This window comes from Cydia strobilella, chromosome 4 (genome assembly GCF_947568885.1).
Source record: "Cydia strobilella chromosome 4, ilCydStro3.1, whole genome shotgun sequence".
In the NCBI taxonomy this organism is placed as follows: domain Eukaryota; kingdom Metazoa; phylum Arthropoda; class Insecta; order Lepidoptera; family Tortricidae; genus Cydia; species Cydia strobilella.
The window spans coordinates 19,728,192-20,832,495 of NC_086044.1; the positions used below are offsets into that span (position 1 = coordinate 19,728,192).

General features: G+C 38.1%; 12 protein-coding genes and 1 non-coding gene across 14 annotated transcripts; 6 read left to right on the forward strand and 7 right to left on the reverse strand.

Moving 5' to 3' along the window:
- Positions 1-1,650: 1,650 nt before the first annotated feature.
- Positions 1,651-220,760, reverse strand: LOC134740808 (protein spire). Of its 2 annotated transcripts, XM_063673429.1 has the most exons (19): positions 220,318-220,760; positions 160,329-160,366; positions 97,744-97,873; positions 73,717-73,868; positions 63,495-63,695; positions 62,177-62,206; positions 61,405-61,577; positions 60,105-60,168; positions 59,286-59,400; positions 21,502-21,614; positions 12,801-12,915; positions 12,231-12,311; positions 10,807-10,924; positions 9,672-9,813; positions 6,291-6,437; positions 5,421-5,522; positions 4,730-4,858; positions 4,422-4,624; positions 1,651-4,066 (listed from the first exon to the last, which is right to left on the reverse strand). In XM_063673429.1, the coding sequence occupies exons 1-19, from the start codon at positions 220,571-220,573 to the stop codon at positions 3,865-3,867; spliced, it is 2,511 nt and encodes an 836-aa protein (XP_063529499.1). In that variant the 5' UTR covers positions 220,574-220,760; the 3' UTR covers positions 1,651-3,864. The 2 variants fall into 2 exon arrangements, with proteins under 2 accessions (XP_063529499.1, XP_063529500.1); XM_063673430.1 differs by lacking the exon at positions 62,177-62,206.
- Positions 220,761-223,264: 2,504 nt separating this feature from the next.
- On the reverse strand, positions 223,265-255,049 carry LOC134740846 (tyrosine-protein phosphatase non-receptor type 23). Its single transcript, XM_063673497.1, has 21 exons — positions 254,863-255,049; positions 254,581-254,783; positions 254,013-254,335; positions 253,048-253,221; positions 252,133-252,419; positions 246,231-246,421; positions 244,088-244,232; positions 241,134-241,365; positions 239,827-240,026; positions 236,758-236,890; positions 235,919-236,098; positions 234,374-234,511; positions 233,672-233,758; positions 231,085-232,743; positions 230,297-230,751; positions 228,514-228,645; positions 227,858-227,986; positions 226,767-226,945; positions 226,462-226,646; positions 225,393-225,515; positions 223,265-224,525 (listed from the first exon to the last, which is right to left on the reverse strand). Exons 1-21 carry the CDS (start codon positions 254,947-254,949, stop codon positions 224,311-224,313), a joined length of 5,457 nt encoding a protein of 1,818 aa, XP_063529567.1. The 5' UTR covers positions 254,950-255,049; the 3' UTR covers positions 223,265-224,310.
- A 4,042-nt stretch (positions 255,050-259,091) lies between these two features.
- Positions 259,092-285,578, forward strand: LOC134740848 (uncharacterized). Its single transcript, XM_063673499.1, has 21 exons — positions 259,092-259,251; positions 259,337-259,596; positions 260,531-260,634; positions 261,678-261,860; positions 262,851-263,015; positions 264,111-264,320; positions 265,162-265,379; positions 266,057-266,239; positions 266,335-266,663; positions 267,667-267,811; positions 273,433-273,588; positions 273,752-274,009; positions 274,701-274,925; positions 275,532-275,711; positions 279,502-279,634; positions 280,178-280,269; positions 280,493-280,629; positions 281,245-281,402; positions 282,550-282,674; positions 283,886-284,014; positions 285,187-285,578. The coding sequence occupies exons 1-21, from the start codon at positions 259,219-259,221 to the stop codon at positions 285,322-285,324; spliced, it is 3,561 nt and encodes a 1,186-aa protein (XP_063529569.1). The 5' UTR covers positions 259,092-259,218; the 3' UTR covers positions 285,325-285,578.
- A 307-nt stretch (positions 285,579-285,885) lies between these two features.
- Positions 285,886-287,097, reverse strand: LOC134740842 (U11/U12 small nuclear ribonucleoprotein 25 kDa protein). The gene is made up of 3 exons (XM_063673492.1): positions 286,834-287,097; positions 286,690-286,761; positions 285,886-286,193 (listed from the first exon to the last, which is right to left on the reverse strand). Exons 1-3 carry the CDS (start codon positions 286,984-286,986, stop codon positions 285,951-285,953), a joined length of 468 nt encoding a protein of 155 aa, XP_063529562.1. The 5' UTR covers positions 286,987-287,097; the 3' UTR covers positions 285,886-285,950.
- An 11,184-nt stretch (positions 287,098-298,281) lies between these two features.
- LOC134740845 (mitochondrial import inner membrane translocase subunit Tim13-like) lies at positions 298,282-298,793 on the forward strand. Its single transcript, XM_063673496.1, has one exon. It carries the CDS (start codon positions 298,374-298,376, stop codon positions 298,644-298,646), a length of 273 nt encoding a protein of 90 aa, XP_063529566.1. The 5' UTR covers positions 298,282-298,373; the 3' UTR covers positions 298,647-298,793.
- Positions 298,794-298,965: 172 nt separating this feature from the next.
- On the reverse strand, positions 298,966-303,701 carry LOC134740835 (serine/arginine-rich splicing factor 4). Its single transcript, XM_063673482.1, has 3 exons — positions 303,224-303,701; positions 302,582-302,916; positions 298,966-299,080 (listed from the first exon to the last, which is right to left on the reverse strand). The coding sequence occupies exons 1-3, from the start codon at positions 303,615-303,617 to the stop codon at positions 298,994-298,996; spliced, it is 816 nt and encodes a 271-aa protein (XP_063529552.1). The 5' UTR covers positions 303,618-303,701; the 3' UTR covers positions 298,966-298,993.
- A 3,115-nt stretch (positions 303,702-306,816) lies between these two features.
- LOC134740847 (patronin) lies at positions 306,817-390,405 on the forward strand. The gene is made up of 29 exons (XM_063673498.1): positions 306,817-307,011; positions 331,005-331,100; positions 344,332-344,547; positions 346,518-346,706; positions 348,049-348,293; positions 349,907-349,998; positions 351,175-351,294; positions 353,461-353,631; positions 354,179-354,397; positions 354,735-354,902; positions 356,197-356,292; positions 357,732-357,842; positions 359,330-359,520; positions 360,367-360,399; positions 361,759-361,815; positions 365,409-365,476; positions 366,191-366,446; positions 367,768-368,016; positions 368,588-368,844; positions 369,462-370,110; positions 370,835-370,966; positions 372,014-372,118; positions 372,920-373,106; positions 375,034-375,102; positions 376,524-376,619; positions 378,781-378,888; positions 384,020-384,196; positions 386,284-386,566; positions 387,795-390,405. Exons 1-29 carry the CDS (start codon positions 306,898-306,900, stop codon positions 387,937-387,939), a joined length of 4,899 nt encoding a protein of 1,632 aa, XP_063529568.1. The 5' UTR covers positions 306,817-306,897; the 3' UTR covers positions 387,940-390,405.
- A 3,881-nt stretch (positions 390,406-394,286) lies between these two features.
- On the reverse strand, positions 394,287-410,832 carry LOC134740937 (zinc finger and SCAN domain-containing protein 2-like). The gene is made up of 19 exons (XM_063673593.1): positions 410,628-410,832; positions 410,024-410,122; positions 409,635-409,743; positions 407,968-408,206; positions 406,869-407,052; positions 406,167-406,383; positions 405,658-405,751; positions 405,209-405,383; positions 404,380-404,522; positions 403,555-403,695; positions 403,078-403,233; positions 402,241-402,385; positions 401,307-401,517; positions 400,552-400,768; positions 398,987-399,193; positions 398,058-398,228; positions 396,813-396,902; positions 394,992-395,051; positions 394,287-394,392 (listed from the first exon to the last, which is right to left on the reverse strand). The coding sequence occupies exons 1-19, from the start codon at positions 410,760-410,762 to the stop codon at positions 394,291-394,293; spliced, it is 2,895 nt and encodes a 964-aa protein (XP_063529663.1). The 5' UTR covers positions 410,763-410,832; the 3' UTR covers positions 394,287-394,290.
- Positions 410,833-411,243: 411 nt separating this feature from the next.
- Positions 411,244-413,996, forward strand: LOC134740796 (translationally-controlled tumor protein homolog). Its single transcript, XM_063673413.1, has 3 exons — positions 411,244-411,400; positions 411,611-411,869; positions 413,600-413,996. Exons 1-3 carry the CDS (start codon positions 411,373-411,375, stop codon positions 413,829-413,831), a joined length of 519 nt encoding a protein of 172 aa, XP_063529483.1. The 5' UTR covers positions 411,244-411,372; the 3' UTR covers positions 413,832-413,996.
- A 2,435-nt stretch (positions 413,997-416,431) lies between these two features.
- On the reverse strand, positions 416,432-790,707 carry LOC134740821 (leucine-rich repeat neuronal protein 1-like). The gene is made up of 8 exons (XM_063673462.1): positions 790,253-790,707; positions 700,146-700,192; positions 618,267-618,317; positions 571,438-571,485; positions 507,941-507,979; positions 433,648-433,707; positions 419,520-420,977; positions 416,432-419,441 (listed from the first exon to the last, which is right to left on the reverse strand). Exons 3-8 carry the CDS (start codon positions 618,300-618,302, stop codon positions 419,010-419,012), a joined length of 2,073 nt encoding a protein of 690 aa, XP_063529532.1. The 5' UTR covers positions 618,303-618,317; positions 700,146-700,192; positions 790,253-790,707; the 3' UTR covers positions 416,432-419,009.
- Positions 475,947-476,016, reverse strand: Trnay-gua (transfer RNA tyrosine (anticodon GUA)). Its single transcript has one exon. It is a non-coding gene; the product is annotated as a tRNA-Tyr (tRNA).
- A 130,366-nt stretch (positions 790,708-921,073) lies between the features above and the next one.
- Positions 921,074-922,531, forward strand: LOC134740868 (uncharacterized). Its single transcript, XM_063673520.1, has 2 exons — positions 921,074-921,213; positions 922,068-922,531. Exons 1-2 carry the CDS (start codon positions 921,159-921,161, stop codon positions 922,529-922,531), a joined length of 519 nt encoding a protein of 172 aa, XP_063529590.1. The 5' UTR covers positions 921,074-921,158.
- A 171,546-nt stretch (positions 922,532-1,094,077) lies between these two features.
- Positions 1,094,078-1,103,407, forward strand: LOC134740832 (asialoglycoprotein receptor 2-like). The gene is made up of 6 exons (XM_063673478.1): positions 1,094,078-1,094,129; positions 1,094,803-1,094,928; positions 1,095,693-1,095,833; positions 1,101,656-1,101,835; positions 1,102,369-1,102,620; positions 1,103,247-1,103,407. The coding sequence occupies exons 1-6, from the start codon at positions 1,094,090-1,094,092 to the stop codon at positions 1,103,405-1,103,407; spliced, it is 900 nt and encodes a 299-aa protein (XP_063529548.1). The 5' UTR covers positions 1,094,078-1,094,089.
- Positions 1,103,408-1,104,304: the final 897 nt, after the last annotated feature.

Here is a 1,104,304-nt window from a genome sequence, read left to right on the forward strand (position 1 = left end):
TGAAAGTACTTTCTCGAAGAATAAACGAATCTTCAACCTTAACTCAATGGGATAAAGTTACTTTATCATGCAATTGTCAGCATTCACAAAGTCTTCGTGTATTATATTATGTTGACACTTTATTGTATTAAATATAGCAATATAGTGATGCGCAATTGCTTCTTGTTGCTTCTCCAAGAAATCTAATCCACCAATAGCAGAGGTGCGAATCTCCTCGCTTCGGGCAAACTCGGCTCAGCTCAGCTATCCTAATAATTGCTCCGAGCAATTATTAGGGTTGGCACAACTTGACGTCCCTTTTCGTGCACGAGCACAGATAAGATAATGACTTGAATTTTGATAACCCTAAATAGCCGAAAGGGATAGTACCATATATTAGAAAGGGATAGCACGATTCGACCCTGAACCGCTGTCAAACTTCGGTTTTGTAGGAAGTTTCTTTTCTGGGGCCCATTTCTCGAATGGTATTAGACAAATATTATTAGTCCACGAACTGTCAAATCGTATGGGTTACCATGCCTACACTAATAATATTAGCCTAATACCGTTCGAGACATGGGCCCCTGTACGGTAGTAGGTATATACTTACTATTATTTATTCTGTGCCAATAGGTAGGTAGGAACTTAAATTACGGTTGAAAAAAAAATGCCAATACGATTTGTTATTATTTTAATAGGTATCGTTTTTTTATTTCCTCTTTTTAATTTAGGTATGGTTTTAATTGTTACAATCTAAGTAACATCTAATATAGACTACTACAATTTATACACATGTACAATAATCTGTAACTGGTAATTCGACTCCTTTTGATTTGTGAGTAGTAATATTTTACACTGATATAGCAAAAGCCGCATTTACACTTCATAAGTGTAGGCGAAATAAAGCCTAATGAGTGTCACGTAACAAACAGATACTAAGTAACAAATGTTGTAATTTTATAGTACGCATAAGTGTAAACGCGGCTTTAGATTATAAGAAATTAGGCCTCATTTTCGTTCGGCCTCAAAAAACTAGACATCTTTATTAAAACTAAAGTGAACTATAACATAACGGAGGGAATGTACAACTTCGAAAGGATTCAGCAAGTGCCGAGTGCCGTGTAGCTAAGAATAATAATAGTACATTATGATACCAGTGTGCTAAGTTGGTCATTACACACGAGGCGATATTGTGCGCGCGAGCTGTAAGCGAGCGCGAAATAAGAAAGCCGATGTGTGTAATGACCAATGCACACGCGTTTCATACGACGTTTTTCAACACACTTGCGAGAAAAAAAAAGAAACTTTCATATTAATCAAATTTTAATAGCAGGGCGCGCCCGTGCCCGCCAGTCCGACCAATTAAAGAAGGCTACCTTTCCATGCATATTATTAGCAATCAGTTACCTTCTTAACTCAGTCGGGTAATATAATGAAAAAGCACGAGTGGAATAATACACTGAAAGAGCACGCGTGTTTTTAATATCTAGGATTATGAGTCAAAAATCGGTGGAATAAAAACGTCGTTTTGAGCAAGTGTGTTGAAAACATGATTATTATAACAACGTTGTGTTAGTTGTCGACAAGGTAGAGTACTTTTTAAATTCGACTACAAACATAACGTAGCATAGCTAACGGTGAAGATCTTATACAAACTTACCTCTATATAGGATTAAGTAACCGATTAGAGAACACTTAAAAAAGCTATATTTACAAGAAAATATCGAAAGTGGTTACATATTTGGCAAAATAATTTAATTAACATCTAAATAAAACTAAGACATGATAGTGGAATGAGGAAACTAAGCTTATAATTAACTTTTTACACAATCAGACTTGATTATGCCGGCCCGGCAATTTTAAATTTCACTGGGATTTTCGAAAAATAATCTAAAATTCAATTTATTTAGTTGATTTCATTCAACGTAGTCAAAAAGATCTGAGCGCAGGGACCGGCATTTCATAGTAAATAAATAAGATGGCAAAGCGAGGAAATAAATAAGTAAATAGTAAGTATTGTTTCCAACGACACGTAGATTTGTTCTTCATTGGTGCGATCCTAACACTAGTATTGAGGGGACGTGGAGGTAAGCACTATAACAATCGCCCATAATAATGTCGATTAATCGATTTTATGGCACAGAAAACTGCTTCTCAGACTGGAACATACGCCACGCCTATTCTAGAAGCTTTATGAAATAGCTAACTGCCAGTGATTACATTAATAGATGTGTGATATGCTGATATGAGAAATGCCTCAACAACGCGACCAAGGTCATATCAATATCAGTCGGTCACTAGTCTTGAAAAGTCGACGACTGATTTAGGCTTCGAGCAACACCGGTTTCCGACACGTCGGAAGGGAGGAGCCCTAGCGATATCTTACTATACAAATCGTTTTGCCATTTTTTGCGGGAGGAAACGTTCACATAGTCGCACTTCTCACTCACTACATACAAAATCCAATTTGTAATGACGACACAAATATATAGAAAATGACACACGTCAAAGACAGATCTTGTACACCTCGATCTCTTTTTGTGTACGGATGAGTCACAACACCCACCGCGCTAGTTGTGTGCATGCCCGTTGGGCATGTGCTTCGGCAGAGGGGAAATAGTGCGAATGCCGACTCCCTTCCCGGTGTTGCTCGAAGGAATTGGGTAATTTATTTTGACTCGCCTGACAAGATGTTGGGCGGAGCATATCACACCTTAGTCATGCTCGGTGCGGAGGAATGCATATCCAATCGACAGAATTACCAATATCAATACATATATGTACATGATAAATTTCTTTATACAATAACAACAAATAGCACATCATTATTTCTGAACACAGATTAGTTTGATTTACAATCATTTATTATAGACATTTTGAAACATCAAACATTCTATTCGGAAAAAATATGAATATAAATATTTCTATTTTCTATTACAAATACGTGACAAAATATGATTTAGTTTTGGAATATATCATTACATTTATCATTATATCATTAAACACATCTGGGCGAGAATGTCTCTGTTGTAAATATTCAATTCGATAAAGAATGGGAAAATGAATTTGTGCGACAAATAAAATTATTAGGTATCTGTCAAAAGGTCATAGAGTATTGTCAAGTCATTGTCTAGTTAAAACAAATTGTTAGATCCACACAACCTCGGAAGCTCCTTGTTATCTCCCCTCTGTTTCACCAACTTGACAATGACAATTGTTATTTAACATTGACAATATGCCGTATATTTTTGCATTGTCAGGTTCATATAGTCCCCTGTCGAAGCAGAAATGCGTGTCAGTGTCAGATAACTACTGTCAATTTGGTGAAATAGGGGTTTGGTATTATCTATACCTAATTCTACTTTAAGAACCAATTTTAGAATCAGATCTTTTTCCACTGTTTATTGTCCGGGTTGAAATCTGGGATTGATGTCAAAGGATTTGAATTGTAAAGCGTTAAATGTCATGTTTTCAAAGAAAAATGAAAAAGAATGTCGAGCCAAAAAAGGTCATCAAGGTTGCAAATTAAATATTTGATTTCGCTAAAAAGAAAGCGATGCGAAGAAAGAAAGTTTGAGGTACCCAGAATCTACAATTTAATTTATAGCAGTTTAAACGTACGTACAGTCGTACACTCGGGGAGCGAAACATGAGCGCTTGTCCGTTTCAAATCAAGATTGAAGAGATTCGGCCTCGTTCACTTCTTAAAAGGTAGGACGAATAAATGCATGATTTTGCAGGAGATAGTATTCGGGCTGAAACCGAGAAACGTTTCAAGAGAGGCCTTTTGCGAACCAACCAACATATTAAATAGGCGCTATAAAGCTCCATCAACGATTATCCCCTGAACTCAATCGGACAAGCCTCAGGCATCGCGCACGCGCACTAGCAGTCGGCAGTGTAGACGGGCGCGAGGTCCAGCGTGAGGTGGCGCAGCGCGCGGTCGCGGGAGGCGGAGCGCGAGGCGCGCGAGGACTTGATGATCTGCAGCACCATGGCCTTGCAGTCGTGGCACACCGCCATCTGCACGCCGCGGAGACGCTCCGCCGCCGTCGCGTTCGTCATCATGCTGCGGCTGTAGCGGGCCCTGAAATCGGTTGTTACAATTAGTTGGATATTTCTCTATTGGTCTTTAAATACAGTCTTGTCCTATATATGATTGACGGCGGGACCGGTGAGGATTCGCGAAACAATCGTCGCCGTTTACAAATAATTATATGATCTGTCCCGTTTTATTTTAATAAGTCGAATAAGTAGGAATGTCGGTTGCCCGCTCTAAGTTTAGGTCCTGTCAAAAGAGACTAAACGATAATACATTAATTACAATAATATATGTGACTACGGGACTATAATGAATACAGAGTTTTACAGAGTACTAAAACATTCAAGCATAAGATCGATAAACTAGTTATCTGCTCCATAGAACTACGAAAAACACATACCTCCGCTCCGGCGTTTGCACTGGCAACGTGACCGGCATACTCTCGGGCCCCTCCACACTGCGACTCATGGCGGGCGGCACGGACAGCTCCGCGAAGCCCATGGCGCTGGTGCCGCGCGAGCCGGGCGCGGAGTGCACTGGGGCCGCGCGGCGCAGGGCAGCCGGGCTGTTGGGCGCGCTGCCCACGCTGTTCTGCTCTGAGCTCTGAAAAACACCAACAATCTGTGGTTAGAACCATTATACTGTTATTGCAAAACCGATAAGAATAAACCTTGAAATCAGAGGCATCACCATAAAGCGGACCCTTACCGAGTGTTCCGGCACCAGCCGATTCATGAGGCTCCTCGGGAAGGAGGGCTCGTCCTCTGGCGACGGTAGCAGTGACGGACTCAGCAGTACTACTGGCACGTGCGCAAAGTGCTCCGTTGGTATACGCATCTGAAGACAAACGAATGATAAACAAATTATATAATGGACTAGATACCTACAAGTATGGAATCGACAGGGTCTTCAATACATTCGCTTAAAGAAAGGTCCTTAGAAACGATTAGTGCTTACGTCGTGAAGCAGCGCAGACGCCACGCCTTTAGATTAGGGATTCAATATACGTAGCATTCCTAGCAATACAAATTGTCAAGATCATCATCAGAGAACAGGGACACCTAATCTGGTAAATACGTTAGCTGGCTGTATCTAAACTTGGCTGAATGCGAAACCTACCTATTCAAATCGCAAAATCAGTCCGGTGTCTAAAGTAAAAACGATCGGTACATATTCAATCACAGCTAGCCCGTTTACAACGTTCCAACTGAACACTTAAACCAAGTATTTCTTCCGCATTTCAATATAAAACGGCTATTACAACAACAATAAACAAAGATTATCTCCAAGACATGCCTGCGAAACATTCAGTCCAGATTTACCTGTTGTCCTTGCTCAAATGTCACTCGTTCGTGATCTCTATTAGGTGGAAAAGTAACATAGGCTTACAAGTACTGACCTTCGAGCAGCATTTCTGACAAACAGTTTTCTTACACAGCTTGCACTTCTGGCCCCACGGACCAAAAATGCCGAATCTTGTCTTCAAACATAAGAAGCATACCTGGAAGCAGAAAAAAATATTGTGAGTTAAAACCGAATACTCATTTGGCAACAAAACTATCTAGTTTAATGAAAAAAAAATCGTATAAAAAGCAAATAAAAACTGCCCACACAGGTGACATACAAAATAAATTATAATTGCTTACAGTTGAAATGAGATGGTTTTAACGTCTAATAGCAATAAATTTATAAAACTTCTCTAGAAAGGTAGACTGTCATCTGTGACAGTATGATGACGCGTGAATGCATTGAGATCACGCGGTCACTCAAGTTGCAAAAATGCAATGCAAAAAATATAATAAATATTTTATTTATATTGCGGTAAGCCGGCCTTCATCACTCAATCATATTGATATTGTAAAACCTAAAAACAAAATAAATCCTTTTTCTTGTACACAATGTCGGGGCTCAAATCTCGGTTTCACCAACTTGACAATGACAATTCGCTGTATATGTATGTCTAGTTTAACAAGACACCACAGTTCCATATTTACATTGGATTAAAATGCGATTGTCATTGCCAGGTGACAATTGAACTTAATAAAATAGAGGCCAGTTATCTATCCCACTCCATTACATAAAAAGTGAGATCATCATCATCATTAATTTAAGAGCCTAGCTCTTGTCGGTGGAGCAATTTCCATGTATCTCTTTCCTGAGCCTTTCGTTTGACCGCCTGATACGTCACGACGTTTATCTTTTCCTTTAGTTGGTCCATGTATGTATGTAAAGTGAGATAGCTCACATTATTAACTCTAAGTGTACTCACCCTTCTCTTCTCCACGTCCTCTTTAACCCTGCCTTCGACAGGCAGTACTTCAAGCTCCGCCTTCGTCAGAACTGATCTGATGTGGACGATCTCTTCAAGAGTCAAAGACAGTCGGTCGTCGGACATTATGGCATCTTGCCACTGTTTCTGTTAGAAAAACGACTAGGTTAAGAATTAAGACTTCGTGAAGAAATTAGGGTAATCAAGGCAAATTGAAACAAAGGTAGATACAGCATCGTCAGAGCGTGATCAGTTATTAGACTGTAAGTTATTGTACTGCAATGGTTTCCTTGGCACTTTAGTGCTTAGAGATATGTACTAATGTATAGTTTAACCTTGCCAGGTAATGAGATCTGAGATACTATGTCAACTTTACTGACTTCATGACTTGTGTTTCAACTTACCCCTTTCTGTTAAGGTTATTTGAAATGTAATACTACTACCTACTAATTCTTAGCTACTAACTACCACACAACTATTAGCTTACCTATTAAAGTGTATCAATTTTTTTTTATCAACAACTCTTTATTTACATACAAGATATATACAGTGGTACTAATACGTAAACGAAATTAGTAACTAGCTTAAATCTAAAATAGGCCCTTGAGACATTGTACCAAGGATGCTGGCGGCATTTCCTCGCTGTATCGCAATGCTGATACGTTGTGCGAGGAAGCCGCCAGCTCTTCGGTCACCAGTTACGTCAACCAGACGCTTCGCGATTTCTGCAAACAACTTGTGCGCGCTGGGACCCCATGGACCTAGAGTTTCAACTCCAAAGTGTATCCATTATATAAATTAAATTAAAATATCGTTAACAATCCCTGCCTACTTTTATTTTAAGCCACTATATTTATGCATCTCTAAAATAACACTGACTAAGTACCACTATCAACTAAAATGGCAGTCGAGTTTGGATTCTTTGGATATAGCATGCTTCCTAAAGTCCGTCTAAGCTAAATCTTCACCGACAAAGTGTGGAAGCGAGATAACAAACGTCATAATTTTCAAGGTACGATTTGACGTTTCGTTATGATATCGCTCTCACATTCTGTCGCAAATCAAGTATAGTATAGCTTAAAGGGACTCTATCTACATCTGGAATTAGTACTCGCTACTTTATTGAGAGTTAAATCAAATAATTCACAAGAAAATGGCCTTATTTACTCGTAATATCCTTCATTCATTCTTTCACCTCCATAGCATCTTGTAATCAACAAATAGCCGGCATTTAATTGTGGTTAGCCATTAAAGCACCTTTTTATCTTCTTCACACTTCGTTAAGGCGCCTAATACTTTCTAGGATTACATAATTTATCTAATGACAGTTTGGCACGCCGGTGTGAGCTACAGCTATTAACGTTTCATGCATGGTTACCCTCAGTTTTACGCTAGCTTTTTGGAAAATAGTAATTTGAGGATCTGCGTAAAAAACGTTTATTTCCAAAGTGTCGTTGTTTCTACGTCGTGGCAAATATGCAATCTATCGTGTTTTTAAATTCTGCCATTTAACCATGTTAAATCTTAATAACATATGAATAGAATCATACCATTGATCGATAAACAAATCAAAATATGTAATTGTAAGTAATACCTATAAAGTACCCATAGTATAAAAAATATACGCACCATAAATTAGCTGTCACCTGGCATGATAAAATATTATGTTTTTTCTACCTTGAAATGAGGCAAAGCCGTTTTTTTTATTAAGTAATAGGTAACAAATATGCAAAAATTCGGTTGATATTGTGCATGCGAACTATGTTAAACTAAGATTAATAAGTAAGTGTGAGTGTGATGATACTCATTTATTTATATAGAATAACTATATCACTAACCTATATGCTACTTATTAAGAGTCCCCGGCAAGCTCGGTTCTCCATACAAACGTAGTTACGTTCTCATTTTAAAACGACTAGCTTGATTGCTCTGAATCTTTGTACTTATAATAGGATAAGGTATATCTAGGTCTGTAATTAGTTTATGTAGCTTCAGATACAATAGTTAAAAAAATACAGCGAATTAAAGTTTTTCATACAAAATTTGTTTTTGCTCTATTTCGTTTGTTTTATATACTAGAGCTATATAAACTAATTACAGACCTAGATATACCCCATGTCATTGTATGTGCAAAGTTTCATTAAAATCCAATACCTAGTTTTAAAATGAGAACGAAACTCCGTTTGTATGGGAAGGTGAAATTCTGCCGAGCTGGCCGGGGAGCTGACTCTTAAGAGGACTGTACGTGTTGAATTTCTAAACGGAACTAAATGTACATGCAAATAGTTGGTTTTACCAAGTGAATTACACACAGATTAACCTGATTTAAAGACAAAAGACATTAAAGAATAGTGAATAAAGAGTTTTTATTGCCATTTTTATGCGACGTTAATGCGAGACATTATGCAAGGCCTGAGCATTGCTTTAATGCGTCAATTAAGTGACAATGGATCTTGAGTATTTAGTTGTCATATTAAATTATTGGTTTATTTTGTTTTTTCAATTACGTACGTCACATTACGCGCTTTACTAAAAGGTTATATAAAGAATAGGTATTATTTATAATGAATTAATTACGAGTATATCAAGTAAGTAATTATTTTACGACTTACGACAGCAGGCATACAAGAACTGACAGTTTTCCATACATTCCATAGTCACAGATACTCGTATTACATCAACTTTACAATTTAGTCATACGCATAGATTATACGAGATCTCTCTGTTATACCAACTCGACAATTTATACACTGAAAATTAGCCGTTTAATTCGAAATGTACGACAAACTGTCAGTGTCAGGTGACAATTTTATTGTGATGTTGGTAAAGTAACAGTGGGGTGATGTATGCGAGTTCTATAAAATAAAGACATTGATTTCGTAGATTGATCCGCCATTTCCTATCTCTATCGCACGCACATATAATTATATCGCTGTCCCGCTCACACAGGCATTGACCGCCGGCATCATGGGTTGGGACAGCAATATAATCACGCGCGTGCGATAGAGATAGGAAATTAGGCTAATGTACAAAATGTTTTGTGCGTAGCGTCCTTATTTTATAGAACTCGCATACATCCCATTCTTACTTTACCAACAACACAATTAATTGTCAACTGACACTGACAATTTGTCGTACATTTCGAATTAAACAGAGAATTTTCAGTGTGTATAAAATGTATAAATTGTCAAGTTGGTAAAACAGTGAGAGATCCGGTCCCTCTATGCGTGTGACTAATTGTCAAGTTGATGTAATACGAGTAGCCTAAAGGCCTCTTGATTTTGCCACTTTAATTATCTCTCATGATGTCTTCTAACTTTTTCTATCTCGGTAGAACAACACTTGGTAAAACCTGTAATGTAACTAGCTACAACTACTCACGTGCGCGACTTTGGGGCTGCCACTAACCGACTTGATGAGCTCGTCCTGCAGCGAGGAGCGCGACCAGGACAGCTCGCCCAGCTGCGCATCGTCGCTGCTCGCTAGCGAGGCTGCGCCCGCGCATGACGCTCGGGAGCCCGGCCTGGGGATACGATAAACTGTCAGAGAGATATAAACCTATAAATGTAAAATCCTCACGGTTCAATCCATAGAATAATTATTAGAAACCGTATAAGCTAACTTTGCACTGATTATAAATTATAAACTTCATCATTTATTCAGAAAATAGGCCACAAGGGCACTTTTACACATTGAATTTACATACAAGCAAAAAAAATACATCAATAATTATAATTATACCTAATAATCCTAATATACAACACCAATTCAAACTAACGTATTACAATTACTTAGAGATGTATAAGGTCTCTTAATGTCGAATTACATAAAAAAACTATAATATCAATATTAAAAGAAACACAGATATCTACATATAAAAAATTAAATCGTGTAGATGGCGTTGGCGACACCGTTTGATATTTAACAAATTTAACACATATCAGTGAAAGAACTTATTATGAATAAATATATGAATATGAATATGAATATGAACATGGGTCAGTCATATGGCGTTCTAAAAAAATTATAAAAAAATCATTTAGGTATCCATATATACATACATTTTCATTTTTAGTTTTAATCCTGTGTGCATGGATATACGTCAAAATGGGGCAACGAGGGGCTTTTCATGGGGTCCTACTACCGTCAGTACCGTCAAACGTATAATACGTATTCTGGTTTTCCCTTGAGTGCGGCAAGGAGTGAGCGCCATCTATCGGTGGGCACACAGGGTGTGCGTGCGCCATGGTATGACACCACATAAATCCGCGTCGAGACACTTCTACAGGCATCTCGTTGGGTCCTACTACCGTCAAACAATACACGTATATTAGTTATTACCAAGTCGTTTGCTATCTTACCTAGAGTGCCGCAAGGAGTGAGCGCCATCTATCGGTGAGCCACGGTATGACGCTGCATGGAGGCGCGTCGAGAAATAAGCGTGCAACATGCATGTCGTTGGGTCCTACTACCGTCAAACACAACACATACCTAATGTAATTGTTACTATTGTTACCTTGAGTGCGGCAAGGAGTGAGCGCCATCTATCGGTGGGCACACAGGGTGTGCGTGAGCCACGGTATGGCGCCGCATGGAGGCACGTCGAGACGGACATTGCGTTGCCAAGTCGTACGCTGTAGATAAACATAGGCATTAGACATATATACTTCATTAAGTCCATTTGGCGGTTACAGAGAAAATTATTTGTGAATTCTAAAGGAGAACGTTTTTCTTTTATTCTGTAGGTATTTGTACTAAAACAGAGTGCCTCAAAAATTGAGCTTTGCACTTTTGTTGGTCCAAGTACGAGTGAAAGATTACGCTTTTATAAGATTTTAAATGCCATCTTAAGCCAGGACCATTAGCTGAATTAAAGGTTTTCTCACCGAATGTTTCAATGGAGTTTCTTTACTTAAGTATGATGATATTTACTCATATTTACTCATCTTATGTTTTTGACCATAAATGATCATATTTACTCATCTAATGCTTTTATTTATTTAGGGAAAAGTAATGGATAAAACAATTAATTTGAAGATGTAAATTTACACATTTCATACTTCTAACAAGTATTGTTTGAGGCTTTTATAAAGATAAAATTATCCAATTGATCGGACAAAGGAATATTTTATTGGAATACGCAAAAGCAATGAACATGAAAATTATTATGAAATTTCTGAAAATTATGACTAAAATATGTTCGGTGTTCTTTGACAATGAGCAAAGCTAAACTTCAAAGTTGTGAAGTCATTATTGTTAAAATAAAAAGTGAAAATTATTTGCTAGTAAATAAAAAAACGTGAAAACACCGCGTTGGATGTTAACTAAGCGAAAACGTTGACTAATTGCAAAAAAAAAGTGTAAACTGTGAACTAAAAACTGTAACTGTGTTTATGTATGGTCAGGGCCGGATTTAGAAGAACAAAAGAGACACCCACAATAAAGACAATTGGAAAATTATTTGGGGCCAGGGGGCCCTCACTAATTTGTTGCCTTGAGGCCTCCAGACCTCTAAATTTGGCCCTGTGTACGGTTACACTTTTTTGTAGGTATTTACAATCAGCATACGATTTACAAAGATCCCATTATTAGCACTGTAAGCATTGTCGTCCCCATGGCATGTCATGTATCGGCATTGCTCCCATTATAAAAGTTGTTCAGTATTATATAAGGGCCACTTTCACCATTCACTATCCCGGGGTTAACCGGTTAATCCTGGAGTTAACATCGTTACCAGTACAATTTGACACTGGGGTAACGGTTTAACCGCTTAAACACGGGTTAGTGGGATGATGCATGCATCTGCACTGTTTAGCACATGATTCTTTTAAAAACAAAGGCTGAAAAAAAACCAAACAGTGCAGATTATGATTCGAAATTCAACATAAAAACAATTGCAACGTGACGTCATGCAGCTAGGGTTGACACATGCGTTCATACATTCCAGGGCTTCGTCGCAGAACTGGTGGTACTCATCGTGCGATATTCGCGTGCGGGGTGGCGCGCGTGGAGGCGTTTCTTCTATGCCGCCAATGTTGCCAACGCCGCCAAAGGTGTGCGTGGGTAAGAAAAAGTGCTTAGTACTAATCCGGGTGGAGTATACGAGCATAGTTTCAATTACTTTCAGTAAACGGCCAGACTTAAAACTTTGCTGTCCAAGTCCTAAGTAGGGACTATAAGTCAAGCTATATAAGAAATGATTTTTCCATTACAGGCACTTTATAGTTGCATTAAAACTTTAGCTGAAAGCTAGCAGTTCTAGCGCACTTTTACGAAATAATATTTTCATTTAACTTTAGTATTTATCTGTTTTCTGCCCAGAGCTAAGGACAGACCAACTGATGCGCCTTTCCCAGATTATCACAAGCAACATTATAGCCAAATACTTTCCTAGTAAAGTTAATAATCATCTGCGTTTACTGAGCATTTAGGATTCCAGGCCTCAAGCTCATAAGTCAGTCATACAATTAAGAACCTTATAGGTAAAAGCCAAGGTACATTTTCCCTTACCTGTCCGCTTCCAAGGTTTAGGCGCCTGATGCGGGGCCGTGTGCCTCGGGAAAGGTTGCGGCGCGCATACTTCTGGACTCGCGCAGGTCTCTGTGTCTTCCTCGTCTTCATCCTCCTGGGAAAGAAAGAGATAGATAACAATGTTGTTTTGATAGGTCGATAGATTTATATTCACGACAATGTCGAAATCAAGGGGGAAAATTGTTTAAGCGCTTGGTTGTTTTATGCGATAAACGCAGCGTTGAACGCATGCGTCAACGGAATGTAGGAAAAAGACAATTCGCTGTACCGCTCTGCGTTTACCGCGTAAAAGAACCGCGCGCTTATAAGACTTCAGTTAGTCGATCGACTGTCACTGTATGTACCTATGTGAATTTTAAGGTTTTTTTAAGGAGCTAAAATACAGTTACAAGTATAACAGTTCTTTGCATGATGTTATGATGCTTTTAATAAGGATATACGAGTATGAGTCCGTCAAACATTCTGACGATCTGAGGCGCGAATGAAATGGTTTTCCCCGTCAATATATCTATCCAATTTCGAGACGTTGGGTGATACCACTGAAGTGTTTCGTCGAAACATATATGATGTCGTTATCCGTACACTTAAGAGAAATAATGTAAAATACAAATAGCATTCCACACATCTGCAGGGGATTAATTATTCGTTATTACAAATATTTTACTGGCATGGGTACTAAAAAATACTGTTTACCTTATTATTAAAGTCTGTCATTTTCATTAGCCTTAAAACCGCCAGCTTTCCCAATTTTCCGTGAAAAACGCGCGGAACGGCCACGGCCTACTTTAAATTGCCGCCGAGAATGAATTATAAACGTTCCCATCAAATTAAATACTGCGCCGTGCTTGGGCAAATTTTCCATTAGGTACTTTACGTCACTCGGCGGACAAACTTGCGGCGTTTATTTTTCAACGTAAACGCGGATTAAAGCATTACTGTCTGCTTTTGTTTTAATTCACTGTTAATTGAGAATCTTAAATATATTTTTTTATAATTTTAAGATAAACAGTTTAGAAGTTATTCAAAAAAATAGGCAAAAAATGACCATTCCCCCCCTTTATCTCCGAAACTTCTGGGTCAAAAATTTTGAATTTTGAAACTGTTAATTTAGTATCATACTTGAACAAGTTTGAAAACAAATCAAATTATTTTATTAAATACTTTGATTTGTGTTTTTTAAGTAGTCACACTACTATATATAAAGTGGGGAAGGCCTTCACCACTGCAGGGCTTCGTCACTTTTTTCTTTAATATATGACATCTGTTACAGTTAATTAGTATCATACTTGGTAAAATTATTTAAAAATTTTATACTTTTTAACATTTATGCCGAGCATTTATGCGAGATTTACGCGTATTCTGATTGTAATAGCAGGTTATGAATTTGATATGGATTTGTTCTTATGGTGTCAAGTGACATTTAGCGCCACTTGCACCATCCCAACTACCCGGGGTTAACCGGTTAAACCGTTAACCCAGTGTCATATTGTACTGGTAACCATGTTAACTTTAGGTTTACAAACGTCACTTTTGACAATGACAGATCATCCATAACAAATCCAGATGGATGGACAGTGCTCAGACCAGAATGACAATGCTCTGTACATTATTTCAGGTTCATCCAGCAATGATAGAAATGTCAATCTAAAAACGTACCACGAATAGTCAGTGACCTGACACAATTATCAAGATGGTACATTAGAAGACAAATATAGACACATAAACTAAGAGATTAACGGATTTATTTACCATTTCGGGACTGTTAAACTAGTTTAATAAGTTGCAAAGATGTTTGCTCTTTAAATGTTGTAACAACTACGATTTATGTCCGTAAAAGTAGTTTGAGCGCCATTCGAAGTAAAAGTTATTCGCAACAGATGCTGACGAAATACGTCTGATGCGGTTCTTTTGATATGCAATTATGAGTTACTCATATTCTACATGCAATCTACAGTAGAGAACTGTAAAAGAGACTTTATGGTGAAGGTTTAAGGTTCGCTTTTATTTAACTTTTATGGAATGTGCAGTGTGCAGTTTTTCACCACATTCTCTTGGTCCTATATCACTGGAAACAATGATGTAACGGCGTCAAAATTTTGCGATAAAAATATGGATTTGCCAGTTACGTAACTAGCCATATCTCTTAAAACATTGTTTTAAAATGTAAAGATATTCACGCAACGGCTTTTAAAAAATTTGCGAAATTTGCAAATAATGGCGTTTTACACGCAATCGATGTATACCTAACTATTAGGTACTGGTATAAAATTAAGATTGCACATTTGAGATATTACTTTGACCACGACGAAGAATAGATGATAAACCAAATAAATAATTCGCAGGTATGTTACTTATGTATGTTTGTACCAAGGTTTGTACATATATTACTTTCCAATAACTTAACGAACCGATGTCCAAACGACACATGAATGTTACCCTATTTCTGTAGATAATTTTCTAAAACCACAAGTTACTAGTGCAAAGGACTTAATGGGTTGTGGCCAAGTTTATTATTATTATCAAAGATAGATTTATAACTCCGTAATAGATGGATGGAAGGAAAAAACGTGCCTCGAAAATCAAGAAAATTTGATTCTCGAACATATGGCGCCACTACCTTTGACCTACTCTCGAATAGATGGCGTTGACAGTTTCGTTTGTTATTGAACAATTTTAACGCATATCAGTGAAAGAACATGGGTCAAAATCATATAAAAATAATTAATACAAATCAAAAAATCTTTATCCATATATAAATACGTATTATAGTATTATGGTATGTTTATACATCTTCATTTTTAGTTTTAACCGTGTGTCGATAGATGGCAGTGAATTTACGGTGGCTACAAAATTTACTATGACAGTACCGCTCTATCCTATTATATCCTCTTTGTTATTATTATTGTTTAATATCAAACTGTGTATTTTCTTTTAATTCTGAAATATTTTCCATTTTATTATGTCCGTCCATAACAGTGTAGGTACGTGTGTTTTTGACAGAAGTTAAAATTGTATTGAGGGATTTTCGTTGGTTGGATCCATTTTCCTAATATTATTGTATTGTATGGAAATTCTTGACTGCTGATCTTGTGCTATCTTTTCTTGTTGGGGAGTAGATACTCGTATCCTAGTCACATTACGTTTAATAAACGAAATAACTCTTATGCCGACATATTTCCCTGTTCTCGTGAATTATAAACAAGGTTGCCACGTATTTAAATGTTTGATCAAACAGTGAGTAATGGCAAAAACATGTCACAGGAGAGAGCAAGGAAGCCAGTGAGAGTACAGTAAGAGGCTTGAGGCTAAAGTGCATTGCATCACGAAAAGGGCGGTTGTGCTTTCCCTTCTCTTATGCAACTGCACCTGTATAATGTGCAATGCTTGTTCAGTTGTAAAGTGTAGTAAGAATAAGAACTAGTAACGTTAGTGGAGCTTAAGGCTTTTTTGTAAGTATTGAGTTATGGCTACGGCTAGGCTTATCAAACAATAATGGCCAGTACTTTCTGGGTAAAGAAAGGCTGTTGTAAAATTTACAGTGACATCGCAATGCTGCTCTAGTCACAATCCGAATAAAACCTTTAGTCGTGTCAAACCTGGGCGCCTAGCCAAGATGATTGTCATCGTTTGCGCCGCTAATGTCTCTCTATCGCACTTATATGGAAGAGAGAGAGTAGTAGCGATAGAGATGTATTTGTAATTATATTTTAAATTACTCAATGTTAACAACAAAACGCGAGTTTGGTGACCGCGCACATAATCTCATGTTAGAGATTTTGCACACAAATGTAAAATAGATTTAAGCACTTTTTTTCTAGAAATAAATAGGTTAAAATTTTGTTTAGATGTCGTTTTGTTCGCCACTGCGCAAGCGATTGGAACCTTGTCTTCGTTCTTGTCGTCTTGCCTTCTGGAATGCAGGTCGTCTGTTGCCGTTTATATTTAAAAAAAATCCATTGTGCTTGTGTGTTTCACTCACTATTATTTTTAGTCGCTCTTGGCGACATAATGTTTCGGATTCTTCGGGAATCCTTCCTCAGGCACGAGTGTCCGCGGCGGCTGTACATCGTGCGTACTGATCTAAATATTTTGAAATATGTCTCACGATAGTTTAATTTCGACGAATTTTTAAGTTAAAATTTAATTGTAGCCTTTTATTTTCGTAGTACAAAAATGCGTGCATAAGCTGTAGGCAGATGGTACCGCATTGCTGTATGCGGTTCACTGCGGGACGCAACTCGCACGGACGTTGCAAAATTAATGACACTGTTAATATTTTACGCTCTACCACGCCGACGTGTTATAATATGTATGGCGAAATTATCAGGAAGCAACTGGATAACTCTTTAACAAATGTGTTACACACAATTAGTTACATAACTACGTGAAAAAAAATTTGAAACTGAAAATATCAATCGAAAATTTCAAGAGCAACATTTTCGGGTAACAGTGTCGGCAAGGTTAAATTGAATCTATCATATCTTTGACATGTTTCTGTTTAGATAGGTATAGTGAAAATGTGGCCTCACTACATTTACTAATAGTGCGCATTAACATCGAGAATTCATGTGATAAAACTTCGCCATAAGCCTTTATAAGTTTCTAATGTCACCATTATAGGCAAGGTTAACGAAATGTAGGTACTGACACCGAACTGATTCCAAACATAAACTCGCTAATAAAAGACCTAACTGCGATCTTCCGCGCCGTTACATTGTATGAACTTAGTCATATTTTGACATTGGATGCGGATCCGCATACCGCTCCGGTGTGCGAGCGAGACACACGTACGGTACGATGAGATAAATGTATGGAGAGCTGTCTCGCTCGTGAAGCGGAGCGGCGTGCGGATACACATAAATGTGATACATGATCCGTTATTAAAATAAAAAGTACAAAAATTTGTGCTAGCTAGTGCTAAGCTAGTGAGCGAAACGCGCGAAACGTCACGTGACGTCACGCGTTCGACAGATGAGTTCACATAAGTGTCAAGAGTAGCAAACGTCAGTTTGACCGTCCAACGTGTGACGTCATCACGCTCGGTCGAATTCGCGCCAAAAATTATGAGCGTTTCAACCGCTCAAAAATTTTCGACATTTTAAATTTTTTAATAAGTTAATGTGATGGTTTACAAAAGAATTTTTATTTTCTCCGGTGTTAAAACCTCCATCTAAATCCGTGACACAGGACATTTTCCCACTATTCTGAATCCTATCTCATTGTTATAAGGTATAAAATAACTTAGTTCCAGTGGGTGCTATTTTCGAGATTATGGGGGTTAATCCGAAGCTGTATAAATAGAACTTCGGATTACCCCGAATGCCTGGATTGAGATACGGACATTCCCGCACCCGACCCGAAACCCCGATGTATATGTTCATAACTGAGAGAGTTCTGAGTCTTAATGTAAACTGACACAAATAATCCAACCAACTGAAACGGTAGGCTTAAAAAAACACATGAAAACTTCAAAATGACTCGGAAATAAGTGATTCACGTGCCTCCCGTTACTTCACGAACTAGGCCACGCCAGGCTTAGGTACCGGATATTCATAAAACAATTCTACACATCTGAGAGCTCTTATTTACCATAAATTGACCTGCACCTTCGTGAAATCTGTGGGTATTCGAGGGTCAAAGTTATACTGGAACTATATAGTATGGTCATGGATAGTTTTTGTGAATTGTGAAATAGTATTTACACAGTTGTACAAGTACAGGATGTTTGTACCATAGTTGGTTATTAGCCATAGGAAGGCTAAGTGGCGATAATTATTGTTGCTACGAGCAGCTGGGTGCTGCTTAGAGTTCGGGATAGAATGTTATTATGGGGTGGAGCAAACTATGATTTTTATAAGAAAGTATCCTTTTAATATTTATTTAAGACATGAAAAAACGGCGATGCTATACATTTTAGATCTGTCTCGGGGCATGAAATATTGAAAAAAATTTTTACAAAGTTGAAAATGAAACCCCTCTGTCTGAAATCTCAATCGATGGCAAGATTCAAGTCTAACTTGACGATTTATAGAACTCATTTCAGGTTCGGAATCGAACCAAGTAAGCTAACTCTGCCCAGAGTTTGCAACGACGAAGTGTCAGAATATAAACGTCTAATTTCTATGAAAATATAACACTTACGGCAGATTCACAATTTTTTAATTCAAAGTCGGTGCATTTTAGTTTCTTTGGTCCAACTAACGCCTAAGACGAACAGTAGGTACCATCATGTCTTAAAAATAGATCATAACTCATCCTTGAAACATCGTAAAACATTCATGTTCATGTATCCCATTTTGGAGCCGTCTGGAATACCGCGAGAGCTATACACAGTAGTCAAACAAATGCCTATCATCCAGACGTCTGGACGTTCTGAATCAATAGCGAGCAACGCTGGTTTTACGGGCTGCGGAATTAGTTTCCGATACAACGGACTAAGGAGCCGATACAACTGTGCGAGCTATGTAAATAGATAACTTTACGGTACTAGTATCCTCACCATGAATTTTACGCGGCCTTAAACGCTAGCGACTGCGTTAACTCGCTTACACGAATGAGATTTTGGAAGGGTAAATTTTGTAGGTTCAACGTCACACAGGTCACACTGCAGTAAATTTCGTTACACGTAAAATCTTAATGTTATGTTACCAAAATGCTTTGTTTGATATAATTAAAATTATCTGCGAGTTGCAACTGCAAAAAACTGCTGCTGACTGTGGTAAGAAAAGTATTTATCTGATATGCTTAAAAATTAAAACTTTTCTCATGAATAACTACATCTCTTCAAAAATATTTCAAGCACGGGTCGAATCGTAGATATTTATTAACAATAAATACATATACTTATTGACTTATAAAGGCGTGAAAAGTGCTTTTATTATCATAACATATACTTATTATTATTCACAACGACGGGACTTAATCGCGTAAAATAAGTTTTAAATTTACCTCCGACAAAATAAAATAAAAATAAAAATATCGAAAGTTGAAAAATCGAATATTGTGAGTGTAATATTGTGTGTCGACCCGGTGACATCCCTAGTAGTCGAAACGTCGGAGGTAAATTTTAAACTTATTTTACGCGATTAAGTCCCGTCGTTGTGAATAATGCTTGCTTGCAACCGACGTGGTATAAAAATAATAATATAAAAATCGTGAAAGTTTAAATCAGTGTTTTATAACATAAGTATACTTATTGTAACAATACTAATATTTTATGTGTCAATTACCAACAAAAAAAGTTCTGCTGCGCTGCGCTGCTCTGAAACTCAATTAGTATTGCATGTTTTGCAACTAAAATACAGATTGCGCGAAATTAAATTTAGATCATGACATTTGACGCATGGCGTGGGTGACGATGACGAATACATAATTTACTGTTTACTTCTTTTGGCAAAAACTCTCTTCGATGTTGATACAAGTACTTAGCAACTTAAGGATGACTCACGTTAGACCAGGCCGTGTCCGGGTCGGAGCTTCTGGCGCTTCGTTTTCTATGGAAAGCATCACGTGATCACCTGTCATGTCATACAAAAGTAAGCGCCGGAAGCTCCGGCCCGGACACGGCCCGGTCTAACGTGAGTCATCCTTTAATAATATCAGCATACTGACATTGTTATACTCGTAGTTAAATGTCAGAAACAAAAATATCATACCATAGGCACACTAGGAAACAAAAAAGATAACCTACAACAAATATGCCTAGATATTTCGACCTCATTTTGGTGTGTTCAATAATAATCAAAACTTTGAGATCCCAAAGGACCTTGTGCCCTTATTCGTGTCCTTAATTGCTTGTGCCCTTATTCGGTTACACGTTCACGGATTCCTAAGTACGGGGGCCCTCCTGGCCAATTAAAACTTTACATTTTGTGACATTAAAATGATAGCTAAATTATGTCATTCGCGCCTGCATTTCGCTCGTATACTTGTCCGTACATGTATTGGCGCAAGCGAGACGCACGGACGACTGACATCATTTTTTGTCAATGTTAGTTTGAATTGGCCTCTAGTCTAGGTATTCTATACAATTTTGCAGGTACTATTGGGTAGAATGGGTAGTAGGTGCCTACATGTTTTCATGCCTCGTTAAAGTTGAATGTATAAAGCCTTACATGATTAATATTTTGAGGACGAAAGGATAAGGGTTTGAGTGACAAATGTTTCTGAACGAAAAGTTGAGTTGCTGTTACAGGAAAGTATATTTCACCGTAAACGAAATTAAACCATATAACCTTACGAGTATGAGGTATTAGTTCAAGGGTTCAATCTAAAGTTTTTTTATGTAATAAAATTAATAACCTAATTGTAAAATCTTTTGGCTGTAAATTATTTGGTCGCAAAAAGTAACAACTACACAAAATGTGGACAGAGAAAAATTTGGGATAAGGCTAGACTGCCTTCTAGTTCTTAATATGACTGACCTGCTAGCATGACGGCCTGGCCACGACATTGCGCGACCGGCTTAGGCAAAGGCGACAACCATAGGTTGGAGCGCGATACAGCGATCGGACTTTTCGTTCCCACCTATGGTTGTCGCTGTCGCCTTAGACAAAGCCTTCGCGCAATGTCGTGGCCAGGCCGTGAGTTGCGTTCTCGCGCACGACTCCAAACATCTTGCGCGACTTCAAGTATGGACTCGCGCGCGAGAACGCAACCTATTCCAGACGGTCTGGCTTACCTCTAGATTGTCAAAGTCGACTTTGATGAGCCTCCTCTGCGGCGTCGCGTGCGGCGTCACGTCGCCCCGCCTCGCTTCACCTCCTCCCGGCCCGCTACCGGACCCACTCGTTGCTGTAACAATAAGAAAACAATAAATACATAATAAACTACATAATAAACTTTTATACACCTGAAATGAATACACAATTTTCAATCTCGCTCACAGCTCAGTTCAGTCGGGTCTCACGACTTAATTTTTATACTTATTTTTATGCCAGCATTTATCTTTTTGATAGAGCTTTTATTGTTTGGATGGATGTCGATAGCGTAGCTGAGGCAGGCATAGATGAAATTTGGTTATCGAAATTAAACTATCGTGAGACATATTTCAAAATATTTAGATCAGTACGGTTTCACTCACTATTATTTTTAGTCGCTTTTGGCTACATGTTGGCGCACGCAACGAGCGACGAGGTGGGCGGCGCGGGCAGTGCACGAAGTACAGCCGCCGCGGACACTGGTGCCTGAGGAAGGATTCCCGACGAATCCGAAACATGTCGCCAAAAGCGACTAAAAATAATAGTGAGTGAAACCGTATTGATCTAAATAATTTGGTTATCAATAGCACTCACACTAGGTCAAGCCTGTGTCGTGAGGTCAGGTATTTTGATACGATTAACCCTTCGAATGCCACGCTTATTAAATATACGCGCTATCCTAAACCATATTTATTCAAAGGTAAATGAAAGTGGTAATCGTGCGCGTCTTTTGATGTCTTCGGCGGTCAAAGACTTAACATATTTACAATACAATAGCTATCCAGGTAAAACCCAATAAGTTAAATTTCTGAAGTTTTCTTATTTTATTTTGAAGTTTCCTTTTATTGCAGATTATTTGTACTAGTTGGTAACCATATTATAAGCTAACTACCTAGATTGTATATTAGGCTCTAATCAGAGCCCGCATGGGTGTCGTCCATTCTGCCAACATACCAATTAAGGCCGATTTGAAAGTTTGGCGTTAATTCTAGGAATAGATACGATCACTCCAATTTTAGCACACCCACGCTGAAATTCTATATCGAACCTTTCTCTAATACATAATAAGCATCTGTCGGTACAATAACATTATTTTTAAAAGTGAAAATAGTAATGACATTTTATACTTTCACGTAAGGACTTAAGGAGTAATAATATATTATTCGTATTATTTATACGTATTCCCAGACAGGGATCGAACGCTGTGGAATAATTCAATATATTTAAGAAAATGTTTTTACGTAGTCTACGTTTTAAGTTTATAAACACATTTTCTTCAAACGAAGGGCGTTTCATTAAACATTTAGTCTGTATAAATAAGTATACCGTCTGAAAGTCTCGTCGTGTTACTTATTCTATTACTTAAGTCCCAAGTCACCTATCCATTTGATAACTTACGTCCCAGAAACTTTTATAAAACTGCCTAACTGCTGTATGTATTCTTTTTGGGAACTAAAGTAATAACTTTCCACAAAACAATGGTATAAATATTCTTAGTGTTGTGTGTAACGAGTAGGTGTTAGGTACTTCGTTTCCTAAATTAAAATGTACATAGTAACACAATAACTGCACTGCAAGGATTTAAAATCAAACGATGCACATCGACTAATCCTGTTAACTGGTGTAAGAAAGCTAGGTTATACGACACTAGTTATCTTTTAGCCCGGAGTGACATTCACATAAAAAAACGTTTAGTTTGATTTGATATTACTTTCTGTGCATCGCGCTCGCACCAATTGTCCAATATACGCAAGCCAGGCGTTTGCAAACGCGCTGGCAGTAGTAGAATAGAATAGTTTTTTTATATTCGTAAACATAAACACAAACAAGACAATTTACACATAACAAAGCGAAGAAAGAATAAAGTGCTACGAAATGGCCTCACCTCAGTATATAGCTGGCGACTTTCAGCGCTGATCTACCAATGAGTACCATCCATACTAATATTATAAATGCGAAAGTGTGTCTGTCTGTCTGTCTGATTTAGTTGAAATTTGGTATAGAGATAGTTTGATTCCCGGGGAAGGACATAGGGTAGTTTTTATCCCAGAATCCATCCTTTAAAGGGATGAAAAGAGGTGGTGGAAGTTTGTATGGGGAATCGATAAAAAGCAGATTGGATAAAAAAATTGCTACCCAAATTACTCACTCCACGCAGACGAAGTCGCGGTCAAGAGCTGGTAATATCATAATACCATATGAATATCAATTCAAAACCAGATTTTAAAGATCTGAATGCTCCTGGTGGTGTTGGTCTGATTGCGCTTATCTATCTGGGCTAGAGTACAGATAGTTTCGTAACCAATATGCATGCGAACCTACTTTCACAGTCCTTCGCCAATAAATCGTGCAAGTGTTCACTGGTGCAAGTTGTATAAGAGCTCCATTTGACTTAATGTCATGGTGGTTGATACGGCTTGCGGTAATACTGTATGATTATGCTAATCGAAAGTAGATACGGTATAGAGTAAAGTATACGATACTATTTAATGTTTATTTTAAATACCAATTTTGGGCCCCGTATTTGTCATTGCAAATCAGAGAAAATACATAAAAGATAACGACAACGAATGCCGGTCCATTTATTATGAAATAAATAATTGAGTGAAATAAATGATCGAATAATAAGTGGGTATTACTGGCGGGTGCCGCCTCTGCGTGCGTCCTACCACAGACTGCATGATTACTTTATGGTCCTACCACCATGACACTCCTGTTACCAACATTGTTTCGTGATGTTGATGTGCATTATTGTAAGTGCGTATTATGTACATTATTGTAACTACATTCTTATTAAAGCAGCAGCTAAGTAGATTTCTGGTACAAAACTTATTTGATATCTGAATTTGTTGAGCCCAAACGCAATATTGTATATTCTATTAATCAATGTCAATATCAGGCTCCCTAAGGTTAAAAATAGGAGTTTAAGGCAAGCAAATAATGTTAGGGATCCCGGAACGGGCAGTATTGGCACGTTCCTCGTACAGTTTAATAGATTGGGATCCAGTGAGATACGGCGGATAGTTGGCGACATGCCAGACAGTGTATGTGTATTGTATACTGTATACATATTTGAAGATACATCTACTCAGGTATGATGTAAGTGTAATCTTGTACTTTATGGGTGGTTTCACAGGACTAATTTGTCCGAATATTTCCTTTGCAGTTCCACGAAAAAAAGGATTTTTTTTTTTTTTATACCACGTCGGTGGCAATCAAGCATACGGCCCGCCTGATGGTAAGCAGTTACCGTAGCCTATGAACGCCTGCAACACCGGAGATATTACACGCGCGTTGCCGACCCTTTAAAAACCTGTACACTCCTTTTTTGAAGAACCCCATACTGTAGCCCCTATGGATTATACTTCATAAAGAAATTACTTAGTTACTGCCATGTAAAAAATGCGTTAAGCTGGAAGCGAACAAATAGACAAACTAGGTAGATAATTTTTACCGCTCTTAGCATAGAAAGCATTCATCAATTAAAAGTTAAAATCGATAAAAGTAAACAAAGTCAAGCTCCGTTTCGCAATAAACCGTATTAAATTATAAACGTGTTACTTGGACCGTACTAATATCGAAATTTCTTGGACCGTACAAATACTATTAATTCCACGATCAATCCCATTTATATCATGTCCAGTGACGTGAAAATCTGCGGTTAGAATTCGTGCAAAGCTATCAATACTTAACGATAAATCATTGTCAGATACAGGCCGTACTTTTCACATTACGACACCTCTTTTGTTCAGTCAAGGATGGTGGACAAAAGCCAACGCGGGGTTAATATTCGAAATGCATGCGGTTTGGAGGTTACACGAAAAACGTGATGTAGATGCCCTCGCTTCGCGTCTTCTAAGTTCCAATAATTGGACTTTCAATCACATCGCAAAATTAAATTACATTAGGTAGAGTTAATTAGCAATCTGATAACGAATCGCGTCGATTGAAAACTGCGAGACAAGGCAAGGAGCAGTAGTGTTTCAAAATTCAACAGATATGAAGCTTAAGCAGCCAGCAAAAACTATATAACTGGATATATAGTATTACAAAATTGCAATTATAAAGATTTTATAATACCTCGTTATCAAAAAGGAACATGAACTGCTTTACGTTCAAAGGAAACCGTCATTAAAAATGTACCAACATCATACATTTTCAACGTCTTCGGAGCACAAAACATAAAAGCTATTCACGCGCTCACAATACATTCTCTTTGACGTTTTTACGCCCGCCTTAAAGGCCCAAAAATGAGTTATATGGTGAACACGGGGTCCCTTTGTTTGACATAATTATTGAAAGTCATAATGTAATGATTGTCATATTATCATTAGTCATAATTCTGAAACCGTAAACTTTTCAGGATTTTTCTCGGGTTATCCTATAGATAGGTTAGGATAGGTTTGTTTTATGGCAATCCTGAAAAGTTACGCGTTTCTGAGAAAAATCAAATTATGACTAATGGTAATATGACAATCATTACATTATGACTCAATAATTATGTCAAACAATAGAGACCCGGAGAACACTGCACTGCGGGTTTCAATAGAATTATTTATTGTTAATGTTAAACTTTGAAAATGAATTATCGTACCACACTGGATGAGGTGTGTATATAATTTCATATCTGGTAGATATATTATTCTTTACAACAGCGTATTACTTGGTAACCTACGTGAGAGTAAATCATTAAACAAAATAATACAATTATTTCTTATTAAATACAGTTACTATATATAGTCTAATCTTTCCACATTAAACTCTAGTCTACGTTTATTCTTTTTATAAAGCCCTAGTCTGTGTAACGCGGATAGCAGCTGCATTCATTATTAGGTCGTCGTCCGCCATTAAAAGTTACCTTTGAGACGTCGTTAAGGAAATCTCTCGGCGCTTTGTGCAGGATAAGTGTAGGTATGCGAGGAAAGTCCTCTTGAAAAATGTCTGAAGGTCTTATACTTAATTAACTTTGTTATTGAAGAATAAAGCTACAAGTCTATTTCTGATATAATCTCGCTTAGACAAATAAATCAGTATTTACTTATTATTCGATTGACTTGTCTCGTATATAGCCTCTTTACATGGCGACCGCGACTCCCGTATTTGGGTACGTTATTGCTCCAATGCAATTGTTTTATGGTAGCAAGGTATGCCGCTTACCACCAGGCCAATTATCAAATATGCAAGATTCTCCAAAAAATAGTACGGTGAAATATAGATACTTTTAAAACTGTTTGTACCTAAAGTTGTAAGCAAAGATAGATATAACTCCGTAATAGATGGATACAGTCTAAGGAAAAAACGTGCCTCGAAAATCAAGAAAATTTGATTCTCGTTCAGAGGGCGCTACTAGTTTTGGCCTACAGTCGTATAGATGGCGTTGACGGTTTCGTTTGTTATTTAACAATTTTAACGCATATCAGTAAAAGAACATGGGTCAAAATCATAAAAATAGTTAATGCAAATAAAAAAAATCATTTATCTATATTTAAATACATTCTATCGTATTTTTATAAATCTTCATTTTTAGTTTTAAAGTGTGTCGACAGATTGCAGTGAATTTACCGGGGTTACAAAATTTACTATGACAGTAACGCTCTAGTATCAGTTACTCTATGTTGTAAGTATGGAAAACAACTAGAGTCAACTTTTGTATCAAATGTGGGCTTGGGCATAGATGTTAGAGATAAAAGAGTTACTCCCTGACTGAAATCTACTTAGTCAGGTCTATAAAAAGAAACCTTTCAAATTATTTTTAACACAAGTCCCGCCTCTAACAGATTTAGTAGTAAAAGCTGTCACTATCACTTCTTCCAATTAATGAGACGACGGTCCCCGATCGATGTTCCCATTCAAATCACCGGCATACTTGGAAAAACAACCTTGAGACCAATTTGAACTTATATTTCGCTGTAAAACTGATGCGATTTTGTTATCATTCGCCCGTGTGTCCGGTGTGTCTGTACGAGCGAAATACACGCGCGAATGATAACAAAATGACATCATTTTCATGACGGAATGTTCGAATTAGCCAACTTGTTACGCGATTATTTAGACCATTTGCAGTCAATTGCTTAAAAATGCTTCATTATAAGAGTTATTTACTTTTTATAGCCTTTAATAGAGCTATTTATTGCTGGTTCGATTTGCCGGTCGGCCCCGCCCTTCAAATGAAGTGAAAACCAAAAATGCTTTTTCAATTACTACTTAAATTACGTGAAAATGAAGTTAATAAGAGAAAGAAATAAAAAATTTAACGTTACAATCAGATTGTACATACATAGATATTTGATACGTTTGTTTTTGCACAAGGTTTAATTGGTTTAATTATTAGTCGGTGTCTTTACTTTGAGTATGGAGACTAGACTAGGTACTCCTAGTAAAAAATACAAAATGTAGGTAGTTGTTTGTACCATAACTATGTAGTGTAAACAAAACATAACGATCGTCAAGGTCGTATCAAAAATAATTGAAAACTGTAATATGGTTGACTGGTAGAGAATGCCTATCATGGCATTAAGTCCGCCTGTTGTACACTTTTTATGTGCAATAAAGTTTAAAATAAATAAATAATCAACGGCGTTTCCCGCCGTTTTCCGTTAGTGCGGCCCCGGCATAACGAGTTGTTGAATCTGCTTCGGGTTCCTGGTCAGTTTAGACTAGCATGCAATTTACGTTACATTGCCGACTACTAAGGTAAACTGTATTCAAAAGTTTGATCAGATACCGCAATGATTAGATTAGATTAGTAACGTAAATTGCATGCAAGTTCTTGCTAGTCTAAACCTCGCTTAAGTCTTGTTTACACATATAACTTCTATTTACAAACAAACAATCTGCCACGGTCAAGTAACGGTTGATTCGCAAAAATCGTGAAATCCCTTTTTATAACGGCTGTAGTCTATTTTCGTCATTCTGTACCGACGCAAATTAGATTAGACTGAACTTTGACATTTGTCTCAGCGCAAAGGACGAGTGCGGGCGGAAACATAGCCCTTTGGCAGGAACCGGCCGCCGGACAATTACGTCAATTGAATTTGAAACTTGATTAATCAAGATTAGATGATTTTCTGTAGGAGGAACACATCCGAGCTAGTTTATATAGTTACTGAGGTCTGGGCTTTGTTTATAGTGATCTTCGACATTTGCACTAATCGTAGTGCAAAGTGTTGGCGGGGACGGGGATACAATGAATATCTAAATAGTTATGTACTATTTTGAAATAAATGTCTGCTGTATGCAATTATATAAATAAGTCAAAGTGGACTTTGACTTTGTTTCTTTTTAAATCGGTGTAAATCAGACTAAGCTGTGTCAGGATGGTGGCTGGAGGTGTCAGCATCAATGTCAAATTTCTATAAAAATGTGACGTTTATTACAGCACTACCACACTTTGTCATATCAAAGTTGGTGCAAAGTTAGCTTATTGGTCCGATTATAATGTATAGATGAAAAATTAGCAGTGTTTCCCTATTTAAGACGAGGGTGATAATTTATCACTGATAAAGAACAGGTAAGTAACTAAGTACCTCAAGAGACGACGCCGACTGCATATCTATAATTTACGCGACTGACAGGCCAATTCGGACGTACGACATCAGAATGATATTTGAATCATGTTATTTAGTTATATCGTGCGCCTCGCCCGCGCCAATACGTACCTATACGGACAAGTACGAGCGAAACGCACGATAACTATATATAACATGATTCAAATATCATTCTGATGTCAGTATACGTTTGAATTGGCCTGCGATACAACTTTAAGGGGCCCACTGATTATCAGTCCGCCGGACGTTATCAGCCTGTCAGTTAGTGTAAAAATTTGACAGTTTCGAACAACTTCCCTCCTCTCCCCTTAATTTAACTTCCTTCCCTTTAATGTATTTAATCCGCGTCACCCCGCGCCCCCTGCCTCTTACACCCGCGACCTTCAGGGAAATGTTCGCGTCGTGAAATTCATCGCGGATTCGCTCAATTTGCTTTTAATTAAGCTCCGAATGGCAAACGGGATTAAAAAGGAAGGAATGTCCATAAAATACTGGTATTTATGTATGTAAAGGATTACCAGGGATACTTTCAAATGCCCGGCAGACGCACTTTCGACCATTTGTGAGCTGGCAGAACAGTGTTTTCTGAATTTACATATAAATTGCTATATGTTGCCACAAGTCTAATCTTTGTATCAGATGACGTAAATTTCACTTTTTTTTTGTAACCGGAAGTGGTTCTTTTTTTCGTTTTTTCGGCAAATTCTATTTTTTTTACTAACATCACTTTTATAATATTGTCTTCGGTTACCGCGATAGTTACTCATGAAATAAAACTATGAAAACGGATTATATCGCGTATATTGAATTTATAATACATCCCGACGTTTCGAACCCTTTACAGCGTCACCCGTTGACCACGAACGCTGTAAAGGGTTCGAAACGTCGGGATGTATTATAAATTCAATATACGCGATATAATCTGTTTTCATAGTTTTAACATCACTTTTATTAACGTGTGCCCTAGGGCTTATCCTTGTTGTAGATCATACGGTCCCCGCCCGTACTACGAACATTTGAGTAAAATACAACTGGTTGTTGGTGTTTCTTCCCTAAAAGGACCTACTGACTATCAGTCCGCCGGACGATATCGGCCTGTCAGTTAGAACAAAAATTTGACAGTTCCAAACAACTGACAGGCCGATATCGTCCGGCGGACTGATAGTCAGTGGGCCCCTTAACACCCTCTCGAACTTTATATGGGTAGGCGCAGTTTCAATCTAGAGGGAGGTTGTACTCGTAGGTACTTAACGAAGTTTATTACGATCGTATAAAGTGCAGGTGGCCTGGTTGTTCCATTTATGTTCGCCATATATTCTCTAATTAATTTAGAAGACAGAACGCGCCACACACATTCTTATTCCACTTATAAAGTCAACACGAATTTAAATCTAGTAGAATTATGTTTGTAATGGAGCATTTTACGAAATTTTCTACCGTTGTCCCGCACAAACGTGAATTATCTAAATATATGTACCAGAGTTTTTTTCTGTCTTTTTTCTAATGTGTAAAATGCCAAGTAAAATACCTAATCATCGACTTGAAGCTCTGAAAACATTTCGGTAATTTACGAAATAAAATGTGTTTACACTGGAAAGCCATGGAATGTCCTAATACTTGTAAGTTGTAACGATTGAGGTCAAAAAAACCGGCCAAGTGCGAGTCGGACTCGTGCACGAAGGGTTCCGTACCATTACGCAAAAGTCGGCAAAAAAATCACGTTTGTTGTATGGGAGCCCCACTTAGATAATTATTTTATTCTGTTTTGAGTATTTGTTGTTATAGCGGCAACAGAAATACATCTGTGAAAATTTCAACTTTCTAGCTATGACAGACAGGCGGACAGACGGACAGTGGTCTTAGTAATAAGGTCCCGTTTTTACCCTTTGGGTACGGAAACCTATAAATGGTATTGTCAATTTTTATGGAGTTCGTCGTTGGTGGTTTTCCCCTTTTATCAGAGGAGCGAAAAACATTTTTATTATCTGATGTCGCCATAAACCAGTGTCATTAATGTTGTTTTCATAAACATCCCCCGAGTCTACTTTTAAATTAGTAGCTTGTAATCAAAATACCAGTTTTATGTAAATCATAAAGTAAAGAGCGTCACAAATACGATTTCCAATGGTTTTCGCGCTTTCTGCGCACGATGGTTGATTAGATTACAGACGCGCATAGGTACATGTTTTGATCGCGGTTGCTTAGGGACGGCATGACTCATTGCGAACTTACGCACATGCACAACTTCATTAAATTAGGTTTGCTATGCCGTACTTACTATATATAAAAAATGTTGGAGTTGATCCCTCATTATTTTTGTTTCCCAGCGTAATTAAGTTTTCTTTAGATAATTCCTAAACGGAGAAATTAACACATTCATTGATGGGAACCCGTTCGGCGGGCGCTCTGTTCGTAGTAGCTTTCCTCTACAAAGCGGGAAAACGCTAGAATCAGCTACGCGTGTAGCGCTACGAAAACCTAGCAGTGATAGCGTTAAACAGTTTTTCATACGAATACGGATTGGTGCACGAACGGTACAGGTAAATGGTGTTGCAAGCTTAGTTTGCGTTTCGCTAGGAACGGTTGTTATGACTCATCGTTAATTAACACAGCCGCAGATAATTACACGCACAAGTAATAAACATAACTCTGAACGGATTAGCACAGATATCGGAACCCCCATTAAACTGTCAAATCTCCGTCAGTCCGACTCTAAAGGGGCCCATCCGTTACCAGTCCGCCGGACGATATTGGCCTGTCAGTTGTTCGAGTGTCAAATTTTTGTTCTAACTGACAGACTGATATCATCCGGCGGACTAGTAATAGGTGGGGCCCCTTCGAGCTAACTTTGAAATAGACGGGTTGAAATGAGAAATACACGTCAGGGGGCCTAGCTAAGGTGACAATCGTCCATCGAAAAACGCAAAACGAAAAGTGTACATGTATCGGGAATAATTCGGGATGATAGATGCTATAAAAAGTCACGTGACTATTTCCATACATTATTTACATTTAAGTTACGATTGGCATTTCCTACATAACGATTGGCATTTTGGCTAGGCCTCCTGGACAGCATTGGTGACTCATTATTGACCGAGTGCTAGCGAAGGTCTCCGGTTCATCTTCGGCGAAAATGCTCTGCAGGTCGAATTTCTTAACCGATTCTCTTGAAATTTTGAAAGTAGCGGAAATTTTTCTAAAGGACCTAAGCGCCAGCACTTAAGACTATTGCGAGTTCGCTGTGATAATGTTTCAACGAAGTAATTTTTAAAAATGTTCAAGCTTATCGCGAGGTCTACAGCTCACAGAGCCACTAGACTTTCACTGCGCGATGTGGAGCGGTGGTTCATCAAAGCAAGAACAGCAGCTTTTCCGCCGAACCCTCATCGACAGCGTACTGCGTACACAGCGGTCTGCTGGTACTCACTCGTCATCGCCGCGGTGCTGCCCCAGTACGCCTTGTCCTGCGCCACGTCCAGCGGCGGCTCGTCGGGGCTCCGCGCGGGCTCCAGCAGCCCCGACACGGGCCGCGCGAGCAACAGCGCCGCCGGCGACACCCGCGAGCGCCGCAGCTTGACTGCCCGACTTCACCCACACAAAAGCCTAACTTTTAAAATTTAGATTTGAATAAAGCCACCAAAAGCCGGAAGCGTTTACTCGACCACCCACACACACAAAAGCCTAACTTCTTAAATTTAGATTCGACTAAAGTCACCAATCTCAAAAGCCGAAAGCGATCTGAAACTTTTTTAATTTTATCACGCGTGGTTTGAATTTCAAATAGGTATCCAGTTGTCTTAATTGATTTTCACAATTTCTCAAATTAAGTACGCTGATGTAACACGATTTTAAACAAAATTATCTATTTTAAAGATTATATATGCACTTATTTTAATATTTTTTACGCACAATGCCTTTGTCCACTGTTTATTTTTAAATGTCAGTAAGTACTAAAACACTTGCGCGGTAACTTATCACACCAAATTCCTTTGTTTGTCTAATTGTCATCTAATTCGTTTGCAGGTAGTTAATAACGACCTACCTCAATGTCAACAAACACCAAATGTACTTTTAAAGGCCCTTATTTATAATCGAGCTTTTATTTTGATTATTTAACAATTTGATTTAAAAACCGTTTAATTTTACATTCACTAAGTTTAAATTAACGTGCACGTTTATTTACGTAACTTGGCCTAAAAGGCTAAAACGTTAGCCCCAAAACGTTGACCTAACACACGGCCCGTCGGTAACACAATCAAACACATCTGATCGCACTGCGCCACCCTTGCAACTCCTTAATAATCACATAAAATTCACTAAATCTCCTTCTACATCTACAGAACAACTATTTTTAATTAATATTTTTCTATTTTTATTTGACGTAAATGAGATTTTTTAAATATTAAGCACAGTTTTTTTTGTAAATAGAAAGCGCGTGCTTAGCTTATGGCGACCGTCGCCATATTGGATCGTGAGGGTTGTTACAGCTGACGCATGCGCGCTGGAAATGTGAGCTGAAAATACAAGGGTCGCGTCATTCAAATTTCCACGTACTAAACCAATACCATCCAGCCATTGCTTGGATGGTTTATGAGTATATGAAGCGCTATCTCGCCGTCGGAGTAGTGAACATGGAAGTGTGAGTTTCGACGTCAGCGTTTATGACGCAGTATATAGTGTAGGGTAAGGCCTGACGTCTGACGGATACGAACCCTAATATTTTTAGCGGACATTTCTTTACTCTGCTATTCAAACCGACATCTATCAACCTTTTAGCCGACGTGAAAGCTCAGATGAATGCATCGTCTTTTACCATTGTAAGTAAATGGCAGTTTATTTACAAATAATTCAGCATATTAAAAACTAATTTAGCGTCCATTAGCGTAAAAGCTGTCTAATCTAAACACTTTATAATAGTTCTACACTAATTTAATATAAACGGTACCTAACTATAAGTAGATATTATAACTACTTGCTTGCTCACAGGTACGGCTATTAGCTAATAAAAAACCAAAATTCGCGATTTCAAAGCAACTTCTGACGCAATAATTCTACAAGAAAGCATTGTATCAAACTTGACATTATATTACATTTCGGCCACGCTCGTTAGGATAACAATAAAATGTAAGGTTTTATCAGATGTTTGGCAAAACGTAATCGAGCACACAGATCGAGATAGCCAACGGACAACAATGGCTCGAGAACGCGAATAACCTTGGCTAAGATTTATGGAACGAAAGAGTAAAGTAAGTATGTATTATGGAACGCTCACCCACGTCAGGAGCTAACAAACCGTGACCCTTTTAATACAGAATTTTTCCGCTGCACTTGCTTTAGATTTAAAAAAGTTGGAAAAGAAAGGAAGGAAAAAATATACAGCGCTGGAGATATCGACATAGTACGAGTAGATTAAAAAATAGAACAATCGAGCTATCTTCAACGGAACTTCGCATTCCCTTGAATTAATAGGAATTTATCTGCTCATTTCATAGGAGTTTTTTGTTTAATAATGTACCTAGAGTCCTAGAGTTAAAAGCGTCGGTAGATTAGCGGTTAGAGTGTGAGACTTAATCCGTCGCTTCTCGGTGAAGGAAAACACCGTAAGGAAATCGACTAATCCCAAAAGGGCCTTGTGGCTTGGAAGGTCAGATGGTTATGGCAGTCGTTTTCGTAAAAACCTACGCCAAATCTAGGGATGGGATGCCAAAGCCATAGAGTAACTTATACTAGAGCGGTACTGTCATAGTAAATTTTGTAACCCCAGTAAATTCACTGCCATCTGTCGACACACGTTACAACTAAAAATAAATATTTATAAAAATACTATAAAATGTATTTAAATATGGATAAATGTTTTTTTTATTTGCATTAATTATTTTTATGATTTTGACCCATGTTCTTTCACTGATATGCGATAAAATTATAAATAACAAACTAAACCGTCAACGCCCTCTATACGAGTGTAGGCCAAAACTAGTGGCGCCCTCTGATTGAGAATCAAATTTTCGTGATTTTCGAGGCACGTTTTTTCCTTAGACTGTATCCATCTATTACGGAGTTATATCTATCTTTGCCAAAGCGGACCACAGGCTCCGATGGGAAAAACTGGGACAACGCTAGGAAGACAGGTAATAATGATGATATAGTTTAAAATTCTGCGATTATGAGCCAAAGCTCATTTCACATACATTTCGATTTGAACAGTTTTGCCTCATTCAACAAATCTAAAATTAAGATTTAAGTGCCCCACTATTAAAAATATGGTGTTTTATTAAATAGGTGAACCAAGCCTAAGCGGATTAAAAGATATTTTCGGATTAGTAGAATCGTTTTTCACATACAGATAGGCGTTGTATATTAGCAGCGCGATATATTTTTGCAAGTTCAGTATTTCCAACTTTCCAGTTAACTCATTTTATAAATTATTATCATTCCATTTAATTGTAGAAGTTTGAACTTTGTGCTGTAGTTGGTCTAACTTTAAATTGTTGGCATAATTTTCTCGTAATTCTTAACGGAACGGCATAATCAGGTCAAACCTGACCTGTCAAAACATAAATACCTGTTCTCAAACATAAATAAACAACGCTTGAATTGAACGTGCACTGATTACCAACATTAGAAACAACATACGAACAGAACACGAATATTTACATCCGGTTCTATATTTTAATGTTTTAAAATACAACGATTACAACGTGAAACCTTGACACGTACGATTTTGATTGATATCACTCTGTATTTTAAGAAACTACAGTCTGGCAAAAAAGAGTAGAAATTAAAAAGTGGCAACACTGCATGTAGTGTCGTCCCTTTCAAATCAATCTAATAAAAACGGTACGACACTACAGTGTTGCCGCTTTATAATTTTTACTCTTTTTTGTCAGACTGTAATATGGTTATAAGTACTCGACGGTTATCACGAACCCCTTTACGATCGCTAACGTACCCCTGGAGGGGTGTCCAGGGCCACTTTGAGAACCCCTGATCTTAGAATGTAAACAATGAAGATACTGCATACGAAATAAAAATAAGGCAGCTACACCATTGTGACGTATCGATCCGATCCAGAGGCCTCCGTCTTTTGTTTGCCTCTTAATAAGCACCGTTATTTAAAAAATAGTTTTCTTTTGACACCTTACAAATCGCGGGCACATTGTTAGGCCGAGTTATGAATGCGAGTTTCGTGAATGACGTCCCACGTCAGTGTGTCTTGTTCTTTATACAAGTTTTCGGAAGTGCACGGTGTATTTTGTGAAAACATTATGATCCTGAATGGTTAGATGATTTAGGTGGGTGGCTTTGTTGCTTTACTTACTCTTTTTGTGTTAGTGTTTAGAAAAATAATGTTTTGGAAGCAGGTTTAAGTACAAATTATCAAAAAAGTTTAACTTTTCGGCGACTAACTGGGTCAAAGGCTAATAACGAAAACTAAACAATATCTATCGGGTTATGTTATGGGTTAATTACTCCGTATACAAAATACTCGGAAAAACGTAGAGCTAAATGTATAGGTCACATACTCCGACACGAAGGGCTAAACAAAATCATACTAGAGGGCAGAATTGAGGAAAGAAGAGGAAGAGGATGACCCAGAATAACAATCATGACACGGATAAAAGAATGATGATGTAGCCACTCATATCAGGAAGTGAAAACGAAAGCCCAGAATAGGCTGGAATGGAAAACTCTGCAGCGACAGAGGGCCGGGCCCTCTTAATATTGATGATAACGATGATGACAAAATACAACATCAACAAGAACAGGTATATTCTCGCATGTTACCAATACGAACAAATTTGCAAAATATGAACGCATTCATTGAAGGTGCTCGCTTCACATTCTCAAAGTACCACGAGATTGCCTCTTACGCTCATAACGATGATAGATGTCAGTACCACCACGCGGAAAATTACGCATAGCAGTAATGACGAAGAATTTATCAAAAAACGGTTGAGTGATTAGAGAAAACAGTATTTAGCGGTTGAACAACCAGTCAAATGTGATTACCGCGGTATACAGTAAGACCAGATTAATTGGAGTTCGATAGAAATATGTTAGATTCCAGCGGTCGCTTTAACGTGTTTTATATTTGTTTTCCTGCTCAAGAAACCTAGTGCTTAAGCTTATGGCTTAGTGTCAATTGGAATTGGATATAATGCGGATTTTCAATGTACACCGCGTACGCTTACCAGTGGAACGTGGTCAGAATTCAGTTTCGACCGGCATGTATATTTCCAATCCTTTAATTATTAAAGCCCTATTATCCTTCAGAACTCGAGAAAAAGATTTGACTGCTAAAGATAATATGATAGCACGAAACTTATGATACATCTCCAATTCATATTTAAAATGAATTCCTCGTTGACACTAAACCATTTCTAGAATAACAGACTTATTTACGCCCCATATATGTATAATCGTGCCCAGTCTAACAATTGTTAGGAAATAACCATAGACGACGATTGATGCAATTCGTTTCTCTGGAGTTGTGGAAGACAGATTACAACTGCTGACAGTGAATCCATTACAAGACAACAAGCAAATCCAAATTCTTGTATTCACACATATAGAATAGGGTACTTTCCTACGAGTCAAATCAGTTTCAAACTGTCAAAACGATTAGCCACTATGGAATTTATATGAAAACTGCACAAGTGACATCACGGTCAAGTCAGTTACTTTTTAGGGTTCCGTACCCAAAGGGTAAAAACAGGACCCTATAATAGGGTCCCTATTACTAAGACCCCACTTTCCGTCTGTCCGTCTGTCTGTCTGTGACCAGGCTGTATCTCATGAACCGTAATAGCTAGACAGTTGTCCGGTTTTTTAGCTCTATTCGATTTATTCAATAGAAAAAATGACAAAAAATAACTGCTCTAAGTTTTTCTAATAACTATCTGCGTCTTTATTTCGTTCATGGTGTGAAATAATTTATTTTAAACACAGGAAACATCCCTATGCGAGATTCAGAACTGAATAATTGAAAGGCTTTATTATTTGTTTAGTCTAAGCCTTTCACATTTATTATGTAAATTATAATCTAACTCAATTATTTGACATTCAAAAGCGAGAGCTGTTTTCAAAACCTGCCTGTTTGAATTACAGAATCTGTTATCTGATAAATATACATTGACAGTCATAGTCATAGATATATTGTGGGATTTTCTAGTGAGAAACATTTCAATGTCTCTGTCAACTACTTGGGAATCTACTCATAGGTATATGTATATAGAATTTGTACAATCATGAAGAAACAGGTATTACTTACCTTTCATTTTCTATAAAAACAAAACACGTCATAACTATGTCGTTGCGACACTTGCAACCACAAGAAACTACACACGCCACGCAACCACGAAATATCATTGTCTATTGAATAACGTATTGGAACGGCAAATATCATTGTTCTAACACGATAATCATTATAATGGACTTGGGAAAAATGATCTTTAATCGCGGAAGTCTGTCGTAAAAAACGATATGGGTGTCTTAGCATGAGACCGCTCATGCGAGGGAAAGTTGTCGTTAACAATATTTACTTTTAGTATCAATCATCATCATCTTCCTCGCGTTGTCCCGGCATTTTGCCACGGCTCCATGGGAGCCTGGGGTCCGCTTGGCAACTAATCCCAAGAATTGGCGTAGGCACTAGTTTTTACGATAGCGACTGCCATCTGACCGTCCAACCCAGAGGGGAAACTAGGCCTTGTCGGGATTAGTCCGGTTTCCTCACGATGTTTTCCTTCACCGAAAAGTGACTGGTAAATATCAAATGATATTTCGTACATAAGTTCCGAATAGTATCAATGATGGAGCTAAATAGTTGTATATTGAAACTGATAGGTAATTGCTTATCTAATTGTTTGTCTAGTTGTTGTCGAATTTGCTGCAATCGTTACGCTTAAGAACAATGATCTCAATCATAATAGTTTGTTAGTTTATTGTAAGCAAATATAAACAAATGAGTCTATTAGTCAGTTTGCAGGGATTAAGGTTCTAGTTTCCTATTGTTTGTTGTATAAACACGTCGTTTACCAACACGACATTACATTAATACACTAAAGCCTCATTTGGCCTCATGAAGCTAATAGGACAATAAAAGAGTAACGTTTATATTTACAGCATATTATCTGCGTAGATAAGTAACGATTAACCTTTACGGTAGTAACATGCATCATGCAATACTTCTTAAAATCTTAAATATTCACTACACAACAGCCCATAGCCACGCACACAAATGACACCCCGGTGCTGATGATGTCAGGATCGTATTAAGTTGAATGGTAGCACGAAGAAGTATCGAGTTTTTGCGAAATACTTACAGTGCACGGTGCTATCATACCGATCTGTTACCTCACGCAAATTGGGCAGGTTTTCACAAATGGCAACGCCCATGAATAAGATGGATTGTTTATTGATAGTGGCTAGTATTAATTGTTTCCTGTCCGAGTTCCGTGAGAGCGGGTATATAGCCTTGTCAAATGTAGACTGAATGCTAGTTAGAGACCGTAAGTGCATTTTAAGCAGTACTTTACTTCTAATCAGTCATTAGATTCAATGGGTTTTGTGCTCTAATGTTAGCTAATTTACGGTTCCATTTTAATTGAATGGATATGTTACACTTGCTTAAATTATGAATAGGTATAGAACGTTTTTGCTATGCTACTTAAATTAAACTGGTTTGCATGCCGGCGCCAGGAGATTGGATCGTTTTTATCACCATCCAATGTTCATATCTTGTCACTGACCATGGCTTTACTTAGAATAAAACCTAATTGTAACAATAATATGAAATAGGTATTTAATGTTGATTTTTCCCCTTCTATTATTTTCTACTTAAAATCACGTTGTTTTTAGTGAAAATTTCAGAAATCAATTTCGACACATTTTATGTCAGAAAGTGACGTATCTGAAACAAAATTACTTAACGCGACAAGAATCAAAATTGATTTCCAAGCGGCAGGCAATAATAACAAGGAAAAGAAAAACATTTTGGTAGTAATGACGCAACAACAGAACGAGCAAAAACTATCAATTGAGATTACAAGTACTACTTTATAGAGTAACGGTAAGGAGTTCAATAGACTCGTATCGTGTGGCCGGTAAAAACTGAATTGAGGGAATGAACGATCTCCAACGATCAATAAGCGAATTAATGTCTAAGGTAAGAAGATTCAGCAAACGTTTTAGACCGCGAGCCAGGAACAGATTTCCATGACCAATCGCCTCCCGGGCGAAAACTCGTATAGTGGTTAACAGCTATGTATGATGAACCCTTGTGAACGTCAGCTGCCGCTCCGTTGGTGGGTTGAGGAATGGCAGCAAATAAAGTCTATAAAAAAAATTTTGTCATCGCCTCCTGCTTGATACTTTGTCAGATGATAGTTTAGATGCTATTATGAATAAACAAAATCGTCAGCCGATTGTATCGCTGTGGAAAGACCGTCAGCTGGTCACATGAACATGTAAAAAAGAAAATTCTTTTCAGTCATTGGCGTCATCGCCTCCCGTTTGATACTTTGTCAGATGGTAGTTTAGATGCTATTGTTAATAAAACAAATAGTCAGCCGGTTGTATCGCGGTGGAAAGACCGTGTTACGCCTTTCGGTGGCTGCCATTCCTCAACCCACCAACGGACCGGCAGCTGACTATCACGAGGGTTCATCATACATAGCCTGTAACCGCTATACGACTTTTCGCCCGGGAGGCGATGACTGACGAAATTTTCGCCTGGCTCGCGGTCCATTTTACGCTGAATAATCGGAAGATATTATTTGCTTAGATTAGATAGATACTAAGGTACATTGAGGTAGCTTCAACTGCGGAACGATTTAGGAAATTGCAAATATCCATTAAATTGGAAAACTTCCTACTGTAGCAACGTGCTTTGGTAAGCGTTATAATAGCGTAAGTGTCGCCATAGTTTGAATTGCTTCTGGTTTAGAAGATATTTGCGATTTTCAAAATTTCCCCGCTTTCGAAGTGACCTCGATGCACGTTATTGGGGTTTGCCTGTCAACATAAGGCTCAGTATATCACAAGACACATTTAGTTTGACGACTATTATTAACGAGCACATAGCACGGACACAAACTCTCATTCGAATGTCCCTGACCCGAGAATCGCATGCGAGTTGTTGATGAATGACGAGACATCATTTCTCAAAATAAAATGAAGACCATCTAAGGCTTATACATACCTACTATATACGTTCCATAGAAAACTAGAAATCACCGTAGGCAATCTAGTCGACATAAGCAAGACGTTTTTTGTCTTTAACACTTAAGGTGGAGACATTTTAATGTACGTTAAGACATGTCGCAAATTTCGCATGGTAAACATCAGATATCACGAGAATAGTTATTTGTTATACAAGGGTGCAAAGTTGTATTTTACCCGCGAGTGTGGAATTGAAACATGAGCAAGCGAAAGGATTCTATAGTTGAACCACGAGCGAAGCGAGTGGTTCTAAAATAGAATCCTGAGCGTAGCGAGTGTTTCAACACACGAGAAGTAAAATACATTTGCACCCGTGTGTAACACAAAACTTTTCCCCTCACTATAGCGAGGAAAGTGCAACATCCACAGGCGTTAGATCATCTTCATCACTGGAATCACTAATTTGTTTACGATATTATAACAGAAAACACTAGAAATTCTGATTTTTACGTGAGTCGGTGAGAAGAACAGTAAAAATTTTGTTGACAATGTTGACATTTCTGTTCTGACGTATGAAATGTCAACGATGCGTTTTGAAATTGCATCGACTCAACTTGTGCGTTCAGAATTATATTTAACATCATTATAAAAAATCTAACGTTTCTTATGGAATTTTAAGGTTTATGACTTAAAATTATTAACTAAAGCTAAATTTGGTATTTTTTTATTAGATTCTCAAACCATTTATTTAAGGATAATTAATATCGAACGAACCATTATTATGAGCGTTTTACGTTTTGTTATCTGTCAAGCTACTTAAACACGCTCCATCCAAGGTCAAATTACTTTCCCCACTAGTGGATAAAATGCGTTTTTCCCCGCTTGTTTTAAAGGATAATAGACGGCTTTCCGACCTAGTGAGGGGAAAATGTATAATTATACATAATGTACAAGATGTTTGTGATAGGTACAGATAACAAAGGATCAGGAATTCAGGATGTCTTAAGCTAGTAAAACGTATTGAATGAATCGATTTTCAATGGTTACATATTATGGCGCACTTGTTCGCCTATATAGTTATAAAATAAATACTACCCCGTCCGTTAGATGGTTACACAGACATTTAAAACGAAGCTGAGTATGTAGATACTAGTCCATGTAATTTTGTCTAGTATGTTCCCTTTGAAGTACCGTTAATCGCCGGCAGACGAGACGAGCAATGCCATAATAAAGTACCATACCTGTTTCTTGACATACGGCCGTCCTACATGGGCAGAAAACCAAGAGTAGGTGGTGCACCTGACTGACCATGTAGACTTTATGTGCTTGTTACTAAGGTTTACCTATAATTCGGTACGTTTGGTGTGTATACACGGACCACTTTTTAATTGTGTGTGCGCTAAATAAACAGAATTATTCTAAAATGAGCTGCTTTAATCCTTTAATGGTATTTTTCTAACGTAGGTAAGTCCTAATTTAAAAGATAATGCTATCCGTTTTATTTTAGCAAGGCGAAGCGCTGTTATAAAATCTAATGTATAAAAACAATCTACTTTTCACTGACAGTTTATTAGCCTTAGTTCACTTATTAACTTTATTTTAAATTGAAATAATTGTTGTTATTTCGCAATCTTGTTGACTTAGTATGAAACACCTGCGAGCTGATGGAACGTGACTTATATGAATTCTTAAATAATACAGAACAATATGAGTCTAAGAAAGACAGTTTAATAGTGAGAGGATAGGAATATCAAAGCATAAATATAAACCGTCTTTCTTTTTTTTTTCTTTTTCAATCAACGTAACAAGGCCATCAAGAAGAATAAAATAAAAGTAACAAGGCCATTCTCCCGCTGTACATATTAGAGTATTAATTATACGAGTATAACACATTGTAGCAATTATTCACAAGAAAACAATAGCCAAGTAGTTATTGATGTCGCAATTTTACCATTATAGAACATGCTCGATTAAGTTTACAAATAAAGTGCTGATATTTCATCAGTGTTTATTTATTGCGGCCATTTTGCGAAGTCAGGAATGGTAACTTATTTGACGATTTTGCAACTTTGCTAGGTTTCATTTGCAAAACATAGAAATGCAATATACGGATACAGTTTTGGTACAGTCACCATCAGATATATCGGAGCGGCCGAGGGACTCAAAAATATCTGAACACGCACCTAGCGCCTTGACAATAGAGGCGTGTTGAGATATTTGTGAGCACCTCGGCCGCTCCGATATATCTGATGGCGACTGTACTTAAAGACTCACACTGACTTGATTCATTAGATAAACCATACATTTCAGGAAGTAGCGGTTCCTATTAGTCTTTTCTAATTAACTAAGTGCTGCCAAATACTTTCAAATCCTATTTCCCTAACGAACAACCGTAGTTGTAGTTAAGTTAGACTTGAAATATGTGAACCCGGTCTGCACTGCACGTGTCGGCCGGCTATTCGTCTCGAGCTTGGCTTGCATCCAAGTTAGATTCGAGCACTCTTGGCGGTACAGCATTAGTGGTATATCAAGAGATTTTATGGTTTTCGCTGTGGCCCAGGACACAAACCCCCGTGTTCATAAAACTTAACAAACCTTTGTTCAATTTTGTCCCTTTCTAACAAACACAAATGTAAAAATGACGGATAAGGACAAACGATTATCAAGGGCTTGATAGACTTAACGCGATTAACAGGCCGTTTATGAATAACGCCATAAAAATTTTAGACGATATTGGTAATTAGTCTCATGTGTTCATACGTACCTAAAACAGGTTTTTTTCTCCACTGATCAGGTCCCAAGCATCTATTAGGACAAGTAGTACTGTGATTAGTAATGAAATAATTTGAAATGTTCGAATTTAAACTGCCGAGTTATACTAATTAAACTTAATATATATGCTTCATCTGAATTACAACGTATGTAAACTACCAAAGTCCAATACGTTGGTCTGACCAGGTCTGCACCGCTCTTGACTCCACAGTTTTCATGGCTCTCCACACCGCCAAAGACAGAAGCCAGATGGAGAAAGATCGTAAGAGAGAAAGTGATACAAAAGGGAGGTCACGACCCTCAATACTGAGGAATATGACGCAAGGAGGAGGGGGAAACTACCAAAATTATAACCTACATATTGAAAGGACTCTTCACAACGCTCCAGACTAGCAATAAAATAAATCCATTCCATACCAATAATTGACAAACGAACGTTTAAATTACCAATACCAGTCGTAGACCTCAGAAAAAAATCCTAAAAGAAATTAAGTTAAAAGTTAAGCCCATCTAACCGATCAAGAAATGTCCTTCGTAGTGCCAAGTTACTCGTATTTCTAAAAGTCGTGAAGTCGTGACGTGTCCAACCCGCGAAATATCTTAGTCCAAGATAGTTACAAGTATGTAGTTATAAGTCTAGATAACTACTTGAAGTGTGCTGGAATTTAATCTGTTGTAGAACTTTGCAAGCGAGCGTTCAAGCTACAATCATGCTATCCTTGGTACAGGTAACTGAATCACCTTAGAATTGCTGTTGTATGATAGCTTATGAACTATTAGTATATTAACATAGACATATAAAGTCGCGGAAACTTGACTCAGTTCTATGGACACATAAATTCCTTTCCTGACTTGTCAGCGCGGAATCAGTGGATGTTCGTGAGCGGGGTACATCCCCGTAATCAGATAATATAATAAAAATAATGAAGGATAATATAATAATAAGAAATTTCGTTAAGTATCTGCATCCCTATCGGTCGAATTTGCAAGAACTATGAAGAATAAATAGATAAAGAAATCCCGATTTTGATATTCGCTGTAAGCCCTTTGATGTTGCTACAATTTCTGGCCGATTATCAGAGAAAGGCCTAACAAAATTCACGAAAATTTTAAAAATGATTTTTAGAACGTTGGATATTACGAATTACTCGAATTAGGGATGATTTATTTACCAACGGAGAGTAACAAATCGTAATGTACTCGTAACTTTGAGATATGTTAACTAATCAGTTTAATCTAAATTTCGATTAACACTGAAGAATATTACAACCGTCTGTCCAATTTCGCAAACCGTTGAGGGAAAGGACAGATCGGTCACGACCCGAGAAAAAACTAGACATTGCGGTACCACGAATAAAATATGCGATGAAAGAGAAAAAAGTTGTCACTTCAGTCAGTGTCAATTAGAGTAGAAATATGGCGTAAAAAATGTAGATTAAATCTGTAGTTTTTACGTAAGTACGTACACAAAATATTTTTGTGGCGAATATTAAGTGAAGAACCTAGTTTTTTTAAGCGTTTATTATTAACTATACTGAAAGATACGATACACATACACCAGCGTTTTTACTTTTTTTGCGGTCGTGTAATTTAGTTATCTCATATTTGGGCACCTCGATTTCGATTTTGTGAAAGATAAAGACCAAAAATATAGGACTTAGGTTTTAGGTTTTTTGTACATCTTCAGTTTTTTGTAAAGGTAACGGTACTTAACGGTAGAGGTATAAAAGCAACCAGTAGCAAAAACATCAGCTAAATGAGAAATATTTATGACTAATGACCTGAGATATCGACCAATACCCAATTTAATGTGTTGCGTGGTTATTACTCGCGATTTCGACAAAGAATTGATCGTTTCGACCTTCCGATCAAATGTCGGGCGGGCGCCGACGCTAAGTAAACATTCACTTACATTTGCTCAATCAGCTGTCAATGTGTTATAAAAAGTATTTCAATGGTATAATTGATCTATTATTACGTACCTAACATTACATTATAGTAGACCAAAAATAATCAGAAAATTAACACATAAATATATGTGTGTATCCTATACCTATACCACGACAGACTTTAAAATGTGTGATGTCACGTCAAGCATTTGGGTGATTGAAGTTAAACACACCGACCAAAAAAATTCACGCAGAGCTTTATCCTCTTAAGATCTAAAACCACCATATGTAATTACATATCACAATTGTCCAAAATTACCTCGAATATCGTCGTTCAGATAATGAATATTATAATTTTAATGTTCTAGGGCAAAACATTTTTACAAAAGTAGAAAAAAAAACTCAAGTAACACAAGAAAGAATATTGGTTGTAGTGCTGGATTACAATTGGGTGGTTTACGGTTCATATTTATCAAATTCAAATTCAAATCACTTTATTGCCAAAACATGATAGAACAAAAAATAGCAATACAACAATACAATACAAAAGTTCTAGTTTAAGTATAGTGTTAACTTATTCTAGGTTAAATACTAACTTATTGTCTAATCTAATATATAGATAATCAAATTTTGCAATACATGTTGGCCATTTATGTAGGTATTAATATTCATATTAGTTAGGTACTTTGTTTTTAAACAAAGTAAGTTTACTCGTAACTGGCAAACTGAAAACCTGAAGCTATTATAAACAACTAGGACTACAAAACTAACAAAGTATGCTAGAAATTAATAGACTGTTAGCTTGTTTAATTAAATAAGTTGAGGATTCGTTATGTCTGAAATATTAAAGATAGATGTCTAAGTAGTTTACACGTGATTTCTTTTTTCTACGGAATCAAAACCTACGGACGTTCGTGTTGATTATGAAAGTATCTAATGCCTAATACTATACCTACTGCGTACATATATGTGTAGGTGTTCATCATATGAGTACCAAAATAGGTACGCAGTATTAGGCTAGACCTAGAGCGTTTTCACATTGTCCGATATCGGATGTCGGATAACCCTTGGACAAAGACAGCTACTAGAGAGTGCCGTGGCATCGGGTCCTTTTATTTTTGTACTATCGCTTTCTAATTACCAACCGGCTCAGTTAATAAGTCCACATAAGTCCACAATGTAAATCATGAGCCCAAAAGAAAGGCCGACTAATACTAAAAATTATCACATAATGACAAAAACGTCAAAAATTGCAAAACCATAGCCGCGGCAGGTGTGCTTTCCATTGTTTTCTCCCGTATCAATGTCCGAGGAAAGCCGGTGTCGATTCGTTCTCGGTTTCCACCGAAACCGAATTCGCGCCAGTTGATAATGATGCGAGACCAAGTGGACGGCCGAGATAAATAGATAATTATAGAGGTAGATAAACAAAATGAACCTTATTATTTACGAAAACGGAACTTAATCGCGAGTAATAAATAGTAATTAAGTTTTAAAATTAACTGACGCGGCGTTTCGAGGACGGCATTGTCCCCGTGCTCTCGAAGAAGACCTTTTCGAGGTAAAAATGTTACAATAATATAATTTGATTTAGCTTTATTAGCAGCGAGAAATTATCTAAACTTTGACTTGGTTCGGATACAGCGGCACACTATCTGATCTGATGTTAAATACATGAATAGTGGCAGTTCTTTCTTTGCGATTTCGGGGTTGGTTCCATAGTATTATTCAGTATGACTAATAAGTACGAGTATGTATGATTTATGCGATGGCTAAGTTTTGAAGAAACAAAAGTAACAAAAGAAAAAAGGTGTATACGTTGAAAACAGGTAGCTTTATTACACTAATTTCCTAAACAAACACAGATACATGTATATTAAATTACTAAGTTAGATCAAACATCAAAAGTATCAAAACAAATGCCATTCGCAAGATATAGGTCTCAATTAAATGTAATCATCTCAGTATTCCGCAAGCCTTAAGCAAATTATGCACTTCGGTATTTGACGTCGGATCAAGAGAATTTCCCAGTACTAGAACAATGAGCTAAAAATAAACCGGTTTTCCTACACGGGGCGAGAAAAACGAGAGGCAGCACTGCGGAAAATAAGCTAGATGAAAAACGAAATCAATGTTTTGTGGTTATTTTTAGAGGTGACAGTCTGATAGTTTAGGCAAATAAGACTGCAGGGAAAATATAGGGCTACCGATACAATCATAGCATTCCCCGAAATACACGGTGTCCGGGGGCAGATTTCCGATTTCAAAATTTAAAATATAACTAAAACATCTTGTAAACCAAAAATATTTATTTTTATGAAAAGAAACACGGAACTACGCTCCAGAACTGGAGTTGTAGATGTAGGAGTCAAGACCGCTAAGCTTAAGTGGGACTGGGCTGGACATGTCTGCCGCATGCACCCGGAAAGGTAGGCCAAAATGGTTACTGAGTGGGACCCACGGGACACCATAGACGGTGCAGGCCAACCGAAAAGGAGATGGCGGGACGACTTGGACGCAACGATCCCAAACGTTGGGAAAATGCCGATGACAGGGTCGAGCGGAAAAAAGGAGGGGAGGCCTTTGCATAGCAGTGGGACACCAAAGTAGGCTAATAAAAAAATAAAAAGAAGATGAATGTGTTTTTTTTTTTGAGAATCATAGTATATGTATAAACGTAATTCTCTATGTACGACCTCCTCTAACCTTATCCGTGTGTTCCGTTGTTAAATTAATCCAAAACTTACACCTTGCGGTACTAACTGAAAAGCCTTTGGTATAAGCCCTTATACCCACCATACGCTTCAATAGCATATTTGTACACGAAGGAAAATCAATGGTGAGCCTTATGAGGATATACAAGATTTACTAAAAAAATATGAAGCCTTTAAATGATTTATTATGATCTGAAATAGTAAAAGAAATTTTGAAATACATATAGCTAAGCAAAATACCTAAGTCAGATACGTCAAGACATTCCGGCGATATTTAAATTTTATTTGAGTGCCGCACGAGCTTGAACCGCCTCACGAAATACTTACTCGACAAGTCGACATGCTCGGAATTGGCACTTCAGAACCAAATATATGCTCTTTACCTGTGCTCTTTACTTTATAAGTAGGCCAATCTCTGATCAGGATGCAATTTTGGGGATAAATTATACACACATCTAATTAATTCGATATAAGGTATTAGCGCGATATTCGAACTAGAGGCTTTCGGACACCGGCCTACACTGAGCTATATGCGTTTTTAGGGTTCCGTACCCAAAGGGTAGAAACGGGACCCTATTACTAAGACTCCGCTGTCCTTCTGTCCGTCTGTCCATCTGTCCGTCTGTCACCAGGCTGTATCTCAGGAACCGTGTTAGCTAGACAGTTGAAATTTTCAAAGATGATGTATTTCTGTTGCCGCTATAACAACAAATACTAAAAAGTACGGAACCCTCGGTGGGCGAGTCCGACTCGCACTTGGCCGATTTTTTCAATAAAAAGACACGTCAAGATCGTGTAATCTTTTCTAATGCTAAAAAAACGAAGTATAAATACTATAAATACCAAGGCTTACCCGATGAAGTCAAATGATCCTCCCAGGCGGGGTTTTTTTCTCTTTCACATATTTTAAACGATGTAATTTCTTTAAGATAGTTACATAACATACTACAGACACTACAGTCTATTAAAGTTTGCCATATTTTAAGCTCTCCCTTACGCCTAGTAAAATGTGTACTGTAGATATACTCCACACTACAAAATAAACTCTTTTTTGTTAATTTTAGTTTTTTTTTAATGTGATAGTCAGCAAACGAGCAGACGAGCCGCCTGATGGGAAGCAGTCATCGTCGCCCATGGACGTAAGCAACATCACAGGAGCCACTTAAGCATTGCCGACCCTTGAGAACCCTAAATACCCGCTTCTTGAAGAATCCCATGTCGTAGCACAAAGGAAATACCTCAGGAGGCAACTTATTCCACATTCTGCACGTTCTGGGAAGAAACGAACGAGATGCCCGCTTATTCATGGTGTGCCATGTGTCTAAGAAGTGAGGATGAGCTTTGCTCCTTTGGCGGGAGGTGCGGTGAGTTTAGAGATACTCTATCATATCCATGGATTGATGACAACTGTCTTTGTAACTTAAGTAGATATTTAAGGTCCTGATAGTTTGCCGCATGACAAGGAATAGCATATTTAGCATATTTTAGGCCGCGTTTAGCATATTTTCTGCGAAATTAAAATCTTACCGCTTTTATCTGCAATAGGGGTTAATCTTATCAAATAGAGAGGTAAAAAAGACAAACGTTCAATATATTAGTTTAGATATTCATTTCTTCATGTTCATATGTACATGGCGGAATGACATTACATTAGGTATTAGGTACAGTCTCTTATATAAAACACTTTTGTGAGACATATTTTAAAATATTTAGATCAGTACGGTTAAGCGACTAAAAATAATAGTGAGTGAAACCGTACTGATCTAAATATTTTAACTTTATCAACCCTTTGAATATCTATAAGGAAAATTGGTTGTCCCATTTAAACCGTCTGACTAGTCAAAAGTCGAAATCTATGAGACAGCCAATTAAATAGGTACAGTCAAGGGTATAAATATATATACTTTCCCAAAGTTTCAAAAATATGTGTACCTACGCTCTTACAGCTTAGACAATATAAAGTCGTGTTCACATAGTTTTGAGCCATTTGTCTGGATCGATATTTTTGCCTTCGACTGTACCTCTAAGTATACTTAATTCTTGATCTCAAGGTTCACATTCCATAACAAAAGTTGCACCTACATAATTCATCTCACGGAATATGGCTCAAGGTTGAAAAACATAAGAAACTGTGCTTTCCGATGCATACATATAATATCTCAGGGCTTTTCTCTTGTATGCGCTATATTTCTTGTGTATGTTAATCGTATATCAATTAACATTTTCCGTAATAGTCCAATGCACCTTAAACCCAAAACAAAAACCTATTTGAACACCCATTCACTGCCGACAGGTAAAGTGTTAACTGAAAACCTTACACACGCTGCGAAACTTCAATGATAAAAGTTCTCTAATATCAAGGCTATAAAGTCTAATTTAGAATAAATGGATGTTGTAGTAAATCTTTATCAAAGCGTAATCAGTTCAGCACCCACTTTTATGGCTATATCGTAATCCTAAAACCACAAACTCCACAGAGTAGTCATTTAAGTGCTTCCATAACACACGCAAAAAGTGTCTTAGATGTCTTTGTTACAAGGTTCAATATCAAATTGCAAAGGTTCAAAATTAAAGTATACTCACGGCTTATTTCCATGGCCAAAGTGGTAGTCACACAGACTCCCATTTTAGGATAAAAACACAGTAAAAGTTACAAGTTCACTTTAAACACTGCCCAGTTAATTTGGGAACACGTAAAATAAAAAAAAGTAAACTAAGCACTGGTTGTTTCTTTTTCAGTAGCCACTGGCTGAATGCAACTGAGTGACTTTAAAAAAAAACACTTCCTATGGCAGCGGTTTCCGCCGTACTGCGCCGGACATTGATAGGACAAATCCTGTTAGTACAACCTCAATTAAGGGTTAGAAGCCCTACACGCTGTCACAATCCAATTAAGAGCCACTTCCTTTTCTTTATTTTTTGCAAAAAATTTTTTTGTAATATATGTACTTTTTATTTTATATGGTTGTTTAGTATAATATATAGTAAGAATAGCGCGGGCGTACCGCGCGAATGACAAGTACGGACTGCGGTCGGTATGGCAAGTACGCGGTTGTAGCTATAGCGCTTGGCAGCGATTCTCAAACTATTGACGTGTCATCGGATTTTTAACAAGTTACTAGTAGTAGTAGTAGTAGTAAATCACTTTATTGTACAAAACAAAAATTGATAACATGAAATTCATATAAATTTAGGTACAAAGGCGAGCTTATCCCTATAAGGGATTTCTTCCAGCTAACCTTAGAGTAAATGAGTGGAAAATTCGAATTAGATAGATAGACAAACTTACAGAACGTACAATAATATTTAAGAAGGAAAACTACAATATTAACGTCTACGAATAACTAAAATACATCAATTGCATTATGCAATAAAATAAATATGTACTAGCATACATAAATATATAGTACTAAATAAATATTAAATAAATATATATATATATATATAATATAAATAATATATATATATATATTAGCACTCAACCAAATCACAGTTCGTGGGAAAGCCAAAGCTTTTTCAGATTAACTTTGAGTGATGCTACAGACCGGGACCGTTTGAGCGACAGGGGCAACTCGTTCCACAACTTCACCGCGCGCACTGTGAATGAATTTGCGTACGTTCGAGACTTATTCGAAGGGATAGCAAGCGTAAGATTAGCACTAGAACGTAAGCGGTGATCACTTCCTTCAGCCAGATAGTTAAATCTCTCGGTTAGGTAAGATGGGGAACAGGGGTTGAAGAGTATGTTGAAAAGCAACGACAGAACATGCACATCCCTGCGCTGGCGGATCGGTAACCACCCTAGCTGCTTACGAAAATTAGAAATGTGGTCGTATTTACGGAGGCCATACACATACCTGATACAGACATTTTGTAAGCGCTCAAGTTTATTCAGCAATTCCTCATTAAGATCCAAGAACGCAATGTCACCATAGTCTAGTAGAGGGAGCAAGAGAGAGCGGGCAAGAGTCAATTTGGTACGAAGAGGGAGGAAATTCTACTACTACTACTACTACTAGTTTATCTTTAATGAATGATACATTTATTCGGAACACGCATACACACAACAACATTAAAAACTTAAATATAATATATATTTATATTTCATTTAGTTGTGATTGTTGTGATATAAGTTTATTATTATTGACCGGTGTTCTTCGTGAATCATATAATCATGAGCTTATTATTTATTAAATTACTACTTACTATTATTGCTTACCTTTTTTTTTAAAGTGGGAGGTCGTGCCGCTCACGCATCGGCCTCCACAGTTACCAAACCCGCTGTCTAAACAGCAATGCATAAATCGCTGCAATAGACGCAAAGGCCTGTGATGATTATTATTTATAAATAAATTCGGCTATAGAATTACATTTTTAGTTGCGTTTGTGTCCTCTTTCGACCTATGTAAGATTATACAAATAATAGTTTCGAAATTACAAAAAAGTAAATGCTTTCTAATTATAAAACTCTTTGCTACGTAGGTAATGGTTAAAAAACGTTGAACTTACACATTTGAGTAATGTGTCTTAATTTTAACGACCGTTCTAAAAATGGCATCTACTTTATAGTTTCTACTATCAAATTCATAAGCTAACATTCAATTAATTACTAAATCAATGGCAAGATAGTTTAAAAAAAATATTCGTCGAGAAAAACAGCCCAATAAGTGAAAGAAGATGTACATTTAATAGTAAGTGTTTCCGTTATTGCGTCATTAAAAAACGTTAACCACAAACCACAAATCTGAAGAAAACAAAAAGTTGTCGAACCGCAGTCTATTGGAGTCGAGTTGAGTAACTTGCTCGTTTTGCCGCTCGCCGCATTGTGGTCTGTACGTACTTTCAGAACTATGTTTTTACAATAATTTCGGTAGATCAATTATACTCTCAGGCCAATTTCGAACGTTCACTGACATCTAAATGATGTCATTTAGTTATCGTGTATTTCGTTCGTACTTGCCCGTACATATATTGGCGCGAGCGAGACGCACGATAACTAAATCACATTTTATTCAGTTAGATATCATTCTGATATCAGTGTAAGTTCGAATTGTCCTGTTTGGCAAGCCAGCTTTGTCAGTAGAAAATAGCAAAAAAATGAATAATGTAGGCGCGAAGGCGAAGGAACAATCTCCCATACAAATTTAGAATTACGCGCCTATTTCTACTGAAAAAGTTGGCTTGCCAGAGCAAATCGAACGCATTCTACTTCAAGATCAAGAGGTTTTTGTATAATTTCAGAGCAAATCAGTCCCTTCTTATTCTTGCTATTTTACCTGATTGAGAAACGTTTATTTTATAGAGTCTGTGCGGAAAGAGTCGTGGAATGTATGGGGTCCAATACATATTATTACACGACTCTTTTCTTTCCGAACAGAGCCGAACACTTAAGAGCGTCGGATCTAGGGCCAGACAACTCTTACAAATCTTGTAACGAATATTTTTACAAAACTGATGTTGGGAAACGCTGTACTCAACAGAACGTGATGTTTTTTGCATATTTACATAAAATTGTCTGGAGTTCATGTTCATACTTGACACAGTTGCACGTTAAATTCATTATACCAACATAAAAATGTCCAAAATGAGCTACGTGAGCATTTGGAAATGTCATTCAATTATTTACCGTAATCTAGCGGATTAAATTTCAAATTCAAACTGATTATCCAATGGCTGTTATGGCTATTATGCTTAAGGTAGATTCATTGTATTATTTTGATGAACAGTCGAACATTCATAGGTGTTATAAACGAAAACGTGTAAATACAAATGCTCCCCTTATCATAACATAGCCCGTCATACTAGCGCCCGTGACGTCACCCAGAGTTACCGCATTGGCCCAGAGGACTATTGTATAATCTGTGGAACCAGACGGCCTGGCGTCGGATCTCGTCTGGATTACTGACCTACATTAGTTTGGTTTGACATCGGTTACTTAGTTTCGCACTACTTAGGGTCACGCGCTTAATTAAAGAAGGCTGATGATAAGTTTGATAGCGCGATAAAGACAGGATAAACCATCTTCTCGTACGTTATGCCAAAAAATTACTAAAATATAATTGCTTTTACATATCGCATGAGCTGCAGTTTTTCATTTTGTGTGGATACAGATGTCATCAGTTTTTCATTATTAAAATAAGCAGCTAGACTATATGTAGTCATTAGAAATCACCTGCTAAATTACTTACAGATTGACAAGTATATTGGAAGAAATCGCCTTCCATTCCATCTGATGATGTATTTTAGATGATCAGGCTTTTATTACATATTGCTGTATTAATAATAAAATACAACCGTCAGTTACTAACGAATATGTAAGTGTGAGTGACAACATATATACCTAATACACAGCGACAAATAATTAAAAGCGAACATAGCACGCCGCACGCCCCATGCACGCCCGCGATTGTTAGTATAACTTGAAATACTTGTAACAACTGCATATGTACGGAAAAACGTTATACGCCGGTCCAGACCCGAATCTCTACAGAAGAAGTCACACATCCCCAAGTTCCCAATATTTTTTGTCACGTCTCCCATGTAGAGTTGGAGAAGGATAACTGCGGTTGCCTAGGACACCTATACAGATATAATAAAAGGACAATAATATAGGTACTTACTGAAAACTGGATGCGTAACTCAGTGACACTCCCTCTTTAGAGGACACGCACCCAGTTTTCAGTTATATTATTGTCATTTTATCATATTAGTATAGGTGTCTTTGGAAGATTTCAGACAACCGCGAGAATTTAACTAGAATCCTGAAGTATCAGTATGCAGAAGGAGAATCAATGCCAACAGTAAAATTTCCTTTAACCTTGGTGACTAATAATTGCCAAACTGTCAACTTGTGTGCAACTCGTGCTTAATATGCATTTAGGAATTTGGAGTGCATCTGCAATTCAGGTCGTTCGATGAATAAAGTTGCATCTTTTAACGTAAGTTAGTGCAATAATGAAAAAGAAATCTCATCAAAAATAGCAACAAAATCTAAGGTCTTTTCATAAATGAAAAAATTTCAATTGCTTAGACTAAGAAATTTGACACGTGACAAGAATGTTCTTGCTTTTTAGGTAATTTGAATACATTTTTATTAAGGCACTACTAAGTCAGCATCAGCATCTCTAGTTAGGTTTGTAATCAGTGCTTTCCGATTTTTCAACCCCGAAATAAAATAAAAGTACCTATAAGTATTTTCATTTGCATGCGGAATATCTCAAACAATTTAACTCCAAACTCCAATCACGCATAGATGTTACAAATCTAGGCACCAGAAGAGTTACACTGTTGTGAATAGATCATGAATAGATAGTAGATTGCGCCAGCGCGGTGATATCAGTCGCAATCTAGTTTCGTCAGCGCGCACAATGCTGTCATGTATTTCATGGGACTTGTGTGATGCTGCTTCTCGATATCTTATTACACACAAGTATATTTTAAAGTATTGCATTGGCTTAGCTACTTATGAACGGCGAACGCATACCTTATAATAATTATGTACGTGCATCATATTTGATGCTGGGTTTTAAGTTCGCGATAGGCCGATTTGAAAGTGGGTACCTAATCAATTTATTAATTACTAACAAATGAACTGACTTTGTAAAAACATAAACTGTATTATTTATATTTTTATGTAGAAGGTATTTCTTATAATTTATTTCTGTGTAGGTACATTTCGTAAAGAAAAACATTTGAGAACCGCTGATCCAATTTGATTAAGTACTACTTAACTTTGAATAAAGTTTTTTCGCGCGCTATTGGTGTAAGTGTTTTTTTTATATACATATTCATTTTATATAAATTGTCTTTTCAGCAATGTAATAACCAGGCGATCTAACATCTGATAATTCTGATAACTAACACGCTTTTTGTACGCAATTCAACGAAGACAATCTGTAGGTAATTCCATTCACGTTCAAAGATGTTATCAGTGTTTCTAAGTAAAAAATTTGGTCTTAGTTACAGTAGCCATATGCCTATTCCGATCTAGAATTAGCTACCCGTAAAATCCCAGGAATAAAACAATATTCATTATCGGATTGACCTCTCACCCCTACTAAAATAGTTATTTGTTATACAAGGGTGCAAAGTTGTATTTTACCCGCGAGTGTGGAATTGAAACACGAGCAAGCGAAAGGATTCTATAGTTGAACCACGAGCGAAGCGAGTGGTTCTAAAATAGAATCCTGAGCGTAGCAAGTGTTTCAACACACGAGAAGTAAAATACATTTGCACCCGTGTGTAACACAAAACTTTTCCTCTCACTATAGCGAGGAAAGGCGTTAGATCATCTTCATCACTGGAATCACTTATTTTGTACGATATTATAACAGAAAACACTGGAAATTCTGATTTTTACGTGAGTCGGTGAGAATTGTTTTTAAGTAAAAAATTTGTTGACAATGTTGACATTTCTGTTCTGACCTGACGTATGAAATGTCAACGATGCGTTTTGAAATTGCATCGACTCAACTTGTGCGTTCAGAATTATATTTAACATCATTATAAAAAATCTAACGTTTTTTATGGAATTTTAAGGTTTATGACTTAAAATTATTAAATAAAGCTAAATTTGGTATTTTTTATTAGATTCTCAAACCATTTATTTAATGATAATTAATATCGAACGAACCATTATTATGAGCGTTTTACGTTTTGTTATCTGTCAAGCTACTTAAACACGCTCCATTCAAGGTCAAATTACTTTCCCCACTAGTGGATAAAATGCGTTTTTCCCCGCTTGTTTTAAAGGATAAAAGACGGCTTTCCGAGCTAGTGAGGGGAAAATAGCTTTACACGGGCTACTTTAAAAGTTAAAGTTCGATTCTAGCATAATTATTTAAAATACTGCTCTATGTGCAACAAATAAGGTTCAAAGCAAAACAACACCGACCTTGTCATGCGGCCACTAGCTCCAGCATACGCCTACTGCACACGTAACGTTCCTCTCTACAACTTTGCTATTATTTATCCTACAGGCGCTTTTCCACTCGGTATGACAACTGTAGCTTTTGTTCTCTTGCCGCTTGCCGCTGATATGCGATTCTGAGTGTTATTAATTGCTATAAATTATATAATAGTTACTTACGATACAAGTGCAAAAAATATGAAGGGAGTGTTTTAAATCGACACGAGTTGCGAACTACCTATTTGCATGTGTATTGTACAACTCTACAGTACATAATACATATATGGCCCTTTTAATTTTCGATGTAGTTACGTAACGTGCTTATTATAGCACAAGGTGTCGTAATGGAGCACCAGATGTACTTTAAAATAAAATACGTGTTGCAATGTGAGCACGACATAATTTATTAAACTTACATCTTTAAAAAGCAAGCGCAAAGTTCTTGAAATTTATCCAATCCAAATAAGGTTCCATATTTTCGTAGCCAAATAATTCTCAGGGTTGTAAGGATAGGATTGGATGGCTAGGTTATTAAGCTTGTTCTGGAGCGATGGTCTGGAATTAAATCAAACAATGTACACGGGAAAGGATAGAGGAAAGTTTGGGAAACCAAACCCTGATCTGATCTAAATTAATTTTAATGGAGCTATTCATACATGTCTGCCACTTTGGTTAAAATTCGATTATATATTTTATACAATTTCATATAGTTATATTAATGACCATAAGTGCGATTTCTAATAGCACTTCAGTCCGTATTGATTACCTACTGCTAATAAACTGGTTAGATTTTGCTTGAAAAAACGGCACAAGATTTTTTAACCTCTGTTCATAAACCACTAAACCAGGCACGCACAAAGTTTAGAACTTTGAAGGTGAACGTAACTTTTGTTTATCCTCCTAAAATTATAATATTTATAATATCAACATAGGCCCAAAGGCTTACGGAGTTGTTAGAAGAAAATACAAACATCACAAACATGCTAATATTTTCGTTTCGTGTAGGTAATGTTAAAACGTCTTCGTTATTTCGTATTCAGCGTTTTTAGGGTTCCGTACCCAAAGGGTAAAAACGGGACCCTATTACTAAGACTCCGCTGTCCGTCTGTCCGTCTGTCTGTCTGTCACCAGGCTGTATCTCATGAACCGTGATAGCTAGACAGTTGAAATTTTCACAGATGATGTATTTCTGTTGCCGCTATAACAACAAATACTAAAAACAGAATAATATAAATATTTAAATGGGGCTCCCATACAACAAACGTGATCTTTTTGCTGTTTTTTTCCGTAATGGTACGGAACCCTTCGTGCGCGAGTCCAACTCGCACTTGGCCGGTTTTTAATTAACACTTTATGTAGCTCTGCCGATACCTATAGTCTTAGTAGAGTGCCTACAAAGTTAGCAGCAGTCCAATGTGCATTTGCATCTCACATTTTGCTTAGTGAGAGAGTGAGACACAATGCACATTGGACCAAAATATTGGACAAGTGTAATATCAACCTTAGTCATATCTTAGCCTTAAACCTGTAACTATAACCACAGAATAAATAACTAGGTACAGAAGGTTCACTCCCTAACAAAACGCGTCTTTTACGACAGATATGACGCAAGGAGGCGCAACCGCGAGCAGGCGTCCGTAGCGGTGCGCGGCAACTACTAGACTAGATACCAAAATTGGTGTGGGCCGCATGTACTTGTAGCGACGCGACGAAATCGAGGAGTGAGCCACGCCTGCTATAACCTCAAAATTAACTTATTATGTAGGTACTCACATAATCTCCTCGAGTAGGGCGTGGGCCTGAGCTGCCTCCCGACCTGGATGGAAGCTAGTAGCTTCTCTCGAGGAGTCGTTTCTCGCCGTGGTGGGGGTAGTTTGCGTTCTGATGCCTGTGCACATGGAAAAACAAACATGATATACTCATTCGTTGCAGATAGAGAGAGAATAGAGCGCCGGGCTCATGGATTCTTTGGCGATGACCCATCTGTCAAGTCAAAGATACAGAGCCTTAAGCATCGCCGTCGAGTCGCTTGTCTATCGGTATCCTATCGGATACATTCCGAGAAGTGCGCACAAGAACTGATTACACCTTCCCCTTTACATCATCGGACATCCAGGCGCGGGGAGCGAATGCACCCGTTCGTAGTTCACGTTCCATTCGTTCGAAACGTTTTGCCTCCTCCTTTTTGGTACGGACGGCTAAAGAATGGCTCCCGCCATGTGTATTCCCTGATCAATATGACCTCGGTCTCTTTGAAACAAAAGTAAATAGACTATTACTGAACCGGTGAGCTTTATCTTAGGCCCTGTCTTCACTTTCCATCAGGTGTGACTAGGGGCAATTGCCGATGGTGTGACTAGGACTAGGGACAATCGCCGATCAGTTTATACCTATTAAAAAAACAGTCACGAACTCGTACCAATGAGTTTTTCGGAAGTTATAGGTACAACTACGACCTTTTATTAGGTTTTTTACAAGTCGCTTTTACGTAGTAGAACTGTTACGTGGTAAAATATCAAGGAGGCATGCGAAGGCGATATTTGCATAAGGATCAGGTACTATTGTTGGATATAATTTCATATATTATCTTACCTTTCTTAGTGGAGGCCTACTTCTAATAAATTCGAGAATCATTGCGTGTGCGTCTTTCTTTACACTGTAAAAGAAAAAAAAACATTTATTATTAAACAGAACTGTAGTTAAGTTAGTACCTATATAGTCCATAGAGGATTAGAACTGAATACTAAAGTACAGGCTGTATAGACTCTTTACGCATGCTCAACAATACGTTTGTCATTTTTAATAACAAAACTTCCGTGAGACAGACATATTCGTCATCAGGAGCTTGACGCTCCTCGGTACGGAGTGAAACATGTCGAGCCGGTTATTAATATGTTTAATACGTTTGTCAGCTTGGATTACAGAAGATTTTGTGACAATGGTACGTTTTATCTCAAACATATGAAAGCAATCCATACTAATATTATAAATGCAAAAGTGTGTCTGTCTGTCTGTCTGTTACCTCTTCACGCTTTAACCGCTGAACCGATTTAGTTGAAATTTGGTATAGTTTGAGTCCCGGGGAAGGATATAGAGTAGTTTTTATCCCAGAAGTCATCCTTTAAGGGGGTGAAAAGGGGGAGTGGAAGTTTGTATGGGCAATCGGTAAAAAGCAGATTGGATAAAAAATAAGCTATCCAAATTACTAACTCCACGCAGACGAAGTCGCGGGCAAAAGCTGTGGTTATATTTATGATTTATTATTTATGACTCAGTATTAGAAAAAATAATAGTCAAACCAAAGAGAATTGATTGTAATAGAGAGGTAAAGTCTAAGAAAAAAACGTGCCCCCTTAGTTTGACATCCAAAACAGATGGCGCTGTACTGCGCCATATATTTTGCGGTCACTGAATTGTCAATCACAATCTTTTGACAATCACAGTTACCGCAAAATTAATAGAGTTGTACACCGCCATCTCGTTTAACTGTCAAATTCGAAGCACGAAATTGTTTTAGATATTACGCATCTTTCTCAATCAATGTGTCTTTATAAACTGTAATACCTATATATGTCATGTATTAAAGAAAAGGTGAAGAAGTCCTCCAGTGGTGAAGGCCGGATTCGAACCGGCGTCTTTAGCTATCGTAGCTAACGCTATGAACCCCTAAGCCACCTCGACACGGCGGTACCCGTCCCAATTTCTCGACTATATGCCATCTTAGTAAGACTAGGCGTCTTTGACCAACTCTAAGGGCAAGCAGTGCGCGCTTGCACCTCCTATACGAATTCCTTACGGAATTACGTTATAGCGAGAGAGACTGGTGCTGCCATCTATGAACAACTTTGGGAACAAAACAAATTATTTTATTATATATTTTGGTCAAACTTACCTCGGTGGTATCGCGCCGTCAACCTTTCTTAAAGTATATCTCCTGGATCTGATGTCGTCCATGAGGATCTCATATGGGGTCAACTCGTACTCGATGGGGGTCCGCGAGTAACTGACTTTCTTTAACTTAACACCCATTCTCAACTCTCCGATGACTTGCATCCAAAACCGCGCCTGGAAAACAACAATAGCAATCAGTTATCGATACAACGCTTTGCTAAGAGAAAAGCGGCAGGAACATAAAATAAGAGGAAGGAAATAAACACACCAATATGGAACTAAATTAAAGCTGGTCGTCTAAAAAGCCGCGTTTAAAGCTTCTGGTTCATATTATAAACATCAAAGTCAAAGTCAATATATTCTTTATTCAAATAGGCCTAGCAACAAGCACTTTTAAATTGTCAAGTTTAATATATTAAGTACCTTAATCTAAATATCAGACCAATTTATTGATGCAGTTATTATTATTCTTAAAAACATTGAATTATTATAGATATGTCAAACTTAATAATAAGATCATCAACATCATTTTTGATACATGCAATGTGCCAATTATAATTTCGCCCTATTAATTGCGTATTCAAGCTGCCTGACGAACAGATTTATCTAGAATAGTGACATTAGTGACATCTCATAGCATGCATTGTTTGTCATTCCGTACAATGAAATAGAACATAATCTAATATGTAGCACCTAAATTCAAAGGGGTTCAAAGCTATAATTATAAACAATAAATATAAACGCATCAAATTTGTATTGTATTTTCTACATACTTGAAGGGCTCTCCAAATCCTTCGGTTTGACTACAATCGGAAAGTTGATATGTTATTTCCAGATAATAAAGCAAAAGGAAATATATTTAAGTACGTCCTGTCATTATTTTCATTGCTTTAACGTTATTTCGACCTACATCAACAAAAGAAGGAAGAATGCTAATAATAATTATTCTCCAATATTTTTGATCTCATTTCTCGTTAGACAAAAACATCTACAATATTAATAACTGATCCCGAGATCAAATGGAAGTTAAAATTATTGACTTAGGTTTTGATAATACCTACCTACTTATTGACCGAGCGTCAGCGATGGTCTCCGTTTCAGTTTAGATAAAAAATGCTTTCGTTTGTCCGGATGTTCTCCTCTACATGTCGCAATTCGCAACCGATTCTCGTAAAATTTTGTGAGCCGTTTCGATTATTTATCGATTCACATTTCGGATTTTTTTGTTCAAAATAGTGGAGCCATTTTTTTTTTTTTTTATACCAAGTCGGTGGCAATCAAGCATACGGCCCGCCTGATGGTACATTTATTCAGTTTTAGGTTATGCTCACGAGGAGGTAGTTTTCGACTTTCGTATTAATGTTTGCAATGAACTTGAATCCATACATACGGGTAAAGCACGGTTATAATGTATTTTGCTCGCAGTCAATGAGGGAAATAAATAATCAATGGCATGGCACGTGAAACTTCCAGTAAAGTCATAAATATTGCATGGGGCACCTAGGCGGCACACAGCGCATGCCGGTTGACGACTTCTGGTATTCCCTTCATTAGGCTTTCTCATTTAGCGGGCGTAACATGACGTGATGTCATCAGTTTTAAGTGAATATTAAGAAAGAGAGGCAGGTTTTATCAAATTCTTACAATAGAAGAACTTTTTCTTAAACACGTTTCAGTTACTTATCAAAGCATTTTTTGCAGATGCCCGATTGTAAATAAACAATTCTTTTGCATTTCGATTTTAAACTGGCCAAATAATTCTAATCCTCATTTGTGCCTAAAAGTTGTTAATATCGGGTTATTTGCACGTCATCTGAGTTCCCTGTCTTCTAATAAAGCTTTAACTACAACTTCTAACAAATTACAAAATTAAAAACTTTGAAGCCGGCTGGTGTACTGCTGTTTAATAAACCTTAATCTGGTTTAATTCCTGAAAACTCCCTATTCGAGTTAGCATCTATACGAGACTTTTATCTCAGAATTCAAGTTTTACAGATAAAGTCGTTTTAGTTAATGCATATTTTTTGGATTCTAGAGGAGAACTGCTTGTAATAGCCGTAATAGGCAAACTTATGAAGGTTCTCAACTCACCCAATCAGAGAACTGCAGCGTGTCCAGATGCGTGACGGACTCCTCGGCGGCCCCGAGGTCCCTCGCGCCGCCGACGCGCACCCTCGCCAGGAAGGACGCCAGCTCCAGCGCTTCGGCGACCAGCGCGCGGCACACGGCGCGGTAGTGCGCGGCGGCAGTGTCGCGGGACCGGTGACCGCCGCCGCAGTGCCATACGCAACGCTGAAGACAACAATAATAGAGGGTTTGGATATTATTTTTCTCGTGTATTTGGTGGTTCAGCGACTAGTAAGAATAATGTAGATGTGTGGAATGAGCTATGTCGAGGTTTTTCCGAGGGGCTACAGTATGGGGTTCTTCCAAAAAGGAGTGTACAGGTTTTTTCTCAAACATGCTATGTAATATTGATATTACGTTCTTTATATTAGGCTGGGAAGTATCACGTTTCAGGCGCGGCTAGACGAGAGGTCTGTAATGAAATTTCATACAAAGTTGCAGGCCTAGGCCGGGAAGTGGCTTTTTTTAAATTTCTATTTCACATATAATTGTGGCACAGCATCATGGCATTCAGCCATTAAAAAAAAACTACGCAATATTTGCTTTTTGGTTCGTTTATGACATTCTGCCAATACGCCTATTAAAAAAACATTTTTTTTTAACCTGACGGGCTCTATGGCACTAGGGCCATTAGAGCGGTAGGACTGTGTGGGGGGATGGTAGCCTGGGGAAAATCCAGGACCCTTCCGCATCACACGAGACGGTTTTGCTACCGCTTTTCTGTTGCCGCTATTACAACAAATACTAAAAAGTACGGAACCCTCGGTGCGCGAGTCCGACTCGCACTTGGCCGGTTTTTTTACAAATTGACATGACAAGTAGTTGTAAGATTGCCAATATTGTCAAAGTTATCGACGTCCGATTTGAGGAAGCGTCGAGTGTGACGTGACGTGAACTATTATAAGTCATTATGTCAGAACCTCGTTACGTATGCAGTGTATAATGAGTTGGTAGCGGATACAGTAAGATCATTCGCATACAAATGAACATGCATTGAAATTATGTTAAAAATCCATTAAAAATCGTATGTTGATTGAAAATCATTATCTTCGACTTTCGATACGCATTCCAATCCTCATCAATGCACAAACTAATAAAAGATACAGATTGCATTACGCTTAATAAGTACAGAACCGCTCCAGATAACTTATCCTTTCAATTTTCATTAGCCGCCCGACTTGCCATTTCTAACAACTTTAACAAACTCGCATACCATAGTATGTTTTTCTTTCAATATCAACTTTACTGCTTTGTGTTACAGTTCAAATTACAAAAGGAACATCAAAGGGATATAAGTGTCAATACATTTGCATGTCTGATTACCATATTGCTCGCTGCATATCATTCCACCACGCATTTTGTTCATTACGATCAAATTACTCGGCAATTGCTAAACGTATCGTAAAATAACAATAAAAAGTGCTTGAATAAATTATAGAGCGAATTAAAGAGTTTCGAGGCCGTTCGTAATAAGATTTAAGGAGTATGTATATTATAATGTGTTATGTCGTAACATAAAGAAGGTACAGGTAAAGAAATCGGTAATTATTTAAGTAAGGTCCAGTTTCTCATTTGGCCGGATTTGCTTTGCGGCTGTACCAAAATGGGTAAATGTCAAAGTGTGGTGTGACACAAGGTGTAATATAATGTAACCGAAGCTGCAAAAGGACTAGTGGTGCAACTTGCAACTTTTGTAATTTCGGTTTCCGGTATATGAATAAACTCAATACCTTTACGATATAAACGCCGTTATATCTTTCTCTCTCCTAAAAGGTTGATATCTCTCATCATACTTATGATTCATTTCCAATAGGGAATATTACGCGAAACTCTGCGCACGGGGCGCCACTACCACGAACTGCTGGTCTATCACGAAACAAGAAAATCGAAATTACGTTATCTAACATCTCTGTCACTCTTGCATATTCGAGCGATAAAGAGGCAGATAGCGAAATTTCGGATTCGCGTTTCCCGGTAGGTCTTCTGTAAACAAACCGCCTTGATGCATCAATGTCATATTTTATTATCTCTGAAAACTTGTCAAAATACAGTTAAAGCGCAGTATGTATAAGCTACTCTCTATCTATGGTTTACTGAAGAGGCTAGTGCTGCACTCTGGTGGCATAACATTGCAGTAATACCCCCTATTGAAACTCAAATATTGAAATAAAAGAATAACGTTTTTAATTATCACAAACCGATGACGCGCGATGTTTTCTTTCGCGAATTTTCCAAATCACATGTCAGTTGGGATAACAGATCACTGTGACGTAAGCGATATTCCGCTCAGATTGCAATTAAAGCATATGGCTTTCCAGAGAAGAATCCTTATGTACATGAGGCATAAGAACCTTATCTGATGCAAAGCCACAAATAATTTTATTGCCAACCAAACTAACATGTATATCGCTGTATTCGCTGTTACCAGAAGAGATTTAATTACAAAGATAAAACTTGTTGGAATATAAGAATAACAAATTAATAGAAACGAAGGGGAAGATAATAAAAGTAATTCTGGTAACCTTGGGAAAGATTTTTCCCCTTATCTCGTATTTTATATGATATGACCGCGGGGGTTCGCTACGTACTCTGTAGGTATTAGAGGAATAGAATAAAGTATGTTAGTTATGTTTTTTATCATTAGGCTTGTTATTGCCCGAATGAGGTTGTAATTGGGATTTTTCGTTTATTAGAATCTCGACCGATAAAATATTTCATAAAAATATCTTCACAGCCACATACGTTGACACTAAAATCTAAAACTGCCCATATATAAAGGATAATATACACCGACACTTTCTTTCCAGAGAATAGGCAAGATAATCGGTAAGATAATCGTACATCGACAAACGCCAAATGAAAAGAAAAATGTATAGGCACGACAGATGCTACAAAAAGTCACGTGACTATTTCCATATATGATTTAAGGTTCGATTGGCGTTCTCTATCAACGTTTGTCATCTTGGCTAGACCCCCTGGCCCCTATTGCAACATGGTGACAGGTGCGACAATTGTCGACATCACTGTTACTGACGTCAGAGGCCTCCATAGGCTACGGTAACCACTTACCATCAGACGGGCGGTGTGCTTATTTGCCACCAACATTTTAATTAAAAAAACTCCATTATGTCGCCAGTAAATAAGTACTTATTTTGCGAAGCTAATGACAATTGTCACAAGATTTAAAATAATTTTCGGTAATTCTTGACAAGAATAGAGTTCTGTGTCGAAGCTTCGTGACGATTTCTTGTGACAATTGTCATTAGCTTCGCAAAATAAGTACTTATTTACTGGCGATATAGTGGTTTTTTTATTTTATTAAAATGTTGGTGGCAAACAAGCACACCGGCCGTCCGATGGTAAGCGGTTACCGTAGCCTGGGCTTGTGACGTCAGTAACAGTAATGTCGACAATTATCGTACCTGCCCCCGTGGTGAAATAGGGGCCTGATCTTCCCGCTCGTCATTTAGTAAGTTGAGCGGTGGTCTGTCGCAACAACTGCACAATAACCCACACGCTTCTGCAAGGTGCTGCAACCAAACAGTCAACCACCAAACCAACCAAATATCCAACTTTCAATTCGCTGTAATCAATTATCGACGCAACACATTCTAAACTAAGGCATATTATCGCCATTTCACAATAAGTATTATGACATTTAAGAACATGAACTGAAAATTCATAATGCCCGTTTTGGAATGTGATGCATGCAATTGTCACAGCGCACCGTAAATGGAATGGTTAAAGCGAAACGTTAAGTAAATTGGTCACGGTTTGAACGTTCGATTTGTGTTAATTGTTGCTTTCGTAACTAAATTATTTTATTAACAATCATTGTATCTCCTTGGATTTCACGGGCCTATAAATCCCGGTATTTTGATAGGCTTGCGTAGGGATATATAGATCCAACACGTAGGTAGAGGCCCCCTTGGAGAACTTTAATGTCATGTAAAACGCCTGCTGGAACCCGTTCACAGGCGCAACAAAGGGCTCCCATGAACCGATATCAGCAGGCAGTGGGACTATTGTAGAAAAAGTGAACAGTATATGAGTATACCGGTCTATGGATTGAAGTTTGGGTGGACAATGAGACTGGGTTATTGTAAAGAAGTCCTGCTATAACAATGCTAACACACGTTATCGAGGCAGGTGGTGACTTGCCGCTGACTAGATGGGCCCCTGAAACTGCCGTCGTGAAGACGACCAGGAGAAACACCGGTGTTAGCGGCTCAGGGGTGTCGAGAGGTGTGTGCCGCTTTCTACCCAGTGACTGATGTTAACAGCCACTGTGCCAACTCGCGTCTTATGCATCTTTCACCTCCACCCCTGGAGCATTATAGCTCTAACGACTCCTCTCTGGACGGCCCATGAAGGCAAGCCGAGCAGAGCCGAGAGTCCTGCGGGTCCCCTTGGGGTCCACTCCGACCGACGAAGACACGCCGGAGACGGAGGCCCTGTCCGACTCTCGGTAGCACTCGGGTTATTAACAATCATTTATTATTATTTAGAGACGGTTAATAGGCCAATAGATATAGCGTTCCTTCGTTTTCATTCTAGCGCTTTTACTAACGTTTTATTTTACTCAATCCTACGAATAAGCGACTCCTCTCATTTACAAGAGAAGAAACAAGGTTCGTAATAAGATTGTGTAGTTCACAGGTCAAAGTTCAAATGGCACTTAATAAACGGAAATTATTCCTTCATAATTAATTAGCTGTTGCTCAACAATGTAATTGTGTTCAATGATCACAAAGGCGATCCAGCCCCAATTGACGCTAACCAAATAACAACAAGGCATTTATGATTCAGCATGTCAAGGCAATGGGGAGACGGGGGCAACACGATCACTTTCGCAAGTCGGATGTGGACCTCCAAACGCCGACAATCGACACCCACAACCCACAACTGGTCATTACCGTGCCTCTGCCCGCTATCTATAAATCTAGAATAAACAGTGACTTATGGCTTGCCGCTTTTGAATTATTTGAACCAAAGTTAAGGAGATATTTTATCAGCGAGCATGGCCGACGCGTTTGTCGGCCGATCGGAATGAAAACGTACAGAGCGAGGTGTCGCAAATCAATGTGTAATTTACTGGGACGGGCCCGTAACTAGGCTTAATTGTAATTTATATTTCGCTGCGTGAAATTGTTGCCTCCGTACGCGAATAGTCTGAACCGACAGCCATTCACAGAAAGATACACCTATTTCATTAAGCGGAGCAGGAATAGTCCTTGCATATTAATTTATTATAGTTTCTTATTTGTACCGTAGCTGTGATGAATGGTTAGTGCGTGCATTTCATGTTCCTGTCGAGATGGAGAAAAACTAAAACTGCTATATTATTGATGAGATGCCCTGGTGACCCACTTCGCCTACTGTTCCTCGTAAAAGGCGTTTCGGTAAAGAAAACTGTGAAGGAAATTGTGCCGGAAAATGTCTTCGAGAATGCTTTCAACATTGGCTGCCACTACTATTTTGCTTTCAGTTCTATTGCGTGCTTTAGATCCATTTGAGAACGCCTTAAGTCTACTTATGAATTCAGGGCTTATTAATAAAACACAGGTTTCTTCTACAACTAAATTAAGCAATAGTCATGAAATAAAACTTTGAAAACGGATTATATCGCGTATATTGAATTTATAATACATCCCGACGTTTCGAACCCTTTACAGCGTTCGTGGTCAACGGGTGACTGAGGAAAAATTACAAAGTGCAAAAATACCCACATACTAAAATAATGAACAATTATAGACTATAAACTTTAAGGCTGGTTGTACATGCGAAATCGGTTCATAAGGTTAGTTATCGTTTTCATAGTTTTATTTCATGAGTAACTATCGCGGTAACCGAAGACAATATTAAGCAATAGTCGTCAACAAAAACATTTCAAGATCACTCATCAGTCATCACATTTCAAAATTGTATTTATAACTTCGAATTTAGATAAAGGCACAAGTAAGAACTTACACAACATCGTAAAACTTTACATGAATTATACTTTCCTTCTAATTCCGACATACTTAACAAAGCCCTTAAACAAGGAATTGTGAAATAAATGAAAACAGCCGTAATGTTAATGATACCTTACTAACTTACTAACGACCGGGCGATATCGTCCCATTATGTCCACTTATGCTTGAGATTCACTTAGCGAGAGCATCAAAACGCCATAAGCTTGCTCTGAGTCGTAGCAGCTTTCCCACACAAACAGATAAACTTGGTTATAAATATGCGTTAAAATATTTACATAGGTTTCAATAAAATTAATTTATTAGTTTGTAAGTCTTAACGGCACTTTTACAGGGAGGAATTGTCACAAGAATTTAGAAAAGTTCATGTACCTTTCTCAAATCAGGTAATATTGTCCTGACAGAAAGTTTGCTGATACCAGTACTGCAGTGTAAGTATGTACAAAGATGTGAGGTACTACAACTAGGTAACTACAGGCAATTAATGCACAACTGTTTGGATTGTCAACGGAATTCGCGCATGCTTAACTTGAAAACAATCGAACACGTCATGTAAGTGGGTCAAATCGACATGAATACATTGCATCAAGGACACTTATGAATGCCTTTGCTATTTTGATAACGAACTTACCGTACGAAGTAGATACAAGGTACGAGTAGTAGTAACAGTCTGTGGCTGTCATAAAATCTTTGTATTTTTGTGGCATCGCATGTTTTGTGACAATTATTTACAGCCTTGGGTGAGACTTGAACTCATGGCATCTGGATCGATACACCAGCGCTCTGCCAACTGAGCCACCAAGACCTCATCCATAGTCACCCAAGGAAGTAATTTTTCCACTTTTAAATTTATTATAAGCTATCATTTAGTACGTAAAGTAGCATCGTTTTTCTAGGGTCACAAAGAATTTCAGATATAATAAAATGTTTTAACCCACAAACCCTAGTGCGCTGAGACTGCGTAGGAGATACTTAAAAACGTACATACTAGGATCTAATAAAAAAATCGCAAATCAAACCTTCAAGAAAAGAGCGTACTCCCTTCTTAAAGGCCGGCAACGCACTTACAACCCCTCTGGTGTTGCGGGTGTCCATGGGCGGCGGTAATCGCTTACCATCAGGTGATACGTCTGCTCGTTTGCCTCCTATTTCATAAAAAAAATGGCGTTTTCACATATTTCGACTGATCAGTAATACACATACAGTTTTCCCGGTCTTCTTATTGAACAAACGCATAATATTTTGTCTGGGCGCCGTTTCGCCCTTGCACCTGATCTTAAGTCATGCAGTGAAAGCAGATGTCATCGCCGTCGCCCAGCACCCACATCGGTGACGGTGACGCAATGTAAGGCAGCGCTCTCATTTTCGGGGCGGGAACCCGACACCCCACATGATCTGAATCAAACTGATTTACTAATGAGGTGTGACTGGAGTAATTCTTGGGCCACACTGGAGTTTTAACCGCTGTCGGTTTGTTTTGGTTCGTTATCTGTTTGAAACAAGTGATACGAAAGAACTTTAGAGGTAAAACTAGCCTGTGTTTAGGGTCTATTTGGTGCAAAGTGAATGTGAAATATGCATAATGATAATGACCCTAGAAAGTTTTTAGATTATGCTTAAGCAGTCACTGTCATTATTGGCAACAGCATCAAATAAAGATAAGATAAAGATAAAAGACATTTATTCGTGACGATCACAACACAAGTACGAACATGTACAGACAACAACAGCAAGAAAAGAAGAGATCATCAAGTGTGCATCACGAAATGGACCCAAATCTATTTATTATCAACCAGGATTAAGGTAGATAGGGCAAGAAAACCGGGAGTTATTTAGAACGGCTGTGTTCATCGTCTCCGAGACTCATTATGCCTATTTTACTATTACTATTACGTCCATTATACGTATTGGACTAATCACTACATAGTATAAAACAAAGTCGCTTCCTGCTCTCTGGATGGATGTCTGTCTGTCGGATGCTTAGATCTTTAAAACTACGCAACGGATTTTAATGCGGTTTTTTTTTAAATAAATAGAGTGATTCAGGAGGAAGGTTTATATGTATAATACATCAGCATTGCACCCGTGCAAAGTGCGAAGGGTCGCTAGTAAAATACAAAACAAGCAAATATTTGAAAAATATTTATCGAGTTTTGAATGATTCACGGTTAGTTTCACTAGACTTATATTAACCGGGATATACACACTGAGTATAACAATACAAAAGGTAATCACGGTCTATATCCCGGTCAATAGGTATAAGTCTAGTGAAATATTTATTGATTCGTAATTACCTAAGTGTATTTCATTCATGTTATATCAACGACTTTGTTGGACTTAGAGTTTTGAATGATTCACGGTTAGTTTCACTAGACTTATATTGACCGGGATATAGACCGTGATTACCTTTTGTATTATTTGTGAGTTTTGTATTATTTGCATGTAACTGCGTCGAAATATCGGGAGCTCACAAATAATACAAAAGGTAATCACGGTCTATATCCCGGTCAATATAAGTTTGTTGGACTTATCAACACTGCGTGTGCACTAGCCTTAGCTCATCTTATTCTTACATATTCGGATAAGGATCATCTCGTTAGTGAAAGTCGTATAAAAATGGAGACCGGCTGATGTTCCCACATTACGTATCTATCTCACCCAAATTAATGAAAAATCTTAAAAACACTTTTTAATGTGTTGTCACAAATTTAATGTCCGTCCCGAACTTTACTGAACTTTAATTTATTGATTTAGGAACATTCAAATTCTAATGATCTGTTTGTATAAAAAAAGTTAAACGGGTTACTCACGTAACTCTTAGTTGGAAAATCGCTCGACATGTTTCTTGTTTTGTTTATTATACCTCGTTTTTTTAGCATTAGAAAAATGGTAAACAAAAACAAAATTGTAATTATTACTTATGAAACCAAAATAATGTAAATATATATCCTTGCTACATAATAGTTATATGTATATTTGCTGTAACTTTTTTTCAAAAGCGATTTTTAATAAAAAAGACACGTCCAATAACAGACACGTTAAATTTAATTCTTCTTGATCAACCTTGTGTTTCTGTCAGCCTGTTGACAGAATCCAATTAAGATCATAATCATTCAATCGATACATTCACGTGTTCACTCGTGAATGGGCAATGAATGAAGTTCACCGATCACGCGCGAACCCTACAAGACAATCGCCATTCTGTGACACGATTGTAAGGCTCCGTTCTGTGATATAATGCATAGCATGAAACTTACAATTACGAGTACATTAGGGCATGATACAAGCACATGAAGCCTGTCATGACCGTGCGATCTGGAATGCAAGTGGCGTCGGTTGTGAAACCGTATGAGAGGGCTTTAATCTGATAATCGAGGCACCCGGCTCTGTAAATTTTAATGGTGCAAATAGTAAAGCTTAGTTGCTGCTGACATCTGACATTCGTATCAGGGAACTCGTTGGTATCTATTATGAAGAAATGCCGGATATATAGCTACCTTATAGCTACTTCTGGAGGAAAGGGAGAAAAGGGGAAAGGGAAAAAAAGGGACAACGTTTAGGAGAATGTCCTTTACTCAAAACTCTCAGCTCTCAACAGCTACTTTATAGGATAGAAAAGCCAATGTGGCTTTTGACAACAGCAACCAGTATAAGTGCAGGATCTTGGTCGCGCTCAGTGCTTTCGTAGCTCGTGTCCACGCGCGTGTGAGGGCGGACACGGACGAGTTTTTGTTTGGCCGTGTCGGCCTTCGTCATCCGTGTCCACTTTCCGGACACCCATTATCTACATACTTACTACAGACGCATACCTCGACGAATTCCCGTGGCTTGAACCGCCGTCGCCGCCGGCGGCGTGGCGCGGGGTCCGCGTCCCACTCGATGCCTTCGTCGTCAGTGTCCGCCCTCCGTCTCTGGACACCCATTATCTACAAACTACAGACACAATACCTCGACGACGTCACGCAACATGAAACACCGTCGCCGTCGGCGGCGTGGTGCGGGGTCCGCGTCCCGCTCGATGCCTTCGTCGTCCGTGTCCGCCCTCCATCTCCGGACACCCATTATCTACAGACTACAGACATAATACCTCATCCCGCAACATAAACACACCGCCGGCAGTGGCGCGGGGTCCGCGTCGCACTCGATGCCTTCGTCGTCCGTGTCCGCCCTCCGTCTCCGGACAGTCCGGACACCCATTATCTACAGACACATACCTCGACGACATCCCGCAGCGTGAACCGCCGTCGCCGCCGGCGGCGTGGTGCGGGGTCCGCGTCGCGCTCGATGCCTTCGTCGTCCGTGTCCGCGCGTCCGCCCTCCGATGTCTCCGAGCCTTCGGATAGGATACCGAGTTCTTCCTCGTCATCTGTGGACAAACGTAAGACTATTAATAATTCGTTGCTTTTGGTAGTTCGTAAAGTATTATAACTCTTGGTGTTCAATAAAGAAACTCGATATTGATTTCTTGGAACACTACTTTGTACACTATCATTGCTAAGGTTTTATTGCGTTTTTTAAATGGAGTTCTCTTTTATTATACGCGAGATTTCAAACCCTTAAAAAGGTTTATTTCTTGGCATATTTGTTGCGTACCAGAAAAAGCAACCGCCGCGAATGAATTCCTTCTCGCTGAACGATTTCTGTATTTATCTAACATCGCGATAAACATGTTTAATAATTATACTAATTTTTCTCACATTCTCCCTCCCCAATAATCGTAAATAACGAGTATTTAATTACAAAACAACTGAAGCGGCAAATTCCGATGATCGATCGATCGATCGATTGAGGTATCGCTGAACACTAGGTGCGGAGAATTCTTAAAACGTACAGACGGCCGTACAAATATATACGCAATTTTTTACCTTAATCCGTTGAAATAAGATTGAGACATGTTCACAAGTTTTTGCTGCAAAGCGTAAATAATTCCTTTCAAAGCATGAAATTGTAACGTAAACTTGCCGCTTTGTTGGGTGGGAACATTCAAAACAACTTGAACAGTTGCGAATTTAGGTTATCTTTAACTATAACAAGCCCTGATCAAAAGGCAGGCATTCTGTACATTTGAAACATGTCTTGTTTTAATGTAGCCGAAAGAGCTTACATATTCAATGTAATTAACATAATATAATATGTATTACGTTAGTAAGTATTCATAAGATGACTGTGACTTGAATAATATAGATAAACGAGGATATCTATCAGCATTATACCCATATGTCATGTACATAGGTACCTTAAAACGGTTGTTGAAGTTAATGACGCATGTATTTTGATGATTATAATAATCGCGGTGGCTTTATATATAAACCTATCACTAAATGTCGAGAACAAAGCAGTTGTCAATTATCTTCGACATGTTGTTACATTTTACACCCGTGGTTGCAATACATAGTGCAACAATAACATACAGTATGATACAGGTTTTTATTTTTCAAAAATTTAATAGTTTTACTAAATAAATATTTCAAAAATGTTACAGAGAAGATTCCACGTCGCAGCAGTTCCCTGCAGTTATGTTCCTACAATTTAAAACGACATGAGACACGAAGTCAAGCTTTTCCTTTATTTGATCTACTATAAAACTACTATAGTCACCATAATACCATAATAGACTAGAAAAAAATGAAAAACTTTCGTAGTTAGTAGCTTAACAAAAACAAAACATCCTATATAACCCAAAAGCCCACAACGTTGCACTATGCACGTCACCGCACGTGCGGTCCATTTGCGGTGCATGCTCACGATCTACACCCATCTCAGCCAAAAGGGCATAACCATATTTACAATTCAATTAATTATACTTACACCCTTTTAAACTAGTTCTGTCAACCACTACGGTTGTTACGTCCTTTTGTAATGGGTGTTAAAATTGCGCAAAATTAAAGTTCTTACTCACTATTAAAAGGTCATAACCTCCTTACATTTCCCAGCACTTTAAAATTCTGTTTTTTTTTTCTCTGATCAACGTAATCGGAGTCAAAAAAAATGTAAATTATCCGAAATATCAGGAAAATTTGACAGGAAACAAAGGGAAACTTTCATTTTGGAAATGGAAAATACAAAAATCTAAGGGTCTGAAAAGTGTCCATATGGAAATTTAGCAAATTTGGAAACTTTCCGATGGCGTATCAGTACCCCTGTTACATCCTTCTAAACCAAAGTGTAAATTTATTGGAGATACTGGTTGTTATGTCCTTTCGGAATCAGTTGAACTTGCACAAGGCACAAGCTCTAAGCTGCCGGCGCCGCGGGCGCATTGCTAAAGCCACTCTTGACATTGGACATGATTGGCAGCTATTAAATGTAAAACTACCATTGTGAGACATAGTCCCTAAACATATTCCGTAGCACTTATCTATGAGCCTAAATACCTATACTGGCAAAGCAATATGGATTGATTCAATTGTCCCTATGTAATTACTAATTAGAAGAAAAGCTTCTGAATTCGATTGAAATTTTCCTTGTCATTAAGCATTGACGCGATTTAACATCAACTATATAATTATTATAATCAAACGATGGTTCCTATCTTCCTATCCACGTTTGGGCAATTTTTTTATGAGATGCAAAATATGCACGTAATCTCGTCCAGTTTAACCCCAGTAAGACAGAAGTTGGCGCGATTTCCAATGGGGAATGTTCTGAAGAAGTTTTTGATTTAGTGCCACCGTCACGTTTTTACCACCGCGCCTCCCGCCAAAGAAACAAAGCTCATCCTCACTTTCTTGACACGTGGCAAACCACATACGGGCATCTCGCTCGTTTTTGCCCAGAACGTGCAAGTTGTGGAATGAGCTACCTTCTGAGGTGTTTGCCTTGCGCTATGACATGGGGTTCTTCAAGAAGCAGGTATTTAGGGTTAGCAAAAGTGGGCAACGCATAAATGGCTCCTCTGATGTTGCTTATATCCATGGGCGGCGATGGCTGCTTCCCATCAGGCGGCTCGTCTGCTCGTTTGCTTCCTATTACATAAAAAAAAATGCAAACGATTCAAGCATTATTAAGTCGACCAACAATTTCTACAAAATGCGGACCACGAACTAGCATGTCTTCCAGAAGGATTACTTAGAGACCAAAAAACCCAACACCGCCCCATAATATACACATGACTTTCTTTGCGGAACTTGAGAATTTAGCTTTAACCAAGCTAAATTCATGAAATCAAATGAGTAAGTATAAGCATATACAAATGTTATTAAACCTAATACTACCCAATAAAGAATATAGAGTACCTATAATAAAAAATACCCTAGTGTAATTGAGAACTGAGGGCAAACTGATGAGTACATTATAGCAATGGATTTCATGTCAAGAAGTGACAGAAACCTAGACACTAATTATTCGGTAGAGACTTCATCTGATACCAGGCATTCATACGTAAACAATTAATTCGATGAAATGTGATTATACAGACATTTGAATTTCTATCAGCTCGTGTACGGCATTTGGAGGCGCTGTCGCAGTTAGGGTTATCAGATATCTGCAAATGGTTAATTCCTGGCAAGATCCCTGATGTGTTTTCAACAAAACAAATTTTCTGACATACTAATGATAAGCTTAGTCAGATGACAATAGTCTTCCTGGATATACAACATGCATTTCCTATAAACTACTTCAAATTTAAATATCAGAGCACTGAAACTGAAACTGTTAGGACGATTCGAAATTTATAATTTTGCTTGGAAATATGATCTGTCCGCTGCCAACAGTCACAATTCTTAGACATAGACATAATTTATTGGTAATAAGGTATTAGGTCACAATTTTTAAACTTACTTACTTTTTTTTTAACTTACGTAGATAATTTCTATGACAAAATTATATTATTTAGATATCGAATTGTTCTTTCGAATCAGCCTTCTAGAAACAGCAAAATTATGCAAAATGATGTCCAGTTATTCATTTCCACGTCCTAATTTTAAGAAATCTTGACATAGGTAGTATTCCGGCCGCAGTCCTGAAAGATATTTAGAATTCCTGACAGATCAAGACAATTTCAGACGTCGGTCAACCCTAGTCACATCGTGGTTGCATTGCGTCTATGAGACGCACGCTGCGAGGTTATAATGCCCTGATACTTTGCATGAATTAATCATTACGACTAATGTTTATGTGGGCTAATAAGGCCTTTGAACATTTTATAAAGGGGCGGTCGCAACTCAATACTTGAATCAGAGCTATAAATGCTCCTATCATGTTTCTTTATTATACAATATTGTGATGAATGAAAAGGAATAACTTTGCTTTTATTGCAATATCTAATAAGAGAGCATGCATCCCTCAGTGCATGTGTGGTGACCCTGAGCAGACGGTCGAACACATTGTTCTGGAATGCCCTCTCGCCGAATTCAAGGGACGGATTGAAGACCTCGCGAACCTCAGTGAAAGGGTAATGACATATGATAAATAAATAAATAATAAGAGATATCACAGAGCGATGACCAGCTATTACCCGGAAGGTAGCTGTTGGCAGAGAAAATTCTTACCAAAAATTTTCGCAGTACTAATGGCCTGCATTTTGAGAGACATGCTCTAAAGTCGCATGGTTTAGCCAAAGATAGATATAACTCCGTAATAGATGGATACAGTCTAAGGATAAAACGTGCCTCGAAAATCAAGAAAATTTGATTCTCGTTCAGAGGGCGCTACTAGCTTTGGCCTACAGTCGTATAGATGGCGTTGACGGTTTCGTCTGTTATTTAATAATTTTAACGCTTATCAGCGAAAGAACATGGGTCAAAATCATAAAAATAATTAATGCTAATAAAAAAAATCATTTATCTATGTTTAAATACATTCTATCGTATTTTTATAAATCTTCATTTTTAGTTTTAGTGTGTCGACAGATGGCAGTGAATTTACTGGGGTTACAAAATTTACTATGACAGTACCGCTCTAGTATAAGTTACTCTATGGTTTAGCAGACGTAAACGTAGGTAAACAGTGTAAATGCCGACCAACTACAATAGTTATCGAACCCTGTTTGCACTAAATGTCTGCTCATTAAATCACGAGCATCCAAATACAACAACAATGGTTACGGAAACAGAAATAATACGTAAATAGAAATCGTTATTCCCCTGGCATTTAAGTCCTGGCGCCAGGCGCTCTCCGCACCGAATAAATAGGCAGAAATCGCCACAACCAACGCTTGCGTAACAAATTTATGTCTATTCATTCACCGTGACTCAGCTATGACTCCGGTGCTTAATCCTCTTGCGGCAGACGCCAGTTGACATGGAGGTTATGAAATTGGCAATAAGAATAGCTCTCGAATGGCCAATATCCATAAAACAAAGGGAGATTTGCTTGGTTGGCAATTTGAATATTAACTATGATAAAATATGAGCACGGTACGTTGTAAATTTTAAACACAGAATAGTTTTCACTACATATGCATATTCTGCATCATTTACATGTTTTCCTTTACATCTTTTCAATACGTGGTAAAATAATGTATACATTTTTTACAAATGTCCCTTAAAACTGCAATGGATTCAACTCTCAATAAAATTGTCACTAAAGATTTACAATTCTAACAATCGCTCCCGAAATTATTGCAGAATGTTTATATCGAATTGGCTATCTGCTGATTGAAGACTTGCTAGTACAAGATGAGAATGTGATTGATTATTTTCTTTTACCTTTCATCATAGATTCAAATTCAAACACAATAGGCACTAAACGTTTACAACAACACGACACAAGTACAGGTTGCAGTATCATCTCGAATCGGCCATCAATTTGTCTCGTTTTCGTTTTACGACAGCCTAACTTTGCTATTCATCAAGATTGATTGGTTGTCCAAGTGGAACTAAACACGGTGGTCGTAAAGTGTGACCTTTATTTTCTGACACACAGCGCACACGCTGACATTGAAGATCATAACACGCGAGCGATGACAGTAGGTAGTAATGGTGGTTTATTAGAGAATACAAGTAGGTAAAACTAATTAGCGGAGTCTTTTAAGCATTAGTCTCCCGTTTTAAACTAAGTACAAGAACCAAGGCCTCAAAGTAAAAACGTAATTAACAACCATAAAATCATTAACAATTATAACAGTTGCAACATCAGCACGTGTAAGAATTCTTCATTGCCTTGTACGAATGCAAAAGCAGTTAGTCGTCAGAAACAAATAATAAGTCCCCAGTCAACAAAACGATAGTTTTCACATGAGAGAATAACAGTTAACCGTTGTACGTTGTTCGAGATAAGAGGCTGGGAATGGACGGTGATAACGGGAGGCTGCAGTTATAGGGATGCTGCGGAGGCTCGCGGGCACAATTGGGAAACGTTAGGTAACGGTGTAGAGCCGATAACTTCCAATTTTTAGCACGTGTGGAGGAATGCTGATGCAGTCTGGCGAGGTTTTCGAAGATATGCGATTTTTGAGAGCCGCTTTAAGTTTGGGTGGTTGGGAATAACTGCTGAATAGAATATTGAGGTTAGTAAACGAGTGTAGGAGGAATTTAAAAATAAAAGACTGACTTGGCTTTGTTTGACAATTAATTTGCTGAATAAAGTACTATATAGAGCAAAGATTTCTCTGTAAAACTTATTAATTTTAATTAGGTAAAGACATTGATTTAACAACTTTCAAATAAGTTCACTAAAGTCGCGCGTTCTACAATAGTAGTAATAATGATGTGACAATAGAGAAATTACCTTTCGCAATCTATCTAATATCTTAAACAAAAGAGGTGTGACAATGACACGCCGCTTTCTTGGACCAGCTATTAATAACAATTTATAATATTGTATTTGGCCACAACATATATTTTTTTAACAAAACGATCGTGTCAAACAAGCTTATATCATACATGGATTCGGTGTGTTGACAAAGATTAAGAGATATACCGCCAATACAGTGCGTCCTAGGGAGCTTTGGCGATATTACCAACTATTAGGATCATAAGAACTACATAACTGAGGGCCTACCGTGAAAAACTAAAATCGAAATTTCGTTATCTCGCTCTTGCCTATTCGAGCGATAGAGGGGCAGATATTGAAATTTTAATTTTTGTTTTTCGCGGTAAGGGCCTCTGCAGAGTAAGTAGCAATGCTGTTGTTTCGTGTAAGGTACTACCCAAGTTGGGCTACTATAGGCAAATTCGAATGATATGACTATGTGACAATACACCCGAGCTCTCTCTAACCTACACTCTCTCTGTCGTTTAGCCATACACAGACAACCAACTGTGAAACATCCCAAGACATGTAGGTGTCATTCGGTTTTCGTACAAGCGAGGAAGTGTAATATGAATAATTGTTACATGCATGTATGAATGATGGCTACGTCGCGGAGGTTAATGTGTTACATGACATAGAGATGTGCCATCGTCGTCACAGTTTTAAATGAACTTTCGTAAACCTTATTGCGAAGAGATAAGGTTCAGCCACGTTCAGTCAAATTGGTGATGTTAGTACGAAACTAGTCGTCGGATAAAATTTATTGGCGATGATTGTCGTGGTCGCACTTAAGCTGGAAAACGCTATGATTGTGTTAAGTGTTGTATAAATCAAATGTCTGAAGTATGAGCGAATTCAGAATGTTGGACAAAACTGAAACATTTTCTTGGCACGACATCACTCCACTAAAATCTTCTCCGTCCGTCCGTTGCAGTCGAATAATATGTATAAAAAGGTGGTCCACTCTTAGAAGCAATACCTACATTTTTCGTGGAAAGAATTCCGTAAAACTAGTTCTACGTAAGCGTTTCTTGAATTTGACAATGTACCTACCCCAAAATAAAGAAGTTAGCGGCCACCACTTACCAGGACCAAAATAGAGCGGATGAGCATAAGTCGGCAGAGAACTATGATTATTTTATACAATATAGTCTTAGTTACGGTAACAGACGGTTTGATAGAACCGGCCCTGCCCGACTCTGGCTTGTCCGTTTCTACAAACATAATCAAAGTGACCTAAACCAATAAATACTCCGTCGACACTAGAATTCTTTCCAACCTCTTTCACAGCCGCCGCAGGGTCAAGCGAGATATTCAATTAAACCCATTTGATTACAGAGCGCGCGCGCAATAAATAACAAACAATAGATTACGCTCCTAGGTATATTTGGATCGAAACACCTCTCGGTTAGGCACCGAAGAGTGTTCTGGGGAGTTGTTAAAATCGTTCATTTAGCATAGCGAGTCGAACGCTCAGTTAAACCATTTGTGTCGGGGAGAACTTCAGGTTTCGCAACTTCCGTCAGCAGTAGAGGTAGCTTAGCGAACAAGATAATGACAAAGAGATTAAGTGTGTACAGATCATTTTGGACAGTTGGCCCGTTCAAACACTGCTGCTGCTAATGGCTCAGTGATTTGATTGATAAATTCTAGCCTATGTCCTTTCCCGGTCTTCTAACTATCTCCATACCAAATTTTGTCTAAATCGGTTCAACGGTTTAAGCGAGATGTAACAGACTGACGGTCTGTTAGTTACTTTGGCATTTATAATGTAAAGTAGGTAAGGTAATGTTAGACCCAGTCATTCGTATTTTATTGGCAATTATAGACATCTACTAAAATCTTAAGTAAGTATAATGTTGTCGTAAACTTTGAGAAAGATGCGTCTATTTACGCATAGATAGACAGTTGTATCGTGAAAAGGTATAATAATCTAACATCAGGTTAATAAAACAAAATAATTATATTATTGGTCGCTTAGAAATATAGTCAAACATGATCAACGAAACGAGTAATTTTATCATAATTATTATGTGCTTATATTAGACACTTCTTAAAAAGTTTAGTGTACGTTGTCGTCTATATCTCGTGCCATCTTGCCTATTAATGATTTCACAATAAGTCATCTTAAAACCCCTCCCCTTGTTGGCAGAGAAGAGACGTGATTAGCAAGTGATAACATTAGAAATTAACACAGGACGGGCGGCGTCGTATCTTACGTCTGAAGTACTGGTTAGTCAACAACATGAATGCACATAATTTAATAGCTTGTTAGGGTTTTGTACCAAAAATGTAAAAAGGTACCATTATGGTGCGACTCTGTTCGTCTGTCTGTCTGTTTATCTGTCACATCGCTAAATATTTCGGGAACTAATAGTAATAATCTAAAAATCGAAAAAAGTCAAAAGAACTAAGAAGAAGAAGAAGAATAACTATGGTTAATATTACAATTAATTGTGCAAAACATATTTTCAATAATGTAAATATCCAGGGAGGAAAATGAGGACTACGTTTATATGGAGAAGCGGTCGTCCATTATCCTCTTGATATATAGTGGAGAAACTTTATTGAGCCGCTTTCGAAATGACTTCAGTCGTAAACAATGTATTTCAGTTGATAAGTCAATCGGGAGCTGGTAAAGGCATCTCCTTATGGGTCACGAGAATGTAACGTTTATATTACAGGTATGTTTAAAATGGCTGTCCAAATAAGTATTGAGCATTATTGATGGGGCTATTTGGCCAATCGTACAGTCGTTAAGTTTTGCGGACACGTTTCGATATGAAGTAAGTAGGTACTTAAGTTTAAAAATTTACCATCGTAGGACTTTTTGCGAGTCTCGCGTTTATAAATTAAGTAAATAGAAATTATCTCAGTTGCTCCAAATTACCTATCTCAAATGATACCTGGTAATGATCCCATGAAAGGACAATTTTGTCTATGTAGGTACACATTCACGGTATTTTTCAACGTATCATGTGCCTATTCGTTTTGTGAAATTACTACGTGTTAGTACTACTTAAAGTACTATACGATAGCAGAGGACTAGAAAAGTTACCTACCGGCACAGTACACATACGTTCATTTCTTCAACTAGATATGAAGATACTTTTGATACAGATACAGATACAGATAAAGATCTTTTATTGGTAAAAATAAAATACATTTTACAAGTCATTCAAACACTGACACTGACATCATATCTATAACAAATCTAAATAAATCATTACAAATAAAGATTCCGAAATTGATCAAAACCAGGGGAATTAAAGCTGCAAAGACAACCAATTTCCTATCATCAGATCTGATCTCGAATTCCCTGTGTTTAAAATTTAAGTGTAAGCCGTAAAGACCCCCTGCACTGTCCGTCCATCTGTCCGGCTTTCTCCGCCGATACTAATCACAAATTATATGGTGTCGTTAAAATACACATGCTGCCTGTGACATAACAATGACCCGGCGAAGGTTACAGCTTTTACTTCGGCCTAAATATGGAAAGTTTTATGTGACATAAGTTCAACTAACGTTATTTAAATAAAACAATCGTCGACGTGTTTCAGAATTAATCAAACGTCCATTTTACAAGTTTTTGTCTTAGTGACTATATAACATTTTTGGTTGGGAAGACCGTCATAAGTACTGTGTCTTGTACGTATCCAAATACGAGAGTTCTTGTCTTGTATTTGGATACGTACCAGACACCAGTCTGAAAGGAAGAGCTTAGCTCCTTATGATCTACGAACTACGCTGTAAGTGGAATATGGTGCAAACCACGAATTAATAAACTAGTGGATGTGAAATGACTCCTATTTAGTATGAAAACCAGTGTCGCTAAACTCACACATTCATAGCCACGTTAAAATATGTCACACACTTACAAAATTGCTCTGATTCGTAGCAACTTTCCATACCAAAAGGTTATTACCGGTGGACATTTCTCGAACGAATATCAACTGTAGGCTACATGAGTGACGGTTTAAAATATAATGTCAAAGCTATATGACATACGACTCTTTCATTATCTCATTCATCTCACAAAAGCTCGCTCAACGTGCACCTAATACAACTACTCAACACCAGATGGCGTTATTTTATATAATTTTAAAATCACTTACTTATTACAGGCGAGAAAAGGGCTAAAAAACCAGTATAAGTAAGGTCTAATTACGCATGGTTTGTTACGGATCTCACGGTCACGTTACACTGGTTCGTTCGAGATCTCTACACGCCTGCGAGTAGCTAACCGTTGGAACTTCTTTCCATTCGACGATATAGGGAGGGGACAGTGTAATCGGAGTGTTTTATCGATATTTGTGTGTTCAGTTAGGTATTGATATTTCATTACCGTATGTTTTAACACATTTAGATGATACTTTATTTATGATTATAATATAGGTAGTGATAATCGTGATTGTATGAAAAATAATATGTAGTACAGTACAACAAATATCTAACTAGAAATTTGTTTCTTATTAATTGACCAACTAGGTTGTTAATGTGAACATTAAATATATCTTAAAGTCAAACAGATAAAATCATAGTTCTTTAAAGGTCTATTAACTCGGTATTGCTGTTATTTTGTAATCACAAATCTGCAATTACTTACATAGGTAAGTATTCGTCTTTAACAATATATTTACTTGTAGCAGCATTTAAGGCCAATCTAGACGGGACAACCTGATTAAATTGTCAAATTAATTGTATGGTGTGAAAGCATACATGAAACTGGCTCATCGATCCCACTTGATTTGATTGTAAGATTGTGACCTATCAAATCAGGAAGGGGGGCGGCAAAATTCCAATATTTGACGCTAGTTTGCGTGGTACGGAACACTTTTTATTAATTTAGTGAGCCCGAATGTCACTAATAATTACTAAATTAGTAACTAAGTTGCGTGTGGACGCTAGATGAGATGTATGGCAAATTTATCCCCAGAAATCTTTCTCTAAGAAATGCTCCTAGCAAATGGTGCTATATTTTTGCGAAAACTAATTTTCTTGCCCAGTAGCATTGATCCATTTATTTTTAATATCGGCATCTTGTGGTAACCTACAATAATTAATAATAAAGAAATAGAAAATATAAAACGTTTATTCGTGGCACATTGCATGCATTGTACGCATAAGTGCATTAAGTACCTAGTCTAATTATATTAACGATGAAAATATGATGGGTGTAAAAAACAAAAACGTATGTAAAGGAATACGAAGGTTTGAAAGGTTGCCATGAAATGACCCCGACTTAACTTAGTGCTTGATGACCAGAGCTGCCATATTTACTAAGACATTGATTATCCCAAATAATAATTAGAAACGTGTCTAAAATAATAATTTATTACCGAACCAAACATCAAACTTGAAATATCGTAACTTTAACTTTATCGATATAAATATCGACATTGCGCAGCATCTGAGTAGCGAAGTTATTTGACATTTAGGATAGCGAATATTCCAGATAAACGTAAAGAATAGTGACAAAGGATTGTGAACTCTAAGTTCTAACTGATAAAATATAGATTTACTTAACGAACATTCCTAAATAATGCAAAATAAACAGATTTTTCGTATTTATTAGATTATATTTAAATAAATAACCACCGGTGATAGGAAATACCTCCACGTGAAAGATTTTTTAAACCGCTGTGATTTCTGCAGCTTAATACTGCACAATACGGCATTTTAAATTTAATTATCAATTTTTGTTAGACGAGCGTACGTACTACGTGAATGTCATTCGAGCATGAAGTTTACACAACTGAGCATAGTCTGTGCATAAAGTGAGTCGGTCGCTACTAACTGTCGAATAGACGGGAACGCCCACTTGCCATCTCCATCCTACTCCATGGTGCAAACGCAAGAGTTAGAAGGGACAAAAAGCTTATAGACGGTTTTACTTGACAGAAGGTCTTCTCCACATTGCCCTTAGTTATGTTCTTATGTAAACTTGCTGAAAACTGAGCAAGAATCCATATAACATTTCCTGTAAACCAGATGTTTAATTAGTGAAGAAGGAAGGTGACTTAGGAAGTACAACAAAATATCGATTTAGGGTTTGTTACCGAAATTATTCGAACTAGGTAGGTAAGTACTTATTGTTTATGGTTCCGCGACCTAAATTGACTACCAGTGATGGAGTGGACCCATTACAACATTTACAACTAATAGAAAGAAAGGTCGCCAGGAAGCACTAGTCTTAATTATCATTACGAAAACGCCCAACCAATTTAAATAACGAATTATCCAAGCAAAGCGTGCGAAATGAACGTAGCAAACAAGGTAAAACCAGAAATATACAAAAACATTGTCCGTAAGTGAGCCGACCGTTACTAGAAGATCTGATATCCGAATATTCATATCATCTCACAATTGGTATCACTAGTGTGATTATAATCTTTGTGCGAATGCAAATAAGGTTCAGGGAACTTTTAGTGATGTGCTTTTGTGTTTCCGCAAACGTTATCACGACTGTATCAAGCCGTGGGAATTTCGTGAGGATGGTTTCTTAGATTGTACGGAGAGTCGTAAAATGACTTTCTTTGCCGCGGCCTTGCAGTCGTTAGCGAAGTTTGACACACAGAAACAAAATGTCCGCTTGACAAAAAATTGCTTCGTACGGTGCATGACATTACGTTGAATGATCATGGTCAGTTTGGTCCCGTAATTCGGGGATTCGGTTGAGCATCGGGTCGATTAGTACATTATTGTCGAGGTCGCATTGTGTCTTCACATTTTGAGTATCTACAAATGTGAGAAACCTAATTTGTGCACTGGTATATTATGTGAATTTGATTCGAGTGTAGGTACAGTTAAAAATTCAGGTACACGCTGCATTAAGGTACCTATATCAAAACCCTTAATAGCGATGCTATGAGATTACAACTGTTCAAAGGAATTGCAACGTACATCACACTCAAGCAAGAGGTCATCACTATTCTGATAGAAGATAGATTGTTTTACAGCTTATGCCATAATTTTTCTCCAGATGAGTGTAACACCCACACGTGTCATTATCGAATAAAAAAAATAACACCGATCACTCGACCTAAGAGTGTTGTCACTGTTGTCAGTGCTTTGTACCGTTCCACAAAACCGTCTACAAAAAGACTAGACAAACCCGATTATCACAAATATCAAAATCCAATCAGAAACATAACCCGTTGTAACGAAATTTCATCGATCACGGCCGTCAGATGTCTGATAACGTCGTCTAAGTGAGATGTTAATAATAAACTCAAGTTTTAAAGCGTTAGAAGTTGGGAGGTATCACTGTGGCTCTGATCGGTAGAATTGAGATTATTTCCATGCACAGTTGGAGTTAAATGGGCCGATTTTGATTTTGTTGTTCTTGTTTTTTCCTCCGTTTTTGGTAAAAATTGGTTAGATTGTAATCTCCTCATTTTGGGCGGAATAAACACTAAACAAAACACTAGAAAAAATCTATGTAATTTTCCAGTGAGTTATCAAAGCTCCATACGTTTTCATAACTCAGCAGGGGAAAATGTTTCAGGACAGGAGGGCTGATTCGTATCGAATTTGCCAAATTCAGTGCTTTTTCTTGAATATTTTATACAGTAAATCTAAAGAAAAAAAGACACCAAAGTAAAGTCGGCTCAAATAGGTAGTTTCATAAAGTAAAGGCGCAATGTTTATAGTATTTTTAGTATTCGCAAAGATAGATATAACTCCGTAATAGATGGATACAGTCTAAGGAAAAAACGTGCCTCGAAAATCACGAAAATTTGATTCTCGATCAGAGGGCGCCACTAGTTTTGGCCTACACTCGTATAGAGGGCGTTGACGGTTTCGTTTGTTATTTATAATTTTAACGCATATCAGTGAAAGAACATGGGTCAAAATCATAAAAATAATTAATGCAAATAAAAAAAAATCATTTATCCATATTTAAATACATTTTATCGTATTTTTACAAATATTTATTTTTAGTTTTAAAGTGTGTCGACAGATGGCAGTGAATTTACTGGGGTTACAAAATTTACTATGACAGTACCGCTCTAGTATAAGTTACTCTATGGTATTCGTATAGATTAGTGTAAAAATAATTTATGTTGTAATTTAATATTATGAAATAAATAAATCTAAATCTATTACTCACTTCTTTCCTACTATAGTAGAGCTTTAAACATAGGTAAGGCTGAATATCTGTCAAATGTAAATTGTAATCATGTTACCGTATCGCAATCAAATGCATTGTGTAAAAAAGTCGTCCCAAGTGTTGATATATGTAACATTATTAAATATGTATTCACTATTCATGCCTTTACACTCACGTGTGCTACGGTGTAAGAATCGCATCAGTTCACTCGACTTGAATTGTCCGATTGACCCGCATGCGATATCAAATCGATACTTTCGATTCGTTTCGATTGCCTACTAGTACTGCTCGTGTCCGTGAACAGTTATCCGCGGAGCGTGGCCGTGAACTTCATGTTACGATCGTTCGTTAGGCTTATTGGGCCGATGGCAAAGGGCAAATTGGACCTACGCCTACTAAACCTAGTTCCTGGTGGATACCGTCAGCATCAAATGTAGCGGATCAGTAGAATACGAATCAAAAGTATCTACATTAGACTGTGACAGATAATTTACAAAAGTATTCCAGGGTGGCAGATACTTTTGGCGCGATGTTTCATACGCTAATTTGATCTTGACTGTTTTTTAGTGTGGCAATATGTGACATTAAAACAATAAAAACTATGAAGCACTTTATATTTTGAGTCTGTGGGAGATGTTGGGGATTTGGGTCTTGTAATATCGATAATAAAACCTCAGGAGCTACTAAAATAAATTGTCACGCCGCCAACTTCTGGAATGATCAACATAACTTTTATTCTGAACGGAATCGACCAAAATGTATGCATGCATAGAAACAAGCTTCACTGTCTCTTCTTGTTATGAAGGAGGTATAGGTGTAACCCAGAGTTCATAGGATCTTTGCCAGAGAATTATTACAAATTCAAGAAGTCAATTGCAGTTACAGACAAGCTATCGTGTGTCTTCTGTTCAATCGAGCCAATGTAATGTAGTTTATAAGCGGTACATTTGTGTTAAAATTACGAGTAGAGGCTACGAATTAGATATAAAGATCCTACAGCTTAGGCTAAAAGGTATAGTCTGACTTCAACTGAGATGGCGTTGTCTCCACTAACATCAGTTACTTACAGGATTTCATAATTTTATGTAGATTGCAAATATTGCAATGGTCCCGATACTTGGTTTTAATCAAAATTATGTTTATCTATTCGAAATTCCATTAGTCAGAATCTTGATGGGTTCAATCGGCTTCAGCGTCATCGGTTGTTCTAAAAAATTGGACTTAATTGGGCCATTGAATTATCTTTAAACTAAGACAAGCTTTTTTAAAGTTGGGAACTTATGTCCGATTTGGCTCCCTCTAAAGACTTATGTGGCGATCCATGCCTAAAGGAAAGCCACATATAAATATGCAATCTTGAATACAAATAAGATTTACAGTTTATAAATATGACGTAAACTAATTATAAAAGGTCGGCAAGCCAAGCTATCGGGTTACTGATAGGCATAAAATTACTGGCCATAACGGGATGCTGGGACGCAAGCTAGATTAAAACGCAATAAATCTATCACACTACGTATTTCGCCAGACCACAGTTAAAATACAGATTAATACAGTAAACTGCAGATAAGCGCTTGAAACGCTCGAAAGGGCTCAGAAATATTCCGATACGCTTTGATAGTTTATGCGAATCTTACAAGCAGTTTGTCCTATTCTAGATCTAATATATGTTATTTAATCCATGCAGGAACCGATCCCTGTAACCAAGGCCTAAGGCTTTGTGTGAAATTAATTCGGCGTGCGTTACGCGCAAATCTAAAATGGTTGCAAGAGGTTTCTTAGCTGATTTACTGCCTCAAGCTATCAATTTACTGCGGCCAGACGTAACCGTAGTGGTAGGAGAAATTACGTCTCGATTATAAGTCGAGACATCGGTGCAAAAACTCGAAGGGAAAACGTAGAAAATATGACAGGTTAATTTAGATTGAACACTTGTGAGAGTCTGCGGAGGAGCGAGCGGAACGGATCGACGTCGCATTGTGCGACGGGTGTGCAGGCGCAAGTCTGACACACCAAATGCGTCGAGGTGCAGCTCAAGAACTAACATCCTATAAAAAGTGTAGGTCTTACGCATTACTTCAATCCAAATGGTAATTTTCTGGAACAAAAACACCCGCGCTTAGTTTGAAAATTAATGAGTTAATTCTTAAATACAGTTTTTGTTTTCGACAATCTTTCTTATATTTTGTTCCATATTACATCACTATTCATGTATTCATGATTTGATTTTTGTATCGTTTTTGCCTTCTTATCCACTTATCCACTATGTAAGTGGAGTGGAGTGTAGTGTGTGTATGTATGCACCGTGAAAATCATCCATCAAACATTAAGATTACAGTCAGAACGTCGGTCGATACATTTCTCTTCGTCGCAATCGTGAACTACCTACTACTGACAGACGACATGACAGTTCATGTCGTCCCTTACCCTGCGGCGAACTAGTGTAAGTGCGATATGTCACAAGCCTAGCTTCTCCAGAGCATCATGCATGCCGCGGGCTTAGTGCATAGGTCATTGATAGGATGTCGAGCGATACGTCGCCTGGGCGGTCCGGGCGTGCGCCGCTGACAGACGACACGGCTGTTATTACTAGCGCAAGCAACTCATTCAATCAACTGAGATCTGAGATACCTTCGATTCCGTTTGAAAGCGAAACAATAAAGAATTTCGGTGTGAGGTCGTACGCCCTGCACAAGTGCACACTCTGAAATGTGATGTTTAAAAGTTCCACAATTCCCATTTATAATATCAGTCATCATCCCATTCAGTTTAACAACTCTGCTGCATGCCCTTTAGGCTAATGCGGGCGCCACATAATTTACGTAAAATAATCCTGCGAGGCCGGACAATGGACATATTTATATTACAGCTATTACAAAAAAAGCGCAGGCGATGGCGATGTATGTTTAGTGTGATCTCTGATAATATAATTATCTCAGAACTCAGTGTCAATCATACTACAAACCAGTATATTTGAGGGCAATGGTTAGCAAGCTTGGGGAATACAAGATCTGAGGAAAGTGAAAATGGACTGCCACAATGCATGCAAATGCTAATGTTACATTTTGAAATTGCAATCGAAAGTTGACATGCGCGGAAACAGAATATTTATGTTGAAATTTTAATTAATTTAGTGCAATAGGTATTTAATAATTAAACGTATTGAATTAATCAGTAAAATAAAGTAAATGCAAGTAAATAGTCTATATATTAAGTATATCAAGATCAGTAAACCTCCTACCAAATTGCGCGGCATGCGGAAATCACACGCATCCGGAATGCAATGGGAGCAAATGTCTCCGTAGTGACTGTAGCCGGCATTGTTTTGTGGAGTTATGGAGCACATTCCATCTGAAATGCTAATTTGTGTGATTGTTATCAGAACCTCTTCATTAATCGAGGTGTCTGAATATTCTCTTTTAACATGTGAATTAGGTATCTATTGTGATATTTGTGATATGCCGTGGAAAAAAAGGAGTTTTGCTGATTGGAGATTAGCATGATACCTTTACAATATCGTTTTAAAATTCATGTTATACCAAGAATCTTCTTATTGTTTCTGGCGCAACGGTTTCGGAAAAAGGAAGAACAAATGGATAATAGAAATAGATAGATGTGGATTGATTTGATTAAATTCGAATTGAATTAAGTAGTTAATGCCAAATCCAAGCGCTGGTTGCACAGTGGGTAACTATAGGTACTTCTCAAAAAAGGGAAAGATACTCAATGAATTCTACATTTTCTATTCGAGTTGCAGAATTAAAAAAATAAAGGATATTCCGGATAAGTAGCTTAAGTGGCAGACAAAAAGTATAATTAGTTAGTCATCGTTTCTATAAAACAGTTATGACATTTCGATCCATTAAGTGGTAAAATTGACTTAAAAGACTAGATTGAATAAAAAAGGTGACGAGTAGTAGGCCACAATGTCGAATTGTTCTGAGACGTAAAAAAATAATTTAGTCATCCTGTATTACTTTATCCAAGACACGATTCATGGCTAGACCTATAATTAAGAACGAACTATCATTATCCATCCGTCGGAAGCTACACGGATAATGCGTAGTACTTATTTGATTCACAAAGAAAGTAATTACTAAATAAATAGCTCCAAGTTTTACTTTCAAAGATCACAGAAAAACAATAGAACGAGCACAATCAACGGCACGCACTGGTTTAATCGTAGGTACGCACTTGTAATAGTACGCAGCAAATGCAAATCAGGGATACAATTAGCCTGACCCCGATGGGGAGTCAAGTGCAGTCGGGTTCCCACGAGCACTCCCACGCAGGCGGTTATGGAGAGCTTGGATCAGTTTCAAAGGTTCTATAGATTTAAGGGCATTCTTAACCATTATTGATCATAAGCATGAACAACTCATACAATCTACTAGGTATAAAGCCTTACAAAAATAGGGTACCTACTCTAAGCAGGGATTCGAGAGGTTCTAAAGGATTTATTTTTCCGCCAATGAAGTTTTTAAGAGAAGGTATAGGATAGAGATAATTGGAAATTGCTTCACCAACATGAGTCCTGCTCTTAAATACTTTTTTTATGCAAAAGGTTTGGAAACTAATTTCAGTATCTTTCCATAAAGGTCGGAACGCCGAAAGGTTGCCAATGGTAGAAGAATTAAAACAATACAAAATGTAACAAATATGAGCGCTTTAATTCTGTACTGTATAGATACCTAATAGATGTAGCTTTTCTAAACCCAGTGAAGAAACACAAACATTCTCAATCTCGGTGGTAGCGTATAATTATAAAGTAACACCAGCATAAACGTACATCACTTATATTTACGATTACGACTTCATTATTGGATACAGTCATATATTAATGCACAAAACAGGAAGCTAAACACTAATTCGCTAACAAATGAATATTATGTTATAGTTTACCGGTAAACCAATTGTAATTGTAACCCTATAGAAGCCTAACGGAGAATCAGACCCGTTGTCAATTTGCACGTGGCCCATCAGGCTCCCAGCATGGGACGCCGGCGGCCGCGCCGATTTACACGCATGCGCAGAGCAGCCCAGATATTATCGAGATCCGATAATCTAAAACTAATCGGCAGAAATGAATATACATTGGATTATTCGCTAAGACAGTTTTAGTACAAGCGTTGTCCACATATTTTCTCCTTTTAATCAGAATTAAAGCCTATTTTTTAATTGCGTAGACTAAAATGACATTTCATGTGGTGCTAGTTTTTTACGTCTTATAAATAGTGATGTGCTACAACCGGTACTAACCGAAAATAAACTATTGGGAGGTATACTTATATTTGTTGATAAAGTGTCTGTAACACAATGAATGGATAATCCGTGACATGCTAAAAGGGGACACTAGAAGAGGTATTAAAAAGGGTGAAATAGTGTGTGGGTAAAAATGTGAGGTGAGGGCTTCTTAAGGGGTGAGTTCTGGAATAAAAAGCACCCTATGTCCTTCCCCGGGACTCAAACTACCCCTATACCAAATTTGAACTAAATCAGTCCAGCTGTTTAAGCGTGTAGAGGTAACAGACAGACAGACACACTTTCGTATTTATAATATTCAATCAATCAATATATTTTATTTCAGACCATGTCCATAGTGTTAGTGTACATTCCCTTAAGCCTATGTTAGTTAAACCTATACTAACATTACTAACTTATAATAACTTAGATAGAGACAAATGGAGAAAGTGTGAGGAGGCTTTTACCCAAAAGGGATCTACATCAGACTAAATTGAAAATATGTAGTAATTTTGCAATGTGATGTGGAAATAAAAAAGCTTTTTCCCCTCACTAGCTCGGAAAGTTGTCGTTTATCCTTCAATACAAGCGGGGAAAAACGCGTTTTATCCACTAGTGGGGAAAGTAATTTGACCTTGGATGGAGAGTGTTTAAGTAGCTTGACAGATAACAAAACGTAAAACGCTCATCATAATGGTTCGTTCGATATTAATTATCATTAAATAAATGGTTTGAGAATCTAATAAAAATACCAATTTTAGCTTTATTTAATGATTTTAAGTCATAAACCTTAAAATTCCATAAGAAACGTTTGTTTTTTTTTATAATGATGTTAAATATAATTCTGAACGCACAAGTTGAGTCGATGCAATTTCAAAACGCATCGTTGACATTTCATACATCAGAAATGTCAACAATTTTTTTACTTAAAACCTTTTCTCACCGACTTGCGTAAAAATACACAACTTCCAGAGTTTTCTGTTATAATATCGTAAAGAAATGAGTGATTCCAGTGATGAAGATCTAACGCCTGTGGATGTTGCACTTTCCTCGCTATAGTGAGGTGAAAAGTTTTGTGTTACACACGGGCGCAAATGTATTTTACTTCTCGTGTGTTGAAACACTCGCTACGCTCAGGATTCTATTTTAGAACCACTCGCTTCGCTCGTGGTTCACCTATAGAATCCTTTCGCTTACTCGTGTTTCAATTCTACACTCGCGGGTAAAATACAACTTTGCACCCTTGTATAACAAATAACTATTTTATTATTATTATTAATAACTTATAAACTAAGCCTCTGGATCCCATATGTACATTGTCCCAATGTTTCCAGAAGGCGCAAGCAGGCGACTCTAACACTAGGCGCACGAGGCTGTTGGAACTGTCTCGCACGCGACGCATCAGGGAGGCAGTTCTTTTGCGTATTATCGCACCGAAGCAGATATTAAGTATGGATTTCCTATCATGTAGCGAGTAGATTTCATTTATTGTTTATTTTGAATCAAAAGTTAATTTATTATTTATCGGTTATTCTGGTTATTCACAACCCGAAATCAAAGATCAGCACTGTTTGTTTTAAGCTGGTATCATTATTTCTACGTTTGACATTTGTGGTTGTCATTTTAGTCTACGCAATTAAAAAATAGACTTTAATGTACGCTAGTAAGTTAAAAGGTCAGATTAGAATAATAATTATATTCTAATTTTTATAATTAGACCTCTTACCCTTTAACCACTGTTCATACGAAGAAAATGTCAACGGCTTTGGAGCGATGCTTGTGAATTTTCACAAGAATCATGTTAACAAAGATAGATATAACTCCGTAATAGATGGATACAGTCTAAGGAAAAAACGTGCCTCGAAAATCACGAAAATTTGACTCTCGATCAGATGGCGCCACTAGTTTTGGCCTACACTCGTATAGAGGGCGTTGACTGTTTCGTTTGTTATTTATAATTTTAACGCATACCAGTGAAAGAACATGGGTCAAAATCATATAAAAATAATTAATGCAAATGAAAAAATAATTTATCCATATTTAAATACATTTAACGTATTTTTTTAAATCTTCATTTTTAGTTTTAAAGTATGTCGATAGATGGCAGTGAATTTACAGTGGTTACAAAATTAACTATGACAGTACCGCTCTATCTTATTATATCCTCATTGATGTTAATAACATTGTTTACCAGTAGGTACAGTGTAGGTACATAAATTTACCTCTATTTCTACGTTGTACTTAAAAAATTTTTTCTAATTCCAGGGTTTTTGCGAACGTAATGAGATTTCGGAAGGATCGTGCGGTGTCGTAAATAGGTTTCGAGAAAAAATGAATGCGTGGTTCGAAACTTTATTAGCCTAGTGACTTGCAGTTATCAAGTCTAGAGCATTCGATATGGCTCTGTTATATGTTTGGTATATAAACACCAATTGATACTTAGTAGGTAGTAGGTACCAGGCACTTAGAGTTTTTACAACATTACGACAAGTATTTTTTGAAATAAAACGTGCCAAGTTGTGGAGTACCTTTTTAAATTAAAATCTATGTTATTCTTTATATTTAGTTAAGTAGCTATTCAGAAATAACACTAAATTTTAAATCCTTCCCCAAATTTAAAAGTTATTGTGACCTACAGTTAGAACTAAATAGCATGGCACATTAAAAAAGTCAATTACCTAAATGGAAAATTAACTGTCACAGTTTTACCTCAGACTGTTCACTTATATTTAGTGTAGGACTGAAGTTTTGGTTTCAGCCAAAAAACTGCCGATCCTTTAGGGGGCCTCCGAAGCATAGCTTTCGGCCGAAACTAGAGCAAAACCCATCCTTAGGGTTCGGCAAAAAGTCCGGTTTCAGTCGGTCACTACTTATGTTTTCTGTACTTGCTGCCTCACCGATACAAGTACATTAGAGATGAACCGTCGTACCGTTTTTATCGCCATAAGTTCGCAGGCGACGAGAGGTCGACCGAGAGTTCACCGGAGAAAACAGACCACTTATCCAGCCCTAACGGCTCAATTGCCTATTTGTACGATTATACAACCTTTTATTTGCCGGTTATCCAATAAAATTGCCCAGGGTAATTTGAAACAGTAACCTAATAGACCAAAGGTTGTATAATGTTCTATAATGGAAGTTATTTGGGGCAGAGTTTCAGGTGTAGACAATGGTTTATGTTACAGAACTTATGCAAGATACTGCACAGGGAATTTGAAAAAAATGCAAGCCATGTATTATTTAACCCGGAACAGACCATTTGCAGAGTTCTTAAAGTTCATTCCGAATAACGTAATGCCACTAATGCCGGTAACTTACACTCGATATGCTCGGTTGGTGTCAATGAGATATTTAGTCAAGTAAGTAGCAAATGTAGCAATTGCTTCAGAGAGTGTAAACTTAAGTGGTAATAAAATAAACTACATACAGACGCGGGATTTCATGGACGTTTCTACTATTAATGTAATCAATATGTAAGAAAATTGACCAAACGTAAATTTCCACTGCTGGTGAAATTCTGGAGACTGGGAATTTCAACACATACTTTGTTGTGCTATGTGCTACCATTTACCAACTTTCCACAACATTCTTCAAATCACCGATCGATCATCATTACAAGAAGACCTTATTTATATTACCTATTGATATCAACTCTTATGAACTTTGTAGCACTGCCATTCCTTTATGATTTTTGCAGTTACTCTCACCATCTGCATTAAACTCAATTTTAAACCATTTTCAAACACAATGTATGGGTCATCGGGGTCATTAGTCATTTCACGAACTACGAATACGAAGTTTCTTTCAAGGACATCAAAAATTTAAAGCTGAAGCAAAAATAAAACAAAAATATTACCGTCTTAGTCCTATTAAGCAAGCAGCATTAGAAAAAGAAGTAGATCGTATGTTAAAAGCGGGAATAGTAGAACCATCTCACTCTCCTTGGAATTCTCCTGTTGTGATGGTTGAAAAACCTAACGGTGATATGAGACTATGTTTAGATAGTAGGAAAGTGAATTCGGTCTCGAAATCTGATGCATACCCAGTTCCATACGTACACTACATTTTAGATAACTTACGTGATGCTAAATTTCTTACCTCATTTGATTTAAGCGCTGCTTATCATCAGATTCCACTTAATGAAAGCAAACCTTCCACCTCATCACCTTAGTATTGGTACATAAGGAACACTTACCAGGCGCATCGCAAGTCTTCAGCATCTCGGTGATCAGCCCCTCGAGGTCTGGCGAGATGAGCCGCTCCTCGTCCTCCGAGTGAGTGTAGTCCAGCGCGTGGTAAATGGTCAGCGCCAGTTTCACCACCAACTGTAACAAGGATACACAGATTTTTAACTCCGTTCATCTTTTTTACACACTTTTATTTAGCTTCACTGCGTATGTTTGCTTCAAATTTTGTAACTTAAATTTGAACTACTTCCCGGTGACTGATTCAATTGAAATTTCGAGTAGTTCTGTAATTCCGATGACAATGTAATATGCAAACATGGAGCTGATCTCATGATGCTGTTGGAAGGAGCTCCTCGATGGAAAAACACAAACACATCGAGTTTAGGCTCATTAAACAGGCCTTGAGAAGTACTTAGTAAGAAGTAGAGTCAGCAAATAAAGAGTGTCAAAAAAACCTTTTTGGCACTAACTTGTTATAGTCTGATCTTAGATTTTATCTACAAAGTAACAACCGACTATTCCTAAATACAAAACTTCTCCAAAAAGCGCACGAAAGAACAATTTCGTTGCGGCAGCCAGTAAATTCCAAAATAACTTCATCTGATAATAAAGAGTTCCATCTAGTTATCTTTAATTTGATCGCAAATTGCTCTTTCATTTCATCTTCTAGCGTTTTTCAATCGTGGATTGCACGAAACTTTGGCAGTGGTTTGTAAAACGACGACGATGAGGGCAAAAACATAATAGTAAACGTAAGGTAAAATTAGGGTAAAGACTTGATAGTGAAAGTGCTTACCTATAGTAGGTAGATGAATATTTTATTAATGTTGCATTTGCGTGATTTTTACAGTGAAGGTACACGGAACACGGATTTGGCTGTAGGTACAAAATGTACGTCGATCGACATAAAGTCTTCCCCACAGTGCGATACAAATTTACTATAACTACTTACTACTTACTATCATATTGTACTTGCATAGTAAAGTTCCTCTTTATTTATTTTGTGATATTAGTCCTGATTTTTACTTTTAAGGCTACATATCATCATTCGCTTGAGCTCATCCCATTCATTTGGGGTCGGCGCAGTATGTCTTTTTCTTTCATACCTCTCTCTCGCCCGTCTTCTCATCATTCACTCACGCGTTCGTTTCATATCATCTCTCACACAGTCCATCCACCTTTTCCTCGATTTTCCTCTCCCGTTACTTCCCTCCACATCCATTCGTAATACCTTTCTCGTCACATGACTTTCATCCTTCCGCATCACATACCCGTACCACGCTAGGCGATTCGCTCTTACTTTTTCTACTATGGGTGCAATTTTCAGGCTTCCTCTTAGACTTACTTCTTTCTTCTTCTTCTTCTTTTTTTCTTTCTTTACTTTTTAGGCTATTTCCCCTAAAATAAAACCTATCCTATTACACTTCATAAATTTTTAGCCGCTTTTTTTTATGAAATAGGAGGCAAACGAGCAGACGGATCACCTGATGGTAAGCGATTACCGCCGCCCATTGACACCCGCAACACCAGAGGGGTTGTAAATGCGTTGCCGGCCTTTAAGATGGAAGTACGCTCTTTTCTTAAAGGTTTGAAGGTCATATCGGTCCGGAGAGGCCTTTACTCACGAGGAGGTCCGCTCATTCAAATAAAAATAAAACCAATAGTGTTTAGATATGTTAAAATTAATCAATATAATATTAGATTTAACCCTAGATTGTAAACAGATAATGAGTTATTTTATTTATTTATCGGTCCGGAAATACCGCAGGCGAGAGTTCATTCCACAGTCCACATTCTCTCTCAAAATCTCCATCTCTGAAACAGCAACAATGCAACAAGCGGGATAGATTATGGTATTTCGATGTTCAGTACAGGGACCGGCCCGCTATCCCTTATCGGGGTTTTATAAGGGTATTGCATAAGGCTTAACTCACCATACCCTTTGCCAGACGAAACCCTTTGTTTTGGTTTTAAAAACCCTTATATAAAGCTACCACATTTGAGTAATCGGTAGCCCAAATACCCTTACAAAACCCTTATCATCCGCTCACCAACACCTTGCATATTGCTTATAAGGGTTAGCCTTATAAAGGGCTTCCCTTTTAGCATATAAGCGTGCTAATTTAAGTCATCTACCTTGTTCATAAAGCACACATTACTTCGAATTCGAGCGATCGTCGGCGGCGACGGCGGCGTTCTTTGACTAGGCACGTATTTTCATTCCTTTTCATACACTACCGTAGATATATACTAATCCTGTCTCTTTCACGCAAAGGGAAACCTTTATAAAAAGCGCTTAAAGATAAGGGTAACCCTTATTAAGAGCTAGCCTTATTTTTGGTTAGCTTTTCGGTAAGGGTTAGTCAAAGGTAAGGGTATGAATGGGCTTTCAGTTCAAAAGGGAAAGTCTTTCAATGTGTTAGCCGTGTTTAAGTGTCGCCCATTGAAAGGGTTTTATCGCGGAAAGGGTTGTCCGGTCCCTGGTTCAGTAGCCCGTATCACGTAACGCGATGTTTTTGGCGAATGAAGCCATTACACGATTACACGGCGCGTGAGCGGCTCCGCCCGCTTGCGATGCGCAAACACAGCCTATAGACCTTTTAATGCCGTTTTAATAGGCGTTTGTCTTGGGAAAATAATGCATTATAAACAAATCAACTTGAAATTTGGAACAATAGTCGGAAGGTTTCTTAAGCAATAGTTATTTACGATACAAGTGCGGAAAAGAGGAAATTCGGAACGAGTGGCGATAAATTAAAACACGACCGCAGGAAGTGTATCGTACAACGTTTTACAGTACATATGGGCCATATGGCCTTTTAAACTTTCGAATATGCACGAAAAGTGCTCTTTACGCACTAGTGCGAGAAAGTAGCTTCATATGTACTGTAAAAAAACATTATACCTTAGCTTGCAGGATCGAGTCACTTTTACCTGACTGGCTACAAACAAACTGATGATGATTTTCTGTATTATTTTTAAACATGTTTGTATGTCTATCTTAGCGGACCTTCATGTCTAATGAGTTAGTCGTAAGCCAGGTTATAATTAAGTACATGTATTTAATACTCGGCTGTATATTAATTTCCTTTGACTAATAGAACTGAAGTGAATTTTACAGCTTATAAATTATACAAGTACACTAGGTTGTTACCTATATAAAACTAATTAATTAACCGTTAAGTTCCGTCCATAAAGCCATTACACTGGCTCATGCCTGGAAACGACGTAATAAACGCCATGTTAATAATATTGTCTTCGGTTACCGCGATAGTTACTCATGAAATAAAACTATGAAAACGGATTATATCGCGTATATTGAATTTATAATACATCCCGACGTTTCGAACTCTTTACAGCGTTCGTGGTCAACGGGTGACTGAGGAAAAATTACAAAATGCAAAAATACCCACATACTAAAATAATGAACAATCATAGACTACAAACTTTAAGGCTGGTTGTACATGCAAAATCGGTTCATAAGGCCAGTTATACACTATAATTATTTTTCAAGTAAAGATATATATATATACGCGATAAAAAAAAAAAAAAAAAGTTTTTATCGCGTAAAAAAAAAAAAAAAAAAAGTTTTTTTATCGCGTATATATATATATCTTTACTTGAAAAATAATTATAGTGTATAACTGGCCTTATGAACCGATTTTGCATGTACAACCAGCCTTAAAGTTTGTAGTCTATGATTGTTCATTATTTTAGTATGTGGGTATTTTTGCATTTTGTAATTTTTCCTCAGTCACCCGTTGACCACGAACGCTGTAAAGAGTTCGAAACGTCGGGATGTATTATAAATTCAATATACGCGATATAATCCGTTTTCATAGTTTTATTTCGCCATGTTAATGTTGTGTCACTCACCTTGTTATTTATATTAATTTGAATTAACTAATTGCTATTATGATGTGATTGATGTGCAATAGATACCTACTATTTGTGTATGGGTCGCATAAACCTGAGATGGGCAACAGCATCGAATCTTATGTGCGCGTTTTATAGGTACACTGAAAGACAAGTTTGCATAACAGTAACAAAAATATTTTGTTACTAGGTAGAGTAGGTAAATACTTAAAAAATTGGAACTTGCGAACTATGTGGTATGTTACAAAATCGGTTCTAGGATATTGAGACTACTTCTTTATTACTAAAAAAAACTATTTAATTAAGAGGAATATAACAAATATATTTCAAATTTCTAAATTTACACAGACATAAAAAAACAATCGCTCAAAATCCTAAGAACTACGAAATTTAGGTACTATTAATAAAACTAAAACTAAATTAATCTTAAAAAACTAATCGAATAACCCACCCCGCATCGTTCCCGGCGAAAAGGTGCCCATCACGCTAGCCGCGTTTCCGCGCTGAACCGCGATGGACAACCTCTGCGCCAGGAACGACCCGGACCGGGGGTCGAGATCTCTCTCCCGCAAGCGACGCCCCAGCTCCCCGAGAATTTTTTTTGCTTCCGCGCACCAGCACCCAGACGTCTCCATTGCAAGGGGAACGAACAAGAAGTTTGATAAAACTTTATTACTTAAGTTCTTTTATTTCTTGAATTACTTTATCTCTTTTCCAAGCTTTATATCCCACATGGTGATGGGGTCAGCTTTCCGTATCTTTCGCTTCCACTTCGCCGTATCCTTGACATTGTTTTCGGATACTTTGCACTCAAACATATCTTTTAGCACTACGACTACGACCTTCCATTTTGTTTTCGGTTTACCTCTGCCGCTTTTACCGCGGATAGAAAATCGTAGTGCTAAATTTCCAACGTAGTCTGGTGGTCTTCTCCTTAAGTGGCCATACCATACTCCCGCATTTTGTCGGCGATTATTTGAATTACTTACTTAAGTTACTTAGTTATTCTTTTCAGTGTAACTGAGTTATGAAAAACAAAACACAAAAGTATACCTTTACATGTTTTATGATAAACACTTAGTTATGTTTTAGAAAAATATTGTTACCTGATTACTTAGGCGATCATACTAAATGTGTAAATCTGTGATAAACATTGAAGCAACTGGTCACTTATTATACAAAAGTCTACTTAGTGCCAGTTGCACCAACCACACTTGACAGACTGATCAACATCACTGACCATCAGGGACCGGACAACCCTTTCCGCGACAAAACCCTTTCAATGGGCAACACTTAAACACGGCTAACACATTGAAAGACTTTCCCTTTTGAACTGCAAGCCCATTCATACCCTTACCTTTGACTAACCCTTACCGAAAAGCTAACCAAAAATAAGGCTAGCCCTTAATAAGGGTTACCCTTATCTTTAAGCGCTTTTTATAAAGGTTTCCCTTTGCGTGAAAGAGACAGGATTAGTATATATCTACGGTAGTGTATGAAAAGGAAAGAAAATACGTGCCTAGTCAAAGAACGCCGCCGTCGCCGCCGACGATCGCTCGGATTCGAAGTAATGTTTGCTTTATGAACAAGGTAGACGACTTAAATTAGGACGCTTATATGCTAAAAGGGAAGCCCTTTATAAGGCTAACCCTTATAAGCAATATGCAAGGTGTTGGTGAGCGGATGATAAGGGTTTTGTAAGGGTATTTGGGCTACCGATTACTCAAATGTGGTAGCTTTATATAAGGGTTTTTAAAAGCAAAACAAAGGGTTTCGTGTGGCAAAGGGTATGGTGAGATAAGCCTTATGCAATACCCTTATAAAACCTCGATAAGGGATAGCGGGCCGGTCCCTGCTGACCATCGAACCACAGAATAAGTTATATTATCATACAGAACGGCCACGCACCGCCCCGCCCCGACTCGAATTACCACGCCCCGCGACAGCAGATTGACGGCCGTTTGCCGGCCGCTCGGTACTATTTTTAAGCAACTTACACTATGACGCATGCCGCGTGTACAGACGGCACGTTCACACATAGAAACGCAAGTGATTTTTGATGTATAGCGTGTCCACCCTGTAACCGAACTATGCAAATTCCCATTTCCCATACAATAATATTTAGCGAACGCTTTAACGGTGACCGACGGTTTGGTGCAACTGGCGCTTAGCCTTAGCAAGTCAGTAGCGGATAATAGTGTTAGCCGTAACTTTTAATTGCGAGGATGCTAAACGCAATGAAATATGGCCGCAATTAGAAAACTAGTAAGTAACATCAGAATCAATGCATTAATTGGTCAATGTTTTCAGTGATAAATAACTGGATGGTATTAATATTGGTGCTTTCTATACTGGTTTATTTAATTTTACCAAAATTGGCAAAGTTTAGAGAGCTCTGCCAATTTTGGTAAAACCGTCTCGATATCGCTACTATATTACGCTTGTTAAATCTGAATTAGAAAATGTTATTAAATTTTTTAATATTTTCTAATTCCAATGACATAGATTATAATTATAACGCCGTATAAAGACATGGAGCTGACTGCGCCATTTTAAAAGGAAATCTGTCTCCATTTTATTTCATTCATTCGTCACTCTCTAAAGAAATATTATATCGTATAACTATACCTATCATGTGATGATCACGAATCTTGCCATGCAGGCCGATTCGAGCGTACACTGACTTCAGAATGACATTTATTCAAATCATGTTATCGTGCATTTCGCTTGTACTTGTCCGTACATGTATTGGCGCTTGCGAGACCAAGGATAACTAAATAACATGACTCAAACATCACTCTGTTATCAGTATAGGTACGTTCGAATGCATGTCAAGATTCGCGATTATCACACATTTAACGCTCTCATACTAATTTAAGACGCTTAAACAGCCGTAGAAACTTGTGTATCCCCTAATGACACTATTCACCACCCTAATGACATTCTTCTTCTCAGCATGTTTACGTCCACTGCTGGACATATGCCTCTTTCATGTCTTTCCAAAGTGTTCTGTACGCTGCGCTTCTATGCCAGGTCGGCCCTGCTGTATTTTTGATGTCGTCAGACCATTTGGCTCGCGGTTTTCCTTCGCTTCGGCTGTCCAGTCGAGGTCTCCAAAATAGTACTCGCTGGCCCCATCGGTCGTCATCCCTGCGACAGATATGGCCGGCCCATTCCCACTTCAGTTGCGCAATTCTTTGAGCGATGTCTGTCACTTTCTTGTGTTGGCGAATGTCCTCATTTCGAATTCTGTCTGTTCTAATGACATTATTAGATAAGAATAAGACGTTAATATACACCTTGATTTTGACCCCCGACCTGGCGATGACATAAACTCCGGAACAACTCTATTACAAAAATTCGCACTCAAATGTCAAAATCATTCAAGCAGATTGGCGCCATGTCATAACACCCAACAAACATAATTACATAGTTTATACATCAATTACAGGTAATCGTGGACTGTTCAAACCTTTTGCACATGTGTTATTCTTTTTTTAGTAAACACTCTTAAAACCAGTATAAAATTGACCTCTTTATTCATCAACAAACATTTAGGAACGGAGGTTACATTATACTGGTCCTTCTAAAGCTTTTGGTCAAGAATAACTATCGACGCAGAACCGTGACTATCAGTCAGAGCCAACCAGCGGAAAGTGCTCCTATGCTATTGCGGCTATCCACTTCGATTATAGCCTTTATTACGAGGGCGAAAGGTTTATGGATTAAGGTGGAATCTCACATGTTGCTCAACAGCTCTGCAACCGCTCCTGCAACGTCACGCTACACACTCCATTAAATAAGGTTTGGCAATAAGATTAATGAGAGGAAGCTATGGGAGTATTCTAAAGCTCTATCTCTACCTGAGCAGCCGTTGAGCGCATGCCTAGCGAGAATCATGGGTCACTGCCGGGCACAGCCACAGCATATGCCAGTAGAAGTTGAAGAGGCCTGATGCTTTCATCAAGATCGGTGAATAGTAGGCGAGAAGGAATATTCGAAACGGTTGATCCGTGTAATTTTATTCTACTTAATATGACTTAATATGTTCTTATGTCGTCATATTGTATCTCTTTTTTGTATTAGTTTGTGTAAACTGTGTGTAATTTATTTTTAGCCATATTCTATGTTTCTTTCCTTTATGTTGCTTTCTTTTTGTCTGTTACCTTCCGTGATTCTCACTTGATAGTCTCATCGGAAGATCAGCGCTGGAAGTCGCCAGCAGCATGCTGAGCTGGGGCCATTTCGTGACACTTTATTTTCACTATGTTCCATGGAGACTGTATAAAGGAGCGAAATCTCTATGTATGAAAAGTGTCCATCAAAAAACAGTAATTAGGCGGCGCCACCATACACCGAAATACTACCAAAAACAACCTACGTAATTTGATCGGGTTATTTGTTGCCTTATATGGTTCATGTTATACTCATGTCCCAGAGCCTAACTAGCGCCACCGGAGAGATTAGGAACTATTATTTAAAGCTTAACGCGGTCACTTTTACAACAATTCTGCCATAAGAGATTGCGATCCTTTCTATACCATCCATACTATGTTCTTTTAATGTATGTCTATTGTCTGTGTGTTTACGAATAAAAACTAAAAAAAAATATATGTCATATAAGGCATGTCGTAAGTAGTTTCTCATTGAGTACCTACTAATTTGTTTATTTTGTTTAAAATAGTAAAAACTCAAGTATATTTGTAAACCTCATAATCCTAGGGAAGAGCGGTGCCTCCCAAAACAGGCATTTCTTTGCTTACCTTACTTATGTCTTTATAAAATAAATAATTTAGAATTTTTTGAATTTTTTAATTTGAATTGGCGAGTCCCCTCTTGGTTACTTTTACATTGTATTTATTTTATGTTTTTTTTACATAACAGATGCCTCGTAACCTTATAAACTAAAACGCCTTGCTCTCATCCATGACATGGTGTTGCTTCAATTTTCTGTAGTTGAATTTACGCCGCTCAAATGGGAACACGATTGGATGTGAAATTATACATAATTATTTTCAATTCGTTCTACAACCTCTTTTATTCCATGCTCGTGATTGTTCAGTTGCCATTGATGCCAAACTAAATGTAATGATGCGTATATAATCACAAAAGGTAGACATAATGTTTGGCATAGCAATAATTATTTGTGAGTTGGATGAATGAACTTACAACTGTAAATATCACATTAATTGCTTTAAAATTGCTATAATGTGCAAATCATTCGTACATTATTTAAATTTAATTATTAAGATGAAAAGTATATTACCTAATATTTAATTGTATGTTTATTGTTACAGATTTAAAAACTATTTGGTCCAAGCTGGTGTTCAATTGAAACTACAACCTATGGATTTTCCGAAACCTTTTTTTTATGACGCATTCGCTGGGGACATGGCGCACCGCAATAAATAAAATCCAATCGGGCAGACGAGAACACATACATATGGTAATATGCTTAAAATGTTTGCTTAGTTGATAAATGCGACCGGGAGACGAGTACATCCGGACATACGAAAGAATTTTTGAACAAGCTGAAATGGAGACCTTCGTTTACGCTCAGTCAATACCTACAAGTTGAAATAGCATGGGCTGTCTATGGAGTACTATGGAGTAACTGGCCGAAACCACCCCTAACCGTTTAATCCGTCAATAGCCTGCATAGTGCATCTGTTATCGGCTGTATTGTATTCAAATCACGTGTTGCATTGTATTGCGCAAGCGCAAACAGAAACAATAACAACGTCCGATTTACGCGCCTGCGCGCCACGCTAATGCCGCGTTTACATGAGCTTAGTTACTTAGTAGGTACTAGTACTAATAACAATAATAATTATCAGTGTCGTCATGTGTAAGTGAAGTATCTGCACAAGTGAAGCTGATACTGTTGCCCATGAGCGCCTATGAGCGCATTCTACCCCCAATAGAAATCTTCTATATCACCTACTTGTCGTGTTGTCGACGACATTACTGAAAAAAAAAAACAATTTACGGTTAAGAGCTTAGTGCTTAGGTAATAATTAGATACTACTTGAGCTATTTTTAGTTGTCTGGACTGATTAGTGCTTAGTTTTAGTGAAACTGGTACCTAACAAAAACACACACGTACTACTTGCAACAGAAGGTTCTACTAATACTTACTAACACATTGCAAATTACAATAGACCCGTTAAACCTCGTACTCATATCATCCTCTAATATGTATAAAATCTATAATCAACTATTAAAGCAACTACTAGCAATTGGAACTGACCAGTCGTTTCAAAATGCTTAATTACTAGGCAACAACTACTAAAGACAAATACTAACCTAGTGTAAACCAAACCTTACGTCAATAGACCGTACTCTTATCGGAACGGAACTGTTGCATATTACTTTGGTAACTGTACGGGGCTCACACAAAAATTACATATATTATCTTTAAACGAAGTTCTTAACGCTAAATACTCTTCTCTTGGCTTGGGAAATATTATGACAAGTTTTCAGTCTAGTCATGATACTTGCAATAAAGACATACAGGTATCACAATTACGAGAAAATGGGGGAAAATAAAGATAAGCAGCAGTTAATCATAAACGGGTTGAAACAATGCTTCTTGAAATAAAGGGATCGCTCATTGCACACAGACACTACAGACGGATATAACATAAGAGATCTTGACGGGTCAGTAACTTCCACCATAAGACCATTATTCACTGTAGCAGCCAATATTGAGATTACTGAGCCGGCATCAACCCGGCTGGCGGCTACCGGCCAGCGGGCGTGGGCGCCAGATTTGCGATTTAAATGCTTGCATAAATCCAGCCGTGGGAAACCCGTGATATACGAGACGCTGATAGTCCGATATCGGCAATGCGTGAGGCAATGTGTGCTAGTTGAAAGCTGTGCAATGACAAATCGATTGACTTTAACAAGAGGCCACGAAACAAAACATTGCGAGTGAATTCGCTGATGCTGTCGTCTGATTGGCGTTGACCGCCATATTCGTTTAACATTTGTATGGCGTCGTTTTCTTCGTGGAGCAAAATCGATACTCGTTCGTTTAGTGATAACCAACTGATACGATTTTTAGGTCCAATTAATTTTTTTAAATAACACACGTGCCGTACTAGTTAGTAGGACAATACATAGCAAAATATACGACAATGGGGTGGCCGGTCGAAATATTTAGCAGATGGCGCCAGCATAGCTTGCCCTGTCAATCCCTAGAATTGTGTCATTTTTTTGTTTTTTTAATGCCCTGGATGCCAGCCCTTTAAGCCAAATCTCATAGAAAAAGGGGCAAGCTATGATGGCGCCATCTCTGCAAACCTTTGACAGTTGCCAACCCCATTCTAATAGGTATATGAGAATTCCATGAAAATTTCTACCGTTGTCCCGTACAAACGCGAATTTTCCGAAGATTTGCTGGTCTAGGAATTTCTTTTTTTGTCACAAATGGTCAAAATCCAGAAAAATAATCATCCGTTTTATTTAAACGACGAAAAAAAGTGAGTTCTATTACACGAAATAAAATGCGTTTGTACGGGACAGCCCTTGGAATGTTTTTAAAAACCACACCAAACCTATAAAATAGATCCATAAACATTATTTAAGTACACAAAAGACTCAGTAACTTGACAAGTATGTGTATGTCTACCCCAAGAGCTGTATTTCTGTATCACTTTCATTTCAGACTTATTAATATTAGGTTACACCCGATCTCCTTTCCTAGGCCCTACATCGTCCGATGACCCCGGGCCTGATAACCCGGAGGGTTCAGTAGGGCATTGTCTTGTAAGGACATTAGGGCCCAACCCAGCCTTAGAAGGGCCAGGGAAAGTTATATTGATTATTGTTTACGGGCGCAATTATCTGTGGGTTAAATGGAGCTTAAGGAGTGGTGAATACAAGGAAAGTGCTGAACTATTAACATAAATATCAAAGGATAATCTTGCAAAATGAGCTAGTTTCACGGTAAGCTGTGTTAGGCTCATGTTATGAATACCGGATTACGAAAAACATACTTATCAATATCATTATCCTCATCATTGGCCTATAAAAGTACTCTGCTCTGCTACTAGTACCTAGTTAAACTCTTCGTATTGAGGTGCATTGGGGTAACTTCGAGAGCGGGATCATTTTGAAAATTGCTAATATCTCAAAAGTACTTCGTACTTTGGCAACACTTGCGCTCCTAAGTACAGATGCCAAATACTGGCAGATGCCAGATGCTTACTGTTGCTACAGTAGAAAGTGGTTCTAGTTTAGGACATAACAATGTTGGCTATTTTCAAAAACTTACCCGCTTACGAAGTTACCTAGATGTACCTTTAAAAAAATTTAATTAACTTTCCATAAAATTTTGAGCACAATTTCTTTCATTCTCAAGCGAATATAATACGACAAACATAACAAAAGTGACTTCTTTTGTCACACACATAATTTCGCAGATCAAATCTAACTAACGCATGTCAAGATTGAAATTGCTTTGCATTTGTTTAGGATTTACGGCCACACTCTGGCAACGAGACGCGTCAGCCGACCATAAACACGGTAAAGGTGGAAATACACTCTGACATGTTTTATTACATCACAACTGCTTCTGGGTTGTGATTGGGATGAACAGACTGACAACAATAGTTATATGTTTTACAAGGGAGCAAAGTTGCTGTTTATTGCTAAATATTTTCTCGTGCTAATTGATACCCGAGCAAGCCAAATATTCCAAAAATGAACCACGAGCGTAATTACTTCGCCACGCTTGTGGATAAAATGTAATTTTCACATCAGCTTTTGAAGAATAGACAGCCTTTACAAGATGATGTGTTCAAAACATAATGTGGCATACCTACCAATATTATGGACTTTCTAGCTCGTTGTATTTTTATAGTAAACAAACCAGATAACTTTAAGTAAATAACGTCTAAAAATTAGATAACTGCAGATAAACAATGAAAACATTGGAGCCCTCCGAAATTCGGCGCGCAACAAGTTGATCGCTGATGCGTAGGTACCTAGACATAATTTCGACGGAACGCCATTCCGGCGTTATTTGAAACTCATATTCACCTCCGAGACAATACGACACTGTATATTTCTAGCTTTATAAGCGGTCGCACCGGGAAACCGAAGAAATCCAGCGACAAATGCAACAAACATAGTGAGCCATAAATTTCGCAGACGGCCGTGCGTGCGGAAGGAAGCCGTCGCCGTCGAGGCTAGGAGATAAGGAAGGCAATGTCAATGCTTATTGATTTGCACTGACACATGTATTGGAAACAGTTAAGAGTCACACGTACGTAACTGCCAGCGCCACCATACAAACGAAATTACGCTTTATATATAGGTATATGAGAACGGCTTTTTAGCGGCGGGATCGTGTTACTCTTAAGTGTACACTCATGAAAATGTGCTGGGTCCCAGTTATGTAATTTAATTTGTGTTTAATCTTATTTATTAAAAGTTTATGAAACGCTTTTATGATAAACTTAGCTACATCTCTTCTTCGCTTCTCGAATATTATGAAGCTTTAGAGCGAATCGCTTGTAACTACTCATCCGTAAGATATACGAGCAAAGTTTCTAGACTATTTAATATTTTTTATACAATTTTGGTGTTTGACGATCCTTTTGTGAAATTCTTATTATTAAGTTTGACATATCTATAATAATTCAATGTTTTTAAGAACAATAAATAATAACTGCATCAATAAAAATGTCGGCATCCAAAATCGGATCCCAGTAAGATCCGATTTTGGGTGCCGCCATTCCGTTTCGACGACAAAGACGAATGAAATATCTAACTGTTATCTTTATCCTTCGGTTCCCTGCAATATTGGTTCACCTTATTTTGTATTTATTTATTTTCCGTCATGGGGTTTCTACTCGAGATCATTTCTGTTTGTTCAAAATTTAAGTACCTACAGACATAAACCTATAAACATAAATCAACAAATGGGGCGTCAAATGTTAAAGATGCTCTCCGATCATTGAGATTAAATTGGGAAACGTACAAATCAATATATTATTTAGGTCAATTCATTTACAAAAGCGAGGCTCCGATGCGAACTAAAAATAGGTGTTTCTATCGATTCGGACAAGTAGGCCGCGGGACCAATTGTGCTAACGCAATAATGGAACCGCGAGTGTTAATTAATTTGATTTGTCGTCTGTCGGCTTCACGTACACAACAGTTCATACAGGACGGATATATAAGAACAGAAATACAAAAACTATAATGGACTGTATTTTAGTTTTTGTATTGTAAAAAAGTATAAATGGGTGAAATCAACGTGCATGTTTTGTTCATATACGTAGTACTTATAAGTGATGTTAAGAAATTGAAGACGATGTTGTTTACAAGCCAAGTTCTTGATTTATTTCATCTTGCGACGCTAAACGAATATACATAGACATCGCAAAACTTTGAGAAAGACTAGAAAAAAAAATGTGCCGCAAGTTGCATGTGCCTATTTTTTTTCAATTTGGCTAAATTTAATGAATATACGGCGGAAAATACTCCAGTCCCCAAACTGCAAATACATATTTTTCTTAAATACTAAGAGCACAATATTAGTATGCTATACATATATGTATTAGTAATATATTTGAACACAACTTTATTGTCTCTCAAATAAAGAAATTTAATTTACAGTGTATAATATACAACACACAGTTCATGATCAGCAACGCAGGCTTCGTCAAGTGCTTACAACAATAAATCAGCTACAGGCTTCGTCACCTACTAACAAATGATATAATCCGCAACAGGCTTTGTCAATCTTAAACACTTAATTAAACTAGGCCAAGTTCCCACTTCGGACCGTAGCCGGTCCAAAAGTCCCGAAAATAGGTAATATATTAAGTAAGTATTATTCACATATCACAATAGGTCGAACATCCTGTAGACATGCGGTAGTACAGCGTGAATCAATTTAATTCATTTGACCCGTACACATATTGTGTAGCTTTGGCTTGTTACTGTTATAAGGGCCTCGGGAACAACGTGAAAACTAAATGAGCCAAATGAAGGACGCAAAAAACAATCTTATACATAGTTCTGAAAAGGACGAACTGATAACCGTTTATGATTAGGTCAAAATTGGCATACTTTCAAACTATTGTATATCGGGTGTCGAAGGCGAGACTTTCAGGGTTGTCACAAAATTTCTACCACATCTGGTATATACATACTTGTAGTAATCTTATAATCGAATATTAAAAAAAACAATTAAACCTCACTCTTCTCTCGTTTCACCGTTTTACGTAGATACAATGCAACAAAGACGTATTATAACAAGTACAAGCTCTTCAAACACAATAAACACATACAGGTGATGTTAGCATTTTTTTTTTCAAAGGATATCCGGACGTCACTGTCACTCCTAGCAACAAAATAGAACTTTTCCACTCTCAAAATTCCACTTTCAAGACTAAATTTTCATACACGTTTGAAGTGACAAGGTACTCCCGCCTGATTTTGGGCCTGCGCGTGCGATTGTCTTCTGTAATGTTAATGCGAGTATTTGCATAATTTGCAATTCCGACAGAACGGAAGCCATTTCTTTTAGTTGTCTGATTTTAAGACTGTTTGAAAATGCGGTGTCACACGATATTTGCGACTCTTTTGTCAGCGTCCGTAATAAGTTTAAAGCAATTGCTAATATGTACATTATGTTTATGATGTGCAAAATGTACTTGGTTATTTGCGTCAGAGGCTCCCGAACTAACCAAAAATCTGGTAAAGAATCACAGGAATCCATCAGAGTAGGGTAATAAAGGTAGAGCACAATCGGCCGTTGTGGTGATTCTTGGGTCTAGGTTTCTTGTTAACGCCGCACGCTGCGTAGCGTAGGTCTTTTAGAAATGTTGCTCTCTCCAATCAGGGGAATAATACGCAGCATACAGCTGAGGGCTTAGGGAAGGCTTTTTTGTCCAACAGAATTACTGTCTGTTTCTGACTGTCATACTTTTTACTATTTGCCTATTACAACTGAGAACCACAAAAAGTTTATGCACAGGTTGGGATTTGTCAAGAGAATGAGTAACGTTTTAATACATAGAAATTACTTAGATCTTCATAGCAAAAAATGGTTGAAAATGAACCGTCTTTGGTATTTGAGATGACGTTGTCCGACTAGAGAGGGCGTTGGCCCTACCTTGCCAAACACATTGACGATCGTTTGCCGACATAATCATAAAGAAAATATTTGCAACGACATCTCTTCCATGGCTACTATTGGTGTGGTTAGTTAAGCAGGAAAAACATCCTCATAAAAAGGACCAACACAACAAGGACTCCATACAATTCATCAATATTTATTACTATTGCCTAAATGCCCATTGCTCAAGGATGCCTACATTAACTAAGAGGCTTGAGGATTCTTAAGATTATCAGTGATTTTTGCGGCCAGTAGTTTTAAATTATGTCGTCTAATTTTCATCAAGATCATCCTCCATCCTTATGAATTATTGCATGGTCACTAGTAATAGGCTCCTTATATCTGTAAAATTTTATAATACAAGTAGTTAGTTTTTGATCTGCAAGCTTTTATCAAGTAAGCGAAAAGAAGCTCTCCCAACTTCTCTATGCCCAGCTACTTACATAAATAAATAGAATCCACACTCAACAACACATTGTTTGTAAATATTCAACGGGCCATAGATCAGGCTGTCAGCAACCCCCGTAAAAGGATCGGAGGACAAGGCCGCGGTAAGTAGCTCAATAGCTCGCGTGTGCCGTTGAAAATGCACAGGTTAGAGTCTCAAGCTCCAAAGCATCAAAGGACTTTTTAAGTGGAAATGGATTTGCGTTGGAGCTGTCCAATCGAGATTTTTGAAGGTTTTATGCTTCTTCTATCTTCTTTTAGCCTAGACTGACTACAACTATGTGAACACACCACTGTCTGTCTGTTCTCATATGTTCAGCTGCGTTTGCACGAATTTCGGAAGTTGCTTCTGTCCATCCGTACTGCTTGTCTTTATAGTTTTGTTGACTTGCGTTAGCTTATTGATAAGAATATGTAACTCCGAGCAATGACAGCCTAGATACCTACATGTATTTAAACACGTTGGCGAAACCGCGCAGGTGAAACCGCGATCAAAAGCTATCACACTTGACAGTTACACCTACCTGTTCAGCTATACGTATCCGCAATTGTCGACTGCTTCCTACACGCCACACATCCTCACTCACCTGTCTTAATATCTTTGTTCGCCACACAATAAAGCGCCTAACAAGCCATAGCGTTACGCAATATGGGATCGCGTTGCTCCAAAGCAGCGTAACTTCATACAATTTCCATTGATAGAAAGTTCTTTTTGACGCACGGGACAGCGCCACCTAGCGGGAATAGAAAGCTATGCAAATGCGACAGAATGTCGCTTGCCCGACACTTCCTGATGCAAATAATGGGAAACTTCGGAACGGCTCGTTGTTCTGAAGTTGGTCTGCTGTAAATGAAGACTGTTTGTCAATTGTTGAAACTAATCCTGTTATTGTGTATGGATGGTATAGAAAGGATGCCAATCTCTTATGGCAGAATTGTTGCAAAAGTGACCGCTTTCAGCTTTAAATAATGTTCCTAATCTCTCCGGTGGCGCTAGTTAGGCTCTGGGACATGAGTATAACATGAACCATATAAGGCAACAAATAACCCGACCAAATTACGTAGGTTGTTTTTGGTAATATTTCGGTGTATGGTGGCGCCGCCTAATTACTGTTTTGTGATGGACACTTTTCATACATAGAGATTTGGCTCCTTTATATAGTCTCCATGTTATTGTGGTTACAATTCTCAAGTGAGAGGCGTTTTGGTCGACAACTTCGATGGAACAACACAATAGCAAAAAGGATTTCAATACATAAAATCAGTCTTTATGCCATCCCATTACTGAGATCATACCTACTTACTCTATGTCTTAAAGATTAACCGGATATGGTCCAATAGACTGACTTATTGGGTCCCTACGGGATAAATTTTCTCTTATACTAATGATATCTATCAATACTTTGTTGCATGTTCTCCTTTATTGTGTTTTACAAATACTTTCATTGAGTGCCATGTACGCCAACAAATCTACATAATAGTTAGCAGTTTCAAGGATCTTTTATAAAAAGTTTAGTTTTTATAAATGAAAATGAAATGAATAACAAAAAAAAAGCAATAGATACACCCGCCATTACTCATCCCAACGGTCACACCCGAAGGCACTGTGCAAGTTTACGATCCTGACACAAGTTAACGACGTTTAGGCAGATACTGCCTGTCGCATCAGTCGCTTACCAAACTACTCGCGTACTGCCACTTATTTTATTTTATTAAGCTTCTGTTGTTACGTTATTTTATTATACAGTACCTAGTAAATGTGAAGTACTTACAGTAACGTCAATAACACTCGTCGGCAGTTAGCAATGTAGTAACGATATATTGGTTAGTATGAATAAATAATAAACACCTATTATAATCTTAAGTTTTTAATGCGAGTAAGCAAGTAAGTAAGAGTAGCGATTTTAATATCAGAATTATCAAATGTGTTTTTTTCGGTGTTATTAAAAAAATATTACGATCACATTTGTTTACCTACGCGTTTCAATTAATGGAACCCCTCATTTTTTTATTAGACCATTAAATGAGATCGTTTTTATAACTTTAAGTATAAACTAACATTCTAACGCATTTTAAAGGAATTCTATCGATTGTAATCCTTTTTTTTCTAATAAATCCTAGAGGTTCTCTAAAACCAATTAAGTGGTGGAAGTTTAATTAAGGTTTTATTTAAACTGCAATCTCGTCCAATATTCCCTGTGAAGTGACTAGAATGTTTTGTAACAAGTAGAGTTATAATTAAAAAGATTAAGGACGGATTGCAGAACTACCTAAATTTCCTAAAGAAGTTGAAGTTAATATTAAACTTCAAGGAACTAGTACTAAGATTTACGATGATTGAAAACATGTGATTGAATTTAATTTATGGATCAATTTATTATTTATCTGTCCAATGCATACACAAACAATTAAATATATTTTTACAATATATTTTCAACTGCAGCTGCATACATTAAATGAACCAACTAAATCAACTTGCAACAAGACGACGCCATAACGAGTGTGTGAGCGTCCGTCGCGAATTGTGTACAATTGAGTGATTGAAGAAATTGGCGGTTGGCGGCGCCCGCGCAACGTTTAGGTCCCTCTTCGGCTAGGATTGCCACTACGCTAAAATATTAATCGTAGATTGATAGATACATATAAGTATGTAATTCTTGACACGTTTCGGGGTATTTTTGTTTACTCTAAGTGCCAGACCAATTTTTTATTTCGAATATTCTAGTTATGGGTGTGTAGCAGAGATCGACGGGGGTAAGCTATTTGCCTTATAATATGACGTAAGACATGTCAATTATAAGGTAACAAATAGCTCACCCCCAGTCAAAAACCAAAAATCATCAAAAATGTTTTAGGCAAGCCATTGGGAATGAGATATATGGATGCTCTGCCACTCTATTTAAATAAATGTTATTAGAAATAACTAAATAATTTAAATAATTAGACATTCGTGACGAATGATATCCATTTTTGATAAAATAAAACATAGCCTTTGTTTCCCTATGAATTGTAATCTCTAATTATCTTATAAACTGAAATAAATGTCATATACGAAGGAAAAAATGACCAAAGCCTCCAGTGTCCAGAGCTGGAATCGAACCAGCGTACCCCGTTTACCGGACAGGTGCCTGAACCGCTCGGCTATCCGGTCACGGTGGCATGGGTCGAAATTTCCAAGTATATGACAATTTCCCGAAGGCTTGTGGCGCCCCCTGGCCATCTCTAAGGTAGAACATCTTATCTGATTATCTTTCTCGCTATAATTATAAACACTTCTCACGGATAGATAGCAGATATCGATCGTAGATAGCAAAACCATTTCCACTCTCGGTGTTGGCAACCCTAGCTCCGTAATCCGGTCTAGCAGCTAGCTTCACAGTTATCAATTATTGCGTTTTGCTCGACGATAAGTAAGCTCCCTAATCGGTGTTAACTGATGCCGACGCTGTATTGCTGACTTGCGGTTTGCAGTTAGCTTACACTAAACGCATGAACGCGCCGCTAAAAAGCCGCTCCCATACAATCGAAATCACGCTCTCATTTTTAAAACGATATACGAGTACATGAAACTTGGCATGCACAATTACGTAATATATCTGTCTGGTAAATTTTACAAAACTTCTGCTTGCTATATTTTCTTTGTATAACAATTTGTAGCAACGGAAACTAGTATGAATGTATTTTTAAGTGAGAGCGTAAGGTCGCTCGTATGGCGGCGGTTTGTGTGATTCACGTGTCAGTTTATCCGGGGCGATAGCTGGTACAGACACGCATGTTATGAAGCAAATGAGATGTGCGAATGCGCTTTCAATCTCAAACATATAAACGTTTCTAGCATTGATTGACCAGGTCCAACGACAATGCAAGTTATGAATATGTATTACCTGGAACAAATAAAACAGTTTTTTTATTAAAAATGTTTGTTGATGATTATCAAAAACTTCATATTAGGTATGTTAAGACCTAAACTTTTTGATAGCACTACTAATCCCAGGACAAATAAATAAACCCATATTCGAAATGAAGTTACTATCATTTTCATTTCAGATGATGTAAGGCAAGTAAATGGATTCGCTAGCTGACCTGACCTACGCCCTGAGGCGACGTCAGAGTCAGGACGGCCGTGTCGGGCCGACAGCTCTGTAATTGAAACTAAACATGACGACCAAGTTGGCTAACGATCCCGACACCAGCAGATTGTCGAGACCCGATTGCTATGAACCCATCAAGTACAGGCAAGGGCATAAATATATATACATTCCCAAACTTTCAAAAATATGTGTACGCTCTTACACCTTAGACAATAAAGGCGTGTTCACATATTTTTGAGCCATTTGTCTGGGTCGATATTTTTGCCTTCGACTGTACATTAAACTTTGAGATGCAGGACTATAAACCGTCCATCACAACTGAAACACTGCAAACACTGCAAAAATATGTTATTACTTGTTCTATAACCTCGATTATCCAAACAAAACAGAACAGTACATTAACTATAATCGGATAATCGAGGTTCTACTATTATTAGAATGACTACTATCACTTTCTGCTGACTTGACTGCAAATGCCATGTGGAATTAACTTGGTCCTAATCTATTATTTTGAATAATAGATTAGGAGGATAACATAAAACTTTTCATTATTTACACAAATGCCCAAGCATCACAACACAAGCTTTTACAGGCTGGTCCAAGCCATATCCTTCGAATATTTGAGAGAAGAATCCTCATTAGAAAACAGAAAACAAGCAGTAATTACTGGTGGTAATAAAATGATTTCACAGTGCCGTGTACTGTACACGTCTACAGAATTCAATGAGCACGTAAAATGTAAACTCAAGTTTACGACACGGTCAATATATTAAACAGTATTCTAACTTGTTTTTGATGTTACATATTCAGTCACTGCATTTTTATAGCTTTGATACCTAGCAATATTTTTAAGTATATCTATAGTTTTTTCTATTTTACTTTTTATTTAGCGTCGTAAGTAAATTCAATTCGAGTTTTGAGCTCTTATAGAAATAAAAGAAATTCAAAAAATTTGCCTGGGTCTTACAAGGTTAGACCGCTAGCTTAAATTTAGTTTAATGTAGTTTTACATAATAATAATTTAATGTGTAAGTTAGTAAATAGTTGTATTTAATGCTTACTTAGTTATTCCTGTTGCATGTTATGTGTTCAATAAAAGCACGTCTACCCACATCACTGCGTGTTTTGGAATTCATGTGACAAGTTAAATCTTTATCTATTTATATACATTTCACAAGTCTGCTTTTATGTATAACACGGTACCTTTTATGTGACTTCGGCGTTTCTGTTAGTACTAATACTTACTAAGTACCTAAAGAATAAATTTAAAAAAAGTGGTGGAATAAATACGACAAAGTCGGAATGAACTGGACATATCAGTTCAAATACTGCATGAACTTGTAAAACAATGTTTCCAGAGCTGCAAAACTTTCATTCGGAGAAACACGAACTTAAGCGTTTTCACATCGGAAATAGATTCGTTGTATACTCGTGCGTTACCCAGTAACTACACAAAGCGTTACAAAGTTTCTGAGACGAAGGCTATGAACTATTTGAATAGGTGCCCATTTAGAAGTGCCAAGAATAAATTTATAAAATGGTAAAAAACAAAGAGAATCTTAATTAGTAGATCCCCTAGGGCCTAGACGTGGCCTAGACGATAAATTACATGAATTTGACGAAATAAAAAATAAATAAGAAAAGAGAATGGTTCAGAATTAGGAGAGAAAGAAGTCATGGAATAAAATGAAATCAGTACGCATTCAGTAATATAGTTATATGAACGAAAAGTTCAGACATTTTAAGAAAACATGTACCTATATCAGTTACAGTATCATTATTTGAAACCAGTTGATTAACTAATCGGCGTGCGTATCAACTGAGTCTAAGTACCATTATCCCTAAGATCACGCGCATCAGACTCAATCAAAGTGTCAAATGACATTTGATTGAGCGATACTAGCGGCCATTAATAGTAATCAAGAGCTGCACAAGACAGCTGCAAATTAGACGGGATAACTTCCCGTATGATCCGGAAAGCGATGCATTTCCATAACCAACACACTTAAGATCCATTTTAAACTTTATGATAAGGCAATAAGGCTGATGATTGTGTAAATATGTACCTACATAGTTGGAGAAGTTACCGTACAGGTGATAATTTATATGTGATTGATTGGAACGACTAACTATAGGCCTAATGTTACGCTGCAAGCATTTATAATCGTTATGCAAGTGTTAGAGTGCAATGATGAATTAACAGAAATCGCAAAAAAATTACACTTTTGATGACCGGTCTGGCCTATTGGATAGTGACCCTGCCTGTGAAGCCGATGGTCCTGGGTTCGAATCCCGGTAAGGGCATTTATTTGTGAGATGAACACAAATATTTCTTTCTGAGTCATGGGTGTTTCCTATCTATATTCCTATGTATATCGTCGCCAAGCACCTATAGTAAAAGATTTGCTTAGTTTGGGGCTAGGTTGATCTGTGTAAGATGTCCCCTAATATTTATTTACTTATGTATTATTTTATTTGCTTCTGTATCAAACTATAAATGACTAGAAAATTGAAAATCATAATTTAACAAAATTAAAATAAAGTTGTATTGCAACGTCTTATGAAATCATTACCGCAGGGATACGTACCTACGCGTATTCTCTGTAAGTTGCCATTTGAGAAGCTGCGTGCGAATCTCGCTGCTGTTTGACATAAACAGCTCATTGTTATTAAAAGGGCATTTTAATTAAAACCTGATTCATCGTTTCATAACAAAATTAAATTAAATTCCCGCTTCTTTTAACAATGTCTCATTTCTCTGGCCTATTGAACTTCCCACGAAAAACATTATACGAGAAACTAATGTCCATCGTATCAGCGTTTGAAAAATCGTTCAAATGTGCACCTTGGTTTCAAGCAGTAAGTTACACAATTGAAGGAGTTTTGAAATCAACATATGGAGGATATGCATAGCACGAGAGTTGTGCAACAATGGTTTTAGGGAAAGGCGAATGAGATTAATGTTCACTCCTCATTTACGCGACGATTTATCAAGATCTTGATGTTTCCACCTGTAGTGAATGAAGGATTAGATAAGTTTGCAATCACGCTACCATTCAAATGTTCTCATCCGCCTTGAAGACAAGTGGTTATTATGTCAGACATAAAACTGTTATGGTCCTTGTCACTTGATACTATTTATGCATTTTATATAAAATATGTACTAATAGGCTTTCGATCTTGAAACTCATAACAGTTAAATTAGTACTATTTAATTGAAAATATTAATTTATCCCAATCATGAATCATGGACCCGGGTATGTCCTTAAACTACGTCCGAAGGAGAGGTATGGGCACTGTGAATGACATCTCGCTTTGTGTGGTAGGGCACAGGACAGCGGATGTCATTCCAGATCTAGAGCAGAGCCCAACTGGGGTAGTACCTCCACCTTACAGAAAACCGCAGCCAAATAACACTAGACCTACTCATAGTGTTGTGTTCCTGCCGGTGAGTAAGGTTACCAGAGCTCAACGAGGGTGCGGAGCGTTAGGGTCGGCAACGCGCACGTAACTCCTCTGGAGTTGCAGGCAGCGGGCCGTATGCTTGTTTGCCACCGACGTAGTATAAAAAAAATGAAGTTCAGTTCCGTAAATCCAATTTTTTTTTATTGTATAATGCCTGTTGCATCCCGGAAGTCTTGTTAACGAAAAGGCTACGTTAACCGAATAATGAATAGTAGATTGTTAACCAAGGGATGAAAGGCACTCATTTCTGCCGAGGTGTCTTGGCGCTCGAACGCAGTGAGAGCGCCAATAGTCCGAGGCAGAAATGATGCCTTTCACCCGAGTTAAACACTCTACTTTTCATTTCGAATACGAGGAAAGTAAAATGCATGTGTTTTTTCAAAAACATGACGAATAATACATTTTTATAGTATTTATTGAGGGAACTTTCAATTAAAAATTCAGGCAAAAGTATCGTTATTTATGGAATGGAGAGTCAAGTATCACAATGGAAATTGTATAACAAATCCATTTAAACTCAAATTTCAATTGCTTATCGTAAAAAAATTAAAAATATCGTACTTCGAACGTAAAATGCTCTAGTGCAGACACGTATCATTTTCTGCGCACCTTTTAGAACAACAATGACCCTCTTTCAGAGCATGAGAAATGAAAAGTATTTTTTCACACAAGCTTCATATCATAGCGTACAAATCAAAACAATCAGCTGACCGATCTTAAGTAAAACAAATGAGCTGTCATTTGTGTCGAACATTTGCAGATATCGGTAAATCTGTAACCTTAAAGAGTATAATAAAGACGCATCTGCATTGTTACTTATATCGGTAATAAAAGACAGTCGAAAATTAATGAGTAATGACAATAATAATTGTCTGTTGCGACTTTCTAAATGTTTTGGTTCCCATACTTCACTATTAACTTTACCATGTTGAATAAAATATATAGTTGTACATGTAGGTATCTATTAGTTTTTTATTATTTTAATTTGCTTCATATCCGGTTCTTTTCTTATCGATATCGGCATGTAAATTTTACAAAGTAATTTTGTACAGATTTCAGATTGGCAAGACAGAAACCTACTATATTCTGTCCGCGACTTCGTCTGCGTGGAATGATGCGACGATTGATATCTATTGTCCTTCTCCGGGCATCAAACTATCCTATCCCCATACTAAATTTGATCTAAATCGGTTCAGCGAGTGCGGCGATGGCGGTATTAATGTAGCAAGTAGCAATTATAATGAAGTCCGCCTTGTTAAAATGAGATATAAAATTATAAACTGAAATAGATCATATACTCAAACAAAAGTGACCATCAAGCCCTCCAGTGGTGGAGGCCGGATACCTACGAACCGGCTTTGAAACAGTTAAAGAACACTACTTTTACAAATATGTACGTAATTAAGAGGGTCATCCATTAATTACATCACACGTTTAGGGGGGCGGGGGGGGGGGGGGTTAAGTAAATGTGACATGTTGTGACAAGGGGGAGGGGGGAGTCACAAACTTTGTGACATCACTTTAACTTATTTAAGTTAATTTATTCGCTGTACAGTTAAATAGCAAGTTTTTAGATCCGTTCCTAATCTATTTGGGTTATAAAGTTACTAAAACTTTTGATAAAATTGTGACGTCACAACAGGGGGGAGGGGTTTGCCAAATGGGACCAAGTGTGACAAGGAGGGGGGAGGGGTCAAAAAACCTCGAAATTCGTGTGACCTAATTAATGGATGAACCCTAATGGCTCGGCCATACATTGCCGCTGTTACAGACAGTCAAGAGCACCATCAATAAAATGCCCGTCAGTGTGTAAACACCCTTACACACCCGGAGAGGACATATCGGTGCATCTGTAACCTATAGCACAATAAGAAGCGGCATTAGCGTTAAGCAACGCCGCGGACAATAGTTATGCAAATAGTGACATTATTGTATCGGTGGCGTAACCCGTGTATTGTGGTGTTACTACGTAAAGGACGTCACTGCAATAAAACACGTTGTTGTTCTTCGGCCAACTTCCAAAAAAGGTTCTCAACTCAAAACGTCTATTTTTAATAGTACAGTCGAAGGCAAAAATATCAATACAGACAAATGGCTCAAAAATATGTGAACACGACTTTATTATCTAAGGTGTAAGAGCGTACACATATTTTTGAAACTTTGGGATTGTATATATATTTATGCCCTTGACTGTACAGGCACGGACTTTAATTGTTGAGCCATTTAGGGTTTACTTTATATTGGACTGATGCCTTACACTTTGCTCAGAACATGAAATGGAGATGGGCTGGTCATGTGACTAGGCTCAACGACGGGAGTTGGCCGAGGTGGGCAGGAACGGTGACCAAATGTAAAGGGCACTAGGGCTCTAGAAAGAGAGGACATCGACTAGCCACGTGGCAGGACGAGATTGTTGCCACTGCGGGCAAAGGATGGCAAAGCGTAGCAAAAGAAAAAGTCAAATGGAAACAGCTGGAGGAGGCTTTTAACCAGAAGAAGGGGTCTACAATAGAAAAATAAAATAAATTATTATATTGGACACTTACTGTTCATACCGTTAGTATTTACAACCAAATCAGATTGATCCTAGTTATGGATCAACAATTAGTCTGTGACCGTGCCAAACAAATAATTTCACTAAAACGTTCCTGGCTTGCTAATATAAAATTGGAACTACATATGTTATTTTCTGAGATTTTTTCTGTAAAATTCCTTGTGCCATAACATATAGATAAGATGATACATGAAACAGTGGTCAAGTATTTCAATCAACACGTCAACTTAAGCGTTACTCAGTTATGCAAACAGTAGGTGGGTATATAATTTATTCTGCATGAACAAAATGAAAAATTGAGATTAGATCAAATCTGACCAGCGAACAATGAAATAACAGATTCATATTAGCTTTCTCTGTTATATAATAAAACACATAATAAACATTTAAGTGCTCCGAAAGAGTTATAAAATTTTGTGTAAAAAAACATAATAACATTGTAATTTGCTGTAAATCAGATAAATTTTACTTACTTACTCATATTATAACTACATTAGGTAAGTTGTGCTTAGAGAACAATTGCCATTGCCACCCGTATCAAGCTAGCATAAAAATACTGCAGTTTAGACAAATTACGGAGCATTTTGGAACGAAGTTCCTTATCGGATATAAAAAAGTGTAAGATTTTGCCGTCACAAACCATATTACTGCGATAGATGCAAAAGTTTGATATTGGCGTCACATACCACATTATTGCGATAGATGCAAATGTTTAATATTGGCGTCACATACCATATTACTGCGATAGATGCAAATGTTAAATATTGGCGTCACATACCATATTACTGCGATAGATGCAAATGTTAAATATTGGCGTCACAAGCCATACTAGAGAACAGAACAGAATAAAACAAGACCCCAAGACACGAGAGCACGAGAACACAAGAACACAAGAGACAAGCCAAGGCAAAAACATGACCATAACCATGAGCATGAACATGAACACGTCACCAGCCTTTCTTAACCTTGTTCCAACGGAGTGTTCCACGACACTCACCATTTTTTATTAGTATTCCGTGCAAAACTTTGTTTTGACAAACGGAACACTTATGGGATCACTTCGGTCTTGTATATTTTTGTACGTTTATTTTACTTAAATATTATGTTATTAGTTAGTTTCTTCTTCTACCTAGCGTTTTTTCGGTCTATTGTCAGGGTCCGCTTATACCTAAATATATGCAGGGTATGCTTATACCTAAATATATTGAATGCTTATAGTAAACATATTGTTATTTTATGTAGTACCGATAAAACTACCCGGTGGATAGGTTAAGTCGTTAAGTTAGTAGTAAGCATATGCAGGACCCAAGGCCCAGGCTTGCCCGCAAATGGCGCAGGATAGGAGTGCCTGGAAGAAAGTGGTGCTAAGCGTCTGTGGTAATCATGACTCAGCAATGAGGACACGACTGGAAAGAGAAGATTAAGGCGATGTCAATGTTAAGTCAGGTTTTTCAAATTGACGATGTGTTGTTGACAAACTTTCGCTATCTACGAAAATGTAAGTGCCAGCGCCAAGCTCGTCACGTTTTTTATAATAATCGTTTAGTTAAATTGTGGGTCAAACCGATTAGCAAATAATCGGACACGCATCGGTCACACGGCATCCCACACACCATTTCGCCAATATTATGAAGGCGAAAGTGAACTCTCACTGTCTAACCTAAAATGTAAAACTACTGGATTTGCGAACTAATCTAGGGGAAAAACAAGCTATTACATGATTAAGGCTTTTAGTCGAAATTAAGTTGTATTCTATGGAATTAGAGTAGCAATTTGAAGGAAGGGTGGGTTAGTGATGATCGTTTGCGAATGTTATCGTAGTGGTATTGGTACAAAGTCGCGGGTCGTGGGCGGCATGTCGCGGATCGGTTGAAACACGACCGCCCACGGGTCGAATAGTAAGTAGCGATCGATTTTGTTATGCACGGAAGCTGATAGGCCAAGTTTTAATGGTTGTTTATTCTCTTATCTTCTGACGGATGCGGACCGATAACAATCTAATTAATCTGCATTTAAACAAAATAGAATTAGAAAATTGTGTTGTTCAACAACGCAATTTTGATTGTATCTCGACTGTAGAAAAAAAAGTAGTTATGTATTTAATTTATAAATCTTGAATATTTTGCCATAGCCGGCATAGCCTAGCAGATATTATTTACTTAGGTATAATACTACCCAAGAAAATAATAGTATTTGTAGTATTTTATAATACTATAAATAGTATAAATGCGAAAGAAAGTCTGTCTGTTACCGTTTGCACACTTAAACCACTGGAACGATTTAGATGAAACTTGTTATAGAGATAGTTATCTATCATCCTCATCATCCCACGCAGACGAAGTCGCGGGCAGAAGCTAGTATACTTAATATTTCATCTTATTATTTAGGATCTAGCAGTCAAACTTGGTTATTTGTTTCGCTTTACTAACTTGATTCATTTTCTACCGAGCCGAAGCGTCAGTAGATATGCCATTCTTGCTCACAAGGTAATACAAGTCGTACAGTAAACTTTTATATCATAATCAACTGCCAATATCGAAGGACAACTCCATTTTATAATTATTAGGATTTGGCACTTATCTGTCTATAAAGTGTTGATAGAATAGAATAGAATAAGATTTTATTCGTAAGCACAAACATTACATTATTATTGATATTATAATTAAAGGCTAACTAGAACATTAAACGTAATCTACAAATTTCTGCGTGAATAAGATTTATTACGTGGGTAGTGTCAGCAACAATGTCATGCCATCAATAGTAGCGAATGAAATAACGCGCCAAAAGGATCTGCCAGCCTGCAGTAGGTACTCTTCCAAATAGAGCCACATTTCTTCAGTTCGCGTACAAAAGTATTTGTTATATTTAGTCAAATTGTTTTACATACTCTTTGTCTGATTCTACATTAGTTTACTACGAAGTACTACGACTTTGTTATCATTTTAACCTGTTTATTACACTAGATTAGGGGCCAGCAAGCCGCGGATCGCGAGCCGAATGCGGCTATTCAAGTCACACAAAATATTGAGTCTTGAAGTTTCCAGGTCCCAGACTAAGGAAAACAACGTTTGCGGCTCTTTGAGGTTTCTAAAACTAGTGATTTCTACTGCGGTTGGCTCTTCTCAAAAGTTTGCCAACTGTGTGACTAGAATAGTATTTTATGCAACAGGTACATAATCAGGGTTCTTAAAATTCAAGGGCCGAAGTTACAAAACGAAACGATGTTGAGTTATAAAGACAGGCCCGAGAATTTTAAGACCTAATTATGTACCATTGCACACAATATTTTTTTCTAAGACAGCAGCCAAGCACCTAAAATTATGAATAAAATTAAAGTAAATAATTGTTTGTAGATCTTTGCCTCGAAGTCAGAATAAAAAAAAAAGTACAACAGTTGCATATTATTGTATGAATATTCCTAAGAACACTGCTGTTAGGATAAGTGCTGGAGTAAAAAAAAATAATTAACATTCAATAGATTTTAAGAAATACTGAGATTTTCGGAAAGAGAGTAAATAATTTAACGCTTGAAGTAGTCGGTATTACACGATGCATGTCTTTATTACGTATGTATTACGCTTTAGCTTTTATTAACTATCCAGGAAGTTAAACCAACTAATCACATAGGTATCCACGTAACCAAATCGCGTAAGTATCGCACCCTACTTATCATTTGATCGTGACACCCGTCCTTGGCGTTTCCCGGCGGCCAGGAAAAAGGGTACTTACATCATAGAGAAATTAAGTCAGCTTACAGTGCTTACTTCATACATCAGTTTCCTTACTTAATAATATTAAGTTGTATCGAGTTCTAAACTTAATAATAATACGTTGAGAGCTTAAATCTTATTAAAAACAACTGTCCGTAAAGGTCGGTAAAACTTATTATAAATAGCATGTTTATAAAATATGAGCTGTCTAGGGGAACGTAACCATGGCAACGCGTCGCGTATCACTAAAAAGTTTTACCCAAGTCCAAAATGGGGGCTATAAATAGATGTATAGAGTCGGACCACGGTAAGTTTTCATGCCAAGTGCTACGGCAAGTACAGAGCTTAAATAGGAATGTGTATATTCTTATTACCGCCAAGTTTGTGCAAAATTAGCGTGGTCAGAGTCTAGACAAACCGCGGGTGTGGGAGGTAGGTATATGCGTAACACACACGTAACTAAACATAACTATTACATTTCACCCGTCACCGCCGTCCCCGGGTTTAATTACGAACTGATTAAAACACAATTGTGCAGAAAGAAAGTTCTCGGACAATGCCAATGTGCTAATGTTACGTGTCAAACTTTCGTCGCTGATAATAATGTTATCAAATCGACTGTATGCTTACGCAAATTGATATCTCTCAGGTATGCTTCATTCGAATTGGAACTTTATTTTTTAATCATGAAATTCTATTTTGACAACGTGTTCTTAAGTTAGATGCGAGCTTGTTGGAATAAACAAAATGATTGGTTGGTTAAAGGAAATTAGACTTTAATTACTTGATATTAAGATATAACAGGCAACAGAGACAATTTGGTATATTTAATAAGGAATGTTTGATAATTAAAATTTTGTGTGTGATAGGAGCGCACAATAGAGTTATCGCAGCATCTGTTAGTGAATGGAGTCGATGGGAACTATGTGATAGCTTATTCGCGAAAAACGAGTGCTAGTTCCGGTAGTCACGCAAATAATAATTTATCTATCGAAATCATCGTTATTAGTCTAGTGTCCCAAAAACTCTGGTTTTATTTATGTTATCAATTGAATGTTTGCTTTGAAATATGAATTATTTATTAAACTTACGTATTTGTGACGTTTTCAACCAGAAGGTACCACATTGTCGGTTGTCGATAAGGTTGATTTCTAATTGAAGCTATATCGAAATAGCACCTTACTGACAAGCGACACCCTCCCTTTTGGTTGAAAATGGCACATTTATCTTTCTCGAGTAAACTTTGTTAAATGTTTAAAAGGAGCATGTTTTTAATACACACAGTCGAGATTTTTTAATGACTTATACCATGAAAGGACTTGTGATAATCGAATATCACGAGACAAAAGCATCATTCGTATATCGCTTTACTTAATAAACGCATAACTGCACATGCTCCACATTTTCTAAAGAAGATACGATATAGTTTGTCAGTTTGCAGATATAGTTTGTCAAAGGACTGTCTCATTTCAAACATAGACAGAGAGAATCATATCATAAGAAAAGGATGAGTATAGTTTTTTTGTTCTTATTTACTGACAATTTGGTGTGACCAACTATAGATTTCCGTACATTGACCCGCCTGTTGCTATCTCTATTGCACGCGCATAATTATATCTCGAAAGCGTCTCTGCGTTATACCGCATGAAACTGTACGAAAATATCTGTAATTAAATTTCATTTATAAAATATTTACTAGTTGAACAAGTCCCTGTAAGAAATAACACTTCAATTTAGCGAACGTCAATTACTTCTTAAACAGCGTGGGCGCCCCATTATGCACCAAATTTGATAATAACACACCATTCAGCGAACTATTGAAAGTAAACAAACCATCACAGCCCCCGCCTTAATGTAGACTATTACCCAGTAATAAGGTACACAATCGACCTTTAAAGTGTAATAATCATGCTGCTTTAAGTGAAATGACCGGTCGAAAACACTACTGGCTGACATGAACTTTCGAAGCGATTTCGACAAATAAAAGGCAACATTTTCAATTTTCTGACAGATAATTATTATGTAAACGTAACGACTGGCAGTTTGTTTAATTTGCACTTAAGTTAAAAAACTTTAAAAGTGCCCTCGTCTATATAGTTACTTAAAGTGTACAGAACTAATAATTATGTGGGATTTTCGTCGAAATTTAAATAGTCAACTCATGCGTGCGAGGTGCCCCGCTCTGCTCGAGTACCGAATTTGGTTTATGATTAAGCCCTCGCCGATTTCGCCATAGCGACTTGTGCATGCAAGACCCTACAAAATATAAATTACTAACGTTTCTAGCGTTCTTCACCGTTTTGCTAAAATTCCAAGTTAAGGAATGTTTAATTTCGTACCTAGTCCGAACTTGTGTAGGCCTTTTTCTGTCCCTGAATAGAACATGCCTTACAAGTGTTCCTTTTTTACCTCAGGCTCCTAGTAGGTATATTTTTATTTTCCCTCCTAGCATAATAACATAACTTTTTTAATCATTTTTAAGAGCAATGGCAAACATTGCTTCAAATGAAACTGTTCTCGACATCTCCATTATGTACTCACTTTATGTATTATAGAATGTTAATTTTAGATCAAATTAAATGTTTTAATAACTTCCTTATTCACATCTGTACTTATTTTATTAATATAATAAAGTATAGTTTCGAAAGTAAATCAATCAAAGCAAATCAATCATAACTTTTTATTTGCCATTGGCAGAATGATATAATACAGTAGCTACCTACGAAAATTGAATTGATGTTGTTACTTTTAATGAGTTAACCATAGTTTACTTCGTTTTTTAGATTAAAATGAACTCCTCAAATCAGGCACTACATGTAATACCATTTTGAAATAATGAGTAATAATCTCATGTTTACTTCTGCGGAGTTATAAGTACCTACTTAAGTAAGGAATAAACATTTTTTTGTACGAAACAAGGATAGATATGATGAGACCAAGATAATTACCAATGATACAAAAATAGGTCTAGTTTGTTATAGCTCGGACTTTGAAGAATGCTGTTTTAGTACTGGCGATATACCTTAAGACACACAACCCATAGTATAGGATTTAATTAAACCTGCCTTTTCTATAGGATATGTTACACATTGTTTCAAATTAGGCAAGAGTGGGGGATCATTAGTGAATAAACTACTAAATCGATTACTAAATCAAACTTCAATTCATGTTGAAAACTACTAAACCAAACGTTTAAACATTATGCGATCGTGTTAAATCTAACTATAAACAGTTAATAAATCGATCGACCATTTTTTTTATCCAGGATGATTGATCTGCTGAGAACAGGTTCGACAAATAAAACAACATTCAAAGGGCGTATGAACAAGAGATACAGTAATACATACGTCCTTCTTATTATAAGTTGAGCAAACAAGTCTGTGCATAGTGGCAGCGAGCAAAAAGCTGTAATTAGCTTTAAATCTTATCGATGAGATGGGACCGCGACCGGGCTGTTCAGTGTTCATTCCCAACACTTAACGTGTCGTCTTAACCAGTTTAAATGCGAAGCCCGATAAAGAATAGATTTAATGAAACTGAGGGTCACATTTTTAATGGTGCTCGCGAGGCAAGTGCGTTAAGAAATGCAGTCCTGACGTCGGAAAGTGCTGTAATTTGCAATGATTAACGGTGACAAAAAGATGGAAATAAATTTGATGGTAGAGAATTTATGCTGAAATAATAAGGTTGTGTGGAAGTTGAGTTTTTTATTGGCCAAAATGCTGTGTTAATTGTCTGGGAGGTTTATGATATAATTGGTGATTTGGGTTTTATTTTGTTGTCAGCGTTAAGAGTCAAATCAACCTACCGCCAAAAAACCGATCCCATACAATCGTAGTTACGCTCTTATTTTACAACGACGTGATGTATTATAAATTCAATAAACGCGATATAATCCGTTTTTATAAATTTATTTCTTAAAACGACGTGCGTAAATTATATGAAACTTGGCATGAACATTTAAGTAAATGACAACAACTAAATAAAAAAAATAAAGTTTCATTCTATATACATATGTATATCCCACTGCTGGGCACACGCCTCCTCTCATGCGCGAGAGGGCTTGGGCTATAATATAATAGTCCCCACGCTAGCCCAATGCGGGATTGGGGACTTCACATACATCTTTGAATTTCTTCGCAGATGTATGCAGGTTCATTTGATATTTACCACTACCTTTTCTGCGAAGGAAAACATCGTGTAAAATTGCGCTTATTTAAAAAACATCCGTTAAAAACCTTGTGCATACTTCACGAGTGGCGCACTGCTGGTGTAAAAAAAACCTATTTAATTTGCACAAAAGTTAGCCTTTGGCTGTGCTTATGGTAACTAACAGTCTATGTTACTAAAGTATAGCTAGGTGTGTGAACGCAACTTTCGACATGTTACCCGAAGTTAGACGCAAAAAACACAGATGTACCCAATAGATGCAAATATCTCTTTGTACTGTTCATTACACTCTCAAAAGTGAGATGAAAGTGATTGGTCCGGCGAGAGGAACTCCAAACTCGTGTATACGTAGATCTATTTATGTTTTTTTTAACGATAAATTTCACCTTGCCATTGTTTGTATTGATGTTTCTCTGATTTGCCGATATGTAGAATCAATCTGTACTTTCTTTTAGACGGACAGGGATTCCGATTCGAATTTTAGCAGGCCACAATGGAGATTTTTTTCGCACTGACATTGACGGGTCATTGACTTTTTGGTGATAGTTGAAAGGGAATGCCTCGAAAGAAATGTGTATTCAATGCCATTGTCAGATAGCAATCGTTCAATTCGTTTTGTGCGGCTAATTCACTATTGGTACTTATGTAAAGTAGTCGTAACCGCTGCACTGTTGGTGGTTAATTCACATTTAACGGTCCTGCCTAACTTTCAAATTATAACTTGTCATATTTCACAACTATATAGTGTAATAATAAAGTATGGTGTATAAAAACCGGACAAGTGCGAGTCGGACTCGCCCACCGAGGGTTCCGTACTTTTTAGTATTTGTTGTTATAGCGGCAACAGAAATACATCATCTGTCAAAATTTCAACTGTCTAGCTATCACGGTTCATGAGATACAACCTGGTGACAGACAGAGGAGTCTTAGTAATAGGGTCCCGTTTTTACCCTTTGGGTACGGAACCCTAAAAAGGTAGGCTAAGACTGGCTTTCGAACGGATTAGAAATATGAATGTCTGATTTATTAACTTGGAACTTAATAATCTTAATTATTTAAGACAGTTAAAGAAATTTGTAAGAGAAAGCTAATAATTAAATGTTAAGAATTAAAACGCGAGCTGCGTTTATCACCCGAAATTTGCAGTATTTTTCCTATTTCCCTACGCATTCCGTGACCTGCGTGTGAGTCACGCATGTTAATGTCATTGAGAGCAGACGCGGCGGCGCGCGCGCGTGACGGTGCGCAGAACATAAGGCGCAGAAAATCCACTAGTCAGTGCCGACTGCCGATTAACCCACTACATAGTATAAAACAAAGTCGCTTCCTGCTGTCTGTTTGTCCCTATGTATGCTTAGATCTTTAAAACTACGCTAGTTAGGCAACGGATTTTGATGAGTTTTTTTTATAGATAGAGTGATTCAAGAGGAAGGTTTATATGTATAATTTGTAAAGGTTTTGTGTAAATTACTTGAACTACCCGTGCGAAGCCGGGGCGGGTCGCTAGTAAGTAATACAGTCATAGGGCAATATTTATTTATTTATTTAGGGAATTTGATGGGTGACCCCGAAAAGAGGGTGGCATCATGGTCTAGAAATACTTGGGATGTCAAAATAATCCGTTACTGCCCCTAGTCTAGTACTAAACGATGAATGACGCGAGTCTACAGCCTTATGCTTTTGACTCCTTTTGAGCATTGGTCTTCTTGTGTTGGTAAAGTCAGTCTAGTCCACTATCAACAATCTAACACTAGCACATGAAGCTTGATTTGTAGACCCAGAGACTTGATAAAAGTCGTATCCCCTTTGTACCACAGAACAGAGCAAATAACTATATACGTCACTCATTGGATTCCATTGCAGTATTATACACGTTGCAACTGCTAATAAAGGCCTAATTAGGCCTCGCAGCTAAAGAAATGCCACACGTCTTCGAAAACGCATAAACCTTTGCAAGTAAGAAGTATTTAAGTACAGTTGGCACTCGGTAATCTAAGCTGAAATTTTTACCCTTTGCCGGATTGTTAGAACTGCCGGATTATTGGATTTGTATGTGAAATAAAAGTATATAGAAAATAAATTCTATATATCAAATGCAACCGTTCTGTTATCCGGCGTTCGGCTGTGTAAACTGCCGGATTCGTGCGGGCCGAGCGACTACTGCATACAAAAAAGACGAAAGAACTATCTGGGCCTGCGTGCGCTGTAACGGAAGCGCAGGGCGGCGCCCGCGCAGGTAACGGCTATTGACGCGACACAGATCGGTGCAGTAACACTGCGTAACGAGACTAACGAGGACTTAAATAGCACTACACGCCACAAATAGACAATATAGGATCTCTATAAAGTCCGCTTGGTCGCAAACTAATCTTGTAAATGGGTCCAGGGAAGTCAACTCCGACATTAAACAGTTTTCACCTTTGTGTATATTCCCTGATGTATTTTTACGTAATGGAGTAACTCCGCAAACTTATCCGAAGATATACCGTAGGTAGCCTTATACATATAGATAAAGACACCTTGATACTAGTCTTTTCGAGAGTGGTAACTGCCATCTGACCTTACCCTAAGAGGAAACTAGGCTTTATGGGGATTAGACTAAATCGGTCTAAGCTTGTTTTCCATCACCAAAAAAAGCTAGCTAATACAGAATTATATGTCGTAGCTTTCAGAAATTCGACAACAAGCCTAAGCTCGAATCCACGACACATTTTGATAATTAAACCGCACTACATTAAACCACTCCTCACACATTATGACCTTAGAAAGCACTAAAGTATACTATTCCAAGCACCTGCGCTCTATTTCGTTAATCTTGTCACCCATGAAGCCTCGAGGCCCTCGGAAGAAGCTATTAGCGAAATTATGCGCCAGCGACCCAATGACCGCGTTCTGTTCTGACCACGTAAGGCAAAAACTACTTAACGCACTAAGAAACTCTTACGGAAAAACGAATTTTTGCCTTGATCGTGGCATTGGAGAGAGGCTTGGAAACAATAAATACGGAAAGTAATTGTATGGGAAATTTTTAATAACCAGCGCGGCAGGTTGAGAAATCTCAAGTTCGGGGAAAAAATTCGGGGTTGAAGAACTCGAGCATAAGTAGCTCATCCTTGAGAGGATACTTTTACTACCGTTTCACTACTGATACAATTTATTTAGTAAATGTACATTCTCATGGTTAAGACGTCCAAGTCGCTTTCTTTGCAACACGTCAATATTTGTATTTATTATTCCAAAAATCAATGTTACCGTGAAATAAGAGAACAAACGGCATAATCAGCACGGGTTATGCCGACGAAAGATGTTTTGCGACAATCGGAAGTGTGTCAGTCCGAATGAGAATCGCAAGTCAACTTTAACCCACTTCTCTGGAATTGAGCACACATATCTTTGCGACATGTGTCTTCAACCGTGATTTGATGTGTCGTAAAAAGTTTTATGTGTAATATTTTACGAGATGATTATATTGCTAATAGATACTCGGACGTATACCTACCTATTTGTATCTAATTATTGGTCAACAAAACACATTAGTGGAAAAAGGGCATTGTGTCAATAAAATCTCCGGAAGTCATAATTGCACCAGAAATTAAGGAATCAACCTTTCCTCGGGTCAATAATAAAATAATGAGTATTTATTTGATTGCTTGTTCTGTTAGTCTTTTTTTTTGTAACCAAAAAGTATAGCTCATTCACAAGCTGATTACAAGCAAAACTACATTATTCATTCCTAATTCCTGTTAGTTGACAGTATTCTGGGAAACATACTTTGACGCTCATAATTTATTATTATATTCCTTTAAGTACAAGAAGTTCTTATAAAAATGTTACACTCTACTCGATAATTATGAGCTACAATAGTTACAGGGCCCTTCAAAACTCTATAGTATCCCACGCGAGTCCATCTGACCTGACTACCTGCAGACAATGCTAGGCGCAAGTGGCCGGACTGGTCGGGAACCTGTCCCCGGCTGTTTGGGCACCCGGTCAGTGGGTCAGCGCGGGCCACGAGCGGTAGCGGGCGCGAGTTCCGAAACAACACGTTAGCTACGAGCGGCAGCGGGCACATACCGAAACTATACGTCAAGTTAGTGGACACTTCAGAAACCTACAGTATCCCACGCGAGTCGACCTGATCTACCTGCAGACAATGCTCGGCGCATGTAGCCGGACTGGTCGGGAACCTGTCTCCGACCGTTTGGGCACCCGGTCACTGGGTTAGAGCGAGCCACGAGCATCAGCGAGCTTACGAGTCTGGCGACACCCGAAAGGATCGCGCCCTCTTACTAAATTAGTATGGGATGCCTGGTGACCGCGAGTTGTCTGATATAGTTCATCGTGTAGGTAAATTAAAATCATCTAGCAGATACAATAACTATGTAGTGCAAACAAGCAGTAACATAAGCGTACATTTAACTTAAAAAGCTTTCGATAATTACTCGTTACAAAAAACATAGACAGAAGAAAAAAAATTATGTGACTCGTAATCCATTCCATGTTGGGTGTGTGGATAGGATGATTGAAACGTTAACTAATTTTGTACAGAAAGTGAAAAGTAAATAAACGTCAATTACTCATTTTAAAGTCCATTCAACAGACGTAGCTACAACATGGCTACAACTCGGATTAAAATCACTAGATAATTATGCCTCGAAACATCACTGACTTTCATTGTAACTAAAAACCCTTTAAATATTCATGACCATGACCATTAACAATTTACTTAAAGATTCTTTCACACGCTTAATTGCTATACACGAATAGTAATTTATTAACCTGATACGGGTAATTTAATCGGAATTCAAGTCCGAGTTTTTTACCCTCTTCTTTAATAACTACATATTTCTGTGTCATAGTTTTTGTTTGTAGGTTTAATTGTTGGGAACTCGCAAGTTCGGAGAAAAATGTTATTGTTGAGGATGGGCCATAAAATAGTGAAATTTTAGTTGAAATCTGAAAGGTATCATCGAGTAATTAAATTAATCTCAAACTATAATTAGGCACAATCGCTAGACGATCCTCTTGTTCGTCAGCTTCGAAAGCATACCATAAAGTAAAGTATATAATTTAATGCAAATTTTATTTGCTATGTGCCTTTAGGTCGATATTTTGACAAAGTTGGCTGTCAACAGTTACTGCTCAAGATACGATTAGGTACATAAAAGGACATAACGAAATTCGTTTCCGAGTTCCGAGCAGTACGATGATTATCCCACAGTTGATCTGTTAGACTCGTAAATAATCAAAATAAGTGCCTACCTTGTGCCATATAAAAAGGTTTTTTTCAAGCAGTGAATATCTTTGTACCACACCCTCATCAATGTGAATGTGACACACATAGGACATACTCATAAATTATGGCATAAAGTTTCCTCTTACACTGCAGTCACTGCACTACACTTCTACACCAATCCAAAACGTCGTATCAACCTTAAAAACCCAAATAAACGTAAGTCCTTCTTAATCTATGACAAATATGTTTATAGGCTTGAGTTTAAACAAATTCCTTCCATATAGAGTTAAAGTAAAAGTGGATTTTCCTAAAATACGCGAGAAAGGTGGCGCTGGCGTAGGAGCCATATACTTAATTATCACGTTGAGGTGTCATGTGTTTTGTGAACTGTAGGCGTATTATGAACTTTATCACGTGATAATAACAAGATAAACAATCTGTTAATTAATAGTCTCTCTGGCAGTGATAAGTGATTAGATGAGCCAAAAAATAGTTATTTGTTATACAAGGGTGCAAAGTTGTATTTTACCCGCGAGTGTAGAATTGAAACACGAGCAAGCGAAAGGATTCTATAGTTGAACGTAAAATACATTTGCACCCGTGTGTAACACAAAACTTTTCACCTCACTATAGCGAGGAAAGCGCAACATCCACAGGCGTTAGATCATCTTCATCACTGGAATCACTAATTTTTTTACGATATTATAACAGAAAACTCTGAAGTTGTGTATTTTTACGCGAGTCGGTGAGAAAAGTTTTTAAGTAAAAAATTTGTTGACAATGTTGACATTTCTGATGAGTATGAAATGTCAACGATGCGTTTTAAAATTGCATCGACTCAACTTGTGCGTTCAGAATTATATTTAACATCATTATAAAAAAAACAACGTTTCTTATGGAATTTTAAGGTGTATGACTTAAAATCATTAAATAAAGCTAAATTTGGTATTTTTTATTAGATTCTCAAACCATTTATTTAATAATAATTAATATCGAACGAACCATTATCATGAGCGTTTTACGTTTTGTTATCTGTCAAGCTACTTAAACACGCTCCATCCAAGGTCAAATTACTTTCCCCACTAGTGGATAAAACGCGTTTTTCCCCGCTTGTTTTGAAGGATAAAAGACAACTTTCCGAGCTAGTGAGGAGAAAAATTATTTATTATTTACATATACTAATGCAGTAAATGCATTGTAAGTAAAATAAGATATTGTCGAGATATTAACAAGTACGTACGTTACACTTTTCAGTCTCGTTAAAACTTTAAATTTTAATCGAATTTAAACTGTTGTGAGACATACTAACATTAAATAATTTCACGGTTTACGGTCCTAGGCTCTCCGAAACATGTCGCGCGAGTGACTAAAACAAGTGAGTCTAAAGTTCTAAACCGTGAAATTATTTAACTTAAAATTTTACTCGGCTCTTTCTACCAAATCTACACATTCACACTCATTCCATTTCCAAACAGTTACTATTATTGCAATTACAAATACAGCATTGGGACCTCATTGCACACTCGATAACACCCCACGGTTAATTAGAACTGTGACATCATAATCCACTCTATTTTACCCTCTATCACTATATAGCCAAAGATCACATTAGGATGCATCTTTGAAGTTGGTTACCTGACAAGTAGTTTTAAACTTTAATTCGTTAATTATAAGGTTTATTTTGTGTTAGTTGTTGAATGAATCAATGCGCCGGCGGTGATTTGATCTGCTTACTTCTGCTATGCTTCTGCTTGTAATTGTTAATGAACTAACAGCAACTCTTAACTGAGCATCCGTGGGCCTTATGTCTTTGCACTGAGGTTTACATTCAGACAGTGTGGACGATGTTACAACAACACACGCCATTTAGCAGAAACGTACGGAAAAGGAGTTGATTCTGAAAGTGTAAAGTGTGTTAATGCTAACTGAGTTGATCTATTAGGAATGTTATGGACAATAAATCTGTTTGAAATTAGGACCGTATCGGCGTTTCCTCGGCGGATATGAATAAAATTAGCAATATAGTATTTAATAGTTTTAAAGTATACGGCTCGAAGTAGGTAACTACGAAACTTTAGTTTGGCATACTTTACTACACATTGTTATAATAGTATATAGATGTTTGACAAAAGGCTATTTATTATCATTACCTAATGTGTCTATTTACAAATGTTTACTTCAACACTAGAAGTAAATACAGACTGAAACAGTTCTAAATACATATATGTAGCACAAGCTGTTTATAGGTACATTATATTCGTGTAGCTTATATTATGCACCACCTGCCTAAATTAGAGACAGGAAAACCAAATAACGACCTGGCAAACTAAAGGTACACTTATTATAGGCTGAACGTAAAATTTTAAAGTAAGACCATTAATTAGCTAAAAATGTCATAATAACACAACACATGACCTTAAACTTAACCATAATAGTAGGACAGTACAGTACAATAATGCACATTAAAATGTACAGAGCGAAATTAGACAACAGCAGGTGGATCGGCAACTGCGCGCCGCATTCCGAAGAGTCACCTGCCGACGCCGCAGCAGTCGTCGCAAAAACGCTAATCGTAATCGCCATTGTTGCTAATGATACAGCTTACGAGACAGATACTTTGAAAACCGAGAGCCTGCAGGTTATTTTACTTCAGAAAGGCCATACTCAATATGTAGTTATTCCGTGATGTTCTTAGAGTATATCGTGAAGGTTAAGCGATCCTCTCAAACATAACGGACGATTTACCTTTACATAAATTATAGTGTGTTAATGTTAATACAGTTAAAATAATACCATGATGTCCAAGTGTAAAGGTGCAATCAAATCAAATTGAACATATTTTACCTGAAAAGAAACAAAAATCAACATTAGAAAAGTCAATTTAAAATTAACGAATATGTAAATTTTACGACGTTTCAAATTGGCGAATAAAATTCATGTTTCACTAATAAAGTGCCTAATTTAAATCAGGTTTTAAGATCGATGATACGAGTAGAACAGGTCGAAGTCTACGTAATTAACACCTGACGAAGTTCACGCTGGAATATGTGGCCGCCATAGCCACGTGCGAGCGATTAAATTAAAAAGGCAGTCCCAATTAAAGGTGGTTACACGCAACTCGATTTATTAGATCCAGTGTAACATGGTCTTGAAATCCGTAAGGAACTACACGTATTCGGAGAACTCTGGTGTTCTATAATCAACTTTCCTGCATTTGGCAAGCAATCTAAATGGGACCCCATACTACAACATTTTATCGGGACGTTAATTACCTCTATACAGCCTTAATCCTTACTGTAGATAATGTAACCACTTGTGTTATCGTGTTTTGTTTATAAATCAGTAAAGTATGTAACAACGTGTGTTAATACTCTACGTACGTACGTCTTTATTTAGTTTACGCTTGTTAATGATTGAAAACTCCATTTTGTCAGAATGGAATGAACAAAGGATTTTTGTTAAATAAGTCACAAGTTTTACTATTTTTGGTGAAACAATCGCTAACCTTCAATTCAGCAGTTACTTCAATTTTAGCACAAGACGACATTTTTTAGAAATATAATTTAATTGTACATATTTTGCTTCATGGGAGAAATCATTATTTGACTAAGTAACAAGCGAAAACAGTATCATTAAAAGTAAATACAGAATTAAAGTGTCTTTAAAACCAGGGATTGTCGATCGAGTAATTCCGCACTTGCACTTGCAATCCTATATAAGTTAACACGTTTCTAATGTAACAGGATAGTAAATAAATAAGTATGGTCGAAACGGTTGCTGTAAGCTTTATGTTTCATAAAAACCATAAAGATAATGCAATTTATTGCGCGCAGTAAAATGTAGCGAAGCTGATGTAAGTTACTGTTGTTTAGTTGGGCAATGATGATAAACCATAATAATAATAAAAACATTGATTGAAAATACTTCAGTGTATACATTGTGTTTAAAATAATAACTACTATTATTACTGGCACTTTGAGGTTACTGTGTGACTAGGTAGATTTTTGTGAGATTGTCCTATAATATTTATTATTTATAGCAATTATAGCACTGCAGACTATGAACATATCAATTCAAAATTCAACACCACCAGTCAAATTCAGTGCTAATACGGGTTAATATGAGGGCCTACAAGTATTTCCCACATCTCCAAGATGGTACGATAAGCATGCGTTAAGGAGCCAGAAAGCTTGTCTAATGGGATAGCCAAGCGATGGTATCGCGCGGCGCCGGCGACAACCCAGCAATTCCGAGGAAAGTCCCTCTTTACTCCGAGAATACATAATAATGAAAAGCTGAACGTTAGAAACTGCGCTCGAAAAGGAAATCAATTAATAAATATAAATAAATAAATAAATAAATATTATAGGACATTCTTACACAGATTGACTAAGTCCCACAGTAAGCTCAAGAAGGCTTGTGTTGTGGGTACTTAGACAACGATATACATAATATACAAATACATAAAAACATAGAAAACACCCAAGACTCAGGAACAAATATCTGTGCTCATCACACAAATAAATTCCACAATCCTTTTTAAACAACAGTAACAACAAGCGTGTATCGTTTACTGTGTAAACAATTTTAAACGAGCATTTACTAATATTAGCGCATTAGTAGGAACACGCAAAAACCAATCAAACACTTGCTGTTATCACTTCAAGATTTAACGGTCGGACGAGAACCGGTCGTACGAAATACGAAACATTGATATACCGACGTATCAATGACCGTAACCGGTCCCAATGGTTCGTTTTTAACGGAAAACAATTTCAATTTAAAACTGCTAACACAAATCATAGATTTAACACGTTTGGAAGCTCAGAGCTTAATAAGGTTACTAGTTTATTAGAACTGGTTTCGGAGCTTTGTAGAACACAAGAATTGTAATTTGGTCAACGTGATGATATAGAAAAAGTCGGTTGGAGTATTAAAGGCAGTGATTCAATCGAAAGCTTGAATGGGACTGTAATGATGGGCTTTTCGTACACCTGCATAGCGGAACCTTAATTATACAAATCTTGAATAGTAACAAAGTTAAAAAGAAAACTTTAATTTCGTTTGACGGACAGGTACGTTATGGAAAAAACAGAATTGCGTGTGCTCTCGTTTGATTAACTTTCTGCGGCACGAAGAGAAATGAAAAGGGGTTACGAGTGTTTTAATTCTAATTAGCTGGCCAAGAACTCTTGTGATGGAGTAGGAAGAGTAAGTTTTGCGGTCGTGTCGGCTCTAGGTGTCGATGTATCATCGTTTCATCGTATTATTGAATTACTCGCGCTGTGACCGCAGCTAGCGTCAGCTTTCGATTGTGGATTATGAGTACCTTAGGTAAACAAATATTGTATTTCCTTCTGTAACTGTAACCTGTAATATATATAAATGAGTGTGTCCTGGCTGACTGACTGATTCATCAACGCAGAGCCAAAACTACAAAAGCTAGAAAGTTGAGCACAAGAGATAAGAAGCGAACTTAACAAATATAATTTTAAGCTAGGAACTAGAAACTTCGTGAATAGACATTATATTAAAATAAAAGAAAAGTGATTTCAGCGTTTTTGAAAATTCGTCCCTTAAGAAGGTTAAAAATTAGATGAAAGTTTGTATGGGGATCAAATTTAATATTACGTTAGGAACTTGAAACTTCGTAATAAGACATTTTCATATAAAATACGAGATAAGTAATTTCAGCGTTATTGAAAATTCATCCCGTAATAGGGTTAAAATGGGGTTTAAAGTTTGTAACGAGAACAATTTCAGTAGTAGGAAGAGAAAATATTAGAAAGTACGAAAGATAATTTTAGGGGTTGAAAATTCAGTGTAATTTTAAATGTAGAATTCTTTTATATTTTTTGTTTACGCGTGTGCATGTTTCCATTCTATTAATTCATCGTTCGTTCATATCAAGTCTCTTTAAACTCGAGATATTACTTGTAACTGTTAAATAGGTATTACCATATTACCAACACATAATCTTCAGCCATCTAGCTTGATTGCTTCCAGTTCCAGTTCAAACATCTTTAATATCAAACATTGTAACCCTAATTAACCCATAATAAGTAGCAAACATAGATATTGAATAAAGTGTGCAAATGAAATTAACTCCTCCATTACGAGCTCGATTGTGAACAGGAGGACTATTCAGATAGTAAGTTCTTGTTCTCAAACGGTTACGGATATGATCGGTCACCTGTAAACAGTGACATTTCTTCAAACGGAAATGTTACTGTTGATCGTATCCATAAACGTTTGTTAACAAGAAATAACTATCCGAATAAGCCTCCAGGGCGCGGCGGGACCGTTACAGCATCTGCCGCGGCCCCGATCGACTCTTTATTTACTATCTACATTATTTATATACACATTCGCGTCAATAAAACCAATAAATGTCATCTTAATTGGAGACAATTTATCTTTTTCGGATTCGGTAATCGTTTTATCTTTACGGTGTTTAATGGCGAATTGCTATATGCAATTATGCGACTTGAACTTCAGCGCTCCGACGTTTCCTCCAGTGTGTCGAGGACGAGAAAAAAAAGTTTCGTACATCTTATCAACACTGATTTTGGTAACGCTTTTTATGTCCTGTTCATTTCGTTTTTTAGGGTTCCGTACCCAAAGGGTAAAAACGGGACCCTTTTACTAAGACTCCGCTCTGTCCGTCTGTCACCAGGCTGTATCTCATGAACCGTGATAGCTAGAAACCACAAAGGTATTAGGCCTCGGACGTCAGGAATCGAGAACAATCAAGATGAGCGACCTGGAAACTAGGTACGGATCGGAACTGGCCGTGGGCCTAAAGGGTTTAAGTTCACAGTGTCAGTGGCGCGCGGGAATATGCAACGCATTGGCTTGACGTTGTGCGCGAGCGCAAGCTATCTGAATCTTCGGGCACCAGACCAGTGTAAGGTGACCTCATCTTTAATGAACCCACCCAATATAGTGCTAACGAAGAGCAAAACGCGAAGGAACCTTTTTTATGATATAAAAGGGAAACGAGTAATTATTACCGTGGACACCCGCAACACCAGAGGTGTTTTAAGTGCGTTGCCAGCCCTTTAAGGGTTCGGAGCTCTGGGAACCTTACTTACCAACAGGAACACAACACACCTACAAAGTAGCAGTGTTATTATGACTGTGGTCTTCTGTGAGGTATTCACCCAGTTGGGCTGCTCCAGGTTCAAGCGTGACGGCATTTCGTTGTGCCCTACCTCTCGTAAGATCCTGTGTTGACTTCCGGTTCGAACGCCATCTTGATAGTAGCCTCGTGATTAATTCCTTTGTTTTTTGCTCATTAATATTGTTTAATGTGTAATATCGATAGCTTTATTATACAGTAATCTAATGTGCAATGAATTAAGAATTAATCTCAAAGCGTGTTTAACCACCAGTTTGGAGTCAACGGCCGGTAGTCCACGTGCTTCTCGTAAAATCCAGCTATCGGTTTTACGAGACAACTACAACAACCACCGAACAACGTCGTGCTCTAAGAGCATTTGGTATTTCTACCTCTAACCGTGTCTGGCTAGAGCCCTAGAGGCCCACAATTTTATTGTTTACCGTACACTGGCTATAGCCGATGGCCGATATGTTTTAATCAAGAAATATTAATTCGATCCCACGTGGATCCCACTTTGACGTTGGCGTAATCATCGACAGTATCGATGGAGACATACTACCTGAAAAATTGATTGATTGATCCTGTGTTGCTATCTGACCCAGGAGTCAGCAAACTGTGGCTCTTAGACCACTGGAAACAACATTTGCGGCTTTTTGAGAAACCTTAAAACTGACTTAACACTGAGGGCGGTGACCTCTCGCATCAGCAACACTTTAATTTGTAATGCGCTTGGTTTGGCCCGTACCATCGCTAGCGCAGGTTTCTGGTGGTAAATTCTCGTGTTTCGGCAGTTCCTGTCTGCCGAAAGCTTGAGGCCTCGCCGTTATATCGTTAAATTTGAATACTTCATTGCATGAAATAAATGATTCGTTTAAATTCACATGCACACAACACAATCTTATATCGGTTGCTCTATCCCTTCGACTCGCGTACTCAATAGGTTATAGTAATGAGTCAAAGCCGGTTATGGGCGGCTGGTCGAACAGCTGATGGGCAATAACTTTCTTTAACGGTGGCTTTGTAGTTGCTATTCTGTCTATAATGATCAGTTGGAAGTACAAAAAATGTTTCTGGGCAAAAGTTTTGCTCTGAAAACTAATTACTTATAGAAAAGACAAGAGGTAGGAATTAGGATCCTACCTTCACACACAAAAGTACTTCGGTAATTAATTTAGCTAGATAATATCATAAATAGGATGAAAATATACCTACAAAGTTCATAAAATTTTGCTTCAACACAAATCAATCTTTCCGTTGAAGACTAGGTACCTACTGTATCCGGGTTTTCTACGTATTTATAGAAGCGAAGCATACGCTGATATTTATCAATTAACAGTCATGAATGAGATAATGTTATTGTAAAAACCTCTAATGTCGGTTATTTACTTATCAAAAAGACATATTGCCCACCACTGAATTAGCAGACCATGTTCAAACTGTTGACGTTTACGTGACAGCATCGAAACGGCCAAATTCAGTCCAAAACTGCATTATGCATCACCTAATGTTTGCAGGCCAATCAATCAGCCTCATCATCAGTCTACACACGTCCCAGCGGTTTGATTCCAACGGCTAACAAAGCACGAACAATTTAAAAACTCAAATGAGCCAGTATAAGCTATCGCTCTGATTACACATCGTTGTTGAGGATCTAGAGATCTCGAATATGTTGGTATGTCTAATAAATCGAATTGCCTCAGCAATGGGAATAAGGCTGGAGCGGCATAAAGATGAACCATTAACGACCGACCAAACAACGATAACTACCATGCACCATGGACTATACCTCTACCTCCTATAAACTAAACATGCGAAGACTCGCGATTTTCTCGCATAGTCACTTAATTATTTGTGAACCGACCCGTGCTGCTAAGATGCACTCAAAACTATAACAGCACATTATCTTCAGTTTTTTTTTCTTTATTTACACAGACCATAAAAGTGGAAGTTATGTTATAAACGTGTTATACATGCTGTAGTATTAATTGAAATATGTAACACGAATGTTTTGGAAAGTTTCGTAGTGAATTTTTCGGCATTATGGGATTATACAATGGGCTGTGCTCTGAAGAATTGTTTGACATGATGCCAACGGCCGCGTTCTATCACCGCACCGCTCGCCATCGGCAGGGTGTTCATCCTCACACCCTAGCACCTAAATGGTCGCGTACTGTGCGGTTTAAGAGGAATTTCTTCCCGCGTACGCTTCGGCTGTGAAATGAGCTCCCTGCCGAGGTTTTCCCGAGGGGCTACAGTATGGGGTTCTTCAAAAAAGGAGTGTAAAGGTTTTTAAAGGGTCGGCAACGCGCGTGTAATATCTCCGGTATTGCAGGCGTCCATAGGCTACGGTAACTGCTTACCATCAGGCGGGCCGTATGCTTGATTGCCACCAACGTGGTATAAAAAAAATATAGAGCACTCATGGTGAGCGGAGCGGGACCAGCGCCTTGCGCGAGTCCTAAGGGCCACCCTAGAATAGCGTCTTTTGAGCGTCGGCGTCTAGTCAGCGCTATGGAAACTAGCGTCGCTGCGCAGTTGCGTCAAAGTTGCGTCGACGAGCAGTAGCTCGGGAGGCTCTAATCTGGGGTCTCTCAAGTCTAAATGCTCAATTCCCATTATTCGATTAATCCATCGAGCTGATCTGATGATGGGTACAGGAGGTGGCCATATAGGAACTCTGTGATAAAACAACGCAACCTAATTGTGTTTGGGATTTGAATTGTGCGGGTAATTTGCGACAAAAAACCTCAGTAATAGGGTCCCGTTTTTACCTTTTGGGTAAGGAACCCTAAAAACATATTTCATTCATACTTTCCATTCATGATTAATTTGAAGCGGATAAACAAGCGAGGCTCAGAAATCTGTGTTTATATTTCATACTCATCTTGATTACTCTATTGAAACCTTAAAAATATTTGGAATGAATGGCTAGGAAACATGTTCAAGCTTAAACCGTTGGCATCGACTTTGCAAATCAGCACGTAAACATCACCATTTCCACCATCAAACATTCGCGGCGCCTGATATCATCGCTTCAGTCCAGGGATATCATTCCAAATTGTGATGTCGCTGATGATGATGAACCAGTATAACACCTCCCTCCAATTAGCCACAGTTATGTTGGATCTTAAGGTTCTATTTACACTGGTTGACGTGGTCCGCGCTTGCAATGGCTGATAATCCAAGGTCCAACGGTCGCGAGCGTGCAAATCGCGCGCAACCCACCGCACGCGCGCAACCCGTGTAATCGCTAATCTACGCCCAGATCCATCAACACCCCACCCTTACCACGTTGGAATAAGAGCTTTAATAGCAGTACTTCACACCGGGTCACCGACTTTTGTTATATAAAGCGCAGGTTCGACCCCATATGGAGTACTGTTCTCATCTCTGGTCTGGCGCTCCACAATACCAGCTCCTTCCCCTTGACTCCATCCAACGTCGGGCAGTTCGTATTGTCGGCAATTCCGAACTTACTGACGGCTTAGAACCTCTTAGTCTTCGGAGAGACGTTGGCTCTCTTTGCATGTTCTACCGTCTGTACAATGGGGAATGTTCCGAAGAACTTTTTGATCTGGTGCCATCGTCTCGTTTCTATCACCGCACCTCCCGCCAAAGGAGCAAAGCTCATCCTCACTTCTTAGACACATGGCACACCATGAATAAGCGGGCATCCCGCTCGTTTCTTCCCAGAACGTGCAGAATGCGGAATGAGTTGCCTCCTGAGGTATTTCCTTTGTGCTACGACATGGGATTCTTCAAGAAGCGGGTATTTAGGGTTCTCAAGGGTCGGCAATGCTTAAGTGGCTCCTGTGATGTTGCTTACGTCCATGGGCGACGATGCCTGCTTCCCATCAGGCGGCTCCTCTGCTCGTTTGCTGAACATCACATAAAAAAAAAAAACAAAAAAAAAAAAAATAGCGAACTGGACTAAGGAATTCAAGGATACAGCTTGGTGCTGTAGGACCATTGGTTACACTAGTTCGACCGTGAAATGCTGGTGAGGCATGGCATTCGTGAAGTTGAATGACATGATAAAGTATATAGCAACGTCGATGCCTGGATTCACAGTTAAGATATGTATGTGATTTTAATTCAGCATGTAGCACAGACTAGGAGGTAATATTTTACCTTAACATTATGTTACGCTACGTCGTCGCAGGCAGCATTACCGAGTAAATTTTTTTTTTCGTTATATTCATCAAAGGGGAAATTCCTTTGCCCAGCAGGCCAGCAGTGTGTTCATAATAAAGAATAACTTCATTCAATCGTGTTAATGCCGCGTTTCCCATAATTATTTCTTTTATTTTTTATAAGAATAGGATGCACCAAAACCGTCTGTACCTATTCATATTTTGTCAGTTCTGTCTTCTTTGATGTAAATGTTCGTAGCACAAGAATCAAAATAAGATTAATTCTAGTTAACGATACATTTTATAATACCACTCATTAAATGAACCATAAAGCCAGAGATATATTAGTTAGATGTAAATACCGATATTAAAGTGCCGTTGTAGATTTTATTGTTAAAGTTTACCGCAACCTTGGTTACGTGAATGTCATCAGAACCGACGTGCAATTAATCCATTGTAAACATCGCGATTGCGAATACACAGACAGACACGGAAATGATCGCTAAACATTATATGATCTTAATTTACCGTTTAAGTGGTGGTATAACTCTTTTACACGAAACGTAAACTCTTGATGAACTTAATGTACTCTCAAATTCAGAAGCTAAAGTATTATATATAGGTTGGTGAACTAGACTTCAGAACAGAGTTACTGATAGAAACGCATAATACAAAAAAATGCGAATTTCATTACATAGAACGGGTACAGAAAGAATAAGTTGCAATGCAATTACCATCTCAAATAAATAGAAGAAAAAAAAACAGAATTTACTTACGCCCAGAAAAATTGATGAAAGAGATAGCACTTGAAAAAACGAGTTCAATAAATACAGTCCGCATCCGAATTGTACGGGCCTAATGTTGAAAATGACTTGCACTGTTGTGTTACTCGTAAGTCATTTTTAACACATTGTTCGCTTAGCTACTTCTGCTACCGAATGTGCCAAGAGAGGGTAGGTCGGGTAGTCTTAATTTATAATACATGGTGAATTTTTCAACACTTCATAAATCAATATTCGTTCAATCCAGCTGAACTGCGTACTCAAATGCCTTGACAAAGTCAAACTTCGATGCACAAAAATAAGTAACTTATATTATATTATAGAGTTATATCTATCTTTGGTAATACGCTTCGAAGCGGCGTAGACGCCGTAGCAGCAAGGCGAGGGAGCGGTGAACTTCGCGCGTTCGCGCCTGCGCTGGCGCTGCGCTAGCCTTGACCGACGGCGTAATCTACTTATCAATGGTCATGCATTAATCAATGGCACTGAAGGAACTTATAAGAATTACGAGTATTCTGCCCGAACTCGACAGCAATTATTCTAGCTTTCGTTTATAGAAGAATCTTAATGTCTTTAAGAAAGCATGTGACCATCTGTAACATTCTTCTTCTTCTAAAAATACACTGTTAAAGAGGTTGATCTAATAACACTAACAGAACTGTAAGATACGACGGCTAAGAACGAATGAAATTACTGTAGAAAGAATTGGTGAAATACATATGTATTTATGTCATTCGTCAGAGAATGCATTAATAATCTGCTTGAACATTTTTACTGGCTTTTCAGATGCCAAGTTAATCAAGACGTAAAACGTGACATGACTACCTTATATACCCGGACCTCACCGGTTTCACACGGCAGGAACTAATATAAAGTAATATTTCTTTCACTGATAAAATGCTGGCGCCTCGCAAGTACTAAATACTAATAACTGCAATAACTTCCTGTAAATAGAAAGTAGATGCAATGCAAGAAAAAAATGACCGACGATAGTTCGACGACGACTTGCATGGTACGCGTAGCTTAATCTTAGCGGGGCATCGGTGCACCGATAGCCGCGAAACGGAAGCCAATTAACCTGTACATCTTGTTACCATTGAAAAAGAGAAATTAAGAGAAACGCCGGCACGTTTCAAGCCACGGTAATGATATGTACCTATACACAAAACTCGACGAGGTTAAACCAACTTGTTCATCAAAAACCTACGAATGACAGCAAAATTTGGAACAAGGTCAAGAATTGTCTCAGGGGAGTTGGCAACGGACAATGGAACACCATTTACAACCAGAAACGTGGGAGTGATCTTTGAGAAACATAGACAAAAGTCAAAATACAACAATAGCGGCTTCGTGAAAGAACACTTTCAAGATGGAGCTCTGCGCCCACAAATCAGAGTAGAAATTTGGTCAAGAACTGGAGCAAGAAGATTGTGATTCGCAAATTCGCAGATACCGAATATGGCAGTCAATTCATCAATTAAATGAATTGGCTAGCCATGACAAATGCATGGGACATTCGTGCGAACGAATTCGGATGGTGATTAGTCAAGTCAGTTGTGGTGATTCATACAGACGTCGCGTGGTTCTGTCACATTAATCACACTATTGCCGCAACAATACCGAAAACTTAAAGGCTTTTGTAATTTAAGTAGCTTCTAACCTAGATAAACTCGGGTTTCAACGCATTATAAAATGCCTGAGAACATCATAATTCTTTAAATGTCATGCTAATGAATAAAACAGAGAAGCAAGTGTTAATTTATGCTCATAAAGCTACTGTAAACTGGACGTTCGGAAGACGTAAATCTTAAATCGGATGAAAGTATATAACTGTTACCTTAATACGTTAATTTATTACACGGCATTCCATTATTACGATGGTCTCATAAGTTAATGTGATGAGGCTATCATAGAACAATCTAACTGTTGCGAGTACGTGGAACACGGTCCTATTAGTATCTCCCTATCAACTGGTAACGGGGCAAGCTATTACCTTCCACCCATTGGCTACCGAGGGTTCAGATAAATAATAAATACGATGCCGGGAATGAGATCGCATATCGACATAACTGAACCTTATCGCTGAAGTAATTTGCCTTATAAGATCGGCCAGCCCTAATGATGCAGCACAACACGGCAAAGCAATTATCCAAGTGGTATCCACTGCATCCATATTTATTCTGGTTAACTCTTATCTGATTCGTACCTTTTTAATTGAGGTTGCTATTTTTTATGCTTGGTTATAAATAAGCTTTGAGCAAAATGTTCAAAAAATATGCACACAATGTAATTTAGTTGCGAATCTTGAGTTCGTGAGCGCCTATAGCGACAGCCTTTTCGATAATTAAAATATGACTCCCGTACTATGTTTTGCTACACAATCGATCACCATATGCGTAAGGGGCGTTCCTCAAAGGCTGTGAACAACATAATAGCAGTATGTGAATACAAGTTAGGTACACTTGAATTTAACGATTTGCATTCACATACTATATCTAACAATTTCAGATAAAAACACTTACCCCCTGTCTTGATAACGTTTATGCACTTATTTCAACAATGAATGAATACGATTTCAATCAGTTTATTACCAAGTTGCACCAAAAACTGAGTTATTTCGTTATAATTTTATCCGCGGACACAGTGACATTCACTTGCCGGACCGGATCTTTTCTCTCGCCACCCTCATTTTCTAAACTGTCAACCTGACGTAAATCAATGCCAAATGTAAGCGATTTCTGAGACCCATAACGACATCTATCCCAAGATTGAGTAACCAACCATTACAACATGTATCAATTTTATGATGCCCGCGACATCTTTCGCGTGAATTTTAACATTGATCGCGAACTTCTGCAGCAAAAAATGCCAGTTCGCTTAATAATTTGAGATCATGTAACATTTGTCTATCACAATATAAAAGGGATAGACTTTTCATGAATCGGTTTAACCATGCAGTCAGTTTTGTCAATTAGATTTTAATGACTTTGCTGCAGCTGTAAACTACAAATGAGTGGACAATTTTAACCGTTAACACTTACGATCTAGATTAATTTGAGTTTCATAACGATTACCATCGCGTTGCATCGCTTAAGGGGCAGTTAAGGAAACTGTGGCTATCGGACCAGAATTAACTGTTTGTGACTATGGATGTATATTTATTATATAAAACGTAGGTATTATATATATTTGTTATACTGTTACTTCAAATTTTTAACTTATTTTATTTATTTTCGCCCTCTTTTATAAATTTATTGACTTTCCTCTAGTCTATTGTACGCAGTGCTATATTTGTCTGCCGTTCTTCATCAATTCTCATCTACTCAAAGGTTAACTGGAAGAAATCCCTTAAAGGGATAAGTTCGCCTTTGTACTGCCTATTTCTGTGCCATATTTGTGTTCTATGTCTTTGTACAATAAAGAGTTTATACATACATACATACATACATTACCGATACGATGGGCCAGTGCCTATGGGGTATTATAATAATTAATTCCAGCAAATAAAGGCAAACTCAGTAAGTAACACTATACCTATATGGATTTACTTACTATGGTGTAGGTGGTATTTAACCGCTGCTGGTTGCTTGATGATTAACTTTGTGTGCATTCTGCAAATAGCTAAAACACACTACAGCAGCATCCATTTCGCTGTTTTTAACAATCAACTATTAGGTTCCCCGACTTCATATATTTTATCGTCGATTAACAGTGACGTTGTTTCTTACCCAAGAGTTACAAAAGCCAACTACACCATTAAGTCGATTCTCACAACACTACTCGACATGCAACCGCGGTATTACAGTCAGCTAAATCCCTAGCCATTTAAAGATCATTTGGGACAACAGTCGTGGGACTTCAGTATATTTAATTGTTGGAAGCGTTAGAAAACAAGTTCAATGCTGTGGAAACAGCAGTTAAATCATTGGGACCAACCGTTACATCGGTTTTGAATACGCCTAGATCGTAAATATTGGGAAAAGGTGGCCAAAGATTGATTTTCTATGCAAGAAAAATTACTGCCTTTGAAGTGCATGAGGTTACGATACTGGGCGGTATATTTATGCGTCCTCAATAAAGTTCCATCTACTTATAGTAACTTCACAGTTTTTAATCGTATTAGTTATGTAAATTCAAAGGTCTTGTCTGATAATTTTGTGAACTTGTTTTTATCCAGATGTCATTAATATAATATCAAAGATAGATATAACTCCGTAATAGATGGATACAGTCTAAGGAAAAAACGTGCCTCGAAAATCAAGAAAAATTGATTCTCGTTCAGAGGGCGCTACTAGCTTTGGCCTACTGTCGTAAAGATGGCGTTGACGGTTTCGTTTGTTATTTAACAATTTTAACGCATATCAGTGAAAGAACATGGGTTAAAATCATAAAAATAATTAATGCAAATAAAAAAAATCATTTATCCATATTTAAATACATTTTATCGTATTTTTATAAATATTTATTTTTAGTTTTAAAGTGTGTCGACAGATGGCAGTGAATTTACTGGGGTTACAAAATTTACTATGACAGTACCGCTCTAGTATAAGTTACTCTATGATAATATCAACATTTAGGTGTGCATACACACTCACTTCAAATTTTCTTACATATTCATTTCAACATCACATTTCTTGAAAGTAAATAATTAAGATGTCAAAATATCGAGTCATCAACCAAGTTTGTGCAACGTGCATTTTCTAGATATTAAATACGGAAGCTCTTTTAAATTACATGCAGATAAGCAGACATACACATATACAAAGAAAGTGCGCAGTGGAATATGCAAGATGGCCGGATGAGGCCCATGGGACCCTCCCCACAAATACACCTCACGAAACAATGCGGACGTCCAGTTATCCGCCATTGTTCAACTTCACAACTAATGAGGAATCCAGCGACTTTACATACAAATAATGCGTGTGAACTAATGCATATATGTAAGTACTATACGACTCGCTTATATATATTGTAATGGCGCGCACAGCCGTCGTGGACATATACACGAACACAGAAAACAAATAGACTCGGAACACAATAATCATTACACGTTTATATTATAAAAAATACAGCAAATTGTGGGAGAATTGGGAGATCCTCAATTTGAAGAATACCTAACATTCGGACGTTTAAGCTGACGATGATGATTATAAATTACAGAAAAGCTGCCTAAATTCAAATATACCACAAAGTGAATAATGTTGGTAAACTGGTAATATTGTTGGTGAGGCTGTGTCAATTCTATTACGATTGTCCGTCTAATAAAGACCGGACGCAAAAGCAAACAATGTACATGCGTTTATTTTACAACACTTAATATCTATTAAACGAAGGTCAGAACCGGCAACCCGTGAACGATCAGATTTGCAGGGACGCTAAACAAGACAAACAAAACAAGAACGCAGATGAATTTTCCAAAACGCTATTGTTCATGGCGGAAGCAATTCAAATCCGGAAACAGGCACCGGACGACTGTGACGATATTACCTCATAATTAGTGGATTGAGTTACTAAAGATAATTTCTATAAATATAACGCGAACATTAATGACTAATTAATTTAAGTTTTATAGTATTGTAATTGGATAATTATGTTATATTATGTATTGTTAATTTTGTAAATAAATCGAATATAATTAACAGTTATTAATACATATAAACAGACATAAAATTAAGATCAGTCCGGATATTAAATCGATGAGCTTATGGTTATAAAATTAGAAATGGTAAATTATAAACCGGCAAGTATATTATAAATCATTGTCAAATATTGCAATACAGTGTAAATACTCTACAAAAAAGATTGAGAGATGAAACTTGACATAAGCCGTAGTAGACAACTAATGGTCGTATCAAACAAACATTTGATAGCGGAGACAACACAAAAAGCAGCAGGGTCACAATTGTCCTACTGTTATTGTTAAAATGGTAAATCGCGTTGTTTTAAATGCTCCTGATCTTCCACATTCCAAAACTCGTGACTGCAAAGTTGTCTCAGTTTATTTACGGCGCGCATCAACAATGGCGAGCTTCTATTAATTCAGTAAAGGAGGCTTCTAATCTATGTCACGGCTCGCAAACGGGTCCATAATCGCCGGCTCGTTTGCTTCGTCCGATCATTTCCACACTAAAAGCCCACTTAATGAATAATAACGGTACATTGTCGGCATTATTATATGCATTTATGTTGTGGAATTTTCACTAGAACATTTTCAACTTTCCACGACTTAAGACTAAGAACGCTCTTTATGTCATTGCAATTAAAAGTAACACTAACAGCGTGTCTCTAATTGGAGTTTAGTTTATTTTTATAAATGTTGTTTAATTAAAAGCTTGTGTACTCTATCCATAAATTAAGCACGATTGGAATTGTGCTTCATAAATAATTTATAGAAGATTCACGGTTCACCTCAAACCTATTTTATTAATTGGCACGCATTATAATCCGCACTTTTTCTTAAATCTTTGTATAGTAACACAGTCATCATCATCATAATTTAAGAGCATGGCTCTTGTCAGTGGAGTATGCGCCAGTTTTCGCGGTACTCGGCCAGGTTCTTTAGGTCCCTGTAAGACACGACGCTGGCTTTATTAGCTTTCAGTTGTTGTGCATAGCTTGCTCGTTTTCCTCTTCCTCTTCTCGCTTCGATCTTGCCTTCACAGTAACACAGTGCATGTCTTATTTAAATCTGGAGTTTTAATCAGCGATTCTATTTAAAAACTTTTCACGGTTAAAGGACATTTGTTTATCTTGTTCAGTATTGTAATGAACAGAAGCTTTTAATTCCGCGATACCGCGCGGTAGCCGATTACTTCGCACGTCCATAATCCGAGATAAATAGCGAGCGATCGATTCACTTTCGCCCGATTGATTCTTATCGCAAAAAGTGGCCGCGCGGCCCCTGCTTCCTTCGCCAGGTTCCTGCTCTCCAACAATCCTCCAACTCGCGGGCCACGCTTTCCTAAACAACAAACTATAACAGAACCGGACTTCCAAGATTGGCCGGTTAGTATTTCATTCACCGCGGACGATGTGATTGAACCCAGATTGCTAATATCCTTGAGAACTGGTTGCGAATGAATAGTGTTACATAAAACAAAACAAAGTCTCCTATTGCGGGCGCTGCCGGCGGCTGCAGTTGCTTGCGATACGGATCTCAACTATTAAAGAGTAATAACCATACACACATCCTTGCCACCTCACCATCCTGTGTGCATTAATAAATAAGCGGCAGATACTTACAAACAGCAATATAAATAATTGAAGCGCAATAAAATGTTTTCATTTTACACAGCAGCAAGCGTCAATGTCAATACACAAGAGAAACAGCATACGCTGACATTGGTCTAGCTAGACACCAATGTCATACGAAAAATTAGGATACCTCCGTACCTCCATATCAAAGCGCATGTCACGCCTCCGGCGTATAATTCTCCGGGCACTTGGTTAGAGACTAGTATAATACGAATACCAAATCACCCATTCAGCTGTCGACGATAACTAGGCGGATTTCTCAGCCCAGATCGCCCGAGTCGTACATCTATCACGTTGACGGACGGCGGGCGGGAGCGGTCGGTAACTCACGGATGGTACCGTTGCGGCGTCCCACAAGGTAGCATGCTAGGGCCACTGTGCCCACTGTCAATTGTAATGGTCAGCGTATTCAATGGAGTCTTAAATTTCGCGAAGGAGATTAGGTTAATATCCGCAGCCGGACTTGCGCAGTTGTTTTATATGCAATTGTGTAACGCGTTATGGTCGTTTGTGTGGAGGATACTGACCTTAACGGCAACGATCTTTTTAGGGTGAGCTTACTAAAACTGTCGAAAGCAAGGCTTGGAATTTATGGCACCGTGTTGGGTTCCTATATTATACGGGTCGTGTTCACGGATGTGTCCGGGCGTGTGTTCGCTCGTAAATCGGTTGCATCCAGCCCCGACCGCTGACATTGCCCCGCAAATAAAAGTTAAATAGGTACTATTCCGGTTTCCTGACTCCCACCGAGAAAATTAATAAATAACGTAATATTTGTATCCATATACCTACCCGTATAAAAAAATATGTAACATTTATTAATTGTAATATCTTGTTCGTCAAATTTGGCCACAACCATTAGCATAGGTATAGGTATAGGTAGGTCTAATATTATAAGTCTGTATATAACTAACAATCTATGGGCAATCTGGCCTGAAATAAAGAATGTATTATTATTATTTATATCTGGTTTCATTGCATAAAATATAAGAAGAAAATATCAAGAAAATTCCAGGTCTTGAAATTCAATTTATCGTACCCTAGTCGTAAAAGTCGTAATCATCCTTGACCCATTAAACGATAATACGATGGAATAAAAACATACAATGATACAATGTTGCATTAATTGAATGTAACTTGATATCTTTGGCTCGTAAGGTGCAAACCTTATAATTGTACCAGTTTAATTGGACAAATTGCATTCCAAGCTCACCGGGGGTGTGCTGCGTTCCACTGAATTAGCTGCAAGTGATATAACTAGTATTCGCAACGCTATTTCATGCTTACAACTTGTTGGTCTAAAGGTAATATGAAGACGGCAGTTTAATAATGTTCTCTACTTTTTTTACGCGTTGTGTTTACTTTGTACGGCTGTCGCAAAAGTGGTCTTGTACAATGTTGTTGTTTGTTGTTTACATCTTTTCAATTTGTCTCATGCCTTTTACTCGTATCCCCATCTTGGACCGTTTTTATTGGTATTTGATGAAAGCCTTGAACTGCCGCAAAAGGAGTGGATAATATGTTGGACTGCTATGATGAAAACTTGATTTGGCAGATGCATCTCGGGAATTCATCAGAATATTTAGAATAAATACACGCGCCAATAATAAATTCCTTAATTAGTATGCCCATCAAAAATTTTAAACAGTTTTTCCGTAACGATCATGTCCGTTATTGGCTGAATATTTTTACCAGAAAACAGATCTGAATTTACGAGTAGATTCATTCAAATGCCATTTAATTTCATAATTTCAATACAAGTTGGATTCCGTAAAGATTGAAAACGATGTTGTTCATATTATGTTTGGTATTTTCAAGAATGCATTATCATGTTGCATGTCGGCTTGTCGGTATTGTCGCTGGGGGCGTGCTCCCATTCATGCGTGGAGTTGTTGCGACACAACGAGCTTATTAGCGGCATTAGTCGACAATGGTTCAATGCTAGTTTTCGGCCGTGGCTGTGTGATAATCAGCCTAATTCTATTATGGTTGAACTATATTGTTGGGATTAAGTGCGGTAATAACGAGCCTATCAAATTTAGGTTAAATAAAAAAATAAGAGAGCCAGATTGTTGATAACAACAATAACGAGTAAAACCTTGGAAATAAACATTAAATAATCGTAGGGTAGATCGTAGTCATATATAAACCTGACAGCTTAACCTGTAATATACATATCTTATTTACCAAAGAGATTAACTAGAATATAAAAATTAGTCAAAAGAAGTAAATTTTACATTTAATGAAATATCAATCAAGCCCCATTATCTTCTCCGTTTAGTAAATGATTGAATATCTAAATGTGATCAAATGCTAAAAGATACTTAGAACTAGTCTCCTAGAACTAGCGTCAGCCTGAGCCTTCGTCTTCGTGGAATTATGATGATGATTGAAAAATACTATCCTAATATTAAAACATCCTATGTCCATCCCTTGGCCTCAACTTATCTCCATAGCAAATTTCATCGATATCGGTTCAGCGGTGTTAGCGTGAAGAGGTAACAGTCAGAGAGTTACTTTCGCATTTACAATTTTAGTAGGGATGAAGTAATTCTAGATATTTATGTAGCCTTACTATAAAACTATAAAATAATTTATCGTTTCTAGGTAGTTATATCGAAATTACTCCAATTATGTGAAAACGTAATCACGTTATAACGTACAATAATGCCATTTCATTAGAGCTTTACGGGCAGTCGCTAACAGAATTACTCGTTAGGCATAGCAAATTCTGAACTAGTAGCAATGTCATTATTATTTTCTACTATAAAACCCACGATCTGTAGAAAGTATTCTAGGGTTGTGAAGCTCAATCCAGTGGTTTGGCCCTGACTCTAGTAAATGCTCACCGAGACCACGGGGACAACGCCGTCCTCGAAACGTCGGAGGTAAATTTAATACTTATTTTACGCGATTAAGTCCCGTCGTTGTAAATAATAATGAGTAAAAATCGTGAAAGTTTAAATCAGTGTAGTAGCAATGTCTTGTTCACAGGCTGTCACAATATTGTCATATTTGCAATATTGTAAACTGAAGCGACGGGGGCGGTCAGCTATTACGGTCGGACATTTAATACCCTGTTTAATTATTGAATGCCGTGGTGGGATTGTTATGGTGCCCTGAATTCTGACAAAGAACAGAATATTTCGGAAACTGCAAGATTGCATGTGGGCTCAAGCAATAGTAATTTATTCGACCAAGTTGTAAATAACGATAGTTATGAAGTTCTAATGATCAAATTTAAATTTTAGTAGTGCAGTTTTCGTTTTTGTAATGTGTACAGAAACTAATGTTACGATCGAAGTAACGAAATGATATTCACATTTTTTTCGCTAGTTTTATCACACCGAGTTCATTGACGATAGTGTGCATGTTTAGGCTTAGGATTTAAAATACAAAAATACAAATGAATTTATTTCATTACTTTTTACAGCTGTATTATCTCTAGAAGTTATGTGTTAGGATCGTCTATTAAACAGTCCAATCTAAAGGCAACCAATGTTTTAGATTCAAAGACTTACGTATGTGTAATTTTATATAAGAATCGTATGGTTTCCACTAAGTCACTAAAGTTTTTTGCAATTTCGCTAAAAACAGTTCCTGTTAAACTCACCTGCTGTTCCGAGGTGACCTCCTTCCGGCTGCTGTCATCTGTAACAAACAGAGGTCGTTAGTGATCGTCGATCTGCTAAGTTGCAACTAGACCGTGATTCAATCATCTGCCTTTGCCTTTCGTCTAATTCAGTGCGTTCTGGTACATAGTTTTAAAACAGTAATTATCTTCTGCCAAACAGTTATATTCATCTTTTTGCTCACAACGATAGTTATCTACGTGAATTTCCGACTTTTGGACTTGAAAAGTAAGTGCGTTGTGTGTTTGCTTAGAAACTTTCAGGAAAATGGTAATGAAGTCAACAATACGAGAAAGTCACTATAGAACACGTTGATAAGGCATTACACATTTCTTTAATATCATAGAATTGCTGTAACCGATTTGTAGAATTGTATTAGGCAAGGTGCGATGGGGTAAGATGAAATAGATTTTTCATGAGAAGAGCATTGTTGGATTGGAACTGGGATTTCCACCGCTAAACAAAATATTAATTAGATACGGAGGACTTCTTTTCTTACCCCGGTTTTCAACTTACCCGAACGCACCTTATTTTTTAACTTTTTCTACGAGTTCTACGATACTACGATCTTTAAGCCACGCCATAGCTACTCTATGAAAAGCGTGTATACTGTTCCATATCTCCTCACTGCGGTGCAGGTTACGCCACAGTCTAATAACTGCGATTCCACGTAACTCCACCGGCAGAGTTCGAGGTCGACGACCCACCCCTTTTTACACTACACCTGTGTGATTTGGGCGAATCCACTACAGTACCTCGTACATCCCTTTCGCGTCGCTTTGGAAAATGAACCGTAAGCTATGTGTATCAAGGATGCTTTTCTGATGATACGGTAGACTTGTGAAGTTGCATGTGGAATTTCGTGCGGCGTGTCTAAGTGGATGCTCCGTTTTGCGCTAATGGAATGACGTCACAGGGCTCTTTAGGTGTCTACAGGATTCGTGAAGTGTCTACTGAAAGTGTCTAGGTATAAGGACACTTGTGCAGTTGGCAGCTAAAGTGACTAGGTACCCAAGGAGATCTAAGGCTGCTTTTTCACTAAAACAGAGATGAGAGGACATGATAGGAGACGTACGGAAATCAACCAATAGCGTTGGTCGCCTTGTTATTGGTTGGTTGGTTTATCGGTTGATTCAGCACGACTCCTCTGATCTCCGCCTCAGCAGAAGTCATATGTTGAGCGTCATTGTTGCCATAGCTTAATTTGCATAAAATAGTAAATTAGTATTTTTGCTCACGTCGGTACGGAGACGTAAATGCGTTTAGGGTGAAGAGACTGTTTGTGTGTTTGTGAATTCAAATGAATGATCCCAATCATTACCAAAATTAAAATAAAGTTGACGTTGGTTTTACAGTAAATTTGTCTGACATTTAACACTAATTTTAATAAATTTATAATCTGCCAAAATTTGCGATTCTCCGCCTCCCGTTTAGAACTGGGCAACCCCTCATTAAGTTCCAGACTAGTTGATACTTGGGCGTGAAAATCCCTAATTTAAGGGAAAACAGTATGTTTAGAACAAGCTGTAATTAAAGTTTTTGAAAAGGGTCGACACCTAAGGGCGCAATTACGTAAATCATAGCTTTTGACCTTGCCTGGGTTTAATACCTCAAAGCAGACGTCATTAGTTAACGTAACATTAAAGGTAGTCGCAAAAGATATGGAATGGTAAAACACCGCGAAACCTGCGGTTGAGTGTTTCATCATTGGTTCCCCGTCTTAAATAAATGGGTTGCCCACGTTCTACCCTCTACGCTTATCTATAGGCGCAGAGGCGCAGATGTCACTTTCGTCGCCCTCACTTACATGTTCCATCGACCTTTTCGCTGCACTGATGCTTCTTTCTACTTTTACAGCTACCAATATTATTAGGTAATACGAGCTAGACAACCATGCAAGCGAGAAAGATGTGATGGTGATACATTAGGGGGGACATTCATGAGCTTCAGCTGTCAATCATTGACACTGACAATTCTGTACGTGCTGTTGTCTATTCTGTATTAACACCCTTGTTACCACATGACTTTTATACTCCCGCCGTGGCGAAGTATTTAAAATTGCGAAATTTCTATATAGAAAAATCTCGTAAATTCTTATATTTTTGTACAGTTATCGAAATTTCCAAAATAAAAGTTACCTTAATTCCCTAAAATTTCTAACTTTTTGAAACTCTCCGTAACATGCATATCGGTACCTACCTACCTACTCCTGTATGACATGTAATTACGCCCGTGCCAACCCCGGTATCCCGGTAATAGATTTCAACAACGTAAAGCGCGACGCAGCACGGCTCCGTGCGTTTTCCCCTAATTTGGGCATTTCCACGGTCCCTGACCATTTAACCTCCGTTTTACGAGCACCGCGCATGCGCGGGGCTTCATAAAAGCTCGGAAGCTTTCGTAATTGGTTTACATTGCCGACGAATTTGATGGTACATAAAGGTGCTTAAGATTAAAAACAACTTATTTTGGCATTTGGTTCATTTTTGGCGTGTTGACTTAGGCGGTCTTCACACTGACGGCGCAGATTGTTGACGGTGAGGCGCCTGAGTGAACCGCTTATAGGGTTGTAGTTGTACAGTCGCGATCAGATATATCAGACCGGCCGAGGTGCTCAAAAATATCTGAACATGCACTCTAGCGCCTTGACAATAGAGGTGTGTTAACATAATTGTAAGTACCTTGGCCGCTCCGATTTCTCTAATGGCTACTACGTATATAGGACTGATAATACATTAGTACTGTAACTACTGCCACAAGTCTATCTATCCTAGGCCATATTCATAGGTATCTAGTTTTAAATATGTTTTATACAGACGTATAAAATATTCATGAACTATTCGCCAGCCTTGAGACAGTAAAGTAGGGCGCCACGAATAAATACCATGGAAATTGACATCGTAATGGTACTACATAAAGTGCAGGTTGAACCGAACACTAATTATTATGATTTAGATGGATTCTAAATTGCCTCCTTGCTTTATGTTGTATGTTTACTTGTTAATATTTCGTAAAATAAAATAACCTGAAGAATTGAATATATAAAATACTCAGGCAGATAAGGTTGACTATACGCTTGTTTTTCACTGATGTGGTATAAAAACAAGAATTATTCTATCTAAAATCTAAGTTTCACTAACAGTTACAATAAAGGTAAGGCCGGACTGCCTGAGTGGACGCTCGAAGCGGAGCGTTCGGCGGGGCGTGCAGCGTGGCGTCGGGCTCACAAATGATGTGAGCAGCGTGCACTAAGGCCGCTCCTATACGTTTGCATTTGTTTAACATGCACGCCGCACACCCCGCCCCGCTGCACGCCCAACTCGAGCGCCCACTCAAGCCTTACTTTAATCTATGAGCTGACCATTTCGAAACTTTTTAGCTCTATTTCAGCCTACTTCGGAATTTAGACTAGCTTAAATTCCAAGTTAGCCGTACCGTACACAAATAGTTCCAACAGCATGCCAAACATAGCACGATAATTCATAGCAACTTCGGTATTCGCGTAACAGCAACTCTCTTTGACCATTGATAGACTGTATCTCGTTACAGTAATTACAATAGGTTATTTGTGTCCAGGATAGAACAAAATGAGCCTCGCGCCGCACGGTCCAATGATGCGCTTATCTGCACTAGATGATCAGGCCGGCCAATAAATCTGTGGCTTGCTACATTACAAACATTGCAAGATAATTCCTGCCTACTTGGTCCGTATTCTGACCAGCTGTAAGCATGTACATTTTCATCTTCACCACTTAGATGATTAGCAGTCCTTAACTGTGCGTTTCTCCAGAAACTTCTTACTGCTAAACTGAATGAACTATCGCGCGCGCTATTTCCCGAGCGATAAAACCTTCAAGAAAAGAGCGTACTCCCATCTTAAAAGCCGGCAACGCACTTGCAATCACTCTGGTGTTGCAGGTATACAATCAGGCGAATAGTCTGCTAGTTTGTCTCCTATATCGACGCGTTCAGAATATCCGTTTTTAGTTTTCATCAAAAGGCAACGTCGGTCCATCAAAAGCGTATCTATGAGAGGGTGATCATCAGAAGCAGCAAAGTTAACCGAACAGCTTTTTCCCAGTGCAATCAATAGAATTTTGCGTAGGAATAACCTGAAATATCTTGGAATAAGAAAAACACTATTTTTACTGAAAAAAAGGTCATAATCGCACAATGTCCGAATAGGGCCTCAAGAATATACTCGGCTCACAGAAAGGCTTCAAAGTTATTATCTGGTCCACAATCTTAATTGCGGAACATTTCGACATCGCTAATCTTTGTATTCTGGTCAAGGGCACCTGATAACTGAAATGTGTTTGTAAACATGCCTGAAAGTTTTAACTATAAAACTCCCGTAAGACTCAGTAGTGAAACATTCACTTGTGTGATTCAAAACTACTTGTAAGCAGAGGTCGTAAATGAAATTCACACATAATCCAACTGTGTTTTACATTTACATGATTATCAAATGGTTTCCTCATTACCGTGTAAACTTGAGAGCTTTGTATGAAAATGCTAAGACGTCTGAGATCAAGGCACATTTGCTTAGAGCGTTCACCCGCGCGCGTGACAAACCCATCCTGCCATATCATTATTACACACAACAGATCACTTCTCCACTAAGTAGGTACCATCAGCCGTAAAAGTGCAGCGACTTTATCAATAATTTCTCCATGCAATTTCGAAGCTCACTGCAATGTACATGGAGGATTTTAGTAACAAAACTTGTGACTATTCGGGCTTCCGCGGCCTTCGTCAGCATTACCTACGGCTCGCCATCGGGCTTTCAGCCCTCCGATTCGCTTTTAAGACACTCCATCTAGTCCGCAACTACGTAATTTGGTCCACCATTTGGCTATGTATATAGGCCATAAACTTTGATGCTCACCGCGCATAGGCGCAACTTACTACTACCTAATGAAGTTTGAAAGCACGACTGCTCATTATAGTTAACGACTACTACCTTAACGCTCACAACTAATGTTCTAACACATCATCAATTACGTTTTACGATAAAATAGGCTCGCTTAGTATAAAATAGTGCGGAATGCAACTGACTGCGTGGCTTGCAATAATACATTTTCTATATGTAGTGACCAGAATCTTCGTAAATCTTCCATGCGGAGTCTAAGAGAGGTAGTGTACGACACAAACACAGCTTACACTGCTTACAGTACCAACTAAATAACTATACTATACATGCGACATCAACCCTTAACACGACTGGATTAAGCCTAAAATTCCACGATGCTACGTGTTTTTTCGGAACATTCTGTAAATAGGCCTCGTTCCGCGATCTGATTCCACAGATTACAGCAATAATAGTCTTACAGTTTTGCCAAAACGTTGAAGTGTCTTATTAATTTATAGTTCAACGCACCCGGTATCAGATTGTTTCTGAATTTAATGTCTCCAAGAAAAAATATAATGTGCGCTGCACCGCAACATCCGTAATAAACATTAAATTTAATGAAAATATCGTGACAAAACTTTAAATAGTTAAGTCTTCTTCAAAACGAGTATACAGATATTTAATGGTCGGCGACGCGACGGGCATGAGACACTCCTGGAGATGGAAGCGTCTATGGACTACGGTAACTGCACACCATAAGGCCCTCCTCATGGTGTGCAGTTAGTTGGTTAATGGCGGAGCCACCATTTTAGAAAATTTCCAAATACTACATACATCGACAATAAAAATTATATCCATAATTGTCGAACCTGCGCACAATATGCCATGAGAAAAGCGACAAGCGACCAATAAGACAAGCTGGAGCTTTCAAACAACAAGTTGGCTTTCAAACTACGTATTCATCGTTGGAATTCTATTAAACGCTCGTGAACTTTATGCACATGTTAACATTTCTATACTAACAAGACTAGACTAGAATAGTCCATAATCAGGTTCTAATAATCACATGAAGGCAACGTGGCGAGTGCCGAGCAACTTCTAGATAACCTACCTGGAATGCTTTGCTTCACGCCGGCTCCCTTATCTATCTTCATAGATATTCATATCGCTCTGCGCTGTATACTCTATATGACATGGAGTATCTTATTTTATAAATAGCGTCACATAAGCCTTTCTTGCAACAGAAGAATGTATAGGTAATCGCGTGGTAAACCACAAAATTCTGTCGTGTGATGGAACCTTTATTGGATTGATCGTAAGTCTGTTTTCGTTAAATCCAAGCGCAAATTCTCTGTGGTTCCTACTATGTTATGCTTGCTGATTGTCACGTTAGTAATATCCCATTCCTATTTCTCTAGATTATTCCATTTCTTTGGATCGTTCGACGACAAATGTCAATGTTGTCAACACTTACTGGAGGCACGGCATTAAGCTAACCAGTCTAAGCGTGCTCCTTACATCATAGATCCATATCACCCTTCTTCATTCCATCGTCAGCGTTTATAAGAAGCTATTTGCCTCACCATTGATTATATATGCAAACTCTAAAGCACCTCTTAAGTATGGAATTAGCTTCCGTTGTCTTTATTCCCTGTTATAAGTAGGATCTGTAAATATTTCTGTAAAACTGCCCTTTTTCTTAAGCCCTGTCGTCACTTTCCTTCAGGTCAATAGGGTGTTAATCATTGGTAAATTAAAAAAAAAAACTTAAGTGTAATCTGAGATCACTCTTTCGCTTGTTAGCTTAGCTACCTAAGCAATAGGAATACGAATACAAAACCAGGGTCCAGCGTAAAATCGTAATGGGCTCACGTAAACGCGTTCAGAGGCACGCGCGCGATCCGCGTAATCAATTCAAACGCGTATACGCGTAGTGGAGATTGGCTGGGTTTTTGTGGTTCGTTTGATATTTTATACGGAGCGGGATGAGTCAAGGGGGCGGTTCTGCAATCTGCGAATAGATATGTAGTTTAGGTACTCGTGTATTGATAACAATTGTTGTCTAGGTAAAACATGTTTTTATAACTATTGGAAACCTACACATATGCCTACTGATAAAAGTTAATATCAAATTGAGTTCTTAGTATTCCTACATACACGTACGAATGCACAAGTATAGGTATTATAGTTAACGCTATCTCTACTGAGCTCGTTCACTTACCTGTACTAACAATGGCATTCTGTTAAACAAAAGTCATTATTTATTTTGTGTGAGCGCGTGGCCTTTGTGCCTGAGGCGCACACACAATGGCCACGTGCTCACACACAATGGCCACGTGCTCAGGCACAAAGGCCACGCCCTCACATAAAAGAAATAATGGCTTTTGTTTAACAAAATGCCATTGTTAGTACAGGTAAGTGAACGAGCTCAGTAGAGATAGCGTTAACTATAAGTACAGCCAACAACTGAACTAAGCGCAAAGCGGGCGAGGCGTTTAAAAGCATCTGAAGGCAACCTGGCCCGATTGACAACTTCTACTGCTATTGTGCAAGTTATTATATCCTCAAAACCTATTGGTTAATTGGAGAAAGATATATGTATTTATGAACGAAATCGACATAGGTAATTTTCCTTGTAATAATTATCATAGATCTAACAAACACTGTGTAAGGCCTGACCTGAGTGGACGCTTGAAGCGGAGCGTTCGGCGGGGCGTGCAGCGTGGCGTCGGGCTCACAAGTGATTTGAGCAGCGTGCACTAAAGGAAAGGGAAGGGAAGTTGTTCGGAACTGTCAAATTTTTGTTCTAACTGACAGGCCGATATCGTCCGGCGGACTGATAGTCAGTGGGCACCTTTAGGCCGCTCTAATAAGTTTCCGCCCCGATGCATGCCCAACTCGAACGTCTACTCACGAGATATCAATAATTATCAAAGATAGTTTAATGGCGTTTTCATGTATCGTTTTATCACGTCTATTAATGGACTATCAGCATCCTTGCTACGCGTGATATTGCAAATTGTTACGATTGTTACCCGATTTTGAATGGAGAAGATTAAGTAGAATGTACTCGTACATATAATAAATCATAGGTCCTAATCGATATTAATTATTTTGCGACGACATAATAGGAGAATTAATTGAATAGTTTGGCTAACCCCAAATGCCCCCAGCTAAAAAATCTAAACTCTGTGTGATGTAATTAATGGACAACCCCTTACAGCACGTTGTATTGAGCCGGTCACCCTATACGCCCGTCCGTTTCAAAATAGATTTGACATGAATGTCAATGTTATCATGACATGAATGTCAACTAGATGTCGAGTCGATATCACATCAAGCTCTAACGATTTCGATAAATTTGCTATATGGGGGTTTTCGGGGGCGAAAAATCGATCTAGTATTACTTGAACAACCAGGCCCCGTAGATCCAATCGCTAACGCTACGTAGCGAACGAAACGTAACTGTCACTGTCACACTAATATGGAAGAGTGATAGAGAGACACAAAGCGATTCGATGGCGAAGTGATAGCGATTGTCAACTTGGCTAGGCCGGCTGGTCTCCCCCGTCCGCTTCGCCAGCGTCCTGGAGCTGGTCCCTCCTCGCGCAATATTGCGCATGGTCGAGGTTGCGCCACACGCATTGCTTGATGTCTTATCTCTGGGAAAACGCGTTTTTATATGTTTTCCGAGCAAAGCTCGGTCTCCCAGATATTAATCATTAATCGAAGTAACTTCAGGCATACGAGTATACCTAAGAAAAAGATAGCGGGTTGGACTAGATGCGTCCCAGCGGGATTAGCGGGATCTTGCTCAGCTCAGGGACAGGACACGAAATGGAAAAATGATTAGATGTAAATTGAGTACTAGAACCGAAGCGGATAGACTAAATAGAAAATAAAGACATATCTAAAATAAAAAAGAATATGAATGATGGCTAAATCTCAATTACCTACACGTCGGATTGGATAATGATATATCAGGACTTGTTCCGGCATTGATGTTATCTGTTCGGAGAAGTGTATGTCTGTCTGTATATACGTCCCACGCTGTTGAGTCTGACTGGCTACTACGCGGAAATGTGGTGAGATGTCATGACTAACGAATAGTAACATTAATATTATAATTTCAATAACAAAAAAACCTACATCAATTATTGTTTATTTACATCATGAACTCCCGAAATCGTATGAAAATAAAAAATTTATGTTACTTCGAAGCCGTAAACCCTTGTTCCAGCGGCTACTGTCAAAGGTTAAAGGCAAAGCATTTCATCGATATCAATTTTGATTGACGCCCCAGCTCAATAAGTCCGGCTTAACCTGCGTTGCGTCAGTGGCCCAGTTACCCCAAATGCAGATGACGATAAGATAAGGTTTGTTTACGCTTCGCGGTGGTACTGGTGCAAGGCCGCGGTATTGGAAACACATTTGGGGCCTTCCGATGGCGGGGCAATGTCGCAACGATAAGAAGGACCGTGTCAGTAATCGGTGTTTATTTATGATTTTTTAATTATTATTTCAACGGAGTAGGCAATGTTCATGCTTATCTATGGCATTTTAGAATTTCATAATAAAAGGGACCATCGATGAGAATGCCATTTATTTCCAATATAGGCCAGAGCACACCGGCGGCTGCGTACGTGTGTGTGTCCATGCGCGTATGGAAACCAGCAATATCCGTCGAGAAATGGGCCCCTGGAGCCCATTTCTTGGTTTAGACTAATATTATTAGTCTACGAACTATCAAATCGTATGGGTTGCCATGACAACACACTACAATAATATTAGACTAATATCTTTCGAGAAATGGGCCCCAGGGAGCGGTCGTGCGCTTTCAGAAACCATCGGCTTGTATCGACCTTAATCAGTCCATTTCGAGAACGCAAATGGCGCATTTATATTATAACTTACACCCATATACGTTACAATAACCGGTAGGTAAATATCTAGGTATATCTATTATCGAGTTTATTATTAGGCTGCCGTATTGGCGTAACGCTTTCCCGCCATTTTGCAATGCCAAATAACGTATTATCAATATGATAGCGGTATCGCTATCAGTTAATTAAGGATAGTTACGGCGGTCGGGTAAGCGTACGATTAATATACTAATATAATTAACTTCAAAAGGAAAGTTTCAATAAGGCAAGTATAAAATTTCATATTAAATATATTAATAACGGGTCACTCACGTATTTTAAGTCGAAAAACGCTCGACATGTTTCACTCCGTACCGAGGAGTGTCATCACACTCATCACGTGTCGAGGAGTGGCGTTTTTCGACTTAAAATACGTGGGTGACCCGTATTTTTATTTTTAATATGTCCGTGTCTTACGGAAGTCTTGTTATAAAATTTCACTGTAACAGCAATATTATTAACTAAATGTATACATTTGCAGTGACATTTACAAATTGTCAGTTACAGTCAAACTAAGCCAACTCTTGGCAAGAGTCAGACTCCACATTCAGTGCCATAATTGTCCATGATAATATATATTACGTTTATGGTTTCACTTCCACAATTTTTCACTACGAAGTCTGTGCATAGTTAATAGACATATTTTTACAGTCGCTTAATATGAAATTTAAATCGTAACAGAATTGGATGCTGTTTAATAATATCACAGTTGCAAAATACTTAATCACACTTGCCATTAACTATCCAATGCTGTGTTTACATCTGAAGATCAGATACTAGATCTCGCATCATTACAGGACATTATCATTAATTAACTTTTATGCATCTCAGGGTGTTTACACGATCAAGTCACGTACTAACGACCATGCGTTTCAGATTGCTTAGTCGTCGCCTTTCCGATATTTCCACTTGGCATAAAAACTCCTTTACAAGGGAAACTATGGAAACTGCGGCTGCCACAAAAAGTGTTATAGTTGTATGGCCTCGGAAGCTTCGAAAGTTAATTGATAGCAAGTGGGACAGATAGCGGAATATAGGGCGCCCGGGGCGCGGGCTTTCTACGATCTCTCGGCAGGCTTGCAATTATACCTAACTGTTAATATACTTGGGATATGGATGATAATGAGTTCCAGTGTCTGTAATGTTTTTTTACGGCTAAAATTTATTGATAAGGACTTTATAACGTAATTTTTCAGTTGCAAATCAAGTAAAACCGTGCACTTAGTTTGTACACATTGCAAAATTTAAAGATTGATATGTTGAATAGAAGTCTATGAATGAATCAATAAAAATCCAGGTCCATGAATGACCCAAGTTGATAAGGTTAGTATAAACTGCAACTTCAAAGTTGACTAACATAACCGTTATTCTCTGACATAAAAAAGTGTAAATATGAAATTCATAAGCTTCATTAAACAAAGGCTGTTTAAAACCACACAAGAGTCAAATATTCCAGTATAAAGAAGTGGCTGCTTTGTTTACGTAATAAACAGCCTCCCACGCTCACAACAAACAACGTCATTTACGTCAAAATAAATGGAAAATGTTATTTTAATTAATTATGAGATTATTTTTTTGAAAAGGCTGGCAACCCTTTTAAGCGCCGGCGGCGCGCGATGGGCTATCACAGATAAGATAATTAACTAGCGGTACAGAGAGGGACCACAGAGTATGCAACAGCGACGAATAGTGGGGTTAATGTTGACACGTCCGATAATACTAGCTATTTAACATTTATTTTCCTTTTATGTATGTGACTTAATTGAACGGTTTTGCCATAAATTGCATTTAAAAACCTGATACCTGCAACAATATGATTATTTTATTGAAAATAATGGCAACCCTTTTAAGCGCCTGCGGTGTACAGCGGTGCGTGATGGGCTATCACAGATAAGATAATAAACTAGCGGTAAAGCCGCAGACTAAACGGCGAATGAAGTGTGGAGTCAATGTTGACGCAATGATAACGTGGACTGTTTGCTTTAGTGATATGACTTAATTAGCCGACTGGTTGATGAGGTGCATTATAGAAGGTTGATCCTAAGTAACAGTATTTGGAAATTAAGACTATAATCGAATTAGTGCTAGATAACTTAAAATATAGGTATAGTTATCTGCCAACGAAAATTATTTTTGTCAATCCAGGATATTCATTAGGTATAACCCTAGCCATATATCTTATAGAAGTCATCGATAAATTATTGATTACATTTTACACACAGTAGTCTTACGCTGATAGACATTATCATTATCAGTATATTATTTAACAACATTCTTTATTTTTACGTGATAAAGTATGCGCTACCATATATTCGCAAAATGTTCAAATCGCACTTATAGCAGTAGCAGCAGTAAAGTATTTTGATGATTGAAAATAATCGTCTATCGGTAGTTCACAGCAAATAGCACAATCGGAATAGGACAAACTGCGAAATCTCTTGGACAGTGATGAAATTTGGTATACATGTTAAAAGATGGCTGCGGTTCCTCGAGGTCCCCAAGTGTCAAATGGTATGGACATGAAAAAGGGACCTGTAATTAAAATATATACCAAATTTCATTACTGTCCAAGAGATATCGCAGTTTGTCCTATTCCGATTGTGCTATAAGTGCAGATACTGTAGATATAAGATATCAGCGTAATAATGTGATGAGGGCAGGTCGGGGTCAATCGTGTTGGAAATCTCTGCAAAAGTCCGATTAAGTTAAATCCGCGCTGCCGCGCGCAATCCTTACTTGCAGAAACAAAGAAAAAGATAAACGGCGCGGCCGTAGCCGACGAGCCCGCGGCGCTCAACGAAATCGAAATTTGAACAATATCGAAGCGCGGATAAGGACATGTCGTGAAAGTGAGACCAGCGCAAAAAGTCGCGGCACGACGTTGCCGCGACCGACGCACATTGTTGTGGTCGTCCAAAACAAGCTATGTGACTCTTAATAACCGTTTAGAAAGTTGTAATTTTATTATTATGTCCGACAATTTTCGCCCGAGAGGTGAAAAGTTCACAATTGCTAGAAATTCCCAGCTTCCGTGCTCGGCACCCATTAGTGACAGAGCAAACCGTATCGCACCCCGATCGAGGCCATCGGCTATGCGCTTACTCCGAACCATAACTTTGCTAAAGAAACGCAATCTTAGAAAGTGAGATTGCTGATTATTATGGTTAATCACATGGACTGACAGACCACGTGAACGGTTTCACCTATTAGGCCGAAATACTCTCATCCGAAGGTCATAATTTTGACGAGATAAGTCCAAACATACCGCCGGAGCCGCCTCCGAACAATGGGTCGTGAACAGAAAAAATTATGTATAATTTGGTAGTAGAAGAGCAGCCATTCGCCTCGCCGAAGTCGTTCACATGGAGATTGCTTTCAATGGCGAAGTGCGAGCACAAATGGCGGCCGCCTATCGTCGCAACGAAATATGAAATTGGTAAAAATAAATAAATCACGAACGTCACAATGGGAGGTGCGATGAACGCCGATACAGATAGTAATAGAAAAATAGAAAGCACGAATCCATCACAGAAGCGTTCCGAGACGAACGTAATTCAAATGTTTACCGGAAATGTTGGCAACTGTTCAACTAATTTATTCAGTTTTTAAATAAAGGAACGGACATCAAACAAAAGGCCATGGATGTAAACACTGCGAAAAGCGTGAAACGCAGTGTGGCAACACCAGCGTCCACTCAGTGCTTAAGCAGTGTGATGTTCAGCATATTACCGCCCGTAGCATAACTTTTGAATAACAATGAAATTGCACGTAACAATGTGCCTTAGAAAAATGTTTTCCATACACTTATCGAAGACAATAAGCAGCATAATTTTGTTGAGAAACTGAACTCAACGAATTGAGTTTATATCCGAAAAGAAAGTGGCAATATAATGAATATAGAAAAGAAAATAAAATAATACCTCGTTGAAACAGTCCGTCATCTCGACATTTCTATTTCTTATGATACGAGGCGCTGGACATGTGGACATGCTATTACTGTATTAGGTTAGATTCCATAGGTTATTACTATGATGTTGTCAGTTTTAGTTTAGCTTTTACTCGGTCAGCGAGTCCAGTCTTGGCCGCGGCTGATTCATACAATCATGGACATTGCAGGCTTGCTATATTTCTCAGATAACACATATTAATTTTCACCGTAATAACATTTCAAATTATCTCTTAAATGCATTAACTTATCTAGTAAATTGCAGTGAAGACAAAAAGTTAAGTAAACGATGGAAGATCTTTGTCTTAGATTTTTGGGATAGGTACTTACTCGTACTACAGTCTTATGTGGCTAGTTAATACAACTAACAGAATCCCATTTTAACTTTTAATTTTGGTTAATCATGAGATGTATCACAGGTAGGTTTAGAATTAGATAAAAGAAAAAGTGTAGATTTATTTAGACTCCTCTTCAAACTACTAGGTTGTCAAAAGTTTAAAGTAATCCCGTGCTAAAAGGAAATTGTCAAGGATAAGTGTATACTTACTGTCAATTAGGTGCAGCAAAAGTAGATAAGGAATGGGCACACGGCAGTTTGCACAGGATTAGCGATGATAAGTGCAAACTCAGAAACTCACGGCTGTGTACAGAAAGTGACAAGTCGTCAACAATCCCACTTTTCATGAAAACCATCACCTATGACCATTCATTACCAGACTTATATAATTATGACCTTTGTACACTTATACACAAGTCCATTAGCCGCTTTTTACATGGCCCGATCCGATATCGGTTGTTGGATAACCTTTGAAGAAAAACAGCTGCTAAGAAATGCCCTAACTACGGCATCAAGTCCTTTGAAATATTTTTGCATTAACGCTTTCTTTTGAGCAAACAATAATATTGTCTTCGGTTACCGCGACAGTACTCATGAAATAAAACTATAAAAACCGGCCAAGTGCGAGTCGGACTCGCGCACCGAGGGTTCCGTACATTACATAATTTTAACAATGTATTTTTTATGTGAAACGTGAGTGAAAGGTAAATTGCGGTTTACGATTTATGACGTATTAAAAAAAAACTACATACCAAATCTCGTTCAAAGTGTTCAAACCAATTTTCGGTGGAAGTTTGCATGGTAATGTACATCACATATTTTTTCAGTGTTATCATTCTCTTATTTTAGAAGTTACAGGGGGGGGGGGAGGGGGGGCACACATTTTACCACTTTGGAAGTGTCTCTCGCGCAAACTGTTCAGTTTAGAAAAAATATTAGAAACCCCAATATCATTTTTGAAGACCTATCCATAGATACCCCACACGTATGGGTTTGATGAAAAAAAAAATTTGAGTTTCAGTTCCAAGTATAGGGAACCCCCAAAATTTATTGTTTTATTTTAATTTTTGTGTGAAAATTTTAATGCGGTTCACAGAATACATCTACTTACCAAGTTTCAACAGTATAGTTCTTATAGTTTCAGAGAAAAGTGGCTGTGACATACAGACGGACGGACAGACAGACATGACGAATCTATAAGGGTTCCGTTTTTTGCCATTTGGCTACGGAACCCTATAAACGGATTATATCGCGTATATTGAATTTATAATACATCCGGGGGGGGGGATGGGGCGGAATATACGCGATATAATCCGTTTTAATAGTTTTATTTCAACAAACAATAATTAAATGTACTTATTTATAAAAAAAGATTTTTTTTTACTTTTGCTTCTTTGTAGTCGTGTAAACGCTCTAATTCTCCCTCAAGTCATTAATGAAATCATGAAATCTGTTTCGTGTCTGTGTCGCAAGCTAAACATATTTTACACTTCTGACACCAAAAGCAAGCAAACACGCAATTCTATTTATAAGCTTTTAACTGCGACATGAGAAATGCCGCGGAAACGTTTCTTCGGCACGTAATGAACATTTTTACTGTAGCAAGGAGAAAACAAGAAATGCTAAGCTGTCAAGAGAGGCGACGAGTCTTTTAATTTAATTATTTTAATTGAAAGGCGCTCAGTATAATTGCAATCGCTTACAAAGTGCGAGCGAATCAAACTGTCAGACGAACCAGTTACGCACACTGATGGTTTTAGCATTCACGAAGACACAGTAACACTGGTTGGTTAGTTTGTTCGACTCGCCTACTCTCGATATGCAACGGCAACACACGTCTTGCGCCGTGCGCTATTTCTTCTATTTTAATGAGCCGGGACGAAAACCACGCCACATGAAATGCGATTTTCTACATATGTAAATACAGAGCCGTTGATCTCTTAGCTTATCAAGTAGGGTCTCAGAGTAACCAGCGAAATGTGCTTCAAGATACGTAACTAATTAGGTGTAATCGTAGCTCAAGCTTAAACTGGCTGTTGCATTCTGCAAGTTTTTTTGGAATAAAAGCCCAGCTGAGATATCCGCTGAGGTAACCCGGCTTGTGAGAGCTAGTAAATAATTAAGATTCAACACGATCTCAATCAGTACAATGGGCTGTGCTCTGAAGAATTGTTTGACATGATACCAACGGCCGCTTTCTATCACCGCACCGCTCGCCATCGGCAGGGTGTTCATCCTCACACCCTAGCACCTAAATGGTCGCGTACTGTGCGGTTTAAGAGGAATTTCCTCCCGCGTACGCTTCGGCTGTGGAATGAGCTCATGCCGAGGTTTTCCCGAGGGGCTACAGTATGGGGTTCTTCAAAAAAGGAGTGTACAGGTTTTTAAAGGGTCGGCAACGCGCGTGTAATATCTCCGGTGTTGAAGGCATCCATAGGCTATGGTAACTGCTTACCATCAGGCGGGCCGTATGCTTGATTGCCACCGACGTGGTATAAAAAAAATATCTTTCGTGAAAAGAGAAATGAACACTCTTTCTATTAACGCAACATGTAAAACGCCAATCATACTGACGCGCACTCCAATGTTTACACTGCATCCATTGTCCCTAACCTTAACACTAATAGCTTAAGTGAAAATGACTAATCCGCGTTGATAGATGAGTTTTGGAAGTCTGTTTACGATCTTGTACAGTTGTAGACAGAGATGACACGGCGTGCACAACGTGTGCAAAGAGTGCGAGTGCAAATAGATGGTAATGCGCGAAACGTGTACGTCGCGAAACCAGAAGATGCTGATAATTATAACGCAGACTACATTGAGAATTTAAAGCGTATGTGGCGGTGAGAAGAGTTAAATTTCGCTGGGAAAGTTGCGAGTGCATTGCAAATGATAAGTTGGCCAGTTTAAGCAGAAATGTTTATTCAGGAAGAGCAATGTCGCTTATTTATATGGATTAAAGAGAGCGCTAGATAGTCCTGGCTCGGGAGCGCTCTACACAATGAAAGTAAGCTCAGATCGTATAGAGATCTCTGAACGAGTATCTTTTATATAAATGCTGGTCATATCGTGGCATGTGACATATGTGTAGTCATAAACGGTGTACTATTACGTTTGACAGATGCCAACGTAATAAAACGTCCCGTTTTGCATGCTCTTGTTATAGCTTTAACATTTCACTTTCGCTTCCTAAATGCCGTTCGGATTTTGTGAAGCCAAAAGCCGCGTACTTACATCTGACCGTAAAGGGGCAACAATGGGGTATAAATAATTCATGGGATGAGCACAAAGGCACCTGCGCCGGCGCACATGGGAATGAGGGGCGTCACGGGTCGCCGGGACTCCCACAGCGCTCAGCGGCCGCATCGGAAGAGTGCAAGGCCGAGGGTCAAAAGAACAATTTACTCTTTCAAACAATTGACACGCTACTTAACAATGATATTCTCAGCTACTGATACCTATGTAACTTAGTCCGAGCGTAATTATCAGAACTGGACCAAAGCATTCATATAAGCCGCTTTCTAGATGGAAAAAATACGTTGTGAAAAATGATTTCTGTGTGGTCAGATTATTAACAAACTGGCGTTTATTTATACCGAATAGCCTCCAATTGAAAGTTTAATATCGTTCGAATAGAACACGCAAACCGTAATTACTAACAAAAGTAAATTTTCGTCGCAATATATCAAAAGTTTTTATGTTACTGGCCATTCCGGCTCACAGTGGATAAGCTAAGAGTCTGGTACTTAGAACATTGAAGCCAGCACGCGACAGTGTATGCAGTTATGGCACCAGCCATTCAAAATAGCCCCATATCATTGGGAATGGTTAACAATTCGATTTCGGTCGACTAACATTCGAAATGGAATTCCGCGAAACAGTGTCAAGTGCAATCGGAGAAGCGCGTGAGAGTGATACCAGAATGTGGCCAATGTGGGTGAGTACAAAAACATCGTAACTCATGCGTTGGTTATTTCACAAATTCAATTATTGTGTAGTGAGAACGCGAAGATTGAGTGCCTGGAAATGAAATTTGATGCGTCGATCTTAATGGGTCAAGCTATCATGTGCCATTCGTTTTGAGATAGCGATACTTTCTCAAGTGTATATTTATGCTGATGCATTTGTTGCGGGCTTTCAAGCGATTCGTAGTTTTTGATTTTACTATTTATTTCTTTCACATGTGAGCTCTAGATAAGGTGCCCGTTACAATCGATGGCCGTTCATTCATTATGTTACAATTAACTTTTACTTTCTTTTAATCTCTCGAGGACGTTTGCAATTCATGAGCATGCCTTTCGGTTTTAAGAATGTAAAATATTAAAGTGTTTGTTTATTTTATTTAGCAAGACGTCAAGCGGAGATTAAAAGCAAGCCTTGGGGCGTAGCGGCACTTTGGCATTGACAATGAAGTTACATCACGTAATTGCGGGCTGTCGCGGCGATGACGGACCGTTTGACGGCTTCTTCGTTTTATTTCACTGTCAGATGTTTCTTTCGGTCTGCTAACACAGGTGCAAGTATAGGTATAATGATGCACTTAATATCACATTTGCACAAATACTCTGGATTAGACTAACACTTGCACACACATTCTCAGTTCCACGTCATTTCACATTCTTCATCACGCTATCTCCAGCAAATAATTATTTCTAGTTCAGGCCTATCAGAAAGGTCGCAAGCTATCGACTATTTATAGAATAAATTGTAGCATAAATTATATTAACCGCTGCGAGTTATTTGTACTCGGAGTTATTAATGTTAATGCTAAGGAGTAATTGAAATTCGTACGTCGTATATCTTCGCTGTGAGGTGCGACTTGACAAATAAGCAAATTCAGATTATATTACACGCATTTGGTAGTTGGTACTCATTTTTTGGATTTACAATGAATACACAATACAAGATATAAATACATATCATTTTTTTCATCAATTTTCCAAAACATCTTGACACATATTGACATTCATATTTCATAAAAATTATATGTATATATATATATATAATTAATACATCCCGCAGACCTTACGGGTCCAGCCGCCCGTAAACTTCGCGGGGCGTGGACTAGAATTTTAAAAAAATCAATATTCTCCAGGCACCTTCCAGAGCCTTCACACAAATGTCCCGATTTGCCAATTCTCGTAAATGACACTAAAAAGTGAATTTAAAGAGTAATTTGCTATATTTCCCACACCTGTTAGATTAGACAAGCAATAACACCTTGAATGCCAGTCTCAAAGGGCCATCTCAAGACAACGGGACACCGTTATGCGGCCGACGAAAGTAACACAATTAAGAGCAAGCTGTTAATTGCGGTCCGTATCGAGAGATAATCACGGTGAATTCGAAAATCGACAATATAGGCAGCTAGCGCATGCAATTTTGATGACGCTTGCGACGCTTGTTGAAACTGGGGCGATTTTTCATTTTAGTGGCAAAGGCTAAAAAATATGTGAAACGTGTGTAGAAATTTATACAAAAAAAAAGAGAATGTACTATTTTTTGTGTTATAAATTATAAAAGAGTAGGTATGTCTTAATTTTTCTCGAAAAAAAAATCCCGCCACTTCATGTAACTATTTATTAATCTGTGACTACAAGTACACGTTACGAGTACTTTTACAAAATGTACACTTATTTTGTGGTTAGGTTAAGATAAATCGTCAATACGTATTACACTACTCCTGCGCACATCCGTAACTGTTTAAATGCAAAAATGCATTTGTATTCCAGATAATATGCCAATATTAGGCTAATCAGGAAAGTGCCGCGGTGTAACCACGACAGGTTACGCATCTAGGACTGCGTCTAAGAAAAGAACAGTCGGTTTGGTTATTATCAAAGAGGTCATTAACCTGCCCTTGGTACTATTTTGTGTACTTTGCTCAGGTCGTGTTTACGGACAATGCTACGAAGGTTTTACTCCGCTGAGCATGGCACCGACTTGGAGATGTCATTCCCGACTAAGAACTTGCTTGGATTCAGCATAAGACTGACCTCATGACAAATATGAGAGATCTAAGGTCTCACTGATACTGGTTTTCTTGAGACAAGAGCTTGGTATGTCTGTGGTTGATGTGACTTAAGATGTCACGGGCGATTGGAGGCGACAAAAAGGCGGCAGCGATTGATGTGGGTGCAACTAGAGATTCTCGAACCGATACCAGACTGCTGGCTGCATCTTATGATTATAAATTACAATTTCTCGGGATAATAATTATTTAGAGCACGTCTGTTGCTTCCGCTAAGCTTGTAGTTTTTTCAGTCATCATATTTATTTATTTTTTCAGTGATCATTTCAATCGTCGAAAATGTTATTTTAGTAGTCAATGTAGCTAAATTGACATCGGTTGAACCTCAAAATATCCTTAATTGTTCCAACTCTACTGTGGCTACTATTAGCCACCGATCACATATGACTGTATTTAACAGACTTCCAAAAAGGCAAAGAAAAAAAGGAGAAGGGTAAATACGAAACATTGCAGTCGGTTTATACCTTTTACTTGTTATCGGTCTCTAATATAATTTTACTTTGACATGTAAATTGGCTTTATGAATGAATGAGTATGAGTAATCAATCCTATATGTAGCGCGAATTGTCCCCTGGTCAGACCAAACGTCAAAAATAAAACACAACTTACCTATACCCAAATACATACTTTCTACGGAAACATCTGAAGCATTGTGTAGTCTACGATTCAGTTCGTTGGACCGCGAAAAATATGACTATGATTTTACAAACATCGGTGGCGTGACTGCTTTACAAATTTTCATACATTTTCCTAATTTAATATTTTTTAGAAATTGGACTGGCTATTATTCTGCCTAAAATTATTACAAAAAAAAAATTATTTGAATTTTTAATCAACTTTTTGTAGTAGTTTGTTGTCATGGTTACTTTTTTTAGATAATTGCTCAAATTGTGAGGCCCATCTAAGTATAAAAGGAGTATGAGCACAATTTTAGAGACAATAACCCAGTTTTAGACAATTGAACGGAATAATAACAAGAAAAAGTTGATAGACCCTTTTGCATTCGTAATCGTCACACTATCAATTGTTTACAAATAACCGTGACCTTCAGGCTTCGATAACAGTTGTAGGGGAGCGAAGCAAACGTCACGCTACGTCGGCCATTACTATTACATGGCTTCAGTGATGTAACGGTCACCGAAAAACGAAACGACATTGATTTTGAATTTCGAACTCGAACGGTTCGATGGAATCGTTATGAAAACGGAAGATATCGCGGAGAAAAAAGTAATAACCGGTGACATTGATTTTGAATCTCGAATTTGAACGGTTGAATGGAGTTGTTATGAATCGAAATAATCGCGGAGAAATCTTGAAAGCTCAAGGGAAAGGAAATATAAAAGTGAGACTTTTAATCCGATCCGATGAGTGCCGAGAGCCATTAAATGCAGTCGAAACTCATAAGAAGATTTAGGTATTGAATAATCTGATTTAGTGCGATAAATTTTATAACCCTCTTACCTTCGCAATTTAAGCAGTATCTTAGTGCGAAAACATATGTCGAGCTGTGCTAATAAAGCCCTGTAAGATATTTTTCACCACACCAGCTGGTAAAAGCTCTCTTGATACTTCAAAAACAGATGTGAAAGTTGCACTTTATCCACATGTGCGGCAAAGTAATTTGATGCAAATTTTGAGTTATTTCCTTATGTTGGCTGGTAGAATTGACTTCAGACAAAAAAGTCACTTTTAAAGATTTCTTCTTACAAACTATTTGTCACCGAATGCGAAGACTTAAAGGATTTGAATTAGAAGAAAAACCAAAACGAACCATGAAATGACAAGTGGAATTCTTAACTCCTTAAGCGTTATAGTGCTCTCTAAGCGTTGAAACCATCAAGGCGCAAGTGGCGAGACCAATCGGATTACACTCCGATACACGAGGTTAATGGGAGTAATGGGACGTCCTATAATCACTGCATTACGGTTATTATACATATTAGGTGAGAGTCCAATTCGAGTTTTAGTTATTCGATCTGCTTCCGATCAGTCAGTGTCAAATCAAAGTGACATTTCTTCAAACAAAAACATCACACCGACATTGGCAAATTCACCCTGTGCAAAATTGCAGGGAGTAAAAGCCAGATTATTAAAAAAAAGTCACGACACTGACAGATCAGAATCATATCGCAAACAGATCGAATAATTAAAAATGGAATTGGCCTGTACTATAAGTCGCTTGAAGTTAATAAAACATGTCACAGGTTGATGTGCTTTTGTTGCTGGCGCTGCTCAGGTGGGGATAAACTTTTTTAAAATTTGGTGGCCGTGGTGAGTTGCATCTGTATTTTTTTAGGATATAGGAGGCAAACGAGTAGACGAATCGCCTGATGGTAAGCAAATACCGTCACCCATGGACACCAGCAACACCAGACACGCAACGGCCATAAGATCGGAGTGCGCTATTTTTTTAAGGTTTTCAGAACGGTCACGGTCAATATGTGCTTATTCCGTGATACTGTTAGTATATAACGTGAAGTTATAGCGATCCTCAAAAACATGGCCGACGATTCACATTTATATAAATTATAGTGTGTAAATACAGTTAAAATGATACCATAATTTCCAAGTGAAAGGTGCAATCGAGTAGTAGCTTCAACATAATTTACCTGAAAAGAAAGCAAAATCAACATTAGAAAAGTAAATTTAAAAACGAATATGTAAGTCGTAATTTTAAATTTCAAATTGGCAAGTATAATTCATGTTACACTAATGACTAATGAAGTATCTAATTTAAAATCAGGTTTTAAGATCGATGATACGTGTAGAGGTCGAAGTCTCGTAATTAACGCCGACTGACGAAGCTCACGCTGGAATCTTCTCAGATTCCAGGCTAGTCTCTCGCCTTACCGCGAACCACGAACGAAGTTTTGCCTTCTCTGACGCACTTGTAAAAGTTGTAAATTCGTACGTAAATGCGTCAGAGAAGCGAAATTTCGTTTGTGGTTTGCGGTAGGCACTCTGTGGCCGCCATAGCCACGTGCGAGCGGTGCGAACCACTACATTAAAAAGGCAGTTTCATTAAAGCTCCGCTCTTTTCTTGAAGGTCGTATCGGTTCGGAAAATACCGCGGGCGACAGTTCATTGTACAGTTTAGGACTGTCAAATGTAAACTATGTAACCACTTACCTAAGTGGTGAAGCCGTGAAGATAGAAAAGTTGCCGCGTAGAGCGATGGCGGAAAGAAGCGGCAGGGATTAATCCAAATAATAATTCCTCGGAGCACTCCCCGTTATATGTACATATATGTCACAGGTTGATGTGCTTTTGTTACTGCCGTACACAGTTGCTGGATGCTGCTCAGGTGGGGATAAATGTGGTGGGTTGCATCTGTATAATCCTACGAATATATTCCGAGGTTCGGTAATGACGGCAGGAGTGAATATTATACAAGATACCTAATCTTCTCCTCTGTGGCGAGGCCCGAATCGGGCATCTGTTGTTAAGCAATTCTAAAATTCAATAATTTAAACTTAAAGATCATTAAAACTATTAAAACGATCAACAAAACTAGTGCTACGTCAATAAATTCTCGGGATTAATGGTCAAGCGAACCCCAGGCTCCCATGAGCCGTGGCAAAATGCCGGGAAAACGCGAGGAAGAAGAAGAAACTTAAAGAATATTAAATAAAACTATGAAAACGGATTATATCGCGTATATTGTTTTTTTTTATTTTATTGGGTTGTTGTGCTTCTATAAAAACATATTTCAAGCCAATGAAGAAGATGTCACAATTCCTGAGGCCTGTAAAATGCAATACCCCTCTACAGATTGCAGGAGTGTACAGGCTGGACTGTGAGTGTGGCCTATCATATGTCGGGCAGACGAAACGGAGCATTTCCACTCGGGTGAAGGAACACAGCTGATGTCAAGCACCGTCGACCTAGGTCTGCAGTCTGTGAGCATGTCATGGATAAAGCCAATCACTCAATCAAGTTTGATAAGCCTCTGGTCTGGTCTGGTTTGGTGGTCTGGTGGTGGTTGGTGTTGTGTGTCGACCCGGTAGCATCCCTAGTGCGCAAAACGTTCAAGTAACAAGACCAAGTGCGGGTAGTTCGAAAGACTCGCGCGCCTAGAAGATGTTGATGTCAACTTTAGCCAGTCTTCTCCGAGACCACGGGGACAACGCCGTCCTCGAAACGTCGGAGGTAAATTTGAAACTATTTTACGCGATTAAGTCCCGTGGAGATAAATAATAATAAGCCTCTGGTTCTTGCCAAGGAGAAGCGTTACATACCCAGAATGCTGCGCGAGGCCATTGAGATTAAGAAATAACCAAACTTTAATAGGGAAGATGGCTTTTCTCTACCACCAACTTGGGATCCTGTAGTCCATCTGATAAAGGAACAAGCGAGACATAGACTGTGAGACCTTAGTGTTGGATGATGCTGGACATTCTGATGTTTTGAAAAGATGTGTCCCGCCGAGTTTGTTGCCGGTCCCATATTGGGATACCCTCCTACAATTTAGGAGGGAATTAAATCTTCTCGGGTCCGCGGTGTAGGGTTGGAGCCGGCGTAGTTTTTATCGCGTATATATATATCTTTACTTGAAAATAATTGTAGTGTATAACTAGCCTTATGAACCGATTTTGCATGTACAACCAGCCTTAAAGTTTGTAGTCTATGATTGTTCATTATTTTAGTATGTGGGTATTTTTGCACTTTGTAATTTTTCCTCAGTCACCCGTTGACCACGAACGCTGTAAAGGGTTCGAAACGTCGGGATGTATTATGAATTCAATATACGCGATATAATCCGTTTTCATAGTTTTATTTCATGAGTAACTATCGCGGTAACCGAAGACAATATTAAAGAACATTATTTAAACAGCACATTTTCTTTCTGTCTTGTGTCAATCTACATTACATGCGGTGTATTGACTGATTTAATACCATAATGATTAATTTGTATTTATATATGCAATATATTTATTTATTTATTTATTTTAAACTTTATTGCACAATTAAAAACAAGTACAAATGGCGGACTTAATGCCTCATGGCATAAATATAAACCTAAACAACTGATTGCGATTACAATAGATTAAATGTAAGGCAATTACATCAATCAAAATACATGACTCATTACCTCCCAACAAGCATTAGAGCTCAGCTCTGCCCTTTCGAGGTAATTATGACACCAACAATGCTCTTACAAAGTTGACAAGCCATGATTTATTGTCACGATTAATTGCTCCCACAAAGACACCGCTTTATCGACGCCATCGGCATTTTCGAGGATCGGCCGTTGGGGAGACCAAGGCTTTTTTATATATGTCAAAACACAGTTAATGATATGGGCATTATATGGCTAGGTTTGTGAAGAGGCGATGTCCCCGTCGATGGAAGTGTCCAAATCGCAACGAGTAATAGATCTTTTTAACACAACACACAGCTGCTACGTCGACAGTCCCTTTTACTTGATCTTGCCTTGACGCACTGCTAAATTGATGATACTATCAAGATAGCGGAGATGTCGAAAAGTTGGTGATGCCACGAAGATCGAGTGCATCCATGTGCGTATACAGTTCTGCCGACTCCCAAGCGGTACCGGGCATGGTCGGCGCGACTTGATCAAAATGGATAGGTTATAGACTTTAATGAATCTCTTTTGGATGACAGCGGCGGCGACGGCGGGTGGTGCCTCCAGTCCGCGGCTTTTAAAAGATGGGATATAAAATAAGATTCATATTTAAAATAAAATCATTAAACGGTCTTGCAATAGACTGCCAGAGCACAAACAAGAGACTCAGATTCTTAAAATACCTAAGCCTCCCTGACCACCGCAGTTGCGCGTGATCCGCGGTCGCGGTGCACGCGCACGTCCAGCGTGCTGCGGTCGACACCCGAGCCACCGCAAGATCATCGGCTATAAGATCTTTACGTAACCTAATAACCAAAGTAGTTTCCTATAGCAACGCTTGTAAAATAAGTTCGGCTTTGCCAGCCATATCAGAGCATCCACGCTCGCACGATTACGGCATGGATAGCTAGCTTGTACACTGACTTCCTTGAGGATATATCGAGGGCTGAGCGGTCAGCGTCGATAAGTCTAAATACCTTTTCATTTACATAATAATAAACTTCACACACGTCACATAATATACCTAGTTCCAATTTCAAAAACCCATTTGCTTGCGACTGATCCGGTTTGAGCTATTGACCTTCACCAAGGAGGAGTTCCGCGGCCGGGTCCCTGACACAGCGGGGTTGCGAAATGCGTCGCATCCATAGTGTGTGTTTTAGGTGTTAGGCTTCCGTACCCAAAGGGTAAAAACGGGACCCTATTACTAAGACTTCGCTGTCTGTCTGTCTGTGTGTCCGTCTGTCACCAGGCTGTATCTCATGAACCGTGATAGCTAGACAGTTGAAATTTTCAGCTGCTTTAGCTGTTGCCGCTATTACAACAAATACTAAAAACAGAATAATATAAATATTTAAGGGGGGCTCCATACAACAAACGTGATTTTTTTGCCGTTTTTTTAGATAATGGTACGGAACCCTTCGTGCGCGAGTCCGACACGCACTTGGCCGGTTTTTTAAGATATATTGTATAATATGTATGTTAGTTTTAAGTTAGTTATGGGCCAATAGTTGCCTGAAAATAAAGATTTTCATTTTATTGACTAATTCAGATATCTAGTCGAGATGGAAAATAATACTGCAACCTGCGTGTGGCGTAATTCTTTAGGGCTATCTAGTACCTCAAAAGCTACTGATTAGTTAAAGCTCAGAGTGCCGTTTGAGGTACTTACTTATACATCCATATTGCGTCACCGCATGTCGTTTCAATCGCGTCACGATGTGTTACAGCTATGCGTTTTGTCTCCCTGCGGTTGCATCTTACGAAATTGAATCATCCTTTTATTCGTGACCGTTGCGACAATAGGAATCATGTCGCCATTTAACCATGACCAGTTCACTATTAGTAAGTAAAATGAAGTCACATGGTTTAATTTCTTTATTATTACTCCTCCTCCTCCTCGTCCTCCTCGTCTTGATAACACTCCTCGGTACGGAGTGAAACATGTGGAGCGTTTTTCGACTTAAAATACGTGAGTGACCCGTTACTAATATATTTAATGTGTCTGTGTCTCACGGCAGTTATGTTATTAAAATCATTAGTTACATTCAAAAAAAATCTCATTTCAGGAGTTACATAAATTCATCACAAATCCTATCATCAGTCATCATCCAGTGAGAGGGTTCAATGCCTATTTCAATGGTGCTAGTTCCTAATTATTTTGTAACCTTGGGGCCTATGTACACTGCGTTTTTTTAACCGAAAATATTGCACGGTATCTACATTATTCCTTTTCAAAATGTTCAGATAGGCTGTATTTTATTGCATTTCTTGGAGCTTAATTTATCCTGTATTCTTTATCCCTATCCGGAATCTTTGGTTCTAAGGACAGCAGCGTCGTGAAAGTAAGGAATACCTATAACTAATGAGGTATCTTTAATTAACATCTGGCTGCACCGTTATGTCATTACAAACAAGTATATATTTATCTACACTTCCCTAAAGATAAAATCGACACTTGAGATTCGAGGCGCTCTTTGGCACGTTTTTAATATGGCTCCTGATATCACCGATTATTCGTATTTCTTCAACACATTTTGTCCTATGCAGAGAAGAGATTTCTTTACTAATAAAGATAACCCAGATCAAGGGTCGGCAATGCTTTAGTGGCTCCTGTGATGTTGCTTACGTCCATGGGCGACGATGACTGCTTCCCATCAGGCGGCTCGTCTGCTCGTTTGCTGACTATCACTTAAAAAAGGTATTGGTTCGAGGTCGAGGAAGTGGGAGGGTGTGCGCCGCGCCCGTACGTGGCATCAGTGGCATCACACCCCGCACTCGCCCGGAACCAGTGTTGGCAACGATAAGAATGCAAGTTTATCGAGTCTTGTCGATTCGATAATACGTATTCTAGTTTCAATGTATTTTTCTACAGGGTAATAATTGCCTGACAATCAATATATTTCATTTATTTTCACTTTATTATACAAATTATATAGAATTTAGTAAAGTCCACTCGGTCGTGACGCCCAACATTCCTAACATTCCTCATCCGTGCACGGAATCCGCGCGCGGACAGGATGATAGAGCAAAATCAATCGTTGTATTGTTTTTCTTTAGGATGTCATCTATTTCAGTTTATAATTTATTTCGATTTGTGTTTCTAATCTAATTAGTGTGACTAACTGAGAAATATTATTCCCTAGTTGCATTGTACAAAATAACCAAAGGGTGGACACATATGACAAGATAATCATATCAAGTTAAATATTTAAGTTTTTAAGTTTAGACACTTGTTTTAGTCACTCGCCTAGAAAGGAGACCTAGGCTCTCCGAAACATGTCGCGCGAGTGACTAAAACAAGTGTCTAAACCGTGGAATTATTTATTGTTAGTATGTCTCACAACAGTTTAAATTCGATTTAAGGTTTTTTTTTTACTCTGCATTTTTAAAACCGCATTGTCATCGGATCTTCACAAGTAGGTCAAACGACTCAAACAAAACTGGGTGAAAATCAACATGCAAGATTTATTTAAGACCAAGTGAATTTGTTATGCTATTTTCAGGTCAAGTTGAGATATGTGGTACACTTTACTGGAATCTCGTTAAGAAAACTGCATATTTTATTTTAAGTCTTATTAACATCATGTAAAATTCCTTTTGCATTGCCGTTACAGCTAGTATCTTTTCTTGATTGGAACATTTGTAAATCAACAAAGTTATCAAGTAACTGTACAGTATCAAATTTGGATAAAATAAAGACATTCGTAATAAATATTCAAAGCCGCCGGAACGAGGAATGACATGCAAATCCGAAGATTATCCGTAATATGTCAAACCGGTTGACAGATAACACTGTCACTGTCCACTTCATTAACAGGTTGAAGCGATAAGCGTCATTGCACTACCTTCCTCACCGACTCTTAACTACTCACACGAACCTAAAAGCGATCTGCGGTGTCAGTATGGTTGCATTTTTATCACCTATCACAATGCCTGTCACTTTCGCACTCACATACTTGTTAGAACGTGACAGGCATGGTGACAGGCGATAAAAATGCTACCGTGCTAAGCCCACTGCGCGCGGTCTAATCGCGTTAGACCCGGTAATGACATTAATTATGTGTACAAAACGCGCGAGTTTAAAGTGTTACACCCTTATGACCCGTATGTTTCGTAAATGTTCAAGCCAAGTTTCATATAATTTAAACATTGTATGGTTACAGCTTTTTGGCGGAAGGTTCGTGTGACTCTTAAGGTCAAAACAGACACTTCTGCAATTAAAATATTAGTTTGAAAATGTTTATTATGATATGATCGATTGCTGCTTTGGAAAAATTTTGTAACTTCGTTTAATGAAAGTAATGGTATTTATAACTTATTAATGTATTAAAGTTAAGCGAAAATAATCCATGCATTTATGAATGAACTGATACGACTACACGTTCTTGCTCGCTATTTTTAGCTGGTGGTTATCACTTAGCAAGTTATCATCACTATGGAGTTATTGCTAAACAACATTATAATCTCGGGCGTCAATGACAGTGAAATCAAATCAAGTGAACTTTATACGGATTGTTTTTTTCAAGCCTTGTTCTTGCTTGCTATTTTTAGCTGGTGGTTATCGCTTATCAAGTTATAACTATTTTTATTTTTTTTATGAAATAGGAGGCAAACGAGCAGACGGATCACCTGATGGTAAGCGATTACCGCCGCCCATGGACACCCGCAACACCAGAGGGGTTGTAAGTGCGTTGCCGGCCTTTAAGATGGGAATACGCTCTTTTCTTGAAGGTTTGAAGGTCATATCGGTCCGGAAATACCGCAGGCGACAGTTCATTCCACAGTTTAGCTGTGCGAGGCAGGAAGTTTCTAGAACTATGGAGTTATTACTAAAAACATTATAGTCTAGGGCGTCAATGACAGTGAAATCAAAGCAAGTGAACTTTATACGGATTGTTTTTTTCAAGCCTTAGCCATTACTATTTCAAGAGTTTACGTCATACTAAACAACTGTTACTGTGAAACCAACTGAAATCCCAAAAAATATAATTGTTCCCAATTTTAGCTAACTACATCAAACGATCTCTGAGAAAAACGCATTTAAGTATAGAATAAATTTAAAAGTGGAAAAATTACTCAATTAGTGGAAAATTATCCAGAGCCCGTGAGTTCAAGTCTCACCCAAGGCAGTAATTTTTCCACTTTTACATTTATTCTATACTTAATAGCATCGATCGCAGACGTTTCTGCTTGTTAAAAATTAATTTAGAATGGGTAGCACATCGTAACTGGTGAATTTCCAATATGACTTGGAACTCCGGTGGCCGTTTAAGAAGTGTAACACTCTTACGGTAGATGTCGCTAGGGTCCCCTAGACCCATATAATGGGAAGATTTGCTGACTATGGATGAGGTCTTGGTGGCTCAGTTGGCAGAGCGCTGGAGTATCTATCCAGAGGCCGTGAGTTCAAGTCTCACCCAAGGCAGTAATTTTTCCACTTTTAAATTTATTCTATACTAAATAGCATCGATCGCAGACGTTTCTGCTTGTTAAAAATTAATTTAAAAACGCATTTAACCGATTTGCAAGACCGAAGTGATCCCATAAGTGTTCCGCGAGCAAAGTTTTGTACGGACTTACGGAGCACTGAAAATGCTTTTAAAACACATTTTGAGTGATCAGATGTCGTGTATTATTTATGAAACAGCCCAAAATTGTTCTCGCGATTTGGATTTGGTTCGCGGTTGGTTCCATAGTGAAAGTTGTTTGAATTTCCTAACACATTAACCCCACAGGATATTGAAATACAATTCTGTATTGAGAACTGTATAAGTCTGTTTATAACATAACAAGTTGTCAACAACACAACACAACAGTCAACAAGTTGTTGTCAGTTACATAACTCGCAAAATCCACCCCAAGGTCCTAACTTTCCACCACCCTTCCTGACGTCATTACGACGCAAACTATCGCCCTCTCTGACGCAATCAAACCAATTGACAATCCCATATTTAGGTAATAAATAAGGCTAAGAATACACAGTCTCATCGCCCACGAACAGTGCAAGGCCGAACGCACACCTACGCCTAGGAGAAAGGTGGTATTGTCATTCGGCTAAGTTTATACTGTGGATGTCCTGAAGGTGATAAGTACGTATGGATGTCTTAGAATGATGTTGCGTTGTAGACGGTGAATGTCTTGTGTTGCATTGTGCACTTGATGGCATTTGCGGGGATCGATGTATTTAGGTACGTAGGTTTGGAACTTTGCACGTCTCGTTTGGTGGACAAATTGTACTTTGGTTATGTACAGTCAGTGTCAGTATGTCTTACAATCATGTTATGTATATTATCTATGTATCTAAGTATGTATTTATCCATATAAGTATTGTATCGTCGCCTAGGCTACGCCAGTAGGGCTAGCACATGATTGGCGCGACACTATCTCGCCGCGAGATAGCCTACCCGTCTTTTTCTAACTGTATTAATTAAAGAGGGACTCTTTATCGAGGACTGTGCTGTAAACTCCTTAACACACACACTACACAACACATACATAATTACGTACATAATTAAACATGAGACGTACGGGATTTCTTATTTAAATTAAAGATTATCTCGACTTATCTGGTTTTACCTCAGACTCTCTGTTTTTGACAACTTCATTCAATTGATTATTTCTGTAGGTACCTTGTACCTAATCAGCATAACCTGTGATATAATATAATTGGCGGTGTCAAATACGAAGTCGTTAAAAATATATTGAATTAACATTTCAAACAACCTAATAATTGTAACCTGTTTGAAAATATGCTAATAAGTCAAATTATGTAACAGTCTATAATGGCATAGTTTAAACTCCAAAGTACAAATTGCCAGAAGACTGAAAAAAGACAATCAAAACGAAAAGACTTTGATAAGACTTTACCTAAAATATTCCATTGTTAATTATTAATGACCTGTTGAATTAGTTTATTTTATATTATAGTTTAGTTTATTATATATTAACACTGATAGTTAAAGTTTAATCTAGAGTCGATAACACAAATTTTTAAGAACCAGTCAACTCACGGTTATCAACCCAAAATTTTACGATTTACGATCAAATTCAGCCAGAATAAAGCATCTACATATCTCCACGAACTTAATTAAATGTCAAATTCAGTAAGGTTTCCAAATAATTTTATTGCAAGCGTAACATGATCGGGCTCTAAACCACACATCAGACAGGGCAACAGATTGACAACAATGCGTGGACATTGTGACGGGCGAGTCGGCGACCGTCCCTGATCCACATCCTAGGTGTCTATTCAAAAACCGTTTAATATGTTATGGACTTGCCCCTACTTTCAATGATCGGCCTCTATCCAAACAACACATAGACAGGGCAGATTGAGAAAATTGCGTGGACATGGTGACGGGTGAGTCGGCGACCGTCCCTGATCCACATTCTAGGCGATTCGAAAACCGTTTTATATTTTATGGATTTGCCCCTACTTAGATCCGTAACTTCAAGCTCAAGCGTTTGTGTTTGTATTAGGTAAGATAGAGAATCAGTGGTCAGCACTTATCACATGATCGATAGATGTTTCAAGCAATACCAGCGGCGTTATCTAAAACAATGGCATTGGGTTTACACGGTGCCAGCATGAGATTTACCTGTCAATCCTACGAACAGTGTCTAACTCTCGTTTTTTTTCGAATTTTATGGCCCGGATGCCACGCCTTTTAGCCCAGCCCCATAAAACCAAACTAAAGACAGATAAAACCTAAGGTGGCGCCATGTATACAAGCCTTTAACAGTTGCCAATTCCATTGGGAATAGGCAAGACAGGGATTGGAGATGGTGGAAACGGCGATGGCCCAGATCAGGACAATCGGTCTCGAGGAACTGATGAAACAGAGAAGAAATTCGTATCACAATGCTCATTTTGCTCATCATACTTAGCAGCGTCATGTAATAAACATGTGCAATCTGTGACAACACAGGCCTTAATATCCAGAGGGCAATGTACTTGTCCAAATCCACAACACAGGTGATGATTGGTAATGAATACTAAGAAACAGCACTATATGCAAGGTGCGGAAAGGTTCCAAAACCAGAAAATTTAACAACAAACAAAGGAAACTTTCATTTTGGAAATGGAAAATTTCGATCCCCGTATAAAAATGTGAGATGTTTCCAAAACGTTTCTATGTGGAAATTCCGCAATTTTGAAAACTTACCGAAGGCACATCAGTAGAAATAGGTATTGAGAAACCGATGAAAAATAACATTTGTAACAAACTACTATGTAATCGTTGTTTAAAGATATACTAGTCCGATATGCTGGTTAAGTATATGTTAGTATTCTGAATGGCTACGCGTCTCGTGTTCAATGACATCTGACAGTTGGCCTTGGCGTGCGCGGGCGCCGCTCAAAAGCGGGCTACACACCGTCACGCCAATTTTGATTTGCCGTTTGCCGTCTCAAAGAGCGTAATTTTTACGGTTTTCTTTTACGCACCGTAGAGATTCTTCCGACATCAAAAAGGGTACCTCCTCAACTCGCGCCAACCTATTTTTTTATTCTTATATTATCAGTGTCAACTGTCAATGTGCTGTACACTGCGTTTTCCGACTGCATTCAGGAGCGCAGATGTAACCTAGCAGGGTTACCTGTTCTCAAAACTTACAGTCAACAAATTATACGACCTACTACTGTCACCCTTGCAAATCAGAAAATCATTTCGAACCCTTAAAATACATAAAATTGAGAATATCTGAGCGCGTGTAGAAACAGCTTTATATACCTGTATCAATTTCGCCAGTCAAATAGCCTAATATTGGTCCCTTTCTCAATAACACGATATGAATGAGATGCTAGTTCACCCATAAAGATGAGCTGCAATAGATCTCGACCTATTGTTGTCTGAAGCATTACACTACCTTACTTAAAATATACCTTATTACATTGCAGTAAAGTTCACGTATGATCAGGTAACTGTGTCAACGATGGTATCATTAGAAAAACACGGCACCTCGTTTAAGATGCAATTCTTATGTCGAAATTGCTAACGAAATATCCGCTCGTATTTACAATAGAATTTTCTACTGTTGAATGTGAATTGCTGTTATTTGGAAACGAAAGTAACTACATATCTTTTTTTTTAAGTTATAAAGCTGAAGCGGAGATTTGAAAATGAACTTCCGTTTTGTTCATTTTACCCGTTATGGCTGATTTTTATTTTCATTTCTCGACTTAATCAAAACATATGTCATGTTTTGATACTGACAGATTATACCCGTAACAAATCCAGATTTAATTAGTAACATGTTATTACAATCAGAATACGCGTCAGTGTTTACTTGTGACGTTTTCAGCAATCTGAAGGTCGCTGATAAAGTGATAGCTGATAAGATGGACATCAATCTTGATAACGTTGCAACAATGCACTACATGCCCTAGCGTTTTTCCGCAAACTTTGGAAATGACCATAGTTTATGCAAACTAAACTATTATGGCGATAAGAGTTTTGAATGATTCACGGTTAGTTTCACTAGACTTATACTGTCACCCGTGAACAAGATGCATGTAACTGCGTCGAAATATCGGGAACTATATCCCGGTCAATATAAGTCTATTATGGCGATATTCATAAACGCGTTACTGGCCTGAATTAGCTATGAATCGTTTGTCTTTATCTGTCATTTTGACTTATGTATTTGTAAGAAAGGGATAAAACATAATTTAACTAAATCAGGCCTGTAAAGTTTTATGAATAAATGGGTTAGTCTCGATCATTAAATATTAAGGACGGTAGAAAAAACTCACTTGACAACGAAATAGAGTCGGACCAAGTATGAAAATATGATGTATATAATAATGACACTATCTCACTTTGTTCCGTTCAAGTCAGTGCAAACCTACCAGCCTAATAAATTGCAATCAAAAGATAATATCGTATGATATAAATGTCAAAACCTACAGCGGCTACAGCATATTCGGGCAATCAGAGCAACAAGTGTCAAATTTATACATTCAAAGCGGCTTAACGGGCGTTCCAATAAATCCACCTGACATTTAGTACCGTGCGACTGTATTGTCACTCATTCATTTGTCTAATAGGTTGTGGTAGAAAAAAATCAGGACACAATGCGGCCGTAAAACAATAATAAAACGGGAAGAATGCCATTAATCGGTCAAAGGAACCTTTGTCGCATATTGTAACGTTCTCACGCGTCCGTAATTTTTATGGATATCTGAATAGGCCATTACGTAAAAAGGACCAGCCTTTCACGCTGTTTTTTTTTTAATCTTTCTACACGAATCGCTATCAGAGATTGCCCACCGATTCGCCGCGGTGCAAATTAGCGCGCGCACTATTCCCACGGCATAAATTCGCTTATTTCGCTTGTAACAACCCATCATCTGGAGTAAAAAGAAAAAGCAGCGTCCAAGACGTTCCCATGGGCGCTCCTAGATTGTAACAAAACTAACAATTTCATTAAATCATCTCCTTCACATAAAGGTTCCCGTCTCATAAATAATTATTACTTAACCAAGACCCCGTGGGTATCGATTATCCCGATGATTAAGATACAAAAATACTTCTGCCACAATGGCATCTATAACTCATAAATTAAAACATCATTATTTCGTGTTACATAACCGAAACGCACTATAAGTGTTCGATTTTCAAACGGCCGTCCGAAAGTATATGAAATGTCATTGTTATCATTCTGAACATCACTCATTTTAATTCGGTTTAGCCGTGGTACCATTGCCGGTTTATCTGAGTAACCATTCGTAAACCCTATTTTCGACAGCATAAGGTCTATCTAAGGTAAGTTAAATTGCTGCTAGTACTCGAGGTTCATAAATTTATATAAATGGCTCATTACTCGGTAAACACAAAACTATTGCACAACGAGGTCCGGGTCGACGGACCATGTTTCCCAATAAGTATCAAGTGCGGGGTGTAATTTTTTAAAAGAAGCAAGTGCGCGGTGCATCACGATTAAATAATTATGCATCGATCGTTGCGCAAGTACGCATAGTAGACGTGTTAAGAAAAGTAAATTATGATACAAAGATATCAATATCAGTGCTTTGCATTTGACGTAGAATATTAATTAAGATTACGAAGCAGCTTGAGTTAGTAACATGAAACATGAAAATAAAATTAACTCTAGTATTAGAAGTATTAGAACACAAATTAAACTATTTTCAGAAAATATTTTAATTTGTTTTTATTTCATATAGAAACAGTATCATTTATTTCAGTTTAAAATTAACTCTAATTCATAATAAGTATTAGATTAAGATAACCATAACACAATCATTATCATTAAATGATCGATCGCAGACGTTAGTTTAACTTTAGCTTAAATTAAATAACTTTAGCTTGTTCTAAATACCATCACTACTTTGAAAAAATCTCAAACATTGGTACTCAGTTGAAAAGCAGTAACTCTGTATGCATCCCATACATAGTTGCCACATTTTCCTCTCGATTGACAGAACAAGTTTTTTTTAAATAATATAGATGTACCTACTTTTTCAAAGTAGTGACATTACATCGCTGAGTTCCACACATTGATACTGAAAAATTTATAATAAGTTTTGTACATTTCTGAATAAACCACACAGACTGCGGGCATTAAGAGGATTTCAGCAATAAATCCAATGATTTTATTAAAGTCGTTGATAAACACCAACTCATTTCCGTGTCCGATTTCATTACGAAACGAAATTTCCAGAATAACAAGGCTAAATTGCGTAATGATTTAACCAATCTGTCACAGATAGCGTCTTCGCCGTCAAACTCGGAAAGGAAAGTGAAAGAAGTTGATGTGAACAATTGATCTGTCCGAGGGTTCAGAATTTCAGAAGCGACACATCATTAAGTATGAGAAAAGGCGACTTTTGCGAGACGAGTCAAACGAGATGACATTAAATTAAAGTATCTGATACTAATGTTATAAATGCAAAAATAACTGTCTGTTACCTCTTCACGCTTAAACCGCTAAACCGATTAGATATGGAGATAGTTTGAAGCCCGAGAAAGGACATAGGGTATTGATCAATCATTATCATCATCCCACGCAGAAGTTGCGGGCAGAAACTTAGTAAACATAGAATGTACAGGGTTGATCTTAACAACTTACATTCTCGAGTAAAATAATCCTAATAACATTTGCATGTTACTGTTAAAACTAATCTTTGATGAGGCAATGAGCATTATGCAATGATTTATAAATTTAAAAAACATTCGAAAATTTCCGTAGTTTAAATTAAGGAACAATTAAAAAATTCACCTCTTCGGGCGAAATTCGAACTTTCGACCTTTAGGAACACTGGTCCTGTCGCTCTTTAGTACTCCTAACCAGCTGAGCTGTCGCAGTTTACCAGGAGCGTGCGATTTTTTCCATACCTTTCTTTTGTTCACCTTAGGGTTCATCCATTAATTACGTCACACGAATTTAGAGGTTTTTTGACCCCTCCTCCCCCCTCCTTATCACACTTGGTCACATTTGGCAAACCCCTCCCCCCCTGGTGTGACGTCACATTTTTTAAATGAAATCGGCAAAGCTAATTAAGTATTAATAATATTTTATTTGCAGACGTCTTCTTGATAAAAAAAAGAAAGTGATGTCCTAATTATTATGTCAAAAATTCTTTAGCCATTGTCCCCCGTTTACTTTCTTTCTCTAACAATATCTTCATGTCCGTCAATTCGTCGTATCTAGGAATCAATAATGAAGTCATCTAATATAATGACGTTACATTTCGGAGAACAATAGCCATTTATGTCACTTTTATTATCAACCAAAAATATATTGTTATATTATTCAAATGCCAAATGTAGATATGTAAATTAATGCCTTGAAGACCGATAAGAAATTGTCGAAAACAAATTGTCCAGCTCTTGAAGTCTAAAGAATATATGTTTGTAGATAATAATAAGCCTATTATTGTACTAGAAAATGTTGATTCGAAGTAATTGTTCAGATATTTGTGTACACCTCGGCCGCTCCGAATTGGAGCCTTAGATAGGCCTATCAAATGGCGACTGTGAATGCAAACACAACTTGCACTTGCGAATAAAACCAAGAAAAAAGAAAAAAAAAATAAAAAAAAAAGTTAACTTCAGCAGTGTAAAACAAATACTTAATATCATTATAGCACTGACCATGATTTATTTTTATCATCCACCGCGAACGGTCACATATTAATAATATAATAAAAGGAGATAACAGCTAGTAGCAAATCATAGGTGCGATGCGAATAAGAATGTGATAAGTGTGATAATGTGTGATAAGTTTTAATGTGTGCGGTCGGTCAGAACCATAAAAATACGAGTATGAATATAAGGTCAGAACTCAGAAATATCGAACGTTCCAAGTGCTTCGTGTTATCTGAACACGATATCACCATATTAAAATAACGTGTTTGCGATATTAGGGTTTCAGAATACTCACATGATGATGATGATGATGATGATGATGATGATGATGATGATGATGATGATGATGATGATGATGATGATGATGTCCTCCCAGACGTATCCGTCGACAGCGACATCCCGACAAGCGTTTTATTTGTATATTATTAATATTATTATTTCTAAAAGGGATTTTATTAATACGCGCATGGGCGCGATCGTGACTAGCAAATCCAAATTTGTTTTTGAAAGTCCTACAGCACGAAGCACAGTAGAGCTGCCCAGATGAGTTGTAGGTGTAGTTGTAGGAGGGCTTGGGCCGAGTTTTTCGGAGCTGTCGTTTGGCGTCAAGATCTTCAAGCCGGGTGCGTTCAAAGTTATCAAGACCCGATACTCACATACGGACAATTTGACATGTAAAGAATGCGAGTTTACCCTACCGATTTTCCGGGGTCTGATAACTTGAAAAAATAGGAGCATAAAAATCCGCTATTCTTTTTTGAGAGTTCCGATTAGCGATAGATATGGAAGATTTAAGAAAGCTGACCTTCAGTAATGGGACTCCCCCTGAAGAAGATTCTTATTTGAAAATAAATAAAACGAAAGCATAAAAATAAATAATAAATAAAATTAGGATCATTACTCCGGCCAACCTTGTATTGAGTTTTGTGCTGTTTCGATTCGAAAACCAAAAAGTAGACCGATTTATATAAAAGCGCGCCGATTTTCGACACACATGCATCAGTTTTGAGGTTCTGACGTTCTGAACCCAATCATCAAATCAACATTGTTTTTCATGCAAGAAAATGCAAATTGGAAAACTTATTACCTTTTAATGTACATAATTTAGTAGTTCATTATTAGTTATCAATGTTATTATAACCCGCCCACATTGCACCCGAAGCAAAAACAGGAACGCATCAATTTCCGATCCATCATCGGCTTTCCCCGCTCATTAGTGTGTCTAGAAAAATGTCTGTGCCTAAGCTCAGGCAGCCTAGGCAGCCTAGCCACGAGGAAGGAATTCTAATCGGCGGTAATTACCAGACGCTGGCAACATTGTGTAGTGTTGCAAGCCATGTGAATCGAAGGGACATTTAGAAAGGCCATATTTCGAAATAATAAGGAAAAACAATTTTAGCCGAACAAAAATTTTATTAATTACAACAAAAATATTAAAGGGTAAAAACGAGACCCTATTACTAAGACTCCGCTGTCTGTCTGTCCGTCTGTCACCAGGCTGTATCTCACGAACCGTGATAGCTATACAGTTGAAATTTTTACAGATGTATTTTTGTTGCCGCTATAACAACAAATACTAAAAACAGAATAAAGGAAAAATATTTAAGGGAGCCATACAACAAACGTGATTTTTTTCCGTTTTTTGCGTAATGGTACGGAACCCTTCGTGCGCGAGCTTGACTCGCACTTAGCCGGTTTTTTTTTTAAATGATCTCAATTTTGAAATATCAGCCATTACTCCCTGTACGCCTGTATAGTGTCTTAATTACTTAACTTAAGAGTAAACAAATAGCAAGTCATACTTAAAGCTGTTTTTCAGAGAGGAATTGAAATATCAAGTCTAATTATTAGGTCGATGACTTATCAACAGTCAATTAAACAACACAATTTAAATATCATTAACACATGACTCATCTCGAAAGTATCAAACAGTAAACCACAAATAATGAAACGGAGCCGATACTTTCACAAAATCCATTAATTTCTTCGTATCTCCGCATTTATTTTAGTCTTAAAACTCGGCGACAAGTGAGAACAAAAATACTAAATGAGAATATAAACTCATTCGCGTCCCATTTTTTATAGAAAACGGAGAGCACGATTCTTATTAAACAAATTGTTACAGTTTTGATCTTATTTTGCTCGCGATGATTGGTTCATACGAAACGAAGTGAAATCTCATGCGTGATGGCTCCTTTACACGATTGGCCATCATATTAGCGTGTAGCCGTGGCGTCGGATGGCTTATGGCGCGGCGGGACGGCGATGGGATGGCCACGGTGTCGGTTTTTCGTCCGCACATCAAAGGAATAGGGCCAGCGATGGTGCGTACGCCGTACGTGGCCCATTCCATAGTGCGTGCTCTCATGGCTCCTCTACACGATGGCCCAGCGTAGGCCAGTCCAAGGAACGCTGCTATGCGGTGGAATGATATAGCAATATCACTTGCTCCCTCTAACGAATAAATGCGTCCTTTGGACTGGCCTGCGCTGGGCCATCGTGTAGAGGAGCCATGATATGCACGCCCATCACCAAGATGATCAAAGTCGTATCAAAACCAGTTCAAACCATAACAAATTGTTAAATTGGAAACTACCTCGGACTTTCTACAACAAGACATGACTGGAAGAATTGTAACACGCGAACAATTTTATGGATATTTCACTGGATTACGTTTCAATATTCTAAATCGAGCTCTGGTGTAAATAATGGTGTTGATGTCCGTATAATTGGTGTTATAACTAAATATTAAACTGTCAATATTCGCCGCTACGTTAGACGTTATCGTTGGCTTGACTAAAGCCAATAAACGAATTGTAAATATAAGAAAGGAAAACGAAAAGATATTTATAAACAAAGACGATACGGGTAAGTATAGCTACTAGGTAAGATCCGAGAATCTCATCTCATCATATCATCATATCTGTAATTTAGACACATAATTGTAAATACTATAAGCGCGTTGCAGAGTGCATGCAGACTCTTAAGATTCAATTGTCTAACTACAATATCAATATTGCTACTATAGAGCACATAGTTCGTCAGCACATCACGAAATCCGCTTAAGGCTTGGATGTAATTCAATTTAAAAGCCATCGCATTGCACGTGCATCGTATGACAGCATTGACAATACTCAAAACTAAATACAAGTAAGGTACCGTTCGGATTCAGACTAAACCTTCAACTGCATTACTGCCGCAAATATCAAAATCGATATTGCTGCCCGGATTTTTGAAATCTGCAGTGGCAATGGAGTTGGCAGTAATGTCGCGCAGCAATACTGCAGCAGTAATGCTGGCGACTGCATTCAAATATACTAATTTGAGTTGACTGACCGATCCCTTCTCGAGTGAGATTGGTTAAACATCTAGCATCTGGCCACTGGCACCATTGACTAACCCGGGGTTAACCGGTTAAACCTGGTGTTACCATGGTTACCAGTACAATCTGACACTGGGTTAACGGTTTAACCAGTTAACCCCGGATTGGTGGGATGGTGCAAGTGGCGCTAAGAGTAGTACTTCATATATTGATTTAATCTAATACGATTTTCACTCATAATTTTAAAACTGAAACGGGACTTAATCGCGTGCACTTACGTTTATTCTTTCACAGGAGTTTGAATTCACTGTGCAATGCATTGGTGCAATGTTCTGAGCAGTTATTTTCAATCCTGCGCTACTTTAATCCTGCGAGGATTTCGCATTGCAGCATTGTCGCATTATTAAAAACCGAGTTCGAGTCGGACTCGCGCACGAAGGGTTCCGTGACATTACGCAAAAAACGGCAAAAAAATCACGTTTGTTGTATGGTAGCCCCACTCAAATATTTATATTATTCTGTTATTAGTATTTGTTGTTATAGCGGCAACAGAAATACATCATCTGTGAAAATGTCAACTGTTTACGGTTTATGAGATACAGCCTGGTGAGGGTCCTGTTTTTACCCTTTCGGTACGGAAGCCTAAAAACTGTACATTTGCAACAATATAAACACTAATGCTTACAGTCCGACGAGAAGGAATAGCAATGGAATTAGGAGTAACAAAAATAGTTTACACCTGGGGCCAAAGGTACACTATAGTTGGTCAAACCAAATTGGCAGTAAATAAGAACAAGAAAAACTATACTCATTTTTTTCTTTCGGGTGCTAGTACTAGTGTAAGATAAAGATAGTATGATTCTCTCTGTCTATGTTTGAAATAAGACAGTCCTTTGACAAACTATATTATTAATCCACGGACTGTCAAATCGTATGAGTATCCGTAGCAACACACTAATAATATTAGTCTAATATCGTTCGAGAAATGGGCCCCTGGCAACACTATATTTGTTGTCAATAATGTGTCAAATGAAACAATATTTATGCCATTACGCTCGTACGCGTGCGTGGCGCTTTTAAAAATGACAACGTTTTCTTGTCGGAATGTATCGGAAAATAAATTATGATTGCTAAATATTTAAATATAATTTCGTCATGACTCATGAATATGAATGCTCACAAATCGGTCAAAACAGCGAGATAGCCTATCGGACTGACGAAAATATATAACAAATTTGGTAGTTACAATATCAGTATTACATCAGTGTTATATGTAAATGTTTTTATGTAACAATATGTTTTAACGAGTATAAAGTTTTTATTTCGCTACGGACAATTTTATTATGTTAAATTGATTTTGAACTTGAACTAATTATGGTAGCTTCTTGTAAAAAATGGAGAAAAAAATGACATTGTCACTACTATGTAAGTATATATAAACTCGATACTATCAAGGTCTAAATTATGTCTACTTAGGGTATTAATTAATTGTCAAGGCTATCAGGTATTTTTTGCTCAACTGCAGGAAAATAAGTGAGTATACGTATCATAGACATAGTATATACAAGTAGTTATCGACGCGCCACCGAGCGACCGGGGGTAAGAGAAACAATATTCATATAAAATTTGGGCAGCATAGGATTTTTTCTCTTTCACACTTGTAAATTTCGGTATTTCGCCATCGCCTCCTACCTATGATGCCACCCGGTCGGTGATAAGGACAAAGCATGGCACTGTTTTCTCTTTCCTCTTATAGAAATCGCAATAAGACTATCTTTCTCTATCAAAGAGTGTCAGGCCCTTGATACGTATGTAATGTGCCGCCGGTATATGGGTCAAAATCAAAAATTAACTAATTTGACGGATGAGGTGCCGAAGGTGCCCATCGATTCGTTATTGCACTTATTAACCTTTACTTCGTAGGGGGTAGACATTTTTACGCAAAACCCGTGGTCGGTATTTCAAACGTTTTGTTTGTTCACTTTGTTAATTGGACGCAGGTATACTTTACCAATAAATGGAGCAGTAAACGATCTTCAGGAATCCATACTAATATTATAAATGCGAAAGTCTGTCTGTCTGTCTGTCTGTCTGTGTGTTACTGTTACCTCTTCACGCTTAAACCGCTGAACCGATTTAGTTGAAATTTGGTATACAGATAGTTTGAATCCCGGGGAAGGACATAGGATACTTTTTATCCCAGAACTCACCCCTCAAGGGGGTGAAAAGAGGGGTGGAAATTTGTATGGAGAATCAATAACCGCTGAACCGATTTAGATGAAACTTGGTATGGGGATAGTTTGAGCTGTGGGAAATGATATAGAATAACTTTTATCCCCGAAATCATCCCTTAAGGGTGTAAAAAATGGGGTGGAAATGTATAGTGTGGACCAATTTGGGGGTGAAAAAGGATGGATTAAAAAGCAGATTTGTTTAAGAATTAAGGTGCCCAAATTACTAATTACACGCAGACGAAGTCGCGGGCAAAAGCTAGTATAATATAAATACCCTTATTCTTTGATCGTCCATCGACGTCATGTCATGTCACACCCTAACCCCCGGTCTAAAATTAGCACACTTGACCCTGAGTGACCTTTTATAGGTTCTATTTATGCATTGGCAAATACTATGACAATGACAAGGTACGTGTTTTAGAGTGTAACTTAAAAGAAATGCCAAACAGCATTCGTTGTCTATTATGTTATGTGCTCTTGTGTATCAATTGTACTCACTTGGATTGACTACCTTTCCAATGAGGCCGAGATGAGCGGAGATGAGAAAAGACGTGCGGGGAAGATTATTGAAAAATAGAAGTTGGTAATACGAGACGCGACGCTATATAGTTAGTTGCCAAAATCTGAAGAATCCCCAAGGGGCCTTTCCAGATACATTTGAACAGTGGCCTCGTTTAGGCATCGCCTTATCTCCAAGAAGGGACACTTGACCCTAACGATCGATCGGTGAAACTAGGGTCAATCACAACACTGTTTATAAAAAGAATGTGAAAGCTTTTACCAATTTTTTTAACCAATAATTCTATATGGAAAGTGTAGGTTATTGTCCGGTACAATAAAACAATCAGTTCTGTTATTCCACTGCCCTAATATAAACCACTAAAAGTGAGACCTTTACATTCGTAACGATTGTGAAGAATCGAAGATCACTGGTTATCTAAGCCGTAAGCAAAGGTAATCACACACCATGTCTTAAACTTGGTCGTGTGCACGATTTCCGTGACCTGCGCGCCATCACAATACAAAACTATCCTGCTTAAAACTAAAACGACGTATGTCCTATTAAATATTTCCGTAACATATGCTATTTCAGAATTACAAGGTTTTATTATCCTTTGACTTACACTACTTGTGAAAAGTGAAGGATGTTTATTCAGTGCCGTGTGAAGCGCGTAATGTATAATAGGCAAGGCACTTGTAGTAAATATTTAATACTTTTTGTTCCTTTTATAAAGAGCGTGAGGATTTTGCAGTTCCTATTTAAATATTCTATTGTGTAAAGGATTGTGTAAAGGATTGTGTATAACAGTATGCAAACAAACAATAGATGAAAATAGCCGTAGGCTACAATTGTTTACGTTTTCAATAACTAGTAAGCTTTAATGAAAATTTGCCAGTAGATAATATTGTTTTTGGAATTGCATTGTCTTAGATCTTAGGTAATTTATTATTTGTCGTGAAATTGTTCGCTACGCGCTATTGCTATTGAAAAGTTGGTACCATTTTGCGTTATGACATCTTGATTCATGAATGAAAGGCAAACGATGAATCTTTAAACAGATAATACAATACTCGTATGCGTAGGATAAATTTGCTTCCTAATTTTTGTTTTTGAGTTGACATAGAATTGCTCTTAGCATTGATTGTGAGCCTGAGCACATTATATTATTCACTACGTCATCGCTGAATAAAATCAATGTAAATAAATGTACGTATGTATAAAATAAAAACAGTTATATTATAAAAGATACTGATAGACAACGCACAAGGAACGCAATTACGCAACGCACAATAGGAGGGAAATTTAAAACATACATGTCTCAAATGTAATGCTAATGACTCTAATGCTCCACTATAACAGATTTTTTTTATTCAACCTGTTGGGTTTGACAGTTTTTATTTTTTATACGCAGACGAGTTCGCGGGCAGAGGTAGTCAAAAATAAATGAAAAATTTTAGCTTCAGACAAGACTCGAGCGCGTGGTACCTATTTTTTTTTTCAAAATCACTGACTATATAGTAAACAATGAAATGCGTGGTAAATGCAGTTTATGCAGTAAAGCACAGGTTATGTCCTTGAAGCGCGGATCGATACGGCCCGGAAGAAGACGCCCTGTGGCCCTGCGCCGCAAATGGCCGTGACGTATTGTAGGCATACGAGAATTGGACGTCACATTTTTTATCCAATAGTTACTTATCATGGGACTAACGGAAAATTTCGGGTTCAAACCATATATGTCGCAGACTTGAAAAAGTTTTTAAAGGAACAGCTGCGCTCAGAATCTAACATACCTACTTAACGCCTTTTGTAGAACAAATCAACCTCTAAATCAGGATCTAATTCGTCAGGAACATCTGTCTAGGTACCTTACCTTTTTAATTACTGTATGTGTAATTTTATATTTAAGGCACCAAGTAGATTAAACGGTTTTTCACTGAACATGATAAGGTTATCTCGAATTCATGTATTACTCACCAATTTAACTAACAAGTCGCGTAACCAGAATAAATATCGATTACAAAAATATAAAAACGCATCAACTTAACACCACTGCGTATTTACACACGGCTTCAGAGCTGACAAAGCAAACGCTACCTTAGAATGTAACCCAACCAGCCATACCTGGAGGTATTCCAGGAATACATCTACTAAACACGAAGAAATTGATACTTTATTACTATTAAAATAGGGTCTAAAATAAGGGTACGCTTTTAGAGACACGTTCCTATTGTTGCGACAAGCAAGTTATTAGAAACTTATAGACGCTAAGAGACTGCTAAGTTCGTAAACCTCGTATTTCTCTTATAAGTATTAACGCAAAAAAGACCTTATCACATACTAAATAGGGTCATTATTTCTAAACAAATCAGAAGTTGGAAAGCACATAGTTAAAAAGAGGATCAATTTATCGGCGTGGCAAAAAGGATTCCCATGTCAATTGGTTTTATTTGATTCCGTCAAAGAAACCGGTAATGTGTTTTTGCTAGACGATACACCATTATAATTTATAGCCGAGAAATAACACCGGTTCGGAGGTAGACGAACTTATTAGTAAATGGACATTTTGGATTTTATTGCGGAAAGGAGCGATTATGTTGTTTTTGTTATAGTTAGTGCTAAAATCGGTGACTTGTTTAATACAAAAATAATCTAAAGATCGCGATACAAAACAATAATAGTTATGCCAAAAAATAAGTAATTAAAACTGTACATTAACCGAATTAAATATGTTTACATAGGGTCATAGCGCTAGTTTTCGTCCACTTGCCGAAATTTAAATATAGTCTATTTAAATACTGTCTCATTTCAAACATAGACAGAGATAATCATTTTTTTGGTTCTTATTTACTGCCAATTTGGTTTGAACAACTATATAAACCTACAATGCTCCACAAATTTGGACTTATTGTAATCCTTAATGTCTAAACAATATATCTATCTTCGTAATTACAATTATAATTTTATATTAACCTCGTAGGAAATTCTTACGCTTATGAATTTGAAACTTCCTTTTATATCTATACTCAAGGACAAATTTAGAGGAACGCAAAAAAAAATACAAGTAATACTATTAGTGATTTTGTATGTTAAATCACTAATTGTATTAGCTTGTATTTTCTTATGCAATAGGCCCCAGACCAGTTATATTACTATCTAAATCTCTACATTATCATTATCACACGTTTGTCCCTAAATCCGTTAAAACATATTTATTTTGAAACTTTAACAGTGCCGAAAGGCACTTTACGGGTTCAAAATCACAAATAACGATCCATAAACCGAAAAACAGAATTGATAAGCAAGACCTTAAGTCAAGGTAACAAGGAATAATTTAACATAGCAGATTAACAGGTTAAAGTAAGATTATAAAGTTTACACCTATAATACAAGGAAACCATTTTAGAACAACAATGAACTATACCGTAAAGTTTGAGTTGAGATTAAAGTGGAATAGAGATCTTTATCTTTATTATCAGACGATAGTTTATCAAAACTTGTGGGCACACCGATTTTCTCACAAGATTTCATAATAATGAGTATAATGACACTGTTTTGAGTTTGTGAAGCAAACTTTTGCTTTGTATGGACTTGACACTACAAATACACTAAGAAAAATACTTCCAGACGAACTATCAGATCTATTAGGTATGTCCAGACCACATGCAGACACTATGGATATAATTGATAAGGTAATTTCGAGCACGGGGTAATTTATAAAATCACTATATAATATCTACTTAGTAGATTCTACTAAATCAGAAGCACTTCATTTATTTAATCGTATGGCATATATACATTGAGGGCAATCAGAGTGTAGCCTTGAGGTTGCCAAGCCAAGCAACCAACTCAGGTGTTACGGTGCTCAGGTCCTCGGCAGGCCCAGGGTATGAGTGGAGTGGGCAGCGTTTAAAAATATGTTCTGTGGTCTGCTCTTCCTCTCCGCATTCGCAGTGAGGAAGCCGTCCTTCATTATTTTGGCAAATGGCAACACTTACACCACTGCAACGCTTACCAACGCACCGGTGATAAGCATGGTCCTGTCTTCGGCTAACAACTGAAACGCGTATATACGTGGATTTTGGGTCACCCAGCAACATCTTGTCAAAATCACACGATTTACTGTCTTCCATCAAAACGTTTAGGTAGATGTTTATCAATTACCTTAATCTCGTCGATCAATCACTTTCTTTGTGTTACGTTTGTGTTGCAATTTACGTCACGGACCTTGAAACTTTCCTTGGCAAGTTTTATTTCAAGGATCAAGGGCACAATAGCGTGATTAAGGCTAGTAAATTAAATTATAAGTCCCCTAGGGGATGAAGAATGAGTTCTGCGATGAGTTCACGGTGGTTTTTTCATGATTGACTGATATAAAATATATATCTAAACGCATAAGGGTCCTAATAATTGTAATATTTGTAACTAAGTAATAAAATTCACGCATTATTTTTATAATATTGTCTTCGGTTAGCGCGATAGTTACTCATGAAATAAAACTATGAAAACGGATTATATCACCCGTTGACTACGAACGCTGTAAAGTGTTCGAAACGTCAGGATGTATTATAAATTCAATATACGCGGTATAATCCGTTTTCATAGTTTTATTTCATGCGTTATGTTTAATTGCCTAATTACCTATATTAATTCGCCTGTCTTCTGTCAATTATATACGCAACTTATAGGTAGAATAGTCTCCAATCGTATATTACTTTGGCAATGTCCTTGCATTTTGGCAATATACAAACCCAAAAGCAGAACTTTCACTCAATATGCCATGAACTTGGTCACGCAAGATGTTAAATTTTGCTAACAAATAAGTTTATCGCTGCATTGCAGGTTAAGCTTGGCACGAAAACCATCCTGAAAAACTAACGAAAACGTACACAAAAAGTTTAAATTGCCTTTTTTGGCACATTTTTCATGTAACTTTTTCCGTCAGTCATCAAACAGTACCGTGACAAAATACCGTACAATACAAGTGACGTGGTTGCAAAAACAAGTGCCGATCATAATGTAAACACAGCAATGGAAACGGCACCTCATTAAACAGGCTATGATAGATACACGGTACAGGTAATTCAGTATCTTGACTTCGTCGTCCGTAATAAAAATATCTGGGAGACCGAGCTTTGCTCGGAAAACATATATAAACTCAAAAATGCGCGTTTTCCCAGTGATAAAATCTAGCTAGATCGATTATTCGCCCCCGCAAACCCCCATATAGCAAATTTCATCGAAATCGTTAGAGCCGTTTTCGAGATCCCCGAAATATATATAGATATATACAAGAATTGCTCCTTTAAAGGTATAAGATAAATAGGATCAATACGAGTAAGTGTGGCATACGGATAAGTGTAGTTGGCCTTCACATTGGGGCATGTTTACATTACACATTTATTAGTGTTTATTACGAGTTCATACATTTGCTACTTGCGTTGTGGCAAATGTATGAACTCGCAATAAACACAAATCAATGTGTAAACACCCGCAATGTGAAGGCCATCAGCTAAACTTACCCCGCAGCCACGCTTAGCCTTGTGGGATGGATGACAAATTTTGAAATCCCTTTTAATATTGTCGGTACATTTGTACTGGTTCCGAAAAACACAAAAAACTATTTCGAACTGAAACACACTGAAAAGTGACAAGTAGGGTAAGGTAGGAAACAGTGGCTCAGTCGCCCCAATATTGCCTCTTTCATGTTGGAATTATGTTGAGTAAGTCACTGTACCCGGCTATTTTTTTTCGAGCCACTGTCTCCTACCCTACCCTATGTTATTGTGACATCAGTAGCATCAGCAGGTTAAAACATTTTAAATCCCAATTGTTTTAATGTTCTCTTACCGATACCAGTATGTAATCGATTCTCTAAAACACGACGTAATTAAATATATCAGATGCGAAAGATACAAGTACCATGGTAAGTTACGGTACTGATTATAGCCCTACTGCGCTAAAACCATTGAACCTATAACTAATAATAGACTTTCGAGGACCGAGACCCATTTCCCATAGATGGCGCATCTCCGCAGAACAATATACAAGCAAAAACCTACAGAAAGAGTTAATAGATTATTGTCTGTCGTGTATTCTTTATTACAGTCAAATGCTTAGAACCAATGTATTCGTGACCTCTTCTTACGAAGCAATTATAAGAAATTGAGAGCTCTTATAAAGTTGGTTCGTTGTGCACCTGTAATAGTTTTTTGCCGCATCCGGAGTTGCGTGGAGGAAATTTCTTCATTTCCATTCAAATATGACGCTATGACATTGAAAATACTAAATAGTTGCGACGTTTTTGAATTGAATGTTACTGTGGAACTGTAAGGTATGATTGGATTCTCATGAGATGGGGAACTTAGCATGGTGATAAATTAGTTTTTAGCTCTGGGAAGTCGTCAAATATGTGATAGTAGATTAGTAAAAAAATGTGCCAGTGATTAATTGGATTAGGTGTGTAACAAAGTGTCCTTAGCCTCCTGTCAAATTCTACAATTCCAAGGAGTGTCAGTCCTAAAAATTCGTATTTAGCGTTCCGTACCCAAAGGGTAAAAACGGGGCCCTAATAAGACTCCTCTGTACGTCTGTCTGTCTATCTGTGTATGCCTATCACCAGGCTGTATCTCATGAACCGTGATAGCTAGACAGTTGATATTTTCACAGATGATGTATTTCTGCCGCTAAAACAACAAATACTTACTGAGAAGTACGGAACCCTCGGTGGGCGAGTACGACTCGCACTTGTCCGGTTTTTATTTTAAATTAAGTATGTGTTCTTCGCTCTGGGAAATTGACAGTGATATGCAGGATGTCCCAAGACAAGGTTGAAATCCGAAAAAGGGTTGGTTCCACATAATTTGTTGATATATTTCTAGAATAAATTATCCGTTTTAATTTCTTATCCTCTATAACAGCCATTCTCAAAGTGTGCTCCGCGGACCCCTAGGGCTCCGCAAAGTCTCTGTGGGGCCTCCGCGAGAAAAAGCGAAAACAAATCAATAACCTGCTCTCTTATATCTCTCTATAGTCCACAGTTAATTTGACGAACGAAAATTTATAAGTTAGGGCTCCGTCAAATATTTTACAAATACAAAATACAAATACAAATAGTTTATTATCATAAAAGTTGTTTACATGTGCATCGATATATCCATCAGACTCCAAACTAGGCTGAGCCTGTATCTTGGAAGTCTGCGAGAGCGATTGACAATTATGTCCACGTTATTATACATATCTTAATACTAAAAGTAATTACTACAATTTTGCTTTTCAAAAGGGTTCCGTCGCTAAAAAAGTTTGAGAACTGCTGCTCTATAAGAGCTAAAAAGAAGCCCGTTATTCAACCTGATACGCCGTTTCCATTAAGAAGTATACATTTGCCTATCACCCTGTCACCCGTCATTGTCAGATTGTCACTCAAGGTTTTTGTACTTTTTGTATTTTTTAAACAGTTTATATTTAGCCCATTTTGCTTTTGCATTATTCTTTGCTTCAAGTAGAGATAGTTTTTATGTATAGGTAGATATTTTTTTCAGGGTTTAGACTTACAGACTAGAGATTTTGGGGCATAGAAAGATATCAACTAGGGAACGAATCAAATTATTATATAACCTTTTTTTATGTGATAGCAAACGAGCAGACGAGCCGCCTGATGGGAAGCGGTCATCGTCGCCCATGGACATAAGCAACATCACAGGAGCCATAACTTACTCACTTGTCACTTTTTCTTTAGTGTATGATATCTATTTCAGTTTTTATCAATTCAAATTAATATTGATGCATATTGTATTACGACCTTCGATTCTCTAATGAATCGCTAATCTTATCATACTCCATTTGATTATACAAATACCTCTATACCTAACATAATAGAACAAAGTAATAAAAAACCGGCCAAGTGCGAGTCGGACTAGCGCACAAAGGGTTCCGTACCATTACGCAAAAAATGGAAAAAAAATCACGTTGTAGGCGAGCCCCATGCACTTAAATATTTATTTTATTCTGTTTTAAGTAATTGTTGTTATAGCGGCAACAGAAATACATCAGCTATCACGGTTCATGAGATACAGCCTGGTGACAGACAGACAGCGGAGTCTTAGTAATAGGGTCCCGTTTTTACCCTTTGGGTACGGAACCCTAAAAAGTAAGAATGTGCGTAACGCTGACCCTAACATAAATCAAGGTTGTACAAATGTGCCATTTTCAACCAAAAGGGTACTTATTGTCGCTTGTCAGTAAGGCGCTAGCCATATAGCTTCAATTAGAAATCAAACTTATCAACAAGCGACAATATGGTACCTTTTGGTTTAAAACGTCACAAATACATACTAATTACCCACTAGTTTAACCAAAGATTCGCCTACAATCCTTTCTAGAGGACAAAACAGATACTAATACGGAAATGACATTGGGAATGGTGACTCGTGTTTTTGACAAGTAAGCTTCTAAAATTACCTGTTTCTTTTAATTTAAATAAACGTTTTGTTGATGACAAGCGAAAGACGAAATTGTGTTTTTTAGTGGCGTTTGTTTTTAATAGTCATTTCCGTGCATTAAGTCGTAGTTCCTTATGCGATGCGGCAGCTAGGTTCGTACGACTTAAGTTTCGATTATTGTCTTAATTTAAAAGCCCTGGCCAACCTTTTTTAACCGACTTCAAGATTTCAAAGGAGGAGGTTCTCAATTCGGTTGTTTTTTTTTTTTTTATGTTTGTTACTCCATAACTCCGTCATTTCTGGACCAATTTTGAAAATTCTTTTTTTGATTGTAAGTATATACATACAGATTGGTCCCGTTTTTGTCAAAAAACAGTTCTGATGATGGGTTCCATGAGGAATCGAGGGAACTCCTCAAATGTTAAAGGCATACATATAGTGATTTTAGTATTTTCATCAACAAATCAAGACCTTACATTTAAAAAAGTGACATTTGACGAAGTGGAACTGCTGATGATGATCAGAACGGAACTCTTCAATGACGCAATGTTAACGTTTGGCGATTTGTCCTCTTCGTTATGTTTGTTAAGCAAGTTAGGTTTTCAAGAAACATTTTTGTCAAGCTCGAGTTCTGATGATGGGATCCATGAGGAATCGAGGGAACTCCTCAAATATGAAAGGCATACATATAGTGATTTTTGTATTTTTATAAACAAATCCAGCACTTCCATTTTAAAAAGTGACATTTGATGAAGTGGAACTGCTGATGATGATCAGAACGGAACTCTTCAATGACGCATAGTTCACGTTTGGCGATTTGTCCTCTTCGTTATGTTTGTTAAGCAAGTTAGGTTTTCAAGAAACATTTTTGTCAAGCTCGAGTTCTGATGATGGGATCCATGAGGAATCGAGGGAACTCCTCAAATGTGAAAGGCATACATATAGCGATTTTTGTATTTTTATCAACAAATCCAGCATTTCCATTTTAAAAAGTGACATTTGATGAAGTGGAACTGCTGATGATGATCAGAATGGAACTATTCAATGACACATAGTTCACGTTTGGCGATTTGTTCTCTTCCTTATGGACCTAAACCCAAACTTGGACCCGGACTCGGACCCGGACCCGGGTCTGAACATGGACCCCAACTCGGACCCGGACCCGGACCGAACTCTGACCCAAACTTGGACCCGGACAGCCGGACACGGACCCGGACTCGGATCCGGACCCAGACCCGGACCCGGAAATGCTACTAGAAAAGTGGGTTAGGTGGGTGGGTGGGTTTTAAACTGCGATTCTCACAGAACACAACTGCTATCAGAAAAGTAGGTTAGGTTAGGTTCGAGCTGTGACCCTTACAGAAACGAAATGCTACCAGAAAAGTAGGTTAGGTTAGGTTAGAACTGCGACCTTTACAAAAACGAAATGCTACTAGAAAAGTGGGTCGGTTTACCTCCTTTTCTTCATAATTAGGCAAAAGATGCTGTCTTTTTCATTTCATTGTCTGGAATCTAAGAATGCTTTCAGCGGCATCCCCCATAGAAGTCGGTTTTTTTTTTTCTTAAAAATTATTTTATATGTGATAGTCAGCAAACGAGCAGACGAGCCGCCTGATGGGAAGCGGTCATCCTCGCCCATGGACATAAGCAACATCACAGGAGTCACTTAAGCATTGCCGACCCTTGAGAATAATAAATACCCGCTTCTTGAAGAAACCCATAGCGCAAAGGAAATACCTCAGGAGGCAACTCATTTCATATTCTGGGAAGAAACGAGCGAGATGCCCGCTTATTCTTGGTGTGCCATGTATCTAAGAAGTGAGGATGAGCTTTGCTCCTTTGGCGGGAGGTGCGGTGATAGAATTGAGACGATGGCACCAAATCAAATCAAATCCTAGCGCAATCATTTACCTTTTAGATGATGCAACACGCACTGCACCTGCCTAAAATGGGTCAGCTCTGCACAGCACCGGCGGCGAATTGAAATTGCGACAATAAAAGCAAATAGGAGTGGCGGATCGGTGTCAGGAGGCTCATTCTATTTTAACAGTTTTATAAGGTTTTGATCTTATTTTGATACTACCTTGAGTCTTGTTATCATGTATCTCATGCGCCAATAAGTGCTAAGGTGCTTTATGGAGAATAAGGCCTATAATACAAACAAAATTTGCTAGTTGAATTTGAAGTAGTGAAAGAAATATGGTAAATATTATTTTGTTTTGAAATCGTACGCAACAAAACAAAATGCAACTCTGTTCCAATAGGAAATATTACGCGAAACTCTGCGCAGGGGGCGCCACTACCACAATCTGAGGGTCTATCACAAAATAAGAAAATCGAAATTTCTTTATCTAACATCTCTTTTATTCTTGCATATTCGAGCTATGAAGAGGCAGATAGCGAAATTTTTAGATTCGCGTTTCCCGGTAGGTTCTCTGCAAACAAACCGCCTTGGTGCATCAATGACATATTTTATTATCTCTGAAAACTTGTCAAAAAACTGTAAAAGGCACAGTATGTATAAGTTACTCTATGGTTTACTAAACGGGCTACTGCCGCACTCTGGTGGCAGAACATTGCAGTAATATCCCCTATTGAAAGTGGTTTAAATTACATTGTTAAAGTAATCCTTAGGGCGGGATTCCACCAGTGTGCGGCACAAGCATATTCAGTACAAAAACGCTTGTGCCGCACACTGGTGGAATCTCGCCTTAACAGTTTGTCACGCTGTGTGTAAATTTATTTTTAAGTAAATCTTTGACGTCGACTGTACAAACAGCAACACACTTAACTGTCCATCGGTGGATCTTATGCCTTTTGTAATAAGGATTACGAACTGTCAGTTAACAGTGTGGGCGACGGTACTACGGGTAGGACGGTGGGACTTACGAGGTTAAGACTGTTAAGAGACTACTCCTAATTGCATCAACTTGAGCCGCTAACGCTGATTCGTGCTTACGGTCAAGGTCGTGTCAAAATAAGATAAAATTAACTAAAAAATTGAAAACACGACTACGTAATTTTAATCGTCTCTCAAAGCTCTTCATTTTGATACCCCACTCGATAAAATTGCAAGATTTTTTTTTCCAAATGTCGCGCGTTATTGTGTATTACGTCCGCCATGTTGATTTTATTATGACGTCATATAGCCTATGTCACCCGGGATGACGTAAGGATTCTAATGATATATGATACATCTAAATCGGTTAAGGTATTTAGAAGTTATGGTGGAATAAAGAAACTCATATACAAACATGAATCCTGAAAACGATACACTCCTTTTTTTGGGCAGTCGTGTAAAAAGTATATCAGATTGTAAAAACAGAATATGCCTCCAGGCCTGGATATTATGCCACTTAATATTACAATCACGCGAAATGAGCTTTCAGGATTGAGTTATGTGTGAATGAACAGTGCACTATTGGAAGAACTAAGCATAACGCAAAATCAGCTAAATATGAACCGGTAGTTATTTGTGACATTTTCAACCAAAAGGTACCGCATTGTCGCTTGTCGATAAGGTTGATTTCTAATAAGCTATATGGAAATAGCGCCTTACTGACAAGCGACAACAAGTACCCTTTTGGTTGAAAATGGCACATTGTGGCGCTCCTCTACAAGGCGGAGTCGGCATTAGTTGGTGGTTTTAGATTTAGACGGTAGTCCTACCCAGTGGCGTAGCTAGGCGTGGGCGAAGTGTCCCGTCGCCCACGGCCTCGCGCCTCAAGGGGGGCCTCGCGCGAGGCCCCTTCGGTCGGGCACAGTGAAAGTAAAGGGCCTCGCAGATGAGATTTCGCCCACGGCTAGATTAGTTCAAGTTACGCCACTGGTCCTACCATTGCGCTACCCTGCCCCAATATTACAGGGTTCTATGTTTCACTTTTATCAAACTGAAATTTGAACTTTATCATAGTGACATTAAGTCGAATTTCAACTATCTTGAAAATGTGACATAGAACCCTGTAATATTGGGGCAGCGATTGGTTAATCCGTCATCGCTCCTGGTTCCACCGGGCCAGGTGGCGTGCGTAAACGCATTTCCCCAACGTAAAAAAAATACACGCTGTATCACTTCTGGACGAACCATAAATATACAAAGTATCATGCCAATTGAAATAGTAAGTACCCAAGTAGGTAATTACGTTTTTCGATTGTTTGCTTTGGAGCAGCCTGTATAGATATATTTTATATAGGAATTTTGGTTTAGGTACACGATGATTACAAAATAAAATAACTAAATAAATAAATAGCTTGTGCCATCACTACATCGTATAAAACAAAGTAGCTTTCCGCTGTCTGTCCGTCTGTCCCTAATGTATGCTTAGATCTTTAAAACTACGCAACGGATTTTGATACGGTTTTTTTTAATAGATAGAGTGATTCAAGAGGAAGGTTTATATATATGTAGTGATAAAGGACTATGATACATGTCTCATTAATTGTCTACTGTTTAACTGAGGCGGCTGGTAAGAAGTTAGGTATATGATATATATATTCAGCTACGGATTAGTTGAAGGCGTGGCTGCATGAAGTTAATTAATACCTATATACTATGATAACTTGATAAGTAAGTAGCAAACGTAACATACATAATATCACCGCGGTTCCGTATTGTGTTGCAAAAAGTTTTTTGGCATATTTTTGTATTGCATAATACTGTAATGTTACTTGGCAGAAATGTCGCTTGGCAGAATTACCTTTCGCATACTGCTTTTCGCATAATATTACTTTTGAGAATTTCTTTTTGCATAATATTACTTGGTTATTTGGCAGAAAACCCTAACCTAAAACCTAACTTAGAAAATTCTGCCAAATGAATATTATGCGAAATGACTATTATATGGAAAGTATATACTTGCGAAAGTATCATTCGACTTAAAGTTTTCTGCGATACACACGTATCGCACTGCACAACACTATGCAGTGTATTTCTGACAAATAATATTCTGCCAGATGAGGAGAATCCTATCACCGCGTAACTTCTTTTCTAACCGCTTGAGATTAAGTGGTAGACTAGACAGGTACAATATTTGATGCCAAATCAAACAAGCAAACAAACGATAATAGTAATAAATTAAAAAAAAGAAAAAAACAATCACTAAACAATGAGCACTAACTTTTATTTATTATTGTTTTTCATTTATTTTGATACATAGCAGCTCTTGGACCTGATGCGCGTTAATGTAGTAAATCAGTTTAAAATTTCTTCTTCTTTTTCTTTCTTAAATGTTGTCATTAATTTACTTGTTCATAAATTTTGTCGTTAAATTGTATAATCTTAGTTTCAGTTTTAGTTTGTAATTGCCTTGTTAATTTACTAATGTGCATGTACTGCATGTTGTTTCTCTCAGAGCAATAATTGTGTTACCTATAAGTGGAAACTGTTCTGGCTGTTGTGTCAACTCAATTTGTTAAACTATATGTGTGATTATATGCTGTTTGTTTAACTTTGCAATAACAAAAAATACAGTTTTGATGAGAGATATACGTACCGCGTACGTGATTACTGATTAATTGATTATCATTAGTACTATAGATCATCTTCGACTGCGGCAAACAAGTGTCATGTCATACCGACACGCGGCGCTTATCAACAGGTACAATGACGAACTGATAACAGGACCTCGATATTCGCTTCTCGAGAGGCAAAGATCATTACGAAATAACAGCTTTTACCGACAAAAATGTAAATGTAAATTTTTATTAGCCACTTTATCGACCAAGATGGTAGTTTCTTTCAAAATTTAAAGTTAAGTTAGCCGGTAATGCCTAATTGAAATGCGGATTTTTATTTAGCCACATTACCAACGCATATTTGCAATATTGTTTTTGAACGATCGCTTTATCTGTTGCCGACCTAACTGTAAGATCCCGAGGAAATTTAAGTGGATATTATCAGTACGATGGCATTTTGAATGAATTAAAACACTAGGTACACGTTAAAATAAAATGCGATAAGATGGCAACGCATTTAAGCTCCCAGACGGAGCCATTGTGCCATATATGTGCCATTTTCAATCAAAAGGGGTTGTCAATAAGGCGCTATTTCCATACAGCTTCAATTTGAAATCAACCGTATTGACAAGCGACCTTTTGGTTGAAAATGTCACATATCGGCAGACACCAACAGAAATCTGCGAGTATCGCTAAGCACCACACACGCAACGATACCAAAATATACATCGGTCTCGCACCTACATTGTGAGAGACGAAATATACCAAAATATATCGTATCGTAATATACCGAGTAGATGCCTGCAGATGCCTTGCGATAACATATCGGCAGATACCAAAATATATATAACAGTTTTAAGTCTAGCAAAATAAATATGCTTGTATTTCGCTTTCTGTGTATTTTGTAACTTTATTGTGCACTATAGGTATAATAGTACATTACGATACAAATGCGAAAAATAGGAAATTCCCAAAGAGTGGCGATAAATTAAAACACGACCGAAGGGAGTGTTTTAAATCGGCACGAGTTACGAATTACCTATTCGCACATGTATCGTTGATGATGATGATGATTAAAGAACATATATTGAAGTACATATGGCCCTTTAAATTATGGACATAGTTACGTAATGTGCTTATTATCGCACTAGTGCGGTAAAGTACCACCATACGTACTGTCAAGAATATTTACTTACTTATACATTACAGCTTCGTGTGTGAACTCTGTCAAATGGTAAGTAAAAGATATCGTAATAAGATGCTGTATCTGTTGGTCTCTGCCGATATATTATCGCTCGGTCTGTGACGAGCTTTAAGACAATTTGCACCGGTATCGGTATCGGTATCGGTGGCGGTTATTTAGTTTTGACTACCTGTTTATTTACAATGTTTTGTCGGTAGGTAGGTACTATGAGATTTTTATTAGACACTTCACTCTGTTAAAGTAAACAATAGCACCCTAGTACTTCAAGATAACGTTTGTTCCACTTAATCTACCGAGTATTATGTGTTGTAGTCATAAATTTCGCTATTAATCAGACACTATCAATCAAATGCAAAGAAAAACGTGCATATTTCGGAAGATACCTAAGCTAGCATAAGTAAATATGTACAACAACATACATCTATGTGACCTTTGATATAATTTTTGAAAGATATTCCGACTGATAAACAGTAACATGTGCATGTTTTTAAGTAAACTCATGGGTTAAACGCAGGCTTCTGCGGACTTACCTCCAGGCAGGACCAGCGTATTAGGATGCACGTAGCCATCCTTGTGCAGTAGCACGTGCTTTGGCTCCGTCGCCAAATAGCAGGTGTTCCCGTCAGCCAGGCACTTCTGGTAGCACCTGGCAGCCTGGTAGGCCAGCGCCCAGGCATGCTCCTCACTTATCGTCGAGTTAAACGCCTGAAGGATCTGCTGAAGGGAAATGCACTCGGCAGCGTCCAGCGCGAAATCCGCGCCCGAAACGGGCCCTTTACGCATCATGGTCCTAGCCGAAACCCATCCTTAATAGTATAAATCCACTGTAACCACGATCACTGTTGATTTTTATTTTATTTATTCAATCACACCGAAAACACTAATGTCATGCTTGGAAACGTCGCTGTCAAATGGGTGGGCGCGATGTAGCGCGCTTGCGCGGAGTGACCGTGACAAGCGTGCAGTCGCGGCGGCGGCGCGGTGAGTACTGACGGTCTCGGAGGACTGGAGGCTATAGGGCTACGCCGGGACGAGCGGAAATCACTTCCTACTCCGATAGGGAATAGGGAGGGTTAATGTTGCCCTTGCCCTTGAAATCTGTTCATACTTTGTAACCCCTCATCAAGAAGTAGGCCGTAGGGCGAAGTCGTAGGAAACAGATGTTTGGACTGGCATAGGACTTTGGGTTTGAGCTATACCTAGTATTTTTCACATAAGCTCGTATATCCAAGCTATAAGAATAGTTATTTACGATACAAGTGCGGAAAAGAGGAAATTCGAAACGAGTGGCGATAAATTAAAACACGACCGCAGCCGCAGGGAGTGTTTTAAATCGACACGAGTTGCGAATTACCTATTCGCACGTGTATCGTACAACGTTTTACAGTACATATGGCCCTTTAAACTTTCGACATATGCACGAAAAGTGCTCTTTTACGCGCTAGTGCGAGAATATGTACTGTAAAAATACTTAAATCAGTAATCAGTAATTTATATCTGTGCAATATAGTGAAACTTAACGGAACAAACCACAAGTTCGTGTACCTTCATACGATAAGAAAAAACCGTAGGTATACTGTAGTGCAAAATGTTGGCTCTTCAGTGCTCTTCTCGGAAATTAGGTATATAGATATAGGTATAGTGTACATCTTGTATTGGAACCGTTATTTATGTTCAAAATTATTCATTTCCTTAATTTATAATTTTTATAATTTTAGAGAACGTCTGAGGTCATTAATTATAACGTTACACAACATGAGTTACACTGCATGAATATGGGGTTACTATCACAAGAAAAATCTTAATAGCGCGATTCAGGATTTTTAGTACACGAAACAGCGTCATCTGATGTTTAATTTGGTAAGTAAACAGGAACTGGGGTCATTATCCCAAGAAAAATTTTGATAGCGCGATTCAGAATTTTTAATACACGAAACAGCGCCATCTAACGTGCAATGTTGCAAGCAAACAAAATTTTCAAAGTCTGGGCACAGAATAACTAATAGGTCTGGGGTCAGTGCCCGATACCCGAGGAAGCGAAAGAACCCAAAATATAACCACGAGCGTAGCGAGTGGTTTGATAAGTGGAATCTTAAGCGTTGCGAGGGTTTCAATGTACGAGGGACACGAGGGTTAAACAAACATTACTAATAATGAACTCCAAACGATCTACGTTCTTAATTGATTATTCAAAATCATCACTTAAAAGCCATTTCTACCAGACAACATGAGAAAACAACTCAAAATTTGCATCAAATTACTTTGCTACTCTTGTGGATAAATGCAACTTTCTCATCAGTTTTTGAAGAATAAAGACAGACTTTACACAGCGCCATATTTGAATGAAACAACAATAATCAGTCATACGTTTAATTGAATGAACTATAAAACATTACATATAAACAAAAGGTACATATTACATTGTAAACTGGAATATTTAGGTAAAAATTTCGTTACGTCCATTATTTCACCAGTTGTACAATTTAACTTTATTAATTTATTATTGTTCTATATTGATCAACGACCAATTGACCATACAATCTATTAAATATAAGTCGCTAAACTAAGCTGAATTATTCATAAATTATATTATAAGCCTTTGAATAAAACTTTTTTTAATTAAATAGATATCGTTAATTAGCAACCGACTTGAAATTATTTGTAACTAACAATATCAAAGGACGATACGTGGTTTTTAAATGCACCGCCTACGCCTCCTTCGATTTCTTTATGTTATATTTGTATTTTCCATGAATATAAATCTTGCAACGCACATATTTTAAATCTTGGTACCTACTTACTTGCGACGAAACATGAAAAATATACCATTAAACAATTAAACTTTTTATTAAATAAATTTCTTTACATTTTCCGGACATTTTTTTTACCCAGTGCCATACATAATTGATTTCGATACAAACTTAATACGAATACTTAAATAATACGCTAATGATTTTAATAATATTAATAATAATATACGCATATAATTACATTTTTAAATTGCTTAAACATACATTTCTGAACGTCTACTTGCCAGGGTAATAGTAGCAAAGGGGCAAATTGGACAAATATATACGTAAATGCACATTTGGGGCGTTTTCTATGAAAAGGGACCTTATTGATGGCGCTTACGCCGTACAGCGTTGCGCGGCATTGTATTTAAATAAATAATAAATAAAAAGTTGTTTATTAAAAGAAAGATTTTAAAATTACAACAGGCTCAGTGGTCCCACACTAGGCTAGGCCTGTATCGTGGTGACCGCTCTACAGATTTACTACATAACAAGTTTAGGGGTATCCTCTAAAAGTCTAAACTAAACTAAAGTAAGTCTCTTATCTTACAGTTCTTACATTGAATGAAATGAAATGAGATACATGCAAAACTAATACTAACATTACTTACTATTTATATCGGAGTATCGTTAATAATGGCGTAAGCGCCATCGACAATAAGGTCAATTTTTATAGAAAATACCACATTTACAGTAGAATTGCCTCATGGCTGTACTCGTATTTCCTTCAACTGATATTTTTTCAAGGATTGAAAACCAAAAAGTACACACATTTACGATGTTGACTGTGATAACATAACAATGACCCATATATAAAACACATTAGAGCAGAGCAGCCATTCTCAAAGTGTGTTACGCGGACCCCTAGGGCTCCGCGTCCGCGAAGCCTCTGTTGGGGCTCCGCGAGAATAAATGTAATAAGAAAAAAAAACAGCTCTTTTATAGGTATGTCTGGTCTACAGTTACTAACGATTTTTTTTAATTTCAGGCTCCAATAGTTCGCTTTCCAAAAGGGTTCCGTCACCAAAAAAGTTTAAGAACCGCATTAGAGCATAATTTTCAAAAACTGGAATTGTAATCTGATTTTCGCATTGTTCATCTTAAGTTCCATATGCCTCTTCTTGTAATTCATTACCTATAACAACGTAGGTACATTAGTGAAAATAACTAAGGTAAGGTAAAAATTATAATATGCTGTGTAATTTTTTGTACCAATAAAATAAATAAAATAAAATAATCGAATAAGTAAGACTACGATTTAATAATTTAGAAGAAAATGTAAATATACCTATCATAATTATCATTATATCCAATAAATTATCACATTCAAAAACCAACCTTACCGTACCGCAGTAGAGTCGAAATTGGAACACAGTCTTTATTTCTTCTTTTGCGGGCCGAAAATTGCTGGATAATTCACCTACTCTCGTTTAAAGTTACTTCATACTATAAAATGCGAGCATTCATATGATTTCAAACAATTTAACGTATTGGTGGGAAAGTAGGAGCCTTGAGTCGGACCAAGCTCTGCATGGCATTTGTAATGACAAAGTGTGGCAATTTTATTATTAATGTCATATGAAAACATGACGTTTATAATGCTTGCCTTCACTTTGTTCTGAAGTCGGTGCAAACTCAGTTTAAACTGACTATTGATTGTTTTCTATTTTTCGTTGAGGATATTTCCGCTAAAACGAACCTTAATATAAAACATTAAAGTCTAAAATCGATTTATTTCTTCTTCAAGCTCCAAAGTGGATCGAGAAAATTGAGCGGATCCTTCATGTCACCGCTCTTAAGGCCGGGCGACTGTTTCATCTCCTCGAAGGATTCTCGGGAGAACTTGGTTCTTTGGGAGCTGGTGGGGGTGGGGGTTGGTGTGACGGGGGGTAATACGGACGCCCCGGTCGGGACGCAGATGGCTTCGCCGTTGAATGATGTCGTGCCTGTGAAAGGAATGGTATAGTTAAAAGATGTCAATGATAAAAAAGTTTCTGTTAAAATATAAGTACCATTTGAATACATAGGTCCATTTACTGCTGAATAATATGAGTCCTGATTTTAACTTTCACGATTGTTACTCATTATTATTCACAACGACTAAGTCCCATCGTTGTGAATAATAATATGAGGAAACGCACAAAAGTGTTATGCTATTTCAGTCATTCTCAGTACAAAAGTACTGAGGTTGGCGGAAGTAGCCTGATCAATTCGAACGTTTCCGAGAAAATACGATGGCAAAGTATTATGCACTACGAGTACATCTCTCTGTATCTCTGTATGCAAGCCATCGTAGTTTCGATACAGGCGAACGAAAATGTCTCGTTCGTCTTTTTAAGGTTTCGTACCCAAAGGGTAAAAACGGGACCCTATTACTAAGACTCCGCTGTCCGTCTGTCTGTCACCAGGCTGTATCTCATGAACCGTGATAGCTAGACAGTTGAAATTTTTACAGATGATGTATTTCTGTTGCCGGTATAACAACTAATACTAAAAAGTACGGAACCCTCGGTGCGCGAGTCCGACTCGCACTTGGCCGGTTTTTAGTTACGACGTACTTCTAGGTGACAACGTTTGGATGATCGTAACTAGGTAGAATCGGGAAAAAAAATTAGTTACTTAATAAGAAACATTTGAAAATGGGTGGACACACTTGAATTTCGATGCACGCAATATTTTTTCTAGGTATATCGATTTTATTTTTAAATCGTGGTTCCGAAAGGTTGCATGTTCGGATCCCGACGCAGTGAATATTTGAAATTCACAAGTCTTTCCTTAGTTCAAAACTTAATAACGATTTTAATTCGGCTTACCAGAGCAAAGCACTCCTTGCGCATAGAACAGCGCCGTCCTATAAGCGTCGGCGAGGTACTTAGTGTCTTCTAACACGTCGGTGCGGTGCTTGTAGAGGTTCGCACACGCCGCGTCCAGCGTATCTAAAGAAAAAATACTAATTAGAAACCGACACTATAATAACTAAAGGCTTGGCCAAACACACGGCATGACGCAGCGCCGCGTGGACGCAAGGGGCCGGCGGGACGCAGTCTGTTTGACGTCGCCAACCTGTTAGCATGGGCGGCGATGCGTCGCGCCTTGTGTTTGGCCAAGCCTTAACACTTAGATTAGAGTTACAGTGGGGCTCAATCCATTAATTACGTCCCACGTTTAGGGGGAGGGAGGGGGTCAAGAAAATGTGACATGTTGTGACAAGGGGGCGGGGGGAGTCACAAACTTTGTGACGTCACTAACTACATCTGTAACCGAAAATGATTTTGATTTTTTTATTCACTGTTAACAGTTAAATAACTAGTTTTTGCAATGATAATCGTGTTTATGGGTGTATTTTTGTTCCTAATCGGCTTCGTGTTATAAATTTTTAACATTGCTTATGTCAAAAATGTTTATTTATAAACTAATAAAAACTAATTGAGATTTAGTTGAAAACAAAAATGCCAAAATATGTGACGTCACACCAGGGGGGGGGGGGGGGCAAATGTCACCAGGTGTGACAAGGGGTCAATTTTTTAAAAAATTTGTGTGATGTAATTAATGGATGAACCCTTGCCATCCAACATCTGTGTGCAACAAGAAATACATCAGGTGTCCACACAGGGAGTCAGTTAAGTGTGTTCCTGTGTGTATTTTACAAGTAAGGGAGCTCCTATGGGTATTGCCCGCAAGTCTCTGTAAATCTTTTAGAAGGTAGTCTTATGCTCACCGCACAGCTGCGGCTGCCCCGCTCGCACTTGGCACACGAGCGCTATAATCAGCGCCAGTAACGCGCTCCGCCCTCCTCCTGTACCGCATTGTAGCCAGGCGCCACTGAGCTGATTACTGAGACGGTTCTCGAAGGTCTCCGATAGGATCTACACATGTACTCACCGCACAGCTGCGGCTGCCCCGCTCGCACTTGGCACACGAGCGCTATAATCAGCGCCAGTAACGCGCTCCGCCCTCCTCCTGTACCGCATTGTAGCCAGGCGCCACTGAGCTGATTACTGAGACGGTTCTCGAAGGTCTCCGATAGGATCTTGTCCACCAGGAGGATGAGAGGGGAGCAGACGATTCTGTGAAGTGAAAATAACCTGTTGTATTTGTAAAAGCAAGTCCGTTAGTTGACGAAAGTATTGTTAATTAGGTATATACAATTTTAATAAGTATTTTTGGCTTTATTAAGTACAACTTACTTGGCAGGGAACACGCTGATCTGATAATGCTTCACTTTATGCACAGTACTCCCGTGAGCCACTGTAAGTATCCTTTCGGTCCAATGCACAGTGCATGTGACGTCATCCAGCACCACCTTAACTCCGGGGAGGTCTAAGGACTGGCCCTTCGCCGTCGGCCAGTAGAATTTTCCTTGCATCTGTGTAAAATAAATCGATACTAAAATAAAATCCATTTATTTACATACAAGATATATACAGTGGTACTACGTGAACGAAATTAATAACTAGCTTAAATCTAAAATGGGTCCTAGAGGCATTGTACTAAGGATGCTGGCGGCATTTCCTCGCTGTATCGCGTTGTGCGAGGAAGCCGCCAGCTCTTCGGTCACCAAAATACTTGAATGATACTTGAACGTTTTGAAAGGTCTTCAGAGTGTATAGTCTTACCCCCTTATTTATAAAACTTTACGGGCCTGCTTTAGCTAAATTATGTTTTATCCCTTTCTTACATAAGTCAAAATGACAGATAAAGACAAACGATTCATAGCTAATTCAGGCCAGTAACGCGTTGTCAAATAATATTGTCACTGTGACAAGGTACAAAGTGGCACAGAAATCAAATTCCTTGACCGTTATAACAATAACGCTATCATGCATACATAAATATTTAATCTGAGGGTCTATCGCGAAACAAGAAAATCGAAATTGCTTTATCTAACATCTCTGTCACTCTTGAGTATTCGAGCGATAAAGAGGCAGATAGCGAAATTTCGGATTCGCGTTTCCCGGTAGGTCCTCTGCAAACAAACCGCCTTGATGCATCAATGTCATATTTTATTATCTCTGGAAACTTGTCAAAAACCTGTTAAAGTTACAGTATGTATAAGTTACTCTATGATTTACTAAAAAGGCTAGTGCTGCATTCTGGTGGCAGAACATTGCAGTAATATCCCCTATTAGTGTTAAACCTGTAAATGATCAATGGAATATTTTTTGTTTATTTTCAATGCCAAAACGACAGAACGAAGCTTTTAAAGGAATGGGATTAGTAGAAAACCCACGTGTAAGTAGATTTTTTTTTATTAGAAGAAGAGAATGTATTTACTGACCTCAATTTCGCTCAGCAAGCAAACAACAGATGTTATTTTGTTTTCCAACACGGCCTTCCAGAAAACACTGTAGTTCCTCTCTCGTGGCATCGAGGATATCACCAAGGGAATGGACCAGGGAGCCAGTTGCTGATAACCAAAAAACATACTACATATCGTCGCTATACTTACTCAACCTCATATCTGCAACAATCATTTGATGGAAATGTCGCTTTTCTTTAATTCGGAATACGGGTGTTTTTGTCATCAAATGAGTGTTGCAGATACGAGGTTGAGTAAGTATAGCGGCGATATGAACATTTTTACATTGTTTTTTGGTAAAATTTGTGAAAAACATTTTCTTTCAGTGGGGTTGGCCGGTCGAAATTAGCATATGGCGCCATCATAGCTTGCCCTGTCAATCCGTACCATTATCTATAAAAACGGCAAAAAGGCCCCCCCAATATTTAGGTTATTCTGTTTTTTTTTTAGTATTTGTTGTTATAGCGGCAACAGAAATACATCATCTGCGAAAATTTCAACTGTCCAACTATCACGATTCATGAGATACAGCCTGGTGACAGACGGACAGACAGACAGCCAGCGGAGTCTTAGTAGTAGGGTAGGGGGTTTTACCCTTTGGGTACGGAACCCTAAAAATCCATCCGGTTACCTACCTTATAATAGGAAGCGTTGATGTACGCATTCGCGTCACTCCTGAGCGTCAGTCGGGAGTCGTCATAAGGCGCTATATTGCCACTCTTATATTGCTTCGCGATGTTCTTTGACCGGGTCATGTTTTCTTTATTCTGTACACAAAATTATTGAATATAGAAGATTTATTGGATACACTGCTGCTAAACGGCGCGATTCGGAAAATACATACATACATATAATCACGCCTATTTCCCGGAGGGTAGGCAGAGACCACGGATTTCCACTTGCTACGATCCTGACATACCTCTTTCGCTTCCTTCACTTTCATAACATTCCTCATACACGCTCGCCGGTTTAGGGTGCTCTTGACCTGGCCTTTCTTCAGGATTTCCCCGATCTCATCAGAGAAAGTCCGCCGAGGTCTGCCCCTTCCAACTCCCGTTTCTACCTCTCCCTTATACACTCTCTTTGTTAGCCTTCTTTCACTCATTCTTTCCACGTGTCCAAACCATCTCAACATACCTTTCTCAATTTTTGTCACTACATCTTCGCTCAGTCCACACTTTTCGGAAAATGAATAAGAGATTCACAGTGAATAAGAGATATGAAATAGTAAAGATATGTGACGTCCCGTGGTAAAGGTACCTTATGGCGGTTGGCGCTTACGCTATTATTAACGCCGCTCCGATTAAAATTGGATGGCGCTTACGTCGCATAGCGCCGATATAATTTGCGACGCTATGCGACGTAAGCTCCAGCCGCCATAAGGTACCTTTTGCCGTGGAACGTCACATATCTTAAAGTTACAAAAATTAGAGAAAAAAAAACATAAATTTGATATTTTTATTTTAATATTTACTACATAAAAAGATCGAATTAATTTATGTCTCATATTTATTACATAGGTCATTACTACAAAATCTTTGCAATTAACAAAAACTTTCGATAGTAACATGGATTTCCTGTATGTTTAAGGGGTGAAATACATTTGATTAACTATGAAAGGAGCAAGGTATATCTAGAGAATCAACTCCCACTAACAACTTTACTGTAATAATAACAAACTTTAACTCGATTCCCTAACAAACATCCTGAAATATAATTGAATATTCCCATACAAAAGTTCCCTTGTTATATTGGCAGACGAGTTAATCAAAACCTCCCTACGGTCCTGACCTATCTCGCTCACCCATCTATAAGGGTACATGAAGTTCATTATACGCAAAAATATTTCAGAATGCCCGGTCCCCGGTCCCTTGTTGGGCGCCACTTTTTGGAATATATTTGAATATTGTGCAAAATTAATTATGTAAAAGTTGTTAAGGTTCCCAACAAACTGTTTATTGATTATTTCAAAAAATAACACAAGATCTTGGGTATTTGATGATTTTAACGTACCTATTTAAATATCACAACGCTTTTAAGAGGATTTTTTTGTAAATTACATATAAAAAGTATATGTGAAAGGCCACCTCTTTGTTTTTATATTCGTCTATTGCATAACATATCTAGTGACCTATGTACATAAGTATGACTTTAAAAAACAGTGATTTTAGCAAAACTAAAAAAAGTGCTTTTAGCAAAACTAAAAAAAGTGCTTTTAGCAAAACTAAAAAAAGTGCTTTTAGCAAAACTAAAAAAAGTGCTTTTAGGCAGATTTTTCTTGCCATTTTCCAAAACATAAAGCTTTGCACATTTTATTTCAGGCCATGCAGTAGTATTTTTTATTAAAATTAGCCATCAACATTAATCAAAAGAAAATAGAACAATAGGAAAATATTGATAGCAAAACAAAACACTCACTTGTATATCCTGGAACGACTTCCATTTCGAGTCCAGCAACGTCAATCCACCTGCCACTTTATTCGTCAACGAGTCAACCATGATCTGTAAATTCTTCACCTCCTGCGTAAAACTGTTCAGCAAACTAGGATCCGAAAACAGGTCCCTTTTAGCTGGCCGTTGTATCACTTCTTCCTTTGGCACTGTTTTGGGAATTTGTTCAACTTTAGACACTTGTATGGGTTTTTTTATTGCGCTTTCTGATATCTGTGGTACTTTTATCTGAGGCGTTAGAGGTTTTTGTTCAACTGAGAAATCTATGTCTGATAATAAGTCGAAAACGGAGGGCTCTGGGGCCGGTTCGGACTCTTCTTTAATTGGTGTAGGTTCCTCAGTTTCTTGTTCTGGAGGACTTTGGATCGGCTCTGGTTTTACCTCAAAAGTTGGCTGCTCTATTTCTTCCTTGGGTGTCGTTACTGAAATAAAATGGATGTTAAAATAAAAGATATTTTTGATTTAAGTGATTTATTTCATAAAGAAACTGATGATTACATCTTTTTTGGTTTCAGCTAGCTTATTTACATATGACAATTGATATGGATTATACAGAGCCTAAAGAAGAGGTCTAACCCGTAACCAATAGTGCCTTCAATTGTTTTATTTAACCCTTTAAACGCCACGACTTAATATAAACCTTATCGGAAAGCACGAAGATTGATATTACTGTAACTGTATGTAACCAAGCGCGTCAGTTGACGTCTTTGGCGGTCAAAGGGTGTAATGACTATTACATTGCATGATTTACTTACCTTTGTTATTACTAAAGGTGACATTAGTGTTGTACTGTTCCCCAGACTGCATATAAGTCGACTGATTAACATTGGCACCATAATTCGTAGTCGTTACTTCAGGATTCGACACTACCTCTTGTGACTGATTAGAATTAGTAATATATCCGTACGGCGTATTGTAATAAGTCTGATTATCGCTCTGTTGGGGGGATTGAGGCGTCTCTGAAGGGGATTGAACGGTTTCACACGCTCCAGCGCTCGTGTAGACCCCTTGCGCGTTCCAATTTGGATCTTTAGGGTTCGACTGAGAGTCTATATTCGGTTGCACGTAGCTGACATAAGAATTCTGCGAGCCGTAGTTATAGTCGAAACCTCCTGTGCCTGGATTGAAGTTATAACCCGGATGATTTTGGTAGGTATGCGCGTAGTTAACGTTCGCTGGGTCTTGGTAGAAGTCTGAAGTAGGTGCTGTCTCTGGGTTAGGGGTGTAGCTAGGTTCGTAAGTTTGGTAGTTAGGGCAGTTCAACGCTTCTCCAGTGACATGGGATTTGATTGGTTGGTCGAAAGCGTCTATTTGGGATAGTGCTGGGTTCGGTTCGGGCGGATTGTATGTAGAGTCCATGGATACTGGGACATTGGTAACTGTGGTGGTAGAGTATGCTGTGGTATCAGCGTTCGTGTATACGGGGTAGCTTTGTGATGATGCATCGTAGCCTGTTGTGTAGTTATATTGTTCGGAACTGTACGCAGGAACAGTAGGAGCAGAGTTAGGGGCGTAAGTAGGACCCGTAGAATTGGGTGCGTAATTGGAAGCAGCAGAATTAGGAGCGTACGTAGAATTAGCAGGGCTAGGAGTATACGAAGCAACGGAGGCAGGTGCGTACGAAGTAGCCGTAGAATTGGGTGCGTAAGTAGAAACGGCAGAATTGGGTGCGTACGTCGAAACGGCAGAATTGGGTGCGTACGTTGACGCAGAATTAGGAGCGTATGGCACATCGCTGTATGGATAATTTAGAGTATTATAATCAGTACTTTGCGTAGAGTTAGTGTGTGAGTTATTCTGTTCAGCGTTACTATATGTAGCCATATTCGGAGTGGCCGCTTGAGGGTAGTTCACGCTATAATACGTTTGAGAATAATCGTTACCGAAATTCGGTGGTTGGTAATCTTTAGGCGCTGATACTTGCATTTGGGAGAAGTTAGCACTCAGATCTTGTCCAGAATAAGTCATTGATGGATTTTCAGGAATTGATGCTATTTGATTTTGCCCGTACATATCGTAAATATATGTTGCGTTAGTTTGGCTACTGCTTGGTGCGCTACTTGGTACGGTTTGGCTATTAGTAGCCATGCTAGCATTAGGTTGGCTGTGCATAGTATAAGAGTTATTTTGTGAATTGGTTATCATAGTGCCACTATCTTGAGAGCCAGAATAGTAAGGGTTAGCGTATGTTTGTGGGTTGGACATTTGGTGGGAGTATTGAGGAGGGGTGTAGGCTGAATAATAAGGGTTTTCCTCAGGTTTCTCGTAGGTTTTGGAAGGGTAGGAGAAGTTGGAGGGTGTGGAGTAGGGTTCGTGCTCTTGGGTGTAAGGTGTGCCGTAGCGGGCGTACTGATTCGGCATCATTTGAGGCAGGACCACACCGTCTGGCAGTTGCATTTGGGATGGATCGGTTGCTGCAAAAAGAAGAATATAATCCATCATAACATTAAGTAAGAAACTACGATACGAGTATTATCAATTTGAGTATATAAATGGCTAAAAAATAAGTGCATTCCCGTCGCCAGGGAGGTTTTGGGATTATACTGAGCAACTTTTACTATGAGACAAACCCCGAAATCGCGAAAAAAAATTTGGCTGTTTCATACATTTTGGCCGGTCCATTTTCTATGGGAGGGTAAATTTTCAATTTTTATTTTCTAAATTTCATTTTCCCATAGAAAAAGTTGCTCAGTATAATCTCAAAATCTCTGGCAACGGGAACGCACTTATTTTTTAGCCACCCTGTATATGTTTAGATGTTCGGGTGTTCGTAAATTTTAAACAAAGAAATATATTCTCAATCCGGCTAAACTGACTGAATGAAATAAAACTATGAAAACGGATTATATCGCGTATATTGAATTTATAATACATCCCGACGTTTCGAACCCTTCACCCGTCACCCGTTGACCACGAACGCTGTAAAGGGTTCGAAACGTCGGGATGTATTATAAATTCAATATACGCGATATAATCCGTTTTCATAGTTTTATTTCATGAGTAACTATCGCGGTAACCGAAGACAATATTATGACTGAATGAATTTAGATAACCTTAGGATACTTCTTACCCCGATATTCATCCCCTTAAAGTAAAGTAAAGAGGACTAAAATCAGCCAGTGTGTTTTGTAAGTTAGTATAAAAATACTAAGGAAACAATTGTGGTATTTTTTATAAAAAAGGGACCTTATTGTCGATGGCGCTTACGCCATTATTAACGATGCTCCGATATAAATACAATGCCGCGCGACGCTGTGCGGCGTAAGCGCCATCGACATTAAGGTTAGAAAATGCCCCAATTATGTTTAAAATAGGTTGTCCATGTCAAATAAGTTTACATACCTTCTGATCCGACAGGAGCTGGCCTCACGGATGTTGGATATATCGACTCCGGGTAGTACGCTTCTGGTGGTAGCGATTCTGGTTGACCTATTAATAATATTAACAAATAATTAATTACTGACAAACAACGACGCTTGCACACGGTGCATGTAGCATGGTTGAGCTAGTAAGGTCGTAAAAAAGACCATGTGAAAAATGTGACAAACAAAACATTACATTAACGTACAAAACGAAACATTTTCTTTCACTAAGTACAAAGGCGAACTTATCCCTATAAGGGATCTCTTCCAGCTTACCTTCGAGTAGATGAGTGGAAAACTATAGCCAGGTCAGATGGACAAACTTACGGGATGTACCAATTAATATTTAAAAAAAGTAAACTATTTAACATATTGACTACTATAAAATCCAGAAATAACATTATAGATTTAAATACATAAAATACATACTAGCATACATAAATACAATACGAAATATATATTATAATATATATAATTATCACAAGTGTAAGAAAATAAAAATAAAGGTTAACCAGATCACGCGGATTATTGTCGTTGACTTTTTCAAAAGATGGTCTTCCAAGGCCATTTTAATATAGCAGCACGGGAGCTGTCCCCGCTGATCCATTTAAAAAATCCACCATTAACTAGACTAACATATTTGTATGCAGGGGTGCCAAGCTAATAGCTTTGCTGACTGTACCTTGAGGAGTCCTGGGCAGCTGCCTCTTCTTCATATAGGGCAAATAGTCCTTCAGCTTGAGGCCGGAGCCCTCGCCGCGCGGCTCCGCGCTGCCGGCGCGCTCCGCACGAGCCGGCGAGGACGGCGCGGGGGCGGCCGCTGAAACAAACATTCGCCAATTTATACTTACAAATGTTTTTTAGGGTTCCGTACCCAAAGCACAGATTAATAAATAGTTACTACGTAACAGATACATCATTCCCATACAAAAGCGAAAATACCTACGCTATAATAGCCTACAAAATCTTAATAATAATACCTGCTGCTCAGGACGAGAAGAAATGTACCATAAGTATGCGCACAAAGAGTCGAGACTGCCTTGCTCGCCGTGCGAGTCACGTGCCAACGCGTCATCGTAAGAATGCGCTAGGGTTGTACTGTTACTTATGTTATTATTGTAATAAAACGAATGTTGCGAATCAACCATATTTTATATTAGTCAATCAAATATTTAAAAACAAGACTTATAATACCTGACTCAAAAAACTCCTTAATTTACGATTTATCTACTTATGTTCAAAGAAATAAATAGTGACAAAATTCATAAAGATAGATTTAAAATACTACTCACCTTTCTTCGTCTCTCGGAAATGAAAAAAACCGACCAAGTGCGAGTCGGACTCGCCCACCGACTTTTTCCTTTTACTTTTTAGTATTTGTTGTTATAGCGGCAACAGAAATACATCATCTGTGAAAATTTCAACTGTCTAGCTATCACGGTTCATGAGATACAGCCTGGTGACAGACGGACAGTGGCAGCGGAGTCTTAGTAATAGGGTGCCGTTTTTACCCTTTGGGTAAGGAACCCTAAAAAAACGACAAATTTTCTTTTGTTTTTTGACTTTTACACCCATCTACTGCACAATAATTACGTGGTTTCGGCATTTCGAAGCGTAAGCGCGGGAAACGTGCGGTGCGAGCGCTCAGGCGGGCGTTCGGCGGCCCTCTGTCGATTATATCGTCGACGATACGCCGAGCGGTAGGCATATAGCGCGTGGCTTTGAGCGAGTGAAGGAGGCCTGCCCAAAGGGTAAAAACGGGACCCTATTACTAAAACTGTCCGTCTGTCACCAGGCCGTATCTCATGAACCGTGATAGCTAGACAGTTGAAATTTTCACAGATGATGTATTTCTGTTGCCGCTATAACAACAAATACTAAGAAGTGCGGAACCCTCGGTGCGCGAGTCCGACTCGCACTTGGCCGGTTTTTTTTGTAATCATAATTTATATCGTTTTAACACCGAAAATTAAAAATACTTTTGTAAACCTTCACATTATTTTATTAAAACATATTTAAAATGTTGAAAATTTTTGAGCGGTTGAGACGCTCATAATATTATACGCTTATAATATTTGGCGCGAATTCGACAAAGCGTGATGACGTCACACGTTGGACGGTCCAACTGACGTTTGCTACTAATGACACTTATGTGAGCTAATCTGTCGAACGCGTGACGTCACGTTGACACTTGCCGAGATAAATGTAAATACTTGCTTAAACTAACCTTTACTGCCCTTACTGTTCTTGGCAAGCAGTGACTCCCTCTCCTCCTCTTGTACTTGGCATGTTCCTCGCAGCCTCGTGAGCAGTTGGTTGACGTTGTGGCTCAACTTATTGTAGAACTCAAGGCCCTTCTGGCACTTGCCGAGGAGCTCGCCGTACGTGTCGTAGGAGGTTATGAGGGCTGGAAGATATACTGAATTTGAACTTACGAAAAGTATTATATGAAAACCATTTAATGTTTAGAAAAATATAAGAGAAAAATATTTTAGAAGAATATTTGTGTTAATCCATTCTGGACGCTTTTTACCATCAGCTATAAATCTGATTATAATTTAGTCATTATTTTATTTATTTTATAATCAAGTATACTTATAGAAAATGAATTCGCACCAATAGATTTATATACGTGTAATGTAGGGATGATTGTGTTGTGTTCCACCGTAACGTGAAATTTACCGAGTCGGTTTAGGATAATGTGGTGTAAATAGATTCGTTTCTAAAACGCGGGTGACATAAAACGAGGAACAAAATGCTGCCAGGTAAAAAAAAAATCTAAGTTTTTGGTTGTTAATGTGTGAGGAGTTATATTTTGTGCATGTTTCTAAATAGTGTATAAAAAATAGGTAATGATTTTCTGTATTAATGTCAGTATTTACGCAATACTCGTGTCGTTTGCTTGCTATCGTGTTTCCCGCTCCACATAGCGACCCTGCCAGAATGCGGAGTCAGATTCAGAAGTCGGTAGTGCAAATTAGGATTACAGCATCATTGACATTGGAACAAAAGCCTACTGTAGCCTATATTTCCATTTGTAAACACATACATTAAACAGGCACATACCATTAATAATGCTCTCTCGCTTTCTCAGCAAATCTGATAGCATACGTCGCGACTCTCCGTACGAAGCGTATAGAGAAGTAAGGCGATTGATGATGTTCTCTTGAGCCGCGAGGTTTGTTTCTATTATTTTCACCTAAAAACAAATTAAAACGTCATGAGAATATTAATAACGTTAGTTTAGTAAGAAGTTTTGAAGTCTATCTATTTTTGGATAAAATGTAAGGAATCGAATGGTTCCCTTACTAACCTTACTTTATTATTTTTCGGAAGTTAAAAAAACTTAAAATTTTGAAACTTTTAGATCCTGTATTTTTTTATTATTATTTTAATATCCACATTATTGCGATAAATTGCTCATTTAGTATCTAATATTTTGCTAGATCTTGTTATAAAATTCAACATGTGTCATCATCCCTATAATACCTGTGCGTCATGCTTAGCGAGCTCGTGCGCGAACAGCTGGTCCCTGGGTTCGGTGGCGCGCGCCAGCAGCGCGGCGGTGACGTCGTCGGCGGCCACGGCGGCGCGCAGCGCGCTCACCAGCTGCGAGCGCTGGGATTGCTATAATACCTGTGCGTCATGCTTAGCGAGCTCGTGCGCGAACAGCTGGTCCCTGGGTTCGGTGGCGCGCGCCAGCAGCGCGGCGGTGACGTCGTCGGCGGCCACGGCGGCGCGCAGCGCGCTCACCAGCTGCGAGCGCTGGGATTGCTATAATACCTGTGCGTCATGCTTAGCGAGCTCGTGCGCGAACAGCTGGTCCCTGGGTTCGGAGGCGCGCGCCAGCAGCGCGGCGGTGACGTCGTCGGCGGCCACGGCGGCGCGCAGCGCGCTCACCAGCTGCGAGCGCTGGGATTGCTATAATACCTGTGCGTCATGCTTAGCGAGCTCGTGCGCGAACAGCTGGTCCCTGGGTTCGGTGGCGCGCGCCAGCAGCGCGGCGGTGACGTCGTCGGCGGCCACGGCGGCGCGCAGCGCGCTCACCAGCTGCGAGCGCTGGGATTGCTATAATACCTGTGCGTCATGCTTAGCGAGCTCGTGCGCGAACAGCTGGTCCCTGGGTTCGGTGGCGCGCGCCAGCAGCGCGGCGGTGACGTCGTCGGCGGCCACGGCGGCGCGCAGCGCGCTCACCAGCTGCGAGCGCTGGGATTGCTATAATACCTGTGCGTCATGCTTAGCGAGCTCGTGCGCGAACAGCTGGTCCCTGGGTTCGGTGGCGCGCGCCAGCAGCGCGGCGGTGACGTCGTCGGCGGCCACGGCGGCGCGCAGCGCGCTCACCAGCTGCGAGCGCTGGGATTGCTATAATACCTGTGCGTCATGCTTAGCGAGCTCGTGCGCGAACAGCTGGTCCCTGGGTTCGGTGGCGCGCGCCAGCAGCGCGGCGGTGACGTCGTCGGCGGCCACGGCGGCGCGCAGCGCGCTCACCAGCTGCGAGCGCTGGGATTGCTATAATACCTGTGCGTCATGCTTAGCGAGCTCGTGCGCGAACAGCTGGTCCCTGGGTTCGGTGGCGCGCGCCAGCAGCGCGGCGGTGACGTCGTCGGCGGCCACGGCGGCGCGCAGCGCGCTCACCAGCTGCGAGCGCTGGGATTGCTATAATACCTGTGCGTCATGCTTAGCGAGCTCGTGCGCGAACAGCTGGTCCCTGGGTTCGGTGGCGCGCGCCAGCAGCGCGGCGGTGACGTCGTCGGCGGCCACGGCGGCGCGCAGGGCGCTCACCAGCTGCGAGCGCTGGGATTGCTATAATACCTGTGCGTCATGCTTAGCGAGCTCGTGCGCGAACAGCTGGTCCCTGGGTTCGGTGGCGCGCGCCAGCAGCGCGGCGGTGACGTCGTCGGCGGCCACGGCGGCGCGCAGCGCGCTCACCAGCTGCGAGCGCTGGGATTGCTATAATACCTGTGCGTCATGCTTAGCGAGCTCGTGCGCGAACAGCTGGTCCCTGGGTTCGGTGGCGCGCGCCAGCAGCGCGGCGGTGACGTCGTCGGCGGCCACGGCGGCGCGCAGGGCGCTCACCAGCTGCGAGCGCTGGGATTGCTATAATACCTGTGCGTCATGCTTAGCGAGCTCGTGCGCGAACAGCTGGTCCCTGGGTTCGGTGGCGCGCGCCAGCAGCGCGGCGGTGACGTCGTCGGCGGCCACGGCGGCGCGCAGCGCGCTCACCAGCTGCGAGCGCTGGGATTGCTATAATACCTGTGCGTCATGCTTAGCGAGCTCGTGCGCGAACAGCTGGTCCCTGGGTTCGGTGGCGCGCGCCAGCAGCGCGGCGGTGACGTCGTCGGCGGCCACGGCGGCGCGCAGCGCGCTCACCAGCTGCGAGCGCTGGGATTGCTATAATACTTGTGCGTCATGCTTAGCGAGCTCGTGCGCGAACAGCTGGTCCCTGGGTTCGGTGGCGCGCGCCAGCAGCGCGGCGGTGACGTCGTCGGCGGCCACGGCGGCGCGCAGCGCGCTCACCAGCTGCGAGCGCTGGGATTGCTATAATACCTGTGCGTCATGCTTAGCGAGCTCGTGCGCGAACAGCTGGTCCCTGGGTTCGGTGGCGCGCGCCAGCAGCGCGGCGGTGACGTCGTCGGCGGCCACGGCGGCGCGCAGCGCGCTCACCAGCTGCGAGCGCTGGGATTGCTATAATACCTGTGCGTCATGCTTAGCGAGCTCGTGCGCGAACAGCTGGTCCCTGGGTTCGGTGGCGCGCGCCAGCAGCGCGGCGGTGACGTCGTCGGCGGCCACGGCGGCGCGCAGCGCGCTCACCAGCTGCGAGCGCTGGGATTGCTATAATACCTGTGCGTCATGCTTAGCGAGCTCGTGCGCGAACAGCTGGTCCCTGGGTTCGGAGGCGCGCGCCAGCAGCGCGGCGGTGACGTCGTCGGCGGCCACGGCGGCGCGCAGCGCGCTCACCAGCTGCGAGCGCTGGGATTGCTATAATACCTGTGCGTCATGCTTAGCGAGCTCGTGCGCGAACAGCTGGTCCCTGGGTTCGGTGGCGCGCGCCAGCAGCGCGGCGGTGACGTCGTCGGCGGCCACGGCGGCGCGCAGCGCGCTCACCAGCTGCGAGCGCTGGGATTGCTATAATACCTGTGCGTCATGCTTAGCGAGCTCGTGCGCGAACAGCTGGTCCCTGGGTTCGGTGGCGCGCGCCAGCAGCGCGGCGGTGACGTCGTCGGCGGCCACGGCGGCGCGCAGCGCGCTCACCAGCTGCGAGCGCTGCGACTGCATGTGGCGCGCCTTGCCGACTACGCGACGCATTTCGGTCATGGCTTCCCGGTCCAAACCCTCTGTGGATGGAAAGATGTGCCATTTTCATCCAAAAGGGTACTTACTGTCGTTTGTCAATAAGGCGCTATTTCCATATAGCTTCAATTTTAAATCGACAAGCGACAATGTGGTATCTTTTGGTTGAAAACGTCACAGATGATTAAGTTACTCGCTTTTATTTTTTTTGAATTTTCAGTCGACGATTGAAATTGTATATGTATATACACGGTGACAAAAAAAAACTGTATTCCCGTTGCCAGGGAGGTTTTGGGATTATACTGAGCAACTTTTACTATGGGACTGACCACGAAATCGAGAAAAAAAAATTGGCTGTTTCATACATTTTGGCTGGTCCATTTTCTATGGGAGGGTAAAATGGCACAGCCGACTGCCTCAGATTAGCTATATGCAGCGTCATAGCCTTATGCAGCACTTGGGACTCGCTGGTTCTCGGCCTCTTTATATTTGTGGAACTATATACACTTACCAATATTATCGATAGTAGGTATCCTACTCTGCAGTACATCTAATGGCACCGCCAACTGCCTCAGATTAGCTATATGTAGCGTCATAGTTTTATGCAGCACTTGGTTAGACTCGTTGGTTCTTCTTGGCCTCTTTATATTTGAGGAACTATATGTTACACTTACCAATATTATCGATGGTAGGTATCCTACTCTGCAGTACATCTAATGGCACCGCCAACTGCCTCAGATTAGCTATATGTAGCGTCGTAGCTTTATGCAGCACTCGGGACTCGTTGGTTCCTCTTGGCCTCTTTATATTTGAGGAACTATATGTTACATTTACCAATATTATCGATGGTAGGTATCCTACTCTGCAGTACATCTAATGGCACCGCCAACTGCCTCAAATTAGCTATATGCAGCGTCATAGCCTTATGCAGCACTTGGGACTCGCTGGTTCTCAGCCTCTTTATATTTGTGGAACTATAAACACTTACCAATATTATCGATAGTAGGTATCCTACTCTGCAGTACATCTAATGGCACCGCCAAATGCCTCAGATTAGCTATATGTAGCGTCATAGCTTTATGCAGCACTTGGTTAGACTCGTTGGTTCTTCTTGGCCTCTTTATATTTGAGGAACTATATGTTACACTTACCAATATTATCGATGGTAGGTATCCTACTCTGCAGTACATCTAATGGCACCGCCAACTGCCTCAGATTAGCTATATGTAGCGTCATAGCTTTATGCAGCACTTGGTTGGACTCGTTGGTTCTCGCGTGGGCCTCCTGGTATTTGTGGAACTCTCTGGATAATTCGGTTTGCACTATGGAGGGCGGGCGTGGTCCCATGACTTTTTGGAATTCTTTTTCTTTTAGAGTTTCTTCCTGAAATTCGGAGAGATATGTAAGTGCTAAATAACAGTAACAGCCAAGATAACTTGTAGTAATAAATAAGTACCTACTATTCGAGTCCTATTTAAGAGGAATTTGAAGCTTCTAAACCTAGGGTTATTAGTATTAATAAATTACATCTGAGTTTGTACTTAAGTTATTTGTAAATTATTGCACCAAATGTTATGAAACTTATGAATACCTGAAAAACCACAAGTGACATATTTGTACACTGCAAAATTGTAACGAATACAAATTTGGAATTATTGTGGTACATTTTTTTGGTTCACAATTTAACAATTTTGTCAAATTGTACACTTGTAAATTTTTGTGGGATAGGCCATATAAGTGTTACTTCAAGTACAATACCAGCTTTTCAACCAAAAATAACAGATGTTTAAGTTTTTATTAGGGCGTCTTGTATTTGTGTAAAAATAAGTAAATAAATAAAATTACGTCTTCAATCATAGAATTAAAATTACCAAATAATAAATTATCTTAGTGTGTTTTTCTGTAAAAAAAGGAATATACTATTGCACAAACATTTTGTTACAGTGCCAAAATTGTCGTAGGTTTTTTTTTTGGTCTTGAATTCCAGTTTTGAGTTTAGTGTTGATTTATCTTGGTGACACTCATAGGCTTAGAACTCACTGAGGATTTTTTCTTGTGGTTTCTGTCTAATTTCTTGCGGTTTCAGTCTTTTAAGTGCGTGCGCTTATAAAGCATGCCGTACGTTAAATTTTTTGCGGTTGCTGAACCGCTTTTGAAAAAACCGCAGTGCGTTCTAAGCCATAAGTAATATAGGAATAACCTTACTAGAGAAGATTGGGTCCACATTGTCTGAGTGGTGATCAAGCTCAGTGTATCGTTATATGACGTATATATGACTGTGCGCTATACGCCCGTTGGGTGAAGATATCCTTAGATGTCACAGTCGACAAGATGCTGGATATGTAATGAGTTAGATACCGTAGACTGGATGCAGACAGTCGAAGATGATGATCAGAGGCATAGATCACAGGAGAACCAGGTATCTTTTGATACTAGGTAAGAGCAGTCTGAGACTACTGACAGGTATTACAGGTCACAACACCCTCTTACATCTTAAGATAATGGAAATTAGTAGAGACACCTCCTGCCCACATTGTGATAAGGAGACCAGCTTACACTTACTAGCAAAATGTACTATGTCATCATCATCCTCACAAAACCGTTGCTTTTACAGGCTGCTTTCGGTATCTCGCAACCAGGTGTTGGAACAATATTCCTCCACCTATTCGTGTTATGAAAACTAAGCGTAGTTTCAAATTTCATTTCAAAAAATTCCTTTTAGAGAAGCAAAGTTTGGGAATTCCTCACGGTTACCTGGTTGCTGATTACCGAATTTAGTCTTAGTAATCCTGCTTAAAAATCAAAATAAAGATTTTCTCTAAATCACATTTGACACTACATACATGCTAACCACACTGACACTTCTATGTCACAACTATGTGCAAGCATTAAATGTCTCTATAGTTTAAACTGTGTCACTAGTTATTTATTAATAATTAATTAGGTAAGTACTAACTTTCGACTATTTCATTATTTTCCACTGTTTTTTGTTGACGTGATCAGGTCCTGGCAGAAAATCAGTGCTTTACCTAATGGGTGAAGCGTAATACTGAGCCAGAACCTTTTTGTTTTGCTGCGACGCACACAGGATTTTTATTTGTATAAAACAGTATTTTTATATATTTTTTTCCTTTTCCTCTACATATTATGTAAAAATCGGTGTGACTTATTTGTTGTTGTAATTTTTATTTATTTTCTGGATTGTTCTGTGTACCTATGTCATTTCTGTATTTGAATATTTTGTGTGTATTGTGGCAAACAAATAAACAGTTTATCTATCTATCTATCTATCATTCGCTTGCCCTTGTCCCATTCACTTGGGGTCGGCGCAGCATGTCTTTTTCTTCCATACCTCTCTGTCACCCATCATCTCATCATTCACTTGCGTTAGTTTCATATCATCTTTCTCACAGTCCATCCACCTTTTCCTCGGTTTTCCTCTCCTCGTTCCTCCCTTCCACATTCATTCTTAATACCTTTCTCGTCACATGACTTTCATCCCTCCGCATCACATGCCCGTACCATGCTAGGCGATTTGCCCTTACTTTTTCTGTTATGGGTGTAACTTTCAGGTTTCCTCTTATATACTCATTCCTAATCCTATCCATTCTCGTCACGCCACGCATCCACCTTAACATTCTCATCTCCGCTACATGCAATCTCTTTTCATCCGTCACCTTTAGGGCCCAACACTCTGATCCACACATGTACTATGTATGCGGCGATATAATACATTCGGTAGAGACACACTTTAAGAAAACGAACTTCTCCATTGTCGGACGAGGCCAGAGCACTGTTTAAGCTAGTAAATCGTAAGTGAGTGTGATTGTATGATGACTTTATGGAGCGACATAATCGCTAAGCGATAAAGCTCTTTAATAAAGATTAAAAAATAAAAAAAACGAACTAATGGACGTCGAACTTAAAGATGTCCTTCTGTTCTGCAGGAAAACAAGAAGATTCGAGGAGAATAGTGTGGGAATGCCGCCGGAACAGTAACCTGCAGCTCCAACTTCAGGGAACTGGGCTGAATGAACGCGACACGTGATCGACAGCCCGCCTGCTTCCGGCCGGGCATCCCTACACTACATCTACATCTAGATACCTGAATGAGCGTCTTAATTTCGGCGAGCGAGTTCTCCACGTCGCTGATCATCTCAGCGAGATTGTTCATGGAATCAACCAGCGCTTGAATAACATCGGTCTTGGCGTTCATGGCTGCACATCTGTCCACTATCTCTTGAGGGATCCTGTTGAAAAAAAATTTTTATTTGTAAACAAACACTACAGTCACACTTAACTGACAATAGGACCTATGAAGTCAAATTTGTATTTTTTCTCGAATTGTATTTCTTCTCGAAAAGTCAAAACGGTTTGAAGTAACTGTATGTTGAAACAAAAGCAATGTTTCAGTAGTTAACACATCCTCCTCCTGCTCCTGCCTCCTAGCGCACATCAAAAAAATGATTTCTTGGAAGATAAAAATGATCACGAATGTTACTAGTTTTAATTGAATTTAATGTTAAGGTCAATGATCACGAATGGTATTATTTTTAATCGAATTTAATGTTAATTATTAGTTTTAATTATTACTCACATTATTATTTTTATTCCATTTATTTTTTACCAATTCTTATTAAACATTGCATGATATACCAATTCTTAATCTTGACATTCTTGACATAACTATTAAATAAACAAATATTATACATATACCCTACATTTTCAATGTTAAATTTAATTGTTAATAATATCTCCAAGACATTAGTAAAGTTGCAATATAATTTTAAATTACAATGTCTTAACCATTGTCATAAGACCTAGTTTATATAGGTATAATGATTACATTAATACTAATCCCTAGCATACTTTAGATTTAAGACTATTGCTGTGCCCTACCAGGGTCCATGTGAAACCCACTATGTATGTACCACCAAATGAAAACCATGGATGCAATAAATAAATTATGAATTATGAATAAAAGGAAGTTGTGACCATTTGTGAAGGAAATATTTTTGTAACATTTTTTGCCGCCTCCCTAATGCGTTATTGTTGACCGCGGCAGGCAGTTATAGCATTATTCTTTTGCCCGCGACTTCGCCTGCGTGGAATTAGTAATTTGGGTATCTTAATTTTTAAACAAATTTGCTTTTAAATCCATCCTTTTTTTTCACCCCCAAATTGGTCCACTCTATAAATTTCCACCCCATTTTTTACACCCATAAGGGATGATTTTGGGGATAAAAATTATTCTATATCCTTCCTCACAGCTCAAACTAGCCCCATACCAAGTTCATCTAAATCGGTTCAGCGGTTATTGATTCCCCATACAAATTTCCACCCCCTATTCATCCCCTTAAAGGATGACTTCTGAGATAAAAACTCCCGTATGTCCTTCCCCGGGACTCAAACTATCTCTATACTAAATTTCAACTAAATCGGTTCAGCGGTTTAAGCGTGAAGAGGTAACAGACAGACAGACAGAAACACTTTCGCATTTATAATATTAGTATGGATTCAAGTTTTGTGCATTTGCGATTGCCCTATCATAATGTTGTCAGTCTAGAGAACAATAGATAGGCTAATGACCTCTAACTCTCAAAGTATATTTTCTTAGATAAGTAATGTTATCATTATCATCCGATATCGGCACCCAAACAATAAACCCGCCGTTTACTCGTGACTCACTGATCCAATATATTGCGCGTTAGACTGAAACCTTACTAGTGAGATTGTGAGGAAACTTACTCATTTGACTAAGTAATTTGTAGATGTGATAATGAAAAAATATACAATTTGCTGGCTAATCTTATTTTTACCATTATGAACCTCAGATCACCAATTGTGGCTTTTAGGTATGATAAAGACGCAAAATGAAGATATCGCAAAGAAAATAATAAGAATTTAACAGCTTATATTATTACGTTTTTCAATTAGTACTGTCATCGCCTTTCGGGCGAAAACTCGTATAGCGGTTAACGGCTATGTATGATGAACCCTCGTGAACGTTAGCTGCCGCTCCGTTAGTGGGTTGAGGAATGGCAGCAAATAAAGTCATCGCCTCCCGCTTAAGGCACTTAAAGCACTTTTAAGGCACTTTCTCTCCCTTTACTTAAAGGAAACATTCTTTTATTTTTAAAAATAAGCAAAACTGCATTCACAGATTTTTTCGAACAACTTGGCGGAGCAACTTGGCCTTTTCTCAGAATACATGAAGGAAGCCTTGTTGAAAAGCTAAGTCTACTTACTTCTGATCGGAATCCAGCACCTCCAACTGATCAAGTTGCAATGAGGACATGAACTCAGTAAGCTCAGTGTTCTTGGCTTCCACTTGGCTGACCACTTGGCGGAGCAACTTGGCCTTTTCTTCGGAGTAGACGGATGAGGCCTCGTGAGCTCCCATTGGAATGAGGCGGGAGAATATGTCAGGACCTGATACCTGTGTAAAGAATAGGGAAATAAAAAACCGGCCAAGTGCGAGTCGGACTCGCGCACCGAGGGTTCCGTACTTTTTAGTATTTGCTGTTATAGCGGCAACAGAAATACATCATCTGTGAAAATTTCAACTGTCTAGATATCACCGTTCATGAGATACAGCCTGGTGACAGACAGACGGACAGACGGCCAGACAGACAGACGGACAGCGGAGTCTTAGTAATAGGGCCCCGTTTTTACCCTTTGGGTACGGAACCCTAAAAATAAATAGGATACTATACTAGTGCTCGTAAACACGCTCAAAAAATTCCAATTGGCACCTTACGTCCAAACGTAAATGTAAAAAAACCGGCCAAGTGCGAGTCGGACTGGCGCACCGAAGGTTCCGTACTTTTTAGTATTTGTTGTTATAGCGGCAACAGAAATACATCATCTGTGAAAATTTCAACTGTCTAGCTATCACGTCACGGTTCATGAGACACAGCCTGGTGACAGACAGACAAACGGACAGCAGAGTCTTAGTAATAGGGTCCCGTTTTTACCCTTTGGGTACGGAACCCTAAAAATAAATAGGATACTATACTAGTGCTCGTAAACACGCTCAAAAAATTCCAATTGGCACCTTACGTCCAAACGTAAATGTAAAAAAACCGGCCAAGTGCGAGTCGGACTCGCGCACCGAAGGTTCCGTACTTTTTAGTATTTGTTGTTATAGCGGCAACAGAAATACATAATCTGTGAAAATTTCAACTGTCTAGCTATCACGTCACGGTTCATGAGATACAGCCTGGTGACAGACAGACAAACGGACAGCGGAGTCTTAGTAATAGGGTCCCGTTTTTACCCTTTGGGTACGGAACCCTAAAAACGACACTGAAAATAACTTTAGAATATCAAGGACACTGAATACGGATTTAGATCTATTTGCAATGAGACTGGCGTAATAAATAGGATCACGAACTCAAAAGAACTGAGTAGCCATAGTACAGGGCCCTTTTTGTTGCTCATTGCACTTCAAAAAACGTGATAATACATATGTGTCGTTTCCAAGCAAAAGGTACCACATTGTCGCTAGGCATAAGGATGCTCTGACAGGTTTTTCGTATAAAGATACAAGCAATTTTCGTCCTTATGGTAAGCGACAATGTTTTTCAAAGTCCATAAATGCACTGCTGATATTTTTATCACATTCTTTCTAATGCAAAATCCAAAAAGTCTACCATATCTGTAGTGTATTGAAATATGAGGGTACCCCTACAAAACCAGTCTGGATTTGTCAGGTACGTAAGCACATGTGCTCTCCCGAATTTCGGTGATAATATTGCGATATAATAGTGGCGACGAGGCAAATCGGTAGTAAAAGCGTGTATTAGACTGTGTTAGTGACTTTTTGTGAAGTTGTAAGTGCAAAGTGCAAAAAAATGGGTATTAAATTTGGTGAATTTGATATGGGTCATGGCTGCTGGGAAAACTACATTACAAGGTTTGAATTCTGTTTAAGTGCAAATGATATTGTGGATGACGTCAAGAAGAAGGCGAATTTGTTGGCGGTGTGTGGCTCTCAACTATTTGACTTAATAGTTTCTTTGTCATCTCCGATAAGTATAGGGGACATAACCTATAAACAAATTTTGATATTTTTGAAGGCTCATTTCCACCCCACACCTAATGAGATTGTAGAATCTTTTAAGTTTCACTCAAGAAATCAAGAAGAGGGGGAGAAGGTTAGAGATTATGTGGCAAATTTAAGGAAAATGAGTATTCATTGCAATTTTACAGACTTAGACCGAACTTTACGAGATCGGTTGGTATGTGGTATTAGGAGCAAAGAGGTTCAAAGGAAATTGTTACAATGTGAGAAGCTGACATTTACTCAAGCAACTGAGATAGCATTTTCACATGAGAGTGCCACATTTGATTCCAGTATTATTGTAGTGCCAGGACCATCTAAACCAAATGTGGAGGTAGATGAACCCATGGAAGTAAACAAAATCACTAACAAAAAGGTTGACAAACAGAATAAACCATGCTTCAGGTGTGGTAGGCAACACAGAGGAGAGTGCAGATTCCGTTGGAGTAGATGTAATGCGTGTGGCAGAACTGGCCACATTGAGGCAGTCTGTCTTACAAAAAATAAACAGGATGATGGACATAAATCAAATTGTAATGGATTATATGCAAATGTAAACAATGTTAGAGAAAATAAAGTTGACCCCATTATGGTAAAGGTGTCAATTGAGGGGTCTATTATTGACATGGAAGTTGATACGGGATGTGCATTTACTCTAATTTCTGAAGTGACAGCCAGACTCATTTGGAAAGGGAAATTACCTGTATTAGAGGAAGATGATATTGCATTGACTACATGGACAGATAGCCAATTAAGAATATTGGGGAAAATTCAAGTGCAAGCTTCTTTTAAGGGTTTACAAAATAATCTTATAATGTATATAGCCAGAGGTAACGGACCCAGCCTCTTAGGGCGAAATTGGTTTCAGCCATTCGGAATACGGGTTCAAGGAGTCATGCATCTGAAAATAAACAGCGAGGAAATTAAAGGGCTCCTACAGACATATAGCGATGTTTTTCAGGAAGGTTTGGGAAAGTATAAAGGCCCATTAGTGAAGATTACACCGAGAGAAGGAGCGGTGCCCAAGTTTTTGAAAAGTAGACCCATTCCTTTTGCTTTGAGGGAAAGAGTAATTAAGGAAATAGACAGACTAGTAGAGGAAGGAGTTTTGGAGCCAATTGCACACTCCGAGTGGGCTACCCCTATAGTACCAGTTCTGAAACCGAATGGTAATGTAAGGCTTTGTGGTGACTATAGGTCTACAGTAAATATGGTGACCGACACTGATACATATCCTCTGCCTACTCTAGATGAGGCTTTCACAGCCATACAGGGTGGCACGATTTTCAGCAAAATTGATTTGGAAAGGGCATACACTCAAGTTAGTGTGGACGAGGCAACAGCACAGCTATTAACAATAAATACACCGAAAGGCCTTTATAAAATGAAACGTCTAGCTTTTGGGGTTAAAGCGTGTCCAGGCATCTTTCAAAGACTAATGTCTTCCTTGCTTACAGGAATAAGGGGGATAGCTGTGTTACTAGATGATATTGTTATAAGTGGCACAGATGTTGCTGAGCATAACTCCAGGTTAGAAATGGTCTTAAAGAAATTACAAGAAGCTGGCCTAAGGGTAAACAAGGAAAAGTGTAATTTTGCAGTAAGAAGTGTGAAATTTTTAGGATTCCTCATTGATGAATGTGGTATACATCCTTGTGAAGATAAAATACATGCAATTGAGGGTACACCGGCCCCAAGTAATGTAAAAGAGCTCCAAGCTTTCTTAGGATTGCTTAATTTTTATGATCGGTTTTTACCACACAAAGCTAATATTGCTGAACCGCTGTATAAGTTGTTAAATAAAGATGTGAAATGGCAGTGGACTATACAGCATCAGAAGGCATTTGAAAAGTTGCGCAAGATGTTGTCGAGTACTGACACTCTAGTCCATTACGATGTGAATAAAGAGATAAGGATGTCTTGTGATGCGTCACAATTTGGCTTGGGCGCTGTTTTGGAACACGTGATGAAAGATGGATCTGTCAGACCGGTTATGTTTGCTTCAAGGACCATGAATGTTCATGAGAGGAATTATGGTCAGATAGACAAAGAGGCAGCAGCTATAGTATTTGGTCTTAAGAAATTCCACCAGTTTATTAGTGGCCGGAAGATTACGATCAGAACCGATCATAAACCGTTATTGGGGTTGTTTGAACCTAAAAAACCCATTCCTAATGTCATATCTCCGAGAATGCTTCGCTGGGCCTTGCTGTTGAACTCCTATGATTACTCCATACAATATGTGGAAGGTAAAAAACTAGGAAACGCTGATGCTTTAAGCAGGTGGCCGTCCCGTGACCAGTCGTCGGAAGAAGAATACTTAGGAGTCCTGCTTATAGAAGAAACTCCGACAGACCTGGAACTGTCAGCAAATGAAGTGGCTAAACTAACAGTTAAAGATAATACACTGAGCAAAATATTATACTGGATTCGGAACGGGTGGCCTAGCAAAGTGGATGTAGAATATAAAGTGTACTGGCAGAAACGAAATGAGATGTCAGAGTATAAAAATTGTGTTTTGTGGGGTAATCGGGTAATTATACCAGTCAAAATGAGACCATATATCCTACAAGAATTACACTCCAATCATGACGGAATAGTAATAACAAAAGCCTTAGCCCGAAGTTATTTTTGGTGGCCGGCCATAGACAAAGAAATTGAGAATTTGGTTAAAAGATGCGAAACCTGTGCTGAAAACAGGAATATGCCTTCCCAAGTGAGCCATAAGTGGATAAGACCGGAGAAGGCTTGGTCACGGTTGCATGTTGATTATGCGGGCCCATTTCAAGGTAAAACATTTCTCATACTGATCGATGCTTATTCAAAATGGCCTGAAGTTAAGATTGTTCCGGATATGAGTTCATTGACATTAATAAATGTATTAAGGGATATATTTGCAGAACAAGGGTTACCAGACACCTTGGTCAGTGATAATGGCAGAAGTTTTATTTCAGATCACTTTAAAGAATTCCTATCAACAAATGGGATAAGACAAGTGTTGACACCACCTTACCATCCGGCGTCTAATGGACAGGCCGAGAGGACGGTTCAAACAGTTAAAAATAAATTGAGGAAACAGTCGACACTTCCATGGCACGTTAAATTACCTACAATACTTTATGGGTTACGTACTACACCAAATAGTACTAGCGACAAATCACCGGCGGAACTTTTGAATAATAGACGTTTCAGAACAAAGTTTGACCACTTAAATCCTCTCACTTTTAAGAATCAAGAGAAAGTGGAAGTATGCGAGGAGAATGAAAACACTGAAGTACGTTCATTTCAAACGGGACAGACAGTGTATTTCCGGAATTACAGTTCAGGACCACGCTGGTTGAAAGGAGTCATAGAGAAGAGACAAGGCATTTGTAGGTATATAATAAGATGGAATGGGAAGCTGATGAAAAGACATATAAATCAGATACAAGGTCATGGGGGAGAGGCGAGAGATATCCGCCAGAATACATCGGAAGATACTGGTCGTGAAGTTTTACAGGACACGGAGGTGAATAAAACATGTGAAGATAGTGATGAGGATGAGGATATTAATGTAAAAGTAAATGCTACTCCACCGGCCTCACAGTGGGCTGATATCATAGGGGTTTCTGGGCCTCAGGATTATACGTTTAACCAGAGCCAACAACGCATACCGCCAACCAACAAACGAACAAGATCACCTTCATCACCACAAAACATGGAAGCCAAGAGATTAGCCCTAGATGCCTATGAGAGTCTGTCAGAGTCTGATTATGAACAGACTGAAGATTCAAACCAAGACTTGTAGACGATGAACGATGATAGTTTTAGTATAAATATATATGATAGAGTGTAAGGACCTTGTAACAGACAATTGAATAGTATTAGTGAATTACCAATGAACAGTGAAACTTAGTGTTAGTGAACTATCAGTGATTAGTGAAAGTTAGTTTTAGTGAACTATCTCGAGGGGAAGGCATGTAGTGTATTGAAATATGAGGGTACCCCTACAAAACCAGTCTGGATTTGTCAGGTACGTAAGCACATGTGCTCTCCCGAATTTCGGTGATAATATTGCGATATAATAATATCAATATTTTACATACCTCAGGATCATTTAAATTGACCGGCAAAGCCTTAACCAAGCACACCGGCTTCATATCCATAAGCAAATCCCTGTCCGGCACTTCCTCATGATAAATAAACTCATTCTCATTCTTGGCCGCTTTCCGCTTGCCCTCCACCACATCGTTGGTGAACGTGAGGGCTTCCTTCGTGACCTGGACTGGTTCTACATGTTTGGCAAGCTTCTGGGCTTCGGCTAGCTTGTCTACAGCGAGCTGGTAGAAGGCTACGCGTTCGCCCATCTTCTGTTGTTCTTCGGCGTTCATTCCTTGAGATGGAGAAAGTGACAATTTTATAGTAGCTTAAAAATGACGCTTAATGCTATTATTTTAAGATTGACGGTTGTCTGCATTTACTCTTTATATGTGTGCGGTACTATTTTCTTTTATTGTGTGTAATAACAATTGAGTATTTATATTTTGTATATATGGTTTTTCTTTACCCATCATGGAACAATGGTGTAGAGGCCCTTTTGACCCTTTAATGAACTGTAGGTTACCCCAAGCGGATGCCGCCCTTGCCCCTGTCATGCAGAGGCAGCTGCCACCAGGGTGTAAGGACTATTAAGAGTTGATGGAATCCAAGTGATAGGCTATTGGGTGAAGGCGATGAACTAAATACTGGGATATTGAATGGTTTATTGTTATTACTGCTATGTCATCTGATCAATACAGTGGATTTAAATTAATAAGTAAATTTAAACAGTTAAGTTGATTATTTACAAAAGTTCATTTCTTGTTTATTGAAATTATTGAAAATGTATTAAACCAATTAGACTTATCTTTATCATTACACAGAGTACTCAAATCCTTATGTCATCAGAGAAATGGAATCAGAAGTTGTGGCTAAGTGATGTTTTCGCATTTTACAAACGTGAAATGTATATTTATACTTACCTTGATATAAGCACACAATGCAGCCAATATAAGATAATTTGAACGACAGGAACCGATGCCAGAAGTTGTAGAGCTTGCCACCAACTATTTCGTGGACATTTTCGGAGCCAGTCGATGCTCCGAGATGGTTCAGGCAGTTACGGTAGAAAAACATCACCTGGGTTGCCACAGCACCTGACAGATTTGCAGATTTCTAACTGGTTGTTGTAAAGTACGGTCAATAGCCGGGTCCACACAGAGCGAGCATACGCGCGAGGCAATTTCCTCGCGCACAAAACGGCCAGTGTAGACGTGCCACCGAGGCGGCGCGCGCGAGGCACGTCTGCACTGGCCGTTTTGTGCATGAGGAAATTGCCTCGCGCGTACGCTCGCTATGTGTGGACCCGGCTAATGAATTTAATTTCAGAACCATTTTGTACCTAGTCATAATGACATTAGTATGAGGTGCGGTCCCTAGCGACTTTCATATTGATAGTCAGTGACTGAAATGGTCCTGAAATTAAATTTTTGGACTGTATATCTATATACATAGGACATATATATAGGACATAGGTACAACATAGAATTAATTTTTATTAGGTCTATTAGAAGTTTACATTAATATGAAGGCAATTCTCATTCATGAAATATTAAATTATATGCGTGATGTGATGTGACTGATGTGAGTGTTAAATAGTGAGTTTGGATTTAATATATAAATTATAAATTTATAGTAATCAAATACAACTATCAAGTTGAAATAGTAACAATTCCACCCCTTTAAACCCGTGATACCTTTGAAACTGCTAGAAAAGAATGCTATTTAAGTGTAGGTAGCATATTTATAAAATATACGATAATAAATAAAACTAATTTTAGTGGCCACCAAAACCCCCATCACTGAACATCAGACAGGAGTATGTGAATGCATATTTGCAATCCCATAACTACAAATGTCAAACATTACAGAGCTACCAAGATCTTACCTATAACACTAGGTTTCCTAGTGTCCTGAATACTCTTTTCAAGTATACACTCCTGTGCTTGAGCGAAGCAGATCTCCTGGAACAATGTCATCATTTCTGGTGACACATCTATCCCAGTTGGCTGTGGATACTGTTCCTTCACCAGCTGAAAGGCCCACGCCGCATTTTGGAAGTGGGTACATGCCGCTTTTAGACTTTCTGGGGATGTGCGAGGCTCTGAAGCCCCAAGCTGGGTGTGGAGAGCCCCGATGTTGTGTAAGATACAGGCCATTTCAAAACGAATGTCTGCTAGGGGACTGCTCATGTTTGCATAGAGGTCTTTCCTATAGGACAAAAAAAGTAGGCATCTTAATACAGCACATATTTATTTAGTTGCTATGTTTATTTCTATTTATATAACTGTTCTTGGGATGTTGTTTTCTTAACTTCATAAGGCTAAATATACAATGTCACATACATAACAACGTATTGTTATTGCTCACAATTTACATGAAAACGTCTAGAAAAATCAGTGTCATTGTCCTTCTTTACAACTTAATAAACTTATCTAGATCAAAACTGAACTTACCAGGCAAAGGTACAAGCCGCTGGTTGTCCTTTAGCCATCGGAAACCTGCTCTGGATGGCTCTGAGTTGGCAGAAATATCTGTACAGCGCGCTCAGACCTGCTCCGTCAATAGAAGGCCTCACGGCGGACGACCGCAGGCTTTCCAGCTGATGCATCTCATTGCTATAGCTCTCAGGGTCTTCCCTGTACGCGTCCGCAATGTACTAAAACGATTATACATCCGTGAAAACAAAGAAATGTCTCTAGAAAGCACTTATCACTACAATTACACTTCACACTGACCTGCTTAAGTTTTGGGCCAAAGTGTGTGGTCTCCGGACTCACTTTAAGCTCGAAACTCAACAACGACAACTTGGGCACCGCCTCCATTGTTTACAGGATTGTTATCTGGCTGATTACATGAAAATCACTAGGAAAACAATTTCATCACAAATTAGTTAGTTGTCATTTTTTTGTTTGATTGATTTAGGACTGAATTGAACATGAATTGAATGAATCAATGAATGGCTTGAATGATTGAGTTGATTGGGTCAGCGGATTTATTCTATTAATATAATTATGTATCTGTGGTGACTAATTGATAGAGACATCTAGTGGTCGATGTAAATAGTTTGAACTTTTTCCAATCCCGCAAAACAATGAGAAAAGTTAAAAAAAGCTAGTTTATATTAATGAATAGAAGGCTACCGTTTTGGTCACCAGTTGGTGCCACTGTAGATGTAGGTCCAGAAAAACAGATCTGAAAATTCTTCTATGCTTATTTTTATAAAATCATTACGTTCTAATATACACAAAGGTATTTTAACGTCTAAATGAGCCATTTTTTTCAACCTGTTTAATTTTGCATACATTTTACTTGGCACTTTTTTTAAACCACTAACATTTATTGAGCTGTACCTATTGTTTACCATAAATTATTAGTTTATAGGCGAGATCGTGAAACCTCTAATTTAAACAACTCGAAAAAATTGGGCGGTGGTGTTCTTATTGCTGTTAATAACAAACTTGTGTCGAGAAGAGAGCAAGGGTGGGAAAGTGAGTGTGAGGACTTGTGGGTCACATTAGAGATAAAATCTGGTAGGCAGGTAGACAAGTTAAGGTTGTGCGCAGTTTATTTGCCCCCTCCAATCTCGAAAAAAACGCTGGACGAATTTGTAGATAAAGCAAATAAAGATCTGGAGATTCCATGTAAATATACTATAATAGTAGGGGATTTTAACCTCAGTGGAATAACGTGGACTGCTGATACTTCGTATACCAAGCCTACTCAATATAATAATTGCCTGCTCAAGAGTACTTTAGTTGATTTTATGATGTTAAATGATTTAAAGCAATTTAACGCGGTGACTAATTCGAGAGGTCGTATTTTGGATCTTGCACTGTGTAATGAGGAAGTTCTTAGAGTCTCCGAAAGCTTATCTCCGATTAAACACACAGATGTTTTTCACCCGCCATTAGACTTAGTAATTGAATTACCTGACAAAATATTGCCAAGGTTAAATAAATCTAGTTCCAATTTTAATTTTTATAAAGCTGACTATGACATTATTGTAAAGGAGTTAAATAAAATTTCATGGCACGACGTACTCGATAAATATAGCGATATAGATGAAATGGTAGAAAGGTTTTATGAGATTTTGCGTGATATTATCAAAATGAATGTGCCCATGACTAAACACAAACGCAACCGCGCCTTTCCAGTATGGTACTCAACTCATCTAATATATCTGTTGAATAGAAAACACAAATATCACGTAAGATTTAAAAAGTACCAAAATCCACTAGATAAACTAGAGTTCGATTACCTGAGGGTTGATTGTGAAAAGATTATGAAAACATGCTACAATAGTTACATAAACTCTATAGAAAAACAGATTAAGAAAAATCCTAAGTATTTCTGGACCCATATTAAGAACTTGCGTAAAAATAGTTCAAATTATCCACCAGTTATGTTGTATGATGATAAACAAGCTAGTAATTCGAGTGAGATTAGTAACCTATTTGCAGAGCATTTTAGTTCAGTGTACAATGACAGCGACACGAATAATGGTGTAAACCAACCAGATTTTAGTAACGTGGAACTAGCCGTAATACCGATGGGATATGAAGGTGGGGAATTGTCTTTCACACAGTTTGAGGTTGAATTACAATTGCGGACATTAAATGCTACGAAGGGTAAAGGCCCAGATGATATTCCCCCCCTATTTTTAAGAGAATGCGCAAAGTCACTCTCCATGCCACTTATGATTATATATAATGCATCTCTAAAGTCAGGGTTATTCCCATCGGCGTGGAAACGAGCCAGAGTTATTCCGGTATTTAAAAGCGGCCGTCGAGAATTCGTTTCAAATTATAGACCCGTTTCCATATTGTCTTCGGTGGCTAAAGTGTTCGAAAGGCTGGTGTATGCTGCACTATTTAATAATGTCAAAGGTAGGCTCTCTCCATATCAACATGGGTTTATGCCCAAGCGATCGACTTGTATAAATCTTTTTAGCTACGTCACTAACCTTACTGCAGCTGTCGATGGTGGTCATCAGGTAGACGCGGTTTACACTGACTTTTCGAAGGCTTTTGACAAGGTTAATCACAATGTCTTAATTAATAAATTGCACAATTTCGGCATTGCAGGTAGTTTACTTAACTGGTGCCAATCTTACCTTCAGGGCAGGCCTTCAACTGTGGTAATAGAAGGCACTCAGTCTGACTGTTATATTGCATTGTCCGGTGTACCACAGGGGTCTAATTTGGGGCCATTATTTTTTAACATATTTATTAACGACATTACCCATGAATTCAATAATTCGACTGTATCGCTGTTTGCTGACGATCTAAAATTGGTCCGGGTAATAAAGAACCAATCGGACGTCCATCTGTTACAAGAGGATGTGGACGTTTTGGTAAAATGGTGTAGGACTAACAATATGGTACTTAACCCCAGTAAATGTTACCACATAAAATTTTGTCGGAAACGAAATCCTATACCATCAGAGTACATTATTCTCAACAAAACTTTGCAAGAGGTCAAGGAAATAAGAGATTTGGGTGTCACAATGGACAGCAAATTACGCTTTGTGAGTCACATAGATAAGACAATAAATGCTGCCTTTAAATCTCTAGGGTTCGTGTTAAGATGTGCTAGGGAGTTCAAAGAATGTTCTACAATGGTGACCCTTTTTAACTATTATGTAAGGAGTAAATTAGAATACTGTAGCGTTATCTGGAACCCAAGTTACAAAATACATATTGAAAGGATTGAACGATTGCAAAAACGGTTCACTAGACATCTTGCGTATCGCTATGGAACAGGCTGCCAAGTATATAACACAAGACTTAAACAATTTAAACTGATTTCTCTTAGTAGTAGGCGTATTTTGCTGGACCTAATGTTCTTGCACAAACTTCTAAACGACAAGATTGATTGCATGCATATGGTTAGTCAGATAGGGCTGAAAGTGCCGTCTCGTTTGCCACGTTACCCTTGTGCCTTACTCAATGTGCGTCGTAGTCGAACTAACCTATTAGCTCATTCCCCTTTGCCTCGCCTGGCTCGCCTATACAACAAGCATGCTAATAATGTTCCTTCTTTGGATGTGTTTCACGATAGTGAAGTCTTATTTAAAAACAAATTATTGTCTGTTGACAACCTCAGCTAGCTCGGCTAACTTACCTTAGTTATTGTTAATATCAACTATTAGGTGTCTTGTTAATTGGTATTATATATTTATTCTAGATTTTTGTAATGTATACTAAGTCTTTTTCTAGGTGTTACTGTTGACTTAATGTTTAAATTAATATAATAATGCATGCTGTGATTGCCTGTAAGTGGGGGATCAATAAAAAATGTGCCCTTTTTGTAAGTTAATACTAGTATGTAAATTGTATCTTCTGTTGGTGATCCTAATAAACAAATAAACAAATAAATCAAAGATGGACAAAGATTTACCACAATTATGAATAAGGAGTGAACATTCCCGATAAAAAAGCTTGAAACCTCTAAAACTTCTATGCATTTGACATTTTGAAAGACCTCCATCTACACTAGCGCACCTATAATTAAACGCGGTAGCCCTCATTCAATAAACAAGTTTTCCTTAACTCATATTTAGAGAGTAGTAAGAGTTAGAACAAGATAAGTCTGCAGTGATTTTGATAACCAGACTATTGAAGAGGTATTTTAAACCTCAAAGTTATCTTGATCTAACTCTTTAATTAAAGAATCATAGCCTAGCCTAATTAATATACATCATATTTTGCTGCTAACTAGATGTCGCTGTTTTATACCTGGGTATTGAATCCTAAGATCCTAGTTATATTATCATCATCATCATCATCATCATCATCATGTCAGCCGATAGACGTCCACTGCTGGACATAGGCCTCCCCCAAGGCTCGCCACTCCGACTCCGAGTTCTATTATTATCTGTTTCAATTGCATCGTTCGTTCATCAACTTCAATCGTCATTCCATTCATTTCATTCATTCAAAATCGCCATTGACTTTGATTGACGCTGTGTCGCTGTGTCCTGCCTATGATACAAATTTTAGGATTAGGTGTTCTGTTTCTGTAATTTTAGCCATATTTTAGCGCATATTTCGTAAATGTTTACCGTATAGTGTCTGGAGGATACCTTTGCGATGAAATTAAAAAAGATGAAGGTCGATTCGGAGGTACAGTTTCTTCAGAATCCCTAATTACCTCAACGCCGACAGGTCCCTTTCGGCGTGAAGTCGTAAACAAACATTTTTGTTTTAGGAGGTGAGTCCTGTGCCTGTGCCTCAGCCCGAGATAATTGAAGCTGACCTGTACAAGCGTACTTACTTTGGACCTGATGTGCCTACGTTAGAGCTGGAGTGTTGGGAGGAAGAGCTCTCGGAATGTCAACTGAATGCCTATAAGAATGCCGACGACGAGTACAAGAGCATTCAAACCAAGATTGACGATCTGGTGAAGGATACCGGTGGACAGATTGTGTATAACGGCGACCAGTTTACTGCATACCAGTTGCTTGGAAAGTAAGTACATTTCATTCTAATTTCTGTTGCTAAAACTCACTTAAAATTGAGGACTCTGTTGTTAGTTGTAAGTTGATTAATGTAACTTCCATGTTGTTCTTGTCCTATGGCACCCCAGAGCAAAGGGCCTTCACATGCCTTCCTATCTTCAGCAACCCTTCTGGCCTCGCTCCAGCTCAACCTGACCGCTCGTAGCTCTCTCATGATGGACCATTGCCAAGAGTGTAACTTACATTAATCTACATTATTTTTAGATACTTTATTGATAGATTACTTAGGAGGCTGCTTCAGCGGGCCTTGGTTGGGCGGACCTGGAGGAGCCCGCACTGGGCGGTGAAGAATGGCAATCACTTCTGAGAGCCTAGCTAACAGGATATCATTATTGTGTCTTAATTGTTGGTGGTTTGGCTATGCTCCTGGAAATTTTCATTGAGAACCATTTTCATTGCATTTATTTATTTGCCATAAATCGTATGTTTACATAAGAATAACATGTAGTTTTGTCGAATTTATTCGAATTTAGTGTCTATAACAAGTGAGTCTAAACCGTGAAATTATTTAATGTTGTTTTGTTTCAATACAATTTTACCAGATTGGTGTAGCATAAATTACCTATCAATAATATACTCATTTTATGCTACATTACATTTTACAAAGTACTCTGAAGGCTATACGGACACACCAAAGCATACAGACCATCCTGTCAAATAAGAATCAGGGATCTGGGTTGGGTTTTGTTACTGTAAATTTTGCATACTTTAAAAATTCTCTTTAGAATAATGGTTTGATTCCCGCCTCGGCCACCGGTGGACTTGGTCACTTTTTTAAATGTATAATATCTATTTCAGTTTCTAAGCTCTAATTAAATAATATTCTCTGTGTTATCAAAAATGGTGCAGAGTTAGCTTAACCTGACTCTATGAATATTTTCCAGGCAACCAGTACTTAAGGATCTGGAGCGGCAGAGTGCTGAGATCATCAGATCTAGATCTCGCTCTCTTTCCATCTCCAAAGAAGGAACTAGGACTGGCAAGAGAGGTAATTACTTATAACATAGGTATCATAAGATTAAATGGATGGAGATAGAAGAGACAGCCGCTGTGGTGCTGGAAAACAGCGGACTAGCTACATACTGGGCATAATATTTCAGATCGAGAGATCTCTCCGAGGTCCTACTCAACATCAAAGATTTGATAGGATCCCATTTGGAGTTGGGTTGGCTGTACTAGCCCCACCCACGGCAGTCACGCAAAATAGGCGCTAGTCGTTAAGTTACGACAAAATACAATACAACATTAAATGGACATTCTCTTAAAATTTTGTTGAGACAAAAAAATAAAAAATATTAGTTATGAAAGAAAGAAAGAAAATAACTTATTTTGCATGAAATATGGTACAAAAGGTGGTCAGACAATATTATACATAAGTATCACATATTTCACCAGCATCTGGCATGCAAAAAACTAAACTTACAACTAAAGCTAAGTTTAAACAATCATAGTCAAGGCCTATATTATAATTATCATGCACCTACCTCACTCAAAAGATGTCATGTATTCCTCAACGGAATAGAAGGCTTTTTGTACGAGCCATGCTTTTAGTTTTACTTTAAACATTTTCAAAGGCTTATGGAAGAATACATCACACAAATTTTATGCACACTAAAACTATGTAAGTTGTTTTTGTAGATTACGTATTATTTTGAACCTATTGGGAACAATAATTTTTTCAACGAGCTAGCTATGTATTTACCTTGGGACACTAAGAATTATGTTGTGTCATGACCAGGCATCGTAAACTGCGAGCGAAATCCATTGAAATGACGTATGACAACCAGTTACAACCCTAGTACTTCAATGGATTTCGCTCGCAGTTTACGATGCCTGGTTATGACTTATACTGCCAGAGAAACCTTCGTGGTTTGGTCTAATTATTTGCTTGTTTTTACCAACATTTACATTGTTGTTAGACATTCGTTACATTCATGTAATATTTTTTTTTATGATGACAGATAAAAAGTTAAGAGACATTCAATAAAATTATAGTTTAGCTTTCTTTTAATACATCATTCTGCAAATCAGGTCGCCCCAAAAAGAATAAGGAAGAAGACCGTGACTACTCTCCGTCTCCCGATAGAGACGCGGAGCCGCGCCACAAGAAGAAGAAGAAGGATAAGGAAAAAGAAAAAGAAAAGGACAAGGACAAGGAGAACAAGAAAGACAAGGATAGCACCAAGACCAAGGATAAGACTCTTGCACCATCTAGTAAGTATACGTATGAAACTGCTTTTATTTAACTGATAATACTTGTTAGTTTTGTTGAAGTCAAATCTTTGAAGCCAGATTTGAACTAGTCCCAAATGCCCTATTGGGTTGGCGGTCACAAGCATCTTAATTTGTTCAATTTAGGCATATTACGGATGAACTTAAAAATGTAAATAACTACCACCAGTTCTAACCTGTAACCCAGGCTCGGAACCGGTTTAAAAAAATATTTTTAATTATTTTATGCTTTTTATGTAGGACTGAATTCACTGAATCATGTATTTACTTTAGGTAACAACTTCGCATGATTAGATTGTCCCATTAAAAATGAAATAATAAACCAAAGAACGAAATGTACCGTAATAATACCGGTATTTTTTGTATGAAGAAAAAACCAGTTCAGAACCTTGCCTGTAACTGGTGAAGGCACAGCCCTAAGAAGGTACGGCGCAAGAAACTTGGCAGAACTTGTTATGCTACCATTAACCTACGCTGATAATGAGAGGGAATGGGATTGGTGGCCATAGAAACTGAAAAAAAAACCGGCCAAGTGCGAGTCGGACTCGCGCACCGAGGGTTCCGTACTATTTAGTATTTGTTGTTATAGCGGCAACAGAAATACATCATCTGTGAAAATTTCAACTGTCTAGCAATCACGGTTCATGAGATACAGCCTGGTGACAGACAGACGGACAGCGGAGTCTTAGTAATAGGGTCTCGTTTTTACCCTTTGAGTACGGAACCCTAAAAATTACACAAACCCAGAAATATTGCTGGTTTATGTCACCTTTTGGAAGCAATATGCGTATGCGTACTGCGGTAGTATTGTAAAAAGTGAAATTAATTTCCGGACGCCTAAGATTGCCATGGCGCTATCTATCGCAAACGACGAACATTGCACAGTTCAGATACTAATTTCCGTATATTCAAACGGGACCCCCGTTTTTTAAAATTATGGAACATATATTAGTAATCAATTTGCCCAACTAGATGTGCACAGCGTGGTCACCAACGTGCGTCCCTCCGAAGCCACTGCCATCGGAGGTCTGCTGACCGGCAGCGCCACCAAGACCACGGCCATCGTCGACCTCACCAAGGATGATGGCAACAAGAATGTGGCCGACTCCAGGGAAGTGTCATTTAATAAGCTGCAAGGTGAGATCTGAATATTTTTTATAAGGGGTCATCCATTAATTACATCACACGTTTAGGGGGGAAGGGGTCAAGAAAATGTGACATGTTGTGACAAGGGTGAGGGGGAGTCACAAACTTTGTGACGTCACTTTAACTTATTTAAATTATTTTATTCACTGTACAGTCAAATAACAAGTTTTTGGAACTATAATCGTTTTTAATCGTTTAATTTTCTTTCCTAATCTGTTTTGGGTTATAAAATTACTAATTTTTCTTTTATTTTTTTTGATAAAATAATTAATAATACTTAATTCGATTTATGAATGTAAATTTACCAAAATAAGTAAGGTCAATATGGGTAAGTGTGGCATACGGGTAAGTGGCTAGTGGTATTTGCGTTTAGTGGCAAATGTGTGAACTCTCAATAAACACTCAATGTATGAAGGCCAGCCACTTAGCCGTGTTGACCTTATGCATTTATCTTAGGGCGTCAAAAATTATGGTTTCGCTTTGTCTAATCTTGGGCCTACGAAACTACACTATTTCATTTAAAATGTCATCATTATTTTCCTAGCTTTTTGCTACGGTTCGCCATTTAAGGCGCTAAATTTCAAGAATAAGCGCAAGTACAGTCGCCATCTGATATATCGGAGCGGCCAAGGTTCTGACAAATCGCATTTTTATCGCCTGTCACGTTCTAACAAGTATCTAAGTGCGTCACTTTCGCACGCATAGTGATAAACGATAAAAATGCAACCATGCTGCCACCGTTGAACACGCCTCTATTGTCAAGGCGTTAGAGTGCGTGTTCAGATATTTTTGAACACCTCGGCAGCTCCGATATATCTGATGGCGACTGTACTTAATAGAAATTATGTTTTAGTCTTATTAAAAGTAGTCCGATTTTAGTTTATCAAAAATCAACCATGAATTAAATATGAAATGGTATTTCGTCCACAAGTTCCTAGATCGTCTAGTACGAGTAGAAGGTTCGAACCCACAGCCTTATCGCTTGCTAACATTTACTTATACAAAAATAGACATTAGCTAAACCACTTAGTTTCAATTAGTTTCACATACGTGCAAACTTTTTGAATAAACTTCTTTTTTTCTTAGGCAAAACCTTCCCATCGCTGGTTGTGGTCGCGCGCCCCTACCTCCGCGCTAAAGACACGCAGCCGCCAGCAGACCGCTCGGCGCTCGACAGCAAAGTGAAGTCTGTGCTCATGCACACTCCCATGAAGTTCACCGAGTGGCTCATACAGCAGGGCATGGTGCGGTCGGAGCAGTGGTGCGTGATACATCAAGGCAACAAGCTCAAGCTGGGTAAGTCATACTACAGCTAAGGACCCGTTCAGCCCCACTCCCATGAAGTTCACCGAGTGGCTCATACAGCAGGGCATGGTGCGGTCGGAGCAGTGGTGCGTGATACATCAAGGCAACAAGCTCAAGCTGGGTAAGTCATACTACAGCTAAGGACCCGTTCAGCCCCACTCCCATGAAGTTCACCGAGTGGCTCATACAGCAGGGCATGGTGCGGTCGGAGCAGTGGTGCGTGATACATCAAGGCAACAAGCTCAAGCTGGGTAAGTCATACTACAGCTAAGGACCCGTTCAGCCCCACTCCCATGAAGTTCACCGAGTGGCTCATACAGCAGGGCATGGTGCGGTCGGAGCAGTGGTGCGTGATACATCAAGGCAACAAGCTCAAGCTGGGTAAGTCATACTACAGCTAAGGACCCGTTCAGCCCCACTCCCATGAAGTTCACCGAGTGGCTCATACAGCAGGGCATGGTGCGGTCGGAGCAGTGGTGCGTGATACATCAAGGCAACAAGCTCAAGCTGGGTAAGTCATACTACAGCTAAGGACCCGTTCAGCCCCACTCCCATGAAGTTCACCGAGTGGCTCATACAGCAGGGCATGGTGCGGTCGGAGCAGTGGTGCGTGATACATCAAGGCAACTGGTCGGCCGGGCATCTATCCGAGGATATTCGCGAATATGGCTAAATTGTCAATGCTACAGTAAACTTGCAAAAACCTCCGACATACGAAAATCTCGTCTAAGGCTTTTAGAACGCACTGCGGTTTTTTCAAAAGCGGTTCCGCAACCGCAAAAATGCCGCGAATGTCTCTATAGACGCCATAATAATGCCCATTTATTTGCAGGAATGTACTCCGACGTCTCCAAGTTCCCTTTCTCCGGCGGCTACGTCTGGATCTCCGAATGCTGCCCGACGCGCTTCGTGTCCGTATTCTGCAGTTCCATATTTGAAGGCGCCACTTTCCCTCCGAGCGTGCTTCTTAAGCTGGTCTACCATTGGGCCTGCCAGACTAACGTCCAGAACGTCGTGCAGTGGGTCAAAGTGGACAATCTCTATGTCAAGGTCAGTTTTATTTATTAGCAACCTTTTTGATACTTCTAGAGCTGGTAAAAGAAGAAAATCACGTCAATATTAATCAATACCAGAAATGAGTTCCCATTGTCCGGGTGCCTACGTCTGAATCTCCAAATACTGTCCGACGTGCTTTGTGTCCGTTTTCAACAGTTCCATCTTCGAAGGAGCCACTTTCCCTCCGAGCGTGCTTCTTAAGCTGATCTACCATTGAGCCTACCAGACGTCGTGCAGTGGGTCAAATTGGACAATCTTTATGTCTAGGTATAATATCATTACTAACCAGCTTTTTTAGCTCTTCAAATGGCTAAGGAAAGTGGAAAAGCATATCAAAATCTTACCACAGATCAACGATATTTTTAAGATTGATGGGAGCAGCGCACTACTGATTCACCAATAGGCAGTATGGCCTAGCTTTAGACTGTTAAGGATGGTTAGGGACAAAAAAAGAAACAGCACTATGGTGAATGTGCAGATGTTTACGACTATGTTAAGCAGTGACAGCTTTGGGTTGATGTGATAAATCTAAACCAAAAATTTAACCAAACACTCTCGTCTCACAAGTCAAAAGTCTACACCTCGACATTGGGAGTATCCACCTTGCTAAATTTAGCGAGGTGTAAAAGCCATGAATAAAAAAAAATCTAATCTATTCTAATTTTTCCCAGGGTCTATTCACCTGGTTGCGAGCAATATGCACGTCAGCCATTCACCAACACATGAGCCTGCTCGGTGGCGCTGGGAAGAAGGTTGAAGTGGGCGTCATCTCACTCGGGACCACCAGCCACGACGGAACCCAGCGCCAGGTTAAAGTGGAGGTTCTGGGCGTGCTGGACCCTGCCGACAAACTGGTGAGGATACTCATAAAATTATCGTAGATACACATATATACACGTATTGTCAACGATTTAAAAGACACCAAAGTTAACATTCTTTTATATTTCAGATCCGTCTCCGCGCCGTGGAACCTCTAGCCGAGCACGAGAAAAACTATAAAAAGCGCTTCCAAAAAATCCTCGAACCCCTCGTCACCTGGGTCCATCCCTCCTCCGTCATCCTCACGGACCTCACGGTTGACAAGGGCACCCTAGTGTCCATGGGTTTCAAGAATGTCCACCAGTCTTCTTCTCACACGGACACCCCGGCGAGGAACAGTAACGCCAACATCATGGAGTACTTGAGGAGGATCGTGCCGAGGATGTTCCAGAACACGCTCTCGCTGCTGTCGAGACAGATCATACAGCAGTTCCTGGACGAGCTGGTGTGGAGGGAGAGGTGAGTGCTGGCAATAATGATGGACGCTCAATGCGTCGAACGATATGATGGCGAAATCGTCAAATCGAGTGATACATCCATAGAATAAAAACCAGCCAAGTGCGAGTCGGACTCGCGCATCGAGGATTCTGTACTTTTTAGTATTTGTTGTTATAGCGGCAACAAAAATACATCATCTGTGAAAATTTCAACTGTCTAGCTATCACGGTTCATGAGATACAGCCTGGTGACACACGGACAGCGGAGTCTTAGTAATAGGGTCCCGTTTTTACCCTTTGGGTACGGAACCCTAAAAATCATGAAAATTTTGCAATAAGCGCAATGTCCGATTATTGTATTGTATTGTAGCACGGTCAGGTTTTTCGCTACTCGAGGACTAGCGTCTATTTTGCGTTTAGGGGTGGAGGGTAGGCTAATAGTCCAACCAGCCCAACTCCTCAAGGAATCCCGCCCACCAGTGGCTATTAGGTATTTACAGTAATGTCAGTAATGGTGTGCTAGCCTACCCGCAGTGTGCACGTGCACGGATCGTCCATACTATAATATTATAAATATGAAAGTCTGTCTGTCTGTGTGTAACCTCTTCACGCTTAAACCGCTGAACCGATTAATTTGAAATTTGACATAGAGATAGTTTGAGTCTTATCTATAATAGTCTTATAAAAATTATCTCACTTCCACTCCGAAAGTGAGATAATTGATGCATCGCCTGACAATGATGTAACTTTTATGCTCAAATTGAATCATTGCCTTTACATTTTATCAAGGCGTTATAAGTTAGAATTGTTTCTCAAATAAAATTAGGATATAAGGAAGCAGATTGGATAATAAAAAGAAGCTACCCAAAATACTAATTCTACGCAGACGAAGTCGCGGGGAAAAGCTAGTTGTAAATAAAATTGGCTACGCGAGTCAAAGGCGAGCTCATGAACGTCTTCAACACCTGAGCTGAAGCTGAGAGTATATATTTAACCTCATACTAATCCATCTAATATCTGTGCAGGTTTGGAATCTCACCCGGTCAAGCGTTCGAGAACATCGTGCTTCATATTGCAGAACAGACCAAATTCGACTCTAAGGACGCTATTACAGTCCGACTGAATAAGATCGCAGCTAATCCATTCAAGAACTGGAAATATCCCAGCAAGGTATAGTAATAGTAATAGCCTTTATTTCATGCTTCTTTTTTTACAATTACATAAAATTTCAATTATATTGGTTTATTATTTGCATGTCGCTTGTGCGGAAAGGCCTCCCCCAGTTTTTCCCATTCTTTCCTATCCTGTGCTGTTCTCCACCAGTATCTGTCGAAGGTCACTAGCTCGTCTCTCCATCTTTTATTTGGTCTTTTTTGTTTTCTCGCTATTCCTATTGGTGACCATTCTGTGACACGTTTAGTCCACCGGCTATCCGTTGTTCGACATATATGGCCAGCCCAGGCTCATTTGCTCTTTTTTTATTGCGTATATTATATCTTTTACTCTAGTTTTCTCTCTTATGACTTCGTTTCTGATTCTGTCCTTAATTTTAATTTTTAACATTGACCGTTCCATAGCTCTTTGACAGATTTGCAGTTTATGAATATGTTTCTCAATGGGGCTCCAGGTTTGGGCACCGTAAGTTAAGGTAGGTAGGACAGCAGTATCAAATACCTTTTTCTTTATGGACATCGACATATCACTCTTCAGAATTGATTTTAGAGACCAATATTTTCGCCACGCTCTACTAATCCTGTAGTCTACTTCCTTGTCGAGTCTGTTTTTGAAGGAAACTAGTTGTCCCAGGTATGTGAAGTCTTCAACATATTCCATATTGTTTCTTCCGTGCTTTATTGGTATTTTATCTCCATTAGTAATGATTTTGCATTTTTTTCATGTTCATTGCAAAACCTGCTTCCTTGCATGCTGTGTCGAATTCTGAAATCATTTCTTCTAGTATGTTCGGTTTTTCGGCAACAATTATGACGTCATCCGCAAACCTTAGGTTGTTTATGTACTTCCCATTAATATTTATTCCTTTGTTTTCCCATTCCAGTACTCTAAATATGGCCTCCAGGCATGCATTGAACAGTGTCGGAGAGATTGGGTCTCCTTGCTTTACGCCTTTTTGCAACCAGAATGATTCGCCGTATTTATCTGTTTTTATTCTCGCCTTGCTATGTTGGTATATCTGTTTTAGTATGTTAACATATTTTACCTGTAGGCTTTGATCTTCTAGTGTTTTGAATAAAAATTTATGGTCTATCGAGTCGAAGGCCTTTGTAAAATCTATAAATGCAATGTATATATCTTTATTTTTGTATTGTGTGCTTTTTTCTATAAGTTGGTTAAGCGTATGTAGATGGTCCATTGTACTGTAATTTGACCGGAATCCAGCTTGTTCCACTGGCTGGTCTTCTTCTAGTGTGTTTTGTATTCTTTTGGTCATCACTGTCATGAACAGTTTATAGACGCAGGATATGATACTTATAGGTCTGTAGTTGTCTATATCGTCTTTATTTCCTTTTTTATGTAGGATAGAGATGTTGGAGATATTCCATTGTTCGGGTATGATTTCGTTCTTTATTATTTCGTTGAACATGTTAGTAATGACTTTGTGTAATTCGTAGCTTGAGTATTTTAGAATTTCGCTGCAAATTCCATCTGGTCCTATCGCTTTCTCGGTTTTAAGTTTCTTTATTGCTGATGATATTTCATCCGTGAGAAATGGCTCCACTTCATTACATGTTTTCCTATTGTATATTGTTGGGTCGTATTGTTTATTTAAGTATAGCTGTCTAAAGAAGTCTGTTGCGGTGTCCACTATCTCTTTTCTACTTTCGGATTTCTTACTATTATGTTTTATGCTAGCAATGAGTTCTTTTCCTAGTGTCATTTTCCTTTCTGCTCCTTTTACAGCGCATTTAGAAGTCAGTAGCTCTTCTACTTCTTTCATTTTTTGATTTTCAATATCTCTCTTTGTTAGTCTTCTTATTCTTCTATTTACTGCTTTTATTCTGTTTTTATCAGCCCTGGTTTTCTTTTCTTTTTCTTGCAATTGTGTCTTCAGTTCTAAGAATCTTTTTGTTTCGCTGGAGTATATGTTTATGTCTTTTTTTATTTTAGTTGACTGTTGTATACCCTTTTTCAATGCTTCTTCAATCATGTTGTACTTGTCCTGTACTGTCTCGCAGCTTTTAACATCGATGTCTGTAAATAACTTTTCTTTTGCATTGTGCACTGCGCCTGCGGAGTCACTTTGTATGCGTTGTTGTCGTTGGCTGATCTTTCTTCGGCTTTGGTTTGTATTTATTATTATTTCGACTGGTCTGTGATCTGATATAAAGTTAATGTTTCTTATCACTGATATGTCCTGTACATTGTGTTTGTTCTTAATTAAGAAGAAATCTATTTGGGCTTTATTTATTTGGTTAGGGTGTTCCCAAGTCCATCTTCTGTTTGGTCTTTTATTGAAAAGAGTGTTTTCTACTTTGAGATTCAAGGTCCGTGCCAGGTTAATTAGTCCATCTCCTCTTTTATTTCTTGTGCCAAAATTGTATGGTCCTAGTATATCTTCTTCACCCAGTTATCAGAGTCCAATATGACAATTGAAATCGCTTTGATAGTATATTTTGTTGTTGTTTGTTAGCTGTTGTTTCTATGTTAATGTTTTGCTTCCGGGGTCTGTTGTGCTGTAATTGCTATTGGTTGCTTGGAGATGATAAGGAGTTTGATCTTGAACGGTTCATAATGGTGAAAGCATTTGTTTTGTATATTTTTGCGGGGGCTAAATGCTGTGTCTCTTCTGAGGGCTTGTTAGTATTATCAGATGTTGGTGATTTTGTTGGGGATCGTTTCCTTTTCTCGTTTGCTTTGTCTTGATTTGTTTTTTCTTTTATTATGAGTTTGTCATATCTGATCATGGCAATATTGCCCTTTTTAATTACTTCATGCCTTTTAATGTTAAGCTCTTTTCTTATTTGAATGACATCCTTAGGAAAGTCCTCGGAGACGTAGGTATTTGCTGGTAGCTTTTTACCGTTCTTTAGTACTTGCAGTCTTCTCAATGCTAGGGTTAGTTTAACTAGTATGGGTCTGTGTTTTTTTTTCCTTCTTTGTACCTAGCCGGCGAACTTCGCTTATTTCCCACTTGTCAAAGCTCTCTATATCTCCATCTTTTGTTACATTGTTTAGGGTTTTTTGAACCAGTTCTAGTAATTCGGTGTCATTTTGCTCTGATTCTTCCACACCATGAAGTATTAGATTGTTTTTTCTTACTTCTCTTTCTAAGTTATGTACTTTGTTCTTGAGCACTTTTACATCTTTTTTCAGTTTTGAGTTTTCTTCCATTAGCGGAGCAAATTTTTCTTCTATGGCGGTTGACATGCTTGTGTTGAAACTTTCTTTTAACGAGTTAGTATGTTTTTCGAAGTCTTTCCTTATTATATCCATGTTTTCTTCCATTCTCTTCATAAGTGCTTCGAGTGTCGTGTCTGTTGCCATGATGTTTCAATTAACTACCAATTTGGTAGACGAGGAATATTCTGGTATCACTGATTTGAGGATGGTATCCCTTTTTTGGGGTAATTTGGTATTTCTAACTAGCAACACTGCGTTAGCCGTCAGCTGTCACTGTCACTTAGCGGATGTGACTTCAGTGCGTCTATTATGGATGGTATAGAAAGGATCGCAATCTCTTATGGCAGAATTGTTGTAAAAGTGACCGCGTTAAGCTTTAAATAATAGTTCCTAATCTCTCCGGTGGCGCTAGTTAGGCTCTGGGACATGAGTATAACATGAACCATATAAGGCAACAAATAACCCGACCAAATTACGTAGGTTGTTTTTGGTAGTATTTCGGTGTATGGTGGCGCCGCCTAATTACTGTTTTTTGATGGACAATTTTCATACATAGAGATTTGGCTCAATTATACAGTCTCCATGGCGTCTATGTTACTCATAGACCTAGCATTACATAGATGCGGCCTACCGCGTGCGCCCGTAAGGGATAGACATAGATGACGTCATAAACGTGGGGATGCCATATTGGTAAAAATTACCCCAATATTTGATATCACGTTGGGGCGATTACCCTGGAGGCAAAGTTTGACGGTATTAAAATTGTTGAATAAAATGTCAATGGGCCGTTCTTTTTAGGCGTATGAACAATGAAATACCTCCTATAATTCGCGCAGGTGGTACAAAACTAAACATGTTTAGTAAATAAAACGTAAAATAAAATGTATTATGAGTTTTAATTTTATGAAATCACAAATCACAATCACATTATTCACACCAATTAATGTACACCAAATTTAATCTTCACAACATTTGTTTATTTTATTTTTTGGAATTAGAAATACGAAAAAACTTCGAGGTCAAAATTACCCATAAAATTATGATGTTTTCATCTGGTATCCCTAACATGATTGTTATGCAGCTAAATTAAGAAGAAGATTAAAAACGGCTGACCTCAGACTCGTCTGAGTAGCTGACATATTACCACAAACAACCTACGTAATTTGGGCTGATAATTTTACAAATAATGTTTTGTTAATTTGCGTAAATAATTGAGATATTTTTATTGAAATCGTTTGATTCTACATTGCTTTGAGTGTATCGTAATTTTACGATGTTATTCTCACATATTGCGTTAAGAGAAAGGTGTAAAATACCGTACTTACGTGTGAAAGGTTATGTTCTCCTATTTTTGGTCAGAGCGGCTAATACAGCCGATTACAGAACAATTCACCATTATTTTATCAATTCAAAACGCTAACCATCACTATGTTTTATAAGAGAAAGCACAATTTCATAGAAAACAACAATTGTTAAACAAGCAACGAACAAGCATGACATGTCACGTACTTATTTGTTTGCCACAATTTCGGTTGTGGCAGCGGTGGAAAAGTGAAACTATGACAAAGACAAAAAGTAATATATTGCTCTCTGTCACTACTACTGAAAGATACATAAGACTATCCCGTTCGGTCATTTCGCCCCACCCCTCATGACCGATCCATGTTATACTAGATTCATGATGTTACTTATGTTAGGTTATAATGTATAGTTATATATAACTTAAGTTTGCGATGCACTTTTTTGACACTATTCTCCTTTAAAATGCACTGTTTTTCCGCGGATTTTTAGTGAGTCACAGTCTTTAGGCTCTGGGCTTGACGTATTTCGAGGTTTTACACTGCAACACTTGTTTTTTCACTGGTTTTTTAATAAAATCTTCTGAAGACACTTAGAACGGTTGTTACTTGACAGATGCCAAACCGGAAGCAAGGTATACAGCATACTAATATTATAAATGCGAAAGTCTGTCTGTCTGTCTGTCTGTGTGTGTTACATCTTCACGCTTAAACCGCTGAACCGATTTAGTTGAGATTTGGCATAGAGATAGTTTGAGTCCCGGGGAAGGACATAGGATAGTTTTTTTGTCAGAAAGCCCTAAAGAGAGTGAAAAGGGGGGTGAAATTGAGATATTTAATGAATTTGATTTAGCCACCAACCACTACTGTAGAACCAGCCTTAAAGTTTATTATGCTTCATTATTTTTGAATGTGGGTAGTTTTGCACATTGTAGTTTTTCCTCAATCACCCTGGTTAGTGAATTTTACAGGATGTCTGAGAGCTCTATTGGTAAACCGATAAGCTCAAAGCCATAGATCACTGGGTCAAATCCAGCTCGAACCAAACTAGACACTCGGATTTTATTGTAAGTTGATTCGAGGCGAATCAAATACATATAATTTTGAATTTAAACGGTGTATCTCTTCTCGTAGAAATCTAAGAACACCGAAGAAGCATCGACATCTGTAACTGAAGAGACGGGACGCGGGAAGCGTGGACGCCGCAAGAAGGAGCCAACCCCCGAACCCCCGCCCCGCAAGAAGAAGAAGGAGAAGACACTTTACGTCCCCGATGATGATGAAGAAGAGGTTAGTACGTTTATAGATAGGGCTTAGACATATGCCATTGAAGAGACGGGACGCGGGAAGCGTGGACGCCGAAAGAAGGAGCCAACTCCTGAACTATTTAAATATTGCAATAAGCGGCAGAGCCTTCAATTCTTCTTTCCATTATCACTATTCACTCTTCCAGGTACCCCTTGCCCTCCGCCGCACGAAGATCAAGCAAGAGCGAGACCAGAAAAAGGAGAAAGAGAAGGAAAAAGAAGAGCCAACTCCCCGCTCTAGACGCAAAGCCGTGCGTTCCTACGTCGACGACGATCTGGACGATATACCGCTGAAGAATATCAAGAAGGAAATGAAGCCAGAGGAAACAGTGTCCATGGAGCGGTATTACTTCGGACAGATTGGAGGGGAAGGCCTGGTGGAGAAGGTTTCTATTGCTGTTGAGGTGAGTTTCTTCTTTACCCCCCGCTCTAGACGCAAAGCCCTGCGTTCCCTACGTCGACGACGATCTGGACGATATATCGCTGAAGAATATCAAGAAGGAAATGAAGCCAGAGGAAACAGTGTCCATGGAGCGGTATTACTTCGGACAGATTGGAGGGGAAGGCCTGGTGGAGAAGGTTTCTATTGCTGTTGAGGTGAGTTTCTTCTTTAGCCCCCGCTCTAGACGCAAAGCCCTGCGTTCCCTACGTCGACGACGATCTGGACGATATATCGCTGAAGAATATCAAGAAGGAAATGAAGCCAGAGGAAACAGTGTCCATGGAGCGGTATTACTTCGGACAGATTGGAGGAGAGGGGCCGGTGGAGAAGGGTTGAGGTGAGTTTCTTATTTACCTTCCCACTCCAGCGAAGATCTCGACGATATACCGCTGAAGAACATCAAGCAGGAAATGAAGCCAGAGGAGACTGTGTCGATGGAGCGATATTACTTTGAACAGATTGGAGGGGAAGCCGGTGACGAAGGTTTCCATTGCTGTCGAGGTGAGTTTGTTGTTAAGACTAGAACTGAGTAGAACTTTCAAAGAAGCGCTTGACGTTTAAAAACTTTTTGTGTTGTAAAGTACTGGTCTGGTAGTAAGGATACTTGCTTAAGTAACACCAGCGTAAATTTACATATTCTTTTCCATTCCCAGTGCCCCACATGCCACATCGAGTTCACCAACAACATCTCCCTCATGGAGCATCTCTTCCTGCACGCTACACCCGCGCCTGCCTCCGCCCCGGACTCGACCGCGCAATGTCCGTACTGCCTGAAGCGGTTCGCGGCCGATGTAGACCTCACGGCGCATCTGAAGCAGGAGCACCCCAGCGACACCAAGACGCCTGACTTGTTCACTTATGCTTGTCTCATCTGCGAGGTTAGTGCAAAAAAACAGCATTTCAAATATTTAGTATAATTTAGTTTTAGTTTTAGACCTAGGTAGATTAATTACTAGCGCACGCAACTCTGTAAACTGGATCTTGCTACTGTTTATTTTACTTTTCTGTCCATAATCTTGTGTAGAAATGGCATCTCACCTCCCTAGCAATAAATTGTAACTAAATCTTCTAATCCTTCTGTGCACACATGCTTAGAGTTATAGTCTAGATCTGAACTGTATGCTAATATTGTATTAATTTCTGAAATTGCCTGTAACTTGTTTTGTGAGCCAAATAAATAAAATAAAATAAAAAATTTGAACTATAATACTAGGTAGGTATACGTATTTAAGCAGGAGGTTTAATGCAGATTTGGAACTTCAAGCACATCTTTGAATTTCTTTACATATGTATGTATACTGGCTTTTTTACGACATTAAATAATACATTTTATAATTCACTACCTTTCTTATAAAGAAAAGTTTATATTTAAAAAAATTATGTCGGCGAAATAAAGATATTTACCTATATTAAAATTGACCCATGGCTCTTCACTCAGTTTCAATTACATATTTCATTAACCATACCGCATTTATTTTCAACAGGTCCGGTTCGCAGCCGTCCTAACTCTGGCCACGCACATGCAGAAGACGCACTTGCCCCTCGAGCTGCCCTACGTGTGCGACGCGTGCGACTACCGCGCGTCGTCGCAGCGTCGCGTCGCCGACCACTACCGCGACAGCCACGCCAGGCACCACTCCGTGCAGTGCCCGCATTGTCTCAAGGTCAGTGCTGACGTTAGTCACACATGCCCCGAGCTGCCTTACGTGACGCGTGCGACTACCGCGCGTCGTCGCAGCGTCGCGTCGCCGACCACTACCGCGACAGCCACGCCAGGCACCACTCCGTGCAGTGCCCGCATTGTCTCAAGGTCAGTGCTGACGTTAGTCACACATGCCCCGAGCTGCCTTACGTGACGCGTGCGACTACCGCGCGTCGTCGCAGCGTCGCGTCGCCGACCACTACCGCGACAGCCACGCCAGGCACCACTCCGTGCAGTGCCCGCATTGTCTCAAGGTCAGTGCTGACGTTAGTCACACATGCCCCGAGCTGCCTTACGTGACGCGTGCGACTACCGCGCGTCGTCGCAGCGTCGCGTCGCCGACCACTACCGCGACAGCCACGCCAGGCACCACTCCGTGCAGTGCCCGCATTGTCTCAAGGTCAGTGCTGACGTTAGTCACACATGCCCCGAGCTGCCTTACGTGACGCGTGCGACTACCGCGCGTCGTCGCAGCGTCGCGTCGCCGACCACTACCGCGACAGCCACGCCAGGCACCACTCCGTGCAGTGCCCGCATTGTCTCAAGGTCAGTGCTGACGTTAGTCACACATGCCCCGAGCTGCCTTACGTGACGCGTGCGACTACCGCGCGTCGTCGCAGCGTCGCGTCGCCGACCACTACCGCGACAGCCACGCCAGGCACCACTCCGTGCAGTGCCCGCATTGTCTCAAGGTCAGTGCTGACGTTAGTCACACATGCCCCGAGCTGCCTTACGTGACGCGTGCGACTACCGCGCGTCGTCGCAGCGTCGCGTCGCCGACCACTACCGCGACAGCCACGCCAGGCACCACTCCGTGCAGTGCCCGCATTGTCTCAAGGTCAGTGCTGACGTTAGTCACACATGCCCCGAGCTGCCTTACGTGACGCGTGCGACTACCGCGCGTCGTCGCAGCGTCGCGTCGCCGACCACTACCGCGACAGCCACGCCAGGCACCACTCCGTGCAGTGCCCGCATTGTCTCAAGGTCAGTGCTGACGTTAGTCACACATGCCCCGAGCTGCCTTACGTGACGCGTGCGACTACCGCGCGTCGTCGCAGCGTCGCGTCGCCGACCACTACCGCGACAGCCACGCCAGGCACCACTCCGTGCAGTGCCCGCATTGTCTCAAGGTCAGTGCTGACGTTAGTCACACATGCCCCGAGCTGCCTTACGTGACGCGTGCGACTACCGCGCGTCGTCGCAGCGTCGCGTCGCCGACCACTACCGCGACAGCCACGCCAGGCACCACTCCGTGCAGTGCCCGCATTGTCTCAAGGTCAGTGCTGACGTTAGTCACACATGCCCCGAGCTGCCTTACGTGACGCGTGCGACTACCGCGCGTCGTCGCAGCGTCGCGTCGCCGACCACTACCGCGACAGCCACGCCAGGCACCACTCCGTGCAGTGCCCGCATTGTCTCAAGGTCAGTGCTGACGTTAGTCACACATGCCCCGAGCTGCCTTACGTGACGCGTGCGACTACCGCGCGTCGTCGCAGCGTCGCGTCGCCGACCACTACCGCGACAGCCACGCCAGGCACCACTCCGTGCAGTGCCCGCATTGTCTCAAGGTCAGTGCTGACGTTAGTCACACATGCCCCGAGCTGCCTTACGTGACGCGTGCGACTACCGCGCGTCGTCGCAGCGTCGCGTCGCCGACCACTACCGCGACAGCCACGCCAGGCACCACTCCGTGCAGTGCCCGCATTGTCTCAAGGTCAGTGCTGACGTTAGTCACACATGCCCCGAGCTGCCTTACGTGACGCGTGCGACTACCGCGCGTCGTCGCAGCGTCGCGTCGCCGACCACTACCGCGACAGCCACGCCAGGCACCACTCCGTGCAGTGCCCGCATTGTCTCAAGGTCAGTGCTGACGTTAGTCACACATGCCCCGAGCTGCCTTACGTGACGCGTGCGACTACCGCGCGTCGTCGCAGCATCGCGTCGCCGACCACTACCGCGACAGCCACGCCAGGCACCACTCCGTGCAGTGCCCGCATTGTCTCAAGGTCAGTGCTGACGTTAGTCACACATGCCCCGAGCTGCCTTACGTGACGCGTGCGACTACCGCGCGTCGTCGCAGCGTCGCGTCGCCGACCACTACCGCGACAGCCACGCCAGGCACCACTCCGTGCAGTGCCCGCATTGTCTCAAGGTCAGTGCTGACGTTAGTCACACATGCCCCGAGCTGCCTTACGTGACGCGTGCGACTACCGCGCGTCGTCGCAGCGTCGCGTCGCCGACCACTACCGCGACAGCCACTCCAGGCACCACTCCGTGCAGTGCCCGCATTGTCTCAAGGTCAGTGCTGACGTTAGTCACACATGCCCCAAGCTGCCTTACGTGACGCGTGCGACTACCGCGCGTCGTCGCAGCGTCGCGTCGCCGACCACTACCGCGACAGCCACTCCAGGCACCACTCCGTGCAGTGCCCGCATTGTCTCAAGGTCAGTGCTGACGTTAGTCACACATGCCCCGAGCTGCCTTACGTGACGCGTGCGACTACCGCGCGTCGTCGCAGCGTCGCGTCGCCGACCACTACCGCGACAGCCACTCCAGGCACCACTCCGTGCAGTGCCCGCATTGTCTCAAGGTCAGTGCTGACGTTAGTCACACATGCCCCGAGCTGCCTTACGTGACGCGTGCGACTACCGCGCGTCGTCGCAGCGTCGCGTCGCCGACCACTACCGCGACAGCCACTCCAGGCACCACTCCGTGCAGTGCCCGCATTGTCTCAAGGTCAGTGCTGACGTTAGTCACACATGCCCCGAGCTGCCTTACGTGACGCGTGCGACTACCGCGCGTCGTCGCAGCGTCGCGTCGCCGACCACTACCGCGACAGCCACGCCAGGCACCACTCCGTGCAGTGCCCGCATTGTCTCAAGGTCAGTGCTGACGTTAGTCACACATGCCCCGAGCTGCCTTACGTGACGCGTGCGACTACCGCGCGTCGTCGCAGCGTCGCGTCGCCGACCACTACCGCGACAGCCACGCCAGGCACCACTCCGTGCAGTGCCCGCATTGTCTCAAGGTCAGTGCTAACGTTAGTCAGCACACTCACACATGTCCCGAGCTGCCGTACGTGACGCGTGCGACTACCGCACGTCGTGCAGCGTCGCGTTGCCGACCGTGCCGACCAGTACCGCGACAGCCACGCCAGGCACCACTCCGTGCAGTGCCTGCATTGTCTCAAGACAACGCGATCGGCACAGTAATGGAAAACTTAAAAATGGCGACCAGTTTGATCGATTCTTAAATCATAATCATAATCATAATCATTTATTTAATTCCAGACAACAATGGTCCACAATAATACAAATTAAAAATTACAATTAAATTAAAATAGGTTATAAATTAAATTAAAACAGGTTATCAATTAAATTAAAATTACAAAAAATTACAAAAAATTACTTAAAAGATGGCGTAAAGTCAGGAAATTAGAAGGGATCAAAAGATATGGTGCGTTGCGCGAAAGTTGCGTCGGAAGGTTTAGCCGTCGCGCGGGTTTTCGCTTTTATCTCAATACGCAAAAGGGGGGGTGTTATATGTTTGACTCCAATGTCTGTCTGTTTGTCTGCCTGTGGCATCGTAGATGGACCGTTTTCGATGCGGTTTTTGTTTACGTGAAAGCGAGTTTACTTGCCTTCTTAGCTATGTATGCTGAAAATCGATCCAGCAGTTTGAAGAGTATTTTGGCATAGAGCGTAGGTTTTTTTTTTGTAAAAATAATATATAAAATAATTTGGGTTATGCAGGTGATCCAAGTGTACGCTGACGGGCACGAGCTGACCGCCAACATCCTGCTGTTCCTCGACCACCTGCAGCAGCACCAGGATAAGGAGCTGGAGATACGCTGCAACCGCTGCGTGCTCAAGTTTGTGCACCTCGGTAAGTGCTCAATTAGTCCAGTCTTCAATCGAGCTTCACGTTAAAACCCGACCAACTTATCTTCTAGACCAGAGGTTTCCAAACTACGGCCTGCGGGCCGAGTCCGGCCCGCGAAAAAAGTCAAATCCCCTATAATCAGGCCTGCGAAAAATTAGCGAAGGCTATTGGGTCAAAAAAGTTTACAGATCTCTGCTGAGCCTACCCACACACAAATTTAAAATCTACAAAGACAAATGCAATATTGATTTCTCACAGAAAGGATTCCAATGTGACTTTCCATTATAGAACGGTCCTTATGCTTCAAGTGCAATATGGTCTTTTTTATCTGAAATTCAAACAACTCTACACAACTTGTCGGTCAGTAATAACCAGGAAAACTATACTCACCCCTTTCGTTTGGGTGTACTAGCGTATGACAAAGACAGTATGATTCTCTCTGTGTTTTTTTGAAATGAGACAGTCCTAGGCCAAACTATATAAAACTATAAAGAAGGCCTTTTTAGGCCTCTTGACGGCTAGTTGTTATCCTGTTGTAATTTACAGGTCAGTTGAAGGAGCATCAAGTCCGCGACCACACGACGGTTGAAAACGCCATTCCTCTCTGCTCCGAAGAGCATCTCATCAACAAGCCTAAGGTAAAGCATATACAAAAACCACCGAATATTTAATTTTTTTATAGAAACGGTTATTGGACAGAGAAATACTGGTGGTACTACATCCTTAATCTTTAAATACCTTGTATAAAAAAAATTGACAAAGCCTTGACAGGTAGAATTGTCCATAGCTAGAGCGTTCGCGAAATAAATTCCTCTAAAATCTGTCAATGCGCGCAATAATTAAATGACCATTTTTCTTTAGACAAAGGCTCGACCGCCAGTGAAGGACTCCTCCAGCCACACTATGAGCGCCACGTACGAGGACGTGATGCTGGTTCTTCCCGACGGCATGATCTGTCGCGAGTGCGACACGGCTCTAGACAGCGACAAGCATTTCCTGTGAGTAACACACCTTAATTTTTTTGCATATACAAACGGGCCAAATCGAACAATGATCTAGATATCAAATCAATCAATATCAACTAGATACTAGATATGAAACAGAAACGATAACGAGATATTTAAGAAACTCATATCAAATTTGACATTACCGCGATTCCGAATGTCCTCTTGAACGATCTCATTAAGATTTGCTTAAGATATTACTTAGACACCCAATGGATATCTAATGGATATCCCAAAACGATACAATAATTGTAGCGTAAAATGACAATTGGTTTCTCGAATCGAACTGCATAAGATAACTAGTTGAGAACTAAACTATAACGTATCTATTAGATCTCGTATTGTTCTCGTATCTAGTAATTATCACGTTGTTCGAATTGACCGAAAAATTTCGCGACGTCATAAGGTCACGTCACGGTACGTATTTGCAATGCACCGCCATTTCATACCGCAAGTTGGTGATTAAGTGCTTGCGACCACTTTAATTTAACCGCCATTTTTTGTCGTTGGGGTTTCAACCACACGTCACTGCCACCGCTATTTGACTGCACCATGCAGATTTGCCATGTTACAGACTTGATACAACTGATTCAAAACCTTTTTTTACAGCGGATCGTCATCCTGTACGAAGTGCTCGTTTACTTCGTCGTGCTACCGCGCCATGTTGCGCCACAGCGGCTACTGCGCCGGCGCACACTCGCTAGAGGACGCGCCACGCGACGCGCCCGCCGAGCTACACTGTGTGTGCTCCTACACCACCCGTGTCGGTGAGTACACGATATATTGCTAGCGTCACACCTACTGAAGTTTCGTCGGAAAGTTTACAAAATTGCGAAATTCCTACATTGAAAAATATCAGAAACCTATCATATTTTTGTATGATGGGTCGAAATTTTCCATTTCCTAAATCAAAATGTCCTTTAAATTCTGTTAAATTTCCTGAATATTCCATTTCTGCTCACTTTTACTTTCCACTCACTGATTGGTCGACACTCAACCAATCTCAGCGCACCGAGTTCATCAGGTCATTTATGGTAGTGCTTTTAATCCTTTTAGAAATAAGAAAGGTTATTTATAGATCCAATAACTCACACTTTGTAATGACTCCGCCGAAAGTGTAATAAATGGAGTCGTATTTTATTTATTTTTTTATTTTTTATTTATTTAAACTTTATTGCACAAGCAAAGAAAAATGTACAAATGGCGGACTTAATGCCAAAAGGCATTCTCTACCAGTCAACCATTAGGTCAAACAGAGACATAAATGTTGGTGCAGGATAGATTCATAAATTATAACGAGAAATAGAACCAAAAAAAAATCAAATATTATGTATATATATATATATAAACATAATAACGTAAACTAACAAAATTATGATTAAATACTAATACTTATATGATATACTAAAGATAAACTAATACATATTAGCCTCCCCTGACGGATCGTCCCACAAATTACTTCATCCATCTGAGCTTCTTTACGAAAATGAATCCGAAATCTGACTAGAATGTAATTATTTTTCACCTCAGCAGCTCGAACAAGCCTACTTTCGTCACCAGGGAGTGAAATAAAGTAGCTTTTTAATTTAGTGAAGGCCATGAACTGCCACTTCATACTTCTATTACGTTTTTTTTTGTTCTTTTTTTTTTTGTTTTTTCTGTATAATTCGAAATACATTTTAACCTTTAATATGTTCTCACTACTGAGGTGAAAAATTCTATGTGCAACACGAGAGCAAAGTTATTTTACATCTCGTGTTTTTGAGTCCCACGCTACGCTCAAGATTCTAACTTAGAATCACTCGCTTCGCTCGTGATTCAATTATAGCATCTTTCGCTTTCTCGGGACTCAAAATAAACACTCGCAAGAAAAGCCAACTCTTTCCTCTCTTGTTGCACAAATAACTATTGCAGGCACCGACATGCTGACCCACTTGCTGAGCTGCGAGCACAAGACCGCCTACATATCGGAGGACGCCGCCAAGCTGAACACCGTGCGCGACGACGCGTTCGCGCCGAGGCAGGAGGAGCTCCCACTTGTGAGTAGCTATCTCTTAAATCTCTTTTCATTTTTATTACGTCCACTAATACCTACATGCTGACATTTTAGGCTGGCCCATTCCACACAAAACGAGCTGCCTGGCAATGAAATTGTAACACTCGGTCCTTGAAATTGAGCCAAACTCACGCGCGACTTTAATACGTTGAAGAGAAACGGTTCTTTAAAGTGCAATTTTAAGTATCTAAGTCTTGTTATCTAGGTTGTGCGCATTCTAAGCTAATGAGCACCGTTTATTTGGGGCATTTTCTATTAAAAGGGACCTTATTGTCGATGGAGCTTACGGCCGCACTGCTTCGCGCGGAATTGTATTTATATCGGAGCATCGTTAATGCGCGTGCGTGTGCGTGATAGAGTCAGAAATGATGATATCCGCAGTAGAACTAGGGTCACCGACATAGCTCGCAGAATTGCAAACCTTAAGTGGCAGTGGGCGGGGCACATTGCTCTCAGAACTGATGGCCGGTGGGGCCGGAAGGTTCTGGAGTGGCGTCCGCGTACCGGAAGACGAACTGCCGGTAGGCCTCCAACGAGATGGAGCGACGACCTGGTGAAGGTTGCGGGAATTCGGTGGTTGCGAGCGGCACAGGATCGGTCGGAGTGGCGAGCCTTGGGGGAGGCCTATGTCCAGCAGTGGACGTCTATCGGCTGACATGATGATGATGATGATCGTTAATAATGGCGTAAGCACCATCGACAATAAGGTCCCTTTTTATAGAAAATACCACATTTGATGATAGAGCTCTAAGAATGAGAGCCAAGTATAAAGAATAGTACATTATTGCCGAACATCGGAAAATAAGGAACCAATTATATGGTTGATTATAATGGTTGTGTGTAAGCGCTGGTGGCCTAGCGGTAAGAGCGTGCGACTTTCAATCCGGAGGTCGCGGGTTCAAACCTCCGGCTCGTACCAATGAGTTTTTCGGAACTTATGTACGGAATATCATTTGATATTTATACCAGTCGCTTTTCGGTGAAGGAAAACATCGTGAGGAAACCGGACTAATCCTAACAAGGCCTAGTTTCCCCCTCTGGGTTGGAAGGTCAGATGGCAATCGCTTTCGTAAAAACTAGTGCCTACGCCAATTCTTAGGATTAGTTATCAAGCGGACCCGAGGCTCCCATGAGCCGTGGCAAAATGCCGGGATAACGCGAGGAAGATGATGATAATGGTTGTGTGTTCAGCAGCAGCAGCAGCAGCATCAGCAGCAGCAGCCGGAGAGCGTCCCGGCGCCGGACTACGCGCCGCCGTCCGTGCTCAACACGCAGCTCTCGCTCGACGACCTCGCGCCGCCCTCCGTCTTGCAGACCGACCAGGTAACCTTCCCTTCCCTGCATAGTGCATGGTAAACCCCCACACTATTTAACATGGTATCTTCCTCGGATACTCAATCTCGCCAGACACTGAATTTAACTCTCCAGCGTAAACTCGCGCCGTATCTGTTACACCTTTATCAAGACAACGGTGCCTTAGTTTTGAAGTCTATGATTAAATTTTAATGACTCGATTTAAATAAAAATTATCTGTTAACCTTCCTAAATGTTTAAAAGATTGCTTGAATGACTCAGAATGTACTGTAAATTTCTTTTCTTCATTTCTTAAACTAGTTAACTATTATGACTTGATTTGATAATGTATACTGTGGTCACTGAATGACCTTAGCTGTTTGAACGAACTTAAATAAATAAATAAAATAAAGCTACATTATTAGTTATTAGCGCAATTTGCTTGCAACGGACTTCCATTTAAATGGATCGTGAATTTTAAGGACAGCTTTCGCAGAACGCAACTTATCTAAACCTTGTTTTTAAGTTGCGTCATGAGAGCTTCGGGTCAGGGACCGGCCCGCTATCCCTTATCGGGGTTTTATAAGGGTATTGCATAAGGCTTAACTCACCATACCCTTTGCCAGACGAAACCCTTTGTTTTGCTTTTAAAAACCCTTATATAAAGCTACCACATTTGAGTAATCGGTAGCCCAAATACCCTTACAAAACCCTTATCATCCGCTCACCAACACCTTGCATATTGCTTATAAGGGTTAGCCTTATAAAGGGCTTCACTTTTAGCATATAAGCATGCTAATTTAAGTCGTCTACCTTGTTCATAAAGCACACATTACTTCGAATCCGAGCGATCGTCGGCGGCGACGGCGGCGTTCTTTGACTAGGCACGTATTTTCTTTCCTTTTCATACACTACCGTAGATATATACTAATCCTGTCTCTTTCACGCAAAGGGAAACCTTTATAAAAAGCGCTTAAAGATAAGGGTAACCCTTATTAAGGGCTAGCCTTATTTTTGGTTAGCTTTTCCGTAAGGGTTAGTCAAAGGTAGGGGTATGAATGGGCTTGCAGTTCAAAAGGGAAAGTCTTTCAATGTGTTAGCCGTGTTTAAGTGTCGCCCATTGAAAGGGTTTTATCGCGGAAAGGGTTATCCGGTCCCTGCTTCGGGTTGAAAGGCCGTAAAAGAAACTGTAATATTTCCAGCACGACCAGGAGCTCCTGAAGGACGCGTACGACCGTCCGCTGGCGACGCCGCGGCACGAGGAGCCGAGCTACAGCCTCGGCGACTTCGAGCCGCTGCCGCAGGAGCCGCCGCCGCAACCTGACTTTGAGCAACTGTAAAATGTTGCAGACAGATGATATAGGGGCGGTCTATCCTACGCAATGATATTGGCTTTGTAGATGACAGCAGTACTGCTTAAAATTTACTGTTGGCAGGGATCGGAACCGGTTTTTTACAAAAACTTCGAAATAACCATGTTTCGAATTATTTTATACTCCAAATGTAGGACTCAGTTGTGTTTTTAGGTAACGACTTCGTATTATTAGATTGCCCAATTAGAAATGAAATAATTAACAAAGAACGAAAAAATAAATACTTTAATTGTACATTATTATATATTGACAATCTTAATATGTATTCATTTTTATATTCGATTGTAATAGAAACATGTAATACTTATTGAGAAATAAATGAATCTAAATCTAAATACCATTTTCGTTCACATACAAAAAATACCGGTATCCGATCCCTGGTTGTAATGAAAGTACTAAATAATACACATGTAGCAACTTGAAGAGTGGATCTAGTACTTTTTTAAACAATATAATTTTGTGAAATTCATTATGTTTTCAACTGAAGGAATGGGACATGGGATATTATGTTTAAGATTAAATGTCATGTCATGTGAAAAATCTATATTATAGCATATATTTTAAACTTAGACAATATCACAATGTGATGTATACTATGAAAATTTCTTTGTTTTCTTTCTCCTCTTCTTGAAAGTCAGTGTCACTTTATTGGTAACCCCATAGTCTTCAATGGTGCTATTATCATTGTCCAACACAAGTGAGTCAAAGCACAAATTGTAGGTCTTCCAGATGTATTTCCAGGAGATTTTCACTTTGCTGCCTGTTCTTTGTTGGTAGATTTCAAAATGCCTGGCAACAGCCTTTTTAAGATCCCTTACTGAAGCATTCTGTGGGACCTGAAACAAAAAGAAAACAAACTAAGCAAAGCTTGTACTATGGGGTACAGAGCAACAATATAAAGCCTGACCAGTAATATATGATCATTGTCAAGAGGGTGCTGATTATCATGTATAGGGTGACAGTTCAGTTTAGTATGAAAATATTAGTTCCAGTGAAATTCCGCAACATGGCGCGTGATCATATATTACTGGTCAGGCTTTACATATATAAATAAACATATACATAGATAACATCCATAACTCAAGAAGAAATAATTGTGCTGAACAAATAAATACCCCTACCAGGATTCAAAACCGGGACCTGCTTCGTAGGCCGAGTCATAACTGACTAGGCTAGGAGGCCGTCAAAGTAGTGATACTTGGTTGGTAGGTGTTATAGAAAAGAGAAATGGGGGCAATTTGTGCCATTCATGAGAATAGATGATTTCCAGGTGTCAACTTATGGGAAAAAGTAGTTGGAAAAGATGACAAATCATTGATGCTTAGCACTTACAATAACTTTCAAAGTAGGTTCATCCTCTCGTGATACGTAAATTGTAATAGATTGCCCATGTTCAACTGCAATCTGCAAAGAAAGGATAAGGTGAGTTTATGTAAACTTGTTTGTTTCTCTCCTAAAAGAAGAAATTCATTTTACCTGAGCAAGGATTTCTTCTAGTATAATATCAGTCGGCAAATCGGCAAGCAAAGGATCACAACTGAGTAAAGTGCACACAGTAGACTTGGTTACTTCGAGCAAATCGTCGTGAGACAGCGTACTGGTCACGTCTTCGGACTCGGTCTCTTCCATTTGTTATTAAATTTAAGGCCACAAGTTATCTTCTAAAAATGTAATAAAACAGTAAAACTATTAATATCAGACTTAGTTTAATACCTTTATCAAAATTATTAGAAATAAACCGCATAAAAGCTCATTTTGACAGTGACATTAAAACTGTCAATGTCAATTGTGTGAGTCAAAACCTCAGAATAATGACTAAAGCATAGAAGTCGGGCAAAAATGCTTCGCAAATATGTATACCCGTACTTTACTTCCTTACGAATTAGATAATGTGCCGAAAAGAGATGCATATATGCATGTTATTTCTCATTTACGTACGGTGTCATAAGTTTGATAATTTGCTAGGGATGTGACTATGTCGACTTTTTATATCGATAAATTATGCATAAGTTTATGTGCCGTGTAAAAGAATAATCACGAAATTGGCAAATTGATAATAGTCTGGCTAATGAAAGTTGAACCTGAAAAAACGCGGCAATTTCAAGAAATCTGTAGCAGGCGGCTCGTTGAAATGAAATGAAATGCGTGGAATACAAGGATTGCATAACTTTTATACTTTTTATAATTTTCATATTCTAAAAATTATTAAAAAGTATAAAAATTATGCAATCCTTGGAATCAAAGAGCCGCCTGATATGAGGATTAATGCATGTACCTAATATAGCTTTTATCTCATTTGCAGTCTACCACTCAGAACCGTCTAACTATACCTCTCGTTTTTTTATCATTAGAAAGAAGGCGAGCGATCTTAACGTGTCGTTTTATCGAAAAACACTTTGAAAATAAGTCACAACAAATATAATATACGATCATTTACATACTTTTGCTTTCATAAGTAAAATATTGCTATATTTATAAAAAAACTTGTCAATAAAAAGAATAGAATAGAATAGAATAGAATAAAACTTTATTTTATATAATTAAAGTTACAGAATGATGGCCCGCCAAGTGCAAGCAGTATTATTTTACATATATGTCTTAGGTATCAAAAAGATCTGATGTAAAGGAAATGGGGCTCAATTCAGGCATGAATTGGCTCACGCTAAAGCTATGTATATAATTAAATTAAATGACAGGGATACGAGGTGGGGCCATCCGCTTGGAGAGTGGTTTTCCTCTTTCTTGTTTACACACATAGTCAATTTCACCAGTACGCAGACCAGGCAACATAGGATTATGGTGGTTCGGCTTATCATATCTGTCCCCAGGTTGCGTAAGACCCGGAATTTGCTGATCCTTTAACTTACGGAGCATATCTTCATGGAGGTCTCTAGCACGTATGTACCATGGGTCTTCATCAAGCATCTCCCAAATGATTTCTGAACTCGTGTTACGCGGAAAATTAGCAGCTGTTTTCAATGCCATGCGGTATTGTCTCTCTAATTCAGTCAACCTAGATTTACTCACCCTAGGGTAGAGTTGAACTATGCCATAATCTATTATTGGTAAAAGAGTCGCTTTTATCACTTTGATTTTTGTCTCCAGCGAGACCTTACTATACCATCCTATAATTGGCGCCAGCATACCGCGAACCTGTTTAACCTTTTTAACTGTATTTTTGGCATGTTCTTTCATAACTAATCTTTGGTCAAGGTGTACTCCAAGATATTTAATACTAGATTTTATTGGTAGATTCTCATGTTGGAGGCGTATGGTCCGACTGTATTTTCGTTTGTTAGTGAACATGACGCAGTCCGTTTTACTGACGTTGCATTTCAGACCCCATTCATTATAATAGTTGATTACCGTTTTGGCAGCCCATGCAGCACGTCGCGATGCAGTATCTGGACGACAAGCTTCATTAAGAATGCATAAATCATCAGCATACTGTGATAACGTTAAACCAGCTATGCTATTCTTGGGTATGTCGCTCACATATAGATTAAATAAGATTGGTCCCAGAATGGAGCCTTGTGGAACCCCATGCGGAACTGGTATTGTTCTTCCGTACATCGTGCGAAGTTTGCCACGCACTTCTCGGCCTGAAAGGTAATTCTCAATTAGTTTTATTAGATTATTTGCCATTCCAGCGTCGAGCAGTTTCTTACTTAGCCCCGCATGATTAATCGAATCAAACGCTTTACTAAGATCAGTCGAGACCATGGCTACGCTGTTTCCCTGAGCCAGAGCGTCGGTAATCACTTTGCCAGTCCGTAAGATTTGGGTACCAGTCCCTTTACTTTTTGTGAAGCCATGTTGATATTCAGGAATGAGTTCTAGTCGATTAACTTCAGACAGAATTCGCCTGTACATGATCCGCTCGCAGAGTTTTCCCATGATACTTAGTAAGGTAATCGGACGATACGAAGCAGCCTCGGTATGAGACTTGCCCGGTTTATGCAAAAAAATACAGTCACCTAGCTTCCATCTCTTTGGATAATAGCCTGTACGTAGAGTATAGTTTATAATACATGCCAAGCCGTTATAGTACGCTGGACCAGCAAGTTTCAATGCATCTGCCCTTAATTGATCCGGACCTGGCGCTTTCTTGTTTTTGAAGAGGCGAAGAGCTCGTACTACCTCCTCCACGTCAGTCTGCGGTAGTGGTTGGTATGGTGTAAATATTTCAGAGTTTTTGTGATCATTATCTATAATCGCTTCCTTAACAACTGCTGTATCGACCAACGTGTTAACTGTATCTTCTTCAGTCAATATTCCTGGCAGGTCAGGAAGACGCTGTGGCTTAGCTTTAAGTGAACGTTGAATTTTCCACATTTTAGAGAAGTTATCGACGGGGCTTTCAATGACGGTATTCCATTGAAGCTCGCGATATTCTTGTAGTGCTCTTTTCAGAATGTTTTTGGCAGTATTGTATATGTCCTGGCGGTGCATTTTTTGCTTTTAGTTTACTGCGGTTGCGATGTAGTATCATATACTGGATGTTCATCGGTAGTTCTTCTCTCCGCCTTGTCTCTCGCAGAGGTGCCATTTCATCTAATGCCCCAGTCAGTATTTCTTCCATTTTATTGACATATGAGTCAGCTTCAGCATCAGTACTTGGTTCTGGAAGTGGCAGATTAGCTTCAATAAGGTTTTGAAATTTGATTCGGGTCTCTTTAGATTCAGTGATATTCCGCATGGCTCGTCTAAGTTGGATATGTTCAGACGTTTCCATGTCTACCTCTAATTGCCATGGATAATGATCCGATGAGATAGAATCAAGCTGTTTAGTTCGATAAGTTAATTCCATGGCCTCCTGTGTAACTAGTGCAACATCGAGTATTCCATCTCCTCGGTGACATGGACGCGATGGTAAGTTGGTATGCACTAGCTTTGCCTCTCTATTGTTAATGGCCTGTCTTACTAAATTGCCAGCTGCCTGTGTTTGAGTATGTCCAAGTTCCTGCATCCTTAAATTCAAATCTCCAACATTAATTGAAGTAGTGTTATCTTCCAATAATGCTTCCCAATCTGCTCGGATTTGATTAAAGCGTAGATGTGGATTATACAGACCACGTATAATTATACCGCCATTTAATGTTTCCAACCTAATGGCCACACCCTCAATACACCTGTCTACGTCTTCCACTCCTGGGATCACTGTAGTAAGATTCCAGCGAAGACCTAGTTTTATATACATAGCCGTAACAAGATGAGCTGCCCTGGCATCATAGATTTTATTGAAGCCCGGTATATTATATTTGCTTTTAGTGAAGTCAATCTTACACTCATTTAATATTATAATGTCTGGTTCATGTTTTAGCGCCAACTGTTTAAGTTCAATATATTTGTTTCGAATACCTTGAATATTACAGTGCACAATTCTCAAGCACTGTTTTCTTTTTCGTAGAACGTTAGGCAACTTATCCATTAATGAGTTCCAACACAAAATCAAGAATCGTTTCTGCGGGATATCCCTTTGCTTGTAAACTCTTCATGAGATCCTTAGCCTTGGAGAGTAAATCAGATGATGTATTGATTTTACTTTCTTCCCTCTCGCCAGATTTACTCATGGTATCAGGGTTGTTTGATATTCCTGCTGTGACTGCTACGTAACTAGCGCCATTCTTTGTAACCTTAGAATTGTTTATATAATCACGTTTATGTGATTGCTGTTTCATCTGTTCAATATTTTTAGCGAATGCCTGACGCCTGTTCTTTTGTTTTTGGACCTCTAGCTGAAACAATGGGCATTTTGCTTGTCTAGCTGTATGTCCGATTTCGTGACAGTTATAGCAAACATGCCAAACTTCTCCATTTTCTTGTTGTTCTATAGACTCTGGTTGTTGAGGTCTACGGCAGTGAGATTGTACATGGCCAAATTGCCAGCACCTTTTACACTGAGTTACCGCTGTATCTCGAACTTTATATTTCTCTAAGGTTGCCCGTTGACACAAGATATACTTTATGTCCCGAGCCACCCTCATGTCAGTCTCCCCAGGAAAAATGAGAATTAAAGTTGAATTTTTCATAACAATCACTCTTTCTAATTTAAGGCCGTACCTTGTAAGGATATCCGATTTGATCTCATCCTCTGTATAGCCATCTGCATGGATGCCCTTGGCTACCAGTTTCTTTGCTGGGCGGCGATCGTCCTTGCAGCCGTGCGAGTAATAATTATATTTACTTGGGTTTTCCTGCAGCTTAGAGTCTATTGCCTGATATGCTTCTCTGTTTTTCGGAAAATACGTAATTTTCTTACTCCTTGGGTCCGCTCGTATTTCACAGTTAGTACTACGAGCCATTTCATTGGCTGACTTCCACTCATTCTTATTAGTGATCCACTCTTCATATTCACAAACAAAGGGAGGGTAACGTTTCGTGCCTTTTTCCTTGTCAGTAGTCTGAACAGGCTCAGTCATTTTCGGTGGAGCTGCGCTAGGCACATTGTTACTCCACGGGTCATCTTTGGGTAGGTTACTTACAGGGCCAGCCAGAGGTAACATACGAGGTTTTCGAACACGGCGTCGCTTGACCGCTCCATTATCACTCAAGACAGAGATAGTATCATCTAACTCGTAATTGTGTTCGTCTTCCGTCAACGGCAGTATAGAGAAAGGGTTACTCGTTTCTAAATTAGCCTTCGGTATAGTGCTCAATCCAGTATTTTTATGAGTCTTTGATTGCGTTTTGTTTTTGTGCACAATCCTATTGTTAGGCAGTATGGCATCCTTTGTTGTCATATTGGTTTCCATGGTTACCGTCTTAGTTATGCCTCTAGAATCATTATATTTTTTCAGATTTTCTTCAGATAATTTCTGTTTTGCATTTTTTACTCTAGCTGATGATGTCCATGGTCCCTCGACTAGATTTTTCGCCATAGGTTTTATGCTGTCGCATCTGAATTCGACGCGGCTCAGTTTTTTACAATAGGTACATGTTATTCTCTCGCGAATAATGAATTCATTTTGTGGAATTACTTGCACAAATAATGGACCTGAGCACTCACACAGAGGGCCCTTGCCTTGTTTAAGTTTATTTATATTGGTTAGGTAGTGCACATACCTAGTTTTCAATATCACGGAGCCGTCCGAGGTTCTTTCCAGTTCACTATGAACAAATATTTTCACAGCACTAACTTGTCCACATACACACTTGTGGTTCTTGCACATAGATTGATCGCCAATCCAGTCATAAAAGTTTGATTCTTCAGATGAAATATCACAATAGTAGCACTGCACTACGTCTTGTCCGTTATTTGCATTTATAGGGGCATTGTTTACCTCCATTCTTTTTATAGGTGGCTTTTCGCCCGCTTTGCAATCCTTATCGACCTCCATCATACACTTTTAACAAAAATCTCGCACAGAACCGCAACAATACGCGGCACACGCGATGCACATAGACCTGGCGCTGCCTCACGCAGCCCCGCACGCAGCGGGGCAACAGTAGAGTAGCAGCCTCATATACGCACGTGCGTTCGCCTTGACTGTCAGTGCGCGACTTCTCAATAAAAAGACACGTGGAAATGGTTTACCGTTTTTTCTAATGCTAAAAGACCAAGTATAGTTTCTAGTCATCTACAGTCAGCTGCAGAGAAAAGGCACCCTCCCTGCATACAAAGTTCTGTAAATTAGTATATGGACGTGAGGTACCTTTTCTCTGCAGCTGACTGTACCAAATAGGAAATGAAAAAAAAAACGTTCGTGTAATATATTTTTTTTATTTAATAATAGGGAATATTACGCGAAACTCGGCGTAGGTGGCGCCACTATCACAATCTGAGGGTCTATCGCGAAACAAGAAAATCGAACTTCTCTGTCACTCTTGCGGATTCGAGCGATAAAGAGGCAGCTAGATAACGAAATTTCGGATTCGAGTTTTCCGGTAGGTCCCCTGAAAACTTGTCAAAAACCTGTTAAAGGTACAGTATGAATAAGTTACGATACGGTGCACTAAAAAAGCTAGTGCTGCACTCTGGTGGCAGAACATTGCAGTAATATCCCCTATTCCTTGTCCTTTGGAAATCTGAAATAAAAAGTTGAGTTTTGTGACCAACAATATTAATAAAAGGAACATTCATCAATGATCATTAATGTCTTTTTTATTAGGGTTCCGTACCCAAAGGGTAAAGACGGGACCCTATTACTAATACTTCGCTGTCCGTCTGTCTGTCACCAGGCTGTATCTCATGAACCGTGATAGCTAGACAGTTTAAATTTTCACAGATGATGTATTTCTGTTGCCGCTATAACAACAAATACTAAAAAGTACGGTCCCCTAGGTGCGCGCGTCTGACCCGCACTTGACCGGTTTTTAGTATTAAACTATAGTCTGGCAAACACAATCTGTCAGTAAGTAAGAACAAAGAAAACTATAGGTACAGTCGAAGGCAAAAATATCGATCCAGACAAATGGCTTAAAAATATGTGAACACGATTTTATTGTCTGAGCGTACACATATTTTTGAGACTTTGGGAATGTATATATATTTATGCCCTTGACTGTACTCATCAATTAAAATGAGACAGTCCTGGGCCAAACTATAAGAAAGCTGTAAATGTCGATAGGTTATTGATCTGAGGTCGATACATCACTATGCCAAAATATAACCTTTCATACTTAGCAGAAAAGTTCGAAAATATATGCAAAAATCTATATAGATTTGAATGCAAGTAATAATTACATAAACAATATATCGATTTCTATGTTTAGGGTCAGGTTCTATAAATTAATTTCTTCAAAATTGAACAAAACTCACCGATTAAAGGTTATCGGTTCGTGCGTATTTTCTTTTCTTCCTGTATGCTATTTACAGCCCTCGATCACACAAGACATTATCACAAAGGGAACTTCAAACCATTACAAATAAAAACTCAACACGTTTTCCAACAATCTTTCAGGAATAGCAAGAATATAATTAAAATAAACCAAGATGACCGCTGAAACATCCCGAAATATTTCAACTAAAATAATACGACTATGTCAAGTTGTTACAGTTGACACCTACCTGTGAAATAACGAACTTATATTTTATTTGGCTGGATTATATTATAGAACCTCATAGGACCATTTGACATTTCCCTCAGTTCATCTTATGACAATACTGAAAAAAACGAAAGAACTTGCGGATTGTTGTCTCACTCACTCATAGACAAAAAGTAATAACGTGTTGTGAATACGATATCTTTTACCAAGCTTTTATTTTTGCCCGGCTTCTTTGCTTTAGTCATTATTCTGAGGTCAAAACCAGGTTGAGACAATTCCAAAACTAGTAATTGTTTTATGCTAATGCTCTAACATGCGCAAGGGGTACTTGCGCGAGTTATCATGTAACCAACAATATATAGTCTGGCAAACACAACATGTCAGTAAGTAGGAACCAAGAAAACTATACTCATCCCTTTTGGATGCTAGTACTAGCGTAAGGCCAGGATTACACTTATAAGTTTTACTTACGTAAGTAGGGACAAAGCTATTTGCTAGAATGAGATAACGATATTCATATCTCATTCTGTAGTATAGCTGTGTCCTTACTTACGTAAGTAAAACTTACAAGTGTAATCCTGGCCTAAGACAAAGACACTATAATTCTCTCTGTCTATGTTTGAAATGAGATAGTACTGGCCAAACTATAAACAAATAAAGAAGCTTACTGGTTCAGTGCCAGTGTCTTGATTTGGCCTTGATCATGTGCAAACGCGAACAACCGGCGCAAGTAATCCATCCATAGACCTAGCATTACATAGACCAGCTATACGCGTGCGCCCGTAAGGGATAGACATAGATGACGTCATAAACGTGGGGATACCATATTGGTAAAAATTACCCCAATATTTGATATCACGTTGGGGCGATTACCCTGGAGGCAAAGTTAGCTTGTTTGACGGTATTAAAAAAATGTTAAATAAAATGTCAATGGGCCGTTCTTTTTAGGCGTATGAACAATGAAATACCTCCTATAATTCGCGCAGGTGGTACAAAACTAAACATGTTTAGTAAATAAAACGTAAAATAAAATGTATTATGGGTTTTAATTTAAAGAAATCACAAATCGCAATCACACCAATTAATGTACACAACATTTAATCTTCACAACATTTGTTTATTTATTTTTTGGAATTAGAAGTACGAAAAAACTTCGAGGTCAAAATTACCCATAAAATTATGATATTTTCATCTGGTATCACTAACATGATTGTTATGCAGCTAAATTATGAAGAAGTTTAAAAATGGCTGACCTCAGACTCCTACCTACCTACGTAATTTGGGCGGATAATTTTACAAATAATGTTTTGTTAATTTGCGTAAATAATTGTGATATTTTTATTGAAATCGTTTGATTCTACATTGCTTTGAGTGTAACGTAATTTTACGATGTTATTCTCACATATTGCGTTAAGAGGAAGGTGTAAAATACCGTACTTACGTGTGAAAGGTTATGATCTCATATTTTTGCTCAGAGCGGCTATTACAGCCGATTACAGAACAATTCACCAGTATTTTATCAAAGTTCAAGCATTCAAAACGCTAACCATCACTATATTTCATATGAGAAAGCACAATTTCATACAAAACAACGATAATTAAACAAGCAACGAACAAACATGACATGTCACGTACTTATTTGTTTGCCACAACCTCGGTTGTGGCAGCGGTGGAAAAGTGAAACTATGACAAGGACAAACAATAACAGCGCTTTCTCTGCTACTCCTACTGAAAGATACATAAGACTATCCCGTTCGGTCATTTTCCCCCACCCCTCATGACCGATCCAGTTATACTAGATTCATGAATCCATCCATGTTGTCTATGTTACTGAAACACGTAAAGCAACAGATTTTGATATAATAATAATTATTATTTCCTACCCCTGTTTTAAATGCATCTACAGTTGCATTGCAATACCCTTCTAGCTAGTGTATCATGTTGTAATGGTATTATTACCTTTAGTGTAAGAACTGTACACCGTACACCAACATGAGAGGAATAAAGGCCTAGTGGGTAGTGACCCTGCCTGTGAAGCCGATGGTCTTGGGTTCGAATCCCGGTAAGGGCGTTAATTTGTGTGATGAGCACAGATATTTGTTTATGAGTCTTGGGTGTTTTCTATGTATCGTTTTCTGAGTACCCGCAACACAAGCCTTCTTGAGCTTACTGAGGGACAGTCAATCTGTGTAAGAATGTCCTATAATATTTATTTATTCTATAATATAATAGAAATAGTATTATTATTATTTTTGTCGGGCATGCCGCCATCCCCGAGAATCACTCAGTCATATTATGATGGTCTCCGGTCGTTCTAGTACTTGCACGGACATAATTATTAGCCAGCAACTTGCTCTCCTATACGGCCTTGTGGATCACGAAGTGCCGTACTTCAAGTGCTCACCTGCGCCAGCTCTCGAAAATGGTCGTGCTATAGTCGTGCCACACTCTAATATTGGGATCAATCTATCATCATTGACAGGACTATTGTAGCTAATAAGCCTGATGCCTGATATAGTGCTGATAGATGTATAGCAACGCCGGACCGTGCTTGTCGACGTATCTATGTATCTATCTAGACTTAGCTCACGAGATAACCGCCGTGTGTACCGAGCCTTTCGTGTACATCCGTTGTAAATAGTTTTATATGTACATTGTAAATGACATATTAGTTAGTTATATAATATAATCTGGCGAGCCAATTTTATCAGTAGAAATAGGGAAAAATATATGCGTAAATAGATGATATGAAACGAACGAAACGAAAGTGAATGATGAGATGACGGGCGACAGAGAGGTAGGTATGGAAGAAAAAGACATGCTGCGCCGATCTCAAGTGAATGGGTCATGGGACAAGGGTAAGCGAATGATGACGAATTGAAAATATATGCGTAATCGAGACCCCATACAAATTTCGAATTTTGTGCCATTTTCTACTTACTAATTAGTTTGCCAGACATCTGGTGATTATTGCACTATTTGGCGTGTACTTGCAAGGTCCATGAGAGCAATAAACATTCTATTCTATTCTATTCCATTTTTTTATATGATGTGAAAAAATATCTAACGGGGTGGAAAAAATGTATGGGCCCTGGAGGGAAAGTGCCTTGAAACCTTAAGTTAGCTCATTTTACTTAAAGGAAACATTCTCTTATTTTAAAAAAGAAACAAAACTGCATTCAATGTTTTTTTTAATAAGCTTAAAGCCCCTTCCACAGCAGTGTGGAGCCGGCTTAAGGTACTTTCCCTCTGGGGCCCATACTTTTTTCCACACTGTATAATAAACTGATTAATTTACGTGTTTTGGAGCGGTCATCAAGATAAATTTACCCAATTTTTAAGCTATTTCTTTTGGCAACACTTTTATTTAGGTCCGTATTGTACCTTGAAAGTAAAGAGTAAATAAAATTGTTCGTTTATTTCTCTTGTGTTCATGAAAATAATTAATATTTTTGAGCATTTAAAGTACTTAAATTGCTGTATATTAATTTTCAATGTGATTATGTTTTTTTTCTAATTATTCGAATTTTAGAACTTAATCACATATCGACAATTAGATAATATCGCAATACGGACTTGCAAAATCTGTATTGCCAGGAGCAATTTAAATTTACCCGAAAAAATATTTCAATAGTTTCTATTATAGCTGGTAAAGCAAATCGTGTCAGTACAAAAAGGCGGCAAATTTAAAAAATGTAGGCGCGAAGGGATATCGTCCCATAGAAAATTTGAATTTCGCGCCTTTTTCTACTGACAAGATTTGCTTGACCAGCTATATAATTCCACATTTAATTCTTTATTTTATTCAGTTATTTTCTATTTAAATATATACAAATAAAAAATGCCCAACTATTGAATGTTACTATAAAACTACGGTTTAATGCACCACGATTTTATATCTAGCATATAAAAAAAAGTCGATCAATCACCCTAGCTAGATCCGAAAATTTTAAGGTTACCTAACTGTCACATGAAATAAATTCGAAAGAAGTGCATAATTCATATTATAAAAATCTTTATACTTTAAAATGGACACCTTATCAACGGGTTCGCTATCGGGAACACAAAAAGAAGAGTTGATGGATCAAGTAAAACAGCAAATTGCTATCGCTAACGCGCAGGAACTTCTAACGAAAATGTCGGAGAAATGTTTTAAGAAGTGCATAAACAAACCGGGCACGGCCCTGGACAGTTCTGAACAGAAATGCATCGCCATGTGCATGGACAGGTATATGGATGCCTGGAACCTGGTGTCGCGGACCTACAGTAGTCGCATCCAGCGAGAGCGGAACAACATGTGAAAGCGACTTTATCTGAAGGGAATAACTGATACACCCCTGCGTTTCTGTAAATATAGACGAAAATTGTAGTTCCACAGCATGTTACAAATTGTGAGTTGCAACTGCCAGTTGTTATGTTATATGTTTGAATAAAATATTCTAGGTAAATTTTTTGGTTATTTTACTTTTCCAATCCATATAACAATATTAATTACTGTAATAAGTACTGTACTTCATTGTTATATAAGATACCCTACTACATCAGCACTCAGTAATCAAATTGCCTTGAACATGAAAATAATAATTTGTTAGTCAATAAATGATGCAATAAAACAAAAGGTTAGAATATTATTCCATTTATTATTTTTCTATATTTCTCCCCGCAGCATTCTCTTCCTATACTGGTAAAGTTTCTTTATCCACATCTCTCGCAACTCTTCTTCGCTTGGAATTTCCTAAAACAGCAAAGTAAATGTAAATTAATCTCTGTTAACTTAATAATTATAATTTATAACTAGATGGTAGTAAACTTGTTGACAGAGGTCGGAATTTTCACAGCAAAATATAAGTTGCAATGTAGCTAGTGTTAGAAACATTTTTTTTTATCAATATCGATAGTTGTGTAATAAAAGAATAACAGTAAAATTAAAAAACCCCCTAAAATATATGCCAAAAATAACTCCATCCTGATGAGCTACGATGCCATAGACATTAATTAAAAAAGCCTTTGTTTCATATAAGAGACACTTGTAAATACAAATTTAGATATTTAATTGTTTATGTTATAGGATCTCTTCGTGTGGTGTGCCTGTTGGCCATAGGTTTCTTCCAACTCTTTCTGCCTGTCCAAGGTAACTCTGGTCCAGTGGGGTCCTAGAGTAAACTGGATGTCATCTTCCCATCTGGGCCATGTTGCATAATACACTACAACTAATATTAATAAAAAATAAATAAATAAAAAAGCCTTTTATTTCCAATTTACAATTGTTTTACATTAGAAGTTTTAGCGTATTGGTTAGTAAGTTTCTTATAGTTAGTAGTTAGTGTTAGGTTTATTTATTCAATTTACTATCTATTTATTTAATTTGGACCCCTCTTTGGGTGTAGGCCTCCTCCAATTCTCTCCATTTCTGCCTGTCTTCCGCTTTGTTTAGCCAGTCTTTCCCTGCAGTTTCTTTTATATCGTCCAGCCATCGTTTATATGGCTTTCCTACTTTCCTTTTGCCACTTGGGCCTTTCCATTTTGTTGCCAATATTGTCCATCTATGGTCTTTGTACCGTGCGATGTGTCCTGCCCACCGCCATTTTAATTTGAGGGATGAGTTAGTGCGTCTTGTAACTTTGTTTTTTCTCTTATAGATGTACTCTTTATTTTTTGTATCTTTTTTATGTTGAGCATGCTCCTCTCCATGGCTCTTTGGGTGGTTCTTATCTTTCTCTTTATTTTATCTGTAAAAGTCCATGTTTGGCACCCATAGAGCAGGCTCGGTAGAAGGCATGTATCTGCCACTATCTTTTTTAGGTTTAAGCTGTATTTGCCTTTTAGGATTTCTTGCAGTGACCAGAATTTCCTCCAGGTTATGTTGGCTCTCCTTTCTACCTCTTACAAATAAATATCAATGGCAACAACATAGACTATGTAGACCAATATATATATCTAGGAAAGCAACTGTCCTTATAACAACAAACAACGAAGAAGAGGTAGAAAAGAGAGGCTTGTAATATTAGTTGTAGTTTATTATGCAACACAGCCGTGGTTATTTGTTTGCCGTTTTTGCGCTTACAGCCGAGTGGGTCACTTGTTTGCTCCATTTTTCTTTATTGTCCCGCAGCATGTGACCTGTCCACCTCTACTATTGTTGGTTGATATGCTCGAGTATGTCTGTTACTTTTGTTCTTCGCCTTTAGTTCCTCGTTCCAGATGCTGTCCCTTAGTTTTGTACCGAGCATACTTTTCGCCATTTGGCATTTAGCAAGTTTGTCTCGTGTTAATGACCAGGATTTGCATCCATATGTCATTAGTGTTGTGGATTTAAGCTTTGAGGCGTAAACTACAACACTTGAGTCGCGACTGCTGAGCCTTGAAGCCTCGAACCTTAAAGCCTCGGAACCTTAACGACTCGAACTAAGAGTTCGTGTTGCTGCTTACGAGCAAAGAAACCTCGAGTCTTTTGGCCTCAAGCTTTAAAGTCTCCTAAGCTTTGAAGGTTTAAGTCTGTAAGGTTTTTAGCAGTAAAGGTTTGGAGCAGAAAGTAAAAGCTTTTAACAAATAAGATCAAGAAATAAAACTATGAAAACGGATTATATCGCGTATATTGAATTTATAATACATCCCGACGTTTCGAACTCTTTACAGCGTTCGTGGTCAACGGGTGACTCCCGTCACCCGTTGACCACGAACTAGTAACTATCGCGGTAACCGAAGACAATATTAAATAAGATCAAGTTATGTTATAGGGTAGGGTGAAATTTAATACGTTTTTGTGAAATAGGGAAAAACAGAAAAAGATAATTATGACTTATCGCGTTTTTAGAGTTCCGTATAGTCAACTAGGAAACCATTATTTTTGGTTATAAATGTATGCCGCGGCATTTTTACAGTTCTGCAGAAACAGTTTTGTTTTTTTTGTCTCTTAGTAGTTTAGTTTGCGTTCATGAATTAGTCAATAGCGGATTGACTAATTCATTAAGTAATACATATTTTTTTCAATACTTTTATTTTTATTTCTTATGACTCACTCATATAGGACGGAACGGAACGGGAAAATTTTAAAATATAGTTTCATAGAAAATGTATCTGGATGTACATACGCAACGGAATCACGGTTCTAAATGGTCCACCCTGTATACGTTGCAGGCAGTAAATGCGTTAACTTTACTCTTCCGATATAGATAGGTATATTATAATATTCGTAAATTCTCTACACAAAAATAATTTCTGCAAAGAGAGCTCAACGTATGAGCTCTAAGCTTGACACAAGCTTTTAAGGTTCGGGGGCTGGAGCTTAAGTTAAAAAGCTAGAGTTCCCTATGAGGCCCGAGTCTTAAAGACTTCATTTTGACAAGTCGTAAAAAGTTTGAGTCGTTCAGGTTCTAAACCACTTTGTGAGCAAACCTTTAACACTCTAGCTTTTAAAGCGTGAGCCTTAAAGGTTCGCGAGTCGTTAAGGTTCAAAAGTCTTATAGACTAGTCTTTTAACAACACTATATGTCATGCATGGGAGAATGCACATATTGAACGTATTTCTCTTTATGTGTTTTTTGTTTCTAGGTCCTTTCATTATCTCTTTTAGTGACCAGTGTTTTCCCCAACCACATGCTATTCTTTTGTAGATTTCTTTCGTCATTAGGTCATTGGGGGAAATAATTTGACATGATAGACAGACATACATTGGCTCAAACATATAACACCTTGTTGCGTTTAATTGTAAATAATATAAGGTCAATGTGGAGAACACCGTCTATCAGATAAGACCATCTATAAGGTCTTCCGTCGTTTCTAACTCTTGCGCTTGTCACATACTCCACTTATAGAAAGAAGGTCGGTTGAACAGTAGGAGCGAAGCTGTTCCCTTCTGACTGGTCTGAGCGAAGTAGTTTACAAATTAGAGTTTTGAATGATTCACGGTTAGTTTCACTAGACTTATATTGAACATGATGCATGTAACTGCATCGAAATATCGGGAGCTCACAAATAATACAAAAGGTAATCACGGTCTATATCCCGGTCAATATAAGTGTAGTTTACAAATGCTAGAATTCTGGCCCCATGACAGTCTTCTCAATGAAAAATTGATATACCGATCTTCGCCACATTGACCTTAATACCAGTAAAGAATGTAAAGATTCATACATTAATTTTCCAGTTACACAGTCCCTTTACCTTACATCTTTCTTATAACATAAACGTCACTTTTAAGTGTAAGAAAAACGGACCTGCAAAAATTTATACTCACATCTATGTTCAGAATAGTATCATCCATATTGTTAACTTTTATATCACTTTTAGGTACTTTAATAGTTTCCGCATCCAAGTCTATTACAATGTTCTGATTCTGTTTCTTATTCTTTGAAGACGTGAAAGACCTTTGGATGAACACATCACTGTTCAACTCCGCGAGCAAGTTTCTATCATGGATTGTCGGCATGTCTTCTTTTACTTCTACTTCTGGATATTCGTAAGTTGGTATCTTGGTCATAGTCAACCCAGCAGCCTCTGCGGCCTTGATGGCCTGCTCAACTTTGGTTTCAGTGTCATCTAGCCGAACAGATTTGAAGCCTTGTGATGGTTCTGAAAATAGTAAGAATATCAGGGAAATAACTGAGGTTTGTTAAAGTACAGTAATATACACAGGAAGGTTTTGCGGGTTCAAGCTGCGCCGGTTGCGCGCGGTTGGAGTGGGACATTGCTATATATGTGCAGTGCTGTCACGCTCATACACCAGAGCAATAGGTAAGCAAATTCGCATCTGTGATAACCACATTAGATCTTAAAGAAAAAATATACAGTGAAAAAGTGACCTTTACATTTTGATGACTGTTTTTACTTAAAAATCGTGCAAGACTTCAATTCACCAAATAGTGGATAAAATGGTTACCTATATCAAAAGAGCTGGAACTGCTAGTCGAGCGAGAGCGCGACCTCCTGCGAGACTTCTTACTGCTTTTACTGTGTTTCGTACGGCTTCTAGATCTGCTCCTCGACACCGACCGCCGGGACCGCTTCGATCGGGGCCGTGAACTAGAGCGCCTTCGTGAACTGGAGCGCCTACGCGACTTCGACTCGTAGCGATCCCGAGACAAACTTCTAGAATAACTCCTCTTTCTATGTCTGTGAGAGCTGGACTTGCTCTTATGGCTACTAGCTACAGATCTGTCTCTCGAACGAGAACGTTTCTTGTGCTTGCTTTTGGACTTCTTCCTTTCATACGACGATTCGGAGCTATAGGAAGAACTTCTCCTGTCGCGATGGGATGATTTTTCGCGAGGCATAATATAAATTGTGTTAATAAAATTCCGGTATTTAAACTACTTTTCATTAAATGCAAAAGTTAACCGTACACAATACACAACTATTGTCACTATTGAATTCAGTTTGACAGTTCAAGTAGTTCAAAACGCTTGACGTTTGCGTCAAGCGTAGATGTTGCGTTTTATTATTTCCAGTATGTTTCAGTATCGCTAGTTTATATTTTTAATGTTTGTATATATATTACTTATGTGAATATTTGTAATTATATAAATATGTATAATTAACTTATATCTAAGAATAACATTCTATCGTAGCAGTTTTAACGTTTCAATAAATTTAAATCTAGCGCTCTGCTTAAAATCACTAGATGGCGCTAAAACTACCGATCTCCGATTCTTGACCATTCCATTTTACGTAATGTAAAGCCTCGGCAAATGCTTTAAAATAAAGAATTTTTCATGTTCCTCATTTATAAATTTATCTGACTGTACTAAATTTATATAAAATAAGTCATTAAAATGTGTACTTTTTCAAAATAAAACCTAAATTAAGTAACAAAGTACGTTATAAAAGAAACAATTGCGTCGACAGGAACGCTGGTTAGGGCAGCGACCAGTCAGTCGGCCTCGATGACGGAATGTGTGAAATTTTTAAGATGGTGATGAACAGTGTTTTTGATATTGTAGCGAAAAAATCCACTGCAAGTTCTCTGTTTCGTTACTGAAACAAGCAGAATGTGTGTAATTTTGTGATCACGTGACCGTAATGTTTTTTTCTTTAGTGTAATGGACCTGAATTGTCTAACGTGAGCTGTCTGATCATTGACATTGTTTCGTAAAAAAATTTAGTGTCCATCGCGATTGTTATGTTTATACTCATATCGTGTGCATTTATAGTGGCTAGTAAATGGTTTAAGCAATTCTGATGTTTTCGAAGTCATGGAGAGGCAGGAGCGAACACATGCCAACATGGAGGCTACGGACTCGGTGGACACAAAACAGGTGAGCGCTGCGGTTGTAATTGCCGGTTGTTAGCAGTTTTCACTCAGCCGTGATCATGTTGCCTTGGTACTCGTGCCCGTGCTGGCATGTCTTTATCAATGCTCATTATCAGTTCATCAGTGCAGGAATGCTAATCATTTTCGTGTTTGTACTTTGGCAGCATGTTCTTGAAGGATCTACTCACCTACATAATCATCAAATAACGAATTTGATCTTGAAGTAAGTTAGAAATGAGTGCCAAAGTGACCATGTATCCTTATAAATCTAATAAAATAAACCAAGGTTTGTTTGTGGGCGAAGTGAGCTGCCCACACTCCTGATGAATAAATTATAGCCGTAGAACATTGTTATGTTCCTTATGTGTCAGTCTAGATGCTTTTATGTCAGACCCCTTTTGTTCTTGACCTTTTTATAATGAGAACATGTTCAGAAATTAAATTAGCGAGCTTTTATATTGGTGCAGTGGTCGCTTTTCACTGCCCTGTACAATTTTTTTTATTCCATTAGAAAAATTAACTACAAATTAACTTGCTTTAACAACTTGTTTATATATTTGTATTTTTATTACTATACCTTACTAGTAATGACCTTGAATAATTGAAGTATCAATGTCAACATAGTTATTAATATAAAATGACCTTATATTAGTGACATTTATTAGTCTACAGTTATATAGTTCAGTTTTAATGACTCACATCACTTTCATCTGATGACACATTACGTAATGATAATTAATTAAGTGGTAAAATTTCTCAGTGGGCTGCTAAAAGTATGAAGTGGTTCACCTTAGCCAACATAATATTTATGCAACACAAGCCAAAACCAGTTTTCAAATGTTAATTAATGGGTCTGTGGCGTTCCCTGCAATTATTTTACCAGTGGTAAATTTTTAATGCCGTAGGTATGCGAAATGATTAGATTTGTTAAGATAAAAAAACCGGACAAGTGCGAGGCGGACTCGCCAACCGAGGGTTCCATACTTTATAGTATTAGTTGTTATAGTGGTAACAGAAATACATCATCTGTGAAAATTTCAACTGTCTAGCTATCACGGTTAATAAGATACAGCCTGATGACAGACAGATGGACAGCGGAGACAGTAATAGGGTCCCGTTTTTACCCTTCGGGTATGAAACCCTAAAAATAAGTACAAAATATAATAGTGTTTTTAGTGTTTACATTTTAGTAGACACACCTGTCTGTATTGAATCTTAGATAAGTAATTTGTTTGTAATGTTAATATAAGTTTGGATAAGTTGATGCACAATTTGAGTGGTACTGATAAAAAGTATGGTATACCATGATCCTGCAATAATATCCAAGAGCATAGTGTAGTTTTCAGTCACTTGAATAGCTTGTAGTTACAATGGTTACATTGATATTTTACCCAGTAAAAGTCAGTCTATGCAAACTGATGGGTAAATCTTAATTCAATAAGGTAATTCTTCAATATAATTGTTATATACTGCAAACTATCTTATCAAAATTCTTATCTTTGCCATAGTACATAATTTGAATGAATCATCCTTTGTAGAAAACATTTATTCAAAAAGCTTTTATTATTATTCAATTTTGTATGTTAATGGATTTTATTCCATTATGATAGTAAACAATATAAAAAAATATGTTGTTAACTACTACATAATAGAGTTAGACTGAAGGACAGTTTTTATATCCTGATTAGTCTACCTACATATGAATCATGTAATGTATAAAGTCTTCCATAATAAAACCTTTGTTCATTTTGATTATTTCATTGACAAGTAGATCCCATTCCAGACACAGCCTAGATTTTGAAAAAGTAGTACATCCATACTGTCTGTCTGTCTGTACTGTACATAATAGAATCTTCCATCTATTAAATCGATATTTTCGAAGGTCAATGACTTGTTTGTTGGTAGTTTTAATAGTTAACGTAATTACTAATAAAATAACTCTATTAAAACTTGTTAAGTTTTAGTAATTGACACAAATATAATACAATTATTCACCTAAAATAATTCAATAATATCTATTTTTATTTTTGTAATACTTCATGAAAGTCCAATTCATCTAGATTTTCACAAATATTTTTGCTGTTAAAAACGTGAATTCATTCTTAGACCTAGAACACCTATGTGTAAGGATGTCTCTAAATAGGCAACGGAAGTACAATTATAAGCGCACTTATCTAATGTCGCTAAACAAACTATTGGAGCGTCTTGGCGGTGGGGAGAGCGCGCGCTCAGTAGACCCTCGGCGCGCGTGCTGCGTGCGCGTCCGCGAGTGATGACACAGTGCCAGTGAAGTGCCGTGAACTATGGTGGCCATGGTCGCTTCAGCCTCAGGATACGGCACCCTGCGCCGCTTCTTAAGCGCTCCTGAAGGCCATGAGATGACCGCCGCCGTACCCGGCGCCTCCATCGCCGTCTCGGTAAGATACGACGGTATCGTGCGAGGTGTGCCGATTTATGTGTCCGATAACTGCATACTCAGATAACGATGGACGCGAATAATGAAAGAATGTACAGATTGCTATCGGAGCGGGAACAATAAAATTCTATCGCTGGCGAGCTTTAGAAAGTTCCGTGCGATCGCCGTAACTTAGCGACTTATGACTGGACATGTAAACGTAGTGGAGTCGTAAAATGATTTACGTTTCTAAGTTTGGCTTTGCTACAAATAGCTTGTGGACCGAGCAAATCCATCAGTTCGGCCATAGTTGCGACACCAGGGGTCGTCGATCTGCCTTTCCTTTTTAATATTCCGCTGTTATTAGCATCGATCGAAATTCTGGCCTTGGCCTCACCATACGGTCGGAATATTCGGTGGTGATGTCATTCAGGATGAACGGGATGGCCAAGGTTGGGCCAGCCGACCGTGGCTGTATCTCAGCACGCCTCGTTGAACCCCGATGGAAAGGAGCGCGCGGTTACCGACCTAGATCTTAGTGCTTATACTCGCTTTTTACCCTCCTAATTATATTCCAAGCCGCAAATTAAATCTAAACTTATGTTCCATTTGCTCAGCGATACGTGCTGTCGAAAACCGTCTGTGTTTACTATGGTGGCCGCGTACTTGAAGTATCTGTTCAGACTGACCGTTTTGTCGTTGGTACGGTTGTCGCCTCTGATATGTGTGTTCAATGGGAACGATGTCGTACGCGTAAGTACTTTCCGATTGATACCTACTCGTGTACCTTGTTGTTGACAGTTGAGATAGCGGCCAGAAAATTATTTAACTTGGTAGAGTCGACGTTGCGTATAGAGAAAATGTACATTTTAACTGAAAAGGGGAGTAAGACTAGGACTAGTTCACACGCAGTTACATCCCTTTTAAAGCGAGTGGTAGAAATAGTGTTTCAATAGCGTCGTAATGGTGTGCCGTCGGAATGGAGAGTATTTCAGACCGATTGTTCAGCCCAGTTTCCATTCCCACCCGCTAGCTTTTTTATTAAAACAATCCCAATTTGAATTTGCCGTTAAAATCGATCTTTCACTTTCGCAACGCGTCGAGACTGCCGAGTAACGACAGGTAATAGTTATAACTTTATCCGTTACTTCGGATTTCTTAAAATATCTCAATTGGTTCAATCTTGGCTCGATTTGGAACATTCCACGCCCAAAAGCTGTCAAACCACGGTATGTCGTAGTATCGGAATGTTCGTTTGATAAATATTAAACCAGTGGGACGACAACAGGTTTAGGCTGCAATCTGTAGGTTATTTGTATCAATGACAAACATGACGAATTCAGAAATCGTAATATTCAAGCAAGAGCTTAGCAGCCTAATTATACAAGTGAAGAAAGTGCGAAATGAAAGGCAATTCGCTATCTATATTTCAATTCAGTTAATTAGAAACTAAATTACGTTTTACGTGCACCTTTAAACTCCTATGAAATTAATTTAGTTCCTAGCAGGCCATTAGCGTTAGTTTATTTTTAATTTTGGATTAAAAATGTCGGTCCTTGCTTTGGCCATTCGTGTTTCAACACGGTTTTATTGTGGCTCGTTGTGTCGGGCTGGCTTCCGCCCACAACAGTCTTATAAGGCACGGACCTTGTTACTTTTGTAGCACGTAGGCACATCTATCTCCATTTTGCAACGAATCTTGGGCATCACCTTGCCGGAAGGTTGTCCGTGTTTAATTCACCGCATCTCCAGTTCTGTCATAGTTCAAACAGATTTGAAATCTTTGAGCGACGAGCTTTACGTAGGCCCTTTAGTCTTTGAAAGTGTTTTACTCTGATTGTTTGATGTGTTTTTGATGTATAGAGCCTTGGTTGCATTTTAGCTTAACAATGCAAATCAGATGAGATCTCATAGATGTGGATTCCATTCATATAATCTAGGATAATCAAACATATTTAATGCCTAACTTTTGTAATTTATTATGATCAGTAGGTTAAGCAAACACCTATTTTAAGCTTCTTGCGTTAAATCCGCCTAAATGCTATTAGAGATATGAATCAGTTGATGTAACAGTCCCAAACAAAATAAGTTGCGTAATAACGAAGCCCTAGAACTGAATCAAACGATCCATTTCTAATCAGAGGCCTTTGATGCTGACCATTTCGACATCGAACCGACTTTCAAATATTTCTCTTCATAACACTCCACCATGTGTTTGATTTATGTTCACCAACGATGGATATGACTTTTATTTTATGAGATATTAAGAAAGCGTTTCTTTGCAATTATATGCATGTAAATAAATAAGAATCAATCAATCAATCGATCATTCAATCGTTTATTTGCACATAAAAACATAGTATAATGCATGCAAATATATTTATATGACACATTACACCACCGCTAATGTCAAAATTAATTACACAATCTCAAAGAAAATACATTACAATATATATAAAAAAAACTAATATTAAGTTATATGTATTATATGTCAGCAATATCAATTTTAATTTGGTTTTCAGGATAAAATAACCGGCCAGGTGCGAGTCGGACTCGCCCACCGAGGGTTACGAACAGATTTAACAATTTTTTTTTATTTTTTACAAGTTTTCCCCTGTATTTGTAGTGTAAGACTATATAACTTGCCAAGTTTCATAGTTCTAGGTCAACGGGAAATACCTTATCAATTTTGATTCCCTTGAGAATGTCGAAATATAAGTTTTTTGCGGCATAAACGACCGTACTTTACGTTAACTTAGAAGTTTGATTTTTTCACAGCTTCAAGGGACTGTAGACCTGAGTATATGGTTTAAATTTCAACTCGATACCTCCACGCCTCCCGAGATAAAGGGTCTTGACAGACAGACAGACAGACGGACGGATGGACGGAAAGACGGACGGACAACAAAGTGATCCTATGAGGGTTCCGTTTTTTCCTTTTGAGGTACGAAACCCTAAAGAGTGATCCTTTTAGGGTTCCGTTTTTTCCTTTTGAGATACGGAACCGTAAAAACATCAAAATTAACTAAATGCCACAGGAGTGATAAACAAAGACGTAGTGGAGTATGTGCAAAAAAATTATCGTTTTCTACACCCATATAGCAAAAAGCAAACGGATAACTATTTTCATTGATGACATATTGACATCCTTGACAAGCGCCATCTGCTGCCGCGTCGTTATTAAAAGACGTATGTCTTTTAAAATTCAATGCACATTATACTGTTATGTTAATGTTACTATTGCCTTGCAATTACATGCTTAATGTTATGGGTTTAGAGTTCAATTTCCTGTAACTTGTAAGAACTTTTCAACATATGCCCACGCCACGCAACCGCCTCGGAAACTGTTTGTATACAATTAATTTCGCAGCCAGCGTCCGAAGTATTTACCACCTTTTAGGACAAATTGCCTTTGTGGAGAACAATCGTATAAACGGTTGGAATATTTGAATATTCCATTGGCAAACAATCGTTTTTTATCGTCTTTCTCACATTGAATAATGGATGACAATAAGTTGGATGCGGCCTAGCTATAGTTGTCTTTTTTCCACGTCTAAGATAGTTTAAATGAAAGAGAACTCAATACAAGAGAACGATAAAATAATTCGATACCATCAGTATCAATAGTTGTTGAGCTGGCGATATGTTCAAAATTATCTATTTACACATGCTCTTGCATTCTTGACTAGAAAGAAAGTCATTCACCTGCAATGTCTAGATAATTTTGCTTTGCTCTTCTAAATGCCTGTATATTTTCTAATACTGCTTTCGTGTAGTGAAATATCGGTTAATATTAGCTTTCAAATGTTACAACGTGCCATGTAGGCCTGTTGGCCAACAATAATACGGCGCGTTATTCAGAGTCCAAAGAAAGTAACGGCAGTTGCGGTTGCTTTCATGCGGTCTCTATATGACGCGTTAATGGGGGATTGCCGTAGAATCCAGAATAATTAGTCGTACCTTTGCCGTGATTTTGCTTCATTCCGTACACTCGACGTATAGACCGCATGGGATACGGTCTGTGTCGTTTAAAAGGAGGTAAATTTCCATAAAAAGTAGCCTATATCAATCGTAAGTTTGTAAAAAGCTTGAGGAAGCTGTTAAGAAATACGGTGTCATAGAAATTGCTTCAGTAGTTTAGCTATAAGTAGGTAACAGAAAGTCTGTGGCATAGAACTCTATGCCTTCTTAGATTAGATTTATGCGTTAACGCTGACAAAATTAGTCGCATTAGTTTCCCTAATTAGTCGTGTTTTATAACGTATTTAAATTTCACTGTAGAATTCAAGACCTGTATAGTTATTGTTTTAATAGTCTTAAATATTGTCAAGCTCTGGCTAGAAAATAGTGAACCTTCACATTAGGTCTATGTAATAGGGGAATTGCATTTCAGATCCAAACTAATTACTCTGTCTGCCGTGCTCTGCAGTTCTTATATGCACAGTTGCATCGGGAATGTAGCATGTTTGCGGTTGTACAGAGGCTGTGGTTGCAGGCTAGGGTGCATTTTCTTGTTGGTCAAGTACACCGACCAGTTTCCCATCTGTCTAGTTTATAACAATCACATAACAATAGATCGTAACGTAAACTAGAATAACTATAGAAACGGACTATTCTAATCATAATGTCAAGGTGTTAGGATACTTAGGATAGATGTTTACCCATTAGGTGAAGGAGTTTCCAAATACCCTCCATTTCAGCAGCACGTTCGTGCTTATTTTGTCGGACTTTTCCTTTCTCTATCGCACGCGCATAATTATATTGCTATATCGCTCGCACAGTGTCATTGACGGCCGTCACCATGGGCGAGACAGCAATATAATAACGCGCGAGCGATAGATATAGGAATTGACGGGTCAAAGTACGAAATTCCCTGTGATAAGCGTCGTTTCTTTACTAAAGACTGTATGTGTGTGTTGTATCTTATCCATATCGTTTCTAGACCTTATATTTGACGTTTCTTAAAGTTCGGGTCGGGCCGTAAAGACCCGACAACAGGTTGAAGTTGGGCTGAGTTTGAAATGTCAAATTTTGGATTTGATTTTCTATCCTTGAACTTTACAATCTCTGTTCGAAACTTATTTTCCGATGATGTACGAATGTTGTATACCTACATAAATGGGATAGTTCTACCTAGTCAGGAGGTACGAATATCTACTCTACATAGGCTACATGAAATGACATGAATATGTACCAGTCTGCGCTATTTCGAGACGGGTGCCATTCTGCCATTAGATCTAGTTGGGATGCCGGCGTTAATTTGCTTTACTAAATCCTCTAATACCGAAAGCTCATTAGCATACTTACACTTACTGGAAAACTTGATTACTGAGTTCCGAATTAAGGTAAATTACACCTCATTCGAAATGTTTGTCGGTTGCCTTATCTTGATTGTAAAATAAATAATAAGTTTTTGGCAAAAATTTCAATTGGTACAAGCTTTTATCGCTAACTGTACTTTTTTTACCACAGGCAACTAATTACTCATCGAGACAATTCTAAAAACCCTAACCACAATTAGGTTGCGTTGTTTCAACACAGAGTTCCTATGGCAACCTCCTGTCTCCATCATCAGATCAGCTTGATGGTATTACCATAATATTAGCAGTAGCTACAACTGACTGTACCTTGGTCCAGTGCACGAGAAGTAAGTAGTGTTTTAGGTGCTAATTAAATAAAAAAACACCGGCCAAGTGCGAGTCGGACTCGCGCACAAAGGGTTCTGTACCATTACGCGGAAAACATCAAAAAATCACGTTTGTTGTATGGGCGCCCCACTTAAATATTTATTTTATTCTGTTTTTAGTATTTGTTGTTATAGCGGCAACATAAATACATCTGTGAAAATTTCAACTGTCTAGCTATCAGGGTTCATGAGATACAGCCTGGTGACAGACGGACAGACCCTTTGGGTACGGAACCCTAAAATTTACACAAACCCAGAAATAAATATTGCTGGTTTATGTCACCTTTTGGAAGCATGCGGTACTGCGGTAGTATTGTAAAAAGTGAAATTAATTTCCGGACGGCATACATTGCCGAGGTGCTATCTAACCTAACGCACACGATGAACATTACACAGTTCAGATACTATTATCCGTATATTCATTCAGTATCGATGAATGGCTGATGCACGATTAGCGACTCCTATCGGTCATACTCGTACAGTCGCCATCAGAAATATCGGAGCGGCCAAGGCGGTCACAAATATCTGAACACGCCTCTATTGTCAACGCGTTAGAGTGCGTGTTCAGATATTTTTGAGCACCTCGGCCATTCCGATATGTCTGATGGCGACTGTACAATACTACCATCGCTAGCGATGCGACTGTTGCGAATATGGCCGTGGCAAAAAGTTAACTTAGAATACTCTGTGTACTCACTTCATTTAGGGCTACCGTTACTTAATAATAATAAGTTTTAATCTCGCCTAAAACTTAACACGTTAAGCTTAATTATTATTACAAATAAATTAGCGAATCTCGCTTAAAACTTATTATAATATGTGTTTACCGATATTTATATGGAGTGAGCACTCTAACTAAGGTTATTATACTTATTTGTCTATGGCATGGTGCCTATCGGCATATGTTCAAAATACTGGTCGTAATATATTTGTGTATCGAAACTATCGAAACAGCATTGAGCGCATGAATGGGCCTCTCTCTTCATTCACTTGTGGCGACATTCATCAGTGGAATAACCGAGCGTAGATTAGTCTCGCAAATAAACGTGACACGAGGCAGCGTATAATTTAGTCTCTTTATTGCAATGCACATAACATTTTTGTCATTATTGGAAAATGACAAAAATGGTCGCGTAGTTCGCGTACTGTGCGGTTGAAGAGGAATAACCTCCCGCGGACGCTTCGGCTGTGAGATGAGCGATGTCGGGGTTTCCGCGAGGGGCTACAGTATGGGGTTCTTCAAAAAAGGAGTGTACAGGCTTTTAAAGGGTCGGCATGCTGGTGTTGCAGGCGTCTATAGGCTACGGTGACTGCTTACCATCAGGCGGGCCGTATAGTTGTTTGCCACCGACGTGGTATTAAAAAAATTGTTATGACATTTGTGACGAAAATTACGACACAGCACGCAACCACACGGCGTTTATTTTATTTTAAGCCCGTGGTTGGCCCGGCTTGACGCTGTACGCGACGTACGACTGCTTACTATGGAAATGCACTAGTAAGCATTCGTACGTCCTACCTACCTACGGCGTTTGTTGCAGACCAGGGCTATGGGACAAACGCCGCGTTGAACGCATGCGATCAACAAAATGTAGGAAAAATGACATTGCGTTTACCACGTACAACAATGTAGTGTCATTAGATTATCTAACTAATGTAAAATAGGTGTGCGGCAAACGCATCGCGTTTAACGCTGCGTTTATCGCATAAAACAACCGCGGGCTTTTTCTATTTAATCTTTATTGCACAAATGAAAACACATGGTATAAAAGTTACAATCGAGTCGAAGAATTTCATTTTCCATGTTCTATTTCGTCATTTTCGTCTCAAAGAAAAAACTGAACACAGACAATATCGGCATGTAGGTAGCTAGTAATTACGTTTTTTAAAGTCGTCAATACGACGATACGACGTGGTTGGAAAACGTGATGTTAAATAAAGCGATCGAGTCGTTCGTAGTAATGAAATTGTCAAAGTAGTGTTGGAAACTGCTCAATACGACGCGACGCGACGCGACTGATCGTTTAGCTGGCAAAAATGTTTATTGCGAATCGAATTCGCAGAAAAGTTATCGATTTCACGATTTATTTAGCGTAAAATATGTTCGAACATAATACGTAGGATGTGTGTTACTTGTGTCGGTATCAAAATTGTAATTTGTAGTAGAAATCTGTGATCGACTGACCCTACTACGAAACGTGAGCGATTGTGTATTGTATGTTTTATCAAACAACCTGCCAATAGTACTATGTATAATAAAAGAAAAATTGATTAAAACTCACAAATCCAAGTAAATTCGGATTAATCCCTTCCGCTTCTTTTCGCCATCGTCCCAACATACCATCCTCACCACTTAATGGTTGGCAGTCCTCAACTGTGCGTTTCTCCAGAAACTTCCTGCCTCGCACAGCTAAACTGTGGAATGAACTGTCGCCTGCGGTATTTCCGGACCGATACGACCTTCATAATTTCAAGAAAAGAGCGTACTCTTATCTTGGAGGCCGGCAGCGCACTTACAACCCCTCTGGTGTTGCGGGTGTCCATGGGCGACGGTGATCGCTTACCATAAGGTGATCCGTCTGCTCGTTTGCCTTCTATATCATAAAAAATAAAATAAGAAAAGTATTTATTAAATAATCTGAATACCTCTGCTCCACCGTAGACCGCATTATCACTTACTTACCATCAGGTGGGATCGTGGTCAAACGCCTGCCTATTCATCATAAAAACAGACCCTAAGAACCCATAAGTAGTTTAACAGTTATTTTAGCAAGAAACTATCTTCCAAAGCTCCACACCCGGCTACAGCACAGGTGTGTACCAACCTTGCGTTTGCACATCTGTACTACAATACAACGTGGGCTAAAATTAGTCCACAGTTGGCATAGTCGTTTGACAAATGTCTGCAACAGGCCTGCATTCGCCAAACGGGTTCCTGCGTTTGACAGATGGAGAGCTTTATGAGAAGGAGCCTTTGATAAACTGTCGAGTAGATTGTCTTCGTGTAATGTTTATCCTAATGATAATGGCAAACTCAGGAAATTTTACAGCTATATAAGCCAGAAATTGGGTACTCGTGTTGCCAATGTTCGTTAGTTCGTTACCAAGTTACCATTCATATCCCATTATGAAAATTGCTGTGGTTCTTCATAAATAATATATCACAAGATTTTAATATAAAAGAGAGCATTATATTATACAACAATCCTGGCATATTGCAGATTCATTCAAATACAACATCTTTTACAGTATTACCAGTGTTACGTTATCGTATCACGGAAATTTATTTGTTTATTAACTGACAAAAGAATGTGTCATTTATGTTTAAGAATGATGAATCAAATATTTTAAAAGACCAATAAAACGGCAGAAAGATGGCATCGATCCAACTCGCAAGAGAATGTGAATATTACACCCGTTCGGCCAAGATCAAGGTTTCTCTATCTATTCACAAAACATTTTGATCTCAACTGATCATGACATGATATCGAGATTCGTAAGTACTTTACCCAGTCGGCCGGTAATCTTATAGGTGAGTAGAAAGTCTAGAAACGAACTTCTCGCAATACAGATTACAGATGGTTTTCAGACTAATTTGCAAGGCAGCTCGGACTGTTATGACTGACCAATTGAGTTTCTCTTTCTACCTACCTGATACTGATTTTAACCCTAAGTCGTCGATATGGTAGCATAGCGGCGGTATTAACACCATAAGAAAACAATGCTCAAATGTCATCGTTGTAATGGAATAGAAACCGCCTAATGCATTTATAGAAGCACCGAGACCGAGATTAATCGTGGCTAGTGGACTGGAAAACACTCCGCCCTCACACGAAGGGGCGTATCTTATTAGTACACTCTCTACAGTTAGGTCGTTGTCGCACGAAAGGCGCAAATTATAGATCTAATCTGCTGATTACTGTTTCTAAGTAATAACTACATTTGAACAACTGTTAATGTAGAAATTGTTTAGCTCGCTTTTCGCTCATTAATGGCTATTACTTTAAGTTTTTACTATAGGTTATAAATATACATTTTCGAATTCTCTTTCATGGTGATATCTCGTGTACAATAGATCAAGGCAATAATACATATAAAAGTTCTAACGAAATTATGCACATTTGAGTCTCTGAACCCACCTTTATTTCATAAATTCTCAAAACTCTTCTACTATACCTTATTGGAAATGAAACGGAATGACAAAGCCAAAAAGTGGTCTATAATACGCCCCATTTGTCTCCCCTGCCGTATTCCTCCCGGCCAAACAATCACACAGTTTACTTTGAGGAAAAATCCTCTCCCGAGAAAGTGTCGTTTCACGCATCCTCGACAGAGATGTCGAGATTCTTGTGTAATTCTCTCTAGACCCAGATTCCTAGGAAGAGGGAATGTCGGCCGACACTGCGGGCCTGCGAACTATGCAGACTTCTTAAACCGAAAGAGCCTATGTCCTTTTTACTGTAAAACGGATACAGTTTTTGGTCGCATCAGCATGTGACTCTTCGTGGGAAAATTCTCGAGAGCAAAGCACAGTGGCTATTAATTTATATTGACCACCGATTCTATACGTATATAAATATAACTTTTGATTACATTGTCTGCGTCTATTCGTTCTCGGAACAGCTATTACATAACGGAATGACACCTTCACTTTCTTCAAAGATGTAGGAATGCCTAGCTAGAATTTAATGCAGGCAAAAAATGCTCATTCTTTTTTTTCAAGCATTCTTCAATGACGAATAACTTTCGGATTCAGTCGTAGCTTTTTTAACACGTTAACAAGATTTTTTGTGACCAAATACGTCTTCTTCAAGACTGCAGTAGGTACAAATTTAGCAACATCCGACCTACGTTTATCAGTTTCTATATTTGGTATACCGATAAGGTCTGTATTCAGCGAACGTCTGCGAGCAAGGATCGATTCAGGTTTCAATCCCCGGCTCATTGAGGCTTAGTCTCTTTTCCATAATGATGTTTTGATTCCACCCTCTTTGAAGTTACTCTTACGCACAGAACCGACACAGTGACGTATAACGTTATTTGAGAATGGATATCAATTAATTACATATAGGTGACGTGATGTTATAAATTGGTTTGTTTTGTTTATTAAAGCCCTCTTTCAGCACTGAAGCCTATGAAGAAAATGGGCGCCAGCGCCACCTCCCAATGGAGAAGCAATCTTCTCGTTTACTAGTGAGCTTTATGCCATAGGAATAGTTTGTCGTTGTGGGAACAAATGGAGATAGCCTAGAAAAAGCAAGTGAAATAATTCAATTTTTCCGATGATTATGCTACGACGCCACACGACTGACTTCCACACCCATTGCAGTGCCCATATGGTAGTCTATAATAATGGGTATGGAGATGGAGTGTCGTAGCTAGACAATGCGTTGTCTTCGCTCTCGAATGTTGATTGATGGCTAAGTCGCGAACATGATTGGAAACTATGCTCCGCTAGATTTATCCACATAGAGGAATTCGTGTCGATCTAAAATTGTGGTACGCCTTATAAATCATAACGTGTCTAGTACTGCTTTCTTAACTGCAGTCTATTTCAATTCTGGGGCACACGTTTTTTCTATCGTTGCGTGTGAGCAAGCTAGTTAAAGTTCGAGGCAGATGTCTCTTGTCGGCCGGACGACGCCTACCATTGTTCGACTTATACCCATATTTACCTAACGTTCGAACGACATGCCATAAGTAGCTCCCGGCGTCCGTGCCACGAATTTTAATAACGTGTAATCAAGACGCATTTTGCCGTCGTTCTCTCCTTAACGACTAGGAAAAATAAGTGACACTTTCAGCCCTGCAGCTATTTGTATAACTGAAACCGAATTACCGTTCATCAAAAAGTCCTTAAAAACGTCGGAGAATTTCCTGGGGAGACTTAAGGGTAACACAGCAGTGGAGAATAGATAAAGTTGGCCTAATGGTGTCCATGGGCGACGGTGATCGCTTACCATCAGGCGATTCGTCTGCTAGTTTGCCCTTCTATACCATAAAACTGTATTAGACTGTAATTGTAACTGTAAGCATCAGCCTAATAAATAATAATACTGTTTTTTTCTTCAACCCTAAAACCACTAGGTTGTTGTCATATGCTGTTATAGGTGTCAGATGTGTGTACAAGAAATCCCGTAGCACTTACGCGTTGGAATGCGAGTTAACTGCAAGTATTGCAACTGCACTAAACCTTTTAATAGTCTAGTCTAGGGCTGTAAACTTTACGACAGCACATCCTCTTAATGTTGGTCACTTGGCAACATCGCGCGTTTCCGCCTCGCATCCTGCCCAGACAACTTTCAGTAGCCCACAGTTTCTAATCACACATTTGACAGCCTGTATTGAAACATGACGTAATCGCCTATGTAATAAGTAATATCTGTTCAACGTTTAGTTAGGTGTATCGATCGCACGGACTTGCAGGTCAGCGACATTCCGTAACTAGCCAAACATTATTTTAGCGCAACGAACGAGCTCGTTTGTGTCCGCTTCAGTTTATGCGTGAAATTGAATAGGGCTTTAACGTGTATGGTGACCAGACCAAGGTCATAAAACGGAAGCTACCGGAGCAATGACTCGATGGTCAATGGCGATTGTATCTCAACAGCAACAACAATTTCAACGAACGCGAACGCAACGCTTTTTTGAGTCTTCTTAATGCAAACATGAACAACAAGGCTAGTCCTCTCTAGTATACAAAATCATCAGTGCCGGAACCGGGAATTCCCGGTTCCCGCTTTACAACGTCAGTACCCGGGACCATTTTCTAGTCCTCATTTTATGTAGGCCGTAAGGCCCGTAAGCCGCAATAAACAAGAAACCTTCACCCAGTAAGGTTAAACAGAAAGAAATGTAGGCATGCCTGATGGTACTTTATTTTATTACATAACATTTTTCAAACAATTTACACGTGGTTCAACGTCCAAACGTTTGTATTGTACTGGATAGTGGATACTACCACTTACGGTTACGAAATGTTTATATTAATCGTCTGTTTCGCATCGCAAGGCGCATCTCACACTTTCACCGACATCGCCTATAGTCCGCGCTCCAACTGGGTCACACGATGGATCGCGGATAATCCGAAGAATGTATACTTAGCTACTATAAAGAAAACCGCTTTACTGCAACTGTACTTACTAACTTCATATTTAGCGACTGTAAGTCTAGTGAACATTATTGCTGTAATGTAAGGTTTTAAATTGTCACAAAAGTTTACCGGTATTGGTATGTAGTGGTCAGTGGAGTGATTTTCAGACCGGACATGTTACTTTCCAGTTCTGGGATTGAAGATGTTTGGGTTAGGAGCAATTTCGAGACGTGTTTTAATTGAAACGCTTGTCAAAGATCAAAGTACTCTTAGGGTCGATTGCACCAAACTGTTTGTCATCGTAAAAGAGTTTGCTAAATTTTTTGTGATTTTTTGTATGGAAGGTTTCATAGTAAACCGCCGCGGCGCGCCGGGTGACGTTGATCAGTCTGTCAAGTGCGGATGGTGCAACTGGCACTTAGTCTACTTCTTAAACACCGATTCCATAAAGGATGTTTGCTAGAATATTACTCTTTTATATCTGAGAGAAAGTACTAGAAAATCAAATCACCAACATCATAACTTGTCATATCTTATCATGTTTCGTTTTTATCTGCCTTGACAATGAACTAAGCTGGTCAAATATTTCTCAAAATAACTTATCAATTTTATATTTTTATTTATTTATTATATTTTTATAGTTTAAGTGCTTAATTTGTATGTCATGTCCTTTTTATATTGGTGAGCAATAAAGAATATTAGTATTGTATAGTATTGTATCAATATCATAAATGCGCTGTGATGAAAATTAGTAGCTTTGTTTAAAATACAATATTCGACTTCCTTTGTTTAGGTATGCCGATTTTGCAGATCATAGAACCTTGACAGTGCTCCGCTAATACGCGTAGGCTCTAAGGCCACAAACAATTTTCATCAGTTTACATTGTAATCAACTTTGCCTGTGGTCAACGCGTTGTGTCATTAGAATTCTTCTTCTAATCGGCTACTAGTCGTTTTTTGGATGAATTTGTTTTTTTTGCTGGAACAGAGCTAACGACATACATATGTATAATTGCTTTAGCGTATGAAATAATTGCTGTCCTGGTAGTTATAAAATTAATTTTAGCCTTGCAGGAATCATTACAATTTGTTCTATTGAACGGTACGTCAATTTGTGGTTTTTGCAACTTAATTGTTTTTTTTTTTAATTGTAACCAAAGATTTAACGTATGCTGTAAAGTTAGTGTGGTTCCTTCCAAGGATTGCGTGGGTTCGGTATTTATACTTGTCATATGATATGACTTCATTGGTCGCTTAGCTCAAATAGTTTTGTGTGTTTAGGCTTTTTTGCCTTCTAACAAACATAAAAAAACTTGGCTTGCGCCTTTAGTAACTCCATTATTGTGTTCAAATGATCACGATCACTAAATACGTAGAAATCTTGTATTTTCAAGGTAGACCTACCTATAGATTATATTTTTTTGTTTCTACTTAAATTTTCAGGGAAATTACTGACTAAGCAACAGTCAGGTGGACCGAAAAATACAATCTGCAATGAGTCAGGGAACTAATCATTTATAGTTTCCTGTACAGATCTAATTTACTGTGCGATTAGTTCCACCAGCCGCGAAAACTTGTTACGTTTCGCTACATTTCCGGAATGCCCTTGAAACTTTATGGGTTTTATGATGACTGTTATCAGTGCATTGCTTTTAGAGCTAAGGCCTGTCTCACACCAGGCAACCCAAATATGATAAATTGTCAACTTGGACACGACCAATCGCGTGGTTTTATTTCAATAAAAGCTCTCACAGGACGCAACTTATCGAAAACTGGTTCAATTTTCGATGTTGGTGATCGAAATTTTGACGTAAAGACAGTGACATAGTAAGTTTTGTTATTGCTTCGATTGTATCTTCAGCAACGGTCGGTATTTTATTGTAAAACCATTGGGAAATGTATGCATTTCTCAGGCCTACACATTTTACCGGAATACGGCGGAGGTGGAAAACTAAACATATATTCCTCATGTAAATTAGAAAATATGTGATGTCGACCATAAGCATAACAGTATTGTGAAGTGTAGGCGGCATCGTAAATATTCGGTGACCGGTTAAATAAAATACATAATTATTCTTTTCTTTAATTTTCAATAGACATTTAAAGAGGTTTGATATCCTACATGTTTTGCTTGGATGTATCGAGACTAAATTAGGTGCCATTTATTTAGTTAAATAGGCCGTTTGACAAGATTGATGTCATTGAATGTTGTTTCCAGCTCAGGTACCTACATACAAATACATTAGTTTCCTGTTTACCAGTATGGGCAAGTCATTAAACAGATTCCATTGGTCTCTTTGCACCACCGTAATTCTAACTAACATATGGTTAGAATTAGCTGCTATGCCCATGTAGAGTGCATCTGATGAATTATGTATTGATGTATAACTATGTAATGACGGACGTGAAGAATTCTTTTCAATCCGCCGCCAGTTTGACTTGTTCTCCTTCCCAATATAGTGGTAGCCGTGGTCGTGAATCATTTCTTGTTCCGTTGTTGTCAAACTCGTGAATGCACCTTTGGTATATTGACTTTGTTACGTATTGTTCCTTTATTGCGATTTCGTGAGGAAGACTATCTCTATCTTTAAGTAGAAGTCACCTTGAAATTATGCCACAGGAAGTGCTTGAATGGATGAGTATTAAATTACTTTATTGTCAGAACAAACATAAGAGCAATTTTAAGTGGTTAATGACAAAACAGAAAAGGTAATCGCACCTGGAAAAGCAGATGGCATGAAACCTGCGCCTGCGCCAGTATACAGAGCAAATGTTTTGAAATTCCGTTGTGCACCCGACCACACCGCGCCGACTAGCAACATATTGTTAATTAATAATCACTTGACACGCGACGTGAAATGCTATCATTTGCGGTCGTCTGCGCATAATCTTTGCGCCGTGAAAAGTTATCTCACGATCATGTAACATTCCGCTCCTGTAAACAAGAGAATTCAAATTTTCTGAACATTCCAATCAGCTAAGATACAATGGCGGATTATGTGGGTGTCGGCAATAAGTCATAATATTGGCGAACAATGATTTGAAGCCTGAAATCGCTGTTCTGATCGATGGAATAGGAGCACAAAAATTAAGCACCGAGTGGATACAAATACAAATGTATTATTCCAATCGCTTACTAAACCAGTCCTGTAGCCCTGCAGTCTGTTTAACCAGTTTAACCGAAACTTTGACTATACGCAAGGTCCGTAGGTCTGATGATTTCAACACAAGTTTGCTAAAGCGTTCAATTTGTCTGCACACGGTAAGCAATGGGAACACACGGTTAGGCTTGCGGAGGTGGCGTGGGCGCCCGACCTCAGAGCGCGCGTGGGTGCAGGTGCCAACGCACCTTTCCAGTTTCCACGGTTGCCTGTTCACCACGCTCACCAACACTAAAACAAGCCAGCATAAGCCTGGCTTCCGATTACGCATAGCTAGAACTAACATAACGGTCTTGTTGTACTAGGCTCTATGAAATGCTGTGTGAATGCTCCCAAGCTGCGATCCGATCGCCCGATCAGCTTGCTGCTTAATTGTTTCGCAATATTGCACTCGCTCGACCTCTTGCATCCAACCAGATTGCCTATTTGCATCAAGTCCTGCGAACCATTCTCGGCTGTCTAATTACTAAGACAATGCAACATACATCTCCCCGTATTTGTCAGCGGTAGCACTTTGCCTTATGCGAATGCATTGAATGCTAACTAATAAGGGCCGGTTATCTGATATCTCGGTGAGCGACTTGCTGCGCTCTTTGTTGGCCGGTGTGAGTTTCCCTTGCTTTTGTTTGAGGGGCTATTGTTGTTGATGAAAAAGTTAGTATTACTATCACTAATAATAAAACGGGACATTATCTTTTCACACCATTCGAGAATATGCTAGCTAATGCTGAAAACTGACTTGGTCGTATTTGTGCAAACATGGTTTGCATCTCGTTTGTTTCTCTTACTAAACTAAGGAAAGGTGTTTCCATAATACGAATAATTAGGACAAACACCCGCCCACTAACTTGCTGGCGTATGGTTCGTTGGTGAAATGTTTGTCTAACTATCGTGTATCTGTATAGGTATAATGTATAGGTATATCCTTTGTGTATCAAGATTTACGGCTATACAAATTGAGCAAAACTATGGCATGATAGCATTGGCACGACCTTTTAAGGTCTGTTAGCGCCAGTTATTTACACCTTGATTGATTTGTAGATACGCAGGAAGTGTTCCTTCCGCTTCTAATCGTAGTCGTCAGTCTATCTTTTACTAATGTATAGTTTAAGAAGGCACATCCTACATGGACCAAAATTTTGCGTTGCGAGTATACACTGATATGAGGGTGATAAGTATGTTACGTGCAATAGCTATCATTGATTTTATTCTTATAGTCTACATCATGCTAACGACGTTTTTAGCTGTTTTGCTATCGACGCGGATGGCCGGCCAGACTACAGTAATGAAGACCTCGGGAGAGAGTGAAGCGTTCGGCGATGCTAATTGCACAGCAATTAACCAGTACAAATTCAGGGTAGAGAGCGGCCTGCCCGCTCTACTTGTCGTATATTATATGCATGAAAGTAAGGCTTTACAGGCGAAACGCGATTTATTATAAAATAAAATGCAAATTGTTTAATTTATGATGACTTTTAAAACCAGGAATGTCAGCAAAAGCATTTTTAATTTGCTCTCGAGAATGCATATTTCTGATGATGTGCTGTCCGTAGAGTTGTGCCATTGTCCAGAGTTATGACAACAAAACGTTCTCGGTGATAAATATTATCTCATACAAAATGGAAAACCTTCTCAAGAAAGTTACATGCAACACTAGATGTCGGTACTGTTGCTTAGTAGGTAGTGTTTACACCGTCTGCATTGTTTCAATTATTGCAGAATACAATGTTATGGATATCAGAATTGTAATTTTTTGCTCGGCTCTTATGAATATTCAAACGCTCCAATCTAAAGCTGACTACAATAGACAATCCGTGAGATCAAACAATTAGTGATCAGCAGCAATGCGGTTCAAACCTCTAATTTCAACTTTCCACACCACTACAGTTTACATATCTTCTCATCTTAGCCCGGACTCGGTTACTACCGAAATTAACTCATAATCCGGTTGGCTGCTTAATCCTATTGGCGATGGCAAAGGCACATTTTTTATCCAAAAACGTCTGTCATCCGACCAACCAACTCGGAGATAAAACTTCGCTTTATTGAAGAGCTACAAATGAATATGATATTTCGTGCAGAAGAAACTCTTACCAGAAAACGGATGCACCATCTCCGGTTTGACAGTCGCACGTCTGAAGTTCTGAACGACGTTGCCACATGTTAGTCATAGTTTACAGCGCTCCTTAAATCTCAGAGCACTTTGATGGCGTCTGATTGGGAGCGAATAGCTTCCTATTCGGGAGTGTCTCCGCGGCCTATTTTTAAACTGCGGTATGCATCGGCATCATTCGGCACGCGCTCGACCTTTCGGCGTTATGATTTGGCCGTGGGCTCTGCCCAAACAAAACATACTGCTCATCTTTGTCACAAATGGGAGGCATTTTTGTTTACTTTTTCATAGATTCTAACTACTGCTTCTAGCCATGTGGTAGCTAAAGCTTAGTGAAAATAATCAATGAGTTGACGTGCAAAATACATCAAGCGCGTTTGCCCCGATGATTTAAATGGATTCATACATATCCATATGAATCAACTTAAGTTCGACGTCAAATCTAGACATTTCGCAGATCTGTTAGGCAGTACAAGATTATGTGCTGCTCAAGGAAAGTAATACTTAGCTCTTTTGAACAGAAATCCTTTTCTTTTGCGTACTATAAAGCAGACGTTATTGATATTGTTGTTTTCCACAGTCTATCTTGTCTCTGCTTACAAATCGGCTTACGGGTGTTATGGATTGCTCTTTATTAGCGCTGAGGGAACGTCGTAGGGATTTTCCGTGCCGATCACTTAATCAGTTTGATCCTGCGGTTTCGGCACTTCGCTTTACATAGATCTTGGGAATGTTTAGACGGGTCATTCTAAAAGTCTGGATAAACTCTTGGTAATATTATTCTTGTGTTTATAACACGTTGTAGCTTTTTCGCCATCGACACAGAAAGGAGGATTTCTTAAGTGCATATTATGATACCAATGTTATACAAATAAACTATGATTCTGATTATTATGTACCTACATATTGTGTTTTTTAATCGCACGCTCTACAGTTCAAAAACCGTGACGGATTTTCATGAGTGAGATGATGTGTCTCAGACTCGCCTCAATGTTCGAAAAATCAATACAAATATTTATGTAATAAATCATTCCTTTCATAATTTTGTTAATTGGTTACATTAAATACTCCTTATCTCTTATAGGCTTATAGCGATATATAAAATATGTCAGTTCACTAATGGCCATTATATTTTACTTAACACACTACCTAATAAGCTTTGATACCCACTTAATCTCACTTATTTTCCAATTTAGCACAGACTACCGTACATCGGTAACCTTTTTCCCCGTTTACACCACTCAACAGTTAACATGTCATGGCTGAGAGTTTACTATGGGATCGCATGATCACTAAATGAAAGTGATCGAGTTTTACACTTGAACATAATAACAATAATTATAATAACAGCGTTATTGCTTAGTTATTAAAACCTACGGTTATGTAGGATTATTAAACAGACCTTGGCATTGATCAAAGTGTAGATAAACTGAATGTCACTTAGCTTCTGTCAAGTAAATCGGTCAAACATTAAACTACTACGATCTACATACAAAATGGTACGAACTGCTGGGCATAAAGTAATTTATCAGATTTTGGGCTGCAAAGCAGTACGTGAGGATATAACCAACAATGTTTGTCGTTTAATTAATCTCCGTTGTCTTATTCCAGTTTGACAAATGTGATAGTACCTACTCGTACGTTAGTAGTACAATGGGACAATAGTCAGTTGTTGTTGTGATAACTGTTAACTAACACAGCCAGTGGCATGGAGCCAAGTGTGCTAGATCAGCCGCGGAAGGCTTAAAGCCAGTCGGCGAGATTTTAGGTGCCGCAAGGTATCTTCAACAGAGAATCTGTTTCTAAAAAGCTATACAAATTGAACGACTATATACGAATTGAAAGTGATATACATAAAGCAAAGTATATTTACAAGATTAAACTTAATGACGAGTTGTCAATCAGTCAAAACCTTAATTTAAAGGGGCCCACCCAGTCCGCCGGACGATATCGGCCTGTCAGTTAGAACAAAGATTTGACAATTCCGAACAACTGACAGGCCGGTATCGTCCGGCGGACTGGTAATGGGACTAATGGGTGGGCCCCTTAAGCAAACCTTACTCCATAGATTAGTATATGTTATTTCTGTAATAGATAAGAAACTCTCGGACATTTCACGTTCACGTCTCTACTAGTGCTGCCCCTAGCGGTCCTGCTCTCAACTAATGAGACTGTATATGCAGTAAACACGCACACATGTATACACACACACACACACACACACACACACACACACACACACACACACACACACACACACACACACACACACACACACACACACACACACACACACACACACACACACACACACGTACTTATGGGTTCTTTACCTACATGTAACAACTTTAATATTGGAAACTGATTTATGTAGTATAATCTTTGTCGTACCAATTTCCATTTGCTTAGAAAACTACATAAATCAGTTTTTCAGAATAAATAGATGAAAACTTATGTTGAATCAAGTACAATATATTATTTATAAGTACCTACTTATTTACATACGTTCCATTCCAAGTAACTAAGACACATGCAAATACAGCGACGCTTTAAGCGCACTTCCGTGAAAATAACTTAACAGCAAGTATGTAACAATTTATTTCCTGACTATGTTTTAAACAATAATTAGAGGCAACCTAATTCATTTCTTCTTCTTGATCCCAAAATAACTTGGAAAGCTTCAATAGTTTGATCCAACTTTTTTTGATTTAATTTAGATCCATTTTTGTCGCATATTTCATAGTTTTGAGAACATTCAAGCTTTTTATCCACAATTTGTGGTGCGGTGATCTGGGTGTTACAGCGCATTAGATTAGGTAGATTTTCCTTTTTTAGGTTCACTGAAATTGCCATTGACAACATCGAAAAACTTATCGAAGAAAAGCACGATACCTGCCGTGTCGCAACTTTATTCTGAAAGCTTTTTAATACCTGAAAATATATTAACAGTTAAGATGTTATCAAAAGTATAAAAAGGTTATTTTACAGCGAAACAGGACAAGTGTTGAGCATGCATTTTAAGGGTGTGCTATTGTCACATTTAATGTTAGGTAACAAGAAATCAGTGAATCGGGATATTATTCATGTAAAATGTCGACAAAGGTAACGTATTGTGGTTGGATTTTATCAGTAGATGTATGTCTTTCTAATTTTGGCAGGTTGTAGTTGATTTATCAGATTAAGACCTAGGCACGGAAAATAGTATCTTAATTATGATAATCAGAGCAACGTGTATGACGGGCCTTACGGGCACTAAGAATGGTGCTAGTTCAACGGCTGTTATTTGAAATGTTACAATGTTCCATGTTCCATCGCCAACATTTCATAAATATGCTTTGCCCGAAGCCTCTATCAAAGCTTTTGATAAAGATGAAATAATAAATAAATGTTCAGGAGGTATATATATATTATAAACTCGAAAATTTACTTACCTTGCCCTTATACCGATGTACATACAAGAAGGTACACAGATTCGGCGCGGCCCGGCCGGCATTGCTTTTCATCTTGCCTGCGTTGGTTTGGTTGAATGAGTAAGAGCACAACTCAACACAACTTACAAGGTTGGTTGTGATATAAAGAAACACTGTTTGTTAATATCTTAACATAAATCTGACCAAAAATATGTTTAAACGGAATTTATATTAAAAAACAACTTAGAAATAATTTCAAAATTTCCCGTCAAACCAAACGTCATTTGGTTTTTTTATTCGTCTAAATACGTCAGTCTGTCATTGTACGGTGTTTGCACTACATATTAAAAAAACTACTTTTACGTTTCAAATTTATTTTGTTTCCTAGTTCATTTGCAACGTAAGGTTAGTAACACTATCAAAACATTTTTTATTAAAATATATTCTTCTAGATTTAATTAAATACGATTAAGTTACCTGCTTAAATATTTGTTTTGGTATATTTTGTTTTCTACTATCTACACACAAGAATGATATCTAGCCACACTCAGCCCTCCTTATGCTAAAGGCGGTATCTCAAAAACGAATGAACTGGAAATGGAACGTTATGATTCAAATTTAAGGTACTTATTTGCATGCAATCTTCAATTGAGATACCGCTTTTTAGCTCAGCAGGGCACCACGGCTGAGGAATATATGTCCAGCATAACCCAGAGATGGCATTATTATCAGCATTACATTACTCCTCTTCAGAGATACTATACCATGCCTTACTCTATGAAAAGCAAAACATAAAAAAAAACCTCGTTTAAACGAAACTAAGTAGAATGTAGAGTCGTTAAAATGCATACTTTAGTCTGTGACAAAAATAAATATACTTTGGTAGTGCAATCACGAATCTACTAAATATCAACAAATTCTAAAAAATCTCTAGCTACTATGTCACACAAGTCGTAAATGTCGTTTCGTTTCCACATCACTTTCAATTAAGTGTTTAATTCTACCCCACCAATAAATACGCATTCTTGAGGAACATTCTTGCTAAATGCACTTTATGCTAATGAGGTAATGACTATGCATTACGCAGCTACCTGATGACCTTACAGCGATCGCTCGTGAATGGTTTGTTTACGTTGGTCTATTACCACCAGTACTACCGTACGGAACTTAGGTGATGTTGTGTTTTGTTTGATCTACTTCTTACTTAGATAAAACTAAAACACGTAACAGGTCATACACGAAAATTTTCGTCAAATGATAGTTGGAGCTTCCCTGCAAATTAGTCCCACTACCATTTTCTGCAAGTACCCATATTCCATTTTCCTCTGGGATTGATATGATAAACATGCTTTAAATTATGTGTTGTGCATCTCTCTCTTTTGTATTTCAAAAGCAAGTGTTACCGCTGTTTTACAGATAACAATCATATGTGTAAAGTCGTGTCCAGGATTTTTCAGATGAGAGATATGCGAAGCAGCTGAACATTGAGCGAGGTATAAGCTAAACTAACTTATATAGCTAACTCGCATCCCTATAGGAAGCCTTATCTTAGTTGGAAAAGCAGTCATAAAATCATCATAATTTATTACCACTGCAGCATACTTATTTATCTAATAGTATTTGTATACTATCAATAGACAAGCAAAATTGGTAATTATTGAATTGATATTGATTGCGATACAAGTGGGTCCCGTCCGCAAATGAGCGCAAGGCCTGGTCACTTAACGTTTAATGCGTTCACAATAAGCGGACGTTGCCATAACGCAGCGGTCGACAATTATTGTGCTGTTCAATGCGTGCTGTGCTGACAGTAATGTCCATAAAGTAGACACAAATGGGCCATCCATGACTGACTGTATACAGACTATCAAGAATTGGATTCACGACTTCTTACCAATATCAAGACATCGCCCTAAAGTTTTTAAATGAAAAGTGAGCGCAATGATCAAAAGCCAAAATGCTTTCTTACCTTCTATATTTGACGCACCGCGGAGCTGTTTTCGAAATTTATTTTGGTTTGCCGACTCCTACCTTTCTCGCTTTTGCAGTTCTTTTCGTTATCACTTGTAGACTTGGTACTGGTAGACTGATCATAAGTACACGATTTTGGTTTCAGTTACATTTTTAAACTTTTTAACGTAACTAGTAAGGAGAGGTTAAAGAAGCTGTGGTTATCTGATTGACTAATGTGCCTATATTTGTATTGTATGTTGCTTTATATTTTTCTACTTTTTTCCAATTTTTAGTGTATTTTCCCCATTCCTTTTTGTGTAATATATTATATGTTTATCCTATTAATTTTGTATGTATTTATATCCTTTATCTTTCTGGTACCTTGTTGTACATTTTGCTACATTTGTCACCCTCTTTTCACTTTCTCCTCTCATCTACTCAAAGGTTAACTGGAAGAGATCCCTCATAGGGATAAGTTCGCCTTTGTACATCTTATTATTTGTACCATGTAATTTTTAATGTGTATATTTGTACAATAAAGAGTTTACTACTACTACTACTACTACTACTACTACTAATGTAATGTTTTTTTGTTACAGTCGAAGCAGCGCGCATCGATCAAATGGCTGCTGTCGAAGGCGTTCAACAACAGGGTCCCGGATAACCTGCAGGAGCCCTTTTACAGGGACCATGAGGTAATCATCTTCAACAATATCATAGATATTATTCATGTCAACTCGTTAAGAAACGTTAAAGTTTTGATTGCCAATTGACGAGATTTGTCAAAGATTATTCTAGACAAGATAATGGTCAACATGGAGCAAAGCATATACAGAAAGATATTACCTATGTAAGGGCTGTATTTTGTATTTACCGCGTCAAGAAATTGTAAAATATATTTCCAAACAATTTCTCAAAGGGTATTTACCACGTCATACACCGCCTAAGGGTAGGACCTTCCAGGCTTCCACCCACACGCCTCAGCAATCTCAGCACTTGTCTATCAAGTTGTACTGTACCGTTTGATTACATGATAGGCTGGTTGTACGCTAAACCTGTATATTTTGTGTTTCTGCGAAATACCTGTCTTACATTAACGTCAGCATGTTATAAGATGAAGCTCTTGTTATTTTTGTTACGACCTTTTGCTACAAAAACTCATCAATATTTAGATAAACACATAAGTTTATCTAAATAATTATCGTTAAATTTAATACACTTAGCATTCATTTTAAATTAATGCAGCAGTATTATATAGTCCTCATATCCCTAATTGCATCATCACAGCCCGCGTGCCAAGCACTCGCGGTCGTGGTCCGAAGACAGTTAAAGTTTCACTGAATCACGGTACAGATACTCCAGCTTAGATAACAGGTCTTTGACCCGCACTAACTAACAAAAGTCGTCAATGCCTGTTCGCTTCTCACGTTTGCTTTTCACTGCTATTGTTTAGCCTTATTTATTTGCGCGAGGAAAACCGCAGCTCGATTTGAAACGGCCACTTTGTTTCTTAAACGAGTTATTTGACAGTTTATTGCTCCTGTCTCCTGTCGTAAATATTTTGTTTAAAAATAAACTTTCGATCTTTTTCTGTTATGTTTGTATTTGTAATCAAAGAAGTACTTTTAAATGACGCAGATGTAGATCTTAATGTTAATTAAATCAAATTGTGTTTAATTGTTTTCGCTTTTTACAACATTAATTGCTGCCTGACCTTTCCTTATTGCGCAATAAAGAATTTCTTTCAGTCCTAGTTCTTGGGTAGAACATAAAATGGCTTCATACTTGCGTAGCTGGGTTTGTTTCGAAACATAAGGTACGTGTTTTCGGCCCCCAAAAGCCAACATCTATTTCTCACTGCTTCCGCCGCTGTTCGTTATTTACGTTACAAGACTATCAAGTTAAGTAACAAGTTCCCTTATCTCAACCATTTCGTTTGTTCGTCTGTGTTATAAAGTGATTTCTTTAGATAAAACGATTACCTAATGTTGGAAATGGTTACTAGGTACTAGGCAAACATACGGGATACTTGAAATACTTGTAATGGTAGTTATGAAAACTTGTGTTGTGGTTATGACCTACATTCTGGGACTTTGGCTAATGTTTAATGTTCCACAAAGTCGTGTTTCGCTTTTAATGTCAAACAATAAGTATAACCCTTGCACGATTCTTCCACGAAAGTTTTTTGTTTACACCTTTGTAATAAAGTATTATTTTGCGTGTATTATATGTATTTACATCCGTTTAACTGTTTCCAAGTGGCGATCTCATAAACGGTCCATTTCTAGACCCTTTATTATTATTATCGTCCACAGGACAACAGGCAGGTGATTAATATCTTGCGATGTTGAACTACACTTACCTACACAACTTGAGCTTTAGCGATTTCGGTCCAAATGCCGACCTTGAGTACGTCTATTTTTGCCAAGAAAGTAAGGTAAAGCATGATATTGATCGTAGCATCATGGAGTTGGTAGCGAGCGTCACGCGAGCTTCAGTATGGAGGTGCATGCTCACTGGCTGGGAGTGCCTTGCTAAATGGGCCATTCCGATGATTAGTGGACCTTCGTGTGTGTTAAACAAATTATACGCGACGTGAGAGCTTTCAAATTATCTGTACGGTTTGTTCGTTACCCTATTAAACTATCCGTAACCGAATGAAATGTTAATAAGCTAGCAGGCTTAACCTCCGTGTTAGTGGTATCCCTCCGAAACTCCTGACGGAAAACTTTTCCCTTGTTGGTTTTGCGGATTAGGATGAGTTTAGAATACCAAGAAGTATCATTATCTCTCGCCGGATATCCATTAACAATTGTTATTGCAAACGGGTTCAAGGGCCAGAGCTTCGGAAATATCTGCGAGGGATGTGAATTCCCTGGAAGAGCTAAAGGATTCTCAGACAGACAATTAACCGACGCTAATTTCTCAGTTCCAGACAAGTTATTTTGGATTCATGTATTCCGTTTGCAGGTTCGCTATTTTATGAAGCTTATAGGTACTCAGACGAAATAATACTTATTACGGTATACGAAGTTTTGGGAGATCTTATCTACCCTAATGCGAATTCCCACCTCGCTCGAACAGGCGAAGTCAGTTTGAGCATGAAATACGATGTAAAATTTCTAAAATGTAGGGCGGCTACGTATTAACATTTATCGGATTTTTCTACATAGGTCTGCGCATGAAACTTGAACCCTCGCAAAAGGCCGTGAGACACTTCGACCTAGCGGGGTTAATACACTGTAACATGGTGTTGCTATTGCTGAAGATACTTTTTAAATGCTCCTAAATCTAAAGGCAATTGAACGATTTACTGCACTCGAACGATTACAATCAAGTAAATTGCTAATCACTGCCTTATAAAGCCCATCAGGGCAACAACACACGTCTCGAGTCACGAACAAACATCGATTTATTGTAATACGCCACCCACACTTGTTTCCTTCGCCGACGAGTTCATATTTTACTCAAGTATAAATATGAACTGAACGTGTCCCTTTGAAATTCTAACCTGCAGTTCTGCTTTAACGACAACGTCCCGAACCGTTTTTCACGATGGAAATAACCTCTAACGAATGCAAGTTTGTAAAGATGTCAAAACCAATTTAACTTTGCTTTTTTAAACAAAGTTTTTGAATACTGAAGTCTTATGCTTATCGTTATAAGGGTGCTTTTGTGACGTTCCGGTTAAAATAAAGAGCAATGTTATCCGTGTTCCATAAAAATAGTCAGCGCCATTTCCGCCATCGGGAAACTGATCTTTTGTTCTTTTCACCGTTGACCGGTGACTCAGCTGTTTTTGTCGCATTCAAAAATGTTTCCTAAATTATTTTTAGATCGTCACATTTTCCTAGTATTATAATTATTTTGTTACCTGTCCAGTCAAAGCATAATAGTATCAATTTGTGAGTCAACTTAATGGCTTTGTTCTATCCCATCTTACAATGAGTCAACTTTTGCAGGGATGTAATTTGTTCCGGTCCTAATGATTCATCCGCTTAGTTTAATTCAGTTTTGACACTGATCAGTAAAATTTGACCTAAATTTATAAGTAGCTGTACTGTGCCGATCTAAATGCATCCGTAGGTACAATTAGTTGAAATGGACGATAGCTTTTAACTTGAGTAGGTAGGTACCCGTTTAACGATTTCAATTCTGTTTCTATTTCTATTTTTAATACTTCAATCGGACAACATTCTTAGTTTTTAATAACGCATATTAATTCCTTCGATATCCCAGGCTTTCTGTATAGTAATAAATGGTTATCTATATACACTATTGACGATATTGCTCATGGATATTGCTTTTGCGTTCATAAAGCCAATCTCGAAACATGTGAAACCGCAAGTTTATGCACTTTCGTACCCTGGGAACTTGTCGGAACCTTTTCGCTTTGAACTAAGGCACAGTTTGTCGTTGAAACCTAGGCGGCTAACAGATGTGCGAAACTAGTTTTTGCTGGCTCGCGCTGTGTTTGTGATGACATCCAATTTGAATTGCAAGCCGTATAAGAACATTGTTATGACACCATTAATAATGTGGTAGTTAAATGGCAATATTGGTATTGCCTATGCTATAATGCCGTAAATTGAGCACTTTGTGTTCTATTAGCTGACTAGGGTTCATCGTAAGAAGCAAGTTATTATGATCATAATGGTTTCGTTCAGTCTAAATACATGCTATAGTAAAATTCGCTGGCTATTGCAAATTATTGTAATCAAGTGTGATTCTATGACAAACTTATTTACGGTTCATCGAGTATTAGCTCCAAGGTTACAGGATGTTAAAAGCTCACAGGATGTTAAAAGCTGAGGGAGTATAATAGAATATGCTGGTTTGAAAACAGCTGTTTTGAACTGACTGAATGAAACGGGTTTTAGACTTTTAGAGCGCGCGAAAAGAATTTACAACCAGGCGGGCTAGAGCAAGCTGTATTAGCATTTCATGTAGCATCAGTTAGCATGTAAAGTAAATCCTGCTCTTTCTCACGACGTTGTAAATCTCACATTAGACATTGTCTATTCGCACGACATTTTCTACTCGTTTATTATATAATTTCACTTTGGATTCGTAAAAAAAAAGTACTGTGTAGTTAATCATATCGTAGCCTATACATGAACCATAGAGTAACTGATACTAGAGCGGTACTGTCATAGTAAATTTTGTAACCCCAGTAAATTCACTGCCATCTGTCGACACACTTTAAAACTAAAAATGAAGATTTATAAAAATACAATAGAATGTATTTAAATATAGATAAATGATTTTTTTTATTTGCATTAATTATTTTTATGATTTTGACCCATGTTCTTTCACTGATATGCGTTAAAATTGTTAAATAACAAACGAAACCGTCAACGCCATCTATACGACTGTAGGCCAAAACTAGTAGCGCCCTCTGAACGAGAATCAAATTTTGTTGATTTTCGAGGCACGTTTTTTTCTTAGACTGTATCCATCTATTACGGAGTTAGAATCTTTGCATGAACGGATTGAACGGTCCAAGTAGACCAAAGGCATTGAAGACCAAGGTACCTACTTGAACTTTACAAATATGTATGTACATATATCTAAATCGGGAAACTAATTTTCCCCTTTTTCTTAAATGATGATCTAATAAGAGTAATGAGACTAATGATACAGTCCAGATAATCTCATGTTTACAAATGGTCTCAGGAACTGCTGTACTCGTATTGTTACACGATACAGTCTGCACGATGAAAATCGTGACGCTCGACGTCCGTAATCCGCGGAAACACGCGAGTGCTTTCGTTTCGATCTCGTTTTGAGATCGCACCGTTATCGACATGACCTGTGAAGGTCGGGCCGCATGCACTTTTCGACAAACCGGTAGCGTAAGTACGTAGAAACTCGTAACTATGCCAAATACAACTTGATGCGATCAGATATCGTTTGATGCAGGTTGGATACCCCATTTTGCTGTCAAACAATTCGCTGACTGCTAACTAGAACTAGATACGCTGTTGTAGATAAGGTCCGTCGTAGATTAAAATACTATTTTATATGTAAAGTACAAGATACACGTTTGTACGAGCTAATAGGATTTATCGACCTCTGGCTTGTCCGATATGGTATCTGGGAAACGAGCTATTCATAGATGTCAGTTGCAAATTTTGACAGTCCTGACTCCCTTCCCCAATTCATAGAAATTTTTATGCAGGATATCTAGATATCTCAGAGAGGTCAGTTCGACGAGTAAGTCGGTTGTGTTTGCCATTAATTGTAGAGATGTATCTGCCTCGAATAATAACTGAAGGAAACACAAATCAATGCTGACACTTCGTGCTGCTTTCTCTGGCGTGTATGTCTTAATAACGATAAACTTTCTCAACGCTGGCTTTTAATTAGTTTCCATTAATGGCATCTGTTTCAAATTTGTCTCGTGTTTAGAATATAACGGTATCCAATATCCACATTTCTGTGCTCTTCTCTCTGGCGCAAATATAATAACGCGTGGAGAAGCTTTCATACGGATACAAACAAAGTTTATTGTGGTAATACTTTTTCGTCCTTCACTTTGATATGATATGTGTATATCACATCAGGTACGAGTACCTGATGATCATCTTACTCAATACTCAATATTTTATTGCAAATTCACAAAGTAATTGTACAGGTAATTGTATTGTATCTTCAATACTTCTAGTGACAACTGACTGACTATTCGTAAAACGTATTGCAAAGACAGGTCCACCGATGGTCTGTAAAGAGTTTTGCTGCTGAAGAGAATTTCTGTGGCCGGATTAGAGTCTCGTAAGTAAGTAGAAAGTTTTTTGTTTTTACTCGATACCTACAGATTGTAATGTTAATGGGCAATTAATATAGAGTCGAAAAAGTAATGCTTGTTTCCTGAATGTTAGCGATCGCGACTCACAGAAGATTGATTCCAAATAATTTTAATTGTTTGACATAATGTTAACAAAGTATGCGAACGGATTTGTGTTTATAAAATAATCATATGTTGTAATGGTAATGTTTTACGTTCGCTTTATTATGATTGCTTTTCCGTTACAATGTTATTCCTCTTTTGAACAGTAATAGTTAACAGTAACACGTAATTTTTCTCGATTTGAGTGTGGCATTAGTATTGTACGACTTACTATTGTGTCTGACATCTGTGACGTCTTTTTTACAGGGTCAAGGCGTTTTACTTTCTTTCGAATTATAAACTTTTTTAGTATGTGATAAGGTTAACTTGATAAAATAAAAGGTATTTTATCCCAATCTTTCTAGCCGGAACTTTATTTTTAATTTTATATTTTTAAAAGCTAATGATAACGTCTTTGTTAATTGTACCCAAATCCTAAACTTTTATATTGTGCACAGGAAAGACGCCCATTTTCCGGAATGTTTTTGTACCATAACGTCTTTAGAAGACCTTGGGTGACGGTGACGTTATGTGTAGTCCGTTTTATGCCGTGATTGTTTATTTACCCAATTTAACAGCACAGGGCCTGAATTCCGATATTAAGTTCAGAGTAGTCATCAAGATCTCTATACAAAATCCATACAACATGATCGAACGGCACGCAGGAACGCGTTGTTCGGGAAAGCCAACCATAAAAATCACCTTCACGTTCTTAAACATGACATAACTAACAAGAAGTTCAGTTCACAACATGTTTAGTTTACCGAGACCATATTTGATGTTCCAACGTATTGTGCCCCGGGAATCCGACCGACTCGTATTGGAGTACGACTGTACGACCCTTCGCGACGAGGCCAAGGTTAGGTCGCACTATGACGGCTATGGGACTCGGTTTCTATTTAGCCAAGACCAGAATAACCTGACCTGTGATTGCGAGTACTTATTACGCGTCTAAAGATTCAATTATACAAGACTACGAGTACGAGTTTTGTGAATAGATAGCGCTTGTGGATCGATCGAATTTAATAAACATGGAGTCCTTTACAGCCTGTTGCTTCAGATAGCGATTACCTGTAAAATAGGTAACGTAATGGTGTTAACATGTTTAACATGTGAGCTATTGAGCTAAAAATTTCGTTACACACCAGTGGATGAATCTCTATCAGTAGGCCGAGCATATGATGGACGCGACAGTATCTCGCCGCGAGATAGACTACCCGTCTTTTGCTCACTGTATGAATTAAAGGGGGACGGGTAGTCTATGTCGCGGCGAGACACTCTCGCGCCAATCATGTGTTAGCCCGGCTGACGGGCACCATCAACCCAGAAAGCTTGTTACATGCAAAGCATAGCCCACTTCGCGATTAGTTCAAGTCATACGGGTTTATCTACTGATGTTCCGTCGGAAAGTTTCCGAAAAGATGAAATTTCCACGTGGAAAAATTTCGGAAACATGGGAATCTAAATTTTCCGTTTCCATAATAAAAGTTTCATGTAACATTTCTTAACGTTACCTACTTTTGGAAACTTCGCAGTCGATAGACAATGAAGAAGACGTTTTGAAGTAGCATTCTAATGATTATTTTAACACATTTGGTTTCGTTCACGCTTTTAATAATACGCTAAATATGTCCAGTGAATCAATATAACAACCAACCGGTTTCTTGTTTACATTGCGTTTCAAGGAGCGGCTGTTACGACTAAATAATCTATCATAGTCGATACACAGAAAATAATAATACACAGAATACAAAGTACAGTCGCCATCAGATATATCGGAGCGGCCAAGGTGTTCACAATATCTGAACACGCACTCTAACGCTTTGACAATAGAGGCGTGTTCAGATATTTGTGAGGGGTTTTTTCCGATGGCGACTGTACGTGAGAATTACAAATTTAGATCTAGTTTCTGCCGCGACATGCACATTTTGAATGCATAAGCGAGTCGTCGACAGTTAAATCTGCTGTCAGACTTCTGTACTATTAATTTTCTGTGCAATAGCCAATATAAATGAAGAGGGCGACATGGTGACGTAATATGACTGAAGTCTAGATTTAAAACGGGGCAATGTTGACACTGCCCACTGAATCATTATTCATATTCGTACATATTAAACATGTGTCCAGTTATGGAAGGTTGTCATTGGTTACATCATGATGTTTTCATTTGCATTGATCTCGTTTTCAAAACTATTTAAAACCAATTTCAACCAATTTCAAAGTTTTGAACCCGTTTTGAGGATGTTCTAATTCTCTGTCGTAGTTTCCTCTGACGCACCTGCAAATAACAATCGAATTGTAAAATTGTACTTAATTGCAAGCGTTATTATAAAAGCTTTCCGATGTCAAAAATTATCAAACCATGTAGAAACATTAATTTTTGTTGTTTTTGTGGAACTTTAGGGCGGTGGAGGGTCTGCCACCTTGTGGCCTAAATCGGCAATTTAACTTGACAATGGCACTTCGCACCAATGAAGAGAGGGCTTTTTTGCTCTTTAGCTTATTTGTTTTGAGACCCAATTACAAGTTGACTTACACAATACGTAACTATTACGTACCTTGTCAACTTTTTAGAAATTATTGTTCAGCGAAAATCGTTTATCAAACATAATTGACGTATAGCTCTATCCTGCCCATCTATCAAGACCGCATTAGTCTACAACAATTAAGCAATTTTATCGTTGTATCAATAAACGACCAGTCGTTAGAATTGTCCATAACTGCATTGTCAGTTTTAATGATAAATTGAGCTTCCAGATTTCCGTGGGAGGGATTTTTTAGTTCAACGTAGTATATGAATCTTATGATCTTCGGAGAGTGACAATGTCTCAAAATATTAATAAAATCCATCAAGCCATAGTTTATTTTATATATAACACCAAACGAATCCTTGGAAAATTGTGGCCTGGCGTTGGGCGGTGATTGTTCTCAAGACGTATCCGTCAGTCTCATTAGTCCTACCTTCATTGTCAATCGAACAATAAAAGTTGTTATTATTGTCAATTTGAATGATATTAAGCCGTCAGTTTTCCGTGGGAGGGAAACTGTCGCTGAGCGTCGTATGAATCGGCATTCGGGTTAATGTGCAAAAACGGAGCCAAGATCGTGCCGCACGCAATTATATCTTGCGTAATGTTGCTTTAATCCTCGTTAGACTAATTACTCTTAAAACGAAGTATATGAGGTTAGAATGAAGGGCTGTAAGACAAGCAGAATAAGAAAAAGTAAATACTTTAAGAGGCGATATGAATAGGAAGGAAGTGAATCATTAGCTGACGGGTGACGAGAGATACAGAAGAAACACCACAAGCAAAATTTTGATTAGAAATGAATTTGTAAATGTATATACGGTGTACCGTGGGTAGTTCGTGAGGGAAAGGAAATGTGGGTCATATTATGGCTCGAGTTTACCATGATGAGTCCGGTAACCGCGTGAGTGGAAAGTAAGGGCTAACGAATAATGATAGTAATAAGTTGTTTAACGAACAGTTGTTATTGAAGGAGTATCTTTTTGAAGAAGCTTAAATATTCACGGCGTAATGGAAACGGTATAATAATATGCCTTTAGAGAGAGTCTAATATGCTGTTTGCTTAAGATATTCACGAGAACGTCTACAAGAAAGCAACGAATTAAAGAATTCTATCTAAAGAATATTTTCATAAATTAATACGTTTTATTGTTCTCTTTATTTACGTTCAATAAATAACTTTGGGTAAACAGGCTTTGTGAAGAACAAAGGCTAGGTTCACACGGCGTTAATTTTTCCCGTATGCCGTATACGGGATTTTATCGAATACCGTAGTGACAGCAAAATTTGTATGGCAACTTTTAAAATCATTCACACGGCGTCTATGCGGGAAAGCCGTCTATTAGCCGTGTGAACGATTTTGTAAGTTGTCATACAAATTTTGGTGTCACTACGGTATTCGATAAAATCCCTTATACGGTTTACGGGAACAATTTACGCCGTGTGAACCTAGCCAAAAGGTGTGGTAATCAGATAACATTTAGCCATTATAATCGTGCTTTTAAGAGTGACGTCATAATGGCGTCTAGCCGACCGCGCCCGTCGGCAAGGTTATGTTGTCACCCCGCATTAGTGACGTCATTCTTCTACCCTTGAAGCTCTTGCATAACTGGAGCCGTTCATATTGAGGCCAATATGGCGAATATTTGAGGGCTTATGATTAAGTGCACCGGCATAAACTATGTATACTAAAGACTTAAACAAGATTAAGAACACTATAGCAAGGATAATCTTATCTTCTACTTCATGGACGCCTCCTATACAATAGCAAATTATATTAAAGCCATTCGACCACACTTAGATCCTGACGCGATTTGAATTGTACAGGAAGTTTAATTATGAATTCGACCATGTTGTTTAAGATCTGTATACTAAATTACCCTTGGACTATTCTTATTTATTTTCCCCTCACTAGCTCGGAAAGTTGTCTTTTATCCTTCAAAACAAGCGGGGAAAAACACGTTTTATCCACTAGTGGGGAAAGTAATTTGACCTTGGATGGAGCATGTTTAAGTAGCTTGACAGATAACAAAACGTAAAACGCTCATGATAATGGTTCGTTCGATATTAATTATCATTAAATAAATGGTTTGAGAATCTAATAAAAATACCAAATTTAGCTTTATTTAATGATTTTAAGTCATAAACCTTAAAATTCCATAAGAAACGTTTGTTTTTTATAATGATGTAAATGTAACTGAACGCACAAGTTGAGTCGATGCAATTTCAAAACGCATCGTTGACATTTCATACGTCAGAAATGTCAACATTTGTCAACAAATTTGTCAACAAATTTTTTACTTAAAAACTGCTCACCGACTCGCGTAAAAATACACAACTTCCAGAGTTTTCTGTTATAATATCGTAAAAAATGAGTGATTCCAGTGGTGAAGATGATCTAACGCCTGTGGATGTTGCACTTTCCTCGCTATAGTGAGGTGAAAAGTTTTGTGTTACACACGGGTGCAAATGTATTTTACTTCTCGTGTGTTGAAACACTCGCTACGCTCAGGATTCTATTTTAGAACTTCTATTTTTCAACTATAGAATCCTTTCGCTTGCTCTTGTTGCAATTCTACACTCGCGGGTAAAATACAACTTTGCACCCTTGTATAACAAATAACTATTTCATAATGTAACTACAATTACACGAGTAATAGTAATAAGCACGCCGAAAATGTAGGTTCGCCACCACACACTACAGGTTAAGTACCTTTGACGTCAACCCTTGGATACGTTTAACCAGTGGGATATTTTGCTATCCCTCATTGCCTCTAGCCAATATGTATTAAATATATGTATAATTTTGGCACACAACAAAGTCAGTGACAAAGCCCAAATATATTCGCATTAAGATCGCCGTTTCTTTCATCTCGAGTATCTCGACCGTTGCATTCAACATTTAGCACAAGTTGTATTTATCCGGCTTGGCGTCAGGATTCTTTCTTTACCTTCATTGACGAGTATAACGAGTGATTCCTATGTATACGTCTGCATAATCAAGAAAACAAAGTCAAAGAATATCTGAAGATAATACTTAGTATAAACTGTCCTCAGTCAAAAAGCGGAACGTGACCGAACATTGATCTACATTTTATCTTCGGTCTCCGCATTGCCTACATGGCATAACGTCTTTAAAGTGGCCATCGTTTATACGCTTTCTTGGAACTAGCAAGAATAATTTCAGTTTCAGCCATTTTTAGTACACGTATAAAATTTAGGGCGTCTAATAAAATGTTACAAGTGTAAGGCAAAAAGGTCGAATGTCTAAGACGAACATCCACTTTCGGTTTTTCCATGAAGTAATTGAAAATTGAATTGAGATCGAATCTTCATGAGTAAGGAGCCGTGAAGTTGGGTCTGCTCAATATTCCATTTCTTACTGGGCACAGGTGAACCAAAATATCTGTGACCCCTAGATCAGTAAAGACTACATAATCCTAGATCACACTTCTGCTAGTTCGTATAACGCGGTGAGCTCGGTAAGCAGTAATAATAGCCCAGCGATTGACCTCTACGTCCCTTTTGCAGTTTAAATTTGTAACGTTGGAAATGTGAAGGTTTAACCAATTTCTGAGAATTGGTTGAAGTTTCATCGCTGGGTACCAGCCTTGTCTGGAGATATTGAAATTGGCTCAATGCCAGTAAAGAAATTTAAAAGGAAAACTTTGACATAAAAGAAAAGAAATGTATTTTTATTGATCTCGTACTAATGCAAAAACTTTTCGCCGCTGGTCAATTAACGTTCTTGTTGTTGTTATTATTTACAAAATAAGTAATTCAAATTCAGTTTTGCAGAACAGTGTATGGATGAACTGTTAGTGTTTGTTTCAGTTGGTTTCGTTGTTGTTTTTATGTTAGTCGTTTCAACTCTACTATCCAACACTGAGTTCTCAGGAAATTAAAGTTTCAGACTGGTAAAGTCTTGATGCTGTTTACCTACCGACGAGGCTGGAATCTTATTGAAACAGCAAACTTTGTCTGTCGAGATCTCTAAATGGATTTAAACGTGGGAGCAAAGTTTGGAGCAAATTCATTTATTTATTAATGAGCTTAAAGCGACAAGATACACGTGTCTTTTCGATAGGCATAACATAATGTAACATTATTGTTTTTGCGTAATTTGCGCTCAAGGAGGATAATATCACAAGAGTTCAGTGGCAGGGCGTTGAATATACCGGTTAGACAAGTTGAAGGTAATTTTATCTTTCATTTCATAGGTATCTGAAGGATAAAGCGTTTTGATTCACAAGAGGCCCTGCAAATCCTAATGCCCGTTAAATTGAATCACTCTTTTTATCACATTAAAGTATAAATACTGCACTGCACCTGACACGAACTAGGTCAATCGGACTCGACTGTGAATGGACGGTTGTCCAAAAAATATAAAAGAAAGTATTTTAGCCGGGAGCTATCAAGCATTTGCTCTTCTAAGTGTTATTCTTTAAAAAAAAAACAATGGCTATTAGTCTTATAATTTTTATTGACCACAATATTCTTCTTTTTCAGGACCAGGAACACCTCAAGCCACCTATAGTCGGGGGTCTCGCCAACGCCGAGATCTACTGTCTGGCGTTAGCGAACATGTACTCAGACCCCAACTATCACAGCCTCAACCACTGGAACATATTGCAAACCCTCACTAGGAAAGGCGTACACGTACCAGATCCGCCTGACTGCGCGCTTACGGAGACAGTGTTGCTTCAGAACAATCCGCTCAAAATGGTGAGTCTGGTCAATCAATCAATTTTATTTTGCTATAATAATAGTCAATGTAGAGAAGACCGCCTTATACAATGTATTGCTGAGAAGACCGACATAGGGCAAGAACTGTCGTATTAAATCACATTTACAATCGGGTCTATCGCGTAAATAAAGGTAACATAATAAATTCGCGATAGACCCGATTGTAAATGTTATTTAATATGTGTTCAAAACGCGAAAGTTTTAAATATAAGAACTCTCGTATTGACGTAGCATTGTGAGTTCGAAATTAAACTATCGTGAGACATATTTCAAAATATTACGGAGTTGAGCCGCCGCGGACACTCGTGCCTGAGGAAGGACTCCCGAAGAGTCCGAAACATGTCGCCAAAAGCGGCTAAAACCGACCGTAGTAATCTAAATATTTTAGCAGTTCTCGAACTTGTGCGAATTTCGACTAAACTTGAACAAACTATTATAGTCAATAACGACAAGTGCTCAATAGTCTTTTGTTATTCTGAATCACGTGGGTTAATATTTTTATTTATAAATGAAATATAAGTGCCTAAATGAAATATGTAAACCTAGATGAAGCAATTAGGATTATAAATCCTCTGGGTAACGCGGGAATAATTTGTCCTGGCCCAAATTAGGCGAGCCGGTGCAAACCGAGTCATATGAGTGCTTTGCCTCAGACAAATAGGTCACGCGGACCCTTACCTTTACCTATACATATAAACGGAAGTTTCTTCACGCTCCGGAAAATATGATAAGTTTTTCCTTTATGGCACCGCAAGAAACTCTCGATACTTTTTTTTGTAAAGAAGCGTTTACGAGTAGGGGTCGTTAAAAATTCACTAGGAACTTCCTTAAATGCTAGTCTACTAAGTTTTAATTAAAACGGTATCTATTTACGCTATTAAAAAGTTAAACAAGATTATAGAATACTAATAAATAACACAGCTGACAGCTGGCCGTTCTCGTAATTGGTTGCCCTATTACTCAATACCAGATATCTTAAAGGTATCTATTTAATATTAAATGCTTACGAAACCAGGAACAGGTACCGATGATACATATCTACGGTTTCATCCTTTGCATTGCATTGCGCTTTATACAATACAATGTTTAGCATATTAGAAATGATGACAGTTTGATAACTCCGACACGGCTCTAGGGAAGATCTTTCACTGTGATAATGTGGAGGTACAGTCGCCATCAGATATATCGGAGCGGCCGAGGTGCTCAAAAATATCTGAACACGCACTCTAACGCCTTGACAATAGAGGCTAGAGCAAAATGTTGCTAGAGGACCACCGGCACGGTACCCATGCCAAATTTAGAAATACATGGTAAGAGATGTCACTTTGGCAAAGGATTCCATTTTGCTGAGTGCGGTGCAGGGATATTATGAGCCCTTTCCATCATATCGCTGGCTTAGCAGCACTGTATCAACTTTATGAATAATGGCCTGCCGAAAGCTATTCTTTCTAATAAATAATTCATACCAATCCGGTGCCCGAAAACATTACAAGTTTTTGTTCGGTGAGAAATGTTACGAGTACTAAACATATGAAATAACTGGGCTGTTGTTGGATGAACATTTGAACAATTTTAATAACACGTTTATTTAACGTTTCAAGGACAACATACCTTGGATTTATGCTTTGATTAGTTCATATTTCGTAGTTATGAAAAGGGTTAACCAGCTGTTTTCACGCGTTCTGTGTTGTCAGATTTCTTAGATAAATATGCATGTAGCTAAAATTAAAAGCAGGAAGTATTTAATCATTAACCTAATCACAATGATATCGAATCCTTGAGCCTTGAGTCCCACGGACGCGATATCGGATCAGCAATGACAATCAATTCTAACATTATAGTTAAATAGGTCGTGTTTTGGCTGGCTAATTTAAATTAAATTGAAGAAATAATTGGATATCCAACAACTTTGCAGAACAATTTAATACAAATGTTAATTATCTTTTCAGACTGCACATATGACAGTGATAGAAGCTTTAATGGTGCTGTACGCGCGAGAGGTAGTCACGCTGGATAGGGTGTCAGCGGCGGCACAAAGATTCGGCACGAGTCAACCCCTCAACAACTCCAATGTTCCGCACGAAGACGGGCTTCTGTGCTGGATCAACGCGGCCTGTGCTGCGCTTAACAAGGCTGAGGTACGTACAGATGGCATTGAAGACAATTCTAGGATTTGAAGCCGACTGCAAGGGAGGTGGAAGCTTTGATGGTGCTCTGCAAATACTAGTCGCGATGGATTGGGTGTCGGCGGTAACACAAAGATTCGGCACGAGTCAACCCCTCAACAACTCCAATGTTCCTCACGAAGAAGGGCTACTTTGCTCGATCAACGCGGCCTGCACGGCGCTCAACAAGGCTGACAACAAGGAAGACAATTATAGGAATTGAAGCCAACTGCAAGGGAGGGAGGAAGCTTTGATGGTGCCCTGCGAATACTAGTCGCGATGGATTGAGCGGCAGCGCAAAAATTCGGCAAGAGTCAGGCCTCGACAACCCCAATGTGCCGCACGAAGACCCCTTTTTAACCCCTCAAGTAACTCCAATATAGGTAACCCAGGAAGACAGATTGAGGTTACTTAGACGCGCTTATTTCTGATTTCTACGCTGTACATTTGAGAAACACAAATTACGCTTTATCGAGTTTCGCCGGAAGCACAAACACTCAAGACGTAGCTTCTAAGTTATACGAGCTCTTCAGTCCAGTCCAGTTGCCTCGAATTAATTATTCAATCTTTCACATAAATCACGCTATCCTTGAACTCGAGCAGCGTCCCACGCGCCTACATATGATCTAATTCATGCATGTATAATAGAATATATTTGTAATTTCCTTTGGACATGTCATGCCATGGATTAAAAATAATGTCAGCCCAATTAACGAGCATACACCGGAATCACCGTCTTGGTCAATTACACAGTTATTTAGTATAGTTTGTTTTGTAATAGAGCAAGCTAGGCAAATTGAGTTGAGTAAGCGGGGAAAATATAATTGGCGTCACGTACGGTTATGCTTTATTATCGTGATAATTCACTTATTGAAGATTGAGTTTATTATGTTAACTAGAGGGTTACTTCGTTAGACATAGATTTCCTTCATAACTCATAATCTGTGCCACTGCCAACAATAAATGTCTGGTTCTGATTCTGAACGGATTTTCTGCACCGATGTCTTGTCTTGTGCATGTGAAATAGGTAAAATTGTTTTAAAGAAAGCTTAGAAAGTATTATCTGACAGACATGACTGTCGAATATGGATGGCCTTAGGGACCAGGTGACCTTTATGTAAATAAATAGCCTCTAACATACACACAAGCTGAGGATATTATTTTAACTACTTACTTTCTCTTGTTCTAAATGCAGTTTCAAGCTGATAGTTTTTTCAACAAGGAAGCCAGTTACGCAAGTTTTGCTTTGTACTCTATTGTTGTTCAATGGTTATCCTGACTATGAAACTTATCTTTTTTTACCTTATCATTACAGGATGACCAGTCATCACAAGTCCCAATGGTGAAGAACCTCCAAGAGCTCTGCGACGGCACGGCGCTCGCGGCTCTCATCTCCTTCTACTGTCCCGACGCGCTGCCCCGCTCCGCCGTGCGTGTCGGCCGCATGGCCTCCATACAGGACTGCCTCCACAACCTCATGCTGGTGCACGACTTCTGCCAGACGTGTCTGCCGCACAATGTGTTCCATATGCTGCCCGAAGACGTGACGTATATGCGCGGGTGAGTTTATTCGTCAGTCGTCACAAGTCCCCTTAGAATCTGCAGAGCGACGGCACGGCGGTCGCGGCTCTCATATCCTACTGTCCCGACCCAGGGGTGAGTTTAGTTAGTTACCCTAGCTCGCTCTATACAATGCCGTAAGGACGAATCATGTTAAGTAAAACCATCCAACTATAGTCTAAAAGGTCCCAACTGTGGTCTAAAATTAACTCTAATATCTTCGTTTAGGTGTGATTATTATTTGAGTTCTGAGATAAAACATCATATATGGAAAAAAAAAAGATCATTACTATTAAAACGTGCTGAACTTATGGACCATATTTGTACTGCTGGGGCCCGTTTATCAAAAGCTTGTAGCTTGTATTGTAATACAAGTGGAAGTCCCTTTTTGACAGCTTTTGTTAGAAAGGGACTTCCACTTGTATTACAAGCTACAAGCTTTTGATAAACGGGCCCCAGAACTATTGTTGGATGGTCTTACGGTTCTATAAAGAGGGATTGGTAGCCGGTTTATTTAATTATAAATTTTATATAAGAAACATTTCTGTGAGAAACCATATTTCAATTACGGATTTAATTTTCCTATACAATTATAGCGTGCTTATATAATTAAACAGGACTTCACCACGAATTTATTCTCACTTTAATTATTGATTTGCGTTTTGTATCGAATTTAAGATTATTTATTAAATTAGTATGATAATTATGACACATTGTTTTGGAAAGTCTTCAGTTTTGTCTCTTCATAATCTTCATATTTACGTGTAAATCATATATGTCTCTAAGGACCTTCTTTATAAAGTTAATAAACGTAAATTACCTAAGTTTCGGAGCGGTTTTACATGTCCTTACTGTAACCTGGCTGACTCACACGGCAGTAATAACTTAACGAGGTCCCGAGGGATAGTGTAGTTACCGCGCTTTGGCTCATCGCCAGACATAAATAATGTAGTGTTGTACAGGCAAAGGGCAAATATATTGATACGACCTAGTTTTCTAAAAGATGTACATATACACATTTTTATTGATAAGAGAATAAGGTCGTACATTCTTGGTAAACTGGTCGCATCGATAGTTTTACCCTTAGCCTTCTTGACCATAGTATTCTTTTTTTAACTTTTTTTTTACACGTCATTTCATTAATATAAAAATAAAATAATTTATTATGTCGATTGTACAGTCCATCACACACACATACCATCGTCATCATCATATACCTATATAACATTGTAAATGATATTATATTCTTTTGAGGCTGTAGTCGCATCGCTTTCTAAAGTTTGGAATTCTTACATTTGTATGATATCCGACTGTTTGTTTTACTGCATAATTAATGTTTTCATGCAATGAGTACTGAGCTTTGTAAGGTCATTGTCTAATTGAGGAGTGTCTTTTCAAAAGGGTTTTTCATAGAGAAATAAACCCCCTTGAAAAGACACTCCTCAATTGTCCTATGAACAGGACATTGGGCAATGGAGATTTTCTACTGACTGACAACTTTGCGAGTTCTGCGATCTTTCTCTGGATCTGTAAGAGTAACTGATATTTTTAATGTGTGAAAATAAATAATTATTATCTACAAGTGAATAATGATATACTATTTTTAATTTCAGATCAATGCGACAAAACTTAATAGCAATGCTAGCCGATCTCTTCAACATGCTAGAAGTGCACCCAGTCAAGTCCGTCAAGTGCCCCGGCGTCGGTGAGTACCCACCCGCCCTAACGCATGCTAGATCTAATGGGAGTATGTGGTCATAATGTCAAAGATTCAAGCCTACTAATCGTTTACCAACTTTCCGAGTACAGTCAGCATCAAATAAATAGTGACGGCCAAAGTGGCTAAATATAGCACACATGGCATCAAAGATGTATTAAGATATATTTGGCCACTTTGGCTGTCACTTTCTATTTGATGCTCACTGTATCAAACCAGCGCGGAGGCCGTATATTGATGCTTTCATTATATTTATTCAGCGAATCTGGGTTCGAAATTTCGATTCTGTTACATTTATTTATTGTAAAAACACAATTTTGTTCTAGATGTGTGTGGAGGTAAGTTATGTGACAGCTTTGCTCAGTAACGTTTCTTTCTAATGTTGTCACCCTGTCTTGCTTATGCTTCGAGCATACGGAGCCTTATGGTAAAGGTTAATATGCATACAAATATTTTATACACATTTGTATCGATTTTTATATACATCTGGCACATTGTTACATTTACAGCGAAAGTGTATACATATTTAGGTTCGGAATATTCTAGGTTCCTAAGTTCATAGGATGACTTCATTGAATCTGGTAAGTGAAGACAGGGTGACCGTGCACGTGCGTGCGACTGCGACTAAACGCATGCGTACAAGCGTACGTGTAACGCTTCACACAACTCGAGATCGGATTGATAGTCGCAGTTTTAATCAACTTTGCATTTGAACTTTTCATCAGGTTGTCTTAACAGTAAAAACTAAAATCTCATGTCAAAGTTACACTCAAAATGACCGACAAAATGCTATAGGAGTTAAAATTGCTGTTGTATGTTTTACAATCTAAAGTTTGACGGGTTGGATTCTTAAATCAGCTGATATTAAGAAGAATTTCAGTTTATTAACACTTAAACCCCATGTCTAATAAACATTTTTAAAGAATTACGTCCTTCTGAAAGGACATCGGGTATGTTAAGCAAAATAACTTGGCCGAACATACCGATACCGAAACCTATCATATAAAGTAATAATTATTTTGAACCAACCAATTGTGAATAAAGTAAAAAAAACGTCAAAATAAATTGCCTCGGTACTAAGAGTATCCAAGCTCACTAACCAGTACCGCGCACACCGGTTAATAACGGTCGCGAGTTGTGCGTCTGAAGTCCTGGTGTTGGCAGCGCGCTCGGACAGCAACGAGCACGGCGTGCGCCACAAGCGCTGCCTGCCGCCGCCGCCGCCGACGCCCATCCCCGACCTGCGCGCCGACCAGCTGTCGTCCGCGCAGGCGCCCTTCACAGGTTCGTCACGTCCGCTCCCAGTACCGTTTGGATGTACTTTTATTAGGACAGTTGGTCGTCATTTATTTGTTTGTGATTTAAACTAAATTGATGACAGTTGATTGTAATGACTCGAATTTATACACTTCTTGATTTAACGATATTGTAGATTTTTTTTAAATAAAAAGATGTTTCTTTGGGTTAAAATGTTCTAGTTTTGTTTAATGTTTACAATATGTTTAAATTATACTTATCGACATCATTTAATTTTTGAACGTACATACAAAATGGCAATTACAAAGTTAAGGTTTATAAATAAACATAGCATTGGTTGTTTAAAAAGAATAGTCAAATATATAAATTCTATCATTCAAGAACCAATTTACTTGACATAAGTTTTACAAACTTTTACAAAAAGCAACAGTCTTGACTCTTTAATCCCTGATCATTTAAAATTAAAATCATTTCATAAAATCTCGATTATTATATCTGATATTATCATGTCTTTTAAAAAGTACTTACGTTTTTATATGTTATTAAATCCAAACGGTACTGAGAGCAATATCTGTGTTGTGATTGTGTTCGCTTCACGACATCTCATTAAAGCAATGTGGGTGAGCCTACCGGCACTAAGCATGCCCATTATGCCGATCATGTCATCTGGCATATTTGTGTTCATGGTTCTACAAATCTGCTGATGTCAGCGTTTATTGAGAAACTTGTTTTCTTTTTGTTACGGATTGATTTGTGACATTTATTTAATCATGCCAATGAGAAATTAATGCATCGTAAGAGACGTAATGCAACGGTTTGATATGTGTAGTGGAGTTTGTATTATATTATAATCTATCAGCAAGACTATGTGGTAAATTACTTGTATAATGTAGTCGAAAATAATGTCCTATAAGAAGGACATCGAGACGTTAAAATTTAGTAAATATTTATATTACAATTATAAAATACTTAATAGAGTTAAAAGTAAACTCGGTGTATTAAATCGAGAAATTTAGCGTTAGACTTTTTTGATTTAAATGCGTTTTTATAGAACCTTTTTTTTTCTAATTAGAATTAACGTGTGTGCGTGTATGTTATTTTTATATTTAAGTTTTTACTATACAAATGTAAATCATACATATTGTAAATATTGCGTTTTATATTTTCTAATATTAGCTTAATATAATACCTGGTTATGGTTTCGCTTTCCGGTTATATTTCGCGCTTCTGCATGGTCAGCGCTTTGCTTTCAGCACTTGGGCGGAGTCGTTGAAATTATGCCCTCAGGACTCCCAGCTGTAGTCTATAGGTAGAGTAGTGACGTCACGGGTGTAAACAAATGATTACTTTTAAAAGTGGATTTTTGGGCGCCATTGTAATATTTAAGTCAAATTTGGAATCGATGCATAACCAACCAGTCTCTTAACTTAGAATTTTGTATTCTAAAGATAATTTGAAACGGGATGATGTGCCCAAAAAAGGCAATGACAAAAAATATATACTAAGAAACAGATTTTAAATAACATGGCCTGCGAAATATTCTTGAAGTTGACAGAACGAAGTGTACTTAACGATTTTTAGATCTACGTATTGACTATATAGAATTATATATATTGCCTTTTATGAATTCTATGAATAACCATTAATTTCTATCAGGGCAATATAAGAGCGCCTTGTTTGGTTCTAATCGTTTGTTTTTACTCGTTTGCATCGCAAATGGATGTCATCACACATAAATAGGTAAAGCGTTTATCAGTGTGTAGAATAGATAGATGCTATTTTATTTCAAATGTCTAGTTAGTGCTTATATTTGAAGCTTATGTTACGAATTTACATTTGAAGACATTGTTTCATAGTACTCTTCGTAGTTGATTGTATTTAGATGTCATTGCTTTTTCACATTCAAACTGTTAAAGTCTGTGAATAGATAGAAATGTATGTCAAAGCTCATTATAAACTTAAATAATTATTAATTACATTATTTCATACCACTAAAGAAAGGATCCAGCTAAAGACAACAATGTCTGAGCTGATCGCATGTGCAATTAAAATTGCTAACGGAGAATCAAATTAAAAATAGTGTTACACTTTAGATAGTAAAATCAAAAGTCAAATTCACATACACATTTTGATGACGAACTCGTAGTAATAAAATCCTAACTGTATCCCTTTAATGCAACGCTCATATTCCAGTACCGCGATCACCCTCTGCTTGCGGCATGCGACCGCGCGTTCCCACTGGTCGCTCGGCGTGCTCGACGCCTGAGCGGCGGAGCTGCAGTCCTCAGAGAGAAGAGTTCGTGGTGCATAGGGGAAGGGGGATCACCACGTTATCGTCCATCGCGAGGAGGGAAGACGATAACGGTAAGTCTCCATACACCTATCCTTAATTTTCCGTACTACGTTCGTGCTCGACGCCGGAGCGTCGGAGCTGCAGCCCGCAGAGAGAGAGAGGAGTTGGAGGTACATCGTAGATGAATAAGTTTCCATATTTTTTGATCATTACACACAGTGGAGTACGGGAGTCCTGTCACGGTCGCCATGTGAGTAGATGATATGAAATAACAAGTGCAACTATCGGGTGATTCCCGCAGAGAGACAGGAGGAGTTGAAGGTACATCGTAGATGAATAAGTTTCCATATTTATTTGATCATTACACACAGTGGAGTGATAATGTACGGGAGTCCTGTCACGGTCGCCATGTGAGTAGATGATATGAATTAACAAGTTAAACTATCGGGTGATTATGTATTCAATGGTGAATTTAGGTCTCATCATTACTAAACTGTATAAATTACATCTAATTAGTGTTATGCCATCTGGGTAAATCATGTTTGTTTTACAATGTAACGTTACGGAGCGTTGTAATAATATATTTCATGTCTCATATAAGCCATATTTCTTTTACAGTCGTGGACCCGAACCAAACCGCCGCCGGCCGTCCGTCCAACTACCAAACACAAAACTCCTTCGCCGGCCGCCGTTCAAGACGGTCTTCCATCACAGACGACAGTCAGCTTACCGTCGAAAACTTTGGAGGATCGCAAGATCGTCTGCATTTCGCTGGGAGGAATCCAGAGAAAGAGCTGGCGACAGTGGCGAATGTTCGGAAGATATCTGCCCCGGCCGGTGAGTTATACCATAAAAATCATTCCATTCCATCTCACCATTTCATCTCAGTCCACATATCAATGATTGGTTCAAAGACTCGTTTCTCTTGTGACAAATATCAAAGAATCTTTCAAACAGTATGCTTTCTACTGCACTGCTTGCTGGGTGCTTCGCAGCTTCATTGTTGGGCAAATCCTGCCTAATTTCTCCACTCCACGTTACTACTTGACACTTCTTTAAGAAGGAGTCCAAATTATCCCGCCATCGCCGGCGGGGTATACCAGATCCCCAATGGGATATATTTCTTTTAATAGTATAGTTAGTGAAATTTTTAAACTGTGTTTCCTTCCCGCAGGTCCCCTAGACAGTTACAACCCTCCCCTCCGCTCGTCCAGACAAGACATCCGCGGCTCCATCAACCTCTTCCACGGCGACTACAACGGGGACAGCGAGCCCGACCGGCCCATGCGGCGGCAGCTCAGCTCCGACACTATCAACTCCAACAACAACTTCAGCAATAAAGGTAACCAGCACCGTTGGTGTCCTTAAACACTTGTTTCTCAAAAATGGACGGCAAAGTCAAGGTTACCGGTTTAAAAGTAGGTCGCGAAGTGCGTAGTTTATGGTCAGTCAAAAAATTAAAAAGTTAAAAACATTGCAGTCTCGATTTCGGGACTGCAATGTTGCATACAAATTCCATTACTTGTAGAGTTCCAAACTTTTTAAAAGTTGAAGTGGCCATATCAAATGAAGGCATAGGTCCATTAAACAGCCAAACAGATGATCAGTACTTATTATTATAATGTTGGTACCGCGACTATTTAGGTGTTTCAAATAGGTTGGCGTATTTTCAGCAGAAAAATACACTTTTATTTTTAATTAAAAAAATAAAAAGGCGGCAAAGCAAATCTTTTCACTTTTTTCTGTGAAAATATGTACATAAGAACGTTGCTTCTGTAAAATATTTCTGCTATATTTTTATTTATTGCGCCATTTTTGAGAAAAGCACTATACGAGTATATGACTTGGCTGGAAGGCTACTTGCTGGCTTCGGATTCAATTAAACGGACGACCTTGGGAGTTAAAACGAATCCTCAGCCAGCAAGTAGCTACTTCCGAGCTTCGACAATAATGTACTATATCGAGTGGATCTTGTCGCGACAGTTGACCGGTGATTGTTTTGTTTCGACAAATTGACAGCCACTCTCGATAAGGGTAAGGAGGTATGGAAAGCTGTAACAAGAAAGTAAAGTCGTTCATTTAGATTTTTGTTCACAGAGAATCTCTACGCAAAAATGGCTGACAACTCCTGTTTTAGGCTGCCGATTTAACACATTTGAACAGAAATAAAACTATAAAAACGGATTATATCGCGTAATAATGAACCGACGTTTCGTTTAGTTTAGCTTATGATGGTTCATTATTTTTGTATGTGGGTATTTTTGCACTTTGTAGCTTTTCCTCTCATCCGTTGACCACGAACGCTGTAAAGGGTTCGAAACGTCGGGATGTATTATAAATTATATAATCGATATAATCCGTTTTCGTAGTTTTATTTCATGAGTAACTATCGCGGTAACCGAAGACAATATTACCTTTGAACAGCTTAAGTACTACCTTCAAACTGATCTCTCTTTATCGGTTTTACCTTACCCTATTAAAGTCTATTTAAAATTTTTAGAAAGATAATAACTTCCGCACAAAATACTTACGACATTAAATAGAACTGGAAACCTTCCAACCCATTAAAAATTACAGGTGATTTTTCTGTATGTTGTCTTTTGTTGATCATTAACAATATTTTCCGTTTCTCACAGGCGGTGGTGACGGTTTCTACCTAAACCGAGACTCCACCGACGGGGACATGACGAAGACCAGCTTCGCGGACCTCAAGTACCGAAACGGCGACCAAGGTGCGTGCCGTTTGCTTGTTTGACGCTTTCGATGTGCGCTTTGGACCACATATTCCCATTACTAACTCTATTTCTTATTGAAGGTTCTATATGACATGACTCACTACAATAAAAAAATGCTAAGTCTTTAAAAAATATACTTCGGCCTTTACAGCCCGGTTAGCACATGATTGGCGCGACAGTATCTCGCCGCGAGATAGACTACCCGTCTCTCTTTAATTAATGCAGTTAGAAAAAGACGGGCAGTCTATCTCGCGGCGAGATACTGTCGCGCCAATCATATGCTTGGCCTACAGGGTTATTTTACGTTTAGCCATATTCTAAGAGGCGAATGTGTACAGATGGAAGTGAATAATCATTTGCCATCGCATTTTCTTGGAAAAGTTCGTATTTGTCGTCCAACTTCAGTCAACTTCAGTTTTTGTACTGAGACGTTCGTGCGTTTCCGTGAAAACACGATGATAAAGGATTATCAGTAGGTCATACTGCACAACTTTTACTAAGCGCCAACTCCGGTTCATACATCAATCATATGTGCCATTTTCAACCAAAAGGGTACTTATTGTCGCTTGTCAGTAAGGCGCTATTTCCATATAGCTTCAATTAGAAATCGACAAGCGACATTGTCACATATTTCGATGTTTCAATGTGTTCAGTATGATCTACTCACTTCTCGAGGCTCTGCCGATACGGCAAGACGTAAAAAAAAACACTCTGTATCTCTATTAAAGATTTCTTCCTTTGTAAATAATCGGCTGGTGCCATACAGAGACAAAAATAAAAGGACAATATGTGAAAGGGAAATTCAGTAAACTAACAATCATGCATTAAAACCGTCAGTCCATCTCAGCTAATACTGCACCGAGTTTATAGCGACTAATTGTGACGTTTTCAACCAAAAGGTACCACATTGTCGCTTGTCGATAAGGTTGATTTCTAATTGAAGCTATATGGAAATAGCGCCTTAATGACAAGCGACAATAAGTACCCTTTTGGTTGAAAATGGCACAATTGTGGAAGTGCTACTATGAACGTAATAATTGCATAAGGGCGTCCGCTAGCGGGTGCACGGAGCGGGCACATTCACGCGGGTGCCATTTAGAATAAAATCCGTCGCACGCGTCCGCGCCAGTTAGCAACGCTTAGGGTTTGCAATCCGGATCCGTAATGTATGAACATATCCGGATCTGTATCCGGATCCGCGGATCTTCCCATACATTTCAGATCCGTCGTGCAAATTCTAGCAACGCTCATACTATTTTTGGTTAATTCGCTCACCCGCTCCGTGCACTTCGCCGGCCAGCGGCCGCCCTAAGATTTTCATGTTTATGGTGGCACTTCCTACTTCCCAAGTCCGGTACAGGGCTAGCTTGGAGTCATCTAGGACCTTCACTCTGTGTAACATCGGGACGTGTGGTTATTAGTGTGGGGTTCCTCAGGTGTGGAGGAGGTGGTGGAGCGGCGCAAGAGCACGACGTTCAGCACGCCGCCGCCCGCCACCACCACGTGGCAGCAGCAGTGCCTGGCGCAGGACGCCACAGGACAGCCCAGTCAGTCATACATTACGTTTATACGTTTCTATAGTCTACTCTACGAGTGTGTGGGGTTACACATCTGCAATAGGGAATATTACGCGAAACTGCGTAGGTGGCGCCACTACCACAATCTGAGGGTCTAACGCGAAACAAGAAAATCGAAACTTCGTTATCTAACATATCTGTCACTCTTGCATATTCGAGCGATAAAGAGGCAGATAGCGAAATTTCGGATTCGCGTTTCCCGGTAGGTCCTCTGCAAACAAACCGCCTTGATGCATCAATGTCATATTTTATTATCTCTGAAAACTTGTCAAGAACCTGTTAAAGGTACAGTATGTATAAGTTACTCTATGGATTACTAAAAAGGCTAGTGCTGCACTCTGGTGTATGTAATATCCCCTATTTGTGTGTCTTCTGTGTAAACCTTACATCAAAGATAGATATAACTCCGTAATAGATGGATACAGTCTAAGGAAAAAACGTGCCTCGAAAATCACGAAAATTTGATTCTCGATCAGATGGCGCCACTAGTTTTGGCCTACTCTCGTATAGAGGGCGTTGACGATTTCGTTTGTTATTTATAATTTTAACGCATATCAGTGAAAGAACATGGGTCAAACTCATATAAAAATAATTAATGCAAATAAAAAAAACATTTATCCATGTATTTATACATTTTATCGTATTTTTATAAATCTTCATTTTTAGTTTTAAAGTATGTCGATAGATGGCAGTGAATTTACAGTGGTTACAAAATTTACTATGACAGTACCGCTCTATCTTATTATATCCTCTTTGCCTTACATACAGTTTGGCTTTGAGTTTTCTTGGTTGTCATGTTGTAATTGGGAAAGGTTTTTTCTTTTGTTCATTTGGTTGAGGCATTTAATCTGGGTTCTTTATCATCTCAAACCCTTTCTTTATTACAAAATAAGTCAACTACAAATTTACAATTCAAAAACCAAAAAATATTTGGATCACATACTCCCAAGAGATCAAAATAAGCAAGTAGTTCTTATATTTCAAAATTACACAGTATCAGTAGTACAGGGAAGCTTTATCCTTTTGATTAGTTGTTTGAAATAGCGTAACTGAAATGAACCCAAACACGTAAAGCGCTCTTACATTGATCATACTGACCACCATATATCATTTAGTGTAGACTTCATCTTAAATGCTATAAACGAATTTGACGTTCAAATAAACCTTCCTACAAGATGATGCCACAGTTGCTACACGCACAAAAATAGTGCTAAAAGTTACGTCGTTATACTTCGTTTCTTAAGCATAAGGAAGACTTCCGCTGAAATAAGCATGAGAATTTGTATCGGGTACTTTATGCGGTTTAGTAATGAAATACTCTGAAATACTATTATTATCCATAATGTTACCATATAAAGTGCTTTATTTACAATCTCATGCTTCTGTAGAGTTCTTTCTTATCTTAGTAAAAACGAACTGTAGTTGACGATGTTTTAAACAATCTTGTCTTCTGTCAGACGGCGACGATCAATCCGACGACGCGTCACCGAGCGGCGGGCAAGCCATGGCCTCACAACTAAACAACATACGGTTAAAGCTGGAAGAGAAACGGAGACGAATTGAACAGGAAAAGCGAAGAATGGAAGTCGCCGTCAGTCGGCAAAGGCAACAGTTAGGGCAACAGGCGTTCCTGCAGGCTGTTACTAGGGTAAGTTGGCTGTCGATTAAGCTGGTTGGTGAGCTTACGATAAAAACAACGCTCGGTATTCTGTTACTATAGGTTACTGAAGTGTTTTCATTGGTCTATAGGACCAAAGTAAACGCTGCACCAATGAAAATGTTGGTTTTTGTTGGATGGTTACCGATCAGTGAATTTAAGGTTTAAATTGTCCCTGTGAAATGTTAATGTGTGTCTTGTTAGAACTACTGGTTTGGTATACATGAAACACGAAAATGTAGTACGAATTGAAACCTTTCTCTAAATTAAGTAAATGTTTCAAAGTTCGTAATTGTTTTCGTGTTTTATCTAGATTAATTAATGTGATTAGTTTACAGAAGTGACAGTGTTTTAAAATTACATAAAAGCGCATTAAATTAGTGGAAACAAATAGCATAAAAATAAAGATTTAAGTGAATAAATTAATATTAAAAAAAAGTCACTGCTGAACTCTAATTCTTGATAAAGCGAGTAAGATTTTTTTAAAGGTGAATGCGGTACTTTTGTGGGTTATGAAATATGGGTTGAGTGTATTTGTCCCTGTCAGTTTCTAAGTGACTAGTGTTATAATAAAACTTTTTTATGTTTGTGTTTGTTTTAAATAGAAATGTGTTTGTTTTTTTTATAAGAATGTGTAATAACTGTAATAAGTGGGAATGTATGGTATGGATAGGATATAAGATTAAAGAAAATTGTGTGTAATATTGAATAACCTAATCTTAGTACCTCTAACATACTCTTCAAGTCTACACCTCATGTGTGGTCCCGGTAACACACTAATTGTCCTAAACTGAGTTATTTTAATACAGAACATAATATTTTTTTCTATTTTATTAGGATACATATTTGCAATACCAGTTGGCCTCCTTGGTGAGTGGCTGGTCACAAATCTTTCTTATTTTGATTTAGTTTTTAGTACATATCGTATTTTTACGTTGTGACGTCACTTGATTCATTTATTTCAGAATACTGTACAAATAATTCGATCTAGTTTCACATTCGCTTTTATGCCTTTCATCTCGAATTAAATATTTAATACTGTAGTATTTCTGCAGAATTATTATACTATTTTTACATATTTGAAAACAATTTACTTTTGTTTAATATTAAGCTTTTGAATACACCAGAATTGCTAGTATACCTAAATTCAGGCGGCTTTTTATATTAAATTGTTATTACTATTTATACTCATCCAGTTTTCACGAGTATTTTGCGCAATCACTAAGTCCCAATACCATCAAAACCATTTTGAACCTTACTGTTAAGTTTTCAAGATATATTTTCACACGGTCACAAGTTTTTGTAGGAATAACCCACTTCCATTACACGATATTGAAAAGCATGGATTTGTTTATTGGAGTATATGATCCTAAAAGTAACCCTGAGTGCATTAAGGTCTAATTCGGCAATCAACACGTTAGTTTTAGTTGCAGGCGTACATAGACTACGGAGACTGCTTAAAATCAGGTGGGCCGTATGCTTGTTTGCCACCGACGTAGTATTTAAAAAAAAAACTTCAAATAATATGGGCACACCTTCGTTCGGTTTGGGTATTTAATAGTAATTCGTGATTTGCTCTCGGAAACCGACATTTGGTTAAGTGGATCTGCTGATAAGACCATAAAATGTAGACATTAGTTATTTGTGCAACAAGAAAAGAAAGATGGTTTTTCTTGCGAGTGTTGATTTTGAGTCCCGAGAAAGCGAAAGATTCTAAGTTAGAATTTTGAGCGTAGCGAGGGACTCAAAAACACGAGATGTAAAATAACTTTGCTCTCGTGTTGCACATATAATTTTTCACCTCAGTAGTGAGAACATATTAAAGGTTAAAATGTATTTCGAAATTGTAATAGACCCCGAAGTATGAAGTGGCAGTTCATGGCCTTCACTAAATTAGAAAGCTACTTTGTTTCACTCCCTGGAGTGAGGAAAGTCGCACTTTCGTCACTCCCTGGAGTCAGGAAAGTCGCACTTTCGTCACTCCCTGGAGTCAGGAAAGTCGCACTTTCGTCACTCCAGGGAGTCAAGAAAGTAGGCTTGTTCGAGCTGCTGAGGTGAAAACTATATTTTGATATCGAATCTTTTTTTTGCTTAAGTTTATTTTATTTCCCACAACATTCCGAATAGATCTTATTGCACTTCACAACCGTTACATACCGTTAGACACGTTACCCACTAGTGGTCCTATACCCCGAATGCATGCATGGAGTGACGGTGGCGGTGTTACAGGGTAAAGGTGCGCGGACGCCGGCCGGAGATGAGCGGCCCGAAGATAAGCCTCAGCAGGTGCGTTACAGGGACATTTACCTCGTATCCGGAATAAGATAACTGAGGCATGAACTGAAATAAATGTCATATACTAAGAAAAACTGACCAAGGCCTCCAGTGCCCCAGGCTGGAATCGAACCAGCGTCCTCCTATCGCGGCAAGTGCCTGTGCCATTCGGCCACAGCGGCATAGGTCGAAATTTTCCAAGTATATGCACTTGTTACTGATATGAAGGCTATGGCGCCGAAAGGCGCAGGCACCTGCCGCGATAGGAGGACGCTGGTTCGATTCCAGCCTGGGGCACTGGAGGCCTTGGTCACTTTTTCTTAATATATGACATTTATTTCAGTTTATAATTTATATAGTAGTGTTTCTACTTGAAATAAAAACAAATTAAAGTATTTTCTGAAAATAATTTTATTTGTTCTAATACTTCTAACAGCATAGAGTCATGGTTATTAAAATAAATTTAATTCTTAAATAGTTATCAAATATAACAGGGTGGGCGCAGACAACCAAATTCTTAATGGTATTACGAATAAAAAAAAAGTATCAACATGACGCCAACCAACCATGATAAATGAAAAAAAAAACGTATCGTTAAGTAGCTTTTTGTATACCTACTGCTTTATAGGTTATACTTTAATAACAATTGACAAAGCGACGATCGATTGATTAGGATAAGTTACCCTGGGGATATTTTGACATGCTAATTTTAGAAAATAAGGAATATACCATTACTTAAGACCATAACCAAAAGGTACCACATTGTCGCTTGTTGATAAGGTTGATTTCTAAATGAAGCTATATGGAAATAGCGCCTTACTGACAAGCTACAATAAGTACCCTTTTGGTTGAAAATAGCACAAATACACGCCAGAATTCGTCAGTTTACTCTCATTCTGGATGCGAGTGTAATATCATAAGCTAGCGGGTTGCCCTGTTGGTCGCTATACAATATAATATGACTTATGTCATAAGGCTTTTCATATACTATATAATATTTATTCGTCTGTTTAAAGTGATAAGTGATGTGATCCTGAAAATCACAATGGTTACTTATATTTGCATGAGTTTGTTGAGTTGCATGTTATAATGAATCCATAGGGAAATTATGCATCATAATTAACAACACATTCCAAACGTAATTCTACCTTGGAGGATATAACCAAATGGAGACGTAATTTTTTATACAAAACAGTCCCGATTTTTGCGGGGGAGGGGCACGTCAAATGTATAACGTAACGTAAAAATAGCTATGTCAGATAAACGTCAGTCTATACAATGTGTATGACCATTGGTGGAGTTTCGACAGAGGGGCACGTCTGTTAATGGCTACTCCGTTTGGTTGTATCCTCCAAGAATTTACCACGTCACCAACTACAATTTATTATGAATGTGTAACAAAACAATCATTATTGATAATATGAAAATGTTATAAAATAAAAGCTTTACCGTGATACATTTATTTGAGAGTACAAAGGTGATATATATCATTATTAGACTGTTATTATTAACTTTTGCCCGCGACTTCGTCTGCGTGGACTTAGTAACCCCAGCTAGAGTAAGAATAGCGCCTGTAGAAAGTCTTATAGCAATCATTCAATTTGAGCATAATATGCACGCAAATATTAGGCAACTCATTAATTATCAATTCCACCATGATTCCACCCCGCTTTTCACCCTCTTAAGGGATGATTTTCGGGTTAAAAACTATCCTATGTCCTTCCCTGGGACTCAAACTATCTCTACGCCAAATTTCAACTAGATCGGTTCAGCGGTTTAAGCGTGAAGAGGTAACACACAGACAGACAGACAGACAGACTTTCGCATTTATAATATTAGTATGGATTAGTATGGATTTATTAAACACCGAAAGGCTTGAAACATCTTACTGATTGTAACTGCATTCATTTTTCGCTGAAAATATCTTAATTCCAACATGTATCGAAGCTTATATGTGGTATTTTCTATAAAAAGGGACCTTATTGTCGATGGCGCTTACTCTGTGCGGCGTACGCGCCATCGACAATAAGGTCCCTTTTCATAGAAAATGCCCCATATCGTTTATTAAAATTGAACATGTTTTTTAAACGAATGTCATCATTCTCCTGGCGCATTCCCTGTTTGGGGTCGGCCCTCCTGATACTTGATCGCCACTTGTTGCGATCTTTAGTCATTGCTGGCGTTAGGCCTAGCTCCGTCATGTCCTTGGAGATGGTTTTAGTCCAGTTGGTTGGCGGGCAGCCTCTGCCTCTCTTGCCCTCGTCTATAGCCATAACTAGTCTCGTCATGTGGTGTTCGTCTCTGCGCATTACATGGCCATACCAGCGTAATCGGCCCTCCTGCATCTTATGATGTATCTCTGCAACTTTAAAAGTGCCTCGGATATACTCATTCCGAATTTTGTCTGATCGAGTAACACCTCCAGACCAGCGCAGCATTTTCATTTCAGTGACATGTACTTTCTGTTCGTCACACTTTCTCATTCCCCAACATTCGGATCCGTAAAGTAAAGCTGGTCTCACTGCTCGTTTGTACACGGTACCCTTGGTTTTAATTGGCATTCTTGCGTCACAGAGAACTCCAGTAAGAGATCTCCACTTGAGCCATCCTGTTTTTATTTTGCTTTCAATATCACTTACGGTATCGGCTTTAGTATTAACAACGGACCCTAAGTACTTGAATTTCTGAACCTTATTCAAAGGATTTCCATCGATTGTGGGTAGTGACTGCGTGCATATGTCGCTGTTAGAGAAATTGCAATGCATGTATTCAGTTTTCTGCCGACTCACTCTTAGTCCTTTGTCTTCTAGTGCCGCCCGCCATGCTTCGAGGTTCCTTTGAAGTTCCGGCAGTGATTCCTCTACTAGGACTACATCATCTGCATATAACAGTGTCCATGGGGCCGGTTTTTGCAGGTCTTTGGTGATGTAATCCATGAGGATATTGAAGAGCAGGGGGCTGAGGGCAGATCCCTGGTGAACGCCGACTTTCACTTCGAAGCTGTTACTCTTGCCAGCAGGTGAAACAACTCGGGTGGTAACATTGTTGTACATGTCTTGTACGATACTTATGTACTGTTCCGGTACTTGTTGGGCCCTGAGTGCTTGCCATATGAGTCGACGCGTTATTCGGTCAAAAGCTTTTTCAAGATCTATAAAGACCAAGTGCAGATCCTTTTTAAGGGCTTTGTATTTGTCCATTAGTATCCGTAGAGTGTGTATCGCATCCGTAGTGCCTACTCCCGCAGTAAAGCCACTGGTTAGATGAGATGGTTGTGAGTTTATAAAGTCTTTTGACCATTACTCTTTCCCAGATCTTAAGGGTATGCGACGTCAGCTTGATCGCTCTGTAATTTCCACACTCTGCTATATTTCCCTTATTCTTATAGAATGGTATCATGTTGTTCAGTCTCCACATATCAGGCATAGTTCCTTTAGATAATATAAGGTTAAATAGGTTTGTTAGCCATTTTACACCGTAAGCACCAGCTTTTTTCCATAATTCTGCAGGTAATTCATCAGGGCCCGTAGCTTTGCCATTTTTCATTGCAGTTGCAGTTTTTTAAACGAATGTACAATTTAATTATAATAACTTAATTCCTCTAGGATATGGATGCGCCGAGTCAGACAGTGGACAACGTAGCGTTAGAGCAGTACCAACAGTCAATAGCCAAGTAAGTCAAACTACATACATAGTTATACTATACAGGGTGGCTAAAAAATAAGTAAGTAAATTTTGGGATCATACTGAGCAACCTTTACTATGGGACCAACCACGAAATCACGAAATAAAAACCGGCCAAGTGCGAGTCGGACTCGCGCACCGAGGGTTCCGTACTTTTTAGTATTTGTTGTTATAGCGGCAACAGAAATACATCATCTTTGTGATCCCGTTTTTACCCTTTGGGTACGGAACCCTAAAAATTACCCTCCCATAGAAAATGGACCAGCCAAAATGTATAAAACAGCCAAAATTTTTTTTCGCGAATTCGACGTTGGTCCCGTAGTAAAAGTTGCTCAGTATAATCCTAAAACCTCCTTGGCAACGGGAATGGACTTATTTTTTAGCCACCGTGTATAGACTTTAAATTTTGTTTAATTCTGTAAGTATGCGAGTGATTCTATGTTTCATTCTATTATAATACGATACTATTTTCTGATTGTTCTCTTCTCTGTGGTATTTCTTTTGAGGATAAAAAAATACACTCTAAACTTAGTAATTATTAGGGGCTCTTTGCGATATAGGTATTATTTCACGTTGATATGCTTATATCTTTTTTTTTCTGTTGTTTATCTGACTACTGTTTTGGCATTAAACCCTTTTGGCATAAGCACCATTCGAAATTCAAAAACAAAATCGGATCTCGATGCAATACCAATAATTGCAGAATGAACTCCAGCCTGCAGGACATACAGAGCGACATCGCGAGGCTCGCCACGCAGCAGAACCAGATACAGCAACAACAGCAGCAGCAGCAAACACAGCAGCTGCAACAGCAGCAGCAACAGTTGCAGCAACAGTTGCAGCAACAGCTGCAAGCGCAGCAACAGCAGCAACTACAACAGCAGCAAGCCAAACAGCTGTTTCAGCCGCCGCAACCGCAATCCCCTTTCCAGCAGTATCCGCCTAACATTCCACAATTGGTAAGTTAATAGGGAATATTACGAGAATTTCGGCTTAGGGGCGCCACTACCACAATCTGAGGGTCTATCGCGAAACAAGATAATCGAAATTTCGTTATCTAACATCTCTGTCACTTGCATTTTTCGAGCGATAAAGAGGCAGATAGCGAAATTTCGGATTCGCGTTTCCCGGTAGGTCCTCAGTAAGCATACCGCCTTGATGTATCAATGTCATATTTTATTATCTCTGAAAACTTGTCATAAACCTGTTAAAGGTACAGTATGTATAAGTTACTCTATGGTTTACTAAAGGGGCTAGTGCTGCACTCTGGTGGCAGAACATTGCAGTAATACCCCCTATTAGCTAATGAAACATGGCTACGATAACTTCTGGGTACATTTATACATTTTAAATCTTATTGGTACAGCGATCAAGTTCCCTTTGGACAAAAACTCTTTTCTTAAATTGTAGAAACATATGTGTCGTTTCCAAGCAAAAAGTCCCACTTTGACCCTTTGCCATAAGGACGCTTTGACAGGTTATTCTTATAAAAGTACAAGCAAATCTCGTCCTTATGGTAAGCGACAGTGGGACCTTTAATTAGACTTCGACACATATTAATTTTAACCTGTTTAAAACATTTGAGTCTATAAAAACTTTTCAAAACGAATAAGCTAATAAAAAAAAAAGAAAAATACTTAGCTGGTTTTTTTTTTGGATTTAAAATGTATGTGTGGTCAAGCTTTACATGACAGCTTTTGGGATTGTATAATGCCTGGAAGCATAAGGTATGGGAGCAAAGTTGCAATCGAATAAACGCATTACCATGCACGTTGATGGCTAAAACGTCGCTGAAAACTTTAACTACAATAAACGATTGGTAAATATCGTCACATATTTAATCTTGCATTAAACAAGGTCATTTTGTATTTTCGTTAGTTTATCACATAACATTACAGTTAGCTAGCATGAAAATTAAACGTAACTGAACTCAAATATGAATTTGTTTAAGATTTTTCAAAAAAAATACTATATAGCAACCGCTTGAGTAAAAAGCTTAACATGTTTATAACATAACGGCACGACCAATTGCCATTACGACTGCAATAGTATTTTATACAATCGTGATATAAAAGAGAGCTTTTCAGTGTTTCACTGTGTTCGGGCCATGAAGCTTGCTGAGTGGACTAAGTACGTACGAGATTGAAAAGCTTGATCGAAATTGATTAGGTTTAAAAGCTACCTTGTACCAAAAATTATCTTTCGAATAGTCTCAGTTAAGTGTAACTATTATTATAAATTCAGCTTCGCACACGCTAACACGCACCGCTCACTCCACAGCACAGCCAATTCAGCTCACAGCACAACGTGTCTCGGCCCGCGCTCAACGCCTTCGGCTCAACCCCGCACCTACCGCGGGACTTCTACCCGCAACCATTCGACAACTTCGAGTACAACCAACCTAACCAGTATAGGGATATGGAAGATTACGGAAGGTTTTACTTACATGAGAGTCCGCCTCAGCCGCAGAGGAGGACGTGGGCTCAACACGCGCAGCAGCAGCAGGAGAACGAGCTGAGGGGATGGCAGGTTGGTGTCTCTATCCTTTATCGTTAAAGTAAGAGAGATGAAAGGTTTTACTTACATGAGAGTCCGCCTCAGCCGCAGAGGAGGACGTGGGCTCAACACGCGCAGCAGCAGCAGGAGAACGAGCTGAGGGGATGGCAGGTTGGTGTCTCTATCCTTTATCGTTAAAGTAAGAGAGATGAAAGGTTTTACTTACATGAGAGTCGGCCTCAGCCGCAGAGGAGGACGTGGGCTCAACACGCGCAGCAGCAGCAGGAGAATGAGCTGAGGGGATGGCAGGTTGGTGTCTCTATCCTTTATAGGGATTTTGAACAGCGCGCCAAGCGGGACGTTTTGGTAGCTCGAAATCCCATACAGAATGAGACTTAAAGCAAACGCGTATGTCACGTCACGCTATCGAATGAAATTTACACTAGGAGTACTGGTTTTATTGGTTGTATTATCAATTTAAAGTCAGATCTTACCTACTTTTAATAAGGTTAGGTCGTTTTGAATATTAAGAAAATCAATTTTAACATTCTAAACACAAGTAACATGTAAATATGGGTAAATAAACTATTTACTCGTATTTCAGCTCCACCAGCATCAGCAGAATCACCAGCAGCACCAATACGAGCCGCAGCACACCCCTCCCCCTCGCACGTGGAAGTCCCCCTCCCCCGCGCCGTCGGAGCGCAGCTGGGCGCCGCAGGGCTTCGTGCTGCACGAGCGGAGCCCCGCCCCCGCCCCCGCCCCCACCCACGCCCCCTCCCCCTCCCCCGCCGCCCAGCCCTTCCAGGTGCACTACAACAACGACCGCCCCCAGAACGGCACCGAGCAGAACCACCTCAGGTATGGCCACAACCATACACACATAACTAAACATTAATGGCGTTATCCATAAACGCGTTACTAGCTATTAGCTTTGAATCGTTTGTCTTTATCTGTCATTTTGACTTGTGCATTTGTAAGAAAGGGATAAAATATAATTTAACTAAATCAGGCCGGTAAAGTTTTGTGAATAAGGGGGATAGTGCTCATTCATCAGTTGGTTTATGGTCAGTCAAGTGAGCGCTCTAAGCTTACTTATCTCTCCTTGCCCGTACATATCGAACCACCCTCAGGTATTTACACTAAAATGTAACTGTTGAATTTTAACCTAACAGAACTAGAATTTGCATCTGTTGTCTTGCCACGGGGACCGCTATTTATTAGACTAATAATATTGGAATAATACTTAAAATAGATCCAATCGTGTATTATTATATATTTGGACAAATGGAGGACCATTGTTATGGAACAAGGCAGGAAACTAGATGACTGAACTGTTACCGATGCGCTTGCCGCGCCGCCGGCTGCCGCTGCCATTTATAATATAAATTAGTATTATTAATAAGAAATAAGTTCATTATCTTTCCTATTTTTTTTATCTGAACTGTAAAGTTAACTTCCTGTGTTTTTTCCCCCAGCTACACTGTGATACCCAACCAACACCAATACTCTCAATCGCCGCCGCTGACGACCAGTCCGCGCCGATCGAAAACCCCCCAACGGCAGGGCTCGCTTCCAGAAGTTTCTAGAAGACCCGAGCCCGTCAGCCTGCAGCAGCTCGGAGCCGCCAGTCCGGCGCCCGTCGACGACATGGAACCGCAAAACATCTCCTTCATAGGCAACGCGGAAGACGACGCCCTCAGACAAGGCATCAACCGCCTCAACATCACCTCCGGCACCCGAACGTACCGAATCCCCTCCCCCACGAGACCCTCCCTGAGCCGCAACTCATTCCAACAACTGGAGCAGGAGGAGGAAGCGAACGAGAAAGGCTTCTACATATCCTTCGACAACGAAGCGCCGAAACGACCCAAACCGCCGCTCCGGGTGAAGCGAATGTCACCTAAGAAAGAGAGAACGGAATACCAGAGTCCGGAGCGGGGGAGTCCGGAAGCTTGGGAGCCGCAGGAGTTCCCCGTGCATCGGGCGGAGATGCGGGCGTCGCCGGCGCGGGACTCGCGGTCGGAGGCCTCCCCGCCCGTGTCCCGCGAGGCCCCGCACGAGCGGGCGCTGCGGCCCGGCGCCGAGCCCGCCGCGTTACTCATCGGCGAGATGAACCCGGACCCGGTCAGTATACTTATCACAGAGCTCAAAAAAAGGAAGTTTGCCAGCTCCGATACACTGCCTAGCCGTGTTTGAGAAGTTATCTCGTAATAATCAATAAATAGGGATGTTGACATGAATCGCGAATATATGAAATGTTATGTTTTTACCATAGCAGGGAATATTAGAATACCGAAAATCATATTTCGTAAGTGTAAATATGCGTAATAAATTTATTAAAAATTATTTAAAAGTATTTAAAATAATGCCCAGCATCACGTGACTGCAAACGCAACGGAGCGCGTGACGTCACGTTGTGAGAAACACGCACAGACATGTTGTCAAACCTGGTGGTGAGGACCATCAGATCAGTGTCAGAGGTGGCACTGACAGCAGTTTGTTTATCGCATCGTTACGTCATCAAGATCAAGTGGCAGCTTTTAGCGTTTTTGCGCGAAATTTAAACACTAAACTAATTAGTCGATTTTTTGATAAAAATTTATGAATAAAATAAAAAATAAAGTTTTTGCAATAATTGCGTGTCTATCTATAAAATGAAAACAGTTTTAAAAAAATGTCAACATCCCTATTGGTTTTATGACCTTGGTTAGATTAAATATTGCAAGCATCATTTAAACCTGTTGGGCTCGGTCTAATTATGAAAACGATGACGAATTTCGGTTCCTTGAATAAGTTTTCTGACAAAAAGGCCAAGTGAAAATGAACAACCTATGTATATAATTTCCAGAACTCCGCAGAGGAGATGGAGCGAAAGAAAGAGCGGATAATGCTTCTCTCCCTCCAACGGCGGCAGCGCGCGGACGAGGCCCGCGCACGCGCGGAGCAGGCCGCGGCCGCGCGCCGCGCGAGGGACGAACAGGTGAGAGCCGGGACATTCAGTACATGGAGACTGTATAAAGGAGCCAAATCTCTATGTATGAAAAGTGTCCATCAAAAAACAGTAATTAGGCGGCGCCACCATACACCGAAATACTACCAAAAACAACCTACGTAATTTGGTCGGGTTATTTGTTGCCTTATATGGTTCATGTTATACTCATGTCCCAGAGCCTAACTAGCGCCACCGGAGAGATTAGGAACTATTATTTAAAGCTTAACGCGGTCACTTTTATAACAATTCTGCCATAAGAGATTGCGATCCTTTCTATACCATCCATAATTCAGTACGGCTACCATCAGTTTGGCACTGACATAAACGCCATCGAGAACGTAATTTACTTTCTATGCATCTCGCTCGTACTCGCATATTAGTGCGAGCGAGATGCATAGAAAGTAAATTACGTTCTCGATGGCGTTTATGTCAGTGCTAAACTGATGGTAGCCGTACAGGTGTTTCAACTGCCTTACGTTCGTCGTGTCTATTGCGTTACATTATTTATTTCTTGAATATATTAGGACGGGTTACTCACCATTCATGAATTAAAAAAAAATTGTGACCCGTATCAGTTTATTTTGTCTTTTGAGTTTCACGTAAGTTTTGTTATTAAAATACTTGCTTTTGCTCGCGACTTCGTCTGCGTGGACTTAGTAACAGCAGCTAAAGTAGCGCCTGGAAAATTCTCATAGCAATAATTCAATTTGAGCATATTATGCACACTAATTAGCAGGCACTTCATTAATTATCTCAATTACACCCCGCTTTTTACTTTCTTAAGGAATGATTTTCGGGATAAAAACTATCCTATGTCCTTCTCAGGGTCTCAACCTATCTCTATGCCAAATTTCATCTAAATCGATTCAGCGTTTAAGCGTGAAGAGGGAACAGACAGACAGACTTTCGCATTTATAATATTAGTATGGATTATTTTTAATATAGAAAATACAAAATTAATTGTATTGTATTCAAATCACTTACGGCGATCTGTTCATCATTTATGAAAATAATCTAGCAATTAAAAAATATCAGGTGGCGGAACAGCGCGCGGCTCGGAAAGAGGAGCAAGCGAGACGGCGCGAGGCCATTCTGCAGCAGTACAAACTCAAGAAGGCCATCGAAGAGGCCGAGCGAGAGGTGAGATGTTGTCGTCTCAGGCCCCAGGCGCTCGACGCTGACGTCGACTGTTTGTCATTTGTTTTAACCGACGCACAGCTGCCTATGTCAGCGTCGAGCGTGTTTGCGAGCGAGCGGGTGTTTCGCGGCCGATACGTTACAGTAGGGATCGTCAACACTAAGTATAAGTAGTTGTTATTAGCAGTTACCTTTGGACTTTCTTTGTCTTGATTGTACACGTGATACGTGTTAATATTCGGGGCTATCCATACGTTTCATTTAAATTTCTTGATGTTTAATAGTGGGAAACATTTGTATTGAGTAATGTAAATCATGTAGTGCTGTAGAAATAATTTTAATTTCATTAATTCAGACTTTACACTTCTCCGGCATAAAAAAGGGCTGTTTGTTTCTTCTATCCATACTTCTCTATTTCTTTCTTTTCCGCTTTTTGTTCGCAAGATGATTGTGCCCTTATGTAAAAACGCTTTTGCTCATAAATAACTTAACTTAATTTCACTTAATTTAACTTAAACTTACTTAATTTAACTTAATCTAAACTTAATTCTTATCTCCTACTTACATATGGTAAACAGAACCTTATCTCTAAGCTAAAACGAGATAGTGTATATTAGTATTAGTGTAAATTTAATAAATTGTTATATAGATTTCAATATTCTTGATCATTTACGTCCCAGTAGCATCTACTCAAGTAATAAACGCTTAGGTGATATATATTTAGGTGACAGTTTGGCTGCAGCTTTTATTTAAGTATGCAACTGTGTAACGCAGTTCAGCCTAACCTGAACATCTGAATCCCAGGGCAAAGTGTTCGACAAGTCGGAGTTCATGGACCTCGCGCGGCCCGCGGCGGCCGGCCCGCCCGCGCGCATGCGCGGCAAGCAGCCGCCCCGGGCGCGCCCCAAGACCATACACGTGGACAGCGGCGCCCTGCAGCACGCCGAGGGCATGCTCGGCCGCAAGCAGCCCTCCTCCACCAACCTCACCGGTGAGTTACCCCACCCCCCCTCCCCCCGCCCTCTACTCCACTCTACTGCTTGCTACTAGAAGAAGTACCCCGTTTGGAACCCGACGCAACATTTAATGTTGCATTTCGAGTACGTCGGCAACGCGTCGATGCACATGGAACATAAGGACCTTTTACGCAAATCCACATAATTACGACACTTACATACAGACATTTTCTTAATCTTATATTTGGCTGTAAAAATGCTCTTATGTCATTATTTATATTGTGCGCACATTACGAAGTTTAGCGCACTTGTGTATGTACCTTGCTGTGGCGGAGCGTCCTTAAAACTCTTATTCCTACCGACTAATTTTCAATCAACTAAATGCTTTTACGACAGTTCAAAAAATAAAACCAAATTAGGTCCGGCTACGATTGACGCTCCGCGACTGATACGTTTCATATTTGACACATTACGCCGAAAACGCTTGCGTCCTGTGTGTCCCCTGTTTTAAACTAATGTTGTCCTGTTATTTACTGATTACGATTTTTTTATTGTGCAATACAATTGACAGTACATATTTGCGCTGTAGAAGATCCTCTAACATATAATATATAGTTAGTCAAGCAAATCTTGTCAGTAAATAGGAATAAAGAAATCTATACTCATCCTTTTCTTTTGGGTGCTAGTACTAGTGTAAGACAAAGATAGTATGATTGTCTCTGTCTATGTTTGAAATGAGACAGTCCCTTGACAAACTATATGTATCTCAGTTGTTACAAACTCTTTATGAGACCTTTTTAAACTCTTCCACCATGAATAGAAATATATGCTGTTGCTTGTATGTCATATAGCGTGAATGTGAAATAACTAATTACTATACTACAAATGTTAATATTAATATTTATTACTAATTGTTGCATGTTCCCGATCAGAACTTTTTTTTTATGAACTGTATTTTATATTATATGACATATTTTATATTCACGCTATATATTACAAATTAGTAAGTATGTATGCAAATACGGCCAAAAAAAATTACTTAAGGGAAAATTAAGTAAAGTAATTGTTGACACCTTAGTTGAAACAATTAACTTGCCATCAAATAGATTAAATAGAAATGATTTTGCGCATATTATTAATGCACATTTGGCCCTATTTAGCACTAAACAATGTTCAAACGGCATGTTTCTCGTCGCGTATGCCTTTTTGTTTCCCCCCTAGCTGTTGAATTTTTCCCGTTCGCACGGCATACACGTTAAATATCCTGGCTACTTCCAAGAATCACTGGAAACATTTAGTTATACGTAATTCACAAATTGGGCAAAAACGGGGGGCCTCCATACTGTCGCAGAAGTAGACGTATGACTTTGACCATCATAGCAGCATGCATGTGTAAAACAAAAAATATTTCCACTGATTATTTGGTATCCTGCTAATTGTAATGTTTTTGTGGCATGAATCAGTTGTTAGTTGTTCTGGAAGGATTTGAATTCACTACTGAGTAATTTTTTATTCTAAATAAATATACACGATGGTTAAAAAATAAATGCATTCCCGTTGCCAGGGAGGTTTTGGGATCATACTGAGCGACTTTTACTATGGGACCAACCCCGAAAGCGCGAAAAAAAATTTGGCTGTTTCATACATTTTGCTCGTCCATTTTCTATAGGAGGGTAAATTTTTTTTTCGCGATTTCGTGGTTGGTCCCATATTAAAAGTTGCTCAGTATAATTCCAAAACCTCCGTGGCAACGGTAATGCACTTATTTTTTAGCCACCCTGTAATGTACGAAATGAGACCTTAGAGCATAATAGCTCTTGAATATGTTTTAAAAAATCTACCACTGACTCATGCTATAGCCAAATCCCTGCATTTACCACGTGAATCACGAAAACCTATCAGTCTATTCCAAATACGGTGGATAGTTTTCGTGGTTCCGTACTAGCTATCTGTGTGCACCAGGCACCATGCGGCGCGACTACTACCGCGGCTCACAGGACAGTCTGGCGGAGCGGGCCGGCCTCTACAGAGGTAAACTTGTAAAACACCTTGTTGCATGTTTATAAAGTCCGTTTTACCTCGTACAGTCAAAGACAACATCAATCTTTGGTGACAGAATTTGTCTTCACGGACTGTTAGTACTATTAGTGCCAGTTGCACCATCCGCACTTGACAGACTGATCAACGTCACCGTCAACGGCGGTTTACTATGAATCTTTTAACATTTAGCGAACTCTTTAACGGTGACAAACAGTGGTGCAACCGATTCTAAGTATAGTCTTTAATTGTACAGAGGTATTGCACGTTCAAAAGTCCTCATTACCCTGAGCGATTTAGATATATAGCACGTTTTGTTATGTGAATGGTTAATTTTGCAATACAGTGGAATAAATATAAACCTTTGTGAAATTTTATAACACGTATGAACTTCAACACAATATACATTGAGCATGTCTATCAAATAAAAACATTTACACTTTTAATCATAAGGAATTGTTCTTAATGCTGGTTCTGTTATGGTCTTGGGAATCTTATGGTTCATTTCTTTAGATATTGACAATGCATTGAGTCCGGTGCTACGATGTTCCTCTTCTATAAAAGTGCTCTATGCTCAAGATGGTTCTTGATTTAATTTTCCACTCTCAACGTAAATTACCCTTTTGTGGTACCGAAATCTACTTCTAATACACACTTTAAACATAATACATGTCTCTATTTACTAAGGTGTCAATTAACTAATTTATCTGGACTGAATCACCATTATTTTGTGACTTCTGGACTTTTTTTATTGTTTGTAAAAATACTTACTGATTTTTCCAAATATAAATTAGTGGATCAACTGTTTCTTAAAAAACGTCATGGTTACATATACTATTTTCACAACATAGTCTTCCAAGATTAATATTCACCGAAGATCTGGGGAACCAACTAAGCATGTTAGTAAAATGATAAGGTACAACGTTTTTTCTAACTAACTGTGCTATCGGAAACAAGAATTAGTCTTTCTTTCTTTTCTTGATGGACTTGAGGGCGGTGTTGCCCGTAGCCAATGTCAGGTAAAAGGGTAGGAACAAAATAAATGCTCTTAGAGCACGACGCTGTTCGGTGGTTGTTGTAGTTGTCTCGTAAAACCGATAGCTGGATTTTACGAGAAGCACGTGGACTACCGGCCGTTGACTCCAAAATGGTGGTTAAACACGCTTTGAGATTAATTCTCCATTCACTGCACACTACCACATTAGATTATTGTATAATAAAGCTATCGATATTACACTTTAAACAATATTAATGAGCAAAAACCAAAGGAATTAATCACGAGGCTACTATCAAGATGGCGTTCGAACCGGAAGTCTCCAAGAATTAGTCGATCCACCCAAACAGTGTCGGGAGTCCAGAGGTGAAAGTTCACGGAATGTCAGCTTAAGGCATGACACACACTAACCGCATTGCAGACTCGCCCTCGGAGGAGCGCGGCGGCGGCGGCGTGTCGCCCGCCAGCGCGGCCAGCGGCCCGCTCGGCCGCCGCGGCAGCTGCAAGACCTCCAGAGGTGAGCACGACCCACCGCGCTGTACTAACTCTGCTCTACTGTGTCATGTGTGTGTGAGGCATGGGACGCTTACATAACGTTCCATCCGATTTGTTTAAACTCGCTGTTTTATGTCGTTTAGAGTCCGATCCGGATTTCGTGATACGACTATTAACGTAATTTTGACATTAAAGTTAGATGTGGCCTTCACTAAATTAAAAAGCTACTTTGTTTCACTCCCTGGAGTGAGGAAAGTCGCACTTTCGCCACTCCCTGACGAAAGTAGGCTTGTTCGAGCTGCTGAGGTGAAAAAAAAAAGTTTTAAATTTAACTCCGAAATCCTCCATGATGAATATTTTGAATTTTAGCGAAAGTAATTAAAACAAAACCATTATTTTTCCAATTCGGCACATTTTCTTACAATATCAGACCGGAAGCCGGTGTAAGCGTTCCCTTCCCAGGCACTTGATTAGTTTAAACAAAGTTTTCCGAAACTGCTGTCGTGCCGTCTCTTTCCTTCGATTGTTGCTTGGAGTGAGATAACACGAATGAAGTTTCTCAGTTTTTGTTTTGACATGTCCCCCGTGCTTTGCTGGAAATATACCAAAAACAGGTTTCAACAAATTATCTTATTCTCTTTCGGAAGAAAAGACTTAATACAAAGTATGACTAAAGCCTTTTCTCCAGCTAACAAAACAACAGTAATTCACGTGAGTGATTATATTTGAAACTGTTTTTGGGAACATACCTATCTAGTTGAAAATAATAGCTGTTTCTGTCAATGCCCCGAAGAAGACATGTTCGTTTTGAGTATCAGCTATTATTCTCATATGAAATGCTTGTTATAACTTGCAAATTTAGGACATCGCGTCGATTGATTGATCAAAAAATAAGACTTAATGTTCTCCGAATTAAAAATTCATACTCGTTTAATCAATCGACGTGATTAATGTCTTCTAATGTGATGTTGTTTCTACTTAAACGAGCAACGTCTTCAAACGTGTCGTCGTTTTCATATAAGCTGTAATTTGTAACTATTTTAAACAAGATTTTCAACACACTTGCTCAAAACGACGTTTTTATTCCACCGATTTTTGGCTCATAATCCTAGATATTAAACACGCGTGCTCTTTCAGTGTATTATTCCACTCGTGCATTTTCATTATATTATCCGACTGAGTTAAGAAGGTAACTGATTGCTAATAATATGCATGGAAAGGGAGCCTTCTTTAATTGGTCGGACTGGCGGGCACCGGCGCGCTCCTCGCGCCTGCGCGGTGCGCGGCCCGGCCGCCCCGCCCGCGGCCGGGGCGAGGGGCGGCCGGCAGTATGACAGATGCAACACACTAACTGTTTTAACTATTAAAATTTGATTAATATGAAGTTTCTTTTTTTTTTCTCGCAAGTGTGTTGAAAAACGTCGTATGAAACGCGTGTGCATTGGTCATTACACACATCGGCTTTCTTATTGCGCGCTCGCTTACAGCTCGCGCGCACAATATCGCCTCGTGTGTAATTACCAACTTAGCACACTTGTATCATAATGTACTATTGTATGGAAGCGATCGACAATTAAGTGTCACGTACAATCAAAAAATATGTATCAGAACACTAAAATCTCCTTCACAATGATGTAATTCAGAAAAGTAAGAGTGAACATATCTCAATTATTTGATATCCCAAGTGATTCTGATATATTATGATCCGGATCTAAATTATATTGCACATAATTATGAAACAGATTGCGTTATTGAACCCCTAAAATGTTAAGAAAGCTTCTTTGATTTATTTCGTAGAACGCTTGTATTATTTCGAACCAAATTATATCCCTCAATTATTATGTGTATTACAGCGCAGTAGCAATGTATAGAGTCACAAAATTATGCTTTTATATTTATATTTTGGCCTTGTATGTAGTTCGGAACCAGCTATGATTCCGTAAGTGGTTTTTTGCGCTTGATTCTCCACTCGACGTGCCTAGACCTTCCGCGCATTAATATTGGTTCCCTATAAATAATAATATGCTCAGTCATGTGTCTACATATCGCGTTTTTAGTATTAATTTTGTTTGCCATGTATTTAAAAATGAATCATGATGATGATGGTCTCGCCCGCTTGCGAGCTGCATGTGTTTGCGCGGGATTGCATGAGTTTAGCGTGATGACTATAGGAAACATTTCAGAGCGCGTGAATGAGGAACCACAGTCGGCCCGTGGAAGGTCTAAATATTCCACTTACCAGAATAACTTTAAGGCGGGACGGAAGTCTAGCTCTCTAATGAACTTGTGCGGTAAGACACGTTTCAGTACGCCGTCTCGGCACGGTGCGATCTTCGCTTTTGTTTATGGTGCGTTTGGGTTCTTTTTTTGTTTGCGCGCGTTCTGAAGCGCTGGGCGCGGCGAAGGTTCAATTGCTGTTTTGACGACGTGGCTTATTCAGAGTGACAGAGAGAGAGACACATGTATTTGATATAATTAGATGGATGGCTAACACATACTATATACGGTCTATCTTATCATATCGGATAGTTGTATCACTTTAGCGTTTGCCTGTGAATTAGCCACTACAATGACTGTGTTCTTAAAATTTGTACATACATCTTTAATTCCAAGCTCTAATTCTAAATCATCTATCACAAACCGTACTTCAATAATTATACCTACTCTTTTGTATTGTAAATTAATTTATAATTCGGCCACTCAAATGCACTTTTCTTTGTAATTTTAAATGCAAAGCAGTCGTAGGACCATTCGCCGCCGCCGCGGTGCTTCTCGATCGCGTATTCTGTGCACATTTCGTTTCTTGGGTCATTGGCAATATTTACGTATTTATAGAGGTTATGGTTATTTTACGCGTTATCCCTAGGGTCGGTGTTAGAGCATGTTCTATATGGTGTTGGTAGTGATGGGTCGTTACCAGTAACTTACTCAAAAGTGGGAATATTCCCGGTAATGCTACCAGTAACATTACCCAGATCGGTAACATTGAGTAACTTTGAAAAAATTATTAGATTTGTATATGCTTTTTTCGTGTTAAATACTTAATAAAATAATAATGCTATTATTTACAGTCATAAAACAGTTAAGGAATCTCTGAGAGAGTAAATTCCCAATGTTACCGGTAACATTCCCAATATTACCAGGTATTTTTCCAAAGTTACTGGGAACATTACTATCTGGAAATAATGATTAAAAGTGAAGACTGGAAATAAAGTAAAAGAAAATATGTGTATAAATCAGTTTAATTATTAGAATAAACCAATCAACATCTAAATATATAAAAGAAGAAACTGACTGACTGACTGACTGCCTGACTGACATATCAACACACAACCCAAACCGCTGGTTCTAGAGATTCCAAATTTGGCACGTAGGTTTCTTATAAGGTCTAGGGGTGCCCTAAGAAATGATTTTTTCAAAATTCACCCCCCAAGGGGGTTAAATGGGGGTTCAAAGATTGTATGGGGAAACAAGATTAGTTAGACTATTATATTCGAAACTTCACAGGAGTATTCCTAACGATAAATGAATAAACACGTGTTACAGGTTTTTTTGCAAATTCCCCCCTAATAGGGGGAAATGTGGTGACAAAGTCTGAAAATCAACATGGGTATTGTTTCTATAGTTTATCGGGTTGCTAATTAGGAAAACAAGAACGATTTTAAAATCCAACGTGACGGACGTGAAAAACCATCTCCCCTGTTGGGGTGCAATGGGGTTGAAATGTCTAAATATCAATATGGGTGTCGTTTTTATGGTTTTTTGGGACGTTAATAACGAAAATCGCATCGATTTTGAAATTGAATAATGTGCTCATGAAAATTCTTGAAAGTACTCGTATTTGTGCAATTCAAACGGTCCAGTAGTTTCGGAGCAAATCGGTTGTAACAGACGGACCGACAGACAGCCACACGTGATCCTATAAGGGTTCTAATTTTGGTTTTGAGGTATGGAGACCCGCATTATCCTAATAGATTTTTAAATTTGATTTGGTGCCATCTCGATCATAGTCAATCGGTACCTAGGCGAGTGCGGGCGGCGCGGCGGGACGGACGGGGTGGAAGGAGTACGTCATCGGGAAACTTCCTGCATCCGTAATGAGTACATTCAAGGTGCTACAAGAAGGTGGTTGTCTGTTTGCTTCTTATAAGTTTAGGTTTCCATTCTAAGTAAAATGCAAAACATCGTAAGTACATATATATGTATTCTACCTACGAACCATATACCATATAAACCATCTTTTGTAAGTAGTTATAAAATCATATTTTCTCCTTCCCCTGCCTCCCCCGCAACCTGTACATTAGACACTACGACATAGATTCTTAAATCACGCGGGCGAAGCCGCGGGCAAAAGCAAGTTTTGTATAACGTTCCAAGTGACAAACGTCATTTTTGAGTTGTTGGAATTTCGATTTTATATTAATTAATCAAATTTGAAATTAGAGTAGTAGTAGTAGTTTATATATAAAATACTAGATTTTGCCCGCGACTTCGTCTGCGTCGAATTAGTAATTTGGGTAGCTTATTTTTAAACAATCAGCTAGATTTATTGTTTCCCCATACAAACTTCCACCCCTTTTTACTACCTAAATTTTACCCGCTGAACATTCAGCTTGTGGTAGCCCCCTGGTGGGAGATCAGCAGCGTCTCCAGCAGAAACTTGGTCACCAAAGTCTTGCAGGCACCGAGTGACCCATGGGAAGTCACCTCCAGGTGTTCTACGTCTTGGAAAATTCAACCTGATTACAGCAAACAGTATCTACTGCACGTTAAGCGTGTGGTAGCTCTGGTCAGACGCCTGCTTCATCTGGCAGACCTCCAGGTATTCCAGGTCTTGGAGAACTTAACCTGCCTACAGCATACTCTACCAACATCAGATTAAAGGAGTTTTACCCTCATCAGGTACATCCAGCAGCACTCCAGGTGTTCCAGGTCTTGAGCTATCTCCATCATACACTACCAACGACACGTTGAACGAGTGTTACTCCTGACCTTTTGTACCCAGCAGCACTCCAGGTGTTCCAGATCTTGAGCTTTTCCCATAATACACTACCAGCGGTACGTTGAGCGAGTGTTACCCCTGATCCGTTGCACCCAGCAGCACTCCAGGTGTTCCAGGTCTTGAGCTTTCCTCATCATATACAACCAGCGTCACGTTGAGCGAGTGTTACCCCTGACCCTTTGCTCCCAGTAGCACTCCACATTGTCTTGAGCTTTATCCATCATATACTACCAGCAGCACGTTGAGCGATTGTTACCCCTGACCCGTTGCACCCAGGAGCACTCCAGGTGTTCCAGGTCTTGAGCTGCCTCCATCATACATTACCAGCGGCACTTTGAGTGAGTGTTAGAAGAGTGGAGAAGAGAACAGGATGACTTCGGGAATAAAAACTACTCTACACCCTCCCAAACAATTAAGACTATCTCCATATCAAATTTCATCTAAATCGGTTTTATTGGGTTCCATACAAATTTCCACTCCCCTTTTCACCCCCTTTAGGGTTGATTTCTAGGGTAAAACCTATCCTATGTCCCTCACGCAAAATAGGCGCAATAGTAAGACGTCGAGTTGCGGAAACCAAGCCCGCGAATATCTATCCTATGTCCTTCCCCAGGACCCAAATTATCTCCATACCAAACTAAATCAACCACTGCTACCAAATCGGTTCAGCGGTTATTGATTCCCCATACAAGTGTCAACTCCCCTTTCCATCCCCTTAAGGGGTGAGTGGGATAAAAAAGTATTCTATGTCCTTCCCCGGTGCTTACTATCTGTATACCAAATTTATAAAATTGATCCCATAGCTCTTATGCCAGCGAATTAAGAACTATGGGACATATTTTTGAGTAAGTTGTACTAAAAAAATAAGTTTTGAACCTTATTTTATCTCATATAAGTCATCACTATCATCAGTTTCGTATGTTACCGCCTTTTGGGAATGTTACTGGTAACATTGGTAACTTACTAGTAACATTCCCAAATGGAAACTTACTGGTAGCGGGAATGTTACCGCTGCCCATCACTAGGTGTTGGTGTGACATCGTTCGACATTTACCAATACTATATCCGCTTATACATACTCAGGTATATAAGTTTATGTTACGATAAATAATTATATGGTGTATTATGTACTTAGCGTAAAATACAAGATGTTTTGGCTTCTTTTATTTAGTTTCGCATATTTAGCTTAGTTGGCTTTGGTACCCACTACCCACCGTACGTAGGTAGTACACATTTAGTATTTTACGCTTCATTATTATGTTTCTATTAAATATGTCCTTCGTTTATTCATATAGGTACCCTTTAAGTAAATAATCCCTAACTAATTCTAATTTTATGCTAGTTAAATTAATAGAGTAATTTGTTACTAACAAAAATAATGTTAATTCAGATTATTGAAAAAAAACATAAACATAATTTTATTGGTTTGTATTTAAAGGTGGTCATTATATTTTTATTATCAGATTTCAAGTTTGGGTATATGTCATACTTTGTTGTTGTTGTATGTTGGGATTTTATGTTTATAAACTGACTGATTTACTGTTAGCAATTTATTATATTTATTTTTACATTTAAATGTTGTTGTCGTTTTTAAAACGCATTATTATGGTAGTGATAAACGACTAGATTTTTTCATTATACATAATTGAATCATTTGAACAATTTTTAAAAGGTCATGATACATTTCAAATGGTGATAGAAGCGAAACGAGATCAGTTTAGTGTCATTTTAGAAGACGGTGGTGAAGCGTCCGTATCCTAAATTTTTCTTTGGTAAATTACTGAAGAATGTAATGTTTCATTTCACGGAATCAAGGTTAAATATAGTCACACAACACACATGATACATCTGTGCAATAGCAAGATGTATCGATATCTCGTTTGTTAAGTTTTATTCATTACTGATTATTGTATTTGTGAAGTTTTCCAGAGTAAGTAAATAAGGGCCAATCTTGCAGAAATCGACGTATAGTAAGCTTAATAAGACTAGTGTTATTTTTAGGGTTCCGTACCCAAAGGGTAAAAACGGGACCCTATTACTAAGACTCCTCTGTCCGTCTGTTACTAGGCTGTATCTCATCAACCGTGATAGCTAGACAGTTGAAATTTTCACAGATGATGTATTTCTGTTGCCGCTATAACAACAAATACGGAACTAAAAAGTACGGAACCCTCTGTGGGCGGGTCCGACTCGCACTTGGCCGGTTCTTTTATTAAATGGCAGAATAGATATAGGTAGAATTTTTATAACTCGGGAACAAATATTTGCAAATAAATGCTTTTATCAGTATTCGAATCTACTACATACTAGGACATTAAACGAGTTACAGAGTACTCTCGGGACGCTTCACCACTAGTATTAGTAGGAGGTCTCTAGGTCATGAGGTCCGCAACATAGACAGGTCGCATCGCATATTGCAGACTCAGGCCTCGGTCGCGCCACGCCGCCGCGCCGCGCGGCCTCGCCCGGGCTGCGCGCGCTGGGCTCGCCGGCCTCCGGCCCCGGCTCGCTGCCCGGCGCCATCGGCAAGCGCCGCCAGCACCCCGACGACGCCTCCGACGTCTCTTCCACGCACTCCTCCATTATGGACTATTCTGGTGAGTCGCATTTATCATTACTGTTAGCCTAACTTTGATTCGGTCATTCGGACGACGAAATGTTTCGTTTGTCATTTCAAAGGAAACCTAACTTTTATAGACAGTTCTGAATCTGATCTGTAATAAAGCTGATGTTAAAATCTTTCCACTTCCTTAACTGTTGTTACAAGCAGGATATTATGACTCACTAAAATGTACATCTTTATAATATTGTCTTCGGTTACCGCGATAGTTACTCATGAAATAAAACTATGAAAACGGATTATATCGCGTATATTGAATTTATAATACATCCCGACGTTTCGAACTCTTTACAGCGTTCGTGGTCAACGGGTGACCCACCGAGTCACCCGTTGACCACGAACGCCGTAGTTATAAGTTTTAATTAACAACTAACAAAATATTATGGACCATGTTTGTCTGAAATAAATGAATTTTTTTTTTTATTTTTTTTTATTTTTTTTTTATTTTTATTTTTTTATAATCCGTTTTCATAGTTTTATTTCATGTACATCTTTAATTTAAAAAGCTGCCTTGCTTAAAATTACTGCCTTGAGCGCGACGAGCTCCCGGCCTCTGAATCGATACTCCAGCGCTCTGCCAACTGCTTGCGCTGCTCTTACGATGTCGCTAGGGTCCCCTAGACCCTGATGGGTCTTGGTGGCTCAGTTGGCAGAGCGCTGGAGTATCGATCCAGAGACCGTGAGTTCAAGTCTCACCCAAGGCAGTAATTTTTCACTTTAATTTATATACATCTTTGTGTGTTATTTATTCACATAATTAATAAATTTTGGGGCTAAATAAAGAGTCTTTGCTCTACAAATTTTATCTCTTCTCAATACTAATAATTATACCTGATCTAATCGATTAAAGTCGTTTATTACGATAAACGAACAACTATTTAATACTATTGTATAAATGATAACCAAAAAATTGATAAAAATTATATTATTTCTTTAGCATCCCAGGATCCGCGGAAAGGTCCATGGTCCTATGATTTGTAGTTAGTTTAATACAAGCAAATTAAAATTACACCTACAAAAAAGAACTAATTAGAAATAACAAAATTGCCACTACAAATAATATAAATTAATGCCTCTTTACCTGAAACATAGAACAAATAAAGAATCATATTAAATTAAAATGTGACTTGATTCTTTATTTACTACCACTCGCCAGAAGACTAAAAAATGTTGTTTGCACAATAGACGGAACTTATACTTGGGCCACGGATGTCAATTTTATTGCTCATTCTGAGTTAAGAATATTAGACGAAACTGTTAGTAATTTGAGTTAGTTAGTAGGTTAGTAGTTAAGTTAAACACCCCGTGGCTCCAGTACTGTTAGTAGTAATCAAACCTAAACGATAGTGATTGCGGGAACGCCTAAAACGAGGGCAAGTAGATGTCAAACCATGTCATGCCAACAGAAATCACGTACCAATTACATGTTTCGAGTATAAGTTTACTATAAGGCATGGTTTTGATTGGAGCATTTTGACCTAACAACGATTGCGTGCTTCGGCTTACTCACAACGATAACACTCGCAGCACTTCATACATCATTGCATTTGTATCATTACATATTACATTCGCATCCAATACAGAAATTTAAATACTTTTTTTACGGAAGTGAAACACAATAGTAAAGAAACGGGGCCCGTTTATCAAAAGCTACAGCTTGTAATACAAGTCCCTTTTTGACAGCTTTTGTTAGAAAGGGACTTCCACTTGTATTACAAGCTTTTGATAAATGGGCCCATGGTATTTACATTTATTTGTAGGTTTTTAGTTCTTAAAATTAAGAGGTTCACTAAAATTAAGATTTTTTTGTCACATATTAGCCCGTAGCTATTACACCCAGTCTCCGCAAATGGAATCCAGTAGTTACGTAACTCTAAAATTGTAAGATGAAAACCTTCTGATATTAAAGTGTTATTAAAGTGAAATGTAGATCCCGCTCCCCTATACTCACTCTAAAACTGTATTAAGACCTAATTGTAACGTATTCTGGCAAATAAACATTTCTATTCTATTCTATAATAAGAGAACAGTACAAGTTAATAATGAAACAATGTGATATTGCAGGCCCCCGGCTGTATAAGCAGCCGGCAACCAAGTCGAACCGCGGCATCATGCTGAACGCCGTCGAGTACTGCGTGTTCCCCGGCGCCGTGAACGCCGAGGCCAAGCGGCGGGTCCTGGAGGAGATCGCGCGCTCCGAGGCCAAACACTTCCTCGTGCTGTTCAGGGATGCCGGGTGCCAGTTCAGGGCGCTCTACTCGTACTGTCCGGATACGGAACATGTCACGAAGCTGTACGGCACGGGACCGAAGAATGTTAATGATAGGATGTTTGATAAGTTCTTTAAGTGAGTATTCTCTTGGCTGTTGCTAGTTAGCGTAGTGGGCCAACACTTCCTCGTGTTGTTCAGATGTGCCGGGTGCCAGTTCAGGGCGCTCTACTCGTACTGTCCGGATACGGAACATGTCACGAAGCTGTACGGCACGGGACCGAAGAATGTTAATGATAGGATGTTTGATAAGTTCTTTAAGTGAGTATTCTCTTGGCTGTTGCTAGTTAGCGTAGTGGGCCAACACTTCCTCGTGTTGTTCAGGGATGCCGGGTGCCAGTTGAAGGCACTCTACTCCTATTGTCCGGATACGGAACATGTCACGAAGCTGTACGGCACGGGACCGAAGAATGTTAATGATAGGATGTTTGATAAGTTCTTTAAGTGAGTATTCTCTTGGCTGTTGCTAGTTAGCGTAGTGGGCCAACACTTCCTCGTGTTGTTCAGGGATGCCGGGTGCCAGTTCAGGGCGCCTGGCCAGTTAGAGGGCGAGGTGTTCAACATAATAGTTATGGACACAACTTGTTGTAAGAGAATAAGAGCGTCTGTTATTTTGACACATGGTTCGCTTAGCCACTTCTCACGGAAACGATCTTAAACAGAGAATTGGGATTGTGATGGCCATAATTGACTTGAATATTAATAGGGGGTCTAGAAAGTTTAAAAGTTAATTTTAACATTGTCATCTGAATCACTTACTTATCGGACATTAAAAATTCAGTTCAACCTAACCTCCTTTTTATCCGATTGCCAAAGGAGTTATAACCCTCCTTTGGCAAATAAGTTAAATAAGGCTTTTTGTAATAAGTTTATGTCTGAGTACACCGTTTAACCGATTTCGACGTGTGACGTGACATTAGATTCCTCTCAGTTGAGGTTGACAGGGCATATTGAATTCATGGAAAATCTAAATGCAGATTTCGGCGCAAAAGAGTATGTTTACTACAGTATGTCATTATTTTACTAAATATTTTGAATTCAAATATATACGATGATATTTTTAGGTGCAAGCGCGCACTGCTTGCCCTTAGAGCTGGTCAAATACGCCTAGTCTTACTAAGTGGCATATAGTCGAGAAATTGGGACGGGTACCGCGTGGCGAGGTGGCCTAGGGGTTCATGGCGTTAGCCGCGATAGCTAAAGACGCCGGTTCGAATCCGGCCTTTACCACTCGGGATTCGTCACTTTTTTTCTTTAATATATGTCATCTATTACAGTTTATAATTTTGAATTGAACTTGTTCCAGATACAATTCGGGCAGCAAGTGCTTCTCGCAAGTGCATACGAAGCACCTGACGGTGACGATCGACGCGTTCACGATACACAACTCGCTGTGGCAGGGCAAGAAGGTGCAGCTGCCCAGCAAGAAGGACATGGCCCTCGTCATATAGGCGTTCTAGTCGATGAGCCGAGGGGGGACTACGGTGATAGTGTGGTGCGGATATCGAACAGGGCAGACTAACTATTTGTGAAGTGAACAAAGTGGTTTTTATGCAAAGTGTAAAGGTAAACAACGACGCGACATTACAAATCGTGAGGTGACAACCAAAACTCTTAATACCACGTCGGTAGCAAACAGGCATACCCTCCTAAGTCCTGCGGTACCAAATTTTGTACATAATAAAAGTCACCCTTCAGTCCCAGCATTAAGTAAATTACTACAGTAATAAACACCGATAGCTTTCAAATTTGAATGCTCGCGCGGAATATTCTGACAGTCCATAGAGTTGTAAATAGTCTGTTCAGGACTGACAGCAAATATTTATTGTGAAAAAAAAATTAACAAGAGGCCTCTAGGACTATGAAGTTTAAAAAAAGCTGGGACTTTGGAGGCTAAGGCCTGCCTGATGGCAAGCAGACCGTATTTTACAGTCGCCTGCAACTGTTTTATACAAATTACCGACCCCTACCAAACAACAAACATACAAAAACCATAAACTATAATAGAATACGGTTTATAATTAGTAGTGTGACTACTTAAAAAACACAAATCAAAATATTTAATAAAATTATTTTATTTTTTTCCAAAGTTCTACAAAAACCAACCTAGTTTTGGTACAGCTTAGGTTCACAATGGCTTTGTAATGGTAAATAGTTAGTTTTGGTTGTCACGTGACGAGATAGAGAATAACATTTTGTGGGCGTAATCATGACTTCGAATGGCATAAAGTGATGAATACATACTCAACTACTTTTTCCATGAGACCGGAAACGTTTCAGCTACTCCGAGCTTTTGTTTCTATGGCATAGCTGATTTTTTAGCTATTTCTTGGTCGTTGATCTCGTGGGAGAAGATGATCAATATGTCCTATCACTTTTGTCATGACCCCGATTTCACCCAGTAGACTTTGTGTATGTGCAGTGGGACACATTTACGTATCATTTTGCTTTACAATGCGCTGCCCTTTACGATATTTGCCGGCGTATGTGTGTGTTGTCCCCGCCACGTGCTCGGTCGCGCCTGTGTGTGTGCAGATGGAGGACGAAGCTCGAATCGGATTAGGTTATGTCGATTGGTTTCGCGGTGCGAGCTGGTGGTTGACGTGGTTCAGCGCTTCGTACACCGAAGGAATTGGATTTGGAGACTTTACACGTGAGTTTTTTGCATATGAAAATGCGTGTGGAAGAAAGAATGCTACAAAAATAAGTAAAAAAAAATATGTTTAAGAAAAATCATGTTATAGAGGTATAGTACGAATTATCTCAAATGTTTTTTTCGCCCAAACCCTAAGCTGTTTAAACAAAAGGCATTGTTTCTTTTGTGCGCCGCGGTGGCTACCTCATTTCTCTTCAGTGAAAAGGATTTTAGCGTTCTACTTTTATGGTTCAAATTTGAGCCCAATGTGAAGCATGCTAAAATTGCCATTGAAACGGGCGTGGTCCTTTTCACTAATGAGAAATGAGGTAGCCACCGCGGTGCACAAAAGAAACAATGCCTTTTGTTTAACGGCGTAGGATTTGGGCGAAAAAATCATTTGAGATAATTTATACTGTAGTCGTGATTTCAAGCGATTGCTTTTATTAAATTACCGATAGACGGTAATTTATTTTATAAAATGTAAATGGAATAAATTAAAATGTACATCGCCTGGTTCTGAAATTAATGGTCGAGGCAGGACCTCTTGAGAAAATTTAATGATGTTTTCTTAAAAGTCAAGCGCTAAATCCCATTCCTTTGGCCCCGTAATCTGCACGATGCTGAATCACGTTGTACTCAAATTGAATCGGCCGTCGCGTCTCCGCACACAGGTCATTAATATGTACACATGTTTTAACTTATTCCAATGGAATAAGACGCACAATAGTATACATATTTGTGACGGAGACGTGCCGGCTTTTGTGTTGTGTGACGCAGCGGTGTTCTGTATAGACGAGACGTTTGCCATATGTATTAGTGAGATGGTCGATATTGTTCCAAATTGTCACAAACCCCGCAGCCAAACTGTCGATTGTGTAGGTACGAAATTTAACTGTCCCTTATCTAGAATAACAAATTCACAAACTAATATCGCTTATTTGTTATAATATTGTAACTCGTTAGTAATTATTTCAATTTGACTGGATTAAGATTAGATCATTATGTATTTGTTTAGTGACGTTCGTTCGATTCCCATTTTTTTACCGCTTGTATAGCTAAAGTAAGAGGCGCTTACGGCGTAACGTACTGCCTTACCCTGTAAATAATTGTTTTGTATACAGCTATTTATTAAAAGAATGTTAAACGAAAATTGATGAATATCATTATTTCATTGTTTAATGATTGGTCATCAATAAATATACTACCGATAGTATATTATGGTATGCAAATATATTGTATTAATACAAAAACATAACGAATAATATTGAATTTCATATTACTGCATTGTTTCATTTGAACCTTCCCTAAGGAGTACTACCCTTACGAGTAGTTACGCCCTAACCTGACCATGAATGTTTCTGACTATAACAAATTTCAAGAAATCTTAAAGAGAGCACAACAAGGGAGCTTTGGCTACTTTAGCGTTGGTAATCTTTATAATTTATTGTCCAATCGAAGGCGATACACAAGTAAATCCAAAAATCATTTTAACATTTACTGCTACCGTCCCGCTAGGCGGGTTCTGTTCGTAAATTTTAACATTTACTGCTATCGTCCCGCTAGGCGGGTTCTGTTCGTAAGCGTTTTTCGCTACAAAACGTTACCGGCTACGCTCATAGCGCGTAACTCGCGCTAGCAGTGAAAGTGTTAACAACCATCTTGTTTGACATTTGACTTGAGAGATGTTGCGTATAATTCCAAAACGGTATGAGCAACGCAATATCACTAATTTGCATCCGTAAAAATTGAGCTTCACCTATGCATTATCGTTTTTAGGGTTCCGTACCCAAGGGAAAAAACGGGACCCTATTACTAAGACTCCCCTGTCCGTCTCTGTCACCAGGCTGTATCTCATGAACCGTAATAGCAAAGAGGATATAACAGGATAGAGCGGTACTGTCATAGTAAATTTTGTAGTACAGTAAATTCACTGCCATCTATCGACACACGATTAAAACTAAAAATATCAAAAAATGTATTTATATATGGATAAATGATTTTTTTTATTTGCAATATTTGCATTGATTATTTTATATTATTTGACCCATGTTCTTTCACTAATATGCGTTAAAATGGTAAAATAACAAACGAAACCGCCAACGCCCTCTATACGAGAGTAGGCCAAAGGTAGTGGCGCCATCTGATTGAGAATCAAATTTTCTTGATTTTCGAGGCACGTTTTTTCTTTGTATTTGTGTCGTCATTACAAATTGGATTTTGTATGTAGTGAGTGAGAAGTGCGACTGTGTGCACGTTTCCCCGCGCAAAAAATGGCAGAATGATTCGTACGGTAAGATATCAATTGGGCCCCTCCCTTCCGACACATCCATCTATTACGGAGTTATATCTATCTTTGGTAATAGCTAGACAGTTAAATTTTCACCGATGATGTATTTCTGTTGCCGCTATAACAAATACTAAAAAGTACGGAACCCTCGGTGCGCGACTCCGACTCGCACTTGGCCGGTTTTTTTTCCCACGCGCTTTTACAACGCTACAAATTCATGGTAGAAATCTTTGAGCAACGTCGGTTACCGACATGTCGGAAGGGAGGGGCCCAATTGATATCTTACCGTACGAATCATTCTGCCATTTTTTCCGCGGGGAAACGTGGACACAGTCGCACTTCTCACATACAAAATCCAATTTGTAATGACGACACAAATACAAATAAAATGACACACGTCAAAGACAAATCTTGCACACCTCGATTTCTTTTTGTGTACGGACGAGTCACACCACGAATAGCCATATGTACAGTTGTACTTATACTTTGGCAGAGGGGAAATTGTAGGAATGCCGTCCCCCTTCCCGGTGTTGTTTGAAGGTAGAAATAGATTAAAAAAACAGTCGTGTATTAAATCAACTTTCATTATTATCATATTATTCATAAAACATAAAAATTTGCTTCCATAATTCCAATAAAATAAATTAATAATAGTCCAATCATTCCCCTGTTCATCTTAAAATGTTAAAACAAAATTAATCAAAAGGTTAAAAAATACAATTCACGTTACAGCTTACAGTTAGTAAAAACTTAATAAATACAAGTCGCTATATCACTAATCATTAAATTATTAACTAACTAAAACCTTGAATTTTACATGTACAAACTGCACATCATATACAGGTTGTCCCAGAAGTATTACGTCACAGTGACACCGGAGGTAGGTCAACTCAAGAGGAACCTAACCAGCCTAACATGACCCCAGTAAAAGTTGCACGGTTTTCGAGTTATTACCGAAATAATTAAATAAATATTGAGAATTTCACTTGTTTTAACATTTTTAGTACCTACCAGCATCGATAACTCGAAAACCATGCAACTTTTACTGCGGTCATGTTCGGCTGGGCGGAATGCCTAACTGCATTACTCCACGTAAAAAAAAGAAGTAAAACGCTGGTTAGGTTCCTCTTCAGTTGATCTACCTCCGGCAAGGGCCTGACACTCTTTAATAGAGAAAGATAGTCTTATTGCGATTCCTATAAGAGGAAAGCGAAAATAGTGCCATGCTTTGTCTTTATCACCGACCGGGCATTTTTTCATGGTCGGGTTATGGCATCATAGCAAGGACGCGATGGCGAAATACCGAAATTTATAAAAGTGAAAGAGAAAAAGGATTATGCTGCCATACATGAAACTGTCAATACATGAATATGTCTTTCTCTTACCCCTGGTCGCTCGGTTTCATGTATAACTACTTGTATATGATGATGATGATGTCCTCCCAGACGTATCCGTCGACAGCGACATCCCGACAAGCGTTTTATTTGTATATTATTATTTCTAAAAGGGTTTTTATTAACTATTACGCGCATGGGCGCGAGCGTGACTTGCAAATCCAAATTTGTTTTTAAAAGTCCGACAGCACGAAGCACAGTAGAGCTGTCCAGATGAATTGTAGGTGTAGTTGTAGTTGTTGTACAACTACACAACAACTTGTATATACTATGTCTATGACCTCCGGTGTCACTGTGAAGTGGTTGTTCTGGGACAACCTGTATATTGTATATGGTAAAGGTATGTCTAGGCCGATAACTAGCAATATTACTATACATTTTTACTCACTAATCACTCGGTAAATCGAATCGAAATTACATACCACAAATCGGCCAGGACATACCGTGACTTGAAATTATTTCAGAGGTACGGATACTGACAAAACTTATAATTATGAGTTAAGGGGCTGTCAACACCCGATGTCCTTGAAATTGATGTTACATAAGCAGTTTTTTTAGCAAATATTATTTTGTTTTATTAAAGCAAAACATATATATGTTGAAGAGGCCCACTGACTATCAGTCCGCCGGAAGATATCGGCCTGTCAGTTAGAACAAAAATTTGACAGTTCCGAACAACTGGCAGGCCGATATCGTCCGGCGGACTGATAGTCAGTGGGGCCCTTGATATTCATTATATTTCAAAGACCGTGGCCGTACTCGATCGATACATGATTGAATGATATCGGCTCGATAGACAGTAATTCCAAAGATTGGTCTTAAAATTACGGTTAAACGGTTGTCTTTATTTTTATACGTCTGCAATTAAAATCACAATTTCAAAACATTTATACCTAAACCACTAACGAGTAATATAACACAAGTAATCCACATTTTTATTTGTGGTATTTTCTATAAAAAGGGACCTTATTGTCGATGGCGCTTACGCCATTATTAACGATGCTCCGATATAAATACAATGCCGCGCGACGCTGTGCGGCGTAAGCGCCATCGACAATAAGGTCCCTTTTCATAGCAAATGCCCCATTTTATTTCAATAGTTTTCTTATTATTCCCTTGCCCAGGCACAGTAACAGCGGCGGTGCTATCTCATTTACTCCGATACGAATATACAGTGTGCGCGGTTTAGGTATTGACAGCCCCTTAATTTAGGCCAACATTGAAACATGGTATGTTCATCTCAAATAACTTCAAGTATACATAATAAAAATTGAGATCATTGTGAATATTGTGTTTTCGGTTTTGAATACCATAGATATAGTTGGTCAAGCAAATCTTGTCACTAGAAAAAGGCGAGAAATTCAAATTTTCTATGGACGATATCCCTTCGCGCCTACATTTTTTTAATTTGCCGCCTTTTTCTACTGACCAAGATATGCTTGACTAACTATAGTCTTAATTTATTGAAACCTGTGTGTGTAGTTTAGACGATGGTGAAGTAGTGGGCGACGTGGGAAGCCCCATCGTTGTCGACAGTTTTCTGCAGGTTGAGTTGGTGTACTATCGTGTCCGGATTTTCTATTTCCTGCAACAATAGGGTATTCTACAATTTTTTATGAATAGTATCAGTCGATCAGATTTGTTTTGAGGATCAAATGTCTGAATGGGACCCATTGTCTTAAAGGAATACAAAAATCACAAATGATGGTCAAAGTCTGGCACCGCACTTTACTGACGAAGCGCTTCATACAAAATGACATTACATCGTGACGTCAGCATGTAACGTCGCTATCGCTTAGAAGAGTTAGAAGCCGTGGAAAACAAGGAATTTGCGATTTTGTCGGTGAAATATTGCGTTTATGTATATTGATGCCATACATTTTTTTTTTAAATAAAATGTAAGAAATCGAATGCGATTCTTTTTTTCTATTTGGAACAAAAAAAAACTAACTTTTTTTTTCTTGTATTTATTTATTAAACCCATATATTTTTTAAGTTTCCAATTTATTGTGATAAATTGCTCATTTTCTATCTATTTACTATACTAGATTTAGTTATAAAATTCAACATGTGGAAAATACCCTATTATCACACATTTTTAACATATGTTCTCAGGCTCAAAATCAAAGAAAAAATATTACGTTCAAAAATGAATGTTAACAAGTTAATTTGAAAGGCACCAACCTCTTCGTCTGCGTAACCGTTGATTTCCACTGGTATCGTCTGGCCATCTTGAGTGATAACCTGTAAAAACACCGATAAGGACTTTTTAATTTCGCCGCTAGGGGCGCTAGTGTAGATGGAGGTCTTTCAAAATGTAAAATGCATAGAAGTTTTGGGGGTTTCAAGCTTTTTTTATCGGGAATTTTCACTCATTATTCATAATTGTGGTAATTCTTTGTCCATCTTTGATTAAATAATCATGGTAAACAATAGATATAGCTCAATAAATGGTAGTGGTTTAAAAAAAGTGCACACTAAAATACATGCAAAATTAAACAGGTTGAAAAAATGGAACATTTAGGGCCAGTTGCACCAACCACATTTGACAGACTGATCAACGTCACTCAGCAGTGAACTATGAAACTTCCCATACAATAAAATGTAACGAACGTTTTAACGGTGACAGATGGTTTGGTGCAACTGGCACTTACGACGTTAAAATACCTTTGTGTATAATAACGTAATTTTATAAAAAAAGCATAGAAGAATTTTGAGATCTTTTTTTCTGGACCTACATCTACAGTGGCGCTAACTGGTGAGCACAAAAACGGTAGCCCTCATTCAAACCCGAAAGCGGCCAACGTGGTGGGACAGGTGTGAGGTGCCTAAGAGTGGCTAACTATAAGAACCGTGCGCGATGAAGTTGGGCGTTTTCTAAAACGAATATTGAAAACCTGATTTACACAGATCCTGGTGTTTTGGGTTCTTTCAACTCAGAATCACTGGCATATTCAATCCTGATGATAAAAAAAAAACCGGCCAAGTGCGAGTCGGACTCACGCACCGAGGGTTCCGTACTTTTTAGTATTTGTTGTTATAGCGGCAACAGAAATACATCTGTGAAAATTTCAACTGTCACTATCACGGTTCATGAAATACAGCCTGGTGACAGACAGACAAACGGACAGCGGAGTCTTAGTAATAGGGTCCCGATTTTACCCATTGGGTACGGAACCCTTAAAAATGTCCCAAAAATTTGTATGATAATTGTACATCACTACGTCACGCACATACAAGTTAAAAAAAAAACACATAAAAACGTTACGTTACGTAATGGAATGGACATTTTGGTACATCTTTTTTTAATGGCAGGATGGAGATCGCTGTCGATTCTGATTAGAATGAGCCCAAGAATGTCCAGATTTGAAAGAATCAGGTGTTCAATATTTATTTTAGAAAACGCCCAGTTATGGCTTTGCGCCTCGCGTTCTAATTCGAAAACGAATATGAATTAAATAGGAAATATATCTAACAACACTTGTGCGGCATGGCCTTATAAGTCATCATGACATTTTAGCGCAGGCGCAGGTTAGATGGCGCTGACGTCACCGCAAAGTGGATGCGTTCGGTGATAGATAAGGCCGTGTTGTACGGTTGCGTTCGTGGCCCACAAATGGTCTCGCCAGAAGACCAGCGCTGACTTTAGGGTTAGCATTATGCTGAGGCGGGACCATTTCGTGGTAAAACTATATACTTTTTGATTCAAATATTCTTTTCCTTTGAAATACGCTGGTATGAATTGTAGTTTGCCATTAATAAATGAATTATTCTATTATTCTTAAAACAGACATTTCAATTTTGCGCCAACAAAAAATTCCTTAAACTTAATGCTCTATTTGTGCCATTTTCAACCAAAAGGGTACTTATTGTCGCTTGTCAGTAAGGCGCTATTTCCATATAGCTTCAATTAGAAATCAACCTTATCGACCATGTGGTACCTTTTGGTTGAAAACGTCACATTTAGTGACCCCTATTGGAACATGTCCAGACTATGTATGTTACCTGCAAAGACTTCCCGTCGGCTGAAGTGATGGCGAGCCTTGTGCCGTCCTGCATCGTGAAGTGCAGCGGGTTCCCTTGCTCGTCCGTCACCTGACGAACATTACCATACTAGAGTTAAAAGGGCAGAACAGACAAATCTCGCCAGGCGGGTGTTGAAACTTGCAACTGACATTCGAAACTTCGTATGTGTAAGTTACGTAACTACCACATAAATAAATATAACATAGAAGACGCAAATGCATCTACTTCGCGTGTCCGAACCCCGACCTAGCGTCGAGGTTGACCGTCGCTCTTTACTGGACAGTCCACGCCGCCGGTTGTTGCAGCCGGACGTCCGTGAAAACTTAAAAAATGCTTCGTTGCATGATAATTAACTGCAACAGCCCAGAAATTGCGAGCACCCAAAGGCAAGAACATATTTCCTATCACAGATAAGTAATTTTAAAATTATGCGTACATTTTGTATGAAAAAGTTGGCACGCTTGATTTCAATATAAATCGTGGTATTTGCGTCATCTAGCGTATGTATTAAATATGTGGGCAGAACAGACAAATCTCTCTCCAGGCAGGTGTTGAAACTTACATGACATTCGAAACTTCGTATGCGTAACTACAGTCAACATCAAAAGATAGTGATGACGGCCAGAGTGGCCAAATATATCGGCACACATCCCTATTCCTATTTCTATGGCAACTAAGGTGTGTTAAGATATATTTGGCCAATTTGGCCGTCACTATGTATTTGATGCTGACTGTATGAGAAGTAGCTATTTAATAGTGATGCCATCTGATGGTAGTTTTAGGCACGACGCTGGCAGAAGCCACGATCTTAAGCACTATGTCTCGCTAGCCTGCCAATGCAGCTTACTAAAAAAAGGAGAGACCTGGCCGTGGCTTTTTGGACAAAATGTTTGGAGACCCCTGATCTTGAGCAGCATTTTCGCCACGAAGTTATCGTTTCTTTTCCAACTGTTAAAAAAGAAAGTAGCCGTCATATGCTCGCTCATCCAGCACCACCGGTTTCATCTCCTCAAGAACATGTTCCACCTGTTCCATTTGTTCCACGGGTTCCGGGTCGGGAAGTTCTGGCCCACTATACAGTGGGCAGTCACTCACCGGCATATGCTCGCTCTCCTCCAGCACCACCGGTTCCATCTCCTCCAGAACATGTTCCACCTGTTCCATTTGTTCCACGGGTTCCGGGTCGGGAAGTTCTGGCCCACTATACAGTGGGCAGTCACTCACCGGCATATGTTCACTCTCCTCCAACACCACCGGTTCCATCTCCTCCAGAACATGTTCCACCTGTTCCATCTGTTCCACGGGTTCTGGTTCGGGAAGTTCAGGCCGCCGCAGGAGCGAGGAGCCGGAGTATAGGGTGTCTTTTAGCACTGTCTCGTTTTCTATTGTCGTCATCTGTGGGTAAAAATTACAATTAGGTACTAAGTGTACCCAAAAATCGCTATTTATACAATAGTTCCTGCAACTGGGTTAAGTTTGGTGATTATTTCTGACGTGACATTTTGCCACAGGATAAATGTTATATTTGTGTATGTGTTGATCTCATGATTCATGTTAAAATAAAATAAAGTAGCGAGTAGCCGCCCGTTTTATGAAAGTTTGTAATTTGCTTTACAAACGGAAGGCTTTTTTTAACCGACTTCAAAAAAAGGAGGATGTTCTAAATTCGTCGGTCGGAACCTTATTCTAGTTATTATTGTTTAACTAATGCAAACAAACAAGCAATACCACTTAAATCTAGTCTTAGTAAGATGGCATATAGTCGAGAAATTGGGTCGGGTTCCGCCGTGGCGGGGTGGCCTAGGGGTTCATGGCGTTAGTCGCGATAGCTAGACGACGGTTCGAATCCGGCCTTCACCACTGGAGGGCTTCGTCACTTTTTCTTTAATATATGACATCTATTTCAGTTTATCACTTACATCTGGCCCCGTAGACAACATGCCAATCGCTAACGCTAACGCTCCGTAGCGAACGAAACGCAACTGTCACTGTCACACTAATACGGAAGAGTGATAGAGAGACACGAAGCGATTCGATGGCGAAGCGATAGCGATTGTCACCTCGGCTAGGCCGCCTGATTAGAAAGGATCATCATAATCAGATTCGCTCCCACGTTTCATGTGTCTGGTGTATGTACGGCGGCCCTAATGTACCTGATCGGTCTCGACGATGTGGAAGGCGGTGGGTCCGGAGTCGACATCATACGCTACGTATATAACGCGCTCGTCCTGCGGGCTGGCGGGGACGGGGGCGGGGGCGGGGGCGGGCGCGGGGGCGAGGGCGGGGGCGGGGGCGGGGGCGACCAACGGCGGCACCGGTAGGTTCTTGTCCACTAGCAGGCTGACTTGCTTGTGCACTTGCTGTTGATACAACGTTATAAAGGGGTTATTAAGGGTATCGTTTGACCGCCACACGTCGACAGACGCGCGCAGCTACAGCCCAATATCGAAGATAGATATAACTCCGTAATAGATGGATACAGTCTAAGGAAAAAACGTGCCTCGAAAATTAAGAAAATTTGATTCTCGTTCAGAGGGAGCTACTAGCTTTGGCCTACTGTCGTATAGATGGCGTTGACGGTTTCGTTTGTTATTTAACAATTTTAACGCATGTCAGTGAAAGAACATGGGTCAAAATCATAAAAATAATTAATGCAAATAAAAAAAATCGTTTATCCATATTTAAATACATTTTATCGTATTTTTATAAATCTTCATTTTTAGTTTTAAAGTGTGCCGACAAATGGCAGTGAATTTACTGGGGTTACATAATTTACTATGACAGTACCGCTCTAGTATAAGTTACTCTATGCCAATATCGACCTTCGTGCATACTGACAACGTTCACAATGACGTGCCGTTGCGTTGCCGTCGCCTGCGCGTCGTTGTGAACCACGTCTACCGTGCGCGGCTCGTGCACAATAGACGTACGTGGCATTCAAAGGGTTAGGTGTCGTATTAGGAAACGACGTAGTCGTATTAAAAATATTCTTGAATCCATACTAATATTATAAATGCAAAAGTCTGTCTCTCTGTCTCTGTCTTCACCCTGAATCGATTTAGATGAAATTTGGCATAGAGATAGGTTGAGTCCCTAAGAAGGACATAGGATAGTTTTTATCCCAAAAATCATCTCTTAAGAAAGTAAAAAGCGGAGTGGAATTGAAATAATTAATGAAGTGCCTGCTAATTTGTGTGTATAATATGCTCAAATCAAATGAGAGACTGTTACTAAGTCCACGCAGACGAAGTCGCGGGCAAAAGCTAGTACTAAATATTCGATTTTATGGATATTTTGTACGACAGACGACTACGGCATAATGTTTCTTGGAGAAATGTTACCATTAACAATAACTGTATCGAATAGTAGAATAAAATAGCGTTTTTATTTTTATTTTTAGTCGTTTCGATTCCCGGGTGAAACAAGCGAATTTCAAAAAATCTTTGAATGCAGTTTTGTTTCTTTTTAAAAATAAAAGAATGTTTTCTTTATGCAACATGAGCTAACTCGAGGTTTTCAGGCACATTCCCTCCAGGGCCCATTCTTTTCACACTATATATAACATAATTATTTAGTTAGGTAATAAAATGACCCCAATAGATTTTATCACGGGTGTTACAATGCCAAGATAAGGGTTGAACGTATGCTCCCTGATTTCTCGCAGACGGTCGGACCGATTTTTTTTTTGAAAGAGTCACAACCCACAGACAGTGGTTACCTTCTTGTGCTTGTTGAGGTTGGAGCAGTCGGCGAAGGCGCGGGGGCACAGCGGGCAGCGGAAGGGGCGCTCGCCGGTGTGGCGGCGCTGGTGCTTCAGCAGCGCCCAGCGCTCCCCGAACCCGCGCCCGCACACCGAGCAGCGGTGCCGCGCCAGCCCGCCCATGGCGCGCGTCTCGCGCCGCATGTGCGCCAGCCACGACGAGCGGCAGACGAACCTGCAGGAGAATGCCAGGTTTATTCAGTATTCAGCGACCCGCACCGGCTTCGCACGAGTACAACCTTAACAAATTATACAACTAAACCTTCCTCGACAGTCACTCTATTGATAGGTGAAAACCGCATGAAAATCAGTTTAGTAGTTTTTGAGTTTATCGCGAACATATAGAGTTATAGACATACAGACGCGGCTGGGGACCTTGTTTTATAAGGTGTAAGATAAGGTCTGCTGTCTGTAAGATGAGCGTCGTTAATACCTGTAAAGTCTGTTCAGATGTGACGCTTAAGTCAAAATTGATAGGCCTATATGGTCTGGATACATAGACACTAACATACAAATGCACCCGTCGCGGACATTGATCGTACCGGTATGGTTTGTCCCCAGTGTGTACGTATCGCTTCCCGCAGTGGTTGCAGACGTGCGTTCGCTCGGTGTCGGCCTGGTGGCGGCGCGCGTGCAGCCGGTGCTGCGAGGACGTGGTTAACCGCCGCGGACATTGATCGCACCGGTATGGTTTGTCCACAGTGTGTACGTACCGCTTCCCGCAGTGGTTGCAGACGTGCGGTCGCTCGGTGTCGGCCTGGTGGCGGCGCGCGTGCAGCCGGTGCTGCGAGGACGTGGTGAACCGCCGCGGGCATTGAGCGCACTGGTATGGTTTCTCGCCCGTGTGGATACGCTCGTGCTCGGAGAGGTTGCCTTTTTGACTGAAGCTCTTGCCGCATGTTTTGCAGGTGTATGGTTTTAGGCCTGCCGAGAGAACGGTTTTTCTTTAATGTTGGTTGTTCTTTAATGTGGAATTATTTTTCAAGAATTAAAAAAAATAAAGACTGGTTTATTCATTGCCGTCTGTCATTGCAAAAAAGGGACTTTCAACCTCAACGCTAAGAAACTTAGAAGCACACACAAGCAAAACGCATCCATACACTTGGCGTAACTTTTTTTCGTTAAAGAAGGATAATTTACAGTTTTTTGACCTTAAAATAGCAGACTTTACTAGTACATTATTTCATCAATCGTTTCGCTAGAAATCGAACTATTTACGAAGGCGCCTGCGCCTATAGCCGCTGATATGGGATACATTAGTTATTTGACAGTTGGTAAATGTTAAACACTTATGCCCATAGCCAATACATACCAGAGTGGCACCGCGTATGTAGTGTTAGGTTGGTCTTGTGCGCGAAGTGATGCCTTCACACAGCTCGTATGAGAACAGTTTCACACCCGAGTGAAGCAACTCGTGGTTTAGAAGGTTCGCTTTCGTCTTGAAGGATGTACTACATATAGTTGGCAAATCTTGTCAGTAAATAAGAACATAAAAAAACTATACTCATCCTTTTCTTTTGGGTGCTAGTACTATCGTAAGACAAAGATAGTATGATTCTCTCTGTCTGTTTGAAATGAGACAGTCCTTTGACAAACTATATCTGGGACTTTCACGACGACATATTTGAGCTTACACAATACACATACCAGAATGCCACCTCATGTGTAGCGTGAGACTGGTCTTGTGCGCGAATCGGTGCTTGCACAGCTCGCACGCGAAACGCTTCACGCCGGAGTGAAGCAGCGCGTGGTTCAGAAGGTTCGCCTTCGTCTTGAACGATGTGCTACAGATCTGGGGACAAGTTTATAATCCATACTAATATTATAAATGCGAAAGTGTGTCGTCTGTTACCTGTTCACGCTTAAACCGCTGAACCGATTTAGTTGAAATTTAGTATAGAGATAGTTTAAGTCCCGGGGAAGGACATAGGGTAGTTTTTATCCCAGAAATCATCCTTTAAGGGGGTGAAAAGGGGGGTGGAAGTTTGTATGATTAAAATTTAAATAAATACATATAAAATTTAAAAGACATATTAGACAAATCGGGCTAGACTTACAGTAAGTTTTCTTAGGCAGGGTCACTGCTACCAGCTATTTGTTTGAGCACGCACAAGTTCTTGTGTCAGATAAATAAAAAAAGTGAAACAATATAGCTATTGTCTGGCAAACCCAATTTGTCAGTAAATATTAACAAAAAATAACTATATTCATCCCTTTCTTTTGGGTGCTCGTACTAGCGTACGACAAAGACAGTAACATTATCTCTGTCTATGTTTGAAATGAGACAGTCCCCGGCCAAACTATAGCCAAATAGTTCGAACCACCTCGCTAAAGGAGCTTTACACCCTCCGTCGATATTCGATCGCTAGAATTCAAATGTTGAGTAATAGTTTTTATTGGGTCACAATTCAATTGAATTTTTGGTGAATTTAAAAAGGTTAACGAGTCCTTGGACGGAGTCATAGGCAGCTGTGAGTAGATTACCTTGCAGCTGTAAGGCCGCGCCTGGGAGTGCACGAGCTGGTGCCGCTGTAACAACTGCTTGTGTTTGAACAGTTTGCCGCATTTGCCGCACACATAGCGCTGGCCTGTGTGCTCGGCTTCCTTGTGGTATACCACGGATGATGGATGGTTCAGCACCTATAGGTTAATTTAAAAAAAATACACTAATCCCAATATTGACAACAACAAACAAAACACAGTCGATTTCGAATGACAATTTGCTTAGTGTTAGTTTCGTTTAATTCGTTGGTGACAAATATATAAAAATTGTCGACAACATGTAATTCTACATATTCGACTCTACATGTGGCTCTACATATCTCTTTATACTAGGACTGTTTCTGAAATAAATAATTTTGTCTAACGATTTCGTTGCAATCGTCACAATTGCGATGCAACTTTCTATCACTAGTAACGTACTATTAGTTACGAAAAGCTTTCCAAAAGTTTCTTAAATACCTTCCCACAGAGATCGCAGGCGAAGCCTTTAGTGTGCTGAGCTCTCCGGTGCGAATGAGCGTGTAGGGCGAGCGAGCGAGGATACGCGAACGATGCTCCGCACTCTACGCACACGTACGGTTTCGCGCCTTCGTGCACCGCCTATGACCAGATATATATTATGAATTAGGAAATAGAAAAAAAAAATACGTTAATAAAAATATTAACTTTTCAAAATACATAAACTACTGATTCAGAGGAGTAAAAAAAGCAAATGATATGTAGTTTCATTTCATGAAACAAAACGTTTCTGAAACATTCATTCAGTCTTTGTAATTTGAAGGACGGCGTCAAATAAGTACCAAGAAAAGTGCAACGATTTTGATAGCACACGCAGTGTTATTTTAAACGTCAAACTTCTATGAAATTATGACGTATAAATAACACTTGGTAATCTTGGTCTAACTCTATCAACATTTTCGCGACTGAGAATATTCTTAAAGTAATATAATATGTAAAGTAAAATAAGGGGTATCAATTATTTATTGTTGTCATTCTGTCATGTCAGGCTAGGTGACAACATTGGCAAAGTTTGTTAGAAGAAATGTTCATGACATGTTCTATTAAATGCTTATAGTAGATTACCCATCGCTTATATTACAAAAAAGCATGTTTGGCGAATTTAAAAGGTGTAATTTTGAGATATTTATCGACTTACACGTACTTTTACTTATTCAACTCTACATGACGCTCTACATGTTCGCCTTACGTACGTTTGTAGGTTATGGTAACGAGCGACATGAAATAATTTATCCATCCAAGCAATTATAAGAATGTTTAGTGAACCTTAATGTGTAGCGAGCGGCTCTGCTTGTTGCTGAACATCTTGTCGCACTGCGGACACTTGAGTTTGGGCTTGCCGGACGGACCGAGCACGATCGTTACCGTTTCCACCTCAGTCTCTGGCGGAGTTGCTTCTGGTGCCACTTCTGTAATAAAAACTAAATTGAAATGGCGTTATTCATAAACCAACTTAATAATCGTCTGACCCCAATAATTTTAACATTCGTAGTTATTAGAAATATACTAAAATAACAAAGTTTTGCTAAGTTTTATGAATAAGGGTGAGCGATACGTCCAGATCAGCGAATACGTGCTTGGGTGCTTTTGTGGCGTGTTTGTAATTTTTAAAAATCCGGGTTTCAACTTTCAGGTTTGATAATTTTCAACTGCAGATTACGAAAATATCAAGATTCATCAGTCTTAAAACACTTATCAGTGTCTCGAATGACCGCAGTTTTACTGTTTGAAATCTATTTTATTCACGGAGCGTCTGCCGGACACTAAGCATGATGATTGAAATCCCTTTCAATATTGTCGGTACACTTGACACATACACTCAGCTATACTCATAAATTTTAACATAAATAATAGCATTTTTTATAGCTACTTTAAACCTCGCGCGAAAACGCCCGCGGCGGCGTCCGTTTGTGACGTCACGGTTCAGTTAGTGGTAGGGTGTTAGATATTGTTTACATGAGTACTTTACCCACGAATATATTACGTCCCTCTTTAATTAATACAGTTAGAAAAAGGCGGGTAGTCTATCTCGCGGGCGAAATACTGTCGCGCTCCTCCTCTGCTAGGCCTACAGAGGTCTGTCAATTGGACGTACCCGGTTTCTCGTCCGGTGTTGTGTCGACGGTCTCCGTCGTGTCGGCGTCCGGCACGGCGGCCGGTAGCGTGGTATCCTGCACATTGCTGACGAGCTTTTCTACTGAGGGCAGTTCTTCGGACGACTCTGGCGGCTGCTCCGTCTTTATCAAAGACGTTTGGGGGTTCTCTCGGTTCTGGAATTAGGTTTTTTTTGAGTACGTGTAAAATATAAATACAACTTTGAGGAAAATCTTTTCAATAACATATAAAGATTTGTGTAGCATGAAAATGATCAATGAACTACGATTTTTCGTATGATGTATTAGATAGCAATAATAACGCACGAGATGACACTTGACAGTCTGTCCCTCGTGTGCGGCGTTCCTCTGGTGCGCGGTGAACATGAGTCTGGTGGGGAAGGTCTGCCCGCAGCTATTCGACACGTGTGGCATGCTACATGCGTCTCACCTGCGTGTCGCATGGAATGACAGTCTGTCCCTCGTGTGCGGCGTTCCTCTGGTGCGTGGTGAACATGGGTCTGGTGGGGAAGGCCTGCCCGCAGCTGTGCGACACGTGTGGCATGCTACATGCGTCTCACCTGCGTGTCGCATGGAATGACAGTCTGTCCCTCGTGTGCGGCGTTCCTCTGGTGCGTGGTGAACATGAGTCTGGTGGGGAAGGCCTGCCCGCAGCTGTGCGACACGTGTGGCATGCTACATGCGTCTCACCTGCGTGTCGCATGGAATGACAGTCTGTCCCTCGTGTGCGGCGTTCCTCTGGTGCGTGGTGAACATGAGTCTGGTGGGGAAGGCCTGCCCGCAGCTGTGCGACACGTGTGGCATGCTACATGCGTCTCACCTGCGTGTCGCATGGAATGACAGTCTGTCCCTCGTGTGCGGCGTTCCTCTGGTGCGTGGTGAACATGAGTCTGGTGGGGAAGGCCTGCCCGCAGCTGTGCGACACGTGTGGCATGCTACATGCGTCTCACCTGCGTGTCGCATGGAATGACAGTCTGTCCCTCGTGTGCGGCGTTCCTCTGGTGCGTGGTGAACATGAGTCTGGTGGGGAAGGTCTGTCCGCAGCCGCAGCGGTACTGCACGGGCCCGTGCGCGGCCACGTGCGACATGTAGCGGCCGACGCAAGAGAACTCCATGCCGCAGATGGCGCACTGCTCGCGCGTCGGACGCATGCGACCTGGATAAACGGTAATATTTTTCCATTATCTGTTTTTGTACATGAACGGTATGGAATTCGTAACTCGAGAGGCTTGCTCAAGGTGGCCTATGAATTTGTTTGGCAACATTATATTATACAAGAAGTTCTAGCTATAGTATAACAAAATCATCCTGTATATGTGTGTGTTGTACTGTACCTACAATATACAAGTTCCTCAGAGGCCTCCATCCTCGCACCTCGGTATTCGTGGAACCAGGCGATTTGTCCTATCTACATACTTACGTAAATAGTAAATATAGACTTATATTAAAACCCTATGACCGGCCTTCTAGGAAACAGTTCTCCAGAGGCCTCCATTATGCCCTATAACCCCAGGTTCCTTGGACACGGGCAGCTTGTCTTTCGGCCTCCCCCGGCCTTTGCCCTTAACAACAACCACGAGTTCTCCAGAGACCTCCGTCCGTATGCCCTATGATCTCGGTCAGCTTGTCATAGTGACTTACCTTTCGGCCTCCCCCGGCCTTTGCCCTTAACAACGACCACGAGTTCTCCAGAGGCCTCCATATGCCCTATGACCTCGGGCTCCTTGGACACGGGAGGCTTGTCCGCTTCGGGCTTAGCTTCGGTATCACTATCGTCGCCGTCGGTCACTCCCTCCTCTTTGAATATCCTGTCTAGCTCTTTGCCCTGAAAAATGAATAAGTGAATACCGTTGGGAGTAATCATGAATTCCGTAATTGTAATCAGTTGCACAGGCGAAGGAATACTGAGAAGCGTGAAGTTTTGCAAAATATTGTAATTTGTTTTAGACCTGTTACTAATAGGTAAATATAACAGTAATTCTGTCGATCAGTGAAATGATTTTGATGATACAAGCTTAACATCATAGCTTAATATCATATCATTGGACCATTTGTTGTCTTTAATAAAATAATAAAATAAATAAATTAACAAAAATCAAATGAATATACGACCAAGTAAGCAGGTGCAAGCGCGTACTGCTCGCCCTTAGAGTTGGTCAAAGACGCCTAGTCTTACTAAGATGGCATATAGTCGAGAAATTGGGACCGGTTCCGCCGTGGCAGGGTGGCCTAGGGGTTCAAGGCGTTAGCCCGGATTGCTGAAGACGCCGGTTCGAATCCGGCCTACACCACTGGAGGGCTTCGTCACTTTTTCTTTAATATATGACATCTATTTCAGTTTACAAATTATATTTAGTAGTGACTACTAAAAAAAATGTAATAAAATAATTTGACTTGTTCCCAAAGTTGTGTAATATAACTAAGTATTGAATTATTATTTTTTATTAATCTCCTACGCATTATGCCAAAAATGCCTTACATTATGCTGGATCGATTTTTATCAAACATAGCTAACAACCACCGCAAGGAATCTCGCTTTCATGTAAAAAAGCCGCAACGAAATCTGGCCACCCATTTAAGAGCCACAATGCCACAGACAGACAGACAGACATTGGCGTCAAACATATAATACCCCTTTTTTTGTCAGGTGTTAAAAATGATTATGATTTTAATTTAGATGAAGAAATTCATAATAATATTCAGTAGAACAACCAACAAAGTAGAAAAAATCAGTCTTTACCTGCACAGCTTCTTTGAATCTTGTAGGAGTCTTCCTCCTCCGTTTCCCCTGCAACTCCTCCTCCTTCTGGCTAACCTTGGCCTCCTCAACCTGCAGCCTGGCAGCGGCCTCCTGCGCCAACTCATCAGGAGTCTTGGGCTTCTTTGGGGGCCGGCCACGCTTGCGTTTGGGCTTCTCCAAGCCTGCCACTTGGAGGGCGATTGGGTGCTCCACTTGGTAGACACCATCGCTAGTGTTAACTGGAACAGTGTAATTGTGAATCTTCCTCATTCGTTTATTGTGTATAACAGTAATAGTGATAAAACTAGCCAGCCAAACTAGAAGATGGTGGATAATTCTTCAAAAAAGCCTATTTATACTTTTAGTAAGTTTATTCTGACTAGCGACCCGCCACGGCTTCGCACGGGTGCCATGCTGATGTATTATACGTATAAACCTTTCTCTTGAATCACTCTTTAAAAAAAAAAAACGCATCAAAATCCGTTGCGGAGTTTTAAAGATCTACTAGCGACCCGCCCCGGCATCGCACGGGTAGTTCAACTAATTTACACAAAACCTTTACAAATTATACATATAAAGCTTCCTCTTGAATCACTCTATCTATTGAAAAAAAAACCGCATCAAAATCCGTTGCGTAGTTTTAAAAATCTAAGCATACATAGGGACAGACATACAGACAGCGGAATTACAATTAATATATCATGCAAAATATATATGTATATTAGACTAAAAACTATTAGAACAACATTTTATAAAACAAAACCAATTTATTACTTGGCTAGTGTATGAAATAAATCATGATAAAGAATTATAATCAATATTTTTAATTTTGCTTGTATTTTGTCGATGTCAAATATTGTATTAATGGTTTAGGTTAGAAAATGCTCCGGGGACTGAACTTGTATGGCGAGAACAGAACTGGGAACTCCAGGACTAATCTTGTAAAGGACTGATTATGTATAGAAAACCAGTACCACAAGCACACCATGATTTAGGTACTTTAGTTACAAGTCATTGAATAACAATCATTTTGTTTACTTTTACTTAAATGAAAAGTTCAAAGGACGTTAAGGCTGCCTATCAATGGGATAAGTATTTTTTAATCATTGACATGATTCAATAGGGTTCCCCTCATCTGGCAGAACATTATTTGTCAGAAATACACTTCGCATAACACGTATCTCAGAAAACTTTTAGTCGAATGATACTTTCGCACAAATATATACTTGCCATAATAGTAATTTCGCATAATATTCGTTTGGCAGAATTTTCTAAGTGGGTTAGGTTAGGGTTTTCTGCCAAATAATATTATGCTAAAAGCAGTGTGCGAAAGGTAATTCTGCCAAGTAACATTATGCAATACAAAAATATGTCAAAAAACGTTCTGCAACACAATACGGAACCGATTCAATTAAAATGATATAGGTACAGAGTCAAAAGACATCACAACATGGTACCCAAGAGACGGAAAAAGGGATGATGGAAGACAAAAAATGAGATGGGAAGACGAGTTCAGGCAGGTGGCTGGAGCCTTCTGGAGAAGACAGGCTCTGGACAGGGACTCGTGGAGGAATATGGGAGAGGCCTATGCCAAGGGCAACCAGACAAGACGTCTGCGGAGAAAGGCTAGCAGTAAGCAGTAAGTAAGGTACAGAGTTTACACATACTCTCATAAACAATCTTCTCGGTGATAATCTCAGGCTCACTTGCCACTGCATTGTTGAACAATGTCTTCTTATATTCCCTTTCCCGCTGATGCAGCTCTCTTATTATTTTCTGAAATATAATCATGTCATAAAATACGTAAGTAAGTAACAAGTAAATAGACACATAGTAGATATACATTAAGAAAATACAAATGCGAACTTATCCGCCTCAGGGATCTCTTCCAGCTTGTTAAGGAGAATTATGTTAAAAACAAAAACTACTTTGTTATTGTATAACTTGTTTTCGGTTTATGTTATGTAAAATATAAAAGTACTTTTGTAGAGATGGAAAATACTGATAAAAAACAATGAGTATAAAGTATAAAGATTTAAAATGACAATGTACAAACCTGTCCATTTATTATCAAGGTTATAAATTCTACAGTGGCTTCTATCTGAATAGTACATCCTGGACATATGGTCCGTGGTAATTCACCGTCATCTGATACCTGATTAGAATAAAATTTACATTATTGTATATATAAACTAAAAATTATTTCTAAGAAATTGATGCATGGTAGTTTATGTAAACAAACAAATTACAATAGACAGATATTTTACAACCTAAAATGACAAATATTTTAGGTTGTTCGGAATAAGTAAGTTATATTGTCATGTCACTGATATAGTGATATAATGCGTAGAAATTATACATCATAGAATTCATAGAAGAAATAAAAATAGTAATACAAACCTTACTATTATTCAAATCAGCTGTAAAAATGTCAAATAGTGGCGCGTAATAATTACAAAAAATAGGTGTGATGAGAAGTATGAACCGTACATAAGTAAGTATTATAAAAATAAACAGTTATTATTTCATATATTTCCAGTAAAATATACGCATTATAATAAGATTAAAGATAGAAAATGTTAATTTTCGTTCATCAAGACCTCCATCTTGGTTTCGTAATGGAGTCAAAACAACCACGAATTAAATAAAAAGTACTCTACCTTGATCGGTAAATAGGTATTAATGATTTCACTTAAGTTTTGGCTATTTTCTTCACTAGAATATAACAATGTTCCATTATCATTTTCTTCCCCACATAATCTACAAACAGTAGAATTATACAGAAAGACTTCCATCTTCTACTGAGAGTTTTTTTTTAATCACCATCTACTTCCTTATGACTTGCCAACATAACAAAACCAACCCAAGGATTTAGGATGAGATTTAGGATAATAGAATGACAGTTTTTTTTTTACAATTATGGCCTGGATGCGAGATAGAATGACAGTATTAGGGCGTATATTTGAAACGTTAAAATATTATTTATAGTTGGTCAAACCAATTTGGCAGTAAATACGAACAAAAAAACTATACTCATCCTTTTCTTTTGAGTGCTAGTACTAGTGTAAGACAAAGATAGTATGATTATATCTGTCTATGTTTGAAATGAGACAGTCCTTTGTCAAACTATATTATATATCTAAAATAAATCACAGATTTTATTTATTTTCAAAATGAAACAAAACCTGTTCTTTAATTAAATTAAATATTTTATTATTGTCAATAAACACAAAATTTAAACTTGACCGCCAAGATTACTTGAAGCGTTTTCAGCTTAAATTTTGTTACGCTTCTAGCAACATTTCAATATCCCCTTCTTTCTTTAAAGCCCTTTCCGGTTTAGTTCTTGGGGCTAGAGGCCGTAGTTTCGGTTTTTATTATTTATATCGCCCTTAATCCATCAAAATGAGAATCTATAAAGATATTATTACTGGTAATTACGTTTGTCTTGTTATACTGAAGTGTTATTTGTGAATATTTTATTAAATATGTGTAATATTGATATCGGTTACTTTGACATTTCGTTGTGCCCGTGACAGTAATGTCTCATCATCAATTTTGGATATTTTATGCCACATCGACAATCCAGATGGCTTCTCCAGGTTTTGAAATGGAAATAACAGGTTGTAATTGTACTTTTCAGGTGACGAGATGTTCTCGGACACATACAGAATGAAGCTGGTCGATGAAGTACTTTACGAAGTGACCGCTAAACTTGTGCAGAGAACCCAGGGCGATATCCAGATCGAGGGTTTCAACCCCTCGGCTGAGGAGGCTGATGAGGGCACAGACTCTGCCGTGGAGACTGGATTAGACATAGTTCTCAACCACAGGCTTGTGGAGACATACGCCTTCGGTGACAAAAAGTCTTACACACTGTACCTTAAGGACTACATGAAAAAGTGAGTAATTGTGATAATTGCACTGTGAAGAAACCCGATTGAGGTTTGGGCTAAAATGCTTTGTTTTTTTTATCAGTAATATTTACATGTACTGAATTTTTAACTTAAGATCTGGAAGTTGGTGATTTGCATTTTGCAACACTTAACATGTGTAATGGCAACTGCAGATGCAGTTTGTTAGCTATTATTATAGCCGTTAGTCACAAATCAACTCTAACAATAGCTTTACTGCCACTAAACTGTCAGATGTCTTTAAGATGAAGGAATGAACTCTTCTTTTGTCATATTTAAGGTTAGTTTTCAAACAATTTTTGATTCAATAAAGAAGCTGTGAGCTTATCTTTGTTGTGGTAATATTGAAGGTCAAGATGACGACTTTATCAGTCAAGTTAAAGGTTAATCTGTACATACACAGAATTAGTTTTTGTTCTGAACTATTTGAAGTATCTCAGGGTTGAATAGAAAACAACCTAATGGGTGCCCATTAGTTAGCTTAGCCATAGATTGTCCTAACATTCATTATATTGGTTTAAGTGAGGTTGGAAAGAGTTGTGCTGTTCCCGGTAACATTCCCCATTTTGTATGGGGAAATTTCTCGCTCGGTAACATTCCCCATGGGTAATGTTACCGGGAACGGCACAACTCTAGGTTGGATTTGGTTTGGATTTGTTGGAAAAATCAAAAAATATTCAATAAAATAATGTGATTTGTTTTTTTTTTTTTTTTTTTTTTTTATTTGTTCCCTAATTGTGGATTACTTACTTATGGTCTGCAAACAGTATACAATTTTATCACTGATTCAAGTAGGCCTAGCATTATATACTTGTAATTGAAGCATGAAATGTCACTTACAAACATAATTAATGTCATTACCGGGTCTAATGCGATTAAATTTAATAATTTTACCTGTTTTCCGACGTTTCAACTAGGTTGCACTAGCTCTGTCTTCTTCTGGCCCTTATTCCACGTTATGTGGGGTCGGCACAATATGTTATTCTCTTCCATTCTCCTCTATCTTTCGTCACCTCAGCACTCACTCCTTTCTTTCTTATATCCTCTTTCACACAATCCATCCATAGCTTTTTGGGTCTACCATTCGCTCTCCGTCCATCAACATTCATCCCTAACATTCACTAACACTATTCATTAACTAGGTTGCGCTAGCTGTGGTCACGGAAGACCACAGCTACACAGCTACAACTTCCGTGACCACAGCTAGTGCAACCTAGTTGAAACGTCAGAAAAAAGGTAAAATAATTAAATTTAATAGCGTTAGACCCAGTAATGACATTAATTATTCCTGTATTTTTGTAATATTTCCAATATTATTTTAGGGTCTCTATTGTTTGACATAATTATTGAAAGTCATACTACATTATTGTGATAAATTGCGTATTTGCTATCTATGTTACTAGATTTTGTTATTAAATTCAACGTGTCATCATCCCTATTATAAAAGACAGGCATCATCTAATACCAGAGGTTGGATTGCAGTGCCTTCCTGAGGAGCATATGATGCTATAACAGCAACTTCTATCTATGGGCAATCATTTTAAATATGTTTGTGTTCATAATTGGAGTTAACAAAATCTGTAGTTATTAATTTTAATTTGGATCAGGCCACAAGGCCCACATTACCAAGCACTAAAGTAAGAAAAGTCAATGAATAAAATCCACGAATCCCCGTGTTATCCTGCAACTCAATTTTAACACAAGACTTCTCATTACAGATTAGTTGAAAAACTAAATGAGAAGGCGCCCGACCAAGTAGAGGTGTTTAAGACCAACATGAACAAAGTTATGAAGGACATCCTCGGCAGGTTTAAGGAACTACAGTTCTTCACCGGCGAGTCCATGGACTGCGACGGTATGGTGGCCATGTGCGAGTACAGAGACATTGATGGCCAGCAAGTGCCAATCATGATGTTCTTCAAGCATGGTCTAGAAGAAGAGAAGTTCTAAGCAGCATAAGTGTTCTGTATACTCATAATATTCCACACATCGCCTAACTCATTTTTGTATTTATTTACAAACCATGTCCGCTGGACCCGGCTTCTCCCATCACAAGGCTGAACAATTTTGTAACGTTATCAAATGTTACATAACTTAAATAAATTAATGACAGCATTTGTAATCCTTTTATTTCTACATACTCATAGCAACACCTTGACTGCTAAAGACGCGCTCAGAAATTGAAAAACTGTAGTCGTTGGGGTCTAAGCTAAGTCTATAAAGCTTATTACACTATCCTAATTTAGTGACTAACAAGAGGGACGCCGCTATACGTGAGAAGCGATAGGATGTATCTCTTATCGCGTCTCACGTATAGCGGCGTCCCTCTTGTTGGTCACTAAATTTAGCAAAGTGTAATAAGCCCTTAACACATGCGAAAGGATGCGTGATAATCTACCATAATAGGGAATATTACGCGAAACTCTGCGTAGGTGGCGCCACTACCACAATCTGAGGGTCTATCGCGAGGCAAGAAAATCGAGACTTCGTTATCTAACATCTCTGTCACTCTTGCATATTCGAGCGATAAAGAGGCGAATAGCGAGGTTTCGGATTGGCTTTTCCCGGTGGGTCCTCTGTAAACAAAGTTAAAGGTACAGTATGTATAAGTTACTCTATGGCTTACTAAAAAGGCTAGTGCTGCACTCTGGTGGCAGAACATTGCAGTAATATCCCCTATTATGCTGTGTTTTTTAGGATTAGAAAGTATTTGTCTATCTATGCGGAGAAAGAAAAACTTTCAACTAGCGCGATAATTTCGTATCGACTTAAAATTTTGTCGCATTCCTTTATGTAGAACCTCATGCTTTATTATTGCTTTATGCTATTGCAGTTCCTTCTAATCCTAGGAAAAAAAAAAGGAATGGAAGAAGGGCATTTCTACAGGCAGTTAATAAGTTTGTCGCTAGATGGCAGTTAAGTTAAAACTAGCCACCCTACGAGAAGGGGGCGAGCATAGCCTTTTGATCTTTACTACTAGAAAATTTCTATATCTATGGTCTATAATTCTGTGGTTTAGTTTTGACTTAACTGCCATCTAGCGGCAAACTTATTAACTGCCTGTGCGCCTTTCTTTCACGGTTCACTCCATCATGTAAATAAAACTTGTGCGCCTTCTCACAAGATAACTGTCGAAATTGATGGATATTGATAGAGCTACAGTTTAGTGCGACATACATAAAATAGTACAAAATAAAATAAAATAGAACTAAGAAAATTCCATACTAAATTGTTGCCATGTTTAAGCATTTTACGTGACAGTTACGTAGGAAGTGGCGCCCTCAATAATTTTCTACAATGAGGGCTATCGTTTTTTTGCTCACCAGTTAGCGCCTCTGTTGATGGTGTTCCAAAAGACTAAAGAACAGCTGTCAGTCATTGAAGTGACATTTGACATTTTGAACAATAGTTTTCGAAAAGACCACCATCTACACTAGCGCCCCTAGCGGCGAATTCATACGCGTTAGCCCTCATTTCTTGTTGCACGATACGACTTCGATATTTTACAGCAGGAGAAAAATTTTATAAAGGGATCGGTGACATTTTTTTTATACCACGTCGGTGGCAATCAAGCATACGGCCCGCCTGATGGTAAGCGGTTACCGTAGCCTATGGACGCATGAAACACCAGAGATATAACACGCGCGTTGCCGACCCATTAAAAACCTGTACACTCCTTTTTTGAAGAACCCCATACTGTAGCCCCTCGGGAAAACCTAACTTTAACCTAACCTATCTTTTACGTGCACTACACTGACACTGACTTGATTTTTTGTGCTGGATTGGTATAATTTAACTTCGAATAAAGTGGTAGTTCTCATAGGTACCTAGACCGTAACAATGTTATACTCGTATGTGTAATAGTAATAGAAACATTGAACGAGATGCTCGTATGTACAGTCGCCATCAGATATATCGGAGCAGCCGAGGTGCTCAAAAATATCTGAACACGCACCTAGCGCCTTGACAATGAGGGCTAACGCGTATGAATTCGCCGCTAGGGGCGCTAGTGTAGATGGTGGTCTTTTCCATAGTTCGAAATGTCAAATGTCACTTGTCACTTCAATGACTGACAGCTGTTCTTTAGTCTTTTGGACCACCATCAACAGAGGCGCCAACTGGTGTGCAAAAAAACGATAGCCCTCATAGAGGCGTGTTCAGATATTTGTGAGCACCTTGGCCGCTCCGATATATCTGATGGCGACTGTACTGTCCGCGAGCCAATTCCGTACATTCGGAGGTCGAGGAAGTCGGAGGGTGTGCGCCGTGCCTGTACGTACAAAATGACACTACTCTATCATGACGCCCAACATTCCTAACATTCCTCAGCCTTGCACGGAATTCGCGCGCGGACAGTAAGTTTCTTGACAAATTTGGATAAATGTTAAATTGTAAAAATAGGAATATCAAGAGGCATCTTCTCTCCGTGTAGTTTATCAATGAATCAGCTGATTGTAACTTATGAACCTTATTATCACATATATAGGTAGGATAACGACTTCTTGCTAGCTGTAGCTAGAGTGAACGGGCGTACAGTAAAGAAAACACAATTGTAAATTTGAGGTATGTTATATTTATCGAGTTTGTATGTAGGTAATAACTACAATAAAATACAGAAAATGGCCGATGATTCTATTACAACGTCGTGTAGATAATGTTATGTACACTAATCACAATTTTTCATATGTATTCATTTAGTTGTATACATCTTTAGGCATCCACGAGGCACGAACGCATGCCCACATCTCTTAGTCTTTATATTCCCCATATTTACATGAAGTATGAACATACGCCACCATAAGATCAAGTTTCAACGTTTAGTTAGAGGAAAGTTTTTAAAGTTAAGTACATGTATTTTTGGAGTAGAAAAGAAGTTCAAATGATCAGTAGAATATAAGCAAACTGTATTGAAAACCAAGACACTTCTGGGTCGCAGCAAGAGTAACGCGAATTACCAGTTTATTGTAATCAGCCTTTCATTCAAGATACATAGGTATTTTAGTGCTAATTGCTACTAAGCTATAGGTATAAGGGTTACTTTTTTACCCTAATGCCTACATCTGTTTTGTTTCATTATTAAAAAACAAGCAATGAGATCGTGACTCGCGTTACTTTTTAGTGACCCAGAAGTAAAATAATAAACATTTTTCTTTTAATTTTATATTATTACGCAGAAAACATTCGTTTCGTTCGTTGAACTGGGTTAAAACATATTTTTCGTATAACGGTTTTCATCATTCATGTTTGCTCAAGTTTCTAGAACTGATGTTATTCCAATTTACGCAAAAAATATTCACGTTATTGGGTAACTTATGCAAAGTGTACTCGTATTCATTCAGCATTCGGAATTCCACGAATTTCAGCTCCCAACAGACTACAACTGAATTTCGAAATTCGAACAGCAAAAAATCGTTCGATATTCGAACTTCTTAGACGCTGCGTAAATTACATTGCGAATATTGAAAGGAATTTTCCGAACTACATACATTGTACCTACGTTCAAACAAGTGAAGTTATTACTTGCGTAATATAAAAATGTCCGATATAACGTGGCAGGGCATCTAGCGCATTGGTATAACAGAACATTTCTAAGTGCTATAAAATTATCAGACTATGGTAAGGCTAGTATTAATAAATAAAAAACTTTTAACGTTTTATATCGGAACATTTAGCCTTTATAACATGATGGCTATTTCATTCTCGTAAGAATTATTATTATTATTTTTATTCGTGAGTATTCTCGTCGAGATTACTTATTCGCTCTCTTTAACTTTAAACGAAAGAAATAAAGGGACGGGCATTGGAATTTCTCATATCTTTTTATTGGGTAGGTATTTCGTTTGTAAATTCTCCATTTATTGATAATAGCCTTTACAAGTTTGTGAAATATATCTATAACAGTTTTAATATTATGTATTGCTTTCAGTAGCACACTTATTGTAGCTGATTTAAATATCAACATCTCTTAAATATTACATATTTTATTATAACACAATGAATTGTAATGGCAATGACTGAAAGTTATGCAAACTTAAATTAAAACAGTAACAAATAATCGTTGCAACATGAAAACGTGTATAGCAGAATGAGGTGACCCTGAAGTGCAAAGAAGAGAAGAAGAGAGCCATTTTAGCCCCGTCATTTCTAAATCACCCCATTTTACGACATCTACAATTTCACTGAAACTTAAGTAGGTCAGATGGGCGTTTGTGAGATTTGAGCGAAAAGTGAGACATACAGGTAAGAAGTGGGTGCTGCCGTACCTAATATGAAATACAGTGTATTAACAATAGTTGACGAGGAGGAAATACGATACCAGTCCATAGCAAACAAACTAGTCATACTAATGTAAGTGAAACATAGAAATAATTTTATGAAAATTTAAGAAGAATAAGATCGTATTAAATTTTATAAATATCTCAATATAATATAAATATATTTACATTTATTAATCCTATAATAGGTTACCTATCATTCATATTGGTGTATTATTTAACGCACACTTAATTTATTCGTTATAAATAAAAAAATTAGACATTAAAAAGACTTATGGAATGGTTTTTGTACAAAACAAATACAAAGTACCTCCTACCCATCAGTAGGGTAGGTACTTACGAATCACATAGATGATGATGATTTACCCCGCCTTTGTACTTGTAAGTTTTATTCGCGTAAGTAGGAATGCAAGTTCTGTATGTGCTAGGATGAGATAACAATATATATTAGCTTCTCATTCAGTTGCGTTTCCAATTCGTATAAGCAAAACTTAAAAGTATAAAGGCGACCTTACGTGGCAGCGGCGTGAGCGGCGCACGCCGCACGCGACTAGTCTTCACAGACGGGCGTCTTCATGAAAGTTTCACTTCCAACCGCCCCCTCCGACCCATTGAAAAATAGATCCATTGCTACTTAAATTTATAATTTACAAATAATGTACTCTCTTAAACCGAATACGATACATAGTCCTCACTGGTCGCACGTACACCGATCCCGAAGTTCTAAACGTCACTAACCGCTACACTAAGTCCCATCCCATCACAAGGTCCTCCATAGAAAAACTTAATGGAATGAAGATTTATTGCTAGAATTACAAGATCACAAACGATTGAAAGTTCACGCCTCCCGGGCTCAACAGTTGAAGGTGTTGGAGTGCGCGCACGAGCGATAGTCGCGTGCGGCCTCCGCGATCACCGAGTACTCGGGCTCGCTGTAGTCGTCATAGTCGCGCGTTCGCGGGAAGCCGATAATGGTTTCCGAGTTGCGAATGTACCCGTTCTCCTGCTTGCGAGAGTAGCGGTCCGCGCGCGGGAAGTTCTCGTGGCACACGAAGCCGTTGCGGTTGTTCTTCTTGTCGGGCAACGAGCGCAGCGAGCCGTTGTTGAGCAGCGCGGGCGCGCCGTTGTTGAGCGTGAGCGGGGGCGGGGGCGGGCGGTCGCCGCCGATGTACGTGAAGCCGTCGGCGGGCAGCGTGCCGCCGCCGCCGCCTCCCCGCGCGCGCCGCGCCGAGCCCTGCTGCGGGCCCGACATGAAGAACACGCTGGGGGAGGCGTAAAGCTCTAGCTACAGTTCCGTCACCGGGATCGGCCGCAGGCCGGCCGCGTGCGGCGCGGGGTACTGCGCGGGGTGGATGCCGCGCACGATGCAGTCTTCTTCGGTGGAGATGGGCTTGTGGTATTCCAAGTCTTTGCGCATCGCGCGCTTGTTCCACTTGTAGTCCTTGAGCTTCTCGTGCATGCTCTTGCGGTACCGATACAGCACGAGCACGAGCGATGCTAGGGTAGCCACGCAGGCGACTACTACGACGCATATAATGGTTTGCTGCCGCGTGTCGTGAACGGCGCAGCCCAAACCGTCTGCGGTTATAGTACGCAAGTACTTGTCCTTCAAATGCAGTGGCTCCGCGCATTGGATTTGAGTGAAGTTACTCTTCTCGTTCAATAATTCATGCAGCCAAAGAAGTTGGCAGTCGCAGGCAATAGGATTGTCGGTGATGTCCAGCTGTCTCAGCTCTTTTCCGACGAACACAGTTTCACTGATCGTAACAATGGCGTTGTCTCTAAGCGTAACATGTTTCAGCTTAGGCAAGCCGAGTAAAGTACCTTCTTCTATCACTGATAGTTTCTTGTTATTGGCCAGTACGATAGTTTCCAAGTTTATGTTGTCCTCCAAAGCTCCTTTCTCGACTCTCTCCAACTGGGCAGCACCAGTAATATCTAAGAGTTTCAGATTTTTCAAGCCTTTGAATGAGTGGCTTTCTAACGCTACGAAATCATTCTGGCCTATGTACAGATCTTCCAATCTCGTAAGTCCACCTAGTTGCTGCGTGGGTACTACGCTTAGTCTATTCCCGAAGAGATTCAAACTTCTAAGACCTGGAAGGCCTCTGAATGCGTTCTCGCTTATATTAAAGAGTCCGGCTCCATTCAAGTCGAGCACAGCCAGGCGGTTTAGACCCGCGAAGGTGTCGTCGGGCAGGTAAGAGAAAGCGTTGAGTCCCACGTGAAGTTCAGCCAGGCTTCCCAAGAGACTAAAGGACATCGTAGGCACAGAACTCAACTGATTATCATCCAAGTACAGGATCCTCAGAGCTGTGAGTCCAGCGAATGCTTTTGGTTCGATCCTCGATATCCGATTCTGACCAAGGTTCAGTTCCTCTAATCTTGGCAAAGTCGAAAACACACCGTTCGTCAGCTCCTCGAGGAAATTTCGTTTTAAGTTGAGGACTGTCAGCGCATTCAAGCCTTGGAATGTCGTGTTAGTTACTGATGATATCTTGTTATGGTTCAAATGGAGCTCTTGTAATTTCCGTTGGTAGGCAAAGCTTTTAGTGGGAATGTTAACAAGGTGATTCTGGGAGAGGTCGAGGTGTTGCAGTTCTGCGTAGAACTGCATGGAGCTGTCGATGGTTTTGATTTTGTTGTTGCGGATGATGAGACGCTGGATGGAGGGGTTGAGCGCGATGGGCAGCACGTCCAGGCGGCTCTCCTCGCAAACCACCACTAGGGTATCATCGTTGCAGCTGCAGCCGCTCGGGCAGTTCGCCAGCGCCGCCGCCCCGCTGCGCCACGCTAGCAGTTCCAAGGATATAAGCACCACCTGGAAACAAAATAAAATGCAGTTAGAAATGTTTTAAGACCCCAACAAAAAGGTTCCTTAAATTAAGACGAAACATAAAGCCCAAAACGTTTCATCGACTGTCCAAATAGAACGCTTTCATCAAGACAACCTTTGATGTAGCCCGGAATTACCCGGGCCCGTTTGTGAATTAAATGTTTTGTTTAATAATAATAAAGTAATACATAAAATTGATTGCCTCGCCCGTGATAAATTAAACTGAATCAGTGTAAGGGGAGCGAGTTCCAGCAGCTTCGCAAAAAGGGAAATAAAATGATATTGGAATGGGAATTTTGCAGTTTTAATTTATTAAAATGCGCTCCGGCGAGGCGCTCGGGGCAGCGTCTTTGCTTCAAAGACTAGCACTTTTATTACTTTTCCTCTTTTCAACAATTAGCAGCGAGATCCTGAGTGGAGCGGATTCGCTTCTAGAATTACAACGTAGACTTTAAATTCTGTTACGCCTTGATTGCTGACTGACGCTGCACCGAATCTCTCAAAAGAGCGGATAAGTAAATAAGTTTATTAGCTCTCGGAGCCGGCGGACTCGCGGCTCCGCCCGCCTGGATGACAATTGGATTGGGTATTCGAGATAGATAGTCCCAAGTTGTTCGCTGCTTGCAACCAACTAACTCAATTATTGGAACAAAATATCTCGTCTTATTACGTACTCGTCTTCTTGGGGAGTTGGGAGTGTTTCGTTGAACGGGGAGTTTTGCCAGTCTATTATCCTCCAAATGAAACTAACGAAAATATCTGCCGAACTATCGTGGAGCCTACCTACTCGTAGAATTCGATTGTACCTACTTTCAATTTAAAAGTCTCTTTGTAGTCGCAGGTGTTTTTAGATACCTTTCTGATTATATCAATGAGAGATACACTTTTAAAGGGCATTATTTCATTCATTACACTTTATTGGACAAACAATTTCAATCGACTCGTTGCGTTTTATCACGCAAAATAAAAAAACGGAACGCGTATTGCGTTATTCGTCGGTTTGATTGATTTAAAACCATCCGGGCGATTAATTTCTATTTTCAATTTCAAAATTTGAATCCGCGAACGCGTAAATTCGAAATAGTCACGATTGTGCAACGTTTTGCATTCCATTTCCGCGTATCTGTTGTCCCATTTAACGAGTGGGTGCGCCGGCCGGTGCAAATCAGACTTAAAATACGATATGCAGGGTTATTCGCAAACAGCAAGGTGCGTTGTTCGTTTTGGAACGGGGCCGGTGAAATTTCCGCTAAAATCCAATAACTGGGCCGGTCCGAACGCGAGTGATTTTGGCGCTCTACGGCGTCGTTGAGCAAGCTTTAGGCTGACTAAGCTCGATAAAACACTTGCGGGCAATATCATGTTTAATAAAATATGTTATAGGTAGATAGATATTATGATTTAAAGGGTTCGACACATTATTGTCCGCTGATCGCGAAAAGTGCTATGATGCTATCACCCATACCTATGTCTTAAACAAGCTGCTCATTGACTGAAATTGAATGATATGTAGCTGTCACAACCAGTACTTACCTACCTGCTGCCACTTCCAATGCAGTATTTAACTTACGTAAATATAAAGCGTTACATGTTTGTAAAGAATCACCATTATCACCAATGTTTAGTATGAAGGTGTAAAAATTTTGCTTACAATGTAAAATGGAAGTTATTTTACGAGCGGATGCATTAGCGGAGCAGTAAAGCAGATATGGCTGCCTATTCATACTTTGTGCTACAATGTTGGTAAGCCCGACGGGGTTATGGTAGATGTGCGCTAGAGGTTGGAAACTGTAACGGTTGCCACACACGATAAGGGTCCTCCACACTCATGCGCGAATCACGGCGCGACGCCGCGAACGCGAGTGTGGAGTCGATTTCGCAGATCTGCGACGCCCGCTCCACACTCGCGTTCGCGGCTTCGCGCCGCGATTCGCGCACGAGTGTGGAGCGAGCAATATGTTAAACTCTTGGGTGATTAGGTACATATATGTACCTATATTGATAGAGATCGAGGATAACGTGCTATAACAGCCTTCGATTAATTCGGTACATCTACCTTTTTGCATGACATGTTCTGCTTCTGCTATGGACAAGGAAATCACACCTTCCTATATCCCTATCAAAGGCACAAGCGAATGTGATGTGAAATTCCTTACAAAATCTAGTGTTACGCTTTTTTCCCATGATCCCGACGTTCCAATGTTCTCATTACCGACGATCATTTTCCATTAATTAACCTATGTCATGAATTCAACTGTAAGTACTAAAAATAAATTCCGATCCATTTGCATATAGCTTATATATAGCTTACGTTTAAGTTGGTATCTAACTTAAACAGCTGAAATAATCTGTAGCGTTAAGTAAATGAAGATCGTTCTGAAAGCAGCCTTATACGCCAGAAACTCACACGAAGCCGATCTTAATTAACAAGCTACACTGTAACACATTTGTTGCCGTCGACTGAGCACTTAAGCGATTTTCACCTACTCTATTACTCGGAACGAAACGTGCTACGCACAATGTTGCTAGCTTTATGAGAACTTCGTACACTAAAAAAGGCTAGAGACCATAGAAGGTAGGATCCTATAGAAGTGGTCTACCGTGTGCGCCCGTGAGGGACAAAACATACGCAATGCGAATATTATGATTGGTCGAGTAGATTTGTAGTCCACCATAAACCATACATTTACGGTGGGGAGTAAAAAATGTGAGACTGTAACAAGGACAAACAATAATAACGCTTTCTCTGCTACTCCTACTGAAAGATACATAAGACTATCCCGTTTTGACAGTTCCCCCCAACACTCATGCTTTATACTTTCAGTTTTATACCTACTATATAGATTCATGCTAGAGACAGTCAAGCTAATTCTGCTTGGAATTTGCAATGATAAAGTGTGACAATGTTATTAATGACAAATTTCTATGAAAATATGACGTTTATAACGTCAGTCCCTCACATTGTTCTGTTCTGTTCAAGTCAAAGTTAGCTTAGACTGACTCTACCAATTAATTTCTCCAAAATACCTTTTCTAGAAAATACTTTATTTAAACCCTAGAATTCTAGAAAGTCCAGGTTTCCTTGCGATTGACGTGCCAGGACTCCTCTTAGATTATTTAAGCTTGACACGATATGGCGCCCGGTGCGGGATTGGGTAAAATAAATTACATTTCAAGCTGGTAACATCGAGAATTTCTTGGAAGTTTTTACAGCATGCGGGCGTCTAAATGGTGGTAATAATGCTAAGTCCGTCACCGCGAACTATCTCAACCGTTTGTGAGACAGTAACGTATAGGAAACGATAAATATTGTCCCAGTTTTAAAAACGATGTTACAATTTTTACCTCCTTTTATTACTGGCAACATTTCCCGAGCTCCAACGAAATATAAAGTCTTGGCGCCAATAAAAGAAAACATGGCGGAAACAGCACATTTCCGCAGTCAATTTTAATTGACAGGAACGGCGAGTACTGTACGTATTTTCTTTAATTCGAATAAAACCGAGCTAAATTGGAGCTCTCATACATATTCAAAATGGTTTTTACCCTTTCTTCTTTTCCATGGGTGTATTATACAGGCTGTACATAAAAGCGTAAATTATCTTCGGGTAGGCATACAAAAATGCCGTAAAGAGTCGAGGGCGTGAGATATGCAAATGCTGTAATTGCGGTCGGGATAGGGTTGCCATGTCGGAACTGAGAAGCGTGGACGCAATCCGGTGTTATTTGAAAAAAGTTAGCCAGTATTCAATTTTTTCGTGGAGATTCGGAACCGGAAATTTTTTCCTTCATTTCACAACCCAAAAGTTTAAAAAGTTTATTTTGTTAGTGAGTTTGTAATCTGGATATCTGTTGTATTTGTACCAGGAGTGCTTTCTGTAATGCCTAAGGGCCCCTTACTGAAGGAAATAGGCATTACAGAAAGCTAAGCTAAGCTAAGTCATTCGGGCGCCCTGTAGAACTAGGTACCTGGCGCACTGAAGCACCTGGGCTCTGAAGCAGTAGCAGAGAATACAATCGGGGTAAACATTAACACGAGAGAGACAGTAATTATTTAAATTATACAAACATCAGTAACATCAATTCGATTGCCGAATTTACTATTCAACCATCCTGCTTTCGTACCACTTTTGTACAATAATGGCAGAGGCTAGCTGATTGGAAGCATTGGGACATTAAATTTAGTCCCTGGGATATTAAAACAAGGTATTTAAGGACCAGGAAGCGGTGATGTCTGAGTAGATTTGACGTCCGACTTTCAACCCGGAGGTCGAGGATTCAAATCCTAGCTCGTACCAATGAGTTCTTTGGAACTTTTGTACGGAATTTGATATTTACCACTAGCTTTTCGGTGAAGGAAAATATCGTAAGGAAACCTACACACATCTGCGAAGAAATTTAAAGGTGTATGTGTAGTCCCCAATCCACATTGGGCCAGAGTGGGAACTGTATCCCAAGCCCTCTCGCGCTTGAGAGTAAGCCTGTGTCCAGCAGCGGGACGTATATAGGCTGAATTATTATTATATTACTTAAGTACCTAGCTATTAAAATGCGAGACAGGCAAATACGTGTGGTGACCCTAACCGGAGCGGCAAAAATGCGTGCTTTGCTGGTTCCGGTTTAAATAAAGGACGGCACGAATATACGTCTAACGGCTGAAATAAATTGAGTGCTTATGCTCCTTGTGTGTGCTGCTTTATTGTTTTACGATGTTCATGCACAGGCCGCTTTATAGCAATAGGATTTGGTACGAATGAGAAATAAAAAGAAATACCTACTTATGGCATCAGATTTCCACCGATCATGAACTAAGGGTACATCCAAACCAAACATAATTATTATATTTTGCAATAATAGCCATTCTTATTCTTAGAAATGTACGTTGCATAATTTTAATTAAATCCCAAAAAGGAGGAGGTTCTATACAAACCGAGTAGTTACCGTGGTGGGGTTGTGTTAGACCTAACCCAATTGTTTTACACTATTAGGTCAATTTGAGAACTATTCTATACATAAAATTGATGTTGGCTGAAAATTGTAATCAACCAGATTACGTGTATCCATGTCGTATTTACCACTATCACTAGTGTTTTTATTATTGCCCTATAAAAATGTTTTAAAATTCAACTTTAACCGTTATCAACTGTGTCATGGCAATAAGGTTCAATTTCCCTTGTCACGTTCGGAAAACTATCCAATAATTTGTTTCAATTAAACTCTCCCTCGAGACCTAGCTTCAGGCTAGCTCAAATGGAAATTAATACCGCACGTTGATAGATATTGTTATAAATTCATTTGAGGGATATGGGCGACGTAGTGCAGTCTTATTTAATTAAATGGAGTAGTTTCTATCGTAGTGTGCGTCATGTATGACACGCACACTCTCTCACATGTACCGTACCTATACCATAGCATAGGCATCATATATCAGATTAATCCTATACTTCTGAGATGTGTTTATCTTTACATCCCACATCACATGGCGACCCTGCCAGTGCGGCCAAGCATATAAACTCAACCAATTTACAAGTAAATTAAAAATACATTGTTAAAACTTTAATAGTAGTGCAGTGCAATATAGAGACTTGGCTTAAAGGTCTAGCATAGAGTAACTTATAACTAGAGCGGTACTGTCATAGTAAATTTTGTAACCCCAGTAAATTCACTGCCATCTGTCGACACACTAAAACTAAAATTGAAGATTTGTAAAAATACGATAAAATGTATTTAAATATAGATAAATGATTCTTTTTATTTGCATTAATTATTTTGATGATTTTGACCCATGTTCTTTCACTGATATGCGTTAAAATTGATAAATAACAAACGAAACCGTCAACGCCATCTATACGACTGTAGGCCAAAACTAGTAGCGCCCTCTGAACGAGAATCAAATTTTCTTGATTTTCGAGGCACGTTTTTTCCTTAGACTGTATCCATCTATTACGGAGTTATATCTATCTTTGGGTCTAGTAACCAGGCCACAAATTACATGGCCTATATGACAAATAGGTAATATGGTGAGACAGTTTAGTTACTAAATCTTGATGATTGCAACTCCTTCTCATTTACGTACATTTTTACGAAATAATGTCTGATAACATTACAGTTGTTGATAATACTAAGAGAGTATTTTAACGAAGCGAATGCTCATGTTAAAATGGGGCATTTTCTATGAAAAGGGACCTTATTGTAGTTATTGTCGATGGCGCTTACGACGCACAGCGTCGCGCGGCATTGTATTTATATCGGAGCATCGTTTATAATGGCGTAAGCGCTATCGACAATAAGGTCCCTTTTTATAGAAAATACCACAGATTAACGTGGAAACATTTGTACGGCGGATGCGGGCTCTTAATCAACAGACGATTATTCAATCGCGAATTATTAATGGCGGGTCACGTTAAGTGGGGAAAAGTAAACTGAACAAACATAGCCTAATACTTCCAGCATAGCCACCGGCCAAGACAAGTATGTAATGAAAACTGTTAATTTCCATACAAAGTAGTGTACGTTAATATTTATGTAGATGACGCCACTTAAACAGGTGTCAGGTGTAGAATCACGAGATGACGACAGAGAGTATAGAGGTGTCTCTAGCGGCGCATGATTCCTTAACAGCTTAATAAAAAAATTAAAAAAATAACACCAGAAGTTTGTTACTGATAAATACATAGATGGAGAATGGTTGTTATACATTTGTCTTCACCACTATACAATAATAATCATAATGTTTATTACAAAAACATACTATTTTGAGCGCTGTATCGTAATCGGATTTTATTCCGCTTATGGTAAGGTTGACTACCATATGAAAAATATGTGACCATCCAAACTACACGTAATTTATCTTTAAGTAGGTGTTTCTATTTATTATTAACTTGTCTCTGTGTCCTCTTAACTCTCACCTGGTTAAAGGGCCCGGATTGCCGGAACCCTCCAGCCCTATTCAAATTAGCACGCAAATTCGAAGGGTTTGTTGATTAAAAATGCGTTCAGCGAAGACAGCCACTTTCCCCACCGTCGACTGAATTACAAATGTCCCCGAAATTGGGTCGAGCTTTGGAATACCATTGTAATTTTATTAAAACTATGTTTCGGGACGTATAACGGATTTAAATTAGGAAGGAAGTATCATAGCCGGGGCAACCGTGTCCTTTAAATTGTAAATTCTGCTCGGCATTCAACTTTTGCGTTGTAAATTGTTGTCCACTTGTATTTATAAAGCTGGGTTACACGAGAGCTGAAGCGACAAAGTCTGAGAGACTGGCCGGTTGCGCTTTTTCTTTTTAATTTTGTCACATAACTTAAAAGCTTGGGCGACCTGTTGCCAACAACGCGTATAAAACACGCACCATCGAGCCAACTGAATATTTAAGCGTTTCGCTTGATTTGTCGTTAACAGAGGACGAAATGAGTAGGCAGCGGGCATAATAATTATGCAGATTTCTGTATCTGGCCGCGTCCGTAGCGGTGCTGAATGCAGCCGGTGTAATGGTCTGGCTTGGAATTACGGCGGATGGGAAGAATTAAAGATTGATAAACGGTTGGTGATTGGTTATTGATTCAGTTTTTCGTATCAATTTTCATTTAAGTTGTAAGATATATTCAGATGCCAATGCATCCCTGAGTCCTGAGTGCTTATAAAGTTTCTTATAATATAGGTATCGGCAATGTGCGTAATGTGTGTCGAGACTTTTTATACGATTTGACATTAAACCAGCTGTCAAACCTAATGTCTCCCGTAGGCAGGCGCTACACTGCGAATACTAAAACTATTCTTAAAAATATTTTTCTAAGGCCGATGCCATGTAACCTCGCCTTTTCCCCGCTTTTGATTGACATACAGTCTGGCAAAAAAGAGTATAAATTAAAAAGTGGCAACACTGTAATTTTAATTTCTACTCTTTTTTGCCAGACTGTAGTCCTTGGTCAAGTGCCTACCAAGGTACTTATTATTTTAGGTTTATTGTGACTTCTGTTTTATTGTATCTTTTAGTGATAGTTTTTCCACGTCATAAATATTATTGCATCCTATCCTCCATCATAAATATAATCCATACTTTACACCGATTCAATTAATTAGGAATGCATTGGTTTGCCCTGGTTGTTTGCCCGCGTAATTCGTTCGGCGCGGTTCGTAAATCATTATTGTTATCGATATATTCATCTAGATTTATTGCCAAGCGCGTAATTGGTAAAGTGGCGTGTTGTGTATGTTTCGATATCTAAAACAATTGGCTACATGAAAGTTTTTGTAATGTCAATCGATCTTGATTTTCCTGAGATTAAATGTCTACATAGGACTCATGGCATAATACAAAGGTCAGAAATGAAAGTTAGCCTGACGCTCGAACTCGACGATTGAAACGCCTGTAACTAAATGATATTGTAATGTGACGTCACATTACTATAGTCTGTCCTAAATTTATAGAAGATCAGAAAATTGCTATTTTGACCCTGATATATTGCGTTAATGTATATAGCCGTCATACAATTTATTTTTCAATTAAATGTAAGGAATCGAATGCTACCATTTTCTTTTTGGAAGTTATAAAAAAACTTAATTTTTGAGACAGGAGTAGTTGGAGCCTTGTACTTTTTTATAATCTTAACATATCTTTATTATTCCACTTTTTTTTATAATGGATGGCTCATTTTATATCCATTTAGCTAAATTTTGTTATAATATTCAACATGTGTCAAGTATTACAATCGGGTTTATCGCGAATTTATGTGTCAAGTACCCAATTGCGTGTAGGCTGGTATGCTCAGGTCTATTACTAACACGATTAAAGATTGAAAAAATATAGCTGATAGCTGACATAAAGCATAGTTTGTGCTTCTCGAACTCACTTCCTTGCTATTAAGGGACTATTTCTCTAATGACGCGCGTAACAGCGATCCTGCTCGCCCCTTATAGCCCATTCAGTTTTTTTCTGCGCTTAAGAGCTCAATTGGCAATTTTGACATATGCGTTTACGCGTTACTACAAATGCGTATTATCGCGCATGACATGATATAACGCTCGTCATCTAATGGTTTGGCGTTGTACCGACACTTCCCTTTGTCATTCAGACATTTGTGTCAGTTAGAAAGAGGCGATGTTTAAGGCGGTTCCCTGAGCCAGAAGGCGAAAAATCTCCTTATACCTATGATCATATTTTTCTAAGATACGTTGATATCCTTAGACGTGGAAAAAATATATGTAGTTAATATTGTTTTCAGTTACCGCGATAGTTACTCATGAAATAAATCTATGAAAACGGATTATATCGCGTATATTGAATACGCGGTATAATCCGTAATCCGTTTTCATAGTTTTATTTCAATATACTACATTCTTGATTAAGTATATTATATAAGCTTCCGATACACGAATTATGACACTTCGCTCTATACAATTAATTTCCAAAGTAACCTCTAACTAGGACTTTTAATCCAACTTTACTCGGTTATTTATTATGTGACACTAATATAAACAAACAAAAAAACAAGAAAAAAAATCTTAAATTAAATAGTAATTTTACCGCTTTCGAATTTCGATATTGTAAGGCAACGTTTTTAAAATAAATAAAAATCGACAAAATGGTCATGGTCCTTGCCGTTATTTCTTGCAAAATGTGAGTGATGGCGGCAAACCGATGGAACGGTCTTAAAAGAAGTTTGCAGGATTTGTCTACCAACTCGAACCAATAAGAGATAACTCGCGCGTTTATTTTTTATAACCCTATAGTAACCTGTATAAAACAGTCGTTTATGTGTCTTAAGTTGTATCCAATATTTATATATATATAAGCGATATTTTGCAATCGGCCTTTGTTCCACCTACTCGACGGCGTGTTCCACCAGTCTGCATCCGTGAACCAGATGATGGAGCCTAATGGCTATGCCCTGAATTCCTGCGGTTCTGTACAGGGCGGGCGTTAGCTGGATGAATTTATTACTGAATTCCATTTACTTGCTAATTGAATTAAATAAAAAAAAGAAATATCAACATAATATTTCACTTTTATAGCAATTAAATTGTTTGAAGTCACGGTTCGGTAAGAAAGAGAGAAAGCTGTCCATTAGTTGGTTGGGAGTATTATTGACCAGTATCACTATAACTATCACTACATAGTATAAAACAAAGTCGTTTTCCGCTGTCTGTATGTCTGTCCCTATGTATGCTTAGATCTTTAAATCTACGTAACGGATTATGATGCGGTTTTTTTTGTAGATAGTGATTCAAGAGGAAGGTTTATATGTATAATTTGTAAAGGTTTTGTATAAATTAGCTGAACTACTTATGCGAAGCCGGGGCGGGTCGCTAGTTATAACTATTTGGCTTGTTGTTGTTATTGGCAGTACTGCAAAGTAACTATTATGTTCACGAATCGAAATTTTGTTATCTGCCTCTCTATCCCCCTTGTATATTTGAGCAATAGAGAGGCAAATAGGCGAACGAACAAAAGAAGTGATACGCAGTACCTTCAGTTGTTGTACCTATCAAATATGATTGCGTGTCTATCTACTAAGAAAATAGAGATTATTTGATATTAAACAATTACAAATAAGTTGTCGAGCAATAATGGATGGATGGATGGATTGGAATGGATGTTTTATGTTATCATTATTTTATTAAGCTTCTAGAATGACTAATAGTCTTACTGAAACCATTATATTGGCTGTCAGAATGATATTGGTATTTATTAATATAAACATTGCAGAGTAAACTACCCAAAGATTGAGATTTTTTGGCCTGTAGATTACGTCGACGCATGGCTAAGTCGCCCTTCAGGTTTTACGTCAAGTACCTATTACGGCGCAGCCATACATTGTCATTGCCAAGAGTGCAAACTTAAACAGTGTCACAGAATAAGTAATAGTATTATCATACAGAACGGCTACGCACCGCCCCGCCCCGATTTGAATTACCTCGCCCCGCGACAGCAGATTGGCGACTTTTTGCCGACCGCTCAGTACTGTTTTTAAGCAACTTACTCACACAATGACGCATACCGTGTGTACAGACGTGCCGTTCACACATAGAAACGTAAGTGATTTTTGATGTATAGCGTGTCCGCCCTGTGACAGTGTACACGGACAATCCTTGTAGAAAAGTTACCACTATTGCCTAAAATGTTGGGGGAGCAATCATTACGGAGGGGCCAAAATTAATATAGTTTACCCTAGAATTCACGTTGTTACTGTCAAAAGTTGAACGTAAAGTTGACCAACATAAGCATTAAGTAGCGCGCTTGGTGTAAAATCCATTAGACGTTTTACAGCGGGGTGGAAAGTTCAATGAATATGCATTTATGATAATACGGGGGAACTATATACTAATGTAACTAATGTGATTATCATTGTGGATGTTTCGTAAGTAGTATTATTGGTTTAAAGTATTGCTCGGGGGGATCTCGTAATTATTGTTATTAAACATTTGAACGTTTTTCATGTATATACACTCAGTTTAACATTTATGTAACTCAAATATCAATACTAAGTATCAATAGAACTACAGTATGTTACAACTAATATCGATTAGTATTTGGACCTGCCGTGCTTGTCTAATTGATAGAGTTTTTGATAGATTGGTGGCATTTGATATCAAGCAAAATTTTAGTTATTAGATTACTACATATAAGGGTAGCACAACGAAGACAAATCCTAAATTTTCATGAGCTTGAAATGACACACGTAAGGTATTTGAAATATGGGCCTTATTGCCTGATTCAAATTTTAATATAAATAAATACCAAATAACTTGTGTCCACAATACGCGTTATTGGCGTTCCAAACAGATATTCTACTCCTACTAGGCTATTGTCGCCCACGAAGAGCCTAACTAAGTTGGATAACACTTTCTACCAGATAAAGTAAAGCCCACTACATGCAGAAAATATGTGACACTTACACCTTGTTCGTCCGGTGTTTCTACAGCCGCATAATTCTGCATAAATGAATGCCAAAGGATGGCAATGAGTTTCTTTACAAGGTTTTATAACTATATTATATCTATATTTGTTAGAATACAAATAACCTCACACGAACGTATTTATTTGATGTTACAATATTAATGTAAAAAGTTTGATAGCTACTCCTTTATTTCTATATTATTTCTATGTGAAAATTTCGTGCGCAACGCATTACGTATGCAGGAAAATCCTGTTTACTTTTTCTTTTAATATAGTACAATGTGTTGAAGCTTTACTTTTCACGTACAGTAAGCGCGATTAGGAACGCTCCGCCGCGCGTTCCTATTCCAAACATGAAATGCACACGAACATTATACTCATACCGGGAAGATTCCTCACTAAGATAAGTTTCCAGTTAATTATAACGTCCCAAATTAAATTAGTCTGTCTCGCGATTCAAGATGCATCTATTGTTATTCTGGGTAGCAGGCAATAGTTGCTCCAGTTCGACTAGTTTAGTTCTAGATATTCAGTATTCTGGTGTTAAACAGACTAGTTCCTAATTTAGTATAGGTGTTCTATTTCGCATTACTATACCGTATTTTGATATGTGTTTTGAACGAGTATCGAAATGCTTGTGTCCTGAATTATTGTACATTGGGAAAACAGCGACATTTCCCTAGAAAAAGTACGGTGTGCACTTGAGACGAAGGACTTAGGCCCAACAAGTGGCGTTATTAGTCAATACTTACAATAAAGGCGTTGGAGGTGAGCACGTTGGCGACCCGCCGGCTGACCTGCCACGCTGTCACCTGCAACAAACATACATACAAGGTCAACAACGGCTAATACGAGAGAGAGCAAAGTCCCTGCTACAAGGATCAAGGTCAAACACATCGGCTAATACAAAGGGTAATTAAAGTCTGAGAGCTATTTTATTTCTGATAAACAACTGCGAAACATATTTCAACAGAAACGCAATCAGTTCAATCAATTAATTAATCTGAGAAGTTAATTTGACACACACTGATTTAGTCCAAAATGAAACTAATAGTTATACCTTATAAAAGCCTAGATACATTTCGGGCTTTATTACTTATGAATACATTGCTGCACAGAATAATATAGCTCCTGAAAGCCCTATATATTGCTAATTTTAAAATGGTCGGTCGTCAGTTCAGTTAAAAATTGAAACATTATGATAATGATGTTATAACACAAAGTTGAGCCATCTGAGGATAAGTAAAGTATACCTACAGACTACAGACAATTGGAACATTTTGTTCCTAGGAAGCTTTAATATGCACCACAAAATAAGTAAAATAAAAATTATGTAGTCAATAATAGAGGGCGCCACTGCACACGCTCGGCAAATTACAGACACCCGCCATCGCTCCGCACTCAAATAGATGCCCGCAAGTAATTACATGGGTCGCAATTGTGTTGGAGATTCCACGTCGAAACGGGGGTCAACTATTCATTTAGATGTTCAAATGCTTTGCGAGCTTTCCGACGAAATTTAGGCAAGTTTTCATGATTATTAAATTATTAGTGGGTTTTTGTGCTATATACGTGGGTGCCGTATTGAATACAAAAGGTGACAGAAAATGTTTAGGATCCTATAAACAGACGCAGACGAAAGGTAAACACTTCCTCGTCACTGATACCCAAGTTCTGCACTTTTTGTTCATAATTATAACTTTTTCGTTTCACGTGCACGCCATTATACGTTTTTCTTAATCATAAAAAAGTAAAATTGTGGTCGTGGCATCGTTATCTCGACTGCAGTGCAGATTGAATGGAAATTTAATAAAACATATTCATATTCCATTTCATTTTAACCACAGATAAAGCTATGAAGTGAACTCCCGCAATATTTAAAAACAATTCCATTTCCACAGACAAGAAAATTCTTTTTCAACGCGGCAGCACTCGCGATCCGCACATGTGCGCTCTCACCGAACCCACGATTATGTCATTTCTCGACCGTTTATAACATTAAATTAGCTCAAGCAATTGCTAGGAAATGCTGAGCAAAGATAAACCCATGCCTCGGAAAACCTGCCGCTTCTCGTATTTATAATTCAGGGCCAATTTGTTTGCAAAATTGAAACGAAGATAATTCTTAACTTTTTTAATGGCGGTGTTGGTTTAAGCTGTTATTTTGTAATCTATGTTTGATTTATGATTATTCAAGTCAGGTTCTCTTGAAAATCTATTTTTTTTTTATAAAAATAACTAATTTATACGAAACGCGCACGCACCCACGCACTTCACGTTCGAATATTATTTGAATTTGAAATCGGAAATCTGCCGCTGGGCACACTGTATTTCACTGGGCACCGAAATTAATCGAATAGAATCCATTTAATAATGTCTAGTTTGTCCCTTGTTAGATCAATTCGATTGCTGATATGTTTTTAATTGGCCTTCCTAAATCGTTAGGACAATGCCAAAACTCATGAGCAAAATACACCGCTTGAAAAAGTACAAAAATTTGTCCGTACGGCTTGAATTGCCAGTCGGGTTGAGTTTTGTTTAAATAATTGATGTCAACGCTAATTCTAAGACCTAAGCATTGTGCTCGTTTCCGTGGAATGTAATATCAGCCCATCAATATTTAATGGCACTCGATGCAGGCTATTTATGAACACGCCGGCTTCACTACAACCTCATTGTACGGACCTGCTTTCTTCGGTAAACTTTTTAATTTTTCACGAATTTTGCTATCAAGAGCACACAATTGAGGTTTACAACGGATGTTGAATTTTTGATGAGTTTCTTTCCAGGGCTAACCTGAATTTGATGAAAAATTCTTACCTAGACTTGAAATGTTACTTGACGTATTTTATAATGTATTGTTGCCTGAAAGCTGCCTTCAAAAGGTTTCTCTGCCTTATCCACTGGCAAACCCCTATTTCTAAATCACTAGCTTGATTTAAACTTCCTTAAAGATTTAAGCTCGCCGACTCCAAAAGAGCCAATACGTACAACAACTGATCACAAAGCCCTCCCACCGACACTACTAAAAGATTGCATTTTCTGTGAAGAGTATAAAGCTTTTAAGATGCTGAAGGGGCCGTGATTGTACCATTGCCTGTTAGGTAAACCCTAAGAGGATCGACTTTTGTTTACCTCGGGAAGGATACACGGGCGGGACAATCGGTAAACAACTTCGCCTCTTGAAAGGATTGCTGGATGTCAGAGCCGTATAGATGGCGTAAGTAGTCGTAAATATCAAGTTAACTTGGCGATGAACTCCTAGGTTTTGCGGTTTTAATGAATGTTAACGTTGTAAATTGTGGTTGTTTGGAAAATAGCTCGCAGCCTTCCCGCTAGTAATTACTATTAACAATAAGTGAATAATAAAAGTACTATACAGTGGAAAAAAATACTTAAGCATCGTACGCATTGAGCCAAGTTTCGCCCTGAATAATCAACAAAAGCACAAAACGACTCCAGTCACTTAATGTCCTAAAGGAGTTCTTCGCCGACAGCGAATATTGTCGAAACTAGCAACATCATTACCGCTTCGTTTTGCATTTATAAAAACGCCTCAGCCGGTGACATGGCAAATTACTGAAGCTTTTTTGCACGCTCATTCCTGTAATGACCGGCCAAACAAACCAATGCCGGCAAAAGTTTCAACTTAACAACTTTCCGGAAAATTCTAAAAACAAATACGGAGTTTGAATACCGCTCGTCAAGGCCGATGCGAACGATTTTAACAATTTGCTCGCGTTCGAAACACGAAACTGAAAATGCATTTAAGGATTAATGGCGCACTATACGTTCTCTAGTCTTCTCCTGCGTTTTATTTGCGCGCGAACAAAACCAGACTAAAGGCCAAGCGGGAAAACAACGTGCTGCATTTCGGCGCTCGAACGATTTTCGCAAAAAGTACAGCAGAATGCAATAATGGAATCCTTCATGTCCTGAATCCTGTAAAATCTGAGGAGTAATCTGATATGAGGCCAGTGCACTGAATAATTATGCGATGCGAGAAAGCTTAATTAATTAGCTTTTATGAGGTATATGCTGTTAATCTGTTAATAACTAGCTAAATTGTTTGCAGCTCTGGTCGCGAGCTAGCTATTTATTATGTAATATTATGTGAAATGTTGCCAGTAAAAATAATTGTTATAATACTGATGGCAGTGGTGGCTTTTCTTTTTTGGCTTATACGTAGCTAATATGAAACTGGCTTGTTATATCACCGCTCGAAAAGCGTTTTGATAAATTAAAAGCAAATCCGTTATAGCATTCCAAATTCAAACACTTGGTCGATGAAAGGTTTGTATATAGGAAGACATTTGAGTAGTTTCCCCACGTCGCGCGATACCCTGCGTCCCTCGGCCTAAACACACGGAAAAGTGTTTTAAAACGCCCATTCGCGGAGAATGGATATGTTGGAGCGAAAAAGGTTGGGAGTATAAGGGTTAATGCGTCTTGGTGGCCAGAGGGTTTAATGCAGCCCCGGGGGTGTTTAATTAAGGCGAGAGCAGTCTAAACATTTTTAAAACTACCGCTTTACTGCTAGAACACAAATTTTACGAGTGTTTGGGAGTGTTAATGCTCGGTACTAGCGCCGAGGATATATATTTCGGAAATGGTACTCCATAAAAGCGCAGCGTAGCTTCGCAAAAGGAAGCAACCGACGCGGTTTTCTGCAAAGAACCCCCTTTTGTGCAGAGCGGCATTGTAGCCGAAACAAAAGGGAAACAAAGCGTACGCATAATCGCAGTATTCCGTGACGTATCAATATCTGTGTTTTATCAGAGTTTTACTACGACACTCGCGGCAAATTAACCCTCCCGGAGCCGAGGTGATCCCTAATTTTCAGATACATCTCGGGAATAAATAGGGGATTAGGGGTGGCGCGTAAATAACGTCGTGTCACGCCACCGCCACCGCCGCCGGAGATAAGGAGAGAGAATTTCGCTTCGGCAAGCGTTCGGCGAGCAGCGTTCCATTTACATTTTAAACTTGGAAAGAAACACTTTGTTATTATTGATGAAAATGCGAACTTAGCGTGAAAAATCGACTTACTCGTACTTGCCGGGAGCAGCGGCACATCTATTCGGAAGAGTTTGATGTATACCTAGCTGCAAAAGTGCATGCTCGCTTTCTGAATGATAAAGTGGGTATGTAATTTGCAGCACGCAGAACCTACCAAAAGCTACACATATGAATGTCCCATTCCATTTGAGACTGCAGGCGACCGCACGTTTTACCGCTTCAAATTGAACAGAAACGGCCCGGCCACGACATCGCGCGGCGGCGGCAGCGGCGAGCGGCGGCGATAGGTTGGAGCGAGACACAGCGATCGGACCTTTCGTCCGCCGCTGCCGCCGCCGCGCGATGTCGTGGCCGGGTCGTAATGGTATAACTAAAACTACACTTTCGATGCTCGTTTGAAATTAACCTATGTATTGTTATGATTATGGTTCAATTTAAGATGTGGCAGAACGTGCAATTGTTGCTTGATGGCAGTTATTGAATGTGTTATGCAATTTTACTATTTAAAAAAAAAACATGTGCTTAAGGAAAACTGTAAATTGGAAAAATTAATTACAGTATAAATTCAAGTAAACAGTTAACAACGATGTAGACCTCGTAAGTAACGTCCCTTTCAATTATTTTTAAATCACTAAAAAAATACATTCGTTCTTTTCTTATATCACGTTTACACTGTAGTCATTTCTAGCATGGGGTAAAATTAAAACTTATGGCATCTAAAAGAGCGTCAAGGCATAGGGCGGACACGCTATAAATCAAAAATCACTTGCGCTTCTATGTGTGAACGGCACGTCTGTACACGCGGCAAGCGTCATTGTGTAAGTTGCTTAAAAACAGTACTGAGCGATCGGCAAAAGGTCGTCAAACTGCTGTCGCGGGGCGAGGTAATTCAAATCGGGGCGGAGCGGTGCATGGCCGTTCTGTATGATAATACTACTTATTCTGTGGTCAAGGTAGGGGTGCGTACCATGTCAGACATCACATCATGAAGCGTTTACAAAGAGCACGAGATCACCACACATAGGAGCAATCTTACTTGTGAAATGCTACGATTTCGGCAGCACAACCGAGTTTTATTTTACGACATTTTATACTATAATAGCCCGTTACTAAGCAAAATTTTTGTGAATATTTTTAATTTACACGAGTACGAGTAAGGGTATTTGACTACTACCTAGTCAAATCAGTAGATATATTTTTTCAAACTGTCAAAACGATTTGCCACTATGGAATTTATATAAAACACTAGCTTTTGCCCGCGACTTTGTTTGCGTGGACTTAGTAACAGCAGCTAAAGTAAGTGTAGCGCCTGGAAAAATTCTCATAGCAAACATTCAATTTGAGCATATTATGCACACAAATTAGCAGGCACTTCATTAATTATCTCAATTCCACCCCGCTTTCTACTTTCTTAAGGGATGATTTTCGGGATAAAAACTATCCTATGTCCTTCACAGGCTCAACCTATCTCTATGCCAAATTTCATCTAAATCGATTCAGAGGTTTAAGCGTGAAGAGGGAACACACAGACAGACAGACAGACAGACAGACAGACAGACTTTCGCATTTATAATATTAGTATGGATATGGATAGTATGGATTAGTATGGATATGGATTACATAGTGACGTCACGGTCAAGTTACTCTTTAAAGTTCTATACGATTTATAAAATAGAAATTGTGTCTAAACATAACTAAAGTCTACGTTTCTCAATTAATGTTTCGGTGCTTTATTTCATTCGTGATGTGAAGCAATTTATTTTACAGGGGCGCTTATTAGTGACCAGGATTGTTTTATGTGCTCCGTACTTGAGGTGGTATGTGCATGTGGCAGCCTCAAAACGCTTATACCTTGGACCAAACCTTTGTTACTGTATGAATTACTGCGTCTGTTGTTCAAAAGCGCTTAGCTTTTACACAGCCGTGCGTTTGCGCATATTGCGCAGTTGAAAAGAGCATAAACATGAAAGAGGCATAAACATGAAATGAGCATAAACTTGAAAAGTGAACTTCGTAAGTTGCTTTTCCAAGGGAGTTGTATTGTTGTTTTAGGAGATATGTTTAAGTTATGTCATGCCGAGGTAATATGGAGGAATCATACACTACGAAGACTTAGAATCTTAGATCAACAACATATATGTATGTACTAACCTTTCCCCCTGACTTCGTCTGCGTGGACTTAGTAACCGCAGCTAGAGTAAGAATAGCGCCTGGAGAAAATCTCATAGCAATCTAAATTTGGGCATATTATGCACACAAATTAGCAGGCACTTCGTTAATTATCTCAATTCCACCGCCCTTTTTACTATCTTAAGGGATGATTTTCGGGATAAAAACTATCCTATGTCCTTCTCAGGGACTCAACCTATCTCTATGCCAAATTTCATCTAAATCGGTTCAGAGGTTTAAGCGTGAAGAGGGAACACACAGACAGACAGACAGACAGACAGACTTTCGCATTTATAATATTAAGTATGGATATGACCTTTACGGGCAAAAGGTATATAACGACCTCCTGCCTGTTCGAATTCTGAAAAGGTAATCTATTTGTGTGTTGTCTTTGTTTTTAAGTTTGTATTTATCTATTCATGTATATACCGTCGCCTAGTACCTATAGTACAAGCTTTGCTTAGTTTGAGGCTAGGTGAATCTGGTTTAAGGTCATCCCTAAACATTTATTTATTATCTATTTAATTTTATTAATTGTCGGTTTCTTATAAGGACGATTTTTAGGGTTACGTACACAAAGGGTTAAAACCGCGGGACCCTATATTACTAAGACTCCGCTGTCCGTCTGTCTGTCTGTCCGTCTGTCTGTCAAAGATAAAGATTCTTTATTTGCAAGAATACTTAATTCTAAAATACAGATGTTGTTTTGTTAAAATATGGTGTACAGTATTCAGTCGCATAACGACATGCAAATTTTCAAAAAAAAAATGTTATCTAATAGTATAATTAATAGATTAAAATTCCAATATTTAAATTGATAATAAGTAATTGATTGATTAATTAATAATAAGAATAAGAAGAACTGGCTGTATCTCATGAACCGTGATAGCTAGACAGTTAAAATTTTCACAGATGATGTATTTTTGTTGCCGCTATAACAACAAATACTAAAAAGTACGGAACCGTCGGTGCGCGAGTCCGACTCGCACTTGGTCGGTTTTTTATTGTATTTTTATGGCAGTAGCACCGACACCGCTGCAATATATTACGGCATGGTATGTACTGCGCATATTCTTTTAAAAAGGGTGCTGTTAATACTCATACTGGGCTCTTCATACCCCTAAGTCTTAGGAAATCATGAAGCATCTGCCCTAAAAGTATCGTAACGGGAATATCTTACACATAAACACATAAAGCAATGATAACTATAAACAAGAAATATCTATCGCGTCCTTGAACGTACGCACGTAATCTCGCAGTGAAAGCCGGTATTTACTCCCTGGTAGGCAGTTTCATCCAATAGCCAATCAGGCAAGTATCCAACAGTTAATTTGTTAGCAAAGTCTTGTTGAACAAACTTGTGTCGATATCGTTCCGACTGGGAATGAATAACGCGCTCTAATTTGTACGGATACCGCTAAACTTATTAACGCTACACGAGATGAGGTTAACCTCAAAGGGTAACTTTAGCGTGTATCCGTAATGTTAAACCGCTAGGCCGATCGCCCGACTTTGTACAAAGGAAATTACGTAGGTATTTTAGGCCTAACGTATTGGTATTGAATTGAGTACAAGCGTTACTGCTTTGGTCACATGCTGTCAAGATAACGAATCTTTGATGGTTTAACTACGCAAACACCTTTGGATTTGCTCATAGGCAAGTATCAGTACATTGTAATAATGAAAAAATATACAGAACAAATATCACAAGCGTATCATTCCGCTAACATAGAGTACAAAATCCTGCAAGAAAGTTGTCTTCGGCGTCTTAAAATAAAAATAAAACCGGCCAAGTGCGAGTCGGACTCGCGCACCGAGGGTTCCGTACTTTTTAGTATTTGTTGTTATAGCGGCAACAGAAATACATCTGTGAAAATTTCAACTGTCTAGCTATCACGGTTCATGAGATACAGCCTGGTGACAGACAGACAGACGGACAGACGGACAGCGGAGTCTTAGTAATAGGGTCCCGTTTTTACCCTTTGGGTACGGAACCCTAAAAACAGCAAAAACAAGCTCGAAGTACAAATTGGAGAACCCTATAAGAACCTATTCAAATCTCGGCGCGCCGTCTGGATACCAAACGGAAAAATCTTTGAAAATAGAATTTTCATAACTCTTTCCAATCACGATGCGACGGGAAACGAATCGTCCCGAGAAAACCCGAACCGGAGCCATTCGCGCGGAATAAGATCGGTATCTCTAAAACTGTTATCCTAGATTGGCAACAAACTGTGTTTAAGTTAAGTCACTGGCTCAAGTGACTAGACAGCCCGCGCTCTGGGGAGTATCAAGTGACTGGATTTGACCCGCCGACGGTCATCTCGCCACAGCTACGAGCTACGACCCATTCAGTTTTACTGCGAAATAGACTTCGTTAAAGTAACTTATCGCGAGAAAAATATAGGTTGCTCAAGTGAAACATTTGAAAATAAACTCCAAATTCAAATATTGAAACAGAAGAACTGCTGTGTAGCAAAATTGCTTAACAAATTCAACTTAATTCAATCTCGGTGCTTAGAACTAACCTAAACAGTTTAAATATTTCTTTATTAAGATAACAAATCAAAGATAGAAGAACATAGAACAATTGGTCTATTATGACTCAATCTCGAAGTAATCTAAGTTGTAAAACTACAATGGGGACTTAAGTAAACCGACCTGACGATCCGAACGTTGAACTACGCTTAAGCTGGTATTAACGTCGAAAGTTTTAATTTTATTTATCACCGTTTGAACCGTTCTAATTTGTCGAAGAAGTTTCGCGAAGTTTTTGCGCAATTGTAGTCTCTTAGAGTATTTGTCACCTTTTTGGTCCGCGAGAGTGCTCAGGGCTAAGTCCGAGAGATCTCGAGTGTCTTGAAAGGGTCATTTCCATTTGGGAGCGTGCTGAAGTGACGCGATCTCTTAGAAAATAAACCGGATTTAAGCAGCTCCACTTTTCTTGTATGGGTCGAGTCGAGTGCCAAGTTCAAGTGTATGTTATTAACATAGCCGCTTCGGCTGATATAGAAGTGAAAGGGAAAAGTGAAAAGTGTCATAGGCGCGCATTTGCATATGCAGCGTGCCAGAATGTTAATAAAAGCTTGTAAAAATGTTTCAAATCGTTTGACATGTCGTAAAGTTGAACGTTAAATATAAATAGCGATATTTATTTTCCCATCCGCATGTTTATTTGTAGTCGTATTTGACCATGAATTATAATGTGGGCGAAGAAAATTCGGCATGTTTTATGATGTTATTTTTTCTAGCAAGCTAACTTTTCGTGTTTCTTTTATATCCGAGACGTCAAATACAAGTCCGTAAGGAAAGGACAGGACGACCTTTTCATATCGTCGCTTTGACCCTCGTCATGACAAAAAATAATGAAGTCTTTGGGCAGAACTAAGTTTTTATTTATTAAGTACATGCAAATAAATGTATTGAAAGAACAATCTGACATCGGTAATATAAACTGTTAGCATGACTATGAATAACATTATAATATTGGTAAACGCAAGTAATAAAATCTTTACTTTATGCCGAGTTTTAACGCTGCGTTACAAAACTTCAGTTAACTTATGATGTATGGCGACAGGTAGAGTGGAATTGTTAACATATTATTGCCTAATTGGGGCATTTTCTACTATGAAAATAATTGTCGATGGTGCTTACGCCGCACAGCGTCGCGCGGCATTGTATTTATATCGGAGCATCCTTAATAATGGCGTAAGCGCCATCGACAATAAGGTCCCTTTTTATAGAAAATACCACAATTTAACTCATATTATTGACAGAACATGACGAATGTTTTATACATTCGAACAATGATATACCCGATACAGTGACCCGTCTTCATTCACTCTTGAGTGTACTTAGTGTATTTTCCATTATACATAGTATACATTACCAACAATGTATTTCGCGTAAACTTAGCTTAGCGAACACCGATCCTCGAGTCAAAAGTTGGCCCCCTAATCCATGGCACTGGCGTTATAAATTAATCGGCCACCGTCCCTGGGCAGCCCTGGCCTGTTCACAAACCAGCTGCCAAAAGATATGCCCACCATAATTTGACCCCTTGACCTAGAAAGCGTGTAGGGTATAGTTGACGCTATCTCTACTGAGCTCGTTCACTTACGTGCTAACAATGGCATTCTGTTAAACAAAAGCCATTATTTCTTTTATGTAAGCGCGTGTCCTTTTTGTGCCTGAGGCTCACACACAATGGCCACGCGCTCAGGCACAAAGGCCACGCGCTCACACAAAATAAATAATGGCTTTTGTTTAACAGAATGCCATTGTTAGTACAGGTAAGTGAACGAGCTCAGTAGAAATAGCGTTAACTATAACCAGATTCTCATTTTTCGGGTCCACGGTATTAACATTCGGGATTCGGTGAGGAAATTTTGGACGCACATACCTAATTATATGATATCTATTCTCCAAACTGGATTTCCCGATATTTAGACATGGCCAAAAATAGGGACGTCTTGAAAATTTCAGGACATCCGATCACCCTAAAAACTCTGCCAACTGGTAACCCCCTTTATATTGTTTTTAAAACCTAACAATGTACTAACGTAGAAGATTGCTCATGGAAAGAGGTTGAGATATTATCAATTGGTAATCGTGTTATGTAAAGTTACAGTATGTCGATAGCACTTATCTCATTTAAAGTCATGATTCTCGGTCTTTCATATAACACTGGCGCAGTTGGCTGACTGTTACACTGGTATCACTGCAGCCGCGGATATCTTTGCGAATGTGAGCCCTGTAATTGTGACAAATGCCTTACGCCAGCCGGCGATAATGGCCGAAGAAATCCGTTCATAAAGAACCTTCGGGAAGGATTGCCGTGAAAAAGCACCCTTTGGACTGGAGTCGTTTTTGCACTTGAAAAATGAAGTTGAGCCACTTCGGTGAATTACGTTGGTGAGGTTAGTTGAAGACTTGAAGCGTTGTTTAAAATTGATCATTGAGAGACACTTTACTATCTATAGATGACAATGCTGAATGGTGTGCATTAAGTCCCGGTTTAGTCTTAAAGACTTCTCGGGTAAAGTAAGTAAGATTATTTGGAGTTTTTAAGATTTGGCGGAGACAAAAGGATGACCAAAAAGACCAATGTACTTATATGTAACTCTTATAAGGATGGGATGATAAAGGAGTGAATTTTGGTTGTGTTTGTACGTATGCTCAAGGTTTCTTGGTCAAGTATCGTCGTTCTATCCTTATTCGATTTGGTAATTTGCATCCGAACTTACCATTCTAAATACGTAGTTATACAAATGTTAAACACACATTAAGCTTCACCCGAAAGCGCAATTGCAACAGATCCATACGTTTAAATAAATACCAGCAAACAATTGTACCATTTGTAAGTAAATATTACTCGGCAAATGAGTGTTTATGCTCTCCATATATTCCCTTACCAAGCATAAGAGTCGGTCTATGGAACCGTGGAGCCGCGTAAATTATAACTTTCCTGATTTTGATTTATTTCTGGATCTCATTTTGATAATACTGATAGCGCATCTTGCACTAAAGGTACCGTCGGATTTAAACTACACCAGCATTACTGCTGCAGTATTGCGGCGTGACATTACTGCGGACTGCATTGTTGTCACAAATGTCCAAATTTCAGGCGGCGACACCGATATTGACACTTACGGCAGCAACGCATTTGGCAGTAATATCGCGTTTCCCAAATTAAGTACCGCAACAAGGTTGGACTCGCAGTGTGACAGCAATATCGCAGCTGGGGCGAGCGGGCGATTATCGCTTGATTCTGTTAATAGGGAAGTTTCCTCTACTTAAAATAAATTATTTCACACCGTGCACGAAATTGCACCAGATAATTATTAGAAAAACATACAGGTTATTTTTAAACACAATTTCTATTTAATAAATCAGACATAAATATAAAAAGTAGGTGAGTTGACAGTGACGTCACTATACTCGTTTTCATATCAATTCCAAATTAGCAAATCGGTTTGACAGTTCTAAAAAAGAAGCTGATTTGACTAGTAGAAAAGTAGCCTATTATAATTCCAATCGGTTTTATGCCAGGCTTACAGAATATGTGGCGTAAATAATTGCGAATTTGGGGCGGCACATCGATATGACCAACAAAAAAATTTTTGACAAAAAAATAATTTTTCACACAAGCTTTTACCGCTGACCGTACTTTTCTTTCAGGAAAGTAGTACCTTATCGAGACAATCCTAACAATCCCAAACACAATTATGTTGCATTGTTTCACTAGGTTCTTATGCATATAAAAGGTTAACATTCTGTTTTTCTCTTAACTAGTCATTGGCAGCTAATAAGGCAGTGTCTACCACTGCCACCTTTACCTCATGCTAACCCAATAACCCCTCCTGATCTATTTATACAAGGCGCAATACAATCTGAATCTCGAAAATTAAATTCCAAACTAATGATTAGTTCCGGGGCTAGGCCCCCGGCTAATCAAATTGGTTATAATATTAATCACGTTTAGATTGCGTTCAAAGGGTCCCCGTGTCGTCAAGTATTCACAAATTAACTCGGTACAGTCAGCCGCGAAAGCTATAGAAACGAAATATATTATATTGAAATCGCGAATTGAGGTCGCAAGAGTCTGGCTAATGAAAGTTGAACCTGAAAAAACGCGGCAATTTCAAAAAATCTGTAGCTCGGCTCTTTGATTACAAGGGTTGCATAATTTTTATACTTTTTATGATTTTTAGAATATGTAGTTATATGATAATGTATGTATATGTATCTATAATGTAACGTAGTCAAAATAATCTGCTCGCAAGTCAAGAATATAAAAACTTCTGCAGTACTATTCGAGAATTTAAGCGTCTCTTAATATACTGCGTAGCTGCTTTCGTCGAAGCCTGTACGATGCTAATTTTAATGGGATTACTTGCGTGCAAAATTATTTATTTGTGATCTAATTACGCGCGAGAATGTGGTGACTTAATTTAAAATTCAATTTGCAGTTAACATGCCTAGGTATTTATTTAAACATAATATTGTCAATTGCTAAATATATTAGGTACTTACTTAATTCTAACAAATAGCACGATGTAAAGTTTCATATTGTGTGTGTTCATAACGAATATGTGTTCCTAAGTTATGGATGTTATCTACGTATGTATTTATCTAATATAATAAATATGTATATCGTGGCCTACTCATGACCTAGTACTAGCTTTGCTTAGTTTGGAGCTAGGTCGATCTGTGTATAAGATTGCCACTGTGCAACTAATCCCAAGAACTGGCGTAGGCACTCGTTTTTACGAAAACGACTGCCATCTGACCTTCCAACCCGGAGAGGAAACTAATTATTATTATTATATTAGTACGGTTTCCTCACGACGTTTCTCTTCACCGTAAAACGTGACGTGATAAATATTTATTTATTTTTTTATATAATTATCTTATTAAAAAGTTCAAGACCGCTTTCATTCCTTAAAATAACGAGTAGGTAACGTAAAAGTTCATTGAATAGTTTAAATGTCAAGAATTTATCATTGTCTATTTTCGGTTTATTTTAACAAATTAGTCTTGACGGAAAAATCCCTGGATTTTCTGTTCATTGCTAAAGGATTTTTTATTATTAATGAGTGTCTTTGCTACTTGTATGTTTTAAGTAAATTATATACACCTACTTAAATATAAGGCCACTTCTTTATACGGGGCTTCATGAGTTCACGTATTGGCGAAATTATTATTTTTTTTTTTTTTTTATACCACGTCGGTGGCAATCAAGCATACGGCCCGCCTGATGGTAAGCAGTTACCGTAGCCTATGAACGCCTGCAACACCAGAGATATTACACGCGCGTTGCCGACCCTTTAAAAACCTGTACACTCCTTTTTTGAAGAACCCCATACTGTAGCCCCTCGGGAAAACCTCGGCAGGGAGCTCATTCCACAGCCGAAGCGTACGCGGGAGGAAATTCCTCTTAAACCGCACAGTACGCGACCATTTAGGTGCTAGGGTGTGAGGATGAACACCCTGCCGATGGCGAGCGGTGCGGTGATAGAAAGCGGCCGTTGGCATCATGTCAAACAATTCTTCAGAGCACAGCCCATTGTACAAGTTAATGCCAAATAAGTCAAAACTTACCCGTTTTAGAGTTTAAAGGTACTTTACTATATAAGTTCTTATCAAATTGCTTTGTTTCAGTTGACATTTTCGTAATAAATACCTATCGAAACTTCTTTCAAAACCGTATACATTTTCACACTTTAATTTCGCCAAAACAAATGCCTACCTAAGTAAACCTTGTTTGAGTTACCTATAAATTATTTCTATGACATTATTATCATAATTAATATATTTATACTATATAATTTTAATTATGATAATAATGTCAATGTCATATCTTTTTTATTTATTTAGAACACAAACAGTCATAATAAATATGTTACTTACATATGTTGTACACAATGTACTAAACTCCTGGAGGGTCATTTAACCCAATATTAAAAAAATTAAAAACAATTTTATTTTATTAATATTGTGCAGAAATGTGAGGAGACCCGACCCCAGATGACTGGAGCAGGGACGGAAAAAGAAGAAGAAGAGATTCATAACAAGTGTTACGAATAATACCTATTTAGTTTAATTAAGAATTTGTCATTTGACAATCTTATTCCATTTACTCAAGCAACCGCATCAAAAAAGTAATATTGTTGCGCAAACTTCCCAAGATTTTGGCGATGTTAATATATCATGTCAATATAAAAGAATAAGGAAAAGCAAAATTTCCGCGCTCCCTGTTATGCTGCGGATTTTTAAAAACACTTGACGCGCCTGAGGGAAATCAGCAAGACTGCAGCATTCACTGTGGTAACGCGAGCTCGGGTGAGTCTATGTTTCGGCCGAGTCTATTCTTCGGGCGAGTCCATTTCTCGGGAAAGTGTAAGTTGACCTTGAGATGAGATTCGTAACTACTATGGATAATCCTTAAGTTAATATATTATAGTCACTGCTACATACGGATTCCACAGTAATACTGGCTTATCTATTCTTCGGGCGAGTCCATTTCTCGAGAAAGTGTAAGTTGACCTTGAGATGAGATTCGTAACAACTATGGATAATCCTTAAGTTAATATATTATAGTCACTGCTACATACGGATTCCACAGTAATACAGGCTTATCTAAACTATAGATAGGTTGCTCGCCTTCGCTTGGAGCTATGGGAATAGGTACACAACCTGCAATATGCAGGAGTCAGCGCAGAGGATATTAATGTTTAGTGCACCGTAATAAGGCATGCTGAAGCCGCAAGGGGAACTTGGTAAGTGCACGGAACGCGTGAGCCGAAAGTTAGTGAGCTGATTATTCTAGAAATTCCTTGGTAGCTTTTGTTTAGATATGCTTTTTAGACCAGCGAGTGTTCTGTGAGTATTTAATAATTGTTTGGTGGAGGATATTGTTGGATTTCTCGGAATAATGTTCATATTACCTTTGCTAATATACATAGGTGTGGTTAACTCGGGGCACGAACATTAGTGATGTTAATTAAAGTTTATTAACTATTTTTATAGGTAAATATTTCTAATTAAGTTAAAAGTTATTAGCTGAAGGTTATAAACAATAACTTCAATAACTTTAGTAGTATCACATTACACAAGTGCACCCATGTGCAGTGAAAATGGGTCACTTAGCATTGAAATTATATGCAAAGTAATCCGTGTTTATGGCACTTGAGTGTATGTAAATTTCAGCGTGTATTTGTTTACCCGAAGTGATGGTTCCGTGTTTTTATAGCTCGTTGAAATTTACAATGGAAGTTGGTCCGTTACGAGCTATTCAGTTTACTGCAGTTGTGGAACAAGGAGAGCTAATGCTAGTCCGTTGACTGAGTACGGCCACAGTGGCGAGCGGCCAGCGGGGCGTGTAGCGTGGCGTCGAGCGTCCAAAGGATTTGAGCAGCGCGTACTGAGGCCGCTTGCATACGTTTGCTTTTGTTGCCTCGATTGCCCTCTCAGTATGCATACTAACACTACTCGAGGTTATTATTATTTATTAGTAGTGTAGTGTATGTATGGGTATGGTCATAGAACAACAGATTACTCGGAGGAGTACTATAAATTTTAATTACAATGTCATTATCAATGTCGTTGTGTACGCTGATATGAAATTGATCTTGAACAAAATCTTGTAAAAATATCGCCGCTTAGTCATTATTTTCAGAATATTCTTTAGCAAGTGGATGATTTAACAAGCATACCAACGATTCTAAATTAAACTGACGAGAAAAGTTTTCGACTTTTGGCAATATAGATTTTATATAATAACCACGTGATTTAGGCAAGTGTAACTTTGGTACCACACCAAATAAACTGATGATAGGTAATCTGCAATCCATCAAAAGGAATTATCGCTTATTAAGGAATAAATGCGTCACAAGTTCTAAAACAAAGGGCCGAAAACACATTCATCACCCTACATTTAATCAACATTGAAATCGCTAACACGTACGTGGTCGGTAAACATATCTAACAAGAATCCTAAAACTTTGACCCGCACCTTTTTGCCAGAGGTCGCCGGCACCGGGCTCAGACCGCGGTTAGTAGGGCCAAACCGGCCTAATCTCGGGGTTGGCACTAAGCTACCCATTAGATTGGTAAGTAGTGTTGGTTAAGGCCACGCTGAAATAGCCAAAAATCGTGTATTATGAAAGAAGGACAAGAAAGGCCGACCCCAAGTAAATGGGAAAAAGGTCAAGGAGGAAGAAGTAGTGTTGGTTAAGGCTTGAGTCCGTGGCTTGAGTTTTTCAGACATATGTCTAAACTTGACTTCTTTTCAAGTTGTTGGAAACCCAAGGCTTTAATAGAGACTTGAGTCCTTTCCAGAGAATCATATTTTTTTGTATCATCATGTAAAAGTCATGGGTCATTAGGTACATAAATCATTACAACAACCACTATCTTCTTTACTATTGTATAGATTCGAGAAAACAATGGTTGACGAAGGAGGCTTTTGAGTTGCGCTTTAAAAAGACTCGACTCGGGACTTTTTCAAGCGCTGAGTCTCGTAAAAACGAGTCTAGTTATTCAGATTTAGACTCCTCCACTTCCTACGAACACTAGTCTAGTTTACCTTACCCGCAGGGTACCCCTATTTGTCATCTAGTGCTAATGCCTCACCTATCGCTTAAGTTCGAGATTACGATGTATCAGTTTAGCGAAGTTCGGCTTATGTTGAAATTTGGTTAGTAAGTTTGTTTAGTAAGTGCTGCTGCTGGCATGCGATCAATTTGATGTTAATCGTTACTTGGGTAGGTTTTATTTTTTGTTAATTCGGTTTATGTGAGTTAGATCCATCATATAAGTATGATCGTTATATTAATAAGATTAAACAGTTAACTACTGTTGTAATCGTGATTAACTGTTAGTTTAACGCTTTTCTTTGATTCCAAAGAATTATAAAAGTTATCGGATATATCTGAAAAATTCTCAACAGTCCAAACAATATGTTAGTAAGCATAATATTTCAGTCTGTAAAGAAAGAAATATTCTCCATCTATCAAGTAAGACAAGGTTTTGCCTCAACGCCTTGTTCATAGGCATCTATTATTGCCTAAAATCCCCTAATAAAATTACTCATCGAACCATTAATTACTCTCAACAGCCTCTGTCAACATCCAGCAAAAACACGACGAATCAATTTGCAATTAAGGGGCGCCATCGAAAAAGCGTAAGGTGTATACGGTGTGGGGATGCTGATGTTGGTTTTTAGGGTTCCGTACCCAAAGGGTAAAAACGGGACGATATTACTCAGACTCCACTGTCCGTCTGTCTGTCACCAGGCTGTATCTCATGAACCGTGATAGCTAGACAGTTGAAATTTTCACAGATGATGTATTTCTGTTGCCGCTATAACAAAAAATACTAAAAACTACGGAACCCTCGGTGGGCGAGTCCGACTGGCACTGGACCGGTTTCTTAATATAATTTAATTTAATTTCAGGGTTTTTGTTTCCTTGGCGCGTTTTTGGTTGAAAATTATTCTCATTGCCTATCAAGGGAGTTTTTTCACCCTTAGCCATAATAGACATATTTTGCGAGATGTATAGAGGTATTTAATATACGAAACGAAACGTACATTTATCTTAGTACTTAAATAATGTATGAAAACCAGGACCACGGGGTTCGAGGTGGCTATTTACACTGGTTACTTTAAAGGGAAGTTCGCTAAGTGAAGGGAAGGCAGGGTTCGCCTCATTGAGCCAGCACTCAACACTTGTTTCACGGAGTTCGATTTCGCCCCAGTTTGAGAGCTGGAAATTGCGGTCTTTTGTTGTTAGGCGTTCTGGTTCGCGTTTAGCGATATTAGTACTTGGAATTGTGAGGTAAGTCGAGTTTTAATGGTGTATGGTGAAATGCATTCAGTTTTACCGCAGTTTTCCCACCTGGAGGCCAATTCAAACTTATATTGTGTCATCTAAATGATGGCATTTCGTTCGTGTTCGTGCATACGAGCGAGACGCAAGCGTGAATGATATCGAAATGATTTAGTTGAGCTGTCGAGATGGTCACAAAATCTTATTCAATTTCGTTAATCTACGATAATTAGGTTATCTTGCAAGCGTATTGCGGCTCTGGTAATGGCTCTATTCAAGTGATAAAATAAGTGTCACTTTTTAACACCAAGCGATTAAAAGAGACAGACACTGTTATTCATGGTGACATGTAGACAAATACACCATCATATCCGTCTGTAATACTTATAAATACTGACAAAAGCGCAATTCACACGACTCGACGTTAAACACGACTTTCATTGGTACCGCTAATTTAACTTAAACGACAGTCCAAATATTTGTCTCTGTCAAAACCTTCACACACATCGCAGCCCATTTCATCGTCAGTCGCAGCCGAGAAATAATTACATTCCACATGAGGACAAAAAGCCGAGCACTCTCGTAACACCCCAAAAAGCTTTATAACTTCGCGTCCTCAGTACACATAGGACTTCGTTTCATGGTCTCTTGTAATCCTGAGGATTGTGCGATACATTTGCTAAATTGTCTCCATGAAGACGCAATCATTTAAACGATTCAAGTTTCTATGGAAGTTTCTGGTTTGGATTAGTTTTGGGAAGTGGGCTTTGAGACGAAAGCGCGGGTTGAGGCCACTTGAGGCCCTTTGAAAAGTGCAGCAGTTTGGGATTCTTTTACTTAGTATTATACCCTCTAGCGGCCCACCATACAAGGAAAATTGGCAGTCAAATTTGAATCAATGGTATTAGGAAATAGTTGAATTTGCTTAAAATCAAACGAAACAATAGCAAATCTGTTATGATTCAAGTTTCATTGGAGGTATTTCGTATTAGTATTAGGACATTGAACACCAAGAGGATAAAGGTGCATTACTGTTGCGGCTTCGTTGTTGCCGCCGCTGTATCTGTCAATTTCCTTGATAAAATAATCGCGGCGGTAATGCAGCGGCGAACGTAACTTATATTATAAAGGAAATTGACAGATACAGCGGCGGAAACCACGACGCCGCAACAGTCACCTTTAGAATGTAGCGATAGTGCGGCATATATGGCGTAGCGTAGTGTGTGTTATTGTTGACAACTTTGTTGAATTTTTCTTGTATTTCAACTTCTGCTTAGTTCTTTCTAATGCAAAAAACTTAATTAAGGGCTTCACAAAATTCTTATAATTCTCATACTTCATATTTAATGGGTAGGTGGGCAGATTTTCTTTAAACTGGTTTTTGAGAAAATCTGCTTACTTATTTATTTTAGAAACTAGAATTTTATATAGTTAGCTAGTCAGTAAATAATTATGTATATACTAACATTAGCCTTAAGATAAAACTGTCACTAACACAAATTGATCCAAGTTGGTCCTTAATAAATGAATTTATTATTATTATTATTATTAATTGTTAATATAAGACACACCATTTAAAATATTCATCGTAATGAAACTAAGCCGGTACACAGTGCGGCGCTCCGTGTGAAGCATACCGTTATTAATAGTGCAGGGGCCCGCTGCGGCGCGAAGCTTTTTAGTGCACAACTTTAATTATGTTGCTTATGATCATTTGTACAAGTTAACTCGTGGAACGGCGCAGTTAATTTTAACGCGGGTTAATATGCTAATGTGTGTTTGTAGTGGCTATGAATGGGAGTTGTTTCATTGATTAAAACAGATATACTTAACGAAATATTCGTGAGTAGCGTTTATTCGAATCGCATAGTAGTGAAGTTTTGATTCTACAGCTGTGTACAAGAAATAACTAGAATTCAGCAATTGATCACATTTATTGATAATCGTACACAGATAGGAAAATAATACTATGCTACTTCTTCGATACTTATTTGTTTTATACGTGTAATTGTATTTAAATGTCTATTAATATGGCCTTAGCTATCTACACAAGCCACTCTACACAAACTAATATTCTAAGCGAATGCCACAAAGCGTTAACGCGGACCAACCGAGCTATTAAGACATTAATATAATCAACAATGCGTTTGCTCCGGGCTGATTGAGTCAGCACAGACTGCAAACGACGGTGCACGGCGAGCTGAAACATATTACGGTTGGATTCGGGACTAATCAAATGTTTATTCAGTTCCTGAGCATGCTTAGTAATTTGGAGCGCCGAACTTTACGAATGGATCTTATACGATATTGGTGCGACAGAGATGCACTGCGAATCATAATGAGATCAATATATAAAGCTTGAAGGCTGCTGCTGGCTGTTTGTCTGAACGTCATTCAGTTTAGTTGAATCAATGTCACTCAAGTCGGATATGCTTATCAAAGACTTGGAATATATATAAGTATAACACTAGTTGCAAGAATTGATGAACAGCTGTTATAATCTTATAAAAAACTGTCAATTTCTTTTTTGCAAGTGAAATCACTATTGCGGTAGGTTTGGCGCAAAAACAATTAGAAAAGTATTTAATTATTGTGACGAATTTTTTTTTATGTATACATATATTTATCTTATTTTTATTAAGCGTCACCACTTTAAGTTACAGTACACGTTACAAATGTTACAATGCGAGTACCTAACCCGCGTATGCCCCGTTGTGTTTAGTCTGTACATGTACGTAGGTATAATCATGATGGCGGCCGACGGCGCGATTAATTGTGTTTGGAGACTAACCTGGCTAAACCTGCGATTGCAATGCTAACACACTAAATTGCATTACCAACAGACGAGCCACTTGTTGCTGGTAGTTACAGTTGATGTCAAAAATATATTTTAGTGCCCATCTCACTTTGCTTTCAAAGTTGAGTCAGATTAATGTAAAACTTGCGAATCTTTTGCAAAATAAAATGTCAGATTTTATATTTTATCTTCATAGATTATAAATAGAATCACGCGTTACTTTGCGAAAATCCATATTAAAAGAATATCCATACGAAAAGATAACGTGCTAGTCAGTCAGTGCTAAATTAACATGCAATTAATTCATAATACATTTTCGCGGATTAGCAAAGTAATATTTTTGAATTAATTCATAGGTACAATACAATATACAATTATCCATACTATACTAATATTATAAATGCGAAAGTCTGTCTGTCTGTCTGTCTCTTCACGCTTAAACCGCTGAATCTATTTAGATGAAATTTGGCATAGAGATAGATTGAGTCCCTGAGAAGGACATAGGATAGTTTTTATCCCGAAAATCATCCCTTAAGAAAGTAAAAAGCGGGGTGGAATTGAGATAATTAATGAAGTGTCTGCTAATTTGTGTGCATAATATGCTCAAATTGAATAATTGCTATAAGATTTTCTCCAGGCGCTATTCTTACTCTAGCGGGGGTTACTAAGTCCACACAGACGAAGTCGCGGGCAAAAGCTAGTACTATATACAATTGTACAACAACATAAGTAGTATGAGTAGTATATGGACGTAACTACATATTCACACATGTCACACACATTAATGTTAATATTATGAAGAAATTAAATAACGGGACTTATTTACCTTCCGGAGTTAAGTAATATGTCCCCGATATTGCCAGTTGTGCCGTCCTCTAACAACACTTTTCAGGTAGGTATTCAGATAGAAAAAGCGTGTGATTCTGTAAAACATTACTCACGTATCCATTGGCGCAAGAGACGTGTACCCGCCGTGTACCCGCTACCCGTAATGAATGCAATACGCCTGCGGTGCATGCATGAATATCAATCCGTTAAGAGATAAAATGCTAATCCCAACCATACATATTTATCCGCCTAAATTACTGAAGGAACATTATTTGTTCCCCATTGTACTTGAGATAAGTGCTGACTAAAAGCAAAAGTTTCAGCATTCAAGTGAAGAGCTTAAAGCTGGCAAACCCTACGAATTGATGCAGAATATTGTCGAAGAAATTTCTGGGTGTTCGACCGTGACTACATTTTTCAACGTTTTGCCGACTTTTTTTGTATGTTCGGTACTCGATGTCTAGAAGACGTGTCGATCGATTTGCATATTACTTTTAGGTTTGAAATGATGGATGTGATGATGTATAAAGTTATTTTATGTGGGTATTTATTATAGTAACTTGTACTTTTTGCACTGTGAATGCGACGTTTGGTAAAGTAGAACTGCTGAGGAAGACCATGATGGTTTAAACCGTTTTGTGAAGTCGGTTAATTTATGTTGATTATTGTTTGAAATAATCGCCAACGTCCTAAATAATGATAAACAAGTTTATAGACTATAACACTAAGGGTAAATAGTTATTTGTGCAACAAGAGAGGAAAGTTGGTTTTTCTTGCGAGTGTATATTTTGAGTCCCGAGAAAGCGAAAGATTCTATAATTGAATCACGAGCGAAGCGAGTGATTCTAAGGTAGAATCTTGAGCGTAGCGAGGGACTCAAAAACACGAGATGTAAAATAACTTTGCTCTCGTGTTGCACACATAATTTTTCACCTCAGTAGTGAGAACATATTAAAGGTTAAAATGTATTTCGAATTACACAGAATAAACAGAAAAAAAAAGTATTATAATATGTCCCATACGATAAGACGAGAGAGACGAGACCGGACCGGACCGGACTGGACCGGACCGGACCGAACCGGACCGTACCGTACCGTACCGTACCGTACCGTACCGTATCGTACCGTACCATACCATAAAAAAAATGTAATAAAAGTATGAAGTTCATGGCCTTCACTAAATTAAAAAGCTACATTGTTTCACTCCCTGGAGTGAGGAAAGTCGCACTTTCCTCACTCCAGGGAGTGACGAAAGTAGGCTTGTTCGAGCTGCTGAGGTGAAAATGAAATTGCTTACTGCAGTTAGTTAATATTTTCTAGTTTCATTGGTTGTTTACTTCCACTTTAAAACCGGCCCTATCTAAATTTATTCACAGCAAGCAATTTCCTTCGGCAAAGTACAATTAATCCAAACAACAGCCTTCGGTTCGAGTGCGAAGTTTTAACGAGTGTAAGGTGGAGGCCATTCGCGACATTTGCTAACTCGCATTAACGGCAATTCATCACATTCACCAACTTTTCCGTTTCAGTTCATTCACGGACGATTGAGGGAGGGTTAAGGTTGAGGCTCAGATTTTAAGACTACTCGGTACAGTTAGAAATAGCTAAGTGAGTTCAAAATTATCTGAACAAGTTTATTATTAGGAAAATAAGAATGTGAAGTTTGCACTGCAGAGCGTCTAGTATGAGTTTCGTGTTCTCGCGCAAGATTGGAGTCGCGTGTGAGAACTCAAGTCATGCTAGCAGCTCTGGTGAGTGTACAATGTCTTTCGACAAATAAGGCATATATCTGTGTCAGTTTAATGCTATGTGCGCCCCTCAAAGCGATGGACCGACCAAGTGAAGATTCTCACCGGGTCACCCTTAAATCTGTGCGTGCAAAAAGCACTAAGTAGAGAAAGATGGCGGAAAAGGCTGTGCAATGACCTCAATGACTACCCTGACAAGAGTATATGACTAAGAAGAAGAAAGTTTGATTGACTCGCTTATTCTAAGAAACGCGAGTTGATTGGTCGCAGTAGATTAAATATTTTCGACACGTGTACACGGTTGCGCAATACTTCCACTTGTTTGCGAGTTCCACCGGCTTTTGTGTTCAAGGGTGCCTATACTTGTAATAAGTTAGACAAAATAACTAGAATTGAAGTGAGCGCGGCGATTGTTGAAGAACTTGAGAAGAGTTCTTGTTTGTATGCTCATGAGCAATGAAAATGGGTTATCTTGTAGTCTTCTGTCAGTAACAGTAAAAAAAATGTATTCATCCCTTTTATCGGGGTTATTATACTAGCATAAGAAAAAGACAGTATTCTCTCTGCCTATGCTTCACTGACAAGCGAAAGTTGCTATAGATTTTTAAATAGGCTCCATGCAGTCCAATCCTAGTAGGTATCTGATAGAGTGAGAGAGTAATACTAGTATACCTATATAGGCAGGCATTACCTTGGAATCAGACTAAGCTAACTGAACGGCATTTGATATGAAAAGGTGTGGCAATGTCATCTTTCTATGAAACTATGTCCTTTATAACGTATTTGTTATGTGTTAAGGAAGATTCTGGGACCCGTCAATAGAGACAAAGGCAGTTGGAGGATCCGAAAGAATGCCGAAATAGAACATCTAATAGCCGAGCCAAATATAATAGGTGAGACCAAAGCGCATCGTTTCCGCTGGCTTGGCCACCTCGAAAGGATGGGTGAAGATCGGGCAGCCAAAAGGGCCTACTTGGGTCGACCAACTGGACGCCGTCCTGTTGGTCGTCCTAGATATCGTTGGGTGGATGGAGTGGAGGCGGATCTCCGTGAGCTCGGCGTCGACGAAAGCTGGCGTGATATCTCTCTGGACCGGTCAAAGTGGCGTGCTCTTGTGTTGGAGGCCAAGACTCATTTTGGGTCATCGCGCCAGCCAAGTAAGTAAGTATACCGACATTTCCTCACTTTGTTCTGTTCAAATCGGTGCAAACTTAGCTCAGACGAACTCTACCTTTTCTGACAGATAGCATCGTTCAGCGTTCTATTTAAAGATTTTTTATCTTTACTCAAAAGATAAAAAAATATGTGTCCATGTGTTACACGCAATAAAAATATTCATTCATTCATTCAAAAGAACTTCTTTTCATATTGCCAAAACGAAAATCCATTAAAAGTTACCATCACCTTTATGGTCGCAAAATATGCTCTCATAAAGCAATATGGTCCTAATAACTGTGACCTTATAATTTTGATGGCGGTCATAACAACGAACATAAATTTCCATCATACGATATGGAGCACTCAGTACAACATAACGGAGTCAGATTCGAAATTCGCATTTGTATTTGCCCCAGGGAGACATAATCACGAGAAAATCATTAACAAAGCTTTATTAATCAGTTAATTTGGGAAATTGCATTCGGAATTTCAGAACAGTGGAGTATATTTCGGTTTAATAATCGGGCGCGTTCGGTTGTTGCAAATGTGAGCATCGAATCAGAGGTTCATAATGGCACCTACAGCTATCTACATGAACTGAGGTTTTCGTGCTTTTGTTTTTTTTATAGGTGGCAAATGAGCGAATCGCCTGTTGGTAAGCGATTACCGTCGCCCACGGACACCCGCAATGCCAGAGGGGTTGTAAGTGCGTTGCTGGCATTTGAGATGGGAGTACGCTCTTTTTTTGAGAGTTTGAAGGTCGTATGGGTCCGGAAATACCGCAGGTGACAGTTCATTCCATATTTTTTATTCACATTTAGTATGTTAAGAGCTCTGAGGATTTGTAAGAACTGTGACCACAAGATAGATCTATCAAGAATGATGAAAGATGCTTGATGAATTAAAGTCTTTTAAGAAAACTCAAGATTTTGTTGCTATTTTGCGCCCTGTAAAAAGGTTTCCCTTTGTTTAATTTTATTAATAATACACATATACCAAATCCCTTCATCATCATCAATTCACACAAAATATTGTTTATCGGGACTATCTGTGGAATTAAGCCTAGGAAACGTGTAAGTATCTCTGTATCTAGGTATGCGTGAATGTGAATTAATGGGGCCGACTTAATGGTTCTTGCCCTAGCACCTGCCTGCAGTACTAATGACGGTATTGAACCTGCGGTGGCGGAAACCAAACGCAACTATCACTCCGATATAAACGACCACGTCACTACAAGCGAATACAACCCTTAACACAAGGTCCTAGAGTATATATAGGTATGCTACAAAGCTAGTAAGCGTAAAACTATCTCTAATTTTAGAAGTGCCGCTTTTCCTGTTGCCACCGCTAATGAGTTGGTAAATTAACTGGCATTTTATCAGTCCGCTTTGAAGTACCCGAAGCACTAACAGAACGCAGACAGTTCGGAATTCAAATTCGAAATGCGGCTGAATCCCGAATTCGAAATCGGGAAACGGGTTTTAAAAAGTTACGGAATATTAATTTGCGGGGCGGTACGAAACAGCGGTATCATTATGATCACTCACCGAGCGCGGGCGAATCGAAGGCTTGAAAACCAGTGTAATCGTGCTCTTTAATTACGTATAATAGTTAAGGATCTCGAGCTCACAATACTCTGGTTAGTTCAAGAACGCTCGTCCGCAATCTCGTCAGCAATGGAGATATACTGCCAGGTCGAGATTAGCGCGAACTCTCCAAGCGCGCTCCTAAAACACTTTAATCTATTCTATTTAAGACTGGCTTTTTCACACCTGAACCGGGTGTTTTAAAGCGAATTTACCCCTCTTTGTTGTACGTGTCTGCTAATTCGTTTACTCTTTGCGAGCACTCTAATGGGAGGGCTTTTCTCGCAATTAGCCGCAATTAAGATGGCTCGTAAGGAAATGCGGGAGATTCTCCGCCATCACCGCTGCCGATTCACGTTGCTGGCCTCGAACGCCGATACCGTTTTAGCAGAGGTTTGGTAAAGAGAAAAAATAAATAGATCGATGCCTGATTTTAAATTTAGACGATACCTTTCTCATTCAATTTAAAGTTCAGTTACGTACCTGAAACAAGGAAAAATGTTCATTATTAGTTATGAAATTGGACTAATAAAAATATTTATATATTTAGGAACTCTCGAATAGAAAAAATCTGTCTAGTTGGATTTAATTTAAAATAAGAGCTCCGCGAACATTTTTGTGCGAGGCTCTAAAAATTGTTTTCTTGACGCAGAATGCAAGAAATTCCTGGAATATTACAAGCGTTATTATTAAAAGTGTAATATTCATATTTTGGTAAAAAATAACATGACAAGCAATAAGCAATACCCGCCCAGGTGTTCGGGTAAATATAAATATCGAGAGCAGATTATAAACAAAATATCTCAAAAACATTCACCAAAATGAGATTCCCGGCCTTGGCAAAGTAAACAAACATGTTGTCTACATATAATTCTATTTGTTGTTGTAATAAATTGGCAGTAATATCTTAGTCGTGAAAAACAAAGGCTGGCAATTTACCGCCGCTTACATAAGCGGTTATACAAACGTTTAGTTATTCAAATTAATGTTTTGTGTTGAAGTGATCCGCAGCCGTTAGGGAGGCTTTCATTTGGTAATGTCGTCATTGCCGTGAGATGTGAAATGGTGACGGGTTGCTTACTCGAATGCTAAGAATTTAGAGCTATTGACAATTGTTTTAACTTTTAAACCATTTGAAATTCCTTTCCAGTCCATTTTGAACCGTAATTCTTATTGTAGAGATGCGTTTTTGTTTTAAGTAGGTATGATGGCAAGCGACCCCAAATGAAATGGGGAAAGGCACGGAGAAAGAAGAGGCAAGCATGTTGCCGCTATGGACTTAAGGGTTAAGTGATGCGACCGGTCTGGCCTAGTGGGTAGTGACCCTGCCTGTGAAGCCGATAGTCCCGGGATCGAATCCCGGTAAGGGCATTTATTTGTGAGTCATGGGTGTTTTCTATGTATGTATATATAGGTAAGTATGTATATAAGTATGTATATCGTCGCCTAGCACCCATAGCTTTGCTTAGTTTGGGGCTAGGTTGAGCTGTGTAAGATGTTTATTAATATATTTTTTTATCACAAATTTTGTAGTTTTCACGGCTTTTATGAAATTTAAAGATATCTTAAGCTATCTAGATCAGCTAAGATTAAGATAGCTTGTTGTGAATCTTTTTAATAAGAACTTTAATGTAACGCTCGGGTAGATTAAAAAGTTACATAATCCCCAAATTCACATAACTGCAGAAAAAATCTCTCTTTTTGTCTATGTATTAAATGAAATGTAATTATTTATTTAATTATAATTGCTTCCATGTATGTACATATCAGGTCTTCCAGTAACAATTGTTTCAATACATGCTACCCATATCGGGTGTGGCAATGATGTTTATAAATAAGTAGGATTATTTATCAGTAACAACAACTTAGGTTTTCTATAAGACAAATGAACAAAATTGTATTCTTTTGTCTTGTAGTAACTCTTCTACTGTATAATAACATTTAAGTATGTACATAAAGAACACGCTGTATTAAAAGCAAATTATAATAAGGTAAGTAAGTATGCAATGAAAATCGGCCAAATTGCAAAAATACGCATACTCCGTAATATCACAGATTAATAAATAGTTACTACGTAAGTAATATCCAGTCGAGAAATTGTCAAAACTGTTTATTTATTTAATTTAAATTGATGCCAGTCTAATATAAAAGTTCAATTGGATTGCACATTTTTTTTTCATTTTCCAGTTAAAAATAAATTGTGACATCACAAACAATCAGAACTGGCTGCCCGATGGCACTTTTACTGTTTTCATTTCGTCAAATGCTTGAATTCAATTTTACAATACGCACAATAAAAACGGGACAAATCGAAAAAGTTGAGTTGAGATAAAATGATTGTGAAGTACCGAGTCATGTCAAGCTATTGTTCTAGATAATATAAAGATTTATATGGTAATGGGCATTTTATTTGAGGTTACGTTTTTAGGGACCCGTAAAGAGTGTCAATGGGGCTCTCCGTTCGTTTTTAAACTTTTTAAATGTTGTTGGTATATACTTTGAAGGCTGTTCTACTTTAAATAGTGAAAATTTTCTTAATACTATATTCACAGTAGTCACAATACCAAAACGGATTTTTTGAAATTTACGAATCCATTATTCAACTTATTTTAAAAATCCCGCTGCCGCAAGTTGATCTCAAACATTTCTTAAACAAATAAAAGACAGCCTTGAATTTCTTAAATTTTACTTAATTTTTATTCTTCTATCCTATTTTTCATGTTTATTATTAGATTTACATCTATTTTGGTTTCAGTTATTATTGTGAATTGATATGAACATACACAAAAATAAAACATTTTACAATTAGGTATCTACATCATATTTAATTTAGTTAGTGGACATAACACACTAAACAAACACCTACATATTATGGGTAAAACGGACAGCCCCATGTGCAGAGCGTGCATGGCAGAAGAAGAAACAACAAAACATATTCTCCTAGACTGTAAACAGGTAGAAGTATATAGGAGCAAATACCTAGGAAATCCATGCACACTAAAGGAAGCTACTAGAAACCTGAAGACCTTGCTAGGCTTCGTGGAGGAGCTGGGGTGGTTAGAGTAGCGCTACCTCGTTTCACGCAAAATAGGCACATTGGATGTCGAGTTGCGGAAAATGCCCAGCAAAACTAACTAACATATTTAATTTAAAAAAAATCTCGTATCTTCGTATCTTAAAAACTGTATCCTATTTATTCGTACCTAGTCTGAATTGAACTATTAAAAAAATGATTGTACAGACATGGAACCTACCATGTTACAGTGCACTCACACTTAACTAATTCGGTTATGTTTTAGTTTAAGGTGTCTTGGGTGGTCGCCCACCCGGCGTCGATAAGCTAGCGCGCGATAGGGAAGTGCGTTACATGTCGATTTTATCGATTTAATTATAACAGGCTGTATCGATAGCGCGACATGAAAGCTTAATGCGCTGATAGAACGGCGCTTTTGTCGGGTTATGGTCGAGCGTCTTAGATAATGATGCGTTTTTAAAAGAATCTTTTCTAGTTCGATAATATTAGACTTATATTGACCGGGATATAGACCGTGATTACCTTTTATATTATTTGTGAGCTCCCGATAAAATAAAATAAAAGTAATAATACAAAAGGTAATCACGGTCTATATCCCGGTCAATATAAGTCTAGTGAAACTAACCATGAATCATTGAAAACTCTTCGATAATATTATTTTCCTATAGATATATTATTCTGTAAGACTGCTAGAAATAAAACCAACTTTAGACCTGATGAAGTGTTTAAAAATTGATACAAATTACAGTGAACAGCATAAATCTACTTTGAAATTATTGACAATAATACCCAAATAACGCATAAAAACTCAAAAGGGCAAACACGGATGTTAAATATTCAAATCCATCGCCAATACGCCCGCGGCCGTTTTCTTAGGTTAAGATTGCGATCCCGAAATTTTTCTTCCCGCCGAACTTAAATAACTTATCTGTCACAAATGACAGGCGGTCGCGGCGCGGCGTTATGACGCGCAATCACTCACCGGTACAAATGGTCGCACGTTATCTTGGACTAACGCGCGGCGGTGCGAGGGAAAAGCACAAGGATGTCCCGCCCGAGGTCCTAGTCGGACCAAGATAACTCTGCATGACATTTGCAACAACGAAATGTGGCGATGTCATCATTAATGTCTTTCTATGAGATTTGACGGACTCAAATGCAGGCTTTAAGCTATTCTGAATTGAGCATGAAATGAGAATACAAAATTTCATCTGTCAATCTATCTAATTTGATATTATCTTATTTAATATTCGTTTAATTTTTAAGTATTTTTATTTAATGCTAGTTTTTTTTAGGTATTCCTGTTTAATATTATTGTATTGTAGCGTAACGTGTTCAATAAATGCATTTTTACCTTCTTAGTCAAATATTATCTGTATGAATCTTCATTGCAGTATTGACTAAATACAAGTAGTAAATAAAGTTTCTTCTCATAGCAAATGAATGATTTTTAATGATTTGTATGCCTCATTACTAAACGTCATTATAACATAATGACACCGAAAAAATAACTAACAAAAAATAAGAAAGGCAATCACTGGTTCTAATAGGATTATAAACCTGTCGAATAACACTGGCATTTAATGTAACCTTCTAGTAATGTGATGATTGTCAGTAATTATGATTGATTGTGGCTGGCTCGTATTGGTATTATGCAAATAAGTGATTGCTCGATGATTAGATAATCGGTAACACCGCAGTCCGCAACTTGATGAGGTAAATGATTACGACTTAGTGGTTTATTTGAACGAACTCAGTTCGAGAAAGAGGGAATTGACATAGAATTTATCGTCATAACTAACACAAATCCATTATTTTAGGTTAAACGCGGTGAGCGAATATGACAAACTGTTATCGGCGTGAAAAAGCAGACGTCACTTTTAACGCCGTGCGATTGAAAGAGAAATGTAGGCTTTATCACGTTGTCACGTCGATAACTACGAGCAATCCGTACTGGTACTACTACTACTAATCATGTAACATGTAGTACATTCCTGGCGTCTGCGATTTTGATGCTAAAACTAAACAATTATATTGTTGTTGTTACACTGTTGTACTGTATTTCCATCTCTGGCGCGCAAATAATGATAGGATTAAAGTTAAACGAACTTACAGGCAAGGTTATTTGTTTAAGAAATTCATTATCACCGAGCGGCAATAACAAAGCAAAGTATTCCAGTGTAGTAAATTAAGTATGATACGGAAGGGTTCCAGATTATCCCCAGGCCACTAAAAAGAAGTTTTGGCCGAAGGGTGTCGTTCCGGCGGTTCCGCAGCCGAACCCTCCCACTGCAGGGTTGCGAAATGCATCGCTGCTATGTGTGTTTTTAGTTTTTAAGTTATTATTTCATAACATCTATGGTTATAAGGTATTTATCTATAGGCCAATTGTTTCCTGAAAATAAAGATTTATTTATTTACTAGCTTTTGCCCGTGATTTCGTTTGCGTGGAATCAGTAACAGCAGCTAGAGTAAGTTTAGCGCCTGGATAAAGTGTAATAGCAATGATTCAATTTGATCATTTAAGCTTAATTGCTTGACATCAATTATCAGGCAATTCATTAAATCTCTCAATTTCACTCTTTTTAGGGATGATTACCGACATAAAAACTATCCTATGCCCTTCCCCGGGACTGAAACTATCTCTATGCCAAATTTCAGCTAAATCGGTTGAGCGGTTTATGCGACACTTTCGCATTTATAATATTAGTATGGATAAACACTGCACAGAGTCCGCTGGCACCTCTGCCGCGGACCACAGCTCGGTGATGTATGCAGCACCGCAATCACGCTCCATTGTGTCTCGGCCGCAAGACGGCTGGCTCCTACCGTTCTGTCGTACCAATAGCTTACCAAGAAGGCAGTTGATGGTTCAGTGGAACCAGACAAGGGTGATCTCCGATTATAGTCGTTACGGATCTGTATGGATATGAGGATTTTTGTCTACGTCAGCGTGATAACGACAGTGTCCGCCTCTTTCAATCACTTGGTGTTAAAAAATGACATATATTTTATCGCGTGTATAATACGCCTGTTGGAAGGCAGGACACTAGTTTGCTTTATGCCCAATGATATTATAAGTCCAGATAGGTTATAGGTGTTCCAAAATAGAAGCGCTTACCTTTAGTCACGCCTAACCAAACGAGAAATGTGCACGTTCTAACGAGCTCTCGCACACTAAAGGAGAAAGAGAGAACGAGACAAGCATATGTTTAACAACGAGTATAACAAAGATGAATGATATGCGAAAACTTGTCAACAAAAACAGATTCATTTGTAGGTAATGAAATAAATATAGAAGTATTTTTTGTTCTCCTTATGCATGAGTAAGACCTATCTATAGTTATATAATATCATTGCTCATAAAATAGCTACATACTTTAAGTACCCGTGTCGAGAAATTTGTGAAATGTTTCCTACTTTTAAGATATTTTAAAGACAAAGTGCGTAAATTCAAGCCGAGCGAATATTAAAGAAAAGGAGCCGTGCTGTGTATCTGGAGTTATTCAAACATAATCCAATTAAGAGTTTCACTTTCTTCTTCAATTTCAATGAGCACAAGGAAAGTACAAATTAAAAATATAATTTATAAACCTTGTGGAGTTTTCAAAGCGGTTTTATTTATACTATATAATATAATGTTAAACAATAATTTCGATTTTACTTTACTAACGGCCTCCTAGCCCAGTCGGATGGTGAGCAGGAGGTCCAGGGTTCGAATCCTGGTAAGGGCATTTATAATATTTTAGCCGTATAACCGATAACCGTTGGGGTAGACGAGTTCTCGAGTGGAGACCGCGTATCGGTAAACGTAGCGTAGGACGCCCTTAAACTAGATGGAGCGATGATCTTCGCAAGGTGGCTGGCAAGAGCTGGATCAGAGTTGCCGCAAATCGTGCTCAATGGCGTGCAAAAGGAGAGGCCTATGTCCAGCAGTGGACGAGAGTAAGCTGATGAAGATGATGATGACAAATATTTGTTCCTGAGTTATGGATGGTTTCTTTGTATATATATATCGTCGTTTAGTGCCCACAACACAAGCCTTATTGAGCTTATTGTGGGACTAGGTCAATCTGTGTAAAATGGTCCTATTATATTTGTTTATTTACTTTAATTCTAATTTGTTTTGAAGTTACTTTTTTTAAAAATTGTATGAATCTAAAGAAAAAAACACGGGATCTATTTACGGGAATTATGTTTTTAATAAGATTTTTTGTTTCAACTAACGCACGCTGCGGGCATAAAAACCGTAATCAAGTTTTCAGCAACCAGTATTCTGTTAAAATGAATTCTTCCTTTTTAAAATCAAGCATTGGTTTTATTCTTTTCATGGAACATACATATTTATTAAAGAGAGAAAATTCAATTCTATTTAATTTTAAATTATTTCGTTATACAGATAAATATTGCGGAATTGACTTTGCCAATCTCCTGTTTAATATGATGAATAGATTAATGATACCGCAAGCACGCAATTCTCGATGCTCGCCGCACTATAGCGCTACAGATTAGAGCTATATCGGTATAACACCGCTCAGGTATGCACCCCGGCGGTTTCCGCAATCTGAGGTCGCCCGCACTTGCGGCGACCGGCAACTGGCAACACAGGCGTGCATGCGGAAAAAGCACGTCGCTCACATTGTTTGTCTATGGTTTGTTACTCGCGGAACGCCTGCCAATTTCAAATTACGAACGCTCGTTCCTTATTCAATTTTCTCTCGAGCTCAGACTGACAACTCCGTAATCGAGTCGATCCGTTCCCATCACTACTTGATATCATTCATTCGCTGCGTTGACGTGTATTTACGTGGCGAATATCTTTACCGTCTCCGGCCACGAGGGCCACTTTTTGCCATTTTCAATTCGTCCGACGATCAATTAGACAGGGCTTAATGGATTCGGATGTCGTGGACGGTGATCGATCACGCGGAATAAGTACATTAAACAGTAGTTAGAGGATGTATCCGCCATTGCCGCGGTCTCCGCTGATCGATGGGGTCGCGAAACGTCAACGGACTTCACTTTTTTTAGGGAGCACTTAGGCGCGTAAACGCTAAGCCGTTTGTAGAAAAATAGCGCATATTTATTTAAAGTAAATTATAACAGTTGTAACAATCGAATGCCACAACAATCGGTCATCCATTTTCATGTTCATTTAACATGGACACATTGATTTTACACGGTCCACAAAAGTTGAAAGATATTATTTGAATAGTGAATAATTTAACATTGTTACGTGGTGAATGAAAATAAAATTTTACGAGGCAAATAATGACGGTGGCATTAAAATATAATGAATATGAACTCGACTAGGTTCGTTTTCGTGCATCGCACGGTAAGTGATGCAGTCACGGAAATGTCAGTGATTAAAACCTTACGAAAGAAAATAAAGCATGGCACGTGTTTGCTTTTAAGCTATAATTATTTCGCACGTCATCGCCGGGTCTACTCGACGAAAATACATTATTTCATAACATGTTTGCTTTAAATGGAATGAGCGCGGCATAAAATTTAATGCGAGATTTTTAGAAAAAACCGCGTAACGGGTTTTTATTAATTATTAAAAATGTACTTAATGACGGCGAGAACCATATTTCGGTTTGGCGAATTTGTGTTTGCGGACACATTCGTCTGTATTATTCCTATCAATTTAGTGAGTAAATAGCGTTGGAACAGCAGACGTTTGCGTTCCGTTTCCGCCGACGCATGCGGGCGTGTAAATAACTCAATGTGGACGTTAATTATGTGGAGTGATCTTGAATGAGCGGCGCGCCTTTATCCTCAAACCGAACGCAATCACACCATTTGAACTTGGAATGTTAGTTTCGAATACTTTTTAAACAGTTGATTGTAACTGGCAGGATAACATCGAGCTGTGTTTTGAAATTCGAACGTCAATTTTGTTAAAATGGAATCTTTATTATCTCACGTCTTACTATCATAGTTTGGCCCTGGACTGGACTGTCTCATTTCAAACATAGACCAAGATAATCATACTGTCTTTGTTTTACGCTAGTACTAGCACCCAAAGGAAAGGGAGGAGTATAACTTCCCTGATTCTTACTGACTGACAAGTTGTATTTTCCAGACTATATTTCAGGTCTCACTATATTGTTCACTGGTTCTATAATACCTCTACATAATATCCCCAGTAAGTCAAAGTAAATTGAACTGAAGTTAATCTCTTTGAACATAATTAAGGAGCATTTAGAGCTGAACTCTGTACATGATCTAGACGCTGTAAATATTCGTCGATTAGCGCTCACCACATCTGAGGAAAAGGGAAGTGCACATGACTGAGATGGATTAGCGCCCATTAAGCGCCTGTTATGTGTAAAAGCCGTATGTATGACTTAGTGGCGTCGGTATCATGTAGCTACACTATCTTAATATACCCACATTTTCTTTTCGCGTACATTATATTAGTTCGCGGTTAATGCTATTGTTTAAATTCGTATTTTGTTTATTTAAAAAAATATACTGTGCTTAGTACAATCAAAGAGTTTTACAGCTTAAGACTAGAAACGTATTAATTAAATACATGCAAATACTGTAGTAATTAAAAAGTAGTCTGTTTGTCACCTTACACGCTAATTATGTTGTTGGGAACCAATTTCAATAAAAATTTAACGTAAGGATCTCCATACGAACGTAATATATCTCAGACTATCTAGTCTGAGGCATATTTTATCAATTTATATGAAAATAAGGTCGCAGGCAAAAGGATGTAGGTAGGTATATAAAAGATATTTCATACCACGAAATATGTACTCAGTAGTTAACAATTTACTGTTATTTGCAAATCCTAATCACTATTTAGCTTCTTGAGTTTGATCAAGACAATTTCTTACTTTTTGCATATTTTTTCATCGGCCTCTTTATTTTACTCAGTTCTAGTTAAATATTTAATTTACAATCCAGCCGAGACGAGCAATTTCTTAAATAATAAATTCGTTGCTATGTTTAACCGAAGCTGATTTAATTTTCTGTGAAAATTAGTTCAGACGTTCGTGAACATTGTTTAATTTAATATCACTACAACGACAAACGAGAGGCAAATTTACGATAGTACTCTGGTCTTAATGTTGGTACTTCTGATTTACAGAAGCGAATTTCGTTATTGTAGGGAAAATTGGAACGTAAAATGTATGTAGCGAGTATATGTTAATGCGTTTAAAAACTTGTCATATCATAATTTTTAAGAAAAAAAAAACCGACTTCAATGGGGGATGCCGCTGAAAGTTCACTTATTGTTGATGGTGCACTCTTAGATTCCAGACAATGAAATGAAAAAGACAGCATCTTTTGCCTAATTATGTAGAAAAGGAGGTAAAACGACCCACTTTTCTAGTAGCATTTCGTTTTTGTAAGGGTCGCAGTTCTAACCTAACCTAACCTACTTTTCTGATAGCATTTCGTTTCTGTAAGGGTCACAGCTCTAACCTAACCTAACCTATTTTTCTGATAGCAGTTCTGTTCTGTGAGAATCGCAGTTCAAAACCCACCCACCCACCTAACCCACTTTTATAGTAGCATTTCCGGGTCCGGGTCTGGGTCCTGATCCGAGTCCGGGTCCGTGTCCGGCTGTCCGGGTCCAAGTTTGGGTCAGGGAACAAATCGCCAAACGTGAACTATGTGTCATTAAAGAGTTCCATTCTGATCATAATCAGCAGTTCTACTTCATCAAATGTCACTTTTTTAAATGTAAATGCTGGATTTGTTGATAAAAATACAAAAATCACTATATGTATGCCTTTCACATTTGAGGAGTTCCCTCGATTCCTCATGGATCCCATCATCAGAACTGCTTTTTGACAAAAACGGGACCAATCTGTATGTATATACTTACAATCAAAAAAAGAAATTTTCAAAATCGGTCCAGAAATGACGGAGTTATGGAGTAACAAACATAAAAAAAACAACCGAATTGAGAACCTCCTCCTTTGAAATCTTTAAGTCGGTTAATAAAAAAACCGTAAATCGGAACGCTAAATGCATGTTGCCAGTATAAGTTGGATGTAAAAGATGTATTGATTTAAATTTGAAAATAAAAACATTGCAATGTTGGAAATGTAACCATTGTAACCACAGAGCTAACAAACGTACAAATAGGACGACACGAGCGTTAACAAGGCGTGTTTATGTTAATTTGGCGTTCCTTTATACCCATAACCGAAGTTTAAACTCCGTGTTGCTCATGTTTGTCTTATCTCTGACATTATATTGGAGGTAAAAGACAATCGAACGCCTTCTACATAATATATTATGTTAGTAACAGATAGTTTGACGTAGTTTGATTTTCACCTTTGGTATTTAGTTGTTGGAGCTTTTATGAATTTATGTACTTCGGTACCTAATGTAGCTTTAAATAATTTGGGTGACGTGGTTTAAGTGTAGTCGTCATTATTAGGTGTTTCTTTTGAACATTATAGCTAAGTTATTATAAATTCGTATTATATTGTAAGGAGTTAAAGTAAAAAAAAGATTTACAATATTATATTATAAAAGCATTCACTTATATTCTTCCTGTAGCAGTTCTCCATCTCCACATATGGCGCACAGACATGGACCCTTAGGAAAGCTGACCGTAACCGAATGATGGGATGTGGTGTTGGATGAGGATGCTGAACATACATTACATACACTGGACAGCGCGCCGCACTAATGCATCGATCCTTGATAACTGAACATCACAACCAGGCTGTATACTACCTATCTGCTTACGCAAAGTGCTTGTGTACATTGGCCACATTGCCAGGAAAGACAGCGATAACCTGGAAAAGCCGGTAATCACTGGTAAAATCGAAGGCGATAAGCCGAGACGCAGTAGTCAAATGCGGCGGACAGACCAAATTCGCTCAGTCCTTGATGTAACGCTCCACGGTGCCCTACACTCGGCGACAGACAGATATAGGTAGAGGTGGCGGCAAATTGTCCAAGAGAAGCTGCTCCCTAGAAGTGACCACGACCCTCAGTGATGAGGAAACCGATGCAAGGAGGAGGAGTAACAGTTACTTAGTTACTTAAACTAATTACGCAATAATTAGGTTTAGCTAATAGCTTTTGGTTTAACCATGAATCTGAAATAGATCTGCACAAGTGACAATACTTGCCGTGCATTTAACTAGTGTTTTATTTATATATTTTTAATAACAAAACAATGCAATGGGCAATGGCGGCGCGTTTCATCTGCCAGTAATTTATTGTCCGGACAAGTTGTGACGCCGGCCATTGAGCGTCGTTATTTATGCACGGCGGAATTGCCTCTACCTATTTTATTCACTACTATTAACTTTAAAAATAATACTGTACGCGATAAATATTTTAAAACAATTATTCAATAAGTCTGGCAACAACGCAACGATGCGATATAAAAAAAGTATTTCCAATTTCACAGAATTCGGTAGCCCAATTCCCAGCTATTCCATATTTGAAAGTACAAAAGGAACTATCCAACGAGTAAACGCGCCAACATTTTGTTTTTCTTAATAAAATCTAACGGCTGCGATACTGGCCGCAAACAGTCGCCAATTAGATGAAAGTTATGGCCGACCTAGCATAATAGCAATGCGACAGGGTCCCATAAGATATCCGATGCCATTAACACTTAGAACGTTGCGTTAGGAAGATCTCATGAAATATAAACAAGGGGGAATAACGGTGGCTTTTAGTACTGATCAAACTCGATGTGATTGAGGATTATGGGTAAATGAAAGGTGAGGAAAAGGTTCGAAATGTCAACAGTCACACCGTGATCTTTGTGTAGGATCCCCGTAAACTAACAAGAAGTTATAGTTTTTAAAGGTATACTTGTAACGTAATATGTTTCATGGAAAAACGTAGTTTTTCGATAAAATAAATTCTCAAATAAACTATCAGCGTGCGGCTAGCATAAATGTCAAACTAATTTGCATCAAGTGCAGAATAAACCACAAAAAAGTAAATTCAGGTCGCTTAAATATATTTTTTAACGAGCGAGTATTTTATTTCGTTTGAGTTATCCTCTCAGGGCACTTAATAATGATATCGGCCAAAGTAGAAATAAATAAGGTATTTAAGGTTAATTTTGTTCATCCTCATATCGTTATCAGGCGTGGCCAGGGTTGTTTGTAGCGGCTTAGGGGTTAATGAAGGACAAGAACCCAACTACCCTATATTAGTAGCCCTGAAACGTTTAAGGGGTGGTTATTGCTGACCTAGTTAGCTTACTGACTTGTCATCTCTCGGACTATATTCTAGTATATTAATTTGTAACGGAATGGGATTAAATTGTATTGAAAATTACGCACTGATTAACTTATTTAGTTACACGTGAGCACGTGAACACAGGGCATAATAATCAAAATAATCAAATAGACACAATCTAAACTATTTTGGTATAGTTTTTAATGCATTCCGATTATCCAAATATGTAGTATAAAATATGTCTCTAGCTTTCTGTGTGGTATAAATAACAATTACAGTCGCATTCATTTATTTAAATACATATATAAATAAATGTATCTTAAATAAAGAAATATCTTGGTCACGACACCACAATTTTTAATCCTCAAAAACTAATGACCAATCGGGCTTTAAAACTAGTTTCCACCGTTTGACCCGCATATTGGACGGGCCTTATAACGGCGAACGACCACTCCCACTGCGTTACTGCTAAAAGGGTTCGCGTTAATTACGCCCAAGTCATTACACGACTCATATTTAGCTTGGACTATTTAAAATGATTAAAATGTAACGCCCGACACACCTGAAATGGGTTACGACTTCAAAGTAGATAACATTTGTAAATTATCTTTAAATTTTGCAGTGGCTGTGTTAAATTAAAAGATCATTTACAAACGTATAAAGATATATGAGGCATAATATGTTATATCAGTAAATTCGTCAAATATTCTTATCTTTTAATCGAGCAATATTAGCTTATATATTTGCAATTAGATTTTAAAAAACAATCAACTTTTTTTAATTTAATACTCTACAGTCTACAACTACATAAACCAACGTTACGGAAATATCGATAGAGCTAGATTTCTAATCGAGAAAATGCGATTTCCATATTTTGACGTAGAAAACGAATAATGCCTGCAATATATAACGAAATATATTTTTTAATACTACGTCGGTGGCAAACAAGCATACGGCCCGCCTGATGTTAAGCAGTCTCCGTAGCCTATGTACGCCTGCAACTCCAGAGGAGTTACATGCGCGTTGCCGACCCTAACACTCCACTTATATTGTAAGCAATATATAAATAAAACTACATGCACTATATAAATAAAGCTGCATGCACGGTTTACTCTAAAGTTAATAGTTTTTTTAGAATAAAACGCTTTAAAAAAAAACCACACAAAACTTCCGACGATCAAACAAAAATATCGAAACTGTATCGCGTCTGTTTCCAATATTTCCAACCGGTTCTGCTTTTTAAATCGCTCGTCTAAGTATTTTTTACGCTCTTTTTAAACCTATTTTATTATCCAAGCTCCTTAAACCGTTCCCAACGAATTTCCATTTTCAAAAGGCTGGAGCGAAAGGGTTTCTTCGCTAGTAATAAAGTAATTTATCCACTTCCGATAACAGGGTAATAATCCCCTCGCGTCCCCGAGTGAAGTACTGAAGAATATAGGGGATATGAGAAATAAATACGGTTTACGGTCGTGAAATGAATTATAGGGGCCTTATTCGCGAAACATATTGGTTGCTTGTAGATTGGTACAAGTACCAGGCATCGATATTCATAATGAATTACCGCCAGTGTCATCATAATTATGCCACCAAAATTCACAGAACACCGTGAACACTAGTTTTAACTAGTGAAAACGCGTTTTTTCTAGTCAAAACCAGTTTTCTCCTCTTCCAGTCTTCCTAGTTAAAACTAGTTTTCACTAAAAACGGGGTTTTACTGTAACATAAACACTGAATCATAGATCACGGAACTGTCACGACACCGTTTTATTCTCCCGAGTCAATGTTTTAGGAGGTTACCTGGTTCATGCAGCATGCTTCAGCAGAATTTACCATGGACCATGGATGGGTTGGTAGGCGACCCATTCATTTCCCTAACATACACTGAATTGGTGTTGGTATTGAATTTTCCCTTCAGTACACTAGGCCCAGTGTGGCGAAGTGAGCGTCTGCCAGGGAGTCCTCCCGTTTGTTTACAAATGTCTGTGGAAAGTTGGTGCCAAGGCAGTTGCTACTCGAACGTCTATAGATATAGTATACCTATAGATACTCAATACGAATGACTCTTCAAACTTTATGACGATTGCTCTGAGACTTAGAGCTATAATCGAATTTTATTAATTTCACGTTTTGGCAAGATTGTTCCAAACTGAAATAGACATCATACACTAAAGAAAATGTGACCAAGTCCACCGGTGGCCGAGGCGGGAATCGAACCCGCGTCTTCAGCTTACGGCTAACGTCCTGACCACTAGACCAACCGGCCACGGCGGTACCCGTCCTAAATTCCCTGGGGTATGCTATCTTTGAAAGGCTAGTAATATAGTAATAATATATAATAGTAGTATATAGTAATATAGTAATGTGGCTACTTAAAAAAAACAAATCGATATATTTCATAAAAATAGTTTGATTTGTTTCCTAGTTGGAAGAGTTTTAGGCTATTCAGTCACATTTTTCTAAAGTCCCAGTTGGACAGTTCAAGAACTTGCATGCGATTTTCGATAGACTGAATTGATTGTACACTGTAATGACTGTATACATAGTTTAACAATGTATCGAATATTCCATGTAAGTTCTCGAACCGTCTAAATGGGGCTTTAGACTTTAGTAGAGTAATCGAATTTAAACTGTTGTGAGACATACTAACATTAAATCATTTTACGGTTTAGACTCACTTGTTTTAGTCACTCGCGCGACATGTTTCGGAGAACCTAGGTCTCCTTCTCAAGCACTAATAGTGCTTACTAGTGCTTAGTAGTACTGCCAGTACGCAATACACGGTCGTCGTGAACGCTGCTCGCACTATTAGTGCTTGAGAAAGGAGACCTAGGCTCTCCGAAACATGTCGCGCGAGTGACTAAAACAAGTGAGTCTAAACCGTAAAATGATTTAATGTTAGTAGAGTTAGTGTCAGTTTAATCTAATCATAATTTACAGTAATTAATCTCAACGGCTCTAAGCCTGTTACCTACGCACTAATGAACATATCAATGCTTATCTAATAGTCTATGTACCTATATAAATCCCCTGAAGTACTCGTACTAAATTGAATAATAGATTTCATAGTTGATCTCTGCAACGCGGTCCCAACGGCATATTAGTCAAAAACTTTTTTAGTATGAGTTAAGGTTACCTATGCGTCTTTCCTGTGGACATCATAGAATAAAATAAATGGACTTCAAATCCTTATTTTCTTACTGAACCCTAGGCATATTGAAACCTTCCACTTCTTAAAAGCTGTATGAGGAAAGGCTTACTAAGACTCGTAAAATGTTCCCAAATCGATTTTTTTATACTACGTCGGTGGCAAACAAGCATACGGCCCGCTTGATGTTAAGCAGTCTCCGTAGCCTATGTACGCCTGCAACTCCAGAGGAGTTACATGCGCGTTGCCGACCCTAACACTCCTCTCCCTCGTTGAGCTCTGGCAACCTTACTCACCGGCAGGAACAGAACACTATGAGTAGGGTTTTAGTGACTTTTATAATGTCCGCAGAAAAGACGCTCATTTTCCGGAACGTATTAGACCCATATGTGTGATACACATAGGCGATATTATTGTGATATTCTTATTATTAAGTTAGACTGTATAATATGTAAATCAATGTTTTAGATTAAGACAATATTTTTGATAATATATGTTTTATTTTAATATAGAAGGAACTTTAGGAAGATATGAATGTATATTTAGCCAAAACGCCGGATCTTAAGTCCGTACTTTATTAGAATTACCGTGAATGTACGAGTATGTTGATCCTTAACATACATAATCGCATAAAAAATACAAATTGTACTTACGTCAACGTACGACAAAATCGGTATAGTGATGAGTTCTATGGAATTTTTCTATCAGGCACCGCTTAAAACGTTTTTCTTATTTAATTTCTGTACGCCAGCACGCGCGTCATTCAACAAACTTACCAAGATGGGAGACAGCAGTGACTACTTAAAGCGTTCGTAATCTGAAACTATCTAAGTAGCCATACTGCAGTGTCCTTGTTTTACCCCGTGTCACGGTTTTGGACTAATCTCCCCTATGTATAAATTCTAACTTAAAGATGTCCTTCTGTTCTACAGGAAAACAAGAAGATTTGAGGAGAATAGTGTGGGAATGCCGCCGGGACAGTAACCTGCAGCTCCAACTTGACACGTGTGATCGACAGCCCGCCTGCTTCCGGCCGGGCGTCCCTACACTACATCTACATCTACATGTATAAATTCTGTATGTGCCACACAAGTAAAACCAACTCACTTCCCTGAGACAAAGATAACTAAACCACGTGGTTACATTAAATAAAATGGAGCCTAGGCGGACTAAGCCAAAATCTGGCAAAAGCCAGTGCTAAGCAGTAAGCAGTACCAGGATCTCGCGCGTGCTTGCACCGATAAGACGCCTTGGAAGTGCAGCGAATTCAAGAGGCATTGCACTATTAAAATACTAGGCGAAATCAGGAATTCGGAAACGTTTTTATTTTATTATTGGCAATTTCTATGCTTGCTTGTTTATGAATATATCTAGCATACTAACAACGGAGTACGTAGTACGCAGTTTAGCGAAGTTTTGTAATAGTTTTAAGTGTTATTTGTTTATTAGCAAAAAATAAAAATGCCTGAAAATCTAATTTTTCATTGTGTGTTTCTTACGGTCTCGATTTGGATGAGATTGCATATACTTTACACCCTACCTACAAATTAATTAATCTAAGCGAACAGATAAATGTGAAATGCAATTGGTTACAAATATAGAAAACCACATCAGTATAGAAAATCAGTTATAAATTAACAAGTTTGAGAACAAATACAATTATTTTATTAAATATTTTGATTTGTGTTTTTTAAAGTAGTCACACTACTATATATAAATTAAAAACTGTAATAGATGTCATATATTAAAGAAAAAGTGACGAAGCCCTCCAGTGGTGAAGGCCGGATTCGAACCGGCGTCTTTAGCTATCGCGGCTAACGCCATGAACCCCTAAGGCGTAAGGCGACACTAAAATAACACTTAACTTGTTTTCAGTGAACGTAGTATTTTACCTTTAGACATAGATATATCAGATAGGCTTTTATCTTAGCTACTCTAGGGAGTAGGGGCGAAAGCCCGAAGCCTTAAATTGCTTCAAGGCCCGACTTAAAGGCCCAGTGGAATTGCTAGCTAGTCCAATTTTAATAGTGTATCAACGTTTTATAGAAAAGGGGCTTTAAAAGGTTATAATAGTTATGATAAACACGATAAAATACAATAAATATTTGTTACTCAATACTTAGAAGAAGTAAAAGTAAATATTTACTAGTCTATTTAAATTATAACTACGAGTAGAAGCGAATATTCACCGCGTGGCGCAAAAAATCTATTTAATTATAAAACTCCCGTGAGACTCAAACATATTAAATTATTAACGCAATACGGAGGGTAGAGCCGCCTGTGAAGAAGTGTCGTTGCTCCGTGAAGAGAATCCTCGTAAATCGGATCTTAACATGTCAAGCTATTCGACTTATTAAGTCGTGAGTGACCCGTTGTAAAATAATTAAAAACAATCTATTGTCATGTGAGTCATGTGATCATTACCACATTATAAATATCTTGATAAACAACTGAACAATTATGCCACACGAATAAGTACATTACTAAAGAGGCCGTGAAGTAAGGAGTTGCCGGACGAATAGAATAGACTGCCGAACGTAGTGAGGCCGGCAACCCCTTTTCACGCCGAGGTATTTATAGTGCTTTACTCAAACATGCAATGAAATAAATAAAAAAAAACTCCACGAAATCAGTTATATTTCATTGCATGTTTGAGAAAATAAAATAACCACATCCAGTGGTCATACTTTTATGAATTAAAAGAACACTTCAGAACATCTTAATCTAAAAACAGTTGGATCTTAAAGGAATGCCTCAACATCTCTTATAAGACGTGTTTTTAAACTTATAAATTCTACTTCCTTTTGCACCGTGATACTCTAGTATCTAAGCGAAATTTCTCCACTAGAATTTCATCTTGAAAATGCTTAAAATTGAGAAATTCCTGTCACTTTTTACTCGGTTTCAGGAAGCAAATTTTCCATGCACCGCCAAAGGGACGAACTAATTTCGAGCAGGTTTAGATATTCATAAGGCAATGATCATTACCGCGGGGGACGTTGAATTTTACAACGATGGGGTAACAATAGATTTAAGATGTGTTGCTAAGTTTGCACATGGAGGCCGATTATGTATATATTATGTATAAACTCTTTTTTTTACAAAACACGGAACACAAATATGGCACAGAATAGGCAGTACAAAGGCGAACTTATCCGTTTAACCCTTAAATGCATGATTGTTTATTTTTGGTTGGAAAAAATGTTTTTATTTAGTTATTTGGATGTAGGATCTAGGAATCTGTGAGCTGTCCAATGCTTTGTATACATTTGGCAACAATATGCATTTAAGTTAGGGTTAAGGGATTTCTTCCAGTTAACGTTTGAGTAGATGAGAATTGATGAAGATTATAAATTTGACGCCAATGTCTGTCCGTGGCAACGTAGCTCTCAATCGGATGGACCGATGGTTCTAAGCTATGTGTTTGATAAAAATCTATCCAGCAGTTTAAAGTGTCAGCTTTTTTCAAAATTGTGTAAGGTATTTTCGGTATTAAATGGATTTTTTTGCATAATGCGAAGTAAAATTTGAATTTAATAGTTATAACAATTTTATATGGTGTTCATTTACAAGCTTGACCGTGAGCACCAACCAGAGCAGCTCACTGATTGATGCTGACGAAGTCAGGAGTCGTCTCATCACGATTTAAGGTCGCATCAAAATGAGATATAAGATTTTTCGCCTTCTGGCTCAGGGAACGGCCCTAAAGCTTACTACTAGAAGTGCAGGAGTCGACCACATTTTTATAACCTACATCTAATTTTACAGACACGGAGGTAAATTGTAAACAAACTATACTTATTTTAGCCACGATCACTATCTAACGCAATTTTGTAAAAATAATTCATTTTAGTTAAGAATGCTTAAATCTGTTTATATTTTAATTCTATCCATTTTACAGGGCATTACCGTCATACAATAGAACGAGCCAGAAACACGTAAAAACCCGGCGGATTACTTATGACCGGGAGAGCGAATTGCTGATGCTATCTTAATAGGATAGCCGACAGATTTACTGTGCGGATGTACCACAGCGCCAAACACGGTCCTTCCTCTGTTATTGGAGACCTTGTACTCAATGGGTTTAGGACTAGTGCAGTAAGCTAGTAAGCAATAATACATAGATTTATTATGCCTCACGGTGTATTTTTTCCAGTAGGGAGCGTGCATGAACTATAGGGGGCAGGAGCAGCACAGGAGCTGGCAGATTTTTGGCGCGAGGCGTAAATGTGAAGTTTATGCTTCCAATGTAGTAGGGCAGAATCTACTATGAAGAAGAAGAAGAAACGTACGTGAACGGTAGACGGCAGTACTTGCTTTGGCAATGTACCATCAGCCGTACGAATTTATTAAGATTTAATTTATAATTTCTCAATGCAATTTCGCAGCTCACTGTACATGATTATGTTTCCGATTCAGGCCACAAGATGGCAGAATCTCCTCAGGGTCCCTATAGCATCTTTTCCTATAATAAGAGGGACTTGGGAAGGGTCGCATCAAACCGACAAATATAATTAACGTTGCTACAGTTTTATTATATGGGAAGTGTTAGTAGTTACGTTAATCACTCTGTTAGTCGGTTATAGTTTAGCAATAGGGTCCGTCTAAGCTAACTTTGCACTACTTTGACGTGACTAAGTGCAAAAGTGCAATTTTAAACGTCATATGTTCATGGCATAAAGCTATTATAGTGACACTGCCAAACTTTGTCACTGCAAAGTCTGTGCACTTAGCTAGGTCCGTTTTCATTCATTATATATGGCGCCAGCAGCTAAACATCTTATCATGTCATAGAGAACTGTCAAACTCATTCACTTCACAATACCACAAGTTTAACGAATTTTCCAAATAAAAACGCCTTTAAAAAATATATGCCGCATGTCGCATCACCGACCCAAATTGTTTAAGGCGCGTCACACGCCGCGATCAGCTGATTTATACCACCATCCCGGTTATTCATGGCCCCTTAAACGGCGAATTTGTTTACGCGATAAAGGACACACACGCTGCCCTACTTCTCGGACGACCCACTGTTCTATCCGACCCGATGCGCTGTCATCATTTGGATACCACGTTTATAGTAAAAGGTTGAATACCCCTGCCGATGGTTGCGGCGCCATTATGGATTTAAAAGCATCACAGTAAAGTAAAATTTGCATTGTATATAATTTTTTTGTCATAAGGCTTTTATGGTGATGTTAGTTCCATTTATACTTGCCAGCGTATCTAAGTTTGTCATTTTTTACCTTTTATGTAAGCTCGAAATTGTTTGCTTGTAGCGGAAACCTCGTATCACACTACGCAGTGCATTCTAAATTAAACTTTATTACCTTTTACTAAGGTTGCTTTATAACGGCACGAATCAGAGAGATGCGCGCTGTGTCCGGATTTTCGTTGTTTTGTGCACGTTGGTAGTAAATAATCCGTTGGACGTGTTTTACGTGGCTACGACCTGTAGGTGCGTGCTACGAGCGCTACGCCACCGTAGCAATGTTCGTAGCACGTGCGGGGCATAAAATGCAAAAATATGTATACAGTTTTCTTCTTATTACAATGTAAAAGAGTAAACATATTTCTAGCGCAGCCTGAACAAGTAATATATATAGGTAATTACGCTGATGTTTAGAACAATGAACCATAGTATTCAAGTTTCACCCAAGGCAGTAATTTTTCGACTTTTAAATTTATTCTAAGCTTGCATACATTGTTTCATAACTCTCGGTACAGACAGAATACTTTGTCAGTGTGTATGCGCCTTAAAGACAAAAGACAACTTTAAATTAACCGTCACCACAATGACAAGATCTTTCGCTTATTCAAAAGATTTGAATTCCGAACGCTGGCAACGGTTTTAATTCAAACTGCACTTGTTTGTACAGACGGGAGTTATGGAATTAAATTAAAAGGGAGAATTTACTGCGAAATTATGCGAGCTGTGGACGCTGCAGGCTATATTCTACATTATCTTTTATAGGTGGTGATATAGCTGCATGTACTGAATTATTATACTTGAAATTTCTATGAGATTACAATTAAAACATCTTATTGTAAATAAAATAAAAATTGTCTAAATCGGTTCACATGATAAAAAATTATCCCAGAAAAACCAACATACATATTGCTTCTGGTCAAAAGTATTTTGTGTTTTACATGAGATAATTGAAAGTTTGCACGGAACCCTCGGTGAACGAGTTAGACAAACTCGCACTTGACCGGTTTTTATTAAATAAAGCCATTCGTTACTAATAATAATATTTATCCGTCTATTTGTACAGTTCCAAAATATTGTTAATGAGATGAAGAAAAGTTCTACATTAGCTAAACTCGTCCGTTTCAATTACAGTTCTTACCATTTTTGGTAAGTAAATATGTGGCTACTTACAGATGTGGCAATGTTATATGTGACTAGTTAAATTTTACTACTTGAAATATATAGTATCAATTTAATGTTAATGAGATGAAGAAAAGTTCTACATTAGCTCAATTCGTCCGTTTCAATTACAGGTCACATTTTTGGTAAGTAAATATGTGGCTACTTACAGATGTGGCAATGTTATATGTGACTAGTTAAATTTTACTACTTGAAATATATAGTATCGATAGAAACCTAAGATTACAATAAGATTGCAACATTGCAATGAACAATGGTTAAGAAAAAATAAATAACTTCGTCGGTGAAGTAGCCACTTATTTAAACATTCACGATTTTTACTCATTATTATTCACAACGACGGGACTTAATCGCGTAAAATAAGTTTTAAATCTACCTCCGACGTTTCGAGGACGGCGTTGTCCCCGTAGTCTCGGAGAAGACTGGCTCAAGTTGACATCAACATCTTCTAAAATCTTCTAAGATGTTGATGTCAACTTGAGCCAGTCTTCTCCGAAACCACGGGGACAACGTCGTCCTCGAAACGTCGGAGGTAAATTTAAAACTTATTTTACGCGATTAAGTCCCGTCGTTGTGAAGCAGCCACTTCTCCAAAGGCCATGTCACTAAGCCGCGTTGAATGGGGCCCCAGTCTCGTAAGTTACGTCAGGGACAGTGAGTCTGTTTATCATAGTTTGACGCTGCGAACGCTTAGTTTATGTTTAGTTTGTGAATAAACTCCTGCTCGTCGTAAAGTTTGATGAGCGATGGATTCAAGATAAATTAAGGACGCTAAGCACGAATAATTGGGTCAAAATTATTTTCGTTGTCTTGTTTCTGACCACTCTGTCACGCTTGTATTTCCGTCTTCTATCAAATAAAAAAAAAAATCGAGTGCTATCGCATGTCTTTCTAGCTGTAGATTATTTTTTAAACGAGAAAAATTAAGGACTAAATTTCATCTCATACAAAAAGCTCCACTCACATTTTTTGAGGACAAAAATAATTTTTACCCAATTTCGTACCCGTCATTTCATAGCTCTATCGCACGCGCATAATTATATTGCTGTTTCGCTCGCACGCTGACATTGACCGCCTCATCGTGGGCGAGACAGCGATAAAATTACGCGCGAGCGATAGAGATAGGAAATGCCGAGTCGATGTACGAAATTATTCGCGCTAGCGTCCTTACTTTAAGTACTTACCTTTACGAAATGGTTTATTTTATTATATCGTCAGGTGATAACCAAAACTCATTAACCAGAATAGATATAAATAAAACTGACCAAGAACATGTCGGGCCATGCTCAGCGTATGGTACCGTAGTTGCCCGTCCGTCACAATAGACCGACTTAAAAGGGTTTGTTTAGAGATACTATGGACATAATGGAGTGATGGACACACAAGGGAGTATCTTCGCAGCACAAATAATTTCAAATCGGGATTCGAACCCACAACGTCAAATTTGGACGCACGTATACATTTTTCACATAATTTGTATATTTTATTTCTCATACTATCGGAAGTATTGAAATTTATTTGACTTTAAGCATAACTAAATCCGTGTGAACACACGAACAGATGCGTAAACTACTCGTAAAATGAATTTATGGATAAATCCGATTATGCATTTAACATATTAATCGTATTTGTTTTATGCCTTTTATTTTAAAATCAACTTAAAGCATAATAATGTAAAATTAAAAGGGAAAAACGTAATTTCAACCTTAAACTTACTTAATTGAAGAAAGCACTAATTTGTATTATGTATTTGAGGAATTGTTTCGTGAAAACTTAAAAATTGCCTTTTAAAACTGCCTCATGCTTTTTGACTACAAATTAGAGAGAAAAGAATAAAAGAAAAAGCATTTATTAGCACAATAACATAAAACTAAAACTAAGAATAATTACACAAAATGAAGAGTTGCGCTAAATGGTCCTCACTCAGCTTACAAAATAGCGACAAAGAGACTCAGCTTATAATTACATACAAATACTTATTCAGATATTGTGAAATCGAATGAACGAACTATGTTTTAGTAAAGTTGAAAACGCGAACTTACTAGTTAGTTAATAAAATGTTGAACATGTGAGGTGGCAAAGGGATACGCAAAAACATTTTAAAATACGACAATTTTAAAATAACACTTAGCCATTAAAATGCTTTTTACCATTTTCAAAACTAAACAAAATTCAACCTTAACGTCAATTTATAGAGTTCAAATTAACAGAAGACCCAACAGCTTGAGCTTGTAACGGTTACACATATAATAAAGATAATGATTAAGCTTTAAAGTATTCATATTGCTGCGTGTGAAAGAATTTTCGTCGCTTTAAGATGATTCAACTTTTAACGGCGTGGCACAGTTCTTGCTGTGATAAAACTGTTTTATAAAGGCCCATTAGTAAGTGTCATTTTAGTCAGGTCACAGAATAAATAATAGTTCTAGGTACAGAAGGTTCACTCTCTAACAAAACGCGTCTATTACGACAGATATGAACGCAAGGTGGCGCAAGCGCGAGCAGGCATCCGTTCCGTAGCGGTGCGCGGCAACTACTGCTGCTAGACACCAAAATTGGTGTGGGCCGCATGTACTTGTAGCGACGCGACGAAATCGCGGAGTGAGCCACGCCTGCCGGGCTAGCACGTGATTGGCGCGAGAGTATATCGCCGCGACAAAGACTGCCCGTCCCCCTTTAATTCATACAGTTAGTAAAAGACTGGTAGTCAATCTCGCGGCGAGATGCTGTCGCGCCAATCATGTGCTCGGCCTGCAGGTCAGGTTACCAGTACCTACGGCGACTTTTGATAAATATCTGTCTAATTTCCGTGGCGAAGTTTAAAATTGATGTAAAAATAGTTGCAATTAAATGAAAATATTTGCAGAAAGTAGCTTACTAACTATATTTCTTTTGGAATGTATAAAGTACAATAATATATATTTGTTTAAGTATATTGAAATGAAACGAGGGATTTTAAAACCTTTTTAAATACAGATCTTTAGGCTTTATGCCTTATGGTATGGCAACCAGTACATCAGGGGGGCTCTAAAGAATATATTTACGTAATTGTTCATAAGAAAAATCTTAAAATAAAAACTATAGAGCAAATCTCGCGTTTTTCACATTACATAGATTAATCTGCAAAGAAAACAAAAGGAATTAGTAATACAAAACCGGCCAAGAGGGGGTCGGACTCGCGCACCGAGGGTTCCGTACTTTTTAGTATTTGTTGTTATAGCGGGAACAGAAATAGATCATCTGTGAAAGTTTTAACTGTCTAGCTATCACGGTTCATGAGATACAGCCTGGTGACAGACAGACAGACGGACAGACGGACAGATGGACGACGGACAGACGGGCAGACGGACAGCGAAGTCTTAGTAATAGGGTCTTAGTTTTTACCCTTTGGGTACGGAACCCTAAAAATAGCTTAAATAAATAGATACCCAAAAAAACCGGAATTGAATACAGTAAATTTCTAATCAAAAATAAACTGCAATGCGCTGACTATACAGCCGGCATCACCACATCACAATGTGTCACTAATTGTAATAAAACGCAGCGGCACCACAATCTAATAAGCGTGCCAGTTGCACGGGCGCGAGTGCCGGCGCTGCGCGGGGCTGTGCTAATCAGATTATAAGGTATTATTGGATGTCTGGGGTCGTGGCACCGGTGGCTTTTGTAATGCTTTTATTCCTGATTAGTATTGCTTGTATCGCCTAAATGCTATATCGCTAACTTGTGTATTTGGTAAACTGGGGACCTACTTGACTTGGCAAGTGTGACGTGCGTAACTAAGAACGTGTGCCTATGTAAATAGTTGACATTTATTATTGTATTATTATGATGATGATAATTAATTTGAATCTCATGAGTTTCACCGCCACTCACGTTAAATATTTTTATGCATCATATAGCCAAAAGGGAGCACTTAATTATATGTATATAACACCTGTTAGTAACACTACCTGTTTTTCGACAAATAAACGTATTGTATTGTACTACCTTACAGTGGCGAGGTGTCCATAGAACTCTTCCCATCGATTTATCTAAGAGCCAATTGGGCACTTTATCCTATCTCTTCTTCTTTTTATCCTGTTACCCTCTGCTGGGGTACACCCCAGGAGCCTTACAAGGCTCGAATCATATTCTTCCACTGACTCCGGTCCTGGGCAGCTTGGGTCTAATACCCCATCACCCAGCTCTTACTCCACAGAACGCGCCAAGTAAATTTAGGGCGACCATGTTTCCGTTTGCTGGGCATCTTCCAGGTTAGGACTTGATCCTATGGTATTGGTATTTAAAAGCGACCCCAATTACTCCAGCTTACCCAATAAGTACGCATATTTGATGCGCCGTCGCTGCTTTCTTACCTTCACTTTTCTTCTTAATAGGGGATATTACTGCAATGTTCTGCATCACAGTGCAGCAGTCTTTTTAGTAAACCATAGAGTAACTTATACATAGTCTACCTTTAACAGGTTTTTGACAAGTTTCTAGAGATAATAAAATATGACATTGATGCATTAAGGCGGTTTGTTTACAAAGGACCTAGGTACCGGGAAACGCAAATCCGAAATTTCGCTATCTGCCTCTTTATCGCTCGAATATGCAAGAATGATAGAGATGTTAGATAACAAAATTTTCTTGTTTTACGATCGACCCTCAGATTGCGGTAGTGGCGCCCCCTATGCAGAGTTTTGCTTAATATTCCCTATTTACTCTCAGCAATTTAGTTAGCTGTCAATTAAGCGAGAATACTATACTTATTGAAATCTACTTTTCATTTATACATCATCATCATTGGCCACAGCATCTTGACAGATGATTGTTGCAGCGACAGTTTATTATGAAGAAGAGGTCTGTGCGCCGTCGGAGATCGGAGGTGCGGCACATCTCTTCCTGTCCTGTTCCTGTTCCTGTTCCTGTTCCTGTGAAGTCTGGCTCGATGATTTGAAGCAGAAAAGACTCCGGGCTTCACAGGAACCACCAACAGACTCGCGTTTCACCTGCGATCTTTGTGGCAGAATGTGTCGTGCTGCGATTGGACTTTACAGCCACAGGAAGAGATGTTTCATTTATAATAATAATTAAAATCTGACAAGTCTTAATAAAGCTAATTAAATTAATTTACGTACAAAGAATCCTAATATATCATCACTCTTTGCCGAATTTCCTGTGTATTTTCGTTATAGGTATTTCATCATCGAGCATTACATATGAATGCTCATGTTTCATAAAAGAATTCGCCTCCTTTCAACAGCATGTGTTCTTAAAAGAAAACGTTTTATTTTCCTTGCTCCTGTTCGGGATTCTTCTGTATTATATCTATGTACGTATACTATATCTAAGTTTCTATTTGTGTTAAGGAATATTTTATCGTCATGAATGAGATCGTATTATGACTATAATTTTATTACTCAATGTTTACCGAAACTGAGCACTTTTGCTGATGACGTATAAAAGGAGGAATTAAAGAATTCAAAAATAAATATACTTAGGTACCCAATACATTGCGTAATATGGACAATAGCATTATGCAATAGCATTTTTGTCATACACAAAAATACAAAAGATATTGTTTATAAATAAGTTTCATTATTTCTAGTAATTTTTAGAGAAGGGCTAAGATGGCCGGCTCTTTATCATTTGTCACCATGCCTGTCACGTTTTAACAAGTATGTAAGTGCGAAAGTGATGCACGACATGATAGGTGATAAAAGCGCGACCATGATACCGCTGTAGGTTTATAAGATTTTTTTCTATCGAGCTCCATTTGGAGGATGTATCTTCAAATATAAAAATGTAAACATTTTTTGTAGATTCCATTAAATTAAATAAAAATTCGCAGGCCTTTTACATTCTAGCAGGAATCCTTTGAAACTATTTCACTACATAAAACTATTCACATCCATTCAACCGTCAGCTAATATTTCTTACATCATTGTTACATTTTACTACCTAAAATTCTAACAAGAAATACTCCACCTTCCAAACAAGCGTTAGTCTTCACTCAGCAAAACCACGAACAGACAGCCCTAATTTATTATCAGTGTAAGGCAAGTTACTAGCCCTACACGCTCTCTAATCGAATTACTGATATCGACTCGAGGAATCGATTGATTCCGAGGTCCGCAGACAGAGCGTTGATTGAACCGAACGGGCTGGAAGACGGGCCGATTCGAATCGAGTGTCGACTCGACTCGACTAGGAATGTTGATTAATAGCTGGGCTGATAGACGCGGCTTGATTGAAAAGTCAACGGCTGGTGATTAGCGTGTTTCGGAGGCTTATTAGGTTGTTCTGACGGTTATTGTTGTATAAAGGATGCTATAAGCGCTTACATGGCGCTCGGAACGGGCTATCAAAACTTATGAGGATTAAAGTAATCGTAGCGCTAAACGTAGCATGTCTTTCGCTTTTATAGCCTCAATTTGTCTCGCTTTTTTAAACTAATGTCGTTTTACCTCTTTTTATAGCAACAAAACACACGGGGAGAGTTTAACGAGCAATTTACGCGTAACAACAATTAGTGGTTTTTGTATCGCCGTAGCGTCTAGTTCCTGCATAGAGCATGCATCACAGACTCCTCACTAAAAAAATGCTTTCAAAGAAATAGCAATAAGAAAAAGTTTTCTCAAGTAAAACTTCTTTAGGCGCGACTAGAGGGTAACTGATTTTTTTTCTGACGGAAGTAACGCTCAGTAGTGACACACGCACAATAGGTAATACGTCAAAGTGCCAACATAGCGATAAACGTCATCGTCCAAAAAGTTTTACTTCTATTGAAGATTACTCGACACACTTTCTTTTATCTATAACAAACGCCCTACACAGTTCTATACTATAACAGCTCATATTAACTCTCTAACATCAATTTGTAATGATATGCTTATGTTCTTTTTGCGCTTACAGATCGTAAACGTGTTAACGCTAGTAGCCGAGCGCCAAATGTATGGTGGTCGCCGGTCCTGCCAAATGCTCTATCTACTAGATAAGTAATCTGCGAATTCCTGTTAATTACACCAGGCGATACACAAGTGACCGCCGCCATTCGCGAATAATTCAGCAAGATTCGCGCGAAACGACCGCCACTTCCGCAACGCAGCTTTAATAATTAAAATAGACTAACAACAAAAACAGTAAAAGCCACTCGGGGTTTGAATAATGCGAGTGTGAAACAGTGTGTTTATGTGCGCTTTTGTGTTCAAACGAGTCTTGGACTCATAGGAATACAGGCAATAAAGGGTTCTTTATGAGGCTCGAAACGGAACAGGGTTCTGTAGGCGATGTGGGGTAGCGACGCCGATTTCGTTTTGACAATTTGATATGTTCGTCTCATTTTGATACGACCTTGAGTCTTCTCAGGCATCTCACGCACATCTATAGGTGCGAGCATTGGATGACTCCAGTAGCGGTATCATGATCCCGTTTTTGTCACTTGTCATATCATGCGTCACTTTCGCACTTACATACTTGTTAGAGCGTGATTTGACGCGTCTTAGCCCCGCTGACCTGCTAGCATGAGTTGCGTCCTCGCGCGCGACTCCACACATCTTATACGCGACCTCAAGTATGGACTCGCGCGAGAACGCAGCTCATGCTAGACGGTATGCTTGCATTTCGTAAGCACCAATCAGCGTAAACCGCTAATGCTGATCGGTGTTCGATGATAACACGACTCAACGTATCAAACTGAGAAGAAAACCATCAAATTGTAGGCAGAATCGGCCCCCGAGGAACAATGAGTGACCGGGCTCGCTCGCCAAATAACTTTGCTAAATTCGCGGGCATGCACTGGCCGTTTCCGCTGGAGAGACGTTGCTATTCGGAATTCGTGTTTTAGTTTATGCTTGGCACGTTATCGAATAAACTAACGTTAAACAGCCGTACGATTTAATCGCGAAGTTTTGGATGCATTACATCCACATACGTGCTCTCTGACTGCGCTTGTAATGTTACAACCGGTTACTGAGTCCTTTACTACTGATTAAGCTTGTATATGTGTAACACAAAAATAGTAAGTTCCACTCCTCTTTTCAACCTTTAAGGGAAGATTTCCGTGATAAAAATAAACCTATGTCCTTTCCCGGTACTCAAACCATCTCCATTCCAATTTTTGTCTAAATCGATCCAGCGGTTTTAGCGTGAACAGGTAACAGATAGACATACAGAGTTACTTTCGCTTTTAAAATATTAGTAGTGATTAAGCATGATTATAAAACTAATTTCATCTAGATTTTTAAGTATTTGTGTACTTAAAAATCGAAACGAAATCGTACGATTATATTATATTAACTTAAAAAATTGATAATAAGATACAAACACGTCGTTGAAAAGCGGTACAATGTACAAAACAAACTAAAAAAACTAAATATTTCTGATCTTGTATTTGCGAAACACATAGGCAAGTCCGCGTAAATCTCCTTAATCAAAACAAATCAAAGTTACAAAACTTCTTATTCCTAGTTGCGAATAATTCCTGAGCTACAATTATATGAATACACATAGGCAATAAATAATCTAGATGCGCTAAGTTTCGTAAGTAACAAACATGAACACATTTTATTTCAAAAGAGATGCCAATACGAACTTCCATATATTAAATACCAGCAGACAAATTATGAATGGTTTTATCGACGATTGACAGAGAACACTGTCTTTATCACGCTGTCACGTAGACATGACAATTACGAGTAAGACGTAGAGAAATACGGTTATCATATCCGTACAGTAAGATAAAGCTTACTCCACCGGATGCAAATGCCGATCGTGGAACTTCAATCAAGCCAAAGAAATAGTCCGTTTTTTACACCACGCCTCTCAAGTCCCGACATGTCTAAATTACACTTAATAGAAAAACGATCACCGGTGCCGTGTGCGGAGGAGCCATTAAAAGCTCATTTTTACGAAATGCGTCGTCGCCGCATATGACGTGGAATTAAGTCGTGTTTTTATTATCCCTTACACGTTATTATAATGCAGTATTAATTCCATGTTCTTAACATAACCTTATTTTATCAAAATGACGTATGTTACATGGTTTTCACTTTAAAATACCTACGCTCTTTAGCGTAAGGAAGGTAATAGTGATGTAGACGTGTGCCGCGTTGCGGTACATTAAGGCTCGCGAGATATGACATGATATGATATTAGAAAGCTTACATGGCAAGATAATGCCGTCATGGGATGATAAGAACATAACGGTCCTAATAGGGTTGTGTAAATAAGTATAGCTAAGGAGGGCGACCTAATAGCTCCTGTACCTACCTGGTTTTTGATACAAAATAATTAGTTCGAGTAACGTAATCTAACTTTAGAAAGAAAGAAAGAAAGAAAATACATTTATTTAACGCCACAACGTAATACATAAAGGAAAGGAAACGTACAGACATAACACAAACATAACATAAGACAAACATTGGACGCTAAAATATGCTATAATATGGAGAGCGGTATGTAAAAAACTTGATCGATGAAAAAGATAGACAGTCTTCAAATCGCTTTTTGAAAATGTCCAACGTACCTGTTACAATTTTTGCCAATTTGATAAAAAGAAAGATAGGATATATCTATTACTTATTTATTTTTAAAGTTTTAAATATGATACATTATGTTAACAACAATATATCAGAACTGCAGCTTGAAATTTATTATTGTACACATTCACGTTCGATTTTCAAAACGGGACGCTGCGATGAAAACACACACGTCCCAATTATTACGGTACATATACACAGCACTACGTTGTAAATTCTTATTATACTCATTCACGTTCGTAAGAACGTTAGCGTCTTAACGTAATTTTAACTCAAAATTAATTGAATTAAACGCGTCTTGGTCCAGTGGTTTTGGTAGCGTGAAGACGAGGGTTCAAAACGAGGGTTGTAGGTATTATTACAATTTTTAAATGTAGAACATACATGTATATGTAGATGTTGTGTAGCAGCAACGCTCGGCTGGAAACGGGCTTCGCTTGTTGCATTCATTCAGTATTATGTATGTACACTTACCTGTACCTATAGGTGCAAAAACTTTTAAGCACTAGGTTTAGGATACATTATAAATCATTACGACTAAGCATGTAGTTCAGAATGAATGACTTCGAAGATATACCAGCCACAGACTGGTCGGTTCTTCCAAAGAATCTCATTCAAATGTTTAACTTAATCGTCATATAATTTGAATAGAGAACGCGACCGTTAGACGATGGATGTTCAGGCGATAAACCATCGCCGTGGGAACGGTTAGCGCGGATAATAAATCCAGTGATAAAAAAGCGCATTCATTATTGCGCTATATCGAAGATTAAGACCTGTATAACTGTATGGACGAAACCTTGAACAAGTTTGTCAGAATGATCTCCAACGCAGCACATCTAAACCAACCACCATGGCATATTTTTATCCAAACTACATATTTTAGCACGTACTCTTATATTCATATAGATTGATCGTTAAGCGGCAGCGCGATATTTAACCGAATTGTCAATATTTCACGGCAATTCCACGCCAGGATTTACTATCTGTAACTACGCGACAGTTTGCATTTGAAATGCAATCCGACTGCAAAGTTGGGAGCAATCAAGGGAATTAGGAACGCGCAGGCTCCAGTGTAAAACAATTCAGACGCTACAGACCGAAGCGCATCTCCTTATATACTTAGATACAGTTTACTTCTAATGTCCATTATCTTAGTTTTCCTTCCGAAAACAATATTGAATTAGTGAATCGACTTTTTCCTTCTAGTCTGTGTAAGCTAACTTTGCACCGACTTCAATAGAACAAAGCGAGGGGGGAGAAAAATTTAAAAAAGGAGGGAGTGCCGTTATAAACATATTTTCATAGAAAGATGACATCGCCACACTTTTGTCACTGCAAATGCCATGGATAGCTTGGCCAGACACTATCTTTATATAATTGGTCAAACCAAATTGGCAGTAAATAAGAACCAAAAAAACTATACCCCTTCTTTTTTTTGGGTGCTAGTACTAGTGTAAGACGAAGATAGTATGATTATCTCTGCCCATGTTTGAAATGTGACAGTCCTTTGACAGACTATAGTGATTTTCTAAAGATACAATTGTAGAATGCCAAAGAAAGAAATATTTTGACAAACTTTTTCCAGATGCAACGATTTTGATGGTTTTATAAAGATATTAATTATTTGCTCAGTCTGTATCGAGTCCAACCGAGCGCGGAGAGTAATTGTGTTGATAAGAATGTCAATTTATTTACATTGATGTCAATTTATTTTTCTAGAGCAATTGTTGCGCAGTTCTTTATTCTCGTAATCGATTTGTGGACAGACAAATGAGGTAATTTCTATTAGTTTTACAAATGAAGATAATATAACAGTTTTTCTACTGGTCAATTTAGGAGATTACTAAAAATCCTAGCCTACAACACAAAAGGCTAGGCTTTCATCTGGGTTAACCAAATAAACAATTTATATGCTTCGCTACAAAGTCCAAACGTGGATATAAAAAATCGAGGGATTTGTCAAATGAAAGGTTTTCAGTTTGTCTGTAACGCTAAAAGGTATCTAATTCTAAAAACCACACGTAAAAGCAAAGGCCGATGGTTGACGAAAAACAAACATCGAGATAGTATATTAAACTAGTGAAACCAGAACATTTATAAAAGTAGCTCCCCCAGCGTGGCTGAATGGAATAAAACCGGGAACTAGGAGTGTTCGCTGTTTACAAAAAAAAAAGAAAAATAGAAAAGGATAAGTGACGGACGTGGCACGCAAGCGTGGAGGTTTGTTAATGATACCAGAGGCCCATTTCTGGAACGGTATTAGTCTAATATTATTAGTGTGTTGACATGGTAACTCATACGACTTGACAATTCGTCGACTAATAATATTATTGTAATACCGTTCTCGAAATGGGCCCCAGCATTACCGCCCCCAATAATTAAATGGAGAAAAAACTAAATTGAATTTCGTTCATTTGTCATTTGGTCGCGTGACATCAACACAAGTTTTATTGTTTACGTAAATGATTGCTTTGTAAATTAAAATGTTTTCTGTCGCAGTTAATTGTTGGAGTCAACAAACAGTGAGAGTGATAGAAATGTTATAGCGATAGTTGGCACAATTCTTCGCGAAATCTCTGGGGACGCACCAATAAATAAGCTAGATAACTCTTTGTCGTCGAGTATTTTGACGAAACTTGTTTAAGGGGGAAACTAGTTTCTAGTCTAGTATTGCGGGCTAGATATGGAGTTTCAATTAGTAGCCTATTTCAGCGTTTTGAGTCTAAAACAAGACATCAGTTTGATTGTTTTCAAAACATTAGCAAAATTCCTGCCACTCGGCAATAATTAGGTACAAATTGCATTCATCGCCGAGTGACAGGATTTATGCTCAAGAAGCAAGGACATTTTATCAGAATTTTTATGTATTCATTATTTATATTAATAATAACATAGGTAAATGTTTGCGTTATTTTATTGTATTTTATTGAATGACATTGACATGAGTGACAAGACAATTAACTATTTCTTCTGTGGCCGTAGGTCTGATAGATAATACAAAATAGAACTACAAGAACAAATACAAGAACTTTAGAAATTGGTGTTGGGAACTCCGAGCGGCCATTTTGTTTGTCACACGCGTTCCTCAACAATGAGGGGGGCACTCTGTAATCGATAGCAATCTTTCCGAAATGTGAGTTGCGTGATAAATCTACCCCAAAATTCCGACTAACATGTAATTGTAGGGACGTCAGTGCACTATATCAATGTAGGTTGGGTTTTATGCGGAAAGTTATGGCAGTTTGTGAACTAATTATTTCGGTATAACTGTTTGTTATGCGCTCTTATTAGTGTGATGTTGTTAAAAATTGTTAATTAAGCTTTTAGTTGGAGGTAACACACATTTCGAGCTTAGTATCGTTTTTCAAAACGAGAGATAAATTAGTGAAACCATGAAACCAAAGTAATGTTAAAGTTACAAGGTTTTGATATATATTATTAACTTCATAACATTTAAAACTTTCGCGGTTTAAACACATTTTGTTACCTTTATTTACCGACGTTTCGACACAGGTTTCACTGGTCGTGGTCGCGGCTAACTGACGTCCCAGCAAAATGTCAAAACGGAGATTTGTGTGAACGTCGGTAAATAAAGGTAACAAAATAAATTCGCGATAGACCCGTTTCTAAATGTGATTTAATATTATTAACTTCAACTTGCAGCCACATAAAAGCTGTGCATTACCAGTAAATATGGCTGCGCAGTCTTAATTTTTAAAATTTTCTAATTTGTGATTCAGTTAATGTAAAAAAAATATAGAAACTAGTTTAGTAATGTTTAGGTTATTTCCTACCTAAAATGGAATACGTAACCTTATTCAAATACAAGCTAAATCAGCATAGTCTCGTTACTCACATGCAAAAAACTATTATTTTTCTCTTTCACCTTTGTTCCCCGTTTAAAACCACTAAAATACCGCAGCTAAAGTTTACCAGGATCCTTAAAAACAATGATCCTTGGCTTGGCTGGTTGAGAACACCCTGTAATAAGCTGCTTGAGCCGAGCCCGGCAATTAGTACGTCACGGAGGCTCGCGTGCGTTGCAGGCGATTTAATAACGCACGCTACAGAATAGGACCCCGCCCGCCAATTGTCAGTTTTTTTAAATATTAGCGTCGCGTTTGGGTATAACATTCAGCCAGTATTTTTTATTGGAATAAATAATGATGTTTTTGCTAAAACAAATAGGAAGGTAGCATATTTGTTCTATTTATTTATTTTAATAGTTAAAACAAATAGGCAATATAAATGGAAATAACTGTGTGATCAAAATTTGAATTCTGGAATACATTTGACAAACTAACATAAAATCTACAATAATTTTGTAATTCCAATTCAAATCAGACCGCGCATTAAATAGTGCAATTTCTAAACGCACCACGCTCAATTTTCATCGCTAAAACAACGGCAACGGTTCAATTCAAATTCCGAACATCGTAAATAGTTCTTATTTTAAAATTGGGACGATTAAATGCGCTCATGAGCGGCATAATATGAGAGCCTCATTTTCAGCGTGCGTTTGGGACATCAAAATTATATTGAAAGCGTATTGCTTAAGTGCGCTCGCTTGCCCTTTAGCCAAGACATGAGTGCAAGCGCAGCGCACGATTAAGTTAGTATTATATAAGTGCAGGATTTTGTATAATAAGGCTTGAGTTTTGCCGTTCTCGTCGCGCCGCGTTATTTAATTTGCGATATGTGAAACAGTAGGAAAATAAACGTTGCTTGGCGCATGTAACTCGATTTGTCTTTGTGAAATTTCAGCAAACAAACTCACTAATGGGGCAGTTTAAATGCTGGATGAATTGCGACGTATACAGGACAGATAGTACGCTAGATAAGTATATTTTTTACTAGTTATTATAGTTGTACAATAGGGGACTTAAATTTTGCAGTAGTTTCGTTGTAGAGTAAACAGAGTCATCGGCAGGAAAGGAATCTTTTGACGTATACTAGTTTATACAACTGTTACAACTTAAATGTACCATGAGTGAAAATAAATTCATGGCGTAAGGAGGTTTTAAAATAATAAGTTCTATTATTAACATTTACACATGTCAGTAACTACATTAATTTCTTGTTCACCTAAATTAATTAAAATTAACAAAACAAACTAAAATTAACTAAGTATCGAAGTATAGCAGGAATGCCATTGTCACAAAACAGTTTAATTGTCTAATCTAACGGCCTGATTGGAAGTTTGCGACGTTTTTGCTTGAAGAAACGTCACTTTTGACATTGACATATTTGTAATTCATATCGTATCTAGAGCAAATTTTTGACGTATATTAAAGTCCGAATAAGGCCGTAAAGGGGCCCACTGACTATCAGTCCGCCGGACGATTTCGGCGTGTCAGTTAGAACAAAAATTTGACAGTTCCGAACGACTGACAGGCCGATATCGTCCGGCGGACTGATAGTCAGTGGACCCCTTAATTCATTATTTTTAGGTACGTCGGCAAGTTAAGTATAGCAAGTGATATATAAACAAAGGGTTGAGCTCCAGGGTGTTATTAACTAATTTGTCACGCGATAATAACAATAGTGCAATTATCTAATAAAGTGTGAACGAAAGTGGCAGGGGCGCCCATAGAACTAACTAGTTTTTAGTTAATTAAGCGTAATAAATAGTATGTATTGGTAAGTATAAAAATGTAAGCAGTTTGGCTGACTGGATATTACTTTTCAAAGAAAAAAATTCGCTTCAGCTTGCCTTTCATTTAATTTTGTTGGTGATGAAGTGGTTGTATGTATATAATTATTTTGTACTTTCTTTTTTATTGTTATATCTAATTAATTTTAAATGAAGAGGTACCTAATTCTCAAATTTAAAGTTCATATACGGCAAAGACAAATATTGATTTAGAATAGCTGCATGCATCATGCAAAACTAAGCCTATGTTCACGTTTCTTAGCGTCTACTTAAGTTTCACATCCCTGTAGAAAGGCGCTATAAGTAGCTCTAACAAAACGTGACCAGAAGTACCGGCCGCTAACAAAGCTCTGCATTTAAAATATTACAAGCAATCAAGCGGAATGGTCCAATAATAAATCCTGCTAGCTAGTCGAGACATGTAATTTGATGTAAAGCGATCTGCGAGCTGCAGTAACGCGATTTGCGAATAAATGACTCGGAAGTTGATCTACCGCGCTCTCGGAGCTCGTATTAGCGGCGAAAAATCAGGTCACACCTCCAACGCTGCCTTCGACACGCTCGAAAGACTCCAAAGTGAAATTAAACCTTCAATGTAATGGCTTTTAAAACGAATTCTCGCTTCCCCATCCCTGTTTACCGGCGCTTTTTGTTCGCGACCTCTGACTGTGCGGTTCTCGGTCTCTCCAAGCTGCAAACCAAATGAAAAATGGCGGCTTAGCTGTCAAAATGGTTATTGATGAGTGTGCTCAAAATTTACTTTTACCGTTGTTGGATTAGTCGATTTTGCCTGAAACATTGCCGTACAACGTAGGTTAAATGTAGCGGTACACAGCGATTTTTCAAACGAGAGGAGGATTTATAGTGGTTTATTTAGTTTTTGGGGCGCAGCGTTGCATTACTTTTGAATTACTATAAATAACGGGGCATTTTCGCAAAGTCCCAGCCCGTAAAACCAGTTTAAAAGAAACTAAATAATAGGGTTGAACGGTTCAATTTTCAATAAAAATGCAAAGGAGAATGCAGGTAACATTTCTTACTGAGAACTTAAGAGTCCTTGTCGCCAGTACGTGGGTAGCTAATCTAATGAAGTAAATCGTGGTTGCGTTCCATCGGCAATTAGTTGGTGTCCGATGGTTGCCGACCGCTGCCGGGAGTAGTCGAACGTTCAGCCTGATGCCCCTAGAGATGAGTACCACTAACTCAGCTGCCAGATACTCTGTTTCACGTTGTTTTGTTTGCACTAAAGTAGATAAAGCGTTACAGTAATTTACTACAATTTTTTTTTCTATTTCCTACGGCAAACTTGCATCAAATTAGTTTGGTTTTAACAGTCTAAAAACAGTTTCTGCTAAAAAGTTAGAAAGAGTAACACGGTCTGACGTCAAACATACGGCCTGATACGAACTAAGATACGTCAAAAACTTGCTAAAGATACGACAGTGTCAAAAAGAGACGTTTCTTCAAACAAAAACGTCACTTTAGACACTGACATATCCGATCGATATCGTATCTTTAGCAAATTTTTGACGTATCTTAAAGTCAAATCAAAGCCGAATTAGTATTAGTATAATGAGGGCTATCGTTTTTTTGCTCACCAGTTGGCGCCTCTGTTGATGGTGATCCAAAAGACTAAAGAACAGCTGTCAGTCATTGAAGTGACAAGTGACATTTGACATTTCGATCTATGGAAAAGACCACCATCTACACTAGCGCCCCTAGCGGCAAATTCATACGCGTTAGCCCTCATTAAAGTCGAATCATGCCGAAAGTATGATCAAGGCAGGTACAAACTGAGCCCACTAGTATCCAATGCGTTATAAAATCTGAACCCTGAAATTTTTACACTTGGAAAATACTCGTCATAAGCAACGCAACTCATGACGTTCGTCTCTGCCTTCAATCTAACCCTTTTAAGGGTTCCGTACCCAAAGGGTAAAAACGGGACCCTATTACTAAGACTCCGCTGTCCGTCTGTCCGTCTGTCTGTCACCAGGCTGTATCTCATGATCAGTGATAGCTAATAGTCAGTTGAAATTTTCACTGATGATGTATTTCTGTTGCCGCTATTACAACAAATACTAAAAAGTACGGAACCCTCGGTGCGCGAGTCCGACTCGCACTTGGCCGGTTTTTTTATGAAAACACTATAGAAAACATACCTATACCTATTACGAGTCGAGGCATGCAGCACTCGATTTTATGGCCAACCTGGTTTTCAGTTCTAACCATTGCCATTACAATTTCACCTTTAGGAAACTAGCCATTTGCCGAATAGGCGAAATACCTTAGCCGCATCAACTGCACCCACTCTGTTACTGTATGTACCATCGCCCACACTCTTAACTGACAGTTCGTAAGCCTTATTACAACAGCCATAAGGTCCACCCATGGACAGTTAAGTGTTGCTGTATGTAGTCAGTGCAGTCTCTGTTTCCGCAATTGGGCTTTATCTGTATCAAACGTCAGAGCGGCTGACGGCGACCGCTAACAATGTCGTCTTAATTCGACCAGCTTGTTCGATAACCCTGTATTATGTGGCTTATGGCTAGAGATTTTTATTGATAAACTAGCTTTTGCTAGTGACTTCGACTGCGTAGAATAAATATTTGCGTATACCACTTCAATAAAAAATTTAAGCCCCTTTTTCATCCTTAGGTATGATTTGTGGGATAAAAACTATTTTATATCTCCGTGACTCAAATTGTCTCCATACCAAATTTCATCTAAATTAAAGAGGTAACAGATAAACAGACCAACAAAAGTTACTTTCGTATTTATTATATTAGTATAGAAGGCAAGTGGCAGAAAGTGATGGCCCTTGAAGGGCTTAATCGTTATTACACAGACATTTGATTTGATTAAATGTAATTTTATAAATAAAATACCGACAGGCCTAAAATACCATAAAATTTCAAAGGAAATATTTTTTAATGATAAACTTGTAATGTGCTTGCTTATCTTATAAGACAACATAATACACCGTAAAACAATACGCAGTAATATCCATCTGTCAGTACTAGCACCAATTACATTACTGCAAAAATCTCCAACTGAAAATTCAACTTTCGTCCCTAGTGCCGAAACGGACAATGTCAGTTGAAATATCACCGGACAGTTTAAAACTTTCTAGCGACGTGCGTAGTAAAATGAATATTACATTACCCTTTGAATCTTATTTGGGACGAATTTACAGAATACAGTTGACGTTTTTTAAATTTTGTTTTCATCCGAACTCCTACACTGATATTTTCATATTTATATTGCTTCTCGAATATATTTTAGTTCAGGCGTGCTAAACATTGCACGCATGGTGGTTTTCGCCTTACATAATAGCATTGTGTTACCATATTATTCCATATTTGTAACCCTCACAAATCACGCACACGCTTTGGTACATCCTACAATACCGCATACATTACCCACAGTCAGACTGAAGTGATTTATTTATCGGCGTAGTATATAGAGTATTAATGCTTTTAATAATGTCCCAGAGCTGCAATAATTACGCTTTAAGTACTTCCCAAGTGCATCTCCCCTATCGTAAAACCGAAAAGGCAATCTAAGCACGTTTTAATTCATAAGCCCCATGCTGATGAGTGCACCACGTGATAGGAATGGCGAAGAGACAATAAAAACCTGGGGCGGGCGCTCAGGAAATTAGCTGTCACATTACGTATCGCTCGGATCTTCGTGGGCCGTTCGTTAACTGCTACTGGCGGGTATTGTCGACATTCGAATTTCGAACGCGACTCAACGGTTTCGAATTAAAATGTCAAAGATGTCGCGCTTTCACTGCATGACCTTCAGAATTATTTGTTTTAGAACTTGAGTAGCTGTCAATAGAGTAGAATTTATAACGGCCATATTATAAAACAACATGAAGCTACGTAAACTAATTACAGACCTAGATATACCTTATCTTATTGTAAAAACAAAGTTTCAGAGCAAACTAGCTAGTTTTAAAATGAGAGCGTAACTACGTTTGTATGGAGATCCGAGCTTGCCGGTGACTTAAAAAATATCGCAGGTCAGGAGGCAAATAAAATAAGCTCCCTAGGGTCATCAACTTGATATGTCATTAGTTACAATTATGATAAATTTTAACATTTCCAAAAGAGCACAATTAATTCAAATTATGTCATCCATCATAGCGAATAAAACTTCCCGAGAATTTTATTTAACACTGCTCTTTAATACCACGTCTGTTTCTTCCAGAGAAACTCGGTTATGACTGCAAATGAAAACATTGTCTACGGAAATAAAACGCTGCAGCTTATCAAGTCGTAATTTCTCGAGTGCATAATGTAATTTTGGTAAACACGAATTACAAATAGTGTTGTGAACTCGTTTTTGTAATTAAAAGTAATTGGAAAAAGTATTACCGGCCGAACGATGTTTACGAGAGCTAATTATGAGTAATGAGCTATTTCGCGAGCCGGTGAACACTTCAATATTCTCTCTGCCCTCGCTTATTTCTCCGTTTGCATTTTTCTTCAAACAAAACTGAATTACGTTTCTGTTATTTAACTTCTCGCTCCGAGTGTTCGGGAGAGCGTTCTATTTTCGAAAAGTAAGGTTGGATACTTAAAAAAAAAATGGGAGTTGTAAAGTTCGTTACGCGCGGACATCGCACAGAGGATCGCAATTAGGACAAAGCGTCGGGAAGAGTACAAGTGACCGCTCCAAAGCGCAATCGACTCCACTTCATTGGTTTGGCGCCGAGTGTTTAAACTTGGTGCTCGTTCCTTTTTCGAAATGTACGGAATGGGAATGCGCCCATGCGTTTAAAATAGGAAAGAGTTCGAATATTGATAGGAAAGAGAAGTATTTTAGAGATATTTTGAATTCGTTTAATTTTCACAATGTACTTTTTTGCACTGACCGTTTCAACCCTTATCTTGGCAATGCTAAAATTCCTTAAATAAAAAAAAATTGTTTTTCGTCACCTATTGTCTATTGAGCATACTAAATTTCCTAATCCAGGGATTTCCAGTTTCGGGAGGTCATATGTATCTTGACAAACTATAGTTTGTCAAAGGACTGTCTCATTTCAAATATAGACACTAGTACTAGCACCCAAAAGAAAAGGATGAGTATAGTTGTTTTTGTTCTTATTTACTGCCAATTTGGTTTGACCAACTATAGATAAAATGTGGATTAAAAAATACGTAATGCAACAAAAGTCATTATTTATTGGTAATAACACGCATTCTAAAGCATTAGATGACTATTACACTAGTAAAACTATATCTAAGAATACCTGATCACGTAGTAGATTTTTTTTTATCCCATAGGGATTCAAAAAAAAACAACAAAAAGTGGTGTAAAATAGGAAAAGATAATATCAAATAAAGAGTAAAAAAAATCTTCTTTTTTTTCACTTAGAGGGCATTTTGTGCCATAAATATAATTTTCCGCGTACGGTCTACGGCGTAGCAATTAGGCTACGAGTACAGTCTCTACGAATATACAATTAAATATCATCTATTACTTTAAAAAAAACAAAGTTCAATAACTAAATAATGCGATATACTAATACGAGTATGACATACTTGAAACATGTTAAACCCCACCGCACAAATAAAAAAATATAAAAAAATCATGTTAACCTATTTGACGATAACTTGGCAAAGTATTAAATGTAACACAATCACTTTGACATGTATTTTTCTGAAGTTCTTAAATATAATATATAGTTATCAAATATGATACATAACAGTTTCATGTAAAAATTATGTGTATTAAACCTTTTCAAACACGACCACTATGTAAATCTTTATGCACTAAGAGATAGTAAATGCAAAAATATATAGTAATCTAAGAAATATGTGCAAAACTTACAGTACGAAACGACATCTGTTGTTTCCACGGCGCCATGTTGATTATTACTAATTAACTTATAATGAATAAGTTTCATAAGTGCATTATTTTTTACAATAATAATGGAGGGTAACTCGAGATATTTAGCACAATTATTTGTTTATCTAATAAAGTGGATCTGCTATTTTTTATGTTCCATGTATCACAGGTGTTACACTGCTAAGATAAGGGTTAAATAATGATGTGATTTCAAATTAAAATAAAATCCGCGTAATAAATAATACGTTAGCCTCAATCACGAGTTAATTGAAGCTTTCATTTCTTAGAACGAAGTACTTTATTTATTTTATTGAACTAAGCTGTTTACAATTAGATTCCAATGTTAATTGACACTAAGTATCATTTGATTAGTGTTTAATTAGGCTCAATACGATTTCGCAAGACATCTGATATTGCAGTTCGTTGGCTTTATGTTCAATTAAAGCACTAATACAAGCCGTTATTTAGGTTCAAAGGCTGCGATAGGGCTAAGTGGTCGATGCCCTGCCCCTATCATGTTACAGCTTTTAGTTATTATGGATGATTGATGGTATAGTTTTTTTACGAGAATATGTGTGTTTTACAGATACAAAAAACATATTACGGAATAAATAAAGAGGTCAGAGAGCTATTTTTTCTGTTGCATTTTTTAACTGGACTCCTCTGAGAGACTGTCCAGATGGAGCTTAAATCCGGAACAAGTGGAAGAAGAGGGTGAAAGCCTTTACCTGCAAAACCAACAAGAAGTTTCCTCAGTAAAAAAAAATACATAGTGAAGTGTTCATACTCGTATAGTTCGATAACTACCAATTGGTATATACTCGCACATGTTTCTGAAGCACGGAACTTTGTACGAGACTAGCGTCTCTCCAAGTTTGCTCTCTGGCTGCCACCGCCAGATGGTAGTCGGTGTTCTGGCTCCAGAACTCCTATGATGCATCGCATTTTAAGGCCGAACTACGCCACGTCACTTTCGAAGTATAACTCCTTAATATTTATATAATATATTTTTATTTTAGTTTACTGTGAACAAAGGTAAAAGAGTGGGGTCTGTGTATTTGGCATTAAATGAGACGAATAAATAAATTAAAGGTAAAATTCTCGAATGATGAGAATATTTTAGATATTAGCAGACAATAACTTGATACAACACTACATACGTTCGAGATAGGTATTAATTATTACGTCTTATATACATTTTACTGGGCTCCATAACAGTTGGCTACGATATCATAATATCTAAAACAACCGTAAAATATCACATTTGAGTCGTAATCGTAAATATAATATTTAATAGCTGCGTTCCACGTTTGAAACAAGACTTGCACCTGAAGTACGTCCACACATGGACGCTTATTTAGTTGCAAGTATTTAAGACGAATTAGACGAAATTGAATTAAAAACGCGTGTTTAAAACCATGGGTACAAATTGTTGAGCAAAAGAGCCACTCACAGTTAAAAATTAGTGAAAAATCGCCAGTGTTAGAGATTACACTGAGTCACAAACATTGATTTTTTGGTACATATGTGTATATGATCAGTTTTGACAAATAAGAAGAACCACAATTGTACCCTGCCCCAAACTAGCATACGTCACTATGATAATCAATATAGCATGCTATTAACGCAAGAAATTAATTAATTTGTCGGCGACGCGGAGTGTATGGCAGCTTCCTTAGCCCACTTCAATAAAATTGGGAATACCGTTGAATTTAAAGCTTTGATCATGCCAAATACCGACATCACCCGCGTCAACGTTGTAGCAGTAACATTGCATTGCATTTTAATAGATTTTTATGTTTCAAAGTTTTTATGAGCCATGTTGCTTGAATTAAGGCGGTTCCCTGAGCCAAAAGGCGAAAAATCTCCTTATATGATCATGTTTTTCTAAGAGGCGTTGATATTCGTAGACGTGGAAAAAATATATGTAGTTCTTGACTATATTATCTTTAATATCATAGCTTCCGATACACGAATTATGACACTTCGCTCGATACAATTAATTCCCAAAGTAACCTCTAACTCGGACTTTTAATCCAACTTTACTCGGTTATTTATTATGTGATACTATAAACAAAAAAAGAAGAAAAAACAATCTTAACTTAAATAGTAATTTCATAGCTTTCGAATTTCGATATTGTAGGGTAACGTTTTTAAAATAAATAAAAATCGACAAAATTCGATCAAAATGGACACTTGGCGCGCATGCTCTTTCCCGTTCTTTCTTGCGAAATGTGACAGAGACAGCGGCAAACCGATGGAACGGCCTTAAATGAATACAATACAATACAATACAATTGCAACGTAATGCTGCTGTTGTCATTCTAATGCCACCTTTAGCTTTATTAAAAGTATACGTAAATAGATATCCATCTTTCTTTTGCACCTGGTGTTGCCATGTCTCATCGTCCACATAACCCGTTACGTGTCGTTTCATTCACAAGTTTTGTACGTGCCTGTTAATTGCCAGCGTGTTATCGTAGAGCTGACAGCGCGTTGGAGGCACGTTGATTAGCTAGCTCTAATCACTGACATCCTCCTGATTAGTAGTTGGAAAATGCGCGGAATAACACCTAGGGTACATTTCTCGTCGTTATTAGATTAATAATGTAATAGCATAATCTACGACGTGTCTTATAAGACGGTATACCGTTCGAAAAATGGACTTCATAGCATAGTGCATACTTTTACTAAATAAATACAATATTCACTAGATTTATATTGACCGGGATATAGACCGTGATTACCTTTTGTATTATTTGTGAGCTCCCGATATTTCACGGTCTATATCCCGGTCAATATAAATCTAGTGAAACTAACCGTGAATCATTCAAAACTCTAAATATAATTAATATTTGTAATATAATTGTTTATGTTTTTGTAAAATTGTAAATAGTGTTTCGAAAACGACCAGCGATGTCGTCGCAATTTAAAATATCGCGCCTTCAAAAATTAAAAATTACAAGACTATAAAAGGTTCTTAAGTTAGTTTATCCTGTATTTATGCAGAGTGAGAAACGAGATGTATACCGGGTGTGTACTGTAAAGGATGACTTACGTTAGACCGGGCCGTGTCCGGGCCGGAGCTTCCGGCGCTTACTTTTCTATGACATGACAGGTGATCACGTGATGCCTTCCATAGAAATCGAAGCGCCGGAAGCTCCGGCCCGGATACGGCCCGGTCTAACGTGAGTCATCCTTAATACGAGCCAAAAATTACTCCTCACCGACCAAAATTTGTTCAGCGACTTTTAAACATAACGTATTTTTATTTTTAACACACTTTAAAGTTTATTCCAAGACGCAATGTATTGGGAATTTTGTTTTGTTAAATGTCAATTACACTGATGACAGCGTACTCACATTGAAGACAATATTTAATTTGTATGAAAAGATACGAAGTCAAAAGTCTTCATTATTTTTAAAAGTCGCTGAACAAATGTTGGTCAGTGAGTTTAATTTTTTGCTCGGACAGGAGACACCCGGTATTTAAAACAATCCAGAAAGCTTGTTATTTTCATTGGCCCCGTTTAAAGCCCGCTCGGTTTCTCATAAATCATGTTGATGCCGTATTTGTGAATACGCAGAATTATTAAAATAAACACTCACCATGACTCTGACGCCTTGTTCAACAGCCTTTACAACATCCTGTGGGCAAAGAAACAGACCATTAATATACAACCTCACAATTATTCCAGTAACTCGCTTAACACAGGATAATAAATATTAATTAGGTCCTACAGTCATTAAGACTGACGGATTGACAGCTCATTAGTCAAAATCCTACACATTGGCATAGTTACAGGAAAACGTCTCGAGTTTCGACTTATTTTAGCGATAATGTGACTTAGAAACGGGTAGATAACATTTATTTGTCTATTTAATCTGTCGGGTAGTTTAGTGTTGTTTACCAATATCCCAATTGGCATTTGCTGGGACGTCAATCTTCCGTGACCACAGCTAGTGCAACCTGGTTGAAACGTCGGAGAAAAGGTAAAATAATGAAATTTAATCGCGTTAGACCCGGTAATGACATTAATTAATGTGACTTAATCGGGTTGTCCTTAAGAGGAATTGAGACGAGTTTTATTATGTTACGTTTTGTATTTGTAACTGGTTTTAGCGTTTGTGAAATACTAAAATGATTTATTACAATACAGTTATGTGTAAGTAGTGCTGATGTGCGATGTGTACATATTCACTAAAATCGGCTGTAATAGTTACTACTTAGTAGTAAGGTATAGGACATATAAAACAGGCACTAGCTGTGGCCGTAAATGGCAAGGAGAGGATTAGTGTTAAATATTTAAAAATAAAGTGAAACCTAGTAAAAGCTCTCTCTCAGTTATTTAGAGAAGAAAACCATTGAGTCAGAGCACGAAGGCGAAGTTTGTACAAAAACGAAATGCATGCTTGTTTTGATATCGACGTTTCGATTATGCTTCACGTCCCGTGATTTTGTATTTGTTGTCTTCTACATTTGGGAATCTCTTTCTGAATGATTTCTCTTAGTTTCTTATTGGACGACGAATTTATATAGGTTGTTCAGTAATCATATTTATTCTGGGTTTAACCAGTTTAAGCCTGAGCATTGGGGGAAATCTAATAGAAAACTTTATTAGGGCGCCATTAGTAGCGCTCCTAACTTTCTACGTTCCCCCATTGTCCGTATCTGCTATTTAATAAGATAGAGTTTCATCCTATACTTAGCTTTAAAAGCTTTTGTTAAATCTATGTGAAATCTCCATTTCCTTTACACGTAAACAATTAATACTCCATAAGATAATTAAGTGATATGACAAAGAAGTGCCCCGCTTTTAACGTCATTACCGCACAGTACGTTCAAAAGCAAACTTGTTGAGAGTTCTCCCCGTATTAATTACCTAATTGGCACCCTGAGTAAGACACCGTTCCGAATTTCGTATTCATTTGGTTTTCTAACTTTTTGTCACGCGTTTCCGTGTTTTGTTTGATAATTACGAGATGTCGCTTGATAAGATAAATTTTTAGACGATCATACTGGCGAGACGAGGGGACTCTGGAAGGAGCGTACCCCAATCTTAAAGGCCGGCAACGCCACTGGTGTTGCGGGTGTCCATGGGCGACGGTGCTGCTCCATCATCACTTCATTTTACGTGAGCCATTCACCATTAGGCGATTAGCTTCTATATCATAAAAATTTAAGTGTAGCTCATGTAGCTTCTTTCTCATGAAGTTTGTTTAGTTTTACTTTACCTACTATTAAAAATCATACTACAATCGTACTAGGTTATGAAAGTATTTTGAATATTAACTTAAATATGTGCAATTAACGATGAAAGTAAGCGTAAACACAGTTGCAGATCAGAATATAAATACAGATAAACTAAAACGGCGCCATGATTTCCAACAATGCACGGCAGGCATGGCTGCATTTGCTTCTCCCATACTTTATTTCCGTTGATGCGTTTGACATCTCAAAGATGGTGGACACAAATGCACGTCAAGTGCAGTTGTGGGATGTTACGAGTGTCTCGTACATGTATTGTCATTGTGGTTACGGTAGCTTGATAACATGGTTCATTAGTGCTTCGAGCTGAGCATTGTGGTTTACAATATCTTTAACTTTTAGGGCTTTTGCCTTATGAGAAGTAACTAAAGAGCCAAGTTCATACTGGTAACTTTGAATTTTCAGGTAGTAAGCGACTTATGAAATTATATTAAGGCATCAAATTACTTTAATCAAGAAGGTTAATAAAGGTTATAATAAATGTCTGGACCTCTAGGAAAAAGAGGGATAGGAAGACCTACTATGAGATGGTAAGATGATATCACCAAAATTACTGGGCCAAATTGGATACAAGTGGCAAAGGACCGAGATACATGGAAGGCTTTGGAGGAGGCCTTCACCTGTGAAAACGGGGTTCTTGAATAATATTATATATATAGAACGCTTAAACAAATATGAAAAAATGTAAAAAAGTTCAAGAAATAAGGCTTTTTTTTTATTATTTATATAATAAATGTACTTGCTACAAAATTATAGGAATCTAATTCTAACGTCGCTTGCTAGTCACGTATCTAATTACTCAAAAAATACTTGTGAGATACGGATGGACAGAAGGTCAACACAGTTCCGTTTTGTCATTCAGGCTAGTGCGTCCTAAAAACTAAGAGACAGCCAATTTGAACGTCTGGCCATTCATCTAGCAAGTGGTTTATTAAGGGTCTCGTAGACGGAGCAATTTGCCGGACCGCGCGTGTTTATTACAGACAAAGCAACCGATTTGCATATCGGACCGTGTAGTAATTAGAACTGTCTCGTCCTTTGTGACTCGCAACGAGTATTTAGTGCGGGAATCTAAATAATCGGAGTCAAAATTGTAATTAACTTAATACATAAAGCGCTCGGAAATTGTTGACGTTAACAATTTTTGTAGGTATACATTTCGGTTTTTTTTAGGTATAAGCAGTAAGAAAGTTGTGACAAAATTGGACGTAAAATATGTAATCGCACTTAAACTATCGTGAGACATATTCCAAAATATTTATCAGTACGGTTTTTACTCACTATTATTTTTAGTCGCTTTTGGCGACATGTTTCGGATTCTTTGGGAATCCATCCTCAGGCACGAGTGTCCGCGGCGGTTGTACGTCGTGCACTGCAGTGCACGACGTACTGATAAATATTTTGTAAAATATGTATCTAGGTTTGACCACGTCTTTGATAGTTAAAAAGGGTCCGAGTTCCGCTAAAGTCTTGCTTTAAATCTTGGTTTATCTTTAAATAAATAAATATTTGGGGACAATCTTACACAGATCGCACTAGCCCCCTAACTAAGCAAAGCTTGTACTATGGGTACTAGGCGACGATATTTAAATAGATAAATACATACTTATATACATAGAAAACACTCATGACTTAGGAACAAATATCCGTGCTCATCACACAAATAAATGCCCTTTTTTCGAACCCGGAATCATCGGCTTCGCAGGCAGGGTCACTACCCACTAGGCCATGCAGACAGGTCGTCAAGTCTTTGACGGCCATAAAGCAAGGCAATGTTACGTACATACTTCAGTAATGATATTTTTATAATGCCTACATAATCAAAATTACATAGGTAACGTCAAAATAAAATAAAATAATAAAAATAAAAAATGTTATTAACCTTCTACCTCTCGGTATAATGGCAGTTCCGCTAAACCGCCTGTCTCCTGCAGACCTGTAAAAACTGTAATGTAAATGCAGCTTAACCACATTCAAAAATAAAATCCGCAAAATTTTGTGTCCATAGGCTGCGTTCAAATTGTAATTTTCGTAAACGCTCTTTGAATCTTTAAATAAAAATATTTAGTATAATTTAGTTGTAGTTTTACACTTAGGTAGTTTAATTACTAGCGCACGCAACTCTGTAAACTAAATCTTGCTACTGTTTATTTTTCTATTCTGTGTATAATCTTGTGTAGAAATGGCATCTCACCTCCCTAGCAATAAATTATAACTAAATCTTCTTATCCTTCTGTGCACACATGTTTAGAGTTATAGTCTAGCTCTGAACTGTATGCTAATACTGTATTCATTTCTGCAATTGTCTGTAACTTGTTTTGTGAGCCAAAAAAATAAAATAAAAAATAAAATGTGGATCGTGGTGAAACAATTATGTCGGATAAAACTTCCGTTACATTTTCATTGGGAATAACTGGAGAGTTTATTTTGTTTTCTTTATTCTTAATACAATGCACGTGTATTGGATATTATAAATCACTACATAGTATTAAAACAAAGTCGCTTTCCGCTGTCTGTTCGTCTGTCCCTATGTATGCTTAGTTCTTTAAAACTACGCAACGGATTTTGATGCGGTTTTTTTTAGTATATGTATAATTTTTTTTAATGCTTGTTTAAAGAGCTTTGTCACTTTTTTGACGATGTCGCTGTATATGTATAATTTGTAAAGGTTTTGTGTAAATTAGTTGAACTGCCCGTGCGAAGCCGGGGCGGGTCGCTAGTACCTAAATATTTTGTCAAAGTATTTATTGTATTCCCTAAATTGCTAAGAATAAGCAATTCTTCGAAATTATAGAAATTAACCAGAAACTTTTATATGAATGGGCTTTGCATTATATTGAACGGTCCGGGGCGGGGCCCAGGTATCCGATACTTCGTTTTCTATGACGTGTGATCGGTTATTACCTGATGCATTCTGTAGAAAACTTAAGTGTCGAACGCCTCAGCCCGGACCCGGACCGTTCTATCTTGACTCATCCTTAAAACTACATTCTAGGAGAGTAACTTGCATGGTACAAAGTCTATGGGTGTAATTATTAAGTCATAAAGTAAGGTGAGTATAGAAATAAAGAAGGTAAGTTCAGGCTATTAGGTTAAAACTATTCATAAGTTTAATAATTATGCACGAGGCAAATACCAGTACGGTAATCCCATACAAATGTTTCTCTTCCACCCCATCTAACTTTACCTGATCAATTAACATAGGTATTTAGTACTTATATCTCACCATAATACTCATCATCCCTTACTGAGAGGGCCGCAAAGCCCGCGAAACCTATTTTTATCAAATAAAGACCACAGTGCGCGCCACCGCCTCATTACCTCATTTACGAGGTCAGATAACGAGGCGGCCGATATTCTTATTTACTGCAAATTGGTCGACTCGCCTACTGGTCCTAGCCAGGAGTTCTGATTGGCTACACGAGCCCAGTTATTAGACCAACCACCATAACGTGACCTCGAACGTAATATAGGGTAATCGAACAACGCAGTTATACTGGTTGACATAAATCTTAGACTCATTAGTATTAGATGAGGCACGTTTCATTGCAAACCTGTGTGGCATGTTTCATTACAGGGTTAAGTGCTTCTAATCATAATAAAATAATATATAAGAGTAAAATCGAAGGAAATTCCGCCATTTGTAATGTTAGACACTTACAGGATATGCATAATTGCATAGTGAAAGTTACTCGTAATAGTCGATTTGATTTCTGATTTGAATATAAATTGGTACCTAATTTACTTGGCCCATATATATATATATTTATTCTGCTTTTTCACTTGTGCATGATTTTACTAATACTGTGTTTAGTATAGTTTAGTTTTACTAGCGCGTTGTAATCAGATTCCTACACAGAAACTTAAAAATAATCACAATGTTTTATTGAATTTACATTAACGTATTCATAACAATTAAAATATAACATATCGTATAAAAATATATCAGAACAGCCTTTACATCTAAAATATAGTTGTGTCAGATTCGTTACCCATTTTTAGGGTTCCGTAACCAAAGGGTAATAACGGGACCCTATTACTAAGACTCCGCAGTCTGTCTGTCTGTCCGTCTGTCACCAGGCTGTATCTCATGAACCGGGATAGCTAGACAGTTGAAATTTTCACAGATGATGTATTTCTGTTGCCGCTATAACAACGAATACTAAAAACAGAATAAAATAAATATTTAAGTGGGGCTCCCATACAACAAACGTGATTTTTTTGCCGTTTTTTGCGTTATAGTACGGAACCCTTCGTGCGCGAGTCCGACTCGCACTTGGCCGGTTTTTATTAAATACAAATTCCTACCTCTAAACATCGCCGTGAGTTAACTAGACGAGGTTCAGTTCGGCAGAGCACCGGCCAAGTTGTTTATTAGCGAGCGTAGTGAACGGGCCAAGTTGCCCCGCAAATTGCACCAAATCGCCAACTCGTGCCGTGACTTCCGTCCGAAACTGGGCTACTGCCATTCACTGGGATAATTTTTAACGGAAAATGAAAGGATGATTCGCGGTAACCAGTGTAGATATAAATCTAGTGCCTTGACAAGGCGGTTTGAAAATATTTTGACAGCTAGGTTTATTGCATTTCGTGCAGAGTCCATTTTAACGCTATTCTCGTGTTTTTAGTTGTGCACTTTGATTTGCACCTGAGCACCTGACATTATTTCTTTATAAGTATACTTATATTTTGCATTGTAGAGTCTGTTTGGAAAGAGAAGAGCCGTGGAATGTATTGGGCCCCATACATTCCATTCCACGACTCTTTTCCTTCTGCACAGACTCTACCTAATTTTAGTTAATGTATTATTAATGCAGTTAGGATTTTTGTAATAAGTATTAAACACCTACTTTGATATAATTCGCAAAAGAAATAACAACAAATTTCTATAGTCTATTTAAAATATACATAGTTATACACACATCGTACATGATTTCATTATATTGCTACGCTTCATTTGCATCTCCGACTTGACATCAAACAAATCCCGGCACGACTCTAACTTTGTAATACACGTATGCTTTCATCCCATCCCTGCTTTCATTATTTTCGCATTCACCGAAAAACTCAAATATCATTTCCCTGCACTTTTAGATTCGAACACTTTTGATCGCCAGTATCGCCACGGTCGAATATCGAGGAAGTCGTTACCTCGCGTCCTTTGTCGAACGTTTCGTTTCGATTCTCGCTTTAAATCAGTGTTTGCGATGTACGAATACACTCGATTGTAACATCGCCGTTGCAACGCTGGTTCTTTGAATTTCGAAATATAAGGTTTGTATTCGATATTTTCTGAGAGGTTCATTTATACGGAACGCTATTCCGTTTGTTGTTGTTGACTTGGCGTATTTTTGCAAAGCGTAAAAAATTACACTGAAGCTTTGGTCTAAAGTAGCTTTCTGTTCTGTTTCTTTTGAAAGTCAAACGACTATTAAGTAATTTAAAGTTTAGAAGTAAAATACATTTCTGAAACTAATAAACTTTATTAGAAAACTTAGTTTAGATAATATTCTTGCAACTCTAAAGAGTTACAATCTGGGTTCTTGTAGGTACTTTGACATTAAGAAAAAGAGCTTTCAAAATTACATTACACACAAAAAACCACTCATCGGTGCTTAAAGGATATTCGTTATACCGACTTAAGGATGACTCACGTTAGACCGGGCCATGTCCGGGCCGGAGCTTCCGGCGCTTACTTTTCTATGACATGACAGGTGATCACGTGATGCTTTCCATAGAAAACGAAGCCCCGGAAGCTCCGGCCCGGACACGGCCCGGTCCAACGTGAGTCATCCTTTAATACCGTGCACCGCTAACGCAGCACAATGTAAATAAATGTAAAAACCTAACAAATAGGTACTGTTCGCGTGAGAGCTTCGAGGAATCGAAATATCTCGACCTTATGACCTCGGTACTTTTCTGATCCAGTGATCAGACTACGCGTCAAAAGTAAAACTACCTACCATTCTCTAATAAAAGCTTAATAAAAATATACCTATACGTCTCTTTAAGAGGGAAGTATAGCTACTGACAATAGGCACTTTTTTATACAACTTCCATTTCGAGAGAACGGTTTCCACTAACTAAATCTTAACAAATCACTGATTTTGATGTCGATCGCTACGGCATAATATAGGTATTTTAGGTTCCGCTTAAAAAAAACAGTCAATTCAGTTTAAAAAGAGGCAGTTTATACACATCTGTAGCGTAAAATTTCCTTCAGTTTTAAAACTAACCTAAAATAATTTTTAATACAGTTGCTCAAAAAGTGGTACTTTTTGTGGCTGCGTAGCGTGTGAGAAGCTCAATTTCTCGAACTAGTGCTTTTTACTTTTTAGTTCCAAACTATACTTTCGAAACGCAATTAAAATTGAATTTAGCGCGGAGCAGGTACCAGGGCCTCATGAGTTACTCGGAGGTGTCGTTGACCAACCCGCGCCGGGCCCGCGGCGGCCGCGGCCGGGGCGCGCACGAGTATGAAGGTATCGCGGGCTGCGGCAGCTCGCGTATCTTAGCTGCATAGGTACTTTTGGTTTTGGTTTGGTTTGGTGGTATGATTCTACTAATGATATATTAATTTATTATGTTTTCGTAATTGTATTAAAAAACGTCGTTTACAACACGTGTGAAATGTCTTTTCACACTAGTTGTAAAATGTACTATTTCACATTGAACACGTCACGTCAGCAAACTCGCTTAATATTAAAGCGGCCGTTCAAAGCCAACAATGATCTCGCCTAATTGAGTCCAAGCAAATACGGCATAATATCGCATTATTTAATTCCGTACGTAATGGCCACTAATGAAACGCGAATACATAAATAATGGAGCGAGCAATACACTGGCCATTAATAATACTCGTACAACTATTCTGGATAAAAGGTGTGGTTGAGCTAAGTAACATTTTAGTATTGTAATAGAGCTAGCGAAGCGAAAATCTCCATTTCAGCTTGGAAAAAAGTGCCCTACTGTGCTTAATACGTTTTTATTAAACCATGATTTGCAATAAACGATTATGAGTGATTATTTTTTAAATGTTGTATTTTATTTTTTATAAAAAAATGCTTTTGTATATTTGTCCGGATGTCCGGATGTAAATACACTTTTCTTCGGGTAGTCACACAAATCTCTGCTCATTTTGCTGGGACATCAGTTAGCCGCGACCACGGCCAGTGAAACCTGTGTCGAAACGTCGGTAAATAAAGGTAACAAAATAAATTCGCGATAGACCCGATTTTAAATGTGATTTAATATGTGCCCGGATGTTCTTCTCTTGCCCTCAATTCTCTTACCTGTGTAACAACGCTCCCCATCTTTTGTCGTTATCTGTTCAATAATAGTAACTGAATCCATCTAGTTTTCATACCAGCCGAGGTAAACCTTGCTAACTAATCCTTTTTTAAGCGAAGTAAGATCCCGTCACACAGGCATTTATAGGCAATAGTTATTTAAGAGACTTTTTCCCTTTTTTCTCCACACTAGCTCGAAAAGGCTCTTTTTATAATTCAAAAACCGGCCAAGTACGCGTCGGACTCGCGCACCGAGGGTTCCGTACTTTTTAGTATTTGTTGTTATAGCGGCAACAGAAATACATCATCTGTGAAAATTTCAACTGTCTAGCTATCACGGTTCTTGAGATACAGCCTGGTGACAGACAGACAGACGGACAGACGGACAGAGGAGTCTTAGTAATAGGGTCCCGTTTTTACCCTTTGGGTACGGAACCCAACGGTGTGGTAGAAAAGTTTGTGTTTCACTCGGTAGCAAAGTTTGTTTGTGTTTAACCCTCGTGCCTTGAAACCCTCGCAACACTCAAGACTCCACTTTTTGAACCACTCGCTATACGCATGTGGTTAAAGTTTGGAATCTTCCGCTTGCTTGCTAGTTAGTGGGTCTATAAACACTAGGAGTTAAACAAGAACTTTTCCCCCTTGTAAAACAATATATTTGAATCTATAGATAGACTAGCGGCGGTAGCACGGTCGCATTATTATCGTAGTATGTAAGTGCGAAAGTGACGGGCATAGTGACAGGCGACAAAAATGGGACCATGCTGCGCCCGTAGATGAGAGATTTATATTATTTACCAGCATTGTATTTGGAAGTCTGAACCCGGTCGCAATACCAAATGGTTATATTTCCAAGTCAAGTACATTTGAAAGCATGAGACTCTTTAACTTTCTTAACTCTTAACTATTCACAAGATATAGAGTGTTCGTCACAGAACCCTTGAAAACATGGGAGGGTCAGAAGGGGAAACGGGTGCTGACCATCTAAAGTTTGTCAATTTAGATTGGATGCCCTTTTACAAATAAAATATCTTGATCTATTTTTGTCATATTTTGGAAAATCTTTTACCAGAGTCTGGCCCTAACAGTGACTGGGGTGAAGTCATAACTTTCAAAAACTCGTCATTATTTTAAATCGTTTGCTTGCTTGGAAAGAAACGAGTAGCAAAGAAAACTATTTGTGTAAAAAACGTAGTTAAAAAAACGAAAAATCTTAAAATAATACGAGTTATTTTTTTAATATGTACTCTGTGTATGTACTACTATTTTCGTTTGCTATTCTTAGTGTTTAAAATTATATAAAAACCCCACCCTGAACTTATCAACCCAAATTATATTTACTAAGGTGTCACTTCATTTAATTGCCCAAAGTAATTAATTAGTGAAAGTAATATTTTATGCCAATTCATTTCATTTGATAGGGCTTTTTCATTACCTTAATAAATTATTAAGTTTAGAGGCGGCCGCTTAATTAACATTGAAACAAAACGTGTGCTGAAGATAACAAATTGTTCGTTCCATGCAGGAAGTGAATGGAATAATACAGGCAGACGGTATAATTATTTCTATAGAAAGATAGGGATCCGAGAGAGAACGCGGTATACGAATTCGCAATTCATTCTCTGATGCCATCACTACCGGGTGCGGTGCGTCGTAGTTTTAATGAGGCTCACAAAAATACAGAGCCGCTGGTGAAAGGCAGCAAGGATGATTACAACTTCAAGTGTCACTCACGACCCTTGCCTCTCGACACCCATTACTCCCTCCTACCGCTTTCGCCCCCCCTCACACCCCCTGAGAACTGAACAGACGCACTTTTCTTTTGTCTCCGCACTTTAATCAAATCTATCTGAGCATTCTTCGCGCACCGTAAACAATACTAGCTGACGTCTGCCGAAACAAATGATGCCCGTGATAAATTGTCGGCCTTTCGAGAAATAAGTTTGTTCATTCGACTCTTTTGTCCGATTGATCGCAGATAATTCCAAGTTCCGACAGAAATAGGATAGAAAATTGCCTTTCTACGCTCGCTAAATAGCGCTTGGAACGTATTTTGGAACCGAACTAAGGCCAGCGCCTAATGTTTTCCGATGTCGTCTCGGTTCTGCGAATCATTCATCATAGTTCTTGTACTGGAGACCTCTAAAGGGCAGACTTCACTTCATTTACTCTTGTCGTTGGTCAAAAGAATCTATTGATTCACGCTAGAGAATAAGAAAATAAACTTCATTAAAGGGTTTGATATCTGAAAGGTGTTCTCACACTACAAACCTCACCTAAAGTAAGTCATTATTGCTGTAGGTCTCTATGGAACAATTTTTCATACGAATTCAAATCTTATTATTAATCAGCGGGTTATAATGAAATTCAGTACCATATTATGAGCCGGCGGGTTATAATGAGATTTAGTACAACCCGGCGAAATTAGAACGTATTTGAAAATCAAACTGGCCACTACAAGCCATATACGCAAAACAAAGAAAATAAAACAAAAATGCCGAGTGTTGCAAAACGCTGTAGCATTAGCAAGAGGTTGAAGCTGAAAGATTATAATTTGTAGGTTTTTATGTAATAAGGTATTTTAAGTTTTAATAAAACGTTGTTTCTAGTAAGTAGCCTTGTTTTTTATTGTCTCGCAAAACGTGAGAAAAGTATAGTAATCTCCTTTGGGGCTGTTTCGTCTTGGGCGAGCTTGAATCCCTCGCTGCACTCAGGACTCCGTTTTAATTCCCTCACTTCGCTCAGGAATTAACTCGTAACACCCTCGCTACGCTCGGGAGTTAAATCTGGAGTCCCTCGTTTGCTCAGGATCCAATATCGCGCCCGTGACATAAAACAGTGTTTTACCGCCTCGGTGTATAATCTACTATTATAATTAGTGTCTATCTAAGCTATTAGGTTCACCTTTCGATAATAAATATTAAAATTAGGTCTTTGTACAAGCTTTTCTCGTTAAGCTTAAGTAACGACTTGGAGTTACCTTAATTTCTCAACAATTGCTTTTCATAAATCAGCCGTAGCCGTTTGTTTTCATAAATATTATCCAAGACGTGCGCTTGGAAACCAAAGAAACTCGTTAAAAGTACCGGGAGCTCATAGGCCGGGAGAGTTAATATTGGCTCGTGTGTTCGTGAAACTGCGAGCTTACCACACATGAGGGATGGAGCCGCGTCAGCCCCAAACAACCACTGAAAAATGCACTTTACGTAAGACGATTTCTCTATTTAATTGCGAGTCGGATTTCCAGAGTCGTTTACTTTAGCACTGAGCTTGTAAAGTTTAGATTTATGATGCGGCGACAGCGACCGAATTCGTTCTTATATTCGGGATTGAAAATTTAATGGCAGAGAGAGCGTTTATGTAAAATTGCGGATGGAACTTGTCTTAGTTTTATGTCCTAAGTTCAACAGTGTCATTAATCTTCTAGATATATTAAAGTTCCGGTTTGTTGCCTGACGTTTCCCTTAAAGTTCTCATAGTTACTAAACTAATTTTAAGATAAACAGGCAACTTAGACGCAAGAATGTACCTAGTTCTACTCTTCAGTCTGTTTGAGGTTTGATTTTCTCCAGGATTTAAGGGTCCCCGGCAAGTTCGGTTCTCCATACAAACGTAGTTGCTCTGAAACTTTGTACTTACAATAGAATAAGGTATATCTAGGTCTGTAATTAGTTTATGTAGCTACAGATACCATAGTAAAAAAAAAAGCGAAATAAAGTTTTTCATACAAAACTTGTTTTTGCTCTATTTCGTTTGTTTTATAAACTGAACTATATCAACTAATTACAGACCTAGATATACCTCATGTTATTGTATGTGCAAAGTTTCATTACAATCCAACACGTAGTTTTAAAATGAGAACGTAACTCCGTTTGTATGGGAAGGTGAAATTCGGCCGAGCTTGCCGGGGACTTTAAAGGCAAAAAATTGTGACCAGAACACCAACGGAATTCAGCATTCTACTTTTAAATAAGACATAAATAGAAATAGACATTTTTAACCCAAGTTCCACCATTTTATTACAGTCGTCTCGACTTTCGCATGTCTGGGTCTATTTTCATAAAATAGATCCTAAGGCGGAACATTCTAAACGACACAAAGACTCAGAGCGCGGTACAAATTCTTTCGGTCTGCCACAGACTGCAACCTAAATGGCTTGTCTTTAGATTCATCTTAATTCTGGGAAGGAAGGTATAAGGTAGGGTTTACTTTTAACCTAAACCTAGACATAAACCTAGGGTTTTCTGCTTAAGTACTCCTGTCAGGCAAGCTTGATCGGGTTGTTTCATTAGCGGACCATCCGTCAACGTCCGTCCAGACGGATGGCGGCAGATTGCGCAACCAACACACGCAATAACGAGTGTGTTAATAAGTCAAGTGTGCTATAATAAATGTTAGGAAGACTACTGTATCATAATAATTATAAGTAGGGCGTAGTGATCACGTCTTTACTTAGATTATATTTTATTTGAACCCGGATAGCTAATGTTAGATGTACGGGACTTGTTCAAGAAAAGCGCTACTGTGCCAAAGAGTATATTGATAAGGACAAGAATAAGCTCTCGTATTTTAATAGACTTAACATAATCTCCTAACTTATCAAAGGATTTTCTGCTGTCACAAAATTCATAAGAAACTTATATACAAATAAAAGTAGCTTAAACCAATTTACTCCATACACCTCGACTCGAGATGTAATGCGAGATTTTCCAAGATTAGCCCGCGGCGTCGCAATGTAAAGCGATTAAATTGCGTAGGTACATGAAAAATGTACTTTATTCTACTCTAAAATACACATTAGCATATTTATGAAGTGTCCATCAAACGCTTAGAGACCTCTTTAATATTCAAGCCCTATTTCACAATAGTCTAGCTTTTGCATTGTCATAATGTTCATGATTCTTCTTATATAGAGTATTGAACAGCCAAACGAGCGTAAGAGATAGCATTATTAAACGTTTGTCATATATTACTTTCTCCTTCGCCGGACAATTTTTCTATCTCACAAATGTGTTTACATTACTGCGCAATTTACCCCGTCGGTGAGGTTATTCTCCCCAAATCTAGCTCATATTTTTCGTGAAAATGTTACCGTTTAATGCTTTATTAAAACGTTTCCTAGTATACCTTTTTCGTAAAGAACGGAGAACATTCTGAACATTAAAGGCTCAGCGCGCGGATATATATCTCATGAGATCCTGGGCCGTCTATTAAAGGAATCTGGCCACAATGGTGCGGTACAGGATTTCTTATAATTTCTTTTTGATACGGGAAATAAATCCTTATTCGGAGTTAAATTACGTGTGTCGTCGGCGGCCGTATCGCGATAGTATCGGGTGGCGAATAAATCCGCTGGCCGGTATTGGATTCCACGACGCTGGGGTGCTACTCTCAATTCTTACATAGCAATCGCTTCTGGCTACTTATAGAGAAATCTTACAGGAAATTCGATGATAAATATTTATCGTATTAGTTGATCTTTATTGTAGTCAGGACCAAAATGGACCAATTTTACGGGACGTTAAAATACTGAAATCCACAAACGCCTAATGTATTCATTTGTGCTGAACACATCGTAGGTACTATTGCCGGAAATACTATTGAAGCAAAACCGTTGAGACATATCAATTATTATATTTTGATCTAAATAACATCATGGACACCCAAGCCATAACAGCATGTTGCCGATAGAGCCACCCATTATTCCAATTATAATCTCTTAATACAGGGTGAAATTTTTATCACTACCCATACTTTGCGTAGTGGCTTTATAGGTCATACCGAACAACTTTTATTAGGTATAACCAATGCCGAAATCGCGAAAAAAAAATTGGCCGTTTCATGCATTCCGGTTGTGATGCCGCTGATTTCTATGTTAGGGCCAGCGAAATTTTTTCGCGATTTCGGCATTGGTTTCATAATAAAAGTTGTCCAGTATGACCTGTAGTCACTATAGGTACGCAGAGTATGGCTGGTGATTAAAATTTCAGCCTGTATTGCCACTTATCGAAGTCACAATTAAACTGGTTTGTTTGACACGATTGGTCGCCGTGTGATATAAATAGCAGCCGTAGAAGTGTTCTCTTAAGTTTCATTAAGCGATCACCGATAGGGACAGATGCGGAATCGGCGCCGAAGAAATCGGGGGGAATCCAGGAGTTTAGACAATGATTCACGGGTAAGATGCGGTTTGCCAACTAGGGCAGAGTGTGGTTTATTACATAATATTATATATTCTCATCTAACGGCGCGATTTGGGAAATGAATTAGAGATTCACTAGATATGAAATAGTAAAGATATGCATTATTGCGGCGCTATGCTACGTGAGCGCCATCCAATATTAATTGGAGCAGCGTTAATAATAGCGTAAGCGCCAACCGCCATAAGGTACATTTACCCGCGGGACGACACATATCTTTACTATTTCATATAGTGAATCTCTTATTAATTTCCCGAATTGCGCCGTAAGTCTCCTTAATACCAGATTTCAGATGATTTATTGATAAATGTACCTACATCTCATTTACAACCGACAATACCGATTTAATACCGATACTATAATACAAATCTAAATCTTAGATGTATTTAAAACTACATACAAAAACTAAGTAGGTACGATTTTTTCAGTTTATGTTCTCTCAACGTCTATAAACTCTCAATATCTATTCAGTAATGAAACAATTTAGCAATAGAAACTGGATGACGTAGTAAAAACTGCTTACATTTCAAAAGTCAACATAGTCATCGAAATCTCCCAATTAAATCCGCTGAGTCTACATAACACGACACACCTTTGGCTTAATCCACAAATTACGTACCCTTCCTAACCCCACATCAAAACACGTCTATACAAATATACACACATGTGTACGTGCTATAAAGTGGCATCTCCACGAAAATCTCCTTAGCATCAGATCCCTCATTAAAGAACCCTTCAGCCTATCCTGGCTTCTGCCTATCGCGATCGGGCAGAAGCCGATCGTAAAGATCTGTGGGGCTACTAAGATAGCGAGCGAATAACGCTCGTGTGAATTATGATCGAGTTATGTGCGAAGGTTAGTTTTACGAGAGGAAGTGCGCAGAAAGGTCCGCTTTTGTCCGGCAAGTTACGATTTAGTCCTTTTTGCATATAAAATATGCTGATGGTGCGATGATTTACAACTCGTAAATGAAATGTGTAGGGATAATAATGGGTATATGTTTACAGTTAAGTTTCTGCAGACATCATTTCAAAAAATTCACAAGTTAGTACAAAAGACAGAACTCATTTAAACACGCAACAACAATAACAGCCGAAAATATTACGAGGCGTATAAATAAAACGGGCGCTCGTAATTTCCAAGTCGATGTTTAGTGCGAATTTGAGTAAGGGCAACCCTCGAGAATGTTTACCGTCTTTATGACCCCTCGTTCGCCGCACGTGAATAGCCGCGCGTAATGATAGACGCTGCATCGAGATTCGAGCGAGAACAAAGAGAGTTTTAGTAGTTGTATACTAAAAGTTAGAGATTTTAAGAAACTGTTTTAGGTTGTTATATTAATCTCAGTTCTGGAAGTTTAGTAAAGTCCAATGATCAAAAGTTAATCTAATTTCTTTGATATTATCTATATTACCTATGACGGAACGGGGATGATATTTTGTGCGATTAGTATCACTTTATCTCGCCCTACACGAATATCTGTGTCGCATTCAATGAGATGCTGTATTTGCGCAAATACGGCGAAGTGACTTGATGGCATGAGGGATTTATATAATAGTCATATTTCTCTCCGAAACGGACTAACCGATTAAGTTTCTGGGAAAAGAATTTGTAGTGAATACATAAGTAATTGTTAATTGTTAGATTTCACCTTTAAGACGAAAGTGCATGCAAACGTAGACCTCATTTCCCTCTCTGGATATTAACATTATTGAAAATATTTTAACTCACGTTCTATTTTTTTGAATGTTTAATTATTATAGGAATTAGGAGCATTTTTTTTTTTTTATGAAATCTGTTTTTGGCACCAAATTTTTACAATAACTAAAAAGTCGAGAAAAGTTAAACGTAGGGGCATGGCTATGGTTAATATAGGGTAGGTTAGGCAACAGTGGCTCAGCTCGAACAGTGGCTCAGTCGTCCCAATATCGCCTCTATCATGTTGGAATTAGGTTGAGTGAGCCACTGTACCCGGCATTTTTTTTCGGGCCACTGTTTCCTACCCTACCCTTCATCAAATGATGTAAAAATATTTTTCATAATGTGAATATCCAGAGAGGAAAATGGGGACTACGTTTGTATGGCGAAGCGGACGTCCCCTTTCATCTTAACTCATCGACTGCTATATTTTTTGTAGGGATTTTCCGGAATTAGTTGGATGTTCACAGTCATCGGAGGTAAAAGTTTAGAGAGAACACTAGTCCTAGTTAGTACAGTAAACAGGAGGAAACTTCTGTCTTTGAAGTTTGAGCATAATAGCGCATCGTGCGAATTTGTGTTCGTAAATCAAGAGTTCGACGGTGAGTCCACCGCAACTTACAGACTTGCCAGTTGATATTCCAGATACTAATCGAACACAACTGAGTCGAAGGTTCGGGAAAACTAGCATAACACGCCGTTGACGCTTTGCAGTTGCTGATGCTCAAGAAACTGCCAGCATATAGCTGGAAATGTTGACGTTGAGGAAGTATGATCCGATTATATTTAATATAATAGGCATTGGTGGCAAGCAAGCATACGGCCCGCTTCCTGGTAAGCAGTTGCCGTAGCCTATGAGCGACTGAAACTCCAGGGGTGTCACGTGCACATAGTTGACCCTGATAGAGAAAGTTTACACTTTGCCCATACGGCATGACTCGGGTCACTCGAATAAATGTAAACTGTGGACTGAACTGTCGCTCGTGGAATTTCCGGACTGATACCCACGACCTAACCTTCAAGAAAAGAGCGTATTCCCATCCGAAAAGTTTGCAACGCACTTGCAACTGCAACCCTTCTGGTGTGGCAGGTATCCATGGATTGAATTGCTTGCCATCGAACGCTTCATCTGTTTCTTTGCCTCCTAATAAAAAACAGTTATTGCTTACCTATGCAACTGCTTGACTGGAAGAGATCCTGGGGATAAGTTCGCCTTTGTACATTGTATAATTTTTTCACCTCAGCAGCTCGAACAAGCCTAGCCATTTTTTTTATGGTATGGTACGGTACGGTCCGGTCCGGTCCGGTCCGGTACGGTCCGGTCCCGTCCCGTCCCGTATCGTATCGTATCGTATCGTACATATTATAATACTTTTTTCTGTTTATTCTGTGTAATTCGAAATACATTTTAACCTTTAATATGTTTTCACTACTGAGGTGAAAAATTATGTGTGCAACACGAGAGCAAAGTTATTTTACATCTCGTGTTTTCTTCTCGCTACGCTCAAGATTCTACCTTAGAATCTTTCGCTTTCTCGGGACTCAAAATAAACACTTGCAAGAAAAACCAACTTTCCTCTCTTGTTCAATCACATGCCTGCAACGTGAGAGCATAAGCTGCGGCAGCAGAGAGGCTTATATCCTTGCTCTATGATGCCCTGTTTAGTTTCCTCTGCCTCTCGTCGGTATTATGTACACGTAGTTAGCTGTTAAAGATCTTGCATAGCTTTGGTTTGCACGAGAATTCGATTCACTCGCGTCGCGCGGCCATTAGGAATGCACGCCAAGGTATAACAGACATATTATAACTTGTTTAGACAAACTCGACGTTCAATTCGTAAACTAGCTTTCTGCATGTTTTGAATACTGACATACTTCATTTTGGCACCGGAATTAAATATATATAAATATAATATAGTAGTGACTATCTTTGGAAAACCTGGATGCCAATCAATGGGTATTTCTAAGTATGCACCATCGTTTCTAGTGTATGGTCGCGAGTTGGTACCTTGTGGGACACATTATATGGACAACGATATCGGAAACGAAGTGATGTTTCTATCACGCGATATCTACGCCGAGAACTTGGGTTGCCTTTCCGCTATTTTCGACGACGTGCAAAAGAAACTGTGGTACGCTCATGACAAGGGCAAGCAATTCACAAAGAAACTGGCTCCTAAATTCATAAAGGCTAAGATCGTTGGGAAAAAGTCACCTCTGGTTTACGTTTTGCAGGATTTAGCGGGTAAGGATGTGTCTCAGTGTTTCTAAAACTGAACTGTTATGTAACTAGCCATCCGGTGGTCGTGGGTCCCACCCAAACAGTGAATTCTTCCACTTTTAATTTGTTTCTAACAAGTTCACGAACAGTCCGTCGAGAGACGTAAAAGGACACCCTCGTGATTTGGCACCACGGCTGAAGCCGGTGATTTTTACTTTGACAAAACTCCAATCCCGTCGACAGACGTCGAGGCTTCATAGGATTTTAATGAAGTCGTTTTTTTTTTTTTTAATACTACGTCGGTGGCAAACACGCATACGGCCCGCCTGATGTTAAGCAGTCTCCGTAGCCTATGTACGCCTACAACTCCAGAGGAGTTACATGCGCATTGCCGACCCTAACACTCCTCTCCCTCGAGCTCTGGCAACCTTACTCACCGGCAGGAACACAACGCTATTAGTAGGGTCTAGTGTTATTTGGCTGCGGTTTTATGTAAGGTGGAGGTACCTCCCCAGTTGGACTCTGCTCTAGATCTGTAATGACATCCGCTGTCCTGTGCCCTACCACACAAAGCGAGATGTCATTCACAGTGCCCATACCTCTCTTTTGGACGTAGTTTAAGGACATACCCGGGTCCGGGATCTTGTGCCATTTTAAACACATCACAAGGCTCTCTGGTGTCACAGAAAAATCTTCAGAGTGACTTACTTACCGACTTTATGCATCAACACCACCAGTATAGGGCCATGACGCATGTTGTGGCACGACACGGCTGAGAATGTTACGGCTATAGACGAGATGCCGTATCACGAGCCTCTTCAATGTATGAAGATGTTATACTGGGCTGTCAATATGTGGCACAACTTTTATAGAAAATGCAATGTGCCAGTTCGTCCATTAGACGGGAAAACACCTTGTATGGGATTTACCTGTGGCACATCACGCAGTTTCGGGAATGGCGCTGTGCCCGTTAACGTGCTAAGCTTAATAGCATCGTTCGCAGACGTTTTTGTTTGATACAAAATTTACTTTCATATGGTGGTCAAAAATCGTTATCTCATACCTCGATTGTGCTGAATAGTACAGAAAAAATTATTCAGAAAAAAAAATGCAAAAAGATGGCTAAACATTCGAACCAGATCCTACGTACAGGCCATCAATTCGAACGTGCAGCGGACATCAAACCGATATTTGTATCATATTGGAATGATATGATACAAATATCGGTATATAATATAACTGTGAATTCTTGGGGGTTGAATGGGACACTGTCAAACATATTGTACATATATGGATTAATCTTTAGATTTAAGATATTTGCCTTGCCCTACCAGGGCCCATGTGAAACTATTATATATGTAACACCTGTGTACCATGGATGCCATAAATAAATATGAATATGAATATCAGTTAGCTGTCATTCGGGCGGGCGTCTCGCTTGCACTAATACATGTATGGACAAGTCAGAGCGAAATGAACGCGTGAATGACAGCTAACTGACATGATTCCAATATTATTCAAATATCGGTATGATGGCAGGTGCACGTTCGAATTGACCTGACAGACAAGATATGAGTGAAGCCATCCAGTTATTTTGTTGACTGTCAACAACGCGTGTTGACAGAATAAATACAATATGGCCGCCGGGAAACCTCGCGGCCTAGCTCCAATAAACGACCAATGAATATTTGATATTCGACCGTCTTAAGTGTTTTCCCCGAAGTGTATTACTGCAATAATATTTTTTGCCAGGCCATCTCTCTTCAATATAGATTCATAAAAATACCTTGTTTTCTTAAAATATGGTATACTTACTTATTATATAATATAATGTTACGTTTTCTAATCTTTTGTTGATTTTGAATGTACGAGTGCACAGAAAACCCCGTAAATATTCATATTACATCGTAGAAATGAATTTTATTTATCTCTTGTTTTCTTATACACAAAAGTATATAATAATATATGTACTCAAAGATAGTCTATCCGATCCTATAGATACCTAATAAAAACCTAATAATAGTCTTAAATTAATATAGAAACAATGCATCTTTACAAGTCCATACGTAATATCACTATCAAACACTGATAAGTTTTTGGCAAAAATTTCATTTTTGGCACAGGCTTTTATCGCTTACTGTACTTTTCTTTCCACAGGCAACTAATACTCATCGAGAAAATTCTAACAACCCCAAACACAATTAGTTTGCGTTGTTTTATCACAGAGTTTCCATGGCTACCTCCTGTTTCCATCATCAGATCAGCTCCATGTAATCCTAATATTGCATTGTCATCCGATTTACATATCTATGTATGAAAAATTTCAGCTCAATCGGAAATCGGGAAGTAGGTCAAAAACTTCAAAAATTTGACCCAAATTAGCATACTTACTAACAGGGCAAGTTAAATAAAAGTAATAATAAAAAGACAACATACTATAATCCGTGCAAACTTACGTCCTAGCGCTTTCAGAAAACGCATCGCCAACTTTATATATACTAAACTGCGCTGGACACTAGTGTTATTTATAACCAGCACCTGGCACTTTTTCTGACACCGCCAGAGTGCTCTAGCTGCTGCTGACACTTATTATTAACGGTCTCGAAAACCCGAAGTTACCGAGATATGTGCGTCTGCGATGGACGGTTAGAGGACATAACTCGTGTTGTGAGCGGTGAATGCGGTTGTTACTCGTTTTATGGTGGATAAATAACGACTTTAATTTACAAGTAATGGATTGTGGGAAAAACTCTTTTTGCAATCCTAAAGCTGGGTGAAAGCCGTTTTAGCTGTAGAGACTTTTTTGTTCGGATACAAAAAAAGTTCTTAGTTAGTTACTTTTTTTTCGATATGAAAACTTAGTTTGCGATCCGTTTGCTAGCATTTTTTCCAGGAATCCAGTGGTTTTAATATTCAGTCACTAATGGGACTAAATAATGTATTCGTTCTACTGGCATCTCAGTTGATAGAGCGATATCTTCGGTAAAACAACCAGGGTTCCAATTCCGCATAAAAATATTTTTTTAATCAGTCAAAAGTTGTGGTTGCGGTTAGCCAGTTCTGCTACACAAAGCCTTTTATAAATGATAAATAGGTACATCTAGAAGTATTTACCTAAAATGTGTTACGGCATTAAAGCCGATACCGTAGATATATTAAATCCAATAACTTATATCACCACACTAATATAGCGTCCAATAAGGTTATGGCATACCTATTAGTCAAACCAGGTGCTCCTAATCGCGTATAATTCCTTGGCCATGCATATGTATGTCATAAGTCCGCCTGTGTCAACCGCATCAGATTACGGAGGTGAGAGGTGGAATGCATACATATTTATGCGCTGGCGGCTAAATTAGTATACGAATGGAATTACTGATAAAATAATAAAGTAGTTTAAGCTTGAATAAACATAGTCTTTCTGAGAAAATATGGTAAATCGAAATGTCAGAGGTTTGTACACATATAAATATTTACGTAAATTGTTGACGTTGATAAGAGATTTTATTTTACAATATATGTTAAAATGAGTGACGTTAGAAAATATACTTATTTAAAGCAAATAGCTAAGGAAAGTCGAAATTTTGCTTTTCGCCGATTCAATTTCTGACAATGAACACTCGTGTTGAACATTTATTTTTTCTCGCGACAATGCTGAATAAATTTTCAACGTATGTCTTTTTCAATCTGTAGCCAAATTTTACGAGGTGACATTGAGTAACTTTTACTATGGAATATACTCTCTTTGTAGCTGTGTATTTTGTATTTGTTTTTCTATGTACAATAAAGAATATACATACATACTTTGTCCGCGACTTGGCCCGTGTTAAAATCATGAGCTTAACCCCTTACCTCTTGGACAACAGGGCCGCAAGGTGTGGGGTCAACAAAGGGTCAAATATTTACGCTGCATTGTTTGCTCGGGATCAGTGGGATCAATGTGGGTCAGGGTAAATAAACAACGATCCGGATATAACCGGCTTTATAATCTTAGTCCTAGTAATCTGTTATCATAAAGATTTAATAAATATTAAACACTTGTAGCTTGTAGCAGGTAGGTATATAAAGAAGAATAGAATATTGTTTCTTTTTTATATAGTTACTAGTTTTAGGTTTAGGCAAATCCGCCGAAGCCGTGAAGCCGTGAAGCCGTGAGGTCCCATTTAAAAGGCCCTAATTCACAAGCTTTCCTGGGTGTCATGCTTGAAAACTTGTATCACTGACTTAGGCGTGTCACCAAATAATGCGAGTTTACCCTACTTATATAACTTTCTCTTGCCTTAATAAACCTCTATAGGTAGCATAATCAGGATCAAAGTCACCTTACGAGTCAAACTAACCTTATAATACGTAAATCTGTTAACTCGATCAAAAACATTAACCGTACAAAATAATGCAAATCGAACCGATTTTATGCCTACAGTCGGACATGGCCGTCTAGACAGCGAAGCAGTTAAATTTTATGACAAGAATAAATAATTTCCAGCGCTCATTTTACTAAGCTGAATGCTGAAATAATGCTTTTTATTCCTCTTAAGTCATAGCGTTTAAGATGGACAATCTTTAAAAAAAGGATTTGTTATCCGATAGTAAAAGAAAAACCGGCCAAGTACATCACATTTTTTTTAACAATTGTAACGTTACATGTCCGTCTTTGCATGTGTGTACCAAATTTCAACTTAATTGGTCCAGTACTTTCGGAGCAAATAGGCTGTGACAGACGGACAGCCAGACGCACGAGTGTCCTATAAGGGTTCCGTTTTTTCCTTTTGAGATACGGAACCCTAAAAAGGAAAAAAGTAATCAGAAACTATAGAGCTGAGTTGATAAATGTTTTGTTTTTCCGTTAGTAAGTAAGATGCTATTAAATACAAGGACAACTGCGGACCCAACTAAATAATTCTTTACATATAAATAAACAATATTCGAAGACTTTTTTAGTATTAATTATTTGTAACCGGGAACGTACAAAAGTTGTGAGACACACTAATAGACCTACGCGAAATCTACGCAACTTAACGGACGATACTATAAATATGTATTAAGTATTAAGTTTCCACACACGCGCAGACAATTTGCACGATAAGCATATATAAGGATAAAACGTTAATACGGGCTTTTTATATCGGAATTTCAAGTATATTTCTAGATTTAAGGCCCCGGGCCTCCGAAAAGGCTCGTGTCCCATACTTTCCTGCTGGAATCCGGAAGAGCGTCGAGTGTCGTGGAAATATTCGCCCGCGGCCATCCGCCCGCCGCCATCTTTAAAAACCAACGCCAAGCGGGAAACTGCCGGCGAAAATGGTGTTCTGAATTTGAAAATAAAAGAATTCTTTTGCCAGTTTACAAATACACAAGAGAGGTACAATGAGGTGAATGAGAACATTGAGAACGTTTAGTATAAAACTTCAAAATACTCGTAGAACAATTTCTTTTAACCATTTTTTTTAAATGCTAGACGTCGCGCCGTCAACTTATTATTTCTATTTGTAGCATGGATAACTTAGTTTGGTAAGTGAAATTAAGTTTCTGAAATTACTTTATTGAAACGCAACTATTCGAACTATTCGAATGGAATATTTGTCCTAAAGGACGTTTTATTCCATATTATTCAAGAATTATACTTAGCATAGTTTTCTCTGCTGATGAGAGGTTATTGTTTTATAATGTAGTTAAAATTAGAAGCACTTTTCAAAGAAATTCTGATGAATAGTTTTAAGTTATTAATTTTAAGATTAGTTTTATTTATGTTTAGATTTAGTTTTTATGTTTTATACTTGTAACATATATTGTATTATCTTTTTAAAATGATAGATTACTTATAATTATTTTTAATCTGATGATTAAGATTAAGATTTTGAATAATTTAATTCTTGAAAATATGGCATCAAAGAAACTGGACTAAATTAGACTCTAAATTATAATGGAATGACACTAATATTGTCTTCGGTTACCGCGATAGTTACTCATGAAATAAAACTATGAAAACGGATGATATCGCGTATATTGAATTTATAATATAACGGGTGACCCGTTGACCACGAACGCTGTAAAGAGTTCGAAACGTCGGAATGTATTATAAATTCAATATACGCGATATAATCCGTTTTCATAGTTTTATTTCAGGAATGACACTATCTAAGAATTTAACGTATTTTTCATCTAATGTCAATATCTTAGTTAAAACCCGAGCTTAGTTAAGGACTAAGTAGGTTAATCTGTCCAATTAATTTAAATATGTATATTTCATTGTGTCTGCAAATATTTGCACATTACTCACATACATTTTGTAACTACCAAACCCATTTATTATAATATTGTCAATATTTTTGCCTAGTTGTCTCTTAAGAATTTCACAATGATAAAATAATTACAAGTAAAATTCTGATAATACGAATGCCTCGTGCGCGGAACCCCGCCATCTTAAGCCCAACGGTTCGTAACAGCTAGGAAGCGGCGGTTACCCGGTTTCCGGTCGACGATTTACTCTGAATTATGGATTCATGAGACGAATTGTGTTGTTATTTTTTAAGAACCGTCTTTTGATGAGAAATTTATTGCGGTCACAGGATTTGTTACAAATAATAAGTGTTTTTGACTCAAAAGCCCTTGTTCCAATCAAACTGTAAGAGCCCTTGAGGCTTTGTCATTGAAAGAAAAAATGGAAAATGGACATTTTATCGAAGTCGTTACGAAGGATGTATTCTAAGATTTGTCGCCTTGGGCATTACGGCCTTCTTGTTAACTTATGAAATTTCATCGCGCTTCAATTCAGTCGATATGAAACGAGGAGGAAATTTTTAGGTGAAGCGATTTTATAAATATATTATATTCCTTGGTTAGATCAAAAGCCACGAAAATATCGCAAAGTCATGGTCAAAATAGTAGCCTCCTTTTGCTCCGTACTCCACTACGTTGAGAAGATTGCAACATAAAATTTTAGGATAACGCAAATGCAGGATGCAGGATGCAAATATGAACATCAAGGAATGGGGTTGGCAACTGTCAAAGGTTTGCAGAGATGGCGCCATCATAGCTTGCCCCTTTTTCTATGAGATTTGGCTTAAAGGGCGTTAAAAAAACAAATATATGACACAATTCTAGGGATTGACAGGGCAATCTATGCTGGCGCCATCTGCTAATGGGGTTAGCAACTGTCAAAGGTTTGCAGAGATGGCGACATCATAGCTTGCCCCTTTTTCTATGAGATTTGGCTTAAAGGGCTGGCATCCAGGGCATTAAAAAAACAAAAAATTGACACAATTATAGGGATTGACAGGGCAAGCTATGCTGGCGCCGTCTGCTAATTATTTCGACCGGCCAACCCCATTAAATATAGGTGGTAAAGGACTGAACTCCAAATATATAAAAAAAAGACAAATCGCAGTGATGAATCTCGGTGAGATGTAGCGTGAGTCCAGATCGGAGGCAAATCGCTCGTGAAACAACGGTTTCCATCCGAACGACTTGCTTATCGTTCATCATCGACAAATGCGATCAAATGAAGAATTTGCTCGATGAAACACAACACCACTACATAATACAAAACAAAGTCGCTTTCCGCTGTCTGTCCCTATGTATGCTTAGATCTTTAAAACTACGCAACGGATTTTGATGCGGTTTTCACCTATCAATAGAGTAATTCTTGAGGAAGGTTTTAGTGTATAATTTGTAAAGGTTTTGTGTAACCCGTGCGAAGCCGGGGCGGATCGCTAGTCATTTATAAAAGAAACTTGTTTTTTGATTTACGTAATTAGACACATCTTTATAATTTGATAACTACGGCTACCACCATTTTGACATTGACATCTTCGCAAGCGTGTGCGTAATTTACTTTCAATGCATCTCGCTCGTAGATACTCGCATATTAGTGCGAGCGAGATCTCTAGAAAGTAATAACTTACTTTAGCGCTACAGATGAAATATGGTTTATTCGTGAAGTTACACTTAGAACATTAATACCTATTTTGTTTCTTTCTATAGCCCATGAACTACACCTTATAGGCTTTTATTTAGAAATTGCTTTCTAAAGTATTACAGTAAAACAATACGTAGTTAGAATTATTTAAAACTACTGCGAAAGTTAGAAGTTAAAATGAATAAAATCAGTAACTCAAGACACTAAAGTATTTAAGTAGTGAATTTTCGCCCGAAACATTTTTTATCCATAAATAAAAGCAAATATTCGTATTCACAGTGCAAACACAAGTGACAGTTCAGAATTTTGAGAAATTGCCTGTCTCGAGGCACCAACAAAATGTGAGTACTTGTAGAAAACAAATATGCTCTCAAGAATACTTCAAGCCATATATCAAGTAAGTTTTCTGTTGCTTCGGGATCAAAGTATGAAAGTGTATCAACAATAGAATAATCCGTACAATACCGTAGGGATTTGAACACTGTATTCGATGCCCTTTAGATTGAAAAATGTATACCAAAGATAGATATAACTCCGTAATAGATGGATACAGTCTAAGGAAAAAACGTGCCTCGAAAATCAAGAAAATTTGATTCTCGTTCAGAGGGCGCTAATAGTTTTGGCCTACAGTCGTATAGATGGCGTTGACGGTTTCGTTTGTTATTTAACAATTTTAACGCATATCAGTGAAAGAACATGGGTCAAAATCATAAAAATAATTAATGCAAATAAAAAAAATCATTTATCTATATTTAAATACATTCTATCGTATTTTTATAAATCTTCATTTTTAGTTTTAAAGTGTGTCGACAGATGGCAGTGAATTTACTGGGGTTACAAAATTTACTATGACAGTACCGCTCTAGTATCAGTTACTCTATGATGTACATAATGTGTCTTTTTACTTTGTGCTCTATTTAAATTCAGATATTTCAACGGCGTTTAATTTGTATATCGTCCATGTAATTTTTTCATTTAAAAAAATAGTTGCATCAAGTTTGTTAATATAAATATTAAACGTTGGTGGATTAGCAATTTAAGTATAATATGTAAATAGCGAACATAATTTTCTCTTAGCATATATTTTAAAATTGCCGAATAAATTTGAATTGGACAATATTAACCAATATCTCGCGGCAAATGCTGCATTTATTCTATAAAAAAAATCTATAATATATGAAATGAAATGAAATATATTTATTAATAACAATTGTTACATGTCGAGGTAGGTACAATATTGAGTGTACAATAGTGTATAAGTATTAATAATTACAATTATTTTGTCGGCTAATAAATAGCTAACAAATAAAATTAATCTAATTAGGTACTATTATTCGCATTATATGTCAATTCTCTTCTTTTTTATATGAAATATCTTAATATGTCACAGTATATAATTTTTAATAATATGTTGCCCGTCTTAAGCTTTTGCACGCTTAAATGAGCCTGAAAAGATGTGAATAAGTAATATTTACTGTATTTAACAACATATAACCTTTCTGCATTATTCCACCTAAAACCTGCTGCATGATGCGAGCTCGAACGGTATCATAAACTCGTTATTAATTATTGATTACAATGATTATTGTCAAAATTATTTTCTTACGTAAAAAGGTGCATAACAGTGAACTTTCTGGTTTCAAAAGGTTGCAGGTTGGTAAGCCGTTAATAAAAAATACCCTTTATGCAACTTTTAAGCATCAATTTGAATATGCAACAGAGGGAGTATAATGGGAATTTTTTGAATAAATGTGAATTATTCGATTCTGAAATTACCTCAGAGAACAAGGCTGAGCTCTCACTGTCAACGCGCGCTTTTAAACCAGCTTTAGGATATTTATGGCGGTGGTTTAAATCTTTTCGTCTCTGCTTTTTAATTTACAGATTTTAATACGTTTGCGCAGGTATTTCATTCTATTCTTTATATTAAGTCACAATTAAAGTGTTTTATTATTTATGTACTATAAAATAAAAATCATTATGAACGCCGTCTCACCGGGAACCGCAGGGAGCGTTTCGTTCGTATAAAATTGTATTTTATAGTTTGTAATTTCTATACAATATCTTGAACATACTCATTTTTAGTTTTTTTTTTAATTCATAAAGCATATAGATTCTCTTCAGTAGAATCTATTTTATTTGTTTTAAGACAGCTCTTAGTGTTTTGGTTTAAAATCTATAAATAAATATATAATTGGGGACAATCTCTCTGCTTTACGGTATCTATTATTTATACTAAGAAATCATCTAAAACATGTTCATTAATTTCAGTTGATGCACTTGCTGATTGATTAACTTATAGTGATATTTTCCAATGAAACTATGTACTAGTTTCCTAAAGATCAAGAATATTTGCCACAGTTAATCATCAATTAGGCGGATATCCTGCCACATGGCAGCCATGTCTGAAAACACGCAAGAAGCGAACCTAAACCAATTAATATTCCATCCCGGCCACATGTCGCCGCGGAATCTACACAAAATGTCCGTCTCACCGCATTTGGACCTAACGTAGGTATGGGGAGAAATACTCGGACGAAAATACTAGGTACTTGTATAGAGGTACCGAGTATCAGTGAAACGGGCGAGAAATACATCCCGGCCACATGGCCACATTTCGCTTCGGAATCTAGACAAAATATCTGTCTCACCGCTTATGGAACTAGACAAACGTCAAGGAATATTTGGACTAAAATAATAGCACCTGTCCTATGAGTTTACCGTGGACCCTACAACCAAACCAAAGACAACCAGATCAAAGGTGTAGTATATTGTGATACCTACTATAAATATATGTAACTATAGTAATAAATTGTATATAATTAGTGGGTATGCGACTTGCGCTTGACCACCAATTTAGTTGCTTATAAACCGCCACATATATTAATTGGCGCAGTCGGCAGGATTGGCAGGATCGGTAAGATGCAACTGAGAACAAGTATTTCTTTTTGGCAAGTCCAGTGTCCTTATATTTTTAATAGTGTCCGACTGAAGTTTCAGTTTCGGTTTCGGCAGGTTTCGGTATAAAAATCATAATGACATTCCACGGGTAAAGGTACCTTATGGGTGTTGGCGGTTACGTCGCGTCATTAATAACACAGCGTCTGTGCTGACCGCCATAAAATACCTTTACCCGTGGAATTCAACCTTCCATTCGATATTATATCATATTTCGACCGAAGGCAAAAATACACAAGTTTATAACCTGTGGTTACAAAATATATAAAAGTTCTTATCTTGCGAAAGTTAATAGACATGCGTGATGGAATCGGAGATGTTATTACCTGAAACAAAAGAACATTTTTCTTAGTATTGACGTTAAACTTAACTTTAGGTTATTAAAAGTATTTCAACCCAGTAAAAGTATTTGGAAATAACGTAAAATATATTCAATAAACGCCAATGCTCGCTATTCCAGTTTCGAAAAGTATTTATGTTGAAAAATTACGTTATGGACAATAATGAAGTTTGAATGCATATTTGTATTTTAATTTATAATTACTGATGATTAATTTTCAATGCTTGCAAAACAACTTGATGTGTCAAACTGCCCATGTGGCATTTTTATTAAATGTTCGAGTTTCGAGTTGGACGGCTGGTAAAACGGACTGGGTGAGATTGAAACAGAATATTTTGACGACATAAAAAAGTTTCAAAAACACATCTAGTACCCTCCACCCTCTTTTGGAACTTATGAATCAAAATTATGAAATTGCACGTGCTACCTACAACATGAAATATTGCGAGTTAGAAAACGTATTTTTTCGTGAAATACTTGCGAAATTACACTCAATTTCACCCAGCACCATGCACCGCCTGCGGCCTCAAAAACAGTCCTCAAGCCTGTTGCGGCCCCATTTGCATTCCCTCTGATTGATTATTCAATCGCCAGCCCGTGGACGCTGGAATTGATTCATAACTAAATGCTAATAGAAATTATTACGCTACGGTTCATCCCAATATCAAAATAGTTTCATGTTACAATCTGAATAGAGCCGCAATTCGAATGGTTCATTTGAATTCGAAAATGGAATTGAAAGTTTTATTAATTATAATTGATTGAAAAAGTTTAGGTATCTATAGTTTTAAATAGGGGTGGTATTGAAGATCAGTTTATATTTTTATACATTTTTAATTAATCTCGACGGGAGGCGGCATATGTTGTTTTGCACATTTCGAAGCGTTGAGATGATTTGAACTTCGAATGTTACTCATAGTCTTCATTTTCTCAAATGGCTTATTTTCGTCTAAGACGGTAATCAGTCAAACAAAAGCCATTGTCTCTTTTGTGCGAGCGGTTGGCCATTGTGCGCCATCGTGTGTGCGCGCCGCATGCGCCGTGGCACGCGCTAACACACAATGGCACACAAAGGCCGACAGCTCGCACAAAAGAGACAATGGCTTTTGTTTAACAGATTACCGTCTTAGACGAAAAAATCATTTGAGATGATGCAGATGACGAGATGACCCACGCCTGAATAAATATTAGGATAGACCGAGGTGCATCGGACACAGATAAAAAAGTAGCATTAAATTGCACCGTAAAGTCTCTTCTCTTATACTGCAACGCCAATCAACAGCTTTTAATCATCAACAGTTTTTTTATTTCGATCCGATTTGCCTCGGGCTACCCTACTGACTTTTGCATATTAAGTTAAAGAGCATATTTACACTTAAATAAAGATCTCCACGGGGGGTTGCATATGTAGTTACAATTCTGCAGAAGCAGATGTAGCGAATCATTACGTACTGTTTTGCCCAGCGCGGTATATGGAGTGCCCTATCAATTATGCTGGCTTGGGGCTATTCAAGCCCATTTCCTCGCAGATTGTCTTTGTTGTCGTGAACTGATAAGTTGTGACAAGGATTTACGTTCAACTGTTTACTTGATTTAAACTGTGACACTGACCTATTTTTAGGATATAAACAAAATTAGCCATGCCTTAACGGTCCACTTGAGGTTAATTTCACCAATTTCACCTTCACCCTATTTAGCCTAAAATGTATAAATAAAATTTATTGATGTTTTTACGGAACTAGGCCGTAAGTTAAACATTTTAAAAGTAAATCTTTACCTCTCTAAGTCACAAAATGAGTAAAAAGTGTAAAAACGCAATACCAAAAAAAAACTGCCAGTGTTTATACAAACAACTTTTGAATTAAAAACAAACTAAAGACTGTCCGTTTCTAATTTAGAAAACGCATTCCAATTTGAAAGAAACGCGTTCCAGTCGAGACGTCCGAGGCAATATCGCGGAACGCTTTTTTCAATCACCACTCCTGCTCGTCGCGAAATGGCTGGTTCATGAAAAATTTATAGGTCGAGTCGGGTCCGCGGCGGCCCTGGCCGTGCTGCCATTGCTTTCCATGCTTTAACAAACCAGCGTATCAATGATCTGTTCTTTCGTAACAAGTGTTCCTAATCAAAGTGCGCTGTTATTGGTTCTCGCTGGCGCTCTGTGCGGGATCGCAATAGGTCCTGGGCTCCCGCAAGGCACATAACAGACCGAATAACATTAGTTTATGGCGCCGCCAGCGCTTCGAGGGCACTAAAACGCTTCCACGGAATTTAATGCCCCGCCTTTCGGATAGATCACAATGCTGCCTCCGCTATCATGGCGCGATATTTCTTGCGAAAAATCTCGAGGTAATCTAAATTAATTCTGGGTACAGCTTTGTGATCCTTTTCGCGCAGTTTATTGTACTCTGCCTAGTTTAAATCAAATAAATAGCTAATAAAATTTAGGTACTGAAGCATGGCGCTATTGATACTTCATCTAGGACTAACGAGATTTATGTGAGTCCGAATAATAATATTAGTTACCAATTTTATGGCAATATAATCATAATCATAATCGTTAATTGCAACCATGGGATTACAAGGTGTTGGTATTTTATTAGACAGTACATACATGGACCCTACTAGGGCGTGGCAACATTTTTAAAAACCTTAATTAATCTAAAACTAAGTTGTAATAAATTTATAGTGTAAATACTAGGTATAGATCCTAAATTTGATAGATTCAACGATTAAGACGCTTTTTTTAACATATTCAGTGCCAGGGCGAGCAACGCGGTACGAGTGTAGCCGATAACATGGGAAAAACCGTATGTAGCGAAAAGTGCCTACGTACAGAGAACCCGGCTAGGTTGTTGGTAGTGAATGTGGTGATGGTTTCAAAATTGCCACATACTATACCGTTTTCTTTGAGATGCAAGAACTGATTGCTCCTTCATAGTAGTTCTCAACATATTTTTGTCGATTTCTATTCTACATAACATTTTGTCACATTTCAAGACGTTTTCTAAACTCAAAATTAAATAAGCGAGTGCTCGAAATTTACAATGATCTCCAGCCTTGTCGAATATTTAAATGAAATTTCCCCGTAACCGTCGGAAGTAGGTACTATTGAATTATTGTAGGCGAGAGGTGCTAATTATTATTAATGCACGGAGCCGGGACCAAGTGGTAATTATGGGTACCTTGCTAAAAATTATTGCTATTTGCCGTCGACGCTAACTCAGGGGTGATATTCCTAAGACTTTCTGAGCTCTTGGTTTAGGCAATCCAGCTTAAATGTGACCAGCACAAAGTGTTGCCTGTTTGGAGGCTATCTATCTATCTATCTATCTATCTATCTATCTATCTATCTATCTACCTACCTACCTATCTATCTATCTATCTATCTATCAATCAATCAATCAATCTATCTATCTTTCTATCTATCTATCTATCTATCTATCTATCTATCTATCTATCTATCTATCTATCTATCTATCTACCTACCTATCTATCTATCTATCTATCTATCTATCAATCAATCAATCTATCTATCTTTCTATCTATCTATCTATCTATCTATCTATCTATCTATCTATCATGAGGTAGACTACTATTAGTCTCTTGATCGTATTAATCGTCGATTGTTCTTAGTAAATATGTAATCACACGTAAGACAATCTGTCTATCAACAACTCAGGCAAACTAAATGATTATTGTTTAACTTACCATTATTTCCTTAATATTTAATAGCTACTAAACCGGAATGTAAACGAGCGCCAATGGCGGCAGATAAACCGTACGCGGTTTTCGCTCGCTGTTTTCAATGTAAATAGTATTTTAAAAGATTTTTGGATAAATAAAAAAAAATATTGCTAAATAGTTTTTAACACAAATAAAACATGTCGATCCGTAGGTATTAACTATATAGCTTGTATACTCTACTCGTACGGATAAAAAAACAGTACAATCGTGCTGGAAACGCTGACAATTGTCGCCTGACCTTGACATTACAGTTTACATTTACGTTATGTGCCGTCGTTACTTATCGACCCAGAAATATATAGGAAATTTTCAGTGTCAGGTGTAAGCCAGGTTTGTAAAATAGGCGCCTGATAGTTTCAATCTTGCATTTCATCTCAGTACCTCTTGGCAATGGGAACAGCATGTGAGGAATCGTCGGTAATAGAGCTCATTTTGTTTGATATACAACGTGGGAATACAGGGTGGGACGGGCATCGTTAAGGTCGCCGTCGGTAGTGTAATGAAAGTTCTGAGCATGGAGTTATTGCCAGTTAACATAACGCTGCGTCTTACGTAAGCGAACAACTCGCGAACGCGAAGCGAAGCGGCGCGACGCGGCGGGCCTACGGCGTTCGCATTCGGAACGAGATCGCCACGTAGGACACTTCTATAGGTATCAAAGGATTGATTCACCCCGTGTCGCATTGCTTCGTTTCGCGTTCGCGTGTTGTTCGCCTATTACGTAGTACGCTGCCTTAGGATGAGACAAGTAATACAAGTATAAGGATGGTATATGAGAAGCGAACCGAGGCATTGGAATAAAAAAAAAGCTTGGTGTGATAAAAGTGCAATTCGTATTCAGTTCTCTAAGTTTGTTCTTTTTTCAACGCGAACGTTTTCCGGCTAAACTGTGGGAATTCAGCATATTTTAACTCAGTCACTATAAAAAGGGGTTTCAAAAATCATTGGCGCATATTGCTACCGACATGTTATTTAGAGACTGAGAGTTGCCAAAATCAAGCCAGCTTTACATATCTGACACGAATGGCTGCAGCGTATAGTTAATATTAGGATACGAAAGATAGTCAAGTTTGCGGTAAACAAATACCGGGCAAAGCCTGCATGCGGCTCGAAAAAAAAAACAAATGGAACGTTCCAATACACGCGAAGCAAACTTTAATCATACATCAGCCTTTATGGCGAAAGAGGGAGAAAATGAAAAATAGGACTCGCGCTCCCTTTCCGAAAATAATGAACTGGACCCAGAGTCTCTTCGCGAGTCGTTAGCGAACGAACTTCTCGATATCGAACAATATTTCTGTTTCCCGTCTCGATTTTTAAATGTCCATTGTGCCGTTTTGTTTTCTTTCGCCGGAGTGCCTGTTTGGGTTTTAACTGAGCAAACTTTTCCTGTTATTTAAGCCTTTCTCCAGTTCCACAGGAACTGAACTTTGTTCGAAAACATTTCGGAAGCGATGACGTCTCGGCATTATACAAATTTTTCCTTCAACTCATTTTCTTAATACCTAAAGTTAACAAGTTCCAACAAAGTACTTCCTTATATCATTCTCAACTTTAAAACGAGCGCGACAAGGCTTGGCGTGTAACGAACAGTTTTTAATTAAGCGACCCGCCATATTTTCTAACAGAACAGTAGGTGAGCCGATTTATTTTGTATAGAGATCGCACGATAAAATACCCTCGCACAATGAGCTGCTACAAGCGTAGTAACGGTTTCATTAACGGAAAGTTAATCCGAGGATGCCTCTAACGAGACGACAATCGGTTTGTTTATCGAGGACTGGAAACATTTGCATAGCGCACAATGACGTAAATATTGTCCCAGTAAATATTGAAATAGTATGATTGAGAAATCTCAACACGCGTGTTTGAGCCGGGATATTTTCGGTGATCAATTACGAGTAATATTACTGGCTTGCAAACGGAATTCATAATGACTTTCAAATTTCAAATATAGAAGCTCGTTCGATGTATAAATTCGCGTAAAGCCGGCACTTCCATTTCGAATCCGATTTGAAAATAGAACAAAATCGTTGCGTAGTTTGAATTGTCAGTTCAATTAACAAATACGAGGATATCGCTGGCCAGTGACAGGTAATAGTCCTCTGTGATAGAAGTGTTCGCGCTAAACAAACCCAGCCTGAATGACCTGCGAACACCCCGCGAAAAACTGAGCCAAACTAAAACAATGGGGTTATATACGGGCTGGACATTTTCCCACTGCATTTAGAGGATTCAGACGTGCTTCAATAGTCAATATGCTTAACATAGGAGGTATCTATACTCGAATATACCTACTATAGTACCAGATCGCTCCAGAATAGGCGAAATGCACCATATTTAGGTAGAACTGATTTAATCCTCCAAAGCCAAATTCTATTCCAAATTCAAAGTTGCTTTGGCATAGGTAACGAATGCAAATTATAAAGCTGTATGAAATTGCGATTATATTCACTGGAACTGGAAATAAATTAATATTATCGAAATATAAAGCAAACAAAAGCGAACTCATTGGAGGTAAACTTGGAACGGTTCGACGGTAAATAAATGCCGAGGCAAGGCAATATCGGGCTCTGTCAAAGCTCAAGAGCGGAAGTTAAAAAAAAAGAAATTCAATCGAGGCAACCCGATAGTGGCCATTAAAATATCGTTGAATTTCAAAAGATGCTTCGGATCCCGACAGTTTAAGAGTCCCCAAGACGTATCGGTGCCCTGGAATGGACTTTTGATGTAAGTTTCCGAACGCACCTTCCGTACTGGCTGGCGACGAATAGGATGCATTCTGTGAGGATAAAAAAAGTTCGAAATTGGAATCTTGGGTATGGATTGAATCCTAGTAAGTTCGAAAATGGAATGCCATTGATCGTGCTTGGAAAAATAAATTTGCTGAGTTCTGCAAGTCATGTTGGAGGCTTTATTGTATATTTATGGTTGTTCCTAAAATACACAGTTGTGCTGTTGCAGTAAGTTTGTTGTAACATTTACTAAGTTAACATTGAAATTGTCCTAGTAAATAGTGCTAGGCTAAGTTCGAAAGTGGAATCTTGGGTATGGATTGAATCCTAGTAAGTTCGAAAATGGAATGCCATTGATCGTGCTTGGAAAAATAAATTTGCTGAGTTCTGCAAGTCATGTTGGAGGCTTTATTGTATATTTATGGTTGTTCCTAAAATACACAGTTGTGCTGTTGCAGTAAGTTTGTTGTAACATTTACTAAGTTAACATTGAAATTGTCCTAATAAATAGTGCTAGGCTACTAGACGGATGCTAAGTACTTGTAACCGCCCAGTTCATGGCGCGTAAGTGAACGTATAACGTGCTAACAAGCTTAGATGTCATTGATATCGCTTTTTACGCCTCACTAGCGTTTAAGACCGACCCGCGCTCACTGTTTACTATCAAAACGACGTAAATGTATAGTAAAGTTCATGTTAGTTACAGCTTTTCTACTTTAGATAGGGCTTAGCTGTAGGATTTCTTGAGCGAAATCGTTTAACGATACTGTTTTTAGGGTTCCGTACCCAAAGGGTAAAAACGGGATCCTATTACTAAGACTACGCTGTCTGTCTATCCGTCTGGCTGGATGTATCTCATGAATCGTGATAGCTAGACAGTTGAAATTTTCACAGATGTTGTATTTCTGTTGCCGCTATAACAACAAATACTAAAAACAGAATAAAATAAATATTTAAGTGGGGCTCCCATACAACAAACGTGATTTTTTTGCCGTTTTTTGCGTAATGGTACGGAACCCTTCGTGCGCGAGTCCGACTCGGTTTTTTACATAAGGTTTTGTATGTGCAATGTTAAACTAGCCTTCGCATCGCTAAAAGCATATTTGTTGTTTAAAAGGAGGTCCCATTATGTATGTAACTACACTGTTCGCTATGTATAGGTATATTATATTAACCTTTTGGACGCCAATTACAGATATATCGGCACCGCAGGTCCAACGCCAAAGACGGATTAATCGGTCAAAGACTACAGAAACATAGACTTACGTGCATCTACATACATCAATTTCAGTTTTGACACTTCGGTGACCTGGCGTCCGAGTGACAGTTTTTGTGTTTGACACGGCGTCGAAGAGGTTAATGTGTGTTTTTATATATTTATATAGAAAAATATATTTTAGGCCGCAATTTTCAATATGGAAGGGGAGATATCAGCACAAAACTTTAGAAAAACTGTAAAACATATTTTTACCACAAAACATCATAATGATCACAAAACCGAATCCTCCATTCTGCTTCATTAGCAAAGAAAAAAAAAGCTTAACCAATATTTTCAAATGAAAATGATTTCCCCGCATTTTTTCTTGGTTACGCAAACATTATTTAATGGTTATTTGATTTTTTGAAATAAAAGGTGGAATTTTCGATTCGAAATTTGAACTTTATACCCATCATAAATTTAACAATACTTTACAATAAAGGCCGGTATCACAAGGGTTCCTTATTAGTTATTAACGCGCCGTTAACGCGCTCACATCACTTCAGCGTCTGTTCCAGACACTGATTAAAACGTTCGAATGGGTTAACTTTGTAATGTATGATCTTGAAATACTTATGAGGTGTTACTGGGGCTTGGGAATTGTTTCTGTAGGTATTTGGAAGTTGGGAACAGTTGTAGTAATTTGTTTGTTGTTTATGAATTTGTAATTTAGTATAATTTCTCGATGTGTTGCATTGGGTAATTGAAATGAAAATACTTGTTACACTATTTTTCATTTACATTTTGTTATTAGCGACTCGCCCCGGCTTAGCACGGGTTACAGAAAACCTTAACAAATTCCTTGATGATATTTTTCATAAGTAATATGATTTTGATATACCGTTATTATAAGGCTTGTTTATGTTCCAAAGTTAGTACGAATGTAAACTTATTAATACTTAGCTTAAGAAAATGTTTGCAACACCCTTCTGAGGTCCATGTGATACTTAATTATATACTCTTTATTTTTTTGTAACAACTTTTTACCATGGTTCAATAAACGATATTATTGTTAGGTTACCACCGGGTTGATGATGAAAACTAATACTTGTACCAATATTTTACTTTATTCTTTCGTTACCAACATAATAACGACCAATTTACAATAAATATTCCAAGACGTCTACACTGTAACTCGTCTGTACACGAACTGCCCCTTGTCACAGTGTACCCGCCTTTTAATAACAATTCAAGATGGCGGGAACCAGTGACAAGTAAGGGTCAACGGATACTCTTTTTTAAGCTAATCGTAAAAGTAAAAATGATCAAAATATAAGCTATTAATAAATAATGATCCTTACAAACAGTGTTGCTAACATTATGATGATTATTATTATGATTATGATTATGAAATTATACACCTAAACCTTCCTCAAAAATCACTCTATTCGTGGGTGAAAAGCGCATGAAAATTTGTTCAGTAGTTTTTGAGTTTATCGAGAACATACAGACAGCCGAGATGCGGCGAGGGACATTGTTTTATAAAGTGTAGTGATGAGTATTAAAATTGAAAATTAATCACTGAATGCTTAAATGGTAACCCCAGGGTCCGTAGCTATATTTCAACTCGTAAAGACAGATCTAATTATTTTTGTCAAATACATATTTTGATGGATGCTATTCCAACGTATAAATATAGAAGTATTAAAATTGAAAATTGATCACTGAATGCTTAACTAATAACCCCAGGGTACGTAGCTATATTTCAAAAACTGATGTATTATTAAAGCCAGATCAAATTATTTTTGTCAAACATTTTGATAGATGTTATTCCAACGTATAAATATTTAATTTTTTTAATATAATGTAAAGGCACTTTTTTGATATATATTGAAACTTATGTCCCTAGACAAAGATCCAGCTAACAAATAAGGTCTTCAGCTATCGCGACTGACACTTTTTCTGTAATATTTAATATCTATTTAAATTTTAAACTAATGTACCTACCTATTAAAAGAGTAAGAGTGTGAAATTTTAAATATTTCGACCACGCAGCGATATTCGAATGTCTTAAAAGGGAAGGATTTAAATTGCTTATAAAAAATATTATACTTGACTGACTGAATTAAGACTCACTCGAACCAGCCGCCAAAAAGCCGCTCCCATACAATTGAAGTTAGTACGCTCTAATTTTAAAACGATATGCCTAAATTACAATAAACTTGGCATAATCATTTACGTTACATATATCTTTGTCTGTCTGTGTCATATGTCTTTGTTTGTCATATATGTTTGTCGCTTTTCGGTGAAGGAAAACATCGTGAGGAAACCGGACTGATCCTAACAAGGCCTAGTTCACCCTCTGGGTTGGAAGGTCAGATGGCAGTCGCTTTCGTAAAAACTAGTGCCTACGTCAATTCTTAGGATTAGTTGTCAAGCGGACCCCAGGCTCCCAGGAGCCGTGGCAAAATGCCGGGATAACGCGAGGAAGAAGAAGATATCTTTGTCTGGTACTTAGTTTTGGTTGCTAAAAATGGTTACTTACACCATAGAGAAATATAAGTAAAGAAAGAGTGGTAACTCCATACATTAGTTTTCTTACCAAAACTCGCTTTATTTCGTAGTCGGCATCTAGCGTCTAGTAGCGGAACTCTCATGCTACTCGACAATAGATGTAGCGGCAAACAAAAAGTCCAATGCTCAACGATTTTCAGCTAATATTATAACCAGAGTAACCGGAACTCTATTTTCAACTCCCTCTGCTTTTAATATTAGTTATAAATTGTTGAGCAATACACTTTTCGTCAGTCGCGACACATTCGACATCTAGTGTCAAGTGCAGTACTGAGAGTTCCGCTACTTGACGTTAGATGTCGACTATGAAATAAGGCGCGAAAACTGATATATGGAATAAAATACAATATACGCGATATAATCCGTTTTCATAGTTTTATTTCATGAGTAACTATCGCGGTAACCGAAGACAATATGATATATGGAGTTACCACTCTTTCTTTACTATAGCGAGAAAAGATAAACCTGTCTCTTTTTGTTAAGCTATTAGAGAATTGTAGATATTTTTGACGCGTAGTATGATCCGCTACTATTGATGCTGGCTGTACCTAACTTGCACCTGTTGCAAGTTCTTTATAAAGTGCAAGTGCCCAGGGCTGGGATCGAACTAGAGTCTTCTGCATCCGCGGCAGATGCCATAATCACTAGGCCACTTGGATCACGGCGGTAGGTACCGAACGAAATTCGTAACCGAATTGAGGTCGAATTTCCTAGTTCGTCACTTTTTTTTCTACCATTATCATGATGGGAAATCCCTTTGTTATCAGACCATTTTTCAAGACTCCAAAGAGATACAAATAATTTTTTTTAGAGCGACCACTCAACCTTTATTATTTATTTTTCAAGATATTTTGAGCTCCCTGTTTCCCCTAAGGTTGGAAGGTCAGATGGCAGTCGCTTTCGTAAAAACTAGTGCCTACGCCAATTCTTGGGATTAGTTGCCAAGCGGACTCCAGGCTCCCATGGGCCGTGGCAAAACGCCGGGACAACGCGAGGAAGATGATGATTACAATATTATTGGGGCATTTATTTAAAAATTGTGACCTGTAATAGCTTATAACCAATAAATTATCTATGTCTATAAGTTAAAATACGCTGCAATATGTAACACATAAGAAGGTATATATATCGAAATAAGTTAGGTATTCTCAAGATTTCCAGAGGTAATATCTAATCGAAGTCTCTCCCAGCCTGTTATAAAATAGTGCTTAAGAGAGCCAGCAGTCAGCACCAATAACCGTAGATCTCGAAACTTGAGAGGCGATCCGCGTCGAACGCACGCCGGTAACAAATGTCCCACTATCGAATAAGAGTTATGATACTTGTGAGAACAGGAGGATTAGGACTGAAAATGGCAACTTGATAACAGAATTTACCTGTTGTACGGCTAATAGGTAATAAAGGTGACCACATTTTGACTAAACTATCTCAGTTCTGCAATGGAATTCTGCTTGGTGCACATAGAACGAAATGAAGTACATATAGAAATACCGATCTAATGACCTCTCATTTCTGTTGGTTTTTGCACCAAGCTCCATACAAAGTTGCCCATGGTCCCTTCATGTTATTTCATGGTTATTTCCGAATATTGTTTTAAAATGAAAGCATAAACTTCCATTATGGTATGGTGGCGGCTAGGTTCTAGGTTAATAATGGGAAGTTAGGAACGACCCACTGGCGAATAACCGGCAATATTGAGGCAGTACCTATTTAGTACTTTAGTGCATGCAAAGTATGCTCTGTATCTATTATCTGCAGCAAGCTGCATGCGGAAAAGTGCAATAAAAACAAGACTGTAGACGAAGTGCATTCCTGCTAAAGGGATAATGGCTTCCGCGAGCCTAGACTAGACCTAGGTATTTCAAGTGAAGGTACTTAGCTTTAGAAACACTGTGAATAGACACAATTATTTAATAAATAAATAAATGTTTTTCGAAGTTTAGATGCCATATTACACAACCTTTAGTAATTCGTATGTAGAGTTAGACCAAGCTAAGTTGGCAGCGTTTTTTGAAAGCACAGACTGCGCAAGTGTTATCAAAACGTCACAATTTCATAGACGATTGACGTTTAAAATAACACTCTCACGGTCTGGGGTAAGAAAATCGCTGCCAACCCTAACTCTAGTACATAGTATGTAGTTCGATTTTTTAGGGTTCCGTACCCAAAGGGTAAAAACGGGACCCTATTACTAAGATCCGCTGTCCGTCTGTCACCAGGCTGTATCTCATGAACCGTGATAGCTAGACAGTTGACATTTTCACAGATGATGTATTTCTGTTGCCGCTATAACAACAAATACTAAAAACAGAATAAAATTAATATTTAAGGGGGGCTCCCATACAACAAACGTAATTTTTTTGACGTTTTTTTGCGTAATGGTACGGAACCCTTCGTGCGCGAGTCTGACTCGCACTTGGCCGGTTTTTAAAGATTTTAGGAATTCCATTCAACATTACTATTTGCTTTCACAGTTGTATACGTTTCAATCACGTAACTAACTTATTATTAATTGACCTCTATTAGGACAATATTGGCCATTCAGGTCACCAAATTGTCGATTATTAATAACAACTCGCCGTTAGAATAGGCCTCGGCCTCGGCCATTATTCATTTAAGCAAATATCGATCGACTACTATCGAAAACTCCTATCATTATACTGTATTTCATTACATTTTACACCTTGTGTGATGAAAGATAAAGGTGAGTTTTGATTGGAAATGATTATTAAGATTTAGTAAAATTTAAAAGTTACCTATTGCTCGATGTTGCACTCCAAAGACCATAATAGAACTAGAAAATAAGTATCTTATGTAGTTTGATAAATTTAATGTTAGTGTAAGGATCATTATTTATTAATAGCTTATATTATGTTGATCATTCATACTTTTATTTAATATTAGCTTATAAAAGAGTATCAATTGACTATTACTTGTCACTGGGTCCCGCCATTATGGCGACGATCGGTCTGGCCTAGTGGGTAGTGACCCTGCCTGTGAAGCCGATGGTCCTGGGTTCGAATCCCGGTAAGGCCATTTATTTGTGTGATGAACACAAATATTTGTTCCTGAGTCATGGGTGTTTTCTATGACATGTATATAAGTATGTATTTATCTATATAAGTATGTATCAAGCTTTCCTTAGTTTGGGGCTATGTTGATCTGTTTAAGATGTCCCCTAATATTTATTTCAATATTTATTTTGAGTTGTTATAAAAAGTCGGGTATGCATGTGTGTGGGCAGTTCGACTACGGACAGGTTATAGTGAAGACATCTTGGAATATTTATTGTAAATTGGTTGTTATTACTATTGTAACAAACGAATAAACTTACAATATATTGTACAAGAATAGTTTTCATCATCAACCCGGTAATAACCCAATAATAGCGAGTTTACACAGATATTAGTGATAAGTTTCTAAAACGGGGGTGCCGATAATTGCGTGTTATTAGGCTAATGTGTGTTATTTGCCGCTTTCAGTAAGGATATAATATGTGGGGTTAGAAAAGTTAATATAAATGTTAGGACTCAGTACCGCATATATTGTATGTGGATTAAAAACGTTACGACAACACGAAAATTAACGGTACATATGACTAAGATGTGCTCAGACTTGGTCTTTGACGAAAGCTCAGAAGTCCACACTCGGGGTTTGTCAGAGAGGTATGGAGCGCAGCATATTAGGTGTGAAACTCGGGGATCGCATCCGGAACACCACGCTGCGCTCTAAAACTCAAATAATAGATGTAGCTCGGAAAGCGGACAAGTTAAAGTGGGACTGGGCTGGTCATGTCTGCCGCATGCCGAATGACATGTGGGCAAAAATAACCACAGAGTGGGTGCCCCATGAGTCAAACCGGGGATTCGGCAGACCTCGTCGGCGATGGAGGGATAACTTGGACTCCTTTATGGACTTTGACCTTGGACCTTGGACTCATTTTATAATGTAATGTAATATTATGAAATAAATAAATATCATAATAATATCATATCATATGAGCGACTGGCCAGATGTAGCTCAAAACCGGGAGGAGTGGAAGAAGAGGGGGGAGGCTGGGACACAATAGGCTCGTAATAATAATAGAATGACTAAGACTATTGTGTTGTCGAATTTCTTTTTCGTCAGATTTTGATAACATGATGGTGGATAGATAAAGTTCCCTATTATTTAATTTAAGCGCAGTTTCACCGTATGCCCTAAAAAATCTTCCTCTGAGTTACGATAAATGTTTTTTTCGGGACAACTTTTTATTTCGTAAAATGAGGAGCTCTTCAGACCAAACAAATTTTATTCTAATCTAAAAAAAAAACAACAACAAAATAAAATAAAAATTGCCCTCTTAGTTATTATTTCAGACAAAGGAAATTTTTACTTTATTTTATGAGTTTATTGTATTTAGTGTGTGTGTGTGTAGATAGTTTTCTGTAATTTTTAATTTAAAGCCCAATCCCTACTATAAGTGCGACCTATGGGTACGTGTCGTAAATACCGATTTAAAGACACTTATCTTTTTTATCTACGTCACTAGTCACTACCCCATCCGTCCCGTTCAGATTAAACTGTCAATTCGACGTTGTTTTCTCTTTTTTACTGCAACGGAACCCTTCTTTACGGCTAAGTGAGCCGTAATTTAGGGTTCCGCAGCTGCCGCCCGAGTTACGTTGATTGTATTGCGTGGGGCCCCTTTGAGGATTACTATGTTACGTCACAAACTTACCCATACGGGTTACATGAACAAAATGAATCGTATTTTAAAGCCTATAAAAACTAAGCAAACAAAACTATAACATGTTTGATTTTAAACGAACTTTTTACCACTTATTCATTCGAAAATCAAATATTCGATTAATAATTTTCAACACATGCAAAACCAAATCGGATTTTACCCGACAGACAAAGATGGAAGGGTAATATTGAAGTAAAACTTCTTTAGGCGCGACTAGAGGGTAGCTTAGATTTTTTTTCTGATGGAAGTAACGCTAAGTAGTGACACACGCACAATAGGACACACGACACACATAAAAGTGCCAACATAGTGATAAACGTCAAAGAAGTTTTACTTCAATCGCGCGTAAAGATTACACGCACACACTTTTTTTATCTAGTGTTGCTGGTTTGTAAATATCTATATTTATTTATTAGAAGTAGGCAATAAATAATAAAATTTCAAATAATAGGTCAAGAGGCAAGTCAAAAAGAAAATCGGTTTTATCACTGGTTAGGTCTATCAATACCTACAGACGAATTCTGTTTAGTTATGGATCTGATGCAGATCTAAGTCGTGGCTTGTTAAAAATCAGAATACAATGCCTGATATTCGTAGTAATATAACACAGTGAATTAAGCAATGACCATTGGCAGACATTAAATATCTTGTTGCATGAAATTCGAATTTTCGAATTGTTCGGTACTTTAGTACGCACAAATACAACGTATTTTTCTTTTCTTATTTTTAAATCGGTTAATACTTAATCGAATAACTAGCATAGTCCAAAACGGGACAAGCCTAAAACGGAACGCTATTCTAAAAGCGTGCAACACAGAAACTCGAGTGTTGCCATCTCAACGATCTCGAAACATGAAAACCGCCGTCGCATCGCTCGCTCCGAAGCTTGAGCTCAAAAACCCAAAATCAATACCATACCAAGTGTCCAGCACAAATAGAAGATCGTCTGTCGACTCCAGACTATGAGGTTGCTACATTCATCATCGAATGAACCAAGATCAGGGGCCCCTGGAGAAAGTCTACCACGTCATCAGGTTAGTCCCAAATTACGGTCTATGCTAGAATATAAACTACATTTTCCCAACACGAATCATTCCAAATTCAAAAATGGCCAGTTCTTCGATCACCAGTTAGCCGTTCATCAAACGCGCTATACTCGTAATCACTTCCTAACCTGCTCGGAGATAAATTCGCCTTGAGGCCTCCGTTTATTTTTGTTTAGACAATATGAAGTGGCAATTAGCAAGACCTGCCCGGGACTTTCATTACATTAATCCGGGGAATAAATTGCGGGAGAGATAAATTAAGTCGTTGGTTAAACCGAGCACTTAGCACCGGAATTAACTGATGGTAATTGAAACTAGGACTGCGTGCGAGGATAGATAGTTCCTTTCCTTCTTGAAGCAATGTAGCCTATATTTAAAGCAATTTACTATTTATTTAATCATAATCTAACTTTGAAGACGGCTAAAATGGAGTGCGTAATAGTAAAAAGACAGTCAGCATCAATAGCGGAAGATACAAGTCGCCAAAAATATCTGCCACCCTGGAATAGTTTTCCAAATCCATATTAATATTATAAATGCGAAAGTCTGTCTGTCTGTGTCTGTCTGTCTGTCTGTCTTTGTGTTACCTCTTCACGCTTAAACAGCTGAACCGCTTTAGTTGAAATTTGGCATAGAGATAGTTTGAGTCCCGGGGAAGGACATAGGATAGTTTTTATGTCGGAAATCATCCCTAAAAAGTGTGATAAATTGAGAGATATTGAATTGCCTGATAATTGATGTCAAGCAATTAAGCTTACGCCTAATTTGAATTATTGCTATTACACTTTCTCCAGGCGCTAAACTTACTCTAGCTGCTGTTACTGATTCCACGCAGACGAAGTCGCGGGCAAAAGCTAGTAGGTATATATCTCTACAGTTCGCATTGAAAAATATATGTCACATTAATTGTTCCATAAAAAGAGACATATCTCTTTTTAGTTTTAGAATGCTATACACACTTTTGATGCATAGTTTGATTCGCAAATTTTATATACCTACACACCTACTGAAAAGTATATATTACTGAAACTTTCATCTATTTATTGACATATTGATATATTTATAGACGTCGTAACATCTGCGGCACAAATTGCCGCCGACATACGAGTAATCGCACGTATTTGGCGGTAAAAGGATTAAATATTGTCACTGTAAGCAAATTAAATGGAAATAGTACAACACAATTTCTACGAAAATTCACCCAGCTCTCAGAACGTGACGCGATATTGAAGTAATTCGTGTAATAGTACTGTAAAATGCTTGTTTAATAGCGTACATGCTGGTTATCTTAGTGATTATGTATTCTAGAAAATTGTCATTGAAAGCAAAAATAAATGGAACCAAACACTCAATATTTACAACACAATTTCTAAAATTCACCCAGCTCTCAGGAGCACGTGACGCGATATTAAAGTAATTCTTGTAATAATAGCATCGATTTCACCCCCGTGGGGACGCATTCGCCCCGAAGTCACCGCGTGCTGCTATTGTGTGAAAAATGTACGTTTTCGCACGATCTGTCAATAACGTAAACAAATACTTCGATTATAGTCACGCGCAAAATGAACACATAAATAAATAATACGAAGGGACGCTATTGGAAATATATTACAGTAAGTTTGCCAGTTGTGTAATGGTGAATAAATACTGTTTAAGTAATAAATTTCGTATATGCCTAATGTGACACTTTGGATGTGTGTAAATAATAAATTTTGTAACTTGTTCATGTTTATCTTCATTCAAAAATGTACTTCAAATTGTTCCGATATAAATCTTACTTTAATCATAATCATAATCACAAATTTTACACCTTACCTTACCTTTTTTTTTATATACCTTAGATACATAATTCTTGCAAGCAAACTAGTTGAAAACACATTCTTATCGTTATAATGATAATGTATAAACAAAGAAGTTATCAATCTCTCTTCGTTACTTTATAAATAGAGCAATTTTTGCGAATTTTTAGTCATTCCAGTAAAAGCCTAAAACGGCAAATGAATTCACTTTACTTAGTAGCAACAACTTAGGATTCTAAAACTTTTAATAGGTATTATTTGAATTGTCTGCCGTCTCGATTAAAAGTAAATGCCATTTGTCTCAAAATAACACGACATACATACTTTACCAAATGGGAATTCTCTGTTTGTCCTCAGTCCCGTTTAATTTAATTGTCTTTGCCATTATCTTATCTCGAATAGTTCGGAGCTATTATTCCTATTACCAAGCTTAATATAGAAGAACCAGAATACGTGTGATCTACGAATACGTATGAATTTTACGAATTTCGGGGCCTTGCAATACTGGCTTAAGTTATGATGTGTCCAAGCGATGGTCAGATCTCGCTTTTAAGCTACAGGCGACTGGGACTGGCGTACTGGTAGTAGCCAAGTATTCTTACTTTTAACCTAGCTTAGTAGTTTGGGTATTCGGAAGACTGTGACTTTAAGGGTCCCCGGCAAGCTCGGTTCTCCATACATACTTAGTTCCGCACTCATTTTAAAACGACTAGGTAGATTGTTTTGAAACTTTGTACTTACAATAGGATAAGGTATATCTATGTCTGTTATTAGTTTATATAGCTTCAGATACCATAGCTAAAAAAATACAGCGAATTTCAGTTTTTTATACAAAATTTGTTTTTGCTTTATTTCGTTTGTATAAACTGGAGCTATATAAACTAATTACATACCTAGATATACCTCATATCATTGTATGTACAAAGTTTCATTACAATCCAACACGTAGTTTTAAAAGGGAAGACCGTAATAGGCCAAAAAACTCTCGTATTTGATTACGTATTTCACTCAGACAGAGAAATTCTTTCTTCTGCTCTACCGATCTTCTGTAAGTGGAGTATGTGTACACGCAAGAGCTAGAAGCTACGAAAGAGCTTGATTATACGATCTTCCCCACAACCTTAATTAGAGTGAATTTATTTCATGTTTATCTGAGCGTTTGAGTCGCCAGTACTACATGTGCTTTAGGAATAACATCCCTTGATAAAGTTCTAAGTCGAGGCGACAGTGGCTTTAAGTTAGTAAATAAGTTTGCACCACAATATTTATTTTCATTCGCCTCCGTTGATACTTAGCCCGATCAAGATCCGTTTGTGATGTTCTGTTTTTTAAATAATGTTTTTTTTAATGTTTGAATGCTGTGTGCGAGTAACCCAAGTAAATATTAAACTGTAAATCACATGTGTTTAATTGTTGATTTTGTATACATTACTTCTTAATAAAGAATGTGTGTAAAAAGCATTCGGAACTGTTGCACCGACTTCACTCATAAAATTCCATAAAGCTTAATTTTTTTTAAATGTAGGTATGGAAAGCAAATGTAGTATGATAACCGAGACTTGGTATAACCGGCCCCGTCCAAAATCAGTAGGTAAACTAGTTGTGTCATCATTTCAACTATTCATCATAAATAACAATGTAAATAAAACACTAACGGATAACTATTATACAATTCTAGGTCCGCAAGCCTGAATTTAGATGTAGATTATAATGAAATCGAATACTTTTTATTATATTAAATAACGGTCGACCCAGATGTAAAATAAAAGAGTTATCAAAATCGAGATGAGAACAAAGAACAGAATGTTGAACGATTCGATCGCTGAATGAATGAATGGATTCAATTCATTCACCGACACCATTCCCGTCAATGTCATTGTAGTGATTGGGATTGTAAATAGAGACCTTTATTGTCAGCTGTGATTGTCGCAATATTTTTAAATTAGGTCTTTTATTGGTGAATATCGGCCATCATTTCATCGGTTCGTTATTTGGCCGTGACATTTATTATAACGATGAAAAATAAGTACTGGGAAATTTGTATACATTTCTTAGTCAGAAAGTAATAATTACAATATTTTCTAATATTTGGTGTATAATCTATCATTCGTCAAAATTTATTTTTGGATCTGGCTCCGTCCGAGCGATGTAGATGCTGCATTATATGTACAGTACCTACTTAACGAATTATACAAAGCAGTAGAAAACATTCGTGAACAATAAATAAAACTAGAAAAAATGTAGGTACTTAAGAGTTTAAATTAATGAATTTGTAAATTTAATCACAAAATTGATTGTAACATAAAATAATGCCGTACAAGACGCTTTATATCTGAATGGTGAATTGGTAAACTAATTTTAGTCCTTTTAAGGTTTAAGTAAACAAAGTTTTTTCTGGAAGTAATGTAAAATACAAGGCGTATTTTTCAGAATTTAGTATTAAATAGTTGCTCAACAGCATAGACATACTATAGTAATTATAGACATGAAACCGAGCGACCAGGGGTAAGAGAAAGAGATATTCATGTATTGACAGGTTAATGTATGGCAGCATAATCCTTTTTCTCTTTCACTCTTATAAATTTCGGTATTTCGCCATCGCCTCCTACCTATGCTGCCATAACCCGACCATGAAAAAACAACCCAGTCGGTGATAAGGACAAAGCATGGCACTATTTTCTCTTTTCTCTTATAGGAATCGCAATAAGACTATCTTTCTCTATCAAAGAGTGTCAGGCCCTTGCTCAACAGTCATTGTAATGAAAACGCGTAAAAAGGATATTGCTCAAATATGGCCGCATGAACATAAATAACATAATTAGTAGTACTGGCACATCTAAGTTGATATTATATCGGGTAAGAGCCCATTTGATTATCTCTTTCGAGACGCTCTTGACCTAAGTAGGTCAATAGCGGAAAAGAAAAACAAGTAATAAATACTGGCAGTTCACACATTTGTATAAAAGTACACCTAAATTAATTCTAACTTTGAATTACTCTGTAATGTCTCTCTACCCTACCCTACTGCTCGCCCTTTAGTTGGTCAAAGGCGAAAATTGCATATACTCGAGAACAGGGCGTTAGCCGCGTAAGCTGAAGACTCCGGTTCGATTCACTTGAGGGCTTGGTTACTTTTTCTTTAATATGTGACATCATCAGTTTATAACCTCAGTGAAGGTTCTAAACGTATACAAAAATAATCAGGCACGAGACGTTATATAAAGACTAACACTCTACAGTCTATATTATTGTCATGTCTCAGTTAGCGGTGACCTAGACGAACAATAAATTAATACAACTCCAACATTTGCGAAGGACAACAAACAAAAAATATTCATATGAATAGCAAATATTTTCTGTTACAAATAATACGGTCCACGATAAAATATTCAATCGCAATCAATAAAAAAACTATTTGCTGATGAATAGAACACTTTACAAGTTAATTTAAATTGCAGCATTTGAAAAACTACCGCAATATCATATTCGTATTTTATATTCGTTTAAAATTGGACTTTAAACGCAAGCGGTTTAAGTTAATTTTAGAATTTCGTAATTGAATGATACGACTTATTCAAAGTTTTCGAACGATTCGCGACCATTCAGCCAACGTTCCATGTTTGAATTCTTAAATTCAATTAGTAGCATGTTGATACAGGGCATCGGTGGGTGTTTTATAGTTCAACCGCTGTTTACATGCAGCGGTACTAGCATCAACACATTATTGAGTACTGGTAGAACTTATGTATTTGCAATAAGGGTTAAAAATGGTCATGGATAATAGTACCGGTGGGCACGTGTGGCGGTCGACGCACGTGTTGACGTTACAATAACAAACCGATCAAAGACCCTTTTTTATGCTGGCTGGTTATTTCAATTCGAATTTCGAATAAAACTAAATGTTTTAAAACGTAGAACGAAGTTGCCAGTGTTTGGAGAAAAAGAAGCGGACGTAAATACTTGATCCTTTTTGAAGTTCGCCGAATAAAATTAACCGTTCTTTTTAGGGTTCCGTACCCAAAGGGTAAAAACGGGACCCTATTACTAAGACTCCGCTGTCCGTCTGTCCGTCCGTCTGTCCGTCTGTCACCAGGCTGTATCTCATGAACCGTGATAGCTAGACAGTTGAAATTTTCACAGATGATGTATTTCTGTTGCCGCTATAACAACAAATATAAATATTTAAATGGGGCTCCCATACAACAAATGTGATTTTTTTGCTGTTTTTTCCATAATGGTACGGAACCCTTCGTGCGCGAGTCCGACTCGCACTTGGCCGGTTTTCTTCGTTTACGCTTCAAGATTCTGATAGTCGCTAGCGCTTAAAGATGACAGACGAATTTCAAAGCAAATACTCGTTTCTCCATTTTAAAGCTTTACATTCTTAAACTTACTAATTGGGCTGTTTTTCCTTTGTCTTCCAAAAATATTTGACAATCACCCTTAACTCGTCCCCCTTCTTACGTTTGAGAGAGCAAAAGTAAATACGGGCCCAGAATAACGCGATATAGGGCTCATGGGTATAAAGGGGGACCTGTGGTCCCCTTGGATTTGTCCCCTTACTAATGTAGATGGCGCTCTTTGTTGAATTGTAATTAGGACTTGGGTCGGATCCCTGTATCAGTGTTACAAAGGTTTTAATGAGGCTTGCTTTTTAATTTCTTTCCTTTTTTAGACTTTTTTGGCGTTTTAATACGATACAAGACGAGGGTTTGTAGACTATGATGAATATTAATAAACTACTTAAATCAGAAAGAGATTTGAGGTTTTGTAGACTATGATGAATATTAAATATCTAAATCCGAGGGATGTTTGTTTTTTGAATTTTACTTCTAAAATTAGATCGATTTCAGTTTATGCTTGTAGAAAAACGCAGGTTCTTGTCAGGGTTTTTATTTATTCTAAAACCTTCCGCCATTACCTAAATAAATAACTTTTTTTTTATTACTGCAAAACTGGCGAGCCCATTTTTTCCCCTCGTAATCTCTCTTAACTAACCTCTAGTTACTAGGCGACCAGAAGCACCGAGGAGTCCTACAAGTCAGTGTCAAGACGTATTAAGCGTAAGGCCAGGATTACACTTGTAAGTGTTACTTACGTAAGTAGGGACAAAGCTATTTGCTAGAATGAGATAACGATATTCATATCTCATTCTGTAGTATAGCTGTGTCCCTTCCCTACTTACGTAAGTAAAACTTACAAGTGTAATCCTTTTTTTTTTTTTTTGTTAGGAGGGAATAATGCATTACGCATACCACCCGGGTGCGGGGGGTGACCCGAGTGGTTATGTGGGACTCCCGTCTAGGCTAATGAGGCCCACGGTGTACCCACTAAAAAAACCCCACATGCCGCCTCGCCGCCCTGAACGCTTGCGCTTGTCATCTGCGACCCCACCGGAAGTAGGGACAAAGCTATTTGCTAGAATGAGATAACGATATTCATATCTCATTCTGTAGTATAGCTGTGTCCCTTCCCTACTTACGTAAGTAAAACTTACAAGTGTAATCCTGGCCTTACTCAACGTAACAACGACGCTGCTGTAATCGTGCTATTTTATTAATAGGAATAATTATATCGGGATGACTTGATTAGTCAATAGTAATTTAGTTATGTAATATTTGCTATTACTTCGCCATAGTAAAGAACCTAAAATGAGACCGAATATTTAGCCATTTGAGGGTAGATGAAAACATTACACGATTAAATGAAATAGGTAAAAGCCAGAACGATGAAGGAACAGATCCAGGCAGTTTTCTATTTGGTTGGTTAACTGATAAATGTAAATGTAAATGTAAAAACACATTGTTTATATTAATTCAACTACCTCAAGATACAGACTATAACTGTACGCATAGTGGCTCAGTGTTGAGGTCAAACTGACTCTGGTAAAAAAAAACTGTATAATAAACTGGATGAACTGAGCCGATAGTCTGTAGACCAAGACAATGGAGCTGAGAAGAGTAACCAGTCAATTCGAACAACGTGATTACTAGATACGAGAACAATACGAGATCTAATAGATACGTTATAGTTTAGTTCTCAACTAGTTATCTTTTGCAGTTCGATTTGAGAAACCAATTTTCATTTCACGCTACAATTATTGTGACGTTTTGAGATATCCATTAGATGTCTAAGTAATATCTTAAGCAAATCTTGAAGAGATCGTTTAAGGACATTCGGAATGGCGGAAATGTCAAATTTGACATGACTTTCTTAAATATCACGTTATCGTTTCTGTTTCATATGTAGTGAATATATGGATCATTTTCTATGAAAAGGGACCTTATTGTCGATGGCGCTTACGCCGCCGCACAGCATCGCGCGGCATTGTATTTATTTTGGAGCATCGTTTATAATGGCGTAAGCGCCATCGACAATAAGGTCCCTTTTTATAGAAAATACCACATATAGTTGATATCTAGATCATTGTTCGAATTGGCCCGTAAGCCACATCGACAGATGTGAGCTCCCCAGAGCTTTGACTACCCCTCTCTTTGCATTTTTATTGGCATGCGTAAAAATTAAGTGTGAGGGAAAGATAAGGTATGTGGTATCGAAAATTACAAAAAAGGAAATCTAAATTAATTTACTTAAAAGTTCTAAAATTAACTGTGTCTGAAATTTCATAAACGTCAATTGTTAAGTTTATATAACCGCTTGTATTTAATACAATTTAAGGTAGATTAGAAGTGAACGAATTTCATAGCAAACGGCATGAACTGAAAGTAAAAAACCGGCCAAGTGCGAGTCGGACTCGCGCACGAAGGGTTCCGTACCATTACGCAAAAAACGGCCGAAAAAAAATGTTGTACGGGAGCCCCCTTTAAATATTTATTTTATTCTGCTTTTAGTATTTGTTGTTATAGCGGCAACAGAAATACATCAACTGTGAAAATTTCTTCATGAGATACAGCCTGGTGACAGAAAGACAGACGGACAGACAGACAGACAGACAGACAGACAGACAGACAGACATACAGACAGACAGACAGACAGACAGATAGACAGACAGACAGACAGACAGACAGACGGACAGACAGACATACAGACACACAGCGGAGTCTTAGTAATAGGGTCTTTACCCTTTGGGTACGGAACCCTAAAAACAAACACAGTAACAACACAAGTCAAACAAAAGTTGGTACAAAGAGAGCGATGAAACGGTTCTTAGCATGTTTCTTTTACGATTGATTAATTTAAGTTGACTTTGCGATCCGATATTGTCACTAGGGTTTGCATTCTGTACAATCGACTCAGTTCGAGTCATTTGGAAAATTTGTACTCTACGTTTTGTACAGATTTTAAAGAGATACAGTACCGGCCAATAATATATCACCTTTGAGTGTTTTTGTATGAGCTTGTATGGAGTAAACAATATAGGTTAGTTTGTAGATTACATATTTTACTAGTTGTTTTATACAAATATATGATGAATATTGCAATGAAATATAATTGGATACTCAGCATATTAATAAAAAACCTCTATAAAAACCATTACATGAGACAAATTTTTCTCATCGCCCGTACAAAGGAACACTACTAGACTACCTAAAGCAGTGAGTTGGAAGTCACTCACAAATATAAAAATAAAGTGATACCGTAAAAACATGGAGGTGATATATTATTGGCCGGTACTGTACGAGTATAAGCAAAAGTCTGATATAAATATGCAGCGATGTAGTGATATTAATTTCTTAAAGTCACAATCTACATTGCGTTGCGTGCGTTTTGAATATTAATTAATATGAATACTACTGGAAATTAATAATAATATTAGCGCAACGAACTCATTAATCTTAAAGGCCAATTTAAATTTCATGCTCTTAGGCAGTACACACTATACAAATATATTTAAACCCATTCAACGCCATATCCCTCGGCAATGAATAGGTTAAATTAAATACTATTGTAGTTTGTAACTTCTCCGCCACCCGCCACCGCAAGAAAAGCTGAAAATTGATCTCTATTACTACCAAATATGATCTACTATTGATGTTTTTACTACTTGAGCCGCCCCACCGTCTTTGGTCATTCGAACACGATTCGTTTGACGTTCGCGTGTGGGGAGCCTAATGAAAGGGGAGCCTTAGTACCGCAAACAATGCGTGCATATGTGTGTGGAAGATCTTAGAAAGGGTAGATATACTGCGCGTGTGGACTTGGTGCAATTTTAATGGTAGGGTAGGCTGAATATTGGAAGCTATGAAGTAGGTAGCCGACTTGGATACTCAAAACCAGAAACGATCAAATTTAAATAGGGAATACTACGCGAAACTGCGTAGTGGCGCCCCACTACCACAATCTGGGAGTCTTTCGCGAAACAAGAAAATCGAAATTTCGTTATTTAAATTTCTTACATCTCTTCTTCCGGTAGGTTCTCTGTAAACATACCGCCTTGATGCATCAATGTCATATTTTGTTATCTCTGAAAACTTGTTAAAAACCTGTTAAAGGTACAGTATGTATAAGTTACTCTATGGTTTACTAAAAAGGCTAGTGCTGCACTCTGGTGGCAGAACAATGCAGTAATATAAGGGTATTCCAAGCATCTGCGGGATTCTTACTTCAGGACTTGACGAAGTTAAAAGCAAGAATATAGTGATCGCGCTTATGCGGGCATGGTAATATAAATACATATGGTAATAGCGACCCGTCCCGGCTTCGCACGGGTTAACAAATTATACACTAAACCTTCCTTAAGAATCACTCTATTGATAGGTTAAAACCGCATGAAAATCCTTTTATAAGTTTTTGAGTTTATCGCGAACATACAGACAGACAGACGCGTTGGGGGACTTTGTTTTATGTGTACTACCTATTGATATTGAAGTCCTTCGTAGACCATAGTTATGGTACTGGACTAAAGGGGCCGAGGAGGGGGGGGGGGACTATCAGTCCGCCGGACGATATCGGCCTGTCAGTTGTTCGGAACTGTCAACTGTTCTAACTGACAGGCTGATGTCGTCCAGCGGACTGATAGTCAGTGGGCGCCTTTAAGTTGGATAGTTTTACGGTACTTATCTTAGTTTTTTGTTCAACTTTTCAAGGCGACAAATCCCAAACAATACACAAAGCTACTTTGTTTAATGTCACAGGTCACTTGGGTAACCAGTAACTCAACGTGGGTAATAAGTTATAAATAACCGGGCGATACCAGTTTGGGTTCCCATTGCATGCTTTCGTCAGTGAAGGCAAGTAATTATTAGACGGACGCCAATGTAACGTGATCTCGAGATTCCTAACGGCCCGGCCACGACATCGCGCGGCGGCGGCAGCGGCGAGCGGCGGCTATAGGTTGGAGCGAGACACAGCGATTGGACCTTTCGTTCCCACCTAAGGCCGCCGCTCGCTGCTGCCGCCGCCGCGCGATGTCGTGGCCTGGCCGTAAAGGTGACGTACGGGTGTCCACTGCAGTTCAATTTCCTTGATAAAAGAAGTAACGTTCGCCACCGCATTACAGGCGGACACGCTATACATCAAAATCACCTGCATTTATATGTGTGAACGGCACGTCTGTACACGCGTCATGCGTCATAGTGTAAGTACTGAGCGGCCGGCAAACAGCCGTCAATCTGCTGTCGCGGGGCGAGGTAATTCGAGTCGGGGCGGGGCGGTATGTGCCTGCGTGGCCGTTCTGTATGATAATACTATTGGAAGTAACGTTTGCCAGACTGTTTATTTATAAATTATTTGGTTGGAGAGCGTTTTTTTACTGGTCTACCTGAGCGTTACACTCGCCCGTGTTCCCCTAGCATTATGAATAATATCACACAGTTATCTACACGCATCCGTCATTGATAGCCGTGCTTAACAAATGGGGGTGGCGTTAAAATGTTAACCTACTTAATTACCTGACCTGGTTAAAAGGGCGTAAGGTCTTACGCGGTATATGGCTGAGAAGCTCTTTTTAGATTTAGAATTTAGACTGATAAAAGAAAGGTTTATCTATTGTATTTTAATTGTTAGAAGATTAATGATTATGTTAAATTAAATTTTAAAGTAGGTGAAACGTTTTATGGAAATCTAAGCAAACATATATGAATTTCGTAATCACTTTTTCAGGGTTCCGTACCCAAAGGGTAAAAACGAGACCCTATTACTAAGACTCCGCTGTCTATCTGTCTCCGTCTGTCACCAGGCTGTATCTCACAAACCGTGATAGCTAGACAGTTGAAATTTTCACAGATGATGTATTTATGTTGCCGCTATAACAACAAATACTAAAAACAGAATAAAATAAATATTTAAATGGGGCTGGGCTGGGAGCCCTCCCATACAACAATTTTTTTTGTCGTTTTTTTGCGCAATGGTACGGAACCCTTCGTGCGACGGGTCCCACTCGCACTTGGCCGGTTTTTAATAACTACTACTTCAATAATGGCGAGTCAAAATCAATGCCTACTTTAGAATTGGTTTTTCTTAAATTTAGCAAAACGTTGGTTGGTGATTAGCAAAATATCAAAGGTCTGAACAAAATCGCAAATGTCAACGAAAGGATTGAATTTAGTAACAGTATATTGCAAGATATAATCACCCACCGTATCTCATGAATACAGCCTTTCGTATTTTCGAAAGTGGTCACGTTTTTTCATTTGTAGTCCGCCTCTTTCGCACTCATGAAATGTTCATAATAATATACGCGTAAGGAAGAATGCGTCGGATAACGACTCCATAGGGCGACTGGTCGTACAAGGAAGAGTGGAGGGAACCAGATCGCGCGGTAAACCACCTATGCGCTGGACTGACCAAATAAAGGATCAAGGAAACCGCGTATCTGAGTGTAGACAGTCTGCCAATACGGAGAGATGGCGGGAGATCGTGCGAAGAGCTGTGTCCGCCTCTACTACCGATGCGGACGCCTCAACGTGACCACGACCGCTCTATCAAGAGCGATACGACAGCCATCATCATCATAAGGTTATTCTCTTGTCGGTGTAGAATCTCCCAGCTTTCCCTATCCTGCGCCAGCTCTTTGACTTTTTGATACGACACGACCCCTACTTTTTCTTTCACTTGATCTAAAAAGCTGCGTCTGGGTTTTCCTCTACCCCGCTTCCTTCCTATCCGCCCCTCCAGGATAGTTTTAAAGAAGTGGTCGTGTCGTATTAAGTGTCTAATCATTTTTCCGCGTCTATTTGCAATAGTGTTCAGAATAGCTCTTCTTTCACTCACTCTTCTTAGCACCTCCTCATTCGTTATCCTGTCTCTCCAACTAGAGAAGAAGGAAAAATATAGGTACTGAAATCGCGTGCTAGACATGCTCTTACCTATAAGTATGCCTACTTATATGTATATTAATTATGTGGTATGTTTAAGCTCGTTAACATCCACTTACCTTAAGTATTTTACACGTAAGCTGCATTGAAAAGGTGATAAATGCCTTTTCATCTCCCCTAGCAATTAAAAGCGCAGTTTAATATTAAACTCTAAGTGTAAGTTCAAACATGAATCAAATGATATTTTGATGTAATTCCGTAAGGGTGGAACGCAGTCCAAGTATATACACACTTGTACAGTGTCTTGACTTTGAATGCGCTAATGATTTTCAAAGCGACTTAGCGGGCGGCAGACACGCTTTTTGGTAAATATTACAGTGAGTTACTTACATACTACAGTGTAAACTATATAGCGATACTCAAGGGACCGGACGATTTTTGACGCTATAGAGTTTTCGTTATATAGAGAGAAATTAATATTAAAGTAACTATAGGCAACACATGTCGACGTTATAGGGAGTGAATCGTTATATCGAGAGACGTTATATGGGGAATTTTCTATGAAAAGGGACCTTATTGTCGATGGCGCTTACGCCGCACAGCGCCGCTCGGCATTGTATTTGTATCGGAGCATCGTTTATAATGGCGTAAGCGCCATCGACAATAAGGTCCCTTTTTATAGAAAATACCACATATTGAGTTTACACTGTATTTCCAAAATAAATGTGTGTGGTCTCGTACATTTTTAAAAGGAAGGCACAACTTTATTTTTAGTTACTAGATTAGCCTATTCATTTAATTAATAGTTCCTAATTAAATGACTAAAATCTGGGAATCGAAATCTAATGGACGTCTCGCCACTGAAATACCACAAAATCTAGTTACAACCTTTTTTATGCAATGATTAATAACAAATATTTTATTAAATGACTATTTTTTTGTGATGAACAGAGTCCGAGATTAAGCAAACGCAGCAGTGTAAAATACGTATTTATAAGGCTCCAGCTGTCATTGATGGCGCCCCTACGCAAAACTCAATTTAGTTTGAGATAAACCCCTGCCAAATGGGCAGATGTAACGTTTTATTAAATTATTAGCTTTCATCTGCGTGAAATGATGATGATGATTGATAAAAACTACCCTTTATCCTTCCCCGGGCTTCAAAATATCTCCATTTCTTCATGTCCATACTAAATTTCAGCTTTATCGATTCAGCAGTTTAAGCGTGAAGAGGTAACAGACAGACAAACAGAGTTACTTTCGCATTTATAGTCTGCATCTTCTCAAATGATTTTTACGCTTAAACAAAAGCCATTGTCTCTTTTGTGCGAGCGATCGGCCTTTATATGCCATTATGTGTTGGCGCGTGCCACGGCGCGTGCGGTGCTCACCTACTACCTACTTCTAATATTAAGTACGTATAGAAGGGATGGACTAGTTAAAAGTCTAGGTACTGTCTCTATTGTTTCCATCGTGCTCTAAAGTAATGAAGGGATATCTTTAATACGGTGTAACTAGAGAAAGGGAGGTACGTGTGTAACTACAACTTATTGGTTATTAGATGGAGTTGCTCCCCTATTGTAATCCGAGCTTCAAATATTCTAATAAGCTTGTCTGTAATCCGCTTTTTATAAGCTTCTAAGCTTCTGTGGTTAGATAAAAGCTGAAAGTAAGTAAATTATTGAGCTTGTTAAAAGATTGAATCGTTTCACCATGTGTATTTATGGTTCTGTAAGTATGTTTCAGAAGGAAATCTTTAACTGTATTGATAAACACGCATTATATAACCTATAACTTACATGTTTGGTATATCTCTTGGTGTAAGTTGGTTTATAAATAAACAAATAAATACTATTCGAAGAAACAAATAAATGTGATGTTTTCGATTAGGCTTAATGCAGAAGTAAGTCGAAACATAATCGTGCCCACCATGCAAGCTGGGCTTCTAAGCGACATTTAAAATGTTTCTAAACACTTCGACGTTAAAGCCCGTAAATTGTAAGCGAAACTCCGAAATTCAGCTGCATTTTCATCGGCACGTGCCATAATGTTTTCTGGATGGCGTCTCATTTGCCTCCCACCCACATGTTCTCGAGGGGGCTGAGAGTTAAGCAGCCTTTCACAAACTTGTTTGCCTACAACCCCTTTGTTCCCGGCTAATTCTTCCCTGCACGCCCTGTTTTCCTACCTACGACACCTAGGCGAGACTTAAGCACCTTTAACAAAGACAATGCGAACTTTCAGATCAGTTTCTCTTCCTCCATAATATCCTTCCTTCATAATAAATTCAAACAAAGGACAACGGGAAAACGCGCCGTGAACTTCGAAGGGTCCGCTACCAAGTCAGGAAGGAAAGCCCCGAAAGTTCGCCCGAAAAACCAGGAAAAACCCGAAAATTTAAGCCCAACACCGTTCCGGGGTAAGGACCCAATATTATTCGAGGCTTTCTTTTATTCCCTTTGTTTTAGACGTTTTATTATCGTGACCGGCGACCGTGTCATACGCACGGCGCGTGCGTCGGGTGCATCGCATCATTCCATTCTGGAGACGCCCCAGATAACTCGGTAATGAGGCTAAACACAATTTTAAAACTTTTTTCCCTTTGATACAAAGAAACAAAGAACGGCCTAATTTATGTTTTGCTCGGTATCCTTCAAAGCGAAAAAACCCCTCTTCAAAAGTCATTGACAATTTAGGACAAATAGGAAAATAAAAGACCGGGGAAATTTCTAAGGACGACAGCGAGGAATTTAGTCTGGCGTTGGAGGCGAAACATTCCAATAGGAATATTTAGATCAGTACGGTTTTTACTCACTATTATTTTTATTCGCTTTTGGCGACATGTACCGTCCCGAAACCCGTACCATAAACCGTAAATATTTTGAAATATGTCTCACGATAGGTTTAAGTTCGATTATTTCAATAGGAGTTATAAAGAAAGCCAATTCGGTTTGCGTAATGCCCCTTCTGACGCTTGCAGTAAAGAGATTCCGTAATTTGCCTTCTGAGTGATTTTTCGGGATGATCAGAAGGCAGATGGCGCGATATTGGAGATCCTAGTTTTATGTGGCCCTCGCAGACAATACGGGCCGAGTCGTAAAGTGAAACAGGAATTTCTCAAAGGGATCGAAAGATTTGCGTAAATAGAGCGGGCATATGACACGAATACATCAAGGGGTCAAGAGCGGTCTTTTAAATACACATTTTATTTTCAAAGAAAACTGTCAGTGCAGATTACGTGAACGCTAAGAAAGTATAAAACGCTTATATGACAAGACACGAAGAAATTCTGTACACCTCTTTTATAACGTTAGAACACGATAACATTTTTAACAAGACAAAGCATGAAAGGAACTGGATAAAGTTTCTTGCTTAATTGACAAATAACAGGTATCTTTTTTCTTTAATGAAGTTAACGCTGAATAAGGCTTTAACTTTTTTTTCGCACAATTTGCTTTTCAATTGAATTGTAATCTTCTGTTACAGTAAGGAATTTGATTAAAAATCTCAAAAAATATCCTTCAGTTGAGGTCAGGGAAAATATTTCCCACCACACTTTGATTTTTTGTGAAAACAAACACCCATATGCCTATTTAAGGGCTATAGTTACAGAATATTTCAAATACATTTAATCTTTTTTTTAAACGAGAATTTGAAACCCAGATTTCTTAAAGTATGCACCGGACTTTACCTTTGACTAAATTTTTTATCCAGTAAAATATATTCACCTAAAGCAAATTCCTTCGTAAATTCGCCAGCATATTCCAACTCGATATATTTCCCGGCTGTCGCGAGTGAGTCTATAGCTCCGTTCGGTTAAACGGAACTCGGGATCGAGGCTTTCGTGGACTTACGGTTAGCACACTGATCCGCATGCCGTTCCGGTGTGTGACCGAGACAGCGATGTATACGGGTTTCTTCAACCGACAATAATTTTGCGCGGTAGATAATAGGTCATACTGAGAGCATTCCACGGGCTGTCCCGTACAAACGCATTTTATTTTGTGTTAGAACTTTTTTTTCGACGTTTTAAGCTGATGATTATTTTTCTGGCCGTAGTTTTTCCCATTTATCACAGAAAAAGAAACTCCTAGATCTAAATATATCTAGATGTCACACCGGAGCGGCTTGGACACCTAATGTGGAGACAGCCTTAACGTGGACTTACCGTGCCAGCCGTTTGCTGTTTATCGTTGTCATGTAGTTCGCCTGTCCTCTGCGAAAGAAGAAAATGTATTGTTAGGTTTTGTATTTGGTAAAACGTTTGTATAGATCGATTTGAATAAGTGGGCGATAGGTTAAGGGTCGGTTAAACCTGCATCCAACGTCTGACACCGTTAAAACATTCGTTAAATTTTATTTTACGGAGTTTCATAGTTCTCTGTTGTGTAATGTTCATTAGTCCCCGAGTTGGGGTTGGTGCAACCAGTTATACTACTTTGGCTGCCTTTAAGTCACGTGTTAAGAGTGACACTGATTGTTACGAAAAATGCTGGCACTCGATTAGCAGGTAGATAGGTAATAGGTAAGTACCTATAAGACCACAAAAATTCTTGTTTAGTTCCATAAAATTCGAAATGAAAAGAAATTAAATTAAATTAAATTAAATTTAATTTCATTTCTTTTTCATTTCATTTAATTTCATTTCATTTCTGGCTTGGCCACCTATAAAAAAAAAAGAGACTGACTGAGATACTTTGCGGAGATGAGAGGAAACGTGCGGGAATCAACCACAGTAGTTGCTGATGCTGATTCTCTCCTCCGGTCCGCTGAATTACAAGTAGGTATTACAACTAATGCTATGCTTGATTACTGCATGTCTCCTCTCATCTTCGCCTCAGTGGAAAGGGAGCCTTAATTTTACAGAGGTTTGGAGCTAACTTCTGTAAGTCAATGTGTAAAACAAGTAGGTAGGTAGGTAATATGGTAGTCAATTTTACTAATTACTAGCGACCCTTTACAAGTTGTACATAAACCTTCCTCTTGAAACACTATATATTTAAAAAAACCGCATCAAAATCCGTTGCCTAGTTTTAAAGATCTAAGCATACATAGGGACAGACATACATACAGAGCGGAAAACGACTTTGTTTTATACTATGTAGTGATGTATCTTATCTCAATACATTTAAAGATCAAATAAAAATTGAGGCCAAATATGACCCATCTGGCTCAAGAAATATTCATAATTTATTTCACGACGGATAACTTATCCAAAAACAAAAACAAGGAAAAATATTCTGAAATGCAAATTCAGTATTATCATTTCCGGCTTTCCAAACAAGTCTAATTTAAAAAAGTAACTGTCCGGAAAAATCCAGTTACGTTATACCAATTTGTAAAAGTGACATCACAGAATTTGTCAAGGGTCGAAGGTAGTCAGTAGTAGTAGGTCAATGACCGGAACTCACACCTGATGTCCACTAACATACTAAATATATCTTACACACCTGCTCTTAAGTGGATAGAGTGAAGATGGTGCGCCTTTGAACATCTGGGGCATGACTGCAATTTATTTAGTGAGATAGGAAGCTTATTAATCTTACGTTGGATGTGAAGGCGTTGGAACATTGTAATATTTCAAGTTCTGTATTCTTTTCATCTTACGACTCTCTATGGGACCAACCACGAAATCGCGAAAACTTTTTTGCTCTCCTATAGAAAATGAACAAGCCAAAATGTATTCAGAAACAGTAATTTTTTTTCGCGATTTCGGGGTTGGTCCCATAGTAAAACGTTGCTCAGTATAATCCCAAAACCTCCCTGGCAACGGGAATGCACTTATTTTTTAGCCACCGTGTATATTCTCCCTATCTCAAATTGCGGTTTGGTTCTATAGGTTCATTTATTTAAACTTTAAATACAAAAAATTACAAATGGCGGACTTAATGCCTAAAGGCATTCTCTACCAGTCAACTATTGGGTAATATGTTGGTGTAGGAGAGATTCATAACTCACAAGGACAAATTTAACGTCATATTTTGTATTTGTGTAGGTAAGTTATAAAATGAATATGTAATATGTATAATGTAGCCAAATATTATAAAAAGACGGCTATCTACAATCTTTACGTTAAAAACATCCTTGTTGCTGTTTGCAAACGCACTCAAACGTTTTCAACCCAATGTCCAACATAAAAACACAAGTTAAAAATACAAACAAAACTTAAAACAACATAAATATTACACACAAAGCGTTATCTTTACAAAACAAAACAAACTAATGAGTTTAAATTAAAATAAATCCATTTTGTGCACCGTGGACGGAACTGTTTTAAATAAATTATCCAGCGAGATCGGGGCCATAATTCAGGACGGTCCCGCGTCGCGGACGCGTGGACACCTTTTTGCCCTTTTTGTCCCTGGAGGTGTATTCTGTTTTTACAATTTGAATAGGGAGCGTGTATGAACTGTATACAGGGTGTTTATTTGTGACGTTTTCAACCAAAATGTACCACATTGTTGGTTGATTCTACACTGAAGCTATATGAAAATATAGCTTCAGTTGGCCCCTTATTGACAACCGACAATAAGTACCGGTTAAAAATGGCACATTTAGTCATCTGAAATAATTTACGGGCTGAATATATAGGTTTAACTGAGCAACTTTTACTATGGGACCAACCCCGAAATCGCGAAAAAAAATTTACTTTCCCATAGAAATATGTAAGGTCAGAAAGCAAAAATGTATGAAACGGCCAATTTTTTAGCAAGGCTTAAGAGCCCGTCAACGTGCTTACTAGCGCCACTGGTAAATAATTGTGATTATGTAAATTGAACGATAGATACTCAAAAATGGGGGCCGCTACGGACTGTATTTTGTATTTCGGTACCTTTTGAATACATTATAAGTTTTTACGTTGCTGGATTCGTCAATCTATGGTCCAAAGTTAAAACGGCCGTTTATGTTTGGAGTTCATAGATCGACGAATCCAGCTACATAAAAACTTGTTTGATGTATTTAAAAGGTACTTAAATACAATATACAGTATATAGCGGCCCTCTTTTTTAAATATCTATCGTTAATTTGAAATAATCACAATTATTCAGCGGTGGCGCTAGTGAGTGGCTGAACGTAGACTTTATCTCAACGAGATAACGACGACATAGCGCGACTGGCTTAGGCTAAGGCGACAACCACAGGTTGGAGCGAGACACAGCGATCGGACCTTTATGGTTGTCGCCTTGCGTGAGTCGCGCAATGTCGTGGCCATCGCGTAAGCAGTGCAATCAGCGTTAGCGGCTCATGGTGATTGGTGCAGACGAAATGCAGTCAGGAGTCGTCTCATAACTACTGATACTGTGCCGTCGGAAAGTTTCCAAAACTGCGAAATTTCCACTTAAAAATATATCGGAAACTTCTCATATTTTATTTATTTTATTTTATTTTATTTTGGTACATGGAAAACCAACATATCAGAAAACTATAATAGAATTAGAAAGCCAATTATAGGTTTTCACTTATAGAAACGGAATAAAATATCGCTGCTTATCTAAAAGAACGCTCTATCGCGAAATAGTTCATTTTGCAACTAAGTATACAGCTAGACGCGCAATACGCCAAAGTTTATCGTGAATAAAACTCCCGTGGAGTTACGTTAAAAAATGACCAGATGGCAGCTTTGTGCCGTTATGACATTGGTCTGATTGTGACGCCATCTTATGAGCGAGACCGGCCGCTGACCATTTGTGCCACGGCTGTCCGCGTCGTTACTGCGTTTGTTTGGTGAATAACGGCTCAACACGAAATAATACACGAGTGGTTATTAATTTTATTGTGCAACAGAGTAGTATTCACAAATCGTTTGACGCAATAGTAAAGAAAATCTGTGCAACAGTGTATCATTTATGGATAGGACACTGTTCAAGAAAAAGTAAGTACAAATATTTTGCAGTAAAAACAAATGAACTTGTATTAATTAAAATCATAGTTATAGGCGCGGTCGCCATTGCAAAATAATCCCCTTTACTTAATAAAAATAATTAAGTATTGTTATTTAATATGAAATAGTTCACTGTTATTCATAAAATCACATTTAGTTGCCTGACGTAAGACAAATTCAAGAAAGTGATAACTAGCATTTGCATGAATAATACTACTTTTAACTTAGCTGTGGGGCTTGTTTATTATCTACACATAGCTGAAGGTTGACGGAAACATAGACGTCTCTATAGTTTATGTCTTTTTGCATTAAATGGAAGCTTTGTTAACATAAGTTCATGCCTGTGTATTCTTCTTTGTACACTGCGTGTCAGTATTTTTATCTAGTCCCGCACGTTTGTAACTTCTACTTTTTTCTTGTTTGTGCCTATTTGGGGGTGTAATCGGGAGTGTTTGTGTTCCAATGATGTCACTCGACCACAAGATGTATTCTCTGAGCGTGCGCGCGTGAAAACGCTGACGCCGATCGCCACATACTTACCTACCTATTGGCTATAAAATATGTAAGACATCGGGCCGCTTGCATTCGTCCGCGGCCTAAATGTATGGCGGGCTGAATCAGCTCTGAACCTATTGTAGGTACACGTTTGGAGCATTACGTGTAAGTACAATACGTTATTTCAGTGTACAAAACATTAAAGTCGTTTGTTTTTCATGAACACGCAAACAGGAGAGTTGTTTCAGAATCTTCACATCAATCTGAATATTTGTAATAAAAGACGCTTTACAGAAACGTCTACTACAAACGTCGTAGATGACCGCCATGTAACCGACTATAGTAACTATTCTTCTGACGATAGTGTCAAAGACCCCACTTGGAAATAGCCCACGTCGAGATTCGCTGCGATCTTGTTCGTCGAGTGACAGTGATAACGGTGCCAGTAGACCTCAAAGAAAACGAAAATCTTACACAAATAAATCCTGTAAACTTTTGAGTGAAACACGCATGATTCACAAAACCTCATGGAACTTGTGAACAGGCACAGCCCAAATACAGTTACAGTGGAAAATGGAAAAGAACAACATGTTGATGTTAATTGGCACTCAGAAATTAGATGCCACAGAAACAGTTTAACAGTAAAAAAACAGCTCCGAAAATTTTACCGATCCCTCTTTCTAGTATATGTCTGGTTTTATATGAGCACTAAGTAAAAGTTACTGAATAGTAGGGCTCATAAGAACACAAGTAGGTACTATAATAATTATGTTCATGTTCTCGGAAGACCTGAACTCCGCTAGAACCCCATAACTCGATATTCCAAGCTGAGTGCAATGGGCATCATAAATGCGGCGGCTGCCATCACTGCAAGGAAGGTAGTAGGATCCTCCATCCACATACTCTCCGACAATAGAGCAGTCTTAAAGGCTCCAAAAAGCCATATAGTTACATCCAAACTTATACACGAATGCCCCGAACGACTGACGGAGGTATGTCATAATAACAATATCACCCTACAATGTATCAAGGAACACAGTAGATCCCGGGCTAACGATGCTGCGCACGAGCTTGCCAGGCAAGGATCGAGTGCGAGAGCGATTGGCCCGGAACCAATTCTCCAGAGACTGTTTAGCAAGGTACGCTCAATGCTGCTAGCACGTACAGGGAAACTACACACAGAACACTGACTAAACCAGACTGATTGCAGACAGGCCAAACAATAAGCCATGCCTGGCATCAACGAAAAAGTCACAAGGGCACTCCTTCAACTAGGTAGGGTCCGACTGAGTATATGGTAACCACTAACCAGTGTCATAACAGGTCATGGACTATTTAACGAACATCTTTTTATAACAGGTGTCACAGACAGTCCCCTGTGCAGAGGATGCATGGAGACAGAAGAGACGCCTCTCACGCTTTTGGAATGCAGCGGAGTGGCCCATACTGGGCAAAACATCTCGTATCCACGAGAGACCTCCTCCTCTTCCTCCTCCTCCTCCTCCTCCTCAACATCAAAGGTTTGATAGGATTCCTCGAGGAGTTGGGCTGGCAGGACTAGCCCACACCCCTGTCACACAAAATAGGCGCCAGTCGTCTATTGCGGGAAATCTCCTGAATTACAATACAATACAATTAAGACAATACAATACAATACAATAAATTTATGTTTAAGTAATTGCTGTTTTTTTCATTTCTTCATATTATGACAAGTTTAATAAAGATTGTTGTTAAATTTTGTTTACTGTTTAAGAAAAAAAAATACATTAACATAATAATATTGTAATATTTTTTTGTGTTACATAAGATATCTAACACAAAAAAATATTAAAGTTATGTTTGTAATAATGTTTAAAAAACAAAATATTGCTTTAAATACTATTTAGATTTTTTGTTTACTGTTTAAGAAAAAAAAATTTACATTAATTTATAAGATATGTAGCACAAAAAATAATACAGTTATGTTTGTAATAATGTTTAGAAAACAAAATATTGCTTTAAATACTATTTAGATTCGTGATTAAGGAGATTATTCTTATGACGCAAGCACTGAAAAGTCATTATAGTTGATAAGTAGAAAACATTTTTTTTATATAAAACGTAATACTACGGTATTGCTCATAAACTTATAGTTACTTTTATAGTTAAAGACGAATATGCCGATATTCGACATAAAAGTAAACCATTTCGTAGAACTATTTTGCGTTGTGTCCATATTGCTCAAAAACACTCGATCATACATTGAAAATTGCACGTCACAATGCTAAGTATGTTCAAATATTTTTGATTTTGAAGTATAGTTTTTGTTATTTTTATTACTATTTTTGACTTTCCTTGTACTCTATTAAAAAACAAGAAGGAAACAGAAAGAATTTTTGATTTTAGTTTATTACAATACAAGTTATGGCATGATACATTTTGTTTTTTTTTTCAAACCGCTCTCCTGAAAAAATACGTTTTTTGAAATACTGCGTTATTTTAGATAAGCAGCGATATAACAAGGTTATTGCCCACTTAATTACACATGTACAAGTTCATACAGCGCAAGAACAGAGGATCGATATGAATATTCTTGTGCATAAGTCAAAAAATTTCATTTCCGAAATGAACATTTCCTTTATTTCTTATGAAAATTTCCTGAAATTTCCGGAAACTTTTTGAAATTTACGTAACTTATACATCTGTATTCATAAGGCATTTCGCTTGCACTTATAAATGCGCGTGAGATGCCTGATAACAAGACTCAAGGTCGTATCAAAATTATATGAAAACCATATCAAAAATTTAACAGAATCGGTCTGTTTTTGTCGTACCGTGTGGGCACACGAGCTTAGACGTGTTCGCGGGCTGCTTTTAATAGATAAACCTAGCTTTTTGTTTTTTGGCCGCATTGTTATTGGATTTAGAGTTTATGGGAGATGAATGCACTGATTAATGCAGCGGCTATATTCTGCTTGTTTCAATATAATCCAAATCGATGTTTATTAGTGCGTTGCAATCTTTTTTAGGGTTCCGTAACCAAAGGGTAAAAACAGGAACCTATTACTAAGACTCCGCTATCCGTCCGTCTGTCTGTCTGTATGTCCGTCTGTCACCAGGCTGTATCTCATGAACCGTGATAGCTGGACAGTTGAAATTTCCACAGGTGATGTATTTCTTTTGCCGCTATAACAAGAAATACTAAACAGAATAAAATAAATATTTAAGAAGGGCCGTGTACAACAAACGTGTTTTTTGCCGTTTTTTGCGTAATGCTACGGAACCCTTCGTGCGCGATTCCGACTCGCACTTGGCCGGTTTTTTATTCTTCTGTTACTGATAAAACTTGTTGGCCAGACTATAAAATCAATAATCAAATGCTCATCGCAACGTTTTTGTTAGATAAGTCGCTTTCCGCTGTCTGTCTGTCCTTATGTATGCTTAGATGTTTAAAACTACGCAACGGATTTTGATGCGGTTTTCCTATCAATAGAGTAATTCTTGAGGAAGGTTTTAGTAAAGGTTTGTAAAGGTGTAAAAAGTTCGAAGCCGGGGCGGGTCGCTAGTATATCCATATTATTTGATGGTTAAATGTAGGGATCAAAAGGAATCTTAAATTAAGAATTTACTTAGAATTTATAAAATAAATTCATTTTTAATTTTTTATAATAAGTAGGTATAACTAGCAAGAAGCAAAGCCCGAACGAACGTCTAACACCATTTCTAAGAAATGACAAATATCTCACGAACATTCAATTTCAATGACAGACAAAGCAGCTAGTTATTAATAGCCGCGCTAAGAAAGTTGAAGGTATTTTCTAATTACTCCTAACGACGTCAACGCCGAGCTTAAATAAATGTTTGAGCTGAGGTGCGTCCCACAGCTCCACAGAGTCCACAGAGTCTACAGTGACAAGCGTCAAACTATTATTACGATGTGTGTTCCCATTAGAGCTAGCGCAAGAATAGTTGACCGAGCGTTAACGAAGGCACAGAATAAGTAATAGGGTGACTGCTATAGTTATATTGGCCACTATGTAGTAATTGGCCACTCCTAACAAATCAGAAAGAAACAAGCTAATTGAAGTTATTTAACTAGGGAACAAATCAAATTATTTTATCAAATATTTTGATTTGTGTTTTTTTAATAGTCACACTACTAAATGGAAATAATTAATGGGCCCTGGAGGGAAAGTACCTCAAAACCTTAAGTTAGCTCATTTTACTTAAAGGGGACATCCTTTTATTTTTAAAAAGAAATAAAACTGAATGCAGTCGCAATCCAACGCGGTAACGCAGCTGGCGTGATGGGCACCTTTGCGTCGGGGACAGCCCGGGACGGGTTTCAGTAGGTCGTTTTATACACATTTAGTTTATATTTATATTTAGGTTTAGTAAATAAGTTTAGTTTTTAATTGTGGTATTTTCTGTAAAAAGGGACCTTATTGTCGATGGCGCTTACGCCATTATAAACGATGCTCCGATATAAATACAATGCCGCGCGACGCTGTGCGCCGTAAGCGCCATCGACAATAAGGTCCCTTTTCATAGAAAATGCCCCAATTAGTTTTACTATTACCCATGTATACTTATTTTGTGAAATAAAGTAGTTTATATGTTAAGTAAGTAAAAATGTAATAGGTAACTACATAAAATAATTTTAGTCCTAAAACTTAGTTACATTCAACTAAAAAATCATCGCGTAACTTCCTTACCAACTATCCGATGCTTGATAAAAAAAATTGATATTTATTTAATAATTCACTGCTATACAATATTTTGGAATAACAGTATACTAATACTGACACAGTGTTACTGGTGCCAAAAACAAAGCTTTTTCTGATTCAATAACAGTATATCATAGTAATTTGAGGGCCGCCTCGTTGTACAGTCGCCATCAGATATATCGGAGCGGCCGAGGTGCTCAAAAATATCTGAACACGCACTCGAATCTGAACGCCCTGACAATAGAGGCGTGTTCAGATATTTGTGAGCGCTTTGGCCGTTCCGATATATCTGATGGCGACTTTACAACAATGGGTATCTTCGTCAGAGTAAAGCTCTTGTCGCGTCCAAAATCCTATTTGCTTCTTCAACGGTCATTAATCTCAACGCGTCGCTTCAATTCGGATTTCAATTCCAACAATTACTCTCACAACATCGTATTTTATCTACTATAAGACGCAAAACACCGCTCTGACCCGAGCAGATAAGATCCAAATTCCAAAAACGTTATCATAAGTCATACACGGATTTAAGAGAGCTAGATGGTGGATTGTAAATCGTCAAAGCACAATCCCTTCAGGCTTTAACATCGTGCCAACTCAATGCGCGATATGTTGGGTAAATACTTCATTGCCCTGACAAATAATATACTGCTGGCAAATACACTCAATAGCAGTTAAACTAGGTATATTATATATTATGTAAATAAATCCATTCAATATAAATTGTACCTACTTTCATAGTTATTGACTGTGATTGATCAAAATATTTAGATCACTACGGTTACTAGTATTTTTAGTCGCTTTTGGCGACATGTTTCGGACTCATCGGGAGTTCTTCCTCAGGCTCAAGTACCCGCGGAGGCCAAAAGCGATATTTTTTGTCGCTTTTGGCCTCCGCGGGCACTTGAGCCTCAAATATTTAGGTCACTACGGTTACACTCACTTACTAGTAACCGTAGTGACCTAAATATTTGAGGCTCAAGTGCCCGCGGAGGCAAATATTTTGAAATATGTCTTTAGATTGTAATTGCTCAGTTGTTCTTGACGGACTTAATCTACAACAACGTATCTTATTACATTAAAATAAAGAGTATTTTTCATTGGAATCTGGTTTGGTAGTGATATTTCGACAGCCTGCACTAGACAGCTGAGAACTCGTCGGGAGATAGGTAATGCATAAAATTTTAGCGAACGCGACGTGCCGCCATCTTTAAGTGGCGCGACCGAAATATGACACTTGCGAGCGACGGCAAGTATTTAAATCAAGAAGACAATATTATTTAAACGAGTAAATAACAATTTCAGTGCGTTAACTAGCAAATAAGAATTAAAGTGGAAAAAAACCCAAGCCAAATGAACTCCTCAAAAAAAGTTTGTTCTCGTGGCGATGTAGAACGAATGTCAAGGTGGTGTGGCGGCAAGTAAGCGGGACAAATCGATGTTTTTTTATAGATTTGTGTTCGTGAGCAGGGTTTCCAAATTTGTTTTTTAAGATTTTAGAAACTGTATAATACATTTGTATTAACCAAGTGAACTAACGTCAAGTCAGATACTGGCAGTGGCGATTTTCCAGCTACCGCGGAAATTGAAAATTCGTTATCTGCCTCTCTATCACTTGCATATACGAGCGATAGATAGGCAGATAACGAAATTTGGATTTTCGTGGTAGACCCTTTCGGCGCAAAGTATCGTGTTAATCGTTCACACGAGCAATTGTTGGCCTCTAGACGCATAACCATAATTCGGGCCAATGGAAACAGGACTCCGCGTTTCTTACTTTAATATTGCGAGGGAGGGAATATTATTTTATTAAAATTGTCAGTGCAGGTGAGGGAACTGATACCGGGGCTAAATCAAAATAACTGAACATTTCCGAGAGGAATATTCACTCGGGCGTTTCACTCCAGTTTATTTCACTCAGTTCTCCTTTGCATAATATTTTTTTCCCTTTCCTTTATTGACGTAGTCAATCGTTGGAATGAAATTCCCGGGTAATGTATTTTTTGGGAATCGTGTCGCGCTTACGGGACGCATTTCGTTGTTGGAATGCCTTTCTTATACGAGAATTGAATAAGTGCTGCGACATCCGAATATTAAATAGAACTTTATGAATTGTTGGTGCAATAAAATTGTTTGTCTAAGAACGAGATGAATAAGACAGATACAAAACGGAGAGATGGTAAAAACGTGATGTGTGAAAATTTAAGTCTTAAAAGCCCATCAACGTGACTAGCGCCACTGCTAAATAATTATGATTATTAAAATTTTGCGACAGATATTTAAAAAAGGGGGCCGCTACGTACTGTATTTTGATAAGTACCTTTTGAATACATCAAACTAGTATTTATGTTGCTGGATTCGTCGATCTATGAACTCAAAACAAAAACGGCCGTTTTAACTTCGGACGCATAGATTGACGAATCCAGCAACGTAAAAACTATTATGATGTATTCAAAAGGTACTTAGTTTCTTTACATAGTTTCTTTTAAAATACAGGCAGTGAACGTTCTCCGTTTAATTTTTTAACATGCAGATACGTCTGCGAGCGATACTCCAAATTTTTATATTAAAGGAAAAAATGGAAAAAGTTACACTTCCGGCAGGATTTGAACCCGCAACCTCCGCAATCCGTGCGTTGCTCTTAACCAATTAAGCTATAGAAGCCTACCAGAACCTTGCAAATCTTTCCATTCCTTCCCTTATGTATACACGCCTTTGGGGTGGCGTAAAGCGACATCTACCGTAAGACAATTACATCTTTTTAACGGCACCGGAGTCTCAAGTTGCATTGAGAATTCACCAGTAACAATGTGCTAACCCATACTAAAATCAATTTTTTAACATGCAGATACGTCTGCGAGCGATACTCCAAATTTTTATATTAAAGGAAAAATGGAACGGAAGTGTGACTTTTTCCATTTTTTCCTTTAATATAAAAATTTGGTTCTCCGTTTAGTTTTTATCCACTTTTATAAAAGTGTTTCTTCGCTGTAACTTGCAGTTTACACAGAAACTAAGGTACATTGATAAATTAATGATATAAAGGTTTTAAAATACCGATCATTACTTTAACGGTTCAATAGAAAATCTTACACCATTCTAATAGCTTTTAAAGAAAAGTAATCCCCAACTAATGTTGCTTAGTAAGAATAATTTAACCTTTCTCTAAAACAAGAAACGATTGGACAATAACAGGTTAAATATGTGAACAATAAAACATAATGAAGAGATAATAGATTTGTTGTTAGGAATAAATTACGATGATTATGTTAACATGAGACAACCCACTACTAAATTGTTAGGCGTTATACAAATAACTTTCTGAAGCGTTCATTTACTCCCAAACTGCTATACAATGTGAACCTTAGGATGAAAGAAACAAAGTTTCTTTTCCAATTATAGTAAATGGCGGCTATATGATGTTGTGTAAGTAAGGAGTCATTTTTGAGCTCTAAGCGTAGGTGGAATCGCCCAAGACGAGTTTAAAACGAGTTCTAAATAGATATACTTGTCCAGAAGTTAGATTAATTATCATAGGATTCCGTGCTTTTTATGAAAAGATTTTCTCATGAAACTGGGTTAACAAGCTGCGCAAATAGATGGAGTCCGAGTTTCCTCTGAACTTTACCTAATTAGGTTTTTGTGAACTTAATGCTGTACCTTACTCTAGGGCATTATTGAATTGTAAGTAAACTATCATTGAACAAGACTCAGAATTTTATACATTTTGATAGCATTGTAAATTAAATACTTGTCTTTATAACTGAGATAAAAATCTTATTAAATATAAATAAATAGACAATGTTATCAAATTGTATAAAATTCTGCATCTTGTTCAATGATAACTTACTTATATGCCATATATTTAAATATTAAAACTTGTGAAATAAAACTATGAAAACGGATTATATCGCGTATATTGAATTTATAATACATCCCGACGTTTCGAACTCTTTACAGCGTTCGTGGTCAACGGGTTTTCATAGTTTTATTTCATGAGTAACTATCGCGGTAACCGAAGACAATATTATTAAAACTTGATTGACACTGGACAGTGGCCGAGGCCGGAATCGAACCTGCGTCTTCAGCTTACGCGGCTAATGCCCTGGAACCTCTGGGTCATTCGGCCACGGCGGTACCCGCCCCAAATTCTCACAATTTTTTTCTTAAAAACACAAATCAAAATACTTAATGCAAATAATTTGATTTATTCCCTATTTGCTCGGTAATAACTTTAAAGATCAATCACGTGGGGCAATTTCCATTATACATGAGTGTATTTTTACAATGATGAAGTCAAAATTTAACTCTTACATCATCATCATCATTCAGTTACAATATTACATTGTGTTTGAAATCTTAAAACTAGGATTGGAACTACAGATTGGTTTCCGAATCCTAAGTCGATTGGTCAAGTGGTTTGGCAATCTGCAGCGGTGCATCTATCTCTTTTACACGATTACGCCGAGCCTGCGGGCAGACAAGGATTTATGATGCGATTCGCACTCGATTACTAAGTTTGATTTGTTGGCAATCTTGTATCGGCGTTTGCTTTGAGAAATATAGTCTGGCCAATCTTTTCCGTCACTAAAAAAATGCGCGAAATTAAAAAAAAATACTTACAGTACTTTGTCTGCATTGGAGTGATGACTATGTCCTTCCCCGAGTGTCAAACTATCTCCATACCAAAATTGATTTCAATCGGTTCAGCGGTCTAACTCTTAATTCCATAGCAGCAACATATTTGCCATCATACTTCATCTTTACAAAAGTAATTACGTCTCGAAATCGAATGACTAGAAAGAAATGTCAAATGGTTTTAGGGTTAAGCTGGAAGAGGCAGACAGACAGAGTTTGAGAGTTACTTTATTAACAGAATAAAAACATTATTAAAACTTTGACATTTTACCAGGCACCTTATTAATCTACATTACTTAGCCACGTTCGCGTCGAGTTATGTAGTTTAAAACAACGCAGAGCGCAGCGAGGGGCTCCAGCTACCCCCGGGATGGGTTTGCGAGGAATAAATAATTTTAGCTGCGGTGTGGATCATTTTTCATCCGGCTCGAGGCACGAGGGATGGATGCATTTTAGGTTTTAGAGCGAATATTATGAAGTAAACTGTTTGTCGGGTTTTGTTATGGAAAATATATTAAAGTACGAGTAAAAGTGAAAGTAAGTAAGGGAAAAGTGTGGACTGAACGAAGATGTAGTGACAAAAATCGAGAAAGGTATGTTGAGATGGTTTGGACACGTGGAAAGAATGAGTGAAAGAAGGCTAACAAAGAGAGTGTATAAGGGAGAGGTAGAAACGGGAGTTGGAAGGGGCAGACCTCGGCGGACTTTCTCTGATCAGATCGGGGAAATCCTGAAGAAAGGCCAGGTGAAGAGCACTCTAAACCGGCGAGCGTGTATGAGGAATGTTATGAAAGTGAAGGAAGCGAAAGAGGTATGTCAGTATCGTAGCAAGAGGAAGTCCGTGGTCTCTGCCTACCCCTCCGGGAAATAGGCGTGATTATATGTATGTATGTATGTAGATATAAAGTAGGTTTGGGCTGTTTCAGACTAGTGTTTTATACGAGCTTATAAGCTCATTTTTGAAAGCACTTGTAGGCGTATATAGACGCGCCTTTTGCGAAACGTAGCGCGCGTGTAAGCGTGTATCCCGAATCGACAACCGTATACGCGCATAAATAAAACGCTAATGTGAAACGCGTTGGGCGGACAGAATAACGTCAGTGTCAAACGCGACACTGCAGGCTAGCATGCACTGGGCCCAAGACAGAGCGGCCTGGAGAGCACTGGTGAAAAGTGTCCACACTCGTCACGTCCCTCAGCCATGAGGTTACGACAAAGAAGAAGAAGAGAAGAATGTGAAATACGCGATTGTAGCCACTACATATATTATTCGAAAGACGCATGCCATTGATTTTCATCGGCATTCGAACTTCACAGGAAATAATCTCATTTCAAAATCATTCGCTTGCCCTTGTCCCATTCACTTGGGACAATTATCACTTACCAACGCGTGGACCAACACGGATCAGGACAACTCACCGCAGAACTTTAGACATCCCAACCGAACTCAATCTAAAATTAATGAAAGCAAAACTGTCTGTCTATATCAACTCAGACTAACTTCGCTAAAGCCGAGTTCACACTAGACCACGGGCGTTGCGTCACGGCCTTAGATCACAGACGAAAAAGCAGCGAGCTTTAATTAAAGTTTAAGTCGTATTCATTATATGTATGTGGTTTCATTAGCTAGATATAAGTTAGAGGTAACTTGTTTAATTAGACAGTTCTTGCATGAAGGTTTAGGTTGAAACTAAACTAAACTTGTATTAGAGCTGAGTTAATAATAATCAATGGATTTTTTTATCGTCAAATCTGTCGCATTAGCAGCCATCGGCACGGACGGTGCCACACCGCGGGTTTCCGAGTAGAAATCTTATTCAAAAACATAAAATAACACTAAATGTAATTACTTTTTCAGTCATGTCCATTCATGTCCATATTAAGATTTTTGTTAGGAATCCCGGAATGGTTGAATTTTGGAATATGTCGCTTGCTCGGGTATCAATATTAGCACGAAGCAACTTTGCCCCCTTGTAAAACAAACGACTATCTGATATTAAATAGTAGATTGTGTCACAAGGGAGCAAAATTACATATTTACGGCGAGGGAGTACATTGAATCCTAAACGAAGCGAAGGATTCTAAAGTAGAATCCTGAGCGTAGTGAGGGATTCAAGTGTGCTACGCCCAAGATGGAAATAATTTTGCTACCATGTGACACATACTGCTTTTCACATCACCTATGAGTATTTATGATGTTTAAAAATATTATTTAAGCTAAAAAAATAATGTGCAAAAAATGTAAAAATAGTGTCCTAGAACAGAAAAGTGTTACTTTGATCCCTCCTAGCAGGGAAGAAAAGTGCCAATTTGATCCCTCCTAGCAGGGAAGAAAAAGTCCTTTTTTGAATTGGTGATGTGAAAATAATTTTAAATAACAAAGATGTCGACTTCAAAATACTGCATGCCAAAACGGTTCACCTTTTTTTTGCGACACTGGTAAAGATTAGCTTACAAAACAGCCAGTCCACTTCCTAAACGCTTCAAAATCGATAGCCCTTAACAACTTTACAGTGAGCACTCGGGGTGAGTGTTGTTAATAACAAAAGAGCATCGGCAGTTGAGAACACTCCAACTTTGAATCTTCCCGTCAACTGTGGGCCATCCGCCGGCTACCTATTCTATTACATAGTTAAAACTTTAGGCAACCTAAATTTAAGGTATATTCGTTTGGATCGCGGGAAATTTTTACTCAGTGCTAAAATACAGTTTACATTTCCCGAGGTTTTCCCGAGGGGCTACAGTATGGGGTTCTTAAAAAAAGGAGTGTACAGGTTTTTAAAGGGTCGGCAACGCGTGTGTAATATCTCTGGTGTTGCAGGCGTCCATAGGCTACGGTAACTGCTTACCATCAGGCGGGCCGTATGATTGATTGCCACCGACGTGGTATAAAAAAAAAACATTTGTTAGATACAAAAAAACCGGCCAAGTGCGAGTCGGGCTCGCACACCGAGGACTCCGTACTTTTTAGTATTTGTTGTTATAGCGGCAACAGAAATACATCACCTGTGAAAATTTCAACTGTCTAGCTATCACGGTTCATGAGATACAGCCTGGTGACAGACAGACAGACGGACAGACGGACAGACGGACAGACGGACAGACGGACAAACGGACAGACGGAGAGACGGACAGACGGACAGCGGACTCTTAGTAATAGGGTCCCGTTTTTACCCTTTGGAACGGAACCCAAAAAAACGAATTTGCGGGGAGGCGAAAAAGTAACACATGCAAGATTACTCACACATGCAAAAAGGATCTGTGTCACTGTCGAAACACGAAGACACACACACATTTAAATAAAAATTAACACATTCTCACTGACGCATACAGACATGGAAATGTCTGTTGAGTTTTTGCACATTTTGCAAGGTTTTTAACAGAGGAGTAAGTTATTAAAACGCTACCTACTCCGTTACTGTATGCTCTAAGGTTTTATATGTCGTAGTTAAGACATACCTATACGTAGTTTACTTATTTATTTTATTCTGTACGGATTTCAGACAGCCACATGTCGAACCAATTATACGCAGGTGCATGCACTTTGCTAATTGCGTATCCTATAACAACGCATCTCGACCAATACCTGCGCAAGAGTCAAACTTAGAATTCTATTTTCAAATACCTCAGGCCATTGACCTGCACATTCGCTATCTTAGGCCGTGTTCACATTGGATGCGATCGGTTTCGAACGCCGCTTCGGTGTGCAAGCGGGACATCGGGGTATTTTTAGGGTCCCGTACCGCAAAAGGAAAAAAACGGAACCCTTATATTTAGGATCACTCGTGCATCTGTTTGTCTGTCCGTCTGTAAAACCTTTAGCCAAATTTTTCGACGTGATTATGTTAATATTGAGCAACTTTTACTGTGATATCAATATCAAAATCTCGAAAAAAATGGCTCTCCCACAGAAAATGTCGACAGTTTATCAACCGAAATGTATGGACAGCCATTACGTCCGTAATAATAGGCTGCGAAATATTGTTTAGCGCTCGATAAAGCGCCGTTCATTGAACTTTTAGGTGTTTTCTCGCATTTCGGGGTTGATCTCATAGTAAAAGTTGCTTAGCGTGACTTAACAAATTCACTGTCAACGTTTTCGAAGCGCTAAGGCTCGCAGCTGATCGCAGCGTTTTCCCGCTATGTAGAGGAAAGCGACTGCAAACAGAAAACCGGCCGAGTGGGTTCCCTGCACTCAATGTGTTAAAGGTATATTACACTGATCTAAGCTTTCACAATTTTCAGACATTATTACTTTAACGGGACTTAATAGCATTACTTAAACTTAAAGGTGATCAGTGTGATAACAGCGTCACAGGGCGGACACGCTATACCTTAAAAAATCACTTGCGTTTCTATGTGTGAACGGCACGTCGTCGGTCACGCGTCATGCGTCATAGTGTAAGTTGCTTAAAAATAATACTGAGCGGCTGGCAAACGGCCGTCAATCGGCTGTCGCGGGGCGAGGTAATTCAAGTCGGGGCGGGGCGGTGCATGGCCGTTCTGTATGATACTACTATTACTTATTCTGTGACAGCGTTAAAGCGTCCGTTATCCAAATATTAGTTCAATTAGCAACACTTGCTTATGCTTACTAATCAGTGTGCTAGAATAGAAACTATCTGTTTGTTTTGTTAAGTACCTAATCTTGCATGGCCAACTTTCACCTTTAAAGGCGGTTAGGAGGCTATTGTTTAAGTATTAAAGTTTAAGTCGGGACTTCTTGGTTGGGACGAGTCTTTAAGTTTGTTTAAAGAGTAAGTAAGTTATAACTGTGTTCATTATCCAGCCAAGTTTTGCGTAGATATCTCTTTTATATTAAATTAATTTTAAAATAACTTACTTTGTAGTAAAAATAAGTACTACCTACTCGTATCAAGGCGTTTTCTAAAATAAATATTGAAAACCTAATTCTCACAGATCCTGGTGTTTTTGGGTTCTTTCAACTCAGAATCACTAGAATATTCAATCCTGATAATAAAAAAATGTCCCAAAAATTTGTATGAAAATTGTACATTCCACTACGTCACGCACATACAAGCGAAAAAATTTTTCACACAAAAATGTGACGTAATGGAATGGACATTTTGGGACATTCTTTTTAAATGGCAGGATGGAGAATGCTATCGATTTTGAGTAGAATGAGCCCAATAATGTAAAGATTTGAAAGAATCAGGTTTTCAATATTTATTTTAGAAAACGCCCATCAACACTATCCTAATGGGCTTTTTATATGGTTCACTCACTAGATAAAGCACGACTTGGGCTTTGTATGAAGGCATTCTTATAAATACTTAATAAGTAAATACTGAAAAAATATCAAGAATTATTAAATTTTATTCCTGAGCACACCAGGGACCGGCCCGCTATCCCTTATCGGGGTTTTATAAGGGTATTGCATAAGGCTTAACTCACCATACCCTTTGCCAGACGAAACCCTTTGTTTTGGTTTTAAAAACCCTTATATAAAGCTACCACATTTGAGTAATCGGTAGCCCAAATACCCTTACAAAACCCTTATCATCCGCTCACCAACACCTTGCATATTGCTTATAAGGGTTAGCCTTATAAAGGGCTTCCCTTTTAGCATATAAGCGTGCTAATTTAAGTCGTCTACCTTGTTCATAAAGCACACATTACTTCGAATCCGAGCGATCGTCGGCGGCGACGGTGGCGTTCTTTGACTAGGCAAGTATTTTCTTTCCTTTTCATACACTACCGTAGATATATACTAATCCTGTCTCTTTCACGCAAAGGGAAACCTTTATAAAAAGCGCTTAAAGATAAGGGTAACCCTTATTAAGAGCTAGCCTTATTTATGGTTAGCTTTTCGGTAAGGGTTAGTCAAAGGTAAGGGTATGAATGGGCTTGCAGCTCAAAAGGGAAAGTCTTTCAATGTGTTAGCCGTGTTTAAGTGTCGCCCATTGAAAGGGTTTTATCGCGGAAAGGGTTGTCCGGTCCCTGGAGCACACATGGCTTGCTGTAAGGTAGACGTAGTAGTAAACTAGAGTCGGTTGAGAAACGAGACCTGCTGAGGAGAACATCAGGACATACGAATTCTAAACAATTTTAGTACTTCTGTTGTTTGTATATTTTTTATTAGTTTTTTTTTTGTGTAATTTGACATTGGGACATTCTTTTTAAATGGCAGGATTTTTATTTTTGGTGAAAGTCGCGGGAATTCGGTGGTTGCGAGCGGCACAGGATCGGTCGGAGTGGCGAGCCTTGGGGGAGGCCTATGTCCAGCAGTGGACGTCTATCGGCTGACATGATGATGATGATGATGATGAATTTGACATTTATATTTATGTAATTGTTTTTTGTAATTTTGGGTTAATTTTATTGTTTGTAAAAATTTACATGTAAAAGTGCCCCTGTGGCCTATTTGCTGAATAAATGTTTGATGTTTGATTTTTCCCCAAGCTGAAACGAAGACCTTCGCTAACGCTCGGTCAACTAATTCCCACGTCCACAACGTGTCCCGTCCCGCACTATGCTGTCCCGCACACTCCGCTGGCTCCACAGAAAACCAGCGCCGTTGACCATTCTAGTCGTACCATGGAGACCATTTTGGCTTCACATCTCTATTTCTACTGTTTTGTTTATCTTTGCCTTATATTTGCTATATGTGTTATTTGTATATCAATACAAAAAAAAATGACGAAGCCTGTTGCGGATATCATCATTGGTATTTTTGGGACGAAGCATGTTGCTGATTTGCATTTGTAGCCACCTGACGAAGCCTGCGTTGCGGATTTTTTACATGTAACTATATTATGTTTTAAGATTTTCTCAAATTCTGTATTTTATTTAAAATTAAAATTACTATACAAATAACACATATAGCAAATACAGCTTACCACCACCGCAACGTTCTTCAAAGAATATGCAGCCTAGAGGCGCGCGGGTTTAGCGCTCGATAAAGCGCCGTTTATTGAACTTTTAGGTGTTTCCTCGCATTTTTTGAGAAAACTACTAGAGTTAGACCAAGAAAAGTCTGATGCGATTTTGATAGCATACGCAAACACATCAGTGTTGTCTGAATAAGTTATTTCTATTCTATTCTAATTTTTATCAAGCAGCGATACAGCTGCGTACGATACTACAAACTTTTATGCGTTATCAAATGCGTTGAAAATAAAAAAATCACTTTACCGTGCGGTGAACGGACCTGTTCTGTACTTTCTGTAGTGTGGAATCTATTAAAGGCAATCTACGGCCGTCAAGCAAACGAGTCAAGCATCGATAAGTCATGCGGGGCGTCACTATAAATCTCGCGATAGTGATGCCCACGGTGTCGATAAGTGTGGGCCGCTGATCCGAAGTATAAGGTTTATGTTTAATTTAGTCTACCAATAATATGGACATGGTTTACATGGTTATTTTTTATAAGAATGGATGTACGTCTGTATCTTCAGGTAGATATAAACAATGTGTTTTTAGCTTTTCGGGTACTTGAAACATTTATCAGTTAACCAACAAAATAAAAAACTGCCCAGATCTGTTTCTTCATCGTTCTGGCTTTAAAGGGCCCTCCACACTCATGCGCGAATCGCGGCTTCGCGCCGTGATTCGCGCATGAGTGTGGAGGGCCCTTAACCTATTTTACCCACAAATGGCTAAATATTAACCTGACATTTTAATTGTAATATTTAAGGAATTTTTATTGAAATACAATTTAAAATTAAATAAATAACTACCTAAACATAGAGTATAAAAATTAAACTAACCTAAAACATTGTAATTAGATTATTTAGATTATTATTTTAAGTTAGTCTAAGATTTTGCATGCCATATTGTGGTAGACCATACATGCATGTAACACTTAATAGCTACACTATGTACCTATAACATCCCAATGACATGTAACCATAACAACTGTGTATGTTCAAGCGAAATAAATAAATTGAATTGAATTGAATTGAATTCGATCTCATTTTAGGTTCTTTACTAGGGCGAAGTAATAGCATATTACAAAACTAAATTACTATTGATTAATCAAATTATTTCGATTTAATCTTAATTATCATAATAGCACGATTATAGCAGCTTCGTTGTTACGTTGAGTAAGTAATAATATCGTAGTAAAAAATCTGTATGTTTTGGCACATAGAGTTAAATTAATCGACCTGAAGAATTTTCATGCCCATAAAATACCTAATTTGTGGTTTGTTTACATTCTTTTAAATACCTAAAGATACAGACTATAGGTACCCCCTATTTTATTCAGCCTGGGCAAAAATGCTTTCGTATATCCGGATGTTCTCCTCGGGTTACTAATGATTTACCAAAAAGAAATTGCCAAAATTTCAGATCCCAAAAAATGTTTCCCAAAATTTCATTTGCCAAATAAAGATTTGCCAATATTATTTTTCCCAAAAAAATGTTACGCAAACGTTTTATTTAGTTTAAGAATGTTAAGGCAATGAATCACTTACCAAGTAGTGTTTTCACCAATTTACATTAAGTAAAATGTTTCAGTTGGCAAAACATATTTTGAGAAGGCAGTAATCTCAAGCCTAAGGTCCAATTATGAAGGGGTTTTTTTGCAAGGGTGTTTTTTCCACTTGGGGCAAATTCTAAACAGGTAAATGGGTGTGTAATGAAACAATTTGTTTATGTGTAATGTTTACTATACTCGATTTCTGTGAGATAGCAGTTCTAACCTAACCTAAATCTACTTTAAAAGCAGTTCGTTTTGTGTGGGGTCGCAGTTCTAACCTAACCTAAACCTACTTTAAAAGCCGTTCGTTTTGTGTGGGGTCACAGTTCTAACCTAACCTAAACCTACTTTAAAAGCCGTTCGTTTTGTGTGGGGTCGCAGTTCTAACCTAACCTAAACCTACTTTAAAAGCCGTTCGTTTTCTGTGGGGTCGCAGTTCTAACCTAACCTAAACCTACTTTAAAAGCCGTTCGTTTCTTGTAGGGTCGGAGTTTTAACCTAACCTAAACCTACTTTAAAAGCTGTTCGTTTTCTGTGGGGTCATAACAAGTAATTTGACTAAATGTTTATTGTGTAATTTTTTTTTGCCTTAATAAAACATTTAGCAAATGACCAAATGCTTAAATGTTAATTTTCGTAGTAATATTCTGCTTAAAGAAAATTTGACCAAATGAAAATATGCGTATTGTAAACTTGCCAGATAGCATTGACAAATAAAACATTTGCTAAAATTTGTTTGGGTAATGAAATTTGACCAAATTCTTTTTGGGAAAACGGCAGGATCCCGTTCTCCTCAGGTACAGGTCGAATTCTCAACCGATTCTCGTTAAATTTTGTGAGCAGAGGGCCTACCGCGAACCACGTTCGACGTGTTGCCTCTCTTTCGCGCTTGTAAATTCGTACGTAAGTGTGACAGGGAGGCAACACATCGAACGTGGTTAGTGGTAGGCCCCCAGGTTCGATGATTAAATAGATTTGTTTGTCCTTTTGTTTTCGATTTTTTTTAAATGGTTAAGCAATATTTACATTTACTCAGTTTTAAGCTATGCTCGCGAGGTCTACAGCGCACAGAGCTACTAGTTATATAATTTGTCTGCTTAGTTACTTCCACAAAGACAGAGAGAGATGATATGAAACGAACGCAAGTGAATTATGAGATGACGGGCGACAGAGAGGTATGGAAGAAAAAGACGTGCTGCGCCGACTCCAAGTGGATGGGACAAGGGCAAGTGAATGATGAGTTACTTCCACAAATGTCTATAAGCATGCAAGCTTAGCTGTATTGTAATGAGTAGCATTTGCCCACGCATCTCTCGACAAGTGTAAACTAGGCCTACTGATTATAAGATTAAGCGTAAGGAATCCATGTTGGATTTAATTTACTGACACGACCCGCTACAAATTGAGAGAGGCATTAAGTAATTATAAGAAATATATACAGATGTACGGATATGATAATTTTATTTTGTTTTGGTTTCTTGGAAGCTACGGGGTTATGGCTTTATAGCGTGATGAATACGATAAAACATTTGTCTTCTTCTGACACGATTTAATAATAAAGTAACAAGAATCAGGTGATAATTCTGACCATGACATACGTGTAATTATAATAGCAAGGTACGCCTTGCTGTTATAATAATATACACGGTGTTTCATGACTCACTGAAAAGTGAAAACTTTAAAACAGTTTGTTCAGAATCGATAGGAGAATCGATTGCGCTATATTTAAATGCGGGATTTTTTTTTAATTATTTTTTATTATTTTTACATGCCCAGTCTACAAGTTTGTAATGCAACAATATCAGTAACTAACATTTGACACGTTATTTGTCAATGAGAAACACTCTTAACTGGCCATTGGGAAACCCTATCTCGTTGCAGTAAGGTATGCAAATGGTCAGTTAACAGTGTTTACGATGGTAACTAGCAACTAGCAATTGTTTGACGTCACTAAAACGGCGAAGCATCTTGTGTAGAATTACCAGTCGAATAGAATTGTTAAGAAAACTAAACGACGAATATTTTTTTAAATCTTTATCGGATTAAAGAATAAATACTCAAGATGAGTTCAAAATAAAAAAAATCTGTTGGGGTGTCTCAGGTTTTCAGTGGCTCAAGTAACACCGTGTATAAAAAAGTTCAAGAGCCTTTTATACATAGGTAAAAAATATACAAACTTACCCAAGTCAAATTTTTCGGCCAATTTGGAATATGCAACGTCAAATCGTGTATAACATACGCGGTTTCACGTAGCTACGGACATTTAGGGTGTCCGCTAGCTGGTACGGTTGCACAGAGCGGATGAGCGGGTTAACGATAAATAGTATAATAACAAATTTAAAAAAAGTACTAGGTACAGAAGGTTCACTCTAACAAAACGCGTATATTACGACAGATATGGCCGCGACAATTACTATGTCTAGACACCAAAATTGGTGTGGGCCGCATGTACTTGTAGCGACGCGACGAAATCGCGGGGTGAGCCACACCTGGTATGAGCAATGTTCACTGGCACGGACGCGTGGCGACTAGCGATGCTCCGTGCACCCGCCCCAGGTAGCGGACGGGCGTCCGCAGATTTTGATTTGAGGTATACTACTGTCTTTATTATTTATCTCCACGGGACTTAAATTTACCTCCGACGTTTCGAGGACGGCGTTGTCCCCGTGGTCTCGGAGAAGACTGGCTAAAGTTGACATCAACATCTTCTAGGCGCGCGAGTTTTTCGAACTACCCGCACTTGGTCTTGTTTATTAACTTGAACGTTTTGCGCACCAGGGATGCTACCGGGTCGACACACAACACTCACAATATTCGATTTTTCAACTTTCGATATTTGGTTTCGCTTACACTTACTAATGACTGGGTTCCATGTGGATGAGACGTCGGAGGTAAATTAAAAACTATTTTACGCGATTAAGTCCCGTGGAGATAAATATAATGAGTAAAAATCTTGAAAGTTTAAATCAGTGTTATACTACTGTCTTTACCGTGTTTTTTTTTCTTAGTAATTTCCGTAGTTACATACCTGAAAAAGACAAAAAAAGGTTTAATATTAGTGTCAAGTTGTCGTAGATTTGAAGTAGTATGAAATTGAAAGTAGTATGAAAATTAAAGCCAGGAGGAGCTCATTTGTCTTTGAGTATGAATATAAACATTTTCTGTTCTAAAATAACGTCAAAGTATTCATGTAAAGTGATTTTTGCTATCGATATCGAAAATGTATCTTTGTTGAACAAAAAAAAAATACAATCAGTACCTTGTGAGGGATTTGTGTCGGCGGCTGAGGGACAGGGGGTGCGACCCTCGGTCCGGATCGTACCTGGTCCAACAGATCTCTTTGGCCATTCAGCGCGGTAACGCTGCCAGCGTAATGGGGACATTTGAGCCAGGTGCGATTCGTGACGGTTATTTTATTTTAACAAAAAAAAAAGTGACGAAGCCTGTTGCGGATATCATCATTGGTATTTTTGGGACGAAGCATGTTGCTGATTTGTATTTGTGGCCACCTGACGCAGGCTTCGTCATTTGCGGATTTTTTACATGTAACTATATTATTTTTTAAGATTTTCTCAAATTCTGTATTTTATTTTTAATGTAGTGAGCAAATTAAATAAATTATTTAAAAATTTTAATTGAATCAGTACCTATCTTGCCTAATTTAATAATCAGACTAAATAACACAGCTTTTACTTGCTTAACCTCAATAGAAATGGAACAAATAAACGCATATTTCTATTAAAGAATATATAAATCCGACTAAACTGACTGAAACGAAGTATCCAATAAATACTTCTAATTACCTCTTTAGTTACCAATCCCGATTACCGGGACACTACTAATGAGGCGAGCTAAAGACGGACCGACAGACGTAAAGGACAGCCGTAAGGGACAGAGGACAAGCAACCCTCGTCAGCGGCCGGTGGGAAAACGTTGTAAAAGACCTTGCAGTAAGGTCAATGTATATATGTATATGAATGACATTATGAAGTGTGAATTAATTGCAAATTGTACTACGAATCCATTTATGCATGTGACTGTTTGTGTTCTAAATAAAATAAAAAATGCGTATTAGATCTACCAATGGAAAAAAATAAGCACTACTGTTAATAGTGAAATGATTTATGATGTTTTCTACCGCTACTACAAGACCAGTTTACCTATTGTATTTTACCCTCTTTTGCATTGAGAGTATTGAGAATACTGAGATGCGACCTTTGACGCAATATCGGACATTCGTAGGCTTATGACTAATATATTTTACACAAAAAAATATCTGCAGTTCAAGTAACGTCAACCACCAACACTGTAAAACCAACCCGACAAATTGCAACTAAAATCGAATTGTCCAACGAAATCAAACTTCATATTACTTGGCAAGTTGGCATGCTTCCACCCGCCTCAGATCATCCGTTATAAAACCCCTATACTCCAAAACGTCGTATGACGACTTTTTATAACGTAATAGTGTCCCTTACGTCTTTTTGGATAGAAATAGCGTAAGGTGGAGTGAATTATGCAAATACAGAGTGGAATTTACTGCATGTAAGTTGGTAAATAAAATTTAAGTGCTGTTTAATTTGGTGTAGTGTTTGTCCATTTATATAGTTGCAGGTATTTAGTGACATTGTCCCCATTTAAGCAAGATATCGATTTCCAAATGTAATTGTATTGATTCGTGTGCATGCCTTCTATCGCGAAATCAACTGAGGATCGTGACACACTGACAATCAGATTATTATAAAATGGATTTTAGTTACATATCTACCTATAGTTTACTCACTCACAGTTACAACGTAGAAAGAAACTTTACTAAACTCTATACAACCTCATCGAAATAAACAATATTATTCGAACCTCGATTATCCGAACCTTAATTATACCATAATAAGATAGAGCGGTACTGTCATAGTAAATTTTGTAACCACTGTAAATTCACTGCCATCTATCGACATACTTTAAAACTAAAAATGAAGATTTATAAAAATACGATAAAATGTATTCAAACATGGATAAATGTTTTTTTTATTTGCATTAATTATTTTTATATGAGTTTGACCCATGTTCTTTCACTGATATGCGTTAAAATTATAAATAACAAACGAAACCGTCAACGCCTTCTATACGAGAGTAGGCCAAAACTAGTGGCGCCATCTGATCGAGAATAAAATTTTCGTGATTTTCGAGGCACGTTTTTTCCTTAGACTGTATCCATCTATTACGGAGTTATATCTATCTTTGATTATACCAATACTGTAGCCGTCCGTAAATTAAAACATAATTTAAAAAAAATGTATGAGACTCAATAAACTTTTTACTGTCCTGGTTTTATGTAAAAAGGTCTTGTTTTTGTTTAATTTCGTTTAAAAAACCCACATCTCGATTATTGGACCTAGTGTCGGCCCCAGTTTGGATAATCGAGGTTGTTTTGTGTTGATGTTTGAATTTTACTGCTCAATAAATTGTGTAAATATTTCATTACATTTCCAATGCAAACTATTAGTTAATATTGTCTTCGGTTACCGCGATGGTTACTCATGAAATAAAACTATGAAAACGGATTATATCGCGTATATTGAATTTATAATACATCCCGTTTCGAACCCTTTACAGCGTTAATTATAAATTCAATATACGCGATAGTTTTCATAGTTTTATTTCAACTAACCAAACCAGTTAACCGAAATTAACAACTATACAGCTCCTAGTTCATTTCTGATTAACGGTGAAATCAACCATTAACAATATCTAAATAAGCGATCTCTTCCACAGACAAGTTCGAATACCGGTGTTGCAGGCGTCCATAGGCTACGGTAACTGCCTACCATCAGGCGGGCCGTATGCTTGATTGCCACCGACGTGGTATAAAAATATAATACGATTTGAATATTTTGTTGTTTAAACGACGTGATTATTGACTTGGTTTAGATTTTTGATACGATAGTTTGATTAAAAGTTAATAAACTTACGAGCCAATTCGAACAGTGATCTAGATATCAACTAGATATGAAACAGAAACGATAACGAGATATTTAAGAAAGTCAAAATTGACATTTCCGCGATTCCGAATGTCCTGTTGAACGATCTCTAAGATTTGCTTAAGATATTCTTAGACATCCAATGGATATCTAATGGATATCCCAAAACGCCACAAATAATTGTAGCGTTAAATGACAATTGGTTTCTCGAATCGAACTGCAACAGATAACTAGTTGAGAACTAAACTATAACGTATCTATTAGATCTCGTATTGTTCTCGTATCTAGTAATTATCACGTTGTTCGAATTGACCTTTCTCAAGTCTAACAAGTCGTTGATAATTTAGTTTGCCCTTATCTGTTATTTTCACATTTGTGTTCATTAGAAGAAAAAATATAACAAAGGTTTGCTATGCTATTGCTATTATTTAATCATAAAAACCAGCCAAGTGCGAGTCGGACTCGCGCACGAAGGGTTCCGTAGCACTACGTAAAAAAAGGCAAAAAAAACACGTTTCTTGTATGGGAGCCCCACTTAAATATTTATTTTATTCTGTTTTTAGAATTTGTTGTTATAGCGGCAACAGAAATACATCATCTGTGAAAATTTCAATTGTCTAGCTATCACGGTTCGTGAGATACAGCCTGGTGACAGACGGACAGACAGACAGAGCGAAGTCTTAATAATAGGTTTACCCTAAAAACGAATAAAATTGTAAATGACTATTCACATTACAACTAAAACTGTATGAGAAAAGTCAATATTGAATAAGAAAGAATAAAAACATAAACGTAAATAGGTAGAGATAGATATAGGGGCTCGATTTGAAATTCGAAAACTTTGCTTTCTTCTACGTTTGTGCTTACGAATAAATTAATATTCTGTTCTATTCTAGTAGAGCACTTTGGACTCACAAATTTTAATAATACAAAACCATGTTCAATACTTGAATAAGAAATACAGTAAATTGTGAAATGGCATATATAAATGCACGTATAATTTATCGATAGTTGCGATAGCTCAGGTGCGGTAAAAACCTATCACAATTACAAAAAATACCATTAAAAACGTAAACATAAAGTATCGCTTCTCCACGCCTTTAAAAAGTAAACAGTTTCGACGGCATCAAAATAAAAGAGCGAAGGCTCCAACGCCGCCTAATTACCCCCAAAACAAAAGCAAGTTACACACGCGTTCCTGGCCGGTCCGAATCTAAAACAAAGCCTGCGAGCCAGTATCATTCAAATCGCTTAACGAGTCAAGGTATACATTCCTGTATAGACCGTGCATGTGCGTTAGGGCTAAAATGTTGGAGCCGCACACATCACGCAAGCGGTGTGCCATCTCACATAAGGGTCTTTTGATTACAACGTCTCGTCGTCTACGCACACGCATCCGATGTATACACAGTGCCTAAAAAATAAGTGCATTCCCGTTGCCAGGGAGGTTTTGGGATTATAGTGAGCAACTTTTACTGTGGGACCAACCCCGTAATCGCAAAACGACGAGACGTTGTAATTGTAATAAAAATACCCTTATGTGAGATGGCACACCGCTTGCGTAATGTGTGCGGCTCCAACATTTTTGCCCTCGCGCACATGCACGGTGTCTACGCACACGCAGTGGATATGCGCTCTGGCTTTAAATGTGCCCTCTCATAAACATTATTATTTATTTATTTATTTAAACTTTATTGCACATAAAATTATAAGTACAAATGGCGGACTTAATGCCATAAGGCATTCTCTACCAGTCAACAACTGGGCTAAAAAGAGATGGTTGTTAGGTGCAGGATTAATAGGTACTCGAAAAATAAAACGATATTCTTCGACATCAACGTTAATCGATATAGATATTATCATTGCTTGAAGTCAGGAGGCAAGCTGCATTGCGGATTGAAGACTTCATTTAATTCCACACAGATTGCCAGTTACTTTTTTTTGTGATACGCCTCGCTTGCCAAGCTTAAGTCTGTTTGGGGGTACGCGTGCATAGTAAGCGATCGGAATAAAGTCTGTGTTTACATTGCGAGTGCATCAGACAGCAGTACACGAAAATAACCGCGCACGTAAAACGGAACGAGCCGCATATTCCTGGCCATTCGACAAACGCAGAGTAGTTTGCAGAGGGTGCCTTTGGGAAACGTTGATACTGATCTTTATCTCACAGAATTCTCACTGATCCTATAGAGGATAAAATAGTAGCCACAGAAATAAATATAAGTACCATAGAAGACGCCAATGCATCTTTTTCGCGTGTCCGAACCCCGACTAAGCGTCGCGGTTGACCGTCGCTCTTTACAGTCCAAGCGCGTCAGTTGTTGCAGCCGGACGTCCGTGAAAACTTAAAAAATGCTTCGATGCATGATAATAACTTGAAATAGCCCAAAAATTGCGAGCACCCAAATGCAAGAACATATTTCCTATCACAGATAAGTAATTTTAAAATTATAATATGCGTAAATTTTGTATGAAAAAGTCGGCACGCTTGGTTTCAATTCAATACCACCTAAATACCACGATTTGTATTGAAACTTTCAATACAAATCGTGGTATTTGCGTCATCTAGCGTATATATTAAATCTGTGATAGTAGCAGTTTTCAGGATGGTGTATAGATGAATAAACTTCATCTTTGTGGATGTTAAATGTGCGGGTAAACTAGTAGTGATATATTAATTTTGTATTAAGCAAAAACGTCTGCAAACGATCCATATACGCCTCCTTAAGGCGCATATGGTGGAAATATTCGCTGTCCTCGAGTGAAGTCTCGGTGGCTCAGTTGGCAGAGCGATGGGCTTTTGATCCAGTCGCGAGTTCGAGTCTCGTCTGAGAAAGTGAATTTTTCACTTTTAATTTATTTCTAAGTTTTAATAGTGATGATACTTTCACGCTACGGGCAAGATTTCACTTTTTTCCATTAATGTTAAATTTTTCTCAAATTTTAATTCTGTTTGTGAACGATTCGGTTGCGTATTAAATAAAATACCTTATGATAATATTCGTCAGTTCGTGTATTCTTGACATGAAAGTGGTTCTTAAACCTCTAAGCAAAACACAATGATAATTTCTGAGTGCCTTTTAGCAAAGTTTGTACTTAGCCTTTTCGAAGACTTTCTGACTGATCTGACTGACTTTCATTGTACATACAATATCACAGAACAGCGAGTTGAATTCGTATAGGTATTGGTGTAGACTGTAGGGAAAAAACGTAATTTTAACTAAAAGCCAGGAATTTAAAAGGCCTAGGATAATATTCCGTCGGTTCGCCAACGCGTGCTCCCGATGATGCTACTCGGTATGGAGCGAAACATGTCGAACAACTTTCGACTTAAAATACGTGACTGACCCGTTTTGATATATTTATCATAGTTGGTCAAGCAAATTTTTTCAGTAGAAAAAGGCGCGAAATTCAAATTTCGATCCTTCGCGCCTACATTTTTGTAATTTTTTTGCCTTTTTCTACTGACAAGATTTGCTTGACCAACTATAGTTTGTCAAAGGACTGTCTCATTTCAAATATAGACAGAGATAATCATACTATCTTTGTCTTACACTAGTACTATAGCACCCAAAAGAAAAGGATGATATGAGTATCGTTTTTTTAGTTCTTATTTACTGACAATTTAGCTTGACCAACTATATATGTCTGTCTCGCGGAAGTATTGTTATGAAATGTACCCTCTGAATTTGTCTAAAGTATAAGCTGTGGCTGGCAGCCACGACGGCGCTGCGAACGCGATTATTGCAGCTCCAATGGCGCGATTAACCCCCAGCGGCGTGCTTTTGTCGTCGTTCGAATTTCAAAACGTACTTTTCCGATGGCCAGTAATAGCCGTTGCGATAAAACCCGGCCGGTTTTAAAAACCGAATTTAAAATTTTCCTGGTTCTTTTTTTAGAGCGAATGAGGTAAGGTAACGAAAAAATATTAAAGTTTGTTGATATGCAAAAAAGCAGCACAGCAATATTATTTGAATTTGCCCGATTTCAATTATAATCTTTGTTAAGACCTATCTTAACAAGTAACAGATAAGTAGGTATTAGCATACCTAAATACCCACTTACCTAATCTAGATTGATTAAGTTTCTCAATCGTCTGTAGGTGGCACCACAGTCCTATGATTTGTAAAGGTGACATCTACTGAAACTCTTGTGTACTAGCATAAGTACTCTCTAAGTTAGCCAGGTCAATATATGTTATAGTTCATAACCAATCCGTAGTGTCATAGTGTGGCACTGTACTTACCTATATAAGCTTCTACATGTATGTAGATCGAATCACTTTTTCCAACCAGCCTTCTGTTAACATTAAACCTAGATTATTAGTATCCCTGCTTTCATTGCTCGCCATTACCTCCAACGCAAACAATCTTAATATAACGTAGAACGTATGTGTTATTATGTAGGTTTACGCAAAGAAGGAAAACAATAGAATGATTTGATCAGATTTTAGGCTTACGTTATGTTACGTACCTCTATCAGAAAGAAATAAAACGTATTTATTTATAATAAATATTTCTTTCTACTGCTTTTTGTCTGTCACTACGGGATCAACAAGCCCGAAAACGCAAACAAGAAATGTGCTGCCTCATATTTATACATTTCGGCCAATGATATTATTATGTCTATATTTTTTTAAAGCAGATATTTCTCGCGATTTCGGGTTTGGCTCCATAATAAAAGTTGTTCAGATCTACATATTCACCCCTCAGAATATGGTCAGACATAACAAAGTCACCCTGTGTACGTAATTTGTGCCCAATAAGCCAATGATAATTGCAATAAGTACCAAAGTGCCAATTCCATGTTAAGAGACAATTAATTTGCCTAACACCTATACACGTAATTAAGCAGCGCCACCTGTGGACCACCCAATTTAAACTAATGAGGTGTTGGCAGCACTGATCCTGTGACGTCACGATTAATTCAACATGGCGGATGCCAATAAAAATCTATCTAAAGCGCTTAGCACAGATTAAGCGAGAGAACGCTATGCACGTATTATAGCGACATCCCGCTCGCACATCCGGACGACGTGCGAATCGTATCCATGTATTATAGCAAAAACGTGGTGATATTATGATTCAAATGGGACCAGATTATATTGGACAGAGTTTCAATGTTGTACAATTACTAATAAGAGGTGGATCTTCATTATAAGAAAATACCATAGACATATATATTACTTCGTATAGACCGGCCTTACGAGCACTACGAATGGGGCCGATATATTAGTCTAAATCGCATTTAGTTACACCAGCGCGCTCAGTCGCGTGGCGAATTGCGCAGTGGAAAGGCAGCGCGATTGGCGTAAACAAAGTATAATTTAAGTCTATGCATACAATTCCGACCGAACGCAGACGCCTTTCCACTGCGCAATTCACCACACGACTGAGCGCGCTGGTGTAACTAAATGCGATTTTGACTCCAATGTAATGAATTTGACTTTCTGTGTAGTTTTAGAATTTTTAGTCCTAGTTAACCTAACATTAAGTAAAATTGTCAACCGGTTATAACACTGTTACAACTACCTACTGTTATTGGTCCCCGCGATACAGGCGCGCCTAGTGCGGGTACCAAAGTTAATCTTTCAGGAATTGTAAACTCTTAGTTAATAAATATGTTTTTCAATGTATCGGCCCTATTCGTAGCGCTCGTAAGGCCGGTCTTTACGAAGTATATGATCGCACTTAAACTATCGTGAGACATATTTCAAAATATTTATCAGTACGGTTTTTACTCACTATTATTTTTAGTCGCTTTTGGCGACATGTTTCGGATCAGCGCGTGCGCAACGAGCGACGAGGCGGGCGGCGCGGGCAGTGCACGACTTACAACCGCCGCGGACACTCGTGCCTGAGGATGGATTCCCAAATAATCCGAAACATGTCGCCAAAAGCGACTAAAAATAATAGTGAGTAAAAACCGTACTGATAATTACGAAGTATATGTCTGGAAAATACATTACATACATAAATTAACGCAAACTCCAACAAAATAATTATCTAATCGAAGAAATTGCAATTGTTATGTATAATATTACCGTATCGTATCTTGCAGCTAATTGTGATTAGGGATATCACGGTACAGGCCCATTTACGGGAATCTACAACCTACCCGCAGTAAAGCGGATTTATTCCAATGAGCCACGGTAAGTGAGCCATTGATCATCATCATCTTCCTCGCGTTATCCCGGCATTTTGCCACGGCTCATGGGAGCCTCGGGTCCGCTTGACAACTAATCCTAAGAATTGGCGTAGGCACTAGTTTTTACGAAAGCGATTGCCATCTGACCTTCCAACCTAGAGGGGGAAACTAGGCCTTGTTAGGATTAGTCCGGTTTCCTCACGATGTTTTCCTTCACCGAAAAGCGACTGGTAAAATATCAAATGATATTCCGTACATAAGTTCCGAAAAACTCATTGGTACGAGCCGGGGGTTTGAACCCGCGACCTCCGGATTGAAAGTCGCACGCTCTTACCGCTAGGCCACCAGCGCGGTAAGTGAGCCATTGATGCCGTTGGGAAATAACAAAACGGCGTATGTGACTGCTGAGTATTCCTATTGCAAAAGTGGGCTTAGATGAGTCAAACCGTTGAGAAAACCCGTAGCTCAGTTGGTAGAGTGGTGGACTGGTATCCTGTAGTTGTGAGTTCAGGTTTGGCCCGAGACAGTTTTCCACTTTTTCTTCATCCCAAACAAAACCAGCTAAACTGTAGTTAATCTTGAGGTGTGTCTGGTCGTTTGTCTTCTATACTGAAAATAGGTTCCATACTAATAAGTTTAAAATGAAAAATGGAATGCAAGAAACAAATTACTTACTATTACACACACGCACACACAATCACTCAAAACACACACGTACCTACACATGTTATGCAAGCCATATCTAGTTTGTATAGAATGCTTTTTTACTCCCTTCTTTTTTTTGTGTTTCCACTTAGTTATTGCATGTTAATTGTACTTTTGTGGACAACTGTTATTGGCTATGTTTTCTGTTCACTATGATTTGTATTAATTTTTGTATTGCTGTTGATGCCCCAAATAAATAAAATAAAATAAAATAAATAAAATGAAAGATTCGTCACTTAAAAAGAAGAACCACCCTGTAACAAATCTGAAACTGTATTTACATTTACACTATCACATCTAAAGGTCCAACTAGTCTACTCTTACAAATAGTAGGGGAGACCGAGGTGAGTTGCGATAGAGGAGTTGTGACATAGTCGATTTTTTGGAATCTATTAACTAATAACGAACTCGCAATAGCGCGCGTTTGTAAGTTCAAGTTACTAGCTAACAAACGCGCACTGTTGCGAACTAACAGTTAATAGGTTCCAAAAAATCTACAATGTCCAACTCTGTTACAACTCACCTCGGTCTCCCCTACCTCTACATCAAGTTTTCCTTAACACATACGACGTTCCTGATCTAGACTTCACGGCTAATAGCTCAATCGCACTCAATACAACAACGTCTTTAAACAAAAGGTACCCCGTAGAATTATGCCCTTTCAGCCAAATACCCACCAACCACCACAATAGAAAAGTCGGTTGATAGCCTGGTATTAGTGTTTATCGCATCCGTTAGTATTTCTATTTATTTGTGGTTGCACGCAAATAGAGTGACAATGAAAATGAGCTTATATTATGGTGGCGACCACGGATTATATAAAGCTTAGCGGCGGTTTAGAGGCCAAAACTGGAATTATTTTTGATTCAAGCTTTTATCGGGCCAATTCGAACAATGATCTAGATATCAACGAGATATCCACTAGATATGAAACAGAAACGATACCGAGATATTTATGAAAGTCATGTCAAATTTGACATTTCCGCGATTCCACGATCTCTTTAAGATTTGCTTAAGATATTACTTAGACATCCAATGGATATCTAATGGATATCCCAAAACGTCACAATAATTGTAGCGTGAAATGACAATTGGTTGCTCGAATCGAACTGTAAAAGATAACTAGTTGAGAACTAAACTATAACGTATCTATTAGATCTCGTATTGTTCTCGTATCTAGTAATTATCACGTTGTTCGAATTGATCAGTATGACTGTTATCTTCTTCTTCTCAATTACCTATGTCTTGATGTCAGAATACAAGTGAATGAAACTGATTTTAATCGAGCATGGAAATGATAAGCAAATTTAAATCATCATCAAAATCAGGCAAAAGACGGCCAGCACTGATGATCATATATTTATTACATTAGAGTTAGACAGACACCTATTAGTTCTGTAACTAGTTTAATTATTCGGTGTATTGGCATATGCTGTGATGCCGTGTAAAATATATTAAAAAAAAATAAAAAAAATAGTCGATATTCATAAATAGGTCCATACTGGGGCCCGTTTCTCAAAAGCTTGTAACTTGTAATACAAGCAGTTCCCTGTTCATCAAAAGCTTGTACCTTGTAATACAAGCGGAACTCACTTTTTGACAGCTTCTGTTAGAAAGGGACTTCCACTTGTATTACAAGTTACAAGCTTTTGAGAAACGGGCCCCTGATCACAGTGATGATAATTATATCCAATGACAACCTGTCATTTAATTTAATTTGACGATTTTTCTGGCCTAGTCGGTATAGTGATCCTTTATGAAGCCAATGGTCCTGGGCTCAAATCCTGGTAAGGGCATTTATTTGTGTGATGTGCACGGATATTTGTTCCCGAGTCATGGGTGTTCTTTGTGTATATAAGTATTTATAAATAATTATATATTATATAAATCGTTGTCTAAGCCTCCACAAGTTATTTATTATTTATTTATTTATTTTAAACTTTATTGCACAATATAACAAATAAAGTACAAATGGCGGACTTAATGCCTAAAGGCATTCTCTACCAGTCAACCACCAGGCTAAACACAAGCTAAACACCAGGCACAAGTTCCACAACACACGCCTTATTAAGCTTACTATGGGGCTCAGTCAATTTGTGTAAAAATGTACTATAAATTTTTTGACGTCTTTCATCATGGTTTAATCGCAATAGTGTCCGCTACATTGTAAAATTCGCTTCACTGGACACAGTACGAATAAAATCCGTGAATAATATGGGGCATTTTCTATGAAAAGGGACCTTATTATCGATGGCGCTTACGCCGCACAGCGTCGCGCGGCATTGTATTTATATCGGAGCATCGTTTATAATGGCGTAAGCGCCATCGACAATAAGGTCCATTTTTATAGAAAATACCACATATGAGTAACCCAATAATAAACGCTGTAAGGGAGCTGGCTCGCGGCCATTCGATGCATTTTTACGGCAAGAGATTGCTCGGAAACCGTCGCTTTTATTACTAGGTACTCGTCAAGACGCGGAACAAGAACAAACACTGTTGTTAATCATTTGTTACACTGAGATAAAGCTAGCTTTATCCGCAAAAGGATAACGAAAACGGTTACGGCTAAGAATTTTCGTAATTATACGCTCTAACACCTATCATGCTAATATCATGTGAGTTTTGCGATACGGCATACTCTTATGGGGAATTATATAGAGGCCGTTTGCGAAGTTATTTATACATAAAAAAAACATAATTGACAGACTGATAGACAAGCAACGAAACTATAAGGATCCCTAGTTTTATTAAGGTTCTTAAAAGGATCTTATTGGAAGAGAAATAAATCGCAAACCTACTTACTGACACAATTCACTACGTCTGAAAAAGGGAAACTCCTTAACGTCCAAAAAGAGAGGCTTTTTCTAAACACTCATTATATAAAAGTGTCCGTCGAACCTTTTTGCTGTCTACTGAACATTGTAGTTAAGTACGAAAAAACAAATCTCGATATCTACGAATAAAAACCTCCGAAACTACTGAATTTTTTTTACCATTTCCCGACTCAAAGAACCATAAAAGTAAAGCAATATTGCTACAGCCAATTACGTATAGGCAATGTTTTTATGTTGAACTATCGTTCACTATGTTTACCTTCAAAGCTCTTATCACATCAAAGGCCTCACCCTAACACAGAAACAGTGATACAACGTCTTAACCCTAAGGGTTGCAATATTTTTATCAAAAACCCCGACCCTGTAAGAAACAATAAAAAATCTACTGACCAAAATATCATGACCCCTACATATTGTTATTCAAGATATAAGTTCGGGTTTAAGCTTGCCTGGTTATACCTGCTGCATACGTTTGCTAAAGGGAATGAACTTTGTAATAAAACATAAGGGATCATGCGAGTTGCTAGACGATGTGTTTTGTTACCGCAGAGACGTCTTGGTAAATATTTAGGTATAATTTCGTTGAATTTCGGCTGGTAATATTTAGGATAACAGATGAGTGCTCTAAGAAGGGCGTTTATATGTTGTTTTACTATTTTGTAATATTTAGTCGACGAAGGTGTAAAAAATGTTTCCATAAGTAAAGGGGCCCACTGACTATCAGTCCGCCGGACGATATCGGCCTGTCAGTTGTTCGGAACTGTCAAATTTTTGTTCTAACTGACAGGCCGATATCGTCCGGCGGACTGATAGTCAGTGGGCCCCTTAAGCCTATAGTGTTCGCTTACATAACTGTCATACTCGTGTCAAATGTCTCATGTCCTTACATTAAAATCTAGCAATTTTCTTATACTTTAGGTAAAGTACACGTAACGTCCCACGTAATCTTTCCGTCAGTTGTTATTGGTTTGATATGAATTTTAACTTTCAAACCATTCAACCAATGGTAGAAACATCAATGATCTTGTAGTACCTACATGGCACCTATTTGATCGTTTCGTCCTATGACTTGTTATTTATAGCAAATAAAAAGGAATAGCTCTAACGCAATAACATTTTGATACGTTGTCAAATTCGAATACAGCACAGTTGAATCGCATAGAACGCAAAGTTGTCACAGATATCGAGCTCACGCCACACTGGTACTGCACGACCCAGCCGTGTGGCACAAGCTGCCCTACCGCAAAAAGTCGAAATTCAAAATCCGCGTATCTCCAGCTCTGTCACTACAGCAAGAGCGATAAAGACGGACGACCTTCGAATTTCGATTCACGGCAGCCCGGTTGATTCGCCGATGACTGGCGAATGATCAACGACCGACGGCCTCATTAGTCTATTGATTGGCGGGAAGTGGGTCGCATTTAGTTTGCACTTCGAATACGGTATGGAGGTAAACATGAGGGCTTTCATATTTAAAACCTAAGTAGTTTCAGTTTGAGTAGCTTAGCACCTGGCTTGACTAGTTGGGAATTTACTTTAGCGCTTTACTATAAACATTAGCGCTTTACAATCTATAGTTATAGCACAGAATAAGTAATAGTATTATCACAGACTACGTTACTTTATGGTATTATCATACAGAACGGCGAAATTTTTTTTCGCGATTTCGGGGTTGGTCCCATAGTAAAAGTTGCTCAGTATAATCCCAAAACCTCCCTGGTAACGGGAATGCACTTATTTTTTAGCCACCGTGTATAAGCAAGAAGTTCCTATATTAAATCAACGTTTCGCTGTTCCTAATTAATATTATTAATGTACCTTTAAAGATAACTTTAATCATCAAAAATCTGTAGCGCCGTCAAAATAGGCGCTAAAAAAGTAACAAGGAAAAATGACACCTTGACAAATTGACGGCGCGAAGCTCAAGAAAGTCCCCAAAAAACCGAAGTTCAACGTTATAATTCAAGGTTAATTAATATTCAGGATTAAACTCAGGGGATTGGGGATCCGTAAGCCTGTTATTAGATAGGATTAGAATTATTAAGTGCCTTAGACGGCTAGAATTTTGGATTTTATTTTACTATATTCATCATCATTGGCCTTTGCGTCTATTGCAGACGATTTATGGTGTAACACCGGAGAGACACCGTTTTTGGTGGCTGAATAGACCGATGCGAGACCGACATGGTCTACCACAGGCCTGACAAGAGAGATTTGCTGAAAACGGTACTGAGACGCCTTGTCGTCGTTTTTTCCTCTTGTCAGCAAGTGCGGCGAACCAGGTCTCATCGCAAAACTTGCGACTTTCCACAACATGTTTGCGCCATTCCGTCCGCTGTTCTGCGAGCCTCTCCCAGTCTCGGTGGTCGATATGGAAGGCAATCATGCCCCTCTTTGCGCAATCTTTAAAGCGAAGCAATGGCCTCCCAACGTTACGTTTTGCATTCGCAACCGCATGAAGAACACGACGAGGTAATCGAGAGGGTTCCATCCTGTGCACATGCCCTAGCCAACGCAGGCGTCTCTGTTTGAGAAACGCGGTTAAGCTAGGCAGCTGTGCAATTTCTAAAACCCTTTCGTTTGTTTTTCGTTTCGTTTTTACTATATTAGTAAAATACTAACTAGTGGCGACACAGACGTCCACGATACACAAAATTATATCCGATTCTTAATGAAAAATACTCTTAAAATACTCGAAATTTCAACTCGAATAAATCTGCTTCGAAAAATCGAATCCCAAACTAATCGCGGATTGCCGTGGTCTGTCGCAACTCGATTTCGCTGATTGAAACTATTCGATAGTCGCTAGACAAACCAATCGATTACTCGGTAATTAATCGGATAAATACATTGCTAGCGGTGATTAAAATTGGGAGTGCAGTTGATTTTGCATTTATGCCTACATAGCAACATAATTATCATGTCGGATTATAAATTATTGGATTAATGATAATAAATAAGTTGGTTTGATCATTGTCGGTAAAAGGGATGTAGGTAGATTCATTTGTTATGCCTCTTTACTAAGCCTCATTTTGTATAATATTTAGGTGTATGTTTGTTTCATTTTATATTTACCTATTTTAATTATGTAAGGTAAACAAGTGCGACTCGCGCACGAAGTGTTTCGTACCAATACGCAAAAAACGGCAAAAAAACACGTTTCTTGTATGGAAGCCCCACTTAAACATTTATTTTATTCTGTTTTTAGTATTTGTTGTCATAGCGGCAACAGAAATACATCATCTGTTAAAAAATCAACTGTCTAGCTATCACGGTTCATTAGATACAGCCTGCTGACAGAAAGACGGACAGGGAGACGGACAGCGGAGTCTTAGTAATAGGGTCCCGTTTTTACCCTTTGGGTACGGAACCCTAAAAAGTACCTATTCTAACTTTGAATTAGTAGATTTTACATTATTTGTAAAATGTCCGTGATAATTAGCCTCATGCATGAAGTTTATATTTGAACGAAATATGTTTTATTCGGATGTTTGTTACCGTTATATCATGTTACAAATGCATTTCCGTTTTTAAATTACCATTTAATCACTTAAAATTATAAATAAAAAGTACAAAAATATGCCCGCGAAAAGCTAGTGAGCGAAACGCTCGAAACGCCACGTGACGTCACGCGTTCGACAGATTAGTGTCATTAGTAGCAAACGTCAGTTGGGCCGCCCAACGTGTGACGTCATCACGCTCTGTCGAATACGCGCCAAAAATTATGAGCGTTTCAACCGCTCAAAATTTTTCAACATTTTAAATATTTTTTAATAAAATAATGTTAAGGTTTACAAAAGTATTTTTATCATTTCCGGTGTTCCAACGATATAAATTATGAATCCAAAAATAAAAATAAATTCATGCATGGAGCTAATTGTATCATAAGAATTTGTATTATGTATTTGTATAATTAACACATTGAGTGCCGGGACGAAAACCCGCTCGGCGGTTCTCTGTTCGTAGTGGCTTTCCTCTACAAAGCGGGAAAACGCTGGGATTGGCTACGAGAGTAGCGCTACGAAAACGTTGATAGTGAATGTGTATATATTATGCAAATATATAAAACAAGCTAATATTCTTCCGACGGCTCAGCAGACATTCAAACGCTTGTAACCAAAGCACTAATCATCGAGAAAAAAAAACTGAATACCGTAAAATTTCGATAATCCGGCACTTCGATGGTCCGGTATACCCAGTAATCCGGCACTAAAATTGGGGTACAAATGATCATTCTAAGTCCTAATTTATTATGCGTGCTTCCAGATAACAGTAAAATTTTCTTTAAATTTACATTTTAGTAAAATGTATATCTACGATATACTAAAAAACATATCCATATAATATGCAGATTTGCTCTAACTTCCAATAATCCAAATTTTTCAGTAATCTCTTGTGTTAACATTAGTGCCGGAATAGTGAGATTGTACTGTTAATGCATATTAAGTTTGGAAGCAATGAAACACAGACATATACGTACATAGACCGTCTAACACTTTTAACACCCCTTTTTACACTGCGTGTTAAAAAGTTCACTGCTGCATTTCTCTAATATGGTTCTATCTAATGAAAGTAAGGTTACGATTGCCACTCATTCGCTTAAAGTTAAGTACCTATGTAAACTTTACGGAAGTAACAGCGTGTACACAGCATTAGATTTCCGTCGAATTCCCTTAAAAAAAATTAATAACCTATTTTAGTGTCGAAAGCTAAACTAAAGCCGGCCACTCACACACCTGCCGCAGGGGCAATACCGGTCGCACGGCGGTCGGAGCAATTTCGGCTGCCATACAATATTGCCCAATATTGGCTCTGCGACAGGTGTGTGAGTGTCCGGCTTTAGTCAAATTAACCCAATGAATATGATTCACGTACTGCCGTTATACCTCACTGTCATGGAGACTATATAAAGGAGCCAAATCTATGAAAAGTGTCCATCAAAAAACAGTAATTAGGCGGCGCCACCATACACCGAAATACTATCAAAAACAACCTACGTAATTTGGTCGGGTTATTTGTTGCCTTATATGGTTCATGTTATACTCATGTCCCAGAGCCTAACTAGCGCTACCGGAGAGATTAGGAACTATTATTTAAAGCTAAAAGCGTGACCGCAACAATTCTGCCATAAGAGATTGGCATCCTTTCTATACCATCCATACTCACTGTCAACTGCAAGAAACAGTACAGATAAATCCTATTTAATTGTTCGTAACCGTCTTGAGGTGGTCGTTCCAAAACAAAGCAAGTTGCTTACGCGGCCGTTCCCAGGGAGTCGCGTGGACGCCCCTTTATTTTATGCTAAGTTATTCGCTACAGTGTGAGAGTGCCCTAACTCGTCCGTAAGGTAAAGGAGATAGCGTTTTGGTTATTATTTTTATTTAAGTTTTACAAACTTATCAGAGCTTCATCCGTATTGAAAGTGACCACGGAGATAGTTTTTTAGGGTTCCGTACCCAAAGGGTAAAAACGGGACCCTATTACTAAGACTCCGCTGGCTGTCTGTCTGTCTGTCTGTCTGTCACCAGGCTGTATCTCATGAACCGTGATAGCTAGACAGTTGAAATTTTCACAGATGATGTATTTCTGTTGCCGCTATAACAACAAATACTAACAGAATAATATATATATTTAAATGGGGCTCCCATACAATAAACGTGATTTTTTTAATGTATTTTTCCGTAATGGTACGGAACCCTTCGTGCGCGAGTCCGACTCGCACTTGGCCGGTTTTTTTGTATTATTCCAAATAGGAAATAACACAAATAGTATAAACTTCTGTCTCAAAGTATGTCGCATTAAAGTGAGTGCAGTTCGCCATTGGGTGATAATGATTTTAGCCGCGGCAGGCGTGGCTCACTCCGCGATTTCGTCGCGTCGCTACCAGTACATGCGGCCCACACCAATTTTGGTGTCTAGCAGTAGTAGTTGCTGCGTACCGCTACGGAACGGATACCTCCTCGCGCTTGCGCCACCTTGCGGTCATATCTGTCGTAATAGATGCGTTTTGTTAGAGAGCGAACCTTATGTACCTAGTACTATTATTTATTCTGTGGCCGCGGTAAGCTGCGTTGGTGTGAGTGAGGCAGACGTTGCTGGCAATAACTCCATGTTACATAACAAGTTGTTGTTACAGATCTGACATTACCGAAATAAGGTAAATGTCTTTTCTGTACTATTTAGAGGAAGTCGCTTTTCTGCAGAACAAAAAGATAGACCAGTCAGATCACTTGCTTGAAGAAAATGGCGTATCACTGAGCACAATTAGATCCAACAGTGCGTCGCAAAGGATTAAGGAAGCAGAAGAAAAAGTACGCTAGTGAAAATCGTAGAAACGCTTAACGATTGTCGCTTAAGCCGCGCTCGAATAAAATAGCTGCATCGTGCATTCGCGAATGTGATTTTATACAGGTGCATTGAATCCAGGCATTACGTATGTACATAGCTTAAGGCTCTCGCGCAAAAATAAACACTCTGTTTATTCGCTGTTGCCTATGAATACGAATGGTGTGTTTTTATATTGTTTAAAAATAAAATGAACAATAACATGTTCATTTGCTAAACAAAAACCGGCCAAGTGCGAGTCGGAGTCGCACGAAGGGTTAAGTACCATTACGCAAAACACGGCAAAAAATCACGTTTGTTGTATGGGAGCCCCACTTAAATATTTATTTTATTTTGTTTTTAGTATTTGTTGTTATAGCGGCAACAGAAATACATCATCTGTGAAAATTTCAACTGTCTAGCTATCACGGTTCATGAGATACAGCTTGGTGACAGACGGACAGACAGACAGACATACAGCGAATTCTTAGTAATAGGGTCCCGTTTTTACCTTTTGGGTTTGATTTTGGGTTCGGGTTTGGGTACGGAACCCTAAAAATGGTTTAAGCTCTTAAAAACTTAACTAGGTATACATTCGAATGACCTTTGTCAGTTATTGTATGTCCTTTTTTAAGCCTTTATAGGCAGAGGGAATATATTTCCCACATGATTTTGAACTTTATTTTAAAGTGATAGGGTTCATTTTTGCATAATTTCTGACACCCTTACGCCTTATAAAGGGTTAACGTGTCCAACATCTTACCCTATTTAAGATTTTTGCCGGTAATCTTATAATCGGCAAAACAAAAAATTGTTTTCTTTTTCAGCGTCGAATCTTTACATCATGAGTGCACAGTGACTTGTCCAGTTATTTCGCACATAGCCAATATTCCTTCGCTACGGTGTATGCAGAACTTTTGCTGCACAATACAGCTTATTACAAACCTTTGTTCCATTTATTATTTAAATGTATCGTGGTCATATTTTCCCCCAATTCGCGTCGCTCGTGGCCGGAGCGAAAGGGCCGCGGCGCGGAGTCGCACGCGCAGGTCATAGTCAACCACCTTAGGGCCTACCGCGTAAAACGCAAATCGAAATTTATCGCATCGCACGAACATGGAAGAGCGATAGACTAATAACAACATCTCGATTTTCCTTTTTCACGGCAGGCCCTCTGGTTATCATTATCAGACTGGTACGGATGCGGCGGGAGATGTGCATTTTTTAATTTATTTATTAGAGAAATCACAATTACAATATATTTGTGACGTTTTCAGCCAAAAGGTACCACATTGTCGCTAGTCGATAAGGTTTATTTCAAATTGAAGTTATATGGAAATAGCGCCTTATTGACGGCCGACAATAAGTACCCTTTTGGTTGAGAAAGGCACATTTGATCTAACAGCATCGTTAAACCAGAATGGCTTGTCTCGATACTCCGAAATCTTATGTGTAGATCGCCTAAATGGACTTTAAGGTGCGTCCAGATCTCTAAGTGATCCGAACACCGATGGATAAAACCAGTACCTCTGGTACCTACCTACCATGTATATAAATTACTAACGACCCGCCCCGACTTCGCACGGGTTACACAAAACCTTAACAAATTATGCACCTAAACCTTCCTCAAGAATCACTCTATTGATAGGTGAAAACCGCATGAAAATCCGTTCAGTAGATTTAGAGTTTATCGCTAACATACATACATACAAACAGACAGCCGCGGCGGGGGACTTTGTTTTATAATAAACTTCCAAATATCATCACTGAATTATCTGTTAATAAATTTAAAGAATATGTAAAACGTAAACTTATCTCTAAAGCCTATTATAGCACACAAGACTACATGATTGATGAAACACCGTGGGATTGTGATTGAAAATAATTAATTATTTATTATTGTGTTAATAATGATGAAATTGATAATTCAATGAATACCTATATTAGGTAATCCGTATTTTTTGACATTTAGATTTTTATTCTAGAAAGTTTCTAGACTAGTATTTTTTATACAATTTTGGTGTTTGACGATCCTTTTGTGAATTCTTATTTTTAAGTTTGACATATCTATAATAATTCAATGTTTTTAAGAATAATAATAAACTGCATCAATAAATTGCTCTGATATTTAGATTAAGGTAATATTTAAAACGTGACAATTTAAAAGTGCTTGTTGCTAGGCCTATTTGAATAAAGAATATATTGACTATTGACTATAAGGTGTAATAATATCTACACATAAGTAGTCTATACTAAAATGTTAACAAAGCTTAACTTAAATCAGATTTTATTATCAAAGGCGTTAGTACATTAGACAGTGGCCGCTATATATTTGCTGACTACATGTGTACGAAGAGACAAACAAACAGACAGTGTTTACCACTGCAAATTGAACCTGGAAACCGATACGCTGGCCAAACAAAAACGGTTGTTCAGTATGAGTTCCATTTGTAGTTAGTACGTTATTCGTTTGAACTATAGGAGAATACGATGTCGCAAAACTCGCAAATAATCAAGCAGCAAAACTCAAAAAGAAAATACTAAGTAGAAAGTCAAGTACTTAAACTTCTGTGGAAAATAGTAATGCTAATTCTTATTAAAGAACCGAAGCGCTATGAACAATAGAAGATAATGTACGCACTTTATAATAAGCTAAAACTATGATGAAAGTTGCGTGGGTGAAATACACGAAATACTAAAAGTTAGGCTATTGAGTGCTTTGAATTGTGTATGACTTTTCAATTTGAATTTCAAGGATTAACATTTAGAACATTGTCGGTTTTCGTGATTTAGTAATATGAAAATGATAATTTTCTGTACAAATTCAGAGAGTTTTACTCACCTCGCGAAGCCTCGGGTCCTGATTTCTCGTCATCATGTCCGTGGTGGCGATCTGTAATAAAAAAAATAAGAAAATGAACTATAAAATATTAATATCAATTCTCGTAAATTAAAATTATCGTAATAACAAATTACCAGGCAGATTATGCGGGCTTTTTATCGCCCATAAAAGTTAAATGTTAATTGACACTAAATTAAATGCGTTTTATTTAATTTTCAAATCGTGTTTCCGTAGTAATTAATATTTATGATAGGGTTGTGTGATGTCGTTTATTACACGGGCTTTCTACACGTTACGCGTGTTACGCGTTGTAGGAGATATTTTGTAGAAAGTGTGATGTATATTAAAGATTAATTCAATAGGAAATGGATGGAATGATTTTTTTCATTAAGATGATATCGACAGTTTTATAGAAAAAAACTTATTATATCGTGTATCGAGTCACATAGAATTGTACCAAATATAAATGTAACAAGAAAAGAAGATTTTCGTGTACTTTTCATACGTGAAATAGAAATTTCCGAACCCCTTTTCTTAACGTGATCTTGCAAAACGAAATAGGTTCAGACCCCATTTTGTTTAGTTAAATATGTATCCATGCGGTACATTTTTAAAATGTTTACACAGACAGACAGGCCAATTCGAACGTACACTGATATCAAAATGATATTTGAATCATGTTATTTAGTTATCGTGCGTCTCTCCCGCGCCAATACATGCGCGGACAAGTACGAGCCAAATGCATGATAACTGAATGACATCATAATATTGTCTTCGGTTACCGCGATAGTTACTCATGAATGACATCAGTTAGATGTCATTCTGATATCGGTGTAAGTATGAAACCTGAAAGTCTAAAATTAGGCTTCATCGCCCACCCTCCTCAACTGCCATCCATCTCTGTCCTCATTTCTTAAGCCGGTTCAATTCGTAACACGCACCAGCCTACTCTGAAGCCCTAAATTTACGATCTCACTTTTTCCCTCATTCGCAGATCATGTGACAATACACATGCCCTCAAACTTTAGGGTCAGCTCGACCGTTTCCTGACCATTACGACGGTCCACCGCACATTCTTCCCAACTAGAACTTCGCACGCAACCCTACACAAAACATTTTGTGACGGAATACCCCAAAAGGGATTTTAGGATGGCGGATCCTTACGCCATTATTGACGAGGCTTCAAGTAAAAGCTAAGTTTAGCGACGTAAGCGACTACGGCAATAAAGTTTGTTCTTTGAACAATGCATTAAGCAAACTTAAAGGGTTATATACTTCTTTATATAACTGAACTGTAAAGGGGCCTACTGATTACCAGTCCGCCGGACCGGCCCAGTGTCAAATTTTTGTTCCAACTGACAGGCTGATATCGTCCGGCAGACTGATAATCAGTAATAGGCCCATTTAAGTACAAGTATATATTTCATCCTTTAATTCTCTAGCATGGAGAAATAAGCTTGTTTAGAGTGCTCACTCTATACATTAGTTTATTTACTAAATAATAATAAGAAAAAAAAAGCAAAAAGCAATCCTGAGCCGAACGGAGCCGAGTTTGCCCGAAACGAGGATAGTCTGCCCACTGACTATGGTCTTCCGGTACTTGTAAAAAATCCGGTTCGAAAGACCAAACTTGGAAAAATACATTTGAGGCGAAAATTTGGCAATGGGAATAGCTCCGGCAACTGTTTGTCAAAAACAAAACAACAGACCAAGATGACCGTTCTAATATATGTTAGTTTGTTAATGTTCAAAGTTTCGGGCGGTCACTGAGGCCTGAGTCCGATGGTAGGCCTTGCTTGTTTATGTCAGTTTAATGGTGTGACGTTATATTGTCATTTTGTAACTTAAGTGTAGTTCTAAGCAGGAATCGTTACCGGTATAACTAAAAATCAAAATTACGCCCTAAATTCGCAATATTGCTTTGATTTTCTAAATTGGTATTTAGGTAAGGACAATGAATTATCAGACTAGGTAAATATAATGCAAAAATATACATAAAAAAACCGAGATACCGAAATTGAATACCGGTTAATTTGTATGAAAATAATACCGGTATTCGATCCCTGGTTCTAAGTTATACTAAAACAAACTTACGTGATAATCTTGATACTTTTTTTTTTTTTCAAAAAAGTATAATACATTTTAAACTTATACCAGGTTCGCCAAACTTGATAAAATATTGTAGTCTTAAAGAATTTGGTTCGGTAATCTGTCAAACCATTGTCAATCTTATTGGGTTTGAGCTTTTATCCAAGAAGATAATATCATTGTCTATAAGATATTCGCAGTTTTATTATTAAATATCATTATTCTGGGGATAAATAACAGAAATTACGTTTTAGTAGAAAAGGCAAAGTCACTGATAGCGCAAAAATATCGAGAACGCTCCGTCTCAGTTTTTTCAAGAAAAGCTTAAGCTTATTACACATATACGTCCACAGTTTTTTAAGGGTGTTGTTTTAGGCGAAAGTGTCTAGATTACAGTCACATCATATTACAGGAGTTGCAAGTGCAAGCTTACGACAATCGCCACAGATTTAATATATACGCTAGATGACGCAAATACCACGATTTGTATTGAAACCAAGCGTGCCGACTTTTTCATACAAAATTTACGCATAATATAATTTTAAAATTACTTATTTGTGACAGGAAATATGTTCTTGCCTTTGGGTGCTCGCAATTTTTGGGCTGTTGCAGTTAATCATGCAACGAAGTATTTTTTAAGTTTTCACGGACGTTCGGCTGCAACAACTGACGCGCGTGGACTGTAAAGAGCGACGGTCAACCTCGACGCTTGGTCGGGGTTCGGACACGCGAAGTAGATGCATTTGCGTCTTCTATGGTATATTTATTTCTGTGATAATCGCTTACCATCAGAAAAAAGAACGTTGTTAACAATATCTCAAAAAACGAGTCTTCATTCGAACAAAATAAGTAGCATATCCTTTGGAACGAGCGTTACTTTGCGGAAGTCCATATTTATTACTTAATCAAAGCAATATTCAGTGAAATAGAAAATCGTTTGTAAATGTCTATCTTTAGACTTTCTTCAGAGACTTCTCTTTAGGGCGAACAGACATTAATAACAACTGTAACAATAACAATGTTAACCACATGTTATGTTGATGTTTACGTGATGTGCTAATCATCTGCGCAGCATCAATCAGGGCACATGTTGCGTTAATACTTAACATAAATTATTAATGATGAGCGCAGCCTTCGACAGTACTGATTTAAATATTAACTGACTATTGTATCATTAGATCATTACCTACCGTTGTGAAATGAAAATTGTAAATAAGTTTTGACAAGTTTTGTTAAGATAAATGAAGGGTACACGGAAAGAACATGTCTAGTCACTTTTTTCGGAAAATGAGATTTTCATTTCAAAATGTAGAGCTCTTAATGAACTATTAGTTATATCTTTTGCTACCATTGTAAAATATATAACACAACTTTTTTTTTAGTTAAAAAAGACCTGGTCAAGGAATTACCATACATTTTGACATGGTTCCAAATTTTAAAACCGCGATTATTCAAAATGTTACTAAAGTGACTAGACATGTTCTTTCCGTGTACCCTTCAAATAAACTTGGCACGGGTGACAGTAGGGTTTACATGTCTAACACAATGACAAGGACTTCCGGTTCGAGCGCCATCTTGATAGTTAGCATCATGATTAATTACTTTGTTTTTTGCTCATTAATATTGTTTAAAGTGTAATATCGATAGCTTATTATACAGTAAACTAATGTGGTAGTGTGCAGTGAATGGAGAATTAATTTTGAAGCGCGTTTAACCACCATCTTGGAGTCAACGGCCGGTAGTCCACGTGCTTCTTGTAAAGTCTAGCTATCGATTTACAAGAGCTAACAAATCACCGTACACTGTCTTGTACAACCGTACAATTTTTGTCGTTTTTAAACCTCTTAATACCTTGATACTGGCGAAATAGTCCCACTGGGCTGAAGCCATAATTTTAAAAGAAGAAGAAGAAACAATGACAAATTTAACTGTGATCAACTGATCAACGAGGGATTCAAACCCACAACTCTGGATTGCCGGTCCAACGTGCTACCAACTACACAACCTACACGTCCTTCAACGACTTGTCATAGCGACATCTGTATACTTTGAGTGACAGTTTACAACCGGGGGCTACTTAGGGACAAACTTAGTCAAGAAGTGTAAGGCCTGAGTTTGACGCTCGAGTTGGGCGTGCAGCGGGACGGGGCGTGCGGCGTGCATATTAAAGTAATGCAAACGTATAGGAGCGGCCATACGGCCCGGCCACGATATCGCGCGGCGGCGGCAGCGGCGAGCGGCGGCCTTTCGTTCCTACCTATGGCCGCCGCTCGCCGCGGCCGCCGCCGCGCGATGTCGTGGCCGCGGGCCGTTAGTGTACGCTGCTCAAATCACTTGTGAGCCCTACGCCACGCTGCACGCCCCGCCGAACGCTCCGCTTCGAGCGTCCACTCGCCTTACACTAGTAGGCGATAGTTTGTTATCGTCTCATGATCTTACAATGGGGATGTAAAAGCTAATAAACCGCTATCTTTCTGTTTCACTGCTCCTTATTGGGGTAGAAATTTTATAGCCTGCATTTTCCCCTGTGCGTTTGTTTGGCGATAACAAACTTACCCTGATGATAAAGATCTGGATTTGGTTGAAGTTGTGCTGTCATCTCATTCTTTAGCGATATTGAGTCACCAAAATTTTGTCTAAAGGGTTCAATTCAAAGGGACATACAGGTCAATTCGAACGTGCAGTAAGCTGCAAAGATAGCTGCCCCCCATTGCACAGAAATTTGTGTGTGTGTGTGTGTGGGGGGGGGGGGACAGTTATCTCTGCAGATTACTGCACACTGCCATCAAATAAATATTAAAATGATGTCATTCAGTTATCGTGCATTTCGCTCGTAGGTATTCTGAAATCAGTGTAAAGTTCGAATTTACCTGGTAGTTTGATTTCTGTATCATAATCATCCATGCAATGCATAGATATAGCTCAATTCTTGCGCACATGCATAGACGTCCCAAAACAAATAAAAATAATAAGCAATAACGCAGTTTACGAGCCCATGCGCGTATAGCGACATTTATCCAAGTAGGAAATTAACAAAACAAACAACTTGCATTATTGCATGTTTAGCAACTTTTTAAGCTTACTGGTTTGGCCGATTAGCAAAGATTTTCCCTATACTGTTATCTTTATCTACATGTTAATTACTCTGGCCATAATTCACCGACCGTCCATAAGTTGAGCCCGACCTCATTAGGGGCATAAAGCGCGCAATATAAAAGAGTGACGCAGCTCTTCCGCTCATTCAACGCATGCGCTCAACTCGTTCACTGAGCGAATGGGTGAATGGATTCGCGTTTCGATTAGTGTTGATGGATGGTTGGGGAACGAGCTCTTTGATTGGTTTGGGTGTTTTTGGGGATTTTTACGTTTAATTTAAAGGGATGACTGGATGAAGAATATTTCATCGGAAAAAAGGATATTTTACTTGAATATTAAAAACATCTTTCTAAATCATTGATGTATTTGCTGCTCTGGCAAGGTATTTTCTTTCTCTACTGTAAAGCAAGTTTTAACAATAATTGTTAACATAATAACATATAACAAAACTTCCGTGAGACACTCACATATTAAATATATTAAACCGGGTCACTCACGATCAGCAATCACCGACTCTGGTAAAAGTAACACAAAACAGTTACCTATTTAAAAAAATATTGAATATTTTTTAATGCTCACACATATTTTTCTAAACTACGACCAAAGCAAAATCCACAACGCAGGTTTCTTCCAAAATGCACAAGGCGAAGTTTAGTGTTCGAGTTGAATCTTAATATTCTTAATTATCTTAGGAATCATTGCATTACTGTAAGAAAATAGTGTACAAATAAAGAGGAAAAGCCTGTCAACGGCCCGAGGCAGTACTTACTTTATCATAATTTCTCATCTTTTCAACACAGTGCAGCGTTCATATTTTTACTAAAGAGGAGAAATTAATATCAACTAAATACTTAGTGTTTTCCTGAACAAATTCTGCCTTGACGCGTAAATAATGTAGTCCAGAATCGTTTGTCATGCCTGTGCGCATAAATTATTCACAAATGTAGACAATTTGCTAAGTGAAGTTAAAAAACCTCTCCATATTCCGTTCCACGCATACAAATCGCCGGCTTTAGACGTCGTTTTTTGTTGCCACACATAAAAACACTGAAGACCTAAATGAGTGAATGTAATTATTTACCCTGTACGGGTTTACTGCGTCGGCGGATATGTCATTCATTCACTCTCATGTACGAGACCTTATAAATTTTCTGTCATCGTCGATGTATGCCTTAAAGCTGAACGTATACAGTTCAAATTTGCTTGTGTGGTTTTTGCATATTCTTGTTAAGATATGCGCTTTTGTTTTAGTTCATCGCAGCTTTCATTCATACTTTTATAGGTGAAACTAATTCTTAAATAAGGCCTAAAACTCTCGCTTTACAATTTATTATTGTCAGGTGGCTTTCATGCCGTTCTGAATTAAATTTCCCCAAATAATACGACGTTATAAATAATGAGAATTGATGTTATATAGGTAAATCTAAAAATAAAGAGCCTCGCAATAATGTTGCCCAAACGAGATAGTCGCGTAGGTAACGTATTAAGAATAAAATGTAAAAAGTAAAAGTTATTACACGGAGTTAACGAATTTTCATCCAAAAACAAATTTGTATTAAAAACGTTCCAAAACCAAAATCCCTTTGACGTTCATTCGAATTTTAATTGGGACCGGCCGGAGTTCTCACGGAGTAATTGAAACGTTTAAAAATAAAACAACGAGCGAAACAAGTCTTATTACAGGCCGGTGGACATGAATGCCATTTAATTTATACGCCGAGGAAAAGAAAACATGACGGCGGGTGTTCGAAATTTGAATTTAGTGGCGAGCCGGTCGCCAGGTGGCGCGACGACGGAACGTCTGCCGCGGCTGGGTGCTGCATGTGGTGGAGGTTGCGAGTGTACGGCGTTTTTTTTTTTTTTTTTAAGACAAAGGTCTTTCACTATCAGCCAGTTTATTTTATTTGTGGCAGTCTATAATTCATGTATTATATTATCGTTACTAACGTAAATTATCATTGAATATAATAGGGGGAATCGAGTAAGTTGGGCCATAGAAACATCGAAAATGGTACATGTCAATTAACACTAATAAATTGTAATCAGGGCAGGGGTAATTGTGTCAGGGTTGAGTGGAGGAAACGAGGGGAGGCCTTTGCCCAGCAGTGGGACACTAAATTAGGCTAGTAAAAAAAAAAAATTGTAATATAAATACCTTGGCCTTAAATAAGTACCTTAAATTATTATCAATTGAGTTAAAGTCACAGTTTTTCATTTAAAAATATCTATTCTATTATTATTAATTGTATGGTAAGATTATCTACGCTATAAAAATATACTGTTTTTTATCTCCTGTTTTGTAAGAAGTAACATCGCTCCCGCCTTATCCCTTGCATCTATACGTCAGCTTGTCAGTGTATACGCCCCGTCTTCGAACCACTTACATAACAAATCTTTACCACCGGTATAAAAGTTAGACCTTGAAACCCGTAGTAACTACGCGTGATCGGGTATCACAATTAACTGGTTTTTCTAAATAAATATGCTCGAAGTGACGGAGATACCAGTTCAGATCGAGATAAAGCGAGAAAGATGATGAGTGGCACTCCAATGTCTCCAACATAAAGAATGGTCCGCGTACGCTTTCTATGGACAGGAAAAATATTGTTGTTACATTCCTACTTCATAAATCAGGCGGATGAATTTGATGGTACTTTAAATATTATGATAAAGTTTTAAATATGGTGGTATTCTGATCTTGAAATTCATAATTTAATAATAAAGGTAGGCGCATACTTGCACTGAGGTCCTAAGGCTGAGAACGCACTGAGATTATTTTTTTGCGGTTTCAGAACCGCAAAAAGCGCACGAACTTAAAAGACTGAAACCGCAAGAAATTAGATTGAAACCGCAAGAAATTAGATTGAAACCGCAAGAAATTAATCGCAGTGCGTTCTAAGCATTATGTATGTTTCCGTTAATAATATAATTATATACCAAAACTCCGAGCTGAAATTCACTCGTAGCGCGCGTCTAATATGCCTACATAATAGTGTACTAATAGTGTTCGGGCAGTGTAATCTTTTTAATATGAGGGTATGCCGTTTCGGAGCAAATTCGAAGGTACATTCAACACCTCTGACTGTCAATCACTTCGACTCGGGCGCGGCCTGCAACTTAATATTTCCAAAAATTCGGTATTTCGGTGGTGTTTGCGAATTGCGAACAATCAGTTTACAAGGCGTGTGTGACGAAGTGCTAGCTGAAGAAGGACCATGATTCCCGAAAATTATCGGCTTGTGCTCAAGGTTAGTGGCTATCTCATATTGCCTGTCCAAAGTTTTTAATACGCTAGGGAACCTAGGACCAGCTGAGTTATCGAAGGGTTCATAAATACGTGAACAAATAGCAATATAAAGCTTAGAATAAATTTAAAAGTGGAAAAATTACTGCCTTGGGTGAGTCTTAACACTTGACTGTAACACTCTTACGGTAGATGTCGCTAGGGTCCCCTAGACCCATATAGTGGGAAGATTTGCTGACTATGGATGAGGTCTTGGTGGCTCAGTTGGCAGAGCGCTGGAGTATCGATCCAGAGGCCGTGAGTTCAAGTCTCACCCAAGGCAGTAATTTTTCCACTTTTAAATTTATTCTAAGCTTAATAGCATCGATCGCAGACGTTTCTGCTTGTTAAAAATTAAAATAGCAATATACTTAAGTAACCATTGGTAGGATTTATGTCGTTGATGTAGTTAGTTATAGTTAACGCTATCTCTACTGAGCTCGTTCACTTACGTACTAACTAACAATGGCATTATGTTAAACAAAAACCATTATTTCTTTTGTGTGAGCGCGTGGCCTTTTTGTGCCTGAGGCTCACACACAATGGCCACGCGCTCATAACTGTGATACGAGTATTACAAATCCATAAAATAATATAATATGTACCTATAAAATGGTCATATAAACAAGTGAAAATCACTGAGGCATATTGTTATTCACTTCATACGTCTATTTGTATAAAGTAAACGACATCAAGTATTCATACAGTGTGTAAAATCAATACGGACAAACCTTTAAACGGTGGTTAGCATAGGACCTAAAGTATATATTGAGATAACTTTTGCATGGAAATACAATAAAAAAAATCGCACTTAAACTATCGTGAGACATATTTCAAAATATTTATCAGTACGGTTTTTACTACGCACAAAAAACCGTACTGATAAATATTTTGAATAAAAAAAATAACCATACTAAATAATTCGGCCCGCAATTGTAAAGCAAGACACGAGTTACGAGCTTTTTATACTAACTTTCAACGCTTGTTGACAGTTAGTGTAAAAAGCTCTTCTCGTAATGTCATGTCATTGTTATGTCTCGTAATGTTTGCAGTACATTGCTGCTCGGTAAATTTAAAAAAAAAATTACGGGGTCATAATTAAGTTTAACCGAAATTAAACTGTCGTGAGACATATTTAAAAATATTTAGATCAATACGGTTTCGCTCACTATTATTTTTAGTCGCTTTTGGCGACGAATCCGAAACATGACTAAATATAATAGTGAGTGAAACCGTACTGAGTGTAACTTCAAAAAACTTCTTAATTCATGATTACACAGGTACATTTTATGCCTGGTTTGATTTATATTCCGTATTGGATTTACACACTGTATATCACCGCGTTCTACGCGCAGACTGTTTATAGAACCGACTAAAATTAGATAAATTTTCACTTATTGAGATTAACATAAATCTGTGGGCGCTACACGAGGATTATAAAATTATACAAACGCGTGTAATCTCGTCATAAATAAGGCCCAGTTAACATTGAGGTGTCGGTAACACGTCATGTCCGTATTGATAAATGTTTTTGAAAGTTTGGGAAGCGATAGCGGCAACAATCACGTATAGGTTATTATGTGCAAAGATATATATAACTCCGTAATAGATGGATACAGTCTAAGGAAAAAACGTGCCTCGAAAATCACGAAAATTTGATTCTCGATCAGATGGCGCCATTAGTTTTGGCCTACTCTCGTATAGAGGGCGTTGCCTGTTTTGGTTGTTATTTATAATTTTAACGCATACCAGTGAAACAACATGGGTCAAAAACATATAAACATAATTAATGCAAAAAAAACATTTATCCATATTTAAATACATTTTAACGTATTTTTATAAATCTTCATTTTTTGTTTTAAAGTATGTCGATAGATGGCAGTGAATTTACAGTGGTTACAAAATTTACTTTGACAGTACCGCTCTATCTTATTATATCCTCATTGTTATGTGCTTATAGTTATTTGTGCTAATTTGTGGTTTACGACATCACGTTTTGTGTAATTCGCGGCTTCATTTAAAAAACCGGCCAAGTGCGAGTCGGACTCACACACGAAGGACGTTTGTTGTATGGGAGCCCCACTTAAATTTCTATTTTATTCTGTTTTTAGTATTTGTTGTTATAGCGGCAACCGAAATACATCATCTGTGAAAATTTCAGCTGTCTAGCTATCACAGATCACGAGATACAGCCTGGTGACAGACGGACAGACGGACAGACAGACGGACAGCGGAGTCTTAGTAATAGGGTCCCGTTTTTACCCTTTGGGTACGGAACCCTAAAAACAAGTGAATTTTAGGAATTAACCTCAGTAATAAAATAATTATGAAGTATTTATTTACAATAAATACATGTAAGTACCTATTTATTTTATGTACTTAACAAAAAATAATACACTTTAAACCCGATATAAATTCGTTTTAATAATGTATTTATTTCTATACAATTTTAGTTCAACATTACCGGTCTAGGAAGCATAATTAGCGCGTTGCGTCGTTAATTGAATTTTTGGATTCGTTATTCGTTTTTTTCTGAGCATTTTATGAGAAAAGCACCCTAGTACATACTTCGGCCAGGATAGGAACAAAAAGCCTTGTATTCATAAAATCCCTTTATTTCACACTCGGCCAGGGATTCCCTTTTTCCCGGCCCTTGTAGTATTGAAGGAATGCAAATCTTAAGTGACATTTTTTTTGTATTTTTAGGGTTCCGTACCCAAAGGGTAAAAACGGGACCCTATTACTAAGAATCCGCTGTCCGTCTGTCTGTCTGTCACCAGGCTGTATCTCATGAACCGTGATAGACAGTTGAAATTTTCACAGATGATGTATTTCTGTTGCCGCTATGACAACAAATACTAAAAAGTAGGGAAGCCTCGGTGTGCGAGTCCGACTCACACTTGGCCGGTTTTTTTTTAAGAAACAAGAAACAAACGGTCATTAACAAAGTGCGTGGTAATTATACATTTCATTTTATAGTTAGACCTACAGTTTCCTCAATTAATTTATTATTTAATTATATCCAACACACAGTTCATGATTAGCAACGCAGGCTTCGTCAAGTGCTTACAACAATAAATCAGCTACAGGCTTGGTCACCTACTAACAAATGATATAATCCGCAACAGGCTTTGTCAATCTTAAACACTAAATTAAACTAGGCCAAGTCCCCACTCCTCAATTAAATATAAAGGTGCTACATTTTATAAGTTTCATAAACTACGTTTTTTTATCAGTTTTGCTACAGAACATCTGAATTTCGGAGTCGTTAGTCGTTCGAGAGTCGTTTCCATAATATGTCATTTGACTAATTATATGTACATCGTTCTTCATGAGCTAACTGCGTCTAATTTAATTAATTCTAATTTATGTTTTCATCGCGACCTCCGAAAAATGTCACATTTAATTCCAGAATCGATTACCAATAGATTCATGATTACCGATGCCATCGAATAAATTAGAAAAATCCTATTTAATCGTGGCAATGGCCAAACCTGAGGGCCAAACAAATTTATACCAAAGTTGTCCGTATTCTCCGTTTAATTTATAGCTAACAAATTCAATATTGAAATGGGATTAGTAATTTATTAAAAAAGTTTAAAAAAACGTCCCGTGTGCTCAGTGCTATAAAATTTGGTAATTATAACGACCGCTATAAGTTGGTACTTCGAGCTTTGTAAAATGTACGGTAGTGAAAGGTCCTATCCTGAGTGTTGGTAGTTTTTATGGTACTAATTAGATGGAGGTCATTGAACTTGTTAATTGCTACGTACATACATACATATAATCACGCCTGTTTCCCGGAGGGGTAGGCAGAGACCACGGATTTCCACTTGCTACGATCCTGACATACCTCTTTAATCCCGACAGATTGGTGGCTCAATGCACATTAGTAGTTTTAATATTGTGTACCAAAAAATAAAAATAAAATATTTATTGGAAATTTAACATATTAATTATACGAATAAACTTTAACTAAACTAAAACTACTATGAAACTAAAAATCTAAATCTAAAATGGGCCCCCGTGGCATGGTGCCGAGGATGCTGGCAGCATTTCCTCGCTGGATCGCTATGCTCAAGCGTTGGGCGAGGAAGCTGCCAGCTCTCTTATCCCCGGTCCCATCCACAAGCAGTTTCGCCAATTGCCGGTATAGGCCCTGTGAAACCCAAAGAGTCTCGACTCCAAATGCAACAAAGTTGTGTACCTAATTTTCGTAGTTAGTAAGTACGGGTAAGTGTGGCTGCCGGTTTAGTGTGGCTGGCCTTCATATTGGGGCCTGTTTACACACTGATGTTGGCTAAGGGTTATTAACGCTACCTTTGAACTTCGTGTGACGTTTGTTAATTAATATTTGACGACCTGTTAAATCTTTAATAACCTAGACTTGAAATTACAGGTTTAATTTTAAGGTTTTATGCCTCAAAATACCTTACTCAGATTTTTACGCCGTCGTAAAGTAATTTATTAATGGCGGCAAAGGCGGCCGGAAAGAGTTATTTTCCTGGCGTTTAATAAACCTGTATATCTAGTCGAGACTGGAACAGACTCGAAACTCAATCAACGTGAAATTGATAGTCTTGTTTCCGTTTGCAGCGGGGCTACACAAAAAGCGATTTGTGCCAGTGATTGCGGAACGCATTTTATGCACTTGCTTATTAATAGGCTCTTTATTTCAGTCAAATAGTAGCGTCGGTACTTTTTGCGCGAATCCTGGTTTTCAAGACCTTGAAAGTCTTAAAACAGATTTATCGAACACCTAACACCTGAAAGAAGATAGTCGAGTTACACTGATTTTTACTCATTATTATTCACAACGACGGGACTTATCGCGTAAAATAAGTTTTAAATATACGTCCGACGTTTCGAGGACGGCGTTGTCCCCGTGGTCTCGGAGAAGACTGGCTAAAGTTGACATAAACATCTTCTAGGCGCGCGAGTTTTGCGAACTACCCGCACTTGGTCTTGTTTATTAACTTGAGTCCCGTCGTTGTGAATAATATAGGTAATGATAGTCGAGTTAGTTTTGTTTTGAACCACAGTTGGGAGCTTTTGGTATACAGTGGGGTGGTTTTACGGTAACTATACGGTAAATACAATGATGATACTCGTAATAGTTAATAGAATAGTGCTGCTGAATAACCACTTGAGTCCCGTCGTTGTGAATAATAATGATAGTCGAGTTAGTTTTGTCTTGAACCACAGTTGGGAGCTTTTGGTCTACAGTGAGGTGGTTTTACGGTAACTATACGGTAAATACAATGATGATACTCGTAATAGTTAATAGAATAGTGCTGCTGAATAACCACTTGAGTCCCGTCGTTGTGAATAATAATGATAGTCGAGTTAGTTTTGTCTTGAACCACAGTTGGGAGTTTTTGGTCTACAGTGGGGTGGTTTTACGGTAACTATACGGTAAATACAATGATGATACTCGTAATAATTAATAGAATAGTCCTTCTGAATAACCACACACCACACGCGTTAACAAATATGTATACGTACTGGTGGATGATTGAAGGTCACTTTTCATTTAAAAAAAACTATGTATTTTCACTAAAACATTAAATGAACACAGCGATGTTAATCATGGGAGTTGTTGAGGAAAAAAGAGTGAGTGAATACGTGAATGTATACAGGAATGAAACCATTCGATCATATATATGGTTGCGTTCAGAAACATAATCCCGGTTTTCGGCACCATTTATGTTGGTGGATGACTGAAAGTCACTTTTCATTAAAAGAAAACTATGTATTTTCACTAAAACTAAATGAACACAGAGCGATGTTAATCATGGGAGTTGTTGAGGAAAAAAGAGTGAGTGAATCGGTGAATAGATACAGGAATAAAACCATTCAGTTATAATATATATGGTTGCGTTCAGAAACACGTACCTGATAGTTAAACGTCTAATTTGTAATTACATTCTATATCAACAATGTTGATTATCGGAATACTTAAGTTTAATAATTTGCAAGTTGGCGTAATTTCATCGTTTTCTATTATATCTTATTCTCTGGCTCCACCCCCCGCTAACGGTAACAGTATGATATTGAAATGAGATACCAATGCGCAGCCACAACTTCACCGATAGTCCCTAGGCCGTAAAATAGATGATTGCACTGTTTGAGGCTAGCATGTTATTAGCTGAGGAACAGGTTTACTGCCGAGCCGAGGATCGTCAGATTGCGCATGGATTGGCAGTGGCGTGGCGAGGCGTTTATGGATTTTAATTTTAATAAAAATAAATAAAATAAATCATTTTTATTTCGAGTAACTTTACAGACTCATATAGCTTGTGTTAGTAAGTACTTATAGCTATGTTAATGCTTACATCTATCACTATATATACAGAATTATTATTATCACAAAAATTAACATTACAATAAATAATATAAATAATAATTTTCACTGGTTTGGCTGTTTTAAAGCATTTTACTATGCAGTTTTTTTTGTTGTAGTTTTTTTTCGTCAGATTATGACAAAATCTATTATTAAGGAATAGGGAACTTTATATATACACCAAATGTTATCGATTTTAGACGAAAAGAAAAACTACAACGAAATAAAATTAGCCCATCTTATTTAAGAAAAAGGTACCTGTGGAAGAAACTCGATTTTTATAAACATGTTTAAAGACGTGTTACGTTTTTGGAAAAGGTTTACAATACAAAAGAGTAAAACGGATAAAAAACTCCATTCTGTTTTATACTAACGAGATGAGATAAAGCAGTTTAGCCAAGTAAATAAAAGTAAAACAGAATAAAATCCATACTAATACTATAAATGCGAAAGTCTGTCTGTCTGTGTGTTCCCTCTTCACGCTTAAACCGCTGAATCGATTTAGATGAAACTTGGCATAGAGATAGGTTGAGTCCCTGAGAAGGACATAGGATAGTTTTTATCCCGAAAATCATCCCTAAAGAAAGTAAAAAGCGGGGTGGAATTGAGATAATTAATGAAGTGCCTGCTAATTTGTGTGCATAATATGCTCAAATTTAGATTGCTATGAGATTTTTTCCAGGCGCTATTCTTACTATAGCTGCGGTTACTAAGTCCACGCAGACGAAGTCGCGGGCAAAAGCTAGTAATAATATATATGTAAATTAACTACACTGTAATAAACTTAACAAGACACAATTTATGACAATGAAAAGTGCGCGAAACTTAATTTTCAAATTTGCATTTCTCTCGGACTCTTAATGAACACAGTCGGAGAACGATTTTTAATTGTTGAAATTAAAATAAAAGCCAAATTGCAATCACGGGAGATAAGAACAAAACGATACTTTGTGGAGTGTCGTTTTCTGCTTTTCTTTTTAAAACTAAACAAAAATTTGAAAGCGTGGGATGAAAACAGTCAAAAGCGAACCGTATAAGAGCTAGGTACTGTAAATAAGTATAGTATTTTTCAAACTTGATGGAATGGTGACAGGTGTCATCTCCATATAATTTATAACATAGAACACCTTACAGAAAACCGCAGCCAAATAACACTAGACCCTACTAATAGTGTTGTGTTCCTGCCGGTGAGTAAGGTTGCCAGAGCTCGAGGGAGAGGAGTGTTAGGGTCAGCAACGCGCATGTAACTCCTCTGAAGTTGCAGGCGTACATAGGCTACGGAGACTGCTTAACATCAGGCGGGCCGTATGCTTGTTTGCACCCGACGTTTTTTTTTTTTTTATGATGAATAGGCAGGCGTTTGACCACGATCCCACCTGATGGTAAGTGATGATGTGGTCTACGGTGGAGCACGCTTACCTATGAGAGACCTATTAACTCTTGCCTTGAAGAGCTCCAAATTGTACTCATGCGGAAACACAGACTCGGGCAGGGCGTTCCACTCCTTGGCAGTTCGCATAAGAAATGTGGAAGCAAAACGCTTCGTGCGTACTTTTGGAATTCCTACCATGAAGCGATGCCGGAGTGCCGTTTGTCGTGTGGTCCGATGGTAAAAATGGGACGGAGGAATAAGGTTGTGCAGTTCCTCGGCACACTCTCCGAAATGTATCCTATTTTTAAGATCGACAGGCTGGCAACCTTGCGACGATGCATAGTATGCGTTGCGTAGTATAAAAAATAATAATCGTTAAACCTCCCTGGCAATCGGAATGCACTTATTTTTTAGCCACCATGTTTTATTTGACGCGTAATCTGATCCGCTACTTTTGACGCTGACTCTAATAGCTTAACAAACATAAATCGCCAAATCTGTTTTTCAAAGTTTCGGATATCGGCCAAAGTCCAGGCATCTGAGATTGCATCTATTCGCCGTTTCCAAACGAGAAGTCGAAGACGGATAAAACTTCAACAATGCCGGCCATCTTTGAATTGTTTTAAAGCAAACTTTGGCCTGTTTTCTTGCTGATCATCCGTTCGAATCTTCAATCTTATAAATCGGAACAATTGCTGAAACGTCGTGTTAACTTTGGTGTCCCTAAAAGTTTATATATTTTATTTAAATCAATAAGACTTAAAGTTTGCAGTAATTTTCTTGCATAGTTGTAAGAAATACATTTTTCTGTTCTTTTTTTAAACCAGGTGAGTGTTGTGTGTATGTTACTGACCTTTTAAAGGAATTAGGAAAACACCACACGGAATAAACTGTTCAATTGGTAAAAAGACGCTGAAAACATTTGAAGTCTCAAAAAAACATACCATCATATATCGATTGTGAAAATGTGGCCGATCTCTTAGATATACATTACATTACATTACCAAAGCATAATCAACTCAATAAATAATTTATCACATTCGAGTCTATTCACCGAAACCGTACAACGTTACCGTTTTCCTCTTAGCGTGTTCAGTGTACGTCACGGCATCTCCGATGACGTTTTCTAGAAACACCTTCAGCACGCCGCGAGTTTCTTGGTAAATGAGGCCGGAAATTCTCTTAACGCCGCCACGGCGTGCAAGTCTTCTAATGGCAGGCTTGGTGATCCCCTGGATGTTATCGCGGAGAACCTTTCTGTGGCGCTTGGCGCCTCCCTTCCCGAGCCCCTTGCCTCCTTTGCCACGGCCAGTCATTGCGAGATGTTTACAGTTCAGCGGTTGATATGAGACTGATACACATTCACTTGTTCATTGTTTCACAAGACGCACGTACTTCGATTTTCTCTTATGGTAGTTTATGTGACTGCTACATAATGAAATGCATTAAAATACGAGTGTGGGTTTATGAAACGAATGAAATGAGATTTCGAATAAAACGTCATCACGACTGATATTAGAATGAAGGCCAAATCAAATTTCTTTGTTTCTCAGATGTTCTAAATTTGAATGTAATTAAGGTATCGGTTATCGATAACATAAAGTTAAAATTACGATGCAGCCACAGATATAGGGTTGTTAATATAGGCCGTTAGCTTATCGTTTCTGAATATATTATAGGGAGGTTATGATATTGGTGTAGATAAAACACTTTAAACTTTTTAACCTGTAGGAAGTTTACCTATTATGAGCAAATCGGTCGCGAATTCTAATTTAAAGGACCTCTCAAGAATAAAGTCCCATTATCGACTGGAGAGCTTTTTCCACTCGTTTTGCACACGACAATCGTGTCCAGAGTACCAAAAGAAACATTCGAATATAAACAACTCGATAAATTCGATGTTTCGCGGGAAACTCGACTCTTGCATCGCTCAGGGGCATCATTTCAATCGCTCGCTTAGTCGATCGCTTGTTCTAACCAGTATACAAGCGTTCTAGGATCGAGAATATTTGTAATGAAACCACAGGTCCAGTTATTTTGGTTATCTTAAATACTCGATACACAAAACGAATAAGAATACTATAGCAGGATCGATCCTCTTCAAAATGCAAACCGAGTTCAAGTTGCGTTCCCGTTCAGCTTAGGGAATAGTATATTCGATACGTTCTGGGGACTCAAGGATCACTTACCAACTGGATAGAATATAAAAGTAGACGGTGCCTTAGCATACTTAGCTCTCGTTTTTGTTTATTATGTGCTAACGCTAATGTCAGTTGCATCGGCGCTTACCATACCGGTGCGTGTGTGAATTCAAATTACCTATAGGCGCTCTCATTTTTGTTTATGCACTAACGCTTATTGAATCAACTTTTAGAACACTTGATTTTGTGTACCTAGCCTCCCTAGCAAAGAAAAATCGATTTGTCAAAAACCATGGTGATTTTTTTTACTTTTTTGTTTACGCGGGCATTATTAGATCCATAAGTATTAATTTAACACATTGAAATTAACACCTTGATCGGATAAAAATTACATTTTGTACGGGAACGCAGCAGAAAAACGTTTTCTCTCATACAAAAGTCAGAGACACACCATTTTTTTATTTTTCTGCTGCGTTACCGTACAAAATGTAACTTTTACCTGATCAAGTTGTTAATTTTAATATGTTAATTAAATACTTATGTATCTAATTGTGCCCGTGTAAACAAAAAAATTAAAAAAAAAACAATGGTTTCTGAAAAATCTATTTTTCCTTGCTAGGGAGTCTAAAACACGAAATCAGTGTTCTCTAAGTTAATTCACCCTTATTTCAGTTGCGTCAACGCTTACCATACCGGTGTGTAAATTCAAATGAACAAAAAATTTGCTTCAGTAAAAACGGAAGTGGTGTAGTTCGTAGTATTTTACGAGCGTATGCGTCGTAAATGTCTTCGTTTCCATAATACGGAGTTCAGAGAAGATAGGGTACCTACTCTGGTGGTTTGACAATAGTACATTTTACAACTAGTGTGAAAAGAATGTCTTTTTACCACTAGTACCGAGGTATCTTGCCACGAGCTGAAAGCGAGTGGCAAGACCGGTACGAGTGGTAAAAAGACATTTCACACGTGTTGCAAACGACGTTTTTTAATACAATTGCGAAAAAATAATTAATTAATATATCATTAGTAGAATCATACCACCAAACCAAACCAAAACCAAAAGTACCTATACAGCCCTTGATACTTGAGCTGCCGCAGCCCGCGATACCTTCATACTCGTGCGCGCCCCGGCCGCGGCCGCCGCGGGCCCGGCGCGGGTTGGTCAACGACACCTCCTCATAACTCATGAGGCCCTGGTACCTGCTCCGCGCTAAATTCAATTTTAACTGCGTTTCGAAAGTATAGTTTGGAACTAAAAAGTAAAAAGCACTAGTTCGAGAAATTGAGCTTCTCGCACGCTACGCAGCCACAAAAAGTACCACTTTTTGAGCAACTGTATTAAAAAATGAATTGTGATACAATCGTGCAGTATTGCATTTCGGATTGTGTATTCAGTCATAGGCGGGATGTATCGTTTTGATGCAAGTCTTTCGGATTATGTCGGGTTGTAAAATGTTAACGCGCTTGTAAAAACTCACATTCCGCGAATATTGTACGATTTAGATTATAGCAATCTAATATCAAATTAAAGAAAGACGAATTAAGAGGTTTTGAATATGGTAGGAGAAAGGCGAAGCTTATTAAATACCATAAGGAATAGAAGAGGCAAGATTTTAGGACACCTAATACGAAACGACAACTTTTTCCTTAACATCCTAGAAGGAAAAATTGAAAAGACGAGAGGCAGTGGAAAGCCTAGAATCACATACCTGAGCCAAGTAAAAGAGAATGCATCGTACGAGCAAATCAAAAGACTGGCTCAGGAAAGAAAGGACTGGCAATTACTCCACCGACAAGAGCAAAGCTCTTAAGTGATGATGATGATGAATTTCAAATTATATTTATCTACACATATCACAAAATCAAATTACGGTCAGTATAAACAAACAATTTTGTTAGAACCTTCTCTGTGACAATGTTATATTATTGCATAATAATAACGTCGATATCGATTTAAAAATGACTATCATATTTAGAATATCTCTAAAAACAAAGGAATTTGATTTGATTTAATTTCATATAAGTATCAGTCGATATAACGTTTTATTCGAAATGAAATGTCAATTGCAAAATTAAAAATCTATTTGTTCGCAAGCGCACTAAGTTAAGTTTTACGAGAATGTTACGAAACCACATATTGGTTGGAAACTATTTCATTTTTAGGGTTCCGTACCCAAAGGGTAAAAACGGGACCCTATTACTAAGACTCCACTGTCCGTCTGTCCGTCTGTCTATCTGTCTGTCTGTCTGTCTGTCTGTCTGTCTGTCTGTCTGTCTGTCTGTCTGTCCGTCTGTCACCAACTATAAATACCTTGGCCTTAAATAAGTACCTTAAATTATTATCAATTGAGTTAAAGTCACAGTTTTTCATTTAAAAATATCTATTCTATTATTATTAATTGTATGGTAAGATTATCTACGCTATAAAAATATACTGTTTTTTATCTCCTGTTTTGTAAGAAGTAACATCGCTCCCGCCTTATCCCTTGCATCTATACGTCAGCTTGTCAGTGTATACGCCCCGTCTTCGAACCACTTACATAACAAATCTTTACCACCGGTATAAAAGTTAGACCTTGAAACCCGTAGTAACTACGCGTGATCGGGTATCACAATTAACTGGTTTTTCTAAATAAATATGCTCGAAGTGACGGAGATACCAGTTCAGATCGAGATAAAGCGAGAAAGATGATGAGTGGCACTCCAATGTCTCCAACATAAAGAATGGTCCGCGTACGCTTTCTATGGACAGGAAAAATATTGTTGTTACATTCCTACTTCATAAATCAGGCGGATGAATTTGATGGTACTTTAAATATTATGATAAAGTTTTAAATATGGTGGTATTCTGATCTTGAAATTCATAATTTAATAATAAAGGTAGGCGCATACTTGCACTGAGGTCCTAAGGCTGAGAACGCACTGAGATTATTTTTTTGCGGTTTCAGAACCGCAAAAAGCGCACGAACTTAAAAGACTGAAACCGCAAGAAATTAGATTGAAACCGCAAGAAATTAGATTGAAACCGCAAGAAATTAATCGCAGTGCGTTCTAAGCATTATGTATGTTTCCGTTAATAATATAATTATATACCAAAACTCCGAGCTGAAATTCACTCGTAGCGCGCGTCTAATATGCCTACATAATAGTGTACTAATAGTGTTCGGGCAGTGTAATCTTTTTAATATGAGGGTATGCCGTTTCGGAGCAAATTCGAAGGTACATTCAACACCTCTGACTGTCAATCACTTCGACTCGGGCGCGGCCTGCAACTTAATATTTCCAAAAATTCGGTATTTCGGTGGTGTTTGCGAATTGCGAACAATCAGTTTACAAGGCGTGTGTGACGAAGTGCTAGCTGAAGAAGGACCATGATTCCCGAAAATTATCGGCTTGTGCTCAAGGTTAGTGGCTATCTCATATTGCCTGTCCAAAGTTTTTAATACGCTAGGGAACCTAGGACCAGCTGAGTTATCGAAGGGTTCATAAATACGTGAACAAATAGCAATATAAAGCTTAGAATAAATTTAAAAGTGGAAAAATTACTGCCTTGGGTGAGTCTTAACACTTGACTGTAACACTCTTACGGTAGATGTCGCTAGGGTCCCCTAGACCCATATAGTGGGAAGATTTGCTGACTATGGATGAGGTCTTGGTGGCTCAGTTGGCAGAGCGCTGGAGTATCGATCCAGAGGCCGTGAGTTCAAGTCTCACCCAAGGCAGTAATTTTTCCACTTTTAAATTTATTCTAAGCTTAATAGCATCGATCGCAGACGTTTCTGCTTGTTAAAAATTAAAATAGCAATATACTTAAGTAACCATTGGTAGGATTTATGTCGTTGATGTAGTTAGTTATAGTTAACGCTATCTCTACTGAGCTCGTTCACTTACGTACTAACTAACAATGGCATTATGTTAAACAAAAACCATTATTTCTTTTGTGTGAGCGCGTGGCCTTTTTGTGCCTGAGGCTCACACACAATGGCCACGCGCTCATAACTGTGATACGAGTATTACAAATCCATAAAATAATATAATATGTACCTATAAAATGGTCATATAAACAAGTGAAAATCACTGAGGCATATTGTTATTCACTTCATACGTCTATTTGTATAAAGTAAACGACATCAAGTATTCATACAGTGTGTAAAATCAATACGGACAAACCTTTAAACGGTGGTTAGCATAGGACCTAAAGTATATATTGAGATAACTTTTGCATGGAAATACAATAAAAAAAATCGCACTTAAACTATCGTGAGACATATTTCAAAATATTTATCAGTACGGTTTTTACTACGCACAAAAAACCGTACTGATAAATATTTTGAATAAAAAAAATAACCATACTAAATAATTCGGCCCGCAATTGTAAAGCAAGACACGAGTTACGAGCTTTTTATACTAACTTTCAACGCTTGTTGACAGTTAGTGTAAAAAGCTCTTCTCGTAATGTCATGTCATTGTTATGTCTCGTAATGTTTGCAGTACATTGCTGCTCGGTAAATTTAAAAAAAAAATTACGGGGTCATAATTAAGTTTAACCGAAATTAAACTGTCGTGAGACATATTTAAAAATATTTAGATCAATACGGTTTCGCTCACTATTATTTTTAGTCGCTTTTGGCGACGAATCCGAAACATGACTAAATATAATAGTGAGTGAAACCGTACTGAGTGTAACTTCAAAAAACTTCTTAATTCATGATTACACAGGTACATTTTATGCCTGGTTTGATTTATATTCCGTATTGGATTTACACACTGTATATCACCGCGTTCTACGCGCAGACTGTTTATAGAACCGACTAAAATTAGATAAATTTTCACTTATTGAGATTAACATAAATCTGTGGGCGCTACACGAGGATTATAAAATTATACAAACGCGTGTAATCTCGTCATAAATAAGGCCCAGTTAACATTGAGGTGTCGGTAACACGTCATGTCCGTATTGATAAATGTTTTTGAAAGTTTGGGAAGCGATAGCGGCAACAATCACGTATAGGTTATTATGTGCAAAGATATATATAACTCCGTAATAGATGGATACAGTCTAAGGAAAAAACGTGCCTCGAAAATCACGAAAATTTGATTCTCGATCAGATGGCGCCATTAGTTTTGGCCTACTCTCGTATAGAGGGCGTTGCCTGTTTTGGTTGTTATTTATAATTTTAACGCATACCAGTGAAACAACATGGGTCAAAAACATATAAACATAATTAATGCAAAAAAAACATTTATCCATATTTAAATACATTTTAACGTATTTTTATAAATCTTCATTTTTTGTTTTAAAGTATGTCGATAGATGGCAGTGAATTTACAGTGGTTACAAAATTTACTTTGACAGTACCGCTCTATCTTATTATATCCTCATTGTTATGTGCTTATAGTTATTTGTGCTAATTTGTGGTTTACGACATCACGTTTTGTGTAATTCGCGGCTTCATTTAAAAAACCGGCCAAGTGCGAGTCGGACTCACACACGAAGGACGTTTGTTGTATGGGAGCCCCACTTAAATTTCTATTTTATTCTGTTTTTAGTATTTGTTGTTATAGCGGCAACCGAAATACATCATCTGTGAAAATTTCAGCTGTCTAGCTATCACAGATCACGAGATACAGCCTGGTGACAGACGGACAGACGGACAGACAGACGGACAGCGGAGTCTTAGTAATAGGGTCCCGTTTTTACCCTTTGGGTACGGAACCCTAAAAACAAGTGAATTTTAGGAATTAACCTCAGTAATAAAATAATTATGAAGTATTTATTTACAATAAATACATGTAAGTACCTATTTATTTTATGTACTTAACAAAAAATAATACACTTTAAACCCGATATAAATTCGTTTTAATAATGTATTTATTTCTATACAATTTTAGTTCAACATTACCGGTCTAGGAAGCATAATTAGCGCGTTGCGTCGTTAATTGAATTTTTGGATTCGTTATTCGTTTTTTTCTGAGCATTTTATGAGAAAAGCACCCTAGTACATACTTCGGCCAGGATAGGAACAAAAAGCCTTGTATTCATAAAATCCCTTTATTTCACACTCGGCCAGGGATTCCCTTTTTCCCGGCCCTTGTAGTATTGAAGGAATGCAAATCTTAAGTGACATTTTTTTTGTATTTTTAGGGTTCCGTACCCAAAGGGTAAAAACGGGACCCTATTACTAAGAATCCGCTGTCCGTCTGTCTGTCTGTCACCAGGCTGTATCTCATGAACCGTGATAGACAGTTGAAATTTTCACAGATGATGTATTTCTGTTGCCGCTATGACAACAAATACTAAAAAGTAGGGAAGCCTCGGTGTGCGAGTCCGACTCACACTTGGCCGGTTTTTTTTTAAGAAACAAGAAACAAACGGTCATTAACAAAGTGCGTGGTAATTATACATTTCATTTTATAGTTAGACCTACAGTTTCCTCAATTAATTTATTATTTAATTATATCCAACACACAGTTCATGATTAGCAACGCAGGCTTCGTCAAGTGCTTACAACAATAAATCAGCTACAGGCTTGGTCACCTACTAACAAATGATATAATCCGCAACAGGCTTTGTCAATCTTAAACACTAAATTAAACTAGGCCAAGTCCCCACTCCTCAATTAAATATAAAGGTGCTACATTTTATAAGTTTCATAAACTACGTTTTTTTATCAGTTTTGCTACAGAACATCTGAATTTCGGAGTCGTTAGTCGTTCGAGAGTCGTTTCCATAATATGTCATTTGACTAATTATATGTACATCGTTCTTCATGAGCTAACTGCGTCTAATTTAATTAATTCTAATTTATGTTTTCATCGCGACCTCCGAAAAATGTCACATTTAATTCCAGAATCGATTACCAATAGATTCATGATTACCGATGCCATCGAATAAATTAGAAAAATCCTATTTAATCGTGGCAATGGCCAAACCTGAGGGCCAAACAAATTTATACCAAAGTTGTCCGTATTCTCCGTTTAATTTATAGCTAACAAATTCAATATTGAAATGGGATTAGTAATTTATTAAAAAAGTTTAAAAAAACGTCCCGTGTGCTCAGTGCTATAAAATTTGGTAATTATAACGACCGCTATAAGTTGGTACTTCGAGCTTTGTAAAATGTACGGTAGTGAAAGGTCCTATCCTGAGTGTTGGTAGTTTTTATGGTACTAATTAGATGGAGGTCATTGAACTTGTTAATTGCTACGTACATACATACATATAATCACGCCTGTTTCCCGGAGGGGTAGGCAGAGACCACGGATTTCCACTTGCTACGATCCTGACATACCTCTTTAATCCCGACAGATTGGTGGCTCAATGCACATTAGTAGTTTTAATATTGTGTACCAAAAAATAAAAATAAAATATTTATTGGAAATTTAACATATTAATTATACGAATAAACTTTAACTAAACTAAAACTACTATGAAACTAAAAATCTAAATCTAAAATGGGCCCCCGTGGCATGGTGCCGAGGATGCTGGCAGCATTTCCTCGCTGGATCGCTATGCTCAAGCGTTGGGCGAGGAAGCTGCCAGCTCTCTTATCCCCGGTCCCATCCACAAGCAGTTTCGCCAATTGCCGGTATAGGCCCTGTGAAACCCAAAGAGTCTCGACTCCAAATGCAACAAAGTTGTGTACCTAATTTTCGTAGTTAGTAAGTACGGGTAAGTGTGGCTGCCGGTTTAGTGTGGCTGGCCTTCATATTGGGGCCTGTTTACACACTGATGTTGGCTAAGGGTTATTAACGCTACCTTTGAACTTCGTGTGACGTTTGTTAATTAATATTTGACGACCTGTTAAATCTTTAATAACCTAGACTTGAAATTACAGGTTTAATTTTAAGGTTTTATGCCTCAAAATACCTTACTCAGATTTTTACGCCGTCGTAAAGTAATTTATTAATGGCGGCAAAGGCGGCCGGAAAGAGTTATTTTCCTGGCGTTTAATAAACCTGTATATCTAGTCGAGACTGGAACAGACTCGAAACTCAATCAACGTGAAATTGATAGTCTTGTTTCCGTTTGCAGCGGGGCTACACAAAAAGCGATTTGTGCCAGTGATTGCGGAACGCATTTTATGCACTTGCTTATTAATAGGCTCTTTATTTCAGTCAAATAGTAGCGTCGGTACTTTTTGCGCGAATCCTGGTTTTCAAGACCTTGAAAGTCTTAAAACAGATTTATCGAACACCTAACACCTGAAAGAAGATAGTCGAGTTACACTGATTTTTACTCATTATTATTCACAACGACGGGACTTATCGCGTAAAATAAGTTTTAAATATACGTCCGACGTTTCGAGGACGGCGTTGTCCCCGTGGTCTCGGAGAAGACTGGCTAAAGTTGACATAAACATCTTCTAGGCGCGCGAGTTTTGCGAACTACCCGCACTTGGTCTTGTTTATTAACTTGAGTCCCGTCGTTGTGAATAATATAGGTAATGATAGTCGAGTTAGTTTTGTTTTGAACCACAGTTGGGAGCTTTTGGTATACAGTGGGGTGGTTTTACGGTAACTATACGGTAAATACAATGATGATACTCGTAATAGTTAATAGAATAGTGCTGCTGAATAACCACTTGAGTCCCGTCGTTGTGAATAATAATGATAGTCGAGTTAGTTTTGTCTTGAACCACAGTTGGGAGCTTTTGGTCTACAGTGAGGTGGTTTTACGGTAACTATACGGTAAATACAATGATGATACTCGTAATAGTTAATAGAATAGTGCTGCTGAATAACCACTTGAGTCCCGTCGTTGTGAATAATAATGATAGTCGAGTTAGTTTTGTCTTGAACCACAGTTGGGAGTTTTTGGTCTACAGTGGGGTGGTTTTACGGTAACTATACGGTAAATACAATGATGATACTCGTAATAATTAATAGAATAGTCCTTCTGAATAACCACACACCACACGCGTTAACAAATATGTATACGTACTGGTGGATGATTGAAGGTCACTTTTCATTTAAAAAAAACTATGTATTTTCACTAAAACATTAAATGAACACAGCGATGTTAATCATGGGAGTTGTTGAGGAAAAAAGAGTGAGTGAATACGTGAATGTATACAGGAATGAAACCATTCGATCATATATATGGTTGCGTTCAGAAACATAATCCCGGTTTTCGGCACCATTTATGTTGGTGGATGACTGAAAGTCACTTTTCATTAAAAGAAAACTATGTATTTTCACTAAAACTAAATGAACACAGAGCGATGTTAATCATGGGAGTTGTTGAGGAAAAAAGAGTGAGTGAATCGGTGAATAGATACAGGAATAAAACCATTCAGTTATAATATATATGGTTGCGTTCAGAAACACGTACCTGATAGTTAAACGTCTAATTTGTAATTACATTCTATATCAACAATGTTGATTATCGGAATACTTAAGTTTAATAATTTGCAAGTTGGCGTAATTTCATCGTTTTCTATTATATCTTATTCTCTGGCTCCACCCCCCGCTAACGGTAACAGTATGATATTGAAATGAGATACCAATGCGCAGCCACAACTTCACCGATAGTCCCTAGGCCGTAAAATAGATGATTGCACTGTTTGAGGCTAGCATGTTATTAGCTGAGGAACAGGTTTACTGCCGAGCCGAGGATCGTCAGATTGCGCATGGATTGGCAGTGGCGTGGCGAGGCGTTTATGGATTTTAATTTTAATAAAAATAAATAAAATAAATCATTTTTATTTCGAGTAACTTTACAGACTCATATAGCTTGTGTTAGTAAGTACTTATAGCTATGTTAATGCTTACATCTATCACTATATATACAGAATTATTATTATCACAAAAATTAACATTACAATAAATAATATAAATAATAATTTTCACTGGTTTGGCTGTTTTAAAGCATTTTACTATGCAGTTTTTTTTGTTGTAGTTTTTTTTCGTCAGATTATGACAAAATCTATTATTAAGGAATAGGGAACTTTATATATACACCAAATGTTATCGATTTTAGACGAAAAGAAAAACTACAACGAAATAAAATTAGCCCATCTTATTTAAGAAAAAGGTACCTGTGGAAGAAACTCGATTTTTATAAACATGTTTAAAGACGTGTTACGTTTTTGGAAAAGGTTTACAATACAAAAGAGTAAAACGGATAAAAAACTCCATTCTGTTTTATACTAACGAGATGAGATAAAGCAGTTTAGCCAAGTAAATAAAAGTAAAACAGAATAAAATCCATACTAATACTATAAATGCGAAAGTCTGTCTGTCTGTGTGTTCCCTCTTCACGCTTAAACCGCTGAATCGATTTAGATGAAACTTGGCATAGAGATAGGTTGAGTCCCTGAGAAGGACATAGGATAGTTTTTATCCCGAAAATCATCCCTAAAGAAAGTAAAAAGCGGGGTGGAATTGAGATAATTAATGAAGTGCCTGCTAATTTGTGTGCATAATATGCTCAAATTTAGATTGCTATGAGATTTTTTCCAGGCGCTATTCTTACTATAGCTGCGGTTACTAAGTCCACGCAGACGAAGTCGCGGGCAAAAGCTAGTAATAATATATATGTAAATTAACTACACTGTAATAAACTTAACAAGACACAATTTATGACAATGAAAAGTGCGCGAAACTTAATTTTCAAATTTGCATTTCTCTCGGACTCTTAATGAACACAGTCGGAGAACGATTTTTAATTGTTGAAATTAAAATAAAAGCCAAATTGCAATCACGGGAGATAAGAACAAAACGATACTTTGTGGAGTGTCGTTTTCTGCTTTTCTTTTTAAAACTAAACAAAAATTTGAAAGCGTGGGATGAAAACAGTCAAAAGCGAACCGTATAAGAGCTAGGTACTGTAAATAAGTATAGTATTTTTCAAACTTGATGGAATGGTGACAGGTGTCATCTCCATATAATTTATAACATAGAACACCTTACAGAAAACCGCAGCCAAATAACACTAGACCCTACTAATAGTGTTGTGTTCCTGCCGGTGAGTAAGGTTGCCAGAGCTCGAGGGAGAGGAGTGTTAGGGTCAGCAACGCGCATGTAACTCCTCTGAAGTTGCAGGCGTACATAGGCTACGGAGACTGCTTAACATCAGGCGGGCCGTATGCTTGTTTGCACCCGACGTTTTTTTTTTTTTTATGATGAATAGGCAGGCGTTTGACCACGATCCCACCTGATGGTAAGTGATGATGTGGTCTACGGTGGAGCACGCTTACCTATGAGAGACCTATTAACTCTTGCCTTGAAGAGCTCCAAATTGTACTCATGCGGAAACACAGACTCGGGCAGGGCGTTCCACTCCTTGGCAGTTCGCATAAGAAATGTGGAAGCAAAACGCTTCGTGCGTACTTTTGGAATTCCTACCATGAAGCGATGCCGGAGTGCCGTTTGTCGTGTGGTCCGATGGTAAAAATGGGACGGAGGAATAAGGTTGTGCAGTTCCTCGGCACACTCTCCGAAATGTATCCTATTTTTAAGATCGACAGGCTGGCAACCTTGCGACGATGCATAGTATGCGTTGCGTAGTATAAAAAATAATAATCGTTAAACCTCCCTGGCAATCGGAATGCACTTATTTTTTAGCCACCATGTTTTATTTGACGCGTAATCTGATCCGCTACTTTTGACGCTGACTCTAATAGCTTAACAAACATAAATCGCCAAATCTGTTTTTCAAAGTTTCGGATATCGGCCAAAGTCCAGGCATCTGAGATTGCATCTATTCGCCGTTTCCAAACGAGAAGTCGAAGACGGATAAAACTTCAACAATGCCGGCCATCTTTGAATTGTTTTAAAGCAAACTTTGGCCTGTTTTCTTGCTGATCATCCGTTCGAATCTTCAATCTTATAAATCGGAACAATTGCTGAAACGTCGTGTTAACTTTGGTGTCCCTAAAAGTTTATATATTTTATTTAAATCAATAAGACTTAAAGTTTGCAGTAATTTTCTTGCATAGTTGTAAGAAATACATTTTTCTGTTCTTTTTTTAAACCAGGTGAGTGTTGTGTGTATGTTACTGACCTTTTAAAGGAATTAGGAAAACACCACACGGAATAAACTGTTCAATTGGTAAAAAGACGCTGAAAACATTTGAAGTCTCAAAAAAACATACCATCATATATCGATTGTGAAAATGTGGCCGATCTCTTAGATATACATTACATTACATTACCAAAGCATAATCAACTCAATAAATAATTTATCACATTCGAGTCTATTCACCGAAACCGTACAACGTTACCGTTTTCCTCTTAGCGTGTTCAGTGTACGTCACGGCATCTCCGATGACGTTTTCTAGAAACACCTTCAGCACGCCGCGAGTTTCTTGGTAAATGAGGCCGGAAATTCTCTTAACGCCGCCACGGCGTGCAAGTCTTCTAATGGCAGGCTTGGTGATCCCCTGGATGTTATCGCGGAGAACCTTTCTGTGGCGCTTGGCGCCTCCCTTCCCGAGCCCCTTGCCTCCTTTGCCACGGCCAGTCATTGCGAGATGTTTACAGTTCAGCGGTTGATATGAGACTGATACACATTCACTTGTTCATTGTTTCACAAGACGCACGTACTTCGATTTTCTCTTATGGTAGTTTATGTGACTGCTACATAATGAAATGCATTAAAATACGAGTGTGGGTTTATGAAACGAATGAAATGAGATTTCGAATAAAACGTCATCACGACTGATATTAGAATGAAGGCCAAATCAAATTTCTTTGTTTCTCAGATGTTCTAAATTTGAATGTAATTAAGGTATCGGTTATCGATAACATAAAGTTAAAATTACGATGCAGCCACAGATATAGGGTTGTTAATATAGGCCGTTAGCTTATCGTTTCTGAATATATTATAGGGAGGTTATGATATTGGTGTAGATAAAACACTTTAAACTTTTTAACCTGTAGGAAGTTTACCTATTATGAGCAAATCGGTCGCGAATTCTAATTTAAAGGACCTCTCAAGAATAAAGTCCCATTATCGACTGGAGAGCTTTTTCCACTCGTTTTGCACACGACAATCGTGTCCAGAGTACCAAAAGAAACATTCGAATATAAACAACTCGATAAATTCGATGTTTCGCGGGAAACTCGACTCTTGCATCGCTCAGGGGCATCATTTCAATCGCTCGCTTAGTCGATCGCTTGTTCTAACCAGTATACAAGCGTTCTAGGATCGAGAATATTTGTAATGAAACCACAGGTCCAGTTATTTTGGTTATCTTAAATACTCGATACACAAAACGAATAAGAATACTATAGCAGGATCGATCCTCTTCAAAATGCAAACCGAGTTCAAGTTGCGTTCCCGTTCAGCTTAGGGAATAGTATATTCGATACGTTCTGGGGACTCAAGGATCACTTACCAACTGGATAGAATATAAAAGTAGACGGTGCCTTAGCATACTTAGCTCTCGTTTTTGTTTATTATGTGCTAACGCTAATGTCAGTTGCATCGGCGCTTACCATACCGGTGCGTGTGTGAATTCAAATTACCTATAGGCGCTCTCATTTTTGTTTATGCACTAACGCTTATTGAATCAACTTTTAGAACACTTGATTTTGTGTACCTAGCCTCCCTAGCAAAGAAAAATCGATTTGTCAAAAACCATGGTGATTTTTTTTACTTTTTTGTTTACGCGGGCATTATTAGATCCATAAGTATTAATTTAACACATTGAAATTAACACCTTGATCGGATAAAAATTACATTTTGTACGGGAACGCAGCAGAAAAACGTTTTCTCTCATACAAAAGTCAGAGACACACCATTTTTTTATTTTTCTGCTGCGTTACCGTACAAAATGTAACTTTTACCTGATCAAGTTGTTAATTTTAATATGTTAATTAAATACTTATGTATCTAATTGTGCCCGTGTAAACAAAAAAATTAAAAAAAAAACAATGGTTTCTGAAAAATCTATTTTTCCTTGCTAGGGAGTCTAAAACACGAAATCAGTGTTCTCTAAGTTAATTCACCCTTATTTCAGTTGCGTCAACGCTTACCATACCGGTGTGTAAATTCAAATGAACAAAAAATTTGCTTCAGTAAAAACGGAAGTGGTGTAGTTCGTAGTATTTTACGAGCGTATGCGTCGTAAATGTCTTCGTTTCCATAATACGGAGTTCAGAGAAGATAGGGTACCTACTCTGGTGGTTTGACAATAGTACATTTTACAACTAGTGTGAAAAGAATGTCTTTTTACCACTAGTACCGAGGTATCTTGCCACGAGCTGAAAGCGAGTGGCAAGACCGGTACGAGTGGTAAAAAGACATTTCACACGTGTTGCAAACGACGTTTTTTAATACAATTGCGAAAAAATAATTAATTAATATATCATTAGTAGAATCATACCACCAAACCAAACCAAAACCAAAAGTACCTATACAGCCCTTGATACTTGAGCTGCCGCAGCCCGCGATACCTTCATACTCGTGCGCGCCCCGGCCGCGGCCGCCGCGGGCCCGGCGCGGGTTGGTCAACGACACCTCCTCATAACTCATGAGGCCCTGGTACCTGCTCCGCGCTAAATTCAATTTTAACTGCGTTTCGAAAGTATAGTTTGGAACTAAAAAGTAAAAAGCACTAGTTCGAGAAATTGAGCTTCTCGCACGCTACGCAGCCACAAAAAGTACCACTTTTTGAGCAACTGTATTAAAAAATGAATTGTGATACAATCGTGCAGTATTGCATTTCGGATTGTGTATTCAGTCATAGGCGGGATGTATCGTTTTGATGCAAGTCTTTCGGATTATGTCGGGTTGTAAAATGTTAACGCGCTTGTAAAAACTCACATTCCGCGAATATTGTACGATTTAGATTATAGCAATCTAATATCAAATTAAAGAAAGACGAATTAAGAGGTTTTGAATATGGTAGGAGAAAGGCGAAGCTTATTAAATACCATAAGGAATAGAAGAGGCAAGATTTTAGGACACCTAATACGAAACGACAACTTTTTCCTTAACATCCTAGAAGGAAAAATTGAAAAGACGAGAGGCAGTGGAAAGCCTAGAATCACATACCTGAGCCAAGTAAAAGAGAATGCATCGTACGAGCAAATCAAAAGACTGGCTCAGGAAAGAAAGGACTGGCAATTACTCCACCGACAAGAGCAAAGCTCTTAAGTGATGATGATGATGAATTTCAAATTATATTTATCTACACATATCACAAAATCAAATTACGGTCAGTATAAACAAACAATTTTGTTAGAACCTTCTCTGTGACAATGTTATATTATTGCATAATAATAACGTCGATATCGATTTAAAAATGACTATCATATTTAGAATATCTCTAAAAACAAAGGAATTTGATTTGATTTAATTTCATATAAGTATCAGTCGATATAACGTTTTATTCGAAATGAAATGTCAATTGCAAAATTAAAAATCTATTTGTTCGCAAGCGCACTAAGTTAAGTTTTACGAGAATGTTACGAAACCACATATTGGTTGGAAACTATTTCATTTTTAGGGTTCCGTACCCAAAGGGTAAAAACGGGACCCTATTACTAAGACTCCACTGTCCGTCTGTCCGTCTGTCTATCTGTCTGTCTGTCTGTCTGTCTGTCTGTCTGTCTGTCTGTCTGTCTGTCTGTCTGTCCGTCTGTCACCAACTATATCTCATGAACCGTGATAGCTAGACAGTTGAAATTTTCACAAATGATGTATTTCTGTTGCCGCTATAACAACAAATATTAAAAACAGAATAATATACATATTTAAATGGGGCTCCCATACAACAAACGTGATTTTTTTGCTGTTTATTTCCGTAATGGTACGGAACCCTTCGTGCGCGAGTCCGACTCGCACTTGGTCGGTTTTTTTACAATATTTAAAGCCAAATAATTTTCAGAAATCGACACGCTAGGAAGCGATACATTTTTGAATGCATTCATTCTAGACTTCATACAAACATCAATAAAAAGCTAAAAGTGCTATGCTGTAACCCAAGTCACGTGTATTAAAGGAATCACCACGTAGCCGCGTCGGATCGGATTCGTTCCGGGCCCGGTTCCCGAGGGAACGGGACGTCGGCGCGAATGTTAAGTCAGCTCACGAGTGTCTAAGTTTACAGTAACATTCGATGTGATCGTGACGTGAACTCTTTTTGAAAGGGACATGTTTATAATAAAAAAATAAGAATACTTTCGTAAACGATAATATATGAAGTCGAAATCAACCGAGGTCCTACTCAACATCAAAGGTTTGATAGGATTCCACGAGGAGCTGGGCTGGCAGGACTAGCCCCCCCCCCGCCCATGTCACGCAAAATAGGCGCCAGTAGTCGAGTTGCGGAAAATCGCCCGAACTACAATACAATACAACCGGTATTAGGTACATATTACTAGCGCGTAACAGACGTGCGTATAGGACCAAGACTTTGGTCCGGTCAAAATATCTCTTTCTCGCTCTTACCAAAGATATATGTAACTCCGTATAAGATAGGTCTAAGAAAAAAACGTGCATCGGAAAATCAAGAAAAATGTATGCTCGAATAGATGGCGACATACCTTTGGCCTATGTTCGTGTAGATGACGACACGGTTTGATATTAAACAATTTTAACACATAACACATACGGTCAAAGAACATGAGTCCGTCATATGGCATTCTTAAAAAAAAAACATTATTTATATATATTTTTTGATATTTTTATTAATTTTAATGCTTAGTTTTAATCCTGTGTCTAAAGATGGCAGTAAATTTACTGTGACTAAAAAAATACTATGACAATAACCCTCCATACACTATATTATTCTCTTTACCTTACACACAATCGAACAGGCCTCGGACTGGATCAAGGTCGCGGTCCGGTACGCCCGTCAGTTACAGCTTTAAATGTGCATATCCACCTGGCAACACTGCCATCGCGAACATTGAACTTACGGTCGCTCCGATAATTTAATTAAATAATGCGGAAATAATTGCTTAAAACAAAGTGAAGTGGTAAAATATTGCGAATAAAACCTAAACCTTCAAACGGGACATATAAAAACAGTGCTAGGCAACCAAAAAGTGAAGAAATAGACTTATCAATACGTAACGGTGATTGCGCTCAAGAGACAAAGGACAGTTGATTTGTGCAAAAATAAACTAAGTGAAGTGCAAAAATACATTTGAACACAAAGACACTACTACTAATAAGCTGAAAAAGTGATAATTGTACAAATCTGTGGAAAAGACTTAACCTCAAAATTACTGGGATCGTTGTGAAAAATCAAATTCAATACCGCCATTACGACCAGTGCTGCTTTAAAACATACTAGTACCGCTACTCGCCACATCCAACAGCGCCAAAATGACAGACGTCAACTTAGAAACACTCGAAAAACTTATCAAAGATTTGAGAATCGACTTTAAAAAAGACTTACAAGAATCATTAAACGGCACAGAGGCCAAACTTTCGAAGAATATCAGCGAATTAAATGAGAAATTACAGGATAAATTCAACCACATTCAAAAAGATATAGAAAATGTCAAAGAAATCAACACTACTTTTGACAAGAAAATCTCTGGTATCGAGAGGCAAATAAGAATAAGAAATTTAATCTTCTTTGGTGTGGAGGAAACTGAAAATTCGTACGAAGAGCTGGAGAAAAATATAATCACCATAACCACACAAACCCTGAAAGTGGACTGTAATCACCACGATTTGGAGATAGTGCAAAGGTTAGGAAAAAAGACTGAAAACAAAATAAGACCAGTGAAAGTAACATTTACCACATTCGGAAAGAAAATATCCATCTTGAAGAATAGTAGTCATTTGAAAAAGACAAAAATGTATATTAAAGAAGATTTTCCTCAACAAGTACTAGAAACCCGCAAATCACTTCAAGACCAACTCCAAAAGGCGAGACTGGAAGGCAAAAAAGCATTTATACGCTATGATAAGCTAGTAATCAAGGAACCATACAACAGGCAACAGGCAGGTCCAAACAATTCCCCTCGGAACTCAAAGAAAAGAGAGCTAGAAGTCACTCCTCCAAACCAGGTGGGAAATTCTTATGCAAGATATGGAAGCTCGAAGAGGCAGGTAGCTAAAAAGAACAAAACTCACATAGAGAGCCAAAACACCATACTTAGCTATATGAAGAACACGGAGGGCGGCTCCCGCTCACCTTCGGTGACATCCATTGAAGACAGTGAGCAATAGCAACGACTAAAGCCTCCTTCAAAGACATCAGCCCTGAAACCAGTACAAGATTCAAAACCAAATTTAGAAAAAAACATTACAAATCCTCCCCCAACACGGCCGGTCACCGCGGGGGTAGTAGACTACAACCCTCCAGAGCAAAGCAATTCATGCTGCCACATGAATACACAAAATATAAACGAATCAAGAACAGTAGACAAAAGCAGCCAGATGGCAAACCAAAAACAAGTACTTTATGTGACAACCTACAACGTCCGGACACTCTCATCCCACGAGCGTCTAATAGAATTAGAAGAAGCATTTAAGTCAATAAAATACGATATAATTGGAATAGCAGAAATGAGACGCATGGGAACAGAAATCCAAGAGTACAAGGATTTCTTACTCTGCTACACAGGCCAAACACCGGGAAAGTATGGAGTTGGCTTTCTGATAAAAAAATCTTATAAACAGTACATTGAAAGCTTCACGGCAATAACAGAGCGTGTTGCCCTTTTAAACCTCAACATTGAAAAATACAACATATCGATTATACAAGTGTATGCTCCTACAGAAGCGGCAAAAGAAGAAGAAATCGCTTTCTTTTACAATACTGTCATTCAAGCTATAGAAAAAGCACACAGGGACTACATTATAATGGGAGATTTCAATGCAAAAATAGGTCAACCCCAGCAAAATGAATACCTGTCAATGAAACAGTACGGATATGGCGACAGAAATGCGAGAGGCCAAAAATTGATTAATTTTGCTGTTCAAAATAAATTACATATACTAAACACCTTTTTTAAGAAAAAAACAACCCGGAGATGGACTTGGCGGTCACCAAATGGCCAGCATTATAATGAGATAGACTATATTTTATCTAATCGCCCAGAGTTATTTCAAAATATAGAAATACTAAATGTGGACTTTCCTTCAGATCACCGACCTGTTAGAGCTAGTGTATCACTTCCTAACACTAAGAAATGCAGATCCAGCTTTGCAAATAACCCAATTATAACACTAAAAAACGAAAAAGAAACAACCCAATATAGAAAACTACTATCAGCATATCTGCCCAACAGACAGGAAACAAAATGTGTCCAAAAACAGTATAATATGCTAATCGGTGTTATTAATCAAAGCCTTAGAGAAGCTCACACAGTCAATAAAAGTCAAAATGAACACGAGGTATTATCAAAACGCACAGTAAAACTTATGGACAGAAGAAGAACATTGCATAAAACCAAAAACAAGACTCGCAGCGAAAAAAATGAACTATGTGCCCTGTACAAATTAATTAGCAAGTACATAAAAAAAGATTATGCAGAGTACAGGAAGAAGACCATTATGAAGCACATAACACAGGCGGGAAGTACTAAAAAAGCATACAGAGAACTAACACAGAACAAAACATGGATTGGGGAACTCCATTCTTCGGGAAAGGCATCACACAAACGAACCGACATTATAGAAGTGGCAACAGCATTTTACAGAGACTTATACAGCGAAAAAACTGAAAGGAACCAAACTGATAGTGTATCAACACCACATAATAAGAAGAAAGCAGAAGACATCACTGAACTTGAGGTAATCAACGCAATTAAAAGCCTAAAAAGTGACAAAAGTCCAGGTGTAGATCAAATCAACAATGAAGCTCTCAAGACAGCAAGCAATATTTTAGCTCTACCGCTATCAACTTTATTTAATCGCATAATTGAAACCGCTGCTATACCATCTCAATGGACAGAATCAAATATAATCCTAATTTACAAGAAAGGAGACCCTAAAAACATCTCAAATTACAGGCCAATAAGTTTATTACCAGCGGTTTATAAACTCTTTTCATCAATCATCAATCGAAGAATAAGTGCCGCTTTAGAAAACAATCAACCAGTAGAACAAGCAGGCTTCAGAAAAGGCTTCTCAACGGTCGACCATATCCACAGCTTAGAACAACTAATTGAAAAATTTCAAGAAAAACAAAGATGTCTCTACATTGCCTACATTGACTATCAGAAGGCTTTCGATACAGTATCACACAAATGGATATGGGAGACTCTGGAAAGTCAAGGAGTAGAGCAACAATACATACAAGTTATCAAAAATCTATATAGGAACAGTACCAGTAAAGTGAAGCTGGAAACCATGGGTCCTAGCTTCCCTATCAAAAGGGGAGTAAGGCAGGGAGACCCTCTGTCCCCAAAACTGTTCATAGCGATCCTGGAAACTATTTTTAGACAGCTAGATTGGAAGAACAAAGGAATATATGTAAACGGCAACTACCTAAATCACCTTCGTTTTGCAGACGACTTGGTAATACTCGCAGAGACAAGCTCACAACTACAATATATGATTACCTCGCTACATATGGCCAGCGTGCAAGTGGGACTCGAAATGAACCTATCAAAAACTATGGTAATGACAAATGGCATGGAGCGAACCATAATGGTAGGAAACGAACCATTGACTTATACAAAACAATACATATACTTAGGAAAACAGATAAGTTTTGATAAAGCGAACAACGACTTAGAAATTGAAAGGAGAGCACAAAAGACCTGGAACAAATACTGGCAGCTAAAAGAAGTATTTAAGAGTAACATGCCCGTCAGCGTGAAGACTAAAGTCATGAATACATGCTTATTACCCTGTCTGACATACGGCTGTCAGACATGGAGATTTACCCAAAAAGCTATGGAAAAAATAAGGACTTGTCAACGCGGAATGGAGCGTAGTATGCTAAACATCAAGAAAATACAAAAAATCAACCATACAAAAATAAGACAACACACAAAGAGCATAGATGCTCTCAGCTATGCCAAAAAACTTAAATGGAGGTGGGCGGGCCATGTAGCACGTACTCAAGACAGGCGCTGGACAGCAAGGGTGACGTCGTGGAAAGGACCTCTAGGAAAAAGAGGGATAGGAAGACCTACTATGAGATGGCATGATGATATCACCAAAATTACTGGGCCAAATTGGATACAAGTGGCAAAGGACCGAGATACATGGAAGGCTTTGGAGGAGGCCTTCACCTGTGAAAACGGGGTTCTTGAATAATATTATATATATAGAACGCTTAAACAAATATGAAAAATGTAAAAAAAAGTTCAAGAAATAAAAGGCTTTTTATTTTTATTTTTATTTTTATTTTTATTTTTATTTTATTTATCCACCTGACACTCTTTGATAGAGAAAGAGTCTTATTGCGATTCCTATAAGAGGAAAGAGAAAATAGTGCCATGCTTTGTCCTTATCACCGACCGGGTGGCATCATAGGTAGGAGGCGATGGCGAAATACCGAAATTTATAAGAGTGAAAGAGAAAAATCCTATGCTGCCCAAATTTTATATGAATATCCTTTCTCTTACCCCCGGTCGCTAGGTGGCGCGTCTATAACTACTTGTATATACTATGTCTATGCTGCATATACTTGAGTCAGACGCATCGGACCAGATAGCGTCTCATAAGTACGTAACTACGTATCGTTAGCCTCGTGTTTTTGTCAGGGTCGTTATTGCATTTAACGCTAGATTAGACGGCCGCCGACGCGTGATCATGCCTAATTACTTATTACTTACACTGCTATCCGTTCTCCGCTATTGTTCTTGTTGCATTTCTTCAACAAAGCGGAAATAGTAGATTATTAACCAAGGGATGAAAGGCACTCAACACTGCCGAGGTACTTTGGCGCTCGAACGCAGTGACAGCGCCAATAGTCCGAGGCTGAAATGATGCCTTACACCCGAGTTAAACACTATTTTTCATTTCGAATAGGAGGAAAGTAAAATGCATGTGTTTTTTTTAAATTTTACAGTATTTCTTGAGGGTACTTTCAATTAACAATTTAGGCAAAAGTATCGTTATTTATGGAATGGGGAGTCAAATATCAGAATGGAAATTGTATAACAAATCCATTTAAACTCAAATTTTAATTGATTATCGTACAAAAATTAAAAAAATCGTACTTCGAACGTAAAATGCTCTAGTGCAGACACGTATCATTTTCTGCACACCTTTTAGAACAATAATGACCCTCTTTCAGAGCATGAGAAATGAAAAAAAAGATTTGTTTTTGCGTTTCTCCAAATATTTGTGTTTTACTGCCTTTTCTACTTTTTGTGAATATTGTTATTAAACAAGATTCCGTTAGCAACGCAATATATATGTAGGTGTTAAGGAGTCATATTTAGAAAAAAAAAAAGGTTTTATGTTTATTATACTATGGGTCTTACACATTTTATTGTATGGTTAACTCGTTCGCTTCTTTCCTATAGATATCGCAAAGTTCATAAACCTCCATGCGTGATTTTTATCAGTACTTGAAACACAAATCAGAAAACTCTGATAAATATGTACCCGATTCTTTAACTTTTATTGTATTGTCTACAGAAGGGACTTTTTCCTAAAATGTTTTTAACCAACCTATCATGTTTGACTTCAAAGCTACTGTACCGTGTTTATTCTAGAAATCTTGTGTCTTCGTTACATACCTGAAAAAGACAAAAACAATTATTAGTTACTAAACTAAAGAAGATAGAATAAGGATAGGGCATATCTAAATCTGCAGATAGGTTTTCAGAAAAAATGTACCATTTACTTTTTTTTGAAAAACCATCAACTTTTGGGTTATTAGACTTGGAATCAAGAGTACTTTTGTCTCACAAAGGAAAAAAGTTTTGTAACGGTCTATACAAAATGTATATGAAAATGCGTTACAAAACTGTCATTTTTTCTGGGACATTTATTTTTATTTTTAAATCGATAGTCCTCGTGATTCTGAGTAGAAATAACCCAAAAGTCGATGGATTAAAAAAAAAAAGGAAATGTTACACTTTTCAGTGAAAATGCCCAGGTACGGTCAAGGAATTAAATTTCAGTACCATTTCATATCTTGTCACAGTGACAGTAATAGTATGAGGTCCCTAGCGACTTTTATATCAATTGTCACTGAGACAAGGTACGAATTTCAGTACCAGAAATTTATTTCTTGAACTGTGCATTAAAATGGATCTCTCATATTTTAAGGTTAAATTTAATATTGCTCGCTACATATCGAAAAACTTTAGAGCAATTCGATTTCGCGGTATTGACCCCTTTTAATATATTTAAGCGTTTCTTTAAAAAAATGCCACTTATAAATTTTGTATTTTTTCATAAATTTTTGTATAATTTATACTCAGAATCACGAGCTCTTTTGATCCTAATGGGATAAAAAAATATCCCAAAGTTTTATTCCCCTTGTGTTACCATTTCCCCATATACTTTGTATGGCGATAACAAAAAGAAGTTTGAAAAATGTCTGGAAATTTTGGGATACTTTTTCTCCTATAATAAAAGGGCTCGTGATCTTGACTAGAAATAACACAAAGGTGGCAAAATAGGTCACATAAAAAATGACAAAAAAAAAAACGCTCATTTGATGTCTAAGCCTCGTTGGCGTTTTGTATTTCAAACTCCATAATTTGGTATATGCTGACTCAACGTATTTGTTTTGAAATCGGTATTCACTTGATTTAATTTTCTTTGCGATTATAAAATGACCGGACCGAGAACCGGATGGAAGCTGGACAGTCCTTAGGAACCATGAGATTGGAAGACTTAGTGGCTGAACCTAACATCATGGGAGAGACTAAAGCTCACAGACCCCGTTGGTTGGGCCATCTTCGGAACGTGAAGAGCATACCTGGGCCGCCCGGCAGGAAGACGTCCTATTGGACGCCCCAGGTATCGCTGGTTTGACATTGTGGACATCGATCTGCGCGAACTTCGGGTCATCAATTGGCGAGAGGTCGCACAGGATCTAGAAAAGTGGCGCTGTCTTGTTCCAGGCCTAGTCTCATTTTGGGTTGCTGAGCCAACGGAGTAAGTAAGTTATAAAATTGAGCAGTAACAATAGTACATTATTGTCGAGGCTCGGAAGTAGCTATTTGCTGGCTGAGGATTCGTTTTAAACGGACGACCTTGGGAGTCCGTTTAATTGAATCCGAAGCCAGCAAGTAGCCTTCCAGCCGAGTCATATATAGTGCTTTTCTCAAAAATGGCGCAATAATAACAAATATAATATAAATATTTTACAGAAGCAACGCTCTTATGTATATATTTTCACAGAAAAGATTTGCTTTGCCGCCTTTTATTTTTTTTAATTAAAAATAGAGGTGTATTTTTCTGCTGAAAATACGCCAACCTATTTGAGACACCTAAATAGTCGCGGTACCAACATTATAGTAATAAGTACTAATCATCTGTTTGGCTGTTTAATGGACCTATGCCTTCATTTGATATGGCCACTTCAACTTTTAAAAAGTTTGGAACTCGACAAATAATGGAATTTGTATGCAACATTGCAGTCCCAAAATCGAGACTGCAATGTTTTTAACTTTTTAATTTTTTGACGGACCATAAACTACGCACTTCGCGACCTACTTTTTAACCGGCAACGTCGACTTTGCCGTCCATTTTTGAGAAAAGATTCTTATACTACAGTGTAAGCACACCACATCTAAGCTAATCTTTCCGGACAAGACCCGGATTTTTGTAGTCTCATTACACCCGGACAGCCTGACGACTTTTACGACCGTGTAGCGTTGTAGGCTGACATTGTCCGTCCCATAAAACGTAGTGTAGAACGATGATTTGTTTGTTACGGTAGTCTTATACAAAGTGGCTATTGTGTAGTTTATGGTTTATTTCTGCTGAAACAGTGACACTAAAAGTGATGGTTTCGATGCCGTGTGGCGAAAGAAAACGGCCTCACTGCTTGACAGAGTGCGCGGGAGTAGCAATAGCATTCTAAACATGATAGCTAATAAGCTAGATTGTCCTTTGTTATGGGCAATGGGTCAGCGGACCAAGTCGTTTTTGTTTATAATTTATTAAATATTTTATTAGGTTACTGTTGTTGTTGTTACTAACATAAGGTATAAGCTATAACTAACAAATTTATGGACCATATGTTGTCTGTCAAATAAAGAAATTTAATATAATTTAGTTTAATTTTAAAGTAAGGCAATGCATGGACATTTGAATGCGATTAAAATATACTGACCATAACAGGTTACAGCTTTATGGGTGTTAACCCTTTCATCGCCAAAGACGTGAACTGACTCACGCAGCCCATTATCATATCATCTTCGTGCACTTCAGCAAGGTCACACGATACGCGTTGCTTTCAAAGGATTAAATTCCCTTTTTTAATTCGGATTTTTTTTATGTTATCTCTGTATTACTCAGAATCATGAGCTCTTTCGATCCTAATAGGCGAAAAAATGTCCCAAGATTTTTATTTCCATTCCGTTAGACTTTGATGACGGTAACGGAAGAAGGAACGAAAAATGTATGGACATTTTGGGACACATGTATTCCTTTTAGGATCGAAAGAACTCGTTATTCTGAGTAGAAATAACATAAAAATTCCCAAATCTAAGAAACCACCAGGTTGGCTTGTTAGCCACTGTGGAAGTATAAAATCGTTGATCAACACAAAACTGCAATTTAATTTAAAGCCTATTAACAGTGTTATTAACTCTCCATAGCCATCGCGTGCTGTGGACTCCGATAATTATCGCCTAATGTCTTGCGACCGCAGCCCCGGATTAATCCGGTCACTAGGGTGCCCAATAAACCGGATATAGGCACTTAAACCCGGACAGAGTTAGTGCTCTGGTTTTAACTTACTGGATTAGAGGTTGTATTTAGTTCGGCGGTAATGTTATTTTGGTACTGTATGTGGGCCTACCTATTTGGTATGGTTGCAAAACTTGCTCAATGCTTAGCTAGAAACGTACATTCATATAAATATACAGAATGAGACTTAATTTATCGTTTACCGTATAAAACGTGAACTTTAAAACACAAAGTCACAACTCACAACGGCAACTTATTTCGGGTACCTAAGTATCATATATTTAATTTCATGTAATAAATGCAAATACTTTATTATGTAATAAACTAACATCAAGTAACTACCACTATTACTCAATAAGTATCACTAACCCAATGAATATACTTTAATCAAACCATGTTTAGCTGGCTCTAGGAAGGAGTTATTTTAATAGCCAATGCAGCAAATCTAAAATGACTAATTTTATTAATATTACGGATAAACATACGGAATTTAACTCAAAGAAGAAAGTTACACATCAACCCTTTGCTTTTACATTTAATTTCCACGAACAATACTATGATTTAATCCACGGCATTTAAATTAAAAACAAAAGCCGGAAACGAATATCACGTCACAAACAGAAATCGGGGTTTATAACCGGTTATGCCCGAGAATTACCGGAATAACCGGGATTAACCTGGCCACCCTACACAGGTGGTGCGGGACGCAAATCCGTCATAAATAAATTTGATTTGACACTTGCAAACAGCTCCGTTAAACATTTTGGGGGAATAATTTGATAAATTTAAACTGTTTAGAGTTCCTTGCGGTTTGTGGTCGGGATTTTATGAGTAAAGAATAAATGAAACCTACCTATTGCGTGTTGAAGAAAAAAATATTTGCATGTATGTTTAATTTTATTGTTTATCACCAAATAATCATTTAGAAATAGGCATTTTACAAATCAATACCCAAGTGAATTATTTAAAATGGTAGATTTTCACGTGTGAAATTTTTTGTAAAATTAGAGTTTTGAATGTTTCACGGTTAGTTTCACTAGACTTATATTAACCGGGATATAGACCGTGATTACCTTTTGTATTATTCGGGATTCGGGAGCTCACAATATAAGACTTTTGTAAAATATTTTTTAATGGCTATAAAATAAATATTTTTGATGTTATAGCCGGTCAAACAAAAAGCGCTGATGGTGGCTGAAGGGCGTGCGACTCGCAATCCGGAGGTCGCGGGTTCAAACCCCGGCTCGTACCAATGAGTTTTTCGAAACTTATGTACGAAATATCATTTGATATTTACCAGTCGCTTTTCGTTGAAGGAAAACATCGTGAGGAAACCGGACTAATTCTAACAAGGCCTAGTTCCCTCTGGGTTGGAAGGTCAGATGGCAGTCGCTTTCGTAAAAACTAGTGCCTACGTCAATTCTTAGGATTAGCTGTCAAGGCGGACCCCGGGCTCCCATGAGCCGTGGAAAAATGCCGGGACAACGTGAGGAAGGCGATAGCCGGTCAAACAACAAACAGAAAAAGGCGCGAAATTCAAATTTTCTATGGACGATAATCCATGGCGCCTACATTTTTTTACAGAGTATATTTATTAATTGAAAAATATTCTGACTGACAAAACAAGTCCAAACCACAGTAGCGTTGAAAAAACCGGGAAAATTTCAAAACGGCTCGTTTTTTTCAAGTTTCTTTCGAAAAAAACAATGTATTTTTCAATAAACTTAATTAGGAATTTAAACAGGTAGGTTAAGGTTGCATGTCTAATGTGTTTGTTTATGGCATTGACACTGTCATCACTCATCAGTGGCATTGTGTGTGACGTATTTAATTTTTCTGAATAGAACTGGAAAAAAAACGAAATTTTGTAAAGTTCCCGAAAAAAACATTTGATTTTTTCCGGAATTTTTATCCCTAAACCACAGCCATATGAAAAATAACGCCTGCCTTCCAAATTCAAAACGAGCGTTCCAACAAATCATATCCACAGCCAGTCAATTTCTTTTTTTGACCACTGGCCAGTGACAAAAGTTTTCTTTTTCTGCCGGCCATAAGTTCGGCACGTCGACAATGCCTTGGCAGTCAGCCAGGCAATCGATATAGGATACACCGCAAAACCATAGCCAAATCTCACAGATCTGATCTGATTTGGATTGTTTATTGCTCAATGGTGTTTGAAAATTTGATATGATTGTTGAAAACTCGCTTATTATCATTGTTTACTTTATCTACAAAAAATGCTTTACGTTGAAAAGATTTTAGTTTTGTAAGCTAGTTGTTATGTTAATATTTTTTAAACGCTAGGTACTTACTTATAATATTTATTTGAATTAGATGAAAACGGTATATTTTTGTTCTGTTTTTTTTGACGTTTAGATTGTTATAGAAACATTCTAGACTAGTATATTTATACACTTATTTAAATGGTGGTTGTCAAAATTATTAAGAAATTATGATTATTAAATTTGACATACCTATAACAAGAAACAAAACTATGAAAACGGTGACACCCGTTGACCACGAACGCTGTAAAGGGTTCGAAACGTCGGGATGTATTATAAATTCAATATACGCGATATAATCCGTTTTCATAGTTTTATTTCATGAGTAACTATCGCGGTAACCGAAGACAATATTATACCTATAACAATTCAATATTTATAAAGAAAAATAATTAATTCCTAAATAAGACATTTTTAAATGATTATACTACAAATTTAAATACTAGGCCTAATCGAATAAAGAATGTTTTTAATTAAATAAAATTTTGAACTGAATATACCTAATTGACTGACTATAAAATGTCATGACAAGAATGCCATTGCCATGTACATCAGTTGCTGCACTTGCTGCATACCTACATGTAACATACCTACATGTAACAACTTCTATGCATGGTAGTCGGTCACAGACTGTAAAGCTCTTAATAGCTCATCAGCCAAGCATCACATATACTCGCATGTCTTCACACATCCTCCGAGACTAGCTAGTGCTTAGCCAAATTTCCAGGCTATTAGAGTGATGCCTGTCGTTGCTAGCATGTCTGCTAATGTGTTGCTAATGCACAGTGCACACCCCAAATGCATCCCGCGGGCAGGGCTTAGGTTATCGATGCATGCTGAATTACGGCTTGCTTAGAATTATTAGCTGTGTGAGGATATTAAGAGGAAAGGGACGGCCGTTTCCCCATACAAACGTTGGCCCCATTTTCCTTTCTGGATATTGACATTATGGAAAATATTTTTATAAAATTGTATGTATATTAAGCATACCTACGTTTGACTTTTTTCGATTTTTTTGATTATGATAAAAATTTGGAGCAAAAAACAGATTTTATACATATTTTTAAATCCTCCTAACTCTTATAATAATTAAGAATTGGAAAAAATCAAACGTTGGGGCATAGCTATGGTCCAATAATGTTGGGGCATAGTTATGGTCCAAATATTGTAAAAATATTTTCCATAATGTCAATATCCAGAGAGGAAAATGGGGACTACGTTTGTATGGAGAAACGGCCGTCCCCTTTCCTCTTGTGGTTGATGTACAGTCGCCATCAAATATATCGGAGCGGCCGAGGTGTTCACAATATCTGAACACGCACTCTAACGCCTTTACAATAGAGGCGTGTTCAGATATTTGTGAGCACCTCGGCCGCTCCGATATATCTGATGGCGACTGTACATCAACCACAACACTTATATCTGATGGCGACTGTACAACAAATTGTGTCAAAATATTTTCAAAATAACAAGGACTACGTTTGTACGAAAAGGCGATTTCGCGCGGTTTCTCCACTTTCGTCTTAACTAAGTTATCACAAGGCTTTGTCTTTGGAACTGGTAGTGGTTTAGCTAAATTGGCTTGAGTGGTATGAGTAGATCGCATTATACCTAGTAAGTGCCTCATCATCATATATTTAAGAGTTATACTCTTGTCGGTGGAGCGATTTCCATATGTGTGCCTGTGCTGTGTGTATAGTAAGTGCCTGGGCGTAGCAATTCTGCACAAATATAATATAACGAATTTTACTGAATATAATAGCTATGTTTACATCTTTGCTAGGTGTTGGATCTTTCTTTGAAAACTTAGGTATGCACTTAATTAATTTCCTGTCGGTTTCAAAAATTTTCCGACTTTCAAAGCTTGTATTATAATCTAATTTATTAGACACAACAACAGGGATGATTTTAATCTTGATACGAAAAAGTTTATAATTTAGACAAGCATTATCTTTTCAGACAAAGTCCGACACCGCGAACGAAACTTTGATCTGTCATATCATGATCCAACTTATGTGGCCTACTTCTGGCAGATTTGGGTTAAGTATCCATATTTTCTTAAGTTTGTGGAATTCCTGATTTACTCGACTTAGTGCCAGTTGCACCATCCGCACTTGACAGACTGATCAACGTCAACCGGCGCGCCGCGGTGGTTTACTATGAAACTTTCCATGCAATGAAATTTAGCGAACTCTTTAACGATCACAAACAGTTGGTGCAACGGACCCTTAATGGTTTATTAGTTAATAATTACCTACCATCATCCATACTGTTAAATGGCAATTCATATCCCATATTTCAAAGACATAATAAGGTTAACAATGGGCAGTATAGTATAAGGGCAAGTGAGCTTCGGTTAGAGGGTTGTCATATGAATAAAATTGGAATATCCTGACAAAAGTTAGGACATCACCCTCAAAATCTTGAGATCGGACAATGTGAAAACGCTCTTAGTGTCTACAAAACAAAAACTTGCGATTTCTAATATGTCTGGGCTTAGGTCCTTTTTGATAAGGCAGTCGTCCTCGTGTTCTGATGAACGGGGGGTCGTAACATTACTTATAAACTTCGATGATTTGCTAGTTATTTCTTAGCACTTTATTTGTACTTCGTGTATACGCTTTCGCTTTGTGGGTCGAGTGAGTTAGTAAGAGCGTTATTTGACTATAAATATTTAATGCGTTGAGGTCGAAGACGGACGTAAAATTTGCTCTGTGACTTGTAATGTTTTCTGAACTTACCTCATTTATACCTAAAACTTATTCTCAAAGGAATTTAAATGGGAAAAAACAATTCGTTCTTATCTTTTCATCGTTCGTCGTTTACGATACCTACCAAGTACAACATGGTCTACAAATTGAACATGAAATTAAGTACCAATACCGTCTTCTTCATTATGTTGTTGCTCGAGTTATTTCTTGCATTTGTCAAAATATTTTGCCTTAGAACTGCGAGATTCAAATAATATTTACACCTGAAGTCATCAAGTTAATTTTCAGCAATGGTTGGGTGCTTTTAATGTGATAAAAATGGTTCCCTAAAATAATAGAGCGCAAAAATGTGTTCTTAAAAAGCGAGTTGGTTCTTCCATAATAGATCCAATGTGGGTAAAAGTATATCGCGTAAAATAAAGCTCGCTTTTCACTGCGGCGCCCTAGATGGGGAAGTGGGCAAGTGGTAAAAAGGGGGAAGTTGCAGTTAAGTAGCCTCGATGGACGGGCGACGCCCACGCGACTCCGACACGCCTAACAACACTTTAGTTAATATGTGAGTCACACGAACGTTGCCGCCGCCATACAATCAAAGGGACGCTCTCATTTTAAAACGACATGGTAAAAAAAACCGGCCAAGTGCGAGTCGGACTCGCGCACCGAGGGTTCCGTACTTTTTAGTATTTGTTGTTATAGCCGAGCCGCAACAGAAATACATCATCTGTGAAAATTTCAACTGTCTAGCTATCACGGCTGATGAGATACAGCCTGGTGACAGACGGACAGACGGACAGCGGAGTCTTAGTAATAGGGTCCCGTTTTTACCCTTTGGGTACGGTACCCTAAAAACATGATATGAAAATTCAAAACATATATTTATGTCAGGTACCTACTAGTTTTCATCTTCCTCGCGTTATCCCGGCATTTTGCCACCTCTCATGGGAGCCTGGGGTCCGCTTGACAACTAATTCTAAGAATTGACGTAGGCACTAGCTTTTACGAAAGCGATTGCCATCTGACCTTCCAACCCAGAGGGGAAACTAGACCTTGTTAGGATTAGTCCGGTTTCCTCACGATGTGTTCCTTCACCGAAAAGCGACTGGAGAAAAAAATATTAAACATAACAATAATATGAAAAATGTAAGCTTATAAGAAGTAATTCTAATGCGTAGCCGGAAGATACTGTCTTTCTACAAAATAAATTGGGTAATTATGGTAATGTAAAACCAAAAATTGCCTTTTTTCGACTGATTTCGATGTTGTATTTTAAATATATTTTTTTAGTTAACATTATAATTATACTAGAATAGAAGCGCTGGGTGGCCTAGCGGTAAGAGCGTGCGACTTTCAATCCGAAGGTCGCGGGTTCAAACCCCGGCTCGTAAAATTCATATTTTTCGGAACTTATGTACGAAATATCATTTGATATTAACCATTCGCTTTTTGGTGAAGGAAAACATCGTGAGGAAACCGGACTAATCCCGAAAAGGCCTAGTTTATCCTCTGGGTTGGAAGGTCAGAAGGCAGTCGCTTTCATAAAAACTAGTGCCTACGCCAATTCTTGGGATTAGTTGTCAAGCAACCCCAGGCTTACATGAGCCGTGGCAAAAATTCCGGGATTACGCCAGGAAGAAGACTTGTGATAAAAAACTTGTGACTTGTGATACTGTTCAATATACTACAATAACATCCTGTAACTAAAATTAAGTATTCTTGCAAATAAATGATTGATTGATTGAAAAAAATATTTGTGATAAACACACAAATAAATTCCTTTACTTAGGCACCGACTAGGCTAGTAGGACATCAATCTATTACAACATAAAAAATCCTACACCTATCTCATCAAGTCATCAACTTTTATAGACACTTCAAAGTTCAAACTGAGCATGAAGTGTAACACTACAAATTACAAAGTACTCCAAGTAAACTGACTGTCCTTTACCATGGACATAAACATCTCAAAGGCAGTCAAAACTTGATCCTCACGCACACCAACTAAAACTTAAGTTAACACTTCAAATTCCGGCAGACTATTATTTCGCCATAAATCAACCCTTCCTGCGTCCTATCATGGATACACGAGCCAATCTAGAGTGATTAATTGAATAATCAGGGGTTCTCGCAAGTAATTTTAATGATTTATCACTTTGCTAGTGGGGCCTTGTCAATGCTACTGCTTTTGAAGACGGAGCGAATAAATTAATCATATCTAAGGATGTTTAGCGACCTTATTAAAACGGTCAGAAGCAATTTCAGTCTTTAATATTTAATGGTATGAAACAAGTAAGTTTAATTATGAATCAACTACATAAATATTTGTTTAAAGCTATATGATAAACGTCTTAAAATAATAGAAATTTCCTTACTAATATTTAACTAATTGTGACGTTTTCATTCAATTGGTATGGTACCACATTGTCGCTTACCATAAGGATGAAAATTGCTTGTATCTTTATACGAAAAACCTGTCAGAGCGTCCTTATGGCAAGCGACAATGTGGTACCTTTTGCTTGAAAACGACACAATTTATCTTCTGTGTTATCACTTTACTGAGGCGACATATAACTTGATTAGGTAGGTATGTCTTGTTTTGTAATAACGACGATGACGATGACAAGATATTACAAATTAATCATAATGTACCTGTTCTTTTCAAAGCCCATTTCGGCCTAAAATGGCGCCCAAACGATAGCCACAACCAATGTCAATAACGGGCGTTTACAAAGGCCCCCAATTCCGCGAATCAATTTCAAAACCTTTAATTGCCCACTTCGGCTTGAGTATTGAGAGGTAAGGCGATTGATTCCCAGGCTTTTTGATGTCTCTTCCTCCCCCTTAAGAAAATAATCACGAGAAAAGCACGACAAAAGAATTTAATTGATTCGAAGAAGGAATGTCCCTTTGGAAGAAAATCCAAACGGTATTCTTCGGTATTCTGCCTCTTTGTGTATTGGAATACTTCGTTGCTATTTTGTTTTCTTTTTTACTTAATTTGTTTTTTATTCTATCGTAGTCTACATCAAGCGTCAAGTAGCGGAACTATCAGTACTGCTACTTGACACTAGATGTCACGTGTCGCGACTGACGAAAAGTGTATTGCTCAACAATTTATAACTAGCGGAAGGAGTTGAAAATAGAGTTCCGGTTATACTTATATAATATTAGCTGAAAATCGTTGAGCATTAGTGTTTCCGTTTGCCGCGACATCTATTGTCGAGTAGTAGTACTGAGAGTTCCGCTACTTGACGCTAGATGTAGACTACGAAAATAATAGTCTTTTTGGTAACGAAACTGATGTATGGAGTGAGCACTATGTCTTCTTAATTCTCTTTGCTTTTATGTAAGGCCGTCGCTACGTCGCTGCATATATACTGCAGCAGAGCTCTGTGGGTAGCGGACGTGACTGATGGAACAATTGCATCAGGATTGGTATGAATGATATGTTAATACGCATGTCCCGTTTGACGGCTTAATACTGACTTATGAGCGTCCATTTCAATTCGATTTTGACAAGTTTCGTACTTTCGTCCTAGTCGAACTTGAAACAGATGTAGTGAATAATCCCTTTTGCATCGTACATCAAGGGGCCTACCACGAATACCGAGATTCTTAAATTGCGGGGATCTTTCTCTTTTACTCTCATTAAGACGTAATTATAGAGTGACAGAGAAAAATGCCCGCAATTGACAAACTTCGATTTTCGCGGTTATAGTTCAGAACTACGATTACTTCTGGACGCTATTGACATGTCTCTGAGTATCATATTAATATTAGTATTTGAAAAACGATTTTTTTTTGCTTTTTGTATTGTAAATGTTGAAAACAAAAAAATTATACAAAATATAGAATTGTAAAAACTTTTCAACTTTTATTTTACTCATTTTAGCGATGTAACCCTTTGCTACGTCGACCAAAAACCATGTTGAACACTAATGTATTAGATAAATACGATAGGAACGGACTTATTCACTTATATCTGTAAAGCGTCGATTCTAATAAGCGAGGGGCGGTGCATTTAACTCGCGAGCCCCGCTCATCCGTTTAAAACTTCCAGTACGGCTAAGGAGACACGTTTAAAGCGTCCGTAATCAAATTTCACTTCAGTCTTTAAGGGTTAAAGCCGACAACTTCGAGCCCCCTAATAAATTATATTGCCGACAAAACTGCTCCCGAGTGCGACACAGTTCGTTGGCTCATCTAATTGGTCCGAATTTGAGCCGTCCCGACTTATAATTGGGCCGAATTCGGGCCTTATTCGACTCGAGATTAGCCGAAACTCCGTGGGATTAGGAGTGCCGAGACCGCAGCACTAATGTGCCTTAAGTCAAACATACGTAATAAGTCGGTCTCGTAAACTTAATGAAGATCCGTTTCGGAAGACGCAAACCAAATTTGGAAACAAGTTCCGGGGTTTTGACTTAAACTTGACGAAGGCGCCGTTTGAATACAGTAAATTCTCGCTTAATTAACGCGCCGGGCGCGGAGCGCCTTTTCCACCCGAGGGCGAATGTAACTTCGTCTTATGTGCTTTTCCACCCGTCAGCGAATTTCCCCTTCATTATATTACGTGTGTTTACCTGAGAACCAGCAAAAACTTGGTAGAACCGTCTACATACATAGTCGCCGTTTGTTCTACAAATTTCCGACGAAGCGAATTCCCCAAGATTCTCAATTAAAGCTGCGACACTCCGTCGAAGTTCGCCGCGAACTTCCAAATCTTGGCGCCGCTGAAAGAATTCCGCTCTAATTAGTACAAGTTTATGCATTCGTAGGTAACGAACTAACTTGAGGTAGTCGGCGCCAACTTTTAATTACTGGTACATCGTCGATGGCGTCGATCAGGTCGTTCGCGCGATAAATCCGCGCGGGCATTATTCTGAGATTACCGGCGGCTGCCGGCCGGTACGTTTTTGCTTATCACTCCTTCCTCCGGTGAATTAATCGCAGCATTTAATGCTCACCGCGAGCGGCGTTCGTGACTGCGCTCAGATGGAATCTTCATAAAGGAGCCACAACTCGTCGACCTTTTTAATAAGCAAAATCTCGCTCGCAGCCCGTCCCGTCGGGCCGTCTAAGAATTCCAATTGAATTCCGTGACCGGCGGGAATAATAAAACAATTCGTAATGAAATGCGCTCGCGGATTCTCGTATTTGCTTAATATTTTGAAACGGCTCGCGCCGGCGGAGTCGTGTCGGGAGCTCATTTCATGTAAATCGCGATATCGCGTCGGCCGGTGCGGCGGCGGGCGCGGTAATTCAGAGCGCGATAATGCAGGGTCGCGGGTCGCAACCCTATCTGCGCGTAAATAGTAAACCGTTCCGCTGCAGATATATTTATTACTTAAGTTAAACCTGGGCGATTAAAAATGATTATCCCTCCAAAGGCGGGATGCATCCGTGAGATTGCGCCTCGCGGTCGACTCGCAAGTTTGTGATTACAAATTGCTTGTTGAGCGCAGCAAGCAGCAAGCGACAGCAGTCGTATACCTTCTTAAAATGTATGTGTGTAAGTAGGTAGAGACTTCCCACTGGCAAACTGTAAATGGGTATTTTCACTTAAAAGTGTACCATTTACTTTTTTTTTTAAATCCATCAACTTTTGGGTTATTTCTACTCAGAGTCACGAGGACTAGATTTAAAAAGAAAAAAAATGAGTCTCCAAAAAATTACAGTTTTACCGTTACAAAACCGACACCCAAAATTTGTATGAAAAACTGGGGACACTTTTTTTCTTAATCTCATTCAAAAGTACTCGTGGTTCTGAGTCTAAATAACCCAAAAGTTCATCATGGTTTTTCGAAATAAAGTAAATGGTACATTTTTTTCTGAAAACCCCAAAATACAGTTTTGCAGTGATCTGTTTTAGATTTAAGTTCTGTACTGTGAATTAATAACCCAGCTCTCTCCAATTAGTGTACCTACGTATATAATACTTACGAATATCGAAAGCGCAGTTAGACTGGCTCGCCTAAGAGTGCGACTTGTTGCGCACGGTTACCCCGGAATATTGGCGCAGCTAGTTATTATATCGATTACTAGATCCACGCTAGAATCCGGGTAAGTTTAACCCTTTCGCAATATTCTCGGACTGGATCTTGGAACAATTTGCCATAATTGTTGCTGAGAAGCAACAGGAAGGGTAAAAATGTAATTAACGTTCTAGAGCTTTGGCTGCAACATTTACGCGTCGAAACTGCTTATTAGAAAATGAAACTTGTAATGGATACTGATAACTTTTTATTTGTACAGATTTAATCTCTGTTACGTACAAAATTTATATATTATATTGCTCGGTATTACCTACATCGGAGGTTTTATTTTATTTTTATATTTGGTTTTAGAACCTTGTCTAACTTAGGTATAAACAATAATCTCATGAAACCATGGCAGTCTGAACAACATGTAGTCGTTCGATTTTTAGCTAGCCCCGAAATCTTATTTTAACATAATATTTATTTTGCACTTGCACTTGTCTTTTAAGAATACTAACTAAAGTAATATCTTAAATATTTAAAGAAGAAGTGGCCCAAGATGTTTTACTAGAAGATAGAAGATAGAAATACTAGATCATGCTAGAATTGTCTCTTAGTACATTATCGCCACTCAACCACCTTTTTGTACCTAATAACTACTAATGGAAATTGGATCTATTAGCTTAAGTTCAGCTAACTGAAAGGGTCGAATAATAAATAATGTAAAAATCAATGCGATTTATAATACCTTCAAAAAAATAAAGCGTAATGGCTACATGTATAATATATATTATCCAATAGGAGCGTTCCAGGAAAGTACACAGGCGAGCTTGGCAGCAGATATAACAATGTAGTCACGGTGCGCACTAAGCACAATGCAGCATATTCATTGTGACGAATAACTTCCGGAAATATTATACGGGGCTATAATTGTGCTGAGCATACTATCGTCGTATATACGGTAGTAGTACTCTTTATTATACTGTGCTATCGTACTCTCATCCCGATACTTACAGGCAAGATAATTTAGGATTATATGTACTATTACGTATACTGATGATTGGTTATTTTTTATTTGTTAAAAACGTTAAAGAAGAAAAATCTCTTAGACGTGATGATAAAGTCGATCAAATGATACTCGTATTATACAATTTTTTAAATCATTTATGCGAAAGAGAATACCCTCATAGGAGTTTGTATTTGTATGTCTCCTTTGAAGAATTCCCCAACACATAAATACGTTTTGTTACACTTGATATGTTCGTGTATCGGCCAAATGTTTCTGTGTAGCCAAATCGTTGGCTGCTAGAGAATGCCTTGAATAATTTCCTTTAAAGCCGAGTTGAAAAGTTTAAAACACAATCAAATCAGCCGTATTGTAGGTACTTTCTTTTACAAAATACCTATTTAGATCAGTACGGTTCCACTCACTATTATTTTTAGTCGCACTAAAAATAGTAGTGAGTGAAACCGTACTGATCTAAATATTTTGAAATATGTCTCACGACAGTTTAATTTCGACTTTCTTTTACTTTGTATAATAAGGAGATGTTAATACTGTAACCGCAGATTATTAAAATTTGATGTTACTCAAATTCTACGTAGTCTTTTAAAACCAAGCTCAAGCACTGATCCTGTTTTCAGATATCAACTGCCAATATCAGATATTGCTGATGCTGTCCGTTCTAAAGTGAACAGAATCAGGTCACGACAAGACCTGTCGGTGCGACGTGAGGACGTTTCTGAGCAGACTGAGGTATCGGGAAACAAACGTATCTGTTTTGAGCGAAATGGTAATTGATCTTCAGTTCTAGATTGAACTAGACCCCTCTATACATTCTATTTTGACTAAAATTTTACTTACCTATCCATAGATCTACGAGAAAATTGAAGTGTACAGTGGAGCTGCGAAATTGCATGAAGAAATTATGAATTAATTCATTGATAAAGTCATTCAACAAAAGGGAAGCTATGAGGTATATGAAAATTTCATGAGTGCGAAAGAGGCAGACTACAAATGAAAAAACGTGACCACTTTTGAGCTCCAAAATGTAAGTAGCGGACGGAAAACTATGAAAATCTGCATTCAGGAGATACGGTGGGTATATTGTAGGGACATGGCGGTGACGCGGATTAGTAAGGATTTTTGGTATACAGTTCAACGGATCATTTAGTTCAGTCCTTCAGTCAGTCGCTCAGCGCAAGGCATGACAGTGCGCACGTCGCGGCGTCGCCTGGCCTGGTCTTTGGAGTCAGAATAAATCGGTGTTATAAAGTGAACTTTGGCTTTAACTACCTCATCTAAAATATCTTGTTGACTGTTTTGTTCAAAAGCAATTAATTTACGCTATCACGGATTATTTCTGAATTCAATACTTCCAATTTTATTACACTTGGCCCTCCGATTTTGATCGCACTTTTTTATTTGACAGGCGATCTTGCACATTCTAGACCTACCTACCGAAATGTCTAAACGAAAAATTAATCGCTAAAGGGATATACTGTTTTAAACTAACACGATTTCACTCATAATTTTAAAACTAACACAGGACTTAATTGCGTACAAACTAACGTTTATCGTCTCCATCGACGACCGATCGGGTATCGGTGTTGTCGTTAATAATCAAGATCAAGTGCGGGTAGTTCGCAAAACCCGCGCGGCAAGAAGATGTTGATACAATTCCTCGCCAGTCTGCCTGTGACCACGAACGTAACGTCACGTTCGAAACGTCAGGCCATAAATAAACGTAAGTTTGTACGCGCTAAAGGGATGTCAAACTATGTCCCGTGAAGTAGTCTGTTGTAAAACGCTTGTAACTCGGATTCAAAAGCCTGATATACTGCATTTTACCTTAGTGATGTTAAATAGGTATTTAATCTATATTGAATAGCTCATTCGCGGTACCCACTATCAAAGTAAAATCCGTGATCATACGACACGCTCCACATTAAACCGTTTTCATACATCACACAAAGCCGGGCTAAACGGATGGCGCATTAAAAAACCCGGTAAATCCTGATAAAATATTGCCTATTTCTGCTGGTCGACAACTCGTAATCACATTTGCTTTTGTTCGTTTCGGCCCTTTCATTCGCTTAATCGCGTTATTTGGGGCTGCGGCCGCGGAGCAATCTTCGAGATTGAGCGCGAATTTCGGGAGCGAGCGGAGGCGGAAGCGGGAAATAGAATCTGAGAAACGCACTGGTCATTTTACGTAAACTTATTATCTCTCTCTCTCTCTCTCTTCTATTCGATTTCGACCACAGCGTCTGCATCATATTCCTTAGGAGCGGGAACTAAGCTTGCCCGCTCGTCCGCCCTAATTTTCTTTTGTTTTTTTTAATCGTTTATTTGCGTGAATTATGGTAGTTAGCAGAGATGTTACATAGTCATGTGACTGCAGTACCTAGCCAATCTTAGTATGCAGTACTCGTCCGCACCGAGAGCCGGGCCTTCAGAGCATCTCGCTTATTGTCACTTACTGTCAATGGCTGCTGCTTTAATTTCTACCTCCCATGTTTACTTTGAAATATCATTAGATTAAGAAAGTTCCAATACATCAAAAGCTTAAAATTATTTCCCGCGATGTTTTTTAACTTAAATCAAGCGCCTACCGCCGAACATGAAACAGACGGAAGGAAGGAAGTCGGCAAAGACGAGATAGTTATACCATATGTATGTATGTCTGTATATGTAGTTTGAAACAGGTAATTCGTTCGTTAACACAGCTTCGTTTGGTCGCTATTGAAGTTCAGTTAGGCGTGTTTTCAAATAAATATGGTTAGTTTTGGCTTGTGGGTTTCGTTTGATAAATTCTGGAGTAGAAACGGCGCTCAGTTTACTGTGGAATGGCTTATATGTGATGTTTTCAACCAAAAGGTATCACATTGTCGCTTGTCGATAAGGTTGATTTCGAATTGAAGCTATATGGAAATAGCAATAGTTGACAACCGACAATTAGTACTCTCTTGGTTGAAAATGGCACATATGATATCCATAACAACGCTCTTTATAACCGTATAAAGAGCGTCTCACGGCCCAATTCGAACAATGCTTATAATATGTCACAGCGTTACGATACCGATCTGTCAGTGTCAAAAGTGACGTTTTTGGTTGATAAGTCAGGCGTCCAATACTTCGTTTTCTATGAATACGTGATCGGTCATGATGCTAGAAAACGGAGGACGCCGCGTCCCGGACCGTTCTTTCCTTGAATACATTTAACTAAAATAGGTCGCCGGTCGTTTTCTAGCATCATCACCGATCACGTATTCATAGAAAACTAAGTATAGGACGCCTGACTTATCAACCAAAAACGTCACTTCTGACATTGACAGATCGGTATCGTACCGCTGTGACATATTATAAGCATTGTGATTTGGGCTGTAAGTCACCCTTTAAACGAGACAAGTAATCGCACATCACACTTATTATAGTAGTAAATTATATTATTGTATTATATTTCACTATTAATTTCACTATATTCAACGTTTAGCAACACTAAGTACTTATAAAGATGTGATTATAACGCGAGTGTTGAAAATGATTGTCCCTAGAACTGTACCCTCGGATACACCCCAGCACCCCACTTGGTGTAAGTACTTGGTATATCTTGAAGGCCTTTATAGGCGATAATTACAAGAATTTAAACTCTATTGCTCAAACTTTAAAGCTTTTATGTATCAAATGCGAAGTATCCTGCGTATACGAACTTTTCTATTGTGGAGCTTACGTTTGTTTCGTTTCTGCTTCGGCGATTCTTTTCCAACTGCGAAGCAACAACTTAATAATATGAATATTTGTCGAGGAAAGTAAGGGAATTTTTCTAAACGAGTTTGTCTTTGTGCATTTGTAAAATGCAATAAATACGTTCAAGGAAGCGGGTAGCGTATTTATTATTGCAGAAGACCGGGGTAACATTTACAGCGTACAGTTTTTCTTTAAAGGAGTCCTGTAATTCTGTGTGTGTACAGAAATTATTAACGCTTATGTCCCCGGCAAGCTCGGCCGAATTGCACCTTACTATACAAACGTAGTTAATAAAACTACGTGTTGGATTGTAATGAAGCTTTTGCACATACAATGACATGAGGTATATCTAGGTCTGTAATTAGTTTATATAGCTCCAGTTTATAAAACAAACGAAATAGAGCAAACACAAGTTTTTGTATGAAAAACTTAAATTCGCTGTATTTTTTTAACTTTGGTATCTGAAGCTACATAAACTAATAATAGCCATAGATATACCTTATCCTATTGTAAGTACAAAGTTTCAGAGCAATCTAGCTAGTCGTTTTAAAATAAGAGCGTAACTACGTTTGTATGGAAAACCGAGCTTGCCGGGGGACCCTTAACGTTTCATTTAAAGAGTGTATCTTTCACTGTTTGGGATTTGGGAAAGTTTTGTGATATTACAACTCACAATTGTGGTCTTTCTCGCTCCTACTAGGAAAATAAAGTTTTTTTTTTTATGTATACAATCGTGTTCAACTTCGGCGTTGGTGTGACACAGGCGCAAAGGCTTTGGTGGCTCGGCCATCTGGAGCGAATGGGAGGCGATCGGGCGGTGAAAAGAGCGTTTGAGGGAAAACCGACAGCACGCCACTCGGCCGGGCGAGCTAGGTACCGATGGGAGGATGTGGTGGACGATGATCTGTGCGAGATCTAGGTCCAAGACTGGCGAGAAACGGCACAGGACCGGGATCAGAGGCGAACTGTCGTGTTGGAGGCCAAGACACACTGGGTCGCTGCGCCAGAGGAGTAAGTAAGTAAGTATGTATACAATCTATATTTATATTTATGCACGTATTAGATGTTTCTCAAGTAGTCCATCGTATTAGCGAGGCCGTAATGACATCACAACCTTATCGTGTTTACACTTTGCATCCTGTAACGTGAGTGTACAGATTATAACCAAACCACACTTTTATAACCCTTAATACAAAGGAATAAGGTATAATTTTGGTTAAACAAATGTGACTCACAAGGTGTAACTGGGTTAGTTAGATTGCAGGTTATTATGTGAAACTGAGACTCGGTCAGGTTGGATTGTATTCGATACGCTCCAATAACATATGTGACGTTCTCAATCTTAAGGTACCACATTGTCGCTTGACGCATGACGCTTTGACAGGTTATTTGTACATAACAGGTGTTACATTATGTATAAAGTCAGATCATGACACCCTGTAAGGGCACACAATAGTAATATGTATAAAGATGCAAACAATATTCGTCTTCATAGTAAGCGACAATGTGGTACCTTTTGATTGAGAACGTCACATATAACTATGTATAGGTATGTATCTAAAGAGCCTATAAGTATGAGCAAACACCCTTTATACCTTTATTAACCTATATAAAAAATGTGTTCCAATGTAATTACGTTCATTTTGGTACCATTTTTCACAGACTTTGTATGACGGTACCGGAATGGAAACGAAAAATGTGTTGAAATTTTGGGACACTTTTTTCTCCTAGGATCGAAAAACTCGTGATTCTTAGTAGAAATAACAACGAAAATTTTCAAATCTTAAATGAAAGCGTAGCGTAGGTACAAGTTTAAAAAAATGGTCCACCTATGAACGCAATGACACTGATAAACTGAGGGCCTACCGCGAACCACGTTCGACGTGTTGCCTCCCTGTCACACTTACATACGAATTTACAAGTGCGACAGAGAGGCAACACGTCGAACGTGCTTCGCGGTAGGCCCTCTGATCACTGAAGTAGGTACGTACCCGCATTATGAGCAAAATAGGTACTACATAGTACATACACTTAAATGCCTGAATAGCAATAACAGAACTGTGAAACTACAGTAATTAGTTTCAAGAGCTTCATACAAAGTAAAATCTTGAACCTCATTCCGCTCTCGCAGTTTAATTAAACACACCTACATACACTAACATAAAGTACGACTCAATGAAATTAATTAAATGCGGTATAGATAAAAAATATTAAGTTATCTACATAAATTAATAAATTTACTTTGTAATTAATTTAACTAACGTTATGCAATCAACGTTGAATAAACTAAAAGCATGATTTGAATGTTACAAAGAATGTAACACGGAAGTCAATGTCTACCATAATTGTTTGAAGAAAATATTAATGAAACCCGCCAGAACAGATAGTATCAGAGTCCCATTGTCTAACATGAAATTTAAAAACAAAACATTCCAAACTTGAAATGCAAACAATTGAACTGGCCGAATAAAAAACTTAAGTTTTAAGTCGTTCTAAATTCGAATGCTACGCCCACCTGCCGATGAGCTCATCGAATAGTGTTGCGCGCAATCTAAATCGATTATATGAATCAGATCTATTCGGTCTTAAATATAATAGTTTGCGACTTCGCGTGCTTGATCAACACAATTCATCGTGAATTATGGGACTTTGTCTCGTTGCGGTTTGTTTATAGGCGTTCGTGTTGGATACGACTGGGAATTATATTTTATCTATATTTGGTGTTGATGGTGTAGAGTTCTGTTATTTATGTTCACTGGTCACAGCATTTTGCATTGTCCGTGGGTTTAGGTTCGTTAAAAGAGTATGCGTGGTATATTTTATCTTAATCGTTTTTCGTAAAGCTTCCGTTCGGATATTACCCATTTAAGCAATATAAATAATTCAACTGATATCTATAAAAACTACTCTTAATAATTTTATTGCTTCCTGTATTCAAGCCGTCGATGATAACTTAGTGGATGACATCATCGTCGTAGCGTCGATTTTTTTGCCCTTCAACTGGTTCTGAGTTGTCATCTTATTGCAATACAGCTGATAAACACGTTAATCAAGAAGTACTCGATTAATAACTTTGATGTCTAATGCAAAAGGCTGAAATTAGAATAAGCGTGCGTCTCCAGATAAGGTAAGAAATGTGACAACGAATCAAATGCGTATTATCATTTTAGCACGGCGTTTTTGTTGACAGCTGCTCCAATTTTCGTATCCTAACCGCTTTATTATAATGCAATAAAGTTGATTATTGTATAATTAACTGCAAGAGAATATTGTTGGCTTTCCATTTAGCAGTTACGGTTTTGAGACCGGTTTTTGTAAACCCCTAATGACTACTTAAGTGTTGAAAAGCTTTGAGTTTTTGCGAACAGAAAACATGCTACGAGCGAATTCCGCAATGTGTATTTTATAAATGATGAATGCAAACCATTAATACGTTTCCGATCGCATTTTGACTTGAAGTTAAATGTACATCCAGTAGCAAAAGAGCATGGCCACTGCAAATATAAATATAAATAATAATACTAATACTACTACTCACTATTACGAGTAGCTTACTCTAACGTATAAACATCTTCGTATTACATTTTCATTAAGAAATAACAGTGTTATGTAGCAAACGCGATTAAAAAATGGTTCCCATTTTTACCATGGAACACTGAAAATGCTAAAAGTATTATTTTAAACAAAATAGCAGCTCTTTAGAATGTAGATGAATGCAGAACCGCGTGCGTGGGCCAACACTAATGACGTTACAGCGGCCATTTTAATATTTTTCGCGGGAAAAAACTAGCTTTAACAATTAACTTTAGCAACCTCATCACGTTTATACACTTTACTAGAATTTAAACTTTAACATCAACGTTGTAAAGTTGTGATTTCTCTGACCTAGTTTGATAGATATGAGTCTGTTGTAGTTTTGCGTTTGTATATTCTTTGTTCCTGAGGGGCTTACATTATAAGCTTTTTAACAGCACTATATTTTTTGAATATTTCTTTTAATATGGGTTCCGTTTCACGTAAAAGCTGCTTTTAGCTGTATCTGATTTCTTTGTACTTTGTTAGGAAATTGTATTGTTACCAGTTAAATATAGCAACTTAAGCGTCCTAATAATAAATAAGGACATAATTATAACAGAAATGAAAGTCAAAACCCCTTTTCATGAAGGTGAACCAAACCTTCATTATGAAAATTAATGGCATAAGAACAAAGCCTTTCACCAGACCTACCAATAATTAATCATTAATATAGATACCACACACTATTTACTTATCTCCTACCAAGTCATACGCAAAATCCAAGCATTTTCCAAGTGCTGAGCAAAGGAAAACTACTTACAGCCCAATGACTATGATTAATTATAATGTTCAGAAGCATTTCACGTATCGAAAACATGTTCACAGCGCGTTCTCGCTCTATCTATAGTATATTCATATATGTGCGAGGGTAACAGTGATACGTGTTGAATTGGTATATTGATTATCGGCAAGTCGGCAATAAAGGCTCTGATAAATCGGTTCTGACGTGTGTAATTTGGAATCTAGGAGGATATAACCAAACGGAGACGCCACGTCTGTAATTTTCTGTACAAAAAGTCTGCCGTGCGGGGGAGGGGAACGGCAAATGTATACGTAACGTCAAAATAGCCATATCAGATAAACGTCCATACGTTGTGTATGACCATTGACCGACTATTTTCGACAGAGGGGAACGCCTGTTAATGGCTACTCCGTTTGGTTATATCCTCCTAGTTTGGAATAAATGATTCCTTGAGTTGAGATGTATGATACTTATCTCTTATGTATTTTATTATAAGACCGAAATAATGGCGTCAGTTTTCTCTTGTTATGGTGCCTTACTCGATTTATATTAAATATGTCGATAACCTAGTATACCTAGTATTCGCAGAACTGATAGAATCAGAAACACTGAACTGCGCTCCAGAACTCGAGTTGTAGATGTAGGTGTCCAGACCGCTAAGCTTAAGTGGGACTGGGCTGGGCATGTCTGCCGCATGCACCCTGAAAGGTGGGCCAAAATGGTTACCGAATGGGACCCACGGAACACCATAGATGGTGCTGGCCGGGGTGCAGGCAGGCCGAAAAAGAGATGGCGGGACGACTTAGACGCATTTTATCCGGATTGGCGGGACACTACAAACGACAGGGTCGAGTGGAGGAAACGAGGGGAGGCCTTTGCCCAGCAGTGGGACACTAAATTAGGCTAGTAAAAAAAAAAGTCGATAAACGGATTTATATATAAGGTCACGACTTCATGAGTGAGTCATGACACTCATGACGTTATAAGTTATTTTCCAATTAAATATTTTTTAATAATAATAAAAATAGTTAAGTAAAAGTGTCGGGTAAGCTGGTTGACATTGACAGTGGGTTCGTGGTGCACAGTAATTATCCCAAATGAAATTAAATGTATTTATTTGTCAGAATATGATACATTGATGTGATCTTAAGTTAGAATTAATGCAAGTTCCATCATATTCTACCGTAAATTCTGAGAAAAAGCAAAATATTTCTAATACTTTTTTCCGCATAAAAGGTGCCCATTGGCAACAAGTTATTAATAACCAAGTAAATATTCAATAAAATAAACACAACGACAAGATCTGTTTAAGTGAATTTGATGCGTGGGAAAATATTTACGATTATTTAAGTTTAATGTTTTTCTCCGAAATATAATAACAATGAATACATTTATATATTTTTCTTTTTAACTAATTTAATAAGGTACTTCTACATGACATTGATTTATATTTTGATTCATTGTTTTTTTTTTTATTCAAATTTATTTTGTAATTGAGGCCTGGGTCCACAGAGGATCTCTGGGTACGGAAACCTAAAAGACTTCGTGGTATTTATTGCTTTTTTAGGGTTCCATACCCAAAGGGTAAAAACGGGATCCTATTAATAAGACTCCACTGTCCGTCTATCTGTCACCAGGCTGTATCTCATGAACCGTGATAGCTAGAGAGTTGAAATTTTCGCAGATGGTGTATATCTGTTGCCGCAAACAAATACTAAAAAGTACGGAACCCTCGGCGGGCGAGTCCGACTCGCACTTGTCCGGTTTTTTTATGATACAGGAGGCAAACGAGCACACGAATTGCATTATGGTAAGCAATTACGTGTACCGTCGCCCATGGACCAGCAGAGGCAGGTGCCTCAACAACAGAGGGGTTGCAAGTTCGTTGACGGCGGCCTTTAAGATGGGAGTACGCTCTTTTCTTGAAGGTTCGGGCGACAGTTCCTTCCATAGTTTAGGTACAGAATAAGTAATAGCATAGAGTAACTTATACTAGAGCGGTACTGTCATAGTAAATTTTGTAACCCCAGTAAATTCACTGCCATCTGTCGACACACTTTAAAACTAAAATTGAAGATTTGTAAAAATACGATAAAATGTATTTAAATATAGATAAATGATTTTTTTTATTTGCATTAATTATTTTGATGATTTTGACCCATGTTCTTTCACTGATATACGTTAAAATTGTTAAATAACAAACGAAACCGTCAACGCCATCTATACGACTGTAGGCCAAAACTAGTAGCGCCCTCTGAACGAGAATCAAATTTTCTTGATTTTCGAGGCACGTTTTTTCCTTAGACTGTATCCCCATCTATTACGGAGTTATATCTATCTTTGGTAATAGTGTTATCATACAGAACGGCCACGCACCGCCCCGCCCCGATTCGAATTACCTCGCTCCGCGACAGCAGATTAACGACCTTTTGCCGATCGCTCAGTACTGTTCTTAAGCAACTTAATCACACAATGACGCATGCCGCGTGTACAGACGTGTCGTTCACACATAGAAACGCAAGTGATTTTTTATGTATAGCGTGTCTGCCCTGTGGTTTAGGCGAGGCAGAAAAAAGCTTAAGAGGCCGTAGTCGATTTTGGAGCAAAAATGTAAAATTGATAGATTTAGTCGTTGAAATTATACACGTTTTGTTACGTAATATCTAAATAACAAGTATTGATTTCTATTAGCACGTTTTCTCAAATTGCCTTTTAATAATGAGGTCGCGAGCGTGCGTCACCGGTAATGCATGAAGAGAAGGGGCAGTTTTTAAAAATTCATCAAAAAATCATGGTGGTAAATAATACAAATTTATGTATAAGAATAGTTTCAGCAAATGTTGTAGATTGTTTAAGTATCAAAATTACGTTGAAATTAAGTCGATTTTCAGAGAAATTGTCACTTGTTTTGAAGTAATTTCTGGAGAAAATTGATTTCGTCTAACTTTCATTTACACTACTTCAGAGTCATAATAATAAAAATGTAGTCTGATAAACGTCAAGTACAGGATATGTGTAATACAAAATTACTATGTTTAGCAGTCCAAACTTTACGAAATTTACAAATAAGAGCAACAAAATCAGTGCTTTATGCGCGTTTACCTAAACGTCCATCAGAAAAGCAAACATTACTAATTTAGTGAGTCTGTTTTCAAAAAATTGATCTGATAAAAGGTAAGATAAGAAGGCGTGCTAATAGAAACAAGTACTTGTTATTTCAATTAGGTAACAAAAGGTGTAAAATTTCACGGACTAAATCTATCAATTTTACATTTTTGCGACTAAAATCGACACCGGCCTCTTAAATTAAAAGTTTCACTGTATCACTGTCAACAAACTATATACACAGAACAGCCTACTTTTAACGAGGCTGCGTTTCTTTACACGCCATTATACGCTGTTGATTAACAAGTGCCGTTGACGTCTTAATTAGGCCTTTTTATGCGACGGCTTGAGCTGGTATGACAATTTTAAAAGGTCGTATCTGAGCGTTTAAAAAAAATTACATTTCATTCATGTCTTCTATATATTAACTTCTTGGGCTCATTTTACTTAGAATCATTTGTACATTCACACCTCATACATGAAAAATGTGTTCCAAAATATTGTATAAAAAAATATTTTTGCAGTACGTCACGTTCATACGATTAAATAAATTATTCATACAAAAATGTGACGATCTGAAAAGGAAATCTTGGGACACATTTTTTCATATATGAGGCGTGAATGTACAAAAATCTTAATTAAAATGAGCGAAAACGACACAGATGTAAAAAACACTAGCAATAAAGGCATTCATTACGGCTCCAATTAATTAAGGTATTGTTTATAAACTGTAATAGATGTCATATAATAAAGAAAAACCGGCCAAGTGCGAGTCGGACTCGCGTTCCAAGGGTTCCGTACATTACACAATTTAAACAATGTATTTTCCTGTGATGCATAGATAAAGATCTATTTTGTGTATTTTTTTTTGAATTTTAGACCCAGTAGTTTCGGAGATAAAGGGGGGGGGGAATGGTAATTTTTTTCCTATTTTCTTGAATAACTTCTAAACTGTTTATCCAAAAATTATAAAAAAATATATTTGAGATTGTTACCAACTTACCATGAGCTCTTTCATTTGATATGTAACACGATATAGTTTGAAAAACTTTTTTTTTTAATTTTCTCATTTACCCCACCAAAAGTGGCCCCATGTTTAAAATCAATTTGTTTACGTTACATGTCCGTCTTTGGGTACAAACCTACATATGTGTACCAAATTTCAACTTAATTGGTCCAGTAGCTTCGGAGAAAATAGGCTGTGACAGACGGACAGACAGACAGACAGACGCACGAGTGATCCTATAAGGGTTCCGTTTTTACCTTTTGAGGTACGGAACCCTAAAAGTGACGAAGCCCTCCACTCCCTCCAGTGGTGAAGGCCGGATCCGAACCGGCGTCTTTAGCTATCGCGATTTGTTCCCAAATTTGAGTAAGGTATTGTTTGTTCATGTGCCCTCATATGCCACTGAATTCTCTAGAAAGAAGATTACGTTTGTACATAATGACACTACAGCAAATCTGATAGCCAGACCTAATTTCTTTAATTCAATATCTAATATATCTAAAAAACACTAGCAATAAAGACAATGCCATTCATTACGGCTCCAATGCCCGGCTCGTGACAGCGTTCTCTACTCAACCGGCCGTGTAAACTGCATTTCGTGATACTTGCCACAGTGGCTTTGGTTACAGTAGGTGTAAGGGTCTCCCCACACTAGCGGCCCGGCTACGACATCGCGCGGCGGCGGCAGCGGCGAGCGGCGGCCATAAGTTGGAGCGAGACACAGCGATCGGACCTTTCGTTCCCACCTATGGCCGCCGCTAACCGCTGCCGCCGCCCGATGTCGTGGCCGGGCCGTAGCGTCTTTTGAGCGTCGGTGCCTAGTCAGCGCTATGGAAAATGGCGTCGTCGCTGCATAGTTGCGTCAACGTTGCGTCGAGCAGCAGTCATGACTCTCGGGCTGTGGGGTGGCCTTAACTGTCACTCGAGTAATTTACAATTATTGTATTATTTATTAAATAGGTACAATGTATTATTTATTAAATGACAGGACTTACCCCCTTACTTACAAAACTTAGCAAACCTCTGTTAAATTGGATCCCTTTCTAACAGAAATGTCAAAATGACGGATAAGGACTGATTATCAAGGGCTTATTAGACTTGACAAGCGTTTATGAATAACATTAGTTGTGAATAAAATAAACTTGAATTATTTCTGACATTTTGAGCATCTTGAGCAGAAAATTTTTTTAGAGAAGAAATTGACTTAATAATTATTTTCAGTTCGGTATTCTAATGCAGCATAATGACACTATTTATTCATACGCTTTAGTGTACTTAGCAATTAATTAATAAACCGTTACAGCCGAATATTAGGTAAATATCCGCAAACGTTCCAGTAAACACAAAAAATTATAATCATTAAAGTGTTAATCATTAATCTTTTTAGACCTAAAATAAGAAATTCATCAATTATCGTTTATTTACTGTAAGGATTTCTTTTATTTTTCGTCCTGCTGATTCTTTCACCACTCCACACTCCAGTCCTAAAGTACAGTTGGCTCGATACTTGCCCGCAACTTCGCACCCGGTAATATCGCGAAAGAAGTTCCCGCACGTGTCCCGACTGAACAAGTACACTCGCCGCCAAATTCACGTTGTTTGCAGACATGTTCCCTTTGAATTCCTTGGATTATCTTTTATTTACGTGGTTTGTTGAAATAGTAATTTTGTTTTTGCGACGCTGGTACTCTACATTCGGGCGATGTTTCTTGTGCAATATACTGCATGACTGCTCAGTTTATTAAGTTTCGTTTTATTTATTGATAAATTTGAAGAGCAAACACATAGTTTCATAATGCTAACAGAAATTTCGAGCCGTGTAAACATTGAAAAATAAATCTAATATAAAAATGTACTCCATAATCCGCAAATCATCATGGCGCTACATGCTTTACAATTAACATATATAAAAAAGTCGTAAGTGAGTTAATTTTCCTTACACATACGACCTTTTGTTTCTAAACTTTGTAAATCGCGTGCGCCGATAGCATCTCCGATAAGGGTCACGAAAGCCTATAGTTAATTACTTCACTATACCTAGTTCACCCTGTTTACTATTTTCTACTTTATAAATGCTATAATAAAGCGAAAAAAGGGTTTAATATTAATGGTTACTAGTCAATAAAGCTGATTTTATGCAATTTCTAGCTAAAACTCTCATTATTTTTACTAAATCGCTGTTTTCACCGACATAGCGTGGAATTTTGAATGGCTGCCTATTTCCAGAATAATTGCAGTTACTTTACTTGTACAAGTAGTTTTCAACCTTGTTACCAACATAAGGAAATAAAGTTTGCGTGGTGTAAGAATTAGAAAATTGCAGTTTTTGTAACAAAAAGTCGGTTCCTGGGTTAGGGAATCAGCCAGGTACTAATCGCGTTTACTACACAGCTAAATGTGACATTTTTAACCAGAAGGTATAAATAAAATGTTCTCTACTGAGCTCGTTCACTTACCTGTACTAACAATGGCATTCTGTTAAACAAAATCCATTATTTCTTGTGAGCGCGTAGCCATTGTGCCTGAGCGCGTGGCCATTGTGTGTGAGCCTCAGGCACAAAGGCCACGCGCTCACACAAAAGAAATAATGGCTTTTGTTTAACGGAATGCCATTGTTAGTACAGTAGGCCGAGCACATGATTGGCGCGACTGTATCTCGCCGCGAGATAGACTACCCGTCTTTTACTTACTGTATGAATTAAAGGGGGACGGGTAGTCTATGTCGCGGCAAGATACTCTCGCGCCAATCATGTGCTAGCCCGGCAGGTAAGTGAACGAGCTCAGTAGAGAAAATTTTATCTATACCACATTGTCGCTTGTCAATAAAGTTGATTTCAAATTGAAGCTATATGGAAATAGCGCCTTATTGACAACCGACAATAAGTAACCTTTTGATTGAAAATGGCACATATGTGGAAGCTTGTAATTTGCATTCAGTAGATAAGTCTATTAACCCATGTATATTATTTAGGTAGTAAGCATCGCGAATAATAAAAAAACTTAAATAAAAATATACCCTAAAATACAGTTTAAAAACTCTTTTATTTCTAAATACCGGTGTTACCTATTTGTAACAAGTCTGGAATTAGATAAATGTAAAATATTTCCTTGCTAATTGAATTGATCCGACGTAACTGTGTATATAAGATAAGATAAGAAAATTATTTGTTTTATTTCAATCTTAGTTGGTAAATACATAGTGGTCGAGTCATCCTATTAGGTATGTAGTACTACCTGTATCATATATCTGTATAAATCTACGTATGCACTTGCAGCATAAAATTCCCCTGTAGTTTAATATCATTCAATTATTATGAACAACCTCCATTTAGATTCCAACTATAGACAAACGAATAACAAATTCAATTCCAGGTTATCTCAGTACTGATACGGCACTAATAAAAAAGAGCATAAATCTATTAGAATTTCAATTACACTTGCGCCCTTATGCGCTAGAATGTAGTAACTGCACATACGACCTTACGCTCGCAAATATAACACGGTTTAACATCGAAACATCACTCGATTAATGGGAACCGGCTTATCGGAATCGAATTGAATCGATTAACTTTTTACAAACTGAAAGTGAATGAACACGGGAGAATAAATATTTACAACCGCTGAATAATGCAAAAGATAATAAATGGTGTACGATTGATTTTTTGCTCGGACATGACTCAATCGAGATGTATCGAGATGTAGTGTTAAATGTAAGACACGGGACGCTGTTGCGTAGTGTTAAATGATTTATTTAACAAGACGCGGCTTCATATTATTTATCAGTACGGTTTTTACTCACTATTAATTTTATTAGCTTTTGGCGACATGTTTCGGATTCTTTGGGAATCCATCCTCAGGCACGCCTAAAAATAATAGTGAGTAAAAACCGTACTGATAATTTTTTTGAAATATGTCTCACGATAGTTTCAGTGCGATGAACGCGGCTTCATATTTTATTCAGGGTTATAATTTTTCGTAAAATTTGGGTAGTGTTTTTTTTCTTGTGTAAACTTTATCAAATGTTGAGCAACATACTTTAATACATAGAAAATATATTGTAAATGTAAGTAAAAAAATGTATCATGGCGACCTATTAAAATTATTATTCACACACATTTAAAATTTCATGCAGCTTACACAATACACAAAATAACTGGTCTTTTTCAACACTAGCATTTACGAACTCATGTATTTTCTCTGCACGCTGTCTAGTTTTAGACTAATAATAATAATGTCGCATCTACACTGCGTCACTAAAGGACCGGACCACGTTGTGAATAAAGTCGTATCTACACGCGGGGTCTGGACCGAGTTATCCCGAGGGATGGGGGAACCTTTTGTGCAGGAAAAGTTAACCTGTGTTTGATCAGTGTAGCACGTAGTTAGAAGGCACATATATTGTCATTGTCACCCTTGGTTTATTGCGAGGGTGAACTATCTATCTACTAACAAGTTAAAGTCTATAAAAAGCAGTGTCCAAATAAAACCGGTTTTTTGCTGAAACCGAATGTTTCCACAACACAACCGAAAATATAGTTTCGACGCGGCCGTAGGCAGTTTTTATGGCCGAAACCGATTTTTATGCCGTAACCGAAACTTCGGTGGAACACTAATAAAAAGTAGGTAATGTTAAGGGTCCCCCGGCAAGCTCGGTTCTCCATACAAACGTAGTTACGCTCTTATTTTAAAACGACTAGCTATATTGCTCTGAAACTTTGTACTTCCAATAGGATAAGGTATATCTATGTCTGTAATTAGTTTATGTAGCTTGAGATACCATAGTTAAAGAAATACAGCCCAGGTAGCAAAGTGACGTCAGCGACGTCATATTGACGTAACAATGACGTCATAAAGACGTCACTAACGTCATAATGACGTATAAATGCTACCTGGGAGCGAATCTATATTTTTTTGTTTATTAAACTAGAGCTGATTTCAGACCTAGATACCTATATATACCTCATGTCATTATATTGAAAAGTTTAATTACAATCTAACACGTAGTTTTAAAATGAAAGCGGAACTACGTTTGTATGGGAAGGTACAATTCGGCCGAGCTTGCCGGCGGTTTACTACATATTTGTAACAGTTGTGGAATTTAGTCGTCTACAATGAATACAATTACATTTATTCACTCGAGAATTCAGCATGAATTAAATGTAGGTATGGGTATATTTCAATGCATACTGGAAATGGATGAAAAAAATAACATTTATATGCGAACTATTCACAGTTATTTAATTAAATAATGTTATTTTATTTCAATTGCGTAGTAGAAACAAAATAAATTAAGTATGGGAATTGCAAAGTACCGAATACACTATCACTTTGCCATCGCGTATCCATCTTACTTCAAAATAACATTACTAACAACTTTGTGCACAACTCTATTAACTAAATAAATACACTAAAATCACGCGATTATATACCTTATCACAACGCAGTAAGAACTCCAACGTAGAAACCAACTAAATTCCAGCTTACCCCAGTATTCAATCGCCTACTTGACTATAAAAATGGCAAGTCCTTTCACGCTCACAGCTTGTTAGGACGCTTTGCAGGTAAGTATTACTGGCGGTAGTTTGCAACTTTGGACTTGCTAGTCAACTGGTTTTGCTAGACGAAAAGTTGCTAAATTATATGAATCTGGCATAAAAGTTGGTATATTTCTCAACTGTTAGGCAAAATTTATAACGAGACGATCTATGTATTGGACAAAATCAAGTATAAAGTAAGATAATATTACGTTTAATAACAAAAAAACCGGCCAAGTGCGAGTCGGACTCGTGCAAGGGTTCCGTACCATTACGCAAAAAACGGCAAAAAAAAATCACGTTTGTTGTATGGGAGGGAGAACTTCTGAAAGGTTTAATACTATAGATAAAACTGATAAAAGTACGAAACCAAGTTCAAATTAGCGTTACAGTAAAGTTCTCTTATGAAGTAAATAGTGTAGTGGAGTGAGTGTAGTGTAGTGAGTATTAAACTCGACGTACACCGACTGCACAAAGGCTACATTAGTTAACTTCAAGTCATAGCTGATACTCAATTCGCTCAATTTATTCTAAAACTCCCCGCATAGTTCCGTCGAGTAGCCAGCCATTTGAGCTCGAAATTCAAGTAGAAACTATCTCCATCTACCGGGCACGCTTGGCATTCCATTTTCGGTTTTTGGCGATCGCTGGATCTGCAAGCTGAAATACCTTGATTCTACGTTCTGTATTGCATTTAAAAAGTCGTTTTTGAATTAAGAACGACCGCCCGCAGTCTTTTGTTTGCGGCGGATCGAAATACGAAATTTAGTTGTCCTGGTTTTCGCTCTCAATGAGGGCTACCGCGTTTAATTTCGGGCGCTAATGTAGATGGAGGTCCTTTAAAATGTCAAATGCATAGAAGTTTTGTGGGTTTCAAGCTTTTTTATCGGGAATTTTCACTCCTTATTCATAATTGTGGTTAATATTTGTCCATCTTTGATTAATCATGGTATAAACAGTAGATATAGCGCAATCAATGTTAGTGGTTAAAAAAAAGTGCCAACTAAAATATATGCAAAATTAAACAGGTTGAAAAAATGGCACATTTAGACGTTAAAATACTTTTGTGTATATTAGACCGTATTGATTTTATAAAAATATGCATGCAAAATAAAAAAAAAGAATGCATCGTACGAGCAAATCTAAAGACTGGCTCAGGAAAGAAAGGATTGGCAATTACTCCAACGACAAGATCAAAGCTCTTATGATGATGATAGATGATGATGATCATAGAAGGGAAAGTTGAAGCAAAGAGGAAGGAGGGAAGACCAAGGAGAGCGTACATGCATCAAATAAAGGAAAAACTCAACGTCGTGTCGTATCAGGCTGTCAAAGAGAAGGCAGAGGACCGCGAAACATGGAAATTGCTCCACCGACAAGAGACTTACTCTTAAGTATATGATGATGATGATGATGAAAAATAATCATAGAAGAATTGTGAGATCTGTTTTTCTGAACCTACATCTACAGTGGCGCCAAATGGCGAGCACAAAAACGGTAGCCCTCATTCAATGACATTGAATAGTTTTAGATGGGCGTATGTTGCGTTAGATGGGCGAGGTGACCCTTTCAAATGTCTAAGGTTTTAGTGCTCTATTGTTGCCTTTTTTTCTATTCGATTGGCAATTTGAAGTACGAGTATAAAATAGAAATGCTTAGGTTTTTATTTACGGACAAATGGTGTCGATTTATTTTTCAATTGGGTCTCGTTTTCGCAAGATCATTTATCATATCATGAATTGTATATTGAGAAATAATAACCTATGTGCTTCCCCGGGCCTCAAACAATCTCCAAACCATATGTGGTATTTTCTATGAAAAGGGACCTTATTGTCGATGGCGCTTACACCGCACAGCGTCGCGCGGCATTGTATTTATATCGGAGCATCGTTTATAACGGCGTAAGCGCCACCGACAATAAGGTCCCTTTTTTATAGAAAATACCACATATGACTATTGTAATCTAAATCTGTTCAGCGCTTTAACCTCGTAAGGCCCAATGTGCATTACAATGTACACTCTGTTTCAATCTAATTTGAACCTTACACTAACTGAATTAAGTAGCATTTCTTTTGATTCATTGTTTTCTAAAACAAACGAAAGTCACCCTAATCTTCTATACAACAAGGTTCAAATTAAAAATAGAGAAACTTTGTATGGTGTGCCTTACGAGGTTAAGCGTGAAGAGGTAACAGCCAGACAGACAGTTACTTGTAATACTAGAGATTTTTTTTTCAATTTCACACTCGTCTAAAAAAATCTGGCACAAATGAACAAGATTGATGAAGGTATTGAAAAGGGTAAGATTGCGTCAAGGTGTTTTAATAGTGGCATAACATTGCTTAATCGGATGTTTTATAAAGTGATCTCACGGCGTGGGAACTTGATGTCTTCTTGTATGATACATTACAACATATATATGTCTATAAATGCAGACTTGCCCACTCGATGGAGCATAATTATAAAATTATTCGCAAGCACCAGGCAGCGCTGTAAAAAATAGCGCTACCGGGTTAAAATTCTTTTCGTTGTCTCGTTTCTGACCACTATGTCACGCTTGTATTTCTGTCTTCTATCAAATAAATAAAAAAGACGAGTGCTATCGCATGTCTTTCTAGCTGTATATTATATCATAAATGAGAAAAAATTTAAACAAAATTTCCACTCTGTCACATTTTTTTGGGACAAAAACAAGACAACGAAAATAATTTTTACCCACCGCTCGGTTGTCTATGTGTACTTATTCTCTAGAAGTTGAAAGACACTCAATTAATAAAATTATTTGTAACATATTTTATATTTGTGTGATAATGTTGACATGTTTGTAATTTAATACTGCTAATAAGTAATATGAATATAAATACAAGTTGTCTGCTCGTAATAGTACATTATTGCAGAGGCCGGGAAACGGCAATTCGTGGATAAGTTTCGATCTCCAAACATGCGAGGAAATAAGGTAAAATAATCATTATTAAACCATCAAGCATCACTCAAATCAAACCTTCGTATCAAAAACGTCAAAAAAAATCCCTCTTTAATATTTTTTTAAAGTTAAAGGCACAACTCATACTGCCCTTCAGTACCATTTAGTATTCGTTCATTCAATATAATTGTGCAATAAAACATTTAAAAAAGTTGTGTTGTGTTTGCGACTTTAGACGATGATATGCAGAATCTACGGGCCGATATCTGTGACACACAGTCATCTCATCTCCTTAACGAGGTAAGCAAGTATACCGCTTCCTACTTCTATAAACCATAGACTATTTATCAGTGATCTTTAATAACCGCTTGTGGGGAATTCGCACGTCCCACGGGAATTAAAGGATAGGGTAAGGTGGGGCATATTGGGCGTAGGAGAAAAACAGAAATGTAGATGGTATCTATGTATGGCTAAAAAATAAGTGCATTCCCGTTGCCAGGGACGTTTTGGGATTATACTGAGCAACTTTTACTATGGGACCAACCACGAACACGCGAAAAATTTTTTACCCTCCCATAGAAAATGGACGAGCAAAATGTATGAAACAGCCAAATTTTTTTCTCCCGATTTCGGGGTTGGTCCCATAGTAAAAGTTGCTCAGTATAATCCCAAAACCTCCCTGGCAACAGTGGCAACGGAAATATAATGTACTTATTATTTAGCCACCGTGTGTAAGTATGTACCCATAGTAGTAAAAAACTTTGCTTAATTTGGGGCTGGTGTGTAAGAGGTGAGGGGAGGTAGAGGAGGGAGAGGTAGTATAGGGGAGGTGTATAAGATTGTCCCCAAATATTTTTTATTTATTTAATAAATATTAGTTTTTTTTTTACTTTGTAAATTGAAAAATAATATTTATTATGATTCGTGTAAAGCAAAGGAAATGTACATAGGTTTACTAGATGTCAGGAATTTCGGCCGTTTGGCAATGGAAGTCTGTCTGTTACCTTCACGCTTAAACCGCTGAATGGTTGAAGATAACATATATGGTATGCATATGTACCATTTTCACCCAAAAGGGTACTTATTGTCGATTGTCAGTAAGGCGCTATTTCCATATAGCGTCAATTAGAAATCAACCTTATCGACAAGCGACAATGTGGTACCTTTTGGTTGAAAATGTCACATATAGAGTAGGCCCGGGAAAGGACAAACGGTAGTTTTGATCAATCATCATCATTTCACGCAGTCGGCAAGTATTTTCTAAAAGTTGAACAACACAGTTAATTGAACAGTGCATAAACAAAGGCTGTCAAAAGCCTGCGATGAATAAATAGCCTTTTAGCGTTTTGTTTTAGCGATATTTTGTCAACGAGGGCTAAACGTCCGGGGAGAGTGGGGACAATGGCGATGGAGGTGGGTGCAACACTAAAGGGGAGAGCGAGCTCGATTAAATATACATTATTAAATATTCACAATTTTTTCTGGAGCACTAATATAATTTAGACTGCTGTATCATGATTATACGGCATTAAAGTGATTTAACGTTAATATTTTTTAAATTAGAACAAAAAAAATTCAAACAAAAGTTTTTTCCAATAATCGACAACCAAAAGAAACACACTGTATTAATAATTGGCAGTGCTTTTGACAATTTGAATAAAGTCAGAATTGTATTAGTGTCACAAATAAAAAAGACAATCAAAAAGGTCGAAGAAGGTTTCATACTATTTGTTATCTCAGGAGCTACTAGCACATACAGTCTGCTCCAAAGCAAAAAATCGTAATTTGTTAATTTCTTCGTAACCGCTTCACCGGTTGTTATGATACTTTGTATACTTGACTAAAGTCAGAATCTTATTAGTCTCACAAATAAAAAAGATAATCAAAAAGGTCGAAGAAGGTTTCATACTATTTGTTATCTCAGGAGCTACTAACACATACAGTCTGCTCCAAAGCAAAAAATCGTAATTTGTTAATTTCTTCGTAACCGCTTCACCGGTTGTTATGATACTTTGTATACTTGACTAAAGTCAGAATCTTATTAGTCTCACAAATAAAAAAGATAATCAAAAAGGTCGAAGAAGGTTTCATACTATTTGTTATATAAGGAGCTACTAACACATACAGGCTGCTCCAAAGTAAAAAATCGTAATTTGTTAATTTCTTCGTAACCGCTTCACCGGTTGTTATGATACTTTGTATACTTGACTAAAGTCAGAATCTTATTAGTGTCTCAAATAAAAAAGATAATCAAAAAGGTCGAAGAAGGTTTCATACTATTTGTTATCTCAGGAACTACTAACACATACAGGCTGCTCCAAAGTAAAAAATCGTAATTTGTTAATTTCTTCGTAACCGCTTCACCGGTTGTTATGATACTTTGTATACTGATGATTCTAAATACCCTAATGTATATGTACATTTTGACACTGGTGTTTTTAATTTAAAAAAAACCGTAGTAAAGGTGTTGAAACGTTTTGCTTATATAATATTAGGTAATAATAGGCTCCATTGTAATATTAGGTAATAGAACCCGATAAAATCTCAAACAATAAAGTTAACAAAACAGGATAAAAAAGGCATATTCCCCCAAATCTCTTAATATCGGCTTCCAGAACGTTTTCTGTCGGCACGTGCCTTTGTTTTTGATATCTCGACCAGAAATTATTGAGTTTTTGTCATCGCTAAACGAATGAGGCCCCTCGTGGCTACCGTAATCTGATATTAAATGCTGGGGCACAATAAATGCTTGGCGATTTTTTTATATTTGATTTTGTTTAGCCAACATCTTGTAGCTGCAGATAGTGCAGATGGTATACCATCATCATCATATATTTAAGAGTAAGTCTCTTGTCGGTGGAGCAATTTCCATGTTTCGCGGTCCTCTGCCATCTCTTTGACAGCCTGATACGACACGATGTTGAGTTTTTCCTTTATTTGATGCATGTACGCTCTCCTTGGTCATCCCTTCTTCCTCTTTGCTTCAACTTTTCCTTCTATGATGTTAGATGGGTATACGTGTGTATATTAAATGCACTGTTTTATATTGTACTAGCTTGTACCTGCGACTTCGCCAGTGTGGAATGATGATGATGATTGATAAAAAACCGGCCAAGTGCGAGTCGGACTCGCGCACCGAGGGTTCCGTACTTTTAAGTATTTTTAATTGTTGTTATAGCGCTGCGGCAATAGAAATACATCATCTGTAAAAATTTCAACTGTCTCACTATCACGGTACATGAGACACAGCCTGGTGACAGATGAACAGACGGACAGATGGACAGATGGACAGACGGACAGCGGAGTCTTAGTAATAGGGTCCCGTTTTACCCTTTGGGTACGGAACCCTAAAAACTATTCATGTCCTTCCTCTGGCCTCTAACTATCGCCATTCCAAATTCCATTCAAATCGAATCAGCGGTTTAAGCGTGAACAGGTTACAGAAAGACAGAGTTACTTTCGCATTTATAATAGGTATTTTATAAAAACTGTAATAGATGTCATATCGCCACCGGCAGGTGGCGGGGTGGCCTAGGGGTTCATGGCGTTAGCCGCGATAGCTAAAGACGCCGGTTCGAATCCGGCCTTCACCACTGGAGGGCTTCGTCACTTTTTCTTTAATATATGACATCTATTACAGTTTTTAATTTATATATAGTAGTGTGACTACTTAAAAAAAAAAAAAAAAAAAAAAAAAACACAAATCAAAATATTTAATAAAATAATTTGATTTGTTCCCAAACTTGTTCAGGTATTTTATAATTTATATTTGTAGGGATATTGTATGTTAAAAGAAAATGAAAGTTTTCCGCGTGGCGAAAGCTTTTTTAATGAACAAGTTAAGGTTGTACATTCTTTATTATTTCTAATTTATTCTAATAAGACTTATTTCAATATTAGGATTTTATTCCAAGTGGAATATTTAAATCCAAAAACAGTGATAATAAAGAAATAAAAGTTTTAAAAATCTTTGTTTTACACAATTAATTTCTACCAAACATTGGTATGTATAAAAGTGTAGCTTAATGTAATTTAGTTAAATACAAAAACCCGCCTTTATACTTTCATGTCCCGTTTCGTTATTTTTAGATTCAAAAAGCCGTATAAAACGTATTTGGTATGTCTTTTAATCATCGCAAATACAATTTTGTTTCGCATCTGCGCCACTTTCATTTGTTTATATCATTACAATTTAAATTTAAAAAATCCCTGCAGCAAATTTTTTTTTTTTCGAATTTAAACTGTTGTGAGACATAATAAAATTAAATAATTTCACGGTTTAGACTCACTTGTTTCAGTCACTCGTGCGACATGTTGTTGTCTGAAACAAGTGAGTCTAAACCGTGAAATTATTTAATGTTTAATTTTTTTTTCAATTGCAGTTTATATTATTTTAGAAGTTATTACGAATACTCATAAAACTAATTTTAACTTGATTTATTCAATACACAGACAAAATATAGGTTGTATTCCTTTAAGTTTAATTAAAGTCAAATAAGAACGATCAAGAAGGCTTGAACTCACTAGCTTAACTTATGTGTGCAAGATAATTCTTTAATTTAAAGGACACAAAATATTATCAATAAGGCTCTTTGATGCATTAACAACAGTAAAAAAACATTTTCGTGCTAACTTATCCAAGCTACCCTTTCACTCCAAAATCAGTCCATTTTGCAATGCGAATTGCGAAGTCCAAAATAAAAAACGAAGCGGGGCTACCCGATACCGATCGCCTAATACGGCTAATGGAAGACGTTCGACTTCGGTGATTTTCCGAACGGTTTGCGATAACCCCTCATTAAACGGGGTATTGGAGTTGGACGTTATGTTGTTCTAAATAAGGTTCATTTTTGTGTGTCAAGGTGTTGTGATTAAAGTAGATGTTATTGTTTAAATGTTGCAAGTTTTCTGTATGTTGCGGAATATGTACCTATTAGATAAGTACGAAGTAAATTAATTTTTAACAAGCAGAAACGTCTGCGATCGATGCTATTAAGCTTAGAATAAATTTAAAAGTGGGTCCCCTAGACCCATATAGTGGGAAGATTTGCTGACTATGGATGAGGTCTTGGTGGCTCAGTTGGCAGAGCGCTGGAGTATCTATCCAGAGGCCGTGAGTTCAAATCTCACCCAAGGCAGTAATTTTTCCACTTTTAAATTTATTCTAAGTACGAAGTAGTTCAAAAAATAACTTTAAAAGCTTACCAGGAAAGCTGTTCGTATGAAGATGTAATAACTGTCATCCTCTGGACCTGTAAAACAAAGAATAATTTCATCACAATGTCATGTGACACAAAAGCGATTGATGCACATTCATTGGAAAAAGCTGAATTCTAGAAATAGGTATCTACATTTAAGGTATCGTTCGGATTCAGACTACAGCGACATTGCCGTCTGCATTTCTGCCGCAAATGTCAAAAATCTGGGCAGCACCGTCGCGATGTAATAAGTACTGCTGTAGTAATGCTGCTTTCGTCTGAATCAGAAGTACCTTTAATTTGGCTAAAACAAATGTAAATGTAAACTAGTCATCATCATCATCATCATACCAGCCCTTTATCGCCCACTGCTGAGCATAGGCATCTCTTCTAGTACGCCACTTGTCCCGGTAAACTAGTAATAATTATTAACGTTTAATTGTTTAATTTTATAATATAAAAATGAATTTTACTTTGGATTACAAATTTGGCTGACACATGTATTTATTTTGACGATAGAGTTTGACCAAGATAAGTCTGCAACGATTATGATAGCACACGCAGTGCAAGTGTTATCTGTACGTCATAATTTCATAGAAGTTTGACGTTTAAAATAACACTTTCAATGCGTGTGCTATCGAAATCGTTAGAGACTTATTTTGGTCTAACTCTAATAATACTATTAGCGTGTATAAGTAATATAAGTTTTTATTTATTATATATATCGTTACCTAACTCGTAACACAAGCCTTGAAGATGCTTAATAAAGTTGTATAAGAATGTCCCATTATATTTTATTTATTATGTCTAATCCAAATATAAACCTAACATTAGATAAGGACCACACCAGACCTACCACAGATCTGAATGTAGACAGGGAACTTCCAACTGACGCTATAATAGGCATCGAATCCCAATAGCGATGGCGAGGTCTAATATAGACGTCCGAAGGCCTAGAACCGACGCTTAGACCCTTGAGACCCGCTGTCGATGCGTTGTCACTTGCAAATTATAGACACTTCTAATTGACTGCTCAACTCTATGGCATTTATAGAAGGGCGATTGCCATTTGGGTGAAATTAGACGGATGGAGACAGATAGACACAGATAGACAGATAGAAACAGATAGACAGAGAAAATAAATATCGCTAAGTAAACGTGTTGCATCATTGTGGCAGCTAGTAAATATTCTGTATTGCATCACAAGACATTAACAATGTAGACAAAGGTAACATCAGGCAATCTTATCGTTGTAAGCGATCTCTTTCAGACAAACTTTCGGTAGCAGAGGATATAAATAACAAAAAGTTCTGCTTAGAGCGCAAGAAAGTAGCTTTGAATAAAGTAACGTAAGGTGCAAGGTAAAATAGCTTTTAGAGTATTAAATAGCAGGGTTTTCGGCACCAAGTCAAAGAAACCCATGTTATTTGTTTTACAAGGGGGCAAAGTTGTTGTTTAAACTCTCATACTAATATTGATACCCGAGGAAGCGAAATATTCCAAAATTTAACCACGGGCGTAGCGAGTACCAAATGTAAATTGCGATATTAAATCAACGACGACGCCCAGTCCGTAAAAAGTATCAATGCAAAAGGTATTAATTACTACCTACTCGTTTCGCGGTGAACAAAATAACATAAATTAGAAAATTAAGTGGCTTCTCGTGGAAGTCAATTTAGATTGGTATTATACCTAAATTCGAGATACCAGGGGTGCATACCAAAGCAGAGCTTAATCAAAGCGGATCCTACGGGCTATTCGTCCCGGTACCGCGACATTAGTCTCTTGTCCGGTGGAGGGGAAAAAGCGGTACATTGGGTCTTACAAACCGCTGGTAGAGAATATCAAATTAAATTACTAACCAACCACCAAACCAACCAACCAACCAACCAATTGTCACTTACCACCTAAGACACTATTGTACCTACTTATTCTTTGCAAAAAAAAAATGCTGTTCAGTAAAAATGTGTCAACCCACATAAATTTTTCAATAAAATGTCAACTTTAATCGTAATTTTTTTGAGTTGACATCTTATTGCAAAATGGATTTGGGTTTACACATTATTGCGCATCAATATCCTAGATATGTTAGAAACTATACTTAGAAGCTTACTTATACAATATTGACCGATATTGATTGATTGATTGACCCTCTCTTTTTGCGTGCATTTTATAATACATTTAATTAGGATAGGACAGTCCTGTCAAAATTCTTGATTTTTGAATATACGAGTAATGCGATCATAGCGCCGCGCGCTCCACGACAAGGCGATCGAATTTAAGGAATATCATTGAATTGATGTAATCTGAACAACTGCAGACGTCATTTTAGTTACAAGTATTACAAAAAAAACTTTTGAGCCTAAGCCTTTTCATCCACTCGTCAAAACCTGACAATTTCGGATTCCGGTTGCAGTGTTCACAATCTGCTAAAATTCCTGAGGTCCGGTAACCTCAATACGCTTGTCACAAGTGATACTATACAAAATCCACACGCAATTGTAAACCAAAAGACAAAGTAACTTTCGACCCTCGTGACACGGCGTTGTGAGCAAATGTACCAAGGGAAAACAAAGCAGAGTTAATCAGGGTGTCTGATCCGGTGGACTATTTGTCGCGCGACCGCGGCACTAGTCCTGTGTCCACTTGCAAGTTGGACAGCTGATTAGTTGCTGTCAAAAATTGGTGGAGATCGTTTTTGCTGGCTAAGGATGTTTACTACAAACTAAAGTTGAGGTATTTTAGGTTCGAGTCAAGGCGCTAAAAAGGCGTAAAGAACAAAATTCATTGGAATATTCATTTGGAGTGTAAGCGCGTTAATATTTTTCTCTGTTGTTAAAGTGCATATCTCATATTTTCTGTAAGTCTTGCAGACATCAGGTGAAGGAAAGATCCTTAACCTTCATATAGCATTCTTTCAAATCGTCCATCTAGCCGGTTTCACCAATAAAACTTTATATTATCGATTTCACCCCGCTAAAGCACAACCCCTCCAACTTTCTTCCAAATCGTTTGTCTCGTTGATTTGATTACAGCCCTCATATGCAATCCTGCCAAATACTTAAACACATCACATGTCGACGAGACTTTCTTTTGTGCTCAACTAGTCCCCCAAATTCTTTCGAAACGTCTATGGCTTACTTGTGCTTCCACAGTTTATGTATAGGTACGCATATGGTCGTATAGTTGTACAGGAGTTTGTCCCCTATTTAATCCCTAGCAGACTATAGTCATCATTCCCTAACAATCCCAACATTCTTCCGAATCGTCTGTTCTGCTGATTTGATTACCACCTTCAGATGCCTACCTCCCCCAAAATTCTTAAGTAACGCCTATTGCCTAAGTTGTATCACTCTCAAAATATTTCCATAGTTTATAGGTACTACAAGCATACCATTGTACGATTGTAAAGTATATATCCTCTATTTTACCACTTGCAGACTACGATGGTCAACATCCCTCGACATGTTGATGTCATCCTCCCAAATACTTCTCATCATTCGCTTGCCCTTGTCCCATTCACTTGGGGTCGGCGCAGCATGTCTTTTTCTTCCATACATCTCTGTCACCCGTCATCTCATCATTCACTTGCGTTAGTTTCATATCATCTTTCACATAGTCCATCCACCTTTTCCTCGGTTTTCCTCTCCTCGTACTTCCCTCCACATTCATTCTTAATACCTTTCTTGTCACATGACTTTCATCCCTCCGCATCACATGCCCGTACCATGCTAGGCGATTTGCCCTTACTTTTTCTGTTATGGGTGCAACTTTCAGGCTTCCTCTTATATACTCATTCCTTATCCTATCCATTCTCGTCACGCCACACACACACCACACACCACACTCCCAAATACTTCTATATATGTATGTATGTACGTAAATACTTTATTGTACATAAGACAGATATATCACATCTTTTGTAATTTTATGCTGTACTCCACATTCCAAATCCCATGCTTTTCAAATGACTATTGCTAATACGTATGGTTGTTTAGTACGACTATATCCTCCACTTAACCCCTAGCCAACATCCCCCAACATTCTTCCAAACCGTCAGTCCCGCTGATTTCATTACCGCGCTCAGGTGGCGAGGTACTCTCCGAGCGCTCTCGCGGGAGTTTTTCTAATTTCCTCCCATGGTTTTAGCGGCGGCTCATTTGGCTGATTTAATTTATTAATGAATCTGTTGGCGCTGTCTGAAGTTTGATTTTGTTTATTCATCAGGTGTTTCATAATTAATTGTTTTTGACTACATGTTGGTTCTATACGTAAAATAATTATGTAGGAAAAAAAAAAGATTTCGTTTCATAAGGTTTATTTACTAATTTCGGTAATCTTTTAGGTGTCAGACAGACGAACAGACACTAAGGGGCTCTTTGCACCAAACCCAAAGCAAAATCAAAAGCAAAAGTAAGTTTGAAAGTATGTATGCTGGGTATGGGCATACCCAGCATACATATTTTCAGAATAACTTCATTTCAACTGGATTGTAGCCCTTTTCCTCACTTATTTTCGTCATCAAACAGAAAATATCCGTCAGTAAATTATTCCATCGTAAAATAATTATGTAGGAAAATAAATTGATTTCGTTTCGTAAGGTTTATTTACTAATTTCGGTAATCTTTTAGGTGTCAGACAGACGAACAGACACTAAGGGGCTCTTTGCACCAAACCCAAAGCAAAAGCAAAAGTAAGTTTGAAAGTATGTATGCTGGGTATGGGCATACCCAGCATACATACTTTCAGAATAACTTCATTTCATCTGGATTGTAGCCCTTTTCCTCACTTATTTTCGTCATCAAACAGAAAATATCCGTCAGTAAATTATGCCATCAGGAGCTCATAAAATAAGGTCGTCCCGTTATGACCTCATTATTAAATCCATTTCCACGGCACCAGGAGTACATAACAAACGAGGTAACCTCCTATTCCTTTGCCGTGTCACGCGCGGTCATTATTAATTTAAGAAAAATTGGCCAAGAGCATGTAGGGCCATGCTCAGTGTAGGTTTCCGTAGTTACTATTATGTCAGAATAGGCTAAACGGGGGCTATTAGTAAGTATCATGTACATTACAAGCAAAATGGAGTACTTTCGCAGCGCACTTTGAACCCATGGTTCAAAAGTTAGAGGGGTGGGGGGACACATTTTTATTCTTTTCGGAGCGATTATTTCCGAAAATATTTACTTTATCGAAAAGTGGTTGTTAAAGATCTGATTCATTTTGAAAGACCTATCAATGTCAAATTGCAGCTTTATACTTTCTACCACTAACGATCACGGAGCAAAGCCTCGGACAGACTGACATGGCGAAACTATAATGGTTTCTAGTTGACTACGGAACCCTAAAAAAGTTAGGATTAAGCTAGTTGATGCAATAAGCAGAGGAGAAAAGTTGGAAAAAGTATTACAACTACACCCCTATATAGTTGAAGGCAAAGGAAATTAGCATCTCGTAGGTATATGTATATGTAGTTTCCTGCATGTACTCTGAGGATTTTGTGCTATACATATTATTTAAAGCAATAGTCGTTGTTCGCTGCTTAAAATAAACTATGTGACGAATTGAACGTTATTATAGCGACAGCAACACGGCTACGAAATCAACGTAATTTCACAAGGAAATGAACACATGTCGCCATGCGAATGTAACTTACTCTGATCTAACCACGATCTAACTCAAGTTTATGTCAACTTTAGACTGCAAATAGCATGCTATTTAAAAATATTCCAAGTTTCACCAGATTTTCTTCAAAAAAGGTCGGAAACCCTTTAAAATAATTCCCTTATTAAAGCAAGCTACCAGGAGCTCAGAAGAGGCACGGAGCTTGCGGTGACACGCCCGCCGCGTCCTTGCATAACGTGGTTCGTTTGCATTCTGCATTAATGACTAATATGAAATATGGCGCGTAATTACATGGGTTATGTGATATAATAATGGCTTGTTAAGTAAGTGCCTGATGCGGTAAGTATCTACATATTGTAAATATTGAAGTTTGAGTTTTTAAAAACGAATACTTAACCTTTAAAAGGTAACCGACTTCGAAAAATAGTTATAAATGCTATTAAAATCTTAGTGCATCTCATGACAATTTACGATTAGTACAAAGACGAATAGGATACAAAGTATACAAACTTTCGTTACGACGTTCAGTTGATGTTTTATGTTTTTCATCATTAGGTTAATTTTACCCTAAGCAAATATCTATATCACAATACGTAGGAGTATACCTACTTACTTAAATTCGAGATTGTCGCTGCCATAATTGCCTGCGCTGCCGACGACCGGTCTGGCCTAGTGGGTAGTGAACCTGCCTATGAAGCCGATTGTCCTAGGTTCGAATCCCGGTAAGGGCATTTATAGATGAACACAAATATTTGTATTTATCTATATAAGATATAAGTATGTGTATCGTCGCCTAGCACCCATAGTACAAGCTTTGCTTAGTTTGGGGCTAGGTTGATCTGTGTAAGATATCAACTAATATCAAATATTAATAATATTATTTAAAAAAAATATCGGGAACATACAAATTACTGTATAGTGTTTCCCCTGTATTTATACAACCAAAGATAGATATAACTCCGTAATAGATGGATACAGTCTAAGGAAAAAACGTGCCTCGAAAATCAAGAAAATTTGATTCTCGTTCAGAGGGCGCTACTAGTTTTGGCCTACAGTCGTATAGATGGCGTTGACGGTTTCGTTGGTTATTTAACAATTTTAACGCATATCAGTGAAAGAACATGGGTCAAAATCATAAAAATAATTAATGCAAATAAAAAAAATCATTTATCTATATTTAAATACATTTTATCGTATTTTTATAAATCTTCATTTTTAGTTTCGAAGTGTGTCGACAGATGGCAGTGAATTTACTGGGGTTACAAAATTTACTATGACAGTACCGCTCTAGTATAAGTTACTCTATGATACAACTTAGCAAACCTTTGTTAAATTCTGTTCCTTTCTAACAAATACAAATGACGGAGGACAAACGATTATCAAGGGCTTTTTAGACTTAACAGGAATTTATGAATAACGCCATTTGCATCTACTTAAACGTATCAGCATTTCCTAAAACAAGATCCTAAGTTCTAAACCTGCTTTGCTAATGTCATCATCTCTAAAGGCCGTGGGTACACAAAGATCCTAACAGTCATAGCCTTTTGCAAAATCCATTAACGTTTTAGGCAGTGTTATTTGGGACGATGACGATTGTTTACACTCGCTTGTTTTGATTTCTGATGCTTTTAGTTAACAGGGCGTACCGGTATGTGCAAATATTCAACCGTTTTATATGTGCAAACATGTAAAAAGTTAAAAGCTGCAGTTTTTTCATATGGCAGTTATAGGACCTTCAAAAAGGAATTTGGAAGCCGATTAAAAATATCTTCATTAAAATAATTTTCTATTTATTTTTGAAGTTTAAACTTCTTTAGGCGCGGCTAGAGGGTAACTCAGATATTTTTTCTGACGGAAGTAACGCTCAGTAGTAGACACGCACAATAGGACAGACGTCAAAGTGCAAACATTGCGATAAACGTCATCGTCAAAGAAGTTTTACTTCAATCGCGCGTAAAGATTACACGCAAACACTTTTTAATTTAGCAGCCCTTCCTATATTTATGGTTGTCCGTACGACCAGATTTATCTTCGTTTTTGTACCCGTAGTTAGCAGGGTTAGGGTTTGAGTAAACCTACGCTTTTAGCCAATTTGTCCAATTTAGCCCGGCTATGCAAAAAGCACGTCTGGCCACTTAACGGATGTTCCTGGATTATTTATCAAAGCTCGGCAAATGAGCAAATCAGAGTTAAAAACATGTTCATATCTTTTTTATTCGAGTAGGAGCCTGATTCTGATATTTGTTACGGTTGTGATCTTATTCTAATACGACCTTGAAGATCGCTCACGCGGTTCTCTGCCTTTTCGCCGAAAATTGTATTGCCGAATTTCACTTACCAACCAACTTGTCGCAGAAGTCTCATTTGGCCGAATTTCATTTCCCAACTTTACATAATCCAACCTAACCTAACCCAACCTAGTACGTCATTTTCATTTTCCAACTATGCTGTTGGGAAATGAAATGGTTGCGAAATAATTATTTGGTAAAAGTTATTCGGCCAAATGAAACTTATGCGAAAAGTTGGTTGGCAAGTGAAATTCGGCAATACAATTTTCGGCGAAAAGGCAGGATCCCCGCTGACGCTAATTAGTGCATGCGAAATGAAGTGAGTCGTGCGTCGTGCGCCAGATGCGCGCCAATCGTCATCATGGTCGTATCAAAACCACCAGTCCCCCACCATAACAAATTGTTTATTGAGAATCGACCTGTACGAATCACACACGTGATCATTTCAGCAATAAATAGGTATGTTTGTATCTTCCACCGTAGATTCAAAAGTACTATAAAAGTACTAAGTATTGTTCTCGTATCTAGTAATTTATCACTTTGTTCGAATTGACATATGTGGCTCTACAAATAAGAACGTGTCAGATATTTTTGCGGCCTTCGTTGTGTCACATTCACATATTATTGAAGGTACAGTACATATAGTTTTCTTTTTGTTTTTCAAACTTTATAATCTTACCGTAAGATAAGGTGTAGCACATATTTCATTTTACTGCAGTCTATTAATCTTAATATGACGTAACAGTACGTGTATTTTCATCTCATGACAACGTTGATGGGATCAACGTTGGCCTGGAGGCGTAACACATAACACCTTTTCTCATTCGTTCTTTTGTAATATTGTCCCCGAGTCAATAATTGTAATAGACACTTTGATCGACCTACGCCTACGCCTGAAGTACAAAGTTGCTGATTTATCTCGTGAAGATTGGGAAAAGTGAGAGTTGTCGTGGGGTAACAATAATAGCCCTAGTTATCAAATAGATTGTGGCAAAATCTAACCTTAGCACTACATATTAAAGATGATAGCAAGAAAGTGAAATGCACTGCCATGCATGGTTCAGTTAAGGACATTTGGATGTCAATTACAGCCGCGAATTAATGTTGCGATATTACTGCGGCTACGTTGATGCCGCCGCTGTATCCGTCATTTCCTTGAGTGACAGATTGAACGTCATAATCGCGACAGTAATGCGGCAGCGAACGTCACGACAGATGGGACCTCACGGCTTCACGGCTTCGGTGGCTTTGCCGTGATTTAAAAGGCCCTAATTCACTAGCTTTCCTGGATGTCATGCTTCAAAACTTGTATCACCGAATTAGGCATGTCACCAAATAATGCGAGTTTACCCTATGTACAGTCAGCAATACTATTCGCTTAGCACCATTGCATACAAACTTCTATGCAGGGGGGGGGGGGTACCTTTTCTCTGCAGCTGATTGTACTAAGAAGATTTAAGTAGTACAGCGTTTTGAGAAATAAGGCAAATGACTGGAAAAGTACCGAACGCCTTCTCTGTCAGGTACTTAACCGCCATAATAGCACACCTTCATAAATCGTTCAAAAACAAACTGCATCAGAACTGATTGCACACCAGAATGGCGTGGGAACGATGGCGTGCGTCAATGGAACGTAATGAAGTGCCATTCGTTTGTCGTTCGCGAATGAAAGACCTGCGATAATGGTGGAGTGAAAGAACTATAGGTACATATTCTTGTGGTCTGTCCTTTTATTGCTCATAATGTACCTATTTAACGCAAAAGACCGCCAAATAGCGCAAAATATGTAGGACTACAGTTAAATAAAATTTGAGATAGCTTTAATTTCTTTATTTTGCATCTGGTTGTTTTAACGAATCAAAAAAAAGTATAAACGGTAAGTACCGGACGGTAAAGTAGGTAAATGATTTGTGCGTTGCTAAATCACACGCACGCGTTGCGTTGCGCGTTGCGCGTTGTGCGCGTTGTTAAATTTCGATCAGTCTCGGCCTCCGGCCCGCGCCAAAAATTCGCTACAAAGACGTTTTTCAACAAAATTATTTTCAATGAAAGTAAGAACTAAACTGAAATAGATGCCATATTTATCTACTAAAGAAAAAAAATTACCAAACCCTCCAGTGGAGGAGGCCACTAATAATTAGTTTTATACAAAATAGTGTGACTACTTAAAAGTAATATTTAATTTAAAAAAAAAATTGTTTATTTCAGACATAGTAACGTTAGTTGTAGTGCAAACCCTCCAGTGGAGGAGGCCACTAATAATTAATTTTATACAAAATAGTGTGACTACTTAAAAGTAATATTTAATTTAAAAAAAATATTGTTTATTTCAGACATAGTAATGTTAGTTGTAGTGCAAACTTAAAAGGCTATGTTAGTGTTACATGTTAATTATAAATAAGGATAAAAGCAAAAAAACCAAAAAAAAAGTTCCACGGACAGGAGCAAGTAGGAGATATAAATAATTTGATAAAATAATAAAATCATTTGATTTGTTCATTAGTTGAAAGTAAGATCAATTTCGCAAAGCGGCATTTGAACCCGAGTTATGACCGAGCTAAACTCCTACTAACCTTTTATGGCTTTATTCGGTTATATTGGTTAAGAGTTAGAGCATTGGTCTGAGATCTGTGGAGAAAAGTGAGGGGGGCCTTTGCCCAATTGCAGCAGTAGAACATAACATGCTATCATAGAGTAACTTATACTAGAGCGGTACTGTCATAGTAAATTTTGTAACCCCAGTAAATTCACTGCCATCTGTCGACACACTTTAAAACTAAAAATGAAGATTTATAAAAATACGATAGAATGTATTTAAATATAGATAAATGATTTTTTTTATTTGCAATAATTATTTTTATGATTTTGACCCATGTTCTTTCACTGATATGCGTTAAAATTGTTAAATAACAAACGAAACCGTCAACGCCATCTATACGACTGTAGGCCAAAACTAGTAGCGCCCTCTGAACGAGAATAAAATTTTCTTGATTTTCGAGGCACGTTTTTACCTTAGACTGTATCTATCTATTACGGAGTTATATCTATCTTTGATGCTATAAATATATAATATATATATAATTATAAATCAAATATATCGTAGTGCATTCATACAAAACACGGGTCGCCAGTCCCACATAAACTGTGTCGACTGCAAGGGCCTGACACTCTTTCATAGAGAAAGATAGTCTTATTGGGCTTCCTATAAGAGGAAAGGGAAAATAGTGCCATGCTTTGTCCTTATCACCGACCGGGTGGCATCATACGAGTAGGTAGGAGGCGATGGCGAAATACCGAAATTTATAAGAGCGAAAGAGAAAAAATCCTATGCTGCCCAAATTTTATATGAATATTCTTTCTCTTACCCCCGGTCGCTCGGTGGCGCGTCTATAACTACTTGTATATACTATGTCTATGGTCGACTGAGTCATTCTGGCATCATCCGATACGGGCATTAAGCTCTCGAATTAAACCAATCGTTTTGTCGACCGATAGCGAATAGCCCACTGATAGCGAATACCCCACTGTAATAGGTACTGTAAAATTTTATGTCACTTAAAAGGGCGATAAAATAATGGCTGGGATCAGGGTGGATTTTTGAATTTAAGTTTTCTTTAATTTTACGTTCGTTTGAGGTTCTATATGCTTCGTCATCTGTACTGGGAGGAAAGGATATCAAGTCTAAATAGGGTAATAAAATAGTACACTTAACCTTATGGAAAATAATCAGTTCAGCGGAAACTAAAGTACTAGTAGTCGTTTTTGTTGTGTTTAGTAGTAGTTAGTAGTTTTTTTATAGTATTATAAAAATGTTTATAGGTTAAGTTAATATTAACAATATATATTTTTCGATTATCATCTTCCTCGCGTTGTCCCGGCTTTTGCCACGGCTCATGGAAGCCAGGGGTCCGCTTGGCAACTGAACTCGAGAATTGGCGTAGGCACTTAGTTCTTACGAAAGCGACTGCCATCTGACCTTCCAACTCGGAGGGTAAACTAGACCTTATTGGGATAAGTCCGGTTTCCTCCCGATGTTTTCCTTCACCGAAAAGCGACTAGTATATATCAAATGATATTTCGTACATAAGTTCCGAAAAACTCATTGGTACGAGCCGGGGTTCGAACCCGCGACCTCCGGATTGAAAGTCGCACGCTCTTACCGCTAAGCCACCAGCGCTTCTAATATATGTTTACCGATATTGCTTTAAACTCCATATCTGATAATAATTTACTTCTTTTAGCATATCAAACAAGTCTTTTAGACAATTGAGTCATAAAGAAAGATAATCCAACCATGGAAATAACATAAATCAGACACGTAAGTACACCGTAAAAGTGCATAACCTACTTCAACAATGGACTTACAATAACGTATCCCACACTCCATCCTTCATTCCTGTCTGGGAATCGAACCCAGGAAATCCGCCGATACCGTTGCTAACTGTTCATACAATCATCCGGCTTCAATACAACAATAACACACAATGGCAGCTTTTATGTTTTAAAATGTAACAAACATCTATGAAATTACTTGGCACATATTCCTTTTTGGAATTGTATTTAGGAGTGACATAACTACAAATATTGTTCACTTATCAAAAGCCTTGATGTATGGACATACGGTTTTATTTCGCTTGACTGAGTGATTTGCTTACCTTGGTGGTTAGACGATCTAGAATTATATTATACTTATAAAGCCCTCTTGTGTTTAGAAAGTGGTATGATTTGAAGGGTCTTTTAAGTGCGGTCGTAATTAAGTTAAGTCATCAAGGTAGTCACGATCTGCCCTAGGGCTGGATCATTTAAAAATATGGCGAGACTAGGATTGTTTGTGGGAACGTTAATGGACACACATGTTTGAAAACTATCAAATTGAGCAATATAATGATCACCACCATCACCAGCCAGGCTGTATAGCTATGTCTCTATTTTGGTTGTATGTCCTATCTTATTGTGCAAGAGGGCTTAGGCAGTAGCACAGAATAAGTAATAGTATTATCATACAGAACGGCCACGCACCGCCCCGCCCCGACTCGAATTACCTCGCCCCGCGACAGAAATCTGGCGGACTTCTGGTTTGCTCTCAGTACTATTTTTAAGCAACTTACACTGACGCATGATGCGTGTACGAACGTGCCGTTCACACATAGAAACGCGAGTGATTTTTGATGTATAGCGTGTCCGCCCTGTGGCAATAGGGTCCTCGTTATGTTAATACGGATTGGTCCCATACGAAAGTTCGTAGATTTATGCAAGTTTTACGATTTCCTTTCCTTCCTTATCTTATTTCCCTTTCTTCACCAAAAAGCAACTGGTAAATATCAAATGAGCATGTGCATTAGTTAGAAAATAGTTATTTGTGCAACAAGAGAGGAAAATTGGTTTTTCTTGCGAGTGTTTATTTTGAGACCCGAGAAAACGAAAGATTCTATAATTGAATCACGAGCGAAGCGAGTAAAGTAACTTTGCTCTCGTGTTGCACACATAATTTTTCACCTCAGTAGTGAGAACATATTAAAGGTTAAAATGTATTTCGAATTACACAGAATAAACAGAAAAAAAAGTATTATAATATGTACGATACGATACGACCGTACCGTACCGTACCGTACCGTACCATAGTTCATGGCCTTCAACTAAATTAAAAAGCTACATTGTTTCACTCCCTGGAGTGAGGAAAGTCGCACTTTCCTCACTCCAGGGAGTGACGAAAGTAGGCTTGTTCGAGCTGCTGAGGTGAAAAACAATAACAACTCTCCGCTCGGCTAGCAGTGATCATACATAAATACATTATCGTGTATGTCGCTATAGTTATCTTTTATTTCAGAATTAAGTTTTGCAGTCTGACTAATAATTGTAATTAAACAAAACCTTTCTTAGAGAAAGGGATGTACAGTAATTATAAATGGGTATGTCCGCCAACATGTAACTGCAATTATTATCATGCATCGTGATTGTTGAAGTCGTGATAGAGCATTTTCGTGAAGATGTACCTTTAGTTTTGCATATTTGTTAGCTTTTAATAGTCCCTACTATTTCCTATTTTACAAAGTAAATACAGAATACTGTCTTCGGTTACCGCTATAGTTACTCATGAAATAAAACTATGAAAACGGATTACATCGCGTATATTGATTTTATAATACATTCCGACGTTTCGACGTTTTCGCTGTGAAGGGTTTGAAACGTCGGGATGTATTGTAAATTCAATATACGCGATATAATTCGTTTTCATAGTTTTATTTCAAAAGTAAATACAAAATTTCTTGAAGAGGAGGAGGTATTTTCGTAATGTTTCGTAAATAAACGATAGGTTCTAAATATAAATTAAGCCTTTACTTTAATGATATCAATGAAATCGGGAATACTTTGAACAGTTTGAACTACGTAACGTAACAATAGTAGATATAACTCATAGAAACCTAAAAATATATACCAATTTATAATATATTTATGTTCCCTTGAGCTGTTTATATTAAGTAGTATTTACAATGAGCTATTTCTATTAAGTAATACCATATGGTAAAGTTACCACAGAAGGTAAAGTTGCCACGTTTGACGGTATATGAATAGTATATCACAACTCACAACCTCATTTAAGTGTTACAATATGATAGTAGTGAAGGTCTACCTATAAATCGGCATATATATATATCAAAATACATACCACAAAACAATAATTTTAAATGTCGGGCAGACGAAACGGAGCATTTCCACTCGGGTGAAGGAACACATAGCTGATGTCAAGCACCGTCGACCTAGGTCTGCTGTCTGTGAGCATGTCATGGATAAAGCCAATCACTCAATCAAGTTTGATAAGCCTCTGGTTCTTGCCAAGGAGAAGCGTTACATACCCAGAATGCTGCGCGAGGCCATTGAGATTAAGAAATATCCAAACTTTAATAGGGAAGATGGCTTTTCTCTACCACCAGCTTGGGATCCTGTAGTCCACCTGATAAAGGAGCAAGCGAGACATAGACTGTGAGACCGTAGTGTTGGATGATGCTGGACATTCTGATGTTTTGAAAAGATGTGTCCCGCCGAGTTTGTTGCCGGTCCCATATTGGGATACCCTCCTACAATTTAGGAGGGAATTAAATCTTCTCGGGTCCGTGGTGTAGGGTTGGAGCCGGCATAGTTTTTTATCGCGTATATATATATATCTTTACTTGAAAAATAATTATAGTGTATAACTAGCCTTATGAACCGATCTTGCATGTACAACCAGCCTTAAAGTTTGTAGTCTATGATTGTTCATTATTTTAGTATGTGGGTATTTTTGCATTTTGTAATTTTTCCTCAGTCACCCGTTGACCACGAACGCTGTAAAGAGTTCGAAACGTCGGGATGTATTATAAATTCAATATACAAGATATAATCCGTTTTCATAGTTTTATTTCATGAATAATTTTAAAATTTAAATTACGCGTTCAGATTATTGATAGAGGCCGTGTTGTACGGTTGCGTTCGTTGCCCACAAATGGTCTCGCTGGAAGACCAGCGCTGACTTTAAGGGGCCCACTGATAATCAGTCCGCCGGACGATATTGGCCTGTCAAATTTTTGTTCTAACTGACAGGCCGATATCGTCCGGCGGACTGATAGTCAGTGGGCCCCTTAAGGGTGAGGCGGGACCATTTCGTAGTAAACTATATACTTTATGTTTTAAATATACCTTTTGTAATACGTTTATATGCAATGTAGTTTGCCATGAATAAATGAATTCATTCTTTTTTTTTTTATTACAAAAAGGCAAGCATTTGACCGCAATCTCACCTGATGGTAAGTGCCGATGCAGTCTAGGATGGATCATGCTTACCTAAAAGATGTCTATTCTTATTCTTAAATTGAATATCGAATTTTGGAGCAAAATAGGCATATTTTAGGGTTACAAAATGTACCCGCTGTTATGACATACTGGCGGCCTAGCTAAGGTGACAATCGCTTGCGCTTCGCCATCGAATCGCTTTGTTTCTCTCTATCTCTTCCATATCAGTTTGACAGTGACAGTTGCGTTTCGTTCGCTACGGAGCGTTAGCGATTGGCATCTTGTCTACGGGGCCTGAACTCTTTAAAGTACATTAAAGTAACAATACCTACGGTCATATAGCTTCCTTAGAGAAAAGTTACCCTATTTTCGATGTTCTCATTAAATAAAGCAGGTAAAGAGTTAACTGTCAAAGACGCAGCCTTTAATATTTTTATTTACCCAGGATTACATTAAACATTAACGATCAGGGATTTAAGGGTCTTAAATAAAAACTGGACAAGTGCGAGCCGGACTCACCCTCCGAGGGTTCCGTACTTTTTAGTATTTGTTGTTATAGCAGCAACAGAAATACATCATCTGTGAAAATATCAACTGTCTACTTGTCTAGCTATCCCGGTTCATGAGATATACAGCCTGGTGACAGACAGACGGACAAAGGAGTACCCGTTTTTACCCTTTGGGTACGAAACCCTAAAAACACAAACCCGCGCAGGTACTTGCTTTATTTTTTTAGGACTACCTTCTCTAATGATTTTATAACAATTCGCCTTTTGACCGGCTGCATAATTGCTGGATTTTCCTTGAACAATGTTGGAAATATCCGTCTATTTTATTAAAGGGCACAACCGGTTCGTATTTTTAAAAAACGTTGTCTCTACTGAGCAAATTGACTTTGTAGCAGAATTTAAATTAACGGCATTTCGAATCTCATTCATTAGTAAATAACTGTTTGTAGGTTTTCTTGATCTTTTTTTGTGAAACATCCGCCCGCATATAACTCTCTCCTTCCAATTTTGTGTTCGTTTTATTGGTTTTTTAATTAAATTTATTAAGTACAAAGCAAAATTTTGGCTGATGATTGTCAAATGTTACAGACGAAAACGAAAGCTCTTATAATTTTTGAATACGCTGTTTTAAATAATGAAAATTCGATGTAACAAAATTTACTCCACCATCTTTTTTAAATATTCAATGAAAACAAATTCAATCATACTTTTCCGGTAGGTACTGGGCAGTAAATAGCACAATTCTTTTAATACTCTTATTATATCTATCTGACTATAATCAAATCAAACTTGATGACAAAACAGCGCATTTATTTTCATATCTTATACTACATTCAATCAATGAAGTGGCAAACTCACTAACAACACCTCCCTTACTTCAGTGACCAACTTTTCGATATCTCCCTGGAAGACAATTCTGATTAAACAACGTTGAGTCACCCGTTGACCACGAACGCTGTAAAGAGTTCGAAACGTCGGGATGTATTATAAATTCAATATACGCGATATAATCCGTTTTCATAGTTTTATTTCATAAACAACGTTGGTTTTGATTCGACTCACAGTACACTAATATTAATAAGTGCGAACGAGATGCCGAATGACACGAGACTGATTGCATTTCCTGCGCACTAATCTACTAATAATGTAGTTTACTGTTTTATTTTCTTTTTTTTCTTTCTGTGCATGTTTTCTATAATGTTTTTGTGAAATTTAAGTGTATTGTGTTTTTTGTTTTGTCTCTTGAGCAATGTTTTTTTATTTCTTTTCTGATATTGGCAATAAAACATTTTTTTTAATCAGCGTGAGCGATCATTATAGTCGTGTCCTAACCTTAACAAATTGTTACATCAGAATACTCCTCTCATTTATATCTTACTTATTTAACGCCAAGCCACCCGTAGGGTTGTATGCGGTTAGTTTCATCTCTATCAGATCTTGGACCGTAATGGATCACTCGTTTTTGCAAACACGCAGTAGCGCCAACGTAATCAGTACCTCAATCCATTTTTTATCGACTTCAAGATTTCAAAAGGAGGTTCTAAGTTTTTTTTAATGTTTGTTACTTCGTATCTCCGTCATTTACCGACCGATTTTAAAAATTCTTCTTTTGATTGAAAGTGCCATACATACAGATTGGTCCCATTTTGTCAAAACCCTGTTCTGATGATGGGATCCATGAGGAATCGAGGAAATTCCTCAAATCTTGTAGCCATGTAATAGTGACTTCTGTATTTTTAATTATTGCAAGTTCAATATATTATTTATTTAAAAATAACTACTAGCTGTCAACAATATTAGCTTAGAAATGCTCAACTGTGCATAAAACTTTTTGTATATTGTTAAAACCAAGAGAACTAGAAATGTTATACATATTTTGCTCCTAAACCATTTTCATAGAAACGTGTCGGAATTACTGTAGGTACGAATACTCATTCAAAGATCTTCTGAAGACATGATAAGCGGTTTACCTGAAACAAAGGAAAATATCCACATTATTAAATTGAAACATAACTTAGTTATGTCTCTTACAAGAGACGTTACGCTCGTCAAGTAGATTAAATTAATATGTAAGGTTCGACAGATTTTGCTTTAATTATAGTAGGTAGGTAAATAGAATAACTTGTATAACCTAAGGCCTGAATTACACTTGTAAGTTTTACTTACGTAAGTAGGGACACAGCTATACTACAGAATGAGATATGAATATCGTTATCTCATTCTAGCAAATAGCTTTGTCCCCACTTACGTAAGTAAAACTTACAAGTGTAATTTAGGCCTAAGCCTAGTCCACCACTTGATTCTTAATTTCTGTCGTTCGTATTTCAAAAATAGCTGTTCATCGTGTATAAGTTTTCGAGTGACAAAATCGAACGCTCGAAATTCAAAAATCGGTGATAAGAATGAGGGCTACCGTTCTTGTGCTCACCAGTTGGCGCCAATGTAGATGTAGGTCCAGAAAAACAGATCTCAAAATTCTTCTATAAAATCAATGCGTTCAAAAATACACAAAGGTATTTTTTCAACCTGTTTAATTTTGCATATATTTTAGTTGTGGCCCTTTTTTAAACCACTAACATTTATTGAGCTTTACGAGTATCTATTGTTTATTAATCAAAGATGGACAAAGATTTATCACAATTATGAATAAGGAGTGCAAATTCCCGATAAAAGCTTGAAACCCCCAAAACTTCTATGTATTTGACATTTTGAAAGACCTCCATCTACACTAGCGCCCCTAGCGGCGAAAATAAACGCGGTAGCCAACTACGTCAGAAACTACTGTTTAAGTCAAAGAGCACTGTGCCATCCCTTACAGGTGGCAAACAGATCGCTGGTTCGCGGCATTAAGCAGATTGATGGGCCCCACTCACAGTGATTAAAACCTTTCAAGTTGTACACGGAATTTCGGTTTTCAAACACTTTAACTTTCCAATTTCAGCTTCAGAGCACTGAAATATTTTGTGATTTTTTTAATGTTTGAAAAGTTTAAATATGAAATACAATTTATATAAAAAATCCTGCGGAAAGAGTATTTATATTTAGACCAACTTTGACTTGAATCTCTGGTAGAGTAAATTAAGTATTTGACTTTGACTTAATCTGAGATTAAACTCAGGTTTTACTTACTAATATTAGGAGAAATGAGATTCATGATTGGTAGAATTTATATTCTTAATTAGGTAGGTAGGGTAGGGTAGGAAACAGTGACTCGGAAAAAAATAGCCGTGTACAGTGGCTCACTCAACCTAATTCCAACATGATAGAGGCGATATTGGGTCGACTGAGCCACTGTTCCAGCTGAGCCACTGTTTCCTACCCTATGTAATTCATAATAATTTGAAAGCAACGAAAAATGCATAAGCACTACTATTACAAACTCTCGCGTTTTGTACACATAATAAATTTCATTAACGTGAAATAAAAGTATAATCGGAAAAAAGGTAAAATAATGAGATTTAATCGCGTTAGACCCGTTAATGACATTAATTACTACTATTATTCGAAATTAAACTATTGTGAGACATATTTCAAATTATTTAGACCAATACGGTTTCACTCACTATTATTTTTAGTGGCTTTTGGCGACATGTTTCGGATTCTTCGGGAATCCTTCATCAGGCACGAGTGTCCGCGGCGGTTGTACGTCGTGCAGCGACTAAGATAATAGTGAGTGAAACCGTATTGATCTATATATTTGAACTACTATTATTGTTACTTTTTAATATCGTATAATTTAATTCCCCAAATGTTTCATTTGTCTAATTACTTGGCGATCATAACTAGTTCAATTTTATTTAATAACGCACACCAAATAAGACGCCAACGCAATAAGAAACCAAAACCACTCATCAAATTAAAAATAAAATCATAAGAACACATCATTCTGGTAACACCAAACTATCTAGTCTAGCGTACAGCTTACCTAGGACGTAAAATAAATCTAGACTTCACACTATACCCCAGGCGACAGACAGCCCTTAAAGCAAACCCTTGTTCGTGCTGAAAGCTGTGTTAAAATAACGAACGTCTCCGTACTCCATACAGTTATCTAATTATTTAGCAGTTTCAGTACGCGAAGGAAGCCAGGACTACACGACGTAAGGACGTCTTTTTTACCGATTTATAAAGTAATAAAAAAAGAAGGGCCAGATAGATATTACGTATATAAAATTCCAGATCATTGGCTACAAGAAAAGTTCGGTGTGGAATCGAAATACACCGCTATTGTTCGTCTACGCTAACTGCGTAATTGACGTCATGTTTTAACAGAATTTTGACATTAATGATGATATTGCCACACTTTGTCATTGAAAATGCCATGCAGTTAGCTTCACTCTAGCCAGTCCCGAGCTTTGATTGGGTATTTCTGTTGAAGTGAGAACACTAATCATATAATTTCTAAGTTTAATAATCACTATCAATGTAGCTATCTCCACGTGCGGTTGTGTTTAATTTTGTAAATCGCATATTATCTACAAAATCGATCTTTATGTAAAAAACACTAAACAAAGGTTCATATTAAATGGTCGCTATGGTAATTATTCAATTGAAATTAAGTATTCAAAGTGAATTAATACACCTATATAATTACAACGTTTATCCGGCTGCCAACCAGTAAAGAACAATCAAGCTTTTCACTAGTCATTCACTCATTCATTTCATTCGTTCACGCACATTTTGACTCTGTCATCGTTGTAACAGCAACATTCACTGGCCATCGGTGGATCTTAATCCATTGCGATAAGGCTCACAAATTGTCAGTTAATATTGTGGATTGGTACAATAATCTATTTATATGGTCACATCCCGTTACATCAAAATCGTGACACATGATGACAAAATGTCGGGCAGTTTAAGGTCGTTGACGTCTTAAGGCCCATTCTGATTTTATTTTGTATAGTTCATATTGTTTTGATAGGACTTTGAGACGTGTCATTAGGCATTTCACGCACACCAAAAGTGAGAGTGAGATGCCTAATAACACGACTGATTGTTCGCGTTGTTTGGTGTACTAAATTGTCACGCAAGTTTTCCACGCCCGGCTTTGGAAATCCGTAGAAAATTACGGACAAATTACCCGAAAAAAATCGGTTCAGATATCTTTAATTCTCAAAAGAATTTTTACAACGTAAGTTTGTACGCGATTAAGTCCCTTGTTAGTTTTAAAATTAAGGATTTTAACAATTCACTTATATGAAAAAGTTACATAACTTAAAACTAAATGATTACACAGTGAGCGATAAAACATATAATGTAGAAACACTAAAAAGTTAACAATCCGTGCATTTGGTTATTTTCATCAGTTTCAGGCAAAACGTTAGGGGAGAATAAAGAAAGATGATTGGTTGATGTGCGAGAAATGCAACCAGAGTCGTTTCATTAGGCATCTCGCTCTCACTTTTTGGCTGAGATGCCTAATGACTTAAATATAACATTTGTAAATCAGAATCAGCCTCCTTATTAGGTGTCATAATGGGGTAAGAGCGTAAATTACCCTGTAATGTCGTTGACGTTTTGGAAGAAATTTGACCCAGATATTAATGTGGACATTATAAAAATGGTTTCGGTCAGTTCAAAATGAGTACGAGTACATGTTTAATTTGGTAGCTAACGTTAGTCACGTAGAAAACGTTTAAGGGTACTTTTTACATGAATTGTTATTTCATTTGTACTCGTAACATTTATGTCAAATTCGACGATAAACTCATTCAATAATGTACCTAGGTATTAAGGAGTTTTAATAGTTTAGAAAAAAATATGACAATACAACATAAATCGGGAACTACATAGTTTTATTAAGGCGTATATGTTCCTCGCCTAACATCAAACTCAAGTCCCATTTCTCCTTAACAACCGATCTAGGCGCTAAATTGTCATTAGCTGCGCGCGCACCGTGTAAATGCGTCTGCGCTGGACAAGACAATGATCGCTGTCTGTCAAAAGGTCGTATCATCATACAAGCCTCATAACAATATACGACCTTTTTGCGTTTAAAAAGCGGCAGTAAAAGTCACAGAAAATATGTAATGTAATCGCTGACTGTCGAAAGGTCATATATGTGACGTTTTCAACCAAAAGGTACCACACTGTCGCTTGCTGATAAGGTTGATTTTTAATTGAAGCTATATGGAAATAGCGCCTTACTGACAAGCGACAATAAGTACCCTTTTGGTTGAAAATGGCACCATATTTATACAAGTCTGATAACAACATACGTTTTTGTATACACGGCGGCAGTAAAAAGATAATAAATTACGTATTGTCAAAAGGCGCTTACGCTTCTATTCAGTGATTTTTAATGCTATTACGTAGTTTCAAAAGGCGCTTACGCTTCTATTCAGTGATTTTGAATGCTGTCATAATGTGTAGTTACTAGTGAGCGTGGGATTTGAGTTTATTGTGTAAACGACCGTTTATAGAGGCACAATAGGTTTACGGTCGAAAATGACGCGTTTGTATTTTAGGAAAATAACGTGATGATGCCATTATCTTATACACGGCCTGCTAGCCTAGGCGGTAGTGACCCTGCCTATTAAGCAGTAGGTCCCGGGTTCTAATCCTGGTGAGGGCATTTATTCGTGTGTTTATCACAACTAGGTACATATTTATTTCTGAATTCTGAATGTTTTGACGCTCAGACTTGTCCGCACAAGTAGGTATTAGTGCAAGCAGACACCCGCGTGAATGACAGCTAACTGATATGATTCCAATATCATTCTTATATGGGGCATTTTCTATGAAAAGGGACCTTATTGTCGATGGCGCTTACGCCGCACAGCGTCGCGCGGCATTGTATTTATATCGGAGCATCGTTAATAATGGCGTAAGCGCCATCGACAGTAAGGTCCCCTTTTATAGAAAATACCACATATAGGTTGGATGTCAGAAGAAGATGAAGATATAGGAAAATCAATAAGTATTAATTAATATTCCTGGACATTCCAATTGGCCTGCGAGATTGACATCATTCAGATATGATATGATTCTAATATCAGTGCACGTTCGAATTGACCTGATAATTCCAACATCACAGTTTTAAAACCCGATATTTCGACAATTAAAGGACGGATTACAGTTTGTTCCCACTCAAAATATAATTATCGCAACCATGATTGGAATCCAAATTGTGTGAAAGCTTTTTACGATTTCCCCTTGTTTCATCTCTGAACAATTGACTTTCAGATTACTCTGTTATAAAAAAACCACGTTCACAATCGTTCAAAATCTACCCTTTTTGTAGGATTCTAATAATAATATAATTTATATGGTATACAGTGGATCACTTTTGTGACGATACGGTAATCTGCAAGTAGAAGAACCACAAAACGATATTTTACGTCAAAATAGTAATATTTGATCATAAATTATAAATAACATTTTCATTTTTAACCGTAGCTTGCAGCAATAGCAAAAAGAAAACGCAATATCCCATGCAGCTAACGAGAAAATCAGGATGCGGAATGGATAAGCAAAAATAATTAATAAGCGGCATAAGCTAGCCATAAGTTATAACGATTAATCAGATATGCAATTAGTAGGCTAAGCCAACGTGTTCTTGGCGCAAAATAGAAGTTCTTACCAACACTTATCATTTCACCCAATGTAAGTAGACCCCCATGTATTTAATACCTATACGTTTACGGAGTTCAAGCTAAACTGGATCTTACGCGATAGGAATACGAGCTGCGTTCCTAATCTATTAATTTATCATACTGGCAAAACAAATGAACGCCTAAGCGTTCTAATTTGGAATCGCTAGGAATATCGTTCGATTTTCGAATTGGACGCAGCCGTTGTCGGTGATACTGGCCACATGGCTTCGTTTAGCGAGCTATTTGCAAATTATGACACAGCGGTGTTCGAATTTAACCGCGGGTCACGGAACGCACTCCTGACGCCGACCGCCATACATTTGTTTTAACCGATGTATGGTTGTCCGCCTACTACCGATGCTGACGCCTCAGCATCAAGCAAGCGTTTCGTGGCTAAGGAGTTAGATTTTGATTTGAATGATCGAGTATAAACTCGGATTGGCTGACACCTATTTCACTACGCTGACACTTTCTGAACATTTCTGGATCGGTAAGTAACGACGGTACATAGTGTCAATATTTATTTGTTAGACCAGCAACAATGCATGTTAAATTGTCAATATCTGGCGACAATTGTCAGTGTGGTGAAATAAGAGCCAGGCTGTGAGAATACTAACGGAAACTTAACCACGTGCCGCGTCGTACGTTGGTTATTTTAGTTTTCAGTCGTGTTTTCGCGCAATGCACCTTGGGAGAAAATAAATAGGAATTGCCAACCTTGTGTTACTAAACGGACTCGGCACGCTTGTCTATTAGACCAAGATCTCTAGAGAACTGAACCATATGCATAATTTTTAGACCTTTTTTTTTCTTGTAGCTTGGAGCCTAGGATCATCACTACATGATCAGAAGTCAAATTGCGGTCTAATAATTATGCATACGACACATTTATAGAGATCCACCCGTCCCCCTTTAATTCATACAGTTAGTAAAAGACGGGTAGTCTTGCGAGATACTGTCGCGTCAATCATGTGTCTATATTTATATCGCGCTCGGCCAGTAACTTACGATTTACTGGCCTCTGTAGTACATTAAGCCTATACGTATTATAGGTATTGTCTATTAAATATATTAAACAGGGTCACTCACGTTTATAAAGTCGATGATTGCTCGACATGTTTCGCTCCATAACGAGGAGCATTTTCAAAGAGCGGCCAGCCAGTCAAATAATATCGTCGCTATACTTACTCAACCTCATATCTGCAACAATCATTTGATGGAAATATCGCTTTTCTTTCATTCGGAATACGGGTGTTTTTGTTATCAAATGAGTGTTGCAGATACGAGGTTGTGTAAGTATAGCGGCGATATGTCAGTGCCTCACGGAAGTTTTGTTATTTAAATAGGTATTGCCTCATTATACCAAACCCAATTATTTCATCCAAAAACATCTGATGAGATTAGGAAATTGGAAAACAGATCTGATCCAACGAAACGAAAATGTCACAGGCCCATTATTGGGAGGAAAGTCTTTGTAGCCGATACCGAAAGGGTTGAAACAAAGGGCCCGATTAATCGGGACCATAATTTCCTCCCAATGATGGATGGCTGCTGGCTGCTAACTGGCTTGGTTAATGATGCGGAGTTTAACTCTTGGGCAGTCAAAAGCTGCTGAGCGGGTGAAGTGCTCAAAATGATCTTGGCAGAGCCTTATTGTTAACCGTATCGACGCAGTTAAACTATCGTGAGACATATTTCAAAATATTTATCAGTACGGTTTTTACTCACTATTATTACTGAGGATGGATTCCCAAAGAATCCGAAACATGTCGCCAAAAGCGACTAAAAATAATAGTGAGTAAAAACCGTACTGATAAATATTTTGTATCGACGCAGTGTCAAACACAAAAGCTGTCACTCGGACGCCACGTCACCGAAGTGTCAAAACTGAAATTGAACTTTATGCATATGCATGTATTTAGGTCTATGTTGCTCTGTGGTCTATGACCGATTAATCGTCTTTGGCGTTGAACCTACGGTGCGTATATATCGGTCATTGGCGTCCAAAAGGTTTAATTAAGTTAAGAGCATGTATGTAATTAGTTCGTAAGTTTTCTAACACAATGCCTTATTTCTAGAAATAAATAAAATGAAATGAAAAAATGAGGTAACTTACTTAATGTATGTATGTATGGTTATTCTACCGTGTTGCACAGTGTTCTACAAAAGTTTACTGCGGTATGGATGCACCCTATAAATGAAAACGTGGTTCGGATGTGTGGGTGATAAATATTAATAAAAGGTTTAATGTCCATTGTCACTTGAATTGTCACTTTATGAATTTGTTGTATAGGTAGATTAATCCACTTTTTCACTTTATTACAAGTAAGGTGATAAAGTGGACACATCTCTTTGTAATCAACTATACCTCAAGATTTTCTTAGAATTGAATTCAAGATGATTCGACCGAAATCGCATCAACAACTCGCAATCTCTCTGTTTGCCGAACCCATCAGCTAACAAAGGGTGCAAACACTGAAAATGTTGCCAGCAATAATTGCGACGCGATGATTCGATTATTCAATTTGACGTTTTGCAATCAGCGGGCACAAACGAGCAAACAAGCGTAATCAAACATGCCTGAATCGATTATCAACCCGATTCCATCGCTATAACCGGACTGAATTAAATTTCATTTGGTTGCCGGAATGAAAATGAGTTTCATGTTCTGATTCGATTTTCGAATTGTTGTAATAGTTTGGAATTTGCTTGTTAAAAGCATTGGGGAGTTTGGCGTTGGTCAAATTTGTGCTGATTTTTATCCGTGTGCGTAGCAATTTACAGGTTTTAAAAGCATTTCTTTATCTCTTAAATCGCTGTATTATCTGTATTAACACAGCAAACTATGCACAAGCTCTTTGTTGTACTTAATATGTTGGATATTACTACTTATAGATTAGCAACAAATTGGCCGTAAATTTCTTCATCGAACGATCTAATTAACCCATATCCGATATCCCGATATTCAAGCTAAAATTTTAATCAAAAAATACTTAAAGTGCATTGTCCGAATTCCGTTAATTCAACCCAAAATGGCATAGAATGGAACTAATTTAATGGTACATTCGGCCTTTCTCGATAGGCTGGGCTAGGGTATGGACAAAATGACGAAAATTTACAATAGTTTAATAGCACTTTCGCCCTTTTCGATAGCTATCCAAAAACTAGGGTATCGGCCCAATTCCGAGCACAATCGAGCTGGTGTAGCAGTTTTCAACTTTTTTTTTTGTCCGACACGGCAGCGATTTAAGCAAAACAACTATTCAAGCCAATTGCCGCTTCAGGAAAACTGAAATACGGTTTCGATTTAATGGAAATAAACGATTTTGTAATGAGAAATAGTCACAGTCAATGCTGGTTTTCAGTACCGTAAAATGGGGTGAGTAGGGTTCGCGGGGAGAGTAGGGTTATGAATGGGGAGAGGTTTGAAAGAGGGGTGAGAAGGGTTTTTAGGGCTACTGCTACAAAAATAATGTATTCCAATTTAAAATGGAGTTATAGTAATACTCATAATAAATAAAAAATCGAACCAACAATCTTCCAAAATCACCTTTGTATGAAAACTCATCTCACCGCAATTACGAGGGACTACAGGGTGAGGTGGTTTTTCTTGTTTATCGTCAAAGTTATGAAATGGAACTATCCAAAATAAAATAAAAGCTAAAATACAAACGTCCGGAACACTTATTATATACACCATTCAGTTTGCATATGTAAAAATAAAATGTTATCGAGGTTTGAATGTCAGTTTTGCTCCTACTCACCCCATTTTACGGTAAGCAGTTTTGTGTGATTTATAACTACCTACTGAAATAACTATTAGCTATCTAATGAATATTAATGTGGAGTTGGATATAAACATACATCGTATCACGCGATGTGTAAACTAATTTTTGACATTTATTATTCATAATCAAGTCTGTTGGTTTAATATCATAGAGTAACTTATACTAGAGCGGTACTGTCATGGTAAATTTTGTAACCCCAGTAAATTCACTGCCATCTATCGACACACTTTAAAACTAAAAATGAAGATTTATAAAAATACCATAAAATGTATTTAAATATGGATAAATGATTTTTTTTATTTGCATTAATTATTTTTATGATTATGACCCATGTTCTTTCACTGATATGCGTTAAAATTGTTAAATAACAAACGAAACCGTCAACGCCATCTATACGACAGTAGGCCAAAGCTAGTAGCGCCCTCTGAACGAGAATCAAATTTTCTTGATTTTCGAGGCACGTTTTTTCCTTAAACTGTATCCATCTATTACGGAGTTATATCTATCTTTGGTTTATATCCATCTGATGTTTGTGGTCCTGTTTATATTGTGCAAACACTTAAAAATCTAGGTTCCTAGTTTAGTAGTGGCAGGTAAATATAGTGCCGCAACTTAATAACATTTATTTAAAACCAATGGTTGCTTACACCAGCGTTGCTAATTCACCTGTCTAGCAAACACCTTTAGTGTAAGGCCTGAGTGGCGGGGCGGGGCGTGCGGCGTGCATGTTAAACAAATGCAAACGTATAGGAGCGGCCTTAGTGCACGCTGCTCACATCACTTGTGAGCCCGACGCCACGCTGCACGCCCCGCCGAACGCTCCGCTTCGAGCGTCCACTCAGGCCTTTCACTTAGAGTACTACAGCGCCGAAATAAATACACTAAACTAAAATTACACCGCTATCCCTACGAGAGTCATAGATCGGCAACATTTTATGGGAGCATAGAATATTTTAAGTGCATTAAAACTGGAAGACGGGTCGAGCCCGGGGGACGCTAGATTACCATCGCTGTCTCTGGCTTGTCTTTATGTATGAGAGATTACTCTAGCTGGCTGCTTAATGGGTTTTGAGAAAGGTTAATCAGCCCTGAACGCGTGGGGGCGGAATTGCGGAGTTTGGGTTGCAATTAGTTCTATAAGACTTGGTTGTACAGAAAAGTTGGATCTCAAGTTAGTCTTGCAACAATATACTGCAAATAATCAATCTTACGCCGAAATTATCAAGATAATGGGTTTGGAAAAAATCCTCACAAAAGTCTGTACTGAATTTGACGTGAATAAAAGGGTGGACAGTCAGCGTCAGCGTCATATTTAAATACGACAATTTTTATCTTCATAATTTCGACGTATGTCGCGTCGCTACAAGTACATGCGGCCCACACCAATATTGGTGTCTAGCCATAGTAGTTGCCGCGCACCGCTACGGAACGGACGCTGCTCGCGCTTGCGCCACCTTGCGGCCATATCTGTCGTAATAGACGCGTTTTAGAGAGTGAACCTTCTCTACCTAGTAATAGTATATTCTGTGCCAGCGGCAAACGCGTCAGTACCCAGCTACCATACGTACATTGTTCAAACCCGCGCTTTGCAGGAAGTTGCTCATGATTCTCGTGAACGAATTAACGCGAGCTCTAATGGGATAATATCACGGATTACTCAATTTAAACCTTATTGGATAGGGGATACGTTAATTGTGCACTTTGTCTTGAACATTGGTTCATTCTGGGTAGTTCCGCTGCAGATTACTCATACAAAATGTACCATGTCTACATAAGCGTACGAAAGCGGTATGAATGCAATTAGACTTAGAACTCAATTACAAAATTCAACCCTAACTCAACTAAAACCATGTTTTTTTTGTCCGATATGAGTGAGTGCTTGCTATAGGTATCGGCAGGAGAGTTGAGGTAAATGATTACACACACTACAGATACACAGAATACTAATCACAAGAACAGTATTAAATTAATGAGTGAAAGTGACTTAAGCGCACGAGATTAAGCTAAAAAAAAAACTAGAAGAAACTTTTTGGTATACTTGCTATCGGTACGAAAAAAGAATCGGTAATTTCAAAATGTCGCTGTCATTACATGATTTTGTTCTTTTGTTCAACTCATAGTGAATGTCTAAATGTTATTAACTTATTTTGAATTACTGTTACTCAAATCAAGCTTAAATCTCACTATGAAACTCAAACAAATTATCGACTCAACTCGCAAATTTCCTCAAATTTGAAATTCTATAAAGAAATTTTAAAATTCTCCACGCGCAACCGTAAACAGATCCGAAGCGAAAACCGAACTTTCGCGATTCAACTTCGGTATTAAATTGGCAACGTTATGTGTACACATTTACACAAGATTCAACCCTAAAGCTTTACCAATAAGGACTGTTGATGATGTAAATGTAGCTATGTAAAACGGGACCCTTGTTTTGACAACTCATTATCGGTATGGCCTAAATGGACAGGTCGCGGCGAGCGAATTCGGCGCGCAGTTTGTTTGCCGAAGATATTTTGGCGTTTGTATGGCTGATTGCGAGCAGGTTTGGTATGTAAAATGGATTGATTGGGAAGTGTTTGGGCCGCGGATTTATTCGTTGGCTGCCATGGATTTGGATGGAGATTTGGTAATGTTGGTGTCTTCGGGATGAAAAAAAAATGCCGCATCCAAAGGTAAACAAGTTTTACTGCTGGGTCTGATAAGATTGAAGAGAACGTTGAACGAGGGCAGCGCACGACCGGTTGTTGTGGAGATCTTTAGTAGCAGTGGACGTATTTTTTTTTAATTCCTAATCTTTGTCTCACGGAAGTTTTGTTATTTAAATCTATATGTGACGTTCTTAATCAACAGGTACCACATTGTCGCTTGCCATAGGACGCTCTGACAGGTTATTTGTATAAAGATACAAGCAAATTTCGTCTTTATGGGAAGCGATAAAGTGGTACCTTTTGATTGAAAACGGCACATGTAATATTATAAATGTGAAAGTAACTGTCTGTCTGTCACCTCTTCACCCTTAAACCGTTGAACCGACTTAGATGAAATTTGGTACGGTAGTTGAGGTACGAGAAAGGACATGGGGTAGTTTTTAGGGTTCCCGTACCCAAAGGGTAAAAACGGGACCCTATAATTAAGACTCCGCTGTCCGTCTGTCCGTCTGTCTATCTGTCACCAGGCTGTATCAAAATTTTCACAGATGATGTATTTCTGTTGCCGCTATAACAACAAATACTAAAAAGTACGGAACCCTCGGTGCGCGAGTCCGACTCGCACTTGGCCGGTTTTTTTAAATCATCGTCCTTCCACGCAGACAAAGTCGCGGACAGAAGCTAGTTTATCATCATGATTATACACCTAGACGCAATATCTTAGTTTATGATTTTCATATTTTAAATTAAAAAAGCTCAAAAGGATTAACATAGTTCCACATGGTACATATATTAATCTATCCATGATAACAATTTCTTTAATATTTAGTATTCGCAAAGTGAAAGATAATTAAATATTCAGCCTAATATTGAATGAAATTTTGGTAATTCACATAACAGCTGAAGTCCCTGAAGGCTTACCCATCAACCTTATCTAGTATAACCATACTTCCATATATATGGTAGTGGTAGTATCAACCATACCTTAGCGTACAATCTATTAGAGTGTAGATTAGACTAAGTCTGTAAGTAGTTAAATTTGTAATTTCTTTCTTTGAAATAAACAGTTTAATTTTTTTTTGTTATATAGGGGTTCGTTTCGTATACACAGATCTTTATCTTTTTTTTTTTTTTTATCCTTGTTTAAAGAGCTTTGTCACTTTTGTGACGATGTCGCTCTGTGCGTATACAAAAATGTGACTATCTTCTATTTAGTCCAAGCGCAACAAGTTTGTATAAACATTTTGCATCCTCAGATAGTGGGTGCCCCAAAATTTGGTTGCAACCCCCAACTTCAAATAAGGTTACGTTCATATCCTTTCTCTCACTTTCGTTTCGAACACACTCCATGATGACATGGTATGCATCCTCCAAAATGTCACATTCGTCACAGTTTGGCGACGGCACCTTTTTCATTAGATATGCAATTCTTTATGTCTTAAATCTGTATTTTAATTATAAATAAATGGACACGAAGTATGACCTTATAGTGTTATTATTTTAGAATTAACTATCTAGATAAGTACCTACTAGTTTGACAACATACTTAACATACTTTCTATACATCTCGCTCGCACTGATATGCCAATACGAGCGAGATGTATATAGGTAGAAAGTATACGCACACGCGCTAGCTAGCTAATATGTCAGTGGTCAAACGTGGTTAGCCTAAAGGTAGTGGGGTTATTCTTTCAGTTCAGCTGAACATTTTGTGGATGAGTAACTTTACAATACAGTACAAATACAAATAAATTTCATTACTTTTAGGGTTCCGTAACTCAAAAGGAAAAAACGGAACCCTTATAGGATCACTCGTGCGTCTGTCTGTCTGTCTGTCTGTCCGTCTGTCACAGCCTATTTTCTCCGAAACCGTCTAGTTACGTTGTAAAGTATTTTTTTTTAAAGAAACAGTCCGACGAACTCCAGCTAACTAGACGGAGCCCATTCCCCCCCTTTTTTCTCCGAAACTACTGGGTCAAAAATTTTGAAAAAATACACAAAATAGATCTTTACCTATAGATCACCGGAAAACATATGGCTTATTATTTTCGCGGCGACAGAAAAATTAAAGAGCAGCAAACTATTTGCAACTAAAATAATAACTTGTCAGCGATTAAATATTTTGGCAATCATTTATATTAAATGAGCTTTAAACTAAGGATATTTTAAAATTCAAATAATGGCAGCTACTTTAAGGTAGCAGAAATAATAAACAAGATTACTGAAATCATAGGCGAGGTACTATAAATAAAAATGAACAATCCTAATTGGGCCAGAGTGGAATTGTTTGGTAAATAAGTTTTGTAACTGGCTACAAAATGGGAATCCAAAATTAGTACATTAAATCAATAGGTAGGTAGGTTAGGTTCGTTTCGTTCGTTTAAAGAAACAGTCCGACGAACTCCAGCTAACTAGACGGAGCCCCGCTTCGCGGGGCTCCTATTTCTGGGCGGTTTGCCCTTCGGGCATTTAAAGCTACCTAACCTTGATTTATTTTATATGCAATCTCCATTGAACAATTAGAGTAGGCCATTTTCAACTTTTTATCCGCTGTCATGTTTTCGCTTAATTAGTTAATTCAGTCGCCAAAACAATAACTCGATGCTAGTTTATATTGAAACAAATCCGAAAATTGATTACTTAGCTGCTACTTTTTACTTTATACTAGTCTCCGCAATTAGTCGCCAACTTATTATTTTTGCTACCCCCTTTAATGTTTTATAAATCCCTAAATCAGATTAATTTGTCGCCGCGTTAAATACATGCCAAAACATATTAGAAATGTGCAGTCAAGCGTGAGTCGGACTTAATAACTTAGTTTTTGATCCGACCCCTACGGGTTTTTAAAAGACATTTTACATAAAAAATACATTGTTTAAATTGTGTAATGTACGGAACCCTTGGAACGCGAGTACGACTCGCACTTGGCCGGTTTTTTTACAGCTATTTTTAGTTATATTATAAGCGTTTTACAACTCTTACCTCAGTATAACATCGTAGGCAGGATACCTCCTTTAGAGTTAATGCTGTAACATTGTAAGGAACTTACCTGTAACAAAAAATAATTACCAATTATTATGACTATGCATTGAAACATATATATATTCAAACGAAACATATATCCAGTTCCTCTCATTTTTTTCTTTAATAGACTAATAACAATTAAAAACTTCAAACTAGGTCCATATAGGGTCCCAGCGCGCACAAGTTGTTTGCGGAAATCGCAAGCGTCTGATTGACGTAACTGGTGACCGAAGAGCTGGCGGTTTCCTCGCACAACGTATCAGCATTGCGATACAGCGAGGAAATGCCGCCAGCATCCTTGGTATAACGCCTCAAGAGTCTATTTTAGATTTAAGCTAGTTTCGTTTATAGTACCACTGTATACACGGTGGCTAAAAAATAAGTGCATTCCCGTGATTTCGTGGTTGGTCCCATAGTAAAAGTTGCTCAGTATAATCCCAATACCTCAGGGAGTGCAATTATTTTTTAGCCAACCTGTATATATTGTAATTAAAAATTAAATATGATTTCACAATCTTACACAAGTCGACGCAGTCCCATAGTAAGCATTCATGCAGCTATCAATTTTCCCTACTAGTACAACTTAATTACGTGAACCTCGTTATAATACACAACTGTTTGTACTATTTAGCCACAGTTCCAGAAAAACACATTTTCATCACACTCGCTCAGTAAATGTGGAATTGCACGCAGGCTTAGCGGGAACTATAGAAAAAGCGTTTTCCGTAGGGAGTTATGAAGTTTCTAGTATTATAATTAACAGTTTTTTGTCTTTATACTTCATCAATTTTTTAACATGCAGATACGTCTGCGAGTGATACTCCAAATTTTACCCACCACGCCACCCCAAAGGCGTGTATACATAAGGGAAGGAATGGAAAGATTTGCAAGGTTCTGGTAGGCTTCCGTAGCTCAATTGGTTAAGAGCAACGCACGGATTGCGGAGGTTGCGGATTCAAATCCTGCCGGAAGTGTAACTTTTACCATTTTTTCCTTTAATATAAAAATTTATACTTCATTTTTGTGTAGCAAGTGTGATGAAAAATATTGTGTGTAACTCGGGGCGTAATAATATTGAAAACTCGTCTATAAATCGCTCCGGCAAGCCGTCGCGATTTAACTATACTCTAGTTTGCATTTATCTTACGCTCCATGTTGCACAATGTACTATAATTCATTCCAACGCATTTCCACGACGGAATCGTATTGTCATTTGCGTGCCGTTCAATCCGCATTTCAGGGCCACGGGGCACGGAAACAGTAGAGATGAACTTGTATCATAAACGTCAACTTTTAACGATCAGAGTTACCGCAAAGCTGTACAGCGCCATCTCGTTTACCTGTCAAATTCGAAGCATGAAGTTGTAGATTTTACGCATCTTACAAATTGACAAGTCACAATAAACATGACCCTATGTGTCAGTGTCAACACTGTCAACAAAAAATGCGTTAAACATGACGGCACTGCAAATCCCGCCGAAGGTCGGCCAGGCAACGTCGCCAACGTCATAGAGTGGCAACGTCGCACTCAACGTATTTGTACACGACATTTGTGACACACACATACGTAAAATTGATGAAAAGATAACGTTATGTATGATTTCTGTATGAAACAAAGTTTTTCTATTAATTTAGCGCAAACGAATATTCGAAAGTAGATAAATGAGCAATGAGTTATAGTGTGTTTTGTATGAAAATCGAACCACCTTAATCAATGTTGCTTAAAAGTTAATTCAATCAGCTATCATGGGGAAACAAGTCAAAATTTACATCTGATTACATTTACATACACATTCTATAGTATGCTCAACTCTTTCGCGTCTTTCCTGAAGACATCGCAAAGTTAAAGGAATCGAAAGCAAATTTTTACGCTGCACCTTTATTCAAATAATAAAAACGTGATATTATACGTGACCTGTTTCTAAAAGACTCTACAATAACTCATCGAAAAACAGAGAGGAAGAGAAGAATAGACAAGGAAAATTGGTACAGATATTTCCTTACGATGTAGCTAGGTTAACATACATTTCCTTGATATACTAAAATTGTCAAAAAAGAGGCAGAAGGCATTGATACTACATGTTATTCAGAATAGCAAAAATGTCTTCTCCTTCATTTTCTATCCTTCTCTGTCACTCCTATCTCTAGATAATGGATGTAAAGCGTTCAACGACGAAGTCGGATGACCTTATTGCAGTGTCATTGCGTCATACTTGACCTGTTGGGGCTGTCAGTTATATACATACTTACAAATTATGCAGGTCGATCATTCAATATTGTCGTTAAAGAGCGTACTTCCATCTTAAAGGCAAAAGCACTTACGGCCACTCTGGTGTTGCGAGTGTCCATGGGCGGTGGTAATCGCTTACCATGAGACGATCCGTCTGCTAGTTGGCCTCTTATATTATAAAAAACAAGCCAAGTGCGAGTCTGACTCGCCCACCGAGGGTCCCGTTCATTTTTTTTTGTTAGTTTTTAAAAGTTTACAGTTTTTAGATTTATCCCTGTACTTGTGGTGTAAGACGATATTACTTGCCAAATTTCATAGTTCTAGGTCAACGGGAAGTACCCTATAAATTTTGATTCCCTTAAGAATGTCGAAATATACGTTTTTCGCGGCATAAACGGCCATATCTTTTTTTACGTTAACTGGGAAGTTTCATTTTTTACAGCTTCAAGAGGCTGTAGACTTAAGTATATGCTGTATATGTTTCAAATTTCAACTCGATACCTCCACGGGTTCCCGAGATAAAGGGTCCTAAGGGACAGAAGGACGGATAGACGGACAACAAAGTGGTCCTATAATGGTTGCGTTTATTTTCCTTTTAAGGTACGGAACCCCAAAAACAATAAGAAATTTATTTTTTAAAGGGGTTAAAATGGAGTTCCAAGTTTTTATTGACTTAGCCGTGTAGGCGAAGTCGCAAACGGAAGCTAGTTGTATAATTTCGTTATTTAAACATTACCGTTACATAACAGCATTATCTGATAACAACCGGTATGTCCAAAAGCGATATATCAACTACGTTATATTTACTCATGTTGTAGATCAAAGACCCAATTCCCATATTCCATTAACTTGTAATATATGTTACACGTGCCGAATTACTATCAACAAATCAATGCTAATTAAATGTTCCATTCATGAATGAAGGCCTGACACTCTTTGATAGAGAAAGATAGACTTATTGCGATTCCTATAAGAGGAAAGATAAAATAGTGCCATGCTTTGTCCTTATCACCGATCGGGTGGCATCATAGGTAGGAGGCGATGGCGAAATACCGTATAAGAGTGAGAGAAAATCCTATGCTGCCCAAATTTTATATGAATATTCTTTCTCTTACCCCCGGTCGCTCGGTGGCGCGTCTATAACTACTTGTATATACTATTTCTATGGGAAATTACTATTACGATGCTGATTTTGACATTTGTGGCAGCAACAATTTTGAATGACTAGTTTCACTAGACTTTAATCGACCGCGATATGAACTGTGATTACCAACACAAACAAAACACATTTTTTTTTACAATACAAAAGTTAATTACGGTCCATATCCAGGTCGATTTTAAGCTAAGCGGCAGCAATGCAGTCTACAGTTATGTCGCGCTGCAATACTGTAGTAATGCTGCAGGTGTAGTCAGAATCTGAAAGGTACTTTAAAGGGGAAGATTCCCTAGTGATTCTGTTCTAGACGCGAGCAATTTTGTTACGGTCTTCACGACAGAATTCCATTCCAAATGAGCAGCTTCGAATTCAAGAAACATCAAATAAAGTTCCGCTATGCGGTACTGCGATACTAGTTGTTATTTATTTTATAATTTGAATCAGATAATAAGAGCCATACCAGGCGTGGCTCACTCCGCAATTTCGTCGCGTCGCTATATACCTACAAGTACATGCGGCACACCAATTTTGGTGTCTAGCAGTAGTGGTTGCCGCGCACCGCTAACGGAACGGACGCCTGCTCGCGCTTGCGCCACCTTGCGGTCATATCTGTCGTAATAGACGCGTTTTGTTAGAGAGTGAACCTTCTGTACCTAGTACTATTATTTATTCTGTGCCCATACTACAAATACATTTATATTTCATAAAATTAATACTGAACACTATTTTGTCGGCATCGCTCCGTTAATTCGTCTGCTCGTGTCGGATTCGGCAGTTTGCCCCGGAGCACCAAGGTCCGAAACACCAGGCTAAAACTTCCGAAACACAAAATCGCATCTATGCATCGCATGCATTTGTGGTAGTATCGTTGAAAAATATCATTTTCATCTCTCCTGTTCGGAAAGTTTATCATTCATAGGCTGATAGCCGGGTGGAAAATTGCTTTTCCCACCCTAGGGTGGAAAGTAATTCTAATATAATGCATGGAAAAACTTTAAATTTTTCGAATTTTATAAATTTTACCGTAATCTTCAACCAATTTAATTTCATTGTTGTTATGTGGTTTACCTATAACTTGTTCTGAAGAAATATACTTACCAATAATAAACAATTTGTTTAATAATTTGTTCTAAAGAAATATATGTACTTACCAATAATAAACCTACTTTTCTTGTGTTTGACTTTCCACATAGTCGAAATGAAAAGTAGAGTGTTTAACTCGGGTAAAAGTAACCATCTCACCCTCGAACTATTGGCGCTCGAACGAATATCTCGGGTGTAATGGTTCACTTTTCACCCTTGGTTACCAATCTACTATTTACGGCACGTTCAACGAAACTAATAAGATAAAATTTTAAAATCGTTTGTGAAGAATTGTTAAATTAAATTCACGTTTTCTCTTCATTTAACTATGTAGGTGTGAAACCGGAGTAACGTAATACATAAAAATCGTAACTGTCATCAACATTTATGTTATTCTCTAACCATTTGTATTGTGGTAAGAAAGTTACAGCAAACATGAAACTACTATTAAATATAACCGCATTGTAAACAAAAAGATCTTTGTCATTAAAGTGCTATAATAACCGTTCACTATCACAGACTCTAAGTCAACTCATTAAGAGCTATATTTGAATGGTTTCATGTTACATTATGTGCGTCAACGTATCGCCTTTCAATTGTTTACTCACAAACAGATTCCATTTGCTTGCAGTATGTACGGCTACCACTTTTGAAACGGACATATTCGCTAGCGTATGCGTAACTTACTTTATATGTACCTCGCTCGTACTTGCATAATAGTGCGAGATGTAATAGTACATTACTATATAAGCGCGAAAAATAGGAAATTCGAAACGAGTGGCGATATATTAAAACACGACCGAATTAGCTTAACTAATTTACGCCATTTTACTGCATTTGGGATTCATGTGAACTATGTGGTCGGGAGTTACGCTGGTTCAGAGATCTCGCTTGAGCTTGTCAAGCAAGGAAAATAGTTGCCCAACGTTTGTTATGGGGAAATAATCGAACTCTTCGCGCCTACGATACATATGAGATATGAAATGTGACGTGACAAATAGTGTTGTTTTGTATGATATGTGACACCACGTGTAACAACTACATAGGTAACTATTTTGATCCCCGCCTCGGCCACCGGTGGACTTGGTCACTTTCTTTAGTGTATTATATCTATTTTAGTTTACCACGTGTCGGCACGTGAACTGTTAATCGCGGTCACATAAATGTAGTACCTACCTACTTGTTGAAACAATGTTCATTTGACTGCTTTTTTTCTAATATAGGTAGATAGTTGATTTGGTATTTAATTGTATTGTTTGTAACTTGCACATTACTTAAGTAATGTTGCCATTGTGCAGGAAAACTGCAAGTAGGTAATAATTTTGTCAGTCAGTTTTGAGTGTCAAAATCGAAATTAATGCCTATTAACAAAATTTTGTGTTTTGTTCATATTGTACACTTTGATGATGATGATCTGCATAGAAATATATATGCAGGGGTGCCAAGCTGATAACTTTGCTGATTGTACATCGGTGCATGTCTTTTTTAGGATTCCGTACCCAAAGGGTAAAAACGGGACCCTATTACTAAGACTCCGCTGTCTTTCTTTCTGTCCGTCTGTCACCAGGCTGTATCTCACGAACAGTTGAAATTTTGACAGATGTATTTCTGTTGCCACTATAATAACAAATACTAAAAAGTACGGAACCCTCGTTGGGCGTGTCCGACTCGCACTTGTCCGGTTTTTTCTAATACCTAGAGGCGTTTTCAGATCTAATACTAATTTTAGAATAGGGGACTGACATTAACTTCATAAACTTCATATTATGTATGTAATATATTAAAATTCAAACGCGTTTCCTACTTCTACAAGATAATTGCCATGTCATCAAACGTGACATCACTAAAATTCCTCCGCACCCTCAATCTTGCTTCCATTTTTTAATTTCCCTCTACGTTCTAATGCACGACTATACAATGTGTGCAGATAGCGCAATGGCGCCGCACCGTCGCGCTATCAGACCTAGTTTCAATAGTGGGGTCTGAGGGGTACTGGGCTTAATTGTTTGATGAAATTGGAGATGGGAAATCAATGCTGTGAATTGCTGAGGGATATTAATATTATTATTGTAGATAGGCGCAGGTTGTCCTGAGAATATTTGTTGATTAAAAATGGTGATAGCAGTGTTGCCAGGTCAAAAGTCACATCTTTCGTGACTTTTAGCCCTCGTCTGTGATATGTGCGGCAATAACTACATGCGTGATTTATGATTTGGCCGCACTTGGCCGGTTTTCTTTTCGTTTTATAATTCAAGGACGTTTGCAATAAAAATGTGACTTTTCTTTTTTTTTCACAAGATTTTTGGGGGAGAAAATGTCCAGCAGTAAAAGTCCAACAAATATCTCGATATAAACTGGGCATTTAAATAATTACAATAGGCCGATTGTTAACTCAAAAATGTAGGTAATATAGCTCTAAAACCGCTTGTCCAATAGTTGAATATCCCTAGTTAAGTGAAAACATGATGCATATCTCAGGAACGGTATTCGAAATTTAAAAATTTGTTTTTGACTTGATATTAATTTGACCACAGACCATTATTGAACTACTTACCTATACTTCGTTTTTTTTGGCATTAGAAAAAGGGTAAACAACCTTGATGTGTCTTTTTATTGCAAAACACTTGAAAAGTAAGTTATAGCAAATATGTAAAAAGTATATAGCACATTATTATGGTCATTTATAAATTTTTGGTTTCACGAGTACTAGTTACATTTTTTTAAAGCGTTCAATTAAACGACACGTCAAGTTTGTTTACCTTTTAACTAATGCTAAAAAACGAAGTATGGATACAGAAAATGCTGATTGTGGGTGATTTACACTAAAAATATTCATCTGTCGCACTGTCAGATATCTACAATTAAATTATCTCTACATTAATTGTATATATTCAATGCAGTTACTTCAGAAAATAAGTTTCCCATTCATAGGCGTTACAGGTACTTTGCTATTTTTAATCTTACTCTTCCTTAAAGGGCCCACTGACTATCAGTCCGCCGGACGATATCGGCCTGTCAGTTGTTCAGAACTGTCAAGCTGACAGGCCGATATCGTCCGGCGGACTGATAGTCAGTGGGCCCCTTTAGGGTGCTTATATGCGCGCGAGATTCCAACGAGTAATGCAAATCAAATTCATATTTTTAAATTCCGAATAGCCTGCAGTCCTTGCCCCTTGTCAACCCAGTCTCCATTGTTCACCGATCGGGTTTCACCGCAGATTCGTCGGGTCGGGTTACCGCCGTCGGGTTTGCGGGTCGGGTTCGCTTAAACGAACAAGCGCGGAAAAATGGTATTGCGATGACATTGGGAGAAGGATATTGTGTTTTGCGACGTAATTTAGGATTTAAGTGAGATTTTTAAATTGTACCTAAAAATGTCTTCTAAAATAAAGAATGTATTGTTTGTTTATTACTATAATAAGTAGGTACTTAAACAATAGGTAAATAAAAGCAACTTAAAATTACAATAAATCTTAATAAAAATAAAACTAAACTAAACTAAATCTAAAAAAGCCCCCTGCGAAAAGGTTTCTATTAAGATGCTGGCTGCGTTACCCCGCTGAACTGCCAGACTGATGCGTTGAAACTTGAAATGTTGAAATGCGTTGATGTATTGTTTATTTTTTCTTGGTCAATGAAAAAGATGGTAACATATAAGTATGTTCATTTTCTCACAGATATATCGCTGATGAGAAAGAGGACAGTAAGAGGACTCGATTCTATAAAAAAAGCAATTTATATCACACCGGAACAGCTAACTATACCCTCATCTTTTTAACAAGATTAAACTTTTAAAGGCCAAGGCCTCAAAAAGTTTATGAAAATCCATTTATGGCTACCCGCTATGAGATTTAAGAGTATGGATCGCGACAACTTTGATATACAGGTTGGCACAAAAATACGTTGATAAAAAATTTTTAGAAATATTTTTCTTACTTAAGATTTAGATTAGATTTAGATTCATTTATTTTATAATACAGATTACATTTTAAATTGCAGGCATGTCAATCTACAAGAATAAAGTAAATAAGAATAATAAGCATACGAAGTACTCTGCCTTGGAACCAATGTATGATTTTATACCAGTTGCGGTGGAGACTGCAGGACCTTGGGGTGCGGAGGCTAAGGAGTTTGTGTTCAATTGGGTCGGCGACTGGGGGGGGTCGGATAGGGGTTGCGATCCTCGCTCCGGATCGTACCTGGTCCAACAGATCGCCTTGGCAATTCAACGGGGCAACGCTGCCAGTGTCATGGGGACGTTTGGGCCGGCTACGGTCCGGGGTGGCACCATAGCCTAAATAGTTTAATTTAGTGGTTAAGATTGACAAAGCCTGTTGCGGATTACATCATTTGTAAGTCGATGACGAAGCCTGTTGCTGATTTGCTTTTGTGTCCACTTGACGAAGCCTGCGTTGCCGATCACGATCTATGCATGGACTTTCTATTTACTGTTTTATTTATTGTGACGTGAAAATAAATAGAATAATAATAATATTTAAAAATGTCATTAAAGATTAAAACTACAGTCATTAAACTATAAAGAACCTGAACCTATTCTACCTGAACCTGGACCTACTTACTTACTAAAGCAAAACGTATTGTCTTCTAAAAATATTATCTTTTAGCTTTGATACAAACGCAAAGGTTTGTAAAAAATTTCAACAATAACAATTGTAATATATTTTTGGACCAGTAGTAGCAGGGAATTAATTTATTTTTGATATCAGAAGGACAATATTCACCCATATTCGAGTCCATTCACCAAGCTCCAATTGAATAGGTACTAGCTAAAAGCATAAATTACGCCTTTTAGGATCCTCGCAATCAAGAGATGTACAGAATCAATAATTGATGAGGGCAACTCTTTCAAATAACTCGGCGGTTATTCCATAAACGTCGTTAGGCGTTGTGCGTGAGGCGACTACGGATGGGAATATCCCCCCGATATCCTTTACCATGAGTTTGAGATGGCCATTTGATATCTGCTAGCGACTGCATAAACACTCACAGCGTCACAGCTCACAGTATCATCTCACACATACCGGTAGACAGGTTTTTATATTTTATTTAGCGAGGTAGGTCATATTGAGCAACTTTTGCTGTAGGACCAACTCCAGAATCGCGAAAAAAAAAATGGTTGTTTCATACATTTTGGCCGATCAAATGTCGATGTCTTGTATGGATGAGCCAAAAATTATTTCGTAATTTCTGAGTTGCCCCCATCGTAAAAGTGGATCAGTATAATTTATACGAGTTATTTTTTAGCCTATTTGAGTGTCCCACTGCTGGGCAAAGGCCTCTCCCCTGGTTCTCCATATCTCCCGATTTTGTGCTTCCTCCGGCCAGTTGTAAAGGAAGGTGTCAAAGTCGTTTCGCCATCTCCTCCTGGGCCTACCCCGCCCACGCTTCTTTACCGGTATCCACTTGGTTAGCCCACCTGCCCGGATGCATGCGATAGACGTGGCCGGCCCAGTCCCATTTGACGAGTTATACGTATAATATTCACGCAAAATTTGGCTAAAGGTTAAAAATCCCATAGTGGGAGCGAGTAAAAAAAGTGAGCTGACGTAAGTAGTCACTAGCTTCTAAGCCCACTGTAAACTCATGGTAAGGGTACATATATCGAATGTGCGATATTAAGGATCGCCCGTTAGGACGTAAAGGGCACTGTTTTTCGGGTCAATTAGGGCGTTTTGGGCTTTTATACTTTATTTTCATTACGGCCTTATTGGACTGCTGTTGATGCTGCAGTTACTGTTTTCACTGATACAGTGGTATTGGTGGAAGATGAATAAGGTAAGGAACTGCTATGAAAGGAATGAGTTTTGAACTGGTACGGCTTGAGGCATATAGCGCAAATGAATGAAAATCTTTATTTCAGCAACTAGTGGCCCGTAAACAAATACCTTAAAACTAGCATACATATTATAAAAATATATTTTCAAACTAAACACTACAAATCACATTTTGGCAAAGGCGAACGTAACGTCGTTTCTACATTCTACGTTGTCCCGTACGAACGCGATTTTTTTTTAAAGATTTTCAAGTATAGGAGTTTGTGTCACAATGGATGTGAATATATGTGTGTGTGTGCTTATCAGCAGGATAACCAAGACAAGAGTTTATATACAAGACCGTGATAAGACCGATCTTGATATATGGATGCGAAGCTTGGACGTTGACCCTGAAGGAGGAAAACAAGCTCTTGGTGGCAGAGAGGATACAAGACTTGATGCCTCTTGGAGAGTGATCAGGAACTTGGTGGTGAAAGAACTGGTGGGCGAGCCCAACATCATCGGCGAGAGCAAGGCTGGCTCGGCCATGTGGAGAGGATGGGAGAGGATCTTGCGGCCAAGAGAGCTTATCTGGGGTGACTAACTGGGAGACGTCCGGTCGGAAGGCCTAGGTACCGATGGATCGATGAGGTCCAGAAAGACCTAGTGGCGTCGGATCGCACAGGACAGGAACGAATGGCAAAATCTAGTGTCGGAGGCTAAAATCTACTTCGGGTCGCTGAGCCAGCGAAGTAAGTAAGAGAATGTGAAAAATGCTCAGTAAAATAGTGATCGACTTAAAACGTGGAAGAATGTACTTAACCCTTGAAGTGGCAGGAACCGGCTCGTGGACTATTTAAGTCATTTAAATTTGATTAATTAAAATAAAGTCGAAATTCCTTCAAAAATGACGTATGCCACTTGAAAGGTTAATATACGAAGTAAAATTCGTTTGTATGGAACTGTTCATGAAATGCCTCATTAATACTTGACTGATTTTTGGACATTTACATTGAGTGATTGAAGCCTCTTTGTCTTCACTTAGTCAAAACGAGATCTCTTTTTAATCTTATTTAAATATTTTTTTGGAATTCTACTAATCTACGTAGGTTCGTTCTCACAACCGAAGCCTATTTCGTAATTTCCAATCGATATTGATAATAACCATATTATATTATCCCGATAAATACCCAGTAAATGCCTCGACAACGGCCGTTTAAGTAAAGACGCGATAAAAAGTATCGTTTTGTCGATAATGCGTTAAATTTATCGCGTAGTAAAGATAAAATTAACTGCTTTGTAAGAGGATAGGCATTGCTGGTGAGTTTCTCTAATTAGTTTTTAGGGTTACGTACCCAAAGGGTAAAAACGGGACCCTATTACTAAGACTCCGCTGTCCGTCTGTCCGTCTGTCTGTCTGTCTGTCACCAGGCTGTATCTCGTGATCTGTGATAGCTAGACAGCTGAAATTTTCACAGATGATGTATTTCGGTTGCCGCTATAACAACAAATACTAAAAACAGAATAAAATAGTGATTTAAGTGGGGCTCCCATACAACAAACGTGATTTTTGACCGAAGTTAAGCAACGTCGGGCGGGGTCAGTACTTGGATGGGTGACCGTTTTTATAGTTAATGGTACAGAACCCTTCGTGTGTGAGTCCGACTCGCACTTGGCCGGTTTTTAAGGTTAAACCGGACTGTGAAAGGTTTTTTTAGTTGGTAAAAGGTATAGGTATCTATATAAAATATACCTACACATATATTATACTCTTGTTCTCAAAGTGGTTAAAAATAGGGTTCCTCCCTTACACGTCAATTAGGTATGAATTTTTTATTTATCTCCAACCCCTGATGTGGGGTGCCATTAGAAAGGTCTTAGGGCCAGTTGCAGGGCCAGTTGCTCCAGCCATTGACGGACTGATCAACGTCAATCAGCAGTGAAATAAGTAGTTACCTACTTAGCGTTTTTACAGTGGCAGACGGTTTAGCGCAACAGACCTAAAAAAAAATTGTCGAACTCATTGCGTAATTAAAAAAAAATAACTGAACTTAAGTAAGGAAAAAATAAATTTTGATAAATATCCTAAAACCGATTTTGTTTTTACAAACCGACCTGTTGGGCCGTGTAATACATAGTTCGCAAGTCCCTATTTTTGGGTAAGTAGTTACATAGTATTTTGTTACTGGTATGAAAACATTTCTTTCGGTGTAAACCGTTTGATGGTCAGGTTGCGTTTTCGGTGGATAAAATCCTTTTCGCCGCCACGTCAATGAAGTAATAAAGTGTCATCAATGCCAAGCCAGAAATTGCACGTAAACAACCCATATAACATATCAAGTCGTGGTGTGTGGGGCACGAAATTAACCAGTGTTGGCCGTAATTGTTAATTTTAATTAACCATTGATCAATTTTATTAACCATTAGTTCCGCCATTAACCAATTGCATTAAAGTTTATTCGGATTAAAGTTAATTCGGATTAAATTTTTGAGACGTTAATGGCCATTGAAGTTAATTCGGATTAACTTTAATTCGGATTAACTTCAATGGCCATTAAAGTTTCAAAAAATTAATTAGAATTACTCTCAATTGCATTAACGTCTAATAAAATTACATTCGTGATATTTTAAAATGAGACAGCAAAATGACCCTGACTGAACCCTGGCAGTAGTAGCAGTACCTACCTACTACCTAGTAGAATTCTGGTTTGGTGCAACACAGACATACGCGGTTTTGGTCATTTAAATCGTCTTGATGAGCACTTCGGAGAGCCGTACCCATGATAGAGCTGATGCTGAACCCTGGCAGTACCTAATGGATCTAAGGTTTGGTGCAACATAGGCACACGCTGTTTTAGTCATCCGACTCGTCTTGATGAGCACTTCGGAGAGCCATACCCATGATAGAGCTGATGCTGAACCCTGGCAGTACCTAATGGATCTAAGGTTTGGTGCAACATAGGCACACGCTGTTTTAGCCATCCGACTCGTCTTGATGAGCACTTAGGAGAGCAGTACCCATGATAGAGCTGATGCTGAACCCTGGCAGTACCTAGTGGATCTAAGGTTTGGTGCAACATAGGCACACGCTGTTTTAGTCACCCGACTCGTCTTGATGAGCACTTCGGAGAGCCGTACCCATGATAGAGCTGATGCTGAACCCTGGCAGTACCTAATGGATCTAAGGTTTGGTGCAACATAGGCACACGCTGTTTTAGTCATCCGACTCGTCTTGATGAGCACTTCGGAGAGCCATACCCATGATAGAGCTGATGCTGAACCCTGGCAGTACCTAATGGATCTAAGGTTTGGTGCAACATAGGCACACGCTGTTTTAGTCACCCGACTCGTCTTGATGAGCACTTAGGAGAGCGGTACCCGTGATAGAGCTGATGCTGAACCCTGGCAGTACCTAGTGGATCTAAGGTTTGGTGCAACATAGGCACACGCTGTTTTAGTCACCCGACTCGTCTTGATGAGCACTTAGGAGAGCAGTACCCATAATGGAGCTGATGCTGAACCCTGGCAGTACCTAGTGGATCTAAGGTTTGGTGCAACATAGGCACACGCTGTTTTAGTCACCCGACTCGTCTTGATGAGCACTTAGGAGAGCAGTACCCATGATAGAGCTGATGCTGAACCCTGGCAGTACCTAGTGGATCTAAGGTTTGGTGCAACATAGGCACACGCTGTTTTAGTCACCCGACTCGTCTTGATGAGCACTTAGGAGAGCAGTACCCATGATAGAGCTGATGCTGAACCCTGGCAGTACCTAGTGGATCTAAGGTTTGGTGCAACATAGGCACACGCTGTTTTAGTCATCCGACTCGTCTTGATGAGCACTTAGAAGAGCAGTACCCATAATGGAGCTGATGCTGAACCCTGGCAGTACCTAGCGGAACTAAGGTTTGGTGCAACATAGGCACACGCTGTTTTAGTCATCCGACTCGTCTTGATGAGCACTTAGGAGAGCAGTACCCATGATAGAGCTGATGCTGAACCCTGGCACTACCTAGTGGATCTAAGGTTTGGTGCAACATAGGCACACGCTGTTTTAGTCACCCGACTCGTCTTGATTAGCACTTAGGAGAGCGGTACCCATGATAGAGCTGATGCTGAACCCTGGCAGTACCTAATGGATCTAAGGTTTGGTGCAACATAGGCACACGCTGTTTTAGTCATCCGACTCGTCTTGATGAGCACTTCGGAGAGCCATACCCATGATAGAGCTGATGCTGAACCCTGGCAGTACATAGTGGAACTAAGGTTTGGTACAACATAGGCACACGCTGTTATGGTCATCTCACTCGTTCTCATGAGCACTTGGGAGCGCAATATTTGAATATTATCTTGAGATACATAACTCATAAGATAGATAACATATACTTATGGCAGTAAGCAGTAGGTCTAGGTACTTACTAGGACTCAGGTATGGTCCAATCTATTCACGCGCTGTTTTGGTTCATCCTTTTTAATTAAGTTGATGGGAATAGTAACAAAAGTGCTGCCGAATCAATGTTTTGTAAATTTTTGTATTATTCAACACTTTCAGCGCCAAGCGCCCCATTTCAATAACAAAATGAACCCGACTATCGGATTCTTGGCACTGAAAGTATATGAAAGAATATGTTTTTATTTATGAACTGAATCGGAATCCTTACAGGGATAAATTAAAATAACATATTTATTTATCATTATTTATTTATTTAAGAAAATATATTACAAATTATATACCACTAATTATTTTATCAATTATAAAAATTAAGTCTTATTTTATACATAATGATACAGATGTAGTGCATAATTGTTTACCATCGTATTTTCGCGGAAACGCACGAACGTGTCTTGCTATTTCAGTCAGTCTCAGTACAAAAATACTGAGGTTGACAGAAGTAGCATGACAAAATACGAACGTTTCCGTGAAAATACGACGACAAACACTTATGCACTACATCTGTATCATTATGTATAAAATAAGACTTAATTTTTATAATTGTTAAAATAATTAGTGGTATATAATTTGTAATACATTTTTTTAAATAAATAAATAAATAAATAAATAATGATAAATAAATATGTTATTTTAATTTGTCCCTGTAAGGATTCCGATTCAGTTCATAAATACAAACATATTCTTTCATATCTTACATAATATTGCATGACCATGACATTGGTAATCATGATCAGTTAACACTTTCAGTGCCAAGAACCCGATAGTCGGGTTCATTTTGTTATTGAAATGGGGCGCTTGGCGCTGAAAGTGTTGAATAATACAAAAATTTACAAAACATTGATTAGGCAGCACTTTTGTTACTATTCCCATCAACTTAATAAAAAAAGATGAACCAAAACAGTGCGTGAATAGATTGGACCATACCTGAGTCCTAGTAAGTACCTCTAGGTACTTACTAGGACCTACTGCTTACTGCCATAAGTATATGTCATCTATCTTATGAGTATCTCAAGTTAATATTCAAATATTGCGCTCCCAAGTGCTCCTTAGAACGAGTGAGATGACCATAACAGCGTGTGCCTATGTTGTACCAAACCTTAGTTCCACTATGTACTGCCAGGGTTCAGCATCAGCTCTATCATGGGTACTGCTCTCCTAAGTGCTCATCTAGACGAGTAGGGTGACTAAAACAGCGGGTGCCTATGTTGCACCAAACCTTAGATCCACTAGGTACTGCCAGGGTTCAGCATCAGCTCTATCATGGGTACTGCTCTCCTAAGTGCTCATCAAGACGAGTCGGATGACTAAAACAGCGTGTGCCTATGTTGCACCAAACCTTAGACCCACTAGGTACTGCCAGGGTTCAGCATCAGCTCTATCATGGGTACTGCTCTTCTAAGTGCTCATCAAGACGAGTCGGATGACCTAAACAGCGCGTGCCTATGTTGCACCAAACCTTAGATCCACTAGGTACTGCCAGGGTGCAGCATCAGCTCTATCATGGGTACCGCTCTCCTAAGTGCTCATCAAGACGAGTCAGATGACCTAAACAGCGCGTGCCTATGTTGCACCAAACCTTAGATCCACTAGGTACTGCCAGGGTTCAGCATCAGCTCTATCATGGGTACCGCTCTACTAAGTGCTCATCAAGTCGAGTCGGGTGACTAAAACAGCGTGTGCCTATGTTGCACCAAACCTTAGATCCACTAGGTACTGCCAGGGTTCAGCATCAGCTCTATCATGGGTACCGCTCTCCTAAGTGCTCATCAAGACGAGTCGGATGACTAAAACAGCGTGTGCCTATGTTGCACCAAACCTTAGTTCCGCTAGGTACTGCCAGGGTTCAGCATCAGCTCCATTATGGGTACTGCTCTCCTAAGTGCTCATCAAGACGAGTCGGGTGACTAAAACAGCGTGTGCCTATGTTGCACCAAACCTTAGATCCACTAGGTAGTGCCAGGGTTCAGCATCAGCTCTATCATGGGTACTGCTCTCCTAAGTGCTCATCAAGACGAGTCGGATGACTAAAACAGCGTGTGCCTATGTTGCACCAAACCTTAGTTCCGCTAGGTACTGCCAGGGTTCAGCATCAGCTCCATTATGGGTACTGCTCTCCTAAGTGCTCATCAAGACGAGTCGGGTGACTAAAACAGCGTGTGCCTATGTTGCACCAAACCTTAGATCCACTAGGTACTGCCAGGGTTCAGCATCAGCTCTATCATGGGTACTGCTCTCCTAAGTGCTCATCAAGACGAGTCGGATGACTAAAACAGCGTGTGCCTATGTTGCACCAAACCTTAGATCCATTAGGTACTGCCAGGGTTCAGCATCAGCTCTATCATGGGCATGGCTCTCCGAAGTCCTCATCAAGACGAGTCGGATGACTAAAACAGCGTGTGCCTATGTTGCACCAAACCTTAGATCCATTAGGTACTGCCATGGTTCAGCATCAGCTCTATCATGGGTACGGCTCTCCGAAGTGCTCATTAAGACGATTTAAATGACCAAAACCGCGTATGTCTGTGTTGCACCAAACCAGAATTCTACTAGGTAGTAGGTAGGTACTGCTACTACTGCCAGGGTTCAGTCAGGGTCATTTTGCTGTCTCATTTTAAAATATCACGAATGTAATTTTATTAGACGTTAATGCAATTGAGAGTAATTCTAATTAATTTTTTGAAACTTTAATGGCCATTGAAGTTAATCCGAATTAAAGTTAATCCGAATTAACTTCAATGGTCATTAACGTCTCAAAAATTTAATCCGAATTAACTTTAATCCGAATTAAATGGCTAATGGTTAATGGCCATTAACCTTTTTAATTGTTAATTTTTAATGGTTAATGGCATTAGCGTTCGGCCAACACTGAAATTAACTGACTATATCAAGTCAATGGCGGCCAAAAGATTGATTTGAACAGTGTAGAAATTGCTGTGTTACAGCTACTACTCTACACTGAGCATGGCCCAGTATGCCCTTGGACGGTTTTGAAAAATCTTCAACACAATAAAAAACTTATACTATCATCTAATCTCTTCAGTCACTATGAAAACCATAATTTATGTCTAGATAATTTGTGTCGCCTGTCGCTCCCCATAATCGGTAAGACATTGTTAAACATTAACAATGTCTTACCGGCTATAAACGTCATGCTAGACTATAAATACTTATAACAAGCGCCACCTAGTTATGTCGATATAAATAATAACGTAAATAGCAACATGATTAATATTTCAGGTAGCTGCGCGTGGGCAGATTTATTCATTCAATCGATTATTTATTATTAAGAAGTAACGGGAGTGGTAATTTCTCCGTACAAACGTACTCGACTGTTTCCTCCGTAGTTTTTGAAGCTAGAGCAATGATTTTTTCAACACAGATTATTATTAATATCTGTGTCGGACTGTTTCGCTTTTTTTGATATTTTTATTTTTAATTTACTAGGCCGCAAAGACAAGCATGGTAATGGCATATTAAAATTTCAACATGTGTCAACTGATCTTTCTACGAACTCAATTGTTACGCACCTCAATCAAGCTGGCCTATAAACTATAAGTGTCCATTGTTCTTCAACATGCAATCATCATAAACGGCTTTTCCCATTTCTACCCACCGGCGGTTACGGGCACCAGTATGTTTATAGATAAAGATAGTTTATTATTCAAGTAGGCATATTGATTATTACAATGCGCTTATGTAGTAAAGTTTAAAGCTACACCGGCTATAAACCTACAGCTTTGTCTCAAGATTTAAATCCCCCCTCAATTGGAGGAGGGTATCTCATATGGGACCGGCATCGGCAGGAAACTCGACGGGGCACATCTTTCCAAAACATTACATCTTATAAGAAAAAATACAATTTAAATTACTATATTCATGCAATTACCCCGATGATGAGGACTAGTAAATAGGTTTTATATTGTTTTTTTTTTATAACTTTTGTCTATGTTTTTCAGTAAAATCTTCTTCATCGAAGTCAGCTTTTCGTTTCTGCTCTCCTTAAGCTATCGAATTATATTTAAATGTCCACAATTCCCGGACATTTTGGTATTTGATCTCCGTAAGTCACTCTTATCTTGGTTTGTCACGTCTGACTTCTGGAGCATAAATGCAATCTTGGTTTCTGTGCAATTTTGGTTTTAAATATGTGGGCCTATATGTGACAATCATTCATAGAAAACGCCAATTGAAACTTACGCAATTTATGAAAATTGTCACGTGAGTTTTCGAAGCATAGAATATTCATTACATATTCTATCCCGATAATTTATTTCTATTTTTGTCGATATACCATTATCATCTTGAGGGCTACCTGATAATTATGCCATAGAAAAAAAAAGTTACGTACCGTTTAAAGATTCCATTATCCATTGAAACATTCGCCAGCCAGCCAGTAGTATATCTCAACGCCGTAACAACCGTTCCGTTGCGTTTTGCGCGGACATGCCAAGTCGTTATAGCGACTTATTGCCATCGTTCCTTCTCATTTTTACTTTTACGAGAATGCAGTGCTGGTCGTTCCTACTGGTTCTTTATAACCAATATAAAAAGACCTGGAAATCCGTCAGAACTTCATAATCTGAGAGCGCTTCTATACTGGTTTCTCTAGTCGGCACTCGCGGCAGAAATGCCTTGTTTCTAGGCACATAGAACACTTTATAAACGTGTTATCATAGAAATATGACGGCATTATTCATTTTGAGACCTGAATGTGCATTGTCCTAAAATATAGGTATCGTACCGCGAGGAGAGGCGATGTACAAAACACTACAAATAAGTGATGTATTGTGGCAAAGTCCGCGGAGTTTCAACTTTTAAATTTACTTGTCCATATTTTGTATGTGTAATTTCCTTCTTCATTTGTTTCATTTGCGTTATTTTTAAATGTAAAGCCTGACCAGGAATATATGATCATTGTCAAGAGGGCGCTGTTATTTTTATGTATAGGGTGACAGTTCAGTATAGTATGAAAATATTAGTTCCAGTGAAATTCTGCAACATGGCGCGTGATCATATTATTCCTGGTCAGGCTTTAGGACCTAATTGAAAACTTATTGTTAATAAATAAAATGTCCTGTTATTGGACATTCGCTTTGTAATAATAAATGGATGTATTAAAGTTACCAGTAAGCGCGTAACATGTTCATTACATATTCTATTTGTAAATATAAGGCGTTTTTCCTAACCGACATCTAGTAAGTGGAAACTTACATATTCCTGACCTCCTTAGCGCCTTCTACGTAAGTATAAAAAAACCGGCCAAGTGCGAGCCGGACTCGTGCACGAAGGGTTCCGTACCGTTATCTATAAAAACAGCATAAAAATCACGTTTGTTGTATGGGAGCCCCCTAAATATTTATTTTATTCAGTTATTTAGTATTTGTTGTTATAGCGGCAACAGAAATACATCATCTGTGAAAATTTCAACTGTCTAACTATCACGGTGTATGAGATACAGCCTGGTGACAGACGGACAGACAGGCAGACAGAAAAACAGACGGACAGTGGAGTCTTAGTAATAGGGTCACGTTTTTACCCGTTTTGTAAGGAACCCTAAAAATGGTTCATTCCTTTTGTTCCTTTGTTGTTATTTTTGTGAAATAAGTGTTCAAGCAAATTGACATCCACTGACAGATGTCATTATTCCTTTGATGTGTGCTCTAACCACAAAAAGCCGTGACCCGGCACAGTAAGTGTAATAACGACTTTCCCCCCTTGTGACAAAAATAGTACAAGTTACCCCACGGCTTTCTCACAATGTGGTTACAGTAAAAAAACATTCGGCGGCACTTTCAAAGCGTTATCGATGTGATAAAGAAAGGCATACAGCGTAACACAGGATATTATTAGATCTAGTGGAAAAAAGACGTAAGATGATATGATCTTGGTTTAGACTATGACGGTTTATGTTTGGAAAGGTTTAGTAGTAGTCCTTTCTTAGATTTTGGAATTTTGAGACCTATTTTACGTATCAAATTATAATTAGAAACTTTTGGTCTACACCATATTAAAGTACATTAAGATTAGAGCTAAGAATATTGTAATTCTTGTTCCTTATGAAAAATAAACAGTTTAAATTTTAAATAATAATTTTAGACTATGACGGTTTATGTTTGGAAAGGTTTAGTTAGTGCTTTCTTAGATTTTGGAATTTTGAGACCTATTTTACGTATCAAATTATAATTAGAAACTTTTGGTCTACACCATATTAAAGTACATTAAGATTAGAGCTAAGAATATTGTAATTCTTGTTCCTTATGAAAAATAAACAGTTTAAATTTTAAATAATAATTTTAGACTATGACGGTTTATGTTTGGAAAGGTTTAGTAGTAGTGCTTTCTTAGATTTTGGAATTTTGAGACCTATTTTACGTATCAAATTATAATTAGAAACTTTTGGTCTACACCATATTAAAGTACATTGAGATTAGAGCTAAGAATATTGTAATTCTTGTTCCTTATGAAAAATAAACAGTTTAATTTATTTATTTTTTACATACTGATACTCATAGTCATACTCGTTTATTCATAATATTCTTAAAATATTACATGTCAAACATCAGAATATAAATTATTATCATCACATAATTGATAATGAAAACAAATTATGTCTAGAATTAAAATTACAATAAATCATTATGTTCAGTAAATTAAAAATACATTATAAATAATTATGTCAAGATTAAAATATCATGTCATGTTAGTATATAGTTAGTACATAGGTCGGGCATGTCGAATAATTGCATTACAGTATAAAAAGTTTTATCAATTAGCCATTTTTTAAGTTTGTTAATATATGATGTATAAGCTAGCAAACCCTGTAAATAAAAACAATATAATGTGCAATTTAATATTATGTAACTTTATAATTTAATGTTTATATTATCTTTGAATATTTTGTATTTATGTTTGACATCTAAATGAGATGTACATTTATCAATTTTTTTTTTTTAAACTTTATTGCACAATATAACAAATAAAGTACAAATGGCGGACTTAATGCCTAAAGGCATTCTCTACCAGTCAACCACCAGGCTAAACAGAAACAGTGATAGGTGCAGGCATTGAACAAAAAATCAATGAATTATCTGAAATCAATGAATGAATTAATCAAATCAAATCAATGAATTATCTGAAATCTGAAATCTACCAACTACTAGGGCAGTGTTAATTAGGACAAGAACGTTTTCTTCATCAATAATATACCTATTCAATTCACATAAGCTGACCGCCTCGTGTCGTGGTACGAGTATAGGTAAAAGACCGATAACCTGTCGATAAGCCGTGATAACGGCTCGCAAACAAGGCGTTGCGAAACATTTACGTGTTATCTCATGTGAGTCATAAGTATTTATGGAAATTATATAGGTTAAATCGCCTAGCATGATTTAGAAATGTGATGCGGAGGGATGGAAGTCATATAAGAAAGGTATTAGGAACTGTCGAATAATCTTAGAATGAAGTCAAACCAAGGAAAATGTAATTGGACAGTGTGAGACATGATACGGAAATGAAGGATGTGAATATTAGATGACGGAGGACGATCCAAACTGGATGGGAAAAGGCAAACAAATGACAAATAGTTCGTACTTTCTAAGGTTAAACCAAAGATAGATATAACTCCGTAATAGATGGATACAGTCTAAGGAAAAACGTGCCTCGAAAATCAAGAAAATTTGATTCTCGTTCAGAGGGCGCTACTAGTTTTGGCCTACAGTCGTATAGATGGCGTTGACGGTTTCGTTTGTTATTTAACAATTTTATCGAATATCAGTGAAAGAACATGGGTCAAAATCATAAAAATAATTAATGCAAATAAAAAAAATCATTTATCTATATTTAAATACATTCTATCGTATTTTTATAAATCTTCATTTTTAGTTTTAAAGTATGTAGACAGATGGCAGTGAATTTACTGGAGTTACAAAATTTACTATGACAGTAACGCTCTAGTATCAGTTACTCTATGGTTAAACTTAGTCAGCCTTGCCAAGGTAATGGCACAATCATACTAAGTCGTTTTATATAATGTCGGCTGCCTGGCAAGTGGCAACCTCATAACATCGCATGGCATGGTGTGCTTGCACGTGTCTTTGTTTATTGATTTGTATTATTATCGAAAATACAAAAAAAAACGGTAAAATATGAGTCAGAAATAATACTTATGTCTTATATGTTTCGAGATTCATTTTACGTTAGAATACAATCATAAATGTTGAAAGTTTTCAAATCCTTAATACACCTTTCAAGTATATTTAGCACACGAGCTTATTTACATATGCTTACCGTAGGTGGGTAATAATAACCATAGCCAAGAAAGTCGTCAATTAGACAATAAATATTCAACGACAAAAGTACTAAAGCCTTTATAACAACACCGTATTGGCAACGCAGGTTACAAGGCCTGCAAGTAATCCAACGCTTACAGCACTAGGTCTGCAAGGCGACGATAAAACGCCGATAATGCATGCATTGTGCATATGGGACAAGCTTCGCAGGAAAATACATTCTCGGGACTTTATTGTGTTTCGTTGCATGATGTTCTTTGTTTTACTTTTATGTTAAATGTGTCAAGTTTGTAAGAAATCTAAGCGGCAATATTTTTCAATTTTAGTTTGTGAGACTTTCTGTAGTGTAGATACGAGTAGGTATTTTACACCGATTTTTACAATGAATCATTAAGTTAAGGGGATATGAAAATATTTAGTGATTAGGTAGGTGACCTCAAGTGAAAAAAATATATTGTAAAACTGGGAAAAAAATATTTCCACAAATGTTAGTAACACCTGGCGAGTGGCGACTTAGGAGCTTCCGGCAAGCTCGGCCGAATTCCACCTTCCCATACAAACGTAGTTCCGTTCTCATTTTAAAATAACGTGTTGGATTGTGATGAAACTTTGCACATACAATGAAATGAGGTATATCTAGGTCTGAAATTAGTTTAGGTATATAGCTCCAGTTTATACAACAAACGAAATAGAGCAAATACGAATAATGTATGAAATTCACTGTATTTTTTAACTATGGTATCTGAAGCTACATAAACTAATTACAGACATACCTTATTCTACTGTAAGTATAAAGTTCCAGTGCAATCTAGCTAGTCGTTTTTAAATGAGAGCGGAACTACGTTTGTATGGAGAACCGAGCTTGCCAGAGAGCCTTAGAATGTGGTTAAATGTGACTAAAATACCTGAAAAATCTGAAACATTTAGTTACATAAACGTTTAATATTTACATTTTTAATTCTTAAAAATACGATTCAAAACATATGTACAACCTAAACAGTCCATTCTAAAAATTTCACCTAAATAACCTCTCTGATCTTATAATTCAAAACAGGAAACTAACAACCATATTACAAATATTACAATCACTACATCCAAAGCGCCGCCACTCAGTATTGAAATGTATGCATTTATGGGTGCATTACAATCAATTGACTTGCAAGCCGCCATTTGCAAAGGTAATGCGAGCCATTTGATTCAAGGTCTTTTTGACAACGCTTCGATATTTGCAGGCAGGTGGCTTTTGTCGCGAAGTGGGTTTTCATTGATATTGACATCAAGTCATCTAATACGGCTACCACCAGTACCACTAGTCTGATATATTCTCCGGCGTGTGCGTATAGTACGAATTTTCTCAAATGATGTTTACGCCTAAGACCCTAATCTTTTAAACAAAAGCCATTTTCTTTTATGCGAGCGGTCGGCCATTGTGTCTGAGCTCGTGGCACGCGCTCGGCCATTCGCCATTCGGCCATTCGGCGATTCGATTCGGCTGTGTGAAGTATGTAGGTAAGTAGGTACTTGTGGTCGGGTTTTAGAAACATGATAATTTTATTCTAATACGAATGAAGCAAGTACACAGCTCAATAGGCACAAAAAGTATTCAAATTAGAATTATTTCAGCGCCGACTGTTTCACTTTGTTATCAAACAAAAATTATTTGCTAGAAAAATATTCAGCATTTCATAAAAAAATATATTCTTACTTTCAAAAAGTTCTCTAGCATTTTAAGTGTTTCATACAGACTTATAAAGTAGGTACATCAAAAAGTTTTATCACTTATTTGACTAGTTAATAGTTTTTATTCTAATAATGAATAAGTTTGATTGTAAAATCGAGCTTTATTCTCTGCGTAATATAATTTATTATCAAATGTATATTTCTTGAATGTAGCTCAACTCTCAACTGCTGTTTTCATTTGTTTTGTTTATGAAGGACAACGCAATGTAGAAAAAGAAGTCATTTACGTCGTTTTTGATAAAGAAACGCATTGCATTCAAACTGCAATACCAAAAGCGACTTAAAGAGCTTCGATATAAGGTGGATATTACAACAAAATAGATCAGAGGTGCTTTATTATGAATGTCAGCTGTTTGTTTGGATAGCTTTTACGAGTCGGAAATACCTTGTTGCATTTTTTGCCCCTTTCGGGTTGCGTATTGGTGAAATTAAATCGTTTTATTATTTTATTAGTCTAGTAAAAAGCTCTGGATGTTTTTTCTACGTCGTTTTTGGTCGTTATTAAAATGGTTTTTGTTAGTATAATAACTGTGTTATTATTTCTCCTTTTCAAACTTATGTTAATGTTATTAGGAGCCGCGTAGATTTGTTTATATAAATAACTTTGACCTTTGTGTCGCTACTTGATATTCAACGAGCAACTCAATGATAACAAAACAATAACATTCTCATTCTGTACCGTTTTAGTAAAAAATAGTGTAAAAATAGTATAATAAAAGAATTTATATCAGTGAATTAGCTATGTGCGGAAATTAGGAAAACTAAAAGCAATAATTGCGTTATAACTCGACAACTCAACTCAACTACCTATTTCATATCTGTCATCATCATCATATACTTAAGAGTAAGTCTCTTGTCGGTGGAGCAATTTCCATGTTTCGCGGTCCTCTTGCCTTCTCTTTGACAGCCTGATACGACACGACGTTGAGTTTTTCCTTTATTTGATGCATGTACGCTCTCCTTGGTCTTCCCTCCTTCCTCTTTGCTTCAACTTTCCCTTCTATGATGTTTTTGATAAATTCGTCGTGTCGTATCAGGTGCCCAAGCATCTTTCCTCTTCTATTATCTATAGTTCTTAACAAAGTCCTCTTTTCTCCTACTATACGTAAAACCTCTTCGTTGGTTTTTTTTTCAGTCCAACTGATCTTTGCCATTCGACGCCAGCACCACATCTCAAAAGCCTCCAGCCTCTTCCTATCACGTTGCCTCATTGTCCACGTTTCGCTTCATATCTGTCAAATGTCAATTAACTGTCTGTCTCTCGTATAGCCACCAGATGGGTGCCACTGCAAAATAAGAGGATACCCATTAAAAAAACTGGCCAAGTGCAAGTCGGACTCGCGCACGAAGGGTTCCGTACAACGGCAAAAAAATCATGTTTATTGTACGGGAGCCCCCTTAAATTTTTATTTTATTCTGATTTTAGTACCTATTTGTTATTATAGCGGCAACAGAAATACATCATCTGTGAAAATTTCAACTGTCTAGCTATCACGGCAGACAGACAGGCGGACGGACATCGGAGTTTTAGTAATAGGGACCCGTTTTTACCTTTTGGGTACGGAACCCTAAAAATCATGATCACGTATCAAATAAATAAGTCTCAGTCAAACCGACAAAATAAATGCATTGTCATATTTGAACCATTCTCTTTTTGAGACATCAAAAGACCGAGATACATATTTTTAAATCAATTCTTTACCTGGACGGCGAGGGATGAGAGAGGTTTTTATGAACGCCGCTTAGTAATTTCATCCAGGTAGCTAAGCCGGTATTTTACTCGGTTTGAGAGGAACAAATATTCTTAAGGTGTACTCGTAATCTGTGGTTACTTGGTCAGACTGTTGGGGATTAAATGGTCGGTTTTAGATAACAGGTTGTAAAATGTGGGTTAACTGTTCTTATAAAATTAATTTCTTAGTTCTTCTTCTACTTAGCGTTATCCCGACCTTTGCCATCTCAATTTCAATTTCGAGAATTAATTTTTACTATGAAAAAAAAAACATAAGAACTAAGGTAATAAGTAATACCTAATAAAACCGGCCAAGTGCGAGTCGGACTCGCGCACGAAGGGTTCCGTACCATTACGCAAAAAACGGAAAAAAAATCACGTTTGTTGTATGGGAGCCCCCTTTAAATATTCATTTTATTCTGTTTTTAGTATTTGTTGTTATAGCGGCAACAGAAATACACCATCTGTGAAAATTTCAACTGTCTAGCTATCACGGTTCATGAGATACAGCCTGGTGACAGACGGACAGCGGAGTCTTAGTAGGGTCCCGTTTTTACCTTTTGGGTACGGATCCCTAATAATGTAATTAAGTTACCGAAATATATTTAATTAAAATAACAATTGAACTTCGCTTCTTCTCGAGCTCACATTACGCAAGTCACATATACAACATGTAACATAAACAAAAGAACACCTGAAAGTATAGTATTCAGTTCCGAGAATAGAGTCCAATCTGTATTCGACTGTGTTTAGCACTGTTCTGTATTTAGTGGAATTTCTAGACGTTATTCTTTCAAATTCTCTGTTATATCACTAGCGAGCCGCCCTGGCTTCGCACGGGTTACACAAAATCTTAACAAATTATACACCTAAAGCTTCCTCAAGAATCACTCTATTGATAAGTGAAAACCGCTTGAAAATCCGTTCAGTATAGTTTAGTGTTTTATAAGGTGTAGTGATTCCCAGTCTCAAAATGCACACACTCGCCACTGTGTAATATATAATATGTGGTTTTCCGTCATAAACGGGTTCTTATGCTCCATGTGCATAGGACACTTTTCTAATGGAAAGCCACATATATTAGATTCGATTGGAAAGTGATAAATACAGTTCAAATTTAAAGAGACGGAAACATAACATTTACAGACTTTTAAATAAGCTATCTGACGAGGTGCTACATACATATAAGTCGTCTGAACAAGCTAAAATAATAACTACAGTAATATTCTACACGTTGTATATCCCTGCAAATATATATTTTCTCTTCTCTTAAATATCATCTCTTAAATATTACCCTCCCGTAAAACATAGAATAAAGTGTGAGACTAACTTACTCCTAGCACCTAGACTACCTAGACTCGAGCAGCGGCGTAAATTCCTTAGGTACACTTTAGTTTAGTGTATTTATCCGCTCTAAGCCCGCTCTTGTTTATATCTTTATACTCTTGGCGGTTGTGACTATAAAACTATTGGTTTATGGATTAAAGAACAAATACGTGATCAAATTGTGGTATCGGAATATAACGTAAGCATGCGTGGCTCACTCCGCGATTTCTTCGCGTCGCTACAAGTACATGCGGCCCACACCAATTTTGGTGTCTAGCCATAGTAATTGCCGCGCACCGCTAAGGAACGGATGCAGCACGCGCTAACGTCGTTATATCTGTCGTAATAGATGCGTTTTATTAGAGAGTGAATCTTATGTACCTAGTACTATTATTTATTCTCTGACGTAAATAATTAAAATTCTCGATAATAATGGAACCGAGATTTTGACAGCTTCTTAGCTTAGTCGGTAATGACCGTGCCTACGGAGCAGGTGGTCCCGGGTTCGAATCCTGGTAAGGGCATTTATTTGTGTGTTTATCAGAAATATTTGTTCCTGAGTTATGGATGTTTTCTATGTGTATAAATATAAACCGATCTGTCAATTAAAAAAGCAGTTACTGTCTGGGATGGGAAAAATACTACACAACTCCCATTTTGAATTATCGAAGTGGTTCTAAGTTAATGTAAACAACTGTCAGATTTAGAAGTTCCTCTATTTTGAAATAAAGTTGAAAATCTGTATCACGCATACATTTAAAATGCACACAAACAACCGTCAAATATAGAAGTTCCTCTATTTTGAAATTATGTTGAAAATCTGTGTTATGCATACAAAATGCATTGTGTTAACTGTAAAATTAAAAGTTACGGAAATTTAAAAGTTGTCACTAACAATATAACAATGAACAACGTTCAGTTTCATATTTACATTTTCAACGACAAATCCTTCTAATTTTCAGATTCCATTATACCGTTTGTATTCTCATTTGCGTTAAATCCTAGGTATTTACTTAACATTATTTCTAGTCCAGATACTATTTTTGAAAAACACTGCCTTTGTTGCCAAAATGTATACCAAAAGCTACCAGCATTCAGAAAATGCCGTCCCGAACGTAGAAAACACAGAATAAACTATTCCCCACAAATCCGGGTTGCATTTGTCCTATATTTGCGCACGCATTGTCACCCTACTGCATAAAGGAAGTACATTTATCCCGCGTTTTGTTTCAGCTTAGCCGATAAAGTATAGTGACAACACGCACGGCCTTTCGGGGACTCATCACTTTTTTTCCTGTCGGCACTATGTTATTGTTGAGCATGAATATTATTTAAATATAGGGTGTGTTGTTTAACATATTTACGGGCGTGTTTTGCGTAGGTGGATACTCAAGGTGATATATTGTGTACGTCAGGGTTTGACTTGAATTTTACGCATAAGTTGAAGATAGTAGGAGACTCTAGATAGCATGGAGCTAATGCTTTTTTTTATGAAACTTGTTGAGTCAATTATTTGCTTATTAATATATTATTATTACGAGCCTATTGTGTCCCACTGCTGGGCAAAGGCCTCCCCCTCTTCTTCCAGTCCTCCCTACTTATTAAATCCTAAAAAAATATTATACTTTTTGCATAAAATGTGTAAATTGAATGCTTCTTCATCCGCAAACGAAAAGAAATAAGGATATAATTTCAATCATAAATCTGTGTTTTGCCGAAAAATAACAAAATAAGAGAAATACAACTTTTTCCATTTTCAAAAAAGCTTTTTTACTCGTTTGTCTTTAAACTCATATGTCTCGTTAGATACGTATATGTGACTATGTATTTGCAAACACAAAACCACACTTTACTATGTTTACAAACAGAGACCCGTACAACGTAAAACTTGGTCACAATTAACCGGCACTGCGTAACGGTCGATATTGGCAAAGAGATTTACGGCCTATAACCGGTAGTGGACCGGTTGTAACCGCTTTCGACCCGGTTATGATCGGTTACGTGCCGAACGGGGTGAAAGAGCATTGTCGCCTAGTTTTAGGGGTACTAATTTAGATGCTGCTGGTTTCATAACATGTATACGGTTCAGAGGCGTTTTGTCGAAGGCTCAGTTTCATTTATCTATAAATCGGTCGATATATTAAGCGGGATTTACATTACGAAATTAGTGGCGTGAAATTAATGTCGTGACAGTAGTTTTACCAACAGTTTCACGTGTAATTGATTTCACGCCACTAATTTTGTAATGTAAATCCCGCTTTATAGTCTGCGTGGACTTCTGTATGCGGTAAGACGGTTAAACGACTAGTGAAACTCATAATGGCATGCGATTTAGAAATCACACGCACCCCGTATGCGGGTCCTATCGACCTAATCCTAACTAATTTTACACCGATTAACACAAAGAGTGTGGAATGCCACTATAAACGTAGGAATTTGAACTTTGGGTTGGCATTGGCTCCAAGAAAGACTGACTACAAGAAAGGCTAAAAAATTAAGCATTTTAAAATAAAACAGTTGGCAAGATCGATAACTTCCAGATACGCTTTCTACTTCTAATACACATAGCCAGATAACCGTTCCCCGCTGCAAGAACCATAAACATGTTACCTGACTACAATAATATAAGTGCACGCTTGCGGTGGCTTTATAACTTTTATATCCCATTGTTGCGGGTCGTGCTGGGTCTGCTAGTTGCGTAAACAATGCCAGGCAATCGACACGGTTAATATAATGGAGAACTCTAGACTTAAACATATTAAATATATTTAGAAACGAGTCACTCACGAATTCACGCAGTTTACGCTGCTCCTAGCCGGTCCTCGCGAGTGGAGCTAAATTATGTTAGAGCTTTTAAATATTTTTAACAGTGGTTTGTGTGTGAATTTTTACACGCAAAATAGGCACATTGGATGTCGAGTTGCGGAAAATTCCCAGCAAAACTAACTAACTAACAGTGGTTTATGTTCCTAATAATGACTTAACTAGCTATTTTATAAATGCGATGATTCTATTTGCTGTCTAATTCTACAAAATATCACAATGAATTATTGATAAATTAGTAGTTGTTACTATAGATATATAAGTAAGCTTAAGTAAATACGTTAAGGACGAGAAAATACGTTATTCAATGATAATATGGTTTTCATAGGGTGTGGTGCCGTGACCAGGATATCAAGAAGAGGTAGTGATTACTTATTTTATTTTATTTTATTTATAAGCTTAATATTGTTTAGGAAATGAAACTGGAAATTACCTTTTTACCACACCAACAACCAAACCTAAAACTAAGTATATCATCATCATTATATATGTATTTAAGAGTTAAGACTCTTGACGGTGGAGCGATTTCCATGTATGTCGGTCCTCTGCTTTCTCCTTGACAGCCTGATACAAAGCCTACCAAGCAGCCTGTTAAGTTAAATGAACATAATTTTTATTTGAGTGGTGATAGTTTCTGATGTGGCTTTCAGTCGTTTTAAATTAATTTTCATTATATCATATAACTACAGCTCTATTAATATTGGAGGCATCAGTTATAATGATTGTTTATTTGATTCAATGTAATGCAAACAAGCGTTAATGTACAATAAACATATTAACGTTAATCGAAACAGTAATTATTACAATTACGCATATAATTTATAAATAATTAATTGAGTTCTCGTGAGATTACTTTTTTTAGTATCCCATTTTCGTTTTTTGCCTATTTTAGTATCCCATTGTCCAGCAAAGGACTTCCCTATTTTTGTTCATTTGGTCCTGTCGATTTTTATGATTAAGTATTATCACTCATTTATTTTCATTCCTGTTTAAAGAAGAAGAAAAAAAGATTTTACGAAATATCCCAATCACTGAAAGATTATTTGAGACACTCAAAAGTAAACTAGCCGGAGCGTTTAACATTCGAATTTCAAACAAAGTTTCGCAACTCATTCGAAACGTTCCCATTTACAAGCAACTAAAATCCTGAATGGATTCCAATTAGTGTGTATTCCCACTTCTCAAACGAGAGACGTGTTTTAAAGCCACTATAGACTGATCCATAATGGGACCAAGTGACCACTATATGGGACCTCTATTTAATTATTTGTTAGGGGCTGCATCGTCACCCAAACATTTGTATCACTGCGACCATTTCGGGTCTATTGTAATCGCCACATTTCTCGGTCTAGTAGAGAACGTGCAGAAATATATGAAGCAGAATGCGCTTCTGTGTCAGGTGACGCTTGACACGATTGTTCTTTGAATAGTACTAAGCTGATCTAATGCCCTAGCCACGATATTAACTCCTGGCTACCGCCCAAGAAGAGAGGTAGAAAAGACGGCTCCAGCGGTCCAATTCGCTCTCTTCTGCGTTCATACGGAGTAACCTACTAAGCTACTTCTATATCACTAATATGTAGTAGAGCATATGCACGAGTTATAGAAAAGCACTTTCATCATCTTCTTAACATTGTCCCGGCTTCCGACAAAGTCCATCTGAGCTAAACTTTGCACAGACTTGAATAGAACAAAGTGAGCCCGCATTATAAACGTAAAATTTTATATAAATTTGTCAATTATGACGTTGCCACACTTTGTCATTGCAAATACCATACAATTAGCTTGGTTCAACTCTATTGATATGTAACCGTTGGTAATATCACGCTCATCGGGCCCCTATTCTCGATCGATCGACAGATGGCCCGACCAATCATTAGTAATGAGATACGCGCATTGTTAGCGTGTGCTCATCGACAAATGTCGATTTATGGCAGGTTTTGATTAGGGACTGTACGTACGTGAATATGTTTACATTTTCGCCTTATTACAAAGGAGTAAGGTGCACAAATGTAAACATTTTTATGACCGCGAAATACTGTACTCGTAGGAGCCATATTGATTTGTGAAATTTACTGTGGAAAATCATAAGCGGAAATTTTAACTAGGGAACAAGTCAGATTATTAAGGTCTTAATATTTTGATTTGTGTAGTTTTTAAGTAAAAGCATTACTAATATGTACTGTTTCTGAACGCAACCATATATATGACCGAATGGTTTTATTCCTGTATCCAATCACTCTTTTTTCTCAACAACTCCCATGATTAACATCGCTCTGTGTTCATTTAATGTTTTAGTGAAAATACATAGTTTTATTTTAATGAAAAGTGACTTTTACTCATCCGCTATGTACATATGTAAACTGAAATAGATGTCATATGGGGCATTTTCTATTGCAAGGGACCTTATTGTCGATGGCGCTTACGCCGCACAGCGTCGCGCGGCATTGTATTTATATCGGAGCATCGTTTATAATGGCGTAAGCGCCATCGACAATAAGGTCCCTTTTTATAGAAAGTACCATATATACGTAAGAAAAAGTGACCAAGGCGTCCAATATACAGGGCTGGGCCAAGCTTTTTCTTGCGTATGGAATTTATTTCTGTCTATAGTCAATTTTAATCACTTTTAATAATATTAATAAACATTCTGGAATACTCACAATTTCTGAATCCTTGTAACTAAGGTTTTCGTTTTGTACTTATAAATGACTTACCTGTAAAAGAAAAATAATTTTATTAAGAAGACGAACAGTGTAGTTTAATTAAAAAGTTTATCTTAAATTTTAGCTATACCTGTATATAATCAACTAATCATACTATGCATGTCTCTCGTCTGAAATGTGTATAATGTTTAATTAACATATAGCCTGGCATAATTTATTCTAAGTGCTATTGTAATTAAATCAAATTAGGTTACATTATGAATGTATGCTATGTAAAGAGCTCTTAATATTACTACAATATGGAGTATTAAGTTGACAATCGGATGCGAAGTGCAGTTTGTTACTGATGCAGCGTTGCGTTTATACTCGTTGCGTTTATAATTGAATATTATAACAATATCTAAAATTATAAAAATGATAAAAAATACCTGTTTCAAAAATATAGTTTTTTTAGTAACTTCCAAAATGAAAAAAAAAAAAAAACATTTCAGACTTTTGTATTGCCGCTGCGTTTTACGTAAGCAAATAACTCGCGAAACGGCGCGGCGCGGCGGGCCCACGGCGTTCGCGTTCGCAACGAGACCGCCCACACAGGACACTTCTATAGGTAGGTATCAAAGGATTGATTCACCCCGCGCCGCATCGCTTCGCGTTCGCGTGTTGTTCGCCTATTAGGTAGTACGCTGCGGTATGCAATGGGTTGCATATAGACATTCGATGCTGAAAACAAACTGGATCGACTGATGCCATTAATAAAAACGTCATCTAGCCTATTCCATTGTAGTTGTTGCCGCATTGCTGTCGCAATTAGAACATTCAATCCGTCACTCATAGTTGCCATCCAATTGTTACCTTTATATAGCTTAGTTTTCTAAAAACATGTTTAATCGCTTTAAGATAACCTATTTTTATTGTAATTACACGAAATAAAACGAACGAACGAAATGCTTTGTTAGTTATCGCTTATATTTTTCTTTTAATCATCGTAGTAGCAAATTGTTATGACCTTTTGTTTAATATATGAAGGAGTAATTACTACCTGATCTAGAATATTCTTGTTTCAATTGGACAATGGAAAATAACTAAAAAAACAATTGTAAGAACGAAATAGCTTAGAAACATTTAAACAAATAAAAGTGGCTGATAAATAATGCATATAGATATTTGTACATTGTACTTGTATATTTTGTTTTTATTGTGTGTGTACAATAATGTGTTTACATACATGCATACATAATAATTTTATGATGTCCGAATGTTGTACAACATCAATAAATCTAAATAATATAATAACCTTAAACAATTCTAACATAGATATTCAAAATTCGAACTAGACCACACTTGGACACACATACTTACTTTTTTCGCGCTACAATATTGCCCTGCTACCTCGTAACCAGAGATCCCTATCGCCATTTTCACCGGTCACTGGGCCGGCAGCCATTTTTTAGCGCCATTTGATAGACGCCGATCGGCGGGCCGCTTGATAGACGCCGATCGGCGTTCGGCGTAATTGGCCTTTGTCCGCCGCGGACGGGCCGGCAATATTTGCAAGATTAATGTGTTTGAAGTATTTTTACTGCAGTTGTGTGTGTTATCAAACGGCATGTTATAGTCACGGTTGTTTTTTAAATTGGTACTAGGTGAAATTTTTAACGCTAAAATATTGCAAAAAAAAAGCGTGATTACTTATATTATTTAACCATAGATTTTTATACTGTGTCAAAAATACGTTATATTTTTACATGTTTATATGCATTAAAGTGACACATATACAGGGTGGCTAAAAAATAAGTGGATTCCCGTTGCCAGGGAGGTTTTGGGATTATACTGAGCCACTTTTACTATTAGGCCAACTACGAAATTGCGAAAAAATGTACCCTCCCATAGAAAATAGGCCAGCCAAAATGTATGAAACAGCTAAAAAAAATTCGCGATTTCGGGGTCGGTTCCATATTAAAAGTTGCTCAGTATAATCCCAAAATGTCCCTGGCAACGGGAATGCACTTATTTTTTAGCCACCGTGTGTAATTTTTTTAAATTAATTTTATTAAGTACATGATTTTAAAAATTTGCATTTCTTTGTGACAAAACATGTATAGTATAGTAGTTTTGATATCGCAAGTTAAAAATATTTGTAACCGTTTGAAAAATGTATATAATATAATATAATATGATGCATGGTCATTATAAGCAATGTATTAGGGATAGCTTTAAGCCATAGTAATTAAGTTAGATTTAAGTTATATTGCATTGCCCTACAGGGCTTCATAGCTGAACCAATAAATGTACCAACTTGTATACCTATGACAGCAATAAACACACTGATTACTGATTACTGATTGCGTGTCCTTTTACATAAAAAAATATAGATGTTAGAAAGACCTATATGCAAATGCCTAAGAATCGTCCTTGATACCGTAGGCAATCGTTCAATAGAAACATTACACATAACTCTATTTGCGTGCAGAACGAATCGTGCGCATAGTGTAAACAACGCATTAGTCACCGTAGTCAATGACTACTGCGGCGGCAGCACGGTCGCATTTTTATCGCTTCTCACCATGCCTGTCACGTTCTGACAAGTATGTAAGTGCGAAAGTGACGGGCATAGTGACAGGCGATAAAAATGGAACCCGCTGGTCATTAGATCTTGGCAGTATGCCTGTATTAGGTAGAGTTAGTAGTAGTAGGCTGACCGTGGGATTCTTTGTCGTTTTTTTTGTATTACAAAGAACTCTACCGAGCAAAATATGAGGTTTTTTATCAGTCTTGTGTATAAAAAGCAAGGTGGGGAAAACCTGCCAATGCCCATTTTTAAGGATATTCCAATTTTTTGCTAATAAAGAAGAAGAAAACCGTGCCACAAGTTTTATTTAAGTAAAATGACTAAATAAGTAACCACATCCAACGCAGAGAGGAATCTACACTGTTACGTTTATAGCTAACTAAATTATCCTATATCAATAAAAAAGGACAATGTTAGGTATCCCTTAGTATATATGTACCTGTTAAAAGGTAACATAAATTATACCTAGTCATGTAGATGAATAACCAGGTGCATGTTAAATAAGCATAGTCATCCAACCTGAGTCATTGTAAATTAAATAATTTGCACCAATTATTAAATGTGACTAACACAGTTTGTATGATGCTTTGAATTTTAGCACTATCGAGTAAACTGTCGTGTGAAAATGAGTTGTGTCGCGTGAAACTGTTTGAAATTGAGTCGCGTGTCGCGTGAAACTGTGAAAATGAGTCGCGTGCCGCGTGAAACTGTGTGAAAATGAGTCGCGTGTCGTGTGAAACTGTGTGAAAATGAGTCGCGTGTCGCGTGAATCTGTGTGAAAATGAGTCGCGTGTCGCGTGAAACTGTGTGAAAACCAGTCATTAAAAATATTAAGGTCAGGAAAGACCTAAACTACTAAATGTCTAACATAATCCTTAAGTTAATTAACTTGAAAGCTGCCAACCCTAAGAACGCGTAACTTTAGCCAGGGTCGTCACAAGTTAGATTGGCCGACCAAATTACTTCAACTCGTAAAAACTACTTTAAAACTCTTCTAAAGGAAATGACAATAAAAAGTTTCACATTTCAATGCGATAAAGACGACGATGGCAGCGACACGGAATGGTAGATTCGTGGATAATTGGATATATGGAATATATACGAGTAGGTAGTTCAGCGGTAGTAATGGTTACCTATACTTATAGTCCCAAAATTTGCCGTAAAACTCGATAGATGAGAAATTATTTCGATGAGAGCATTTAGCCCACATTGATACTTGTGACAGTATTGATTTGACCTTAATTAAGACTTTATAAGGCAGAGGGAATATATTTCCCACCTAATTTTGAACTTTATTTCAAAGTGATAAGGTTCATTTTTGCATTATTCCTGACACCCTTATGCCTTAAGGGACCTTGACTTTGACCTGAAAGATAGGTACCTAATGGGTGATTGATCTGTTTAACAAAGTTTTGTCCCTTAGGTTTCTTCGTTGTTACTTACATTAAGTTAAATAAATGTCAACTGAATTTAAAATATTCAAAATACACGATTAAAATATCACGCATGGCGAATTTAGTATTCTACTTTAAAAGCTGAATCGGATATTAATAACATTTTACTATTCCATGTCACATTATGATATTGCATATCAATTTACAGCCCCAAGTCAAAAGAAACTTATCCCTTTGGCACAAAGCTATAAAAAAAACTACCTAAATTGGCACATATATAACCACAATTCGCGACAACCCTCCGTTTTTTTGCCACTAGGGCTGCCACCCTCCGCCAAATTTTACAATAACAATTCACACAATGAGATAAGTAAAAATACGACCTTGTTAAACCGTAAAAAGTAATAATGGGGAGCAGAGTCAACAGTGGCAGACACCTCGAAATTATGCACGGCCTGTTATAATATACGGTTCGCATATGACATATTTGGCTATCATAAAAAAACCGGCCAAGTGCGAGTCGGACTCACACACGAAGGGTTCCGTACCATTAACGTGCATCGGCACTTACCATCAGGTGAGATTGCGGTCAAATGCTTGCCTTTTTGTAATAAAAAAAAAACTATAAAAACGGTCACCCATCCAAGTACTGACTTCGCCCGACGTTGCTTAACTTCGGTCAAAAATCACGTTTGTTGTATGGGAGCCCCATTTAAATCTCTATTTTATTCTGTTTTTTCGTATTTATTGTTATAGCGGCAACCGAAATACATCATCTGTGAAAATTTCAGCTGTCTAGCTATCACAGATCACGAGATACAGCCTGGTGACAGACGGACGGACAGCGGAGTCTTAGTAATAGGGTCCCGTTTTTACCCTTTTTGTACGGAACCCTAAAGTATATCGTAAACGTAATTACAATAGCACTTAGGATCTTTTTAGAGTAAACTAGTAAATTGTCACAGTCCACTTCGCTCACCCTATTTTTTAATAATAATTCTTGACTCTTGCATTGATCAAAATACAAATCCGTTTTGCCAGCCCTAGGGTAGGGTTGTTGAAAAAATGAAATATTGTTATTGCTAATTACAGTCGCGCAATAATTTTTATTAAGGTTATTTTATAAATGACCGGTTTTTGGGAAATAAATTAGCTACATTTGGATTAAAGTATTTAAGATATTATGAAACATTACTAAAAAATATGTCGAAACAACACTAATTTCATCGAAATTCTGGAAAAAAATTTAAGTCACTCGTACAGTCTGCAGATTAAATAATACATTTTAAGCCATGTTTTCATTTCATAGGTAGGTTCATTGCACTAGTTTCCGTCCATGCTCTAGTTTTCGTCCACTTGACAGATTAGCAAATAACATATTTCACTTTTAATTTTCTACTTGTGAAGTATCATTGTGTAGATATATTGTTTAGACATTAAGGATTGCAATAAAAGTCCATCTTTGTGCAGCAATGTAGATTTATATTCAAATTTCGTCAAGTGGACGAAAACTAGCGCAATGACCCTATATGACATTTAGTTTCTGAAAACATATAGTATATGTTTTCAGAAAATTTGGAATTTTTAATCGTTCGAAACTTATTAACGCCAGTGTAGGTCACATATTACAAAAACAAGCAAACAAACTAACACCTTTCATCAAAAATCCGTATGTCAACTGTTTAATTGGTATATCAATAACAGAGAAGAATGAGCAATAACCCTATTCAAATAATGTCTCGAACTGTCCAAGTTGCCAACTTAACGGTATCAAGTCAAAACAGTCCAGTGAAATGTTTGAATTCTTTGACGCGCCGCTTATTGACCGAACTTCATTATTTCATCACGCTCAAGATGTTTGCGTGAAGCGTAAACACTTGCTCAACCAATTCCTCGGAACGTCACGTATGAGCTAAACTTTAATTCCAACAGCCTACAACAAACTGCTACTAATTAAAATCAACCTAATGTTGACCTTACATCTTTAATAACTACCTATGTGGAGCAAAAAGCTTAAACTGGTCTGCTTGAGACAACAACATGTTAGGCGATAGGAATAACCGAACGTTCGACGACCTATTCAAAACTAAACCGCATCAAGTTCAAGTTCAAACACGTTCGAAATTTAATTTTAATACCACGTGATTAGGTTTAAATTGGCTAATGTTTTCTCTAGAGCTTCGTGCTCTTTTATTTTAAATCTGTGTTCTAAATTCAAATTCAATTAAATATTCGATTGCGCTCGGTAGTTGGACGATTCATTCCAATTTTGAACTGAAGGGTGTGAAGTGTGAAATAAAATAAAACGGTTTTTACTGAACTGATTAGGAAATTTGAATTTCATGAATAACTTATAAATCTTATAATAATATGTATGTTGAGATTGTTGAGTATGTTACTTGAATGGCTAGCTAAATGGTTTCAGTATAGGTAGCTTACAATACCTACATTAAATAAATAAATATTATAGGATATTCTTACACAGATTGACTAAGTCCCACGGTAAGCCCAAAGACTCAAGGAGGCTTGTGTTATGGGGACTCAGACAACGATATATATAATATATAAATACTTAAATACATAGAAAACACCCATGACTCAGGAAATAATATCTGTGCTCATCACACAAATAAATGCCCTTACCGGGATTCGAACCCAGGACCATCGGCTTCGCAGGCAGGGTCACTACCCACTAGGCCAGACCGGTCGTCAAAACATTATTTGTTAAAAGCTTTGAAGATACCAAATCGTTCACTGCCTACAGGAAAAAAAAACTTAATTTTATAAATAAAGAAGACAAGTCTATGTCAGCGAGTTAATTTTGATATATTTTCGTTTCTATACTACGTCGGTGGCAAACAAGCATACGGCCCGCCTGATGTTAAGCAGTCTCCGCAGCCTATGTACGTCTACCTTTTTTTTTCCTTTTTTTTTTGCTTTTTGCTACATTTGTGCTTTTTTTTATGTTGCCTTTGGTTATTTTTGTACAATAAAAGTATTGGGTAAGGGTATTAATATTAAATCAATCAGCAATTTCAGCATTTTCAGCATAGACAATCAATCAAACACTTTTTAAAAGTATAACCGCAATTTTCCGTCCGCTGTAACCGCTAATCCAAATCTAAGCTTACTACGAGCTACGCTCCAAGTACAATACTTAATTCTCAGGGAACACCAGTTTAAAATGATCTCCGACAACGAACAATTTTAACACATCCGTAGGTCCCAATAAACTGGAACAGGAAAGGCGTTAGTTGAAATGAATGCAGGTCCAGTCAGTCCTCAGCCATCAAACGCAACGCAACCCATCATTATAGACCGAGGCAATAATTACTAATACGGACGCAAGTTACGGATTGGGAATAGAACGGCTGCGGACAGTCAAAACGTGGTAAATGATATTTACAAGCGCAAGCAGTTGATGTGTACCTAAACTTACTGATTAGTTTTACCTAATCTTTAGGGTTCCGTACCCAAAGGGTAAAACCGGGACTCTATTACTAAGACTCCGCTGTCCGTCTGTCTGTCACCAGGCTGTATTTCATAAACCGTGATAGCTATTAGCTACAGTTGAACTTGTCACAGATGATCTAGTTCTGTTGCCGCTATAACAACAAATACTAAAAAGTACGGACCGCTCGGTGGGCGAGTCCGACTCGCACTTGTCCGGTGTTTTAGAGAAAATATATTACTAGAGTCGAACCACAAATTATGCACTGACGCTCCACAAAAACACTACTATGCAAATTTTTACCTAAATTTTCTTCCTTTCAAAGTCAGGTTCCGTAAGAAAAGTCTGAAAGCTAGCAAAAAGTATTTGTAATTACAATTTTTTAAGTAAGTGAACGTTCCCACGAAATACGATTAAATCAGCAAGTATGCATAACTAATTATGAAATAACGAAGAATGTTATTACAGTACAACCAACAAGGGTCAGGTTCACACTGGTTTTAAATTACCTTCGTCTTTCGTAGATATAGGTATAATCTACTGTTTGTTTAGGTCAAATGTTATAAGCCGATTAAACTATTATCCGATTAGGTTAACATTAACTTGCGCTACAAAACGAAATCTCATTGAAAAGACATATAATACGTATGTTAGGGCACTGACTGTACTTTACTTTAAGCATTTAAACTCAAGACGGTTCTAATTTCTAATTCAAAGTCGATGAAGTGGTCCATACAGATATTTCATAAAGGGCTTTGACCGCATTTTACCACCAACTGGAGACTAGACGATACCAGAACTATTGTATTGTAGTTCGCCTTTGTACATCTTATAATTTGTGCCATGTAATTTTTAATATGTATTTTTTTACAATAAAGAGTTTACTACTCTACTACTATTGCCAATTTGCCACCAAATTACCTATACTAAAATCGAAATTTCGATTCGGTAGGTTCAAAATAATCAAAACAAAAACTTTGTTACACACCTTCCATCGCTAGTTAAATAAAATCTCGTAAAAGCACTTACTAGGTTTTGATACAGCGCAACTAGATATCAGAGGCGTGTCGTGATACGTTAATGGCAGCTCTCTTTGTTCGACGTGAATTTGAATTAAGAATGTAACGTATTATAAAACGTAACGGATTCGGAGCGTTCCGTTCATTATTTGATTTAACGATACAAAAAGTGCTTGTAATGGGAAACTAATTATTTTCTTTTTTTAATATTCTGGACCAACTATGTATAACTATAACTTGTATTATTAGTACTTTTATATTAGATATCAGTATTTCGAGGCGGTTATTAGTTATCTACTATGTATACGGAGTAGTTAAAAATGTTATGTATCCCTGTATCAAAGAAACTGACAGTGACAGCAATAATGCAGGGACGCGTAACCTTTTTAATTAGTTGAAAGCATTTTTAAGTGTAATTCTTATCACTAAAGTATGAATATAAATGAATATAAGTGAGAGCGCATTAACAAACGTCATTTCCCTATCTCTGACTATAAAATGATTCGTGGAAAGAACAGTTTCTAAGCAGGATAATGCCCAACGTAAATTGAGCTCTGGTTATTTGCAGTGGTAACCAATGTTGGGGTCACTTTTTAATTGGTTTTTGGTAATATTGGAGCTTCTTAGGGCTAGTTACGTAACGAATGGGTTGTGATAAACGCAATCAAATACGATCGGGGAGATAATAATTAAGGCGTCTAATGGTAGTAATAAAACTATAAAAAATATTAATATGCTAATTGGGGCATTTTCTATGAAAAGGGACCTTATTGTCGATGGCGCTTACGCCGCACAGCGTCGAGCGGCATTGTATTTATATCGGAGCATCGTTAATAATGGCGAAAGCGCCATCGACAATAAGGTCCCTTTTTATTATAAAAAATATCACAATTAATGGTATATTCGGGTTGTAGGTTTATTACATATCAGTTTTTGTTATTTTCTTCTGCTCACCGAGCCAGGCGCTTTAATAAATTATTACTAGATGAGAACCCGGCTTCGCCCGGGTAAGATAAATAAAATTAATATTTATTTTGAATTAAGTATTATTTACTTTTAGACTAACAAACCTTCATCAATGCGGTTACCTACCTCATCTCCGAAAACTTTAAATTCAATTATTAAAACCTAGAAAATCTTTCCCCTATGTCCAGTTTCATTGCCTGGACCTACATATACAGTGGCGCCAACTGGTGAGCTCAAAAATGGTAGCCCTCATTAGAGTGAGTAAGACGGATGGTGTGCGAGGGAGTCAAAGTTTAATTGACTGTGGCATTAACAAACGAAGCGGTTCCCTGTAGAGCTGTGGGATTACGGTTAAGAGGTTACAACTACTGATTTATTTAGATGTTTCACTATTTTGTGTAATAAAATAAATAAAACTGGCCAACTGCGAGGACTCACGCTCCGAGGATTCCGTGCTACGTACTTACTCATCGCATTTTTTATATAATGTTTTTTTTTTTTAATTTGATTGTATATTAAGGAAGAATACTTTATACTGAAGCCAAGAAGAAGGAGCTGGTTTAATTTATACATATATATTTTTTTAATAAATAAAATAAATAAATATCATAGGACATTCTTAATTTCTTACATATATTGACTAAGTCCCACGGTGAGCTCAAGAAGGCTTGTGTTGCGGGTACACAGATAACGATATGTATAATATACACATACAAAAATACTTACATAGAAAACACCCAAGACTCGGGAACAAATATCTGTGGTCATCACATAAATACATGCCCGGGATTCGAACCCAGGACCATCGGCTTCACAGGCAGGGTCACTACCCACTAGGCCAGACCAGTCGTCGAAACATTAGATACAGAAAATACAAAATTTAATATCTTTTATGAAATAAGATTATCTTAGTTACGAACACAAAAGTTTGCCCAAACAACACTACAAATGTATATTCCGTTGTAAGAAACATCTCAACAAACTTCTGAAAACGAAACGAAACAGTTGGACTTCTGAATCTTTCATAAGTTGCTTTGTATAATGATCACAAACCTATTTACAAGATAACTCCCGAATGGCCGTAAGTGCACTACTTACCGTAACATCGTATCTACATTGTATAATTAAATGAAAACCAACTCTATTTAGATCAATTTACGGTGCATATTGGAAAGACAGAAGGTAGCGAGATATGAGGTGTAAAAGCAAATATTAGAAGTGGGCCAACATTTACATAAGGACCGTGTTCTATTAATATTCATTACATAAGTTGTGAAGAAGTTGAGATAATTAAAAGAATATGAAATTAAAAACTTATACCACCTTTGATTAATGTCTGTCGAGGTTTTATGAAGAATTTACATACGTAAGTCCGAACTGAGCTTATAGGGAACATTAATAACAGCGACTTATGAAGTTACTTACACTTTCGGCAATGGAGGCCGTTATCTTTGCTAGGAAAAACCCTGATATATTTGAAGCTAAACTAGATACATACAATACTAGAAGCCAGTATAGAAACAAAGTCTAAATTAGCCATTTATAGAAACGCCCCACAATTCTCTTCACACACAAACGAAAACTGGGTACATATGCAATGCCAACACTTTTTGGCACAAAACTGACACTTTCAAAGGACGTAAAGTATCTAGGCATAATCCTGGACGATAAACTGAACTGGAACAAACACCTGGACAATAAACTGAACAAAGCAACAGTAGCCTTTTGGCAATGCCGGAGGATGGTGGGAAAAAGATGGGGACTTGCCCCTCACATTATACTGTGGCTGTACAAAATGGTAATAATGCCAATGATCAGCTACGGCGCGGTGGTATGGTGGCCCCGCACCCAGCTAACTACAGTAATAGACAAACTAAATAAAACACAAAGACTAGCATGTGTGGCTGCAACGGGCTGCATGAGAACTACTCCGATTGCGGCTCTAGAAATAATGCTAGGACTCCTGCCACTACACATATACATACAGAAAGAAGCGGCTGCCACAGCTCTTCGTTTGAAAAATCTAAACCTATGGACATCTTTCAGCTCATCGCACAAAAAGATCTATGAAAATACGATCTTAAAACTGCCCATGCTGGAAGCGCCCATCGACAAAATACCAAAAACTATGATCTTCTGGAAAGATTACGCCATATCGTTAACAGAAGATCCGAAAGAAGGACTTAACCAAATAAACCTAAGAATATTCACAGATGGCTCAAAGACAAACGAAGGGACAGGATGTGGTGTCTTCTCAGAGGACCTGAACATACACATCACAAAGTCCCTTGGTGAACACAATACGGTATTCCAAGCTGAATGTTTAGGAATAATAGAAGCTTGCAATGCTATTACAAGACGACAAGTGAAACACGAAACCATACTAATACTGTCAGACAGTAAATCGGTACTACAAGCGCTATGCAGCGACAAACTTACTTCAGAGCTTATACTTGAATGTCATCGAAGCCTCACTGAAGTGAGCAAAGAAGGCAACAAAGTAACAGTACAATGGATAAAGGGGCATAGTAGATCAAGAGGAAACGATGCAGCGGATGAACTGGCCAGGAAAGGTTCAGAAACACCGGCATATGGACCCGAGCCAATCATGCCCCTACCAATATCCTACATACACAACCAGCTAGAACAACATCACAGACAACTGCACAACAAGTACTGGAATGAAATGAAGACATGCAGGCAAACCAAAGAAATTCTACCGGAACTGAACCACAAACTTACCAAAATATTACTGAAAACACCAAGAAGCCAACTACGTAAAATAGTAGGATTAATAACAGGACATAACACACTAAACAAACACCTACATATTATGGGTAAAACGGACAGCCCCATGTGCAGAGCGTGCATGGCAGAAGAAGAAACAACAAAACATATTCTCCTAGACTGTAAACAGGTAGAAGTATATAGGAGCAAATACCTAGGGAATCCATGCACACTAAAGGAAGCAACTAGCAACCTGAAGACCTTGCTAGGCTTCGTGGAGGAGCTGGGGTGGTTAGAGTAGCGCTACCTCGTTTCACGCAAAATAGGCACATTGGATGTCGAGTTGCGGAAAATGCCCAGCAAAACTAACTAACTAACTAACTAAACGCCCCATTTTGTATGTATCCAAATAGTAAACAAAATTGCCGATGTGATCAAATTGGAACCAAGTGACACTGTTTCACAAATAAATAAAAACTTTTCTCCTACATAAATGCTACTACTCAGTGGAGGAGTTTTATAGGTGAAAACCGCATGAAAATCCGTTCGGTAGTTTTTTTTGTTTTTTTTTATGTGATAGTCAGCAAACGAGCAGACGAGCCGCCTGATGGGAAGCAGTCATCGTCGCCCATGGACGTAAGCATCATCACAGGAGCCACTTAAGCATTGCCGACCCTTGAGAACCCTAAATACCCGCTTCTTGAAGAATCCCATGTCGTAGCACAAAGGAAATACCTCAGGAGGCAACTCATTCCACATTCTGCACGTTCTGGGAAGAAACGAGCGGGATGCCCGCTTATTCATGGTGTGCCATGTGTCTAAGAAGTGAGGATGAGCTTTGCTCCTTTGACGGGAGGTGGGCTGATAGAAACGAGACAATGGCACCAGATCAAAAAGTACTTCGGAACATTCCCCATTGTACAGACAGTTTTTGAGTTTATTGCGAACATACATACATAGAGACAGACGCGTCCGGGGGACTGTTTTATAAAGTGTAGTGCTATAGAGGCATATCGTCGCTATACTTACTCAATCTCATATGTGCAACAATCATTTGATGGAAATGACGCTTTTCTTTCATTCGGAATACGGGTGTTTTTGTCATCAAATGAGTGTTGCAGATACGAGGTTGAGTAAGTATAGCGGCGATATCTCATTTTGTTAACATTTTACAAAATACTTTTGACGTAGCCTGATCAGTATCTTTTGATGCTGATTGTACCATAAACTTGTTCAATATTACCAGTGGCGGAGCGCATATAGAATTATTTAGTATTTTATTGAGGCTCATGAAGAAAAAGAAAGCCAAAGGTACGCCATTACGAGGATATATTATGAGAAACTTCGGCTTCTATATTATCCTTTCGTTTCTTTCCAACCAGCTTTAGTACATCGCCGGCAATGAAATTTAAAGACACACGGCAAGACTGTACGTCTAATCTTCGAATGCAAACGATGCACGTCCCTCCCACTTATCAGCGGAACGTGATACGCGTGCCAACGCCATGCTGATTACTGTACTTGCTAAAAAAGGTGTAAGTTATGTGAAAAACAAGGATTTTAAGGCGTTTTATGTGCTTTCAGGGCTAATTCTTGCCGTGTTAGCCGTGTAACCCGAGCAGCGTTTTAGGGAAACTACACGGAAAAAATATTTCTTACAATACTACCAGAATGTATAGTAAATGGGAATTTGTTCTTGTAACAAATTTTACGTTCTCCTAACATTTTTTTCTGTTTAACCACAGAATAACTAATAGTACTACCGTACAGAAAATTCACTCCTTCACAAAAGCCAGATTTAGGTATAAAATTATACCTACACTCGCCGCCTGCAAACAAAATTGAAACTTATAACCGCGAACGAACCGTGAATCTTCTTTGCGCGCCGCAGTTTTATGACCGAGCTGCGAGTGTCGGCACGGGGTTGTCACTTGACAAGTTTTTGTACCTATACCTACTGATTTATTATTTTTAAGATAAATATGTAGGAATTACAAACGTTGATTCTGTAAATATAAAATTTTTAGCCGGAGATAGTATGTCTGATTCTCACGGAAGTAGGTATGCCACAGAAGTACTTATTCCTTTGAAAATATGTCGGCCAATATAGTCCGGAAAGAAAAAAAAAGGTTTTTTCTGCTTCCTTGTCCTTCCGTTTATTCAGACATCCGTAAACAGAACATTATCTTTTATACAGATTAGATCGCGATTTAGGTTTCGAAGCCATTGCGTATTTTCAATTTTGCGCGAGCGCCACGAGACACGACTATCGTGCGAGCCGAGCGGCAGCCTACTGCCATACACCTGCCCGGGCGGTGCGCCGGCCAAATATACCTAAACTGCGCAGTGACACCCCCCTGGTTTAGCCAACCATTTGATTTGAGGCGATTACAATTCGATTGTAACGGGCAATGTTCAATTCTAGTAACTTGAAAGCTTGTAAAGGTTGTAAGTAACTTGAAAGCTTGTAAGGTATAGTATTTTGTCTTGAAGCAATTAAATACTATGATTATTTCGTTGCTGTAGTACTTTCACGTAAAAAAGGTGTAAGTTATGTGGAAAACAAGGATTTTAACCGGTATGTAACGCTGCGTCTTACGTAAGCGAACAACTCGCGAACGCGAAGCGAAGCCTCGCGGCGCGGCGCGGCGCGGCGCGGCTGGCCCATGGCGTTTGCGTTCGCATCGAAATCGCCCATGTAGGACACTTCTATAGGTATCAAAGGATTGATTCATCCTGCGCCGCATCAAAACAGAAAAAAATACAAAAATATTTATTGCCAGAAAACATTGTTAACAAATTTTTCACAGTGACTGACACTAGGCTGAGCCTGTCCTGCCGAGTCCCTTACAAAGATTTACAGAAAGCAACATGCATGCAATAGGAAAAATAATTAATAGTATTTTCAAGTATACATATTTATCCAGATGAGGTTTAATATTATATTATATTTAAATAATCGAAAGCAATTCAAAAATGATAGAATAAATTACATTATCGTTTCGCTAACTTCGCTTCGGGTTCGCGTTGTTCGCCTACGAAGTACGCTGCGTAAGCGCTCGATTCTCGTAAACTATTGGAGTGACCCTGAAATTCGTATATTATGTAACACGGGCGGGCGGTTTTGATTTATGAAATGGGCGTGCGAAACGAGTGTTCTCGTGCCCTTTCCTGTTTGACATTTCGCGTAACCGGTGACATTCATGGTGGCCATTGGATTGACAGAGAAAATGACACATGTTATTGTAGACTTTATGTATCCGTCGGTTTTCGTCGTCCGGTCCCAATGGAACCCTATCTATTCTACGTACATACAGTATAAATTGTTTATACTGAAATAGAAATATAAAAACCGGCCAAGTGCGAGTCGAACTCGCGCACGGAACCCTTCGTGCGCGAGTTCGCCATTGCCATTGCCATTACGCAAAAAACTGCAAAAATATCACGTTTGTTGTATGGGAGTCCCACTTAAATATTTATTTTAATCTGTTTTTAGGGTTCCGTACCCAAAGGGTAAAAACGGGACCCTATAACTAAGACTCCGCTGTACGTCTGTCTGTCTGTCAACAGGCTGTATCTCATGATCCGTGATAGCTAGACAGTTGAAATTTTCACAGATGATGTATTTCTGTTGCCGCTATAGCAATAAATACTAAAAAGTACGGAACCCTCGGTGCGCGAGTCCGACTCGCACTTGGCCGGTTTTTAGTATTTGTTGTTATAGCGGCAACAGAAATACATCATCTGTGAAAATTTCACAAGTGGGGCTCCCATACAACAAACGTGATTTTTTGCCAGTTCTTGCGTACCTAATCGTACGGAACCCTTCGTGCGCGAGTCCGACTCTCACTTGGCCGGTTTTTTCATCCCTTAGTTAAGTACAAAAAAGGCTTACATAACCAGACTTTAAGTTGGGACTTCAATGTATGCAGTTTTTGTGTTGGAAGTTTTAATTGCCAGCCGAGATTAATGTCAGCTGTAGATAGATCACCTCATTAATTTTTAACTGGGTTTGACGGTGGAGTTGTTACGTAACTATGTCAATGATCAATTAATAGTTAGGACGTCCGCTAGTTGCCGCGGTTACGGCCCGGCCACGACTTCGCGCGGCGGCGGCAGCGGCGAGCGGCGGCCATAGGTTGTAGCGAGACACAGCGATCGGACCTTCCGTTCCCACCTATGGCCGCCGCTCGCCGCTGCGGCCGCCGCGCGATGTCGTGGCCGGGCCGTAACCGCGCCAACTAGCGGACGCCCTAACTATAAATTGATCATTGACATAGTTACGTAACAACTCCACCGTCGCGCCGCGCGATGTCATAGCCGGGCCGTTAGGCGGAAGCGTGGGGCGGATTTTACCTATAAAGGCAACCGCGCGCGTGCGCCCGCTCCGGGCACGCGCGCCAGCTGGCGGCATCCCTAACAAACCGTCAAATTTTGTCTCTTCACTACATAGTATAAAACAAAAACGCTTTCCGCTCTGTATGTATGTCTTTAAAACTAGACAACGGATTTTGATGCCGTTTTTTTAATAGAGTGATTCAAGAGGAAGGTTTATATGTATCATTTGTAAAGGTTTTGTGTAAATTTGTTGAATTACCTGTGCAAAGCCAGAGCGGGTCGCTAGTTAAAACAGAAATTACAAAATATTGGATAGGGACAAACGATTTTCGACGAACAATAAACATGAAAATATAACGTTAATTTATTTCAATATTTACCTAAAGTCCGAAATAGTCATCACACACGATTCAGTCATCAGTGATAGTAATCATAATCTAATGTGAAAACCTACAATAGGTACTAAAAGCAAAACTTTACCAAAATTATACAATTATAAAACTAAACTAAGAATTCTATAAAGAAATATAAATTGCTTAACTGCGAATTGAAACTAGCTATTTCCGACATCGCCAATAAAATGACTATTTCGACTTCGACCTAATTACATCAACTTACTCAGCACGATAATCCAACCTAAAATCAAAAAGTCGTATGTTTATAACCAACCTTATACACAGATACGACGTTTTGAATTTAACTTGACTTCACGTTAATATTAAAACGTCGTATGTGTCTAAGTTACAGGTAATCAGATGCGACTTTTTAAAATGTAATTGATCAATACAAGGAAAGTAAGCGGTTGCAGCGCTTTCGTAATGTTTCCCGTCTTGTAATGTAAAGTGGTGTAAAGCGCTGTAAAGCCGAATGTTAATTGGTTTTTGCGATTTGACCCACTAACCCGCGCTTAGCTGCTACTTTCTTTACGTTACTGGTTTGGTCTATGCAGTTTAGAGTTTAGTCGGGTTAGAAGTAGATAATAGTTGATTAATGAATGAATGATTAATGTTGATTTCTACTACAAATAAGTAATGAAACTGTCTAGTTGACTACATATAAAAGTTTAATAGTTTGTAATTTTATTTCGTTGTAAGAACTTTTTGTCTGGTGAGGTTTTTGTGTTAATACAATTATTACGGCGTACGTTTGAATTTTTGGATTAATATTAAAATATTAACGAAACGGTCAGAATTTTCCACAGAAGCTTAAAGCCATAAATAAGCTTGTGGATTATAGTTTAATGTTATGCTTTATTTTATTACATATACGTATTCAACAAAACATTATTAAAATACATACAACGACCAGAAAGTCGTAATCGCTATTATAGTATACATCTTCTCAAATGATTTTTACGTCTAAGAACCTAATCTGTTAAACAAAAGCCTTTGTTTCTTTTGTGCGCGTGCTACTGTGTCTAATAATGGCACACAATGGCCGACGGCTCACACAAAAGAAACAATGGCTTTTGTTTAACAGATTAGGTTCTTAGACGTAAAAATCATTTGAGAAAATGCAGACTACATGAATAGAATAGAATATAAATAATTTATTCGTTAGCACACACAAATAGAAAATTATGCAAAACAGAGAAACATAAAAAAGAAAAAGTGCCACGAAATAGTTTCACCTCAGCATGTTGCTGGCGACTTCCAGCGCTGAGCATGAGTCTTCACTTAGCACCTTGCCCCATAATACCTTGTTATCTTTCAATAGAACAACGTTACAAGTGACTATATTTACTAATATAGTCACAAGATGTTACAAGTGACTATATTTACTATAGTCACATAAGACTATTTCACTAAACATTTGTGTAGACACCTAGTTCCAAGAATTAGCAAACGCTCGCTACTAAGTATGCAGAAGACCATCACGAAAATGCATTTACTAACACTCTTCATACCATAGAAATACAGATCGATTTTGTTATGTCTAGGTGTAAAAGAACTAATAAAATTCTAAGCACGCCTTCTTAGGCCTTTGAAGGCTAGTGTTGTGAACCTATTTAGTGTTGACATACTATTTGTAGACGTAGGTATGTGAAAATGGCTACTTTATCTACAGTATCGATTTAGGTATTGTGTATTGTATAATTTTGTCTAGACCGCCAGAATTGGAAACGTATAAATTTTTGGATAATATGTACGTAACTTAATACTGTAACTGTTGAAACAAAATATAATAACAAATAGATTAAGGAATATGAATACTAAAAGACGTAAAACCTTAATTAAGACTAAACCGCTCACAAAAGGCTCCTCCGCTCATCTCATGATAATATCACAACAACTTCAAAGGTTACACAATAAAAGATTTCAAAACAAAGACCTTAATGGCAAGCCATCTTCATTTCACTTTTATTATTACGGCATATACAAACTTTCGTTTTACACTTAAACCGAAAAAGGGTTTCATTTCATCTACCATTTGTTTTTAAATTTTAATTAAAAGTTTAAAAACCGACCTCGACCAACCGACAGATTCATAAACGTAATAAAAATTGTTTGTTTTAAATTTAGAACTGACATCGCCTTGACAGCTGTCGACCGCCATTACGCGAAGCCTGGGAGCAAATGAACCATTAAATTCGTGTATTACATACTCCGTTCGTGTAATTTTTCGGTGGCCATTTAGTCACGGCCTATTAGATTTGGTAACAGTTTTTGTGCGCTTCGGAAACAAAGCGTGACATATGGTATATTTATTTACAATGTTTACATGGTAGCACGTGTTGCTGTAAAAACGAAACTCGATTATTACTATTTTACCCGCTTTTTCATATCTTTTTAAAGCGGGACCATCATTGCCGGCAAACCGCGCACCTGCTCGCTGCAGACAAGTCAAAATATCGATAAAAACCGCCGTAAAAACCCCGTTTAAGTTGAAACCCATTAACGTAAACATTAAAAAACGGGCTAAATAAGTAAAACACCGGAGATTTTACGACTCATTTTATGCCGCTATTAGGAAATTAAGAAATTATTTTCGGGTGCTTTTAGTGGGCGTGGAAAAATTACCTTTAATACGAGACCGATTATCTGTGTAATTGCTGGACGTTTGTATGGAAACAAAGGGCTAACATGATTAAATTTGATTAAAATCAATATCGGTGAGGAATTAGCATAGTTTATTCATATGTCGACCCCGATATTGCTCAAGTGCGCGATCGTAGCGTTTGCGGTAGCGGTGTCAAGTTCAAATACACTGAGCACGATGTGAATATTTAATCCGATGGAATTACTTACGATTATCATTTATCATGTTATTTACGAATGTTTAAATGTACATTAATAAATATTGATTTAAAATATTTAGACTTTCACGATTTTCACATAATTATTATTTCAATTAATCGGCAATTTATATGCTTAAATATTTACCTTACACATGTAGTTACATATTATTTACAGATATGTACCTACATATATTATATGAAACAATAAACAGCATCAAATCTATAATTAGGCTTTTAAAACTCTAATGTCAAAATGCTTTCAATCGTTTTTCTCTGTGAAAAAGCTCTTGAAATAACGGAATTAAAAATTCTATTCAACTAGCGTTTTAACTATAGGCCCATTATCGCGCTTAAAACTAGAAAAAATAGTTAAAAGTTTGCAGAAATCGCGAAGCGTCTGGTTGACGTAACTGGTGACCGAAGAGCTGACGGCGTCCTCGCACAACGTATCAGCATTGCGATACAGCGAGTAAATGCCGCCAGCATCCTTGGTACAATGCCTCAAGGGCCTATTTTAGATTTAAGCTAGTTATTAATTTCGTTTACGTAGTACCACTGTACATCTTGTACCTATGTAAATAAAGTTTAAAAAAAGTTAAAAGTTAGATTTTATAGTTTTAAAGTCTCAATGCTTTTAAAAGTTTCACAATTTTCGATCGCAATCTCAGTCGTTTGAAATTTAATCCATCCGGTCGCATTAGATGATGATTTGACTGCGTCTAAGTACTGCTTCAAGTGTCTTTTCTGTCGACGCACCGTCAAATCATCTTTTAAATAAACAAAGAAGCTCTTCAATCCGTCGGTTGTCACGCGCCTATATTTCATCATTCAACTTTCAAGAAAAAAGCAATAAAAGCTATCTCGAAATAACATCGTCTCGGATAATTGGGTACGGAATACAAACAAATAATTAAGTGTACGTTTCCCAACTGCACGGGCTCGGCTTGCATATTTTAGCGAGCTCGCCACGGAAACCTTCAGAGAAACTTAAGCTTAACCTACTGCCTCTTAAAAGCAACGGTTATTAATATTTCGTTTCGAAATTCTTATTTCGAATTTCACAGTTATGCCTTGCGATTTACAGTTCTTTGATGATTTGCTCCAATATCTTGAGAACTTTTAAGTATGACCGCGTACATTTTAGGTATTACGAATATAAGCCGGCGAAGAGATTGAATCAGAATTCAAAGAAACGTTTTTGGTTCTATGTTTCCTAACAGAAGCTAGCGATTCCACTAAGCGACGCGTAATGCTTCGCCGACGGAATATTTAAAGGTAAATCTCTGTCACTGGGTCATATGTCACGACCCTGCTGCGCTCTGAAAAGGCTCTGCTATAAACATAATTTGTATCCCCGAATAATGCTCTCAGGGAATTAATTCCCAGGACGTTTCTTATAAATTAAATGGGTGTTGAGATTAGCGGCCGTTTTTAAATAAGGATATTGCTCGAAGTAAATATCAAAGTTAATCTTTATACAGCATCTTAGAAAGCAGAATTTAACGAGGTTTCAGGAATTTTCGCTGCAGAAAGTAATGGAATATTCGGAGCGGAGTATAATGCTTTTTAGAAATTAACACATTCTGCTGAGAGCGGAATATATTTTACATTTAAGCGCGATCCCTTGCGTCCAAAAGATAAATCTGCGAAAGTAGAAAATGTAATTATTTTTATTTAGACAGGATATAATTTGAAAGTGCAGGTATTGTGGTGAGCACGTAAATTACACATACAGCAGTTGGTCTAAGATAAATTGCTGGTTGGAAGTGGATGCCTAAGATGGATATCTCTCTAATTGGATTCGAGAGAGGATCCTAGGTTGGATCCGCTGTATTTAGTTTCATGTAATTCTGTTTGGAGAATTTTGTAGCTTGTTTATTGCCTTGGATGTATCATTTACCAAAATCTCATTTACTTAAATGAACTTTTTGCAGAATTTCGGTGGATTTTATTTATTATTAATATAGTAACTCGAGTACACTGTTTAATACAATTTAGTTTTTGGCGTAACGACAAATCTATGGGGTAAAAACTCCAATACCTATGTAAGTATTACATTTTTTAATTCAACATAAAAGCTTAAGCATTTCATAAATAAGCTTCGTTTAAAAATTATTCAACCTATAATTTAAGTAAGTCTTTTTAAATCTTCAAAATTTACTCGTTCAAAACAGTTCCAGCCAAGTTGAGTACCGTCGTTACCTATCACATTTCCAAACTTATTAATCTTGCCAAGGCTTCGCAGAAATTTAAAACAACAAACCCTTTACAGGACAGTCTATTGTCGACTTTTCCGATAGATTCAAGGTAGTCGATACCGAGAAGAGTATTGTCGCGATAAGTGCAAAACAAAAACTTGATTAAATCTTACTAATATTCAGGACTTCCACGAACCCGAAACTTGAAATAGGCTCCAATTGGTTCCAAAGAAAATAGACACAAGTTTAAGACACGAAACGGCAAAGGAGATTGAACGAGAACAGAAACATAAATCTAATCGTAATTAAACTCTTTGAAAACGGTTGCAAGAAAACAGAACAGAAGCCTTTCAATGAATCGTATTTCTTTAATTAATCGATTGATTCTGTCCGAGATTCATATTGACCCAGATAACTGAATGGGACTGATAAACTAAATCGGAGCACAAGTCACCTCTATCAGAACAATCGTCTCAAGTCGCAGCGTTTAAAATAACTGTATAGTGTTTACAAATACTGATAACCTTGCGGCACCTTAGAAATTCTCCGCTTAAGTAGGTAATTGATGCTAATGAGAAACAAGAAACCTTGTAGAATAACTAAAATAAAAAACTTTACACGAAATAACGCAATTCTATAATAAAATAACGCAATTCTATAATAAAATAACGCTTATGAATGAATACACAACTATCTACAGCTCTCAAATTTATGATGACGGACATAAACGTTTTACTACCTAAATAAGAATAATTTTCCTCGTAAAATATTTTGCGGATAGTGTTGGTGTTAATAAAATTCTCTTGGAAATAAATAATATTTTAGAAATTTCGTCTTCGTCTTCTAGATACCGATGAGTAAGTAAATTGCCTGGGACGAATACTTTATCCGCTTTATGGGACTTAGTTCAGCACTTTTACTGTCCCGTTAATCTAATGCGATGAACCCTTAAACGTAATAAATACTAGGGTATATTGCTAGGAATGGTCGAATTAAGATGGAAGGATGCTGTTGGTCGGCCGCAAATGTTTGGATTGGAGCCAAAATAATCAAGTAACGGAAGGACTGGCAATGTATCTGTATTTATTTTATATTCCAACTGTTTATTGACTGTTTCGATGAGATTTGCAACCCAATCCACCTTCGATAGAAAACTGGATCAAATCGTGATTCCGGTTAAGATTTCTGTTTAATTGTTAGAACTCTTCTCGGCGCTTTTATTTAGCGTTTTAATAATTCTCGTCTGTTATTATCTTCATCGATATCTTTTTCTCGTAGACTGCTCATTTTTGTATTGCTATAAATTCTTTTATAAATCAACGAACTTCTTAAATTATTCACCTGCTTATATCAATGTTTGTTTGATTCATCATATCTGTTATCTACCTACACGTTGCTTACCACGAAGCGATTATGTTGATTCATAGTTTCAGCCTCTACATACTTGAGTTCGTTTGCGTTTAATACTCGTACAAATTAGTATCGCTTCGCGAATTCACCAGTTTCATCAGTGTTATTGGATCCTTGCTTAGGAAGTAAATTCAAATTTCAAAATTCGTATTCAAGTCACGGATCGGCTTCACTATCGTTCGTTACCTTGACAGGTTCTCACGAACTCTACATTCGCAAACATTCACTCAATCTTATCACACAAGCTACGTATCGTGTCACGAAAATTATTTTTTTTACCAACCTCAGAGAAAAATCCGGCTGCGAAGGATCAAAAAGGTTAACGTTTTCAATTCAAAAGCACATTACATCCATTGAGTTCACTTTGGGCTAACGTTACACAGGACGTTACGCTCGTTGAACACACATAACATCACATTTTGCACTAAAGAAAAACAATAGCAGTGAATAAACAGGAGATCCAGTTAGCAGGAGCCGGGAACCAGGCACGTAAATACGGAAACAAGTTTATTTTAACAATTAAAAATACGTTCGTCGGAGACTACGAACGGAGGTAATCTGCGAGAGACACAGGTCCGCCTGCGGCGCGAGCTGGCGAGCGACTGAGGGGGCCGCGCGAATAGGCAGCGGGAGAGAACGAATAGGCGCATCGGGCCATGCGTGAGCTTCGCGGACCCTCAGCTTGAAATAAGTATTATTATTACGAACATTACCTCAGCTTACGCCGTCGGCCGGTGCGGTGTCGCCGCGTACACTTGCATTTCATTCCGTGTAGGTATACAATATAATTAGCGTTGCGCTCAACGTGCTCTCACGAAATAGCTGCGTCATTTTCATTAAAGGTTTACATTATATTATACAACTTTCTTGCACATTCCATACAATAAAATTGAGGGAAATCCCTTAATGCTTAGTCTAAACCTAACGTGATATTCTTGCATATTGAGTGCAATTTGAAGTCGATTAAATGCGAGAATTGCCGCTCCACCCATCTAGCTCTCCTAGATTTCGTGCCGTATCCAGTTTAAACAAAGCATATGCTATTGTCAAAATCGTCTCCTACGTCGTACACGCCTGCAGGTTGTATGTGGCTTTCCATTAGAAAAGGGTCCTTATGCACTTGAATCATAAGGACCCATTTCTGATTCTTTACAATAGCCCAGTCTCATTGCCCACCCAAACTTCAATCCATAGACCGGTATACTGTTCACTTTTTCTGCAATAGTCCCAATGCTTGCTGCGACCGGTTCATGGGTGTCTATTGTTGCGCCTGTGAACGGGTTCCAGCAGGCGTTCTACATGACATTAAAGCTCTCCAAGGGGCCTCTACGTGTTGGATCTATATCCCCACGCAAGCCTATCAAAAGACCGGGATTTATAGGCCCGTGATATCCAAGGAGATACAAATAATAATAATAATAATAATATTCTTTATTGTGCACAATGAAACATGATTAAATACAGCAAATTAACATAAAAAACTAAGCAGCAACAGGCGGTCTTATCGCTTAAAAGCGATCTCTTCCAGACAACCTTCAGGTAGTAGAAATTATAATTAATATATTAATATATTATTATTAATATAGATGGACAATGCCCAATGACTGGTATTCATCCAGGTGCTTGGCGAAAAAGTGCCTCAAGCAGGGCTCTCGTTGAAATAACTTCTCTTTGAAATAAATAAGTAACTTTTTAAGTTCTTAATTTTGTTACCTAATAATTTCTTTAGGCCTGTAACGTTCTATGGAAAATGCTTATAGTGCAAAACCGCGGTCCTCATAATTTTTATAATTATTATTTTTCGTGTTTTCTGTATTCCGCAAACATTCATTGTCTCTTTTAAATATTTCTATAATTTTTTGCTAATTTTTACCACTCACATCGAACGTTCAATATTGATAGAAAATCTGCGATTAAAAATACAAGTACATACAATAATTGCAGCAATATGTAAATATTGTACAACAAAAAGGTTTAGACTTGTCAATACATGTATGCAATTATTTTCTTGCAATAATGTCATAAATGTAAACAAAAGAGGGTAGCAATTATTTCCTGGCAATAGTTGTATTCAATTTTGTTAATATTGCCCATGTGTAAACTCTTTGGTGCAATTCTTAAATACTATTTTTGAAACACAATAATTGCCGATTCTCGTACAAGAAACTTGCATAATCTAAATGGGTCTTAAGAGTCTCCAATGCCTTCTGACTTAAATGAATTTACTTGAGCGTTATCTAAAATATCATCTGTTGCAACTTTGAGGAAGCTTATAAATCTTATAAAGGAAACGGTTAATATTTTAATAACTTTGATATATTTTCTACCTGCTGTATTTAGGCATTATCCGAGGATCGAAGATGACTTTAGATATTGAAAGGGGGTATTGTAGTGTCAACATCACAATGGCCGGAGAGAATCGGGATCGGATCGAATGCAGGCAGATGTTTGGAAACGTGGCAGCGATTGAGGCAGGGAAATAAGGTTATCCAGACTCTATACTACATATTGGATGCGTAATAAGTAAGTAATATGATTTTACAGATATTTATTAAATTATGGATATAAAGCTTCTCTACTTTAATTGTATGGGCTGCTGTTCAAATTCATCATCTTCCTCACGTTGTCCCGGCATTTTGCCACAGCTCATGGGAGCCTGGGGTCCGCTTGACAACTAATCCTAAGAATTGACGTAGGCACTATTTTTTACGAAAGCGACTGCCATCTAAACTTCCAACCCAGAGGGGAGGCCTTGTTAGGATTAGTCCGGTTTCCTCACGATGTTTTCCTTCACCGAAAAGCGATTGGTATAAATATCAGATGATATTTCGTACATAAGTTCTGAAAAACTCATTGGTACGGGCACGGGTTTGAACCCGCGACCTCCGGATTAAAATTCGCACGATCTTACCGCTGGGCTGGGTAGTGCTGTTCACATTCAATTAAAAAAATAAAACAGTAATCAACAAAACTTATTTTACTTAAAAAAAAACAACAGGACAGGTACAATACAATATAATACAATACAATCGTTTATTAATAAAATTACGTCATAGTAATGATATTACAATGCTATTCTAAATCGAAGGTACCTGATGAGTACGAGGACACGACTGAAACCACGGGCTGCTCTAATCACACTGATTTATAATTTATTGTATAGTACTATAGGTAACGGTAACGTTTAAGGTGGGCGGAGCCACACACACACACACACAAACATGCGTACATAACAGTAAGTACCTCTTTTACATTAAGTAGGCACTTAATTGAAAATCGCTGTGGTCAAATATTGGAAACAGATCATTCTCAATAGTATAAAAAGTAATCTTAAGAGTTAAAACTTATCTCCCACAAAACAGTCTTTAAAGATGAAACTTTACACATAGTTAATAGTAATCTATTAAAAAAAATGCTGAATAAACTTAACATTGGTAGATTACTAATAAACTTCACATTTATTCCTAAAACCAAGAATAATGATCTCATTGCCGAATAAAATAAAACCGCCACAGACGAGCAGACCAAAGCAATAGAGGTAATAAATCAAGTGAATTCTGGACACAATAATCGCAGCCGGAAGACGGGGGAAGTTACCGACAAATTTCAAACCGAACTAACTCCATTGTGTTCGAAATTCGAATCAGATGTAAAACTGTTCGCTCATACACAGCTTTGTGTAGGGAAATAGCTGATGCCGGTTGGCTTGACAGCCAATTTGGTTTCAGATTGTGGGAGCATTTAGAGAGTATATTGGACTTAAATTTCATTTGACATATCTAGATGAGTTTACCAAGTGGCATACTGAACTAAAAGGCATAAGGCATAAGTACTCTTTTCTATCGATAAATACCTAATATAATAAGGAGGTACTGAATACTGATTAAGTCAAAATCTGTGTACATTCTAAAACTACTTCTGGAGGTATTATTAGAAGCGTTTTTGTGATGATAATCCTTTTTACTTCAGAGTTAATATCTTGTATTCCGATTACGTGATATTTTTTTACGTTATATTTTATGTAAGTAACAGTAAGTGACATGAGTGATCACAGATGGCGCTAACTGTACGGGCGGTAACAATTTTGAGCGGACGTAAAGCGCTAAGTTATAGCAAGGGCTTAAATATAATAATAACAATAAATATGTCTTCCTGTACAGAAGGGGACGTTAAGGGTGGTTAGCGCTCAAGCTATTAACATAGTGTAAAAATTAACATGCGTGTTGCTGACTATGACAATCAAAAGGCTCCTATTGGGTATTGAAATAACCCCGTAGAGAACCCTGGGTGTTTTTTACGTATTGTTACTATCAAACATCAAACATTTATTCAGCAAATAGGCCACAGGGGCATTTTTACATGTCAATTTTTACAAGCAATAAAATGACAAAAAACAATATCAAATGTGGAATCAATACAATATTAGATACTTTGTTAGAGTTGTATTTAGTCTAAATGTCAAATTACAAAAAAAAAACTATTAAGAAATATACAAACAACAGACAAGTACTAAAATTGTTTAGAGATGTTAAAGTCTCTAGGTGTCAGAGATATAATATATATAATAAAAAAACGATCATCAAATTATCCTTAGAGGTGTAAAGGGTCTCCAAGACTTGAATTGTTATATAAGTAATAAAAAGACAAGAAATTAAATCAGACAAACAGACAAGAACCGAATGAAGTGTCTCTCGTTTGTGACGTTTAGCGTCGCATTTAGTAGGATAGGATACGTTAAGAGAGAGATAATGTATTTAAACTAAAAACTAACTAAAAGGAAGATAGGGTCGTGAGTCTAATTCTGAGCTGGCAAATTAGTAAATTAGCGCGAAACAAGTCTTTGATAGGGGTCACTTCCCTGCACTACGTTGCAGAACGTTGCACTTGGAGATGGACGACTTCAGCCGCGGTTCCGGATCCTCAGCACGGGAACCTTCCGGAACGTAGAGGAGCATGCGCATCGCATCCAGGTTGGCAGGTGACGATCTCAACCCCAGACTCGGTCCCTAAGATTTTATACATTTTAATAAAATACTAAAACTGCTGTGTGTGACTGCGACACCCGGCGCACAAAGGAGGAAATATTAAGCGACCCTTAAAGCATTATTTCAGTGTTCAAAGATTACAATAGAAAGGTAAATCAAAATCAAACTGTTCCTATTAGAAATTCACAACACTTACCCGATCCGGGGAAATGTACACAGCATATGATTTAACAATGATCGGCAACTCGCGATCTACCTAGTTTGCGTCAAGGTTCGTATTATATATTAATATTTTAGATATTTAGAAGATTATTTGCGAATGAAATGTGACTGATCTTCACAATTTTCTTCAAGTGACAGATTTCCAAAGATTTAAAAAATATTCAAATTTTAACAGCCGGCCAGCACAAAAGGCTAAACGCGAACGAGGTATTATAGGAAACCGTTACACGTTAATGCCACTCAAAAGTAAAGTTACAAAGGTATAATGTAACGTGAAGCCCGTGTAAACTTAAACAGTCGGGTCTCCACAAACTATCTCATAAGTCAATTTTTTAACATGCAGATACGTTTGCGAGCGATACTCCAAATTTTATATTAAAGGAAAAAATGGAAAAAGTTACACTTCCGGCAGGATTTGAACCCGCAACCTCCGCAATCCGTGCGGTGCTTAACCAATTGAGCTACGGAAGCCTCAAATCCTGCCGGAAGTGTAACTTTTTCCATTTTTTCCTTTAATATAAAATTTGGAGTATCTCATAAGTATCTACATATTGTGATATATATGTTTTATGTATGTTGCATACTTTTCTTTTTTTGTGTCCTACTGCTCAGCAAAGGCCTTCCCTCTTTTTCTCCGTTTGGTATCTATAGCTTATTTCAACCATTTTGCGCAAAATGAACACATAACTTTAACGCTGCAACATTTTATGTCGAAAGATTGACAGTTTATATGGGATTTTTAATACTATTTTTTTTACTAAGACTAATTTCAAACCAGAAATCAAAGTTATACCAAAAGAACATAGAGCAAGGCTAATTAATTTAAAATCAATGAAATATGGAATTATTATTTCCAATTTTAAAGTTAAGAGCTTTCTTAAAGTTAAGAATTTCTAAACTTCCCTCTTATTGAGTTAAGCTTCTGATTCTGACCTATAAAAAACAGTATGTCTCTGCATATACGGCTTTAAATTCAGGGCTCGATTCTACTCGCTAAACTGAGCTACTTTTATTATGGGACAAACCCTTATATCGCGAATTTTTTTTGGCTTTTCCATAAACAAAGTCGACATCTGATCAGCCAAAATGTATGAAAAAGCCAAGTTTTTTCGCGATTTCGGGGTTGGTCCCATAATAAAAGTAATTCAGATTAGCGAGTAGAATTGAGCCCTGAATTTAAAGCCCTTATGGTCAGAAACATCCTGAATAGGTACTTAATTAACAGGCAACGGTATTCATTTCCTGACAAAACAACAACTGTAAATTAGTTTAAAATTGAAACCTTAAACTTAGATACTTCAATATTAACAGTGGCATCGTCGATGTTGAGATCAGTTTACTAAATTTAATTATTACAAGGTATATTTACTTCTGTATTATATTTTGTCAAGAGTCGCCTGTCAGCGGAGCATAGGCAGAGAGAATCATACTTTTTCATATTGTAGCATAGTATGACATGTAACATGTTTTTGTAATGTAGGTCCACTGACCACCTCAATGTAGGTGAGAGCTCATATTATTACATAGATTTGAACCTTAAAACCACCACGATACAGCTGCTATAACGACATTGTTGCTTTGGCACGCGCTCAGATACGGTAGCCCACCGCTCGCACAAAAGAAACGATGGCTTTTGTATAACAGATTGGGGTCTTAAGCGTAAAAATAATTTGAGAAAATTCATACTATATTATAACCCCAAAAAGAGGGACGAGTATAGTTTTATTCTTTTTAGAAAATTGAATTCCTGAAATTATATCAGATTCAGTACTTTGTTCTATAGTTCAAAGAAAAGAAGCCTAATTCATTGTACAGAAACCTAAATCTTTTGTATAACTCAAGCGTAGCAATCCAAATACATACCACAAATAAAACTATATTCGCGTTGGTTTCACGATTAATTGCTTTCTATGTGGTGATAACAAAAACAACTTTTATTTTGAACAAGATTTACTCTAAACCACGCATCCGTAACGAATTAATCTCTTTTAAAGCTAATATATCGCCCGTATACAGCCGAGCAATGTTTTAGGGCATATTACACGAGCCCCAAATTCTGATCGTTGTACTGATAGGAAATGGTGTCCAATATTTGTTTCGTATGATTTCAATAAACTCCCCTAGAGCATAAATAATGCATGTCGAATCGTACAGATAGCAACACTCCATTATAATAATAGAAATGAGTCTTATAACGAAAACGATAAGGTTGAAGATGGTGTCAAAAGCTGTGTCGCAGATTGTAAGGAGGAGATAAAGATCGATAATAATACAACGGTCAAACGTAGTTTTACGTATACCGCGCTTTCTCGTCGATAATGTCAACATCTGCAAAAAGATACATTGAAATATAAACCGTATTTAAGATACATAAAAGCTAAAATAGAACGAAACTAGTCCATATGCTATTCATAACCTGAGTCTGCCTGCACCTATGTTGCTCTATTTGGCAACGCTTTGTGAATATTCTTTTCTCAACTGAAATCAGAAAGTCAAGTCGATGTGTTATCGGATTTCTTGATTTCTTATGTTGATACAACTTTAAATCTTGTTTTACAGCAAAAAGTTATTCAATTCGAAAAACTTTCTCCTTCATTGAATCCCAAACGTGGAATTCGTTTTACACATGTTCCACTATCAAGATTAAGCAGTAGTACCTATTTAAAGTACGCAGTGTATTTTTATTAAAACGACTTTTTTTTAACGAAATTGCTACCTTCGGGGATAATTTGGGGGCAATTTTTTGCGGTTCCGAACAACCTAACCACAAAATGACAGTCCTTTTTATGAGTGCGGCATCGCTTTGCAATAAAAAAGCGACTTAAGTGAAACAAATGAGGCAAAACGAATCGCACAATAGGGAACGCGTTATCATCTCAAAAATAAAGAGAAATGATAAAATCATCGGTAGACAATAACAATGGCGCTGATATTAATCTCCTGACGTGTGTTGGGAATTTCATTCTTATTACCATTCGGCGTTTCAGTCGATTCCGTTCACGTGTGCCGGATGTAGATGAAAGGGACAAAAGTTGAACAACCATTCAGCCCTTTTGTATTAAATTCGCGGTTTAATGCCAAAACAAGACATGTACAACTTTGGAACAGAAATCGACGGGAAACCGGCCATTATTCATAACGGTATAAAGCTCGAATTTTAGCGGGGAATAAATTTTCGTCTGCAGATATTTTCTGGTCAATTTAAAAGCAGGTAGGTCTCATTGACGGCGTGCTTCTGTCTCGGACGCGGCTCGTAAAATCGAAACGGAACAGCGATATAAAAGAGGCAGATGAATATCGCGATGAGAAAACCGCTATTATGCAAGTGACATACGGAACGGGCGATTATAACACGGCTTATGCACTTTACAGCAAATAGGTTTGCTTTTACACATTTTGCACACCACGACGGTGGCAAATAAGCGTACTCCGTTGGTGAGTAGTTGCCGTAGTCTAAGAATAGGCCCTTGCAACTTCATAGAAGTCACAACTACTACACTACACCCTCCTTTTTTAGAAGACTTGACATCTAATAGAGTTCACTATATAAGTACTTTGGTGCGAATATTTTTCAAAATACTTATATTTTATATTACCTAATTAATCCTTTAGAATCTATAATCTTATTATTTTTTGGTATATCAACTACTCAACTAGAAATTCTATTCTAAAAAATATAATTGTGTTTTTAGTCCCATCAAATTATAAAGTTGAACAACTTAACAGTTTCGTACCTCAATTAAAGAGTAGATAGATAACATTTTTTGCTCAAAAATTCGAGCAAAAACTTCGCGAAAATAGTGCAAAATATTTAACAACAGCGGTCATTTACCGTTACATCAGATAAAATGTGTAGCGGCGTGATCAAATATGGCGAAGATGACAGGCGAAATCCTTTTGTCGCTAAATAAAATCATTCCAACATTGCTCACACAAAATGTCTTAGCTTTCGATTGTTAAATTTAGTAAATCGTAAAAATATGTAAATATGTTATAGTAAATATGTAGCAAAAATGTTTGTAGATTAAACTGAAATATTTAGGTATATTAGATATTTTTGAACACCTTTATTTGCTCCAATATACTGATCGAAATTTGTAAAATAAACAAAGCTTTTTCTTATATTAAACGAAAAACCCGGAAACGTAACTAAGACTTATTTCTTTGAAACATTTTATACGGATCAAAATTATTTTCAACAATTTGTAAGTCGCCAAATAAACCCAGCCGTGTGTAGCGACAAAAGAGCAAATGAAACAACGATTTTATTCTCCCGGAAAAAAGAAACGCTCGATTCCATTTTGTTCCCACTTCCCCTGCGAAAATGCCATTCAATCGTAGGTACCTATGTTAATTATTCCTTAGTTGGCCAACTTGGAGAAAGGATTCGAGTTTCAGCACATCTTTAGTGCTATTAATCTGTCTTTTATGGGACGGGGCTTGGAGACGAGAAGTTGGCGGGAAGTACGATTTCCTAGACATGCGCGGGTTTCAGACAATGAGCGCCGTTGGCGAAGTTTTACGATTTTTTGTTTAGTCTCGAAATAATGATCACTGCAATTTATAAAAGTTTTATGCCTTGGATTTTACTGTAGTTTTCCGGTACTAACAATAAATCACTTTCATCAAAGAACAACGTGTGGTAGACTAACAAGATGAAAAGGAAAATAAAGAGTATAAGAAGCATACGATCGAGCAATACGCCACAAAGTAGATTACGCGCGCACCTAACGAACACAACTTGCAACAACACCTGAACTACGAACAATGTGCGAAGTCGCTCGCTGACTCGTTATCGGGGCGAAGAGAATGTTTGTTTTTGTTCATGTGGCTCTTGCATAATTGTCGGTTCGCAGTTTACGGGAATGTTCGTGAGAGTAATGTATTACAAACGAGATTGTAACTATAGCTATTTCAGGTTTGTATAAAAGTGTAGTTTGGAACTATTCGCATAATGAGATAGCTGAATAATATATGTTACCTTTGCATTTAGTTGCATTCAAAAGTTTTGCGATTTTGTACTTGGTGATGAGGCTTGACTTGGGGTATCGTTCTGAGAACTGGTTTTTGGAACAAGGACTAGAATGAAGTATAAAAAAATACTTTTTAATACAGTTGCTCAAAAAGTGGTACTTTTTGTGGCTGCGTAGCGTGCGAGAAGCTGAATTTCTCGAACTAGTGCTTTTTACTTTTTAGTTCCAAACTATACTTTCGAAACGCAGTTAAAATGTAATTTAGCGCGGAGCAGGTACCAGGGCCTCATGAGTTACTCGGAGGTGTCGTTGACCAACCCGCGCCGGGCCCGCGGCGGCCGCGGCCGGGGCGCGCACGAGTATGAAGGTATCGCGGGCTGCGGCAGCTCGCGTATCGCGGGCTGTATAGGTACTTTTGGTTTTGGTTTGGTTTGGTGGTATGATTCTACTAATGATATATTAATTTATTATTTTTTCGCAATTGTATTAAAAAACGTCGTTTACAACACGTGTGAAATGTCTTTTCACACTAGTTGTAAAATGTACTATTATTTGTGCTTACACAACGTAATTTATAAAAATAACATCTGGTTCCAGTTATCCGTTAAAAAAAGTATAAGTATTTTGAAGTAAAAGTATTTTGTAGGATGTCTAGGTTTCTGTTTAAAATCACTGATGGCTGACTGAGGGCCAAGTGCGCGCCGACTCCACAGGGAGATATCGGCGCGTCTTATTGAGGCTTCCGGTGACCAGAGGGCTGGTCACTATTTCGCGCAGCGCATCAGCATAGCTATACAGCGCGGAAATGCGGCCAGCCTTCTGGGCACCCTACCACACGACCGAGACCTAGGTCAGATTTTTTATTTGTAAGTTTTTTAGTTTAGGTCATTATGTTTTTAGCTCACTTTATTGTTTTAATAGAAAATAAAGATAGATACACTGATAGCTTAAAAAAAGGCAACATAATCATGATTACGCGTATTTAGGGGTAATTTTTCTACAGAATACGAGTTACTTATTTCATAATTACAGTTTCCTATTCTTCACCGCAATTTATTCCCAAAAACGTGTTTCTACAAAGATTTTTTTAACCTAACATCAAACAGTCGAAAGTCGCTCAAGTATACTTCACTTCACCGCCTTAGGTATCGTCACATTGCCGGGTCTCTTAATACTGCAGACAGCAGTGTACACACGGGAGAATCTAGATAAATATCCCAGACGGGGTGAAAAAAGCGACCGTGTAACTCGCTACGGTCACAAATTAGCGGCAGTGCCACGTAGCTTAGCCAAAACGGCTAAATCTATACAAGTCATGGGCCCCGCTGTCTACAATAACTTACCAGCATCCATAACTGATGCGCCTAGTCTGGTGAGTTTCAAGGCAAAACTCAAAAATTGGCTTATTGAGCGGCCGTTTTATAGTGTCGAAGAATATCTGACCTCAAAATATGGATAAATAAGTTAATTATGTAACAAAACTAAATGACGTTAATAATAATAATTAAGTTATAATGCTGTAATAATGATATAATAATAATAATTGATTTCATCCATTTATATTTCCGAAATGTACATATGTAAATCTTGACATGTAATTTATATTACCAATAAAGTATGAGTATGAGTATGAGTTTATACTTAGCCGCAGAGTTATCTGACCCCTTCGTACATGCCATTTTTTATGTGATGTACTTACTACTTACTACACATTTAACACAAGATTAGCTAAGAGGGTGGTCTCCCAAACAGTCATGGTGATTCAAAAATAACAAACTTAGATTATCTTTCCTGTGTAAATTCACACTTTACCTTATCACCAAGGAAGATAACAAATTACTTCTCACTAACATTTTATTTCGGGAACGAACTACAAACGTCTTTTCTTTGGTCTTTTGTTCTTTTGTTACATAATTGAGCAGGTAGCCGAACCTTTAATTTAGCCTTTTCAAAGAAAAGTTCAGTGGGCTTTTACGCAATAGGAAGATGCTTTGTTACCTTTATGACTAGATTTTTTGGGATATATCTGCCAAAATCATATTGTTAGGTTATGATAATGGTTACATGTAGATTTTTAACACGCTTTTTTTAGGTCGACCTGTATGTAACTAACTATGTAATGGAATCTAATTTAACCATCTTCCCGGTTTCCGATGAAGCTGAATACGCATACGCATGTAAGTCGGGTGACAATGCAATATTATGTACCATCGAGCTGATCTGATGATGAAGACAGGAGGTGGTTATAGGAACTTGTGATAAAACAACGCAACCTAATTGTGTTTGGGGTTTTTAGAATTGTCTCGATGAGTATTAGTTGACTGTGGAAAAAAGTACGGTCACCGGTAAAAGCTTGTACCAAAAATGAAATTTTTGCCAAAAACTTATTTTATTTCCAATCTAGGTATAACAGGAATACAAGAATGAAGATTGACAAGGATTTCATTATTTGAATTATAATATATTTATTAAAAGTGCAATGAATTTGTGAGACAAGCATTTCATACGTTTATGTTTTATACTACATTTTGAAAAACCACTGAACACCTACTTTTTAAAACAATAAAAAAAAAATTACATACTTAATTACTTTTTAACCGTAACTATAAAGTATAAATATAATTAACCGGTGCTAAATCTAGGCAGGTACTAACAATAAGTGGGTCGCACATACCGGAAGTGCCGGCGAGCGGCCCGCGGCTTGGTTTCCCATTTGCAAGACATTAGCCCATTCCGATGTTGCTCGTGATAATAGAGTTAGCAGGTGGAATTTTATAAGCTTGTTGTTATTATATAATTTAAATCACCATTTTCTTCATTCTTATTCATTTCTTTATATATTACCTACCTTCTCAAAATGCGAGGCCTATTAGTAGATAAGTTTTATAAATTACCTATTACATTTAATCTACAGTAAATATTGTTAATATCATTTCACAACAACCCAAACCCAAATACCCATTAAGTTAAGTTTAGTTCTCCCGACACTTAGCAAAATGTCTCTTCCATTCAGAATTAATCCCCAACATCTATCTAGGATCTATTGTTCTGAATCAATTTCGCTCCAGAGGATTTTCTTTGTGTCCACAAAGAGCTTCTTTGACAATAAGGGTGCAAATTATTTGCAACAATAAAGGCTACGGGGAAAAGGCTATATCCTGGTTTAGAGTGCGGAAGAAATGTGAAGACTAAATAGACCGCGGGCCAGGAGTATATATCGTCAGTCATCGCCTCCCGGCTGATACTTTGTCAGATGATAGTTTAGATGCTATCATGAATTAAAAAAATAGGCACCCGGTGGTGTTTTAATTCATAATAGCATCTAAACTATCATCTGACAAAGTATCAAACGGGAGGCGATGACTAAATTTATTTTATTTTGTTACATGTTTCGGTGGCTGCCATTCCTCAACCCACCAACGAAGCGGCAGCTGACGTCCACAAGGGTAAACCCTTACATAGCCGTTAACCACTATACGAGAACCACCGCCCGGGAGGCAATTCGTCATGGAAATCTGTTCCTGGCTTGCGGTCTATAGAAGGTGATTAGCGAAGATTGTATTATTTTCAAGAGCACTTGAACTAATATTTAATGTTTGCACAGAAAATTATTTTCTAATATTAGATAAATAAGTAACCTAAGAGTGCTTACTCCATACGTCATCTGACGTATGTTAAGGAAACTTCCTTACTTATAATAATAATAATAAGATGTAAAAATCATTATTAATAAATTTTCAACTTCCTTAAAACTGAATCAAATAAATTTTCGCAAAGTTTGCTTGAAACTTATTTCATATGCGTTTTTATCTCTTTGTTTCTAGTCACAAAACACGAATTTAAGAAGATTTATGTGACTAGGTACTTATGTTTGATACTATTAGTAAACTATTCAAATATAGATTACGTGATTCCAGCTTTGTTATTGGGCTTACGATTTTAATGGACAATTAATATATTAGCTTAGAGATTAAGCTATAATCTGTTCTTAGTTATTGGTCAGTTTCTATTTTAGATTATGCTTTCACACACCTTTTGTACGGTTCAATGTCGTAAGTACCTGAAACAAACAAATAAGTAATTAGTATTTTATTTGACTAACACAATTCTAGGTCGATTAGGGTCCCAGCGCGCACAAGTTGTTTGCAGAAATCGCGAAGCGTCTGGTTGACGTAATTGGTGACCGAAGAGCTGCGGGCTCCTCGCACAGCGTATCAGCATTGCGAACAGCGAGGAAATACCGCCAGCATCCTTGGTGCCTCAAGGGGCTATTTTAGATTTACGTTTACGTAGTACCACTGAATATATCTTGAATGTAAATAAATGGATTTACAAAACAGAATTCTGATTGTCAACAATTGTTTTTTTTTTGTTAACTATTCTTTCAGCATGAATATCTCACACTGTCCTAATCTTAACTTGGCTGTGAAAGTATAACGTTCATTCCGTCACTCACTTTATCAAGTAAGTATTCAGTTTTTCCCTATTTACCTAAACGGTTGCCATATGTAAACATAGTATGTAACACAGTTAAGGTGACTGTCCATTTTCAACCGCAGCTGCGTTACTGCTCCGACACTACTGCAGCGGCCTGAACGCGTCGGTGTTATTGTCAATTTCCATAGTAAAATGAATGACGATATCGACTGCACGTAATATGGTGATTTTAACGTTTTCCCAACCGCAGCTGCACTACTGCTCCGACACGTCGGTGTTATTGTCAATTTCCATAGTAAAATTAATGACAAGGCCGACTGCACGTAGCATGGCCATTTTTGCGTATTTAGTGTATTATTGCAACTGCGGCTGCAGACCGCACGTCAAATCTTTCACCTGCACTGAAATGTCTTTGGGTCACAGATATGAGTAGTTCTAAGCAAAGAGGATATAACCACTACGTTCTAATAAGGAGCTTATTACACCCAAGGATGACCCCGATGGTACAGTCGCCATATATCGCAGATATATCGGGTCGGCCCAGGAGCTCACAAATATCTGAACACGCCTTTATTGTCAAGGCGCTAGTGTTCAGATATTTTTAGCACCTCGGTCGCTCCGATATATCTGATGGCGACTGTCCCTACTGTAAACTTTTTTGCTAATCTATATTGAGCCATATCACAGAGCCAGTTAGGAAACGTGTGTGTTGTACACAATAATTGTGTACAACACGCACCGCGCTAGTTGTATGCATGCACAATTAGGATTGTTCATATTTTTTTAAATGTTCTATTTCGAAAACCATTTCGAGATATGAGGTTTTTAAACAGTTTCCGACATTTGCTGCGATATAATAATCGAAGATTGAAGATATTTCAACAAATATACTGATGACCTTAGTTTGACCTTCTCGCGAGGCTGAATATAATAAAGTCATCGTATAATAAAAGTTATCGAACCATAGTAAATAAATCCGTCACTCACGTCAAAGTTGTCATTGTCATCAATTGTCATAATGAAAATTTTCAGTTAAACCGCTAGTTTTTTACGATTTGATTTATAATTTTGATACCTAAACCACCCTAAACAGTAGATTCTGATTGCTTAATATATCAAAAACGTTGTTCCCATTCGTGGGAATGATTTACAAAAATAATAGTCCGCGAAGACCTACGTGAAAGACGGTGTTGTCGTGAAGTAAATGTGGAATGGAATACTTCAAGTTGTTACCACATTATTGCTGTGAGGATCACGTCGATGTAAGTATAAAATTAATATTATTTTACTACGAATATTTAAAAGTCCATTTTTGTGGTCGGATCACTATTACCTATTTATTTTCTGTGATGATGTGGCCAGAATATCTAAAGACAAACCGTTTAACACAGCTTGTGCCCTACTAGCTCCGTTTTACTGCTTTGAAGTTAAATTCAATAAACAGACATACATATACGAGTATGTAACTTATTTGATGAAACTGAAAAGATAATTTCTAATTTCCAGGTACAAGTTGCAGTTCAAGGTTCAAGCTGCTGATATCATGATCATGGCGGACAAAACTAAAGTTAATAAAGAGTTGTGAAAAATAAAACAGTCTTATTTTTTACTTTTTTATTAATTTAGGAAAAACCTGTTTCCCAAAAAAGTGTATACATTATATGTTCAACATGTTCTGCACGTGAGGTTGACAATGAGGGCTTTGTTTATTAGCATTCAGTTGAAGTTGATGTAGGTTCTACTCTTGTTGAACCAGAAAATAATTGCATAGTTTGTTATTAAATCTATGCCCAGGCACTATTCTTGCTATTACTTTACATTCTCCGCCTTCTCTAGAAATTTGTACATATCCAACAGCCGTATCTAAAAAGGAAATGACCTGACCACACGTGATGACCTGAAATAGCAGAATACCTATAATTAGCAAAATGTACCTGATTCAACAGATCTCAAATGCAGTGCAGCGAGGGAATGGAACTTTTGAGCCGGGTACGATGCAGGGTGGAGGCGCATATTAGATGTTTAGTTTATTATTAGTTTTAATTATTATGTTATTTATTATTAATACCTATTGTATTGTATTATGCTCTTTCTATATTATATTAAGATTTATGTTTATCAAATAAATTAAGCAAAATTGGCATGTAATACAATATCTAACCAATGGTAACAAATAGGTAGAAATAATCCACAAGGTGCTAAGCGTCCTTAACAGTGGACGCCTGTTACAATTTTAAGAATCAAATCTCCTTACGAATCGAATCACTTACAAAATATATGATGTAACTTGCATTTGTATTTTTGCTACCCAGATTTCAGCCAAGTTACGGTTGAAGTTGGATGTACTATAGTATATACATCCAATAAAACTAAGTTATATTACTTAATATTCCGTAATCCTGGCCAAGCTATATTTTCCTACGTGCTTTTTTTTATCAATTCATGATAAATTCATTAAATAAACTGTTCTTTTAATTTTTCGTAGTTTTGCGAGGATAGCTATAAGCTCGACAGGGCACGAGCGATAGAGAGGCAAATAGAATATCGAATAATCGGCAAAGTGGCCGAATAGGCCGAATAGTTGCCGAATATTCCTGGCAACTCTAGTCGTAATATCATATTATATAATGTCGTTTATGGCGACACTTTCTAATTTTGTCATTGCAAAATTTGCAAAGCCATTCCTGAGCTAAATAAACGAAGCAATCATTAATTTTTATTACAAGGAGCAAAGATGTTGTTTAATACCTCCTGGTAATATATTGATATCTAAACATACGAAAGGATACAAAATTGAACCACGAGAGAAGCGAATGGTTTAAAATTTAGAATATTGACAGTTGCGGGGGTCTTAAGGCATGAGGGTTAAACAAACTTTGTTACAGTGCAACACGCAATTTTTCATCACACCAACACGAGGAAACCATTTATTATTCAAATTAATTTATTTGAAGTTCTTTCTATCGGCCAAGGTGAGGGCAATAGCTTTCTTCATAAAGGATTTCTTGTCTCGCCCGTCAAGTTTTATATGGATGCACGGTCATATCATAAAGAGTGCCGTGCCGCCCATGGACATCTGCAACACAAGAGGGATTTTAATTTGTGTTTCAGTTTCAAATAGGAAACTTGACAATATGAAGTGTAAATTGCGCAATTACTTATAGCTCTTACAAATAATTTTATTTATCGCATCGGATTGTTGTGTGCGGTGGTCACCTGGTGGTCACGCATTTAGGCAAGAGGATGGGGAAGAAAATTTCACATTGTGAACTTACCTTAATGTTAAGAATAATTTTTCCTCTGCATTAATTTTATTTGAGTAATTTGATTGTATTTCGTCAATTATTAAGTCTCATTCAATGTTGAATTGCTTTTCATTTAATCGGCAATATTATCTGAATAAAGGATCACCATTAAATATCAGATTTTTTATTAATATTGCGTAGCTGCCTTCGTCGGACTCTGACTATTGTAGAAAGGCAAACTGGTCTTCTTTTTCATGTAGCATGTAGCATTATCGTCACTCGCTTCTTCACGTAAAAAATACAAAAGTAAATTAGTATTTTATTTGTACGTCTGACATTATATGACTTGACATTGACAAGCCATCAACGAACGCTGTCGCGACTGCACGCCGCAACAGCCGCAGTCGTGCTGCTACAGTAGTGCGGCACCGCGTAACGTCGCAACTGCAGTGCAGCGGCAGTTACAAATGGACAGTCACCTTTAGGTTAACACTATTTTTTTATTCCATTGGCTGTTCTAAACACGAATTTAATGTTATGAATATAGGGATGCACTTATCAGTGGTAAAGCATGCCAAATGTTAAATCCACTACTATTTGGTGTAAGCATCACAATAGTTAATATCCTATATGTGGCCTAATACTACTGATAATTACATGTAGTATGTACCTGGCTTTATACTTTTGATTGTTGTATCTATGGTCATTTTAGTTTTTAGAGAGAACTGTCAGATTTGGCGGCAGGCCTGTGCGCGAGGTTATGTTCGATTTGATCTTTTTGTAATCTTATAATTAATCCTGTATATCAATGTAATAAAAGAAATGTCAAAGCAAGCAGTGGTTTGTGTGCTAAACCCCTTTTATTGAGCATTAAATCTATGGATGATTTCATTGGGTAGTTCTATGCGATTATTCAGTCGCACCAATCGCTTCATTACCATTCCCACATTATTGACGAGCTGCGTATAAACGGTGAAGTCATTCTCGGTTATCTTGTAGCACTACCGTGCCTCTACTCTTCTGCTATTCTTGTCACAATGATTCTGTTTGCTATAAAACGGCCAATAATGTGGTGATCGTAATGAAGAATCAAAATGCTGTACAAAATCGCATAGAAGCACCCTTTCCCGTTGTGCGGTCATTTTATACATTAATTATTCATTTTATTACCTCAAAATGCGAGGCCTCTTAGTCGATAAATTATATAAATTACCCATTGTTTTTAATATTTTTTTTTAGATACAGCAGCGACAATAACGACGACGCAATAATGCAGCAAACGTCACCTTAACCTAGGATTATCTATCAGTTGCAACTTGCTTTAGATACATTATCTAACACAGCCTTAAGGCTGATGATATTTAACTTCGTTGTGACGGACTTGACTTTTGATATTGTGCTCGTGAGATTGTGGTTTGATTCCGTATTTATGTTATTTATATTATGTATCATTTTGTAGTTACTTATACATCGCAGGTTCAGGGTGGACTTGGATGCCTTATTGAATAATTATTTGTAAAATATCAAAGAAATTGATTTTAGTAGAGAGGTAAAGACTATATAAACGTGCCCCTAGCTTGACAGCCAAACCAGATAGCGCTATACTGCACCTTATGTTTTGTGGTCACTGAATTGTCAAACGTCAAGTTTTGACAACCAGAGTTACTCTTACACAATCAATCTATCTTTGAAAATATTGTACAATTTTGCAATGCAATCCCAATATTCCAATATCCTTTAAAATGTAAACCAATCGAACAATTTGTTGTAACTGTAAATTATTTTTTTAGTGCCAGGAAATCTCAACCAGTTTTAAATAAAATATAAAATACACGGTCACTGTTGATAGAAAAAAAACAGGTATTTCCGACGGATTCCATTCCAATTCCAACTCAGAAACAATTTATCGTGACACTTTACCCTCGCGTTACCGTCGCGTTAGTCCATCAGATCAAACCTGCCGACATCGCACTAGACATCTAACTTCGCATTATGAATTACAAATTATGGCAGTATCGCGTCGTGAGGCAGAGAAGAGATAGGCGTTATTGGCCGACCACGAGCGCCGCGGGCTGGGAGAGGTGATCTTTGCCGGCCGGGTGCACATTCTTGGACGGCGTCCGAGAAATATCGGGTAAGACCGACAAACAGACAGACCAACAAACAGACAGACGGACGTACGGACGGACGGACGGACAGATACAAATTATGGCAGTATTGTGTCTTGAAGCAGAGTAAGAGATAGGCGTTGTTAGCTGGTCACGTGCACCACGGGCTGGGAAAGGTGATCTTTGCCGGCCGGGGGCACATTCTCGGACGGCGTCCGAGAAATATCGCAATTTTGTGATTTTTGCCATCAATATCACGAGAGCATGGCGGTCTTTGGTGTCGGAGGACAAGATCCACTTCGGGTCGTCGCGCCACAGCAGTAAGTAAGTAAGTAATATCATGAGCGTTTCGTCCTTCTTTGGTGACTTCTCTGATTGCTTTGTAGCACGGGCACTGCATCCATGATGAAAGTTTGTTGCAATGCTGTATTATGTCCTGGTAAAACGGCTGATGCAGCTACGCTTATGGTTATAGAAGCCTATTTGCTACACGACACATCTTGCCGCATAAAGAATGACACGCAAACAGGCGTCCGACACTTTTGTATATACGTGATCATCTATCACAGAAAGCGAAGTGTCGAAAGCCTCGGCTCAGACCCGGACCATTCTAACTTGAGTCATCCTCAGTGAGCTGTGGTTCTAGCCAAAAACATCACACACGTGCTCACGTGTACTTATCTCAAAATTATCAGAGCCCCGAATAAATATATACAATGGAACCATACTCCCAGTCCATATAGGGTAGCGTTGCAGCCTCCGGGCGTCCCGTTAAGTCCCAACACGCCCGCTCTATGCAAATATGTGACCCTCTGATCATCCTCCGTGGACGGCCGAATATTTTGCGAACACAATGCTTTATAAATAAATATCTATAGGGTCCGGTGGTTTATCGTGCGAAAGCAATTCCCTGTGGCTTCCTGAATCCTTGAATATGGACGTTTGTGGTAGCACGGTAAAGTAAATATGTACAAAGAAAAGATTAGATGGCGTGGTGTATTGTCGCTCGCGGTACTTCCAGATACGATCTTCAAACCTTCAAGAAAAGAGGGTACTACTGGCGTACTAAGGTTGGCAACGTCTTTGATACCCCTCTAGTGTTTCAGGGTGCATAGCCAAGATACCAGTCATTTACGCTCCGTAGCGAACGATTGGCAACTTGGCTAGGCACCATGGTGTCCATAGGAGACGGTAATCGCTTCCGATCAGGCGATTCGTCTGCTCGTTTGCCTCCTAAAGAAAACTAAAAATGTTGCAATTATAGATATACCTTCAATGATTGCTAAGCAGCAAACACTTTCCGCAAAAGACAACGATATATTTTTTTTCAGGTTTTTTTTTTAATTCCAAAGATCCAAACCCAACTCAAAGACCCAAAAAATAGCTAATACGTACTTTAGTCCTCTGTCAGTTAAAAAAAATCGTCTAATAACTAAAAATTCGTTGCATTTTGAAATGCAAATATTGAAGTTTAAAAAAAATAGTATTATTTGCAGTACTGATGTATTTTATATAGTTTGTCAAAGGACTGTCTCATTTCAAACATAGACAGAGAGAATCATACTATCTTTGTCTTACACTAGTACTAGCACCCAAAAGAAAAGGATGAGCATAGTTATTTTTGTTCTTATTTACTGACAATTTGGTTTGACCATCTATATTTCCTTCACCATAGCTACATATAAAATATATTGCATGTATCTACTATGGAGTCTATGGACTAGTAATATAATATAATCTAAGAGACGAAACGCAGCTTTGATTTGATATTCCGTTTCTGTCTGGTCATGCGTATCAATCGCTATTAAAACCCATTAATCGATACCTCATACTGCACTCACCATATCATATCATATCATTTTTTCAGTAATAATCATACATTATCATACATTTCACTTAAAGAAAAGTTAAGAATAAAAAATACAGAATTTGATTAATAGAAATTACAATGTCAATTTGGGTAAAGATAAATGTAACAAAAATTCAATGCAATTTGCATAGGTACATTGCAAATTAAATAAAAGATTGTAAAAATCGCACGCTTCTGGTAAACTCCGGTAGCTCAGTTGGTTAAAAGCGATTGGACCGGTGTTACAATAGGTATCAAGATCGAATATTGGCCGAAAAGGTGAATTCAAAAAAAATTCTTTTAATTTAAAAATTATTTTAATATTTGCTACAATTCAGTAGGTACAGTGTAACGTTAGCAGCCCGTATTTTGCTTATTATAAGAAAAAAAACAACTGAGCAGTGTGTCCCATAGAATAGGTAGGTATAATAATTATGTATGAGTCTTTTACGCAGTCCAAAATATGTCATTCCGTACCAAAATCCGGGCGTTTACAAAATAGAATGTAGTTGCGGAAGTGTGTACATTGGTCAAACCAAACGAAGTGTGCAAGAGAGAGTGAAAGAACACATAGCGGCAGTAAGAAATCGCCAAGTAAACAAGTCCGCGATCGCCGAACACCTACTTACATGCGGCGCAAATCACTGGATTGAGCTTCATAAACCAAAAGTTGTCTCCACTGAACGCCATTATTATCCTCGAGTTGTGCGAGAAGCGATTGAAATCAAGAAGCACCCCAGAAATTTTAATAGGGAAGATGGTTTTAACTTATCGGCAACTTGGGGACCAGTGATCCAGAAGTTAAAGCCGAGGGATCTATCTTCGGATGTGTGCGCGGATGTTGTGAGTGTTGTGTGTCGGACTATTGACAATAATTAACTTTTATGTGTAGTGGGTGGTTTGAAAATGTGATGTCTACCTCGAACTTTAAATGCACTTTTCGTGGGGTAGCCACACAAATCTCTGTTTTGACATTTTGCTGGGACGTCAGTTAGCCGCGACCACGACCAGTGAAACCTGTGTCGAAACGTCGGTAAATAAAGGTAAAAAAAATAAATTCGCGATAGACCCGTTTCTAAATGTGATTTAATATTATGTATGAGGGAGCCATAATTTGTTCGTTTCGACGGCCTTATTTAGACCTTTATATTTGAAAACTAAGGACTCAGAAGTAATTTTGGACTCTGATGCACTCTTGTCTAAATGTGGCGCTTGTTTTTTGCTTTAACATTTCATAATATACCAAATCTGTGGCCACCGATATCATAATATTTCAACCTTCACGATTTGTGTTCAATTTTACCTAAAATACCAACTCTATTAGCAGAACTGACGACTATCAAACCAAGCAAACTTACAAGACAGTCCGCTAAGAATTACACAAGCCGGAGGCCGATTCTGTAAGTAACGATGCAATATAGTTTTCATCTTATTTTGACAAAACTTGAGTCATGTCAATGGACATCTCATGCGCACCAATAAGTGCGAGCGTGATACACTAACTCATCTAGTTATAAGTTAGGTCCATACTGAAAACCAGCGCCGCGGATTGCCGGGCATTATACTGAGTCCTATTATAGCGTCCAATGATTTTTATGACTGCATTGTTTTTTTTTCTTTATGTACTATGTTGTGGCATTAAATAAATGTATTTTCTTTCTTTTTTCGAATGAGAGGACTTAGGGTTGTATTTTATGGTCACCAATTAGCCTAATCTATCAATCAATCAAAAAATTCATTTGCATAAATAAATAAGGGTACAATCAGGTGGTATACAAAGTTTCAATGATTCCTTATTTCTATTATGTCTTATCTTATTTATTATAGCTGACCGACGCTGCATGATATACGACTCAAGGTCGTATCAAAATGAGATGAAAACGATATCAAATTGTGAAAACAGAATCCGCCTTCCTGAAACCAACGTCCGAATTGACATTCGATTCCATAATCAAACAGTCGTGGCGACAGGGTAAATGTTCTTGGCTTGAATTGTGCGCTTGGCATTTGTAACTTGTTGATTCAGAAAACTTGCGACACTGTCGACATTTGTGTCATTCTCCACATGTTACCGAATTGGTTGTGAGGTAAATACATACTTATTTTTCATTTACATTGGAGACACTCGTTGTATATTAATGGCAACGAAAACGCTTGCGCTTATGTTTCAAAAATCATTTATAAACCCAAACAATAGTAGGTGCATACAATTGGAAAATAGAAATATTAAAACGTTAAAATAGGATCCATAATAAATTGTTTGCTTAATGAAATTCTTCGTTTTAGTTAGGCATTTCTCAGTGGGGAGATTTTTGAGATATTTTTTGAGACATACCCAAAATCAGTCCATCGATCTTATTTATCAGATAAACATCTTATTTAACAACAGGGTCATCACCACGTTCAAACATCGGTATTCTTTTGAAAATTAATCTTTATATAATGGCTAATCCATATCTTGCAAAACTGGGACCGTCAACTTCTTCAACATTGCCTACCATGCCGAACATTGCCATTACCTCGGTTTCTTTAAAGCAAGAGTGAATAGGCTGTTACTGAACCGGTGAGCTCCATCTTAGGCCCTGTCTTCACTTTCCATCAGGTGTGACTAGGGCCAATCGCCGATTAGTTTATAATAATAAAAAAACTGAAATAGATACCGTTACCGTCATACTTTAAACAAAAAGTGACCAAGCCCTCTAGAGGCCGAGGCTGGAATCACACCGACGTCTTCAGCTTACGCGGCTAACGAACTGACCCTGACCACTAGACAACCCGGCCACGGCGGTACCCTTCCCAAGTTCTCGAGTATATGAAATCTTTGAAAGGCTAGGCGTCTTTGACCAACTCTACACGGCGAGCGAGATTTTCATTAAGTTAATATTTTAGCATGGCGCTGGTGGCCTAGTACTAAGAGCGTGCGACTTGCAATCCGGAGGTCGCGGGTTCAAACCCCGGCTCGTACCAATGAGTTTTTCGGAACTTATGTACGAAATCATTTGATATTTACCAGTCGCTTTTCGTTGAACGAAAACATCGCGAGGAAACCGGACTAATCCCAACAAGGCCTAGTTTACCCTCTGGGTTGGAAGGTCAGATGGCAGTCGCTTTCGTAAAAACTAGTGCCTTCTTTATAGAGAATTAATTAATTTAAGAATTGACTTCTTAGGATTAGTTGCCAAGCGAACCCCAGGCTCCCATGAGCCGTGGTAAAATGCCGGGACAACGCGAGAAAGATGATGATTTTAGCAGTTCTTCAAGTTAGATCCATCTAAAAGCGAAAAAATCCTACCAAAGATGACCTAACTCATTACCCTAATGTCAACTATTGGTTGGTACCTTAAACCAATTTCATTAAGTTATAAGTATTCCGTTTTCAATTTGTGAAAACCGTTGACAACCAGCTTCATTACCAATGCAATCAGAGCGGGTGAAAATTTCCGATTTAGATGAGGGCGTGCTCCGAGACGCGTTACTTTAGAGTACAGTCGGCTAAGGTTGGAGACGCGTGGAAGAAAGTAACCATAATTATTAGGCAAAGTTGTTGTTTAAACGAAAAATTTAATCTTGAGCGTTGCGAGGTTTGTAAGGTAAAACGAACATTGCTACCGAGTGTAACATAAAATATTTTACCACACCAAAGCAAGAAAGGAATTTAGGCAACACCACTCTTTTGGATAGAATACCACTTTCTCATCAGTTTTTTTTTCTCTCATTTATAGGTCACATTGGACGATGAACATGGAACATTTATGGGAGCAACTACGCAACTATGCATGTAACTAATTTGTTAATATATTTTCGGCTGTTTATTAGCTAACTGAGCTGGGCAGTTACCTCTTATGTTTTTAATGTTGTTAAGCTTCCAAAAAATGTATGACCCACATACAATAAACACGGAAAAAGAGCAGAAGAGAACGCATTGCAATTGTACACTGTTTGATAGTCAAATCGTTGATCTTCACGACATTGTCTAGCATAAAGCCAGCTTACTGTACTTGGCGACATGGCGTGGATACGACCTCGTATCCGCGAGGAGCGTGGATTTTATAACAACATGCAGCGTATATTTTAAACTGTTAAGATCGTCTTCAAATATCCGATGATGGATAAATTAAAATGCTGAGAGGATAATATTCTTCAGGGTTTCAGAGTGCATTCAGCTCCAGAAGTTGCTAAGCAGTAAAACTAGATGACATGTTATGGTTATGGTTTAATTTTTTTTCTTTCTTTTATTAGGTTTTGGCCTTTTGGTTCGTATGAAATCAATCAAATGCGGAATTTTTAAACTGAATCAAGACTGAAAGTTGGAGGGAGAGGAAAGTTTAGGAGGTGGGGGGGAGGGGGGAAGTGTACGCGATTAAGTCCCATTTTTAAAAACTGAAAGCGAAAATCGTGTCAGTTTAAATCAACACAATCGAAGTCGATTCAAGGTTATATCAAAACCTTAACAAATTGTTAAATCTGAATCCGTCTCGGTCGGCTCGTCGGTTTCAACTTGCTATTTAATTGATTTTTCCCTCAACAATTAACTCCATTTAGCACGAGCTACCAAAGAATCAGTAACGTCAATTAAACCTATACCAGTCTTAAAATACCGATGATCCTGTCTCAAATATCAAATGTCAACCTCGTCTGCGTCCTAATCATATATATTATGAATGCCACAGGGCAGACACGCTGTACATACAAAAATCACTTGCGTTTCTATGTGTGAACGGCACGTCTGTACACGGCATGCGTCATTGTGTAAGTTGCTTAAAAACATTACTGAGCGGTCGGCAAAAGCTCGTCAATCTACTGTCGCGGGGCGAGGTAATTCGAATCGGGGAGGGGCGGTGCGTGGCCGTTCTGTATGACATTACTTATTCTGTGTGAATGCTTAGAATTAAAGGAGAAGTGGAAAACTGTACCTGTCTTGGGCGAGTCGGGCGAGACTCAAATTCGCGACTCCGCCAGGGGCCTAGTCAAGATGCCAATCGTTTGCGCCGTAGCGATCGAAACGTTAATGTCTCTCTGTCGCACTAATATGGAAGAGTGATAGAGAGACATTACCATTTCTTTCGCTACGGCGCAAGCGACATCTACCGTAAGAGTGTAACAATTCTTAAACAGCTAATGTAGTAAAAACGACGGTAATTGCTTACCTTCAGGCGAATCGTCTGCTCGTTTGGCTCCTATATAAAAAAACCGGCCAAGTGCGAGTCGGACTCGCGCCCGAAGGGTTCCGTACCATTACGGAAAAAAACAGCAAAAAAGTCACGTTTGTTGTATGGGAGCCCTATTTAAATATTTATATTATTCTGTTTTTAGTATTTGTTGTTATAGCGGCAACAGAAATACATCTGTGAAAATTTCAACTGTCTAGCTATCACGGTTCATGAGATACAGTCTGGTGACAGACAGACAGACGGACAGACGGACAGCGGAGTCTTAGTAATAGGGTCCCGTTTTTACCCTTTGGGTACGGAGCCCTAAACAAGTACATTATGAACAAGATAAAGGCGCAAAAACTTTAATCCCTACAGTAAGATTATCCTTTTCCCAGAGATTCAATTTCACCTACCGTCTAGATTAGTAGATAATAAGGGTTTACTTTTCATTTCAGGTGCGGGGATATGCATGCATAGTAACCACAGATTATGGGATATAGATCCATGCATAGTTATGCGCAGGTATAGGGTTATCAGACGTTTGGAATTTTGTCTACATGTCGAGAATTTTATTTATTTGAAAGGACTGCGGTTGGTATACGAAATATCCAAACTCGTTGAAAATTTGAAGTATCAAGTGCTTTCAGACTTTAAATTTAAAATAAATTCTTAGATACCTGCAGTAGGTATCATATTTATGGAAAGTAACGTATTTATAACATAAAAGTTCAACCTGCAACGGTTATTCGTGTCAGAAATTAAGTAACTATGAAGGTAGGCAAGGTACTTTCTGTCAAAAAATTACCAAGAATTAGTAAAAACCAACAATACTTATTGTGACTTGAGCTGGTATATTGGCAGCGAATGTCCACATTGTCGACTATATTACGTGATTATTATCTAAAGTTAGTAAACCTAGACGCACTTCACAAATGTCAGGATTGTTACAATAAACCATAACATCAAGAATAATTCCTTCTTTTTAATTTTTTTTACTTATATCAACCATTAAAAAAAGCTTTAAGTAAGTTTGCTGGTAGAATGTCAAATTCTTAACGTCTCTATTTTGTTAGTTTCGTCTGATTTCTTATGTATGTGTATGTACCTATATATGTATCTTTATATGTTTTTTTTACTTATATATGTATGTATTATACCTATGTATTATTTATATTACTTGTATTTGTTTAGTTGTATGAGTTGTGTAAAAATACCTACTTGACGTAACTGGTGACCGAAGAGCTGGCGGCTTCCTCGCACAACGTATCAGCATTGCGATACAGCGGGGAAATGCCGCCAGCATCCTTGGTACAGTCGCCATCAGATATATCGGAGCCGCCAAGGTGATCACAAATATCTGAACACGACTCTATTGTCAAGGCGTTAAGTGCGTGGTCGTGAGTGTGCGATATTTTTTAGAGCACCTCGGCCGCTCCGATATATCTGATAGCGACTGTACAATACCTTAAGGGCCTTTTTTAGATTTAAGCTAGTTATTAATTTCGTTTACGTAGTACCACTGTATATATCTTGTATGTAAAATAAATAAGTTCTTTGTTTTGTAATTACAACATGATGTTGCACCGCTTACAAGTTATCTGCTTTGCCCGAAGGTTGATTGGTAGAGAATGCCTTGTAGCATTAAGTCCGCCTTTTGTACACTTGTATTTTCTTTTGTGCAATAAAGATTAAATAAATAAATAAATGAAATCATAATAATTGTGAATATTTTGTCACAACTTTGTCAACTTTGTGTGTTTGTTTGTTTGTTGTTCGTGTGCGGAACGAATCCTTTAGGAGCCAACTGAAAATATCATGTAATATTTTTAACAATGTTGGTGGGTGCAATAGTGCCCTGGCTTTTCCATTGTCGGACGAGGCCAGAGCACTGTTTAAGCTAGTAAATATAGGCCTTAGTAATCATAAGTGAGTGTGATTGTATGTTGATTATATGGAGCGACATAATCGCTAAGCGATAAAGCTCTTTAATAAAGATTTAAAAAAAAACAGTCAACTTCACAAATCAGTATGTGGCAACCCTAATCTCACGTGCGGGGCTCAAGATTGAGCAAGTTGGAAATGGATCTCGCGCATTTTGCGAGTTTTCCATGCAGAGGTGTGTCGGAACTAAGTTCTGCAGGTGACGGCTCGTGGTAATTTCCAGTTTATTTAGCTGCAGTTTAAACTCGGGAGCTCAAATTCAGATTCAACAACATGTTACGTTTTTAGGGTTCCGTACCCAAAGGGTAAAAACGGGACCCTATCACTAAAACTCCGCTGTCCGTCCGTCCGTCACCAGGCTGTACCTATCTACCGTGATAGCTAGACAGCTGAGATTTTCACAGATGATGTATTTCTGTTGCCTCTATAACAACAAATACTAAAAATATAATAAAATTAATATTTAAGGGGCTCCACACAACAAACGTGATTTTTTTTGCTGTTTTTTGCGTAAAGGTACGGAACCCTTCGTGCGCGAGTCCGACTCGCACTTGGTCGGTTATTAAACCTGTTTTGATACGAGGTTGATGATCGCTCACGCTGATTTGGACATGCGCGTTAATCATCAAGACGATCGTCAAGGTGTTATCAAAACCAGTTAAAAACTAATACAAATTGTTACATTAGAATCGACCTACGGGGTTTTAGCTAACTTGACTTTTGAAAAACCGGACAGGTGCGAGTCGGACTCGCGCACGAAGGGTTTCGTACGTACGAAAAAAACGACAAAGAAATCACGCTTGTTGTATGGCAGCCCCACTTAAATATTTGTTTTATTTTAATTTTTAGTTTTTGTTGTTATAGTGGCAACAATACATCATCTGTGAATATTTCAACTTTCTAGCTACCAGGGTTCATGATATACAGCCTGGTGACAGACAGACGTACAGACGGACAGTGGAGTCTTTGTAATAGGGTTCCGTCTTTACCCTTTGGGTACGGAACCCTAAAAAGGATGTCTGTTAGTATTTATCGGGTCGGTACGGTAATGATACCCGGATATTTTTTTGTGGTAATTGAGACGGGAACTGTCAACGTGACATTGCCAACTAGGCTCCTTATAAATGCTTTGGCTCTACCAACTGAGTTACCGACACTTGCGAGTTTTCTATGCAAAGGTGTCGGAACAAACTTCTGCAGCTGACGGTTCGGGCTCGGGGTAATTTCGAGTTTATTTAGCTGCAGTTTAAACTCGGGTCTTTACTTAAGTTAACTTGAGTTTTGGAAACAGAGTGACAGTTAGGATTAATCGGGCGTCAATCAATATTGATAATATGGATGTTATAGAAAGGATCGCAATCTCTTATGGCAAAATTGTTGTAAAAGTGACCGCGTTAAGCTTTAAATAATAGTTCCTAATCTCTCCGGTGGCGCTAGTTAGGCTCTGGGACATGAGTATAACATGAACCATATAATGCAACAAATAACCCGACCAAATTACGTAGGTTGTTTTGGTAGTATTTCGGTGTATGGTGGCGCCGCCTAATTACTGTTTTTTGATGGACACTTTTCATACATAGAGATTTGGCTCCTTTATACAGTCTCCATGATTGATAAGGTGATGTTCGGATGTCATTGTCAACTGCAGCTGCTTTGCTGTTGCGGCGTCTGCTGCCGCCTCAGTATCTGGCCGGTTTTTTCTTCACTAAAATCATAACCTACTTCGTCGGCGACTAAAAAGAAACCCCAAGTATAGCCAAAGAGTTAGTTTAGATTCCGAACGAATATTTCATATTCCCATACCCCATCCGCGGACGGTCCCGGGTCCCGATGTTAACCGACTATTTTATAAAGTAGGCAAACTTCCCTGGAGTATAAATCTGGCTGTCATACCCGGAAACGGTACGTTTCAAACGCTTCACGAGCTGTCGGTGTCGAATTTAAACCAAATACAGCTAAAGTAGGAAACGGTAGAAAAAAAATATCTTTATCTACTCACATACCTATCATAAATTATCTGCTTGTGAAGCCGATGGTCCTGGGTTCGAATCCCGGTAAGGGCATTTATTTGTGTGATGAAAACAGATATTTGTTCCTGAGTCTTGGGTGTTTTTATGTATGTTTTATTTATTTATATATAGTTGTCTGAGTACCCATAACAAGCCTTCTTGAGCTTACTGTGGGACTTAGCCAATCTGTGTAAGAATGTCCTATAATATTTATTTATTTATGACGTGTTCAAAAGCTGCAAACTAGGGGCAGCATAATCAATCATAATCTGTCAAAATGTTAGTATTGCACAATAACAACGTCGATATCGATTTAATAATGACATTCAAATTTCGAACATCTCTGAAAACCAAAGCAATTTGAAACACTGATTTAAACTTTCACGATTTTTACTCAATATTGTTCACAACAACGGGACTTAATCGCGTATAATAAGTTTTAAATTTACCTCCGACGTTTCGAGGACGGCGTTGTCCCCGTGGTCTCGGAGAAGACACCACCACCACCACCACTACCACCACTTCTTTTCTTCGTCCTCGAAACGTCGGAGGTAAATTTCAAACTTATTTTACGCGATTAAGTCCCGTCGTTGTGAATAATACAAACCAATTTGATTTGACCTCATTTCTAATATAAGCCGAGTGTGATCAAATACCGCAATGGCGGTCGTAATATGCGGTTCCTGAATGCTCATAAAGAGCTTAAATTACCTATGCGTGTAGATAATTCAGCGTATGTAAGGGTACATAATTAGGCATTAAAACACTAGTGTGATATTTTTATGAAACTCGTTTTCATCTCATAAACTCATACTTGTATTTTAATGCGTTTCATTATGTAGCAGTTACATAAACTACTATTTCACTGGTTCGCCTGAGCTTTCACCTCTTTAATACTACAAAAGGAATATCACATACAGCCCAAACTTTTCCTTCCAAATTCCCTATTAATAGTCTCAAACCCTAAGAACTCGCCTAAGAATGTTCGCAGTTGCTCGCAACTTTAAATTAACATTTCGATATGTTCGTGTTAGTTTAAATATGAATTAATGACTGTTGGAATGCAACTTTGGTGTGTGGAAGTTTAAATAGTTAAAAGTGATAAAGCATTGTTTTCAACTTTTGCATTAATATTATCTAAATGATAATATATATGTTTTACTAACTGGTGTAAGTCAACTTACAGTGTTTAATCGTAAAACTTATTGTTATATAATGAGGTTTGAAAGAAGCGCCTGGCATCCGTTAGCTCGTTGTGTGGACGAGATTCACAAAAACGAGGAGCACTTCTGGAAGAGAGTAGCCCAGGACCAGGATAAGTGACGTGCACAAAGAGAAGCATATGCTCAGCTGTGGGACAGGAGGCTAAAATGTTGATGATGAATGAGGCCTTGCATTGGCCAATTAAGTTTATGTTGTTATGCTTCGATTATACCTTTTTTACCGACAATAAGGTTAGACAGTTTACCACACAACCTAAAGCGTGGTTTGCCAATTTTGTACTTAAATTACAGATTGGTTGGACAAGTGTTATAACTAAAACCATCAGAGAAATATAAAAACTGAAGTAAGCATGTAAAGCTCTCTAGTTATAAGTACGTATTCGTATAGGCTACTCTAGGAAGCACCTATGAGTCCAATGAGTAAGTCAAGATAATGTTTTAACATTTATTCAATTAGCACTAATAAGACTTATATAAATATATTTCCTTTGAACTTAAATATGTTTTCAGACTGAGATGTGACTAGAAATCTTCTTAATTGACAGACACAGGTATAATTTTATTTTATACCTCCAAACCTATATGGTGTAGGCTTAGCAGCAGGCATAAGCCCACCACGCATAAAAAGTGTAACAAAACAAGAATCGGAAAAGCAAAATAAACTGATAAGGCCGAATTATCCAAGCGCTCTTCGAATTCCGAACCGCGCAACTCCAAAGCAGGCTTAACTAAATTCCTCGAATCGATACATTATAAACTTCGCAACTGCATCCTGGAGCTGATCTAACAATTTTCGTCTTAGGACACAGTAGTTTTAGCTTCACAAAGATAAAGGTAACAGGCAATTTAAGTTTTTCTTTGCGAAGTTGGTCTCGGTTGCGTTTGAGACCGCGTTCCGTCTCGATTGTTAAATGTTTCTGTGAACGCAGTAGAAGTTGAGAAGCATTTTGTCATATTTTTACCAAGCTACGGAGAAGGCAATAAAAAGGGTTATAATTTTAGCAGCAGTCTATGCTTACTATTCACATATGTATGTAATTATTTAAGTAAGTATGTGGATGAGTGGTATGTTTAAGTGATGTAACTGATGTATCTAAAGTAGCATAACGTCAAAACTCAAAACTATGTACAAAAATAATGATTATAATTTTAGCAGTCTATGTAGATTAGATAAGTAGGAGTAGTAGTAGTTGCATATATTTGTGACGTTTTCAACCAAAAGGTACTACACTGTCGGCTGTGGATAAGGTTGATTTCAAATTGAAGCCATATAGAAATAGCGCCTTATTGACAACCGACTATAAGTACCTTTTTGGTTGAAAATGGCACATTTATTTTAGTCGTGTGTTCTACTGGCAGTGAGTGCAGTGTATTGTCAAAACTACAATGCCGATTTTGATGAATAATTAAGCCCGTAGAGTTTAAAAAAAATCTTAGCACTTCTTTAGATCATAATACGGTCGCCAAAAAATATGAATAGGTTTCTCTGGTAATTTCATCAATTCGAAACCTGATTTACGGACTTTCGCTCTATTTAAAAAATCACGAACGTAGGTCTACAACGCACCTTAAAATTCTGTAACAATTTTTGTACAAAGCTCTAAAAGCTAAAAATAAGAAATTTGCTTCTAAATATGAACAATTTTATGTTAAGATTTTATTTCCTATATGATAAATTTATTTCCTTTAAAATATAAAAAAAAATGTTTGATCGAACTCATCGATTACCATTTTTTTTTCTAAATCTTACTAAAAGTAACAATTATAAAACACGATGTACGCGATTCCGGGCACGCCCAGCCGTCTCGCACACTCTTACGCACAGTGAGAGTGAGAGAAGAACCTGAACACACGGCGCCTTTACGATTAGATTTTCTTGACTGGCTGAAATAAAGAACATTTTAACTGACTCGAAAAAATCCCGGTATTGTACATTCGTGTGTTATCTGAATAGATTTCAAAACAAATTCGCTGAACAAACTAAAATGCAACCAACTGGATTGACGTTCAAAACAACGTTTTTAAATAAACAAAGACTGCTATTTCCCTAATTGATTTCAATTCAATATAGGTTTAAAAGCAATATGTACAGTAGCTTAGGGATTGCTATTCTACCTATAAAGGCTGTCCCAAAAAGAACGCAAGATTTGAAATTGATGAAAAATACTTTTTTTTTTCGTTATAATACATATGTATATAAAATCTTGAAATACATAAAATAGTATTATTTGTGGAATAATACGTCAGGAAAATGTCCTCCTAGGCTTTGCTGGCACATACGCACTCTTTTGTCAAAATTATCTATAACCATTTTGCATAGATGCGGCTGAATTTCTCCGATGCAGCGTCGAATTTCCTCTTTTAAAGCATGAGTGGTGGTGGGCTTATTGGCATAGATTTTAGACTTTAAATAACCCTAAAAAGAAGTCTAAAGGCGTTAAATCGCAAGATCTAGGGGGCCAGTTCTGATCACCGAATCGAGAGATCACACGACTAGGAATTTTCGAACCGTACCCGCCGAACTTTCATTACTTTTGAAATATTGTTCAATAATAAAAACGCGTTGATCTTTCGTATAACCCGCCATTTTTACAAACCCTAAACATTCAGCTGTCAAATAGTATTTTTTTTAGGGTTGCCAGTACTAAAATACAAAACCTTGCGTCCTTTTTGGGACACCCGTTCTTTTACTATTTTAGTCCTGCCCTTTATTGCTTTTGAAAAAATAAAATGGTCGTTTTCGCGCAATTGGCCATTTGATTTACGTTACAAACTGTTACAAGGTTAGGTAAAGTATTTGACAACATTAAAAATCGTAAACATTGTCGTTGTAAATCGGCAAAATTGGTCAAAAGGCTTACAGTCACTGGTTAAGACTGTAATAGTAGTTTATGTGACTGCTACATAATGAATGCGTTGAAAATACGTGTGGGTGTATAAATTGAGCTGAAAGCGAGTTTCATAAAAATATCACACGAGTGTTTTAATGCCTAATTATGTGTCTACAGTTACATACACTGCTTGCTTTATCTACTCGTACACACATGTTATAAGCTTTACGATATGTTCAGGAACGTCCGCCATGTTACGACCGCCATTACGACATTTGATCACACACTCAGTAAAACTGATACTAGATATGATGTCAAATCAAATTCCTTTGTTTTTCAGGGATGTTCGAAATTTGAATATCATCATTAAATGGATATTGAAGTTGTTATTACGAAATAATAACATTTTTACGGATAAGACATTTTATATTGATTTAAACCAAAGATAGATATAACTCCGTAATAGATGGATACAGTCTAAGGAAAAAACGTGCCTCGAAAATCACGAAAATTTGATTCTCGATCAGATGGCGCCACTAGTTTTGGCCTACACTCGTATAGAGGGCGTTGACTGTTTCGTTTGTTATTTATAATTTTAAGGCATACCAGTGAAAAAACATGGGTCAAAATCATATAAAAATAAATAATGCAAATAAAAAAATCATTTATCCATATTTAAATACATTTTATCGTATTTTTATAAATATTTATTTTTAGTTTTAAAGTGTGATGACAGATGGCAGTGAATTTATTGGGGTTACAAAATTTACTATGACAGTACCGCTCTAGTATAAGTTACTCTATGATTTAAACTAAAACGATTTTCACTCATAATTTTAAACTAATACGGGACTTTTTTACGCGATTAAGTCTTGTGTTAGTTTAAAATTATAAGACATTTTATATAACAAAACAGTTTATATTTATCCTCGTAAGGCCCACCATACAAAGTTTCCCTATTTTTAATTTAAACCTTGTTGTATAGAAGATTAGGGTGACTTTCGTTTATTTTAGAAAACAATGAAATGAAGGTTCAAATTAGATTGAATGCACACTGGGCCTTACGAGGTTATGCTAGCCGTAATTTTTGGTTTTTGAACACATCAGAGAGTTTATTAAATGTGTGCAGAAATAAATTGTAACTAGTAACCATATGAAACGGGTCAAACGGGAGAACTTTAAAATTGTCATGAAATGCAGAAAAACCTCACGAGAATTCTGGTTGCATAACGAGAGACGAAAACGCTGCAAACATTTTCGTGGAAACAGTAATCTCTATATTTGCCCAGCCGGAGGTTAAGACCAAAATGACATTTCCATTTTGTACATTATTTATAAACCCGATGTGTAACTACGTTATTGACACATACATTTACTCGTCCGACATCAGCTTTCACATTTATTCAGAGAAATTTACCCAACTGAAAACTTTACCGCTGACTGACATTTAACCTTTTTGCGGTTGATTGCATAATTAATAAATTGTATGCGGCCAGTAATAGAATCAGTGGTACTCTTGCAATTATAACGATTTAAATGTCTCCGCGTCGCAAACCGCAGACGTAACTTTTAAAAACTCGTATCAGTAGTGGGCTTTATTGTAAAAGCAAACTTTTTTGGTTAATAATATGGTTGAAATTGGGATGAAAGAATTAATCAATGCGGTTAATGATATAATGAATTGTCAACTAGCTGGGTAGTAAAAATAAAATAAAGCAGGAAAACAGGAATATTGAAAAGCTAGATTTTTTGTTGGAGTTGTAATCATATTTTGATTCTGAAAGTATATAAAATGAACGGATGTAGGATTCATACGAATAATGTTTTTTTTTTTTTTTTTTACTTCTACCTTTTTTTTTATACCACGACGATGGCAAACAAGCATACGACCCACCTGATAGTAAGCAGTCACTGTAACCTATGGACGCCTGCAACACCAGAGATATTACATGCGCGTTGCCGACCCTTTAAAAACTTCTTTTTGTATTACAGTCAGTTTTTAGGGTTCCGTACCCAAAGGGTAAAAACGGGACCCTATTACTAAGACTCCTCTGTCCGTCTGTCGGTCTGTCTGTCACCAGGCTGTATCTCATGAACCGTTATAGCTAGACAGTTGAAATTTTCACAGATTATGTATTTCTGTTGCCGCTATTTGTAATACTAAAAAGTACGGAACCCTCGGTGGGCGAGTTAGACTCGCACTTGTTGTCCGGTTTTTTCAATCCGATTAAATTAAATGTTTGTTTGTTTGTTTTATCTGTGTTATTTTGTAATTTATTATAAATTAAGTGAATGGAACTGTATTTGCATGCATGCAACTGTGCTTATAAGCAAATGAATATTTGATTGATTGATTACATCTTGTAGAGTTTTGACTCTACAAGATGACTCAACTGAAACTTTTTTGTTTTAGATTCATTCATTTTATTTTTATTGCATCTTTATTGCACAATACAAAAATTACAAATGCAGAAAAAAAATTGTGTCTCAAAAAGCAAACGTAAAATCATATTTATCATCTTTTTTATTCTTCATCTTAGGGCTTTTCCAGTTGCATTGTAAAGGAGCCCCGAAGGCCTACCCAACTAACATTTTAATGTCAAAATGATGTCTGATTGTTATCATTCACCCGTGCGTCTTGCTCGCCCCAATACATGTACATTTTGATAACAAAATGCAAAACACTGATTTAAACTTTCACGATTTTTACTCATTATTATTTACAAAGACGGGACTTAATCGCGTAAAATAGTTTTAAATTTACCTCCGACGTTTCAAGGACGGCGTTGTCCCCGTGGTCTCGGAGGAGGTCTTCTCGGAGGAGGTGGGTCGGAGGTAAATTTAAAACTATTTTACGCGATTAAGTCCCGTCGTTGTAAATAATAACAAAATGCAAGTTGGAATGGTCTCCAGGCTTCACTGTAGCACTATACGTTGCTACAGCGAATATTTTAATTTTTTTTCCTGGTCATGCTTAAAAATTCTGTTTTCATTTCCTTCAACATTTTCAGTTTCTTTTATAACACAACTTTTTTACTGCAAAAAGCACAAACACTGAAACGAACCGATGCCAGTTAATCGTTAATAAGTTTTTATTCAGCGGAGATTGAATCCGGCCGGAAACACTTGTACGAAATAAAGGGAAAAGTGGAACGCGTAAATTGGAATGAAACAGGAGGGTTCCGCCATTTTATTATTGGCTATTTTTTTCATGAGAATTAGCCTCATGCATGAATTTTATATTTGAACGAAATATGTTTTATTCGGATGTTTGTTACCGTTATATCATGTTACAAATGCATTTCCGTTTTTAAATTACCATTAATTTGCTTAAAATTATAAATAAAAAGTACAAAAATTTGCCCGCGAAAAGCTAGTGAGCGAAACGCTCGAAACGCCACGTGACGTCACGCGTTCGACAGATTAGTGTCATTAGTAGCAAACGTCAGTTGGGCCGCCCAACGTGTGACGTCATCACGCTCTGTCGAATTCGCGCCAAAAATTATGAGCGTTTCAACCGTTCAAATATTTTAAACATTTTAAATATTTTTTAATAAAATAATGTTAAGGTTTACAAAAGTATTTTTATCATTTCTGGTGTTCCAACGATATAAATTATGAATTCAAAAATAAAAATAAATTCATGCATGGAGCTAATTATCACATTTAGCCATCATCATAGAGCGGTTTAGGTATCTGCAGCGAATGCAGAGGACACTGGTTCGTTTCTAGCCCTGGGCACTGCAGGCATTGGCCACTTTTTCTTTCGTATATGACATGTGACACAGTTTGTGAGAGTTATATTAGGTTTCGGAGAACGAAGGAGAACTCGCACATGAGTTTAAAATTGCTGCACTGACTATAGTTGGTCCTACCTACCTAACCTAACCTACCGAAAAAAATGTTTGTCGCTCTTGCGACACATGCAGTATACTATTAAAAAAATTATAACAAGTTTTGTGTCAAAAAAAACCGCCGAATTTACAGTAAGCTGCAGAGATAACTGGCCAACTCTCCAAACAAGTTTCTTTGCTGGGGAGGTGGTCAGTTATCTCTGCAGCTAACTGTACTTTAAAAATATCATTAATTTATAATCATCTTTAGTCATCATTTTTAAACGCATACAAGTTGCTCGAAAAATAGTTTGCAAATTTTGAAGACAACTAACATATTTAACTACCTATTTACACACACAGCCAATGTTTTTCTAAACAGCTTTCCCAGAGATGTAATTGAAGATATAATTAAGAAACCTAGTAATATTAAGGCTATTGTTAAAAAAGCGCTGATAAATATAAATGTATAAAGACTCACTAGCATGTAAAATATTTAATTAAAATTTAATAATGTAAGCAGGGGTTGCATCCCCATATCCCCTAGCCCATATAATCTTAAAAATATAAGATTAGAGCTAGGAATATTGTAATTCTTGTTCTTTATGAAAAATAAAGTTATTTTTTTTTTTTATATGGATTATGGTTACTGAACAAGGTCCAAAAAAGAGCACCACACTGTATAAAATCACTACTTTATTTACTACTATTTACACTACTACACTGTATAATAACACTCACTGCTTGATTTGATTTTGAACTGACGACCTAATTGTTCCTCGGACCCTATATGAAACCCAGAAAAATCTTAACACCGCGTTGTAGAAAATACACGTTGGGAACAAAGCGCCATCTTTTGACTTATTTGGTAATTAATTTTATTTAATAACAAATCGCTAAATTGTGACTTTAAATGCAAAATAATACATACGCGTTATTCAAAATAATTTTACAAATGTTTTAGTGTTAATTGCTAACAAAAATAACCATATTAAATTTCCAAAATCGCTACTACTAATGCCATCTATCGGTGAATTAAGTCAAACTGTGAAATACTAAATAAATTCAAAAGATTAAAATATACGGCTTCAACATTCCGCCCACCAAGAACAAAAAGCAGTTTGTTCTTAACTCCGCCCACCATGGCATAATATAACAAATAAAAGCAAAGGCAAGTGATAACTTGAACACAAAAATAACATGCCCTTTGCATTTACCAAAAACAAAAAGAACAAAAAGAAAACAGTTTCAATAACAATACTTAATAAGCGCTACACAAATTAACATTTAACTGAAACAGCAATGAATAAGATTACACTAGTTTGCAGGAAGGAAACACAATTTCTTCACAGCTCTTTTTATGATATTATCTTTACATTTAAGACTGACAACTCGGGTGATATTGTCTTCGCATCTGAATTTTTTAAAACTTGAATGAATACCGCACAACCATCTAGATGCAAGAAGACCGTATTTTTGACCAAGTCCACGTCACCAACAGCTGGCCCAAGAGTGTCATGTCATGAGACTTGTATCGACGACAATCGACATACGTCACTAATATTCTTGCACTTGTTTCTGAGTCAACCGCTATCTTCTGAGATTATTGACATTTGAAGTCTAGTCCAGCACTGTGGTTTTAGAGGCACTAGAGGTACTGTTTACAGATAGACTTCGAATTCAGGCAGCTAGAATGGTTGACATCACATGAAGTTTATTTTTATTTTATGGAATTAATATCTTGGCCAGATAATAACTTGCGCTAGCCAACCAAACGGGTTGACAAACCAAGATATTTCCATCATCCGTCTTTTCATTACACAAAACTTGAGATGTGATAATTGAACCGCAAGAGAATATTCGAACATGTCTTCTTTTTGATGCCAAATTCGATCTAAATTCTTCATAGTTGTCTTCAGCTTGGTCTCCATATTTTCATTTCGAGAATCTTGATTCATTTTCTTGGTCAATTGTTTGCTATAAATGCTCCACGTTGCTTGTTCGAAACCGGCTTTGTCTAATGAATCGTTGAGTTCTTTGTATAGTCGTTTTTCTTCTCCCATAGTCTCGCAATCTGACAAGAGGTAATCCACATTAAACTCTTTGAACACTCTGTCTGTAGCTGCCCAATGATAGGCTTCTTCGCGCTCAGGTGCAACTTGCTGCAGTGTTTTGACAGCCAGATAAGGTGTCGCTGCTATTCTGAGTTCAACTTGACCATCTCGCCATAAGCTTTGTTGGAAGTCAGCATCTTCTTCGATTACCTGTGCCTGACTATTAATTCCTGAACATAAGACATCAAAGACTACCGTTACCTTTTTGTGTTCTGAATCTGGAGATTCTGGAGTAACAGCACATTGGGGAAGGCACACAACTTCTGGTTTGGTTTGTACTTCATTCGAAACCATTCTCACGTTGCTAAGCTTTTCGTATCCCTTGACGTTATTCATGTACCACTCCTTGAACTGGGGTTCTTGCTCGATTTTTGTCTCGAGTAAACTGAATCGTTTACCTGCGAGATAAAGTTGCCCTTCAGTGCACCGTGTATTTTCTTCGCGGAAGGGTGACTTGAGTGAATACCTACCACTATAACCCCGGTTAGTAGTGGCAGCAAAAGATTCTTCTTGCTTCTCTTCTTCCTTAGTGTGTTTTTGCTTAGGATCTGGCGCAATAGGATCAGCCTCGAGCTCTGAAGACTTCTTCAGAAGCTCGTTGTCAATGACATGAATGTAGTTAACTCTGATCTTATTGTGTAATTCCGACTCACCTGAGTGAACCGGCCCGGAAATGATCCAGCCTAAGGAAGTTTGCTGAGCGATGGGTCCTCCCTGTGGAGTCTTGAGAACACCGCCCATGAGTATTTGACTATAAATTTCTCCACCAAGTAGCAAGTCGATTTGTCCCGGTTCATTGAATGTTGCATCCGCTAAATCTAAACTAGACAGCTCGGACCAAGACTCAACATTGACTCGTTTTTCTGGAAGATTCAATGTGAGTTTGCTTAACACAAAAGCATTTACATTTACCTTGAAATCAGGATCTACGCGAGATGTAATTGTTATCTTCACCGACGAGTTAGAGCTCAGGGAACTCTCCTCTTCATCTTCACATAGTCTCGTGATTGTGCTTTTGTGATCAATCCTAGAAAGCCCGAGCAAATGAACCGCAGACTCTGTGGGAACACACTACACAAGTGAAGATACATCGATTGACACCGTGTGCTGAGGCTGAGGAACGGTGCGATTGACATACTCCGCGGTTAGGCGGAGAAACATGAAATTGCTCTGATAAGAGCAGTTTGGATTGTCCTGAGAAGGACAGTTGGAATATCCTGCAGCATCTTCGTCGGACTCGTCGTGTCTTCTTTCCAAGCAGCGGGGCACGGCGGACCGACGACACGATGTTGACTCCACAGCGGCCGGCGAGCGAAAGGACTCGCGAAGGCGGGCCACTCAGTTTTATAGGCGCGCCGCGCGCGCCTGCGGCATGTACCAGCGTACCTCCTTATCTCTTGTTTCACTCTTCTATGTAAATATGTCTCTTTCTTTCTTTCTTCATTTTTGTATATAAACCGTGTATTCTGTAAATAAATTCATTCAATTCTTGTACATAGACAAGTGTTTTACTTCAGCTATAAACCTTCTGGACCTACATAGCCAGCACCTTCGCCATAGTGGTGACCCCGACGTGATTTGAACACGCAACCTTCTGATAAACGACTCTTCTGATCCTTGGTCGATAAAGCACCTGAGTGTTATGAGTTGACCAGATTTCGACATGGCATTGACCAATGCTGTTGGTAATAAAACCAACCTATGAGCTGTCGAAAAGTGGTTTTTAATGTTGGTAGTGGTGGACTCATCATCAGATGACGAGTGAGATGCAGTTGCAGGTGCAACCACATTTGATACAACTGAGTGATTTGTTTCTTGAGACTCCTGAGACTCAGTTGTTGGTGTGCTATTTTTGGAATGCAATAAGGAATGATGTTTTCTTTGGCAAATTCGGCATCTAGACGATTGACGGCATGCATAGACTGAGTGATAAGGTCCTAGACAGTTAAAACAAAGGCTATGTGACTGGACAAAACTACGACGAGCATCAGTATCAAGTTTAGCAAACTCTTTACAATTACTTATTTTATGGGCTTCAGAACAGAATGCACAAGATGGAGTCGTTACAACTGACACATGATGGACCTTTACAGAATTATTGGAACTCTTGTAAGTGCTAGTGCTGGGTCGAGAAAGCTTCGGGTCAATGAACTCCAATGCGCGAAACCGTGTCTCCAAAAATGTTTCAAATTGTTCGTAAGTTGGTAGCTCACTGTTGTATTCAGTTGACTTGATTTCCCATTGCTTTCGCGACTCAGCATCTAGCTTTAAACACATTAGATGCACAATAATAACGTCCCAATTCTTAACATCTATGCCTAAGTTCTTCAGCGCATGTAGACATTCGTTGGTTGTATCTAACAACTCCTTGAGGGCACTTGCAGATTCAGTAGCCAAATTACGCTGACTCAACAATCGTTTCAGGATGCAATTTGATAGATATTTCTTATTGTTATATCGCTTCTCAAGTTGCTCCCAACTGGTACCGTAGTTATCTTTGGTGATTGGAATGTGTCTCAACAACTGTTCAGCTTCGCCAGTTAACTGCCCCTTTAAATAATGCATCTTATGGACATCATCTAGATCTTTGTTGCTATGGATCAATGAAACAAACATGTCACGGAAACTCACCCATTCAATATACTGACCAGAGAAGGTTGGTATTGACATCTTGGGCAGTTTGAAGCGTTCCTCAGCCTTGTTGGTTGACTTACTGGGCTCGGTGACATGCATGCTAGACGTCTCAGATGTAGAAGCTGGCTTGAGACTGCTAAGCATAGATTTAACAAGGCATTTATAAGTTACATATGCTTCTTCAGTATCATCATACACATTGTTTACAACATATGCGCTTTGGGTCTAGGCTTCTGACTCGCTGTTCTGAATAATATGCGTATGCGTGCGTGCAAATTGAGTCCATAAATCCTCTAACAATTCCAATCTAGTGTTGAGATAATCAACAGAATTACGACGTTCTTTGGGAGATTTTTTGAAGTTTTCAAAACCGCGACCAATTCTAGACTGCAAATCATCCTGTACGTTCAGAAGTTTCTCCATCGTGATTTATTTCTAAGTGTTTGACAGCTAACTTAAATCGGGCATAGGTTCCCCGTGATAAAATATTCTAAGTCCTGGCTACTGATCTGAATTTTCTGTCCCAACTCAATCGGATTGATTTTTTTTAAAGTCCCAGATTATCCGATTGAATTCTCCTAAGTCCAGTTACACGTGAAATTTTCTAAGTCCTCACCTCAGTAATGAATAATAAAGTACTCACAATTCACCACCGGCACTCACACTTGACCACTACTGACGTCACACTGTACTCGCCGCTGCCGTGACGTCACGCGATGTCGTCACCCGAAGTCGTGACGTCACACGAAGTCGCTGCCGACGACGTCAGGCCGTGGTTGACGTCGGCACTGCACTCGGCTGCACCCGTACCGTGCCGGACGGCGCCCTCTGCCGTCAAATCCTAGAACCGAATAGCCACCTATCCGGCTCGAAGGACCATGAACAAGGTCCAAAAAAGAGCACCACACTGTATAAAATCACTACTTTATTTACTACTATTTACACTACTACACTGTATAATAACACTCACTGCTTGATTTGATTTTGAACTGACGACCTAATTGTTCCTCGGACCCTATATGAAACCCAGAAAAATCTTAACACCGCGTTGTAGAAAATACACGTTGGGAACAAAGCGCCATCTTTTGACTTATTTGGTAATTAATTTTATTTAATAACAAATCGCTAAATTGTGACTTTAAATGCAAAATAATACATACGCGTTATTCAAAATAATTTTACAAATGTTTTAGTGTTAATTGCTAACAAAAATAACCATATTAAATTTCCAAAATCGCTACTACTAATGCCATCTATCGGTGAATTAAGTCAAACTGTGAAATACTAAATAAATTCAAAAGATTAAAATATACGGCTTCAACAGTTACTAACTACATTACTTTGTATATGTAACACACAGACCAAGCATTGCAACAGAACAAGTAATTGCAATTTCGAACATTGCAAGTTAAATTGAAGCTACCAAAAATACTTTGAATGTTGATTAAAAAGAATACGATTTCTATACATGTATCCATTTTCCTCTTGCCTATTATTTTTCCTTCAGGCCGTTCCATCGGTTTGCCGCTGTCACTGTCACATTTCGCAAGAAAGAACGGGAAAGATAATGCAGGCCAAGTGTCAATTTTGATCGAATTTTGTCGATTTTTATTTATTTTAAAAACGTTACCTTACAATATCGAAATTCGAAAGCTATGAAATTACTATTTAAGTTAAGATTGTTTTTCTTATTTTTTTGTTTATTGTATCACATAATAAATAACCGAGTAAAGTTGGATTAAAAGTCCGAGTTACTTTGGGAATTAATTGTATCGAGCGAAGTATCATAATTCCTGTATCGGAAGCTATGTTATTAACATAGTATAGTCAAGAACTACATATATTTTTTTCACGTCTACTAATATCAACGCCTCTTAGAAAAACATGATCATGTAAGGATCGCCTTCTGGCTCAGGGAACCGCCTTCAGTTATTACATAGAACGGAACCCTAACTGAAAATATAGCAGGCGTCAAATAAAAACGAAATCGCAATGCAATCGCTGTCGCTACGAATTGTTTATCCGAACGTCTTTTAGGGGTCCGTAAAAACGGCGGGCATTTCGTAAAAAAGACCGAAGTATAGTTGACTTGTTAACTTCATCGCCTACAGAATAACCAGTATAAGTGTATCTCTAGTCACGTATACTTTATAAGACAGCCAAGTCTAAAATTATACTGGTTTTTGTGTTAAGCAATGGAAATACAGGGTATGACTTATAAGATGTTTTGAAATAGAGACGGAGGGACAGTTTAAGCTGAATTCATGAGAGCGTGCGTGTTTCAATCATGAAGAATGATTCAGAAGATTTCAATGGTATGCTTCACTTTCTTGTCCTTGTTAAAATAAATCGATGCTTTTACTTTGTAGAATTTTGCGACACAACATACAGCGTTCCTACTTAAGTTTGGGACGACTCAACAAAGTCACAATGAATCGCTGGCCAGCAGATCATCGTGCATGCTATTGAGGCGTATCGTAACAAAGGATTTTCAATAAGTACCGTAAGGCGTAGGTTTTGCATTAATTTTAAATTATGCGGATAAGGTTGGAGGAGTGCGTGTGCGTACACAGCGATGGTCACCATTTAGAAATTGTTATTTTCAAAAACATTTAATCCGCATTCATCTTCTTTTTATAAAAATAAATAGTACCTACTAATTTATCTGCTTTCCTTTTTTGTCAAATTTTGAATTAGGAAGTCTGCTGGACACTTTAGTCCTAATAATAATAGCTCTCACTTTCTAAATGTAGAACTGGTTATTTTTATTGACGACGTTATTAGTCGAATTGATACCTACCTATGGTATCAATCGGTTCTCTGAGATATTACTAGAATATATTTTTTCTATTTACCTGTGTGATATAATCATTAATTCTATGCACACAAGCGCAACCTGGTAAACAGGAGTGAAAACTATTTTATAAATGCTTGTTTGATCCAGGTACAAAATCAATTTAAAAATTGCCCCAAACAACCATAAGAATATGTCCAGCATCTAGTAAATACAGCAATGAATCACACATACAATCCGAACCTTGCTATAAATCGAAGAATGCATGCAAAGTAAGATCAATGACAAAAAAGGAAAGGTTGCCGGCCGATTTGGCTATATATCGCCGCTTTTGCTGTCGTCATCATTTTTACGCTCATCTAGAAAACATAGTAGAATCAGTAAGGTGACATTCATGTCCAGTCCAACATACCTAACGGAATATTAACCACCATGCAGGGCTCGGAACCGGTATTTTTTAAAAACCTCGAAATAGCCCAATATTTTGAATTTTTATATGCTCATTACGTAGGACTGAATCATGTATTTAGGAAACAATTTTGCATTATTAAAACATCCCATTAAAAATCAAATTATAAACAAAAGAACGAAAAAGAACGTAATAATACCGGTATTTTTGTATGGAGCAAATACCGGTTTCCGACCCCTGCCACCATGTACTCGTATAAACAGCAGAAAAAGTACTGACATAAAATAAAATGCTAAAATCGATCATTAATATGTATTATGTAATAGTACCTACATTTCATGGCGAGTGCGAAAACTGCGACCTTCAAACCTTAAAAAACCGCTAGGTGTTAATTTATCTGTACATTCTGCACCTATGTGCCGTACAAATATTTCGTCCCGATCAATAAAATAATGATCCCGTTGCGCGCAATGCACTATTTAGGCGGTCACACAATGGGCGCACAATCTTACATAAGCGAATAACTCGCGAACGCGAAGCGAAGCGGCGCGGCGTGGCGCGGCGGGCCCGCGGCGTTCGCGTTCGTAATGAGAACGCCCACGTAGGACACTTCTATAGGTATCAAAGGATTGATTCACCCCGCGCCGCACGCATCGTTTCGCTTCGCGTTGGCGTGTTGTTCGCTTACGTAGTGCGCTGCGTTACAGATCCGCAATAGAGTGTATAACCGAGTTAAATATCAATGAAAAGTTAATATTTGAGCCAACCGAACATTCTTTAAAAAGTAACAATAACTTCTTTGAAAATGTCGTACTCCCTTCACTGTGTTTAAAGCTAACCCAACCATCTGCGCATACGAAAATACCCCAACGCCCGCGCCCTTGAAATACTTTAACTGCAGAAACAATACTAAAAATATACACTCATCCTTGCCATATCCATAATGCCGGGCGCGGAGTGTAATTCATTGGTTATTGGCCGTATTTCCGATATTATTCGGGAATATTTTCGGGTTTTTTCGTTCTATACGCTTCGGACGCTCGTAAAAACCGGGATGATCCCCGGCCATCGATGCTTCACGGCGATATGAGAGATTCCGCCGTTAGCTTTTCAATGGATTGTAAGGGATAGAAGGGAGCGGGTGGAACAGCAATTGTCAAATAGCGTCCTGTTTGTGGCGGCGAAGTAAATATGTGTAGTTATATCGAAATAGAGATTGAAAGCGAGTTCAGCTCTTTAAATCTCACAAGCAGCGTCTGTATGCCAGCGTTTCTAAGCATTATCTGGAGAAAAAGATCAAACTTTTCATACGAGGAAATTGCAACAAACTATTTACGATGACTTTGACAGTTTTTTTTACTAACAAAACCCCAGAAGTGACGAGCGCGTTTGCATCATGTCTATTTTGTATGGGATTTTTAATAGTTTTGGAAACTCAAAATACCTATACAAAATGACACTTTACGCAAATGCGTACGTCACGTCACGCTATTGAATAAAATTTACACTATGGGTACAGAATGCATAATTATATACATTTTTAAATAAAGCATGCCAACGAAGAAAGCCACATTTGGCTTAGCTGCCGCTGTAATCGCTTATTTGTTACTATTAACTACACTTAGTTAACGCTATCTCTACTGAGCTCGTTCGTAAGTACGTACTAACAATGGCATTCTGTTAAACAAAAGCCATTATTTCTTTTGTGTGAGCGCGTGGCCTTTGTGCCTGAGCGCGTGGCCATTGTGTGTGAGCCTCAGGCACAAAAACGAGCTCAGTAGAGATAGCGTTAACTATAACAAGGCTTTAGCGTACATTCCAATCGCGTACTGAACATCATCTTCCTCGCGTTTTCCCGGCATTTTCCCACGGCTGATGGGAGCCTGGGGTCCGCTTGACAACTAATCCTAAGAACTGACGTAGAAATCGCGTACTGAACATCGCCCGCTTTTTGTTTATATCTTGCACCAAGTCTGAATGCGCTGAGCTTACCAATATTTCCAATTTTTAAAGTTCAGCCTTGTAACGATGGATGAGGCTGAGACGTTGATTGAAAGTCATATGTTTCGGAATTTAATCAGTTGCTAAACCCCCTACCGCCCACGCGAATTTCGCTTTTATTACCAGGCCAAGTGACTCGGAATCGGATGATAATATTTTGATGACGGAGAGAAAGGCTTTTGGGAAATCTAGGAGATTTTTCATCATTTTCATGTGGAATATAAAAATTTGATTTTTTTGTCCAAAGATTATATTCAAATGAGTGGAATATTCAAGTAAGTGATGTAACTCATTCTACATTCTGTAAATTCTGGGAAGAGAGAGGATGCCCGATTATTCTTGTGTGCCTTTGTATCTAAGAAGTGAGAATGAGCTTTGCTCAGAAAGGACAAAGCTAAAAAACTACAGGATACTTACCTATATATTTAGACCGAGAATTTGCTTCCTAGAGGTGCGAAGAGAGAGTAGGAAGTACGCGGCTTCTTGAACAGTCGCTGGCAGTGATTAGTGTATAATGGTGTTATTCATAAACTACCCTCAACTCTAACAAGCTGTTGATAATCGTCTATCCTTATCCATCATTTTGACATTTGTGTTGGCTAGAAAAAAAACAAAATTTAAGAAAGGTTTAATGTCTTCGGTTACCGCGATAGTTAATCACGATGAGCTTTATCGCGGATATATTCACTTGAAAAATAGTTGTATTGTTTAACTAGCCTTATGAACCTTAAAGTTTATGATGGTTCATTATTTTTGTATGTGGGTATTTTTGCACTTTGTAGTTTTTCCTCAGTCACCCGTTGACCATGAACGCTGTAAAGGGTTCGAAACGTCGGGATGTATTATAAATTCAATATACGCGATATAATCCGTTTACATAGTTTTATTTCATTAAGAAATGATTGCTAAGTTTTATTAATGCTCTTATTTTGCTTACACTAATAATATAATTTAAACTAAACAATCTGCACACACCAACGAATCCGGGACGTGACCCAATCCGTCTGAAATCCGGATCCGTTGCGCCAAAGCGAATATAATTGGTTTATCCCACTAAAATTACCTATCCGGCGATGAAATTAGCTTGCCATACAAGTCGATGTTTCTTACCGAGAGCTTCAGCTTTGGAAATTAGTTTGGGGCACGTGACCTATATGTCGAGGCTTGTCTAAGCTGTGTGTGGTTTATAAACAGTATGCGTATTACTAATCACTAAGTTAGTAAGTTACGTAGGTAAGAATGTAGTTAATTAGTGAGTATTAAGTTGCAGTGCCCTTACAGGGTTCATAGCTGATCAAAATTCTTATGTAATACCTTATTATGTACCTATGAAGGCAATAAATGACTGAATATTGCGTTAATATGCAACACGGTATAGTTTACGTTAGATAGTTTTGACAAATTTAATTTCCATTGTCGTTTTGGATGGAATTAAAAAAAGTTATATTTTAAAAGATATGGCCATCACAGATGGGTTCAGGCTACGATTTCGTTATCCAAAGAGAGCGTGGATTTCTGGACTGTTTACCTAAATAAGTTTTTATTTTTTTTATTTGAATTATCGATAGCGTACTAGATGTCTCCATATAAATGAGACCCCTCCCCCCCAATAATGAAAATTATATTATTATTTACTACATAAACTTATATATAATTGACACTCATTTGACATCAAAACTTGTTAAATTCATAAATTGTTCGAGATAAAAATCTTGAATATATTGTGTAGAAATGGTAAAAATAAATTATTTCCCCCAACTTGTATCAGAAGGTTTTCAAATAATTCCAGCATTATTTTTTTAAAAGAATACAACACAGTTTGAGAAAACTTACATCATTAAGAATAGAATAATATTTTATAAAAACATTTTTAAAACTCTACGTTGCAAATGGTTTCTTTAATACAGACCATTTCAGTACAACCTTTAGTCTCTCCAGGAGTCCGATTCAGCTTCAAAAATATGTCACGGTTTTGTTCTTATTTTGATATGACTTCGCTCACGATGATTGGCGCAAGAGAATTGAAGTGAAAACGGCGTGATTCGGGAAATGATTTAGAAATTCACTAGATATGATATGAAATACTTGACAATTTAAAAGTGCTTGTTGCTAGGCCTATTTGAATAAATAATATATTGACTATTGACTATTGACTATAAATAGTAAAAGGTGCAGGTCCCTTGGTGCAGGGTGGGGCATGGGCATTAGTTTATGGTTGTTATTGACGAAGCTTGTTGCAGAAATTATGTTTTGTATTAGTGTTAATGTAGAATAAGGTCAGGACGAGGCTTGTGCGGATTACGTTTGTGTTTTGACGAAGCATGTGGCGGATTACCTTTTTGTATGATTTAATTACTAAATAAATAACTTTTTATATAAGGTAAAAAATAACAGTAAAGATACGTGGCATTACACGGCAAAAGGTACCTTATGGCGGCTGGCGCTTACGTCGCATAGCGCGACAAATTATTGCGGCGCTATGAGAAGTAAGCGCCATCCAATATTAATTGGAGCGGCGTTAATAATAGCGTACCTAAGTACCAACCGCCATAAGGTACCTTTTCCCGTGGGACATCACATATCTTTACTATTTTATATCTAGTGAATCTAATTCATTTTCCAAATCGCGCCGAAAGTCGTGCGTGAGATGCGCGCCAATCACCAAGACGACCGTCACGGTCGTGTCAAAACAATAACAAATTGTTAAATGAGAATTGATCTCAAGGTCAAGTTTACTCACTTAATCAAACAAAGAAAATACTGTTTTAGTTGAAAAGTTGCCTGAATTTTAGAGTGGAGACAAAACCTCGCTTGACGGGTGATTTATTGTTGGATATAAAAAGTCCATTTAAGACTTGTGACATCTACAAGTATTCATTAAAGTTATTTGAGATCTTTTGGAGGCATAGGTATTCTGGAACCTAAAAATGATACAATAGGTATCCTTTTATACATATTTATAATCAAAAGTGTCAATAAGAATTTAATGAATACAATATATACAGTCAGACGCAGAGAGGTGACCCCTCCTAGATACAATAAGTCCATGCAGGGAGGGTCACCTATCTCTGAATCTGACTTTACATTGTGGTACATAATGGTATCAGAATGATTAACGTCGGGGTATGTTCAGAAGGTAAAAAGGGCATGTGTGCTCGTTATCCCTTTAAAATGAGTAAATATTATAGGACATCTTTACCCAAACTGACTAAGCCCAACAGTAAGCTCAAGAAGGCTTGTTTCGTGGGTACTCTGCAACGATATGTATAATGTACAAGTACTTAAGAGCCCATTATCGATTTTAGTCGCAAAAATTTATTTTTAAAAACTGCCCCTTCGCTTCATATATTACAGGTGACGCACGCTCGCGACCTCATTATTAAAAGGCCAGATGAGAAGACGTGCTAATAGAAACCAATACTTGTTATTTAGATATTACGTAACAAAACGTAATTTCAACGACTAAATCTATCAATTTTACATTTTTGCTCCAAAATCGTTAAAGGGCTCTTGCACATAGGAAACACCCATGAGTCAGGAACAAATATCTGTGCTCATTACAAAAATAAGTGACTTTATCGGGATTCAAACCCAGCCTCACTACCGACTGAGCCAGACCAGTCGTCGAAATATTAACTTTTATTCTTCCGAAAAAACTTCAATTCAACTCACGCTGAAATTAATATTTCACACGTTCCCCGCACAAGTATAACGCTGTTACACCGGTGTTATAACTCATTAGGTACGCTACACTCGCATGCCGTAACAAAAGTTGTAGCACGTACCGGTTTGATAGTGGCGCCCCCTGGGGGCTCGTCGGGGAACTTCGGATTTTACAACTTGGTACCGTATTTTTGGCTGCGGTACGTAATGGGTAATACGAGGCTTGTAGTTACAAGGCTTGTGGTTATATTCACAACCATACTTTAACTAGTTAACCTCTAGCTACCCAGACGCCTTTAAAAAGGTCCCCTGTCCATTGTATTTTAAATCTTCATATTGAGAAATCTAAGTTGCATTTGTCTTGGCAAGTTTTATTTCTGGGCGGTCAGAGGTTAAAGTATGGTTGTGAATATGAAATCCTAATTTTGAAAAATTGAACATTTTTTATTTTTTTTGAATTTTAAAGTAAGAATTTCTGGGTTGGAAGGTCAGATGGACGGATGGAAGCGATTGCGCTTTCATAAAAACTAGCACCTACGCCAAATTCTTAGAATTAGTTGTCAAGCGGGAGCCCAGGCTCTCATAAGCCGTGGCAAAATGCCGGGATAACGCGAGGAAGATGATGAATCATTTTAAAGTAAGACAATGGATGTGAAACGATACACTGAAGTGATCAGTGAAATAAATTTTAGTACGGAAAATTTTAAACACACAGATTTATACTTTCACGATTTTAAAACATTTGGTTTACTAAAACGGGACTAAATCGCATATACGAGTACTCGTATATGTACATAAAGTTAGACCAAGATAAGTCTGCAACGATTTTGATAGCACACGCAGTGCAAGTGTTATTTTAAACGTCAAACTTCTCCGACGTTTCGAGGACAGCGGCGTTGTCCCCGTGTACCACTACCCACAACTACGACTAACACGACCTCCAGTACAACTCCGCGACCACGGGGTCGTCGTTCTCGAAACGTCGGAGGTAATTTTAAAACTTAATTATACGCGATTAAGTCCCGTTTTTGCAAATAATAGAATAGAAGAGTTTTTATTCGTAAACACACAGACAATAGACACAAATTAAAAGAACATAGTGAAAATAAAGTGACAAGAATGGCCCCATCTCAGCATGCTGCTGGCGAATTCCAGCGCTGATCTTCCGATGTGATCAAGTGAGAATCACGGAAGGTAACAGACAAAAAGAAAGCAACATAAAGGAAAGAAACATAAAATATGGCTATATGAATAAATTTAAAACAGAAATAAAAAAGGCCATTCATACAATTACGCTCGACTTTTGTGAACGGGCTTGATTTGCCGCTCGCCGCGCCGCGCAACGCTGGCATCGTGCTTGAAAATAGAGACCTAGGGCCCGTTTCTCGAAAGCCCGTTTCTTTCTAACAAAAGCTGTCAAAAAGTGACATCCAGCTTTTGAGAAACGGGCCTCTAGGCTCTTCGAACCGAGTCGTACGAGATTGCCTAATGAGTTAATCGAAGAGCATGAATGAATTAAACCATAATTTTAATATCATCTGTTTCTTTGAATCTTACTTCGTGAATAAATTAGACATTATTCTCGCTTCTTTTTAGCATAAACCCAAAAGCAATATTTTAAATTCCAGTTTTTTTTAATCAACCAAAAGACGTGTATGAACAAAAATATTCCAGAGGAAACTTGAGAAGTTAGAAAACCGCGGGTTTCAGCGCCAGGGGAATAATGCGGAGTTTTAAGATGAGCTTGTTCTACATGCCACATTATAGTGTAAGGCCAGGATTACACTTGTAAGTTTTACTTACGTAAATAGGGACAAAGCTATTTGCTAGAATGATATAACGATATTCATATCTCATTTTGTAGTATAGCTGTGTCCCTACTTGCGTAAGTAAAACTTACAAGTGTAATCCTGGCCTAACGCAGCGTCTTACGTAAGCGAACAACTCGCGAACGGGGTGAATTAATCCTTTGATACCTATGGAAGTGTCCTACGTGGGCGATCTCGTTGCGAACGCGAACGCCGTGGGCCCGCCGCGCCGCGCTGCGCCGCTTCGCTTCGCGTTCTCGAGTTGTTCGCTTACGTAAGACGCAGCGTTAGACAAAATGAGATGTGCTACGTTAATACACAGTACGTAGTGAAGCAAAAGTTGGCGCTATTAAACTTAAAATACCAAATTCCCGCCTTGGCCACCGGTGGACTTGGTCACTTTTTCTTTAGTGTATGATATCTATTTCAGTCCATACATTTTTGGTGATTTTGACGATGTAAGTATTTTAAATTATTTTATCAGATCATTTACATAGTTATCGCACTTAACCAAATGAAAAAATATATTAGAAAGTCCAAACCTCATCCATATTCTGAGGCACTCTGTATACTACGTATCATGTCACGAAAAACATTTCAACCTAGAGAACAAAAGCTAATTTTACACGTCTTTCTTCTCTCGTCCGTCGGCGACGTTTCAACGAGCCGTATAATAAGTTGATGTTCAGTTGTTCTTGTGGTGTATTCTCTTTGATTATGTGAGTTCGAGCGAAGGGCCTTTTTGTATCTCTCGCTCTTGCTGTAGAGAAGTGATAGAGATGGAAATCGCTGTTCCAGTTGAGGAACTTCGAAAGGTAAATGAGAGATGCTCATCCACTGATACAATGCGATCAAGCGTTGGACTCCAGTTCACGTTAAGCAAGCACGATCCTCGGATATGGCTTTGGGTCAAAAACTTTTTTAGTATGATGTAAGTTTATGCAAAAGGATCAAAATACGCACAGAAAAAACTTCTTAAAAGTTGTGTGATTAAAATCTAAGGAAAATGTACCCAAGTCGTTAACTTCGTGTTATCCTCAGGAAAGACGCTAGTTTCTCCGAACGTTTTTGACTCAATTGACGTGGATAGTACCTTGGTCACACCAAGATCTAGATATAAGCGAGATGCCCGGGGCAATGATATTAAAATTACATAAAATTTACAACAATTTGTTAGTTTTTTTTTTTTATTGATAATAACATGGAAAATACAATATGTGCACCATAATACAATGTTTTGCCAAACTGCGGAGCAGTTTGTTGGCGATGAGCTCGCTCTTTTATACATCAAAAGCAGGTACATATTTTTTTTTTTGCACTGTCCTACCGTCCCAGCGTAGTCCTTTTTCTTATCAAGTACCTATAGGTATATTATAAGTTGGAATCAGCCTGCATCGCCATGCTTGTGCCAGTGCGAGGGCCAAAAACTGGCGATGGGAACACATTCACATCTTCACAAACTGGTGTTTACACGTCTGGTCTTAATTTGAACACTGCGAATTGTCCAATACTCGCGAAGACATTTTTACATTACCTTTGTATACAATTTCCAAACTGCCAAACTGATGGTAGCCGTACAGGCATAGACATAGTATATACAAGTAGTTATATATAGACGCGCCACCGAGCGACCGGGGGTAAGAGAAAGATTATTCATATAAAATTTGGGCAGCATAGGATTTTTTCTCTTTCTTATATATTTCGGTATTTCGCCATCGCCTCCTACCTATGATGCCACCCGGTCGGTGATAAGGACAAAGCATGGCACTATTTTCTCTTTCCTCTTATAGGAATCGCTATTAGACTATCTTTCTCTATCAAAGAGTGTCAGGCCCTTGATAACAGGCCTATTTCTGCTTATTGTTTTGGAAGCGTCCAATCCGTCGAGGATATTTTGGATTCATTCCACGAAACAAGAAAAAGCATCAAAGGAATTCTAATTGAATTATAGGCCGCATGAGTTCACTTTCTCAAGTTGATATTAAAATTGGACAATTATTTTTTTCTCAAAGTAGAAAGAATGCTTGAGCATATTATGTTTAACGTTTTTTGCATGCAATTAGGTTTATCCCTATAAGGCTTTATTCTTTTTTTTTTTATTATAAACTGATCGGCGATTGGCCCTAGTCACACCTGATGGAAAGTGAAGACAGGGCCTAAGATGGAGCTCACCGGTTCAGTAACAGCCTATTCACTCTTGTTTTAAAGAGACCGAGGTCATATTGATCAGGGAATACAGATGGCGGGAGCGCATTCCATTCCCATATATATTCGAATATAATGTATTAGTGTTCAAATATGTATCTTTATGTAGGTACCTGCATTCAGAATATTTTGATTGGTATCGTTTTCACGCAAAAAAGTAACTTCTCCGACAAATATGATCATCTCAAACATGGTTTTAATTAATTTATAAAAATTTCTATTCCAATATGGATGAAAACATTTTTTTTTATCGATCAAAATCCTGTTTATAACTTTACAACAAAAATGTTCAACAATTCCAATTATTCGCCAAATTAAAACTCCCGACGATAGTACTAATTGTAAAATTTCATTGCCTATTTTGACTATTAACATACATCACTAATTATAAATTTCAAGCAGTGCTGCATTTTTATTAGTCGATAAATAGTACTTGGTGCCCAACAACAAAGACAAGTTAAAAATAAAGACAGGTAAACGGCGAGCGCTGCCTCTGCATGTCATAGTAGGGGCACCATCCGTTTAGCGCCACTTGCACTATCCCACTAACCCAGGGTTAACCGGTTAAACCTGGCGTTACCATGAATACCGGTACAATTTGACACTGGGTTAACGGTTTAACCGGTTAACCCCGGGGTAGTGGGACGGTGCAAGTGGTGCTTAGTGTACCGGCCCATATAATCAATTAAATTGTCGGTGTTTCTACGTCTACGTTTTGGCTCTGCTTCGCAGGCACCTTCCAAAGAGGCCAATTCGAACGTGCAGTGACATCAGAATGATATTTTTAATTATAGTGCGTCTCGCTCGCGCCAATACATTGCCGGACAAGTACGAGCGAAATGCACGATAACTTAATAACATCACTTGGATGTCATTTTGATGTCGGTATACGTTAAAATTGGCTTGAAAGCCCGGTACTCTATAGACCCGTGTACGGTAAAGATAGGTAATTTCTATAAAATTATGTTTCTCATCACTCTGGCTCTAAAAGCGCGTGATACCCAATTTACGACAATTCAATTCAATTCAAATAATTTATTTCAGAATAAAAAATTCCATATACAATTACATTTACATTTAAAATAAAATAACTAATCCTAAATTAAAACTAAATATGTTAGTAACAATAGGTAATACTTAGAACAACTAGACAATGACGAGGTAATAAATAAATACATAATATTAGTGTAGAGACTAACAGTCTTACTTATTTACTCGTCTTTGTCGATAGCGAATACTTACCGCCTTTTTATACCCATTGCCTCTTTGCGACTGCCACTACCAAGTAATTATAGGGCTTGGTAACTCCACCCTACTTACATACGGTCTTAATTGACGTGATTTTGTAGGATCAACAAAATCAACATCTTTTGAGTCTTATTACCATGGGATAAGATGCAAAACATATACTTTTCAGTTGGTTTTTTTGTTTCATTTTGGTTAGTGTGGAATTAAAGCGCTGGGCTGGAAGGTATCATTAAGAATTGTACATCAATTCAATGGAATGCGGAAAGGGGTTAATTATTGAATATGGGATAAAGCGAATCAAAAAATGAATACTTTGTTATTTCTGTGGGAATCAGTTAAGGTATAATTACCTCGTAAAGTATGTCACATATAAAAAAAAATAAGTTTGTGGTTGATAATTAAGTACCTACTTATCACCAACATTTTACAAGTGGCATGCGGGGCGGCTTTAATTAGGTATTGTACTAAAAAAATCCCCTTCCCTTCTTTCTAACCAGGATAGACAAAAGAATATAAAGAATAAGGAAATAAAATTTGATTAATACTATTATAAACGAAAATTATTTTTCACAATTCGAAAAAGGTTGATTGGTAGAGAATGCCTCATAGCATTAAGTCCGCCTTTTGTACGATTGTATTTTCTTTTGTGCAATAAAGATTAAATAAATAAATAAAAAGGGCTTTTTCTTCCTCGCTAGGAGGGATCAAAGTGGCAATTTTCTTACCATATTTTTAGGTTAACTCATATTTTGGAACATAACAATTTCCTCATGGGTGATGCGAAAAGCAGCATGTGTCACATGGTAGCAAAATTATTTCCACCTTGGGCGTTATCACTTGAATCTCCCACTACGCTCAGGATTCAATTATAAAATCCTTCGCTTCGTTCAGGATTCAATGTACACCCTGGCCGTAAATATATCATTTTGCTCCCTTGTGACACAATCTACTAATTAACATAAGCATTGTATGTTTAGAAATTAAGGCAAAGTAAATAAACTTAGTCTTGGGCGAGACAAGAACTTGCGACTCCGGTGCCGCGCATTTACGTTAAAAGTGACTTACGTTAGACCGGTACGAGTCCGGGCCGAGGCGAAGGACACTTAGTTTTCTATAAAAAGCGTCACGTGATAACTGATAAGCTATCATAATAAGCGAAGTGTCGTACGCCTCGGCTCGGACCCGGTTCGGTCTAGCGTGAGTCATCCTTTAAGCATTGTGGTATCGTTTGCATCTTCTTTAAGTACTTACTTACTTACTTGGTTGGCGCGATGACCCAAAATGAGTGTTGGCCTCCAACACAAGAGCACGCTACTTTGCCCGGCCCAGAGCGATATCACGCCAGCTTTCGCCGACGCCGAGCTCACGGAGATCCGCCTCCACTCCATCCGCCCAGCGATATCTAGGACATCTTCTTGAATTCTTCTTAACGGCCCGGCCACGACATCGCGCGGCGGCGGAAGCGGCGAGCGGCGGCCATAGGTTGGAGCGAGACACAGCGATCGGACCTTTCGTTCCCACCTATGGCCGCCGCTCGCCGCTGCCGCCGCCGCGCGATGTAGTGGCCAGGCCGTAATTCTTCTTAGGATATCTTCTTTAAGTAACTCACGGCTTTTTTACAAGTAGTTACCATTAACATATACCTTATAATGTAATTAACGGGTCTAACGCGATAAAATTTCATTATTTTACCTTTTTTCTCTTTTCAGGTAGGTTGTAGCTGTGGTCACGGAAGACTGACGTCCCAGCAAAATGTCAATTTGAGATATTGAGATATGCATATGCCACAGTTTGGTTTGCAGTTTTCGTGTACCTAGTTGAAATTAAGTACCTGAAAAGAAGAATATTTAGGGTAAAACCACATAAAAAAAGTGTGAAAATCAATTACACTTAGTACTTGTCTTTGCAACACGGCATAATATGTATTTGCGCCCCGCTCCGGCTTCGCACGGGTTAAATTATACACTTAAACCTCCCTCAAGGATCACTATTGATATAGAAAAAAACCGGATGAAAATCCGTTAAGTAGTTTTTGAGTTTATAGAATAGAATAGAATAGAATATAATAGAATAGAATACTTTATTCGTAAACACACACAGACAATAGACGTACATTAAAAGAACATGAAAATAAAGTGTCACGAAATGGCCCCATCTCAGCATGCTGCTGGCGACTTCCAGCGCTGATCTTCCGATGAGACCATCAGGTGAGAATCACGGAAGGTAACAGACAAAAAGAAAACAACATAAAAGAAAGAGACATAAAATATGGCGAAAAATAAAATTACACATCGTTTACACAAACTAATACAAAAAGAGATACAATATGACGACATAAGAACATAACATAAGTACATAACATTAAGTTACACGGATCAACCGACTGAACATGTGCCGGTCCGGTCGGACCATATCGTGGCGCGTCATTAAGCGTGCATAACTAGCGCCAGTGGTGGCTACATGACATTAAATTCAATGACAATGACAGAATTGACAAACAAGCATAAATATAGAAGCGAAGTGAGTGAATCTAATATTTTATTAATTCTAATCCGTTATTGATCATGAAAACCATAAAACAATGTTATAAAGTTGACTAACATAAACAAAACAAACAAGAAAACATACTCCATTATCGCGAACATACAGACGGACTGACGCGGTAGGGGACTTTGTTTAATATAGAGTAGTATAAAATAAGAAAATATCTAACATTATTCCATAAATTATATAATCTAGGTATACTTAGGCTAGAGTTATTGGGCTTTGTGATATAAAATACATAATGTCACGTACTCACGTATAATATTATTTGGGTAAAAAATTATTATAACCCAACTTAACCCAACCAGTCTACACTTCATATTTCATTATGAATTCAATATCAAAATAATGAAACCCCAAAAAAATCCCTAAAATGAACCTGAGTGAAGCTTCCTCCTAAAAAGGTTATTTTTCTTAATAACGCCCACCATAACTCGACACCCAATATCCGTGATCTCGTATTCAATCCAAGCTCTAAGTTTACCGGTCTTATTTTCTATACAATAACATCTAAGATGATCCTTCATTTATACGCTCCGCTATACTTTATAGGGTTCTATATAAACTGGGTAGGTAAGAAAAAACATTGTGGAGGGAAACTAGAGTGTTTATGTCTGAGAACGTAGCACCTGCGACCTTAAATAGGTATAAGTGAATAAGAAGACAGCTACTCAGCAAATTAGTTTATTGTATTAACATAGGGAAGGGATTGCATTACGTGTGGGAAAGAAAACAGAGTGGTTTCCTGGTTATTTGTGGTAGAAAGACGTGTTTTAGTTGATATTGGTAACTTCAATTCAGATACTTGGTATACTTGGTGAGGTGTCCATGGGCGGCGGTAATCGCTTACCATCAGGTGATCCGTCTGCTCGTTTGCCTCCTATTTCATAAAAAAAATTTATATATGTAATTTAAGGAACAGTAGGACATTCTACGAAATTACCAAATTATCAATTTGGCAATTAATTGAAGGGTTGGCAATCTATCTGTTTAATTTCGCCATTGGTGCCCAAATTTGTTCAAGTAAAATATTTAAAACATTATGTTAACAAGATATCCATTGAATTCACAATAAAAAGGGCCACGTAAAAATAGTAAAAAAGATAAAAAAAAATTATATGACCTATCTTCGCCATTCGTCCCCAACCTTTTAATTTTTTTAAATTATACTAATACTTATTCCAAATCCTAAGGCTTATAGGTTCTCACGGTGTAATTTTTTCCCGTATACACGTATACGGGATTTTATCGCATACCGTAGTGACAGCAAAATTTGTATGGCAACGTTCAAAATCGTTCACACGGCGTCTATGCGGAAAGCCGTCTTCGTGTGAACGATTTTGAAAGTTATATGTCACAGTCTAATTCTTCTACATATGGTAGATATCTACTAATAGATACTTTTGACGCGTAGTCTGAATAGTCTGATACACTACTTTTGGTGCTGACTATACATGTAATAACCTAGCAAGCAAGCTTTCTTAGACGCCTCCCTGACAAGACATAAAATACAACTCGTTACACTTCACAAAAATGTAAAGGTTTCATTTACTCCAGCCAACTCTCAACATTATAAGCCAGTATTTTAAATATAATGCTTAATTAAGAAAGTTTCTAAACAAAACCACCGTTAATTAAACGTTGAATGTGTCGCTATTACGAGCTAGCGGGTATAAAGCGGTAAAAGAGCGATGCAAGTCGCCGGGGTTTTAGATTAGATTAGATATACCTATATTTATTTCACATAAATTACATTAATGTCAATTTATAAGAATCTACATTGTGATCGTCAGAAATAAATTTAAATAATAGCAAAATAATCCAATATTAATTTCATTAATTATACATTATATGAAAGATTTCCCCTGAGAAGGATCGTAAAATAGTAACAATAATAAACAAGGAAAATGTCAAAAATAGTATGCGATTATAAATTATACAGTTATGTCAAAAAATTCACTTATTGAATATAATGGGTTGTCCAGTAAAAAGTTTCTCAATCGACGCTTGAATGTTGTATCGGATGGTTCCGTCCTTATTTCTGCAGGTAATCGCTCATAATAAGTCGGACCGATGACACGCGGGTTCTTTGCTGCAAGTGCCATGCGAAGTGGAAGGGAAGGGAGTTTATAGCTGCAGTAAGGTAAATCGAAACTTTTCGAGGCTAGCTTTTGCGGGTTCATCCTATTTGAATCACACGAACTTAGCACCTACTTAGAATAGCTTAGAACTTACTTAGCTTGTGGGCAAGCTAGATACATTATAAAGAAACATATGCTTAAAATGAGAGAATAATTTTAATTTATTTTTTTAATGAAATAAACAGATTAAAATTTTAATTTTAATTTTAGCGACCACCATACAAATGAAGTTACGCTTTCATTTTTAAAACGACATTCTGAAGTAATATGTAATTTGACATGAACATTCAAGAAACAAAATCATCCTTCTGGGCACCTTGCCCGTTGACGGCGATCTGGGCAAAATTGTTTATCTATAGTTTTAAAATGAGAGCGTAACCTCGGTTGTATGTACAGTATGTATGAAAAATCTGTACAGTTTTTTGAGGAACTCTATTCCCTTAGAAGTCTGTTAAAAAACTTCTCCCGACCTAAGGAAAAAGCCTCCATAAACCGCAACCTAACTCATGCATTGTAAGGCAGAAATTATGCAACAAACTTATATTTTTCTCCCCAAGGCGTTGTAATAAATTAGCAACTTTATTGGGTGCTCTTTGTGAAAGGGTTCCGTCGTGCATTTTGCGAAACTTGGGACTTGGTGTTTATGAGTTGCTGTTATATTTTGTATTACTCTTCGAGTTTGTTTAGTCATTAACATGGAAATGTTTACGAGAAATCTGTTTTGCTTTTTAACTGGCTTCAAAAAAAGGAGGTTATTTATTCGACCGTTTTTTCTTCTTCTATGTTTAGTACCTCTGAAATCCGTCATGTGTGAACCGATTTACAAAATTCGTTTTTGTTTAATAAAGCTCTATACACTAGCTTTTGCCCGCGACTTCGTCTGCGTGGAGTTAGTAATTTGCGTAGCTTATTTTTTACCCAATCTGGTTTTTATCGATTCCGCATACAAATTTCCACCCCCCTTTTCACCTCCGTATAGGATGATTTCTGGGATAAAAACTACCCTATGTCCTTCCCCGGGACTTAAACTATCTCTATACCAAATTTCAACTAAATCGGTTCAGCGGTTTAAGCGTGAGGAGGTGACAGACAGACAGACACACTTTCGCATTTCGCATTAGTATGGATACTAGTACATATTTCCAAATTCGCCCCAATTTTGTCAAATCCAGTTCTGATGATGGGATCCATGAGGAATTGAGGGAACTCTTCAAATAGGCACATAACGATTTGTATATTATCATTGACAAATCAAGCATTTCCGTTAAAAAAAAGTGCCAATTGTAGAAGTGGAGCTGCTAATGAAGACCAGGGGACCTAACAATAAGATGTTAATCGACCGCAGAGAAACGAAACGCTATCTTTCTCTATTGCACTAATATGGTATGTAAGGGTGATAGAGAGAAAAGAGCGTTTCGTTCCGTTTTCTACAAACAATTTTCATCTTGGCTAGCCTCCCAGAACGGAACTCTTCAACGACGCGTATTTCACGTTTGGCGATTTGTCTTCTTCGTCAAGCTTGTTAAGCAAATAAGTTTCTAAGAAAGATTTTTGTCGAGATCCAGTTCTGATGATGAGTTCCATGAGGAATTGAGGGAACTCCTCGATGGGTTCAGATCTAGACCTAAAAACGTAAAACTTTTTAGTGACACGACTGTTTGACAAGATAGGAACGAGTCCTGCAGAATGCTGCGTCACTCATAACAAAAACTTAAAACTAAAAATGAAACAATAAAACCAACCTTAAAAAAAGAAAAACCGACTTCATTGTTTGGACTTTTATGCCATAGTAAGGAAGAAGACGGCATCTGTGGTGCTGCGGATGAGGGGAAGCTCAAATAGCATCCTGAGAATGATAGCAGAAAGGTGGGATTCGGATATCCTCCGCCGATATACCGACCTTCATGTCGTACGACCTAGGCAATAAGTATTTTTATGTTTTTATGTAATAGTTTACTAATGTAGTTTTGTAAGTGTCTTGTAACTAACAATTTATGGATCTCAGCTATCTGAAAATAAATAATTTTTATTTTATTTATTATTTTATTGTTTAAGTACAAATATCAATAGTTGTAACAGATAAACATAATTTTATTTTATTATTACACAAAGGCTGTAAACCGTATCTATTACCAACAATGGCGTTCTTATTAATAGGTCAAACGCATAACCTACTTTTACTACAGGCTATAATCCCCGTTAATACTCACCCCTATCCTATTTACAGGATGTATACTCCCAATGCTTACAAATTGGAAGTAAGGCGACCCAGGAAAACCGGTGTAAAGGTAGGTTTCTATCTAGGATTCTATCCGTACGTTACCTTTACTGCAAATCTCCGGTAGTGCTATTGGGTAGGCTCTGGGACCAAAGAGTAGTGTAATATATAGGAGACTCCATAACACGGATTCTAACTACACCACCATTACTGATGCAGTATTGCAGCGCGACATTACTGCCGACTGACGTCACGCGCGCAAATCCGGGCAGCAACAGCAACATTGATTTTGACATTTGCTGCACCATTGCGCTGCGCAGCAATATTTCTGCAGTAATGAAGCCGATCGTATTGCTGCGGGAAATGTCAAAGAGGTCAGTGGGCAGCATTACTGCAACAGTATTGCAGCGCGACATTACTGTACAAGTGTAGTCTGAATTCGAACGGTAGGTACCTCACGAGCTTACATGTTACTTTTAGCTTTAAATACTCACTCTCTTTTTCGGCCAATGATATTACAAAAGAGGATACCGGTATCCTCTTTCTTTGTGATATCATTGGCACGTGTGTCATCCTGGGCTTTATAGACTACGACACATACTAGACTAGACTAGATGACAAACATTACACAAATACCCATCCACCCGAACACCCATTCACCCATTGACCCAAACATCCATTCACCTATACACGCATTCATCCAAACAACCATATACCGATTTACCCATTCCAATTGATATTAATTACACTCAGTACTGAAAAGCTTTGTCTCATTCAGTAACCAAAATAATTTTGCTAACTGTTTTTAAGCATCAAAGCACCCTAGTTCAAGCTGCTGAGGTGAAAAGTTTGTTTAGCCATTTATAAAGTCTGCTTATCCCGAACCCGTCAAACACGTGCATGCAATGGGAATACAGGGCGTGTTAAATAAGGCCCAAGGTCGTTCTTAGTAGCTTCATGACCTAATGAAAGCTTTTTGCGAAAAGCTCTGTTGTTAGAGACACCTGGTTGGGCCAGTTTGTAATTTACATAGGTACATCCTTTTTAGGAGTGTTGTTAGCTTTTTGGGAAGATGGAGAGAAAAGTTTTTATGACATTGTATTGTGATTGATAACATTAATATTTATTTTGCTTTTTGGTGAGGAACAATATAATAATAAAAGAGTATAACTCACAGATTTAATATATACGCTAGATGACGCAAATACCACGATTTGTATTGAAACCAAGCGTGCCCACTTTTCATACAAAATTTACGCATAATATAATTTTAAAATACTTATCTGTGATAGGAAATATGTTCAAGAGCCTTTGGGTGTTAGCAATTTTTGGGCTGTTGCAGTTAATTATCATGCAACGAAACATTTTTTAACTTTTAAGTTTTCACGGACGTCCGGCTGCAACAACTGACGCGCGTGGACTGTAAAGAGCGACGATCAACCTCGACGCTTGGTCGGGGTTCGGACACGCGAAGTAGATGCATTTGCGTCTTCTATGGTTTATTTATTTCTGTGGTATAACTGAACTATTCTCATGACGACCCGCGTCCTACACATAGTAGGTATATAGGCCAATAAAATGTCTGTCAATTTGACAGAGTTATTTAAAATTAAGCTGGCATTGATACCACTGGGTCAGAAGGCTAATCTAAAATGGCAGTTGCTTCTTAGGGGATTAGGTACATACTACCACAATTTTCTATGAACAAGATCAAACTGCATTTTAATGTAATTAAATAAATATCGAACATCAAACTGAAAACCTGATCTACGAATTAAATATATAAACTTATTTACACTTACGTATTTACCTAACAATCGTTTCATGAAATTGCTTAAATAAACGTCTGTTTCGCTTAAAGTCTAAATAGATACAATGTGTCGAAAATTACATTTCAAACTCCACTTTTACGACTTATACAACCACAACGTTGAATTGAAATCACCTATTTTATCATCCAGGCCATCACGAAAAGTTATTCATCAAACATTAGGAAACGCATTCGAATCTTGATTCTGTGCCAAACGGACGTAACGGTGTTTCTTATCTAATCTGACCTTACTTTATTGCGATTTAACCAAATAGTCAATGTGTCAACATATGAATGTTATCTATTGTGGAACGCTGGCTATAAAGTTCATCGGTTTCGTAATATTTTAAAGTATCTGTGACTTTTTAGATGTTTTTAGGTCAGTGTTTGGTTTTTAATGCGAACATTGTAAATGTTTATATGGAGCGAAGCTTTGCATCCTTTGAGTTTGTTGGTTTTGATGATTTGGTGGTCAGTTTGGTACGACTTTTTACGGAATGACTTGAGTATCTTAGCATGTCCTCACGCAAAATAGACGCTAATCATCGATGCCGTCCGCATGACATTACATTGTATGTATTTTCAACCAATATTTAAAACATTGTCATTAGAGCAAAAACATAACATTATGGTATATCTGTACCGTGGTTGAGCCGGTCTGATGATTGAAACAGAAGATTGAAGAGAAAACTAGGTATTAAAACAACATTTCATAAAATTTGGGACCTTTAGTATTGTCTGTAGGTAACTAAGATAAAACACAGTCGGCGTTAATACATTAAAATCAGGTTTAGACTCAATTCTTCACAATTCTTGTATTTCAATTGTGATTGTATTCCACAAACCCGAAATGGGCTCCGATTTAATTGTTCTGTGTAATGTGAGCTTTCACCAAGATCAATATATTTAATGGACGCTGATAACACAATTACCTAAGTAAATTATCTTATTCACTGAGCCTAACATATATTTCGGACTGAACGTTGTATCAAACCCAGTATACATCTGACGAAGCAATGCGTATTATGTTTAGTAATTTGATAGGGAAAGCTAAATGTTATCCAATCCAGGTGAATCCATGATATTGCAACTGTTGTATTATTGAACCAACAGCTTTAAGCTTACAATAGGACATCAAGATTAACACGGTAAGCTGATTATAGGAACTCACAGGTAGTTACAAACTATTCTAAAATTAAAGCAAGTAGCACTTACGCACGCTGTAGGCTGTACTTCCTTTTTGGCGGTCCGTCACCGTCGACGCAAGCTCCTGATGACGCTCCTCGGTACGGAGTGAAACATGTCGAGCGTTTTCGACTTAAAATACGTGAGTGACCCGTTATTTATATGTTTAGTATGTCTGTGTCTCACGGAAGTTTTGTTAAAGTTTATTGTACCTACTTATCTTAAATAAATATTTTTTCATTTTCATTTAATTTTCATAACTGATTGTTTTTAAATAAAATCACAGTACCTACCTCTAAGACCTTTTTATTGTTACAATCCGTTAAATCCTAACCCTTCCCGCTCAATATTCAATCAGCATTCAATTTGACTTAATGCTTGAGTCTATCCGCTTAGCCAGACATTGCCGCGGGCACTCATTAAGCGTGGATTCCTTAAAGTGCCCAAGCGTTCGGCAGGATATTGTCTTGCATAAGCCTTGTGTAATTAATTTTCGTAGTAACCATAACTTTAGTACTAAATATTATGTTTTAGTTTTTATTTTATTTATTTATTTATTGAATAAGGAAACAAATTACAGTTTATTAGATTATTACAAGACCCATCGTAGGCAAAACATGGAGGTTTGTGTGCCGATGGGGATCGAGAATAATATAAAGAAAAACAATATACCGATACCTTACCTTAACCTAATCCTATAACTTATCATAAGTATGATTCTTAGTATACATAGCTTGTGTCGTTAGTTTTTAATAAGTGCATTTTAACGACTTTTTTTATATGTTTACCATTTAAGTGTAAAATAAGAACTAAGGGAGCCAGTGGCGTAGTAACTTACACAACTGGGAACAAATCAAATTATTTTATTAAATACTTTTGATTTGTGTTTTAAGCAGTCACACTACTATATTTAAATTATAAACTGAAATAGATAAATATTAAAGAAAAAGTGACAAAGTCCTCCAGTGGTGAAGGCCGGATTCGAACCGGCGTCTAGCAATCCGGGCTAACGCCTTGAACCCCTAGGCCACCCCGCCATGGCGGAACCCGTCCTAATATCTCGACTATATTACTAAGACTAGGCGTCTTTGACCAACTCTAAGGGCGAGCAGTACGCACTTCCTATACGCAGCAGTATATCATAGCGTTAAGAGTAAGCTCGACCGAATTTCACGTTACCATACAAACAGTTTCATTCTCATTTTAAAACTACGTACTGGATTGTAATGAAACTTTGCACATACAATCACATGAGGTATATTTTGGTCTGTAATTAGTTTATATAGCTCCAGTTTATAAAACAAACGAATTATAGCGAAAACAAGTTTTTTATGAAAAACTTAAATCGCTGTATTTTTTTAACTATTGGTATCTGAAGCTACATAAACTAATTTCAGACATAGATATACCTTATCCTATTGTAAGTATAAAGTTTCAGAGCAAACTGGCTACTCGTTTTACAATGAGAGCGCAACTACGTTTGTATGGAGAACCGAGCGTATACCCTTAAAACCGTACACAGTTTTCTTAAAGACTTATCCCGTAATAACGTAAACGCATAGCGCCCTTAACTAAGACTACCTCAAGCAGAGCCCTTTGAGTACGCCGCGCGAATGCACGGAATACCTACCCGACTCCTTAAAATGCTTTAGTCCGAAACTGTGCACAGAATACCATCTGTAAGTAATAAAGTGCCTAAGTTGCCAGCTATCTCTAAAACTGAAGCGGTCCGTCTTTCTATCTTTTTACTCGACTGAAGGAACTGAAATGTTTAGCTAGACGGATTTTTAGTACGAGATATGAGATGTAGATAAATTTTATTCATTATCTTGCAAGGCGAGTTCAGTTAGCTAGTTAAATAGTAGTACTACCGGAAGTATAAATGGGGGCACATAGTTATTATTGAGCGAGCGTTAGCGAAGGAGTCCGTTTCAGTTTGAAAAAGGTGTTCCTATGTCCGGATCTTCTCCTCTACAGGTCAGAATTCTCAACCGATTCTGGTAAAAATTTGTGAGCAGGTTCGGTGATCATATAGATTTTTGAAGTAACTCAGATTTTTTCTGACGGAAGTAACGCTCAGTAGTGACACACGCACAATAGGACACACGTCAAAGTGCCAACAGCGATAAATGTCATCGTCAAAGAAGTTTTACTTCAATCGCGCGTAAAGATTACACGCACATACTTTTTTTTTGTTAATGATGTTTTTACTTTTTCTTTTATTATGTATTGGAAGTTATATATTCTTGTCTTCGCTCTCGTGACTCTTATCCTCGTTGCTTCCACTTTTTCTTCTATTCTGGTCTTAAAGTAATCGCCATGACAACATATTTTCTTTCCAATAGTATTTAAAATCCATTAATCACGAAACAAAAAATTCATAACTAACTTCGCACCTTTCACCGAAGGAACCAACTCAAGCACTTGATTTTGCGTTAGGTAAAAAGGTTAAAAATGGCCGAATTTAAAACCGTCAACCGTGACTTTAAATATCGAACGCACCAATCAAACTCCAACCCAACCGTGACATTAACGAATATTACTGTCATAAGCGGGAATTCACAAGTTTAATGACGTCATTTTAAAAATCGACTGCTTTCGATCGACCCTCCCAATGACCGTGACGTTTTTGTTTGAAGAAACGTCACTTTTGACACTGACATATCTAATCCATATCGTTTCTAGATTTATTAATTGACGTATCTTAAACTTCGAATCGGGCAATCTGACTTTGAGCTGGAACTGTCTGAGTAGCTAATAAATAAAAAACGTTGCCGTTTTCGAGAAACTGTGTCTCCTGTCTCCAGAAAACGTCCTGAAGACCAATTACAATGTACATTTTGATTACCTAAATGATGTCATTTTGTTATCATTTGAGCGTGCATGTCGCTCGTACTTGCCCGTAACTGTATTGGCGCGAGCGAGACGCAAAACGACATTGTTTTTATGTCAAAAAGGAAGTTCGAATTGGCCTCCAGGAAGAACGTTAGATAAGATTCGTTCCATCGCTCCGTTCGGTTGTAAAACTTCTGATTTCACCTTAAGAACGGGCCATGCCCATGGCGTCCGTTACTGGAATTGCACCTGATGTCATGTCGTGAAGAATATTAAGTAGTTTCGTATCGTCGCTTTTTTAGGGTTCCGTACCCACAGGGTAAAAACGGGACCCTATTACGAAGACTCCACTGTCCGTCTGTCCGTCTGTCTGTCACCAGGCTGTATCTCATGAACCGTTATAGCTAGACAGTTGAAATTTTCACATATGATATATTTCTGTTGCCGCTATAACAACAAATGTTATGAACCCTAAAAAGACATGGAGAAAAGAACTTTAGATCCCAATTAGGTACGTCCTGTGTCAATTTGTCAAAGGGTTTTGTGAAGAGCAGGTAGTACCTACGATTCAGGTGTAAATCTGTTTTGTTGAACACTTATTTTAAAAAGGTCTTTTATTATCCTATACGATTCATTTAAAGAGACCGATCGTAAAATGACTGACGAACGTTAGGCACCTTTTTACATTTATTCGTAAATTATATAGACAAAGTAGAGTGACAGTCAGTGGTTTAATTACATTATCAATAGAATCAATGTTAATAACTTTCATAGTCATCATCATCATGTTAGCCGATAGACGTCCACTGCTGGACATAGGCCTCCCCCAAGGCTCGCCACTCCGACCGATCCTGTGCCGCTCGCAACCACCGAATTCCCGCGACCTTCACCAGGTCGTCGCTCCATCTCGTTGGAGGCCTACCGGCAGTTCGTCTTCCGGTTAATAACTTTATTAAAATTAAATTATTTCTTTCCGCTATCGCTCTACGCAACAAGATTTCCATCTTCACCACTTACGCTGCGTACTACGTAGTAGGAGAACAATACGCGAACGCGAAGCGAAGCGATGCGGCGCGGAGTGAATCAATCCTTTGATACCTATAGACTATAAAAGCATAACACTTTAAAGTCTCGCGTTTTGTACGCATAATTAATGTCGTTACCGCCGTCATTGCCGTCAAGCTAGTGCAACCTAGCTGAAACGTCGGAAAAAAGGTAAAATAATGAAATTTTAATCCCGGCCGGCAATGACATTAATTACCTAAAGAAGTGTCCTACGTGGGCGATCTCGTTACGAACGCGAACGTCGTGGGCCCGCCGCGCCGCGCCGCGCCGCTTCGCTTCGCGTTCGCGAGTTGTTCGCTTACGTAAGACGCAGCGTTATGGCTGGCAGTCTTCAACTGTGCGTTTCTTCAGAAACTTCCTGTCTTGCTCAGCTAAACTGTGGAGTGAACTGTCACTTGCGGTATTTCCGGACCGATGCAACCTTCAACCCTTTGCTCCATGCTCGTGTCCAAAGCCACGGTAATTGTTTACCATCTGGCGATAGTTAGCCAGTTTGTTTGATAATTGTTTAGGTAGAACCGCTCAGAAACTAAGTAAAATTACGTAAATTTTATAACATCTGGTTAGCAGATAGAAGGCACTTATTAGTTTAAAAGCTTCTGAACAAAGGCATTTGGTAAGTATTAGTTACCTAGTCGAGACAACGACTCCCGACAGTAGCTGGGCTGCGAGGAAATGTATTCTTTACAAACACTAACAAAACAGATTCAAATATGTCACTAGTGAATTGATGCTAATAGTTAGGATGCTGTTATGTGTATATTTGCTGAAGAGTTTGAACCGGTCGGGTTTGGGTCTAAGGGTCGGTTGCACCAAAATGTCTGTCATCGTTGAAGTGTTCGTTAAATTGTATTGTATGAAAAGTTTCATAGATTTCTGCTTGACGTTAATCAGTCTGTTAATTGTGGTTGGTGCAACTGGATCTAAGTGAGTTGAAATTACTTATGTGTTCAGTTCGCAACATGTTACTTGCTAGCCAGGTGAACAACATGAGTCATGATCTTTCGCTGTCAAACACCGGTTTTGACAGTGAAACTAGGGATATTGACATAATATGTTGAATTCTAATATGTGCCGACCACACATAACGTGGGATAAGGGCAGGAAGAAGAAGATGTTGAATTCTAATAATAACATAATTTTGTTAGAAGAAAACTAGCAATCTTTCAGACTATTTAAGGTAGAAATAAAGAAAAAAATAAACCATAAATAAATACAAAGTTTAAAAGTTAACACTCCTTTTAAGTTTCCAAATAAAATGTATAATTAGTATCATTTGATTTCATACATTTCAATTTCATCGTCATATTCTTATATTTAAATACCTATATATTTACGTCGGCCACGGGTTAACGTAGAAATGACGTCACATTTGCATCGTTTAGAAAGAGCATTCCGAGCGCCGAGTCCGAATGTCAAGCTTGACTCATTTCTGACTCTGTAACTACCTATTGATTTTATGCAATGGGTTGGTGATGAAGAATCTATCAAATAATCTATTGCTAGAAAATATTGCTATGTACCTATGTATTATCTATTCTCTGTTACATTGTCTGATAAGCTATTAATAAAAACGGCCTGTACTTTCTATCCACGTTGCATGCTAGGGCTTCCCAGTTCCACATAGTGCAGAAAGTAATCTTGCAGAAAGCCTGACACACTTTCTGTCGCAGTCTAATCCCAATGCCGCGTTATAACTCATGCGGCCATTTTAAAAATGCACATTAAAAGCTTTTATAAGTAGTTAGCTCACTCTGATTTTTAACTATTTATGCTAATGTTTTAAAAGTGTAGACTTTATAACTCCTACAACGGCGAGTCGGCGATGCATCTAAAATATACCTCACACGTTCAATTTTGTTTAATGTTTAGGCCATAGAGGGTCAAACCACTTATAGGTGCTGATGCCGTTGAAACTTACGAGTACTTATTATAGTTACAAGTACTTAATAAGTATCTTTTATATTTGCAATAAAATATAAAAAATACCCAAAACGTTAGTATCATTTATTGATACTAACGTTTTGATTATTTTTAGGGTTCCGTACCCAAAGGGTAAAACGGGACCCTATTACTAAAACTCCGCTGTCCGTCTGTCGCCAGGCTGTATCTCATGAACCGTGATAGCTAGACAGTTGAAATTTTCACAGATTATGTATTTCTGTTGTCGCTATAACAACAAATACTAAAAAGTACGGAAGTCCGACTCGCACTTGGCCGGTTGTTTTGTATGTTGACTGAACCATTCAGGCTTACTACATGCAGGTAGCTTCACAATATCTATTATAGTCTTACCCTTCCGTAATTACCAACAAAAGTAAGAAATGCGTCAAGATGGCACTTGAAAAAATACAAAAGCATCATAATTAACACTTTGTTCAATGGAGACCCAAAAAACAGGCTCAAGCACAAGACGCACTTTTGTGTAGGACCCATAGTGATATTCACAATTAAAAGAATTTCAAAAATTACAAAACATAGATTCGGGTGTAATATATAAAAAAAAAGATTCAGAAGGTATAGCCGCGTAGATAAAAGTTAATTTAAGTAATAAGAATTATATTTATTCCAAATCGCAGTGGCAATCTTATCAAATACCCGCCCGAAACTCATTTCTGGATATCACCAACGTTTAATATAAATAATAACATAACATCAGCTGAACCCCTTTTTATTGTACGTATAAAACAATATGTATTTTACCGGCTTCTGCGCCACATATGACAAAGTTGTGCCCTCAGGGACTAAAACAGTAGTTTGTGAGTTAAATTAGAAGCTTGTTATGACAGTGTTATGCATCGGTTTGCTTTTTGCGGTAAATTAACTCGTTCATACTCTGTATTTGCAACTAAAGCTATTACAATGGCTACTACATATTTATTAAGCTACATATATATATATATATATTTATGGCTACATAGTATTAAGGCTAAAATGTTACTAACAAAATATGGATCGTTTTTGATCTGAAATAAAGTTTTTATTTATTTATTCATCTATAAATGTAGGTACAACTAATCGCGGCAGTAATGCGGCTACGAACGTCATTCATTTTATCAAGGAAGTTGTCAGTTACAGCGGACGCGTCGGGGCCGCAGCAGAAATGTGGCAAACGAAGTTGCCATCCGAATGTCACCTTTAAGGTACCATTCGGATTCAGACTACATCAGTATTACTGTAGCTGTATTGCAGCGCGGCATTACTGCCGACTACATTGCTGTCGCACATGTCAAATATCCATTGTCTGTGACGCCGCTGTATCTGTCAATCTCCTTGATAAGATGAATGACAATCTGTAATAGATGTCCGCCCACCGAGGGTTCCGTACTTTTTAGTATTTGTTCTTGTAGCGGCAACAGAAATACATCATCTGTGAAAATTTCAACTGTCTAGCTATCACGGTTCATGAGATACAGCCTGGTGACAGACAGACGGACAGACGGACAGCGGAGTCTTAGTAATAGGGTCCCGTTTTTACCCTTTGGGTACGGAACCCTAAAAAGTGACTAAGCCCCGCAATGCAGTGCAATAGCAGTGGAAGTGGTGGTTCCTATCCGGCCTCCGCACCTGGATGGTTTACTTCACTTTCTTTAGTAGGTATATCAGGTATATGGGGCATATTCTATGAAAAGGGACCTTAATAGCGTCGCGCGGCATTGTATTTATATCGGAGTATCGTCATATAAAAAATACCACATACCTATGACATCTATTTCAATTTATAATTTATATACAAGGTGCAACAAAAACATTAGGGATCCACTTAAAGGCATATTCGGTATCGTGTTCTGATTAGTAAAAATTTTTGATGCGAAAAAATTTTGGTCTGTATTGGAGGGTTGGACGACTTGGGCGACCTGCCCCAGAGAAAAAAAAAAGAAAAAAGTTTATCTTCCACTTTTTTCTAATCAGAATACGATACCGAATATGCCCAACGGATCCCTACTAATTTTGTTACATCCTGTATAGTAGTGTCACAGATTATATAGTAGTGTGACTATTTCACCCATTAATCACGACACGTTTTCGTTTTGCCTCTATGAAGCATTTCCTCTACATACCGGGAAACCCATGTTATCGGCTACGACGTAGCGCTACGACCGTAGCTCAGCGGTGAATGGGTTAAAAACAAAATAATTTGATCTGTTTCCAAACTGAAACTAAACAAGCCTTAAGAGTCCCCGGCAAGCTCGGTCGAATTGCACCTTAACATACAAACGTAGTTCCACTCATTTTAAAACTGCGTGTTGAATTGTAATGAAACTTTAACATACAATGACATGAGGTATATATAGGTCTGAAATTAGTTTATATAGCCCCAGTTTATAAAACAAACGAAATAGAAAAACAAGCTTTGTATGAAAAACTTAAATTAGCTGTGTTTTTTAAACTGTAATATCTAAAGCTACATAAACTAATTACAGACATATATCTTATCCTATTGTAACTACAAAGTTTCAGAGCAATCTAGCTAGTCGTTTCAACGAGAACGGAACTACGTTTGTATGCAGAACCGAGCTTGCCGGAGACCCTTAAAAATCCCTTTCACGTTTCACTAAAAAGCAACATCTTGCGAAGGCTTACACGTGCCGACGTTGCCAGAATTTCGGGCGTCCAGGAATGACGTATTACGTCCTAAGAGACCGTGTAGGTCCAGTTTATGGTACGTCCCACGGGCCAAACCCTTATTTAGGGAGGTGTGTTTTCAATACCGATACCGGAACGTATTGATTTGAACGCGGCGCAAAATTTAACGCCTTTCGTGTCTAAGTGAACGGGCGGGTTGTCTTGTTGAGAAGTTTGTTGTTTTAGTAAAAAAGTTGGACACGTGCTTTATGTTGAGACGTGGTTTTAGTTATAAATATATTTACTAGTTCTTGATACTCAAGGTAGATTTTATGTACTCATCCCCATGAAAATATTATTTAAACATGAAACACTTAAAAAAATAACGAAAATGATTGAAAATACACGATTTTATCTTCTTAAATTTTTTAAGGCATTGATATCACAGTCAAATACTTTAGTACGTACCTTTTTAGGGTTCCGTACATCAAAAGGAAAAAACGGAACCCTTATAGGATCACTCGTGCGTCTGTTTGTCTGTCTGTCTGTCCGTCTGTCACAGCCTACTTTCTCCGAAACTACTAGACCAATTTAGTTGAAATTGGGTATACATTATGTAAATTTGTGACCCAAAGACGGACATGTAACACAAACAAATGAATTTTAAACATGGCGGCCACTTTTGGGGGGTAAATGAGAAAATTAAAAAATAAAGTTTTTCAAACTATATCGTGTTACATATCAAATGAAAGAGCTCATTGTGAGAATCTCAAATAATTTTTTTTTATAATTTTAGGATAAACAATTTAGAAGTTATTCAAGAAAATAGGCAAAAAATGACCATTCCCCCACTTTATCTTCGAAACTACTGGGTCTAAAATTTTAAAATAAATAAGCAAAATAGATCTTTACCTATAGATTACAGGAAAACCTATTAGAATTTGCAGTCAAGCGTGAGTCGGACTTAATTACTTAGTTTTTGATCCGACCCCTACGGGTTGTTTAAAGACATTTCACTTACGTTTCACACAAAAAATACTTTGTTTAAATTGTGTAATATACGGAACCCTTGGAACGCGAGTCCAACTCGCACTTGGCCGGTTTTTTTTACAATATCAACCATATATTTTTCTTACTTTAAGCGAAATTTTGGTTATAATAAAAAAGTAAATGGCTACGCAATGTAAAAGGTTTTAGTAGTTTAATGCTACGTTTATGTTTTACAGAACACAATAAACATTTTGTTTACACAGTATCAATTACAAGTTCATTTTTTAATTCTTCGAAATCAGGTAAGATCTTCCATCTTTAGTTTTCTCGTCCACCCTCAACCCACCGCCTGCCGCCAATACACTCAGATTAGCTAAATGTTTTCTACATCGTTGCTTCACACTCGCCATTAACCATGTTACGGTTATGTCCGAGCGACATATGCCCTGGCCTTGGCCCGTGCTGACATGGGTTTCCTGTCAAAGTAATCCCTTTTGAACAACAATGTCGTAAAATACTTATCGAGAGGTTATTCCAAGGCGCACCATCCGCCTGGGACCGAAGTCCGAAAGGGCGTTGGTTGGATCTTATATTTATCGAAATTTTTCAAGTCAGTTGTTGAAAAATTTCGATAGCGCGATGTAGAACTGTGGTTAATTTATGGAGCGCATAATATCAGCGCCATCTATCGGACGCTGGGTTGATGTAAGAAATGATAAATTATTCTGGTCTATCTAGTAAATCTTTTAAAAACTAATAATTTTCTGTCTGTCTTATTTAATCTGTCATTTTGACTTACGTATTTGTAAGAAAGAATAAAACATAACTAATTGAGGCTTGTAGTGGGTTTATGAATAAGGGGGGGAGGGAGGGGGGAGTGTCATGGGGACGTTTGGGCCGGCTACGGTCCGGGGTGGCACCATAGCCTAGTTTAATTTAGTGATTGAAAAAGCCTGTTGCGGATTACATCATTTGTAAGTAGATGACGAAGCCTGTTGCTGATTTGCCTTTGTGTCCACTTGACGAAGCCTGCGTTGCCGATCACGATCTATGCATGGATTTTCTATTTACTCTTTTATTTATTGTGACGTTATAATATAAATAAACTTATTAGGGGATTAGTATAACACTTTAAACTCTCGCGTTTTGTACACATAGTTAATGTCACTAACGGGTGTAACGCGATTAAATTTCTTTATTTTACCTAGTGCAACCTAGCTGAAACGTCAGAAAAAAGGTAAAATAATGAGATTCAATCGCGTTAGACCCGTTAATGACATTAATTAAGGGGACTAGTGTTTAACGAAGGGTTTAGTCAGCTACAAAGTTAAGTAAACGTGCTCAAAACTATGTCAAAATATTTATTTAGTGCTGTTTTGTGTTAGTTATTTCATTTCTGCATAGCATAGCCGACTTATGTAAATATATCATTTAATTTGCGTAGTTTTTATTTAAAGGGTTAGTTTTTACTACGAAAAACTGTAGTCATTCAATCGAATGTCTATGTGTCTAAGGTAAATAACTTCAAACGCATAAGTAAGAACCTGCTTAAAAACCTTTGAAAGGATTTAATAAGATATATCTTTAGTTAAATACGAGTCATGTGAACTTTAATCAACTCAAATCTTGAAAGGCACCTTTCTCATTAGGATTGCCTTAACTTAAGTAGACGTACAGTTTGGAACTAAAGCTCGTTTATCCCTACAAATGCCTGGCATACAAGTTAACCCTGCATCTAATCACTGCTAATAAATGAGTGGTGACGTACCTCTCCTAATCGAGGGTTTGGGGAATCAAAATTAAGTCGCTCGTTTGGCAGTAGGCCCGCAATGTCGCTGAAAATTTCGAATGGTACCGACAGCAAATAAATAGACTGATCCGATTCCTTTTCGATTTTTTTTATGCTACGTCGGTGGCAAACAAGCATACGGCCCGCCTGATGTTAAGCAGTCTCCGTAGCCTATGTACGCCTGCAACTCCACAGGAGTTATACATGCGCGTTGTCGACCCTAACACTCCGCACCCTCGTTGTGCTCTGGCAACCTTACTCACCGGCAGGGACAACACTATGAGTAGGGTCTAGTGTTACGATATTGAGAAATATTTTTAAAAATTAATTAATGACAGGTGTATCAAACGAACCTAGCCGCCGCTATACAGTCTATGTTACGCTCTCATTATAAAGCAACATTCAGAAATAACATAAAATTTGTTTTTTATTAGCCTATGTGTGTGTCCCACTGCTGGGCAAGGGCCTCCCCTCTCCCTTTCCAATCCTCCCTGTGCTGAGAACGATCCCGCCCTGCTAATCCCGCTGGAACGCATCTAAGTCGTCTCGCCATCTCTTTCTCGGTCTGCCTCTGCCACGACTACACTGGGGATGCCAGCTAGTGACTATTTTGGCCCATCTGTCATTATGCATCCGGCAGACATGTCCAGCCCAGTGCCTTAGCCTGGCGGTCTTCACCCCAACATCGACGACTCGGGTTTTGGAGCGAAGTTCTGTGTTCCTCCCCCTGTCAGATCTTCGGACACCCAGGATACTTCGCTCCATTGCGCTCTGGCAAACCTTGAGCCGGAATTTCTGCGCCTCAGTCAGTGACCAGGTTTGGGCACCGTAGGTGCGGATGCATGGGCAAGATGCACATGTCGACATATTCAAAATTTTAAAACGAGAGGCTCTCGTCGAGAGCATAACTTTGATTGTATGGGAGCAGCTTTTGGAGGCTGATTCGTGTGAAGCTTAAAGCATGAAATAAGGAAAACGTTACATTGGATCAAGAATAGCTTAAAATCAATCTTGTCTAATATAGACCAGGTACGTAAATGCCATTTGAGCAAACTTGATTACCTACATACAACATAGACACCTTTTAAAGGTAGGTTGGCAGGTACAATTTTATTATAAACTGAAATAAATGTCATATACTAAGAAAAAATGACCAAGGCCTCCAGTGCCCCAGGCTGGAATCGAACCAGCGTCCTCTGCTATCGCGGCAGGTGCCTGTGCCATTCGGCACATTATATACATTGTATAGTATTCGGCACATTGTATAGTAGTGTTTCTACTTAAAATAAAAACAAATTAAAGTATTTTCTGTAAATAATTTAATTTGTTCTAATACTTCTAACAGTAAGGTACAATTATGTTTCAAAAATATTGGATGTTCCGGGGGCAACGGCAAAACAAAGTTCACTATACTCCAAATTAATTTACCTGTTTTTCCTGCTGACACTCCCACGCTAAGGGCTAAATATTGCCATGAACACTGTGACAATATTATGTAACCTAACGAACGGCCTAACGTCAGCTTATTATTAGCCTGTTTCAGCTGAATTGAGTAATTGGACCGACAGTAATCATTTAATGAAGTTATTTGGAATTATTAACCGTTAAGGGCGGAGGGTAATGTTGCGTTGTTCGTAATGTTGTGTGGGTGTTATTATGTAATGCTTTTTATCCGACGGATAAAGAAATACCCTTCTGTCTATTCTATCCCCAGTCCGTTCGACATTCAACAAGCTACAAAAGTAAATAGTTCTAGTAAACACTAATTACGGCACAAAGGCACAAAGCTGGACTCTCCACGATGAATATCACAGTCAAAGGCCTCGTAACGGTGCTGTTACGCTTACGTTTACTTTTTCATTTTTTTTGTTAAGTTTTGTATGGATACTATGGAGGTGTAAGTCATAAGCGGCAAGCATGTTATAAAAATATTGACTTCAATGAGTAAAAAAGAATTAACGAATTAAGAATGACTAAAAACCTTGTGACATGTTAATAACAAAACTTCCGTGAGACACAGACATTAAATATATTAATAACAGTCTGCGCCGGTCCGTCACCGTCAACGCAAGCTCCTGATGATACTGCTCGGTACGGAGTGAAACATGTCGAGCGTTTTTCGACTTAAAATACGTCAGTGACCCGTTATTAATATATTTAATATGTCTTGTAACATGTAATTAAATACTATCACAGATATGCTGCCGACTGCATTGCTGAGTCTCCTAGAAATTTAACATTTCTTGCAGCTAATATGCAGTCTGCAGCAATGCAAGTGAATTAAACCTTTACTAAATTAAATGCGTTTTTATTTGTTGCCACCGTTCCGACTAGCACTGATTTAGACCATATTTTTCATTCGGTAAAGCTTAGTTTCACGTACTTAGTTTAAGTGTAATTTGTTTTTGTTAGAAGTAGGTATTTTTTTATACCACGTCGGTGGCAATCAAGCATACGGCCCGCCTGATGGTAAGCAGTTACCGTAGCCTATGGACGCCTGCAACATCGTAGATATTACACGCGCGTTGCCGACCCTTTAAAAACCTGTACACTCCTTTTTTGAAGAACCCCATACTGTAGCCCCTCGGGAAAACCTCGGCAGGGAGAATTTATTGTTAGGTGTTTTTAAATCATCACATAACAATCTTTTTTTTTGTTAGTTACCTTCCATTAAACTGAAAAGAAAAACTACTTTATCGCTAGCAGCTTATTCTTTAAAAATAGTTTATACATACATCGCTCCTCATCTTTACAAAAAGCGACCTATTTACGTCTTACCGTCGCTTCACTCACTTTGTGACGATGACTGATAGTAAAATAAAGTCATGGTTATAGTCCATAGTCAGCGGGATTTGTGGCCCATCATGTTTTATGCCGAATTGTTTTACGAGGACAAAAAGCGGCCCGTTCATGGCTAAATAAGAGGGTAAAATGAGACTTTGTAAGAAATAGGCTACTGAAGTAGATAGGTTTGTACAACTACAAAGTATTTCAGACGGTTGAAAGATTTTTGGTACATTTGGTTTATGGATGAATAGGAGAGTAGAATAACACTTACTTTGTAAATAATAGGTACTAATATTAAGGTAAAGTAGTCATACTTTTGTACAAAGTAATGCAGACGATCGAAAAACATTGTTAAGTATAATACGAGTATAATTATGATGAATGAGTTACAGGATCTACAGAATTTTTCTCTATTGCTTATTTTTAATTTATTTATTCTTATATGGATTATTATAAAGCCTTAATCTAACTCTATTTAAAATTATGTAACCAAATTTGGAATTATTTGAATGTTTAATTTATAATTATGATTGACATGACACATGTATTTCCGTTTTGTTTTATGTATGCCTTGATTTGTTTTTAGTTTTAATCAATTGAATCGATTGACTACATTTAGAAAATGTAATTGTATTTATTGTACTCTTGACGTGTAATTAGCTTTATCAATAAAATATGAATTAGTAAAATTATTTGGAGAGGGGCAAATACTTGTAGCCTGTTTGGTTCTATCCGCTACTATTCATTCTGGCTGTAGACACACGCATTTTTAAATAATCATAATCAACTAAACCAAAGAAGTCCACTGCTAGAACAAACTTACTTGGCTTGGCTTGAAAAAGGCTCTCTAAGGACAAAACATTTTCAAACTTTCTTAGCCAACTGTTTCCTACGATCTTGACTAGATTTTTGGTCCTCCTTTCTAAGAATTTTCCCTCGCAACTTTCAAAACGTGTTCTCTAATCAAAATAAATCCTGTCCTGTTGGATTTTTTTTATACATGAGGCCTAAAGGAGATAATGAGTGCCGCTCAGCGTGTTATGACAAAATCAAAGTTAAAAAATCTTAGGAATACTCTGGTTCTTTATGGAGTGATGAAATTGCAGCTTACGCAATTAAGACTCCGGTTGGAGGAGCACTTTGTACTGGTTAGACAACTTAATTTAAACTCCAAGCGTCTTATGCACTTTGCCGACTACGCATATGGCTGAGTAGAGGGTTGGTTTAGCATATGGCTTTGCTGGAACTAGATTTACCCCAAGTCTTCCTAAATATATGAACAGTTCATATTCATCACGCCACTGCTCGGAAATATGGCAATAGATATTGTGTATATTGAGTAAAAACTGCTTCTTAGTTGCACGTTTGAATCAACAATCCAACAATGTTTTAGTCGTACCAAAGATAGATATAACTCCGTAATAGATGGATACAGTCTAAGGAAAAAACGTGCCTCGAAAATCACGAAAATTTGATTCTCGATCAGAGGGCGCCACTAGTTTTAGCCTACACTCGTATAGAGGGCGTTGACGGTTTCGTTTGTTATTTATAATTTTAACGCATATCAGTGAAAGAACATGGGTCAAAGTCATAAAAATAATTAATGCAAATAAAAAAAATCATTTATCCATATTTAAATACATTTTATCGTATTTTTATAAATATTTATTTTTAGTTTTAAAGTGTGTCGACAGATGGCAGTGAATTTACTGGGGTTACAAAATTTACTATGACAGTACCGCTCTAGTATAAGTTACTCTATGGTCGTACTACACTTTTACTTTCCGTTCACTGATTGATTGACACTCGTCTTGCTTTTAATTATTTAAAAAGAAGAAAGGTCATTCAGTAGTGACAGTGATTATAAAAGTGGCACAAAATCAAACTCCTTAATATGAATGAATTCTTTTCAGAGAAAAGTCGCTAGATTTCACGTCTCCGTATGAAAATGGTCTATCCATGCCCTGTCTATGATGGTTGCGCAGCAGATTTTATTCCTGGTATAAAGAGCGCGAATACAGCACGAAGTGTTAAGGCGTGACAGACGAAAAGGTGGTACTATTGGTTGTCGATAACATGTCATCAAGGAGAGAGAATGAAGTAGTTAATCTCTGCTTCTTTGCCAGACATTTCTGATAATTTAAGAGAAGCTTCTTTGCTAGAAATTTCTGATAATTTTATTCCATACTACTTATCTGCTTGTAGCATTTATTATTTTTATCGCCATATTTCTTTGCCTACCTTTTCTCTTGAAATATCCGCGTTTACTAAAAACTAATTGGTGCTATAACTAGGCTCATACTACTAACTGTTGGAGATAGACTCTCCAGCTTTTCTAACTCTTCATTTGTGTTACTTTCAAGTTCTCAACGTGTTACTCGTAATTAAGGCTGTTGTACTTCTAAGGCAAGTTATTTTATCCAATGAGTGCAGTTTCTCTAACTAACTTTACAAAAAAAGGTGGGGTCCCTTCGTTTGACATAATTATTGAAAGTCATAATGTAATGATTATCATTAGTCATAATTCTGAAACCGTTAACTTTTCAAGATTTTCCTCCGGTTATCATATAGATAGGTTAGGTTAGGTTAGGTTTGTTTTATGGCAATCCTGAAAAGTTACGCGTTTCTGAGAAAAAACAAATTATGACTAATGATAATATGACAATCATTACATTATGACTTTCAATAATTATATCAAACAATAGAGACCCAAAAAAAGTATGTAGGTACACTAGGTACCTAAGTAAATATCCTAAGCTATCAAACTTTTGTAGCTTTTCTTCAATAGTAGTAGTATATGTATGTCCGAAGCTCCCAAAGCATCTCTTGAACAAACAGTAGGGTCCTGACGTATTGAAAATATCATCATTCGGACTCCAACACTTAGCTGTTAAGAGCTTTGCACACGTGCAAATACTGCTCCCCCCCTCCTTCAATACGTCGTATTTTATCCACAAAATGGGGGTAGCTACGTCTTTATGACACTAGAGGGCCTCTGAGATCGAGAGCTCTTGCAAAATATGTACCTACTGGAAAGTTTTGTTCAGAACTGGTTTTTCTCAATGCAACCGTGCAACCAGTATGCGCTGATCTCCAGTTACATGTCGTTGTTAAGAAAGTCAAGGTCATGCATAGACTGGTATTCTAAGGGGCTGGGAGTGATAGGAATAAAATTGCAGCTCGAGAAGCTAGAATTGTGCAGAATAAAAAGTAATGTGTTGTGTGGAACAGAATACGTGTGTTTTGAAGGCATTGAAGCAGTTATTGTTCTTGTGTCGTGTTTTTAATGTCTGCATGCTGTTGGCAAGTTTCCTAATTTCTTTTGTGTGTGTATGTTTAATGTCAAGCGATTGTGAAGCGACTAAGAAATTATCTATTTAACCGGTTTTAAAGACTGTGTTTTTAAAACCGGTTAAATAGATAATTATAAATAAGATAAAGCAGGGCTCGGAAAAAAACTAATGTAAAAATCATCTGTTTCCACTTCTAGCATTTTTATTTGTATGACGTTTTTGGTTGAAGAAACTTCGATTTTGACACTGATGGACCAGTATCATATCAATATCAAATTGAAATGAGATCTAATAACTATAACTCGAATTGGTCTGTAATAAACTATTCCTAAAATGTTTTATCAGCGTATTTTTGGGCCACCCTGTACTCGCTTATTAATTTTGCGATCCGTCAAACATGGCCAAACATAGGCTATATAGCTTTTCAAAATCATATTCGACGTAATTTGTACATGAAATTTTGAATTTTATGAACATGGAAATAAGGTTGATGTTCCAGTGAAACGCTTGCCAAATACGAGATTGTCGAAGTAAACCTCTGGAATGTTATTCCACTGCCGTGTTAACATAACAATTATTTAGCTTAATTAAATTACAGGCTTCCAATTAATTATTACAGCCCTTGAAAAAACAAATATATCGTTTGGTTTGGGAACAATTATTTGGAATTAATTACGCAATTAACACGTCATGTTATTAAAAGAAACACAAAAAGTATACTTAACCGAATTTATACGCAATTCACAGGACAATTCGAGCGTGCTCCGAACATAAACCGATATTTGAATCATGGTATAAATTACTGTTTTTTAGGTCCTGATCAGTCATTTTAAAGACAATCGGGCCAATTCGAACAATGATCTAGAATATTAACTAGATATCCACTATATATGAAACAGAAACGACCACGAGATATTTAAGAAAGTTATGTCAAATTTGACATTTCCGCGATTCCGAATGTCCTCTTGAACGATCTCTTTAAGATTTGCTTAAGATATTACTTAGAATAGATATATATATATCATGCGCTTGGCGAGGAACAGAACCTGGTCTTCAGCAGAAGGACATGATGTCACGATCCTCAGTATTGAGGGACCGACTGAAGAAGAAGATATCTAATGGATATCCCAAAACGTCACAATAATTGTAGCGTGAAATGACAATTGGTTTCTCGAATCGAACTGCAAAAGATAACTAGTTGAGAACTAAACTATAACGTATCTATTAGATCTCGTATTGTTCTCGTATATAGTAATTATCACGTTATTCGAATTGACCGGTAAATCTGAGACAGTTTAAATTAACTTACATAGGTACGTATTTTTACACTAATGTAAATCCTGTTACCTGTACGATTTAGGTACTTTTATGAATTCAGTGTAATGTATTTTGGTCTTCAAACCGCACCGTTAATTATCATTTGCAAAAACATTATTTGTATGGTTAATAATCCTGTAGATTAAAAATAACTCGTTATATGTAATGTTACGCCTTCCGATTATCGGTTTGAACAGTTTTTAAAACAATATCCAACATAAACCAAGGGAAATTGTTTCTGTTAAGTTTTTAATTTGTCCTCATTACAGCCGTGAGCTGAGAGCGGGCGCTGCGGTTGGCTGTCACGTACAGAACGTACTATATACAATACTTTATACAAATAGTACCTACAATGTGGCCGATGCCGCGATGGTGAGAATGACCAGCTTAATGTTATATTTTACTCCCTTATTGATAAAACTTAGCAACCTACCGGTGTAAAAATTATCTCTTTGTACAGAAATATCAAAATAGTAAATGAAGCTTTTTTGAATCTACTAAGTACTTATGAAAACCAGGCAAATTTTGATTGTAATGACTGGTTATGAATTTGATCTAGATTTGTTAAAGATATGATCTGTCAGCTGTCAAGAGTGACCTTTCTGGTAAAATAATTGCCACTGTTGACAGCTGATAGATCATAGCCATAAAGTCATATCAAATCCAGATCAAATTCATAACAAGCTATCACAATCAGAATTTCAAGGGATTTCAAAACCTTGATGCCATAAAAATTTTTTACTTGCATTTAAGTATATCGAGACCACTGTAGGAGATTAGTTTTATCCAAAATTACACGTACCTACCGAATTATTTTATAACATCCTAATTGGAATGTTTTTATTGGATATTAAATGAAATTGATTAAACCTTACCTTTTATAATTTATTTTTTAAACCAGGAAATTGTAGGTACCTGCAACAATATCATCATCATAACACTTTAAACTCTCGCGTTTTGAACACATATTTAATTATAAATACGAACGTGTCTATCGCGATTTCATTTAATTGTTTACAATTAACCCTTAAATGCATATTGTCGCCAAATGTATACAAAGCATTGGACAGCTCACAGATTCAACAGAAAAAAGCTTAAGTTTCTGAACGCACCTTTAAACCAAAAGCCAAGTAATAGTAGTAAATTTTTAAATCATGCATTGAAGGGTTAAATTCCGACGTTTCATCTGAGTTGCACCAGCTGTGGTCACGGAAATATTGACGTCCCAGCAAAATGTCAACGGAGATCTAAGTAAACAATACTAAACTACCGGAAAAGAGTATAAAAATGTTCGGGGTAGATAAATATTTATATATATATTTACGGTAAAAACTTTGAAATAAAATCGCGTTAGACCCTTTCGTAAAATTAAATAAATATCATCATCATAAATTAAACCTGCTGTTGTATTCTACAGCATACCGCTGGCAAAGGCCTCCCAATCCTCTTGAATTTCCACTTTTCTCTGTGCTAAACCTGCATATTATCCGCTTATCTATCCTTTATATGTGTACTTATATCGTGTAAATATTTAAGATATTCTTGCTTCGCTTTGATAAAGTGCACACGCGGCGTATCCCGATATAAACTGAAAGCAAAAAGGAAAGCAACGTGCAGGATACATAGCATCTTAATATCCTGTGCTGCCCATCGCCTGCAGCGTGCGATTTGATACACCATTTATTTCCATAACCTCTAATGACTATTGAGCCTTTATTTAACTGTGTACCTTATTATGTACGATCGAAGGTTGGATATTTAATGAAACAATTAAGGAGATTCGCCGTTTTGAACGTAAACAGGTGATAAAAACTGACTAGTTTACACAAACGTACGTGCTTGAAGTTCTTATTTTGATTTCTATTTAATCTAAATACAATAGAATTCCTTTGACTATGAATAGGATAGAATAGAATAGAATAAGATTTTATTCGTAAGCACAAACAAACAAGACATTACATAATATAAAAGAAAACATAAAATAAGATTACCTTTGATGATGATTAAGTATAGGTATATCAAGGAAAAGAAAGCACTCAAATAATTACGGTTACTGGCAGAAGTCCATGACACCTTGTGCACCATGGTTTGTTCTGAATGCTGAGCCCAACAATTATCTGATTGGTCTAGCTTAATCCCCACAAACCTTTTTAGACCCGGGACATCAAACGACATGGCGGGATATTGTAAGCCAGAAAATTGTTTCAAAGAAATAAACCAAAAATATCCTTGAGGCCGATTTGGTTGCCATATGAAAAACCGGTCAAATGCGAGTTCGCTTAACACTCGCACCGAGAGTTCCGTACAAACTTTAAATTATCTCATGTAACTATCAACACGAGACTTTTGACCAGAACTACACTTTAATTATAATAGTGTACAGCCATCTATCGGCACATTGGCTAACAAATTTGCGCAACCTGTATGTATGTTGGTTTTTCAGGGATAATTCTTTATCATGTGAACCGATTTCAACATTTTTTATATTATTTGAAAGAAGGTCTTATTAGTGTAATCTTATTGAAACAAGTATGTACTTATAATAAACACCCGCAAAGGGGGTTAAATTGTAATAATAATATACTCGTACACAATAGCTTAATGATAACTTCGGAATTTATTTCAAAGTATGAAGTCGACTTGTGTTTTCTCTTTTCTATTAAATAAAGTATTTTCTAATACTATATCTGTCTGCAAGGCTGTCAGTGAGGCTACAATCTCCGTACATACCTATATTATGTATTCAACACAAGCGGATAATAATGGTTAGTAAGTAATTTACCTCAATTACTATTCCTTTGTACCTCCTCAGAGTTAGAATCTTGCCAACGTATTATCACAGACAATTATTAGTATATATTATCTATCTAATCAACATTCACAACTGATTTAATTGCTCAGCGTCTCTGGAAAATTAACTATTTCTGTACCAGCCTCAGTTTCTCATTACTATTAGTTGATAATTGATAAGTAATATCCAGGCATTAATATCAATCTAGTTCTAGAATCTATGTGTAATTGGCAGGTAAAGGCCATCGTACACGATGATATTGAAGCTATAACTTGCTAATCTGTCATCAGCTTACGACTGAAATGTTAATTCTATCATTCTCAAACATTATTTCTACAAACTGTTCAATTGCTTTAAATACAAAATCATATGCCGCTTAATTCAAAGACCTAAAGTATAGTTTCAGATGCCATGCAATTTTGAAGTCGCATTTGTGCGAAATTTTCTTGTCTATACTTACCAATAACTTTGCCATCGTAAAATTTTGCTTTAGATCGTAAAACAATGCCTTAAAGACGATATTAGGATGTGTTCTCGATCTTAAACTGCAGTTTGTATTTGGTAAATTAAACGCCAAAGGCGAATTAGCAGTCAGGTAGAAACTCAAGCGCAGGCCATTCCAATCCTTTAAGAAGCCTTGTTAAAGGCTCAGTAAAGGTATCCAGTATAAGTGCGCTCTCCGGTTACGAACAGTTAATACAAATCTAGAGGCCAAGTTATATTAGTTTGCCCGACTGGAAGCGTGATTGGGAATACAAGACTAGATAAAGTATCAGCACAATATGCAAATACCTTCAAGTGTACGCACCGCCGCCAGCGATCATTCGGGTGCATTAGGATCCGGGCTAACTACTAATACGTCTATCTATATGTTAATCTTGGTATTTCTATGCTCATCTGCATTTGTCGGGGAAGATACATTGGTAGTGCATTTGTTAATGGAAAATTCCTGGTAACTTAGAACGACTTCATCGAGAAATTATATATTTGATGTCTATTCTCAGGGCTATTAGCTTAGATGGTTTATTATCACTGCGTAGATAGATTCATCTTAATCCAGAGCAGTCGACAGAATTAAATATGTACATATGTAAATTAGATAAGACGACAGCCAAATATAAAACTTTTCGATTCTCGAGTCAGTTTGTGATTATTGTTTAAGCTCTAAAATACCAATAAGTATTATATATATTTCTTTACTTATGACTTAAACCTAGTAAAGAAGTCCCCCTAAAGTTGTCCCTGGCGCAAAGGCACCCATCACAGTAACCGCGTTACCACGTTGAATACGACAACCTTTCCACCAGGTACTGCGCAGGCGTCAGACCCCCCTCTGCCTAATTTGATGTCCCACTTGCCTATATTTAAAATAAAGATAAATAGTTACTTCAGTCAGGTGTGTTGGAATAGAAGTTTTTATTCGTAAACACACAGTCAATAGACATACATTAAAATAACATAGTGAAAATAAAGTGTCACGAAATGGCCCCATCTCAGCATGCTGCTGGCGACTTCCAGCGCTGATCTTCCGATGAGACCATCAAGTGAGAATCACGGAAGGTAACAGACAAAAAGAAAACAACATAAAGGAAAGAAACATAAAATATGACGAAAAATAAATTACACACAGTTTACACAAACTAATACAAAAAAAGAGATACAATATGACGACATAAGAACTAGATTTAAGCATGGAGACTATATAAAGGAGCCAAATCTCTATGTATGAAAAGTGTCCATCAAAAAACAGTAATTAGGCGGCGCCACCATACACCGAAATACTACCAAAATCAACCTACGTAATTTGGTCGGGTTATTTGTTGCGTTATATGGTTCATGTTATACTCATGTCACAGAGCCTAACTAGCGCCATCGGAAAGATTAGGAACTATTATTTAAAGCTGAAAGCGGTCACTTTTGCAATAATTCTGCCATAAGAGATTGGCATCCTTTCTATACCATCCATAGATTTAAGATTAAATTCAATGACAATGACAGAATTGACAAACAAGGATAGAAGTGAAGTGAATGAATCTAATATTTTATTAATTCTAATTCGTTTTTGATCATGAAAACCATAAAACAATGTTATAAAGTTGACTAACATAAACAAAACAAGACAGCACCAAAGATAAACGAATAGAAAACATATAATGACACACAGGCAAAAGGATGGCGTGTCTGGAATGATTCTACAACCCATCTCGGCCAGTCTTTAAACTCTGTCTGTTAAACTTTGTGACTCGTTGGAACTTGCAACAATCGCTCATCAAAATGCATCATAATGAAAGCTCATGTGATCAGTTCAGTAGATACTTACAGCTCAAACATTGTTGCCGGTGGCTGTACACTTGTTTGCAACATAGTCTGAAGTAAGCTTACCTCTCAATTTCACCGTTACACAACGTTATCGAAGGCGGAACGAGTCTAGTTAATTGTGAGCCTGTAATATCCAGTTATCTGATTAACGCGGTGTACTGAATGGTACCCACGTGTATCAAAAACACGTGTTAAGCACCGTCGAGTTTGTTGGATACTATAAAAGGTTTAAAGGTAATATATGGTGATGATTTAAATGAAAATCAAGTTGAACAGCTCTTTACATGACCACACAGTGGCATGCCATATAACGGATATCGTTTAAGTAGGTATCTATGTGCGAACGACATATACATATATCTGTCATGATAGTGTATATATTCGTCAATGTGTGTGTAAGTTCCTTAGGGTTGAAAATATTTTTTTTTAATCATGCCAGCGTGGTAGACGTAAAAGTTGTTTTATTGGAAGTTGACAAGCACCTATATTGACACAATGCACCGGCACTTTTTGTATCATCGCGTTGCTGAACAAACTGAAATTCTATCAATATTTATGGAGACAACTGATAATCTGCTGCCGTTTGGTGAGGTAATGTTTTTAGTTTTATTGGATAAATTATTTGACCGTAATCTCATCTGGGGCCCATTTCTCGAACGATATTAGACTAATATAATTAGTGTGTTGCTATGGAAACTCATTTTGACAGTTTGTGGACTAATAATATTAGTATAATACCTTTCGAGAAATGGGCCCCTGATGGTAAGTGGCGATATGGTCTAGGATGGAGCACGCTTACCTAAGATATGTCTATCCACTCTTTATTTAAAGTTCGGGGGGCTGGAGCATGACCGTTCTGTATGAAATATAGATACCTTATAGGTATAGGTGAAAATACCTAATATTCTGTGGTATGACTAAGTCGCCTCCCTAGCTGGTAACATAGGACAATTATAGTTATGACAATTGATAGCTAAGAAATAGTATGAATATCTAATGAAATGTCATCTTTGCACTTACAGAGTGAGAAAGCCTCGGCAATGTTTAAAGTAGAACTTGTACCGTCAAAAACTTCAATGTTCTTTTTACACCTTCTTCTCCTGTATACCTCTTTCAAAAATTTCAATTTCTGGCTGAAGGCAGTGGCCACCGTCTCCGTTCTAGCGCGAATTTATCACTTGCCATCCCCTCTCACAAATCTCGTGGATACAACAAGTCCTTCGCAGTGCGTTCAGTGAAGCTGTGGAATGAGCTGCCAGTTTCGCTCAGATAGGCGCAATCGCTTGCGTCGTAAAGGAGAGGTTGAAGAAGCTATGGTTATCTGATTGATTAATGTGCCTATATTTGTATTGTATGTTGCTTTATATTATTCTACTTCTTTCCAATTTTTAGTTTATTTTCCCCATTCCCATTTTTGTGTAATATATTATATGTTTATCCTATTAATATTGTATGTATTTATATCCTTTATCTTTCTGGTACCTTGTTGTACATTTTGCTACATTTGTCACCCTCTTTTCACTTTCTCCTCTCATCTACTCAAAGGTTAACTGGAAGAGATCCCTCAAAGGGATAAGTTCGCCTTTGTACATCTTATTATTTGTACCATGTAATTTTTAATATGTATATTTGTACAATAAAGAGTTTACTACTACAACTAAAGTAGAACTTTTTACCGTCACAGAGCTTGCAATGTGCAACTAAAAAAAAGAACTGCAAAACACATCTTAAATACAAAAGGCATTGTCATTTAATTAGTTACAGAAGCACCTAAGGGGGGAAACCGGGGCTAAGCCTAATGGCGACCAATTTCACGGTTCCGCGGGTCCGATGTTTTAGATCCTGCGGAAAAAAAGCAAATAAAACAATTTCATTCGACTGTACTAATTAAATTCACAGTCGCTTAACGACGCCAATTAAGATTTTGAATGAGAATTTTTGTTTTTCTTCTAAGCGTTTTAAAGTTTAATTTAGCGTTTAATGACAATGTTTTTTTAACTGTATTTAAATACTTTTTATGTATTAACTTAAACCCATTCAGTTTAAACCTGTCGGTTTATTTTTAGTCATTTTATTATTTCCGTTCTGTTGAAATGAAAATTGCCGTAAGATGACGGGCTTCTTATGACTACATACCTAATACACAAGTTACACATAAGGATTTATAAGATATTGCAAACGAAGCTGCTACAATGTTATTGTTATGGAACAAAATATAGTCTGGCAAACACAACTTGTCAATCACTAAGAACCAGGAAAATTATACTTATCCCTTTCTTTTGGGTGCTAGTACTAGCGAAACACAAAGACAGTATGATTATGTCTATGTTTGAAATGAGTCAGTCCTGGGCCAAACTATAAATAATTAATTTTTCGCATTTTGTTTGTTCTGTAGTAAAGAATAAAAACGAAACTCGTGTGGCAAGCCAACGACAACAAAACATTCAACAAAAATGTGCTTTTAATTTTTACTCACGTAATTTCCATTTCAACTGCATCTATTGCATACAAGTAAAAAGTAACATGTATTAATTATTAAAAAGCACGAAGTTTCAAATAAGCACCTGTCTAAGTTACAAGCTGCATTTGAAAGCTAACTGTATTGGAATATTGCAATAAAATAGTTGGAAGTGTTTTAAATAAGTAGTGATTGTAGCAGTAAGGATGAATTTACACTGAGTGGTGACTTGTGGCCTGAATCGGAAACATAAACATGTACGTTGCCAAAGAAAGTGCTGCCATCTACCGTTCTCGTGCGTTTTCTTGTGCATAGTAGATTCGCCATCTTGTGGGCTGCATCGGAAGCATGAACTTCATATTTACGCCTCGCGCCAAAAATCTGACGGCGCCTGCCTGCCTCCTATAGTTCATGCACGCTCCCTATAACTTAGTATTTAAATTTTAACCCTTAATTCTTTAGGTTATATTCACAAACGCTTTTTATATCTGAAAGTTTCGTGTTGGTGAGAAAAAAAAATTATGATATTATCATAATCATTTTTATTCATAAAACCAATTTATATGTCAACATTATGGATTGATTTACAAGTATTATATTATATAAAGTATATTTCCCGCTCGTGGCGGAATATTCAAAGAAAAAAAAAACATAAACAGGAAATATGCCAACTTGTTTTAATAAAATGTGATATTATTACTGTCGCCAAACGGATCACTGAATTTTTGGACAGAACAATAAATTATAAAACAATTTACATTTCTTCAGTCCACGGCTATCCGGAATATTAGCATTAAATAATACTCTTAACAACAATGAAAACGGGACACGTGCCACGTATTTACAATTCACACTAAACAACAAAATTGATCTAATACCAATGGGCGCTCTTTTTAAACTGTCTCACTTACTTACTGCTGTGGCGCGACGACCCGAAGTGGATCTTGGCCTCCGACACCAAAGACCGCCATGCTACTTTGTTCAAAGCCATTCTTGTCCAGTCGACGGCGCCGAGTTCGCTGAGGTCTTTCTGCACTTCGTCTCTCCAGCGGTACCTAGGGCGTCCAGACGGCGTCTCGCTGCACTAAATTTGATGCTGCCGACTGCATTACTGCAGGAACCGTCTTAAAACGGCATTTTGTTGAGACACGTATATTTCAGTCTTTATACGCCCCACTGCTGGGCACAGGCCTCCTCTCAATCACGAAAGGGATTGGGCTATAGTCCCCACGCTAGCGTACGTATATCTAATTTAATGTTTTCTACAATAATGCAATAGCAGCGCGACATTACAGTAACAGTAAGCTTGTGTTGTCTAAATCCGAATAGTACCTTATAAAAAAATATGTCAGTGCCTCACGGAAGTTTTGTTATTAATAAGTGCCTCATAAACTTTACAAAAACTGTGTAAATAGAGTGATTACCTATATATCAGTCACTCGGCCAAACCCGAATTAAATGTTCTATTCTTTGTCGCAGTGTAACGCCCTAACTTCGGAAATAGCCACTCCAACTCCTGTAAAGACTTCATGCATAAAATATAAGCCTTCCCGAGACGAACTATAATTTTCCATTTTTCCCCGTATGCCGCGCCTCTAATGTTAGTGTTTCATAAATGAAAGAAAGAAATGTTGTTTTATTTGTTCCTGTATGGCTGTAACAGGAAGTTCCGGATATAAATGTGTATTTTAAACTCCGGTTTCAATTTAATAAGGTATTATTTTGTACCCCTGGCGTTTGAAACTACTGGGTGCTGGGGGTCAGAGGCCATTGCCTTTATCAGGGAAGTGGGACGTCGCGTTAGGGAGAGGGGATCTGACACCCGCGCGGGTTCGTACCTGGTGCAAAGGTTGTCCATCGCAATTCAACGTGGTAACGCGGCTAGTGTGATGGGCATCTTTGCGCCGTGGACAACTCGTGGGGCTCTTTGACTAGGCTTAAGTTTAGTCTTAAGTTTATTGAATTGTTTTTGTTTTTGTTTTGACTTTTACCTGAATAAATGACTTTTTAAATTAATAAGGTTTGTAGATTGATTTTAAAATTTCCTTATCCTTTTATTCAGTTTCTGCTCCTTTTTTATACTGTTAGGTACACCGTGAAAATATAATCTTTATACATTAGATTAGGTTTACCAGAATGCCGTGACAGTGTTAGGAAGATGATGAAGAATTCAATTGAGTTTGAGGCGTACTGTCAGCATTATTAATAGCGGATAAAACAACGCACCAAAAATTTTATTTAAATACTGACATCCTGGAATACTGGACAGCTCGCGATCAAAAGTATCTCTCATAATCTAAATGTTCTTCATACAGAGACAAGTCTCTTTTGGTTAAGCAGAGCTATATTAGAGAATGGTTAGACACTTTTGGCGCATAGTCTGATCCGCTACTTTTAATGATGCTGTCTTTACGACTAATTACTTCTTAAAATAATTGAAAAAATCTTGATGTTTGGTTTCAATTTTCCAAAAGATACAGCGACAGAATCATTAATTTTGCCACCAGAGTAAGAAAAACTTCACAGTTTGCCAATTTCAGCTCAATATCGTAAACATTCAACGTCCATTGATACAGGAAAGTAAGAGTTGTCGAATTGTCGAACAGACTCGACCACATTTTATTGGTTTTAAACTGGACCGCGTGTTCCGATTGGTTGAGCGGCGCGACCGAGTCGTATTTTCGACCAATGAGAGTACAGAGCTTGGTACGCGGTAGAATCCTGACGGCAGGTGGCGGTGCTTGGCTATTGACAATGTGTCTTCAGCTCCTATTTGGCTCTTAATGCGTGTCTCTGCTATCCGCAAACCAATGTCAATCAATCAATCATTTACACTTGCGTGGTAGGATCAAGACTGAGAAGGATAGAAATATGGCCCCGGTCCTCATTTTGTTGTGATTCAGCTGAAGAAAGGCCTCAATCATCCGTCAAAAAGCGTCGCTTAGTGCTTGTGCATGCTATTGCATCAGGCAGCAGTTGGGTCAGTCAGCTATAGCTGGTCGCACCAGATGGCATGATACTGCAGCCATTCTTCATGGATGGTGAGGAGATGAAACGAATCAATCAAGCGAAGGAAAACAGATGTGGATTACTAGATTACTAACAATGGTAATGATTGATTCCTTTCATCTCCGTTCGCTCCCGCCTACATGGCAGCCTACCCTAACAGCATTTATACGTCATTATGACGTCAGCGACGTCATTATGACGCCATAATGACGCCATAATTACGTCATTATTATTTCGCTGACGTCACCCAGGTAGCAAACCTGGGTAAATCTTCGATCCGCCCATGCTCGTTGAACGATTGGAACACCAATGTACCGCTGGCTTCGACCCAACTGGGCACCGTCTTTTAGTGTCCGGTTAATTCGCCTTACTGCGCCATTCTGGTGGATTGAGGCTCGTGAAAACGATAAGTTTACTGTTGCCGATGCTCTCGTTAATAAATTGCTGAAGAAGTATTACTTGCTGCATTCAAGAAGCATTATATATCACTACATAGTATAAAACAAAGTCGCTTCCTGCTGTCTGTCTGTCTCTATGTATGCTTAGATCTTTAAAACTACGCAACGTATTTTGATGCGGTGTTTTTTAATAGATTGATTCAAGAGGAAAGTTTATATGTATATAATAATACATCAGCATTTCACCCGTGCGAAGCTAGTTTATAGCTAAAGGATACATTAATTCGTAACGAAGCAAATAATATATTATTATTTCTCCTAGTGAGCCTTCTCCTAGTAAGAAATATTTTTTTGCTTCGTTAGTGCGCTTCATTCGTTCGTTGAGTTATCCTTACTCCTTATACAAAAATAAACAAAAAAAAATACAAAATTAAGTTTTGTCCATTTTGATTAGTTTTAATAACACGGCAAACAAAATGTTTAACAGGTTAAGCCAAGACATAAAAAATTCTAGACATTAGAATATTTGACAAAAAAGATTGCGCTTAGTTAAAAAAATAATTGGCAAAACATGTTTTTACCATATTTTTATTAGGTACTTAATGTTACATTTCTAAATATCAAGTAATTTATTGTGTTAAACTTCCAAAAAAGATTCGACGAGAGCTAAATCTATAGAGATCAACGTTTACTAAGAAGTAGTGACTCATGAGTGACATGGGTCGGGCCGCTTATGGTTTATGTTTTAAAATCGCGATAAATTTCAATGATTATAAAATCAATCGTTAAAAAACCTTCGATTTAAAACTAAAGTCAAGTCATCGCTTATTGCATGAGAAAGAAAGAGAGGTAAATATTAGTAATAATACATAAGAAAGAGATACTCTTTGCATTACGCAGAGAATTAGTCATCACTTAGGAGAATCTTTTAGAGATTTATGAGATCTTAGAAAAATACTAACATCGCGATTAATATGCGTTGAAGATGGAATGGTTATAGGCGTTATAGCTCACAAATTTTACGGTATAAAAAAGGTGGAATTTAGAAAATATATTTTAAAAACGCATTAGCATAACGTGTGATATATGCAATCTGTAAAAACCATGTGACTGCGACAGTTTTAGTGAAAATATTATCGATGTACTGTCAAAAAAATGATGTTGAGTAAATATTTATAGAAAATTTTGGGAGTTCAACAAGACGTTGCCACTGTTGGCATCGATGTCACATGACGGATTACGAATACAACCAACCCCAATATCTTCATTGTTCTCTTCTTCTTCTACCTAGCATTATCACGGCCTTTGCCAGAGTGTCCGCTTTCCTACTTGCCTCATCTTCATGGTTAACTTGAATAAATTCCTTAGGTAAAGGAATAGGGATACGCCTTCATTCTCGTAATTTATTCTAAAGATACTAGGCAGCACGGCGCCAAAAAAAACTTACTTAACGTCTTTTACAAAATGACGTTATAAATTAAAACTGCAATCATGTAACAGAGGAAATTTATTTATATTTAAAATATCCTCCTTTAGCACACAAACGCACACGTTTTGTAAATTATCAACAATATGCATCAGTAAATATCTTTGTTAACGTTTTTTTGGGTCAGTATACCAAAGGGGACCCAAGGAAAAAAGAAAAATTTCGATGAAAAGTACAAATTCTACCGAATCCAACTTTTTACTATTTTGTCAAGTAAGAAAATGTCAAATTAAGTATATTTTTTCATGTAACATTTTTCTCTAGGATCAATAATTATGGAGATAGGTGAAGTTGTAATGGACAATAGTACAAGAACAATAAGTCGGTTCTGTTTCTGTTTCATCGCAGTCAACCTAACACACTCCTCCTCGCTTCGCTCGTCCTCGCACCTTTAATAATTGTCGATTACTATACCCCGCCTATCTCCATAATGGTTGATCTTAGGGAAAAATGATACATGACAAAAGATACTTATTTTAATATTTCTTACATGATGCAGTAATAAAAAGTTGGTGTTATGTTGAAAAAAATAATAACGATTTTTTTCTTCAAAATCTTCAAATTTTGGACTGCAATATCTATATATTTTTTAATTTTAGAAAAAAGTTTTTCAAGTTGAACCTGCCTAGTTTGACGTATTCTGTAAGATGCAATCATAAAAAAGTAGTGTCAATTTGACATCACACCGACGATTTTTCGACGTAGTCCGGGGTACCTTTTGCTACACCCCAACCCAAACTTTGTTAGAGCCGGACCAAGTCAAAGTGTGACATAGCGTTTATTATGACACTGCCTTCCTTTGTTGCATTAAAGTCGGTGCAAAGTTATAGTTAGCCAAACCAAATTGTCAGTAAATAAAAACGAAAAAAACTATACTCATCCTTTTCTTTTTTGTGCTAGTACTAGTGTAAGACACAGATAGTATGATTCACTCTGTCTATGTTTGAAATGAGACATTGACAAACTATAGCTTAGATGAACTACATTTTAAAAGTCAAATAACGGTACCGAAAAGAGCTGTCAAACCATAGTCTAGGCGCCATATTTAATCTGTGACGTCACTATCACTTGATTAATGACTATGACGCCACAGACTAATTAACGGCAACTATCTGCTTTAATTAAATCTCTATCGGAGATACTCAGACCAGGATGTAAGGAAAGTGCATTAATATTTGGGTAATTAAGATTGTTAGCTGGTTCTCACGTTTTTCGTTTCATTTTATAATATTTTTTTACCAGGCGCTTCTGGTTAGTACAAAATTAATTTATTTTAAAATATACAACCAAATATACAAATATACATGACGTAAAAAAATGTGTACACGTATAAAATAAGTCATTCTCGTATGCATTTACGAGAAAACATTGTGATAATAAAATAAATTCAATAAAAAAAAAATCTTTTTATTTCTACACTAGATGTCGCCTCTGTCTCCGTAAAACAATAAAGCGCATTCAATTTGCATGTAACACTTGAAATCCGAACACAAACTATTACATTAAACGTAATCTATTTACAGTGTTCGATGTGCTGTATATTTTGTAGGGGAATTTTTAGAGCGTTCGATAAATATCCGATGCTCTCTACATAAAGTACGCGCGGATTAGCATAAACTGTTTATCGAAACGGACGTGGACCTTTATACGACACGACGCAGTGACGACTTCACAATCAAATAATTATTTTTGAATATTGCGTTTCTTTCTCATTACGTAAAGTTATATTTTACAACTTTACGTAATGAGAAAGAAACGACAAACCCTTTGTAATATCAGTGGTAATAGTATCCGAAACAAATGTATCAGTATAGAACGTTTCCGAACGAAAAATTCATATGTAATGTCAAATAGGTGACCCCGTTCTCTTGCTTAGAAGCTGCCGCAACGATAAGAACTGTATGTAAGAAAAACCTAATTATTAAATAAAACACTGTGTTCATACAAACCGGCGTTTAATTAAAGCTTACACTACTACACCCTAGATGGATGGATAATAGTTACATACCGATCACATACTTATTGTGTTTAGGACTTGTCATACTTTTTAGTTTAAGACTAAAAGTTTGTATTTGTATACAATAGAACATGGGTCGGCAAACAGAGAGGGTAAGAAGAACAGCCAAGCGCAGTAGAAATCACCAGTTTTACGAGCGATGTCAAAGAACCGCAAATAGTGTTTTCAGTGGAATAAAAGATCAAAAGATGGTTTTTTTAGTTGCTTGAAGAGCCGCGATCGTACCCCAAAGAGCTCGCGAGCCGCGGTTTGCCAACCCCTGCAATAGACCATAACATATTTTTATTAAAAAGTTTGAACTCGATAATCAGCATTGTTTTGAAATAAAACTATGAAAACGGATTATATCGCGTATATTGAATTTATAATACATCCCGACGTTTCGAACTCTTTACAGCGAAACGTCGGCGTTTAGTTCGAAACGTCGGGATGTATTATAAATTCAATATATGCGATATAATCCGTTTTCATAGTTTTATTTCATGAGTAACTATCGCGGTAACCGAAGACAATATTCAGCATTGTTTTGTTTTGTACAAAACTATAAAGTCGCCAAATTTACAAAAGTCGTAGGCTCTAAAACTCTTTATTCATAGGACACTGTTTTCTTGAACCGTGTACTCAGTGAGATTATTTATTGGCAAAGTTGTTACTCCGTGTATGGCCAGCTTTATTCTTTGTTGGAGCTACATTATTGACATATGCAAAACGTCGTAACCGCCATACTGTATCAATAATGTTATGCCATTTATGAAAGCGGGGCAGTATGTTAGATGGGCTCTATAAATGAATATTTATTGTTTTGAATAAGTGTTCTTCCGGCGACTTTGAATTTACTTAAATGTAATGTATGTTGTGGTTTTGTAACACTTACATTGAATTTATGTGCATTTGTTCTCGTGCTAGTAATGTGAAAAATGGAATGTATTTTGTTGTACATCTCTTTGTTTGAGTAATTTAAGCTAATGTATATTGATAACTTTAAGTGTATTTAATGTTATTTAATGTCATTCAATGGTGGCCGCTTTCGAATGAAAGAAGCCCCTGGCGTCCGTTGAGTCGTTGGGTGGACGACATCCGGAAGATTGCGGGTCACTTCTAAATGAGATTAGCTCAGGACCGGGACAAGTGGCGTACTGGAAGAGAGGCCTATGCTCAGCAGTGGGCGATAAAGGGCTGATATGATGATGATGATTTTGAATGTCATTCAGGCCAATTTATCACGATAAAGGTATTGAAATAACAACAAAATAAACTAAACATTGAAACTTATAAATAAAAAATGCTCCCCAGGTCACCTTCATGTGTTATGGTGCCCAGAAGGCTGGCAGCGTTACCTTTATGGATGGCCAGGCTTACCCTCTGGCCGAGGTAGCTGCCAGCCAAAGAGCAGTACTGTCATAGTAAATTTTGTTACCACAGTAAATTTACTGCCATCTATCGACACACTTTAAAACTAAAAATGAAGATTCATAAAAATACGATAAAATTTATTCAAATATGGATAAATGATTTTTTTATTTGCATTAATTATTTTTATTATTTTGACCCATGTTCTTTTACTGCTATGCGTTAAAATTGTTAAATAACAAACGAAACCGTCAACGCCCTTTATACGAGAGTAGGCCAAAGGTAGTAGCGACATCTGATCGAGAATCAAATTTTTGTGATTTTCGAGGCACGTTCTTTCCTTAGACTGTATCCATCTATTACGGAGTTATATCTATCTTTGCTGCCAGCCCTCCGGTCACCTGAGGTGTCATGTCAATAAGGCGCTGGGAAATTTCCCCACGGTCCCAGTTTCTACGCCAAAGGGCGCAAATATGTAGCCCCGAGTTAAAATTTAAGTAAAATTCGCAGGTGTTACTATAAAATTCCAGTCATTTTGGCAACAAACATATAAAGTTAACAGGTATATAATGCTTTGTAATATCAAAACCACATTATTATATAGGTAATATAATACCACATTTTATTATAGTCTTCGTACTTCTGTTCTACGATATATACGAAAAACGATTTTACTGTACCTAAACAGTTAAGACCAACCCAAAGGGTTTCAATTTACAAAATAATAACTAAATACCAAGTCTAGTCCTAAAATAATAAGGAGAAATGAGACGATAGCGTATTAATTTAATATAAAAAGCCCTCAAAGAAACCCTTCGTACAAAAGTTAGGGAACCACTAAGCCACTTAAGTATTAAGACTTAACACAGGACTAATACTTTTAAAACGATTTTAATATAATTACATGCTGTTAGTTTATTCGCCACATCTCCGTGCTTCTCTGCCTCAGTGGACATGCAGCGTAATGAAACTGTTACCTACATGTATGTATAATAATGCATTTTTTTACTTATAGTATGAATTTTCTCATCTGTTAAACAAAAGCCATTGTTTCTTTTCTGAGAGCTGTTGGCTACCGTGTCTGAACGCGTGGCAAAGCGTCACTGTAGCGCCTCCGGGATGTTTGCGAGGCGCAAGTCGACAGCTTTGCGGCCATCATGCGGAAGCGGTGCGCCTCTTTACTTAGCCGCTGGCGGGGCAGCGCTAACAGTATCATGATAGCGTTTTTGGACAGGTGGGACTCCCCTCTGCTGCAGCAGTGGACAAAACTCCACACTGCAGTAAAATAGGTTAATTTATACTTAGGTATGTAGGTTAAGATTAGTTTTTGTAATTCTTCTAACACTATTCATTCATTTATTCCTTTATAATAGTACATTTTACAACTAGTGTGAAAAGACATTTCACACGTGTTGTAAACGACGTTTTTTAATACAATTGCGAAAAAATAATAAATTAATATATCATTAGTAGAATCATACCACCAAACCAAACCAAAACCAAAAGTACCTATACAGCCCGCGATACTTGAGCTGCCGCAGCCCGCGATACCTTCATACTCGTGCGCGCCCCGGCCGCGGCCGCCGCGGGCCCGGCGCGGGTTGGTCAACGACACCGAGGAGTAACTCATGAGGCCCTGGTACCTGCTCCGCGCTAAATTCAATTTTAACTGCGTTTCGAAAGTATAGTTTGGAACTAAAAAGTAAAAAGCACTAGTTCGAGAAATTGAGCTTCTCGCACGCTACGCAGCCACAAAAAGTACCACTTTTTGAGCAACTGTATTAAAAAACATAGTTTTACATGTCAAATACATTTATAAGTTAATGTAATATGTAACTAACAACTATGGATTTATGTCCGAAATAAAATTCTTTTATTTATTTATATAGCAACAATGTCGTTTAAGATAGCGGCTGTATCGTGGTTGTTTTAAGGTTCAAATGTATGTAATAATATGAGCGCTCGCCTACATTGAGGTGGTCGATGGTCCTACGTTACCAAAACATGTTACATGTACTTAAATTTAAACCTTAAAACCTCTTCGTTGCTTTGGCACGCGCTTAGACACTGTAGCCACCAATCGCACAAAAGAAACAATGGCTTTTGTTTAACAGATTAAGGTCTTAGGCGTAAAAATCATTTGAGAAGATTACTATACGTTCGTGGTCAACGGGTGACACCCGCTGAACGCTGTAAAGGGTTCGAAACGTCGGGATGTATTATAAATTCAATACACGCGATATAATCCGTTTTCATAGTTTTATTTCATGAGTAACTATCGCGGTAACCGAAGACAATATTATGTATTTTGAATCATTTTATTATCTGTAATAAACTCCTGATTTGCCCACCTCTGGCCTGTACGCTACACTCATAACCACAAAACCATAGCTACATAATCCCCATTAAAAACAATTACCACCTAAACGCAACCCGTACATAGCAAGAATTTGAGGGAATTTCCCCGAATTAACATTGTGACTTAATTTCAGTACGCCGTGTCAAAACGTAGGTAATGGCTGAGCCGTGTACAAAATGTAATAGAAGGTCGTAAGTGTTGTTATTATACGGTATACAGAGTGGAACTTGCAGTGGAGACAAAATAACAGTTTTTGTCAAAAATCAAATTTTTATTACATGCTTTTATCGCTGACTGTATTTTTATTTAAACAGGCAACTAAATGGGCCCACTGACTATCAGTCCGCCGGACGATATCGGCCTGTCAGTTGTTCGGAACTGTCAAATTATTGTTCTAACTGACAGGCCGATATCGTCCGGCGGACTGATAGTCAGTGGGCTCCTTAATACTCATCGAGACAATTCAAACAAAACCAAACACATTTTTAGGTCATATCACAGTTCCTATGGTCCTCTGTGTTTACTACTACTGTGTCCGTCAATTTTGTATTTTTAGGGTTCCGTACCCAAAGGGTAAAAACGGGACCCTATTACTAAGACTCCGCTGTCTGTCTTTCTGTCTGTCTGTCCGTCTGTCACCAGGCTGTATCTAATGAACCGTGTTAGCTAGACAGTTGAAATTTTCACAGATGATGTATATCTGTTGCCACTATAAACAAATACTACAAACAGAATAAATAAATATTTAAGTGGGGCTCCCATACAAAAAACGTGATTGTTTTGCGTTATGGTACGGAACCCTTCGTGCGCGAGTCGGACTCGCACTTGACCGGTTTTCTTTAAACAGTGTACTATTTGTAAGTCAGGGAACTTTACGATTTCACATTTAAATACTGAATAAATGCTTTAACCCTTAAATGCATGTTTTTTTCTTTTTGCCTGAAATAAATATATGTCTTACATAATTGTTTACTGATTCTAGGAAAAATAAAAATATAAATTAAAACATCGATTTTCACTGCTTAACCAGTATTAGAATTTACATAGGGTAAATAATAATTTATGTAAATTTATACAATTATTGGTAAAAGATATAAAAAATCTTACTACCATTAGAAATTTATACTATTTGTAATATACCTATAATAAAGATTTTAAATATAAATAATTACAAACCCCGAAAAAACCGCCTAAATTACATATTAAAAATCATTAAATTTTCCCAATTTTCCGCCATTTCGTGTTAAAAGAAATGTAATTTTTTTAAACTTAAATACTGCGCAAATTTCAATAAAACGACGGAAAGTGTATTAATTTACGATCAAAATAATATACAGGACCAAATAGATTTTACCTAATTATGCATAAAATTATATGTTTTTTGTTGTGTACATACATTAATCACTATGCATTTAAGGGTTAATAAAATGCCTAAATAATATTTCATTTTATTATCAGTGCTAGGAAGCTACATCTTGTATAAGCCATTTTGAGTTCATTTAACTAACCACGAGACCGCCACAACTTAAGAAGGCCGTAAGTGAATACAAATTAAACAACACATGTACCGTTTTACCTGCTAAGGCGTACACGCGAGCTTCAGTAATGAAGTAAAATGTACGCGGATCTTCGTTATAATTAATTATGAGTGATATTACATTATTATTGAGTTACCTACGCAAATTTATAACAGCATTGTGCTTTAAAAGTGTTATCGGTCGAGATGGTTCTTTTCTTAGCTACGTAAGAAAGAAGATTTTTTTTAAGTTACATTTTAAGTCATTTAGTAGTATGTAGTATCAAATCACTTTATTGTATTGTACAAATAGGTTCACATGAAATTTACATAAATTTTGGTACATAGGCGCAACTACCTCGACGGAAATGGGTGTCTTTCAACCCTTGGTTAACAATCTACTACTGTTTAACGGATTAGGGTCTGAGGCCTAAAAATCATTTGAGAAAATTCATACTATATCACTTCTCTAAAAGCAACTACAGAACAACTTCATGCTCTAAGAGCACACTTTAGACATGAGCAAAATCATCATACATTTGATGAAAGCTATTTTTGAACACCCGACCACAGAATAAATAATAGTAGGTACTAGGTACAGAAAATTCACTCTCTAACAAAACGCGTCTGTTACGACAGATATGACCGCAAGGTGGCGCAAGCGCGAGCAGGCGTCCGTTCCGTAGCGGTGCGCGGCGACTACTATGGCTATAGACACCAAAATTGGTGTGGGCCGCATGTACTTGTAGCGACGCGACGAAATAGCGGAGTGAGCCACGCCTGCCCCGACGCAAAAAGAGGGGTGTTATATGTTTGACGCCAATGTCTGTCTGTCTGTGGCATCGTAGCTCTCAAATGGATGGACCGATTTCGATGCGTTTTTTTACATTAAAGCGTTTCCTTGTGGTGGTTATTAGCTATGTTCGATAGAAATCGATCCAGCAGCATGAAGAGTATCAGCTCTTTTCCAAAATAATGTAAAACATTTTTCGCTTAAAATGGATTTTTTTATTAAAGGAAGAAAAAGTAGGTGCACAGTTTGCTTGGACTATAAAAGGGCCAACTGATTATCAGTCCGCCGGACGATATCGGCCTGTCAGTTTGAACAAAAATTTGACAGTTCCGAATCGTCCGTTATCGTCCGGTGGACTGGTTATTAGTGGGCCCCTTTACAATTAATTTCACGTGAAAATCATCTACGGCACTGGTATAAAGTCCAGCTTTTTGTTAGTACATTTTACTGAGTGCCGTTCTGTGTAAACAGAGACGGCCCGCGGCGATCCTATGGGATTATAGCTGTGTCCACTTTTACGTGTGGCTCCCTCTAGCAGGGCCACGGGTTAGCAGATTATTTCGTAAGACCCGAGAATAAAATCTATCTATCTAAAGCCTGACCAGGAATATATGGTCACGCGCCATGTTGCGGAATTTCACGGGAAATATTTTTTTCATACTATACTGAACTGTCACCCTATACATGAGAATAACAGCGCCCTCTTGACAATGATCATATATTAAGAAAGAAAGAAATAGAAAATAAATTTATTCAGGACGCTTACAGTATTGCTTAAATGTAATACACTTTTATTAATATAAAACATAAACGTCACTGAAAAGGTCTCCCCTCAGCTTGATGTCCAATTACCTTTCAGGTATCTTGACGCTGGTCTTCCGTGGAGACCTGTCCAAGCGATCGCTTCAGCACGTAAACTTAACTAAAATTGGTTAAACTAAATTGAGATCTTATTACTGGTCAGGGTTTAAGAGCATACAATATAATTTAAGATGTGTACATCTTGAAATTTTGAGTGATTCACATCGAAATCAACTACATTCGTAAAGGTCCCTTTTTTTGACCTTACTTGGGCTTTATTGCACTAGGGCAATTAGAGCGGTAGGACTGTGTGGGGGGGATGGTAGCCTGGGGAAAATCCAGGACCCTTCCGCATTACACGAGACGGTTAAAGGTCCCACTGACTATCAGTCCGCCGGACGATATCGGCCTGTCAGTTGTTCGGAACTGTTAAATTTTTGTTCTAATAGGCCGATATCGTCCGGCGGACTGATAGTTTTTTTTATTTTTTATACCACGTCGGTGGCAATCAAGCATACGGCCCGCCTGATGGTAAGCAGTTACCGTAGCCTATGAACGCCTGTAACACCGGAGATATTACACGCGCGTTGCCGACCCTTTAAAAACCTGTACACTCCTTTTTTGAAGAACCCCATACTGTAGCCCCTCGGGAAAACCTCGACAGGGAGCTCATTCCACAGCCGAAGCGTACGCGGGAGGAAATTCCTCTTAAACCGCACAGTACGCGACCAGTGGGCCCCTTTAAAGCCCGACTTTTTGCTAGTACCTACTAATGTAGGTACACTTAAATCTACTTCTCTCTATGCACTTCTGTGTATTAAATGATCCTTTAGATTGGTTTTAACTAACTGGATAGTGATAAAATAATTTTGTCAGACTTTACTTTTTAATTAAGAGTTATTTAATCGATCAGTGGTCGTGAAAATCCTCCCAAGGCTAGTTATTAAAGGTCAGTCACTTCTGAACAGAGTTAGAAACTTTGCAACTATCGCTCAGGGAATAGGTATAGATAAAAAACTTTACTTAAGCCCTTGTTGCGTGTGTGTGTGTGTGTACAGTTTGCAAAACAGCATACGCATAAGCATAATAATTTATATTAATATTGAATAAGGTCTCTTGATTGAATTTGTCAATTTATTTGTACAAAAATTACATTAAAACTGTTTTCGTTTGTATATGCAATGGTGGTCTCCTACCGAATTCAGGTAATGGTGCCATATTAATTTGCCTAGCTGAATTCAAATTAGATATTTTTTATTTTACTTCTGTGGTAAACTATATTGTATTGTGAACGCAAAAAATACGAAGACTTACTAGAAATTGACAACTTATCATGACAATAGCATCATAAGTAGACAGGAATAATCAAACTTAGAAGACAAGAAACTTTAGAAGATTACAAATTTCAAATTTCACTCACACAGTCAAGAGGGGCTTTAACTTTTTGTAGAACTAAACTATCAATGGTAAGTTTGTTTTCCTGGTGGGACGATACGTATTTTTATTTGTTTTATTGTGATATTCTATCGTATAGGTATGTATGTACTCTATAAGTGGGACCAATAAGTTCATGGTAACTTATACTTACTCGAAAGGACATTTGATTGTTACCCAGTTAAAATAACATTGTTGCCCGTCCTCTGATTCGAACGCGGGACTCCCAGCTTCGTAGGGGACAATACCAAATAGGCGAATCGAATCTAGAGAAGTATCTCCACCTTATAGAAGACCACAGCCTATACTCGCCCTCAACCAAAATGACGACTGAGGCCATAAAACTCGAGGCAGGGGTAATAAAGCTCGGCGGTCATAGTGATGGCAATGTGTCGATTACAAAGTGTTTTAAACGTCGATGTAATTCTATTTTGCACAAGAAATGTACCTATTCACTCACTCAACTTATCGACAATATCGACATTCCTTTATGTGTCCATTATTCCCATATATTACTCAATGTTATTGTTAAATTCAACTTTAAATTCAAAATACCTAATAATTGTACTTTTTTTTCGGAGCAAAGGAATTTTGTATTAACTATAAGTGGAAACTCTTTTGGCCTATGTTCTTACTATATCTTTTACCTTATTGTATTATTATGTGCTGTATGTTTCCCAAATAAATAAATAAATAAATGTGGGTTTACTACCTGCACTAATGGTCTCAGCTCGCTCCATGCAATACAATGGGAAACAATAACGCGAGCTCAAGGCTTTTATTGCCCTAGTCGTCATTTTGGTTGAGGGCGAGTATGTAGTGTTGTGTTCCTGATGGTGAGTAGGGATTCCAGTACTCCTAAGGACGAATCCTTGTAAGCTTGTAAACGTAGCTTAAGGCATGGCACAATATGGTACAACGTAGCTTAAGGCATGGCACAATATGGTACAGGTAAACTGGTCTCCCGCGATACAGGCCTGGCCTAGTGCGGGGACCTCTGCAATCTCTGTATACGCACTACTATTAATTCCTGCTGTTATTATTTCTGTGTACCTTTTCTTTTTTTTGTGCAATAAATAATCTTTTTTATCTTTATCTTGTAGGGTAGGCATTGTAGGCAACGCGCCTATAACTCCAGTGGTGCCCTATAACCCCATAGGCTTCGGTGGCTGCTTAACATCAGGCGGGCGGCGCCATAGTGGCGTAAAAATAAGGCTAAAGAAGCCTAAAATTGGGTTGGAACAACATGCCGGCTATGTAGGAAACGTTAAGCTCAAGGGATCCGCTGGATTGACGCACACTTTTGATGCAAACTCAAAACGAAACGTGATTGGAATGCGGCTTTTTCGGGCATTGATTCTTGTAACTGAGTAATCTGGGATCAAACTCAAAAGGCTGATGGGTTCAATCGTATCGTATCTTTTTTTATTCTTATTTTGCAAATCGATAGGAACATTCAACAGACTCCTATAGTCCTATCTAACTTTGCACCGATATGAATAGAAAAAAGTGAGACAGTGTCATTATAAACTTAATTTGTAGGGTTCCGTACCCAAAAGGGTAAAAACGGGACCCTATTACTAAGACTCCACTGTCCGTCTGTCCGTCTGTCCGTCAGTCCGTCTGTCGTCACCAGGCTGCGGCTGTATCTCACGAACAGTTGAAATTTTCACAGATGATGTATTTCTGTTGCTGCTATAACAAAAAATACTAAAAAGCACGGAACCCTCGGTGGGCGAGTCCGACTCGGTTTTTTCATAAATATTTGACATTACATAATGAAAATGTTAGATAACGAAATTTCGATTTTCTTAGACCATGAGATTGTGGTAGTGGCGCCCCCTACGCAGAGTTTCTCGTAATATTCCTTATTGTTACACAACCAAGCCCCCAATAATCATACCACTCACATAATCCAATATAATAAACGACACCCATGCCCTTTGTCCTCCTTTGTCACATTTGAATGCTCTCATAAATGTCATTCATAATGAGTCAAATGAGGGGCAATACATGTCACACTCGCCAGGTCAATAAAGGTCTAAATTTGTAGAAAATTACTGGCACGTACGACCTTTTATTGTGAGGAGGGGGAATTATGGGGTTACTTTTTTATTTGAACAACGAAATGCCCTTGAATGGGACTCGAAATAAAGTAATTTGGGAGTCGGGTTTAAATGACTATAATTAGAAAATCCTTAATTGAACAGATTAGTTTTTGTTTTTGTGATAGGTACTGAAATAATACAGTATAATTTTATTAATTGAAAACTGGATATAATTATTTTACAATAACAAATCGATCGATGATATGAATACTACCTGCATGTATTTTTAGGGTCCCGTACCCAAAACGGGACCCTATAATACTAAGACTTCACTGACCGTCTGTCGTCTGTTCGCCTGTCCGTCTGTCCGTCTGTCTGTCACCAGGCTGTATCTCATGAACCGTGATAGCTAGAGTTGATAATTTCACAGATATTCATATTCATATTCATTAAATCATTTTACGGTTTAGACTCACTTGTTTGTTGTTATGATTTAATGTTAGTATGTCTCACAACAGTTTAAATTCTATTCATATTCATATTTATTTAGATGATGTATTTCTGTTGCTGCTATGACAACAAATACTAAAACGTACGGAACCCTCAGTGGGCCAGTCCGACTCGCACTTGTCCGGTTTTTTTTAAACCATTGACGCCGAATCAACACTAATAAGCCTTTAAAATTATAAACTGTCCAATAACATCGCCTTGGCAGCGAACTATTCGTCTGGTTAGTTAGTAAGTTAGTTAGGTTAGTTATTTTTTTAATAACTTAGTTAAGAATTAGCTTTAAGTTTTTGGTTGGGGACTGAAAATCAGCGGTCTCGCTGAGTCTCATCCAGTTTACTGCACAAATAGAGTTTTGAATGATTCACGGTTAGTTTCACTAGACTTATATTGACCGGGATATAGACCGTGATAGAAAAGGTAATCACGGTCTATATCCCGGTCAATATAAGTCTACTGCACAAATATTTGTTATTCTATCAGATTTTTTATTGTACTCGCAATTCATTGTTTTTTGTGTTGGTAAATAAATATTTTTTTATTTTTTTTATTTTTATTTAATATTCATCTACTTAATACAAAATGGTAATTATTTATTTGCGTAGGCATCGATTTTTATATCAACGCTTTTAACCCTTTGAATGCCAAAGACGTCAACTGAAGTGCGCGGCTACAGCCCGATGACGCGCATACGTTAAAGGGTAAGGGTATGTGTCACATGGTAGCAAAATTATTTTCACCTTGGGCGTTAACACTTGAAACCCTCACTACGCTCAGGATTCTATGTTAGAAACCCTCGCTACGCTCAGGATTCTATTATAGAATCCTTCGCTTCGTTTAGGATTCAATTGTACGCCCTCGCCGTAAATATGTCATTTTGCTCCCTTGTGACACAATCTACTATTTTATTGGTGAATGGTTGCACAATAACTTTATGTGTACACATTAAAATTCTAATACGCCATAACAAAACTAAAATTTTGTTTACAAGGTTAACAGTCTAAAATTTTGTAGCACCACAGACTCGGCCATGTATTTTCAGTTCAATAGCCTGTCGCCGACGAGTATTAGTATCGGTTATAGGTATTTGTGACGGACGGCGCATTGTGTTTACTGAATAAAGGCAACACGGCAGAAAGTGTGAACGTAAGACCATTAAACTGCCTCTGGTTTATGTCATAAGCGAATAGAGTTAGACCAAGCTAAGTTGGCAGCGATTTTGATAGCCCAGAGGGTGCTAGTGTTATTAAACCTCATAATCTCATAAAAGTTTGACGTTTAAACGTGCTTCGCCGGAGTTTGCAGCATGAGGTCCCTGTATAGGAACGTGCTTCGAACGTTGGGCTTGAACCGAGCTTGAGTGAAGGCGCTAGACGCATAGAAGCGCGCGATACTTGTATTATTTGTGTTTTTGTGACGAACGGCGCATTGTGTTTACTGAATGAAGGCAACACCGCAGAAAGTGTGAGCGTAAGACTATTAAACCTCTGGTACAATTTATAAGCCAGAATTCTCTTTATCTAACTTTTCTAGAGCGATTCATAAGCGAGTCTTCGCAATATTAAATAATATCCGCAGAAATTATACGGAACGTTGTTCCAATCCTGAAGGTTTTACCAACTTTTAGTATAGGCATGTTGTTCGAAATAGTACTGAGATTCAAATCTGCTGGTAGACAATGTTGATGCGCGTTATGACGTCCTAATATTATATTTTATTCAAATAAAGTATTTCTAAATGGTAAAGCTAAATAGCTGCGGTCCAGCCCCGCTTGAAAGCACATTGTATTGAATAATGCGGACCAACCATTAATACCACATCGGCGTAAGTCATTGCAAAACTTGCACAAAACCACATCCCTTTCAAAACCCATTTCATATTATATTTAATTGGAATAAAAATCTTTCTAAATGGTAAAGCTTAGTTAAAACCCGTACGCTTCTACCTTGCGCCGCTCCAGTCCCGCCTGAAAGCACATTGTACTGAACAATGCGGACCATCCATTAATACTACATCGGCTTAAGTCATTGCGGGAACTTCCACGGCCCGATGATTTGTATGCAATATCTGGGCTAAGCGCGCCGGCGATTATGAGCAGATTAACTGCAATTATATTGTCTACTATTAGAGGAGAAAACACCAGACATCATTAAATAAAGGATTTAATACATAAAACCACGGAAAACAGGCATAGCTTAGGTAAATCACACTCCGACGCCGTAATGGCGGGCGATCCTAGTCTGACAGTTCGGGACGCGCCTATCGTAATGTGACCATCGACACCAACCGTAGGGCTGCGCTCGAGCAAACCACAGAATCGATTATCACTAAGTAAATTTTGATTTAGAATTTGTTTTTCACTATTTCATTTAACAGAAATTCAAATTAGTAATATAAAGTGGAAGCGGAGCTTTGCGAGGACTTCTAAGCGTGATGCAAATAAACTATGTTCCCGAGTGAAACAGAAAGTTCACCTCAGTACTGTGAGGAAAATACTAGCTGTAAGTAGGTATTTTTCAAATATTATCGCTTAAAAGTACATTAAATTATCCACGTAAAAAAAGAACTCAAAAATGCATGAAATTACTTTGTATCTCTGGTGGAATAAAAATAAGTTTGCACTCTGCTTGAAAATAATAGACACAGCTTTTCCGAGATTGTGTGGTGAAACCTTACTTAAAAGCTAAATTGTCAAACGCATAATGAACGATACGAAGACTTGCCATCTACGTGAGCTGTTAAATTCGAAGCACGAATTCTTAGACTTGAAACGTCTCGTACTAAATGAATCTTTGCCAAAACCCAGTACATAATCAAATGACAGTAACTCTCCAGAGTACAACTATCAGTTTCGGCACATTACCCGACTCAACTTGTCGGAAACGGAACACTGACAAGTGATCTGAAGGGTTTAGCTTTCAGATTTAAGTGTTGATTTATGTTTGTGGTTAAGGCATTAGGGGTAATGATGAATCATACCAAACGGCATCATCTTTAAGATGGTTTAGATTTAGAGACAGGGGGGAGGGAGGTACGAGGAGAGGAAAACCGAGGAGAAGGTGAATGGACTGTGTGTAAGATGATATGAAACGAACGCAAGTAAATGATGACATGACGGGTGACAGAGAGGTATGGACGAAAAAGACATGCTGCGCCGACCCCAAGTGAATGGGACAAGGGCAAGCGAATGATGATGAGATTTAGAGACTTACTGCTTTCAAAAAGGTCTGTACTCTAGTGTCAACTGGTTAGTGACATAGCATAATATAATGGTGTTGGTGCCCATTGACTCAGTGACAGCCTTTCAAATATAAGACTATGGCGCTAGCAATAAAATAAACTTTTGTATATTTTATTTATTTTTTAACACGCTTTTATGTAATGGAATCTAAGGTAACTAATTTAACCATCTTCCCGGTTTCCGATGAAGCTGAAAATTTGCATTTGCATGTAAGTCGAGCTAATCTGATGATGAAGACAGGAGGTGGTCATAGGAACTCTGTGATAAAACAACGCAACCTAATTGTGTTTGGGGTTTTTAGATTTGTCTCGATGAGGATGAGGCCTTTGAAAAAAAAGTACAGTCAGCGATAAAAGCTTGTACAAAAAATGAAATTTTTGCCAATTGATATTTTGACGATAACATAGTTACATTTATACATATAGTTAAACTCTTTAGTCCAGTGCCCTTGCGATGCCTATCTCTTCTCAAAGCGTTTCGTGTTCTCGATCCCTCATATTCACCATCTTGCATACGTATAAGGAATTTCCCGCAGATGGAATTCCACTCACATTATATAATAGTGGGGCAATATTTTGTTATTACCAAAACTTCCCCAGTAGGAAACCAGGGCACTAGTATATAACAGTCATGTCTCGCCATCCGTCAGCTGACCTAAGCGGACCCTTCTCAAGGCACAGCTGCGCGCTTTATGAAACAATCTGCAATATGTACATGGGAATTTTAATCTTGGGAACCATTTGTTATTGCAAGGAATAGTAATAAAAGCAAGTTTGATATAGGTAGTCAATTAGAAATCATAGGGAAAAGGTAAAGTACTGTCGTTTTTTTTAAAGATCTTCAGGAGTCTGCCCTATGTTCTTAAGTAAGGACAACATTGTTCAGTTCTCAGAATTCTTAGGCAGGAACCAGATGCAATAACTTCTTTATTTATTGAAAATAAATATTACTTTGCAATTACAACTTTACTGCTGCCATAATCTTTTTATTGCTTCCAGAAAGTTCGAAATCCCGTGTAGTGTAGTCATTATTTTGCTTTGGATTTGAAAACTGATTTATTTGAAATTATTTTAGAATAATTTAAAGGGATTAATGCTTTTTCATTAATGCTAATAGGCTTTAGACAGAACACTGAACATTAAGAACTGATTCTTCAACTTGATGTCCCTGTCATTTCTTCGCTTGAATTAGCAAAAATGTATCCTTTATCATACGAGTGAGTGTTAATCATCAAGTATACATAGCCAAGGACCCACCTATTTACTCGCAAAAATACCCTAAAAACTTCCTCACCGTTATCACATATTTCCACGCAAACCCCATGACCCTCCTAAACAACATCCTGTATTTTAAATATTGCATCCCACACGCCCGACGTCTTCATCCGTCCCACATTTATAACATTACGGCAGTTTACACCGGTCCCGATGTAAGGTAAACCAATGTAAGAAGACCTAGACCCTGAAACATATTATAAGCGGCAACAGGTCTTAAGTAACTGGCGATTGATCGTATCATTTCGAACGTAACCAATCACAAAGGAACTAACCTCACGCGCTTTTTACTTCTATCTATGTGCCTTCTGAAAATGGTCGAGTTAAACACGCCAGTATAGGAGGAACTATTGAATGGGTCACTTTTATACCGCGTTCAAAGGTCTTCTTATGGTCGTTGTTTGTTGGAATAGTAAACCGACTGTTTTTAGTAGGTCGTTTGTTTGTATACAATCGCATTGGACCCTTGTGTTTCACATGGGACATTTCATTTTTCGCATTGTATTTTACTTTAACAATGGGTTCATTTACTGTTTCCTATTGGCAATACGGGTAAGTGTATGGCGGCGATCTAGAAATTGGGTCAGCCGCTACACGTTATTTCTTGTTTTTACTTCCTGTTCATTAATAGTTCAGTACCTATATAATTGTAGTTTATGGAACGAGCTGAAAGCGAGTTTTATAAAAAAACATCACGTGAGTGTTTTAATGCCTAATTAAGTGCAATTTCATACATTGTTTTATTTTACATACATATTATAAACTCTCATACACGTCATAGTTGTTGAGGACCCGCATGCCACCTGACCATAAATCAATATGACCTTCTGAGGTGTTTCCCCTGCGCTATGACATGGGGTTCTTCAAGAAGCAGGTATTTAGGGTACTCAAAGGTGGGCAACGCATAAGTGGCTCCTCTGGTGTTGCTTATGTCCATGGGCGGCGATGACTGCTTTCCATCAGGCGGCTCGTCTGCTCGTTTGCTTCCTATTACATAAAAAAAATATCCTATGTTTTTCAGAAATGTTCAAAATTTGAATGTCATTAGCAAATTGATATCGACGTTATTATTACGCAATAGGTGATAGAGTTAAACCAAGAAAAGTCTGCAGAGATTTTGACAGCACACGCAGTGCCAGTGTTACTTATACGTCATAATTTCATACAAACAAAAGTTTTTACATAAAATTCTCTACAAATTAGGTCATATTTATTTTTACTCAACTATCAATACTTTATTTTTACTTTACGATCTGGCCACTTGGTAATTGTACCAATTTACAAAACTACACGAATTATTTCCCCTGATTGCCCATATTCGGCTTAATTTTACGTGGCTATAGGTACAAAATAAGCGCGGACGTGACATGCCCAGGCAGAGATGGCGGGACGACTTAGACACCACACCTTCACTAATAACTGGCTGGAAAAAGCTCAACAACGGGAGTCATGGAAATCAAGGGGAGATGCCTTTGCCCAGCAGTGGGCAAAAACGTTGGTGGCTATTTAAAAAAAAGGTACATAAAAAAGGACTAGATAAACCTTTTTTTATTGCGGAATTCATCCACTTAATGAGTTTAATGGAATCGAAATTTAGTTTAAAAGTCAGATTAACAACTTCTACGAAGCCAAATTGCAGGCAGGGGCTAGTTAAGTGACCTATTTTTTACGGTATCTTCGGCTGATAGAAGCTTCGGCCTTATAAACAGCCATTTTATCTCGCGCACACGAGTCCATAAAGCATTGGCCGGTAAGATTTATATCGGGAGCTACCGGTTCGTCTTTGGCTTCCAGATAAATAATGTAGGTCTCTTAAATATATCTCGCTTTAGTGTGAAATTATAGGAATGTGGTTGAATTTGAAGGTAAATGGTTTCTTCGTTGCTTTGTCGTTGACAGTTGATGCAGTAAAGATGACATTCGGATGGCAACCTGCATTACTGCTGCGAGATTGAATTGGCCATGTCGCTGTCATTTGTTATAAATACTGTTATTCTGCGAATAGCAATAATTAATTCGTACACAAACTTAAAAAATACCTAGTCTCTGCTACTTTTTATTCGTTGAATGAATTCTTCTGATAGGAATGGCACAATGGACATGAGTGCTGCATGATATATTAGGTTAACAATAGTGTACGGAATTTATAATAATGCATTGTAATTTTAATATTTTTATTTATTTTATTTTTATTTTTTTTATTTGGGGCATCAACAGCAATATAAAAATTAATACAAATAATGTAATTTAGAATAGTAATGTATTTTAATAAATGATTGTATTGTATTGTATTGTATTCATTTATATTATTAGACAAAATTGGCGGGTGCTATTAGTGACGCCAGAAAACAGTTTATAGTAATAGTCTTAGGCCCACTTGCACCATCCCACTAACCAGGGGTTAAGCAGTTAAACCGTTAACCCAGTGTCAAATTGTACTGGTAACTATGGTAACTCCAGGTTTAACCGGTTAACACCGGGTTAGTGGACTGGTGTAAGTGGGACTTAGAAGTATACTTCGATAGAGCCGTTTCGCGGGCCTTCCCGCCCCGGGACTGACAAATGGACACCCAACAGATGCCCGGACATGTCCGCTAATGCCCAGTGTATAGGATGCACTTAGTTGAGACAAATGATAAGTGCAATATAACGTTATTGAGATGTTTAAGTCTCCTTAAAGCAGATTTGCAGCGTAACTGTTGCAGTATTAAGGTGACATCATGATGGCAACTGCAGCTGCATTACTGTTGCGAAATTACTGCAATATAACATAAATCTAACTTAATTACTATGGCTTAAAGCTATCCCTAATACATTGCTTATAATGGACATGCATCATAATATATACATACATCTTTTAAACGGTTGTTATTACAAGTTACAAGCTTTTGGAAAACGGGCCCTAGGTCGATTTGTGTAAGATTGTCCGATGATATTTAATTTTAATTATTTTTTTATAATGTTTACGAAAAACGTTTTATTTATTACAATTATAACTAATATGAATAAATGTACGTATTCGGTAGGTTTTATTATTTACTTTTATAACATTGTAAAACCCGCAGAAATATCAATGATGCGAAGTAGCCTTAACTTTTTTAGCACTCACGGCCCGATTCGATCTTCAAGATACGTCAAATATTACGTCTAGATACGATATGGATTAGATATATTATGACAGTGTCCAAAATGACGTTTTTGTTTGAATAAATCTTAACCCCGACATATCTAATCCATATCGTATCTAGACGTAATATTTGACGTAAGTTAATGTCGAATCGGGCCGTTACTCATACCGCATCGGCCCATTCATTTTTATTATAACACGAACCACATTAACCTCGATATGAACCGCTCACATTCTGAATAACGTGGCTGACGATCGACGACGAAGAATCCAGTATTAACCTCTTTTGCTTACTGAGAAACGTAAATATCAGTCAGTTTTTTTTTTTATGATGAATAGGCAGGCGTTTGACCACGACCCCACCTGATGGTAAGTGATGATGCGGTCTACGGTGGAGTACGCTTACCTATGAGATACCTATTAACTCTTGCCTTGAAGAGCCCCAGATTGTACTCATGCGGAAACACAGACTCGGACAGGGCGTTCCACTCCTTGGCAGTTCGCAAGTTATAAACGTTATGTTTAAAATAATAAATATAAAATATTTTACCTATGTACATACAGCGTTAGCGTAAATGTCAAATGCAGACCCATGGGCTCATGGTATGGTAGCCGTGCAGTTTCTTACAACTCTTACCTTAGGTACAAAGTTGCTTAATACTTACGTAAGCAAAATTTAAAGTTTGCCACCTGCCATTTAGTTATCTTATCTGATACATTTACTCTTTTAGACTGTACCAGGTCATCAACCGCAGCCGAATTTCTCTGACATTTAGCTCGCATGTCATTGAGACATTTTGGCAGTTTTCTGGAGCACACTTGACCAACCGGATTTTGTATAACAGCCTAAAGATCACCCGTCGTCTTGTTAGTGAACCGGTCAAGCGCGAGTCGCACTTACGCAACAGGTGTTCTGTTGGGACCTAGCCAAAATAACAATCGCACATCGAAAAATGCAACGGGATGAAAGATCCTACGAAAAGTCACATGACAACTTCCATATATAATAGTTCCATGTAACGTTTCGATTCGCGTTTTCAATCAACGATCGTCATCTTGGTTAAGCCCCCAAGGAGCCTAGCCAAGCCGTTTTTCATATCCCAGTTAATAATACGACAGTCCGATTTAACCCCGGGTTAGTGGGATGGTGCAAATGACGCTAAAGGCCACTGGCACCATTCAGTAACCCAGGGTTAGCCGGTTAATTACCTTTAGCTACCGGTTTAATCGCTTGACCGCAGTTAGTGGGTTGGTGCAAGGGGCGCTGAAGTATTAGCTTGTATTTTTTTTATTATGCAATAGGCCCCTGATTCTAGATATACTGATTGTAAAGTAGTAAATATCAATGCTTTAACTTTAAAGTTTCGCAAGTATATCGACAGAAAGATCGTTATCGAATTGTGACCGAATCGCGAAAATGTCAACTTGATTATTGCTTCATTGATCTTTGGTTGTAATCAATTTGTATTGTACGATTCCCAGCGACCGGCTGGAGTCGGGCCGCGCAGGAGCGCATTTTCAATGTGCCTATACAATATTATGTATGGCAGAAGAGATGCCGGTCGCGCCCGCGAGGAGACGACCGGACCGGCTTGCGGCTTGCGACCGTAGGTACAGTCGAAGTCAAAAATATGTTTACACTTTTGCACCTTACTCCTTTGTAATAAGGCAAAAAATGTAAACATATCTTTAACCTCGACTGTACAAATGTGAAATGCGCGCTCTCTTCGGAATCGTACTTATTGTAGCGATAATTTATTAGCATATAATAACAAAGAAACATTGCAAAGATGCAAAATTAAGACAAAATATATTTATTTAGTTAGGTCAAATATTTTGGTGCTGAAATATATAACTAAATAAAAATAAAAAGTAAGCACTTGAAATATAGCTGGGCAAGCCCTTTTGGTCAATAGAAAAAGGCGGCCAATTTAAAAAAATGTAGGCGCGATTGTTTGTCCTCCCATAGAAAATTAAAATTTCACGCCTTTTTCTACTGACAAACTGGGTTTGCCAGAGTATATTTTGAGTTTAACCGGATTCCTCTGCGTTGCAACTTAGTTGCTGATTGCACCAATATTTTTATCTCACGCATACGGAGCATCGGAAATATTACATTGCTAATTAAGTGTATTATAATTATAATCTATAACTACTTAGTTCGACTCTTTTATTCGAATATAAAAATAATAATAGAATATAAGCTATCGTGAGACATATACTAACATTAAACTAAAATTAGCTTAATAAATAATAACTTCAGAGACATTGTTCGTACAATTTGCGTTACATTACATCAGAGAAACAACCACTTTGTCTTCCATTCACGATGTGAAAATAGTGACGGAAAGGCATAATTTTACCTCAGATTTTTTTAGTAAAAATCTACGTGAGGTACAATATTCGAAAGGTCTTTTAAAACAACTTTAAGGTTTTTATACAAGTTTTTTGGTTGTTAATATTTTTGAAAATTATTGTTATTACTAGATGAATTCGTAAAACGTTATATAGCGTAGGTTACGCGTAGACAAATTAATTTATTAATAGTTTTGACTCTTGACATAATCATAATAGACATTTAAATAATAACTGGCATACAACCATAACTCACAAAGTGAAAAAAGGCTAACTTAAAATTTCTCAACCTCATTTAAGAATTAAAACATGTTAGTAGTGATGGTCTAATTTAAATAGGCTTGTATTCACATACAATACCCAATACATATAATAATTTTAAAATTATAATATCTTATTTCGGAGCAAATTTTGTAGCAAAGTAGGCACATTTTACGGTAGTAAATTTTGGTCTTCATACAAACGAATATATGAGTATTTTGTTAATTTATCATTGAAAAACTTAAATTCGCTGTGTTTTTTTATTATGGTATCAGAAGCTACATAAACTAATTTCAGACTTAGATGTACCTTATACTATTGTAAGTACCAAGTTTCAGAGCAATCTAGCTAGTCGTTTTAAAAAGAGAGCGGAACTACGTTTGTATGAACCGAGCTTGCCGGAGACTTAAAAAGGTTACCCTTACCTCACAATTGAGGTAGCTTCATAAATTCATAACCCCCTCACTACTCCCGCGGAACCAAACACACTTGACAAATGGAAACAGACGGTCGTGTTTATAAGGATACAGCAAATATAGATCTTGGATGTAGTGTCGGGAATTTATGTCTGAGTCCGTGACGTCATCGATATGTTTGTGCTGGGGGTTGAAGTGGGGTTGGAGTTTGTTGATTTTGCTGAAGATACATTTTAGTGCGTGATGTGTCAAACATCTAAAAGAGGAACGTTTGTTAGTGTTGTATGAAATTTATTTTGTAATCGAAACAAGAATAATTTAACTTTAGAGCAATGTTGCGAAGACGATATAAAATTTATTGCTGGGGAGGCCGTCACGTCATGGCGAGAACTCTCGTGTTTGGATACGTACGTCGCTCAAGCAGCGTACTACAGCGAATGCGAAGCGAAGCGATGCGGCGCTAGGTAAATCAATCTTTTGATACGTATAGAAGTGTCTTATATGGGCCATCTCGTTGCGAACGCGAACGCCGCGGGCCCGCCGCGCTGCGCCGCGCCGCTTCGTTTCGCGTTCGCGAGTTATTCGCTTACGCTGCGTCAGACACAAGCTTGACCCAGACTTGAAAGGAAGAGCTTGACCCTTTCTGCTCTACCGACCGTCTATAAGTGGAGTATGACGTAAAAACGCAAGAGTTGAAAGCGACGAATGACGTAGACGGTTTTCCTTAATAGACAGTCGTATTGACTTTCTAACATATTGGTAGGAATAAGATCATCATCGTCATGTCTACCGAAAGACGTACACTTGGCATTAATTATTATAAGCATCCCTTAAGGATCTCAATAACGACGTCGAGCTGCTCTCGTTTTCAACTTTCATCGATTTATTTTTTGTTACAGGTTCTCTAAAGCCCATAATAATAAAATAAAAAATCGCCTATATAATATACAAGAAATTTTCTCTAAACCTCAGAGAACCTATCTTTCTGACGATTCCATCACAGTTTCCCCATTAAGCATACCCAAGACACCCGAGTGGGTTAAACCACATAAAACTTTCCACGTCCAGAAAGTCATAAGTACCGCATATTTCGTATGATGTTCGCCCTTTTTAACATACAGGGTGGTATCACAGATGCTCCACGTAAGATATGGCTTCATTTTTCACTCGCACCTACATAGTGAATTAAGCGTAAACGATGTGAATACACAATTACATATACAGAGTGGCTAAAAAATACGTGCATTCCCGTTGCCAGGGAGGTTTTGGGATTATACTGAGCAACATTCACTATGGGACCAACCACGAAATCGCGAAAAAAAATGTACCCTCCCATAGAAAATGGACCAGCCAAAATGTATGAAACAGCCGCGATTTCGAAGTTGGTCCCATAGTAAAAGTTGCTCAGTATAATCCCAAAACCTCCCTGGCAACGGGAATGCACTTATTTATTAGCCACCGCGTATATGGAGGTGTAAGAACAGTTTTTTATATGAATAAATAATGTCTTTCAATGTATTAAGTCAGTGTTCAAGAAAAGAGTCAAATCATTAATTTACATGCGATGCATAGTGTGTCTGTCTACTTTAATATTATTTAATTCAATCAAATTGTATTAGATCAGCCAGGGAAATTTCCATTATGGGACTAATGCAACTACTCTAGCCGGCCGTCCTAGTCTGGGACCGGTCTGAAAACCAGCGCCGGGCATCTCGGCCCGGCACACGCTGAGACTGGAAACCGTTTGCCCAATTGATTGTACTTACTTATAAATTAATAATTGTTTTTTCTTATTCTTGTTTTATGTAATTTTATTTTATTTTCTTTTGTACTTTTATTTCATTTTATTTTGTACTTGATAATTTGGCAATAAACAATTCTTATTCTTGTTCTTATTCTAAAAATACAGGAAGTCAGTCCAGCTAGAGCTACTTATACCATTAGTACTCTCTTTTATGACTGGCGAAAGTCTGCCATAAGTACAAGTAGCTAAACTAACTTGTTTTGATTTTAGAGTAGTTGCCATTGCCCTGGCTACCCTTTTCTCTATTGGAGAGGTGGTCCCAAAAATGTTTATCTATCTTCTAAAATAGTAATAGATTTTTATTGTAAATATTATATTTGCCAACGGAAATGGTGATCTTTAAGTAAAGAAATTACACTTTTTCACTAAGCGCCTATAATATTAACAATAGAAAAATTCGTATTTTTCCCACTTTCGCGCCCCTTCAAAAACTCCCAACAAACTACTCCCACTTGTCCCAGTTCCGAACAGAAACCCCAATTCCTGTGAAAAACCCCAACACCGGAACTTACTGAAACTTGTTCAAGTGTAGGCGGGAGGCCAATTCTGATGTAAAACTTGTTACAACATTGATCTTGTTATGATACGACCTAGACACAACTCGCAGTGCACTAATATAACAAGTGCTAGCGACATGCTTGATGACACTACTCCCCAGGTTCTTTTGCGTGCACCAATCAGCTTAAGCACACACGAACAGCATTGTTAACGTAGTGTACGCAACCTGCTACTGTATGAGCAAGACTTCCGCTGCAACTAATTACTGTTATAGATTATTTAGTTTTAGTTTAGTTTAGTTTAGAATAGTTAAATTTAATATAGATGGCATGTAAGTACAAATTATAATAATTATTATTTTAATTTAATGGGTTGATACCTAAATAAATAACATTTTTATTTATTTATTTATTAAGCGATCGTCAGGGTTCTAAAATAATAAGATCATAACATTCATTACCTTATCCGCGGCTGATACGATCGTTTAAAAATATCTGCCCACACAATCACTGAATATAAAATTAGGAATAAATTATACGAATATAAATAATAAGATATAAAAATTAAGTAACAATGGAATGGTTTAGGTTTATAGTTTTTTTTTTAATAAAAGCTTTTATTCCGGGCTTTTTCGATCGAGGAAAATTAATCACTCGTAAATTGTGTAACGAGTTCCAAAGAATTGTAGAATATATTCAAATAATATATAAAGACCAAATAATCGCGTTTTTTGTAGTTTTCTTAACATTATTATTTCACCCATATTTTATATGCATGGAATTATTCTAGTTTAATTAAATTTGTATGCCAGTTTGTAGGGACAATGTGGAGATCCTATGAACTTATATATTGTAAATAGTTTTAGGACCTCTTTGTAAATCCATATTGACAAATAAATAATCAATCAATCCAAAACCTTACTCTGAACTTCGCATTAATTCAGAATCAGCCTCCGGTCTGTGTCCAGCTAGCGCCAGCGACAATGCCCGGCCTCGTCTAATAAGCGACGATTCCTAACTCTGTTTGAATAAACTACACCGAATAGTTTTTTGTCGGTGATTTTTCCTCTAGATTTGGATAAAAATTGGTTGGTTTGAAGAGCAGAAAAAATAGGAAATCCCAATTAGTAACAAAAAATGTAGGTATTTAATTTTCCGTTGAGTTACTATAATACTATACGTTTTCGTATCTCGAGGAAGATCCTTTAGAAATAAAGTGTAATTGCGCTTGTTATGTATATAATAGGTACCTAACTCTTTCTCTACACCTACAGCATATAGAATAATATATATATCTGACGAAAAAAAACGGACAAAAAATAAAAATCGGCCCAGATAGAGATAGTTACCTGAGGTAATTGAGTCTATGAGGCAAATGCGCTTGGTCTAGTATGAATCCCGATTGGCGCTTGTTGTTTTACAAACTTGACATTTGTCCCCGCCAATGAGAATTCCCTGTATATGTCCCTAAGTACCCTAATAAAACAAGTTGTAAACAGTCCCCCAATCATTAAAATAAAATTAATACCTCCATACAAATTATCTCCTTTATTCTTTTTAAGCTTAGATTATATGTTTTTTATAACATGGATATAAAAATAAAATACAAATACAATAAAAAATCTTGATAATATATACTACTTACATATATTATTAAAAAAAACCTAACTCAAGAGTGCCGTCAGCAGCAGGGCAGGTACAGAGACAGGGACCGCCGGACTATCCGCTCCGTGTCCAAAACTACCGCCTTCTGCATCTGACCCGTGATCCAGCCACCTAACGAAAGTCTAGGTATTGGTCGAGACTCTTCGCTATGAAACTGTTCGCTGAAACGACTATGCGGACAATGATCGTCGAATTATTTTTATTAATTTAGGGTTGTAATAAAGTCTATATGTAAAATATGAAGTCTGAAAGCCCTAAACCTTGTTCATTCCATTTAATAAGCGCATGATTCGATTTCAAAAGCACTAAGCATTCCTGCCTATAGGGAGAGCAATGAAATATTCTAATCAAATGTCGCAATGTGATTAAAAAGCAATTATGAGGAGTTAGGGTTAAATCTGATTGAGTTACGCTCTGAAGGGATTTGGAGTGGCATTCGGATATTTAAATCTTTTATTGATATGATGGGAGCTCACTGGAAAAAGGTCATCTTGGCGTTCTATCATCAACAGCATCAAAAAAATTGTATTGTACTTACAACATACTTACAACCTTAGACGAAAAACACACTGGTCAGGTTACGAAAAGAGAGACCCAAGCCGTCGTGGACATTTTCAACATGGCTGGCCAACTTCATTGACACTTGTCGTGCTGTAGAGAGTATTTTGGTCTAGCCAGCTATATTAGGGAAATTGTGAATATTTACATTGAGTTTGTGTACAACAGAATATGTAGTAAGGACCTTTTTTGTTTTTTTTTATCTGTATGTATAACATTTTTAAGTTTCACATGCCAAATGGCAGAAAGAAGTGTATAAATGTAGGTATGCGTTGTATGTCTTTTATGTAATGTAATGTGAGTTAATCGTTCGTTTATTATATTAATTCATTCATTCATATTTACATTCAATGTCATCGAAAGCGATAAGGAGGACTATATAATCGAAATTAAACTATCATGTGACATATTTTAAAAACATTTAGTTCACAATGGTTACATTCACGTATTTTTAGTCGCTATTGGCGACATGTTTCGGGACCTTCGGGGGTCCTTCTTCAGGCTCGAGTGCTCACGGCGGCTGCACTCCGTGCAATAGCAACTAAAAATACAAGTGAGTGTAACTGCTGTATTCTAAATGTTTGAGGACTCTATACTATATTCTCTGTACATTGCGTTTGCACCAGTAAATAAGTTTGAGCGAAAAACAATGAACTTATCGTTTTCGTAACAGATTTTTAAAATCTGAATATCGCTCATGGTTACTAGAACTAGTTACGCTATGCAGATCTTTTTGTAAGAGAAAATGGGGAGTCGTGTCGTAGGTACCAATTGGAAGAAATGTGATTTTTATTTCTATGGTGAAGTTTTAAAATGTGATATTTTTAAAATGAGGTAAAAAAAATTGTAGGTAAGTACAGGATAGCCCAGAACTACGTTGACAAAGATATTCTACTGTAGACACATATTGTTGACTATTTTAACAAACTTTCGTTTGAATATCAACACCAAAAGAAAATATTTGAGTTATACGTGATTATGGTTTCCATTTTTATCACATTTTGTAAACGACATAGGTAAATAGTAGGTTGTGTTAATATAATAATAATGTGCAATTTTGAAGTTAATTTCAAAATTTATATTATTACGTTACAAAAACATATTTAAGCAGTTTCTGTTAAACCTGATAGGTAATTTAGGTGCCTTACAAAACATGTTAGTTTGAATATGAGTCTATGCGGGTCGACAATATTTCAAAACGACGCAACATTTCACAACGCCAAAGGACTCTGACCGCCACAAAAACGTTTAAGACCTTTCAAGTCGCGTTCCGTACCACGCGGTTACTTTCTCGCATATTTCTACACGGAAACATTAAAAAGATTTATATAGCTCGTACATCCCGCTTTTATCACTTCATTCCATTTTGTTTCCTATGGCAGAATACGGGTTATATTTTGTGGCTTTTTATTAATTTTGCTGACAGTAAAAAACGGCAGTTCGACGAAATTGCTCGCAGAACTGATGGCCGGTGGGGCCGGAAGGTTCTGGAGTGGCGTCCGCGTACCGGAAGACGAACTGCCGGTAGGCCTCCAACAAGATGGAGCGACGACCTGGTGAAGGTCGCGGGAATTCGGTGGTTGCGAGCGGCACAGGATCGGTCGGAGTGGCGAGCCTTGGGGGAGGCCTATGTCCAGCAGTGGACGTCTATCGGCTGACATGATGATGATGACGACGAAATCGCACTTGGTATGTGAATTCTATACGAAAGCCTTAAGTGTGATATTATACGTAGTACAGTCAGCAAATTAACAGATAAGACTACACGTCAAAGTATATTATTATAAAATTATTTAATTACTGAACAAAAAGAGATATGTATCTACTACGAGTTGTCAATAGAAAGACGATGTTTTTTATGACTCCCCAGGCTCGTTTTCCACAGCTCTATATATGTTTTTAAGTGATGTACCTCGTTTGTAATGTTTATTTTTTTGTGTATATTGTAAATACTTGTTGAATCTTATTGTGTAGCATGTGAGCGCTTTGGTATGTAAACTGTAAGCTTGTGTGTTGTATTAATAAACAATAAACAATACTATTATGTAGAACAATTAGACTATGGCAAAGAAGCCAGTTAAAAGTTACATTATAACATCAAAACGATATCTAAATGATATCAGTCGCCCGTGCGTTTCTCTCGCGCCAATACATGTACGGAAAAGTACGAGCGATGCACCCACGACTGATATCATTTAGATATTTATCATTTACATGTCACGTGTAGTTTGATTTGGCCTTAAATACTTTTGAAAGCGAACTGTAGACGCGTCGTCTCTATTTGGAGGGTGGCGCATACTTTTTAAGCTTTTATGATTGGCTGCTAGTTTCAGTTACAATGTCAGCTATTGTACTTATATTCATTCAGAGCTCACAGTTTGCTTTCCGTATTTTTTTCGTCGTCATTATGTTTTGTGAGACCATTAACATGCATGTCATCTCTTTACACGTTCGTTTCGTGACCATAAAAAATATAATTCCGAAACAGAATTCGTTTCCCCGCTCTCGCTCCGTCCTTAAATTCTGCCATTTAAATTTTCGAGACATTCAATTCTAAGTGAAATACGTCTGCCGTATGAGTGATATTGCCCGGGAAAAAGTTTATTGCCTGGGTTTCATTGCTGGCAGCATTTTATACCTCGAATATTTGCAAAATGCAGCACACGCTATAGATTACTGTGTGCTAGCATTTTTAAGAACGCCGCTCTGTTAGCATAAAAATAAGGGTGCATTTCGATATATACTCTGACGACTGCTCTGGCCTGGTGGGTAGTGACCTTGCCTGTGAAGCCGACGGTCCTCGGCTCGAATCCCGGTACGGTGATGAGCACATATATTTGTTCCTGAGTCATGGATGTTTTCTATGTGTTTACGGACTTGTATAATATATTCATATGATTTATCGTTGTCTGAGTACCTACAACACAAGCCTGTTACTGTGGGACTTAGTCAATCTGTGTAAGAATGTCCTATAATATTTATATTATACATATACAACTAGGGAACAAATTAAATTATAAACTGAAATAGATATCATACACTAAAGAAAAAGTGACCAAGTCTACCGGTGGCCGAGGCGGGAATCGAACCCGCGTCTTCAGCTTACACCTGGACCACTAGACCACCCGGCCATCCCCGCCGGCGGCTAGGTTATCTATTTTAGTTTATAATTACTATATATAGTTATATAGTAAGTAATAATATTTAAATAATTATAAGTACATTTTCTCATTAACAAATAATGTGTTATTTATTGCATTTTCAACTATAAAATTGTAATGTAAAATACAATCTCATTTAGATAATCTAAAATACTTACAATAACCACTTACATTTATCATCGATTTATACTATAGCTTACAAACGCGACTTTTCTCATACTATTAAACAATATTTCTCACAAAAGAAATACTTATTAATGTTCATTATTTTGGACCAATTCCTACTTGTTACGTAAAAACTTAAGTAAGTTAAATCGCTAAATGATAACAACCGATTAAAGCATAACCATATATGCGCCATTTTCAACCAAAAGGGTACTTATTGTCGCTTTTCAGTAAGGCGCTATTTCCATATAGCTTCAATTAGAAATCAACCTTATCAACAAGCGACAATGTGGTACCTTTTCGTTGAAAACGCCACATATTCTTACCTACTTAAATTAAAAGCGGTGTTTAAACTTTATAATATGATAGCGTTATATTCAAAATTGATTTTACATTACTCGTAGTGCAGGTATCATATCAAATTAAACCACGAAATGATTTCCCGATTTTCCGCTATGAAAATACGGACGGATATCATCACAAAGTAGCTATATTAATAAATGTAAAATAGGGTAGAGCGGGGCACGTTGAGCGGGGGAAGATTGCTCAACATTTATATGTATTTCGTTTTGAGTAAACCACTTAAAGTACATACATCATTGCAAGTAACGTTAACCGTGAAGTTTATGTGAAAAATCGTAACATCCATCTTGAATGTTCAACAGCCTCAACAGAGTCCATCTTGTTCCACTATCGAGGCGAATTAAGCAAAACAAGTTTTGTCAATTGTGAATTTTTTTGTCTGTAGGTGAAATGATACGTAAAATGAAAACTCCATCTTCTCCTACATCTACACCTACAACCACCTTGAAGGTTCAACAGCCTCAAGAGAGTGCATCTTGTTCAACTATCGAGGCGAATTGAGCATAATCAACTTTTGTCAATGGTGAAATTTTTTGTCTGTAGGTGATACGTAAAATGAAAACTCCATTTTAAGACGAAATGTCCTATTGACTGCTGTAAGTATATGTTTCCCAAGACAAGTTTAGAAACTTAGTCAAAAAATTCCGGAATGCTAAATACTCAACACTCAACTTGCCCCACTCTACCCTAATCGATCACTGGTCATTAAAATTTGATTATTAACACAGAGTTTCCTGATAATTTAAAATATCTACAGAACGTTTGTCGATAAGATCCTATACTAAAGAAAGATGAAGAAACACTGTTTTATTTTTCTTACGTGTGTTATTTTAAAAGTATTAGCAGGTATGAAAGTTTTGATATCAAACTAAGCTCGAATAAATATTGAAAGTTTTAGAATGTGAGCTATTTAAGGGCGCACGCGTCATTTATTTAGTAAAATTATTATTTATAAATAACGAACTGAAATTTTACTCTAGAATTACATAAAGGTAATTGGTACGCGAATTCTCCTTCTACTGCTTCTGTTTCCTATATCTAAGTATGAATTAATTTATTTAGGCATAACTATGTTCGCAGAGTACCCTTAAAAGAAAAATGGACGTCCGTTTCTCCATTCAAAACTGTTTATTAACCATAGCTATAACCATTATATTTTATTAATAATAGACGCGTGACGTCCATAGTTCACAAAACTCAAATGCAGGCAATATTCAGTAGATGGTTGTGACAATCTTGGCACATTGGCGTCAGCCGTACGACTTACTCAATATAGGTTCCGGAACCTATATTTGATGGCTCACGATCGAGCGCCTGGTGCCATATCTACCTACCTTTACTTACATCCATGGCTATAACCCTTCGTTTAATTTTTGATCGATTTTTTTATTTCTATAAGAGTTAGAAGCAAACTATATTTAAAAAAAACTTTTAAGTTATAAATCTTGTAATAATTTCTAGATGAAATAAATTAAACGAGTGGGCATAGCTGTTTCAAATATACATCAAATTGCGTAAAAAATATTTTCTATAATGTTATAAATATCCAGAGAGGAAAATGGGGACAACGTTTGAATGAAGAAGGCGTCGTCCCCTTTCGTCTTCATACGCTTTGTTTATTTTGAGGCTAGGTGGAACACAAGTGGAATCCCGCCTTTATAAGATCGTTCCCATATATTAATTTATTATTTATTCTACAGTACCACCTTCCGTATGCCGCGCCGACTTCCGTTGGGACGACTGCGGCAAGCCCCCCAAAGCGGTCATGTACTACTGGAAGCAGGGCTCCCGCTGCGAGATAGGCATCTGGAAAGGCTGCATGCCGAATCCGAACATGTTCGCCGACGAATACGAATGCATAAACACCTGCGTGTTCGTCGACAAACCTTCGGTACGAACAGAATCTGAGGAACCGGAAACTGAGGCTCCTACAACTGTGGATAACAGTACTGCCGATGATGTTACTGGTGCTACTGGTGAAAGTAGTGATGCTTCTGAAGCTGCTAGTGAAACCGTTGAAGCTAATACTGCTGAAGGTGCTGGTGACGAAACTGAAGGCGATGGTACACCGGCCGCCGAAGGTGAAACTACACCTCCTGAAGGTGAAAATACACCTGCTGAAGGTGAAACTGCAGACACCCCACCACCAGAAGATGCCGCGTAATTTGAACATGTCAGAGGTAAATTGAAAAAATGAAGTCGAGAAGTTGTAATTATGATATCTACACTCATGTGTGTAATTATAATGTTATTAGTCCATATCTGAATGATTTGGAAAACGTTTTTGTGATTGTCATTAAAGTTAATCTGCAATTGAAATTATTTTTTACCTCCTTTTTTTCTGTGCAAATATTAATACAAGACAGTAAAGCTATCAAAGGCCTACGTTCAAAGTGTACCTACATAACGTCGGGGATAATGCTATTGCATTGCATATTGCATCGGCGGTATTCCGCGTAACTAACAAATGCAGTAAGGCCCAATTATCTCGTAAATTGTAAATGTACATTGTTTGAATTTCGAACTATTTCGAATTTGTTAGTTGCGCGCAGGTTGCGCGGTATTGTACTATCCCCGACGATAAATATAAATTTTAAATATTGATAGTGAAATGCAACACTTAAGAAAGTATTATCCTACCGATGATGATTATTTTATTGCCGATATTAAATTCCTGTCGACTATCCCCTAATACTTTAAACAACCTCGAGAAGCGCTAGTGGCCTAGCGGTACGAGCGTGCGACTTGCAATCCGGAGGGTTCAAACCCCGGCTCGTACCAATGAGTTTTTCGGAACTTAAGTACGAAATATCATTTGATATTTACCAGTCGCTTTTCGGTGAAGGAAAACATCGTGAGTAAACCGGACTAATCCCAATAAGGCCTAGTTTACCCTCTGGGTTGGAAGGACAGAAGGCAGTCGCTTTCATAAAAACTAGTGCCTACACCAATTCTTGGGATTAGTTGGCAAGCAGACCTCAGGCGCCCATGAGCCGTGGCAAAAATGCCGGAACAATGCGAGGAAGATGATGATGACTTTTAAAAACCTCAATACCTACTGAAACAAATCCTGATACTAAAGCATGCAAGAGAAAGACGTAACAATGGACAACAAAGAAGCTCTAAACTACGAATGATTTACGAGCAAGCAACATAGTTGCAGGTAGCTTACAAATCTTTCAGGAAATATATGGAGACATTTTGTTTTATGTCCAGCCATCTCGGGCATAATTTTTGAGCTTGCAAGTTTTGCTGCTGAAGAGTTGAGTTATAAGCAAGTATCTACATTACGCGACCGTTTCATGTATTTCGATAAATTATATACCTATTTATACCTCTGCTATCCATAAAATCCCCGAACTAATATTAACCGTAGAACATCCATTTCACACTGAATGCCCCGAACACTGCACCGTAAGATATGTCCCACAATTCCACATAGCACCTCAATACACTGCGACCAACTTCCTTAGACACCTCCCACGGCCTTAAACACACGTATGTCCAAAGAAAATCGTCCTAAATCGCCTGGCCAAGAGACCTGGTTATGTTGGTACGTTTATGTAGTTACACAATGACAATATATCAACAGGACAGCTGCCGAAAGTGAAGAATGGTCCGGTGTCAACGGACTCCTTGAGGAGTTGATATAAAATATAACGTGATATAAATAGTGTTGGAAGTATTTGTTTTAGGGAAACGCTGAAATATTAGGGTTTTATCACAGTTGCTTGGAAAGGGTGTATAAAAGAAATCCGTACGAATACGAACTGACCCGAGTGAGTCTACATCTTAAAAATACATGTAGTTAACCTACCCATTTGTACCTGTGGCTGTGGCGTGGTGTTTCTTTTAATTTCAACATCATACAACGACATTCTCGCCCCAATCAAGACTCACTAGGAGAGTATCTACGTACATGTGTGTGTGTGTAAGTGCGTATGTGTGTGTGTGTGTGGGGGGGGGGGGTTTGGGTGCGTGTTTCAGTTCCTATCCTACTCATCATACTAATAGAATTTCTGTATCATCATACGTTATATCTACACTAGTATAAACTTATATTTTTAACACCGTTACCTTTGAAGGTATGTAACTGTTTTAGTGGTTAATAAGGCTGCCATAGAATCCGTGGATGCACTTTGTCAAAAAGGGGCCTGTGTTTGACCCTTAACCTATCAACACTGCACATCTTTTGTACTGTCCGCGCGCGAATTCCGTGCACGGCTGAGGAATGTTAGGAATGTTGGGCGTCATGACAGAGTAGTGTCATTTTGTAGGTACGGGCGCGGCGCACACCCTCCCACTTCCTCGACCTCCGAATGCGCGGAATTGGCACGCGGACAGTATACTTGTAAGGATTAGCAACGTGCCGAGTGCTCTTTATTATACTGTGGTGCCGATGTGGCTGTCCGGATTTTTGAATATAATCCGGCAATAATGTCACGCTTTAATACTACAGCAGTGCTAATGCAGTCTGAATCCGAACGGTGCCTTTATTGATCTAACCAATCATTTTCCTAATTGCAGGATACCACAGCAAATACATTTAGGTAGCTGTATACAAACAGAGATATCTAAAGCTTAATGTGCATGCAATATCGGAGTAACTCCGTGCATATTAACGACTGGACCACTTAACCGGCTCAGTGTAGCCTAGTTTGGAATATATACAATTCAATTAAGTGAGTTATGTTAGTATCTACTGAATCTGATACACTGGGAACGATAATAATTATACAGTGGAACCTCGATGTAGATGATGCCCTTTTAGGATACCGTAAAATATACCTACTTTGCTCTCTACTGGGTAATTGACTCCCAAGCTCCCAAATTTTACATTAAAAGAGTAGTATAATATTTTTCACCACGCCAGCTGGTAAAGGCTCTCTTGATTGTTCCAAAACTGATGAGAAAGTTGCATTTTATCCACATGTGGGGCAAAGTAATCAAATACAAATTTTGAGTTGTTTCCTTGTGTTGGCTGGTAGAATTGACTTTTAAATGATGATTTTGAATGATCAATATTTGATAACATTCATTTTGAACTGATTTTGTTTGGTATTTTACAATTAGTATTTTTCTTGTGTGGTAAAAAATTGGTAAAATTCGGTGGCAAAATTTGTTTAACCCCCGTGCCTTGAAACCCTCGCAACGCTCAAGATTCTATTTTTCGAACCACTCGCTATGCTCGTGGTTCAATTCTGGCATCTTTCGCTTGCTCGGGAATCAACATAAGCACGGGAGGTTAAACGACAACTTTGCCCCCTTGTAAAACAAATAACTATTAAAAAAAGTGCGTGCGGTAAAATATTGGAGCCATGCACGCACACGGCACGCAAGTGTGCCGTCTCTCATAAGGAGCAGTATATTACAACATGTGCACGTCTACGCACGTATCCGGTGTGAAGAGGCTTTAATACTTCTTACAGACAAAAAACACTATTAAAATAGTGGTTTAAAAGCTAAGACCGATATTGGACTTATCACGAGAACATAATAGACCGCGAACCAGGCGAAAAGTTCGTCAGTCATCGCCTCCCGGCATGCTATTATAAATTTAAAAAAATAGTCAGCGGTGGAAAGTCCGCGAGCTGGTCACGTGAACATGTAAAATAAAATAAAAAGTCAATCGCAAAAAATCAGTCATCGCTTCCCGATTGATATTTTGCCAGGTGATAGTGTAGAAGCTATTAGGTATGAATAATAAAAAAAGCCGTCAGCCGGTTATATCGCGGTGGAAAGACCGTCAGCTGGTAGCATGAACATGTATAAAATACACACCTTACCATTTGCCATTATGCCCGCAAAGTATGGGTGGAAACGCATTTTGATACCACTATCATAATGAGGTACGGCACTTTTTTTTCATTCCTCAACACACCAACGGAGCGGCAGCTGACGTCCACGAGGGTTCATCATACATAGCCGTTAACCACTATACGAGCTATAGCCCGGGAGGCAATTGGTAATGGAAATCGGTTCCTGGCTCGCGGTCTTTATAGACCGCTTTGGGAACATTAATTACTAATGCAAAACCGGCGTTCGTAGAGTTCCGTAAGTTTTCGACTTTAAATAATTTATTCATACAACATGCTAAAAAGTTGGGTTCCGTTGTATAAAGTCAGTTTGTCTAGCAAATTAATGTGACTTGTTTGCAGTAAAAGGAAAATAAGCTTTTGTCAAAGTAGGTGTAAGTATAAGTAGAAAGATAAGAAGAAAGTTATTATTCATTTATTCAAACGTTTGCACAAAAGAAAAACTAAATGTACAAAAGGCGAACTTAAAGCTATGTATAAGGCATTCTCTACTAGTCAACCTCAGGGCAAAGCACAAAAGATTTAAAACCGGTGCATTTAAAACCAAAGAAATCATTATCAAAGAAAATTGACCTATACACATACATACATTATTAGTTATTAATTTCGTTTACGTAGTACCACTGTATTTATCTTGTATGTAAATAAAGAATATTAAAATATATGTCAGGTCAGGGTATGTGTCAATGATGTACATAGAGATACATATTTCAATTACATAAGTATATAAATTATTAAAATTAGGTAGCAAAGGGCGTTCTCATCGCTAGGAAGCAATCTCTCCCAGACAATATTTCGTTAGCAGGAAGGTAGTGCAAACAAGTTAAGTTAAGAACCACCTTCCACCGGTTTGCGACCTACAATGCCAAGGATAGATGGACAGATACACAAGTTTCATCCCTAGTTATTATAAACAATAATAATAAAAACATGTGGGATGTTGAAACGACGATCATTGTCCCGATAGTCGTTTCAGCGAACGGTCTCATAGCGAAGAGTCTTGACCAACACCTTGAGAGACTCTCGCTAGGTGGTTGGATCAAGGGTCAGATGCAGAAGGCGGTGATCTTGGACACGGCGCGGATAGTCCGCCGGTCCCTCTCTCTGCGGCCCTGACCACCGGCAGCTTGGGCCCTGCCCCGCTGCTGGCGGCACCCTAGGTTAGGTTTTTTATAATTTGTTTATATGTATTTTGTATTGTTTTGTGTTTTTATATTTTACTTTTATATGCATATTATAAAAAACCTAACATAAGAAAAATAATAAATAAAGAGATAAAAACATTAATGTCAGTCAGACCAGTTGACCTTAATGTACCGTTCGGATCCAAACTACACCAGCATTACTGCTGCAGAATTGCAGCGCGACAATACTGCCGACTTGGTGCCACAAATTTCAAAAGTCCGGACAGCAGCCAGACAGACGAACCAGCAATGCAGACGTCAGGAATATCACGCAGCAATACCGCAGCAGAAACGCTGATGCAGTCTTAATCCGAACGGTTTGACAGGAGATTACACTCTGACTATAAGGTATTAAAGCTAGCTTAAACGTTTTCTACTAGAATGGAGACCAATGTTCTCGCCGCGAATCCAATATAAACCTCTCAAGTTTAGCACGTTTGTCGCGAATATCGCGAATCGGCTAATAGCTGCCAACGTCATGGAGTAGATGGCGCTCGTAGTCACGTTTAAGTGAAATAACCGCTTCTAGGTTGTTGTGATTTTTAAGGGTAAAACAAGAGGGTATACGCGCGAACGACAGTAAGAAAAGGAGGTTGTGTGCGAACAAAGCTACGGCAAGAGTGATATTTGCTTTAGGATCTATTCAAGGAGTTTCTAATGGTGTTATTAGAATAATGAGGTGTCTATTGTAGATTGTGACTAACATTCATTGTGATATCAGTATTCAGAGTGTCAACAGTGATCCGAGGGAATTGTTCATGGCTAATGTAAGTGAAGTTCAATCATAATTATACGAAGGGTTTCGTCCCAAGATATTAGTAATTTAGAATTATAGAACACATTGTAGTTACGAGAAAGTGTAACCACTCATCATATGAACTTAAGGTAAACTTAGTGTGCGGAAAGGGGTCGCTATAAGGGGAGGTTGGAGGCGACTATGAAGCCCAAGTAACCAGATGGATAATCAGGTTTAACTCATGTTATACGTAGGTAACAAAGTAGGACACCAGCAATGAATTATCGTCATCTCACTAACGTCCAGGCCTCGTATAGGTATGCAGTATGTTTACATATCGTTTTTCCAGTATCAGTAAAGGCATCAGCTCATTCAGTAAAGGCATCAGCTCATTCGATAGGTTAATAAGTATAGTGAGCTTGACGACAACGTTTTAGGAATAAGTAGTCCAAGATCGAAGCAATTCGTACAGTACGATATTCGGTTCCCGTATTCCCGAGATTGTCGGTGCGCTCGGGAATTTCCGTACTGCAGGACAGAATCACTTGCCGACAAGACACAACACTGAAAGAAATGCTTACATAAGATTTTTTTTATTTTTTTATTAGCCTACTTTGGTGTCCCACTGCTGGGCAAAGGCCTAGCTCCCTTCGTTTTCTCCACTCGACCCTGTCATCGGCATTTTCCCACAATTTGGGGTAGAATGCGTCCAATTCGTCCCGCCATCTTTAATAATGATTTCTAAGATGGCATATAGTATAAATATTGGGACTGGTTCCCCCATGACGGAATGTGACCTGCTCTCACTTTGTCCTATTAAAGTCTGAGCAAATTATTACCTTAGACCACATAATAAATAATAATACTACGTACAGAAGGCTCACTGTATAACTAAACCCCTGTTTAGGTATAGCAAACGGGCTTAAACGTTGCCGATTGGACATATTATATATAATGGGTAGTCAGCATTTTTGTTTTTGTTCCTGCGATGCAGTGTTTACTTGCTGAAGACATATTTGTATGCGACACCAGATCTGGTGACGGCCGCGCGACGCGGAGTGACACACGGGTGGTTAGACGGACAATATGTTTAGTGAACACCGGTATCCTTAAATGTCTTATAATGCATAGTCCATATGAGATAATCTATGTCCCGTGCATCACGAACAAGTCCTAAGCTTTAAAATGAAACGTCGTAAATGCCACATCATTTGAACGGAATTGCGACGTTTTGCCTGACATTCTGGAGTTAAAATGTGGTCAATATTTTATCGGTTCTAATACGAATGGGAGATTATATTATAGGTTCTGTTTAGAGACAGGTTCAGGCAGAGGCAGGATATACAATATACATGTCATTAGTTTTAACGTTATTTTGTTTCTTAAAACATAGATCAACTATTTAGGCACGTATTAAATGATTGAAGGACTCGATATTATCTTATTTTAATTACTCAAGCATGTCAGTAGTTCTTCTATATACCTATACAAAAAATGAAAACGGATTATATCGCGTATATTGAATTTATAATACATCCCGACGTTTCGAACCCTTTGCAGCGTTCGTGGTCAACGGGTGACTGAGGAAAAACTACAAAGTGCAAAAATACCCACATACTAAAATAATGAACCATAATAAACTATAAACTTTAAGGCATGTACATGTAGAATCAGTTCATAAGGCTAGTTATACAATACAACTATGAACCGAGAAGATTGAATTCCCTCCTAAATTGTAGGAGGGTATCCCAATATGGGACCGGCAAGAAACAGTTATATACTTATTATATTTCACCGTGTATAGTAGATTGTTAACCAAGGGATGAAAGGCACTCATTCCTGCCGAGGTAGTTTGGCGCTCGAACGCAGTGAGAGCGCCAATAGTCCGAGGCTGAAATGATGCCTTTCACCCGAGTTAAACACTCTACTTTTCATTTCGAATACGAGGAAAGTAAAATGTATGTGTTTTTTAAACATGACCAAGTATAAATTATAGTATTTCTTAAGGGTACTTTCAGTTAACAATTTAGGCAAAAGTATTGTTATTTATGGAATGGAGAGTCAAATATCAGAATGGAAATTGTATAACAAATCCATTTTAACTCAAATTTCAATTGCTTATCGTAAAAAAAATCAAAAAATCGCACTTCGAACGTAAAATGCTCTAGTGCAGACACGTATCACTTTCTGCACACCTTTTAGAACAACAAGGACCCTCTTTCAGAGCATGAGAAATGAAAAGTATATTAACTAATTAGTAAAAAAATATTTTTTTATTTCGTCTCATTACTCGATTACTTGAGCTTAAAAAAACTTTATATAAATACTATATCTTTATAGTGATAATGCAATAAAGGTACCATCGAGCTGATACACAGTAAGATACAGAAACTCCACGTACAGTCAGGGATAAAAGTTTGTATCAAAAACTAAATTTTTCACAAATAAATTATAATCTTACCTTACCCAAGGAAATCGTTTTGTTTTATGACTTAAGCCAGAACTAGCCCAAGTATCTCCTAGCCTAATCCTCCGGTTACAGAAGCTAAGCTAAATTCCACACAGCTCCGTTTTAGTTACCGACCATGAGCGTGTTCTGCGACGGCAAACACTGTCCGATACGACACGTCTCCGTAATATCACGTTACGTCAAAAAGCCAGAGAAGGCAACATACGACTTCGATTTGAATCAGACCGCGCCATGTTCTGAGACAACGGCAAACAATGGTCGTTCCGCCACGTGTCCGTAGTCTCACGTTACGGCAGAGGGTCATTGTACAAAAATCTTATTCCCCTGACCATACCTATTAGCTCATTCCTAGGAGATGCCTCTAATTAACGAATTCTCTTATAATTATATTTTAATATTGTCTTCGGTTACCGCGATATTTACTCATGAAATAAAACTATGAAAACGGATTATATCGCGTATATTGAATTTATAATACATCCCGACGTTTCGAACCCTTTACAGCGTTCGTGGTGTGTCACCCGTTGACCACGAACGCTGTAAAGGGTTCGAAACGTCGGGATGTATTATAAATTCAATATACGCGATATAATCCGTTTTCATAGTTTTATTTCATAATTATATTTTGTTTTGTAAAATTAAGTCGTGCCTCAATAAAAAATGGAAATCCAATCTATTCATTTCATTTTTGATGACTGTGTAACCCGTGCCAAGTCCCATCGATAACCAAGACTGTTTAGCGGAATCTCCTGGGAATTTACGAATAGGTATAGCCAGGGAATGAGATTGCTGAAGAATTACCCCAGAACGTTGCTGGAGTCAGATGAATTTCACACAGCCCTGTTATAGCTACCGACCGCCAATGTGTTATTCAACGGCAAGCAGTGTTCATTACGACATGTTTCTACAATCTCACGTTACGTCATGATGTAGCTGAAGTCAGACAAATTCCACACAGCTTTGTTACTGCGGAAACATAGACGTTCTCCGTCAGCTACCAAATATCATTATTAGTCTCGTGTGATAATGGAGACGCACCCATCTGTTGTCTTAAGCAAATCGCCCGCCTAGACCGCGATCTGTTTGTGGTTCTGACGCCATGGTTTCGATTCGATTTGCTACTCAATTGTGGCCAAATCTACTTGAACATTTTAGGGAATTACATCAAAGTTTAAAGTGAACTTTAAAGGCAGTGAATATGAGTCAATTTGTATAGAATTTACATGCAGTCTTTTTTCTTCCTGCCCTTATCCCACGTTATGTGGGGTCGGCACAACATGTTTTTCTCTTCCATTCTCCTCTATCTTTCGTCACCTCAGCACTCACTCCTTTCTTTCTCATATCCTCTTTCACACAATCCATTCATCGTATTTTGGGTCTACCATTTGCTCTCCGTCCATCAACATTGATCCCTAACATTCTGTTGCCTATATGGCATTCATCCCTCCACATCACATTCCCATATCACGCTAACCTACTACTTCTTATCTTCTCCGTTACTGGTGCTACTTTCAAACTTCCTCTAATATACTCATTAGAGTTTACATGCAGTGAGCAAAGCTAACCGCGCCGAGGTGTCTAACCTAATATTTCGTTTTCTATGACAGGTGATCGGTGATTACTGATTACGTGATGCTTTCTACTTAAAGAAAAAAATGTGTCGGACGCTTCGACCCGGACCCGGACCGTTCGAGCGTTAATATAACCGAAGAATAAAGGATATTCTTATAAATTTAATACAAATACTCGACTCGATTCTTTTTTAATAACTTTCATGACATAAAATAATGCTCTTGCAAAATAAGATGTCACAAACAGTAAAAGATAATATATTTGGCATCTAAAAATAAGGGTTCAAAAAACCTTTATAAATGTGTTGCAGAAAGTAGTAACAGTAAGCAATACAGTAATGTTAAGATTCCGATAAATTAAGAACCTCCTTTTTTGAAGTCGGTTAAAATATAACAATCAGTGTAGGAACAGAGTTCTGAACAAACAACGCATTAATCTGAAGCCTGATCTCAAGCGAGAACAAGTGCCTAAGGAATAATAACAAACAAGATAAGGATAAGTAGTTCACTTGAGATAAAAGATGTAATAAACAAGCTATATATATGGGCAAATATTTATTAGCTACATTATTACTACAAATTTACTTATAAATACTGTGGCGTCTGCCGCGAATGCAGAAGAAGCTGGTTCAATCCCAGCCCTGGGCACCGGAAGCTTTGGTCACTTTTTCTTTCGTACCTATATGATATCTATTATAGTTGATAGCTTAGCATAGAGCAAAATATGTTATTTGAAATTATTTATCATAATGCGTCAAAAATTAAGTACCTATAAGTATGTAGGTACTTGCTTATTAATCTTAGTTGGTATAAGTACTGTTAACTCCACTAGGTAACTTTAGTCCACAACTTTCAACTATGGTTCGAATTCAAGTTCCAATAAAATAATAAATTAACAATTTTCAAATTATGTTGAGTATCCAATATAGAAAAAGCATTAGTTTATCTAAGCAATCAAATAAATGTAGCGAGTACAAATCAAAGACGCTCAATAATAATCAACTTTAAAAACTGGGCCATAGGTTGTATTATAGGACTATAGATACCTGAGTTTACGGTACATAAAATTGTAAAAATATAATTATCAATTTCAAAGTATACCGTTGATATTTTTTCCCAAAATACTTGGTATTTAATGTCATTAACGGATTTAACGCATTTTTTTTATTATTTTACCTTTTCTCCGACGTTTCAGCTAGGTTGTACTAGCTGTGGTCACGGAAGACTGACGTCCCAGCAAAATGTCAATTGAGATATTGGTAAACAACACTAAACTACCCGACATAATTATAATATATGAAAATATAATAATATTGTATGAAATGTTGACTTACCATGTAATGATCATATTACGTTATGGTTAATGAATAAACTAAACTAAACTAAACACTAACCCGACATTAGTGCAACCAACCTAGCTGAAACGTCGGAAAAAAGGTAAAATAATGAAATTTAATCGCGTTAGACCCGTTAATTACAAAACGCGAGTTTAAATTGTTATACTTGGTATTTTTCTGAAATACCGGTAACATAAAATAAGTATACAAATACATTTTTCCCATACCCTGTCCATGTAACACAACTTGTAGGTATGTCGATGTTATCGAGCGATCTGCATTAGCATACCGCAGTGGTCAGCCATGCGTTATGCGAGCCTTGTGTCGGGTTCGTTCCCCGGCGTACCACCCCTATTCGTCTCGGAATTTTAGTTTTAAGGATGACTCATGTTAGACCGGGCCGTGTCCGGGCCGGAGCTTACGGCGCTTACGTTTCTATGACATGACAGGTGATCACGTGGTGCTTTCCATAGAAAACGAAGCGCCGGAAGCTCCGGCTCGGACACGGCCCGGTCTAACGTGAGTCATCCTTTATCTAGTGTCAGTATGAAAATGTAAAATTGGGACCTAGCAAAAGCGTTTGACCAATTGGTACATCGGTGGACTTATGCAAGTTGCTTTTTGTAATAAGATTCACCGATGTATAGCTAGGAGTGTTGCTGTTTGTACAGTCGCCATCAGATATATCGGAGCGGGCAAGGTGCTCACAAATATTTGAACACGCACTCTAACGCCTTGGCAATAGAGGCGTGTTCAGATATTTGTGAGCGCCTTGGCCGCTCCGATATATCTGATGGCGAATGTACTGCGGTCATCCGGGATTTTTTTATAACATCACTTTGTCCCACATGGCTAACTATATCAGTATGAAAATGTGAAATTGGGACCTGCTAAAGGCGTTTGACCAATTGGTACCGCGGTCATCCGTAAAACTTGCCATCTTACGGACTTCTGCATATTACATAAATAAATAAATAGTGTTTTCTGTTTTCTGCATATTACATAAATAAATAAATAAACCATTCCTAATAAATAAATAATCATTTCGAATCAAAATTAATCCCACGTTGTTTTATCATTCGTGTAGACTTGTGTGTAATAATCTTTAGAAATAAACGTTTTACATAATTCTTAAATTTATTAATTAATAATTATATGGTTTGGAAGTTTATGGTTTTGATGTCACATGTTTGAATTGGCCTTCCAGCCTTAATACACTTGAGTGCCACAACGCGACAGCCATACGGGGCCCTAGCACGCTCGGCTGCGCCCGCGCGGAGCGTGCTAGCACGGCCGGCTCGATTGAATTAATAGCGAAGGGTGCGCGTTCAGCCTGAGGGCATGTTTACTATGTTGCTATGACTTGCCTACGTGGTTTATTTTTATTTAGATAGGATTTGCATATTAAATTGAGGTATTAGAAGTAAGACTCTTAATTGTAGAAAACACATGGAATACCTATATTATTTGTTAAGTAGAGACAAATTTATTAATTTAAGAGATATCTAAACCATTGAATGGATGAGAAAGCTGTGAAAAAAGTATACAATTAAAGTCAAAATTGTTTCAGCAACAATTATTTATTTGTCAATTTTCTTTCATTTCCTGGTAAAAAACGAATTTTGGTGAATAAATAATTAGACAAATAAATAATTGTAGCTGAAACAATTTTAACTGACTTTATATATGAAATAAAACTATGAAAACGGACGGTGTAGGGCCAAGGAGCCGGCGTAGTTTTTATCGCGTATATATATATAATATCTTTACTTGAAAATAATTGTAGTGTATAACTAGCCTTATGAACCGATTTTGCATGTACAACCAGCCTTAAAGTTTATTTTATTTTATTTTATTTTGGTATATAATATACGCGATATAATTCGTTTTCATAGTTTTATTTCATGAGTAACTATCGCGGTAACCGAAGACAATATTATGATTTTGTATACTTTTTTCACAGCTCTCTCATCCACTCAAAGGTTTACTCGAAGATATAGTACCTTATTATCTTATCGGTATCTTAAATTGATAAGTTTGCCTCTACCTAACAAATTGTAATATAAATTGTATCCTGGCAGGGTCGCCATGAAGTGTAGGGCGTTGAGGGTTGAAACGACAACTCCAGACTCGAGAATATACTGTCCTTTATTAAGAGTCTTACTACTAATTTATTATGTCAATTAAAATATCGTCTTGAAAAGTCACGTAAGTACTAGAACGGAATTAACACTCAAAAACAATTCTAAAATCGTTGATTCATTGCTTTTGAGGTGCCTAGACGTATTTTAATTATTATATATTTTTTCTATTTTGTACGTAATCAAAGGTTTTGTTTGTGCTTACAAGAACTATTAAAATTAACTATAAATACCTTATTATTTCAGAATTTGACTGAAGCCGCTAGTAATCCTTAATCTGGAAGAAAAATAAAACCAAATTAAACTAGCACATTAACAAAAAGAATTTCAATGATATTTCTAGCATTTTGAGTACAGTATTTTGTAAATTATTTATTAACTTATGGTTTTTGAAATAGACTTTTTGCATATTATTAAATACATCTAATGTATTAACAAGTCAAATTAAGAGCACTATGGAGGACGGCTTGTCCAAACAAACGTAGTCCCCATTTTCTTTTCTGGATATTGAAATACCTAATGGAAAATATTTTTACACAATATGATGTATATTACCCAAAGGTGCCCCTTCGTTAGATTTTTCTCGATTACTATTATAACTTATAAGATTTAAATAATAAAAATTGTATTAAACACTCAAATAAATTCCCTTGCCAGCATTGAAACCCGGCAGATTCGTCGGTACCGACTTCAAAACTTCAAACTTCAACATTTATTCAGCAAATAGGCCACAGGGGCACTTTTACACGTCAACATTGAATTTACTAAGCTAGGAGACCGTCAAAATAAATAAAATGCAATACAAAAATAAAACCTATAGGTTCGCAAACTTAAGGGAATCTAAAGCTAAATATAATCACACTTTTCAGTATCATACCTTACTTAGGCTACTCAGCAAGCTTCTACACGATACTTGACTGAAAACCTCCCTATGTATACCTACATGATATTGACCGTATATTACCAGTAAACAAACACGTGTCTAAACACAAGTCTCCCAATTCATTTAGGATTCCTCCACGTGTCTCCTATCTCCCCCAATCAGCGCTCGTGACTATAATAAATTATACATTTTAATATTCCGCCCGGGGAAATTATTTTATTACAACTTAATTAAATAACAAATGGTGCGTTGTTGAAATTGAAAACACATCGCGCAGTTTGTTAGGTTAATTTTAATTGTTTAATTACATATTACCAAAGATAGATATAATTCCCTAATAGATGGATACAGTCTAAGGAAAAAACGTACCTCGAAAATTAAGAAAATTTGATTCTCGTTCAGAGGGCGCTACTAGCTTTGGCCTACTGTCGTATAGATGGCGTTGACGGTTTCGTTTGTTATTTAACAATTTTAACGCATATCAGTGAAAGGACATGGGTCAAAATCATAAAAATAATTAATGCAAATAAAAAAAAAACATTTATCCATATTTAAATACATTTTATCGTATTTTTATAAATATTCATTTTTAGTTTTAAAGTGTGTCGACAGATGGCAGTGAATTTACTGGGGTTACAAAATTTACTATGACAGTACCGCTCTAGTATAAGTTACTCTATGATATTACTTAGTTTTGTCTGGGTTTGGCTTTCTCTTGTGAAACAATGTTTCATTTTTCGATATAGCATTTCGAAACAATATATGTATTAGGTTATAATTTTGTCATTGACATAAAATACTAGGACATCCCTAACTGTCATCTTCTTCTTCCTACCTATATGCCACATTATGTGGGGTCGGCACAACATGTTTTTCTATTCTATCTTTCATTCTCCTCTATCTTTCGTCAGCTCAGCACTCACACCTTTCTTTCTTATATCCTCTTTCACACAATCTATCGCTTTTTGGGTCTACCATCCGCTCTCCGTTCATCAACATCCATCCCTAACATTATTTAGTCTACTATGACATCTCTTACTGTCATACTTATACACAGAGTCAGACCAAGCCAAGTTGGCAGCGATCTTATTATTATTTTAAACGTCAAACTTCTTTGAAATTATGACGTTTACTTAACACTTGCATCGTCTGAGATATCAAAACCGCTGCCAACTTAGCTTGGTCTGACTCTTACTGTTTTAAAGGTAAAACAAAATAGAAATCGTTGCAAAACCCAACGTCAAGAAACAGCTTAATAAGCAACGGAATTTTATTAAAATGAAATAAAATTAATTTAAATGCTAATAAGGTTGAATCCAAGCTTCTGATGTAGTGCGCTCAGGGGACCCGCGAAACGGATTGCCTGGCTGGGAGACTGTATTCCGTATTTTACACGGATAAATCTGGTATCTATTCTTAGATTTAAGTTTATTTAAATATTTTACTTTTTAGCCCTCAAAGGCAGTGACATAATTTTAAGGGTCCCCGGCAAGCTCGGTTCTCCATACAAACGTAGTTACGCTCTCATTAAACGAGTAGCTAGTTTTCTCTGAAACTTTGTACTTACAATAAGATAAGGTATATCTATATCTGTAATTAGTTCATGGAGCTTCAGATACCATAGTTAAATAAATACAGCGAATTTGTTTTTCATACAAAACTTGTTTTTGCTCTATTTCGTTTGTTTTATAAACTGGAGCTATATAACCTAATTACAGACCTAGATATACCTGATGTCATTGCATGTGCAAAGTTTCATTACAATTCTACACGTAGTTTTAAAGTGAGAACGAAACTCCGTTTGTATGGGAATGTGAAATTCGGCCGAGCTTGCCGGGGACTCTTAAAACTGGAGAAGAAAAAATATTTTTTTTTTACGATTTGGTTACTTAACGGTTGTCTGTAAATAACGCTTTTTAGCGAAAAGACCGCCTGTTGTTTACCTCTATTTATTTTAATTACTGTATACTCTGTATTATTTTGTTTTATTGATTTGTGTACTTATTTGTTATTGTATTTATTGGTAAGCGCGGACGTGGCAGGCCCAGGCGGAGATGGCGTGACGACTTAGACACCTTCACTAATAACTGGCCGGAAACAGCTCAACAACGGGAGTCATGGAAATCAAAGGGAGAGGCCTTTGCCCAGCAGTGGGACACTACAGGCTATTAATTAATTTATTGGTAACAATTGCAGCACTTTGGTGCACTGAAAAAAATATTTATTACGTAGAGTTCAACTCATTTTGCTCAATATCCTATAAAACGATTTTGTAACAAGTATGTAACACAGTCCCATTTTTGTGTAAGTAGCTAAGTAGTAACTAAATATTTTGTTACTGCTTGCAAGATATTTCTTTTAGTGTGTGTAATTTGAATTTAGATTAAGTATTATAGAATAAGATAATATGGAGAATTTCAATAAATATACATGGAACTAATCTGTTGATGTAGCCTGAAAGTGGCCATAGGAACTTAAGTATCGGCAAAACATTATGGAGTTGAAATTACCGTAAAATAAGTCTTTATTTAAATTATTTGCTGTGCAAGAATGGAACAACAGGATTATTCTTAAAAGTTTAGAATTTTAATAACAAAACTTCCGTGAGACACAGACATATTAAACATATTAAAAACGGGTCACTCACGTATAAGTCGAAAACGCTCGACATGTTTCACTCCGTACCGAGGAGCGATAAGTTTAGAATTCTCATACAACCCTAAGATTACTAAGATTTATTTAATTACCTAACCCCCATAAAAAGATGATATCCAAGTCTCCTGCCATTGCTAAGGCTACGAAAGGTTTTACGGCCCCCAGATCTCGGCAGGCTTGTTTCAAATTTATGGGCCCTATTTGGATTAGGGCTTTCTCATACTGAGATGTTTTATAAGGTCTTTTACTGATATTTTATACGGCTATTACAGTTTAAAGACCTTTTGTGGAGCTCAGAGTTTTAATTGGTTGTTAATTCTAGCTCCGCAAAATTTTGGAGCATTAATTTTAAATTGGCCTTTAATATGACGTTAGAAATGTATTTAGCTTATAAAGGCACCTTAGATACAGTTATTTTAAATTAAATTACGAAATTATAATTGAAAAATACGGGTTGAAAAATTGTTGTTTTCACCTAACTAGATCTACCGGTCATCATGTATCGCTCTTGGCGGGCATATTTAATATGTAAACCTTTGCAATGTATCCTTGATCATAATAGGCAAGGGCCTGAGACTCTTTGATAGAGAAATATAGTCTCATTGCGATTCCTATAAGAGGAAAGAGAAAATATAGTGCCATGCTTTGTCCTTATAACCGACCGGGTGGAATCCTAGGTAGGAGGCGATAGCGAAATACCGAAATTTATAAGTGAAAGAGAAAAAATCCTATGCTGCCCAAATTTTATTTCTCTTACCCCCGGTCGCTCGGTGGCGCGTCTACAACTACTTGTATATTTATACTATCGGCGCGATTCGGCAAATGAATTAGAGATTCATTAGATATGAAATAGTAAAGATATGTGACATCCCACGGGTAAAGGTATTTTATGGCGGTTGGCGCTTACGCTATTATTAACTCCGCTCCAATTAATATTGGATGGCGCTTACGTCGCATAGCGCCGCAATAATTTGCCGAGCTATGCGACGTAAGCGCCAGCCGCCATAAGGTACCTTTTGCCGTGGAACGTCACATATCTTAACTATTTCATATCTAACGAATCTCTAATTCATTTCCCGAATCGCGTCGTATGTCTATGATAAATAGGTATCAGAGAAGTGAACGGAAAAATAGGAACTATTGTATTATTTCGCCTATTCAGTGGTGATGTTTAGTCGGGCGTTATGTCCGTAGTTATTGCTCCAATTAAATTGTGTTCACACTACGGTTTTTTAAATACAAGCGAATGTGAAAAAATAAAGAATGAGCTTTTTTTAATCATGGTTCATTTGGTAAATTTGTAGCAAAGCAGCAGTTGTTACTTATTTTCGTAAACAAGCATTAGAACAATCCAGGGTAGGTAGTTTGAAATTTCGCCTCTAAGCTTTTCAGGTTAAGGGAACAGGAAATATAGTCTGATTCCTTCGTTTGTAAGTTTTCCTCCATTATAGGAAGAAACACACAATACTACTTTATTTACTTTACTTTAACACAATAGACTTTCACACACTTACCACGGACACCGACACCGTTCTTATCAGACATCACACGTGCGAAGTTCCGCAATTAATGCTAAAAAGTTTGTTGATTTTATCTAGACATGATTATAGTCCGCTTGATACGTGAACCAAATAGGCTTATTTTATGGTGCAATTGATTTCCGGCCTGATTCAAACTTTAAAGGGGCCCACTGACTATCAGTCCGCCGGACGATATCGGTCTGTCAGTTAGAACAAAGATTTGACAGTTCCGAACAACTGACAGGCCCAAATCGTCCGGCGGACTGATAGTCAGTGGGCCCCTTAAGATAGGTACGTCAAAAATTTGCTAGATACGACATGGATCGGATATGTCAATGTCAAAATAAAAGTGACGTGTTTCTTCAAACAGAAACGTCACTTTATACGGACATATACGATATGGATCGTATCATTAGAAAATTTTTGACGTATCTTAAAGTTCGAATCAGGCCGTGTGGTTATTCACAAGGGGTCCACTGACTATCAGTCCGCCGGACGATATCGGCCTGTCAGTTGTTCGGAACTGTCAAATTTTTGTTCTTACTGACAGGCCGATATCGTCCGGCGGACTGATAGTCAGTGGACCGCTTAATAATATTTGCATCATCTTTAGTAATTACGAGAATTAAGAGATCAACTTAGAACTATGAAATTTTCAAATAAATTTATCTAAATAGCCTATAAAATGAGCTACTTATCTCATAATGCTTGCCTTAACATTCTAGAAGGAAAAATTGAAAAGACAAGAGGCAGTGGAAAGCCTAGAATCACATACCTGAGCCAAGTAAAAGAGAATGCATCGTACGAGCAAATCAAAAGACTGGCTCAGGAAAGAAAGGACTGGCAATTACTCCACCGACAAGAGCAAAGCTCTTAAGTGATGATGATGATGATCTCATAATGTCTAAATAAGATAGGGAAGTAATATGCATGTACAGCGTTTTGTTAGAGTACTACTCTCGTAAAGAAAATAATAAAGCAACGTCCAGAACACATTCATTATTTTTTGATATTTTAGTTAAATAAAAAAAATCTCCCATACCAGTATTTACTTTAAATAAGATACTACTCGTTACTGTTTCGTTTAACTTCAGAACATCTTAATCAATGTTAAACCACACCTTTATCCGGAATTAAGTGAATTGCACTCTAAACTATGTACTTAACACAAACTGCAAGCAAACTTCAGAATGTACAAGTTTCGATGCAATCTCTAAAGACATTGCCAGTGATTGACTAAACCAATTAAGAAGAGCCGTGGAACACCCTTTAATTCTCCCGCTGGGGCTTGTTTTTGGGTATGCTAAGGAGGAGGGGAAGTTCTTCATTAACTGGTAGGACTACCCTAACGAGGTTGGGATACCATCAAGTTTTAGAATATGCATCCTATAAACATTATGCTAAAGCTATAGGAAACATGTTTCTTGGAAAAGTAGTAGAGAATTGGGGTACTCTTTAGTATATACGACATTGGGGACCTTTTACATCTCCAAATGTATAAATCTATACATCGCTGGATACCTAACTGCCTAGCCAGGGTGACAATCGTTTGCGCTACGATAATGATAAACGCTTTGTGTCTCTATCACTCTTCCATGTTAGTGTGACAGTGACAGTTACGTTTCGTTCGCTACGGAGCGTAACGATTGGAGCTGACTACGCACCCTGTTATAAATATTGTAGTAAATTATTTAAAACAATATGTGAATTATTTTGGGATTGTTATAATTGTAATAATTACTCAGGTAATGTTGTATTCATAATTATTGCTGTATTTTACATGCCACTGTAAATGCTGTATTAACTTGTGAGAGGCCACTGAATAAATTTTTGAACTTTGTATTACGTGCGATAACTGATAAGGCTATTTGCGAAGTTTTGAGGGTCATTAAGGAAGTTCCGAGATAGAGGCCGTGACGGTGAGAATTGTGGTCGGAGCCAAATGTGGCGTGAGCGCTAGTGACAATGGACTATGGAGCGGCCTAAAGTCAAGTTTAGACAAGTTGCTAGTGTGACTAGTGTGAAATTGTGTTTGCATCTCGCGCTCCGCTGTTGGTAGAGTAGTGTTAAAGAAATAAGGCAGTTGGCAGTAGTTGACGACTGTTTTAGAAATATAACTGAAGGTACACAGTTTTGAATGATTCACGATTAGTTTCACTAGATTTTGGGCCAGTTGCACCATCCGCACTTGACTGATCAATGTAACCCGGCGCGCCGCGGCAGTTTACTATGAAACTTTCCATACAATAAAATTTAGCGAACTCTTTAACGATGACAAACAGTTTGATACAACCGACCCTTATATTGACCAGGATTATTATTACCTTTTGTGTACAATACAAAAGGTAATCAAGGTCCACATCCCGGTCAAACTAAGTCTAAAAAACTGAAGGTGACGTTCGGATGTCAATTGCAGCTGCAATATCTGTCATATTCCGAACCATAAAGCATATACTGCCTATAGTTTTTTTAAACGGGTGAATGCCATGATGATGTGTCGCAAATATCTGTGAAATGGAAATTAAAAAAAAACCGGCCAAGTGCGAGTCGGACTCGCGCACCGAGGGTTCCGTACTTTTTAGTATTTGTTGTTATAGCGGCAATAGAAATACATCATATGTGAAAATTTCAACTGTCTAGCTATCACGGTTCAAGAGATATAGCCTGGTGACAGACAGACAGACGGACAGACGGACGGACAGACGGACAGCGGAGTCTTAGTAATAGGGTCCCGTTTTTACCCTTTGGGTACGGAACCCTAAAAAGAGCACTTTGCCGGCCTAGGCATGCAATTTTGTATGAAATTTCATTAAAAACCTCTCGTCTAGCCGCGCCTGAAACGTGATACTTCGCAGCCTATCCTAAGTGTAAATTTCATTCAATAGCGTGCTTTGTTAGTTACTTGGCGTTATAAGTAAATTATTGTATTGTATTGTGGTTAACCTCTAGCCGCCCAGAGACCTATGAAAAGGTCTCCTGTTCCGTTCTAATTTGAATCTTTGTTTTGACAAAATTGCATTTGTCTTGGCATTGACGTCTATATTTTATTTTTTTATTCCGTAGACTAAAATGACATTTCATGTGGTACTAAGAAATGTCTTGTGTGTCTAACATGAAACGTCATTTTAGTCTACGGAATAAAAAAAACAGACCTTAGATAGATAGATAGATAGATAATAGTTTATTCATCAACACATGGTAATAGACACATTTAAAATATACATAATGTACACAATATCTGTACTACTAACAAGTGCGACTAGTCAGGAAATTATTGGACTAAGGTGCATGCATGACATAATTTGTAACATTTACATTTCATTGATTCACTTATCTTGTACAAAGACGGCTAGAGGATTTATTGAGGCTGGTTCGTGTGTGTGATTTCAGTTCTCTACATAATTACTCTTATTTTGAATAGCTATAAAATAAACGCAACATAATTTCGCATGATTCGCCCAGTAATTTGCAAGTCTATTGACCCAGTTTCTGAAGCACTCAGGAAATATTTCACGTTCTACATACTCATGCCCACGCTACGTGCGTAGCGTGGAAATGAGCCTGGTTTTTTTAATACTTTTTTCCCGGTTAAGCATTTGAAGAGTTAATTTGCAAGCTTGGTAATGGGTTTCAGTTGCAATTATAATTTGAGGGTTGAATAGGCTAGGATTTCAAATAAAGAGCAGCTATTTCGTTTTTATTTTATTTTAAAATGCAATTCTAGACACTTAAATGTAGTTTTCTATTCCGTCGGCTGATAAAACGTTTGTGCCTTATCCATTTTTGAGCAAAATCGTTTTTTAACGATACCTAAAATAACAAAATATATGATATAAAATGGACACTAATCGGTTTTTGAAAAAACGTATTTTTCAAAAATGTGCCATATGCTCATTTTACTATAGGATAATTATACTCTGTTAACAGAAAATTATCACAAAAGTTTGACATCCAAAACTATTATGTTATGTAATTCATTGTACTTTTAACATTTACTCATCAAAACGGATATGGCAATAACAAAAATGCTTTTATTTCATGATTACCACTATATTCAAATTATTGTACGAACTCTTCAGGAACCTGCATTCTATATAGATCCAACCAATTTACCTTATATAAATTAATCGCGAAGCGTCTGGTTGACGTAACTGGTGACCGAAGAGCTGGCGATGGCGGCTTCCTCGCACAACGTATCAGCATTGCGATACAGCGAGGAAATGCCGCCAGCATCCTTGGTACAATGCCTCAAGGGCCTATTTTAGATTTAAGCTAGTTATTAATTTCGTTTACGTAGTACCACTGTATATATCTTGTATGTAAATAAAGAGAATTTATCAAAAAAAAAATTTGAGATTTTCACAAAAAAATATATATATAAATCTAGTGAGATTTCTAATCTCTTTATTCACTAGATCCAACATCGGAAGTTCGGAACTTTTTATAGCAGTAAGTAGGTCTTTTTGATATAATGAATGGATCTAGTGGGAATTGTTTTTATCGGAAGAGACAATTTTAATATGTATCAATCTGATTAGAGAAGTATGGGCACTGTGAATGACATCTCGCTTTGTGTGGTAGGGCACAGGACAGCGGATGTCATTCCAGATCTAGAGCAGAGCCCAACTGGGGAGGTACCTCCACCTTACAGAAAACCGCAGCCAAATAACACTAGACCCTACCAATAGTGTTGTGTTCCTGCCGGTGAGTAAGGTTGCCAGAGCTCGAGGGAGAGGAGTGTTAGGGTCGGCAACGCGCATGTAACTCCTCTGGAGTTGCAGGCGTACATAGGCTACGGAGACTGCTTAACATCAGGCGGGCCGTATGCTTGTTTGCCACGGACGTAGTATAAAAAAAAAGAAGTCGCCAGCATCCTGTTGAGATAAGGCCAGTTCGTGACACTTTCTGCTTTCTGTTGCTAATTTTCACTTTTGTATTTGCGTTTACAATTAAAGTATTTCAACTTCTAATACCACGCGCGGGCAGTGCACGACGCACAACCGCCGCGGACACTCGTGCCTGAGGAAGGATTCCCAAAGAATCCGAAACATGTCGCCAAAAGCGACTAAAAATAATAGTGAGTAAAAACCGTACTGATAAATATTTTGAAATATGTCTCACGATAGTTTAAGTTCTAATACCTATTTTGGTATGATACAAAGCTTAGAAAATATACTTACCATAAACTATTACTAACTAACGTATAGCATAATTGTTACGAGTCGAGTCGAGTCGAGTTTTAGTTATTAGATCAGTATCATATTATATTAGAAACAGATCTAATAACTAAATCTCGAATTTGCCTGTTAAAGCCAAACAGTCTGCCACCCGACAAGATCCCGAGAAGACCGTACGCGCCTGGGGCGAGTCGGGTAATTTTTACCCGGTTATTATTTCGCGGGAACAATGGCGCATCTGCAGTAATGGGTGGGTTTGTTGCAACTGCTAAATGGTTATCTTGGGCTCGAGGGCTACTTGTAAGGAGGTGGTGTAAGGCATAAGCTGAAGCGGGTTGTTATAAACCAAAATAAATGTAACGAGTAGAATCAGGCCTTACTTTGCGGAAATCCATATTAATTAATACAAAAATATTACTTTGCTAATCCGTGAAAAGATAACGTAGTCAATCAGTGCTAATCCGTTATACTTACTTGCGTTTTTTTTTACATGCGATTAATGTTAAGCAAAATAATATTTTTCTATTCATCATCATCATCATCATGTCAGCCGATAGACGTCCACTGCTGGACGTAGGCCTCCCCCAAGGCTCGCCACTCCGACTGATCCTGTGCCTCTCGCATCCACCGAATTCCCGCGACCTTCACCAGGTTGTGGCTCCATCTCGTTGGAGGCCTACCGGCCGGCTTTTCTGTTAATCTAAATAAATGTCATATACTAAAAAAACCGGACAAGTGCGAGTCGGACTCGCCCATCGAGGGTTCCGTACTTTTTAGTATTTGTTGTTATAGCGGCAACAAAAATACATCATCTGTGAAAATTTCAACTGTCTAGCTGTCACGGTTCATGAGATACAGCCTGGTGACATACAGACTGACAGCGGAGTCTTAGTAATAGGGTCCCGTTTTTACCCTCTGGGTACGGAACCCTAAAAAGCGACCAAGGCCTCCAGTGCCTAGGGCTGAAATCGAACCAGTGTCTTCTGCTATAGCGGCAGGTGCGTAAACCCCTCGTCCACCAGGCCAGGCGGCATAGGTCGAATTTTTCCAAGTTCTGACGACCTATTAGGTGAAGGTGTAGTAGGTCTGGCCTTGTCGGTTCGGTAGTGACCCCGTCTATGAAGCCGGTGGTCCTGGGTTCGAATCCCGGCATATTCTCAAGCATTGCTAGCAATCACTCAGCTGCTAGTATTTAACGTATCTAAATACGGGCGTAAATATCCTCCAAACGCACTACGCTTTTGACTTGACTTCGTAATGGTTGCGCACCTCTGGCCCGGCTACTTTTCGCCTCCATTGTCGGATCCGGCTCTGTATTCCCAGCGGTTGCCAACCGTTCGACTCAGGCTAACCAGATAGCTGTGACCGCTAGATCAAATTTGCTTCCTGTTTTCTGTTTCGCGGACTGAGTGGCGCAAATTCATTGTGAAGGGTCGCAAGTTTTGTGATGAAGAGGCAATAGTGACGATAAGGCGTTTCAGTACCGTTTTCCGCAAACTTCACTTGTCAGGCCTGCGGTAGACCATATGGTCTCGCATCGGTCTTTTCAGCCATCAAAAAATGTGTATCTCCGGTGTTACACCTTAAATCGTCTGCAATAGACGATAAGGCTAATGATGATGATGATAAAGTAACAGTACTCAACCTGCAGTTCGCCGGGCCTTCATAGGTGGTATAGATTCATTACATAAACTTGCCATCCGAACGTCACCTTTAAGCAAATTAATTTTGTTGTCATAAAAAAGTTCCACCAGATCCTCCGCACCGCTCTTGACTCCAGTTCACATGGCTCTCCACACCGCCAAAGACAGAAACAGATGGAGAAAGATCGTAAGAGAGAAAGTGATACAAACGGGAGGTCACGACCCTCAATATTGAGGGATACGACGCAAGGAGGAGGAAAAAAATTCAGTGATCTTATTACACTGGTGTAATCAGTCGAGCACTCTTTGCATATACAGAACAACCAACCCGGCAGCAGATCGCTCGTGAATAATTAAAATACATGCTTTACATTTTGTATTAAGGTTTTTTTCGCATGAAAATACGGCCGGATTTAAAATATGAGCGATCGTGAAAATTATAAGGTAAATGTCACTGAAAGGCATCGACGCATTTCCTTTAGTAATTATTAAACCGTACCTAACTATTTATAATTCGAAAAAACATTTGAGTTGAATATAACAGTAACAGAAAAAGTAAGGGCAAATCACCTAGCATGGTACGGGTGTGTGATGCGGAGGGATGAAAGTCATGTGATGAGAAAGGTATTAAGAATGAATGTGGAGGGAAGTACGAGGAGAGGAAAACCGAGGAAAAGGTGGATGGACTGTGTGAAAGATGATATGAAACTAACGCAAGTGAATGATGAGATGACGGGTGACAGAGATGTATGGATGAAAAAGACATGCTGCGCCGACCCCAAGTGAAAGGGATTTTCGGTTGAACTTCCAAATGGCGAAGTTTCAGTAATTTATTTACTTATTAATTAGCAGTAATAGCTTAGCAATTAAAGCAGAATGAGTCTTTAATAAATTCATTTATTTACATACAAGATATATACAGTGGTACTACGTAAACGAAATTAATAACTAGCTTAAATCCAAAATAGGCCCTTGCGGCATTGTACCAAGGATGCTGGCGGCATTTCCTCGCTGTATCGCAATGCTGATACGTTGTGCGAGGCAGCCGCCAGCTCTTCGGTCACTAGTTACTTCAACAGTATTATGACTTATGAGTCTTAAAACGCCCTCAACCATTCTTTAGTCAAAGCCCCGCAATCCATCGTGGTTATTTTGTAAAGTCCAGTCTATCACTTTACTAAAAGCGCGTACCGAACAACCTCATGATCTACGGGCACACTTTTGAAATTGGCGAAATCATGAAAAATTTGATGGAAGTCATTTTGTAACTTTTATTGCACATACATTTACAAGTAAATACAAATGGCAGACTAAATGCCTTAAGACATTCTCTACCAGTCAACCGCTGGTTCAAAAAGAGATTTGTTAGGCGCAGGCTTTAAAATAGATAAATTAAAACGATATCACTACCTACTATTTACAATAATATATATATATACTAAGAAATCATATATTGAAACATACTTTGTATGATACTTACATAATTACTAAGAAAGTTATCTAACGGAGGTTCATAGGATCATAGAGTAACTTATACTAGAGCGGTACTGTCATAGTAAATTTTGTAACCCCAGTAAATTCACTGCCATCTGTCAACACACTTTAAAACTAAAAATAAATATTTATAAAAATACGATAAAATGTATTTAAATATGGATAAATGATTTTTTTATTTGCATTAATTATTTTTATATGATATTGACCCACGTTCTTTCACTGGTATGCGTTAAAATTATAAATAACAAACGAAACAGTCAACGCCCTCTATACGAGTGTAGGCCTAAACTAGTGGCGCCATCTGATCGAGAATCAAATTTTTGTGATTTTCGAGGCACGTTTTTTCCTTAGACTGTATCCATCTATTACGGAGTTATATCTATCTTTGATAGGATGTAAACGGATGAGAGATCATCTTGCAACTAGACAAGCCTCTGCACAATTCGCACATTGCAAGCACTTGCCACGCTCCCATTCCTTCACCTTTAACTCCAACAAAATCCGCAAATAACATACAATGAGGCATGTACACACCAGCCGCAAGGATAAATTACCAACGCTGTATGCCTTCAAATTATAGCTTGCCTATATTTACTTTACTAGGTTACCGGACTAAGGGGTATACTTTCTCGTACCGAGATTCTAGCCCTGGGGTACACCAGCTCAATTTCTTTCCTTAAAGAAGCTAGTTACGTATTTTTTCATTCTAAATAATATCTTATTTGCAATGTGATAGAAAGGTATTTTGAATGACAGCTTTCTGGATGTAAGATATTTGACATGTGAGTCAGTATTTTCTGTATTGTGTTGAAAGCATGCGCTTTTATGTTGGATACTATTATTAGGTTCAGGTGCATTCATGATTCGTTGCAGAATACCTATTTTAATTTAATTTTTATAGCATATAATACGCGGAAAAGGTTATTAAAGTAGCGAGAGGAAATTCTATTTATAGGTGTGTACAAATTTACAAAAGAGTTGCTTTATTTTCTGTGGCTCATAGAGTTAGTAAATGATGTACTAAAGGCGTATCTTAAAGTAATTCTTCTAGTGTTGTGGTGGGAGAATCATAGTGATATTAGGATGCCAGGACTGCAGCTGGATTATTTTTTTATTTTTTCCCAACATCACTTTTGTTTGCTGCCGTTGCTTCAATTTATGGATCAGTTTTATTTAAGCTACTGTTCTATTATTATTATTTATTAGGTGGCTTCTTTGAATTATAATATGCCACAAAAAACAAAAGAAAAGTCATATAGCGTAATTAGAAATGCCGAGCTAGATAAAAGGTGTATAAAATTGTCATTATTATCCATGCGGGCAAAATCACCTTTTACCCCACTTGGGCTTAGACAGACATACAAAAACAAAATTGAGCATGAAAATATTGGGCATGAAAAATATTTAGCTGTCACGGGTCCTGCTGAACCCAAACACGGGTGTACGCAAAATTTAGAACAATTATTCTGTAAACAGATAAAAAGTAGCTAATACAACGCTAAACGCCGCATAAAAATGAAATTAATACCATAATCACGGACCAGTTAACTGTAATCCCCGATTTATTTTTAAACCGGCGTCCGGTTAAGCCGGGTGTATTTACGACCTCATTTGCCCGGGTCAGTTGGCATGCCAATCGGGACAGTGACGGGTTACCCGGTCTCGTTGCTTGCAGAGCGTTCGTCTAAGAAACCGGTATACGCTTGATCCCAAATGAGGAGTTGAGACACTTGAAGGTATCATTCGGATTCAGAGTACACCAGCATTACTGCAGCAGTATTGCAGCGCAACATTACTGACAACTGTATTGTTGCCGCAAATGACAAAATCGATGTTAATGCAAGGAAATTTAACTTTGCGGCAGAAACAACTGCGTTGTGAAAGTTGAGACACTTGAGACAGACTATGAGGGTAGAGTGAGGTAGTATTGTGTCCCTGATTATATGTACAGTCAGCAGCAGAAGTGACTAACCGGGGCATGTGTTCAAAATAATGTACACACGCTGCTCTTCAAACTTGAACTAAGAGAATTCTGTCACCGGGTGGTGACTTAGTTCACCTAGGATGCATTTGCCCATTAACCTGTAAACCAAGATTGATATAAAAGTACCTACCTACTTGGTGAAATACTTAAAAGTACAGAATGTGTTACCGTATTACTTGTTGCCAAAATAGTGGTACATAACATTACATTGTTACATTATTATTATTTTAGGTCTGCAATGTTTTTAGTGGCAACATGCAGAGAGTAGTCTACTCAAGATAGTAAAGCTTTCAACCAGAGGAAACAATTATTGAAATCCCGTTTATCATGCAGAAGCAAGAAGCTACTGATTAAGGTGTACATCTGGAGTATAGCCCTTTATGGAAGTGAAACGTGGACAAGAGATAGAAAGAGAATGGAAGCATTTGAAATGTGGTGCTGGAGGCGAATGGAAGGCATTAGTTGGAGAGACAGGATAACGAATGAGGAGGTGCTAAGAAGAGTGAGTGAAAGAAGAGCTATTCTGAACACTATTGCAAATAGACGCGGGAAAATGATTGGACACTTAATACGACACGACTACTTCTTTAAAACTATCCTGGATGGGCGGATAGGAAGGAAGCGGGGTAGAGGAAAACCCAGACGCAGCTTTTTAGATCAAGTGAAAGAAAACGTAGGGGTCGTGTCGTATCAAAAAGTCAAAGAGCTGGCGCGGGATAGGGAAAGCTGGAAGATACTCCACCGACAAGAGAATAACTCTTAAGTTAATGATGAATGATGATGACTCAAGATAGTAAGACATTTTTGGACAATATCACAGTGATAATAATGCTTATATTTTTATAATAGCTAGGTGGTTCCCACTTAACCTTAGTTCGCCCAAAGCGAACTCTCGTGAGCGTGCAATGCAGTCGGCAGTAATGTCGCGCTGCAATACTGCTACATTAATGTTTGTGTAGTCTGAATCCGAACGGTATATTTAACCTTAGTCCCAAAGCGAACTCGTGAGCGTCGAGAATGACAGCCGCCTGATTTCCGGATGCCGTCTTGTGGGATCTCGGCCTAATGCGTGACACTGATATATTTAGAGGACATACACTTGATTCAAGTCTCTCCTTACAGCCAATTTTGGTGGTGATGTTACTGAGATGTTGCATAGTCTATCAATGTAGTTCAAAGATACCTCCTAATTTTTATTTATCATAATGTTTAAATAAAATAATAAATAACGATAGGCAATTTTCAAATTCATTGAAGACAGTATGGCAATGTGTACCTTCCTTCTACCGAAATCATAACTTGCCGCATCGGGAATCTTTCGGGAATGCTTGGCAGAATGCGATTTGCCTCGGAGCTAGACACATATTGCGCGTGTGCGTCCCGTACTTTTCAAAAAGAACCCGAAAGGGTGAAGTTTTCCCCCCTTCGTATCGCGCGTAGTTTTCGAAATCAAAGGCTCCTGAAACGCGAGTGAAGGGAGTGAACAGTGCCCTGTAAATTTGGACTGTTGAAAAGAAGTACCATCCCTTTTTCTTTCTCTCACCCCCTACACATTGTCAGAATAGATTTATTTTCATTATACAAATATTTTAAAATCAAAGAAAAAAGCATTGCTCATTGTATATTTCGAATATACTTCAGAAAAAAAAGATACTTCCGAATTACTTTTTAAAAATACTTTTTTTAACATCAACGCTTATTTACAGCAGTTGTTCAAATATTTTAGAAGCTTCTAGCTATTTATAAAGAGATCTTAAATTTTGATTAACCAATTGTCACACAATTATAATTTACTTTCTCAGTCTATCTATTGTCATTTCTGGAGATGAACAAGTCAATACAATATCAAAACTTCTATCGAAGCTCTGTTTGTGGCTTTTTGCCTGAGCAATCAAACTTAACCGAACTAACACAAAAGCCGAGAAGATATAGACGAAATCCAGCCAAGACCCTGCAAAGTTTGAACGCGGACATAATTCCTAGGTCCTATGTTAGGTCCTAGTGGAAGTACGAATTATGTTTCGTTGTTTTAGCAAGGCTCTTAAGCCTTTTGAGGGTTTTGAAAGCGAATATCGCGAAGGAGAATAATTCAAGTCAATAACTTGAGTAACTTCTTGGTTATATAACTGTTACTTAGCCTATTACTTGTTATGTGCTATGATTTCTAATAGTCGATAAGGCAAGAATCAAATGAAAGTTACTCTTCTTCTGAGTAAAACATTTGCTATTCCTATAACACACATTACAAACCTTTTCACGCATCGTTATTATGTTTCATTTTTGGGTGAATAAACTGTTTTATCATTTATCCTAGTTTTATGGCATTTAAATTAACCAAACACGATTGTATTTCTGTGGTATTTATAAGCCTTTTCTACAATGGGTACCAAGCAATATGCCGTCGTAAAAGAGTTTTTCGAACAAACTGTGCTGTTGTCACCTGGCTGACGGGACGAAATTACAACAAGAAATTTTTGAATAACCCTTCTACATTATCCTTCCTTCTAAAATATTCATTATGATATACATACCTTGAATAATCCACGCAAACAAAGCGTAATCTATAAACCCTATATTTAAATTAATTAGTAGGTAGATACATAATTTTAGTAGTAATCTAAACTCGCTAACTGTGACTGTATAAAGATTTTAGGGAGATGGGAGAAGATAAAATATCGTCGTCGCGCTTGTAAATTCAAATTTAGAGAAAAGAAAACCTTATATATGTATAGTTTTCAGGGTTTAATAAAGCACGCGTCGGAATTTACAAGCACAATGACGACATAATAACTAGAGAATAAGAGGTACTTAATCTACGTACGTAGGTATATCAAACTTGCAAAGCCCGCAATCGAATGCTCTTGGCCAAGTGAATGCAAACTATAAGTAAAATGGAACTTATCAGCATTTTATTAGCTATGATAAGTTTTGGTCTATAATGATATAGATGCCCATGCCCGTAACCAATCAAATAGTTCCTAATTAGAAAGTCAAGTTCACAATGACCAGTTGAAGACATATTTTGGTTACGAGCATGGCTATACCGGCGGCGGCGGACAATTATGATTTTACTATATCAGAAACTTATCTACTTTCAGAATTTAATACTTCTATAAGTGTGAATAGAAGTATTAAATTCTGAAAGTAGATAAGATTTCTTAAGTGTGAATGGATTATGACTAAAGGCATAGACAAATAAGTAAAGCTAGCATATTTCTTTACACTTCAGGTAAAAAATCTTGCTTCGTTCTGGTTTAAAGTGCATCGCACGGTAAGCCGATTCTATCTAAGGGTTTCCTTCAAATTCGGCGAAATTGTCTGGCTTCTCAAATTTATTAGCTCCTACAAAATACTTAATCTTTTTAGACCAAAGACATTTTCCAGAATTTCAGACGAGGTTATTTTCTACACTGTCAGCTTTTTATTCAATTAAGTATGAAGCTGCATAAAATAAGTGGAAAAAAATGTCTTCACTATTTTTGAAATTTTGTTGCAATTCTAAATTTCATGATTTTATAGATGTTTTATTTGTCTTTTAGTGAACTGTGTTTCTAGTTTGTATTTGTACGCTCGAAAAGTTTCTCAATTAAGTAAGTTGAAAATTTGACTTTACGTAGCAATTGTTTTAGTTAGGCGTAATTTAGTTTGTAAAAACCCCTTTTCAATATCGTAGAGGTCAACAGCGCAATTAAATAAATAGAGCTGCATGCAATAGTTTTAAAGTAAAAACAATCTAAAATAACCTAACTTCGCCAGCAATCCTGAATTTCACCTCATAATTTTTATAAGTAATGAATAATACTAAAACTTATTACTTGATGCTGAATTACTAAACGCCCATGATACAGGTTATAGTGGAAATGTGATTTAATTACGTATTAAAGGCGAAATTAGGGTACGTGTTTTTGCCAACCCTAAATTTAATTAACTACAACATTGAAAACGGGGTTTGAAGATAATACTCGCAGAATACACTAATATGAAATCTAGAATGGCATACAACATTTCAATATCTGTTACTTGCTGATGATATTCCTATAATGTAGGCATTATTATATTACTCGCGCACTAATAAATAAGCTTGAGCAAGATGCAATCAGAATAAATACCATAACTATATACATCCACGGCTGCTGAAGTGGTGGAGTATGTACACCAAAATACCGGCTACAAGGTGAGGGTGTTCCATCAGCTTCGATCGCTCCACTACGTGCACTTCAATTCTTTTGTTGTGAGCGTGCCGCGACCGCTGCAGGGGACCAGCCGCAGCAGGTGGGACGAGTGCGCCGACTTCTGGCCGAAGGGTGTCGTGTTTCGGACGTTCCGGGGTAAACTGCCGAATCCGACACAAGACCAGACGATTCAACGGAGCCACGCCGTTTTGTCGCCTAAATAGTGTTTAGTATTTAAGTTTATAAAAATTCTGTAAGGTATTTGTAATATGGGCCTTGTTGCCTAATTTAAAATTTATAAATAAATAAATAAATAAATAGAATCACACCTATTTCCCGGAGGGGTTGGCAGAGACCACGGATTTCCACTTGCTACGATCCTGACATACCTCTTTCGCTTCCTTCACTTTCATAACATTCCTCATACACGCTCGCCGGTTTATGGCGCTCTTGACCTTGCCTTTCTTCAGGATTTCCCTGAAATTCCGCTGAGGTCTACCTGATAAATAACATTTATTTCTATTATTTCATTTCATTTATTTAATGCAAAAACCATGGTTATAAAAGGTGTTACATAGAGATTTGGTACATGGTCACCCTGCAAGGGCGTAGCAATGTCTTAAAAACTAGTTAAAGCTAAAAAGTTAATTTATACAAAACAAGATATGTTTAAATTGGTACTTTCAGTGGAAATATAATAATAATCAATTCGTAGTAAATATATAACATTGAATTGGTGAATTATCGTCAAGAAATAATTTTATAATTATAGCAAATTAGAATGTTATATTGTCAGTTTATTCAATTATTCCATTATAGTGTCAACAAATTGGTATTCAATTAGGTAATTAATTATGAGATAACATTATTGAGTATCATATGTCATAAATTCTTGGTAGGAATAAAATGTTTTATTAAGTAGCCACGATAAAATCAATAACAGATTTTAAAATTCTGAGTGCCACTTCTACTCTGATAGTGATAAGGGATCTTTTAAAACCGCCAAGCGTTATTCGCACACCCGCTTTTAATCCTTATCCACGCGCATCAAATACAGGCACCACATTAATGCATGCAATTCAATTTCCAGAACGTTCTAATCCACTGGCCCCCAATATTCCAGTTAAATATACCAAACGTACGAACTTCAGTGCCTTCAAAGGCAACCACGCCGTTCTAGATAAAAACTTACCTCCAAAAAGTCGTAACTATCTTTAAGTCCGCTGTACGTTACGCCCTTTAATAAATAACTTAATAGAACTAGGCTAACTGGTAGTCTGAATGCATTCAACTTCACCCTTTGAGTAGGATTAGTTGGTAGTTGTGTTAAATATTTATTTAGTTCTGCAGATATAGATGGCACGAATTTACATATAGTTTTGAAGTGCATAATAGTCCGTTATGCGAGGGTAAAATAGTTTTAAAGTACTTTGGTACGTATACCTACATCTGGTAAAAGTTGTTAACTTCTACATGTATCCTATCATATAATATCATTTATTAAATGCCAACCATATTAGGTATTTGTTTCTTACTATACGTTACTATCTTTATACGAACGTCTAAACAAGGGTTTCTTGGTTAAGCTTTTCGTAATTTAAGAGTTTTAACCGCATAAAAACCGGCCAATTGCGAGTCGAATCGCGCTCTAAGGTTCCGCACTTCGCATATTTTTAACATTGTTTGACGCGAAACATTATTGAAACGTCTTTAAAAACCCGTTTAAAAATTGTGAAGGCCGAAGGTCGAGCCGCGGGAGGTTAGTTCTTAAACACAAAACAATAGTATTAACCCCTCGAACGCTGTAAATTAAAGTTCAAATAGTTTGTGACGTACACGGGACAAGGCTTTCGAAGGGTTAAGTACCTAAATGCGAAGAAGAATGCCGAGCTGTTTTTTTTTTTTTTACTATGTTCATATAAAACGTATCGAATCTGTACCTACTTGAGGATGTGCTAGCTAACGATTTACTTCTATAATACTTTTGATGGCGTCATCGTACATATTAGTTCATATGAGAATTTTAAATTTTAGCAACGCAGCGTAACAAAGAATTCTTTACTAAAAGTTACCTCTCTAATTCTCGCTCATACTTGTAATGTCTTTCACGTGACGGAATTCCTTTTTCCGCCGCATACCGTCACACGTCTGACGTACTTTACCGAACTGACCGTGACTCGTTCGTTATGTGAACACGGGTGTAAGGCAAGCAAACCACTGTTTAGTTCGTTTTAATGGGCATTTTCCGCAAATCGACCAGACAGCAAGCTACTCTAAACACCCCAGCTCCTCCACGAAATCTAGCTAGGTTTTTAGGTTGCTAACTGCCTACACGCCTATATTAGTGTGCACGGACTACGGAGACCTGTTCCTATATACTTCTACCTGCTTGCGGTCCAGAAGAATGTGTTTCATAGGTACTTTTCATTACATTATCGAGACGCTGCAAGCATTCAATGAATTATTTTAGTTACTTGCTTGCTTCGGAATGTACTTACTGGTAAACGTTTTTAAAAAAGTAAATAAAGGTAACAAAATAAATTCGCGATAGACCCGATTGTAAATGTTATTTAATATGTGTTCAAAACGCGAAAGTTTTAAATGTTATAAAAGTAAAAAAGTTACCTATTCTTGCTTTTCAATCCATTTCCAGTTATGATTTCATTAAGGCGTTAATTTGGTTGTAGCTCGAAACTAAGTTTAAAGGCGTATAGGTACAATAACTTTTTGTTACCTTGTATCTAAATGTCTCGGTAAAATTTTATTACTTATATTATATTTTTAAGTTAAAATTTCTGAAATATTAATATTAATATTACTGTAATAAAAGGTATGAAGAATCCTTTTCATCTTTGTTACTAACCCAACCTACCTTCAATTAATTTCACAGATATTCCCGAGTACGAGTTTAATATTATTTTATGAAACTATAATATTAAAATGACTAAAACTATTTACGAAGGTCAATTGAAATTAAAGGTCATCTTAGCCGCTAGGCTAAGATTACCCTTGGGAAATGAAATGTATCAAGTTTATGGCTGGCTTTAATTTGTTAATTAAAATTGAAATTATTATAAGGATTAATAGATAATATACCTACCTAGTGGCTCTCTGTGAGCTGTAGACCTCGCGATAAATTTCATAAGCTTATAAAAAAATAAAAATACTTAGGTTAACGTCCTATCATGGGCCGTGGCAAAAAAGAAGGGACAGCACTAAGAATATGATGATGATGAGTTTGATGATCCTGGAGTATTATCCTAAAAAAAAAAAATTAATCTGTTTATTTAATTTAAAAACAACATGCATACTATTAACAAAACTTAACTACTAATCTATTTTACGATTACATTAAAACACAATACAGAAATACAATGTCAAAAATTATACAAATATTAATAAATACCTAAAATCTAAAAAATCTACATACAATTTCATCAACAATACCTAATATATATTATCTTAATATAAAAAAAAAAAAAACAAAAAAACACACACACACAAATACAAAACAAAACACAAAGCAGTAAGCAACAGTCAGTCATAAATCCCACCCCGCGTCATCCCCGGCGCAAAGGTGCCCAAAACGCTCGCCGCATTACCACGCTGAACCGCAATGGATAACCTCTGCACCAAGAATGACCCGGAGCGGGGATCCAGGCCCTTATTCCGCAAACGGTTCCCAACCTCCTTGAAAAACTCTCGAGCCTCTGAGCACCAACAGCCAGTCGTTTCGACCGCCAGAGGCACAAACAAATAGCCGTCCAACCCCGCATACTTCCGTATACTACTAATCTTAAATTAAAAAGATTTTTTGAGTTAAGCAGTCTTTGTTTAATTATACAATACTATTACATTACTATAATTACTCAGTCATGAGCGGTATACAGAGTTCATAATTTTCATGAGTTTGATACTGATTATGATGCCTGATTATGAAGCATCTCGCTCGCTCTTATTCGTCTGCGCAAAATGCACTGCCAAATATGTCAAGTTCCTAATGTTCGTATCACAACCACAACGAATCAAGTTTTTTTTATCTGGTTTTTATTGAGGCTTTAGACACTCTAGGTGAACATGTCAGCCTCCTAGGTGCACATGTCAGCCTCACGAATCAAGTTGAAATTTGAAACTCACTACTTACCTATTAGACTCCATATATAAAAACACCATTCGATACAGACGTTTACTTTAAAACTCTTTAAAACTGCACATCTACGTAATTTCACAGTGAGTGCTTGAGGTATACACGTTCGATTCCCGGCCAAAGCCTTTAAAGCACGCCGCATCAAACCCTTTGGGCCGAATCTCAAATATTTTATCTAGTAAAAGCAGCGACCACAGGTACGAGTAACTACACAAACACTGCTACATGTACAGTAAGCATTGGCAAAACAGTAACTGATGTCGCCTGTGGTATTTCCGGACCGATACGACCTTTAAGAAAAGAGCGTATTCCCATCTTTAATCCCGGCAACGCATTTACAACCCTGGTGTTGCGGGTGTCCATGGGCGACGGTAATCGCTTACCATCAGGCGATTAATCTGCTCATTTGCCTCCTATAAAAAAAAAAAGTACAATGCAATAATAGGTACAGGACTACTGCTGCATGCAGTAATTCTGGTAGTCTAAATCCCAACGGTAGGCATCTTAACAAAAAGCCAGAGATTCAAAAGAGAGCTAGGAAATCAAAACTGCCTGCTATATTAACAAATTTAAAGCAATGAAAAAACTTTTGCCAGATTTTGTTTAGATATATCAATTCTGTGTCTAAATGCCCACCTGAACGATGAAAAGGTAATTGTTTATCGTAAACAAAAATGTATTGGAGTTTTAGTTGTTGGTGGTATAAGTCTAGTGAAAAATGTATTGAACCTTCATTGAACAGTTAAAGGAATGTTGCGTTAGATTAATTCATTGGTATCCCATGCAGGGCTATTATTAAACCGAATAATAAAAAGCACTCTCACATAAAATTTCCACATTCCAGTAATTCGTTAACAGATAAATAATTACAGATTTCAGTAACTCAATATAAAATTAACGTAATAAAAAAAAAAATACCGCTCCGTTAATTTACTTTTAATATGGTCTGGTTCTATCCTCTGCTATTTGCTTGCGCCTGCGCTACTTAACATTTAAATTCAGTCAATAACTGTACATTGAATTTCTTGATTATTCCACCATCACTAACTGAGCTTGCCCATGTTTACTAAAAGAGATTCGCTTCAACATACCCTACTCGAAATAACCCAGACGAGACTGTCTATACTGAAATACACACTAAGCGCGCTTGCGAACTTATAGCAAAAGAGTTGTCCCATTCTACGTAAAGAATCATTTGCTAATTGAACATGGTTGCAATGTTGATTACCTACTGGAACTTCTATGTTGTTTTTGTGTTGCATAATTATTGTATTGCTTGTTATTAGTGTAGACTGTTTGTAAATAGTATGGGACATAGGTAGTAAATGTTGGTTAATAGTATAGTTTAGTAGGTATTAGTTATCAATAATCACGGAAGAACGTCACTTCCCAACACATTCAAATATATTGCTTACCGGGAGACACTTCCCTCAAATCATATGTACTGTTTTAATAACAAAACTTCCGTGAGACACAGACATATTAAATATATTAATAACGGGTCACTCGCGTATTTTGTCGAAAAACGCTCGACACCGCCGCCCTCTGCCGCCGTCTGCGCCGGTCCATCACCGTCAACGCAAGCTCCTGATGATACTCCTCGGTACGGAGTGAAACATGTCGAGCGTTTTTCGACTTAAAATACGTGAGTGACCCGTTATTAATATGTTTGATAGAGCGTGCGCTGAAGCCCGTAAATCAAAGGAAGAAGCTTACCAAGCTTGGGCTGCTGCGCGTCAGGTCAACGATCGTAACTGTTCCGAATTGAAGAAGCGACTTAATGCTGCTACTAGGTCTTGTAAGAAGCGAATTGCTGCAGCCAAGTATGAACACACCCGCAGAATTGGTGAGAGACTAGTCAGTCAACCCTCTGGGTCCCGAACTTTCTGGTCTCTCGCCAAAGCTGTTCAGGGGAACTTCTGCAGGGTTTCCTTGCCATCTTTGCACAAACCCGATGACTCACTGGCTCATTCCGCAAAAGAGAAAGCAGACCTTCTATGCTCTCTATTTGCGTCGAATTCAACACTGGACGACGGGGGCAATTCACCTCCCACTATTCCGCAATGCGAGTACTCCATGCCCGAGGTGCGCTTTACGCAAAGCGCAGTAAGGCGTGCACTCTTTGCCCTCGACGTCAAGAAGTCCAGTGGGTCAGACGGTATTCCTGCTGTTGTGCTAAAAACGTGCGCTCCAGAGTTGACTCCGGTTCTGACGCGACTATTCTCGCTCTCATACCGCTCAGGGAAATTCCCGTCTTCCTGGAAGATTGCCTGGGTTCACCCTATACCAAAAAAGGGTGACCGTACCGACCCTTCCAACTATCGGCCTATTGCGATCACCTCCCTGCTCTCTAAAGTAATGGAGCGTGTGGTAAACAACCAGCTCCTTAAGTACCTCGAAGACCACCAGCTAATTAGCGACCGGCAATACGGGTTTCGCCGTGGTCGCGGCGCGGGAGACCTTCTTGTTTACCTCACTCACCGATGGGCCACCGCCATAGAGAGCAAGGGAGAGGCACTGGCTGTTAGCCTGGATATCGCAAAGGCCTTCGATAGGGTTTGGCATAAGGCACTTCTTTCCAAACTTCCCTCGTACGGGCTTCCTAAGGGGTTGTGCACATGGGTCTCCAGCTTTCTATCTGGGCGTAGCATTTCAGTCGTCACTGACGGAATATGCTCGGATTATAAGCCTATAAACGCTGGAGTACCCCAAGGATCTGTACTATCGCCTACCCTGTTCCTTCTGCATATCAATGATATGTTATTAACTAACAATATTCATTGCTATGCAGACGACAGCACTGGCGATAGCTGTTATACAGGTCGTGCAAACGCCCCCCCTGAGCAGGTGTCGGAGTGCAGGATGCGACTTGTGTCTGAGATCGAGACGTCCCTTGAACAGGTCTCCGAATGGGGTAGACGTAACCTCGTCCAGTTCAACCCCAGTAAGACACAAGTCTGCGCGTTCTCCGCCAAAAAAACCCCATTTGTCACGGCGCCAAAGTTTCAGGGCATTCCCCTTACCACCGCTAAAAGTATCGGGATACTTGGTGTCGACATTACGAATGAAGTCCAGTTTCGTAGTCATCTGGAACAAAAAGCCAAACTGGCCTCCAAAAAGCTTGGGGTGCTTAACAGAGCCAAACAGTACTTCACACCGGGTCACCGACTTTTGTTATATAAAGCGCAGGTTCGACCCCATATGGAGTACTGTTCTCATCTCTGGTCTGGCGCTCCACAATACCAGCTCCTTCCCCTTGACTCCATCCAACGTCGGGCAGTTCGTATTGTCGGCAATTCCGAACTTACTGACGGCTTAGAACCTCTTAGTCTTCGGAGAGACGTTGGCTCTCTTTGCATGTTCTACCGTCTGTACAATGGGGAATGTTCCGAAGAACTTTTTGATCTGGTGCCATCGTCTCGTTTCTATCACCGCACCTCCCGCCAAAGGAGCAAAGCTCATCCTCACTTCTTAGACACATGGCACACCATGAATAAGCGGGCATCCCGCTCGTTTCTTCCCAGAACGTGCAGAATGTGGAATGAGTTGCCTCCTGAGGTATTTCCTTTGTGCTACGACATGGGATTCTTCAAGAAGCGGGTATTTAGGGTTCTCAAGGGTCGGCAATGCTTAAGTGGCTCCTGTGATGTTGCTTACGTCCATGGGCGACGATGACTGCTTCCCATCAGGCGGCTCGTCTGCTCGTTTGCTGAACATCACATAAAAAAAAAAAAAAAAAAAAATTTAATATGTAGGTACTGTGTTTTATGAAATAAAGTTTTGTATTTTTGTAATGTTTATATTATTCAATTATCTTACTGTTATTAGCTGATCACTGTGCAGTGTGCCCCTGTTTGCTGAAAGAGATTGGCTTCAACATACCCTACTCGAACTTACACAGATGAGACTGTTTATACTTACTGAAATACACGCTCAGCGCACTTGCGAACTAATAACGACACTAGTGAAGTGAAGAAATATCTTGAAAAAAAAAAAATGTGTTCCGGTAGGGACCTAGGGACGTATCGTAATATGGTCCTACTTTGCTCCAATATTTGCTCGTCTTTAAGGAAATTTTGAATATATTTTTAAACTGTTCATTAGATTCAGACGAATTGAACATCTTATGTAACATATTTTATCGGTAAATCAACTTTACGGAATGTTGTTTTATATAAAACGAAGCTATGAATAATGAGCACAAGATATCCATTGTTTAGGGTATTTTTGCTCCTACCTATAGTTTACTTAGGGGTGCAAAGTTACCCAATTGTGCGCCAAATTCATAGGGCCCCGCCAAAAAAGTGACTCACGTATCAAATAAAATTATATATACAATTTCGTTTATCTGAGTATATAAATAACAATATAGAAATATCATGTTCGAATATATTAGACTTTAAGTAAGTTTTTTTAATTGGAGCATAGTTACCCACCAAGGAGTAAAGTAGGACCATTTTACGGTTCCACCAGAATTCTACATTCCCTTTTATCCTCAATGTAACGAAGACGGTATAGTAAACTATGTTAGTTGTCAATTATGGCTGTTTTTGTTTGTATTAAATATTAAAATTACCTAACATTTTAGAATAGTAGTGTTCATTCGATAGGGTGACGTGACCTAGGTACGCGTTTGCGTTAAGTGTCATTTTGTATAAGATTTTGAGTTTCCAAAACGTTCCGCTTGGCGCGCTGTAGTGTTCAAAATCCGTCACGCTATCGAATGAAATTTACACTAGGGCACCGGGCGGACACGCTATACATCAGAAATCACTTGCGTTTCTATGTGTGACCGGCACGTCTGTACACGCGGCATGAGGCGGCTAGTGTGAGTGATGTTGCTTAAGACTGGGCTCCTGCAAAATTGCAGTTCTTATTATGAATTTTTAAACGTTTTAGTGAATGGAAAATGCAATGAAAAAAATCATATTGAAACTAGACTATATTTTCGAGGGCAGACTGCAATCAAAACCTTAAAAGGTTAAAGTTGGCTTGATAGATAAAAATCACGAAAACATATCTAATTTTTATTAATTTTTTAATTTTATATCATTACCCAGCATTCCTTGATGATATATCCGAGGGATTTGAGCGACGAAATTTTAATCAGAAATATAATTTCAGAGTTATTGAGGAAAAACGTTAAAATCCGCGCTATCGTCAAATCTTCCGTCGCAAGTTTCGAACGGCGCGTCGTATTTCTTATTCCTTTCTAATTTGCTGGGTTTACGCGCCCTCTTAAAAACAGTACTGAGCGGTCGGCTTAAGGTCGTCAATCTGCTGTAGCGGGGCGAGGTAATTCGAATCGGGGCGGGGCGGTGCGTGGGCGATCTGTATGATAATACTATTACTTATTCTGTGACTAGGGGTTCAGACAAAAATGTTACTGGTTCACAACGGCTATGTTATTGGAATATTTTATCTCAAAACGCGACCTCATAGCCATTACCATAATTGAAGTTCTTATAGGACCAAAAAACTTATTTCGTAAAGACACTGAATTAAAAGGCCGCGGAAAAAGTTACTTAAACAAGAACAGTGGCTGGAATCCGCAGAATTATTGGCAAAAATAAGTTACCCAAGTTAAGGGCGACGGCAATTCTGGGGGCACAAGATAAGTATATTTGTCAATATATTGCTTTGGTGTTGATCCCAGGCAATGGGTAAAGATATCATCTAAGGTGGAAATGGAGCTGGTTTAAAGGCTTCTTGGAATGAAATAGTAAAGTGGTAACACTATAAGTACCCATTAATTCAGTATCTGTAGATTTTCTTGTTTTCAAAAGGGCCAACCTTTGATCATGAATTGTAACATTTGTAACGATCAATAGGAATGTGTCAATGTTAAGCATGCAATTATGTTATTATAATATCTTTATTATATATAACATATTAAATTTTAATTAAGTTATAATAGCCGACAAAAACAAAATCTTTAAAAATAATCGAGTTAGTATACTAATGCAAGTTTTAACACTTGTTTAGTTTTTACTTGCGAAAACCAAGACAAAACAAGGGTTCAAAGTTGTAAGTACTCAACTTTCCTGCTACCCAAAGGCTGTCTGTAAGATATCGCTTTTTAGCGATAAGACCGCCTACGGCTCGTGGCAAGATATCTCGGTACTCGTGAAGTAATGACATACTTACCGCACTAGCATCGAAATGTACTATTTTGATGTTGGCTGCGTTTATTTTTCCTTTTGTGGATTTTTTTTGTATTATAACCGTGAAATTATAATAATATTCACACCCGGAGCTATTCGACTATATAGTCGGGTGGTTTTACGGAACTCAAAATACTGATTACAATACTTTCACTGTATCTCCAATTTCGTTAGAAGGGCCGAGCCAGAACGAAGTAACTAAAATAATCAAACCTTTGTTAACAGTTTAAAGATAAATGAAAGATTGTTTTTAACCGACTTCAAAAAAAGAAGGTTATCAATTCGACCGTCGTGGAGACCTATTGGAATCGAAAGATTAGATGATGGGAAGAAAAAAATGTTATATAATATTTTCTTTTTAGCGAGCAGGAAAGCGTCTACAGATTTTTTTAAATGTAAAAAAACACCATGTGTAGTTACTCGAGCGCGTCAGATATTGATAGTGTCAGTCGCGCAACATGTCTCTCTAACAAGGGTATGCTAATCTGCCGGTTTACATAGGCAGGGTCGTCAATCGTCATACGGAACGGTAGAAAATTTGGAAAAATTTACTCGAGCGCATCAGATATTCAAAGGTTGTTAAATGAACCCTACAAAAGTGTTTATTTAAATAATCTGACGATTTCAGTGAGCAGTAAGCAAATCGTTTTTTTTTTTTTTTGCAACTTTGTGACCCTGCCACTCGCGTTCAGATCGCTAAAATCGTATTGAAATGGGCACTATTTAACAAGTAATTAATCCACCATATCTTAATCTGACGCGCTCGAGTATTTCAAGGTGGCGATTTTGTATTTACTATTCTGACGGGCTGTCCCTGGTCAGTGTCAAGGACGCATACTTGGTGAAGGTACTCAACAGGATGCAAGGTATCTCCCATATCTAAATCTGACGCGCTCGAGTGACTCCAAAAATCCCCTCTTGGGCTCCCCGACCAACGCTTCGCGTTCGCGTGTTTTTCGCCTACGTAGTACGCTGCGTTTGCCATGTTTGGCTAGCGTGGGGGAATACAGCTCAAACTTAATATTTGTTAAACTAAATTATAACTTATCTAAAGTTGTTATGATAATATAACATATTTCGACTATGTTACGAGGGTTCGCGCTATAGGTTACCTCCTATTAGAGCTAGCATTATGGAACATTTACGAAATATCGATAGTCATCATCTCACGCGCTTTAAAGTCTAAATTATTATTGTTACCGAATTATATTTTATATACTTTATCTCTGACACCTAGAGACCTTTACATCTCTAAACAGGGGCGACATATTCGTTCACTCGAAAAAGCCCTTAAATAAAGAAAAAAAAAAATCTAAACAATTTTAGTATTTGTCTGTTGTTTGTATATTTTTTATTAGTTTTTTTTGTGTAATTCGACATATTTAGTCTGGATACATCCATAATAACAACAATAATAACAAAGTATCTAATATTTAATTGATTCCATATTTGTAATTGTTTTTTGTAATTTTTGGTTAATTTTATTGCTTGTAAAAATTGACATGTAAAAGTGCCCCTGTGGCCTATTTGCCGAATAAATGTTTGATGTTTGATTGCTGTCGCAAATGGGATGTAAGTAACCTTAATGTTATATATTTATTATGTCTGTGTCTCACGGAAGTTTTGTTATTAAAACCTTAATGTTTGATATTTTTAATTTACACAGGCGACTATTACAGGAGTTAAAATAGGCAGAAAGCTAAAATAAGCAGAGTATTAAAAAATATTCGATCGAGCGTAACTAGGTTTTAGGAACAACAGCACTTTTCATATATGTTTATTCGTTTATTCGTTTATTGCAGTCATGTACAATGAATTATGTCTAGGACTTATTATTATGTTTGTATATTCCATGTTTGCTAAACGTTATCTTGATTATTATTTATCAAATATTTATGAAATTTGGCATAAATGTTTGAACGTGGCTCGTATTTACAAATACTTACAAATATTAATTAACATAAAATATGAGGACCTAACGAAAGCTTAACAAGTTAGGGTTAGGGTAATCAATACGTCTTTCGGCGCAGTATCTACGGCAAACAGCTAGTTATTAATAGATACAGCAGCGCCATTACCTATTTATATTATAAACGCCATAGTAACTCTGTCTTTTTGTCTGTCTGTGATGTTTTACATTGTACCGATTTTGATGAAATTTGTTATTTTGAAGCTCGAGGAAGAACATAAGAGTTTTTATCAATCATCATAATCATCCCACGCAGACGAAGTCGCGGGCAGAAGCTAATGAGTGATAGCGAGCCAAGTGCTCTATCTACTGATACGATCTGTGGCTCCTTAAGCAACTATGTTGCGTGTCTGAAGAATGTCAGGATAAGGTGAAGGCCTCCGGGGAGGATTAATTTCGCGGCTCTGAGATTGTTGAGATACATGCGAGATAACGTACAGGTCGAACTGAATTATTTATTACGTTCATTAAAGGTTATTTAACAACGTGTAAGATGTTTTTTTAAAGGTGACATGGTAAAGAATGCATAAGAAAAAGAGAATGCACGGAAATAAATGTTTGCATCAATTTTGTTACAACTTACACAAAAATTGGGACTAGCAAACTATAAAATATTTATACATATTGCCAACAGTTTGTGACAACAAGATTGGTTTAGAATATAGATCAAAATTTATTTTATAATTACTTCAGTTCAGTTATTTTTTGAATTACTCAATGAGTTCGGCTAATATTTGTTTCAGTGTAAATTTTGAAGAAACTTTTATACAGGGTGGCTAAAAAATAAGTGCATTCCCGTTGCCAAGGAGGTTTTGGGATTATACCGAGCAATTTTTACTATGGGACCAACCACGAAATCGCGAAAAAATTTTTACCCTCCCATAGAAAATGGACCAGCCAAAATGTATAACAAAGCCAAATTTTTTTTTGCGATTTCGGGATTAGTCCTATAGTAAAAGTTGCTCAGTATAATCCCAAAACCTCCCTGGCAACGGGAATGAACTTATTTTTTAGCCACCGTGTATAAATTTAACCATCCCTCCACTTTTCACTTCAGAAAAAAATCACTTCACATTTGTAAATTCAGATTTATTTATTTTTATTATATATATCACTGGAGTTGCAGGCGTCCATGGGCATTTTCACTTAAAAGTGTACCGTTTACTTTCTTTTGAAAATCCATCACCTTTTGGGTTATTTCTACTCAGAATCACGAGGACTATCGATTTAAAAAGAAAAAAAATGTCCTCCAAAAAATTACAGGTTTGTAACGCATTTTCACATACATTTTGTATGGACCGTTACAAAACTGACACCCAAAATTTTGTATGACTAATTTGTAAACTGGGGACACTTTTTATCTTTGTCTCATTCAATAGTAGTCGTGATTCTGAGTCTAAATAACCCAAAAGTTGTTGGTTTTTAGAAAAAAGAAAATGGTACCATTTTTTCTGAAAACCCCCTTATAGGTTACAGTGACGGCTTACCATCAGGTGGGCCGCATACTTGTTTGCCACCGACGTGGTATAAAAAAACCGGACAAGTGCAAGTCGAACTCGCGCACCGAGGGTTCCGTACTTTTTAGTATTTGCTGTTATAGCGGCATCAGAAATACATCATCTGTGAAAATTTCAACTGTCTAGCTATCACGGTTCATGAGATACAGCCTGGTGACAGACAGACGGACAGACGGCCAGACGGACAGACGGACAGACGGACAGACGGACAGACGGACAGACGGACAGACGGACAGACGGACAGACGGACAGACGGACAGACGGACAGACGGACAGACGGACAGACGGACAGACGGACAGACGGCCAGACGGACAGACGGACAGACGGACAGACGGACATCGGAGTCTTAGTAATAGGGTCCCGTGTTTACCCTTTGGGTACGGAACCCTAAAAACCAGTATCAGTTTATTTTTGGCGCAGTCACCTGACCGTTCGCCCTCTATCGGGTCAGGTCAAGCGCACCCGATTAGGGATAGCCCATGACTCGGCACTTTCACTGGCCTATTTTCTAAGCAAAATAAAAGTTACAATCTCTGGCACTTTTGCCGGCGTTAATGTGACTAGACGAAAAATAGTAAAGGTTTTATTATACGGATTAATGTGTGAATGCCAAGAATTTTTATTGTTATATATTTGAGCTTAAGTACGAGATAACTAAACATCTGAATAGCTTTTTAGTCGACAAACGAAGATCAAATTGTGTGCGAATATAATTCCACTCACAAAGACTCGAATGTCATTGTCATGTAAAGAAGAAAATATTTCGCAATCATAAACAATTTTGCCACAAAAGTTCTAAAATTATTGTCAAAAATGCAAGAAAATATATTTTGAATACAACAAAACATTTACCTACACCAATAAAAATAATAGAACGAAGGAATGCGTAGCATTACAATAAAACATTTTTTATTTCATTTAAGGTAGCAGCGTAGCAGTTAACATCTGAATGTTACCTTACGTCCCAACTAATATCTTATTTCAAGTGTATATCTGTTGAATTTTCAGTTAAGGACATTAGGCTGTGTGATGCAGCCGACGGCGATTGCTTCTAGGTAATAGGGCTAGGATGTAATCATGTAATACAGGATTAGAACGCTGCAACCTGAACTGGTATAAGATTATTTAAGTAAGTAAGTATTTATTTGCAAATAATAAGTAGGTACAATAATGTCTTAGGTGGTACGTGATAATTGGTTGCTTATTCTGCTATTTAGTGATTCAAATTTACCAATCATAATCTCAGTGCCTAGTCTCGGTCTCGGCCAGAATCTTTGCACATTTTGGCCGAGAGTCGAAACCGATATTTCGGCTCGATTTTTGGCCGAGAATGCCGAGACCGAGACCGAGATCTCGGTCGGACCTTATTGATGTCCAAACCTCGTTATCAATGTTGCAGTGCATTGAAAATAAGGGTTGACAAAAATATTTACCCTAAATTCGCCTTTAACACATAACTACAGGGCGGGCACGCTATACATCAAAAATCACTTGCGTTTCTATGTATGAACGGCACGTCTGTACACGCGGCATGCGTCATTGTGTGAGTAAGTTGCTTAAAAACAATACTGAGCGGTCGGCAAAAGGTCGTCAATCTGCTGTCGCGGGGCGAGGTAATTCGAGTCGGGGCGGGGCGGTGCGTGGCCGATAGTATGATATTACTATTACCTACTTATTCTGTAACATAACTTCGCCTGAACTAAAATAATAGATACTTTTACACAACCTGATTTTCAATTAATTTTATCTTCTTTAAAGGGTTTTGTTGATGACGCAACATACCGAGTTAATAAATACAGTGTATTAATTGGTACAGTCGCCATCAGATATATCGGATCGAACAAGGTGTTCACAATATCTGAACACGCACTCTAACGCCTTGACAATAGAGGCGTGTTCAGATATTTGTGAGCACCTTGGCCGTTCCGATATATTTGATGGCGACTGTACCACTGAAAATCCGCAACATGGCGTAGGGGAAATAAAATCTCGGGGTATATGATGCAAATCCTCGGTAGCTTCTAAATCGTTGCATCTCCAGTCTAACTTGCATCCGTCAGTCCCCGGCAAGCTCGGCCGAATTGCATCTTTTCATACAAATGTAGTTCCGCTCCCATTTTAAAACTACATGTTGGATTGTAATGAAACTTTGCACATACAATGACATGAGGTATATTTACGTCTATAATTAGTTTATATAGCTCCAGTTTATAAAACAAACGAAATAGAGCAAAAACAATTTTGTATAAAAATTTAAATTCGCTGTATTGTTTTAATTATGGTATCTGAAGCTACATAAACTAATTTCGGACATAGATCTACCTTATCCTATTTTAAGTACAAAGTTTCAGAGCAATCTAGCTAGTCGTTTTAAAATGAGAGCGGAACTACGTTTGTATGGAGAACCGAGCTTGCCGAGCCTTATGTCCCTAATACTGGCTCAATTACACTGGCGATCACACTTGTCCGATTACTGAGACTCCATTACATCTGACGTGATAAGCGCTCGAGCACTACCTACTGGAAATTGAGTTTAGGTAGACTATTGGTTAATCACCCCCGATTTGTGTTGACCAAAGCTTCGGCTGTTTGTAGGCTTAGGTTTCAAGCAGTTTACTGATCAGTATACAGGAATGGCTAAAAATAAATGCATTCCCGTTACCAGGGAGGTTTTGGGATTAGACTGAGCAACTTTTACTATGGGACCAACCACGAAATCGTGAAAAAAATTTTTACCCGTCATAGAAAATGGACCAGCCAAAATGTATGAAACAACCAAATTTTTTTTCGCGATTTCGGGGTTGGTCCCATAGTAAAAGTTGCTCAGTATAATCCTAAAACCTCCCAGGCAACGGAATTGCACTTATTTTTTAGCCACCGTGTATACAGTAGTACCTAGTGCTAGTGTGCATTAAGTTAATCATTTCTAAATCTAGGTCAAAAGTCATGGTTTGTCGAGGGAAGTATTATCACCAGAGCCTCAAGCAAGCAAACAAACCATGTAGTTTGGTCAAAAATTAACAGCAAAGTCCGAATGATGGACCATTAAAGTATACTCTGCGAGGAAGATCGTCTTATAGAAAAAAACATAAATAAATAAATATTATAGGACATTTTTACACAGACTGAATAAGTCCATGGTAAGCCCAAAGAGGCTTGAGTTATGGGTACTCAGACAACGATATATATAATATATAAATACTTAAATACATAGAAAACACCCATGACTCAGGAACAAATATCTGCATGTGCTCATCACACAAATAAATGCCTTTACCGAGATTCGAACCCAGGACCATCGGCTTCACAGGCAGCGTCACTATCCACTAGGCCAGACCGGTCGTCATATTTTCTTGATGGGGTGGGCGGGTGTAGCGTTGTACGTAAAGCTTCTATTTTTCGTTTTTAGTTTTTTAAGAATATCTGCTAGGAAGTAAAGCCGGTTTTCATGAGTTACTTATACTTTGACAGACAGACGGAGTTACTTTTGTATTTACTATATGAAAAGGGATGGGTTTTTATCTATGTAATGGACTGAGCTATCTAAGCTTACTTATAGTTGGTCAAGCAAATCTTGTCAGTAGAAAAAGGCGGGAAATTTAAAAAATGTAGGCTCGAAGGGATATCGTCCCATAGAAAATTTGAATTTCGTGCCTTTTTCTACTGACAAGATTTGCTTGACCAATTAAGTATATTTTTAGTACGGAAGCAAGGTGGGCAGCACCTACGTTACAAGGACATTTTTTTTTTTATGAAATAGGAGGCAAACGAGCAGACGGATCACCTGATGGTAAGCGATTACCGCCGCCCATGGACACCCGCAACACCAGAGGGGTTGTAAGTGCGTTGCCGGCCTTTAAGATGGGAGTACGCTCTTTTCTTGAAGGTTTGAAGGTCATATCGGTCCGGAAACACCGCAGCCGACAGTTCATTCCACAGTTTAGCTGTGCGAGGCAGGAAGTTTCTAGAGAAACGCACAGTTGAGGACTGCCAACCATCTAAGTGATGAGGATGGTAATGTTGTCGCGTAGGGCGATGGCGAAAAGAAGCGGCAGGGATTAATCCGAACAATTCCTCGGAGCACTCCCCGTTATACACGCGATAGAAAATGCCACGAATTAATAAACTAGTGGATGTGAAATGACTCCTATTTAGTATGAAAACCAGTGTCGCTAAACTCACACATTCATAGCCACGTTAAAATACGTCACACACTTACAAAATTGCTCTGATTCGTAGCAACTTTCCATACCAAAAGGTTATTACCGGTGGACATTTCTCGAACGAATATCAACTGTAGGCTACATGAGTGACGGTTTAAAATATAATGTCAAAGCTATATGACATACGACTCTTTCATTATCTCATTCATCTCACAAAAGCTCGCTCAACGTTCACCTAATACAACTACTCAACACCAGATGGCGTTATTTTATTAGTTTTAAAATCACTTACTTATTACAGGCGAGAAAAGGGCTAAAAAACCAGTATAAGTAAGGTCTAATTACGCATGGTTTGTTACGGATCTCACGGTCACGTTACACTGGTGATTCGAGATCTCTACACGCCTGCGAGTAGCTAACCGTTGGAACTTCGTTCCATTCGATATAGGGAGGGGACAGTGTAATCGGAGTGTTTTATCGATATTTGTGTGTTCAGTTAGGTATTGATATTTCATTACCGTATGTTTTAACACATTTAGATGATACTTTATTAATGATTATAATATAGGTAGTGATAATCGTGATTGTATGAAAAATAATATGTAGTACAGTACAACAAATATCTAACTAGAAATTTGTTTCTTATTAATTGACCAACTAGGTTGTTAATGTGAACATTAAATATATCTTAAAGTCAAACAGATAAAATCATAGTTCTTTAAAGGTCTATTAACTCGGCATTGCTGTTATTTTGTAATAACAAATCTGCAATTACTTACATAGGTAAGTATTCGTCTTTAACAATATATTTACTTGTAGCAGCATTTAAGGCCAATCTAGACGGGACAACCTGATTAAATTGTCAAATTAATTGTATGGTGTGAAAGCATACATGGAACTGGCTCATCGATCCCACTTGATTTGATTGTAATATTGTGACCTATCAAATCAGGTAGGGGGGCGGCAAAATTCCAATATTTGACGCTGGTTTGCGTGGTATGGAACACTTTTTATTAATTTAGTGAGCCCGAATGTCACTAATAATTATTAAATTAGTAACTAAGTTTTAGGCGTGTGGACGCTAGATGAGATGTATGGCAATTTTATCCCCAGAAATCTTTCTCTAAGAAATGCTCCGAGCAAATGGTGCTATATTTTTGCGGAAACTAATTTTCTTGCCCAGTAGCATTGATCCATTTATTTTTAATATCGGCATCTTGTGGGAACCTACAATAATTAATAATAAAGAAATAGAAAATATAAATCGTTTATTCATGGCACATTGCATGCATTGTACGCATAAGTACATTAAGTACCTAGTCTAATTATTTTAACGATGAAAATATGATGGGTGTAAAAAACAAAAACGTATGTAAAGGAATACGAAGGTTTGAAAGGTTGCCATGAAATGACCCCGACTTAACTTAGTGCTTGATGACCAGAGCTGCCATATTTACTTAGACATTGATTATCCCAAATAATAATTAGAAACGTGTCTAAAATAATAATTTATTACCGAACCAAACATCAAACTTGAAATATCGTAACTTTAACTTTATCGATATAAATATCGACATTGCGCAGCATCTGAGTAGCGAAGTTATTTGACATTTAGGATAGCGAATATTCCAGATAAACGTAAAGAATAGTGACAAAGGATTGTGAACTCTAAGTTCTAACTGATAAAATATAGATTTACTTAACGAACATTCGTAAATAATGCAAAATAAACAGATTTTTCGTATTTATCGGATTATATTTAAATAAATAACCACCGGTGATAGGAAAAACCTCCACGTGAAAGATTTTTTAAACCGCTGTGATTTCTGCAGCTTAATACTGCACAATACGGCATTTTAAATTTAATTATCAATTTTTGTTAGACGAGCGTACGTACGACGTGAATGTCATTCGAGCATGAAGTTTACACAACAACTGAGCATAGTCTGTGCATAAAGTAAGTCGGTCGCTACTAACTGTCGGATAGACGGGAACGCCCACTTGCCATCTCCATCCTACTCCGTGGAAAATGCAGAGCGAGGCCACATCTCTACGCAGCGCCAAGGAGTCAAGCCGTTCCGAAATACGCTGGCAGTCGACAATTCGAGTCGCTCTTCGTTGGATGCGGTCCAGAGGGAGAAGCTGGTATTGGAGTGCCCCTGCCCATAGATGAGAGCAGTATTCCATGTGCGGGCGAACCTAGTCAAAGGACATGCTTAAGCGTCACCTAACTGCCTGCGGTATACCACCTGCAGGAGGAGTATGCTTCTCAGCGGCCAGAATGGCGTTCTCGTGTTATGATTAGCGTAACGAATTTTGAAGACGCTCGTCTCATTGAACTTGTTACGAAACGTCAGATACGTAAGTCCCGGCCGAAACCCTCCTATAATTACACTTACAATGATTCTGGTCAGCTTTACTGCCCCACCTGCGATAGTTTTTAAAAATAAGTTCGGCTTTGCCAGCCATGTCAGAGCTCACGCTCGTAATTATCTAGGGTCGCCGTTGCCGATTACGGCATGGATAGCTATATATTTCTCTATGCATTGACCAAAGAAAAAACACAGTAAAAACAAAACATGATCACTATGCTATTAAAGCGACAAGAAAACTAATGAATCTTCTGTCCACACTACCTACTTCTACCCTCATTTTGTTTCGTTAGTTGGCCAGCGTATCTTGAGCTCAGACTTTATGGTATTGCTGGTGAGTGGGGTTCGAGTAATGCTGGTGCTTTCTGCTTTGCTTCTGTGTTTGCTTAGCTACATGTAGGACGCGACTTACTTTGGATGAGGCGTGTCTGAAGCGCGGAGAAGGTTTGGTGTGGTTCAAGGTTCAAGACAGGAGCGGTGAACGGTTCAAAATTAAGTACTTGCCTACTGTCTACTGTCTGTCTCTAAGATAACTTTGCGGCGAATAAACAGAATAAAGTGAGGCAGTGTAATTATAAACGCCATACTTTCATAGAAATTTGACATTAATGATGATATTACCATACTTTGTCATTGCACATGCCATGCTAAGTTGGCGTAGTCCAACTCTAGGTAATAAATTATGGCAAAACCAAGGTCAAACTGACATGTACGGGCAACCAAAGTAAAATAGTGTGGATGAGCGTCTGTTCATAGGGACTGAAATAACGTAAATTTGAAGATTGTATCATATACTTTTTCACCTCAGCAGCTCGAACAAGCCTACTTTCGTCACTCCAGGGAGTTGCGAATAAAATAAACTGTGGAATGAACTGTCGCCTGCGGTATTTTCGGATCGATATGACCTTTAAACCTTCAAGAAAAAAGCGTATTCCCATCTTAAAGGCCGGCAACGCACTTATAACCCCTCTGGTGTTGCGGGTGTCCATGGGCGGCGGTAATCGCTTACCATCAGGTAATCCGTCTGCTCGTTTGCCTCCTATTTCATTAAAAAAAAAACTTTCCTCTCACGATTTGCGGCAACTGATCCAGCTCATGCCAGCCACCTTACGAAGGTCATCGCTCTATCTAGTCTGAGGGCGTAAGTAACTAAACAAAATAATTAGTAGTAGTCGATCCAAAAATCGTTCCCCGCTTGTAACTCGGAAGCTGTTGTATTCAGCGTACATGTTTTATATATGTTTTGTTTGTCTTAAGAAGCTGACATGATGAGGCGAAGTTTTCGTAATGTATATAGCACTGCTTCAGTATATTTATTTATTTAATCTTTATTGCACAAAAGAAAACCTTACAGTACAAAAGGCGGACTTAATGCCATAAGGCATTCCCTACCAGTCAACCTTAAGGCTAAGCAGAGAAATTGTGGGCGGTGCTACAAATACAACAGCAAAAATAAAATAAAAATAACATATAATCACATATATACAAATATAATATACATATATACTATATATAATATATATATAAATAACGACGAGACTCATTATGAAACTAATAAAAATACACTAAGAAACTTTCTTTCCGCTAGCATAGAAAGCATTTATCTCATTATTTATCATTTCTTTATTTTGATTGCTTAACTAAAATATGCTAATGCGAGTATAGTGGTCAATATGGATATTTGTGTATAAATAAACACACATATATAGGTAGAAAGGCCAGATCAAGAGCACCCTAAACCGGGGAGCGTGTATGAAGAATGTTACGAAAGTGAAGGAAGCGAAAGAGGTATGTCAGGATAGAAGCAAATGGAAATCCGTGGTCTCTGCCTACCCCTCCGGGAAATAGGCGGTATTATATGTATGTATATATAGGTATGTATAGTGAGCATCAATCGTAGCAGATGTAACAACGCGCAAAAATCTAGATTACACTGGTACTACGGGTACTACCATTATGGAGTAGTTTTTCCAATATAGATATATATCTTCATTTCGCGCTAAACGGAATCTCTCCCACTTTAATTATTCTAGTACATTTAGAGACGCATCTATTTTTGTAAATTTAGTTACTCTAGTATCTGCCATTCTCTAGAATGGCAGATACTGGCACTGGTAGTGGCTGACTTTTGACAGGAGGTAGTCTGATCCGTGATGCAGACTGTGCGTAGTCTTTTGACTCAGAATGTATTTTTACTATATTTGTATAGTAAAAATATATTCTGTCAACAAAATGTCTTATTCATTTTTGCAACTCAACCGCATTATCTATACATCTTATAAAACAAAGTCCCCCGCCGTGTCTGTCTGTCTGTATGTATGTATGTTCGCGATAATCTCAAAAACGACTGAACGGATTTTCATGCGGTTTTCACCTATTAGGTAGATATAATAATTTGTTAAGGTTTACCCATGCGAAGCCGGTGAGGTAACCAAAGTCCGTTTAGTTGGTATACCTAGAAATTTAGCAAAACATAGAGAAGCAATATGTAGATAGTCCTTCGATTTTTCCAATGTTTAAATTAAATAATACTTAGCTATTAAATGAAACTTCGTTATACTGGAGACACAATTTAAATAGATTTGGAACAGAAACGGAAAATTGTCTGCAGTCTGTATGAAAAAATATATGTTAGGTATATACCCAATCCTAATTTAAATGTTCGAATAGAAACTCTTAAACATAACTAAGTTTATCTCATAGAGACATAAAGCAAAACCTTCCAGTAACAGGATATCTTAAAAGCATTAACGTGACGGAACCGGGACAAATATGGCCGAACTCGAGATAAGTGCGCAAACATTCAAATACACTTGTATTTGAATGCCCCCCTATGGGGTTAGAGATATGAAAAATTCTGAGGGGGGTAAGTGTAATTTTGGCGTTTTGTAACTTGGTTTTGTGTGTCGATTATATCCACAAACATTAGTAACTGTAAAGGTTAATATTTTCCTTACTTACTTACAATAAACTATAAATAAATAAAGAATTTTAAAAAGAAAAATAATATACTTATGCGACAGTAATCAATATTTTTGTTGAGTAAACTAGTTGTTAGACTTGTTAGTGACTGAAGCCTTATGAAATACACGTGTTTTTCAATAACCTTTCAATTGGTAACCAAAGTCCTAAAATAAAATTGAAGAATATGATTCTAACAGCCTCTGCCGAACTCAAACAAAAAATTGACAAGGTAAGTTGCAGCAAGGTGTTTCAACTGTTTCAACATACCTCACGCTTTTATTTTTCAGATGGTTTTTTTTTTCTTTGCACTTTTAGATTTATAAAACATGGACTTTACTTAAAAACGTTTTGATAAGTTCCAATATGTGATAAAAAGCACTGCCAGAATTCTTCAAACATATATCGGAAAAATGCCAAAACTGACAAAGTTATTTCCTTGAAAAAATGTCGAGAAACTTACTTTTAGCAATATTTTAGCTCTTACCGCTGTAATACCTCAACTGCTCATCTGAGGCCTAAACCATGTATGATGAAGTTGGTTAGAATCGAAAAAAAAAGCATCTCTTTCTTTCTAGCGTCATATTGCGAGATATGGACGCTGTGTCAACTTTTTTGTGTTAACCGACCTCGGTCTCCCCTAGTCAAAACGCCGTAAACCAAAGCTTTTCTTGTCAGTGTAAGGAGTCTAAAGCATTTAAAGCGGTACCTAAAGCAGGTAAGGACAATACGGATAAGTGTGTGGCTGCGGGTTTAGTGTGGCTGCATGGTCTTCAAATTGGGTTTCGAAATCAAAAGTCAAATTCTTTAATCCAAAAGCGCACGCTTAAGGATATGTTTTGTTTGAATTAGAGCTATCTAAATTATGTAGGTTGCGTTCGTGGTGCTATAGCTTTAATAAATTAAGGCTTTTATCGGTTGATACCTTTGAACGCTATATAAAGGGATTAATGCCCTAGGACGCCAAAAGAGAACGTGCTATATACACGTCACGTAGGAATGGCGTGATCGATGAAATTTTCCTCCCAAACTTGTTTTTTTTATTTGAATCCTCTGGTACGTTAGCGCTATCTTTACACATTGATTACTGTTTATTGCAAGTTTATACATTTGTCACAAAACGCAAGTACTAAGTAGCAAATGTATGAACTCGTAATAAACACATCAATATCTGAACAGGCCCCGATGTGAAGGCCAGCCACATTTATTCTGTAGTAAATAATAAATAAATAAATCCGTTTATTTAAAAGACAACATAGGTCCACACATCACAATGTAAAAAATCATAATTAAAATTAAATAAATTAAATTAAAACAGAACAGCAATTTATAATGAATATTTGGACGTTGATGACATTTATAAAATCATTAAAATAAAAACTTAATGTTGTTAAAAAATAAAATTCATTGTAAAATCATTGATTTATAAAAATTAAAATATAAATAAGTAAAATATAAAACACCACGCTGCGCGCAAAAACCCGCATTGCTGACGTCGGTGAGAAGACTGCTAGGCTCAAATGGGACTGGGCCGGTCACGTCTGCCGCATGCATCCAGACAGATGGGCTAGCATAGCCACCAAATGGATGCCAGAAGTGGGGCGCGGACCCGGCAGGCCCAGACGGAGATGGCGGGACGACCTAGACACCTTTCTCAACAACTGGCCGGAGGAGGCACTATATCGGGAGTTGTGGAAGACAAGGGGAGAGGCCTTTGCCCAGCAGTGGGACACCATAATGGGCTAGTTAAAAAAAAATAAGTTAAAAATAATAATTAAAAATGTCAGCAATTTCAAAACATACAATTATATTTAGAATAAAAAATATACATTTTCTTTAAACCTAATAGTTAGTCCTTACTTTACATTATTGCGTATATGTATTGACATGCAGTGGTTCATGTAAGGACAGTCAAACCTGCTGGAGATCATGTTCAAGATGGTGGATGGTGGTGGTGGTAGTCACACAACCGTATTAACCTTACTAGAAAAGCAGGTCTTTTACTTTAAGTACTTGATTCATCCGTATCGGTATTACTCGTACCTAAATCGATAGTAGGTATTTAGTTCTGATTTGGCGCCCTATTTCTCTGAATCACTCCAACATTTGCTAGCGTATCGCTAACATATCAGTCATCATCATCGTTATCAAGAATATTCCTACAATCTGACCACTCAAATATCCCAAGCTCCAGTGAATGCCTACACGGATTCACTGAAACGTTTTATGTTACTACTAAAACGCCCTTCCATACGATCTTCTTCTACCGCTGGGTTATGCTAAATCAAAAAGGTGTTAAAACACTACAGCAACTAAGCTTTATAAGCCTTTTCGCTATGGAAGGCATATATGGAAATGCTCTATTGTGTATGGATTAGAGTATTTGGCTTATTTACATGGGATCTGGTAAACACTTTGCAAATGTGAGATGAATCTGAGATTGATTTGCTAAATCTGTATATTTTTGAGGGGTGCTTAAAATAGGTTTCGTTTTGTTTTGATAGGTAGTTGTCTATATCAATTAATATTATATATTCGCCAATAACTAAATCAGTAAAAGTGCCTAGAAACAGAGAACCCGCCTAGCGCCATTAGTACCTACCTATGGTACATTTTTTTTTTCATTTAGGAAGTTTTAAAAAACTTAAGTTTTGTATCATTGTGGTCTTGTATTTTTTAAATCATTTCTACATATATTTTTTAGTTTATTTAGTGTCCAATTTATTGTCATAAATTGCTTATTTTCTGTCTATTTACAAAATCTAATTATAAAATTAAATATGTATCATCCTAATTAAAAAAATTCTAAAATTTTAAAGGTCCGCAATTATGGATTTGATTTGTCTAAATGTCAATTTTCGACCAGTCGCCCCTTGGGCCAAGGTCAAGTCCTCTTCAAATTTAAGGTTCTACTCCAGTTGGTCCAAATTGGATCGAGATTAAATTCCTCAGTGCTTCTATATTAAATCGACATGTCCTTATGTAAAGTGTCATTATCTGTCTCCGCATCTCGATCCGGACGCGTCGGTAAATCAATTAGCATGTTTACGGATGCCAGCCTATACAACCCTCGTGAACAATGCATTTATTGAGGTTGAGGCTGAATAAAGGGAATGATGTACGGATAATCAGGTTTTTTAGAATTTCGTCTGAAACGTAAATGATCAGCGTGGAAGTATGGTGTGTTGACTCCTTAAACTTCACTTTTTCTCTGCTCCTTGATACTTTTATCTGCTTCTTTTCCTATAGCTGGCACTGTTACGTGTATTCAAATACATGTACGTGTATTTATATTTATTTATATATGCATTTTATTTTAGTTATATTTTTAAGGTGGGTATATTGTTTTGTCACGGACCTAGTTCACGCGGCCGCGCTAGGCCTAAGAAGCGCTGGCTGGACGTCGTGATAGCAGACATGAAAGAGAACAATCTCACACTTGAGGATGCCGAAGACCGGGAAAACTGGAGAAGATTGAGTAGGAAAGCGGACCCTGGCGCTAAGCCGGGAAAACGCTAGGTCAAAGAAGATTGTTTTGTCACGGACGTGACATAAATTTATAAATTTCCGATACTTATAGGTTGCCTTGACGAGGTCGTTTTTTAGCAATATGACCACCATGTTGTTTACCTCTACTTGAGTTGCTGTAGTCATTCTCGTTAGCAGTAAAGGGCATTGAGCAATAATCTCTAATCTGACCGGGAACTTTCTAAGCGGAAATTAGCATAAGAATTTTCTCATGAAAATGTCCAAAAATTCTCAGAAATTTTGAATGCTCTTTAAGTTCTGCATCTTGCACATTGCTATCTTCACGTGCCTCAAATATCTAATACCTTACTGAATTAAAAAAAATTTTTCTATATCGCTCAAAAAATATAAGCCATTTGCTGCTTTTACCCTGATATTTCTACTAAAGGACATTATCATCTTTGCATTCACTTCGCCCGTCGGGTTACTAAGTGCGAATAATACATGAACACTTAATAGTCATGAATTCCGCTGCAGTTAGCTGAATTAATTTGCTTTCCTATTGAAACTGAGAACTCGAATTATCCTAATAGCCTACGTAAGTGAAATACAATGTATCTAACGTTCCTGCTATAAAGATTAAAAGACCCTTACCCGACTGCTTAACAAGATCGCTTATCTCATACAATAACAACGGGCACAAACACCTCTCAATTGCTCAGCTATCATTCAAAACACTACCCTAATTATATCACATATTTACCGAAACGGCCCGAACCATAACGATGTCCGTAGATTTAAACCCAACAAAGGCTATACAAAGGGTCGGAAAACGGCCACTTCCTATTAGCCAAGGGACAGGAAAATTTTGCGGATAGACCAATTTGCATGTTAACACAACCCCAGGATGTGATAATTGAATACTCGGATTTTCGAGTAATCCAGAATATTCTGGTTTGAGCCAATCTGTCCGCCGTCAATTTTTAATTTCACAGAAACTCGGACCTTTATTGAGATTGTGTAAATTTCGGTGGAACGTTTTGATATCTACCGCATTAATTTTGGATGATTCAATCTGCGTTTCTACTTAAGACTGGGTTTGGAGGCACGTGGATTTACAGAATGGTCCAAAAACTTGTATTTTTTTCAATAAAAATTAAAACTACAATCGTATAACAGGAACTAAATGTATTTATTTTCAAAATATTTTCCTTTGACTTTGATACACAAACGAAAACTTTTTTTTTTTTTAATCTTGTTTATTTAAACGAAAACTTTTGTTAAAACCATCAAAAATATGCACAGTAAAAAAATCTTTTGTCAATGTATTTTTGGAGTCTGTATTTTTCAAATTTGTATCTCGTGGGACGCACCCTATAACTATCATTTACAGTACATAGGGTGCTACTTTCTCGCACTAGTGCGTAAAAGAGTACTTTTCGTGCATATGTCGAAAGTTTAAAGGGCCATATGTACTGTAAAACGTTGTACGATACACGTGCGAATAGGTAATTAGCAACTCGTGTCGATTTAAAACACTCCCTGCGGTCGTGTTTTAATTTATCGCTACTCGTTTCGAATTTCCTCTTTTCCGCACTTGTATCGTAAATAACTATTATTTATTTAAGTATTAAGTGATTTTTATACCATCAACATTTAATCTGGAAACCAGCGTAATCCGTCAACGGCAGGTTTTTTCTCCGTCCGCATTAGAGAGGTCTTATTGTATTACATTTCAAGCAACATGCTTCAAATTTCCAACCCGTTCTCCTCCTACCATTCATCATATTTTCCTCAACCTTTAAACTCGCGAGCCACGTACTACAGGGTGATAAATCGCGTGTCCGAACTCGCGCAGTTTATTCCACTGTTTTATTAAAGGGGCTAGGATTTGTATGTTATGTGGGTCAGTTGGGTTATGTATCGGGTGCTTAGATTGTTAAGTATAAAGCTTAGCTTAAGTATAAGTAAAAACTAATTTAAGATACTAGAGTATCTTAAGATAAGTATATAATGGCGTATTTTACATCATAGACATATTTAAGACGACAGTGAACGACCTTCTCTATACAGGGTGGCTAAAATGTAAGTGCATTCCCGTTGCCAGGGAGGTTTTGGGATTACACTGAGCAACTTTTACTAAGGGACCAACCACGAAATCGCAAAAAAAAATTACTCTTCCATAGAAAATGAACCAGCCAAAATGTATGAAACAGCCAAAATTTTTTTCGCGATTTCGGGGTTGGTCCCATAGTAAAAGTTGCTCAGTACAATCCCAAAACCTCCCTGGCATCGGGAATGCACTTATTTTTTAGCTACCGTGTATAAACATAGTCCCTATTTTCCTTCTTGGATGGAAAATATTTTTTCACCACACCAAATCGTAAAAGCTTTTATCGTCAAAAACTGATGAGAAAGTTGCATTTCATCGATAAGAGTGGCAAAGTAAATTGATGTTAATTTTGAGTTGTTTCAGGGCTGCGGTTATTTTCGATATGTGTGTAAAAACTGTATAAAGATAATGTTTGACAATATTTCTAATCTGATTCTGACCTTGTCCAATCGTTTCATAATTAAATCATGATAATAGAAATGATGGAGCTATTTGGCGCGAACATGAAATACCAATCACGTGCAGATGTCATAGTGGGTGAGGGTTATTGAGACAAATCATATCATTCTAGTCCCAGAAGGCAGCGAGTGGGTTAAGTGACAAGCGGAAAACTGGTTAAACTTTGATGCTTTGAACTGTGAAGGGGTGAATGTAAGAAAGTAAAATAAATCTCCACGAATGTGTTAGGTACTTACTTCAGAATACACTAGTTGGTCTGTGCGCTATATACCTAGGTCGCGATAAGCTTCATAAACAAATAGAAATTACTTAGGCACTTCATTGAATCATTATCATAGAGAACTCACAATGGTGTAAAGTGCCATAAGTCACTGGCACTTAGGTCCTTTATGCCAATTTCCAGAATTTGGAACATTGACAGAAAAATCTATGGAACTACCTAATCTGCTCACAAAACTTCACAAGAATCGATTGCGAAATGCGACATGCAGAGAACGTCCGGGAATACGAAAGCATTTTTGCTAAAGCTGCAACGAAGACCTTCGCTAACGCTGGGTCAATCATATACAGTCTTGAATACTGGTAATACAGCTCAGGTACGTAGTTACAAAAGTTTATACGGGCGACTCCTGGCATTATAACATGATGTATATTTTATCTTAGGTCTGGAATAAGCGGTACCTTCATAATAAATAGAGAGGAGTAGAGTTCATACGCTGTCGTTAGACTCTTGGGCCACCCGTCTTTGGCACTGTGAATCATGAGCTGAGGAATTGTTAAGATAAAAATTACATTTTTCATACGCCTGTCTCTCGACCCTTGAGCGGGATTTACATTACGAAATTAGTGGCGTGAAATTGATTTCGTGACAGTAGTTTTACCAACAGTTTCACGTGTAATTTAATATTTTCGTAATGCATGCATTTCATGATAGCAAAGCAATTTCATGCCCTGCACGATTTTATGGTGAAATTAGTGTCATGCAACTAATTTCGTAGTGTAAATGCGACGTGAAAAACTAGTAGTGGACGTGTAGCTTCGATGCTGATGGGGCCGTGGTCACTGCGATACTTAGAATTTCACGACACTAATTATTTCACGAAATTACTTTCGCATATATCGAAACTTACTTACTGCTTACTGCTTACTGCTAGCCTTTCTCCGCAGACGTCTTGTCTGGTTGCCCTTGGCATAGGCCTCTCCCATATTCCTCCACGAGTCCCTGTCCAGAGCCTGCTGCTAGAGAGCTATATCGAAACTACTATCGTGAAACTAATTTCAACATGCATGACACTAATTTCGTAATATAAATCCCGCTTTAGACCATCGGTATTGATACTGTTTCTAGCTAATAAATTAAGTTCTGTTGTAAATGACAGAGTAGCAGAAGACAGGTACAGAGATAGATTCAGAATTTAGTTTTCACTTCTCATGCTCGTAAAGTTCGACTTTAAGTCGTGCGTAGAAGACATAAAGTTGCTTATTATATTCTAGAGCATAAAGTAAAAACATATATTACGACCCTTATTGACTTATCAATAAAGTATCGATCCTTGCATGAGCGAGCGGCTTCTGATCTGATTTTAGATAAGTAATCCATACTAATATGTGTTATAAATGCGAACGTAGCTATGTCTGTATGTTACCTCTTTACGTTTGAACCACCGAGCCAATTTGAATAGAATTTCGTATAGAGATTTTGAGTTCCGGGGAAGAAAAGGGGGTGGAATTGATATTGGAAGTATACTATTCTGCGCAGATGAAATCGCGGGCAGAAGCTAGTTGGTACATAAGTTGAGTAGTATAGGGTAAACTCGTATTATTTGGTGACACGCCTAATTCGGTGATACAAGTTTTGATGCAGGACACTCAGAAAAGCTAGTGAATTAGAGCCTTTTAAATGGGACCTCACGGCTTCACGGCTTCAGCGGCTTTGCCGTGAGGCCCATTTAAAAGGCCCTAATTCACTAGCTTTCCCGGGTGTCATGCTTCAAAACTTTTATCACTGAATTAGGCGTGTCACCAAATAATGCGAGTTTACCCTACTTCATACGCTGTCGTTAGACCCTTGGGCCATCGGTCCTTGGCACTGTGACCCACATATCTTATAATTAAGAGCGCGCAGGCACCTGGCACGGCCGGTAATGAGCCAGAATTGCCACTTTCATTGCAAATGCTAGTTAAGCTTTTGGTTTTGAAGCATTTTGACGAAACTGGGGAACAAATCAAAATAATGAAATATTTTTGATTTGTTTGTTGCGCCTAGCCTTTCAAAATGGTATACACCAGAGAATTTGGGACGGGTACCGCCGTGGCCCGGAGTGGTCAGGAGTCAGGACGTTAGCCGCGTAAGCGGAAGACGCGGGTTCGATTCCCGCCTCGGCCACCGCTGGATTTGGTCACTTTTTATTTAATGTATGATATCTATTTCAGTTTACATTTTGATGAAAATAAAATTATTGGATGAATCGTGAAAAACATAAATCATCACTATCACTAGGTTGCACTTCCATTGCTTAGCACAGGGGTATATCACAAAGGGTTTAAGAGGATTATGGACCACCGCTTCTATACGAAAGTATTTCCCATTTTCCTCCTCGAAAATTGTCGTTATGGAAAATATTTTTATACAATTTATTATTAAATAAACATAGCTACGAAGGGGTCGTTTGATTTTTTCGTTTTTTTTTTTCTATCGAGGTCACCACACACGTTAACACTCCTGTACTAATTTTGGTATGGAAGCGGGACCGCTTATTTAATTAGCGCTCAGAATTACGACGAGTACTCGCAAAAATATACAATACTTTACAAATTTAGCTTAAACTTTCCTTTAAATGCATGTTTTTACTTTTTGCCCAAAATCAATATATGTGACTATGATTATGGGAAAAATAGTTAAAAAAATATAACATCGATTTTCACTGAAAAATCAGTGTTAGAAGTTGCATAGGCTAAATCATAATATTTATGTAAATGTAAAATTTTCAATAAGAGATATGAAAAATCTTACTGCCATCAGAAAGGTACACTATTTGTGATACACCTATGATAAAGTTTAAAAATATAAAATAATTACAAACCCCGAAAAAACCGTCCAAAGTCACATACTAAAAATCGTCAAATTCTGGATTTTTTTAAATTTACCGACATTTTCTCTTAAAACGAATGTAATTTTTATAAATAAAATTATTGCGCTAATTTTAATAAAAAATCTGAAAACGGATTAGTTTTACTATTGAAATAATAAGGAACAAATAGATTTTATCTAATGTATAAAATTAGATGTTTTTGTTGTGTAGGCTGCATCCATCTCTATGCATTTAAGGGTTAAAATAAAATGGTGTAGAATACAATTCAGTTGTGATGCTCGAATCGAAGCATTTTATTTATTTATTTATTTTATTTTTATTTCATACATGGAAAACCAACAGCTATAATCATTTCTTAAGCTACAATAGAATTACAGAGCCAATTATAGGTTTTCACTAAAAAAATTAAAAGATCAAATATAACTACAATTCAGTTACACACAAGTATAGTTAACGCTATCTCTACTGAGCTCGTTCACTTACCTGTACTAACAATGGCATTTTGTTAAACAAAAGGCATTATTTCTTTTGTGTGAGCGCGTGGCCTTTATGCCTGAGGCTTACACACAATGGCCACGCGCTCACACAAAATAAATAATGGCTTTTGTTTAACAGAATGCCATTGTTAGAGCACAAGCCAAGGTTAGTGTGTACTGCCACTGCCAGTAAAATTACAAGTAAAATTGCTCCTATGTCTGGTTACCTCGTGGTCTTTGTGAATGCTTTATGTGTTCTGTGTAGTCTGTGATTGCATTACAGAGTCCTACATATCCATAGGAACAGACGTAATACGGAACGTGTAGTACTGATCAATCGAAGTAAGACGTAGTTTAGGGCATCGCTCGAATGCACTCGAATCCCAGCACAGCAATGTATTTTACCGAGAGCCACTCGTCCGTAAGGGTTGAGTTTCTGGCTTTAGGTTTCGTATAATATGGTTATTGGCGTAGAGTGAAATGGAGCTGGTCAATGTTGAGAATATCAGGCCAATTTGAACGTATACTGACATTAGAATGATATTTGAATCGTGTTATTTACTTACCGTGCGTCTCGCACAAGTACGAGCGATATGCACGATAAATAATAGTTAAAATATAAATAATGATAACGTTTTTCCAAGAAACATTAGGTCTTACACGTCTGTCGTACAAAATTTATTATTATTATTTATTATTTATTTAAATATATTTACACGGCATCACAGCATACACCGAATAATTAAAACTAGTTACAGGTATACAAATTACAAATACAAAATATATATAAAGTAAAATACAGATAGTCATACTAGACTTATATTGACCGGGATATAGACCGTGATTACCTTTTGTATTATTTGTGAGCTCCCGATATTTCGACGCAGTTACATGCATCATGTTCACGGGTGACTGAAGATAGCGGGTGGGTGTCAAAGTTGTGTAGACAGCGCTCTGTCTACCCTCATTCTTGCGCGTCGGCTGCGTTCACTTTCAACGTTACCAACGGTTGCATTCACACTTGTTGGTCCGGTCGCGTTCACACTCGTTGGTCTGTCCAAACACACTACACTCACGGTGTCACTACGCGTGTTTGATTCGGATATCACTGGTGGTGGTGGTTTTTTGGTTTTTGGTCTATATCCCGGTCAATATAAGTCTAGTGAAACTAACCGTGAATCATTCAAAACTCTAACAGATAGTCATATTAAGTCAAATGCAAGTGCTGGAAAGCCTATCATCCTTTATCTCACAAAACCTCAGACACTCCTGGCACACATTCGCCCATCTCCACGCAAACAAGTCCACGCAAAATATCCATAAAATGGAATATTTAGTACTCAAGAATATTTTTAGACAAGCAAAATTGTAAAAATCCTCTTTGGGCCGCTGAGCCATATTAGTTAGTTAGCTCTCTAGGACTCATTCATTTTTTTGTATGCCTCACCCGTGTAATTCTTTTAAAATGATTTATTTTTAGTTTTTTTATTTCGGCATTTATTTACCAAGTCAAAACCAAACTAATTGCAAATTAGCTTTAAGTAGTAAAACCTATGTATTCTACTTACAAATCAGCCTGTATAATGATTCTCCGTATTATTTTTGCTAAGTTTATAAAAACAAAACTTATATCTTATCGGACTTGCCTGACAAATAATCAAATATTGTCAAGGGACTTGCTAGTTGTCGCCGCGTCAAAATTGACGTACGACATGAAATATGGCGCGCGTCCCCTGACGCGATGACGTCATCCGTCAATTGCCCACTTTTTGCACGCCTCCATTTTGGAAATTATTTGGAATTCGAACGATCCGTTTTTTGTGACGTGAGTGGATTGGTATTGCTGGTTACTTTTTTCTAGGCTGGCATACTCGTATAAGCCAATACAATTCTATTAGGGAATGAAAATATATTTATAATACCGCAAGTAGAATGTAGAAATATAAATAATGGTTTTCAATAGTTATTCGTAATCTTAGCGCTTTTACCGTTGCATCCTAAACTTTGGCTCCGTTTTTGGCTGCTTACCTGCCTAATCCAAATAATAAGATAGAAATAATTATTATTAATAGAACTAAAAAAAAAAAAAAAAATTAATCGTTATAAGAACTTTTCAAATGCCTCTCAAGAAAAAACTAGCTCTAGGTAGACATATATAATCTTCAACACATAATATAAACAAAAAGTCTGATAACAATCCACAGGCCCTCCCTCCCCCCCCCCCCGGAGATCCCTCAAGATAAGTATACATATATTATATTTTTATATAAGTTTCACTGTCTCCATGTCTTATTGCTTACGTCGAAATAAAATATGATAAATCATATACAGGCTGTCCAGCGTCAGATCTCCGATTTCAAGTTCAAATAAGTTTCGAGCGCTCACGAAGTGAGAGAGTATGCAACGAGGTGTTTTACTTTCGTGAGTGTGGCCAGCAGAGCAGTGTACAATGGTACATTATTATGCTGTAACGTAAAGCTAGTGGACTGTAGTTGGTGTTTTAGCATAATTATATTAATCCAATAGATTTACCTATAGGTAGGCTTACCGGATGGTTTTGTGGTCTGCTGCTGGCAGAGGCCTCTGCTGGAGGATGCCTGGTGATATTCTTTCTTGGTGTATGCTTCCTTCGAGCACTTTAAGAGGGTTTTTACTGAGTATTATTTGCTTTCGCGTTAGTTTTTTATCACGTTGTTGATGACACTGAAGTTGTCAGTTATTATGTTTTTCAAGACCTCTTTTGTGACCGGCCAGTAGCCGCGCTACTTCCAATGAGTTAATATAGCATTTACTAAACATATGCTTTTAAAGCATCTCTAACCAAGGGATTTTCCCTTAGTAAAGCCTGACCAGAAATATATGATCATGCGCCATGTTGCGGAATTTCATTGGAACTAATTTCTTACACTGGCAATAATTTTAATGATAGGTTGTCACTGTTTTCAGTGTCATTGTGGCGGTTTATTTGAATAATGCTTCATCATCATCATCATCATGTCAGCCGATAGACGTCCACTGCAGTGCTGGACATAGGCCTCCCCCAAGGCTCGCCACTCCGACCGATCCTGTGCCGCTCGCAACCACCGAATTCCCGCGACCTTCACCAGGTCGTCGCTCCATCTTGTTGGAGGCCTACCGGCAGTTTGTCTTCCGGTACGCGGACGCCACTCCAGAAACTTCCGGCCCCACCGGCCATCAGTTCTGCGAGCAATGTGCCCCGCCCACTGCCACTTAAGGTTTGCAATTCTGCGAGCTATGTCGGTGACCCTAGTTCTACGGAATAATGCTTAAGTGTTGAATATTAAATAATAAATGACAAAAATGCCCAAAACTATACATAGCCAGGAGCGGAACATTGTTAATAATGTTAATAATAAACTGCTGGAAAAGAACAGTTAGGGAAATTAAACTATTTCGCTACGAAACATTTAAAAAATTAACATCAGAGCTGACAGGCAAACAAATCAAAATGTCATTATAGTCTGGTTATTACGACTTAGTTATTGTAGTGTTATGTTATACAAGCGAGGAAATACAGTAACAAAAATGAGTTTGAGTTTGAAAAATATTTACTATGGGCTTTGGAGACAATCAATCTTGTTAATTGACAATGTAGCAGAACCTATATGTAAGGTTACGTAACATGACCATCATCATCATCATGGTGGCCTTTTGGTGATCCAATCTTGGATGTAGGCCTCTTCCCAGAATGGAGTAACATGAAAGACGAAATATTTTTTCAACTATAGAGCTGAGCTGAGCTGAGCTAATGGTGTGTCACACCATCTGGTATGGTATGTTACGACTAAATTAAATACATATATGTATTTAAATTTCTAGGTAAATCGGAGGCATCGATTACGCGGATTACGAGAGAAGGTTGTACCTGCTGAGGACCTATGTGTGATACCTACGTAAGAAAATACATGAATTTTATACGGCAAAAAAGAAGTACCGACTATAAAAAAAAGTGTAGACATCAGATAAATGGGTTCTGATTTTTATTACGGTGAATAAAAGTAGATCTAAGTCAAACGAGTTGCCAATCTACATTGTTCAGACTATACTGAATTGTTGCCATATAAATGAGAATAATAGCGCCCTCTTGACAAAGATCATATATTCCTGGTCAGGCTTTAGGTACCGCAAGGCGTAAGTTTTGCATTTCGGAATATGCATCAAATGTTGGAGGTAAGTCGTAAAGGGAAATTTCTGTTCATCTTGTTTTCATAAAAATAAATAGTATTCGTTTATAAGTAAGTTTTTTAAATTAAATTTTGATATCGGAAATCTGCCGCTGGACGCCTTGTATATAATACATATAGGTAAGAAATAGGCTGTATGTATTTAATGTTCATCAGTGTCGGATGGATGGATTGAACGAGGGCGAATAATAGTTATAGGGTCAATGTGTTCAGTGAAAATTACCTATACCTATTAAAGAAAAATTAAATAAGAATTTAGTTTTTATCAATCCTCATCATCATTCCACGCAGACGAAGTTGCGGTAAAAGTTATAAAATTATACGAATTAACGAAATATAGTACAAATGCACTATTTTTCATGTACCTATTTAAATTTAAAAATATTTACATTTCGACATACCAAAGTCCCAAAATACCTTGTATTTTAAAAGTGTATAGGCTTTTAAAATAGAAGTTTTACAAGCGAACTGAAAATAGAAACCAATCACAAAAAATAATTAAACGCAAACTTCAATCACTTCAGGGTTGGGCAGATTAAGTGTCCTAGTTTAAAATAGCCATAAAATTAAAACAAAACTTCAAATTTCAATATTAAACTTGTTTTTATTTTAAGCATACTCTATATTTACAAAATTAATTCATTAGCTCAAATCGCTCTCCTTTTACATCTATAACTTTACGCATTCTACCATAGAATTAGTTGCACGCGGCACGCACTACCTCATCTGGTATATATCGCCCCATATCTTGACCAACCGATCATTGAATGAATTTAAATTCGTTCCCTGTGTGCTCCCAATCCTGCTGAGCATAAATTCTCATATAGAAAAGTCCAAGAGATTCAAGTCTGGTGAAGATGCAGGCCATTTGATTGCCAGCAAGCCCCTGCATATTTTCACTGTAGATTTTTTCTGGGCATGTGTTCATCCATGTTTTTTTTTCTCATTGTTCTTCGGGGTATTTTCATATTTTTAGCGAGTTTACTTGCACCTTGGGCTAGTTTTCGCGGAATACGCCCACGAACGCTTTTAATTATGTTTTTGACACGAACAGATGGTTTTCGACCAGGTTTGGGCCTGATTTATGAAGATCCCGTTTTTTTAAATCGCTTAATGTTCCAAGATATGAACCTTACTTGCACGGTAGGAATTTTTGCTTGTATACATTTACAACGAGCTGGCGTTTCGCGCCCATGTTCAAAACAATATAATATATCAAGCTCACGTCTAGAAATCATAAATACGCATACCTACATTCTCGATGTTAAAAAATAATATAGGTAGTTACAAAAAAGTTCCGCTATATTTAAGTAAAACGTTATTACAAAACTATGACACTTAATCCCAACCCTGCCCAACCCTTGTACATGTCTTGCTCGATATTTTGGCTCGACCCAAATCGATACAAGTGCGAATAGCTCCCTAGGGTCCAATCACCGGCCTTTGCCACCGGAATTAGGTTAGTGAGCTATGTAGTAAGCAACATTTGACTGACCGTCTGTGAACCTTACGTCTATGCAATAGGGCTTATGAAAAGTCAGTTAGATGTGTGAACGGTGGTACGGCAGGCAACATTGAATGCCAGATATTGGACTTTCAATATCTTGTTCGGTGTGTCAGAGCTTTACTACATGGTCATTCTCTTATGTAGGGGTAGGGTATGTAGGGGGGTTGGGGGTGTGTTGCGATCAGTACAACGGCCGATCTTGCCTACGAAGCTAATAGGTCCCGGGTTCGAATCCTGGGAAGAGCATTTATTTTTAGTATTTATCATAAATATTTGTGTCTAAAATACTGATTTTTTACATGTATTTATATATCGAGTGTATATTTTTATATTATGTATATTCGTCGTAGTCTTTAGTACCCATTAATATACTTCATTTGTTTTTGTATGAAAAAAAAAAATATACAGAAATAAAAATTTATGGTTAAAATAATGATTTTCCTTTAAATTAAAAATAATGTCGCGATAAAAAACAGTATCTTTCTGACCATGGGACTTTAAATTCAGGGCTCGATTCTACTCGCTAAACTGAGCTACTTTTATTATGGGACGAACCCCGAAATCGCGAAAAAAAACTTTGCTTTTTCATACATTTTGGCTGATCATGCAGATGTCGACGTTTTCTATGGAAAAGCCAAAAAAAATTTCGCGATATTAGGGTTGGTCCCATAATAAAAGTAGCTCAGTTTAGCGAGTAGAATCGAGCCCTGAATTTAAAGTCCCATGGTCAGAAACATACTGTATAAAACTTATTTTATATCTCGTCTCTTATTTGAAACCAGCTCCTGTGCACTTTCCCGTCCCAATAAAAAAATGTGAAAATTATAAATAATTACTATACTTTTACATACTTACCTCATTTGAACTTCAAATGCTTCAAAGTACATTTTTTATGATATCAATATTGAATATTTATAGGTATAGTAACTTTAGTCCAAAATTCAAGAAAATTTGACTAATAAAGGGGTACCCTTGAATCAAACATCAAATTAATTAATCATATTTGACCCAATGGTTTACTCGTAGAGAATTCCTTTTGGCATTAAGTCCGCCGTTTTTTTTTAATAATCCATACTATACTATAATATTATAAATGCGAAAGTCTGTCTGTCTGTCTGTCTGTGTGTTCCCTCTTCACGCTTAAACCGCTGAATCGATTTAGATGAAATTTGGCATAGAGATAGGTTGAGTCCCTGAGAAGGACATAGGATAGTTTTTATCCCGAAAATCATCCCTTAAGAAAGTAAAAAGCGGGGTGGAATTGAGATAATTAATGAAGTGTCTGCTAATTTGTGTGCATAATATGCTCAAATTGAATAATTGCTATAAGATTTTCTCCAGGCGCTATTCTTACTCTAGCTGGGGTTACTAAGTCCACGCAGACGAAGTCGCGGGCAAAAGCTAGTACGCAATAAAGTTTAATAAGTCATGTCATTTAAATTTGGCGCGTTACCCATTGTATGCCTAATAAGTAAAATTTTATAATAAATATATCCACATAAATTTTTAATGTAACGACTAACATGTTAAGGTTGTTATTATATTAATTAAATATAATGAAAAAAAACTTACCAAAACAGCCGCCAAAAACTTACACAGCAAAACTCACTGAAAATCACAAAAAAAAATCACCAAATTACAATGAAAAGTTACTAAATAAAGAAAAAAATAGTGACGCTAGTAAGTACGAACTAAAAGTACTTTAAGTTGAGTACCCGAAGAGTTTCGTGAAGGCTTTCAGAGGCTTTCGCGCGGCGTGCGCTCGACTGGGCGGGCGGGAAGATACTGGCTTTCGCCGCCCGCCTAACATGCAGTTTGCAGTTTGTTGCATTATGATGCTTTTCGCAATTACAATTAGTAATTACCCAATTTGTGTAAACTTAAGCTAGGTAATAGTTTAAGTGAGAAGTCTTGAGTGTGTTCTGATATCTTGAGGACGTTATTATGTCGGTGGATCTAAATTTACGAGGACATTTTACTTTCAGATCAAAACTAAATACACTTAAGTATTAGCTGCGGACAATTAATTTTTATTTTGCTAACGACTAGCTAAAATACCTAATATAATCTGTCAAACCCACTTTTTCAGTAGAAAAAGGCGCGAAATTCAAATTTTCTGGGAGGACAACTCTTCGTGCCTACTTTTTTTAAATTTGCCGCCTTGTTCTACTGACGAAAATGGCTTGCCAAACTATAATTAGTACGATATGTACTTATTATCTACGAAAACATAATAATAAAAAAATACAGAAATTGAGAAAATCTTAAAAAATACTCTAGATACATGCAAGAAATCCGCAACGCAGGCTTTCGTCTCTTGTGGCTACGAAAATAAAGAGCAATGAAAAAATTCGTGAATGAAAATTATATCCAATATCCGTTTTTTTTGTATTTGTATTACTTACCGGACTTCCCTAAAGGTATCATTCGGCTTCAGACTGCACCAGCATTACTGCAGTATTGCAGTGATGCATTACTGCCGACTGCATTGCTGCAGCAAATATCAAAATCGATGTCACCGCCCGGAATTTTGACATTTGCAGCAGTAACGCTAGTGCAGTCTTAATCCGGACGTCACCTTTAGGCTCGTAATACAGCCCCGAAAGAATCAAAGCCTACTAAAGCTTCAAAACAGAAAATTCCACACGCCCATTTGACGTGCCTCAAGAATGCAAATCGCCGTGCGGCCGATAAATCCCGGTTCATATTTATTCGGGCCTGCTTACTCTGATTGGTCCACATTTGCTCCCGATTTATCGCCATGGCCTAATTTATGTTTGTAAGTAAACCCGTGCTTTGCTGCGGCTTGAGTGCGTCGGACCGTATGTTATACAGGGTGTTTTAATTAATAGGGCAGTGAGATTAAATCAGAATCTTTAGCTTTTATTTTTATTATTTTACAGGACCTTTATACTGTTGTACATATCGGCCCTATTAAGTCCGCTTCTTCTCTCTCTCTATAGTTTCAGTTTAGTCCTTTGCAATCCCAATTTAAGGCCTGTTTGCCATAAGGCTATATATAGCCAGTCTGGCCGTGTCGGTAAGTGGCCCTGCCTATAAAGCCAAAGGTCCTGTGTTCGAAGCCTGGTAAGGGCATTTAAATATTTATGTGATGAACGCAGATCTTTGTTCCTACGTCATAGGTGTTTTCTATCTATTTAAGTATTTGTATAGTATATATATATAGTATATATGTATATACATATCGTTGTATGAGTATCCACAACCAAGCCGTGTTGAGCTTACTGTGGGGCTTAGTCAATTTGTGTACGGATTTTCTGTTATATTTATTTAGTAGGTAGTAGTAGTAGTAAAACACTTTATAGTACTAAAATCAAAACAAAACAAAAAAAAAACATTCTTCGTAAGTAAGTACAAAGGCAAACTTATCCCTTTAAGGGATCTCTTCCAGTTAACCTTTGAGCAATTGAGGGAGAATTTGCGAAAAATGTGTATTAAGGAATTTTGTCTACTACGATTAAAACTGATTTACGCAAAATTTTAAGTACCGAAATTGTAATCCAAAGCAGCAGTCAGGAAACGGTCATTGATGAAAATATTTATTTATTTTGCAGCCCCACTTGTTATACTCCCTGTATTACATTGATATATCGACTTTTGGGGCAACCAGTGTGACGTGACCCCTTGATCTATGACAACTGTGCTTAGGTACAGAGAGTGCTAATACTGGTCCTGAGCCGTTATCTCGCTCGTGTTCGATATAGAATAGGAATGACGCCCCATGAATTAGGGAATCGGGATTTTCGGGTTTCGGTACAGTGAGATATGAGCGGAAAATCGGAATTTCGGGAATCAATCTTTTATGTAGGATTTGGGGAAACTGTGAACGAACTGTGATAATAGTCGCATTATAATAAGGCCTTAAATCTAAAACTTAAACTTGATACTTATTGACACTTCACGCCAATAACCAGAAGAATTAAGGTACTGTTCATATTCAGACTACACCAGCGTTATTGCAGCGCGACATTACTGCTCACTGCATTGCTGCCGCAATTTTCGAAGTCGACGTTGCTGCCCAGCATTTTCGACAGCAATGTTGTCGGCTGCAATACTGCAGCAGTAACGCTGGTGGAATCGAAACGGTACCTTTATTTGCTACTGTTCATGCAAGCACACTTATGCCGAAAACGACTAACCGACTAAAATAGTAGGTACTTAATAAGATAAGAATATCAGGAAGACCGAGCTTTGCTCGAAAAACATATAAAAATCCAAAATGCGCGTTTTCCCAGAGATAAGACCTAGCTAGATCGATTTTGGCGATGATGGCGAAAACCCCTATATAGCAAATTTTCGAGATCCCCGAAATATATAAATATATGTATATGTATATACAATATTAAAACAATCTCTTTCAAATTCGCCGAATACTCTCTCAAAAACAACGCGTACATTTTAATCGTTTCGCAAATTAAACCCAACAATAGTAAACAACAAAAGAAATAAAATGGCAGACTATTCCATTCCTTACCGGCAAGAAAAGACTTTCCATTAGCGGCCTGTCACCGCGCAGGAAAGAAACGCAAGAAAGAAGCAAAAAGAGGCAACAATACGGATTACGATTATCTCGGCCGGGGATAAATGGCGCTGGGTAAGTTTCGAAAGTTTTTTGAGAGTGAACGAGAAAATTACAAAAAATATTAGTGTTTAGAGGCAAATTTAATGCTAATACTGAACCTACTACAAGTATTAAATACTAGGTTAATAAAAATTAACAAGGTAATTTTTATCAGCTAATAAATTACGCCTCAAAAAGATAATATTATTTGTAATTCATACCGACCCTTTGTAAGATACACCCTACACCTCCAAAATTAATATCACCTAATAAAATTAGCCTTACGATACCACCACATTACTCTCCAACCCTCTTATCTTAATAAACCATTTCATTTCAATAACAACCTTCTGCATGTTGGTGTAAGGTACAAATTTGAGATAAATTGGGAACTAGATAGGGGGTCTAATAAATAAGTGGTCGATATCTAAGCCAATTTATTCACATCAAAGCAAAGGCGATAAGGCAAGAGTGCTCGAAACCAAAGGGCTTGCCTTCTGTAGGGTATTCCGATCTTTTGACGAGGCAGATGAGTCGATCGCTCTTGGGAACCAGTACTGGTTTGCAAAACCAGTATAGAGCATTCAACCAGGCTTGTCTTTTTGTCGTGTATTATTGGTATGGTGGTGGTGATGGTGGTTAAAAATACTTTAAAACTAAATATATAAGCGAACGTTACGTAAGCGACTCGTACTTCATAATTACGTCAATACTTTGAGCTACAAATTAGGCAAGCTTTATAAATAATGGATTTTGTTGAAAAAAATCTATATTAAAAACTTACCGTTTTTATGGAAAGCTCCTAGAATGATTATGATATTTATGATTTAAGATTAATATTTGTCTTATCTCGCTTGCTACGGGATGCCAAAGAAATTTGAAGCATATTTTATAGTTGTTTAATTCCATAGTTAAATGAAATTACTCTCGGCCCCTGGTTGACTCTTCGCGACTCGCACAGGCGCCTACAATTATCACCAACTTGACAATAAATACAATAATTAACACCTGACATTAACCGTTTCCTGTACATTTCTGATTTGGTTAGTGAAATCATAGCGTTACATACTTGTAGGACCAGCAATGTACCGTGAATTGACAATGTCAGACAATTTTCAGCGTCCTGGAACAGGGACCAGATGTCTGCTGTCGTCATAGTGGTCCTTGCTATTGTAAACTTTTTAGTAAGCACTGTAGGACCTCGTCACACACGTGAGACGTCAAAATTGCGTTTACAAACTGGTTTAGCATTTCGAAAGACAGCCACTTAGATAGATATACGTAGCTACATAACGGTACAGCTTATAGAATCTAAGCTCGATAAATCATGTGAGTTTAGCTGTACTATATTCATGGTTGTTTCTGATCGTTCTTCGATCTGATGTTCGGCGGGGACATGGAAATACCTACATCCTACATCCATCGGCCATCAGCGCGCGCGCAACGAGCAGTGCACGGAGTACAGCCACTACAGCCGTCGCGGGCACTCGAGCTTAGGAAGGACTCCCGACGAGTCTAAAAATACTAGTGAATGTAACCGTAGTGATCTAAATATCCATTGGTTTGTTCAAAAACTCGACTCACTCGAGCTTGCGGCATCAATATTAATACGGTGAGGTTTCTGTTCTGTATAAAGCTTTGATGTTGTGGTATTGGGGGTTTAAATTAAATAGTTATTTTTACAAGCCTTGGGCGACGTGCCTTTTAATGAGGATACTTAAATTACTTAATTAGAAATGGTAAAGAATATTTAATGCAATTTGTAATATGGACGAAAAATAGCTAAATTAATGGTTTAGGCCAGAAAATTAAATAAAGTTACTTTAGTTTACAGTTTTTTTATGTGATAGTCAGCAAACGAGCAGACGAGCCGCCTGATGGGGAGCGGTCATCGTCGCCCATGGACATAAGCGACATCACAGGAGCCACTTAAGCATTGCCAACTTAAGTTACGCTAGTTAAGAAGCCACTTAAGTTTCTTAATATATATAATAAAGGAGAAGGTTTTGAGGACATCAGGACTTGTTTTCTTTTTCTATCCCTGCTTCCGATTTTTCAATGCTGTCTCGATCAATTGGTAAAATTAGTACGTATACTTCATAGTTCTGTTATTTTCATTGTCATTTGTCATCCTGTTAGGATCTGACAATGAGTTCTAAATAAATCGATGGGATTCCAAGTATTTTAGGCACAACCTAATTTTAGAATTATTTTTGAAGATTTGAATATTTTAAGGCATAAAAAAGGCATTCGTAAAAATCCCGTTCTCCACCAAAGCCGCTAGGAAGGTGTCTGTTATATATTACACAAAATTCAAATATAATGTTATGTACAAGACGTTCAATCGACTATTGTTTGGGTCAAAATTCTTTTAGTTGTCTTGTTTTTTGTCCGCAAAAAATGTGACGGAGTGGAGTTTTTTGTTTGGCGCGAAATTTAGTTTTTATTTTTTCTCAAGAGAATTATAATCATATTAAATATATTGATAACGGGTCACTCACGTGTTTTAAGTCGAAAACGCTCGACATGTTTCACTCCGTACCGACGTGTCAGTCTGCGCCGGTCCGTCACCGTCGACGCAAGCTCCTGATGATGCTGCTCGGTACGGAGTGAAACATGTCGAGCGTTTTCGACTTAAAACACGTGAGTGACCCGTTATCAATATATTTAATATGTCTGTGTCTCACGGAAGTTTTGTTATTAGAATTATAATCTACAGCTAGAAAGACATGCGATAGCACTCAACTTTTTATATTAATTTGATAAAAGACAAAAATAGAAGTGTGACAGAAACAAGACAACTAAAAGAATTTTGACACGTTTAACAGAAAATAGCTCATTATTTATTAAACGTCGCACAAAATGCGTAAATAAGGATACAAGAAGCATTTAAAGCGTATGCTGCAGTGCTAACACGCTTCCGCGCCAGTAGCGAGTTATTCAGTTATTGACGTATGAAGGCTCCCTTTGTGCCGTAGATTTAGCCTGTCCTGAGCAGCGAGTAGTCGAAACTAGTGCGAAAATTAATAATGGCTATAAGTATACTGTTTACAATCATTTTTTTAACAAACTAGTTTTTGTATCAATAGGGTCATATCACAAGTGCTTGTGATGAATTTGGTGACCAAATAAGGATTAGAATTATTTATGCGATGTAAATTTAACTGCCAAATTTAAGATATTTAAATATACATACAAGGTCAATACGGGTAAGTCTGGCTTTTCTTCACATTGGGGCCTGTTTATTGCGAATTCAGACCGCTCCTAAACCTTTGCCGCTTGCGTCGGTACGTAGGCGTAGGGGTAGTACATGGGCGTTATTCACATAATATAGCGAGCTTAAACTCAAGCCCTTGGGCAAACCAAGCCCTCTAAGTATATCACATCTCGCTAAACTACGAATATAGGCCAGATAGATAATAAGCAGATAATAATACTACAATACCTAAATAGTAATAATCGTGATAGTAAACTAAATTGTTACAAAGGTCGGTAAAGACACAGATGGGAAGAAATCATTTTCCACCGCACTCCATGTGACAAAGATGGGGACAGATGAAAATATACCGAAATATAAACTAGTAGACCGCTCCTAAACCTTTACCGCTTGCGTCGGTAGGTAGCTACAAAGGCGTTATTCCAATTGTATAGCGAGCAAGGCGGTTCCCTGAGCCAGAATGCGAAAAATCTTCTTATATGATCCTGTTTTTCTAAGAGGCGTTGATATTCGTAGACGTGGAAAAAATATATGTAGTTCTTGACTATATTATCTTTAATATCATAGCTTCCGATACACGAATTATGACACTTCGCTCGATACAATTAATTCCCAAAGTAACCCCTAACTCGGACTTTTAATCCAACTTTACTCGGTTATTTATTATGTGATATTGATAAACAAAAAAAGAAGAAAAAACAATCTTAACTTAAATAGTAATTTCATAGCTTTAGAAATTTCGATGTTGTAGGGTAAAGTTTTTAAAATAAATAAAAATCGACAAAATTCGATCAAAATTGACACTTGGCGCGCATGATCTTTTCCGTTCTTTCTTGCGAAATGTGACAGAGACAGCGGCAAACCGATGGAACGGCCTTAAGCCCTCAGTCAAATCAGTCTATCTATAGCACATCTCACTAAACTAACCACTTAACTATCCATGTAGGGTAGATAGTTAAGGTCTGTCTACGCTGTTAGCATTCTCCAGTTTTAACGCTATTTCGTTTTAATGAAAGCGACTGATCATCCGATAAAAGTAGGAATTGTGTAATCAGAAATAAATGGACAGATTTTCTTGCGATTTTTATCTTCTAGAAAACCTCATAACACAAAATCTTATAACGTACAAAAAATAGCCTGGATTCGAACCATGCGACATGGAAATTGTCGATAGAAAATGCGATATTCACGAGCCATTTGGTTAACAGATACTGTTTAAAATGCGCTCCCCGATTTCGTATATTTGCTCAATAGTAAACACGTCTATGTTAAACTAATTTAATTTTTATCTAGCACAAACGACTGCGAGCGATACTATTCACATATTTAATATTAAAGGAAAAACCGGACAAATGCGAGTCGGACTCGTCTACCGAGGGTTCCGTACTTTTTATTATTTGTTGTTTTAGCGGCAACAGAAATACATCATCTGTGAAAATTTCAACAGTCTAGCTATCACGGTTCATAAGATACAGCCTGGTGACAGACAGACGGATAGACAGACGGACAGTGGAGTCTTAGTAATAGGTTTCCCTTTTTACCCTTCGGCTAAGGAACCCTAAAAATGGAAAAAATCACCAGCTCTAGCAAGACTCGAACTTGCGACCTTTTGGAACCAATCCAATCTATGTTATTTACTACTGGACATATGCCTGCTCCACAACAACGGATTGTGCGTTTCAAACGTGCCGGCGTTTGTGATATTGTGCATACTCGCTATATTTAGCTCTTTAAGCAACATACATCAGTCATACATTGGTCTGCCTGTAGAGATGCTCAACTCATCCAACAGTTCCTTGCAATCGTGTGCTTAATTGTTACAACTATTGGACCGCGAGCCAGGCGCAAATTTCGTCAGTCATCGCCTCCCGGGCGAAAACTCGTATAGCGGTTAACGGCTATGTATGATGAACCCTCGTGAACGTCAGCTGCCGCTCCGTTGGTGGGTTGAGGACTGGCAGCAAATAAACCACTATACGAGTTTTCGCCCGGGAGACGATTGGTCATGGAAATCTGTTCCTGGCCCGCGGTCTATATGGAAGTCATAACTACACTGGTTAGCCTGTATGTATGTTCGACTTGTCAGCAACGGGAACCATAACTCCCCTGACAGACGGTACAAAACGGTGTCTTTATCTGTCATGACAGGTGACAGATTACGGGCCGCGGGCGTTACGCAAATAGTGACAAGCAAGGATACGACGGTTATGAGATAATTCTGACTCAACGTTAGGTTAAAGTTCATGGGTTCGTGCGGGAATACAAGTTTTCTTTTCATTTGTTGACGTGGTTACGTTCCCCTTTGCCAATCTCAAAGCCCTGATTTTGTGGTATTTCCGATTTTAAATTTTCTAAAAATGAAATAGAAGAGAAGAGTTTTGATAGAAGAGATTCCTCAAGCTAGTTAGGTTAGTTGGGTACAGCTCTGGTTGGATGAAAAGTGGATGAAAACAAAACAAAGGACAAATAAGAGAGAATTGTATTATTCTTATGATTGAATTATTATAGTTCAAATTATGTATAAATAATTTCCATGATGTCAATATCCAATGAGGAAAATGGGGGCTACGTTTGGACGATCGTCCCCTTTCCTCTCAATAGACAATAAATCCCTTGAGAATTATAAAAACAATTTTCTTCGCCCACGTCGCAAATCCTATTTTAAACAGTAAAGATCTCAAAGGGAGCTTGAGAATTAACAATGTCACTCTTCGTATCGTGAAATTGTGAATTTACTTCCCTATCCCTTAATAAAAACACCAACTGTCACCCTTATACTTTGGAGACTTCCGTATCACGGATAAACCACAGAAAAAGCTGTATACAGTGCTGTGCTTTTTATTTCTACTTCTTCTTCCTCGGTTCCTCATGGCTGAGGTTATCATTATCGGTTCAGCAGTTTAACTTACTCTATCTCCATACAAAAAAGCCCGGACCTGGGTTGTTCTAGCCTGAGTCATCCTTATTCCATTAAGAAAGCGACAGTCGATTTGCCCGGATTTTCAGATAAGTAGTACATTTTGTAATATTGTATTAAATAATTTTGGGTTGAGAAAAATAACCAATATTTTATACTGTCCCTTTTTTTCTTATAAAACGCAATTAATTAGAGAATCACCAATAATTTGTTTCAGTAAATGTATGAAGTCAAGGTACTGTCCAACTTTCCTGTAAATACTCATACGACAAGGAAGGAGACGTCTAGCAAGAATTTAATATCTCAGGATCGATCCCAGCGAAATGTTGAATTCTGATTTTAGCGATTCTTGAATGCATGGATTCGTGTATCGCAGATTCGAATTCTTTTTAGTTTGACCGTTCGAAATAAGCGGTTGTGTTTTGTTCGGAATGTATTTTATTCTGAATTTGAAATGAGGAATTCTTTTCTTTATTTTATCGAGAAAAAGATTTGAGTTTATACTTGAGTTAGTTCTTGCTACCTCAAATTTGTTAACACCGTGAGCCTGCTTCAGATTTAACAGTTTCGTTATGGTTTTGATTTTATTTTGCTACGACCTTGAAGATTGCTCACGCTGTCTATAAATTGATACAGATGTCAATCACAATGAAAAAATCAACGATGATCAACTCTGGTCAACGTGGGACTCGAACCCACATCCTTGGATTGCCGGTCCAATGCGTTACCAATTGCGCCAGCTGACGCGCCAATCAACGCGAATTTAGTCATTGCAACTATGTCGACGTCACTAGCGACATCTGCATATTAAGGTTCACAACCTTGACCACCTCTGAGGACAATGGACATGCGTTAGCGCATAAATTACCTCCCAACCACACAACATGGTTGAATTAAGCCGTCCCGATAGATTGCTCACGCTGCAAAACAAAGTGAAAGTCGTGCGTGAGACGCGCGAAGAATCTGGTCGTATCAAAACCACTTCAAAACCAAAACGAATCGTTAAATTAGAATCGACCGCCTTGTAATTATGAAGCTATCCGTAGATAAAATTGCTTAATTATAGATAATAACTCTTATTTGATAATAAAGTGCAAAATTTATAAACTGAAATAAATATCATACACTAAAGAAAAAGTGACCATCAAGTCCACCGGTGGCGGAGCTTACGCAGCTAACGTCCTGACCTAGACCACCTTGCCACGTCGGTATCTGTCCCAAATTCTCACTTTTTCGCGTGGTGGACTTGGTCACTTTTTCTTTAGTGTATGATATCTATTTCACTTTATAATTTATATATAGTAGTGTGACTACTTAAAAAACACAAATCAAAATGTTTCATAAAATAATTTGATTTGTGTCCTAGTTGGAAAGTGCAAAGAGTCACAAATTAATTTTCCCTAGCTATTTCCTGAGAGCATACAGGGTGAAAATAGCATCATTAGTAATGATCACGATGTAGATATAAGCGGCAGCAAAAACAATTCCTGGTACGATACAGGCGGCCGTGTGGAGCCTGCGGCGTCACTGATAATTAGCCCGGGAATTGAGCTCAGCTTTGTTTCAATGTCCCTCTAGCCGCCCAGAGACCTATAAAAAGGTCTCCTGTTCCGTTCTTAATTTGAATCTTTGTGTTGACAAATCAAAATTGCATTTGTCTTGGCAAGTTTTGACGATTCTAGGCGGCTAAAGGGTAAAGGTTTTTTCATGTGAAACACATCTCTTTATTCATAGCGGCTTGACTTAATAAGTATTGTATTATGGTAGAAAGTTAGAATCTTCAAAAAAATACTGAACTGCACACTAATATAAAACTTCTTCTCAGTGTGGGTTCTACAAATCTTGGTAGGCGTGACCTGCCAAGCGGATTGTATGGCTGTCTGTACTTAGGAACTAACACTTATAGGTAACAGCATTACTGCTGCAGTATTAAACTTCTTCTCAGTGTGGGCTCTTCAAATCTTGGTAGGCGTGACCTGCCAAGCGGATTGTATGGCTGTCTGTACTTAGGAACTAACATTTATAGGTAGCATTACAGCATTACTGCTGCAGTATTAAACTTCTTCTCAGTGTGGGCTCTACAAATCTTGGTAGGCGTGACCTGCCAAGCGGATTGTAAAGCTGTCTGTACTTAGGAAATAACGTTTATAGGTAACAGTATTACAGCATTACTGCTGCAGTATTGCAGCGCGACATTACTGCCGACTTCATTACTGCCACAAATGTCAAAATTCCGGGCAGCAACATCGATTTTTACATTTGACAACAATACATTCGGCAGTAATGTCGCGCTGCAATACTGTACCAGTAATGCTGGTGCAGTCTGAATCCGAACGTCACCTTTCTTCAAAGCCACACCACGTTATACGGCACACTTAGATATTAAACGGCAAAAATTACCACCTTTATAACGTCTTTTTAATTTTTTTCGTATGCAAACTTTTTAGGACTTGAAAGAGGTGATGAGTTAGAATGAGGTTAATCTTGTATTTGTTTTAATCAGGACCGTTAAAGTGTTAATGAAAAAGTCTAATCATTTAAAAAAAACCGGCCAAGTGCGAGTCGGGCTCGCGCACGAAGGGTTCCATTGCGCAAAATAACGGCAAAAAAATCACGTTTGTTGTATGGGAGCCCCACTTAAATAAATATTTTATTCTGTTTTTAGTATTTGTTGTTACGGCGGCAACAGAAATACATCATCTGTGAAAATTTCAACTGTCTAGCTATCACGGTTCATGAGATACAGCCTGGTGACAGACAGACAGACAGACAGACGGACAGCGGAGTCTTAGTAATAGGGTCCCGTTTTTACCCTTTGGGTACGGAACCCTAAAAAACGTCACTAGCGATACAAAGAGGCATGCGTGGTTCCGTTGCATCGCCTATTTAGGTATAGAGATCAGCAGGTTAACCCGAAATTTTAGGTTATTATTAGTAACTTATCATGATATACCTATATATTATATGTATGTGTCAGCAAAAACAACTGGTACGAAACAGGAGGCCGAGTCGAGCCCGCGGCGAGTTGCTGATAAGATAGCTCGGGAGTGTGCGTGAGAAATAACCAGGGCTATAAAAATCGAAGTTCGCAAATTACGGGCATTTTTCCCTGTCACTCTAATTACACCTTCATTGGAGTAAAAGAGAAAGATCCCCGCAATTTGCGAATTTCGGTTTTCGCGGTAGCCCCTCAGAGCCCGGAATTCTTGTAGCATTTTTGAGCTGTCGTAGGGACTTCTTGTTTATCGATTTCCGATTATACATATGTATGTAGATAAATACAGAAGTAAACAACATGCAGTCTTATCGCGAATGAGCGATCTCTTCGAGATAACTTTTGAATACCAACTTTTAGGGATGTTAACGCCTCGTCACAGAATAACTAATAGTACTACCGTACAGAAAATTCACTCCTTTACAAAAGTCAGATTTAGGTATAAAATTATACCTATACTCGCCGCCTGCAAGCAAAATTGAAACTTATAACCGCGCACGAACCGTGAATCTTCTTTGCGCGCCGCAGTTTTATGACCGAGCTGCGAGTGTCGGCACGGGGTTGTCACTTGACAAGTTTTTGTACCTATACCTACTTATTTATTATTTTTAAGACAAATATGTAGGAATTACAAACGTTGATTCTGTAAACATAGTTTTTTTATCCGGAGATGGTATGTCTGATTCTCACGGAAGTAGTTATGCCACAGAAGTACTTATTTCTTTGAAAATATGTCGGTCAATATAGTCCGGAATTAAAAAAAAATGTTATTTCTGCTTCCTTGTTCTTCCGTTTATTCACACATTCGTAAACAGAACAATATCTATAGATTTAGGTTTCGAAGGCATTATGCATTTTCAATTTTGCGCGAGTCGAGCGGCAGCCCATTGCCATACTCCTGCCCGGGAGGCGCGCCGGCCAAATGTACCTAAACTGCGAAGTGACACCCCCCTGGCCTCGTCTTCTGTTCGGGCATCTTCGGGAGCCGTCGCCGACGCAATGCATGGTGCGGGGCGCGGGGCAGCGGGGCCGCCAACGGCAATTCTCTCGGCATTCTTGCGACGGACGGTCGAGCCCGTCCGCTTACAGTGATAACTACACCTATGTATCACCAAAGTTAATTATACGGGCATGTATTGGACTACGAGTGTCATTTAGCTCACCTCATCCACGACCCCAAGATCTTATCGTCCACCCCTACATGCGTGGACAAGGAAATTATAAATAGAAATAATAATAATAATGTTTTATTGTTTCTTATAAAACAATGAAATATTATAATTATCTTCATTATACCACCCCACTACCGGTCCACTACTAAACACTACACGTCACCAACAATAATCGCACATTCACTCCATCTCCTTCCCACTTATACCGGCATCTATCCGTCTCTGTCTGTTTGTCATAATCCCCAGGGCCCGCGGCAAACATAAACAACATTATTCATCGTAATTAGTAAATAGATCACTGGTATGGTTAGTAATTTCGGAGTTCAAAGGGGTTTAGTATGTGTGGCTACTAATAGGCCAAGTTCGAAACTTGGACGGACATATAATTAAAATTTAATGTCACCTATTGTCCTAGATTACCAGGAAATTCCGCTGAAATCGTCGGGTACAGTTGCCATCAGATATATCGGAGCGGCCAAGGTGCTCAAAAATATATGAACACGCATTCGTCTTGATAATACAGGTATGGCGACTGACAAATGACATTTAGATAGATAGATAGATAGATAAACCATTTATTCGTTTGCCACAATACACACATATTAAAACAGAAGAAACACAGGAGAACACAATATAACAACAACCAATCACAACAACAACATTTCTTGAACCAATCGTATCGCTGTGACTTCTTATAAGCATTGTTCGAATCGGGCCGTTTGGAGTCGTACCACGTATTTGACTGTATTTAAAATAAATTATTTTACACCATCCAAGGAATAGACGAAAGAGTCATGTTATTAATGAAGAAAAAGGTGGAAGTCGTAACAACTATTAAAGAAAGGAAAGCTTCATATTTCGGACATATATATAGAAACGCAAAATACGACTTGTTAAAACTAATAATTTAAGGGAAGATTGAAGGGAAACGAGGACGTGGCAGAAGGAGAAAATCATGGACAAGGAACATAAGAGACTGGTTAGACGTGGACAGTACAGAAAAACTAATTCGCATGACTACGGATAGAACGGCATATAGGCATAAGGTCGCCAACCTCTGGGATGGAGAAGGCACTTGAAGAAGAAGAGAAGAAGGAATAGAGCACCAGATTAATAGAGAAACGTAGGCAGCAGTTACTTTTTGACGCAATTTCTATTTTAAAACCCGTATAAAACTATAAAGAGTAGGTAATATGTTTGTGACGTCACATGCAGTGTTTCATATTCCATAGCAGCAAAATCGCTAACCCGGGTTTAACCGGTTAAAACGTTAACCCAGTGTCAAATTGTACTGGTAACCATGATAACTCCAGGTTCAACCGGTTAACCCCGGGTTAGTGGGATGGTGCAAGTGGCCCTAAAGAATTTCTTACTAAAAAAGACCGTTCGAAAGTCACCCTCTTATCGTGGGTTCCCTATTGTGTCGCAGAAAGTTTTTTGACATATTTTTGTATTGCAGAATTTCTTTTTGCATAATATTATTTGGCAGAAAACCCTAACCTAACCCACTTAGAAAATTCTGCCAAAAGAATATTATGCGAAATGACTGGCAAGTATATATGCGAAAGTATAATTCGACTAAATGTTTTCTGAGATACGTGTTATGCGAAGTGTATTTCTGACAAATAATATTTTCTAAGAACAAATTAAATTATTTTCTATGAAAATATTTTAAATTTGTGTTTTTTCAAGTAGACACACAGTACTCACGCAGTATTTAAACTATAAACTGAACGCTGAACCACAGAATAACTAATAGTACTACCGTACTGCTGAATAGTGCTGAACGCGGGGGACACTGGTTCGATTCCAGCTCTGGACACTGGAGGCTTTGGTCATTTTTTCCTTCGTATATGACATTAATTTCAGTTTATAGTTTAAATAATATTCTGCCAGATGGGGAAACCCTTAACGTGTACTCGATTCAATTCATTACCTCCCGTTAAGTCACTTAAATTAAGTGTGTAAGAGCAACTTTGACCGAAACATAAACGTGTGAATGTGTGGAGAAGGTAAATAATAGATGAATCCTGCGACCTACAACCAGGACACAGGGCGGACACGCTTGCGTTTCTATGTGTGAACGACAGTGACTGCCATCTGACCTTCCAACCCGGAGGAATCCTTCTTATTGGGATTAGTCCGGTTTCCTTACGATGTTTCCCTTCACAGAGAAGCAACTGGTAAATATCGAGTGAGTACGAGCCGGAGTTTGATCCCGCGACCTCCAGATTGAAAGTCGCACGCTCTTACCAGTGCTTTTTTTTATTAAGTCTTGAAATACAACAACCAGATCTATATTTACCAACTCTACTCTTGCTGTGATTAATTGTTCTGCCAGACGCCGTGCCAAATGACAGCAATACGACTTTCTCCCTCTACCCTTTCCTTCATCTATTTATACCGTTTCTACCCTTGTATTACATCTATTTTCAATACTTCGAAATTTAAAAGGACGTATAATTTAATGGAGTTTGTAGAACATACTGTTGTTTAGATTTAAGTGTTTGTAAATGAGATATTTTTATGGGGAGATGATAGGTATATGTTAAGTACTCAAGTTTAGAGTCAACTAATTTGAGTAGAAGCAACTAGATCGTTTGTTTTACGTTTACTATTTAATTTATTTTAGGAGTAATGTAATGAGTGTGTTTGATGGATATAGGAACTTTAATTAATTAGAACAGTAACTCTATACCGGCCAATTGCGAGTCTGACTCGCGCACGTAGGTTTCCGTACCATTACGCAAAAAACGGCAAAAAAATCACGTTTGTTGTATGGGAGCCACACTTAAATATTTATTATATTCTGTTTTTATAGTATTTGTTGTTATAGCGGCAACAGAAATACATCATCTGTAAAAAATTTAACTGTCTAGCTATCACGGTTCATGAGAAACAGCCTGGTGACAGACAGACAGACAGACGGACAGACGGACAGAGATCTTAGTAATAGGTTCCCGTTTTTGCCCTTTGGGTGCGGAACCCTAAAAATTAAATGAGATTTTTCGGTGGTACACTATAGGTATAAGCACACTACACTCACGCAATACAAAAGGACCGTTTGCGGAATAAGGGCCCGAATCCCCGCTCCGGGTCATTCTTGGTGCAGAGGTTAACCATTGCGGTTCAGCGTGGTAATGCGGCGAGCGTTTTGGGCACCTTTGCGCCGGGGATGACGCGGGGTGGGATTTTTGACTGACTGTTGCTTATTGCTTTGTGTTTTGTTTTGTATTTGTGTGTGTGTGTTTTTTTTAATTATATTAAAATATATTAGGTATTGTTGATGAAATTGTATGTAGATTTTTTTAGATTTTAGGTATTTATTAATGTATAATTTTTGACATTCTATTTCTGTATTGTGTTTTAATGTAATATAGTTATTTGTTATACAAGGGTGCAAAGTTGTATTTTACCCGCGAGTGTGGAATTGAAACACGAGCAAGCGAAAGGATTTTATAGTTGAACCACGAGCGAAGCGAGTGGTTCTAAAATAGAATCCTGAGCGTAGCAAGTGTTTACACACGAGAAGTAAAATACATTTGCACCCGTGTGTAACACAAAACTTTTCACCTCACTATAGCGAGGAAAGTGCAACATCCACAGGCGTTAGATCATCTTCAGCACTGAAATCACTCATTTTTTTACGATATTATAAAAAAAACTCTGGAAATTCTGTATTTTTACGTGAGAAGTTTTTAAGTAAAAACTTTGTTGACAATGTTGACATTTCTGACGTATGAAATGTCAATGATGCGTTGTGAAATTGCATCGACTCAACTTGTGCGTTCAGATTTATATTTAACATCATTATTAAAAAACAAACGTTTCTTAAGGAACTTTAAGGATTATGACATAAAATCATTAAATTAGGCTAAATTTGGTATTTTTTATTAGATTCTCAAACCATTTGTTTAATGATAATTAATATCAAACGAATCATTATTAAGAGCGTTTTACGTTTTGTTATCTGTCAAGCTACTTAAACATGTTCCATCCAAGGTCAAATTACTTTCCCCACTAGTGGATAAAATGCGTTTTTCCCCGCTTGTTTTAAAGGATAAAAGACAACTTTTCGAGCTAGTGAGGGGAAAAAATAATTATTTAGATACAAAAGGTAATCACACTAATCACGGTCCATAACTCGGTCAATATAAGTAGTGCAAACAGTAAACCACTTACAAAACGGAGTCGCGTCTCGCTAAAAACTTAATATTTTACGCTTAACATTTCCTACCGCGCTTTCAAAGTTTCTTTGTGAGTAAATTGAAGTTTCAACTTCTTGCTTACTAAAAACAGCCAATTTTGGTTCAATTTTTTAGGCTCTTAACACCTTTTTCTCGTTAAAAACTTAGGTAATAACTACGAAAACTGTTTCCCGGTTAAATCTTGGTAATTAGAGTTATTCAGGTTTAAAGTATAGCAATTTTTGAGTTGGAAAGTTTGCGCAAGTCTATTGTTAAAAACGGGCATTTCCGTTCTAAGTGTTTATTTCCTTGTGAATGTTTCCTGCGAGTTTAATTGCTGTTTAAGGTCAGTAATAACTGATGTTTGTATTAACCGTTTTGAATGATTCACGGTTAGTTTCACTAGACTTATATCAATACAACTTTGATACCCACCCGCTATCTTCAGTTACCCGTGAACAAGATGTATTATCTATCTGCGCCGAAGTATCGGGAAGTACAATGCCTCAAGGGCCCATTTTAGATTTAAGCTAGTTATTGATTTCGTTTACGTAGTACTACTGTATATATCTTGTATGTAAATAAATGGATTATAATTTTAAAATAATACAAAAGGTAATCACGGTCCATATCCCGGTCGGTATAAGTAGTGCATAGGTATTGCGAGAACTCAAAATCTCGTCGCGGCTGTCATCCGAATGTTTACGCAGAGTCCTTGAATACTTCGCTTATATTGCAAGAAAAGAGGGTGGCAACCTCGAAAAGCTTTTTGTCACCGGCAAATTGGAAGGAAAAAGGCCTGGAAGTGGACGCCGTCCAATACGTTGGTCTGAACAGATCCGCACCGCTCGACTCCACAGTTCACATGGCTCTCCACACCGCCGAAGTCAGAAGCAGATAGAGAAAGATCGTAAGAGAGAAAGTGATACAAAAGGGAGGTTACGACCCTCAATACTGAGGAATATTACGGCGCAAGGAGGAGGATAAGTCTAGTGAAGTTTGTATTATTATAGCAAGTGTTAACTAGTATAAATGTAATGTTATGTCATTTACTTGTGCTTAAGACACAAACCTAGCAGCCGCCATACAATCGGAGTTAGCCTCTCATTTTTAGGGTTCCGTACCCTATTACTAAGACTCCGCTGTCCGTCTGTCTGTCACCAGATTTTGTCAGAAAATTTTGAACGGTATTGTAAGTAGGAGCCCAAACTTAGCGCCACTTGCACCATCCCGCTAACCCGGGGTTAACCGGTTAAATCGTTAACTCAGTGTCAAATTGTACTGGTAACCATGGTAACTCCAGCTTTAACTGGTTAACCCCGGGTTAGTGATTGGTGCAAGTGGCCGTTAGTATGTTTTGAAAAATATTTTTAAAAAAGCTACTGAAATGTAATGATGTGATATATTTTTAGAATCGGCTCAAAAGCCCTTTCATTTGATACCACACACGATAGGTTTATGAAAAAATTTTTTTCTTATACAATAAAAAGATGACGTCATAACTCCCGTGTTTTATTTTTGTTTTGTTTTTGGTTCTACGGGTCAAATTGATTCAAATGGCCTAAAGATCAATCGTACCGATTTTTATGCTTTTAACACAATTTGTAGCGTTTTTTGGCGTACCGCTAGCACTACTACTATCCAATGCTAACTTTTTCACATTCACAAACAACCTGCACTCAAAATAATTTACCTTTAACAATTACCGTTGCACACTGCGCAATCAAATTACTTTTCGACAGGAACAAAAATCGGACAAGAGCGAGTGGTTTCCGTAAATAAATAACGGGTTACGTCGTACCAACATTTTTAGGGTTCCGTACCCAAAAGGTAAAAACGGGACCCTATTACTCAGACTCCACTGTCCGTCCGTCTGTCACCAGGCTGTATCTTATGAACCGTGAGAGAGTTGACATTTTCACAGATGATGTATTAAAAAAAAAAAAAAAAGAATAAAATAAATATTGAAGTGCGGCTCTCATAAAGCAAACGTGATTTTTTTGCCGTTTTTGCGTAATGGTACGGAACATTTCGTGCGCGAGGCCGACTCGCACTTGTCCGGTTTTATTAAGAGGATAGAGGAGAACGTCAACAGACCACTTCCTCATACAAACGTAGTCCCCATTTTCCTCCTTCGTTTGTTTTTTTGTTCAGCTAAATTAAGCTTAAACTTAATAAAAATTCACACTATTACATTGCAGCTCTTCGTCTAATACGCCCTATAGAAACAGACTAGTGATATCTCGGTAATCCGGCACTTCGATGGTTCGGTATACCCAGTAATCCGGTACATAAATTGGGGTACAAATCATCATTTACTATAGTGCGCTTACATTATCATCGCACTTCAATCTCTTTATAACTAAGTTCCAGAATCCAGATAACAATAGAATTTTCTTTGAATTTACTATTTTAGTTAAATGTATTTCTCCAACATACTAAAAAACACGTCAAAATTATATGCAGTTACTCTAACTTCCAGGAATCTAAATTTTCCAGTAATCCGCTCTCCTGTGTAAGCATTAGTGACGGATTAGTGAGACACTAAATTTAAAAACGCACGGACAGCAGAGGTTTTCAGAACTTCACGTTAAAAGAGTTCTCAGGTACGGAACCTTAAATACAATTTTTTCGTCGCATTGTCAACAGCAAGCGAATTCGCCAGCTCTGTATCTATTATTAATTAAAAACCGAAAACGCACCCGTTAAGCCTACGCTCGAAAATTGAATCAAAGGAGTAAATCGAATGGAAGGGGAATTGAGCGTATCCACCGCCCGGGTCTGAATTCGACAATATTTTGCAGTTGACAAAACATTTCCTTTGTGTGTCTAATTGAGTTTTGTGCCGCAAAACAGAATGTTAGTTTTTGAGACGTTCTCGAAAAGCGTTCTAACCGACAGAATCATGAACCATAAAATCTTAGGAGAAGAAATCTAACGTTTTTTAAAGAACCGATAGTGAAACAGATTGTATAATTTTAGTTATTCTATATTTGTATTCAATTATTTTAACAGTAACGAATGCCTTTTTAGGGTTCGTACCCAAAGGGTAAAAACTGGACCTTATTATTAAGACTCCACTGTCCGTCCGTCTGTCTGTCCGTCTGTCGCCAGGCTGTATCTCGTGAACTATGATAGCTAGGCAGTTGAATATATTTCTGTTGCCGCTATAACAACAAATACTAAAAACAGAATAAAATAAATATTTAAGTGGGGCTTCCATACAACACCTTCTATCCGGCCGGATACCGGATAGTGACTAATTTCGGAGTAAACAAATTGGATTTAAGAAACAGTCACGGTCAGAATAATAATAATAATAATATGCCCGCAGGGCAGCTTGTGGCGAGCTGTTGGGGAGTGACGACCCCACGGACCCGAGTGCTCCAGAGAGTCGGTCAGGGTCTCCGTCTCCGGCGTGTCTTCGTCGGTCGGAGTGGACCCCAAGGGGACCCGCAGGACTCTCAGCTCTGGCTTGCCTTTATTGGCCGTCCAGAGGGGAGTCGTAAGAGCTATATGCTCCAGGGGTGGAAGTGAAAGATGTATAAGACGCGAGTTGGCACAGTGGCTGTTAACAGTCACTGGGTAGAAAGCGGCGCACACCTCTCGACACCCCTGAGCCGCTCACACCGGTGTTGCTCCTGGTCGTCTTCACGACGGCAGTTTCAGGGGCCCATCTAGTCAGCGGCAAGTCACCACCTGCCTCGATAACGTGTTTTAACATTGTTATGGCAGGTGTCCGGACTTCTTTACAATAGCCCAGTCTCATTGTCCATCCAAACTTCAATCCATAGACCGGTATACGGTACAAGGGGCCTCTACGTGTTGGATCTATATCCCCACCCCACGCAAGCCTATCAAAAGACCGGGATTTATAGGCCCGTGATATCCAAGGAGATACAAATAATAATAATATTCTTTATTGTGCACAATGAAACATGATTAAATACAGCAAATTAGCATAAAAAACTAAGCAGCAATAGGCGGTCTTATCGCTAAAAAGCGATCTCTTCCAGACAACCTTCAGGTAGTAGAAATTAGCGCAAGGAAGAAATGAGTCCGCGTGTAAGTGAACGTTCACTACGAAACAGGTCAAAACCTGCACAATGAAAAAGCGAAATGTAGGTAGGTATACCTACCTATAGGGCGGTACTATAGCCCGAATATTCTGCGACCGGATACCGAATATTTGGCCAAACAACTATCCGTTGCATCTCTAGTCCAATTTGACTTTGTTAATGAATGAACTGAAGAACATGATTATTATTATTATTGGGGTATTGTGGGCCTGTGAGTGTCACATCGACCAAGCAGTAATTGTGACGGCCCTTTAAAGTTCGTTACTCATGCCCGTTGAGTCCAGAAAATTCCAGATTCTTTGGGTCACTGAAGAACATACTTACCTAACAATCTTCCTCATGCAAGAGAATAATTACCAAAAAGGAAATTACGCCAATGAAAAATGTCCAAATCAGAAATTCCAAGGAAAAATTAAAATTCTACCGTAACAGACACCGGATTTTTATTAAAGCAAAAAGCGGTAGACGCGGCGGGGACTCCTATAAGGCTGCGATAAATCAGGCGGGAAATATTTAAACGCTTCTTCACTGGTGTAGGGCGCTTTTGACTGGACTATTGGACCTATCTAACACACACAAACAAACATGAAAATGAAACAAAAACAATGGGGATCCATTTAAGGGCATATTCGGTATCGTGTTTTGATTAGAAAAGTTTTTTTTTTACTCGTTTTTTTTTAATGGGGCAGGTCTTCCAAATCGGCCACCTCTCCATACAAAAGCCAAAAAATGGTACGTCAAAAAAAATTTTCTTCTACTTTTTCCTAATCAGAACACGATACCGAATGTGCCCTAAAACGGATCCCCACTATTTTTATTACGCCTTGTAGTAGGACATCATTATATGTATATTTATACATGTTACATCCTCTACCTGTCAGGCATATAAAAAGTCTTCCATTATATTTTAAATTTTCATTTTGAAAAATCAAAATTTCATTAAGACAAATTTTGTATTGGCATGATTTAATTAATAAAATCAGTTCATCTCATGCTTTTTTTTAACATGATTATACTGTTTGGCCTCACCTGGGGCCAGTAACAGCTTGAGGTGTGAGTGAGATCAGTGCCAAGAAGGAAAAGAGAGAAAGAGAGAATAGAAGAGTAAAAGATGATAAAGAAAAGGATAGAGGAGAGTAGTAAATAATTCATCTCGTGCATTCTCATTCCTATGGATGGATGGACTGTGTAAGAGATGACATGAAAATAATGATGAGATGACGAACGACAGAGAGGTATGGATGAAAAAGACATGCTGCGCCGACCCCAACTGATGAGAACAGGGCAAGCGAATGGTGATGATTCTCATTCCTATCACAAGGAATGCTGTTATACTCACTCCATCGCCCAATTTTTATTTACCTACAAAATATAAATTGATAAAAAAAACCGTACAAAACAGCGCTCATGCGGTTATCGGTTTACTTAAATGCGAAACAGTGAAACTGATTTAATGGAAACCCGTTAGCAGGTATCGTATTCGGGCTTTTATTTTAAAACAATATTTTTTAAATGGCATTGAGGCCGATTAAAGTGTTCTCGCTGCACTTTGACACTGTGACAAACACTGAATGTTTTTTTATTACTTATTAAGTCTGTGATAGCTTTAGTTCTAGACGTAAACTAATGAGCCAAAACTTCTCCCACTGTTATAGTATGAATTTTCTTAACTGATTTTTAGACCTCAGACCCTAATCCGTTAAACAAAAGCCTTTGTTTATTGTATGGAGAGGCGCCTTAGTCGCGTGCCGAGCGCGTGCCAAAGCAACCATGTCGTTAAAAAGCATCTGTCTTGATAGTATTAAGGTTCAAAATGTAACAGCTGATTCTGAGATAACAAGTTTGGGTAATGAAGGATGATCGTATGCCTGTGTGTGGTCTCAGAATACAGAGCTGCTACATCAATTTGGGCCATATACATAGGACGGTAAAATTTCCTTTTAAACGAACTTTGTTCCCGTTCAGTCAGTAGCGGTAGCATTGGTAACCGCTGAACAAAAGAAACAAAGTATTGTGATTTTTACTAAAAATCATTTGAGAAAATTCGTACTACAACACTTATGTACTTTTATCCTGTTTTTTTTTTCTTTATTTTGTTCTTCTCAACTCTCAACGCAGTTTCTATCTGTGGAAACTTGTAATTGGCTCACTACTTCTATGTCATTACCTAACTTGTTACTCTATAGCTGTAAGTTTTCCTAACAAATAAAATAAAATAAAATCTATATCTATAAAAACAAATGTCATCTATAGTTTAGTTAATAACATTCTTCCTCTTTCAATTATAGAATTATATTTAAATTATTCTGTATAATTCGAATTAAAATATAGGTATTAAAATTAATGTTGACCCAAAAATAATTATGTATCCTAGATAATTATGTAATATTTCATTTAAAATATAATAAAATGCTGTCCCCATTAGCTATAAGTATTGTATTGACATGTAAAATAATTATCAATAAAAGATTGATTGATTGAATAAATATTATATGTTGCAACAGTTATCAGCTTTTTTTTTTATTCGTAGGCTTGCAAAATAATTTTTATGAAAGTTCCAATGCAACCGTCTTAAGTGAAACACATCACCCTATGGGCCGGGCTCGTACAATATAATTTTCGTCTGATAATATTACCGGTAAATCCGTAATATTGGGGTGTGGGAAACTTATCTTTTGTTTTATTAAAAAAAGTTGGTCAGTCAGGTGCGTTTCGGAAATAAAAATGTGAAAAGTAAGTTTATGATTCATGTTCAAAAAGTGAGAAAATATGGACTTTGAATGAATAAAGTATCTTATATTATCATTAAATGTCTTCGAATAGCTAGAATTTTTATTAAAAATAAGTTTAGTCAAATCAAAATCGTAATTTTTTTTTTTTTCATACTTCAAGACGGCTTCACCAAGTAAGTGATCGTGATGTTTCGCGCGTAGAATATGATTGTCAGAATTTGACTGTCATTTCTGGCTTTTGTATTGCTTTAATCACCTTTAATGCAATAGGTCTCATATAGACATAGGCAGTCAAACAAATCTACAAATGATACAAATCTACCCAAAATGAATTTATGTAACTAGTAATAGTTATAACATCAGGAGTAGAACGTACAATACTAAAATATTATCCCAGACTAAAGCAAAGACTTAATAAAGCAATAGAATAAGTTTTTCACTGAGTCAAAGACAATAGCCTTCTGGCGCGGTGCCCGCTTACAAAACCTATGTTAGCAGTAATGGCTATTTGTCTTGTCTATCGAAGAAGAAAAAAGTTTGTGAATTTGGTTCTGCGTTAGGGAATTTATTTACTCAATTGTTCGCTAGATGTCACTGTTAAGTGCAAAGCGAATAGTACATCGCGCAAACGTTTTTTACGTAGCTAATCTTATTTTTTAATGTTAATGGAGATTACGTAAGTTTTTGACATTATCGTCTTTAAAAGCATTGAAAGGAAGCGATTAAGGTATTGTTCAAAACGTTGAAGCAAGCAAGCTATTACATATGTAAATACAAACCAATATTGCCATATTATAAGTATTGGACCGGAAAATCCACCTCATATGAAACAAGGGTATAAGCCACGCTTTTGTTTATAGGTAAATTGAACTGACAATTTGCGAAATTTCTACGCAAAATATTATTTGTGAATTTACTTTGTTACTCTTCTTTACAAAATAGTATGAAATGATAGGAACAGTCAGCAATACTATTTGCTTAGCACCTTTGCGTACGAACTTCTATGTAGGGGGGAGGGGTCTCTTTCTCTGCAGCTGCCTGTACCTTTTAAAAACTTCAATTTCGAGATAAGTTTTGAAACGGAAATGATCAATGTTGTAGATATGCAACAAAAAATCCCCTCCAACCTGCAATTATACCATAATAATATAAAGTTAAAAAAATACGTACAAATTGATTCTACGTTAAGCGCGCAAATAGAAAAAAGTTTTGGATCGTAAGTACATACCTAGGTTTTTTTATGCATATCATTAAACTTGTTTTCAATATGCAACTTTCAGAATGCTTGCATATTGGACTACTTCAGTGACAAATAAAAACTAAATATTACGCAAGTTGTTTTTACTCTACGGAGCAGTTAGCTATATATAATATAATAATATATATATTACCTACATAATATATGTACAAAGAAGACATAGGTACATATATCGATGATGGAAATTTCAAATTTCGTAAGGGACATATGGCCGTTGTTCCCTTACGACATTTGAATTTTCCACCGTTGATATCGTATCGACATCCTATTTCTACAACATTCGAGTCACCCTAAACGATGTCTGCAATCAACTGCACCGATCCAATGTACGAAACAGCCATAAGCATATTTCCAATCACACCCAAACAGGAAACGAGACAGATATTCCCTATTCTTAATAAAATGCGTTCGGAAATTTCGTATTCCGAAAACTTTGAGAATAACCCCTTGCCCACATCAATCCAAAATCAAACATAACAAGTTAGAAATAAGGTTGTATTTAGCTTGGGGTTGTATGAGGTTAGGTTCTTTATACAGGGTGTAAGGTAAACATTGGATCTTGTAGGGAGTCTTCAAGAGTAGGTACCTATAAATAACGCTGCACAATAACGGAGCGAATCAAGGAGCATTGTCGGGGTCTTGTTAGAGGTTCGGGCGACCGCTGATTTTTTATTTGATATCTCAATAGACCCCTGACGCAGACGGGGGCAGATGACGCATACGGATTTTTTGTTTGTTTACGATATTGTTATCTAATATTCGGCTACGTCAGCCACTTGCGAGCACACCAGAGACAACAATAACGGAGTTGACAGCAGTCGCCGTGGCCGAATCGGCCGTGGGAGTTATTATTATCGAATATTAATAAAGAAAGTTAGAGCTAAATAAAAGTAGCTAGAATAATTGTGACTCGGGCATTTATTTAAAAAAAACAAGTGCGAGTTGGACTATTACGCAAAAAGCGGCAAAAAAATCACGTTTGTTGTATGGGACTTTTTATTTTTTCTGTTTTTAGTTGTTATAGCGGCAATAGAAATAGGTACATCATCTGTGAAAATGTCAACTGTCTAGCTATTACTGTGTTCATGAGAGTACAGCCTGGTGACAGACGGACAGCGAAGTCTTAGTCAGTCAGCTATAGTCTTCATCTTCTCAAATAACTTTTTCGTCTAAGACGGTAATCTGTTAAACAAAAGCCATTGTCTCTTTTCTGAGAGCGGTTGGCCATTGTGTGTGAGCGCCGCACGCGCCGTGAGACGCGCCAACACACAATGGCACACAAAGGCCGACCGCTCGCATAAAAGAGACAATGGCTTTTGTTTAACAGATTACCATCTTAGACGAAAAAATCATTTGAGATGATGCAGACTATACACTCCTTTTCGTACACTCGTTCCGTTTCGCCTAATTCGCAAATTGTCCAAATGAGCGAATTATTAGGCAAAAATATCGATCTAGACAAATGGCTCAAAAATATTATGTGAACACGACTATTGTCAGGAGTAAGAGCGTAATATTTTTGGAACTTTGGGAATGTATACATATTTATGCCCTTGACTGTACCTTAACATATGATTTAAGAATAAACTGAATCCGCTGTCCCTCGTTGGCTGCGGCACAAGGGTTTCAATCCGGTTAGTGGGACCCCAAGTTTTTTCTCAAAAATATTTGTGACTATTGTAAAGGGGGCTTGATTTATAATTTTATTGTGGGTTTTGTCAAAAGTTAGTGCGCTGTGTTGAATCGTAAAATCCTTTAGCATTTTTTTTGTCGGAGATATTAAACTGTCATGATTAAAAATACGTGTATTTTAAGCAATTTATTGTATGTCAGTGATATTTTTATTCAAACGGATTAAAAGAATCTTTTTATAGATAAATTACAACAGTGCTAAAATATTAAATCATTAGCATGATGATCTAATTTTTAACTATTACACTAAAAAATGACCATATGTAGACAAAAAAAAAATTCCCCATGGATGTATTGGATGCAGGGACCGGCCCGCTATCCCTTATCGGGGTTTTATAAGGGTATTGCATAAGGCTTAACTCACCATACCCTTTGCCAGACGAAACCCTTTGTTTTGCTTTTAAAAACCCTTATATAAAGCTACCACATTTGAGTAATCGGTAGCCCAAATACCCTTACAAAACCCTTATCATCCGCTCACCAACACCTTGCATATTGCTTATAAGGGTTAGCCTTATAAAGGGCTTCCCTTTTAGCATATAAGCGTGCTAATTTAAGTCGTCTAACTTGTTCATAAAGCACACATTACTTCGAATCCGAGCGATCATCGGCGGCGACGGCGGCGTTCTTTGACTAGGCACGTATTTTCTTTCCTTTTCATACACTACCGTAGATATATACTAATCCTGTCTCTTTCACGCAAAGGGAAACCTTTATAAAAAGCGCTTAAAGATAAGGGTAACCCTTATTAAGGGCTAGCCTTATTTTTGGTTAGCTTTTCGGTAAGGGTTAGCAAAGGTAGGGGTATGAATGGGCTTGCAGTTCAAAAGGGAAAGTCTTTCAATGTGTTAGCCGTGTTTAAGTGTCGCCCATTGAAAGGGTTTTATCGCGGAAAGGGTTGTCCGGTCCCTGATTGGATGTCCACAGCGACCAGTCGTATCAACAGTTCCTTACAATTGTGACCAGATCGTAAGTCCACATAGGTAAGTACCTATTTAGTACCTTTGTTTTGCGGCAAGTACCTATTGGCAGTCTCACCGTTCCGTCGATAATAAAAAAAAATGCTACATGCAATAAATTAAAACTAAACCACACTTTCGCAACGAGCGATAATCGAGATGTAGGCGTATCGATAAATAAACGCAAGTCGATAGTTCTCTCACGTACATGAGCTGGCCTTTGCTGTGCCACTGGCACTGAGAAATGAATTTAGGAGAGCTACATTATAATTATTTAGGTTAAAATTGTGGTACGAATACCAGCTTCTCCCTCTGGACCGCATCCAGCGAAGAGCGACTCGAATTGTCGACTGCCAGCGTACTTCGGAACGGCTTGACTCCTTGGCGCTGCGTAGAGATGTGGCCTCGCTCTGCATTTTCTATCGCGTGTATAACGGGGAGTGCTCCGAGGAATTGTTCGGATTAATCCCTGCAGCTTCTTTTCGCCATCGCCCTACGCGAAAACATTACCATCCTCACCACTTAGATGGTTGGCAGTCCTCAACTGTACGTTTCTCTAGAAACTTCCTGCCTCGCACAGCTAAACTGTGGAATGAACTGTCGCCTGCGGTATTTCCGGACCGATATGACCTTCAAACCTTCAAGAAAAGAGCGTATTCCCATCTTAAAGGCCGGCAACGCACTTACAACCCCTCTGGTGTTGCGGGTGTCCATGGGCGGCGGTAATCGCTTTCCATCAGGTGATCCGTCTGCTCGTTTGCCTCCTATTTCATAAAAAAAAAAAAAAAAAAAACGAAGTGTAATTTCTGATGCTATAACTTCTAAGGGCCACTCACTCCATTCACTAACCCGGGGTTAACTGGTTAAACCTGAAATTACCAAGGTTACCAGTACAATTTGACATTGGGTTAGCGGTTATTCGGTTAATCCCGGGTTAAAGGTATGGTGCAAGTGGCGCTTAGTGAAATAGGTGTCATGTAAGAAAGATGCGGTCGCGAATCCTGCTGACGTAGGTTCGATTTTTGCCTCGGTTGCTGGGGTCTCCTTTTCTTTAATAGGTTTAAGGAAGATTCAAATATGGTGTCAGCCAAAGAAGCACCTTCTATTTCTGCCCTAGGTACTGGCGGTTGCATCGTCTCGCACCTGAACAAAGCTGCAACTCGCACTCGATAAATACCTTGAGTATTATGAGTGGGAATCAAATTCAAGGTAAGTATTTAACATCTGAGTAATCAAGACTTCAACTGTTCTTAACACTGGTGACAGTGGTGACTTCTCCATACGAGCGCGAGCGGGCCTGCTCGAGCGCATTATGAGACAACGCAATTCGCACTCCATACCTCGAGTGATTTAAGTTGAAATCCAATTCGAGGTTCTAAATATCTCGGTGAACAGGAATCTTCGCTTGTTCCATACTCCGTTGATGTCTTCCACACCAGTGCGAGCGGGCGTGCTTGAACATAGTGCGGGGGATGCTACTCGCACTCGATTCCGCGCGTGATGCGACTGAGAATCGATTTCTAGGTTCCCGATCGAGGATTAATTAGAGTTTGGATTCGGTTGGTCAAGATCTGTTGGAAAAATATAAAATATTGACTTGTGCGCCCGTGAACGGTGAGCAAGCGAACAAATTAATGTTACAGTATGAAATAAAATGAGCCTTAATACAATTGTAATAATGAATAATATTACGGGCGCGGATGCGTTCTCAGTGTGAATTGTGTAAGGCTGTAAGCTGTAGAAACTATAGGTCAGGAATTTTAATATAACCCCTCTATAAATAAATATTCTCATACTTGTTTGGTATTTGGTAATATATCGTAAACTTTGCAGACACATTATTTCTATAGCTAAGAAGACTAGTTCTGTTATTTTTTTGTCATATATAACTTATGTAGATTAAGCGTAAATAGTTGGCAATGTCAAGGTATTCTATATTTCTTGTAAATAATACGAAAATTTTATTAGAAGCTTTCTTACGCACGGATTTAATAAGAAGGTACCTACTTAAGTTTTATACCTAGTTTTTTTTTAAAGAAACAATATAGCTTTAAGACATTGCTTTTCCTGCTTTCAGCAAAAATCAGTGGCCAGTATCTTACTGATACACTAAGCAGTGTAACGTCCACAAGCTCGTATTTCTCAAAAACCAAAAACGTTTACTAGAGATTTAAACCTTAATTTTAATAGTTACAGGGTTCAAATTTCAAGTGTTATTTTAACTATTTACGTCTTTTTGAAAACTTTGTTTTGATATATTTTGTTGTTGCTTGAAAAATAGTAGTGTATTCATTAGTGCTTCAAGAGCGAAATAAGAAAAACTGCAATCTATTGTTAGGTTTGAGTTACAAATAGCGTATTGCAACAAACTTATTTTGTGGAACCGTCGTTTTTAAAAAATAGGCACTTAAATTCTACGTAGCTTCTATGGTAGCAAAATTATTTCGTATTTGTATTTGATTTGGTTTTGGATAGAAACGTATCCGGTAATTACGTACCGTAAGACCTCCCAACTTTTTGTAAAAGATCTACCTAAGTAAGAAAATTATAAAAAAAATAAATTTGTCAATATATTTTTGGCCCAACTTGTACAATTAGTTATTCTGTCCTTTAACGCTAAATGGCTTAACAATTAAAGTCCGTGACTGTCGAAATCATAACCACTTAAAGTATCGTATTAATGGTTTCGGTATCATCTTAATAGTCAACATTGTAAAGGGGTAAATCCGTATTGGGATTATTCTGACAGACGCACCGTGGGGCTAGCGTTGCCATTAAACGATATGGTAATAGAGAAAGGGGGGAAAATGTAGAGAAAAGCATTGAAAATGAAACATTTAATGTAATATTCGAATTTAAACTGTTGTGAGACATAGTAACATTAAATCATTTTACGGTTTAGACTCACTTGTTTTAGTCACTCGCGCGACATGTTTCGGAGAGCCTAGGTCTCCTTTCTCAAGCACTAATAGTGCGAGCAGCGTGCGTGATGTCGCGCGAGTGACTAAAACAAGTGAGTCTAAACCGTAAAATGATTTAATTTAATGTAATATATTTATAGGATTGCGTCAATTTTAAAACGATAGTGGACAACCGCTTTTCAAAACAGACAAAGTCCCCATTTTCCTCTCTGGATATTGACATTATGGATGATATTTTTACACAATCTATTGTAGTGTATATTTTTTAAACTTTCACGATTTTTACTCATTATTATTTACAACGACGGGACTTAATCGCGTAAAATACTACAAAAAATCACGCAAAAATCTCACGCGATTAAGTCCCGTCATTGTAAATAATAATGTGTATATTTTTTTCATGAAATATTAAATGTTTTGTGTTGAAAAAACACACTGTAAATTAAAAACTTTAATTTTAATCACTAAGTTAAATACCGCTTCATTAATAACCGTCAAAATTCTTTTATTCCGGTCACGTGCTGATAAGCATAAAACGTCGTTTAATAACCAGATAAGACATCATTTATCAACCATATAACATACTCTCTCCCCTATAAGCAACCCTTTACATCAAGATACATTTCTTCATTGGCAACCCTATTAAAAATATATCCCTCTCACTTTACCATACAGTGTAAAAAAGGATGGAGCATCGAATGGTAAGTCAAAATCGAGGGTTCATAATTCGAACGCAAGAATTAAATCCACAAAAGCGTATCATGGCAATAAATCACTATCCCCGCCACGAATTATTTAAATGCCATAATGAGTCACGAGCAAAAGTTAAAGGAGTAACCCAAAATTTAACCTAAGCAAAAAGGTCGTAAGTGCACATGTATTATAAACATAGTTAATGCCTTTCTCATAAAGAGTACATTTATCATGCGCCTATAGCTGTTCCCAACGTTTACCATGCAGAATGTTTATGTTGAACCAATTTAAATGTGAGATGAGACATTTATAAGCTTAGCAAGCTAGTAACTATTATTATTTTGGAGGTGCTCGTTAACTGTAAAAAGATTAATTGTAAGACCACCTGTTATGTATAACTTACAAAAAATAAGAAATAATCTTATTGAAAAGATGATAATAACTACTCACATTAATTGTATAAAACAAAAAAACAAATACTTGTTAATTTAGTTCCATTTGATTGTTTGTTTGTTCCCAAACAACAAGACTTCATATAAATAAAACGTATTGAATCAAATGTGTCAAAAAAATTACACCTTTCTTTATTACCTAAAGATTTATTTAGTTATTTATTCAGTATTTTTAGGGTTCCGTACCCAAAGGATGAAAACGGGACCCTATTACAAAGACACTACTGTCCGTCCGTCTGTCTGTCTGTCCGTCTGTCACCAGGCTGTATCTCATGAACCGTGATAGCTAGACAGTTGAAATTTTCACAGATGATCTATTTCTGTTGCCGCAATAATATACTAAAAACAGAATAAAATAAATATTTAAGTGGGGCTCCCATACAACAAACATGAATTCGTTGCCGTTTTTTTGCGTAATAGTACGGAACCCTTCGTGCGCGAGTCCGACTCGCACTTGGCCGGTTTTTCTTCTTTTAAACACATTAAATTGCTTCTGTTAAGTACATGTTGTCCTTATGTAACAAATGCAAATGAGTGACGAATTGATAGATGAAGTCTAAGGGCCTGTTTCACAATGTCCAAGTAAAGTCCTGAATAAGCTACTTGCCACTTATCTGACGAATAAAGTCATCGTTGGCATTTCACAATCTCCAAATAAGCTTTATCTGCTGGATAAAGTGCTTTTTTTGTAGGAAACTTTATCTGGCAGTTAATTTATTTGTTAATTAGCTATCCAATACTTTACTTGGACATTGTGAAACAGGCCCTAAATGTATATAGTAAATATGTACCTACTAGTACATATAACCAAAATACCGAAATAAGCTCACTGATATGCTGGTTACCATACAGAAAATCAGCTATGAAAATAATACCCCAGGATTACGGTAGGGCTAATAAATTAAATGCCGGTTGCGGCCGGCCATTTTGTTTTTTATCAGTTCCAAATTCAAATTATGAACGGCGATTCGTCTCAGACTTTTTAATTCTAGAATGATCGATTGAACCGATGCCGGGGTTTCGATTTGTTTTTTTTTCGGCGTGTTTTCTGTGTGGCCAGTTTTGACGTCATTTATTGGTAATTGCCGAATCATGGGAGGATAAAAATATAACTGTGGGATGTTGATATTTTTTTTATTGACTGAATCGAGTCATATTTTTTTACGCTGTGTTTTAATGATACATATGGACGGGAATTTGCCCTGAGAAATAACATTCATTTGGTTCAGGTTCAGAACCGTAGATAAAAACATAAATATGTAGTAAAGCTATTATAACAATTTTGTTCATAGTGTAACTTATAGTTGATCAAACCAAACTGGCAGTAAATAAGAACAAAAAAAAACTATACTCATCCTTTTCTTTTGGGTGCTAGTACTAGTCTAAGACAAAGATAGTATGATTCTCTCTGTCTATGTTTGAAATGAGACAGTGCTTTGACAAACTATATTTAAAGTGGAGTTCTAAGCTCTCCTAGACATACAAAATTATTTTCTTTATTCATGTATTATGCTCTCATAACATTGAACGGCCCAAATTGAAAGGCCCAAACGGAGATGGCGGGATGACCTGGACAGCTTCCTGAACAACTGGCCGGAGGAAACACCAAATCGGGAGTCGTGGAAATCAAGGGGAGAGGGAAAAAAAAAAAAAAAAAAAACATTGAATAGGTAATCATAAAAATGTCAGATTTCTAATCACCGTATCGTGGTTAATCTCAGTAAACTATTAAAAGCCCACAAACATCAGATAACTCTATTTAATTCTGGATAGATAGATAAAACGTTTATTTGGATGCTGCAAAACACACAATTTTATAAGTATGTACATTGCAGTCAGAACAAAACTTATGTACTAAACTAAATACCACCACCACCAACCAGTGGACAGGTACCACTTAGATGCTCTGCTCACTGCCATTGACAGTGACATATTGATAGGTAGCTAGACTACAGTCAATGTCGTGAACTGTCGCCCGTGGCATTTCCGGTCTGATACGACGTTCAAATAAAAAAAAAAAAAAAAAAAAAAAAAAAATCGATAGGGTAGTGGTATCTGATGGCATATGGCGCGGCGGGATGGCGATAAGACGGCCACGGTGTAGGTTTTTCGTCCGCACATCAAAGGTAAAGGGCCAATGGCGCGTACGCATCTACACGTGACCTATTCCAGTGCGTGCTCTCGACCATCGCATGGCCATCTCGCTGGCCCAGCGCTGGGTGATCGTGTATAAGTTTTTTATTAAAATGTTGGTGGCAAACAAGCACACCGCCCGTCCGATGGTAAGCGGTTACCGTAGCCATTAAAGGCTTGTGACGTCAGTAACAGTGCTGTCGACAATTGTCGCACCTGTCACCGTGGTGAAATATCTTAGTCATTATGAAACTTCGAAAGATTTGTTACTATGAAGTTAGTGTGAGGAACGAAGACAGCACAATTAGCACAATGTAGCCGCTTTTTAACGATTTTTTGTTGATTTTAAGATAATTTCAAGCGCAAATAAGTTTTGAATTGTTTTTGAAGTAAAACTTCTTTAGGCGCGGCTAGAGGGTAACTCGGGTTTTTTTTCTGACGGAAGTAACGCCCAGTATTGATACGCACAATGGGACACACGTCGAAGTGCCAACATAGCGATAAACGTCATCGTCAAAGAAGTCAAACTTCAATCGCGCACACAAGTTTTTTCTGTGTAAAATACATGTTTTAATTTTATGGCTGCGGTAAAATTAAATTTAAATATCTACAGGAAACAACCTTATTGTAATCCTTCATACAAAACTTAGAATGTCAAAAGAAGCTATTACAAAATGGTTTTCCACACTACAAATTTCATACAATTATAGGCTCTCTAAAACACTAGCCTTAGTGACCTCTCACGCAAAGAAAATTGCAACTTTGCGAACACACAAAAAGACAGCTTTTGAAAACCGCCAATTAGGTATTATAATCGACACGCATGGCTCTCCTACAAAAATACTCATACAATGACAACTAGCGTCTTGCTCAGCAACATCGTATCTCAATTCGCATAGCGTATCGTGATACGTCCTTGTGGTGATAACTTTGACATTTTCTCTCGTCAAGAAGGGCGTATGATATTAGGAAGTCAATGGCGCTTATTACCTTTTGTATAAGTGCAACATTTGTCATGGTAGTAATTTAGTGTAGTTAGCGTTCCGTTGGGCTAAACGCCTAGGGCGTTTGTCCTTTAGGGCCACCGCGGGGACTTAAGGCTCAGCTGTCTCGTTTCCTTTCCTGGGACTTTAAGTTGTGACAGAATTTTCTCACCTACAGGTAAAAAAGTTTGGTACGTAGCATTTTATCAGAATCATTTTTGGTTGTGAAAAAAAAATTAATCTCTTTGTAAATGGCAAAGCTTCAAGCTGTAGTATCGATACGTAAAAATGGATCCAAAAATTTTGTAGGTACATTTATCTAAAATTTACTAACTGATACAGCTGTCTCATTTCCTTTCCTGGGACTTTAAGTTGTGACAGAATTTTCTCACCTACAGGTAAAAATGTTTAGTACGTAGCATTTTATAAGAATCATTTTTGGTTGTTAAAAAAAATTTAATCTTTTTGTAAATGGCAAAGCTTCAAGCTGTAGTATCGATACGTAAAAATGGATCCAAAAATTTTGTAGGTACATTTATCTAAAATTTACTAACTGATACAGCTGTCTCGTTTCCTTTCCTGGGACTTTAAGTTGTGACAGAATGTTCTCACCTACAGGTAAAAAAGTTTGGTACCTGCATTTTATAAGAATCATTTTTGGTTGTGAAAAAACATTTAATCTTTTTGTAAATGGCAAAGCTTCAAGCTGTAGTATCGATACGTAAAAATGGATCCAAAAATTTTGTAGGTACATTTATCTAAAATTTACTAACTGATACAGCTGTCTCGTTTCCTTTCCTGGGACTTTAAGTTGTGACAGAATTTTCTCACCTACAGGTAAAAAAGTTTGGTACCTGCATTTTATAAGAATCATTTTTGGTTGTGAAAAAACATTTAATCTTTTTGTAAATGGCAAAGCTTCAAGCTGTAGTATCGATACGTAAAAATGGATCCAAAAATTTTGTAGGTACATTTATCTAAAATTTACTAACTGGAGGAGTAAAAGAAAAGACCATTATTTTATTAGGTAGATAGGTACATAAGTAAACAGTGGTCAAAATTTTCATCTATAGGTATTTTCCTCATACCAAGATTCGCCGTAATTGTGGAACAAATCCTATTATTTAGTTATACAACCAGCGTTCTGCATCTTAAGCAAAATCCTCCCACACGCCCCGTCCGTGCAAAAAATTGCATTCTGATGAGGGTAATTGCACTAATAATGGACCCTTTCTATAGAACTGTGACCACAAAACGCAGGCGTACCCTACACTCACAATTAGATCAATAGGGTCGTTTAGAAAATGATTGATGTCTTTAATGAGTACAATTGCCGGTTGTGACTTTTGCAAATTATAACGTTACAATTTGTAATTAGTAAACAAAAGGTAGCAATTTTTTGGAGAATGGGACTCGGTAATTAGTGTTAGCTACGGTTACTGGTTTTTAATCAGAACAGAAACAATGAGAAATACCGGCCAAGTGCGAGTCGGACTCACGTTCCAAGGGTTCCGTACATTACACAATTTAAACAATGTATTTTTTAATGTGATATGTAAGTAAAATGTCTTTAAAAAACCCGTAGGGGTCGGATTAAAAACTAAGTAATTAAGTCCGACTCACGCTTGACTACACATTTCTAATAGGTCTTCCTGTGATTTGTGTATTTTTTTTTAAAAATTTGAGCCAGTAGTTTCGGAGATAAAGCCCCCCCTTAATGCTAATTTTTTGCCTATTTTCTTGAATAACTTCTAAACTGTTTATCCTAAAATTATAAAAAAATATATATATTTGAGTTTATCACAATGAGCTCTTTCATTCGATATAGTTTGAAAAACTTAATTTTTTAATTTTCTCATTTACCCCCCAAAAGTGGTTCCCATGTTTAAATTTTATTTGTATACGTTACATGTCCATCTTTGGGTCACAGACTTACATATATATACCAAATTTCAACTTAATTAGTTCAGTAGTTTCGGAGAAAATAGGCTGTGACAGACGGACAGACAGACAGACGCACGAGTGATCCTATAAGGGTTCCGTTTTTTTCCTTTTGAGGCACGGAACCTTAAAAATATATACCTAGAAGTGGACTTGGGAACAACCTTTTTTGTGTGTTGAAAATCCGACAGAGAGGGCTCCCCTTGCCCCCTTGCTATACTAGAAAAAAAGAGTGTGGAAGTCACTTCTTTTAATGATTTAAGCGGTTTTACAGTGGCCCAAAAATAGGTTGGAATTTTTTTTTCCGTTTTTTTTTTAAATTTACATGTATTTTACAAAATGTGTTAAATTAGTTGGTTACTTAGTTCTGTTACCAGAGTTTTCACGGAATAAAAGAAAATAGGTAGCGATTTTTAATTATTCATATATACAGTTGTAAAGCTTATTTATAAGTGATAAGCTCACAATAACATCTAATAAATATTGCTGTTCTGGTTATGCAAAATTCCTCGTAGCACTCGGAAAAATGGCGTAAAAAAAAACACGACAAAAGTACGCTCCCTGTCCATGTCGTTTCTAAATGCTATTTATTTCTAATCATACTAAGGATGTACCAGCCTTGCACAATTAGATAGATTGATTATTCATCTTTAATTTAATATATAATTTACGTCGGTTTCTTTGATTAAATACATAGTCTACAGAGTTTTCCAAGCCTGCCTCCTGCACAATTGTCTAAATCTGCGAAACTGAAAAACATGCAATGTTTGGAGGGGAATATCTTAGATATAAACTAGTTAAAAAAAATGTGGTCACAAAATTTGCGGTAATATAGGCCTCATTAAAACAAGAAATTGAACGTTCTGGCAAAGTTGCAAGATTGCATTGGACACACTTTTGTAAAGTATAATTTTCATAAATTGACCGCGTGTTTACGTCTTCAGGCAATCTGGAGCTTTCCAAGAATTCCCATAAATTCTTCATCTGAATTTTATATTATTATATCATGTTTTGATCCTTACAAAATAAGCTATCAAACAGTGCCTATTTTTTTTTAATTTTAAGCTTTATTTCACATTTAATCAGTTGATAACCTAACAGAACTTAGTGACCGATTAGGTAGGTAAGAAAATATTACCTGTTAAAAATTAAAAGGTACACGATTTTTTCCGTGCTTTCTCCGTTTCACTTGCGTTTATTGCCATTTTTCGACAACATTGTATTACCGATTGTATTGATACCTTGACGTCCCAATGTTCGGCAGACGAAACCGTCCATAATGGGCCCGCATCCGCCGGCAAATTGTAACAAATGGAGCGAGTGCTCCCGTTGCGGACCTGTTATTATACCCGCACAGTTTGATTTTGGGATTGGCTGACGAAGACAATAACGAATTGTATCCCAATAATTGTTTCCCCATTCTCCTAAAATCACATACCTATTCTAGTCGCATAGTTACATAATATAATCTATTTCATAGTTACCTACCTATCCAATTCAACTTATATCACAAACAAACACAAAATGCATAAGAAAACCAACAAATGTGGGGTAGGTAAATATGCCGATGTAAATAATATATCAAATATGCTTCCCGATATTACTTACTTTACCCGTAGGTTTTTATGTTATTCTAGATCTAATCACTTAAAGTCGTACATGTTTCAAAAATGTTTATGACTTATGAGGATGAGGCTGCATTTATTGATTGAAACGTAAATAAAAAACTCATATGTAAACAATAATATTAAATCCTTAATTATTCCATGCAGGTAAATATAATATAACAAAAATATGTACCAAATCATGTAAAGTAAAGTACATAAAGTAAAGTAAAAGTAAAAAAAAGTAAAAAGAGCTTTATTTCATTCCTTACATGTTACAGATGCCAAATACTAATAGTTTATTATATGTAAATTTTTACTTATTCCAATTACATAGACATTAGTTATAGATTTTGATAAAAATTACTATTTTATAAATTATTTATGTCACGTAATACTTAGTTACTTAATTTTTATATTTAATTAATTTCAATGTAAGGACCGCCTGTAGCGCTGAAAGCCTCCTCCATGTTTTTCCATCTTCTGCGGTCTGTAGTTAGAGCTACAGAATAGTACATAAAGATTATAATAAATATTGTTATTTACAAGAACGTTAAATCAAGAATACAAAACACTTGCGGTAACAATTCAGTAGCAACCCTAACTTTTTACCTGATTCCGAGCGATATTTGCGTCTATTTCGCACCCGATTGATTTATACGAGTCTAAGTGATACTGATGCCTTTCCCCTTTTTTCTTTAACCCTTTGTTGTCTAAATAGTTTTGTGGTTTGGGTAAACAATTCTATCCTAAGCCGTTGAAATTATTTGGAGTATTCGAAAAAAAATCTGTTGTACAATTTGAATTACCGGACTTACCTTACCGGCCTTCACCACTGGAGGGCTTCGTCACTTTTTCTTTAATTACATCTATTACAGTTTTTACCGGACTTAGTTACATTTTTGGCAAATTAAAATACTTTCACTCACTATGCACGTTTTTATATACATATCATCATCATCATATCAGCCTTCTATCGCCCACTGCTGAGCATAGGCCTCTCCTCGCGTACGCCACTTATCCCAGTCCTGAGCCAATCTCATCCAGAAGTGACCCGCAGTCTTCCGAATGTCGTCCACCCAACGAGCCAACGGACGCCAGGCACTCCTTTCGTCTGAAAGCGGCCACCATTCCGTTAACATTTTGGCCCACCTGCCATCACTATACATATACGTGGTTACAACTAACATATATACCTACAGCACTTACGAACTCATTAATACAACACTTTTCGTTTCAAACCTTATAGCATTTAAATAACAGCACCAAGTGGGGTTTACGGCTAAGTTTAATAGGGCAATCAATTTTATTTTATGACTCAATGATTATACAACCATTTTATTGTTCTATATAGAGTAATGTTCAACGTTTATGGCCAAGTAGACGATTTGGAGATTCCACGTTGGACGGTGTTTTATTAGAGCAATAATAGAGCATACATTTAGTACTATTAAAAGGTTTATAATGTATAATGTCCAGTGAGCGGGATCGAAAGTCGATTTGATGACATGGTGGACGCTCGATCTTAATAGGCATTCAGACAGTTATTTTTTGTTATTAAGAGTCCGCAGCAAGCTTGGTTCTCCATACAAACTTCCGGAATATTATAAATGCGAAAGTCTGTCTGTGTGTCTGTGTGTAGCCTCTTCACGCTTAAACCGCTTAACCGATTAAGTTGAAATTTGGCATATAGATAGTTTGAGTCGCGGGGCAGGACATAGGATAGTTTTTATGTCAGAAATCGTCCCAAAAGAGAATGAAAAGGGGGGTGGAATTGAGAAATTTAATGAATTGCCTGATAATTGATGTCAAGCAATTAAGCTTATGCTCAAATTAACTAATTGCTATTACACTTTATCAAGGCGCTAAACTTACTCTAGCTGCTGTTACTGATTCCACTCAGACGAAGTATATGACAGCTTTTTTATGGCTTGTGTTGTAACTGTATTTATCATCCTAACACGTCCATGATGGAAGCCTCCAAACTCCAGGTCCCAAGGGAGTTCTAAAGCTTCTGGAATGTGCCCTTAGAGCATAATGCGTCTGCGGCCCAAGGTCAATTGGATTGCCCTCTAGGGCACGAGGGCGTGTAGTGATGGGCCGTTTAATAAATATTCCGTAACTACAGAAATATTAGGGAATTTTAAATGAATATGAATTAAAACCATGATATCCTGACCTATAGAAACATTTGATCTGGTATTCTAAAATTAACTATTAGCTATTTTGGTAGAAATGTTTATGTAAAAAACTATGTTTTATGAACTCAACTAGAAAATATAATTTTAAATTTAATTTGTTGACCTGTCATTTGGATGTGATTCAGCTTGCCCACCCAGCCGCAAAATTACCTACATGGTCACTTACTATGTCAACGAGGTCCTTATACTGTTTCAAATATTATCCAAAACCAAGAATAGATGTAAAGAATAAATAAATCCAGAAGGCGCCGAAACTTTAAAACGTAATAAATATAAGAGCCTCGGTAGAGAGTATCATTTCGTTCCATTTGGAGTTAAAACTCTAGGTCCATGGGGTCTCAGCGCGCACAAGTTGTTTGCAGAAATCGCGAAGCGTCTGGTTGACGTAACTGGTGACCGAAGAGCTGGCGGCTTCCTCGCACAACGTATCAGCATTGCGATACAGCGAGGAAATGCCGCCAGCATCCTTGGTACAATGCCTTAAGGGCTTAAGTTAGAATAGATTGGTTTTTTTACAGACATGTAGTATTTTTTCTCGCCAGATTTTCTAGAGAATTTCTCTTTATGTGTCCAAGTTTCCGAAGCGCGAAGGTCATATCAATTAAAGTACTCAACAACCTTTCGTTACTTAAGAAATATATCCGAAAACGTCACATCACTAGTTGAGTATAATCAGGGCTCCGAGCTCCGGTGTAGGATTATGAGCTCTTGTAGACCTTATTGGGATGTTTGGTTTTTTATGACTGCCTTCACATGTTCAGGTTTCACGTACGAGTCAATAACATGTAGGCGTTTAATGTGTCTAACTATCTATATTGCTTTTTTAGGATTTCGTACCCAATGGGTAAAAACGGGACCTTATTGCTAAGACTTCTCTGTCTGTCTGTCTGTCCGTCTGTCTGTCTGTCTGTCCGTCTGTCACCAGACTGTATCTCATGAACCGTGATAGCTAGACAGTTGAAATTTTCACAGGTGGTGTATTTCTGTTGCTGCTATAACAACAACTACTAAAAACAGAATAAAATAAATATTTAAGGGCGGCTCCCATACATAAAGCGTGATTTTTTTTTGCAGTTTTTTTTGCGTACTGGTACGGAACCCTTCGTGCGCGAATCTGACTCGCACTTGGCCGGTTTTTTTCACTTAATTTGAAAATTTGTTAGCTGTTACTGTGCAATAAAGCAATTGTATAAATTGGTCGTTAATTAACCAATAACCTCTTTACATACAATTGGGAAATAAACATTTCAAGAACAATGTTGTCCCTGAAACACATTGTTTACTCTCCAAAAGGAAGACCCGGGTATGTCCTTAAACTACGTCCAAAAGAGAGGTATGGGCACTGTGAATGACATCTCGCTTTGTGTGGTAGGGCACAGGACAGCGGATGTCATTCCAGATCTAGAGCAGAGCCCAACTGGGGAGGTACCTCCACCTTACAGAAAACCGCAGCCAAATAACACTAGACCCTACTAATAGTGTTGTGTTCCTGCCGGTGAGTAAGGTTGCCAGAGCTCGAGGGAGAGGAGTGTTAGGGTCGGCAACGCGCATGTAACTCGTAAAAATAGGCTACGGAGACTGCTTAACATCAGGCGGGCCGTTTTCCACCGACGTAGTATAAAAAAAAGGAAGCCAGGGCCAGGGTTTTAATTCAAATAAACAAAGACTGGCAGCCCAAATACCTAGCAGCATTGTTAAAATTACGTGTCTATTTACTCGTATTTTAGCCCGTTAATAATTTGATTCCCACGAACAGAACAAAGTCGGCAGCTTTTGAGGATTACCTACTGTCACGAAGTCGAAGGCAGGGGACTATTTTCGCTCTTATTTAATGCCAAAAGATGTAAACGACGTGATTATATTATAGATATAGGTCCTTTTAATAATTTTGGACAATTCTAGATACTTATTTCCAGAATAGATGTTGTTTTGTGTTTGCTATAGCTATAGCTTTGTTTTCAGTAGGTACTTTCTGAAACTGAAACGAAAGCTGTAAATAAATTGTGTGTTGCTGCTCTAAGAAATGATGTAGTTTGAATGGTGTTATATGAAACGAATTTAAATTGCCAATAATATTTCTTAATCTTTGTCTTGGGACGGGTACCGCCGTGGTCAGGACGTTAGCCGCATAAGCTAAAAACGCGGGTTCGATTTCCGCCTCGGCCACCGGTGGACTTGGTCACTTTTTCTTTAGTGTATGATATCTATTTCAGTTTACAATATTTCTTAACCCTTAGGCCGTGGACTGGGGGCCGTTTCTCAAAAGCTTGTAGCTTGTAATACAAGTGGAACTCCTTTTCTAACAAAAGCTGTCAAATAGTGACAAACGATTGTATTACAATTTACAAGCTTTTGAGAAACGGGCCCCTCTGGTCGCAAGCGGCGCGCGGCGCGGCGAGCTACAAATTAAGGCCATTCATACATTGCGCTCGACCAAATCGTATCGTATGGTGATGGTGCCAATACGGCCACTTTGGCACCAAAATTTTTAAAGTAAACTTAACTTTATAATTTTTTATTAAGATTTTATCTCCGATAGCCATACATTTTGAGATGTGGCCGTATTGCAGCCAGCATACGAAATGTATGAAATATTACTTAAATATGCATCAATTGGAGCCTGATGAACTTTCAAAATAAGATCGAATTTAAAAAACCGGCCAAGTGCGAGTCGGACTCACGCACGAAGGGCTCCGTACAATGACGCTCAAAAACGGCAAAAAAATCACGTTTCTTGTATGGGAGCCCCACTTAAATATTTATTTTATTCTGGTTTTAGTCGTTATAGCGGCAACAGAAATACATCATCTGTGAACATTTTAGCTATCTAGCTATCACGGTTCATAAGATACAGCTTGGAGACAGACGTACAGACAGACAGACAGACAGTGGAGTCTTAGCAATAGGGTCCCGTTTTTACCCTTTGGGTACAGAACCCTAAAAATTGTATGCAATTCCTATTTTTATTTTATTTTATTTAAAAGGCACACTAAACAGACAACACTCAACATAGTCACAAAGAGTACATGAGTGGTAGGTATTGCATAAGAATGCCATCCAAAGCAAGCATGCACAGCAAGAAAGAAATATAAGGAGCAAGAACTATCCTAAAACTATAAAAAAGTATCCTAAAACTACTCAAAATTATACTAAATTACAAATTACAACATTTCGCAAATACTTAATAATTACATGTCAAATTGCGTACTATTATTGAGAAGTGTGATGATGGCCGAGAACCCTAAGAACCTGCCTCCTAAATACTGCCTGCCGTGAGTCGAAAATGTCAATATCTTTGTGTTTAAATACCAATTCTATTAGAAAAACCCTACTCTTGGTTCAGCAGAGATGTGGAGCTGATAGTAAAATCCTAGTTTTCGTGTGGAACAATATATTTTTGATATTGACATAACATTAGACATCAGTTTTATAGTAATAAGTTTACTATGTATGCCAGTAGCACACATATGCAACCTCCAATAATTATAGACTGTAAGCTCTAATGCGGCATTGTAAACGCTTCCTAAGCCTTTGTTACTTGATAAGAAATCTGTTACGTAATATTGAAAGAAAGGACTATTTTACAATGAACTGCATACGTTTAGTAAATGTTATTGTAATACTTAATTATTAAGATTTTTTAAAGATAATTGAAAACGATCGGAAATGTCAATGTCAAGAATTTCGACTAAACAAATGCGTCTGCAGTACATTGCTGGCTCGATTTATTTTGTTAGAAAATATCAGTAATTTTTTTATTTATTTAATTAACTAAAACCATTTGGATTTAATTATACATTAGTTAACGAGTCTGTACTTTAATTTATTGCTCGTGTTACAAGAAGCACCCTGTATAACACATATGCTATTGAAGTTGTTTCTTGTATGAGTTGTATGTATATTTATAAAGGCAACTAAACAATAAATTCCTCTCACAACTAACAATTTAATATTCCCACGTCCCAGGAATTTTATATAGCACCTTCCATTCTGTAAGCCATAAATATTTCACTGTCTCCACTCCCTTGTCAAAGGTTCCTTGACAGACGGGAAATCCCAGGTCATATATTATATTCCCAGTATTGAGTCGGACTAAAAGATTACCAGCATAATGGTGATCTTGAGATTCTTAGCACGAAGTCACAGAATAAGTAATAGTATTATCATACAGAACGGCCACACACCGCCCCGCCCCGACTCGAATTACCTCGCCCCGCGACAGCAGATTGACGGCCGTTTGCCGGCCGCTCAGTACTTCTTCAACTCACTCACACTATGACGCATGCCGCGTGTACAGACGTGCCGTTCACACATATAAACGCAAGTGATTTTTGATGTATAGCGTGTCCGCCCTGTGCCGAAGTATTCCCTAACATACTATCCACTTTTCTATACAATTCCTACGTTTGATTTTTTCGAATTTTTAATTATTATGAAAGTTACATTTTAAAATTTGTACTATTTGCTACCATAATCAATAAATAAAATAAAAGTCAAACGATGGGGCACAGCTATGGTTAATATACATCAAATTGTGTTAAAATATTTTCTAAAATCCAGAGAAGAAAATGACTACGTTTGTATGGAGAAACGGCCGTTCCCTTTCCTCTTATCCTCGGGTTAAACGCCCCATTAATAACATAATAACCTCAAAATAGTTCGATTTATACAGGGTGGCTAAAAAATAAGTGTATTCTCGTTGCCAGGGAGGTTTTGGGATTATACTGTGCAACTTTTACTATGGAACCAACAACTAAATCGCGAAAAAAATATTACCCTCCCATAGAAAATGGACCAGCCAAAATGCAAAAAGCCAAAACACCCAAAAAAAAACTCGCGATTTCGGGGTTGATCCTATAGTAAAAGTTGCTCAGTATAATCCCAAAACCTCCTTGGCAACGAGAATGCACTTATTTTTTAGCCACCGTGTTCTGAGCCTAATTAATAAGTGAAAATACATCAGACAAATAATTACGTGCGAAAAACAGGACCCAAGTTAGTTCGCTTGAAATTAGTTTGTACGACTCGCCCATGCTCGGTAAATGATTGGAATCGATTCCCAGGTGTCCGCCATTTTATCTAAAGGTCGATGACCTCGTTGGTCCACTGGACTGAAAGATTTTTAAGGTCATTGTTAGATTTTGATTTTGCATATTTTCTGTATGTTTTCGAGATTCTGTCTGTGTAGTGTAGTGATTTTTAGAGTTCCGTGCCCAAAGGGTAAAAACGGGACCCTATTAAATTTACTAAGACTCCGCTGTCCGTCTATCCGTCTGTCTGTCTGTCACCAGGCTGTATCTCATGAACCGTGATAGCTAGACCGTTGAAATTTTCACAGATGATGTATTTCTGTTGCCGCTATAACAACAAATACTAAAAAGTACGGAACCCTCGGTGCGCGAGTCAGACTCGCACTTGGCCGGTTTTTTTCTTAAACTGAAAAGACGCAATAGCGGGCCTAGGTGTTTTTCTCAGGACAAGTATGAAGAACCCCCACAAATAAATTGAAAAGAAAAATATAACTAGTTATGTAACAACAGGCGTTTTTATCGCTAAAAAGCGATCTCATCTAGACAACCTTTGGGGGGCAGAAAATGTAGAACATATAAAAACTATCAAATTATATCAAATCTATTCTGTATGCATCTACAAATACTTTTCTCTCTTACATAATAATCCTACGGTAAGCTCAAGAAGGCTTGTGTTGTGGGTACTCAGACAATGATATTTTTGTACACACAAAGCAATAATTAAATGAATATGAATATGATATATATAATATACAAATACTTAAATGCATACATAGAAAACATCCATGACTCAGGAACAAATATCTGTGCTCATCACACAAATAAATGCTCTTACCGGGGTTCGAACCCAGGACCATCGGCTTCATAGGCAGGGACAGACCGGTCGTCAAATGCAGGCTTCTTACTTTTATCTTGTATTGTATTTTAGTTCGGGCGATTGTAACGCAACTCGGCGACTGGCGCTATTTTTATCTTAATTCTAAACAGAACACCAAAAAATACCATTTTCCCATTTTTCATACCATAATCTCGATACGCCACATTATTCCATTCCCATTGTGCTTAAAGCCACCTCTGGCCCTTTGTCATTAAATACGTTATTGTTCCCTTCTATTGTGCCCTTAACCTTATTATATTAAGGGCCCTGATTGTGTAACCACCCTTAATTATAACGCGCGTATCGTTTTTGTCGAAACGTAATAGGTAATGCGTCTTAAGGGCACATAAATCACACAATAGAGTCGGGACAAGCTAGTTAAGCACTGTCTTTGCAATCACAATAAGGTTTTAACCACGCATTGGTAGCGTCCGCGTACCGGAAGACGAACTGCTGGTAGGCAACGAGATGGAGCGACGACCTGGTGAAGGTCGCGGGAATTCGGTGGATGCGAGCGGCACAGGATCGGTCGGAGTGGCGAGCCTTGGGGGAGGCCTACGTCCAGCAGTGGACGTCTATCGGCTGACATGATGATGATGTTGATGATTGGTGGATTGTGCTCGGATCGGAGCCGATCCCGCAGGGCATTTGAAACGCAAGCCAAACTTAATCTAACTGACGTGGGCATATGTAATATTTTGTTTTCTAAACCTACATCTAAGCAGACTACTAAATTGTACCACTTAATAATCAAATTATTAAATTTTAGACATTAATCATATTATGTAATTATTATGAGGCCGGCATCATCGCTCAGCGACGAAGGCCTTTTTTCCTAAATAAAGCTAAAAAAAAGGTTTTGGCAAAATTAACATTTTTGGTACAAGCTTTTATCACTGACTGTACTTTTCTTACTACAGGCAACTAACACTTATCGAGACAATTCTAAAACCCCAAATACAATAGGTTTCGTTGTTTTATCACAGGAGTTCCTATTCCCACCTGTCTCCATCATCAGATCAGCTCGATGGTACCATAATATTGCATTCTTATCCGACTTACACATGTATGCAAATTTTCAGCTTAATCGGAAATCGGGAAATGGGTCAAATTTAGCTTCCAAGATTTGACCCACACTAACAAACCAACATTATCCATATACAACATATGTGAAGTTCCATTATTTAATGTACATATGCATTAGGGTATTTAGAACCAGTGTAAAAAGTGTCATAACAGCCGGTGTAGCGGTTACGAAGAAATTAACAAATTACGAGTTTTTACTTTGGAGCAGCCTGTGTGTTAGTAGCTCCAGAGGTATGAAACCTTCTTCGATCTTTTTTGATTATCTTTTTTATTGACACTATATTATACTAACAACTTAAAATTAAAATTATGTCTATAATTTTGAGGAGCTGCACTTCGTCACGTCAAAATCGGAGCAGTGATAGTATGGATGGTATAGAAAGGATCGCAATCTCTTATGGCAGAATTGTTGTAAAAGTGACCGCGTTATAAGCTTTAAATAATAGTTCCTAATCTCTCCGGTGGCACTAGTTAGACTCTGGGACATGAGTATAACATGAATCATATAAGGCAACAAATAACCCGACCAAATTACGTAGGTTGTTTTTGGTAGTCTTTCGGTGTATGGTGGCGCCGCCTAATTACTGTTTTTTGATGGACACTTTTCATACATAGAGGCTCCTTTATACAGTCTCCATGAGTGATAGCTTACACGGACTTCAGATTTTGTTGTCAGTCTTAGTCATACACCAAAATAATCATCAAAAAGATTATATAATGGCGACCGACTAAAGGGGCCCACTGATTACCAGTCCGCCGGACGATATCGGCCTGTACATTTTTGTTCTAACTGACAGGCTGATATACGGCGGACTGATAATCAGAGGGCTCCTTAACCTAAGCAATTTATACATTCATGAGCTAGAGTACAATTTCGTTGAGTTGCTCTGCCGGCCTAGCCAAGGTGACAATCGCTATCGCTTCGACAACGAAACGCTTTGTGTCTCTCTATCACTCTTCCATATTAGTGCGACAGTGACAGTTGCGTTTCGATCGCTACGGAGCGTTAGCGATTGGCGTGTTGGCTACGCGGCCTAAACTATGCGCTGGTCAGTGAACTCAGCGTTTTTGTGTTCTAATAAAATCCACGGACTTTAATCCATGTCCAAATTCAAAAAGTCTAACCGAACTACCAAACTACATAGTATATAATTGGGTTGAACAGCCAGAGACGTAGACAGCCACGGGCGGACAAGTGACAAGGCCGATGGTCGACCCAAGCTTCACTAGCATGACGGCAATTTTAAGAGCCCATCGACGTGCTCACTAGCGCCACTGCTAAATAATTGTGATTATTTAAATTCAACAATAGATATTTCAAAAAGGGAGCCGCTACGTACTGCATTTTGTATTTAAGTACCTTTTGAATACATCAAACTAGTTTTTATGTTGCTGGATTCGTCGATCTATGAACTCAAAACAAAAACGGCCGTTTTAACTTTGGACGCATAGATTGACGAATCCAGCAACGTCAAAACTATTATAATGTATTCAAAAGGTACTTAAATATAAAATGCAGTACGTAGCGGCTCCCTTTTTAAATAATCACAATTATTTAGCAGTGGCGCTAGTGAGCACGTTGATGAGCTCTTAATAAAAAAAACTTACGTGAGACACGGACATTAAATGTGACGTTTTCAACCAAAAGGTACCACATTGTCGCTTGTTGATAAGTTAATTTCTAATTGAAGCTATATGGAAATAGCGCCTTACTGACAAGCGACAATAAATATTAAATACCCTTTTGGTTGAAAATGGCACAAATACATATATTTAAAGGGTCACACGAATTTCAAGTCGAAAATCACTCGACTTGTTTCACTCCGGATGCTCCCGATGATGCTTTTCGGTACGTAGTGAAACATGTCGCGCGATTTTCGACTTTAATTACGTGAGTGACCCGGTATAATAAGTATATTTTAAGCATAACATCAGTTAATAAAGTAGGCATTTGTTCACTCACTGCAGTGCACATATTTATATTGAAACACTTGACAACTTAAAAATCATTTTCTTCGAAACTTTATTTAAAAAATTGAAGGGACTGCCGAAAACAGTCTCTTGTCTGTATATGATAAGGATCCTAATCTCCACTACATAGTATATAACAAAGTCGCATTCCGCTGTCTGTCCGTCTGTCCCTATGTACGCTTAGATCTTAACTTATGGTCCGTTGCGTGGTTACGCAACGGACTTGATGCGGTTTTTTTAATAGAGTGATTCAAGAGGAAGGTTTATATGTATAATTTGTGTTTGCAAGAAAGCTGAACTACACCTCCGCGGATGCTGGCAGCTCATATATACATAAAGAAGTTGATGTATCTCTTTTAGTTTTTATTGCTATGTCACTTCAATTTTCAATAAGAAAGATTAAAACACATATTTTTACACATGGAGTTATTTCTAATATAAACCCATCAGACCCGTAAACATGATCCACACGAACCGGGTGTAAATAAAGGAACCAGTATATTTATTGAAGAACCAGAAGGGAAATACCTATAAAATACCAGTTGAACACTGCGAGGATATTACGACTGCCGAGGCTGTGATGAAGAAATTCACCAGGACATCGGAATCCGCCAGTGTTGAGTGTGTTAGGATTTATAATTAGGACCAGCACTCGTAAGGTAGTAAATAGGTAGGGTTTATAGTGAACTCCAGGTTGGTGAACATTTTATTGTAAAGTGTACCTATTTGGTAGTTACATGGGGTCAGATTCATTTGTAATTTAGTTCGTTGAAATTATTTAGAATTTGATTTTGTCAACGCAACCTCTGACCCATAATTTGCGATAATTTTGTGTATTGTGGATTAATTATACCTGTATTCATTTTAAACAGGATTTATATATATTTCTAGGGATTTTAAAATAATAATTGGATTATAAATTGTTTACATTCAAGGTTTACGTACACCAGCTTCCCAAAAATGGTTGAGGAAAAGGATTTAGTTCGCAAGAGAGGCAGTTACAAAGGTCAACTCACCTTATTTACCACATACCTAGGCAAAGTTAATGAAACGTCACTAACTCAAGCGGAAGCCAGTCAATTGCAGTTGCGTACAGGTAAGATTGAAGCATTGTATGCACTTTATGACGATGTACAGACACAGTTGGAGTGCAGCAGTGATAATTTAGATGCACACATTACGGACCGAGATGAGTTTCAGAATAACTACTTCTCTGTACTCTCGCGGGCACAGGATATACTCAACAATTTTAATAAAAAACGTGACGAATTTGAGTCATGCAGTAATCGTGGGTCGCGAAGTGGTGCAAACCATCGTAAGCTGGTTAAGCTGCCAACTATTCAGCTACCGAAATTTCAAGGCTCATACGAAAATTGGCTAGGTTTCCGAGACACTTTCACAAGTCTTATTCATTCTAATGATGACATCGATAACATAAATAAATTTCATTATTTAAGAGCATCGTTGGAAGGATCTGCGGCCTTAGTTATTAATTCTATTGAGTTTTCTGACAGCAATTACGAGGTAGCATGGACACTCCTGTGTGAGCGGTATGATAACAAAAGGTTACTACTGCAAAATCATGTATCAGCGCTGTTTAACGTTGAGCCGATCACGAAGGAGTCGTCCGTTCATTTAAAACGGCTTATGGATCAAGTAAACAAAAATCTTAGATGCCTAGAATCCCTAGGCGAGCCTGTCAAGCAGTGGGACACGCTCCTTATTCACATAATTAGCAAAAAATTAGACGCTACGACTTTTCGTGAGTGGGAGGAACACAAAGGAAGCTTAGATAAAAGTGTACCTATTTCTTTTGATAATTTTATCACCTTCATGCGTAATCGTGCAGACTTAATTGAAACTTTGGAGTTATCGAGCGCCTCAGGCGCCGGTCAATCGAGTCAGCCGGCTAAAATCGCGTCGAAACATAGGACTTTGCTTTCTACACAACCCACCGAACACTGTGTCACCTCGTCGTCTTCTAAACCTTGTCCGAAGTGTAATGGTGAACACAATTTAAATAACTGCGCACAGTTTCTTGCCTTAAGTAATGCCGAGCGGCTCAACTTATTGCCGACTTATAAAATATGTTACAACTGTTTCCGGGGCGGTCACTATGCAAACCAGTGCAAGAAGGCAGGGTGTAAGTTATGTAAGCGCAAACATAACTCGCTTGTTCATGCCGCAGAGCGTAACCTAAAAACAGGATCAAGTTCGTGCGAGCGGCCCAGAGCGCAGGCAAGTACTACACCGGCACAAGTGGCGCCGCCGGTGGCGGGGAGCGCAACCGTTCCTACGCTATCAGCTAGCATGAGCACGGCAACATCTCAATCGTGCGCAGCTGAGCAAGAGGTCGTGCTACTAGCAACTGCACTAATTAAGGTCTATGGGCATGATAATCGTGAATTTATAGTAAAAGCAGTGTTAGATAATTGCAGCGCGACATCTATTATGACTGAGAAGATGTGTCGTCAATTAAATTTACACACTGATCAAGTAGATAAATCGATTGTAGGGGTAAATAAGTTGAAGACGCCCGTAGGTAAAATATGTCAAGTGCCAATAAAGTCGTTGGATGATACATATTCCACTCGTCTAATATGCTCTGTGCTACCATCTATAACTGAGCCCACACCTTATCATCAGATTAACTCTCACGATATATCGCGGTTAAATATCCCGTCTGATTTGTGCTTAGCTGATCCTAACTTTCACACCCCATCTGAAATTGATATTTTGATTGGAGGTGATCTATTTTGGGAGTTGTTGGGGTCACACAAAATTGAGTTAGGAGATAGGCGAACGGTGCTATGTGAGACTAAATTGGGGTACATAGTTGCAGGGCCGTTAATCAGCGGTCACGCATTGACTTCGTCGCACGCCATTCAATGTAATTTTGCGAATGTCATTTCTAACTCGAGTGCCGACTTGATTAATGATGAGGTTCAAGCTCAACTTACACGATTTTGGCAGCTTGAAGAGGTCTGTCCTAAAAATTCTCATTATTCTCCTGAGGAGAAGTCGTGTGAAAAACACTTCACTGAAACTGTCACTAGGCTCGGAAATGGGCAACTCTGCGTAAGGTTGCCGTTGAAGGAGGATCCTAGTGTTCTAGGGAATTCGTTTAATCGAGCTAAGCAGTGTTTTTTATCACTAGAGCGTAGAATCGATTTACGTCCAAATTTCAGAGACATGTATAAGGAATTTATGGCAGAATACGAGTCACTGAATCACATGACTGAGTGCAAAGAGTCTAAATTAGAGCAGAAGGCATACTACATACCTCATCATGGAATTTTAAGGGAGAGTACGACTACACGATTGAGAGTAGTTTTCAATGCTAGCGCTCCCACTAGCTCTGGGGTATCCCTGAATAATATTCAGATGGTAGGGCCTACTGTACAGGACGACCTTTTGTCTATACTGCTTCGATTCAGGCAACACAAGTACATTATTTCAGGGGATGTAGAGAAAATGTATAGGCAAATAGTAGTTCATCCTGATGACAGGTATTTGCAGCGGATTCTGTGGCGGGATGATCCATCTAGACCTTTGAAGATCTTTGAGTTGAACACGGTTACATACGGGACTGCCAGTGCACCCTTTTTGGCAACACGGTGTTTGAAACAGCTAGGTCTTGAGTGTGAGGATGAGGTCGTTCGCGAGATCATCATTCACGACTTTTACGTCGATGATCTGCTCACTGGCGGGGATGATTTGCAACAAGTGCTTTCCATTAAAACTAAGGTTACTTCTACTCTAGCATCAGCGGGTATGAATTTGAGAAAGTGGAAATCAAATGAACCCCAACTTATAGTTGACTCCGATTCGTCTCAATTAAATTTAAATATTGGCACCGAACCCAGTAAAACCTTGGGACTCAGCTGGCAGCCAGGGTCTGATGAATTGTGCTTCCCAGTTGGTAAATGCTCGCTTGTCGGCGACACTAAACGGGATTTGCTATCAGCAGTGGCGCAAATATTCGACCCCACTGGTATGCTGGCTCCTTGTGTCATTCTCATGAAGATGTGTAGTGTTTTACCTTGCATGCCTGGATTACTTCTCTGTAACTCCTCCCTTCTTTGGTTTCTAGCGTAAGAATCCAATTGATCGAACCTTTTAAAATTGCATTCCCTGGCTCCAATTAAATTACTATTTTCTTGATCTGCGCCTGAAAATCACAGGATAACGTTACGGAGATACTTAAAGCTCTCGCGAACTTTCCTGTCGCGTGCGAAGTCTGAAACCTCTGCCCCGCTTGCTGTTTCATAATTCCTGAAACTTACCTTGCTGTTTTTCTAATCATTTCATGTTTTTATAATAATTTCAAAGCTAATCGACCTAAAATTCACTATAAATTTTCCTTGACATATTTGTTTCTTTGTTTCGACATAATCCGTCAAACTATTAAATTACTCTAAATTCCTTAGCATGAAGTTTAGGTCGTATAGTTTTCAATTAGTTTGTTCTAAATTTTACCTAAAAATTGTTACTGGTGAACAAATATTTTCAAATATTTTCAAAATTAATAACGAAGTAAAGAAGAATTCTAGAAAATGTTATTGCTAGCTATATAAGCGGCCCAGCGGACATCTGAATTGAGTTTGCTTCTAGTTCCCAACAAAGGAACATCAGTTGTAAGGGTCCGTGCGGGGCCAAGCCAGGCCCCGCACCATCAAGAAACCCTCGATCGCGCTCCTTAAAGGTTACCTGTGTTCCTGGCGAAGTCTGGCGCTCTCTGCACGCACCCAAGTCCGGTGGTGCTTTGCAGTTGCTCTAGCGGAGCGCCTCGTCTCCTAGGCGCGCGCTATCGGCGCGCCTCGCCTCAACAGGCGCGTGCTGTCACCGCGCCTCGCCCGCTATCGGCGCGCCTCGCCTCAACAGGCGCGTGTTGTCACTGCGCCTCGCCTCTTTGAAGAGCGTGCTTATCAGCGCGCCTTACCCAGCGCGCCTTACCGTGCGCGCGCTATCAGCGCGCCTTACCCAGCGAGCCTTACCGTGCGCGTGCTACCAGCGCGCCTTACTGTGCGCGTGCTGCCAGCACGCCTCACCTTTGCGCGTGCTATCTGCGCGCCTTACCTTTGCGCGTGCTATCTGCGTGCCTTACTCTTGCGCGTGCTATCTGCGCGCCTTACTGTGCGCGTGCTACCAGCGCGCCTCACCTTGCGCGTGCTATCTGCGCGCCTTACCTTTGCGCGTGCTATCTGCGCGCCTTACTGTGCGCGTGCTACCAGCGCGCCTCACCTTGCGCGTGCTATCAGCGCGCCTATCCGTGTGCGTGCTCCTGCCTTGCACGTGCTATTAGCGCGACTATAAACTTTATTTTATTCTTTTTGTAATTTAAACCATCTGTAGCGTGTCATATTTAGACAATAGCCGTTAAATAAAGAACCTACCCCTGTTATATCTATCTTTTCCTTTCTACCTCCTCACTCCCAGCTCCGTTACTCACTCCTCCAATATACGTGGAGGAGGGAGTAACGTGACAGTTTTGGCGCCCAACTTTTAAATTTACCGGCTTTCTTAAACCCTCTAAATTCTAAATTATAGACAGAATCCGTGTCTTTAAATCTTAAATAACTTTTCGGCCTCTTTCTGTTTAATTTTTTTATTTTATTTCTTTAGTCAAATATGGCACGCACCATTAAATACGCTAATCTAAACAAAGCAGAGCTAGAATATGAGGTTCGCATTAGGTTAGAGGAACCTAGGGAAAACTTGGTTGCCTTGAAAAAGCAAGCAGAGGTTTTGGGTCAATCGCAACCCGCATCGGAGGTACTTAATTCCATTATTCCTCCACAGGAAGATTTATTACAGATTGAGACTTGCCTTACCTTCATACAAGCAAAAATTGAGCAGCTTCAAGCGAAACCTTCGCTATATGCAACTAAAAGGTTGGAATCATTTATCAATCACTTACATTATAGATTTAATCGTATTGATCTAGATCATGACTCTCCTTTTGCAGATAATCTTAATACTCTCTCTGAAAGATTCAAGGTTTTGGAGAACAGTTATGAAGGCTTACTATTTGAATCAGCGGAATCTACCCCTCAGTTTTCCCAACACGCTCCCGCGCCCGAGACCTCTGAGACATCATTAGCTACTTCTAACTCCCAACAATTAAAATCTCCTCTCGGCCAACAGACCTTCCAAATTGTTTCTCCTTCGAACGTAATCTCTGAGCTGAGGAAACTTGCTTATAATGGTGACTCTTGCCCAAAATCTTTTCTTCAAAAGGTACAAGAATTCAGCACCTCTCGCAACCTTAAAAAGGAACGTCTTGCTGAGTTAGTGTTTGAAATCTTCACTGATAAAGCCCTTCATTGGATACGCTTTCAAAAAATCCGTAAACCAGATCTTTCCTGGGACGATATTTCTAACTTATTAGTTAGAGATTTCGGAAATACGGACTACGATCACAAACTTTTGACTGCTATTCACGCTAGAACGCAAGGTGAAAGTGAAGCGATCGTTATCTACGTCTCCATTATGCACGGCATGTTCTCTCGCCTTAATAAGCAATTGCTGGAATCTGAACAACTGGCAATCCTCCTGAGAAACATACGTCCTTCTTACTCAGTTTTTGTTGCACTCAACAAAATAAATTCTATTGATGAACTCCTAGCGGCATGCCAAAATTATGAACATATTTTGGACAGAGACCGCAACTTCACAGAACCCAAACCAGCTGTAGACCAACTGGCTTCGGAGTTCAACTATATGCCTACTCCATCAACTTCCAAATTCTCTTCTAATTATAATTCTAAATCTGCATTCAATTCGGAGGTTAGACCTGGCAGATATAATTTCTCAAAGCAAGTAAATAGCATTAATAATAAATTTACTGCTAACCTTTTCTGCGTCCGATGCCGTAGCAATGGACATTCCCTTAGCACCTGTAACCAACCTCACTATCCTATTTGCTTCAAATGTGGTCTGAAAGGTCACAAGTCCCCTGATTGCCCTAAATGCAATCCTTCAAATAGTTCTTCTCCAAAAAACTAACTCAGCGCGACTTAGATAAAGCTCATTACTTTAATGCAAATGATTGGAAAGATTGGCTGTCTTATCTTCGTAACTTTTTCACTGTCTATAAAATTTCTTCAGTTCTCTATGAGGAAGAACAAGATAGTGACAGACCATTTTTAACATTCACTATAGATAACATTCCCTTCTCTGGCTTACTAGATAGCGGCAGTTCATTAACCATTCTGGGCAATAACTCCCATTTCGGCCTTTTGAAAATGGGTTATCCTTTATCTAAGTCGTGTCCAACTACAGTTTCTACAGCCAAAAAGAAGAATAAACTACATTCAATTGGCCATATAGACTTGCTCATGACTTTTAACAATAAAACACACGCAATAAGAGCTCACGTATTCCCGGAAATACACCCTTCTATAATTCTTGGAGTTGATTTCTGGAAAGCTTTTGACTTGATTCCTGATTTACTAAAACCTAATTTTCTTGATGACTTAAAGTGTAACACGATTACACTAGAACAAGAAAAAATCTTTACTTTCGAAGCCTTAAAGTCTGAACAGAAAAACATCGCTAAAGATATAATTACTCGTTTTCGGCAGATTTCTTTTGAAGAAAAGGGCGAACTTGGAAGAACTCACCTGGTTTGCCACAAGATTGACACCGGTGATTCCCCTCCAATTAAACAACGCTGCTATCGACTCTCTCCTGAGAAGCAAAAGGCGCTGATCAACGAAGTGGACAAGATGCTCGCTTGGAAGGTAATCGAACCCTGCGAGAGCCCTTGGTCATCACCGGTTATTATAACCCCTAAAAAGAATGGTGAGTGGCGTTTCTGTGTAGATAGTAGGAAATTGAACGCCATCACTCGTCGTGACGCCTACAGCCTTCCTTTCATGAACGAGATCTTGGATCACCTGCGGGAAGCTAAATACCTGTCTAGCATCGACATCGCTAAAGCATTCTGGGAAGTTCCATTACATCCTCCAGACAAGGACAAAACTTCATTCTACGTTCCCGGCAGAGGAATGTACCGATTTGTGGTCATGCCTTTTGGTCTCACCAACGCTCCTGCAACGCAGCAAAGGCTTATGGACACACTCTTTACCCCAGAATTCGAACATAAGGTATTTTGCTATTTGGACGACATCGTTATCGTATCCAAAACTTTTGACGAACATATCTCCCTTTTACTAAAAGTTCTCGAAAAACTAACTTACGCTGGCCTAACAATTAACTTCGAAAAAAGTCAATTCTTTAAAAAGGAACTCAAATACTTGGGATTCATCGTCGACGAACAAGGCTTAAGGGCTGATCCTGATAAGGTTCGTGCTATATTAGACTATCCTACACCAACCACGAAGAAAGAAATCAGAAGATTCCACGGCACCTGCAGTTGGTTTAGAAGGTTCATACCTAACTTCAGCACTATAGCAGCACCACTGAACAAGCTAGCAGCTACGGGTAAGAACGCTCCTAAATTCCTTTGGACTTCTGAAGCTAACACAGCCTTCCTGAAACTCAAAGAACTCTTGGCTACAACTCCCGTCCTTGCCTGCCCTAACTTTGAAGAACCCTTCGCCGTCCATTGTGATGCCTCAAATTACGGAATCGGCGCGATTCTGACTCAAAAACATGAAGATAAAGAAGCTGTCATCGCATATATGAGCAAGACCCTGAACAAGCACGAGCAAAACTACTCAACCACTGAACGCGAGACTTTAGCTGTAATTACTGCTTTGGAGCACTGGAGATGCTACGTCGACAACGGTAGACAGTTCACGGTATACACCGATCATGCAGCCCTCAAATGGTTCTCAAATTTATCTAATCCTTCAGGAAGACTTGCCAGATGGACTCTCAGACTTTCAACTTTCAACTTCATTCTAAAGCACAAACGAGGTAAGGATAATGTCGTTCCAGACTTACTATCACGCTTCAATAACAAAGACTCGGATCTTCACTATACAGCACCTATAGTCCAAGAAAATCAGCATAGAAACAACGACGAAGAACTTTATAACAGACTTGTTACAGATTGTCAAAACAATCCCGACAGCTATCCAAACTACAACTTCAAAGACAACAAGTTATTCCGTCAGAGGTGCAATCAAGACTCCTTATCGAATGATTTCATTTGGAAAGAAGTTCCACCTCCTGCAGAAAGAAAGTCGCTGATTGAAAAATTTCATGGACTTCCGTCGGCACCTCACTTGGGAACCTTCAAGACTTACAAGAAACTTTCACAACACTATTACTGGACAGGCATGTTTAAAGATGTGGCTAGACTCATATCTACATGTGAAACATGCCTATCCTACAAACACTCCAATCATTCACCCTATGGTCCTATGGGCAAACCAAAAATTTGTTCACGACCCTTCCAATGTATATCCCTTGACCTTCTAGGCCCTTTACCTATGACTAGAAAAAGAAATCAATACATACTAGTCATAAACTGTTATTTTACTAAATACAGTATAATTTTTCCTTTAAAGCGTGCACGAGCTCCAGACATAATCTACTACCTAGAGAATTTCGTGTTTCTAGTTTTTGGAGTCCCACAAACGTTAATCATGGACAACGGACCTCAATTCCGTTCACGTGAGTTCCACAACTTAATTAATAAATATAAAATACCCTTCGCTAACTTTAATCCCCTTTACTGTCCACAGGTTAACCCGACAGAAAGATATAATAGAACCATAATAACTGCTCTAGCATCCTTGGTTGGTGATGATCATAGATCATGGGATACTCACCTCCCAACAATTCAGTCTGCTATGAATAACTCGACTAACCTAGTAACTGGCTACACGCCTTCATTTTTAGTTTTCGGACGCGAAACTATTCCTTGTGGTTCTATTTATTCACACTGTCAAAATCTTGACGAAATAGTGTTCCTTCCTAGAGATATTTATGCCAATAACCTGGCGCTCTTATCCCCAATTTTCGATAAAGTTCAAGTCGCCCTATTTAAGGCACACTCTAAAAACAGCACTAGATACGACCTTAGAAAATCCTTTAAGGAATTTGAGGTTGGCGATATAATTTGGAGGAAAAATTACGTCCTCAGCAATGCCGGCAACTATTTTAGTGCCAAACTGGCCCCTAAATATATCAAATGCAGAGTTATCCAAAAACTCTCACCTCTTGTCTATATACTTGAAGATCCTAATGGGTCCAGAAATAAATGGCACATTAAGGACTTCAAAACTTAATTTTTTATTAATACCTATTTAAATTAATATTCATCACTTCATCATAGGTTTATTTTTTTATTTTTTTTTATCTTATATTTCCAGGCATCTAATATGCTTCAGCTTGCGACTAGACTTCAATGTCTCGCATGGCATCTTCTTCCGGAGCGGTTCTCCAATCTAAAATATAAAAAAAAAATATATATATATTAAGCTACTTGGTCATTCTATTTATGCCCAATACTCGTGGTAGGTCTACCCCTACCACAACTTAAGTAGATACTAACTCTATTTTTCTTACTCTCGTCGGCTCTAAACCGACTAGATTGTATATATTTTTCATCATTTTTTCCAGTGGAGCGGCCGACTACTCCCAAAAAAAAAAAACAAGCCATAGGTCATTGAGAGTTTTTCCTTAGGAGTGTGAGTCATCGAACGTGAACCACAACCCCTTACTCATGTCTGAGATGGATAATCGCGTGATTTTTGAAAGAGAGGTATGAACGGACAGGAAATTCCCTACTTCATTTTGTTTAACTTTATTCTAGCACTTCATCTCATACCCTGCACTAATTCTTCTTTAATAATTAATTCTATGTTTTCTTTAGCACTTCACCTCACTTTGCACTACTTTTACGTATATTAGACAATAATAATAAAAATTTAAAAAAAAAACTTTCCCGTTGAAGTTAACGTAAAAGTTTTTTTTTCCGTGGTTTTTGGGGTAATGTAGTGTTTTACCTTGCATGCCTGGATTACTTCTCTGTAACTCCTCCCTTCTTTGGTTTCTAGCGTAAGAATCCAATTGATCGAACCTTTTAAAATTGCATTCCCTGGCTCCAATTAAATTACTATTTTCTTGATCTGCGCCTGAAAATCACAGGATAACGTTACGGAGATACTTAAAGCTCTCGCGAACTTTCCTGTCGCGTGCGAAGTCTGAAACCTCTGCCCCGCTTGCTGTTTCATAATTCCTGAAACTTACCTTGCTGTTTTTCTAATCATTTCATGTTTTTATAATAATTTCAAAGCTAATCGACCTAAAATTCACTATAAATTTTCCTTGACATATTTGTTTCTTTGTTTCGACATAATCCGTCAAACTATTAAATTACTCTAAATTCCTTAGCATGAAGTTTAGGTCGTATAGTTTTCAATTAGTTTGTTCTAAATTTTACCTAAAAATTGTTACTGGTGAACAAATATTTTCAAATATTTTCAAAATTAATAACGAAGTAAAGAAGAATTCTAGAAAATGTTATTGCTAGCTATATAAGCGGCCCAGCGGACATCTGAATTGAGTTTGCTTCTAGTTCCCAACAAAGGAACATCAGTTGTAAGGGTCCGTGCGGGGCCAAGCCAGGCCCCGCACCATCAAGAAACCCTCGATCGCGCTCCTTAAAGGTTACCTGTGTTCCTGGCGAAGTCTGGCGCTCTCTGCACGCACCCAAGTCCGGTGGTGCTTTGCAGTTGCTCTAGCGGAGCGCCTCGTCTCCTAGGCGCGCGCTATCGGCGCGCCTCGCCTCAACAGGCGCGTGCTGTCACCGCGCCTCGCCCGCTATCGGCGCGCCTCGCCTCAACAGGCGCGTGTTGTCACTGCGCCTCGCCTCTTTGAAGAGCGTGCTTATCAGCGCGCCTTACCCAGCGCGCCTTACCGTGCGCGCGCTATCAGCGCGCCTTACCCAGCGAGCCTTACCGTGCGCGTGCTACCAGCGCGCCTTACTGTGCGCGTGCTGCCAGCACGCCTCACCTTTGCGCGTGCTATCTGCGCGCCTTACCTTTGCGCGTGCTATCTGCGTGCCTTACTCTTGCGCGTGCTATCTGCGCGCCTTACTGTGCGCGTGCTACCAGCGCGCCTCACCTTGCGCGTGCTATCTGCGCGCCTTACCTTTGCGCGTGCTATCTGCGCGCCTTACTGTGCGCGTGCTACCAGCGCGCCTCACCTTGCGCGTGCTATCAGCGCGCCTATCCGTGTGCGTGCTCCTGCCTTGCACGTGCTATTAGCGCGACTATAAACTTTATTTTATTCTTTTTGTAATTTAAACCATCTGTAGCGTGTCATATTTAGACAATAGCCGTTAAATAAAGAACCTACCCCTGTTATATCTATCTTTTCCTTTCTACCTCCTCACTCCCAGCTCCGTTACTCACTCCTCCAATATACGTGGAGGAGGGAGTAACGTGACAGATGTTGTTGCAAAATTTATGGCTACAGAAACTTTCATGGGATCAAAAGTTAACTCCTGAGATCAGCAAGCTTTGGGAGGATATTGCCCACGACTTACCTTGTCTCAATGATATTCGCGTTCCACGGTTAGTGTTATGTGAGTCATACGAGGAAGTCGAATGTCATATTTTCACAGATGCATCCGAGCGGGCGTATGGCGCTTGCTTATATTTGCGGAGCATCAATGAGAAAGGGGACGTATTGGTTAGGCTATTATTAGCCAAGAGCCGCGTGGCTCCCATTAAACCCACGACAATCCCGAGGCTTGAACTTTCCGGTGCGCTAGCTGGAGTTAGATTATATGAAAAGGTAGTAGACTCGCTAAGAATTAGTTTCAAGAGTATTACGTTTTGGACAGATTCCACAATTGTGCTAGGATGGTTGCGGATGTTACCTAGTAAGTTACAACCTTTTGTCCGCAACCGTGTAGCGGAGATATTAGAAAAGACGGGGAACTGTACATGGCGACATGTGCCGACACATGAAAACCCTGCTGACCACATTTCTCGTGGGGTTCCTGCCAGTCTTCTTAGGTCTCTAGATATGTGGTGGTCTGGTCCTACCTTTTTGAAACAGGACAAGGCGCAATGGCCGGTAAGTCCAGTAGTAGTGGAAGTATTACCTGAAACTCGGTCTGAAGTTGTACTTCACGCGAATGTTACGAACAATCGGGGAGCAGAAAACGGTGACGCTTTCATTGATTTTTCCCGGTTCTCTAATCTATCACGGCTTATTCGAACAGTCGCTTATATTGTGCGCTTTGCGAGTCTGTGTAGAAAGCAAATTGTTTCAACAATTTATCTAACTGATAACGAGCTGAGAACCGCATTAAATATAGTCATTAGGGTCTCTCAAGCGGAATCATTCTCAGAATATAATTTGTTGTTGAGCAGTCACTGCATTCCAAAAAAAAGCCCTTTGCTTAAACTTAACGTATTCTTGGATGAGAATAAAATGATGCGCGTAGGAGGTCGAATTGATAACTCTAATTTTCCATTTGAGAAAAAGCATCCGATTGTGATTCATGCTAAACACCGATTCACAAAATTATTGTTTGAATCTGAGCACAAGCGGTTAATGCACGCCGGTCCGCAATTATTATTATCCTCTGTTAAAGATGAATACTGGCCCATCGGTGGGACTAACTTAGCTAAAGCATGTTTCCAAAAATGCCTTAAATGTGTTCGTATGAAAGGCCAGATTGTAGCGCCATTGATGGGAAACTTACCAGCGTCACGTCTTGTCCCAGATATGCCTTTTAAGAGTGTTGGTGTCGATTATGCGGGCCCTCTGACTTCTGCCAGTCGTCAGGGTCGTGGGTGTAGACTTGTAAAGGTGTACATAGCCATTTTCGTATGTTTCACCACCAAAGCAATTCATCTAGAGTTAGTTGGTGACTTAACGAGTAACAGTTACTTGTCAGCATTGCGTCGTTTTGTGTCACGTAGGGGTTTGCCAACCGACATTTATTCTGATAACGGCACATCATTTGTAGGTGCATACAATGAGCTATCAAAATTCTTAAAAAGCAATTGCAATTCACTGGCTGAGGCCGCAGCTAACGAAAAAATCAACTTTCATTTCATTCCGGCATATTCTCCACATTCAGGAGGGCTTTGGGAAGCTGGAGTAAAGTCGACCAAATTTCATTTAAAAAGAGTGCTGGGAGAATGTAATTTAACGTATGAGTTACTTAACACTGTGCTGGTCCAGATTGAAGGGATTTTGAACTCTCGGCCGATTACTCCCATGTCGTCGGACCCGCAAGACCTGCTACCGCTCACTCCGGGGCATTTCCTTATTGGGCGTCCTCTAACCTCATTGCCGGTCAAGGACATCAGAGAGCGTGAATTCAATCACCTCAGCCGTTACCAACGCATTGAGCAGTTGCGCCAGCATTTCTGGAGCAGATGGAGCAAAGAATACGTCTCGGAGCTCCAAGTCAGGACAAAATGGCGCACGAACAGTGAGGTGCTACGGTTGGACACCTTGGTACTCATCAAGGAGGACAATTTACCACCCTTGAAGTGGAAATTGGGCCGCGTCGTCGCTGTTCATCCTGGAAGCGACAGAATTACCAGAGTGGCAGATATAAGGACTGCGGGAGGACTAGTTCGCAGGTCCTTCAGTAAAATTTGTCCACTCCCGGTGACAACAAGCAAGTCTGGTTGAAAGGCTAGCTTCCAACGCCCGGGGGCATGTTTGCAAGAAAGCTGAACTACACCTCCGCGGATGCTGGCAGCTCATATATACATAAAGAAGTTGATGTATCTCTTTTAGTTTTTATTGCTATGTCACTTCAATTTTCAATAAGAAAGATTAAAACACATATTTTTACACATGGAGTTATTTCTAATATAAACCCATCAGACCCGTAAACAATTTGTATTTGTGTAAATTAGTTAAACTACTCGTGCGAAGCCGGGGCGGGTCGTTAGTTATTTATATTTTTAAAATTTTTAGCAATGCGTTCGCCGTAATGTCATGCTGAAACACTGCAACAGTAACGCTGGTGTGTTCGGAATCCGAATGGTAGATAAAAGCGTGTCTAGATTTTGAGTAAGGGTAGACCTGTCCAATTTTTTTGCGTCCCACTCTTTCATTAAGTGAAATGTGAGATGCAAATACTCGTTAGACCAATATATTGGCCGGTTGGAATACCATCCTAAGAAGCATGCTAGGCCGGAGCAATATTATTGTGTGTACGGAACAAGGCAGCCCGGCCGCCTAGCAGGCTCAATTAAAATCTATCATGGATGCGAGATGAAAAGCCCACGAATATTGCATGAATACATACCTACTCTAACAGGCCAATTCGAACATAGATATCAAACGGAAACGAGGAGATATTTAAGAAAGTCGTGTCAAATTTGACATTTCCACGATTCCGAATGTCCTCCTGAACGATCTCTTTTAGATTTGCTTAAGATATTACTTAGTCATCCAATGGATATCTAATGGATATCCCAAAACGTCACAATAATTGTAGCGTGAAATGACAATTGGTTTCTCGAATCGAACTGCAAAAGATAACTAGTTGAGAACTAAACTATAACGTATCTATTAGATCTCTTATTGTTCTCGTATATAGTAATTATCACGTTGTTCGAATTGACCGGTAACACTGCGTAACTATTTTGATACTAAAGTATAAAATGTACAAAATCTTTGTATATGAATTATCAGTACTGTTTTCGATTTTATAGGGTTCCCTACCCAAAGGGTAAAAACGGGACCCTCTTACTATGACTCCGATGTACGTCCGTCCGTCCGTCTGTCACCAGGCTGTATCTCATGAACCGTGATAGCTAGATAGTTGAAATTTTCACAGATGATGTATTTCTGTTGCCAACAACAAATACTAAAAACAGAATAAAATAAATATTTAAGCGGGGTTCCTATACTTACAACAAACGTGATTTTTTTGCCATATTTTGCGTAATAGTACGGAACATTTCGTGCGCGAGTCCGATTTGCACTTGGCCGGTTTTTTTTTTCTGGGTTTACGCAATTATTAGTAAATCACTACTGTTTACTATTGGCGTGTAAATTGATTTTATAAATAAATTATTCGATTTTGATTATGATTACGCTCCCTTTTCACTGTCCGTACGGTATATATTTGAATGTCAGTGATGCACCAGAAACTATTAACCCGTTACCGCTTACGCCGCCGTATATTATGGCAGTTATGGGTACCTAATATAACTCTATTGACAGCTATTATTTTAAATAAAAATTAAACTCAAATTTAAACAACTTTTTTTAAAGGGAAAATTTTCTCCCTGCTCGATCGAAAGAGCTAAACTAGCTAAAGATAATATTTCTAAGTGAAAAAACTCCCATCCCTTCTGTAGTTTATTCAAATAATAAGTACAACTTAACCTTTCAGGACGTATTTTCAACACAATAAATAAATTCAATTATCACTAGGAACATCAGAACTAATTTAAATATGACCTTACCATCTAGAATCTTAAACAGATATATTACTGTTGAGCTCTTATGTAAATTATTCCATAAGCGTATTCAGAAGCGAAAATTCAATATCAATATAATACTAATTTAAGCCTTCGTAAATCCGATAAGGTCAATACGGGTCAAGTCGTTCGTTTTGTAGCTGGCCCGAAAGGCTAATCCTTTGTCTATTGTTAAATAATAATAATAAAAAAATGGTTAAATTTTTATTTTAATCTGCAAAAAAGGGTCAGTCATTGGTGTATAATTCTAATTGGCACCTGAGATAGTCCAACGTTCAAAAAACCAGTGTAAGTGCGCTCTCCAATAACGCGTTTTTGTTACGCATCTCGATGACATATTTTAGACTGGTTCTATAGCGTTCGACTTGCTGACACTCAGTAACCGTAGAGGAACCACACAAGAAATCGCAAATTATTTTTCTATTAGTTCATTTTGAACCCTATTGCAATCTCCATAGAGTGGTATTTCAATAACCGGTTAAACAGCCCAACAATTTTTTTTATGTAGGTAAGTAGCACGTGCGGTTTCACTTACAATAGACAAAGAGTTATCCTTTAGGGGCCAGCTTGAAAGCTAAAGACTATACGTGTTACTGGCCGTCACATTGGGACATTAGGGCCTTTTTACACATTGATTAATTAGTGTTTATTGCGAGTAGAAATTAAAAAAACTTACCAAAACTTGACGATCCGGAAAAGAAAAATTGAGTTTTTTTTTGGATCTGTTTAGAATAACCTAAAATATCGTTTTGTGTTTTTTGTGTAAAAAAATGTAAAATCTTGACCGTTCGAGCGCACGGAAGCAATACGTTTCCAATATAATTTTGATACACACGCATACAAAATACTTGTAAAGCCCTGTCTGTTCTAATAGTCCCTATTCTAATAGTCGATGGCCCGATCGCATATCGCTGTCCTCTACAAATGACAGTTTGGCGATAGAGACAGATGGTGTTGAACAATGGATGTACTTCGGAGTAGGGTTGTTAATGATTATACTAAAAGCACAGATTAATAAATAGTTACTACGTAACAGATACATCATTCCCATACAAAAGCGAAAATACCTACTCTATAATAGCCTACAAAATCTTAATAATAATACCTGCTGCTCAGGACGAGAAGAAATGTACCATAAGTATGCGCACAAAGAGTCGAGACTGCCTTGCTCGCCGCGCGAGCCACGTGCCAACGCGTCATCGTAAGAATGCGCTAGGGTTGTACTGTTACTTATGTTATTATTGTAATAAAACGAATGTTGCGAATCAACCATATTTTATATTAGTCAATCAAATATTTAAAAACAACACTTATAATACCTGACTCAAAAAACTCCTTAATTTACGATTTATCTACTTATGTTCAAAGAAATAAATAGTGACAAAATTCATAAAGATAGATTTAAAATACTACTCACCTTTCTTCGTCTCTCGGAAATGAAAAAACCGGCCAAGTGCGAGTCGGACTCGCCCACCGAGGGTTCCGTACTTTTTAGTATTTGTTGTTATAGCGGCAACAGAAATACAACATCTGTGAAAATTTCAACTGTCTAGCTATCACGGTTCATGAGATACAGCCTGGTGACAGACGGACAGCGGCAGCGGAGTCTTAGTAATAGCATAGAGTAACTTATACTAGAGCGGTACTGTCATAGTAAATTTTGTAACCCCAGTAAATTCACTGCCATCTGTCGACACACTTTAAAACTAAAAATGAAGATTTATAAAAATACGATAGAATGTATTTAAATGTGATTTAAATATAGATAAATGTTTTTTTTTATTTGCATTAATTATTTTTATGATTTTGACCCATGTTCGTTCACTGATATGCGTTAAAATTGTTAAATGACAAACGAAACCGTCAACGCCATCTATACGACTGTAGGCCAAAACTAGTAGCGCCCTCTGAACGAGAATCAAAGTTTCTTGATTTTCGAGGCACGTTTTTTCCTTAGACTGTATCCATCTATTACGGAGTTATATCTATCTTTGGTAATAGGGTGCCGTTTTTACCCTTTGGGTAAGGAACCCTAAAAAAACGACAAATTTTCTTTTGTTTTTTGACTTTTACACCCATCTACTGCACAATAATTACGTGGTTTCGGCATTTCGAAGCGTAAGCGCGGGAAACATGCGGTGCGAGCGCTCAGGCGGGCGTTCGGCGGCCCTCTGTCGATTATATCGTCGACGATACGCCGAGCGGTAGGCATATAGCGCGTGGCTTTGAGCGAGTGAAGGAGGCCTGCTAAAAGCCTGAAATAAATGTTAGTCGATAGAGTTGTATGATTTAAGTACAAGGTAAGTACCAGTAGGGGAGACGAGGTGAGTTGTGACAGAGGAGTTGTGACAACGATTTTTGGGAACTTATTAACTATTAGAAAGTTCGCAACAGCGCGCGTTTGCTAGTTCGAGACTTGAACTCAAAAACGCGCTGTTGCGAGCTTGCTAATAGATAATAAAATGTTCTCAATTTTAGATTTAATTTAACAATTGTACCTAACTATAGAGCTGATGCCCAACCCTGTCCCAAAGTCGTGAGAACGACTTCCCTTTATCTTCCCACGTCGGTTTAACCCCGCTAACCCGAGATGGCGCGAAAACGCTACCGTGCACAATTACCTATTACCTATAACTCTATTCTGCACCCACTTTAGTCCTTAAATCCCAGATTTAAGGTTCAAAGCATCCGATCTGAGTAATATTTAAATTGGTTGGAAAACATAACTGTAACTCCATAATGCAGCCGCTGTCAACTTTAATACAAAGGTATACGGTTCAAATTTTAAATGTTGATGAGTATGAGGGTTGGTAAGTTGGAGTGGCGACAGGTAGCGATTTGATAAGGTTAGCGTTACGTTTATTTAAATTTGATGAGTGTGAGGTACGCTAAATGGTTTGATATGGTTTAGTTGGTTGATAAATCTGATTTTGGAAGCTCTTAAGTGTAGGAAGAGGAATTAGTTAGAAACAATAGGAACGTACGGGTTTGTACGGGTATTTAAGGTACCGTTGTGATTCAGACACACCAGCATTACTGCTTCAGTAAAGGATGACTCACGCTGGAACGGCCCGGGCCCGGGACGTGGCTTTCAACACTTATTTTTCGATGACAGGTAATGGGTGATCACGTGATGATTTTATAGAAAACTGAAGTGTCGGACGCCCCGGTCCGGGCCCGGGCCGTTGTTTCGTGAGTCATCCTGCGACACTGTTGTTGCAAATTTAATGTCAAAGTTGATGTTACTGTCCTACAGTTTATTTTCTACCCGAATCATTAAAAATGAAAAATGTTTCCATGTAATATGACTGACATACATTGTTATGATAAATAAAAAAGTGCATCAAAATAATACACTTACGTATACTTATTAAATCACATTTATAACCAGGTCTATCGCGAATTTATTTTGTTTCCTTTATTTACCGACGTTTCGACAGGTTTCACTGGCCGTGGTACCGGTTAACTGGGGGGGGGGGGGGGGGGGGTTTCATGGTCGCATTTTCATCACTTGTCAATTGTCATGTCATGCGTCACTTTCGCACTTACATAATTTTTAGAACGTGATACGCATGATGACAGAAGATGATAAAAAACCGACCATCTTAGCCCTACAGATGTCCAATCAAAATGTCAAAACAGAGATTTGTGTGACTACCCGAAGAAAAGTGTATGAAAAAGTTTGGCCACGACCAGTGAAACCTGTGTCGAAACGTCAGTAAATAAAGGTACTTAACTAAATAAATTCGCGATAGACCCTATTATAAATTTGATTTAATGTGTTCAAAGCGTGAAGGTTTTAAATGTTATTACATATAAAATAATATACTTTTTTCATTTGTCATATAAATTTAATTTGTCTTTAGTACAAAAACGAGTCCTACCATGCACAGGCACAGGCACACTAAAAGGCGTCTCTTCGAGATTGCTAAAAAAACTTTTCACTGTTTTTAATCTGCAATCTGCATACACCATAGATATATGTACAAATAGACATGCCCCGCACTTGGTATGAAACCAAGTGAATAAGATATCTACGAATATCAGCGGGCCTAAAGCGAAATAAAAAAAAATCGTTGCCTGTCCGTCTATCACTCGAATATGCAAGAGTTCTGAAAATCCGATTATTATTTTATGTATAGCCTTCTGATACCTATTTTTATAGAAATTCTATAAAAATACTATGAAAACTGAATTAAATATGTTATTAAAAACATATTACTATTATTACTGAACTGCTCAGAACACTACCTATAATTTAAGCTAGTCGCAGTACAGTAAATACCTATTTTGGGTTCCGAGAATTACAAATAAACATTAATTGATTTATTAAGAAAAAAATTATTTTATTATCGATCCTTAATTTACAACAAAAACAAATATTTAGACCAAAATAGTACCCACTACGCTATAAAACGATCAGCACGCACGAAAAGCCCACGAATACATACCTACTCTAACGGGCCAATTCGAACAATAATCTAGATATCAACTAGATATCCACTACATATGAAACGGAAACGATAACAAGATATTTAAGAAAGTTATGTCAAATTTGACATTTCCACGATTCCGAATGTCCTCTTTTGGTTCTCTCAAACGATCTCTTTGAGATTTGCTTATCCAATCATCCAATGGATATCTAATGGATATCCCAAAACGTCACAATAATTGTAGCGTGAAATGACAATTGGTTTCTCGAATCGAACTGCAAAAGATAACTAGTTGAGAACTAAACTATAACGTATCTATTAGATCTCGTATATAGTAATTATCACGTTGTTCGAATTGACCGGTAACACTGCGTAACTATTTTGATACTAAAATGCAAAATGTACAAAATCTTTGTATATGAATAATCAGTACTGTTTTCGGTTTTTTAGGGTTCCCTACCCAAAGGGTAAAAACGGGACCCTATTACTATGACTCCGATGTCCGTCCGTCCGTCCGTCTGTCACCAGGCTGTATCTCATGAACCGTGATAGCTAGATAGTTGAAATTTTCACAGATGATGTATTTCTGTTGCCAACAACAAATACTAAAAACAGAATAAAATAAATATTTAAGCGGGGTTCCTATACTTACAACAAACGTGATTTTTTTGCCATATTTTGCGTAATAGTACGGAACATTTCGTGCGCGAGTCCGATTTGCACTTGGCCGGTTTTTTTTTCTGGGTTTACGCAATTATTAGTAAATCACTACTGTTTACTATTGGCGTGTAAATTGATTTTATAAATAAATTATTAGATTTTGATTATGATTACGCTCCCTTTTCACTGTCCGTACGGTATATATTTGAATGTCAGTGATGCACCAGAAACTATTAACCCGTTACCGCTTACGCCGCCGTATATTATGACAGTTATGGGTACCAAATATAACTCTATTGACAGCTATTATTTTAAATAAAAATTAAACTCAAATTTAAACAACTTTTTTTAAAGGGAAAATTTTCTCCCTGCTCGATCGAAAGAGCTAAACTAGCTAAAGATAATATTTCTAAGTGAAAAAACTCCCATCCCTTTAGTTTATTCAAATAATAAGTACAACTTAACCTTTCAGGACGTATTTTCAACACAATAAATGAATTCAATTATCACTAGGAACATCAGAACTAATTTAAATATGACCTTACCATCTAGAATCTTAAACAGATATATTACTGTTGAGCTCTTATGTAAATAATTATTCCATAAGCGTATTCAGAAGCGAAAATTCAATATCAATATAATACTAATTTAAGCCTTCGTAAATCCGATAAGGTCAATACGGGTCAAGTCGTTCGTTTTGTAGCTGGCCCGAAAGGCTAATCCTTTGTCTATTGTTAAATAATAATAATAAAAAATGGTTAAATTTTTATTTTAACCTGCAAAAAGGGTCAGTCATTGGTGTATAATTCTAATTGGCACCTGAGATAGTCCAACATTCAAAAAACCAGTGTAAGTGCGCTGTCCAATAACGCGTTTTTGTTACGCATCTCGATGACATATTTTAGACTGGTTCTAATAGCGTTCGACTTGCTGACACTCAGTAACCGTAGAGAAACCACACAAGAAATCGCAAATTATTTTTCTCTTAGTTCATTTTGAACCCTATTGCAATCTCCATAGAGTGGTATTTCAATAACCGGTTAAACAGCCCAACCATTTTTTTTATGTAGGTAAGTAGCACGTGCGGTTTCACTTATAATAGACAAAGAGTTATCCGTTAGGGGCCAGCTTGAAAGCTAAAGACTACGTGTTACTGGCCTTCACATTAGGACATTAGGGCCTTTTTACACATTGATTGATTAGTGTTTATTGCGAGTAGAAATCAAAAAACTTACCAAAACTTGACGATCCGGAAAAGAAAAATTGAGTTTTTTTTTTGGATCTGTTTAGAATAACCTAAAATATTGTTTTATGTTTTTTGTGTAAAAAAATGTAAATCTTGACCGTTCGAGCGCACGGAAGCAATACGTTTCCAATATAATTTTGATACACACGCATACAAAATACTTGTAAAGCCCTGTTCTAATAGTCCTTATTCTAATAGTCGATGGCCCGATCGCATATCGCTGTCCTCTACAAATGACAGTTTGGCAATAGGGACAGATGATGTTGAACAATGGATGTACCTCTGAGTAGGGTTGTTAATGATTATACTAAAAGCCTGAAATAAATGTTAGTCGATAGAGTTGTTTGATTTAAGTACAAGGTATGTAACAGTAGGGGAGACGAGGAGAGTTGTGACAGAGGAGTTGTGACAACGATTTTTGGGAACTTATTAACTAATTAGCAAGATCGCAACATGCGTTTGCTAGCTCGAGACTTGAACTCAAAAACGCGCTGTTGCGAGCTTGCTAATAGATAATAAAATGTTCTCAATTTTAGATTTAATTTAACAATTGTACCTAACTATAGAGCTGATGCCCAACCCTGTCCCAAAGTCGTGAGAACGACTTCCCTTTATCTTCCCACGTCGGTTTAACCCCGCTAACCCGAGATGGCGCGAAAACGCTACCGTGCACAATTACCTATTACCTATAACTCTATTCTGCACCCACTTTAGTCCTTAAAACCCAGATTTAAGGTTCAAAGCATCCGATCTGAGTAATATTTAAATTGGTTGGAAAACATAACTGTAACTCCATAATGCAGCCGCTGTCAACTTTAATACAAAGGTATACGGTTCAAATTTTAAATGTTGATGAGTATGAGGGTTGGTAAGTTGGAGTGGCGACAGGTAGCGATTTGATAAGGTTAGCGTTACGTTTATTTAAATTTGATGAGTGTGAGGTACGCTAAATGGTTTGATATGGTTTAGTTGGTTGATAAATCTGATTTTGGAAGCTCTTAAGTGTAGGAAGAGGAATTAGTTAGAAACAATAAGAACGTACGGGTTTGTACGGGTATTTAAGGTACCGTTGTGATTCAGACACACCAGCATTACTGCTTCAGTAAAGGATGACTCACGCTGGAACGATATTTTTCGATGACAGGTGATGGGTGATCACGTGATGATTTTATAGAAAACTGAAGTGTCGGACGCCCCGGTCCGGGCCCGGGCCGTTGTTTCGTGAGTCATCCTGCGACACTGTTGTTGCAAATGTCAAAGTTGATGTTACTGTCCTACAGTTTATTTTCTACCCGAATCATTAAAAATGTAAAATGTTTCTATGTAATATGACTGACATACATTGTTATGAGTTAAAAAAGTGCAACAAATTTACATAATTTTTAGAACGTGATACGCATGATAACAGAAGATGATAAAAAACCGACCATCTTAGCCCTACAGATGTCCAAGCAAAATGTCAAAACAGAAATTTGTGTGACTACCCGAAGAAAAGTGTATGAAAAAGTTTGGCCACGACCAGTGAAACCTGTGTCGAAACGTCAGTAAATAAAGGTACTTAACTAAATAAATTCGCGATAGACCCTATTATAAATTTGATTTAATGTGTTCAAAGCGTGAAGGTTTTAAATGTTATTACATATAAAATAATATACTTTTTTCATTTGTCATATAAATTTAATTTGTCTTTAGTACAAAAACGAGTCCTACCATGCACAGGCACAGGCACACTAAAAGGCGTCTCTTCGAGATTGCTAAAAAAACTTTTCACTGTTTTTAATCTGCAATCTGCATACACCATAGATATATGTACAAATAGACATGCCCCGCACTTGGTATGAAACCAAGTGAATAAGATATCTACGAATATCAGCGGGCCTAAAGCGAAATAAAAAAAAAATCGTTGCCTGTCCGTCTATCACTCGAATATGCAAGAGTTCTGAAAATCCGATTATTATTTTATGTATAGCCTTCTGATACCTATTTTTATAGAAATTCTATAAAAATACTATGAAAACTGAATTAAATATGTTATTAAAAACATATTACTATTATTACTGAACTGCTCAGAACACTACCTATAATTTAAGCTAGTCGCAGTACAGTAAATACCTATTTTGGGTTCCGAGAATTACAAATAAACATTAATTGATTTATTAAGAAAAAAAAAATGTTTATTATCGATCCTTAATTTATAACAAAAACAAATATTTAGACCTAAATAGTACCCACTACTCTATAAAACGATCAGCATTATTATATTTGCTATGTAGTAGGTACATTACCTATTTTTCTAAATTTTATTCCAGACAATAAATAAGACCCATACCACAAACACTTTATAGTTATTTAGACTAACGTAATAAAAATTTTACAAAACTTAACACTACAAAGCGTCGTCTACTCAGAAATACGTCTGCGTCGTACTCCTTTCCGCTCGCGGCCATTTTAATCTGTTGCCGCAGACAGACAAACAAAGTCACAAAGTCGTTTATCGCGTGAAATTAACTGTCTTTTGTGAGGTTTCGCTTGTGCATTGTGATAACATGCATGATGTGTAGAATAAGTTTTTAAAGGATCTACATTAGGGAGGGTAGAGATAAGGAGAAAACTCTTATGGGAAAACAGTTGCAAAAGTGTCCAGCTGTCAGCTATAAATAACTTAAATAGGGCACATGATTGGCGCGAGAGTATCTCGCCGCGACATAGACTACCCGTTTAATTCATACAGTTAGTAAAAGACGGGTAGTCTATCTCGCGGCGAGATACTGTACTACAGGTGAGGTAAAAATAAGACTCAGTTTTCACCACTTAAATAGTTATTTACGATACAAGTGCGAAAAAGAGGAAATTCGAAACGAGTGGCGATAAATTAAAACACGACCGCAGGGAGTGTTTTAAATCGACACGAGTTGCGAATTACCTATTCGCACGTGTATCGTACAACGTTTTACAGTTCATATGGCCCTTTAAACTTTCGACATATGCACGAAAAGTGCTATTTGACGCACTAGTACGAGAAAGTAGCACCATATGTACTGTAAAACTTATTATAATTCATTTCTATTTCATTAAAAAAAAGCCTTGTGCACAAGACTTAAAAGTGTAAAAAGAAGACTGAGGGTTAACACTCAAAAACTTATTATATTTCATTTCTATTCCATTGTAGTTATAAAATATTGGGCGGGACATGTTGCTAGGCAGAGTGATGGCAGGTGGACTAAAATGTTAGCAAAATGGTGGCCGCTTTCGAATGACAGAAGCCCCTGGCGTCCGTTGACTCGTTGGGTGGACGACATCCGGAAGATTGCGGGTTGGATGAGATTAGCTCAGGACCGGGACAAATGGCGTAACTAGAAGAGAGGCCTAGCTATGCTTAGCCGTGGGCGATAAAGGGCTGTTATGGTGATGATGACGATGAATATAATATTGGCGTGAGCGAGACGCACGCGCGATTGACATCATTTATATATAATTTTGTTGTCACAATGTATCAAAGTTTGAATTGGCCTCTAAAATCCTCAAATCCTCTTTATTTCACATCTCAATAAAACATTTACAAAGAGACACACATAGACATGAAGACAGAGGTAACAACAGGCAGTCTTATCTCTAAGGAGCGATCTCTCCCAAACAACCTTTAGGTAGAACCTAAATTTATAGTGGTCGGCAATTTTCGTTTGTATATAGTTCTTATTTTATATATCACAATCAAGATACGGTCCGCCTGATGGAAAGCGGTCACCGCAGACTGCGAATCCCTCACAACCCCCAGAGGTGGCACATGCGCGTCGCCGACTCTTTGGAAACCTGTAATGTACAGTCAATGGCATAAATATATATATACATTCCCAAACTTTCAAAAATATGTATACGCTCTTACACATTAGACAATAAAGTCGTGTTCACATATTTTTGAACCATTTGTCCGGATCGATATTTTTGCCTTCGACTGTACCTACACTCGTTTTTGAAGAACCCTAAAATTAAATACCTCGAAACAGCGTTGGTAATGAAATTCGTAGTTGTTTAAACGAAAATTCTGAGAATTTGACCTTCCTTATTTATTTTATTAATCCACGTAAGTACACTTTTTACGTGCAGTCTGAAATAGTACATTTCGATGCTAGTGCGGAAAGTATGTCATTACTTGATGAGTACCGACATTGGGACGAGTGAAAAATGACATTTCCGCACGTGTATAGAACGACGTTTTTTAATACAGTTGCGAAAAAATAAGAAAAACAATAAGAAATTGACATTGACATTATGAAGAGGTGTTTTTTTAGCTTTTATTCGACTAGAATGGATTTTGTTATTATTATTGAACCCACTTCAATAAAAGTTTTTTTTTAATGCATGTTCTATAAGACAGAAGACAGATTATTGTACAATTATTGTAAATATAAAACATTGTACTATTATTACCTAAATATCGTTATTTACGATTATTTATGTATCATATATTTATAAAAACAATATCGAGTGTTGCCCTTGGAAACTTAAAACATTCTTGCAGTAAGAAAAAACGCCTCTTCTTTGACAGGCGTTCCGTTCCATTCAGACAACTTATTAAGAACGGTTTTTCATCTTTAAAAAATAAACGTTTAATAATACTTATAATGATGAAGAGGTAAGTAATAAAATATGAAATATGCATATTTTTAGTATTCTTACATTAACAGTAGGTTTTTACGTTGATTACGACGTTTAAAGGAAACTAATATTAACACTCATCAATAAGTAGTCATGAATTGGAAAAAGTATAAATTTAAAAAAATTGGAAAAGTAAAAAGCACTAGTTCGCGAAAACCAACTTTCCGCACGCAAAACAGCCACGAAAAGTAGCACTGTATAACTGTATTAAAAAATCTATTATTAACTCGCCTTAACTCTACGTTTACAATCATATAGGTATTCGTAAATAACATCTAAAATGTCACCTAACAGACAGGGGTCATCTGTCACAAAAATAGATCAGGATCTTGTTGAAATGATTTTATTTTCATTTCAATTTTATACAACCCTTTTTAATAACGTACTATAAATGAGGAAACTATATGCTACAAACTCCATTAATGCCATAAACCAGCATAAAGCATTTCTCAAATAATTCCATAAAGATCGAGAGCAATTCCATGAAAAATATCGACGACAAAACGCACGGAACTAAATGGAATAAGAACGCACTTGGTTCACAATAATTCAGTCGACAAAACTTCTAACGTCAATATACAGAAAACGAGCACTTCCCAAACGAAAATAAACCACAATCATATCGCCACAAAGTTTGTTTTTGACGAGCTGTATAACCGCGTCACAATACTCAGTATTTGTCTCACACGTTCCACCAGTCACTGTGTAAGTACTGGCAATTTAACCTAGTATTTTATTTCCATTATTTCCCTTTCCCTGATTTTCCCCTTTACGCTAAAGTCGCCCGTAACGTTTGGCAATCATTTATCATATTCGGGCGCGGCGTTCGCCATCAAATCGGCCAAGACGCTCACAAATATCTGAACACGCCTTTATTGACAAGGCGTTAGAGTGCGTGTTCAGATATTATTGAGCACCTCGGCCGCTCCGATATATCTGATGGCGACTGTTCGTCCCTAGGGGCTAAATTTGCGTGTGGTGTAAGTTCAGTTTAAAAAGTTCGCGAGGGTTCTTGTTCAAATAATTTCGTAAGAAACTCGGAAGGGCTGTGGCCGGAGGGCGAGAACTTATCGCAGGCTTTGAGGGACAGGGTTTCGGCAGAATGTTACAAAATTGTGCTACCGAAGTAGCTAGTTTCAATCACTGTCAAGAACAACTGATATGCCCCTGGCGACACTTACAGTGTATATTTACTCAGAGCGTAGATACCTACTGTTTGTCTAAACAAAGTGTTGAATATTCATGTTTTCTTTAAGAATCTTCTGTAAATGTCCCATCATCAAAAATGCAGGAAAAAAATAGGTATTGAAGTGGGAAGAAATCAATGATAAATAGATATTTTCTAAAGGTTTTCCCCTTTAAAATTAAAGCCAGACGATGTCATAACTATAATTTACATATTTCTCTAACATTTGGTATGTTAATCGCACTTAAACTATCGTGAGACATATTTCAAAACATTTATCAGTACGGTTACACCACGGTACGCACGGTACGGTACGGCACGGTGACGTACAACCGCCGCGGACACTCGTGCCTGAGGATGGATTCCCAAAGAATCCGAAACATGTCGCCAAAAGCGACTAAAAATAATAGTGAGTAAAAACCGTACTGATAAACATTTGGTATGTTTATCTAAATTTACATTTATAAACCTTTACCTTTACTACTTGTATAAAACAGTCGACTTAAATAGATACCGACGGACGGGCGCATAGCCTAACTAAACCATTTAAGGTGGGACCTTAAAAACATATGTAAATATTGGAAATTTAACTCGTAAAAGGGAAAAAATGGGGTTTATCAAAGTCTACACAGACTCCATTTTTTTTGTTAAGCTACTTAAGAACGTTGTATAGTCTGATCCGTTACTTTTTGATGATAGTAGTAGTAGTAAAACTCTTTATTGTACAAAAAGAAACATAAAACAAGAAAAAAACACATCATTTGTACTCACGCACAAAATTCTTAGAGCAGGTAACAAGCAAGAAAGGCAGTATCTTTCGTTGCCTGTCCTGATGATTCCAGTGCCTTTAGACGCCCTTGGGAAAGCGCTCATCGAGTGAATACCAAATGCTAGAAGCATTGCTATTTTCTCGTTGCTGTCAATGGATTCGCAACTGTTTTACAGTAATAAGTTTAATTTCGTTTCATTCATTTCTAGCATTAAAAAATGATATTTTGCCCCATTATGATGACGGTACTTTTTTGGCATTGACATTTCGTCAACGAAATTGACAGTGATGTCTACGGCGTCAACTCCGCAGCAGTACGTTGCAACATGCAACGGTAACGCTTAATGCAGTTAACATCCGAATGTTACCTTAACGTACAGTCGAATTCCTTAATATGTATACATTTTTTACCTTATTGCAATGGATTAAGGTGAAGAAATGTATACATATTTATGAACTCGACTGTACCTATTAGTTAACGTTGCAACAGTAGTGCTGATACAGTCGCCATGCATGCATCAAAAAATTACGAGCATGAAACAGTTATTGTAAGTTGCATTTCTATTGAGTACATAACAGGAAATCAGTAATTTCAGTTCCAATTGAGTATTTTTTGTTTTATAACCGGCTAAATTTATTTGCGAAATGGGTGAAGTAACTCGTAAAAGTTAGTCGTTCTTGCTTACAATAATTGGCATCGAATCTCCTCGCCGTACCGCGTATCCCAAATCAGCCTTGGGCCGTGCAAATACGTAGAATCATCGAGGCAAAGTCGGCGCGGCGGCAGCGCTTCGGCGTCACAATCAATTCGGCGTCGGCGGATATTGCGAGCGAATTTGCGGACAAACGGCAATAATTATCGGTTTTGCGAGTTTTGGGCGATGTTGGCATTGTCATTTCGTGATTATAGGTAAAGTAGTTTGCAATGTAGTTTTAAATGGGATTCTCGGATCTTAACAGCTTATATGATGGATATCAAATGAAAATCCACGAGGATGGAGGCCCCAATCTATCCCAGTAGTTTATAAATAACGTGTAGATTGTGTATTGTTTAACATTTGCGTAGGTGAATTGTTTATACATATAGAACTCCTTGAAACGAATTGCTAAGTGGTCGTATGGACGGTTTTGGAAAGCCCGCTTGAATTACGATTGATATACTTAGAGGTAATACGTCATTGATTCTGAGTTCTTCAAGCCTGTTCAATTGAGCGATTGCCAATCACAAATATTAATAAATTGTTAGCGACAATCAAAATATCCGTAAATCTCCTTCAATCACGTAACCGCCCTTGACAATCGATTCAATCGGAGGCGTGCCTATAATTTTCTAAGGTTCTTTATTTTGTCGAAGTTATTTTTTAACTTGACAACCACTGAATGGTAGTACCAGCTACTAAAAAAACTAATGTGACTATTTTTTCAGTACTGGTACTAACTATACTACATACTAGTATCAAAGATAGATATAACTCCGTAATAGATAGATACAGTCTAAGGAAAAAACGTGCCTCGAAAATCAAGAAAATTTGATTCTCGTTCAGAGGGCGCTACTAGTTTTGGCCTACAGTCGAATAGATGGCGTTGACGGTTTCGTTTGTTATTTAACAATTTTAACGCATATCAGTGAAAGAACATGGGTCAAAATCATAAAAATAATTAATGCAAATAAAAAAAATCATTTATCTATATTTAAATACATTCTATCGTATTTTTATAAATCTTAATTTTTAGTTTTAAAGTGTGTCGACAGATGGCAGTGAATTTACTGGGGTTACAAAATTTACTATGACAGTACCGCTCTAGTATAAGTTACTCTATGCTAGTATATACTATTTATTGTATTTAACTATACTACGGTCAATTGTGATTGTCAATCTTACGTCATGACTGACTTCTTCTCCTTGAAAAGCGTGCTCAATCGTTAATGTATACTTTTCACGCTACACGGAGCACCTTTCAACACCCTACTTAAAATTCAATCCACACACCACCTAAATTACAGAACCCATTGTAACCTTGTCACTGTAACTCTTCCAACGCTCCCATTTCATCTTAACACCAAATGAAGATGACAACGGCCTATCAGTAACTGACCACCATAATTTACCGATGCGTTTTGACATTGTCAACGTATCCGGGTCCATATCTCTATAAAATATTTATTCCAGCCAACTAGATGTTGACCTTTAGAATTGTAACTACAGCTCATATTCGGAGGACAGAATTATACTGGTAATGTAGTATGTGTCACCCGACACGGCAGACGTGTGCGAATGCCATATTACTTTATAAAACGTGACAGTGACGTGTTTGCACCCAAAAGGACTTAACTCACGAGGGTTTTCTTAATAAATTTTGACAGTTTGGTTGTAGAATGGGTTGGTGCTGGTGGGTGGACCTACATAAGTCATAAGATATTACACGCACGAAGTAAAGAATCTTTGTAAAGCCGCGGAAGGTGCTCTGCTTTGAACTCTTGCGGAGGAAATTCTTATATAGTTTATAGAGACGAGAATGTTTTGAACTAACAAATAGTACAGTAATTAGTTGGTGGCAAAAAAATCATATTTGGTATAAGCTTTTACTGACTGTACTTCTGGCACAAGTGGGGGTGGAGCGAGTCGGCGGCGTGTGTGTGTGTGGAGATCCGAAACAGACCATACATCATATATGGTATTTCAGTGCCCTGTTACCAGATATAATGGCCCAGTTGAGGATTTTAAAAACCTGACAGAAAGCGCGACTTTGTATCTGCGGAATTGTAAATTTTGATGTTAAGTTTAATTTAAGAAGTGTGTGTATTGCCATACGATAAATAAAGACTGACTGTACTTTTCTTTCCACGGGAAACTAATACTCGTCAAGACAATTCTAACAACCCCAAACACAATTAGTTTGCGTTGTTTTATCACAGAGTTCCCATGGCCACTCCTGTCTGCACTATCAGATAAGCTCCATGTGTTCATAATATTGCATTGTCATCCGATTTACGTGTGCATGCAAATTTCAGCTCAATCGGAAATCGGAAAGTGAATAAAGTTCAAGTTTTGACACTTCGGTGACGGGGAGTCTGAGTGACAGCTTTTGTGTTTGACACTAGGGTGGGTCACTCGTGAATGGAGAAAAAAAAGTATTAGTTGTCCTTCGGGCATTGTTATAAAAATTTGCGTAATAATGCCAATAAACAGTATTTTAAATTATTTTGCAATCGGAATTCATTTTCTGCTTCCGGATCAATTTCAAGTCAAGTTTTCATACAAATAATTGTTACATTTTGTATAGTCTGCGGAGTATGTTTATGTATTGTCTCTTTTATCAAACTTTAGCTAAAAAGATGTACCATTATTGACTCGAAATAGCATGGCAAAGGTGCAGAGCCAATAAATTGAAAAAAAAAAGTACTCTAAAATAAGATTTTTTTTTACAATGTCCATACATTGAACGAAAACTTCAACTGAAATCCGGAGGCAGTAAAAATCAAGCTAAAAAAAAAATACGTGCAAAATTAAATACCAAATAGCACCTTTTTTGAACTGTTATCCCTAATAAAATAAAATAAAATTGACACGGCGTCGAAAAAGTTTAGGTAAACACTAAGACTGCTGGTAAACGGCTCGAAACATCGAGATATTTTTTAAATTAACTATACTGGATAAAATCCGTTTAAATTGTTTTATTCCACTCTTTACGGTTTGGCAACACATAAATTAAACCTAGCATCATAAGCACTATTAAATATATATTTTTAAGATAACCATTTACAAGCAGACAGGCATAACGCCTGTTTGCCACCAAAAAAAAAGAAATATTCCTGCACCCAACTGTTCATCCGTTTATTTTAAATATAAAAACAAACAATTTCTAATCATTGTATCTATTAAAGACTGGGCTCGACAAAAATAAGAGTCGTTTTTGACACCGCGGGGTACAGACGAACGGTGTGATTTTTTTATATGAGGTACTTTAAGTTTATAGGCCAGCTGTGAATGGAATTAGTTTCATGTGGGTAATGGGTTTGATTCCCGGCTGTTTTAGGCTTGAATTAAAATGTAACGTGTTTGTTATGGTGTTGTTTTATAAATGTAATTGAATGTGTTTTAGTTCTATATTTAGTGTTATTATGATTACAGTGAAAGCGTTTTGTGTTAATTTCATAGTTGTGTAGGTTTATAAAATTGCATATAAATGTATCTTCATGATTTTAACTTCAAGAAAGTTATAGTTCGAAATATTAGGTGGTTTTAAAGACTATACATTTATGGGTTATTGCTTACATTTTATCGGTTCATAACATGAACAAATTGAGGCATTTTTATTTAAAATAAGTATAAGTGCACCATTATGACGTTTATATTTTACCAATAGAAGCAGTAGAATAGATAAATAAATACAATAAATATATATTAGGGGACATCTTACACAGATCAACCTAGCCCGAAACTAAGCAAAGCTTGTACGATATACATACTTATATCCATAGAAAACACCCATGACTCAGGAACAAATATTTGTGTTCATCACAGAAATAAATGCCCTTATCGGGATTCGAACCCAGGATCATCGGCTTCACAGGCAGGGTCCCTAACCACACCCACTAGGTCAGATCGGTCGGTCGTCCGAAGAAAGGTGACGTTCGGATGACAACGACAGCAGCATTCCTTACACTGTCAATATCCTTGATAAAATAAGTGACGGATTTAACGTTAATAGTAATGCGGCAACGCACGTCACTTATTTTAACGTTGTACGTTAACACTGCAGCAATGCTAAAACATACATATTATTAATATCTGCTCTACGGTATACTTTCTTTTAATTATTGACCAATTTTTTTTTTTTAATAACCTGTGGTATCCCACTGCTGGGCAAAGGCCTCTCCCTTAGATTTCCATGACTCCCGTTGTTGAGCTGTTTCCGGCCAGTTATTAGTGAAGGTGTCTAAGTCGTCCCGCCATCTCCGCCTGGGCCTGCCACGTCCGTGCTTCTTTTGCGGCATCCACTTGGTGGCTATACTAGCCCACCTATCCGGATGCATGCGGCAGACGTGACCTGCCCAGTCCCACTTCAGCCTAGCGGTCTTCTCCACCAATTATAAAATAAACAATAATTAACACGTCACTTCCGAAATCACCAAACTTGACAGTTGACATTACAATTAGAGCGTGACATTTGACAGGAATAGATGACGAATAGGTCATGTCACGGATGTGTCACCCGTAAACATGTGTTGTTAATTAGATGGTCTACAAAAAGTTGGCACCACGAAAACTTGTCATTACTTATTAACTGACTTAAAAAAAAGGTATTATTTCACTCAGTTGTGTAAAAACGGGACCCTATTACTAAGACTCCGCTGTCCGTCTGTCCGTCTGTCCGTATGTCCGTCTGTCCGTCTGTCTGTCACCAGTATCTCATGAACCACTCATGAACCGTGGTGGCTAGACAGTTGAAATTTTCACGGATGATGTATTCTGTTGCCGCTATAACAACAAATACTAAAAAGTACGGAACCCTCGGTGCGCGAGTCCGACTCGCACTTGGCCGGTTTTTATTGTCTTCGTCACTTGTTTCCATACTTTCGGCCTGGGGTGCAGTTATTGCTTAAGTTGTAGTTTTAGTAGCTGCGGCTGCGCACAGTAGTTTGTCAGCGATCCGATTTAGTTGTCAAATAACAGAACTAGTATCGAGCTCATTAAAGGTGCACGCACACTGACGCAGTCAATAAAGGTTTTTTTAGGATCTCTATTGTTTGACATAATTATTGAAAGTCATAATGTAATGATTGTCATATTATCATTAGTCATAATTTGGTTTTTCTCAGAAACGCGTAACTTTTCAGGATTGCCATAAAACAAACCTAACCTAACCTATCTATAGGATAACCCGAGGAAAATCCTGAAAAGTTAACGGTTTCAGAATTATGACTAATGATAATATGACAATCATTACATTATGACTTTCAATAATTATGTCAAACAAAGGGACCCCGTTTGTTAGGGTTCCGTACCCAAAGGGTAAAAAAGGGACCCTATTACTAAGACTCCGATCTCCGTCTGTTCGTCTGTCCGTCTGTTTGTCTGTCCGTCTGTCTGTCTGTCACCAGGCTGTATCTCATGAACCGTGATAGCTAGACAGTTGAAATTTTCACAGATGATGTATTTCTGTTGCCGCTATAACAACAAATACTAAAAAGTACGGAAGCCTCGGTGCGCGAGTCCGACTCGCACTTGGCCGGTTTTTTATGATATAGGAGGGAAACGAGCCGACGGATCACCTGATGGTAAGCGATTACCGCGACCGCCGCCCTTGGACAACACCAGAGTGTGAGTGCGTTGCCGTCCTTTAAGATGGGAGTCCCTTTTCTTGAAGGTCGTATCGGTCCGGATTCCGGAAATACCGCAGGCGATAGTTCATTCCACGTTTAGCTGTGCAAGGCAGAAACGCATAGTTGAGGACTGCCAACCATCTAAGTGGTAAAGATGGAAACGAAGTCACGAAGAGCGATGGCAGAAAGAAGCGGCAGGGATAAATCCGAACAATTCCTCGCAGGACTCCCCTTTATACATGCGATAGAAAATGCAGATCGAAGCTACTACTTAGAAGCTACACAACAATTATCTAAGTAGGTACATACATTTTTTATATCTCATGCTCTGAAAGAGTGTTATTGTTGTTCTAAAAGGTGTGCAGAAAATGATACGTATCTGCACTAGAGCATTTTACGTTCGAAGTACGATTTTTTGAATTTTTTTACGATAAGTAATTGAAATTGGAGTTTAAATGGATTTGTTATACAATTCCCATTCTGATATTTGACTCCATTCCATAAATAACGATACTTTTGCCTAAATTGTTAACTGAAAGTTCCCTTAAGAAATACTATAAAAAAACTTTTTTTAAACTGGTTTAAAAAAAACATGAATTTTAATTTCCTCGTATTCGAAATGAAAAGTAGAGCGTTTAACTCGGGTGAAAGACATCAATTCATCCCTTGGTTAACAATCTACTATTTATCCAGCCATCTAACTTCGAAGAAATCACACCCAAAAACAAGAATTAATTTAGTCTACAAAGTTATTCACACCCATCTCACCCGTGTACTGCTCCCCTTAGGGCTGTCAAATAAATCATAACGCAGACGCGGACGCGTAACAATTTTAATTAAGCCGAGGATTTACTGGCATCCCTGATGTAGGTAGAAATATATTGAAGGTATTGATTAATGGAGTATGAACTTGATACAGATAAAATAATGAGTAACGAAATGAGCGAAATATATTTAAGTAAGTAGTAAAGAGAAAGTAGGTAGTAAATGAAATATTTATTACTACATTATTTTTTATGTTTTGTTCAATAAAGTTTGAATAAATAGATAAATATTAAAGAGCACTAGATAAAAGCTTGGATGTAGAATTATATATGAACCTAAATCCTTTACATTTTTACGCATTTAGACTTAAATATTTTTACTCAGCGTGAAAGCCTGCATAAAACTTTTCTTTTACGCACTTAGGTCCAGGTATAAAGATAGCCCTAATATCTGCCACAGTTAAAAAATAAAGTATTTTGACATTACAGGCGGTCGTTCCACACGCTGCTTTGTTGTGCGACAGCATACGTCATACACATACACTATACTTAATCTTCTAATCGTGGCAGTAATGCGGTAATCACTGTCACTATCCATTAAAAAACCGGCCAAGTGCGAGTCGGACTCGCGCACGAAGGGTTCCGTACCATTACGGAAAAAAAAGCAAAAAATCACGTTTGTTGTATGGGAGCCCCATTTAAATATTTATATTATTCTGTTTTTAGTATTTGTTGTTATAGCGGCAACAGAAATACATCATCTGTGAAAATTTCAACTGTCTAGCTATCACGGTTCATGAGATACAGTCTGGTGACAGACAAACAGACGGACAGACGGACGGACAGACGGATAGACGGGCAGCGAAGTCTTAGTAATAGGGTCCCGTTTTTACCCTTTGGGTACGGAACCCTAAAAAACGTCCTCCTAGCGTAGTCCCGGCATTTTACCACGGCTCACTTGGGAATCCCGTCACTATCTGAATGTCATCTAAAAATAGATAAGATACTGCCCTTGACACCTGTAACTGTGACAATACCTTCACCCTCAACATTTCGGGACCTTTCTCTCGCCCCCCGCGGCTCCCAGTAAAACTTTACTTGTTTATGGACACCCAACACTTTGTAGATATCCATCTTTGAATAAATTAAAGAACAAGGGGGCTGATTTTGTTCAACAATTTGTTTTGGTTTGCATCTCATTTTGATACGACCTTGAATCGTGCTATGAGGCATCATACGTACACCAATAGGTGAGAAAAATTTAATAAGATGGAAAAAATATCAAATTAAAAACTGAAACAGATGTCAGATACTTAATAAAGAACGTTCTCTTTCCGCTTTGAAATGCACCGCTTACATTCTTTTTTTTGCTTTGTCTTAAAGTCGAGTGGTAGAGAATGCCTCATGGCATTAAGTTCGCCTTTTGTACATTAAGTTGTTCTTTTGTTATTGCACAAATAAACAAATAAATAAAGAATTTAATAAAAGTAACCGAGCCCTCCGGTGGCCGAGACCGAATTGGAACCGGCGCCTTCAGCTTACACAGCTAAGGTCCTGACCACTAGGCCACCCAGCTACGGCGGTACTCGTCGCAAATTCTCCAGTACTTAAAATACAATCTGTGAAAAGCTAAGCGCTTTTGATCAATTCTAAATGGTGAGCAGTACGTGCTTGCATAAGCTGGAGACGCCGGTTTGATTCCGGCCTCGGCCACAGAATAAGCAATAGTATTATCATACAGAACGGCCACGCACCGCCCCGCCCCGATTTGAATTACCTCGCCCCGTGACAACAGATTGACGGCCGTTTGCCGGCAGCTCACTACTGTTTTTAAGCAACTTACTCACACAATGACGTCAATGACGCACGACGCGTGTACAGACGTGCCGTTCACACATAGAAACGCAAGTGATTTTTGATATTTAGCGTGTCCGCCCTGTGCCTCGGGCACCAAGCCTCAGTTTCAAATATTTCTTTTTTTTATTGTTGTGTTCCCTAGTTGTATAAATATCAAATTGTTAATAAATAGAATCGGCCCCAAGGATGCCTTGATCGTGGATGTAAACGGCTGTTATACAAATGTAATTGTGTTTAATTTTGATTTTTTGTAAGCAATTCGATTTTTTTTATCACAAAAAACGATATATTAAATATATTAAACGTCGTAATATATAAAGTCGATGCTCGCTCGACATGTTTCGCTCCATAACGAGGAGCATTTTCAAAGAGCGCTCCATTTTTTTCACCGCCTACTGGTATGAAAGGCTGTTAAAAAAATATTTTATAGTCGAACTTTTTTGTCATCGCAGCATACGCCCTCCACATCCATTATTTTTGTTCGTATGGCTACCGCTATTTTAACAATCAATTTGTAGATACGATGAGTAAAATGTCATGGATCATTACTTTAAAATATTGATAATCAATATAATTATCAAGCGGCTCGGCTATACGCATTGAGAAAAAAGGATACTGCGAGAATCTTATTCATTACCAAAGTCACTTTTAATTTTGAATTATCATTGACAAGAAAATGATTATAATCTCTTGAATTGATTATGATTTTCTGATATATGTAATGTAGGTACTTTATTATGTTTTGACTTGACGTTTTATAATTGTTTTGACGACAGGACTAAATCAATTTATTATACACGACCAGTTATACTAATATGTAGTAGGTATAATTATAGGAGTATATAGGTATATCAGTTATATAACTTGTTTGGCATATCTTATTCCATATCAACTTAAATATAGTTGGTCAAACCAAATTGGCAGTAAATGGAAGCAAAAAAAAACTGTACTCATCCTTTTCTTTTGGGTGCTAGTACTAGTGTAAGACAAAGATAGTATGAGTCTCTCTGTCTATGTTTGAAATGAGACAGTCCTTTGACAAACTATATTTTTATATCTGTTAACTAGCCTAGAAGGCCTTAAATAATTCCAATCCCCATTTTCACTCCCTTCGGAGTTTAAATTAGGTACCTACAATTCCTTTACTTACAGACTAAGCTAAGTTTGCAGCGATTTCGGTAGCCCAAACCGTCCAAGTGTTATTTTAAACGTAAAACTTCTATGAGATTATGACGTTTAAATAACATTTGCACTGTCAATATCTGCTTACTTAGCTTGGTCTAACTCTAAGTCCTAGTATGGAGGTAATAATTATAAGGATAGTAATACATACAAACGTATTTATAAATGCATGACTACACGAGCGGAATATGCTTGTCCTAAAGTTAGTTACGCCGTAAGGGCCGTCACACTGCCCATGGGAGCCATCAGTCACGGGCAAAATGCGTGCGCTTCTCTTGGCACTACCCGTCTTAGTCTATTTTGGTTTAAAACTTTCGTGTTTTGAACATATGCTAATGGAGTCCTTCTAGCTAACTTACACTAATAACTCATGAAATAAAACTATGAAAACGGATTATATCGCGTATATTGAATTTATAATACATCCCTGCAAAGCTAAGCTGTAAATTGTTCGAAATGTTGGGATGTATTATAAATTCAATATACGTGATATAATCCGTTTTCATAGTTTTATTTTATGAGTAACCATCGCGGTAACCGAAGACATTATATTATACACTAATAACTCTCATATGATTGAATGAATGTATTGTTTTGCTAGGCGTAGTTTTCAGAAGACATACTTCCCCGTATAATTGTTTGAAATAAGATAATTCAAATTCAAATAATTCATTACAGAACAAAAATTCCATTTAAAATAAAATAACTAAAAATAAAATAAACAAAACAGTTTAAATTTATCTCATTTCATGCCCCGGAGACATTTCCACGTTAATGTATAATTTGTTTAATCCCATTAAAATTATCTTTCGTAAGTCCCGCGTGGACAATTATAGCGATAATTAAATAATTTTATTAATGAATTGATAATAAATGAGATCTGGCCACGGGTTAATTGGAACAGTGATTGGATATATTTTTAATTAAATGTAATGTTTACCTAGAAATCTATTCAGATAGTAATTGTTTGTTGCCTTCAAACAAAAAATTCACTGTGGACAGCTGACAGATCATACCTTAGATTCACTTGTCCTGGCACTTTTTAGGGTTCCGTACCCAAAGGTTAAAAACGGGCTATTACTAAGACTTCGATGTTTGTCTGTCTGGCCGTCTGTCACCAGGCTGTATCTCATGAACCGTGATAGCTAGACAGTTGAAATTTTCACAGATGATGTATTTCTGTTGCCGCTATGACAACAAATACTAAAAACAGAATAAAATAAATATTTAACTGGGGCTCCCATACAACAAATGTGATTTTTTCCGTTTTTTGCGTAATGGTACGGAACCCTTCGTGCGCGAGTCCGACTTGAACTTGGCCGGTTTTTAAACATCAAACCAAATTGCACTCGTCACACCGGGGATGATTGTGACTAGTATTGTCCATATACTACGCCCGGGATCCATCCCATGTATGTACATGTCCTAGACAAATTAAGCTTCGTCCTTTTTTTTATACTACGTCGGTGGCAAACAAGTATACGGCCCGCCTGATGTTAAGCAGTCTCCGTAGCCTATGTAGGCCTGCAACTCCAGAGGACTTACATGCGCGTTGCCGACCCTAACACTCCTCTCCCTCGAGCTCTGGCAACCTTACTCACCGGCAGGAACACAACACTATTAGTAGGGTCTAGTGTTATTTGGCTGCAGTTTTCTGTAAGGTTGAGGTACCTCCCCAGTTGGGCTCTGCTCTAGATCTGGAATGACATCCGCTATCCTGTGCCCTACCACACAAAGCGAGATGTCATTCACAGTGCCCATACCTCTCTTTTGGACGTAGTTTAAGGACATACCCGGGTCCTTTTGGACGTAGTTTAAGGACATACCCGGGTCCTTTGCTTTGAAGTTGCTAATGAAACTAGAAATAGAATACCCTCATGTTAAAATTTTATAGTTTTCGCACTACTCATGACAGCACTTGCCTCAACTGACCTGTTTAAATCTAAACCAAACGACGATTTTAAATTCATTTATTCCAAATTATGAAGAAAGTTCAGTAATAAACCAGACGTCATAAATAACCCAGAAGATACTTTAATACAGCATCAACCTATCTATTTACAAAAAACACAAACCTCGTCTGAAAACTTAATTCTGATATAACTTGACCCCCACAGTTGTTTTAATTTTATGCAATCTTAGACCAGACTATATTTTGGTTTAATTGAAAAAGGCCAATGAGTGTGATTATAAATAGCACAGAAGTAACACTGTAATCCTCATATTTAAAATTCAAATCGGTCTACTCTCGAAGGATTTTATTATCACCTACCGCGAGGAAATGAGTCGAATATAATTTTACGGCCATTTTAAGAAAATGTCTACGGTTTAATAGCCACAATTTATAAATAAATAAAATCCATACTTATCCATCCATACTAATATTATAAATGCGAAAGTCTGTCTGTCTGTCTGTCTTTCTGTCTGTGTCTTCCTTCGCAGTGTGTTAAGCTTAAAAAGCGGGGTGGAATTGAGATAATTAATGAAGTGTCTGCTAATCTGTGTGCATAATATGCTCAAATTGAATAATTGCTATAAGACTTTCTCCAGGCGCTATTCTTACTCTAGCTGGGGTTACTACGTCCACGCAGACGAAGTCGCGGGCAAAAGCTAGTAATATTATAAATGCGAAAGTCTGTCTGTCTGTCTGTCTTTCTGTCTGTGTGTCTTTACACTTAAACCGCTTAATCGATTTAGATATAATTTGGCATAGAGCTAGGTTGAGTCCCTGAGAAGGACATAGGATAGTTTTTATCCCGAAAATCATCCCTTAAGAGAGTAAAAAGCGGGGTGGAATTGAGATAATTAATGAAGCGCCTGCTAATTTGTGTGCATAATATACTCAAATTGAATGATTGCTATGTGAATTTTTCCAGGCGCTATGCTTACTTTAGCTGCTGTTACTAAGTCCACGCAGACGAAGTCGCGGGCAAAAACTAGTGTTAGTTATAAGAAAAATATTATTAAGTTTGTTGTTATTATGTCGAATGATGTCACTTGCCGTTAGTGTTGTCAGAATTAAATAATTCAGATGACGTTAATTATCATTTTCAATTTATAAAACTCGTAATTTAAATAATTAGTAATGTGATTGATATTTCAAGTGACATCATTCCATCATTCATTCAAACCAGTCATCCATTCTGTAAAGTTATACAAGCAGCGGTCACTTGGGATCACTGGCTTTTGCTGTTGACTTGTCAAGGAATAAAGAACTAGTCGTACTCGGAGTGTCATTTCAAATTATACCCAACTAATAATATATTAACTTAAAAATAAGTGTGAAAGAAGACTCTATCTGTCTGTCTGTTACCTCTTCCCGCTTACTGAACCGATTTAAGTAGATGCAATTTGGTATGGAGATAGTTTTAGGCCCCGGAAAGGACAGGCTAATTTTATCAATCATCATAACCATCATTACACGCAGACAAAGTCGCGGGTAGAAGCTAGTACAAACAGCATCACTCTTAACTGTCAATCGGCGGACCTTATGCCTTTTGTACAGTCGCCATCAGATATATCGGAGCGGCTGAGTTGCTCAAAAATATCTGAACACGCACTCTAGCGCCTTGACAATAGAGGCGTGTTCAGATATTTGTGAGCGAGGCGGCCGCTCTGATATATCTGATGGCGACTGTAATAAGGTTAACATTGTGGGCGATGGTACTAGCATTAAGTAAAACTCATTATCAGAATGACTCTTCTGGCAGAATGGCTGAGCAAATTGTGTCGAGTGAGTCTTGCCATACTAAGGGCCTGACACTCTTTGATAGAGAAAGATAGTCTTATTACGATTCCTATAAGAGGAAAGAGAAAATAGTGCCATGCTTTCACCGACCGGGTTTTTTTTCATGGTCGGGTTATGGCAGCATAGGTAGGAGGCGATGGCGAAATACCGAAATTTATAAGAGTTGCAGAAAGAGAAAAAGGCTTATGCTGCCATACATTAACCTGCCATTCTCTTACCCCTGGTCGCTCGGTTTCATGTCTATAACTACTATACTATGTCTATGTGCCATACTATATATAAATAAATAACTAATAAATATTATAGGACATTCTTACCACAGATTGACTAAGTCCCACAGTAAGCTCAAGAAGGTTTATGTTATGGGTACTAAGACAATGATATATATAATATACAAATACATAAATACATAGAAAACACCCAAGACTCGGGAACAAATAAAGGGATACGAACTCGGGACCATCGGTTTCACAGGCAGGGTCACTAACCACTAAGCCGGACCGGTTGTCAAAGCTAATATATCCCAAGTTAAAAAATAGAGTATTTCTCACAAGTACAAAAACTTTTTTAACGGTACAACTTATATACTCTTTAAATGTCATTGACACAATCATAGAGACTATATAAAGGAGCCAAATCTCTATGTATGAAAAGTGTCCATCAAAAAACAGTAATTAGGCGGCGCCACCATACACCGAAATACTACCAAAAACAACCTACGTAATTTGGTCGGGTTAGTTGTTGCCTAATATGGTTCATGTCCCAGAGACTAACGGCGCTAGCTAACCGGAGAGATTAGGAACTATTATTTAAAGCTGAAAGCGGTCACTTTTGCAACAATTCTGCCATAAGAGATTGGCATCATTTCTATACCATCCATAGACACAATTTATGAAAAGTCATATAAATGAAATATAAAATACTACTGTAGCTTGCGAGGACACCTAGGCAGATAAATCAATTTTTGAACTTAATTTAAAATACAGCTAAAATACTCGCGCAGAATCGAAAGAAGGACGATTGTAGCGTCAGCACAGGAGATTAAATAGACTGAATTTTTAGGGTTCCGTACCCAAAGGGTAAAAACGGGACCCTATTACTAAGACTCCGCTGTCCGTCTGTCCGTCTGTCCGTCTGTCTGCCCGTCTGTCACCAGGCTGTATCTCATGAACCGTGACAGCTAGACAGTTGAAATTTTCACAGATGATGTATTTCTGTTGCCGCTATAACAACAAATACTAAAAACAGAATAATATAAATATTTAAATGGGGCTCCCATACAACAAACGTGATTTTTTTGCTGTTTTTTCCGTAATGGTACGGAACCCTTCATGCGCGAGTCCGGTTTTTTTACATTTGGTTGTCTACACTTTTGCTTCATTAGTTTTAGTCAATTTAAAGAGTTTTTTGTATGTGTTTAATAATGAAGATTCAGTAATTACTAGGTAATTTGCAAATTGAAAGATTTTGGATTATAGTAAAATATTTCTAATTTATTATTAGAGTATATTATTATGTAGGTCTCTACATAATTTTGAAATTTGAAATCATTTATTTCATGTAACCATGACACATACATTCTGTTAGTAAAAAACAATTTCAAGAGGGTTAGGATACCTAAGCCTAATAACAATTATACCTATACCTAAACCTACACACTTAACCTACAAGTTACCACTGTATGGAGCCCATTGGGGAATGTAGCCCCGCACAGTGTAACATTATATCATCCTTAAGATGATGTTGGGACTGTCCCGCACCCGGCGCACCAGGGATGCGGCGCGCCTGCGCAAATAATAATCAAATATGATATAAAATTTAAACTAGAGCATAGAGTAACTTATACTAGAGCGGTACTGTCATAGTAAATTTTGTAACACCAGTAAATTCACTGCCATCTGTCGACACACTTTGAAACTAAAAATGAAGATTTATAAAAATACGATAAAATGTATTTAAATATGGATAAATGATTTTTTTATTTGCATTAATTATTTTTGTATGATTTTGACCCATGTTCTTTCACTGGTATGCGTTAAAATTATAAATAACAAACGAAACAGTCAACGCCCTCTATACGAGTGTAGGCCAAAACTAGTGGCGCCATCTGATCGAGAATCAAATTTTCTTGATTTTCGAGGCACGTTTTTTCCTTAGACTGTATCCATCTATTACGGAGTTATATCTATCTTTGACTAGAGTAACAATCAAACATACAAATTACTTATAAATTAAAAGTATAAAAAGTTGAATGGTTTTACGGTATCTTAATACTCGTATTTATGTGCGGTTTTGCGGATTAATTAAATTGTAATCCAAAATGAAATAATCCGCTTACCCAATAACTGCTTAACAAAATTTGATTAATGGTTGATCGCTTACTGCCCGATCAAATAATTAATTTACCAACCAAATCAATTTAGAGCAACTCATTATGACATTAATTGCGAACTTTAAAACTATTAAACTCTAGGTCCATGGGGTCCCAGCGCGCATAAGTTGTTTGCAGAAATCGCGAAGCGTCTGGTTGACGTAACTGGTGACCGAAGAGCTGGCGGCTTTCTCGCACAACGTATCAGCATTGCGATACAGCGGGGAAATGCCGCCAGCATCCTTGGTACAATGCCTCAAGGGCCTATTTTAGTTTTAAGCTAGTTATTAATTTCGTTTACGTAGTACCACTGTATATATCTTGTATGTAAATAAATAAACTTATTAAATTGCGAACTGATTTTGAAATACTTGCTAACCTTAAGTTGCTGATCAAATACCCATTTTGGTTCACCAAATATATATTTTTGTTCATCAAAATAGGAATATTTTGCAAATCGATTAAATAACACCCTTTTAGATTTAGGTTTTAAGTGTCATAGTTTAGTTTTATACCTAATTGAATAAATTTATTTGAACCTTATTTGCTGTCGGTCCACAGGTAGAGAGATGGCGTAATTCAATTTTATCACAGTGATATTAAGTACCGCGACTTCACGCCATCTTTATTCCTCAGGCGTACTAAATGTTAACTAGGTGACTAGGTGACTCAACGTTTTTTTAAATATGTATTTATTTTATTAGGCACATTTGGACGTAGTTACGCGAAAACGTTCCAACCCACAAGTCACTCGAAAATGAGTTACCATAACCAGGGTACTATTTTTGACATATTACATCATGTGCACACAAAGATGCTAGTATTTTTAGGTTAGTTTCATCAATAAAGTTTGACATTTCGCATAAAAAATGCCTAAAAATGCCTAAAAACCCGTAGAGGTCGGATCAAAAACTAAGTAATTAAGTCCGACTCACGCTTGACTGCACATTTCTAATAGGTTTTCCGGTGATCTATAGGTAAAGATCTATTTTGTATATTTTTTTCAAAATTTTTGGCCCAGTAGTTTCGGAGATAAAAGGGGGAGAATGGTCATTTTTTGCCTATTTTCTTGAATAACTTCTAAATTATTTATTCTAAAATTATAAAAAAATATATTTGAGATTCTCACAATGAGCTCTTTCATTTGATATATAACACGATATAATCTGAAAAACTTTATTTTTTAATTTTCTCATTTACCCCCCAAAAGTGGTCACCATGTTTAAAATTCATTTTTTTGCGTTACATGTTCGTCTTTGGGTCACAAACGTACATAATAATATAGCCTCTTTATTCCTTAATAAAACAAACGTACATATGTATACCAAATTTCAACTTAATTGGTCCAGTAGTTTCGGAGAAAATAGGCTGTGACAAACGGACAGACAGACAGACGGACAGACAGACAGACGCACGAGTGATCCTATAAGGGTTCCGTTTTTTTCCTTTTGAGGTGCGGAACCCTAAAAAGAAATTCAAAGTTGCGGCCATTTTTTACAATCTTTGACTACGAATTGATGTGATTAGAGCAAATTTTTCGTCGGACGTACCGTTTTTGAACTACAAGCAAAAAACTGAAAAAGAGCAAAAATGTTTTCACAACTCCTGGCATGGAGTGAACTCTGATTACACTACTTTTGAACCAAATTAAGGTATTAAGACGATTTCCAGCTTGCTGGGAATTCATTCCTGGAAGAAATTTAATTTGACTGGCCTTTATCGCGTATCACTTAAAAACAGCCGGGTCACGCAGTTTCGGCGTTATCAGCGTAAGTTTAAGAATAGCGTCATGCTCGCTAATATTGATATGATTTGTCGTATAAATTCACACAAGAGTATGACTCATTTATTTGTCCAGTGTGAAGAAGATACTGAAGATAGTCATGGCCAAAAATAAATATGAGTCCGAACAGTCGGATTATAAGTGGAGTTAGAAAATAATACCCAAACCGTAGGCTTTGCAAGCAATTTTAATATAGCCTAAGTCACTTTCACAAGTAAGACGTGTATCAAATGATACCTCATAATTATACTTGTATGATAAGGTGTCACTTAATCCATCATACAATTACCCAGTGGAGAGTAAAGTATGCTCATTTTACGGTACACAAAAATTGTGAACATTTAAGTAATTTAATTGTGTATATGAGACCGATCGATCCTCCACAGCGCTAAGAGAACGATGTCAAAAGTCGTGCGGCGGATTTTACCTACAATGGCACCCGCGCGCGTGCGCCCGCTCCGTGCACCCGCGGACGGACGGACAACAAAGTGGGCTTATAGGTTTCCGTTTTTTTTCCTTTTGAGGTGCAGAACCCTCAAAAATGTCATGGCAATTCTTGACGCCATCGAGGCATTTTGCCTCCTTTTACTTCGTTATAAAGAACAGAAGCGGGTAGCTTGGGAGAGGTATTTTAAATTTAGTAGGTATTTAGAATTAGTTTAATTTTTTGTGTAATCACAATTAACATTGTTATATGAAACAATTAATTTTGTGAAAAAATGATTAATGAATTGCATTTAACTACCATCAACTCAAATCAAAATACTATCAAATGATAGCAATTAATACGTACTGTATTAATTACACCTATCATTACGTTGAATGTGTTTTGTACTCGGTTGCAAATAAATAAATTGGAATTTAAATTGAATCAGTTATCCATATTTTTGTTTTTAATTTAAAAAAAAATACAAATTCAACTAACATAAATGTATCAGTCGGATTCAGACTACAGCATCGTTACTGCTGTTGTATTGCAGCGCGACATTGCTGCCGACTGCAACTGCTGTCGCAAATATCAAATAACCAGGCAACAACATCGATTTTGACATTTGCGGCAGTAATGCAGCGATACGTAAGTAAACGTCAAAAGAAGGTCATTTTATAAAGACAGTCGACCTTGATTCGTCATGTAGATAACTGATAATAAAATTAAAAGTTTAGTGGCACCACTGTCGTGTGCGAAGTCGATATAAGCAGAACATTTACGTACATACTGTTATAATTATTGTTTGTAAGCAATACTGGATCAATAAAATCTTTAAAATGGTCCAGTTTGCAAAAGTGTGTTTTGTTTTGTGTGTGTGTAAGTACATTGCGATTTTTTATTGATTTACAATAAATTTTTATACTTATTGGTACGTATACAGTGTGGAAAGAATGAATGGGCCCTGGGGGGAAGGGGAAGGTGCCTCAAAACCTTATGTTAGCTCATTTTCCTTAAGGTACTTTCCCTCCAGGGCCCATTAATTATTTCCACACTGTATATTATTGCTTCCCCTTTTATGGGCCGTGCTTATTTTTTTAACGACATCCGGAATAGTATACAAAATAGAGGCTTCCGTAGGTACTTTAAAAAACGTTTCGAAAGACATTGGAATAATAATGTTATGTACAATTTGTACATGCCACTTGTGCATTTTTTTTAAATTACAGTACAAAATCCTAAGCAAATTATACGGTTACTCACGTATTTTTAGTCACTCACGCGACATTTTCCGGAGACCTAGGCTCCCCGAAACATGTCGCGAGAGTTACTAAAAATACGTAAGTTAAACCGTAATTAGCTTAGTGTTAGTTCAAAGTGACAGTGAGTCATCTCACGACAGCTTAAATTCGATTACAGTAGAAAATGAAGTGGAGTAAACACCTTTAGTGTCAAAACTTTGAGATATTTTCCTACACCAATCTAACACTTGTTCGTTCAATCAACTTGGTAATGACAGACCACCTTATCAACTACAAATGTTTCGTTGCAGGTTTGCAGTATGTCGCTGGTAGTTCCAATACCGACTATGTGTATAAACCAGAAATGGACGGGTGGCTGCGGCTGAGCAAGGACCCCGCAACTTGGTCGGAAGCGAGCAAACGCTGTAACCAAGACGGTAACCATTCGATTATTAAATTCTAAATTTTAAAAAAATATCCATAAGAAGGCCTCAGGGCTTATCAAAATTATACTTTGGCTACTGGCTATACTCTGGGCTCTTTCAAAAGTGAATCAAATATTTAAGTACAGTGACATCATATAAAGCTATGAAAAAATCACAGCAACATTTATGAATACAACAGCCAAATACCTGGGTAAACAATATTACAGTAATCTTAAAATATTAAACATATTAATAACGGGTCACTAACGTATTTTAAGTCGAAAACGCTCGACATGTTTCACTCCGTACCGAGCAGCGTCATCAGGAGCTTGCGTCGACGGTGACGGACCGGCGCAGACAACCGCCGCCATCTGCGCCGGTCCGTCACCGTCGACGCAAGCTCCTGATGACGCTGCTCGGTACGGAGTGAAACATGTCGAGCGTTTTCGACTTAAAATACGTGAGTGACCCGTGTAAGGCTTTCCAAATATATTATAGCGAGTCTACTTAAGCGAGCACCAAATTCGCAGCGACGAAGGAGTGCCAATTTAAACGTCCTATATTCACAAGACTGATTAGCTTAGACATGGCGGTTGTATGGGCTGGTCTACGGCATCAAGGCACCAACTAATTTCCGTTGACTGCCAGAGAAAGTCTACAGCAGTGTTTTGTGAGACACTAGCAATTAGTAGCAATGCAGGGGATTTATTTTATAAAGTTTTGTTTATATTTCTATCTCTACCGTAATATTTGATTTACATGTTCGGGATTTTCAGGTGGGGTTCTCGCTTCTCCAACAACCAGCGGAATGGCAAGGGCAATGGCGTCCATGATGGTCAAAAACGGCGAGAAGTTGATGCACAGCGTGTTTACTGGGATAAACTCCATTGACAAAGACAAGTTCACTTCCCTTGACGGTTAGTAAATAGGAATTTCTGTTAACCACTTAGCTCTTATTTCGCACATCATGGCCGCAAAAAGAACACTATACTTACCTTTTAAAGTTTTGAAATTATTAGCGTTTAGAACTAAATCTACGGTGAGGGTAATTTATATATTGTCGCTTGATACTTTCATGCGAGGTGAAGCGAAAGATAGTGCTATTTGAGATAATGTTTAACGAATTAATGTCGATATTGCGTTTATAAATCATTGAAACTAAAAGAATTAACGACGGATTTTAGGCGTATAAATCGTTTGTGCAATTTTAAATCTATGGTTATTAACTTTGGCGCTTAATTCTTGTTTACGTAACGAGTTAGTACATAGGCCCTAACATATTTTGATGTGTCGCTTGATTCTACCCCTTATAATAAGGCTACAAACATGATATTTCATCACAGAAATAATCGAGCACATATTTTCATATCTAGATTGAGCCTGCATTAATAACTCTTTTAATACAGTTGCTCAAAAAGTGCTACTTTACGTAGCTGTTTAGCATGCGGAAAGTTGGTTTTCGCGAACTAGTGCTTTTTACTTTTCCAATTTTTTTAAATTTATACTTGTTCCAATTCATGACTACTTATTGATGAGTGTTAATATTAGTTTCCTTTTAACGTCGTAATCAACATAAAAAACCTACTGTTAATGTAAGAATACGAAAAATATACATATTTTATAATTTAATTACTTACCTCATCATCATTATAACACGTTTATTTTTTAATATTGAATATTGAAAAACCGTTCTTAATAAGTTGTCTGAATGGAACGGAATAGCTGCCGAAACGCCTGTCCTCAGCGCCTGTCAAAGAAGAGGCGTTTTTTCTTACTTTTACTACCTACTAAGAGGCGTTTTAAGTTTCCAAAGTTTTTATTCCTTACTTGTTGTTTTTATTATTTTTTCGCAACTGTATTAAAAAACGTCGTTCGATACACGTGCGGAAATGTACTCGCCTACGGCTCGTGGCAAGATATCTCGGTACTCGTGAAGTAATGACATACATTCCGCACTAGCATCGAAATGTACTATTTTTTTCGATTTTGTCACTTAGTTTGTTAGTTAGTTAGTTAGTTAGTTTTGCTGGGCATTTTCCGCAACTCGACATCCAATGTGCCTATTTTGCGTGAAACGAGGTAGCGCTACTCTAACCACCCCAGCTCCTCCACGAAGCCTAGCAAGGTCTTCAGGTTGCTAGTTGCTTCCTTTAGTGTGCATGGATTCCCTAGGTATTTGCTCCTATATACTTCTACCTGTTTACAGTCTAGGAGAATATGTTTTGTTGTTTCTTCTTCTGCCATGCACGCTCTGCACATGGGGCTGTCCGTTTTACCCATAATATGTAGGTGTTTGTTTAGTGTGTTATGTCCTGTTATTAATCCTACTATTTTACGTAGTTGGCTTCTTGGTGTTTTCAGTAATATTTTGGTAAGTTTGTGGTTCAGTTCCGGTAGAATTTCTTTGGTTTGCCTGCATGTCTTCATTTCATTCCAGTACTTGTTGTGCAGTTGTCTGTGATGTTGTTCTAGCTGGTTGTGTATGTAGGATATTGGTAGGGGCATGATTGGCTCGGGTCCATATGCCGGTGTTTCTGAACCTTTCCTGGCCAGTTCATCCGCTGCATCGTTTCCTCTTGATCCACTATGCCCCTTTATCCATTGTACATTGTACAGTAACAACTTTGTTGCCTTCTTTGCTCACTTCAGTGAGGTTTCGATGACATTCAAGTATAAGCTCTGAAGTAAGTTTGTCGCTGCATAGCGCTTGTAGTACCGATTTACTGTCTGACAGTATTAGTATGGTTTCGTGTTTCACTTGTCGTCTTGTAATAGCATTGCAAGCTTCTATTATTCCTAAACATTCAGCTTGGAATACCGTATTGTGTTCACCAAGGGACTTTGTGATGTGTATGTTCAGGTCCTCTGAGAAGACACCACATCCTGTCCCTTCGTTTGTCTTTGAGCCATCTGTGAATATTCTTAGGTTTATTTGGTTTAGTCCTTCTTTCGGATCTTCTGTTAACGATATGGCGTAATCTTTCCAGAAGATCATAGTTTTTGGTATTTTGTCGATGGGCGCTTCCAGCATGGGCAGTTTTAAGATCGTATTTTCATAGATCTTTTTGTGCGATGAGCTGAAAGATGTCCATAGGTTTAGATTTTTCAAACGAAGAGCTGTGGCAGCCGCTTCTTTCTGTATGTATATGTGTAGTGGCAGGAGTCCTAGCATTATTTCTAGAGCCGCAGTCGGAGTAGTTCTCATGCAGCCCGTTGCAGCCACACATGCTAGTCTTTGTGTTTTATTTAGTTTGTCTATTACTGTAGTTAGCTGGGTGCGGGGCCACCATACCACCGCGCCGTAGCTGATCATTGGCATTATTACCATTTTGTACAGCCACAGTATAATGTGAGGGGCAAGTCCCCATCTTTTTTCCACCATCCTCCGGCATTGCCAAAAGGCTACTGTTGCTTTGTTCAGTTTATTGTCCAGGTGTTTGTTCCAGTTCAGTTTATCGTCCAGGATTATGCCTAGATACTTTACGTCCTTTGAAAGTGTCAGTTTTGTGCCAAAAAGTGTTGGCATTGCATATGTACCCAGTTTTCGTTTGTGTGTGAAGAGAATTGTGTCGGTCTTTTTTGGGTTTACCGATAGGTCATTCTCCTTGCACCATTTCTCTACTATTCTCAGTGCTGTCTGTGTGAGATCGCACAGTGTGCTTATTACTAGGCCGCTGATTAGTATTACTAAGTCATCTGCGTACCCTATAGTCATAAAGTGTTTGTTGTTTAGTTTTGTTATCAAATCGTTTACAACCAGGTTCCAAAGCAATGGTGAGAGTACTCCTCCCTGGGGGCATCCTCTCATGACTAGTGCCTGGTGATTTTGATTTTCGGTTAGTCTTATTATTCTCTGTCTTAGCATATTCATTATCCATTCGATTCTGAGCGGATTGGTTCCATGTCTATGTAATGCTTGTTGAATGCTGCTGAAATTGGTCTTGTCAAAGGCTCCCTCTATGTCGATGAAGGTGCCTAGACAGGAGTTTTTCCTCGCTAACGCATTCTCTATGTTGCTTACTACAGCATGGAGAGCTGAGTCAGTTGATTTACCTTGACTGTAGGCGTGTTGGTTTGGATGGATTGCTATGTTTTTTAGAGCCGTGTCCTTCAGTTCTCTGTCACATAATCTTTCTAGTGTTTTTAGCATGAAGGACGTTAGGCTGATTGGTCTGAAAGACTTAGGATCCGAATAATCGGTTTTTCCTGGTTTTGGTAGGAAAATCACTTTCACTTCCCTCCATTTCTGTGGTATATACCTAAAGGCTATACAGCTGCACAGTAGATTGGATAGATGTTTTATTAGTATGTGTCCTCCCCACTTTAGTAGGGCTGGGTAGATTCCGTCTGTTCCCGGCGATTTAAAGTCATCAAAACTATTTACCGCCCAGGTCGTTTTGCTATGTTCTGTTATGCGTTCTGCTGTCTTCCATTCTCTTTCAGTTGGATTGTAGTTCGTTATGTGTTGTTCCGGGTCTTGCTCATTTACTACCTTGCATCCTGGGAAGTGGGTCTCAACCAGTAGCCTTTCTGTCTCTGCTGGGCTACTGGTGGTGCTATTATCCTGTCTCCTCAGGGTGCCCAGTAGTTGCCTTGGTTGGTCTGCAAGGATTTTCCTTGTTCTGTTTGCCTGTGTTACAGTGGATATGTTATCGCAGAAATTCCGCCATGTGGCTGATTTTCTGTATCTCAGTCTTTTCTTATAGTCTGTTTTAGCTGTTTTGTACTTATCCCAGTCCTCTTCAGCTCTTGTGTTCATTGCTCTGTTAAGTAACCTTCTCATTTTTGTTCTCATTCGGTCCAACTCCGGTCCCCACCAGCTGTTGTTGTTACTGCTTTTCCCTCTAGCTGATGAGGTCGATAGTGGACATGTGTTTTCGTAGCTGTCGGTAATGTTCTTAATAAGTAAGTTTACCTGTTCCTCCAACTCCTTTGTATTGCTAGGTCTGTCTGTGTGTGTGTTATTGTCTAGTTTACCTTCCAGAAGTTCCTTGTACGCCGGTATGTCCGTGCGTCTCGGGTTTCTTCTAGGTGTGGGTGTCTGTGTGTCGGCTGTTAGGTCGTACCGAATCCATCTGTGGTCGGAGCAGGATAGCTCGTCCGACACGTGCCAGTTGGATATGTGTTGAGCTGCCAGTCCTGTGCTTAGAGTAATGTCAATTATAGTATTACATCTACGAGTGACAAAGGTTGGTTTGGATCCTGTGTTTAATATATCTAGGTTAGTTGACATAAGGTATTTAACAATATCGTTACCTCTTTTGTTGTTGGTTTCCATTCCCCATAGGTTGTGATGGCCGTTGCAGTCTGCAGATATGACCAGCTCGAGCCTTTCTCGTTCGCAGTAGCGTATGAGGTTGTTCATCTCCACTGGAGGTGGTTCGTCCTCGGCCGCCATGTAGGTGGACGCCAGGACTATCTCCGGTAGATTTGAGTTTTGTGTTCTGAGGAGTTTTATGGCACACACGTCTCTGGAACAGAATTGAGTTAGTGGTTGTGCCATTATGTTACGAGATATGTATATGCAAGTTCTGGGTTTGTATTGTGTGTTATAAAATAAATTACCTCCGGTGTTACAAAGGCCGTTTATGCGTGTGTTCCTGATCCACGGCTCCTGGATCAGGGCTATGGATGTTGGGTTAACCTCCAGCCATTTTCGAAGTTGAGCCGTTGCAGATTCGCTGTGCTGGAGGTTAACCTGGAGGACCTTACAGTGGGAAGGCGCCATCGGAGGGTGTCCCTTCTGCCGCTTTTCCCTTCAGGTCTAGGAGACTTATCCCCTTAGGTAGCCCGTCTTCGTCCTCAGAGTCCAGCAATATGCCTTCCTCGAGGTCAAAGTCTTCTTGTTTTTCCGCGCTGTCCGTGTCCATAGCAGAGGGGGTATCGGGTGTGGATGTTTTTTCCGCGGTCTTGTCCTCCCCTTTGTTTATGTTCTCCTCTGTTGTGTTTTTCTCCGGTGGAGAATCCCTGAAGCGCCCTCCGCCGTGCTGGAAACGGATGTAGACTGTCCCACATAAGTAGTTCAGTCTCCTCCCTTTTTCCATCACAGTAGGAACGACGTCCTCAGGTATTCCCACAAGGAGTAGGGTGCAGGATCTCTTCTTAAGGGGGATCGCCTGGTTGAGAGTCCACTTTCTCACCATGGCCCACGGGTTCTGGAAGTTTAGGACCCTTCCCACCTTGGTAAGGTTTTCTTCCAGGGCCGGGATCAAAATACCGCACCTTGTGTTATGGACCATCTCGTCCTCCCTCTTCCCGACTAGACGGTCTCCGTTCTCGAGGGTGGCCGACTCCAGCCACTTCATCAGCCACTCTTTGGTTTTTGCGTCCTGGCACCACAGCTTCAGGTACCCATCCACAAAACTGGGTCTACCCGAGAACGCTGGGGCCTCCGCTACGGTATCCAGATCGGTCTCTATGGCCGCCTGGAAGATAGCGTCCCCGATCTTCCTCTCCATCGTTTCAGCGTCCTGCTGCGTCAGCCTGCCCGTGCGGTCGTTGGTGATCGCAACCGTCAGGTCCGTCGCTGCCGCCGCTGCATAGGAGGAGGGTTGTATCTCATTCCCCATGGCGTCTGTCTTGCGTTTGTTTGTTATTCCATAACGCAGTCCAATAGTGTGTTTATCATATATGTTCCTGGGTTATGGATAAGTAGAATGTACCTACGACACAAGCCTTATTGAGCTTACTGTGGGATTAGTTCGATCTGTGTAAAGTTGTCATATTTCTTTATTGACAGGAGTGGAAGTCTCTTCTATGCCGGTACGTTGGGCCTTCGGCCAGCCGGACGACGCAAGCTCTGACGAGAACTGCATTGAACTGATGCATGCTGGCGAGCTAGCTGCCATCAGTTGTCTAACTGAGCTGCCCTACTTCTGCCGCAAGGAGAGAAACGCTATTTGCGGCGCCAAAGCTGATGGTAAGCCCATCACAACTTTGCGTACATTGTTTTAGGGCTGAATCGGGCTGTGTTTGCAACTTTAAGTCAGAACTTGCGCACCGTAAATTGAATTAAAATGTGTTTATGTTAAGTGTAATGACATAATGATAGAAATAATTTAACTTTTACTTATGATGATGCTCTCCTGACCGATTAATCTTTTTGGATCATGGGATCAGTATCAGTTCCCGAATTTGGTTTAAGAAGCATAGAAAACTAGAGTCAGTTATTATCTGCCTTGTGTCTATTCGCATTTTTATGCCATTTATGTGAGCCAATTTATACCATTTTTTGTGTTCTCATTATTGTTAGTCATAAGTTAGGTCCCTACCTAAAATCAGCCCCGCGGGTTCCTTTTTTCGTCCGTTTTTATATGTAACCAACCATGATGTAACTTAAGTAAATGTATTCTATTCTATTCAATAAATACTTTAGACCAATTTACAAGTTCAGTAATGAGCTCGTCATCTTTTAAACATCTGTACCGATTCTTGAATGTCATATTCTGTCAGGATACGAGTGGGAGCCCCGCACCGGCAGCTGCTACAAGTTCCACCGGCTCGCGACAACCTGGGGTTCCGCCAAGGCCACTTGCCGCGATGAGGGGGGAAACCTGGCCATCATCAACAGTGACACCGAATCTACAGTCCTCAAGCAAATTTATCAGAAAAACCCGAAATATAAGATCGTTGGTGCAGAAGATGGTGACTACGCTATAATTGGCTTTGAGAAATCTACTTACGCCGAATGGGTGACTATAAACGGTAAGTAGAACACCATGTTAGCTTTAACCTAATCAGTTAGTGAGCCTAAGTTATGAAAAAGTGCAGCTCACTTAAGTATAATAATATAAATTATTACATTAAATGTGAGTAAGAATCAATGAGACTACCTCGTATAATCTAATCAGTCGAATGCCGTTCATGGAACGCTAAGATGACAACTGTTTATCGCCAAACGCCAATTGAAAAAATGCAATGTTTGGAATCGTAGGCATTGTTTAGATTGCTTATTTAAAGCCAGCTGAACAATGCATGCATTTACAATCGGGTATATCGCGAATTTATTTTGTTACCTTTATTTACCGACGTTTCGACACAGGTTTCACTGGTCGTGGTCGCGGCTAACTGACGCCCCAGCAAAATGTCAAAACAGAGATTTGTGTGACTACCCGACGAAAAGTAGATTTAAAGTGAAACCTGTGTCGAGACGTCGGTAAATAAAGGTAACAAAATAAATTCGCGATAGACCCGATTAAATATGTGAATTAATAACATAATATTAATAAAGTAAATGTGATTTAATACGTATTCAAAACGCGAAAGTTTTAAATGTTATAATGCATGCATTAGCATTATTTACATACCTATATCCCTTTTTCGTCCAACAGGAGAGTCTCTTGCTGCAGCAGGATTCCAGGGATGGTCGGCAGGCGAGCCCAACAACGGGCATGGATTGACCGAGAACTGTGGCTCCATATTTCGAGATGGTCGTCTCAACGACTGCCCCTGCTTGTACTCGTATCCATTCATTTGCGAGATTAACCTGTAATTTCTTTCTATTTTCATCTTCCAGTGTATTGATTAGTTCTTCTTCTTTTAAAGTTATGGCTTCAGCCCAGTGGGACTATTTCGCCAGTATCAAGGTATTAAGAGGTTTAAAAACGACAAAAATTGTACGGTTGTACAAGACAGTGTACGGTGACTTGTTAGCTCTTGTAAATCGATAACTAGACTTTACAAGAAGCACGTGGACTACCGGCCGTTGACTCCAAGATGGTGGTTAAACGCGCTTCAAAATTAATTCTCCATTCACTGCACACTACCACATTAGTTTACTGTATAATAAGCTATCGATATTACACTTTAAACAATATTAATGAGCAAAAAACAAAGTATTTAATCACGATGCTAACTATACTGTTTTTGCGACTGTCAAGCACAATCACACAATTATTGTGTTTGCGTTAAAAAAACCTGCAGCTGTTTTGAAGGAATAGCAAGTAAGTTAACTGTATGTGATGGCTACTTTACACGATGGGCTGTCATACTGGCCCACTAAGATGAGCCAGCGTGTGGAGAAGGATATTATAGCGTGTCCGCCCTGTGTCATGGCTGCCATACCCGACGCCATGGCGCTGCCCGTCGGAGAATTTTCAGTGCAACCGGAAATCCGTTATCAAAATTAATATTACCCGACACACTGAGCGATCTCAAGACGTGTAAGGGGAAGTATTTTTGACATTCTGTCGTCGCACCCTCGACTCAATTTGATTACTATATTTATATCAAAGATAGATATAACTCCGTAATAGATGGATACAGTCTAAGGAAAAAACGTGCCTCGAAAATCAAGAAAATTTGATTCTCGTTCAGGGGGCGCTACTAGCTTTGGCCTACTGTCGTATAGATGGCGTTGACGGTTTCGTTTGTTATTTAACAATTTTAA

Excerpts from the sequence above, each read along its gene's own strand:
- LOC134740808 (XM_063673429.1), bottom strand. The coding sequence starts at position 220,573 with ATGATGCGTAAAGGGCCCGTTTCGGGCGCGGATTTCGCGCTGGACGCT. Across the intron at positions 73,869-97,743 it reads GAAGACTTGCGATGCGCCTG|ATGACGAGGAAGAACTCGGT; the intron begins GTAAGTGTTCCT and ends GTTTGTCCACAG. Across the intron at positions 12,312-12,800 it reads TAAACCTTGGAAGCGGACAG|AAGAAACGCCTCCACGCGCG; the intron begins GTAAGGGAAAAT and ends TTGGCGGCATAG.
- LOC134740846 (XM_063673497.1), bottom strand. The coding sequence starts at position 254,949 with ATGGAGGCGGTGCCCAAGTTGTCGTTGTTGAGTTTCGAGCTTAAAGTG. Across the intron at positions 236,099-236,757 it reads GCGAGAGAGCATTATTAATG|CCCTCATAACCTCCTACGAC; the intron begins GTATGTGCCTGT and ends TATATCTTCCAG. Across the intron at positions 233,759-234,373 it reads GCTGCCCAGGACTCCTCAAG|GTCAACCAGAATCGCTACCA; the intron begins GTACAGTCAGCA and ends TATTATTAATAG.
- LOC134740848 (XM_063673499.1), top strand. The coding sequence starts at position 259,219 with ATGAAATTAAAAAAGATGAAGGTCGATTCGGAG. Across the intron at positions 260,635-261,677 it reads AACTAGGACTGGCAAGAGAG|GTCGCCCCAAAAAGAATAAG; the intron begins GTAATTACTTAT and ends TCTGCAAATCAG. Across the intron at positions 282,675-283,885 it reads GGCAGGAGGAGCTCCCACTT|CAGCAGCAGCAGCATCAGCA; the intron begins GTGAGTAGCTAT and ends TGTGTTCAGCAG.
- LOC134740842 (XM_063673492.1), bottom strand. The coding sequence starts at position 286,986 with ATGGAAGAGACCGAGTCCGAAGACGTGACCAGTACGCTGTCTCACGAC. Across the intron at positions 286,762-286,833 it reads TAGAAGAAATCCTTGCTCAG|ATTGCAGTTGAACATGGGCA; the intron begins GTAAAATGAATT and ends CTTTCTTTGCAG. Across the intron at positions 286,194-286,689 it reads AACCTACTTTGAAAGTTATT|GTCCCACAGAATGCTTCAGT; the intron begins GTAAGTGCTAAG and ends TTTTTGTTTCAG.
- LOC134740845 (XM_063673496.1), top strand. The coding sequence starts at position 298,374 with ATGGACACCTTATCAACGGGTTCGCTATCGGGAACACAAAAAGAAGAG.
- LOC134740835 (XM_063673482.1), bottom strand. The coding sequence starts at position 303,617 with ATGCCTCGCGAAAAATCATCCCATCGCGACAGGAGAAGTTCTTCCTAT. Across the intron at positions 302,917-303,223 it reads TTCCAGCTCTTTTGATATAG|AACCATCACAAGGCTTCAAA; the intron begins GTAACCATTTTA and ends TACTATTTTCAG. Across the intron at positions 299,081-302,581 it reads ATACTATTCTGAACATAGAT|GAAATTCCAAGCGAAGAAGA; the intron begins GTGAGTATAAAT and ends TTGCTGTTTTAG.
- LOC134740847 (XM_063673498.1), top strand. The coding sequence starts at position 306,898 with ATGGTGGCCATGGTCGCTTCAGCCTCAGGATACGGCACCCTGCGCCGC. Across the intron at positions 356,293-357,731 it reads GTACCGAAACGGCGACCAAG|GTGTGGAGGAGGTGGTGGAG; the intron begins GTGCGTGCCGTT and ends GGGGTTCCTCAG. Across the intron at positions 375,103-376,523 it reads GCGGGCCGGCCTCTACAGAG|ACTCGCCCTCGGAGGAGCGC; the intron begins GTAAACTTGTAA and ends ACCGCATTGCAG.
- LOC134740937 (XM_063673593.1), bottom strand. The coding sequence starts at position 410,762 with ATGGAAGTCTTTCTGTATAATTCTACTGTTTGTAGATTATGTGGGGAA. Across the intron at positions 401,518-402,240 it reads ACACATGAGGTGGCATTCTG|GCCTAAAACCATACACCTGC; the intron begins GTATGTGTATTG and ends TTCTCTCGGCAG. Across the intron at positions 395,052-396,812 it reads CCGACGGGAAGTCTTTGCAG|GTTATCACTCAAGATGGCCA; the intron begins GTAACATACATA and ends GTGTTTTTACAG.
- LOC134740796 (XM_063673413.1), top strand. The coding sequence starts at position 411,373 with ATGAGAATCTATAAAGATATTATTACTG. Across the intron at positions 411,401-411,610 it reads CTATAAAGATATTATTACTG|GTGACGAGATGTTCTCGGAC; the intron begins GTAATTACGTTT and ends TGTACTTTTCAG. Across the intron at positions 411,870-413,599 it reads CTTAAGGACTACATGAAAAA|ATTAGTTGAAAAACTAAATG; the intron begins GTGAGTAATTGT and ends TTCTCATTACAG.
- LOC134740821 (XM_063673462.1), bottom strand. The coding sequence starts at position 618,302 with ATGATGACGAGAAATCAGGACCCGAGGCTTCGCGAG. Across the intron at positions 420,978-433,647 it reads TCACCTCCAACGCCTTTATT|GTGGTGCTTATATCCTTGGA; the intron begins GTAAGTATTGAC and ends TTTTGTTTCCAG. Across the intron at positions 419,442-419,519 it reads CCACCGAAGAAGACTGCATC|CTAGAGCTTTACGCCTCCCC; the intron begins GTGCGCGGCATC and ends ACGGAACTGTAG.
- LOC134740868 (XM_063673520.1), top strand. The coding sequence starts at position 921,159 with ATGAAGAAACACTGTTTTATTTTTCTTACGTGTGTTATTTTAAAAGTA. Across the intron at positions 921,214-922,067 it reads TATTTTAAAAGTATTAGCAG|TACCACCTTCCGTATGCCGC; the intron begins GTATGAAAGTTT and ends TTTATTCTACAG.
- LOC134740832 (XM_063673478.1), top strand. The coding sequence starts at position 1,094,090 with ATGGTCCAGTTTGCAAAAGTGTGTTTTGTTTTGTGTGTGT. Across the intron at positions 1,094,929-1,095,692 it reads CAAACGCTGTAACCAAGACG|GTGGGGTTCTCGCTTCTCCA; the intron begins GTAACCATTCGA and ends CGGGATTTTCAG. Across the intron at positions 1,102,621-1,103,246 it reads CGAATGGGTGACTATAAACG|GAGAGTCTCTTGCTGCAGCA; the intron begins GTAAGTAGAACA and ends TTCGTCCAACAG.